This window comes from Scyliorhinus torazame, chromosome 1 (assembly GCF_047496885.1).
Source record: "Scyliorhinus torazame isolate Kashiwa2021f chromosome 1, sScyTor2.1, whole genome shotgun sequence".
In the NCBI taxonomy this organism is placed as follows: domain Eukaryota; kingdom Metazoa; phylum Chordata; class Chondrichthyes; order Carcharhiniformes; family Scyliorhinidae; genus Scyliorhinus; species Scyliorhinus torazame.
In genome coordinates, this window is record NC_092707.1 from 55,770,394 (window position 1) to 56,646,921 (window position 876,528).

Sequence of the window (876,528 nt, forward strand, 5' to 3'; positions counted from 1 at the left end):
CAGTAAAGCGCGGGCTTTTTCCCACGCGAGAGAAGGACCGGGGGGGGGGGGTGGGGTGCTGGAGAGGAGTGCACACTGACTGCCAGGGAGGGGGAGGGGGGATGGAACGGCAGGAGAGGCCGGGGTCAGCAGGAGTCAGCTGACTTACGGGAGTGTTATGGGGGGAGCGAAAGGGCTAGATGTGGATCTAGCCGGGAAAGAGGGGGGGGTATAGGATTGCTGCTGCATTGGCCAAAGGGGAGCTGGAAGTAGGAGAGGTGGTCGGGGCGGGGGTCCGCAGTCCTGGGGACTGGAGGGTGTGGGAGGTGCGGGCATGTGGCTGGCCTAGAAAAGGAGATGGCTAGTCGGCAGGGGTGGGGGGGGGGGGGGTGAGCAGCCCCCCAATCCGGCTGACAACTTGGAATGTGAGGGCCCGGGTGTTCGCGCACTTAAAGGGACTGAAGGCAGGCGTGGTTATGCTCCAGGAGACACATTTGAAGGTGGCAGATCAGGTTAGGCTGAGAAAGGGATGGGTAGGACAGGTATTCCATTCAGGGCTGGATGCGAAGAACAGAGGGGTTGCAATACTGGTGGGGAAGCGGGTGTCGTTTGAGGCAATGAATATTGTTGTGGATAATGGAGGTCGATATGTGATGGTGAGCGGTAGGTTGCAGGGGGTGCGGGTGGTACTGGTAAACCTATATGCCCCGAACTGGGATGATGCCGGATTTATGAAACGCATGCTGGGTCGGATTCCGGACCTGGAGGTAGGAAGCTTGATGATGGGAGGGGGGGGGGGGGATTTCAACACGGTGCTGGACCCAGCACTGGATCACTCTAGGTCCAAGACGGGTAAGAGGCCAGCTGCGGCCAAGGTGCTTAGGGGGTTTATGGACCAGATGGGGGGAGTGGATCCATGGAGGTTTGTCAGGCCCCTGGCCAGAGAATTTTCATTCTTTCCCCACGTCCATAGAGCCTACTCCCGGATAGATTTTTTTATTTTGAGTAGGGCGCTAATCCCGAAAGTGGAGGGAACGGAGTATTCGGCCATAGCCATCTCAGATCACGCCCCGCACTGGGTGGAGCTGGAGTTAGGAGAGGAGAGGGACCAGCGCCCGTTGTGGCATCTGGATGTGGGATTATTGGCGGATGAGGAGGTGTGCGGGCGGGTGCGAGGGTGCATTGAACGATATTTGGAGGCCAATGACAAGGGGGAGGTGCAGGTGGGGGTAGTCTGGGAGGCGCTGAAGGCAGTGGTCAGGGGAGAGTTAATCTCCATCAGGGCCCACAGGGAGAAGGAGAGGTTGGTGAGGGAGATCTTAAGGGTGGACAGGAGATATGCAGAGGCCCCCGAGGAGGGACTACTTAGGGAGCGGCGGAACCTCCAGACGGAGTTCGACCTGTTGACCACAGGGAAAGCAGAGGCACAGTGGAGGAAAGCGCAGGGGGCGACGCATGAGTATGGGGAGAAGGCGAGTCGGATGCTGGCACACCAGCTTCGTAAGAAGGAGGCAGCGAGGGAGATAGGTGGAGTTAAGGATAGCGGGGGGGAATATGGTGCGGAGTGCGGTGAGAATAAACGAGATATTTAGGGACTTCTATGGGGATCTGTACAGATCTGAGCCCCCAGTGGGGGAAGAGGGGATGCAACGATTTTTGGATCAGCTGAGGTTCCCGAGGGTGGAGGAGTAGGAGGTGGCTGGTTTGGGGGTGCCAATTGGGTTGGAGGAGCTGGTTAAAGGATTGGGGAGCTTGCAGGCGGGGAAGGCCCCGGGGCCAGATGGGTTCCCGGTCGAGTTTTACAGGAAATATGTGGACCTGCTAGGCCTGTTGCTAGTGAGGACTTTCAATAAGGCAAGGGAGGGGGGGACATTGCCCCCGACAATGTCCGGGGGGCTGATCTCTCTGATCCTGAAGCGGGACAAGGACCCACTGCAATGTGGGTGGTATAGACCGATCTCGCTCCTCAATGTGGATGCAAGGGGACATAAATTTAAGGTGAATGGTGGAAGATATAGGGGGGATGTCAGAGGTAGGTTCTTTACCCAGAGAGTAGTGGGGGCATGGAATGCACTGCCTGTGGAAGTAGTTGAGTCGGAAACATTAGGGACCTTCAAGCAGCTATTGGATAGGTACATGGATTACGGTAAAATGATATAAAATGATTTATTTGTTCTTAAGGGCAGCACGGTAGCATTGTGGATAGCACAATTGCTTCACAGCTCCAAGATCCCAGGTTCGATTCCGGCTTGGGTCACTGTCTGTGCGGAGTCTGCACATCCTCCCCGTGTGTGCGTGGGTTTCCTCCGGGTGCTCCGGTTTCCTCCCACAGCCCAAAGATGTGCAGGTTAGGTGGATTGGCCATGATAAATTTCCCTTAGTGTCCAAAATTGCCCTTAGTGTTGGGTGGAGGTGTTGACTTTGGGTAGGGTGCTCTTCCCAAGAGCCGGTGCGGACTCAATGGGCCGAATGGCCTCCTTCTGCACTGTAAATTCAATGATAATCTATGATTAATCTAGGACAAAGGTTCGGCACAACATCGTGGGCCGAAGGGCCTGTTCTGTGCTGTATTGTTCTATGTTCTAAGTTGCTGGCAACAGTGCTGGCTACGAGAAATGAGGACTGTGTCCCGGGGGTGATTCATGAGGACCAGATGGGATTTGTAAAGGGCAGGCAGCTAAACGCCAATGTGCGGAGGCTCCTCAATGTGATTATGATGCCCTCGGTGGAGGGAGAAGCGCAGGTAGTGGCAGCTATGGACGTGGTGAAGGCCTTCGACCAGGTGGAGTGGGAGTATCTTTGGGAAGTGCTGCGGAGGTTTGGGTTCGGGGAGGGGTTCATCAGCTGGGTCAGGTTATATAGAGCCCCGGTGGCGAGTGTGGCTACGAATCGGCGGAGGTCGGAGTACTTTCGGCTATACCAAGGGACGAGGCAGGGGTGCCCCCGTCCCTCTTGTTGCTTGCATTGGCAATTGAGCCTCTGGCCATGGCACTAAGGGAGTCCAGGAAGTGGAGGTGACTGGTCCGAGGGGGAGAGGAACATCGGGTGTCGCTATATGCGGACGACCTGTTGCTGTATGTGGCACATCCAGTGGAGGGGATGGTGGAGGTCATGCGGATTCTAAGGGAGTTTGGGGACTGCTCTGGGTACAAGCTCAGTGTAGGGAAAAGTGAGCTTTTTGTGGTGCATCCAGGGGTCCAGGGAAAGGGGATAGACAACCTACCGTTGAAGAGGGCGGAAAGGAGCTTTCAGTACTTTGGGATCCAGGTGGCTGGGAGTTGGGGGGGGCCTTGCACAAGCTCAATTTGACACGGTTGGTGGAGCAGATGGAGGAGGATTTCAAAAGATCGATGTGTTGCCACTCTCGCTAATGGGCAGGGTGCAGTCGGTTAAAATGATGGTCCTCCCGAGGTTTCTCTTTGTGTTCCAGTGCCTTCCCATTATGATTCCCAAGGCCTTTTTCAAACGGGTAGGTAGGAGCATCATGGGTTTCATGTGGGCAAATAAGACCCCGAGGGTAAAGAGGGTGTTTCTGGAGCGTAGTAGGGACAGGGAGGGCTGGCTCTGCCGAATTTGTGCGGCTATTATTGGGCTGCCAATGTGGCGATGATCCATAAGTGGGTAATGGAGGGAGAAGGAGCGGCATGGAAGAGGTTGGTGATGGCGTCCTGTGTGGGCACGAGCCTGAGGGTGCTGGCGATGGCACCGCTGCCGCTTTCGCCGACAAGGTACACCACGAGTCCGGTGGTGGCGGCGACGTTGAAGATCTGGGGGCAGTGGAGACGACACAGGGGCGAGGTGGGAGCCTTGGTTTGGTCCCCGATTCGGGAGAACCATCGTTTCGTTCCGGGAAGGATGGATGGGGGGTTTCGGAGCTGGCATCGGGCAGGGATTAGAAGAATGGGGGACCTGTTTATAGATGGGAAGTTTGCGAGCCTAGGGGCGCTGGAGGAGAACTTTGGGTTACCCCCGGGGAATGCTTTCAGGTATATGCAAGTGAGGGCGTTTGTGAGGCAGCAGGTGAGGGAATTCCCACTGCTCCCGGCACAGGGGACTCAGGACAGGGTCATTTCGGGGGTATGGGTTGGAGAAGGCCAGGTTTCGGCGATCTACCAGGAGTTGAAAGAAGAGGAGGAGGCCTCGATAGAGGAATTAAAGGGCAAATGGGAGGAGGAGCTTGGGGAGGAGATAGATGAGGGTCTGTGGGCTGATGCCCTGAGTAGGGTTAACTCTTCCTCCTCTTGTGCCAGGCTCAGCCTAATACAATTCAAGGTTACTCACAGAGCGCATATGACAGGGGCGAGGTTGAGTAGGTTCTTTGAGGTGGAGGACAGATGTGGGAGGTGCTCGGGTAGCCCGGCGAATCATGTCCACATGTTCTGGTCGTGCCTGGCACTGGATGGGTTTTGGAGGGGTTTCGCGAGGACTATGTCCAAGGTGGTGAAAGTCCAGGTCAAGCTGAGTTGGGGGTTGGCACTATTTGGGGTAACGGACGAGCCGGGAGTGCAGGAGGCGAAAGAGGCAGGTATCCTGGCCTTTGCGTCCCTGGTAGCCCGGCGGAGGATCTTGCTATTATGGAAGGACGCGAGGCACCCCAGTGTGGAATCCTGGATAAATGACATGGCAGGGTTCATTAAGTTGGAGAGAATAAAGTTTGCCTTACGAGGGTCTGTGCAGGGGTTCTTCAGGCGGTGGCAACCGTTCCTAGACTACCTCGCGGAGCGTTAGGAGGAGGTCAGCAGCAAGGTCAGTAAACCAAGGGTGGGGGGGGGGGGGGGGGGCTTCCCTATGGGCACCATTGAATGTCATATGGGGGGGTTACTGTATATGGGGGAAACCCAATGTATAATTTTTGACTGTTGTGTTTGTGTTTCTTTCTTTTTGTTATTGGGGGGGGGGTTAAAAATGTTGTTGGAAAATTTGAATAAACATATTTTTTAAAAATGAAAAAAAAATGCAGTCCATCTATTGTACATTGCTGATCTCTGCCTCTGCGAACTGTCCTGAATTCCTGACTCTCTGTTTATCCTCCAACTAACTGCCATCACTTCATGTTCTCTGCCTTTTCTCTCCCTCGAGTGCTCCTTTTACCCTGGAGCCTGTTCATTATCTTAACTGAGCTCCTGACTGCCTAGTTTCACCTTCTTAGCCCCAGACTCATCTTCTGGCACTATTCCTATCTCCTTCAAAGCTGACATAGTCAGTCCCTGCTCAAGAAACCCACTCAACCTTTTCACTCCAATTAGAGATAGCCACAAGTCCCTGTTTTAAGTCACTTTGGCGTTTGTCAGTTTGTGTTTCGCATCAGGAGTTTTGTTTTGACGTCATTTTGCGTCAGGCCTGATATCGGGTTGTGTGACCTGATCTGCATCATTTTAGAGCAGTCTCAGTTTAACAGGGCGGCACGATAGCACAGTGGTTAGCAATATTGCTTCACAGCTCCAGGGTCCCAGGTTCGATTTCTGGCTTGGGTCAAAAACTGTCGGGAGTTTGTATTCCAGAAAATAGCGAAAGCTGTACCCGTAATTACAGCACCGCCTTAGTACCCCTCGTTCCAAATTTTAAGAGAGTATTTAGAGAGGAAAGATGGCAATGAAGGCAATGCAATGCCTCATGAACCCTGAAGAATTTTTGGTCGCAGCGACCAGCAGCAGAGTAGGTCAGTGTCCCGTTTGGGAAGAAGAGATCAGGAAATATCTCAAAGGGAAGGGATGGCCCCTTTGGAGTGAATTCTGTGATAATAAGGAAACAGGACCCGGGAGTATAGGACATACTTGGTGGGAGAACCTGTCAGAGATCCATAAGAAAAGCTTGGAAAAAGCTCGCAAGCCGATGGCAATCGTGTCCTGTCTGGCACAATTGCGAGGCACAGTGGAGGTCGTTCGGACGCTCCGCAAAGAGATAGAGGAGACACATCGAATGAGCAAGGTCGATGTTAGCGAGATCGAGAAAGAGAATATAGAATTAAGAAGGAAGTTGGCAGCAAAGGACGGAGAGGTGGATGATGACAAGCGGGCACACCAGTCTTGTCTAGCGCATCTGAGCAGCTTTCAAACCCAATACGAAAAGGCCTATCTGGACACGCAATGTGCAGTCCTGGTAAGAGAAGAGACAGAGAAACAGGGAGAGGCATTGCAAAGGCAGTGCAGCGATTTAAAGGCAGCGTTAAGAGCACTCCATGCTGCCACCATTGAGCACAGACAAAGCTCATTAGATCATGCGGAATGCAGGAAGCAGATTGCGGAACTGCAGTCTTTGCTTTCGGTGCAAAATGGGTTTCAGAGCACCTTTGGATCCCAATTAGATGAGGAAGACGGCCCTGATTGGCAAGAATTAAATGAAACCGCACATAGGTATGTTCAGGGAACATGCGCGCAAGGAAAGCCCCAAAGGAGAAAAGCACCCCAACCCCCCACAGAGCAGATAGATCAGGTTCCCATGAATCCAGTCACTACCCACCGCACAGTCACATCCGAAGGAGACGCGGAATTTCTTTACACCACCCCCTTAACTGTGACCCAATTACGGGACGCGTGTGAAAAGATCACACCGTTCCTCCCCACCTCAGACACCCACCACTTATTTGCTAGAGTAAAGCAGCAGGCGACCATGTACGGCCTGGATGAGCATGAGCAAGTGAAGCTCACAGTTTTGAGTTTAGACCCTTCAGTCGTAGCAGCCCTTCCCGACACACAGAATGTAGGAGGAGGCACCCTTGCAGAGATGCACACAGCGATCCTAGATGCGATCGGCTATAACAGAGGTGACCCAGTAGAAGCCCTGAATACGTGCAGGCAGAAAAAGACAGAACACCCCACAGCGTTTGCTGGACGCCTGTGGATTCATTTTACAGCCGTTTTCGGCAATTTAGACAGTGCCCATTTGTCCCAAGATGGTATGGCCAAATGGACCCGCACCCTTATCTCCCATGCCACAGAGGCAGGACAAAAGGCCTGTACCAACTATGACCCCTCAGAAGAAGCGCACAACAAAAAGTGGGTTTTAAAAAGACTGTCCCGCTCCTGGGAGCAATCTGTCCAAAACAAACCCGTAATTAAGACACCCGAAGAACAGCAGGCAGAGGCAGATATCCACACAGTTAAGACGCACCAGAACCCCACATGGGTGAACGAAGGCAGGAACAACCCCCCACAGAAACCACAGGAGTGTTACAACTGTGGAAAATTAGGTCACTGCACGAGAGTGCAATGCCCCACGAAAGCCACAGGGAGCCCAGCAGGCAGGCACTCTGAATAAGAATAGGACAGAGCCCATACATAGTGTGAGCACCCGTTCAGACCAGACAGACATGAACGGCACTTACTGACAGTGTTCGGGCTTCCCCACTTGGGTCTGTGACACCCTTTGGGATAGGTCCGGTCGACCAGTCGTTGCAGTGAAAATATGGGGACAGCCCATCGAATCTCTGGGACACAGGAGGGTCCCGCACCACAATTAATTCCTCCACCATGTTCCAAAAAGACACGTGGCCCACTACAGCCACCATCACCCTCAGCGGCTTCACAGGCCACTCACAGCAGGGACACATCACAGCCCCTGTACCCATTCAGATTGGCAATATTACGACAAGCCACCCCATAGTTTTAGTCGATGTACCCCACACAGCAGAACACATTTTGGGCATTGATTTAATTAACTCCCACCACCTTTCATTTGATCCAGTAACCAATGTGTCTGGAAAATGGCAAAATCCGCAAGAGCCCCCGCAACGCTCACAGTAGGTGAGTATGCAAACAAGATTAGCGCAGTCGGCGATTTCTGGTTTGACCCGACCACGATTAGCACAGACAAGCAGGTTAGGGCAGTTCTGCAGAAGCACAGGGCAGCATTCGCGACCCACAAACACGACCCTAGACCCCAAAAGCAATACGGATTTCCCCAAGAGGCAGAGGGAGAAATCTCAAAAGTTAACGATAGCTTATTAGAGCAGGGCGTACTCAGATCAGTAGCCTCTACTAATAATGCCCCGATTTGGCCAGTGAGAAAGCCCGATGGATCATGGCGACTGACAATCGATTACCGGGAACTCAACAAAGTCACCCCCGCAGCAGCCCTCACGGTAGCCACAAGTCCCGAGACCACGCTCAAACAGGGACTCAACTCACAATACTTTACAGATTTGGACATCAGTAACCGGCTCTGGTCCATTCCATTTGCAAAAGCGTGCCAATACAAATTTGCCTTCACTTTTAAAGGTCAGCAGTACACGTGGACATGCCTTCCACAAGGATTCCACAACTCCCCCTCCATTTCCCACCGACAGCTGGCAAATGGATTATCGAAATTTTCTCGCCCCAGATGTCTGGTCCAGTATGTGGACGACCTATTACTGCAGACAGACACCAATGCAGTGCACATCGAGCTTCTGTCCGAACTCCTGGAACTCCTACAGCAAATTGGATGCAAAGTAAACCCCAAAAAGGCCCAAATTATGGAAAACAAAGTGATGTATTTGGGTACGATTATCACGCATGGTAAACGCGAGATCGAGCATAAAAGAATTGACTCGATTATCAAATTGCCCCTTCCCCAGAATGTTTCAGCCCTCCGGTCATTTTTAGGACTGGTTGGCTACTGCCAAAACCATATTGACGGTTTCGCCAGCAAGGCAGCACCCCTCTCGGAACTCTTAAAGAAAGGTGCCCCTTGGGAATGGCTTCCGCAAATACGGATGCTGTGGATGCTTTGAAAAGAGCCCACATTGCAGCCCCCGCACTACAGGTTCCAGACCCGCTTTCCCCCTATGCTATAGAGATAGCTAGCACAGACCGTACCCTTTCGGCCGTGCTCATCCAGGAACGGCACGAACAATTAAGACCCGTGGCTTACGCCTCCAGAGTTTTAGACCCTGTGGAGCAGGGATTTTCGGCCTGTGAAAGGCACCTGCTTGTAGTTTTCTGGCCGGTTCAGTATTTTTCCTACATAACCGGACTAAACCCCATCACAATCCTCACGGAACATGCCCCCACCCAAATTTTACTAGACGGGCGACTTAAGGACGGTACAGGAAGCCAGATTAGAGCAGCCAGATGGACCCTTCTTTTGCAGGGATGGGACATCACTGTTAAAAGGACCAAGCTACCAGGCCACTTAGGCGCGCAGGCGGCAGAACTAGCAGCCGTGGCGTACATTATAGATTACCCAGATTCCTTCCCCAGCCCAGCAGACATATACTCGGACAGCCCCTATGTCTGCAACAGCCTTACAGAATTTCTACCCCTGTGGAAAGCAAGAGGATTTGTTTCCGCAGATGGAAAACCCCTCCCTTCAGCCCCATTGCTCCGCCACATTTTAGAGAAAGCACAGGACAGGACATTTGGAATTGTTAAAGTTCGAAGTCATCACCGTTCCTCCCCACCTGGAAATGTAAAAGCTGACGCACTGGCTAAAGCAGGTTCCAGGCATGAATATTTTTGGACACCCCCCGAAAGCGCCCCAGTGAATGCAATTCAGGTCTCACAGACTAATATCAAGGATTTAGTGCAGGCCCAGAAGCAATATAGCAATCTCAGGGAGATTTTGAAAGGAAAATATCCAGCACCTTACGTTAGATTTAAAAATGCACTAGCTACACATGACGGTGTGGTCCTAAAAGACACCCTTTATGTGGTTCCTGAACAGGACAGGAATCAGCTTATTTGTTTGTTCCATGACAGTCATGGACATCAGGGAATTGATCCCACTACAGCCCACCACAGGTAGCTCTGTTGGTGGCCAAGTTTAAAAGAAGACGCAACGCACTACGTTGAGAATTGCCTTATCTGTGCCCCAAACAATCCGGACAGATACACAAAGAAAGCTCAACTTAGCCACACCCGCCCCGTTAACGGCCCTGGACTAAGCTACAGATTGATTTTATAGGACCATTGCCTACATACTTGACAACAAGTATGTGTTAGTTGTGATAGACACTTTTACGAAATGGGTAGAGGCATTCCCATCCAGAACTAACACGGCAAAGACCACAGCCAAGATCTTAACCCACCACATCTTTACGAGATGGGGACTCCCCCGCAGCATTGAATCTGACCAAGGTTCCCATTTTACGGGGCGTGTCATGAAGAACATCCTCACGATATTTGGCATTACCCAAAAATTCCACATCGCATACCACCCCCAGTCAAGTGGTATCGTGGAGCGAATTAATCGGACCCTAAAAGCAACCCTCAGAAAAATGGTCCAACAAAACAACACCACTTGGGATTAAGTCCTCCCTTTTGCGCTGATGTTTTTGAGAAATACTGTTTCGACATCCACAGGATACACCCCACACACTCTTATGACTGGACGCCCCGTGAAAGGCACAGAATTTTTATTAGGACTTGACTTGACCAGCCCCGAAGTGACGGCCCTCACACACGAGAACACAGTAAAACAGTTAGTGGAGAATGTAAAAACGGCTCAGCTAGCAGCCGCAGTAAGGTTAGGCACCAGGAAGAAACAGAGCAAGGGCAAGGCCTGTTTCGACAAGACAGTGCAAGCGACTGAGTTTGAGGTAGGACAGCAGGTCATGCTCTCCATTTACAACCCCAGCACATTCCTGTCACCGAAGTATTCGGGTCCGTACTCCATTGCGGACAAAGTAAGCCCCTCCGTGTATAAAATTAAGTACCCCAACGGAAAGACTGCGTGGTTCCATATTAACCAGCTTAAGGCATATGGCCCACAGTCTAACCACGCACACCACGTCATGCTTGACGCAGCAGACCACACCCCGCCCACACCCAACGTATCCCTACCCTCCCCCAACACGTCCACCACACCCACGGACTCGCCCTCGACTCCACCCCCGAACTCTAGACTCCGCCCAGGAACGCCCACAGACAGCAGCAGCAGCGACAGCGACTGTGACTCAGACAATAGCCACAGCACGCCTCCCTACTATCCCCATGCAACAGGACCTATACCCAGCGAATCTGAACACGATTCGAGTGATCCCTTCCTGATCACATTCCTCAACAAACCCCACCAAAGACCACCGCCCTACGATGACGACTCCGTCCCCACAGAATTAGATACAACTTTTTGGCACCGCGACAATTCATACAGGCTCGTCCGAAACGACGAGATGGACCCTAAGTCACACCATGCAGCTTTATCAACCCTCATCCATTCCAGAGTATGGCATCCGGGAGAAGAGGACGACTTTGAGTCTGACTCCCAAAACGAGAACCCCTTTGCGACCCTGTTCGCAACTGATAACTGAGGTGTACAGATGATGTTTTAAAAAGGAACCACTTGGGAGAAACGGTGTCCTTTCTGATGGAACCTGCAGCATGTTGTTCAATGTTGTTTGTTAGTGTTATTGTTGAGTGTTGTTTGTACACTGGAAAGTTCCACGGACACACGCCATATTTGTCGGCAGAAACCTGTGAAAACTTGCCAGCAAGCTTATCGGCAGAAACCGCTAAGAGCTTGCCAGCCCCCGCTCATAACTGCTCCTCTGGTTCGACTGGAGAACCTTTACAGCAACCCCCCACGATGACAACATTTTTTGCCCATTCTTGCCGGTTGCTCAGGCAGTGGAGAAACGGCAATGGTCTCTGCCCTGCCTGAAGACCTTCCCCTCTGGTCAGCTACACTCGGGTAGAGCACATACGGCATTGATCACCGTCCTACCCGGGGATTCCATCCAAATCTTACCCGTCGCGGCCCATATGCTCTTCATTTCGGCACTCTTGGTTCAAAAAGTTTTGTTTTGTTTTCGGGCAACCCTTAGGTTGCCATCCCTATGCTATTTACATCCTCAAACATTTGGATGGTAAATCGCACAGCCTGCGAGACGGCTCGCACTGGTTCAGTTTTTTTAAGTGTGTCTAGTCCAAATTTTCGGTTTAAAAAAAAAAATGAGTCACACATGGTGACCAATTATAAAGGGACATTGGCACTACAAGACAGACATGCTAACCCACAAGATATTAACCAAGATAGTAACAGAAACTATGCTTGATCCACCGAATTCCAGAAGCTCCAGGAAGAGAGAAGAAACAGAAAGGAAGAGACGAAGGAAAGAAGACAACAATGACATACTGTTTTTCGTCGTTATTTGTAATTTGTATCCGGTTCCGCGCAAATGCGAACCCCCTAACCCCTACCACACAGGCCGTGAATGATTCCCACCCCTCCCATACACTACACCCTGAAATAATTAACCCCAAGATAGTCACCGACACACCATCATGGTGTGATATGTTCATAACCTGGTATTCACTATCATACGTAATTGAATCCTTTCTAGTATTGGTGATACTCTGCAGCATCGTGCAGATTATCCGCATGAGGACTGTGGGAGGAACCCGGAGGAAACGCGCAGACATGGGGAGAATGTGCAGACTCTGCACAGACAGTGACCCAGCAGGGAATCGAACCTGGGACCCTAGCGCTGTGAAGCCACAGTGCTAATCACTTGTGCTACAATGCTGCAGGGAGGGGTTAGGTGGATTGGCCATGCTAAATTTCCCTTCGTGTCCAAAAAACGTTAGTTGGCTTGCTGGGCTATGGGAATGGGGTGGAGGTGTGGGGTTATCTTTCCAAGGGCCGGTGCAGACTCGATGGGCCGAATGGCCTCCTTCTGAAATGTAAATTCCATGATTCCCCTGATCCCTGCCCCTCCTGGCCACTGCCTCGTCTGTCTCGCCCGTCTTCCTTCTCTCTTGGCACCCCTGCCCCACTGTCTATCCATCTCTGCGACTCAAAACTGCTCTTGCCCCCTTTTGCTGCTCATCCCATAAGCCCTTGATCACTGTGAGGAGAGGGAGGATCAGCGAGCACTTTGGTGTACCTACAACACAGCGATCACCTACTGCATAGACTGTAACAGTTCAAAAAGGTGTCTCGCCAACCCCGCTACCTTCTCCAGAACAATTAAGGATGGGGAATAAATGCTGGCCTAGTCAACGATGCCCGGACCCATGAACAAATAAACAATTTTTTAAAATGTAAAAAGGTGGCATTTTCTTTGGACATTTAAAATAAATGACATATATTTTTAGATTAATGCATAGAGCAATTTTATTTTTCATTCATGGGATGTAGGTGTCACTGGCTAGATCACCATCTATTGCCCTTGAGATGGTGATGGTGAGTTGCCTACTTGACCTGCTGCAGTCCATGTGGTGTGGGAACACCCACAGTGCTGATAGGGAGGGAGGGAGTTCCAGGGTTTTGACCCAGTGACAGTGAAGGAATGGCGATATGTTTCCAAGTCAGGCTGGTGCGTGAATTGGAGGGGCAACTCACGCATGGTAATGTTCCCATGCATCTACCATAAAGTAAATGTAAACTATTTCAACTTGAAGGGTATGTTTTTTTTTCTGATGAGGGAGGTCCTACAGAATCATACTATATTAATTGTAATCGGTAAATCTGATTTGCTTAACATTTCATTTAAAGCTACACTTTAAAGAACACATTTAGAGTACCCAATTATTTTTTTCCCAATTAAGGGGCAATTTAGCGTAGCCAATCCACCTAACCTGCACATCTTTGGGTTGTGCGGGTGAAACCCACGCAGACACAGGGAGAATGTGCAAACTCCACACAGACAGTGACCCAAGGCTGGGATTGAACCCGGGTCCTCAGCGCCACAGGCAGCAGTGCTAACCACTGCGCCACCGTGCTGCCCGTTAATAGGGTAGTTAAGGTGGCATATGGGACACTTGCCTTTTTCAGTTATAAAAGCAGGGAGGTTATGTTGAAGTTGTACAAAACTTTGGTTAGACCACAGCTGGAGTACTGTTCTTCTTACAGTACTGGCTGCCTCACTATAGGAAGGATATGATTACACTGAAAAGGAGATTCACCAGAATGTTTCCTGGGATGGAGCATTTGAGCCATGAAGAGAGGTTGGCTAGGCTTGGATTGTTTTCTTTAGAGCAGAGACGGCTGAGAGGGGCCCGATTGAGGTGTATAAGATTGAAGGATATGGACATAGTGGATAGGAAGCCCTTAGTTGAAGTGTTGCAGTATTATTGGTACAGACTCGATGGGCCTCGATATGACTATGTAGTACCTTATCATAAAGCTCTTGCTCTCTGAGGTGCTGAAATATGTAAGTGCTTTTAACTGTGCTCTTTATGTGAGTGTTGATCTAGTTCCACGCCTGACTCACAGAAAACAGCATCCTGAACATGTTTTAATGTTACCGAGATAACTTGATGTTAGTACCAAGTGTGAAGAGGCTATTAATAAGTGCATTACATGGGGGGCTGAGCAAGCGAGACCCAACCAGGTCACGGACCTGGTCAGTGACTATTTGATATGTTGGGAAATGAAGACTAAAAATATAAATATTTTATTATTGTACAGTAACTCAAATCAAGTACTTTGGGTAAAGTAAGCAAACAAATGTAGAGTGGGTAGTGGTGAAGCGTTTTCACCAATGATGTAAACAGATAACTGCAATGACAATGTGATCAAGATCAAACTAAATAGGTCATGGTTCAAGCTGAGAAAATGAATTTGTATAATTGCAAATGGAATGAGCCAGCACAATGGGCAGTGTAGCCTTTTCCATTAAACAAGTAACTCGATGCATTTAAGAGTGGTAACCTGATGGTTTTATTAATACTATTGATACTGGGTTTGACCTCCAAAAAAAAACACCATTAGTAAGTATCTAAGTTTCTACCTGTGTGTAACCTGGTTTTACAATCACTGATAATCACCAACTATACTAATCACCAACTATACTAAGCCATTTAATAGTTTAGTTGGTGTACACTGGTCAGTTTCTTCAAGAATTAAATACTTCCTCCTCTGCCAACATTCTTAAAATGTCTATGAATTCCTGTGGGCCCAAGAGAATGAGTGCAATTCCCACAAGGTCCCACAAACAGCATACAATTTGCCAGATAATCTATTCTTTAACCGTAGTGTTGGTCAGGACCTCTCACTCACCCTCTTCAAGTTGTCATGGGATCTTTTGCATTCGCCTTGAAACAACAGCTGAGGCCACAGTTTGAAAGCTCCTTAAACATGGCATATCCAACATTGTAAGACTCCCTTACTAACACTGAACTTCTGTTATGTGGTTTAAACCCACAATCTGCCAGAACCGATACCTGAATCATATAATATACCTAATGCCTGGGTCTTTCGCTATCCGTAATGTGTTAAGTTTCTTAAACATTGTTCGATTAATTGTTCTGATAATGTTGGAAGCTGTTGTGGAAATTAGAAACTGTACTCAAAGCTTGATGCTTGTTCATATGGCCATCAACAATCCATTTTCTTGGGCAGCACAGTGGCGCAGTGGGTTACCCCTGCAGCCTCACAGCGCCGAGGTCCCAGGTTCGATCCTGGCTCTGGGTCACTGTCTGTGTGGAGTTTGCACATTTTCCCCGTGTTTGCGTGGTTTTCGCCCCCACAACCCAAAGATGTGCAGGCTAGGTGGATTGGCTACGCTAAATTGCCCCTTAATTGGAAAAATTAATTGGGTACACTAAATTTAAAAAAAAATTTATTCCATTTTCTTAAATTGCTTAAATAATGTTAGAAAATTATGATTCGTTTATGCTAAATTGTATTCATAAGATAGTGTATATTATGTTTTGTAGCAGAACAATTCTGCTTTGTTTGGCTGTTTCGAAGAATCCCACTTGTAAAACAACCTGTGGTTTACCAACATTCACATTTCTGTAATGCACAGTCTAAAATAATTTACTCTAAGTTAGTGGCTCAGTTCAATAGTTTGTCATGTTTGTGTATTAATATAAACTCGGTTTTAGATCACACACTCTGAAAAAAATGTCTCTTTACAGAACTGTTTTAAATGGCACAGTTTTAAGTGCATGAGCTTTGAATACTTCCAGGGGCAATTTAGATCCCATAACATATTAGAGGCATAATAACTCAAATTTTGCCACTAGGCCTAAATAAATAATTGACAAACTGATCAAAATAAATTGGACAGTTCCCTTTAGCCAATGGGTTAGATGCATGGTTGTGAACTGCTCCAGTTTAATCTTTGATATGCAAGTGTCATCAACAGTACCTACTTACAAAAAAAACAAGCTGGGTTATTTAACACAATGGGAGGTATTCAATACATAAAGTTTAAAAATGCAAGTAAATAAATGGTAATTATTATTATACATCTTCCTTCCTGCCTTAGACTGTTAAGATTGCTGCAATGTATTTACTTATAAACTTCCAAAAGCACAGGATATATTGTGCAAGATATATTGAATTGGTTTCCATTACCATAGGTGTTACCTTTTTGTGATGTTTAACTACATTAAAGGTGCTATATGAAAGCAAGTTGTTGTGGAATTGTGAAATGTTTTTTCTCAGCTATTTATTTTATTGCTCCCATTCAAGCTGATACTTTTGAGTTTCATTCATCTTCCTCCCCAAAGGTTTATTTATGTTCAGATATGTAGATCTGCCCAGTGTGGTCAAACTGGAAATAAAGAATAATTTTTAGCTCATTGTACAAGATCCTAAACTATTCAATGCTGTTTGTAATTTTTACAAAATATTTTCTTGACATAGTGAATCGGATTGTTAAAAGCCAAAATTACATCTCAACACTATTGAATGAATCACTACAACAGAACAAGGCCGCTTTAAATTCTATCTCTATTGACAATTTTAGTGATTGAAATATCCTCCTAGCAGATAACAAGTTACATTGGCAATGGCCTATATTCTACTATAGCACTGCCTGGGGATAGAGTTCAGCAATACAGTCGTACATTTTATGATTCAGAAAATGTGTATGAACACGTTGCAGACTCGATGGGCCGAGAAGGGGAGAAGCTGAGGCTGGGAAAGCAGGGAATCAAGAAACACCCATTTCAGAGGCCCCCACCCTCCCATCATATTCGCTACATTACCAACTTCTCCCGTGACATATTCTCTAGCCCCTTCCCATCTGCAATCAGCTCCCTCTAGATGGCACCACTGAGCTGGAGATTTTTCCAATTGCTGACATCTTTGTGCTGGGAAATTTCATAGAATCCCTGCAGTGCAGAAGGAGGCCATCCTGCCCATCGAGACTTCCCAACCCTCCGAAAGCAGGTCACGCCGCTCCCACCCTATCCCCATAATACTACCTAAGCTTTTGTATACAAAGGAGCAATTTAGCATAGCCAATCCACCTAACCTTTCTTTGGACTGTGGGAGGAAACTGGAGCACATGGAGGAAACCCACACAAACAGAGCAGACTAATATGTAAAGTTAAAACGCATGGGATTACAGGTAGTGCCTTGAGATGGATAGAAAACTGGCTAGGAGACAGGAAGTAAAAAGTTGGAATAAACGGGTCTTTTTCTGATTGGCAGGCAGTGACTAGTGGGGTACCGTAGGGTTCGGTGCTAGGACCCCAACTGTTCACATTATATATTAATGATTTGTGTCATAATATACACCAGTATATCATGGTGCAGCCACACACACACTGATGGACACAGAGCAAGACCAATCAACACACACAACACCGCAGCCAATCACCAGTTAGAGCGCACTCACTATAAAGACAGAGGGCATCAGTTTTCCCGCTCATTTGGGATGCAGCCTCTCAGAAGGACAGAGCTTACAGCACAGATCTTCACCATGTGCTAAGTGCATAGACTGGTTAGGACAGGCATAGGTCTTTAGTTTAATCTAACATCGTGTTAACCCACAGTGAAAGTATGTTCAACAGTTTCTAGCTTAATAAAATAGTGTTGTACTATTTTAAGTGTTGGTGGCCTGTATGTGTTCCACGGATCCAGAGCACCCAACACATCAATTTGGACTAAATATTATCTCCAAATTTGCAGTTGATACAAAGTTGGGTGGGAGGGTGAGCTGTGAGGAGGATGCAGTGATGCTTCAGTGGGATTTAGACAGGCTGAGTGAGTGGGGACACACATGGCAGATGGAGTATCATGTGGATAAATGTGAGGTTATCCACTTCGGTAGCAAAAATAAAGCAGATTACTATTTGAATGGGTGTAAATTGAGGGAGGTGGATACTCAGTGAGACCTTGGTGCCCTCGTGCCCCAGTCGCTGAAAGTAAGCATGCTGGGACAGCAGGCAATAAAGGTGGCAAATGGTATGTTGACCTTCATAGCGAGAGGATTTGAGTATATGAAGAGAGATGTTTCACTGCAATTGTATAGGGCATTAGTGAGGCTACACTTGGAGTATTATGTGCAGTTTTGGGCCCTTATCTGCGGAAGGATGTTCTTACTATGGAGGGAGTGCAGTGAAGGTTTACCAGGCTGATTTCTGGGATCGCGGGACTGTCATATGAGGAGAGTCTAAATCAGTTAGAATTATATTCATCTGAGTTCAAAAGTGTGAGAGGGGATCTCATAGAAATGTATAAAATTCTAACAGGATTAATCAGGGTAGATTCTGATATTCCTGATGGTCAGGGGAGTCCAGAACTAGGGGTCATAGTTTGAGGATACGGGGTAAACCTTTTAGGACTGAGGTGAGGAGAAATGTCTTCACCCAGAGAGTCTTGGGACTAAAGGGATCAAGAGATATGGGGGGGGGGGGATTAGGGTATTGAACTTGATCAGCGATGATAATGAATGGCAGAGCAGGCTCGAAGGGCCGAATGGCCTCCTCCTATTTCTATTTTCTATGTTTCTATGACATGGGGGAGAATGTGTAAACTCCACACACATAGTCACCCAAGGTCAGAATCTAACCCAGGTCCCTGGTGCTGAGACAGCAGTGCTAACCACTGTGCCACACCCATGATTTAATGTAATCATTGATCTTCTGAACTGCTGAGAGGGAGTGCTCAGTGAAAGGAACCCTATGATGAAACTGGGTTGGAATCCCTACAAGTGACTGGTCTGATTTTATATCAAGTGACATAGGCAGCATCACAGTGTGGCATTTGCTCAAGCTATGATCCATAGAATCCTGACAGTGCAGAAGGAAGCCATTCAGCCCATTGAATCTGCACCAACCCTTCAAAAGAGCACTCTACCAAGGCCCTATCCTCGCGCATTAATCATGGCCAATCCACTTAACTTGCACATCTTTGGACACTAAGGGGCAATTTAGATGGCAAATCCACTTGCATATGTTTGGACTATGGGAGGAAACTAGAGCACCCAGAGACAACCCTTGGGGAGAACATACAAACTCCACACAGACAGAATCTGGAATCGAACCCGGGTCCCTGGCGTGTGAGGCAGCAGTGCTAACCACTGTGCTACCTAAATATATATAAATGTACAATAGAAGTGAGCTAACCACTGTGTCGCTGTGCTATTCTTGGAGGATGATGTTACAAATTAACTAACTTGTCCTTGTGCCATCCTAATGATGTTTTTATAGCTCACTTTAGCAGAGACAAATTGCTTGCAAAGCTTCATACTATTATCTTACTCTAAGAATATGATCTCTGGAGAAACTTTTGATGCTAAATGTTATTTGGAACAGAATACACAGCATTACTCCCAGCAACTGAACAACAAATCTGGATTCTCACATCAAGCTTATTACAAAGCGTCAGAGATCAGCGGGATGTCAGTGTAAAGCGAGCAAGAAGGAAGCATCAATTTCTGGGATTCCTGCAGCTGCCCTTGACTCAGTGACTTTGGTTAAACGTTTTGGAATACTTTAAAATAGGAAACAGAACATGTGGGAAACACTCAGCAGGTCTTGGCAATACAAAAGAGTTAACAGGCAGAATCTTTATTCATTTCGGAAGGTGGGGAAACAGGGTTAGGTTCCCGCCAACTCACTGCCTGGGCTTGGCGTGCTGGCCACAAAGGTGAAACTGGTACTTCGAGTTTGGAAGGTAGTGGTGGCAGAAAGAGGTAACATTCTCGCTCAGTGCACTAGGCCACTCAAGCTCATTAGCAAGCACCTGGTTGTAGTGACCTGTATATCTGCTGGTACGTTAAAGGGTTAACAACTATATCATAGTGCTAGACAACCACTAGATGGCAGCACCGGATCCATGTATATAAACTGAACTCAGAGGATCTTCTCGCCTCTTCGTATCAGGAGTGACTAGATAGCAGAGTGTCAGAGAGATATAGCTTAGTTGGCACACGTAGGATTTTTTTTAAGTTTCAATAGATTTAATATAAAAAAGCACAAAAAACAAGCGTGACCAGTAAGGACTTGTTTGAGGACTCCTATCTTAACTCATTCACGGCCAGGCTGTTGACTAATATTTCCCGTGGTGTTGGGTGGCTTGCGTTTACAAATCTGCCGAGTAATCTCCTCAATCTCGGGTTGATGGTTAAGGAATTGGCTTGAGGGGAAGGTGTCGAGGGGCGGTGGTCGAGCGGGGCTGCAGTTGGGGGGAGGGGATTGTCACACTTTGGCGGGGGTCTTGCCCTGGGCTTTCTGAAAGTCCTGCTGCAGTTTGGACAGCGTTTCCCGTTTCAGTTCAGATTTCTTTTCCAATTCCTTCATCTGTCCTCCATACCGTTTTATTTCTCCGTTGATGTATTCCAACCGTTTGGCGACGGTCGACTTTGCTTCCTCCAGGTCCTGCTTGACGAGAACGGGGCCAATCAACTTGAAAACGCTGTTTGTCGATTCCAACAAGTCCAACTCCTCCTTAACAATCGTGTTCTCAGTCACCCGAGCCTCCAGTTCCTGTCTTGCCGAGAGGCATTTGCTGAGATCTTTCTGGACGCTCTGGTATTTCTCCACCTCTGCCTGCAGCTTCCTCTGCAGCAGCTCCGCCATCTTGCGCCGGTCACGTGGAGTCCAATGTTGGCACACGTAGTTAAACATGATCAATACTTCTTCTGATTTACTTTATCATCAGTTATAGTTGTAGAAGTTGAACAAACTCATTATTATTTCTATTCGTTATTCATTAAATGTTACTTGCTTAAACTGAAGACTGATAGTTTCATTGAACTACGGCCATCAAACTATTCTGGAAGTAAGCAAAAAAGTAACAACGTATTACAATCACACAATATAACACTGGTGAGCTCATTAAAAGGTCCAGTTTTGTATTTTCTTTCTGAGGAGTGGGTTTGACGCACTGTCAGCAATTCACCGCAATTCGCATATTGCCGCAACCGGTCCACAGCAGACGCCATTTCCCTGGCCCTACACTCAGCCCTACAGCATCTCGACAACAAGGACTCCTACATCAGACTCCTATTTATTTATTTATTTTTAAATATGTTTATTAAAGTTTTTTAACACAATTTTTCACCCTTACAAACAATAAACCCCGCCCCCCCTTGTAACAAAATAGAAAGAAAACGCACATAGCAAGATATATACATGGTAAAACGAGATGTTACATAGCCTTGTACACTGGCTCCCTCCCGTACATGCCAGTTCCCCAAGTCTTTCATGTGTTCTCTTGCTCAAACACCCCCTAAGAAAACCCCCCTTCCCCCCCCCTCCCTCACCCCCCGCCCCCCCCCCCCCCTCGCAGGACATCCCCCCCCGGGTTGCTGCTGCTGCTGACCGACCTTCCTCTAACGCTCCGCGAGATAGTCTAGGAACGGTTGCCACCGCCTGTAGAACCCCTGCGCACACCCTCTCAAGGCAAACTTTATCCTCTCTAGCTGAATGAACCTAGCCATGTAATTTATCCAGGCCTCCACGCTGGGGGGCTTCGCCTCCTTCCACATTAGTAAGATCCTTCGCCGGGCTACTAGGGACGCAAAGGCCAGAATTCCGGCCTCTTTCGCCTCCTGCACTCCCGGCTCGTCCACTACTCCAAATATTGCTAGCCCCCAGCTTGGCTTGACCCGGACTTTCACCACCTGAGATATTGTTCCCGCCACTCCTCTCCAGAACCCCTCCAGTGCCAGGCATGACCAGAACATATGGACATGGTTCGCCGGACTCCCTGAGCACCTTCCACATCTGTCCTCTACCCCAAAAAACCTACTCAACCTCACCCCCGTCAAGTGCGCTCTGTGAACCACCTTAAATTGTATCAGGCTGAGCCTGGCACACGAGAAGGAGGAGTTAACCCTACCTAGGGCATCAGCCCACAGACCTTCCTCGAACTCCTCCCCCAGCTCCTCCCATTTACCCTTCAACTCTTCTACCAGCGCTTCCCCCTCTTCTTTCATCTCCTGGCATATTGCCGACACTTTGCCCTCCCCGACCCATGCACCCGAGATCACCCTGTCTTGAATTTCTTGTGCCGGGAGCAACGGGAATTCCCTCACCTGCCGCCTCACAAACGCCCTCACCTGCATGTATCTAAAAGCATTTCCCGGGGGTATCTCAAACTTCTCCTCTAGTGCCCCTAGGCTCGCAAACGTCCCATCAATGAACAGGTCCCTCATTCTTCTAATCCCCGCCCGATGCCAGCTCTGAAACCCCCCGTCCATCTTCCCCGGGACAGACCGGTAGTTACCCCTGATCGGGGACCACACCGAGGCTCCCACTGCACCCCTGTGCCGTCTCCACTGGCCCCAGATCTTTAGCGTTGCTGCCACCACCGGACTCGTGGTGTACTTTGACGGCGAGAGTGGCAGCGGTGCCGTCACCAGCGCCTCCAAGCTCGTTCCTTGACAGGATACCATCTCCATCCACTTCCATGCCGCCCCCTCTCCCTCCATAACCCACTTGCGGATCATCGCCACATTTGCTGCCCAGTAGTAGCTCCCTAGATTCGGCAACGCCAACCCTCCTCGGTCCCTACTGCGCTCCAGAAACCCTCTCCTTACCCTCGGGGTCCTATTCGCCCACACAAACCCCATAATACTCCTACTCTCTTAAAAAAGGCCTTGGTGATCCCGATGGGAAGGCATTGAAACACAAAAAGAAACCTCGGAAGGACCACCATTTTGACCGACTGCACTCTACCGGCTAGCGAGAGCGGTAACATGTCCCATCTTTTGAAGTCCTCCTCAATTTGCTCCACCAACCTCGTCAGATTCAGTTTATGTAGGGCCCCCCAACTCCTGGCTATCTGGATCCCCAGGTACCGAAAGCTCCCTCCCGCCCTCCTCAGCGGTAGCTCGCCTATCCCCCTTTCTTGGTCCCCTGCCTGTACTATAAAAAGCTCACTCTTCCCTACATTGAGCTTATAGCCCGAAAAATCCCCAAACTCCCTTAAAGTCTGCATGACCTCCACCATCCCCTCCACTGGCTCTACCACATATAGTAACAGGTCATCCGCATAAAGCGACACTCGATGCTCTTCTCCCCCTCGGACCACCCCCCTCCATTTCCTAGACTCCCTCAATGACATGGCCAAGGGTTCAATCGGCAATGCAAACAACAGGGGGGACAGGGGGCACCCCTGCCTCGTCCCACGGTACAGCCGAAAATACTCCGACCTCCACTGATTCGTCACCACACTCGCCACCGGGTCTCTGTAAAGGAGCTTAACCCAACTAATAAACCCTCACCCGAACCCAAACCTACGCAGCACTTCCCAGAGGTACTCCCACTCTACTCGGTCAAAGGCCTTCTCCGCGTCCATAGCTGCCACTATCTCCGCCTCTCCCTCCACCGATGGCATCATTATCACGTTTAAGAGCCGCCGCACATTGGTGTTTAGTTGCCTGCCCTTTACAAATCCCGTCTGGTCCTCGTGGACCACTCCCGGGACACAGTCCTCAATTCTCGTAGCCAGCACTTTTGCCAGCAACTTAGCATCCACGTTGAGGAGCGAGATCGGCCTGTACGATCCACATTGCAGTGGGTCCTTGTCCCGCTTTAGGATCAGAGAAATCGTCACCTCCGACATTGTCGGGGGCAGGGTCCCTTCCTCCCTTGCCTCATTAAAGGTCCTCACTAGTAGCGGGGCCAACCAGGCCTACGTACTTCCTGTAGAACTCCACCGGGAACCCATCCGGTCCCGGGGCCTTCCCTGCCTGCATGCCCCCCAAACACTTGCTCAGCTCCTCCAACCCAATTGGTGCCCCCAAACCAGCCACCTCTTGCTCCTCCGCCCTCGGGAATCTCAATTGGCCTAGGAATCGTCTCATCCCTTCTTCCCCCGCTGGGGGCTGGGATCTGTACAGCTCCTCATAGACGGCCTTGAATGCCTCATTTATTTTTGTCGCTCTCCGCACTGTGGCTCCCCTTCCATCCTTGACTCCCCCTATTTCCCTCGCTGCCATCCTCTTACGGAGCTGGTGTGTCAGCATCCGACTCGCCTTCTCCCCATACTCGTAGGTCTCCCCTTGCGCCTTCCTCCACTGTGCCTCTGCCTTCCCTGTTGTCAACAGATCAAACTCTGTCTGGAGACGTCGCCTTTCCCCAAGTAATCCCTCCTCAGGGGCCTCTGCGTATCTCCTGTCCACTCTTAAAATCTCCCCCACTAACCCCTCCCTTTCCATGCCCTCTATCTTCTCCCTATGAGCCCTAATGGAGATTAGTTCTCCCCTGATCACCGCCTTCAGCGCCTCCTATACCAACCCCACCCGCACCTCCCCATTGTCATTGACCTCCAGGTACCTTTCGATGCACCCCCTCACCTTCCCACACACCACCTCATCTACCAGCAGTCCCACATCCAACCGCCACAGCGGGCGTTGGTCCCTCTCCTCTCCCAACTCCAGTTCTACCCAGTGTGGGGCGTGATCCGAGACGGCTATGGCCGAATACTCCATTCCCTGCACTTTCGGGATCAGCGACCTGCCCAGAACAAAAAAATCGATCCGGGAGTAGGCTTTGTGGACGTGGGAGAAAAAAGAAAATTCCCTGGCCTGCGGCCTGGCAAACCTCCACGGATCCACTCCCCCCATCTGGTCCATAAACCCCCTAAGCACCTTGGACGCCGTCGGCCTCTTTCCAGTCCTCGATCTGGAGCGGTCCAGTGCTGGGTCCAACACCGTATTGAAATCCCCGCCCATTATCAGGCCTCCTACCTCCAGGTCCGGAATGCGCCCCAGCATGCGCTTCATGAATCCGGCATCATCCCAGTTCGGGGCGTATACATTTACCAATACCACCCACGACCCCTGCAACTTACCGCTCACCAGCGCATATCGCCCTCCATTGTCCACTACGATATTCTTGGCCTCAAACGACATCCGCTTCCCCACCAATATTGCCACCCCTCTATTCTTTGCATCCAGCCCCGAATGGAATACCTGTCCTACCCACCCCTTTCTTAACCTGACCTGATCCACCACCTTCAAATGTGTCTCTTGGAGCATGACCACGTCTGCCTTCAGTCCCTTTAAGTGCGCGAACACTCGGACCCTCTTTACCGGCCCTCACCCTCCGGTCTCCCAGCCGGGAGACCCCCGCCCTGACTACCTCTTCTATGTCCCATTCCCCTTTGGCCAGTGCAGCAGCAACCCTTTCCCCCCCCTTCCCCCCCCTCCCCCCCGTGTCTAGCTTTCTTGCTCCCCCATATCAGTCCCGTAAGTCAGCTGACACCTGCTGACCCCGGCTTCCCCCGCCGTCCCATTGACCTCCCCGTGTGGGAATCCAATCAGTGTGCGTTCCTCCAAACCCCCTCCCGCCTTTCTTCCCTAGCGCGGGAAAAAACCAGGCGCTTTCCTAAGCCTACCCCACCCCCTCTGGCGCAGCTCCTGTCACGGCCTTGTCTCTTTTCCCCCATCGCAATCCCCCTCTCTCCCCCAGCCCATGTAATATTTCCTGCGCGTGTTTAACACCCTATATACAACAACCATCAAACATCGAACATCCCCCCCCACCCTCACAAACCCTCAGTTTGAGTCCAACTTTTCGGTTTGAATGAAGGTCCACGCCTCTTCAGGCGTTTCAAAATAATGGTGCTGATCCTTGTGTGTGACCCACAATCGCGCTGGCTGCAGCATTCCAAATCTCACTCCTTTCCGGTGCAACACCGCCTTGGCCCGGTTGAAACCCGCTCTCCGCTTTGCACCCTCCGTGCTCCAGTCCGGGTAGATTCAGATCTCCACATTGTCCCATCTGCTGCTCCGCTCCTTCTGGGCCCATTTCAGGACCCTCTCTCTGTCCGTGAATCGGTGAAATCTCACCACCATCGCCCTTGGCGGCTCGTTTGCCTTGGGCCTCCTCGCCAGCACCCGGTGTGCCCCATCCAGCTCCAGAGGCCTCAAAGGGGCCTCCGCGCCCATCATCGCCTCGAGCATCGTGCTTGCATATGCCCCGGCATCGGCTCCCTCCACTCCTTCAGGGAGACCCAGGATCCGCAAGTTCTTTCTCCTCGACCTGTTCTCCAGGTCTTCGAGTCTTCCTGCCCACCTCTTGTGCAGTGCCTCGTGCTCCTCCAGTCTCACCGCCAGGCCTAAGATCTCGACCTCATTCTCACTGACTCTTTTCTGCACCTCCTGGATCTTTACCTCGTGTGTCTTCTGGGTCATCCCTAGTCCTTCAATCGCCGACAACATAGGCGCCAACATCTCCTTCCTCAGCTCCTCGAAGCAGCGCTTGATGAACTCCTGCAGCTCCGGCCCGCATTCCGCTTTGTCCCCAGCCGCCGCCATTTTGGTTTTTTTCACTCGCTTCTCCCGCTGCTCCAATGCCGTTTTTTTTGGCCGTTTCACTTCTGGTCCGGTCCATAAAAGGTGAAGGAGGACCTTGCTCTTCCCTTCCCCACGGATCGTCGTGAAAAAAATTCCCGTTGGGGCTCCTCTAAAGAGCCCGAAAGTCCGTGATAGCAGGAGCTGCCGAATCGTGCGGCTTAGTTCCGCATAGCCGCAACCGGAAGTCTCAGACTCCTATTTATTGACTACAGCTCCGCCTTCAACACCATAATCCCAGCTAAACGCTTATCAAAGCTCCAAAACCTAGGACTTGGCTCCCCACTCTGCAACTGGATCCTCAACTTTCTGACCCACAGACCACAATCAGTAAGAATGAACAACAACACCTCCTCCACAATAGTCCTCAACACCGGGGCCCCGTAAGGCTGCGTACTTAGTCCCCGTCTCTACTCCCTGTACACACACGATTGCGTGGCAAAATTTGGGTCCAACTCCATCTACACGTTTGCTGACGATACGACCATAGTGGGCCGGATCTCGAATAACGACGAGTCAGAATACAGGAGGGAGATAGAGAACCTAGTGGAGTGGTGCAGCGACAACAATCTCTCCCTCAATGCCAGCAAAACTAAAGAGCTGGTCATTGACTTCAGGAAGCAAAGTACTGTACACACCCCTGTCAGCATCAACGTGGCCGAGGTGGAGATGGTTAACAGTTTCAAATTCCTAGGGGTGCTCATCTCCAAAAATCTGTCCTGATCCACCCATGTCGACGCTACCACCAAGAAAGCACAGCAGCGCCTATACTTCCTCAGGAAACTAAGGAAATTCGGCATGTCCACATTAACTCTTACCAACTTTCACAGATGCACCATAGAAAGCATCCTATCGGGCTGCATCACAGCCTGGTATGGCAACTGCTCGGCCCAGGACCGCACAAAACCAGAGAGTCGTGAACACAGCACGGTCCATCACACGAACCTGCCTCCCATCCATTGACTCCATCTACACCTCCCGCTGCCTGGGGAAAGCGGGCAGCATAATCAAAGACTCCTCCCACCCGGCTTACTCACTCTTCCAACTTCTTCCATTGGGCAGGGGATACAAAAGCCTGAGAACACCCACGAACATACTCAAAAACAGTTTCTTCCCCACTGTCACCAGACTCCTAAATGACCCTCTTATGGACTGATTTCATTAACACTACACCCTGTATGCTTCATCCGATGCCAGTGTTATGTAGTTACATTGTATACCTTGTGTTGCCCTATTATGTATTTTCTTTTATCCCCTTTTCTTTCCATGTCCTTGATGATCTGTTGAGCTGCTCACAGAAAAATATTTTTCACTGTACCTCAGTACACATGACAATAAACAAATCCAATCCAATCCAATCCAGAATCATTCAGGGAGGAAGGAGGAGGCAGTGACAGCGGGGAGTGAGCTACAACAGCAATACCCGAAGCAAGAGCCAGCATTGAAGAGGGAAGGTTCAAAACAGACCTTCTCCACAGGCTCAGGTGAGAAGAATTCTCTCTCACATCTCTGCACACTTTACAAGGGAATTTTGCAGGGGGACAGGGTTGGGAAGGCGGTAATAAGTCTCAGGGACTCAAGATGTGGGAGCTGGGGCGAGGGAGGCAGCGCATTAAAGGAAATGGGTGTCATGATATGCAGACACCCACATAATGATATACCGACAAACAGCTAATGGACACAGAGAACAGGACATGACCAATAAGCAGGCAGGATGCTCAGAGGTGGGATCTGAGTATAAAAGACACGAGGCACTCACACTCCGTCTCTTTCCACTGATGAACGTCTAGAGAGTCAGTCAAGGGTGTTGTTACAATCTCACACCTCCACCACGTGGCTAAGAGCTAGTCTGATTCAGTCAGACAGAGTAACCACACTTAAGTTAGCAGAGTCAAACTCACAGAGAACTGTGCTAACTGTGCTATTAGTTCAATAAACCTGAATGAACTAACTTCAAGGTCTGGAGTATCTTTTTGATCTATGCTGCATCCAGTTGCAGCCAGTGTTATACTAGTGTACCTAACACGACAATGGGATCAAAGTTTTGCGTGAGTCTAGTCCAAGCAGCAAAGAGGAGCAGCAGCATCAGCAGGAAGAACAGCAACATACCCCAGGGTAGCAGGGGCAGAAGGGGTGCATATCGAGAGTATAAAGGGTCCAGCCTCTTCACCATCACGCAGCTGCCAACCCTCACTTCCGATTCACCAATGTGAAATGGAAAAAGTGCAACAACTTTCCAAATGCTTGATCACTTAACACAAGAACCCCACAAAGTGACATTAACAACATGGTGGCCAGTGTTCACATCACGTCTGTGAGGTGCTTTCCCCTATAGTTATGTATAACGTACAGGCAGACTGCTGGCGACTGCCTAACTGGGATGGGGATACCTATGCCAGGCACTCACCACCTGCAAAACCTGCAGTGCTGGCATCACTTCGGACAGCTTCTGCCTCAGGGCATGACTCCACAGATGTTTCACCTGTCATAGGGGCGATGGAGGCGGATGAGGATGGTGTAGCCCTGTAGGGGGTGGTCCTCCTCAATAACATCTGTCACCCCTCAACCCTCTCATGATACCTTTGCCCATCTTGAGGGCAACACCTAGCTTACCGCCACTCTGCTTCATGAGCTAGTTGCAACACTGACCAGTTCATGTTAGAGTGTTGTATGCATTCTGTGCACTGTTTCTGCACACACTCGGAGATACTGCATAAGCCGTCCCATGAAGTTGGCCACTCTTTCACTGGAAGAGCTCACTTGCTCAAAGCACTGAGAAACAGTGGCGCTCAAGAGATGAACTGCTCTCATCCAAATGATTCCACAGAACCTCAAGTAACTCCAACGCAGCTCAGGTAGAGCCATCTATTTCATGACTCTCTTGGCTCTACCTTTCTGACCCCCTAACCCAGGAGGGCTATGTTTATCCTCCACCATCCGAAGTTATTGGCTGATTCAACCTCCCCTGAACCCTCCAGCTCTGAGATGATTGCACTTTGCCCTATACCAGTGTTTTTCAAAGCTTTTTTCCCCAGGACCTACTTTTGCCAACCAGCTGACCTTCAGGGACCATGCTGGCCGACCTTTGGGACCCACGCCATGTTCGCTTACCTTTAATGTGAATGGGGAGCCTGTGTGGCCCTGACAATCACAGTTCAATCAGGTTCGCAAGGGGAGAGGCCAATGTACATATCAGATGCAGACTTCAGCCAGTTCCTTTGTGCCATCTTCATCTTTGCGAGAATGGAAATTCTAACCTCGCACATGTAGATCATCATGAAGTACAATAGCAACAAAATGCTAATTTTACTCAGCACTGGATGCTCCTGGGAGGTGCTACTCCTGAATGCTGACAGCACATTACAAACATGCCAAAAGCCCACGAGGCTATCACAGGTCAAGTACAGCAGCTTAACCTTTCCATTTGGAGTCAGCTGTACGTTGATAACCGACTCCGAAATAGAAGTTGTGGGTGAAAAGTTCCTTTTGTGGTTGAGACCCCCAAAGTCTGAAACTTCTCTCATTAGGATGGGAATAGAGGGATACGGACCCGGAAGTGTAGAAGATTGCAGTTTAGACGGGCAGCATGGTCGGCGCAGGCTTGGCGGGCCGAATGGCCTGTTCCTGTGTTGTACTTTTCTTTGTTCTTTGTTGTTTTATTTGCCAGTACTTCCCTGAATATCACACATGAGGTTTGCATCCTTATTTGCCTCAAAACCATGCTTCAATAAATCATCTTTATACTGCTTTGTAGGTTGTTAACTAGAGGCCCTGGAACTCTGTCCAGAGCTAACACTAGCACTGCTCTTGCCTGCTGTTGCTCTCTTTGGTGTTGTCTCTTAATTTGGATCTGTTTAATTACGTTTGTTCAAGAGTCGCCAGGTATCTTTCGACACCGCCACAAGGTTCAGAACCGAATACTGATCAAAGACTCGATACACCAGTAAGTAAGTTCAAAAGCAATGCTCATTTATTTACACACAGTCAAATCTACTCATGCATAAAATTCTACAACCTAAACTATCACTATTACTAAAGCCTATACTTAGCTTCGGGTGCCCACTCAGTCAGAGGAACAATGGCCGTTGCTCGGTTCTGAGGCTGCTGGGTTGAGCTGTTTACAGGATAGCAACTAGGAGCGTCTATCTCGTAAGCGTGCGTTGACTTGGAACTTACTTGGTCTGGTGTAGCTGCTAGGCTGGTCTCTCTTCGCTGAGAGACAAGGCCAAAGAAGAAAGATTCTCTCTTGGGGAATACTTTTTATACCCGAAAGGGCTTCACGCGCTTTTGGGCAGGCCTTGAACCTGGCCTCAATTAATTGGGCCTTTCCCAATCATTCTTATCGATCTTCCTCCAATAGAGGGGTGGGTTCCCTGGTTGCTGGGCGTATCCTAGGTGGCCGTTGGTTTGCTTTGTTTGAGTCTCCTCTGGCGCCGGGGTGTCTGCCTTAACATTGTTTATCTAAATGTTTCCCTTTTGTCCCCGGAGATGGCTCATTAGTATGTAGATGGCTTAGCAGTACTGGTTCTGTCTGAGAGCCATTGCTCTAATCAACAGACAGATCTTGTACCTGCTTGCTTTTCAGTATTGTCCAATTTTCTCTGCATTCTTTGCAAGTGTCCATTTTGTAATCGGGACGTGGCCATCCTGGCTACACTCCCTCCTTGTGATCCTCAACGCGAAGCGTGAAGGATCACATTACTACGCCGTCTTCATCCTCTGACCAAACGGGGCACCCATACTTAGGTTCTACACTGTCCTATCCTATGCAACACAATTTTACCTAAACCATTTCAAATACATTCATTATCATAAAACTCTACAGGGCGCTATGAAATTAATACATGCATTACAGAAAAATAAAAAACTGGAACCTCTAACTATTCTCAATACACTATCCTTATTCAAACAATCCAAAAATAATCTGTACATCTTAACCTGTACAAAGTAGCAGCACACAAACTTCTCTGGCCTGGCAGTCAGACACAGAGGTTTACATCTCTTTATTCCACAGAATACTTAAAGAAAAATGGATGCACTTTAATCCGTCCCAAGGGGTTCGGGGGTCTGGTGAAATCCTAAAATGGGGGACCTAAACCTGTATGCCGGGGTGCGAGAGCGATATGCTCTCTTTCCCCATTTCCTATCTCTAAACGTTTGCACGACACTGCAAAGTATCACCAGCACTAAGAGTGCTTCGACTACATATAAGAGTGAGTACCAGGTGATTAACTTATCACACCATGTCGGGGTATTGCTAGCTGTCGCGGGGCGAGTTATCTTGGGGTTCCGTGTATTGCAGGGATGGGAATCATTTACGGTTTGTGTGGTATGGGTCAGGGAGGTAGCGTCCGCGCGCAACTGAAGGGATCCCGCTGAGATCCATGTGAACACGAAGGCTGTCTTCACCTTTGTCGGCCTTCTTCTTTGTCTTCCTCTGGGGTTCCTGAGGTTCCGGAGGTCTGTGAACACAAGCATAATAGCTGTTATTATCTTGCTTAAGATCTTGTATGTCTGTCTGTCTGCCCTTTGTTACCAATTTCCCTTTATAATTGGCCACCATCTGTGACTCCATCATTTTTTTTTTAAACCAAATATTTGGGACAAGACATCCGAGAAATTACTGACATAGTGCGAGCCATCTCGCAGCCTGTGTGATTTACCATCCCAGTGTTTGAGGATGTAAATAGCATACGGAAGCAACCTAAGGGTTTCCAAAACAAAACAAAAGAATTTTGAACGTAACAAGCCAAAATGGGGTGCGTATGGGCTGCGGCGGGTAAGAAATGGGTGGAATCCCCGGGTAGGACGGTGATCAATGCCGTTTGTGCTCTACCCGAGCGTAGCTGACCAGAGGGGGGTCCTCAGGCAGGGCGGGGACCATTGCCGTTTCTCCACTGCCTGAGCAACCGGCAAGAACGGCTAAGAATGTGGTCGTCGTGGGGGGCTGTTTGAGTCGTGTCTGTCGATAAACTAGTTCCTCTGAACTGTTGTCTGGTGACAAACTTGTTCCATTAACAGGCATTGGGTGTTAAAGGAGTGGTGACATGGGGCCGTGAAAACTTTCGAGTTTACGAACAACACCTAACATTAGCACTAACAAACAAACATACAACAAACATGGTGCAGATTCCATCAGAAAGGACACCGTATATCTCCATCGGTTCTTTTTTCTCCATCATCTGGACACCTCACTGCTCAATAACGAACAGGGTCGCAAAGGGTTTTGTTTGGTGGGAGTCAGTCTCTATGTCATCATCTTCTCCCGGCTGCCAAACACTTGACTGTAGTAACCGTGCTAAAGCTGCTTGGGGCGAATTGGGGTCCATCTCATCATTCCGGATGAGCCTGAACGAATTGTCTCGGTGCCAGAATCGTGTGTCGAGGTTGGAGCTGCTAGGCTTCAATCCGTAATCGTCGGGCGGTGGGTCTGGGTCAGGGGCTTTGATATATGTAATCTCGAAGGGGTCAGTGGAATCATGCTCGGATTCGCTGGGAGTGGGGCCTGGTACAGGGGTATAGCCATAACGTGGTGTGCTGTGGCTATCGTCATTGCCGTAGCTATCACTGTTGCTGTCGTTGCTGGTTGAGGGAAGGGAGAGGCGGAGTCGTGCCTCTGGGGGTGGAGTTGAAGTTGTGTCTGAGGAATGGCTGGAGTGGTTGGGGGAGGGTAGGAATACGTCATCTGTCGGCGGGGCGTGCTCGTTTGCTGCTGCGAGGAGGATGTGGTGTGTGTGGTTATCTGCGAGCCGTAAGCCTTGAGCTGGTTTATATGAAACCACGCAGACTTACCATTGGGATATGTAATTTTGTATACCGAGGGGCTTACTTTGTCCGAAATGGAGTACGGTCCGGAAAATTTGGGGGAAAGGAATGAACTAGGGTTGTATAGGGAAAGCATAACTTGTTGCCTTACTGTAAACTCAGTGGTGTGTACTGTTTTGTCGAAACAAGCCTTGCTCTGTTTCTTCCTGGTTCCAAGTCTCACTGCTGCTGTGAGTTGGGCCGCCTTTATGTTCTATATCAATTGTTGAACCGCATTTTCATGCGTGAGAGCTGTGACTGCGGGGCTGGCCAAATCCAGTCCTAATAAATAAACAGTGCCTTTCATGGGGCGTCCGGTCATGAGGGTGTGGGGGGTGTATCCTGTGGACGTGGATACCGTGTTTCTTAAAACATTAAAGCAAATGGGAGAACTGAATCCCAGGTGCTGTTATTCTGCTGTACCATCTTCCTGAGGGTGGCTTTTAATGTCCTGTTCATCCTCTCTACAATACCACTTGACTGGGGGTGGTATGCTATGTGAAACTTTTGTCGAATGCCGAAAATCGTGAGGGTGTTTTTCATTACACGTCCTGTGAAATGGGAGCCTTGATCGGATTCTATACTGCGAACGAGTCCACATCTTGTGAAGATGTGGTGTGTTAATATTTAAGCCGTATTAGTTCTTGATGGAAATGCTTCCACCCATTTTGTGAAGGTGTCTATGACCACCAACACATACTTGTAACCATTTCTGCAAGGGGGTAGGGGTCCTATATAATCTATCTGGAGATTTGTCCAGGGTCCATTAACGGGGCGGGTATGACTAAGTTGAGCCTTTTTCGCATATCTGTCCGGATTGTTCTGGGCACAGATTCTCTATGTAGTGCGTCACATCGGTTTTTAAATCAGGCCACCAGCAGAGTGGTCTGAGGTGGGCTAGGGTGGGTTCAATGCCTTGGTGTCCATGATTGTCATGGAACTGACAAATGATCTGGTTCCTGTCCTGGTTGGGGACTATATAAATGCTATCCTTTAAAATCACACCGTCATGTGTGGTTATTGCATTCTTGTATTTATCATATGGGGCTGGGAAGGTTCCCTTTAAAACTTCCCTGAGTTTCTCGTCCTCTTTCTGTGACTTCGCTAAATCCTGAATATTGGTCTGTGAGACCTGAACTGCGTGTACTGGGGTGCTTTCGGGAGGTTCCAAAAATAACCATGCCAGGAGCCTGCCTTCGCGAGGGCGTCTGCTTTAACATTACCAGGGGGGCAAGAATGGTGATGACTGCGAACCTTAATTATTCTGTATTTTCTATCCTTCGCTGTCTCTAAGATATGTCAGGGTAATGGGGCTGAGGGTAGGGGTTTACCGTCCACGGAAACAAATCCTCTTGTTTCCCACAGGGGTAGGAATTCCGTCAAACTATTACATACATACAAGCTGTCTGAATAGATGTCTGCTGGGGTCGAGAATGAGTCGGGGTGGTCTACAATATAAGCGATTGCTGCCAGCTCTGCTGCCTGCGAGCCTCAGTGTCCTGGCAACTTTAATGCAATCTCATCCAGGGCGCGCGTCCCTGCACGTCCTCTACATAAATACCGCAACTGGTAATTCTCTTTCCATTTAACACTGTGGAGGAGCCATCCACATAAATCTTCAGGGGTGCGCACTTGTCTATGGGCTGGGGTCTCTGGGGTGTATTACCTGCTTTCCTGGGAGGTGTTTTAGGAATAAATGGGCCTGTGTTCTGTTTCGTGGTGATGATCTCACACTCATGAGGGGTGCCTGCATACTGCAAATTATCGGCAAGGAAGGTGTGGGTCTTAGTTTGTTTTACTGTTATTGCTAACTTTTGGTTGGCTCTTGAATCGTAATTTGCTCTGTTTGCTATCCACAATGCTACCGTGCTACCGTCGCCAGGTATCTTTATGATACCGCCACGAGGTTCAAGTTCAAGTAATGATCAATAACGCAACACACCAATTAGTAAGATTCAAATCAAAACACATTTATTATACACAGTAAATCACTACTCATGCATAAACTCTACTTTCTAGGCTATTCCTATCACTAAAAGGCCTATACTTAGCTTTGGACTGGCCCACCAGGTCAGGGGAACAAATGGCCTTTCGTTCAGATCCTGAGTCTGCAGGATTCAAAAGCTGGTATGGACTGGTAGCTAGGAGCGCCTATCTCGTAGCGAGCATTGACTTGAGACTTACTTGGTTGGCGGCAGCGAGGCAGGTCACTGTCAAGGGTTGGTTCGAGTTGCTGAGTGACCCTGCCAAAGAAGAACGATTTGAACTTGGGGGCTTTACCTTATAGTCCCCAGGGGCTTCCCGCCCTTCGGGGCAGACCCCGTACCTGGTTCCAAGTGATTGGACTGCGTTCCGATCACTTGGATCGATTTCTCCAATACTGGAGTTGTTCCCTGATCGCTGGGCGGTCCCTAAGTATCCGTTGGCCTCCCTTTGTCTTGGCTCCTGCTGGCACCGAGGAGTCTGGCTTGGCTTTATTCACCTTAACTGTTGCCATTGTGCCTTGGAATCGCTCATTACTATGCAGATGGCTGCTGCATTACTATGCAGATGGCTGCTGGTTTCAGTGCTGTCTGGTTGTTTTGCAGGTTCCAATATACATGATTTCTGCACTTGCTAGTCTTTGCCTGTGTTGGCTGAATTTCCCTTCAGCCTTTGCGGTTCTCCATTTTAAGTCAGGAAGTGGCCAACCCAGGTGGCTACACTGTGATGTCCCGCGAAGCGTGAAGGATCACATAACTGCGTTGTTCTTCATTCCCTGACCCGGCGAGCACTCTTCCATGGCCTCTACACTGACCATAACTAGGCAAGAAAATTTTAACTGACAATTCTAAGTGGCGCTATGTCAAAACAGGGACATGCAATACAACATTTTAAAAAACGGTACCTCTAACTGTCCTCAATAAACTACACTCACTAAACATTCAGTCATATTAACTTCCTAATAATACAAAATTAAAGCAGCATTTACATTTTTCCTGGCTTGGCAGTCAAGCACAGGGTTGTACAATCGTTCCATTTCTTTATTTACAGAAGAACGCAAACGAATGTCCTTTATTATAGATCGAGGGGTTCGGGGTCCTGGGGATAATTGAACATAGGGGATCTTATTCTGTATACCGGGGTGCGAGCGCGGTAGGCTCTCCTTCTCCATTTCCTCATGCGGATAGTCTGCTCGATGCTGCAGAGTATCGCCAACACTAATAGGGATTCGACTACGTAGGAAAGGGAGTACCACGTTATGAGCTTACCACACCATGATGGTGTATCGGAGACTATCTCGGGGTTCTGTGTGGTATGGGGAAGTGAATCATTGACGGCTGGGGGGGTTGGGGTCAGGGGTTCGCGTTCGCGCGCAACCAGGTACAAATTGCAATAACAAAAAACACGTATGCCGTCTTCATTGTTGTCTTCTTTCTCTTCTCTTCGCTTCCTTTCCGTTTCGTCTCTTTTCCTGGAGCTTCTGGAGTTCTGTGGGATCAAGCATAGTGTCTGTTACTGTCTTGGTTTAATATCTCGTCTGTTAGTATGTCTGTCCTTCAGTGCCAATTCTCTCTTTACAAGTTGTCACCATGTGTGACTCCCTCATTTAGAAAACATTTTTAAACCGAATATTCAGGACAAGACACACTTAAAATACTGAACCAGTGCGAGCCGTCTCGCAGGCTGTGCGATTTACCATCCAAATGTTTGAGGATGTAAATAGCATAGGGATGGCAACCTAAGGGTTGCCGGAAAACAAAACAAAACCTTTTGAACCAAGAGTGCCGAAATGAGGTGTGTATGGGCCGCGACGGGTAAGATTTGGATGGAATCCCCGGGTAGGACGGCGACCAATGCCGTATATGCTCTACCCGAGCGTAGCTGACCAGAGGGGGGTCCTCAGGCAGGATGGAGACCAATGCCGTTTCTCCACTGCCTGAGCAACCGACAAGAACGGGCAAAAATGTAGTCACCGTGGGGGGTTGCCGTATTAGTTCTATCTTCGAACCAGAAGAGCAGTTATGAACGGGGGTCTGGCAAGCTCTCAGCGGTTTCGGCCGATGAGTGTGCTGGTACGTTCTCATAGGTTTCTGCTGACAAATAAGGCGTGGGGCCGTGGAAAAAAAAATTCCGATCTTACAAACAACATTTAACACTAACGGTAACAAACAACATTAAACAACATGCTGCAGGTTCCACAGAAAGGACACCGTTTTCTCTCAAGCGTTTCCTTTTTAAAACATCATCTGGAGACCTCAGTTATCAGTTGCGAACAGGGTCGCAAAGGGGTTCTCGTTTTGGGAGTCAGACTCAAAGTCGTCATCTTCTTCCGGATGCCATACTCTCGAATGTATAAGGGCTGATAGGGCTGCATGGTGCGATTTGGGGTCCATCTCGTCGTTCCGGACGAGCCTGTATGAGTTGTCGCGGTGCCAAAAGTTGGTGTCTAGTTCTGTGGGGACAGAATCGTCATCGTAGGGCGGTGGTGTTTGGTGGGGTTTGTTGAGGAAAGTGATGAGGAAGGGATCACTCGAATCGTGGTCAGATTCGCTGGGTGTGGGTCCTGTTGCATGGGGATAGTAGGAGGCTTGCTGTGGCTATTGTCTAAGTCACAGTCGCTGTCGCTGCTGCAGATGTCTAGAGGTCGGGGGTGGAGTCGAGAGCGAGTCCGTGGATGTGGTGGGCGTGTTGGGGGAGGGTAGGGATATGTTGGCTGTGGGCGGGACGTGGTGTGCTGCGTCGAGCATGACGTGATGTGCATGGTTGGGCCATTGGCCTTAAGCTGGTTAATATGGAACCACGCAGTCTTTCCGTTGGGGTACTTGATTTTGTAGACGGAGGGGCTTACTTTGTCTGCAATGGAATACGGACCCGAATACTTCGGTGACAGGAATGTGCTGGGGTTGTAAATTGAGAGCATGACCTGCTGTCCTACCTCAAACTCAGTCGCATGCACTGTCTTATCAAAACAGGCCTTGCTCTGTTTCTTCCGTGTGCCTAATCTTACTGCGGCTGCTAGCTGAGCCGTTTTTATATTCTCAACTAGTTGTTTTACTGCGTTCTCGTGTGTGAGGGCCGTCACTTCGGGGCTCGTCAAGTCCAATCCTAATAAAAATTCTGTGCCTTTCATGGGGCGTCCGGTCATGAGAGTGTGTGGTGTAACCTGTGGATGTCGAGACAGTATTTCTCAAAAACATCAGCGTAAAAGGGAGGACGGAATCCCAAGTGGTGTTATTTTGTTGGACCATTTTTCTGAGGGTTGATTTTAGGGTCCGATTTATGCGCTCCACAATACCACTTGACTGGGGGTGGTATGCGATGTTGAATTTTTGGGTAATGCCAAATATCGTGAGGACGTTCTTCATGACTCGTCCCGTAAAATGGGAACCTTGGTCGGATTCAATGCTGCGGGGGAGTCCCCATCTTGTAAAGATGTGGTGGGTTAAGATCTTGGCTGTGGTCTTTGCCGTGTTAGTTCTGGATGGGAATGCCTCTACCCATTTCGTAAAAGTGTCAATGACAACTAATGCGTATTCGTAACCATTCCTGCAAGGGGGCAATGGTCCTATAAAATCGATCTGGAGGTTAGTCCAGGGCCGTTAACGGGGCGGGTGTGACTAAGTTGAGCTTTCTTTCCGTATCTGTCCGGATTGGTCTGGGCACAGATAAGGCAATTCTCTTGTTTTCCAGAGGGGTAGGAATTCTGTAAGGCTATTGCAGACATAGAGGCTGTCCGAGTATATGTCTGCTGGGCTGGGGAAGGAATCTGGGTGATCTATAATGTACGCCACGGCTGCTAGTTCTACCGCCTGCGCGCCTAAGTGGCCTGGTAGCTTTAAGGAGATCTCTTCTCGGGCACATCCCTGCGCACCCTCAACATAAATGCCGGATCCTGTAATGCGCTTCTGTAGCCACCTGGGTTGGCCAATTCCCGACGTAAAATGGAGAACAGCAAAGGCTGAAGGGAAATTTTGCTGAAGCCTCTATGTCTGCAACAGCCGTACGGAATTCCTACCCCTGTGGAAAGCAAGAGGATTTGTTTCCGCAGACGGAAAACCCCTTCCTTCAGTCCCATTGCTCCGTCACATTTTAGAGCGAGCACAGAACCGGACCTTTGGAATAGTTAAAGTTCGTAGTCACTATCGTTCCTCCCCCCCTGGAAATGTAAAAGCCGACGCATTGGCAAAAGCAGGTTCCAGGCACGGATATTTTTGGACACCCCCCGAAAGCGCACCAGTGAATGCAGTTCAGGTCTCGCAGACTAATATCGAGGATTTAGTGCAGGCCCAGAAGCAGGATAGCAATCTCAGGGAGATTTTAAAAGGAAAATGTACGGCACCATACGATAGGTTTAAAAATGCTCTGACCACACATGACGGTGTGGTGTTAAAAGACACCCTTTATGTGGTTCCTGAATAGGACAGGTATCGACTGATTTCTTTGTTCCATGACGGTCATGGACATCAGGGAATTGATCCCACTACAGCCCCCCTCAGGCAGCTCTGTTGGTGGCCGAGTTTAAAAGACGATGTAACTCACTACGTTGAGAATTGCCTTATCTGTGCCCAGAACAACCCGGACAGGTACGCAAAGAAAGCTCAACACAGTCACACCCGACCCGTTAATGGCCCCTGGACTAACCTCCAGATTGATTATATTGGACCATTGCCCCCTTGCAGGAATGGTTATAAATATGTACTCGTGGTGATAGACACGTTTACTAAATGGGTGGAAGCATTCCCATCCAGAACTAACACGGCAAAGACCACAGCCAAGATTTTCACCCACCACATCTTTACAAGATGGGGACCGCAGCATTGAATCCGACCAAGGTTCCCATTTTACGGGACGTGTCATGAAGAACGTCCTCACGATATTTGGCATTACCCAAAAATTCAACATCGCATACCACCCCCAGTCGAGTGGTATCGTGGAGCGCATGAATTGGACCCTAAAAGCTACCCTCAGAAAAATGGTCCAGCAACACAACACCACTTGGGATTCAGTCCTCCTTTTTGCACTGATGTTTTTGCGAAATACAGTTTCAACTTCCACAGGTTACACCCCACACACCCTCATGACTGGACGCCCCATGAAAGGCACAGAATTTTTATTAGGATTAGATTTGCCCAGCCCCGAAGTGACGGCACTCACACACGAGAAAGCAGTGGAACAATTAGTGGAAAATGTAAAAACGGCTCAGGTAGCAGCCGCAGTGAAATTGGGCACAAGAAAGAAACAGAGCAAGGCCTGTTTCGATAAGCCAGTGCATGTGACTGAGTTCAGTGCAGGACAGCAAGTCATGCTCGCCATATACAACCCCAGCACATTCCTGTCACCTAAATATTCGGGTCCGTACTCCATTGCGGACAAAGTAAGCCCTTCCGTCTACAAAATAAAGTACCCCAATGGAAAGACTGCGTGGTTCCATATCAACCAGCTTAAGGCATATGGAACACAGTCTAACCACACACATCACATCATGCTCGATGCAGCAGACCACACCCCGCCCACAGCCAACGTAACCCTACCCTCCCCCAACACGTCCAGCCCAGCCACGGACTCAACCCCGACTCCACCCCCGAACTCTAGACTCCGCCCCGGAACGCCCGCAGCAGCGACAGCGACTGTGACTCAGACAATAGCCACAGCACGCCTCCCTACTATCCCCATGCAACAGGACCCACACCCAGCAAATCTGACCACGATTCGAGTCATCCCTTCATGATCACTTTCCTAAACAAACCCCACCACCGACCACTGACCTACAATGACGACCCCTATTCCGTCCCCACAGAACTAGACACCACCTTTTGGCACCGAGATAATTCATACAGACTCGTCCGGAATGACGAGAGGGATCCCAAATCACACCATGCAGCCCTACCTGCCCTGATACACTCGAGAGTTTGGCATCCGGGAGAAGATGACGACTTTGAGCCTGACTCCCAAAACGAGAATCCCTTTGCGACCCTGTTCGCAACCGATAACTGAGGTGTCCAGATGATGTTTTAAAAAGGAACTGCTTGGGAGAAAACGTTGTCCTTTCTGATGGAACCTGCAGCATGTTTTATGTTGTTTGTAGTTGTATTGTTAAATGTTGTACGTAAGATCGGAAATTTGTTTCCCCACAGCCCCACGCTCATCAGTAGAAACCTCTGAGAGCTTGCCAGACCCCCGTTCGTAACTGCCCTTCTGGTTCGAAGGAAGAACCAATACGGCAACCCCCCACGATGACTACATTTCTTGCCCATACTTGTCGGTTGCTCAGGCAGTGGAGAAACGACATTGAGACCCGCCCTGCCTGGGAACCCCCCCTTTGGTCAGCTACGCTCGGGTAGAGCACACACGGCATTGGTCGCCGTCCTACCCGGGGACTCCATCCAAATCTTACCCGTCGCAGCCCATACGCACCTCATTTTGGCAATTTTCGTTCAAAAAGTTTTGTTTTTGTTTTCAGGTAACCCTTAGGTTGTCAACCCTCTGCTATTTACATCCTCAAACATTTGGATGGTTAATTGCACAGTCTGCGAGACGGCTCGCACTGGTTCAGTATTTGTAAGTGTGTCTTGTCCTGAATATTGGGTTTAAAAAAAAAAAAAAATGAGGGAGTCACACATAGTGACCAATTATAAAGGGAGTAATTGGCACTAAAGGACAGACCGGCTATCATACGAGATATTAAACCAAGGTAGTAACAGACACTATGCTTGATCCCACAGAACTCCAGAAGCTCCAGGATCAGAGAAGAGAAAGAAGAAGAACCATGAGGACATCCTCCGCGTTGCTCATCGTTATAATGGACATTTGGTTGCGCGCAAACGCAAACCCCCTGACCTCAACCCCCCCCAGCCGTTAATGATTCACTTCCCCATAGTACCCAGAGCCCAGTCACAAGCGACACCACACCATCTTGGTGTGACAGGTTTATAACCTGGTACTCCCTGTCCTGCTTGATAGAATCCCTATTGGTATTGGCGATACTCTGCTGCATCGTGCAGACTATTCGTCTGAGAAAATGGAGAAGGAGAGCCTACCGCGCTCGCACCCCGGTATATAGGATCAGATCCCCTATTTTCGGATATGACCAGACTCCCGACCCCCGCGATCTATAATAAAGAACATTCGTTTGCGTTCCTTTTTTGTGAATAAAGAAATGTTTCATGAGCGACTGTACAATCCTGAGCTTGACTGCCAAGCCAGAAAAAAATGTGAATAATGCTGCTATGATTTTCTTTGTATTGTTTAGGAAGTTAGTATGATTGAATGTTTGAGTGAGTGTAGTTTATTAAGGGCAGTTAGAGGTACCGTTTTTCGTATTTTGTAATGCATGTCCCTATTTGACATAGCGCCACTCAGAATTGTCAGTTAAAAATTTCTTGCATAGTTATGGTCAGTGTAGAGGCCATAAAAGAGTGCTCGCCGGGTCAGGGAATGAAGAACAACGCAGTTATGTGATCCTTCACGCTTCACGTTAGGATCACAAGGAGGGATGTAGCCACCTGGGTTGGCCAATTCCCGACGTAAAATGGAGAACAGCAAAGGCTGAAGGGAAATTCAGCCAACACAGGCAAAAACTAGCAGGTGCAAGTTACTGTGTATTAAACTCTGCAAAAGCCCAGACAGCATCAATACCAGCAACCATCTGCACAATAATGTAGCAGCCATCTACATACTAATGAGCGATCCCCGGGAACAATCGAAACATTTAAGGTAAACAAAGCCAAGCCAGACTCCTCGGCGCCAGCAGGAACCAACACAAAAGAGGTTAACGAACATCTAAAGAACACCCATCGATCAGGGAACCGCTCCAGTATTGGAGAAATCGAACCAAGCGATTGGAACAAAGTCCAATCACTTGAAACCAGGTACGGGATCGGCCCCGAAAGGCGGGAAGCGCCTGGGGACTATAAAGTAAAGCCCCCAAGTTCAAATCGTCCTTCTTGACAGGGTCACTCAGCAATGCGAATCAACCCTTGACAGTGACCTGTCCAGCTGCCTCCAAAGAACATAAGTCTCAAGTCAACGCTCGCTACGAGATAGGCGCTCCTAGCTAACAGTCCATACCAGCTTTTGAATCCCGCAGACTCAGAACCCGAACAAAAGGCCATTTGTTCCCCTGACCTGGTGGGCCAGTCCGAAGCTAAGTATTGGCCTGTTAGTGATAGAAATAGCTTAGAAAGTAGAGTTTATGCATGAGTAGATTTGACTGTGTGTAAATAAATGTGCTTTGATTTGAATCTTACTAATTGGTGTACTGAGTTATTGATCATTACTTGATCTTGAACCTCGTGGTGGTATCATAAAGATACCTGGCGACTCTAGAGCAAAGGTTATAAAACAAAGCCAATTGAACCAACCAAAAGTTAGCAACACTTCCCTTCTAATACAGTGGAAGAACCATCCACATATATCCTTAAAGGTGCGCACGTATCTGTGTGCTGGGGGCTCTGGGGTGAACTACCTATCTTTCTGGGGTGTGTTTTCGCAATAAAGGGGCCTGTGTTGTGGTGCGGTGAGATGATTTCACATTCATGGGGGGTGCCTGGGTACTGAAGGTTATCGGCTAAGAAAGTATGGGTCTTGATCCTTTTACCAGTGATGTCCCGTCCCTGCAAAAGAAGGATCCATCTAGCTGCTCCAATTTGACTAACTGTCCTTGAGTCGTCCGTCAAGTAAAAGTTGGGTGGGGGTGTGTTCCGTGAGGATTGTGATGGGGTTTAGTTCGGTTATGTAGGAAAAATACTGAGCTGCCAGAAAACTGCAAGCAGGTGCCTTTCCCAGGCTGAAAATCCCAGCTCCACCGGATCTAAAAGTCTGGAAGCGTAAGCCTTAATTGTTCGTGCCGTTCCTGGAGGAGCACGGCCGAAAGAGTGCGGTCGGTGCTAGCTGTCTCTATAGCGTAGGGGGAAAGTGGGTCTGGAACCTGTAGTGCGGGGGCTGCAATGAGGACTCTTTTCAAAGCATCCACAGCATCCGTGTGCTGCGGAAGCCATTCCCAAGGGGCTCCTTTCTTTAGGAGTTCCGAGAGGGGTGCTATTTTGGTGGCAAAACCGTCAATATGGTTTCGGCGGTAGCCAACCAGTCCTAAAAACGACAGGAGGGCTGAAACATTCTGGGGAAGGGGCAATTTGGCAATCGAGTCAATTCTTTTATGCTCGATGTCGCGTTTACCGTGCGTGATAATTGTACCCAAATATATCACTTTGTTTTCCAAAATCTGGGCCTTTTTGGGGTTTACTTTGCATCCAATTGAATGTAGGAGTTCCAGGAGTTCGGACAGAAGCTCGATGTGCTCTGCCTTGGTGTCTGTCTGCAATAATAGGTCGTCCACATACTGGACCAGACATTTGGGGCGAGAAAATTTCGATAATCCATTTGCCAGCTGTCGGTGGGAAATGGAGCGGGAGTTGTGGAATCCTTGTGGAAGGCATGTCCACGTGTACTGCTGACCTTTAAAAGTGAAGGCAAATTTGTATTGGCACGCTTTTGCAAATGGAATGGACCAGAATCCATTACTGACGTCCATAACCATTATATATCGTGAGTTGAGACCCTGTTTGAGCATGGTCTCGGGACTTGTGTCTACCGTGGGGGCTGCTGCGGGGTGACTTTGTTGAGTTCCCGGTAATAGATTGTCAGTCGCCATGATCGATCGGGGTTTCTCACTGGCCAAATCGGGGCATTATTAGTGGAGGCTACTGATCTGAGTACGCCCTGATCTAATAAGCTGTCGATAACTTTTGCGATTTCTCCCTCTGCCTCTTGGGGAAATCCGTATTGCCTTTGGGTTCTAGGGTCAGGTCCTGTGATTTGAACAGAACCAGTCATCCGGCCACATCCATGTTTGTGGGTCGCGAATGCTGCCCTGTGCTTCTGCAGAACTGCCCTAACCTGCTTGTCTGTGCTAATTGTGGTCGGGTCAAACCAAAATTCGCCGACTGCGCTAATCTTGTTTGCATATTCTCCTATTGTAAGCGTTGCGGGGGCTCTTGCGGATTTTGCCATTCTCCAAATACATTGGTTGACTGGATCAAAGGACAGGTTGTGGGAATTCATAAAATCAATTCCCCAAATGTGTTCTGCTGTGTGAGGTAGATCGACTAAAACTATGGGGTGCTTTGTCGTTATATTGCCAATCTGAATGGGTGCAGGGGCTGTGATGTGTCCCTGCTGTGAGTGGCCTGTGAAGCCGCTGAGGGTGATGGTGGCTGTAGTGGGCCACGTGTCTTTCTGGAATATGGTGGAGGAATTGATTGTGGTGCGGGACCCTCCTGTGTCCCAGAGAAATTCGATGGGCTGTCCCCGTATCTTTGCTGCAACGACTGGTCGGCCGGACCTATCCCAAAGGGTGTCACAGACCCAACTGGGGGAGCTCGAACACCGTCAGTCCGTTCAGTTCAGGTCTGTCTGGTCTGAACGGGCGCTCACACTATGTATGGGCTCTGAGTGCCTGCCTGCTGGGCTCTCTGTGGCTTTCGTGGGGCATTGCTATCTCGTGCAAAGTGTCCTAACTGTCCACAGTTGTAACACTCTGTGGTTTTTGTGGGGGGCTGTTCCTGCCTTCGGTCACCCATGCGGGGTTCTGGTGCGTTTTCACCACTTGGATGTCTGCTTCTGCCTGCGGTTCCTCGGGTTTCCTAACTGCGGGTTTGTTTTGTACAGACTGCTCCCAGGCGCGGGACAATCTTTTTAAAACCCATTTCTCATTGTGGGCTTCCTCTGAGGGGTCATAATTTGTACAGGCTTTTTGTCTTGCCTCTGTGGCATGGGAGATAAGGGTGCGGATCCATTTGGCCATACCGTCTTGGGACAAATGGGCGCGGTCTAAATTTCCAAAATCTGCTGTGAAATGGATCCACAGGAATCCAGCAAAAGCTGTGGGGTGTTCCGTCTTTCTCTGCCTGCACTTATTCAGGCCTTCTAATGGTCACCTCTGTTGTAGCCGATTGCGTCTAGGATCGCTGCATGTATCTCTGCAAGGGTGCCTCCTACTGAAGGGTCTAAACTCAAAACTGTGAGCTTCACGTGCTCATGCTCGTCCAGGCCGTACATGGTCGCCTGCTGCTTTACTCTAGCAAAGAAGTGGTGGGTGTCTGAGGTGGGGAGGAATGGTGCGATTTCCTCGCACGCGTCCCGTAATTGGGTCACGGTTAGGAGGGTCGTGTACAGGAATTCAGTGTCTCCTTCCGATGTGACTGTGCGGTGGGTGGTTACTGGATTCATTGGTGCCTGAACTATCTGCGATGTGGGGGGTTGGGGCGCTTTTCTCTTCTGGGGCTTTCCTTGCGCACATGTTCCCTGAACATATCTATGCATGGTCTCTTTTAATTCTTCCCAATCCGGGCCTTCTTCTGCATCTAACTTGGATCCGAAGGTGCTCTGGAATCCATTCTGAACTGAAAGTAAAGACTGCAGTTCTGCAATCTGCTTCCGGCACTTTGCGTGATCTAGTGAGCTCTGTCTGTGCGGTGGTAGCATGGAGTGCTCGTAATGCTGCTTTCAGGTCGCTACACTGCCTTTGCAATGCCTCTACCTGTATCTCTGTTTCCTCTCTTACCAGGACTGCACATTGCGTGTCCTGATAGGCCTTTTCGTACTGTGTCTGGAAGCTGCTTAGGTGTGCCAGATAAGACTGGTGTGCCCACTTGGCATCATCCACCTCTCAGTCCTTTGCTGCTAACTTCCTTCTTAACTCTAGGTTCTCTTTCTCAACCTCACTTACATCGACCTTGCTCATTCGATGTACTCCTTCTATCTCTTTACGGAGCCTCCGAACGACCTCCTCTGTGCCTCGCAATTGTGCCAAACAGGACACAATTGCCATCGGCTTGCGAGCTTTTCCTCAGCTTTTCTTATGAATTTCACTCAGGTTCTCCCACCAAGTATGTCCTATACTCCCGGGGCCTGTTTCCTCATTGTCACAGAATTCGCTCCAAAGGGACCATTCTTTCCCTTTGAGGTTCATGAGGCGTTGCATTGCCTGCATTGCCATCTTTCCTCTCTGAATATTTCTCTTAAAATTTGGAACGAGGTGTATTAAGGCGGTGCTGTAATTACGGGTACGGCTTTTGCTATTTTCCGGAATATAAACTCCCGACAGTTTTTCTCATGGTCTCGGGACTCGTGGCTACGGTGGGGGCTGCTGCTGGGGTTAATTTGTTCAGTTCCCGGTAATCAATGATCCATCCGGTTTCCTGACGGGCCAAATTGGTGCGTTGTTTGTGGAGGCTACTGATCTGAGTACGCCTTGATCCAACAAACTCTCTATTACTTTGGAGATTTCTCCCTCTGCTTCCTGGGGAAATCCGTACTGCTTCTGGGGTTTGGGGTCGGGACCTGTAATGTTCACAAAGCCAGCCAACTTGCCACAGTCGTGCTTGTGCTGTGCAAATGCTGCTTTATGTTCCTGCAGGACTGCCCTAACCTGTTTGTCTGCACTAATGTTTCCAGGGTCGAACCAGAAGTCTCCTACTGAGCTAATCCTGTTTACGTATTCTCCTACTGTGAGCGTGGCGGGGGCTCGTGCTGCCTTTGCCATTTTTCAAACACACTTGTTAACTGGGTCAAAAGAAAGGTTATGGTAGCTCATGAAATCGATCCCAAGGATATGTTCTGCTGTCTGGGCAGATGAACCAAAACTATGGGGTGCTTAGCTGTGATGTTCCCTATTTGCATTGCTACAGGGGCTGTGATTTGTCCCTGTTGTAAATGGCCTGTAAAACCGTTGAGTGTGATGGTGTCTGTTGTGGGCCATAAGGGGCAGCACGGTAGCCTTGTGGATAGCACAATTGCTTCACAGCTCCAGGGTCCCAGGTTCGATTCTGGCTTGGGTCACTGGCTGTGCGGAGTCTGCACATCCTCCCCGTGTGTGCGTGGGTTTCCTCCGGGTGTACCGGTTTCCTCCCACAGTCCAAAGATGTGCGGGTTAGGTGGATTGGCCATGATAAATTGCCCTTAGTGTTGGGCGGGGTTACTGGGTTATGGGGATAGGGTGGCGGTGTTGACCTTGGGTAGTGTGCTCTTTCCAAGAGCCGGTGCAGACTCGATGGGCTGAATGGCCTCCTTCTGCACTGTAAATTCTATGATAATCTATGATAATCTGTCTCGCTGAAACATCGTGGAGAAATTGAGTGTGGTGCGGGACCCTCCTGTGTCCCAAAGAAATTCTACGGGGTGTCCCTGGACTTTGCCTGCCACTACCGGTCTACCGGACTTGTCCCAAAGGGTGTCGCAGACCCAAGTTGGGGAGCCCGAACTCCGTCAGTCGGTGCCGTTCATGTCTGCATTCACTGAACGGGCGCTAACGCTATGGATCGGCTTTGCCCTATTCCTGTTTAGGGTGCCTGTCTGTTGGCTTCTCTGCTGCTTCTGGGGCGCGTTGCACTCTCTCGCAAAGTGTCCTAGCTGTCCACAGTTGTAACATTCCTGAGCTTTGGGCTGAGGTGGGCTGTTCCTGCCCTCATTTACCCATGCGGGGTTCTGGTGTGCTTTAACTGGGTTCATCTCTGCCTGCTCTTCATCGGGTATTATAAATGTGGTTTTGCCTGCAATTGATTGCTCCCAAGCACAGGACAATCTCTTCAAAACCCATTTTTCATTGTGGGCCTCATCTGAGGGGTCATAATTTGCGCAAGCTTTTCGTCCTGCATCTGTGGCGTGGGAGACTAGAATTCGGGTCCATTTGGCCATATTATCTGGGGACCAATGGGCGCGGGCTAACTCTCCAAAAACTGCTTTGTGAAGTGTATCCACAAGCGTCCAGCAAACGCTGTGGGGTGCTCTGTCTTCTTTTGCCTACACTTATTTTAGGCCATCTACGGGGTCTCCTCTGTTAAAGCTGATTGCATCAAGGATCGCTGTGTGCATCTCTTGGAGTGTGCCTCCTCCTACATTCTGTGGGTCGAGAAGGGCTGCCACGACTGAAGGGTCGAGGCTTAAAACTGTGAGCTTCACTTGCTCCTTTTCGTCCAGGCCGTACATGGTAGCCTGTTGTTTGACTTTCGCGAAAAACTGGTGGGGGTCTGATGTGGGAAGGAACGGTGTAATTTTTCCACATGCGTCCCGTAATTGGGTCACGGTTAACGGGGTTGTATAAAGGAAATCTGCTTCTCCTTCTGCTGTGGCCTTGCGGTGTGTGGTTACAGGGTTCATGGGGGTGTGACCTGCCTGTTCTGTTGGGGGTTGGGACGCTTTCCTTTTCTGGTTTTTTTTCCTGCGTACACATCCCATGTACATATCTATGGGCAGTCTCGTTCAATTCCTGCCAATTGGGGCCATTTTCCTTATCTAATTGTGGTCCAAATGTGCTTTGAAACCCATTTTGAACGTAAAGCAGAGATTGCAATTCTGCAATTTGCTTCCGGCACTCTGCGTGGTCTACAGAGCTCTGCCTTTGTTCCGTCGTGGAAGTATGGAGTGCTCGTAGGGCTGCTTTCTGATCATTGCACTGTTTCTCCAATTTCTCCACTTGCTGTTCTGTTTCTTGTCTTACCAAGACGGCACGTTGCGTGTCCTGGTAGGCCTTGTCATATTGCGTCTGAAAACTGTTCAAATGCGCGAGACAAGACTGATGTGCCCGCTTGGCATCATCCACCTCTCTGTCCCTTGCTGCTAACTGCTCTTTTAAACCTCTAATCTCCTTCTCTACTTTGCTCACGTCTATCTCACTACTTCTGTCTCTCTCCTCTATCTCTCTACGGAGCGTCCTAATGACCTCCTCTGTGCCTTGCAATTGTGCCAAGCAGGACATGATTGCCATCGGCTTGCGAGCTTTCCCTAAGCCTTCTTGTGGATCTCTGACAGGTTCTCCCACCAAGTATGTCCTATACTCCCGGGACCTGTTTCCTCATTAGCGCAGAAATCACTCCAAAGGGGCCATCCTTTCCCCTTGAGATATTTCCTGATCTCATCTTCCCAAACGGGACACTGTCCTATTCTACTGGTCACTGCGACCTCGAATTCTTGGGGGTTCATAAGGTGCTCCATTGCCATTTTCTATATCTAGGTTCTCTACTGAATTTGGAACAGGGGGTGATAAAGTGGTGATGAAACCACGGGTACGGCTTACGCTAATTTCCGGCCTACAAATCTCCCGACGTTTTTTTGCAACAAAATCTATCAGTTTACCGTATAGCCCTGTTAGTTACACATGCATTAACACACTTCCGAATTATGAGGATTGATCAGAACTGCTTGAACACTTGTGGTTTTTCTGTTCCCAATTGGATTTCTCAATTCAAATTTTGGGTTCTCCCGGAGTGGTTAAGCCACTTCTAAGTCGAGTCGCACCGGAGTCGCCAGTAAATGTTGCTCTCTTTGGTGTTGTCTCATAATTTGGCTCTGTTTAATTATGTTTGCTCAAGAGTCGCCATGTATCTTTCGACACCGCCACAAGGCTCAGAACCGAATATTGATCAAAGACTCGATACACCAGTTAGTAAGTTCAAAAGCAATGCTCATTTATTTACGCACAGTCAAATCTACTCATGCATAAAACTCTACAACCTAAACTATCACTATTACTAAAGCCTACACTTAGCTTCGGGTGCCCACTCAGTCAGAGGAACAATGGCCATTGCTCGGTTCTGAGGCTGCTGGGTTGAGCTGTTTACAGGATAGTAACTAGGAGCATCTATCATATAGCGTGCATTGACTTGGAACTTACTTGGTCTGGCGTAGCTGCTAGGCTGGTCTCTCTTCGCTGAGAGCCAAGGCCAAAAAAGAAAGATTCTCTCTTGGGGAATACTTTTTATGCCCGAAAGGGCTTTGCACGCTTTTGGGCAGGCCTTGAACTTGGCCTCAACTAATTGGGCTTTTCCCAATCATTCTTATCGATCTTCCTCCAATAGAGGGGTGGGTTCCCTGGTTGCTGGGCGTGTCCTAGGTGACCATTGGTTTGCTTTGTTTGAGTTTCCTCTGGCGCCGGTGTGTCTGCCTTAACATTGTTTATCTAAATGTTTCCCTTTTGTCCCCGGAGATGGCTCATTAGTATGTAGTTGGCTTAGCAGTACCAGTTCTGTTTGAGAGCCACTGCTCTAATCAACAGACAGACCTTGCACCTGCTTGCTTTTCAGTATTGTCCAATTTCCCCTGCATTCTTTGCAAGTGTCCATTTTGTAACTGGGACGTGGCCATCCCAGATGGCTACACTGCCATGGATTCTGCTGAGCAGCTCTCTTCAGCAGATTCAGTTGAGAGATCTTGGCCAGTAGGTGCACAGCCTGTGTGTCTCTGGCCATCTCCTAATTGTAAGAAAACAATTCATCTTCAGTTCTGTTGCCTTGCTTGCAGGCAGCTGGAAAATGGAAGAAGATCTCCTCCGTGATTTGGTGCCAAAAATACGTACATACAGGGCACTTGGCGTCAAGTGTACATGCAGACCACATGACCTGCTCACTGCTGCCACTTCTGGCCAAATGACTGCATGTCTCATTTAAAAGGCAGCGGTGGCCAACATTCTCAATAAAAATGAAGGTAGCGGCCGTTGGGTGATTTCTTATGCGATTGGGACCACCGTGGGAATGCCGCAACCGATCACTCTGCGACCCTTCTGACACTCATTCACAATTCACTGGGCAGTACGGTAGCACAGTGGTTAGCACTGTTCTTCACAGCTCCAGGGTCCCGGGTTCGATTCCCAGCTTGGGTCACTGTCTGTGCGGAGTCTGTACACTCTCCCCGTGTCTGCGTCGGTTTCCTCCGGGTGCTCCGGTTTCCTCCCACAAGTCCTGAAAGACGTGCTGTTAAGTGAATTGGACATTCTGAATTCTCCCTCAGTGTGCCTGAACAGGCGCCAGAATGTGGCGACTAGGGGCTTTTCACAGTAACTTCATTGCAGTGTTAATGTACGCCTACTTGTGACAATAAAGATTATTATTAAAACCCACCACGGATCGCGATCCACACTATGTAAAACACTGACCTAAGCCACCCTCTGAAAAACACTGACCGAAGCCACCCTCTGAAAAACACTGACCGAAGCCACCCTCTTGTGCAAGGATCCACTGAGGTGATGGAACAAGTGCAAGAAAGATGGCTCTGAGGAGTCTTATTCCCCTAACTGCTTGGATCATGTTGGTGTTGCCCCTCTGAAGCTGTCTCCCTTGTGGGAGACATGAGGAGATGGTGACGAGAGAGCACAACAGCTTAAAAAAAACTGCTGTCGCTATTAACAATAATTAAATGACTGTTTATGCATCGATCGCTCTATACACCGGGAGTATTCCCACATATTCCCTGCCCAAGGAGATATTATGATGTTTCCACCCTATTTACAGTTGGCCTTTGTTTCTCAGCCCTATGGCTTTCCAATCTTGTCAGGTCAACTTGTGCCTCGAAATGCATCCGTCACATGAACTGTGGCACCTTACTGTCAAGTCATTCCCTCTTGTTTTCCTTCGCATTCAAATCTTATTTGGCCTCCAGGTGAATGCCTCACTGTTCGCAGATACTCATTTGTACATGCTGCTACAATTTGTACTCCAGCCTCTTATCCAACAACACTAAGATTCTAACTTATGGTGATGGGTCATCAAAGCAAAACTGCTGACGACCCATCTCCCTCACATTCAAGAGACCTCTAGGCACCTTTGCGATAACCTTCTCTTGCACACTTGGTGCTTTCTGAACGCAAGAACATAAGAACTAGGAGCAGGAGTAGGCCATCTCGCCCTCGAGTCTGCTCCGCCATTCAATGAGATCATGGCTGATCTTTTCTGGACTCATCTCCACTTTCCGGCCCAAACACCATAACCCTTAATCCCTTTATTCTTCAAAAAACTATCTATCTTTATCTTAAAAACATTTAATGAAGGAGCCTCAACTGCTGCACCGGGCAAGGAGTTCCATAGATTCATAACCCTTTAGGTGAAGAAGTTCCTCCTAAGCTCAGTCCTAAATCTACTTCCCCTTATTTTGAGGCTATGCCCCCTAGTTCTGCTTTCACCCGTCAGTGGAAACAACCTGCCCGCATCTATCCTATCTATCCCCTTCATAATTTTATATGTTTCTATAAGATCCCCCCGCATCCTTCTAAATTCCAACGAGTACAGTCCCAGTCTACTCAACCTCTCCTCGCAATCCAACCCCCTCAACTCTGGGATTAACCTAGTGAATCTCCTCTGCACACCCGCCAGCACCAGTACATCCTTTCTCAGGTAAGGAGACCAAAACTGAACACAATACTCCAGGTGTGGGCTCACTAACACCTTATACAATTGCAGCATAACCTCCCTAGTCTTAAACGCCATCCCTCTAGCAATAACTCCATTTGCCTTCTTAATCACCTGTTAACCAACATTTTGCGACTCATGCACTAGCACACCCAGGTCTCTCTGCACAGAAGCATGTTTTAATATTTTATCATTTAAATAATGATCCATTTTCCTGTTATTCCTACCAAAATGGATAACCTCACATTTGTCGACATTGCATTCCATCTGCCAGAGCGTAGCCCATTCACTTAACCTATCCAAATCCCTCTGCAGACTTCCGGTATCCTCTGCACTTTTTGCTTTACCACTCATCTTAGTGTCGACTGCAAACGTGGACACATTGCACTTGGTCCCCAACTCCAAATCATCTATGTAAATTGTGAACAATTGTGGGTCCAACACTGATCCCTGAGGGACACCACTAGCTACTGATTGTCAACCAGAGAAACACCCATTAATCCCCACTCTTTGCTTTCTATTAATTAACCGATCCTCTATCCATGCTACTATACCTGTAATGCCATGCACTTTTATCTTATGCAGCAACCTTTTGTGTGGCACCTTGTCAAAAGCTTTCTGGAAATCCAGTTATACCACATCCATTGGCTCCCCGTTATCTACCGCACTGGTAATGTCCTCAAACAATTCCACTAAATTAGTTAGGCACGACCTGCCCTTTATGAACCCATGCTGCGTCTGCCCAATGGGAAAATTTCCATCCAGATGCCTCGCTATTTCTTCCTTGATGATAGATTCCAGCATCTTCCCGACTACCGAAGTTAAGCTAACTGGCCTATAATTACCCGCTTTCTGCCTACCTCCTTTTTTAAACAGTGGTGTCACGTTTGCTAATTTCCAATCCACCGGGACCACCCCATAGTGAATTTTGGTAAATTGTCCCTAGTGTATTTGCAATTTCCCTAGCCATCTCTTTTAGTACTCTGGGATGCATTCCATCAGGACCAGGAGACATGTCTACCTTTAGCCCCATTAGCTTGCCCATCACTACCTCTTTAGTGATAATAATCTCAAGGTCCTCACCTGTCATAGCCTCATTTCCATCAGTCACTGGCATGTTATTTGTGTCTTCCACGGTGAAGACCGACCCAAAAAACCTGTTGTTCCTCAGCCATTTCTTCATTTTCCATTATTAAATCTCCCTTCTCATCCTCTAAAGGACCAATATTTACCTTAGCCACTCTTTTTTGTTTTATATATTTGTAGAAATTTTTACTATGTTTTTATATTCTGAGCAAGTTTACTCTCATAATCTATCTTACTCGTCATAGCTTTTTTTTTTAGTAGCTTTCTGTTGCCCCCTAAAGATTTCCCAGTCCTCTAGTCTCCCACTAATCTTTGCCACTTTGTATGCTTTTTCCTTCAATTTGATACTCCCTTATTTCCTTAGATGTCCACGGTCGATTTTCCCTCTTTCTGCTGTCCTTCCTTTTTGTTGGTATAAACATTTGTGGAGCACTGTGGAGGCAGGTTATCCAACTTGATCTTGGAGCTCACCCTGCCATTTCTGAGGTCTTTTTAATCAAATGTTATTCCTTTCTTAGAGTTGCAAAGCCAAAGAGCAGCACTGTGATTAGCACTGGTGTCTCATGGCGCCGAGGTGCTAGGTTCGATCCCGGCTCTGGGTCACAGTCTGTGTGGAGTTTGCACATTCTCCTGTGTCTGTATGGGTGTCGCCCCCACAACCCAAAGATGTGCAGGTTAGGCGAATTGGCCATGCTAAATTGCCCCATAAATGGAAAAAATTAATTGGGCACTCTAAATTTAATAAAAAAGTTACAAAGTCAATGCACAGAGTAGACGGGTAAGCCCTTAATCCACCTTCGTGCTTGTTCCAAAAGCCAATTCAAATAGCAATTGAATCCAATTTGCGGTCCCCACAAGAGATATACTAGATTCAAGCTGACAAGAACAGGCATTACACATGGCGTCAAGCTTGATCTTAACCCAAAGGCTGATTGCTTCTACCACAATACTTAGCTCCTCATCACCTCTCCACTAGTTAGCCACCTCGGTAAGTATTGCAGTCTTTCTGTTGCTACCAACAGCTTCTCGCTCTCAGGCTCCGGCAGCACCAGTGAAGTGTCGAAAAAGCTGGTAAAGGGTTGCCTTGGCACAGGGAACTTCCTCACTGCCAATTACTCCGCTCCCACCATTCCCTGGGCAAAGGCACCACCCACTCTTTAAATTGGGCCCATCGCCCCTTCCTTCCTGTGTCCACCAATTCTAATTAGGGGAAGCCAAGCGAGTCTGAAACAATTAGAAACTTTGTGGAACAATACAAGTGCATTGGCGATAGGTGTAGTCTTCCTTCTTCAGGAATGAAAATATTTATTTTGATGTATCTGGAGACTAAGAAGTCTTACAACAGCAGGTTAACTTCTTGCTGTGCCCACCCCTGTCCAACGCCAGCATCTCCACATCTGAAGACTAAAACATAGAGCTGCACCACTTTGAAATGATCAAATCCTGGTCTTCAAGGGTATACAATTTTATTTCTACAGTTGAAATAATTAGATAGAATAGTCTTCAGCGTGACTTCATAATACATTAACTAGCTTTTGCCTTCATAAGGTGGCACAGTGGTTAGCACTGTTGCCTCACAGCACCAGGGACCCAGGTTCGATTCGAGACCTTACACATTCTTCCCGTGTCTGCGTGGGTTTCCTCTGGGTGCTCAATTTCCGTCCAAAGTCCAAAGATTTGCAGGTTAGGTAGATTGGCTATGCTAAACTGCCCCGAGGTGTGGTTACGGGAGATAGCATGGGGGATTGGCCCAGCTAGGGTGCTCTTTCAGAGGATTGGTGCAGACTCGATGGGCCAAAGGCCTAATTTTGCACTGTAGGGATTCTATAATACATTAACTAGCTTAAATTCAAGTAGTGTGTGTGTTTCTGCTCACCGCATTTCAAAGGAAATATACATTCATGGAAAGAATGTCAACGTGACAAGAGTAACCCCTGGTGTAAATATCAGGACACAGGAAATAGAAGTAGGTGCCGGTTTGGACTTTAAAATTAAAAAAAAAAATTTAAATTAAGGGGCAATTTAGCATGGCCAATCTACCTACCCTGCACATCTTTGGGTCTTGGGCTAGACCCACGGCGACACAGGGAGAATGTGCGAACTCCACACGGACAGTGAGCTGGGGTCGGTGTCGTGAGGCAGCAGTGCTAACCACTGCACCACCGTGCTCGTATTCATATAACAACTTCATCAAAATAGACAAAACATGTCAAATGTGCAAGAAAAATCCCATTTATATCCACGGCATTTCAAATAATTATTTTTTAAAAAATTATATAATTGTTTCTTCTGCATTTCGCACCACATTTCCTTTCTTTAAAAAAACATTCTGCCTTGCCATACATCATTTCCCAGGGACTTGTGCCCAAGCCTCGGCTGAAGCCACTTTGCCAGTTGCTAGAAGCTGTACCAGCTTGCTGGAGTGACTCAGCCTCTCATTTGCTTAATGCTGCTGCTGTTCAACACAATTTACATAACCACCATGTCTTGCTACTTGTATGCGTGACTTTCAGTGAGGCAAAAATAGATCCAATTTTATTCAAACAAAAACAAGTAAATATTTGACTCCTTTTATTACATCAGGTACTTAAAGTTCCGGTTTAATAATGTGCATTATGTAAACTAAACAGACACAAAAGCTATATAGATATAGGTGACAGCTATTTAGGTGCGCTTTGCTATATCATTCATTTCATCTAAGAGTTTTATTTACTGCACCGAATTTCTGAGTCTCTATTCTGCTCAGTAATCAGGGTCACTGATAAATCACTGATTTTCTAGTCAAATTTACTCAATTAAAAATATCAATCCACTGTTTAAATTATATTGAGCCAAAGATGCCGAGTAAAAATTGTCAGGTTTTATAGCATGCTTTAAACAAAATGGAGGAGAAAAAAGTTGCGAAGGAAATTCTAGAGTTCGCGAATAACTGCTAATTGTGGGGAGAGGGGAGTGTGAGATGCACAAGATCTATTGTTGTAGGACTGGATGAGGTAACAGCTAGGAAGAGCTGGGACAGGGACGAAAATGTTGGAGGATGGGACAAGGTAACAGCTGTGAAGATTTGAACAGGGGTGAAAATTTTGAAGTTGAGATGGTGGACTGGAAGCCAATTGTTACGACCCCAGTTGATATTATAACTGTGCAGAAAGATCCCAAAATGGAACCCTGGTTCAAAAGATCTTTACTCTGTTTAAAAGTAAAAAGTGGAGAAACAGAATCACAAGATTGCTAATTAGTCTCAACAAGAAAAAAAGTTAAAATTGGATTATACTACTCTACTCCTCTTTAGCTCAACAATTACAAAGGTTTTAGAATCAACACACATTACAAAGTGTATCTTAGTTACAATGGCAAGTCCATAAGATGACTGGTCAGATACACACTCCACTCGGAACCAAAATATCTGAGAGTTTCCAAAATCTACTCCCCAAAACACATTTCTCATAATAATAATGATTTCCCTCAGTGGTTTGCATTCCAAAATCCAGACCATGTTTTCCAAATGATACTTAACAGAGAATCCAGTCACAAGTTTGAACTGAGGGAAAGGATAGAGGTTCTACAATTCATGGGCATTATTCATTATGCATTTTCGAGAATTGGATCACATTGAACATTTGGGGGGGGGGGGGGGGGGGCTGGGAGGGAGAGGGACTGTATGTGTTAATGGTGACTATGGGCGATTCCTTTTTGTCATTTATGTTAACATGCGGGCCAATGTCTGGGGTTTGGTGGGAGGATGGGATCGTTGTTATTGATATGGGGATTGACATTACATTCGTTATTGATTATTGTTGGGTGTAAATTTGGGAGAAAATGTGAAAAAGAATAAAAAATATTTAAAAAAAAAAAAAAGAATCCAGGCCAGGATTTAACACCAACCCCGTTAGAATGTCTTTGTCTTGACGACTGTATAAACTGCTTCCAGTTTGGTAGCACGCTAGCAATGGTGAGCACAGTTACTTCATAGCTCCAGGATTCCAGGTTCGATTCCTGGCTTGCATCAGTCTGCACGGGTTTCCTCTGGGTGCTCCGGTTTTCTCCCAGTCAAAAGATGTCCAGGTTAGGTGGATTGACCATGATAAATTGCCCTTAATGTCCAAAACAGTTAGGTGGGTTTATTGGGATACATGGATAGGTTAGAAGTGTGGGCTTAAGTGGTGTGCTTTTTCCATGGCCGGTGCAGACTCGATGGGCCGGATGGCCTCCTTCTGCACTGCAAATTCTGATTGCTTTGACGCTCAATTCCCAGACTGTATTAAAATGACATCAAACATTCAATATGACGCTCAATTCCCAGACTGTATTAAAATGACATCAAACATTCAATATGAAGTCTGCTGTCCCTCTTTCAATCTAGTTACTGCAATGGTCTCTTTAACTCCGAACACTTCGTTCATTCGTCCATGAATTCTTTTGAACAATTCCATGGTCTCTGTTCTCGTAACTTCGGCTTCTGATCAATTCCCTGGTTATCTGTAAAGCCTGCTTCTTTGCAGCTCCTGTCCAGCTTCGTCTGGCAGAGTTGAGCGATGTTCACTCCCTGGTGTCCTGTCTCGAACTACCAACAAATTTAGTTAAAAAAACAAAGGAATTCTCTTCCCTCTGGAAAGTGGCACTCTGTGGCTAAACAACTTGCCTCTTATTTACACCGTAACCTTCTCTCAGCACACAAAATCACAATTGGAAATGAAACCAACCCCCAAACAAACACCGTTGTCCAGCATGAATCCAACTATATATTTTATACTCTTCTAGGCACAGAAACATTGAATTAAACCCACTTAAAAATAATCAAAAGATGGATTTAGAGCTAACTGAATAGGTTTACCGTCACAAATTAAATCATCACCGGAAATGGACTGGAAGTGAACACTGGAAAGAGTTGAAAATCTTGGAATTGTTAAAGAAACTAGATGCCAAAATATACGCAGGGCTAATAATTAATTCTTCGATAAAGATCTTAAAAGATTGGACAAATTGCAACCCCAATTCCTACCTTATCCTAATTATTATGCACAAATCATATACATGTCCTCAATGAACTTGCATGGACTAATAATAGCCTGTAATTGTCCAAGAACCATGTGATTAAAGGAACAATGAATTTGGTTAAGGGTCAGAAAGCAGAGGATAGTTAACAGTTGTTTTTCAAACTGGAAGGAAGTGCATACAAGGTCCCAAATTGTCGCTTTAATTTTTCCACTACCACTGACATTAGGCTGACTGTCCTGTAATTGTCGCTTTTCTGTTCCTTATTTGGTAACTATGAATATTTTTGTCTTGAAATTATTTTTTCTGTGGCTTAGATGTCACATTGCTTTGAAGGTTATGTGCATTTCATATTAGACTGCTTCAGTTCACCTTTCATTTAGAAAGCAATGATCAGTGAGCTCATTGATCTAATTTTAAAGACCTAGGAAGTTGCAGGCAAATTGATATGGCAAAAAATGACAGTAGTGCAGCACTCTATCTCAAGCAGTGCAAGTGCGAACCTTTCAAATGGAATAGAGTACCTCGTCTCCTGGTGAGATGCAAAGAAATACATCAGATGCTGACTCAAACAGAGCAAATGACAGTCAAAATGTCAGCAATCATCTTTAATGAAATATGTAAGGTTTATTCATAAAGCAGTTGTACTAAGGAGCTACCTTTTTTCAAAACACTAATAGCATCAATTATTAATTCTGGAGCTAAATCCCAAAATTTGGTATTATTAGAAGAGAAATTCATTTGTGTGCCATTTATTTGCCCACTATTTGATTGGCAGTATATATGCAGGAATAACTCAAATCAAGAATTTTTAAAAATGTACTTTGTCAATAATTAATGAAAACTAGTATGATTCACCAAGATCTTTCAAAGCAGTACATACACAAGATATTGGCACATATCAAAGGCAAAATGCTGATATATGCACATTGTAAAAAGTTGATCTTCTATGGGAAGATGCCCCAAACCTCAAGAAAACAAATGTCAAACATATAGCACTGTATTATATCATAGAATTTACATTTGTAAAGTTGATGCCTGTATCCCTGACCCAGAATTGAGAGACAGACATCGGGATCAAGAGTCAGCTGTGAAAATTCAGCCCCCATGTCCAACTGCCCCATATAGCGAAACGCATGGGACTGAACGCAAGCTATACTCTGAAAATAGAGACTTACTTGTACAGTCACTTGTCATGACAACAAAAGTGAAATACTGCTTATTCTGGAAATCTGAAACCAATACAGAAAATGCTGGAAATACTCAGCAGGTCTGGCAGCAAGTGTGGTGAAAGCACAATATGACAAATGCATGATTTTATATTTTGAACACAATAACCGGTTTTATTTGCTATACTGTAATTACATGCATATAATTTGCATCTCAGTAATGATACAAGCAGGAACCATTGGCTGAACAAAGTTGAATACGGGATTTTATTTGCACCATTGAGTGTTAGCAAATCCAGGCACTAAAGCTGCTATTTCATTGGGTGAAATTAAACGAGAAGAAATTCAGCTTCATATTTTTGAACATCTGTAACAAGACAGGGCTATGGAGGAGAACGTGGGATAGATCTGGATGCAATAGTTAGGCTTTTGGTCATCTTTACATAGGAAAGAATTGTACTTTTGCGGTCAATTTCATTTATAGTTTTTTGCAATTTCGCTATAGCACGTTAATGGGAAATCAGTAAACATGGACTTCCTTCATGAACATCCCATTAGTCACATCTAAGGGGCCTGGGTGGAGCATGTCCAGCAGACTTCCCACTGGCCTTCTCAGCTGGGTAATGTCCATGATGAGAAAGTGGAGGATTTATCCCTGACATTTAATGTTTTACCAATCTACACAGGTACCTTATACATTGGGGGGTCTAGAGGCCCAGGCTAATATTCTGGGGACATTGGTTCAAGTCCCACCATGGTGGGTGGTTGAATTCAAATTCAATTACTAAATGTGGAATAGCCTCAGCAATGGCAACCATGACAACTACCGTCACTTATTGTTTAAAAAAACCCCACCTGGTTCACAAATGTTATTTAAGGAAGGAAATCTACCTTCCCGAGTCTGGCTTGCATGAGATTCCAGACGCATAATTGTCCTTTGAAATGACCTAGCAAGCCACTCAATTACAGGGCAATAGGGATGGGCAGCAAATGCTGGCACTGCCAATGACACACACATCCCATGAAATCATTTTTTTAAACTGCCCTGTGCAACATTAACATAAACCACATTGACAAGTACTTGTCAATGTTTATATTTTGAGGTTTTCTCCAGCATGAGCAAAAATTATATCCTTGTACTATTTTACAGAAATATAGTAGTGAATCTGAAATTCACATTTACATTTAAAGGCAATGACATTCCAAATTGCCTTTATCTCACTGGTTAAGAGTGAGGATGCTATAGCTGTGCTGAGCAGCTTGGCTGGGATACAGCTATTCCTAGAGCTCAGGCTTCCAGAATGGTGTGCATCATTCATGGAAACTATATTGATTTATGGTTATACATATAGTAAGGTCACATGGCCTGACATACTATATTTCACCAACAAGCCAGGCGATCAACCCTAGTTCAATGACAAGTGTGGATGGACATGTCAGGAGCAGCACCAACCACACTAAAATGAGGTGTTAACCTGCTGAAGTTACAATCCAGGACTACAAGCATACTAAACATTGAAAGTAGCACACTACAGACAGGGCCAGGCGATCCCACAGCCAAAAGATTACATCAAAGCTCTGTAGACCTGCCACATAAATCATGCATGGTGGTAGATGATTAGACAACAGGAGGATGTAGCTTCATAAGCAGTTCGATCCTCAATGACGGTATAGCCCAGCAAGTGCATGCAAAAAAGAGGTTTGTAATGAAACCCCAGCCAGAAGATAATCCATCCAGTTTCCTCCTGAAATCTCCACCATCAAAAAAAGTCCGCCTGCAGTCTATTCAAACTCACTTCACAGGATATCAGGGAAAAGCTGAGCACACCGGATACAAAAAAGGCAATGCAATCCAACATCTTGGCTGTATTGCTGAAAGCTTATACTCCAGGACTAGTCATGTCCCTGGCCAAGCTGTTCAATGTACCTACAACAATGGCATCTACCAAACAAAGTGGAAAATTGCCCAATATGTCCTGCCCACAAAAAGTAGGACAAATCCAATCCAGCAGCTGAGGAAGTTACTCCAATTTATTCTTTTCAAAAGTCAAATGTTGGCGATTTACCAGACCAGTGGAGAAAATGAACATTTGGTACATGTTTAAAAAAAGGGGATAAAAGTCGGCCAGAAAACTATAGCCTGGTAATCGTCTAACTATAGACCAGTGTCATTTGTATATTACTTAAACATATTGTTAATTCTCACTTTGAAGCTCACAATATACTGGTAGATAGTCAGTGTGGCTTTTGGGCAACAAGGTCTATACATTTACAGACCTAATGACCTAGCTTCAAGTTTCAAAAGAGATTAAAATCACTCACATGGTAATACTGGATTTCTCAAAAAGTGCGCGACATACTTCTTTAATGAAAAGCTCTCATCCAAATTTCATTACTGTGGAATCAGGGCGTCATTATGAAATTGGATCAGGCATTTCCTAACCGACTGAAGACAAAGAGAGGCATCTGATAGTGGAATCATCCTCTCTTAGAAGATGACCTCCAGAGGGTCCCAGAAAACTGTTTTGGGACCTTTACTTTTCTGGACATACATAAAAGTGACCTTCCCAACAAGCTTAAAAAAAAACACCAGGGCGCAACTAATTCAAATGATTGCATGATTTATGCAAGAGGGGAAATTCAAGATCACGTCAATTCACTGCAAGGTGATCTAATGGAATTGCAAAAATGGCAGGACCAATGGGAGATAGATTCAATGCTAAAGAGTGCTGCGTTACATGCATTACTGACAAAAAGGCTCCACCAAATAACTTCTGTAATCAAATTCTCAACAGATAAATACACAACCACACATAGGGCTCATCTTCAAAACAATTTTGAATGGAGATTCCACTTCAGCAGATATATCCAAAGCTCAGAGGAGCAATCTTTGGTATTGCAACAAAAATATTAAAGTTATAGCTTGCAAGGCATTTGTTCATCCAAACTGAAGTATACAAGTTGTGCGTGGAATCCTTGTATGAATCAGTATGGAAAATACACCAGTATTACCTCCTTGATCACAGATTTGGCATGGGAATCACTACAGGAAAGGAGGAAAAAATAGATTGGCCATGGGCAGCACGGTACTTAGCACTGCTGCCTCAGCACCAGAGATCCAGGGACACAATTCCGGCATTGGGCGACAGTGAAGTTTGTATGTTCTCCCCATGTCTGCGTGGATTTCCTCCAGGTACTCCAGTTTCCTCCCACAGTCCAAAGATGTTCAGGTTAGGTGGATTGGTTATGTTAAAATTGCCCCTTAGGTGTCCAAAGGTTAGGTGGGTTATGGGGATAGGGCGGGAGCGGGCCGAGGTAGGGTCGGTGCAGACTCAATGGGCCAACTGGCCTCTTTCTGCACTGTAGGGATTCTATGTCCTATAAAATATGGAACAGTGAGAAACAAGTACTTTGTGCTCCCCAGCAATGATGAAACATGAGGTAGCGATTCACACAAGCTACAAAGACTATTTATTTTCAAGACAGTGTAACAATAATCTTTCTTCCCAAGGACAATCCCAGTGGAACAAGCTGCCAAAAGAAATAATCACAGCCCCATCACTTGAAATCTTCAAGACCCAAGTTTTACTTCTTTCCATTTATAGATGTTTCATTATCAGGACTTCCATATCAGCAGGTCAAGTCTGGTTTAGCTGACACTACTCATAAAAATGTTAGGGGATTACAGATATTGATCTGTGATGCTGACATAACCAAAGCAAAAGCAATTAATGTCCCAGTCTTTTCTCAACCATTAGCAAAATAACTAAAGGGAAGTCAACTGCATTATCAGGCAACACTTACTCAGCAATAAACTGCTCACCTGCTCAGTTTAGATTCCACAAGCATCACATGGTCCCAGAACTCAAATGTCCTTGGGAAAATGTGGACAAAAAAGCCGGATTCCAGAGATGAGGCAAAAGTGATTGCCTTTGACAACAAGAAAGCATTTAACAGAATGCGGCAATTAGTCCTAGTAAAATTGAAGACAATGGGAAACATGAAGGAAATTCTCCACTTGCTGAAGTCATCTCTAGCACATTTAGCTGTTGAAGATAAATCATCTCAGCCCCAGCACATCCCTGCAGTGTCCCAGGCCCAACCATCTTCAGCTGTTTGATTAGTGGTTTAGCCTGCATCATCAGGTAAGAAGTGGAAATGTTCACTGATGATTGCAGTGTTCAGTTTCATTTGCTACTCCTCAAATAGGAATGTCATGCAGCAAGGCCTGGATAACATTCAGACTGATAACTAACATCCATTCACACCACAAAAGTGCTAGACAATGACCATCGCCAACAAGAGAAAATCTAGCCACCTCACCATGTCATTCAATGCGCTATCTAATGTCCCCACCAAAGAATCCCTACAGTGCAGGAGGCCATTCGGCCATCAAATCTGTAACTAAGAGCAGGCTACCCAAGCCCACCCCATCACCGTAACTCAACCTGCATATCCCTGGACACTAAGAGGCAATTCTATCATGGCCAATCCACCTAACCTGGACTGTGGGAGGAATCCGGAGCACCTGGAGGAGACCCAGGCAGTCACAGGGAAAAAGTGCAAACTCCAGTCACCCAGTCAGGATTGAACCCAGGTCCCTGGCACTGTGAGGCAGCAATGCTAACCACCGTGCCACCCATCAACACCCTGGGAATGTAACCACTAATCAAAACATAAGCGGACCAGCCACACATATATTAGGGCTACATCAGGTCAGAAGCTGGATATTTTGCAGCAAATAACTGACCTCCTGACTTCGCAAAGCCTTTCAACAATCCACAAGGCACAAATTGGGAGGACAATGGAATGCACCCCACTTGTCTGGAACAGTGCAGTTCCAACAACACTCAAGAACACTATCCAGTGGAATCCAGACTGCATGATTGGCACCCAGCAGCAGTGCACTGTGTACTATTTACAAGATGTGCTGTACTACAACGCAAAAGAATTCGAGGTTTGTTCGACAGCGCCACCAAACCAACAACCTCTGCCAGGACGGAGGGCAACATTGCCACTCCCAAGTTAGCATCACTACTAGGAAATATATCACCATTCCTTTATTGCTGCTGGTTCAAATCCTGGTGCTCCATACCCAACATCATTGTAGGTGAATCTTCATCATAGCAGTTCAAAGCAGTGGCTCATCGCTGTCTTGGGGGGTCAATTAGGGATGCACACTAAATGTGGGCATGTCAACAACTTCCGTTGTCAATTATTTAAAAAAATAATGCAATTCCTGGGTGGAATATGCAAAACCCTCAGATTCATGTACAAATAATTGTGAAGAAAAGGAATTGCTTAAACCAAACAGTAGGCCAAAGCTTGCATGCTGCACAATATTCTTATCATGTTACTTGACTAATAATTTATCTGTCACCATCCACCAATTCAAACATACACTAATATGATATACGATACGAGTTAGTCACTGGCTCATCCAGGTTTGAATCATGCAAGTGGGCTGCACACGAGTTGAAACAGGGTAAGTGCCTTTTGTATTCTAAATTCCAAGCAGATGACTCAATGTGAACTTTGAATTTGATAAGAGGTGACAATACTGCCAATACAGCGCTATACTCAAACATAAATAGGTAGGCTTCAAAAGAAATACAATTTAATGTAAAAATATTGAACAGTGCAAGTTATAAAAAAAAAGACGAAAACATGTTTTACCCAAATTCAGAATGGAAGAAATCATTCTTAGCACTTTGAACCAAATGTACTGATGCTTCTCACAACTCTCACATTTTGTGTTTCTGAGCAGAAGAAAAATAAAAATATTTCCTCTTTGGAATTAACTGATCTTAGTCAAGATTTAAAAGATATTAAACATGTTACTTTCACACATCTGGTTGTAAAGTCGGAAATAGATTATTAATTTTCCACCAATTTTAATTAGGCTAAATATAATTGGGTCAACAATTGTAGGAAATAGGATCTATAATTAGCAACTCATTAGAACGCCGATGAATCTTCACCTATTCATTCAAATCTGGGGAAAAAGATCTCCTTATTACACACTAATTGAAAGAAAACATTCGCTTTCTGCTCGAGACTCAAATGATTAAAAAAAAATATATCAACGTATTTACAGCATGGGCTTCACAGGTTCACAGTGTAACCCTGTTTTAAAAAAATAAATTTAGAGCATCCAATTCTTTATTTTTTACAATTAAATGGGCAATTTAGCGTGGCCAATTCACCTACCTGCGCATCTTTTGGTTTGTGGGGGGTGAGACCCACGCAGACACGGGAGAATGCAGAAACTTCACACGGACACTGAACAGCGTAACCCTGATAACATGCAATATTTTCAGACAACATTACGTCAATCCAAACTTGTGGTTAACAAAATGGCTGCTTCAACTGGAGGGATTCCAATTCTCGTATCTTTCAACCGTTACTGCACGGCAACATTTTAAGCAGAATTCCTTCTGCATTTGAACTTTATTGTCTGTTCACATATTTGGGATGCATTCATATTCATTGCATTAGCCAACTTTCCCCATTGCACTACTTGCTGTGAATAACTGCATTTCCCCCCCCCCTTCCATCCCATCCCAATACACATTGTAACTCCGAGTATGGCACAATTGCAGCTTTGGGATTTCTTGGAACACTGTAATCATAGATCCACGTGATCCACTTAGAATAGTACTGCAGTGCAATGTCATATTGTTGCACATGAATTACTGATGAAAATTAACTTCCTGTAAACATCCCCTGGTGGAACCCACTGTTACTGAAATGCATATAGTCACCATCCATAGTTCTAATGGTCTAAATTGGAATTTGAGGCCTAAACTTAAATGACATCCTACGAGTAGGAAGAGTCAGATATTCATCAGCCACTTCCCACAATCATCAGGTGATTGATGTCAATGAATCAAGTCTAAATTACACCCCCACGTGGTTACATATTTAAAATGAAGTAGAAGGTGGCAACACATGCACGCATGTGGGATTAAGTTTTTTTATTTAAAAAAGGCACTCAACCAGTGATCCAAATTCAAACTTCACACAGAAACGAATGAATGAAAAGTTATTCAGTACATCAAGTTTTCTTTTAATGCAGATTTTTAGGACCCGATTTTTATAATCTGTCTAACCCATAATTCAACTCCCTCTTGAACATTTCCAGCGATTCAATAGTCTGCCTTGAGACTATTTGTTGTTCATATATACAGGGGCATAGAGAGCACAAGAAAAGTTTGCATGCTGAGCCAAAGGTAGATGACCAAAAGCACGGTCAGAGATTTTGGTCGGGATTCTCAGTCAGTGCACGCCGGCGTGATTTTCTGTTCCTGCTGAATTGATTGGGAGTTTTGGCTGAGCGCCAAATTCTCGGTCCTTGCTAGCAGCAGTAGCAGGCGGATTCGCAACGGTGTTAAAAAGAATAGGTGGTGTGGGGGCTCTTGCAGCCATTGGCACAGTGGCAAAATGTGAGGGTGAATGGAGGTGGAAGTGCACAAGAAACTGCTGGTGGAGAAGAGACTAAGGGGTAAAACCCTTGATGAATTTAAAAACAATGACATTTTGAATTGAAAAAAAACATTTGATTCATCAGGCAACTAGTAGGCCAAAGATAGGCAAGTGAGTTTTGAAGCAAGTTAGGATATGGGCAGAAATGATGCAGAATATGCATTAATGAAACAGGTAATATCAGATATCAAACTGCAATTTTGAAGAAAAAAAATTACACGCCAAAAGAGTAGAATCAATAGGGCCTGTCTGTTTCCCAAAAAGGAAAGTTACATTGTAATATTGTGATTGATACTTTACTTTATTGAACTGCATTAAATTCTCGGTGCCATACGCAAGCATTTTATATATCACAGAATAATACAGCGCTGAAGAGGCCCTTCGGCCAATTGAGTCTGCACTGACGCATGAAAAACATCTGACCTGCCAACCTAATCCCATTTGCCAGCACTTGGTTCATAGCTTTGAATGTTATGACATGCCAAATGCTCATCCAGGTACTTTTTAAAAAGGATGGAGGCTACCCTCCTCTACCACCCTCACTACCCTCTGGGTAAAAATGTTTTCCCTCAAATCTCCGCTAAACCATGAACTAGTGTCCCCTCGTAACTGACCCATCAACTGCTCCCTATCCACGCCCCTCATAATCTTGTACAATTCGATTAGGTTACCCCTCAGTCTTCTCTGCTCCAGTGAAAACAACCCAAGCCAATCCAACATCTCTTCATAACTTGCGTTCCATTCCAGACAACATCCTGGTGAATCGCCTCTGCAGCCCCTCCAGTTCAATTACATCCTTCCTAGAATGTGGTCAGAATTGCACATAGTACTCCAGCTGTGGCTTCAGCAAAGTTCTATAGAATTCCAACATGACCTCCCTGCTTTTGTAATCTATGCCCCGATTGATAAAAGAGTGTGTCCCATATGCCCTTTTTCACCACCCTATTAACCTGCCCTCAGAAATCTATGGACAAACATCCCTCAGAACTTCCCAGTGTCATGCCGTTCATTGAATACTTCCTGTGTATCACCTCTCACTTTTCAGGGTTAAATTTCACCTGCCACGTTTTTGCCCATTTGACCATCCAGTCTACAACTTCCTGTAATTCAAGACATTCAAACTCAGTTAACCACTTGGCCAATCTTTGTGGCATCCGCAAACTTACGGATCTCACCCCCACATAGTCAGGATGACTAACAAAAGGGGACAATATATGCAGAATTCTTAGATGGGTGGGGGTACAGCTAATTAATCATTTATAATTTTCCAACCCTTTCGGTACCACAAAAAACAGTACTTAATTTCACTGCAAGAACAGCAGATGTCTGGTTACAATTAAGTGAAAAACATTTGACATTTTAAAGGAAACATCACAGAGGATGTAATGTGGGTAACTTTATTTACCTGAACTTATGAAATCTGCATGTTACAATGTCATCACTGAAATAAACATAGGATCTTATTTACAGGTTTTCAACATTAAACATGCTGTTTTCTGGCAACTGACAGGTTCTTTTTAAATCTGCATCGCAATTTTCTTATTGCACCAACGCTTCTGTTAATGCGCTACAACTTAAAATAGTTAACTTACAGTGCAAGAGGGAATTCTCTCATTTTGTCTCACAGCAAAAGAGAAAAAAAAACTTTCCTTAGAAAAAAAATACATTGAAGTTATGAAATCGTCAACCTACAGGATGTAATTTACATTCATGATTTGTATCTCTCATCTAGGTTTTTCATAAATATAATAGCATTTTGTACATAGCCATTTTTATAAAGTAGTTCTTTGTTTGTCTTGATGACCCAATACACAGATTCTGTTACTTAAACAGAAGGCATGCATTTTTTTATAATGTACAATTTATAAATTCAAATGAAATTTTACACAGAGATGTGGGTCCTCAACAGTTGGTAATGTTTATCTAGCAAAGAAACCCAACTTCTCTGGACTTTTGTAAAGTTCACGAGGATGTATTGCACAAATGTACAGTTTCTCTGAAGTCCTAAATTTCAAACACACTTTTCCTCCAAATAGCATACTATTGTTGCACATTATACATGCAATGGTCTTGTAGTTGTGCTTAAAAACACACATGCACGCGATAACAAAAGAACCTTAGTTTTCTGAAAATTGTTAAGGGAATTACTTGTTCTCCTCTTCATCTTCCATAACTGTTGAGAAAGGAAAAAAAAAATTAGCTCGTCACCCACGCAACAATATATATATATATTTTTTTTTTAAAAAGAAAGGAGTATCCAAACTAAACAATCTGCTCTGGAAATGAAAGTGAGCAGAGTGCCGGACATTGCCTGCTGACAGTGACAGAAAGCACTTCCAATAGAGGATAATACACAAGCCATTCTAAGGAATATGAACTGTGTTTTTAAAAAAAAAAGGCAGCTTTCATTTTGTAAACACTTAAAAGCAACAGTGCTACAGATAGTTACTACATACCAGAATTGTTTTAAAGCAGCAAAAGTGAACAAAACATGCACACACAAATTTCCGTTAAAACTGCGGGAAAAAGAATGACAGGCTACTGGCACCAATTGCAAACACTGCTGTTGATATTTCTATTTCCCCCGGGAAAGGGACACACTTTTTTGGTTCAACTTTAGCATGTCAATTTTTCCATTTTCTTTTCTTTCAGAATTCTCAAACTGTGTGTACGCCCTTCCCACACCAATGTTTGTTTTTCTTTTATGACGTTATAGCGGCAATCTGCTGAAAGCCATCTGTTTTATTAGATGGATCTAGCCATCCCTCCCCTTCCTGGCTGAATGCAGGCTCGTGCACATTCTCTTACTGAATCTAAAATGGTGATTCTTTCTCGCTCTCTTTCTGCCCCCCCCCCTCCCCAAACTGAAGTTTAAGCAGTGAGCTGCCATTCCCATTTCTCACCTCTCAATTTTCACTCTTCTGAAATGATTCCTTGGGTAGGAATCATTTGATGGCAAGCGTCCTCTAGTATCTCACCCAAGTGAGCATAATTTACATACAAGGCTCAACACCCAGTAGGGTATATGCCATTGTCAAGTCTGACCTCTCATCTAATAGAAGACCCTTACCTATAGCATGAATCACTTTGAATCTGGCTGATTTTCTGCCCCAATACACAACTGTAGCACCTGCACAGCCAAGATCAGAGCAGAGCGAAAATAAATCAGAATTAATCCAAGTCTATTTGGCTACCTATTGGGTAAATTAGCTAAGCAAACCTAGACACACCAAAATGAATTCTCAATAATGGCAACAAAACAATATGACTAAGACCCATAGAAACGATAGAATCCTTGCAACCATAGAACCCCTGCAGTGCAGAAGAGTGCCTTTTGTTTGATCGAGTCTGCAGCGACCCTCTGAAAGAGCACTAAGCCCACTCTCTCATTCTATCCACATAACCCCCAATTAAACTGCACATCCCTGGACACTAGGGGGCAGTTTTAGCAAAACCAATCCACCTAACCTGCACATCTTTGGACTGTGGGAGGAAACCCACGCACACATGGGGAGCACTGACAGTCACCCAAGGCCTGAATTGAACCGGGTCCCAGGTGCTACGAGACAGCAGTGCTTACCACTGTGCCACCCCTTTTGCTTTATTTCAAAGTACCTGTAGTTATTAATAACTATTTTGTCATGGTCATGTCTGCTTCATTTCAGTTAAACTGTTCGGCCTTACAGTGAATCAACAGTTTGTTTTCCTATGTGGCCAATTCCGGTTTCCACTGATGTCATCCATTTTCATTGAAGAAGAAAAAAAATGAAGTGGGACGTTAAAAATAAAGCTTTTACAATTTAAGCAGGTTACTTAAATTGTACCAGAATTTCAAAATAAATTGAGCAATTCTCAGGTGAAACTAGAAGAACTTCTCTTTCTTCCCTCACTCTTCCCAAATTGAAGGGATAAAACCAAAAAATGGTATAATTAGGAAAAAAAAGTGTGCTCAATTTAATTATTTTTTCGTGGCACGGTGGCACAGTGGTTAGCACTGCTGCCTCATGGCGGTGAGGATCTGGATTTGATCCCGGCCCCGGGTCACTCTCCGTGTGGAGTTTGCACCTTCGCCCAGTGTCTGCGTGGGTCTCATCCCCACAACCAAAAAAGATGTGCAGGGTAGGTGGATTGGCCATGCTAAATCGACCCTTAATTGGAACAAGAAAAATGAATTGGTACTCTGAAGTTATTTTAAAAATTTGCTTCTTTTCAAGAAACCAATATCGTAAGTGGGAAACGTTGCCTTTGAATATACGTTCTCAATAAGTCACCAATAAACCAACAGTCCAGAGATTTTCCCAAATTGAACTGAAGAAATACATCCCCAGTTGTCAGTAGGACAGTGCTGTTGTATCAATATTTGATGCCACTGTCAATCTTTTAGAACCTCACATGCACACTTGGCCACACCTCAGTAAAAACAAGCATCATACAACGTGCTTTAAGGAGAACATGGCCAGTCAACAGTGTTTTATAAGACCTTCGACAAGTCTAGTGTTAAGTACAGTGGGTCATTTAGTGTTACATGCCATGATACATGTTACCCTTAATGCTGAAAGCAGCTGAAAGAATATCTGTTCCCTTGCAGAATGTTCAGATAAAGATCTTGCTTTAAAATCTACTTTAATACTTCTATTTTAAAGCCAAATTGTTTTTGTTTTTTAAAAATCACCTTTATTTATAGATTTTTAAAATCAGTAAAAAAAAAAACCTCAACTGCTTTCATTTTATTTCTCCACCTGGATTAATGTCTATGAAAACAAAGTGTTATTGTACAAGCATGCTTCAAGTAGTCTGATCCAGGATTCAGATACAATGGTCATTTGTAGACTTTCAAAACAAATTATAGTTTAACACTCAAATATTGGAATTCCAACATTTTAGTGAAGATATCTCCAGTTATATTTAACCCGAACAAAACATAACTTTTCTTAAGTATTCAGCGTTAATATCATAAAAGAAAGTTTAACAGCAAAAAAGGAATTCGATTTTTAAAAAAAATTAAAAAATCCTGCACGTTTTGCCAGGTCTACAAAAACACTTGTGTTGAGCTAACATACCAGAATCCTGGACTAAACTCAGGAGAGTAAGTGCGTCCGACATCCGGAACTGGAATTAGGCCAGTACAAAAATGTAAATATACTCACTTTAGATGATGAATTTTGGAAGGCGTTGAAGAAAACACCATTGTTAGGTTTGTTAACACATGTAAAAATCACCTCACTTAAATGTCACTTTGGAAAACATGCTTTTGAACACTATTACCTAACATTTGGATTATTACAGTTGTAAACAGTTAGTAAGATGATAGTATGTTAAAATTTACTTTTAGTTCTATACATTATGTCAAATGAGTATTTGGTAATGTGCTACTTACAGCTTGCACCTAAATTCTCTAGTTTTAAAATATAATTGTTGCATGTCTGTGCTCAGCATTAGCATCTAGAAGTAACAATTAGCTCCCAGCTACTTAAGTGTTTTCAAATACATGTGAGTAGTAAATAGCTCTTCAAACCACATCCAAGTTTGTGAGACAACTGAGAGACTAACAATAAGACCTAAAAACAATGGAATCTGCAGGGCTTTTTGTATTGCATTGGAAGAAACTACATGACCCAGCCTGGTTAAAAGAGAGACATTGAGAATTTCCTCTCCGTTAGACTAAAACATTTTATTTTTGACTCCTGTGAATTAGCCCCTGATGTTGAGCACATCGAAGGTGAACTTGCAAAAAGAAAAGTAAAGAATCCCATCAAGACTGTTACAACAAAATACAAATCAGCAATTTAAATAAATACCATTTAAACTTATTTGGGGGGGGGGGGGGGGGGGGACAGCAATATGGGGTGTGGGCAGGGGCAAATAGAGTGTTCTGCACAGGCAATAATCAGCATACCTCAAACAAGGTGGGCCTGTAAACATGACAGAGTTAGGAACACAGAAATGATTACAGGAAATAAAACGAAAGCTGGTTGAGGTAGCAATGCTCTGCAATGCAGTAAATAAGGATTTCCAAACTAAAAACCATTTGACAGAAGGCACAAAATAAGTCTACAATAGAACCCAACCAAAATAACCATGCGGTGACACACCATGCAATTCTTTTTAAAAAAAATTTCCAAAAAGAATTTAACATACTCTAGTATTCCATTTCTTTAGCCAAAAAATACACCCGTCAGCTCATTGGTTCTCAATTTATACACAAAAGATGAACAAATTAGTAAACAGAACACATCTGTACATGCTGTTTCATCTACAAAAAACAAAATATTGCAGAAAATAGTATTAATCTCTGTACAGGCCAATGCACAGTTTTTTTTTTTAATTGTGTAAAAATCAATCCTGTTTCATTCTGGAGTTCAGGAAAAAAATATTAACTTCATCCATACATGGGTTCGTATGAAATTCAGCAGAAACAGACTCTTGGAATCAAGTGTTTAAATTATAAAAATTTTGGTCGAAGTTAATCAAATGCCATGTCTTCACTATTGCCAACGACAGCTCTATGCCAGTCAAGACCAGAACATTTCAGCAAAATTAGTGTCTGTACTGTAAAGCCAGAAAACCAGGGGCACAGAAATGAGCACAAAAGGCCAGGAAATCCCCTCTGTACATGCTGAGAAACTACACAGTTTGTCACTAGGCAGAGTATACTCTTTACCCGGTTCAAGGTAGTTACGAGCAATAAATTTAAGTGTCTCATCCAGCAGAATGACAGGTAGAGATATTTTCAGCACCATCAGCCACTGTGTTACATCTAGAGGTGTAATTTGGAAGATGAGCTGCAAGGAGACAGAAGAAAGAATAAAAAGTCTACTTTACTCTCGGCAGAGATGTATTTTGAAATGACCTACAGAAAGAATCAATTAGCACAAAAAAAATCTTCTTTTCAATGACTCGAAGTATGCAGAAAAGTCCAAGTACAGAACAGTTCCTATATTAAGACCTTATAAAAAGGGCACTTTTCTTTTTAAATCGCACATGTATTTTACTGAATGCTTGTCCAGAGTTTTACCGAGGATTTTCACATTGCACCTTGTAAATTCAAAAAGTGAAGTGAGGGGTAATGGGCATGAGGAAAGACTTGAAAGATTGGGGAACTTTACACAGGGACAGAGACAGGTGGGGGAAGAAATTAAATACACACTTTCAAATCAATAGTATGAATGTTTAGAAAGGGCCAATAACAAAGGGTGTCCGCCACTGGTTGGCAAAAAAGGAGTAGAAACTGAATTATCATGAGAAGAATGGACCATGGAATTCCTACAGTGCAGAAGGAGACCATTGGGCCCATTGAATCTGCACCAACCCTCTGAAAGAGCACCTTACCCAGACCCAGTTCCCTGCACTATCCCTGCAACCTCACCTAACTTACACATCTTTGGACACCAAGGGGCAATTTTATCATTGCCAATCCACCTAACATGCACATCTTTGGACTGTGGAAGGAAACCGGAGCACCTGGAGGAAACCGACACAGACACAGGGAGAATGTACAAACTCCACACAATCCCCAATGTTGGAATTGAACCTGGATCCCTGACACGGTGAGGCAACAACTTTAACCACTGTGCCACGCAGGGAGATAGAAGTTTTTATTCCTCCATGTAGGGTTATTAGAGCATGAAATGCTTCAACACAACCGGTTACTGTAGCAGAGGTTACAACATAGCTTAAAGGGGAATGGATAAAAGAATATATCAAGGGCAGCACGGTAGCCTTGTGGATAGCACAATTGCTTCACAGCTCCAGGGTCCCAGGATCGATTCCGGCTTGGGTCACTGTCTGTGCGGAGTCTGCACATCCTCCCCGTGTGTGCGTGGGTTTCCTCCGGGTGCTCCGGTTTCCCCCCACAGTCCAAAGATGTGCAGGTTAGGTGGATTGGCCATGCTAAATTACCCTTAGTGTCCAAAATTGCCCTTAGTGTTGGGTGGGGTTACTGGGTTATGGTGATAGGGTGGAGGTGTTGACCTTGGGTAGGGTGCTCTTTCCAAGAGCTGGTGCAGACTCGATGGGCCGAATGGCCTCCTTCTGCACTGTAAATTCTATGATAATCTATGAAAGAGACAGGAAAATTAGGAATTGAGATTGAAGATTTTTGGTTAAAGAGCTACCACAAGATGGGGAAAGTAGCCTCAGCCTGTACTGCAAGCTCCAACATGGTAAAATGATTACTATAAAATGGCTTGTTTCAAAGTTAGGAACATAGGACAAAGGAATTAAGAGCAGAAGTAGGCAATTAAACTCTTTGAGCCTGCTCAGTCATTCAATCAGATCATGGCTGATCTCTTCCTGCTCTCAAATCCCCCTCCCGACCTGTTCATCATATCCCTTTAATCCGTTATTTATCAGAAATATATCGATTTCCTTCTTGAAACCATTTAATGACTCAGTTTCCACTGCATTATGGGGCAGCAAATTCCACAAATTCACCATCCTTTGCAAGTAGTTCCTCCTCATCGCTGTTCCAAATCTACCACATCACAACCTATATCTGTGATCTCTCATTCTAAATTGCCCTACAAGAGGGAACATTTGGTCTATGTTTACTTTATAAATCCCTTATAGTATTTTATTTTCCTTGATCAGATCCCCTCTCAACCTTCTAAACTCCAGCGAGTATAAGCACAAACGGTTTAATCCTTCTTCATAAGTCAACCCTTTCATCCCCGGAATCAATCTGGTGAACCTCCTCTGAACTGCCTCCAATGCCACCACATCCTTCCTCAAATAAGGAGACCAAAATTGAATACAATACTCCAGACGTGGTCTCACCAACACCCTATACAATTGCAACAACACTTCTCTACTTTTATACTCCAGTCCTTTGCAATGGACACCAACATTCCATTTGTCCTTTTAATTACATGTTGCACCCGCACACCGACTTTCAGCGATTTTCTTCAGAGGCTGTCACCTCCCTTAATACCCTAGGGTGCAGGCCATCAGGTCCCAGAGATTTATCTGCCTTTAATCCCATCAGTTTATTCAATACCATCTCCCAAGTGATGGTTATTGCACCAAGTACCTTTGCATTAATTGCAGTTTTCGGAAAATTTTAATTATCCTCTACCATGAAGACAGCAGCAAAATATTGGTTCAGTGCCTCCGCCATGTTTGTGTTCCCCATTATTACCTCACCAGTATCAAAAGGGCCAACATTTACTTTAGCTATTCTCTTCCTCTTTATATACTTATAGAAGCTTTTGGTATCAGTGTTTATGGTTTCAGCCAGTTTCCTTTCGTAGTTCAACTTATCTCTTTTGATTTTATTTTTAGTAGCCTTTTGCTGAACCTTAAAGTTCTCCAATCCTCCAGTTTACCACTCACTATTGCAATATGGTATGCCCTAGATTTTGCCTGTGTGTCTTCCTTGACTTCCTTGTTTAACCACCAAACGTTTCTCTCACAATTCCTCTTCCTCTCAGGAATATAGTTTAATCGAGAGGTGTTTAATATCTCCCTGTACATCCACCATTTGTTCCTCAACTGTGTTAAATAGTAAAACGCGGACAAACAAGCCCAAACTTGAGCATCACACAGTCCTGTGCCTAGTCGACACTTTTTTGGTTGGAACTCAAATGTTTAAATATCCAAGATCAACGAACCACCCATTTATTGATCAATATTGCCTCAATACTTGCATTAAAAAGGTGGACTGCAGATAACCAAAGTTGTTAAAAAGGCAAATATATTGTGACAAGCGTTAGAAACATGAAAGAGACACAAAAGGTGATGGCCATATGTGACAAAAACTTAAGGGGCTGAATTTTACAGGGCACCTGGGTACAGGGAAGCAAGCAGGCGGATTTGTAAATTTGGAGACTGTAACCCATCACACCTATTCTCCACCACCCCAACTGCAATTTTATTGGCCAGCAGTTGTACGAGGCAGGGCTTCACCCTGGAGACAGATAGAAGTCCCACCTCATACTAACTAAAGGGGTTTCACATCAAAAATTAAAGTGAAGCCAGCCAGCTAAATGGTTTCCTCCCCGATATTTATGCTGGACAGCAGCGATCACACCTTCAATATATATAATCCAGCCCTTTGAAATTCAGAATAGTTTATATAAAGATATTAAAACAACAAAGTACAGTTGCTAACAACAGCAATGACATAGTATTCTCAAACATCATCTTGACTTAAATAGATTGTTGAATAGATTCTACAATGAAATGTAAAATTTCTAGGTAGTGTATAGGAGAAAGCAGATGATCTGACTGACCGGTAGTGGCTCCACATATAAAATGAGGAAGTGAAGAGACATCGACAGGCAGATTGAACCCAATAACCAAACGTTTTCCCAGGGTGGCATCTTCAACAATGACTGGTTCTCTGATAAACTGAAAGATAAAAGTAAAGCAGGTTGCTCCCAAAAGCAATTACTTAATTGCTCGTTTAAAATCAACCCCCTCTCAACTGTCATTAAATCAGCCAAAAACAAAAGCAAAATATTGCAGATGTGGAAAATTGGAAACAAAACTGAAAAAAAAATGTTTGAAATACGCAGTTGCTGAGGGAGGATTGCAGAGAGAAAAACGTGTGCTTTTGAGGCTGATTACCTTTTGTCAGAATAGTTTCTATTCCTCATTCATGTTGCCTGACTTGACCTAGTGTTTCCAGCACTATGTTTTAATCTCTACCCAAAACAAAGCTTGTTTAAAGAGAAAAAAAACGCTTCAGAAGGACTGAGAGCAATGAGTGAAGCAAAATTCTTAAATAATTTTCTGCAAGAAAAAAGATGGCCTAATACTTAATTTTCACTAAGAGCAGCTACTTCCCTGAACTTTTTGCAAAAAATCTGTTCCAAAGCTTTGGAACCGCTGAGAGCTGTAGAAAAGAAAATGCAAAAGTTGACTAATCATGAATGTCAACAAGAGTGTTTGGAAACGCCTAAACACAGCATTATGCCTCCACGCCACGACTGCACCCCCTCATAAATCAATGCAACCAAATGTGGAAAATTGTGGCGAGGATGAATCAGCATTTGACTGCCATATTATGACACATCAGGAACACCTACGACCACAAAAGGAGATTTACAAGCTCCTAACTGTAATCCTTCAATATTACATTTTTACCTGAAATTTTAAACACAACATTTTCCCTGCCCCATTCTGGCATAAATTAATGATTGAAGAACTGTTCTTAAGCACCTGGTATGCGAACCTGGAATCAGCGTAAAAATTCACAGCAAGTTGGGGAGCGGACTCTCATCACAGGAATCACGGTATTTTGACATTTGAAAGTTAATATAAATTCAGTTTACCCACAGAATATATCAATTTAATATAGTCTTGAAAATGATTACTCCTGCCATTTGAATTAGGCAAATACATTTTGTGCATGAGCATTGGAAATCAATGAGCACCTGTAGATTAATCATCAATAAATCCATTGCTCAACCATCTGCCTCACTGTAACAAGTTGCTTTTTTACAGCTCTACATACAGCAATAATTACAAGTAGAAAGTGCAACATTTCAAAGGAAGTGTTTATAATATTTCTAACCTGTTAAGAGCGTTACACATCTCAATGGTTACCAGGACAGAAAGTGCCATGGTCATGGGATAAGGAGATTCAAATATTTCACAGTTAATATCTTCAAAGTCTGGGTGTTCTGAATTGCATTGTAAGAAATGGCTCTGTGGAAAAGCAAAGACGAAACAATTACAATCAAAAAAAAAAATGTTGATCTCTTTTTTTAAAAAATACATTTTTTAAATTCTCCTTTTTCACATTTTCTCCCACATTTACATCCATCAACAATAAACAACAATCAGCAAGATATGTCAGTCCCCATAATAACAACGATCCCATCTACCCACCAACCCCCAAACCTCAACCCGCATGTTTACATAAACAAATGACAAAAAGGAATCAGGGATTACCCGTAGTCACCCTTAATCTTACACAGCGCCGCCCCCCCCCCCCCCCCCCCCCCCCCCCGCCCCCCAGGTCTCCAGCTCCTCCCGTCCACTGCCTCTTGTAAAACTCCTCCTCCCAACCTCGGTTCCTTCCCCCCAACTTTCCACCCCGGCTAGACCACTCGGACCCTTTTCTGCCAGGCTCCGATGGCCGCAGCCCCTCCCCCCACCTCACTCCCGTTCACTGGCCGGCACAAACCGGCCAGCGTGGAGGCCCCTGCCCGGGTCCCTTTCCCGGCCCTAGGAAAGCCCAAAGATCCCCTTTTAGCACACAAACCCCGCATATCCACCTACACCCCAAAAAACCCTCATTTCAAGTGAAAGTCCCATCCCTTCCCTTGTCCAAATATATACAACATTGGCTCCTTTAGCCTCTACACCCACACGCAGTGATACAAAAAAGAAAATACAGTCATGAGGTTACATCGGCACATGGCCATTCCTCAATTTGTCAGTTCTGCCACAGTCCTTCTGCTTTCGCAAACTCCTCCGCTGCTTCCGGCGTTCCAAAATAAAAGTCCCTGAGCTTGTAAGTCACCCTCAGCTTCGCTGGATATACAATGCCGCACCGCACCTTGCTAATGTACAGTGCCCTCTTCACCCGGTTGAAGGCAGCCCGCCTCCTTGCCAGCTCCACCATAAAGTCCTGGTATACACATATACCAGCTCCAGCCCACTGCACCACCCGCTTCTGCTTGGCCCAGCTCAGGACCTTCTCCTTCACACTGTACCTACGGAAGCACAGAGTCACTGCCCTTGGCGGCTCACTCGCCTTTGGTACAGGCCTCCACGACCGATGAGCCCGATCCAGTTCATATCGGGAGGGATCCTCCCCCTCCCCCAATAGTTTTGCCAACATTGCGGCAAAATACTCAGTGGGCTTCGGTCCTTCAACTCCTTCGGGCAGCCCCACAATCCTCAAAATCTGTCGCCTGGATCTGTTTTCCAGATCTTCCATTTTTCCTCACAGATCCTTGTTAGTATCCATCACCTTCCGCATCTCTTTCCCATCGAGGCAGGTTGATCACCGTGCTGCAATAACATCTCCTCCACTTCCTTCAGCGCCTCCCCTTGCTCTCGCACCTCCGCCACTGCGCTCGCCACCTCCTCCACAAGCACACTCAAAACCTCCCTCATCTCCTTCCTCACCATCTCCATGCATTTCGCAATCTGCGCCACATGCTTTTCAAATTCCGCAGCCATCACCTTAGTTATTTCTTCAGCCGTAAGCATTGCGGCCTTCCCTGGTGCTCCAGCCTCCATTTTCCTTGGTGACCCCGCGGTGACCTTTCCACTCCCCGACGGACCTTCAGCTGTTTTTTTTCCGGCCGTTTTCTTGCTCACCCTCAACATTTTTCTTTGTTCTTTTTTCCTCCCGTGTCTTCACTGTGCCTCCTCCGTGCCTTCTCCCTGCTTCTGCCTCCTCCGTGGACCCCGGGACCGGGCTTAAAGCCCCGAAAATGCCGTTGCCGAACGGGAGCTCTCCATTGTGCGGCCGCCTCCCGCCCGCCGTCACCGGAAGCATGTTGATCTCCTTTAATGGTTCAGTGGACGAATGCGTGACGTGACATGGTACTTTTCAAAAAAGACAGCAAAGCTCCAGATTTAATCTGTCGTACTGGTGGAGTCGGTGGATTTGAACAATGGGAACATTGGCCTCAGCATTCCGAATCTTGGAGGAGCAGGAAAATCAGTCATAGTTTCTCACCTGATCATTATTCAGTCATTTGTACTACAAAGCAGAAACCGGACAACGACAAAAAAGAAAATCAGGTTCAACTGTGATATACTCTTCAAATGAAAGCCTGTCAGCAAGGACATGTTAATGGCTCACTTGGGTGAAGTATCGGCAAGCTATCTGAGCCTGTGGAACAGCTATCTATGACTCACCAATTTCAATAATAATGGCACAACTGAATCTTATCACACAATGCGTTTGTTCGGACAAGCATTTGCCTGCTTTAGGTTTAGAACACTAAACTTAGCACATGCAGTCAAGGCAAATTACTCAATGTTAAAAACAGCTCTACATACAGCTGCGATCAGACCATAAGACAGAGGAGCAGAATTAGGCTATTCAGCCCATCGAGTCTGCTTCGCCATTCAATTATGGCTGATATGTTTCTCATCTCCATTCTCCTGCCCTCTCCACATAACCCCTGATCCCCATATTAATCAAGAACCTATCTATCTCTGTCTTAAAGACACTCAGTGATTTGGCCTCCACAGCCTTCTGCGGCAAAGAGTTCCACAGATTCACCATCCTCTGGCTGGAATTCTTCCTCAACTCAGATTTCAAGAATTGTCCCTTCAGTCTGAGGCTGTGCCCTCGGGTTCTAGTTTTTCCTACGAGTGGAAACATCCTCTCCACATCAACTCTACCCAGGCCTCGCAGTATCTTGCAAGTTTCAATAAGATCCCCCCAAATGAGTACAGACCCAGAGTCCTCAACCATTCCTCATACGACAAGCTCTTCATTCCAGGGATCATTCTTGTGAACCTCCTCTGGACCCTTTCCAAGGCCAGCACATCCTTCCTTAAATACAGGATCCGAAACTGCTCACAATACTCCAATGGGGTCTGACCAGAGCCTTATACAGCCTCAGAAGTACAACCCTGCTCTTGTATTCTAGACCTAACATTGTATTTGCCTTCCTAACTGCTGACTGAACCTGCATGTTAACCGTAAGAGAATCTTGAACAAGTTCTCCCAAGTCCCTTTGTGCTTCTGATTTAAGTCCCTTTGTGCTTCTGATTTCCTCAGCCTTTTCCCATTTAGAAAATAATCTATGCTTCCATTCTTCCTACCAAAGTGCATAACTTCACACTTTTCCACATTGTATTCCATCTGCCACTTCTTTGCCCACTCTCCGAGCATGTCCAAGTCCTTCTGCAGCCCCCTTGCTTCCTCAATACTACCTGTCCCTCTGCATAGCTTTGTATCATCTGCAAACTGAGCAACAGTGCCCTTAGTTCCTTCTTCCGGATCATTAATGTATATTGTGAAAAGTTGTGGTCCCAACTCCGACCCGAGGCACACTACTGGTCATCGGCTGCCATCTTGAAAAAGACCCTGGTTTAGCTCAGTGGGCTAGATAGCTGGTTTGTGATGCAGAACAAGGCCAGAAGCGCGGGTTCAATTCCCGTACCAGCTTACCCGAACAGGCGCCGGAATGTGGCGACTGGGGGCTTTTCACAGTAACTTCATACATGTGACAATAAAAGGATATCATCCCCACTCTCTGCCTTCTGCCAGTCAGCTAATCCTCTATCCATGCCAGGATTATAACTTTAACACCATGGGAACTTTAACACCATGGGCTCTTATGCATTTAACGGCCTCCTATATGGTACCCTGTCAACGTCCTTCTGGAAGTCTAAATAGATTGCGTCCACTGGTTCTCCTTTGTCTTAACTTCCCTGTTACCTCAACAGGAGGTAACAGAATTCCTGACAGAATTCTAGTTCACTACCTAGCATCACATTAGCATTTTAAGCACTAGAGATAAAGGGAAAGATATCCAAAGTTAGCCTTTTGGAAATGAGTACACTGAAACACTTTCATGTTAAAAAATATAACTACATGCATGTTTGTATGACGCGCGCACACACAATAGGTGGGAGTCAATCCGAAGCCAGGGATGGGGGCCACCAAGCTATCTAGGCGGGCTAGCTCACGGAAGCGCAGTGGGGGTGTGTGCACATGTTCGGTTTATTAAAGGGGTTGGGTTATAGTGTTGTTACTGGGGGGGGGGGGGGGGGGGGGGGGGGGGGGGGTAAATGTTCTGCTGATGAGGGAGGGACTTGGGCTAAGGGACAGAGAGGAGGTTGGGGGCGGAAGCTGCCTGGGGGCGGACCGGTGGAGGCACAGAGCATGGGCTGGAGGCGGGCCCAAAAAAGGGGATGGCTGATCGGCGAGGGGGAGGGGGGGGGGGGCACAATGAGGCCCCCAACTAGGCTAATCACCTGGAATGTTCGAGGGTTAAATGGGCCGGTCAAGAGGGCACGTGTGTTCGCACATCTTAGGGGACTGAAGGCAAACGTGGTAATGTTGCAGGAGACGCACCTTAGAGTAACTGACCAGATTAGATTGAGGAAAGGCTGGGTCAGTCAGGTCTTTCACTCGGGACTAGACTCAAAGACTAGAGGGGTCGCGATCCTGATCAATAAGTGGGTGGTGTTTGAGGCGGGTAGAATCGTCTCGGATGTGGGAGGTCGGTACATTATGGTCAGTGGGAAACTGGAGGAGGTGCAGGTGGTATTAGTAAATGCGTATGCGCTAAATTGGGATGATGTGGAGTTTATAAAGAGGATGCTGGGGAAGATACCGGACCTGGACTCGCACAGGTTGGTGATGGGAGGGGACTTCAACTCAGTTATTGACCCTGGCTTGAACCGGTCAAGCTCGAAAATGGGTATGGTGCCAGCAATGGCAAAGGAACTAAAAGAGTTCATGGAGCAGATGGGGGGGGGGGGGGGGGTGGGTGGGTTGGATCCATGGAGATTTGGGCAGCCGAGGGTGAAGGAGTTCTCCTTCTACTCACACGTGCATAAAGTGTACTCCCGGATTGATTTCCTTATTTTGAGCAGGGCCTTACTGGCGGGGGTGGTGGACACGGGGTACTCGGCGATCACAATCTCAGACCATGCTCCGCACTGGGTTGACCTGCAGGTTAGTAAAGACAGTAACCAGCACCCGCAATGGAGGTTAGATGTGGGACTTTTGGTTGACGAAGGGGTGTGCGAGTGGCTGAGGAAATGTATTCAGAACTACGTGCAACGACACGGGGGAAATTTCAGCAGCGGTGGTCTGGGAAGCACTGAAGACGGAGGTCAGAGGGGAGCTGATCTCGATACGGGCCGATAGAGAGAAGGTGGACAGGGCAGAGATGGACCGACTGGTAAAGGAGATACTACAGATCGATAGGAGGTATGCGGAGATCCCAGAGGCAGGGCTTTTAAGGGAATGGCGGAGGCTACAGGCGGAGTTCTGCTTGTTAACCACAGTGATGGCAGTGGGGCAGCTGAGAAAGGCGAGGGGGGCAATCTATGAGCATGGAGAGAAGGCCAGCAGAATGCTTTCACTGCAGCTTAGAAAGAGGGAGGCAGCCAGGGAGATAGGGAAAGTAAATGACGGAGGTGGGAACCTGGTTGGAGATTCAGCAGGGGTGAATAAGGCGTTTAGGGATTTCTACAGTAGGTTGTACAGGTTGGAACCCCCTACAGGGCTGGAGGGGATGCCCCCTCTCCCCACTGTTGTTTGCGCTAGCTCTCGAGCCGTTGGCAATTGCTCGGAGAGCCTCAAGCAGCTGGGAGGGGCTGGTCCCGGGCAGGGGCGCACAGAGACTCGCTCTATGCAGACTACCTGCTTCTTTATCAGACCCAATAGAGGGGATGGAAGAAATCATGAGGATTCTAGGGAAATCTGACCAGTTTTCAGGGTATAAGCTAAACGTGTGGAGAAGTGAGAAGTTTGCGGTCCAGACGCGGGGACAGGAGAGGCGATTGGGGGAGCTGCCGTTTAGATTAGTAGGGGGAAGCTTTAGGTACCTAGGCATTCAAGTGGCGCGGGAATGGGACCGGCTGCTTAAATTAAATCTGGCCCGACTAGTAGACCAAATGAAGGTCAATTTTCGGAGATGGGACGCGCTTCCGTTTTCACTGGCTGGGAGGGTGCAGACGGTGAAGACTATGGTCCTCCCGAGATTCCTGTTTGTATTTCAGTGTCTCCCCATCTTTATTCCGCGGTCTTTCTTAAAACGGGTCAACAAAGTGATCTCTGGCTTTGTTTGGGCGGGCAAGACCCCGCGAGTAAGGAAGGTAATGCTTGAGCGGAGCGGGCTGGCGCTGTCCAATTTTAGTAACTATTACTGGGCGGCGAATATAGCAATGATCTGGAAGTGGGTGGTGGGGGAGGGGTCAGCATGGCAGTGTATGGAGGCGGCTTCATGCAAGAGCACCAGCCTGGGGGCGTGGGTAACTGCGCCTCTGCCATTCCCGCCGGCACGGTACTCCACCTGCCCCGTGGTGGTGGCGGCCCAGAGAGTCTGGGGGCAATGGAGGAGACATGTGGGAACATCGATTTGGTCCCCAATCTGTAATAATCACCTGTTTGCCCTGGAAAGTATGGATGGGGGGTTCCGGATATGGTAGAGAGCAGGGATTGAGAGGATGGGGGATTTGTTTATAGAGGGGCGCTTTCAGAATATGAGGGCACTGGAGGAGAGGTTTGGGTTGGCGAGGGGAAACAAATTCAGGTACTTGCAGGTGCGGGACTTCCTACATAAACAGGTGTCATCCTTCCCGCTCCTACCGCGAAGGGGGATTCAGGACAGGATAGTTTCCAGAGGGTGGTAGGAGAAGGGAGTGTCTCTGACATTTACAAGGAACTGATGGGGTCAGAGGAGATGCAGACCGAGGAGCTGAAGCGCAAGTGGGAGGAGGAGCTGGGAGGAGAGATAGAGGATGGTCTATGGGCAGACGTGTTGAGTAGAGTCAACACATCCGCAACATGTGCCAGGCTCAGCCTCATACAATTCAAGGTCGTTTCATCGGGCTCACATGACAGTGGCCCGGATGAGCAGATTCTTTTTATTTTTTAATTTAGAGTTGCCAATTCATTTTTTCCAATTAAGGGGCAATTTAGCATGTCCAATCCACCTAGCCTGCACATCTTTGGGTTGTGGAGGCGAAACCCACGCAAACACGGGGAGAATGTGCAAACTCCACACAGACAGTGACCCAGAGCCGGGATTGAACCTGGGACCTCGGCACCGTGAGGCAGCAATGCTAACCACTGCCCCACCGTGCTGCCCATGAGCAGATTCTTTGGGGTGGAAGACAGGTGTGCAAGATGTGCGGGAGGACCAGCGAACCATGTCCACATGTTCTGAACATATCCGAAGCTCAGGGGATTTTGGCAGGGGTTTGCAGACGTCATGGCCACGGTGTTAAAAACAAGGGTGGCACTGAGCCAAGAGGTGGCGATTTTCACGGTGTCAGAAGACCCGGGAATCCAGGAGGAGAAAGAGGCAGACGTTCTAGCCTTTGCTTCCCTGGTAGCCCGGAGCCGGATACTATTAGCTTGGAGGGGCTCAAAGCCCCCGAAGTCGGAGACCTGGCTATCGGACATGGCTAGCTTTCTCTGTTTGGAGAAAATCAAGTTCGCCTTGAGAGGGTCACTGTTAGGGTTCGCCCGGAGGCGGCAACCGTTCGCCGACTTCTTCGTGGAAAATTAATCGTCAGCAGAAGGAAAGGGGGGGGGGGTTAGTTTAGCTTAGAGTAGGGCGTTAATAAAGGTGGGACCTGTAAGGGAGAGAGTCGGCTTTCGCACTATGTTTATAGTTTCATGTACATTGTTTATTTTGTTGTTACAATACCAAAAATACCTCCATAAAATGTTTATTAAAAAAAATATAGATCTACATGAAATATTACCAGCTGGTAGTAAGTAATTCTGGGTCCATCTTCAGCAGCTATGAACCACCAAGCCGCAGCACCAACTGTAGCAGCTCCTACATAACCTGATAATAAATGAATTTTATTTATTTTAAGGATACTTGCTTTATAAACTTACATTGTAACAGAGCAGATACTAAGTAGCTTATAGCAGGCAGTGAAGCCAGCAAAGACACAAAGATGTTTGATTTACATTACAACATCTAGATCCTATCCCTTGGATCTTGGATAATTGCCAACACAAATGTTGCTAAATCCAAAGAAATGTAGGTAAAATATGTCTGATTTTACGCAGTCAGGTGTTACCTGGCAACCCAAGACCCTAAGGAAATCCAGATGTTTGGATTGCTAATGAAAACGTTCAGATTGTGTTTTCACATTGCTGGGGAGCCCACACTGAATGAATTTACTCTGATTCCCCCTAAAATCACTTCACCACAGCAAATGCCTGGAAAAAGACCAAATAAACTAATTCCCCAGACATCATCGCCACTGTAGGAAGGTTGTCATTGTACTTGGCTCACAAATGGAGAGATTAAATGATTTAAAAACAGAAGGCGAGTGGAAAAAAAAGTGAAAGGTTGTCTACAAGGCACTAAGCCAAATAACAAGCTTTAAATACAAAAATCAGGATGGAAGAATGCATTTTTAAAAAAAAAATGTATAAGTTAGTACTCCAAGCTTCTCAGACCTGACAAATTCAAGTTGTATTGAGATTCATTAGAACACTGTACTGTCAAGAGTTTGAACCCAAAGGTGGATTTAAAAAATCTTACAAGCTCTTACTGGCTAATTGCAACCTTTGGCAACTCAACATGGGTACTCACATCCAATAGCCATATAGCGGAAAAAGAGCCAGCCACTGATCAAGGGTTCCTTAGGACTGCGAGGCTGTTTGTCCATGATGTCCAGATCAGGTGGATTGAAGCCTAGAGCTGTGGCCGGCAGTCCGTCTGTCACCAGGTTCACCCACAGGAGCTGCACAGGGATCAAAGCTTCAGGAAAGCCTAAAGCTGCTGTTAGGAAAATGCTGAGGAGAAAAAAAAAGTGATCAAGAGATCAGTTCCATATTCAATTAGTGCTATAAACTCAGTACCTTAAATTTTATTACAATTCCTTGTCTAATGTTATACTTGGGTCCTTGCTCTCAGTTCAAGAGAAGATACATTTCTGAAGGAGGACAACAAACATGACTACCTGAAAGACTCACCATTACTGGGAATACAGAATAATGCAGCAGAATGTCCACACTTCAAATACATCTCCACACAGTTTGGAAGGATTTCTAAGGGCAAATACAATATCTGCTCCAGTCCCCATCCATCTCAAATGCTGCAATTTGGAATCTACCCCAGCAAAATAATAACATTATGCAAACTGGTCTTCAAATGATCCTTTGGGCAAATTAGGAATGGCATTAGAGCACATAGATGCTTTGGAGATTGCCTGAAGGTCAAAAGCCATATGAATGGTGTTGAGGAACAGTTAAAAAGTATAATTTTGTGGCGTGCAAACAATGAGATGAGAAAGGGAAGTCAGATGAGGCATACAAGAACAAAACACAATCTTATCATCCTACGGCCAAAATTGACCAAGTACAAATACCTTTATTTCAGGCCAAGTACAGAGTGCCTGCCCAGAACTCAGCAAGGGCTGCTTTCTGGACTAACAGACACTAGCTCACTATTAGTCCAAACAATGCAGTGTTGCCTGATTTAGTTCTGGGCAATGAAGCGGGGCAAATACCTGATGAGCACAGATGTTTGGAAATAACATGATTAGGTTTCAAGTGAATACAAACTAAGAAAAAGGTTCAAAAGAAAGCCACTGGACTAAAATTGCCCAAAAAGCATCGTGAAAATTAACTTGGTAGAAAAGTAAGAGAACAAATTGGCTGTCCAGCAATAGCGAACTTTCAAATGAGATCAGAGAATGAAAAGTAGATATACTTTTAGAAAATGGAAAACTACGTGCATCAAAATACTAGACTTAGAATCATAGAATTTACAGTACAGAAGGCCATTTGGCCCATCGAATCTGCATCTGCCCTTGGAAAGAGCACCCTACTTAAGCCCCCGCCTCCACCCTACCTCTGACTCCACCTAACCTTTTGGACACTAAGGGGCAATTTATCATGGCCAATCCACCTAACCCGCACATCTTTGGACTGTGGGAGGAAAAAGGAGCACCCGGAGGAAACCCACACAGACACGGGGAGAAAGTGCCAACTCCACACACAGTGTCCCCGAGGTTGGAATTGAACCTGGGTCCTGGAGCTATGAGGCAGTAGTGCTAACCACTGTGCCACCCCAACTTCTGTGGATGAAGGGAGGGGCTGTATAGCACTGGGCTAAATCGCTGGCTTTGAAAGCAACCAAGGCAGGCCAGCAGCAAGATTCAATTCCCATACCGGCCTCCCCGAACAGGCGCCAGAATGTGGCGACTAGGGGCTTTTCACAGTAACTTCATTTGAAGCCTACTTGTGACAATAAGCAATACTGGGGCTGGTTTAGCACACTGGGTTAAATCGCTGGCTTTTAAAGCAGACCAAGGCAGGCCAGCAGCACTGTTCAATTCCCGTACCAGCCTCCCCGAACAGGCGCCGGAATGTGGCAACGAGGGGCTTTTCACAGTAACTTCATTTGAAACCTACTTGTGACAATAAGCAAACTTCATTTCATTTCAAATTAAAAATGAATGAAAAAAGGCTCACAAAAAAAAACAAAAAAATAATGTTGGGGGATGCTCAAAAGGCCAGAATTCTCAGAACGCAGAATTTTTGGAGAGCAGTAAGAGGTTAGAGAGAAAGGAAAGGCTCTGAAGGGATTTCAAATTGGAGGTGTTTGGTGGACGGGGAAGCAATGCAGAAGGGTGATGGATGAGCAGGATTTGGGCAACTACATTTTGGAGGCGTTCTAGTTTAAAAAGATTGGATGATGGGAGGCAGCCATGAGAAATCAGAACTAGACAAGGTTGGAAGTAAAAAAGCAAGGATGAGCTTTTCTGCAGCTAATGGTTCATGGCAAGGATCCAAAATGTCATTGGGACTGTTTAGCACAGGGCTAAATCGCTGGCTTTGAAAGCAGACCAAAGCAGGCCAGCAGCATGGTTCAATTCCCGTAATAGCCTCCCCGAACAGGCGCCGGAATGTGGCGACTAGGGGCTTTTCACAGTAACTTCATTGAAGCCTCCTTGTGACAATAAGCGATTTTCATTTCATTTCATTTCAAATGGAAAATAATTTTACTGTTGTCTGAAAGATCAAAATAACTAGGAGCAGGATTAGGCAGCTCAGATGCTCGATACAATCATGGCTGATTTCATCACAGCCTCAACTCCATTTTCCTACCCATTCTCCACAACCCTTCAACCCATTACTACTTAAAAAGCTGTCTATCTCTCTGCTCCTTAAATTTACTCAATGTCCTGGCAGATACCGCACTCCGGGGTAGTGAACTCCACAGATTCACGACCCATTGCGATAAGTAATTTCTCTTCCATCTGTTTTTCTTCCCTAGAGGATCTTTAACTAGGAGGTCATTAATTAATCCTTCATTACACAATGCCAAATCCAGAATAGCCTGCTCTCTGATTGGCTCAGCAACATATTGCTCCGAGAAACAATCTCTCATACATTCAATGAACACTCCCTCAAGGCTACCCGTGCCAATTTGATTAATCCAGTCTATATGCGTATTAAAGTCACCCATGTTTATTGCCATACATTTCTTAGAACCCCTCAGTATGTCCTGGTTTATACGGTGCCCGACTGCAGAACTACTGTTTGGGGACCTATAGATTACTCCTACCAGGGACTTCATTTCTTATTTCTACCCAGACTGATTCCACGTCTTGATCGCCAGGGCCTATATCATTTCTCAGGACAGCAGATCCCTTCCTTTACTAGTAAAGCTACATCACCTCCTTTGCATTTTTGTTTATCCTTCACTAATACGGAGTATCCTTGGATATTCAACTCCCAGACCTGGTTTTCATGTAACTATATGAACGGTAGCACAGTGGATAGCACAGTGGCTTCACAGCACCAGGGTCCCAGGTTCAATTCCCCACTGGGTCACTGTCTGTGCGGAGTCTGCACGTTCTCCCGTGTCTGCGTGGGTTTCCTCCGGTTGCTCCGGTTTCCTCCCACATCCAAAGAAGTGCAGGTTAGGTGGATTGGCCAAGCTAAATTGCCCTTAGTGACCAAAAAGGTTAGGAGGGGTTATTGGGTTACGGGGATAGGGTGGAAGTGAGGGCTTAAGTGGGTCAGTGCAGACTCGATGGGCCGAATGGCCTCCTTCTACACTATGTTCTATATCTCAGCAATCGCCACAAAAACATACCCCTTTGTCTCTATTTGCACTGTTAACTCATTAATCTTATTCTGAATGCTTTGCGCATTCAGATACAAAGCCTTTGTTTGTTCTATTATTAAATTCCCCCACTCTTGTATGATTCCTTGGTGCGATATGCCATTCACTTGTTCTGTCCGTTCCTTTTATTTTCTGGTAACAATCAGGCTCAACACTAACCTACACTCTTACGTTCTCCTTTAACTTGGATTTTCTAATTTTTGTGCAACTGAACCCCCCCCACCCCCACACCTATTTAGTTTAAAGCCCTAGTTTTGAGAGTCACCAGGACTCTTGTCCCAGCATGATTCAGGTGAAACTGTCCAATGGAACAGCTCACTCCTTCCCCAGTAATGTCCCTGAATTTGAACTCATTTTTTCCTGTACCAATCTTTGAGCCAAGTATTGGCCTCTTTAATCTTATTGACCCTGTTCCAATTAGTTTATGACTCGGGTAATAATCTGGAGTTTATCACCTTTTTGATTCAGTGTTTTAATTTAGTGCCTAGCTGTTCACATTTCCTCAGCAGAACCTCCATCCTGGTTCTACCTATATTGTGCGTACCTAGGTGGACCATGACAACTGGATCTTCCCCTCCTACTCCCTCTGCAGCCCAGATGAGATGCCCTGAACCCTGGCACCAGGTAGGCAACACAACTTTCGGGACTCTCAATCCTGGTTATAGAAAGGGGGCGGCATGAGGCGCAGTGGATAGCACTGGGACTGCGGCGCTGAGAACACGGGTTCAAATCCCGGCCCTGGGTCACTGTCCGTGTGGAGTTTGCATTCTTCCCATGTCTGCTTGGGTTTCACCCCCACAACCCAAAGATGAGCAGGTTAGGTGGATTGGCCATGCTAAATTGCCCCTTAATTGGAACAAAAAGTAAATAAATAATTGGGTACTCTAAATTTAAAAAAAAAATCCTGGTTATAGAGAACAGTGTCTATTCCCCCAACTATACTATCCCTGATTAAGACTACATTTCTCTTTTCTCCCCTCACTTGAATATGATCAGTTTGTTAATTCTCCCTGCAGTCCCCGCTCTCGACCACGCAGGGAGCAGGAATCTCGAACCTATTGGACAAGGACTCTGGCTGAGGCTCTTGTAACCCTACCTCCTGGATGCCTCTACCTACCTCACTTGAGTCACACCCTCCTGTCCTGACCACTGACGGAATTCAAAGTAGTTAATCCAAGGGGTGTGACTTGGCTCCTGAAATACCTTTCCCCCTCCCCGAGGCGTCGCAGCATCTGAAGCTCAGCTCAACAACACTGAGCTGGAGTTCGTCGAGCAACCAATACTTGCTGAAGGCGTGGCCACGCGGAACCGCAATAGGGTCCACCAGCTCCCACATAATGCAGGTACAACACATTGCACGGCCCTGCATCTCTATTTTACTGAATTAGATTTTAATTTGTTTATTTTAAACATTTTGACCGGTAGTTAAGCTGTAAAATATTTCTCCTATTTACCTTTAATCAGAAAGCAATTTAGAATAAGTAATTCAAATTAGCAGCTTACCAATCAATGAATGTATGGTTTTCCTGTGATGTCACCTCCCCCCCGCTCTGATCATGGTGAACTCCTCCCCCACAGCTCACTTCCATTCCTGTTGGGTCCGCCTCTTTCTCTTTCCCCTAAGTCTCGCCCGCCTCTCTTTCCTCAAAATGTGCACGCAATTTCCACTCAAAAGGTGAAACACTTCATCATCATAGAAGAGAAATCTATTGTTACAAATTGTAAGAATGAAACACTACGACATTTTACCTGGCCCTCATGCTGTGAATCAGGATAAAAATAATATGCTTTTGTCTCTAAGGAACCTGCCTATGTCGGGATTAAACTTTGAATAACAAAGTTAATTTCAGAACAGGACAAGCTTTCCAATGGACAAACTAATTAGAACCTAATCTTCATTTTAGTGTATATACTTTCAAGCCATTTTCATGTCTCATATCAATAGTTAGAACAAAATTATTTCATTAGTTGGCGAGTGATATATGGAGTCTGGAACGCGCTTGTGCGGTGGAGGCCGGTTTACTCAAGACTTGAAAGGGAATCTAGACTATCTGTAAAGGAAGAATGTGGAGTGTTAGGGGAGAAGGCAGAGGATTAGCATTAGGCAAATTGCTCACATTGAAAACATTGTGCAGCCATGGGTCGAATGGCCTTCGTTTGCGCTGTAAAAATTCTGAGATTCTCAGATTCTGGATAACATCAGTTATTGTTTTACGATGGACCATTAATTACAATTATAGTGACAAAAAAATTAGACATTTTTAAGCTTCAAGGAAGTTATGAATTTTAATCTCTAGGCATCAGGAAGTGCTGAAATGATTGAATCAATCTCTTGAAGGACTCAAAAAAAAAAAAGGAGGAACAATGTAATTGGATTCAGAAAGATTTAGATAATTTACACAATGCAGTTCAAGGCAAAGATGTGCAAAATAATGCTTCCCAATGACGCATTAAGTTTGTCCAAAATCTTAGCTTAGTTGACCGGCCTCCGATATGTGGCCTGATACAAGTTGAATTAGCTGATCTCTGCTGAAACAGGGATGGTGGCAGGGGTAGTTAGATCAGCCAGAGCTGCATTCTAGACCTCTTTTCAAAGTCTCCTGCCTCAAATGAGAAAACAACTAGGCATTGGGGAGCATCACCTCCAAGCTGCTCCTTACCCCAGACAAAGCTCTCATGAGAAAAATGTAGTCAACCAAGCAGACACAAAGGGGAACAAGTATTAAATAGAACAGTGGTACCACAGTGATGATCAAGCGAGATGCGAAGGTCATGAATTAATAGAACATAAAATCTATTACGGCAAATAGTGCTTCATTACAAAAAAGAATCTGGACCGAAGAAGTAAAGAAAAACTAGATGAAGGATCAGGAAAAACTATTTATGTTCCAGTTGGCCACTTTAATGCTCCAACTCTAGCATTCCAACTGCATATTCTAACGTCTTCAATAATGTTTGGTCCCACAACTTAACCCGGTAAACATTTAAAATAATCTACCATCCTTTGAAGAATGATTTTTTTAAAAAGTATGTTTTATCTTATCGGGATGGCTTACATTGAAGTAATGTTTGGAGTTGACAAAATAGGCCAATTTGTCACACTAACATGTGCTGCAGTGAGGCCAATTGAGGAAAATTGTGCGTTTTAAGATTTCATTGAAAACCATTTTCAATAAAAGTGGTTACGGCAAGGGCCTGATCATGTGCTCCTTCCTTGTTGAAAGCTGGAAGACACACTAAATGACACCACTGCAAGGGTTGGTGCTCAAAAACAAGCACCAGTAAAACAGTCTCTCGCACATTCCACCTTCAAAACATCAGCACCTGTGAGGGAACTAATCTTCACCCTGGATGGCAATTAGACTAAAGCATGATCCTCACCCTATTCATCGAGGTGTCACTCTTGACAATACCCTGGTGTACAGACAGCACCTCACAAAGACTATAGAAAAAATTAAAGTCTCCTCAGCAGAGTTCCACAGATTCACCACCCTCTGGCTGAAGAAATTCCTCCTCATCTCAATTTTAAAGCATCCCTTTCAGTCTGAGGCCGGGTTCTAGTTTATCTTACTAGTGGAAACATCCTCTCCACTTCCATCATAGGCCTCTCAGTATCCTGTAAGTTTCAATAAGATCCCCCCTCATCCTTCTAAACTCCAATGAGTATAGACCCAGAGTCCTCAACAGCTCCTCATATGACAAGCTCTTCATTCCGGGGAACATTTTTGTGAACCTCCTCTGGGTCCTTTCCAAGGCCAACACATCCTTACTTAGATACGGGGCCCAAAACTGCTCACCATTCTCCAAATGGGTTGTGACCCCAGCCTTATACAGCCTCAGAAGGACATACCTGCTCTCGTATTCTAGCCCTGTCAACATGAATGCTAACATTGCATTTGCCTTCCCAACTGCCGACTGAACCTGCATGTTAATCTGAAGAGAGTCTTGAACTCGGACTCCTAAGTCCCTTTGTGCTTCTAATTTCCTGAGCCTTTTCCCATTTAGAAAATAGTCTATGCTTCCATTCTTCCTACCAAAGTGCATAACTTCACACTTTGCCACATTGTACTCCATCTGCCGCTTACTTGCCCAATCTCCTCGCCTGACCAAGTCCTTCTGCAGCCCCCCTGCTTCCTCAATACTACCTGTCCCTCTGCATAGCTTTGTATCATCTGCAAACTGAGCAACAGTGCCCTCTGCTCCTTCTTCCAGATCGTTATTGTATACAATAAAAAGGTTGTGGTCCCAACACCGGCCCAAGGCATGCCACTAGTCACCAGCTGCCATCCTGAAAAAGACCCCTTTATCCCCTCTCTGCCTTCTGCCAGTCAGCCAATCCTCCATCCATGCCAGTATCTACCCTGAACACCATGGGCTCTTAAATTTAACAGCCTCCTATACAGCACCTTGTCAAAGGTCTTCTGGAATTCTAAATAGGTCACATCCACTGGTTCTCCTTTGCCTAACTTCCTTGTTACCACCTCAAAGAATTCTAACAGATTTGTCAAACATGACCTCCCCTTGACGAAGCCGTGCTGACTCAGTCCTATTTTGTCATGCACTTTCAAGTAATCCACAATCTCATCATCATTAATAATGGACTCTAAAGTCTTACCAATGACCGAAGTCAGGGTAACTGGCCTATAATTTTCCATCTTCTGCCTCTCGCCCTTCTTAACAGGGATGTTCCAAAATAGCTTTATTCCTAGTCCGTTCCATAGTGTGCTGATACAAGAAACTGGCATGAAAATATTCTACATAGAATTTACAGTGCAGAAGGAGGCCATTCGGCCCATCGAGTCTACACCAGCCCTTGGAAAGAGCACCCTACCCAAGCCCACACCTCCACCCTATCCCCATAACCCAGTAACCCTTCCCAACCTTTCTGGACACGAAGGGCAATTTAGCTTGGCCAATCCACTTAATCTGCACATCTTTGGGCTGTGGGAGGGAACCGGAGGAAACCCACGCAGACAAGGGGAGAACATGCAGACTCCGCATAGACAGTGACCCAAGCCGGGAATTGAACTTGGGACCCTGGAGCTGTGATAAAACTGTGCTAGCCACTGGATACCGTGCTGCCCTCTTCTAGATAACTCTCACCAATCAAGTTTTCCACAATTATTACATTTCCTTTGTTACAAGCTCGAATAAAGTCTTGTTTAATGCTCATCTGAACAGTATAATTATTAGGGTCTATAAACTACTTCCCACCAGTGTTTTCTGCCTCTTGCTAATTTCCACCCATACGGATTCTACAAATGATCATTTTAGGTCAGATCCTCGATCACTAATGTCCTCATGTCATTCTTTACCCCTCCTCCTTTGCCATCCTTCCTTTCTGAAATGTGCCATTAGCTAATCTACATTATTGCAGATAATTCATGCATTCAGATAAATATTTAATTTCTTTTTTTTTTTAAATAACCTTGATTCTCTGCAATTACTTCATTCATCAATGTACATTTTTTTGTTAAAACTGACCCTTCCTGTCCCACTCTGCTTATCTTTAACCACATCGCTAGACTGTTCTGATGCCTTGACCTTTTTCTTTGGATCTCGCCCCCAAGCCTCGTCCACAGTCCTAGTTATACAATTGTCATGACACTGGTCCCAGCCCAGTTCAAGTGGAGACATTCCAATGGGAGAGCTCATTTTGGAGTACTGATGCTAAGTAGGTACAGGAGACTCCTTAAGAACTGAAGGGAAAAGAACAAGACCTTAAGGTGTGCAGAAATTAGCAGAGGAACTGCCCTTGGGTAAATCACTACTACTCATTTTGTTTTACCAGGCATTTTGAGTTTTAACAATAGAATCTCAAGCAGGACCTGGTCAATGAGGCGAAAGACATATATAATTTTTTATTTAATTTTTTTTAAATAGAAGTTACAGTGCAGAAGGAGGCCATTCAGTCCACCGAGTCTGCACCGGCTCTTGGAAAGAGCACCCTACCGAAGCCCACACCTCCACCCTATCCCCATAACCCAGTAACCCCACCCAATACAAAGGCCAATTTTGGACATGAAGGGCAATTTATCATGGGCAATCCACCTAATCTGCACATCTTTTGACTGTGGGAGGAAACCGGAGCACCCAGAGGAAACCCATGCACACATGGGGAGAACGTGCAGACTCCGCACAGACAGTGACCCAAGCTGGGAATCGAACCTGGGACCCTGGAGCTGTGAAGCAATTGTGCTAACTACTATGCTGCCATGCTGCCCTTGTATCTCTCTCAACTGAACTATTGCTTTTCAATGTAACATTTTCCTCATGGAAGGAATACTAATCAGAACTGGGAATGACTGCATGTAACCGGGCCTCTTACTTACCAGACTACTTCTCCGACATTGGAAGAGATGAGGTAGCGAATAAATTGTTTCATGTTGTTATAGATAGCACGGCCTTCCTCCACTGCAGCTACAATTGTGGAGAAGTTGTCGTCAGCCAGAACCATTTCAGAGGCAGATTTTGCCACAGCAGTACCAGATCCCATGGCAATTCCAATTTCTGCCTTCTTTAGGGCAGGAGCATCATTCACACCATCACCAGTCTAAAGGCCAGGAAAAAAAAATACTAGGTGACAACCATACTTGGTACTTGAAAATGGTTGAGTTCAGGAAATATTTTGTTTCACAATAATATGCAACATTAACTGCTTGAAAGTTTCAAGGAAGCATCTAAAAGGCAAATATGATTGATTGTTTGAAGGCAGCTCCTGTAGGGTTTAAGTGCTGCAAAAGCCAAAATGGAGCAAAATATCTGAGCAAACAGGATTTTGAAATAAATCAGGCATTATTGCCTTTATTTCAGTTCGGCCAGAGATGTTTTATGACAATGTAAACAATTCTCTAACAAGTAAAGAATTATTTACCAATGTACAATAAATTTGATCACTGAATCTTAAACCTAGTATTACAACAACATTTTTAGCAGCAGTCAATTGAAAGTGACTCCCTGACTAGATGTTAACTATTGTGGCTGGAAATTGACTGAACAGTTTGCTAGTGTGACTCTGAAGGACATGAGCATCCGAGAAATACCTGTCGAAGTGGAGTAGCTTTGGCCCTTCAAATTAGGTGTCATGGTTACACAAATCTCTTCCTCTGAAATGACCAACTTGCCCTCTATTATTTACCTCTTCAGAAATACAAGGTACAAGCTTAACCTAAATTTTAAATTAAATCGGATACAATGACAAGAGGAGATGGGCAAGGAGAAATTAACAAAGAACAAAGAAACGTACAGGCCCTTCAGCCCTCCAAGGCCTGCGCTGACCGTGCTGCTCGTCTAACCTAAAACCTTCTACACTCCCGAGGTCCATATCTCTCTATTCATATATTTTTCAAGACTTAAACGTTACTATCGTAACTGCTTCCACCACCAGCAGCGCGTTCCAGGCACGCACTAACCTCAGTGTAAAAACACTTCCCTCTCATATCTCCTCAACTTTGCCCCTCGCACCATAAACTTATGTCCCCTAGTAATTGACCCCTCCACTCTGGGAAAAGGTTTCTGACTATCCACTCTGTCCATGCCCCATAATATTGTAGACTTCTATCAGGTTGCCCCTCAACCTCTGTCGTTCCAGTGAAAAGAAACCGAGTTTATCCAACCTATCCTCACATCTAATGCTCTCCATACCAGGCCACATCCTGGTAAACCTCTTCTACACCCTCACCAAAGCCTCCACATCCTTCTGGTAGTGTGGCAACCAGAATTGAACACTATCTTCCAAGTGTGGTCTAACTAAGGTTCTATACAGCTTGCTATTGAAAATATGGAAAGATGTGTCATTTGAAACATGGAAGTCTGGCAATATCTGGTCTGAGAGAAACATGAGAGAATGTAGGGAAAGATCCCATGAAGGGTTAACAGCAGCTGCCAGGGAAGGATTGTAAAATGCAGATATCCTCGGTCAAGCAGGCTTAGCAAACAAGACAAACAGGATTTTGAATTAAGCCAAAACCAATGGCTCACACCTCCATTGAAAGTAACTATCTTAGTGAGCAGCTGGAAAAGAATGGATGAGGTTCAGTTGAATTTGGTGATAATTCTAGGTGTGAAAATGTGCTAATACCAGGTAAATTAAAGAAAACTGGAGACGATCAGTCTACGAGAAACATAATTCAAAGCCAAAATCAAAGTCAAAATTATGAGCTGAGGACACAATTGGAAAATAAAACTATAGAAATGATAGGAATTAAAGGTAACACCTCTTGAAGTCAAAGCAATATGAACATCACAATGGACACAATGTAATCAGATCTATGAGATGAAGTCATGTCAAAATGAATACTTAGTTGGATTAGAATGTTTAGATCAAAGATACTTTTTACAATCAAAGTGAAATAAGTTATTTTACAATAAAGTCATAAAAACTAGATAACTGTTAGAAAAATATATAAACCCAGAGACCAGGGCAGGAACTACGAGAACCAGAACTCAGAAGCAGAGAAGGAACAAGAGAAGCAAGCAGAGTCAGATTACAGGTCAGCTCGGTCATGGGAAAGATAAGACATAGCAGCCGAGCTAAAATAGCTAATACATCTGAGGAAGGCTAGAATTTAAAGAGTCAGCTCAGAGATAGCCAGCAGAGTCAGCTCTCACAGCTCAGTACATGGGAAGGATAGGACACAGCAACCGAGCTAACCAGCGAATACATCTATAAGAAGACCAGATTTTTAAAAGATTGATTGTCAAGTTGGGCCTGAAGGTCCCTTCAACCAACCAGAAGGATCCAGAAGCAAGATCTTGTTACCTTTCTTTAAAGACAGTAATTGCAGCTTTTAAAAGAAAAAATATAATAATAAAATAACAATTTAACCTGAAATAGTGGTTATTCCAAAGTCTACTTTACTTACTTAGCAATGCGGGACCCAGGATCGATGCTACTAAGTGGTAAGTAGATGAAATCGTCGGTGAAGGTATGGGTTATACCGGGGGATAACTTGAAAACATAGTTTGACCTGAATAGCACCCACTGAAGCCTGTATCGGAGTCGGGGGAGTGAGAATCCCTGATCACCATTTAGAATGTCGGCCCTTTTTGGTATAGGGGGACTTCTAAGAATAGTGGTGAGTTTTCAAAAACAAGCTGCAGCATGACGTGCCAATTTTTATAATTTCCCGGTTGATGAAGGCAAACATGCCGTATACCTTTTTCACTACCTTCTCCACCTACGTTGGTTCTCAAGTTTCTTCCTTTGCCAGTTGTATCGGACTGATACCAGATTTTAAGATATAGAAGATTTAATCGGAGATATATTAAAATTAGATGTTTTTTTAATTCATTCTTTGGGCTGTGGGTGACGCTGGCTGTGCCAGCATTTGTTGACTATCCCTAATTGCCCTCGAACTGAGTGGCTTGCTCGGCCATTTCAGTGGGGGGGCAGTTAATAGTCAACCACATCGCTGTGTGGATCTGGAGTCACATGAAGGCCAGGCCATGTATAGTTGGCAGATTTCCTTCCCTGAAGTACATTAGTGAAACAGATGGGTTTTTACGACAATCGACAATGCTTTATGGTCATTAGACTTTTAATGCCGGATTTTTATTGAATTCAAATTTCTCCATCTGGAATGGTGGGATTCAAACCTGGGACCCCAGAGCTTTAGCCTGGGCCTCTGGATTACGAATCCAAATAATGGATAATCAATCCATAACACTAGTTTAACACTGAGGCAGCAGGTTTAGAACCAGCTTCATGGAAGCTAGCAATCAGATGTTAAAAGTTTCCTTTCGATAGAAGGCCTTATTCACACATCAGTGCTAGAGAAAGCTGTTATTTCAGTGGCCAGTGGCCCCAAAATATGTTCCAGGAAACTGATGTAGCAATACATTACACTTAAAAAAATTGTTTTAGAATACCCAATTCTCTCTCTTCCCTCCCTCTCCCTCCCCACTACTGCGCCCCCCCCCCCCCCCCCCCGGGGGCAACAGCAGCACCGGCACTGTGACATGCTAATCACACAGACCAAGGATTCACCTGGTCTTTGAGGCTCATGCACTAACTAGCCGAGTCATCAAGATGCCCATGAACTAATAATGTCAACACATTAATAGAGTACATGCGTTGACACATCACTCGGAAATAGCCACCACATCTTATACACTAAACGGGTATACAAAATGTATTATTTTGCCGAAAGCCACTTTGTGTTAAAAGGGCCGATCCTCCTCAGCAGTGCATATTTAAGGGATGGAGGAAGAGCAATACTTAATTTTCATGATAATGCAAAATAACTTGCAGTTTAATGGGAAAAATATCAATTGTGGCGAGTCTAGTAAACTTGTTTAAAATTAACTCTCCAAATCATGAAGGCAGATAAGTTATTTACAACAAAGAAAACAATGACCCATGGAACCAGAGCAGGAGTCATATTTGCCAGAGCTCCCAAAAGCATTTCAGAAAAACCCAAATTAAAATAATTAACGCAAGAATGATTAGAGCATGAAGTACGTGTTCCTACCATGGCTGTGATTTCATCGAATGCTTGCAAAAACTCCACAATCTTAGACTTGTGGGATGGTTCTACACGGGCAAAGCAGCGAGCAGTCAAGCAAGCATCTCTCTGTTCTGCTGGGGCTAGTTCATCAAATTCACGTCCAGTGAAAGCTTTTTTACTGACATCTTCCTGTTCTCCAAAGATACCAATTCGACGGCAAATGGCTACAGCGGTGCCTTTATTATCGCCAGTGATCATGATTACACGGATGCCAGCATATCTACACATCTTGATTGAAGCAGCTACCTCCGTTCGTGGTGGATCAAGCATACCAACACAGCCCACAAACGTCAGGCCAACCTGGAATGGGAGACAGTGTTGTCATTTTTAAAAAAACATTCTGCAACATTTCTCCAGAAATTACCAACACATATTAATACATTAGGAGCTTTATGGTATCCAAACAAAGGGAATTTTTTATAAATGTACTTTAACTCCTATTTGTAGGCATATTGAGGCCAACTGGATTCCCAAACCGCTTCTAGCCCAAAATCCTAGCTTAATGCAGAAACATTGTTGAACTTGTCTGACAGGGCTACACCATTAAATAAAAATCACCAAGAAGTCTCAAGCAATAATATTATTCTGTCCTGCAGAATGTTGTTTGATAAGACTGTAACACATAGGAGTACAATTAGGCAATTTGGCCCATTGAGTCTGCTCCGCCATTCAATCATGGCTGATATCTTTCTCATCCCCTTCTCCTGCCTTGCCTCCCCCCCCCCCCAATAACGCCTGAGCTTGAAGAACCTATTTATCTCCGCCTTAAAGACACTAATAATATGGCCTCCACAGCATGGTAGCACAAGTGGCTAGCACTGTGGCTTCACAGCACCAGGGTCCCAGGTTCGAATCCCCGCTGGGTCACTGTCTATGCGGAGTCTGCACGTTCTCCCCATGTCTCCGTGGGTTTCCTCCAGGTGCTCCGGTTTCCACCCAAAGTCTAAAGATGTGCAGGTTAGGTGGATTGACCATGATAAATTGCCCTCAGTGACCAAAAAAAAGTTCGGTGGGGTTATTGGGTTACAGGGATAGGTTGGGAGTGAGGGCTTAAGTGGGTCGGTGCAGACTAGATGGGCCGAATGGCCTCCTTCTGCGCTGTATGTTTTATGTTCACAGCCTTCTGCGGCAAAGAATTCCACAAATTCATCAAACTCTGGCTGAACAAATTCCTCCTCCTCTCCGTTTTAAAGGATCGTCCCTTTAGTCTGAGATTGTGTCCTCTGATTCTAGTTGTTCCTACAAGTGGAAACATCCTTTCTACCCAGGCCTCGCAGTATCCTGTAAGTTTCAATAAGATCCCACCTCATCCTGCTGAACTCCCAACGAGTACAAACCCCACGTCTTCAACCGTTGCTCACACGACAAGCTCTTCATTCTGGGGATCATTCTGGTGAACCTCCTGGATTCTTTCCAAGGCCAGCACATCCTTCCTTAGATATGGGGCTCAAAACTGCTCACAATACTCCAAATGGGGTCTGACCAGAGCCTTATTTAGCCTCAGAAGTACATCCTTGGTGTTGTATTCTAGCCCTCTTGACATGAATGCTAACATTGCATTTGCCTTCCTAACTGCCAACTGAACCTGCACGTTAACCTTAAGAGAATCGGGAGTATGGACTTCCAAGTCCCTTTGTGCTTCTGATTTCCTGAGCATTTCCCCAGTTAGAAAATAATCTATGCCTACATTCCTCCTTCCAAAGTGCATAACCTCACATTTTTCCACATTGTATTCCATCTGCCACTTCTTTGCCCACTCTCCTAGCCTGCCCAAGTCCTTCTGCAGGCCCCCTGCTTCCTCAATACTACCTGTCCTTCCACAGATCTTTGTATCATCTGCAAACTTAGAGCAGCAGTGCCTTCAGTTCTTTCTTCCAGATCATTAAATGTATATTGTGAAAAATTGTGGTCCCAGCACAACCACCCGAGGCACACCATTAGTCACCGGCTGCCATCCTGAAAAAGACTCCTTTATCCCCACTCTCTGCCTTCTGCCAGTCAGCCAATCCTTTATCCATGCCAGTATCTTACCCTTAACACCATGGGCTCTTAAACCTATTTAACAGCCTCCTATACGGCACCTTGTCAAAGGACTTCTGTAAATCTAAATAGATCACGTTCACTGGTTCTCCTTTGTGTAACTTCCTTGTTACCTCCTCAAAGAGCTGTAACAGATTTGTCAGACATTTAAAAAAAATAAATTTAGAGTACCCAATTCATTTTTTCCAATTAAGGGGCAATTTAGCGTGGCCAATCCACCTAGCCTGCATATCTTTGCGTTGTAGGGGTGAAACCCACGCAAACATGGGGAGAATGTGCAAACTCCACACGGACAGTGACCCAGAGCCGGGATCGAACCTGGGACCTCAGCGTCGTGAGGCAGCAGGGCTAACCCACTGTGCCACCGTGCTGCCCAGATTTGTCAGACATGACCTCCCCTTGATGAAGCCCGTGCTGACTCAGTCCTATTTTATCATGCACTTTTAAATACTCCGCAATCTCATCTTTAATAATGGACTCTTAAAATCTTATCAATGGCTCAAGTCAGGCTAACCGGCCTATAATTTACTATCTTCTGCCTCCCTCCCTTCTTAAACAGCGGTGTTACATTAGCCACTTTCCAGTCCTCTGGGACCCATCCTGCCTCCAGTGATTCCTGAAAGATCGCCACCAATGTCTCCACAATCTCCTCAGCTATCTCTTTTAGAACCTTGGGGTGTAGTCCATCCGGTCGAGGTGATTTGTCCAACTTCAGACCTTTCAGTTTCCCCAGAACCTTCTCCTTAGTGATGGCCACTGCACTCACCTCTGCCCGCTGATTCTCCTGAAGCTCTGGTATCCCAATGGTGTCTTCCACTGTGAAGACTGATGAGTGCTGTCTGTTCATGCATGCCAGCTGGCTCTTGAGTTGGAGTTACCAATCATTAATCAGAAGTAGGAGCCCTGGATGAATTTTCTCATGCCCAGAGTGTAACTGCAGTTCCGAATTACTTCCCCTGCTTTAATAACTTCCTTTGCCAAGATCAGTTAAAATAATATGACCAAGTATGAAATGAGTAATTTTGCAACAATGAAAATGTGGGGAAATTAGCTCTTCGTGAGTCGCCGCAAACTGCTAACTATTCTATGATTCAATTGAAATGCATTCATTCACCAGATACAAAATGGTTTAATTACCCAACATTTCAAATCTGTTATACATAAAACGAGAATTTTACAAAGTATCAAAGGCAAAGGTTAAAAAGTTACTATGGAAAACATTCAGCCCGACAGACATCGGCATGTAAAACCGTGTACTGTACACCACTTTGCTGAAATTAACACGGTGAAATCCACCAGTGTTTTATCTGGTTAGAGATGTCTGGCACACAGAAATCCATAACCATACGCAAACCAAACGAAGAAAGCTATACAAGTAGAAATTCGAATTGTTCAATATGGATTACACTTTCTTTCCCAATAGGGTGATAATACATTACCCTTGCTGAATCCCCCATCATTAACATCCTGGGGGTTACCATTGATCAGGTACTGAACTGGACTATCCACATTAATACTGTGGCTACCAGGGCAGGTCCCGTCTCTGCGCGCACGCACCCCCCCCCCCCCCCCCCCCCCCCCGAAAAAGCCTGTTCACCATCTATAAGGCACAAGTCAGGAGTTTAATGGAATACTCTCCACTTGTCTGGATGACTGCAGCTCCACCAACACTCAAGAAGCTCAACACCATCCAGGATAAAGCAGCCTGCTTGATTGTGTGTCCCCCCCCCCCCCCCCCCCGCCCCCCCCTGGAAATATATCGCTGTTCCTTCACTGTCTCTGGGGCAACATCCTGGAATTTTCTCCCCAACAGCACAGTGGGAGTACCTACATCTCAAGGACTGCAGCGGTTCAAGTAGGCAACTCACCACCATCTTCTGAAGGGCAACTAGGAATGGACAATAAATGCTGGCCTAATCAGCGACGACCACATCCCATAAATGAATTTTTAAATAACATTAATGCTGACCCAGGAAATTTCGGTTGGCAAAAGCCAAGTGTTTGGATCCCTAAATGTGACCCATAGTCCTGGAATCTAAGCAACCAAGACCAGACTGTTTATCAGAATGGGGCACTGTTAAACGGTCCAATGCTTACCTAGCAAGGAACACTCAAATACCATCAGTGTAGTGATTTGAAGCAGTGTTTGAGGAGGGTAATGGTGGACATTGGAAGTTGATATTCCAAAATAGATCAATAACAATTCAAAATGTTTTAACTGATTCTTTTGTATTGCTACCTAGAGTTGAATGGAAGAGCCCCAGCCACAAATGATGGATCTTTAATTAATCAACAGCAATATCCTTGAGCAGTACAGTTCTGCCAAACTGAACAGTTCCAACTTTATTGCTCGGTTCATTACCATGGAACCATAACTTCAAAGAGACCGTTTCATTTTTCATCCCATCGACCCAAGGAAGATGATTATTAGTTTAAGTGCAGATTTGAGATTTTGCCAAGTTGGCATAAGATACCAGGAATTCCTTAAAGGTGGTCCAGTGAGCAACACATCTTACTATAAAATGTACCCATCACCGTCAAGACCATAACACACACTGGCATATAGAACAGAGAACAGTCCAGCACAGTACAGGCCCTTGGGCCCACGATGTTGTGTCGACCATTTATCCTAATCGAAGATCAACCTAACCCACACCCCTTCAATTTACTGCTGTCCACGTGCCTGTCCAAGAGTCACTTGGTGGATGGTTGTTCAGAGTACAGAGTTTAAGTAGCTGCTGTTTTTCACTTGGTAGCACAAGTAATCTTCATAACCAGTCCACATACTCTCTTGTCACAAACTCTCAAGACTTTCCTAATTAATTCTGCAATCGACACCTACTTTAAAAGTTATGGACGGCTACTCTTGAAACACAATGTGTTGCATGTCACCTAGATATTCTAAGCATCCAAACCCAAGGACATGTTTCCAAATATTTTAAGGTTTTGTGCTGACATCAAGGTTGACATCACCTCCTCTCCAGCATGCTTAATGATACAGGCCAGCCAGCCAGAGCCCTTCCTCCATACATCAGTTAATTTTCTTGCTATAAATCTATCATGCAGCTTGATCCTGGAGTACGCACATGGGCCAGAGAGCTTGTCCTTTGTGTGGCTGGGAAATCGGAGCAATTGGAGAATTGTTGAGACATATATTATACAAGCACAATCTGTTTGTGGACTTTGTTTTTTCTCATCTCCCTTCAATAATTGCTAAGTGCCTTTCCAGTGTTATTCCAAAGGCCTATTGTTGTCAGGCTAAAGTTGAGATCCAGCAAAACTTCCAGATACTAATGCATTGCAAATATGACAGCTGTCCATTATACCTCCCAACCATTCCATTGAGATCAAAACTAGAGCCGAGTAAACCATATTTCACATGCTAGCCTTATTCCATTTAGTAAATGAAGCACATAGATTCTCAGACCCCAACAAATAGCACAATGTCATGTTAAAAAAGGGAGAGGGGTGAATGTTAGAATTCTTTCAGGAATGCCTGGAACAAGTACTATTGAATGCTTGAAAATGGTGAGAGAAAGCGTGCGTTACAAAGTGGACTATCCCTCATGTTCTAACTAGGATACATTTGACTGCCATTCCATTATGCATAAAATGGACAGCATTTACTTAACAGTAGTTACCCGTGTAAAGTTTACATTAACATATTACAACATTTTCTTGTGCCAATTACTAACCTCATAACTAATGAAGTTTGATGCTTCTTCTAGATTCATATCTTCTTTTTTGATAGGATTATCGTGTGTAGCCAATGCCAAGCAGCGCAGTGTGTCCCTCCCAGTACCCCATTCTTTGATAACAGTCAAAATCTTCTCCTTGACGGATGGCGAGAGGGGTACTTTATTGGTTCCGACACGGATATGCGTGCATCTATCAACCACACCCTCAGGGGCACCCTATTGAAATAAAGCAAAACATAGTTACAGATCTTTATCACATCTTGATCGCATAGGTCCCACCATTCTCGATGGTACTTTGGGAGTCTGCACTCTGATTATGGATGTTTCATCAAACCAATTCAGACGACATCGGGAGTTTTCAGACTTCTACGGCCGTAGGCCATCAAACCAATTCAAGAGCGTGGGTTTGGTAAACTCAATCCTTAGCCTGCTCAACGTTAATTCAACCCATTTGAAGTTAATCATTGATAGGAGGTAATGGTTGTGAACACAAAACAGGCTCAGCCAGGTCTGCTCCAACTTGTCACCGAGACAATACCAAGGTTGGAATTCAGCACTCGCGAGGAAGCCACGAATGGGGGAGACCCGACCGACTGACACCCCCCCCCCCCCCCCCCCCCCCCGCCCCCTCTCGGGCAATGGTGGTGAGTTTCAACACGTTCTCGGATAAGGAGCGCATTCTCCAGTGGGCCAAGCAGACACGGAGCTGTAAATGGGACAATAGCATCCTGCGGGTTTACCAGGACCCGAGTGTAGAGGTGGCCAGGAGGAGAGCAGGCTTCAAATCAGATCAGGTCGATCCTTTTTAAGAAAAAGGTGAAGTTTGGACTGTTATAACCAGCCCGTCTCTGGGTCACGCATGAGGATCAGCACTTCTACTTCAAGTTGCCCGAGGACGCGTTGGACTTTGCGAAAAAGAAAGGGCTCGTGATAGATTGAGAACTTTTGAACTTGGCTGCAATGTTCATGTTTTTGTTTTTTCTTTTTGTAAAAAGTTTCTCGTTTTGCATTTCAAGGAAGATGTTTGTGATGCCGTTTGCATTAATTTGGAACCAGCGGTAGAGTTGAGTGAGTTAAGGTTTTCATTTGCACTGTTGGGTGATGGAGGTGTGCTTGTTTTGATCTTGGTGTTTTTCTGTTGGGCAATTGTGTGTGGGGACGGGACGGGACGGGGGCTATCTGCCGCCGGGGATGGGGCCCACCAAGCTAGCTGGGCGAGCTAGCTCTCGGAAGCGCAGTGGGGGGGGTGTGTGTGCATATGTTTGGTTTAGTAAAGGGATTGGGCGAATGTTCTGCTGACGAGGGAGGAACTTGGACTGAGGGACAGAGAGGAGGTTGGGATGGAGCGGTGGAGATGCGGAGCACGGGCTGGAGGCGGGCCTAAAAAGGGGATGGCTGATCGGGGGAGGGGGCTGTGGGCCCCCCAACTAGGCTGATCACCTGGAATGTTCGAGGGTTAAATGGGCCGGTCAAAAGGGCACGTGTGTTCGCGCATCTTAGGGGATTGAAGACGGGTGTGGTAATGTTGCAGGAGATGCACCTTAGAGTAATGGACAAGGTTAGACTGAGGAAAGGCTGGGTCAGTCAGGTCTTTCACTCGAGACTAGATTCAAAGACTAGAGGGTTAAAGTGTATTCCCGGATTGATTGATTTATTTTGAGTAGGGCCTTGCTGGCTGGGGTGGAGGACACTGGGTACTCGGCGATTACAATCTCAGACCATACTCCGCACTGGGTTGACCTGCAGTTAAGTAAAGACAGTAACCAGCGCCCACACTGGAGGTTGGATGTGGGAATTTAGGCGGATGAAGGGGTGTGCAAGCGGCTGAGGAAATGTATTCAGAGCAACCTGCAGGTCAATGACACAGGAGAAATTTCAGCAGCGGTTGTGTGGGAAGCACTGAAGGCGGTGGTCAGGGTTGAGCTGATCTCAATCCGGGCCCATAGGGAGAAGGTGGACAGGGCAGCGACGAACCGACTGGTAAAGGAGATACTACAGATTGGTAGGAGTTATGCGGAGACCCCAGAGGCAGGGCTTTTAAGGGAACGGCAGAGTTGAGCTTGCTGACTACAGGGAGGGCGGTGGAGCAGCTGAGAAAGGTGAGGGGGGCAATCTATGAACATGGAGAGAAGGCCAGCAGAATGCTTGCACAGCAGCCGGAAGACAGAGGTAGCTAGGGAGATAGGGAAAGTAAAGGACGGAGATGGGAACCTGGTTGGTGATTCAGTAGGGATGAATAAGGCGTTTAGGGATTTCTACAGCAGGCTGTACAGCTTGGAACCCCCTACGGGCCGGAGGGGATGAGGCACTTCTTGGGGGGGCTGAATTCCCCAAAGATGGACGGGGTGTGGGTAGAAGGGCTCCCCGTCCACCTTTGGGGGCCCAATCGGGCTGGAAGAGATAGTGGAGGGCTTGAAGGTCATGCAGGCGGGTATGGCCCCTGGTCCAGACGGGTACCCAGTGGAGTTTTATAAAACGTTCTCGGGGATATTGGAGCCAGTGTTGTTGAGGATGTTCAATGAGGCACGGGAAAGGGGGAGGCGTTGCCTCCGACGATGTCACAGGCAACAATTTTGCTGGTGCTTAAGCGGGACAAGAACCGGGAGCTGTGTGGGTTCTACAGGCCGATCTCCCTGTTGAACGTAGATGCCAAGTTGCTGGTCAAAATCTTGTCCTCCAGGATCGAGGATTATGTTCTGGACGTTATTGGGGAGGACCACACGGGGTTTGTTGAGGGCAGGCAGTTGGTGGCCAATGTAAGAAGGCTGTTAAATGTGATCATGACGATGCCCCCAGAAGGTAGGGAGGTGGAGGTAATGATCGCGATGGATGCAGAAAAGGCTTTTGATCGGGTAGAATGAGACTATCTGTGAGAGATACTGGGACGGTTCGGATTCCCTTTATTGACTGGGTCAGGTTACTGTATCAGGCTCCTGTGGCAAGTGTATGGACGAATAGGACTACATCGGACTATTTTAGACTGCACCGGGGGACGAGACAGGGATGCACCCTCACCCCATTGTTGTTTGCGCTGGCTATAGAGCCGTTGGCAATTGCTCGGAGAGTCTCGAGGTGCTGGAGAGGACTGGTCGGGGGGGGGGTGGCGGCGGCTGGCGGCACCTGCTTCTGTACGCTTCAGACCCAATAGAGGGGATGGAAGAAATCATGAGGACTCTAGGGGAATTTGGCCGGTTTTCGGGTATAAGCTTAATATGGGAAAGAGTGAGATGTTTGTGGTCCAGGCGAGGGGACAGGAGAGGCTACTGGGAGAGCTGCCGTTTAGGTTAGTAGAGGGAAGCTTTAGGTACCTAGGCATCCAAGTGGCGCGGGAACGGGACCGGCTGCATAAATTGAATCTGGCACGGCTGGTGGACCAAATGAAGGACGATTTTTAGAGATGGGAGGCGCTTCCGTGTCTCTGGCTGGGAGGGTGCAAACCTGTGAAGGCGAAGGTCCTCCCGAGATTCCTATTTGTATTTCAGTGTCTCATCATCTTTATTCCGCGGTCCTTTTTTAAGCGGGTCAGCAGAGTGATCACGGGCTTCGTCTGGGCGGACAAGACCCCGCGAGTAAGGAAGGTAATGCTTGAGCGGAGTCGGGGAGAGAGCGGGCTGGCGTTGTCAAATTTTAGCAACTATTACTGGACGGCTAATGTAGCCATGATCAGGAAGTGGGTGGTGGGGGAGGGGTCGATATGGGTGCGTACGGAGGCGGCTTCATGCAAGGGCACCAGTTTGGGGGCGTTGGTAACTGCGCCTCTGCCGTGCCCACCGCTCGGTACTCCACCGGCCCCGTGGTGGTGGCGGCCCTGAGAGTTTGGGGCCAGTGGAGGCAGCATGTGGGAGCAGGGGGAGCATCGGTCTGGGCCCCAATCTGTGATAATCATTGGTTGCCCCGGGAGTATGGTTGAGGGGGTTCCGGTTATGGTGGAGAGTGGAGATTGAGAGGATGGGGGATATGTTCATAGAGGGGAGCTTTCCGAGTAGGAGGGCGTTGGAGGAAAAGTTTGGGTTGGAGAGAGGAAACAAATTTAGGTAGCTGCAGGTGCAGGACTTACTTTGTAAACAGGTGTCAACCTTCCCACTCCTACCGCTAAGGTGGATTCAGGACAGGGTAGTTTCCAGAGGATGGGTAGGAGAAGGGAGCGTCTCGGACATTTATAACGAGCTTATGGGGTCGGAGGCGACGCAGACCGAGCAGCTGAATTGCAAGTGGGAGGAGCTGGGAGGTGAGATAGAGGATGGTCTATGGGCAGGCGCGTTGAGTAGAGGCAACACGCCCACAACATGTGCCAGGCTCAGCCTGATACAATTTAAGGTTGTTCACTGGGCTCACATGACAGTGGCCCAGATGAGCAGATTCTTTGGGCTGGAGGACTGGTGCGCAAAATGTGCGGGAGGACCAGCGAACCATGTCCACATGTTTTGGACATGTCCAAAGCTTAGGGAATTTTGGCAGGGGTTTGCGGACGATGGCCACGGTGTTAAAAACAAGGGTGGCGCTGAGTCCAGAGGTGGCGATTTTCGGGGTGTCAGAAGACCCGTGAATCCAGGAGGAGAAAGAGGCAGATGTCCTGGCCTTTGCTTCCCTGGTAGCCCAGAGACGAATACTATTAGCTTGGATGGACTCAAAGCCCCCGAAGTCGGAGACCTGGCTATTGGGCATGGCTACCTTTCTCTGTTTGGTGAAGATCAAGCTTGCCTCGAGAGGGTCACTGTTACGGTTCACCCGGAGGTGACAACCGTTCGTCGACTTCTTTGGGGGAAATTAATCGTCAGCAGACAGAGGGGGGTAACCAAAATTACCTCAATAAAATGTTTATGAAAAAAAATGGTTGGAATTCAGTGAAATGTTTATGGCACTACTCAGGAAAATATCACCAACCTATATGCCCACGTATAACACCACTGTCTCCAATGTGATGGCATAGAAGATGAACTGCAGCAGTGGAGAACAAAATTAAGTGTATTGAAGTTTTACCTTAATGAACATCTTGTTGCCAATAGATGAACGAGTGGGTTTGTTCGGGGAACAGTACACAGACATCGATTTCCTGTCTCTAGAGAACTCCAAAGTGAACTCTTTCTTCATTAATTGCTTGATGACCTGGAGAAACAAAATATATATGTTTTAAATTGAATTTCCTATTTCATATTTTCTTAATAAAAGCAAATGGCTTCTGAATTTAAAAAAAAAACTTACAGTACAGCAAGCATTGGCACGCTCGATCTTAGATAAATTCTTCAAATCAGTGTCAAACACATTCATTTTTTCAGCCAAGCAACAGAGGGCAGTCTCCGTGGCCTCCCCAACCTTCTCATACACTCCTTTAGTCTGAAAATGGGAATTAAAGTTAGCATTGACACCAGATGCACATTTTTTTGTACAATTTCTGACTTCACTAGACATGGCAACTAGCATACTTCTCCCACATCTCCCACAGTTAATGTAACAAGTTGTGATCAGTTCTCAGAAGGTCAAAGCCAAAGGCAGATTGGAAATTTAAATTATAATGCAACACAAATGTGTTCCAAGTTTGCAGAGAAATGTTTTAAATTTACGTGAGATGTAGTGTTCAGTCATAAATACCAGAGACACATTGGGCCCATAACCCTAGAATAACTCAAGTATTGACTGGAACAGGCTTCTCCAAGGTTTTGCCAGACTTTTGAAGGGTGGAAAATCTTCACTAGCCACATCTCAGCACCACCTCCATTATTTTGAGAGATCATCAGCTTTGCACACAGCAAGCCATAGCAGAAACACCACCCAGATTGTATCTACCTTATCTGCACTTCAAAATTATGAACTAAGCATAAAATATGAACTTTTGTAAAAATGAACAAAATACTAACCTTAACCTGTTCTCTGCAATTCCCTCCCAGAAAAAAATCCACTATTTCCTTGCTCTCCTAAGAATAGAATCCAGCCGCAGTGCAGTTCTCCCCAGTCATTAGATAATGGCCACCCATAGGATCCCTACAATGCAGAAGGCTATTTCGGCCCAGCAAGTCTGCACCGGCCCTCCAAAAGAGCACTCAACTTGGGCCCACACCCGTGCCCTATCCTTGTAACCCCGCTCATTGATCTTGGCTAATCCACCCAACCTGCACATCTATGGACATTGGGAGGAAACCAGAGCACCCAGAGGAAACTCATGCAGACACTGGGAGAATGTGCAAATTCCACAAGTCACCCAAGGTTGGAATCGAACCTGGGTCCCTGGCGCTGAGGTGACAGTGCTAACAACAGTGCCACTGTGCCGCCCACACTTCCTGGTGTATTTTAGACATTCTTCCTGCACCTCTCCTCTTCCCCACAACCCATCTTCTTCTTGCATCTGCTCTCTCCATGGTACCAGCCTCCCTCCAATCTTTCAGCCGTGCTCGACATGTACATGATCTTGGCTCCCATATGCAGAGCCACGGGAAACTGATGAGCAATTATACATTTGATTTGTACCTCATTATAATCCAAAGAAGAATCATTGCAAAGTGCACAGATAGTTGCTAGTTCAACAAGACCATCATAGTCAGAACACTTCACTATTTTGCTGTCCAATTCTCTGAAAGACAAAAGTGAGTTTCCAAGAATTACTTGCAGAAGGGTAGAGTAGTCCTGGCAACGACTGCCTCAAGCCAGACACAGAGGAATTACTTGAAAAGGTGGAGTAGTCCCAGCAACAATTGCCTCAAGCAGCTGGTCAAGATCTTAGCTGACTAAATACCAGCGCTGCTGAAGGTAGCCGTAACACCCGCTCCAGTTAATGATGTGCAAGCTATGCCCCAGTTATAAGAGTTCATTTAATGCAATATCGGGCACTTTGAGCAGCAGTGAGTGGGCACCACTCATATTATTGATGGCAAGGTTCAAACACATGCACACACTCATACAAACATACACTGGGTCAAAGTAACCTGGCACTTGAATTCAAAACCATTTTGGTTTTCTTTCACCAGCCTGTTAAAAGCTAAAAGTCTTCGACATGCAACGACCATTACTGCATATTCCTATTTAGCCCATTTCCCTTCAAATGCCACTAAACATTTACTGCTCTAGTTGTGTGAAGTGTAGATAACTAATGCATTGGTAATGGCCATTAAAGTTCACATGATCAGAATTATTTCATTCAAACTTCTTGTAACATGATGCGGTATTCTAAGATAGAAGGCTCTGAGCACAACTAATATTTAACTTTTCATTCTTGAAAAGAATTTACTTCATTTAACACACTTTAACCGAAATAAAAGATTCAGTCAAATGAGTTTCAAACATCCAATTAATCAAAAAACACCAATATAACATAGAAAAGGAAAGACATCCCATTGCTCATCAAGATTTAACACAAATGGACATCAAGACATTCCTGGAAATGTTGCACAAAGGGGGATTTACCTGCCAGCTCCATAATATTGCTCCCCTGCATATATCAATGGTAATAAAACCAACAGGGAGCTTGGGATACTTTTTCTTTTTTTTTTAAATTTAGAGTACCCAATTAATTATTTTTTCCAATTAAGGGGCAGTTTAGCGTGGCCAATCCACCTACCCTGCACATCTTGGGGTTGTGGGGGTGAAACCCATGCAGACACGGGGAGAATGTGCAAACTCCACACGGACAGTGTCCCAGGGCCGGGATTCAAACCCGGGTCCTCAGCACCGTAGGCTGCAGGGATACTTCTACAAGGACACAAATAGATTTCAATTTCCTCTTCCTGCACCAGATCAGCAGCCATGAAATCCAGAGTCTGGAGTCAGAAGCTGGTGGGTTCAAGCCCCACTCCAGAGACTGGAAGGAAAGACAGGCCCAACACTTGGGAGGATGGGGGAAACTGCTGCCCAGACAAAAGTTCCAAACTTCAAACGCAACAATACACCAAGGTCTTAACTGGCTTCCTCTCTAGTGGATGTTAAGGATCTCATGGTACTATTCGAGTAAGAATGATCACCTGGTGTTCCATTTATCCCCAAACTAAAATCACCATTCTGACTTGGAAATATATTGCTGTTCTTGCACTATCACTGGGTCAAAATCCTGGAATTGCTTCCCCCCTTCCCCAATAGCATTGAGAGTGAACTGCAGCAGTTCAAAGAGGGAAATTCACCACCACCTTCTCAAGGGCAATTAGGGGTGAGCTAGAAATGTTGGTCTAGCATGTGAAGCCCACATACCTTGAATGAATTTTAAAAAGTCATCTTGGCGTCATCTCTTTGCTGTTTGTGGGTCACCGCTGTGGTGTAAACTGACTGTTGTTGCCCTACATAACAGTAGTGACTATACTTCTGTATTTCATTGGTTGTTTTACTTTGGGATGTCCTGAGGTTGGGAAATGTACTATATAAAAATGCAAGTTCTTTCTTTCATTTTTATATTTCAATTGGGGTGGGGAAGATGGAAATTACAACACCCTTGTTTCATGACTGTTTTTACTTTAAAATCTTACTTCATTCAATCTTATAATAAAGTTGTTGGTTTATTCTTGAACACTTCCCAATTGCAAAAATCAAAAAAAAAAAATATTCTTGAGACAGGACCAAAGTGAAATGGTAGGTATGCAGCAAGATACTCGGAATTATATATTTAGTGACTTCATATACTTGTAAATTGGTCCCTTTCGAATATCCACGGTTATTGTTCTAAAGATGGGCGGCTGAATCTTGGGTCATGAAGCATAGTCCAGAAGATAGCCACCAACATCTGACAAAGTCTAGAGAATGCCTCCAATACTGTGCAAATGTTTTACATGATGTTTTTTGATAAGATGAATGTGACTTGAAAGGTATTTCCATATCAATGATGGAGAGTCAAGAGAAAAACAACAAAAATTTTAATTCACGGACACAAACACAAAATCAATCACCTTCCTGGATTGGATTGGACTGTTCAGAGATTTCAAGGAGGACACACTGAAATTTGGGATTTACGTATTTGTATTCCTGTATGTACAAACACGAGTCTGAAAAGAGTTTGATTGGCATATGTGCACTGATGGTTTAATAGATATGGATGGAATTTATCAATACTCTCCTTTTGGGCTTTACGAGTCAGAAATCAATAGTTTAATTTGTTGAAATTTACAGCCCAAAAAGAGAGGTTTGGGGATTCTATAATCAGGAGGCAGGACAGGGAAGCAATCAAGGAGAACGCAGGCCACAGGCATAACTACAAGAATACCTGGTTATGTTCTAATCCTGCCATTTGTTACCTTCTACTGCACAGCTCACTAGTGGTGATGTTTGATCCCTGTTTAGGTCTCTATTTGCATTTTTGTGCTGTTATTGGTTATCTGCGACACTCATGGAGTCTACTTGTAAAGAACAGCAGAATTTATTTTTGTTCCCTTCTCTTCACCTCTCCTTCAGAAGGACGCACAAGGTTTGCAGTAATTGCACTGTGCAATTGTGGCAAATGCTCCCAAGTACCAGAAATCAGTACATTTTAAAACTTTTAGATCTGATTACCCATGGCATGTAGGAGCAAACAGAATAAAAAAAAAGAGTAAATCAGACAAGTAAGTTGCAGTCTGAGCATTTTAAAAAGATGTACATTACATGCATTCACACAGTTCAAAAAAGAAATGTAGATTACAGTGCGCAGGTGACCAACCCATACTTTTAAATGGAGCACTGCTAATGTAGGTTGGAAAAGAATTAATACGTGTACTTACACTTGTCCCTCAGGGCTATAGGTGGAGCCACTTATTGAAAACTCCTTCAGAGAACACTGCTCACCTTCAACTTTGTCAACAATGAACATCTATGGGAATGACACAAAGTAGTAGACAGTCTAGGTGAAGAATAGCGCATCAGCCGCTGATCAATGCAAATCAAAGCAGATATAAATTCCTCAAGTTTCAGTCAAAAGGATTGTCTGATACATGAACAAAGCTTTCTTTACACAAGGTACAGCTGATTGAATATCATATCAGAATTTAGGTCTGCTCTTACATGCACAAAGTATTTACCCGGAAATAGATTAAAGTGAACTTCATGGATTTTCAGCTCAATTTTAAAAAAACAAATACATGAAGACTTTAAAACCTATGCAATTGCCCCATGAGATCGGAGAATACGGTGTGAATATTGCTGTCTAGGTCAAAAGATTCTCTGCACCACGCTGGAGTAGAGAACCATGCTCCCAGAGGAGTCCATTTTTAGTCTATGAGGCAAACAATCAGGTTGCTTTAGCAGCCAATTTTGACTGTCTGACAGCACACATTAATCTTGCACATATCCTACAAGCTGGAAGACACATGAAGGGCAAATATATAGAACTCGTTTTAAACTCTTCCAAAGGTTTCAACATGGGTCGGGACTTAGCACAAGCTTAAATCTCAACTTTCTAAAAGAAGCAAGACTAGCTTTTTAAAAAATAAAGTTTGTCCTTAGTTACTACCAACTTACTGGGTAACATGCTACAACTTGCATGCAACCGTCAATAAATAAATCTGCACACACACTGCAGTGCAGATAAAATCCAACAAATCAGTTTTGAATGTAAAAACTCGATCGTACAACAGATAATTAAGTTTGATAAATATTTACAATGAATTTCATCATTGATTTTACTCATTTGCATCATAGTCATTTAAATTGACTTCTCCAGAGTCCACTGCACAATTCTCATGCGCACTGCTAATTGGAGGTCAATTACTACAAGACAGCTGGGGCAAGTATTATGGAGGAAAGAAAGTGCTGCTTCAGCAGAGAAATTAAAAGTCTCCCCTGCTCCAAGCTGAACAATCCCTTCCTCACACCCCACCAAGCCATTAAAGAGGTCAAGTGTTGAAACTTTCCTCTTTGCTGGTCATGAAAAAAGATGAGCAAATTTGAAACGAATCCAAAACCCCAACTTAAAACCACTTACCCGGCAGACGGACATCTGGTTCGTAGTGAGAGTACCAGTTTTGTCAGAGCAGATAACAGAAGTACAACCCAACGTTTCAACAGATGGCAGGCTCCGCACAATAGCATTCTTCTTTGCCATCCGCCTGGTGCCGAGGGCCAGGCAAGTCGTAATAACAGCTGGCAAACCCTCAGGAATTGCAGCCACAGCCAGAGCAACCGCAATCTTAAAGTAATAGACAGCACCGCGGATCCAGGAGCCGCCATGCACAGGATCATTGAAGTGGCCAATGTTTATGATCCAGACAGCAATGCAGATGAGTGAAATAACCTTGGAGAGCTGTTCACCAAACTCATCAAGCTTCTGTTGAAGCGGAGTCCTTTCCTGTTCAGTTGCTGCCATTTCATCACGAATTTTGCCAATTTCTGTGCTTGTACCAGTGGAAACAGCAACTCCAACTGCCCTACCAGCTGCAACATTTGTACCCTGTAGTTGAGAGAAAAAGCAATATGTTCCCAAATGACATAGCAACTATTACTTGCATTGTTAATCACAGCAAGTCAGTCAAGGTGCATAGCAAAATACATAGCAGTTTAATAAAAAGAAAATGTAATCGCTCTTTCAGGTAAAATCCTGCCTCAGAGCAGATTAGCTTTTTATTGGTACTTTATGATTTATTAATGTGCATTTCAAGTTCAGAAATGTTGTTTTTTTACAATAATCGTTGTTATTGTCACAAGTAGGCTTACATTAACACTGCAATGAAGTTACTGTGACAACCCCCTAGTCGCCACACCAAGGCGCCTGTTCAAGTACACGGAGGGAGAATTCAGAATGTCCAATTCACCTAACAAGCACGTCTTTTGGGAGGAAACCAGAGCACCCGGAGGAAACCCACGCCGACACAGGGAGAACGCGCAGACTCCACACAGATAGTGACCCAAGCCGGGAATTGAACCCGCGTCCCTGAGATGTGAAACAACAGTTCTAACCACTGTGCTACCATGCCGCCCAATGTTCTCTCTTCTCTACTATTAATCAAGAACATGTACTTATCGCCAGCAATTTGATTGCAATTACAATACAATTCACCTGGATTCTTCAGAGAGAATAACCAACAACAACAAAAAAAGTCAGTAATTTTTATTCTCAAAAATTGATAAAAGTATTGAAAGTTATTCATTCAAATCAAGCGAGGAGATTAATGGAGAGCCCGAAGGGATGCTGACCCCATTAAAATGTTTTTTCAATGTCCTTGTGCAGTGACTTTCATTTACTTGATCACGGAAGCAAAGGAGAAAAATATTGGATAAAACCAAAAATGTTGGCTCACTAACATTTTAGAGGATTAAATGTGTCATTAAGGAACCAAATAGGCAAGAGGAGCAATATTCATACATCCTTGGATCAGAATTTTATAATAACAGGGGTTTTAAAAAAAAGCTTTTCAAATGGAAAGCAATACACAAGAACATAATCCAAACATACATCTCTTCCACAAAATGTAAATGATTTATATACACAGTTAGGTTACAAAACAATACCAGGATATTCCCAGTACCCATTTCCCCCAAAGGGTATGGCATCCAAAGTGGGAGTAGCCACTGACCCAAAAGCTATGTTCAAGACTTGTGCCACTATCCTAGTTGACCTTCAGTTTCTCGGAGGTCACAAACTGGTCCTACAGCTTTGATCAGAACGCAATTCAAAAACATCACACTTTTCTAAGCCTTGGCGGGTGACCTTCACTTTGCAGCTCTGGGCACAAGGAGGTGATTATAAGTGACCTCAAAAACAAATCACTTGCACCAGATTGAGATGTATCAAACTGCAAGCAGCTCAACAGAAAAACTGAGACTATTCTTGTGCAAAAGGTAACCACAAAAGTCATCCGTAGACCACAAGCACCCTGCAAGCCCCGACTACCTGACCTACAAAGCCTCGGTAACTCATTCTCCTACAAGTTTTATTATTTTTATCCCTGCTTGGCTCGCCGGTGTTAGTTTGGCACGTCTGGCAGTTTGGAAAGGCCTGCCCCCATTTACTGACGGATAAATCTTTTTAAATTTAGAGTACCCAATTATTTTTCCAATTAAGGGCCAATTTAGCATGGCCAATCCATCTACTCTGCACATCTTTGGGTTGTGGTTGTGTGACCCACGCAGACACGGGAAGAGTGTGCCGGACAGTGATCCCAGGCCGGGATCGAACCTGGGACCTCAGCGCCGTGAGGCAGCAGTGCTACCACTGCGCCATCGTGCCACCCGGTTGATGGATAAATCTTAAATCAATGAGGAACCTTCCACACTGGCAAGTTTAAAAAATTGATTCAAATCCAATGTCATACAGATAGCCAGAAAAAAATGAAAGACACAAAGAATCCTAAAAAAAAAATCAATGGCAGTGTTATAATTTCCTTGGGAGATTTTAACATGTTGATTTGTAATTTAAATCTGTAATTTAGCTTGGGGATATATTTTTAATTGCACATCTTTAATTTTGAACTTGTTACTTCAGCTTGGGAACAGACAAAATGTCACTTTTACGTGGTCTGTACTGCTCTAGAGTATATAATATAAACCACTGCACCAAGATAAACAGGTAGCTCAGCAAAATAGCCTTCTGCAAAACCGCTACACCATAGGAGGCCATTCAGCCCATCATGTTTGCACCAGCTCTCTGAATGAGCAATTTACCTCGTGCCACGTTCCAGATTCCTCCTTTTCAATTAATTCTAATTACCTATTGAGTATCTCAATTGAACCAGCCTTCACCACTCTCGGGCATTGCATTCCAGACCCCAACTATTCGCTGCGTGAAAAGGTTTTCCCTCATGTCATTTTTGCATCTTTTGACAATTACCTTAAATGATAAAGGGTGAGGGGGCGGAGATTTAACACATGGGAACAGTTTCTCCCATCTATTCCATCCAAACCCCTCATGACCTGAATATCATGACCAAATCTCTTTTCGGCCTTCTCCGCCCCCAGGAAAACTGTCCGAGCCTCTTCAATCTATCTTCACAATTGAAGCTCCAGCTCCCTACAACCATGCACAATTCTTTTTCTGCACTCTCGTCAATATCTTCCCAACTAAGTGCACCACCCAGAAATGAATGCAATACTCCAACTCAGACTGTACGAGTGCCTTTAACAAATTCAACATAACCTCCTTGTTCTTGTAGTCTAATACACTAAAGCCGAGGATAATGTATCCTTTATTAACCATGTTCTCAACCCATCCTGTCACCTTAAGCAGAGAAAGATTTTACACAATTATAAAGGCCACTAAAATAGATTTCTGCCGATATCCTAGCCCATTATGTACAGTGTGTTACTGTAAAGGAAGAAAATAACTATTTTAAAGTCTGTTGGGCTTTTAATAGAAAACATTGATCAAATATTTGTGCACAAGACCATAAAATGTAGCAGAAGTAGGCCATTCGGCCCACTGAGTCTGTCCACTATTCATCGAGACCATGACTGATCTGATAATTCTCAACTCCACTTTCCCACCTCATCTCCATAACACGGATTCCCTCAATGGTTAAATATCTGTCTATCTCAGCCTTGAACATACTTAATGGCTCAGCTTAATGATATACTGTACAAAGACAGGAACATTCATTTCACACTCACCTGGCATCCACTAAAACTGCAAATTAAGGTCAGAAATCAAGTGAATGTTCAATCTGTACCCAACCAGTGTTAAAGCACAACATGCTACCATATCAAAAACCAGGAAGAAAAATTAGTATATCCATCAACAAGGAAACAACGGGATCATAAATCAGTATTTCCTTGGCAAAATTAATAAAACAAAAAAATGGGCTACAATTGGGAGAGTTCTGTTTAAAACATTAAAAGGTTTTCTCAAGTTGCTGAATCTGGCACTTACATTTTGGTGTTGCCACTCGCTGAGCAAGACCTACCCGTCAGTATCTGACGACACTGTCAAAAGTTTTTCAAACACTAACTCTACAACTGGAAAGGAAACCAAACTTTCATCCTGCTTCACCCTTCTAAAAGTGACACTTGCACAAAACTTGTACCACACATGCAACAAAAATTTAAAACATGCTAACATTCAATTTTATTTGAATACTGTCCAGAAGATGATGGCAGCAGGTCAATCCTACAGTATAAAGTCCCTGGGCCAAAACAATGGGGCTAACGCCAAGAAATTAAGAGCTACCCTCTTTATTACGGAGTGATTTTCACTTTGTATGTGTAAACAGCAACATTATTGGAATAATTTCTGTGCCAATAATTTTTGTTTACGGAGGCAGGGAAGGGGGTCAAAAATACTATTCGGAAAGTTTGAACATACCCGATTGTCCAAGTCTTTTAAAACCATATCTCAAGTTGAGGGTCGTTAAAGTTTCAGTCAAAATGACCTCGCTTTGGGGATAAAATGGCAGTAGCCATCTAATGAGAGAATTTCTTTCGAATCATTAAATTTGATAACTGGATGGAGAGGAGGGCTCTAATTGGATTGTATCAGCAGAGCCTATTCATATAAACTTTACTATTCCAAGGCATACACAAATTGCTTACTGAAAAGAGCATATTCTTTTTGTCCTGATTCACAGCACGAGGGTCAGGTACTGGATCGGTGTGTTTGATGATCGATACGGATTCACCTAGGCAAGGGAACACAAGAATTACTTAACATTGTTACCCTGATGCAATAAGTCTTTTGCAAAAGGCAAACTTAAGCATGCAATTAAGTTCAAGGCTGTGAAAATATCGGATTTCTTCCACAACCAATGCAATTAAAGTTCTTAGCTCAACTGACCCTTTAACTGCTCAACGAGGTCATTTTTATGTTCATACTGAAGCTGGACTTTTGAGTCTTGCGAAAAGTTTGAATCATTCTTGAAAAGCCTAGTGTCCAGTTTAATTTTCTTTGCTGTTTTACATATTAAATTACACATAATGGGACCAGTTCAGCAATAAATATTATTTATGTTATGATCACCGACAATCTACTAATAATTCCATCATTTTGAGTTTAAGAATTCAAATAGGTTTGAATGAAGCAAATTTGTATTCAATGAAATCAAGATTTAGTGCTAAAATAGTTAAACAACAGGTAAATTTGAAGAGTAGATTGGCAAAACTGCAACACATGCCCTCAGCTATGTCTTTCTCAAAAGCTCTAAACTTTAAAATTCCAACTTTAAAAAATACAATCACGTGAACCTTCCATTCCGCCTACAAGCACACACATTCCACAGCTTCTGTACATTTCAGCTTCAAACAAACACTGCAGGAAAGAGACATCAGTTATCCCAGCTGATCTGGAGGAAGACAGAATTTCTTAGGTTTGTGTGTTCTGGATATTAAAACACAAGCGTATTGGATATAAAAGATAGAAATGGGAATGGGATAGTTCCAGAGGGCTGGAGAATTGCAACTGTTACACCACCTTTATCCAGGGTGCAAGGATAAACCCAGCAACTACAGGCAATCAGTTTAACTTAATTGATGGGAAAACGTTCAGAAATGAAATTGGAGAAATGTAGATTAACTAGGGAAAGCCAACGGGGATTTGTTAAAGACAAAATCATATTTAACTTATTTACTTGAGTTTTAAAAAAAAGTGAGGTAAACAGAAGATTGACGAGGGTAATACAGTGAATTTGATGTATATGGGCTTTTTGATTAAAGTGTCACAGATTGGCGTGTCGGCAATTCTGAAGCCCATGAAATAAAAGGGATAGAAGCAGTATGATTGTGTTGGCTGAGTTTTAAGAAATGGAGCAATATTAGTAAATGGTTAGTTCTTAGAGTGGAGAAAGGTATACGGTAGAGATCTCTCAGGATTTGTAACTAGGACTAATGCATTTCTCTTTTATAGAGGGGAGAATTTCAAAACTTGCAGATGATGCATAACTTGGAAGTATATTTAACTGTGAGGGGTCAACTTCAAGAGTACATAGACAGCCCGGTGGAATAGATAGACATGTGACAAGATGAAATTTAACACCGATTGTTGCAAAAACCTTATTTCATAATTAATCTCTTTTAAGAAAGAATTTTAGTTTTGACATTTTAAATGGAAACATGGTTGAGAAACATGCAAACAAACCTCAGCTAATGATAGGTCAACGGGCAATCTGTGTTTAGTTAATGTCAAGGTTGGAATTAAGAAAACAGATAATGACCATATTAATTGAATCAGATAACGGATTACCCAGAGTACAGGAAGTCTACAGTTATTTCAATAAGGGGTTTAACTAATTTATGTAGCTCCCAGATCACAGAAGCTAAAAACACCTTTTTAAACAAAGAGGTGTCTTTGCAGAACCAGTAGGTCTGGAAAGGGCTGTTAACTCCATTGGAGATATAGATTTACATAAAATTTGGATTGGAGAATCAATGGGTTGTTTTGAAGGCAAAAGATAATTGGGTTTGTATTTTTGTTTGGGTTATCCCAAATTAGGCCATGCTGCCATGGACATGGGCTTTGCAGGGAGGTACACTTCTCGTTTTTCACAGAAAACAAGCAGTTCAGCTTGAGAACAAGCAGAGGGGTAATCTGCCAGGAATTGTAAAAGCAGTTGTGGGACCAAAAGCTGTACAGGAGCTCTGGGAGCGGACTGGGAGAAAATAGTCTAGTCTAATATCCCCCCAAGAAGCAGAGGTCATTAGGAACCAGGGGTGTTCCTGATTTTTAAATCGCTTAGCGTGAAGGCAGCAAAGTAAACTTTAGCTGAGGAGTCCAGAGCGGAGGGATTTTGAAGAAAAGTTGGAGTGTCACTTAGGCAGCTAATGGAAGGATTTGCATCAATTCTCAAACCTCAGAGAATAGCCGGAACACGGGGGAGAAAGTCAAAGTGAATCCGGAGAGTTATGGCATAATTGTTTTGGTTTGATCCCAGAAGTGAATGAACACACCCAATCATGTATTAGAACTCCTGCGTAGAATTAGGAAGTAAAGAGGGAACTGGATTTATGCCCAAAGTCTGGACCAATTATCATGCTAGGTTAGTAGCATTCGCTTTGTTTCATTGAAAAACAAATACAGTAAAGCTGATTTTTGTTTTAAAAAATGAAATCTTGCAGCATAACTTCTTTCAGTTAATTACTGGGTGTTCAAGTTCCTCTTTAAACGTCAACAGTCTCCAAGGATATCGTAACAAGAAAGTGTGAAGTGATACATCAGTAGGAGGAAAGAGTGCAGCATCAGACAGACCTGGGGGTACACATGCACAAATCGTTGAAGGAGGGCAGGAAAAGGTGGTGGTTAATAATGCATACGGGATCAGAGGTTTATTAAGAGAGGAATAGAGAACAGGGCAGAAGTTATGAATCATTATAAAACACTGGTTTAGCCTCAAATGGAATAGGGGGCGCAATTCTCCCATCGGGAGACTAAGTCCCAACGTTGGAGTGAAAACCGGAGTGTTTCACTCCGGCGTGGAGGCCGCTCCCAGCCCCGGCGGGGGCTAGGGGCGGCGCCGCGTCATCTACACCCGCCGGGCCTTGGCGCCGCTTTGTAAATGACTCGGCCGGCGCCGCGTAAATGACGCCAACCCGTGCCATCCTCCCCCAGGCCGCCCCGCAAGAAGATGTCGGATGGATCTTGCGGGGCGGCGGAGGAAAAGAGGTTCTCCTTCAGAGAGGCCGGCCCGCCGATTGGTGGGCACCTATCGTGGGCCAGACCCCTTTTGAGGCCCCCCCCCCCCCAGGTGCAGGAACCCCCTCCCCACAGGCCGCACCCCCAGCGTTCTCGCACTGTTCCCACCGGCAGCGGAGAATCGCCGCTCGCCCGTTACAAACGGCGATTCTCCCAGCGGCCAGCCGTGATTCTCACCGCGCAAGTTGGAGGGGAGGGGGGGGGGGGGGGGGGGAAAGAGAAAGAGAGAGAGATCGGCTGCCGGCACGGCGGGACTCGCGCGGCGCCCCGCCGATTCTCCCACCTGGCGTTGGGGAGGGATTCCGCCCAGGGTGTCCAATTCCAGACACAATTTAGGAAGGATGTGAAGATCTTTTGATCTAAATGGCAGCGGGCAGGCAGAAAAGTAGAGTTCAGGCCACAATTGTACTGAACAGCGGAATGGGTTTGAGTGGCCAAATGGGCTACTCCTGGCGCCCATTTCTCATGACTTTGTTTAGAGTGGGTGCAGAAAAAGATTTAAGAGAATGATTCCAGGGATAAAGGACTTCAATTACGTGGATAGACTGGAGAGGTTGGGTTATTCTCTTTAGTGAAAATAAGATTCAGAGGAGATTTGATAGAGGAGCTCAAAATATTGAGATGTTTAGACAAAGTAGATCAAGAGAAACTGCTCCAGTCTGTGGGATGATGCCCTAGGTAGGGTTAATTCCTCCTCCTCGTGTGCCAGGCTCAGCCTGATACAATTTAAGGTGGTCCACAGAGCGCACTTGACGGGGGCGAGGTTGAGTAGGTTCTTTGGGGTAGAGGGCAGATGTGGAAGGTGCTCAGGGAGCCCGGCGAACCATGTCCATATGTTTTGGTCATGCCCGGCACTGGAGGGGTTCTGGAGAGGAGTGGCGGGAGCAATATCTCAGGTGGTGAAAGTCCGGGTCAAGCCAAGCTGGGGGCTAGCAATATTTGGAGTAGTGGACGAACCGGGAGTGCAGGAGGCGAAAGAGGCCGGCATTCTGGCCTTTGCGTCCCTAGTAGCCCGGCGAAGGATCTTGCTAATGTGGAAGGAGGCGAAGCCCCCCCCAGCCTGGATAAATGATATGGCTGGGTTCATAAAGTTGGAGGATTAAGTTCGCCTTGAGGGGGTCTGCGCAGGGGTTCTACAGGCGGTGGCAACCGTTCCTAGACTATCTCGCGGAGCGTTAGAGAAAGGTCGGTCAGCAGCAGCAGCAACCTTGGGGGGAGGGGGAAAGGGGGGACTGTCTGGGAGGGTGGATGAGCAAGAGATAACATGAAGGGTTGGGGAAACTGGCACATACGGGTGAGGGCCAGTGTACAAAGCTGTGTAAATATATCATTTTGCCATGTATATAGCTTGCTCTGCGCGATTTCTCTTTTTTTTTTGTTACGAGGGGGGGTTATTGTTTGTAAGAGAGAAAAATTGCATTAAAAAACTTTAATACATTTTTAAAAAAAAAGAGAAACAGCTCCTTTTGGCAGAAGGATCGAGAACCAGAGGTCATAGATTTGAAGTAATTGAGAAAAGAACCAAAGGCAATCCAAGGAAAACATTTATTAAAGGCAACAAGTGGTTATGAATACACTGCCTGAAAAGGTACAAGACAAATTTAATTGTGGCTTTTAAAAGGGAATTGGACATGAACCAAGAGAAAGACATGTGTTGGGCCATGAGGAAAGGGATGGTGAGTGGAATTAGTTAAACCACTCCAGAGAATCAGCATGGGCATTATGGGCCAAATGGTCTCCCCATCTGTGTTGTAATCATTCTAGGATTCTATGAAATATGCTCCGTTGGTTCCGAGTCTTGGAAGAATATCGTGTATTTACTAATCCAGATACAACAACAGTTCAACATATGGATCCAACATCCATTTGGAACATTACACAGAACACAAGAAACTGGTAGGAGGTTCATTTCAAGTGCTGGTATTACTGGGTTTTTATATACAGAACTCTGTTAAGTGACAAACCCTTTCACTAGAACATAGACTGTTAGACAGTTAACTTTGTAAAAAGGTGAAAAAAATCAATACAAAATACTGTTAGCAAAGGAATTTACTGTCATCAATTGAATGCATGGACAAACGCTTTAAGGTAAGCATGCTTTCAATATGTTACCGATAAGAATGGCTTGATCTACTTGCTTCAACATGTTACCTGTAAGAATAGACTGATCTATGCGTAGGGTTGTTGATTTAATTGAAGTCAGTCTGATGTCAGCAGGAACCTTGTCACCAACTGCACAAAGACAAACAGGAGAAGATACTAAATTTCAGATCAGTGATCATTAGTCTTGCAATAATATCAAGAGCATTTCATTGCGCCATTCCTACCAGGACTTCAGGATAGAACTTAGACAGACACAGAGATAATACTGCATTGTTGGAATTCTCATTCTTCAAGCGAGATGTTAAATCAAAGCTTCATTTTTCAATGATGGTCAATGTTAAAGATCCCACAGCAATATTCAAAGGAAATCATACAAGTCCCCCATCAGCCACCATCTGCAAAGCAATCGGCTTAACTCAACATTGTCTACTGCAGTTTGTGACCTTGCTGTATACACAATGGCTACTGTGTGTTCTACATAACAGCTTACTACACTCGAGATGTTAAAGAAATGCAATAAGCCTTTATAATGCAAGTTTGTCTCTCAGAAGACGTAATGTTCTTCTACATGAACAATGTGCAACCATCAATCCACCCTACAAGAACAGAGGATGCTGATAAAACTCAGCAGGTCTGTAGGGAGCAGTATTAACATTGCGAACCCACTTGGCTCTTCATCAGAACTAAAGAGAAAGTACAAGAGAAGGAGAGAACGCGCCAGAAATTAAACTAACAGTGAGAAATTGCAAACGGATATAGTAACTTTAACAAACAACAGGTGGCTAGGGGTCAGGAGTTTGCATCAAGCCAATACATATACAAGTGTTTTTTTTAAATATAAAGTGGCTTAAGTTGTAGGAGAAAGGTCACAGACTAAAACTGTTGAAAGTCCCGAGGGCTGTCGCATGCCAAACACAAAGAAGAGATGCTGCTCCTCCCGTTTGCATTGGGCTTCACTGGAACATTGCAGCAAGCCAAAGTCAAACATGTGGGCATGAGCACTCCCTACAAATGCTCCCAGAACTGCTGAGTTTTTCCAATATCCTCTGGTCTTGTTTCAGATTCCTGCATCTGCAGTACTTTGCTTATTTTCATTAAAACAAGAATTTAAGTATGCAATTTTACTGATTTAACTTAATGATGGGACAGACAGGACAGTTAGAATTTCCACTGGAAGGAAAGTAAAAAGAAATAATACAGGGGGATGGGAACCTATGTAAGGAGTCAGAGAAAGAGGGAGCAAGGATAAAAACAAAAGATAGAAAAGGGAATACGAAAAGCCATGGCGGAGAAACCAAAATACAAACAGGGGAAAAGAGAAAAATATTGGGAGCAAGACAAACAATGTGAAAAGACAAATGTAAAGACTCTGTGCCTTAATGCACGGAGTATTTGCAATAAAGTGGATGAATTAATTGCGCAGATAGATATAAACAGGTACGATATAATTGGGATTACGGAGACATGGCTGCAGGGTGACCAGGGATGGGAACTGAATGTCCCAGTATTTAGGAAGGACAGGCGTAAAAGAAAAAGGTGGTGGTGTGGTACTGTTGGTTAAAGGGGAATTTAATACAATAGTGAGAAAGGATATTAGTTCTGACAATGTGGAGTTTGTATGGGTAGAGTTGAGAAATAGCAAGAGGCAAAAAACATTAGTGGGTGTCGTATATAGACCGCCAAATCAGGAAGTAGTTGATGCCAACACATTGAATGCATTCAAGAGGTGGCTAGATATAGTACTTGAGCAAATGGGATCAAAGGTTAAGGGGAGAAAGCAGGATTAGGCTACTGAGTTAGATGATCAGCCATGATCGTGATAAATGGCAGAGCAGGCTCGATGGGCCAAAAGGCCTCTTCCTGCTCCTATCTTCTATGTATCTATGTTATCAGCCCAGTCCAGTCAATGGAATTTGCCCTCCCAAGTTTCAAAATATATATTGGATAGGTCAGAACCTTCTTGGTGTTCCTTTGTAATGGGAATTTTTCCCAATTTAATCCACATGTACCCACCCACTCCCACTATATACAATTATATCAAGCACACTAAAAATGGTACAAAATATGTTCTAGTTCTGGGTTTACTGATGTTGCTAAACTAAAGAAAAGGTTTGTGCTTACAATATTATATGCGATCTACAAGCTATGGCGAAGTACGCCATGTGATTATCTTATCCTACCTAATGTCGTATCATGTAATTATTAGAACTCAAAGCAGAGGGTTTTTTTTAAAACAAAGTCCAATACAATTTAACATTTAATGCCCTGGGCAACTCTAAAAATATACAATGTAATATTCAGGTCTTGGTACCAGCAATTAAAAGCTTGTAATGCCGAGACATAACATACACACAGTCAAGGAACAGTTAACCATGGAAAGAGAGAGGAGACAGACGAAGAAATGCTTGGTGGAAACATGGTTTTGTTCAAGTTGGAGCCTTTTGTTTTAAAATAAAGCATGGGAGGCCAGCAACAAGGAAAAACATGGGCTGGGGTGGGGGAGAAAAATGGGATTAAACTGCTACACCATGTAACCAATAGCGGGGAAAGTCCTGATAGAGTTTCACTTTCCCATGTACCACTGTAACAAACTGACCCAGCAACATGGCTACCGGAGACTCAAATTATGGACTTGTATGAATACTTCCGGAGGCAGTGAAGTCCCAGAGAGCAAGTTAGCATGCCTGGGAGATGATGCATTTTATGTTACAAAGGACAAAGCAAATCAGCACACAAGAACAGGACAGGGAAATAATTCTATGCTAATACAAACCTGTCATTTTTCTACCGTTCTCTTGCTTTATTCGCTTTCTCTTTTACTTCCCTGTCATGTTTAATGGAAGGTATTGCTGCCAGAAACAGACATTAATTGCACACACCCTTGGAGTCTTCTAGCCGGCATGACACCTGCTCCAATATATTAACAGTGTGGTACATCTTTAACTGGGCTCCTGAGACACTGATCCAGAACCACTTCTCAAATACAACACCAAGCATGTTTACATTGACTGAACACCCTCCTCTGAAATCACTCTGGCGAAAATAATCGCAAGAGAGAAATTTGAAGCACCAAAGATTTTTTTTAATTTTTTAAATAAAATTGAATGATAAGGATCAATTTGAACAATCACACTTAGGCTTTATAACAATGGAAGATTGACATGGATACCTGCGCTGGACATACACCCAGAGGTGGCCAACAGGTGGGAATTTGGTCAACTGAAATTCACTCATCTAAAAATACTTTACTTTTTGCAGCTGTCAGAGCATGTTGCCAGAATAGAATCCAGCAAAAAGCATTTGGTTCCCTTGTAAACGTGAAATTCCATCAATAGTTTACATGCCTGCTCCCTCCGGATCAAACCAACCATGGATGGTGCACAAAATACGAAAACTTTTCCTCTTAATGAATTATTGTACATTTTGATGTTGGGTGACAAGCCTGGAACAAAGGTTCTCCAATGATAGAGTCAAAGGAATATAGTCTGTTCAATGCATCTTACGTGAAGGCACAACATTAAGGCACCATAATGTAAGATTACAGCTTAACATAACAAATGCCAGCATGGTGAGCCAGCTAAGTAGGTTTACAGAGGACAGCGTGGGAAGCAGTGATACCAGCAACAAAAACCAGATCTTCATTGCCATCAGTAAGAAGCAGACACAAGAGTTGATATTCTACAGTGCCATCAGCTGTTCAATGCCATGTCCAGCAATAATTTCACTCACTCGTGGTACTGAATGTAGTCACCCACCATTAAGTGCCTGTAAATCTAATTGTAATAGACCCATGAAAAGATACAGGGTTCCATGACATTAACTCAATTTCAATATGCAATTTTAATCCAAGCATACCAAGCAACAAACGCTGCTTTCTCTTGTCCTTCAAACTTTGGATCCAGAACAGTGCTAACTAAGGCACATTTTACTAGAGCAAAGTAGATTCGGACTTTAAACCACTAAAAGCTAGTGTTGGCATTCAACAGAAACGTCTTCACTCAAGAGAATGGCGAACCTGTCGCATTCTGTGCCACAGAAGGCTGTGGAGGCCAAGCCACAAAATATATTTAAGAAGGATTCAGACAGACTGCTAAATTCAAAAAAGACATTAAGAGGTATGGGGAGGGTGCAGACAGATGGTGTTGAGAGAGAGAATCATCCAACTCCAGCAAGAACAAAAGATGGAGTGAAATCCTTGGATACAGAAATAAGTATGCCATTAGAAATACCCAAAATATCATCTTCCTCTGACCTCCTCTACCACCCACCCACATACACCCCCACACACACACACTCACTGTACATTGCTTTGTTAAATAGCAGGACAAGGCCACCTGTGCAATTTTAATTTGGTCAAACAGAGAATGGATAATATTACTGAAGTAATTAAACTTTTAAACTACATCAGGGAGAGAGTTCAGTGAACATTCTAATGTCACACTAGAAGATTAGCACGATCAGCTGCTATATCTGCAATACAAAATGACATTTGTATTATGTCATAACCAATCCAAGCAGGCACAATCCACAAAGCAGCGTCCATTACAGACTACTATTATAGTGTTGGAATCACTGGATCATTTACAATTACTTTATAAACATGGGATTTGCAAAACCTAGATTCAAAAGTAAAATGTCTACCAATCAGCTCTACATCCTGCAAGGAATTTCCCCAATAAGGGCAGGTTTCTCATTAAGCATCATTCCACAGCAGTTTTCAGTCAAAATGTCAGCAATTTGATTTCTGAGGAGATTAGTAAATGAAAGCGCTACCAAGTGCAGCATAACTTTAACCATATGCAGATAATGCATCTTAATACAAAATACATTTCAATCTTTTCTCTTTGATGGCAATTACTAGATGAAAAGTAAGCTAAGCTTCGGTGTCCTTGAGCAGAGAACAAACAGTAATGCTCAGACAATGAGCAAGGCCAAAAATGGGAAAACTATTTGAATGTGCTCCCCTGATGTCGTGAGGAGCTTTAAATGCGGACACATGATAGCAGCTGGTTTCCAGCAAACCACAATTCCACAGGAGCAATGGGATAATACCTTGCTGCATAGTTGCACAAGTTATGGTGACAATTGCTCCAGAAGTATTTTCCAGCCTGCATCCTGCATACAGAAAGAGGCGAGTTAAATGTAGAAAAAGTAAGATGGTTACCAATTTTAATTAAAAATAAGTTTATCTTCACCTCACTTTGGATAATATAGATCATACATTATTTCCCTGTAATTTTTTTATCTGAATTACTGGGTGGGAATGCAATCTAACTCGACAGACAAGCAAAAGGTCCGTTGACTTCAGACTGGAATCCCTGGTACCAGAAAATCCCACCCAAGAGTGAGAGATAAAGACAGAGAGAAGGAAAAAGATGCACAATATGTAATTTACTCTCCATTTGTTGCAAAACGAGTTTGAAATTTGTGTACAGCATCAACCCAGTTTTGGATTTGATATAGGGTAAGCAGAATACTGCCTTCACCTTGTATCAAAATGGAATTCCAAAAGGAAATTAACCCGTACAAAAGGGTTAACTTTTCTGAGTTCGGTTTTGGTCTCCTTACCTGAGAAAGGATGTACTGGCGCTGGAGGGTGTGCAGAGAAGATTCACTAGGTTAATCCCAGAGTTGAGGGGGTTGGACTACGAGGAGAGGTTGAGTAGACTGGGACTGTACTCGTTGGAATTTAGAAGGATGGGGGGGGGGGGGGGGGGGGGGGGGGGGGATCTTATAGAAACATAAGATTATGAAGGGAATAGATAGGATAGATGCGGGCAGGTTGTTTCCACTGGCGGGTGAAAGCAGAACTAGGGGGCATAGCCTCAAAATAAGGGGAAGTAGATTTAGGACTGAGCTTAGAAGGAACTTCTTCACCCAAAGGGTTGTGAGTCTATGGAATTCCTTGCCCAGTGCAGCGGTTGAGGCTCCTTCATTAAATGTTTTTAAGATAAAGATAGATAGTTTTTTTGAAGAATAAAGGGATTAAAGGGTTATGGTGTTCGGGCGGGAAAGTGGAGCTGAGTCCATAAAAGATCAGCTATGATCTCATTGAATGGCGGAGCAGGTTCAAGGGGCCAGATGGTCTACTCCTGCTCCTAGTTCTTATGTTATGTTAGTTCTCGAAAGGGGTACATTTACAGGAATTTGTTCAGCACAGACAAAAATATTTGCAACTTAAAGCACGTCAGTCTAGATATCCAAGGACTGTACCAATGAGACCGTGCACCTGGAAAAAGCACCAACATGCGCCCTACAGTTGAAACAAGGAGTGGTTCTACGACACGGAATTGCTGGTCATAAAAGACTGCAAACATGCTGGTCAGTCTTCCATAAGTGGAGATAGTCATCTGCCTTAACAAAATTAGAACAGCAGCTGGTTTTATCTGAATTAATGGACCAGAACAATATCATCTGATGTGCACTTCCACCCCAATTCTGTCCAAGTCCCACATTAATATTTCCTCGTCAGTGGAAGTCTCCACTCACCATGACATTCCATGTAAATATGTCAATGGCAGTGTTACAGTGCAAAAGCTAGATTTGGAGCTCATATCTATAACACACTAAGTTGCAAAATCAAGTGTCTGAAGGTCATCCTCCACTATGAACAGGTTCTGTCTCCCAGTGACTTTACACTTGGATGTGTTGGTGAATGTTATAGATTCGAGAGCGAGGGGAAGAGTGGAGTGCGTGCGAGAGTGCACTGCTGCATGCGCCGCGTGAGAATGATTATTCCATATGCACAACTAGTCACCCATGTCCTTGATCGTTTACTGAATATTGTGTGCGCAGAATGGCCGCTCCATTTGCTCATAAAAGAGCCAAATTCTCACTACGCTGCTGCTTAGTCTGAAGCATATGAAAATTTTTCAACAAACTGCATAAGTACTATGCAAGTATAAGACTACAGGGTGACACAAGGGGTTAGAAAATGCCTACATCTCTGGACTCTGGTTCAGATGCAGTCCAGACTGGTGAAATGAAACTCTTTTCCATTCATCAAAAGTTTCCACGTGAAATTAATTTGCAATCTTGCACAAGTTTCCAATGAGTGTGGCCACTCAAAAAAAGGAAATGAAGTGGCACTCTTGCACAGAAAGACTGCAAAAATAATAGGTGCAATAAAATTGTGGGTGGGGGGCGGGGGGGAATACCCTTGCTGCCGTGAAAGAAAGCTTAAGCACCAATTTCTCCTCCCCCAAAATAATACTATTAAATGATTAATACTAATTATGAATTTAATAACTTGGGAATGTAATCAAGCACTCAGAACACTTATATTTTAATAAGTTGAATATACAATTTTAAAAAAAATTTAGAGTACCAAATTCTTTTTTTCCCCCAATTAAGGGGGAATTTAGTGTGGCCAATCCATCTAACCTGCACATCTTTTTGGGTTGTGAGAATAAGACCCACGCAGACACAGGGAGAATGTGCAAACTCCACACGGACGGTGACCCAGGTCCAGGATCGAATCCGGGTCCTCGACGGCATGAGGCAGCAGTGCTAGAAGTTGAATATACATAGTACCTTTCCCAAACTTAACATGCATCAACATGCTTCATAGACAATTGAGTACTTTTGATGTATAATCAGTATTGCAACGCATAAAGATGCACCTGCTAAGCTGCAAACAGTACGTTTCACAACCAGCAAATGAGAAAAGTAGCCAAACTTTCCTTTTTATTTGAAAACACATCGGTTAGTGTAAATATTGGAAAAGCTCTTCCGCCTTGGTTTGAATGTGCCTTGGGACCTTACTCCATTGGCTTGTTAGGGTAAATGGGGCCTGGGTTTAACAGGTTATCCAAAAGATGGCACCTCAGACAGTGCTACGCCAAAGTTATCAGCTTAGAATAGGCGCTAAAATACTTCAAGTGGTGCTTGAAAGAAAGAGCGCTGCCACTGAGCCAAGGCTGCCATTATTAAAGTAATTAAAATATAGTATATGCAGAGAGAGAAAGAGTCAAAAGTAAAATAAAGGTTGGACAGAACCATGGACTATTTTGTTGTCACAGTGAAATCCCAAATGATGCGGAAAAAGAACAGTTTGAGAAGAAAAAAGCCGGCCTTCTGAAGACCAGAGACCATTGAAGGTACTCAAAGAACTGAAAATCTGGATCCGTTTCAACCTTCGTTAGCTCAGGGTTGAATTTCTTGTAGAACAGAGAAATCTGACATCATACCCACACTTCAAATCTGACCTGGTCATTCTAGCCAAGTTTCTGGGTAGATTTAATTGCAATAAGTGAATTAATTGTCTCATACTAGCCGTTAGTATACTTTCTTAAAGCATTCAGAAGGTTTTAATTAGGCTTTCAACTCCTGGACTATCTTTTCTCCTTCCTCCACCCACTATTTTACCTGCACCTTACAGAGGAGCATCAGTTCAGTACATGGTTCTGATATACTGTGTGGATGAGATGACATTTTACAACAACAGGACAGCAGGTTTCCAAAATAGTTTCAATACAATTGTAGGCAACAAATACACAAGACCCACAATATTCATCTCACTCGAGAACAGTATTTAAATGCCAAACGGACATGTAAATCAAACACACACTAACTGTAAAGGGAGTTGAGAATTTGGTTGACACAAATCACCGAATTAACAGTCAGCAAGTGTTGACAAAAATCTTCATATTCAGCAAATGAAAATCCCATCATCAAAAAAATGTTACTCCCTTGATCACACAAAAACACGGGTGTTTGTAAAAGAAAGAGTGTGGTAGTACGCATTAGGGGTCATGTGGGACTGTGAAGCCGTGATGCTATTGGCTGACAGATCCCGGGTCCTGGTTGGCTGTTGATCCCTAGCTCCGCCCTGAAGGCGGAGTATAAGAACCCGGGCTTCTCCCCGCAGCTCCAGTCTGTTGCTGAACTGCGGGGAACAAGTCACGCTTAATAAAGCCTCATCGACTTCATCTCTATTCGTCTCTCTCGTAAGTCATTGTGCGCTACAAAGAGCCACCTGGTTAAGGGTTACCAGCAACACATTGTCAATTCAATGCAAATTTTCACCAGGAACATTTCATGGTCAGCAAAAGGTTTGCTGTTGGTAATTGGACGTTGGTCGATTCTGCTTGGTGGACGTTGGGTCGATTCTGCTTGGTGGTTATCTTAAACTTGTCGCATATAAAAGCTTTCACACGCCACTACTCATTGCGCAATGTTCCAGAACAGAATCACAGAAATTCAGCAATTGCAAAAGTCCATAATACATTTAAACTCAGAAAAGTTTACGCACAAAAAAGGTTAGATCACAAAAGCCCAATTTTCTCTAAAAGCTGGCCCATTTGGAATCATTACTGCACTTTGTTTCACAGAGGATGATCTGGAACACTGGACCTTTGCCTGACAATCATTGGGTGCCAACTATGCTATCTTTCTGATCAGCCCACTGTAGTGCACTGCTGGACAAAATCTCAACCTTCCGGTTTAAGAGGCCAATTTTGATTTAACTACAGGACTGGCACTGCATCTCCCATTTGTGATCTGGCTGAAAGATCTGGAACACGCACGCACGCACACACGATCAGGAGGCATCAATCTGCTAGCTGGCTTCTGTCAACCTTACTTTGGGTCCAGCACCTAGGAAAAAGGGCTGGCCAACCCGCAGTTCTTTTACTCTTTTGTTCCTGCTGCTGATTAAAGAATTCATCGTGGTGCATTAGTTCAAGAGTTTGGGGAGAAAGAGGGGCAGCAAATGTCTGCAAGGACAGTAGAGAAGGGCAAGAACAGTCCAGGAGCAAGAGTAACCAAACAAAGCCAGATGCATCCAATAAAAAGAAAAACAGTTTCAGGCATTGTGCTGAATTTTGATCATTTGGGTACCATTAAGCACATAATTGGCCCTGGGGCAAGATCGGAGACGAGATGTTTCCCAGTTGTAGGTTGGGAGATACAAATATTGTAAATTAAAGCATTTTATAAAGGCATGGAAACCCTCAAGGAGGAGCTGTGTCTCATCAGGCAATATTAATGACAAAGTGGGGGGGTTAATCTGGTGCAGTTCCTCTGTAAAGTGATTGTTGTCTGTCCACATTTTCAAATTACGTGATAGCTCACACTGCCAGACAAGCCTGAAAAACATGTATATGGGGATGTGGGGGCAGGGGCATTAAGTACAGATGTGCAGTCCTTACACCACTGATAAGTGTTAATGAACATAAACTTTTAAGAGATTAAGGCAGTGACTCTTCGATACAATCTCTTTTACTGCTCTCTTCAGCTTTAAATGATTGAGCAACTAAGAGTTACCCAACCACTAATCTTCCCTTCTTGAGCTGAACGTCCTTTAAATAGATTATGAAACGAAAACAAGAACTTGCAAACTACTGCTCTGTAACAGTCGTCTGTGACAAATTGCGACACACTGCACTAGCATGTAACTGGTGATCAAGGCTCTAATTAAATGCCTTTGCATTAAATTAAACCCACAGAGGCTGTCCTGGGATTTTTAGCTGAAATAGTGCCAGATTGGGAGGGGGCTGCAAATATATATATATATATAATATATATATATTTAAAATGGCACAACAATCAATTTGAACAAATCTCGAGGAAAATGGGGAAATGTAAACCCACATCCCTCTTCAATCCAAGAATGTGCAGTTCATTTAAAATGAAATATTATGCTTCAAACTTTTTTTTGATAGTTACAAATGGCTTCCAACCCATTCCAACAGAAATTGGTTCTATGTTTGAGGAAATATCCAAGGACTGGAATAGTCTTTGCTCACTCAATAATTCTCCAAAAGTAGTGATTCTAAACTGAAACTTTCAGCTCCAGTGTGAATGGCCTCCTCCATATCATCTTCAGATATGAACACTGTACAAGAAAATGTAGTCTCCTGCATCATTGTTGCAGTATTTTTGTATTTTAGTACCCTGACATTTTGTTTAGCACTCCCTGCGCTACAAATAAACCCCTGCCGAGGCATCAGATCTATTTGAAAGTACAAGTCAGGTATTCGGTGAATCCTAACAATGAAATTCCAACTCAGCTTCTTTCATCAAGGCAAAACTTAATCTATCTAATTGAACATACAAAAGCTGAAAGTTATGACTGTATTATACAGATTTACTTTTGTGGAGATTTTTAATCCCTTCACAATCCAATTTGTCAAGAATTCTTTTTTTTAAAAAACATGCTTTAATACAATCCCTTGCAGGAATTTGATCAATTTTGCTCATTGATTTGATCTTAATTTAACAAATGTCATATTATCTACATTGACGCAATAAATTGCTGCTATTTTTGTACGCTTTTCTGTCAGTCAATTACCAAGATAGCATATAGTTCGCAGTTACTTGCACTGACACACAAAAGGAACCCAACTAGCTAAATGCTTCCGGCGATGTCTCTGGTGACAAAGATATTCACCAGGGCACACAAAATGTCATTGGATGGCTGCCTGGAATCCCAGATCCAAAGATGCACCCTGCTGCTAGGTCCTACGCCATATCCCTACATGGACAAGCTGTCTACAGTCACTAAGACAAGGGATGTCACACCACACTAACACCTGCTTAAATAATGAAGCAACAAAGTGCTGTACATGTTTATTTTCACCTCTAGTCAGACCGCCGATCCACAATGGCACCGGCCAACATATCTATGCATAGCAAGGAAGAGTGAAGAAATATCTCAACTCTTATTTCTGTAGTTTAATATTTTTACATTTAGAATTTGAACATTCCTACAGTGTTGTGCTCTGGAATAAATTATTACTGCCATTCTGTACTACCACCATACATCAAGAGTAATGTTGTTCAGGCATCACATATACAACTATAGAACATGCAGAATGAGCACGTCATGCACAAGTATTTTTTTTTTTTAAATCCCAAACAGAAAGTAGATTTGTGCAGGGTTGAAGCTCATAACTTCTAAACAGGATTGACAAAGTTCAATTCTCACATTGAATTGGTTGAGAGAATAGCTTTAAACATATTGCCACTCAAACAAAGAGGGAGCAATCTTAGATTTTTGCAAACAAATTGATTAGTGTTGGTGGCTACTCCTGAATTTCCTCCACGGACATTATGGGCTGAGGTTTTGCCCCCATGCTCGGTTGGCAGGTGCGAAAATTCACTTGATCGGCGAGCTTGCAGGTTTCCTGGCATCATCTTCCTGGAAGCAGAATTTGGGAGGCAACCTGTCCACAAGTGGCAATCTCTCTCTCTCTTCTTCTTCTTTCCCCCCTCCCCCCCCGCCGCCCAAATTATGGATTAGGTGAGCTGCCTGGAGGACGACCTCCCAGGGGGTTAGCATTCCAGGCCGACTTGGAGACCCTCCACTTCTGCCTGACCACAGCTGCAGTACACGCCACTTCCGTAGAGTGTTCATGAGAACATAAGAACTAGGAGCAGGAGTAGGCCATCTGGCCCCTCGCGCCTGCTCCGCCATTCAATGAGATCATGGCTGATCTTTTGTGGACTCAGCTCCACTTTCCGGCCCGAACACCATAACCCTTAATCCCTTTTTAATATTTTAATTTGAAAGTTTAGAAATTTGGAGAGGCGGCTTTCCTCTCACCTGAAGTGCAGGCCCGTCGTTCCTTCAACTGGCCCTCCAGCTCAGACGGCCCATGCACATCATCCTAGATAATCCTAGAGCCCACTATCTAGCCACTAATTCAGGGAAAATCACAGCCCGGCAACTGTTTCCCCAAAAAGTGCATGACACCCATTTGTTCCTGACATCAGGGCCCGGCCCTAAAGCCAAAGGCTTGCACTATGCGTGGCAACCAGTCAAATTGGTCGCCAGTCTCTCACATACACCCGATGATGGTTCTATGTTGCCATCTGGTGCATCAAACTCTGCATGACAAGATGAAAGCAGGAGTCTTCAGCAGGAGAAATTCATAATGAATGACTGAAAAAGCAGGAAGGAATGAAAGACTTTGGCCAAGGCGATAAAGTTAAATACCTTGCCATTGGCAGGGTCACGATTAAAAATAATTACAATCGGCTTCAAAGAAATCGTTGCTGGATACGGATGCTTTGTTTTGGTATTACCCATGAACTGAGTTGAATGCCTTTCCGACAGCAAATGACAGCGGCTCGATTGTGGGAATGGGGTGTCTCTCATCGTGCATGGTCCAAAACAGAAGGTTTTACACTACACTCCATTTTTCTTTTGGGCAGTGGGTGGTGCTCTAACTGGATCAAAGAGATTCAAATAAGGAATAATGGGAAAGACAAGAGCAAAGCTATGTGGCAATAACAATCGAGAACCATGGGGAAAAGGAGCTGGAGAGGACTCAAAAATAGGGGACAATGGACATGGGTAGGTTAGAAGAGTGGGCCAAAATGTGGCAGAAGGAGTTTAACGTGGATAAGTGTGAAGTTGTGCATTTTTGGTCAAAAAACGGAAAGGCAACTTATTATCTAAATGGGGAGAGACTTTGGGGTGCTCCGATACAGAGGGATCTGGGTGTCCTCGTGCATGAGTCACAGAAAACGAGCATGCAGGTGCAGCAGATAATAAGGAAAGCAAATGGAATGTTGGCATTTATAGCAAAAGGAATGGAGTGTAAAGGTAAGGAAGTGTTGCAACTGTACAAGGCATTGGTGAGACCCCACCTGGAGTATTGTGCAGTTTTGGTCCCCTTATTTGAGGAAAGACGTAGTGGCATTAGAGGCAGTTCATTAGATTCCAGAGATTATGGGGTTTGTCATACGAGGAGAGATTGAACAGTTTAGGCCTATGCTCTCTAGAGTTTAGAAGACTGAATGGAGATCAAATAGAGGTTTACGAGATGCTAAACGGTATGGATAAAATAGACGTGGAGCTGATGCTCTCTCTTGTGGGGCATTCCAAACTGAGGTCATAATCTTAGAATAAGAGGTAGCAAATTTAAGGAGAAACCACTTCTCCCAAAGGTTGTGAATCTGTGGAATTCGCTACCCCGGAGTGCGGTGGATGCAGGGACAGTGAGTAAATTTGAGTAGTTAAGACAGATTTTTAATTGGTAATGGGTTGAAGGGTTATGAAGAACAGGCAGTACAGTGGAGTTGAGGACGTGATGGGATCAGCCATGGGGTCACATTGAAGGTGTTACGGCTCAGGAGGCTAAATTACCTACTCCTGTGGAGGAAATGCTCTGGCTGATTTTGTAATCCAGGCTTTGGTCTGTAGCATTGTAGGTAACAGATGAGGAACATATCAGCCATGATAGAATGGTTGGGCGAATCGATGGGCCGAATGGCCTAATTCTGCTCCTTTATGAACTTATAAGGTGGTGGTAATTGTGAACAGCAGATGGGTAAAGCATCAGCCTGTTAGATAGCAAAGTGAGCAGCACGGTTTTGAAGAGCAGGGAACAATGCCAGTGAAATTAAGCCATTATTGATTTGAATGAGCACTGGGACAAGGAAGTACAGTGGCATCAGAGCTTGTCTCAGTAAAGCGTCAAGGACACATGGAGGAGAAAAGTTGATGAGGGCTAGGTAGTGAAAATGTGGGATGCAGATAAATCATTTGCAAACGGAGATACTGATGACCCAACCTTCTGGATCAAGCTGCCACAGAACAATTTAAAATCAGTTTTCGTTTCTGAAAGGTTGCAGCCAATCCACCTATCCTGCACATCTTTTGGGTTGTGGGGGAGAGACCCACACGGACATGGCGAGAATGTGCAAACTCCACACAGACAGTGACCTGGGGCCGGGATCGAACTCGGGTCCTCGGTGCTGTGAGGCAGCAGTGCTAACCACTGCGTCGCCCTGGGGGATCACATTCTTTTTTCTTTAATAAATGTTTTATTAAAGCTTACCAACGTTTTTACATAACAGAGATAGAAGTACAAATAATGATAAAAATAAACAAGAATTATTAAACTGAACAAGGTGGGTGTTGTCTTCATACAAAACGTACATTATAGCAACAGTTCCCCCGCACCTCCCCCCCTACCCCTCAGGATGCTGCTGACAATTACTGCTCCCCTAGAAAGTAAAGGAAAGGTTGCCACCGCCGGGAGAACTCCATCAAGCACCCTCTCAAGGCGAACTTTATTCGCTCCAGTCTGAGAAACCCCGCCATGTCGCTAACCCAGGTCTCCACACTCGCTGGTTTCGAGTCCCTCCACATTAACAAGATCCGTCTCCGGGCTACCAGAGAAGCAAAGGCCAGTACCTCAGCCTCTTTCGCTTCCTGCACTCCCGGATCCTCCGACACCCCAAAGATAGCTACTGTTGGACTCGCCTTCACCCGAGTGTCCAAAATCCTAGACATCACCCTCGCAAACTCTGCCAGAATTCGTTGAGCGCCGGGCATGCCAAAACATATGGGCATGGTTCGCCGGACTCCCTGCACATCTCAGGTACCTGTCCTCCACCCCAAAAAACGTACTCATTCTTGCCGCCATTATATGCGCCCGATGCACCACCTTAAACTGAATTAAGCTGAGCCTGATGAGGGAGAGTTCACCCTGTCCAGGGCGTCGGCCCACAGGCCCTTGCCCAGCTCCTCCTCCCACATGCACTTCAACTCCTCCACTGAGGCTTCCTCCATCTCCTGCAGCTCCTGATACATGTCTGACACCTTCCCCTCCCCTACCCAGATGCCAGACATCACCCTGTCCTGTATCCTACGCGGGGGCAGCAGCGGAAATGTCCCCACCTGTTTTCTAAGAAAGTCCCGAACCTGTAGGTACCTGAGCGCATTCCCCGGGGGCAGGGTGAACTTCTCCTCCAGTGCCTGCATGCTGGGGAAAGTCCCGCCTATAAACAGATCCCCCATCCTCCTAATACCTGCCCTGTACCAGCCTTGGAACCCCCTATCCATCCTACCCGGAGCAAATCTGCGGTTATTCCATATCGGGGTCCACACAGAGGCCCCCTCCGCCTGCCTCCAAATCCTCAGTGCCACCGTCACCACCGGACTGGTGGTGTATCGCGCCGGTGAGAACCGTGACTAGTGCCCCTAGGCTGGTGCCTTTGCATGACGCCGCCTCCAGCCGCCCCCTCCTCCATCATCCACTTCCTAATCATGGCCACATTGGCCGCCCAGCACTGAAAGACGAAGAGGAACCTGGGGAGAACCGTCACCTTCACAGTCTGCACCCATCCCGCTAAGGAGAGCGGGAGCATATCCCACCTTTTAAACTCTCCCTCCATCTGCTCCACTAGCTGGGTTAGGTTGATCCTGTGCAGGGCATCCCAGTTCCTGGCCACTTGTATCCCCAAGTACCGAAAGCTCCTCTCCACTATCTTGAGCGGGAGCTCCCTCAGTCTCTCCTCCTGGCCCCTAGCGTGGACCACAAACAGCTCACTCTTCCCCACGTTCAATTTATACCCCGAGAAGCTCCCAAAGTCCCTCAGGATCCGCATGACCTCCCCCATCCCCTCTAGCAGGTCTGAAATGTACAACAACAGGTCATCCACGTAGAGGGAGACCCAGTGTTGGGGGATCGCATTCTTGAATGGCTTTAAGCGAAAGCATTGCCAGGATCGGAGTTCATAAGTTTATAATCCCACTTTCATGTTGGTTAGTTGCATGGATGCTTGTAACAGCATTTCACTTAAAATATTAGTGAACATAAGATCTCAAAAGATTAAGATAGCAAGGTAGCGAATTTGCAGCCCCGAAACTGGGTGCAAAACACACTTCCAGCCGCACAGGACGCTTTCACACTGGCTGGCCAATTCACGGGCAGCCAACTTGAAAAGCGTAGCACTGCAGGGGAGGTTGGGAAGACGGCTGGTGCCGAGGAGAGCGAGGGTGCAGGCTAGTGCTTCCAATGTGCTCAGGGGTAGCCGCCGTGGAGCTGTCTCAGGGAGCTACAGACCTGTGAAAAATAAATAAGACATAGGAGCAGAATTAGGCCACTCAGCCCATCAAGTCTGCTCCGCCATTCAATCATGGCTGATATTGTCCCCATTCTCCTGCCTTCTCCCCAGAACTCCTGATTTTGTTTTTTAATAAACAATTTTAATGAGGTATTTTTGGCATTACAAACAGCAACAGTATAAAAACAATGTACAAAGAACAAACATAGTGCAATCACCGACTCCCATCCTGCCAAAACCCGCCTAATTAACCCCCTATTCTACGCTACCCCAAAAGTCGCCACCTCTGGACTCAATGCCCCCCTTGTTTTCAAGACTCTGGACATGACATCCGCAAACCCCTGCCAAAATCCCCTCAGCTTTGGACATGCCCAGGACATGTGGACATGGTTCGCTGGTCCTCCCACACATTTTACACACCTGTCCTCCGCCACAAAGAATCTACTCATCCGGGCCACTGTCATGTGGGCCCGGTGGACCACTTTGAATTGGATCATGCGGAGCCTGGCGCATGTTGCGGTCGTGTTGACTCTGCTCAACGCGTCCGCCCATAAGCCATCCTCCATCTCACCACCAAGCTCCTCCCTCTGATCCCCTTATTGATCAAAAACCTATCTATCCCTGTCTTAAAGACACTCAGTGTTTTGACCCCCACAGCCTTCTGCGGCAAAAAGTTTCACAGATTCACCACCCTCTGGCTGAAGAAATTCCTCCTCATCTGTTTTAGTGACAGAAAAACTACACAAAGAGTATCTAGGCAGTACAATCGAACACACAGCTCAGCCCCCAGCCCGATTTTATTTCAGCCCTGCCCATTCATCCTGTCCTGCTGCAGCTTAAAACGCCAAATCTGCCTGGCCAATCGGCCTGCCCATCAACCGTAAAGGCAGATGGACCACATAAAATTATGGTCCATTGGCCCCTTAATTGGCTGAATTGCCTGCCTGCGTGTTGGTGGACATGATGCTTCCTCTTGCATTCGCTCACCCGCCAACCGAAATATCACACGTAACGTTGGGACACAAGTCCAATATCTTCCCACGCAATTTAGCGTGCTTCCAGGCCGGGTGTCCACCAGCACTTTGCACATAAAATCCTTGGCCATAATGGTGCCCTTCCAAATGCCCACAGTTAGTGAATATGTTAATCAACCAATAAATCTTTGAAACATTTCTCAACTGAGAAATATATGGGGCGGGATTTTCAGCCTGGGGCCGGGCCGGAGAATCCCCGTGACTGGCGCGAATCATACCATGCTGCCCTGACGGCGGCACGCGATTTTCCGCAGAGTGGAGAATCGGCACCGGCGTGGTTGGCGCGGCGCCAGTCGGAGGCCACTCGACGCGGCCGGCCGATTCTCGGCCTGGGATGGGACGAAATCGAAGAGAGTGATCCCAGCCCTGTCGAACTATTGGGTCCAAGGTTAAGGACCGCCCCAAAGAGCGCAAAATCCCAGGGGGATAAAAGAGAGCATAGCCATGTGTTCTGTCTCTCTTGGATCCGGCCTGTGCCTAACCCAATTGCAGCAGGAGCCAGCTAAGTTCAAGACCAACGATCGCTACCTGACGGATGAGCCCAGCAGAGACACAGCCACTTTCTTTGAACCAGCCAAGTGAAATCCAGATAAAGGCATTTATCCATTTGCACAGTGCCGGTCGCCCTGAAGTTAAGTATAGGTTATTGTAGCTGATGGGTGTAGTTTAACTCGTAGTAGATATTGTGTTTGCATGTTGAGATAACTCTTGTGTATGTAAATAAACCATCTTTTGAACTAACTAACTGGTTGTGTGGTCATTTGATCGATATAAGGGAAAGGCTGGTGGTTCACCGAGATAAATAAATAGAGCAGCATTATAAGCGAACTCTGATGGGACTCGATTAGAAGTGACTTTTGTCACTCCGACAGAACCCACAAACTTTGAATCCAATTGCGAGAAAGAAAAAGTACCACAAGGGCAAGTCCCATATCGACCAAATAATCGAATTTCGGAAGTGTGTACTAACCCGCATGCGTACCTAACAGGAAGAGCAAGGTAAACTCGTTAGAATTGTGTACACCTATAGAGGGATTGTGAGCCGCCTTATTCCCCTGTCCCAAATTAAAAGTAGAGAAAGAGATAAGAGAAGTAATGGCCACTAAAGCAATGGAAAGATTGATGAATCCACAGGAACCCGAGGTCGCAGCGACCAACAGAGCAGAGCAATGCCCCATAAGGGAGGAAGAGTTAAGGAAATACTTAAAGGGGAAAGGATGGCCCCTTTGGTCGAATTTTTGTGCTAATGATGAGTCAGGTCCAGGAAAGATAGGACAGACTTGGTGGGAGACCCAAGCGAGGTTCACAAGAAAAATGTGGGGAAAGTCAGAAAGCCGATGGCAACAGTATCCTGTTTGGCACAGTTGCGAGGCACAGAGGAGGGCATGAAGACGCTCCGTAGGCATTTAATTAAGGAAGAAAAGAACAAGGGAAACAGTAACGAAAGAGAGAAGATAATTGAGCAACTCCGGGAACAGTTAGCAGCTAAGGACAAGGAAATGGCTGATGTAAAACGCACACATCAATCTTGTCTAGTTCACCTTAGTAGCCTCCAGACCCAGTATGATAAAGCCTACCAAGATACACAGCGCGCAGTCCAGGTACGAAAGGACACAGAACAACAGGTTGCCCAGCTAACTAGCAAATGAGCAGATTTAAAAGCAGCTTGGAATGCTCCACAACTCAACTAAGGAACAGAGGCAGGGTACCGTTGACCATGCTAAATGCCAAGAGAAGATAGAAAGGTTACAGTCGCTACTCTCCATACAGAATGGCTTCAGTACACTTTCGGGCAGGATTTAGATGAGGAAGATGCTCCCGATTGGCAAGAGTTAAAGGAAAGCGCACAGATGTATGTAGATAGAACTGAGAGTCAAAAGCAGCCGCCACCAATCCCAGTAAGAAATGCACCAGCCGTACCAGCAGGCCCAGCTGCACAGGTCACACCAACCCCAGCAAGTAGTGAAACTGCCCCGACACCCATGAATCCGGTCACTACAGAAAGGAGGATAGGGAATGCCTTCGGTCCCGCTATTACCTACACCATCCCGCTCACAGTAAACCAGTTAAGGGACGCATGTAATGAAGTCACCACATTTGAGCCGACTGGGGACCCACATTGCTTCTTTGAAAGAGTTCGCCAACAGAAAATTATGTGTGGCTTAGATGAAAGGAAAGAGGTTAAATTATTAGTGATGAGCCTTAGCCCATCCGTACGATCAGCTCTACCGGAGCCCCAAAATGTAGGAAGGGGGACCCTAAACGAAATGAATGATGGCATACTAGCCGCTATCGGATACAATAAAGGGGATCGTGCGGAGGGCTTGAACAAATGCACACAGAGGAAAGGGGAACATCCGACTGCCTTTGCCGGTTGCCTCTGGATACATTTTAAGGCAGTATTTGGGGATTTAAACCGGGCTAACCTAGATGCTGAAGACACTACCAAATGGACCCGCACTTTAGTCTCCCACGCCACAGAAGCAGGTAAAAAGGCTTGCGTAAACTTCGATCCCACAGAACAGGCACACAATGAAGCATGGGTACGGAGACATTTATCTAGAGCATGGGACCAGTCACTGCAGGAACAGATACAACAGAATGGCCAGGAAGCCACCATGCATCCAGTTAGGACTAGTCAGGGACCCACATGGATAAACGAGAGTAGAGAAGAAGTCCAATATCCCAGGGAACCATACCCAAGGGAGCAATACACCAGAGAGCCTGCTCCACCTTATGTGCCCCAGGGATCATGTTACAACTGTGGGCAGTCAGGACACTTTGCCCGAGATTGTAGGAGACCCCCACCACCAGCTAGACTAGCCCCATATATGAAAGAACACCACCCACAGCAGCTACAAGGTCCCAGCTGCCCCATGCAAACTGAGCGCTGACCCGCCACTTCTCATGGCAGGGACATCTCAGCAATGCCACTTCATTTTTTTTTTCTCTCCTCCTTCCTCTCTTCTTCGGTCACACTACACCGACACCATATGCTAGTTACACCCCAGGCCAAACGTGATTGCGGCTAACAAATATATAAAAAACTGGCCGCCTTGAAATTCGGCTGGTTAAGATAAGCCTCAACCACCACTGGTTGCAAGTAAAGAAAAGACTGGTCGAAGAAATTGTCCAACTACTCCCCGCATCGACCACAAGCTGCGAGAGTCTCTGTACTTTAAAAAATATGCATTTCTTGTCTCTCCAAAATGGTATTTCAAAAAAAAAAAAGGAGTCACACATGGTGACAATCATAACGGGTAATTGGAGTAAGGAGAAAAAGACTAATAAAATTAGATATTAATCAAAGATAATAACAGATACTATGCTTGCATCCACAGGATTATATGGAAAACAAACAACACAGGATGAAGCAAGGACTACTGACATGCGTTTGGATCATCGCTGGACTTCTGCAACTGCGCACGCAACGGACTTTTGTTACAAACCCCACACCAGCCCCGTACACTACCACCCAACAGACCACCACCAGCCCGGACACTACACCACACAAAGACAGACATCGAAACCCCCACTTGGTGCGAAAACATTTCCAATTGGAACCCCCTTTCATACATAGTAGAGGCCCTTCTAGTAATTGCAATAACCTACAGTGTCATTCAGACACTGACTCCATAAACGGCGGGCAAAAGCCTACCGCTCCCCAATATATACAGTCCAAGCCCCCTTCTTTGGGATTCAACAAAATTGAACTCATGTAACAATCGCTGCTCAAAATAAACCATGTACCTCTCTAACGTTATTAGGATTAAGTAGAAATGTCATGCGGTTTTAAATTTTGTACTGTATACAAGTTATTTGATATTCACCAGTAGCACGAGAGTAGCTTAGATATCGTTAGCTAGAGATCAACTGTGCGGATAAATTAAATGTTTTATAGTGACCTAAATTATAGCAACCGTTAGAGATGAATTAATTTATGAATCTATTAATGGAATATTAGGTAAATGTCCCAAAGCATAAGATAAGAGTAGAAACTTGCCTTGACCAAGGGTGACCGGTCCACCAAGGATGAACAGTGATCAATAGTCCATGTGTATTTAAAACACAGGTAACCAGACCTGACCGAAACCCCCGCTCATTTACATTTTATTGGCCCATTTTCCCAGGACAATAGAACTCCAATCAAGCAACCGGTACAACCACAGACTGATCAGCGCCACTCCCCTGGCTCAGAAAGCACAACTACCAAGGTCAATGACCACTAAGGACCCATCCAGCTACCAAGGCACCCACCCCTTTATTGGCCAAAATCGAAGACAGTGATCAGAGCCCTGTCGAACTATTGGGTCTAAGGCTAAGGACCGTCCCAAAGAGCGCGAAATCTCAGGGGGATAAAAGAGAGCGCAGCCATGTGTTCTGTCTCTCTTGGATCCGGCCTGTGCCTAACTCAATTGCAGCAGGAACAGTCAACTAAGTTCAAGACCAACGATCGCTACCTGACGGATGAGCCCAGCAGAGACAGAGCCACTTTCTTTGAACCAGCCAAGTGAAATCCAGATAAAGGCATTTATCTGCACTGTGCCGGTCACCCTGAAGTTAAGTATAGGTTATTGCAGCTGATGGGTGTAGTTTAACTTGTAGTAGATATTGTGTTTGCATGTTGAGATAACTCTTGTGTATGTAAATAAACCATCTTTTGAACTAACTAACTGGTTGTGTGGTCATTTGATCGATATAAGGGAAAGGCTTGTGGTTCACTGAGATAAATAAATAGAGCAACACATTGGCGCCGGTGCCACTGCACCCAGTTGATGCCGGGATCAGCAGCTGGAGCAGCATGAACCGCTCCAGTGCCGTGCTGGCCCCCTGTTGGGGCCAGAATTGCTGATCCCGAGGCCCTGTTGACGCCGTTGAGAAACGCAACGGCGTTTCCGACAGCGTCAGCACTTAGCCTCAGGATCACAAAATCCCACCCATGATTCTCTGTTTGACATGCATCTGAATGAACGCTTCAAGCATACTGCATCAGTCAGAATCTGGGAGCTGAACCACTGTCAGACAAAATGCCCATACTGAACTCTTCTATGAAACTAGGAATAAAGCTTCAAAACTTTAGAAGTTGTTCAATATCAGAGGTAGCACAAATAGTTAATGTCATTCACGACCACAAGATGTTTTGAATCCGACTAGAAAATTCCAAAAACCAAACATCCGTCAATTAGAAATAACTTAACCAACACTGGTAGGAAAAAAAAAGTTTTACAACACTTTTATTTCAGTAGAAAAGTCACAAAATCAATTTGACATTATTAAAGCCTTTTAAAGAAAAATAAAATGAAAATCTTGCAATGCAGAGTGTGGTTAGAACTGAAATTCATTGCCCCTTCTTTAACAGCACTTTCAAAAGGGATTTGGATGAATACTTCATATAAAATCCTAGGTCTATCAGGAAAAACAGGCAAGTGGGACTAACTAGATTGCTCGATGGATTAAATGGCTTCCTTTTACGTCTATATTCAATGCTATTAGCAACGCTGAGTCCCCCACGGTCAACATCCTGAGGTTTACCATCAACTAGAACAGCCATATAAATACATTGGCTGCAAAGGCTCTGGGCCCTCAACATTCCGGCAATAGCCTGTGCTTCAGAACATGCTGCAACGCTAGCCAAGGTGCTCATACAGCTAACAACATTGACATGTACACAGCAGTATGGAAAATACCCAGACATGTCCGGTCTACAAACAAGGAAAAATCCAACCTTGTCAATTATCGCCCCATCAATCTGCTTCGATCAGCAAAGTGATGGAAACGGTCATCGGCAATCAAATGTGCTATCAAACAGATACTTACTCAGAAATAACTCGCTCCTGCTGTTCAATTTGGGTTTCACCTGGGTCACCCGGCTCCTGACCTCATTGGTTCAAACATGGACTAAAGAGCTGAACACAAGAGTGATTGCCCTTAACATCAAGGCAGCTTTTGACCAAGTAAGGCATCAAGGAGCCCAAGCAAAACTGAAAGAGGAATGCCCTCCACTAATTGGGGTCATACCTTGCTCAAAGGGAAGGTGGTCTTGGTTGTAGGAGGTCAATCATCCCAGTGTCAGGACATTGTTGCAAGAGTTCCTCAGGTTCGCGTCCTAGGCCCAACCATTTTCAGCTACTTGACTGATGACCGTCCCTCCACAAGGTCAGAAGTCAGTTCACTAATGATTGCACAACGTTCTACACCATTTTGTGACTCCTCAGATACTGAAGTGGTCCATGTCCATTCGGACTTGGGCTGATATGTGGCAAGTGCCAGGTAATGACCATCTCCAACAACAAATAATCTACCCCATTGCCCCATGGCATTACCATCACTGAAGACCCCCACCATCTACATGGGATGGGGGCGTTTATCTCCTGACTGCCCAAAGCCCACCCATCATCTACAGGACACAAGTTAGGAGAGCGATGGCATACTCTCCACTTACTTGGATGGGTGAAGCTCCAGCAACATTGAAGAAGCTCGGCAACATCCAGGATAAAGCAGCCTGCTTGATTGGCACCACATTCAACATTCATTCCCTCCAGCACTAATGCACAGTGGCAGCAGTGTGCACCATCTACAAGATGCACTGCAGCAACTCACCAAAGCTCTTTTGAAAGCACCATTCAAACCCAAACCTCTACCACCTAGGACAAGGGCAGCAGACATCTGGGGACGCCACAACCTGCCCGTTCCCCTTCAAGCCTCACACTGTATGGACTTGAAACTAGATCACTATTCCCTCAATGTCATTGGATCAAAACCCTGGAACTCCTTTCTTAACAGTACTGTGGGTGCACCCACACAAGATGGACTGCAGCAATTCAAGATGGCAATTCACCACCACCTTCTCAACAGCAATTAGGGATGGGCAATAAATGCTGGCCGAGCCAAAAGACACCCGCATCCCATAGGAAGAAAAAGCTATTGGATGATTCACAAGTTAAATCTGCAATTTAAGTCAGAAAAAAGGAATGGCAGATATTTCCCAAGACTAAACAAGAGTGCACAATTACGTTGAACAGGGGAATGATATACACATACATTTAAAGAACAGCATCTGTTCTGACTTCCTCCTAAACAAAACGTTCTACTTATGAATGCTAATAATGGAAATTGTACACATGTACAAGAAAGTCTTTATGATGTTGTGAAGTCAGCTCCGCCGCTAAGGACACAAGAGCACAAGAGCATTTCAAACATATGGGCAACGTAACATTTTTTTAATTTAAGTTTTTTGACTGTCAACCAAATGCCAGGATAAACCACCAGATAAATAGAGCATTAATAGACCCACAGTTAATTTTCTTTCTACGTTGCTCGTTTAGAATAAACTATTAAGTACAAGTTAAAAAAGACATGGCAGATTTATTCCAAATTGGGATAATATAGTAACACCCTTATGACAGCAGAGACAAAGTACAAAACTATTAGGGAAAAAAATCTGGTTAAATCCGTAGGGATTACTTTAATTGATCAGTTTTGGTCTGTTTATTGGTGGCAGTAGAGTTGCTAGAGCTATGTTTGTTTACAGTGGGATTTTTTTCAGCATGTATAAAAAGGAAACAGCTGTTTGAGCTTAAATAAACATTCAGCCGACTCTACCATTACCATACAAGGAATTTGAAAAGATTTGATGAAAATTGTACCTGATGAGCGTTCTCATGGACCACTGTCATCAGGAATGTTGTTTGTGGCATTAACACAAAAGGAGTCTGGACCGACGAGGCTAACGGACAGCACGGAGGTGGCAATTGGAGTTCAACAAAGATTGGATCGGACTTGGGCAAGGCCTCTGTAATACAGGATAGATTTGCGGAATCCAGTGCCAGTAGATTATTGAGTTTAGAGGGCTTGGTACCAAAGAAAACCAATCTACAGCAGGAGCCTCCAGGAAGACTAAGAAGTTAGATCCAGAAAAGTTCAGTCCAGTTGCAATGACATGGGGAGGCAGAGTTATGGATGCCAAGAAATTGGGAAGTTTAGGCAACTTTGATTTTTAGTAATGGGGCGACAGATATATGGAACAGATTACCATTGAAGATTGCAGACAAAAATTCAGGACAGTTTAAAAAAAAAAGAATGAAATTCACTTATTACCGAATCAAAGCAAGGAAACAGATTAGAGACGTGGACGGGCGGTCGATGGACCAGTGGCCTTGTCAGGACAAAACAATACTATCTGGAATTCCCTCAAACTCTGCACCTCTTGCCTCTCCTTGAAAATGCTCTGCAAAACGTACCTCCCCATCCAATATTTTAGACAGTTGTCGAAACACCCTACATGGCTTGATGTCAAGTTTTGTTTGATTACATTCCTGTGAAACACCTTTGGATGTTTCATTATGTTCATGACATGATATAATTGCAAGCTGTTATATCTTATTGCCTTGTATATCTATACACTATGATAAACAAGTATGCTGGACTGAAGTGCTGCTCATTTATCTTTTTTGTTATACTTATAGACTTGACATTGTGCTGGCAGAAATTAAAATTTCAATCAAATCAATCTTTGAGGGGCACAAGAATACATCAAAATGGAACATTTATTATTCAACAAAGCTTTTGAATCTGAACAGTGCCTCAAAACAGAGGCGGATATTAAATTATAAGCTCATCAGTCTTGATTCCATCCCCATAAATCGTTTTTACAGCTTAATAAAGGAATATACATTAAACGTTATTTAAATAATATATTAAACTAACAACAGGTGGAAAAAGAAATAAACAAAAAGCAAATATCAACTAAGAAAAACAAGAACACGGAATAATCCCCCACCCCCCCGGGTTGCTGCTGCTGTCTTTTCTGTTTTTCCATTATCGTTCCGCGAGATAGTCAAGGAACGGTTGCCACCGCCTGGTGAACCCCTGAGCCGATCCTCTCAACGCATATTTTATTCGTTCCAGTCTTATGAACCCTGCCATGTCGTTTATCCAGGCCTCCACGCCCAGGGGCTTCGCTTCTTTCCATATAAGTAGAATCCTTCGCCGGGCTACTAGGGACACAAAGGCCAAAACGTCGGCCTCTTTCGCGTCCTGCACTCCCGGTTCTTCTGCAACCCCAAATATAGCCAACCCCCAGCTTGGTTTGACCCGCACCCCCACCACCTTTGAGATCACTCTTGTCACACCCTCCCAAACTCATGTAGTGCCGGACACGACCAGAACATGTGAGTGTGGTTCGCCGAGCTTCCCGAGCACCTCCCACACCTGTCCTCCACCCCAAAAAACCTGCTCAGTCTTGCTCCAGTCATATGCGCTCTATGTAGAACCTTAAATTGAATCAGGTCAAGCCTGGCACACGAGGACGAGGAATTTACCCTACTTAGGGCATCTGCCCACAGCCCCTCCTCAATCTCTTCCCCCAGCTCCTCTTCCCATTTTCCCTTCAGCTCCTCTACCATTGCCTCCCCCTCGTCTCTCATCTCCCTGTATATTTCGGACACTTTACCTTCTCCAACCCATGCCCCCGAAATCACTCTATCCTGGACCCCTTGTGTCGGGAGCCGCGGAAATTCCCTCACTTGTTGCCTCGTAAATGCCCTCACTTGCATGTATCGGAAGGCATTCCCTGGTGGCAACTTATATTTTTCTTCCAATTCTCCCAAACTCGCAAACGTCCCGTCCACAAACAGGTCCTTCAGCTTCCTAATTCCTGCTCGCTGCCAACATTGAAATCCCCCATCCATCCTCCCCGGGACGAACCTGTGGTTATTCCTTATCGGGGACCACACCGAGGCACTCGTCACTCCCCTAATGTCGTCTCCACTGCCCCCAGATCTTTAAGGTCGCCACCTCGGGTTTGTGGTGTACCTTTTCGGGGAGAATGGTAGCGGCGCCGTCGCCAGCGCTTTTAGGCTCGTTCCCTTACAGGACGCCATCTCCAGCCTTTTCCACGCCGCACCTTCTTCTTCCCTCATCCACTTACAGACCATCGACACATTGGCGGCCCAATAGTAGTCACTCAGACTTGGCAGTGCCAAACCCCCTCTGTCCCTACTGCGCTGCAGGAACCCCCTCTTTACCCTCGGGGTCTTTCCCTCCCACACAAAGCTCATAATGCTCCTGTCTTTTTTTGAAGAAGGCCTTTGTAATCAGGATGGGGAGGCACTGAAACACGAAAAGAAACCTCGGGAGGACCACCATTTTAACCACCTGTACTCTGCCCGCCAATGACAGGGGCACCATATCCCACCTCTTAAAGTCCTCCTCCATCTGCTCTACCAATCGCGTCAGGTTAAGTTTATGTAGGGTTCCCCAGTTCCTGGCCACCTGTATCCCCAGGTATCAAAAATACCTTGCTACTCTCCTCAGCGGCAGAGCATCTATCCCCCTGCCCTGTTCCCCGGGGTGCATCACAAAAAGTTCGCTCTTTCCCATATTTAATTTGTATCCCGAGAACTCTCCAAACTCCGAGTATCTGCATTACCTCTGGCATCCCCTCGACCGGGTCCGCCACATAAAGCAGCAAATCGTCTGCATATAGTGATACTCGATGTTCCTCTCCCCCTCTAAGCACCCCGCTCCACTTCTTAAGAGTCTCTCAGCGCTATGGCCAATGGTTCAATTGCCAACGCGAACAGTAACGGGGACAGGGGGCACCCTTGTCGTACCCGTGTAGTCGAAAATATCCCGATCTTTGCCTGTTTGTAACGACGCTTGCCACCGGGGCCGTACAAGAGTCTAACCCATCTAATGAACCCCTCCCCGAACCCAAATCTCTTCAGCACCTCCCACAAATAGTCTCACTCCACCCTATCGAATGCCTTCTCTGCATCCATCGCCACCACTATCTCTGCCTCCCCCTCCGGTGGGGGCATCATCACCCCCAGCAACCTTCGTACATTGGCATTCAATTGTCTCCCCTTAACAAACCCTGTCTGGTCGTCATGTACCACCTCTGGGACACAATCCTCTATCCTTGTCGCCATCACTTTGGCCAGCAGTTTGGCGTCTACGCTTAGGAGGGAGATGGGCCTGTATGACCCGCACTGCAGCGGGTCTTTGTCTCGTTTCAAAATTAGCGATATCGTCGCCTCCGACATTGTCGGGGGTAATGTCCCCCTTTCCTTAGCCTCATTAAAGGTTCTCGCCAAAAGCGGGGCCAACAGGTCCATATACTTCCTATAAAATTCCACCGGGAACCCATCTGGTCCCAGGGCCTTCCCTGCTTGCATGTTCCCAATTCCTTTGATCACCTCATCCACCTCAATCTGCGCCCCCAGACCTGCCACCTCCACCCTCGGGAACTCTAGCTGGTCCAAAAAGTGTATCATTCCCTCTTTCCCCTCCGGGGGTTGGGACTTGTACAGCCTCTCATAGAATGTCTTGAACACCTCGTTCACTTTCCCTGCTCTCTGCTCCATCTTTCCCATTTCGTCCCTAACTCCTCCAATCTCTCTCGACGCCCCCCTCTTCCGAAGTTGTTGGGCCAGCAGCCGGCTCGCCTTTTCCCCATATTCATATTGTATCCCCTGTGCCTTCCTCCACTGTGTCTCTGCCTTTCCCGTGGTCAGCAGGTCAAACTCCGTCTGTAATCTTAGTCTTTCCCTGTATAGCCCTTCGTCTGGGGCCTTCGCATACTTCCTATCCACCCTCAAAATTTCCCCTACTAATCTCTCTCTTTCTTTACCCTCTTGTTTCCCCTTGTGGGCCCGATGGAAATCAGCTCTCCTCTAACCACCGCCTTCAGCACTTCCCATACTACTCCCACTTGGACCTCCCCATCGTCATGGACCTCCAGGTATCTTTTGATACGTCCCCTCACCCTTACGCATACCCCCTCGTCCGCCAGTAGTCCCATGTCTAATCGCCAGAGTGGGCGCTGCTCCCCTTCCTCTCCCAGTTCCAGATCCACCCAATGCGGGGCGTGATCTGACACGGCTATAGCCGAGTACTCCGTTCCTGCCACCCTCAGGATCAGTGCCCTTCCCAAAACAAAAAAGTCTATCCAGGAATATACCTTGTGGACGTGGGAGAAAAAGGAAAACACTTTACCCATCGGTCTGGCAAATCTCCACGGATCTACACCCCCCATTTGCTCCATGAATCCCTTAAGCACCTTGGCCGCTGCCGGCCTTCTCCCGGTCCTGGATCTGGACCGGTCCAGCCCTGGGTCAAGCACTGTGTTAAAGTTCCCCTCCATTAACAAGTTTCCCACCTCCAGGTCCGGGATACGTCCCAGCATTCGCTTCATGAATCCCGCGTCATCCCAGTTCGGGGCACATACGTTCACCAGCACAACCGCCTCACCCTGCAATCTGCCACTCACCATCACATACCTGCCCCCACTATGGTCTTAGCCTCGAACGATACACGTTTCCCCACCAGTATTGCCACCCCTCTGTTTTTCGCGTCCAACCCTGAGTGGAATACCTGTCCCACCCATCCTTTCCTTCGTCTAACCTGATCCGCCAACTTCAGGTGCGTCTCCTGGAGCATAACTACGTCCGCCTTCAGTCTCTAAGTGCGCAAACACCCTTGCCCTCTTAATCGGCCCATTTAAACCTCTCACATTCCACGTGATCAGCCGGGTTGGGGTGTCATTTACCCCCCCCCCCCTCGTCGACTAGCCAGCCCCCTTTTTTAAACCATCTCCTTACCCAGGTCTCACGCACCAGTCTGTCCCCCAGACGGCGCCCTCCCGTCCCTACCACCTCGTCTCGTATCAGCTCCCCCTTACTCTCAGCAGCAGCAACCCAGTTAGTGTCGTGTCTCCCCCCCCCCTAGATTGATTACTCCCCCCATATTGCTTCCGGAAGTCAGCTAACTCTGGCTGACCTCGGCTTCCCCCGTTCATCCTTTGACCTCCCTGCGTGTGAGGCTCCCTTCCTTCCTGCGCCCTTTTTTCCCGCCATAGTTTCCATAGCGCGGGAAAATACCCGCGCCTTCCTCTCGGCCCCGCCCCTAATGGCGCAGTTCCCTCATTTCTCCTTCCCTGTCCCCTTTTCCACTGGCGCCCACATTTCTTCATGTCCCCCACATCGGGGGGAGAAGTAAAATTCCCCGTCCAACATTATTACACATTAGCCCTCCCCTCTCCCCACTTTATATTTCTGTGCCACCACCTCGCTACCCCTCTCCGGGCATCAATTTCTCAAGGCTAGTCCAATTTCTCTTCCTGAATGAATGTCCATGCCTCCTCCGCCGTCTCGAAGTAGTGGTGTTTGCCCTGATGTGTGACCCACAATCTCGCCGGCTGCAGCATCCCAAACTTGACTTTCTTCCTATGGAGCACCGCCTTGGCCCGGTTGAAACTCGCCCTCCTTCTTGCCACCTCCGCACTCCAGTCTTGATACACGCGTATCACCGCATTCTCCCACTTGCTACTCCGTGTCTTCTTAGCCCAGTTCAGGACCATCTCCCTGTAGCGATGGAACTTCACCACTATTGCTCTTGGTGATTCCCCTGCCTTTGGTCTTCTCACGAGGACCCGGTACGCTCCCTCCACTTCCAGAGGGCCCATTGGGGCCTCAGCTCCCATTAGAGTATGGAGCATCTGTTCCTTCGGGGAGACCTAAAATCCGTAGGTTCTTCCTCCTCGAGCTGTTCTCCAGGGCTTCCAGCCTTTCTATGCACCTCTTGTGTAGTGCCTCGTGCGTCTCCATTTTTACCACCAGGCCCTGTATCTTGTCTTCGTTCTCGGCTGCCTTTGCCTTCACTCCACAGAGCTCCATCGCCTGGACCTTTTGTGTTCCCTTTAGTCCCTCGATTGCCAGCAACATCGACGCCAGCACCTCTTTTTGAGCTCCTCCACACATCGTCGGAGGAACTCCTGCTGTTCCAGGCCCCATACCATCTGGGCTCCCTCAGCCGCCATCTTGCTTCTCCCTTCTCTGCCGCTGCTCCAAAGGATCCTCCGCAATCCAGCCACTACTGTTGCTCCTTTCCATCCACACCCGGGGGGGGGGGGGGGGGGGTAGAATTTCCGTTGGGGCTCCCGATAAGAGCCCAAAAGTCAGTTGAAATGGGAGGTGCCGAAACGTGCGGCTTAGCTGGTCATCGCCGCAACCGGAAGTCCTTCAAACACTTGATTGAAGCAAATATCTTAGTGGAACCAGAAACTTGGAAAATAGCAGTGTTTACAGCCATCTCTAATTCAGGCAAATTTAAGTAGGAAAAAGAAAGCTGGGTAGCTCACTATCTAAAAGTGCAGGTTAGGGAGTTGACAGAGAGTGGTCTGCTCACCTCCATATTTTCATTTAATTTTTTGTTTCTCTGGTGCTTCTCATATTAGTTTGCCTCTCCCTTCCTACAGTGTTCATCCTGATTTACTTGCCATTAATGGCACAAAGTAAAGAGAGGGAATTTTGATCCATAATTCATCGGAGCCTCCTATGCTAGAACCGCCACTATGGGAAGCATCATGCAGAGGAAGATGCTCTCAAGGAAGGCAAGGTGAGGCAGCCTGGAAAGACCTAAAAGAGGAAATTAAATTGGGATAGGGAAGCTAAGAGCCAATATACTTAAAAAGGTTGATTTACAGTAATTAGGAAATACAGATTAGCCTCAATTATCCTCAATCTAAATTGGGAAGCCTTTAGGGTGAAGCTTATTGATATCAATTCATTGAACGACTTAAAAAAAAAGACAGATACTTAAATTTATATCTGCTCTGAATTCGCAATCACTTACAGTAAATTGCAGTGCAATTCAAAATGTTACAATTCTTCTGATTATATTTTTGTTCTGCTGCATTAGTATTCATGACAGCAACACAGTCTGCTTTTTCAAGCTGACAATGACTTGAGATACCAGTAAGAGTTTAATTTCCATTTCTTCAAAATAGATGTAAAGTCAAAGTCATTCTTTGATTTTTTTTTTATACATAGTTCAGGGATAAAATCGCTCAGGTCACTTTTTGAAAAATGTAAATATGGGGCAGAGAAAAGAGCGGGGAGAAAAAAAAAACAAATGCAACAAATTTAAGTCATTCAAATATTAATTTCTTATTTTTGTGCTCTTGGATTATCCTTCAGATCCCAAGCTTGGTTTCCTCATTTCCTCTTCTCTGCCCCTCCCACTCACCACCACATTTCAATTACTAACAATACATTATTCTCATCACATACACAGTAAAGGATACGCTGAATACCAATAACCTAATGTCCTCTAACTAAGCAAAGTACCTGCACAGTTCTATCATAGCAAAGGATAAATGATGACGGACAAATGAAAATTGAATCCCCAGTGGGGAAAATTTTTCATTAGGTACAATTAAATATTCTCAAAATCATCTGCACAGCTTCTCTTTCTCACACCAGGCTATATTTTTTAAAAACCACACACAGTTCAGCATTTTGCAAGATCTATGGCAACTCCATCTCCCACCCTCCCCAATTAGCTGAATAAAATCTACAGGCAAATGATTCATTCCACTTCGAATCAGCTCATTGAAAACCAAGATTATAGTTCCAAGTTTTAAGCTTGTAATCAAGAATATTTATTCTTAGAATAAACCAGAATAAACCAGTATTGATCAATTATGTTCCCTTTGGCCTCAACTTTCAGTTTGACTTATTTATCCTAGAATGTAGCCGCAATGTCTTTTTCTAAGCAGCTTTGCCTGTCAGTTATACTTTATCTACACTGGTTCAAAAAAAAACAGCATTAGCAAGCTAATCAATGGGCTAAATTATGAAACATAGCTGCTAAACGGTTTTGTAATCACCACTGAGATTTTGGCACCAATTTTTAAGAGCAAATTTAACTTTCAAATGTTGGTATTGTTAACCGATGGCCTGTGGCTGCGCGCATTCCAAATGACTGGCACACCAAGCAGTCGATTTTTAGCAACATTGTGTTGCTCACATTCTAATTCCCAATTTGCGATGCAGATAATCCAGCAGAAATTAGTATTTAAAATGGGAACAAAGGATTAGGAGCAAGCCATTCGGCCTCGTGGGTCTTCTCTGCCATTTAATTAGGCACTACTGATCTGCAGCTCAACTCTATCTGCCATTGTTCCATGTGCCTCAATACTCTTACCTAACAATAAAATCTATTCACCTCCATCTTAATTTTAACATCCACACCCCCCTGGGAAAAAAAGGAAAAGTTGAAGACTTCCGCTACTCTGCGTGAAAATGTCCGACAGCCACACTTAAATTTTAAGACGTTGCCTTCTTATTCTGGACTCCCCTGCCCTTTTGAATTCTTTTAACATTCTAAAGACTTTGGTTATATCACACAATCCTTAAGCTCGAGAGAGTACAAATCATGTTTATGCAGAGTAGTCATAATTTAGCCTTTTAAACACCAGCATCATTCTGGTGAACCTTCTTCACAATCAAGAATATCCTAAATGGGTCTAATCAGAGCTCTGCATAATTGTAGCTCGCGTTCTTTTTTGTGTTTTATTTGTTGTTATATATGACTTTTATACCTGTCCACCAGCTTTTAGTAATTTGTGCACATTGACACTCAAATCCTTTCACGGTTTCACAGCTAAGAATACTATTACTTAGGAATCCATGTCCAAAATAATGTAAAGTGGAATGCACACGTGTCCAAAATACTTAAGATTCGTAAAACGGAACTTCCATCACTCTCCAAATACATGAAGGGAATGCATACCATACATTGGTTAGAGTGGCCACACAAGAGTACAGCATAGACTCTTATATTGTTACGAACATCGCTAGGCTGATGTCTCCAGAACTAAATCCCATAGCTCAACATGCTTCTATAAAATTTTGAATGACCAATTAAATATTTTTAAGTGGTACATACTGCCCAAAAGTGATCAAGCTTGAACAGCTGATAACCAAGCTGCTCCAACATGCTTCCTTTCCTAACTCCTTTCCAAGAACAATCAAGGACTGAAACAATCTTCCACAAATATTAATCTCCATGCCCCCTAAAGATTCAGTCAAGGGAAATATTTTTAATCAACAGAACCATTGACTGCACTCAATTGTGCACCTCGTGCGAAAATTCCCTGGTGGAAGACTACAGAAGAAGGAGAGCTTACTAATAACTACCAAGCTCCTCGGTCCTTGCTAGTAAGAAAATATTTTGATTTTTTTAAAAATCAGATCCACAGTGGACGACACTCTTCACCATACTGAACTCAACCCGTCACAATTTTGCCCATTCACTTGAAACTGTCCATACCCTTTTGGAATTTCCTGTTGTTATATTTTATCTGCTCCGTATCTTATGAAAATTGTCAACACAAAATCATATTACATTGGCACATAGCAAGACTGGAAACACCATTACCGACTTTCATTTATTTACGTGTACACAAAATCAAGACTTGCAAAATTGACATGAACAGTGTCAATATCACATACATGGTTCAGAGTACACAAGTGGCTATTATCTGATAGAGGTAATTTATACAAACCAAACATCAGCATATGCATTAATATAGTTAACTTCACTTACCTGCCACTTCCACTATGTCTCCAGGGACAATCTCTCTGGCCTTGATCCTCTGTACACTCTTTCTGTCTTGTCGATAAACCTTCCCCATTTCAGGTTCATATTCTTTAAGGGCTTCAATGGCATTTTCTGCATTCCTTTCCTGAAATGGCAGAAAGGGGCAGTGATGGGGTGGGGTGAAGAGAGAGGTAAAGGTTGTTCAGTTCACTATTTGGAAAAAAAATGTCAACAGCCGATTTTCAGCACATGCTACACCGATACTTCGAACACAGCTTTTCTCTGCAGAAGGCAGCCAGTGAGATTTGGGACTGATGTTTAGCATTCTACACTGCGGATGTGTGCCAACAAAAATAAACAGCAGCCCATTTTGCAAAACGTATCCCTGGTTGCGTCCATCATCACAACTGAAAATGAAGAATAATTTTGAGCGTATGGGAATTGCTAAGAAGTAAAAATGACATCCTGTTGAACCCAAAAATAACATCTGGCAAAGTTTTGCTTTCAATCAAAACAGGGCTCAAATATATGTTGCTTCTCAGGATTACTGAAGCACTGGTACTTGTAGGAACAGATTATAAAAATTCCCAATTTGTCTAAACAACATTAACTTCCAGGAGTCTTTTGCCAGAAAGGAGATACAGGATTTTGCCAGAAAGGAGATAGAGCTTCCCGGTGGAGCCGGCCTCCACATTGCTGGAGGAGGTGCTGATGACAGGGGGACTGGAGAAGGGGGTAGTGTCAGCGGTTCACGGAGTTATTTTGGAAGAAAAAGCACCACTGGAAGGGATCAAAGCAAAGTGAGAGGAAGAGTTGGGAGAGGATATGGAGGAGGGGTTCTGGTGTGAGGTGCTCCGGAGAGCAAATGCCTCCACCTCGTGCGCGAGGTTGGGGCTGATACAGCTGAAGGTGGTATACAGAGCACATCTCATGAGGGCGATGATGAGCCTGTCCAAAGCTAGAGGATTACTGGAAGGAGATTTTTAGGGCAATTTCTAAAATGGTGCACGTGACACTGGACCTGGGTCCCCGGGTGGCCATATTCGGGGTGTCAGACCAGCCACGGTTGGAAACAGGTGCGGAGGCAGATGTTGTAGCCTTCGCCTCGTTAATCACCCGAAGGCGGATCCTGGTGGGATGGAGAGCAACCTCTCCACCTTGTGCCCTGGCGTGGCAACTTGTTGGAATTCTTGACTCTTGAGAAGGTTAAGCTTGAACTGAGGGGTTCTACAATTCATGGGCATTATTCATCATGCACTTTCAAGAACTGGATAACATCAAACATTAGTTGGGGGGGGGCGGGGGGTGTTGATGGTGACTATGGGGGATTCCTTTTTGTCATTTGTTTATGTGAACATGTGGGCTAATGTTTGGTTGGAGGATGGGATCGTTAGTGATATGGGGATTGACATATTTGTTACTGATTATTGTTTGTTGGTGGGTGTAGATTTGGGAGAAAATGTGAAAAAGGAGAATAAAAATATATATATTTTTTTAATTTCACGAGTCAATGCTACGTGCAAAACCATCTTCATAGCATGTGTTTAATTTCACTGACTGCACTGAAGCTTAATAACTTTGTTTATTCTTAATATTTTTCATCAGTCTTCTGGATCAGACATTAAACAGAGGTGTCTTCCGGGCTCTCAAATAGGCAAAGAATACAGGAGTTAACCCTGATGTACTACTTATCCCTCAAATGAATAATAATCTTTATTGTCACAAGTAGGCTTACATTATCACTTCAATGAAGTTACTGTGAAAAGACCCTAGTTGCCACATTCCGGTGTACACCGAGGGAGAATTCAGAATGTCCAAATTACCTAACAGCACATCTTTCGGGACTTGTGGGAGGAACCCACGCAGACACAGGGAGAACTTGCAGACTCCGCACAGAGTGACCCAAGCCGGGAATCAAACCCAGGACCCTGGCACTGTGAAGCAACAATGCTAACCACTGTGCTACCATGCCGCCCAATATTTACCCTCATTATTAAATGCATTGAACCATAGATCCGAGTTACACTATACTTTAAAACATGGTTGAATTGCAATAGTACTTCCAATGGCCAAACCTTTTGAAATCCCTGGTGTCATCCAATAATTACAAATAAAATTGAAATGGCTGCCTAATTGTGTAAATGCTTCATTGCTACAAGTGTCATTTACACCAGGAGGGAGGGTTTCTTTTTTTCTTTGTCTAGTTCATTCTCAGCCTGGATGGAAGGAGTGGCAATGGTTAAAGAGAAGCATAAGTGACCTGAACATCAAGACATGGGGAGAGCAGCTGAGGAGAAGAAGGCCAGTGATTCCGCTTGCTTTCCATACCCATATGTAATGAGCAAGAAGGTTTAAAAAAAAGTAGGCAAGGCAGTTTGTCGTCGCCAAGTCTTTGCTGTGAGTTAATTGTGCACAAGGGAAAGTTTCCAAATTGCCTTTTATCTCTTGTGAACAAGCAGATACTTGAAAAGGTTTTCTGCATGCAAACCTTTTGTACGTTGACATTTCACAGTTTCTGCTTGATCAACCCCTCCCCCCTTAAGAGGCATCTATTACGTCAAATTTAAGCTTGGGGGGGGGGGGGGGGGGGGGGGGGGGGGTGTGACGACGATCTGTGAACCTGAATCAGTGCCAGTCAAGTTAATTGAAGCAACACTGGTATGTTTTTATATATTCCAAAATCTTTCCCTTCAAAAACAATTAGGTGCCTTTACAAAAGTATTCACAAACTGCTGTGAATGAAAGTTTGCTACTCAGAGCAAGTCATCAAACCTTTTCCCTCATCAACTCTACTAATAAAACAAATGTGGTCAGTCAAAAAGGACATCAGGGCAGCCTTGTTGTGAATACAAATGAGAGCGTGCACAATAAGGTCATGTGAACTGAACTTAAACGGGGTGATTCTTTAAACTGAAAGAATGGGTTCCTTTTTTCTGGCCCTCTATTTCAAAGCAGAAATGCAACTGATGGCACAGTATCGATTTTCAGTGTTCTTTCCTGCTATACCAAAAGACTCCAAATATTTTTAAATTTCATAAGACTTAGCAACATTATATTTTGCTTCTTAGCTGCATTATACAGCACAAAGTACATCTCAAAATGAGCCTATACAATTACTCGAGTGGTTAGACTCAAATTTACAGCAACTAAACCAACATCGAATATCTGAAATATTGCAACCCAGATGGTTACAAAATCAAAAGACTGAGGGGAAAATTACCTATTCCTACAAATTTAGGAATAAAACAAATGGGTTATAGTGGTGCAACAGTTAAACACTTGGATTTGTGTGCTCAATTTCCACATTTCGTAATTAAGTAATCATTTTTAATGCAACAACAAACCATAGCAACCAACTGAAAGCCACTTGAAGCGAAACACCAGTGAATTTACATATTTTCTGTTCATCAAAACCATCCACGTAAATCTGAGTCAGAAACCTGGTTTTATGATAATTAGAACTATTCTCCTGCTGATGGGCTCACATGGCAAATCCTGTGAAATAATGCCCTAATATGATGCAATGGCAGTGCCAATCAAACTAAATTCAATGGACCATTGCTCACAGTAAGCCTATCCTTTTGTCAATGATCTTACAAGAAAAGTAAACCATTTCAAATGTAACTCATTATTATTTCTCAAAGGAAATGAGTGTTCAACACTGAACCATGTATTCCCATTTTCTTAAATTTACTTATTAAACAAATATTTTAAATTGTAAGCAATTTGAAAGGTTGAATGGAACCCGTCCAGTTCTTGCTAAAAGGTATTTGTTATCCAAATTAGTGCACCTCAATTTGTTTTAGTACTGCGCCTTGTTGGTTCACTGCCATATAATATTCAAGTAATCCAATATCTTCTTGTTCGTCCTTTTGAGGGAAAGGAGACCATGTTAATCATCTGGGATATTAGGTAGGGCTCCGGTAGATAAGTAGATAACTGCCAAGGCCAAATTAATTTTTTTATTTTTATATAAAAGTGTGCCCCTTCAAAAGCAAGCGCATATCAGAGGCTGAGAGAAAAGTCAAGGAGAGGAAATCCCGACCCAGCAACTTATCCAGAACTCAATAATATCCTGCTCTTTTGGGTGGCAATGTAGCACAGTGGTTAGCACTGTGGCTTTACAGCGCCAGGGTATCAGGTTCGATTCCCGGCTTGGGTCACTGTCTATGCGGAGTCTGCACGTTCTCCCAGTGTCTGCCTGGGTTCCCGCTGGATGCTCCGGTTTACTCCCACAAGTTCCGAAAGACATGCTGTTAGGTAATTTGGACATTCTGAATTCTCCCTCCATGTACCCAAACAGGCACCGGAGTGTGGCAACCTAGGGGCCTTTCACAGTAACTTCATTGCAGTGTTAACGTAGGCCTACTTGCGACAATAAAGATTATTATTATTATTTGCCGCAAATCTGTAAATCCCTGCTTAACCTTTTTTAAAAAACTATGCAGAGGTAATTGTCCCAATCAATTGGGAGAACCAGTTGGATAGTACATGGTGCAAGATCTTAACTGATTGCTGTAGATCCACTTTCCATTGATATAAAAGTTCGGGTATAGAGGCTGCCACTCAGCTCATGTTTGTGTTCTTCTGTAAACCTATTTCGTCCAATCTTATTTCTCTTCCTTGTAGCCATCTGGGATGGCCACTTCCAACTAGGTAGAGAAGAACTCGCAAAGCCTGGCGGGTAAAATGGACAAGCCAAGACTCAGGCAGGCTCAGAGCCTGAAATGCATAATAGTAAGCAAGAAGTCCAGACGGTATCGAAACTCCGTCCAATTAGCATTTTAATGAGGCCGATTAGCATTTGATGGCCCATCTTCACCAAAACAAAGGACTGGTACTCAAGCAACCGGGACAGTCCCAGACATTTTGGCGCCACTCCCTGTTCAAGGGAAACACAAACGGGGTCAGTGACCACTTGGGACACGCCCAGCCATCCAGATCCCCGCCCACTTATTGGCTAAGGTATCGAAAGGAGTGATCAGGGATCACCCAATTAGTAAGGCCCAAATTGAAGGACCGCCCAAAACAGCGCAATCAAACCCCCCCCCCGAGTATAAGAAGAGTTTGCCATATGTTCGCTCTCTCTTGGTCTTGGTACCCCGGTCACGGCCATCACTAGTGCAGAAACACCAGAAGCAAGTCCAAGTTCAACGCTCGCTACCAGACAGACGGATGAGCCTAGCTGAGCAGCAGTTACTGCTTTGAACCCGATAGATCCAGAAGCGAACTGCGGCTACTGTTTCCTGACCTAAGCCGGGTGCCCGAAGTACAGGTTGTCTTAGTCGATTGGTGTAGTTAACTTGTAGTGTTTATGTTGCATGACTAACTGTGTGTAAATAAAGTACCCTTGACCTTGAACTAACTAACTGGTGTTTGGCTCTTTGATCGATAGCCGGTTGAAACTTGTGGTGGTAACATTTGATACCTGGCGACTCTAAGCATAAGGACATAGATAACATAGAAAGAAGGGCAAATTCATTGATTGCCAGAATTGGAACGGAGCCACATAAAAGACAAAGTAAAAGAAACGCGCAACATCCCCTTCCCCAGTGTTTATGTTTTCAGTCTCAATAACGTTTTTGGTAAATACAAAAAATACAGCACTCACTGCATTCTATTCAATTACACAGATTCCGTTAAAAGCTAAAATCCAAGGGCAGCATGGTGGCGCAGTGGTTAGCACAGGTTCGATCCCGGCTCTGGGTCACTGTCCATGTGGAGTTTGCACATTCTACCCTTGTTTGCGTGGGTTTCGCCCCCACAACCCAATAGATGTGCAGGCTAGGTGAATTGGCATCGCTAAATTGCCCCTTAGTTGGAAAAAAATTAAACTGGGTACTCTTTAAAAAAAATTTAAAGCTAAAATCCAGTCAAACAATCTACCTTGTACAAATTCATGTCAACCGTCTGCTTTCATAAATGTTCACCACTTTCAAGCTATGTTATGAAATCTAAATGCTTGCCAGCAATTGAGACGAAACAAGTTGACCCACATGAGCATCCTTGGCCTGCTGCAATGCTCCAGTGAAGCCCAACACAACCTAGAGGAGCAGCAGCTCACCTTCCGATTAGGCACGTTACAGCCCACGGGCAGTCCTCAGGACTCAACTTGGGAGTTAAACAACGTTAGACGGTAACCTTTCTTCTCCATCTTAAACCCTTCTAAAATCCCATACATTTATTTTCTGAATGCAAAAACCTTACCTTCTCCACCTTCCCACCCCCACCCGTCTCATTATTGTGCTACATCTTGTTGCAATCTTTTTCAACTACAGTTTAATATCCAACACATTCTCACTCTCTTCAGTTTTGATGAAGAGTCAAACAGACTTGAAACATTAACTGCTTTCTCTCCTTACAGATACTGCTAGACCGGCTGAGATTTTCCAGCATCCTCTGCCCGTTTCAGGTTCCAGCACCTGGGGCATTCTGCTCATCTTATTAACTTATAACTTCCAGTCTTACCTTTGGCAGATAGCCAAGCAGAGAAAAAGGGAGGTAGAGAGAAAGCAGCGAATTGTAGGCCAGTCAGCCTGACGTCAGTAATGGGTAAATGCTAGACTCCATTACAAAAGATTTATCGCAGGGCACTTGGAAACAAGAGCAGAATCATACAGTCAACATGGATTTATGAAAAGAAAATAATGCTTGAAAAATCTACTGGAATTCTTCAAAGATGTAACTAGTAGAGTTGATGAGGGGAGCCAGTGGATGTGGTTTATTTGGACTTTCAGAAGGTTTTCAATAAAGTCCCATTTAAGAGATTAGCGTGTAGAATTCAAGCAAACAGGATTAGTATATTGAGACTGGGGAAACAAGAGTAGGAAGAAACAGATCTTTTTCCAAATGGCAGGCAGAGACTGTGGGGTGCCGCGGGGATCAGTGCTAGGCGGTAGCACAGTGGCTAACAGTGTTGCTTCACAGTGCCAAGGTTCAAATCCTGGCTTGGGTCACTGTCTGTGCCCATGCTACCCTACTCCCATAACCCACTTTACATTTTTTGGACACTTTAAGGGCAATTTAGCATGGCCAATCCACCTAACCCGCACATCTTTGGACTGTGGGAGGAAACCGGAGCACCCGGAGGAAACCCACGCGGACACGCGCAGAACGTGCAGACTCCACACAGACAGTGATCCAGCCGGAATCGAACCTGGGACCCTGGAGAGGTGAAGCAACTGTGCTAACCACTATGCTACCGTGCTGCCCTCGGGTAAATGTTAGATAAATTGGACATTTTGGATTCTCCCTCAGTGTACCCAAACAGGTGCTGGTGTGTGGCGACTAGGGGCTTTTCACAGTAACTTCATTGCAGTGTTGTCAGCCTACTTGTGACTATAATAAAGATTATTATATGACCCCAGCTATTCACAATATATATTAATGATTTAGGTGACAGAACTAAATGTAAGATCTCAAAATTTGCAGATGACAAAACTGTGTGGGAGGGTGAGCTGTGAGGAGGATGAAAAGATGCTTCAGTGTGATTTGGACAAGCTGAGTGAGCAAATGCAAGGCAGATGCAATATACTGTGGATAGTGATGTTATCCACTTTTGCAGCAAAATCAGAAAGGCAGATTATCTGAAAGTCTATAAATTGAGAGGAGAATGTGCAACAAGACCTGGGTGCCCCCGTCCACCAGCTGTTGAAGGCAAGCATGCAGGTGGTAAAAATGGCAAATGGTTTGTTGGCCTTCATAGCGAGAGGATTAGAGTACAGGAGGAGGGATGTCTTCCTGCAGTTACACATGGCCTTGGCGAGACCACATCTGGAATAGTGTGTGCAGTTTTGGTCTTCTTATCGGAAGAAAGATGTTACCAGGCTGATTTCTGGGATGATGGGATTGACCCAAGAGGTGAGATGGAGTTGGTAAAATCTCAGAAACCTATAAAATTTGAACAGAACTAGATACGGTAGACACAGGATGTTTCTGATGGAAGGGAAGTCCAGAATCAGGGGGTCACAGTCCAAGGATACCATTTAGGACCGAGATGAAGAGAAGCATCTTCACCCAGAGTGCTGAGCCTGTGGAAAGCAGTCAAGGCCAACATTGTGTATGGTATCAAGAAGGAGTTAGATACAGCCTTGGGACTAAAGGGATCCAAGGATATGGAAGGGAAAGCGGGAACAGGTTACGGAGTTGGATGATCAGCCATTATCACAATGAATGGTGAGCAGGCTCAAAGGGCCGAATAGCCTATTCCTGCACCGATTTGGTATGCTTCTATGAGAACTAGGTTGATGCAGTAATTTTCATTTCAGAGAGTCATTGTCCTTTGGATTTCAGGGATGATTTCATGGTTGAGGCTGACAAAGTGTAGGTGGGATGTTGGACGATGTGCCTCGTGGAACTTGTTCGGATCACCTTCAGTAGATTGGACAGAAATGTTCTTGTGCTTTTCTTCTCTGAACACCTTGGGGTTCCTTCTCCCCAAGTAAGACTACTAATTTAAAAATGATCTGCCTGTCATTCTTCATGAACTTGACAAATGCAGATTTAGCTCAATGTACAAATAGTTCAACTGCACCTTATTACTGAATAAACCTGGAACCAACATCGCAGTGACACAGCACTGTGTCCCATAGTATTTTCCATATGCTGTTTGCTTCCTCTGCACAACAAGAACATAGGATCAGGGTTAGACTATTCAGCCCCTCGAGCCTGCCTTGCTATTCAATTAAACCATAGTTAATTAATTAATTAACTCTATCTACCGGTCTTTACTCCACATCCCTTATGTAAGGTTATGTGTAACCTTTCAGATTGGCAGATACCAATTTTAACACAGTGCAGGAATGGAAAAAGTGTGATTTTATGTACACATAAATGGGTGAGAGTGGTAATGTCACTGGACTGGTAATCTAGAGGTCCAGACTGATGCAGTGGGGACATCCTATTGGTGAACATCCCACTGGTAGAATTTAAGTTCAACTAATAACATCTAGAATTAAAAGCTGGTCTCAGTAATAGAGAATATAAACCATAGTTGTAAAAACTCAATTTAGTTCACTATGCTCTTAAAAGGAAGGAAATCTGCTCTTCTTACCTGGTCTGGCCCGCATGCGACTCCAAACTACATAGCAATGTGGGTGGCTTTTAAATGCACAATGAAATTGCCTAGCAAGCCACTCAAGGGCAATTAGGGATGGGCAACAAATGCCCACAGTCCATTAAATAATAAATGGGAAAATGTAATTGCATAAACCCTCCTCAATGGCTTTACTACATGAAGTAAATTTTATTAAATTAAAAAATGCAATGCTAAATATTCCTAAGTATGTCCATAACAAAGTGTTTTCTAAATGCTAAACTTACCTGCCAAACACCCACAACAGCATTTGCTATTAGAATTAATAATATTACGAAAGGCTCCACAAAGGCAGTTACGGTTTCTTCACCTTCTTCAAACCAGGCCAGAACCTGCAAACAATCAGATATGTTTTTGTGAAATATACTGTTTACTTCAATAAGGCGGCAACACACCAATAAAACAGTTGTATGCATTTAACTCATTTCAGTGCATTTCTTACACAATTTGTCTTTTCAGTGCCTTCAGGCTGTATTCGTTTACCTTTTCAAGCATTGCTAAGTCCACATATTGATTTTTTTTTTTTAAGAGCCCTTTTTTCACTGTACTGTATACTATACCCCAAATACATTCAACAAATGCAAACTGCAGCACTCCAAGCTCAAAAACTTGTAAATGAACCCTCAGAACTTCATAATTGTGCATTTCCTCGATGCATTCTCTTCTATTAAAAAAATGTGCTTAATTAAAATAATTAAATCATGCTTATAATTTGCTCAGTTTACTAAATTTGTGGAAAACAAAGTTAAAATGCAAAATCATAAGGCTTAAAAACACCTCATTTGAGAATTATCAGATCAACTCAATACAGTCTTTTCAAAACTGGATACACTCTTCAAAATAGAAAACTCAATTCTCGGTATTTGTTTTGATGTCATAAAAGGAGTGCACAAATTGACTTTAGTTCCAAATTCTTCAAACTGATTTGTTAAGAAATGTATTCCCCTGGGTGAAAATGTCTTGGGCCAATATGCATACTGCACTAATCAGTACCAAACCAAAGGAGGAATACTTCGAAATTTACGCATATGTAATTATTTTGATTAACATTATTACTGATTCAGGCAAAGAATTCAATGCTGGGGCATGCAGCACTCCCCAGTTTCCACACTCCTCAGCCACATACAGAAGGTTTAAAAAGCTACCTTGCACTGTGCCCAAAAAGAGGACACTGACGCTGAGGTAAAACATTCCCTATATTGGGCACTGTAGTCTCAACTAAATTGTTATCTTGGTTTCAAGTCAATTTTGTCTGGTTCATTTGAATTTTTGACATTTGTACGGAAGCCAGATTCCAGAAATGAGGCGATTTGCCAATTATCTGTACAACCCATTTCCTTTAAAAATGTTGAACTTTTCCCCAAAATAAGAAATACCGACGGTATAAAAACAAACTCAAAAGCAGGAAGGATCCCGGAGTTACTAAAACCACATAATGGCAAGTGCTGTGACACAATATTAGAGGCTCCGTTTAGGCTTCCTAACTGTTGCGTTTCTCGCAGATCAAACACTGGAAAATACCAAATAAAAACCATCAATTGCTCACAAAGGAAACAGACTGTCAAAGTTACTCAAGTTAACACTGCCAAGTTTCTGAGAAATAGCCTACAACTTTGTTGGTTAAGGGTGATTTGTCATTCATGTAGATAATGGGAAAGACAGGCATGAAAATAACCAGATAAAGAGACTGAGAAACAACCACTAGAATGCACCACAGTGTGGCAAGGCACAGTTAATATGTAATCACAGCCCAATCATAATTTTATTACATTGAGCACGTATCTCATGGTGAAAGAAAAAAAATGATGAATCATGCCAGAAGTGGGTCACCTGCCAAAAGTGGTCATAACCAAACAAGATCAGGAAAGTAGTGAAAGGGAAACCTGGACACACATTACAGGAATTTATGGGTACAGGTGAATGTGCACACACCTAGATCCAAAAGGAATTGAAAATGTATAGGTGTTACTGCAGCAGAGAGTGTTCCAGTTAAAGGTTCATGGGACTACCTCACGCAAATGACAGGAAAACTAAGTTAAAACAAAAGAACTTATAACTTATGCCCATCACCTTTTGCAGCAGACCTATTTAGGAGATTCCTTAAATTTTCTCTCGAGGCTCAATCTCAGTTACAGGGCAAAATCCCACAGCAGAAATTGGAGACCATTTCAAACTGGATACAGAAAAAGGCCAGAACTAGACACACCTAGATTGACCACCACTTTCAGCTCCACGTTTTATCATTTTACGTCAGTTTATACCAGACCTCAAAATGTTTTTCCAGTGAATATAGGCGCACAAACCCCACCACCTATACATTTCCCCCCAAAAGAAGAATGCTTTCCAGATCTGCTTACTGCTAATCCAATTTACCAGGCAGCACGGTAGCATACTGCGGGCAGCACGGTAGCATAGTGGTTCGCACTATGGCTTCACAGCGCCATGGTCCCAGGTTCGATTCCTGCTTGGGTCACTGTCTGTGCGGAGTCTGCACGTTCTCCCCAGCGTGGGTTTCCTCCGGGTACTCCGGTTTCCTCCCACAGTCCAAAGATGTGCAGATTAGGTGGATTGGCCATGCTAAATTGCCCTTAGGTTAGATGCGGTTGCAGGGTTACAGGGATAAGGTGGGTGGAGGTGTGGGCTTAAGTACGGTGCTCTTTCCAAGAGCCGGTGCAGACTCGATGGGCCAAATGGCCTTCTTCTGCACTGTAAATTCTATGAGATCTATGAGAAATTCAGTGTTGATTCCACTGCCTTGGCTGTTAATCTGTATTTAACTCCCATACCAGCTATTCCAGACTGACGGACTTTCATTTCCAATCCAACTTCTACCTCTGTATAGAACATGGTATGAAAAAGTTTATTTCTTAACTTTGTTTAACTTCGGAGGCAGAAGAGGAAAAAAAAAAAAAGTGTTGCTAAGTCACTTCACATCGCTCCATTCAAAATATGTTCTTGTTCGGCGCCATATCCGCTGTTGATTCAACATTGCTTCATTTGATGTCATTTATGCATAGCAGCTGCATCGACTCATTAACCTTTCCCTTTAGTTTACTTCCATAAAGGTAACAAGCCAAAACATAGATTATAAACAGTGCTGAAGTAGGACGTAACTATTTGAGTCCCTTTGGATATTCAGGTATATCTATTGACAGCACTTATTCTCCTTGGGTATATGTTTGATGCACAAACACTATAGATGCATGCATTCTCCCGAGGTACATGTTTTAACCATAATTATCTCAGATTTGAATGCAGTCTTACATTACAAGGACTGCTATTAAATTAATCCCACATGGGCTTCATCACTCAAGGATCTGACACATTCCAGTTTAACACCTGATGGTGTGCAACTGTTGTTGTTGCGTCAATTATAATATATTTGCCTTTTCCACCAGGTTTAAGAGTACAAGTACATCAGGGAATGCTCAGGCTACAAAGATCACAACTTATCAAGCGCCTTGCATTTGAAAAGTAAAAACTATCAAATGGTTCCCTGAGCAGACCGTCAGCTATGTGACAGACATCCAAACAAGTTCCAGGACGTAGATTGCCTCATGGTGAGACAGGCTCTCTGTGTCAGATCATTCCTCTATCCCCAGAGTCTCATCTCCTCGAAGCAGACCATCAGCCACCTTCTAGAATATACCTTTGCAAAGGAGGTCTGGAAAGAACATCGTTTGTTGAGGTACACCCTGAGCAGTTCCACGATGGAAATCTCTGTGCTCTATGGGCTATTACCAGGAACGCACTCTTGAGACAAACATCAACTGTTGCTATGGGACAATCAACTCCAAGAAAGACTGTCAGAAACACATTGGTAGCTTAGCGCAGAGAGCTGTCCAGAAACTTATGTTTCAGACTGGCACATTCAAAAGGACTACATGCTGAGGGATGCACAAAAGCATTCAGCAGCTGCTGCAAAGTCTCAATGGGGAGAGAACGTTGTCCAAGGTCCACCTGCCAGAGTTTACCGAAATGCCAGAAATTGCGTAAAACCCCTCAGGCAGTATCTTTGTCATGGAATGCATATTATAAATATCGTGTGTCGTTGCAACCACACTGAGGCACCTCAGGAGTGCCACATGCTGTACGAAAATAACTCTAGCAGTGTCAAGCGGACATCAGTGATGTCAGTCTTGAACTGTTATGGGCATATAATTTTTAAAAAATAAATTTAGAGTACCCAATTATTTTCTTCCAATTAAGGGGCAATTCACCTACCCTGCACATCTTTGGGTTGTGGGGGCGAAACCCAAGCAAACACGGGGAAAATGTGCAAACTCCAGCCGGGATTGAACCTGGGACCTCAGAGCTGTGAGGCAGCAGTGCTAACCGCTGCACCACCGTGCTGCCCCATGGGAATATAATTTTATACATTATGAACAAAGTATATTTTTGGGGGGAAAACAAACCAGTGTCTCAACACTGCAGGGAAATTGGGTTGTTTCAAATGTACATTTATGCCACAACTTAAAAAGTAGATTTAAATCTAGAATCAGTTCCTGTATTGAATCCAGGCTGAAGTGGTGAAAAGCTCCCTGGAAAAATGACTTCCTAAAAAGGGAACAAGTCTAAACAAAGCTAAAAACATGTATAAACAATGAAACAGTCAATCGCAGTCTGTTTAAATCCCTTCAACTATTCAAGCATAACTCCATTATGATAGAAAACGAGATTAAAGGAAGGTCCTTTACACATCATGGGCACTATTTAAAACTATCTGGAGTTAATTAAAATGCTGCCAGTACGGACCTACCACTTTTACTTCATAAACACTTCAACCTAAACTGAGAGAGAACATGCACATAACCACCCATGTACAGAAGAATTAAGAATAACAGTTTGCACATTCTCCCTGTATCTGCCTGGGTCTCACGCCCACAACCCAAAGATGTGCAGGGTAGGAAGATTGGCCACACTAAATTGCCCCTTAATTGCAAAAAAATGAATTGGATTTATTTTTAAAAAAGAATTACAGCCAGATAGTCCTAACAAGTATTGTCTGGATGGAACACAGGCCCAAGACCAATAGCTGAAGCATGAAAAGTGAAGGCTTGTATTCTGGTTGGGTTTGCCCTGTTAAACAATTTATATTACATTACACAAAGCTACACCAGCAGAAGCAAATGGTGGCTTAAAAATAAACAGTAAAACCAGCATAAATTAAATGCACCAATAACCCACCCATAATACATATGCACATACGATCAGAAAGATAATGTGAAAACATATACATTTAATATATTCTTAAAAATCAAGCCCCACTAAGATAGCAGCTCCCCTCCCTACCAGACACAAGATTGAATATGAATTATAATGGTTCAAACTACATATCTGAGATGATCGTACAAAAATTAAGTCATTCTTAGATACTGCTGAGAAATACCATTTTACAAATTACACAGGAAAGCATTCTTTCCCCGGTCTATCATCTTCCTGGCAGAATGCACCTCCTCCACAATCAAGTGAACCAGCTACTAGACCTCCATCAATGTCTCTTAAGTACCCGACTGGTAGAAATTGTGTGAGGGTTGTATACAACCTTGTCACCAATTTTCCTCCTCCATCTGCCTTCATTGTATTGAAGCAATCAGCAAATTGAAGACAATATGCTTTTTACATTGCAAAAAAAAAATGTATAACTTCAATTCTGATCAGGAAATTGGAAGAACAAAAGAAAACTTCATTTGAGCTGATGCAAGGAAAAAGAATGCAGTAACTTTGAAGTGAAAAATTAATCACATTACTTCTGCCCGTCATCTTTCCCTTAATCTTAGCGTACGAAAGTTGGGACAACCATAATAAGCTGCATTAATGTGCTTCAGCAAAACACACTGCATGCAAAAGATGATTTAAAAAATAGGTTAGTTTATTACAAGTCAAACATTTGTACTGGACGAGAATTTATGGGATGATTTATTGTCGGCTGCGATACAGAATTACAGCATACCACTGGCACACAACAATGACCTGTAAGTTCAACAGGTCTTCCATGCATTTTAGGGTATGCTAAGGGGATATATATCTTTAACATGGGGTGTCTTTTCATTGATAAGCAGCTTTGTCATAGCCTCGCGCCCTGCCGAGGCCACACTTGCTCGCCAGTGCAGGAAGCGATTGGGCACCATTTTAAAATGTTGCCTCGATCTCAGGAGCCACTGCCACATTTACCAAATCGGGGGGGGGGGTTCTCAAGTCCCTCCCACTAACACCCACAACCCAAAGATGTACAGGGTAGGTGGATTGGCCACACGAAGTTGCCCCTTAATTGGAAAAAAAGAATTTGGTACTCAATTTATTTTAAAAAAGGACTTTTGAGTTATTTCCCCAATTTTATTTGCTTTTAGTCCATCATTAATTTCGGTGTTGCTGTCCTCCTGTACTTTTTTTTTTTTTAAAAAGGTCATTCCGAATGGGCTCCTGAATGTAGTGATTCCATGATTCTTTATGAAGGTTTCCCTGGCTAGGTCAGCATTTATTGTCCATTCCTAATTTCCCTGGAGGAGATGGCGGTGAGCTGCCTTTTTGAACCGCTGCAGTTCATGTGATATAGGTACACCCACAGTGCGGTTAGGGAAGAAGTTCTAGGATTTTGACCCAGTAACTCATCTGGTTATGTCTAAGTAACTGATCACTAGGTTATTACAGGTAGGAACAAATTATTCATTATTAAATGATTTGGTGCTCGAAATGCTAACATATTTATTTTTGTTTTCTAACAACAAAAATTATACAGTCCGATCCAATTTATTTTTTAAAGTAAGCAGGAGTTGCAACTCCATGATCAGGGCTGTAGTAACCTTGCATTAGATTCCCTTATTACCAAGACAGGTGTTGCACATTCCAATGATGGATGTGCTGGCAACAGTGGATCACAGCAGGAATCACTGGTACTAAGATAAAGAAAGTGCAAATCTAAAACAAAAAGTAGAAAAATGTTCAAAATGTACACAGCAAGTTCACCAGCATCTGGAGTGCGGGTGGAGAAGGAAAGGACGGGGCAGTGAGAAAAAGGAGGAGGCATCAATGGGAGAGGAAAGGTGCGTGGCGAAAGAGATAAAATTGGTACAGCTGTCAATGCAGATTTTTCAAAAAGCTGGAGAGTTGCAAAGATAAAAAAAATGGTTATTCTTTCCATTAGGCAATTGATAAAAGGTAGTGAAAATATTAATGTACAGCAATGCTGCATTGTGGGTGCAGACCCTTCTTCAGAACATAGTTATAACAAAAGGTCACCACCCAGGATACTGTTCTTGTTTTGGAGGCTGATGCACCATCTTAGTGTTACACTATTTCTTCTTCAAATTTTGCCACTTAATCAGCTATCTTTGCTGTTGCTCTTTAATGCTGTTGCTCTTTAATGTCAACTGCTCGACAAGGTTCTCCAGCAGCTTCCATCTCTTTCCAGGCAAAGAATCATTTGGCCATTCTACTAGTTAAAAGTTTATTTCCCCATTCTTTGCTAGTAAAAGGTTTAATTACCATCCAGTTCTGACTACATATGCACACCCAAAGCTGTAACCAGTGTTTTTAACTTCCCATTGTGTCTTTCAAATAAAGCATTGGAATTTGTGCTAGTTTACTATTGCACTTTTGAGTTTAAAGGCACTCTTGATTTTTTTGAAATCATTCATTCTATTCCACTGAATAGATTTGTTTTTTAATACAAGTTTCTTCCTCCATTAATGCCCACTACTCTAACCTCCTTCTCCAGGAAGTTGGAATCCCAACTCCCAACAGGCAACACAGACTCGACACAATAAGTTTGCTTTAACTGGAACGCACATGGAAGTGCTACAAGAAGCCGCAGTGAGAGATAGGGAAAAAACAGCTTTGGTTTTGTAACCCAGCAATCCCTTCCACAGGGCGCATGTGTCAGCCCCTTGACTAGCAAGAACACTGTAGTGGCTTCTGCAGTCATGCTACGTCAGCGCTCACACTTGATGAATGGCTACTTTGTGAATATACTGGAAGATGACTCTCACCCTGCAAGAAACAAATGTGTTCACAAGAGAAGAAATATTAAGTGGATTGGGGGGGGGGGGGGGGGGGGGGGGTAAAGGGAGTGTTTTTTCAGCAATAAAGGACATCATCATCTCCATATTCCCAGAAACCCCAGCTATGACGAGCACTATAATCGCCCTCTGGCAACTCGGGTTTTTTTATTAGTCAAAAGTACAACACGTATTACAGCTGCCACACCCTGAAAAACTGGAAGTATACACATATTCACAGCACGTCTGTCTAACCATCTTCTTCAGTACACTTTATCCCAAACTATCATTAGCTATCCATCATGAAGTACCTATTTAAGGGGCCTTTTGCTCGAAAAAGTCCCAACCCCCCGATGTACAAGTATTCCGTCCTGTTGGAAGTGTCCTGACAAGGTCATTACTGCATATTAAAGTAACCAAAGGAATCATATGCAATTTTTCAAAATAGTTGCTTGAAGATCATGTTTGCAAAGTAGTATCCTTTAGAATGTGTTTTTACAGAACGTGGACAGAGGAGCTGTCCCATCTGGAACTAAGTGATCTAGAATCAGTTAATCATACATTATAATATCTCACTACCAGGATAAGTCAGTCAACCTTGGCACCTGAAGCTGCACACCCTGTGAACTTGAAATTCACAGGTAAACCACAGCTCTTTGACAAGTGTCATCTGTTGCAGCAGTGCTAATAAGCAAAAACTTTGTTTAATATCAAGTGAAGCACAATCGTTCCTATGAGTAGCGCTTTATTCCATATCCAAATCAATCACACACAAAACTATTAAAACTAGTTTTCTTGCAAATGGTCCATGCTTTCCACAGAATTGTGACAACCGCATAAAACGAGAATTCAAACGGAGCAAAATAAGATTACCAAGATGTCCAAATTATGTCAGCGTTCCTCTTTTTATAAGTAGCACTTGATACTACTAGTTCATGCATGCAAATAATCTCATGAAGATGGTGCTTTACACGTCAAAGTAGCAACTGATAACTACTTCAATTAAAACTCAATTTAGCAGAACATTTGGTACTCACACATGTGTCGAGAACATTTATTTCTGTCTGCCATTGGGTAACCATTACAACAAGTACAGCTAGTGCATTAAGTGGTGTAACCCAATCCCAGGTCCGAACATTGTTTTCTATTATTGTCATGCCGACCCAAAACCATTTTAACTGGCATGCTATAAACCTTAAAAGTCAAGGAGAGAAGAGATACCACACATGTCCCCATGAAGGTCACTGGCCAAATTTGGTCAACAGAAGTGTATCATCTTTGCAGACAGTCTTGCCCTCATCAAAAAGCCGCAATTGTCACCTTACTTTTATCAAGACAGACTGTACTAAAATACCACACACCATTCCAGTCATGGTTACTGCGCAAGAGTACAGATTAGTTTGTACTGAGCTCTTAGTACTGGATTTCCTAATAAATCTATAAATATGCCTACAAGAAATAATGCAACCACCATGGGTAGCAGAATATTTGACATTGATATATTTCAGTTTGATAAAATACTCACAAATGATATACAAGCTGCCAGGAGTAGAATTCTGACCAATAAATCTTCAAATTGTTCTATGACAAGCTCCCATAACGATTTGCCTGAAACAAGAGGAAGTTCAGTTCAACATTAAAAATGATCATAACTCAAGATTTTGAAAAATGTTGTAGCAGTAAGGACATTTGATGCTACTGTACCTTCTTCTGCTGGCAGTTCTGTTAATGAGTGGCGCCACCATGGAATATGCGAGAAAGAGAAAACTGCGTTAAAACATGCAAATGCACTGGGGCTCCCAAGACAGGGGCGCAAAGTCACGCTCGAAATTAAAAAAAGGAAGTATACTCTTTTACCACGAGTATCCTGAGATTATGGTGCCGTGAAGAGTTAGACACCAGATGGAAGCGCAGCTTTAAAAATAATACTTTTGATGCTCGTCCAACTGACTGCGTTACAACTACTCCTTACTTCGGAGATTACATCTTGGGAGTACAAAAATATTTCCGCGGCCGGGACGATTGCAGCCGGTAGAATGTGGCTTTTCGATGTGCCGCCTCCGATTCTTTTCATTTATTTCGAAAGCTAAACGGGGGGCAGCATGTTCTAAACGAGGTGGCACCGCATCTCTCACATAGCCAAGCCCCACATACACACACAAAAATATGTGACTTTCATACAATTTAAGACGGAGGGATGGCCGTGAGTCAGCCATGTTCGGTGTGCCTGGCACGCAGGGCTGCCGGCTTCACACATTACAGCCAGGCCTAGACCCCCCACAGCACACTATACCTCTGAGGAGGGTGGATTAAATAAAAACTTCAAAACAGCCCCGTGAAAACAAAAAAAAAACGCGCGCCACACATCTGAAGGAATATATATATATATATATATATTTTAAATGAGCATCAGGAAGCATCCCCAGGACATACCATTCGGCCCCCATCTCTCCTTGTGCTTCTTGACTTGGTCCAAACTAAGCCCCGTTGTCTCGTTGACGTTAAAATAGGCGAGAACTTCATCCACGGTCTTGGTGTGTGCGTTCTCCATGCTCTCACTCCAGGGCTCCTCGCTTGGAGTGTTGCGGTTTCTTGTCCGCCGAGGGAGGGAGGGAGCGAGAGGGAGGGAGCCTTCCTTCCTTCACCAGAAACAAGCTGACAGACAAGGAAGAGAGGAGAAAAAGACAGAGTGGGGATGGAGGACAGGCTTCGGGGTCAGCCACTTCTCTGGGGGAGAATCAATCTCTGGTCTCCCCTTTTTTTTTTCCAAATATTAAAAAAGATACTCTCAATCTCTTGTTTTAAAAAAAAATTAAAATGATTTTCTTTAAACACTCTCAATCTCTGCTTTCCCCTTTTTTTATAAATATAAATGGGGTTTTTTTGAAAAACACAATCTCTGGTTTTCCTTTTCTTCAAAAAAAATGAAGTGATTTTTTTTTTAAACACCCTCTGGTTTTTTTTTCTCTCACTGGTGAATATAATTCAGACAGAACTCAATGTCCTTGGTTCTCTCTCTCTCCCCTGGTGTGACAGGTTTAATGTTGGAACCCGCAGGGACTGCGACACGGGAGCCCGGGTTACCACTGCTGCTGGATATGATGGCAGCGCCTCGCTCCGCTGAATGAGTGTGAGGGAGCAGCCGCCGGCAGCAGCACGTTTATAACACTGGGGTGGCAGCGGCCTTTCTCACGGCCAGACCTCGAGTGGCCCGCATGTGGAGAGAGCTCATTGGAGCAGCCGTGCAGCCGTCAGGCCCCCGCAGTGCCTGACGTCTCCCACCGGCTCCTCCTCGTGTTCCCGGGACAGGGAGGGAGAGGGGGGAGTGTGCAACCCAGTTTAGCCTGAGAAAAGCAATGACGTTCGCCAATTGTATGAAATGCAACAGGACCATTTCCCTCTCTCGGGGCTGATGGTGAAACAGAGCCTACCCTCTCAAACTTTTTTTTGGGGGGGTAGGCGAAGTAACTTTTTTTTTGGCTCAAGAAGTTTCAGGACTTCGCAACCGGCTCCTTCTTTGTCCAACAGGTGCTTTGTAACCGGAAATGTCACACTTTATGCATGTCAGATTTCTTACTTCCTGGTTATTGCGACGATTTCAGGCATTTTTCTGGGAGTACTACTGTCATTGCACCATGCCGAGCAGAAAACCGGGCACCCAATCAGCGTCCACCGACTGAAGGAGTATCCAACTTTTTTTAATCATCAAAGCAACTTTCGGCGGATGTTGGAATCTGAAACAAAAATAGAAAATGCTGGACAATTTCAGCAGGTCTGACAGCATGTGGAGAGAGAAGGGAGCTCACGTTTCGAGTCTGGATGACTGTCAAAGGCCAACTATATTTTGTTCTCCCCCTTATGAGGATAATTCTTCCAGGGGGAATTCTCCTGGCCAACATTCCTCCTTTACCCACCTGACCATTTTTTTGATTTCATTGATTTGCAGGTTATTTTCCTTCATTGGAGGGAATGGCATTCAAAAGTAATCCATTGGTTGTAACATGCTTTGAGACATCCAAGGTTGTAGTAAGATTCTAAATATAATTTATTTTCACTGAATTTGCTCAGGTACTGAGTGTCAATTGTGACTCAGTGTCGCCAGCACTCACACCTCTAAGTCAGAAGGTTTTTTAATCTTTATTATTGTCACAAGTACAGTAAGAGGTCTTACAACACCAGGTTAAAGTCCAACAGGTTTGTTTCGATGTTACTAGCTTTCAGAGCGCTGCTCCTTCTTCAGGTGAATGAAGAGGTATGTTCCAGAAACATATATATAGACAGATTCAAAGATGCCAGACAATGCTAGGAATGCGAGCATTAGCAGGTGATTCAATCTTTACAGATCCAGAGATGGGGTAGCCCCAGGTTAAAGAGGTGTGAATTGTGTCAAGCCAGGACAGTTGGTAGGATTTTGCAGGCCAGATGGTGGGGGATGAATGCAATGCGACATGAATCCCAGGTCCCAGTTGAGGCCGCACTCGTGTGTGCGGAACTTGGCTATAAGTTTCTGCTCGGCGATTGTCGCGCGTCCTGAAGGCCGCCTTGGAGAACGCTTACCCGGAGATCAGAGGCTGAATGCCCTTGACTGCTGAAGTGTTCCCCGACTGGAAGGGAACATTCCTGCCTGGTGATTGTCGCGCGATGTCCGTTCATTCGTTGTCGCAGCGTCTGCATGGTCTCGCCAATGTACCACGCTTCGGGACATCCTTTCCTGCAGCGTATGAGGTAGACAACGTTGGCCGAGTCGCACAAGTATGTACCGCGTACCTGGTGGGTGGTGTTCTCACGTGTAATAGTGGTATCCATGTCGATGATCTGGCACGTCTTGCAGAGATTGCCATGACAGGGTTGTGTGGTGTCGTGGTCACTGTTCTGAAGACTGGGTAGTTTGCTGCAAACAATGGTTTGTTTGAGGTTGCATGGTTGTTTGAAGGCAAGTAGTGGGGGTGTGGGGATGACCTTGGCAAGATGTTCATCTTCATCGATGACGTGTTGAAGGCTGTGAAGAAGATGTCGTAGTTTCTCCGCTCCGGGAAAGTACTGGACGACGAAGGGTATTCTGTCGGTTGTGTCCCATGTTTGTCTTCTGAGGAGACCGGTGCGGTTTTTTGCTGTGGCGCGTTGGAACTGTCGATCGATGAGTCGAGCGCCATATTCCGTTCGTACAGGGCATTTTCAACGTCTGTAGATGTCTGTTACGCTCCTCGTCTGAGCAGATCCTGTGTATACGGAGAGCCTGTCCATAGGGGATGGCTTCTTTAATGTGTTTAGGGTGGAAGCTAGAGAAGTGGAGCATCGTGAGGTGATCCGTGGGTTTGTGGTAAAGCAAAGTGCTGAGGTGACCGTCCTTGATGGAGACGAGTGTGTCCAAGAATGCAACTGATTTTGGAGAGTAGTCTATGGTGAGTCTGATGGTTGGATGGAAGTTATTGATGTCATTGTGTAGTCGTTTCAGTGATTCTTCGCCATGGGTCCAAAGGAAAAAAATTTCATCGATGTATCTGGTGTATAATGTCGGTTGAAGGTCCTGTGCGGTGAGTAGGTCTTGTTCAAACTTGTGCATGAAGATGTATTGGGGTGCGAATTTGGTCCCCAGGGCTGTTCCGTGCGTCTGGATGAAGAACTTGTTGTCGAAGGTGAAGACGTTGTGATCCAGAATGAAGCGGGTGAGTTGCAGAATTGCGTCTGGAGATTGGCAGTTGTCGGTGTTGAGTACTGAGGCTGTTGCAGCAATGTCGTCGTCATGGGGGATGCTGGTATTGAGTGCCGAGACGTCCATTGTGACGAGGAATGTTCCTGGTTCAACTGGCCCATTGGTGCTGAGTTTCTGCAGGAAGTCCGTCGTGTTGCGACAGAAGCTGGGCGTACCTTGTACAATGGGTTTCAAGATGCCCTCGATGTAGCCAGAGAGGTTCTCACACAGGGTCCCATTGCCTGAAACGATAGGACGGCCTGGTGTGTTGGCCTTGTGTATTTTCGGGAGGCAGTAGAGATCTCCAATGCGGGGAGTACGTGGGATGAGAGCACGTAGGGTGCTCTGAAGATCTGGATCCAAGGTCTTGATCAGTCTGTTAAGTTGGCGGATGTGTTCCTTGGTCAGATCTGAGGGTAGCTGTCTGTAGTGTTCTTGGTTGTTCAGTTGTCGGTATACTTCTTTGCAGTAGTCCGTTCTGTTCAGTATGACAGTTGCCCCTCCTTTGTCTGCTGGTTTGATGACGATGCTGCGGTTGGTTTTGAGAGCGCGGATGGCATTGCATTGTGCTTGGGTGACGTTCGGGGCTGTCTTGTGAATGCGACTGATGAATCTGGCATTGACACGACCCCTGACGGCTTGAGCATACATGTCGAGTCTAGGGCAGCGGCCTTCTGGAGGGGTCCAATTCGACTCTTTCCTCTTCGGTTGCCGCACCGCAGATCTCTCGGTCTGCTGTTCCGGTTCATTGGTAGTCTGCTTGGGTTCGCTGTTGGCCTCTTGGGGTCTGTGGAAGAATTCCCGGAGCCTCATTTGCCTGATGAATTCCTCCGTGTCTGCCGCGAGACTGATGGGGTCCATTTTGGTGGTGGTGCAGAAATTGAGCCCTCTGCTGAGGACTTCGATTTTGTCTGGTTGAAGGGTGTAGTCTGACAAGTTGACAATAGGTTTCCCTGTATTGTTTTCTACTGTGGTACCGGGGGTGACTTGGTTGCTGCTGGTGGTGATGCCGAGTTTCTCAAGCTTCCTGTTCTTGGTATGCATATAGGTGGCATAGTATTGTTGTCTCATCTGTTTGGCGGTGTTCCGCAGCTGGTCTGCTGCGTCCTGAGCGCAAGTTGAAAATATGGCCTCTATCTTGGTTTCCAGATTGCGTTGTCTGCTGTAGAGCTGGCGGATGAGGTGGTTGAGAGGTGCGACGGCAGAGTCTCTCAGCGTAATACCTCTTCATTCACCTGAGGAAGGAGCAGCGCTCCTAAAGCTAGTAACATCGAAACAAACCTGTTGGACTTTAACCTGGTGTTGTAAGACTTCGTACTGTGCTCACCCCAGTCCAACGCCAGCATCTCCACATCATGTCACAAGTAGGCTTATGTTAACACTGCGATGAAGTTACTGTGAAAAGCCCCTAGTCGCCACACTCTGGCACCTGTTCAGGTACACAGAGGGCGAATTCAGAATGTCCAATTCACCGAACAAGCACGTCTTTCGGGACTTGTGGGAAGAAACTGGAGCACCCGGAGGAAACCACGCAGACACGGGGAGAATGTGCAGACTCCGCACAGACAGTGACCCAGCGAGGAATCGAACCTGGGACCCTGGAGCTGTGAAGCAACAGTGCTAACCACTGTGCTACCAATATCATTGCATTTCTGAGACTTGAGGACAAAAACTTCGGCTGGCACGTAGGCAATGTTGTGTAACTCCATTGCCGAAGGTGAAGGTGGTCTCATTTGGGTGAGATATTAAACAGAGGCCTGGTCTGACTTCTCAGGTGGACCTCATGATGCACATAGGGCAGCACGGTAGCATAGTGGTTAGCACAGTTGTTTCACAGCTCCAGGGTCTCGGGTTCAATTCCCGGCTTGGGTCACTGTTTGTGTGGAGTCTGCACATCCTCCCCATATGCGCGTGGGCTTCCTCCAGGTGCTCCGGTTTCCTTCCACAGTCCAATGATGCGCAGGTTAGGTGGATTGGCAATTCTAAATTGCCCTTAGTGTCCAAAAAAAGGTTAGGTGGGGTTACGGGGATAAAGGGGGATAGGGTGGAGGCGTGGGGCTTAAGTAGGGTGCTCTTTCCAAGGGCCGGTGCAGACTCGATGGCCTGAATGGCCTCCTTCTGCTCTGTAAATTCTATGATTCTATTCTATTCTATGCTATTTTGAAGTGGAGCAGCGGAGTTAGCCCTGGTGTCCTGGCCAATATTTATTCCTCAATTAACAGCACTTAAAACAGAATTATCACATTGCAGTTTGAGGGAGTTTCCTGTGTTCAAATTGGCAGTGGTATTCCCTATGCTAAAACTGTAAATGCAATTCAAAACTACTTAATTGCCTATAAAGCATTTTGGAACCAAAGTTGTGAAGGGCACTGCACATATGCAAGTTTTTCTTCACTGTTCCACAGGTACCAGTATCGCTGTTGAACCTCACCCAAGTGCCCATGTGAGCCATGACAGTGAGTCCTTCCAGGTCATGCATTGACAATGGGTAATATGAAAAGTCTAATCCTGTTCTCCTCCAAAATCCACATGTTAACAGCGGTGACTGTGTTGTGATTAGGAATAGGAACTCTGCCTGATTTAGCCCACCCTTAACCCAGACATGCTGAGATCCAACTGCAATTCACTGACTCTGTACATAACTGAGGACAAACCTTGAACCTTATTTCTGTAAATGGGAAAGGTACAACAATACAACAAGGGATAGTCAGCATGGCTTTGTGAAGGGTAGGTCATGCCTCACAAACCTTATCGAGTTCTTTGAGAAGGTGACTGAACAGGTAGACGAGGGTAGAGCAGTTGATGTGGTGTATATGGATTTCAGTAAAGCGTTTGATAAGGTTCCCCACGGTAGGCTATTGCAGAAAATACAGAGGCTGGGGATTGAGGGTGATTTAGAGATGTGGATCAGAAATTGGCTAGCTGAAAGAAGACAGAGGGTGGTGGTTGATGGGAAATGTTCAGAATGGAGTTCAGTTACAAGTGACGTACCACAAGGATCTGTTCTGGGGCTGTTGCTGTTTGTCATTTTTATCAATGACCTAGAGGAGGGCGCAGAAGGGTGGGTGAGTAAATTTGCAGACGACACTAAAGTCGGTGGTGTTGTCGACAGTGCGGAAGGATGTAGCAGGTTACAGAGGGACATAGATAAGCTGCAGAGCTGGGCTGAGAGGTGGAAAATGGAGTTTAATGTAGAGAAGTGTGAGGTGATTCACTTTGGAAGGAATAACAGGAATGCAGAATATTTGGCTAATGGTAAAGTTCTTGGAAGTGTTGATGAGCAGAGGGATCTAGGTGTCCATGTACATAGATCCCTGAAAGTTGCCACCCAGGTTGATAGGGTTGTGAAGAAGGCCTATGGAGTGTTGGCCTTTATTGGTAGAGGGATTGAGTTCCGGAGTCAGGAGGTCATGTTGCAGCTGTACAAAACTCTGGTACGGCCGCATTTGGAGTATTGCGTACAGTTCTGGTCACCGCATTATAGGAAGGACGTGGAAGCTTTGGAGCGGGTGCAGAGGAGATTTACCAGGATGTTGCCTGGTATGGAGGGAAAATCTTATGAGGAAAGGCTGATGGACTTGAGGTTGTTTTCGTTAGAGAGAAGAAGGTTAAGAGGAGACTTAATAGAGGCATACAAAATGATCAGGAGGTTAGATAGGGTGGACAGTGAGAGCCTTCTCCCGCTGATGGAAATGGCTAGCAAGAGGGGACATAGCCTTAAACTGAGGGGTAATAGATATAGGACAGAGGTCAGAGGTAGGTTCTTTACTCAAAGAGTGGTGAGGCCGTGGAATGCCCTACCTGCAACAGTAGTGAACTTGCCAACATTGAGGGCATTTAAAAGTTTATTGGATAAGCATATGGATGATAATGGCATAGTGTAGGTTAGATGGCTTTTGTTTTTTGACTTCCCATGTCGGTGCAATATCGTGGGCCGAAGGGCCTGTACTGCGCTGTATCGTTCTATGTTCTAATTCACATTTATATTGTTCCGTTAACCTGGTACCAATTGAACAAGTGCTTTGAGAGGTTCCACTTTGTTGAATATACTATATGTGCAAGTAATTCGTTCATGGGAGCGCTATCAAACATAGCATGACACTGACCAACAGAAGATATTAGGATATGTGACCAAAAGCTTTATCAAAGAGGTAGATGTAAAGGAGCATCTTAACAGAAGAAATAGAGAGGTTTAGGGAAGCGGAAATCCAGAGTTTATGGCCTAGGCAGCTGAAGGCATGGCCACCAATGGTGGACTAATCAAAATCAGGGAAATATGCAAGTGGTCAGAATTGGAAAGATGCAGAGATCCCAGGGGATTGTATGGCTGGAAGTGGTAACAGAGAAAGGAATGGATTAGCGGATTGGGAGCCAATATAGAACAGCAAAATTCTGCAGTTGCTGGAAATGTGAAGAAAAGCAGAAAATGAAGAGTATTCTCAACAGGTTTGGCAAAAGCTAGAGTTCCAGACTAAGGACACAAACTCTCGTCGGTCGTCCTATAAGGTAATCTGGACATTCTGAATTCGCCCTCTGTGTACCCGAACAGGCGCCGGACTGTGGTGACTAGGGGATTTTCACAGTAACTTCATTGCAGTGTTAATGTAAGCCTACTTGTGACAATAATAAAGTCTATTATTGTTATAAAAGATGCATCAAAAATCTTCTCCCTGAATAATATTACTATGTTACTTATAGTAAAGATTCTGGAATAAGAAACAATAACATTTGAATGTATTCTTCAATCTGCTCATAAAATATAAACCTGCCTGTAACTTTGTTACTTAAGTGTCATCAGGTCCCCTCCTTGTGAAATAAATTAAATAATTCACTGTTCCCAATTCTGTATTATATGGTAGCCATGATGTGGAGATGCCGGCGTTGGACTGGGGTGAGCACAGTAAGAAGTCTTACAACACCAGGTTAAAGTCCAACAGGTTTGTTTCGATGTCACTAGCTTTCGGAGCGCTGCTCCTTCCTCATCGAAACAAACCTGTTGGACTTTAACCTGGTGTTGTAAGACTTCTTACTGTATTATATGGTAGTCATGGTACTTCTAATGGCACCATCGCTACAATCCATGTAATTTTTCGTCATATTACCTTAATAACAATGTTACCACAATATAATAGAGTGTACCGAATCCTAATTATCAGGTGAAATAACATGCAACCAATAACCTCCATGTAGTCCATGTATTTAAATGCAACAAAAAAAATGTTTTTACAACTAGTTTATAGGTAAATTGCTTCCTGATATTATCTGATATTAACCAAGGCAACAGCTGGCCTCACTGCCCTTGATAAGGAAAAGGGGAAGTAAAATCACATGTAATTCCCATTCCTGATTCCTATCTTGTGATCCCTACTAAAAAAAAGTGTGAACTTTGGACATTGTGTGACAGCAGGATTGAGCTTGGCTCTGATATCCTACTTGGCATTCAATCTATACAGAGGAAAATTGGCAAGGGTTCCCTTTAATTCCATCTAGTTATGCTTGCCATACAGGACTTGGGTATAACAATCAAAGTATCTCCTCCAATCCAGTACTGAGGGAGTGCTGCATTGTTGAAGATGCTGCCTTTTAGAAAAGAGGTTAAATCGAGGCCCCGGTTGTCAAAACAGGTGGATGTAAAAGATCCCATGGTACTATGAGGAAGAGTAGGGGAGTTATTGCAGTGTCATGGCCAATATTTATCCCTCAATGAACATCACAAAAACGGGACTTCCGGTGACGGCGGGCGGGAGGCGGCCGCACAATGGAGGGCTCCCGTTCGGGAACGGCATTTTCGGGGCTTTAAGCCCGGTCCCAGGGTCCACGGAGGCGGCAGAAGCAGGGAGAAGGCACATTGAAGACACGGGAGGGGAAAAAAAACCCAAACAAAAATGTCGAGGGTGAGCAAAAAAAAGCCGAAAAAAAAACAGCTGAAGGTCCGTCGGGGAGTGGAAAGGTCACCGTGGGGTCACCAAGGAAAATGGAGGCTGGAGCACCAGGGAAGGCCGCACTGCTTACGGCTGAAGAAATAACTACGTTGATGGCTGCGGAATTTGAAAAGCAGTTGGCGCAGATTGCGAAATGCATGGAGATGGTGAGGAAGGAGATGAGGGAGGTTTTGAGTGCTGGTGGAGGAGGCGGTTTCCCCGGTGAGGACGGAGGTGGCGAGCGCAGTGGCGGAGGTGCGAGAGCAAGGGGAGGCGCTAAAGGAAGTGGAGGAGACGTTATTGCAGCACGGTGATCAACTTGCCTCGATGGGGAAAGAGATGCGGAAGGTGATGGACACTAACAAGGATCTGCGAGGAAAAATGGAAGACCTGGAAAACAGATCCAGGCGACAGAATTTGAGGATTGTGGGGCTGCCCGAAGGAGTTGAAGGACCAAAGCCTACTGAGTATTTTGCCGCGATGCTGGCAAAACTATTGGGGGAGGGGGAGGATCCCTCCCGATATGAACTGGATCGGGCTCATTGGTCGTGGAGGCCTGTACCAAAGGCGAGTTAGCCGCCAAGGGCAGTGACTCTGTGCTTCCGTAGGTACAGTGTGAAGGAGAAGGTCCTGAACTGGGCCAAGCAGAAGCGGGTGGTGCAGTGGGCTGGAGCTGGTATACGTGTATACCAGGACTTTACGGTGGAGCTGGCAAGGAGGCGGGCTGCCTTCAACTGGGTGAAGAGGGCACTGTACATTAGCAAGGTGCGGTGCGGCATTGTATATCCAGCGAAGCTGAGGGTGACTTACAAGCTCAGGGACTTTTATTTTGGAATGGCGGAAGCAGCGGAGGAGTTTGCGAAAGCAGAAGGACTGTGGCAGAACTGACAAATTGAGGAATGGCCATGTGCCGATTGTAGCGCACAAAGACTCACGAGAGACGAATAGAGATGAAGTCGATGAGGCTTTATTAAGCGTGACTTGTTCCCCGCAGTTCAGTAGCTGACTGGCCTGCGGGGGAGAACTCCAGGTTCTTATACTCCGCCTTCAGGGTGGAGCTAGAGGTCAACAGCCAACCAGGACCCGGGATCTGTCAGCCAATGACATCACGGCTTCACAGTCCCACATGACCCCTAATGCATACTACCACATTCACCCCTTGTTAAAAATAAACCCGGCGGGGTGGTGCTTCGTATGGTGGTAAGGGTTTACAAGGCTGGTCCTGGGAGGAAAACTTTTGCATGTACAGAGGTTTTTTTTTTTGTTTTGAACTATTTACATTAAAAGGGGGAAAAGGAAAACGTTCTCGTTACAGTCCACAATATAGTAGTGTTACATTGATGCCACAAGTCGGTCGGGCGGTCTGGTCGTCCTCGTCGATCGCCTCGGCACCGGTGGTGGTGCTTGTTCCCGTGTTGTCATCTCCGGGAGCCTTACGGTTTCTGCTTCCGCTTCACTTCTGGTCGGACCTGGGAGGAGGACCGATCCCCCCGGGAAGGGGGCGGTCGCGGGGTGCGCCGGTGGCAGGGAGGGGGTGATTGGTGTCGGGGGGGTGTGTGTGTTGCCGGCGGGCGCCAGATCTCGCAGGGAGACCGTGTCCAGTCGGCCGTCGGGGTACTCCACGTAAGCGTACTGCGGGTTCGCGTGGAGGAGGCGAACCCTCTCGACCAACGGGTCCGACTTGTGCGCCCGCACATGTTTTCGGAGCAGGATGGGTCCTGGGACCGCCAGCCAGGTCGGCAGCGACGTTCCAGAGGAGGACTTCCTGGGGAAGACAAGGAGGCGCTCATGAGGCGTTTGGTTAGTGCTAGTACACAGTAGCGACCGGATGGAGTGGAGAGCGTCCGGGAGGACCTCCTGCCACCGTGAAACTGGGAGGTCCCTGGACCGTAGGGCCAGTAGGACGGTCTTCCAGACCGTGCCGTTCTCCCTCTCTACTTGCCCATTCCCCCGGGGGTTGTAGCTGGTCGTCCTGCTCGAGGCTATACCGTTGCTGAGCAGGAACTGGCGCAGCTCGTCACTCATAAAGGAGGACCCCCTGTCGCTGTGGACGTATGCGGGGCAACCGAACAGTGTGAATATGGTGTTAAGGGCTTTAATGACTGTGGCCGCTGTCATGTCAGGGCAGGGGATGGCGAAGGGGAAACTGGAGTACTCGTCCACCACGTTCAGGAAGTATATGTTGCGGTCGGTGGAGGGGAGGGCCCCTTTGAAATCCAGACCAAGGCGTTCAAAGGGACGGGAAGCCTTGATCAGGTGCGCACCATCCGGCCTGAAAAAGTGCGGTTTGCACTCTGCGCAGATGTGGCAGTTCCTTGTGACTGTACGGACCTCCTCCACAGAGTAGGGGAGGTTGCGGGACTTTATAAAGTGGTAGAACCGAGTAACCCCCGGGTGGCAGAGGTCCTCGTGGAGGGTTTGGAGGCGGTCAATTTGTGCGTTGGCACATGTGCCGCGGGATAGGGCGTCAGACGGCTCGTTCAGCTTTCCGGGACGATACATGATCTCATAGTTGAAGGTGGAGAGCTCGATCCTCCACCTTAAGATCTTGTCGTTCTTAATTTTGCCCCGCTGTGCATTATCGAACATGAAGGCTACCGACCGTTGGTCCGTGAGGAGAGTGAATCTCCTGCCGGCCAGGTAATGCCTCCAATGTCGCACAGCTTCCACCATGGCTTGGGCTTCCTTTTCCACTGAGGAGTGGCGGATTTCTGAAGCGTGGAGGGTTCGGGAGAAAAAGGCCACGGGCCTGCCCGCTTGGTTAAGGGTGGCCGCTAGAGCTACATCGGAGGCGTTGCTCTCGACCTGGAAGGGGAGGGACTCGTCGATGGCACGCATCGTGGCCTTTGCGATATCCGCTTTGATGCGGCTGAAGGCCTGGCAAGCCTCTGTCGACAGGGGGAAGGTCGTGGTCTGCATTAGGGGGCGGGCCTAATACCAAGATGGCGGACTGCCATACTAGTACTCTGCGTACTGGGGGACCCACTGGGCGTAATATGAAAAAAAACCCAGGCAGCGTTTTAGGGCTTTTGAGCAGTGAGGGAGGGGAAATTCCATGAGGGGGCGCATGCGTTCGGGGTTGGGGCCTATTATCCCATTGCGCACTACATATCCCAAGATTGCTAGCCGGTTTGTGCTAAACACGCACTTGTCCTCATTGTATGTGAGGTTCAAGGCTTTAGCGGTCTGGAGGAATTTTTGGAGGTTGGCGTCGTGGTCCTGCTGATCGTGGCCGCAGATGGTCACGTTGTCGAGGTACGGGAACGTGGCCTGCAACCCGTGTTGATCAACCATTCGGTCCATCTCACGTTGGAAGACCGAGACCCCGTTTGTGACGCCAAATTGGACCCTTAGGAAGTGGTATAATCGCCCGTCTGCCTCGAAGGCTGTGTACTTGCGGTCACTTGGGCGGATGGGGAGCTGATGGTAGGCGGACTTGAGGTCCACGGTGGAGAAGACCTTATATTGGGCAATCCGATTGACCATGTCGGATATGCGGGGGAGAGGGTACGCATCTAGTTGTGTGTACCTGTTGATGGTCTGGCTATAGTCTATGACCATCCTTTGCTTCTCCCCTGTCTTTACTACTACCACCTGTGCTCTCCAGGGTCTGTTGCTGGCCTGGATTATGCCTTCCTTCAGTAGCCGCTGGACTTCGGACCGAATGAATGTCCGGTCCTGGGCGCTGTACCGTCTGCTCCTAGTGGCGACGGGTTTGCAATCCGGGGTGAGGTTTGCAAACAAGGATGGGGGCTCAACCTTGAGGGTTGCGAGGCCGCAGATAGTGAGTGGGGGTATTGGGCCGCCGAATTGAAACGTTAGGCTCTGCAGGTTGCACTGGAAATCTAATCCCAGTAATGTGGGCGCGCAGAGTTGGGGAAGGACGTAGAGCCTGTAGTTTTTAAACTCCCTCCCTTGCACCGTTAGGGTCACTATGCAGAAGCCTTTAATCTGTACGGAGTGGGATCCTGCAGCTAGGGAAATCTTTTGCGCACTGGGACGGATGGTCAAAAAACAGCGTCTTACCGTGTCGGGGTGGATGAAGCTTTCCGTGCTCCCGGAGTCGACCAGGCATGGTGTCTTGTGCCCGTTTATCAGCACCGTTGTTGTCGTCGTCTGGAGCGTCCGGGGCCGTGCTTGGTCCAGTGTCATTGAGGCCAGACGTGATCGTAGTGTTTGAGCTTCTTCCTTGAACCCCGTGGAGCCGTCGACACTGGGGTCCGTTGTTGCCGTCCAAGATGGCGGCGGGGGTGAACAAAATGGCCGCCCCCATGCATCGCACATGGCTGGGGGGTCACAAGATGGCGGCGGGGGTGGACAAAATGGCCGTCCCCATGCGTCGCACAGGTCTGGGGGATCCCAAGATGGCGGCGCCCCTCCTCCCCTCGTGGTGGCCGGGACCCAAAATGGCGGCGCCTGCGGGTCGCACATGGGGCACTGGGGGGGTTGGGGAGCGTCAGAAACGCGCAGATCGCCTTGTTCTCCGGGGACAGCGGTAGTCGGGACCCAAACTGGTTGCGCCTGCGGGTCGTACATGGGGCACTGGACAGCGGTGGCCGGGACCCAAACTGGTTGCGCCTGCGGGTTGTACATTGGGCGCTGGGGGGGGGTTGGGGAGCGTTAGAAGCGCGCAGGAATCCTTGTTCGCCGGTGACCGCGGCAACCTCCCGGGACCGGCACACAGCCGCGAAATGGCCCTTTTTCCCGCAGCTCTTACAAATCGCTGCGCGGGCCGGGCAGCGCTGCCGGGGGTGTTTCGCCTGGCCGCAGAAATAGCAGCGGGCTCCCCTGGGACGACTTGGTGTATGAACCGCGCAAGCCTGTGGGGTGGGGGGGAGGGGGGGTGTTTGTCGCGACGGGGGTCCACGGAGCCCAAGGTGCTGCCGCGCGGTCGGGGCCGTAGGCGCGGGCGTTTCGCGCGGCCACATCTAGTGAGGTTGCAAGGGCCCGTGCCTCTGAGAGTCCTAGCGACTCTTTTTCTAAAAGTCTTTGGCGGATTTGGGAAGAGTTCATACCAGCCACAAAAGCATCACGCATCAACATGTCCGTGTGTTCCATCGCGTTTACCGGCGGGCAGCTGCAGGCCCGTCCCAAAATTAGTAGCGCGGCGTAGAAATCATCTATCGATTCTCCGGGACTTTGCCGTCTCGTTGCGAGTTGGTAGCGTGCGTAGATCTGGTTCACTGGGCGAACATAGATGCTTTTTAGTGCTGCGAACGCCGTCTGGTAATCCTCTGCGTCTTCGATGAGAGGGAAAATTTCCGGGCTTACCCTCGAGTGCAGGACCTGTAGTTTCTGGTCTTCTGTGACCCGGCCGGGGGCCGTTCTGAGGTAGGCCTCGAAACAAGTCTGCCAATTTTTTGAAAACTGCTGCTGAGTTCACTGCGTTGGGGCTGATCCTCAGGCATTCCGGGATGATCCTGAGCTCCATAGTTCTTTTAAGCACGCTTAATAAATTGTAGTGCACAAAGACTCACGAGAGACGAATAGAGATGAAGTCGATGAGGCTTTATTAAGCGTGACTTGTTCCCCGCAGTTCAGTAGCTGACTGGCCTGCGGGGGAGAACTCCAGGTTCTTATACTCCGCCTTCAGGGCGGAGTTAGAGGTCAACAGCCAACCAGGACCCGGGATCTGTCAGCCAATGACATCACGGCTTCACAGTCCCACATGACCCCTAATGCATACTACCACACCGATGTAACCTCATGACTGTATTTTCTTCTTTTTTGTATCACTGCGCGCGAGTGTAGAGGCTAAAGGAGCCAATGTGGTATATATTTGGACAAGGGAAGGGATGGGACTTTCACTCGAAATGAGGGTTCTCTGGGGTGTAGGTGGATATGCGGGGTTTGTGTGCTAAAAGGGGATCTTTGGGCTTTCCTGGGGCCGGGCAAGTGGGAAAGGGACCCGGGCGGGGACCTCCACGCTGGCCGGTTTAAGCCGGCCAGTGAACGGGAGTGAGGTGGGGGGGAGGGGCTGCGGCCATCGGAGCCTGGCAGAACAGGGTCTGAGTGGTCTAGCCGGGGTGGAAAGTTGGGGGGAAGGAACCGAGGTTGGAAGGAGGAGTTTTACAAGAGGCAGTGGACGGGAGGAGCTGGAGACCTGGGGGGCGGGGGGGAGCTGTGTAAGATTAAGGGTGACTACGGGTAATCCCTGATTCCTTTTTGTCATTTGTTTATGTAAACATGCGGGTTGAGGTTTGGGGGTTAGTGGGTAGATGGGATCGTTGTTATTATGGGGACTGACATATCTTGCTGATTATTGTTTATTGTTGATGGATGTAAATGTGGGAGAAAAGGTGAAAAAGGAGAAATTTTTTTTAAAAAAAAACATTTTTAAATGAACATCACAAAAACAGATAATAATAATCATTATTAGTGTCACAAGTAGTCTTACATTAACATTGCAATGAAGTTACTGTGAAAATACCTTAGTTGCCACACTCCGGCACCTGTTCGGGTACACTGAAGGAGAATTCAGAATGTCCCATTCACCTAACAAGAATGACTTTCGGGACTTGTGGGAGGAAACCGGAGCACTCAGAGGAAACCCACGCAGACACAAGGAGAACGTGCAGACTCTATATAGACAGTAATCCAAGCCGGGAATCAAACCCGGGTCCCTGGAGCTGTGAAGTAACAGTGCTAACCACTGTGCTACTGTGCCGCCATCATTAGGCTATTAATACTGTTTGTGAGAGCTTGTTATACACAAATTGGCTCCAGCAGTACAACAGTGACGACATTTCTAAAGTACTCCATTGACTCTAAAAGCTTCCTCTCACCTCTTCGAAGAAACAGAAAAATGACTTGCCCTTGACAAACCAATGATGCGTTTTGTTCTTGACACTGGAAACCTATGTAAAATGCTGTGGAATTGCTTGTCTTTCAGCTTATTGCATTCATAAAATTAATCTATTCAATGATTATTAGTGTAATGTAACTCCATAACACTTTTGCAGATTTTGGAGACTCCATGTGATCTTGGCAATTTCGATAACTCAGAGGGATGTGAAGCAGAATTTGCATTATTCACCCTTTTGTTCTCTTTTCCTCAGTAACAGCTGTTCAAATCTTTACGGTTGTGAAACGCATTATGGTATAGTGCTACAGATGTTAGCAGTCCTTCAGTACTTCCTAATTGGGTTGTTCTTTGTATTCTGCACAATGAATCTTCGCTGGCTGTTTGAGAAGAGGCTAATATTGCCCCTGAGCACATGTCCATAATGCTTATTCCCGAATCGACTTTTTCATTTTGAGTAGGGCGCTGATAGTGAGAGTAACATTTCGGACCACGCCCCACATTGGGTGGACTTAGAGATGGGGGAGGAGAGGGACCAGCGCCCGTTGTGGCGCTTGCAGGTGGGGCTGTTGGCGGACGAGGAGGTGAGCGAGCGGGTCCGAGGAAGTATAGAGGTACTTGGAGACCAATGACAACGGGGAGGTCCGAGTGGGGATTGTATGGGAGGCGCTGAAGGTGGTGGTGAGGGGAGAGCTGATCTCCATTAGGGCGCACAAGGAGCAGAGGGAGCGGGGGGAGAGGGAGAGGCTGGTGGGGGATAAGGGAATGGTGTAAATGGGCTTTGGAGTGGTTTCACAGGTCGGCGCAACATCGAGGGCCGAAGGGCCTGTACTGCGCTGTAATGTTCTATGTTCTATGGTGAGGGTAGACAGGAGGTATGCAGAGGTGCCCGAGGAAGGATTGTTGAGGAAGAGGCGCAGCCTCCAGGCCGAATTCGACCTGGTGACCACCAGGAAGGCGGAGGTGCAGTGGAGGAAGGCCCAGGGGGCAATTTAAGAGTATGGGGAAAAGGCAAGCCGGATGCTGGCGCATCAGCTTCGGAAGCGGGACGCAGCTAGGGAGATCGGGGGAGTTAAGGGGAGGGAGTGTGGTGTGGAGTGGGGTTGGCATCAATGGGGTCTTCAGGGACTTTTACGAGGAATTGTACCGATCCGAGCCTCCACGGGAGGAGGGAGGGATGGGCCGCTTCCTGGACCAATTGAGGTTTCCAAAGGTGGAAGAGGGACTGGTGGCGGGATTGGGGGCCCCGATTGGGCTGGAGGAGCTGACCAAAGGGATAGGAAGCATGCAGGCGGGGAAGGCACCGGGGCCGGACGGTTTCCCGGTCTAATTCTATAAAAAAATATATGGACCTGTTGGGCCCGTTGCTAGTCAGGACCTTCAATAAGGCAAGGGAGGGGGGGGCCTTGCCCCCAACGATGTCCCGGGCACTGATCTCCTTGATCCTGAAGCGGGACAGGGATACCCTGCAGGGTTCATTACAGACCGATTTCCTTGCTAAATGTAGATGCCAAGGTGCTGGCGAAGGTCATAGCCACAAGGATTGAGGATTGTGTGCCGCAGATCATCCATGAAGACCAGTCGGGGTTTGTGAAGGGGAGGCAGTTGAACGCGAATGTGCGGAGGCTTTTGAACGTTATCATGATGCCAGAAAGGGAGGGGGAGACGGAGATAGTGGTGGTGATGGACGCTGAGAAAGCCTTCAAGAGGGTAGAGTGGGGGTACCTGTGGGAGGTGCTGAAGAGGTTCGGGTTTGGGGAGGGGTTTGTCAGGTGGGTTAGGCTGTTGTATGAGGTCCCGATGGCGAGTGTGGCCACAAACAGGAGGAGGTCCGAGTACTTTCGGTTGCACCAGGGGACGAGGCAGGGTTGTCCCCTGTCCCCCCTGCTCTTCGCACTGGCGATTGAACCCCTGGCTATGGCACTGAGGGAGTCAAGGAACTGGAGGGGGTTGGTGCGGGGTGGGGAGGAGCATAGGGTGTTGCTCTATGCGGACGACCTGCTGCTGTATGTGGCGGACCCGGTGTGGGGAATGCCGGAGGTAATGAGGATTCTTAGGGAATTCGGGGACTTTTCGGGGTACAAGCACAATATGGGGAAGAGCGAGCTGTTCGTGGTTCACCCAGGGGACCAGGAGAGGGGGATTGGCGAGCTCCCACTAAAAAGGGCAGAGAGGAGCTTCAGGTATTTGGGGGTCCAGGTGGCCAGGAGCTGGGGGCCCTGCATAGGCTTAATTATACAAGGCTGGTGGAGCAAATGGAGGAGGAGTTCAAGAGGTGGGACGCGTTGCCACTGTCCTTGGCGGGTAGGGTGCTGTCAATCAAAATGACGGTGCTCCCAAAGTTTTTGTTCCTGTTCCAGTGCCTCCCAGTGTTTATCCCGAAGGCTTTTTTTAGGCGGGTTAACAGGAGTATAATGGGGCTTGTGTGGGCATGAGGGACTCCGAGGGTGAGATGGGTGTTCCTGGAGCGGAGTAGAGATAGGGGGGGACTGGTGCTGCCCAACCTCTGTGGGTACTACTGGGCCGCCAATGCGACGATGGGGCGCAAGTGGGTGATGGAGGGGGAGGGGGCTGCATGGAAGAGGCTGGAGACGGCGTCTTGTGTGGATACGAGTCTGGGGGTGCTGGCAACGGCGCCGCTGCCGCTCCCTCCAAGGAGGTATAGCACGAGCCCGGTGGTGGCGGCTGCCCTCAAAATCTGGGGGCAGTGACTTCCGGTTGCGGCGATGCTCAGCTAAGCCGCACGTTTCGGCGGCTCCAGCTCCGACGGACTTTCGGGCTCTTTTTGAGAGCCCCAACGGGAATTTCTTTTGACAAAACCCGGTGTGGGGTGAAGAAATAAGGAGTCCCCCCCCCAGTGTGCAGGAAAAAGATCGGTGGCGGTGGCCAGATCACGAAGGATCCTCGAGGGCAGCGGCAGAGAAAAGAAGGAAGAAAGATGGCTGTGATAGTATGTATTAGGGGTCATGTGGGACTGTGAAGCCGTGATGCTATTGGCTGAGAGATCCCGGTCCTGGTTGGCTGTTGACTCCTGGCTCCGCCCTGAAGGCAGAGTATAAGAACCCGAGCTTCTCCCCGCCGCTCCATTCTGTTGCTGAACTGCTGGGGACAAGTCTCGCTTAATAAAGCCTCATCGACTTCATCTCTACTCGTCTCTCTCGTAAGTCATTGTGTACCACTTCCTAAGGGTCCCATTTGGTGTCACGAACGGGGTCTCGGTCTTCCAACGGGAGATGGACCGAATGGTTGACCAGCACGGGTTGCAGGCCACGTTCCCGTATCTCGACAACGTAACCATCTGCGGCCACGATCAGCAGGACCACGACGCCAACCTCCAAAAATTCCTCCAGACCGCTAACGCCTTGAACCTCACATACAACGAGGAAAAGTGCGTTTTTAGCACAAACCGGTTGGCCATCCTGGGATACGTAGTGCGCAATGGGATAATAGGCCCCGACCCCGAACGCATGCGCCCCCTCATGGAATTTCCCCTCCCCCACTGCTCCAAAGCCCTGAAACGTTGCCTGGGGTTCTTTTCATATTACGCCCAGTGGGTCCCCCAGTATGCTGACAAGGCCCGCCCGCTAATACAGACCACTACCTTCCCCCTGTCGACAGAGGCTCGCCAGGCCTTCAGCCGCATCAAAGCGGATATCGCAAAGGCCACGATGCGCGCCATCGACGAGTCCCTCCCCTTCCAGGTCGAGAGCGACGCCTCCGACGTAGCTCTGGCGGCCACCCTTAACCAAGCGGGCAGACCCGTGGCCTTTTTCTCCCGAACCCTCCACGCCTCAGAAATCCGCCACTCCTCAGTGGAAAAGGAAGCCCAAGCCATAGTGGAAGCTGTGCGATATTGGAGGCATTACCTGGCCGGCAGGAGATTCACTCTCCTCACCGACCAACGGTCGGTAGCCTTCATGTTCGATAATGCACAGCGGGGCAAAATTAAAAATGACAAGATCTTAAGGTGGAGGATCGAGCTCTCCACCTTCAACTACGAGATCTTGTACCGTCCCGGAAAGCTGAACGAGCCGTCCGATGCCCTATCCCGCGGCACACGTGCCAACGCACAAATAAACCATCTCCAAGCCCTCCACGAGGACCTCTGCCACCCGGGGGTCACTCGGTTCTACCATTTTATAAAGTCCCGCAACCTCCCCTACTCTGTGGAGGAGGTCCGTACAGTCACCAGGAACTGCCACATCTGCGCGGAGTGCAAACCGCACTTTTTCAGGCCGGATAGAGCGCACCTGATCAAGGCTTCCCGCCCCTTTGGACGCCTCAGTCTGGATTTCAAAGGGCCCCTCCCCTCCACCGACCGCAACACATACTTACTGAACGTGGTGGACGAGTACTCCCGTTTCCCCTTCGCCATCCCCTGCCCCGACATGACAGCGGCCACAGTCATTAAAGCCCTTGGCACCATATTCACACTGTTGCCCCGCATATATCCATAGCGACAGGGGGTCCTCCTTCATGAGTGACGAGCTGCGCCAGTTCCTGCTCAGCAAGGGCACAGCCTCGAGCAGGACGACCAGCTACAACCCCCGGGGGAACGGGCAAGTAGAGAGGGAGAACGGCACGGTCTGGAAGACCGTCCTACTAGCCCTACGGTCCAGGGATCTCCCAGTTTCCCGGTGGCAGGAGGTCCTCCCGGACGCTCTCCACTCCATCCGGTCGCTGCTGTGTATCACCACTAACCAAACGCCTCATGAGCGCCTCCTTGTCTTCCCCAGGAAGTCCTCCTCCAGAACGTCGCTGCCGACCTGGCTGGCGGCCCCAGGACCCATCTTGCTCCGGAAACATGTGCGGGCGCACAAGTCGGACCCGTTGGTCGAGAGGGTTCACCTCCTCCACGCGAACCCGCAGTACGCCTACGTGGCGTACCCCGACGGCCGACAGGAGACGGTCTCCGTGCGAGACCTGGCGCCCGCCGGCAATATACACACCCCTCCGACACCGATCATCCCCTCCCTGCCACCGGCGCACCCCGCGACCGCCCCCTTCCCGGGAGGATCGGTCCTCCTCCCGTGTCCGCCCAGGAGTGAAACAGGAACAAACACCGAAACGCTCCCGGAGACGACAACGCCGGAACAAGCACCTGCACCACCACCGGGGCTGAGGCGATCGACGAGGAAGACCGGACCGCCCGCTCGACTCGTGGCATCGGCGTGACACCAAGAATGTTGTTGGACTGTAACAAAAAAATTTTCTCTTACTAAAACTGTAATGACATGCCCGAAATTTTCCTCCCAGGACCAGCCTTGTAAACCCCTACCACCATGCGAACCACCACCCCGCCGGGTTCATTTTTAACAAGAGGTGAATGTGGTAGTATGTATTAGGGGTCATGTGGGACTGTGAAGCCGTGATGCTATTGGCTGAGAGATCCCGGGTCCTGGTTGGCTGTTGACTCCTGGCTCCGCACTGAAGGCAGAGTATAAGAACCCGAGCTTCTCCCCGCCGCTCCATTCTGTTGCTGAACTGCTGGGGACAAGTCTCGCTTAATAAAGCCTCATCGACTTCATCTCTACTCGTCTCTCTCGTAAGTCATTGTGCGCTACAATGGCATCGGAGGGAGGCCAGGTGACATGGTGACCGGATCAGGATGAATTCCTCAGAAGGTGTGTGGAGGAGTTAAAAAAGGAGGTGCTGGCCCCGATGTTGCTGGCAATCGATGGGCTCAAAGAAACACAAAAGGCCCAGGCGATAGAGCTCCGTGTGGTGAAGGAGAAGGTAACTGAAAACGAGGATGAGATCCTAGGCCTAGCGGTCAAAATGGAGACGCACGAGGCGCTACATAAGAAGTGCATCGAAAGAATTGAAGTCCTGAAAAATAGATCAAGGAGAAAAAACCTACGGATCCTGGGTCTCCCCGAGGGAGTGGAGGGAGCTGACGGCGGGGCTTATGTGAGCACGATGCTACATTCACTAATGGGAGCTGAGGCCCCCTCGGGCCCCTTGGAGGTGGAAGGGGCTCACCGGGTCCCTGCGAGGAGACCAAAGGCTGGAGAACCACCAAGGGCGATGGTCGTGAGATTTCACCGCTTCAATGACAGAAAGGTTGTTTTGAGCTGGGCCAAGAAGGTACGGAGTAGCAGATGGGAGAATGCGGTGATACGGAGAATGCGGTGATACAAGTGTATCAGGACTGGAGCGCGGAGGTGGCGAGAAGGAGAGCGAGTTTCAATTGAGCCAAGGAGGTGCTGCATAAGAAGAAAGTAATGTTTGGGATGCTGCAGCCGGCGCGATTATGGGTCACGTACCACGATAGACACTATTATTTTGAAACGTCGGAAGAAGCATGGACCTTCATCCAAAAAGAGAAACTGAACCAGAACTGAGGGACTGATGTTGGGGGGAAACGACAATGTTGATGTATAGAAATGTAAATTGGGGAAAGGGAGGTTCATTGTATCGGGACGGTCTTTGACGGGGGGACACTGAGAAATGTGGGCGCCGGTGGGGAAAAAGGGACATAAGTGGGGGATGGGGAATGGGAACGGGGCTGTAGGGGGATCTGCGCCATAGGGCGCGGGACGGTTCTAGGAAAGCGTGGGTCTTTTCCTGCGCTAGAGAGATGATGGCGGGAAGACAGGCGCAAGGAGGATGGGAGTTCCACACACGGGGTGGGGGGGCGGTCAAGGAGAGAGCGGGAGAAGCCGGGGTCAGTTGAAGTCAGCTGACTTTCGGAAGCAATATGGGGGGGAGTAACCATGCTAGATGGGAATCTAGCGGGGGGGGAGGGGGGGATAACTGGGTTGCTGCTGCTGGGATCGAGAGGGAGCTGGTAAGAGAAGAGGTGGTCGGGGCGGGAATGCGCCGCCTGGGGGACTGGTGGGTGCGCGGGACCTGGACGTGGGACTGGCCCAGAGTGGGTGATGGCTAGTCGACGGGGGGGGGGGGCTGCCCCCCACCCCCCACCCCCACCCCCACCCCCAATCTGGCTGATCACGTGGAACGTGAGAGGCCTAAATGGGCCGATTAAGAGGGCCCGAGTGTTCGCGCACTTAAAACGACTGAAGGCAGACGTGGCCATGCTTCAGGAGACGCATCTGAAGGTGGCGGATCAGGTTAGGTTAAGGAAATGATCGGTGGGACAGGTGTTCCATTCAGGGCTGGATGCAAAGAATAGAGGGGTGGCTATATTGGTGGAGAAACGGGTGTCGTTCGAGGCTAGGAATATAGTAGTGGACAACGGTGGCAGATATGTGATGGTGAGTGGCAGACTGCAGGGAATGGAGGTTGTGCTGGTAAATGTATATGCCCCGAACTGGGACGATACGGGATTTATGAAGCGGATGCTGGGACGTATCCCGGACCTGGAGGTAGGAAACTTGGTAATGGGGGGGGGATTTCAATACCGTGCTGGACCCAGGGTTAGATAGATCTAGATCCAGGACCGGAAGAAGGCCGGCAGCGGCCAAGGTGCTTAGGGGGTTTATGGACCAAATGGGGGGAGTGGATCCGTGGAGATTTGCTAGGCCACTGGCCAAGGAGTTCTGCTTTTTCTCCCATGTCCATAAGGTATACTCCCGGATAGATTTCTTTGTTTTGGGAAGGTCACTGATTTCGAGGGTGGCAGGAACGGAGTATTCGGCCGTAGCCGTTTCAGACCATGCCCCGCACTGGGTGGATCTGGAACTAGGAGAGGAGAGGGAACAGCGCCCACTCTGGCGACTGGATGTGGGATTATTGGCGGATGAGGGGGTCTGTGGAAGGGTGCGGGGATGTATCGAAAGGTACCTGGAGGCCAATGATGATGGGGAGGTCCAAGTGGGGGTAGTATAGGAAGCGCTGATGGCGGTGGTCAGGGGAGAGTTGATCTCCATCAGGGCTTACAAGGGGAAAACAGAGGACAAAGAGAGGGAGAGATTACTGGGGGAGATTTTGAGTGTGGATAAAAGATATGCGGAGGCCCCGGACGAAGGACTATATAGGGAGAGGCGAAGACTTCAGACGGAGTTTGACCTGCTGACCACAGGGAAGGCAGGGGCACAGTGGAGGAAGGCACAGGGGATGAGATATGAGTATGGGGAAAAGGCGAGTCGGCTGCTGGCCCACCAGCTTTGTAAGAGGACAGCGGCGAGGGAAATAGGGGGAGTTAGGGATGAAACGGGAACTACGGTGCGGAGAGCAGGGAAGGTGAATGAGGTGTTTAAGACCTTTTATGAGAGGTTATTTAGGTCCCAACCCCCGGAGGGAAAAGAGGGGATGCAGCAGTTTCTGGACCAACTAAGGTTCCCGAAGGTGGAGGAGCAGGAGGTGGCAGGCCTGGGGGTGCCAATTGGGGTGGACAAGGTGACTAAAGGGCTGGGGAACATGCAGGCAGGGAAGGCCCCGGGACCAGACGGGTTCCCGGTGGAATTTTATAGGAAATATGTGGACTTGCTGGCCCCGCTGCTGGCAAGAACCTTTAACGAGGCCAGAGAAGGGGGGACTCTACCCCCGACAATGTCGGAGGCGACGATATCACTAATCCTGAAGCGAGATAAAGACCCGCTGCAATGCGGGTCCTATAAACCTATCTCGCTCCTGAATGTGGTCGCCAAGTTGCTGGCAAAAGTGCTGACAATGAGGATAGAGGATTGTGTCCCGGGGGTGGTGCACAAAGACCAGACAGGGTTTGTAAAGGGGAGACAATTGAATGTCAACGTGCGACAGCTATTGGGGGTGATAATGATGCCCCCAGCAGAGGGGGAGGCAGAGATAGTGACGGCAATGGATGCAGAGAAGGCATTTGACAGGGTGGAGTGGGAGTACTTATGGGAGGTACTGTGGAGGTTTGGGTTTGGGGAGGGGTTTGTCAGCTAGGTTAAACTCCTCTATGGGGCCCCAGTGGCAAGTGTAGTCACAAATCGGCAAAGATCGGAGTATTTTCGGTTACATAGGGGAACAAGGCAGGGGTGCCCGCTGTCCCCATTACTGTTCGCGCTGGCAATTGGACCACTGGCCATAGCACTGAGAGACTCTAGGAAATGGAGGGGGGTGGTTAGAGGGGGCGAGGAACATCGAGTGTCACTCTACGCAGATGACCTACTGCTGTATGTGGCGGATCCAGTGGGGGGGATGACAGAGGTTATGCAGATATTGAGGGAGTTTGGAGACTTTTCGGGATATAGGCTTAACATGGGAAAGAGTGAGCTTTTCGTGATACACCCTGGGGACCAGAGTAGAGGGATAGATGGCCTGCCGCTAAGGAGAGCGGAAAGAAACTTCCGATATTTGGGGATTCAGATAGCCAGGAGCTGGGGAACTTTACACAAACTCAATCTGACTCGGCTGGTGGAGCAGATGGAAGAGGATTTAAAAAGGTGGGATATGCTGCCGCTGTCACTGGCGGGCAGAGTGCAGGCAATTAAGATGATGGTCCTCCCGAGGTTTCTATTTGTGTTTCAATGTCTCCCCATCTTGATCACTAAGGCCTTTTTTAAGAAAATAGATAGGAGTATTATGAGCTTCGTGTGGGCAGGGAAGGCCCCGAGGGTAAGGAGGGGGGTTCCTGCAACGTAGCAGGGACAGAGGGGGACTGGCGTTGCCGAATTTAGGCGACTATTACTGGGCTGCCAATGTGGCGATGATCCGCAAGTGGATGATAGAGGGAGAGGGGGAGGCGTGGAAGAGGCTGGAGGTGGCGTCCTGTCAAGGAACGAGCTTAAAAGCGCTGGTGACGGCGCCGCTACCGCTCTCCCCGAAAAGGTTTACCACGAACCCAGTGGTGGCGGCAACATTAAGTATCTGGGGGCAATGGAGGCGACAGAAGGGTGTGTTGGGAGCCTCGGTGTGGTCCACGATCAAGAACAACCATAGGTTTGCCCCAGGAAGGTTGGACGGAGGGTTCCAGAGCTGGCACCGGGTAGGAATCAGGAGAGTGGGAGATTTATTTATAGATGGGACGTTTGCGAGCTTGGGAGCGCTAGAGGAAAAGTATGAGCTGCCTCCGGGGAATATCTTTAGGTATATGCAGGTGAGGGCGTTCACGAGACAACAGGTGAGGGAATTTCCGCTGCTCCCGACACAGGGGATCCAGGATAAAGTGCTTTCGGGGGTGTGGGTCGGGGAGGGCAAAGTGTCCGAAATATACCGGGAGATGCGAGAAGAGGGGGAGGAGCTGGTAGAAGAGCTGAAAGGAAAATGGGAAGAAGAGCTCGGGGAGGAGATTGAGGAGGGTTTGTGGGCTGATGTCCTAAGGAGGGTAAATTCCTCTTCCTCGTGTGCCAGGCTTAGCCTGATCCAATTTAAGGTGCTACATAGAGCACACATAACGGGAGCGAGGTTGAGCAGGTTCTTCAGAGTGGAGGACAGGTGCGGGAGGTGCGGGGGAAGCCCGGCGAACCACACACATATGTTTTGGTCGTGTCCAGCACTGGAGGAGTATTGGAGGGGAGTGGCAAGAGTGATCTCGAAGGTGGTGAAGGTCCGGGTCAAGCCAGGCTGGGGGTTAGCTATATTTGGGGTAGCGGATGAGCTGGGAGTACAGGAGGCGAAAGAGGCCGATATTGTGGCCTTTGCGTCCCTGGTAGCCCGGCGAAAGATTTTACTCATGTGGAAGGAAGCAAAACCCCCTGGCGTGGAGGCCTGGATAAACGATATGGCAGGGTTCATAAAACTGGAACGGATGAAGTTTGCGCTGAGAGGATCGGCTCAGGGGTTCTCCAGGCGGTGGCAACCGTTCCTTGACTATCTAGCGGAACGTTAGGGGAAAATAGATAGCCAGCAGCAGCAGCCCAGAAAGAGGGGGGAGGAGGAGGGAGGGAAGTGGGGGGGGACGGGACTTGTTTTTGTTCTAGGTGGGGTGGAGGGGGGGGAGCACCATTTCTTGTTACTTTGTTAGTTCACCACTTTATTTAAACAATGTTATCTATTAGTTATTGTGTTACCGTTTTTGTTGATTTGTAAGGGGAAAAATTGTGTTTGAAAACTTTAATAAAATATATATATATATTTTTTTAATTTGGGGGCAGTGGAGGTGGCACAGGGGGGAAGTTGGGGCCTTGGCGTGGACCCCAATACGGGGGAACCACTGGTTCGCCCCAGGGAGAACAGGTGGAGGGTTTTCGGGGTGGCACAGGGCAGGGATACGAAAGTTGGGGGACCTGTTTGTGGACGGGAAGTTCGCGAGCCTGGGTGAGCTGGAGAAGTACGGGCTCCCCCCTGGGGAACACCTTCAGGTACTTACAGGTAAGGGCTTTTGCCAGACGGCAGGTGGTGGAATTCCCGTGGCTACTGCCACACACACAGTACAGGACAGGGTGCTCTTGGGGGGGTGGCTGGGAGTGGGGAAGATCTCGGAAACTTACCAGATGATGCAGGAGGAGGAGGTGGCCTCGGCGGTGGAGATGAAATGTAAGTGGGAGGAGGAGTTGGGAGAGGAGATTGAGGAAGGGACGTGGGCAGATGCCCTAGGGACCGTGAACTCTTCCTCATCGTGCGCGAGGCTCAGCCTCATTCAGTTTAAGGTGCTGCACAGGGCACACATGACCGGGACACGGATGAGCCGGTTTTTTGGGGGTGAGGACAGGTGTGTTAGGTGCTCAGGGAGCCCAGCAAATCACACCCATATGTTCTGGGCATGCCCAGCGCTGGAGGAATTTTGGAAGGGCGTAGCGAGGACGGTGTCGAGGGTGGTAGGATCCAGGGTCAAACCGGGCTGGGGGCTTGCAATATTTGGGGTGGCAGAGGAGCCGGGAGTGCAGGAGGCGAAAGAGGCCAGTATTCTGGCCTTTGCATCCCTGGTAGCCCGGCGAAGGATTCTTCTTCAGTGGAAGGATGCGAGGCCCCCAAGCGTGGAATCCCGGGTCAGCGATATGGCGGGGTTCATTAAATTGGAGAGGGTGAAATTCGCCTTGAGAGGGTCGGTACAAGGGTTCTTTAGGCGGTGGCATCCGTTCTTAGACTTCCTGGCAGAACGGTAGACATTGGTCAATGGCAGCAGCAACTCGGGGGCGGGGGGGGGGTGGTTACTTTATTTTTGTTTTTGTTATTTACACTGAAGGGTCTGAGGGGGTGTATACGCCTGTTGTCTTAAGTCGGGGTGTTAATGTTAATTTATTATTTATGTACAGGGGGGGGGCGGTATGGAGGGTTGCTTTTCTAGACTGTGTTTTGTACTTAACCCTGTTGGGTTCTTTTTTCATTTTGTTCTTGATATTTTATGAAAACCTTAATAAAACTTATTTTTGAAAAATTAAAAAATATTGCCCCTGAGCTTGCTCCTGTCGTCACCCAACCCCCAGAAGTGAACTCTTTGGGGAAAAAGGGACTTGCATTTATATAGCACCTTTCACAACCTCAGAATGCCCCAAAGTATTTTACAGCCATTTCTGATAATCCAAAACAAAAGACTGGCTGCTGAAAGTGGAAATTGTTTTAAAGCCAAGCACTGAAAGATGTGGTATCATGAGGATATAGTATTCAACCAATGAGAAAGTAATGTACCAAAATTACAGATTTTCTGACCTTTGAGTCAAACAGCTGGAATGCTGCAGAGTTTTCACATGTCTATTCTCTACTTCAGCGACACAGACCCATTGAATATCATAAAGATACAAAAATGGAGAAACATCACATTCAAAGCAGAGTGTTCGGGTTTAGATTGCCTGCATTTGACAAAACTTTCCAGTTCTGAACTTGCTCACAATAGAACAATTACATGATTGTTTTGGGGTAATATTTTTATTCCATGTTTCTTTCAAAATTACATAGCAGATAGCAAACTATCTTCCATTGACTACCTCAAAATAGAACATCAAACACTGTTGGACAGAATTAAAAATGTGTTGTGTCATTGCTGTATATTGGGTACACGCGCCACTATGCTGCGCTTGCTTCTTAGATATACAGGCTTGTGGGCGGCATGGTGGCGCAGTGGTTAACACTGCTGCCTCACGGTACCAAGGATAGGTGGTAGGTAGACTGGCCACGTTAAATTGCCCTTAATTGGAAAAAAATGAATTGGGTATTTTAACTTTAAAAAAAGCAATACATGCTTGTAAGGTCCCAGACTGAATTCCTTTTTCCTGCTTTGGCGGATCTTGACTGAGGCAAGCATGGCAACATTACAGCTTCTTTCAAAATCAGAGGGGGAGCATATCAAGCATGGTATCCTGCCGCTACTTGCTCAGTGAGCTCTGCTGGAAAGTCGATGTGAAGATGTCTGATGAGGACATAATTGGACTTGGTATTGGTGCCCAACCACATTATCCATTTGGCCTAACATTTACTGTTTAGCCTCATCTGTGAAGATCAATTACATGTTAACCTGCCAGGGAGTTGCCAGCACTCTTGAAATCATACCCCATGATTCACCAACATGAGGAGGGAGAAAATGCACTTTCTCTGAGAAAATATACTAATGTACCCAAAGATTTTTGACATTTTACATAATATATGTATTGCCTATAAGTTCATCGCCGTCTATTGGCATGACTGTATCAGGGTGGCATGGCAGGGCTCCGATAATACAGCAAACAAAGTCTATGTACTCAGCAAATAGTTTGTTTAAATGCTACACTACAACAACCCGTATTTAGAGTGGATATCAATTAATACTTTTAAATTTCCCTTAAAAATAGATCATGTAATATAATTATCTGCTGTAATTCTAATTTTATTTAAAATCTTCCTCTTTTCAAATTGTGGATTTCAAAGTTCCAGTCAGAGCTCCGGTTTCTTTCCAACAGAATGTCCAGCCTGTAGTATTTACACGGCAGTTTGAAGTATTGGTGCAAAGTGGTTTTCTTTTGCAGAGATGTTAAGAAGTTGTGATGTAAATCCTGAATCACTGGCAACAAGTAAATCCAGATCAAAGCAAAATCGTGCTCCCTCTTCCAGGGATCCTCACGTCTGTTCTCTCGAGGAGTCTTAATGCCTTCTTTAGATTTACACGGTTGTCGCAGTATATTTGCAGCTGAAGAGAATGATTGACATCAATTGTTTTTTTCTAAATTGCAGCATCTTTCATACAAGATAGTTAAGGAAATTATAGCCCCTTGTTCCGCACTGTAACCAATCACTGTTTGTCGATGTACCATTTGTCAATGTACTCTGTTGATTATTCTTTTTGTCTACTATGTATGTACTGGGTACATTCCCTCGGCCGCAGAAAAATACTTTTCACTGTACTTCGGTACATGTGACAATAAATCAAATCAAATCAAATATAAATGCTCTTTCATAGATTGTGAAAAGTAACCATTTGTGTCTTAAATTCTGCATGATAGGCTCACGATCCTATTCTTAAACACCAACTGTTTTAGGCTTTCCTTCCCCAAAACAGATTATAAGTCAACTTGTCAAGTACACTTTTGTTAAATTACAGGGTATACTTCAGGCCCCCAAACCCACTTACTGATTATCAGCTATTTAAGTTGGAATGACATTTCATGTTTTACTGACTTGTAACCAGGTCATTTCCAGTTTTTCTAAATGTATTTTCCCAGTTCATTCAACAGCCTTGCTATGTAATTAACATTTGTAATTACACTCTATGCACTTTTGTTGGTCTGCTTCTTAGGTGGCATAACAACAGGATGCAACCAGAGACAACGACGACAACGGATGCCTCATGTAATTATCCCTGATGAATGCTCAGAGAAACATTACGATGGCCACTTAAAGGCACGGTTTATTATCTGGGACACTATAACAAGATTATTCCAAAACATTCTTGTGAAAATACCTAACCTAAGTGATAAAAGGTTTTTAAAAATTGGCTTGAGATGGCTGCCATTATGTTTGGGCCACCATTTTCTCACATTTATAGAGTTTGCAATCCTCGCACTCCTCGTGCATGTTACTTTCTTTTTCTTTTATAAATTTCGAGTACCCAATTGATTTCTTTCCAATTAAGGGGCAATTTAGCGTGGCCAATCCACCTACCCTGCACATCTTTGGGTTGTGGGGGTGAAACCCACGCAAACACAGGGAGAATGTGCAAACTCCACACGGACAGTGACCCAGAGCCGGAATCGAACCTGGGACCTCGGCGCCATGAGGCAGCAATGCTAACCCACTGTGCTACCATGCTGCCCGTGCATGTTACTTTCATGAAGCTACTGGGAGCTAAGGAGGAGCAGAGATATATCATTTGTGCTGCCCACCACCCTCTGCAACCATTTGAGATGCCACAAGAGAACTAATGCCACCACGGGGGGGGGGGGGGGGGGGGGGGGGGGAATCACAAAATATACATTTATTTCCAAGGGCCGGTGCAGAATCGATGGGTCGAATGGCCTCCTTCCGGAAGGATTCTATGATAAGTGACCTCCAGCTAAGACATAAGATGAGGAGGGAGGACATGCTCACATGGCATTCTGGTGCTCCATAGGTGATTACTTGGTAAGATACGGATTTATCACCATGTTTCCCAAAACACCCTTCCCTCCCCAGATAGTTTTGAATTACATTGGATATTTGTAGGGACAGCTAATTAACCAGTATGTCAATATTTGAGGAGAACATTTGAGGGGCTGGTTTAGCACACTGGGCTAAATAGCTGACTTGTAATGCAGAACAATGCATCAGTGCGGGTTCAATTCCCATACCGGCCTCCCCGAACAGGCGCCGGAATGTGCTGACTAGGGCTTTTCACAGTAACTTAATTGAAGCCTACGTGTGACAATAAGTGATTATTATTATTATTATTAATAAACAAAAGTGACAACATAGTCGGAAATAGCAGCCAGTATGATCTTTCTTAAATGATCCAGTGCTTAGTGAAAAACTTCATGAAATTTAGTTAAATATACAATTATCACAAAGGAGGGGAAGCACGTTGGAAATTAGTACATTACAACCTAGAAATTGCCATTGATGATAACAACAGATGAATGCTTAAAATGTTTGCATGATATTCCTATGTCTGACATTTTAACATAGCCATTAATCTGTTTATTTTGTCAACTCAAAACAAAGGCCTAGAAAAGCTGGACAAAAGATGGTGTTAAAGTGCCAAAGTGAACATGTAACAAAAGTATTAAATTACATAGGAAATACTGGATGGATGGGAGTAGATTACAAGCGAGTAATCCAATCAAGAGGTTTGAATGACATTATAAACTGTGAGGTTGAACTGGAGATTGAATTACTGGCAGCCGTCTGCCTTCATCCAATAATTTTGTATTATTTTTAAACCGGCCAGCACCATTGCTTCTTTTCCATCACTGACATTTGGTACTGGCACAAAATTACAGGGCACAGTATGTCAGGTTCTTTTGGATACTAAATTACAAAAGCAGTGACTATGTTCCATATTGTTACTTGCTTCCCACTTTAGATGTGCAGCTCCATGTACCATTACACAGGGAGAGAGGGCAATAAATAGCCCCCAGATCACCACCATTAATATTCTGTAACTATTACCTATGGGAGTGGCCAGTCACACTGATTCTTCTTCTGATGTGACTGCACTCTACACCTTTTTGTGAAGATTGTAATAGATTAATATTGTGCAGGTTAGGATTATTTTAAGCAATAAGAAAAGTATAGGCGAAGAATCCAGCCCAGGTTTCCATGGAACAGCGAAAGGAAATAGTACAGATATAGTAAAGAAAAAAAAGGTGTATCTAGATGAAATGTAAATGGCTGCATAACATGAAACGAGACAAGGTCAAACCAGCAAAGAAAAACATGATGGGCATGATTCTCCCATAAGGGAACAAAGTCCGCGAGTGAGCACGTTTAGCCGCATGTTTTCCGGCACTCGCAGTGCCAACAAACTTGGATTTCCTTGGATTGGATTTGTTTATTATCATGTGTACTGAGGTACAGTGAAAAGTACTGTTCTGCATGCAGCTCAGACAGATCATTCCATACATGTAAAGAAAATACGTAATTGGACAAATATAAAATACACAGGAAATACATAAACACAGGCATCGGGTGTAGTACTATTCAGTCTTCAAACATGCAAGAGAACATAAAAGAGGGAGGTTGTGATAGTGTTAGAATTAAGTTTTAAGAGAATAGTAGGGTTATATAAGATGTAAGACGAGGATCTGTGTGACAGAGCTCGCAGAGAGTCGCCATGCTCCGGCGCCATCACATGGCTATTCAATACAACATTGAATAAGGGGCCTGAATGGGGAACGTGCAGCAAGGCCGCGCATAGCCCCGTTTTGTACAGTGGGGAGCTCCGCTCGCTAGAACTCCCCATTGTAGTGAGAGATCGGGACGCCATTTAAAAATGGCATCCCGATCTCCGAGGCCCCTGAAACAATACCCGTCCTCCCACCCTGGCCCGAACACACTATGAGAGGGTCCCCCCGGCCCCTGCCATCACCCACACCGGGCAACCCCAGTCCGATCGTGCACAAAACTTTGGCAGTGCCAGGCTGGCACTCAGGAGGCATTGCCAAGGTACCAGGATGGCACTGCCAGGGTGCCCAGCTGCCACCACAGTGCTAGGGCACCACCCTGCCCAAAGGGCATGCAGCTGGGGACCTCTGATCCCCTGGGAGACCCCAACGAGTGCCGTTCCATCTGGTCCCTGTTTGTGCGAACAAGTGCCGAATGGTGCTCGCCCGAGGTCTCTGAGATGAGGGGGTTGAATCCCAAAGTCTCAGGTGCCTCGGGAATCTGCACATTAGAGTAAGGCCTACTGCCTCGCTCCAATATGCAGATTTGCCAAAAAGTGAATCCACCCATTGTGGGCAGGATTCACAGTGCAACATCTCGCGAGATTGCATAGGATATTGGGAGGCATGGTGAGCTGGGTTGGTCCTGGGAACGGAGTCTCCCAGATTTAATCGGCCATGCTGCAGCATGGCGAGCTGCTTTCTGGGCGCAGCATAGCCGTTGGATTGCGCCCGCTATATTTAATAAATAAATACACAAGTTTGGGGGCTCTGTGGGGACCCTCCCGGCAAGGAAAGGCTTCCACACTAAGGCCAAAGTCCAGCAGGTGCTGGAGATGGCTTTCTGACCACCGGCCAGGGATTTTGTGAGGCCTCCCTATACTCCATTCCCCATTGGAGGTGCAGGGATCAGCAAGAGCATGCCACTGTGGCCATATTTCAAAATGTAAAAATAGTGAATAACACCTTCAGAAGGCACTCAAGTTGAAGGCAGTCTCGCAGTCCCCCTCCTGCAGTGGAAGCACTCACCTCTGCCAATGGGGGTTGCCGTCCCCTCCTTTGGATGCTGCAGGATCTTGGATTGGGCCTGCCACCTCAGAGATGCGCCCACTATCCTTAATTGGGCAGTAGAATTGGAGGTGGCCAATTAGGATGCTGCCTGCCAGAAGGTCGCACCAGTGAATGTGCTGACGGGAAGTGCATGATCAGGACCCAAAGATGGTCCCACCCAGTGGCCACTCTGAACGGGCTGAAGATTTCACTCCCTCATTGCTGCAGGGATCAAATTTTATGTGGCGTTCCCATCAGTGTGTTACACCCCCTTGGCGAGCAAGGACTGTGCTCTGTACGATTCCCCCTTTCACCTCAGGGTATGAACTCCCCCGATAATTGGGGCGGGATTTTCCTTGACAAGGGGGAAGCCTCTCAGCGTACAAATCCTGACCTGGGAGCAGGTGAGAGAGGGCGGCCCTTCAGAGAGAGGAGTTGTAGCTTTGTGATTTTGTGTACACCGTAATAAACCATTGTTCATTCCTATCCTACCGTGCATTCCTGCATCATCTCCGTTGGATTCTACTTGGGGCACTCGAATAAAGGAGAAAATCTCCTTTTCATCAAAATTCTGTGACTTTTTAAATGGAGGAAAGTGAGGGACATTTCCCCATCAGATATGTAAGATAATTTGTCTTTTTTATTCACTATTTATTTGATTGAATGTTGGTTTGATGTGCATTCTATTTTTGGCATAATTAATATAAAATCAGTTATTTTTGGAACGGTAACCCCTATAAAAAGAATTGCCTTCTCTGTTGTCATAATGACACGCCTATTTTAACTTCTTTATACCAGTGTTTTCTACAATAAATTGTTTGCATTCTTCAGCTTTGCTCATTTCTAGTAGCAAGATATAAAAAGCAACATAAACACAGGGTTTGGCTTGCTTATATTTTCTTTGTGCAGGAGCTCATGCTTGTCACTCGAATTTTCCATTTGCCATCCTGAAGTCATGTTAGCAGAGGTTGAATTTTTTTTTTAAATTTAGAGTTCCCAATTTTTTTTTTCCAATTAAGGAGCATTATAGCCTGGTCAATCCACCTAATTTGCACATCATTGGGTTGTGGGGGGTGAAACCCACACAGACACAGGGAGAGTGTGCAAACTCCACACGGACAGTGACCTAGGGGCTGGATTCGAACCCAGCTCCTCAGCTCCGTAGGCAGTAGTGCTAACCAGTGCGCCACCATGCCGCCCAGCAATGGTTGAAATTATACATTGTGGGTGGATATGGATCTGACACTGTTCTAGCTCAAGGGAGTTACTTGAAATGTTATTACCTTGGTTCTTTGGCATTGTGTATATTCCATCAGTAGGAATGTTGTCAGTGCTGTAATGTAACCTGACTGGGAGCAGGTGGTAGCTGGCAGCAGGATCATCTTCCTCCTCTATTCCTTCTGTAATTGTTCATTTTTAAGTGATTACTGAAGCAGAAGTTTTAAGTGAGTCATGGCCATCACTATGAATGGGATACAAATTGTATCCTTCCCCTCCTCAAGCTTCTTTTATTCCTACTCTATGCAAAATAATTTCAGTTAGATATGAGTATTCATTTTAAAGTTGAAAGACACGACTGCAGATTATGAACTCATGTCAATAAATTCATCCTGAGCTGTTTCCTTCTACATCGGCATTCATAAGATGTGAATGATGTTTCTTGAAGATGATGTAATTACACGTTGTACAATCGGAAAGTATTGCTTGTTCCTATTGCTGGGCAAATTAGAAAAGAATACTGAATACATTTGTTACCTTGTAATAACATTTTGTAATAACACTGCCTGTACACAATATCCAAGCAGTCATTTACACAAATTGAAACTATAAAGTTTCTTGCTTTACAACTACTAAAATATACAGAAGAAATAAACACAGTATAAAATGAATCCACGCCGTAAGTTTTAGGAGCAGAAGTAGGCCATTCGGCCCATCGACTCTGCTCCGCCATTCAATGAGATCTACATTAGAATTTGACATCACTATCAAAAACGTTCATTTATAATATTTTGTTTACTCTCCATTGATTGGATATTCAATGGGTAAGTGTAAAATATGATTTATGTTACACTTTGGGGGAGACTCATTCATATGTTCATCATTTTAAAAAAAAAATTTAGAGTACCCAATTCATTTTTTCCAATTAAGGGGCAATTTGGCGTGTTCAGTCCACCTAGCCTGCACATCTTTGGGTTGTGGGGGCAAAACTCACGCAAACACGGGGAGAATGTGCAAACTCCACACGGACGGTGACCCAGAGCCGGGATCGAACCTGGGACCTCAGCGCCGTGAGGCAACAGGGCTAGCCCACTGCGCCACCGTGCTGCCCTTCATATGTTCATCATGTGCGGTCTTCCCCAACCAATGATTTATAAAGGTGGTTTACACTTATACATGGAGTAAACCCCAGAACAGAAAATTTTATTCAACCTTTGCATTCCAGAGTTCCAATACTAACAGCTGTGACTGACAGAGATAAACTAGTCTTTCATTTATTGTGACAATTGCAAAAGTATATCTCTTTTACTGTGAGAATGCTTTCATTGCGTGCAATATCGCTATTCATGCTTAAGATGACTTAGCAATAATAGTGAGTTATGACTGAACTGCTATTTCCCAACATAGGAGGTAGAATTTGAAGTGCAGCAAAGCACAGAAGGTTGATTTGTTTATTAAAGATAATTATATGACTGTAGAAACATTCTCCATTTCTTTTAACAAGTTATCCAAAGCATCAAGAAAAGGAGGCTGAATTTTTGAGCCCTCAAATATAGGAAATAAAGGTGGGGGAGCCAGAGATTACAGGCAGCGCCTAGCATGTCAAGTTTCAGGACGCCATTCCCAGGGTTGGCAATGTTCACCAAGAGGGGGAGGTTATGGGACAGCGATCCCATCCACCACCTGACTAAGCTAATTAAATTACTTCAACAGCTCATTAAGAGAGTGAAAGAGGGGCGGTTCCAATTTTGAAACAGGTGTACAGCTTACACATATTGTCCACTGCTAGTCAGCTGAAGGAAGGTGGGGAGCCACTCATAACCTGCCCAGAGAATCAGCCCAGCCCCATATGGGAGCATCGGTGTGGTTCCCGATCAGGGGTAACCACCGGTTTGTCCCGGGGAAGATGGATGGGGGGTTCCAGAGCTGGCATCGGGCGGGAATTGGAAGAATGGGGGACCTGTTCATCGACGGGACGTTTGCGAGCCTAGGGGCACTGGAGGAGAAGTTCGAGTTACCCCCGGGAAATGCCTTTAGATATATGCATGTGAGGGCTTTTGTGAGGCGACAGGTGAGGGAATTCCCGTTGCTCCCGGCACAAGAAGTTCAAGATAGGGTGATCTCGGGTGTATGGGTCGGGGAGGGCAAGGTGTCGGAAATACACCAGGAGTTGAAAGAAGAGGGGGAAGCGCTGGTAGAAGAGTTGAAGGGGAAATGGGAGGAGGAGCTGGGGGAGGAGATCGATGAAGGTCTGTGGGCTGATGCCCAAGGTAGGGTTAACTCCTCCTCCTCGTGTGCCAGGCTCAGCCTGATACAATTTAAGGTGGTCCACAGAGCGCACTTGACGGGGGTGAGGGTGAGTAGGTTCTTTGGGGTGGAGGACAGATGTGGAAGGTGCTCAGGGAGCCCGGCGAACCATGTCCATATGCCCGGCACTGGAGGTGTTCTGGAGAGGAGTGGCGGGAGCAATATCTCAGGTGGTGAAACTCCGGGTCAAGCCAAGCTGGGGGCTAGCAATATTTGGAGTAGTGGACGAACCGGGAGTGCAGGAGGCGAAAGAGGCCGGCATTCTGGCCTTTGCGTCCTTAGTAGCCCGGCGAAGGATCTTGCTAATGTGGAAGGAGGCGAAGCCCCCCAGCCTGGAGGCCTGGATAAATGATATGGCTGGGTTCATAAAGTTGGAGAGGATTAAGTTCGCCTTGAGAGGGTCTGCGCAGGGGTTCTACAGGCGGTGGCAACCGTTCCTAGACTATGTCGCGGAGCGTTAGAGGAAGGTCGTTCAGCAGCAGCAGCAACCTTAGGGGGAGGGGGGGGCGTCCTGGGAGAGGGGGGGGGGGGGAGGGGGGGGGAAGGGGGGGGCTGCCTGGGAGGGTGGATGAGCAAGAGGTGACATGAAGGGTTGGGGAAACTGGCATGTACGGGTGAGGGCCAGTGTACAAAGCTGTGTAAATATATCATTTTGCCATGTATATATCTTGCTCTGCGCGATTTCTCGTTTTTTTTGTTACGGGGGGGGGGGGGGTTTATTGTTTGTAAGGGAGAAAAATTGTGTTAAAAAACTTTAATAAATATATATTTTTAAAAATGAATGCAAATGTGTCTACCTAGTTCCTCGGAGATGGCCTTGGCTTCAGATTGTCTCTTGTGTGGAAGTAGGAGGAAAGAAATTGAGCACGCTTGTTTTATTCCTAGCACGTCATGGTACAGTCCTGTAGTGAATTCAGTGCAGCTGACTCAACATGGAGCCAAGCAGAATGCATGACCAGCACATGAAACAACCACAGCAAGCATGTCTTAAAGGCAGCCTCCCCGCGTAAAAGATAATCTGCGCACATCACACAGGAGCTGCTGCTGGCAGTGGAGGAAATGGTTACAAGGGGAAGCACATTAAATGAATTAACAGAGCAGACAAAGCGTTCCCCAGTTTTCCAATGGGGTGCTGTACTCATTAGTATAGGAGATGCCAAGGAGAAGAGAAGCAATGTTTCTGCAAGAGTCCAGCATTCATGTTCCTACCACTGCCACTCTGCCAGTGCTTTTTCTGGTGCCTCAGAGCAAGCCAGCCCAGATTTGTACCTTCCTGTATACACGTGGTGCCCACAGAGCCACATGTGTACAGTCGATGGTTCCCTGCAGCGTTGGGAATCCCATTACCATCACAAGCCCATATTCCTACTCCTCTATCCTCCCAAAGCGCAATGATGGACGCAAACTGGGGCACATCGGCTGTGTTTTCTGCTTCGACCTGGAAAGATCCACTTGGTGAGAATGACAGTGGCCTTGATGGCCACTAGCAGCATTGTCCTTGCCCTGCTGTTCTGCTGTTTACCCTGTCCTACGATTCAGTAATCAACTCCTTGGTGAATCATAGGTGCTCCATACATTGCTCCTGGCTAAGTTGAAGGTTGGCGAAGTGCTCCCTGAATAATCTTGATTAGTGGAGCATTCAGTTGCGAGCTCTTCTTTCTCTCTCAGCACAAAGCTTCCCCTCCTTGTAATTAGTGCTCTATTTTCCAGTCATATGCAACCCGAGGGGCTGCAGCCTCCATCTGCACACCCAGATCTCTGTGTCTATGCTCCTGACGGTTCTGCCATTTATTTTATAGCTGCCACCTGAATTGGATCTACCAAAATGCATCACCTCGCATTTATCCAGGTTAAATTCCATCTGCCATTTCTCTGCCAATTTTGAAGCCTTTCCATATCCTGGTGTATTCTCTGACAATCTTCATCACTATCCGCCACTCCTGTAATCTTATATCATCCTCAAATTTGCTAATCAGACCCGCTACGTTTTCCTCCAAGTCATTTATATATATTACAAAGAGCAGAGGTCCCAGTACTGACCTCTGCAGAACACCACTAGTGACAGACCTCCCCTTCCCATGACTTCAGTGCCTGATATAGGGAATTCTGCATTGTTGCACTGACTCCTGCAGAGGTTGTTCTTTTTAATGTAACAGGTAGAATTTCAATCTGTGTTGCAAGAAGTTGTGAAAAATAGACGTGCTGAACACTGAAACTCCTCAAACTTCAGCATTACAGTTGTGTTAATTTTAAGTATTGCTAGGCTTTTAAAATTAATTTATGGGATGTGGGTGTCACTGACTAGGCCAGCATTTAATGCCATCCCAGTTGCCCTTCAGAAGGCGGTGGTGAGCTACCTTCTTGAATTGCTGCAGTCCAGGTGATGTAGGCACACCATGGCGCTGTAAGGGAGGGAGTGCCAGGATTTTGACCCAGTGACAGCGAAGGAATGACGATATATTTCCATAGAATCTCTATAATGCAGAAGAAGATCATTCAGCCCATTGAGTCTGCACCGACCCTCAGAGAGCACCTTACCTGGGCACACACCCGCCCTATCCCTGTAACCACCTAATCTTTGGACACCAAGAGGCAATTCAACATAGCTAATTCACCTAACCTGCACGCCCTTGGTCTGTGGGAGGAAACCGGAGCACCTGGAAGAATCCCACGCATACGTAGGGAGAAATTACAAAGATCTGAAGAGGGACAGGTAGTATTGAGGAAGCAAGGGGGCTCCAGAAGGATTTGGACAAGATAGGAGAGTGGGCAATGAAGTGGCAGATGAAATACAATGTGGAAAAGTGTGAGGTTATGCACTTTGGAAGGAGGAATGTAGGCATAGACTATTTTCTAAATGGGGAAATGCTTAGGAAATCAGAAGCACAAAGGGACTTGGGAGTCCTTGCTTACAATTCTCTTAAGGTTAACGTGAAGGTTCAGTCGGCAGTGAAGAAGGCAAATGAAATGTCAGCAATCATGTCGAGAGGGCTAGAATACAAGACCAGAGATGTACTTCTGAGGCTGTATAAGGCTCTGGTCAGACCCCGTTTGGAGTATTGTGAGCAGTTTTGGGCCCCATATCTAAGGAAGGATGTGCTGGCCTTGGAAAGGGACCAGAGGAGGTTCACAAGAATGATCCCTGGAATGAAGAACTTGTGGTATGAAGAACGGTTGAGGACTCTGGGTCTGTACTCGGAGTTTAGAAGGATGAGGGGGGATTTTATTGAAACTTACAGGATACTGCGATGCCTGGATAGAGTGGACATGGAGAGGATGTTTCCACTTGTAGGAAAAACTAGAACCAGAGGACACCATCTCAGACTAAAGGGACGATCCATTAAAACAGAGATGAGGAGGAATTTCTTCAGCCAGAGGGTGGCGAATTTGTGGAACTCTTTGCCACAGAAGGCTGTGGAGGCCAAATCATTGAGTGTCTTTAAGACCGAGATAGATAGGTTCTTGATTAATAAGGGGATCAGGGGTTATGGGGAGAAGGCGGGAGAATGGGGATGAGAAAATATCAGCCATGATTGAATGGCGGAGCAGATTCGATGGGCTGAGTGGCCTAATTCTGCTCCTATGTCTTATGGTCTTATGTGTTAATTCCACACAGTTTAGAATCAAACCCGGGTCCCTGGTGCTGTGAGGCAGCAGTGCTAACCACTGTGCTCCCATGTGGCCCAATCTAGGTTGGTAAATGACTTGGAGGGGAACTTCCAGGTGATGGTGTAATTCAGTCATTTTCAAATTCGCAACCCACAGGTGGGTCACGGGCGGATGTCGGGAGGGTTGCGGAGTGATTGGCTGTGGCGTTTCCAATCCCGGGAAGGAGTACCCAATGCTATGTCTGGCTTTTAAAAATGCCGGCCTTGACCGGCTTTCAAGAATACCGACCTCCCACGCATGCGTGCCCCCTCAGTTGGATCTCGCAGTACGCAGGCCTAGAGCCCAGCGGACAGACTACCTCCTCCTGACATCAGCCGCTGCCCTAGGACCAGATTTGAAAAAAGAATCGATGGAACAATGGGCTAGGATCGGGGCCGCGTCATCTACACGCGCCAGACCTTGTCGCCGCGTAAAGGCGGCGCCGCATAGATGATGCAGCCAGCGCCGCATAACTGACGTCACCCGCGCATGCGCGGTTGCCGTCCTCTCTGAGTCCGCCCCACAAGAAGATGGCGGACGGATCTTGCGGGGCCGCGGAAGAAAGGAGGTCCTCCTTCAGAGAGGATGGCCCGACGATCGGTGGGCACCGATCACGGGCCATGCCACATTTGAGGTACCCCCCGGTGCAGGATCCCCCCTCCCCCCCACAGGCCCCCCCCCCCAGCGTTCCCGCGCTGTTCCCGACCGCAGCGACTAGGTGCGGGCCTGAGAATAGCAGGGGTGCCGGAGAATCGCCATTTTGGGTGTCTCCAGCGATTCACCGGCCTGCGGCCCGCGGAACTCGACGGGGCAGTTCCTGCCACTTGGGAGAATTGCGGGAGGGCGTCGGACCAGCGTCCCGGGAAATTTTGGCGGCCCAGGCAATTCTCCCAACCGGCGCGGGAGTGGAGAATCTCGCCCATGATTTCCCCCCCCTTTTTTTCCCCAGTTTTCTTTGTTTGGACGAGAAAGAAAAAAAAACAGTCACAGAAACAAGCGCCCTTCATTAACAATATCCAAACGTTTCTGTGAACTCGCCCCTCTTTTCGTAAAACAGTCTGACAGTTGATAGCTACTGTCGACCCATTTAATTTTTGTTATTTCCCCTCTGTCCAACATCTGCCTCAAACTTGCGATGTCTATCCTCAAACTTTTCATTGACACTTTTTGTAGAGTGCACATTTTCCCACAGGGAATTATTGTCAATGTGACAGTCAATAGGTATATTGCCCAAATCCCCTAATCCCAAAATTTCTGTCAATATCTGACTTATATAAAAGGCCATATCCACCGCCTCTACAAGGCTTAATGTCTCAGCAGCCAAAGTGCTTTTTGCCACTCTCTTTATTTTCTTTATTTCCCTCACAAGCGGGCAACATTTACCATTGTTCCCCAAAAGGAAAATTATAAAACCTCCTGTGCTGGAAACCCCATCACATCAATTTGCGTAGGACGCATCACTATAAACTATGAGTTTCAGGTGCCTAAGGTCATCTTAAACCGGGAACTTCAAAACACATTCCTGCATTTTTAGTTTGGACAACACTTTATTTGCTCTTTTTATGTCTTCCACTTTGGGATCATTCATTTTTGTACTCAACTCTAAGACATCAAAACTCACGTCCGGTCTAGTCTGTCTACCTAACCAGTTCAGTTGCCCAATTAAACTTCACAGTTGTTTTTTTTCTATCTTTGAAACCATTGCGTCTTTTTGTGAAACTCGGCCACGACTAATTGCTTTTGGGCTGATGCTTCCAAATCTGGGGCGTCATTCTCCGACCCCCCAGAGGGTCGGAGAATGGCCGTTGGCCGCCGTGAATCCCGCCCCCGCCGGTTGCCGAAGTCTCCGAAGGGAGAAAAGTCGGCGGGGCGTTAATGTCGCCGCTGCCGTCGGAGAATGTCACGGGTCTGCGCAAGGCAGCCAATTTTCGGCCTGCCGATATTCTCCCTTCCGGATGGGCCGAAGTCCCGTCGACATGATGACCGTTCACGTCAACGTAAATTAAACCTCCTTTTCATCGGCGTGACCCTGTGCTCCAGGTTCACGCCGACCAGCGTGGAGGTGAGTGACGGCCTGGGGGGTTGGCTCTGGGCAGGCGATGGCGTGGCCGCAGTCTGAATGTGTGAGGAGAGGTGTGTCTCGGGTTGTGTGTGTGTGTGTGCGGCGGGAGGGGGGGTGGTTAGAGTAGGCTGGGCTCCGGGGGAGTGCCGGGAGGGGGTCCGTGCTGGGGAGGGGGATGGGGGGTCCGTGCCGGGGTGGAGGTTGGGTGGGGGTCCGTGCCGGCGTGGAGGTTGGGGGGGGGTCCGTGCCGGGGTGGAAGTTGGGGGGGGGGTCCGTTCCGGGTTGGAGGTTGGGGGGTTCCGTGCCGGGGTGGAGGTTGGGGGGGGGGTCCGTGCCGGGGCGGAGGTTGGGGGGGGGTGGGTGCCGGGGTGGAGGTTGGGGGGGGGTCCGTGCCGGGGTGGAGGTTGGGGGGGGGTCCGTGCCGGGGTGGAGGTTGTGGGGGGGTCCGTGCCGGGGTGGAGGTTGGGGGGGGGTCCGTGCCGGGGTGGAGGTTGAGGCGGGTCTGTGCCGGGGAGGGGGATGCTAGGGCAAGTGAGTTGGTCCACCTGGCCAGGTGCCAGCCTCCAACAGTTGGACCCATGCGGTCCATGCCACCTGGCTGGGGGGAGGAGGGGATATGGGCAATGATGACATGTCGCCGTTCCCCTCCCCCCACCAGGCCGTCATGTTTTCCGATCATCCAGCGATGTTGGCCGCCATGGCGGCAGCCGCTCATGTCTATGTTGCCCTGGATGAGGAGGAGGAGGAGGAGCGTGCCAGAGAGGCGGTGCAGGCTGCCGCAGAGGGACAGGCGGCAGCCGCCCAGGCTGGAGGGACACCTGACCGACAGGACGAGGAGGGGGAGGAGGACGTCGCGGCCCCACGGCAACGGAGGCACCCGAGGGCGCCCCGTGTGTACCGGCCCCGGCAGTCATACCAGGACCTCACGGACCGGGAATGCAGGAGGAGACTGCGGATGAGGCGGGAAACCGTGGCACACATCTGCCACCTGCTGGCACACCTGTCACCGCGTGGCACTGGCGGGGGACACCCTCTCCCCGTGTCCGTCAAGGTTACGGTGGCCCTGAACTTTTATGCAACGGGGTCATTCCAGGCACCGAGTGGGGACCTGTCCGGCATATCGCAGACATCGGTGCATCGGTGCATCCGGGCAGTGACAGATGCCCTATATGCCATGGCGCACCGCTACACCCGCTTCCCCGTGGACCGGGCCAGCCAAGATGCCCGGCCCGTGGGCTTCTCTGCCGTGGCCGGGTTTCCCATGGTCCAGGGCGCGATCGATGGGATGCACGTCGCCGTGCGGCCACCTGCAGATAACAGGGCCGTGTTCACCAATAGGAAGGGGACCTATTCGATGAACATACAGGCGGTCTGCGACCACCGCATGATGATCCTGCACGTCTGCGCCCGTTACCCAGTCGGTGTACATGACTCATACGTGTTGTCGCGGACATCCATCCCCGGCATGTACGAGGGATGCCATCCCCGGCTGAGGGGCTGGTTGCTGGGCGACAGGGGCTACCCATTGCGATCGTGGCTGATGACGCCTATACGGAGGCCACGCAAGGAGGCGGAGAACCGCTACAATGATGCCCATGTAGCGACAAGGGGAGTGATAGAGAGGTGCTTTGGCGTGCTGAAGATGCGTTTCAGGTGCCTGGACCTCTCTGGGGGCGCCCTCCAGTATCGGTCAGATAGGGTCGGCCGCATCATTGTGGTGTGCTGCGTCCTGCACAACATAGCCCAGCAGAGGGGCGATGTGCCGCAGGCAGAGGAGGGCGGAGTGGAGGAGCAGCAGGAAGAGGCGCAGTCCTCCCCAGATGAGGGGGATGGGGGTAATGGTCAGGGCAGACGGGGTAGACACAGGCGGGTGGCTGTCCACCGTTACCGGCTGGCCCAGCTGGCACGGGACAGACTGATAGCCGCCCGCTTTACTGACTAGATGGGCGTGGGAATCGGGTAGTATGGCCACAGACCGCACACCATGGCAACAGCTGACCACCCACACCCCCCACCCATCCACCCACCCAGCACCCTCACCCCCCTCCCCAATCCCACCCACCCCACCCGCATGCACACCACCCCCCCTCATTGCCGATCCACCTGCGGCACAACGGGCCGGGCTCACACAGTTGCGGGTGGACGCGTGTCTATTGCAGGCCATGGAGGATGATGACAACCCGCCCTGCGGTGAGCTCCTGGCTCTACATCGTTGGACTATGTCTGGCCCATGGCCACAGTACCACCATCCACCCGGACCATCCCTGCATGCGGCTGTGACACTGCAGCGCACGGTCCCGTCCTCTGCCCGGGGGATGTTGATGGCGGCCCAGGGGGAAGGGGGCAGACTCACCTGGGGCTGAGGTAAGACCACCCCTCACACACACACTTGCGCTCAACGTACATGACACCCCCGCACGCTTTGGACAGAGCACAAAGGCAGCTTCTGTAGGTGTAACATTGACTTTAATAACCAAAGGAGTTCATGCACGTGCCCTAGCCCCTAAAACTCATCTGTGCCCTGCACCCGTGCCAACTTACTCAGTGTCTAATTGTTTGGCCTTACGGGCCCTTTGACTATGTCTACGTGGTTCCCCAGACGGTACAGCAGAACTGGAGGTGGACTCCTGTGATTCCTGCCCTCTGACACTGGATCCCTTTGGCGGCCGTTTCCTGGGGCGTCCTGGCCTAGATGGGCCAGGCTGCGGCCCGGGCGACTGGGATGGCGAGCTGCCAGCCTGTCCTGCCCGTTGCCCACCCGATGCACCTGGGCCGGAAGGGGGGGGAGTCCGAGGTGTCGCGGTGTACCGGGACCTCCCCTACAGGGGGAGCCAGGACGGACCACACCACCTCCTCCTCCCTCGGGGTGCCCGATGGCCCCCAGGCCTCTACATGGGTGGGGGATGCGAACGGACTGGCCATCCGACGCCCCCCCGACATCTGGCGCTGCCAGTCCTGGAGGCCCGTGCTGGTATCGACAGGGGTCTGCAGGTTTGCAGCCATGGGGCCCAGGGGGTTGGCAAACCCTGTCTGTGACAGTGCGACGCCGGCTCGCACATGGCCACTGGCGCCGATGCCCTCAGCGATGGCCTGCAGAGACTGGGCCATGGCCTGCTGAGACTGGGCCATGGTCTGCTGAGACTGGGCCATGGCCTGCAGAGACTGGGCTATGGCGTTGAGCGTCTCTGCCATCTGGCGCTGGCACTGGCTCATGGCCTCCTGTGAGAGGGCAGCCATTTCCTGGGCCACAGACGCCGCCTGCACGGAAAGCCCCAGACCTCGCAAACCGTTCCCCATGTCTGACACCGTCGCACCCATTGCCTCCACCGCGGACGCCACCCGTGCGGTGTCAGCTTGGGTGGCATGCATGACCGGCACCACTCCCAGCTCCTGGACGCGGGTGGACTCCTCCACATGCGACTGCAGCCGCCGCAAGCCGCCCGTCACCCTCTTCGCTCGTCTCCGGGTCGGTGGTTGCATCGGATCTATGTGTGGGTGTGGTAACTCCAGGAACCCGGGATCCATCTGGGCGGCAGATGTTTGCTTGGACTGGGCTGCCCTCCGATCGCCCGGCCCCTCTGCTGCTCCTACCTCCACCTGCTGTACCTGGACGGCTGTGTTGTGCGCACCAGTGAGTGTACCAGACGCCTCATCACTAAAGTGACCAACCGAGGTGAATGTTTCTGCGATGGTGGAGGGTGTTGGTGACAGCAGTGGCGTTGTGTCGTGCTCTTCGTCCCACTCTGAGTCCATGGCACTTTGGGGTGGGGGTTCGTCTCCACCCATCCACTCTGAGTCACTGTCCGGTATTTCGTCTTCCTGGGTAGTGCTGTCCCGGGTAGGGGTGTCCCGGGCAGTGCTGTCCTGGGTAGTGGTGTCCCGGGTAGTGGTGTCCCGGGTAGTGGTGTCCCGGGTAGTGGTGTCCCGGGTAGTGGTGTCCCGGGTAGTGGTGTCCCGGGTAGTGGTGTCCTGGCTCGGATGTGACGGGGGCCTGTGGCTGCCCCCCTCGTCGCTGGGTGGTCGGTCCCGCACATGACGGGGGTGTCGTCTCCCTGTTGCTCCAGGTCTCTCCGTCTCCCGTGGCCTCCGAGGGGCATCCTGCGGGCGGTCTGCATCTGCGGGGATGGGTGCCTGGACGTTTGGTCCTGCGATACACAATGAAGCATGCATGGTTAGACATCAGGCAGTGATCAGGTGATATGGGGGAGGGGGATATAGGGGAGGGGGGATATGGGGACGGGCTGTCGGTGGCTCACTTGCTACTACGCCCCCGACCTCTGCATCAGCAACCTCCCTGTCGACAGGTCCGCCAGCCAGTTCCAGTGCCCTTTCCTCGTGTTCGGTTAGTGGCCTCTCATCAGCGGGGCCTCCTCCAGTCCTCACATGCTCCCTATTGTTGTGTGCGTGCTTATCCTGTGGGGGGGGGGGGGGGTGGCAGGGGTAAAAGGCAACACTGTTAGGCAGGTATATGAATGCACGCCATCGGTTGCGCGTGCATTGCAGAGGTTAAGGTTAGGGCTGGATTCACTTGGGGATATGGGGGATATGGGGGAGGGGGATATGGGGGAGGGGGGATATGGGGGAGGGGGGATATGGGGGAGGGGATGTGGAGGAGGGGGGATGAGGGGGATATGGGGGAGGGGGGATATGGGGGAAGGGGGGATATGGGGAGGGGGGATATGGGGGAAGGGGGGGTATGGGGGAAGGGGGGATATGGGGGAGGGGGGATATGGGGGAAGGGGGGATATGGGGGAGGGGGGATATGGGGAAGGGGGGATATGGGGGAGGGGGGATATGGGGGAGGGGGGATATGGGGGAGGGGGGATATGGGGAGGGGGGATATGGGGAGGGGGAGATGGGGGAGGGGGAGATGGGGGAGGGGGATATGGGAGAGGGGGGATATGGGGGATATGCGGGAGGGGGGATATGCGGGAGGGGGGATATGGGGGAGGGGGGATATGGGGAGGGGGGATATGGGGGAGGGGGGATATGGGGAAGGGGGATATGGGGGAGGGGGTTTATGGGGGATATGGGGGAGGGAATATGGGGGAGGGGGGATATGGGGGAGGGGGGATATGGGGAGGCTCACCCTGCCTGCTCTGACGAGGTCGTTCACCTTCTTGTGGCACTGGGTGCCTGTCCGTGGTGTCAGGGCCGCAGCGGTGACAGCCTCTGCCACTTCCCTCCACAGACGCCGGCTGTGGCGTGGGGCAACTCTGCGGCCGTGCCCGGGATACAGGGCGTCCCTCCTCTGCTCCACCACGTCCAGGAGCGCCTCCACATCCCGTGACTCGAACCTTGGGGCTGAGCGGCGGCCAGCCATCCAGTCGGGTGTTGCGGTCGGGTGTTGCGGTTGGGTGGGGGGGAGCAGCGCGGCCTTATGAGCTGTCACGCCGTGCGGCGCATATGACGCTGCACGGCGTGAACCACTGCGCAAGCGCGGATCCCGTTACGTCGCTGCTAGCCCATTTCGGGCCGGAGACTTTCGACCCATTTTTCCGACGTGACGCAAGTCGGATTTGCGCCGATCGGCGGACTTTCCGCCGATAACGGAGAATTTCGCCCCTGATTGCTGACGTAAAGTTGCCCCTAACTTAGTCTGTCCAATTTCCAGTCCAATATATTTAAATGCACCGGAAGCCTGACTTCCAACCCTGAATTCTTTCCTCAAACCAAAGATTACAATAGCTTCAAAATCACTAGACCCACCCCACAAAACATCATCGACATGCATCATAAATATGCCAGAAAGATTTCCTTTATAGTGCCAGTAAAACATTGCAGGATCTGCTTTCAACTGGCAACAGCCTAACTTTAACAAAACTGACCTTACCGAAAAATACCAGACTCTAGATGCATCATTTAATCCATATACATATTTGTTCAACTTCCAGAGTACCCCTTCTGTGTTAGCTGCTTCTTTAGGAGGACGGAGAAAAATGTCTCTCTGGAGCTGATGCCCCTGCAAAAAGGTAGCTTTTATATCTATAGATTTGCATTCCCATGCCTTTGTGGCTAATAGAGCCAAGAAAATCTTTAAAACAACCTTTCCTGTTGTAGGTGAATCTACCTTTAAATCCTGATCTTCTAGGTTTTCTTCAAATCCCCTTGCCACAAGCCTGGCCTTTGCCTCATAAGTTCCACCCGGAAGAACCTTTTCCGTGCAAATCCATCTGTGGGATAGAGTTCTTTGTCCCCTATCCGGTACTTCCGTGTATACCCCAAATTCACACCAACTATGCAATTCTTGCTGTTTAGCATCTTTGATAACTTTTTCATCTAATTTATTTGAAGCCACCAAAATCTCACGTGCATGTGGGCTTCTACTCCTATTAGTATTCATAGTCTTAGTCATGTTCTGAGATCTTGATAAACTACGTCCCCTCTCCCGCCTGGTATCTCGTTCTGTACTGCTGCTGCTTGATCTTTCCCTTCTGCTGTGGGATGTCCTTTCAATAGTTCGCGACCTTTTCCTGCGGACCTGTTCACTATCCGATGTACTATCTGAACTGGCACTGCGTTTCTGTGCCCTCCATTTTTGAACTTCGTTTTCCCAATCCATTGTCTTGACTCCTTCCCCTGAATTGTGTACATTCAACCAATGTTTATACTTTCTAGTGGTCTTCCCTGCTCTACTAATAACAGTTGCATCCTTCCATTGACTAGACCCTTCAGGCAAGTATGTCACTTTTGTACCAACTTTTGGCAGTTGCCTTTTGGAAAAATGGCCTGTTCTAATTCATCAGAAGTGTTGTGTTCCTCTACAGAAACCCTGTCTATATCAGTTAACTGGTCCTCATAGTTCTGTAACACGTGCGTACCAGATGACTCTGGTTCCTCGTCATGTCTGTCTGCTCTGTCTAAATTTGAAAATTTGTAATCTGTACCCATTATCCTTCATGAATGTACCCTAACAGTTTGATTACCATGTTGCAAAATAATTGTTTTGCTATCTATGCCTATGATCTTTCCTGGGCCTTTCCATTCATTAGAATTGTCTCTATTATAGTATACCATGCCTCCTTGCTGAAAAACAGCATCTGATGGCCGTACGTTATGTCTTAAAGCTCTGCGAATTCTTTCAGAGACTTCTGCTTCCAAAAAAGCTTTTCTACTGCTATGTACTGCATTTAAATGTTCAGCAAAACCAGAGCTAATTGTAGTCCTCTCCCAAGCTGGAGGCTGGTCATCCAAAATGGACGGAATTTTAGGATTTCTACCAAACACTAATTGATAATGACTATAGCCCCCAACCATCTGCAATGAATTCTTTGCATGTACCGCCCATGCTAAAGCTGAATTTAGCCTGCAATTTGGTCAATCTGCCAACATTTTCCGAAGCATGTCATCGATGACAGCATGATTTCTTTCACAGACACCATTACTAAATGGGCTTTCTGCAGCCGTATTCATAACTCTGATATTCACGTTTTCACAAATATCCCTAAACTCATCATTAGCAAATTCCCCCCCATTGTCCGTAAGGAATTTTGCCGGTGGACCCATTCCTGTCCCTATCCATTTTTCCACGATTTGATCCAGAATTACTCTCTTTTCTTTACTTCGTACAATCGTTGATTGACTAAATCTGGTTGCTAAATCTACAAAATGCAAAATAAATATATTATTTGCTTTATCCCAGATCTTAAGGTTCATGGCCACAATGTCGTTAAAATCCCTGACCAAAGGTAGGGTTACTATCGGTCGTGCTGGTGTCCTTCTGTACTTCCTACAAACTTCACAGCAGTCACTAACCTGTTCTATCAGTTTAGTATAGTCATCATCCCTTACCCCTGCATCCTTTAATAACATTTTCAGCCTCCGAGGAGACGGATGTGCAAATTGCCTATGCAGTTTTAATACCACAAGCTTTTTATCAGCTAAAGTCTTATTTTCAACGGCCATTAACACATCCTTAACCACTCTACTTGAAATATTATTTGTCAGTAATGGAATACAATAGTGTCCCAACTGTGTTAATTGTAAGTCCCCCGTCTTTCCAAAAACTGTTGCCTTATCCTGTTCCATATCCCGTTTCATGTGTGCTTTCTTCATCGATGGTCTGCTCAGAAGCAAAGGTATCTCACTTGATACAACATCCGTGCTAATGAAATGATTCACTCTGGCAATATTGCAAGGGATCACCACTCTTTTCAGCGACTTCAGAGTATTATCATCCCCAAACCTGAAACTTGTGGAACTTTCAAATTCCTTAACCTTGTTATGATTTTCAGCATTCAAAGAGTCCAGGTAACATTTTAACCAGTCAATTCCACACACAGTAGATGTGCAGCCACTGTCCAATACAGCACAGTTGAAGGATTCTGCAACCAACACCCTCATTACCGGCGTAAAACTGCTTGTCAATAGGACAATGCCTTCTTTCTGGTCACTATCTTTTTCCTCTTCTGACTCTTCCGTGTCATGTGTTGCTTCAAACACTCTATCATAACGAGTTGGACAGTTGAAAGCATAATGGTATTGAGAGTCACATCGAAAACATTGATTTATCATGCCACGTGCATTTCTGGGGTTCATCTTCCTATTGTAGGTTCTAACTGGGTTTCTGTCTGCATAATTTCCTTGTCTCGGTCTCCTTCTATCGTCTTGAGCCCTGTTCGTAGCCATACGATTTCGCCATCCTGTTAGTAGTGTATCGTCCATATTCTGCCTTATTGCAGGCTGACCTATTTGGGTCATCAGAGCCATCGGAATCGAATGTTTCCCCAGAAACCTTTGTAAAGCTTTTGTCATCCTTATCCTTATCAGTAAACTGAACTCCTGTCAAAACCAGGAGCCTATCCATGTTGCTCACTCTAGCACAGTTAAGTAATTTAAAGGCCAACACAGACTGTGGAAATTCCAGGTTGTGTTTCTGCAACCTTTTATATAGTCTGCCAAATTCCATTATATAGTCTTCCATGGAGATATCCTCCATTTTACGGAACTTATCAAAACCCGACCATGCTTCATACGCACTTAACAAGTCATCTTTCTTATAAATCTTATCCATATAATGTAATAAAGTCTCCAGACCTTCTTCTGAGTCTAACTCTTCCAATTCCAGCTCAGAAAGTGCTTTGTTTTGGATTTTACTACCATATGGTAGAGAAAGAGCCAATGCCATACCTTGTTTTCTCTTTCCCAAAGCAGTTACCTTAGTCCACATAACTACTGCACTTCTCCATTGGCCGTACGATTCCTTTTCAGAAAATAAGGGAGAATAGTCATATCCAGCCATCTTTATCCTCGGTTCAGCCATATATCCCTTTTTTCCTTTTCTCACTCACTCCTTGGTTTGATCTGGAAAAGTTGTATCTTTCAACATTTACACAGCAACCATCCTCTGCTACCAATTGTTAGACGTTTTAGTTGCTGTGATATGAAGAGTCTAAAGTTTTGTTCCTTTTTCACCAACACACATTTATTTCATTCCAACAGATTTTGCACAAAACTCTAACTACACATCACCTGACAGAGGCCACCTGAAGCCCCTTTACATACCAGTGTCAATTAATGGATACTTAACATAAATGAGACAACTAATTGCAATGTCTCTTAACCCGTTACTTAACAATATGCAGGGAAATGATGGCAAATAGAAGTTTAAAAACTTCAAAGGCATTTGAAGACTAAGGTTGGCGAGTTTGAGGACAAACCTCTTGATTTTTTTCAAAGAATGCAGCAAGAACTTAAACCAATAGCAGAAATTTAACATTGAATGACAGAGCAAGTGTGATCGTGAGGACCAAGTAGGCACATCTGTTGCAATAAATGTACCTTTTTTTTGATTTTTTTAACTTAAGAGTACTCAATAATTTTGTCTCCAAATAACGGACAATTTAGCATGGCCAATCCACCTACCTTGCACATCTTTTGGGTTGTGGGGGCGAAACCCACGCAAACACGGGAAGAATGTGCAAACTCCATGCGGACAGTGGCCCGGGGCCTGGATTGAACCAGGGTTCTCGGCGTGTGAGGCAGCACTGCACCACCATGCCTGTTGCATTAAATGTAAGCGATAATGGTGTGTTGCGAAGGAGAGCCGGCATGGGTCGCAAAGGTCGGCTGGAGTGGTTCGCAAAGGTCGGCTGGCATGGAAATCGTAAAAAAACGTTTGAAAAACACTGGTGTAAATACTTCATCAAGTGACCGGCAAAAGGTGAATCAAAATAAGATGAAACTTTGTGCTATGCATAAGGATATTCAACCATCATTAAATAATACAGATCTACCTGTTGCTTTGTTTACCATCTCACCTTCAAAAGTGCAGCACTCCCTCAGTAATGCACTAGAATGTCAGCCTTGGGGCACTATTCTCCCCCCCCCACCACCACGCTGGGTGGGAGAATCGCCGGGGCGCTGTGCGAATCGCGCCACACCGCCCCAACCCCCGTACGCGATTCTCCCACCCCCCGGAAACCAGCGGCACGCGATTCGCACCGGGCCGCTCGGAGAACCGGCGAGCGCCGAGTCTCCGGGCAGATGGGCCGGGCGGCCGCCACGACACGAAAGGTTCCCGCCGGCGCCGTCCACCTCTGGTCGCTGCTGGCGGGAACTCTGCGGGAACGCTGGGGGGGGGGGGGGGGGTGGGGGGTGGGGGTCCTGTGGGGGGGGGGCTCCTTCACCGGGGTGGCCTCCGATGGGGTCTGGCTCGCGATTGGGGCCCACTGATCGGCAGGCCGGCCTCCCCCCCCCCCCCCCACCCCCGGGCCTACCTCCTTCCGTGCGCGGCCCCAGAACACCGGCTCCATGTTGGTGATGGGCCGGCGTGCGTAAGACGTTCCCCGCGCATGCGCAGGATGGCGCGGCCCAACTGCGCATGCACGGGTTGGCGCGGTGCCCATTTGGCGCCCGTGGGCCCTGTTTGCGCCGGCGTGTTCACAACGGCGCGAACACTTGGCCTCGATATCGGAGAATCGCCCCCTTGATGTTTGTGTTCAAGCCTTATAGCGCAACTTAAACCTTCTGAGACAGAGGCTGGAATGCTAACAACTGACCCACAGCTAACAAGACCCTGCATATGGTGCCCCAAAATATGAAATAATTGTTAATATAAAAGTAGCAATATTCGGAACATCACGCACTGGAAAAAATTATCCTGTAGTTCATTAAACTACATGAGTTTAAAGGGTAATAAAGGGTAACATTTTAATCTTATTATGAACCAAGTTAGAAACAAAGACACATTCCAATCGTGGTTCATTACTTGTAATATATATCCCTTGAGTTACTCAGTATCACCATAAAAATAGGAAGCAAACAGTTGTTGTGATACGTGATCTGTTTATGATGTGAAGGAACAGTGTAAGTCTGCCTGCTGAGAGGTACATGAATGTCTCAGTTTCACCTTTACAGTTTCCAGCTCACAGCACAGCTATGACTCTGAGGTTCTCTTGTGAAACATAACAACCACAAACTTGCATTTGCAGCGATAACCTCCATAAACTGAAATAATGGAAGGGCAGATCCAGTGCATGATGTAATTTGGCAAATCATTGAAAGCACCCAAATTTTGGTCCCAGGCCTAAAGCACAGGAATGAAGGAATCTATTAATCAAGGAGGATGAGATGAATATAGTTCAAGTAGACCTAGTCCAGAAAGAAAATTATTCCTCCAGTTTATACGCCGACCAGCCACATCTCGCCTCCATCGCGATCGACCAGTCCCGACCGCACAACCTCGCGACCGCGTCGACGACAGTGAAGGTCGAAGGGCACAAGATAGCCTGCCTTCTGGACTCTGGGAGCACTGAGAGCTTCATCCACCCCAACACGGCATGGCGCTGCTCCATCGCTGTACACCCCATTAACCAGAAAATCTTCCTGGTCTCCAGATCCTACTCTGTGGCGATCCAGGGGTACTGCACCGCCGCCCTCACCATCCAGGGCGTAGAGTTCAGCGGCTTCCGGCTCTACTTCGTCCCCGACCTCTGCGCTGCCTTGCTATTCGGCCTGGACTTCCATTGCAACCTCCAGAGCCTAACCCTGAAATTTGGCGGTCTCACGATCCTTAAAGTCGACCCGCCTTCTCTGTTGCAAACCTCACCCCGAATTGCAAACTCGTCGCCACCAGGAGCAGACGGTGCAGAGCCCAGGACAGGACCTTCATCAGGTCGGAGGTCCAGCGGCTGCTGCGGGAAGGTATCATTGAGGCCAGCAACAGCCCCTGGAGAGCCCAAGTGGTAGTTGTGAAAACGGGGGAGAAAAACAGGATGGTTGTTGACTACAGTCAGACCATCAATCGGTACACGCAGCTCGACGCGTACCCCCTCCCATGCATATCTGATATGGTCAATCAGATTGCACAGTACCGGGTCTTCTCGACAGTGGACCTGAAATCTGCCTACCACCAGCTCCCCATTCGCAAGGCGGACCGCCGGTACACCGCGTTTGAAGCGGACGGCCGCCTTTACCACTTCCTTAGGGTTCCCTTTGGTGTCACTAACGGGGTCTCAGTCTTCCAACGGGAGATGGACCGAATGGTTGACCGGTACGGACTGCGGGCCACCTTCCCGTACCTGGATAACATCATAATCTGAGGCCACGACCAGCAGGACCACGACACTAACCTTTCCAAATTCCTCCACACCGCTAAACTCCTCAACCTAACCTACAACAAGGAGAAGTGCATGTTCAGCGCAAACCGATTAGCCATCCTCGGCTATGTGGTCCAGAACGGAGTGCTAGAGCCCGACCTCGATCACATGCGCTCCCTCATGGAACTCCCCCTGCCCCACGGCCCCAAGGCCCTTAAACGATGCTTGGGCTTCTTCTCGTACTACGCCCAGTGGGTCCCTAACTATGCGGACAAGGCCCGCCCACTCATCCACTCCACCGTTCTCCCACTGATGGCCGAGGCTCACCAGGCCTTCAACCATATCAAGGCCGACATCGTCAAGGCCGCGATGCACGCGGTCGACGAGACACTCCCCTTCCAAGTCGAGAGCGATGCATCAGACGTCGCTCTCGCCACCACCCTCAACCAGGCAGGCAGGCCGGTGGCATTCTTTTTCCGCACCCTCCATGCCTCCGAAATCCGGCACTCCTCCATCGAAAAGGAGGCCCAAGCTATCGTTGAAGCTGTGCGGCATTGGAGGCATTACCTGGCCAACAGGAGATTCACTCTCCTCACTGACCAACAGTCGGTTGCCTTCATGTTCAACAACACACAGCGGGGTAAGATCAAAAATGATAAGATCTTGAGGTGGAGGATCGAGCTCTCTACCTACAATTACGAGATTTTGTAGCGCCCCGGTAAGCTCAACGAGCCCCGATGCCCTATCCCGAGGTACTTGTGCCAGCGCACAAGTGGACCGACTCCGGACCCTGCACGACGATCTCTGTCTCCTAGGGGTCACCCACTTTTATCACTTCATAAAGGCCTGCAATCTGCCCTACTCCATCGAGGAAGTACGGACAATCACCAGAGACTGCCAGGTCTGCGCGGAGTGTAAACCGCACTTCTACCGGCCAGACCGAGCGTGCCTGGTGAAGGCCTCCCGCCCCTTTGAACGCCTCAGCGTGGACTTCAAAGGGCCCCGCCCCTCCACCAACCGAAACACGTACTTTCTTAATGTGGTCGACGAATATTCCAGATTCCCCTTCGCCGTCTCATGCCCCGATATGACGTCTGCCACCGTCATCAAAGCCCTCAACACCATCTTTGCTCTGTTCGGTTTCCCCGCCTACGTCCACAGCGACCGGGGGTCCTCATTTATGAGCGATGAGCTGCGCCAGTACCTGCTCAACAGGGGCATTGCCTCGAGCAGGACGACCAGCTACAACCCCCGGGGAAACGGGCAGGTAGAGCGGGAGAATGGGACGGTCTGGAAGGCCATCCAGCTGGCCCTACGGTCCAGAAATCTCCCAGCCTCCCGCTGGCAGGAGGTCCTCCCCGACGCCCTTCACTCCATTCAGTCGCTCCTTTGCACTGCGACTAACGAAACCCCCCATGAACGTCTCTTTGCCTTCCCCAGGAAGTCCACCTCTGGGGTTTCGCTCCCAACGTGGCTGGCAGCTCCAGGAACCGTTCTCCTCCGCAAGCACGTGGGGCTACACAAGGCGGACCCGTTGGTTGAGAGGGTACAGCTACTTCACGCGAACCCGCAGTACGCCTACGTAGCGTCCCCGACGGCCGCCAAGACAGTCTCCCTCAGGGACCTGGCACCAGCTGGGTCCCCAGACCACCCCCACTCTGCCCCGGCGCCACCCTCCCTCCCCCAGCGCACCCCACCACAGCACCTGCTCCAGGACGATCCATCCTCCCCTTGGTCCCACCCGGGGATGAAGATGAGGTTGAAACGCTCCCGGAGTCACCGACGACCGAACCAACACCGAAATCGCCACCAGAACTGCGGCGCTCGCAACAACGGATCAAGGTGCCCGATCGTCTGAATTTGTAAACTTTTCCTTAAAATGTTAAACACCTGAATGTAAATAGTTTTCCACCCCCCCCCCCCCGCTGGACTCTTTTTTTAACAGGGGGTGAATGTGGTAGTCACCACTGTTGTATTGTATATACCACATACGAGGGGTATTACAGTAAGGCCCCTGTACTACAGGTACGGGGGTAGATCCCTGCCTGCTGGCTCCGCCCAGTAGGCGGAGTATAAATGTGTGGGCTCTCCGAGCTGCAGCCATTTCGGCAGCAGCTGCGGGAGGCTACACATCTCTGCGTAATAAAGCCTCGATTACACTCTACTCTCGTCTCGTCGTAATTGACAGTGAATCAAAGCCACAGCAATCTCTAAGATAAAGGAAAGACATTAAAAAAGAAGGCATGCAAGACAATGTAAGAAATTTTGAATTCACTTTGAAAATACGTTCAGCAAAACAGTCTTGTCTGTGTGTAGTTTGCACGTTCTGAAAATGAAAATCGCTTATTGTCACAAGTAGGCTTCAAATGAAGTTACTGTGAAAAGTCCCTAGTCGCCACATTCCGGCGCCTGTTCAGGGAGGCTGATACGGGAATTGAACCGTGCTGCTGGCTTGCCTTGGTTTGCTTTCAAAGCCAGTGATTTAGCCCTGTGCTAAACAGCCCCTGCAGGGGGAACAGCCCCTGTAAACAGCCTCCAGTTTTCTCCCAAAATCCAAAGATGTGAAGGTTAGGTGGACTGACTGTGGTAGTATGCATTAGGGGTCATGTGGGACTGTGAAGCCGTGATGTCATTGGCTGACAGATCCCGGGTCCTGGTTGGCTGTTGACCTCTAGCTCCGCCCTGAAGGCGGAGTATAAGAACCAGGAGTTCTCCCCCGCAGGCCAGTCTGTTACTGAACTGCGGGGAACAAGTCACGCTTAATAAAGCCTCATCGACTTCATCTCTATTCGTCTCTCGTGAGTCTTTGTGCGCTACAATTTATTAAGCGTGCTTAAAGGACTATGGAGCTCAGGATCATCCCGGAATGCCTGAGGATCAGCCCCCACGCAGTGAACTCAGCAGCAGTTTTCAAACACTGGCAGACTTGTTTCGAGGCCTACCTCAGAACGGCCCCCGGCCGGGTCACAGAAGACCAGAAACTACAGGTCCTGCACTCGAGGGTAAGCCCGGAAATTTTCCCTCTCATTGAAGACGCAGAGGATTTCCAGACGGCGTTCGCAGCATTAAAAAGCATCTATGTTCGCCCAGTGAACCAGATCTACACACGCTACCAACTCGCAACGAGACGGCAAAGTCCCGGAGAATCGATAGATGATTTCTACGCCGCGCTGCTAATTTTGGGACGGGCCTGCAGCTGCCCGCCGGTAAACGCGATTGAACACACGGACATGTTAATGCGCGATGCTTTTGTGGCTGGTATGAACTCTTCCCAAATCCGCCAAAGACTTTTAGAAAAAGAGTCGCTAGGACTCTCAGAGGCACGGGCCCTTGCAGCCTCACTAGATGTGGCCGCGCGAAACGCCCGCGCCTACGACCCCGACCGCGCGGCAGCCCCTTGGGCTCCGTGGACCCCCGTCGCGACAAACCCCCCCCCCCCCACCCCACAGGCTTGCGCGGTTCAGACACCAAGTCGTCCCGGGGGAGCCCACTGCTATTTCTGCGGCCAGGCGAAACACCCCCGGCAGCGCTGCCCGGGCCGCGCAGCGATTTGTAAGAGCTGCGGGAAAAAGGGCCATTTTGCGGCTGTGTGCCGGTCCCGGGAGGTCGCCGCTGTCCCCGGAGAACAAGGAGTCCTGCGCGTTTCTAACGCTCCCCAACCCCCCCCAGCGCCCCATGTACGACCCGCAGGCGCAACCATTTTGGGTCCCGGCCACCGCTGTGTGCCGGTCCCCGGAGAACAAGGTGTCCTGCGCGTTTCTAACGCTCCCCAACCCCCCCAGCGCCCCATGTGCGACCCGCAGGCGCCGCCATTTTGGGTCCCGGCCACCACGAGGGGAGGAGGGGCGCCGCCATCTTGGGACCCCCCAGACCTGTGCGACGCATGGGGGCGGACATTTGGTCCACCCCCGCCGCCATCTTGTGACCCCCCAGCCATGTGCGATGCATGGGGGCGGCCATTTTGTTCACCCCCGCCGCCATCTTGGACGGCAACAACGGACCCCAGTGTCGACGGCTCCACGGGGTTCGAGGAAGACGCTCAAGCACTACGATCACGTCTGGCCTCAATGACGCTGGACCAAGCACGGCCCCGGACGCTCCAGACGACGACAACAACGGTGCTGATAAACGGGCACGAGACACCATGCCTGGTCGACTCCGGGAGCACAGAAAGCTTCATCCACCCCGACACGGTAAGACGCTGTTTTTTGACCATCCGTCCCAGTGCGCAAAAGATTTCCCTAGCTGCAAGATCCCACTCCGTACAGATTAAAGGCTTCTGCATAGTGACACTAACGGTGCAAGGGAGGGAGTTTAAAAACTACAGGCTCTACGTCCTTCCCCAACTCTGCACGCCCACATTACTGGGATTAGACTTCCAGTGCAATCTGCAGAGCCTAACCTTCCAATTCGGCGGCCCAATACCCCCTCTCACTATCTGCGGCCTCGCAACCCTCAAGGTTGAGCCCCCATCCTTGTTTGCAAACCTCACCCCGGATTGCAAACCCGTCGCCACTAGGAGCAGACGGTACAGCGCCCAGGACCGGACATTCATTCGGTCCGAAGTCCAGCGGCTACTGAAGGAAGGCATAATCCAGGCCAGCAATAGTCCCTGGAGAGCACAGGTGGTAGTAGTAAAGACAGGGGAGAAGCAAAGGATGGTCATAGACTATAGCCAGACCATCAACAGGTACACACAACTAGATGCGTATCCTCTCCCCCGCATATCCGACATGGTCAATCGGATTGCCCAATATAAGGTCTTCTCCACCGTGGACCTCAAGTCCGCCTACCATCAGCTCCCCATCCGCCCAAGTGACCGCAAGTACACAGCCTTCGAGGCAGACGGGCGATTATACCACTTCCTAAGGGTCCCATTTGGCGTCACAAACGGGGTCTCGGTCTTCCAACGAGAGATGGACCGAATGGTTGATCAACACGGGTTGCAGGCCACGTTCCCGTATCTCGACAACGTAACCATCTGCGGCCACGATCAGCAGGACCACGACGCCAACCTCCAAAAATTCCTCCAGACCGCTAAAGCCTTGAACCTCACATACAACGAGGACAAGTGCGTTTTTAGCACAAACCGGCTAGCCATCTTGGGATATGTAGTGCGCAATGGGATAATAGGCCCCGAACCCGAACGCATGCGCCCCCTCATGGAATTTCCCCTCCCGCACTGCTCAAAAGCCCTAAAACGCTGCCTGGGGTTCTTTTCATATTACGCCCAGTGGGTCCCCCAGTACGTAGACAAGGCCCGCCCCCTAATACAGACCACGACCTTCCCTCTGTCGACAGAGGCTTGCCAGGCCTTCAGCCGCATCAAAGCGGATATCGCAAAGGCCACGATGCGCGCCATCGACGGGTCCCTCCCCTTCCAGGTCGAGAGCGACGCCTCCGATGTAGCTCTAGCGGCCACCCTTAACCAAGCGGGCAGAACCCTCCCGAACCCTCCACGCTTCAGAAATCCGCCACTCCTCAGCGGAAAAGGAAGCCCAAGCCATAGTGGAAGCTGTGCGACATTGGAGGCATTACCTGGCCGGCAGGAGATTCACTCTCCTCACGGACCAACGGTCGGTAGCCTTCATGTTCGATAATGCACAGCGGGGCAAAATTAAAAACGACAAGATCTTAAGGTGGAGGATCGAGCTCTCCACCTTCAACTATGAGATCCTGTACCGTCCCGGAAAGCTGAACGAACCGTCCGATGCCCTTTCCCGCGGCACATGTGCCAACGCACAAATTAACCGCCTCCAAACCCTCCACGAGGACCTCTGCCACCCAGGGGTCACTCGGTTCTACCACTTTATAAAGTCCCGCAACCTCCCCTACTCTGTGGAGGAGGTCCGTACAGTCACAAGGAACTGCCACATCTGCGCAGAGTGCAAACCGCACTTTTTCAGGCCGGATGGTGCGCACCTGATCAAGGCTTCCCGTCCCTTTGAACGCCTTAGTCTGAATTTCAAAGGGCCCCTCCCCTCCACCGACCGCAACACATACTTCCTGAATGTGGTGGACGAGTACTCCCGTTTCCCATTCGCCATCCCCTGCCCTGACATGACAGCGGCCACTGTCATTAAAGCCCTTAACACCATATTCACACTGTTCGGTTGCCCCGCATACGTCCACAGCGACAGGGGGTCCTCCTTCATGAGTGACGAGCTGCGCCAGTTCCTGCTCAGCAACGGTATAGCCTCGAGCAGGACGACCAGCTACAAACCCCGGGGGAACGGGCAAGTAGAGAGGGAGAACGGCACGGTCTGGAAGACCGTCCTACTGGCCCTACGGTCCAGGGACCTCCCAGTTTCACGGTGGCAGGAGGTCCTCCCGGACGCTCTCCACTCCATCCGGTCGCTGCTGTGTATCACCACTAACCAAACGCCTCATGAGCGCCTCCTTGTCTTCCCCAGGAAGTCCTCCTCTGGAACGTCACTGCCGACCTGGCTGGCGGTCCCAGGACCCATCTTGCTCCGAAAACATGTGCGGACGCACAAGTCGGACCCGTTGGTCGAGAGGGTTCACCTCCTCCACGCGAACCTGCAGTACGCTTCCGTGGAGTACCCCGACGGCCGACTGGACACGGTCTCCCTGCGAGATCTGGCGCCCGCCGGCAACACGCACACCCCCCCCGACACCAATCACCCCCTCCCTGCCACCGGCGCACCCCGCGACCGCCCCCTTCCCGGGAGGATCGGTTCTCCTCCCAGGTCCGACCAGAAGTGAAGCTGAAGCAGAAACCGTAAGGCTCCCGGAGACGACAACACTGGAACAAGCACCACCACCAGGGCCGAGGCGATCGACAAGGACGACCAGACCGCCCGACCGACTCGTGGCGTCGATGTAACACTACAATGTTGTGGACTTTAACGAGAACTTTTTTTCTTTTTCCCCCTTACGACTACTGTAAATAGTGCAAAACAAAAAAAAAACCCTGTACATACTGTGATGACATGCAAAAGTTTTCCTCAGGACCAGCCTTGTAAACCCCTACCACCATGCGAAGCACCACCCCGCCGGGTTCATTTTTAACAAGGGGTGAATGTGGTAGTATGCATTAGGGGTCATGTGGGACTGTGAAGCCGTGATGTCATTGGCTGACAGATCCCGTCTTTGTGCGCTACACTGACCATGCTAAATTGCACCTTAGTGTCCTGGGGATTGCAGGTTGGGTTACGTGGATAGGGAGGGTGAGTCGGTGCAAGCTCAATGGGCTGAATGGCCTCCTTCTGCACTGTAGGGATTCTATGAAAATGTTGGATACTCAATTCATTATTGCTGTACAAATGCTAGATCTAAAGTAAGTTCAAAGTTACAAATATAAATATAATTTACATACGAACAGTATACCATAGACCACAAGGTATAAGTGGACCTGTGAAGCATCCAAAAATACTGCAAAAAATAGGGATCATCTTATGCATCGAGTATAAAAGATGAACTGTCGCTGGTGTGGGTGGTCGCTATTTTGATATGTGCGGAAAAAAAGTATTTCATATTAATAAATGGACTAATTATACAAAGATATCTTTAACCGCAATCACAGCATTTTAAAACTGTTGAATAAATTGTCCGTGGCATCTGATGTAAAGAGTCCAACGAATTAATTCCGAGTCACTTTGGCTATGGTGTCACCATAACGGATCCTGCTCTGGACCAGACTTAGTGCTTTTAGTTTCAGAATCATCCCTCCACAACAAATCACCGTCTTCTTCACCCTGTGAATTGGATACAGTAAGTCCTCACTTAAGGTTGTGGCTGCGTTCCTGAAAATCATGCATTTCAGTGAAACATTTGTTCCCATAGGAATCAAACTGGAGTTAGGTTCTGTAGGACCTTTCTTATCAGAAGAAGAAATGAATATTAAAACATCCTCTAAGTTGAAAAATATTACATTGCTTAATTTGCTAGTTGGTAAATGAAACAACCTTTAAAATAGCTTAAATATCTAAAATAAAAATGCAACTTTTTACTTACAGTACCTCTTGCTTGCTGTAGATCCTGCCTCTCAAACTTCCTGCCCCATGATCCGCCTGGTCGCTGCAGATCCTCCCCCTCCCTAAACCATTCTACAAACTCTGCCCCCTCCTCAACCATCCAGGTTTTGGCCTCTCCCTCTCCACAACCCTCCATGCTGTGGCCTTTTGCCCCTCCCCAACCCATCCTCTCGGCGCTTCCCCCTCCTGATCTGGCGTTATGTTTCCGATCCAGATCCAATCCAAAGCCAAAGCTCCGATGTTGTCAAAGTGCAAATCCCGATGGTGTAGAAGTGTGGGCTGGGGCTGCTACCATCCATGTTTTCTTTTAACGTTCCCACTCACTGCTTCCCTTTCATGCACCCCTGCTGTGAGCTAGGCCTTGGGAGCAGAGCAGTGAGGCAGGAGCAGCTTCAACAGTCACTTAAAAGAAAAACATGGATGGTAAAGGCCCCGCCGGTGGCATGGTGGTTAGCACTGCTGCCTCACACTCCAGGGGCCCGGGGTCAATTCCGACCTCGGGTGATTGTCTGTGCGGAGTCTGCACTTTCTCCCTGTGTCTGCGTGGGTTTCCTCCGGGTGCTCCGGTTTCCTCTCACAGTCCAAAGATGTGCAGGCTCGGTGGATTGCCCCTTAGGGTAAGGTTGTAGCAATAGATCGGGGGATTGGGCCTAGGTAGGGTTTTTCGAAGGGTCGGTGCAGACCCGATCGGCCAAATGGCCCCCTTCTGCATTGTAGGTTTCTATGATTATTCTATTATTCTATGATCTTGGCACTTCTCTACTATTGAGTCTTGCATTTCCACATTGTAGCTCTGGCTTCAGATTGGATCTGGATCATATATCATAGATCATAGAATTTACAGTGCAAAGGAGGTCATTCGGCCCATCGAGTCTGCACTGGCCCCTAGAAAGAGCACACCACTTAAGCCCATGCCTCCACCCTATCCCCGTAACCCAGTAATCCCACCCAACCTTTTTTGGACACTAAGGGCAATTGATCACGGCCAATCCACCTAACCTGCACATCTTTGGACTGTGCGAGGAAACTGGAGCACCCGGAGGAAACCCACGCAGACACGGGTCGACTCTACACAGACAGTGACCCAAGCTGGGAATCGAACCTGGGACCCTGGAGCTATGAAGCAACTGTGCTAACCACTGTGCTACCGTGCTGCCCACGTCTTCATAGAATCATAGATTTTACAGTGCAGAAGGAGGCCATTCGGCCCATTGAGTCTGCAACGGCTCTTGGAAAGAGCACCCTACCCAAGGTCAACACCTCCACCCTATCCCCATAACCCAGTAACCCCACCCAACACGAAGGGCAATTTTGGACACTAAGGGCAATTTATCATGGCCAATCCACCTAGCCTGCACATCTTTGGACTGTGGGAGGAAACCGGAGCACCCGGAGGAAACCCACGCACACACGGGGAGGACGTGCAGACTCCGCACAGAATGGAATGAAGTGAAAAAAATGAAAATCGCTTATTGTCACAAGTAGGCTTCAAATGAAGTTACTGTGAAAAGCCCCTAGTCGCCACATTCCGGCGCCTGTTCGGGGAGGCTGGTACGGAAATTGAACCGTGCTGCTGGCCTGCCTTGGTCTGCTTTCAAAGCCAGCGATTTAGCCTTGCGATAAACCAGCTAAACCAGAATGCATGTACAGGGGAGAGAAGCATCAAGAGGTTGGATAAGGAAGATGGAAGAGGCCACAACCCGAATACAACTCCGAGGTTGGGGAGACCTGAAGAAGAAGCTATGGGACTCGAAATATCTCATTTTCTCTCTCCACAGATGCTGCCAAACCTGCTAGGTTTCTACAACAATCTGTTTTTATTTCAGATTTCCAGCATCCACAGTATTTTGCTTTTATTTTAGTGATAATGTGTTGTTGCTCCACTCTACAGTATCAAAGTGAAAAAGATAAAATTCCCATGATCTGCAAAGAAGTGATCCAACACCGTCTACCAGAATTGTCACGAGACAAAACCATGTATAGATGCTGCTGAGTGCTCAGTCTGCCAACATCTCTTTGTGTGACCCCAGGTCACTGTCCATGTGGAGTTTGCACATTCTCCCCGTGTTTGCGTGGGTTTCGTCCTCACAACCCAAAGATGTGCAGGGTAGGTGGATTGGCCACATTAAATTGCCCGTTAATTGGAAAACATAATTGCGTACTCTAAATTTAAAAAAAACAATTAAGGGGCAATTTAGCGTGGCCAATCCACCTAACTTGCACATCTTTGGGTTGTGGGGGTGAAATCACGCAGGCACGGGGAGAATGTGCAAACTCCACACGGACAGTGACCCAGGGCCAGACCCGAACCCGGGTCCTCAGTGCCATTGGCAGCAGTGCTAATTACTGCGCCACCCGTGCTTCCCCAGCTCTCCTAACTTTGGCACAAGCCTCCAGATGTTAGTAAGGAGAACTTTGCAGGGTTGACAGGGTTGGGTTTGTCATTGTGGTTTCCAGTGCATGGTTCGATGGGGGGTGGGGGTGGGGGGGGGGGGGGGTGGTCTGTCCAGTTTAATTCCATTTTTGTGTTTTTGTAGTGATTGAATACAACTGAGTGGCTTGTTAGGACATTTCAAAGGGCATTTAAGAGTTAACCACATTGCTGTGGGCTGGAGTCACATGTAGGCCAGACCAGGTAAGGATGGCAGATTTCCTTCCCGAAAGGACGTTAGTGAACCCGATGTTTTTTCTAACGACAATCGACAACAGGTTCACGGTCATCACTTTTAATTCCTTAGACTTCCTTAGACTTAGACTTTTAATTCCAGATATTTTATTGAGTTTAAATTCCACCACCTGCCGTGGTGGGATTCGAACTCGGGTCCCCAGATCATTATTCTAGGCCTCTGGATTACTAGCCCTGGAATATTAGGGAATGAGAAAAATATCAGCCATGATTGAATGGCAAAACAGACTCGATGGGCCAAGTGGCCGAATTCTGCTCCTCTGTCTTATGATCTTTTGGTCTTACAGTCCAATGACAATACCACTAAAATAATAATAATAATAATCTTTATTGTCACAAGTAGGCTTACATTCACAATGCAATGAAGTTACTGTGAAAAGCCCCCAGTCGCCACATTACACAGAGGGAGAATTCAGAATGTCCAAATTACCTAACAGCACGTCTTTAGCGACTTGTGGGAGGAACCCGGAGCATCCGGAGGAAACCCACGCAGACACGGGGAGAATGTGCAGACTCCACACAGACAGAGACCCAAGTCGGGAATCGAACCGGGGTCCTTGGCCCTGTGAAGCAACAATGCTAACCACAATGCTACCGTGCTTCCCCTAGACCACTGCCTCCCCATTTATATTGTACTTGTCTTCATTTCGCGTAATTTAGGCGTGAAACCAAAATTTGGGACATTCAATTACCTGCCAAATTCTATCGTCCACTGGGGTTGTTTTCAGGTGGTGGAAGCTTCCACTGAGCAGCACAGTAGCACAGTGGTTAGCACTGTTGCTTCACAGCTCCAGGTTCGATTTCCGGCTTGGGTCACTGTCTGTGTGGAGTCTGCACGTTCTCCCTGTGTCTGCATGGGTTTCCCTCCGGGTGCTCCGGTTTCCTCCCACAAGTCCCGAAAGGTGAACTGGATATTCTGAATTCTCCCTCTGTGTACCCGAACAGGCACCGGAATGTGGCGACTAGTGGCTTTCCACAGTAACCTAAGACCATAAGACCATAAGACATAGGAGCGGAAGTAAGGCCATTCGGCCCATCGAGTCCACTCCACCATTCAATCATGGCTGATTTCAACTCCATTTACCCGCTCTCTCTCCATAGCCCTTAATTCCTCGAGAAATCAAGAATTTATCAACTTCTGTCTTAAAGACACTCAACGTCCCGGCCTCCACCGCCCTCTGTGGCAATGCAACACTTCATTGCAGTGTTAATGTATGCCTACTTGTGACAAAGATTATTTTTATAAATCCCAGTTTGTGATTGTTATGTTCCACTGGGCAAGTTCAGAGCCACAGCTATGTTGTAAGAAAGGGAAAACTATGAGGTTTCGTGTAAATTAAATTGTTCACTTTCATTGACTGAAGATAGGAAGAAGTGGTATGCTTCTGTGAATTGGAACATGGCAAAGGGCAGACCACAAAATAGGGAAGGAGACACAAATGTAAACAACATTAATGCCACTCCTAACAGCTTTTAAGCATTGTTGGCATATGCTTGAAACTGATACATAACTTGTGAAAATATTTTTTTCATATCATCACAACAAACTGCATTTCTTTAAGACAAATGGAGAATCACATGCTTTCCATAAAGTTGAGTAATTGGATCTCCATTAATTGGTAAATGTAAAATGCAGGTTTTACTGAATAAACATGTCAAAAAACAAAGCTTAGTCGCACACGCAGCTTCTAACAGATTTACTATTTCACAAAAAGAAATATTTTTGCATTAACAAGCCTTATTTATGAAGCGTTGGATGCATTCATTGTGTGCTTTCTCTTTGAATTTGCTCTCAGTAAGCATGCACTCTTCATTTATGTAAGAACTGTTGGGGTAAATTGCAGTTTATATCTGACATGAAGCGGCATTGCAGCCAAATCAAGTCCTAAACTGGCAAAGCTTCTCTGACCAAGGTCATTTTCCTTGTTGTTTCCAAAAATACATTGATACAAATGTAACTTGAGTACTTTATTGAACGTTATATGTAGAGGGTGTATAGTTTCAAGAAAATACTTTAGGTTGATGGAATTAGATCCCATTTTTATTGCATATGAAACTATGTTACTGGCAATAAATTATCCTTTTTACGTAGTACAAATATTTTGTTACCTTCGTTTTTAGACCTCTGAGAAACTACACTACATGTGAATTTCTTAAAAAAACATTACACTTCAGCACAGAATAAATTTTAATTTGACGTTATTTGTGAACTTTAATTAAGATGTTGATGCTTGATAGCTAGTCAAGTATATTGGCAAACCTTTGTTTGACTTTTCAACAAATAGAACACTAAAAGCAAGCTAACATACTCCATTACACAGCAGGTGACGACAGTTTGAACACAACATAATTGTCTCCATTTCTCAGTAACAACTGGCATGGATATATACATTTCTTTATTTGTACAAGAATAAAGTGAAATTATAATGCTTTGGACTTTTAACAATGTTTCTGGTGCACGATCAATGACCACTAAAGCGAGGTTGTAGTCCAACTGAAGGCTTTAATAAGCTAGATGTTTCCCCCAGCAGCTCAAGTACAGAATGAGGGCTGCTGGGGCGGCACAGGTTCTTATACCCCGCCTATCAGGGCGGAGCTATCATACACTCTAACCAATAGAAAGCATACAGTTTCCACCAATGGTGCTTTAGCCTATCAGGTACCGTAATACCTAAAATACCACATTCATCCCCTGTTAAAAAAAAAAGAGTCCGGCGGGGGTGGTGGCCAGGAACTACAAAACATAGCCACATGGTATAATTAGTTATGGAGGTACCGTAATACCTCCGTACAGTGTTTAGTAACTATTTACAAGTCTGGTAGTTAAGTACATTTGGTGGTTTATATTTACAGATTATAGTTAAAATGAAGCAATCAGTCGATCAGGGGCCCTGGTCGTCCTCTGTGATCGTCGGAGCTTCGGTGGTGACTCTGGTGGAGGCTCGGGCGTCTTGACTCCGGGAGCGGGGCTTCGATCTCCATAGTTGCTTCGTCACCCCTAGACGGCGCTGGTGGGAAAAACGGCTGACCTGGGAAGGGAGCGCCTGCGGAGGGCGTCGGTGGGTGGGTGGACCTAGATGGGGGTGGCGGAAGGACCGATCCTCCTGTAAGGTGCTGCGGTGGAGGGGAGGGTGGGACTGGTGGCTGGAAAGATGCGTGGAGTTCTGGCGGGCGCCAGGTCCCATAGGGAGACCGTATCTTGTCGGCCATCAGGGTATGCCAAGTAGGCGTACTGGGGGTTAACATGGAGCAGATGGACCCTCTCGACCAACGGGTCCGACTTGTGCGCCCGCACGTGTTTTCGGAGCAGGATGGGTCCGGGTGCTGCTAGCCAGGTCGGGAGCGAGGTCCCCGAGGAGGACTTCCTAGGGAAGACAAGGAGACGTTCGAGAGGTGTCTGATTGGTGGTCATACAAAGCAGTGACCGGATGAAGTGGAGGGTATCTGGAAGGACTTCGTGCCAGCGGGAGGTTCATGGACCATAGGGCCAGTAGGACGGTCTTTCAGACCGTTCCGTTCTCCCTCTCTACCTGTCCGTTACCCTGGGGGTTGCAACTGGTCGTCCTGCTTGAGGCGATGCCCTTGCTGAGCAGGAATTGACGCAGTTCGTCGCTCATAAAGGAGGACCCCCTATCACTGTGTATGTAAGCGGGGTACCCGAACAGTGCAAAGATGCTATGGAGGGCCTTGATGACGGTGGTTGCGGTCATGCCGGGGCAGGGGATGGCGAATGGGAACCGGGAGTACTCGTCAATCACGTTCAGGAAGTATGTGTTGCGGTCGGTGGAGGGGAGGGGGCCTTTGAAGTCCATGCTGAGGTGTCCAAAGGGACGGGAAGCGTTTATCAGGTGCGCTTTCTCTGGCCGGTAGAAGTGCGGTTTACACTCCACGCAGATTTGGCAGTCCCTGGTGGCTGTCCTGACGTCCTCGATGGAGTAGGGCAGGTTGCGGGTCTTGATGAAGTGGAAAACTCGAGTGACCCCCAGGTGGCAGAGGTCCTTGTGGAGGGCTCAGAGATGGTCCACTTGTGCGGTGGCACATGTGCCGCGGGACAGGGCGTCAGGAGGCACATTTAGCTTCCCGGGATGATACAAGATCTCGTAGTTGTAGGTGGAGAGTTCGATCCTCCACCGCAAGATCTTGTCGTTTTTTTATCTTGCCCTACTGTGCATTATCAAACATGAAAACCACTGCCCGTTGGTCAGTGAGGAGAGTGAATCTCCTGCCGGCCAGGTAATGCCTCCAATGTCGCACAGCTTCTATTATGGCCTGTGCCTCCTTTTCGACTGAGGAGTGGCGGATTTCGGAAGCATGGAGGGTACGGGAGAAGAAGGCCACGGGTCTGCACACTTGGTTGAGGGTGGCCGCCAGAGCTACGTCGGACGCATCGCTCTCGACCTGGAAGGGGAGGTACTCATCGATGGCGTGCATCATGACCTTTGCAATGTCTGCTTTGATGCGGCTGAAGGCCTGGCGGGCCTCTATCGACAGGGGAAAAACTGTGGATTGGATAAGGGGACGGGCCTTGTCCGCATAGTTGGGGACCCACTGAGCGTAGTAGCTAAAAAACCCTAGGCAGCGTTTCAGGGCCTTAGAGCAGTGAGGGAGGGAGAACTCCATAAGGGGGCGCATGCGTTCAGGGTCGGGGCCTATAACTCGATTTCGCACTACGTAGCCGAGGATGGCTAGACGGTTAGTGCTAAACACGCATTTATCCTTGTTGTATGTAAGGTTAAGGATTTTAGAGGTCTGGAGAAATTTTCGGAGGTTGGTGTCATGGTCCAGCTGGTCATGGCCGCAGATGGTGACATTATCGAGATACGGGAATGTTGCCCGTAAACCGTACCGGTCAATCATTCGGTCCATCTCGCGCTGGAAGACCGAGACCCCGTTGGTGACACCGAAGGGAACCCTTAAAAAGCGATAGAGCCGCCCATCTGCCTCGAAGGCAGTGTATTTGCGGTCACTAGTATGGATGGGGAGGTGGTGGTAGGCGGACTTGAGATCCACCGTGGAGAAGACCTTATAATGCGCGATCCTGTTTACCAGGTCGGATATGCGGGGGAGAGGGTACGCGTCCAGCTGCGTAAACCTGTTGATGGTCTGACTGTAGTCGAAGACCATCCTATGGTTCTCCCCGGTTTTTACCACCACTACTTGAGCTCTCCAGGGGCTGTTACTGGTTTCAATGACTCCTTCCCTCAGTAGCCTTTGGACCTCTGACCTAATAAACATCCGGTCCTGGGCACTGTAACGTCTGCACCTGGTGGCGACGGGTTTGCAATCCGGGGTGAAGTTCGCAAACAGGGAAGGCGGGTCGACCTTAAGGGTCACGAGGCTGCAGACAGTAAGGGGGGGTATAGGGCCGCCGAATTGGAAGGTCAGACTTTGACGGTTACACTGGAAGTCTAAACCCAGGAGTGTAGCTGCGCAGAAGTAGGGAAGGACGTAGAGACGGAAGTTTTTGAACTCCCTTCCCTGGACTGTGAGGTTTGCTACACAAAACCCTTTTATCTACACTCAGTGTGAAACGGAGGCCAGGGCGATTTTTTGATTAACGGGGTGGATGAGGAGAGAACAGCAACAGCACCTTACCATGTCAGGATGTATGAAGCTCTCCGTGCTCCCAGAGCCGATTAGGCAGGACGTCTCGTGCCCGTTGATGAATACGGTCGTCGTAGCTGTTGAGAGCGTTCGAGGCCGAGACTGATCCAGAGTCACCGAGACTAGTCGCAGCAGTTGAGAGTTCTGTTCGGGCAGTGTGTGATCAGCCGAGCTGGGGTCCTGGAGGTTCATCCAAGATGGCGTCTCCCATTGGTCGCACATGGCTGGGGGTGCACAAAATGGCAGCGCCCATCCCTCCAATGTGGCATCCACGGAACAAGATGGCGGCACCCGGGGTCCGCACGTGGCCCTGGGATATGGAGGTGGCGGTGACCGCTGGCCGCACGGGGCCCGTAGAGAAGTTTGTGGTTGCGGTCTGCATTCGCCGCTGGAGACCACGGCAACCACCCGGGCCTGGCATACCGCCACAAAATGGCCCTTTTTGCCGCATCCCTTGCAGGTGGATGCACGTGTCGGGCAGCGCTGGCGGGGGTGCTTGGCCTGCCCTCAAAAGTAGCAGCGGGGCCCCTCGGGGTTGCCAGGCGGCCTTGCAGCGCAGGTTTGTGGGGGAATGGGGGAAGTCTCAGGGTCGGCTGCGGAGGGGTTCCACGCTGCCCAGGGGGCTGCCGCGCGGTCGGGAATGTAAGCGCGGGCATTCCTGGAGGCCACGTCCAGGGAGCCTGCAAGGGCTCGTGCCTCCCTGAGACCCAGGGTGTCCTTCTCTAACAGGCGCTGGCGGATTTGTGACTAAAGCATTCCAGCCACGAAAGCCTCCCGGACTATGAGTTCCGTGTGTTCGCTCACCGAAACTTGCGGGCAGCCGCAGCTTCTGCCCAACACCAGAAGTGCACGGTAGAATTCCTCCAGTGATTTCCCCAGGGGTTTGTCGCCTTGTTTTAAGCAGGTGCCGGGTGTAGACCTGGTTTACCGGGCGAATATAGTGTCCTTTTAGCAGCTCTATTGCTGCATCAAAGTCTTCCGCTTCCTCGATGAGGGTGTAAATCCCCGGGCTCACCATTGTGTGCAGGACGTGCAGTTTCTGCTCTCCCGTGGGTGCGTTTTCGGCCGTTTCGAGATAGCCTTTAAAGCATGCCAGCCAGTGCTTAAAGATTGCCGCTGAGTTCGCCGCATGGGAGCTAAGATGCAGACACTCCGGCTTGATTCGGAGCTCCATCCTTTCTTCTTAAAAAAAACTAGCTTATTAAATTGATGCACGATCAATGACCACTAAAGCGAGGTTGTAGTCCAACTGAAGGCTTTAATAAGCTAGATGTTTCCCCCAGCAGCTCAGGTACAGAATGAGGGCTGCTGGGGCGGCACGGGTTCTTATACTCCGCCTATCAGGGCGGAGCTATCATACACTCTAACCAATAGAAAGCATACAGTTTCCACCAATGGTGCTTTAGCCTATCAGGTACCGTAATACCTATAATACCACAGTTTCTATTGAAGATTATTTTAAAAAGTAAATGTAATAAGGTAACCCGATGCGTAGTATTCCCCATTCTTTAACTCACCTCCACATACCAACACTGAGGTCAACATAACAACAGGGAAATCACTAGGGATCTCCATCACTTTGAGGCCTTTTTCATACAGTGACAAATAGTTTCCTCCATTTGAATGAAATGAAATGAAAATCGCTTATTGTCACAAGTAGGCTTCAAATGAAGTTACTGTGAAAAGCCCCTAGTCGCCACATTCCAGCGCCTGTTCGGGGAGGCTGTTACGGGAATTGAACTGTGCTGCTGGCCTGCCTTGGTCTTCTTTCAAAGCCAGCGATTTAGCCCTGTGCTAAACAGCCCCTTATCTATTTGTGTAGATTATGGCCGTGATTTAACGCAAAAGAGAGTCCCATTTTGGGTGCAAGTAGCGGGGTGTTTCTCGGAGCCTACAGTTTTTTTTGGGGGGGCCTCTGTGGGCCTCCCCTGGCCCCCCACCATGGCCTCCGGAACCCCCCTCCCCCCCATCTCTTATCCATTAGGGGCCCCCTCACAAGGGCAGGGCACCAGTTTCCTGGCATGGACAGCCTGGCACCTAGAATCCCTATAGTGCAGAAGGAGGCCATTCGGCCCATCAAGTCTGCACCGGTCCTTGGAAAGAGCACCCTACTTAAGCCCATGCCTCCACCCTATTCCCATAACCCAGTAAACCCCACCTAACCTTTTTGGACTCTAAGGGGCAATTTAGTGCGGTCAATCCATCTAACCCGCACATCCTTGGACTGTGGGAGGAATCCGGAGCACCCGGTGGAAACCCACACAGACACAGGGAGAAAGATGACTCTGGCTCTCTGGAATACTAGTCCATCGACAATACCAGTACACCACTGACACCCCTGCCAGCCTGGCAGTGCCACCCTGGTAGTGTCAGGATGCCCAGGTGGTAGTGTCAAGGTGCCAGGCTGGCAGTCCGAGGTGCCCAGGTGGCATCAGGGTACCACACTGCCCAGACCCTGACCACGCGGGGTCCTCCAATCACCTGGGGAGCCCCCCCATCCCCGCCCAAGTGCTGTTTCACCTGGTCCATGTTTGTGGAAACCAGTGCTAAACGGCGCCATGGTGAGGTCTCCCAGGCACGGGCTTTCGATCCCGGGCCTTGGGAGACTCCAGCGTAGACATAGTTAAATTAAGCTAACTGCTCACTTAAATATGCAAATCTGGATCCTGCCCAGTGAGGGCGAGGTCCAGATTGTGACACGAGATCTCGCGAGGTGGTCTGAGTGTCATATATCTCGCGAGATTAATGGCCTCGTCGTGCCACTGAGTTGGCCGTACGATTCCGCCCCATATATAGAGCCTGTTTCTACTGCTAACCATCTTCAGGTCTTTTCTAATCCTGATAGCAATGAGTAGAGGAAAATGCATAGAGACCAGCATAGGAACATATTGGTCTTTTTAATTTATATGAATGGTGGTGGACAGAAAAAGACCATCTGATCAATCTAGCTTGTCTTACACAATTGTGATACTTGAGTATTATAGTGTATACAAATGCTACCCCGCCCAAAACTATATACAAAAAGAAGTTTTTAAAAACGCACGCTAACTTGGGAAGAGAAAACCTGGGAACTCTTTCACAAACCTCACCCAGGTGATCAAAGCTAGTCCAAGATGTCACTCCAGTCTCAATAATCCTCTGCAGTAGCTACCATTTCTACGAGGTGATTTCTGCTCCAGCCAAAAACCATCCAGTTCTCACTTGAAGAAATTCAGCAAATTGGTGTCTCCCACACAACTGCTTCAGAAGTCCACTATTCTTTGGCCAAAGAACTAATTCCTCACATCTAATCTTGATCCGGACTAGTACATATCTAAATGATGACTCTGATTCCCCTTGACCTAATTTAACTGGAGTCTTCAACAGAATTACAGAAGAGAACACAATCTATTTTCTTCATCGTCTTATTGACCTTGAACTGATCACACCCATGTCTACAGTTCTTTAAAGTTACAGAGTTTAAGCTCTTTTACCTTAGTTTTGAAAATTAAAATCCTTTAAACTGGGAGTTTATATAGTTGCTTGTCTCTGCACAAAACCCAAAGCCTCAATATTGCTATGAATCAGCAACTTGTTAAGTAATACATTTAGGGATATAAAATACCTGTTTAAAGTAGCACTATTATTTGTGAGATGTAAGATCTAAACTAGGTAATCACAGTTGGATTTGTCACAAGACAACTCGCATTAAAGAGAAAGAAACAAGATATGGAAAGGAATTTAACACTTCTTGTTTACATCTTTCTCACAGGGAGTGAATAAGGGTCGTCTTTCTCTCCCTCCTCTGCGGTGGTTGTACAACACTGGGCCACTTCTTTGCAGCTGAGGTACAGTTTTTGTATTGTTATGCAGAGGACTCTGTTACATGGTCAACTATATCTCAATTTACATAATCCACCTCACTGGGCCTATATATGGACCCAGCCAATGGGTCTACAATTTGTTACACTTCAATGACAGGACAATGTTGGCTCACTTGGAACCTGGCATTACTGCCATACCAGCTTTTCAAGTCTCCCTGCATATGTTCAACCAATCTCGTTCTATTATCCTTTAATTTAAGCATACATTTCAGTCCTCAGCAGTGATTTTTGCTGACTGTGGGCACGATTCTCCGGAAAACTTTCCAAGTGCTGTAGCGAGCGGGAATTGCTGCCAGTTTCCTGGTGTTTGGCCCGGCGAGACCGGCAACGCTATTCAACATTAATTGGTCCACTTAACGAGGCCTGACGGGCTTCCCACCTCGAATGCCAGCACGGTAGCCTTGTGGATAGCACAATTGCTTCACAGCTCCAGGGTCCCAGGTTCGATTCTGGCTTGGGTCACTGTCTGTGCGGAGTCTGCACATCCTCCCCGTGTGTGCGTGGGTTTCCTCCGGGTGCTCCGGTTTCCTCCCACAGTCCAAAGATGTGCAGGTTAGGTGGCTTGGCCATGATTAATTGCCCTTAGTGTCCAGAATTGCCCTTAGTGTTGGGTGGGGCTACTGGATTATGGGGATCGGGCGGAGGTGTTGACCTTGGGTAGGGTGCTCTTTCCAAGAGCCGGTGCAGACTCGATGGGCCGAATGGCCTCCTTCTGCACTGTAAATTCTATGTTCACCAGCTGATTCACCGGGACCGCGCTCGCCAGCCCCCCGCTAACAAGGTTGAGCAGCACTTAAGCTGCACTTGCTCAGCCAACCCCAGCCAGCTCGCAATAATGGCGCCGAGGAATCCAGCCCCAGGATTCGGGGATGCTGACCTGGGAGGCTGCTGGACGCGGTGGAGGGCAGATGGGATGTCCTGTTCCCCCAAGGGTCCTGGAGGGTGAGCCATAAGGCAGCCAGTGCTGTCTGGGACGAGGTTAGCCTGCCAACTTCCTCCGCCTCTGATATGTATCCTGGGGACACAACTAGATATAGTGTACAGCTAGGAGGGCAAAGCACATTGAGGATAACTGAGGGCATCGGGGAGGGGGGACGGGGTAGGTAGGGGGTGAAGGGTGGGTGGAGGGTGAGGGGGGATGCACCATCGGGTGAGTGGGGGCATATATTGAACTATAAACACCCTTGTGCACAACCAGTAGGAAGCCTCTGTCACTTTCTTCCGCAATGCACTGCTGCGTGTAGGTGACGGGTGTGAGCGAGCACTGAGCAGACTGGCAGGGGTCTGATTATGGCATAGATTGAGGAGCACCGGCGCTCAGCTCTCTGCGGGTTATCATCACTCCCCTGTCCTCGACAGTGACCCGCGGACAGTGCCGACACAATCCCAGCACCCTGGAGTGATGTGACACATACCCTGGGAGGCTGGGAAATGTGGGTGGTGGGTGGGTAAGAATGCGATGATGAACCGGGCCATGTCCTAGGTGAATCGGGCCAGTATGAGCCCTGTGGGCTTGCTGGGCCCTCACCGCCATTGTCTGTCCTGCAGCCTCCGGCTCTGCCTCAGGTTCCTCCACAGCCTCATCCTGCAGCCCCTGCTGGTCCAGCACCTCCTAATCATCCTCGACCTCATCCCCCTCCTCCTCCAACTCCTCTTCCGAGGTGGCCACATGTTCCTCGTCACCAACCTCCAGCTCGTCCCACTGCTGTGCAAGGTTGTGGAGGACACAGCAGACCCCAGCAAAGCCGATGACCCTCCAGGCGGTGTACTGGGGTACACCTCCGGAGTGGTCGAGGCACTGAAACTGCATCTTGAGGAGTCCGATGCACTGTTCAATGCCAGTCCGGGTGGCTGTAGGGGCCTTGTTGTACCAGGTCTCTGCTTCAGTCTCCAGCCTCGGAGCAGGAGCATTATCTGCAACTGGTGGTCACACACGAGCTGTATGTTGAGGGAACGGAATCCCTTTTGGTTAACATAGGGCACCCCCCAGGGCAGCACGGTGGCGCAGTGGGTTAGCCCTGCTGCCTCACGGCGCCGAGGTCCCAGGTTTGATCCCGGGTCCGGGTCACTGTCCGTGTGGAGTTTGCACGTTCTCCCCGTGTTTGCTGCGTTTCGCCCCCACAACCCAAAGATGTGCTGGCTAGGTGGATTGGCCACGTTAAATTGCCCCTTAATTGGAAAAAATGAATTGGTACTCTATAAATTTTTTTAAACGTAGAGCACCCCCTGATGGCCCGGTGAGCACAGGGCAACATGCATGGCATCTATGACTCCCTGGACATGGGGCATCCCTGCGATGGCGGAGAAACCTGCTGGCCGGGCATTCTGTTGGGCCAGGTCCATGTCAATGTTGAAGTAGTCTTCTGCCCAGACATACAGGGCATTCGTGACCTGCCGGATGCACCTGAGGCCCATGGCCTGTGAAGTACCACACAGGTCCCCACTCGAGTCCTGGAATGATCCCATGGCATAAATGTTCAGGGCTGCAGTGACCTTGACGGCCACCGGGAGCGGATGTTCTCCTCCTCCATGTGGTACCAAGTCCGCAAGGATATGGCACAGGTGTCGCACCCTCTCCTTGTTGAGGTACAGCCTCCTGTGGCACGCACTGTGCGACACAGTAGGACAGTGGTTAGCATTGTTGCTTCACAGCGCCAGGGTCCCAGGTTCAATTCCAGGCTTGAGTCACTGTCTGTCTGGAGTCTGCACGTTCTCCCTGTGTCTGCGTGGGTTTCCTCCGGGTGCTCCGTTTCCTCCTACAAGACAAGCTGTTAGGTAATTTGGACATTCTGAATTCTCCCTCCGTGTATCCGAACAGTTGCCGGAATGTGGCGACTAGGGGCTTTTCACAGTAACTTCATTGCAGTGTTGTTTTAAAATTTAGAGTACCCAATTCATTTTTCCAATTAAGGGGCAATTTAGCGTGGCCAATCCACCTACCCTGCACGTCTTTGGGTTGTGGGGGCGAAGCCCACGCAAACACGGGGAGTATGGGCAAACTCCACACGGACAGTGACCCAGGGCCGGGATCGAACCTGGGACCTCGGCGCCGTGAGGCAGCAGGGCTAACCACTACGCCACCGTGCTGCCCACTTCATTGCAGTGTTAATGTAAACCTGACAAAGAATGACCGGAGGCGCCTGTACACCCTTGGCCGTCACGCGACTCCCCCTCTGGGTCCGTCCCTAGGCCTGATGGGCGGCCGGGTCCTCAGGGTGTGGTGCGGGGTCCGGCACATGGGCCGCTGCCTCGAGCATCTGCAGATGCTGCTTCTGCTGCTGCCTTCTCCGACGTCTGGCTGCATCGCGTAGCACCAGCAATACTACGGCAACTTCTGCAACCAACATCCCTGCCGTAGCGTTCAATATCTGTAAGGCATTGGGAGAGGGTATTAGACTCCCACCCCGGGACCCTCCATTCCCCCACTGATTCCCCCCACCACCCTACCCGAGCGCCCTGCTCAAATACTCCCAGCTGCAGCGCCCCCCCCCCCCCCTCACTGGGCTGCAGATCCTGTCTACCGGGCACCTCGCTCACAACATCACCTGGATCAGGTTCTGGACCCCTCCCCATGGCACTCACCCACATTCTGGCTGTGGACATGTCGCTGGAGCTGTGCCTCATCTCCTGGGTGTTCAGATGTTGGCTGCTGAGTGTGTGGTGTTGCCTCCTGCAGAGTTCAGGTATACTGTCCAGGAATCACAGTCTGTTTGGGATGCCAGACAATGACTCCCGTATGCTACATGGCCCGCCCACCCAAGGGAATAAACTTGGCATGTGTGCAGTGTTCATATAACCACAATTGCCAATTCCGTATTGGCAATAGCCTTCAGCTGCAGGGTCAAGACCTCAGCAGCCAGTGGGGGTTATGGGTGGTCTGGGGGCAGATGGGCAGGGGCAAGAGTTGCCCCCGGAATGGCTACACATGATCCAGGGATTGGCATGGAGGTGCAGCGAGCGGTTGCCCCCCCCCCCCCCCCCCCCCCCCCCACCCCCAGCACCCCCCCTCCCTCCCATGGCGGTCCAGCCTTGCAGAGGGTCCCCCTACCCCCAGCCAAAGGTCTCCCATCTCCCACCGGGCTCAGGCGCAGCACGCCCAGCACCCCCGGGCTTTTTGCCTGTGAGCAAAGATGGCTAACCACCTCCTCAGCTCCCCACAGAAGCCCTTCCGCCAGGTTCACATTTTCACAAGGAGTACTAATCGGCACCAGCGTGAGCACTTGTTGGGGAGGCCGCTGAATGACGGGAGGCTGTTGGATGACGGGTGGCTCTCGTTAATTGTATGGAAATGGGGCTTAAGTGGTGATAATTGGTTTCTCGCCACGCTATGGTGGGATTCCAAATTCCCCTACGGGAGCAGGCCAGTTGCATCGTTTTTGGGCTCTCTGATCTCGTTATGCTTGAGCGTGAGTGTAACAAAGCCAGAGGATCGCGCCCTGTGTCTTTCTGATGACCATGCACTCATTTGCTTCTTGGGATTCTCCCTGTTTAAGCAAAAATGGCCTGGATTTTGCAGACCTTATGACGACAAACCATTTGAATCTGACCATATATTCAGGATGAAGTGCATGCGCAGATTAATAGAAATATTGAAGTTGCACCTATCGTTCACTGTTTTGCCACAGGCTGTGCTATGGATGCCCCCACAGAGCAGCAATTTTGGCAAAACCAATGAATTGGTGAAAACATCCCCTTTTCTGTTCTTGTTTTGTGATTAGAAACTTTATTTAAAAAGTTAAGTCTTGTTCAGTGAGATGCAACTGGGTTTTATTGGTGGTCAGAGTAATAACTATTGTTAGTAATTGATCTGGACCTGGAAAAAAAAATATTTTGCGGAATATTGTTTTTTTTTTCTTCTTTTGTTTGCGGAATATTGTTAAATATCATAATTATTATGAAATACTAAAATTTTAAAATAATTACTATTTTAAAAAAGTTAATTCAAGATATTTGAGCTTCTATCTTACGTTTATGCCCCAATTTTAGGTCAAATAAAGCAAGCACTCATTGAATGACAAAAAAGATAGAGAGCAAAAATGGCCTGGATTTTGCAGACCTTATGACGACAAACCATTTGAATCTGACCATATATTCAGGATGAAGTGCATGCGCAGATTAATAGAGTATACGCCATGGGCTATTGGCAGGAATCAGAGAGACACAGTCAGCAAAAATCGCTGATAGAATTGAAATATATACTTAAATTAAAGGATGATATATGAACATATGCAGGAAAAGCAGAAAAGCAGGAATGACGGTAAAAGGTTCCAAGTAAGCATTGTGCTGTCAGTGAAGTGTAACAAATTATATACGCCCTGGGGGTTATGTAATTTTGCACATATCTGGTTTCCTCCCACAGTCCAAAGATGTGCAGGTTGGGTGGATTGGTTAGGAATAGCACGGGGATTGGGCCTAGGTATGGTGATCTTTTGAAGGATTGGTGCAGACTCGATGGGTCGAATGGCCTCCTTCTGCACTGTAGGGATTCTAAGATTCTATGTTGATTTTACAGGTAAGAACCAGACTGAATTAAAGAAGTAAAGAAAGAAATGAGAGGCGAAGAGAGAACATGAGAAGAGACTGGCAGCTAATATAAAAGCAAATCCAAAAATCTTCTATAGACATAGGAATGACAAAAGGGTGGCTGATTAGGTATCGAAAAGGGGATATATGCATTGAGGAAATGTTAATGACTGAGGTACGAAATGAGTACTTTGTATCTGTCTTTACCAAGAAGGTGCAGCCAAAATTATAGTGAAAGAGGAGGTAGTGGAGATAAAGAATGGGCTAAAAATTAATAAAGAGGGATTAGAAATGCCAGCTGTATTAACGTCAATAAGTTAGCAGGGTCCCAGGTTCGATTCCGGCTTGGGTCACTGTCTGTGCGGAGTCTGTACATCCTCCCAGTGTGTGCGTGGGTTTCCTCCGGGTGCTTCGGTTTCCTCCCACAATCCAAGGTTAGGTGGATTGGCCATGATAAATTGCCCTTAGTGTCCAAAATTGCCCTTAGTGTTGGGTGGGGTTACTGGGTTATGATAAGGTGGAGGTGTTGACCTTGGGTAGGGTGCTCTTTCTAAGAGCCGGTGCAGACATGATGGGCCGAATGGCCTCCTTCTGCACTGTAAATTCTATGATAATAAATGCATCCAGGGATAGTAAGGGTGGAAATTGCAGAGATACTGACCATAATCTTCCAATTCTTCTTCCAAGCTGTGCTACATCCACAAACTATGAAATTGTGCCCTGTTCACGAAGGTCCAGGTCATTAATGTATATCAGGAAAAGCAAGGGTCCCAACATTGACCCCTGGGGAACTCCAATCCTTCCTCCAGCACAAAACGTATCCATTAACCACTGCTCTTTCCTATTGTTCACCTGATTCCATCTTGCTGCTACTGTCCTTTTTATTCCATAAGCTATAACTTTGCTCACAAATCTGTGGTGTGGCATTGTATCGAATATCATTTGGAAGTCCACCTACACATCAGCAACATTGCCCTCATCAACCCTCTCTGTTATCTCTTCAAAAAACTCCAGAAAGTTAGTAAAACTTAATTTTTCCCTTAAGAAATCCCTGCTGGCTTTTCTTAATTAACCCATGCTTGTTTCTTTTTATTCATTTACAGGATGTGGACGTCGCTGGTTAGGCCAGCATTTACTGCCCATCCCTGGTTGCCAGGGTGGTGAGTGAGTGACTTGGAGGGGAACCTCCAGGTGGTGGGGTTCCCAGGTATCTGCTGCTCTTGCCATTCTAGATGGTTGTGGTCCTGGGTTTGGAAGGTGTTGTCTAAGGAACCTTGGTGAATTACTGGAGTGCACCGATGATACACATGGCTGCCACTGTTTGTCGGTGGTGGAGAGTTTGAATGTTTGTGGAAGGGGGGGAGCAATCAAGCAGGCTGCTTTGTCCTGGATGGTGTCGAGCGTCTTGTGTAGTTGGAGCCGCAATCGTCCAGGCAAATGGTGAGAATTCGATCACATTCCTAACTTGTGCCTTGTAGATGGTGATTAGGCTTTGGGGGGGGGTCAGAAGATAAGTTACTCGCTGTAGGATTCCTAGCGTTTGACCTGCCCTGACAGTGCATCCAACATTGTTCAGTTTCTGATCAATGATAACCCCCAGGATGTTGATTGTGGGGAATTCACGGATGGCAATGCCATTGAATGTCAAGGGGCAGTGGTTAGATCCTCTCTTGTAGGAGATAGTCATTACGTGGCACTTGTGCGGCACGAATGTAACTTGCCATTTGTCAGCCCAAGCCTTGATATTGTCCAGGTCTTGCTGCATTTGGACATGGATTGCTTCACTATCTGAGGAGTCACGAATGGTGCTGAACATTGGTGCAGGAAGTAGTTGATGCTAAAACATTGAATATATTCAAGAGGCAGCTAGATATAGCACCTGGGGAGAATGGGATCAAAGGCTATGGGGAGAAAGCAGGATTAGGCTATTGAGTTGGATGATCAGCCATGATCGTGATGAATGGCGGAGCAGACTCGAAGGGCCAAAAGGCCTCTTCCTGCTCCTATCTTTTATGTATCTATGTAACATTGTGCGGTCATCCACAAACATCCCACTTCTGTCCTTATGATGGAAGGGAGGTCATTGAAGAGGCAGCTGAAGATTGTTAGGCCTAGGATTTGTCCTCAGGACTATCAATTTGGTTCCAAATTAATGTTTCGAGATGTTTCCACACCACTGAAGTTAAACCTACTGACCTTCAGTTGCTTTACTTTCTTTCCATCCTTTTTTGAATCAGGGTGTAAAGTTTGAAATTCTCCTGTCCTTTGGGACCACCCTGGAGTTCAAGGACGACCATAAAATTATGGTCAGTTCCTCTGCAATTTCAACTCTCACTACCAGTGCATCTCATCCAGTGCTGTTTGTAAAGTTTTCATGCACCTTTCCCAGTAGACCTGCAAATTATTTCAATAGTTAATTATCCCAGTCCCTTTCTAAAGCTATGATTTAATCTGCCCCACCACATGCTCAGACAGTGCCATCCAAATTCTAACCACTTGCTGTCTCAATCGTTTACTTATATCTACTCTGGTTATTTTGCCAATCACCTTAATTTTGTATCTTCCAGTTCTTGACCAGTCAGACATGATGGCCAAATGGCCCCCTTCTGTGCCGTAACCATTCTGTGACTTGAAGCGCACTTCCATTTATCCAATATTTCCAAAGACCTGTTGTCAACATTTGTATGAATACAATGCACAGCTTTTTGCAGTTTCATACATTTTTAACTATGTACATATGTTTCAGGTATTATTAAATGATCACCAATAACGATTTTGTAGACTATACTGTCCATGAGATTAATGTTGGAAAATGTGGCATATGTACTTATGTACACATAAGTCTATGAAGTGATGCAATCACCCACCCATGCACATTTGCACAATGATTGTTTAATTGCTCCACCATCGCTGGCCATAACTTCAGCTGCCTAGGTCCCAAGCTCTGGAATGCCCTCCTGCACCTTTCCATATTCCTACCTTGCTCTCTTCCTTTAAGACAATCATTGAAACCTATCTATGTGACCAAGCTTTTGGTCATCTGACTTTATGGGCGCGATCCAACGGCCACACTATGCATGAAAAGCAGCTCGTCGCGCACGGCGTGGCCAATGAAAGCCGGGAGACCCTGCTCCCGAGATCTACCCATTTCACAATACATAGCGAGATCCAACGTGATCTTGCAAGATGATGTGATGTAAATCCTGCCCCATTTAGGCGGGATCACTTTTTGCAAATCTTCATATTAGAGCGAGACAGCTAGTCTCAGTCTAATGTGCAGATTCCCGAGGTTGGAGACTCATCCCCTTTACCTTGGAGACCTTGGGCGAGCGCCATTCAGAGCTCCACAAATGGGGACCCCTCGGGGTCTCCCAGAAGATCAGAGGCTCCCAGCTGCATGCCCTTTGGGCAAGGTGGTGCCCTGGCACTGCTAGTGCCACCTTGGCAGTGCCAAGCTGACATTTGTTTTTGCATGTGCTCTCGTGATCAGCCCGGGGATGCCCTGTGTGGACTTTGGGGAAGGAGAGGGGAATCCTTCCATAGTGCTTTTGGGCTGGGGGGATTGGGGATTGCTTCGGGGGCCTCGAGGGGGTCTCTCGCTACTCTTCGTCCTCAGTGTACAGCTATGTGCGGCCTCGGCCGCGTGTTCCCCACTGAGGCACCTTTATACAACGCAAGTCATGTTGAATAGCCACGTGTTTCTCAGTGCTGTGAGCGCTGGGAACTATGTGGCTAAATGTGCCCGCTATAGGACTTTTTTCAAATTTAGTTGAATCGAGCCCCATATCTGATGTGGCTCGGTGCTATACTTTGTTTTAAAATGTGTCTGTGAGGCACCTTGAATATTTCATTCAATGCGCTTCACAATTATAAGTCGTCGTTAATAATGATTGCTTAAATGATCAATGCTATTGTCCTCTTTAAAATTTGATATCAAATTGATTTTTAATTGAATTATTTTCAGGTTTATGGGCTAAATGGGCTTACAGAATTAAATGTCAATTACTCTTAGTCATCATTCAAGCACTTGTTCGGACTGTGTCTCCTTTTCTTTAACCTCACATTTGGTGATGGTTCTATTCTGTTCTTCATAGCCTTGGACTCGAACACAATCATTTACTTTTTTTCTAAGCAGCTGAGTGGACTAATTCTATTTCCCCATCTATGCATTTAGAAACCTTGTGGGTATTTTTAACTACTGTAGTTAAGTTATTAGTTCATTTGTTTTGAATTTTCCTTGCTAGTATGTAATATTCTATCTCACCATGCTGTGACTACCATTATGTTTTTGCAAGTCTTTTACCTTTTTTACTCGAGAAATTTTGAATCTTAAGATTCAGACTACTTGGGTGACCCCTTATTCCCCATGTCCGAGAGAGAGCATTTTAACTTGCTTCGACATTGACGTAAATTTCTTGGTGTGTCAAGAAAACAAACAGGAAATTCTTTACGGATTATTTCATCTACTGGTTGTATGCTATGTTGGTAAAGGAACCTCCTTCTCTTTGCAAAGCCAGAGAATAACACTACATTGGATCACAGAATCTACAGTGCAGAAGGAGGCCATTTGGCCCATCACATCGCCACTGGCTCTCTGTAAGAGCATTCTATCTAGTCCCTCTCCCCATAACCTTTCGCATTCTTTATTTCAGGTTGCAATCCCAATTCCCTTTTGAAAACCTCGATCGAACCTGCCTCCATCGCCCTCTCAGGAAGTTCGTTCCAGACTCCGATCACCCTCTGGGTTAAAAAAGTTTTCCGTTTTCCTCACATCACTTTATGCCAAGTATTTTGAATCTGTGTCCTCTGGTTCGTGATCCTCTGAGTGGGAACAGTTGGATTGGATTGGATTTGTTTATTGTCACGTGTACCGAGGTACAGTGAAAAGTATTTTTCTGCGAGCAGCTCAACAGATCATTAAGTACATGGGAAGAAAAGGGAAGAAAAGAAAATACATAATAGGGCAACACAACATATACAATGTAACTACATAAGCACTGGCATCGGATGAAGCATACAGGGTGTAGTGTTAATGAGGTCAGTCCATAAGAGGGTCATTTAGGAGTTTCCCACTATCTGCCCTGTCCATACCCCTCAGGATCTTGAATACCCCATCAAGTCTCCTCTTAGCCTTCTTTGCTCTAAGCAAAACAGTTCTAAGCCCTCCAGTCTATCCTCATAGCGACAGTTCTCTATCCCTGGAATCATTCTGATGAATCTTCTCTATACTCTCTCCAGTGTCTTCACATCCTTCCTCAAGTACGTCATCAGAACTGGATGTAGTACTCCAGATGAGGCCTCAATAGTGTCTTCCAGAAGTTCAACATAATTGCCTTACTCTTGAACGAACTTAGTGCCCCTATTTGCAGCTAAAGATACTACAGCTTTGTTAAACTGCTCTCTCAACATGCTCTGCATCTTCAATGACTTATGTACACATACACTTGAGGTCCCCATGTTCCTGCAGCTCCTTTAGCATTTCTCCTTTTATTTTCTACTGCCCCTCTGTATTCTTGCTGCCAAAATAATTCACCTCACACTTCTCCGAACTAAACTTCTTCTTCCGCTTGTCTGTCCCATCCACCAACATAACAATGCCCTTGTGAAGTTTAAGACGGTTTTCATTACAGTTGATCTTTTCCAATTTTCGTACCATCTGAAAATTTTGAAATCATGCCCTGAACGCCACAGATTCGGTCATGAGTATTTATCAGGAAGAGCTAGGGTCCCAACATTGACTCCTGGGGTACGCCAGTACAAACCTTCTTCCAATTTGAAAAACAACCATTTATCACCACTCTGTTTCCACTCAGCCAATTTCTTATGAGCTAGAATTTTGCTCACAAGTCTGCTGTGTGGCATTGTATCAAATGTCTTTTGAAAATCCATATACACCACATCATCAGCCCTTATCAATTTTCTCTGTTTCATCCTCAAAAAACTCCAGAAAGTTAGTTAAACTTGATCTTCCCTTAATGGAGCCATTGTTGGTGATCCTCAATTCTCCAGCACTTGTCTAAATGACTACTTATTTTGTCCCAAACTCCTTCCTGAAGTTTCCCAGTCAGACTGACTGTCTGTTGTTATGGCTCTGTCCTTGGACCCTTTTTTGAACAAGGGGGTAACATTCACAATTCCTCAGTCCTCTGGCACCACCCCCGTGTCTAAGGAGGACTGGGAGACTTTCACCAGTGGCCTGATTGTTGGAGCAAAGGCTTCCAATAGATTGGAACCTCCAGCTCTGACGTCTCCCAGCTCTGCTACTTGGATGTCATCAGATTATCACCAGTGCCTTTCACTTCCCTCAGTACCCTTGGATGCATTTAATCAGCTCCTGGCACTTTATCAATTTTAAGTAAAGGTAGCTTTTCTAACTCCTCCTCCTTCTCAACTGTAAATTGTCTTGGGCTTTAAGTACCAAACAAATATATTGAACATCAACAGCACAAAAAAGGTAGCAGTAACTTTTTGTTTTACTGTAATTAAACTTTGTCAACTTTTTAGAAAATAATAAATAATTCACAATTTTGTTGTTGATATTACGGATTTTCTTATATAGAGTTGCTTTTCTTCATTCGGGTGTCTATACATGGCGACATCCAAGTAGTAGAGCTGGGAGACATCGGAGCTGGAGGTTCCAATCTATTAGGAAGCCTTTGCTCCAACAATCAGGCCTTCTTACTTACCTGATTTGTGGCTAGTGATTAGGAATAGAAGTGTCTTTTCCCCACTCTACAAACGTCAATAGTTCCTCTGTCGCCCTGCGAGCTGCTGCCTATGAATCCTGGAAATCTCCTATTGACCATCCGACCTCTGAAGCCTGCCTGTTTGCCTACTTCAAAATTACTCTCTGCATTCTGCCATCAGCATTTGTGGATTACCAGTCCACATTTCATGAAATCGGGGCACCAGAATGAAAATTCAGGCCATTGAGATAGAAACCGATCAGTTTATTATCATTTCATTGACATTAGCAAAGTTGATCAATTCACAATCATACAGCTAATGTTGACAAAACCTATGCATTTTCACTCAAATTGCTGCACACGCCTACGAACAGTTTGTGCAATATTCACAGACCAAAGAGTTAAAAGTACAGAGGAAAAGCATTTTATAAATATGTACTTTCACGTACATAAAAAGCAAGAGGGTAGCCAGGGAAAGGGTTGGCCCACTGAAGGATAGGCAAGGGAATCTATGTGTGGAGCCAGAGGAAATGGGCGAGGTACTAAATGAATACTTTGCATCAGTATTCACCAAAGAGAAGGAATTGGTAGATGTTGAGTCTGGAGAAGGGGGTGTAGATAGCCTGGGTCACATTGTGATCCAAAAAGACGAGGTGTTGGGTGTCTTAAAAAATATTAAGGTAGATAAGTCCCCAGGGCCTGATGAGATCTACCCCAGAATACTGAAGGAGGCTGGAGAGGAAATTGCTGAGGCCTTGACAGAAATCTTTGGATCCTCGCTGTCTTCAGGGGATGTCCCGGAGGACTGGAGAATAGCCAATGTTGTTCCTCTGTTTAAGAAGGGTAGCAAGGATAATCCCGGGAACTACAGGCCGGTGAGCCTTACTTCAGTGGTAGGGAAATTACTGGAGAGAATTCTTCGAGACAGGATCTACTCCCATTTGGAAGCAAATGGACGTATTAGAGAGGCAGCACGGTTTTGTGAAGGGGAGGTCGTGTCTCACTAACTTGATAGAGTTTTTCGAGGAGGTCACTAAGATGATTGATGCAGGTAGGGCAGTAGATGTTGTCTATATGGACTTCAGTAAGGCCTTTGACAAGGTCCCTCATGGTAGACTAGTACAAAAGGTGAAGTCACACGGGATCAGGGGTGAACTGGCAAGGTGGATACAGAACTGGCTAGGCCATAGAAGGCAGAGGGTAGCAATGGAGGGATGCTTTTCTAATTGGAGGGCTGTGACCAGTGGTGTTCCACAGGGATCAGTGCTGGGACCTTTGCTCTTTGTAGTATATATAAATGATTTGGAGGAAAATGTAACTGGTCTGATTAGTAAGTTTACAGACGACACAAAGGTTGGTGGAATTGCGGATAGCGATGAGGACTGTCTGAGGATACAGCAGGATTTAGATTGTCTGGAGACTTGGGCGGAGAGATGGCAAATGGAGTTTAATCCGGACAAATGTGAGGTCATGCATTTTGGAAGGGCTAATGCAGGTAGGGAATATACAGTGAATGGTAGAACCCTCAAGAGTATTGAAAGTCAAAGAGATCTAGGAGTACAGGTCCACAGGTCATTGAAAGGGGCAACACAGGTGGAGAAGGTAGTCAAGAAGGCATACGGCATGCTTGCCTTCATTGGCCGGGGCATTGAGTATAAGAATTGGCAAGTCATGTTGCAGCTGTATAGAACCTTAGTTAGGCCACACTTGGAGTATAGTGTTCAATTCTGGTCGCCACACTACCAGAAGGATGTGGAGGCTTTAGAGAGGGTGCAGAAGAGATTTACCAGAATGTTGCCTGGTATGGAGGGCATAAGCTATGAGGAGCGATTGAATAAACTCGGTTTGTTCTCACTGGAACGAAGGAGGTTGAGGGGCGACCTGATAGAGGTATACAAAATTATGAGGGGCATAGACAGAGTGGATAGTCAGAGGCTTTTCCCCAGGGTAGAGGGGTCAATTACTAGGGGGCATAGGTTTAAGGTGAGAGGGGCAAGGTTTAGTGTAGATGTACGAGGCAAGTTTTTTACGCAGAGGGTAGTGGGTGCCTGGAACTCACTACCGGAGGAGGTATTGGAAGCAGGGACGATAGGGACATTCAAGGGGAATCTTGACAAATATATGAATAGGATGGGAATAGAAGGATACGGACCCAGGAAGTGTAGAAGATTGTAGTTTAGTCGGGCAGTATGGTCGGCACGGGCTTGGAGGGCCGAAGGGCCTGTTCCTGTGCTGTACATTTCTTTGTTCTTTGTACATGTTTAGACACTTTTTTTTGTTATAGCATTAACAATATCTTCATGGTTTCACTAATTACAGCCATGTTACATAGCATTATCATTACAATATTTTGATCTAATCATAACTTGCTTAAGCTATCAGGCATACATATGACAAATAACTGCAAATACTCATTGTGAGGCAGGCTATTACAATGCCAAATAAAGTAGTTCAGTTTGCAGCTTCTTGATTCCCACTTATATTTATGGTTTGTTACTACATCATATTTACTCTTCTTTCAAATTTTGTATGGGGAAGCACAAAATCTCCTTTGCAAAATCTTTACAAACATCTTTAAAGACACAGAGGTGGTGGGCAATAAGGTTTGGGATAGAATGATGATGCACATGAAGAAAGGTGAATCTCATTTTGAACTTCATGGAGGAGGACAGGATGCAATATCATTCTTCCATTTGTCACTTTATTTTGTTAATGCAATCAGAGATGCCAAAATTAGTGCTCAAAGAAGAGCTTCCAATTTTCAAGACCCACCTGTTGAAGGAGCTGCGCTCCAAAAGCTAGTGATTCCAAACAAACCTGTTGGACTTTAACCTGGTGTTGTAAGAGCTCTTACAAGTTAATGGGAGCAATTTATAATTTATCGTGGAGAATAGTCTGGGGCTTATTCAAGTTATCTTTGGAAAAATGAGTTATTAGAGAATTCAGTGAAATTAGTTGGATATTGAATTCAGTATATTCCCTGAGAGATTTCTTTTTAACTGAAGAATAATTGGCAGTGACATGTGTACTCAATAATAGGCTCAGTCTGAAAATTACTCCAAAAGACGACTGCAGTCCCAGTTCATTGACTTATTTTTAGCTGCTAAGAAACCTTACAGAATGTAGCAACTGGCTCTTCTTAAACCATTAAATCTAATAGTAAAAACGCTGTCATTAAGGAGCTAATTGCTGATTAATCATGTTGTTACTTGCTTAACAATCATATCTAAACCGTGACAAAATGTAATCATCTTTTATATTCAATAATGCAGAGAAAAGGACTCCTACAAATCCTAGAACATTATAATTTTAGTATTGTTTGCAATTTGGATAAGTTGAAGTAGAATATAGTTGTTTAAGGGTGAGTAAACCCCGATTCAAGTATTCAATTATAATTCACGCATTTGTCCTACAATGTTAATAAAAAATTTGGGGGATTATTTGCAAGGTAGTAACTACACAAAAGATTCAGATTCTGCTATAAATCCTAAATTCCTCCCCATAAAGAAAGTGTTGCATGGTAGAGTGTCGCATCAAGACACTGACAGCCCTCTTGCACCGTGCTCAATTGGAAATTCTACATTCTCAAGACCAGACCCAAGACAATGAGTGCCAGTACATTATGTGCCCGTGGAGAGGGTACATAGCCAAAAGCAATCCTTCCTACATTTGCACACTTTCTAGTAAAAACTCGTTTTAAAAAAAATAATTTTTATTAAGATTTTCACAGAATATCAGTAACAAAATGAAAAAGGAACCCAACAGGGTTAAGTACAAAACACAGTCCAAAAAAGCAACCCTCCATCCCCCCCTCCCCACTGTATAGTAAAAACTCTTTTAATGATGTTCAGAGCAGTTGTCAACTTTTCCCTTCCTTTTAGCTGAGCAACAACAAAGCTAATTCAAAGTGTTGCTATCACCACCCTTTGCCAATTCAGGGCACAGTACAGAGATCAAACCTCGAACTTTTTTGGCTATCATGCTCCACACCACATAGTACATGGCTATTAGTAAACCTATGGTTGCAATTTTTTGGATATTGGCATGGATGAGTTATTTTTATTTAAATGACAATTTAAACATTTAATACTAAAGAGTACCTTGAAATCAAACTTGGAAAATCACACCCTTTAAGATAGAATATTTTGATGTAGTCAAATTTCTCAGAAATTAGCCAAAACATTAAAAACATTTTTTTTATAGAGTATCCAATTCATTTTTTTTCAAATTAAGGGGCAATTTAGCTTGGCCAATCCACCTACCCTGCACATCTTTGGGTTGTGAGGGCGAAACCCACGCAAACATGGGGAGAATGTGCAAACTCCACATTCCACAGAGCCGGGAATGAACCAGGGACCTCGGCGCTGTGAGGCAGCATGGCTAACCACTGCGCCATCGTGCTGCCCTCAAAACATTTTATTTTCACTCATGTTCCGGTCATAGATTTTCCCGAGTTTATCTGAGCTGCACAGCTCTTTATTTACATCTGCTTTCAATGCTGCTCTTTATTAGCTTTTGAAAGACTACATGGAATAGAAAAGGTTACCTACTGGTTGTTTCTCATCCTGGATATTTAATACTCCACCACAGTGAGGTAGCCTGGCAAAAAGACAAAAAAACGATCTCTGCTTTACCCCACAGGAATGCAACGTTGCAACAGAAGGATCGCCTAACCTGCTGTTGCAAATGAGACTTGTTTGTGCTATCGCAAACAAAGTTATGTAAAATGTTACTAAACAATTAATTGCATATTAAATTTATAATTTACTGTAATAACCAACTAATTATAACTGAAAGTGGCAAAAGCTATTATAATCTTTGTTTTTGATGTGCAATAACAAAGAATTTACAAGATTAATCTGTCCTCCCCTCCTTCCTGAATCACCTGACCAATAGAATTCTGGTTTTGCTGCTTTTGAAAGCATAGTTTCTTGCATTCCATCAGTTGCTCAAAATCCCGCCACATTTTAACCTGCTTCATGTTTGGCCCATGACTCTCCCGGACGGCTTTCTGCTTCTCACGTAGTTTCTATTGGGGAACAGAAAACATATTTCAGCTAAGGCAAGTACAAATGTTCACAGTACACAGACAAGCTGCACAATAAAGTACAGGAGTACTCAACAGCCCCTCACAAGTTTTATGTGCCTGAGGTATCAAACACATGTGAGATCAATAAGCTGGAATGCAACTGAAAACACCTACAGATTTAAGAGTAAAACATCCTGCTGGTTTTAACTGGAGTTTGTCATGTGTGGAGCAAGTAAAAGTAAAAGGAATCTCAGAACACTACAAAATAGAGGAGTAAACTTAATTTCTGTAATAATTACAGGACAATATTCAACAGGCATTTAAATTTATTACAGGCATTGATAACATGTAAAGAGATGGATTGTTTGAGGTAAAACAGCTGTGTTGAACTAGGAGTCATCCATTTAAATTGAGAAAATAGAGGTAAAGTTGGATGTTCAGAGGTTTCACTTTCCCCAAAGGGTTCTCAACCTACGGAATAGGATTTCAGAAGTGGTACTGATGATTGCCTCCTTCCAACCTTTCAAGAAAGCTTTAAAAAAAAATCTTTTTCTCATTTTCATAAAGCAAACAAAAGAAAACAATCAAAACCAAATACAGTACCAATCCCGCAAACAGCAGCCCAGTCAGTATACAAAACAAAACATCACCCGTACATTCCAAGGAAAAAGAAAATTAACAATCAGTGAACAGTATAATCAAGAATAACAATAACCGGCAGCATGGTGGCACAGTGGTTAGCACTGCTGCCTCATGGCGCCGAGGTCCCAGGTTCAATCCCGGCTCTGGATCACCGTCTGTGTGGAATTTGCACATTCTCCCCGTGTCTGCGTGGGTTTCGCCCCCACAACCCAAAACCTGCAGGGTAGGTGGATTGGCCATGATAAATTGCCCCTTAATTGGAAAAAATGAATTGGGTACTCTAAATTTATTTTAAAAAAACAATACCCCCCCCCCCAATACTCGATGGCAACTAATTCTCAAATGGGCATAATAAACAGTCCCCATGAAATGTAGAACCCTTCCTTCATCCCCCTCCTTTCAAGATTTATAAAAGAAATTACATTGAGCAGTGCAAGACAAATTATTTCTAATGACTAAGGGGCTTGGGGCTATTGGTGCTTGTTTGATCACCCATTGAGGAATTGGATAGGGGGTTTTGATAGAAAATTCAGAATTGGAACCCAGCAAGAGTTGGGGTGAACATGTATGGGCCCAATGTTCTTTTTAAAAAATCCTAAACAAATAATGTAACATTCAATAAGAGAATTCGTATTAATTCCTATTCCAGCAAATATTGATGTCACCACAGACCTCTTTCCCAAGGTGTTTGTTAGAAGATAGTCAGCAAACCAAAGGTAATGCAGGAATGATTCACCAACAACAGAATCATCATGCTTGTTAACCGGCCCCAGAAAAAAAATACAGAAGCAGATGCCTATATACTTCTCTGCAGTAATGGTGATGGAAATAATGCTTTTTCTCTGGTTGGTGGAGCTACTTGATTTTAGCTTTAAAAAGATCCACTAGTGAAACTTCCGGTTGCGGCGATGACCAGCTAAGCCGCACGTTTCGGCGGCTCCAGCTCGAACGGACCTTCGGGCTCTTTTAAGAGCCCCAACGGGGAATTTTTTCGGGACGAAACACGGTGTGGGGTGAGACAACAGGGAGTCCTACCCAACGAAAAAGAAAAATATCGGCGGCGGCGGCCAGATCGCGAAGAATCCTCGAGGACAAGGGCAGAAGAAAAAAGGAGCAAGATGGCGGCGGAGAGAGCCCAGGCGACATGGGGGCCGGACCAAGACAAATTTTTGAGACGGTGTGTGGAGCTGCTTAAGAAGGAGGTGCTGGCCCCGATGCTACAGGCAATTGAGGGGCTTAAGGAGGCACAAAAGACCCAGGAGATGGAGCTCCGCGTGGTGGAGCAGAAGGTGACGGACAACGAAGACGAGATCCTGGGCCTGGCGGTCAAAACGCAGACGCACGAGGCGCTCCACAAAAAGTGCATTGAAAGGATTGAAGTCCTAGAAAACAGATCACGGAGAAAGAACCTTCGGATCCTGGGTCTCCCCGAGGGAGTGGAAGGAGCGGACGTCGGGGCTTACGTGAGCACGATGCTACGCTCGCTAATGGGAGCTGAGGCCCCCTCGTCGGGCCCCTTGGAAGTGGAAGGGGCTCATCGGGTCCCTACGAGGAGACCAAAGGCGGGAGAACCACCTAGGGCGACGATCGTGCGATTTCATCGCTTCAATGACAGAGAGGCGGTTCTGAGATGGGCCAAAAAGGTACGAAGTAGTAGATGGGAGAATGTGGTGGTACGAGTGTACCAGGATTGGAGTGCGGAGGTGGCGAGAAGGAGGGCGAGTTTTAATCGAGCCAAGGAGGTGCTACACAGGAAGAAGGTGAAGTTCGGGATGCTGCAGCCGGCGCGACTGTGGGTCATGCACCAGGAGAGGCATCACTACTTCGAAACGGCGGAAGAAGCATGGACCTTCATTAAAAACGAGAAACTGGATCAGAACTGAGGGACTGATGTTAGAGGGAAAATGACAATGCCGATGTATATAGAGATGTAAATTGGGGAGGGGGGGACACTAAGAAATGTGGGCGCCGGTGGGGGGGGGAAGAGACATAGGCGGGGGATGGGGAATGGGAGTGGGGCGGCAGAGGGAGCTGCGCCACAAGGGGCGGGACAATTATAGAGAACACGGGGCTTACTGTTCTTGTTCCCGCGCCAGAAAGATGATGGCGGGAAGATAGGCGCAAGGTAGATGGGAGTTCCCCACCCGGGGGGGTCAAGGGGAGGGCAGGAGAAGCTGGGGTCAGTTGAAGTCAGCTGACTTTCGGAAGCAATATGGGGGGAGCATTCATGCTAAAGGGGGGGGGGGGGGAAGAGAGGATAACTGGGTTGCTGCTGCAGAAATCAAAGAGGAACTGGTAAAAGAAAGGGTGGTCGGGGCTGGAATGCGCCGCCTGGGGAACGGGTGGGTGCGCAAAACCGGGACGTGGGACTGGCCTAGAGAGGGTGATGGCTAGTCGACACGGGAAGGGGGCAGGTAGCCCCCCAGTTCGGCTGATCACGTGGAACGTGAGAGGCCTAAATGGGCCGATTAAAAGGGCCCGAGTGTTCGCGCACTTGAAAGGACTGAGGGCAGACGTGGCTATGCTTCAGGAGACGCACCTGAAGGTGGCGGACCAAGTCAGGTTAAGGAAAGGATGGGTGGGACAGGTGTTCCACTCAGGGCTGGATGCAAAGAACAGAGGGGTGGCCATACTGGTGGGGAAACGGGTGTCATTCGAAGCTAGGAACATTGTAGCAGATAGCGGAGGCAGATATGTGATGGTGAGTGGCAGACTGGAGGTCGTGTTGGTTAACGTATATGCCCCGAATTGGGATGATGCGGGATTTATGAAGCGGATGCTGGGACGTATCCCGGACCTGGAGGTAGGAAACCTGATAATGGGGGGGGACTTCAACACCGTGTTGGACCCAGGGTTAGATAGATCTAGATCTAGGACCGGAAGAAGGCCGGCAGCGGCCAAGGTGCTTAGGGGGTTTATGGACCAAATGGGGGGAGTGGATCCGTGGCGATTTGTTAGGCCGAAGGCCAAAGAGTTCTCCTTCTTCTCCCATGTTCACAAGGTGTATTCCCGGATAGATTTCTTTGTTTTGGGAAGGTCACTGATCTCGAGGGTGGAAGGAACCGAGTATTCAGCCATAGCTGTTTCAGATCATGCCCCACACTGGGTGGACCTGGAACTAGGAGAGGAGAGGGAGCAGCGTTCACTCTGGCGACTGGATGTGGGATTACTGGCGGATGAGGGAGTCTGCGGAAGGGTGCGGGGATGTATCGAAAGATACCTGGAGGCCAATGACGACGGGGAGGTCCGAGTGGGAGTAGTATGGGAAGCACTAAAGGCGGTGGTCAGAAGAGAGCTGATCTCCATCAGGGCCCACAAGGGGAAAATAGAGGCCAAGGAAAGGGAAAGACTACTGGGGGAGATTTTGAGGGTAGATAAAGAATACGCGGAGGCCCCGGAGGAAGGACTATACAGGGAGAGGCGACGACTCCAGATGGAGTTCGACCTGTTGACCACAAGGAGGGCGGAGGCACAGTGGAGGAAGGCACAGGGGATGAGATATGAATATGGGGAAAAGGTGAGTCGCCTGTTGGCCCATCAGCTGCGAAAGAGGACAGCGGCGAGGGAGATAGGGGGAATTAGGGATGAAAAGGGAGCTACGGTGCGGAGAGCAGGGAAGATAAACGAGGTGTTTAAGACCTTTTACGAGAGACTGTATAGGTCCCAACCCCCGGAGGGAAAAGAGGAGATGCGGCAGTTTTTGGACCAATTAAGGTTCCCGAGGGTGGAGGAGCAGGAGGTGGAAGGCCTGGGGGCGCCGATTGGGGTGGACGAGGTTACCAAGGGGCTGGGGAACATGCAGGCAGGGAAGGCCCCGGGACCAGATGGGTTACCCGTAGAATTTTATAGAAAATATGTGGACTTATTGGCCCCGCTGCTGGTAAGGACCTTTAACGAGGCCAGAGAAGGGGGGACCCTACCCCCGACAATGTCGGAGGCGACGATATCGCTAATCTTGAAGCGGGATAAAGATCCGCTGCAGTGCGGGTCCTATAGGCCTATCTCACTGCTAAATGTGGACGTCAAGTTGCTAGCAAAGGTGCTGGCAACGAGGATAGAGGATGGTGCACGAGGACCAGACAACTAAATGTCAACCAGTAAAGGGGGGACAACTAAATGTCAACGTGCGACGGCTATTAGGGGTGATAATGATGCCCCCAGTAGAGGGGGAGGCAGAGATAGTGGCGGCAATGGATGCAGAGAAGGCATTTGATAGGGTGGCGTGGGAGTATCTATGGGAGGTGCTGAGGAGGTTTGGGTTCGGGGACGGGTTTATCAGCTGGGTTAAACTCCTCTATGGGGCCCCAACGGCAAGTGTGGTCACAGGTCGGCAAAGGTCGGAGTATTTTCGACTACATAGGGGAACAAGACAGGGATGCCCGCTGTCCCCATTACTGTTCGCGTTGGCAATTGAACCACTGGCCATAGCGCTGAGAGACTCCAGAAAATGGAGAGGGGTGATTAGAGGGGGAGAGGAACACCGAGTGTCACTCTACGCGGATGACTTACTGCTGTATGTGACGGACCCAGTGGGGGGGATGACAGAGGTCATGCAGATATTGAGGGAGTTTGGAGATTTCTCGGGATATAGGCTTAACATGGGAAAGAGTGAGCTTTTTGTGATACACCCTGGGGACCAGAGTAGAGGGATAGATGGCCTACCACTAAGGAGAGTGGAAAGAAACTTCCGATACCTGGGGATTCAGATAGCCAGGAGCTGGGGAACCTTACACAGACTTAATCTGACACGACTGGTGGAACAAATGGAAGAGGATTTCAAAAGGTGGGACATGCAGCCGCTGTCACTGGCGGGCAGAGTGCAGGCAATTAAGATGATGGTCCTCCCGAGGTTCCTATTTGTGTTCCAATGTCTCCCTATACTGATCACTCAGGCCTTTTTAAAAAAAAATAGATAGGAGCATCACGAGCTTCGTGTGGGCAGGGAAGGTCCCGAGGGTAAGGAGGGGGTTCCTACAACGTAGTAGAGACAGAGGGGGACTGGCGTTGCCGAATCTGGGCGACTACTACTGGGCCGCCAATGTGGCGATGATTCGTAAATGGATGATAGAGGGAGAGGGAGCGGCGTGGAAAAGATTGGAGATGAAGTCCTGTAAAGGGACGAGTTTAAAAGCGCTGGTGATGGCGCCACTACCGCTCTCACCAAAAACATTTACCACAAACTCAGTGGTGGCGGCAACATTAAGTATCTGGGGGCAATGGAGGCGACAGAGGGGTGTGCTGGGAGCCTCGGTGTGGTCCCCGATCAGGAACAACCATAGGTTTGCCCCAGGGAGGCTGGATGGAGGATTCCAGAGCTGGCACCGGGTAGGAATCAGGAGAGTGGGAGATTTATTTATAGACGGGACGTTTGCGAGCTTGGGAGCGCTTGAGGAAAAGTATAAGCTGCCCCGGGGAAATTTCTTTAGCTATATGCAGGTGAGAGCGTTCACGAAACAACTGGTGAGGGAATTTCCGCTGCTCCCGACACAAGGGATCCAGGACAGGGTGCTTTAGGGGGTGTGGGTCGGGGAGGGCAAAGTGTCAGAGATATACCGGGAGATGAGAGAAGAGGTGGAGGAGTTGGTGGGCGAACTGAAGGGAAAATGGGAAGAGCTCGGGGAGGAGATTGAGGAGGGTTTGTGGGCTGATGCCCTAAGTAGGGTAAATTCCTCTTCCTCGTGTGCCAGGCTTAGCCTGATCCAATTTAAGGTGCTGCATAGAGCACATATAACGGGAGCAAGGTTGAGCAGGTTCTTCGGAGTGGAGGACAAGTGTGGGAGGTGCGGGGGAAGCCCGGCGAACCACACACATATGTTTTGGTTGTGTCCGGCACTGGAGGGGTATTGGAGGGGAGTGACGGGAGTGATCTCGAAGGTGGTGAAGGTCCAGGTCAAACCTGGCTGGGGGTTAGCTTTATTTGGAGTTGCGGATGAGCCGGGAGTGCAGGAGGCGAAAGAGGCCGATGTCGTGGCCTTTGCGTCCCTAGTAGCCCGGCGTAGGATTTTACTCATGTGGAAGGAAGCAAAACCCCCCGGACTGGAGAAACGATATGGCGGGGTTCATAAAACTGGAGCAGATGAAGTTTCCGCTGAGAGGATCGGCTCAAGGGTTCACCAGGCGGTGGCAACCGTTCTTCGACTACCTAGCGGAACGTTAGAGGGAAGATAGATGACCAGCAGCAGCAACCCGGGGGGGGGGGGGAAGAGTATTACTTCGTGTTATTTAGTTAGTTTACCATGTTAGTTACACAATGTTATATTGCAGTTATCACGTTACATGTATTTTTATTTCTTTGATTTGTAAAGGAAAAAACTGTGTTTGAAAACTTTAATAAAATATATTTTTTTAAAAAAGGTCCACTAGTTTGTTGGCACATCCAAGACGTTTTGCGGGACTCATTGAATCTTTGAAAAGAATCGCAACATGGATGATGTAAGAAAGGCACGGTTTTTCAAAGTCAGGGTCCCGGACAGGTGTTGGGAGGGTCGTGGAGCGATCTGTTGCGGTGTTCCCGATCGCGGGAGAAGCGTCCAATTGACGCGACTGGTTTTTGAAAATGTTGGCCGTCCGACACATGCGTGCCCCCTCAAGCGGGTCCAGCTGTGCGCAGGCCTGGAGCCCAGCAGGGCAGACTGCCTCCTCTTGACATCAGTGTGCTGTCCCATTACTGTCTCCTCCTGACATCAATGTGCTGTCCCAGGACCAAATTTCTTTTTTAAAATGATGCAGTCTCCTCGGCAGAAGGGGCAGCAGAGAGCAGGTCATATGCCTGGCACGTACAATGATGACATGCTCGTGCTTTGGCGTGAAATCACAGAGGAGAGATTTCTCCATTTTGTAGCTGCCAGCAAGCAAAGCAACAGGACTGTGAAGAATTGAAAATGGATCATTTTGTAATAAGGAAGAGAGGGCCAGAGACACAACCAGGCCAGGATCTCAGTAAATCGTTGAGAGAGAACTGGTCAGGAGAATCCACGCCAGGATAAAGCAGTGCTGGTATGAGCTCCAGGGCTTCTGGTGAACAACCCATTTGAAGCTGAAATCGGGAACAAAGCAGTATAAAGATGAGTTCTTGAGGTATGACTTTATTAATTGTGCCAATGCAAATCAGGATGCAACGCCCATGTGTGTTGTATGCAGGGAAGTACTGGCAAATTAAAGTTTAAAACCCTCAAAACTTCAAAGGCATTTCAAGATTAAGGTGTCCGAGTTCGAGGACAAATATCTTAATTTTTTTTTCAAAGAATGCTGCGAGAACCTAAATCGTCAGCTGAAGTCCTTAACTGAATGTAATATTAAATGACAAAGCAAGTAAGATCATGAGGACCAAGCAGGCCTTGCAAACTGGTGCAAGTGCTCTTGCCTGTTGGGTAGGGGGGGGGTTCTGCTCTGTTTGTCCATCAAGGGTTAAGGTGACAATTGAAGTCACCACCTATAATGAAATTAGCCAACGCCAAATTAGCAAACTCCATGAAGACTTTAGCAACAAAGTCAGGGGAATCGTTTGGTGGACCATACACATTCATTATTGATACAAATTCACAATATAGAAGTCCCTTAACAATCACATAACCTACTCCCCTTGTCCTACACACCGTCCGCAACCTTGAAAGGCATATTTATATTTATATTGACTAACACTGCAACACCCCGACTGCTGGTTGAAAATGAGGCAGGAGTCCTAACCATTTGTAGCTGAAAGAAATTAATGCAATTCGTACGGCGCTGGACTCCTTGTCGACTCAACATGCTGAGAGGGGTTTAAAGTTATATGAGTTGGGAAACAAACAGAGTATACAAATCCTACAGTGCAGAATGAGCCATTCAGCCCATCGAGTCTGCACCAACCCTCCCTACCAAAGCTCTCTCCCCCTGCCCTATCTCTGTAACCCCACCTAACCGTTGGACACTAAGGGGCAATTTAGCATGGCCAATCCACCTAATCTGCACGTTTGGACTCAGCGAAGAAACTGGAACACCCGGAAGAAACCCACGCAATCACATGGAGAATATGTAAACTCCACACAGTCACCCAAGTCGGAATTGAACCCAGGTTCCTGGCCCTGTGAGGCAGAAGTGCTAACCACTCTGCCACCATATTGTCCCAGATATCTGGCCTTTTTTGCTAGGAAGAGGGTTGACTCTGGGGCTATTCCCTCTGTGCTAGATTCCAAAGGTAATAGAATGATTAAAACAAAGGATATCAACAAAGGATTTAAGGGTTTTTATGCTGATTTATATAAAACAAACCAGTCTGGGGAATACATGGACACTTATGGAGTACTTCTCTTCCCTTAAACTCCCAGTGATTTCAGAGGACCAAAGGTTGGTCTCAAATGTTCCTATTTCTAAAGGGTAAGTGGCTCATTCCTTGAAGGAGCTTCAATTTGGTAAAGCCCAGGGCCTGATGGCTTTGGATGTGAATTTTACTAGGAATTTAATGACTTACTAATGGATCCGCTGATCAGCATGTATGGTCACTCATTTGAAGGTCTGCTGCCTTAGATGCTCTGAGAAGTGAATATTTCTTTAATTCTGAAGGCAGGCAAGAATCCTGAAGACTGCGCATCCTATAGGCCAATTTCACTCCTGAATGTAGACTTGAAATTGTTGTCTAAAGTGTTGGCAAGGTGCCTGGAGGGAATTCTCCCTTCGATTATCCAGGGTGATCAGGCTGGGTTCATAAAAGGTTGGAATTCGTATAACAATATCAGGAGATTATTAAACGTCACTTGGGTTTTTCAAAACAAGTTAAATGGTTAGTAATCTCCCTTGATGCAGAGAACGCTTTTAGCCGGGTGGAATGGAATTATTCATTTTATATACCGCCATCCCCATTATTGTTCACAATAGCCATAGAGCCCCTGGCAAAGGCAGTTAGACAGGATCCTTTGGTTTTTGGTCTGCACAATGGAGGAAGCAACATAAGTTTACGCTTTATGTGGATGACATGTTGCTATTTGTATCTAAGCTGGCGATTCTGTTCCATCTTTTATTGATGTGGTGGGTAGATTTAGCCTTTTCTCGGGTTATGAAATCAATTGTACGAAGTCTGAGGCTATGTTAACGGGTAGGCTTAGAGGGAGACCTCTCCCCTTTGCTAATTCTCCATTTCAGTGGTCCCCTTCCGGGTTTTCTTTTTTTTTTTTTTTTTTAAAAAGAAATATTTTTATTCTAATTTTTTACATATTTTCAACAAACCCCTTACAGAAATAAGAAAAAACAAAGAACACATAAATAAACATCTTATAGCTATGTCACATATTCCCCCAGTATACAAGCCCCCCATTAAACGATAATAAACACATTAGTAAACACAAAGTACCCCCCCCCCCCCCCACCCCCGGGTTGCTGCTGCTGCTGGCCACCTCCTAACGCTCCGCTCGAATGTCTAGGAACGGTTGCCACCGCCTGAAGAACCCTTGCACAGATCCTCTTAAGGCAAATTTTACCCTCTCCAATTTAATGAACCCTGCCATGTCGCTGATCCAGGCTTCCACGCTTGGGGGCCTTGCATCCTTCCACTGTAACAGAATCCTCCGCCGGGCTAGCAGGGACGCAAAGGCCAGAATACTGGCCTCTTTCGCCTCCTGCACTCCCGGCTCATCCGATACCCCAAATAGTGCGAGCCCCCAACTCGGCTTAACCCGGGTGTTTACCACTTTAGACACCGTCCTCGCAACGCCCCTCCAGAACCCATCCAACGCTGGGCACGCCCAGAACATGTGGGTATTATTTGCTGGGCTCCCCGAACACCTCACACACCTGTCCTCCACTCCAAAAAAATGACTCAGCCTTGCCCCCATCATGTGCGCGCTGTGCAGAACCTTAAATTGTATCAGGCTAAGCCTGGCGCAAGAGGAGGAAGAATTTACCCTACCCAGGGCGTCCGCCCACGTACCTTAGTCTATCTCCTCCCCCAGCTCCTCCTCCCATTTACCTTTCAGCTCCTCCAACGCGACCTCCTCCTCCTCCTGCATCTCCTGGTAGATCGCCGAGACCTTGCCTTCTCCAACCCACACCCCCAAGAGCACCCTATCCTGGTTCCTACGTGCTGGCAGCAGCGGAAATTCCCTCACCTGCCGTCTTACAACGCCCTTACCTGCATGTACCTGAAGGCATTTCCAGGGGGGAGCCCGAATTGTTCCTCCAACGCCCCAAGGCTCGCAAATGTCCCATCTGTAAACAGGTCCCCCATCCTTCTAATACCTGTCCTGTACCAGCTCAGGAACCCCCCATCCATTCTCCCCAGGACAAACCGATGGTTCTCTCGGATCGGGGACCACACCAAAGCCTCTGCCTCTGGCGTCTCCACTGCCCCCAAATTGTGAGGGTCGCCGCCACCACTGGACTCGTGTTGTACCTTGTCGGCGGGAGCGGCAGTGATGCTGTCACCAGCGCTCTCAGGCTCGTGCCCACACAGGATGCCATCTCCAGCCTCTTCCACGCCGCCCCCTCCCCCTCTATTACCCACTTGCGTATCATCGCCACATTGGCAGCCCAGTAGTGCCCACAGAGATTAGGCAACGCTAGCCCTCCTTTGTTCCTGCTCTGTTCCAGAAACACCCTTCTCACCCTCGGGTCTTTTTCGCCCATACAAACCCCATGCTGCTCCTGCTGACCCGCTTAAAAAAGGCCTTAGGGATCAGGATGGGGAGGCACTGGAATATAAAAAGGAACCTCGGGAGCACCGTCATCTTCACCGACTGTACCCTATCGGCCAGGGAGAGTGGCAGCATATCCCACCTTTTAAACTCCTGCTCCATCTGCTCCACCAGCCTCATCAAGTTGAGCTTGTGTAGGGTCCCCCAGCTCCTGGCCACCTGGATCTGTAGGTAAAGAAAACTCCTTTCCGCCCTCTTCAGTGGAAGCTCGTCTATCCCCCTTCCCCGGTCCCCTGGGTGTATCACGAATAGATCACTCTTCCCCATGTTGATCTTATACCCGGAAAAGTCTCCAAACTCCCTGAGGATCAGCATCACCTCCGGCATCCCCGCCACCGGGTCCGCCACATACAGTAATAGGTCGTCTACATACAGCAATACCCGGTGTTCCTCCCCACCCCGGACCAGCCCCCTCCAGTTCCTGGACTCCCTCAAAGCCATCGCTAAAGGTTCAATTGCCACGCAAATAGCAGGGGGGGATAGGGGGCACCCCTGCCTCGTCCCCCGGTACAGCCAAAAGTATTCCGACCTCCTCCGATTTGTTGCCACCGGGCTTCGTAGTGTAACCTAACCCAACTAACGAACCCCTCCCCGAACCCAAACCTCAACACTTCCCACAGGTACCCCCACTCCATCCTATCGAAGGCTTTCTCTGCATCCATAGCCGCCACTATCTCCTCTTCCCACTCCACTGCTGGCATCATGATTACATTTAGGGGCCTCCGCACATTGGTGTTTAGCTGCCTTCCCTTCACGAAACCCATCTGGTCCTCGTGGATCACCCCCGGAACACAGTCCTCAATTCTGGTAGCCAACACCTTCGCATCCACGTTGAGGAGAGAGATTGGCCTATGCGACCCACACTGTAAAGGGTCTTTGTCCCGCTTCAAGATCAGCGAGATCAGCGCCCTGGACATCGTCGGGGGTAGGGCCTGCCCCCACCCTCACCTCATTGAAAGTCCTCACTAGCAGTGCGCCCAACAGGCCATATACTTCCTGTAAAATTCCACCGGGAACCCATCTGGCCCCGGTGCCTTCCCTGCCTGCATACTCCCCAGCCCCTTAGTCAGCTCCTCCAGCCCTACCTGTGCCCCAAGCCCCGCCACCTGCCCCTCTTCTACCCTCGGGAACCTCAGCCGGTCCAGAAAACGACGCATCCCCCCCTCCTCCGTTGGGGGCTCAGACTTATACAGCCCCTCATAGAAGTCTCTAAATATCCCATTTATTCTCACCGCACTCCACACCGTGTTCCCCCCTTTATCCCTAACTCCCCCAATCTCCCTCGCCGCCTCCCGCTTCCGCAGCTGGTGTGCCAGCATCCGGCTAGCCTTCTCCCCGTATTCATACACCGCCCCTTGAGCCTTCCTCCACTGCACCTCCGCCTTCTTGGTAGTCAACAGGTCGAACTTGGCCTGGAGGCTTTGTCGCTCTTTGAGCAGTCCCTCCTCGGGGACCTCTGCATACTTCCTATCTACCCTTAAAATCTCCCCCACCAACCTCTCCCTCTCTCTCCTCTGCTTCCCTTCCTTGTGGGCCCTAGTGGAGATTAGCTCTCCCCTAATCACTGCCTTCAGCACCTCCCAGACCACCCCTACCTGCACCTCCCCATTATCGTTCACCTCTAAACCCCCTCAACACCTTGGCCACCGCCGGCCTCTTACCCGTCCTGGATCTAGAGCGGTCCAATGCTGGATCCAATACTGTATTAAAGTCCCCTCCCCCCCCGCCCCCCATTATCAAGCTCCCTGCCTCCAGGTCCGGAACCCTTCCGGGTTTTCTTAATTGGGTGTTGTGGTTACCTCCTCCCTTTAGACGTTTGCATGGGACAAACTTTCCCCCGTTAACCGCATCTATTAAGTGGGATCTGTAGCATTGATCCTTGTTGCCGATATGGTGGTTGGTCAGGATAGCACTGATTAAGATGAATGTGTTGTCTAGGTTGTGTCCTTTGCAGATGCTGCCAATTTTGGTGACTGTTAGGGTTCTAAAGGGAATCAATGGGATGCTCAGTTCATTTATAAGAAACAAAAGGAAACCTCATTTGAAATTGGCTAAACTGCAGCTCCTGGTCTCCAACGAGCGATTAAGCGTGCTGAATATTAAAATGTATCAATTAGCCTCTGATCTCAAATTAACAACGGAATGAATGGGTCAGAGGTACCCCTCCTCTTTTTGGCTCAACATTGAAGCAGGCCGGTCTGTGTACTTCTCAAGTCCTGTTGTTTTGCAGGGATTTCAAGGCTGGATCTGCCAAGTGCAAAAATCCTAGAAGTATCAACACTCTAAGAACATGGAGGATTGTCTGTCAGCTGGAAGAGAGATTACATTTTTATTTAAAAAAATAAATACATTGAGAGTACCCAATTCATTTTTGCCAATTAAGGGGCAATGTAGCGTGGCCAATCCACCTACCCTGCACATCTTTGGGTTGTGGGGGTGAAACCCACGCAAGCACGGGGAGAATGCGCAAACTCCACACGGACAGTGATCCAGAGCCTGGATCGTACCTGGGACTTCGGCGGCGCGAGGCAGCAGGGCTAACCCACTGCGCCACCGTGCTGCCCTAGAAGGGAGATAAAAATTAACTTCCCCTCCCATTCAGTGCAACCTGGATTTCCCACCAGGTCTTATGTACCATGGATTCGATATTTGGAGAGGTAGAGGTATTTGTAGGCTGGGTGACATGTTTAGTGGTACTTCCTTGTCATCTTTTGAGCAGCTGTGCCAACAATCAGAGACTTTATCCTTAATAAGACAACTATACATCTCAACGCTTCTGTCTCCCAGGTGGAAAAGATCCTGCTTTCTGCAGAACCCAAGCAATTAATCAGCAAGTTTTATGACACTTTATACTCTAGATCCTGTGTGAGTATATTAGATACACTACGGTCTTGGAAATAAATACTTTGCAGTTAGTATTGATGAGACGGCCTGGGGTAATATATGGAAAAATGTCAATAAAATTTCAGTCTGTAATTGAGCGAAGGAGACTCAATTCAAAATATTACACCATCTGTATATCACACCAAGCTTGAGACACAGGTTTGACCCTTCTATGTCCTCGCTGGTTCAAAAGTGCAAGGCAGTTTAAGGAAGCTAAATCCAGTGTGTGTGGTCCTGTGTCAAAATTAAATCCTACCGGTTGCCTGATGTACTTAGAGTTTGAGAGGATATTCAGCATGGCCTTAGAATTTGGTCCTTTGTTCCTAATTCTGGGGCTCCAAAATAGGAGAATTAATGTGACGCTAATGAAAAAAAGCTGTACAACATCCTAATTTTTGCAGCACGGAAGAACATCGTATGCTCCTGGATTAGCGATGAATATCACTCAATTCAGAATTGGCATAAAATTATCATGGAATGTACCCCTATGGAGTTCCTAGCTTACATACTCTGTTCTAAATCGGATGCATTCCGAAAGGTATGAAGGACCCATTTCTCAAATTTATAGGTTCCATCATATCTGACTTGCTCCTGCAAGGTTTCCCATAAGTTTTGTAGCACCTACACGTGATAGTGTGCATCATATTACCATGTTTACATGGCCTTATCCTCTCCTTTCCCATACTCTAGTTTATCCATTCATTTTTTTAAAATTGTATAATCGGAGACACAAAGTTTGATGCTTAAGCTGAACCAACTGTGTTGGAGCTCCCCTGTTTTTTTCTGTATTCATGTATGTAGAAGCATTTATGCTGTCCCAGTTTTCAGGGTTTATGTTATTTCTAAAAATGGAAAAACTCTAATAAAAATCTATATTAAAAAAATTCAAATTCATCCTGCTTCCTCGATTTTCCGGTTTGTTTTTTTGTTCTAAAACCACAAACTCAACAATTCTTTGAAGTTACAGTATGTACACTTGACAGGCTACAATATATTAATTGTAGTAATCATGAGTATAATGATAGGTTTTACATATTCAACTTATTATTGCTTACTTTATCATAAATTGTTGTTTTATATGCCGCTAAACAACTGTTTTATCAGATTTTTCTGAATAGTATCCCACAATCTAATTCATGTATTCTGAATTAATTCAGGAGCTATATTTATCTTCCCATTGACTTCCTTACACTGAAAAAAGTACAGAGTATTATTTTTGCCATTTCCACAATGATTCAATCTGGGGCCACATGGCAGGTTTCAATTGGTTGAAAGACATTAACATCAGTATCCACTCATCTATTTGGTAGTTGGTTCTGACGATTAAATCTCACCACATTTAGCATGTTACATGTTTGATCTGGTGTCATGAGGATTGACATTTTGCATTACGGTCCATAATTTTACATTGAATTCCAGTCACTAAACAAGTGACATATTCAAGTGGATTGTTTACCACATTAATTCAAGACACAAGATTATGCATGCTGCAACTGTTCAGTTCAAGTGTGCTAATAAAATATTATCCTTGTGATCTCCAGTGCACGTCACGACTGGACAATACTTTCAGAATCATTTCTTTGAAGGAGCAAGAAAGATTTTTAACAAAAAAAAAGTTTAAAAATTGTAAATGATTTAATTTAATTTAATCCAAAATCATACATTGCTCGAAACAGGAAAATGGTTCCAAGCAATTTCCTCTAAAGTCAGTTAAACTTCATCATAAGGCAATCTTTAAGTCTATATTTTTACACACATGCACATGTATACATATACCTTTGCTTCTGGTGAATTAATTAAATAATAATAGGCAATATCATTGTTTTAAGACAAATTATTCAAGTTTGTTCCGGTAAGAAAAATGCATGCAATAATCCATTCTCCACCTCATCACGTATGTGTGCACCCCTCCCCACTTTTCTAGAACACAAAATATAGCACAATAATTTTTTAACTTGTCACAACCAGAATTTACATGATATCACCTATAAGAAAAAATTATCAAGAAAGCCACCACATTGTCATAACACCACAAATTGTTCATTATTGTACTGCAGGAAAGGAAAGCTGCCATCTCTAATCAGCCTGGCTTTCACATGACTCATGTCCACACTACATGACTGATCTTAATGACCTTTGAAGTGGCCTATTAAGCTATTCACTTACAAAAACAAATTACTTTAAAGTACAAAGCACTTTCCAGCCAAACTGTTCCAGCTCAGCCATGAGACTAGTACCTAGCTGACAGGAAATTTGTCTAGGCTTCCTCCCCTGCCACAGCACGGAAGTTAATCAAAGACGCAAACAAATTCTTTGCGCCTGTGAATGAGGAGCTAATCAGACGCAAACAAGTTCTTTGCGCCTCTGAATGAGGTGCATTTTCTTTCCTCATCCTTTTCAACTTGTCTGCAACAAGTGAACCAATACCATCCTCCTTCAACTCTCCTTTGTTGATCAGTTGAATGGAACTGGCATTGCCTTGATCCACTGTTACTTACTTAGAAAATCTGTTGTAATGGCTTCTTCTCCCACACCTGCATTGTTACCTCTGCAATCCTCCCAATGACGTGGCCCCCTCCTATTGCTCAAACTACATCCTGCCCCTCAGCGACATCACAGATCTTCCTCACTACCTCCTCGTTCAACCCCACACTACGGTCTATGTGTGACACCCAGTCCTCGACGAGATGGTGATGTTAGAAACACAGGATGTTTTAGAGGGGTCGTATTATGACAAAATAAATTTGGACAACAAAATTGGAAGGAAAATGGTATTATTCTGCTGTGCGATGAGATGAGGATGAAGACCTGCAGACATTTTAGATAAATACATGGGAACAGCAGGGCAATTTTAAGCTTACCAGAACTGGAATAAAGGTAATATCCATATGTTTAAAGAATGGATTACTCTTTGCATGCATCCAGTACTGCATTAATGATTATTTTTTCTAATACAAGGAACATTGTTTGATTCGTGGGTAGCATGGTAACATAGTGGTTAGCACTATGGCTTCGCAGCGCCAGGGTCCCTGGTTAGATTCCCGGCTTGGGTCAATGTCTGTGCAGAGTCTGCACGTTCTCACTGTGCGTGGATTTCCTCCGGGTGCTCCGTTTTCCTCCCACAAGTCCCAAAAAGAAGTGTTGGTTAGGTTATTTGGACATTCTGAATTCTCCATGTACCCGAACAGGCGCCGGAATATGGCGACTCGGGGTTTTTCACAGTAACTTCATTGCAGTGTTAATGTAAGCCTACTTGTGACAGTAAAAGATTATTATTATTTGATTATGAGAAATGAATGGTACAAATAACTAATGTGAATAGAATAGAACAATTGGGAAATAGTGACTATTATATATTAAGTTTGAGTAAGTATGGAAAAGGATAATCATGAGTCAAAGAAAGGACACATTTCAGTGAAATAAAATAAAATACATGTGTAAAAATATAGGGAACAAAATCTTTGAATCTACAGATATCAAAAGCAGACTCACCTGGATAGGAAACTAGCTACACAAAGAAAGACATGAGAAGATGGAATAATTTTCACTTGAGCAGAGAAAAAGTGGAGATTTAATAGATATTTAACTAATTATGAGAAATGTGAAGATAGTGAATAAGAACATTTTATTTTCTCTAGTTGTGGGGAGGTGGGGGAAAGACCATTGCAACGTCTAAGAGAAAACAGGATAAATATTTGAAGAGGAAGATAAGTGGAGCCTCAGAGTCAGCACATGACAAAGCGCAGAAAGGGTCGGGTAAGTTGCATCCTTCTGTCCTGTATACTGCTTTCCATATTGGTTCATTGGTTCTCTCGATTCCTGGGTCTTCCGACACTCCAAACACTGCTAATTCTGGACCACCTTCACCCTCAGTACCTCCGACAACACATCAACAAACCCCTGCCAAAATCCCTCCAGCTTCAGACAGGCCCAAACCATGTCAAAGACCCTACTCATTCTAGCCACCGTCGTATGCGCCCTGTGGACTACTTAAAATTGAATGAGACTCAGTCTGTCGCACGAAGAGGACGCATTCACCCTCCTCAGAGCTTCCTTCCATAACCCAGCCTCCAACTCTCCCCCCAACTCCTCCTCCCACTTCCGCTTAACTACTCCTATCAGGGCGCCCTCACAATCCATTAATTCTTTATATACCTCTGACACCCTGCCCTCACCAACCTCTGTTTTCGACAGCACCTTATCCTGCAACCCCGGGGTGGCAGATCAGGAAAGGACAGCACCTGTTTTTTCACATAATTCCTCACCTGCAAGTATTGGAATCCGTTTTTGCTGGGCAACACATATTCCTCTCCCCGTCCCTCCAAGCTCTGGAAGCTGCCCCCATGAATAAACTCCCAAACCGCTCGATCCCCGCCTGCCGCCAATCCTGGAACCCCTCCCTCGGAGCAAACCTGTGATTCCCACAGACCGGAGTCCAAATCGAGGCAGCCTCAAGCCTCAGGTGCTGCTGCCACTGTCCCCTCACCCTCAGGGCCGCCACCACTGCTGGACGTGTGGAGTACCTGGCCGGCGAGAACTGCAGAGGTGCTGTCAAGAGTGGCCCCAAGCTAGTGCCCTTACATGAGGCTGCCGCCATCTGCTCCTATACTGACCCCTCCCCTACTACCCATTTTCTTGCCATGGCTATATTTACTGCCCTGTGACAATTCATTAAATTTGGCAAGGCCAGCCCGTCCCTCCTCTCCCCACTCCAACAGCGCCTTCTTCACTCGTGGGGCTTTCCCCGCACACACAAATACAGATATCAAAGAAAGCCTTTGAGATAAAAATTGGGAGGTTCTGGAATACAAATAAAAACCTCAGGAGCCGGGGGAACTGTGACTGTAAGCCACGTTGGCTGTGTCTGGTTGTTGGTTGGGTACGTGTTACTTATTTCTGTTGTTGTTTCCTCTTGAAAATTGTTGTTAAAAAATTATATGCGCCTTAATAAAATATTTTTTTAAAAAAAACTTCAGTAGCACAATCATCTTCACGGACTGCACCCGCCCCACCAGAGGCAGCAGAAGCATGTCCCACCTCTGAAATTCCCCCTTCATTTGCTCCACCAGATGGGTGAGATTCAATTTGTGTATTTGCTTCCAGTCCCGCACGACCTGGATGCCCTGATACCTGAAACTCGCCCCCCACTACCTTAAACGGCAGCTTGCCAGTCTCCTCTCCTGCCCCATCACCTGGATCTGGAAGACCTCACTCTTCCCCATGTTTAACTTATACCTTGAAAACCGTCCGAATTCCACCAAAATGTCCATAATAGCCTCTATGCTTTACAGTGGGTCTGATATATTCAGCAATAGGTCATCCACATAGAGCGATACCCAATGGCTCCAAGCCCCCTCACACTATCCCTTTCCAACCCGTAGACGCTCTAAGTGCCATTGCCAGTGGCTCTATCACTAAGGCGAACAGCAACAGGGAGAGTGGGCACCCGTGCCTCGTCCCACGATACATCTCAAACTCACCCGATTCGTTCTTACACTCGTCACCGGCGCCCGTTACAACAATCAAATCCAATCCACAAAACCATTCCCAAACCCGAACCACCCCAATACCTCTCACAAATACTCCCACCATACCCGATCAAAGGCCTTCTCCGCATCCATCGCGACTGCCATCTCCATATTCCGTCCCTCGAGGGCATCATTGTGAGGTTAGCCGACAGTTCTCTTTTAGAAACCTCGACTGGTCCCCCCCTATCACCCCCAGCACACAGTCCTCAATCCGCGAGGCCAAAATCTCAGCCAACAACGTGGCATCCATATTCAATAGTGATATTGGGCGGTACGACCCACACTGCTGCGGGTCATTAATATTTCTGATCCTGAAGAAAGTTGAGGCCTGCGATAATGTAGGGGCAAGCTCACCCTTACCAGCAGGGGCCCCAGGTCTCCCGAAAACGTTTTATGAAATTCTACTGGAAAGCAGCCTGGGGCCTTTCTTGCCTGCATTGCCTCAATGCTCTCCATCACCTCCACCAGTCCAATGGGTGCTCCCAGCCCCTCTACCAAGCCCTGCTCCACCCTGGGGAATTCCAGTCCGTCCAAAAAATACCTCATTCCCTCCCCGGTCGGGGGCTCTGATTCATAAAGCCTCCTGTAGAACTCCTCAAATACCCCATTCACCCCAACCGGGTCCAATACCACTCCACCCATGCGTCCTTCACCCTACCAAGCTCCCTCGTCGTCTCTTGCTTCCTGAGCTGGTAGGCCAGCATCCTACTAGCCTTCTCCCGGTACTCATACAAAGCCCACTTGGTCCTCCGCAGCTGCCCCACTGCCTTCCTTGTGAACACCAGCCAAAACTCCATTTGGAGCCTCTGCCTCTCCTTCAACAATCCCGGCTCTGCGGCCTCCACGTACCTCCCATCCACCCGCAAAATCATGTCCACCAACCTTGCCATCTCTGCTTCCTCCTCCTTCTCCCTGTGCACCTGAATCGATAAAACACCCCCCTAATCACTGCCTTGAATGCCTCCCACAGCGTGGTGGCTGAGACTTCACCTGTGTCATTTAGTTCCATGTACCCCTGGATGGCGGCCCTCACCCACTCACACACCTCCTTCTCTGCTAGTAATCCTACATCTAGCATCCACTGCTGACTCGCAAGTCCACCCAATGCGGCGCTTGGTCCGAGGCCATGATTGGCAAGTATCCTGAGTCCACCACCCCCGCCAGCAACAACTTACCTACCACAAAAAAAATCAATCCGAGAGTAAACCCTGTGCACATGGGAGAAGTACGAAATCTCCTTCGCCCTCGGCCTCCCAAACGTCCATGGGTCCACCTCCCTATGCGCTCCATAAACTCCTTCAGCTCCTTCGCCACTGCTGATACTCTCCCTGACCTCGGACTCGACCGGGCCAACTCCGGATCAATGACTGTGTTAAAGTCCCCACTCAGAATCAGCCGGTGCGAGTCCAAGTCCGGGACCTTTCCCAATACAAGCCTCAAACTCCATATCGTCCTAGTTTGGGACATATACATTTACCAGAACCACGGGTATCCCCTCCAATTTCCCACTTACCATCTCGAACCTCTCCCCTGAATCCACTACTATATTCCTCACCTCAAACGCCACACGCTTATTGATCAGCACCGCCGCCCCACGCTTCTTCATATCTAACCCGAATGGAAAACTTGCCCTACCCACCCTTTCCTTAGCCTTGTTTGATCCCCGGTCTTCAAATGTGTCTCTTGTAAAAAGGCCACATCCGCCTTCAAACTCCTCAGATGCATGAAAACACACGACCGTTTGACTGGCCCATTCAGCCCCCTCCTCAAACCTGGCCCTCCTCTTCGCCAGGTTGGGGCACAAGTCCTGATACATCGCAGCTCACTCCCCTCCCAGGTGCTGCATTTCATCTGCTTCGCCATCTCAGAAATTCCTTATCTAGGAACCGGCAAAGACGCACCACCATTGCCCTCGGCAGCTCGTTCGTCTGCGGCCTCCTCATCAGCGCCCGGTCGACCTCTATGGGCTGGTCAAAGGCTCCCTCTTCCATCAGCTTTTCCACCATACGTGGCAGCGTCCACTCCCTCGATGCCAGGCATCCCTACAATTCTCAAGATCTGCCTCTGGGAGTGTTCTCAAGGTCCTGTAGCCACTTCTGGGTCTCCCGTATTACTCCCACCTTGGCCACCAACAAAGCTTGGGGTACTTTAGGCTCCTCGTGCTCCCCTACCGCCTCCTCCACTTTCCGGATAGCTTGGCCCTGGGACTCCAACCTCTGCTCCACCTGATTGATTACCGACTTCAGCGGATCTTCAGCCTTGGCCAGGGCCTCATGGGCCTCTCTCCTCTGCTGGCTGAACATCTTGTTTAATAAGTCCACCACTTGATGCATCGACCATTGGGTCGGCAGCCCAATCCTTTTACCGTGCACCATCTTAAGCTGTGGCACTCGATGATTCTCCTGCTCCAGCTGCTCCCTTCTTCTTGACCCACTTCTAGCCCGTGGATTCATCCACCAGTCGAGTTAGACTTCCCTCTGGCCAGTCCTACACCTTCTTCAGCCACACATCCACCCTCCGAACGGGGAAAACATCTGAAAAAAATCAGCCTCGAGCGGGAGCTGCCAAATGTGCGACCGCTCACACCATGGCCACCACCGGAAGTCTAGCAATTATCTTTTAATACAATATTAAAATATTCTGAAATGATTTACTGGAATTCTTTTAGAAAGGATTTATAATTCACTCCTCTTGATAGCATGACCCTCCTCAATTAAAGGCCAGACTGCCTGGTATAGGAACATTTTCATGGATCCAAACAATATATCTTGTAGTCCTATTTGTCTCTGTGCTGAGCTTCCAATCCCATATCTTCACCATTACCGATTGCCTAATTCCATCTCTGGAACATTGCTCTTCTCTATTGTCATGTGAGTGTTCCTTTAAGAAAGTTTAGTCTCTTATCATGGGACCTGTACCACATTGGGCTGTGGCTGTCAGGTGAGCGGGTTTTGTTTTAGGTTTCAGTTTCAGTTTGACTGCTTTGGACTGCAGAAGGAGAAAGTGTTTACCCGTTTTCATTTCAAAAGCTGTTCCAGTAAAACCTCATTGGTTGTGGCTAACTGCCTTGGTAACTTTAAAGATATAGTTGCTTTCCAGCAGGAGTTTGAATCTGCTGGTTGTAACAGGATCAGAATTTCAGGAAATGGACCAGTCCCATTCAAGTGAGAGTACAGTGTGCTGGCCCACGCCCTTGAAAAGGGATTTTGGTTTAATTGGATTTTGTTATTGAATTGGAACAGCTAAGGGGGAATTCATTAAGTGTTATATACATAGATTAATGTAGCTGTGTGGTGTCTTTATGTTTGTAATTGATAAAAATTCTTGCTGTGTATATTTATATATATTTATATACACACACATACACACATACAGTGAAGGTTTTTGTGCTCATCCTAGCCAAATTCAACATAAAGCTTGTAGGCCAGGTGAACTTCATACTACACTTTGGAGTTTTTAAAGCCCTGGCCCATCACACTATCCTTCCCTCAGCTCATTTGCTGCTGTCGAAACCCTAATCCATGCTTCAGCGTTCTTCCAATTCTGACCTCTTGCATTTCTGATTTTCTTCATTCCACCATTGGGCATTGTGCTTTCAGTTGCCTGGGCCCCAAGCACTTGAATGCTCTCTCTAGACCTCCCACCTCTCTCTCCTCCTTTAAGATGCCCCTTCAAATTGACGTAGGTAACCATTTGAACTAATATCACCTTATGTGGCATGGTGTCAAATTGTGCTAGGTAACCATTCATGTGAATTGTCTTGGGAAGTTTTACTATGTTAATAGTGGTATGAAGTTGTTATTGTTGGAAATGTGTTAATCCACCCTAAATCTAATCCAGGTAGCCACTTCTATGGACACAAAGCAGATGATGCCTCCCAATCATATTTTCCTTTCAACAAGACTGCTGTGAAACTGACAAATCTCAGTACTCAGAGGAAACATGAGTAAACTTCATGAAACAGCAAGGATTCAAAGTCAGACCATGAGGTAGAAATCATTACTAGGTTACCTGATTAAATATTTTGGCTCATTAGTTGACCTGAACCTTACTGTTGGAGCCAGGTCAATAACTTCAAAAGTACACAATAATGTAAAGATAATTATCTTTGAAGCAAATACTCTGCCAATTTCTGTACTTTCTCTCCAGAAAGTCGAGCCTACTGATGGAAAATGCTCAACTGTATGACATATTCATTACCAGATAGCTGCCATCAAAATGTTAAATAATTATCATTATTATAGTAAGATGATACTGCTCCAACTGAACTTAAATGCATAAGTTTTGGCAACTACCTTTCGTTTCAGTGATAGAAAAACAAATTTGAAAATCTATGAACATATCTGCAGAATGCTTCCTAAAATAGTCATAGCGCATTTGCTTTGTTCTTGTACATCAGACAAAAGCCAATCACAATCAGTTAATCCTAATCATGCAGCTTCATGTGCAAAAAATTATCTACTGAATGCATTTTTTGTAGATTGCAAACAAGATATTACATTTTTAACTAATTAATTAGGCTATGGGTGAGTTACATTGAATGTGCATGTGTGACCAAGCCTAATGTATTCTTGGCTTTTCTGTCATGCTCCTTTCATCACAACAGCGCCAAGAGACAGCAATGAATATTATTTTGTTTTCTTAAATGAACAACAAAAATGGTCTTTAATCCTTCAGGCTCATTGTTAGAAATAAAGGACACAGTTATGTATAGGCAGCACGGTAGCATTGTGGACAGCACAATTGCTTCACAGCTCCAGGGTCCCAGGTTTGATTCCGGCTTGGGTCACTGTCTGTGCGGAGTCTGCACATCCTCCCAGTGTGTGCGTGGGTTTCCTCCGGGTGCTCCGGTTTCCTCCCACAGTCCAAAGATGTGCAGGTTAGGTGGATTGGCCATGATAAATTGCGCTTAGTGTCCAAAATTGGCCTTAGTATTGAGTGGGGTTACTGGGTTATGGGGATAGGGTGGAGGTATTGACCTTGGGTAGGGTGCTCTTTCCAAGAGCTGGTGCAGACCCGATGGGCCGAATGGCCTACTTCGACACTGTAAATTCTATGATAATCTATGATAATATGCACCACTGCTACAATTCCAGATGCATAGGCAGAAGACATAGAATAGAAAGAGATGTGGCAGACATTCCCAAATGAAGGGTTTTCAAATTTAAAGTACTTTATAGTTGGGACAGGATCTAAATATAGAGGTTAGCTGATGAATGAAATGGCAGCAAGAATGTAGACTTTCTGTCGCTGCTTTAGGTTGATTTGTGGAGGCTGAAACTACCAGTAAATCATGTTAATTTGTGCACAGCAGGAAGTGCATCTTACCCTAAACTGGCTCAGCTCAAGTTCTATCATGGCTTATGGGTGGGATTCTCCATCCCACCAGCACCGTTTTCAGGCGCGACACGCCCCCACCGGCAGCGGGATCCTCTGTTCCCGCAGCCGACCAATGGGGTTTCCCATCGTGGCTACCCCGCCGTTGGGAAACCCGCGGGCGTGGGTGTGCTGCTGGCGAAGTGGAGGAGCCCGCAGGCGGAAAATCATGCAGTATAGATTTCAACATCATAAAAACACAAACAGCCTATTCAAATTCTCACATTTTGTCTCTTCTGGGAGACAATTACTGTGGGGTGTATTGGTGCTGTGCCCATTTTGTGCATAAACCTTTACTTTCTGTTACTCAGAATTTTCTTTTAAGACAGCCAGGAAATTAACCTGTAAATCACAACATGGTACAGCGGATATATAGCGAGTAGATGTGGATCACCTTGCTTCTTCCACAAAAGCTATTTATTTTTAAAAATAAATTTAGAGTACCCAATTAATTTTTTCCAATTAAGGGGCAATTTAGCATGGCCAATCGACCTACCCTGCACATCGTTGGGATGTGGGGGCAAAACCCACGCACTCACGGGGAGAATGTGCAAACTCCACACGGACAATGACCCAGAGCTACAATAAGCTACTTAATAAGATTAAGTTCTCAAATTGGGTAACAACTTGTTTGCAGTCTCATTGCATTGGCAAATGTTGTTGTTAATGCTAGTGGTTCTGTATGGAGTCTTGATTATTAGTGAAGATCTGCAGGTCTCAATGTGAAGACTATCATAGGGTTGCTGTGGATATCAGTCATTGAGCATATTCAATACAGAGGTCAAAAGATTTTTGGCTGGGGACAGCACAGTTGCGCAGTGGTTAGCACTGCTGCCTCACGGCACCAAGGACCTGAGTTCGATCCTGGACCCAGGTCATGGTCAGTGTGGCGTATACACATTCTCCCAGTGTCTGCGAGGGTCTCACCCCCACAACCCAAAGATGTGCAGGGTAGGTGGATTGGCCACACTAAATTGTCCCTTAATTGGAAAAGAATAATTGGATACTCTAAATGTATAAAAACAAAGATTTTTAGCTACTAAGAAAACTAAGGGATATGGGAAATAGAGCAGGATTGTGGAGTTAAGGTAGAGATAAATCATGATCATATTGAATGGCAGAGATCGTTTGAAGGGCCAAATGGCCTCGACCTGCTCCCATATCTTATGTTTTTACATCAAGTAGATTAGCTTTTTACAGAATCATTAACCTTTTGAATAAGTTGCCAACTTGTGTGTTGATTGTACATTCACTGAAAGTATTAAAGAGGGAACTGGAGGAGTCCCTCATTGTGACTGACATGAAAGCATAAAAAGGAAGGTGGATTATTCAGTGACTGTTAAATAGACCTTTTACATTCTGATAACCTTGCAGCAGTCAGAGGAACATTGCAGCAGTCGCAGAGAAATCTTCTAAGTAATAGTCATCCAGATGTTCCCTTTCAGGTCCTTCATCTACCAAGCAGCAAGGGCCATCTCCTCAACAATGTCCAAATCCAAGCCTTTTTGTATGGCATTGCTGTGCAAGATACAGCAAGCTGTAATTATGCAGAATGCATTAAGTTATGCATAATGCAGAATCCCTCTTGACCTGTCAAGGGCATTACATTTCCCCTTTAAGACTCTGATAATCCTTTTTCTGACCACTCAACTACAGATTAATATTTTGCTTGTTAGTACTGCTGTTGTTTTTGCAGCACTTAGAGCAGTCATTATTCTGGGAGCAAAATGTACACCTAGTCACCCGCAAGCCATTTGTTGATATAATTCACGGAGGACTCAATTCCGAGGACAAAAGTATTTTTCAAATGCTATAAAATTTTGCCTTTACATGCAGGGTTGCTAACCTTCCAAGACTGACCTGGAGAATCCAGGAATTGAAGATCAATCTCCAGGAATTTTGTGTGTGCAACCATGGCGAAAAATCATCGGGATATTAAATAAAGGTTTTTTTCTTGGAATGTTTCTCATTACCGCATGTAAAAATATTGGAAATGGGAAAAAAAAGGCCAACAAGTCAAGCATCATCCAATCGGGTAATGGGCCTTTTGGCAGTGGAAGGCAATACATCACAAGGATGGATATGCTGACTGACTAATGGCAAGAACGTAGGGGCAAGGCATGTGATGAAACTGGCAGGAATTTAAAAAAAAATTCAGAGTACCCAATTCTTTTTTCCAATTAAGGGGCAACTTAGTGAGCCAATCCATCTATCCTGCACATTTTTTTGAGTTGTGGGGATGAGACCCACACAGACACGGGGAGAATATGCAAACTCCACACGGACAGGAGCCGGGATCAAACCCGGGTCCTCTGCGACGTGAGGCAGCAGTGCTAAACACTGGACCTACCGTGCCGCCCCCTCCAGGATTAACCCTATATGTGCAGGACCATTTGCCTGTTGTCAAGTACAATCTAAGTTCCTGAAGTGGAAAACCTTTCTGTTGGAAAAGTAAGGAGATTAGCTATGTGGGCTCCAAAATCAATATGGATGGCATCTAAATATCCTGAGCCTTGGGAGTAACCGCATAAAACTGGACGGCCCTTTCTTATTGCTTGCTTGGTGCGATGCCAAACTGGATGCATTCCCCAGCTCTTCTCACCTGCTGAACACATGCCCATACTGATATTAAAGATCCCCTGAGGCAGCCTGAAATGATCCAGTACCATAAAAGTTGTCTGTGTTCATCATATAATAGCCACAAATAGAGCAGTGTCGCCAGAAGACTGATTGCAAAAACTGATGTTGGCTTGCACAGCTGTCATTCTGCCTCTTTGTGAAGTACATGCTTTTTATACAGCTCTCTTCTAAATTCATTTCTTCTGTGATCAATCCTCCTTAAATGTGGCTTCTAAGTCTCCTTTCTCCCAAACTTTTGTGATTCTCCTTTCCTGATAACAGAGCATAAAGTTATGTCTATAGCTTTCATTACGGTGGGAGTAAGGAGGAAAAATCTCCTAATTGGTTCTCACTCCCCAAGGCAACTGATGCAAAACCAATACTGTTGATGCTCATTGCAACAGACAAAAAGTCAATCCTGTCTGCAGAAATCAGTACTCTCTAACTGTCCACACACTTCAGTTCAAATATTCCTCACATCCATCAGTTCAGCTGATTCTGGAAACTGCTACATTTCTCATTCTAATTTACCACCTAGTGCATTGAAAGCATAAATCAAGAAGATTCAGGGCTGCAATGCCACTCCATTAAATATATTTAAATTAGCTGCATAGGGGTTTAATGTACAGTTTATGGAAAGAGTCAGATTGCATTTAAAATTTGGATGGATAATTTTTGAAGCTAGAAAACAGGTTGCCCTGATTTTACACTGCTATTTGTCTGTTCTTAAGCTGTGCTTTTTGGGAACCATCCATTAGAAATGAGCAGTGCATCTACTATCATAGTTTAAAATGCATTGTTGTATGCTAAAATTAATAATCTGCCCAGATGACATTCTAATATAAAATCTAATTATCCCTATTCTTGATGTTCTTTTTGAGAACTGTGATAGAATGCTGCAAAGTTAGGTATCTGGGGATGGAGTAGTTCAATGACATAAATAGCTTTTCACCCAAGTGAAAAGCAAATTACTGTGGATGCTGGAATCTGAAACAAAAACAGAAAATGCTATTTTGGGACAATTTCAGCAGGTCTGACAGCATCTGTGGAGAGAGACTGAAGCTATAGTTTCGAGTCCAGATGACTCTTTTTCAAAGTTAAAGAGAACAGACATAAGATGAGATTGTTGTGTATAACCCTATATTTGTGAGGGGCAATGTAGCTGGCGGGAATATTTATAACGGTGTGCCTCTTCCTAATTCCTAATATATGAATAGTTACAGCTAGAAAATATTTGCTTACATTTGATTTCTGTGTTCACACAGATTTTGCAGCAAAGAAAGGGGCGTTGACGATATTATGAAAATGTTTGGGGTTCCCTGATGCACTTGGGAAGTCATTAGGTGTTCTACGGCTTGAAAAGTTTGGGATACCCTGAACTAGGAAATTAGAAGGGATAACTATGTTCATAACTAGGATCCACTTTAGCACTATGTAAATAATTTTCAGCTAAGTCTTGTGTAGTGCAAATATTAACTATGGGTCTGATTTGCCCTTGTGTAATAGTGCATGCCAAGACTAAGGGAAGTCCCAACACCAGTTAGTGCCTATCCTGGTAGACTCAGAGAATAGCTTTCATCTATTCTGACTGTACAATTGAGTGGAGATATCTGTTCAAATACATTCCTGCAATTCCTGGTTCTGATTAACAGCTGCCAAGCATATTTCCCAAGACCCACTAGAGCACGCAAAGAATTACTTTTGTCAAGACGTTCTTGCTAAACTTATCTGCACGACTTATAAACACTTTTAACATAAAATCTGGTAAATTTGTACTTGATATGATGCCTAGAATCTAAGATAGACACTCTGGGAAGTGACGAAGACAGTTCAAAAGGCTTTTAAAAAAAATATATTATTGGTCAGCAATTGCAAAAACATTGTCCAACTACATGGCTGCCAAAGTTGGTATTTTTGAGCATTCCGTGTCAATCCACATCTTTATACTGACCATAAAAACAGTGCAACTTCAAATGGCATTTTGTACAGTTGCCATTATATCAGAATGCAAATTGGATTAAAAACAATGATTTTAGGCAAACTAATAAAAATAATTTAAGTAACCCAAAAGTCATGTTGCTATAGTTGCGGATCACTACCTCTCAAACAGTTTAATTTCTAGTTTCAGTTGTCATTTGAGCAATGTGTCCCTCAACGATCAAAATTCACAATTTTATTTTACTGTTGTCATTGAACATACCATCTCGTTGTTCAAATGGGGTATTGAAACCTAAACAAAATGTGCCTGACTGCTGTGGCCAGCATCTAATAGCACCTTCAACTACTGAGACTTGCCCATGCACATTTAGATGTTTACATTTTTTGCTTGGGGAGTTGGTGAAATGCAGATTGGGTGACTGCTTTGCAAATACCTCCATTCGTTGTGCAAACATGACCCTGAGCATCCAGTGGTCCACCATTTTAATTCTCCTCCTTGTTCCCATGCTGACTGTAATCCTTGGCTTACTGCAGTGTTCCAATGAAGTTCAACAACAAGCTTCAGAAACAGCACCATATTTATTGTTTAGGCACGTTACAGCCTTCCGGACTCAACATCGAGTTCAACAATTTCAGACCATAATCTCGTCCACCATTCTTTGCATGTTTCAGTCTCAATCTTGCTTTTCTCTTGTTTTTGGGTTCAGTCAGCAGCGGTTCATTGTTCTACCATTCACGCCTCCTCTGGACCCACCTTTTGGGCATGATTTAACGGTGATGAGAGAGTCATGTGTCGGGCACATTTAGCCCGGCATTTCCGAGTGAGCCTGACTGCACACTTGAAGGGGAGGGGCTCGTCGATGGCGCGCATCGTGGCCTTTGCGATATTCGCTTTGATGCGGCTGAAGGCCTGGCAGGCCTCTGTCGACAGGGGGAAGGTAGTGGACTGTATTAACGGGCGGGCCTTCTCTGCATACTGGGGGACCCACTGGGGGTAATATGAAAAGAAGCCCAGGCAACGTTTCAGGGCTTTGGAGCAGTGGGGGAGGGGAAATTCCATAAGGGGGTGCATGCGTTCGGGGTATGGGCCTATCACTCCATTGCGCACTACGTATCCCAGGATGGCCAAATGGTTTGTGCGAAAAACGCATTTTTCCTCGTTATATGTGAGGTTCAGGGTGGTAGCGGTCTGGAGAAACTTTTGGAGGTTGGCGTCGTGGTCCTGCTGATCGTGGCCGCAGATGGTTACATTGTCGAGATACGGGAACGTGGCCTGCACCCGTGCTGGTCAACCATTCGGTCCATCTACCGTTGGAAGACCGAGACCCCATTCGTGACGCCAAATGGGACCCTTAGGAAATGGTATAGCCGCCCGTCTGCCTCGAAGGCGGTGTACTTGCGGTCACCTGGGCGGATGGGGAGCTAGTGGTATGCGGACTGGAGGTCCACGGTGGAAAAGGCCTTGTACTGGGCAATCCGATTGACCATGTCGGATATAGAACAAAGAACAAAGAAGAATGCGGGGGAGAGGGTACGCATCTAGCTGCGGGTACCTGTTGATGGTCTGACTATAGCCTACGACCATCCTTTGCTTCTCCCCGGTCTCCACGACTACCACCTGGGCTCTCCAGGGACTATTGCTGGCCTGGATTATGCCTTCCTTCAGCAACCGCTAGACTTCAGACCGGATAAACATCCGGTCCTGGGCGCTATACCGTCTGCTCCTAATGGCGATGGGTTTGCAATCCGGGGTGAGGTTTGCAAACAAGGACGGCGGTTCAACCTTGAGGGTTGCGAGGCCGCAGATAGTGAGTGGGGGTATTGGGCCGCCGAATTGGAATGTTAGGCTCTGGAGGTTACACTGGAAGTCTAATCCCAGTAATGTGGGCGCGCAGAGTTGGGGAAGGACGTAGAGCCTGTAGTTCTTAAACTCCCTCCCTTGCACCGTTTGGTTCGCGATGCAGAACCCTTTGATCTCTACTGAGTGGGATCCTGCAGCTAGGGAAATCATTTGCGTGCTTGGATGGATGGACAGAAAACAGCGTCTTACCGTATCTGGGTGAATAAAACTTTCCGTGCTCCCGGAGCCGATCAAGCATGGCGTCTCGTATCCGTTGACCAGCACCGTTGTTGTCGTCGTTTGGAGCGTCTGGGGCCGTGATTGATCCAGCATCACCGAAGCCAGTCGTGGCAGTAGTGTCGCGGCGTTTTCTTTGGACCCCGTGGAGCCGTCTATGCTGGGGTCCTTTGTTGTCAACCGAGATGGCGGCGTCCATGAATCGCACGCGGTCGGGGGTGGACAAAATGGCCGCGCCCATGAATCGCACGTGGCTGGGGGGTCACAAGATGGCAGCGCCCATCCGCCCCTCGTGGTGTCCGGGACCCAAAATGCCCGCGGGTCGCACATGGAACGCTGGGGGGGTTGGGGATCTGCTATCCTCGTTCTTCTCCGGGGATTGCGGCGACCACCGGGACCGGCACACTGACGCGTAATGGCCCTTTTTGCCGCAGCTTTTACAAGTAGCTGCGCGGGCCGGGCAGCGCTGCCGGGGGTGTTTCGCCTGCCCGCAAAAGTAGCAGCGGGCCCCCCCCCGAGATGGTCTGGCGCTCTAACCGCGCAAGCTTGCGGGAGGGTGGGGGGTGCCAGGGAGTCGGTCGTGACGGGGGTCCACGGAGCCCAAGGGGCTGCCGCGCGGTCGGGGCCGTAGGCACGGGCGTTTTGGGAGGCCACATCAAGGGAGGCCGCAAGGGTCCGTGCCTCTGAGAGTCCTAGCGACTCTCTTTCTAAAAGTCTTTGACGAATTTCGGGAGAGTTCATACCTGCCATGAATGCATCTCGAATTAGCAGGTCCGTGTGCTCGATCGCGCTCACCAGCGGGCAGTTGCAGTTTCGTCCCAAAATTGGCAGCGCGCCGTAGAATTCGTCGAGCGATTCTCCGGGAATTTGCCGTCTTGTCGCGAGTTGGTGGCGTGCGTAGACCTGGTTTACGGGCCGAATGTAGATGCCCTTCAGCAACGCGAGCACCGTCGGGAAATCCTCCGCGTCTTCTATAAGCGAGTAAATCTCCGGGCTTACCCTCGAATGCAGGACCTGCATTTTCTGCTCTTCTGTGATCCGGCCGGGGGCCGTTCAAAGGTAGCCTTCGAAGCATGCTGGCCAGTGTTTGAACACGGCCGCCGAGTTTGCTGCATGGGGGCTGATCCGTAGGCACTCCGGGGCGATCCGGAGCTCCATAGTCTTTTAAGCTCGCTTAATAAATTGTAGCGCACAATGACTTACACAAGACGAGAAGCGATGAAGTCTATCTAGGCTCTATTAAGCGAGACTTGTTCCCCAGCAGCTCAGTTACAGAATGAGGGTGCGGGGAGAACTCGAGTTCTTATACTCCGCCTTCAGGGTGGAGCCAGAAGTCGGCAGATCCAACCAGGACCCGGGACCTGTCAGCCAATAGCCTCACGGCTTCACAGGTACCATATTACCCCTAATACATACCACCACAGGAAGTAAGTGAAAATTAGAGTGAGTGAATTCAGTGTTAAACCAGGAACAGTGGAAAGAAAGTGGAAGAAAAATTTAACAAAGAAAAAGACAGTGAAAAACATTTTTAAAAAATTTAAATTCTCCACAATTAATATCTGAAGGAGTGAAGTTTTAGACAATCAATAGTTAATTTTCAGTGCCCAGGTTAACAGCCAGTGATTAACAGTTATCACATCCTCGAAAGAATACTTGCACTTCTAATGATACTACTTAACTTTCTATTGCGAGTTTAATCTGCATCTTCTGCACAAATGGCAATGTCGGATAGATAATAAAATGGCTGAATTTAAAAGTTTCAGAAGTGAAAACTCAATCAAGAGAAATAAAGAGGGACAATGAAAAGAGATTGACAGTTAACATAAAAGGAATCTATTATAAGTGTTATGCTTATGGATCATCTTATTTAAATCCATTGCTGTCACAAGATAAAAGATTTCTGATGCAAGGATGGCTATCTATCACAGAAGATGGGGGCTGAAGCCTTATGTGAGGCGCAAAGGTGAGTTAAGTGTGCAGGATGGTTGCAGATTGTGGGGGTCAAGAGTTCCACCCCTTGGTCATTCACAAGTAAAGGATGAAATTCATGAGGCTCATCCAGGTGCCTCTCAAATGAAAAGTCTAGCCAGGTCATATGTTTGGTGCCCTAATATGGACCAGGATTTTGGAGAACAAAGTGTTCTGCATGTACATCTAACCAGATGATGATGGCAATAGCGCTATTACATCCTTGGGAGTGGCCTGATCGTTCTTGGTCGAGACTTCATGTGGATTTTGCAGATCCTTTCATGGGTCACATGTTTTTAATCATCATAGATGCACAGTCTAAGTGGTTAGAAGTGTACATCATGAGCAACATTACAGCTCCCAGTATCATAGAGAAGCTAAGCCAAGTCTTTGCAACTCATGGGTTACTGGATTCTCTCGTTTCTGATAATGGCACAAAATTTACAAGTGAGTTGTTTCAATGGTTTATGCCATTGTTCTTGCAAAGGAATGGCATATACCATGTATGTATGGTGCCTTTTCATCCAGCTTCAAATGATTTGGCAGAGCGAGCTGTTCAGACATTGAAGGAAGGACTGAAGAGAATGAGCTGCGTAAGGCTGTGTACTTAATCCCCTGTTACACTCCCTGTACACACACGACTCTGTGGCAAAATCTGGCTCCAACTCCATCTTCAGGTTTGCTGATGACATGACTGCAGTGGGTCAGATCTTGAACAACGATGAGTCAGAGTACAGGAGGGAGATAGAAAACCCAGTGGAGTGGTGTAACAACAACAATCTCTCCCTCAACTTCAGCAAAACCAAAGAGCTGGTCATTGACTTCAGGAAGCAAAGTTTCACACACACCTCTGTCTGAATCAATGATGGCGAGGTGAAGATGGTTGACAGCTTCAAATTCCTAGGTGTGCACATCACCAACGATCTGTCCTGGACCACCCACGGTGACGCTACGACTAAGAAGACACAACAGCGCCTGTACTTCCTCAGGAAACTAAGGAAATTCGGCATGTCCACATTGACTCTTAGCAATTTTTATAGATGCACCATAGAAAGCATTCTATCTAGTTGCATCACAGCCAGGTTTGGTAACTGCTTCGCCCAAGACTGTAAGAAACTACCACCTCCCATCCATTGACTGTCTAGACCTCCCGCTGACTTGGGAAAACAGGCAGCAGACTCAAAGACCTCTCCCACCTGGGTTATTCTCTCTTCCAACTTCTTCCATCGGGCAAGAGATACAAAAGTCTGAGAACACGCACTAACAGGTTCAAAAATAGTTTCTTCCTCGCTGTTCCCAGACTCCTGAATCACCCTCGTATGGACTGATCTGATCTCTTTACACATCTTCTCTACTGAGTAGTACTACACCCCTGTATGCTTCACCCGATGCCTGTGACTATGTATTTACATTGTGTATTATGCATATCCTATGTTTTCGCATGTAGGGAACGATCTGTCTGGATTGTATGCAGAACAATACTTTTCACTGTACCTCGGTACACGTGACAATAAATCAAATTCAATTCAATTCGAATGGCAGGTGATACTTTAGGGACCAAGCTCTCAAGGTTTTTATTGTATCACACAAACAACTGTGGGACTATCAACAGCTGAATTATTGATGGGTAGAAGACCAAAGTCTCACCTGGATCTGTTACATTCAGATGTCAAAGCAAAAGTGGGAAAGAGGCAAGAAAAGCAGAAGGAAAGACATGCGGAAAATTCTCCGTTCCTGAGGACTTCCGGTGGCGGCCATGGAGTAGGAGGTCACACATTTGGTAGCTCCTGCTTGTAATGAAACTTTTGTACCTTTTCGCCCCTTTTTTCAGAATTTCTCTGGATAAATCAGTGGTGAGACAGTGAGGAGAAATCCCCCACCAGTGTATGGAGCAGTGGACTAGAAGTGGCTGTGTAAAGAGACATTGTCAAGCAAAGAAGATGCATGTAGAGCCGGCAGCACAGGAAAGCATGGCAGAGTCGCAGGATCCTGGTGCGGTGGCACAGTGCTCGATGGTACAGCTGGTGAAGTTCTTTGAGGAGACCTTCGCCAAGCTAAAGAAAGATACGTTGGACCCGATTAAAGCATCGATCGTTCGGGTGGAACAGGGTCTAGAAACCCATGAACGGGCGATTCAGAAGGTAGAGGAAAAGGTGTCCGAGCAAGAGGACCATTTAACCGCTTTGGAGGTCAAGGTAGGGCTGATGAAGGACCACCAGAAAAGGTTGCAGGAGAAGTTGGAGGACTTGGAGAACAGGTCCAGGAGACAGAACCCAAGGATCGTTGGCCTCCCTGAGGGCACTGAGGGTTCGGACGCGAGGGCATATGTGGCAAGTATGCTGGAAAAGTTGATGGGAGATGGGGCGTTTACTTTAGCTATTCTCTTTATATACTTTTAAAAGCTTCTGGTTTCAGTGTTTATTGTGCAATTAGGATGGGTATTAAATGATAGCCAAACCAGGGAAGCCCGCATACTTGGAATTAATTAAAAAAGGATGCCATTGATACACTACAAGCATTTAAAATTGATACGGCAGCATTAGATAGGTTGTCTATGTTTAAAGTTGATAAAGCATCGGACCACATGAGAAGCATCCAAGGATTTTGAGGAAAGTGAGAGTGGAAATTGCAGAGGCACAGGCCAACATTTTCCAGCTTTTGTTAGACTAAGACTGGAAAATTGCAAATGTTACTCTTAAGTAAAAGCAAAATATTGTGGAGGCTGGAAATCTAAAATAAAAACAGAAAATGCTGGAAAAACTCAGCAGGTCTGTCAGCAAAAAATTCCAAATTAATCATATTGGACTCGAAATATTAACTCTTGTTTCACTCTTAACAAATGCTGCATTTTCATTATTTTCTGTTTTTATTCTAATTGTTACCCTCTTGTTCAAAAAAAGTGTAAGATAAGCCCAGCAACTACAGACCAGTCAGTCTAACTTCAGTGGTGGAGAGAGTTCTAGAAACAATCATTTGTGACAAAATTAATAGTCACATGGACAAATGTGGGTTAATAAAGGAAAGCCAGTATGGATTTCTGTTGATAAAGGCAATGATGTTGATGTGGTGTACATTGGCTTCCAAAAGGTATTTGGTGCAGTGCAATAAACTTGTGAGCAAAGTTATAGCTCATGGAACAAAAGGGAAGTAGCAGCATGGATGTGCAATTGGCTAAGCGACAGAAACAGCGTGTAGTGTTTAATGGATGTTTCTCAGGTTGGAGGAAGGTTTGTGGTGGAGTTCCCAAGCGGTCAATGTTGGGACTCTTACTCATGTTGTATCTATTAGTGATCTTCTCGACATTGGTGTATTGGGCAAAATTTCAAAATTTGCAGATGACATGAAACTTGGAAGCATTGTGAGCTGTGAGAAGGATAGTATCAAACTTCAAAAGGATTTGGTGAAGTTGGTGGAATATGCAGACAAATTGCAGATGTCCAATGCGGAAAAACATGGTAATTCATTTTTGTAGGAAGAACATGGAGGGACAGTATAAAATAAAACATGCAACACTGAAAGAGGTGCAGGAGCCGAGGTGCTTTTTTTCTTCATTCATGGGATGTGGACATTGCTGCTAGAGCAGCATTTATTGCCCATCACTACTTGCCCGTGTGGCGGTGGTGGTGAACTGCCTTCTTGAACTGCTGGAGTCCATGTGGTGTAGGTACAGTCACAGTGCTGTTAGAACACAAGAACAAGGAGCTGGAGTAGGCCATCTGACCCCTTGAGCCTGCTCCGCAATTCAATAAGATCATGGCTGATATTTTTGTGGACTCAGCTCCACTTATCTGCCCGTTAGGAATGGAGTTTCAGGATTTTGACCCAGGGACAATCGATATATTGTCAAGTTGGGATGGTGAGTGACCTGGAGGAGAACTTCCAGGCGGTGGTTTTCCTTTGTGACTGCTGGCCTTGCCTTCTAGATTGCAGCAGTCATGGGTTTGGAACATTTGGTGAGTTCCTGCACTGCATCTTATAGATGGAACAGACTGCTGCCAGTGTGCATTGGTGGTGAAGGGAGTGAATGTTGGTGAATGGGGTGCCAATCAAACGGGCTGCTTTTTCCTGGTTGAGGTCAAGCTTCTCAAGTTTTGTTAGAGCTGCACTCATTTAGGCATTTGGAGATATTCCATCACACTTGTGCCTTGTAGATGGTTGATAGGCTTTGGGGAGTCAGGTGGTGAGTTACTCTCTGCGGAATACCCATCCTCTGACCTCGTCTTGTAGCCACGGTATTTATATGGTTAGTCCAGTTCAGTTTTTGACCAATGGTAACCCCCAGGATGTAGATGGTAGGAGATTCAGCGATGGTAATGCCATTGAATGTCATGGGGTGATGGTTAGATTCTCTCAGGAGATGGTCATCTCCTGGCACTTATGAGGCATCAATGTTACTCGTCAGCCCAAGCCTGGATATTGTCAGGGTCTTGCTGCATTTGCACATGGACAATGAGAAGGGGGGTTCAGGAACTTCAGGCTTCTGTTGACTAGTGTCCATAGCGTTGGACGGTCCGCATGTAGGAGTGCAGCGGCCCCTCAGGGCAGAGCGCACACAAGTAGGTTGCCACTGAAACAGGAACCAACTGCACAATGCCATGTCCGGACTCAATGGTCAAGGGCCACCACAAACCAGCATGGCACCTCCCTGGAGGATGATGAGGCGTATCTAAAGCATCACGAATAATGCCGAACATTGTGCAACCATCAGCAAATATTCCCACTTCTGACCTTATGATGAAAGGAAGGTAATTGATGAAGCAGCTGATGGTTGGGCCTAGGATACCATGCTGAGGACTTCCTGCAGTGATGTCCTAGAACTGAGACGATTGACTTCCAACAACTACAACCATCTTCCTTTGTTCTAGGCACGAGTCCAAACAACTTCCTTTGTTCTAGGCATGACTCCAAACAACTTCCTTTGTTCTAGGTATGACTACAAACAACAGAGTCTTTCCCAATTCCCATTGGCCCCAGTTTTATCTGGGCTCCTTAATGTTACACAAATCAAATGCTGCCTTTATGTCAAGGGAAGTTGCTCTCACCTCACCTCTGGAGTTCATTTATTTTGTGCATGTTTGAACTAAGACTGTGGTGAGCACTTTAGATTTAGATGAGCACTAAATCGCCATACCATACAATGCAATGGACCAAATACTGGAAAATGGAATTAGTATAGGTGTTCGGTGGCCAGCGCAGACACAATGTACCAAAGTGCCTCTTTTTTGTGCTGTAAAACACCAGGGCTTTATGAGGTCAGGAGCTCAGCGATCCAGGTGGAACCCAAACTGAGCAGGTTACTGCAAAGAAAGTGTCGCTTGATAATGTCCAAGGCGCTGATCTCTTTGATCTTGAAGCGGGACAAGGACCCATTACAGTGTGGATCATACAGGCCGATCTCGCTCCTCAATGTCGACGCGAAGTTGCTGGCGAAGGTTCTGGCCACGAGAACTGAGGATCGTGTCCCGGGGGTGATTCATGAGGACCAGATGGGATTTGTGAAGGGTAGGCAGCTAAACACCAATGTGCCGAAGCTCCTTAATGTAATTATGATGCCTTTGGTGGAGGGGGAAGCGGAGATAGTGGCGGCTATGGACGTGGAGAAGGCCTTCGATAGGGTGGAGTGGGAATATCTTTGGGAGGTGCTGCGGAGGTTTGGGTTCGGGGAGAGATTCATAGGGGCTGGTTTAGCACACTGGGCTAAATCGCTGGCTTTTAAAGCAGACCAAGGCAGGCCAGCAGCACGGTTCAATTCCTGTACCAGCCTCCCCGAACAGGCGGCGGAATGTGGCGACTAGGGGCTTTTCACAGTAACTTCATTGAAGCCTACTTGTGACAATAAGCGATTTTCATTTTTTCATTTCATTTCATTTTTCATCAGTTGAGTTAGGCTACTATATAAAGCCCCAGTGGCGAGTGTGGCTACGAACAGGCAGAGATCGGAGTACTTTCGGCTGTACCGGGGGAAATGAGGCAGGGGTGTCCCCTGTCCCCCTTGTTGTTTGCACTGGCAACTGAGCCGCTGGCCATGGCATTGAGGGAGTCCAGGAACCGGAGGGGATTGGTTCGGGGGGGGGGGGGGAAGAGGAGGAGGAGGAGGAAGAGGAACACTGGGTGTCGCTGTATGCCGATGACCTGTTATTGTATGTTGCGGACCCAGTGGAGGGGATGGCGGAGGTTATGCAGATCCTTAGGGAGTTTGGGGACTTTTCGGGGTATAAATGAAATGAAATGAAAATCGCTTATTGTCACAAGTAGGCTTCAAATGAAGTTACTGTGAAAAGCCCCTAGTCGCCACATTCCGGCGCCTGTTCGGGGAGGCTGGTACGGGAATTGAACCGTGCTGCTGGCCTGCCTGGGTCTGCTTTAAAAGCCAGCTATTTAGCCCAGTGTGCTAAACCAGCCCCTTAAACTTAACATGAGGAAGCATGAGCTCTTTGTGGTGCACACCCAGGAGACCAGGGAAGGGGGATAGACGAGCTTCCATTGAAAAGGGCGGAAAGGAGCTTTCGGCACCTGGGGATCCAGGTGGCTAGGAGTTGGGGGGCCCTGCACAAGCTCAATTTGACGTGGTTAGTGGAGCAGATGGAGGGAGATTTTAAAAGATGCGATATGTTGCCACTCTCACTGGCGGGTAGGGTGCAGTCGGTTAAAAAGACGGTCCTTCCGAGGTTTCTCTTTGTATTTCAGTGCCTTCCCATTCTGATCCCCAAGGCCTTTTTTAAACGGATAAGCAGGAGCATCATGGGATTCGTGTGGGCGAATAAGACCCCGAGGGTAAAAAAGGGTTTTCCTGGAGCGTAGCAGGGACAGAGGAGGGCTGGTGTTGCCGAATCTATGTGGCTACCACTGGGCAGCCAATGTGGCAATGATCCGTAAGTGGGTAATGGAGGGAGTGGGGGCGGCGTGGAAGAGGCTAGAGATGGCGTCCTGTGTGGGTACGGGTCTGAGGGCGCTGGTGACGGCACTGTTGCTGCTCCCGCCGACAAGGTACACTATGGGTCCGGTGGTGGCGGCGACTCTGAAGATTTGGGGGCAGTGGAGGCGTCATAGGGGTGAGGTGGGGGCCTCGGTTTGGTCCCCGATTCGAGAGAACCATTGGTTCGTCCCGGGAAGAATGGAAGGGGGGTTTCGGGGCGGGCATCGGGCAGGGATTAAAAGAATGAGGGACCTGTTCATTGATGGGATGTTTGCGAGCCAAGGGTCGCAAGTGAGGGCGTTCGTGAGGCAGCAGGTGAGGGAATTCCCGCTGCTTCCAGCAAGCAGGATTCAGGACAGGGTGATCTCGGGGGTATGGTTTGGAGAAGTCAAGGTCTCGGCGATTTACCAGGAGCTGCAAGAAGAGGAGGAGACCTCGGTGGAGGAGCTAAATGGCAAATGGGAGGAGGAGCTCGGGGAGGAGATAGATGAGGGTCTGTGGGCTCATGCCCTGAATAGGGTTAATTCTTCCTCCTCTTGCGCCAGGCTCAGCCTAATACAATTCAAGGTTGTTCACAGAGCGCATATGACAGGGGCGAGGTTGAGTAGGTTCTTTGGGGTGGAGGACAGATGTGTGAGGTGCTCGGGGAGCCCAGCAAATCACGCCCATATGTTCTGGACGTGCCCGGCGTGGATGGGTTTGGAGGGGCTTTGCGAGGACTGTGTCCAAGGTGGTGAGCGCCCGGGTCAAGCCGAGCTGGGGGGTAGCATTATTTGCGGTATCGGAAATGCCGGGAGTGCAGGAAGCGAAAGAGGCCGGTATTCTGGCCTTTGCGTCCCTGGTAGCCCGGCGGAGGATTTTGTTACTGTGGAAGGACGCGAAGCCCCCTAGTGTGGAAGCTTGGATTAATGACATGGCAGGGTTCATCAAGCTGGAGAGGATAAAGTTTGCCCTGCGAGGGTCTGTGCAAGGGTTCTTCAGGCGGTGGCAACCGTTCCTAGACTATCTCGCAGAGCGTTAGGAGGAGGTCAGCAGCAGCAGCAACCGGTGGGGGGGGGGGGTGGTGGTGTTCTTTTGGGGTGGCATTTGGGTTAGGGTGGGGTGTTTCCCTATTTGTGTTTTTATTGTTATATGGGGGTTATGGTAGTTTGGGGAAATTCTATGTATAATTCTTGCGGGTTGTGTTCTTATGTTCTTGTTTCTTTTTTCTGTAGGGTGGGGGGGTTTGTTGAAAATCTGTTGAAAATTTGAATAAAGATATTTTTTTTAAAAAAAGAAAGTGTTGCTTGATAGACCTTTTGATAGCTTGTTCCATCACTTTACTCATAATTACAAGTAGATTGGTGGGATGTAATTGGCTGGATTGGATTTGTCCCGCTTTGTGTGCAGGACATACCTTGGCAATTTCCCACATTACCGGGTAGCTGCCAGCATTGTAGCTGTACTGGAATAGCTTGCCCAGGAGCCCGGCAAGCCCGGAATATTGTTGGGGTCCATAGCCTGTGCAGTATCCAATGCCTTCAGCCACTTCTTGATATCATATGGAGTGAATTGATATAGCGTTAGATGTGTTTGGGCAGGGCAGCATGGTGGTGCAGTGGTTAGCACTGCTGTCTCACGGTGCCAAGGACCCGGGTTTGATCCCGGCCCTAGGTCACTGTCCATGTGGAATATGCACGTTCCCCCATTGTCTGCGTGGGTCTCATCCCCACAACCCAAAGATGTGCAGGGCAGGTGGATTGGCCACACTAAATTGCCCCTTGGAAAAAAAAAAATTGGATACTCGAAATTTATTTTAAAAAAAATAGATGTGTTTGGGCAGCATTTGCTGAACAATCTTGACTGTGATAAGAATTACATTAGCCAATTTATGATGATCACTTGGACTCGCATTTATACTTGCTAGAAGCTATACATATTCTTATGCAGGGACCTATTCATTGCAGGCAAAAGGAGTATGTCCAGACATTGCAACTTTCTTTGAATAAACAAGAGCTAAAATAAGTTCCTGATACATTCACCATGGTACCATCTTGACCAACAAAGCTAACTTGCTAACCGATCATGCAGTTTAAATTGTTGTTCCCTTTGAAATGTGGCATTCTTACATTTGTTATGACGAGCGCAAGGTGAAAAGCTCCAACAGCATGTCTCTTTTTCCAGCAATACTCAAGTTACATACGACCAAGCGACTATAAATAGTGTTATCCAAATAGACTTTATCAATTGAAGTGAGATTCCTGTATTACAACAATTTATTGACGCGTTGGACTGGATTTTCTGTTGGGGTCAAGATTCTGACATCAGGATCAAATGTAGGTCCTGACCCCACACCATACAAGGCAGAATTCTGCAAGTGGTTACCAAATACATGTGCAGAACAATGCTTCTTTGTCTCCACATGCTGGTGAATAGTTTAATGATTAAAAAATGATAGAGTACAATTGACTGGCACCACAGTATGCCTCTTTTAATGTTTTAAAAAGTTCAATTTTAAAAAATAAGGTCATGTATTGGTTGCAGTTATATACTGGCTGACATGTTACCCTAGTTAAAAATCCAACATAAATTGGTGCAGCATGTTCTGACAGGTAAACTCAGGATATGCCCTATAATGAAGTATGAGACTACTGAATGACAAATCAATATATTCCCAGCTTCTTTGAGGCATAGATTACAGAAGGACCTAATTTTCAGTGGCTCAACCGCAATTATAAGCATTGTTGAAGTTGCACAGCACACTGTGTTGAATATGGAGCAAGAGGATGTATGCTTGCACCCACAGTCCTTGATCTTGTTCAGAAAATCTGGGATTTAAAGAGAAAAGTTATCCCAGGTCAGTCTTGGAAATTAAGGGGTTGATTATCTTAAATCTTCCAACACAACTGTAAACAGATTAAGAAGTTCACACTTCAATATTGGTTCAGTAACATACGTAAAGCACCTGCCTCTCAATGCAATAGTTGCATATTTAAAAAGCAGTGCTGCCCATTGTTCAGTTCCATCTGTCGTCATCGAGAACAAGTTTGGTCTGTTCCCTGGGGCCAGTAGATTAATGGAAAATTTGATATTGTCATCTCATGCCATTGGCAAGCTTTGTAGAGACTCGCTTTCTTAAACTCACATATTACCTTGATCAAGTAGATTAGAAGTTAAACTAAATTATTTTGACCCAGTAATACATTTAACAGACCATCTAACTCCCACCCAAGAACTTTAATATGAATTGCAGCACCAAACAATTGATTAAAATAAGAGCAAGGAAAGGTAAAAATAAACTTCTCAAACTGAATTTGGAAGTAATTCATGCAAAAGTTTCTTCCCATTTCAATATTCAAGAAATGTTTTATCCACATGGATCAGAATTTCAGATTCTTAGTGGACAGCCAAATTATTTTAGGCAACTCAAACAATCTCATTCCCAACCATATATGGGAAAAGTAAAATAAGCAAGAAATTGAAGAAACCTTAGTCCCAGATCCAAGAGTATGTGAATCTGCGTCAGCATCAATGTCATCTGGGAATAATCACATGCCACCCTAAACAAATGCAACTCAGTCCAGCTGCTTGCTACAAATTAGCATTCTTAAATCCTGATGAAAGAACAACAAATTTTAAAATTTAAGTTAATATGCAACACACGACTCCATCTATTTACCACTACTGTACAAGTTTCCTCGGCAACTATTTAAAAAGGAATGTGCTGTTGTTATAAATGACATGCTTCCCTGTTGCTACAGTTCATGCTTGAATTCACAACTGCTGATGCTGCCTCTTCTCAAGAGATTAGTTACTGATGACAACAGCTACAAAGTTTTCTTTCTGGTATAACTGTGCCAGGATTTCTGGACAGCTGGCTGGATCCTTCATTGTCTGCCAGAAGGCAATGAGTTAGCCAAGTTAGATTTTCACAAAATACAATATCAATCCTTACATGGCCTATTCCACAGAAAGAGACTCACCTTTCCCATATTTTCTTGCTCAAGGATATTACGATTATATTGCTCCCTAAAAAGATAAAATAGTTACTGAATTAATACCCATTATACTGTTTTTGCTAATTACTCAACTGGAATTACAAACAGTTGCATAACAAGACTGCAGTATAAGGATCAGCATTTACATTAGAATATCTGAGCATTAGGCCTATTTTTAGTTAAACAATTATTTTGGCAGGTATTGCATGATCACTTTTTCCTGAAGTCTGAAAAGCACATGATATAATTCAAATTGTTCACAATGACGGATTTAAAATGCTTCTTTCTGTATGAAAGTGAGAAGCAGTGTAATTATCTTGGAAGCCAATTTTTTTGAAAGATATCTCCTGGGGAATTATCTTTTCAAATCAACAATCATATTAACAAGCATTTTTGCACCAAGTATAGTTTGGTTAATTTGGGGTTCTTACAGCCTTATAAGTAAGAAGTATTCTACATCATTCATTTAATGTATGTACTTTCACAGTGACAAAAAGGATAAACCCTTATTTTTGTGAAGTTTTCTTTATGCAGTAGCCCTTTATAGCTGTTCTCCAACGCACACATCCTGTACTCAATTCTCATCCATTCCAAGTATTCTATTAGCACACTCTGATATGGCCACTAAGGCACTTTATTAAAAAAAAATCCTCCAGAGAGATCATCTTTGTTCACAATGTATTATTCCTGCACAATAAAGTTATGTTAAGTTATAATGTGGTGAATTACTGAGAAAACAGGTGCTCTACACCCTGTGGTACAATGTGTTAATTTTATGCAAGTAGATTGCCAAAAGGAAAATAACTTTAATGAAAGTTATTTTTGTCCAAGTCAAGAAAGAATAAGATGGGAAAATCTTGTTTGCAAGACAGTTATACAAAGTACTGAGATCTTGTCATAAACTACAAGTGGCATGGAATACTTGTGCAGATGAGATTTACCAGAATGTTGCCTGGTATGGAAGGAAGATCTTATGAGGAAAGGCTGAGGGACTTGAGGCTGTTTTCGTTAGAGAGAAGAAGGTTAAGAGGTGACTTAATTGAGGCATACAAGATGATCAGAGGATTGGATAGGGTGGACAGTGAGAGCCTTCTTCCTTGGATGGTGATGTCTAGCACGAGGGGACATAGCTTTAAATTGAGGGGAGATAGATACAAGACAGATGTCAGAGGTAGGTTCTTTACTCAGAGAGTAGTAAGGGCGTGGAATGCCCTGCCTGCAACAGTAGTGGACTCACCAACACTAAGGGCATTCAAATGGTCATTGGATAGACCAATGGACGGTGAGGGAATAGTGTAGATGGGCTTTAGAGTGGTTTCACAGGTCGGCGCAACACTGAGGGCCGAAGTGCCTGTACTGCGCTGTAATGTTCTATGTTCTAAAGCACCCTTCATGAAAGGTCCAGCTGGAACAGCACAGGATTTAATAGCAATATAAATTTTAACAACGCGTACAGAAACAACATCACAGCTTCTATTAATGGATCGCTATGCCATTCCTTTTAAAAAAAAAATTTTGTCGGATTTTTAACATTTTATATCAAACATTACATAGACAACACCAACACACATATCAACACCAATTACAACAACAACCATAGTTTTGATTATCATATTTAAAGAACTTATCTTACAGGGTGTGTTTATTAAGGCCAAAGGCTAATCGAGAAAGATATAAAAGACAGAAGAAAAAATTTAGAGAACAAATGGCAGCTGAGTGCTGGCTGGAGCAGACTGGTGCCCGAGCTATACCCTCTGGGTCATGTAGGGCCATTAGCTGGCTGTGCTCCCCTGAGAGGGAGCTTTCATATAGTTATAGGGAGTGGAGGAGTAATGTTTGGGAGCTCCCGGTGGTCAGCCAATACCACTGTGCGGCCTTGCCCCCCACCTTGTTTGGCTCCTGGTATAGGAGTGACTTCAGCTGGGGGACACACGTGCCTGCTGGGTGCACTCGCCACTGTGATTGTTTGTGCCTATTGCTCTTTGTCCCTTCTTGTTCTCTCCTTCTCTGTGCCCTGCTTTCCCTGTGATATCTTCTCCACCCTCCCCCCTTTCCCCCCCTTGTTTCACGTTCTGATCCGGTGACACACTCCCCTTAGAATCTGTAAATTTACCTTAAGGCTTTTCTTCTTTCTTGTGGATCTGCAGAAACGTATAGTTTCATTTCATCAGCAGCTCGCTGTATCTGCCTTTCAGTAATCTGTTAAACAGAAGACAATTTAAACATCTGCATCCTTTTATTTTCCCTCAGAACATTTAAAATCAGTGTTCATTTATGGTAATTTGCCTATATGAGCAGTTACCTTTTTCAAGCAGTTGATGTAATGGTATCTAGTTTCTTCCTGTCCACATTCTTCTCGAAGCCCTTGGACTTCCTGCAAAAGTTTCCAATTTAAGAATCACTTGGCTAAATAGAAATTATAACATATACTCACCCTATTTTTCTTTGAATAATGTATAAAAGGAAACTTACATACCCAATATGGGGTAGAACTACTTGGAATGATAACTGAAATTACTTTTGGGTACAATCCACCATCATTAAAATTAGCTTATGGTATTTCTTTTGAAAATAAAAGTACCTTTTTCTAAACAAAACATACATTATAAAGTTTATGAAAACAGAAAAATGCATTTTCTAATGAAAAGAATGTAAAAACAATCACTGGTCCCACAGAAAGCAGGGTTATAGGGCATGATTAGCAGTCTCGTTGCTCCCGACTTGAATCTCGTGAGACATCGCGATCTGGATCTCACAGTCACTGGAGAGGTCCAGATCAGCATATTTAAATAGTTTGTATGACTCATTTAAATATATTCACCTGGCGCCCGGGACTCAACGGCCACGCCTGTGAGGCCTCGCCAGGGCACTGTTTGGTACTGGCCCACACAAATGTGGACCAGGCATAATGGCACCTTGGAAGGGTCTCCCAGGCTCTCCCTCTGGCACCTGGGCACCTTGGCATGGTCAGCCTGGCACCCTGGTGCTAGGCTGCTCAGGTGGCACCGCCAGTGTGCCATGTTGGCACTGCTAGGGATCAGGCATAGGGCGCCATACCAGGTCGGGGGGGTTGGACGCGGAGAGGGAGGGGTGGGTTGGGGAGATCAGGGTAGCCTTCCAAAATGGTGCCCCAATCTGCAAGGATCATTTCCTGCTGGCAAGTTTCAGTTCGTCAGCAGGAAAACCCTCCCAAGTGCGGCCTTGGCAGAGAGAATCTCCCCCGAGGTAAAAAAAAAAACGGCAATGTGCCGTTGAATGACGAGATGTTTCTCAGCGCTGCAGGTGCAGAGAAGCAGCCCGCTAAATGCACTGTTCAGCGGACTTTAACTCAAGTTAGTTGATGGCGCCAGTAGTCTCAATCAGTTGAAACTTTAGTAAGCTGATCCCATGATAAGAACTACCATGCTGGTTTATAACACTAGAAATTAATTTGACTTTTCTCAGCCTCATCTTTAAAAAGGAAGAGAAATCTACTGAGGATGTGTCTGTTCAAAGTTAACCCTAAACCCCAAAATTCTTGATCTAGTGTGAAATATGCTAGATTTATAGCTACATTGTGGATAGTTTATTATTAGCAGCAGAAGCAGCAACATCCATTTGGTAGCAATTCTTTTTGTTATTTCTGCCAGTCCCAGGCAGTCTCAAATTGCTGGTTCCCACTAAAGTGAACAAACTCATTCTTGGTGCATCAGGCCACCTTCATAAGCTATCCAAATGTCTAAGGAGGGAAAGTGAAAACGGAAACACTGAGGCTAAAGAATTGGACAAAAAATATCAAGTATAAATGTGCATTAATAGTAGGGATAATAGCGATTGCTTTATGATTACTGCATGGGATTTTATTCTCTGCTGTTCGTCTTCTATTATTATAGACAAGAGATAAGCACATTGGAAAAAGAATCCAGCCTACTTGACCTACCGAACATGAGGTCCGAAAAACTTCAAGTCACTGAAACTGACATAATTTTGGTTAAGTACAGGATAAGTTTAAAAAAGATTAAGTTTTTAAAATCAGTAAGACAATTCCTATCAAGCTCCAGAAATCTCAGGTACCTGGTTATTAGGAACTTTGGGTCGCTTAGGGCATAAATCTACTCCATCAAATTAATCACATTAATCCAGCAAACGTGCATGATCTGGTCTTTTGCATGGATGTGAGCATATATGGCACAGAGTATCAGCAAACGTTTCTGCCAACTGATACAAATACATACGGATGCACGAATAGGAACAGAAGTAGGCCATTCGGCCCCTCAAGCCTGCTCGGCTATTCAACAAGATAATGGTTGATCTGTTTGTGTTTTCAGTTCTACATTCCCATCTACCCCCAATAACCATGGAACCACAGAATAACCACAGAACCATAGAAATGTTACGGTCTAGAAACGGTCTACAAAGAGGCCATTCAATCCATCGTGTCTGCACTGGCCAAAATAAGAAACTAGCCGCTTATTTTAACCCCACTATCCAACACCTGGTCCATAGTCTTGCAGGTTACAGCACTTCAGATGCAGATACCTTTTAAATAAGTTAAGCATTTCAGCCTCAACCAAGAACTTAGGCAGTGAATTCAAGATGCCCACCACTCTCCGGGTGGAAAAGGTTTTCATCATGTCCCCTCTAATCTTTTTCCCCAATCACCTTAATTCTATGTCCATTGGTAACTGACCCCTCAGCTAGGGGAAACAAGTCTTTCCTGTCCACCCAGTCCAGGCCCCTCATAATTTTATACACCTCTATTAGGTCACCCGTAGCTCCTTCTGTTCTAAGGAAAACAAGCCAATCTCTCTTCGTAGCTGCAATTTTCAGGCCCTGGCAACATTTTTGTGAATCTCCTCTGCACTCTCTCTCCAAAGCAATTATGTCCTTCCTGTAATGTGGTGATCTACCCGCATTATAGGAAGGATGTGGAAGCATTGGAAAGGGTGCAGAGGAGATTTACCAGAATGTTGCCTGGTATGGAGGGAAGATCTGATGAGGAAAGGCTGAGGGACTTGAGGCTGTTTTCATTAGAGAGAAGAAGGTTAAGAAGTGACTTAATTGAGGCCTACAAGATGATTAGAGGATTGGATAGAGTGGACAGTGAGAGTCTTTTTCCTCGGATGGTGATGTCTAGCACGAGGGGACATAGCTTTAAATTGAGGGGAGATGGATATAGGACAGATGTCAGAGGTAGGTTCTTTACTTAGAGAGTAGTAAAGGCGTGGAATGCCCTGCTTGCAATAGTAGTGGACGCGCCAACACTAAGGGCATTCAAATGGTCGTTGGATAGACATATGGACGATAAGGGAATAGCGTAGATGGGCTTTAGAGTGGTTTCACAGGTCGGCGCAACATCGAGGGCCGAAGGGCCTGTACTGCGCTGTAATGTTCTATGTTCTATGTGCAGACCTCCAATCCTCTGGGACCTCACCTGTATCTAGTAAAGATCGTAAAATGGTCCTCAGAACATCCATATTTTCTCCATAGCTTCCCTCAAAAGCCAGGGATACAATCCATCTGATCCTGGTTATGTACCCACGTTTGATTCTCTTGCCTAACAAGAATCTACTCCTGCCTTAAAAATACTTTGTGACCCCACTTCCACTGCCTTCCAAGGCAGAGAGCTCCAAAGTTGCACATCTTTCAGAGAAAAAAATTCTCATGTGTCCAATAAGGGCAACCCCTAATTTTTAAATAATGTCCCCTTACTTCTGGTGACAGGGTTGTGCCGAGAAGTCGCACATCAGACAGCTGTCCTCCCACAAAGCTGAAAAATAGGCCCTTTTCACCCAAAATTGACCGTTAACACAAAGGAAAAACATCCCCACACCTCTACTCGCCAGCTGTCCTCCCAGAAAGCTGAAAAATAGGCCCTTTTCACCCAAAATTGACCGTTAACACAAAGGAAAAACATCCCCACACCTCTACTCGCCACAGCCACTCCAGAGGCTGCGAGAAAGCCAGGAGTGGAAAAAGTGTAGAGAAACAAACAACCCAGTCGGCCTTGCCAGAGCGAGAAGGGCCAACCCACAGCGTAACGAGCCTCTCGCTGGTGAATGGCCTCCACATTTTGCAGAAGCCCTCCTCTGACCTTCGGATAGCAAATTAGATTTTCTCCAGGTAGAGAAATTTCAACAGGTCTGCCAGCCAGTCTGCAGCTTTGGGTGGTGCTGCTGATCGCCAGCCGAGCAGGGTTCTTCAGCAGGCGAATAGGGAAGCGAAGGCAAGGGTGTTAGCCCCCTTCCCCATAAATAGTGCTGGCTGGTCCAATATCACGAAGACTGCCACTTTTGAGCTTGGCTCCACCCTCACCACCACAACCTTGGACATTGCTTGAAAGAAGGCTGTCCAGTACCAAACGAGTCAGGGTCATGCCCAGAACATGTTGGTGTTTCATTGTTTCATAGAATTTACAGTGCAGAAGGAGGTCATTCGGCCCATTGAGTCTGCACCGGCCCTATGAAAGAGCAACCTACCCAAGCCCACACCTCCACCCTATCCCCACACCTCCACCCTATCCCCGTTACTCCAACTAACCTTTTCTGGACACTAAGGGCAATTTAGCCTAGCCAAATTCACCTAACCTGCACATCTTTGGACTGTGGGAGGAAACCGGAGCACCTGGAGGAAACCCATGCAGACACAGGGAGAACGTGCAGACTCCGCTCAGACAGTGACCCAAGCCGGGAATCGAACCTGGGACCCTGGAGCTGTGAAGCAACTGTGCTACCTACCTGTCCTGGGTGTGGTTGGCCATGCCTCCCTGGCACTATTCACACGTGTCCTCCACCTCCAGGAAGAACCTGCTCATTCGGGTTCTTGTTAGGTGTGCTCTATGCATCACTTTCAATTTCACTTGCCTTGCGCAAGTGGAAGTGGCGTTTACCCTGTTCAGTGCTTCGCTCCAGAGTTCCCATCTTTTTAATCCCCAGTTCTTCCTCCCCCTTTTCCTATGTTTTGTCCAGTGGAGAGTGTGCCCTTTCTAATAATCGTCCGTACAGTTTCCTGCAGCTCCTCCCGTCTCAGGTTACCCCCGCCCAATAGTTCCTCTAACATACCCACGGATCCCGAGACGCACTATGTTGTATTCTCGTTGCAGTGGAAGGTCTTTACCTGGAGGTGTCATAGGTCGTTCCTGTTGGGTAGTTGTAAGAACATAAGAACTAGGAGCATGAGCAGGCCACCTGGCCCTTCGCGTCTGCTCCGCCATTCAATGAGATCATGGCTGATCTTTTGTGGACTCAGCTCCACTTTCCCGCCCGAACACCATAACCCTTTATTTCTTTATTCTTAAAAAAATTATATATCATTATCTTGAAAATATTTTTAAAAATAATAATTTAGAGCACCCAATTGCCAATTAAGGGGCAATCTAGTGTGGCCAATCCACCTATCCTGCACATCTTTGGGTTGTGGGGGCAAAACCCATGCAAACACGGGGAGAATGTTCAAATTCCACACGGACAGTGACCCAGAGCCGGGATCGAACTTGGGACCTCGGCGTCGTGAGGCAGCAGTGCTACCCACTGCACCACCGTGCTGCCCTTTGAAAACATTTAATGAAAGAGCCTCAACTGCTCCGCTGGGCAGGAAATACCATAGATCCACAATCCTTTGGGGAGGAAGTCCCTCCTAAGCTCAGTCCTAAATCTATTTCCCTTTATTTTGAGGTTATGCCCTCTAATTCCCCTTTCACCCGCCAGTGGAAACAACCTCCCCGCATCTATCCTATCTATTCCCTTCATAATTTTATATGTTTCTATAAGATCTCCCCGCATCCTTAGTACAGACCCAGTCTACTAACCCTTTCCTCATAATCCAACCCCCTCAACTCTGGGATTAACCTAGTGAATCTCCTCTGCACACCCTCAGTGCGTCCTTTCTCAGATAAGGAGACCAAAACTGAACACAATACTCCAGGTGTGGCCTAACACCTTATACAGTTGCAGCATAACCTCCCTAGTCTTAAACTCCAGTTGTAGTCTTTCTGTCACAGCCTGTCCTCGGTGTAGAAGTCCCTAATGGTCAGCATCCCCCACTCCTGTCTCCACCTCCTAAAGGTGGCATCTAGCATGGCTGGCGCAAACGTGTGGTTGCTGCAGATGGGGGCTATAGTGGACATTTTGGTTAAGCTGAAGTGCTGTCTCATTTGATTCCAGGTTCTGAGTGTGGCTACCACCACTGGGCTTGTTGAGTTTTTAGTTGGCGGGGATGGGAGTGCTGCCATGGCGAGGGCCTGGAGGGTCGTCCCTGTGCAGGAGCTCTCCTCCATCCTTACCCTCTCCATTTCTGATTATCTAATCCATCCCCTCACTTTCTGCAATGGCTGCCCAAGTCGGGAATTGAACCTGGGAAAACAACAGTGTGAAACAACAGTGCTAATCATTGAAATTGAAGGGACTCGAGCACTTAGGCAACCTATTCCTAGAAGGGACGTTTGCCAACTTTAGAGAATTAGCGGATAAATATCAGTTACCCAATTCTAGTCCTTTTTGCTACTTTCAAGTTTGTGATTTTTACCTGTTCGGCTCTTCCTTCCTTTCCTCTGGCTCCACCTTACCAGAGGGGATTTTTTCCTCTGCTCGGCTGGGCAGGGGATCTATCTACCTTTATGGACACATTTTCTCATCTGATCCCTCCGCGCTGAACGGGGTGAGGGTGTAATGGGAGAGTGAATTGGGCCCTAAACTCTCTATCAAGGTTTGGAGTGAGGCCCTATATACGGTTAACACCACGCCCTCATGTGCCGGGTTGAGCCTCATTCAGTTCACGCTACATTGGACACAATTAACCGAAGCCAGGATAAGCTGGTTTCCCACCAATGTTGAGAACAGTTGTGACCGCTGTTCGCTTGCTCCTGCAGATTATCGCATATGTTCTGGTCTTGTCGCAGTCATGCCAGCTTCTGGGCTTCCTTTTTAGAAACATAGAAAATAGGAGGGGGCCATTCCTTCCTTCGAGCCTGCTCCGCCAATCATTATGATCATGGCTGATCATCAAGTTCGATACCCTGATCCTGCTATCCCCCAAATCCCTTGATCCCTTTAGCTCCAAGAGCTATATCTAATTCCTTCTTGAAATTACACAATGTTTTGGATTCAACTACTTTTTTCTGTGATAGCGAATTCCACAGATTCATCACTCTCTGGGTAAATAAATTTCTCCTCACCTCAGTCCAAAAAAGTTTATCCCATATCTTAAAACTATGGGTTACCTTGTTAAGTTCTCGGTAGTCGATCGTGAGTCGCCATGAACCATCGGGTTTTCTTACGGGCCACATTGGGGCATTATTTGTTGACGCTATGGGCCGAATAACTCCTTGGTCAAATAAACTATTGATAACTTTAGAAATATCACCCTCAGCTTGCTGTGAGAAACCGTTTTGCTTCTGTGGCTTTGGATCGGGACCTGAAATTGTGACCGTACCTGGGATCTTCCCACAATCGTGTTTGTGTTGTGCGAATGAAGCTTTGTGTTTCACGAGGACCTCTCTAATTGTTTGGTCTGTACTAATTGTTTGAGGATTAAACCAATAGTCTCCTACTGAGCAAATCCTATGTTCATAATCCCCTACTGAACCTGGGACCCTGGAGCTGTGAAGCAATTGTGCTATCCACAATGCTACCGTGCTGCCCACTGAGTGACACGTTGCTGAGTGACCCGGTCATGAAGGACAGATTTGAACTTGGGGGCTTTACTTTATAGTCCCCAGGGGCTTCCCGCCCTTCGGGGCGGACCCCGCACCTGGTTCCAAGTGATTGGACTTCGTTCCAATCACTTGGTTCGATTTCTCCAATACTGGAGCAGTTCCCTGATTGTTGGGGGGTCTTTAAGTGTCCGTTAACCTCTTTTGTGTTGGCTCCTGCTGGCGCCAAGGAGTCTGGCTTGGCTTTGTTTACCTTAAAATGTTTCGATTGTTCCCGAGGATCGCTCATTACTATGTAGATGGCTGCTACATTACTATGCAGATGGCTGCTTGTATCGATGCTGTCTGGGTTTCTGCAGAGTCTAATACACATGATTTCTGTATTTGCTATTCTTTGCCTGTGTTGGCTGAATTTCCCTTCAGCCTTTGCGGTTCGCTGGGTGGGGTTACTGGGTTATGGGGATAGGGTGGAGGTGTTGACCTTGGGTAGGGTGCTCTTTCCAAGAGCCAGTGCAGACTCGATGGGCCGAATGGCCTCCTTCTGCACTGTAAAATCTATGATAATCTATGATAATCTATGATAATCTATGATAATCTATGATAATCTATGATAATCTATGATAATCTATGATAATCTATGATAATCTATGATAATCTATGATAATCTATGATAATCTATGATAATCTATGATAATCTATGATAATCTATGACTCCGAATTCTGGACTCCCCACCATCGGGGACATTCTTTCTGAATCTACCCTGTCTATTCCTGTTAGTAGTTTGTAAGTTTCTATGAGATCCCCTCTCACTCTTCTAAACTCCAATGAATATAGTCCTACCAATTTATTCTCTCCTCATATGACAGTTCCGCCATCCCAGGAATCAGCCTGGTAAACCTGCGCTGTGCTCCCTCCATAGTAAGAACATCCATCCTCAGATAAGGACGCCAAAACTGCACACAATACTCCAGGTGTGGCCTCACCAATGCCCTATACAATTGCAGTAAAACATCTCTATCCTTATACTCAAATCCTCTCGCTCCAAAGGCCAACATACCATTTGCCTTCTTTACTGCCTGCTGTACCTGCGAGCTTACTTTCAGCGACTGGGGCACGAGGGCACCAAGGTCTCGCTGAGTATCAACCTCCCTCAATTTACACACATTCAAATAATAACCTGCCTTCCTATTTTTGTTACCGAAGCAGATAACCTCATATTTATCCACATTATACTGCATCTGCCATGCATGTGCCCACTTACTCAGCCTGTCCAAATCCCACTGAAGCATCTCTGCATTTTCCTCACAGCTCACCCTGCACCCAACTTTGTATCATCTGCCAATTTGGTGATAATACATTTAGTTCCCTTGCCCAAATCATTAATATACAAGGTGACCAGTTGGAGTCTGAGCACAGATCCCTGTGGAACCCCACGAGTCACTGCCTGCCAATCAGAAAAAGACACATTTATTCCAACTTTTTGCTTCCTGTCGGCTAACCAGTTTTCTATCCACCTCAAGACACTACCAGTAATCTCATGTGCTTTTATTTTACGTATTAATCTGCAATGTGAGACCTTGTTGAAAGCTACCTGAAAGTATAAATAAACCACATCCACCAGTTCGTCCTGGTCAACTCTATTAGTTACATCTTCAAAGAATTCTAATAGATTTGTCCAGCATGATTTTCCTTTCGTAAATCCATGCTAACTTTGTCCGATTCCACCACTTCTTTCCAAATGCTGTGCTATGAAATCCTTGATAATGGACTCCAGCAACTTCCCTACGACCGACGTTAGGCTCACTGCTCTATAGAATCATAGAATCCCTACAGTGCAGAATGAGGCCATTCAGCCCATTGAGTCTGCACCAACCCTTCAAATGAGTAACGCACCCCATGTCCACCCGCCACACCCTGCCCTATCCCTGCAACCCCACAACCTAGCCTGCACATCCCAGGCCACAAAGGGGCAATTTATCATGGCCAATCCATCTACCCCATACATCTTTGGACTGCGGGAGGAAACCGGAGCACCCGGAGGAAACCCACGCAGACACAGGGAGAAAGACAAACTCCAGAAAGACAGTGACCCAGGAACAGAATTGAACCCGGGTCCCTGGCACTGTGAGGCAGCTAACCAGTGTGCCACCATGCTGCCCTTACAATTGCAACAACATTTCTCCCACACTCCAGTCCTTTTGCAACAAACACCAAAAGAGTTCCCTGATTTCTCCCTACATCCCTTTTTGAATAGTGGGATTATATTCGCAACTCTCCACTCTGTAGGAACCATTCCAGAGACCAAAGGATTTTGGAAAATGAGCACCACTGGATATACTGTTTCTAGGGCCTCTTCCTTAAGTACTCTGGGAAGAAGATTATCAATTCCTGGAGATTTGTCCGCCTTTAATTCCATTAATTTCCGCCCGCAAAACCATTTCTTTCCTAATACTAATTTGCTTCAGCTCCTCACTAGAATTTGTGCTTCTGCTATGTCTAATATTCTCCGATTAGAATTGCAGCCAAGCCCGCTGATGGCCATATTTGAGGATTCGGACTCTCTGGCAGTTGACCCTGGGGTGGAGGTGGATTTTAAAACCTAATAAACATTTATATTTTTTAAAAACCTGGGTTAAGATGCATACAGGAAGTATGACTGCTAGAGCTGTGATCAAGACATTGTAAAAGTTACATAATTATTGATTTTCAGGTGAAGTGTTCTGCTAATAGCTTGAGAACCATTTACTTGTTTACAGATAGCTAGCTGATGGAGTACTGTTTATGTTTGAAGGACTCCTGGGGTGTAAATAAATAATGAGGGGTATTATGTTTGGTCCTGGCTAAACAGGTCAAGGCACGTCTTATAAGAGACAAATGAATGCCTTATGCTTTGGATGCAGATGATGTAGTTAATGGGAGAAGCCAGGTTTGTCTGAAAAGACAGTTGGTCCTAGAACTCTTATTTGAACAGAGGTGTTTCAGTTTGTTCCTGAAAGGTTCTCTCCAAAGATTCTGCTCAGAGAAAAGCAAGTAAAACCCTTATACATAGAACATACAGTGCAGAAGGAGGCCATTTGGCCCATCGAGTCTGCACCGACCCACTTAAGCCCTCACTTCCACCCAATCCCCGTAACCCAATAACTCTTCCGAACTGTTTTAGACACTTAAGGGCAATTTATCATGGCCAATCCACCTAACCTGCACGTCTTTGGACTGTGGGAGGAAACCGGAGCACCCGGAGGAAAACCACGCAGACACGGGGCAAATGTGCAAACTCCTCACAGACAATGACCTAGCAGGGAATCAAACCTGTAACCCCCGGCGCCGTGAAGCCTCAGTGCTATCCACTTGTGCCACAGTGCTCCCAAGTTCAACTGTGCCATCAAAATAGTTACAGGAGGGTTCCATGTGGAAGATGGGGAACAGGAATTTAAAAAGAATTGTTACTTGTGTTATTTTATTCATGAGTGATGTTTGAAATATATTATTTGCTTAATTGGTATATAGTGCCAGGTTCAGGAAGTAAGTTCAGCTTTTTTCTTCTTAAGAACTATAGTAACTGTAAAGCTATTTCTTTGTTGCTAATGTGGTTAATTCTGTGTTTAAATTAAAGTTAGTTTTAACATAAAATAAATCCATGGGTCAGTGTCATCACTCCTGTGGTGCAGTAGCATTTCCTCATTTTACAAATTGCAAATAGTTGGGTTCTCGTCTGGGATCCTAACAAACCTTTTGACAGTAAGACTCCTTTCCATCAGAAGAGGAGAAAGAAAATCCTCAAATCTGGTTACTTCCGCATTTGAATAATAACATTGAGAACATGTGTTCCACCCTCACATTTACTCTATAGATTCCATGAGATTCAGGTAGTTATATTGTAACTAAACTGTGCAACACATTGCCAGCAGTACTGAATAAGTAAAATGTGCATGACCCTTTTCGTACCTGTTCAAGCTTAGAACGATTACTTTCCAAGCCCGCCGCACAACTGTCATAGAGTGATTTTTTTTCTTCGTACTCTTGAGTTAATTCCTAATTTGAAATGACAAAATATGACATAAATGAAACTGTGAGCAAGCAATATGAGACACTAAAACAGTGGGCGGGATTCTCCATTTCTGAGACTAAGTGTTGACACCAATGCAGAATCTTTGGACTTTTACGACAGAAAAACCGGCGCCGCAACTGGACCAATTCCACTACCATTGGCGGGCTAGCACTGGTGCCGTTTGGAATACAATCGATTCCAATGAAAAACGGTGTGAGATATGCCGGGTCAGTGATCGACAATTGGGAGACTGACTAGCTGCAGCCGCACATACACACTACAATCCCCACTCACACCATCCCAGCCAAGAAGATGGCATTGGTTGCGCTGGAACGTGCCCATACAGCTGATGGGTCGGCTGGGGTCATAGGGCACAAAGTGGGCTGTTAGCGGTGTGCGCAGCTGCATGGCTGCCTTACCGGCTGCAGCAATGGTGTTCCCTGCCCTTTCTCCCCGATCCCAGAGTCCACTTCCTGGACGCCCCCCACTATTACCCCCGGCCCTGGCAGAAGCCCCCCGGCCAGCGGCACAACTGTCAGCAATCTATGGCGATGTTGGACACCTTCCGTACCACCTCTCTCTCCCTCAGCAGTCGACACATGGTTTCATGATTTCTAAAAGCAAAGCGAACCAGGCTGTCTGGAACTCGTCTCATCGGAGGCGGAGAATCACGGAGGCCCCAGAGAATACTGGTCGGGTCCGCTAATGATATGCAAATTGAGTTTACTGTTCGTGCATTCCGGAATGCATTGACGCCGCTGACAAGGTGCTGGAGTATTGCAATTTGGCGCCAAATTGGCACCTACCGCGATTTTTGCGTCGGAACAGATTCTCCGCCCAACCACCTTTTCTGATTTCGGTGTCAGCGAATGGAGAATCCCACCTTGTGTGCCCTTGTTAATCACAGGTCAAGACTTTGTATTCTCAAATACACTTACAATTATAAGCTCAAGTAAACCAAATAGGTGGATTTGCATATGGAGTGAAAAAGCAATACTTTATATTTAGGGTCGAACACAGTTACATGTTATTGAATGCCGTCAATGTGAGATTTGTGTATGTTTAAGGCCAATTATTCCCCAGATAATACTCCTTCAAACACTTCCCTGTACAATTATAACTATTCTGTGGCTGATAGGCAATTAAAAAAAAAAGATTTAGAGTACCCAATTCATTTTTTCCAATTAAGGGGCAATTTAGCGTGGCCAATCCACTTAGCCTGCACATCTTTGGGTTGTGGGGGCAAAACCCACGCAAATACGGGGAGAATGTGCAAACTCCACACGGACAGTGACCCAGAGCCGGGATCGAACCTGGGACCTCGGCGCCGTGCGGCAACAGGGCTAACCCACTGCGCCACCATGCTGCCAGCTGATAGGCAATTTGTCTGCAAATGCAACAATGCAATTTGGTGAACTGATTTAATGCTTTGATATTGTAAGCAACTGACAACCAGATGTACAAGTAGAATTGCCCACTTTGCTGGTTTAAAAACCATGACCTACCTGACACTTTTGTCGCAATGGTCGTAGTTCTTTGATGACAGGAGCCAAGGCGGTCTTCTTTTCAGCAATAAGGGCATTAAGTTTCTTTACCTGTAGAAAAGTTTTCAACAACAAAAGATAAGATACCAATTCAAGGTCGGTGCATTGCCACTTACAGCATTTCTTTTTCACCTACTCCAATTCTTTTTCTCCACAATCAGAAGTACAAAGTTAAACTTCCACACACTAAGATTTCACCTATGCAACTCATTTTGAACCAAACAGTTTTTTTGTTGTCATAGAATTATCATAGAATTTACAGTGCAGAAGGAGGCCATTCGGCCCATCGAGTCTGCACCGGCTCTTGGAAAGAGCACCCTACCCAAGGTCAACACCGCCACCCTATCCCCATAACCCAGTAACCCCACCCAACACTAAGGGCAATTTTGGACACTAAGGGCAATTTATCATGGTCAATCCACCTAACCTGCACATCTTTGGACTGTGGGAGGAAACCGGAGCACCAGGAGGAAACACACGCACACACGGGGAGGATGTGCAGACTCCGCACAGACAGTGACCCAAGCCAGAATCGAACCTGGGACCCTGGAGCTGTGAAGCAATTGTGCTATCCACAAGGCTACCGTGCTGCCCTTGTGATATTGGGATATACCGTTGTGATATTTATAACTCAAATACAGATCGATTAATGTAGAATCAAAAACTTAATTTGGTTTATTATTCCTGACCAGGCACAGTTTGGTGCTAACACTGTAGGATGAAAATGGAAATTGTTGTGTTCATTCCCAGTATTGACATTCTTCATCTTGCCAAACATAACAAGTTGAATTTTTAAAATAGCATCTGGCATTGATGAAGTGAATGAAAAGACCAAGAAATCTCCTATGGCTGCTGTTGTCCACTTCCTTGTGGTCAGATTCAGATTCCTGTTTTCAATTATATGAAAGCAGGTTGCTCTTCTCTTGGTACTCTTAGTTACATATAGGCACCAGCAATCACAAAAGGGAAGAAAAGTACCGTTAAAAGGAAATATTAAATTTTTAAAAACCATTTTAATTGGTCATGGCATTAGATTTAAAGGGCACATACTTCTAAGAAAGAAATATAACAGTAATGTGAGATTTTAATTTATGCTTACAAATGTACAAAACAACCACTCCTCTATATCGTGAATGTACGTGGAAATCTAATTAGTTTGGAGTTCAACTGCATGGCCTCAACAGTATTTTTTTTCTTTTGTTAGGTATGAATTAAATGTTCAATTTTCAAGTAACAAACTAGTTCTCTAATTGAGTGACAGCAATGGAGCTGCAAGGGAAATACATGCCATCTCTCCTTTAAATCAAAAAGCAATACATCATTACCGGACTACATTTTCATGAAGTTGTTACTATGAGTATGTTAGGTTTAGAGAATTATATACACTGAATTGACTGTTGCAGCTTAACCTAGCTGAACTGTTCTACATAATAGTAATTGTGGCATTTTTCTTACTCAGCTTTATTGACTAAGTTCCTCGAAATTTAAGTGTTAAAGTTTCCTTCTTTATTTTAAATGATTACTTTGCTGTAAACGGTAGGGCTAAATTATTGAAAAATGGGCAATTGAATTCAACAATACTGCTGGAGTAAGGTGGCTATGAAAATTATCCTTGTGATTATTGTCAAGAAAATTGACAAGAAAAATATGTATATAAAATTAAGTTTGCACATCATCCTCTGATAATTCAAAACTCAGATGCCATACATAGCTACTCTACAGGATTGTGAAGACGGCAAAAAATTCATTCCACTTGTTTGCTCCAGGATTTAATGATCACCCCTTAGAGATAGAAGTGATATCACACAATCTGTTCACTTGCTACCACATAGATCAGTCTGATATAAACTTGTTAATTTTTAACTACCCAAGTTCTTGCATGGTATTTTGATGCAACATATGTAACCTTTCAGATTGAGATCAGGCAAGTGCAGTTTTTCGATGCTCAACCCAAAACCAATGCAAGTCAAACTCAGCCCTTTCACCGAATTCTACTCAACATTAATTTCACTGTAACAGAGTTGAGAAGCTGACATCCACCGCGAGGTGAAGGCTAAAACATCTGCCCCTGCCCCCGACTGAAGCATTGGCCGGTCCAACACCCTGAAAATGGCCTCTAGGGGATCAGGCTCTAATTCCATTTGTAAGGTCACCGACACGGTGCTGAAGAAGGAGCCCCAGACGTTTGTCAGCTTAGGACTTGTCCAGAATATATGTACATGATTCGCTGGGTCCCTCCCACACCACTCGCACTTTTCCTCTACCCCCTAAAACAACCGACTCATCCTGGCCCATGTTAAGTGTGCCCGATGAACCACTTTTAACAGTATAAGCACAAGCCTCGCACAGGATGACGTGGCGTTCACCCACAGTAGGGCTTCATACCACACCCCCTCCTCCACCTCCTCTCCCAACTCTTCCTCCCATTTGACCTTAAACTTCCCCCCGGGGCACAACCTCCTCCACCAGAATCCTCTGTAAATTTCTGAAGTACTCCCCTCTTCCACCCCCACCAACGACAGGACCCTCTCCAACAACGATATTGACTGCATAACTGGAAAGGTCGGAAAAACCATCTTAGCAAAATCCGTAACCTGCAAGTATCTAAATGTTTTGGACTGCGCAAAACCATCCTTCTCCGCTAGCTCCTCCAAACTTGCAAACCGCCCCTCCAGGAATAAATTGGCCATTACCACCACCCCTTTATCCTCCTAACCTCTAAACCTGGTGTCCAATCTTGCAGGCTCGAACAGGTGGTTATCCCGAAGAGTTTCATGTTGTTACATTGAGAAATTGCATAATACAAAAAACTTGATCCTGAGCCACTGGCCTGCAGCTTATAAAGGTGTGTTCACAATAACAATAATTTATATTTAACATACAATGTGTTTTTTAATATTCAGTTTATTGGCCAAATTTGCTTTATTTCATGTCTACTGTTAAGCAGTTGATGTTTTCCACTTCCTGAAAGTATTATAATGAAAATTCAAATATATTCACAGATATTACTGGAAAAGGTAAATCAAATTCCTTAGCACTCACCCCTTATTGTCACAAACAAAATGTTCAGTTAGGTGCTAAAGATCACCATTGGTAAAATTGCTTACAGCATGCAATGGAACTGGTTTTATACATGTTCTTCTATATGTGCACAGTAACCTTTATTTTTATATGACTTATTATTCAAGTGTGAATTAGACTATAGGTGTTTAAAATTTTAAAAAGCTATTTTAGTCAGATTTCACAGTATCTTCATTGAAGCCTACTTGTGACAATAAGCGATTATTATTATGATTTTGAAAATAACTCAAAAAGGAGATTTATCAACTTTGCATCTAAAGACCTCACTCACACCAAGAAAGGTTTATCATGAAGGAGAAAACAGAATATGTCTCCTCAAGGCACAGGGCATGATTTAACAGAAACATTTTGAAGTGTCATCTTGGGCGCGATTGGTGGGGTGTTCCGCGATGGCCATGTTGATGAGATCGCGGCCCGTATTTTACAGCACTTAGTGCAGAAAAAAAGCCTCTATGAACTCTTCGCCATTTCTGGCTGTTTCGCGGTCTGATTTGCCGGACACGGGAGACAGTGTCTCGCCGCTAACAAGAGGGAGCTGCTTTTAAACACTCACTCACCACGCACTCCCAGTGAACACACAAGCATGGCAGCGGCAGCTCTGCTCCCCGCTTTGGGGATGCCGACCTGGCCAGGCTTCTCAGCGGCGTCGATGTGAGACGGGGGCATCCTGTTCCCCCGAGGGGGTCAGAGGACCAACAGCAGGGTTAGCAGTGCTGATGGGAGGCAGTGGCAGCGGAGGTCAGTTTGGGCAGCATGGCAAGGAGGACCATCGCCCAATGTCGGAAGACCAATGACCTCCACCAAGCCGCAAGGGTAAGTTACCACCTCTCTCCTGGCATCAGTGCCCCTGCCACCCCTCAAATTCCCAGACCCGCCTCCTCACAAATCACTGGCTGACAACTCACACCCTCCCCACATCCGATCCTAGCACTTGTTCCTCAGAACCCACTGGCACCCACCAGCACAACCGCTTCATGTCCAGGTGCAATGCCCACATATGTTGCCTGCTATAGACCCCCCCCCCCGACCCATTAGACGTGCGGCTCACAATGCCCTCTCTTTCATCCCCCGGGGTGGGGGATGGGTTGATCGACACAGCCTTGGCCTATGAGAATCTGGTACGGATGAATCTGGTCCTCTGGGTGTGTTCGGACCTTGCCGCTGCCTGTCCTCCATCCTCCGGCTCCTCCTGCGCTTCTCCCTGGCCTGGTCCTCCAGTCCCTCAATGTTCGCCTCCTGGTCCTCCTCAGATGAGGCCATAGGTCCCTTCTTCTCCTTCTCCAGCATGTCGCCCCGCTGCAGTGCTAGGTTGTGAAAGGCACAGCAGACCACCACAAAGCGGAAGACCCTCTGGGGTGTGGGGGACTGCCACAGCTGTTCAGGCATCAATTTTGAGCATTCTGTTGCACCGCTTGGTGGCAGCATGGTCTCATTATATCGGGTCTCTGCCTCAGTCTCAGGCCTCCACACCAGCGTCATCACCCAGGAGCGCAGCGGGTACCCTTGGTCCCCCAGGAACCAACCCATCATCCTAGGATGGTCTTCAAAGATGCCGGAGATTTCCGAATGCCCCAGAATATAGCTATCATGCACGTTCCCTGAGAAGCGGACACTCACATGCATGACACAGCGGCAATCTGAACATTCAGGGAGTGGAATGCTTTTCTGTTAATAAAAGGCACATCTTGATGCCCCGGAACGCGCAAGGCAACATTGCCTGCCATCAATTCTCTCCTGGACCTGGGCATCCCGGCAATGGTGGAGAATCCTGCAGCCCGGGCATCTTGGTGGGCCTGGTCCAGCTCAAAGACAAGGTAGTTAGAAGCCCGGGCATCCATAACCTCCCAGGTGCAATTGAGGGCTCTAGCTTGTGAAATGCTGCACAGGTCCCCGCTCTAGCCCTGGAATGTGCCAGTTGCATAAAGGTTCAGGGCTGCGATGACCTTCACGGCCACAGACTGCATGTGTTCTCCTTCTCTTTATTGAGATGGAGTCTCCTGCAGCACATTGCTGACCGTCATCTCATCGAAAGACCATCGAAGCCTGCAGACTTGGACTGTTGCTGGTCTCCCCTTCTGGATTCCACCTCGGCCTGATGGGCTGCCGGGTCTTCAAGGTGTGCGGCGGCATCGGCATCCTGCACAGGGGTGCCGTCCCCAGCCTGCGTCATTGCTGCTGCCTTCTCCGGCTTCCACCAGCATTGCGATGGCAGCCGCTGCGGAACCTACATCACCATCCATTTTGTATCTGTAAGGAATTGGAGAAGGATATAGACTGACAATCAGTTTGGTCTTCTATTCTGGGACCCTCAAATCCCCAAATCCTCCCCCACCTTCTCTCAAGAGTTCTATCCACAAAGCCAGTTCTGCTAGAAAACCATGCTCTGCACACTCACCCGGCCACATCAGGAGCCCTGGACCCCAGACCCATGCCGAGACCATTAGGGAGATCATACTGATCCACACACTTGCCCTTTGGTCGCAAGAAGATCCCCAGTGCTGAAGACCTGCTCTTTAGTGTTCGATTGTTAGCAGCTGCCTCTATGGTGCTGACACTCCTAGAGTTCAGGCATCAAAGTTTGATTGAAATGCTATGCACTAATCATCCTCTGAGACATGGCACGTATGCCCTTGAGAAGTCATTTGAGAATTGAGGAGTATGTTAGCTCACAACTAACAAGACCAATTCTTCATTTGCAATATCCTTCAGCTATGAAGCTAGAGGCTGCTCACAGTCAAAGGGAGTTAAAGTGACTTTCAGCATAGAGCAGGGCCTGGACGTATTTGGTAGGACAGACAGGCTGCAGCTGTGGTTGCCCATTATGGGTCGCCACAGACGCAAATCCCCTCACCTGCCCCCCTCCCCCACCCCAGGGGCGACCCTCGACCTAGAATGCTTCAGCCCCTAACCAAGCCCAAGTCCCTAGGTCGTTCCCCCCTCCCTCCACCCTTTTAGCTACAAGCGGAAATTGGAAATGGCTACTCACCTCTTCACTTTCACTTCCCTTCAGTTGCTATTGCACCAGCTTCACGTTTTTAAAAAGGAATGCTAAACGACACCCCCGTGATTTCTCGCTGGGGAGTCGGTTAGTTCCAAGGAGGTTGCTGCATTTGACTTCAACTGCACTAATAAGATTGAAATGAATGTAAATAAGGGTTAGCGATATACTCGTCAGTTTTGGGTGAGATCAGAACTCACCATCTGGAGTGGGCCGGGTAAATTATAAACTGGTTTGCGCCCGGCGCAAATCTCGATTTTGGCCCTTCCCGCTATTTACCCGGCGTACCCAGGTCTGCGCCAGGAGCAACGTGGTGGTTAAATGGCGCCCACTGAAATAAAAACTGGAGTTTGGATCTTCCAGAAAATAAATAAAAGTTGCATTTATAAAGTCCTTAGGTTAACATATTTCAAAGTGCGTAACACAACAGATTTCTTTTGCACTATGATAGTTATAAAGTTAATGGTACTGTGGAACTTTTCTTTCCCATATCGTCAAATGGTCAATATTTTATTGCTCCTTCAAATCCTGCTTTTATCATAATTAGAACATCCAAAGGTGCTTAGAGTTACAGCTGATGATATATAATGTGCAGATATTTCTTAAATCTTTTTAATAAAAAATACTTTATTCAAAAATGATTTTCAGTATAGCAAAATAACAATACAGCAAACCTGTATACAATGTAAACTACAACCATCCGAACTCCAGTCCACTACCCCGCCCCCCCCTCCATTTCCCCCTCAGCCACCCATAAAGAAAACAAAACCATTACAAAAAGGCAACACCTCCACTAACAGCTGATGGTAACAGCTCACTGAAAAAGAGATAAAAGGCTGCCATCTCAAGTTGAACCCTTCCACCGACCCGCTCACTGTATTCTTGAATTTTCTGAAGGTGCAAAAATTCCATCAGGTTCCCCAACCAGGATGAGACCTCAGGTGGCACTGGGGACCTCCACCCAAGAAGATATCGCCTCCGGGCTATTAGCGAGGCAAAGACTAGTTCATCTGCCTTTGTCCCCGTCTGCAGCACCAGCGAGTCCAAAACTCCAACAGGCACGGCTCTGACTGAACACCCAAAATTCTCGACATAAGTGTGAAAAAAGGAGACCCAGATGCTAATAAGCTTGAGGCAAAACCAAAACATGTGTGTATGGTTCATTGGCCCCTTAGAGCACCATTCACACCCATCCTCCACCCCAGGGAAGAACCACTCATACACGCCCAGGTCAAGTGCAGCCTCTGCACCACCTTGAACTGGATCAGGCTTAATCTCGCACATGATGTGAAGTTGCCCCTTGAAGAGCCTCACTTCACACCCACAAAAAACAAACCCAGCTCACCCTCACATTTCCCCTTTACTTCTTCCAACGAAGCCTGCTCCGTTGACAACACCTGCCCATAAAGATCCAAAATCTTACCCTCCCCAAACTCAGCCAAGGACAGGACCCTGTCCAGGAGAGAGGGTGAAGCTCCTTATGTGGAAAGTGGAGAACCTGAAAGTACCGGAATACATTCACTCGCGGGAGCTGGAACTTCTCTAAAAACCTGCCTTCAAGAAACATGTCCCCAAACCTTTCCAATCCCTCCCTCTCCCATGCCCTGAATGAGAAATCCAAACCAGACAGCACAAACCTGTGGTTCCTGCAAATTGGAGCGAACAGTGACATGGAGCCCAGTTTAAGATGCTGCCTAAGCTGATTCCAAATCCGCAAAGTTGCTATCACCACTGGGTTTGAAGTGAATCTTGCAGGGCAAAACGGGAGTTGTGCAGTAACCAGGGCCCTCATTCAATCCTGTGCACAAACCCTCCATCCTTCCCCATAGAGTCCAGGTCCCTGAGCCACCTGAGCACTTGATCAATATTTTCCGCCCAATAGTAACATAACAGATTAGGTTGTGCCAACCCCAACTGCCCATCCCTCTGCAGAAATGTCCGATGCACCTTTGGGGTCTTACCAACCCCAAAAAAGGTAGATACTAATTTATTGACCCAGCAAAAGAAAGTTTTGGGAAGAAAGACTCAGACACCGGAACAAAAACAGAAACCCAGGGAGAATAATTCACCTTCACTGTCTGTACCTTTTCTGCAAAGTCAGAGGAAGGTCAAAAGGAGGGAGTCCCACCTTTTCAAGTCGGCCGTCGCCCCATCCAATAGGCTAGCAAAGTTAAGTTTATGGAACGAGTCCCAATTTTGGGCCACCCGGATTGCCAGATAATGGAAGCTAGTCCTGGCTGGGCGTAACGATAATCTCCCCAGATCAAATCCCCTCCCCAGGGGATTCTTTGGAAAATATTCACTTCTTTTTTTTTTATTAGAAAATATTTTATTGAAGCCTTTGTAATTTTCACAGTTTAACACATTAACATTTCTTAAACAACCGCGCCGGGCCGCCACACACAAAACACCTAAAAGAACAAATAACAGAAAACAACTTCCCCTGTCCTATTCCTTAATTAGATATTGCCATGCCTCCTGTTCCCCCCCCCCCGCCCTGCCCCCCCTCGCCCTGCCCCCCCCTGCCCCCGCCCCGCCCCCCCCCGCCCCAACTGCTAACGTTCAATTTTCCTTGAAGAAATCAATGAACTGTTGCCATCTCTGGCCGAACCCCTGAATTGATCCTCTCAAGGGGAACTTGATTTTTTCCAGACTGAGAAACCCTGCCATATCACTGACCCACACTCCTGCCTTTGGGGGCTCAGAGTCCCTCCGTCCCAGCAAAATCCATCTCTGGAACACCAAGGAGGAGAAGACCAGGACATCGGCCTCCCCCTACAAATATTGCCAGTTCTGGACTCGGAGTTACCCTCCCTTCCAGGACTCCTGACATAACGTCCGCGAATCCCTGCCAGAATCCCCTCAATTTCAGACATGCCCAAAACATATGTACGTGGGCAGCACGGTGATACAAGTGGATGGCACTGTGGCTTCACAGCGCCTGGGTCCCAGGTTAGATTCCCCGCTGGGTCACTGTCTGTGCGGAGTCTGCACATTCTCCCAGTGTCTGCGTGGGTTTCCTCCGGGTGCTCCGGTTTCCTCCCACAGTCCAAAGATGTGCAGGTTAGGTGGATTGGCCATGATAAATTGTCCTTAGTGACCAAAAAGGTTTAGGAGGGATTATTGGGTTACAGGGATAGGGTGGAAGTGAGTGCTTAAGTGGGTCGGTGCAGACTCAATGGGCCGAATGGCCTCCTTCTGCACTGTGTGTTCTATGGTTCGCCGGGCTACCCCCACACCACCCACATCTGTCCTCCACCTCCTCAAAGAACCTGCTCATCCGGGCTGCCATCATGTGGGCCCTGTAGACCACCTTGAACTGGATCAAGCTAAGTCCGGGACACAACGAGGGTGAACTGACTATCTTCCAAGGCTTTTTCCCACAGTTCAATTTCCAGCTCCTTTCCCACTCCATCAACTCCTTGTATATCTCCAAAACCCTCCCCTCTCCAACCCCTGTTTTTGACATCACCTTGTCCTGTAGTCCGCTCAGGGGGAGGCGAGGAAAGCTTGAAACCTGCCTCCGTACAAAGTCCCACACCTGAAGGTACCGAAACCCATTCCCACTCGGCAACTCAAACTCCTCCTCAAACTCCTCCTCTAGTGCCTCCAAGGTCGGAAAGCCCTCCTGGATGAATAGGTCCCCAAATCTCTCAATCCATGCTCGCTGCCATCTCTTAAAGCCCCCATCCAGTCCCCCGGGGGCAAACCGGTGGTTGTCACAAATCGGTGACCACTATGATGCCCCCTCCAATCTCATGTGCTGCCTCCATTGGCCCACACACTTAGAGCTGCAACCACCACAGGGCTTGTACCGAGCCGGCTAGAACGGCAGAGTAAAGCCTCCAAACTCGTACCCTTGCAGGATGCCGCTTCCACTCGCTCCCAAACCACCCCCTCCCCCACTACCCACTTTCTGAACATCGATATGTTGGCCACCCAGTAATAGTTAATAAAGTCCCCTCTCCACGACCCCGTTCCAGAATAAAGCTCGGGAGGGCCAAGCCCCCTTCTCCAGGAAAATATTCACTTCTAACCAGATTCAACTTGTACCCAGAGAAGGAACCAAACATTCTGATCGGTTTCATTATCTCCTCCACATTGGACAGTGGATTTGTGATATATAGTAGCAAATCATCTGCATATAAGGACACTCTATGCTTCTCTCTCCCCCCCCCCCCCCCCCCCCCCCCCCCACGCGCTCTATCCACCTCCATTTGGTGGACAATCTCAATGCAATGGCCAGGGGCTCAATTGCTGAGGCAAACAAAAGCAGGGATAGTGAACACCTCTGCTTTGTACCTCTATTCACCAAGCTCGCACACCCGTGGTGGGGGCCGTGATATAAATTTTGGCCCAAATGCAAATGTTCCAGGAATTCAAAAAGGTACCTCCACTCAACCCTATCAAACGCTTTCTCCACATCCATCGAAATAATCACCTCTGTTGTGTTAATGAGGGCAACACGACAACATTTAACAATCTCAGAATGTTGGCCGACAACTGCCGACCCTTACCAAAACCAGTCTGCTCCAAAATTACCTCGCCAAAAACATAAAACAAAGAAATAGGTCAATACGACCGACATTCCTTGGGATCCTTGTCCTCTTCAGGATCAAGGAAAGCGATGCCTGCGCCAACATGACCAGCAACACCCCTGGGACGTGGAATTATTAAAATAGATCCAGCAGAAGTGGGACCAAATGGCCGGCAAACTTGGTAAAATTCGATAAAGTATTCATCCAGACCTGGCGCTTTGCCCGTCTGCAAATCCCTCCTGGTATTACCTCCATGGTAACCTAATGTCATGACCTCCTCCAGGCCTATCAATGTCTCCAATTCCTGCCTTCTCTCCTGCTCCACCTCCGGAAAGGCCAACCCATCCAAAAACTGCATCATTGATGATCTCGCCAATGGGAGCTCTGACTTATACAGCTCTAATGCCTCATTAACTTTCTCTGCAGCGGAAACCAACCTGCCGCCCAAATCCCTGATCTGCACTATCTGCCGGGAGGCAGCCTGCCGTCTCAGCTGGTATGCTAACAGACGACTGGCCTTAGATCCATACTTATAAAAGGTCCCCCCGAGCGTCACAGCTGATCCGTTGCCTGTTGACAACAACTCAAATTACATCTGCAGTTCCTTTCTGCTTGCTAATAACTCCGGTGTCGGGGCAATCGAGTATTGGCGGTCAACCTCGAGAATGGAATCCACCAAACTCTACCTCTCCGCCCTTCCAGACATTTTTGTTAAGGTCAGTATGAAGTAATTATAATTAATAATTTCTGAGAAAGATGAAAACAATGTCACAATTGATTAAGGGGATTATTAGAATTCATTTAATGCTTTGCAGAGAGATTAGAAGTATAGAAGGATTTGGATTTTAATGAGAAAATGCGACAGAAATGCAACATGTCTCAGTTTAGAGTGCAGTCTGGACAAAAAGAAAGCATTTTCATCCACTAATATGTTGAACTGGAGGAAAGAAATACTATGTAAATTAAAAAGTGTTATTGGGGAAAGATTGACTGGCAATTTTTCTTTATGCAAACTAATTTGTAAAAACAATTTTGATTAGATGACTAAATTATTGGGAGGGTAGAGAAATTATGCAGTTAATTGATTTACTAGGTTAACAACTAGCAATATATTATTTACTGCTTACAAGTGGAAAAAGGAATACTTTACCATAATTTTAATAAAGCTTAATTTCAGTTGTAACACAACTGTAAATGTGCAACTACTGAATGAAGTTTAGGTTTCATAAAAAGATGGCTCACCATTTCAGACATCTCATCAAGTGTTCGCCCTTTCACTTCATCCAACTCGCTCTTCAATGCAGATACTCTCTCCAGCTCCTCCTGAGTGTCACTGAAGCCAGTAATACCATGCTTTGCTTCGACCGCTTGCTGAAAACAAACAGTTTGACAAAATTATGAAAAGACTAGATATATAAGGAACTCAGTTAGCCATTTATATCATAAACGGTCATCAGTTCAAGCTCAGGAGCTTGTACATTTATTGATAGGGTGTTGAAAATTCCAAGAATTTGGGTTGGCACATCTAAATTTAATCATTTTCTTCTATTCAAGTAGAAACGTAATAGCCTCTATTCATTCATGAGTAGCCATGGCATATACCATGAAAAGACTGTTTTAAATACTTTAAACTCCATCTTGGAGATAGCCTGTTGTGTATGTGCGAGAGATTAGTTCTGATTACTACATTTGGTCCACATCTGCATTCAGCTTCACCTTGTAGGATGTCTTTACTAAGCCTGATAAACCAGAAAATGTAGTCAGGGGAAATAGCTGACAGGAAAAATGTCCTCTTTTCTGCCAACTGGTTGAAAAAGCAGCAATGGAAGACAAAACAATGTCGGAAAACATGACATATGTTAATAAACATGACATATGTTAATAATGAGAAATAAGTTAATACGGTTAATGGTAAAATTGGATTTGGAAGCAGAATGTCCGTACCAGCCTCCCCGAACAGGCGCCGGAATGTGGCAACTAGGGGCTTTTCACAGTAACTTCATTTGAAGCCTACTTGTGACAATAAGCGATTTTCAGTCATTTCATTTCATTCATTCATATATGAATTAGGCCAGTATGCACATTCCATTTTCCTGGAACTTTTGCCAATTTCTTAGCTGAAAACAGGCAAAACTGTATCACAATTCCGTTCCCTTTCCACCCTGATCAAGCTAATAGCAATCATGAATGGCAGCATCAATAACTTGCATTTATAATATACCTTTAATGTAGTAAAGCATTCCCAGGTGGTTTCCGGGAGTGATTAATGAACAAAATTTGACCCCTAGCTAAGTAAAGCTGTATGCGATCATGTGACCAAAAGAGGCTGGTTTTAAGAAGTATCTTAAAGAAGGAGAGCAGGGTAGAGTGTAGGACAGGTTTAGGAAGGGATTTCTAGAGTTAAGGGGCAAGGCAGCTAAAGGCACATCTCCTAATGTTGGAACAAAGGAAATGGGAGATACACAAGAAACTACATTTTGAGAAGTGCAGAAGTGTTTGAGAGTGCAGCATTAGAGGAGGATACAGAAGTAGGGAGGGATGAAAATGAGGATGAGAATTTTAAAATCAATGTGTTGCTGGATTAGGAGTCAATATAGGATAGTGATTAAGGGGTGTTAGATGAATGGGATTTGGTGAGAGTTAGGATATCAGCAGCAGATTTTTGGGCAAGTTCAAATTGATAGATTACTTTTACTTTGAGGAGTTACTGAGTCTGCCTGTTTTAATTAACAAAGATTATAACTAACTAGGGCTGTTTCAGTTATCAAGTAAATTCCAATATTTCATTAGCAAGTGACGTCTAACCCTGGGTTAAGTTCTGCATTCAAAGACTGGAGTTATAAAGACAAAGCTTTGCTGCTGTCATTAGATGATTCTATCCTGAATGTCGAGCTGTATTTATTCTACTTTCTCGAGGTGATTTTAAAAACAGTTTTTTTCAACACTACTGGTATTTCTTGTTAAATCAGTAAAAAGACAGAAATAGATTGAAGCCATGCGTTAAATTTAAAAATGGGCACAGCATTATGCTATAAATTCAAATACCTGTATCATCAAAATGAAGTAAATATGGGTAAATATATATACTCAGTTATCTGAAAAAAATTCTACATGGCTGAAGATAAAAACTGTAAATACCAGCTGATAACAATTCATGCAATTCTAGGTAATCATTACAGTGTCAATTAAAGGGATAGGAGCTTGTAGAGTCGACAGATATAGTTTCAAGGAAAGTTGTGTCATTTCACATTTTTTATTGTTTGTGTCTTAGAATGGTCTCAAGTTGGACAGCAAGTATATTGAAAGCCAGGTTTGCATATTACCAGCTGTTGCTGTATGGCTTCATGCCGCTGTTTTAGAATTTCTTCTGTTCTTTGCAGCACACCATACTCTGTTCTTAGCTCTGCTAGTTCTTGACGTTTCTTCTTATAAACTGTGCTCTTACTACGAAGCTTGCTGACATAACGTTTGAACTAGAAATAATGGAAATTAAAGAGAAAGAAGTTAATATGGTTAATGGTAAAATTGGATTTGGAAGCCGAATGTCCAAAGCACAACAAATAATAAAATCATAGATGTTAGTCATTTCAGAACTGACACCAGTTTCTAGAGGACAAAAGACAGACTGGCACTGCTAAACCCGCAAGATCGTTTAAACAACAGGGCATATTCTATTAAAAAAAGTCTTGCGCAGGGAGCCAAAAATAGTCTAGTCACTGTTGCGCAATATGATCAAATCTCGAGCTGCACCTCATCAATCTCATTGATGTCTTGTAAACACCATTAATTTGGGAATTGAAATGTTCAAACATTTTAATTCAATAACTCACATGCAAGTACATGGCTTTCAGGCTTTATAAATGTACATGATATTTTATAACCGAGTTGATTGTTTGAGTAAAGTCAGCAAAATAAACTACGATATTCTACAATTCTGTTCGTTGTTTGAATTTATCCTTGTTCAATTTTATACTCTGTACTCATTTGCATGTAAATATTGTTATGGGCCAGGGTTTAGAGAACCCCAAAGTGTATAATGGAGTTCACCTGACCCACAACATTTAATAGATTGTGGTATGGGGAGCACACGGCCCACTCTACAGGTGTGGTACAGCAGAAATGGAAAAGTAATTTTTAAAGCAAAACAATGTTTATTCTATGAACTCAAGTTAACCTTTTTAAAAAACAAACCGTGAACATCTTAGCAACCATTAATTCAAATACAACCCCCAAAGAGTACAACACTAAGTAATCCTTTAAGCTTTCCTTTTAACATCCATGAGACTTAAAACACCTTTTACCAGAAGCACATCAGGTTAAAGTCACTACTGTTATTAGTTTTAAATCACCAGGATCGATTTACAGTCTTTAGATTACAGAGAGATTCATACACCTTCTGGCTGTGACTGCAGCTACCCACCTCTGAAAACAAAACTAAAACACACCCTGCAGCAAACAGCCTAAAACAAAACGAAAAAGCCGACAGACAGCCCAGCTCCACCCCCTCTCTGACATCACCGCAGTAATAAACACCCATTTTTTAAAGGTACCCTCACGTGACACCTCCCCCTAAGAAAAAAAAAACCATCAACTTTAAGATGGTTTCATTTTTCACCTTTTCACTATCCTTTAACAAATGCATACAGTAAATATACTTTTTCGTTTCAACAAACAACACACGCAAACAGGTATAATAATATAGTCCATTTTTTTTCTTCCTCCTCCAACTGGAATCCTTCTCGATTGACAGTCTCTTTGAACAAAAAGGTCCTTGCACGATCCGTCCATTTCTCTACGCCTCGGCACTTCTCTTTAAAGTCAGATACTTTAGTTCAATCCGATCACAGAGTCCCTTGTAATTCTCCAACACATGAGCATTGGTTATCACAGCTTTCAGGTTGTTAAATGTCTATTGAAACTCTGCTGTCCACTGAAAATGTTGACGTTTCTTCAGCAAGTCCATTAGTGGAGCAAACGCGCTACAAAGCTTTTGCACAAATGTTCGATCAAATCCACTCATGCCAAGAAATCACATCATTTCCCTTTGTCTTGAAAACTCCTCAATAACTGTTGGTTTCCCATCCCGTGTGGCCATTCGACCCTGTCCGATTGCATGGCCAAGGAAAGTGACTTGGGCTTTTCCAAATTCACTTTTGGCTAGGTTTATCACCAAACCCGCCCACTGAAGTCAATCGAATAACTCCATCAGCTGTTTTAAATGTTCTTTCCATGTCTGGCTGAAAATTACCAGATCGTCGATGTATACCGCACAATTGGGTAATCCTGAAACAACTTTGTTAGTTAACTGTTGAAATGTGGCTGGGGCGTTTTTCATGCCAAATCGCATAACTTTGAATTGGTATATACCATCTGGAGTCACAAAAGCGGAAATCTCCTTCGCCCTTTCGGATAAAGGTACCTGCCAGTAACCTTTAAGTAAATCCAATTTGGAAATAAAAGCCGATTGTCCCACTTTCTCAATGCAATCCTGCAAACGTGGGATAGGATAAGAGTCCGTTCTTGTAACTGCATTAACCTTTCTATAGTCCACACACAACCGTTGGGTACCATCTGGTTTTGGTACCATCACTATGTGTGAGCTCCACTGGCTGCAACCCACTTCAATTATGCCATTTTTAAGCATACTCTCAATCTCTTTGTTAACCTGTGCCAATTTTAAAGGGTTAAGTCTGTATGGATGTTGTTTGATTGAAACAGCATTTCCCACATCTACATCATGTGTAGCCATTTTAGTACTTCCCAATTTATCTCTACAAACTTGCCCAAGTGATATCAATAACTCTTTCAGGTCAGTTCGTTTTTCCTCTGGAAGGTAACTCAACAATTTATCCCAATTCTTAAGAACATCCTCGTTTTCCAATTTAATTTGAGGTATGGCAAATTCCAAGTAATTTGGATTTGGTTTGTCGCTTATCATTAAAACCTCCTCCTTTTTCTCGCTTTCCCTTTCAAAGTACCTTTTAAGCATATTCACAAGACACACTTGGTGAGTCTTCCTTCTATCTGGTGTTTTTACCACACAATGCACCTCACTTAATTTCCTTTCAATCTGATAAGGTCCACAAAACCTAGCTTTTAACAGTCACCTTCCACTGGTAACAACACCAAAATGTTATCTCCACTGGCAAAACTATGAACTTTGGATTTCTTGTCCGTGACCCGTTTCATCACATTTTGTGCAACTTTCAAATATTGTGTAGCCAATTTACCTGCTCTATTTAATCGATCCCTAAAATTTGACACGTAATCCAATAATGTAATTTCCGATTTCTCACTCACCAATTTTTTCTTAATCAATTTAAGTGGTTCTCTTACCTCATGACCAAAAATTAGTTCAAAGGGACTAAATTTGGTTGACTCATTAGGTACATCGCTAATTGCAAACAGTACGAATGGAATTCCTTTATCCCAATCCTCAGGAAAATCTTGACAATAAGCCCTCAACAATGTCTTTAATGACTGATGCCACCTTTCTAATGCTCCCTGTGATTCTGGATGGTACGCAGTTGATTTAAATTGTTTTATTCCAAAGCTATCCATAACTTCTTTGAATAACCGGAGGTAAAATTTGATCCTTGATCCGATTGTATTTCTGTGGGTAGTCCATATCTAGTAAAGAATTTAAATAACTCCTCCACAATCTTTTAAGCTGTAATATTATGTACTGGAATGGCCTCTGGAAACCTAGTAGACACATCCATTATAGTCAAAAGATATTGATTCCCACTTTTCGTTTTAGGAAGTGGTCCTATGCAATCAATTAGGACCCGTGTAAAAGGTTCCTCAAATGCTGGAATGGGTAGTAAGGGTGCTGGTTTTATCACTGCTCGAGGTTTCCCTATCACTTGACATGTGTGACACGATTGACAAGATTTAACTACATCTTTATGTAGTCCAGGCCAATAAAAATGTTTTTGGATTTTAGCTTGAGTTTTCCTTATTCCCAAATGACCTCCCACTGGCACCTCATGTGCAACTCGCAACACCTCCTTTCTATACCCTACCGGCAATACTACTTGATGAACTTCTGCCCACGTTTCATCCGCCTGCATATGTAAAGGTCTCCATTTTCTCATCAAGACATTACTTTTACGGTAATAACACTCTGGTATACACTCAGATTCCTCTTCCGTGTATGCTTTCTGATACATCCATTTTATTTCTCCATCTTTCTGTTGTAACTCTGCCAATTTTCCCGAACTAAAAATATCCACCTCATCCTCCACCTGTTCTTTTCCAACCATCTGATCAAAAATCGTTTCTGATAATTGCACTTCACCTTTATCTTCACTCTTTGATTTCTCCTCGACTTAACCTGTGACTTTGCGACCTTGTTACTACACAATCCGGAAAAATCCCAGGATATTCGTCCTTCAACACTTCAGTTGTCTGATTTTCCACTGGCTTATCAACCACAGTAGGCATCACTCCCACCTGCGAGCCAGCTATAGCATTACCCAAGATAAACTGTATTCCTGGACAAGATAGTTTCTCTATTACTCCTACTATCACTTCACCACTCTTCACTGGACTTTCCAACCTTACCTTATATAATTGAACACTACTCCTCTCACCCTGAATTCCACATATTATCTGGCAACATTCTTCCCAAACTACATAACTCATCTGTTACCATAAAAGATTGACTAGCTCCCGTATCTCTTAAAATTGGGACTTCTTTACCTGCTCCTCCTGACACACGAGTAAACTTTACCCACACAAGTAAATTCTTTAAAGAGAGGCACCTTCTTATCAATCACCTCGTGATCAGGCTGTACAATCTTTTGTCCCTCCTTCGCTTCACTTGGGCTTTCCTTTACCACTTTAACAAACCCCACTGTCTTATCCTGTCTTATCACATTAGCCATCCCAGTGCTTTTCTTCAACCACCAACACTGTGACTTTACATGGCCTGGTTTATTACAGTGAAAACATTTGAAACTTTTCATATTCTCTTCCACCCGCCTGGATTTCTTTTTTAATCTGAGGTACACTCTCCTTATTATCTCCCATCAGATCACCTTTACCACTTGAGTATTTCTCATGTCCCCAGTTTCTATCCCTCACAGGCTGAAACTGATGTCGGAAACCAAGCTTTGATTTATGAACTAATTCATAATCATCTGCCATTTCTGCTGCTAATCTCGCAGTTTTAACCCTCTGCTCTTCCACATGAATTCTCACTACATCAGGAATTGAATTTTTAAACTCCTCCAAAAGTACAATTTCTCGGAGAGCTTCATATGTTTGGTCTATTTTCAAAGCCGTTATCCACCTATCAAAATTACTCTGTTTGATCCTTTCAAACTCCATGTATGTTTGACCAAATTCTTTCCTTAAAAATTTCTAAACCTTTGTCTGTAGGCTTCAGGCACTAGTTCATATGCACCCAAGATGGATTTTTTTCACCTCCTCATACGTCCCAGATACCTCCTCCGGTAGTGATGCAAACACCTCACTAGCCCTACCTATCAGCTATGTTTGAATCAGTAATACCAACATGTCCTGTGGCCATTTCATTTGTTTAGCTACCTTCTCAAATGAAATGAAAATGGCTTCCACCTCCTTCTCGTCAAATCTTGGCAATGCTCGGACATATTTAAATAGATCCCCATCAAGCCTTCGACTATGATGCTCTTTCTCACTATCCTCATCACTATCATCCAACTGTACATTTCCCTTTACGTCTGCCAATTTTAACTGAATGTCATGTTTCATGGCCATTTTCCGAAGTTCAAACTCTCTCTCTATCTTTTTCTCTGATCTGTATCTCCCTTTCTCTTTCTTTTTGTTCTGCCATGGCATTCTTTCTTTTCTCCTTTCTTCTCTCTCCTTTTTTTCCCCCTCTCTATCTCTTTCCGCTCTCTTTCCTTTTCCTCTCTTTCGTATTCAAGCTGCTTTAATTCTTTCTGATGCTCAAGTTGCTTATCTGCAACTGGATCTTTGCCATTTCTAATGAGTCAGATTGTATATCTCAGGCAACTTTAAATGCTTAGCCACCACCATAATGACCTCATCTTTCCGCATTTTGTCAGATAATGTTAATTGTAATGTTTTTGCCAAAACTACCAGTACGCTTTTAGTCTCTGTCCGTAAGGTACTGCGTGTGACTGTCTCCATCCCCAAAAACTTCAGAGCCTCTGAATGAATCATTGTCCACAACACACTCCCTACTTAAACTGAAATACCACACCTGAAAAGCAACCACAATATGCTCACCCCTCACTGTCTTTAAGTTCACTAAGACAATCCAATAGATAGACTTTTATCCCAGACGAGCCCCCAATTTGTTATGGGCTAGGGTTTAGAGAACCCCAAAGTGTATCATGGAATTCACCTGACCCACAACATTTAATTGATTGGCTACAGGAATAGTGCCAGAGGACTGGAGGATAGCAAATGTGGTCCCTTTGTTCAAAAAGGGGAGCAGAGACAACCCCGGCAACTATAGACCGGTGAGCCTCACGTCTGTAGTGGGTAAAGTCTTGGAGGGGATTATAAGAGACAAGATTTATAATCATCTAGATAGGAATAATATGATCAGGGATAGTCAGCATGGCTTTGTGAAGGGTAGGTCATGCCTCACAAACCTTATCGAGTTCTTTGAGAAGGTGACTGAACAGGTAGACGAGGGTAGAGCAGTTGATGTGGTGTATATGGATTTCAGCAAAGCGTTTGATAAGGTTCCCCACGGTAGGCTATTGCAGAAAATACGGAGGTTGGGGATTGAGGGTGATTTAGAGATGTGGATCAGAAATTGGCTAGCTGAAAGAAGACAGAGGGTGGTGGTTGATGGGAAATGTTCAGAATGGAGTTCAGTCACAAGTGGAGTACCACAAGGATCTGTTTTGGGGCCGTTGCGGTTTGTCATTTTTATCAATGACCTAGAGGAAGGCGCAGAAGGATGGGTGAGTAAATTTGCAGACGATACTAAAGTCGGTGGTGTTGTCGATAGTGTGGAAGGAAGTAGCAGGTTACAGAGGGATATAGATAAGCTGCAGAGCTGGGCTGAGAGGTGGCAAATGGAGTTTAATGTAGAGAAGTGTGAGGTGATTCACTTTGGAAGGAATAACAGGAATGTGGAATATTTGGCTAAGGAAAAGTTCTTGAAAGTGTGGATGAGCAGAGGGATCTAGGTGTCCATGTACATAGATCCCTGAAAGTTGCCACCCAGGTTGATAGGGTTGTGAAGAAGGCCTATGGAGTGTTGGCCTTTATTGGTAGAGGGATTGAGTTCCGGAGTCAGGAGGTCATGTTGCAGCTGTACAGAACTCTGGTACGGCCGCATTTGGAGTATTGTGTACAGTTCTGGTCACCGCATTATAGGAAGGACGTGGAGGCTTAGGAGCGGGTGCAGAGGAGATTTACCAGGATGTTGCCTGGTATGGAGGGAAAATCTTATGAGGAAAGGCTGATGGACTTGAGGTTGTTTTCGTTGGAGAGAAGAAGGTTAAGAGGAGACTTAATAGAGGCATACAAAATGATTAGGGGGTTGGATAGGGTGGACAGTGAGAGCCTTCTCCCGCGGATGGATATGGCTGGCACGAGGGGACATAGCTTTAAACTGAGGGGTAATAGATATAGGACAGAGGTCAGAGGTAGGTTCTTTACGCAAAGAGTAGTGAGGCCGTGGAATGCCCTACCTGCTACAGTAGTGAACTCGCCAACATTGAGGGCATTTAAAAGTTTATTGGATAAACATATGGATGATAATGGTATAGTGTAGGTTAGATGGCTTTTGTTTCGGTGCAACATCGTGGGCCGAAGGGCCTGTACTGCGCTGTATTGTTCTATGTTCTATGTTCTATGTATGATTGTGGTATGGGGAGCACACGGCCCACTCTACAGGTGTGGTATAGCAGAAATGGAAAAGTATTTTTTAAAGCAAAACAATAGGCGGAATTCTCCCCCCCCACGCCGGGTGGGAGAATCATAGGGGCACCGCGCGTGTCCCGCAACGCCGCCTGCACGCGATTCTCCCCCCCCCTCCAAACCGGCGCAGCGAGAATCCCGGCTGGCCGCTGGGAGAATCGCCGCTCGCCGTTTGCAACGGGCAAGCGCCGATTCTCCGGCCCGGATGGCCTGCCCAATACGGCCGGTTCCCGCCGGCGCCATCCACACCTGGTCGCTGCCGGCGGGAACAGCGATGGAATGCTGGGGGGGTGGCGGCCTGTGGGGGGGGTGGGGGGTTCCTGCACCGGGGTGGGGCCTCAAATAGGGTCTGGCCCGCGATCGGTGCCCACCGATTGGCGGGCCGGCCTCTCTGAAGGAGGACCTCCTTTCCTCCGCCGCCCTGCAAGATCCGTCCGACATCTTCTTGCGGGGCGGCCTCGGGGAGGACGGGAACCGCGCATGCGCGGGTGATGTCATTTACGCAGCGCCGCGTTGCCTGGCGCGCGTAAATGACCCCACGCCGCTCCTAGCCCCCCGGGGGCAGGAGAATAGGGGGCTGGGAGATCGCTCCGATGCCGGAGTGAAACACCCCGGTTTTCACTCCGGCGTCGGCACTTAAACTCCCGATAGGAGAATTGTGCCCAATGTTTATTCTATGAACTCAAGTTAACCTTTTTAAAACAAACAGTAACCATCTTAGCACCCATTAATTCAAATACAACCCCCAAAGAGTACAACACTAAGTAATCCTTTAAGCTTTCCTTTTAACATCCATGAGACTTAAAACACCTTTTCCCAGAAACACATCAGGTTAAAGTCACTACTGTTATTAGTTTTAAATCACCAGGATCGATTTACTGTCTTTAGATTACAGAGAGAGATTCATGCAACTGTGACTGCAGCTATCCAGCTCTGAAAACGAAACTAAATCACACCCTGCAGCAAACAGCCTAAAAAAAAAGTAAAAAGCTGACAGACAGCCCACTCCCTCTCTGACATCACTGCAGTAATAAACACCCATTTCTTAAAGGTACTCTCACTACAGATATTTATATACACACCCATTTCTTAAAGGTACTTTCACATGACATTATAATAAAAAAGTAATTTTCATATTATTAATACAGATTGAAATTGTTTTCATGCAATTTTCTGCTGGCTTTGTTTGCCACTGAAACAATAATTCATGAAACATTTCCCTTACAAATATACCCTACGCCACATTTTCCATAGTTACATGATGCAAGATGTTAAATAAAGGTAATTTATCCGAGGGACAAATATATAAATCAACAACTCAGTGTAGAAGTAGAATGATTCTAAAACGTAAACTTATGGCTTTCATGATCTGTGATGGACTCCATTACATAACATTCATTAATCTGGCATACCAAAGTATTTTTTTCTTCATCATTCAGGAGCTATCAAAAGTACATTTGCTTCAACGTCCTAATCATCTTTTGACTTTTCTTCTGAGTAACGATGCTATTTAATTCCAAATACAACAGAAAATTAACAGAAATATTAATTGAATGATTTGTGAATTAATATTCAATTGTTCAGAATTTAAATTGTATAAGACAAACATTCTTTGAAGAATTTCTATGTGGAGCCCTTTTTATAATTCAGACTTTTCCCAATGCTCCGAGCTTGTATTCTCAGTGAAAAAACAGATTCCATAAATAGCTCAAGCCTTATAAACCTAATTTGCATTCTTGTATGTCAGAAATTGGATAGTAACAATCGACTAACAATTAGTACAGCACATAAGAGATTATGTAGGATGCCCAACATAGTTTATCTTTATAATAATAATCTTTATTGTCACAAGTAGGCTTACATTAACACTGCAATGAAGTTACTGCGAAAAGCCCCGAGTCGCCACATTCTGGCGCCTGTTCGGGTACAAGGTGATGGCGACGAGGATAGAGGACTGTGTCCCGGGGGTGGTCCACGAGGATCAAACTGGGTTCGTTAAGGGGAGACAGCTGAACACGAACATACGGAGGCTGCTGGGGGTGATGATGATGCCCCCACCAGAGGGGGAGGCGGAGATAGTGGTGGCGATGGACGCCGAGAAAGCATTCGACAGAGTGGAGTGGGACTATCTGTGGGAAGTGCTGAGGAGATTTGGTTTTGGAGAAGGGTTTATTGGATGGGTACAGCTGCTGTATAGGGCCCCGGTGGAGAGTGTGGTCACGAACAGGCAGAGGTCTGACTACATCCGTCTTTATAGAGGGACGAGGCAGGGGTGTCCCCTGTCTCCGTTACTGTTTGCATTGGCGATTGAGCCCCTGGCCATAGCACTGAGGGGCTCCAGGAAGTGGAGGGGAGTACTCAGGGGAGGAGAAGAACACCGGGTATCATTGTATGCAAATGATTTATTGCTGTATGTTGCGGACCCAGTGGAGGGGATGCCGGAGATAATGCAGACACTCAGGGAGTTTGGGGAATTCTCGGGGTACAAATTGAACATGGGGAAGAGAGAGTTGTTTGTGGTGCATCCGGGGAAGCAGAGCAGGGGAATAGATGATTTACCGCTGAGGAAGGTAGCAAGAGATTTCCGGTACTTAGGGATTCAGATAGCCAGGAGTTGGGGAACCTTACATAGGCTTAATTTAACACGAGTGGTGGAACAGATGGAGGAGGATTTTAAGAGATGGGACATGGTGCCCCTGTCACTGGTGGGTAGGGTGCAGGCGGTCAAAATGGTAGTCCTCCTGAGATTCCTTTTTGTGTTTCAGTGCCTCCCGGTGATGGTCACGAAGGCTTTTTTCAAGAAAATAGAGAAAAGTGTCATGAGTTTTGTGTGGGCTGGGAAGACCCAGAGAGTGAGGAGGGGGTTCTTGCAGCGTAGCAGGGATAGGGGGGGGACTGGCACTACCGAACCTAAGTGAATACTATGGGCCGCCAATATCTCAATGGTGTGTAAGTGGATGGGAGAAGGAGAGGGAGCGGTGTGGAAGAGATTGGAGATGGCGTCCTGCAAAGGAACCAGCCTACAAGCACTGGCGACGGCGCCGTTGCCGTTCTCCCCGAAGAAATACACCACAAGTCCAGTGGTGGTGGCAACACTGAAAATTTGGGGGCAGTGGAGACGGCATAGGGGAAGGACGGGAGCCTCGGTGCGGTCCCCGATAAGAAATAATCATAGGTTTGTCCCGGGGAGAATAGATGGGGGATTTGGAGCATGGCAGAGAGCTGGGATTGTGCAACTGAGAGATCTGTTCGTAGACGGGACGTTTGCGAGTCTGGGAGCGCTGACGGAAAAATATGGGTTGCCCCAAGGGAATGCATTTCGGTACATGCAACTGAGGGCTTTTGCGAGGCAACAGGTGAGGGAATTCCCGCAGCTCCCGGCACAGGAGATTCAAGATAGAGTGATCTCAGGGACATGGGTGGAGGATGGTAGGGTGTCGGATATATACAGGGAAATGAGTGACGAGGGGGAGATCATGGTGGATGAGCTGAAGGGAAAATGGGAAGAAGAGCTAGGGGAAGAGATTGAGGAGGGGCTGTGGGCTGATGCCCTATGTAGGGTAAACCCGTCATCCTCGTGCGCCAGGCTAAGCCTGATACAATTCAAGGTTTTTGCACAGGGCGCATATGACCGGAGCAAGGCTCAGTAAATTTTTCGGGGTAGAGGATAGGTGTGGGAGATGCTCGAGAAGCCCAGCAAACCACACCCACATGTTTTGGTCATGCCCGGCACTGCAGGGGTTCTGGGTGGGGGTGGCAAAGGTGCTTTCGAAGGTGGTGGGGGGTCCGGGTCGAGCCAGGCTGGGGGTTGGCTATATTTGGGGTTGCAGAAGAGCCGGGAGTGCAGGAGGCGAGAGAGGCTGATGTTTTGGCCTTTGCGTCCCTAGTAGCCCAGCGAAGGATATTGCTTATGTGGAAGGAAGCCAAACCCCCGGGCGTGGAGACCTGGATAAATGACATGGCAGGGTTTATAAAACTAGAACGGATAAAGTTCGCACTAAGGGGTTCGGCTCAAGGGTTTACCAGGTGGTGTCATTGACTACCTCGCAGAACGATAAAGGAAATGGGAAGGTAACAGCAGCAACCCGGGGGGGGGGGGGGGGTGTCCCCAGGGGTGGTTTTTGTATAGATATTTGCACTTGGCTATGTATATTGGATTGTTTGATTTTATTATCTGGAGAGTTATTATTTTTGTTATGGCAGTTGCCATTTAGTTTATATATTATTTATTTACTTGTTAAAACTTGTTATTTATATTGATTTATTGTTGTAAAAAGGGAAAACCGAAGAACTAGGGGAGGAGATAGAGGAGGGTATGTGGGCTGATGCCCTAAGCAGGGTAAATTCCTCTTCCTCATGCGCCAGGCTTAGCCTGATTCAATTTAAGGTGCTACATAGAGCACACATAACGGGAGCAAGATTGAGCAGGTTCTTTGGAGTGGAGGACAAATGTGGGAGGTGTGGCGGGAGCCCGGCAAACCACGCACATATGTTTTGGGCATGCCCGGCACTGGAAGGGTATTGGAAGGGAGTGACGGGAGTGATTTCGCGGGTGGTGAAGGCCCGGGTCAAACCAGGCTGGGGGTTAGCTCTATTTGGAGTTGCGGAAGAGCCGGGAGTGCAGGAGGCGAAAGAGGCCGACGTTGTGGCCTTTGCGTCCCTAGTAGCCCGGCGCAGGATCCTACTCATGTGGAAGGAGGCGAAACCCCCCGGACTGGAGGCCTGGGTAAATGATATGGCGGGGTTCATTAAACTGGAGCAGATAAAGTTTGCCCTGAGAGGATCGGCTCAAGGGTTCACCAGGCAGTGGCAGCCATTTCTCGACTACCTAGGGGAACGTTAGAGGGAAGACAGATGACCAGCAGCAGCAACCCAGGGGGAGGGGGGGGGGGGGGGGGGGAGGGGGGGTTTAGTTTAGGTCAAAGATAAAGGGGTTTTGTTACTTGTGTATTGTTTAAAATTTCTGTATTGTTATTGTTGTGTTTGCTTTGTAAGAGGGGAAAAATTGTTGTTTGGGAAAAAATTTTCAATAAAACATTTATAAAAAAAAAAAAAAAAAAAAAAAAAAAAAAAAAAAAGTAAAAAGGGAAAACCATTGTATTCTTTTGTTTGGCCGAAAAATTTGAATAAAATATATATTTTTAAAAACCAGTGCTATCCAGTGCTACTGTGCCGCCCAAACTACTCAAAAAGGTGATAAATACCTATTATATAATCTTGCATTCATGCTAAAACTAATAATTACTTACTTGGGTAAAGTAATTACATAGAAGAGGCAAAAAACAGCAGTATATTTGAAATTATAAATAATTGCAAAGCAATAAAGATTACATTTGGAGTTCAAAATACCTCCTTCAGAACATTTAAACACCCCAATAATCTTCAGGAATTATTTCTTCATGGCCTGACTTGATGAAATATTTGCACATGGCGAGGTAATGATTCAGATTTGTGCTATTCAGCTTGGATTAGTTTTCCAGCGTGGAGCAAATTATTGATTAACGTGAATTAAGGCATTATTCACACTACACCATAATTTCTTTCCTAGGACTTTCGTGCTATTAAATCAACACTCATCAAAAGCCCCACACACACATTTAAAAAAAAAAAAATGTTTTATTGAGGCATTTCTATATTTACACATCAAACACAATCACAAAACCAAACCACACAGAGTTGATCAAAGCTCTGGTCATTCCCCACACCCAGTCAAGTCAATGATAATCATGAATTTCCTAGATTTAATTGAGTTCTCACCAGAAGTCACTTAAGGCAGAAATATGGTGGTACAGGTATATTTAAATTCATGATTAATTGATTAAAGTCAAATAAAATCATTTCTCTTTCTTGATATCCTTAATTCTTATCTTTACTTTTAATTTTTAAAATCATCCCACTGATGTTAATGCCAAAATCAGGACAGCAGCAAATTCCATTTTCTCATTTGCCTTACTTAGAACTTTTAAAATCTAGGATAAAGCCTACTTAGACCTGAAACAAACTGACAATCCTCTAAAAGCAGTAGCACAACAAATACACTTAGGCATCATGCCGATTGTTTTCAAGCTCTTTTGTTGCAGTTGCCTTTTGTCAAGACCGATTGGTCCAAAAGCTTCATTGGACACTTTGATGCTTTTATCTGTCTCGGACTGAATCAACTATTCACAATATCAATATCTTATTTGACCTCTCCTTCATAAGGCCTGCTTGCTTTCAGCACCATTACACTACCACTGCCTGTTACTGGAACCGTAACATGCTTTTGTCACATCCAGTTTCGACTATTCCAATAAAAACACATTATGGAGAAAGCTGGCAGGTCTGGCAGCTCGGTGGAGAGAGAAACAGAATTAATGCTTCGAGTCCAATAAATAAAACTCTTCTTCAGAACATGTTCTGTAAAAGTCATATTTGATTTGAAATGTTAATTCTGTTTCTCTCTCCAAAGATGCTACCAGACCTGCTGAACTTTAAAAAAATGTTTTAAGGTGTCCAGCATCCACAGTATTTTGCTTTTATTTAACTATTCCACTGGTTCTCCTGGCTAGCATCCTATTCTCCACCCTCGAACATCTTCATCTTATTGAAAATTATGTTCTTCATATTTCAAGTCACCTAGCTGTAATTACTCCTATTTAAAATTCTTATGGTGTTTAAACCCCTCCATAGCACTGTGACCTCTTTTAGCCCTCCAATCCCCCAAAACACTGCATTCAACTCTTGAGCTTTTGTGTATTTCCCCTTCAGCCATCTGGGTCTCACACGCCAAATCTCACCTAGATCCCCCCCATTTACCTCCCCTGCTTTATCTAACATAGTTGCATAGAAACATAGAAAATAGAAACAGGAGGAGAACATTCGGCCCTTCGAGCCTGCTCCGCCATTCATTATGATCGTGGCTGGTCATCAAATTTGATACCCTGATCCCACCTTCCCCCATATCCCTTGATCTCTTTAGCCCCATGAGCTATATCTAATTCCTTATTGAAATTACACAACATTTTGGTCTCAACTACTTTCTGTGGTAGCGAATTCCATAGATTCACCACTCACTGGGCGAAGAAATTTCTCCTCACCTCAATCCCAAAAGGTTTAGCCCTTATCCTTAAACTATGACCCCTAGTTCTGAACATCCCCACAATCGAGAACATTCTTTCTGAATCGACCCGGTCTAATCCTGTTAGAATTTTGTAGGTTTCGATGAGATCATCTCTCACTCTTCTAAATTCCGATGAATATAGTCCTAACAGACTTAATCTATCCTCATGACAGTCCCACCATAAGACATAGGAGCAGAATTTGGACACTCGGCCCATCGAGTCTGCTCCGCCATTCAATCATGGCTGATATTTTTCTCATCCCATTCTCCCTCCTTATTAATCATGAACCTATCTATCTCTGTCTTAAAGACACTCAATGATTTGGCCTTCACAGCCTTCTGCAGCAAAGAGTTCCACAGATTCACCACCCTCTGGCTGAAGAAACTCCTCTATTATCTTTGATATATTGAAAAAAACTCTTCCTATCTTCCTTTATATTACTAGTTAGCTTGCACTCATATGTAATCTTTTCCCCCCTTATTGCTTTTTTTCGTTGTCCTCTGCTCACTTTTAAAGGCTTCCTAATTCTCTGGCTTTTCACTAATACTCCCAACTTTGTATGCTTTTCCTGTTGCTTTTATGCTGTCCTTAACTTCCCTCGTCAGCCATGGATGCCTTGTCCTTCCCTTAGCAAGTTTTCTCCTCTATGGGATGAATTTCTGTTGTGCCTCCCGAATAACCCCCCAAAACTCCTGCCATTGCTGTTCCACTGTCTTCCCTGTTTGGCTCCTTTTCCAATCAACTCTGGCCAACTCCTCCCTCATGTCTTTGTAGTTACCCTTATTTAATTGTAATACCGTTACATCTGATTGCAGCTTCTCCCTCTCAAACTGCAGGGTAAATTCTATCATATTGTGGTCACTGCTCCCAAAGGATTCCTTCACCGTAAGATCCCTAATCAAGTCTGCCTCATTACACATCACCAAATCCAGAATTGCCTGTTCCCTAGTAGGCTCCGTCACAAGCTGCTCCAAAAAAACATCCCTTAGACATTCCACAAATTCCTTTTCTTGGGATGCACTACCAACCTGATTTTCCCAGTCCATCTGCATATTGAAGTCCCCCATGATTATTGCAATATTGCCTTTTTTACATGCCTTTTCTATCTCCTGATTTATTTTCTGCTCCACATCTTGATTACTCCCATCAGGGTCTTTTTACCTTTGCTATTCCTCAACTCTACCCACAGAGATTCTATGCCTTCTGATCCTATATCACCCCCTGTACTCCCTGTACACACACGACTGCGTGGCAAAACTTGGTCCCAACTCCATCTACAAGTTTGCTGACGATACGACCATAGTGGGCCGGATCTCGAATAACGACGAGTCAGAATACAGGCGGTAGATAGAGAACCTAGTGGATTGGTGTAGCGACAACAATCTCTCCCTCAAGGCCAGTAAAACTAAAGAGCTGGTCATTGACTTCAGGAAGCAAAGTACTGTACACACCCCTGTCAGCATCAACAGGGCCGAGGTGGAGATGGTTAGCAGTTTCAAATTCCTAGTGGTGCGCATCTCCAAAAATCTGTCCTGGTCCACCCACATCGACGCTACTACCACCAAGAAAGCACAAAGCGCCTATAATTCCTCAGGAAACTAAGGAAATTCGGCATGTCCACATTAACTCTTACCAACTTTTACAGATGCACCATAGAAAGCATCCTATCGGGCTGCATCACAGCCTGGTATGGCAACTGCTCGGCCCAGGACCGCAAGAAACTTCAGAGAGTCGTGAACACCGCCCAGTCCATCACACGAACATGCCTCCCATCCATTGACTCCATCTACACCTCCCGCTGCCTGGGGAAAGCGGGCAGCATAATCAAAGATCCCTCCCACCCGACTTACTCACTCTTCCAACTTCTTCCATTGGGCAGGGGATACAGAAGTCTGAGAACACGCACGAACAGACTCAAAAACAGCTTCTTCCCCACTGTCATCAGACTCCTAAATGACCCTCTTATGGACTGACCTCATTAACACTGCACCCCTGTATGCTTCATCCGATGCCAGTGCTTATGTAGTTACATTGCATACCTTGTGTTGCCCTATTATGTATTTTCTTTTCTTCCCATGTATTTAATCTGTTCAGCTGCTCGCAGAAAAATACTTCTCACTGTACCTCGGTACACGTGACAATAAACAAATCCAATCCAATCCAATCCTTGCTATCGATTTAACTTCATTCCTTACTATCAATGTCATCCCAGGAACCAGCCTGGTAAGCCTTAGCTGCACTCCCTCCATAGCAAGAACATCCTTCCTCAGATAAGAACAGCAAAACTGCACACAATACTCCAGGTGTGGCCTCATCAATGCCATATACAATTGCAGTAAAGCGTCTCTATTCCTGTACTCAAATTCTCTCGCTGTGAGGCCAAGTTGGGATAGAATTGGTAGCAAGGATGTTGAATTCCTGGCAGGGGTCAAAACATAAGGCTTTTGTCTTGCCGGTGTATGCCCAGAGAGTTAAAACAGGATACTGTATTGCATAAGCAGTCTAATGAGAGTTAATCAAGATTGAGAGAAAGGTGATGGAGAGATGGAGTTGGGTGTTGTCAGTGTGGAAACAATGTCTGCAGATGATGGGGCAGCACGAATATGAGGCAGACAAAAGGGTAAACCCTTGGATAATTGCAGAGGAACATTGTGGTAAAACAAAAGAAAGTCATCTTTTAAATGCTTTGGCTAAGGGCAGCACGGTGGCACAGTGGGTTAGCCCTGCAGCCTCACGGCGCCAAGGTTCCAGGTTAATTCCGGCTCTGGGTCACTGTCCGTGTGGAGTTTGCGCATTCTCCCTGTGTTTGCGTGGGTTTCACCCCCACAACCCAAAGATGTACAGGGTATGTGGATTGGCCACGCTAAATTGTCACTGAATTGGAAAATGAATTGGGTACTCTAAATTTATAAAATAAATAAATTAATGGTTTGGCTATCATTGAATGGTTAAGAAGGTAATCGTGGACTTCCGATGACATGGAGTAGCTCCTGCTCGTGATGGACCTTTTTTCCTGACCTTTTTTGGAATTTTATTAGAAAAATCGATGGCAGGTGAGACAGTGAGGCAGAATCCCCCACCAGTATATGGAGACGTGGACCAGAAGTGGTCTTATAAGAAAAAATAGCAGAGCAAAGAAGGATCATGCAGAACCTACAGCGGAGGTGCAGGATTCTGGTGTGGCGGCCCAGTGATCAATGGTACAATTGGTGAAATACATTCAGGAAAGTTTCATCAAGCAAAAGATCAAGGCAGCGATTGATCGGGTGGAACAGGGTGTAGAAGCCCACGGACTGGCGATGCAGAAGGTGAAGGAGAAGGTGGCCGAGCACGAGGCTGGAGGCGGAGGTGGGGCTGATGAGGGACCACCAGAAAAGGCCGAGGACTTGGAAAATAGGTCCCGCATGCAGAACCTGAGGATCGTCGACCTCCCGGAGGGCAGCGCGGGATCGGACGCTAGGGCATATGTGGCAAGTATGCTTGAAAGGTTAATGGGTGATGGGGTGTTTGCTCAACCCTTGGAAGTGGACAGAGTGCATAGTGCGCTGGCAAGGAAGCCGCGTGGGGGTGAGCCGCCAAGGGCGATGATGGTACGAATGCACCGGTTCCTGATAAGGAACAGATTTTGCGGTGGGCCAAGCAGACACAGAGCTGCAAGTGGGAAAACAGCGAGCTGCGCACCTACCAGGACAAGGCTGCGGAACTGGCCAAAAGAAGAGTGGGATTCAATAGAGTAAAATCGGCCCTGTTCAAGAAGGGGGTGAAATTTGGAATGTTACATCCATCTTGTTTGTGGGTCACCTATGAGGGCCAGTAGAATTATTTTTGATTGCCGGATGAGGCGATGGACTTTGTTAAAGATAAAAGGCTGGCAGGTGACGGAACTCTGGGGGCGGGTAATCGATTCTGTAAAAGTTATTTTTGTTTTGAACTGTACATGGAGTGCTTTCTGTATCACGTTTTGGGCCGTTGCTCAGTTCTGTTAGTCAACTTTGTTCTTGTGGGGGGATGGGGGGTGGACTTTTTCTTCTGTGTGTTTGTTGGGGACTGTGCTGTTTTAAATATGTATGTTCGAGCGGAGGGGGCGGGGCTACCAGGTTAGCTGGGAGGGTTAGCTCACAGAAGCGCAGTGGGGGGGGGGGGAGAACGGGGGGACGGACGGGACAGGTGATAAGTTTGTTGAGAGGGGTTGGGATTGTTGTTCTGTTAATGGGGGGGGGGAATTGCTCTGCCGAAAGGGGAGGGATTGTTGTTGGTAGACAAATGGGAGGTCGAGGACGGTGGGGGCCAGAGGGCGGGCCTATGGAGGCGTGGGACGCAAGCTGGAGGGGGCCCCCGAGGGCGGGCCTATGGAGGCGTGGGACGCAAGCTGGAGGCTGGCCAGAAGGGTGGTGGTTGATCGGCAAGGGGGGGGGGGGGGGGGGGGGGGGGGAGAATTCCCCCTCTACCAGGCTGATCACATGGAGCTTTAGAGGGCTGAATGGGCCTGTTAAAAGGGCTCGCATGTTCGCACATTTGAGGGGATTGAAGGCAGGCGTGGCAATGCTACAGGAGACACACCTGAGGGTAATCGATCAGACCAGATTGAGGAAGGGATGGGTCGGGCAAGTATTACACTCGGGGCTGGATTCTAAGACTAGTGGGGGTCGCGATCCAGATCAATAAGCGGGTGCCATTTGAGACAGGGAATATAGTTGCGGATGGGGGATGCTGGTGGTGTTTGTGAATATATACGCACCAAACTGGGACGATGCGTAGTTTATGAGGCGGGTTTAGGGAAAATCCCAGACCTGGACTCGGATGAGGTAATCATGGGGGGGGGGGGGGGGCTAAAGGGGTCCATGGAGCAGATGGGGGGGGGGGGGGGGGGGGTAGACCCATGGAAGTTTGGACGGCCACGAGCGAAGGAGTTTTCTTTCTTTTCCCATGTGCACAAAGTATACTCCCATATCAATTTTTTCATTTTGACCAGGGCTTTACTGGTGGGGTGGTTGTCACCGAGTATTCGGCGATTGTGGTGCCGGACCATGCCCCACATTGGGTGGATTTATGGGTGAACAAGAGGGTGGTCAGCGCCCGCAGTGGAGATTGGACATAGGACGGTTAGCGGACAAGGGGGTGTGCGGGAATCCATCCAAAACTATCTGGAAATAAATGACACGGGGGAAGTTTCAGCAGCAACGGTTTGGGAAGCTCTGAAAGGCAGTAGTTCGGGGGGGGGGGAGCGAATATCGATAGGGTCCCATAGGGAGAAGGTGGAGTGAGCAGAGATAGATAGGTTGGTTGGGGAAATACACCAGGTAGACAGGAGATATTCGGAGGCTTCGGATGCAGGGTTATTGAAGGAGCAGCAGAAGCTACAGATGGAGTTTCGTCTGTTGTCTACATGGAAGGCGGAGGAGCAGTTGAGGAAGACGAGGGGGATGATATACGAATATGGAGAGAAGGCCAGTAGGATGCTTGCACACCAGCTAAGGAAAAGAGAGGTGGCAAGGGAGATAGGAAGAGTGAAGGACAGAGGAGGGAAAACAGTCTTGGGCCCAGCAGGGGTTAACTGGCTGTTTAAGGAGTTTTAGTCGGCTATTTGAGTCGGAACTCTCAGCTGAAGTGGAGGGGATGAGGCAGTTTTTGGGGGAGTTGAAGTTTCCAAAACTGGAGAAGGGGTTGAGAGCCCCGATCGAGATTGAAGAAATAGCAGAGGGGCTGGAGGCCATGTAGTCGGGTAAGGCCCCGGGACCGGACGGCTACTCAGTGGAATTTTACAAAAGGTTCTCTGAGGTGATGGGCCCGCTGCTGGTGAGAGCATTTAATGAGGCAAGGGAGCGGGGTGTTCTTCCCCCAACAATATCACAGGCCTCGCTCTCACTGATCCTGAAGCGAGGGAAGGACCCATAGCTATGCGGGTCATACAGACCAATCTCCCTACTGAATGTCGATGCCAAACTGTTAGGTAAAATTTTGACCTAAGGAAGACCAGATGGGGTTTGTTAAGGACAGGCAGCTAATGGCCAATGTTAGAAGGCTCTTAAATGTGATCAAGATGCCCTCAGAGGGAAGGGAGGTGGAGGTCGTTGGCACTATGGACGCAGAAAAGGCCTTCGACTGGGTGGAGTGGAACTATTTGTGGGAGGTGTTAGGGCGGTTTGGGTTTGGGCGGGGCTTCATTGATTGGGTTCGGTTGTTGTACCAGGCACCGGTGGCGAGTGTACGAACGAATCGGCTGACGTCGGGCTATTTTAAACTGCACCGAGGGACAAGGCAAGGATGTCCCCTCTCCCCGTTGCTATTTGCTTTGGCAATAGAGCCACTGGCGATGGCGCTAAGAGCATCGAGGCGGGGGGTAGAACACAGGGTCTCGCTATATGCTGATGACCTGTTCCTGTATACTTCCGACCAGTTAGGAGTGATGGGGGAGATTATGTGGATCTTAGGGGAATTTGGCCTGTTTTCAGGGTACAATTGAATATGGGGAAAAGTGAGATGTTCACGATCCAGACAAGGGGGGCAGGAGAGGAGACTGGGAGAGCTGCCGTTCAGATAGTGGGAAGGAGCTTCTGTTATTTGGGAATCCAGGTGGCATGGGAATGGGAGCTGTTACATAAACTAAATTTGACTGGGCTAGTGGAACAAATGAAGAAGGATTTTTGAAGGTGGGACATGCTCCCGCTGTTACTGGTGGGGAGGGTACAGACTGTGAAAATGACGGTCCTCCCGAGATTTCTGTTTGTTTTCCAGTGCCTCCCCATCTTTATCACAAAGGCCTTTTTTAAACGCGTAAATAAGGTGATTTCTGGTTTTGTGCGGGCGGGTAAAACCCCAAGACTGAAGAAATTGCTGCTGGAGGGGGGAGGATGTGTTGGTGTGCCTAACATTAGCAACTATTACTGGGCGGCAAACATAGCCATGAGTAGGAAGTGGTTGGGGGTGGGGGGTGTCGGTGTGTAAGGTCACAAGTCTGGGGACATTGATAATTGCAACTCTGCATCTTTTGCCGGCCCGATACTCCACAAGCCCGGTGGTAGTGGCGGCCCTGAGAGTCTGGGGGCAGTAGAGGAAGCAGATGAGAGTGGAGGGAGCATCGGTCTGGGCTCCAATTTGTATCAATCATCCGTTTGTTCCAGGGAGGCTAGATGGGGGGGTTTCGGAGATGGCAGAGAGCAGGGCTCGAGAGGATGGGAGATTTATTCATAGATGGGTGCTTTCCCTGTTTGGAGGATTTAGAGGAGAAATCTGAATTGCCGGGATGGAATGGGTTTAGATATCTGCAGTCATGGGATTTTTTGCAAAGGCAGGTCTCGACCTTTCCGCTCCTACCGCCACGGGGGATACAGGACAGGGTAGTTTCTAGAAGGGGGATGGGAGAGGGGAAGGTCACGGATATCTATAAAGAAATCATGGAGTCGGAGGTAACTCAGATAGAGGAGCTAAAGTCCAAATGGGAAGATGAGCTGGGAAGGAGATAGAGGCAGGTCTGTGGGCGGATGCTTCGAGCAGAGTCAACACGTCCTCATCATGTGCTAGGCTCAGCCTGATACAATTCAAGGTGATACAGCGGGCACACATGACGGTTGCCCGGATGAGGACGTTTTTGGGGATTGAGGGTTCGTCCGGAGGTGGCAGCCGTTTGTCGATTTCTTCAGGGGAAACTGTCAGCAGAGGAAATAAGAAAAGAGGGGGAGGGGGAATTTAGGCTATTTTCTGTTTAGGGTAGGTGGGATTTGTTAGGGATGGAGATGGTTTTTGTACTGTTTACTGTTATTATAAAATTATAAATACCTGAATAAAATGTTTTACCAAAAAAAAGGAATGTCATCGTGAAGGAATTCCTACCAAACTGGATAAGGGAAAAAGGCATTGGTAAAGGATGGTGGGGTTGAACATGTCAAAGGTTTAGGCGGGGACAGTGAGAGGGTATTTTTTGTCATTATAAAACCATAAATGCCTTAATATATGCGTTATAATGCCATAAATGCTAAACAAAAAGAACGTGCCAAAGGCTGCAAATAGAGGATGGTTAATGAACCACAGTCATATTCCCTCAGGATGACATTTATGACCTTGGCTAAGGTCATTCAGTAGTGGGACAGTGGCAGAAGCCTGAATAGAGGTAAAAAAAATATGGAGTGCAAGGAAAATAGGCATGGCTTTAGGAGATAACAACATGCTAAAGGACTCGCGTGATAAAGGCTCAAGATAAGATAATAATAGTTTTGAAAAAGGGGGGGGGGGGTGCAGAGAAGAAAGAACCATTTACAACGTTAGATAGAATGGCAGCCTGGAAGGGGAATGATGTCTCGTGGATGAAATCTGCTGTGAGAAAGCGTGAGTGGACGATGATTGAAAACTAGTGAGAGATTGAAGGATAAATCAGGGAGAAACTTGAAGGAAAGTGAAGCTTGATGGGCAAGGGGAATGGGGAAGGGTTGGCATGAACTGAAGAGGCAATTCAAAGAATGTCGATCTTATCCAAGAGTTCCTTGCACTTGTTGGGGATAAAGGCAAATGGGCACTGATACAGCTGGTATTGTGGAAAATAAGGTGGGAATTAAACTGGTTCTCCAGGGTGAACCTAGAGTGGTGGGTGAGTAACAGAAGAGCATTGAGAACAAATGGTGTTTGATATGTTCCAGTAAGACCCAATGATAGATGGCTAAACAAACTGTGCCAGACGCACTTAGATTTACATCATCTGGACCTGTAGGAGCAAAGACGCCAGGGAAACCAACCAAGATAGGGGACAGAAAATGTTGAGCTGGGAACAAGGGCAAAGTGGTGGTGGTGGGGGGGGAATATGTAATTTCATACTTCCCTTGGAGAATAGTGTGGAATTGAACAAGACTTCAGTCAGACACGCTGTAGAGTGAATGTTCCTTCCAAGGTCATAACTATATGAGCTGAAAACAGTCGGTCGTACATGGCAGGATCGTTTTATGGGATCCCAAATGTTTTACAAAATGAAGAAGTGACAGAGTGGAAAATAGAACATCGAACAGTACAGCAGAGAACAGGCCCTTCGGCCCTCGATGCTGTGCCGAGCTTTGTCCAAAACCAAGATCAAGCTATCCCACTCCCTGTCATTCTGGTGTGCTCCATGTGCCTATCCAATAACCGCTTGAAAGTTCCTAAAGTGTCCAACCCCACTATCACAGCAGGCAGTCCATTCCACACCCTAACCACTCTCTGAGTAAAGAACCTACCTCGGACATCCCTCCTATATCTCCCACCCCAAACCTTATAGTTATGTCCCCTTGTAACAGCTACATCCACCCGAGGAAATGGTCTCTGAACGTCCACTCTATCTATCCCCTCATCATCTTATAAACCTCTATTAAGTCACCTCTCATCCTCCTCCGCTCCAATGAGAAAAGCCCTAGCTCCCTCAACCTTTCCTCATAAGACCTACCCTCCAATCCAGGCAGCATCCTGGTAAATCTCCTTTACACCCTTTCCAATGCTTCCACATCCTTCCTATAATGAGGTGATCAGAACTACACACAATACTCCAAATGTGGTCTCACCAGGGTCCTGTACAGTTGCAGCATAACCCAACGGCTCTTAAACTCAAGCCCACTGTTAATAAACGCTAACACACTATAGGCCTTCTTCACGGCTCTGTCCACTTGAGTGGCAACCTTCAGAGATCTGTGGGTATGAACCCCAAGATCTCTCTGTTCCTCCACATTCCTCAGAACCCTGCCATTGACCCTGTAATCCGCATTCAAATTTTTCCTACCAAAGTGAATCACCTCACACTTATCAGGGTTAAACTCCATCTGCCATTTTTCGGCCCAGCTCTGCATCCTATCAATGTCTCTTTGCAGCCTACAACAGCCCTCCACCTCATCCACTACTCCACCAATCTTGGTGTCATCAGCAAATTTAGTGACCCACCCTTCAGCCCCCTGCTCCAAGTCATTTATAAAAATCACAAATAGCAGAGGACCCAGCACTGATCCCTTTGGTACACCGCTGGTAACTGGACTCCAGCCTGAAAATTTTCCATCCACCACCACTCTCTGTCTTCTATGTGATAGCCAGTTACTTATCCAATTGGCCAAATTTCCCCCTATCCCACACCTCCTTACTTTTTCATGAGCCGACCATGGGGAACCTTATTAAATGCCTTACTGAAATCCATGTATACAACATCAACTGCTCTACCTTCATCTACACACTTAGTTACCTCCTCAAAGAACTCAATCAAATGTGAGGCAAGACTTACCCTTCACGAATCAGTGTTGACTATCCCGGATTAAGCTGCATCTTTCCAAATGGTCATTAATCCTATCCCTCAGGACCTTTTCCATTAACTTACCGACCAACGAAGTAACACTAACCAGCCTATAATTACCAGGGTCATTCCTATTCCCTTTCTTGAACAGAGAAACAACATTCGCCACTCTCCAGTCCTCTGGCACTATCCCAGTGGACAGTGAGGATCCAAAGATCAAAGCCAAAGACTCTGCAATCTCATCACTTGCCTCCCAAAGAATCCTAGGATATATCCCATCTGGCCCAGGGGACTTGTCGACCCTCAGGTTTTTCAAAATTGCAAATACATCTTCCCTCAGAACATCTACCGCCTCCAGCATACCCACCTGTATCACACTCTCATCCTCAAAAACATAGCCCCTCTCCTTGGTGAACACTGAAGAAAAGCATTCATTCAACACCTCTCCTATCTTTTCTGACTCCATGCACAAGTTACCACTACTGTCCTTGACCAGCCCTAACCTCACCCTGGTCATTCTTTTATTTCTCACATGAGTAAAAATCCTTGGGGTTTTCCTTGATCCGACCCGCCAAGGACTTCTCATGCCCCCTCCTAGCACTCCGAAGCCCTTTTTAGCTCATTCCTTGCTACCTTGTAACCCTCAAGTGACCCAACTCAACCTTGTTTTCTCATCCTTACATACGCTTCATTTTTCCTTTTGACAAGACATTCAGCCTAATTTGTGAACCATGGTTCCCTCAAACGGCCATTTTCTCCCTGCCTGACAGGGACATACCTATCAAGGACACGCAGCATTTGTTCCTTGAACAAGTTCCACATTTCATTTGTGCCTTTCCCCGACAGTTTCTGTTCCCATCTTATGCTCCCTAATTCTTGCCTAATCGCATCATAATTACCCCTCCCCCAATTATAAACCTTGCCCTGCCATATGGCCCTATCCCTCTCCATTGCAATAGTAAAAGACACCGAATTCTGGTCACTATCTCCAAAGTGTTCTCCCACAAACAAATCTAACACTTGGCCCGGTTCATTACCCAGTACCAAATCCAATGTGACCCCACCTCTTGTCGGCCTATCCACATATTGGGTCAGGAAACCCTCCTGCACTGTACAAAAACTGCCCCTTCCGAACTGTTCGACATATAGAGGTTCCAATTAATATTTGGAAAGTTAAAGTCACCCAATGACAACTACCCTGAGACCTCCACACCGATCCATAATCTGCTTTGCAATTTCTTCCTCCACATCTCTATTACTATTTGGGGGCTTACAGGAAACTCCTAACAACATGACCACTCCTTTCCTATTTCTAACTTCAGCCCATATTACCTCAGTAGGCAGATCCCCCTCGAACTGATCTTCTGCAGCCGTTAAACTATCCTTGATTAACAATGCTACTCCTCCACCTCTTTTACCACCTTCCCTCTTCTTACTGAAAAATCTATACCCCGGAACTTCCAATAACCATTCCTGTCCCTGTTCTAACCGTGTCTCCGTAATGGCCACAACATTGCAGTCCCAAGTACCAATCCACGCTCCAAGTTCACCTACCTTATTCCGGATGCTCCTTGCATTAAAGTAGACACACTTCAACCCACCTTCCTGTCTGCCGGTATACTCCTGCAACCTTGATACCCTCCTCAGTACCTCACTATTTCTGGACTACAGCTAGTTTTCCCATGCCCCTGACAAATTAGTTTAACCCCCCCCCCCGCAAAGAGCCGTCGCAAATTTTCCTCCCAGGATATTGGTGCCCCTCTGGTTCAGGTGCAAACCGCCCTGTTTGTACAGGTCCCACCTTCCCCAGAATGTGCTCCAATTATCCACGTAACTGAAACCCTCCCTCCTACACCATCCCTGCAGCCACGTGTTTATCTGCACTCTCTCCGTGCTCCTCAACTCGCTAGCACGTGGCACTGGCAACAAACCAGAGATGACAACATGGTTTGTCCTGGCTCTCAGCTTCCACCCTAGCTCCCAAAATTCCTGTTTTAAATCCCCGTCCCTACTCTTACCTATGTCGTTGGTACCGATGTGTACCAGACTTGACTGTTCCCCCTCCCCCTCAAGGATTCTGAAAACACGGTCCGAGACGTCACGGACCCTGGCATCCTGGAGGCAACATACCAACCGTGAGTCTCTTTCGTTGTCACAGAACCGTCTATCTGTCCCTCTAACTATCGAGTCCCCAATAACTATTGCTCTCCTGCTCTCCCTCCTTCCCTTCTGAGCCACAGGGACGGACTCAGTGCTGGAGATCCGGTCACCGTGGCTTACCCCTGGTAAGTCCCCCCCGCCCCCCCCCCACCAGTATCCAAAGCGGTATACTTGTTACTGAGGGGAACGACCACAGGGTATCCCTGTACTGACTGCTTCCTCCCAGCCCCTCACACCGTCACCCATCTATCTTCATTCTTCGGAGTAACTACATCCCTGAAGCGACTATCTATGAGCACCTCTGCCTCCCGAATGATCCAAAGTTCATCCAGCTAGAGCTCCAGTTCCCTAACGCGGTTTCTGAGGAGCTGGAGATGGGTGCACTTCCCACTGGTGAAATCAGCAGAGTCACTGACGGCGTCCTTCACCTCAAACATTCTGCAGGAGGTACATTGCACTGCCTTCCCTGCTATGCCCCCTAGATAACTTGCGGATAAAACAAGAAGAAAGAAAGAAAGAAAGAGCTTATCTAATATTCACTCACCCCCTTAGGTACACCTCCTACATTCCAAGATGGCGCCGGAGCGAGGCGACTCTCTGCGAGCTCTCCCAAACAGATCCACTTTTTACTGAACTTATACTTTTCTTTTATTCCCTTTTCTTCTCATGTGCTTAATGATCTGTTGAGCTGCTCGCAGAAAAATACTTTTCACTGTACCTCGGTACACGTGACAATAAACAAATCCAATCCAATCCAAGGTAAGAGGAGGTGGAAGGGTGGGGGACACGAAGTGTAGTGTCTCGGGTTTAGCAACCGCCAACTAAAACGTAAAAATAAAACACTTAACCAGCAACCACTGCGTCCCGCACTATAACAGCAATCAGCTGTTATGGGCCCGCGCAAACAATTTAAATCTGTACTACTTACCCAGCAGTCACTCTGTCCCCACTCCAACAGGATTCAGTTGGAAACCCCCAACGGTAAGTTTCTTAAAATTCACTCACCTTCCCAGCAAGCACTCAGCAACCACTGCGTCCCGCACCATAACAGCAATCAGCTGTTATGGGCCCGCGCAAACAATTTAAATCTGTACGACTTACCCAGCAGTCACTCTGTCCTCACTCCGACAGGATTCAGTTGGAAACCCCCAAGGAGGTCACACATGGCAACTAGATGTGATTTACCCCCTAAATTTCAACCTCAAACTTAACGCTGAAGGTTGATCTCTAATGGTTGGGACTATTGGCAGAATTCAAACCCTGCATATGTTGCTTCTGTGGTGAGAATGCTATAACGAAGCTAAAGATCTAATCAATCATCTGATAAATGGGAGAATTGGAATACAACTGGTGGAAAGATGCAAAGGTATAATCAAACCTATTCTATAACCATTACTTAACAGATTGTTGAAAATGCAAAGGTCCTGCTCTGGAGTTAAGATGCCTGAGTTTTGCAATTTAAAAGTGCAGAGTTTTATTTTCTTTGGGGTCCATTTATAAATGCCCAGAGTATCTACAAAGGCATACTTGCAATTTTCATCACTGTTGACTGCCGTTATCTGCCTAGGTCCTAAGCTCTGAAAGTCCCTCCCTTAATCTCTATTCCTCTCCACCTAGCATTTCTTCCTTAAGACATTCCTTAAACAGGAATGATCACACTGCCCCTTTACAATATACAGGGGATTTCCACATGGTGAAGGGGATACCACAATAACATTCAGAGACATTGCTTCACAGCTCCAGGGTCCCAGGTTTGATTCGCAGCTTGTCTGTGTGGAGTCTGCACGCTCTCCCTGTGCCTGTGTGTGTTTCCTCTGGGTGCTCCGTTTTCCTCCCACATATCCCGAAAGACATGCTGTTAGGTAATTTGGACATTCTGAATTCTCCCTCGGTGTACCCGAACAGGCGCCGGAATGCGGCGACCTGGGGGCTTTTCACAGTAACTTCACTGCAGTGTTAATGTAAGCCTACTTGTGACAATAACAATTATTATTATTAAACCTACTTGTGACCTTTTTGGTCACCTTTCCTAATCCCTCATGTGGCTCAGAGTCCTTATTTTTAAGGTAATGCTTTTAAGAAGCTTGTTTTAACATTTTATGTCAAAAACACTTCTTAAATACAAGATGTTGATGTGAATGTAAAAGGAGATCATCATGTAAATATTGCTTTACCAAATCAGATGTAGTCCAACAGCAAAAATAACAATCCTGCTGTTCACCTTTACAATATACAGGGGATTTCCACTGGTGAAGGGGATACCACAATAACATTCCTATTCAGTGGATGTCTAAAGGGATTTTAAAGACCAGCATGTGAAGTATTGTAGACATGTGCTTCCCAATCCGGCACAGTTGGTGCTTTGAACCAACCAGTCTCAAATTATCCACAGCCCACAGAATGAATGAAAGGCTGCCAATCTTTGCGTATGAAACAAAATCAGCTCTCAAATTGGTTTTCCCAGTAAAAACATCTTAAAAGGCACGAAAAACTGAGGTGAGTCTGCTATGATCTTTGTCTTGTTTTAAAAATAGCTTTAAATTTAGAATTCATAAATTAAATCTTTTGCCTGCATGATAGCGTATCAGATCCCTCCCATTTTCTTCCTGAGGCAAAGAGAACAAACAGACAAATCTTCACAATGATCCATCAATTACACTTTAAACCCACAACTCTGCAGGAATTATATTTTTTTGGTTTTGTCCCCCTCCAACACTCATGGGAATGCACCTTCCCTCTGCTAAATGCTGTCCCACGCAAAACAAGCACACCCATATGCTAATGGTTCATTTTGATTAGTCCCATTTTGATTTGATTTGATTTATTGTCACATGTACCGAAGTACAGTGAAAAGTATTTTTCTGCGGCCGAGGGAACGTACACAGTATGTACATAGTAGACAAAAGAATAATAAACAGAGAACATTGACGAATGGTACATCGGCAAACAGTGATTGGTTACAGTGCGAAACAAGGGGCCAAACAAAGTAAATACATGAGCAAGAGCAGCATAGGGTGTTGTGATAAGTGTTCTTACAGGGAACAGATCAGTCTGAGGGGGAGTCGTTGAGGAGTCTTGTAGCTGTGGGGAAGAAGCTGTTCCTATGTCTGGATGTGAGAATCCTCAGACTTCTGTACCTTCTGCCTGATGGAAGGGGCTGGAAGAAGGCAATGCCTGGGTGGGAGGGGTCTCTGCTAATGCTGTCTGCCTTCCTGAGGCAGCGGGAGGTGTATATAGAATCAATGTGGGGGTGGCAAGCTTGGGTGATGCGTTGGGCTGACTTCACCACACCACAGTTTCTTGCGATCTTCGACCGAGCAGTTGCCATACCAGGCTGTGATGCAGCCGGATAGGATGCTCTCTAATGCACATCTGTAGAAGTTTGTGAGACTCGATGCAGACATGCCAAATTTCTTTAGCTTCCTTAGGAAGTAGAGGCGTTGTTGGGCTTTCTTGACTGTTGCATCAACATGAGTGGACCAGGACAGACTGTTGGTGATGGTGACCCCCAGGAACTTAAAGCTATCGACCATTTACACTTCAGAGCCATTGATACAGATGGGAGTGTGTGTTGTGCTGCGCTTCCTGAAGTCGATGATCAGTTCCTTGGTCTTTCCAACATTTAGAGAGAGGTTGTTTTCGGTACACCGCAACCAAGTGATTTATCTCCCTCCTGTAGTCTGATTCGTCGTTGTTTGAGATACGGCCCACCACAGTCGTATCATCCGCAAACTTATAGATTGATTGGAGTTAAATCTTGCCACACAGTCATGTGTGTATAGGGAGTACAGTAGAGGACTGAGCACACATGCTTACGGAGCTCCGGTGTTGAGGACTATCGTGGAGGAGGTGCTGTTGCCTATCCTGACAGATTGCGGTCTGTTGGTGAGGAAGTCAAGGATCCAGCTGCACAGGGAGGGGTCAAGTCCAAGATTGCGGAGTTCGGTTATTAGTCTTGTTGGGATAATGATGTTGAAGACGGAGCTGTAGTCTATGAACAGCAGTCTTATATTGGTGTCCTTGTTGTCGAGGTGTTTGAGTGTTCATTGCAGAGCCAGTGAGATAGCATTTGCCTTGGACCAGTTGTGATGATAGGCAAACTGCAGTGGATCGAGACTGTCTGGGAGGCTGGCAGTGATCCGTCTCATGACTAGCCCCTCAAAGCATTTCATGATAACAGACGTTAGAGCCACCGGTCGATAGTCGTTGAGGCAGGCCACCTTGTTCTTCTTTGGTATTGGTGTTATGGTGGTCTTCTTGAAGGAGGTGGGGACTTCAGACCGGAGGAGTGAGGTGTTGAAGATATCTGCGAATACACTCACCAGTTGGTCTGCGCAGGCTCTGAGTGCTCGCCCAGGGACTCCGCGGGGCCGGTTGCTTTCCGCAGATTCACTTTCAAGAAGGCAGCTCTCATCTCTGAGGCTGTAATTGTGGGTATGGGTGTGTCCAGGGCTGATGGGGCGGGTGGCACTGATACATTGGCTGACTGCTCAAAGCGGGCATAGAACTTGTTCAGATCATCAGGTAGGGATGCTCCAGCCCCAGATATTCCACCTGGCCTTGCTTTGTCGCCTGTGATCTTGTGTAGACCCTGCCATAGTCGTTGTGGGTTAGTGCCATTGGCCTGGGACTCTAGTTTGATGCGGTATTCTCTTTTTTCATCCCTGATGGCTTTCCGTACAGCGTACCTGGATTTCTTATATAGTTCAGGGTCGTCAGACTTGAACGCCTCCATCCTGAACTTCAGCAGGGAGTGAACTTTTTGGTTGAGCCAGGGTTTCCGATTGGGGAATACCCGTATTGTCTTCTTTGGTACACAGTCCTCGACACACTTACTGATGCAGTCTGTGACGGTGGTTGCGTACTCGTCCAGGTTTGCTGCCGCGGCCTTGAATATGAACCAGTCCACAGTCTCCAAGCAGTCACGGAGGATGTCCTCAGATTCCTCGGACCAGCACTGCATGGTTTTCTTGACTGGCTCAGCACGTTTGAGTTGCTGTTTGTAAGCCGTAAGTAGGAATACCGACTTGTGGTCAGATTTGCCAAAGTGAGGTCAGGGAATGGAGCGGTAGGCTCCTTTGATGCTCATGTAGCAGTGGTCCAGGTTGTTTGCACCTCTGGTAGAGCAGGAGATATGTTGATAGAGTTTGGGTAGGAACTTCCGGAGGTTGCCCTGGTTGATGTCTCCAGCCACGATTGTCAGCGCTTCGGGGTGATTTGTTTCTTAGTTATTGATGGTGGAATGTAGTTCGTCAAGTTTGATTCCCAAAATGTGACACCTTAACCCCCCTCATTATTTTCTCCCTCAATTCTTCTGAAATTATTTTTGCACCCTCAAAAAACCCACTCCATTATTTTTCCTCTTGTCAAATGGTTATTTTCTATATATTTGTACTTTTTGGCTCAGACTAAACCGAGGCCACCATCGGCTCCTCTCAGGTGGATGGAAAAGACCCCGTGATGTTATTTTAAAGAAAAGCAGAGAATTCTCTTTGATGTACGAGGGTAATTATTTATCCCTCAACCAACATCACTAACATAATGTTAACATTATAACATTGGGACTTCCGGTTGCGGCGATGCAGAGCTAAGCCGCGCGTTTCGGCAGCTCCCGCGACTACGGACTTTCGGGCTCTCCAGAGTAGCCCCAACGGAGCTGCTTTTGATTTGATCCCGTGTGGGAAGGTGCACTGAGGTCCCCCCTCACAGTATATGGCAGAGATCAGCGGTGGAGCGTCGAGGAAAGAGGCCCTGGAGCAGGGACCAAAACGAGGGGAAGGCGGCAAGGTGGCGGAGAGCGAGCAGCGTGGGGGCCAGACCAGCAGGAGTTCCTCAAGCGATGTGTGGAGGAGCTGAAAAAGGAGGTGCTGGTGCCGATGCTGTTGGCGATCGAGGGGCTGAAGGAGACCCAGAAGACCCAGGCGGTGGAGCTTCGTGTGGTGAATGAGAAAGTGAATACCAACGAGGACGAGATCCTGGGCCTGGCGGTAAAAATGGAGGCGCACGAGGCGGTGCACAGGAGGTGGGCCAAGAGAATTGAGGTCCTGGAGAACAGGTCGAGAAGGAATAACCTCCGGATTCTGGGTCTTCCCGAAGGAGCGGAGGGAGCTGATGCCTGGGCGTACGTGAGTACGATGCTCCATTCGCTGATGGGTGCGGAGGCCTCTCCGACCCCCCTGGAGCTGGAAGGAGCTCACCGGGTCCTGGCGAGGAGACCCAAGGCAGATGAGCCAAGGGCGATAGTGGCAAGGTTCCACCACTTCGCGGACAAAGAAAGTGTGCTGAGATGGGCCAAGAAGGTGCGGAGCAGTAGATGGGAGAACGCGGTGATCCGAGTATACCAGGATTGGAGCGCGGAGGTGGCAAAGTGGAGAGCTGGCTTCAACCGGGCCAAGGCGGTGCTGCATAAAAAAAAAGAGTCAGGTTCGGCATGCTGCAGCCTGCGCGACTGTGGGTTACTTATCAGGACCGACACCATTATTTTGAAATGCCAGAAGAGGCTTGGACCTTTATTCAGATGGAAAAACTGGACTCGAACTGAGGAGATGTGGTTGTATAGGGGGTTGTAAATATGGGTAAAGAATATTACAGGGTGGGATGGGGATGTGGGTAGAGTTCTAGTTAAAATTCCTAAAATTTCCTTTTTCTTTTCTGTAGACAAGATGATGATGATGGGGAATGTGGGCGGGGTGCTGGAGGGAGGTGAAACTCGGGGATGAGGGAACTGGGATAATGGCCGCAATAGGAGCTGCGCCATAGGGGGCAGGGCTGGCTCAGGAAAGCGCGAGCTTTTTCCCGTGCCAAAAGGGGGGGGGGGGGGGGGAATGGAGGAAGGCAAGGAGGAGGAGAGACTCCCACACGGGGAGATCAACGGGAAGGCGGGGGAAGCTGGGGTCAGCAGAAGTCAGCTGACTCACGGAAGCAATATGGGGGAGCAAAAGAGCTAGATGTGGGGGGGGGGGGGGGGAAAGAGAGAGAGAGAGAGAGGGAGAGGGAGAGGGAGAAGGAGAGGGAGAGGGAGAGGGAGAGGGAGAGGGAGGAGGGAGGAGGGAGGAGGGAGGAGGGAGGAGGGAGGAGGGAGAGGGAGAGGGAGAGGGAGTTTAGGGTTGCTGCTGCACTGTCTGAGGGGGAACTGAAAATGGAAGAGGTGGTCGGGGCGGGGCGGGGGTGGGGGGGGGGTGGGGGTGTAGGTAACCCCCCCAATCCGGCTGATCACATGGAATGTGAGAGGCCTAAACGGGCCGGTTAAGAGGGCCCGAGTGTTCGCGCACCTAAAGGGACTGAAGGCAGACGTGGTCATGCTTCAGGAGACACATATGAAGGTGGCAGATCAGGTCAGGTTAAGGAAGGGATGGGTGGGACAGGTGTTCCATTCGGGGCTGGATGTGAAGAACAGAGGGGTGGCAATACTGGTGGGAAAGGGGGTGTCGTTTGTGGCCAAGAACATAGTAGCGGACAAGGAAGGTCGATACGTGATGGTGAGTGGTAGGTTGCAGGAGACGGAGGTGGTACTGGTGAATGTATATGCCCCAAACTGGGACGATGCTGGATTCATGAAACGGATGTTGGGGCGTATTCCGGACCTGGAGGTAGGGAGTTTGATAATGGGTGGGATTTTAACACGGTGCTGGACCCAGCATTAGATCGTTCCAGATCTAGGACGGGCAAGAGGCCGGCTGCGGCCAAGGTGCTTAGGGGGTTTATGGATCAGATGGGGGGGAATAGATCAGTGGAGATTTGCCATGCCTTTGGCCAGAGAATTTTCTTTTTTCTCCCACGTTCATAAGGCCTACTCCCGGATAGATTTTTTTGTTCTGGGCAGGGCATTGATCCCGAAAGTGGAGGGAACGGAGTATTCGGCCATAGCCATTTCAGACCACGCCGCGCATTGGGTAGAGCTGGAGCTGGGGGAGGAGAGGGACCAACGCCCGTTGTGGCGGTTGGATGTGGGACTGCCGGCAGACGAGGAAGTGTGCGGGAGGGTGCGGGGGTGTATTGAAAGGTATCTGGAGGCTAACGACAACGGGGAGGTGCAGGTGGGAGTAGTATGGGAGGCGCTGAAGGCGGTGGTCAGGGGAGAGTATCATCTCCATCGGGGCTCACAGGGTGAAGAGAGAGGGAAGGGAAAGGGAGAGGTTAGTGGGGGAGATTTTAAGGGTGGACAGGAGCTATGCAGAGGCTCCGGATGAGGGACTACTCAGGGAGAGACGAAGTCTCCAGACGGAGTTCGACCTGTTGACCACAGGGAAGGCAGAGGCACAGTGGAGGAAGGCACAAGGGGCGATATATGAATATGGGGAGAAGGCGAGCCGGATGCTGGCACACCAGCTCCGTAAGAGGATGGCAGCGAGGGAAATAGGTGGGGTCCAAGATGGCAGGGGAACTACGGTGAGGAGGGCAGGGAAAGTGAATGAGACTTTTAAGGCCTTTTATGAGGAACTGTATAGGTCCCAGCCCCCAGGGGGAAAAGAGGGGATGCGGCGATTCTTGGATCAGTTGAGGTTCCCAAGGGTGGAGGTGCAGGAGGTGGCTGGTTTGGGGGCGCCAATTGGGGTGGAGGTGCTGGTTAAAGGACTGGGGAGCATGCAGGCAGGGAAGGCCCCTGGGCCGGATGGGTTCCCGGTGGAGATCTACAGGAAATATGTAGATCTGTTAGCCCCGTTGCTGGTAAGGACCTTCAATGAATCAAGGGAGTGGGGGGGACCCTGTCCCCGACAATGTCGGAGGCGACAATCTCTTTGATCTTGAAGCAGGATAAGGACCCACTGCAATGTGGTTCGTATAGACCGATCTCGCTCCTTAATGTAGTTGCTAAGTTGCTGGCAAAAATGTTGGCCATGAGGATTGAGGACTGTGTCCCAGGGGTGATTCATGAGGACCAGATGGGATTCGTAAAGGATAGGCAGTTAAATACTAATGTGCGAAGGCTTCTAAATGTGATAATGATGCCATCGGTGGAGGAAGAAGCGGAGATAGTGACAGCCATGGACGCGGAGAAAGCCTTCGATCGGGTAGAGTGGGAGTATCTCTGGGAAGTGTTGAGGAGGTTTGGGTTCGGGGGAGGGTTTATCAGTTAGGTTAAGCTCCTGTATAAAGCCCCGGTGGCGAGTGTGGTCACGAACCGGCGGAGGTCGGAGTATTTCCGGCTGTATCGAGGGACGAGGCAGGGGTGCCCCCTGTCCCCTCTGCTGTTCGCATTAGCAATTGAACCTTTGGCCATGGCGTTAAGGGAGTCGGGGAAATGGAAGGGGGTGGTTCGAGGGGGAGAGGAACATTGAGTGTCGCTGTACGCAGACGACCTGTTGCTGTATGTGACAGATCCAGTGGAGGGGATGGTTGAGGTAATGCAGATCCTACGGTAGTTTGGAGACTTTTCAGGCTATAAGCTCAATGTGGGAAAGAGTGAGCTCTTTGTGATCCAGCCGGGGGACAAGGGAAGAGGGATAGATGACGTACCGTTGAGGAGGGCGGAAAGGAGCTTTCGATACTTGGGGATTTAGGTAGCTAGGAGCTGGGGGCCACTGCACAAACTTAATTTGTCACGGTTGGTGGAACAGATGGAGGAGGATTTTAAAAGGTGGGACATGTTACCACCCTCGCTGGCGGGTAGGGTACAGTCGATTAAAATGGTGGTCCTCCCGAGATTTCTTTTTGTATTCCAATGCCTCCCAATTGTGATCACGAAGGCCTTTTTTAAGAGGGTAAGCAGGAGCATTACGGGATTTGTGTGGGCAAGCAAGGCCCCGAGGGTGAGGGGGTTCTTGGAGCGTAGCAGAGATAGAGGAGGGTTGGCGTTGCCGAAATTGGCTGATTACTATTGGGCAGCCAACGTGGCATTGATCCGTAAGTGGGTGATGGAGGGAGAGGGGGCAGCGTGGAAGAGGTTGGAGATGGCGTCCTGCAAAGGAACAAGCCTGGGGGCGCTGGTGACGGCACCGCTGCCGCTCTCGCCGACAAGGTATACCACGAGCCCGGTGGTGGCGGCAACGCTAAGGATCTGGGGGCAGTGGAGATGGCACAGGGGTGCGACGGGAGCCTCGGTGTGGTCCCCGATTAGAGACAACCATCGGTTTGTCCCAGGAAGGATGGACGGGGGATTTCAGAGCTGGCATCGGGTAGGGATTAGAAGAAAGGGGGACCTGTTCATTGACGGGACGTTTGCGAGCTTAGGGGCGCTGGAGGAGAAGTTTGGGCTACCCTCGGGAAACGCTTTCAGGTACTTGCAAGTGAGGGTGTTTGTGAGGCGGCAGGTGAAGGAATTTCCGCTACTCCCGGCACAGGGGATTCAAGATAGGGTGATTTCAAGCGTATGGGTTGGGGAGGGCAAGGTGTCGGCGATATACCAGGAGATGAAAGAAGAGGGGGAGGCTTTGGTAGAGGAGCTGAAGGGTAAATGGGAGGAGGAGTTGGGGGAGGAGATTGAGGAGGGGCTATGGGCTGACGTCCTAAATAGGGTTAATTCCTCTTCCTCGTGTGCCAGGCTTAGCCTGGTACAATTTAAGGTGGTTCATAGAGCGCATATGACGGGGGCGAGGCGGAGTAGGTTCTTTGGGGTGGAGGACAGATGTGGGAGGTGCTCAGGAAGTCCGGCGAACCATGTCCATATGTTTTGGTCATGCCCGGCACTGGAGGGGTTCTGGAGGGGAGTGGCGGGAACAATATCCAAGGTGGTGAAAGTCCGGGTCAAGCCAAGCTGGGGGCTAGCACTATTTGGAGTAGTGGACGAGCCGGGCGTGCAGGAGACGAAAGAGGCCAGTATTCTGGCCTTTGCGTCCCTAGTAGCCCGGCGAAGGAGCTTGCTAATGTGGAAGGAGGCAAAGACCCCCGGCGTGGAGGCCTGGATAAACGATATGGCTGGGTTTATCAAGTTGGAAAGGATAAAGTTTGCCTTGAGAGGGTCTGCGCAGGGGTTCTACAGGCGGTGGCAACCGTTCCTAGATCATCTCGCGGAGCGTTAGAGGAAGGTCGGACAGCAGCAACAGCAACCCAGGGGGAGGGGGGGGGGCATCGGTGGAGAGGGAGGGGGGGTGGTTCTCTGGGGGGCATTTGAGCAAGAAAACACATGGCAGGATCCGGAAACTGACATGTATGGGAAGAATCCGCTGTGCAAAGTTTTGTATCTTATTGACTTGCCATGTTCATGTCTTGCCACGCGAGTTCTTTTTCCTTTTTTGTTGTTGTCGTTGTTACGGGGCGGGGGGGGGGGGGGTTTGTTCGTAAGGTAGAAAATATTGTTATTGAGAAATTCTTAATAAAAACATATTTAAAAAAAAAACATAACATTGCTGTTTGAGGGAACTTGCTGTGAACAGATCAGCTGTAAAATATTTGGGGTGTCCTGAGGTTGTTAAAGGTGGAAATGCAAGTCCTTCTTTCAATCTAAATGAGCCACATCTTAAAGTAAAAATTAAATAGATGGAAAATTACAAGCTGGAGGTACGCAATTTTCTGATAGACACTCCCAGAATGCACCGGGAATGCAGAGGTAGATAATTTCTACTAGGTAATACCAATAAACAAAAATTATCTAATAAAATACTCAAAATATTGTTATTGGTTAAGGAGTGATATGTTAGTTGAATTATCACAGCAATAAACATTTGGAGAATAAACAATTCTCCATAAACATTTTAAAACATTTTCGAACTATAAACAAAGTAACCATGTTTGCTGATGCTTCTGTTTACATGCATTCATAATTTGTATTGTTAATGTATTGAAATAATTTTCAACTTTGAAGTAAAAGTGTCAACAATTAAAACTTGAAAACATTTCTGAAAGAACAAGGAAGCTCTCAAATCCTCGCAGGTTAAAGGGAAACACCTTTCCATATTTAAATTCCTTCTGTCGCACAGATTACATGCTGGTCAATTTTACACATACTCAATATACATACACTGCATATCAGGAAAGTGCCAACAACCTAATGCTTTACAGCTGGAACATAATGGTAGAAAACAACTGTAAATGGGGAAAAGGGTGGTGTGGAGCAGAACGGGTTGTGGTGGGATTATGGAGGAGACCTAATGGTTCAAAAGAGACCAGTGGCCAGTTGGATCCCAATGTCACTCCCCCAATCTATGAAGATCCTGCTTTCTAAAACATTAATATTCCAATACACCCAATAAAGTAAGAATCTGACCATGCATCCACTCTAAAAATCCTCACCATAGATCTACTGAATCCAGAACCCGCTCAACCCTCCCATTTCAAGACTGAGCTGGTCTAGCAATGCACAGAAATCCGAAGAACATATTCTCAGTGCTTCTAGTTCACAGAAACATCCCAATATTCTCATACACGGAGATCCCCCTTTTGATCCCAGATCATGAAACCCCACCCATTTTCCTAAAGTAGTGCTGGATCCTTCGATCCATTTCAAATGCTGACAGATATCAGGCCCCTTCCCCTCAACACAGGATGTCCCAAATGTAATAAGCCTATGCCCCTAATAAGATTATCTGGTATAATATCCCATTATTAGAATAAATCCAACACATTGTGAGCAACACAATGGGAGATCTGCTCATTTACTATATTAGATTTTTTACATAAATATTTTTCAATAGCACACATGATTTATGTCAGCACTTCCCATTGGGATTTCAATGCTAATGTGTGTACACTAACCTGCTATACTTAACTACAATGTTTCCTGATAACCAAATGGGAATTCCAATATTAAATAACAACACTGTCTTGTAATCATTCCATTGGGTAAATTATAAATACCTTCTGAAAGTACTTTAATCCTAAACTTTTATCCCTTCAGTAACTGAAATTTCTAATCCCCAAAATAAGATTTAAAATTAAAATAATTGATTTGAAAAGGAAGTAGGCTTTCTGCAATTAGATTATTACATTTATTCGAAGTTTGTTTGGTGCTACTAAACATCTTCATTAAGGTTTTAAAAAGAACTCTGCTTTTTCAAAGGCTTGGACTTAATATTGTTGCCCAAACATTGCTGACAATGAAGATTGTACAATCTGAAGATACAAGAACATAAGAACTAGGAGCAGGAGTAGGCCATCTGGCCCTTCGAGCCTGCTCCGCCATTCAATGAGATCATGGCTGATCTTTTGTGGACTCAGCTCCACTATATATGTAGTGTATCCAAATTTCTAAGATATAGTCCTCACCCTAATTGGACATTCATTTTCAAAATAAAACAAGTTGAATTTTGAAGCAGCCAAAACCTCATCAGACTATATCTGTATTAACCATAAAAAAAATAAAAATACCAGTTACTGACACATTGGAGAGCTTTCAGAAAAAAGAAGAAAAAAAGTCCACAGGTAGAGTGTTGACCCTCATCCTAATAAAGGATAGGAAGAGGGAACGGTGTGTGCAATGGCTGGCAAATCATACTGGTCCACAACCACAACTCAAACCACACTTTCAAAATCCCAAACTGTCTTGGCTTTAGCTCAACCACACCTTCAGCTCTACTTTTAATGCCCTTGTCCCCGTTAAAATCTCATAATCCCAGCCCCTGCCCTTAATATGGCCATTTTCTCTTCTTCTTTTCTCCATTGCAAACAAACAGTCTTCTTATACCCCTCTCCGCCGTCTCCTCCAACAATAAGGGCCAAAAAAGCACCTGGATTTCATTATTAGTAAAATTAAGATCATCTGGCCATCTGCCTTTGCCACATCCCTCCTTTCCATTAGCACGCCATGCCAAACTTCCTCTACAGTTCCCCATTACTCAAGGTCTGAACTTGCATCTCACTCTATTATCTCTTCCATGCCCTCTCTGAGCTCATTTCTTCATGAGACCCACCCTCTGCTTACTCAACCTAATCCCACTAAGCTGCTGATCCACCAACTTCGCCACCTGTTCCCATGTTTTTAAAAAATAAATTTAGAGTACCCAATTCTTCTTTTACAATTAAGGGGCAATTTAGCGTGGGCAATTCACCTACCCTGCACATCTTTTTAGGTTAAGGGGGTGAGACCCACGCAGACACAGGGAGAATGTGCAAACTCCACACGGACAGTGACCCGAGGCTGGGATCGAACCCGGGTCCTCATTGCCATGAGGCAGCAGTGCTAACCCGTGCCACCCTTACCTGATCCCATGTTAGCCGATGCTGTTAATAGTTCTGTCTTCAGGTGTTGCTTTTCCTTATGATTTTATCATCCTTTGACCCCCTCACACCATGCCCCTCAGCGACATCATGCAAAAACACAGCATTAGTCTTATATGTACATGGCAACACCCAGTTTTGGGAAGACCAAAGCCATTTTTTGCACCCCACTCCAAACTACGTCCACTTGTTTCAAACTCCATCAATCGCCCTGGCAACATTCTGAGATTAAATCAGTCGGTTCACAATCTTGGTGTCGTATTTGACCCCGGGTTGACCTGCCATCCATATACTCAAACCTTCACAAAACCACCTACTCCAAACTCTGTAACATCACCTGATTTTTCCTGCCTCAGCTCATCTGCTACTGAAACCTTCAATCATGCTTTTCTTACCTCTAGACTTGGCTATTCCAACGCATTCCTAGCTTGTTTCCCACATTCTACCCTCCATAAACATGATATCATCCAAAACTCTGCTGCCCATGTCTTAACACACAAAGTTCTCTCACCCCTATGCTCAATGACAAAGTATTGATTTGAAATTTTTCTTTTGTGGTTTCAAATCCTTCAATAGCCTCACCCCTCCCTAGTTTTGTAATGTCCTCCAATGCCACAACACACAGATATCTGAGCTCATCTAATTCTGAACTCTTATGCATCTCTGATTTTAATTGCCTGCTATTAGCAACTATGCCTTCAACTGCCTGGGCCCCAAGTTCTGGAATTCCCTCTTTTGCACCTCTCTGCCTCGCTTTCGTCCTTTAAGACACTCCTTAAAATATTCCTGTTTGACCAAGTTTTTGTACATCTGACCTATTACTTCTTTATGTGGGCACAGTAAGAAGTCTTACAACACCAGGTTAAAGTCCAACAGGTTTATTTGGAATCACTAGCTTTCGGAGCATAGCTCCTTCATCACCCGACTTCAACCTGGTGTTGTAAGACTTCTTACTGTGCCCACCTCAGTCCAACGCCGGCTTCTCCACATCATGGCTACCATCTCTTTATGTGGCTCAGTGTCATATTTTGTGTTACAATGTTTGTGTGAAGCACCATAGGATGCTCTATTATCTTAATGGTGAGCACAGTAAGAAGTCTTACAACACCAGGTTAAAGTCCAACAGGTTTATTTCAAACACTAGCTTTCGGAGCACTGCTCCTTCCTCAGGAAGGAGGAAGGAGCAGTGCTTCGAAAGCTAGTGTTTGAAACAAACCTGTTGGACTTTAACCTGGTGTTGTAAGACTTCTTACTGTGCTCACCCCAGTCCAATGCCGGCATCTCCACATCATATCTTAATGGTGCTATTCAAATTGAAGTTGGGTTATCTGAAACACATTCAGAATTTCATTGTAAAGCATAATAGGAAAAACAAAATTGTAATCAACTGCCATCCTGGTATTAGGAGCATAACCTAAAAATACTATTCTAAAAGTTAATTCTGATTTTATAGAGCCATTAAAAAAGTTATGCAATTGAATGTAGATTGCATGTTAATTTCACTTTGGATCTTCAAAAGATCTATGGATCTTATTCAAATACTGTGAAAAGAATGCAGCATGTGTGATGTATTTGTCGTAGGTCAACACCACCTGTTTTTTGGCAAGCCACAAATGATAATCATAGTTTGGTAACCAGAGCTGGGACATTACATACTTAGTAGGTTACAGGCATCCCCCACCCCTTCTGACTCAGGCTACACAATAAGTGTGCAACTCCATCTCATCCCATTTGAAAAGAAAATAGTAATTATCCCTTAAACTGGAATTTCCACTTACTGTTAGAAATATCATCTGCTGAAATATTAGTTTTTCCGCTTTGAAAATTGGTAGCAATTATACCAGTGTTATACTTACTGTGCAATAGGCACAAACATTGGGTCCAACTAGTGTAATGGAGACTTAAAGAAGTTCATATGGGCTATAAATATACTACCCATGCAATTCTCCACAGCTAACAGCATTGTTTCATCTTCGTCTAAAAACACCACAAGCCAATAATGTCAAGGCAATATAAAACTTCACACAAGCACATGCCACTCAGAGGTGGCAGTTGCTTATAGTGTAAGAATCGACAGGATGCAATGAATCCAAATTCAGAAGGAAGAAACAGCATTTGCTTACTGTGTGTCAAATAAATGAATATAGTATTTATGGATTTTCGCAAGGTATTCATGAATGTATTTAACAAAAAGGCTCACTATAAAAGTTCAGGTGTATGCTACAAAACCTAGATTGAAAATTGATTCACTGACAGAAAACTTCAGGCAATTGATTTTGTTCAGATTGGAGAATGGTTGGAAATGGGCATGGAATGGGTCCATTTTTGTACAAAATACAAGCCAATGATTTGCACTTTGCCTAAGGAGCACAACATTGAAAAGTGTTGATTACTTTAAGGACTAGCAAGCAGTAGGACTGTATAAGAGTTCAGAAGGAAATGGGCAAATTACTGGAATGGGAAGACAGGTGGCAGATGTATCTACTTAATGTAGAGTATCAAAGAATTTCACAGCATAGAAGTAGGACATTCAGACCATCATACTTCTGCCAGCTCTTTCAAATAACTGAGCCCCTGTGTTTTTCCCCATAGCTTTGCAACTTTATCTCCTTCAAGTATTTATCCAATTTCCTTCATAAAGTTACAATTGCTGACACTGTTGTTTCAAGCAGTGCATTCCAAAACCATAATTTTAAAAATTTGCACGTTTGACTAATTAACCTCAAGCCTGTGCCCTTTGGTTACTGATCCTTTTGCCAGTGGAAACATTTTACATAAGAAATATAAGCTATTAAAGGCCAATTAGAACCTTAAATCTACTCTGCCTTTTAATGAGATCATGGCTGTCCTCAACCTCAACTTCACTTTCCCATCCTATTCCAATACCCCTGACAATCCAAAAATGTATCGATCTCAACCTTGAATATATTCAACAGCTAAGCTTCCACAGCCCAATGGAGTCGAGAATTTCCAAGATTCACAACCCATTTGAGTAAAGAAATTCCTCCATCTCAGATTAAAATGGCTGCCTTCCAGTTCTAGACTTTCCGGCCAAGGGAACAGCCTCTCAGCATCTAATCCATCACGACCGCTCAGAACCTTGTATATTTCAACGAGATCTCACCTCTCATTCTTCTGAACTCGAGAGTATAGCCCCATTTCTAATCAATCTCACCTCCTAGGACACCCTATCAGCCCAGGAATCAATCTAGTAATGTTTTGTTGCATCCCAGATAGAGAAAAATATTGTTTCAGGTATGGAGACTAAAGCTGTACACAATACTCCAGGTGTGATCTCACCAATGCCCTCTACAATTTCAGCAAGTATTCCTTACTAGTGTACTCTACATTTATTCTACCAAGGGTCTTCATGATTTTGAACACCTCTATAAAATCTCCTCATGACCTTCCCTGTTCTAAGGATAACAACCCTAGCTTTTCCATTCTCTCCATGGAGTTCCTTATCTCTGGCATCCTCTCCAATGTTTTGGCATCATTCCTAAATTGTGGTGCCCAGAATTGAGTACAATAGTCCAGCCTGAGGCTTGTAAAGCCAAGGATCCTGTAAGCTTTTAAACAGCAGTACAAAATTGTCCTATCACCTTCAAAGATTATTGCATTCAATCTCCCAGGTCTCTCTGTCCCTGAATCCTGAAAATTGTATTATAAAATTATATTGGCTCTCCTCATTCTTCTAAAGTGCAGTTTTTCACACCTCTTTGCATTAGATTTCATCTGCCATATGCTTGTCTATTTCACCAGTCTTAGGCCTCAACCCTCATTTCCCAGGTTCATGTAATTTGCAAACTTTGGCTTTATGCTCTACATACCAAAGTCCAGGTCATTAATATATATCAAAAAGAGCACTGGAGAACATCACGATTCCCTCCAATGTGGAAAAACAACTGTCACCACCATTCTATGCTGTGTGTGTGTGTGTATGCTGTGTGTATGTGATGATGCACTTGGGAGAAAAATGAAGGAATGTTTTTACACTGAATAACGAAATATGAATTGTCATAGAAAAGCATATATTCAGGGATGCAAATACATAATTCCCTGAAAATGTGAATGCAGGTTTATAAAGTCATAAACAAGCCAACTGCATTTTATCTTTTATACATTGAGGAGTACAACATAAAAGAGGCTATGATAAATGGAAACAAGACAATATTTAGGCCACAATGAAAATATTGTATGCATTTTGGGCACACAATGATAGAAGGGATGTTAAAGCCATAGAAAGCAAGACAAAATAGTCAGCGAGGGAGAGAGATGAGGAGAAATTTCGCAACACAGTTGTTGGAACATTGAATATTTTGATAGGAGATATTTGATTCAGAACATAATTGTATGTGTTAAAGGAAATGTAAAGGGAGATGCAGGCTTATGGAAAAAATCTGGATACTCAGAGCAATGATATTAGTGCAGAACTCCAATTCAATTGCAACGTTTTAATTAATCAATTGAAGCCATTGCTAACAGCTTGGAGTGCTGAATGGGTGAGAAGTGGAAATGCTGAATAATTGTAAGTCAGGCTGATAAAATTGTATTTTTGTCATCAGATCTCACACCAACACACAAGGTCAAAGCTCTGTGACAAGTCATGAATAGCGGATGATAAGCAACTAGCAGGAGGAATTATGAACATCCCCATCACAATGATGGCAGAGCTCAGACAGGCCTGAAGCATTTGAAACCATCTTCAGCCAGAAGTGCTTAGTGGATGATCTTTCTCTGTCTCCTCCTCAGGTCTCCACTATCATAGGTTCCATTACTCCTTAGTCAATGTGATTCACTCCAAGTGACGTGAAGAAATGGTTACGTGTATTTGACAGAATAAAGGAGCCAGGTCTCAACAACATTTGGGCTATACTGCTGATGACACATGTTCAAGAATCCCATTCCTAAACTGCAATTCTGGAATCTGCCCAACAGTACGAAATATTGCCCAGGGAATACCTTTACAGAAACAGGAACATTGAGCCCTACCAATTACTACCGACAAGTTCCAACTTTCTACAAGTAGTCAAGTGGCACGTATTCACCAATAACCTGCTCACCAATTTTCAGTTCAGGTACCGGTAGGACCACTTTGCTCCACCCATTATAGTCTTGATCCTAACTGGCCTTGATAGATTGGGGAGAGTTACTAAAAGGGATGACAGTGGATAGGCAATGGTAAACATTCAAGGAAAGCATGGTGGAACTGTTTATTTTTGTCTGGCACAAAAGCAAAATGGGTAAGAGGGCCAATCCATGGCTTACAAACAAAATTATAAATAGTATCCGATCCAAGGAAGAAGCGTACAGATTGGCCAAGAAAAATAATAAGTCTGAGGATTGAGAGCAGTTTAGAATTCAGCAAAGAAGGACCAGGGGATTGATTAAGATGAAAATACAGTACAAAAGTAAGCTTGCCGGGAACATAAAGGCTGACTCTAAGAGTTTCTATAGATATGTGAAGAGAAAAAAATTGGTAAAGACAAATATAGGCCCCCTACAGATAGAAACAGGGGAATGCATAATAAAGGACAAAGAAATGGCTGAGCAATTGAATATATACTTTGGTTCTGTCTTCACAAAAGAGGACACAAATCAGATACCAGAAATGTTGGAGAATTAAAGATTTAGTGCGAGGGAAGAACTGAGGGAGATCAATATTAGTAGAGAAATGGTGCTGGGAAAATTGATGGGATTGGAGGGGGATAATTGAAGCACAATTAGGGGCCCGATAATCTACATCCCAGAGTGCTTAAGGTGGTGTCTTTGGAAATAGTGGACGCATTGCTGGTCATCTTCTGGGATTCTATAGACTCTGGAACAATCCCTGCAGATTGGAGGGTAGCTAATGTCACTCAATATTCAAAAATGGAGGTAGACAGAAAACAGGGAATTATAGACCAGTAAGACTAACATCGGTAGTGGGGAAAATTCTTGAATCCATTATCAAGGACTTTATAGCGGAACATTTAAAAAGCAGTGGCAGGATCAGTTAGAGTCAGCATAGATTTATGAAGGGGAAATCATGCTTGACAAATCTGTTGGAATTTTTTGAAGATGTAACCAGTACAGTTGACAAGGGGGAGCCAGTCGATGTGGTATATTTGGACTTTTAGAAGGCGTTTGACAAAGTCCTGCATAAGAGATTATTGCGCAAGATTAAAGCGCATAGGATGGAGGGAAGTGTACTGAGGTGGATAGAAAATTGGTTGGCAGAGTAGGAACGAATGGGTCCTTTTCAAATTGGCAGGGAACAACTAGTAGGGTGCCACAGGGATCAGTGCTGGGACCCCAGTTATTCACAATATATATTAATGATTTGGGTGAGGGAACAAAATGTAACATCTCAAAGTTTGCAGATGATACCAAGTTGGGTGGGAGGATGAACTGTGACGAGGATGCAGAGACCCTACAACATGATCTGAGCAGGTTGGGAGAGTAGGCAAATCAATGGCAGATGCAGTATAATTTGGATAAGTGTGAGGTTATTAACTTTGGAAGCAAAAACAGAAAGGCAGATTACTACCGGAATGGTTGTAAATTGGGTGAGGGGTATGTGCAGCAGGACCTGGGTGTCCTTGTGCTTCAATCGCTGAAGGTAAGCATGCAGGTGCAGCAGGCAGTAAAGAAGGTTAATGGTATGTTGGCCTTCATTGCGAGAGGTTTCGAGTACAGGACAGGGACGTGTTGTTGGAATTATACAGGGCCTTGGTGAGGCCACACCTAGAATGTTGTGTGCAGTTTTGGTCTCCTTTTCTGGGGAAGGGTGTTCTTCCGTTCGAGGGAGTGCTGTGAAGCTTTACCAGACTGATTCCAGGGATGGCGGGACTGTCATATGAGGAGAGATTGACTAGGTTAGGTTTGTTCTCGCTGGAGTTCAGAAGAATGAGAGGGGATTTCATAGAGGAGTATAAAGTTCTAACAGGACTAGACAGGGTAGATGCAGGGAAGATGTCCCCAATGGTGGGTGTGTCCAGAACCAGGGGTCACAGTCTGAGGATTCAGGGTAAACCATTTCGGACAAAGAAGAGGAGATATTTCTTCACCCAAAGAGTGGTGAGCCTGTGGAATTCATGCGTGCTTGCTCATCAATGCACATGTGGCCTGGGAGTGTTGGGACCTAAACCCAGGATCAAAGTGCGATAGCGGCATGGCGGCGGCTGACTGCGTGGTGATCACCGATGATGAACAAGGCTATGACCTCAATCTGTTTTGCATCCCTAAACATTACTGAAATTATCTGGCAAGAGTATACATTCCTCATGGTTTAATCATGGACAGAACTGACTGTTTGGTAAGGGATATAATGAAAGCCATGGGAAATCATCACATCTCACTCTGTGTACGGAAGGGTGGCTATAAGTTTTTTGCTGACCTTTCAGACTACATTAAAGCATTGAATCGAAACGGTGACCAGTCAATCCCAATGATGGTGGACCTCATCCGCTTGAAGAGTTACTGTAATGATGAGTCAACAGGGGAGCTACTCAAGAGTTTACGAACTGAGGTACGAAATCAATGCTTTCCTCCTAGATAAATTGTCCTCTCTGGCTGATTCGTTTGCTGATGAAACTTGGAGGCTAACTATGTCTTACCTCTCCTCCTGTGAACCTGATTGGAGTGAGAGCATGAGGACCAAGAAGGCTCACCTCTCACCATTAAAGGTAAGAGAAAATGGTGGGTTCCGAAGGTTGGCCGACTGGAAAAAATGGGTCCCCAGAAAAAAAGTTTGAAAAACACAGTGCTAAAACATTGAATATATTCAAGAGGCAGCTAGATATAGCACTTGGGGCGAATGGGATCAAAGGTTATGGGAAGGCTATTGAGTTGGATGATCAGCCATGATCGTGATAAATGGCAGAGCAGGCTCGAAGGGCCAAAAGGCCTCCTCCTGCTCCTATCTTCTATGTATGTTTCTATCTCTAGACAGGAGCTGAATTCCAGAGGTGAGGTAAGAGTGACTACCTTTGACATCATGGCAGCATTCAACCAAGTGAAATATCAAGGAACCATTGTATAATAGAATTCAATAGGAATCATAAGAAAATGCACCAGAGGCTGAAGTCATGCCAGGTTCAAAGGAAATTGGTAATTGTTGTTGGAGGCCAATAATCACAGCCAGAGGACTTTAGAAATCCCAAATCCTAGCAGAACCATCTTCAGCTGCTCCATCATAAAGTCAGAAGACGTCTGGTGACGGGGATGTGCTGAATAGCCGCACATCAGGTGGCTCTCCTCCAGAACACAGCAAAATAGGCACTTTTGGTTGAATTTAGCCCAATAAATCAGACTCATTCATCTCCTCAACCACAAAGACAAGGAAGAAGAAAGATATGGCAGGAAACAGTAGCTTGAGACCCCGCAGGGAAGGCAGGAACAGTGGAAAAGGGCAAGAGCATCGAGCGAGTTGACGGATCCATGAGGCAAGGGGTCCCTGGCCACCTGAGAGCTGGTTCCAACCCCAGTCCCCCCCACGGTGTTACGGGTGGCAGTGGCCGAGACACTGGCTGCCATGCAGACGATGCTCAACAGGATGGAAAAGATGCTGGAGGCTCAGGGGAGAACGATCCAAGAGCTCGAAAAGGCACCGACCGACCAGAGCAACCGGATTGTTGCCCTGGTTGCAAAAATAAAAAGGTTGGTGGTGACTCATGGTGCCTGAAGGGGAAGGTTGAGGACCAAGAGAACCGATCCAGGCGACAGACTATCTGTATGGTGGGGTTGCCAGAGGGGATTGAGAGCAGAGACCCAACTGACTACATGGCCCAGATGCTGGGCAACTTGGTTGGAAGGGCAGTTTCCCCGAGCCGCCAGAAATCAACAACGACCACAGGTCACACTGACCAAAGCCCAAGGCCGAGGAGCAGCCAAGGGCGATAATAGCCAAGCTGCATAGATTCCAGGACAGGGAGAGGATCCTGCTCTGGGCTCGGCAGACTAAAGCAAGCAGTTGGGAAGGACACAGAATAAAGGTATATCAGGACATTGGGGAAGACCTGGCAAAGCGCAGGGCCAAGTTCAACCACGCGAAGTAGGTCCTATACAAGAACAGTTTAAAATTCGGGTTGTCATTCCCAACCAGGCTCGGAGTGACATACTCCCGGAATAAGGAACATTATTTCACCACCCCGGCAGAGGCGGACAAATTCATTTGTGAAAACAGTCTGGACAAAAGACAAACAAGGCGGCAGTGAGGAAGATGCGGGGAGAAAAAGTGATGGACATGGACAATTTTACGCAGGACTGCACGGCTTTGTTATGAGTAGGAGAACTAGCTCATAGGAAGGAAGGGCCGAGGGCAGCAAAGTGATGGAGAGGGTGAGGAGGGGACAGAGAGTGCAGTAACGGAACAGGTATAGACACACTAGTGGAGAAAGCTAGCGCTATGAAGCTTGGGGGGGGGGGGGGGGGGGGGGGGGGAGCGCGGCGCAACTCCCAGCGGTAGAGTGTGCCTGGTGGGCAGAGGGCGGGGGTGGGCAGACATGTGGATAGTCGGGAGAATCGGGACCATGGGGAGAACATAACGATAAGGCAGGGAAGGGCTCTAGGCTGGCTTCAGCAGGTCAGGTTCGGGATGATGGGACAAGATGGTGCCGTAAACAGCCACTTTGGAGAGTCCTTAAACAAAGCTGGAGCGAATTTTGTTGATTGGTTATTTGCAGCCCTGTTGGCTTGTTTTGTTTTGTGGTTATGCTTGATGTAAAGAAAAAAAATGAATACAGACAACGGACCAACCACTAACGAAGTTAAGGATAAATCATTCAGCAGTTAGACGAGGTTAAGACAGGCAGTTGTCCACAAATAACGGAACTGTAACCATCTGAGATGACCACCTGCAAAGGACCATGAGAATTATGGCCAACCCTGGACTCAGACAGATACAGAGCTTCTGTGTATTTGAAACGCAGGTAGCTAGACCTGATCGAAACCCCAGTTCGTTTGCATTTGCAATGGCCCGTTCCCCAGAACAATAGGACTCCAATCAAGAAACCGGTACAGCCACAGACTGATCGGCGCCACTCCCTTTACTCAGAGAGCCCAACTGCCAAGGTCAATGACTGCTAAGGACCCGCCCAGCCACCAAGGCACCCACCCCTTTATTGGCCAAAATCAAAGGCAGTGATCGAAGCTTAAGGACCACCCCAAAGAGTGCTAAACCCTAGAGGGATAAAAAGAGGACACAGCCATGTGTTCAGTCTCTTTTGGACCCGGCCTGTGCCAGCCTCCTTTGAATCCGGCCTGTGCCAGTTTAACTGCAGCATAACGACCAGACAGCCAAGTTCGAGACCACCGATCGCAACCTGATGGATGAGCCCAGCAGAGACGGAGCCACTTCTCCAAACCAGCCACGTGAGATCAAGATAAAGGCCTTATCCATCTGCACAGAGCCGGTCATCCTGAAGTTAAGTACAGGTTATTGTAGCTGATAGGTGTAGTTTAACGCGTAGTAGATATTGTGTTTGCACGTCGAAGTAACCCTTGTGTATATAAATAAACCATCTTTTGAACTAACTAACTGGTTGTGTGGTCATTTGACCGATATAAGGGAAGGCTTGTGGTTCACTAAGATAAATAGGAATACCCACAGTATTGGCGACGCTGTTGGGACATAACATCATATTGGCAACTTTAAAGAGCAACATTATTGGTGACGCAGGTGGGATAGTATTCCATTAAATTGGCAACATTATTTGCGACCTCTGACGGGACTCGATTTAGAAGTGATTTTGTCACTCCGAGAGAACCCACAAAACTTTGAAATCCAATTGCGAGAGAAAGAAAGAATCACAAGTACAAGCCCATATCGACCAAATCCCCGAATTTCGGAAGTGTGTTCTAACCTGCATGCGTACTAACAGGGAAATAAGGTAAACGTGTTAGATTGTGTCAAAACTATCGAGGGAATTGTGAACTGGAAAATAGCTTAGGCCATACCCGCAGTTCAAATCGCCGCCTTATCCCCGTCCCAAATTAACGATAGGAAACAGAGATTAACGGTAGGAAACAAGAGATTAGAGGGAGAGCAGAAGAGATATTAGAAGCAATGGCCACAAAAGTTATAGAACGTTTAATGAACCCACAGGAACCCGAGGTCGCAGCAGCCAACAGAGCAGAGCAATGCCCTATATGGGTTGAAGAGTTGAGGAAGTACTTAAAGGGCGAAGGATAGCCCCTTTGGTCCAATTTTTGTGCGAATGACTAGTCAGGTCCAGGAAGCATAGGACAAATTTGGTGGGACGACCTAACTGAGGTCCATAACAGAAATGCATCGACAGTCCGAAAGCCGATGGCAATAGTGTCCTGTTTGGCACAGTTGCGAGGCACAGTGGAGGTTGTGAAGACGCTCCGTAGGCAGCTAGTTGAGAAAGATGAGAAGAATGAGGGAAACAATAGTGAAAGCGAAAAGATAATTGAGCAACTCCGGGAACAATTGGCAGCTAAGGATAAGGAGATGGCTGATGTTAAACGTGCACACCAATCTTGTTTAGTTCACCTTAGCAGCTTTCAGACCCAGTACGATAAAGCCTACCAAGTTACACAGCGTGCAGTCCTGGTAAGAGAAAAGACAGAACAGCAGGTAGCACAGTTAATGAGACTATGCGCGGATTTAAAAGCAGCTTTGCGAGTGCTCCACAGCTCCACTACAGAACAGAGACAGAGTACAGTAGACCACGCGAAATGTCGCCAACAGATAGAGACATTACAGTCACTGCTCAGTGCAGAATGGATTTAGGTATACTTTTGGACAAAATTTAGATGAGGAAGGTGCCCCCGATTGGCAAGAATTAAATGAAAGCGCCCAGGGATATGTTGAGGACACAGGAAATCGGAATCGATCGCTCCATGCCCCAAAAAGGAAAGCACCCGCCCCACCGACTGCACAGGCAGCACACCCCCCCATGAATCCGGTTACCACACAGCGCAAGTCATCGGATCAGGAGGAGCGTGATTTTGTTTACAACACCCCACTATCCATAACCCAGTTGAGAGATGCTTGCACCAAAATGGTTCCGTTCCAGCCCACCGCAGACCTGCAGAGCTACTTTGAGGAAGGACGCCAACAAAAAGTTATGTATGGTCTAGACGAGAAAGAGGAAGTCAAACTCATAGTTATGAGCCTTAGCCAGTCAGTAAGATCAGCTTTGCCCGAACCCCAGATTGTAGCAGGAGGAACCCTACAGGAAATGAAAACGGCCATTTTAGATGCAATCGGGTACAACAAGGGAGATCCAGTAGGTTCAAATCACTGCAGGCAAAAGAAGGGAGAGCATCCGACCGCATTTGCAGATCATCTTTGGATCCATTTTAAAGCAGTATTTGGGGATTTGAACCGCGCACACTTAAATGAGGACGACACCACTAAATGGTCCCGCACTTAATCTCGCATGCCACAGAAGCAGTTCAAAAGGCTTGTGTGAATTACGACCCCGTAGACCGCACACATAATGACGTTTGGGTATTAAAGAGACTCTCCAGAGCTTGGGAACAATCCCTACAGACAGGCAGATCAGGACGAGATTGAAGCAAATATTCACCCAGTTAGCACTAACCAGGACCCAGCATGGATAAACGAGGGTAGACATGAAGGACAGCACCCCAGAGCACAGGCACCACGAGGTTGCTACAATTGTGGACACATGGGGCATTACGCCCACGAATGCCGACAGAACCCCCCGAACCAGCACCGACACCAATAACCAAACCTCCCACCAAGGAACAATGTTAGGCCCATGCATAATGTTAGCGCCCGTTCAGACGATTTAGCGATCAGTTCCACAGATTGACAGTGTTCGGACTCCCCAACTTGGGTCTGCGACACACTCTGGGACAATCAGGAAGACCAGTAGTCACAGGCACAGTTCGGGGACAACCAGTCAAATTTCTTTCGGACACAGGAGGGTCCCGCACAACTTTAAACTCCTCCACCATGTTTCAACGTGACAAGTGGCCCACCGCAGACACTATCACCCTTAGTGGATTTACCGGACACGTACAGCAAGGATACATCACAGCCCCTGTAGACATTCAGATAGGGAACATAAGCACCAGGCACCCCGTTGTTTTAGTCGACTTACCCCAAACAGCCGAGCACATTCTAGGAATCGATTTTATGAGCTCCCATAATCTTTCCTTTGATCCAGTGAATAAATGTGTATGGAGTGTGGCTAACTTTTGGTTGGTTCAATTGGCTCTGTTTTATAATCTTTGCTCTAGAGTCACCAGGTATCTTTATGATACCGCCACGAGGTTCAAGTTCAAGTAATGATCAATACCTCAACACACCAATTAGTAAGATTCAAATCAAAGCACATTTATTATACACAGTAAATCACTACTCATGCATAAACTCTACTTTCTAGGCTATTTCTATCACTAACAGGCCTATACTTAGCTTCGGACTGGCCCACCAGGTATGGGGAACAAATGGCCTTTCGTTCAGGTCCTGAGTCTGCGGGATTCAAAAGCTGGTATGGACTGGTAGCTAGGAGCACCCATCTCGTAGCGAGCGTGGACTTGAGACTTACTTTCCTGGAAGCCGCCGAACAGTTCACTCTCAGGGGTTGCTTCACGTTTCATAGAATTCACAGTGCAGAAGGAGGCCATTCGGCCCATTGAGTCTGCACCGGCTCTTGGAAAGAGCACCCTACCCAAGGTCAACACCTCCACCCTATCCCCATTACCCAGTAACCCCACCCAGCACTAAGGGCAATTTTGCACACTAAGGGCAATTTATCATGGCTAATCCACCTAACTTGCACATCTTTGGACTGTGGGAGGAAACCGGAGCACCCGGGAGGAAACCCACACACACACACGGGAAGGATGTGCAGACTCCGCACAGACAGTGACCCAAGCCGGAATCGAACCTGCGATCCTGGAGCTGTGAAGCAATTGTGCTATCCACAATGCTACCGTGCTGCCCACCGAGCGACACGTTGCTGAGTGACCCTGTCAAGAAGGACGATTTGAACTTGGGGGCTTTACTTTATAGTCCCCAGGGGCTTCCCGCCCCCCAGGGGCTTCCCGCCCTTCGGGGCGGACCCCGCACCTGGTTCCAAGTGATTGGACTTCGTTCCAATCACTTGGTTCGATTTCTCCAATACTGGAGCGGTTCCCTGATCGTTGGGGGGTCTTTAAGTGTCCGTTAACCTCTTTTGTGTTGGCTCCTGCTGGTGCCGAGGAGTCTGGCTTGGCTTTGTTTACCTTAAAATGTTTCGATTGTTCCCGAGGATCGCTCATTACTATGTAGATGGCTGCGACATTACTATGCAGATGGCTGCTTGTATCGATGCTATCTGGGTTTCTGCAGAGTCTAATACACATGATTTCTGTATTTGCTATTCTTTGCCTGTGTTGGCTGAATTTCCCTTCAGCCTTTGCAGTTCTCCATTTTAAGTCGGGAAGTGGCCAACTCAGGTGGCTACAGAGAATGGCCAAAGCAGCTACATTCACAGTAGGGGATTATGAACATAGGATTTGCTCAGTAGGAGACTATTGGTTTAATCCTCAAACAATTAGTACAGACCAAACAGTTAGAGAGGTCCTCGTGAAACACAAAGCTTCGTTCGCACAACACAAACACAATTGTAGGAAGATCCCAGGTACGGTCACAATTTCAGGTCCCGATCCAAAGCCACAGAAGCAAAACGGTTTCTCACAGCAAGCTGAGGGTGATATTTCTAAAGTTATCAATAGTTTATTAGACCAAGGAGTTATTCGGCCCATAGCGTCAACAAATAATGCCCCAATGTGGCCCGTAAGAAAACCCGATGGTTCATGGCGACTCACGATCGACTACCGAGAACTTAACAAGGTAACCCCCTTTAGCAGCCCCCACAGTTGCCACGAGTCCCGAGACCATGCTCAAGCAGGGAGTACAGGCAAAGTACTTCACAGTGCTGGACATCAGCAATGGTTTTTGGTCCATCCCGTTAGACAAGGCCTGTCAATATAGAACATAGAACATTACAGTGCAGTACAGGCCCTTCGGCCCTCGATGTTGCGTCGACCTGTGAAACCAATCTAAAGCCCATCTACACTATTCCCTTATCGTCCATATGTCTATCCAATGACCATTTGAATGCCCTTAGTGTTGGCGAGTCCATTACTGTTGCAGGCAGGGCATTCCACGCCCTTACTACTCTCGGAGTGAAGAACCTACCTCTTACATCTGTCCTATATCTATCTCCCCATAATTTCAGGCTATGTCCCCTCGAGCTAGACATCACCAACCAAGGAAGAAGGCTCTCACTGTCCACCCTATACAATCCTCTGATCATCTTGTATGCCTCAATTAAGTCACCTCTTAACCTTCTTCTCTCTAACGAAAACAGCCTCAAGTCCCTCAGCCTTTCCTCATAGATCTTCCCTCCATACCAGGCAACATTCTGGTAAATCTCTTCTGCACCCTTTCCAATGCTTCATCCTTCCTATAATGCGGCGACCAGAATTGCACGCAATACTCCAAACGCGGCCACACCAGAGTCTCGTACAGCTGCAACATGACCTCATGGCTCCGAAACTCAATTCCTCTACCAATAAAAGCTAACACACCGTACGCCTTCTTAACAACCCTCTCAACCCGGGTGGCAACTTTCAGGGATCTATGTACATGGACACCGAGATCTCTCTGCTGATCCACACGGCCAAGAATCTTACCATTAGCCCAGTACTCAGTCTTCCTGTTATTCCTTCCAAAACGAATCACCTCACACTTTTCTGCATTAAACTCCATTTACCACCTCTCAGCCCAGCACTGCAGCTTATCTATGTCCCTCTGTAACTTGTAACATCCTTCCACACTGTCCACAACTCCACCGACTTTAGTGTCATCTGCAAATTTACTCACCCATCCTTCTACGCCCTCCTCAAGGTCATTTATAAAAATGACAAACAGCAGTGGCCCCAAAACAGATCCTTGTGGTACACCACTAGTAACTGGACTACAGTCTGAACATTTCCCATCAACCACGACCCTTTGTCTTCTTCCAGCTAGCCAATTTCTGATCCAAACTGCTAAATCACCCGGAATCCCATGCCTACGTATTTTCTGCAGTAGCCAACCGTGGGGAACCTTATCAAACGCTTTACTGAAATCCATATACACCACATCAACTGCTTTACCCTCATCCACCTTCTCAAAGAACTCAATAAGGTTTGTGAGGCACGACCTACCCTTCACAAAACCGTGTTGACTATCTCTAATCAAATTATTCCTTTCCAGATGATTATACATCCCATCTCTTATAAACCTTTCCAAGATTTTGCCCACAAGGCCCACTGGTCTATAGTTACCGGGGTTGTCTCTACTCCCCTATACAAGTTCGCATTTACATTTCAAGGGCAGCATTACACCTGGACATGCCTCCTGCAAGGATTCCACAACTCCCCCTCCATTTTCCACCGACAATTGGTCAACGGACTTTCCAAATTTTCCCGACCCGAATGCCTTATACAGTATGTGGACGACTTACTCCTACAGACGGACACAAAAGAAGAGCATGTAAAGCTCCTTTCAGAATTTCTAGGTCTTTTGCAATCCATTGGATGCAAGGTCTACCCCCAAAAAGTCCAGATCTTAAAAGAAAAGGTTCTTTATTTAGGCACCAACATCACCCAAGGGAAGAGAGAAACTGAACAGATAGTTAAATTGCCCCTGCCCCAAAACGTCACTGCATTCCGGTCATTCCTAGGTTTAGTAGGATATTGCCGCAGTCATATTGATGGTTTTGCCACAAAAGTAGCCCCACTCTCAGAACCCCTTAAAAAGAACGCCCCATGGGAATGGCTTCCGCAGCACACAGGCGCCATTGCAATTTAAAACGCGCCTTAGGCACAACCTCCGCTTTACAAGTTCCAGACCCAGACTCGCCCTATGCCATTGAAGTGGCAACCACCGACCGAACCCTATCAGCAGTACTCCTGCAAGAACGACTTGATCGCTTAGGTTCTTGATCCTGTGCCTCAAGAGTTTTGGACCCGATAGAGCAAGGATTCTCAGCCTGCGAACGGCACTCGCTTGCAGTCTTTTGGGCAGTACAGTATTTTGCATATATCACAGGCCTTAACCCAGTCACGATCTTGACCGAGCAACTATTACTAGGCGGTAGATTAAAGGACGGTTCAGTCAGCCAAATCAGAGCAGCTTGCTGGACACTACTGTTACAAGGCAGGGACATTACGGTGAAACGCACCAAGACCCACACATTTCTAGCCGATAATCTCCAATATGCAGGTACCCCACCCCAATATGCCAGATCATAGCAGCCCAACACCACACAGGACCGTTTATCCCGAAGTCACTACACCCACGAGCAGGCAGTAAAGCACAGCATTCTCAAGTCACAGGGAACGCTTAAAAACTTTATGTGGACGGTTCCTCCACGATGGACAATGGAACGAGAATAACTGGTTGTGGAATTTATGTAGAAGACGCGCAGGGACGCCCACTGGAAGAGATCTCTTTGAAATTGCCCGGCCACCTAGGTTCACAAGCAGCAGAACTCACAGCCATAGCATATGTAGTTCAGCATCCCAATTCTTTCCCAACCCCCCTGTATGTGTGCAACAGCTTAACAGAATTCCTACCCCTGTGGGAATCTCGAGGTTTCGTATCAGCCGGTGGAAAACTCCTACCCTCTGCCCAGTTGTTAAAGCATATTCTCAGGACAGCCGCAGACCGCAGATATGGTATTATTAAAGTAAGGAGCCATCATCGCTCGGTCCCCACCCGGTAATGTAAAGGCAGACACCCTAGCCAAGGCAGGATCACGCCATGGTCATTTTTGGCAGTCCCCAGCAAGTGAACCGATACACTCAGTCCAGGTTTCCCAGACCAATATTGAGGATCTATTTCAGGCCCAAAAAGCAGACGACACCCTCAAACAGGTTTTAGACGGCAACTTCCCAGCCCCCTATGATAAATGGAAGGACACACAGATGGTACAGGACGGCATAGTTTTAAAAGACGGAATTTATGTGGTCCCCACCCAGGACAGAAATCAGCTCATTTACCAGTTTCATGACGGACACGGACATCAGGGGATAGACAATACCATTGCCCATTTAAGACCTTTGTGTTGGTGGCCCGATTTAAAAACCGATGTAACACATTATGTCGAAAACTGTCTTATCTGTGCTCAAAACAATCCCGAACGGTACACAAAGAAAGGACAATTACGTCACACCCGACCTGTTAATGGCCCCAGGACAATCTTGCAACTCGACTTCATTGGCCCCCTCCCCCCTTGCAGAAATGATTTCAAGTACGTGCTAGTTGTAATCAACAGCTTTACTAAATGGGTAGAAGCATTTCCCTCACGGACAGAGCAAAGGCCACCGCTAAGATTTTGACCCAACAGATATTTACACACTGGGGTCTCCCCCGCAGCATTGAGTCAGACCAAGGTTCCCACTTCACCGGCAGAGTCATGCAAAATGTTTATAACAATTTTTGGAATCAGGCAAAAATTCCACATAGCATATCACCCCCAATCCAGCGGCATTGTTGAGAGAATGAATCGTACTTTAAAAGCTACCATTAGGAAGATGGTGCAACAGAATAATGGGACACAGTTCTCCCATTTGCCCTTATGTCTATTCAGAACACCGTTTCCAGTTCCACAGGTTTCACCTCCAACATTCTCAATCCGGACGGCCCATGAAGGGAATTGAATATTTATTAGGTCTCGATTTGGCAAACCCCACAGTCACCGCCCTCACCCACGAAAAAGCAGACCACAGATAATATTAAAGCAGCACAGCTCGCTGCAACTGTCCGACTAGGCGCTAGAAGGAAGCAGAGTAAAGCCTGCTTTGACAAGACCGTCCACACCCCGTAGAGTATACAGTCAGTCAGCAAGTAATGGTTTCCCTTTACAACCCCAGTTCTTTCCTCTCCCCCAAATTTTCAGGACCCTACTCCATTCTCAGACAAAGTGAGCCCCTCAGTGTACAAGATAACGTACCCCAATGGTAAAACTGGTTGGTTCCACATCAACCAACTCAAAGTCTATGGAACCCAATGTAGCCACTCCCACCACATCTCTCTGGCAACAGAAGACGATTCCGCCCCGCCCATCGACAACCTAGTCTGACCCCTATGCCGACCCTCCCCCAGCCATGCCACGCCCACGGACCCGAACAGGTCTCCGCCCACAGGTACCGTCTTTCACCTTGAACTTGACTCCGACGACAGCGACAGCCTCCCCGAATTGATCACTATCCCTGACCACTGGTGCAATCTCCCAGCCCCGGAACCACGACTTAGATATCTTTGGCCCCCTATATGCTCTTCCCCAGCCACCGCCCGACGACAGTAACTTGCCTTTCACTCCCACCGCCCCGACGCCTCACGACAAACAAGCCCCTCTTTGGCACCGCGACAACTCTTGTAGACTGGTGTTTGTTTGGGGATTGTTGGATGAGTGAACTTGTTTACAGGTGCGGGGGGAGGGGAGTGGAGGAACAATGGGTGGGAGACTTCTTGGCGCCAGAGCCAGGAGTCACCAAGCTAGCTGGGTGAGATAGCTCACAGAAGCAGCGTGGGGGGTGTGTATATGCTTAGTTTATTAGCTGGGTTGGGATTTAGTGTAGTGTTGCTTGGGGGGGGGGGGGGGGATGGGTTCTGCCGACATGGGAGGGACTTCGATGGAAGGTCACTGAGGGGGTCGGGGGTGGGGGCCGTCCTGGGGCAGGCCGGCGGAGGTGCGGCGCATGGGCTAGAGGCGGGCCCAAGAAAGGGGATGGCTGACTGGCGGGGGGGTCACTTTTGCCCCCCAACTAGGCTGGTCACTTGGGAATGTTCGGGGGCTAAATGGGCCGGTAAAGAAGGCACGTGTGTTTGCGCACCGAAGCGGTGTGTGAGAGGTTGAGGAAGTGCATGCTGAACTTCCTGCAGGTAAATGACACGGGGGAGGTCTCAGCAGCGGTGGTCTGGGAAGCGCTGAAGGCAGTGGTGAGAGGAGAGCTGATCTCGATCCGGGCTCACAGGGACAAGATGGATAGGGCAGAAACGGATCGACTGGTAAAAGCGATTCTACGAGTGGATAGGAGGTATGCGGAGACTCCAGAGGTAAGGCTGTTAAGGAAACGCCGGAGGCTGCAGACGGAATTTGGTTTGTTAACTACAGGAAGGGCAGTGGAGCAGCTCAGAAAGGCGAAGGGGGTGGTTTACGAGCACGGGGAGAAGGCCAGTAGGATGCTTGCACAGCAGCTCAGAAAGAGGGAGGCAGTTAGGGAAATCGGGAAAGTTGTTGACGGGGATGGGAACATAATTGGGGACTCGGTGGAGGTGAGCATGACCTTTCGGGACTTTTATATTAGGTTGTACAGGTCGGAACCCCCTGCTGGACCGGAGGGGATGAGGCACTTTTTGGATGGGTTGACTTTCCCGAAGGTGGATGGGGAGTTGGTAGAAGGGCTGGGGGCCCTGATCGGGCTGGAGGAGATAGTGGAGGTTTTGAAGGCCATGCAGTCGGGTAAGGCCCTGGGACCGGACGGGTACTCGGTCGAGTTCTATAAAAAGAATATTGGGACCAGTACTGTTGAAGGTCTTTAACGAGGCCAAGGAAAGGGGGTTTTTATCCCAGACGATGTCACAGGCCATGATCTCGCTCATTCTGAAAAGGGACAAGAACCCGGAGCTGTGTGGGTCTTATAGGCCAATATCCTTGTTGAACGTGGATGCCATACATCTGGCCAAAATTCTGGCCTCTAGGATTGAGGACTGTGTACCGGATGTTATAGGGGAGGACCAGACAGGGTTTAAGGGTAGGCAGCTGGGGGCCAATGTAAGAAGGTTGCTAAACGTGATCATGATGCCCCCGGAAGGTAGGGAAGTTGAAGTGGTGGTTGTGATGGACGCGGAAAAAGCCTTCAACCGGGTCGAGTGGGATTACTTATGGGAGGTGCTGGAGCGGTTCGGGTTTGGAAGGGTCTTTGTTGACTAGGTTAGGTTGCTGTTCTGAGCTCCGGTAGCTCATGTACAGACAAATAGAACGACTTCGGAATATTTCAGACTACACCGGGGGACGAGACAGGGATGTCCCCTCTCCCCACTGCTCCTTGCGCTGGCGATAGAGCCGCTGGCAATTGCTCGGAGGGCCTCAAGGGGCTGGAAGAGGCTGGTCCGGGGGATGGGTGGAGCACAGAGTCTCGCTGTATGGGGATGACTTACTGTTGTATGTCTCAGACCCAATGGAGGGAATGGGGGAAATTATGGGAATCTTAGGGGAATTCGGCCAGTTTTCGGGGTATAAGCTTAATATGGGGAAGAGCGAGTTGTTTGTGGTTCAGGCGAGAGGTCAGGAGAGGCGACTGGGGAAACTGCCGTTCAGAGTGGTAGGGGACAGTTTCAGGTACCTGGGTATTCAGGTGGCGAGGGATTGGGACAGGCTACACAAATTGAACCTGGCCCGGTTGGTGGACCAGATGACGGATTTCCGGAGATGGGACGCGCTCCCGTTGTCTCTGGCGGATAGAGTGCAATCGGTAAAAATGACGGTCCTCCCGAGGTTCCTTTTCGTTTTCCAGTGCCTCCCCATCTTCATACCGCGGTCCTTTTTTAAGCGGATCAATAAGATTATCGTGGGCTGTGTGTCCGGGGGGGGGGTCACCGCGGGTGAAGAGGGCAATGCTCGAGCGGTATCAAGGAGATGGTGGGCTGGCGCTGCTGAATTTCAGTAATTACTACTGGGCGGCTAACATACCCATGGTTAGGAGGTGGCTGGTGGGGGGTGAGCCGGCGTGGGTGTGCATGGAGGTGGCTTCATGTAGGGGCACAAGTTTGGGGGCACTGGTGGCGGAGCCCCTGCCGTTCCCGCCGGCGCAGTACTCCACCAGTCCAGTGGTGGTGGCGGCCCTGAGAGTCTGGGGGCAGTGGAGGAGACATGTAGGAGTGGAGTGGGCATCGGTGTGGCCCCCAATCTGCGACAACCATCGGTTTGCCCCGGGGAGGATGGACGGGGGGTTCCGAACTTGGTAGAGAGCAGGGATTGAGGGGATGAGGGACTTGTTCTTGGAAGGTAGCTTCCAGAGTATGAGGGCGCTGGAGGAAAGTTTGCATTGGCTGGGGGAAATGAATTCCGATATTTACAGGTATGGGACTTTTTGCAGAAGCAGGTACCAACCTTCCCACTCCTGCCGCTAAGGGGGATTCAGGTTAGGGTGGTCTCCAGAGGATAGATAGGGGAGGGGAGCGTCTCGGACATACATATAGAGAGCTTATGGGTTCGGAGGAGACGCAAACCGAGGAGCTGAACCGAAAGTGGAAGGAGGAGCTGGGGGGAGAGATTGAGGAGGCCTCTGGGCGGACCTGTTAGGAAGGGTCAATGCTACCGCAACATGTGCCAGGCTCAGCCTGATCCAATTTAAGGTTGTTCACCGGGATCACATGACAGTGGCCCGGATGAGCAGGTTCTTTGGGGTGGAAGATAGGTGTGCAAAGTGTGCAGGGGGAACAGCGAACCATGTCCACATGTTCTGGGCATGTCCAAAACTGAGGGGGTTTTGGCAGGGGTTTGCCGACACCATGTCCACATTAAATATGAGGGTGGCAATGAGTCCGGAGGTGGCAATTTTTGGGGTATCACAGGACCTGGGAATCCAAGAGGAGAGAGAGGCGGATGTTCTGGCCTTTGCTTCCCTGGTAGCCCGGAGGCGTATATTGCTGGCTTGGAGGGACTCAAAGCCCCCAAAATCGGAGACCTGGCTTTCAGACATGGCAGGCTTCCTCTGCCTGGAGAAAATTAAGTTAGCCATGAGAGGGTCTCTGCTGGGATTCGCCTGGAGGTGGCAACCATTTGTCGACTTCCTCGCAGAGAACTAATCGCCAGCAGAAAGGGGGGAACCACACGCCTAAGTATTAAGGTGTCCTAATTTCTGATGGAGCCTGCCCGCCTTTTTCCTTCTTCTTTTCTTCTTGTCACAAAGTTTTGATTGATGTCGGCCTGACACACAATTGCGTGATACACTCATAGTTACTCTTCTCACAGAGACACAGACGCAATTTACTGACCAATGGCCGTTAAAGGTACAATTGTTGGCTCTCATATGACTACAAATTCTTTCTGCTCGTTTTGATCACCCAGGTAGGGGGTAATGGCACTAATCCCCGCCCTACCAGAGGACCCCAAATGCATCAGATCAGTTCAGCTCGGGTAGTGGAGCAACGGCACTGATCACCACCCTACCCGGGGATTCCACCCATTCTTGCCGTGCCGCGGCCCACACGCACCTCATGTTCCCGTCACGTCGAGTACTCTGGAATGGTTCCCTACACTCTTACACTGTCTTTGGCAGGTCTTAGATTCCCCATCTCTCCTCTTTTATTGTGGTTTAAAGAATGCCCTTTGCCACTGTCTGTACACTTATCCCTTTACCTTCTGCGACCCTCTGGTCGTTCCCCACCTGCTATTTACACGTTTGACACACTTGGTTGCCACATATGCTGCTACACGCTAACACCTCTGGACCCTGGGACGAAGAAACTTTATAAAACTGGCTGCCCTAAAATTCGGCTAGTTAAGATGAGCCTCAACCACCACTGGATGTAGTAAAGAAAAGACTGGACGGAGAAATTGTCCACCCACTCCCCGCATCGACCACAAGCTGCGAGAATCTCTGTACTTTAAAAATTGGCATTTCTGGTCTCTCAAAACGTTATTTCAAAAAAAAAAAAAAGAGTCACACATGGTGACGATCATTATGGAAAATTGGATTAAGGAGAGAAAGACAAGTAAAATAAGATATTAACTGAAGATAATAACAGATACTATGCTTGCACCCCCAGGAATGCACGGAAGACAGAAGACAGGATGAAGCAAAGACTGCTGACATACGTTTTGATCTTCGCTGGACTCCTACAACTGTGCCCGCAACAAACTATTTTAATGCACACCACATCAGCCCCGAAAACCACCACACAATATGATACCCCTAGCCCGGACACTACACCACACAGAGATAGACATTGGCACCCCCACTTGGTGCGAAAACATTGCCAATTGGAACCCCCTTTCATACACCTTAGAGGCCCTTCTAGTAATTGCAATAATCTGCAGTATCATTCAGACACCTTGACTCCGTAAATGGCGAGCAAAAGCCTCCCAGTCCCCGATATATACAGTTCGAGCCCCCTTTTTCGGCATTCAACAAAACTAAATTACCTGCTGTAAGAATTATAACCATGTACCTCTGTAAACTTTGCTAGATTAAGTAGAAATGTAATGCTGCTGTTTTAAAATTTTTGTACTGTACATAAGTTCCTTTTGATATTTGCAAGCAGCATAAGAGTAGTTTAGATACTGTTAGTTAGAGATTCAATTCTGCAGATAAGTTAAATGTTTAATAGTGAAATGTTTTATAGTGACCAGTTAAGAGATTAATTAATGTATGTGGTGTTAATAAATATTAGGTAAATGCCCCAAAGCATAGGATAGGATAGAGTAGAACCTGGTCTTGACCAAGGGTGACTGGTACACCAAGGATCGATAGGGATCAATAGTGTGATCCACCATGTTTCGCTTTCAGGATCAAGAGGATGGGATGTAGCCATCTGAGATGGCCACCTGCAAAGGACCATGGGAATTATGGCCAACCCTGGACTCAAGCCAGATACAGAGCTTCTGTGTATTTGAAACACAGGTAGCTAGACCTGATCGAAACTCCCGCTCGTTTGCATTTTAATGGCCCGTTCCCCAGAACAATAGGACTCCAATCAAGAAACCAGTACAGCCACAGACTGATCGGCGCCACTCCCTTTACTCAGAGAATGCAACTGCCAAGGTCAATGACCGCTAAGGACCCGCCCAGCCACCAAGGCACTCGCTCCTTTATGGCCAAAATCGAAGGCAGTGATCGAAGCCTGTCGAATTATTGGGTCCAAGATTAAGCACTGCCCCAAAGAGCGCAAAACCCTAGAGGGATAAAAAGAGGACACAGCCATGTGTTCAGTCTCTTTTGGACCCGGCCTGTGCCAGTTTAACTGTAGCATAACGACCAGACAGCCAAGTTCGAGACCAACGATCGGTACCCGACGGATGAGCCCAGCAGAGATGGAGCCACTTCTTCAAACCAGCCATGTGAGATCAAGATAAAGGCCTTATCCATCTGCACAGAGCCGGTCATCCTGAAGCTACGAATAGGTTATTGTAGCTGTTAGGTGTAGTTTAACTCGTAGTAGATATTGTGTTTGCATGTCGAAGTAGCCCTTGTGTATGTAAATAAACCATCTTTTGAACTAGCTAACTGGTTGTGTGGCCAGTTGACCGATAAGGGAAGGCTTGTGGTTCACTAAGATAAATAGGAATTGGCGACGCTGTTAAGCCATAACATCATATTGGCAACTTTAAAGAGCAACAGACCCAGCTAACAAAGTTAAGATAAGGAAGTCTGAAGCTTGTGAGGTAGGGTATTGTAAAGGCCCAGGACGGTTGCTAAGGCATCTGGGTAACATCATTAAGAAACCTCTGCCTGCCCACGAGCAGATCATGCAGCCCCAGCATGTTTAATGATTAATTTCATTGCATCTGTACGTAATCTAAAATCTGTACGACTGGCTCATGTCCAGCCGAGGTGGGCTAAGTAACGGTTTGAAAATGTGTAAGTATTTATGATTTGCCTTTGTTCAGTGAAGGAGCACATGGGTACCCGGCGTTTTGCTTCCCGCCGGCGTAATTAACAAACCGATTGACTTTTGGAGCAGACGAGTGTCGAGGGATTCTTTCGGATTTGTTCCCGCTAACACTGGCGAAACGCCTCTGCACCCGCTCCACTGCAATCACATTTTCCAGAACTGCACACAGTACTCCAGCTGTGGCCTCACCAATGTTCTTTCTAACTCCAATATGACTTCCTTACTTTTGTAATCTATGCCACGATTGATAAAGGCAAGTGTATCATATGCCTTTTTCACCACTCTATTAACCTGTCCTTCTGCCTTCAGAGATCCATTTACAAACACGCCGAGGTCTCTTTGTTCCTCACGGCTTCCCAGTGTGGTGCCATTCATTGAATACTTCCTTGTCAAATTGCTCCTTCCAAAGTGTAACACCTCACAATTTTCAGGATTAAATTCCATCTACCACTTTTCTACCCATCTGACCATCCCATCTATATCTTCCTGAAACCCAAGACTCTCAGCCTCACTGTTAACCACCCGGCCTATCTGTGTGTCATTCGCAATCTTACTGATCCTACCCCCACATAGTAATCCAAGTCATTTATATAAATGACGAATTATAGGGGACCCAGCACAGATTCCTGTGGTACGCCACTGGACACTGGCTTCAAGTCACTAAGGCAACCGTCTGTCATCACCTTCTGTTTCCTATAGCTCAGCCAGCTTTGAATCCACCTTATCAAGTTCCCCTGTATCCCATGGGCATTTGCCTTCTTTATAAGTCTCCCATGTGGGACCTTGTCAAAAGCTTTGCTGAAATCCATGTAAACTACATCAACTGCACTGCCCTCATCTACACACTTAGTCACGTGCTCAAAAAATTCAATAAAATTTGTTAGACATGACCTCCCTCTGACAAAGCAACGCTGATCAAACCTTGCTTCTCCAAGTGGAGATAGATTTTCTCTTTCAGAATTTTCTCCAATAGTTTCTCTACCACTAATGTGAGACTCACTGGCCTGTAGTTCTCTGGCTTATCCAGACAGCCATTCTTAAATAGTGGGACCATTTGCACATCTCCAGTCCTCTGGCACCTCTCCCGAGGCCAGAGATGAATTAAAAATTTGGATCAGGGCCCCTGCAATCTCCTTCCCTCACCCCCCATAGCAACCTGGAACACATTTCGTCCAGACCTGGCAATTTCTCCACTTTTAAGCATGCCAACACCTCCAATACCTTGTCCTCCCTTATGATAACTTGCTGAATAAGCTCACAGTCTCTCTCTCACCGAGTTCTAGAACTGCCTCCTCATTCTCTTGGGTGAAGACAGATGTGAAAAATTCATTTAACACCCCACCAATGTCCTCTGGCTCCACCCACAGATTCCGCCCTTGGTCCCTAATGGGCACTATTTTTTCCCTAGTTATCCTCTTCCCATTGATATACTTCGAGAAAATCTTGGGATTTTCCGTACTTTTGCCAGCTAGAGACTTCTCATATCCCCTCTTTGCTCTCCTAATTGCTTTCTTAAACTCCATCTTGCACTTTCTGTAATGCCTCTGTTGATTTGCTCCCCTTGTACTCATTAAAAGCCGCTCTCTTCCTTCTCATTGCATCCTGAATATCTGATGGTAGAACAGTACAGCACAGAACAGGCGCTTCGGCCCTCGATGTTGTGCCGAGCCTTGTTTGAAACCAAGATCAAGCTATCCCACTCCGTCATTCTGGTGTGCTCCATGTGCCTATCCAATAACCGCTTGAAAGTTCCTAAAGTGTCCGACTCCACTATCACAGCAGGCAGTACATTCCACACCCTAACCATTCTCTGAGTAAAGAACCTACCTCGGACATCCCTCCTATATCTCCCACCCCGAACCTTTTAGTTATGCCCCCTTGTAACAGCTACATCCACCCAAGGAAATAATCTCTGAACGTCCACTCTATCTATCCCCTCATCATCTTATAAACCTCTATTAAGTCGCCTCTCATCCTCCTCCGCTCCAAAGAGAAAAGCCCTAGCTCCCTCAATCTTTCCTCAAAAGACCCATCCTCCAAACCAGGCAGCATCCTGGAAAATCTCCTTTGCACCCTTTCCAATGCTTCCACATCCTTCCTATAGTGAGGTGACCAGAACTGCACACAATACTCCAAATGTGGTCTCACCAGGGTCATGTACAGTTGCAGCATAACCCCACGGCTCTTAAATCCAAGCCCCCTGTTAATAAACGCTAACACACTATAGGCCTTCTTCACGGCTCTGTCCACTTGAGTGGCAACCTTCAGAGATCTGTGGGTATGAACCCCAAGATCTCTCTGTTCCACCACATTCCTCAGAACCCTGCCGTTGACCCTGTAATCCGCATTCAAATTTGTCCTACCAAAGTGAATCACCTCACACTTATCAGGGTTAAACTCCATCTGCTATTTTTTGGCCCAGCTCTGCATCCTATCAATGTCTCTTTGCAGCCTACAACAGCCCTCCACCTCATCCACTACTCCACCAATCTTTCATAGAATTTACAGTGCAGAAGGAGGCCATTCGGCCCATCGAGTCTGCACCGGCTCTTGGAAAGAGCACACTACCCAAGGTTCACACCGTCACCCTATCCCCATAACCCAGTAACCCCACCCAACACTAAGGGCAATTTTGGACACTAAGGGCAATTTATCATGGCCAATCCACCTAACCTGCACATCTTTGGACTGTGGGAGGAAACCGGAGCACCCGGAGGAAACCCACGCACACACGGGGAGGATGTGCAGACTCCGCACAGACAGTGACCCAAGCCGGAATCGAACCTGGGACCCTGGAGCTGTGAAGCAATTGTGCTATCCACAATGCTACCGTGCTGCCCTTGGTGTCATCAGCAAATTTACTGACCCACCCTTGAGCCCCCTCCTCCAAGTCATTTATAAAAATCACAAATAGCAGAGGACCCAGCACTGATCCCTGTGGTACACCGCTGGTAACTGGACTCCAGCCTGAAAATTTTCCATCCACCACCACTCTCTGTCTTCTATGTGATAGCCAGTTACTTATCCAATTGGCCAAATTTCCCTCTATCCCACATCTCCTTACTTTCTTCTTGAGCTGACCATGGGGAATCTTATCAAATGCCTTACTGAAATCCATGTATACGACATCAACCTCTCTACCTTCATCTACACACCTAGTAACCTCCTCAAAGAATTCAATCAAATTTGTGAGGCAAGGCTTACCATTCACAAATCCATGTTGACTATCCCGGATTAAGCTGCATCTTTCCAAATGGTCATTAATCCTATCCTTCAGGACCTTTTCCATTAACTTACCGACCACCGAAGTAAGACTAACCGGCCTATAATTACCAGGGTCATTCCTATTCCCTTTCTGAACAGAGGAACAACATTCGCCACTCTCCAGTCCTCTGGCACTATCCCCGTGGACAATGAGCACCCAAAGATCAAAGCCAAAGGCTCTGCAATCTCATCCCTTGCCTCCCAAAGAATCCTAGAATAAATCCCATCTGGCCCAGGGGACTTGTCGACCAAGGTTTTTCAAAATTGCTAATACATCCTTCCTCAGAACATCTACCTCCTCCAGCCTACCCGCCTGTATCGCACTCTAATCCTCAAAAACATGGCCCCTCTCCTTGGTGAACACTGAAGAAAAGTATTCATTCAATGCCTCTCTCTCTTCTGACTCCATACACAAGTTCCCACTACTGTCCTTGACCGGCCCTAACCTCACCCTGGTCATTCTTTAATTTCTCACATAAAAGAGTAAAAATCCTTGGGGTTTTCCTTGATCCGACCCACCAAGGACTTCTCATGCCCCCTCCTAGCTCTCCTAAGCCTTTTTTTTTTTTAAGCTCATTCCGTGCTACCTTGTAACCCTCAAGCGACCCAACTGAACCTTGTTTTCTCATCCTTACATACGCTTCCTTTTTCCTCTTGACAAGACATTCAATCTCTTTTGTGAACCATGGTTCCCTCACGCGGTCATTTCCTCCCTGCCTGAGGGTCATACCTATCAAGGACACACAGTATTTGTTCCTTGAACAAGCTCCACTTTTCATTTGTGCCTTTCCCTGACAGTTTCTGTTCCCATCTTATGCTCCCTAATTCTTGCCTAATCGCATCATAATTACCCCTCCCCCAATTATAAACCTTGCCCTGCCATATGGCCCTATCCCTCTCCATTGCAATAGTAAAAGACACCGAATTGTGGTCACTATCTCCAAAGTGTTCTCCCACAAACAAATCTAACACTTGGCCCGGTTCATTACCCAGTACCAAATCTAATGTGGCCCCACCTCTTGTCGGCCTATCCACATATTATGTCAGGAAACTCTCCTGCACACACGGTGCAAAAACTGCCCCATCCGAACTGTTCGACCTATAGAGGTTCCAATCAATGTTTGGAAAGTTAAAGTCACCCATGACAACTACCGTGTGACCTCCACATCTATCCATAATCTGTTTTGCAATTTCTTCCTCCACATCTCTATTACTATTTGGGGGCCTTTAGAAAACTCCTAACAACGTGACCGCTCCTTTCCTATTTCGAACTTCAGCCCATATTGCCTCAGTAGGTAGATCCCCCTCGAACTGCCTTTCTGCAGCCGTTAAACTATCCTTGATTAACAATGCTACTCCTCCACCTCTTTTACCATCTTCCCTACTCTTACTGAAACATCTATACCCCGGAACTTCCAACAACCATTCCTGTCCCTGTTCTAACCATGTCTCCGTAATGCCCACAACATCGTAGTCCCAGGTAGCAATCCACACTCCAAGTTCATCTACCTTATTCCGGATGCTCCTTGCATAGAAGTAGACACACTTCTATGTATACCGGTACACGCCTGCAACCTTGATACCCTCCTCAGTACCTCACAACTCTCAACAGTGGCTTCTGGGCTGCAGCTCGTTTTCCTCTGGTCATCCATGGTTCTCTGGGCTTGTTACTCCTTCCTATTACCTTAGAGGGAACATGTTGGGCCTGTACCCTCCCTATTCCTCTTTGCACCCCCCGCCCACTATTCTTCAGTAGATCTCCCCACCAGTAACTTGTTTCAATCTACCTTGGCAAGATCCTGCTTTACTTTGCTAAAGTCTGCTCTCCCCCAATCCAAGACCTTTTTCTGCAATTTGTCTATTTCCTTGTCGATAACAAACTTAAATTGCACCGTGTTGTGGTCGCTATCACTAAAATGCTCTCCCACCATCACATCAATCACCTGTCCGGCTTTATTCCCCAGAATTAGGTCCAGCACTGCACCATCCCTTGTTTGACCCTCCACATGATAAGCTAAAAAGTTCTCTTGTATACTTTTTACGAACACTGCTCCATCTAGGCCCTTAACACAATGATTATCTCAGTTAATGTTGGGAAAGTTGAAATCACCCACTATAATTACCCAGTTATAAATTTTATACACTTCTGCAAATTGAGCACATATTTGCTCCTCAATTTCTCACTGACTCTAAAGAACAAAGAACAATACAGTACAGGCCCATCAGCCCTCCAATCCTGTGCCGCTCACGTGTCCTATCTAGACCAACCACCTGTATCCTTCTATATCCCGTCTGTTCATGTGCATATCCAGATAAGTCTTAAAAGGTCGCTAACGTATCTGCCTCAACCACCTAACTTGGCAGTACATTCCAGGCCACCGCCACCCTCTGTGGAAAAAACTTCCCCCGCACATCTCCACTGAACCTTTTCTCCCTCACCTTGAACTTGCGCCCCCTTGTAATTGTCATTTCCGCCCTGGGAAAAAGCCTCCAACTGTTCACCCTTTCTATACCCCTCACAATTTTATAAACTTCTATCAGGTCACCCCTCAGCCTCAGTCTCTCCAGGGAGAACAATCCCAGTTTATTCAATCTCTCCTCATAGCTATTACCCTCCATACCAAGCACGATCCTGGTAAACCTTTTCTGCACTCTCTCCAAAGCCTCTACGTCCTTCTGGTACTGTGGTGACCAGAATTGGACCCAGTATTCCAAATGTGGCCGAACCAACGCTCTATATAATTGTAATATAATTTTCAAGCTTTTATACTTGATACCCCATCCTATGAAGGCAAGCATGCCATATGCTTTCTTTACCACCATTTCCACCTGTGCTGCCACTATTAAGGATCTGTGGACTGCACACCCAGATCTCTCTATGTCTCTGCTCCTGATGGTTCTGCCATTTATTTTATAGCTCCCACCTGAATTGGATCTCCCAAAATGCTCACCTCACCCTTGTCCGGGTTAAATTCCATCTGCCATTTCTCTGCCCAATTTTGCAGCCTATCTATATCCTGTTGTATACTCTGACAACCTTCATCACTATCCGCAAATCCTGCAATCTTAGTATCATCCACAAACTTGCTAATCAGACCCGCTATGTTTTCTTCCAAGTCATTTATATATATATATATTACAAAGAGAAGAGGTCCCAGTACTGATCCCTGCGGAACACCATTAGTTACAGACCTCCATTTGGAAAAACACCCTTCCACTGCTACCCTCTGTCTTCAATGGCCAAGCCAGTTCTGAATTCATCCAGCTAATTCACCCCTGACCCACGTGATCTAATCTTGTGAACCAGCCTGCCATGAGGGACCTTATCAAATGCTTTACTAAAGTCCATGTAGACAACATCCACAGCTCTTCCCTCGTCAATCATTTTTGCCACCGCCTCAAAAAATTCAATCAAATTAGTGAGACATGACCTCCCTCATACAAAACCATGCTGCCTGTCGCTAATAAGACCATTCACTTCCAAATGTGCATAGCTCCTATCTCTTTGAATCTTTTCCAACAATTTCACTGTCACTGACGTCAAGCTCACTGGCCTAGAATTACCCAGATTATCCTTGCAACCCTTCTTAAATAACGGTACAACATTGGCTATCCTCCAATCCTTTGGGATCTCACCTGTGCCCAATGAGCACACAAAGATTGCTGTCAGAGGCCCGGTGATTTCATCTCTCGCCTCCCTCAGTAATCTGGGATAGATGCCATCTGGCCCTGGGGATTTGTCTACCTTAATTTTTTTAACACAACTAAACTTCCTCCCATGTAATAACGACCTGTTCTAAAGTGTTTATACATCCCTCTGAGACACCACCAATCAACGTGTCCCTTGCCTTTGTGAATACCAATGCAAAATACTCATTAAAGGACCTCACCTTCTTCCTCTGGTTCTACACATAATTTCCCTCCTTTGTCCTTGAGTGGACCAACTCTTTCTCTAGCTACCCTCTTGTTCCTAATATACATATAAAATGCCTTGGGATTCGCCTTAATCCTGTCTGCCAAGGACATTTTGTGACCCCTTTTTGCCCTCCTAACAATTCCCTGCTTGAGCTCTATTCTTCTTTCCTTGTATTCCTCAGGTGCTTTATCTGTTTTTAAGTTGCCTGTACCTCACATATGCATCTTTTTTCTTTTTGACAAGATCCTCAATTTCCCTGGTCATCCATGGTTCCGGAATCCTGCCTTTCCTTTTTACTGGCACATGCCTGTCCTGCACTCCCATCAACTGCTCCTTAAAAGGCTCCCACATGCCAAATGTGGATTTCCCCTCAAACAGCCTCTCCCAAACAACAGCCTCCAAATCCTGCCTAATCTGGCTGTAGTTAGCCTTCCCCCAATTTAGCACCTTGACCAGAGGACAAAACTCATCATTTTCCATGAGTATCCAAAAGCTTACAGAATTGTGGTCACTGTTCGCCACATGTTCTCCCACTGCAACTATCTGAGGGTCTATAATGAATACCTAGCAATGTGGCTGCCCCTTTTTTATTCCTGAACTCTACTCAAAGTTTCATTTAACATCACCCCCAGGATATAATCTCTCTTTACTGCAGTAATCGATAGAATAGAGGAACCACATCATAGAATCCCTACAGTGCAGAAGGAGGCCATTCGGCCCATCAAGTCTACACCTACCATTTGAAAGACCACCCTCCACAGATCCAATCCCTGCCCTCTCCCTGTAACCCCACCTAACCTTTGGACATTTAGGGGCAATTTAGCACGGACCGTGGGACGAAACCAGAGCACCCAGAGGAAACCCACGCAGACACAGGAAGAATGTTCAAACTCCAGGCGGACAGTTACCCGAGGTTGGAATCGAACCCGGGTCCCTAGCGCTGTGAGGCAGCAGTGCTAACCACTGTGACTCCTTAACTAATAGTGCAATGCCTCTCTCTCTTTTGCCCCCCACCCTGTCCCTCCTGAAAATTCTGTATCCTGGGATGGTAAGCTGCCAATCCTGCCCCTCTCTGAACCACGTCTCCGTGATGGCAACTGTATCATAATTCCACGTGTCAACCCTCGCCCTTAACTCATCCATTTTACCTGTAATACTCCGGGCACTAAAGAAGAGGCCATTCAGCCTAGTCTTACTCTCCTGAAACTTACTATTGCTGTACTCCCTCTAACTTGATTGCTTTTCTGTGTTATGTTGTGCCCCTATTCTGCTAACAGTCTGCATTGGCAGGGGCTGTTTAGCACAGGGCTAAATCGCTGGCTTTGAAAGCAGACCAAGGCAGGCCAGCAGCACGGTTCAAATCCCGTAACAGCCTCCCCAAACAGGTGCCGGAATGTGGCGACTAGGGGCTTTTCACAGTAAATTCATTGAAGCCTACTTGTGACAATAAGCGATTTTCATTTTCATTTCATTTCATCCCCTGCCCCTGCCAAATTAGTTTGAACTCCTCCCAACAGCACTAGCAAACCCACCAGCAAATAGGTTAGTCCTCTCTGGTTTAGATGTAGACCTGTACAGGTTCCACCTTCCCCAGAAATGGTCCCAGTGGTCCAGGAATCTAAAATCCTCTCTCCTGTACCAACTCTTACGCCACACATTCATCTGCGCTATTCTCCTGTTTCTATACCCGCTAGCATGTGGCACTGGGAGTAATCCAGAGATTAAAACCCGAGAGGTCCTGCTTTTTAAGTCTTCTACCGAACTCCCTGAAGTCCTGATGTAAGACCCCATCCCTCTTTCTACCTATTTATTTATTTATTTATGTTAAACTTAGAGTACCCATATGGACAGTGACCCAGAGCCGGGATCGAACCTGGGACCTCGGCGCCGTGAGGCAGCAGTGCTAACCACTGTGCCACCGTGCTGCTCCTCCCTCTTTTTACCTATGTCATTGGCACCAACATGTATCACGACCTCTCTCTTTTCACCCTCTCCCTTCAAGATGCCCTGCAGCCGTTCAGTGACATCCCAGACCACCCTAGCACCAGGGAGGCAACACATCCTAGAGCCACGTTGACGGCTATAGTAGCACCTATCTGTTCCCCATACAATTGAATCCCCTACCACTATGGGCCTGCCATTCTCCCCCCTCCTTCTTGTGCAGCAGATCCATTCATTTTGACATTAAGCTGGTTGCCACACTTTTCCTCTGTACAGTCATCCCCCCCAACAGTATCCAAAACGGTGTATCTGTTAGAAAGGAGGATGGCCGGGACTTCCGGGTGCGGCAATGACCAGCTAGGTCGCACGTTTCGGCAGCTCCCGGTGGAACGGACTTTTGGGCTCTTGATAGGAGCCCCAACGGCAATTTTAACGGCAAAAAAACACTGTGCTATAATCCAGAAGGGAATCCCCCCTGGACACGGATGGAAAAAAGAGAGGAAAGTGGCCGGATTGCGGTGGATCCTCTAGAGCAGCGGCCAGGAAGGCAGGCACAAAGCAAGATGGCGTCGGAAGGAGGCAGTTTAATATGGGGCCCTGACCAACAAGAGTTCCTGCGGCGTTGCGTGGAAGAACTCAAAAAGGAGATGAAGAAGGAGCTGTTGGCCCCGATATTACAAGCGATTGAGGGGCTAAAGGAGGAGCAAAAGACCCAGGAACAGGAGCTTCGGGTCGTGAAGGCAAAGGCTGCTGAGAATGAGGACGACATACAGGGCCTGGTGGTGAAAACAGAGATGCACGAGGCACAACACAAAAGGTGCGTGGAAAGGCTGGAGGTGCTGGAGAATAATGCGAGGAGGAAGAATTTAAGGATTCTTGGTCTTCCCGAAGGCGTAGAAGGGGCGGACGTCGGGGCATATGTGAGCACGATGCTGCACTCGTTAATGGGATCGGAGGCCCCGACGGGTCCGCTGGAGGCGGAGGGAGCCTATCGAGTTATGGCGCGAAGACAGAGGGCTGGAGAAATTCCTCGAGCCATAGTGGTGAGATTTCTCCGACATAAGGACAGAGAGATGGTCCTCAGATGGGCAAAGAAAACTCGGAGCAGTAGGTGGGAGAACGCGGTGATCCGCGTATATCAAGATTGGAGTGCGGAGGTGGCGAGAAGGAGGGCAAGCTTTAATCGGGCCAAGGCGGTGCTGCACAAACGGAAGATTAAATTTGGAATGCTGCAACCGGCAAGACTGTGGGTCACACATCAAGGGAAACACCACTACTTCGAAACGGCAGATGAGGCGTGGACATTTATTGTCGAGGAGAAACTGGAGTGAGCGGGCCATAAAAAGAACGTTTGGGACAAAGTGGGGGGGATGAATATGTGGGATGAAGGGGGGGTTAAGAGGGAAGAGATGACTTCCCAAGTTGTTAATCCTGCGACCCTGTAACTTTTCTCTCTTCCCCATGTCGTGGAGGAGGGGGGGAGGGAGGATGAGGAGCTGAGGGTGCCGGCCATTGGGGGCGGGGCCAAAAGGGAAGGCTTTGTTCCTGCGCTATGGTAATCACGGCGGGAACAGGGAAGCAGGAAGGAGGGTGCCTCGCACAGTGTGAGCCGAGGTCACGGGGGGGAAGCCGAGGTCGGCCAGAGTTTGCTGACTTCTGGGAGCAACATGGGGGGTGCAATTACGCTAGTTTGGGATCTAGCGTGGGGGGGGTTAACTGGGTTGCTGTTGCTGGGGAGAAGGGGGAGCTGGTATGGGGGGGGGGGGGTGGTCGGGGCGGGGGGGGCGCCGCTTGGGGGAGATACGGCTACGTGGGAACCGGGTGAGGAGCTGGATTGAAAAAGGAGATGGTTAGTCGGCGGGGGGGGGGGGGGGGGGGGGTAAAGAGCCCCCCAACCCGGTTGATCACGTGGAATGTGAGAGGGCTGAATGGGCCGATTAAGAGGGCATGGGTACTCGCACACCTAAAGAAACTTAAGGCAGATGTGGTTATGCTTCAGGAGACGCATCTGAAGCTGATAGGTCAGACTACGCAAAGGATGGGTGGGGCAGGTGTTTCATTCGGGGCTAGACGCAAAAAACGGGGGTGGCCATACTAGTGGGGAAGCGGGTAATGTTTGAGGCAAAGACCATAATGGCGGACAGTGGGGGCAGATGCGTGATGGTGAGTGGCAAATTGCAAGGGGAGGCGGTGGTATTAGTGAACGTGTATGCCCCGAACTGGGATGATGCCAACTTTATGAGACGTATGTTAGGACGAATCCCGGACCTAGAAGTGGGGAAGTTGGTAATGGGTGGAGATTTTAATACGGTGCTGGACCCAGGGCTGGACAGATCGAGGTCCTGGACCGGAAGGAGGCCGGCTGCAGCTAGGGTGCTTAAGGACTTTATGGAGCAGATGGGAGGAGTAGACCCCTGGAGATTTAGTAGACCTAGGAGTAAGGAGTTTTCGTTTTTCTCCTATGTCCACAAAGTTTATTCACGAATAGATTTTTTTTGTTTTGGGAAGGGCACTGATCCCAAAGGTGACGGGGACGGAGTACACGGCTATAGCCATTTCGGATCATGCTCCACATTGGGTGGACCTGGAGATAGGGGAAGAAAAACAACAGCGTCCACCCTGGAGAATGGACATGGGATTATTGGCAGATGAGGGGGTGTGCTTAAGGGCGAGGGGGTGTATTGAAAGGTACTTGGAACTCAATGATCATGGGGAGGTACAGGTGGGAGTGGTCTGGGAGGCGCTGAAGGCAGTGGTTAGAGGGGAGCTGATATCTATTAGGGCACATAAAGGAAAGCAGGAGGGTAGGGAAAGGGAGCGGTTGTTGAAAGAACTTCTGAGGGTGGACAGACAATATGCGCAGGCACCGGAGGAGGGACTGTACAGGGAAAGGCAAAGGCTACATGTAGAATTTGACTTGTTGACTACGGGTAATGCAGAGGCACAATGGAGGAAGGCACAGGGTGTACAGTACGAATACGGGGAGACTGAGGAAAAGGGGAGCAGCGAGGGAAATGGGGGGGTGAGAGATGAGGAGGGAGAGATGGAGCGGGGAGCGGAGAGAGTGAATGGAGTGTTCAAGGCATTTTACGAAAGATTATATGAAGCTCAGCCCCCAGATGGGAAGGAGAGAATGATGTGCTTTCTGGATCAGCTGGAATTTCCTAAGGTGGAGGAGCAGGAGAGGGTGGGACTGGGAGCACAGATTGAGACGGAGGAAGTGGTGAAAGGGATTGGGAGCATGCAGGCGGGGAAGGCCCCGGGACCAGACGGATTCCCAGTTTAATTCTATAGGAAATATATGGACTTGCTGGCCCCGCTACTGATGAGAACCTTCAATGAGGCGAGTGAAAGGGGGCAGCTGCCCCCGACTATGTCAGAGGCAACGATATCGCTCCTCCTAAAGAAGGAAAAAGACCCGCTGCAATGCGGGTCCTACAGGCCCATTTCCCTCCTGAATGTGGACGCTAAGATTCTGGCCAAGGTAATGGCAATGAGGATAGAGGATTGTGTCCCGGGGGTGGTTCATGAGGACCAAACTGGGTTTGTGAAGGGGAGACAGCTGAATACAAATATACGGAGGCTGCTAGGGGTAATGATGATGCCCCCACCAGAGGGGGAAGCGGAGATAGTGGTGGCGATGGATGCCGAGAAAGCATTTGATAGAGTGGAGTGGGATTATTTGTGGGAGGTGCTGAGTAGATTTGGTTTTGGGGATGGGTATATCAGGTGGGTACAGTTGCTGTATAGGGCCGCGATGGCGAGCGTGGTCACAAATGGACGGGGGTCTGACTATTTTCGGCTCCATAGAGGGACGAGGCAGGGATGTCCTCTGTCCCAGTTATTGTTTGCACTGGCGATTGAACCCCTGGCCATAGCATTGAGGGGTTCCAGGAAGTGGAGGGGAGTACTCGGGGGGGGGGGGGGGGGGGGGGGGAGAGAAGAACACCGGGTATCTCTGTATGCGGATGATTTGTTGCTATATGTGGCGGACCCGGCGGAGGGGATGCCAGAGATAATGCGGATACTTGGGGAGTTTGCGGATTTTTCAGGGTATAAACTGAACATGGGGAAAAGTGAGTTGTTTGTGGTGCATCCAGGGGAGCAGAGCAGAGAGATAGAGGATTTACCGTTGAGGAAGGTAACAAGGGACTTCCGGTACTTGGGGATCCAGATAGCCAAGAATTGGGGTACATTACACAGGCTTAATTTAACGCGGTTGGTGGAACAGATGGAGGAGGACTTTAAGAGATGGGACATGGTGTCCCTGTCATTGGCAGGTAGGGTGCAGGCGGTTAAAATGGTGGTCCTCCCGAGATTCCTTTTTGTGTTTCAGTGCCTCCCGGTGGTGATCACGAAGGCTTTTTTCAAAAGAATCGAGAAGAGTATTATGAGTTTTGTGTGGGCTGGGAAGACCCCGAGAGTGAGCGGGGGATTCTTACAGTGTAGTAGGGACAGGGGGGTGGGGGCTGGCACTACCGAGCCTAAGTGAGTACTACTGGGCCGCCAATGTTTCAATGGTATGTAAGTGGATGGGAGAAGGGGAGGGAGCGGCGTGGAAGAGATTGGAGAGGGCGTCCTGCAGGGGGACTAGCCTACAAGCAATGGTGACGGCACCGTTGCCGTTCTCACCAAAGAAATACACCACAAGCCCGGTGGTGGTGGCTACATTGAAAATTTGGGGGCAGTGGAGACGGCATAGGGGAAGGACGGGAGCTTCGGTGCGGTCCCCGATAAGAAACAATCATAGGTTCGTTCCGGGGAGAATGGATGGGGGATTTGGAGCATGGCAAAGAGCTGGGGTAGTACAACTGAGAGATCGGTTTGTAGATGGGACGTTTGCGAGTCTGGGAGAGCTGACGGAAAAATATGGGTTGCCCCAAGGGAATGCATTTCGGTACATGCAATTGAGGGCTTTTGCGAGGCAACAGGTGAAGGAATTCCCGCAGCTCCCGACGCAGGAGGTGCAGGATAGAGTGATCTCAGAGACATGGGTGGGGGACGGTAAGGTGTCGGACATATACAGGGAAATGAGGGACGAGGGGGAGATCATGGTAGATGAGCTGAAAGGGAAATGGGAAGAAGAACTGGGGGAGGAGATTGAGGAGGGGCTGTGGTCTGATGCCCTACGTAGGGTAAACTCATCGTCCTCGTGTGCCAGGCTACGCCTGATACAATTTAAGGTGTTACACAGGGCGCATATGACTGGAGCACGGCTTAGTAAATTTTTTGGGGTAGAGGATAGGTGTGCGAGATGCTCGAGAGGCCCAGCGAATCACACCCACATGTTCTGGTCATGCCCGGCACTAGAGGGGTTCTGGGTGGGGGTGGCAAAGGTGCTTTCGAAGGTGGTGGGGGTCCGGGTCGAACCAAGCTGGGGGTTGGCTATATTTGGGGTTGCAGAAGAGCCGGGAGTGCAGGAGGCGAGAGAGGCTGACGTGTTGGCCTTTGCGTCCCTAGTAGCCCGGTGCAGGATATTGTTAATGTGGAAGGAAGCCAAACCCCTGGGTGTGGAGACCTGGATAAACGACATGGCAGGGTTCATAAAGTTAGAACGGATTAAGTTCGTGTTAAGGGGTTCGGCTCAGGGGTTCACCAGGCGGTGGCAACCGTTCGTCGATTACCTCACAGAAAGATAGAGGGAATGGAAAAGAAATAGACAGCAGCAGCCCAGGGGGGAGGGGGGGGGGGGGGAAGAGGAATCGAACGGACTCTCAGAGATGTTATTGTATATGTATAATATGTATAGGTATTTGCTATAGGTAATTGTATATTGGATTGTTGGATTGTTGGATTGTATTTTTGGAGAGTATTTATTTTGGACAAGGCAGTTGCCATTCAGTTTTGTTTTTGTTTATATATTATATATTTATTTAAAACTGGCCACTGTTATTTATATTGCTTTATTGTTGTGTAAAAGAAACACTACATACTGTTATGTTTGGCCAAAAATCTTGAATAAAATATATATTTTTTTTTAAAAGAAAGGAGGGTGGCCACAGGGGACGTCTGCATTATCTGCCTACCTCTATTCTTCCTGGTGGTCACCCACACCCTCTCTGCCTGTTCAATCCTCACCTGCGGTGATCGCATCTCGCTGAACTTGCTGTCCACGACCTGCTCAGCATCATGGATGCTCCACAGTGAATTCACCCTCAGCTCCAGCTCCGAAATGCGGTTAGTCAGTAGCTGCAGTTGGACACACATCCTGCACAGGTGGCCACCAGGGACAACTGGAGCTTCCATGAACTACCACATACCACAGGACGAGCATTTCACAGATGTGAGCCATGACTAGGCCCCTTATTTACTTCCTTTTTACAAAAGATTAAGTTAAAGTAATCAATTATTTAAAAACCTTTTTTTATACCTGCCTTTGGTTTAGAGTACCCTCTACTTATGATTTAGTAAGTAATGAATTAGTAAGTACTTAATTAGTAAGTAATTAATTAGTAAATTATTAATTAGTAAGTAATTCAAGCTGCACTGTAGTCCCTAGCAGCCTCTCTGAAATTTCAAATCTCCTATATCTAGAACGAAAAGGGCAGCAGGTCCATAGAAACACTATGACCTCCAAATTCCCCTCCACATTACATGCAATCTTGACTTGGCCATGCATCATCATTCTTTACGGTCAGTGGGCAAAATCCTGGAACTTCCTATTTAACAGCATTGTGGGAGTACCTTCACCTGATGGACCACAACAGCTCAAGGCAGTGTGGGGTGATCAATAAAATGTTGGTCTTGACTGCAATTGCCACAACCTAAGAATGAAAAATTAAAAGATCCTCTCCTCCAAATGTAAAATGGTCTCAAAATGTTTCAGACATCAGATTCAGCTCAAGGTAGGCAACAGGTTACACAGAGTAAACTAGGCAATTTTGCCAGATCTGCACATTCTAAACACATCCTAATTTTTGCTGAATCAAATAATTGTATGAATCTGATGTCAGTTTGGAACTAATCTGGTATGTAAACATCAGTAATAATTCTGTGCACATTCTTCCGCCCAGTCTAAAGTGTTAAACCATTCCATCAGCAATGGTACATAAGCAACCACATGTAGCAAGTGTCACTTCAGTCAATAACCAGAAGGGAATTCCGCAGAATATCCAGCATGAATTGCCCTCCAATTTTTCATTTTCAACATCTGCTTAGTAATTATTTTCCCTTCTGCCACTCAAACTGCTTTTTGCACATATTGGAATTTCAACATGTCAGATAAACAGACACAATTGAACATTTTACAAATCCACAGCATGACAGGTGGCACGGTGGTGAAGTGGTTAGCACTGCTGCCTCACAGCCCCAGGGACCCGGGTTCAATTCCGGCCTCGGGTGACTGTGCGGAGTTTGCACTTTTCCCCCCCCGTGTCTGCATGAGTTCCCTCGAGTGCTCTGTTTCCTCCCACAGTCCAAAGATGTGCACGTTAGTTGGATAGGCCACACTAAATTGCCCCTTAGTGTCCAACGATTAGGTGAGGTTACTCGGATATGGGCTTAAGTAAGGTTCTCTCTCAAGGGCTGGTGTAGACTCAATGGGCCGAATGGCCTCCTTCTGCACTTTAAATTCTATTCTATAACACAATACAGCCCACAGTCCACCAAAGATTGTGTCGCTGCTATTGAAAGCAAACAAATATTCTCAAAGAAATGCACCATAAGAGTTATTATAATATTGACTCGAAGTTGGTTTGATTCACCCACATCCGGAAACAAGAAATATATCAAATTAAAATACACAAAGTTGTCATTAAACACTCAGCAACAGATTTATAAAGAGAAAAACTACTTCCATGAGTCATTAATAGTAAATAGACCAAAAAACCTCAAATATTTACTATCACTTGTTTCAGTTATCTTACCTCATCACCTTTCAGAACTTCTGTGCCATCAAAATCACGAGCTTGGTTTGTTTTCTGTGCCAATTCTTTCTCCATGATCAACAGCTCCTCTTTTCCCTCCTGCAACTCTTCAGCTTTAGCTTCTTTTTTTCGGGAAATGATAGATGCCTGGGTGAAAATTAAAAGTTACTTTGGAAGTTGTTGATTATTGTAGATGTATAATTTTGTCATTTGCTTCAGTATGGAGAACAATGTACATACATATTCAGTTCTTAATTCAACAATTTCTTCTTGGAGATAATTTTAAGCTCATTGGTAACTATGCTGTGGTACTGGCATGGACAGAGGATTGGCTGACTGGCAGAAGGCAGAGAGTGGGAATAAAGGGGTCTTTTTCAGGATGGCAGCCGGTGACTAGTGGTGTGCCTCAGGGGTCGATGTTGGGACCACAACTTTTCACAATATACTTTAATGATCTGGAAGAAGGAACAGAGGGCACTGTTGCTAAGTTTGCAGATGATACAAAGTTATGCAGAGGGACAGGTAGTATTGAGGAAGCAGGGGGCTCCAGAAGGACTTGGGACAAGCTACGAGAGTGGGCAAAGAAGTGGCAGATGGAATACAATGTGGAAAAGTGTGAGGTTATGCACTTTGGTAAAAAGAGTGGAGGCATAGACTATTTTCTAAATGGGAAAAGGCTTTGGAAATTAGAAGCGCAAAAGGACTTAGGAGTTCTCGTTCAGGATTCTCTTAAGATTAACTTACAGGTTCAATTGCCAGTTAGGAAGACAAATGCAAGGCAGCACGGTGGTGCAATTGTTAGCACTGCTGTCTCACGGCGCCGAGGTCCCAGGTTCGATCCCAGCTCTGGGTCACTGTCTGTGTGGAGTTTGCACATTCTCCCCGTGTTTGCTTGGGTTTCGCCCCCACACCAAAAGATGTGCAGGGTAGGTGGATTGGCCACGCTAAACTGACCCTTAATTGGAAAAAAATGAATTGGGCATTCTAAATTTATTTTTAAAAAGAAAGACAACTGCAATGTTCGCATTCATGTCATGAAGGCTAGAGCAGGGATATACTGTTGGCACTGGTCAGAGCCCATTTAGAATATTGCGAGCAGTTTTGGGCCCTGTATCCAAGGAAAGATATGCTGGCGTTGGAGAGGGTCCAGAGGAGGTTCACAAGAATGATCCCAGGAATAAAGGACTTGTTATATGAAGAGTGGTTGAGGACTCTGGGCCTGTACTCGATGAGTTTAGAAAGATTTGGGGGGCTCTCATTGAAACTTACAGAACACGGAGAGGCCTAGATAGAGTGAACGTGGAGACGATGTTTCCACTAGTAGGAAAAACGAGAACCCAAGGACACAGTCTCGGACTGAAGGCACAATCCTTTAAACTAGAGATGAGGAGAAATTTCTTCAGCCAGAGGGTGGTGAATCTGAGGAACTCATTGCTGCAGAAGGCTGTGGAGGCCAAGTCACTAAGTGTCTTTAACACAGAGATAGGTAGGTTCTTGATTAATAAATGGATCAGGGGTTATAAGGAGAAGGCAGGAGAATGAGGATGAGAAACATATTAGCCATGATTGACTTGCGGAGCAGTCTCGATGGGCTGAATGGCCTAATTCTGCTCCTATGTCTTATGGTCTACGATTGGACCTGGCCAGTCTGGTACCAGGAGCATTGATATGATGCTTAGCACTAACTTGACCTGCCCCATAAAAGCCATTGCTCAAGAACTTGCTGAATGAAAGTGGACCCAGTAGGCAAATCCAGGTAATTGTAAACATGGGGTCATCAGAGATCAGTTGTAACTGTCGACATATTTCAGACTCATAAAAAATTGGATTTCTCCAATGGGAGGAGAAGGGGATTAAGACACTAAAAGATTTGTTTCTTAGGGGTCGGTTTGCAGGTCTGAAGGAGCTGGAAGCGAGGTATGGGCTGGAGCAGGGGGAAATATTTAGATACATACAGGTTCGAGATTTTGCCAGAAAGGAGATACAGAGCTTCCCGGTGGAGCCGGCCTCCACATTGCTGGAGGAGGTGCTGACGACAGGGGGACTGGAGAAGGGGGTAGTGTCAGCGGTTTACGGAGCTATTTTGGAAGAGGACAAGGCACCACTGGAAGGGATCAAAGAAAAGTGGGAGGAAGAGTTGGGAGAGGATATGGAGGAGGGGTTCTGGTGTGAGGTGCTCCAGAGAGTAAATGCCTCCACCTCGTGCGCGAGGTTGGGGCTGATACAGCTGAAGGTGGTATACAGAGCACACCTCACGAGGGCGAGGATGAGCCGATTGTTTGAAGGAGTAGAAGATGTGTGTGAGGGGCAGATGTTGTAGCCTTCGCCTCGTTGATCGCCCGAAGGCAGATCCTGATGGGTTGGAGAGCAACCTCCCCACCCTGGCGTGGCGGGGGGACCTGTTGGAATTCTTGACTCTTGAGAAGGTTAAGTTTGAACTGAGGGGATGGATGGAGGGCATTATTCATCATGCACTTTCAAGAACTGGATAACATCGAACATTGGTTGGTGTGGGGGGGGGGTTGGTGTTGATGGTGACTATGGGTGATTCCGGATTCCTTTTTGTCATTCGTCTATGTGGACATGTGAGCTAATGTTTGGGGTTTGGTGGGAGGATGTTATTGATATGGATTTTGACATATTTGTTACTATTATTGTTTATTGTTGGTGGGAAAATGTGAAAAAGGAGAATAAAAAAATATTTAAAAAAAAAAAAAAAAAAAAACTGGATTTCTCCATTTTTGAGATGGCCTGGATTTTAAACAGTGTGACACTTTGAAGTGTGATGTCTGAAGTGTGACACATATATCTAAAAATAAAACTCTTCTACAAAGGCTGCTCTCCTTAGAGGAACGAAGGTTAAGAGCAGATTTGATAGAGATCTTCAAAATCATGAACGGTTTTGATTGAATAAGGGGAAACTGTTTCCATTCGCAGAATGGTTAATTAATGGAGCGCACAGATTGAAGGTGATCGGCAAAACAACCATAGGTGACATGAGAAAACATTTTTATGTGGTGGGTTGGCATTTATTTTGTTAAATCATTCATGACTTTGAACATCTCTTCTTTTAGTCTTCTCTGCTCTAACAGCCTTAGTTTCTCCAGTCTCACAATATAACTGAAGTCCCTCATCTTAAAAGATTTGTTTCTTAGGGGTCGGTTTGCAGGTCTGAAGGAGCTGGAAGTTTCAGTAGTGATATAAAAGATAATTGGATAGATACTTGAAGGGTAAACATTTACTGATTAGCTCTATCAAAGAGGCCTGATGGCCAAAAGGCTCCCTCCTGTACGATATAATTCTATGAATATTGGGATCTCTAAATTTTGGGTTTCAAGATGAATAATTAATATTGTTACCTGCTCTTTTTATAAATAGATTATAAATATACACACAAGGCAGCCGATAATTCTTTTTCAGAAAATAATTGTTGATCAGGATGACCTTCAAATGCAGGTAGATTTAAATTATAATTTTCTTTGCAATAGAATTCAACACAAAATTGCAAATAAAATGCTTTCCTATCTGATATGATGAACAACTGATAACAAACTTACTGGATTCAAACTTACAAAACTTGAGTGTTCAGGGTGGCACAGTGGTTAGCACTGCTGCCTCACAGCATTAGGGACCCGGGCTCAATTCAGGGCTTGGGAGACTTTGTATGTGGAGTTTGCACATTCTTCCTGTGTCTATATGGGTTTCCTCCGGGTGCTCCAGTTTCCTCCCACAGTCCAAAGATGTGGTTAGGTGGATTGGCCATGCTAATTTGCCCCTTGGGTCCAAGGGTGTGCAGGTTAGGTAGGGTTTCAGGGATAGGGCAGGGGAGTGGGTCGAGGTAGGGTGCTCTTTCGGAGGATTGGTGCAGACTTGATGTGCCGAATGGCCTCCTTCTGTAATGTAGGGATTTTATGTGATGTGGGCTAAAATTATTTAATGTAGGTTTATTTTGTAAATGTTTTTATTGGTTTTCACATTTTATGTTACAAATTCCAATTTGTGCTTTAAATTTACAAGCTTCATCACCGTGGAACAACCAGATAATTTTTTTTTTAAAATTACAAGTGAGAGATAATTGGACTGTCCTGTGTTGGCCCCAGCTTGCCTTGCGCGGTGTGTTGTTGTTCCCTCTGTCTTTTCCTGCTCGTCCTTGGGCTCGTTTCTTGCAGGTTGTATCCCAAGTTCTTTTTAATGGGCTCTTGCTGCCCCCTCGCTCCTCTTCCCTTCCTTCCACCCCACCTTTCTTTTTCCTTTGCATTCCATGGCACGTCTGTGCCGAGAAGGGTTCTTTGGTGGGCGATTAGGGAGGCAAAGGCTAGGGTGTCCGCCCCCTCCCCATAAAGAGTTCTGGCTTATCTAAAACCCTGAAAATGCCCACTTTTGGGCCTGGCTCCACCCTCACCCCCACATCCATGGACAGTGCCCCAAAGGAGATTGTCTAGAACCCAATAAGTCAGGGGCCTCTTGCACCATTCACATTTGTCCTCTACCTCCGGGAAGAACCTATTCATTCGGGTTCTGGTTAGGCGCGCTCTGTGCACCACCTTTAGCTGCATTAGGCTCAGCCCTGCACATATGGAGGTGGAGGTCGCCCTATTTACTGCTTTGCTCCAGTATTCCCCCCTACCCCCTTACTTCCATGCCTAGTTATTCCTCCCATTTTTCCCTTGTCTCATCGGAGGGGAAGCATGCCTCCATCAACAGTCGTCCATACAGGTTCCCAGTTCACTTTCCCTAGGTCGCCCACGTCCAGCCGTTCCTCAACTAGTGAGTGTCCTGGCTTCTGGGGGTTCGTCGTTGTTTCCCAGGGAGGAAGTTCTTGCCCGATATATATACCACATCTTGTTTTTTTTAGGTAGATGGAATCTCTCCGTGAGTTCCTCCCGGGTCGATAGTCTGTCTGTGTGCATGTTGCGAACCTTCAGTGTCCCTTCGCTCTGTCTCCACCTTTTGAAGGTGGTGTCCATCGTTGCGGGCATGAACCTGTGATTATTACAGGTGGGGGACAAAGTGGACATCTCGGTTAGGCAGAAATGTTGTCTCATTTGATACCACATTCAGAGCATGGCTATAACCACTAGGCTTTTTGAGTGTTTGGTCAGAGAGGATGGGAGTGTAGTCATGACTAGGGCTCGGAAGGACATCCCTATGCAGGAACGTTCCTCCATCGACTTCCGGTGGCAGCCATGGTGAGAGTGGTTGCACATTTGGCAGCTCCTGCCCGAGGCGTCTTTTTTGGTTCTTTTCCCCGGGTGCCGAGTGAATGTTTTGGAGGAAAAAGGTGCAGAAGTGGTGGAGGAAAGATATATTCCACTGGTGAGATCGGTGGATGGATTCGCGGACCAGAAGTGGGTCTAGAAGAAAGGAGCTGCAGGAATAAGAAACACTTCATGCAATACAGGGGAAGATGGCGGAGAGTAGTGGGTAGGCCCTACCAGCCCACAGGTCGACGGAGCAATTAGTTGACTTTCGAAATTAAAAGTTCAGCCAACAGACAAGGGACGCTCAGGAAGTCCTGGAAAAAGTGGTAGACCCGTTGAAAGCGGGGATTGACTGTGTGGAGCTGAGGCTGGAGCCCAGAGCCAGACGATCCAAAAGATAGAGGAGGTGATGGGGGAGCACGAGGAGCAGCTTACCTCATTGGCGACTGAAGTTGGGATGCTGAGGGAGACCCAGAAGGGGCTCAAGGGGAAAGTGCAGGATTTGGAGAACCGCCACCGGAGGCAGAATCTGAGAAGAGTGGAGAGGGCATCGAGGGAGCAGACGCAGGCTCTTATGTGACCAAGATGTTAGAGAAGCAAATGGGATGGGGCCCTTGACCGGCCCCTGGAGGTCGATCAGGCGCATTGGGTGTTTACGAGGAAGTCTCAGACGAATGAGCCGCCGAGGGGGATGGTGGTGAGGCTACACCGGTTCTTGGACAAAGAAGATCTTGTGGTGGGCCAGGCGGACGAGGAGATATACCTGGGAAGGCAATGAGCTTCAATTATATCAGGACCTGTACCCGGAACTAGCATAGAGGAGAGCCAGATTCAACTGGGTCAAGGCTGCCCTCTTTAAGGAGGTGACATTCGGGATGTTGTACCTGGGGGGGGAGGAGGAGAGAAGAGGGGGGGGGGGGGGAGAGGGAAAGGGAGAATAAATTAAATATGGGAAGAGTGAGGTCATCCCGATTCAAGCAAGGGGTCAGGAGGGGAGCTGGGCAAGCTGCCGAAAGTGGTGGGGACGAACTTTGGGAGGGTCAGCGTGGGAGCAGATGGAGGCAGCCTCATTTAAGGATACTAGTTTAGGGGCACTGTTGACGCCACGTCTGCCGTTCTCACCGGCAAGGTACTCCATAAACCCGGAGGTGGTGGCGGCCAGGAGGGTGTGGAGACAGTGGCAGCAGCACCCGAGGTTGGAGGATGCCTCAGTTTGGGCATGCATCTGTGAGAATCATAGATTTGCTCCGGGGGGGGGGGGGCTAGACGCAGGGTTCTAGGGGTGGCGACGGGAAGGGATCAAGTGGCTTTGGGACCAATTTGTGGGGGGGCAGCTTCTCGAGCCTAGAAGAACTGGAAACAGAGTATGAACTACCCTGTGGGAATGAGTTCCGATATTTAGAGGTACGGGATTATGCTAAGAAGAAGATGCCATTCCTTTCCTGATCTGCCACTCCCAGGACTGCAGGACAAGCTGGTGTCGAAAACAAGAGTTGGCGAGGGTAGGGTGTCGGAGTTTTATAAGGAATTAATAGACTGGGAGGGTGTCCCGATAGGAGAAGTTAAACTGAAGTGGGAGGAGGAGCTGAGGAGAGAGCTGGAGGCTGGATGATGGGAAGAGGTTCTGAGGAGAGTGAACACATCCTCTTTGTGTGCTAGGATTAGCCTTATTCAATTCAAAGCGGTTCATCGAGCGCATCTGCTCTCCCAACTGCACCAGGTTCAATTTGTGCAGTTGCCAGAATGAGCACGTTCTTTGAGGGGGTGGAGGATAGGTGTGGGCGGTGCACGGGAGGGCCCGCAAACCATGTCCACATATTTTGGGCTTGTCTGCAGCTGGAGGGATTCTGGCGGGGGTTCGCTGATGTTATGTCTGAGGTACTGAAGGTGAAGGTAATCCCTCCAGTTCTGTCCCTCTCCCTTGCGGGTTCATCGTGAAGACTTTGCTTTTGCTCAGGTTAAGTTTGCAGCCTGAAAAGGTTCCAAACTCCTTTAAGAGTTTCATGATCCCTTCCATGCTGGCTTGGGTGTTCGAGATTTGAGGAGCAGGTCATCTGCATAGAACAAAACTCTATGATCTCTGACCCCCTCTGGATACCTCTCCAGCCTTTTGCCATTTTGAGGGCGAACAGCCAGGGGAATAGCAGGCATTCCTGCCTCGTGCCTCTGTGCAGCTGGAAGTATTTAAAGCTGGCGGTGTTAGTCCATACGCTCAACCATGGGAGCGCTGTATAGTAGCTTCACCCAGAAGCTGAACCCTGATCCAAGCCCAAACCGCTCCAGTACCTCTGAGGTACATAGAACATAGAACATTACAGCGCAGTACAGGCCCTTCGGCCCTCGATGTTGCGCCGACCTGTGAAACCACTCTAAAGCCCATCTACACTATTCCCTTATCGTCCATATGTCTATCCAATGACCATTTGAATGCCCTTAGTGTTGGCGAGTCCACTACTATTGCAGGCAGGGCATTCCACGCCCTTACTACTCTCTGAGTAAAGAACCTACCTCTGACGTCTGTCTTATATCTATCTCCCCTCAATTTAAAGCTATGTCCCCTCGTGCTAGATATCACCATCCGAGGAAAAAGGCTCTCATATATCTCTAAGCTGCAGATATCTCTAAGCTGCAGATATCTTAAAAAGGAGTGTCTTTGGATATCAAACTGCTGGCGTGGCTGTTCAAAATATGACAAATGACAAGGAAGCACCAATCAAGATATCTCCTGGCCTACATATGCTCTGAATCCATGGTCCATAAGACCTGTTGGGAAATCTGGGTTTCCCTGAATGGGAGAGAGAGCGGAAGTCAATTTAAATCTTCCTTCCAATTAACGGGCCATCCTCCACGTTCTGAATGTGTTCATAATTGTAGGATACTCTTACTTAACAGATCCAGTCTTGAAGACTTTGTAGACTAACAGGACTTGTAAATTTGCTTACTGGCCTGCTTCAACATTGTGGCAAATGGAGGAGGGGTCCTCTCTAATCCAATCTCTTATAAATCTAAAATGAGAGGCTAATTGATACATTTTAATGTTCAGCCATCAAATCCCCCACTTGGAACCTGGGAGCTTCAATTTAGCCAACTTCTAATGAGGTTTCATTTTGTTCCATATAAACAAACTAATCATCCCATTAATCTCCTTTAAGACCCCAGCAGACAACATAGGCAGCATCTGCAAAGGATACATTAACCTAGGTAGCACATTCATCTTAATTAATGTAATCCTGCTCAGTCATGAAAACTGGAGGGAGGACCAGCGGGACTGGTCCCACCTATTAGGTGCAATCAACTGGGGGAAATTTGCCTTGTACAATTGGTTAAAGAGGTAACTACAACACCCAGGAAAGTAAACCCCCAGGGGGACCACCTGAATGGGAAGTTAACAAAAGTCTTCCTCTGAGACAATCTACTAGGACAGCCTCAGACTTTATAAAATTGATCTCATAACTGGAGAAAACCAGTCCTCCTGGTGATCCTCCCCGATCTGACGTCCATTGCCACTTCCTCGCAGGCGGCCCTGGCTGCCCTGTGGCTGACCCTCCGAGGAACAGGGCATCCCATCTGATTTTGACCGCATCCAACAGTCTGGCCATGCATGGCATACCTGAATCCCGGCTGGTCTCCACCGTGGCATGGCTGCGAGCTGTGAGAGGTTCGCTGTGCAGGAGCGGTTGAAGTGCTGCTCTCCCTTATTAGTAGGGGACTGGTGCGCGCGGTCCCGGTGAATAAGCCGGCACAATCATGATTTGGCCCATGGAGGCTTGTTAAGTGAACCAATTAACGTTTTACTCTCAAATAGTAACTCAAGGAAAAGAGGGGCATGGTCGGAGATCACAATACTACCTATAAATGCAGGAGGCCACCAAATGTAAGAATCTTCTTGGCATAGAGAAGCAGTCAATTCTAGTATGACATTGATGAGGAACAGAAAAAAAAAAAGAAGTAAATTCTTTATCTTCAGGATGCAGGGTTTGCCACACGTCCAAATAACCCACCTCCTCACAAACCAATGCTGAGGCCCTTGCCTGTTGGCCAGCAGGACTTCCCGTCACTGGGAGTTTATCCACCAAGGGATTCAGGGGACAATTGAAATCCCCACTAACAAAGGAATTAGCTGACCCCAACTCCACAAAATCCATGAAGACTTTAATAAACTCTGGGGAATGATTAAGCGGGTCTTAGATATTAATCATCGAAACAGATTCTCCATATTCAAGTCCCCTAACAATCACATATCTACCTCACTTGCCCTTCACACAATTCTCTACCTTGAAAGGAACATTATTGTTGACTAAAATTGCGACACCACTACCTCTGGTAGAGGACAAGGCAAAAGAAAACCTGCCCCACCCAGTCCCGCTTCAACTTTAAGTGCTCCTTGTCATCTACATGAGTTTCCTGCAAAAAGGCTATGTTCACTTTATCCTTTTTAAGGAAAGCCAGGATCTTTTCTCTTTTAATAGAATGATGTACTCCCTGCACATTCCAGGAGCATAGTCTGAAATTAGCCACCATCATTGCTCAATTAACTAGAAGAAATATAGCACAGCATTTTGCTGCACGTTCAGGAATGCTGCAAAACACATATCCCCCATCTCAGTCTTCCAGAGGCATCATATACTCCATATGGCACTTTTTACCCGGATAGGAAACCTAACTTCCACTAGACTCTGTCGAAGGAATTTTCTGAGTCCAGGGAGATGATCACTTCTGGTATTCTCTCCCCGGATGGGGTCATTATCACATTCAGCAGACGCCTGTTTGATGTTAGTTGCCTGCCCTTGACAAAGCTCATCTGGTCCTTTGCGACCACCTCCGGTACACAGCTATCCAGCCACCTAGCCAGGGGTTTTGCCAGGATTTTTGCATCTACACTCAGTCAGGTCTTTGTCTTTCTTGGGTATCAGCGATATTGAAGCTTCCGCCAGTGTTGGCGACAGGGTGCCCCTTACCAGTAAGTCCGCAACATCTACCGCAGGTGCGGAGCCAGTGCTGCCGTGAATTTTTTGTAGTCACGTGCCAGAATCCATCTGGCCCTGACACCTTCCCACCTGCATGGAGTTGATACTTCCCCTAGTCCTAGTGGTGCTTCCAGGTCCCGTCTCCTATCTTGCCCCATGACTGGCATGTCCAGTCAGTCAAGGACCTGCTTCATCCTCAAGTCTCCTTCGGAGAGCTCGGAGGTATACAGCCCCCGGTAGAGGGCCTCAAAAGCCTCGTTGACCTTTTCCGGCTCAGCTACCAGCCTGCCATTGCTGTCCCTAACCTATGCTATTTCCCTAGTGGCTGCCTGCTTTCTCAGCTGGTGAGCCAGCAGGCTTTGTCTCCATGTTTGTAAAAAGTCCCATGTGTCTGGCAGAGATGGTGCGTTGCTTTCCTCGTGGAGAGTAGGTAGAAGTCCATTTGTAGCTTTTTCCTCTCCACCAGAAGCTCTATGGTTGGGGCAGTGGAGTACCGCCGGTCCACCTCCAGTATAGAATCGATTAGTTATTGCCTAGCTGCCCTCTCCTTCAGGTCTCTGTGTGCTTTGTACAAGATAATTTTTCCTCATGGTCAGCGGTATCCTGGAAGGGACATCAGTGGTCCTTTTAACGTGTACACTCCCAACTGGGACACAAAATTCATAAAGAAGACCATGGCAGAAATCTCCGACATAAACACCCATTGACTCATCATTGGGGGGGGGGCGGGGGGGCGGGGGGGGGGGGGGGGGGGCTCGGTGCATGGCCTGGCAGTCCATCTCGTTCAAATGTGGATGGAGCCTCACCGCCCCGCGTGCTTGCCGTCATCTCATTCTTCTCTTCATGCTTTTGTTGCCTTTTCCATCCTTTATGCCCCTGGATCTGCTGCCGCTTTGGCATGCCCTGTCCTGATGGTGTTGGAGGAGGGCAAGGGGTTTTTCCTCCAGATTTTAATGGGCTATTTCAGGCTTAAAGTGACTTTTTCCAAGTTACATCCCGTCACTGGAAGTCGAGTTATTTGATATAGCTGTGACATTTATTTATGATTTAAGTATATTTAAATAGAAAGAAGCAAGTAACTTACATAAAGTTTTGTAGAATATTTACTTAATTTGTAGGAAACCAGAGCACCCTGAGGAAATCACACAGATACGGAGATAGAGTGCAAAACCCACTCAGACAGTCACCAAGGCCGGAATTGAACCCGGGTCCCTGGCGCTGTGAGGCAGCAGTGCTAACCACTATGCCACCCATATAGAATAATCCATACAGAAATGATTGTAGGATAGAATTAACTGTAATTTGTAACGCAGTAACTATATCAAAAAATAAAATTTTCTGCATAATGGATTCCCATGATTATCGAGAATACTGGCATTTTCCATAAATTACTCTAGTCGGTGGGTGCTTAGTTTTATGCAGTCGGAGTATTTTAATGCCCATTGATGAGAGGGGCATTATGCCCATCGGATATAATTGGGGCGGTGGTGGCATAATGGTATTGTCGCTGGACTAGTAATCCAGAGATCCAGGATAGTGATCTGGGGACCTGGGTTTGAATTCCAGATGATGGAATTTAAACTCAATAATATCTGGAATTAAAAGTCTAATGATGACCATGAAACCATTGTCGATAGTCATAAAAACCCATCTGGTTCACTAATGTACTTTAGGGAAGGAAATCTTCCGTCCTTACCTGGGCTGGCCTACATATGATTCCAGACCACACAGCAATGTGGTTGACTCTTAACTGCCCCCTCAAGGGCCATTAGGGATGGGCAATAAATGCTGGCACAGCCTGCGACGCCCACGTCCCATGAACAAATTTTTTTAAAAGGCTGGATATTAACCCAGAATTTAGAGCTGGAGTTCCTGTCTCACTCACCAGGATTGAATTCTACATCTTTTGACTCTAGTCATTCAGCCAAAGGCATTGTAAAATATTTGAAAAACAACTGTACACAAATATGCCCTACTACATTTTTAGAAATGGAATCAACCAGGAGCTCATCGGTCATAATAGCGTTCACATTATCCTTACCTGTTGACGAAAGAGGAAAAGTTTGTCATCCGTTGGATCATTTCTCATCATTCTCTTTTCAATTAGTTGATTAATTTGTGTATTGACCTCTTGGATCTAAAAATTGAAAGCAGTGATATCAAAATAATGAACTGTTTCTAAGAATGCTGGGTTTTAAATAATGCATATATATTAAATAAAACAACTTAAAATGTTGAATATATTTGACTATAAGGAAACACTACAAATGTTAAGTACTGTGCAATTACAGCTTTAATTAAAAGCCTCTATAGATAATGCTGTTTGCAAAATCACATTTACAAAGATAAATCACATTTTAAAATACATATTTTGGAACTATGATGCTATAAAGGACTAAATGCTAGATCTTTTAGGTTTAAGCTTTATTGTTGGTCAAAATGCTTAGCATGGTAACAATATTAGCCATTGGAGTAAATGAACATCTCTTGCTTGGTCATATTAACCATCCTTTATTGTGAATCATTTGAAGTGATAAGTTCAAATTTAAAAACTTCTGATCCAAGTCAGAAGTTAATCACATAATGAAATGTCAAATACAGACAAACTAATATTGGAGACTGCTCAGCACAATGGAAAATCAGTAACTTGCAGATAGTTCAGCAATCTCCCACATTGTGTATGGAAGGAACCCCAGGTTCTTCTGTGAGGCGCTATCATCAGAAATTGGATATCACAACAGAAGGGCAAAAACTGGTCGGTAAACCAGCAGCCTGATCAAATTAACCACCTGGGATGGGTTTCCGGCATCTCATATTCCTTTGAAATGTCATGCAGGAAACACTAGTTTAAACTGATTCCAAAGCAAAATACTGCAGATGTTGGAGATCTGAAATAAAAATCATAAAATGTTGGAGACACTCAGTACATCAGGCAGTATCCATGGAGAGGGAGAGAAAAGTCGTCATTTCAGGTAAAGACCTTAGAAATGGAATAGTTACAGATGGTTTAATGTTTTCAGCAAGTACAGGAATAGGGAAAGGGGGGAGGAGAGATACTTTGTTTCCCTCTCCACAGATGCTGTCTGAGCTGTTGCGTATTTCTAGCATTTCTATTTTTTATTTTCCGAGGCTAAATTGATTGGTAGTAGACAGACAGGATGACCAATATGTGTTGAACAGATAAAAGCAAATTACTGCGGATGCTGGAATCTGAAACCAAAAGAGAAAATGCTGGAAAATCTCAGTAGGTCTGGCAGCAGCTGTAGGGAGAGAAAAGAGCTAACGTTTCGAGTCCAGGTAATCCGCAGCGATCGGTGCTGCGACCCCAGGTATTCACTTCAGATATTAATGATTTAGATGAGGGAACTAAATGTAATATCTCCAAATTTGCAGATGACACAAAGCTGGGTGGGAGAGAGCTGTGGGGAGGACGCAGAGATCCTTCAGTGTGATTTGGACAAGTTGAATGAGTGAGCAAATGAATGACAGATGCAGTATAATTTGGATAAATGTGAGGTTATCCACTTTGGTAGCAAAAATGGGAAGACAGATACAGGTTGGTATCAGAATAGCCATAAATTAGGAGAGGAGAATGTGCAACAAGACCTGGATGTCCTCATACACCAGTCACTAAAAGTAAGGCAAATGGAATGTTGGCCTTCATAGCGAAAGGATTATAGTATAGGAGCAGGGATGTCTTGCTGCAATTATACAGGGTCTTGGTGAGGCCACACCTGGAATATTGTTTTGATCTCCTTATCAGAGGAAGGATGTTCTTGCTGAAGGTGATGTGCAGAGAAGGATTATCAGCCTGATCCCGGAGATGACAGGAATGACATGAAAAATTGAGTCGGTTAGGATTGTATTCGCTGGAGTTCGGAAGAATGAGGGGGCATCTCATAGAAATCTGTAAAATTCTTGTCAGGACTATATAGGGTAGATGCAAGAAGGATGTTCCCGATGGTGGTGGTGTCCAGAACCAGGGGTCATAGTCCGAGGATACGGGGTAGACCATTTAGGACAGGGATGAGGAGAAATTTCTTCACCCAGAGAGTGGTCAGCCTGTGGAATTCACTACCACAAAGTAGAGGCCAAAACATTGTATGTTTTCAAGAAGTAGTCAGATAAAGCACTTGGGGTGAAGGAGGTCAAAGGATACGAGGGGGTGGGGAAGATGGGATCAGGCTATTGAGTTTGGTGATCAGCCATAGTTAGGGGGAATAGATACATGCAGAGAGCACGAGTCCCAAAGGCTGCCTGGTGCCAAGATTAAGGACATTGCCTCCAGGCTGGAGAGAAACTAGAGTGGGGGGGGGTCCACTTGTCGTAGTGTACATGGTTACCAACAGCATAGGTAGGATTAAGGAAGAGGTTCTGTTGAGGTAATAATAATAATTTTTATTGCCACAAGTAGGCTTACATTAATGCTGCAATGAAGTTAATGTGAAAAGCCCTAGTAGTATGAGAGGTTAGGGGCAAATATAGGGCCACAAAGGTAATAATATTAGGATTACTATCCGAGTTAGTTCTGCAACAAAGTTATTGTGAATCTGATATTGTGCAATGAATTAGGGTTAATTAGTAATGTCATAGTAAAAGATCCACTGGGAAATAGTGATGATAACACAATTGAATTCCATATTAAGTTTGAAAACAACATTCTTCAATCTTAGAGGAATTTTAAACTTAAATAAAGCCAACTTGTTTGGGACAGCTGGCCAACCTTGATTGGATAAATAGATTAAAAGGAATAGCTGTAAATAAACAATGGGGAAGATCTAAAGAAACAATTGAAAATATTCAACAAAAATACATTCCAGTGAGTAACAAAAACTCAGCAAGAAAAAATTATCCATGGCTCAATAAGGAAGTTAAAATAGCATTAGATTAAAATATGTATAGAATGTTGCAAATGATAACACCAAGTCTGAGGATTGAGAGTGTTTTAGAATGCAGCAAAAGGCCACTAAAAACTCAGCCTGACATCAGTAATCAGGAAAGTGCTAGAATCTATTATTAAAGAAACCTTAACAGTAAACTTAGAAAAGCACAGTATGATTATAACAAGTCAACATGGTTTTACAAAAGGGAAATGCTGTTTGACAAATTATCTAGAGTTTTTGAGGGTGTGACTGTGACTGGTAGGTAGATAAAGGGGAACTAGTAGATATGGTATACTTGGATTTCCAGTCAATAAGGTGCCACACAAAAGGCTAGTACACAAGATACATAGAGTTGGAGGTGATATATTAGCATTGATAGAGGATTCCTTCAAGGACGGGAAGCAGAGAAAAAGGATAAACAGGAATTTCAAGCTGGCAGGCTATGATTAGTGGAGTGCCGCAAGGATCATTGCTGGGGCTTCAGCAATTTACATTCTATACTAATGACTTAGATGAAGAGTCAGAGTAATGTATCTAAGTTTCTGATGATACAAAGCTAGGTGGGAATGCAAGCTGTGCAAAGAGATATAAACTAGTTAAATGAGTGGACAAGATAGATGGCAAATGGTTTAACATGGGGAAGTGTGGTTATTCATGTTGTTCATATGAATAAAAAAATCAGAATATATTTTATAAGGCGTAACGTTTGTAAGTGTTGATGTTCAGATAGCCTTAGGCCTATGCAGCTGGCTTTGTATAAGTTTACGGTTCTTGTTTCTGATTGGATCTTATTTTCAAGGAAACCTTGCATAAGGAGCTCAAAAATTGAGCATGCAGGTATAGCAAGCATTTAGGAAAGCAAATGGCATGTGGGAGATGTTGGACACTGTGTGATCCTTTGCAAAGTGATTGGGTTACAAGAATAAATAAGTCTTCCTACAATTGTATGGGGCTTTGGTGAGGCTACAACTGGAATACGGTGTGCAATTTTGGTCTCCATATTTAAGGAAAGATGCACTTGCATTGGTGGCAGTAAAGCAAAGTTTCACTAGATTGGTCCCTGGGGTGAGAGCATTGTTCTATAATGAGAGACTGTAAATTGGGTTTATATTGGGTTTATTGTGGGCAGCACGGTAGCATTGTGGATAGCACAATTGCTTCACAGCTCCAGGGTCCCAGGTTCGATTCCGGCTTGGGTCACTGTCTGTGCGGAGTCTGCACATCCTCCCAGTGTGTGCGTGGGTTTCCTCCGGGTTCTCCGGTTTCCTCCCACAGTCCAAAGATGTGCAGGTTAGGTGGATTGGCCATGATAAATTACCCTTAGTGTTGGGTGGGGTTACGGGGTTATGGGGATAGGGTGGAGGTGTTGACCTTGGGTAGGGTGCTCTTTCCAAGAGCTGGTGCGGACTCGATGGGCCGAATGGCCTCCTTCTGCACTGTAAATTCTATGATATTCTCTGGCGAATTGAAACATTCAAGATTATGAAGGAGCTTGACAGGGTAGATCCTGAGAAGTTATTTTCCCGAGCTGGGAGATTGTGTGTTTCAGGATAACGGGCTGATCATTCAGGACTGAGATGAGGAAGAACTTATTCAGGTTGTGAATATGTGAAATGTTCTACTCTAGAGGGTGGTGGATGTGCATTGAATATATTTAAGGCCAAGATGGACAGATGTTTGCTCTCTTGGGGAATCAAAGAATATGGGGAGCAGCCAGGAGAGCGGAGTTGAAACCCACAATCATCCATGATCATGTTGAATGGTGTAGCAGATTCAAAGGGCTGTTTGGTCTTCCTGTGCTCCTATTTTTTGCGATTATTTCTATATGGGCAGGCAGTGCTGGATATACTCAGCATGTCCATCAGTATCGCAGAGGGAGGAGATAGGTTAACATGTCAGATGTGGACACTTTCAGAATAATTCTGGTGACGTTTCTGCATCAAAATGCAAAATTGTGCTTTTGTTATTCTACATGCCTATGGACCTGCTTTTCAACCATTTTGTTTTTTAATTTTCAGAATTTATCATTTTGATTTTTCTAAGTAAAGGCAATAATTCTTACATTTTTCATGGCATACAAACATTAGCTCAAATGTCCGAAGAGCAGATAATGGGCTGTTTTCAAAGAAAAGTCGGGAGCTGTTGGGTAGTGATTAGGAGATAGTTCTCTTCACTACCAATAGATACTGAAGGCAAATGAAAAGCCCCAATTACTGAGCCAGTGGAGATCAGCCTTGCTTTTATGGGCTAGAATGAAACCGGGTAGTGTGTTTAACCACTCAGGGAAACTACAAAATGTTGCTTACATTTCTTTCACCTCCATTTCGCCTTCCTTAAAAAATAATACCACTACAATTAATAAAGCCATAGTAACTATCACAATTATCAACAAGAGCAATGACATGAATTATGGTTTTCCCCAAAAGGTTTGGTGACACAATTGCATTATTTTCAACTTACAGACCAAGAATGATTGCTTCCTGAATCAGTGATGAATACATGCATCTGAGGCAGGTGGGCCACTATAGTTGTCATCTCATCTAGGAAAGAACTGGGGGGAAAATGTACATATGCACATACAGGTTGCATTTACTGAAATCAACATTTGAAGAAATACAATATCATCTTAACACCGCACCTTGGCTTCAAGCTCATTGAGGTCGGAGTGTCCCATAGCTGGCTCTGCTACCACTTTTTGCAAGTAATGAACAGTTTTTTTCTTACTCTCCAATTCCTTGGGAAGCTTGTCTGAAACCATGTATGTATTGAATTTTATTTCTTCATCCAGCCTCTTCATCAAGCCTGAAATTAATATTTAGTTCAGCTACTAAGAGTTAAACATTTTAATCTCAAATAAAACTATGCACATCATTTTATAGTAACTGCTTGTTGTTTTGAATCATTTTACTTTTGGTTTCTAAAAGTTCAGAACAGTATTGCTTATAACTATAACTTGTGAGCCTTCACTGGTTACAAGTTTCTGCAGCAACACTCATGTATGTTTAGATCCATCTGCCACCAAAGCGCAAACATTTCAATAATCCTCAATCAGGCTGCTAGTGGGTCTCTTCAACTTGTTGAACAAGTAGAACAACAATTTTCTGTCACATCATGAATCAACTGTGCCTTCTACTGGCTGAGCACAGGACTCTATTTACAGAAAAGCAACTGCTCTCCCTTTTGTTTCGCTTTTGGTTTTAAAATTTATAGAGTACCCAATTTTTCTTTCCGAATTAAGGGCGAATTTAGCGTGGCCAATCCACCTAACCTGCACATCTTTGGGTTGCGGGGGTGAAACCCACACAGACACAGGGAGAATGTGCAAACTCCACACAGACAGTGACCCAGAGCCGGGATTGAACCAGAGTCTCAGCACCGTAGGCAGCGGTGCTAACCACTGCACCGCCTCTTTTCTGCTTAGCTGCAAGGAAATAAACGCCAACCACAAATTAAGATGGAAGTGAATATTGACTAAAAGTGATTACACAATATAATATTCCATGGGGCTTTTGCTGATGAGTTCTACAGTGGTCTTCTCCATTTCGTAATGATTCCAATAACGAAGCAGCCCATGTCAGCCTACAGATGGACTTGCACAACTTCCACGTTTTATCTGTCAAGTGGCAGGTAACATCCAAACCAAACACATGCCACACAATGACAATCTCCAACAAGAAAAAACACAACCATTGTTTCTTAACCTTGCGCGGTAACTAGCCATCACTGAGTCACTGACCATCAATATTTAGAAGTTACCACTGACCAGAAGCTTAACTGGACCACCTCAATGAACAATGTGGCTACAGGAACAGGTCAGACACCATTGCAGTGCGTGATATCTACAGGATGCATGACAGCAAATCATGAAGCTTATTTTGATAGTTCGTTCCAGCCGTGAATTCTACCACCAAGACCCTGGGAAATTCTCTCTCCAAGTCCTAAACCATCCAGATTTCAACAAAAACTGGTATGTTTTTTCCAAAAATATATTTTATTCATAAAATTTATAAAAGTACATACCAAAGCATGTAAGTTGAATGTTGCAGGAAGTGCAATTGATTACAATATGCATACCATGTCAGGCATACAGCTCAAGGAGTTCTAAATTTTCCAGCCCTTCAATAGACTATGGCTGAATGGTTTTAGATGGTGGCCTTTCCCCACAGCACCTTTGTCGTGGCTGCTCCACGCTTTAGTGTATCCCTCAGCACATTATCCTGGACTTGGGAATGTGCCACTCTGCAGCACTCGGTTATGGACAACATTTTGCACTGGAAGACCAGCAAAGTTCAGGTGGACCAAAGAACATCTTTCACTGAGTCGATGGTCCTCCAGCCGCAGTTGGCACTTATCTTGGTGAGTGTCTCTGGATGCCCTTAGCTTACAGAGTCCTGGACTAAGATGCTAATGCTTCACTGCTGTTGGGGCTAAATCCTGGAATTCCCAATCAAACATTACAGGAGCACATCAGGACAAAAACAAGCTCCACTATCATCTTCAGGGTAATTAGGGATGGGTAACAAATGCCAATTGTCAGCACCATTCAGATACTGAGAACAAATTACTGGGTATCCGATACACAAATAAAAGAACACATCCTTCTTAGTTTGCATAAAATACGGTCTTCCTTTATCAGTCATGATGTCTGTAACAGAGCCATTTATTAAATATTGTTAGCAAGTCATGCTGGCCCTTATCCACTAAATCTGAGAAGGAGTGACCTGACGGAGCTATGGGGTGTTTGGAAATTGGGACTGGATTAAATGAAGAAGCGCACATCCATTGTGGACTAATTGGCTTGTTTATGTGCTGCAACATTTTGATGCTTGATGCTCTGTACAGCCTTCGAAGTGGCTTTTTCACATGAGAGAAGCTGGATAATATCAATTGGTGAGGTACTCCGATCCTATTCCCCACAACAAACACCTTTCCAATCTGTATGCTTTAGCACAATACTATATAATCATTCTTTGCTCTATTAGGTAAAACTAAGAAAAATTATAATTTTGGTGATAAGAGCTGGTTCCATCTATTTAATTGCATATAGATTAATGGAAAAGAGCATTACAAAGAGAACAAAGAAAAATTACAGCACAGGAACAGGCCCTTCGGCCCTCCAAGCCTGCACCGATCCAGATCCTCTATCTAAAACTGTCACCTATTTTGCATCGAGAGGCATAAATGCTGTGTTTTCTGTTAACTTCATGATCTGGACATTGGTAATCTGGTCTTTAATTGTTCTTCAATTAGTTTCTTCTATCTTATGCTGCATTTGAACTACTGAACATTAATTAACTTCATTGCAGTGTTAATGTAAGCCTACTTGTGACAATAAAAGTACAAAGTCTTACAACACCAGGTTAAAGTCCAACAGGTTTGTTTCGATGTCACTAGCTTTCGGAGCGCTGCTCCTTCCTCAGGTGAAGGAGCAGCGCTCCGAAAGCTAGTGACATCGAAACAAACCTGTTGGACTTTAACCTGGTGTTGTAAGACTTCGTACTGTGCTCACCCCAGTCCAACGCCGGCATCTCCACATTGTGACAATAAAAGGTAATTTATTTATTTAATTATGCAAGCATTCTATGATCTACATGTCCAATCAGAAGAAAGCAATGGAATCATTCTCACACTGCTTCCTGAATTTGGACTTTCATATAGCACTTACTTTCAGGCTTTGCATCAGCTGAAGCTTGTCGAAGGTCCTTCAACTGCTGTTGTGCTCTTTGCAGCCTTTGTTCTGCGTGGAATAACTGAAGAAAACATATAATGTAGAAGTCCAACATAATAAACACTGTAGAATATCGCTAAAAATGTGTTTTTTAGTAAATGGATTGAAACAGACAAGATTTATTTCCACGACTTGCACGTTTCTTTTTCTTTGAAAAACATTTTATTGAGGCATTTCTATATATACATCAAACAAAACCATAAAAAAAGCAAGCAAAAAGGAATACAAATACTCAAAACAAATAATTGAGACTTGCATGTTTCATGCAAATTGGAATTTAATATTAAACTAAATTACTATGTGAACAACATAGGTGGATTGGCCATGATAAATTGCCCTTAGTGTCCAAAATTGCCCTTAGTGTTGGGTGGGGTTACTGGGTTATGGGGATAGGGTGGAGGTGTTGACCTTAGGTAGGGTGCTCTTTCCAAGAGCTGGTGCAGACTCGATGGGCCGAATGGCCTCCTTCTGCACTGTAAATTCTATGATAATCTATGATAAACATACAGCTAATTACTTACATAAATGGGGAGACGGTGGCGTAGTGGTATTGTCACTGGACTAGTGACATTGGTATTGGCACTGCCGGACTAGAGACCCAGAGTACTGCTCTGGGGTCCCAGGTTCAATCCTACCACTGCAGATGGTGAAATTTGAATTCAATAAAAATCTGGAATTAAAAGTCTAATGCTGACCATGAAAACATTGCCGATTGCCGTAAAAACCCATCTGGTTCACTAATGTCGTTTAGGACATCCTTGCCTGGTCTGGCCTATATGTGACTCCAGACCCACAGCAATGTGGTTGACTCTCAACTGCCCCTCAAAGGCAATTGGGGATGGGTAATAAATGCTGGCACAGCCTGCAACACCCACGTCCCATGAACGAATAAAAAAAACGTACAATTGGTTGGTGTCTTTCTGAGAAGTTATGAATGTGTTCTAAGTTACCTGACTGGTGTCTTCAAGTCACATACTTGCTACAGCCAAGAAACAAATAAGCAATATTTGCAGGCTTCGACCAATCAAAGCTTGCGTTCAGGAGTGGCAACATGAGGGGGAAAAATGTTTACGCAGTGAGTGGATAGGATCTGGAATACACTGCCTGAGAGCGTAGTGGAGGGAGCATCAACCAAAGACATACAAGAGAACATTGAGTTATCAGAAAAAGAGGAATGTGGAGAACTATAGGGAGAAGGGGAATGGCACTAGATGGCATTCTCCTTCAAGAGCCAGCACAGACATGATGAACCAAATGACCTCCTTCAGTGCTGTAACCATTCTATGATTCCATGATTCTAGAAGAATAGCTGAACAATTTATTACTCTTGGAAGAACCAGTTGTTCAGGATCTCAAATAGAAATTAGAGGTTAAAGAATTGTAAATTTACATTCTACAGCAAATGTCTCATGTTAAATTCTATCCCTCCTGTCAAATTTCCCACAGTAGATATAAAGGTTTTGAAATTTGAGGTCAGTGTCCAACAAGAGCATTTACTGCTGACCTCAAAGAAAGCCTTGCTGATCTAGTGATCTCTGTGGTGAGAATTCGAACTCTCTTGACATGCAACCGAGTGTGGTGTAGTTTAAGGGAGATTTCAGTTTGATGATGCAGTTTAAAGAACTGTCCAAGCAACCAATCACACTAAAGAATTCTCACAGACAACCAACAAGGAATTGATTTTTTTTTTAAAATTCTAATTAAGGGACAATTTAGCATCGTCACTCCACCTACCCTGCACATCTTTGGGTTGTAGGGGTGAGACCCACACAAACACGGGAAGAATGTGCAAACTCCACATGGACAGTGACCCGGGACCTGAATCTCGGAACTTCTCAGAAATACACCAACCAATTGTACATTTTTTAAAAATTCGTCCATGGGACATGGGTGTCGCAGGCTGTGCCAGCATTTATTACACATCCCTAATTGCCATGCGGCAGCAGTGCTAACCACTGTGTCACTGTGCCACCCTAACTAGGATTTGAAATGCACTAAATTCAACCAACTTATTAAAATGTTTGTGTCGAGCTAAATACAAATTGATACATGCTGTTATGGGCCAGGGTTTAGAGAACCCCAAAGTGTATCATGGAGTTCACCTGACCCACAACTTTTACTAGTATGAGGAGCACACGGCCCACTCTACAGTTGTGGTACAGCAGAAATGGAAAAGTATTTTTTAAAGCAAAACAATGTTTATTCTATGAACTCAAGTTAACCTTTTTAAAACAAACAGTGAACATCTTAGCAACCATTAATTCAAATACAACCCCCAAAGAATACAACACTAAGTAATGCGTACGCTGTCCTTTTAACATGCAGAAGACTTACAAAAAACATAACCTTTAACAGAAGCACATCAGGTTAAAGTCACTACTCTGAACATTTATAATTCTGAATTCACCAAATGATCAAGAAACAGACTTTTCATGGCAGAGAGAACAGCAGTACAGCTGCTTTGTCTGGCTTCAGCTCCAACACTGAAAACGAAAACCAAAAAGACACAGACACACCCAAGCTTTTCTCAAAGTGAAACTAAAAAGCAGAGCCTGAGCTCAGCTCCACCCACACTCTTACATCACTGCAGTAACATGAGCAGCCAAATATTTCTTAAAGCGACATTCTCATGACACCTCCCCCCAAGAATAAAAAATAAACCATCAACTTCAAGATGATTTCATTTTTCACCTTCTCACTATCCTTTAAGAAATGCACACAGTAAATATAATTTTTGTTTCAAAAAACACCACACGCAAACAGGTATGATAATATAGCCCATTTTGTTCTCGTTCTTCTTCCGCCAACTGAAATCCTTCTCGACTGACAGTCTCTTTGAACAAGATCTCTGCACGATCCGGCCATTTCTCTACGCATCGGCATTTCTCTTTAAAGTCAGATACTTTAGTTCTATCTGATCACAGAGTCTCTTCTAATTCTCCAACACAAGAGCATTGGTTATCACAGCTTTCAGGCCGTCAAATGCCTGTTGAAAGTCCACTGTCCACTGAAATTTTCGACGTTTCTTCAGCAAGTCCATCAGTGGAGCAACCACGCTACAAAAATGTTTCACCATTGTTCGATCAAATATACTCATGCCAAGAAATCGCATTATTTCCCTTTGTGTCGAGGGTATCGGAAACTCCAAGGAAAGTGACTTGTGCTTTTAGAAATTCACTTTTGGCTAGGTTTATCACCAAACCCACCTCCTGAAGTCAATCAAATAACTCCATCAGATGTTTTAAATGTTCTTTCCATGTCTGGCTGAAAATTATCAGATCGTCGATGTATACCGCACAATTGGGTAATCCTGAAACAACTTTGTGAGTTAACTGTTGAAATGTGGCTGGGGCGTTTTTCATGCCAAATCGCATAACTTTGAATTGGTATATACCATTTGGAGTCACAAAAGCGGAAATCTCCTTCGCCCTTTCGGATAAAGGTACCTGCCAGTAACCTTTAAGTAAATCCAATTTGGAAATAAAAGCCGATTGTCCACTTTCTCAAAGCAATCCTGCAAACGTGGGATAGGATAAGAGTCCGTTCTTGTAACTGCATTAACCTTTCTATAGTCCACACACCACCGTTGGGTACCGTCTGGTTTAGGTACCATCACTATGGGTGAGCTCCATTGGCTGCAACCCACTTCAATTATGCCATTTTTAAGCATACTCTCAATCTCTTTGTTAACCTGTGCCAATTTTAAAGGGTTAAGTCTGTATGGATGTTGTTTGATTGGAACAGCGTTTCCCACATCTACATCATGTATAGCCATTTTAGTACTTCCCAATTTATCTCTACAAACTTACCCACGTGATATCAATAACTCTTTCAGGTCAGTCCGTTTTTCCTCTGGAAGGTAACTCAACAATTTATCCCAATTCTTAAGAACATTCTCGTTTTCCAATTTAATTTGAGGTATGTCAAATTCACAGTCATCTGGATTTGGTTCGTCACTTTGAGTTAGAATCATTAAAACCTCCTCTTTTTTCTCTCCTTCCCTTTCAAAGTACCTTTTAAGCATATTCACATGACACACTCGGTGAGTTTTCCTTCTATCTGGCGTTTTTACCACATAATTCACCTCACTTAATTTCCTTTCAATCTGATAAGGTCCACAAAACCTTGCTTTTAAAGGTTCGCCTACCACTGGGAACAACACTAAAACTTTATCTCCACTGGCAAAACTACGAACTTTGGATTTCTTGTCCGCTACCCATTTCATCACATTTTGTGCAACTTTTAAATGTTGTCGAGCCAATTCACCTGCTCTATTTAATAGTTTCCTAAAATTTGACACATAATCCAATAATGTAATTTCCGATTTCTCACTCACTAATTTTTCCTTAATCAATTTAAGTGGTCCTCTTACCTCATGACCAAAAATTAGTTCAAAAGGACTAAATGTGGTTGACTCATGAGGTGCATCCCTAATTGCAAACAATACGAATGGAATTCCGTTATCCCAATCCTCTGGATAATCTTGACAATAAGCCCTAAAAATTGTCTTTAATGTCTGATGCCACCTTTCTAATGCTCCCTGCGATTCTGGATGATATGCAATTGATTTAAATTGTTTTATTCCTAAGCTATCCATAACTTCTTTGAATAACCTGGAGGTAAAATTTGATCCTTGATCCGATTGTATTTCTGTGGATAGTCCATATCTAGTAAAGAATTTAAGTAACTCCTCCACAATCTTTTTAGCTGTAATATTACTCCTCCACAATCTTTTTAGCTGTAATATTACGTACTGGAATGGCCTCTGGAAACCTACTAGACATATCCATTATAGTCAAAAGATATTGATTCCCACTTTTTGTTTTAGGAAGCGGTCCTACGCAATCAATTAGGATCCTTGTAAAAGGTTTCTCAAATGCTGGCATGGTTATTAAGGGCGCTGGTTTTACCACTGCTTGAGGTTGCCCTATCACTTGACATGTGTGACATGATTGACAAAATTTAACTACATCTTTATGTAGTCCAGGCCAATAAAAATGTTTTTGGATTTTAGCTCGAGTTTTCCTTATTCCCGAATGCCCTCCTACTGGCACCTCATGTGCAACTCGCAACACCTCCTTTCTATACCCTACCGGCAATACTACTTGATGAACTTCTGCCCACGTTTCATCCGCCTGCATATGTAAAGGTCTCCATTTTCTCACTTTTACGGTAATAACACTCTGATATACACTTAGATTCCTCTTCCGTGTATGCTTTCTGATACATCCGTTATATTTCTATATCTTTTTGTTGTAATTCCACGAATTTTCCTGAACTAAAAATATCCGCCTCATCCTCCACCTGTTCTTGTTCTTTATTAACCATTTGATCAAAAATCGTTTCTGATAAGTGCACTCTAACTTCATCTTTGGATATTCGTCCTTCAACACTTCAGTTGTCTGATTTTCCACTGGCTTATCAACCACAGTAGGCATCACTCCCACCTGCGATCCAGCTATATCATTACCCAAGATAAACTGTATTCCTGGACAAGATAGTTTCCCTATTACTCCTACTACCTCTTCACCGGACTTTCCAACCTTACCTTATATAATGGAACGCTACTCCTCTCATCTGGAATTCCACATATTACCACCTTTTCTGGCAACATTCTTCCCAAACTACATAACGCCTCATCTCTTACCATTAAAGATTGACTAGCTCCCGTATCTCTTCAAATTGTGACTTCTTTACCTACTCCTCCTGATACACATGAGTAAACTTTACCCACACAAGTAAATTCTTTAAAGAGATCTGGCACCTTCTTATCAATCACCTATTGATCAGGCTGTACAATCTTTTGCACCTCCTTCGCTTCACTTGGGCTTTCCTTTATCACTTCAACAAACCCCACTGTCTTATCCTGCTTTACCACATCAGCCTTCCCAGTGTTTTTCTTCAACCACCAACATTGTGACTATACATGGCCTAGTTTATTACAGTGAAAACATTTGAAATTTTTCATTTCTCTTCCACCCGCCTGGATTTCTTTTTTACTCTGAGGTACTCTCCTTATTATCTCCCATCAGATCACCTTTACCTTTAGCACTTGAGTATTTCTCATGTCCCCAGTTTCTATCCCTCACAGCCTGAAACTGATGTCGGAAACCAAGCTTTGATTTATGAACTAATTCATAATCATCTGCCATTTCTGCTGCTAATCTCGCAGTTTTAACCCTCTGCTCTTCCACATGAGTTCTCACTACATCAGGAATTGAACTTTTAAACTCCTCCAAAAGTATAATTTCTCTGAGAGCTTCATACGTTTGGTTTATTTTCAAAGCCCTTATCCACCTATCAAAATTACTCTGTTTGAGCCTTTCAAACTCCATGTATGTTTGACCAAATTCTTTCCTTAAATTTCTAAACCTTGGTCTGTAAGCTTCAGGCACTAGTTCATATGCACCTAAGATGGATTTTTTTCACCTCCTCATACGACCCAGATACCTCCTCCGGTAGTGATGCAAACTAGGCCTACCTACCAGCTTCGTTTGAATCAATAATACCCACATGTCCTGTGGCCATTTCATTTGTTTAGCCACCTTCTCAAATGAACTGAAAAAGGCTTCTACCTCCTTCTTGTCAAACCTTGGCAATGCTTGGACATATTTAAATAGATCCCCATTGAGCCTTCGACTATGACGCTCTTTCTCACTATCCTCATCACTATCAACCAACTGTACGTTACCCTTTATGTCTGCCAATTTTAACTGACTGTCACGTTTCATGGCCATTTTCTGAAGTTCAAACTCTCTCTCTTTATCTTTTTCCCTGATCTGTATCTCCCTTTCTCTTTCTTTTTGTTCTGCTGGGGCTATTCTTTCTGTTTTCCTTTCTTCTCTCTCTTTTTCCTCTCTCACTTTATTTTTCCTCTCTCTCTTTCGTATTCAAGCTGCTTTAATTCTTTCACATGTTCCATTTGTTTAATTTGTAACTGAATTTTTGCCATTTCCAATAAGTCAAACTGGATCTCAGGCAAGTTTAAATGCTTAGCCACCGCCATAATGACCTCATCTTTTCGCATTTTGTCAGGTAATGTTAACTGCAATGTTTTTGCCAAATCTAACAGTCTGCTTTTAGTCTCTGTCCGTAAGGTACTGCATGTGACCGTCTCCACCCCCAAAACCTTCAGAGCCTCTGAAAGAGCCATGTCCACAACACACTCCCTACTTAAACTGAAATACCACACCTGAAAAGCAACCACAATATGTTCACTCCTCACTGTCTTTAAGTTCACTAAGACAATCCAATAGATAGACTTTTATCCCCCTCGAGCCCCCAATTTGTTATGGGCCAGGGTTTAGGAGAACCCCAAAGTGTATCATGGAGTTCACCTGACCCACAACTTTTACTAGATTGTGGTATGGAGAGCACACGGCCCACTCTACAGGTGTGGTACAGCAGAAATGGAAAGGTATTTTTCAAAGCATAGCAATGTTTACTCTATTAACTCAAGTTAACCTTTTTAAAACAAACAGTGAACATCTTAGCAATCATTAATTCAAAAACAACCCCCAAAGAATACAACACTAAGTAATGCCAGCAGCACGGTTCAATTCCCATACCAGCCTCCCCGAACAGGCGCCGGAATGTGGCGACTAGGGGCTTTTCAAAGTCGCTTCATTTGAAGCCTACTTGTGACAATAAGCGATTTTCATTTCATTTCAATGCATACGCTGTCCATACATCCAGAAGACTTACAAAAAAAACCTTTAACAGATGCACATCAGGTTAAAGTCACTACTCTGAAGATTTATAATTCTGAATTCGCCAAATGATCAAGAGACAGTCTTTTCATGGCAGAGGGAATAGCAGTACAGCTGCTTTGTCTGGTTTCAGTTCCAACACTGAAAACGAAAACCAAAAATACACAGACACACCCAAGCTTTTCTCAAAGTGAAACTAAAAAACAGAGCCAGGTCTCAGCTCCATCCACACTCTGACATCACTGCAGTAACATGAGCAGCCAAACATTTCTTAAAGCGACATTCTCATGACAATGCATATCAGGTGAAGGTAGAAGCTGAAATATCATGGAAAATTACAAATAAAACAATACAGCTAAAAAAACCTAGTAATTATAATGGAATTATTTATTAATATTCCACAAACATAAAAAAATTAAGGACCAGACCTGTTATTCAGCATTAGTTATTACTCTTCTCACCGTTATAAAAAAAACAGGTACACCTGATTGTTCAAGATGTTATCATTTACGAGGTTTCTAACAGTGATGTCACAGCAGAAAAGGGAACTTTCTGCTACACCAAATGATTTCAACGATTTGCTGGCTCAGGGATAGACCTTTGTTATCAGGGTCTGTCACACACCAGTGAGTAACAGACTTCAGGATTTTCATGTTAATCTGTCAATGCACTAAATCCTGATGTTGAGGTTAGTTTCAGCAGGGTAATGACAACAAACATTGACAGTTCGCCATCAAAGGCCCCTACAAAATCTGGGACAAAACCTCCATTGACGCCCTATCAACCAATCCATTAAATTCAAAATCCTTGTTTAACGATCCCTCCGCAGCTTTTTTTACTTCTCCTGCCTCACAAAAGCATAATACACTGCCATGTACTTTCCGCTGTAATTATGGCATTCTGTACAACCCGCATACTTGCACTCTCATCTGCAGCTGTTTTAATCTTGCACTTAAACTCAGCCGACCCTCAAAACCTCGCTACTACTGCTCCGTACTTCTGCTCCTCTGCTAATTACAGTGGGACATTTACTTATACAGGGTATAGCATCTTTAGAACATTAAATGTAGTGCTATATGAAACCAGATCAGGTCAAGTACATATTTCCATATAGAGCTTATACACTATATGCTTTACAAATTACCTGATTTTTCTGTTCCTGCTTTTGCTGCATTAAAGATTCTTCCCTCTCTTTCTCCACGCGAAGCTGCCTTGCCATCTCTAACATTCGCTGATGATTTGATACTGTGTCCACCTAGGAGAAACATGTAAACATTGCTTTTACTATTAGCATCTTAAGAAAATATGACCAAGTTCATATTTCACAGGTGATTTCCTTCTACCCTCAATAAGTAGCTGCAGATGACAACATGGAATTCACACCAATTAAATCAACATGTCTGCATCTAGTGTGCAACTCCTTGTAGAGATTGGCAACTCTCCCAGCATGTCTCAGTTTACTCAAATGTGTCATTCAATGCCTTCCTTAAGCAGGCAACATGCTGCTTCAATCCAGATTATGTTTTTCCATATGACATGTGTCAAACTGTGGCCAAAGAAACAATATCCTTACAAGATAACTGAATCATACCCTTTTCTTTAGACGTTCCACACGCTTAATGAGTTGATCCTTCTCTTCCTCCATAGCATTTATATCCTACGTCCAAAACAAAAATTATGCCATGCATTACCGATATACTGGAAGCGTTTTAACACATTTGAGGTTTTAAACATATTAATTTCCAAACAAAACCTCTATCTATTAATATCTACATATATATAAGTCGGGTACTATATTCTGCATAATGTGACATTTTAATAAAATTCTGAGAATATATATTTCTGTTATTTGCAGCTAATAAATGATTTTAATAACAAAGACATGCAGTAAAGTCCTGCTATTCGCGATTTCTTCTTTCATGAATAAGCTTAACTGCGCTCAAGTATTTATCCATCAGATTGCCCATTGCCAGTCCAAATGTTCACTTATTCACAGTTTTAAAAATAAAAAATAGAAGCCACTTTAGAAAATGCTGGAAAAAAAGAAAAAAACACCTAAAATTAAGTTTAAAAATGGATGGTGTCCATGATGTATTTTCTGCAGTCGAAAGCGTGCACTGCGCGTGTATTGTCTGCCATTATTTGCATGTGTTGCTGCAATTTAATTCCTGATCAGTGCAGTATCTGGGCAATTTTTAAGCCTGTATCTTTAATTAAGCCTGTACATTTAAAAAGAGATGAGTAACAACCAAGAAGTAAAATAATTGATGGCACTTGCCCAAAAAGTGAGAATATCAGACTGAAAAATAATGCTAGTGCTACCATGCTAGCCAGGGAATACAGTATCAATAAATCTACAATGAGGTACATTAGGCAGTCTGAAGATAAAATAAGGGTGTGTTCATGTCCCTGGTAGGGGTCCCAGGTTAACTTTTGGGAGTATGAACAGGTCTCAGCGACAAAATATTTGGATTGCGGGTTTGCCAGAGGGCATCAAGGGCAGTAACCCAACAGACTATAATCGCCGAAATGCTGGGCAATTTAGTCGGGAGAGACAGCTTCCCCAATCCCTCCAGAACTCTACAGGGCACACAGGTCGCTCGGCCGAAACCCAAAGCAGGAGAACAATCATCGCTAAGCTGCACCGGTACCAGGATCAGGAAAAGATCCTGAAGTGGGCCCGACAGAAGAAATTGCGCTCGTGGGAAGGGCACAGAATCCGGGTCTACCAACACACTGGGGCAGACCTCGCAAAAAAAAAAAAAGTGTGAAATTCAATAGAGCAAAATCAACACTCTATAAAAGTGGGCTGAAGTTCAGCATGTTGTTCCCGGCCAGACTCTAGGTACACACCAGGGGAACGAACACTACTTTAGCACCCTGGCTGAGGCTAATGAATTAGTGAGAGCCAATGACTTGGAGAGAGACCAAATCGGCAGCGGTGAAGACACCCCCGAAAAGACTGCAATAGGAAGGAAAAGCGGAGACTAGAGACTACTGTGTAGACTGTGTTTGCCCGGGACTGTACTGCCTCTTTTTGAGCTAAGAGTTGGCATACAGTGAGAAGGGAGCAGTGACAGGGAAAGCAGGTGAGGGGGCGGTGAAGGGAATGAAGGCAGGCAGAAAACACAGATAAAGGGGCAAACCAGCCCAGGGAGGGGAGCCACCGTACTAGCAGGTAGGGCTAGCACGGGAATAACGGTAGTAAGGAGGACCGAGGAGTACCTCTCAGGGAAGAGGGAGAATCTGAGCACAGGGGCCTGGCCTCATGGTGAGAACGTGACCGCGGCCATTTTGGACGGACACCTAACAAGGGAAACCCCGGACTGCAGGGCCCATCCAACAGGTAAGTATGGTTGATCCAGCAGGAAAGGGGTTCAGAAACCCCCCCATCAGGATAGTCACCTGGAACATAAAGGGACTTAGCGGCCCGGTGAAAAGATCCAGAGTCTTCGCCCACTTGAGAAGCCGGAGGGAGAAGGACTGATTACTGCTAAGAAAGGGCTGGGTGGGACTGACGTACCATGCATGCTACGGGACGAGGGCTAGGGGAGTAGCCACACTGATTAGCAAGAGGACGAGATTTACAGAGACCAGCAGGCATGGCTAGGGAACTGGAAACATTTATGGAACAGATGGGGGGTGGTGGACCCATGGAGGTTCCTGCAGCTGGGAGAGAATGAATTCTCGTTCTTTTCGCCAGTACATAAAATATGCACCCGTATTGACTTCTTTGCAGTGGGGAAATCGGTGCTTCCAGGAATTGTAGGAGCGGAATACTCTGCAGTCATCATCTCCAATGGCGCTCCGCACAATGTGGATGTGAGGTTGGAGACCCGCCGTGCCCAGTGCCCCACATGGAGGCCGAACATGGACCTCTAGCTGACAAGGCCTTCTGCCAGAAAAAGGCGAGCGTTCGAACCACCACCACCAGCTCTGAATACTTCCAGCTGCATAGAGGCACAAGGCAGGGATGCCCACTGTCCCCGCTCCTGTTCGCCCTGGCAATCAAACCCCTGCCGATAGGTCTGCGGGACGCAAAAAGCTGAAAGAGCATCAAAAGAGACAGAGAGGACTTCCGGTAGCGGCCATGACCTGCTGGGTCACGCGAACGGCAGCTCCCGCCGGGATCGGTGTTTTGGGCCGCTAAAAGGAGCGGCGGCGGCAGTTAACAGGAGGGACCGGTGTGGGAACAGACGTGGGAGAGCCCCCCCCCCCCCCCCCCCTGCTGGTGCATGGAGGACCAGGAGCGGAGCCGGCAGATTCGCGACCCCGGGGAAGAGGGTCGAGAAGATCCGGGAGGACAAAATGGAGGCTGGAGAGGATCGGGAGGTGTGGGCCCAGTGGGCCAGAGACCAGCAGGAGCTCCTTAAAAACTGCTTCATGGAGCTGAAAACGGAGATGCTGGCCTCTATGGAGAGAATTGTGGTGAATTCAGGAGAAGGAGATCAAGGAGGTGAGGAGGAAGGTGGCGGAGAACGAGGACGAGATCCGGGGCCTGGCGGTGAAAGTGGAGGCACACGAGGCGCTCCATAAGAGATGGCAGGAGAGGCTGGATGACCTGGAGTGCAGATCTCGGAGCCACAATCTGCGGATCCTGGGCCTTCCTGAAGGAGCGGAGGGGGCGGACGTGAGCACGTACGTGGCCACAATGTTGGGGACGCTGATGAGCGCGGGTGCCTTCCCGCGGCCCTTGGAGCTGGATGGGGCGCACATGGTTCTCGCCAGAAAGCCGAGGGTAAACCAGCCACCGAGGGCGATGGTGATACGGTTTCAGCGCTTGGCAGACCGGGAGCGAGTCCTGCGGTGGGCGAAGAAAGAGCGGAGCAGTAAGTGGGAGAATGGAGAGATCCGAATTTACCAGAACCTGGGAGCTGAGCTGGCGAGGAGGCATGCAGGTTTTAACCGGGCGAAGGCAGTCCTCCACGGTAAAGGGGTGAAGTTTGGGCTCCTGCACCCGGCAAGACTGTGGGTAACATACCAGGAAAGCACCACTATTTTGATACCCCGGACGAGGCATGGTCGTTCATCAGGCAGAAGCTGGACCTGAACTAAGGGACTGTTGTATGGGGGTGAAACGTGCGGGTAGGGAGGGACCAAGGGGAGGACGGCGACTAAAGCATAAGTTTATGAGCATGTCTGCCCTAGTTTGGTTGGGGGTTTTGTTTTTGTTTTGCTTGTTTTCCAAGTATCTTGTTTTCCAAGTGTTCGGTGCTAGGGGGTGGGAAACGCCCGGGACGGGCTGTCCGGCGCACGGGGAGGTCCCAGGTGGCGCTTGCCCCTCTACCCTGCAGGGGAGGGGGGGGCCCGAAGGAGGCAACAAGCTAAGGGTTGGTATATAGAGGCGGGAGCGGCCGGGGTCAGCATGGGTGAGCTGACTCACGGAAGCACAATGGGGGGAAACCAGAGCTAAGCAGATGCTTGGCCCGGGGGGGGGGGGGGGGCTTTGCTGACTGAAGGGGAGGCAGGTGAGGGGTATGGATGGAGAGTCGGGCGAGGGGGCCGCCAGGGGGAGAGCTGGTGGAGGGAGGAGAGGGCACACGGTTGGCCAAAATAGGGAGATGGCGCACCAGCTGCGCAGGAGGGAGGCAGCCAGAGAGATTGGGGGAGTGCGGGATAGGGAAGGCAACATGGTGCTGAGCCCAGAGAGGGTCAATGAAGTCTTCAGGGAGTTCTACGGAAGGTTATAGAGTCGGAACCCCCTGGGGAGGGGGAAGGGATGAGGCGGTTCATGGACCGGTTGAGGTTCCCAAGGGGGAAGCAGAGCGGGTGCAGGGACTGGGGGCCCCGATTGGGTTGGAGGAGGTAGGCAGGGGGCTGGCAGGCATGCAGACGGGCAAGGCCCCAGGCCCAGACGGTTTCCCCGTAGAATTTTATAAGAAGTTCTCGGAGCTGTTGAGCCCGCTCCTGATGAGAACCTTCAATGAGGCAAAGGAGAAAGGGATCCTCCCTCCGACAATGTTGCAGGCATTGATCTCGCTTATCCTGAAGAAGGAGAAGGATCCGCTTCAGTGTGGATCCTACAGGCCGATATCGCTCCTGAACGTGGATGCCAAGCTGTTGGCAAAACTTCTGGCTGCCAGAATAGAGGACTGTGTCCCGGGAGTGATTGGGAGGAGCAGACGGGTTTTTTTTAAGGGCAGGCAGCTGAACGCGAATGTGAGGAGGCTCCTGATTATTATTATGATGCCCTCGGAGGTGGAGGTGGTGGCTGCGATGGACGCGGAGAAGGCCTTTGACAGGGTGGAGTGGGAGTATCTGTGGGAGGCGCTAGGCAGGTTTGGATTTGGGGAGGGATTTATAGGGTGGGTCAAGCTGCTGTATCGGGCCCCTGTAGCGAGTGTCCCCACAAACCGGCTAAGGTCGGAATATTTCAGGCTGCATCGGGGGACGAGACAGGGGTGTCCCCTGTCCCCGTTGCTGTTTGCCCTGGCAATTGCGCCATTGGCCATTGCGTTCAGGACTTTGGGGGATTGGAGGGGACTGGTACGCCGAGGGGAGGAGCACCGGGTCTCCCTCTACAGGGCTTACCTGCTGTTGTATATTTCGGACCCGCTAGAGGGGATGTAGGAGGTCATGCGGATCCTGGGGGACTTCGGGAGGTTCTTGGGGTACAAGTTGAACGTGGAGAAGAGTGAGCTGCTCGTGGTCCACAGTAGGGCCAGGAGGAGAGACTGAGGGAGCTCCCGCTCAGGATAGTGGAGAGGAGCTTTTGGTACTTGGGGATACAAGTGGCCAGGAACTGGGATGCCCTGCACAGGCTCAACTTAACCCGGCTAGTGGAGCAGATGGAGGGAGAGTTTAAAAGGTGATAAGATCCCGCTTTCCTTGGCGGGACAGGGTGCAGACTGTGAAGATGACGGTTCTCCCCAGGTTCCTCTTCGTATTTCAGTGCCTCCCCATTTTCATCCCCAAGTCCTTCTTTAAATGGGTAAATAGGATTGTGATGGGATTTGTGTGGGCGAATAAAACCCCGCGAGTCAAAAGGGTATTCTTGGGGCTCTGCCGAACTTCTGCAGTTATTACTGGGCGGCCAATGTGGCCATGATCAGGAAATGGATGATGGAGGAGGGCGGCGTGGGGGTGGTTGGAGGCGGCGTCGTGTAGAGGCACCAGTCTAGGGGCACTTGTTACGGCTCCGCTGCCGTTCTCGCCGGCGCGATACACCACTAGTCCGGTGGTGACGGCGCCACTGAGGATCTGGGGACAGTGAAGGAGGCACAGGGGAGAGGAGGGGGCCTCGGTGTTGACCCCGATACGGAACAACCACAGATTTGCTCCGGGTAGGTTGGATGGGGGATACCAAGGCTGGTATAGGGCAGGTATTAGGAGGCTGGGGGACGTGTTTATAGACCGGACTTTCCCTAGCATGCAGGCGCTAGAGCAGAAGTTCGGCCTGCCCCCGGGGAATGCGTTCAGGTGCCTCCAGGTTCGGAACTTTCTTAGAAAACAGGTGGGGACATTTCCGCTGCTGCCCCCGCGTAGGATACAGGACAGGGTGGTGTCTGGCATCTGGGTAGGGGAGGGGAAGGTGTCAGACATGTATCAGGAGCTGCAGGAGATGGAGGAAGCCTCAGTGGAGGAGTTGAGGGGCAAGTGGGAGGAGGAGCTGGATAAGGGCCTGTGGGCCGACGCCCTGGATAGGGTGAACACCTCCTCATCATGTGCCAGGCTCAGTTTATTCAGTTTAAGGTGGTGCATCGGGCGCATATAACGCTGGCAAGAATGAGTAAGTTTTTTGGGGTGGAGGACAGGTGCCCGAGATGGGCAGGGAGTCCGGCAAACCATGCCCATATGTTTTGGGCATGCCCGACGCTTAAAGAATTCTGGCAGGGGTTTGCGAGGGTGATGTCTAGGATTTTGGACACTCGGGTGAAGGAGAGTCCAACAATAACAATATTTGGGGTGTCGGAGGATCCGGGAGTGCAGGAAGCGAAAGAGGCCTTTGCCTCCCTGGTAGCCCGGAGACGGATCTTGCTAATGTGGAGGGACTCAAACCCCCTGGGTGTGGAGACCTGGGTTAGCGATATGGCAGGGTTCCTCAGCCTGGAGCGAATAAAGTCCACCTTGAGAGGGTCCTTGATGGGGTTCTCCCGGCGGTGGCAACCTTTCCTTGACTTTCTAGGGGAGCAGTAAGTGTCAGCAGCAGCAGCATCCTTTTTTTTTGGGGGGGGGAGAAAATCTGTTGGGCAAGTAGTTTCACTGTAAGCTTTGGGATATGTTTATTGTTATTTTTTATTACTATCTGTATTTCTATTTTTGTTATGTAAAAACGCTCATTGGAAAAATTTTAATAAAACATTTATTTTTTAAAAAAGAGACAGAGCACAGAATCTCACTCCATACGGGTGATCTGCTCCTATACGTCTCAAAACCACAGGAAGGACTGAAAACAATAATGCAGATCCTGAAAGAGCTGCACTCCCACTCTCCCTGGCGGGGAGAGTGCAGACGATCAAAATGAACGTACTGCCGAGGTTTCTCTTCCATACCGATCTTCATCCCAAAGGCCTTCCTCGGGGGGAGGGGGAAGAATTAAGAATGGCCTGGCATTACCAAACCTGCAATACTACCACTGGGCAGCTACGGCAGAAAGAGTGAGGGGATGGGTGCACAAACCCAATTCGTAACGGGTGCGCATGGAGGAGGCCTCCTGCAGGGTGCGTACCCTCCGGGCCCTAGCCACAGCAGCACACCCACCTCTACCGACAAAATACACTTCCAGCCCATTGGTAGTTGCCACACTGAAAAGGTGGAACCAAATGAGGCAACATTTTTAGGACTAACCGAGGTGTACCCCATCTGCAGAAACCACACGTTCCCACCAGCCATGCTAGACACCACCTTTAAGAAATGGAGACAGTACAGGGGAACACTGACAGTCAGGGACTTCTATATAGCAAACAGAATAACAACACTAAAGAAACTGACGGAGGAATTGGAACTACCAACAGGACAAGAAATGAGGCACCTACAAATAAAACACTTTCTCTGCAAAGAGACAGTATGAAAATGAAATGAATGAAAATGAAAATGAAATGAAAATCGCTTATTGTCACAAGTAGGTTTCAATGAAGTTACTGTGAAAAGCCCCTAGTCGCCACATTCCAGCGCCTGTTCGGGGAGGCTGTTATGGGAATTGAACCGTGCTGCTGGCCTGCCTTGGTCTGCTTTCAAAGCCAGCGATTTAGCCCTGTGCTAAACAGCCCCTCGTGGTAGGATATTCCAGGGCCCCGAAGACCACACTATAAGAGGACCTGATGAATACGGACAGTAAATAAGGGGGAAACTGTGGGAAGATTTATGGACAACTACTGGACAGGGCCCAAATAGCAGTAGACGAGACCAGACGGAAATGGGGGGACGAGCGGGGGACAGAAGTGGGTTGGGGACTCTGGAGTGAAGCACTGAGCAGGGTCAACTCTACCTACTCCTGTGCAAAGCTCAGCCTCATGCAGTTGAAAGTGGTGCACAGAGCACACTTAACCAGAACCCGAATGAACGGATTCTTCCCGGAGGTGGTGGACAAATGTGAACAGTGCCAGAGGAGCCCGACCAACCACACCTACATGTTTTGGGGCTGCCCCAAGCTCGTCGGGTTCTGAACAGCCTTTTCCAAGGCAATGTCCAAGGTTGTGGGGTGAAGGTGGAGCCGTGCCCAGAAATGGCAATCTTCAAGGTATCAGAGCAGCCAGAGCTACACATGGGGAAATGGGCCGATGCCCTAGCTTTCGCTTTCTTAATTGCACGCTGGAGAATCCTGCTTGGCTGGCGATCAATAGCATCACCCACAGCTGCAGACTGGCTGGCAGACCAGGTGGAATTTCTCCTCTCGGAGAAGATCAAATACACCATCCGAGGGTCGGAGGAAAGCTGCCTCAAAGCATGGGGGCAATTTGTCAGCCTGTTCAAAGACCTGTTCGAGGCCAACAACAACTAGAAAGGAAGAAAATAAAAAATTAGAAGAGGACAGACAGGAATACACAAGATGTAGAGATGCCAGCTTGGACGGGGGTGGGCACAGTAAGAAATCTTACAACACCAGGTTAAAGTCCAACAGATTTGTTTTGAATCACAAGCTTTCGGAGCACAGCTCCTTCATCAGGTGAGTGAAGAGGTGGGTTCCACAAACCCATATATAGACAAAGTCAAAGATGCAAGATGATACTTTGAATGCAAGTCTTTGCAGGTAATTAAGTCTTTACAGGTCCAGACGGTGAGACTTGAGGGGTAATCACAGGTTAAGGATGTATAAATTGTCTCAAGCCTGTACAGTTGGTAGGATTTCGCAAGCTCAGTCCAGATGGTTGGGGGGGGGTGAATGTAATGCGACATGAATCCAAGGCCCAGGTTGAGGCCGTACTCATGCGCGCGGAACTTGGCTAACAGTTTCTGCTCGGCGATTCTGCATGGCCATGTACCCCGAAGGCCGCCTTGGAAAACTCTTACCCGAAGATCAGAGGCTGAATGCCCTTGACTGCTGAAGTGTTCCCCAACTGGAAGGGAACATTCCTGCCTGGCGATTGTCGCGCGACGTCTGTTCATCCATTGTTGCAGCGTCTGCATAGTCCGCCAATGTACCACGCCTCGGGACATCCTTTCCTGCAGCGTATGAGGTAGGCAACGTTGGCCGAGTCGCACGAGTATGTACCGCATACCTGGTAGGTGGTGTTCTCACATGTAATGGTGGTACCCATGTCGATGATCTGGCACATTGTGCAGAGGTTGCCATGGCAGGGTCGTGTGGTGTTGTGGTCGCTGTTCTCCTGAGGGCTGGGTAATTTGGTGCAAACAATGGTCTGTTTGAGGTTGCGTGGTTATTTGAAGGCAAGTAGTGGGGATGGTCTTGACAAGATGTTCATCTTCATCGATGACGTGTTGAAGGCGGCAAAGATGTCGTAGTTTCTCCGCTCCGGGGAAGTACTGAATGGTGAAGAGTACTCTGTCGGTTGTGTCTCGTGTTTGTCTTCCGAGGAGGTCGAAGCAGTTTTTTGCAGTGGCGCATTGGAACTATTGATCGATGAGTCGAAGTGCCATACGAGGGTGTCCTTCAGTGTCTGTAGATGTCTGTTACGTTCCTCCTCATCTGAGCAGATCCTGTGTATACGGAGGGCTTGTCCATGGGGGATGGCTTCTTTAAATTGTTTAGGGTGGAAGCTGGAGAAGTGGAGTATTGTGAGGTTATCTGGGGCTCGCGGTAAAGCAAAGTGCTGAGGTGAATGCCCTTGATGGAGATGCGCATGTCCAAGAATGCCTACTCTCCAAATTCGGTGGCATTTTTGGACACATGTATCTCAATCTAGGAGGGGCTGGGAGTGAAATAATAAGAATAATCTTTATTGTCATAAGTAGACTTACGTTATCACTGCAATTAAGTTACTGTGAAAAGCTCCTGGTCGCCACATTCCGGTGCCTGTTCAGGTACACGGAGGGAGAATTCAGAATGTCCAAATTACCTAACATCTTTCGGGACTTGTGGGAGGAAACCGGAGGAAAATCATGCAGACACGGGGAGAATATGCAAACTCTACACAGACAGTGACCCAAGCCGAGAATCATACCTGGGACCTTGGCGCTGTGAAGCACAGCTAACCACTGTGCTACCGTGCCGCCAGCGCACCGGGACAGATGGTGACAAAATGTAAATGTACAATAACGAACAGGAAATGCAACTGTATATAAAATCAAAAATGCCGATAAAAATATATTTTTTAAAAACTTTTGTGAGTAAGAGAGATTCATATTTGGCAGAAATTGAGAAGTTACTAGACATGTGAAATAGAGCCTCAAAAACAGAGGAGGTCTCTGGTTGAAAGGACAGGACCTGGTTTTAAAGCTGCAAAGGACAGGCTAAAGCTCTTACTACGGGCTGGTTTTAAATGTAAACTGATGTTCGTTTATAAGTCAGAAAACCTTTGAGCCTTTTAAGGGAAAAATACATCACATTTACCAGATTTTTGGAAGTCTAACAATAACGCCTGTGTTACAGCAGCAGTATTTGAGGACTGGTTTGAGAATTGCTTTCTCCATGAGGTCAGGGCTTACTGGAGGGAAAATAAATTGACCATCTACATGGAAAATAACTTGACCTCTAAGGTCCTACTTCTCCTTGATGACGCACCTGGGCATCCACATTCTTGTGAACAACCATCCATAAACTGACATTTTGTTTTTACCCCAGATACAATGTCACCCTATCCAGCCAATGGACCAGAGGTCATTGCATCCTTTAAATCTTATTAGGCATCTACGAGTTTCAACCACATTCTCAACCTTGTGGAAGGAAACTGTTTGACCACAGTCTCAATTACTGGAAGAAATTGAACATCTTTACAGCAATATGGATAATTAAATAAAAAATAAATAACCTTTATTGTCACAACTAGGCTTACATTAACACTGCAATGAAGTTACTGTGAAAATCCCCTAGTCGCCACATTCCTGCGCCTGTTCGGGTACACAGAGGGAGAATTCAGAATTCTCAGCTGGTGCAGGAATTGAACCCGCGCTGCTGGCCTTGCTCTGCATCACAAACCAGCTGTCTACCCCATTGAGCTAAACCAGCCCCTTAAAGACTCATGGGATGAGTTAGAGAATCAACTATAAACGCCTACAGGAGAAGGTTCAGCCCAAGGCTGTGAATTATTTCACAGGGTTCACTAGTGTGGATGCTGAACAAACCAAGATTGTCGAGTGGACAAAACAAGTTGGGATAGAGGGATTTGAAGACCTTGCCACAGATGAAGTAGAGGAGGTCTCAGCAAGAGGAATTCGACACAGAAAAATTGGTGGAATTGGTGAAATTAAGTGAATTTAAATAACAGGAAGAGAAGCCAAAGATAGCTCATTTTACACGCACGATCATGGCCGATCTCATAATCAGCTGAAATTTTTTTAAAAAGGTGACAAGGATACAAACATGAAAAGAAGCATTGCCTTTTGTAGAATGATTGACATTGCTCCTTCCTGAGAACTAACCTGAACTAAATTGAAAAGCAAAAGGCAAAGCAGTCAAGATTGATTTTTTTAATTCACATCAACATCGCCACATGTTACATTATTGTTTTATTGCTTAATTGAACAATGTCTCCAGTAAATTTATTAAAAACATATGATTTTTTTGCCTTTGACCCTTTATACATGTCACATTTTAGAGTGGCTGGAACTGATCTTTTTAACCCCAATGGAAGCCCTGGGATCAAGACCATAGGGTTTCCCCATGACCTCCCCAGAATATGAACTGCCCCTTTAAGGGGGCGGAGCTTCCCCTTAACAGGTAGATCCCCAAGCCGAGTCAGTGAGTGACTTCCTGGCCTGCCTCCGAAAGCTGGCAGAGACATGCAAATTTAGAGCAACATTAAATTAGACACTCCGGAACTGCTTATGTGTGGATTCCACGATGCAGCCACGCAGAAGAATTTTTTAATTAAAAAAAAATAAATTTACAGTACCCAATTATTATTTTTTTCCAATTAAGGGGCAATTTAGCATGGCCAATCCACCTAACCTTCACATCTTTGGGTTGTGGGGATGAAACCCACGCAGACACGGGGAGAATGTGCAAACACCACACGGACAGTGACCCGGGGCCAGGAATCGAACCCGGGTCCTCAGCCCTGTAGTCCCAATGCTATCCACTGCGCCACCGTGCTGCCCTACCACGCAGAAGAAATGGCTAGCTGAGGCCCACTTTGACCTGCAACACGCAGTGGAGTTAGCCATCTCGAGATAAAACACCAAACAGGGTTCCAGGAATTCAGTCTGGGATGCCAAGGCGAGCGTCAATCACACTCGGCTAGAATTGAGGAGGCCGGCCCCCGGCAGTGGGATGCCTACAGGAGGAACACATGCCTCCGTAACAGAGGCCGGGAGCGCCTGCTGGGTGTTCTCTCCAGACTTTGAGGAACGGGAATACAACCGCCGTCCAGCACGAATTGCAAAGGCCGCAGGGACCATGGAATAGGAGGCCCCGTGAGATCTAACCGCCCGCTGACCCACCAGGTGCGACCGACCCTATGTGACAGGTCTTACTATGTGGAAGATGACGACAGTACCTATCAGCAGATAAACCGTGTGGCTACTCCAAAAGTAGTGTCCATCCAGATCTCTCTGCAAATTAATGGACATCCCATCTACATGGAGCTCAATACTCAGGTGGCAGTGTCTGCGGTCAGTCGGCGTATGTTTGACTGCATTTGGTCAGGTCTTCAATCACTGACCCTGTTGGATACCAGCGCGCAGTTGGTCATTTATTCAGGGGAACTGCTGGAAATAGTGGGCACTTCAACTGTTGTGGTCGAGTATGATCAGCAATCTGGAAGTCTACCTCTGGTGGTGTTCCATGGGAACGATCAGAGATTACTGGGGCATGGCTGGTGCTGTATCCCTCTACACCCATATGCTTGTCAAGATGCCTTTTGAACGCCATTAACGTATCTGCTTCCACAACCTCCCCTGGCAAAGCCTTCCAGACACTCACCACCCTCTGCATAAAAAAAACCTGCCTCGCACATCTCCTCTAAACTTTGCCCCTCGGACCTTAAATCTGTGCCCCCTGGTGACTGACCCCTCCACCCTGGGAAAGAGTGCCTGCCCATCCACTCTATCCATGCCCCTCATAATCTTGTAGACCTCTATCAGGTCACCCCGCAACCTCCGTCTTTCTCACGAAAACTGTAATCTGGTATGCCTTAGTTTCTGTCTTTATGTTATCTTTAACTTCCTTGCTTAGCCATGAATGCTTTCCTCCTCTTACAATCTTTCTTCCTCTTTGGAATATATTTTAGTTGGGAGGAATTGAATATCTCCTTAAACAACTGCCACTATTCGTCAACTATCCTAACCTTTAAGTCTTCCTGCCCAGTCCAGTAGGGCCAAATCTGTCCATTTGCCTACTTAATTACCTTTAACTTCAGAATGCAAGTGTGGGACTCCAGTTTCTCACCCTCAAACTGAATTTGAAATTCAATCATGCTATGATCACTCTTCCCTAGAGGATCCTTAACTATGAGGTCATTAGGGGCAGTACGGTGGCGCAGTGGTTAGCACTGCTGCCTCACGGCGCCGCGGTCCAAGGTTCAATCACGGCTCTGGATCATTGTCCATGTGGAGTTTGCACATTATCCCCTTGTTTGCGCGAGTTTCATCCCCACAACCCAAAGATGTGCAGGGTAGGTGGATTGGCCACACTAAAATTGCCCCTTAATTGGAAATAAATTAATTGGGTACTCTAAATTTGTTTAAAAACTATGAAGTAATTAGTTTATTGCTCCTCATTACACAATACCAAATCAAGAATAGCCTGCTCCCTGGTTGGCTCCAAAACATATTACTCCAAGAAACAATCTCTAATACATTCAATGAACTCTCCCTCGAGACTATCCTTGCCAATTTGATTAATCCAGTTTATATGCATATTAAATCAGCCATGATTATTGTCACAACTTTCTCTCACAGCCCCAGAATTTCCTGGTTCATATTGTGTCCAACTGTGGAACTACCTTTTACACCGAGGGTAGTGGGTGCCTGGAACTCGCTACCGGAGAAGGTGGTGGAAGCAGGGACGATAGTGACATTTAAGGGGCATCTTGATAAATACATGAATAGGATGGGAATAGAGGGATACGGACCCAGAAAGTGTAGAAGATTGTAGTTTAGTCGGGCAGCATGGTCGGCACGGGCTTGGAGGGCCGAAGGGCCTGTTCCTGTGCTGTACATTTCTTTGTTCTTTGTTTGTTGTTTGTACTGTTTGGTGATCTATAGATTACTCCAACCAGGGACTTCTTTCCTTTTTTTCTTATTTCTACCCAGGCCGATTCCACATCTTGACCTCCAATACCTATATCATTTGTCACAACAGTAATGATCCCTTCCTTTATTGGCAAAACTGCACCACCACCATTTCCTATCTCTCTATCCTTCCAAAATACTGAGCACCATTGGATATTTAACTTCCAGACCTGGTCTCCTTGTAACCATGTCTCAGTAATTGTCGCAAAATCATACACCTTTGTCTCTAATTGCGTTGTTAACTCATTAATTTTGATCCGAATGCTTCATGCACTCAGACACAAAGCCTTTAAATTTGTTCTATTCTCAAATCTCCCTCCTCTTGTAAGATTCCATGCGCAATATGATGTTCATAATATGATTAGTAAAAGCAAAATATACTGTGAATGCTGACAATATAAAATAGAAAACAGAAAAGTGCTTGAAACACAGATCAGCCATCATCTATAGAAAGAGAAAAATGTTAAGAGCTTAGAGTGGATAACCCATCCTCAGAAAAGAAGACAAGGGTGATAAGGAAAGAAGAGTTGTAGATCGACGATGGGAGTACAAGAATTTCAGGTCGTAACCTCTGAACATTTTTTTGTCGAATAGCAGCTTTAGTAATTAGTCCAAATATACCACATCGGCTGGCTCCCCCTTTTCAACTCTACTAGTTACCTTTTCAAAGAATTCCAACAGTTTTGTCAAGCATGATTTCCACTTCATAAATCCATGATGACTCTAACTGATCCTGCCACTGCTTTCTAAATGTTCCGCTATAAAGTCCTTGATAATGGATTCAAGAATTTTCCCCACTACCGATGTTAGGCTCACTAGTCTATAATTCCGTTTTCTCGCTAACTCCCTTTTTGAATATTAGAGTGAATTATTGAGAGTGACGTGAATAATGTTATTCTTGAGAGAATTACTTCAAAAGACATACATTCTTGAATAAGATGGTTACAGTGTCAATTTGTGTCACAGCACTCTCAAAGTAATTTCATTAAAGAGATAGTAAAGTCAAAATCATTTAGTTGGTTTTCAAATATTAATAACATTATTTACATTTGAGGTTCTCAATTTAATTGCACTTAAGGCTCTTGCATGTAAGAGATTACCGTTGCAAAATAAGTCTTTATGCCTTTGCAGATATTTATTTACTACTTACCCTTCTTATTTCTGCAGTTGAAAAACCACAGTTCTTCAACTGTTCACATTCCCTGTGCAAGGTTTTGAATCCTTCCACCAATTCTTCGTACTGAAAACAAAAACCAGAGCACTTCTTAAAAACATTTCTGCCAATTTCAGGATTTTCTAGGTTTAAGCAAGATCTGAAACTGTTTAAATCCAGTTAATGTTCAGTCTGGTCTGGAGGCGGCACGCTGGTGCAGTGGTTAGCACTGCTGCCTCACGGCACCGAGGACCCGGGTTCGATCCCAGCCCCGGGTCACTGCCTGTGTGGAGTTTGTACATTCTCCCATATCTGCATGGGTCTCACCCCCACAACCCAAAGATGTGCAGGGTAGGTGGATTGGCTACGCTAAAGTGCCCCTTAATTGGAACAAAAAAGAACTGGCACTTTAAATTTATTTTAAAAAAATGTTCAGTCTGTTTTACAAATTCTGAAAAAGCTTCAGATTAAAATATTAAATTAAAGAAACATTACTCTTCGACAAATAAATATCTATGCTAAGAAATATTAATCATTCACAATTGAATTATAGATGTAATTACTGAACCTGATGATAAGTGTCTGCCACAACATCGTCCTGCAAAAAGTCAGCAGGGATCTCCACCTTGACAAGAAAGCGAGCTAGGTATGCTCTTTTTTTAAGCTCATTGGTTCGCTGCAGAAGCCAGTGCAAAATGGGATGAATTATAGGCTTACTCCCAGTGACCAGACCCTGTCGAAAGGCACTCCTAGAGGGAAGGTCCAAAAATTAGTTTCTCAATCATATACACATTAAAGTCTCAATCTTAATTATCTTTGTAGTTTCATGTTGCAACGTTTACTTGAACAGAGGAAACTAAATGTCTTTACACAAATTTACAAGTGATAATATACTGTTACCTTTGTTTTTAAAACACTTCAAAATAATTAATTATTTGCTTTGAATAATCTAACTATAATCTTTCCTATATATATACTTATTCTTATTTAGAGGAAAAAGCAATAGTTTGCTTGACCTTTCTGCAAAACAATTGACAATGACTAACTGAATATGGTAGACAGTTAATTCAAGCACTACATTACAGATTATGAAATGAATGACAATTTTCTTTTTTTTGTAAAGTTTGTTTTAGCATTTAAAAAATGTAGAACTCGATTACACAAATGGAACCATTTTCAACATAGTTTCCAAAATTTCTTTGTTGGACAAAGTGATAGAACACTTGCGCCTGCAATTCCTTATGCCAGCACTGATGTCAGAAGGAAGAGCCAAGTGGAGATTATACAATGGACTTTGTAGTATCTCCTGTACAGTTGGCATAAATTGAAAAATGCAGCCACGTTGCATGTGATTTTCTGTCCAATTACTTCATGTTTCTAATATTTTTGAAGTGTATCACCTAATCAGTCGTAAAATTTACTCTCATGTACTTCCCTATTGATAGGAAAAAGAATCAAAACAAAATAACCTAAGAGGTTATTTTACACAACTCAAGTAATCAGTTGAAGGGCTAGTCATTTGCCCAGCTCCTCAGTGGCTGGGCAAATGACTAGTACATGACAAATGAGGAATAGAGCATATGAATGCACTGTAAATTCTACGATTCTATGAATAATAATAATAATAATCACTTATTGTCACAAGTAGGCGTCAATGAAGTTACTGTGAAAAGCCACTAGTCGACACATTCCGGCGCCTGTTCGGGGAGGCCGGTACGGAAATTAAACCCGCGCTGCTGGCCTTGTTCTGCATTACAAGCCAGCTGTTTAGCCCATTATGCTAAACCAGCCCCTATAGGGGATAAAATATCTCAAACTGGGTTTTGAAAACGTTTTTCCCAGATTTTTGATGAGATCTTCATTCTTTCCTTACCAAGACATTTTCTAACACTGACTACACAGCCAGATTTTACCAAATGAATTACAATGTTACTCGATGACTAGCTCCTATTGCTGAATACATGTACAATTATGTAATATATAGCCTTAAACAGTACAGAGGTGAATGATAGAGGTAAAATGTTTGACCTCTCACTCGTGAAACAGTGCAGAGAGAAATTATAGATCTAAAGAGGAAAGTGGTAAAATAAATCTCCTTCATCTCCCAGGTAAAAGATAAAATGTTACGTACATATCAGAAGCACATCCTGGTGGCTTGTATTTCAGAATTCCCAGAAGGCTAAACATTCTCTTTGCTGTTTGATCCGGTGCTTCTTCTCGTATATCAATATTATGCTACCAGCAAAGAGGAGAATATTACTGATGTTATTACATATTAAAGTTGAAATGCAGGGACATCTTTAATTGAAATCTTATTGAAAAGAGAATGGGGTTGTTTGAGAGGCAGGAGAGATTAAGCAAGGGGGAGAGGTTAAGGATTTTCTATAATTCTCTTTATTGACTACTGCATGGTGTAAAAATAGTATGAAAAGCATAATTATTACTCCTTCTGTTAGTGAAGATAACGTGTAACTTGAGCTGAACAGGATAGAAAATCCTAATTTTCATTCCTGGCTCAGCAAGTTAATTGATTTTGATAGGTGTTCTACAATTGGCTACAATGCCCCAGATGAGGGTCAGACCAGCTGATAACAGTTAAGGGTCCCATTCAGGATTGCTACCCAGTGAAAACAGTTGACAACGGTAAAGGCCGAGGCAGGCTTATCTGCTGCACTCCATGCCCACCCCATCCCCCAAAGACCACCACAACTCGTTCTCCCACTTCCTCTTTATTTCTTCCAAAGAAACCTGCTTCGTCGCTAACATCTGTCCATAAATGTCAGATCCTCCCCTCTCCTAGCTCATCCAAGGACAGAACCCTATCCAAGCAAAGGCACTGGCACCAGGGAAAATGAAAGAAGCTCTCTTAGCACAAAATCTCGTACCTGCAGATATTGAAATACATTCCCTTTCAGAAGCTGGAACTTCTCTAAGCTGGGCTCGACAGAAATCTTACCAGAGAGAACGCGACAGGAGTGGCAACAAGAGCCCTCAAGTTCGATCCTATACAAGAAGCCTCCTCCATCCACCCCCTAGAGAGTCCGGATCCTTAAACCATCCCCGTATCTTATTAATGTTTGCCGCCCAGTAATAACACAGCTGATTAGGTAGTGCCAAGCACCCCCAACTGTCTATCCCTCTATAAAAAAGCCCAGCGAATCCAAACAAAAGTAGATATTAACTTATTGATCCTACCAAAAAAGCCTCAGAAAAAAAGACTGAAGACAAGGAAAAAAAACCTTGGGAGAATATTCATCTTCACCATCTGGACTCTTCCCGCCAAAGTCAAAAGAAGGGCATCCCACATCTTCAAATCAGCCTTCATCGCATCAACTAGACTGGCCAAGTTAAGTTTATGGAGCGAGGCCCAATCATGAGCCAACCAAATTCCCAAATACCGGAAAATAGCCCTGGCTGGACAAAGCCGTAGCCTCCCTGATCAGCTCCCCTACCCAGGGAGCACATCATGAAAAATTCACTTTTGCCAAGGTTTAACTTATACCCCAAGAAGGAACCAAACTTTGAGAACTTCCGTTATCTCCCCCACATTGGAGAGACGATCAGAATGTACAACGACAAATCATCTGCATACAGGGACACCTAATGCTCCCTCCCTCCCCGCTCTATCCTCCTACACGTAAAGACGATCTTAGAGCAATAGCCAGTGGCTCAATTGTTAAATCTAACAGCAACGGGGATAATGGACATGTCTGCCTCGTACCCCTGTTCAATTTAAAATAATCCGAGCCTAGGGCATTGGTACGGACACTCAGTGAGCCCACCCAAGATATGAATTTTGCCCAAAACCAATCGCTCCCTAATCGCAAAAAGGTACCTCCACTCAACCCGATCAAACGCCTTCTCTGCGTCCATCGAGATAATCACCTCTGGCTTGGCCACTGAGAAGGGCGATATCACCACATTCAAGAGTCTCCTAATGTTGGCCAACAACTGCCGGCCCTTAACAAAACCCATCTGCTCCTACGAAACCAGCCACGGCAGGCAAGGCTCCAAATGAATTGCAACCTTAGCTTACATTTTAGCATCACCACTTGAGAGAAATAGGTCGGTACAACCTACACACCATTGATCCTTGTCCTTTTTCAAGATCAAGGAGATCAATGCCTGTGCCAGCGTGGCTGGCAGTACCCTGCAATGAAGTTACCGTGAAAAGCCCCTAGTTGCCATATTCCGGCACCTGTTCTGGTGCACGGAGGGAGAATTCAGAATGTCCAAATTACGTAACAGCACATTTTGTGGGAGGAGGGAACCTCATTGATGAAGCAGTTGAATATGGTTTGGTCTCAACTGCTTTCCATGGTAGCCATTCTCCGAGTAATTAATTCTTTTGTTTATCTCCGTTCTAAATGGTTTATTCTGTATCCTTAGACAGTGACCCCCAGTTCTGGACTCCCCCCGCCTGGGGAACATCCTCCCTGCATCTACTCTGTCTTGTCACTGCCAGGTTACTTACCTGCACTCCCGCTTTTGGCAGCTTCGAGTCGCTCCAGGCAAACAAAATCCATCTCTGGGCTATCAGGGAGGCAAAGGCCAACACATCGGCATCTCTTCCACCCCCCTGCACTCCCGGGTCTTCCTAGACGCCAAATATGGCCAGCTCTGGACTCTGAACCACCTGGACACCCAGCACCTCAGACATCACTTCCAAGAACCCCTGCCAGAACCCCCTCAGTCTTGGACATGCCCAGAGCATGTGGACATGGTTCGCGGCATGGCCCACCTCTCCCCCATCACACCACCCACACCTATCCCTGCATTTCCAAATGCAGATTAATTCTGTCTCTCAGAATTGCTTCCATTAGATTCACCACCACGGAGGTTTGATTGACTGGCCTGTAGTTTCCTGGTTTACCCCTTCCGAGGGGGCGGGCGAGGAAGGGGTCCGGGGGGGGGCGGGCGAGGAAGGGGGCTGGGGGGGGGGGCGGGCGGGCGAGGAAGGGGTCCGGGGGGGGGGGGGGGCGGGCGGGCGAGGAAGGGGTCCGGGGGGGGGGGGGGCGGGCGGGCGAGGAAGGGGTCCGGGGGGGGGGGGGCGGGCGGGCGAGGAAGGGGTCCGGGGGGGGGGGCGGGCGGGCGAGGAAGGGGTCCGGGGGGGGGGCGAGGAAGGGGTCCGGGGGGGGGGCGAGGAAGGGGTCCGGGGGGGGGGGGGGGGCGAGGAAGGGGTCGGGGGGGGGGGGGCGAGGAAGGGGTCCGGGTGGGCGAGGAAGGGGTCCGGGTGGGCGAGGAAGGGGTCCGGGTGGGCGAGGAAGGGGTCCGGGTGGGCGAGGAAGGGGTCCGGGTGGGCGAGGAAGGGGTCCGGGTGGGCGAGGAAGGGGTCCGGGTGGGCGAGGAAGGGGTCCGGGTGGGCGAGGAAGGGGTCCGGGTGGGCGAGGAAGGTGCCTGGGAGGGGAGTGGGCCCCTGGGAGGGGGCAGAGTTCATGAGGGGGGGCTGGGGAGAGGGTGCGAGGTGGGACAATTGCGTGTGTGTGTGTGGGTGGGTGGGTGGGGGGGGGGGGGGGTAAAGTGTGTCCTTAAGTCCGGCTCCCTCCCATTATCAGGGTTCTCATTCACCCTTACGCACATACACACCATGAGACACCCTCATCCACTCTATCAGTGAGGGTGAGTGAATGAGCATCCAGAGACTGGCAGCAAGCCAGACACAGACACCTTTATTTATTGCTCATTGGTTTTATGCTCAGCAAGTCGTGTCTTATTATACCTTAGTTTTTTTTGTAATTAACAGTCAATGTTGTGCCAAACTTTACCTTTCCAAAATTTGCTCATTGACTCCTTGAGTGTGAAACAATTTGAAATGTGACATCCATGTAAAATGTTCTAGCTAGATTTTATGTTCACAATAATTTCATGCAAATAAACTAGGCATTTAAGAATTAAAACACTCAGATTAGATACACCAGCAACACCTTACCTTTGGATCAATCTCTGCCAGAACCTCATTAAGCACCTGCAGCAACTGCAGTGGCTCAACTGAGTCAAAGGTGATTAGGTTGAAAGTCTTCTTGAAGGGTTCCTTATTGAGCTGTTCTACAATGAACTTGATCTGTTCGCTCATTTTTGTGTTTTATTTTCTGAAAGAAAACAAGCCATGTAATCTGCACATGGTACTATATTTTCTAATTTAGAAATGGCTTTTTAGAAAACTTCACATAAGCATGACAAACTGTGGGGAAGAATGCAAGCAATTTCAAAGGATTTAACTTAGCTAGTGAACAAATGGATACTAGAGGCTGTAAAATAGTGTACTTTGGGGTAGAAATAGAAGGTAATATACCCTAGGTTGGGGGGTGTTAATACATTTTTTTAAAATAAAAGGTACATATGCATGCAGAAAAGGCCATTAGAAAAGGAAATAGGTTTCTGGGTTTTGTATACACTATAAAAGCAAGGAAGTGATATTGAATTTGCGCAAGCCACTAATTAGTCCACAGTTGGGGGAATGTATATTGTTTGGGCACCCCATTAAAGGAAAATATTTAGAGCTATGGCAAGGGTACAGTACCAATTAGCTCACTTGGCACAAACAAACTATGAAGAAAAATTGGGGCTTTGCTCCGTTAGAATGAGAAAGTCAAATGCAAGCTCTCAAAAGTAAAAAGTGAAAGGTGCCATAAACTTCTAAATAACTAACAGAACAAAACAAAAGGGATGTACTTAAACCGGAGAGGCATAAATATCCTGGCCGCGAGGTTTGCTAGTGTCACACGGGAGGGTTTAAACTAGTATGGCAGGGGGGTGGGCACGGGAGCAATAGGTCAGAAGGTGAGAGCATTGAGGGAGAACTAGGGAATAGGGACAGTGTGGCTCTGAGGCAGAGCAGACGGGGAGAAGTTGCTGAACACAGTGGGTCTGGTGGCCTGAAGTGCATATGTTTTAATGCAAGGAGCATTACGGGTAAGGCAGATGAACTTAGAGCTTGGATTAGTACTTGGAACTATGATGTTGTTGCCATTACAGAGACCTGGTTGAGGGAAGGGCAGGATTGGCAGCTAAACGTTCCAGGATTTAGATGTTTCAGGCGGGATAGAGGGGGATGTAAAAGGGGAGGTGGAGTTGCGCTACTTGTTCGGGAGAATATCACAGCTGTACTGCGAGAGGACACCTCAGAGGGCAGTGAGGCTATATGGGTAGAGATCAGGAATAAGAAGGGTGCAGTCACAATGTTGGGGGTATACTACAGGCCTCCCAACAGCCAGCAGGAGATAGAGGAGAAGATAGGTAGACAGATTTTGGAAAAGAGTAAAAACAACAGGGTTGTGGTGATGGGAGACTTCAACTTCCCCAATATTGACTGGGACTCACTTAGTGCCAGGGGCTTAGACGGGGCGGAGTTTGTAAGGAGCATCCAGGAGGGCTTCTTAAAACAATATGTAGACAGTCCAACTAGGGAAGGGGCGGTACTGGACCTGGTATTGGGGAATGAGCCCGGCCAGGTGGTAGATGTTTCAGTAGGGGAGCATTTCGGCAACAGTGACCACAATTCAGTAAGTTTTAAAGTACTGGTGGACAAGGATAAGAGTGGTCCGAGGACGAATGTGCTAAATTGGGGGAAGGCTAATTATAACAATATTAGGCGGGAACTGAAGAACATAGATTGGGGGCGGACGTTTGAGGGCAAATCAACATCTGACATGTGGGAGGCTTTCAAGTGGCAGTTGAAAGGAATACAGGACCGGCATGTTCCTGTGAGGAAGAAAGATAAATACGGCAATTTTCGGGAACCTTGGATGACGAGTGGTATTGTAGGCCTCGTCAAAAAGAAAAAGGAGGCATTTGTCAGGGCTAAAAGGCTGGGAACAGACGAAGCCTGCGTGGAATATAAGGAAAGTAGGAAGGAACTTAAGCAAGGAGTCAGGAGGGCTAGAAGGGGTCACGAAAAGTCATTGGCAAATAGGGTTAAGGAAAATCCCAAGGCTTTTTACACGTACATAAAAAGCAAGAGGGTAGCCAGGGAAAGGGTTGGCCCACTGAAGGAGAGGCAAGGGAATCTATGTGTGGAGCCAGAGGAAATGGGCGAGCTACTAAATGAATACTTTGCCTCAGTATTCACCAAAGAGAAGGAATTGGTAGATGTTGAGTCTGGAGAAGGGGGTGTAGATAGCCTGGGTCACATTGTGATCCAAAAAGACGAGGTGTTGGGTGTCTTAAAAAATATTAAGGTAGATAAGTCCCCAGGGCCTGATGGGATCTACCCCAGAATACTGAAGGAGGCTGGAGAGGAAATTGCTGAGGCCTTGACAGAAATCTTTGAATCCTCGCTGTCTTCAGGGGATGTCCCGGAGGACTGGAGAATAGCCAATGTTGTTCCTCTGTTTAAGAAGGGTAGCAAGGATAATCCCGGGAACTACAGGCCGGTGAGCCTTACTTCAGTGGTAGGGAAATTACTGGAGAGAATTCTTCGAGACAGGATCTACTCCCATTTGGAAGCAAATGGACGTATTAGTGAGAGGCAGCACGGTTTTGTGAAGGGGAGGTCGTGTCTCACTAACTTGATAGAGTTTTTCGAGGAGGTCACTAAGATGATTGATGCAGGTAGGGCAGTAGATGTTGTCTATATGGACTTCAGTAAGGCCTTTGACAAGGTCCCTCATGGTAGACTATTACAAAGGGTGAAGTCACACGGGATCAGGGGTGAGCTGGCAAGGTGGATACAGAACTGGCTAGGCCATAGAAGGCAGAGAGTAGCAATGGAGGGATGCTTTTCTAATTGGAGGGCTGTGACCAGTGGTGTTCCACAGGGATCAGTGCTGGGACCTTTGCTCTTTGTAGTATATATAAATGATTTGGAGGAAAATGTAACTGGTCTGATTAGTAAGTTTGCAGACGACACAAAGGTTGGTGGAATTGCGGATAGCGATGAGGACTGTCGGAGGATACAGCAGGATTTAGATTGTCTGGAGACTTGGGCGGAGAGATGGCAGATGGAGTTTAATCCGGACAAATGTGAGGTAATGCATTTTGGAAGGGCTAATGCAGGTAGGGAATATACAGTGAATGGTAGACCCCTCAAGAGTATTGAAAGTCAAAGAGATCTAGGAGTACAGGTCCACAGGTCATTGAAAGGGGCAACACAGGTGGAGAAGGTAGTCAAGAAGGCATACGGCATGCTTGCCTTCATTGGCCGGGGCATTGAGTATAAGAATTGGCAAGTCATGTTGCAGCTGTATAGAACCTTAGTTAGGCCACACTTGGAGTATAGTGTTCAATTCTGGTCGCCACACTACCAGAAGGATGTGGAGGCTTTAGAGAGGGTGCAGAAGAGATTTACCAGAATGTTGCCTGGTATGGAGGGCATTAGCTATGAGGAGCGGTTGAATAAACTCGGTTTGTTCTCACTGGAACGAAGGAGGTTGAGGGGAGACCTGATAGAGGTATACAAAATTATGAGGGGCATAGACAGAGTGGATAGTCAGAGGCTTTTCCCCAGGGTAGAGGGGTCAATTACTAGGGGGCATAGGTTTAAGGTGAGAGGGGCAAGGTTTAGAGTAGATGTACGAGGCAAGTTTTTTTACGCAGAGGGTAGTGGGTGCCTGGAACTCGCTACCGGAGGAGGTAGTGGAAGCAGGGACGATAGGGACATTTAAGGGGCATCTTGACAAATATATGAATAGGATGGGAATAGAAGGATACGGACCCAGGAAGTGTAGAAGATTGTAGTTTAGTCGGGCCGCATGGTCGGCACGGGCTTGGAGGGCCGAAGGGCCTGTTCCTGTGCTGTACATTTCTTTGTTCTTTGTTTGTTCTTTGTAGAAGGCTTTATCATATCATTTAAAATGAAGTGGATAAGTTACTTAGTTTTCTAATGTATTTCATTACAAATTATGAAAAATCCATGTGTCACAGTGCAAGAGTATATTTTGATGCAAGTTCCCACCCAAAAATGCACCTTATTCATAAAATTCATAAAGGTATAGTTAAGTACAGCACAAGGCACTTTGGGTGTCTCAGTCTGATGGAGACTGCAAATACTAGAAACATGCTCCGATACATGCAGCCCTAGGATTTGCACAATGGCTGAACAACCATAAACTGTGATCTTTCCTTGTTGCAATGTTGGCCCCACACTTTAGTTCATCCCACAACCATTGTCCTGGGCCTTAGAATGTGCTAGTCTGCAACACTCAGTTGTGCAGAGCTCCTTGCACTAGAAGATCAATAAGTGTTTTTCACTAAGTTGATGACCTTTCAGGAGCAGCTAATGTTTGTCTCGATGTATATCCCTGAGAAGAATCCATATAGCAGAGTTCTGTACTACTGCGCAATTCATGAAGAACCTCAACAAAACCTTTACACCTCTTTCCAGATGTCCTTTGCAAACACACAGGACATGGCCAACAATCTCTTCTCGGCTACAGCCACTTCATCTAACAGGGAAAGCTCTTCTCACCACCAGCCGAGATCCATTTCAGTGCTTCTTTGAAATTTCTTGTCACGAAATATTTTGCCAAATGACTGCGCGCTCAGGGCACCATCCAACAGGATCCATCAACTCCTGTTCGTTCACAACAACATTATGCAGTGATGATTTTAAACCATACATGAGCTGCTCTTTTGTTGTTTAAGGACCTTATACTAGTACACCATTGTTATCATACATAGTATTAATGACTTTCCTGTAATTTACAAATTGTCACCAAAAGTCATTTCTTGTTTGAATTGAAATAGTGATTAATTTGAATGCAATCGATTCATGTCAGCCAATTTCAGGACAAATTAAAATATTTTACAGGTGGTGGCAGCGTTGTGATATTTCCCCTTGTGGGGGAGACTAGAACTAGAGGACACAGTTTAAAAATATGGGGTCTCAATTTAAGAAGGATATGAGAATTATTTTTCTCTCAGAAGGTCATGAGTCTTTGGATCTCTCTTCCCCAGAGAAAGATGGAGGCAGGGCCATTTATATTCTCAAGGTAGAAGTAGAGGTTAACAAGGGAGTCAAAAACCTAAGAAGGAACCTTTGTGACTGTACAATAAATGAAAACGAACGGCAATGTATATAATTTTGAAAATGCCAATAAAAAGATTTTTTTTTAAAACAAGGGAGTCAAGTTATCGGGGTGGACAGAAACAACTACTTTAGTTCTGTCTTCACTGAGGAAGACTCAAATAGCTTCTCAGAAATGTTAAGAACCCAAGAGTCTATTGAGAAGGACGAATTGAAGGAAAATAGTATTTATTAGAAAAATAGTGGAGAAATTAATGGGACTGAAAGCCGGTAAATCCCCAGGGCCTGATAATCTATATCGCAGGGTACTAAAAGGAGGTGATCATGGAAATAGTGGATGCATTGGTTGTCATCTTCCAAAATTCTGTAGATTCTGGAACAGTCCCGCAGATTGAAGGGTGGCAAAACCCTGCTATTTAAAAAAGGAGGGAGGGGGAAAACAGGGAATTACAGACCAATTAGCCTAACATCAGGAGTAAAAAAACATGTTAAAGTCTATTTTGTTTTGTTAAAACAAAACTTGAATTTCAACATAGAATTAACCAAATTAACATTGAAGAAATGGCCTTATAATTATCAGTCAAACAATTCTTAAACAAAAGCAAAAACTTAAACTATCTATACCTACTAACTCCAATTAAGCAATCCTAATACAGTTCAAATGCCACTTATAAATAAAGTTAAATAAAGGTATCAGACAGTTTTACTTTGGAGAGAGGGACCCTTTCAAGAGCAGATTCAGTATGCTTCTGCTCAACCCAACAGCATTTGGCAAAAAGCTTAATATCCTCTGTCTCATCAGACTTAAATACTTTTTTTCTTAAATAATATTTTACTAAGGTATTTGAAAATTTTTATAACAGTAACATAAACAATGACATCAACATGGTAAAATAAACATTCCCCCCCCCCCCCCCAGTCCAATCTTCACGCATCTCGAACATACAACAACAATCCGCCCGCCCCCCTCCCCCCGCTTTGGAATACTGCATCTGCTGACATTTTAATTTTCCTCAAGAAAGTCGATGAACGGCTGCCACCTCCGGGAGAACCCTGACATTGACCCTCTTAAGGCAAACTTTATTTTCTCGAGACTGAGAAACCCAGCCATGTCACTAACACAGGTCTCTACACTCGGGGGCTTTGAGTCCCTCCACATTAACAAGATCTGTCTCCGGGCTACCATGGAGGCAAAGGCCAAGACATCGGCCTCTTTCGCCCCCTGAACTCCCGGATCTTAAGACACTCCAAAGATCGCTACCTCCGCACTCGGCACCACCCGTGTTTTTAGTACCGTGGACATTGCCTTAGCAGAATCCTGCCAAAACCCTCTAAGCTTCGTGAATGCCCAAATCACGTGGACATGATTTGCTGGGCTTCCCGCGCACCTCGCACACCTGAACCCTACCCCGAAAAACTTACTCATCCTAGCCAATGTCATGTGTGCCCGGTGGACTACCTTAAATTGTATCAGACTAAGCCTGGCACATGATGAGGAGGTATTAACCCAGCTTGGGGCATCCGCCCATAGACCCGCCTCTATCTCTCCTCCTAGCTAGTCCTCCCACTTGCCCTTAAGCTCCTCCACCGGAGTTTCCTCCGCCTCCGAAAGCTCCTGGTAAATATCCGATACCTTCCCCTCTCCCACCCAGGTACTGGAAACTACTCTATACTGTATCCCCAGTGATGGCAGCAGCGGAAAGGCCGGCACCTGCTTTCTCAGGAAGTTTCGCACCTGCAAATACCTAAAACTGTTCCCTGCTGGCAATTTAAATTTATCCTCCAAAGCTTTCAAGCTGGGAAAGCCCCAGTCTATAAATAGATCCCCCATCCTTCCAATTCCTGCCCTCTGCCAACTCCGGAGCCCACCATCTAGCCTACCCGGTTCAAACCTGTGGTTATTATAAATCGGGGTCCAAATCGATGCTCCCTCCACTCTCTTATATCTCCTCCATTGCCCCCAGATCCTCAGAGCCACCACTACCACCGGACTTGTGGAGTATTGGGCCGGCGGGAACGGCAGAGGTGCCGTTACCAATGCTCCCAGACTGGTGTCTTTTTTTTTTTTTTAAATAATTTTTTTTATTCTCCACCTTTTTCATATATTCTTCCAGACTGGTGTCTTAACATGATGCCGCCTCCATCTGCTCCCATGTCTCCCCCTCCCCCACTACCCACTTCCTAATCTTCCTATATTAGCCACCCTGTAGTAATTGCAGAAGTTCGGCAGCGCCAACCCATCCTCCCACCGACTGCGCTCCAGCAACACTTTCTTCACTCGTGGGGTTTTACTCGCCCACACAAAGCCCGAAATAATCTTATTCACCCACTTGAAAAAGGCCTTAGGAATGAAGATGGGGAGGCACTGAAAGACAAACAAAAATCTGGGGCGGACCGTCATTTTCACGGTCTGTACCCTCCCCGCCAGTGATAGCGGGAGCATGTCCCACCTCTTAAAGTCCCCTTCCATTTGTTCTACCAACCGGGATAGGTTTAACTTGTGTAGTACCTCCCATTTCCGGTCCACCTGGATTCCCAGATATCGAAAGCTCTTTCCTACCATTCTAAGCGGCAGCTCTCCCGGTCTCTTCTCCTGTCCTCTTGCCTGGATCGCAAACATCTCACTTTTCCCCATGTTCAATTTATACCCCGAAAAATTGCCAAATTCCCCCAAGATTCGCATTACTTCCCCCATCCCCTCCAACGGGTCGGAAATGTACAAGAGCAGGTCATCTGCGTAGAGCGAGACCCGGTGCTCCAACCCCGCAACGCCCCCCCCCCCTCACCCCACCCCCGAAGCAGCCCTTTCCAGTTCCTAGAGGCTCTTAACGCCATGGCCAATGGCTCTATGGCCAGAGCAAACAGTAACGGGTAGAGGAGGCACTTTTGCCTCGTCCCTCGGTGTAGTTGCTAAAGTCTATTAAAAGGGATGCATAACAGGACACTGAGAAAATATCAACAGGATTGGACAAAGTCAACATGGATTTTTTATGAAAGTTAAACATGTTTGACAAACCCACCGAAGTTCGTAACTAGTATAATAGGTAAGGACAGCAATACTGCCATACAAAGGAAGAAATAGCTGTGCTAGAAGAAAATACCAACAGGATTGGACAAAGTCAACATGGCTTTTTTATGAAAGTTAAATCGTGTTTGACAAACCCACTGAAGTTTGTAACTAGTATAATAGATAAGGACAGCAATACTGCCATACAAAGGGAGAAATAGCAGTGCTAGATCTCATCTCCTTTTATTGCTTCTTCCTGGGGTGCTGTAATCAGCAAAAATGATGCAAATAGACCATACTTTTAGTATGTTTTAGCACAAGTGTAAATTTGCATCACATTTAGGATGTGTCTCACACAATGGTGTAATTTATTTATAACTTTTTATGATTGACGCAACTGCGTCATTAAATTATATACTTAATAGGTTTGCACGTCAAAATGAAAAACTTCAATAAAAACATCTTGAAATAGTCAACGGTGAACCAGTGGATGTGGTGTATTTGGATTTTTAGAAAGCTTTTGATAAAGTCCCACATTAGAGGTTCTTGTGCAAAGTTAAAGCACATGGAATTGGGGGTAATATATTGGCATGGATTTAGAATTGGTTAGCAGACAGGAAACAGAGTAGGAATAAATGGACCTTTTTTGAAGTGGCAGGCAGTGACTCGTTGGGTCCAGCAGGGATCAGTGCTTGGGCCCCAGCTATTCACAATATTCATCAATGGTTGAGGGAACCAAAAGTAATATTTCCAAGTTTGCTGATGACATGAAAGTTGATGGGAATGTGAGTGGTGAGGAGGATGTCAAGAGGCTTCAAGGGCAAATACATGGCAGATGCAGTACAACATGGATAAATGTGAAGTTATCCACTTCGGACAAAGAAACAAGCAGCAGGGTATTATTTAAGTGGTAATAGATTGTGAAACATTGGTGTACAAAGGGACCTGGCTGTCCTAGTGCACCAGTACTAAACAGTTAGGAAGGTAAATGGCATGTTGGCCTTCATAGATACATAGAAGACAGGAGCAGGAGGAGGCCTTTCATCCTAATCCTGCTTTCACCCCCATAGCATTTGATCCAGTTCTCCCCAAGTGCTATATCCACCCGCTTCTTGAATATATTCAAAGTTTTAGCATCAACTACTTCCTGTGGCAATGAATTCCACAGCAAGAAGACTTGAACACAGGAGCAAGGATGTCTTACTGCAGCTGTACAGGAGCCTGGTAAAACCATACCTGGGAGAATCATCTCAGTTTTAGTCTCCTTATCCAAGAAAAGATATACTTGCCATGGAGGTCATCTGATTGATTTCTGGTATGACAGGATTGTCATAAGAGAACAAAGAACAAAGAAATGTACAGCACAGGAACAGGCCCTTCGGCCCTCCAAGCCCGTGCCAACCATGCTGCCCGACTAAACTACAATCTTCTACACTTCCTGGGTCCGTATCCTTCTATTCCCATCCTATTCGTATATTTGTCAAGATGCCCCTTAAATGTCACTATCGTCCCTGCTTCCACTACCTCCTCCGGTAGCGAGTTCCAGGCACCCACTACCCTCTGCGTAAAAAACTTGCCTCGTACATCTACTCTAAATCTTGCCCCTCTCACCTTAAACCTATGCCCCCTAGAAATTGACCCCTCTACCCTGGAGAAAAGCCTCTGACTATCCACTCTGTCTATGCCCCTCATATTTTTGAATACCTCTATCAGGTCACCCCTCAACCTCCTTCGTTCCAGTGAGAACAAACCGAGTTTATTCAACCGCTCCTCATAGCTAATGCCCTCCATACCAGGCAACATTCTGGTAAATCTCTTCTGCACCCTCTCTAAAGCCTCCACATCCTTCTGGTAGTGTGGCGACCAGAATTGAACACTATACTCCAAGTGTGGCCTAACTAAGGTTCTATACAGCTGCAACATGACTTGCCAATTCTTATACTCAATGCCCCTGCCAATGAAGGCAAGCATGCCGTATGCCTTCTTGACTACCTTCTCCACCTGTGTCGCCCCTTTCAATGACCTGTGGACCTGTACTCCTAGATCTCTTTGACTTTCAATACTCTTGAGGGTTCTACCATTCACTGTATAATCCCTACCTGCATTAGACCTTCCAAAATGCATTACCTCACATTAGTCCGGATTAAACTCCATCTGCCATCTCTCCGCCCAAGTCTCCAGAAAATCTAAATCCTGCTGTATCCTCCGACAGTCCTCATCGCTATCCGCAATTCCACCAACCTTTGTGTCGTCTGCAAACTTACTAATCAGACCAGTTACATTTTCCTCCAAATCATTTATATATACTACAAAGAGCAAAGGTCCCAGCACTGATCCCTGTGGAACACCACTGGTCACAGCCCTCCAATTAGAAAAGCATCCCTCCATTGCTACTCTCTGCCTTCTATGGCCCAGCCAGAGAAAAGAATCGGTTGACTGGGCCTGTAGTCACTTGAAACGTGCAAAATTCTGACAGGGCTGGACAGACTGATGGGAAGGATGTTGTTTCCTCTGGCTGGGGGTTCTGGAACAAAGGGTCATATGTCTCATGAAATGGGGCAGGCCATTTAGGACTGAGAGGAGGAAAAACTGGTTCACTAAAGAGGGTGATTAACCTGTGGAATTAATTCTCTACTACAGAGGCTGTGGAGACCAAATCACTGAATATGTTTAAGGAACTGGATAGACTTCTGGACTCTAAAGGTGTCAAGGGGTATGAGGAGAGCACGCGAATATGGTGTTGAGATAGAGGATCAACCACAATCATTGAATGGCGAAGCAGGCACAATGGGCAGAATGGTTCCTATTTCGCAAGTTTGTTACAACGGACGCATTTGCTAACAAGAGTGAACAGTGGAAAACACTCACTTAAAATACCCTTCTTAAATGGGGCGACTATAAAATGACGATATTTATCGTTAGTTTGACTGGATAACGAACATTTAAGAATTCAAACGTTACCCTTTGTGGATCAGCAATAAGCCTGGTTAAATGGCTATCCAGCGGCAGGGGAGCTCAGAAACTTTTAGGGAGGCGGCATGAGCTCCAGCTTTGAGGATTTGGCTCAGACTCTCCTGTGATGCCTCTGGATGCTTTTAGCAAAAAGAAACGGCGACCGGACAGCCCAGGCCGCGGGTTCCTTGTAGCGACGATAACCTTCACAAGCCGCAAGCGGGATGTCTGCTGCGCGCTTTGAGGCCTCCGTTATTGGAGGCGAGCCCCCGCTGGAGAGCTAACACCGCCGTTAAAAACATCCAGGATGTTAAATTAAGAGGGAAAATAATCGGCAACTTACGCAGGAGCTTTGAAGCAAGGAGAGATGTGAAGCGGTTGGAAAAGAAGCTGCCTAGAAACCAAAACACCAGTTGCTAACCGGAAGTTAGTTTACAAAGACAGGAAGTGGCCGGTATCCAGGCAACGGGCGAAGCTGAGAGGCGAGCTTGTGCTTCCATTTCACAGTTTAACAAAAAAAAGATACCTCAAAGGGCTTTGTTTGCTGCATGCTGTATTTCCAATCTTTAACAAATTGTGTAAGGAAGGGCCTGTTAATTATAGGCTCATTGACTGAACCGCAATAGGAGGAAATAATTAGGATGTAATATATGTCCACTCAGACAGAGAAAGGCTGCATCAGGGACACGAAACATGGTTTCCAGAAAAGAAGGACTTATCTAACGTAGATTTTTCGAGGAACTCTGCGGGTTAGCAGATGAAGATTTTGTCCACCTACACTTTCAGAATTATGTTAATAAATTGCCGCTCAAGAGATGGACAATATCGAATCATATGGGATTAATGTAATCTGCTACGGTTGTTCGAGAACTTGCTAAATCTCTGAAGGTAAAAAGTAGTTGTTAATAGATTTGAATTTACTTGATATGGTGCCCCACAGGGATCAGTGTTAGGACATTTGCCAATTACTATTTTCATTGATGGTTTAGTTGGAGGTGTTTCGGGAATGATCTCGAGTGGGTACCCTGGCCAACGTTTTCCCTCCCTCCCACCGCCAGGGTTGCCAAAGACAGCTGTAGCACCCCTACCACTAGCAAGCACATCGTTGTCAATAAAAATCACTGATTATCCACAGGTAGCTATAGTGAAAACATTTTAGCCAAATCTGCTAATTTTAGTGCATTGCATTTGCATTGGAGTGTACATTTATAATAATCTTTATTGTCACAAGTAGGCTTATATTAACACTGCAATGAAGTTACTGTGAAAAGCCCCTAGTTGTCACATTCCGGTGCCTGTTCGAGTACATGGAGGGAGAATTCAGAATGTCCAAATTACCTAACAGCAATCCTTTCGGGACATGTGGGGGGAAACCGGAGCACCCGGAGGAAACCCACGCAGACGCAGGGGAAAAGTACAGACTCCGTACAGATCAGGAATCGAACCTGGGACCCTGGTGCTGTGAAGCAACATTGCTAACCACTGTGCTAATGTGCAGGTCTTCCAGGTGAGGCCATTAGTTCCAGGCCTCGGGAGAATCCAGTGTAGACGTACTTAAATTAGCCTCGAAGATAAAAGCAAATTACTGCGGATGCTGGAATCTGAAACAAAAACAGAAAATACTGGACAATTTCAGCTGGTCTAAGAGCATCTGTGGAGAGAAAAGGGAGCTAACGTTTCAAGTCTGGATGACCCTTTGTCAAAGCTCAATTAAATTAGCCTAATGACCAGTGGCGGACCTACATTTTTGGGGCCCTGAAGCTGGAACTGTTAGGGGGGCCCCTTCGCAACCAGCAACAAGGTCTGGGTAACCACTGTTATCTTCTTCAATGGGATTGTTCCACAACAAATCACCACAAAGTTTTTAAAAATGTAACCACTACATCTCAAATTTTGATTAAAATTGCTGTACTGGATTATCTCATATGACAAAGTCACTGGTGTGAATAAAAATTTCCTATGCTTATTGTTTTCACATTATGGGGGGATGAAAATTAGGGAAATGTTATATACATGCATGATGCATCATAGAATGATGAAATAAAACATAGAAAAGACCACAGTCAATATAATCTTTTATTTTAGACACCTATGAGAATACATACTACATGAAGCACATTTTACAAAATACTCTTTTTTTCTGTTTTTTCTAGCAACATATTCATGTACAGTTTTGTCATATGAGAGCTTCCTTGCAATGTCATTTTCTAGAGACAATATGCATAAAGAATTTAAGCGCTCTTCAATCATGGTAGACCAACATTTGTTCTTTATAAAGGATAGCTTTGAAAAATTCCTTTCTGCTTCACAGCTCGTGATAGGCATTGTCAAGTACAGCTTAAGCGTAGTAGTAATATTGGGGAACACCTCAATTCGGTGTTGCTCACAAATAAGCTGAAGAACTTCTGCGCATTGCATTTTAGATGGCGTGTTTTCTTCTGTGTTCTGGGATTTCCTAAGGTGCTAATATTCTTTGAACTGATAACACTCGTTTATTAATTTGTGGTCAATATCATCTTTGTAATACGATATAAGTTTAATACCGTCCTCATCAATTTCAGAATTGTTCACCAATTCTGAGAGAAACTTGAACCTTTTCGCAATCTGCTCATATGGGTCAATCCTCTTGCAGTGGGGAGAGTCTCTTCCGCCTCCGCCATGGTGGAGACCGTTGCGGAGGCGGAAGGGAAAGAGTGCCCCCACAGCACAGGCCCGCCCGCGGATCGGTGGGCCCCGATTGTGGGCCAGGCCACCGTGGAGGCACCCCCCCGGGGTCAGATCGCCCCGCGCCCCCCCCCAGGACCCCGGAGCCCGCCCACGCCGCCTTGTCCCACCGTTCAAAAGGTGGTTTAATCCACGCCGGCGGGACAGGCAATTTATCGGCGGGATTTCGGCCCATCCGGGCTGGAGAATCCAGCGGGGGGGGCCCGCCAACCGGCGCGGCCCGATTCCCGCCCCCGCCGAATATCCGGTACCGGAGACTTCGGCAGCCGGCGGGGGCGGGATTCACGGCGGCCAACGGCCATTCTCCGACCCGCTGGGGGGTCGGAGAATGACGCCCATAGTGTGCAATCCTATCGGCTGAATTTTCTCTGAGTTCTTTAACAAACAAAAGTAAAGATGATAGCAGAAGATAACCTTCAAATACATCAAAACCAGAGGTTTGGAGTTTCTAACTTGTTTTGTTGAAACGCTCCAGCACTTCTTCCCAAACGACTGTTAAAATGGCATATTCCAGCTTTACCAACTTGTGGTATAAATTCTTTGCATCTCGTTTACATTCAGGCTTCTCTTCTGAGTCTTCAAAAATATGTTTGAGAGTTTGTAAAATACCCATATATCCATTTTTAATTGCCCGGACTGCTTCATAGTGTGCAGACCATCTAGTTACACTTAAGCTAGCACGGTACGGCAGCACGGTAGCACAAGTGGATAGCACTGTGGCTTCACAGCGCCAGGGTCCCAGGTTCGATTCCCCGCTGGGTCACTGTCTGTGCGGAGTCTGCACGTTCTCCCCGTGTCTGCGTGGGTTTCCTCCGGGTGCTCCGGTTTCCTCCCACAGTCCAAAGACGTGCAGGTTAGGTGGATTGGCCATGCTAAAAATTGCCCGTAGTGTCCATAAGGGTTGGGAGGGGTTATTGGGTTGCGGGGATAGGGTGGAAGTGAGGGATTAATGTGGGTCGGTGCAGACTCGATGGGCCGAATGGCCTCCTTCTGCACTGTATGTTCTATGTAAAAAGCTCTTTAGAGAAAAATGTAGATTGCTCTGCGTGTTTAAAATCCCCCATCTTCGTGGAGATCCAGTAAAGAAAACATACAGCTCCTGCAAAATGCCAAAATAGTCAACAACTTCAGGTACAGTAGATACTGCCTTTTCTCCAACAAGGTTAAGTGAATGGGCTGCACATGGTACATAGTCTGCGTACCTGTTAATGTTTTTAAAGAGTGCTTGCAGCCCTTTCTCCGAGCCCTTCATGTTAGATGCATTATCATAGGACTGACCACAGATATTTTCAAGTGAAAGCTTATGTTCACCCAGAACTTGTATTTTGTTGAACAAGGTCGTGGATGAATGGTTTTCTATCGGTAAAAATGTTAAAAATCTCTCACAGGGTTTTCCATTATAGCAGTATCGAACCACAATTACCAGCTGGTCAACATGTGTCAGGTCAGGAGTAGAGTCAACAATAATAGAGTAGTATTTGGTGTCTAGGTTGTTGATTTGATTCACAATTTCATCTTGCACATGTTTTCCCATGATTTCTATCAATTCTTCATACACGGGTTTTGATAGGTAAGTAGCATTTACTTTTTCATTTTTACATTTCTCGAGATGTTCTTGTAAAAATGGGTCGAACTCTGCAATAAGTTCAGTGGCCCCCATGAAGTTTCCATTATTTGGTGAGCCCCACTTCTCCTCATGACCTCTAAATGCCAAACCTCTTTCACTTAAAAACTTTATAACAGCTACAACTCTTTTCAGTACTTCAAAATAGCACTGTATGGTTTTTCTCATCTGTTCTTCAAGTTGCAGATCCATAGTATTTTTATTTGACTTTCTTGTTATCCAACACAACATCGCCCTCTTATGTTCCATGATGTCTTCATGATTCTCCAGAGTTCTGAGTACATTCATCCAGTCAGAAAACCCACCTGTTGTAAGTGATGTTTGGCATTTAGAAAAGAGTTTGCAAACAAAACAGTATATACAGCCTTTGCTCTTTGAGTAAACTAACCAGGATCCCATCACAGTCTGGCCATTTTTCAATCTTTTTTCTAAATATTTGTTTGAGAAACTTCTGTTTTGCTCCTTGTAAACCCTGCTTGATTCGGTATTTACATCATCTGTTTTTTTATTTTTTTAAAAACCTATGTCTTGCATTAAACAATCCTGTATGAAATCATTATCAACTGTTATGGGCCAGTTTTCGAGGTCACTGTATTCTTTGAAATCACTGAATTTGCTTCCTGTTTCATGCTTCTGCTCAGTCTCTAATTTACAGAGCAGTAGGAGGCCATTCGGCCCACCGAGTCTGCACCGGCTCTTGGAGAGAGCACCCTACCAAAGGTCAACACTTCCACCCTATCCCCATAACCCAGTAACCCCACCCAACACTAAAGGCAATTTTGGACACTAAGGGCAATTTATCATGGCCAATCCACCTAACCTGCAAATCTTTGGACTGTGGGAGGAAACCGGAGCACCCGGAGGAAACCCACGCACACACGGGGAGAATGTGCAGACTCCGCACAGACAGTAGCCCAAGCCGGAATCGAACCTGGGACCCTGGAGCTGTGAAGCAATTGTGCTATCCACAGTGCTACCGTGCTTCCCTTTCATGTTGACCACTGTGATCGTCATCTGTATCAAAAGCGTCAACAGTGGGTTGAATATTGCTGGAAAGAACTCCCACGGTTTGTGCACTATTACTGGCTTCAATGGTGTTTGCTTGGCTTGTTTCGAATGTAGGTGTTGACAAACTTGACATTGCAAAATAGTTTGTTAGTTTTTGACATTTAGAAATTTCGTCAGATCGCTTTTCATTGAGTTTGTGATTTTGGTATCCACTTGAGTACTTTCGTGAACTCATTGTTATTCCTCTAGGGTCTTGACCTCTGTTAAAAAGGGAATAAAATTACATTAACCACAGCAGAACAGCCAACTTACCGCGACACTCCACCTTTACAACATCTGTGCTACTGACTCTCAAACTTTGGGTTTGTTGAAATATATACAACAAGAAATTAATCAATTTGAGTCGTGCGACTATTGTGCATGCTTTGAAAGAAATTTTTTTTAGGTCTACTTTCTGAGAAAGGTTTTTTTTTAAAGCCCCTTCTCAGAAAGTAAAGCACCATTTTTTAAGATTTATAATAAATAAGCTAAATAGGCTAAACTAGGCTATGTTCAAGCTAGCCTATGCTAGGCTAGACTAAGTTAGGCAAGACTAGGCCACCAAAACTCATAGGCTAAGGTAATGTAACACAATTTTACCATTATTTGAACACTTTTCATAATAAACACCTGTAATTTAACACAAATTCACCCTTTTATTACTTTTTCATAAATACTTGTAATATAGTATTAGCCTAGGCTATGCGGTCGTAGCCTACCTTCCGTTCACCTCTTCATAAAAACTTAGGCTTAGGCTAATCTAACACTATTTCACCTTTATTACTTACCTTACTTTTCTAAAAAAACATTTATTTTTGAGTAGGGGTAATTAAAATATTGTGTCCTTATGAACACTTTATTGAAAAAAATTCTTGTCTAGATCACAATCACGAGTGCTATCACATTGAAAATTCACGTTAGCATTGTGATTGCCTTTTCAACGGCTCCCCTTTTTTGTTACAACACATCATCTACTGTTTGTATTTTTGTCATAAATGTTAATAGTGTTTTAAATTGTTTATAATTATTTTATATTAAATATATTTAGAATGAAACATCCTTAATTTGAACGTTTTTTCATTTACGGCTAGCTTACATGATACTTTAATAACCTTTTAATTTTTATTTTAACTATTATTTTGTATTGAATTACACTATATTATTAATATTATTATTTCTTAAAAACCCCTTCTCATACAGTAGACCCAAAATTTTTAAGCAATGCGGACTAAAGTCGCTTCTGGGGCCCCTCCGGGATTAGGGGCCCTGAAGCTTAAGCTTCATTAGTTTCATAGTAGATCCGCCCCTGCTAATGGCTCACTTGAATATGTTAATCTGGAATTTGTCCAGCAAGGGCAAGATCCAGATTGTGATGTGTCATGAGATCTCATTAGATCTTTCGCAAGATTTTCTTTTTATAAATTTAGAGTGCCCAATCATTTTTTTTTCAATTAAGGGGCAATTTAGCGTGGCCAATCCACCTACCCTGCACATCTTTGGGTTGTGGGGGTGAGACCCACACAGACATGGGGAGAATGTGCAAACTCCACACAGACAGTGACCCAGAGCCAGGATTGAACCTAGGTCCTCAGTGCTGTAGGCAGCAGTGCTAACCACTGTGCCACCGTGCCGCCCTGATCTCTCACAAGATTTAATGGCCTCATCATGTCACCGAGTCAGGCGCGACAAGGCCATTAGATCGTGCCCGTAATGAAAGTATTGTCGACAATGCAACACTTATTCAGCAACAACCCCATCACAGATGCTCATTTTGTGTTCAACATGGCCACTCAGCTCCTGACCTCAATACAGCCTTAGTCTTGACTCTTCAAAGTCTGTCCATCATTTAAAAACACCAGTAAAATGTGATTGAATACTCTTCACCTGCCTGGATGAGTACAGCTCCAACAACACTTAAAGCTCAACACCATTCAGGACAAAGCAGCCTGTTTGATTGGCACCCCATCCACCACCTTAAACATTCACTCCCTCCATCATTAGTACATGGGAACACCACCACTTGTCAAATCACACACCATCATCCTGCACTAGATTTGTAATGCTGCACCTTCACTGTCACTGGATCAATATCCTGGAACTCTCTCCCTAATATCACTACAGGAGTACCTATACCATATGAACTCAAGTGGCCAAGGAGGTGGCATGCTATCACCTTAGAACATAGAACGATACAGCGCAGTAAAGGCCCTTCGGCCCACGGTGTTGCACCGAAACAAAAGCCATCTAACCTACACTATGCCATTATCATCCATATGTTCATCCAATAAACTTTTAAATGCCCTCAAGGATAATTAAGGAAGGGAAATAAAGGCTGACTTGCCAATGCTGCTCACACCCTATGAATGAATAAAAATAATTTTTCTTCATGAATATGCTGGAATCTATTATCAAGAAGTCTGAACAATGTACTTAGAAAATTATAGTATGATCAGATTGAGTCAACATGATCTACAAAAAAGGAAATCATGGGTGACAAATATACTAAGAGTTTTTTGAGGGTGTAACTAGTGGAGTAGATAAAGAAGAGCCAGTTGATGAAAAGATTAATTTAAAAAAAAAAGTAATGTAGGCCCCTTACTTTCAGAAATTGGGGGAATTCATAACAGGGAACAAAGAAATGGCTGAGGAACTAAATTCGCACTTTGCTTCTGTCTTCACAAAGGAATTCATGAATAATGTACCGGAAGTTCTGAAAAGTTTCAGTGAGGAGCTAAAGGAAATTAATATTAGTTTTTTTTTTAAATATGTTTATTCAAGTTTTCCAACACAATTTTTGACCCCCCCCCCGCCCAATAACAGAAGATAAAAGAGACGCAAACACAACAATTAAACATTTTACATTGTACAAAACATTTACATTGGGTTTCCCCGTGTACAATAGCCCCCCCCATATGACATTTAACGGTACTCGTAGGGGAAGCCCCCCCCGCCCACCCCCATTCCCCCCCCCCAACAGAACCCCCCCCCCCACCCTAGGGTTGCTGCTGCTGCTGACCTCCTTCTAAAGCTCCACGAGATAGTCTAGGAACGGTTGCCACCGCCTGAAGAACCCCTGCACAGACCCTCGTAAGGCAAACTTTATCCTCTCCAACTTAATGAACTCTGCCATGTCATTTATCCAGGCTTCCACACTGGGGGGCTTCGCGTCCTTCCATAATAACAAGATCCTCCGCCGGGCTACCAGGGACTCAAAGCCCAGATTACCGGCCTCTTTCGCCTCCTGCATTCTCGGCTCGTCCGTTACCCCAAATAATGCCAACCCCCAACTCGGCTTGACCTGGACTTTCACCACCTTGCACATAGTCCTCGCAAGACCCCTCCAAAACTCCTCCAGTGCCGGGCACGACCAGACCACGTGGACGTAATTTGCCGGACTCCCCGAGCACCGCCCACACCTGTCCTCCACCCCAAAGAACCTACTCATCCTCGCCCCTGTCATATGCGCTCTGTGAACAACCTTGAATTGTATTAGGCTGAGCCTGGCGCAAGAGGAGGAAGAATTAACCCTACTCAGGGCATCAGCCCACAGAACCTCATCTATCTCCTCCCCAAGCTCCTCCTCCCACTTGCCCTTTAGCTCCTCTACCGCGGCCTCCTCCTCTTCTTTCAGCTCCTGGTAGATCGCCGAGACCCTGCCCTCTCCAACCCATACACCCAAAATCACCCTGTCTTGGGTCCCCTGTGCCGGGAGCAGCGGGAATTCCCTCACCTGCCGTCTCACAAACGCCCTCACTTGCATATACCTAAAAGCATTCCCCAGGGGTAACCCAAACCTCTCCTCCAGCGCCCCTAGGCTCGCAAACGTCCCATCTATGAACGTCCCCTATTCTCCTAATCCCTGCCCGATGCCAGCTCCGAAATCCCCCATCCATCCTTCCCGGGACGAACCGATGATTCTCCCGAATCGGGGACCCAACCGAGGCTCCCACCTCACCCCTGTGTCGCCTCCACTGCCCCCAGATCTTCAGCGTTGCCGCACCACCGGACTCGTGGTGTACCTTGTCGGCGAGAGCAGCAGCGGTGCCGTCACCAGCGCCCTCAGGGTCGTGCCCACACAGGACGCCATCTCCAACCTCTTCCACGCCGCCCCATCTCCCTCCATTACCCACTTACGGATCATCGCCACATTGGCTACCCAATAGTATCCGCACAAATTCGGCAGAGCCAGCCCCCCCCTGTCCCTACCCCGCTCCAGAAACACCCTCTTTACTCTCGGGATCTTATTTGCCCACACGAAACCCATGATGCTCCTGCTTACCCGTTTGAAAAAGGCCTTGGGAATCATAATGGGAAGGCACTGGAACACAAATAGAAACCTCGGGAGGGCCACCATTCTAACCGACTGCACCCTGCCCGCCAGCGAGAGTGGCAGCATATCCCATCGTTTAAAATCCTCCTCCATCTGCTCCACCAACCGCGTCAAATTGAGTTTGTGCAGGGCCCCCCAACTCCCAGCCACCTGGATCCCTAAGTACCGAAAGCTCCTTTCCGCCATTTTCAGCGGCAGGTCGTCTATCCCCCTTCTCTGGTCCCCTGGATGCACCACAAAGAGATCACTTTTCCCTACATTCAACTTATACCACGAGAAGTCCCCAAACTCCCTTAGGATCCGCATGACCTCCGCCATCCCCTCCACTGGGTCTGCCACATACAGCAACAGGTCATCCGCATATAGCGACACCCGATGTTCCTCTCCCCCACGGACCAGTCCCCTCCATTTCCTGGACTCCCTTAGTGCCATGGCCAAGGGCTCAATTGCCAGTGCAAACAGCAAGGGGGCACCCCTGCCTCGTCCCGCGGTACAGCCAAAAGTACTCCGACCTCCGCCGATTCGTAGCCACGCTTGCCACCAGGGCTCTATGTAACAATCTGACCCAGCCGATCAACCCCTCTCCGAATCCAAACCTCCTCAACACTTCCCAAAGATACCCCCACTCCACCTGGTCGAAAGCCTTCTCCGCGTCCATAGCTACCACTACCTCCGCTTCTCCCTCCACCGAGGGCATCATAATTAGGTTGAGGAGCCTCCGCACGTTAGTATTTAGCTGTCTGCCCTTTACGAACCCCGTCTGGTCCTCATGAATTACCCCCGGGACACAGTCCTCAATTCTCGTAGCCAGCACTTTTGCCAGCAACTTAGCATCCACATTAAGGAGCGAGATTGGTCTATACGACCCACAATGCAGTCGGTCCTTGTCCCGCTTCAGGATCAGAGAGATCAGCGCCCCGGACATTGTCGGGGCACCCCCCTCCCTAGCCTCATTGAAAGTCCTCACTAGCAACGGGCCGAGCAGATCCGCATACTTCCAATAAAACTCGACCGGGAACCCGTCCGGCCCCGGGGCCTTCCCCGCCTGCATGCTCCCCAATCCCTTAACCAGCTGCTCCAGCCTTATTGGCGCCCCTAAACCAGCCACCTCCTGCTCCTCCACCCTCGGGAACCTCAGCTGATTCAAGAATCGTCGCATCCCCTCTTCCCCCGCTGGGGGATCAAATCTGTACAAATCCCCATAAAAGTCCCGAAATACCTCATTTATTCTCACCGCACTCTGCACCGTATTCCCCCCTCTATCCTTAATTCCACCTATCTCCCTCGCTGCCTCCCTCTTACGAAGTTGGTGTGCCAGCATCCGACTCGCCTTCTCCCCATACTCATACATCGCCCCCTGCGCTTTCCTCCAATGTGCCTCTGCTTTCCCTGTGGTCAACAGGTCGAATTCTGTCTGGAGATTCCGTCGCTCCCTGAGTAGCCCCTCCTCGGGGGCCTCTGCATATCTCCTATCCACCCTTAAAATCTCCCCCACCAACCTCTCCCTTCCCTCTCTCTTCTCCCTATGGGCCCTAATGGAGAATTGCTCTCCCCTAACCACCGCCTTCAGCGCCTCCCAGACCACCCCCACCTGCACCTCCCCATTGTCGTTGGCCTCCAAATATCTTTCAATGCACCCCCGCACCCGCCCACACACCTCCTCATCCGCCAACAGTCCCACATCCAGGCGCCACAACGGGCACTGGTCCCCCTCCTCCCCCAACTCCAACTCCACCCAGTGCGGGGCGTGGTCTGAGATGGCTATGGCTGAGTACTCCGTTCCCTCCACTTTTGGGATTAGCGCCCTGCTCAGAACAAAAAAATCTATCCGGGAGTAGGCTCTATGGATGTGGGAAAAGAATGAAAATTCCCTGGCCTGGGCCCTGACAAACCTCCATGGGTCCACTCCTCCCATCTGGTCCATAAATCCCCTAAGCACCGTGGCCGCAGCCAGCCTCTTACCCGTCCTGGACCGAGAGCGATCCAATGCTGGGTCCAGCACCGTTCCAGTTCCCCTTTGGCCAATGCAGCAGCAACCCTATCCCCCCCTTTACCCCCCTCCCCCCGCTAGATCCACATCTAGCCCTTTTGCTCCCCCCATAATACTCCCGTAAGTCGGCTGACTCCTGCTGACCCCGGCCTCTCCCGCCATTCCATCAACCCCCTCCAGTGTGAGAATCCCCCCTCCCCCTCCCTGGCAGTCAATGTACGCCCCCCTCCAACACCACCCATTCTCTCTCTCCCCCCCCCCCCCGTCCTTCTCTAGCGCGGGAAAAAGCCCGCGCTTTCCTGAGCAGGCCCCGCCCCCTCTGGCGCAGCTCCTTTTGCGACCTTACCCCAGTTCCCCTCCCGGGCCTCCACTCCCCCTCTTCCCTCGTGGGGGTCTGCCCCTCCAGCACCGACGCACACACTCTCCCACAGTCTCCCCATCAAGTCCTTTCACCCATCCCCACCCAGCACCCTGACAAAAAGAACATTCCCCAAACGTAGCAAACACAACAAACATTCCCCCACACCAAACCCTCAATCTGAGTCCAACTTTTCAGTCCGTATGAAGCTCCATGCCTCATCAGGAGTTTCGAAGTAGTGGTGTCGATCCTGGAACGTGACCCACAGTCGCGCTGGCTGCAGCATACCGAACTTCACCCCCTTTCGATGGAGCACCGCCTTGGCCCGATTAAAACCAACTCTTTTCTTCGCCACCTCTGCACTCCAGTCCTGGTAGATTCGGATCTCCGTATTCTCCCACCTACTGCTCCGCTCTTTCTTGGCCCATCTCAGGACACTCTCTCTGTCCATAAAGCGGTGAAACCTCACCACTACAGCCCTTGGCGGCTCGTTGGCCTTGGGTCTCCTTGCTAGGACCCGGTGAGCCCCATCTAGCTCCAGAGGCCTCGGGTGGCTCCCGCGCCCATCAGCGAATTGAGCATCGTGCTCACATATGCCCCGACATCGGGCCCCTCCACTCCCTCAGGGAGACCCAGAATCCGAAGATTCTTCCTCCTCGACCTATTCTCCAGGTCCTCAAATCTTTCCGCCCACCTCTTGTGTAGCGCCTCGTGCGCCTCCACCTTCACTGCCAGGCCCAAGATCTCGTCCTCGTTCTCAGAGGCTTTTTGCCGCACCTCTCGAATTGCCGCACCTCTCGAATCGCCGCCCCTTGGGCCTTCTGGGTCTCCACTAGCTTCTCAATCGCCGCCTTCATTGGCGCCAGCATTTCGGTCTTCAGCTCCTCAAAGCAGCGTCTAAGAAACCCCTGTTGCTGCTCCTGTGACCACTGCGCCCATGCTGCATGGTCTCCACCCGCCGCCATCTTGTATTTCCTCTCTCTCACTTTTCGCTGCTACAAGATCACTTTTTTCACCGCTCCACTCCTGGTCCAATCCATATACTGCCGGGGGGGACCTTGCTGTCACCTTCCCACACTGGAAGCCGTCGAACAATTGCCGTTGGGGCTCCTCTAGAGCCCAAAAGTCCATTCTCGGCGGGAGCTGCCGAACGTGCGACCTACCTAGGCATAGCCCCAACCCAAATTAGGATTAGTAAAGAAATGGTTTGGGGGAAATTAATGGAATTGAAGGTGGATAAATCTCCAGGGCCTGATAATCTGCATCCCAGAGTACTTAGGGAAGTGGCCTTAGAAATAGTAGATCCATTGGTGGTTATTTTACAGAATCTTTTGGACTCTGGAATGATTCCTACAGATTGGAGGGTAGCTACTGTAACCCCACTATTCAAAAAGGGAGGTAGAGTTACTGCTGCCTCACAGCGGCGAGGCCCTGGGTTCGATTCCGTGTGGAGTTTGCACATTTGCCTATGTCTGCATGGGTCTCACCCCCACAACCCAAACATGTGCTGGGTAGGTAGATTGGCCACGGTAAATTGCCCCTTAATTGGAAAAATATTAAAAAATGAAAATAATTTTTTTTTAAAAGGGAGATAGAGAGAAAACGGAACTAAAGACCAGTGAGCCTAATTAGGAAGTTGCCAGAGTCCATTATCAAGGATTTAATAGCACAGCATTTAGAAAACAGTTGTATAATCAGACAAAGTTAGCATGGATTTATGAAAGGCAAATCATGCTTGACAAATCTACTGGAATTCTTTGAAGATGTAATTAGTAGAGTTGACCAGGGAGTCCCAGTGGATGTGGTTTATTTAGACTTTTAGAAGGCTTTTGACAAGGCCTCACAAAGCAGATAACTATGTAAAATTAAAGCACATAGGATTGTGGGTAGTGTCTTAAGATGTTAGAAAATTGGTTAGCAGACAGGAAGCAAAAAGTTGGAATAAATGGGTCCTTTTCCGATTGTCAGGCTGTGACAAATGGGGTACTGCAAGGATTTGTGCTAGGACCCCAACAATTCACATTATATATTAGTAATTTGGACAAGGAAACTAAATGTATTATCTCTAAATTTGCAGATGATACAAAGTTAAGTGGGAGGGTGAACTGTGAGGTGGATGTGGATATGCTTCAGCGGGATTTGGACAGGCTGAGTGAGTGGGCATATGCATGGCAGATGCAGTATTATGTGGATAAATGTGAGGTTACACACTTTGGTAACAAAAATAGGAAGGACGCTTATTATTTGAATGGATGTAAATTAAGAGAGGTGAATACTCGGCAAGACTGTGGTGCCCTTGTGCATCAGTCACTGAAAGTAAGCACACACATATAGCTGGCAGTACAGAAGGCAAATGGTATGTTGACCTTCATAATGAGCGGATTTGAGTATAGAAATAGGGATGTTTTACTGCAATTGTATAGGGCGTTGGTGAGGCCACACCTGGGTACTGTGCACAGTTTGGGTGTCCTTATCTGAGGAAAGATGTTCTTGCTGTGGTGGGAATGCAGCAAAGGTTTACAAGGCTGATTCCTGGGATGGCAGGACTTTCATATGAGGAGAGACTAAGTCTGTTAGGATTATATTCACTGGAGTTTAGAAGAAAGAGAGGGGATCTCGTAGAAACCTATAGAATTCTAACAGGATTAGACAGGGTAGTTTCAGAAAAGAGTGTTCCCGATAGTGGGGGAGTCCTGAACTAGGTGGTATAATTTGAGGATAAGGGGTAAACCTTTTGGGACTAAGGTGAGGTGAAATTTCTTCACCCAGAGAATGGTGAATCTGTGGAATTCACTACCACAAAAAGTAGTTGAGATCAAAAAGTTGAGTAGTTTCAAGAAGGAATTAAATATTACTCTTGGGGCTAAAGAAATCAAGGGATATGGGGCGAAGGCGGGATCAGGGTATTGAACTTGATGATCAGCCATGATCATAATGAATGGCAGAACAGGCTCGAAGGGCTGAATGGCCTCCTCCAGCTTCAATTTTCTATGTTTCTATGTTAGATAAAGCAGGAGAGGTGGATAGAGGGATTTAGGCAGATTTGATTGTGAGACCTAGATGGCTGAAGGGGGAAAGCTCAGAGTTGAATGCAGAGTGTTTTGTGGGATTGGAGGGCTAAAAGAGGTTACAGGATCTTAGAGGAATTTGACTGTTTTTTGGGATACAAGTTGAATACAGGGAAGAGTGAAGTGTTCCCAATTGAGACGAGAGGGCAGGAAAGTAGGTTAAGAGAGTTGCCATTTAGGGTGGTGGGGGTGAGTTTTAGGTGCTTGGGTATCCAGGTGATGCGGGATTGGGCGCAGCTGCACATGTTGAACCTGGCTTGGTTGGTGGAGCAGATGAAAGTAGATTTCAAGAGGTGGGATGTGCTGCTGCTGGCAGGGCGGATGCAGACAGTAAAAATGATGGTGCTGCCAAGGTTTCTGTTCGTGTTCCAGAACCTCCTAATCTTTGTCCCCAAGTCGTTTTTTAAGAAGGCCAATGCGCTGATCTCTGGATTTGTGTGGACGGGCAAGACCCCTTGGGGTTAGGAGGGCTTTCTTGGAGCTGTGGGGTGGGGGGATCGGCATGGGATCAGATGGAAACAGCATTGTGTAGGGGGTGGCGGCAGGCAAGGATTGAGCGATTTGGCGATCTGTTTATAGGGGGTAAAATTGCGAAGTTGGAGGACCTGGAGGAAGGGTACGAGTTGCTCTAGGGAAACGGCTTTAGGTAACTGCAGGTCTGAAACTTTGTAAGGAGAGAGGAGCCGTCCTTTCCTGGCTGCCACCCCTGGGGTTGCAAGAGATGATGCTATCGAGGGACGAGATAGGGGAGGGGAAAATGTCCGATGTCTATAAGGAGTTGATGGATTGGGAGGGAGCCCTGGTGGGGGACATAAAGTGTAAGTGGGTGGAGGAACTGGGAGGGGAGGTGGAGACCCAACGTGGGCAGAGGCCTTGCAGAGGGTGAATACACCTTGTGTGCGAGGCTAAGCCTCATTCAGTTTAAAGTGATCCATAGGGCACATATGATGGTGGCAAGAACGAGTGGGTTCTTTGAGGGGTAGAGGGTAGGTGTAGGCCGTGCACAGGGGGCCCCGCAAATCACACCCACTTGTTCTGGGCATGTCCAAGATTGAGGGGGTTCTGGCAGGGGTTCTCGGACGTGATGGCTGAGGTGTTGGGTGTGCAGGTGGTCCCGCGTCCAGAGGTGGGGATATTTGGGATGTCAGAAGACCCGTGTGACCAAGGGGTGAGAGAGGCCGATGTTTTGGCCTTTGCCTCCCTGATAGCCCAGAGATGGATTTTGCTTGGGTGCCGGGACTTGGAGTCGCCGAAAGTGGGGGGGGGGGAGAGGGTGAGCAACCTGGCGGAATTGCTGAGGCTGGAGAAGGTTAAGTTCGTCTTGATGAGGTCAGTGGATGGGTTCACCCGGAGATGGAAGCCGTTTATTGACTTCTTTAAGGAAGTTTGAGGGGTCAGCAGGGGGAGGGGTAAAGGGGTTAAAATAGGGAAGGCAGGATGTGAGAAGGTGGTGGTATTAGGGGAGCAGTGGGGGAGTGGGTGTTGATTGTTTGTAAAGTTGCTTGGGTGTTCTGCTTTTGTTTATATGAAAATGCTTGAATAAAATATTTGAAAATAAAGAAATTTAAACCAGGCAACTTGACCTGGTTAGTCTATCACTGGTCTTCACTGGTCAATATGCGCATTGGGATTCTCACGGTTCCGTGAGCTATAAGATTGGCCTTATTGACAGCCTTGCAAATAGGGCCTGAGCCATTTGTTCCAAGCAAGCTTGATGCTGAAATAGGGTGCATTAAAGGCATCCTGCAGGATAAAGGCTAAAGTTATGATATCTCAGAAAGTTGAGCAACAGGTGAAACTAAATATTTCATGCTGCTGCTATGCCATAGCAACAGAAGTAGTAACTCATTCTTGGGTGAGTTGAGTAACTTCCTCTACATATAAACCACCCTGAAAACCTTGATTACGTTGCAGTCCATACGTAACACATTAACGATCTGGAAGAAGGAACTGAGGGCATTGTTGCTAAGTTTGCAGATGATACAAAGATATGTAGAGGGACAGGTAGTGTTGTGGATGCAGGGAGGCTACAGAAGGTCTTGGACAGGCTAGGAGAGTTGGCAAAGACATGGTAGATGGAATACAATGTGGAAAAGTATGAGGTTATGCACTTTGGTAGGAAGATTAGAGGCACAGACTATTTTCTAAATGGGAAAAGGCTTCAGAAATTAGAAGCACAAAGGGAGATAGGGGTCCTAGTTCAGGATCCTCTTAATGTTAACATGCAGGTTCAGTGGTAGGTATGCAATGCTCACATTCATTTCAAGGGGCTAGAATACAAGAGCAGGGATGTACTGCTGAGGCTGTATAAGGTTCTGGTCAGACCCCTTTTGGAATATTGTGAGCATTTTGGGTTCGCTATCTAAGAAAGGATGTTCTGCCCTGAGTAAGGGTCCAAAGGAGGTTCACAAGAATGATGCACTTGTCATATGAGGAGCGGTTGAGAACTCTGGGTCTGTACTTGATGGAGTATAGAATGATGAGGGGGGAACTTATTGAAACTTACAGAATGCTGAGAGACTTAGATAGAGTGGATGTAGAGAGGATGTTTCCACTAGTAAGAGAAACTAGAACCCGAGGGCAGAAGACTCAGACTGAAGACATTAGTCTTAGACATTAGAGGACTGGAGAATAGCTAATGTGGTACCGCTGTTTAAGAAAGGTGGCAGGGATAATCCTGGGAACTATAGGCCGGTGAGCCTCACGTCGGTAGTATATAAATTATTGGAGCAAATTCTCAGGTACAGGATTTATACCCGTTTGGAAACAAATGGACTCACAAGCAATAGACAGCATGGTTTTGTGAAGGGGAAGTCGTGCCTCACGAACTTGATCGAGTTTTTTGAGGAGGTGAAAAAGATGATTGATGAGGCGAGGTCAGTGGATGTTGTTTACATGGACTTCAGTAAAGCCTTTGATAAGGTGCCTCATGGCAAACTGTGCAAAAGCTGAAGTGACACGGGATCAGAGGGAGGTGGTAAGATGGATACAGAACTGGCTCAGCCACAGAAGGTAAAGGGTAGCAGTAGAAGGGTGTTTTTCTGAATGGAAGGTTGTGACTAGTGGTGTTCACAGGGATCTGTGCTTGGGCCTCTGTTGTTTGTGGTGTACAGTCAGAGTTCACTTGCCTACCTTAAGACATAGGAGCAGAATTAGGCCACTCGGCCCATCGAATCTGCTCCGCCATTCAATCATGGCTGATATTTTTCTCTACCCCATTCTCCTGCCTTTTCCCCATAATGGAAAATGAATCAGCAACCTCTTCTCATAAAGTGTAAATTTGTTTTCACTTACATTGGTATTCCTGAAAATTGTCCTAATGAGTGCAAGATGAAAAGCTTCAACAAAATATTTATTTTTCAGAAATACTTTTTCAGCAATACTCAAGAATAGAAAAGTAGAATATATTTAAAAGACATAAAACTTCTCAAGGTTGATGCTGAGAGAAACTTTGGACTCAAATAAGGAACACAAAGTTAGCAAACAAGTACAGCAGGCAATTAGAGGCAAATTGCACGTTGACCTTCACTGTAAGGATCATGAACGACAGCCAAATATTTTTAATTTGTAAAACTGAGGAAATGTTATTGAACCACAGGAGTGATAACTCTGACCAATAGATTTATTTTTTGTTAAAACAAACTTTAATTTAATCACAGAATTAATCACATTAGCAACAAAGAAATAGCTTTTCAGTTAGCAGTTGCAACAGTTCTTAAGTAAAAGAAGAAACCTGCCATTATGTTCCAATTAAGCAAACCAATATATATTAAATATCATTCATGAATAAAGTTTTTTTTCTAAATTTAGAGTACCCAATTCATTTTTCCAATTAAGGGGCAAATTAGCGGGGCCAATCTACCTACCTTGCACATCTTTGGGTTGTGGGGGCGAAACCTACGCAGACATGGAGATAATGTGCAAACTACACATAGACAGTGACCCAGGGCCGGGATCGAACCTGGGAACTCGGCGCTTTAAGGCAGCAGTGCTAACCACTGCGCCACCGTGCTGAACGATGAATAAAGTTAAAACCAGAATTTTATTTTTATAAATTTAAAGTACCCAATTCTTTTATTCCAATTAAGGGGCAATTTAGCGTGGCCAATCCATCTACCCTGCACATTTTTGGGTTGTGGGGGCAAAACACATGGAGACACAGGGAGAATGTGGAAATTCCACATGGACATTGACCCAGGACTGGGATTGAACCCGGGTCCTTGACGCATGAGGCAGCAGTGCTAACTACTGCCCCACCAGGCCTCCCCAACACCAGAGTTTTACTTGATTTTCTCTGTGCTAAATCTTTGGAGCGAACCTTTCAGGGCCATACTGAAACACCTTTGTTCAAATGAGAGTACTAGGATCTACTGACTCTTCAGACAGTCCTGGCTCCTCCCATTAACTACCTCATGTTGTCATGGGAGTGTCCCTTTAAGAAATGTTTTTGGCTTATCACTTGGCTTCAGTGATGTCATTGTGTGGGTGGCGCTGAGCTGTGGCTCTGTGGGTATTACTTTTGTTTTGAGTTTGGACTGGTTTTTAACTGCACAGGTTGAAAGCAGTGTCTCTCTATCTTCATTTTAAAAGCTGATTTCAGAGTACTTGATTACTTTAAAGCGATAATTGCTTTCTGGAATGAATTCAAACCTGCTGTTTGAAAAGGGGAACAGAGTATCACTAACAAGTCTTATACCAGTAAGAATGTTGTGTGCTGGGCCCTACCTTTGAAGAGGGTTTTTTGGTTTTACTTGGATTTTGTTATTGAATTGGAACAGTTAAGGGGGAATTCAATAAGGGTTATCCATAGATTACTGTAGCTGTGTGGGGTCTGTATGTTTGTAGTTGATAAAAATTCTTACTGTGTGTGTTTATACAAATGTTAACTAAACACATAGAATAAAGCTTGTTTTTTGATTAAAAGCACCAAAGAACTCTGTTGAATAACACCTGAAAGGCAGGCTCTTGTGCTCATCATAACCAAAATCAATAAACAGTTATAGGTCAGGTGAACTCCATAATATACTTTGGTGTTTTCTAAACCCTGGCTCATAACAATGTATACCCAATGCATAAGGCATTCTTTTGTCTCTTCTCACAAGATGTCCCTTGACTTGATTAGCCATGACTATACTGAGTACCATCATTAAATATCTACACCACAGGGGTCCTTCAAATGTAAACAATATTCCCATTAGCTAGCTACCTGTAAATGAGTAAATGGTTCTTGAGATCTATTAGCAGAACATCTCACCTGCAAATCAATTATTACCTCACAGTTCTAGTAGTCATACTGTCTGTATGCACCTTAACTCAGGTTTAATAATATTACTGCAAAAAATATGAATTAGAAAATACGACCATTTCTTACATTCATCACATGGAGTATAAGAGTTGAAAGCCTTGTTTTAAATATGAGATCATATCTGGAATACTGTGTACAGTTTCGGTCTCCACACTAAAAGTAGCAAATCTTTGCATTGGAAGCAATAAGGCAAGGTTCACTGGATTGGCTCCTGGGTCGAGAAGGTTGTCCTATGATGTAGGGCTGAGTAAATTGGGTCTATAATCTCTTGTATTTTGAAGAATGAGAAGTGGTTTAATTGAAATCTACAATAGGCTGAAGGGGCTTTCCAGGATAGACACTGAAAGGTTGTTTCCCCCAGCTGGGGAATTTGGGGACATGGTCTCAGGATAACATAGAACATACAGTGCAGAAGGAGGCCATTCGGCCCATTGAGTTGGCACCGACCCACTTAAGCCCTCACTTCCACCCTATCCCCATAGCCCAGTACCCCTCCTAACCTTTTTGGACACTAAGGGCAATTTATCATGGCCAATCCACCTAACCTGCACTTCTTTGGAATGTGGGAGGAAACTGGAGCACTCGGAGGAAACCCACGCAGACGCAGGGAGAATGTGCAGACTCCGCACAGACAGTGACCCAGCGAGAAATCGAACCTGGGACCCTGGCACTGTGAAGCCACAGTGCTAACCACGAAAAGATTTTTTCTGAACCGGCCCTTGGAAAGAGCAGCCCATTTAACCTAACCTGCACATCTTTGGACTGTGGGAGGAAACCAAAGCACCTGTGGAAATTTACACAGACACGGGGAGAAGATGCAGACTCCACACAGACAGTGACCCAAGCCGGGATTCGAACCTGGGACTCTGGCGCTGTGAAGCAACTGTGCTACCACTGTACTACCATGCTGCCCAACAGTCAACCATTTAGGTCTGAGATGAGAAGCCTTGTGAATCTTTGGAATTCCCTACACCAGAGCATTGTGGGTGGTTAAATAGATTAAAGGTTGAAATTGACAGGTTTTTGGTCTGTCAGGGAATCAAGGGATAAGATATGAAAGTGAAGTTGAGGCAGTGGATGGTAGGATTGTACTGAATGATGAGCAGGCTTGAGGGGCGTCTACTCTTGCCGTTTCTTATAGATCATAGAATTTACAGTGCAGAAGGAGGCCATTCGGCCCGTCGAGTCTGCACCAGCTCTTGGAAAGAGCACCCTACCCAAGGTCAACACCCCCACCCTATCCCCATAACCCAGTAACCCCACCCAACACTAAGGGCAATTTTGGACACTAAGGGCAATTTATCATGGCCAATCCACCTAACCTGCACATCTTTGAACTGTGGGAGGAAACCGGAGCACCCGGAGGAAACCCACGCACACACGGGGAGGATGTGCAGACCCCACACAGTCAGTGACCCAAGCCAGAATCGAACCTTGGACCCTGGAACTGTGAAGCAATTGTGCTAACCACAATGCTACCATGCTGCCCGTAACTGCTTTTTAACTGCTGATGCAACAGCAACCAACTCATTGGGGATTGGACTGGTGACTTTACTGATCTCCGTTAGCTGCAATGGCATTAACGTACTCAGTCTCTATGGCATTCATGACAGCTAAAAAAAAGGAACCAACTCCCACTTTTTCCCACCTGTAGAACACAGGGTGCCAGTGAACATCAGACTCTGGTTTAGATACGATTCTACACTTTTAAAAAAAATCTGGAGGCTCTAAAACGGTTGATTAAGCCTCAAAACCACAGAGTAAACAAAAAGCTGATTCACCATGAATATGTTCCGAACAAAAAAAAACAGTGGAATCACATGACGAGTGGGTAGGTACAGCCTAGCGGGAAGGGAGAGCCACGTAGAGGTGATCTGCGGTCTCATATTGAAAAACGACCAAACCACCGTAACAATGGCAGGTTGCTGTAGCTCAGTTTCTGATTTTCTTCTGGAATATGATACTCCCAGGATCGTACTCATTAAAAACAGAAAGGTTGGAGCCATAAACAGGGTGGTCCAAGTAATAATCCTTGCCTACGTAATTGGGTGAGTTACACTGTAATATTTCCGCCTTATTTTATTGCAGGAATAATTAAGATGGAATGGAATTATTAACACAACAGGAATACTTAGTAGATTTTTTAAAAAGATTGACAAGCAGATGTGCCAATTACAGCATCCGAGAGGCAGCGACCGTTGGACATTTTAAGATGTTTATATGAAGCGTCATGCTGGATTTTTGTTCATAGTGACAATATTTCTGAACAGTGGCGAATTTGGTTTTCAGTTTTGCAATAATTACAGATGACGTGTTTGAATGGGAATCAATGAAAGAATAGTGCTTTATGAATGAGTTTCACTTTCATTTAATGTGGAAATGGAATTCGTCCTCTGGTCTTTCCCACCCACTCCTTTCTGTTATTCCCGTTCTGTAAGGGTAGCTCTTGCCGGGATTGGTCCCTTCGATATCTTGGTGGCGACTGTGTCCAAACCTCGGGGGCAATTCTCCAAAATGGAGACCAAGTGTTCGCGTCGTCGTGAACGGCGTTGCTTTTCACAACAGCGCGAAACGGGAGCGGGGACGACCGATTCTGTCCCCCACAGGGGGCCAGCATGGCGCTGGAGCAGTTCACGCCGCTCCAGCCTCCCTTCCCGGCGCCAAATGGGCGCCGTGCCAACCCGCGCATGCGCAGTTGGGCCGCGCCAACCTGCGCATGTGCTGGGGACTTCTTCGGCACGCCGGCCCCGACTCAACATGGCGTCGGGGTTCAGGGGCCGGCCGCGCAGCAACGTAGGGCGGGGCGGGGGGGGGGAGAGGCCAGCCGCTGATCGGTGAGCCCCAATCACGGGCCAGACCCCATCGGAGGCCCTCCCAGGTGAAGGAGCGCTTTTCCCCGCCCCACAGGCCGCCCCGACCCTTCGCGCAGAGTTCCCGCTGGCAGCAACCAGGGGTGAATGGCGGCAGCAGGACTCTGCCGTATCTGCGCGCCCGCTCAGCCCATCCGGGCCGGAAAATCAGCAGCCCCGCCGATTCCAGTGGCTCGCGGCCTGTGCTGTGTCAAACCTGCCGGCGCAAATGGCGCCGATTCTCCCCACCTCGAAGAACTGCGCGCCGGCATTGTAGCACGGTTGCGCCGATTCTCCGGCCCGGCACTGGGCTCGGAGAATCGCGCCCCTCATGTCGAAGAAAGGACACTTTCCTGCAGCTCATTGTATAATCGCTACGTGTTGAACTATGAACGATTGTCCTCCGGGTTCGGGAAAATAATGTTGCCAATCCAAGTGTCGTTCAGGGATAGAATCACTGGCAGAACCAGACAGCGCGGAAGAGGGCCATTTGACCCACCATTTCCATGGAGGATTGAAGGATCTGTTTGAAGGATCTGTCCAATTCTGTCCATTTCCCTGCTCTTTCCCCTGTTGCTAACTTTTGGTTGGCTCTTAAATGTTGCTCGTTGTGTCTTTACTTAATTTGCTCTGTTTCTATAACCTTTGCTCTAGAGTCGCCAGGTATCTTTATGATACCACCACGAGGTTCAAGTTCAAGTGCTGATCAATAACTCAATACACCAGTTAGTAAGTTTCAAATCAAAACACATTTATTATACACAGTCAATCACTACTCATGCATAAAACTCTACTTACTAGACTATCGCTATCACTAAAAGGCCTATACTTAGCTTCGGAACTGGCCCACCAGGTCAGGGGAACAAATGGCCTTTCGTTCGATTCTGAGTCTGCAGGATTCAAAGCTGGTATAGACTGGTAGCGAGGAGCGCCTATCTCGTAGCGTGCGTTGACTGGAGACTTACTTGGCTGATGCAGCGGCTAGGCAGGTCACAGTCAAGGGCTGTTTCGAGCTGCTGAGTGACCTTGCCAACAAGGACGAATTGAACTTGGGGCCTCTACTTTATAGTCCCCAGGGGCTTTGCGCCGTTCGGGACGGACCCCGTATCTGGTTCCAAGTGATTGGACTACGTTCCGATCACTTGGATCGATTTCTCCAATACTGGAGCTGTTCCCTGATCGCTGGGCGGTTCCTGAGTGTCGGTTGGCTTTCCTTTGTCTTGGCTCCTGCTGGCGCCGAGGAGTCTGGCTTGCCCTTATTCACCTTAAATGTTTCCAATTGTTCCCGGGGATCGCTCATTAATATGCGGATGGTGGCTAGTTTCAGTGCTGTCTGGGTTTCTGCAAGTTCTAATACACAGGAAACTTTGCACCTGCTAGTTTTTCCTGGCTTGACTGAATTTCCCTGCATTCTTTGCAGATCTCCATTTTAAGTCGGGAAGTGGCCAACCCAGGTGGCTACACCCCACAGTTCTGTAACATTTCCCCTTGTAAATATTTATCCAGTCCCCCTTTCCATGTTACTATTCAAGCTGCATCCACTACCCTTTCAGTCACTGCATTCCAGAATATAACAACTCTTTTTTTAAATGCTCCCACTTTTTTTGCCAATTATCTGTATCCTTCAATTAGTAACCTTACTGCTATTATAAATAACAATTCATATATATGTAGCACCTTTAACATAAAACTTCCCAAGGCACTTCATAGTAGCATTATAAAACAATGCCACATAAGGAAATATTAGGTCAGAGGACCAAAGGTTTTCTTCTTATTTGGCGATCACTCGCGAACGAGTATGTTTGTCCACCGAAGAACCTTTGTGTCACTGGTCATGGGTTCTGTGGGTCTTTGTGTGGCTGATGAGCCCAATCCTAGAACCATACACTTGGCAGGTGTTTCCAGGAGGTGGGATCGGAACAAGGACTCAAGATCACTGGTATCCCTTTATCAGGCTCCTTTTCCAGACCTCCTCTTGCAATTGGGCGTTCTCAAAGAATTGTGTCCCTTCAATCAGGAGATTCTTCCTGGTAGGCCTCTTCTGAGCAAGGGTCTCCCAGCTGTTGACGTATATGTTGCATTTCTTGAAGTAAGCCTTCTGGGTGTCTTTGAAGTGCTTCATTTGTCCTCCTGTTGTTTGGGAGCTTTCCTTGAGTGGGGCGAAGAAGATTTGCTTTGGCAGTTGGGACTCTGGCATCCTAAGCATGTGCCTGGCCCAGCAGAGTTGGTTTCAGATGATCATGGCCTTGATGTGGGTGTTTTTGGCTCCTTCAAGGATTTTGATGTTTGTACGCCTGTCCTCCCAGCTGATGCAGAGAATCCGTCCCACACAGCATTGATGATACCTCTCATCTGTATGTAGTCCAAGTTTATAAGCCATATGGAAGAGTTGGGAGGACAAATGCCTTGTCCATGAGGATCCTGGTATCAGCACAGGTTTTGCAGCTGTCAAAGACTCTCATCCTTAAATGTCTGAAGGCAGCGCTCGCAGATTCGTATACAATGTTGGATCTCCACAACAATGTTACCCATATTAGAGAGGTGGTTCCCGAGATCCAATTGGTAGGTTTTCTCCACTGGAGACAGAGCGAGACTGGATCCTGCCCTGGGGCGGGTGGTAAAGGTCTTCTTGAGGTTGCGGCTGAGACCATTTCTTTGGTATACCTCAGCAAAGGCGTCAAATGTGGCTTGGACATTCTCTTCTGAGTGGAGAACGTGTTGTCATCTGCACACTGAAGTTCAAAGTATTGTAAACGTTGCCACAGTTCCAGAGGACCATAGGTTGCTCTCCCTTTTGACACCTGACTGGTGGTGTTTTAACCTGAGGATCACCACACCTCCGGTGAGAGGTAAGGTTAAGAAGACAGGGCCTTCATGAATAACCTCAGCCGGTACGGGAATTGATCCTGCACTGTTGGTACTACTCCACATCATAGAATCATAGAATTTACAGTGCAGAAGGAGGCCATTCAGCCCATCGAGTCTGCACTAGCTCTTGCAAAGAGCACCCTACGTAAGCCCACGCCGCCACCCTATCCCCGTAACCCAGTAGCCCATCTAACTTTTTTTTTTAACACTGAGGGCAATTTATCATGGCCAATCCACCTAACTTGCACATCTTTGGACTGTGGGAGGAAACCGGAGCACCTGGAGGAAACCCATGCAGACACTGGGAGAATGTGCAGACTCCACACAGTGACCCAAGTCAGGGATCGAACCTGGGACCCTGGAGCTGTGAAGCAATTGTGCTAACCACTGTGCTACTATGCAGCCCACCAGCCGTTCAGCCAACTGAGCTCACCGTATCACATCCACACCCCTTTCATAATTAGATGGTCTACAAGTACAAAGAACAAAGAAATGTACAGCACAGGAACAGGCCCTTCGGCCCTCCAAGCCCGTGCCGACCACGCTGCCCGACTAAACTACAAACTTCTACACTTCCTGGGTCCGTATCCCTCTATTCCTATCCTATTCATGTATTTGTCAAGATGCCCCTTAAATGTCACTATCGTCCCTGCTTCCACCACCACCTCCGGTAGCGAGTTCCAGGCACCCACTACCCTCTGCGTAAAAAACTTGCCTCGTACATCTACTCTAAACCTTGCCCCTCTCACCTTAAACCTATGCCCCCTAGTAATTGACCCCTCTACCCCGGGGAAAAGCCTCTGACTATCCACTCTGTCTATGCCCCTCATAATTTTGTAGACGTCTATCAGGTCGCCCCTCAATCTCCTTCGTTCCATGCCATATGCCTTCTTGACTACCTTCTCCACCTGTGTTGCCCCTTTCAGTGACCTGTGGACCTGTACTCCTAGATCTCTTTGACTTTCAATACTCTTTTAAAAAATATATATATTTATTAAAGTTTTTTAACACAATTTTTCTCCCTTACAAACAATAACCCCCCCCCCCCCCACCTCGTAACAAAAAAAAATGAGAAATTGCGCAGAGCAAGATATATACATGGCAAAATGATATATTTACACAGCTTTGTACACTGGCCCTCACCCGTACGTGCCAGTTTCCCCAACCCTTCATGTTATCTCTTGCTCATCCACCCTCCCAGGCAGTCCCCCCTTTCCCCGCCCCCTCCCGACTTTCAATACTCTTGAGGGCTCTACCATTCACTGTATATTCCCTACCTGCATTAGACCTTCCAAAATGCATTACCTCACATTTGTCCGGATTAAACTCCATCTGCCATCTCTCCGCCCAAGTCTCCAAACAATCTAAATCCTGCTGTATCCTCTGACAGTCCTCATCGCTGTCCGCAATTCCACCAATCTTTGTGTTGTCTGCAAACTTACTAATCAGACCAGTTACATTTTCCTCCAAATCAAGTACTCATTGTTTTGAGTTCACGAATAATACAGAACCATAGCTGAGACTCAATATTAAAGACTCTCAGGGCCACAACTACCTGTGGTACCAGTAAGACGCACAGGACATACCAAAGGATGATAATAGGATGGATTTTGAGATGTTGACGAAGTGAGGAAAATTTGTCCTACTTTATTTTGCAATACCATTGTCATATACTGGGAAACAAGCTTGTGGGGGTGTGACTGGTTTAATTAAAGTGAAGACAGACAAGCTGCAATGGTCAAAAACATCAATAAAGGAGAAATGAAAGCAAATGTTTAGAAATAGTAATGGACAGAGAACCAGGAGACCTTGAATAAGTGGTTTAAAATTATTTTTCAAAAATAATTTCAAAAGGGATCTTGATTAATAAGGGAATCAGGGTGGGTGGCATGGTGGCACTGAGGACCCAGGTTCGATTCCCGGTCCCGGGTCACTGTCCGTGTGGAGTTTGCACATTCTCCCAGTGTCTGCGTGGGTCTCACCCCCACAACCCAAAGATGTGCAGGGTAGGTAGATTGGCCATACTAAATTGGCCCTTAATTGAAAAAAAAGAATTGGATACTCTAAATTCTTAGAAAAAAAAAATAAAGAAAAAAAAAATAAGGGGATCAGGGGTTATGATAGTTATCATAGAATTTACAGTGCAGAAGGAGGCCATTCGGCCCATCGAGTCTGCACCGGCTCTTGGAAAGAGCACCCTACCCAAGGTCAACACCTCCACCCTATCCCCATAACCCAGTAACCCCACCCAATACCCAGGGCAATTTTGGACACTAAGGGCAATTTATCATGGCCAACCCACCTAACCTGCACATCTTTGGACTATGGGAGGAAACCGGAGCACCCGGAGGAAACCCACGCAGACACGAGGAGAAAAGACAGTCCCCGAGACCGGAATTGAAGTGGGACCCTGGAACTGTGAGGCTGCAGTGCTGACCACTGCGCCACCGTGCCACCCCTATGGAACATACACAATTGGGAAATTGTAAATAACCGACGCAAAGTAGTGTAAGTATACTTTTAAAATTTAGTAGCCATAAGGTTAAAAAGGGCATGATCAGTTCTGGGAAATAGAACTTCTAAAGGATTTAGAAAACAAGAAAGCATAAGATCAAAGGGGAAAACAGACTTAAGGAAACATTAAAAAACTGTTGGTGTGGTGGCTGTGAGATCTTGAACAAGACAGTGTGTGTGTTGAAACTAGACCTGTGAACATCTGTTTGCTGCCACCCTTCGAGAGCTCCCGAAGAGCAGCCGGCAATGTGTGGTAATGTTGCTGGGATTTTATAGTGTTATGACACCCTGGACTAGTGCACGGTCAATTCCAGCCCCACTTGACCCGGATTCGCAACACAATTGAAATTAACAAACAATTATGAAAAAATATTCGACGTCTTTGGCCTTTGACTGCGCAATAACTGCAGCCATCAGGTTTGAAAATTTAAACACTAGTAATTTTTATTAATAACAATAACTATGAGTAAATAGGCAGCAAATACAACTAGTTAACTTTAATCTAGTTTCTAACCCCCCATCTTTAACTCACTACCTCTCTCTACACACACAAGATAGACAAATACAGAGGGGAAAGAGGCGTGCAAAGAAAAAATAATACGAAAAGTAAAAAGGATAAAAGTCTCTTTTCAGATGGATGTCTTACAGTAGATCTTTCTTCAGTCTAGACCTTCAGTTGGAGACTTTTGCTTTTAGTTTGTAATGGTTTTCACAATAGATTCATCAAGTTCTCAAAACATCTCTGCAGGTTCAGAAAAAGCAGGTAGGCAGCATTTCTGGAGAAAGAGAGAGAGAGAGACAGCAGCTCACAGCTTCTTCTCTCTGCATCCAGGACCTGTGTCAAATCCCAAATGTCTTTACCCGTCAGTCTGGCCTCAATAAAAGTCAAGATGGATTTGCAGGTACAGCATTAGTTATTTTATTTAGCTTGCAAGCTTTACTCAGTTCACAGCGGCACAAAGCACATCTTGCTTCGTACACCTCTGGAATCAAGTGAGTCTGTAGAACAAAGAAGTCTCTACTGATACATTCAAATGGCATCAAGTTTCACATACACGATTCCCATAGGTCATCCTATACCCCTCCTGACCTGGTGATACATTCTGATTGGCTCACTTCCAATCCCTTCCTCTGGCCCCTACTACCCAGCATCCTTTTCTCCTCCTTTGGTGGACACACCTCTTCCTTTGCTTTGCCATGCGGTCTGAAATCCTTTGTCTGTGAACTCACCAGGATTAGACTGGCCTATCTCTACATTACATTAACTAATATCTCTAAAGTAACTATTTTATATCACATTCGTCACCTGATTGTCCCTTCCTGGATTCTCTGAAAACCATCCCACATGGGTCGGACTCGATCACCGTCTGTCACCAGGCAGATTAAGGCCTTTGGCAAATTCATTGGCCACCGGCTAACCAATCAAACCGAATCCCTCCGATCTCTTGGATTCTGTTCAAAAACTAAATCTCCAAAAGCAATTTTTGAGTTCCTCACTTCCTCTGCTCGACTTAAAAATATATGTTATTAAAAATCCATGGATCAAAATGATGATGACAAAGTAAAATAAATGTAAAGTAAGGGAATCAACAGGAACAGCCCTTACAATAGATTGAAAAATCTATAAAGACTGTTGCCATCAGCAGGGGTTTAGCTCTGAGTTTATTTTTTAAAATTTTAAAATATCCAATTATTATTTTTTTCCAATTTGGCATAGCCAATCCACCTACCCTCCACATCTTTGGGTTGTGTGGATGAGACCCACGCAAACACGAGGAGAATGTGCAAACTCCACATGGTCAGTGACCCAGGGCCGGGATTGAACCTGGGTTCTCAGTGCCACTGCTAACCACTGAGCCACTGTGCCACCCTAGCTCTGAGTTTATTTTAGCTAAAATCAGAGGGCAGCACGGTGGTGCAGTGGATAGCACTGCTGCTTCACGGCACGAGGTCCCAGGTTCGATCCCAGCTCTGGATCACTGTCCGTGTGGAGTTTGCACATTCTCCCCATGTTTGTGTGGGTTTCGCCCCCACAACCCAAAAGATGTGCAGGCTAGGTGGATTGGCCACACTAAAAATTGCCCCTTAATTGGAAAGTTTGAATTGGATACTCTAAATTTAAAAAGGATTTAGCTAAAATCTTTTAGGAAATGTTTGAAAAGTACTGTTAACTGTGTAACAGTGTTCTTGTGTTTTAAGTGTTTTTTTCCTTTCTTTTAATAAATGTTTAACTTTACTATATAAAATAATTGCAAATCTGAGATTTACTTATCCTGGCCTCATAATGCACACATTGCAAACTTGTTCTGGCAGATGATTCAAGTTTCCCTTTGGAATTTGGGAAGCCTGACACTTACCATCTGCTGTGTCATAACAGCTAAAATATGATTTTGTTAGTACAATTATTTCTTGACTGGCTTGTACATTTGATTAGTCTGCAATTGCTTGAGTCTTGTCCTGATCTGATGAATGGGTCTTTTTGATTAGATTTGTCTTTGTTGTTTTGTAACTAAATTGTTTGATAAATCACTTCATAAGACATTAAGAGATTCTAAATGTTGCGACTGGAATCATATTTCAACCAGATCTGATGTGGCAAGTTACCTTCACTGAAGGGCTGTTCGGTTTATGACAATCCAGCATCTTTCATGGCCATCTCTCTGGTGCTAGCCTATAAATTACCCGATTTGTTTAATTTGATTCCACAGCTTGCCATGGTGGGATTGTAATTTAGACCCCAGGATTATTAGTCCAGTACCATAACCACTGGTGCTGGGGCACAGTGGGCTAAACAGCTGGCTTGTAATGCAGAACAATGCAGCAGCGCGGGTTCAATTCCCGTACCGGCCTCCCCAAATAGGTGCCGGAATGTGGCGACTAGGGGCTTTTCACAGTAACTTCATTGATGCCTACTTGTGACAATAAGTGATTATTATTATTTATTATTATTAGGCTACCATATCAACATCAATTCAGAAGTATCTTTGATTGTACAGCTAAGATTTTAAAAAAATTGCCCTGTAAATGTAAACACCATTGGCAAGACCAGCATGTATTGCCCATCCCTAATTGTCCATGAGAAAGTGTTGGTGAGCCACCTTCAAATACACTGCTTCAAATACCAGTAAAACCCAAGGCATAGCGTATGGTCAGTCTTTCAATATATTGAAATAGAAGTACACTTAATTAACTTTCTTTTGAACCACTTATATTCAAATGTACCACAAATATTCAGTACTGTTTAAGACTTTTGCTACACACAGAAAAATGAACATTGGTAATTGAAAAATAAATTATATTCCAGATGGGTACTTGTGTGGGAGAAAGGCTACCAAGAATTTGATTCCACCATCGGCACAGTCACAAGCAAAGTAAAAGGTATCGCCATTACAAATTCAACAGCTTTTGAAGAACGCATATGGGACGCAATTGATTATGTTATCCCTTCACAGGTACAGTTTTGAATCCTTTGAAAACCGTATAATGTATATATTTTCTTATGACAGGTTGTTAATAAGAATATACTCAGTTTATTGAAGTTGCATGAATCACGGTAGTCATGCACTGCAGAAGTGAGTGAGTAACTTCACTGCAGTGTTAATGTAAGCCTACTTGTGGCACTAATAAAGATTAATATATATGAGTTGAAAAAGTCAGAGCAACTAAGAGAATTAGCTTTTCCGAAATCAATTTTTCCTAAATTTACATGAAGAATTTCCTGGGGGAATCAATTAATTGCTCTTTGCCATGTTGTGCTTTCCTCTCTTTTTCCCAATGTTTGCAGTAGGATGCTGACTGCATTTCTTCTTCTGGTGCGTTTTGTTGGAGCAATGGAGCAAGAGAAGTGGGAATTATGTTTCATTCTCAGAGGGCATTTCTGTCTCTCAGCTGTGCACGTCTTTTTCCATCTAATTTGGAGGGTGTATTTTGTGGAAGTGGAATCTTTTTTGCAGGTGGACTGGGTTGAATTAGCTTATCTGTCTGAAAGGAGATTGCAGTTTCTCTCATTTTATTGAGGGAGATGTAGTTGTCTACTTGAATATGAGTTTCTCTCTCTGCTGTAGGAGCAGGCTAGTGTGTTTTTATATGTCTGCAGAGGAGATAATGGTGTGGATTTTTATCTTTTGTGGCTGAGTGGTAACCTGCTAGAGCAGACTTGATAAGAGCTGTTTGACATTTCTTTTTTATTAAAATGTATTTTATCCCAAACGTATATGTGGTGATATGCACATATGCATATCTGTATACAACTGTACATGATTACACCAATGTATATATCTGTATATAACAACACCAGTGTACATAGCTAATGATCAATACATGTAGTAACAGTCATGACCTCCTGACAGTAGGTGGAACCAGGCATCCATAGAGATATATATATACCGGGGGATGGACGAGACGGAAGCACTGGGCAGCAGGATGGACAGTGAGACAGTCGCATTTACCTTAGCCCCATAGTAACGTAGACATAATTGTTTGTACATAGAATTGCATGGTTACCTTTCTGCGTGTCAAGAATAAATACTTATTACAACCACATCATGATCAGGGGAGCTTGAACTATACATTTTGTTCGGGTTTGAGAATGGCGAACAGAGCTACGAGGAGGTGATTCAACGTTTCGATCGGCATTGTTCTCCTAAGAAAAATTAGACTTTTGAACAATACATGTTCCGTTCCCGTGCCAAGAAAGACAAGAAATCCTTCGACAACTTTGCGATGGATCTGCAATTAAAGGCCCAGTAGTGCAATTTTGGACAGTTGCAATCCTCAATGATCCAGGACCAGATCATTTATGGGATCTCAGATGTTGCACTGCGTGAACGATTGTTAAGGGATGACAACCTCAAGCTGGACGCCAGCATCAGAATGTACCAGGCAAGTGAGCTCTCTTTGCAGCGGATCGGGACCTTCAGCACAGTAAGTGTTGGTGCCAATCCGGGAAGCGATGCTGGCACCATAAATGCCGTGACGCAGTTCAGTAAGAAACGTGGTCTCGATGCGGGCAGCCATTTTGAGCGCACTGGTATGCAGCCGCACATAAAATGTGGTTGCGGTGCATGCAGCCATTTTGAGCGCATAAACGTGGTCTCGATGGGGCCAGGCTTTTTCAGCAACAAGCCCCATCCGCCATTTTGTGCTAAAACTGTGGCAACAGACATTTGCCGCAGCGATGACCTGATTTCAAAAGAAATTGTCACAAGTGTGGCAGGAAGGGTCATTTTGCTTACTGATGCACAGTTAATTGGGCATGAAAGAAGAGTACAGATAAGGACAAGAGGGACCAGTACCGGGTCGATGTGGATATGGTAATGAAGAATGAGCCGAATGGTTCAGCTGTCCCTAACAAAGAAGTGACGCTAACAGCCTACAGTCACAGTGAGGCGAATGTGGGAACCATTGATTATAGATGGACAATCCTGGTAATGCTCAGTGGAACGACCATCAAGTGCAAACTTGATACGGGGGCGTGAGCAAACCTGATCCCGGTCTCGGCGGTGCAGCGGCTAAAGATTGTACCTTCCGTCCCTCCGGGAAGAATGATTCTGAAGGACTACAATGGTCATCGGATCCCAACTTTGGGAGAATCTGAGCTTGATGTCACTATCAAAGAGTTAACACACAAAACACGATTCTCCGTGGTGGAGATGGAGCGTGAATCGCTTGTCAGGGTACAGGCATGTGAATAGCTCAGGCACCGCAGATTGCATGGCACCCCTCCGACCCATATCGGGGGGACAATCTCCAAGACACATCCGGAGGTATTTCAGGGGTTTGGTACCCTACCGTTCACCTACCGCATACAACTAAAGGAGGACACGAGATTGGTAGTGCATGTGCCCAGATGCGTCCCTGCTGAGGGAGAAACTCAAAGCTGAGCTGCAGCGGATGACAACCCTGGGTGTCATTAGGCTCATGGAAGAGCCCACTGACTGGGTAAACTCAATGGTATGCGTAAAGAAGTGGAATGGGAACCTGAGAATTTGCATGGACCCCAAGGACCTCAATGCGAGGATCAAAAGAGAGCCCATCCCAAAAAGGGAGGAAATTGCGTGCAAAATGGCTGGAGCAACATGCTTCAGCAAGCTGGATGTGTTGCAGGGTTTCTGGCAGCTCAAGCTTGATGAGGCAAGCACAAAACTGTGCACTTTCAACATGCCCTTTCAGTGGATGACCTTTGGTATCATCTCGGCATCGGAAATACTTAATCGGGCCATGGAGCACATAGCGGAAGGGCTGCCGGGTGTCTGTGTATCTGTTGACAACATTATAACCTGGGGGTCCACACATGAGGAGCATGATGCACAACTCTTTCAGGTTCTCCAAAGCGTCAGTACAAATGGTCTCAAACTCAATCAGGCGAAATGCCAAGTTGGTGTTGGTACTATCACCATTTTAGGAGATAGGATATGGTCAAAAAGGATGCAACCGAATGATGAGAAGATTGAGGCCATCATCCAGATGCCGAGGCCCACGGGTAAAAAGGGTGTCCTGCAAATTCTGGGCATGATTAATTTTGTGGGAAAGTTCATTCCCAACCTTGCCTCCAAGATGCCACAGCTCAGGAAATCCATTAAAAAGGATGTGGTCTTCCAATGGCCACTGAATCACGAACGGGAATGGAGAGCGCTATGTGTTTCTCTAACGACGGCGCCTATCCTAGCTTTTTAGACCAGGCCAAGGAGACCAAAATCTCCACAGATGCATCTCAGGATGGGATCGGGGCAGTGATTTTGCAGCAGAGTGCAAATGGGGATTGGCTGCCGGTATAGAACATAGAACATCGAACATAGAACAGTACAGCACAGTACAGGCCCTTTGGCCCACGATATTGTGCCGATATTCCCTTTCTTGAACAAGGGAACAACATTCGCCTCCCTCCAATCATCAGGTACTACTCCAGTGGAGAGTGAGGATGCAAAGATCATCGCCAACGGCACAGCAATCTCCTTCCTTGCTTCCCGTAGCAACCTTTGGTATACCCCGTCTGGCCCAGGGGACTTATCTATCCTGATGCTTTTCAAAATTTCCAGCATCATCCTTCTTAATATCAACCTGTTTGAGTCTATTAACCTGGATCACGCTGTTCTCATGAGCAACAAGGTCCCTCTAGTGAATACTGAAGCAAAATATTCATTTAGGGCCTCCCCTATCTCCTCAGACTCTAGACACAAGTTCCCTCCACTATCCCTGATCGGCCCTACTCTCACTCTGATCATCCTTTTATTTCTCACGTAAGTGTAGAACGCCTTGGAGTTTTCCCTAATCTTTCCCGCCAGGGCTTTTTCATGCCCCCTTCTAGCTCTCCTAAGTCCATTTTTGAGTTCCTTCCTGGCTACCTTGTAACCCTCTAGAGCCATGCCAGATCTTTGCTTCCTCAACCTTACGTAAGCTTCCTTCTTCCTCTTGACTAGAAGCTCCACTTCTTCACTTCTATTGTCATCCAAGGCTCCTTCACCTTACCATTCCTTCCTTGTCTCAGTAGGACAAAACAATCCAGCACTCTCAGCAACCCCCACATTACTGTTGTGCATTTCCCTGAGAACAACTGTTCCAATTTATGCTCCGCAGCTCCTGTCTAACAGCAGTATAATTTCCCCTCCCCCCAATTAAATACCTTCCCATACTGTCTGTTCTATCCCTCTCCCTGACTATGGTAAAGGTCAAGGAGTTGGAGTCACGGGTAGCATATGCTTTGAGGACTATGAGAGACACAGAGCACATCTATGCACAAATCGAGAAAGAATGCCTGGGACTTGTCACAGGGCTTGAAAAGTTTCACGACTGTGTATATGGGCTTCGCACATTTTTAGTTGAGACGGACCACAGGCCGCTGGTTGCGATAGTCCTCAAAATCCTACGCCAGATGTCCCCACGGATACAGCGGCTCATGATTTCAACTTGATGTACACACCAGGCAAATTTCTGGCTGTCGCCAACACATTCTCGAGAGCGATGTCCATAAATGAGGTCTATCCAGGGTCTGACGAAGTTCAGTTACATGTCGACATGATGGCTGCGTCAATCCCGATATCTGATGAGAAATCAAGGCTCAAGAAACGGCCAAGGGTCTGGTCAAAAAACGGCTAAAGATTAGCAGGTGTCACAAGGAAGGTTGGCCAAAAGATTCCTGCTCTGCACACTATAATGTTTGCGCGAGCTCAGTGAAGTGAATGGTCTGCTTTAAGGCAGCACAGAATTGTTATCCTGCATTCGCTGTGGCTGCTCATGCTAAGAAAGCTTCACGATGGGCACCTGGGCATTGAGAGACGATATACTGGCCAGGCATCACCCAGGACATAGGAGGTACGGAGGAGCAATGTGATACCTGCCAAATGTTTTGCTGCAGGCAGAGCAGGGAGCCCAAGCAACTGGAAGACGTCGTTGCCAGTCCGTGGTATAAAGTCGGTATGGACTTGTTCCATTTTCAAGGGAGAAACTACCTGGTTGTCATCGATTACTTCTCGAATTACCCAGAGGTGGCACAGTTGCCCAACGCGACACTTCGCTGTGTAATCCAACAGGTCAAATCGATCCTTGCCCGACATTCATACCATCCATTGTCATGTCGGACAATGGTCCTTGCTTCAGGAATCATGAATGGACTGCGTTTGCTCGCCAAAATCATATCACATCAAGCCCACTCTATCCCCAGTCAAGTGGGAAGGCAGAGAAGAGCATAGTTAACATAGTTAAACAGCTGTTCACAAAGGCTTTGGACAGCTGGGAAGACATGTATCTCGCCCTGCTCAGCTACCGGTGAGCCCCACTGGTAAATGGCCTGTCTCCAGCACAACTGCTGATGAATATGTAGCTGCGGACAACCCTGCCCTCCATGATGGTCCCCACTGAGGATGGCTTACTTCTGCGCTGAAACCGAAGGACCCTGCTCAAGGTGCAGCAACCTTTTGAACTCAACCCAGCAGACATCTGGGTATAATCCAAAGCTGAAAACAGACACAAATGGTCCAGCACATCCTGGCATCACCAATGCGTCTGCTGTAGTGCGAGGGGAAAGGCCAGCAATTCATGCAGATGGGCACGCTCACCAGCCCAGTTGGTCCTCAGACGATCTACCAGAGTTGGGCGAAAGCCTGATGGACTGAACCTGTAACTGGAGGCTCAAAAATGTGGTTGTAAATAGAATGTCTAAGCCATATGATTGTCAACACATGTTTCTCCAGAGGAAGGGGGATGTGGTGATATGCAAATGCATATCTAGAAAACTAGACATAATTACCCCAATGTATATCTGTACATAACAACACCAACTTGTCTAGCTAATGATCAACACATATAATGACAATCATGACCTCCTGCCAGTAGATGGAACCAGACACCCATAGAGACATTTATATACAGGGGGACGGACAAGACGGATGCACTGGGAGCAGGACAGACAACGAGTCAATCGCATCTTACCTTAGCCCCATAGTAACGTAGACATAATTGTTTGTACATAGAATTGCATGTAAAAATACTTATTACAACCACATCATCATGTTCTATGCATGCGTGCATGATCAGGAGAGCCATAGAACACAACAGTATATAAAAGGTTACAAAACATAAACCGTTCAGAGAACAAACTCCCCAATACACAACTATATAATTTGTACAAATTTTCCCCTTTTTCACCCCTTCCTCACCCCTCAAGGCTCATCCTTGTGTATGAGGAGGCCGTATTTACCTCTCATAGCGCCTCACTCCATACTTCCCAGTTTATCTCCTCTCCCAGCTCCCCCTCCCACTTCTCGGCACGGTACACAGTGGTTAGCACAGTTGCTTCACAGCTCCAGGGTCCCAGGTTCAATTCCAGCTTGGGTCACTGTCTGTGCAGAGTCTGCACATTCTCCTCGTGTTTGTGTGAGTTTCCTCCGGGTGCTCCGGTTTCCTCTCACAGTCCAAAGATGTGCAGGCTCGGTGGATTGGCCATGATAAATTGGCCTTAGTGTCCAAAAAGAATAGGTGGGGTTACTGGATTAGGGTGCAGGAGTGGGTTTAAGTAGGGTGCAGGTGCACCAAGGGCCGGTGCATACCCGATGGGCCGAATGGCCTCCTTATGCACTGTAAATTCTGTGATTCTGTGATCTCCTTAATCTTCATCACCTGCTCACCTCCCTGCTCTCCCATTCATCTGTATATGTCTTCGAACCTGCCCTCCCATTCCACATCTGGAAGCAGCAGTCGCTCCAACAGGGTATACCTTGGCATCCTGGGGAACTCTTTCCAAATCTTCCGCGCAAAGTCCTTTACCTGAAGGTACCGAAACTCGCTTCCTCTCGGGAGCTCTACCCTCTTCTTCAGTTTCTCTATACTGGCAAACCCTTCTTCAGGTACAAATTTCTCACCTTAACCGGCTCCACTTTTCTCCACTTCCTATACTTGCCATCTATCTCTCCCGGTTCAAAACTGTGTTTTTCGCACAATGGCGTTAACACCGACAGCCCCTCTGTCCTAAAGTGCCTCCTCAGCTGGTTCCAGACCTTCACCGTGGACTGCACTACATGGCTCTCATTGGCAATGCCGCCATCAGCCGTGTCCAGAGCCAGGCATCACAGTCTGAGGATTCAGGGTAAACCATTTTGGACAGAGATAAGGAGACATTTCTTCACACAGAGTGTTGAGCCTGTGGAATTCATTGCCACAGGAAGTAGTTGATGCTAAAACTTTGAATATATTCAAGAGGTGGCTTGATATAGCACTTGGGGAGAATGGGATCGAAGGCTTTGGGGAGAAAGCAGGATTAGGCTATTGAGTTGGATTATCAGCCATGATCGTGATGAATGGCGGAGCAGGCTCGAAGAGCCAAAAGGCCTTCTCCTGCTCCTATCTTCCATGTATCTATGTATGTATCACCATAGCCCTCAAGCTGGACCCCCTACAGGAGTCTTCCTCCATCCAACCCATTCTACCCCTTCTACTTCCCACCATTGACTCACCTTCTCCATGTTCGCCGCCCAGTAATAATGTAGCAGGTTGGGCAATGCCGACCCTCCCTTCTGCCTCTGTCGCTGTAACAGGGTCCTCTTAACCCTTGGTGCTTTCCCTGCCCATACAAAGTCAGAGATAATCATATCCAGTTTTCGATCGTGTCCGGCAGCTCCCCCTTCTCCAATGCCTCATTAAACGCCTCCAAGAGATGCGGTACCAGGTCTGTCGCAAACTCCTTATAGAATTCCGCCGGGTAACCATCGGACCCCAGGGCATTCCCTGACTTCATATCCCTTATACTATCTAATACCTCCCTCAACCCCAAGGGCTCCTCTAGCGCCTGCCTCTTCTCTTCCTCCAACTGTGGAAACTCTAGTTTGTCTAAGAACCGTCCCATGTCCCCCTCGTCACCCCTGGGCCTGCCCTGTACAGCTCCTTATAATAATCCCTAAACACCGCGTTCATCCTCCTCGGCTCTGACACCACATCCCCTGCCCCAGTCTGTCTCTTCAATATTTCCCTGGATGTGGCCTTCCTGCATAGCTGATGCGCTACAAATCGACTCGCCTTCTCCCCGTATTCGCACTGCAACCTTGGCTACACAGCTGTTCTACCGCCCACCCCGCCGTCAATCTATCGAATTGTCCCTGCAATTCCTTTCCTCGTCACCAATCCCTCTGTGGTGGGTGCCCTCAGGTACTCCCTATCCACCTCCACTATCTCATTCATAAGCTATTCATATTCCTCCCTCCTTCCCCTATCCGCATGAACCTTGAACAAGATAATCTCCCCTCCGACCACCGCTTTTAGTGCTTCCCAAAATGTGGCTGCCGCCACCTCCCCATTTTGGTTCAATTCTGCATAATCTTTAATCACAGCCTGCACTTTGCAAAACCCTCTATCTGCCAAAAACCCCGAATCTGGGGCTGGTTTAGCACAGTGGGCTAAACAGCTGGCTTGTAATGCAGAACAAGTCCAGCAGCGCAGGTTCAATTCCCGTACCGGCCTCCCTCTCGGTGGCGACTAGCGGCTTTTCACAGTAACTTCATTGAAGCCTACTTGTGACAATAAGCGATTATTAATTGAGCCTCCATGATGGTCTCTGGTCCAGGCCTGATCTAAGCTAAATCTCCAGCCAATGGGGCACATGGTCCGAGATTACTATCCCCGCGTACTCTGCCCCCTCCACCCCAACCAAAACCTCCCGGCTCACCACAAAAAAGTTGATTCTTGAATACATCTTATAAACATGTGAGAAAAAGGAAAACTTCCTTCCCCCTGGGTCCACCATACCCAACTTTTCCATAAACCGGCCCAGCTCCTTTGCCATTCATATTCTACCCATTGACCTGGAGCTCGACCTATCTACCCTCCGCTCTAGGATACAGTTAAAACCTCCTCCCATAATCAACTGGTGCATGGCCAGGTCCGGGATTGCTGCCAGCACCCCCTCATAAAACCTACATCATCCCAATTCGGTGCATGCACATTTACCAACACTACCCTCACCCCTTCTAATGCCCCACTCACACTCACATATCTCCCACCCTGGTCCCTCACAGACCATGTTTTCTTACTCAGCAAACATGCCACCCTCAGCGACTTTTAATCAAACTCCTAATGAAAAACCTGACCCCCCACACCTTCCTCAGCCAAACCTGGTCCTTCATGTGGGGATGCGTCTGCTGCAGAAAGACCACCTTCGCTTTTAAACTCCTGAGGTATGTCATGTGAGAGTACCTTTAAGAAATGGGTGTTTAAGAAATGTACCTTTAAGAAAAGGGTGTTTATCAGTGATGTCAGAGTGTGGGTGGAGCTGGGCTGTCTGTCAGCTTTTTACTTTTGTTTTTGAACAGGCTGCAATAGAGTGAGTTTTTGGTTTTGTTTTCAGTGTTGGAGCTGAAGCCAGACAGAGCAGGTGTACTGTTGATCTCTCTGCCATGAAAAGACTATCTCTTGATCATTTGGTGAATTCAGAATTATAAATGTCCTCAGTAGTGAATGTAAACCTAATGTGCTTCTGTTGAAAGGTGTTTCTTCTGTCTTCTGGATGTTGTTTGGGAAGTCATTAAGGATTACTTAGTGTTGTATTCTTTGGGGGTTGTATTTGAATTGATGGTTGCTAAGATTTTCATTGCATGTTTCAAAAAGGTTAACTTGAGTTCATAGAATAAACATTGTTTTGCTTTAAAAAATACTTTTCCATTTCTGCTGTACCACACCTGTAGAGTGGGCCGTGTGCTCCCCATACCACAACCTATTAAAAGTTGTGGTTCAGGTGAACTCCATGATACACTTTGGGGTTCTGTAAACCCTGGCCCATAACAGGTATGCAAAGACCCAAGATCTTTTCACCGGTCTATTGAGCCCTTGCGCGTTTCATGTTATCAACCTTACGGGGGCTTACGCCTCCATTCCCCCCTACCGTCCGCCATCCTCACCTTTCAGCTCTACCCCAGTTAATTTCACCCTGTATCTGGCCCATCCAAGATGGCCCCTTTTTCCGGCCCTGACCATGGGTCTTCTCCAACCTCGCCTTGTCGCATCACCCCCCCCCCCCCCCCCCCCCCAACTCCCACTCTACCCGTGTTCTCAATTACTTCAAAGTGCCAGCACCTAAAATTGTTCAGTTCAGTTCTCCCCCAGTTTATGCTCCTTGATAAAGTCATTGGCTGCCGCTGGGGGTCTCAAAATAGTATTCCCGACCTTTAGGGGCTGTTTAGCACAGGGCTAAATTGCTGGCTTTGAAAGCAGACCAAGGCAGGCCAGCAGCACGGTTTGATTCCCGTAACAGCCTCCCCGAACAGGCGCCGGAATGTGGCGACTAGGGGCTTTTCACAGTAACTTAATTTGAAGCCTACTTGTGACAATAGGCGATTTTCATTTCATTATAGGTCACCCATAGTTTTGACGGGTCGAGCACCCCAAACCTTATACGCTGTCAATACAGCACCACCTTGGCCTTATTGAACCCCGCATGCCGTTTTTCCAGCTCAGCTCCAATATCCTGGTATATTCGGACTTTGTTCCCCTCCCATTCACAGTTGCGCTTCTCCGTGGCCCACTGCAGAATCTTCTCCTTCTCCACGAGCTTGTGGAGCCTCACCAGCACAGTCCCCGGCGGCTCCCCTGCTCTAGGCTTCTGCCTCAGAGACCTGTGTGTTCTGTCCACCTCAGGGGCCTTGTCCAGCACCACCTCCGCTACCAGCCCCGCCAGCATCCTCAAAACGTGCCTCGTGACACTCGCAACTTCTACTCCTTCAGGCAGGCCCACTATCTGTCGATTCTGCCTTCTCGACCTAATTTCCTGCTCCTTCACCTTTGCTCTCAACGTCTTGCAAAGGTCTCCTAAGAGCCCCACCTTCGCCTCCCATGCCACCACCCGATCACTGTGGTCCAACATTACCCTCTCACTATCTCGGATCTGCGACCCCTGTACCTCCAAGCATTTCTCCACCCTCTCCATCGATCCCTTCAGGGGGGCCACAGCCCATTCGATGGCCTTCGATCGATCCTCCTGCATCTCCTTCCTCTGCTGGCGGAACTCTTCCTTGATGAAGGCCATCAACTGTTCCATCTGGGGCTTTCCAACTTGCACTAGCCCTTACCCCTCTGCGATCCTTTCACTGGCTGCTGCACCACAGGTCCCTTCCAACTCCTTGGCCAGATCTTTCACCTTCTGCCGGATTTGATAACCAGCAGACATGCCACTCCCGAGGGAAACTTCTCCTCCGACCATCAGTTACACTTTTCCGTCAAAGTTGCACACGATTTTGGGTAAAAAGAGTTTTTAAACAGGAACTGAACTGTGTGTGACCACTCACAGCATGGCTGCCACCGGAAGTCTGACCTGTCTGACATTTCATTGACAAATTTTCATTCCATAAAATGAATGGAATGAAAAGAACTGGGCAGGTTCTATAAAGGACAGGTGATTTACTTTGCCAGATAACTGCCCAGGCAGTAAAGATGAATATCTATCGTTACATTTCTCAACTTGCCTGCACAATGAACATATTTTTCTGTTTACACGGAACGTATATTTCAAATCTGTTTTCGACATCAAAATCAAACTGCTGAAAGTTCTTTTTCTAGTTCTAAAGTGGTAAAAATACTTCTTTTTAAATAGTTACTAAAGTGGAAGGTTTCATTAAAGTGTAATCTTTTGTTTTGACACCAAAAAAACTGAGTTTGCGATTCAAGCATTAGTGTTTCTTTATGGCTGTATACATTATTGAACTTTCTTTTTCTCTCACCAGCAAGAAAACTCCTTCTTTGTTATGACTAATGTTATTCTTACCATGAATCAGGTACAAGGCCGGTGCCCTGAGGTAAGAATTCAGTAGCTACTCCATGTACCTAATTGCTGTGACTGATTTTACAACTAAACATATAAATTCACACAAATGACGCCATAGCTGTTTGGTAATATGAGATCCAATCACCTAATCACTTTACAATTAAGTCAGTTGCACCCTTGTTGCACTCAATCTATTTATGAAATACATTTCTGTTGATGAAGCCAAATGTATCAATCAGTGTCAGAATTATCACCAGATGGGGTGAGCAAATGACATGTGAAGTTGGGAATTTAACATATCCTGTTTGGTTCACTGTTTCAGTACTCTTATTTTCATCGACTGTGCTGGTGTCAAATTTAGATCTCTCCCCTCCCTATTTACTTTTCTCATTGCTTTTTCAAAATTGGCATTCATGGGAACATAGGAAAACAAGTATGCTATTATAAGATCCGGAAAGGAGTCCACACCGAGTTGAACAGATTGAATCAAAAGGAAGAGGGTTCAATGTGACAGAACAAGAGTACAGAGCAGGTACTCTACTACAGGAGCCTGCTCACAGTTCATGGCCCTCCGGTTTTATACAGGATGTAGAAGGGGGCGCCCCATCCCTCAGTGGGAGACTGCATATTCACCATAGTCCTTTGGGAATATCAATCCCCAAGTCTCCTAAGTGTCCCATGACCTTATGGTTTCATTTGTGCCCCTGATTTGCTTAACCCCAGGTTCCACCTCCCCCACGCATCCCCCCCCCCACGAAGTCTGTGATGGCGCCATCGCACACTCGACCAGGCTGAGGTGGGGAGGCAAGAGGCAAGGGTGGATGGCAGCGTTTTTCGAGAAACTGTTTGCCCTCAACGACCACAGATGGAGGTGGGTTTGGCGACGAGTAGCAGAGCGGGGTGCGCCTCTTCCGTCCAGACCGGCGGGGAATTTAGGGCACCTGTGGCTTTTGTGGGGGAGGCACCGGCGGCCCCAGCACTGGGGGAGTCGAGTCCATCTCCGAATCAGGGGAGTCCGATGGGGAGTCGGGCGGACAGGTGCAGCCACTATGTGACACAGCAGGGCCGGAGACATCAAAGGGGTCGGACAGGGCCCGCAGAGCTGTCAGAAGAGCTGCCTGTGGGCATGCTGCTGTGCGCCTGGTTCTAAGGTGGTCCACCTGGCGCTTCATTTGTTGTCCCCCCCACTTACAGGCAATACGAGGTCGGTCCGGTCCGCTGCAGAACAGCGGTCACCCTGAGCATAGTTACAGATGTAAATCTCGTCCCATGGGACAAAAACATGAACCGGATGCTTGACATGCGGAACCGCAGTCTGAAGATCCTGTGCCTTGCGCACATTCGCCCCTATGTCGGGCAACAACAATCCCGATCTGCTCCATAGATGTTGACCCATCAGAACCTCCACAGGGGCAATCCCGGTAACTGCATGGCAGATAGTCATGCAGTTACATGGTAGTAAGATAGTTACATGGGTAAGATGGGTATAGAGGGTTATGGGCCAAGTGCAGGCAACTGGGACTAGCTTAATGGTAAAAACTGGGCGGCATGGATTGGTTGGGCCGAAGGGCCTGTTTCCATGCTGTAAACTTCTATGATTCTATGATAGTCCGGTAAGCAAGCAGAAATTGGCCAACCTTATATCCAATGAGCCACTGCCCTGTTTCCTCAAACCTTGCTTCAGGGCCTGTATGGCCCGCTTGGCCAACACATTTCATGCCGGATGGTATAGAACATACAGTGCAGAAGAAGGCCATTCGGCCCATCGAGTCTGCACCGACCCACTTAAGCCCTCACTTCCACCCTAGCCTCATAACCCAATAACCCCTCCTAAACCTTTTGGTCACTAAGGGCAATTTATCATGGCCAATCCACCTAACCTGCACGTCTTTGGACTGTGGGAGGAAACCGGAGCACCCGGAGGAAACCCACGCAGACACGGGGAGAACGTGCAGACTCTGCACAGTATGGGGCCATCTTAACATGGCGGACCCCATTGGAGCGCAAGAAGACCGAGAAATCTTGGCTCGTGAACGAGGGCCCATTATCATGTATGAGGACCACTGGAATCCTGTTGGTGGAGAAGGAGAGGCGGAGTTTCTCAATTATCATTGCCATGGTGATAGATGGCATTCAGTTGGCCTCCATCCACTTGGACTTCAATTAGCAGATGAATCATTGAGCCCAGAAAGAAACCAGCAAAATCGACGTGGACGTAGGCTCAAGGACAGCCAGGCCATTCCCATGGGTGCAGGAATGCAGCGGCAAGGAGCCGTTGGTGTTCCCGATGTCACACTGGCAGGCCACCGCCTCGATATTTGCGTCCATAACAGGCCATCAGACGCAGCTCTGAGCTAACATCTTCATCCATGAAGCTCCGGGGTGACCACTATGGAGGTCACTTAAAATTAACAACCGACCTTTCTCCGGGATCACCACCCTGGGCCCCTCAGAGTAAGACCCCATCTTCCACACTGAACTCGGTCAACTTGGTGGTGAAGGCCTTCAACCCCCCAGATAATTGATCTGCAGTGCCGCCAATGAGGACAACGTTTTGCAGCTTCGCTAAGACGGGATTCTTTTGCGTTCATTCGCGTATACACGAGGCCATGACAGGAAGAGTATCCATAAAATTTAATACGCCTGATAATCCATCAACAAGGTTGGGAGGCATCGGCTCCGAGGGCAACGGCAGGCGATGCAGTGCGTCGGAGTGGGAAATCTGGGTTCCAGATCTGGGTGATCAGCCCCGGTCTATCGACGGACAACTTGCAGGAGCAACTACAAGTAGGGCAACGAGATCCAACACTCGTGACGAGGGCAATGGTGGCCCCAGGAGACATGGGGACGTATGCAGCCACATTTCAGGGACCTGGCGCTGATCCAACAAAAAGGAGGGTCCGCACGCCCTGGTCCACGCCTTAAGGTGTTCACCTTCGTAGCTTGTAGTTTCCGGACTCCCTGGTCTGCGCCTTCATTCACCTGGGCTATTTGGGGAGCCTGTGCCAACATCAGAGAAGGTTCCGCCAGCAGCCACTCCTGCGTTTCCGCTTTGCTGAAACCCCAGACCAACTAGTCCCTCAGGGCCTCCAATAAGGACTTACCAAACAAACATCATTCGGCCATTTGCCGCAAACGGGCCACGAACCAGGCCACCAACTCCCCTGGATTGTGGACAGCATTATTAAATCTATACTGCTCCATTATTACAGAAGGCGACGAGCTAAAATGGCCACTGACTACCTCGATCAACTCTTCAAAAGTGCGAGAGTTGGGACAGTGGGAAAAACCAAGTCTCGGATCAAACCGTAATTCTCCGCCCCACAGTAGTGAGGAACACCACCACTTGCTTATTCTCAGTAATGCCATTGGCCCAAAAGAAGAAGCGAATTTGCTCAGGATAACCGACATAACTTTCCCGAGCCACATCAAACCGATCCAACCGACCAAACAACCAAATTCCAGGCGCGGAACATCACCACCAGAACGCGGGGTTATGGAGGCAGCGGAGGCCAAAGGCTGCAGCATCATCCAGAGACCAGAGTTTACTCCTCGTTGCCAGAATTATAAGGTCCGGAAATGAGTTCACACCGAGCAGAACAGGTTTACTCAAAATGAAAAAGGTATAAAGTATAACATAATTATGTTGCGCTCCCCCCCCCCCCCCCAATGATGATCTTGAGGGCGGGGATGTCATTAATTGGACAGGATTAGGCTGTTTATTCGACCAGGAGTTTTCAAACTCAGGGTCGCGACCCGCGGGTGATGAGGGCAGGTTTTAGGATCACAGGAGGAACGCCCAACGGTCGCGGGCAGCTTTAAAAAATGGCGGCCGCGAATGTCTTTTGAGATTGCTGGCTATCCTGCACATGCATACCGGATCAAGCAGTGCGCAGGCCCTGAGCCAAGCAAGGTGGACTGCCTCCTCCAGATGTCAGTGCCAGTTTCTTTCAGCAAACAATGGAGTCCTCCCACCGGAAGCGGAGACAGAGAACGGGTCACGTGCCCCATTCGGTGACATCACATGTTCTGGGCGTGAGACAGATTCCTCCATTTTGCAGCTGCCAGCAATGCTGGTGTGAACTCCAGGGCCTTTGGTGAACACCCATGAAGAAGAAGCTGAAAACAGGAACAAAGCAGCATAAAGATGATTACTTGAGGTGTATGTTTATAAATTGTGCCACTGCAAAGCAGGATTTCAAGTTCATGTGTGTTATATGCAGGGAAGCACTGGTAAATGAAAGTTTAAAACCCTCAAAACTTCAAAGAGAATTGAAGACTAAACATGGCGTGTTCAAGGACAAACGTCTTGATTTTTTTCAACGGATGCAGTGAGACCTTAAATCATCAGCCAAATTCATTATCAGAATGTAACATTGAATAAGAAAGTGAGTGAGATCGTGAGCACCAAGCAGGCTCACCTGTCACAAGCAAAAATGGTGGGTCGCTAAATCGGCTGGTGACGGTCACAAAGGTCAGCCAGCGTGGGTTGCGAAGGTCAGCCGGCATGGGTCGTGAAGGATTGCCGGTAGGTTAAAATGGGTTCTGGGCACAAAAGTTTATGAGACTGTTAGCTGAAAAGGAAGAATGTGTAGGGTTACAGGGAGAAGACAGGAGAATGGCCCTGAGGGCATAGCTCATTCAAGGATCCGATACAGACATGATGGATGGAATGGCAGCCTATTGCACTGTAACAGTTCTATGATTCTGTGGTGGTGGCAGGTGGGGACCCTGTCACCTTCCTACCTCTGCCCTGAACAAGTCCATGACAGTGAAGGTCTGTGGACAGCCTTCCCACCCCACTGCCAATTGAGGCACTTAACTAAGGAACAATTAAGGGCCTCATCGAGCCACAGCTGTGGGCCTGTCACCATGTGATAAGCATGACGAGAAAACCTCTCCATTTCCCTTGATTCCCTGCGAGATCAAAAATGTGTGTATCTCAGCCTTAAATATACACAACCATCTGGGGCAGAGAATTCCAAAGATTCACAACCCTCTAAGTGAAAAACAATCTCCTCACTATGACAGAGGTAATGCTTTTGCCACTGTTTGTCTGTAAATTGTATGGGCGCAGTCTACCAGCCCCGTGACGCCTTAACAGGAGCGGGACTCGGCCAATAAATGCTGGGTGAAGCCTCCCACGGGCTTCCCGGCAGCTAGTGCGCCTGGCGAGATCTACCCGGACTTCGAAAGGCGGTGCAATCAGGATCCTGCCCACAATGGGCATGACCAAGCCATTCAGGCCCCTGGGTGGTCATGGACAGGACAGGGTGGCCCTCCCCTGGAATGCAGGCACCTTGGCACTGCCAACCTGGCACTGCCATGCCCAGTTGGCACAGCAAATGTAACAGGAGCACTGCCAGGGTGGAGGGTGAATGGAGGTATGAGTGGTGGGCGGTGCAGGGTGAGTTTGAAGGGGCCCCTAGTAGCTTGAGGGGGTGGACTAGGGGTCCTGGAAGGGAGGGGGCCCAAAAGGGGGCATCTGAAGGCCTGAAAAGGCCCCTTGGTGACCACATAGCAGAGTGTCATCACCTGGGGAGGTGTGGGATAATGCCCATATGTGTGGGGGTGACATTGCCTATGGGTGGGGGGGAACCCACACACTCACTTAAAGATCAGGGCACCCTTTCAAAATGGTGGCCTGATCTCTGAGGAGCCAGTCTGGCCAGTTCAGCTCTCCAATGATGGAAATAATTGTGGGCTTGACTGGGGAGAAACTCCCCAGGGCCCGGAAAAGTGAGTTTAGATATCAGTGGGGTTCCCACCGACAGAGGAAACTCCCAGCAAAACATGCCACAAATGACACTTGGAAACTTTTCCATAAGACCATGCCCCCTGTCTCAAAAAAATAATGGACTGATTTCAATTAAACTTGATACATAAATAGAACATGGCCCAAGGAAAAACTGATTTGATGTTGACTAAGATGTGGAACAGATATGGATGTCATAATTTTTGAAGGATCCATTCAATAATGTGAGATCGGACAATAGGACAAATTGCCTTTTTCCTTTTAAAATAAGAACTAGAAGTAGGCAATTCAGCCCCTCAAACTTTCTCCGCCATTCAATATGATCATGGCTGGTCTCATCTTGTCCTCAACTCCACTTTCCAGTATTCCAGGTGCGGTCTCACCAATGCAAGCAAGCAATTCTTTATTGTCGCAAGTAGGTTTACATTAACACTGCAATGAAGTTACTGTGAAAATCCCCTCGTCACCACACTCCGGCGCCTATTCGGGTACACAGAGGGAGAATTCAAAAATGTCCAATTCACCTAACTACCCCTCCAACCCAACGCTTCACCGCATTCGCCGGCCAATAATAATGTAATAAATTTGGGAGGCCCAACCCCCCCCCCCCCCCCCCACCTACCGCCCCCTTCCTGACCCTGGCTACTACCCCCTCCCCCCAAATGAACGAGGTGACCGACCTGTCCACTTCCCCGAAGAATGCCTTTGGCACAAAGACTGGCAGGCACTGGGGAAAAAAAAAAATCGTGGCAGCACATTCATTTTAATCGCCTGCACTCGACTAACCAATGACAGAGGAAGGGTGTCCCAGCTTGCCAATCCCACTTTCACCCTCCGCACCAAACTAGCAAAATTGTACTACAGAGGCCCCTCAGTCCCACGCCACCTGCACCCCCAAATATCTGAAGTGGGTTGCTGCGCTGAGAGATGGCAGCCCAGACGCTACAAAATATTCACTCTTCTCCAGGTTCAATTTATATCCTGAAAAAGATCCAAATCTTTGGAAAAGTTCCATTATGTTCCCCATCGACGCACTTGGCTCTGATATATATAACAATAAATCATCCGTGTACAAAGACACCCTGGGCGGGATTCTCCGAAGCTGCGCCGGCTGGGAGAATTGGCGTTCGCGCCATTTTTCCGCGCGATGCTGGCGCGCGATTCTCCGAGGTGCGGGGAATTGCCGGTCGCTATCCGCGGCCAGGCCACCGATTCTCCGACCCAGATGGGCCGAGCGGCCACGCGTAAATGGCCTTGTCCCGCCGGCGCCGTCCACACCTGGGCGCTGCCAGCGGGTACTCGTCGCAAAGGTTTGGGGGGTGGCCTGTGGGGGGGAGAGGGGGGCTCCGTTCCGGGGGGGGGGGGGGGGGGGGCTCCAATGGGGTCTGGCCCACGATCGGGGCTCACCGATCGGCGGGCCGGCCTCTTTCCCCCGCCCCCGGGCCTACTTCCTTGCGCGACCAGCCCCAGAACCTCGGCGCCATGTTGGTGAGGGGACGGAGCGCTCCGCGAGGCTCCCGCATATGCGTCGGTTGGCACCGACGCCACTGCACATGTCATCGTTGGCGCCAGTTCGCGCCGGGATCTGCGGCTGGAGTGTCGCAAACCACTCCAGCGCTGTGCTGGCCCCCTGTAGGGGCCAGAATTCGAAGTGGGAGCGGCCTGTTCACGCCATCGTAAAACGCGACGGCGTTTGCGACGGAGTGGACACTCTGCCTCCATTTCGGATAATCCCGCCCCCTATGTTCCATCTCCCCGTACTATCCCCTTTCACAGTCCTGAACTCCTTAAAATGATGGCCAAAGGCTCTATTACATTTAATAACCTCCTAATATTTGAAAATAGCTGCCTTCCTTTCAAGAACCCCATCTGGTCTTCCCCTATCACCTTTGGGAGGCACCCCTTCAACCTTGCCACCAGCACCTTCGTAAGTATCTTGGCATCTACATTTAGTAGTGATGTAGACCTACACGACCAACACTCTGTTGGGTCCTTATCTTTTTTTAACAGCAGGGAGATTGAGGCCTGCCCCAATGTTTGTGGTAGCTCCCCCTTCCCTATCACCTCCTTGAACATTCCCACCATCAGTGACGCCAATTTGTCTTTCAATTTCTTGTAATACTCTACTAGGAACCCATCTGGCCCTGTCACCATCCCTGACTGCATCCTCTCAATTGCCTCCTTCAACTCCTGTTCCCCCACCGACAGCTCCAATCCCTGTCTTCCTCCTCTAACCTCAGATACTCCAACCCATCCAGGAACTCCCTCATCCCCTGATCCTCCCCCGATGGCTCCGATCTATACAATTTTTCATATAACTCCTCAAACACCTTGTTAATCTGTTCCGGAGCCACCACCAGTTTCCCTGTCCTAGGCTATTTCCCTCGCCGCCGCGTCCCTCCGAAGTTTGCCTGCCAGAATCCGCCCTGCCTTCTCCCATATTCGTAAATTGCTCCACTCACCCGGCTCAGTTGGCGTATCGCCTTCCCTGTGGATAACCAGTCGAAACTAGCCTGAAGCTCCCTCTTTTTTAAAAAAAAATATGTTTATTCAGATTTTCCCAACAACATTTTTAACAAACCCCCCCCCCCCCATAATAAAAAGAAAAAAGAACACAAACACAACAATCGAAAATAATACAAAACATATACATTGGGTTTCCCCCGTATATAGTAACCCCCCCATATGACATTCAAAGGTACCCTTGGGGAAGCCCCCCCCCCCCCACCCAAATACCCCCCTCGAAAGAGACCCCCCCCCACCCTTGGGTTGCTGCTGCTGCTGACCTCCTCCTAACGCTCCGCGAGATAGTCTAGGAATGGTTGCCAGGATACCGGCCTCTTTCGCCTCCTGCACTCCCGGCTCATCCGTTACCCCAAATAGTGCCAACCCCTAGCTCGGCTTGACCTGGACTTTCACCACCTTGGACATAGTCCTCGCGAAACCCCTCCAGAACCCATCCAGTGCCGGGCATGACCAGAACATGTGGATGTGATTCGCCGGGCTTCCCGAGCATCTCCCTCACCTGTCCTCCATCCCAAAGAACCTACTTAACCTCGCCCCTGTTATATGCGCTCTGTGAGTAACCTTAAATTGTATTAGGCTGAGCCTGGCGCAAGAGGAAGAGGAATTAACCCTACTCAGGGCATCAGCCCACAGACCCTCATCTATCTCCTCCCCAAGCTCCTCCTCCCACTTGCCCTTTAACTCCTCTACCGAGGCCGCCTCCTCTTTCATCTCCTGATAGATCGCCGAAACCTTGCCTTCTCCGACCCATACACCCAAAATCACCCTGTCCTGAATCCCCTGTGCCGGGAGCAACGGGAATTCCCTCACCTGCTGCCTCACAAACGCCCTCACTTGCATATACCTGAACGCATTTCCCGGGGGTAACCCAAACTTCTCCTCCAGCGCCCCTAGGCTTGCAAACGTCCCGTCTATAAACAGGTCCCCCAGTCTTCTAATCCCTGCCCGATGCCAGCTCCGAAACCCCCCATCCATCCTTCCCGGGACGACCCGATGGATCTCCTGAATTGGGGACCAAACCGAGGCTCCCATCTCGCCTGTTTGCCGTCTCCACTGCCCCCAGATCTTCAACGTTGCCGCCACCACCGGACTCGTGGTGTACCTTGTCGGTGAGAGCGGCAGCGGTGCCGTCACCAGCGCCCTCAGGCTCGTGGCCCTGCAGGACGCCATCTCCAACCTCTTCCACGCCGCCCTCTCTCCCTCTATTACCCACTTTCGGATCATCGCCATGTTGGCTGCCCAATAATAGCCGCACAGATTTGGCAGCGCCAGCCCTCCCCTGTCCCTGCTACGCTCCAGAAACACCCTCTTTACCCTCGGGGTCTTATTTGCCCACACAAAACCCATGATGCTCCTTGCTACCGAGTTAAAAAGAGCCTTGGTAATCATAATGGGAAGGCACTGGAACACAAAGAGAAACCTTGGGAGGACCATAATTTTAAACGACTCTACCCTGCCCGCTAGCGAGAGTGGCAGCACATCCCATCTTTTGAAATCCTCCTCCATCTGCTCCACCAACCACGTCAAATTGAGCTTGTGCAGGACCTCCCAACTCACAGCCACCTGGATCCCCAAGTACCGAAAGTTCCTTTCCGCCCTCTTCAATGGTAGGTCGTCTATCGCCCTTCCCTGGTCCCCTGGATGTACCACAAAGAGCTCACTTTTCCCTACATTGAGCTTATAGCCCGAGAAGTCCCCAAACTCCCTTAGGATCCGCATGACCTCCGCCATCCCCTCCACTGGATCTGCCACATACAGCAACAGGTCGTCCGCATACAGCGACACCCGATGTTCCTCTCCCCCTCGGACCAATTCCCTCCATTTCCTGGACTCCCTTAGTGCCATGGCCAAAGGCTCAATTGCCAATGCAAACAACAAGTGGGACAGGGGGCACCCCTGCCTCGTCCCTCGGTACAGCTGAAAGTACTCCGACCTCCGCCGATTCGTAGCCACACTCGCCACCGGGGCTCTATATAGCAGCCTGACCCAGCTGATGAACCCCTCCCCGAACCCAAACCTCCGCAACACTTCCCAAAGATACTCCCACTCCACCCGGTCGAAGGCCTTCTCCGCGTCCATAGCTGCCACTACCTCCGCTTCTCCCTCCACCTATGGCATCACAATCACGTTGAGGAGCCTCCGCACATTAGTGTTTAACTGCCTGCCCTTTACAAATCCCGTCTGGTCCTCATGGATCACCCCCGGGACACAGTCCTCAATTCTCGTAGCCAGCACTTTTGCCAGCAACTTAGCATCCACATTGAGGAGCGAGATCGGTCTATACGACCCACATTGCAGTGGGTCCTTGTCCCGCTTCAGGATCAGAGAGATCAGCGCCCCGGACATTGTCGGGGGCAGGTCCCCCTCTCCCTTGCCTCATTGAAAGTCCTCACTAACAACGGGCCTAGCAGGTCCACATATTTCCTATAAAACTCGACCGGGAACCCATTTGGCCCTGGGGCCTTCCCCGCCTGCATGTTCCCCAATCCTTTAACCAGCTCCTCCAACCCAATTGGCGCCCCTAAACCAGCCACCTACCTGCTCCTCCACCCTCGGAAGCCTCAGTTGATCCAAAAATCGTCGCATCCCCTCCTCCCCCGCTGGGGGCTCAGATCTGTACAGCTCCTCATAGAAGTCCTTGAATACCTCATTTACTCTCACCGCACTCCGCACCGTATTCCCCCCGCTATCCTTAACTCCACCTGTCTCCCTCGCTGCCTCCCTCTTACGAAGCTGGTGTGCCAGCATCCGGCTCGCCTTCTCCCCATACTCGTACGTCGCCCCCTGTGCTTTCCTCCATTGTGCCTCTGCTTTCCCTGTGGTCAACAGGTCAAACTCCATCTGGAGGCTTCGCCGCTCCCTAAGTAGTCCCTCCTCGGGGGCCTCTGCATATCTCCTGTCCACCCTTAAGATCTCCCCCACCAACCTCTCCCTCTTCCTGCTCTCTCTCTTATCCCTGTGTACCCTGATGGAGATCAACTCTCCCCTGACCACCGCCTTCAACGCCTCCCAGACTACCCCCACCTGCACCTCTCCATTGTCATTGGCCTCCAAATATCTCTCGATGCACCCTCCCGCACGCCTCCTCATCCGCCAATAATCCCACATCCAGACGCCACAGCGGGTGCTGATCCCTCTCCTCTCCTAACTCCAGCTCCACCCAGTACGGGGCATGGTCCAAGATGGCTATGGCCGAATACTCCATTCCCTCCACTTTCGGGGTTAGCGCCCTACTCAAAACAAAAAAATCTATCCGGGAGTAGGCTCTATGGACGTGGGAAAAGAATGAGAATTCCCTGGCCAGGGGCCTGGCAAACACTCCATGGATCCACTCCCCCATCTGGTCCATAAACCGTCTAAGCACCTTGGCCGCAGCCGGCCTCTTTCCCCGTCTTGGACCTAGAGCGATCCAATGCTGGATCCAGCACCGTGTTGAAATCCCCCCCCCCATTATCAAGCTTCCTACCTCCAGGTCCGGAATCCGACCCAGCATGCGCTTCATAAATCCGGCATCATCCCAGTTCGGGGCATATACGTTTACCATTACCACCCGCACCCCCTGCAACCTACCGCTCACCATCACGTATTGACCTCCATTATCCACTACAATAATCTTTGCCTCAAACGACACCCGCTTCCCCACCAGTATTGCAACCCCTCTGTTCTTCGCATCCAGCCCCGAATAGAATATCTGTCCTACCCATCCCTTTCTCAGCCTGACCTGACCTGCCATCTTCAAATGTGTCTCCTGAAGCATGACCACATCTGCCTTCAGTCCCTTTAATTGCACGAACACTCGGGCCCTCTTTTTTTTTAATTAAATATTTTATTGAAAATTTTTGGTCAACCAACACAGTACATTGTGCATCCTTTACACAATATTATAACAACACAAATAACAATGACCTATTTTATAAACAAAAAATGAATAAATAATAAATAACAAAAATGAAAACTAGCCCTAATTGGCAACTGCCTTGTCACAAGTTACACTCTCCAAAAATATAATTTAACAGTCCAATATATAATTATACAGTATATATTAACAACCCTGAGAGTCCTTCTGGTTCCTCCTCCTCCTCCCCCCCCCCCCCGATCCTGGGCTGCCGCCGTCTATCTTTCTGCGAGGTATTCGACGAACGGTTGTCACCGCCTGGTGAACCCTTGAGCCGACCCCCTTAGGACGAACTTAATCCGCTCTAGCTTTATAAACCCCGCCATGTCATTTATCCAGGTCACCACCCCCGGGGGCTTGGCTTCTTTCCACATTAGCAATATCCTGCACCGGGCTACTAGGGACGCAAAGGCCAAAACATCGGCCTCTCTCGCCTCCTGCACTCCCGGCTCTTGTGCAACCCCAAATATAGCCAACCCCCAGCTTGGTTCGACCCGGACTCCTACTACTTTTGAAAGCACCTTTGTCACCCCCATCCAAAACCCCTGTAGTGCCGGGCATGACCAAAACATATGGGTATGATTCGCTGGGCTTCTCGAGCACCTTGCACACCTATCCTCCACCCCAAAAAATTTACTGAGCCGTGCTCCAGTCATATGTGCCCTGTGTAATACCTTAAACTGAATCAGGCTTAGCCTGGCACACGAGGACGACGAGTTTACCCTGCTTATGGCATCTGCCCACAGCCCCTCCTCGATCTCCTCCCCCAGCTCTTCTTCCCATTTCCCTTTTAGTTCATCTACCATAGTCTCCCCTTCGTCCCTCATTTCCCTATATATATCTGACACCTTACCATCCCCCACCCATGTCTTTGAGATCACTCTGTCCTGCACCTCTTGTGTCGGGAGCTGCGGTAATTCCCTCACCTGTTGCCTCGCAAAAGCCCTCAGTTGCATATACCTGAATGCATTCCCTTGGGGCAACCCATATTTCTCGGTCAGCGCTCCCAGACTCGCGAACTTCCCATCCACAAACAGATCTTTCAGTTGCGTTATTCCTGCTCTTTGCCACATTCCATATCCCCCATCCATTCCCCCCGGGGCAAACCTATGGTTGTTTCTTATCGGGGACCCCCCCAAGGCTCCAGTCTTTCCCCTATGCCGTCTCCACTGTCCCCAAATCTTCAGTGTAGCCACCACCACCGGGCTTGTGGTGTAGTTCCTCGGTGAGAACGGCAATGGGGCTGTCACCATAGCCTGTAGGCTAGTCCCCCTACAGGACGCCCTCTCTAATCTCTTCCACGCCGCTCCCTCCTCCTCTCCCATCCACTTACTCACCATTGAAATATTAGCGGCCCAATAATACTCACTTAGGCTCGGTAATGCCAGCCCCCCCCTATCCCTGCTACGCTGTAAGAATCCCTTCCTCACTCTCGGGGTCTTCCCGGCCCACACAAAACCCATGATGCTCTTTTCAATCCTTTTTAAAAAAGCCTTCGTGATCACCACCGGGAGGCACTGAAACACAAAGAGGAATCTCGGGAGGACCACCATCTTAACCGCCTGCACCCTCCCTGCCATTGACAGGGATACCATATCCCATCTCTTGAAATCCTCCTCCATCTGTTCCACCAACCGGGTTAAATTTAACCTATGCAATGTGCCCCAATTCTTAGCTATCTGGATCCCCAGGTAACGAAAGTCCCTTGTTACCTTCCTCAACGGTAGGTCCTCTATTTCTCTACTCTGCTCCCCTGGATGCACCACAAACAACTCACTTTTCCCCATGTTCAATTTATACCCTGAAAAATCCCCAAACTCCCCAAGTATCCGCATTATTTCTGGCATCCCCTCCGCCGGGTCCGCCACGTATAGTAGCAAATCGTCTGCATACAAAGATACCCGGTGCTCTTCTCCTCCCCTAAGTACTCCCCTCCACTTCTTGGAACCCCTCAACGCTATCGCCAGGGGCTCAATCGCCAGTGCAAACAATAATGGGAACAGAGGGCATCCCTGCCTTGTCCCTCTATGGAGCCGAAAATATGCAGATCCCCGTCCATTCGTGACCACGCTCGCCACTGGGGCCCTATACAACAGCTGCACCCATCTAACATACCCCTCTCCAAAACCAAATCCCCTCAACACCTCCCACAAATAATCCCACTCCACTCTATCAAATGCTTTCTCGGCATCCATCGCCACTACTATCTCCGTTTCTCCCTCTGGTGGGGCCATCATCATTACCCCTAACAACCTCCGTATATTCGTGTTCAGCTGTCTCCCCTTCACAAACCCAGTTTGGTCCTCGTGGATCACCCCCGGGACACATTCCTCTATTCTCATTGCCATTACCTTGGCCAGGACCTTGGCATCTACATTTAGGAGGGAAATAGGTCTATAGGACCCGCATTGTAGCGGGTCCTTTTCCTTCTTTAAGAGAAGCGATATCGTTGCTTCAGACATAGTCGGGGGCAGTTGTCCCCTTTCCTTTGCCTCATTAAAGGTCCTCGTCAGTACCGGGGCGAGCAAGTCCACATATTTTCTATAGAATTCGACTGGGAATCCATCCGGTCCCGGGGCCTTTCCCGCCTGCATGCTCCTAATTCCTTTCACCACTTCTTCTACCTCGATCTGTGCTCCCAGTCCCACCCTTTCCTGCTCTTCCACCTTGGGAAATTCCAGCCGATCCAAGAAGCCCATCATTCTCTCCCTCCCATCCGGGGGTTGAGCTTCATATAATTTTTTATAAAATGTCTTGAACACTCCATTCACTCTCTCCGCTCCCCGCTCCATCTCTCGTTCCTCATCCCTCACTCCCCCTATTTCCCTCGCTGCTCCCCTTTTCCTCAATTGGTGTGCCAGCAACCTGCTCGCCTTCTCCCCATATTCGTACTGTACACCCTGTGCCTTCCTCCATTGTGCCTCTGCAGTGCCTGTAGTCAGCAAGTCAAATTCTACATGTAGCCTTTGCCTTTCCCTGTACAGTCCCTCCTCCGGTGCTTCCGCATATTGTCTGTCCACCCTCAAAAGTTCTTGCAGCAACCGCTCCCGTTCCTTACTCTCCTGCTTCCCTTTATGTGCCCTTATTGATATCAGCTCCCCTCTAACCACCTCCTTCAACGCCTCCCAGACCACTCCCACCTGGACCTCCCCATTATCATTGAGTTCCAAGTACTTTTCAATGCACCCCCTCACCCTTAGACACACCCCCTCATCTGCCATTAGTCCCATGTCCATTCTCCAGGGTGGGCGCCCTCCTGTTTCCTCCCCTATCTCCAAGTCCACCCAGTGTGGAGCGTGATCCGAAATGGCTATAGCCGTATACTCCGTTCCCCTCACCTTCGGGATCAATGCCCTACCCAGCACAAAAAAGTCTATTCGCGAGTAGACTTTATGGACATAGGAGAAAAACGAGAACTCCTTACTCCTAGGTCTGCTAAATCTCCACGGGTCTACACCTCCCATCTGCTCCATAAAATCTTTAAGTACCTTGGCTGCTGCCGGCCTCCTTCCAGTCCTGGACTTCGACCTATCCAGCCCTGGTTCCAACACCGTATTAAAATCTCCCCCCATTATCAGCTTTCCCATCTCTAGGTCCGGAATGCGTCCTAGCATCCACCTCATAATATTGGCATCATCCCAGTTCGGGGCATATACGTTTACCAAAACCATCGTCTCCCCCTGTAGTTTGCCACTCACCATCACGTATCTGCCCCCGTTATCCGCCACTATAGTCTTTGCCTCGAACATTACCCGCTTCCCCACTAATATAGCCACCCCCCTGTTTTCGCATCTAGCCCCGAATGGAACACCTGCCCCACCCATCCTTTGCGTAGCCTAACCTGGTCTATCAGTTTCAGGTGCGTTTCCTGTAACATAACCACATCTGCCTTAAGTTTCTTGAGGTGTGCGAGTACCCGTGCCCTCTTTATCGGCCCGTTCAGCCCTCTCACGTTCCACGTGATCAGCCGAGTTGGGGGGCTTCCTACCCCCCCTTGTCGATTAGCCATCACCTTTTTCCAGCTCCTCACCCGGTTCCCACGCAGCTGTATCTCCCCCAGGCGGTGCCCCCCCTGCCCATCCTCTCCCATACCAGCTCCCCCCTCTCCCCAGCAGCAGCAACCCAGTAATTCCCCCCTCCCACCCCCCCCGCTAGATCCCCCGCTAGCGTAATTACTCCCCCCATGTTGCTCCCAGAAGTCAGCAAACTCTGGCTGACCTCGGCTTCCCCCCGTGACCTTGGCTCGCACCGTGCGACGCCCCCTCCTTCCTGCTTCTCTATTCCCGCCATGATTATCATAGCGCGGGAACCAAGCCCGCGCCTCTCCCTCGGCCCCGCCTCCCATGGCCAACGCCCCATCTCCTCCACCTCCCCTCCTCCCCCCATCACCACCTGTGGGAGAGAGAAAAGTTACCACATCGCAGGATTAGTACATAAAACCCCTCTTTGCCCCCCACATTCGCCCCACCACTTTGTTCGAACGTTCTTTTTAATAACCCGCTCATTCCAGTTTTTCTTCCACAATAAAAGTCCACGCTTCATCCGCCGTCTCAAAGTAGTGGTGCCTCCCTCGATATGTGACCCACAGTCTTGTCGGTTGCAGCATTCCAAATTTTATCTTCTTTTTATGAAGCACCGCCTTGGCCCGATTAAAGCTCGCCCTCCTTCTCGCCACCTCCGCACTCCAGTCTTGATAAACGCGGATCACCGCGTTCTCCCATTTACTGCTCCGAGTTTTCTTCGCCCATCTAAGGACCATTTCTCTATCCTTAAAACGGAGGAATCTCACCACTATGGCTCTGGGAATTTCTCCTGCTCTCGGTCCTCGCGCCATCACTCGGTATGCTCCCTCCACCTCCAACGGACCCGCCGGGGCCTCCGCTCCCATTAACGAGTGCAGCATCGTGCTCACATATGCCCCGACATCCGCTCCCTCCACACCTTCAGGAAGACCAAGAATCCTCAGGTTGTTCCTCCTTGCGTTGTTTTCCAGTGCCTCCAACCTTTCCACACATCGTTTCTGATGTGCCTCCTGCGTCTCCGTCTTCACCACCAGGCCCTGTATATCGTCCTCATTCTCGGCTGCCTTTGCCTTCACGACCCGAAGCTCCCGCTCCTGGGTCTTTTGTCCCTCCTTTAGCCCTTCGATCGCCTGTAGTATCGGGGCCAACAGCTCTTTCTTCATTTCCTTTTTGATCTCTTCCACACAGCATTTCAAGAACTCTTGTTGTTCAGGGCCCCATGTTAAACTGCCACCTTCCGACGCCATCTTGGTTTTTGCTTGCCTTCCTTGCCGCTGTTCTAAAGGATCCACTGCAATCCGGCCACTCTCTCCTCCTTTTTCCATCCGTATCCAGGGGGGATTCCCTTCTGGTTTACCGCACAGTGTTTTTAGCCGTCAAAATTGCCGTTGGGGCTCCTATCAAGAGCCCAAAAGTCCGTTTCACAGGGAGCTGCCGAAACGTGCGACTCAGCTGGTCATCGCCGCACCCGGAAGTCCACTCGGGCCCTCTTAACCGGCCCATTCAGGCCCCTCACATTCCAAGTTATCAGCCGGATTGGGGGGCTGCTCACCGCCCCCCCCCCTCCCAGCCATCTCCTTTTCTAGGCCAATCACATGCCCGCACCTCCCGCACCCTCCAGTCCCCCAGACGGCGGACCCCCGCCCCGACCACCTCTCCTATTTCCAGTTCCCCTTTGGCCAATGCAGCAGCAACCCTATACCCCCCCTCTTTCTCCACCCCCCTCTCCCCGCTAGATCCATATCTAGCTCTTTTGCTCCCCCCATAACACTCCCGTAAGTCAGCTGACTCCTGCTGACCCCCGCCTTCCCATCGACCCCCCCCAGTGTGGGAATCCCCCCTCCCCCTCCTCCCTGGCGGTCAGTGTGCGCTCCTCTCCAGTACCGCACCCCCCCCCCCCCCCCGACCCCCATCTCCGTCCTTCCCTAGCGCGGGAAAAAGCTCGCGCTTTCCTGAGCCGGCCCCGCCCCCTCTGGCGCAGCTCCTTTTGCGGCCTTACCTGAATTCCCCATCCCCGGGCCTCCCCTCCCTCCAACACCAACGCCCACACTCTCCCACAGTCTCCCCATCAAATCCCTTCACCCATCCCCATCCAGCACCCAACCAAGGGAACATTCCCTACACATAGTTAAAACCATATATACAGCAAACATCCCCCCCACAACAACAAACTCTCAATTTGAGTCCATCTTTTCAGTCAGTATAAAGCTCCAAGCTTCCTCAGGCATTTCGAAATAGTGGTGCAGATCCTGGAATGTGACCCACAATCGTGCTGGCTGCAGCATACCAAACTTCACCCCCTTCCGATGGAGCACCGCCTTAGCCCGATTAAAGCCAGCTCTCTTCTTGGCCACCTCTGCACTCCATTCCTGGTAGATTCGGATCTCCGTGTTCTCCCACCTGCTGCTCTTTCTTGGCCCATCACAAGACACACTCTCTGTCCATAAAGCGGTGAAACCTCACCACTACAGCCCTTGGCGGCTCGTTGGCCTTGGGTCTCCTTGCCAGGACCCGCTGCGCCCCATCTAGCTCCAGGGGCCTCGGGAAGGCTCCCGCGCCCATCAGCGAATTGAGCATCGTACTCACATATGCCCCGGCATCGGGCCCCTCCACTCCTTCAGGGAGACCCAGAATCCGAAGATTCTTCCTCCTTGACCTATTCTCCAGGTCCTCAAATCTTTCCGCCCACCTCTTGTGCAGCGCCTCGTGTGCCTCCACTTTCACCGCCAGGCCCAAGATCTCATCCTCGTTCTCCGAGGCTTTTTGCTGCACCTCTTGGATCGCCGCCCCTTGGGCCTTCTGGGTCTCCACTAGCTTCTCAATCGCCGTCTTCATTGGCACCAGCATTTCGTTTTTCAGCTCCTCATAGCAGCGTTTAAGAAACCCCTGCTGCTCCTGCGACCACTGCGCCCATGCTGCATGGTCTCCACCCGCCGCCATCTTGCTTTTTCTCCCTCTCACTTTTCGCTGCTCCAAGATCCCGTTTTTCACCGCTCCACTCCTGGTCCAATCCATATACTGTCGGGGAGACCTTGCGGTCACCTTCCCACACTGGAAGCCGTCGAACAATTGCCGTTGGGGCCCCCTCTAGAGAGCCCAAAAGTCCGTTCCCGGCGGGAGCTGCCGAACATGCAGCCTATTCAGGCATGGCCGCAACCGGAAGTCAAGCTTCCTCCTTCTGTCCAAAATGGCCGGATCTGCATCATCTGATTATTTCCTGTCCACCTCCAACATCTCCTCTATCAGCCTTTAATGCTCCTCCCTCTCCTCTTCATCCATCTTAGCCTTAAACACCGCCTTCAGGGCCTCCCTTACCTGCCTTACTTCCCCTGTACAGTCAAAGCCCATGTACTCCTCAATTACTCTCCCAATCTTCTCACAAAAACTTTGGTCCCCCAGCAACTCAACATCCATTTTCCACTCCGGTCTTTGGCTACTGCCTTCTCCAGGACCATGTCCACCCAATGCGGCATATGATCTGAGATCGCTATTGCCGAACACTCTGATCCTCTAACCCCAGCCAACAGCGCCTTCCCTACTACAAAGAAGTCTATTCTCGAATATACCTTGTGAACCGAGGAGAAAATGAATACTCCTGCTTCCTGGGGTGCAAGAACCTCCACGGGTCCACCCCTCCCATTTCTCTCATAAGTCCAGTCAGCGCCGTCGTGAGCACCTACACCCCCCATTTGAGGAAGTGAGCGCGGCTGTGACCTATCCATCCTTGGCTCTTGTACCAAATTCCGGTGCCCGCCCACTATTAATCAGTGCGAATCAAAGTCCGGAATGGCCCCAAGCACCTTCCTCACAAATCCTGCAGCATCTTAGTTAGGGCCGTACACACTTGCCAACGCCACCAACCTCCCCTCCAACGCCTCTCTTACTATTACATATCTACCCCCTGGTCCGCCACCACCTTCTCCATCTGGAACCTTACCCTCTTACCCACCAAAACCACTTCCGCCCCGAATCCCGAATGAAATATTTGGCTCACCCAGCCCTTCCTAAGCCTCACCTTCATGTGAGTCTCTTGTAGCATAACAACATTGGCCTTCAAGCTTTTTAGGTGTGCTGACACCCTCAACCTCTTCACCCACCCCCCTAAAACCCTCGCATTCCACGTAACTATTCTGACCGGGGGTCTATCACCCCCCCCCCCCCCCCCCCCCACACACACACACACACACACACACACTCTGGCCCCTCCCCCGGCCCCTCCTATCTGCCATCATCATAACTCTGGGCCCTGCCCACTAGACCTGGCCCGCTCAGTCCCTTTGCTGCCATCAAACCCCTCCCCCCCTCCCAGAATTCCCCCATACACATCCCCTCGAAAACATCTCACCCAGTAGCAGTCCCTCCCCCCACCACACTCCGTTCACTAGCCACTAGCCAGCTTGAACTTGCTAGTGTGGAGGCCCCTGCCCAGGCCCCTTTCAATCCCCATCCCCTACCCGGTTCCAGAAAAACAAAGAAATTCTCTTCAAACAAACAAACCAAGTGCAAACACACAAACCCCAGAAAACCGCCATTACAAAAACTCCCAACTCCTACTTCACTTAACCAGGCAACTGCACCCCATTAAACACATATAACAACATAGAATTTAAAAAACCATGAAGTAGGGAAATAAAAAAATAGAACTATATACAATCATCGACCCCCCTGCCCCACCCTCAGTCCAAGATCAATCCCCAGTCTCATTTCTGCCCCAGTCCTTCTGCCTTCACAAATGCCTTCGCTGCTTCCACCATCTCAAAATAAAAGTCCTTGGAGTTGTAGGTCACCCTCAACTTCGCTGGATACACCACGCCGAACTGTACCCCACTGTTGTACAGTGCTATCTTCACTCAACGGAAGGTCACCCTCCTCCTCGCCAACTACTCTGTTAAGTCCTGGATATGCGTATATCAGCTCCAGCCCACTACACCTCCCACTTCTGTTTTGCCCAACTCGAGACTTTCTCCTTCACGTGGTACCTGTGAAAACAAATAATCACCGCTCTTGATGGCTCATTCACCTTCGGTTTAGACCTCAGCGACTGATGAGCCCGATCCAGTCCATACTGAGAGGTGTCTTCCCCCCGCCCCCCAACAGCCCCGCAAAAATCTTGGCAAAGTACTGTTGGCCTCGGGCCCTCCACTCCTTCAGGCAGGCCCACAATCCTCAGATTTTGTTGCCTAGATCTATTTTCAAGGTCCTCCAATTTGGCTCGCAGACCTTTGTTGGCCTTACCACCCTCTGCAGCACCTCACCCATCGAGGTGAGCTGATCGCTGTGCTGCGACAAGGCCTCCTCCACTCCCTTCAGTTTCTCACCCTGCTGCTGCACCTCAGCCGATGTCTTCGACACCGCCACCTTCACCAGGGCAATCGCCTCCTCCACCAGCACCTTCAATGCTGCCATCATCTCCATCCTCATCACCTCCGTGTGCTTAGCAAACTGCTTCTCGAATTCCATGACCATCACCTCGGGCATCTTTTCAACCGGGAACGGTGCGGCCCCATCCTGCGACCCAGCGTCCGCCATTGTTCCAGTTGCCTAGCTGACCCTTTAGCTCGACGGCGAACCTTCACTCGCCCCCTTCTTCACAGCAGCTTTCTTTTGGTTTTTAGACACGCCCCTCCTTCCTTATGTCTTCCTGCACTTATTTAATGAAAAATTGCCTCTGGAACGGGCATAAAATTCCTAAAAATCAAACCTCTATCGGGTGCCACTCAATGTGCGACTTCCTCCTACATGCCACCACCGGAAGTCTCTCCAACAAGACCAGTTTAATGTGGAAATTTTAAGCATAGTCTGGGGGAATTTGGTACAAACCTGAGAATTTTATTGTGTTTGTGTGAGAATGTGTTTGAGATTTTAAATCCACGAAGAATAGCTGATTCCTATCAAATCAGTCATTAGAAATTGACTTAAATGGAACAAAATAAATAATTTAAGTTTTATAATGAAGGAGAATGGAGGATCTTGTTTAGTATTTTAATCAAGCAATTGTGAATTTGCGGTGCTTTGTCTCTTTACGAATCTGTCAACAATGGTTTCATGGTTAGTCTTTTAATTCTAGATTTTTTATTGAAATCAAATTTCACCATCTGCTGTGGTGGGATTCAAACCCTGGTCCCCAGAACATTACCCCAGGGCTCTAGATTACTAGTCTAGTAATATTACCACTAGGCCATCATCTCCCCATTAACACTGACTCCCCAGTTAACACAGCATGGCAGAGGTATGCACTCTACTGCGTGCCCTCTTCACTTGTCCTGAGACTGTGCCTCCGTGTTCTAAATTTACCAGACAGGGGAAACAATATCCTAGCTTCTACCTTGCCAAACCTATTCAGAATCTTGTATAGAATTATAGAATTTACAGTGCAGAAGGAGGCCATTTGGCCCATCGAGTCTGCACCGGCTCTTGGAAAGAGCACCCTACCCAAGGTCAACACCTCCACCCTATCCCCATAACCCAGTAACCCCACCCAACACTAAGGGCAATTTTGGACACCAAGGGCAATTTATCATGGCCAATCCACCTAACATGCACATCTTTGGACTGTGGGAGGAAACCGGAGCACCCGGAGGAAACCCACGCACACAAGGGGGAGGATGTGCAGACTCCGCACAGACAGTGACCCAAGCCGGAATTGAACCTGGAACCCTGGAGCTGTGAAGCAATTGTGCTATCCACAATGCTTCCGTGCTGCCCACTGTATGTTGTATGTTTCAATGTGGTCATCTCTCAGTCTTCTGAACTTGAGAGAGTATAGGCCTAATTTATCATAGGCAGGTAAAAAAAGATAAAATTTACTACAGTCCCAGACGACCATAAGCTGTTTTCTCCTTTGAGGGGGAGAGCTGACTGTTGGTAATTTAACCTGAGGATTACCACACCTCAGGCAAGGGGCAAGGTTGAAAATGCGGGCCTTCATGAATAACCTGTCGGTATGTGTGGTGGTATGTATTAGGGGTAATATGGTGCACCATGAATGCCGAGGAGCTATTGGAGGACAGATGCTGGGTCCTGATTGGATCTGCCGCCTACTGGGCTCCACCCAGATAGGCGGGGTATAAGAACCCGGTTTGCTCCCAGCAGCTGCATTCTGTGACTGAGCTGCTGGGGAGCAAGTCTGCTCAATAAAGCCTCGATTGAAGTTCTCTACGTCTCGCCTCGTGTGTGATCGATGGTGCTACAGTATGGGAATTGAAACCACACTGCTGGCCTTGCTCTGCATCACAAACCAGCTGTCTAGCTAAGTGAGTTAAAGCAGCTCTCGGTTATCATAGGCAAAATCCTTTCATCACAGGAACCAAACCTCTTTGCCCCACCTTCAAGGCTATATCTTTCCTGAGATATGGAAATCAAAACTGCGCATAGTACTCTAGGTATGATCTCACCAAAGCCCTATTCAGCTGTACCAAACTTTATTTTTGTGCTCCAGCCCCCTTGCAATAACTGCTATCATGCCATTTACCTTCCTAACTCTTTGATGTCCCTGCTTGCTAACCTAATTGCTTGCTGCACCCCTCACTTTTTCACTACTATCAGGAGGTTTGCAGTAAGAAGTCTTACAACACCAGGTTAAAGTCCAACAGGTTTGTTTCAAACATGAGCTTTCGGAGCACTGCTCCTTCCTCAGGTGAATGAAGATTCCAGAAACATACATATAGACAAATTCAAGATGCAAGACAATGCTTTGAATGCGCGCATTTGCAGTTAATTAAGTGTTTACAGATCCAGAGATAAGGGTAACCCCAGGTTAAAGAGATGTGAATTGTCTCAATCCAGGACAGTTGGTAGGATTTCGCAGGCCAGATGGTGGGGGATGAATGTAATGCGACATGAATCCAAGGTCCCGGTTGAGGCCGTACCCATGTGTGCGGGACTTGGCTATAAGTTTCTGCTCGGCGATTCTGCGTTGTCGCGCGTCCTGAAGGCCGCCTTGGCGAACGCTTACGCGGAGATCAGAGGCTAAATGCCCTTGACTGCTGAAGTGTTCCCCGACTGGAAGGGAACATTCCTGCCTGGTGATTGTTGCACGATGTCCGTTCATTCGTTGTCGCAGCGTATGAGGTAGACAACGTTGGCCGAGTTGCACGAGTATGTACCGCGTACCTGGTCGGTGGCGTTCTCACGAGTAATGGTGGTATCCATGTCGATGATCTGGCACGTCTTGCAGAGATTGCCATGGCAGGGTTATGTGGTGTCGTGGTCGCTGTTCTGAAGGCTGGTTAGTTTGCTGAGGAGGTCCCTATCAGGAGGTTTATTAACAACCTCTACCAGTCCTGCATTCTTTACTGCTTCCATTGTCCAATTATGCTTAATAAAACCGTTTCTTTCTAGTGCAATAATTGTGCCTTTTATCAATATTGCTATTCCTTTTCCAAATTTTCCTGTCCTTTCTGAAGGTCCCAATGCTCAAGACGTGGCCAGGTTTTTGTAATAGTAACTACATCATTCCCTTTCAGCTAAACTTGTGTTTCAAACTCATTTGTTTTCTTCCATATGCATTTACATTCATATAAAGAACTCGTCTTGGGTGATTATCCCCACCCTGCCCACGTGTGCTGTTGGACTTGTTGATTTAGTACGTGTAAAGTCTCAGGCAAGCGACCACTCGGAAGCGATGTCTGTAGCAAAAGATTTGGTTTTATTCAGTGTAGCACCATCGATCACACACGAGGCGAGACGTAAAGAACTTCAATCGAGGCTTTATTGAGCAGACTTGTTCAGACTCGTTCCCCAGCAGCTCAGTCACAGAATGCAGCTGCGGGGATTAAACCCAGGTTCTTATACCCCGCCTATCTGGGTGGAGCCCAGTAGGCGGTGGATCCAATCGGGATCCAGCATCTGTCCTCCAATGGCTCCTCGGCATTCATGGTGTACCGTATTACCCTTAATACATACCACCACATTCTCCCCTTGTTAAAAAAGAACCCACCGGGGTGGTGGGTGGTATGGTGGTAGGGGTTTACAGGGTCGGTGCCTTAACCATTGAACTATATACAACCATGCCGCTTTTACTGGCACTGAATTATTCACATTTTACCCAATTTGCAGCGTTAACTATTTACAACAATGCCGCTTTACTGGGCCACTGAATTATATACATCTTAAGTCGATTCGATGAGTCGAGATGGTGCTCTGGTCGCCCTTTCCGATCGTCTCAGCCCGGGTGGTGGTGGTGCAGGCTCGGGTCCCGGTCGACTCTGGGAGCATCGCGCTGTCCCCCTCTGTTTCCTTACCCCTGGATGGACCTGGGAGGAGAACTGATCCCCCCGGGAAGGGGGTGACTGTGGGGTGCACCGGCGGGAGTGAGGGGGAGGTGATTTGTGTTGGGGGGGGGGGGGGGGGGGGGGGGGGAGCTCCGGCGGGCGCCAGGTCCCGCAGAGAGACCGTGTCCTGTCGGCCGTCTGGGTACGCCACATAGGCGTACTGCGGGTTTGCGTGAAGTAGATGTACCTTTTCCACCAGCGGGTCTGATTTGTGTGCCCGCACATGTTTCTGGAGCAGGATGGGTCCCGGGGCTGCCAGCCAGGTCGGAAGTGACGTTCCAGAAACGGACATCCTAGAGAAGACAAGGAGGCGCTCGTGAGGCGTTTGGTTAGTGGTGGTACACAGCAGGGACCAGATAGAGTGAAGGGCATCCGGGAGGACTTCCTGCCAGTGGGAAGTTGGGAGACTCCTAGACCGTAGGGCCAGTAGGACGGTCTTCCAGACCGTTCCGTTCTCCCTCTCTACCTGCCCGTTCCCCCGGGGGTTATAGCTCGTCGTCCTGCTCGAGGCTATGCCCTTGCTGAGCAGGAATTGACGCAGCTCGTCACTCATGAAGGAGGACCCCCTGTCGCTATGGATGTAGGCGGGGAAACCGAACAGGGTAAAGATGGTGCCGAGGGCTTTAATGACCGTGGCCGCGGTCATGCCGGGGCAGGGGATGGCGAAGGGGAAGCTGGATTATTCGTCAACGACGTTAAGAAAGTACGTGTTGCGATCGGTGGAGGGGAGGGGGCCTTTGAAGTCCAAACTGAGGCGTTCAAAGGGACGGGAAGCCTTTATCAGGTGCGCTCTATCTGGCCTGAAAAAATGCGGTTTGCATTCTGCGCAGATTTGGCAGTTCCTGGTGACTGTTCGGACGTCCTCGACGGAGTAAGGGAGGTTGTGGGCCTTTATGAAGTGGTAGAAACGAGTGACTCCTGGGTGGCAGAGGTGCTCGTGGAGGGCTTGGAGACGGCCCACTTGTGCGTTGGCACAAGTGCCGCGAGATAGGGCATCGGACGGCTCGTTCAGCTTTCCGGGACGGTACAAGATCTCATAATTGTAGGTGGAGAGTTCGATCCTCCACCGCAGGATCTTGTCGTTCTTTATCTTGCCCCGCTGTGCATTATCGAACATGAAGGCTACCGACCGTTGGTCAGTGAGGAGAGTGAATCTCCTACCGGCCAGGTAATGCCTCCAATGTCACACAGCTTCCACTATGGCTTGGGCCTCCTTTTCTACTGAGGAGTGGCAAATTTCTGAAGCGTGTAGGGTCCGAGAGAAAAAGGCCACGGGTCTGCCTGCTTGGTTGAGCGTGGCCGCCAGAGCTACGTCGGACGCGTCGCTCTCGACTTGGAAGGGGAGGGACTCGTCGATGGCGCGCCTCGTGGCCTTTGCGATATCCGTTTTGATGCGGCTGAAGGCCTGGCGGGCCTCTGTTGTCAGGGAAAAAGTAGTGGACTGGATTAGTGGGTGGGCCTTGTCTGCATACTGGGGGACCCACTGGGCGTAGTAAGAAAAGAAGCCCAGGCAGCGTTTCAGGGCTTTGGTACAGTGGGGGAGAGGGAACTCCATGAGGGGGCGCATGCGTTCGGGGTCGGGGCCTATCACTCCATTAGGCACTACGTAGCCAAGGATGGCTAGACGGTCGGTGCTAAACACGCATTTTTCCTCGTTGTAGGTGAGGTTGAGGGCGTTAGCGGTCTGGAGGAATTTGCGGAGGTTGGCGTCGTGGTCCTGCTGGTCGTGGCTGCAGAGGGTGATGTTGTCGAGGTACGGGAACGTGGCCCGTAAACCGTGCTGGTCGACCATTCGGTCCATCTCCCGTTGGAAGACCGAGACTCCGTTCGTGACGCCGAATGGAACCCTTAAAAAGTGGTATAGCCGCCCATCTGCTTCGAAGGCAGTGTACTTGCGGTCACCGGGGCGAATGGGGAGCTGGTGGAAGGCGGACTTAAGGTCCACGGTGGAGAAGACCTTGTACTATGCAATCTGATTGACCATGTCGGATATGCGGGGAAGAGGGTACGCATCTAGCTGTGTGTACCTGTTGATGGTCTGACTGTAGTCTATGACCATCCTTTGCTTCTCCCCTGTCTTCACTACTACCACCTGGGCTCTCCAGGGACTATTGCTGGCCTGGATTATGCCTTCCTGCAGCAGCCGCTGGACTTCGGACCTGATAAACGTCTGGTCCTGGGTGCTGTACCGTCTGGTTTGCAATCCAGGGTGAGGTTCGCAAACAGGGAGGGCTGTTCGACCTTGAGTGTCGCGAGGCCACAGATAGTCAGTGGGGGTATAGGGCCGCCAAATTTGAATGTTAAGCTCTGGAGGTTGCATTGGAAGTCCAACCCCAGGAGGGTGGGAGCGCAGAGGTGGGGAAGGACGTACAGCCGGTAATTTTTGAACTCTCTCCCCTGCACCGTTAGGTTTGCGATGCAGAATCCTTTGATTTCAACGGAGTGGGACCCCGCCGCCAGGAAAAAAATTTTGGGTGCTTGGCCGAATTACAAGGGAACAGCGTCTTACCGTGTCCGGGTGAATAAAACTCTCTGTGCTCCCTGAGTCGATCAAACATTGCAAATGCAATGTTGTCATTCATCTCAAGAGGCTTGGAATATAAAAGCAGGGATGTACTTCTGAAGCTTTATAAAGCATTAGTTAGGCCCCATTTAGAATACTGTGAGCAATTTTGGGCCCCACACCTCAGGAAGGACATACTGGCACTGGAGCGGGTCCAGCGGAGATTCACACGGATGATCCCAGGAATGGTAGGCCTAACATACGATGAACGTCTGAGGATCCTGGGATTATATTCATTGGAGTTTAGGAGGTTGAGGGGAGATCTAATAGAAACTTACAAGATAATGAATGGCTTAGATAGGGTGGACATAGGGAAGTTGTTTCCATTAGCAGGGGAGACTAGGACCCGGGGGCACAGCCTTAGAATAAAAGGGAGTCACTTTAGAACAGAGATGAGGAGAAATTTCTTCAGCCAGAGAGTGGTGGGTCTGTGGAATTCATTGCCACAGAGGGCGGTGGAGGCCGGGACGTTGAGTGTCTTTAAGACAGAAGTTGATAAATTCTTGATTTCTCGAGGAATTAAGGGCTATGGAGAGAGAGAGCGGGTAAATAGAGTTGAAATCAGCCATGATTGAATGGTGGAGTGGACTCGATGGGCCGAATGGCCTTACTTCCACTCCTATGTCTTATGGTCTTATGGTCTTAACATGGCGTCTCGTGCCCGTTCACCAGCACCTTTGTCGTTGTCGTCTGGAGCGTCCGGGGCCGTGACTGGTTGAGGGTCACCGATGCCAAACGTGGTTGGTGTATCAGATCGTTGTCTTCAGGCAGTGTGGAGCCGTCCACGCTGGGGTCCTTGCCTGTCAGCCAAGATGGCGGCGTCCATGGATCGCACGCGGTCGGGTGTGGACAAAATGGCCGCTCCCATGAGTCGCACGCGGCTGGGGGTGGACAAAATGGCCGCTCCCATGGATCGCACGCGGCCCGTGGGTAGGAAGATGGCGGCGCCCGTCCCCCCCTCGTGGTGTCCGGGGTCCAAACTGGCGGTGCCCGTTGGCCGCCCGTGGGTCGCTGGGGTGGTTGAGCCCGTGGTCCCATTTGTTCCCCGGAGACAGCGGCGACCCCACGGGACTGGTACACCGCTGCGTAGTGCCCCTTTTTACCGCAGCTTTTGCAGGTGGCCGAGCGGGCCGGGCAGCGCTGGCGGGGGTGTTTTGGCTGCCCGCAAAAGTAGCAGCGGGGCCCCCCCGGGTGGTCTGGGATTCTGGCTGCGCACGCTTGCGGAGGGGTTGGGGTTGCCGGGGGGTCTGTTGCGGCAGGGGTCCACGGAGCCCAAGGGGCTGCAGCGCGGTCAGGGGTATAGGCGCAGGCGTTTTGGGAGGCCACGTCGAGGGAGGCTGCAAGGGCCCGTACCTCTGTGAGTCCGAGAGAGTCTTTCTCTAAAAGTCTCTGGCGAATTTGTGACGATGCCAAACCTGCTACGTAAGCGTCTCTGATCAGGAGGTCCGTATGTTCGTTCGCCGTAACCGCTGGGCAGTTGCAGTTTCGTCCCAGGATCGTTAGAGCATTGAAGTAATCGTCTAGCGATTCCCCGGGGATTTGTCGTCTCGTCGCGAGCTGGTAGCGTGCGTAGACCTGGTTGACGGGCTTAATGTAGATCTCCTTCAGCAAGTTGAGCGCCGCTGGGAATTCTTCCGCGTCCTCGATGAGTGAGTAGATTTCGGGACTCACCCTGGAATGCAGGACCTGCATCTTCTGGTCTGCTGTTGGTCTGCCGGGGGCCGTTCGGAGGTATCCCTCAAAGCACGCCAGCCAGTGTTTAAACGCCGATGTTGCGTTAGCTGCGTGGGGGCCGATTCGCAGGCACTCCGGGGTGATCCGGAGCTCCATATTCCTTTTTAAGTCTGCTCAATAAATTGTAGCACCATCGATCACACACGAGGCGAGACGTAAAGAACTTCAATCGAGGCTTTATTTAGCAGACTTGTTCAGACTCGTTCCCCAGCAGCTCAGTCACAGAATGCAGCTGCGGGGATTAAACCCAGGTTCTTATACCCCGGATCCAATCGGGGATCCAGCATCTGTCCTCCAATGTTCCTCAGCATTCATGGTGTACCATGTTACCCTTAATACATACCACCACATTCAGGTTATTATACACTCCTCCTGGTGAGGGCCAGGGTATTTATATCCCAGCAGTCCTTTGAACAGAGGGGTTAGCCCTGCCCCACATCTGGGTAGGTCATATTCAGGTGAGGCTGCAGGGACTCTGATGTTGCAGATCCCAGGGCCCCGTGTAAGGTTATAACATTCCCCTCCTCCAAGTCAGAAAAGTCATCCATGTCGATGGAAGGAGTGAAATCCTTTGCCTTCTTTGCTAAAGGCTGATTATCCAGCATCCGCCGCTCTGGGCCCGGAGGGGCATAACAGAGCGGGGAGCAACGCTTCCTGCTTAATTGCCTGGGAGGTTCTGTTGCCTGTTGCGCAGCAGTCACCCCTGGACCTCCGTCGGCAAAAACTCCATGTCCGACTCCTAGTCAGACTGGTCGACCTTTTGCATTTCTGAGTCACCGGGCCCAGCCGCCTCACTGGGTGCCACTGGCAACTGCTCGGGAAGGAGGGACACCACCAGTCTCGGGATCCGTGGTTGGTCCTCTGGTACCTGTTACACCCAGCTCCGGAATGGTCCACTTGTTGATTTGAGTCTTTCCCTTGCTCAGTGCGTTGTACGACTGTTCCCGGAATCCATAATGCCGTCAGTAAAATTCCGGACGTAAATGGATTCGCCAGCGGTGTATTCTGTCATGGGCCTGGCTCGCTGCGCTCCGGTACGTTCCTGCTGGTCACGTCTCTTATCCCCGATGTCCGGTGAATTGAGGCTCAATTGCATGCGTAAATGACGACCCATAAGAGCTCCGCTGGCGTTACCCTGGTGGAAGCATGCAGCGTGGCCCTATAGTGCAATAGAAAGGGGGCGAGGAGGGTTTCTGGTGAACATGTGGTCGGTTTTCTCGTCCCCAGTTTGAAAATCTGTAAGGCACGTTCTGCCAACCCATTCGAGGACGGGTGATAGGGCGCGTTGTGGACATAATTAACTCCATTTTGTTTTATAAAATTTGCAAACTCTGATCTAGTGAAGGTGATGCCATTGTGCAACACAAGGACCTCCTGGGGTCCATGAACACTAAAGGTCTGCCAGAGTCGTTTGGTGGTGGCACAGGAATGTGGTCGCCATCATTCTGTGTATATCCAACCATGAGTGTGTGTCCACTATCAGTAGGTGGAAGGGCCCGCGAAATCCACATGGAGGCGGGACCATGGCTGGCCCGGCCATTCCCATGGGTGAAGTGGAGCTGCTGGTGGTAGCTTCTGGTGCTCCTGGCAACGGTTACACTGTTTCGACAAGTCTTCGATTGCCGTGTCGATGCCGGGCCACCGCATGTAGCTCTGGGCTAGCATCTTCATTTTGGAGACACCTGGGTTTCCGCTGTGGAGGTCCTGCACAATGGCCCCCTAGCCACGTTCAGGGATGACTACCCATGAACCCCACAGGAGAATGCTGTCCACTATGCTGAGTTTCACCACCTTCGTGGTAAAAGCCTCCAGGACCTCTGGGAGGGCATGGTGCTAGGCCACGTACAGTACTATGTGGCAGACCCTGGTCAGCAGCAGGTCTGTCTGTGTCCAAGCCTTTACTGGCAGCGAGTCCATAAAATGCAAGGTTGCGACTACCTCGACCAATGCCGCTGGTGGGCAGCGGGAGGCGGCAGAGAGCATCCGCGTGGGGAATCTTTGTCTCTGCACAATGCTCCAAAATATAATCGTATGTTGCCAAAAAGAGAGCCCACGCTGCATGCGGTGGACACCACCGGGGGAATTGCCTTGTCCTCTTTGAATTACCCCAAAAGTGGTTTATAGTCATATAAGCCGTGAACGCAGGGCCGTAGACATATTGATGGAATCATCGAACGCCAAACATCAATGCCAACCCTTTAATTTCTATTTGGGGCTTAATTTCGCTCTGTCGCCATCAAGTGCTTGAAGCGAATGAAATGGGCAGCTTGATACCATCATCCATCCTGTGTGCTAAAACAGCCCCGATCTGCAGGGCGAGGCGTCACGTGAGCAACAAGGGCTTCGCTGGGTTGAAGTGAATCAGCAAATGGGAAGATGACAGTCGCCGTTTTACTTCGGCAAATGCCCCCTGCTGCAGCAGATCCCAAATCCACCGCTGGACATTTTTCAACAGCAGGTGGAGCTGGGCCAAAACCGTTGCCAAATTCAGGATGAGCAATAATAATAATCTTTATTGTCACAAGTAGGCTTACATTGCAATGAAGTTACTGTGAAAAGCCCTAGTCGCCACATTCTAGCGCCTGTTCGGTTACGCAGAGGGAGAATTCAGAATGTCCAAATTACTTAATAGAACGTCTTTCGGGACTTGTGGGAGGAAACCAGAGCACCCGGAGAAAACCCACGCAGACACAGGGAGAAGGTGCAGATTCCGCATGGACTGTGACCAAAGCCGGGAATCGAACCTGGGACCCTAACACTGTGAAGTCCTGGTGCTAACCACTATGCTACCGTGCTGCCCACTTGCTGTAATAATTGACCAGTTCCAAAAATGAACGGAGCTCCATGCCTCTCTTGGTACGGGCGTCTGTTGGATGACCCGAACTTTATCATCCACCGGGCATAGTTTTTTTATTCGCTCATGGGACGTGGGCGTCGTTGGCTGGGCCAGCATTTATTGCCCATCCCTAAAAGCTCTTGAGAGGGCAGTTAAGCCAGACCAGGACGGATTTCCTTCCCTAAAGGACATTAGTGAACCAGATAGGTTTTACAGCAATTGACAATGGTTTCATGGTCATCATTAAGACTTTTAATTCCAGATTTTTATTGAATTCAAATTTCACCATCTGCAGCGGTGGGTCCCCAGAGCTTTATCCTGGGTTTCTGGTTTACTAGTCCAGTGACAAAGCCACTATGCCACCACCTCCCAATAGTCCATGCCTGTCAACCCTGTAGGCCAAATAGACCACTTCAGTTGCATGGAACACGCACTTTTCGTGCCGTAGGCTCCGGCCACCTCAAACAAGTGCAGGACACCCTCCAGGTTTTTTAGATGCTCTTGGTCAGAGGAACCAGTGATTAGCATATTGGCCAGGTAAACTGCCACTTGTGGCAATCCTCAAAGGATATTTTCTATTATCCTCTGGAATATGGCACATTCCAATGAGACCCCGAATTGCAGTCTGGTATATTCGTACAACTCCTTTTGCATGTTGATAGTCACGTAATTTCAGGAAGGTGTATCGAAAACTAACTGTAGATAACGGCATCAGGTATCGATCCAGACGGACGCCAGGTTGACCATCATTTTGTAATCCTCACAATGGCGGGGTAACTGGCACGACCGGTGCGGCCCAATCTGCGAATTTCACCGGGCAGATGATTCCAGCTTTTCCAAGCAGTCCAGTTCGGCCTCTAACTTCGGCTTCAAAGCGTAAGGAACGGGTCAGGCCCGGAAATAGAGTGGTTGGGCCTCCAGGTCCACTGATATTCTGGTGGAAGCACCCCGAATGGTGCAGCGACCCTCCCGGAACTCCCCCGGGAAACGTGCCCACACAGTGTCTGGTCCATCATGGTGCATTCGGCATACTTGCTGCCAGACTAGACGGAAGCGTTTCAGCCAGTCGCACCCCAGCAAACATGGGCCGGAACCTTTCACCACCACTAGTGGTAGGTGTGCCGACTGGGATCCGTATTCGGAGGGGACTTCTGATGTGCCTAATGTCACTAGCCGGGCTTAGATCGTAGTGTTGATCATAGAATTTACAGTGCAGAAGGAGGCCATTCAGCCCATCGAGTCTGCACCGGCTCTTGGAAAGAGCACCCTACCCAAGCCCACACCCCCACCCTATCCCAATAACCCAGTAACCCCACCCAACACTAAGGGCAATTTTGGACATTAAGGGCAATTTAGCATAGCCAATCCACCTAACCTGCACATCTTTGAACTGTGGGAGGAAACCGGAGCACCCGGAGGAAACCCACACACTCACGGGGAGAAAGTGCAGACTCCACACAGACAGTGACCCTGGCCGGGAATCGAACCTGGGACCCTGGAGCTGTGAAGCAATTGTGCTAACCACTATGCTACCGTGCTGCCCTTTGGTATCCTTCAATGCTAAGGCGCCTGCCCTGGAGCGAACCTTGTCGTTCGTGCTGTGCCTGATCACAGACACCGCGGCTCTGGTATCAAGGTCCATCGTAATTGGGAAACCATTGATCTGGACCATGACCCGCAGAGGCGCCAAATGTGGTGACTAAATGCAATAAAGGTGGTGGGCTACCTCCAGTTTGTCGTCTACGACATGTGTCCACGTTCTGGGGCAGTCATCGGTGTGGCGGTGGTGGTTGGGCGAAGTGTCCTGTTTGCATTTGTCCCGGCGTCTCCCTCTGGTGTTGGTGCTCTCATTCTGACATGAGGAAACTCCGGTGAACGGGGTAGACGGTGTCCATTGGTGGGGAAATTGGTGCCGTCGATCCTGGTCCCCTTGAGTTTGCGGCTGGAACGGCAGGAGTCTGAAATTTCCATCCGTGAGGGGGACCTTGCCAGTGTATGAGGTTCAGGACAGCACCCCTCGGAGTTCCAGGGACAACACACTCTTGGTTGCTTTTTTCAGGTCCAGATCAGTCTCACTCAATAAACATTCTTGGGTCGCCCCATCTCTGATTCTGCAAACCAACCGGTCTCGGAGCGCCTCTGAGAATGTTGGCCCAAACACGCAAAACTCGGTGAGTTTGCGCAACCGGCCCAGGTGTTCCGTTATGGGTCCATCCTGATGCTGAGAAGCTGTGTGGAAATGGAAACGTCGAATGATAAGTGGTGGTTTCGTGTTGAAATGGTCGTCAACCAGTGTAACGCACTCCACGAGCTAGCGGTTGTCAGGCGAATCAGGAAAACCTAAACTTTTGATAATGCTGTATGTCTCCGCAGGAGAGTCACCATTTGTCTGTCGTCCCCGACTGTGTTGTTCAGACGAAATAAGTAGTTCATCCGTTCTATGTACTGGGTCTAATCCCCAGTCTCAGCGTCAAATGCCTCAAGCTTTCCGATTAGTGGCATCTCTGTCGCCTGAGTAGAGGCTTTCTGAGGCCTAGTCAAGGTGGGCTCGGTCTGGAGGAAATGGAGCCTCCGGCAGCTCCACTTGACCCTCGACGCCAGTGTAAAGTCTCAGGCAAGCGACCACTCGGAAACTATGTCTGTAGCAAAAAAATCAGTTTCATTCTGGTTACTATACATTCCTCCTACTCCCCGAAGGGGTCTCCCACACCCGGCCCTCAGCTGGGCCGGAGTATTTACATCCCAGCAGTCCTTCGAACCGAGGGGTTAACCCTGGCCCCTCATCTGGGTAGATCATATTCAGGTGAGGCCGCAGGGATTCTGATGTTGCAGATCCCTGGGCCTCCTGTAGGGTTATAACAATGGGCATTTTTCAATTCTACTTCCCTAAAAAGTTTAAAACTTTGTCCATTGTCCCATTTAGCCTTTCTACAAGAAATTAGTAAGAGCCTGTTGGCTTAGGTAAAGACCATTTTTGGTCTGCCTTTCCATACCCAAAAGGTGGTTGCTGTGCCTCAGGAATCTGAAATACTGATTAGACAAATCTAACTATACAGATCATCTCCTTCTTGTCCTCACCTTATTGACACGTCTGTGAAGGGTTACTTGTTTCCCTTACCTATTACCAGCTTTACTATTCTTAACTCTTTCCAGAAGGCACTTTTTTTCTGATCAATGTTAACTCTCAATTGTCTAACTTTCTACTCAACTATGTAACTTTCATACACTTCATGCATATGTATTCATCCTGCATGGTAGATGATTCCAGGCAAGTTCACTTCATGCATGATATACACATCACTCCAGACTCCTCATCCAACCCTACCTAATTATATGTTTAACCCAATGGATATTTCATTACAGTTGTTTTAAAGTAATGGTTTGTTGAATTTTTTCTATTTACCTCAATTAGTTTACTTCATATTTTTGAAAATGTCATTGCCCTACACACAAAGCATTTATATAGTAAAATCTGTAAATTACAATTCTGCTGAATACTTAAAAATTCTTGCCACCTTCCAGGTCTCTTGCTTGCAAATGTTTTTAAAAATTGTGTGAGATCATTTTCTTTCTCATTAGTAAATCACTCAAAGCATGCAAACACCCACTGAGCACAAGATCATGAGAGGCTGAATTTCTTTGGTTGTCCTTCCCTGTAACTCTGGGGATATGGTGGAGTGCTCAGAATCAGGCCAAGACCCTGGAGTGGGTTGAGAGAAGCTATACCAGAATGATACCAGAGAGGAGGGAGTTCAGTTATGTAGAGAGATTGGAGAAACTGGAATTGTTCTCCTTAGAGCAAAGATAGTTAGAGGAAGACCGAATAGATAGAGGCATAGATAGATTTTCACCACCACCTTCTAAGGGCAACTAGGGATGGGCAATAAATGCTGGCCTAACCAGTGATACCCAAATTCTGTAAATGAATTTTTAAAATGAAGGGTTTTGATGGAGCAAGTGGAGATAAACTATTCACTCTGGCAAGTGTTTAAATAACCAGAGGTTATTTAAAATAATTGCTGAAAGAATTAGAGGCAAAATGAGACATTTTCCACATCAAGATCTGGAATGCACTAAAGTGTGGTGGAATCAGATAACTTCCATTGTAACTTTCAAAAGAGAATTGGACATGTTCTTGTAGAGGACTAATTCATTTCAGGGATATGGGGGAAAATGTTTGGGTGTGGGACTGCATTGGACAGCTCAATCAAAGAGCCAGCACAGTCACGGCCGGCTGAATGGACCCCTTCAATACCGGAAGATTCTTTGATTGATAAATTCAGAAATGTCTAAATCTTTGTCTGATTTGTGAATTCCAGTTTGTTTTCTAAGGGGCGAAGCCTTTACTCACATTAAAAAGAACTAGCCATGCTAGAGGGGCAGGATTTTCCTACACTGCAAACTCTCATTTTTCCCAGCCCAATGGGTGATCAGCTCAGACAAAGGAATTTCATATGAATATGTTAATTGGTCAAGAGCTTATATCACAGTGTGATGTTGCCCAATTTGTTACCTTTGCTTTGACTTTTTTCCACAGTAACCATCTTTTCCTGAACATGGGAAGCTAAACTGGACACACCACTCAGATTTTGGCAATGCCTTGATGCTTGCCAGCATTGCCTTGTTGAAATCCACATATTATGTCATTCAACTCACACTGATCTATTTGTCTTGGGAGGCATCTGTCATATAATATAGCAAAGCTTTGAATGTTTGCTAATTCCCCACCCAATCCTTTTCCTGGTGCACCTTGTTTAACAATATGACAATGTAATGATCTTTCAATAATATGGTGTATTTATGTTTGCTTTGTTCAGCACCAGTGCAGGTTATAATGGCATTTCAATATTGTGTAGCGAATAATAACGGAGGTGAGTTCTGAATGGCAGGAAGCGATAGTGGGTGCAAAATGCAGAAATTTCATTGCATCAGAATTTTCAATTTCAACATTTATCTAACTATCATTTTACTTCTGGGTTTCATATCTCCTGTGCATGTCAACGGGCATGATGCTCACCTATATGATGTGATCACAAATCAACTACTTAAAGGACCAATTCAAAGATGGAATTTGGAGTAGTTGGTAACTTTAGGAAAGAGAAGGAAAACTTACTTATGGACTCCAGGGGCGCGATTCTCCGACCCCCCGCCGGGAGAATGGAGAAAAGTCGGCGGGGCGTCAATCGCGCCGCCCGCCTCGGAGAATGGCAGGGGCGGAAGCGAGACAATAGACTCCAGGGCTGCCCATATTCTCCCGTCCGGATGGGCCGAAGTCCCGCCAACGGGACCATGTACGTCAGAGTAAATCAAAACACCTTTTTGAACGGCGTCAACCAGTGCTGATGGTTGACGCCGTCCAGCGTGGAGAGGTAGGTCACGGCCTAGGGGTTGGCCGCAGGAGAGGTGATGGCGTGGCTGCAGTCTGTTGTGTGTGGGGGTGAGGTGTGTGTGGGTGTGTGTGCGGCGGGGGGGGGGGGGGGGGGGGGGTGGAGTTGGGTGGGCTTCGGGGGAGTGCTGGGATGGGGGGGGGTGAGTGCTGGGGAGGGGGACGGGAGGATGAGTGCCGGGGACGGGAGGATGAGTGCTGAGACGGGGGACGGGGTGCGTGCCAGGGAGGGGGATGGTAGGATGAGTGCCGGGGAGGGGGACAGGGGGGGGTGCGTGCCGGGGAGGGGGACTGGAGGATGAGTGCCGGGGACGGGAGGATGCGTGCCGGGGACGGGAGGATGAGTGCCGGGGAGGGGGACGTGGATGGGGGGGTGCGTGCCGGGGAGGGGGACGGGAGGATGAGTGGCAGGGACGGGAGGATGAGGGTTGGGGACGGGAGGATGAGGGCCGGCGACGGGAGGAGGAGAGCTGGGGAGGGGGACGGGGACAGGTGGTGCATGCCGGGGAGGGGGACAGGAGGATGAGGGCCGGGGACGGGATGAGTGCCGGGAACGGGAGGATGAGTGCCGGGGACTGGAGGATGAGGGCCGGGGACGGGAGGATGAGTGCCGGGGGGGGGGGGGTTGCGTACCAGGGATGGGGACGGGAGGATGAGTGCCGGGGGGGGGGGGGGTGCGTACCAGGGATGGGGACGGGAGGATGAGTGCCGGGGAGGGGGACAGGGGGGGGTGCGTGCCGGGGAGGGGGTCTGGAGGATGAGTGCCGGGGACGGGAAGATGAGTGCCGGTGAGGGGGAAGATGAGTGCCAGTCCTGGAGGCCAGTGCTGGTATCGACAAGGGTCTGCAGGTTTGCAGCCATGGAGCTCAGGGAGTTGCCCATCCCTGTCTGTGACTGTGCGACGCCGGCTAGCGCATGGGCAATGGCGCCGATGCCCTCAGCGATGGCCTGCTGAGACTGGGCCATGGCCTGCTGAGACTGGGCCATTGCCTGCTGAGACTGGGCCTCTGCCATCTGCCGCTGGGTCTGGCTCACGGCTTCCTGTGAGAGGGCAGCCATGTCCTGGGCCACTGATGCCGCCTGCACAGAAAGCCCCAGGCCTCACAAACCGCTCCCCATGTCTGACACCATCGCACCCATTACCTCCACCGCGGACGCCACCCGTGCGGTGTCGGCCTGGGTGGCACGCATGACCGGCACTACTCCCAGCTCCTGGACGCAGGTGGACTCCTCCACCTGCGACTGCAGCCGCTGCAAGCCAGCCGTCACCCTCTTCGCTCGTCCCAGGTTCGGTGGTTGCATCGGAGCTATGGGTGGGTGTGGTAACTCCAGGAACCCGGGATCCATCTGGGCGGCAGATGTTTGCTTGCACCGAGCTGCCCTTCTACCTCCCGGCCCCTCTGCTGCTCCTCCCTCCACCTGCTGTACCGGGACGGCTGTGTTGTGCACACCAGTGAGTGTACCAGACGCCTCATCACTAAAGTGCCCAACTGAGGTGAGTGTCTCTGCGATGGCGGAGGCTGTTGGAGACAGCAGTGGCGTTGTGTCGTGAGTATCGTCCGACTCTGAGTCCATGGTACTTTAGGGTGGTGGTTCGTCTCCACCCATCCACTCTGTGTCACTGTCCTGTATTTCAGTTTCCTGGGTAGGGATCTCCTGGGTAGGGATCTCCTGGGTAGGGGTCTCCTGGGTAGGGGTGTCCTGGGTAGAGGTGTCCTGGGTAGGGGCATCCTGGGTAGTGGTTTTGTGGTTCGGCTGCGACGTGGGCCTGTGGCTGCCCCCCTTGTCGCTGGGTGGCACACGCCTGCGTCGCCGCACCCGCATGAGACGGGGGCGTCGTCTCCCTGTTGCTCCAGGTCTCTCCGTCTCCCGTGGTCTCCGAGGGGCATCCTGCAGGTGTCTCGTGCCAGAGGGTCCGGGTCTCTCCGTCTCCCGTGGTCTCACGAGGGGCATCCTGCGGGCGTCGCGTGCCAGAGGGTCCGGGTCTCTCCGTATCCCGTGGTCGCCCTGGGGCATCCTTTGGGCGGGCGGCATCTGCGGGGATGGATGCCTCGACATTTGCTCCTGCGATACACAATGAAGCATGCATGCTTAGGCACACAGGCAGTGATCAGGTGATATGGGGGAGGGGGCATATGGGGGAGGGGGGATATGGGGAGGGGGGATATGGGGAGGGGGGATATGGGGGCAGGCTGTCGGTGGCTCACTTGCTGGTGGGCCCCCGACCTCTGCATCGGCAACCTCCCGGTCCTCAGGTCCGCCAGCCAGTTCCAGGGCCCTTTCCTCATGTACGGTGAGTGGCCTCTCATCAGCTGGGCCTCCTTCAGTCCTCTCGTGCTCCCTATTGTTGTGTGCGCGCTTCTCCTGTTGGGGGGGGGGGGGGTTGGCAGGGGTAAAAGGCAACAGTGTTAGACAGGTATATGAATGCATGCCATCGGTTGCGCGTATATTGCAGAGGTTAGGGTTAGGGCTGGATTCACCTGGGGGATATGGGGGAGGGGGGATATGGGGGAGGGGGGATATGGGGGAGGGGGGATATGGGGGAGGGGGGATATGGGGGATGTGGGGGATATGGGAGAGGGAGGCTATGGGGGGATAGGGGGGCTATGGGGGAGGGGGCTATGGGGGAGGGGGGATATGGGGGATATGGATATCGGGCAGGGAGGGGGGACTCACCCTGGCTGCCCTGACGAGGTTGTTCACCTTCTTGTGCCACTGGGTGCCTGTCCGTGGTGTCAGAGCCACAGCGCTGACGGCCTCTGCCACCTCCCTCCACAGACGCCGGCTGAGGCGTGGGGCGACCCTGCGGCCGTGTCCGGGAAACTCCCTCTTCTGCTCCACTGCGTCCAGGAATGCCTCAATGTCGCGGTACTGGAACCTCGGGGCTGCGCGGCGGGCTGCCATCCAGTCGGGTCTTATGGTCGGGACGGGGGGAGCAGCGCGTCTTTTAAGCCGTCACACTGTGCGGCGTGAATGACGCCGCACGGCGTGACCCACGTGAGCCATCGTGAATGGCGTCACGCCGCTGCTAGCCCATTCCAGGCCGGAGAATTAGCGATGTTTGGGGGGCCCGACGCCGGACTGATCTGTGCCGTTTTTGGCGCCGGGTAGCGGACATCGCGCCGTTTGTGGAGAATCCCGCCCCAGATGTTCAAAGTCTTTGCTCTATTTTACATTGCCTCATGTGAGATACTGCTAGGTGCAGTAAGGAGCAGAAAGGAGATAACCTTCTCCAGCATTGGAAAACTGAAACCTGCTTCCACCATGAAGAAGGTCCAGTGAAAGTTGGCTAAAGTGGTGGTAGCAGCTGAACTATTATACGCCATGACAGGATCCAGTGCAGGAAGTAGGTTTTTTTTTAGAAAATATTTTATTTAGGCATTTATTAAGGCTCCTGGATGTTCCGATACGCCAAAGATCACCACCTCTGGACTCGGTACCACCCTGACCTTTAATACTCCTGACATGGGTGCCTGGAACTCGCTGCCGGAGGAGGTGGAAGCAGGGACGATAGTGATGTTTAAGGGGCATCTTGATAAATACATGAATAGGATGGGAATAGAGGGATACGGACCCCGGAAGCGTAGAAGATTTTAGTTTAGGCAGCATGGTCGGCGCAGGCTTGGAGGGCCAAAGGGCCTGTTCCTGTGCTGTACTATTCTTTCTTTGTTCTTTGTATGACGTCAGCAAACCCCTGCCAGAAACCCCTCGGCCTCGGACATTCCCAAAACATATGGACATGATTCGCAGGACCCACCACACACCGCCCACACTTTTCCTCCAGCCCCTCAAAGAACCTGCTTATCCGGGCCACCGTCATGTGCACCCTGTGGACCACTTTAAATTGTATCAGGCTGAGCCGGGCACATGATGAGGATGCATTGACTAACCTCAGGGCCTCCTCCCATCATCTGGCCTCCAACTCCCCACCCAGCTCTTCTTCCCATTTTCGCTTCACCTCCCCTATCGTGGCACCCTCCCACTCCATCAGTTCCTTGTAGATCTCTGAACCTTCCCCATCCCTACTCCTACACTCGACACCACCTTATCCTGTAGCCCCTGGGGCGGCAGGTGCAGGAAGGTCGAAACTTGCCTCCACACAAAGTCCCTCACCTGCAGATACCGGAGCCCATTCCCACTAGGCAGCTCAAACCCCTCCTCTAACTCCTCCAAGCTCGGGAAACCCCCATCGATAAAGAGATCTCCAAATCTCTCGATCCCCGCCAGCTGCCACCTCCGGAACCCTCCCATCCAGCCCCCCCGGAACGAACCGTTGATCATCACATATCAGTGCCCGCACCGATGCCCCCTCCAACCCCATGTCCGCCCCTGTCCCCACACCCTCAGAGCTGTTACTACTACCGGGCTTGTGGTGTACCTGGCTGGCGAGAGCAGCAGAGGTGCCATTAACAGTGCCCCCAAACTTGCGCCCCTACATGAGGCCGCCTCCACCTGCTCCCAAACGGACCCCTCCCCCACTACCCACTTCCTGACCATCGCCATATTCGCTGCCCAATAATAATTGATAAAGTTCTGAAGGGCTAGCCCCCCCACCCTCGCCCCCGCTCCAGCAGCACCTTCTTCACCCGCGGGGTTTTACCTGCCGACACAAACCCAGAAATCAGCAGTTTTTTAAAGAACGCCTTGGGGATAAAGATTGGGAGGCTCTGAAAGACAAAAAGGAACCTCGGGAGCACCATCATCTTCACTGTCTGTACCCTCCCCGCCAATTACAGCGGGAGCACATCCCACCTCTGAAAGCCCCCCCTCATCTGTTCTACTAACCGTGCCAGATTCAGCTTGTGCAGCTGCTCCCACTCCCGCGCCACCTGGATGCCCAAATACCGAAAGCTCCCTCCCGCCACCTTGAATGGCATCTCCCCCAATCTCTTCTCTTGTCCCCTCGCCTGAAGCGCAAAAACCTCGCTCTTGCCCATATTCTGCCCTACGGGCAGCACGGTAGCACAGTGGGTAGCACTGTTGCTTCACAGCGCCAGGTTCCCAGGTTCGATTCCCGGCTTGAGTCACTGTCTGTGCGGAGTCTGCACGTTCTCCCTGTGTCTGCGTGGGCTTCCTCCTGGTGCTCCGGTTTCCTGCTTCCTCAACTGGTGCGCTAACATCCTGCTCACCTTCTCCCCATACTCATACACCGCCTCTCTTGCCCTTCTCAACTGCCCCACCGCCTTTCGCATAGATAGCCCAAACTCCATCTGCCTCAGCTGCTCCTTTGCAGCCCCGCCTCCAGGGCATCTGCATACCTCCTATCCATCTGCAGGATTTCCTCCACTAGCCTTTCTATCTCCGCCCGCTCTGCCTTCTCCCTTTATGCCCGAATCGATATAAACTCCCCCCTGACCACTGCCCACAGTGCCTCCCATACTGTACCCGCCGAGATCTCCCCTGTATCATTAATCTTTACATATCCCCGGATGGTCTTCCTCACCTGCTCACACACCTCCTCCTCCGCCAATAACCCCACATCCAACTCAATTGCGGGCGCTGCCCCCCCCCCCCCCCTTGCTCACCCGCAGGTCCACCCAGTGCGGGCATGGTCCGACACCACTATTGCCGAATACTCAACATCAACCACTCCCGCCAGCAACGTCTTATCAAGCAGAAAAAAATCTATTCAGGAGTACAGCTTGTGCACATGGGAGAAAAATGATACTTCCTTCGCCTTTGGCCTCCCAAGCCTCCATGGATCCACCCCCCCCATGTGCTTCATGAACCCTGAAGCTTCTTAGCTATCGCCGACACACTCCTTAACCTCGAACTTGACCGGTCCAGTCTCGGATTCCAGTCTTCAAAAAGGCTGGCAACAGCCCAAATGATCACAGGGGCGATCCCGTGAGGGAGGCACAATGAGCTGTGCGCAAGGGACATACACCGAACAGGCATATCGTGTTTATGGACACCCTAGTTAAATTTGCTTATATTGTTTATACACATACCAAATGTGTAAAGATATCAATCATGTTTGTACACAAACAACAATATCTCACAAGGAAGTGGTGATATGCCTGTAGATAATATTGCATGTACTCAGCAGTATGACCTCCCACCAGCAGGTGGCGTCAGACATCAGTCAGGTGACATCCGGCAACTGGCAGAAGGTTGTACGGCAAACATTAAAAAAAAAATTTAGAGTACCCAAATCATTTTTTCCAATTAAGGGACAATTTAGCATGGCCAATCCACCTACCCTGCACATCTTTGGGTTGTGGGGGCGAAACCCACGCAAACACGGGGAGAATGTGCAAACTCCAGATGGACAGTGACCCAGAGCCGGGATCAAACCTGGGACCGTGGCGCCGTGAGGCAGCAGTGCCAACCACTGCGCCACTGTGCTGCCCCTTGTAAGGCATACATGAGGACAGTCACACATAAGGGTAGTTTCAGGAAAGTCTAATGTAACTCTATGATAACTTGGTCTGTGTCTGATTGTTACCTCACCACGTGTACATCAATAAAATCATCGTTCTGGCTAAGTCACCAGCAGTTCTGTAGAATCATTGCAAGACAAGATCGCGGAACACAACAAGCGGGACGGGGGGGGGGGGGGGGTACTTCGGCCGTGCCAAGGCTCACGGACAGCACTACTGAAGCACACCCCAAAAGAAGGGCAGGTTCTCCAGACGAGACCTGACCACCCTCAATGGGCTTTGCACTAGTGTACTGCGCGCTGGGACTATCCATCCCCCCCCATAGGTGACATCAGGGGGTTTTCTTGTTTTTCTTTATACCATAAAGTTACCATGCCAGTCACAGCCCACTGATATAGACCACACCAGCAAAATGTATAGTACAAGTGTATAGTTTAACCTCATAGTATCCAGAATGAATTCAAAAATGTACAATACTTATTTTGTTACCTTTTCTTTTTCTTTCTTTTTTTTTCCAACCACCTAACCCCTGCTCTAATCTAACTATATGAACACCCCTCACCTGGCTTCCGTTGGCTAGCCTACCCAGCTAGCCTGGTGGCTCCCAGCTTCGGCGCCAGCGTGTCTCTCACCCATTGTTCCCTGGCTCCCCTCCCCCCGGCCCATCCATATCACTTCCCCAAACCAGTCCTGCTTAAACAAATACTCTATACGAGTCAGAAACATCCACAACAATAGTGCAATTTAAATCAAACAAATAGAGATCTGGGGTGGGATTCTCTGACCCCCTGCCGGGTCGGAGAATCGCCGGGGGCTGGCGTCAATCCCGCCCCCGCCAGTTGCCGAATTCTCCGGCACCGGATATTCGGCGGGGGTGGGAATCACGCTGCGTCCCCCCGGCGATTCTGCGGCCCACAATGGGCCGAAGTCCCGCTGCTGGAATGCCTGTCCCGCCGGCGAGAGTCAAACCACCTCTCTTACCGGTGGGACAAGGCGGCGCGGGCGGGGTCCGGGGTCCTGGGGGGGGCGCAGGGCGATCTGGTCCCGGGGGGGTGCCCCCACGGTGGCCTGGCCCGCGATTGGGGCCCACCGATCCGCGGGCGGGCCTGTGCCGTGGGGGCACTCTTTTCCTTCCGCCTTCACCATGGTCTCCACTATGGCAGAGGTGGAAGAGACCCCCTCCACTGCGCATGCGCGGGGATGCCGTGAGTGGCCGCTGACGCTCCCGCACGGCAAAGTCATTTCCGCGCCAGCTGGCGGGGCACCAAAGGCCTTTCCCGCCAGCTGGCGGGGCGGAAATCAGTCCGGCGCGGGCCTAGCCCCTCAAGGTGAGGGCTCGGCCCCTCAAGATGCGGAGAATGCCGCACCTTTGGGGTGGCGCGATGCCGGACTGATTCACGCCGTTTTTGGTGCCGGTCGGCAGACATCGCGCCGATTGCGGAGATTCCCGCCCAAGAAGTAACAGGCACTCTCAGCCATTCCCCTCCAAACACAGAAAAAGATTGCAAAAAATTCCCCCAAAACACCCATTTAACTATTTAACTATTTTTTAACTATTTTCTTTTTTATATTTTCCCCCTATCAAAACTCCAACCAAAGAAGTAACCCAAAAAGGAAACATTCAAGGAAACCAAGAAAAAGAACAAGAAAAACACATCGCAACTAAAATACATCCATCTAAAAAGGTTGAAAAAACGAAAAGAACGGACCCAGCATGCAGGCATCTCTCACAGTGAAAGAGAAACAAAATAGACTTAAAAGTTCTACCATGAGTCCAAGGGTCCTCAGCTCAGGGCCAGCCCTTGCTTCTTAACAAAGTCCATCTCCTCCTCGGGTTCTTCGAAATAGTGGTGCTGACTCTCATACGTAACCCACAGTCGCGCCGTAAAAAGCAGCCCGAATTTCACCTTGTTCTTTTACAAAATCTCCTTCACCTACCTGTAGCTTCCCCTCCTCCTGGTCACCTCAGTACTCAGGTCTTGGTAAACATGCAGGGTGCTTTTGTCCCAAGTACAGCTTCGTGTGCTCTTGGCCCAATGCAGAACCTGCTCCTTGTCCTTGTTCCTGTGGAACCGGACCACCATCGCTCGTGCGGGTCCCCCTCGTCGTGGCTGCCTCATCTGCACTCTGTGTGCCCTGTCCACCGCCGGCGGGCGAGGGAACACCTTGTTCCCCAGCAGCTTCTGAAACATACCCTCCACGTACGCGGCAGCATCCAGCCCCTCAGCCCCCTCCGGGTGGCCAACGATCCTTACATTCTGCCGGCGAGATCTGTTGTCCAGGTCCTCCAGCCTTTCCAGGAGCATTTTTTGCTGATCCCTCAACCTCCGAATCTCCACGTCTGCCACCATTTGAAAGTTGGCCTGCTCCTCCACCATCTTTACCAGCTTCTGGAGCTTCTCAGCCTGATCATCCAGCCTATTTTCCAATCAGTCCATCGACTTCTGGAGCGGCTCCAAGTTATCGCGCTTCAGAGCTAAAAAGCCCTCCTGCATGGCCTATAGCAGCTGCTCCATTGTAGGCTGGGCTGTCGGCGCCTTGCTGTGGACATCGGCCATATTGGTCTCTCTCACAGCCTCCACCGTGCCCTTGCTTGACCACTTCTTCTGCTGTTTACCGTCCCTCCGGCTTCTTAAGTCCATACAACTCTGTATGGGTTCAGTGCCTGAGTACTATTGCTTTCCAGTTCCGCGCTCAAAAGCGCAAAAAAGTCACGGGAACAGGTCCAAAAGTCCGACCGAAACGGGAGCCACCAAATGTGCGACCTACTCCCTCATAGCCGCCACCGGAAGTCCACCTTTTCTTTTTCTTATTTATGCTTTTGCTCTTATTATTTCTGTTTCTTGTTGTCTTTTTTTGGCAGATGCAATTGTATTGTCGAAGTATGTGTGTGATAATTTTGTATGTCATAAAATGAAAATCTTTCAATAAAAAATGCTTAAAAGGTAAAAAAAAATATTATAGTTACTTTAATCATCTGAAACTTTGAGTAATTAATGAACAATACTTGGCAAAGTGAGCAGCAATGTAAGTGACTGCTGTGGCATTCGGTAAGCCATCTTCATTTTTCTCATACTCTTCATTTGAATCCTCATCAAATGATGAGTATTCAGTGTCTTGTTCCTTCTCTACCTCAAGTTCTCACTGTTGTACTGTATTTTACAGAGACCAGCACAGAATTATTATCCTGGAGACCCTCACTGACAGTACTGAAAGGTGCCTCCAGATCTGTACAGGTATTTGAATGGGCGGCCCAGTAGCACAGTGGGTAGCACTGTTGCTTCACAGCTCCAGGGTCCCAGATTCGGTCCCGACTTGGGTCACTGTCTGTGTGGAGTCTGCACGTTCTGTGTGTGTGTGTGTGCGTGGGTTTCCTCCTGGTGTTCCGGCTTCCTCCCACAAGTCCCGAAAGATGGGCTGTTAGGTAATTTGGACACTCTGAATTCTCCCTCTGTGTACCTGAACAGGCACCGGAATGTGGCGACCAGGGACTTTTCACAGTAATTTAATTGCTGTGTTAATGTAAGCCTATTTGTGACAATAAAGATTATTATTAACTGTAACTTGAGAGTGCTGATTACTTGCTTGGTTACATATATGGTTGCCATATGGCTGTCATTTTGGTGCTTCGGGTTCATTGGCAGGGTTCCTCAGGTGATATCAGCCAGGTTTGAAGGACGCATTCTTTGTTTGCAGATGACTAGTGTGAGAAACAGAGGGCAGGATTCTCTGGAAAGATTTCTAAGTGTGGTAGCGAGCCGGCAATGCTCTTCAATATTAATTGGTCCACTTAAGAGGCCCCAGAGGCCTCTCACCGCAAATGAAGGCTTGCTAGCTGTTCGCTGGGACCGTGCTTGCCAGTCTCCACTAACAAGCTCGAGCAGCACTTAAACAGCACTTGCACAGCCAGCCCCTCTCAGCTCATAGTCATGCCGTTGAGAAGACCAGCCCCAGGATTCGGGGTTGCAGACCTGGGGAGGCTCCTTGATGCGGTGGAGGCCTTTTTCCCCCGAGGGCCCCAGAGGGTGAGCCAGAGGGCAGCCAGTGCTGCTGGGCTAATGATGCCCTCTCTGTGTCACCACTGGAGAAGCTTTCCTACAATCGCTGTGAGAGGGCCCAGATTGGTGGAGGGGTGATAGATATTGGTGGCCGAGGACAGAGTGGTCACCAATGCAGAGGTTGGCGAATGCCATAGAGGTGAGGATCCACCGGGCCCCACCCGGAGGACCTGTCACATGTGAGTTGTTATTGCCACACTGACTGACCCATCCCTCCCACTGACTACATGTCCATCCTCCTGCAGGTCCTCCAGCCAACGGCGCTGGCCCATCCCAGGTGGCCCCCTCTCCTGCAACCCAGGAGAACACCTCGGAGCAGAGCTCAAAAGATGCCACGATCGATGTGTCACACATGTCATCCCCACCTTCCACCAGCACAGAGACACACACCTTGGTGGGAAACGTTAGTGGCAGGCTTCTGGGGCACAATCTGGTGAGCACCTCACTGCTGCTGATGTACATCAGGTGGTGGCAGGAACCCCCAGGCCAGGCAGCAGTCAGAGGTCTGCTGGATCCCAGGTTCAAGCTGGGTTCCAGCCTGATGCTGAGCCTCTGATACAGGGTTACACGGAACTAATGCAGACGTTAGGGTGAGGCTGGGACATTCAGAGGGAGATCGCAGCGACGCTTGTTGCTGCTAACTTTAGCTCTGTTCTATCATCTTTGATCTTGAGTCGCCAGGTACCTTTCTGATACTGCCACGTGGTTCAAGTCCGAGTAATGATCAATAATCCAACACACTGCTTAGTAAGAGTTAAATCAATGCACATTTATTATACACAGTAATCAATACTCATGCATAAATTCTACTTCTAAGCTACTTCCTTCAACTAACATGCCAATACTTAACTTGGAAATGGCCCACCAGGTCAGGGAAACGAATGGCCTTTCGTTTGGGTTCTGAGCCTGCGGGATTCGAAGCTGGTACAGATCGATAGCTAGGAGCGCCTATCTCGTAGCGAGCGTTGAAGTAAGACTTACGATTTGAGCGGCTGTTGCAGAAGGTCAGCAGAAGGGTGCAGGAGGCAGAAGGGGTTGCAGAAGGGTCGATTTGAACTTGGACTCTGTACTTATAGTCCCCAGGGGCCTCCCGCCTTTCGGGGCGGACCCTGTACCTGGTTCCAAGTGATTGGACTTCGTCCCAATCACTTGGTTCGGTATTCTCCAATGCTGGAGCGATTCCTTCATCGATGGGCGGTTTTGGGGTGATCGTTCACCTCCCTTTGTGTAGGCTCCTGCTGGCGCCGAAAAGTCTGGGTTGGCTTTGTGTCTAAAATGTTGCACATTGTTCCCGGGGATTGCTCATTAGTATTCAGATGGCTGGTGTTTTGTTGTGCTGATGGCTGCAGGTATCGATCCTGTCTGGCCTTCCCAGAGGTGAATACACAGTTTACCTGCAGCTGCTTGTTTTAGTCCTGTTGGCTGATTTTCCCATCAGCCTTTTCCCTTCGCCATTCTAAATCGGGAGTTAGCCATTTTAACTGGCTACACACTCCAGCAAGTCCATAGCTAATTAGAGAAGTCCCAGAAGCTACGGGCACAGGAGATGTTGCCGGCAATGCCTGGCACTGAGGCCAACGCTGCTAGGGTGATGACTGCAGTGGAGAGCCTGGTGTACTACGTCGGCAGCATGAGTGACGGTGTCAAAGGCTTGGCGCAGTCGGTGACGGCCATGGCTAAGGGCCTCGACAGAATGTCTGCCTCGCTGGGGGAATGTCACCCAGTACCAGGCTGACCTTGATGAGGTGCTGTGGGACATGTCCTACTCTCAGATGGGAATGGCCGAGGCGCTGCGGAGCTTGCTGCAGTCGTAGGTGGGCATTGCCGAGGCACTGCAGAGCATGTCCAAGTCACTGAGGAGCATCGCCGATGGCGTTGAGACGATGGTACAGAAATCGGGGAGCCACCAGGGCTGGCAAAGCCAAATGATTGAGGGGCAGCCAGGGCCCCCCCAGCACCTCACCCCTCTCCCTCCCCCATTTGCATGGCTGCCCACCCTTGCGGATGGTGCCCCTCCCCCACCTGATCGTCCCCCACCCCCTGCCCAGCGCCTCCGGGCTCTTTGCCTGTGAGCAAAGATGGCTACTCACCTCCTCGACTCCCTGCAGAAGCTTTTTAGAAAGGAGTAGTACTAATCGGCACCAGCGTGAGCACTTGCTGCGGAGGCCGAAGAATCACAGGAGGCCTCTGTATATGGGGTTGCTCCCGTTAATTGTATGGAAATCGGGCTTAAGTGGTGATAATTGGTATCTCGCCATCCCGATTTCGCCCACAGAAGTGGGCTGGTTGCATTGTAAACTGTTCGGCGCCTGGCACAGTTCTTGTTTTTGGCCTATTCACCGGCCTCGTTTCGCTCGAGCGAGAGTGCAACAAGCCTGAGAATCATGCCCAGAATGTAATAAGGAGAGGTATGTAATTCAACCAGATTTTTAATAACCTGAATTAAAATGGCACTATAATTAGAGAGGCTAATTAGAAGTATAAAACATGACTTGGTAAAACAGATTTTATGTAATGAAAAATAATCCAAAGTAAAAAATGTATGTTTCAAAACATATATTGCTGGCTTTAAGTAATGGAATTCTGGAATTGTGTCTAATTGCACAAATGTAACAAAAATGGGAGTCCAGATTGTGAGGTTAGGGGCAGGTTTCTTCGACCTTGCCCACCTGGGGACCAGAAAGGTCAAAGGACCTTTACTTGTTCTGCATCCCGTCCGTGGCGATCTTGCTGCAGGCGTGGCTGAAGAATCCAGTTTGGAGAATTATTATTCTGCAAATAAATATTGGGGACTTGTTTCAAAACCAATTTCTGGAAGCCTTAGCAGGTCGAAGTAACAAAACATAAAAAAATTAATATATCATCCTCATTGTAATGGCAACAAATAGCCAATAATGCATGGAGTTTCTGCCTGGTCAGCTTTGTGGAAATGTGGTATGGCACACTTAACTGAAGGACACTAAAGATCTCAACACGTATTTAGATGTACAAATATTAGCAGAATATCTCAGGCAAATTTGAAACGCGTTCTGCAGCAGGATTTTTTTTTTCTAAAGTCTTTTTATTGGCATTTCTCATATTTATAAACAGTTGTATATATGCACATCACATTTTTCTCGCCTGCGCTAATTTCCTTTATTATACAGAGGTTTAGTTTGTCCTTTGTCCAACTGACCCTACGTGCCTTTCATTGCCCTCTGGATCGGCCTATGGTTCCTCCCCACCCCCCCCCCCCCCACCCCCCTGCCCCCCTCATCCACATCTCCCGCTCCCCTGGCTTCTTTTCTTTTCCAGACAGAGTGGAATCATCTCTTGTGGTTTCTGGGGCCTCAGGGTACCCCACTATCTCTTTGCGGAGGAAGTGTTTTATTTGGAGGTGTCTCATTTCCTGTCCTTTTGCTAGCCTCCACTTCCTTGTCAGTTCGTCTAGTGTCGCCAGTCTGTGCCCGACGTAGAAAATCCCCGACCGTCAATGTGCCCCCGTCCCGCCTCCATCCTTTGAAGGTGGTATCTAGCATTGCTGGGGGGAATCTGTGATTGCCGCAGATGGGGGCCATGGGGGACATTTTAGTTATCCCGAAGTGTTGGCTGAGCTGGGTCCACGTTCTCAGCGTGGCTGCTACCACTGGGCTTGTTTTGTATCTTGTTGAGGGGGATGGGAGTGCTGCTGTAGCCAGGGCCCGGAGGGTCGTTCCTTTACAGGATGCCTCCTCCATTTGTACCCAATCTGTGTCGGGTTCTTGTACCCATCCCCTCACTCTTTCTGCCGTTGCTGCCCAGTGGTAGTATTGTAGGTTTGGTAAGGCCAAGCCCCCTTTGATTTTCCTTCTTTGCAGTGTCTGTTTTGGGATTCTCGAGTTCTTACCACCCCACACAAAGGCCTTGGGGATGAAGATCGGAATGGATCTAAACAGGAAGAAGAACCTTGGCAGTATGTTCATCTTGATCGCCTGCACTCTCCCCGCCAGGGAGAGTGGGAGTGAGCCCCACCTTTGAAGGTCTCTTCTTACTTCCTCCACCAGGCTGGTCAGGTTCCACTTGTGGATCTGTGTCCAGTCTCTGGTTATCTGGATCCCCAGGTAGCGGAACCTGTTCTGGGTTGTTTTGAATGGGAGCCCCTCCAGCTCGCTCCCTCCCCCATTTGGGTTCACTGGGAATGCCTCGCTTTTGCCCAGGTTAAGTTTGTAGCCCAAGAAGGTTCCAAACTCTTTCAGCATTTACAGTATTGCCTTCAGTCCCTCCTGTGGCTTCGAGACATAGAGGAGCAGGTCATCTGCATAGAGTGAGACTCTGCTCTCTGTCTCCTCTCCGGATTACCTTCCAGCTTTTCGCGTCCCGCAGGGCTATCGCCAGGGGTTCAATGGCTAACGCGAACAAGAGTGGGGACAGGGGGCAGCCCTGTCTTGTTCCTCTCTGCAGCTGGAAGTATTTAGAGCTGGTGGTGTTAGTTTGGGCGCTCGCTTTGGGAGGGTTGTACAGGAGCCTCACCCAGGCGGTGAACCCCGCTCCTAGCCCAAACCGTTCCAGTACCTCGAGGAGGTATTTCCATTCGACTCAGTCGAAGGCCTTTTCTGCGTCGAGGGAGACGATCACCTCTGGTGTTCTCTCCCCGGGTAGATCATTATCACATTCAGCAGCCGCCTGATGTTCGCTGTGAGCTGCCTACCCTTGACAAAGCCCATTTGGTCCTCTGCGACCACCTCTGGCACACAGCCCTCCAGCCTTTTGGCCGGGACCTTTGTGAGTATTTTCGCATCCACGTTCAGCAGTGAAATGGGTCTGTATGATCCGCATTCCGTCAGGTCTTTATATCTTTTTTGGGTATCAGTGAAATTGTGGCCTGCGCTAGCGTTGGGGCAGGATGCCCCTTGCCAGTGAGTCAGCGAACATGTCCCTTAGGTGTGAGGCCAGGACTGGTGCAAGTTTTGTGTAGAAGTCCGCCGGGAACCCATCGGGTCCCGGTGCCTTCCCGCTTGCATGGAGCTGATGCTCCCCATGATTTCTCCCAGGTCCATTGGTGCTTCCAGCTCTGCCTGTTTGTCTTGCCCCACAACTGGTAGTTCCAGTCCGTCTAGGAACTGTTTCATTCCCGCGTCCCCGTTGGGGGGCTCGGAGGTGTACAGTCCCCGGTAGAAGGTCTCAAATGCCTGATTGACCTCCTTTGGTTCTGTTACCAGTCTGCCTCTGCTATCATTTACCTGCGCTATTTCCCTTGTGGCTGCCTGCTTTCTCAGCTGGTGAGCCAATAAGCGTCCAGCCTTGTCTCCATGTTCGTAGAAGGTCCCCGTGTCTGACGGAGTTGGTACACTGCTTTCCTAGTGGATAGCAGGTTAAAGCCCATTTGCAGCTTTTTTCTCTCTGCCAGCAGCTCTACAGTCGGGCTGTTGCTAACTTTTGGTTGGCTCTTAAATGTTGCTCATTGTGTCTTTACTTAATTTGCTCTGTTTCTATAACCTTTGCTCTAGAGTCGCCAGGTATCTTTACGACACCACCACAAGGTTCAAGTTCAAGTGCTGATCAATAACTCAATACACCAGTTAGTATGTTTCAAATCAAAACACGTTTATTATACACAGTCAATCACTACTCATGTATAAAACTCTACTTACTAGACTATCTCTAACACTAAAAGGCCTATACTTAGCTTGTAACTGGCCGACCAGGTCAGGGGAACAAATGGCCTTTCGTTCGATTCTGAGTCTGCAGGCTTCAAAGCTGGTATAGACTGGTAGCTAGGAGCGCCTATCTCGTAGCGTGCGTTGACTGGAGACTTACTTGGTTGGTGCAGCTACTAGGCAGGTCACGGTCAAGGGTTGTTTCGAGCTGCTGAGAGGCCCTGCCAAGAAGGACAAATTGAACTTGGGGACTCTATTTTATAGTCCCCAGGGGCTTCGCACCATTCGGGGCGGACCCCGTATCTGGTTCCAAGTGATTGGACTAAGTTCTGATCACTTGGATCGATTTCTCCAATACTGGAGCTGTTCCCTGATCGCTGGGCAGTTCCTAAGTGTCCGTTGGCCTTCCTTTGTCTTGGCTCCTGCTGGCGCCGAGGAGTCTGGCTTGGCCTTGTTTACCTTAACTGTTTCCAATTGTTCCCAGGGATCACTCATTAATATGTAGATGTTTGTTAGTTTCAGTGCTGTCTGGGTTCCTGCAAGTGCTGATATACAGGAAACTTTGCACCTGCTGCTTTTCCTGCGTTGGCTGAATTTCCCTGCATTCTTAGCGGATCTCCATTTTAAGTCGGGAAGTGGCCAACCCAGGTGGCTACAGGGCCTAGGAGTATTTTCTGTCGACTTCCAGGATGGAGTCCACCAGTTGTTGCCTGGCCACCCTCTCTTCCCTATCTCTGCTTGCCTTGTAGGCTAAGATCTCTCCTCTAATCATGGCCTTCAGTGCCTCCCAGAATGTGGAGGGTGAGACCTCCCCGTTTTGGTTGTTACTCACGTAGTCGCCTAGGGCCCATGATGTTTTCTGACAGAAGGCCTTGTCGGCCAGGGGGTCCGTGTCCAGCCTCCATGTGGGGCGCTGGGCATGGCCTGTCTCCAACCTCACATCCATATAGTGTGGAGCATGGTCAGAGATAACGATCGCGGAGTACTCTGTTCCCGTGATCCCTGGAAACACCGATTTCCCCACTGCAAAGAAGTCGATACGGGTGTATACCTTGTGTACTTGTGAGAAGTATGAAAATTCCTTCTCTCCCGGGTGCAGGAACCTCCATGGGTCCACCGCCCCCATCCGCTCCATGGATGCTCCTAGTTCCCTAGCCATGCCAGTCTTTTTCCCTGCTCTGGGGTTTGATCGGTCGGTCAGTGAGTCCTGTACACAGTTGAAGTCACCCCCCCCCCCCCCATGATCAGTTGGTGTGTGTCAAGGTCGGGGATTTCTGCCATGGTCTTCTTTATGAATTCTGTGTCGTCCCAGTTGGGAGCGTACACATTTACCAGTATGACCGGTGCCCCTTCCAGGACACCGCTGACCATGACGTACCGTCCCCCTGGGTCTGTAACTGTCTTGGTTTCCGTAAACCTCGTCCTCTTACTAATTAATATTGCTACCCCCCTAGCCCTCGTCCCATAGCATGAGTGGTATGTCTGTCCCACCCAGCCCTTTCTTACCAGCCATCGGTCCTTCTCCCTCCGGTGCGTCTCTTGTAGGTAGATTATGTCTGCTTTTAGGCTTCTTAGGTGGGTGAAGACTCTGGATCTTTTCACCAGGCCGTTGAATCCCCTTACGTTCCAGGTAACAATCCTGGTGGGGGGGTTTTGACCCCCCGGTCCTGCGAGGTCACCCATACTTACCTGGTGGACGCGCCCCTGCCCTCCGGGGTTTCCCTTCGTTAGGGAGCCGTACAAAATGGCCGCGGTTGCCGCTCTCACCATGAGGTCGGGCCCCAGGGCTCCGGGGTTTCCTTTTGTCCAGGGGGCACCCACCATGGCCGCCAGCTGTGTGTACGCCTCGTGGCTGCGCCCCTGCACTCCAGGGTCTCCCTTCGTCCTGAAGCCCTCCCGAGTGGCTGTTTGTGGCACCATCTTGGTTCCTCGCCCTGCTCCATGCCTGCCGAGGCCTGTGTTCGTGCTGCTTATCTACCTCACCCTTCCCTTTGCTTCTCTTTTGTTCTGCGCTCTCCCCCCGACTCCTCTTCCCCCCCCCCCACTTAGTCCCTGTTCCTCTGTCCCCGCCCTTGTGTTCTTCCCCACCCCCCCTTCCCTTTGTGCCAGGCGCCCTCTCCCCTGAGAAGCGTGCCGCAGCCCTCCTTTCTTCCTGCCCTCCTGTGTTAACCCTCCTCGCTAGCACCGTGGCCCCCCTCCCAGCACTTGCCCTGCTCTGGTCCTATTTTACCTTCCTTTTGCTAGCCCTTGTCTCGCCCTCCTGTCCGCCTTTTTCACCCTCATTCACCTTGCTTCGTTCCCCCCCATTGCATTGAGAGGTGGAACGAGCTCGGGAACGAGTTAGCACAGTCCCGCACAGTGCACCAAACACATGTGTACAGTCCGTGATCGTATTGTCTCTGTTTGCGGTCTGCCCGCCGCTCTTTGTTCCGATTTTTCCTTTCTTTTCCATCCCCGTCACTTTCATGATGGCGGTTGTGGCTGTCCCTCCCCCAGTTTGTTCGCTCTAACAAACTCCTCCGCTGCCGCGGGGGTGTTAAAAAACAGCTCCTTCCCCTCAAATGTTACCCAGAGTTTGGCCGGGAATGGCATCCCAAATTTCACCTTGTGTTTGTAGAGTGCTGATTTGGCCCCGTTGAATTCAGCCCTTCTTTTGGCCAGGTCCGCCCCAATGTCCTGGTACACCCTTATGGTCTTCCCTTCCCACGTGCTCGCTTTCGTCTGCCAGGCTCACTTTAGGATTTTTTCCCTGTCTTGGAACCTGTGCAGCTTCACGATAATCGCTCTGGGCTGCTCCCCGGCTTTTGGCCTGGGTCGGAGTGATCTGTGCGCCCTGTCGATTTCTGGGGGGTTTGGACTTCTCCCTTCCCACTAGCTTGCCCAGCATTTGGGTGATGTAGCCTGTTGGGTCTCTGCCCTCCATCCCCTCTGGCAGACTCACTATTTTAACATTCTGCCGTCTGGACCTATTTTCCTGGTCCTCCACTTTCCCTCTGAGGCTCCCCTGGGTCGTTACCAGCCTTTTCACCTCGGTTTCCTGAGTTACCATCCTGTCGCTCTGGTCCGAGGCGGCCCTCTCCAAACCCTGAATAGTTTTCTCCTGCACCTGCACCTTCCTTTCCAGGCCGTTGATGGTTCGCTGCATTTTTTCTATTGTCTCCGCCAGCATCTCCTTCATCATTGTGTGGAGCTTTGTCCTGAGTGTCTCCCTCATGGCGTTTATCTCTGTTTTTATCTCCTCCTTTATGGCGCTTATTTCTGTTTTCAGCACGCTTCTCCATTCCTTCCCCTGTGCGGGGGGGGGGGGGGGGGGATGGTCGCCACGTCCTGTTCCTGCTCCGTTGCTCGGCTCACCAGCTTTTCCGCTTCCTGATTCGCCTGAACCTCCGCCTCGCCCCGTGGGGTCGTCTGCCTGCGCAGCCGTAGCTCCTGCTTTTTTCCTTCGCCTTCGCTGCTGTTCCTTCTTACATCTCGCCGTCCCCCCAATTTATTATTTGCAGGCATATTTCTGTCTGTGCCTTTCTCTTTTTTTCCCTGGGTTTTGGTGCGAAAAAAAAAAAATTTTTTTGTGTTCTCCCCAAAGAAAAAAAAACCCCAAGGGTTTAAAGGGTTTTAAGAGTTTAAAAACAATTTTTCTGAAAGTTTTTTTTTCCCTTTAAAAAAGTTTTTCTTTTTTTAAAATTTTGCAGGAGAGGAACAAGGAAGGTTGAATTTAAAAATTCTTATTTTCTTCTTGTGTTATCCTCTCCGTGCTCCGACTTTCAGGCCGTTTCTGAACGATCCCCACTCCTCCTCGTGCAGCTCACCGCGACCAGTCTCTCTTTTTTTTCTCCTGCAGCAGGATTTAAACAAAATAAGTGAGTGTCCTGTCACAAGGGTATTTTGACAGATCAACATAACATGTGATGTGAAATTGTATGAGAATTGTGTTTAATTTAATTTGTTTGCTGTTTAAAAAGTTTGCCTAAAGCTAATGTTTACTTTTTACAGATGCCAAGTAAAAGGACTAGATGTAAATCCGACAGTGATTGTGCAGCTGGACACCATAACCCTCAGAGCAATGGTATGTTCAACTTTATCTTACTGTAAGGGCATTATGCAGAATGAAATACTGACTGAAAACACAGTAATGTTCGACAAGAATGCTTTAATTGACTGATTTTTTTTTTTACATTTTGGTTTTAAAACTCTGACTTGAAAAGTGATCTTTTTAAAAATATATATATATTTATTAAGAATTTTAACACAATTATTCACCCTTACAAACAAACCGCCCCCCCCCCCCCCGTAACAAAAAGAAAGAAAGCGCACATAGCAAGACATGAACATGGTAAATCGATATACATAGCTTTGTACATTGGATTCCTCCCGTACATGTCAGTTTTCCAGATCCTTCATGTATTTTCTTGCTCAAATACCCCCCAAATAAACCCCCCTTTCCCCTCCCTCCCTCCCCTCCCCCCACCCACCCCACGCAAGACACCGCCCCCCCCCGGGTTGCTGCTGACCGACCTTCATCTAACGCTCCGCGAGATAGTCTAGGAACGGTTGCCACCGCCTGTAGAACCCCTACGCAGACCCTCTCAAGACAAACTTTATCCTCTCCAGCTTGATAAACCCTGCCATATCATTTATCCAGGCCTCCACGCTGGGGGGCTTCGCCTCCTTCCACATTAGCAAGATCCTTCGCTGGGCTACTAGGGACGCAAAGGCCAGAATGCCGGCCTCTTTCGCCTCCTGCACTCCCGGCTCGTCCACTACTCCAAATAGTGCTAGCCCCAGCTTGGCTTGACCCGGACTTTCACCACCTTAGATACTGTTCCCGCAACTCCCCTCCAGAACCCCTCCAGTGCCGGGCATGACCAAAACATATGGACATGGTTCGCCGGACTTCCTGAGCACCTCCCACATCTGTCCTCCACCCCAAAGAACCTACTCAGCTTCGCCCCCGTCATATGCGCTCTGTGAACAACCTTAAACTGTATCAGGCTAAGCCTGGCACACGAGGAAGAGGAATTAACCCTACTTAGGGCATCAGCCCACAGCCCCTCCTCAATCTCCTCCCCCAGCTCCTCTGCCCATTTACCTTTCAGCTCCGCTACCAAAGCCTCCCCCTCTTCTTTCATCTCCTGATATATCGCCGACACCTTGCCCTCCCCAACCCCTTGCCCTCCCCGACCCATACACCCGAGATCACCCTGTCTTGAATCTCCTGTGCCGGGAGCAACGGGAATTCCCTCACCTGTCGCCTCACAAAGGCCCTCACCTGCATGTACTTCTCCTCCAGTGCCCCTAGGCTCGCAAACGTCCCATCAATGAACAGGTCCCCCATTCTTCTAATCCCTGCCCGATGCCAGCTCGGAAACCCCCCGTCCATCCTCCCTGGGACAAACCGATGGTTACCCCTGATCGGGGACCACACCGAGGCTCCCATTGCACCCCTGTGCCGTCTCCACTGCCCCCAGATCTTTAGCGTTGCCGCCACCACCGGACTCCTGGTGTACCTTGTCGGCGAGTGCGGCAGCGGTGCCGTCACCAGCGCCCCCAGGCTCGTTTCTTTGCAGGATGCCATCTCCAACCTCTTCCATGCCGCCCCTTCTCCCTCCATCACCCACTTACGGATCATCGCCACATTGGCTGCCCAGTAGTAGCCACCCAGATTCGGCAACGCCAACCCTCTTCTGTCCCTACTGCGCTCCAGAAACCCCCTCCTTACCCTCGGGGTCTTATTCGCCCACGCAAACCCCATAATACTCCTGCCTACCCTCTTAAAAAAGGCCTTGGTGATCACGATTGGAAGGCACTGGAACACAAAAAGAAACCTCGAAAGGACCACCATTTTGACCGACTGCACTCTACCCGCTAGCGAGAGCGGCAACATGTCCCATCGTTTGAAGTCCTCCTCCATCTGCTCCACCAGCCTCGTCAGGTTAAGTTTATGTAGGGCCCCCCAACTCCTAGCTATTTGGATCCCCAAGTACCGAAAGCTCCTTTCCCCCCTCCTCAACGGTAGATCGTCTATCCCCCTTTCCTGGTCTCCTGACTGTGCTACAAAAAACTCACTCTTCCCTACATTAAGCTTATAGCCCGAAAAATCCCCAATCTCCCTTAAAGTCTGCATGACCTCCACCATCCCCTCCACTGGATCCGCCACATACAACAACAGGTCGTCTGCATAAAGTGACACTCGATGTTCCTCTCCCCCTCGGACCACCCCCCTCCATTTCCTAGACTCCCTTAATGACATGGCCAAGGGTTCAATTGCTAATGCAAACAACAGGGGGGACAGGGGGCACCCCTGCCTCGTCCCACGATACAGCCGAAAATACTCCGACCTCCGCTGATTCGTAACCACACTCACCACCGGGGCTCTATGTAGGACCTTAACCTAGCTAATAAACCCTCCCCCGAACCCAAACCTCCGGAGCACTTCCCAGAGGTACTCCCACTCTACTCGGTAAAAGGACTTCTCCGCATCCATAGCCGCCACTATCTCCGCCTCTCCCTCCACCGATGGCATCATTATCACGTTTAGGAGCCGCCGCACATTGGTGTTTAGCTGCCTGCCCTTTACAAATCCCGTCTGGTCCTCGTGGATCACCCCCGGGCACAGCCCTCGATCCTCATAGCCAGCACTTTTGCCAGCAACGTAGCATCCATGTTGAGGAGCGAGATCGGCCTGTACGACCCACATTGCAGTGGGTCCTTGTTCCGCTTCAGGATCAAAGAGATCGTCGCCTCAGACATTGTCGGGGGCAGGGTCCCTCCCTCCCTTGCCTCATTAAAAGTCCTCACTAGCAACGGGGCTAACAGGTCTACGTATTTCCTATAGAACTCAACCGGGAACCCTTCTGGTCCCGGGGCCTTCCCTGCCTGCATACTCCCCAGACCTTTGATCAGCTCCTCCAACCGAATTGGTGCCCCCAAACCAGCCACCTCCTGCTCCTCCACCCTCGGGAACTTCAGTTGGTCCAAGAATCGTCGCATCCCCTCTTCCCCCGCTGGGGGCTGAGATCTGTACAGCTCCTCATAGAAGGCCTTGAATGCCTCATTTACTTTCATCGCACTCCGCACCATAGCTCCCCTTCCATCCTTGACTCCACCTATCTCCCTCGCTGCCATCCTCTTACGGAGCCGGTGTGCCAGCATCCGGCTCGCCTTCTCCCCATACTCATACGCCACCCCCTGCGCTTTCCTCCACTGTGCCTCTGCATTCCCTGTGGTCAACAGGTCTAACTCCGTCTGGAGATTTCGCCTTTCCCTAAGTAGTCCCTCTTCAGGGGCCTCTGCGTATCTCCTGTCCACTCTTAAAATCTCCCCCACTAACCTCTCCCTTTCCCTGCCCTCTATCTTCTCCCTATGAGCCCAGATGGAGATTAACTCTCCCCTGACCACCGCCTTCAGGGCCTCCCATACCACCCCCACCTGCACCTCCCCGTTGTCGTTGGCCTCCCAAGTACCTTTCGATACACCCCCTCACCCTCCCGCACACCGCCTCACCTGCCAGCAGTCCCACATCCAACCGCCACAACGGGTGTTGGTCCCTCTCCTCTCCCAACTCCAGTTCCACCCAGTGCGGGACGTGATCTGAAATGGCTATGGCCGAATACTCCGTTCCCTCCACTTTCGGGATCAGCGCCCTGCCCAGAACAAAAAAATCTATCCGGGAGTAGGCTTTGTGCACGTGGGAGAAAAAAGAAAATTCCCTGGCCTGCAGCCTGGCAAACCTCCACGGATCCACTCCCCCCATCTGGTCCATAAATCCCCTAAGCACCTTGGCCGCAGCCGGCCTCTTTCCGGTCCTAGATCTGGAGCGATCCAGTGCTGGGTCCAACACCGTGTTGAAATCCCCACCCATTATCAAGCTTCCTACCTCCAGGTCCGGAATGCGCCCCAATATACGCTTCATGAATCCAGCATCATCCCAGTTCGGGGCGTATACATTTACTAATACCACCCACGTCCCCTGCAACTTACCGCTCACCATCATGTATCGACCTCCATTGTCCACTACAATATTCTTGGCCTCAAACGACACCCGCTTCCCCACCATTATTGCCACCCCTCTGTTCTTCACATCCTGCCCTGAGTGGAATACCTGTCCTACCCATCCCTTTCTTTTTTTAAAAAAATATATTTTATTGAAATTTTTTTCCAAACAACAACTTTTCCCTCTTACAAAGCGAACGAAACAATAACAAAACAGAAATTTTTAACAATACACAGGTAACAAAACCCCATTGTCTATTGACCTAAACTAAACTAAATCCCCCCCCCCCTCCCCCTGGGTTGCTGCTGCTGGTCATCTGTCTTCCCTCTAACGTTCCCCTAGGTAGTCGAGAAATGGCTGCCACCGCCTGGTGAACCCTTGAGCCGATCCTCTCAGGGCAAACTTTATCTGCTCCAGTTTAATGAACCCCGCCATATCATTTACCCAGGCCTCCAGTCCGGGGGGTTTCGCCTCCTTCCACATGAGTAGGATCCTGCGCCGGGCTACTAGGGACGCAAAGGCCACAACGTCGGCCTCTTTCGCCTCCTGCACTCCCGGCTCTTCCGCAACTCCAAATAGAGCTAACCCCCAGCCTGGTTTGACCCGGGCCTTCACCACCTGCGAAATCATTCCCGTCACTCCCTTCCAATACCCTTCCAGTGCCGGGCACACCCAAAACATATGTGCGTGGTTTGCCGGGCTCCCGCCACACCTCCCACATTTGTCCTCCACTCCAAAGAACCTGCTCAATCTTGCCCCCGTTATGTGTGCTCTATGTAGCACCTTAAATTGAATCAGGTTAAGCCTGGCGCATGAGGAAGAGGAATTTACCCTGCTTAGGGCATCAGCCCACATACCCTCCTCTATCTCCTCCCCTAATTCTTCTTCCCACTTTCCTTTTAGTTCGCCCACCGACTCCTCCCCCTCTTCCCTCATCTCTCTATAAATCTCTGACACCTTGCCCTCTCCGACCCACACCCCTGAAAGCACCCTGTCCTGTATCCCCTGTGTCGGGAGCAACGGAAATTCCCTCACCTGTTGTCTAGTAAACGCCCTCACCTGCATATATCACAAGAAATTTCCCCGGGGCAACTTATACTTTTCCTCCAATGCTCCCAAGCTCGCAAAAGTCCCATCTATAAATAAATCTCCCACCTTCCTAATTCCCAACTGGTACCAGCTCTGAAATCCTCCATCCATTCTTCCTGGGGCGAACCTATGGTTGTTCCTGATAGGGGACCCCACCAGGGCTCCCCGCACCCCTCTCTGTCGCCTCCACTGTCCCCAGATATTCAGTGTTGCCGCCACCACTGGGTTCGTGGTAAACTTTTTAGGTGAGAACGGTAGCGGCGCCGTCACCAGCGCCTCTAAACTCGTCCCTTTACAGGACTTTCTCTCCAGTCTTTTCCACGCCGCTCCCTCACCCTCCATCATCCATCTACGTATGGCCCAATAGTAATCACCCAAGTTCGGTAGTGCCAGTCCTCCTCTGTCCCTACTACGCTGAAGGAACCCCCTCCTTACTCTCGGTACCCATCCCTTTCTTAACCTGACCTGTTCTGCCACCTTCAAATGTGTCTCCTGGAGCATGGTCTGCCTTCAGTCCCTTTAAGTGCGCAAACACTCGGGACCTCTTTACCGGCCCATTCAGGCCCCTCGCATTCCACGTTATCAGCCGGATTGGGGGGCCTCCCACCCCCCCCGCCGACTAGCCATCACCTTTTCTCGGCCAGTCCCGTGCCCGCGCCGCCCTCACCCTCCAGTCCCCCAGACGGGGGACCCCCATCCCGACCACCTCTTCTGTGTCCAATTCCCCCTCGGCCAGTGCAGCAGCAACCCTATCTCTCCCCCCCCCCCCCCCCCCCCCCCCCCCCCCCCGCTAGACCCGTGTCTAGCTCTTTTGCTCCCCCCATAACACTCCCGTAAGTCAGCTGACTCGTGCTGACCCCGGCTTTCCCCGCCGTCCCATTGACCCCCCGTGTGGGAATCTCCCCTCCCCAACAATCAGTGTGCGCTCCTCCATTCCCCCCCCCCCCCCGCCCTTCCCTAGCGCGGGAAAAAGCCCGCGCTTTCCTAAGCCTGCCCCGCCCCCTCTGGCGCAGCTCCTGTCGCGGCTTTATCTCATTTCCCCCATCCCCGAGCCTCCCCTCCCTCCAACACCGGCACCCACCTTCTCGCACAGTCTTCTCACCCGATCCCTTTCCCCATCCCCATCCATCACCTAACCCGTGGAACATTTCCTGCGCGTGATTAAAACCCTGTATACAACAAACATCGAACATCCCCCCACCCTCACAAACACTCAGTTTGAGTCGTTTCAAAATAGTGATGTTGATCCTTGAATTTGACCCACAATCGCGCTGGCTGCAGCATTCCGAATCTCACTCCCTTCGATGCAGCACTGCCATGGCCTGGTTGAAACCCTTCTCTCTTCTTTGCCACCTCCGTGCTCCAGTCCGGGTAGATTCGGATCTCCGCATTCTCCCAGCTGCTGCTCCGCTCTTTCTTGGCCCATTTCAAGACCCTCTCTCTGTCCGTGAATCGCTGAAACCTCACTACAATCGCCCTTGGTGGCTGGTTAGCCTTGGGCCTCCACGCCAGCACCCAATGTGCCCCATCCAGCTCCAGAGGCATCGGAGGGGCCTCCGCACCCATCAGCGAATGGAGCATCGTGCTCACATATGCCCCGGCATCGGCCCCCTCCACTCCTTCAGGGAGACCCAGGATCCGAAGTTTATTTTTCCTCGACCTGTTCTCCAGGTCTTCAAATCTTTCTGCCCACCTTTTGTGCAGCGCCTCGTGCCTCTCCAACCTCACCGCCAGGCCCAAGATCTCATCCTCGTTCTCATTGACTTTTTTCTGCACCTCCTGGATCTTTACCTCGTGGCCCTTCTGGGTCTTCCCTAATCCTTCAATCGCCGACAGCATAGGTGCCAGCATCTCTTTCCGCAGCTCCTCAAAACAGCGCTTGATAAACTCTTGCAGCTCCGGCCCACCTTCCACTTTATCTCCGGCCGCCGCCACCTTGTTTTTCTTCCCTCGCTGCTCCAACACCGCTTTTTTAGCCGTTTCACTTCTTGTCCGTTCCATAAACAGTGAAGGGGGACCTTGCTCTCACCTTCCCACACGGGACGTCTTCGAAAAATTCCCGTTGGGGCTCTTCTGGAGAGCCCAAAAGTCCGTAATCGCGGGAGCTGCCGAATCGTGCGGGTTAGCTCCGCATCGCCGCAACCGGAAGTGAAACGTGATCTTTTTAAGAAGTGCATGTGATGAACAGTCATCAAATCTGTATGTCTGACTAATCCTACATCTTTTATGCATCATTCAAGTTACAGTTTTCTATTTGACCTGGTGGTAACACCAGAAAGTAAGTCAACTAATCGCAGTTGAAAGGATCAAAGTCAGGTCCAGGGTTACAAAACTTCGATCACAGGTGATAGCTCCATTACTCCAGACAATGTTGGATAAGTTTTTTAATTGAGGAACTAAGATGCAGGGCTAAGGTCTAAAGCACAGGTGCCCTGCAAGATTCATTGGGACATAAGAAATAGATGACTTCAAGCTTTTTTTTTAAGTTTCAAAGTTGTGGTTTAAACAAAGGCTACATGAGGTAAGATATTTTGGGTTCTAGGGATAGACTGAGTTTGAGTGTGTCTGGTTAGTCTAAATTTCAATGCAGTGGGAATGTAAGATGGTGGAGCAGTAGAAAGGATCTTGTGCTTCCAGCTGAGAAAGAACAAAAAATGTGAAGTTCTAACAGCGCTAACTAATAATATAATAATCGCTTATTGTCACAAGTAGGCTTCAATGAAGTTACTGTGAAAACCCCTAGTCGCCACATTCCGGTTTACAATTTGGCTCCCTCCCTTTATTTTACTCGTGCTCAGTATAAAAGCAGCCATCACTGATAAGCCTGCAATTTTGTTGAATTAAAATTTAGGTATAGTGCACCTTAGAGCCAACAATATATCCCTTTACTGCTGAATTATTGCAAGTAGCACAGGTTATCCATTGCACACTCCTGATCTCTTCAATAGGTGTAAAAATAGATGTTTATGAACTATATACCACTGTCTGAAATCACTAATTTCAATTCATTATAAGGCATAAAGCACAGAAACAAAAGTAAATCAGCAGAAGAACAGTTTGGCCATAGTACTTAGAAATCTGTTGTCCTTACCGGGTCTGCATACATGTGGCTCCACAGGCACAGCAATGTGGTTGACTCTGAAATGCCCCTTTAGGGGCAATACATGCTGGGCCAGCAGCTGGCGGCCACACCCCAAGAACCAAAAATATTATGCATCCACAGACCAAAAATTAAATAACATGAAATAAATGGGAACAAAGGAAATAAGCAGGAAAGATTCTTACAGCAGTATGTGCTGTCAACAGATCAGGATCCCTGTTACAAGTGCAATGTCAAAAAGAAAAACATGTAGAATGCCTTTTCATTGCATCTCAGAAATACATAGGGCAGGTACATCCAGCAAGAAATTCAGTTACACCTTGGAGATGAGTTTTGATGCACGATCAATTACACTCAAGACGAAGTGATTTCATAACTGAAGGCTTTAATCGACTCGAACTTGTTCCCCCAGCAGCTTCGGTACAGAAAGTGAAGGCTGCTGGGAGGGCACCGGTTCTTATACTCCGCCTGTCAGGGCGGAGCTACGTATCAACAGCCAATGGTAAACTCCTAGGTTTAACCAATGGTCATCAGCCTCTTGGGTACAGCAATACCTGATAATACCACATTCACCCCCTGTTAAAAAAAGAGTCCGGCAGGGATGGTGGCCAGTGGTAACAGTCGCTTTTAACATGATATGATCAGCTGTGGAGGTACCGTGATACCTCCTTACAGGGCTGTCGAGAATATTTACAAAGTGTTCGTTCACGGTTAAAGTCACAGCGAAGCAATCAGTCGATCGGGTGGCCTGGTCGTCCTTCTGGATCGTCTGGGCTTCGGTGGTGATTCTGGTGGGGTTCCAGGTGGTTGCGACTCCAGGAGCGTGGTTTTGGCCTCCCTGGCAGCTTCGTCACCCTAGGCGGCGCTGTTGGGGCAAACGGTTGACACGGGGGGGGGGGGGGGGGGGCCTGTAGGGGGCGTCGGTGGATGGGCGGGCCTAGGCAGGAGCGGCGGGAGTACTGACCCTCCCGTGAGGTGCTGTGGGGGGTTGGGGGTGGGGGGGTTAATGGTTCGGGTGCGCATGGGGTTCCGGCGGGCGCCAGGTCCCGAGGGGAGACTGTATCTTGCCGGCCGTCAGGGAACGCCACGTAGGCACACTGGGGGTTAGCGTGCAGCAGGTGGACCCTCTCGACCAACGGGTCCGGCTTGTGCGCCCGCACGTGCTTCAGAAGCAGGATGGGTCCAGGTGTCGCTAGCCAGGTTGGGAGCGAGGTCCCGGAGCAGGACTTCCTGGGGAAAACAAGGAGACGTTCATGAGGTGTCTGATTGGTAGTTGTACAGAGCAGCGACCGGATGGCGTGGAGGGGCACCGGGAGGACTTCTTGCTAGCGGGAGACTGGGAGATTCCTGGACTGTAGGGCCAGTAGAACAGTCTTCCAGACCGTCCCGTTCTCCCTCTCCACCTGTCCGTTTCCCCGGGGGTTATAACTGGTCGTACTGCTGGAAGCAATGCCCCTGCTGAGCAGGAATTGACGCAGTTCGTCGCTCATAAAGGAGGACCCCCTATCACTGTGTATGTACGCGGGGAAACCGAACAGTGTAAAGATACCCTGGAGGGCCTTGATGATGGTGGTTGCGGTCATGTCTGGGCAGGGGATGGCGAATGGGAACCGGGAGTACTCGTCAATCACGTTCAGGAAATACGTGTTGCGGTCGGTGGAGGGGAGGGGGCCTTTGAAATCCATGCTGAGGCGTTAAAAGGGACGGGAAGCCTTTATCAGGTGCGCCCTCTCTGGCCGGTAGAAGTGCGGTTTGCACTCCACGCAGATTTGGCAGTCCCTGGTGACTGTCCTGACCTCCTCGATGGAATAGGGCAGGTTGCGGGTCTTGAAGAAGTGGAAGAAATGATTGACCCCCGGGTGGCAGAGGTCCTCGTGGAGGGCTCGGAGGCGGTCCACTTGTGCAGTGGCACAAGTGCCGTGGGTCAGGGCATCAGGAGGCTCGTTTAGCTTCCCCGGACGGTACAAGATCTCGTAGTTGAAGGTGGAGAGTTCTATCCTCCACCGCAAGATCTTGTCGTTTTTAATCTTGCCCCACTGTGCATTATCGAACATGAAAGCAACCGACCGTTGGTCCGTGAGGAGAGTGAATCTCCTGCCGGCCAGGTAATGCCTCCAATGTCTCACAGCTGATGACCATTGGTTAAACCTAGGAGTTTACCATTGGCTGTTGATCCGTACCTCCGCCCTGACAGGCGGAGTATAAGAACCGGTGCCGTCCCAGCAGCCTTCACTTTCTGTAGCGAAGCTGCTGGGGAACAAGTTCTAGTCGATTAAAGCCTTCAGTTATGAAATCACTTCGTCTTGAGTGTAATTGATCGTGCATCAATTTAATCGACTAGACTTAAGCTGGACGGATGGATCTCCGAATCAAACCGGAGTGCCTGCAACTCAGCCCCCACGGGGAGAACTCGGCTGCAATAGTTAAACACTGGCTGGCGTGCTTTAAAGGCTACCTCGAGACGGCCGGAGGCACCCCCTCAGAAGAACAGAAAATGCATCTCCTGCGCTCAAGGGTCAGCCCTGGGATCTACACCCTTATCGAGGAGGTGGAGGACTATGATGCCGCGATCGTACTGTTAAAAGGACATTATATCCACCCTGTAAATCAGGTCTACGCACGTCACCTGCTTGCAACTAGACGGCAAAGCCCCGGGGAATCGTTGGAGGATTTATACCGGGCGTTACTGGTGTTGGGTCGAAACTGTGGCTGCCCGCAAGTTTCGGGGAGCGAGCACACGCAACTTTTAATCAGGGATGACTTCATAGCAGGTATGAGCTCCTCAGAGATCCGCCGAAGACTCCTAGAAAAGGACACCCTGGAACTTAGAGAGGCACGGGCCCTGGCAGGGTCCATGGACGTAGCCTCCCAAAACGCGCAGTCCTATGCGCCCGACCGCGCGGCGGCCCCCTGGGCTGCGTGGCACCCCGCAGCGGCAGCCCCACTGACCTTCCCCCTGACCCCGCAGGCCTGCGCTCCGAGACGGCACGCTAACGCCGCCGGGCCCCGCTGTTTCTTCTGCGGTCAGGTGAATCATCCCCGCCCACGCTGCGCGGCCCGCACCGCCACCTGCAAAGGGTGCGGCAAGAAGGGCCACTTGGTGGGGGTCTGCCAGGCCCGCGCTGTGGCCGCGGTCTCCAGCGACTCCAGACCGCCGCGGCAACCCCCCCTTCAGGCCCCGACCGGCCAGCACTCGCCGCCACCTCCCTATCCTAGGGCCACGTGCGACCCACGGGCGCGGCCATCTTGCCCCCCCGGACACCACGCTGGACGAGTGGGCGCAGCCATTTTGTCTATCCCCGCCGCCATCTTGTCCATCCCCGGCCACCATGTGCGACCCATGGGAGACGCCATCTTGGATGGGGCCCCAGGCCCCCAGCACGGCCGACTACACGCTGCCCAATCAGAACTCGCATCTGCTTCATCTGACCTCGGTGACACTGGACCAAAGTCGACCTCGGACACTCGCAACAGCAACAATGACGGTCTTCATCAATGGCCACGAGACGTCTTGCCTGATTGACTCTGGGAGCATGGAAAGCTTTGTTCACCCCGACACGGTTCACTTGTTACCCACCCTGTAAACCAAAGGATCTCCCTGGCCTCCGGGTCACACTCGGTGGAGATAAAGGCAGGAGATTCAACTATTTCCGCCTTTATGTCCTGCCGCACCTCTGCGTGGCTACACTCCTGGGGTTATACTTCCAATGTAACTTGCAAAGCCTGACCTTTAACTTCGGCGGCCCTATACTCCCCCTTACTGTCTGCGGCCTCGCGACCCTTAAGGTCGACCTGCCTTGCCTGTTTGCGAACCTCACCCCGGATTGCAAACCCGTCGCCACCAGGAGCAGACGGTACAGTGCCCAGGACCGGACATTCGTCAGATCAGAGGTCCAAAGGCTGCTGAGGGAAGGGGTCATCAAAGCGAGCAACAGTCCCTACCTCTAGTAGTGATGGTAAAGACCAGGGAGAAACATAGGATGGTCATTGACTACAGTCAGACCATCAACAGGTTTACGCAGCTGGACGCGTATCCTCTCCCCCGTATAGCCGACCTGGTAAACAGGATCGCGCAATACAAGGTCTTCTCCACGGTGGATCTCAAGTCCGCCTACCACCAGCTCCCCATCCGTAATAGTGACCGCAAGTACACTGCCTTCGAAGCAGATGGGCAGCTCTATCAATTTTTAAGAGTTCCCTTTGATGTCACTAATGGGGTCTCGGTCTTCCAGCGAGAGATGGACTGAATGGTTGACCGGTACGGCTTATGCGCAACGTTCCCGTATCTGGATAACGTCACCATCTGCGGCCATGACCAGCAGGACCACGACACCAACCTCCGCAAATTTCTCCAGAACACGAAAATCCTTAACTTAACGTACAATAAGGATAAATGCATATTTTGCACCGACCGTCTAGCCATTCTAGGCTACGTAGTGCGAAATAGAGTTATAGGCCCCGATCCTGAGCGCATGCGCCCCCTTATGGAGTTCCCCCTCCCTCACTGCCCCAAGGCGCTGCCTAGGGTTTTACAGTTACTACGCCCAGTGGGTCCCTAACTACGCAGACAGAGCCTAACCCCTAATCCAGTCCACAACCTTCCCCCTGTCGACGGAGGCCCGCCAGGCCTTCAGCCGCATCAAAGCAGACATTGCAAAGGCCACGATGCGCGCCATCGACGAGTCCCTCCCCTTCCAGGTCGAGAGCGATGCGTCCGACGTAGCTCTGGCGGCCACCCCCAAGCGGGCAGGCCAGTGGCCTTCTTCTCCCGTACCCTCCATGCTTCCGAAATTCGCCATTCCTCGGTCGAAAAAGAGGCACAAGCCATAGTCGATTAAATTGATGCACGATCAATTACACTCAAGACAAAGTGATTTCATAACTGAAGGCTTTAATCGACTAGAACTTGTTCCCTAGCAGCTTCGGTACAGAAAGTGAAGGCTGCTGGGACAGCACCGGTTCTTATACTCCGCCTGTCAGGGCGGAGCTATGTATCAACAGCCAATGGTAAACTCCTAGGTTTAACCAATGGTCATCAGCCTCTTAGGTACAGCAATACCTGATAATACAACAGGTTTCCAATAAGTAACGTGAACAAACTAGGGCAGCTATCCAGACTGAATCCATCCAGACAGTTCCTTACACCTCAGAATCTAATTCTGTCCCTTTTTTTTTTTGCGTGGGTTTCGCTCCCACAACCCAAAGATGTGCAGGATAGGTGGATTGGCCATGCTAAATTGCCATTAATTGGAAACAATGAATTGGGTACTCTAAATTTATAAAAAGAATATATAGAATTTAATAATCATCAACAAAAAAATTGTGAGGTTGATGACTAGAAATAGTCTCATGGAGGAAGGATAGCGTCCCATAGGACTTCCGGGCACTGGAAAAAAGTCATCAATCAACCATGCAGGCAGTGTAATTTGAGGGAAATCCTGAAACTGTGAAGATGGGTTTATTGGAAAGACAGATAACGGTAATTTGTATAAATCAACATTGTGCCAAGTCTTCTGAGAAGCCTTGCAGATAGCTCAGGTAATGTCAGAGGATTCACCAAAGTGTTCAGGAACAATGCTCCAAATGTATGAAGGTCATATAAAGTATTTGGTGCAATATTCATGCCGAAACGTATTCCAGTAATTGTACGTACATTAGACCAGAACTTTCAAGGTGATGAATAATTTGAGAGTTTGCAGCAATTCTAATAAATTTAAAGATTTTAAAATTATGAAAGGACAATATGATTGTTTGATTGATACATTTATTATCTCGACTTGGAAGGGGATTAAATTTTACGACTATCAATTAATTGATCTCTTTTTTTAGAGATTAGTATTTGCATTGAACGTTAAATATGCAGTAAGTACCTGGGCAGTATTAGGTTTTTAGCTATCAAAGGCTCTTAACTTTAGACTGCTCAACAATGGCTGGCACCGTGGCATCCAAATCTTGGCCTGATATTCTATTGGTAATGACGATGAATTGGCAGTGCATACTGTCAGTACTCTGCTGAAATCGACAGCAACTTCTAGGCCATCCATAATTTTGCACCCGTGTTCACCGCGGTGATGCGGCAAAATAATGTAGGAGTCAGAAAGCGAGAATATTGCTGGCGAGATCTGATTTTCTGCACTGTAAATTCTATGATTCTATAACTGTGTTTCTGTTGTGCTTAGAGAGGACTACGGTGTGAAAAATAAATAAAATGCATAAGCATGTGAGATCTGTTGAGTGGCCCTCCTTCATCTCAATGTTTCATCTCAATGAAATCAGGCTTGTCCACTAGCAATGACCTGTGAATAAGGTTAAATATATTTAATACATGCTGAATATTTAATAATGAGTTACAGAAATTCTTAATCACTTATCTTTCATAGAACTGTCATCAACTGAAATGGTTAAAACAAAAGGAATATTTATATTCTGGACACAGAAGGAGCACACGGCTCTCACTGTCGATGTTGTGAATGGTCAACATGCACCTCACTTCACTTGCACTTGCATTACTTGCGTGTCACTTCAGTCATATTGGTAGGAAAAAACTACGTGGATGTAAATCAACGTCAATCATGCGCGCGGGCAATGATCAACAAAATGCCTCATAGGCCGCACTCAGAACCTAGATGGGCCACATGTGGCTTGCAGGCTACAGGTTGCCCACCATTGTTGTAAGTTAAAATGCTTTCAAGTTTTAGTTTAGAACATAGAACATTACAGCGCAGTACAGGCCCTTCGGCCCTCGATGTTGCGCCGACCTGTGAAACCACTCTAAAGCCCATCTACACTATTCCCTTATCGTCCATATGTCTATCCAATGACCATTTGAATGCCCTTAGTGTTGGCGAGTCCACTACTGTTGCAGGCAGGGCATTCCACGCCTTTACTACTCTCTGAGTAAAGAACCTACCTCTGACATCTGTCTTATATCTATCTCCCCTCAATTTAAAGCTATGTCCCCTCATGCTAGACATCACCATCCGAGGAAAAAGGCTCTCACTGTCCACCCTATCCAATCCTCTGATCATCTTGTATGCCTCAATTAAGTCACCTCTTAACCTTCTTCTCGAACGAAAACAGCCTCAAGTCGCTCAGCCTTTCCTCATAAGATCTTCCCTCCATACCATGCAACATTCTGGTAAATCTCCTCTGCACCCTTTCCAATGCTTCCACATCCTTCCTATAATGCGGCGACCAGAATTGCATGCAATACTCCAAATGCGGCCGCACCAGAGTTTTGTACAGCTGCAACATGACCTCATGGCTCCGAAACTCAATCCCTCTACCAATAAAAGCTAACACACCGTATGCCTTCTTAACAACCCTCTCAACCTGGGTGGCAACTTTCAGGGATCTATGTACATGGACACCGAGATCTCTCTGCTCATCCACACTGCCAAGAATCTTACCATTATCCCAGTACTCAGTCTTCCTGTTATTCCTTCCAAAATGAATCCCCTCACACTTTTCTGCATTAAACTCCATTTGCCACCTCTCAGCCCAGCACTGCAGCTTATCTATGTCCCTCTGTAACTTGTAACATCCTTCCACACTGTCCACAACTCCACCGACTTTAGTGTCATCTGCAAATTTACTCACCCATCCTTCTACGCCCTCCTCCAGGCCATTTATAAAAATGACAAACAGCAGTGGCCCCATTACCGTTTAGGTAATTTAATGCAGTTCGAGGAGACAAGATGTTGGGAAGTGAATACCTCTCACCTCTACCAGAAGAAAGACTGGACAAGATGGGAGCTGCAAAGTGACAGACTTAAGTGACAACTGAAGTTAAAGAGAACAGAGACCAAGGTATTGTTCAGAAGAATTCAAAGAAGAGTAAACAAAACATTCTGAGTTAAAGAGACAATTAGACGGACTAGATTTAAAGTGGAACAGCAGACTTCAGAGGTAGATCAAACGTTTGATGTAATTTTAATACCAGTCTGAGAATCGAGAGTTAAAGCAATTGCGAGCAGCTTGCACAGCAGTCAAGGTAAAGGAATTTTAAAGGGGTTGGTGTGAAATCTTGGACTAGATTCGCTGTTAGAAGTGGAGCGGAAGCATTGTTTGAAAGTGTCATTTATAAAATCTGCACTGGATGTCAGAAAGCAAACTGCCAAGGGAAAACATATTTATGAGAGAAGATTTTAAAGTGTGTCTTGGGACTGGAGTTTGGAAACTCATACGACAGTCATCTGGGGGGATTCGGAGGAGAGAACCACTGACACTTAACTTGGGTTCGGAGTGGAGAGTGCATTGCTCACAGTCATCTGGTATGCTTAAAAGTGGCTTTGTGTGTTAATGAGACCATTGTAGATTAAGATGTATTTTGTAATCCACATTGATCCTAAAACCAGTGTGTGACTGTTAAGCGAAGTGGGGGGGAGTAAAGGAGTACTGTATGATAATCCAACTTTTCATGTTTAATAAATGTTTTTGTTTCTTGTTTAAAACCAATTAATAGTACTGTGACTCTGTTCGTCCACATTTTATTAAAAAAAGTAAAAGTTATATGGGGGCAGGATTCTCTGTCCAGTGACAGTGGAATTGCAAACTGCGATTGGGCAGAGAATCGTGCGTGGGGCGAAAAATGAGGCCGGTGCCGGGTGCCCAATGGAATGCCATGCTCCGGTGCCCCGACAGCGGCGTGAATGCATTCTATGCCGCACGCCGGCGTGGGCATGCAAATTGTACAGTAAACACAGTTGGCATATCATTAACGGGCCTGCCCCGGTATACTCCAGGCCTCCCATCCAGGTGATGCTCCACCTCTGCCAGGAGGAATTACCGACGGCAAGGTTCACTTGTGGTATTTAAAATTGGGATAGAGGCGCGGTGGCTGCTGAGGGAGAGAGAGGTGGTAGGACATGTTCCCAGAGGTGCGATCATGGGCTGCCGGTCCTGCCGCTGGCTGGGTAGTGGGAGGGAGGGAGGATGGGAGGCATACTGGGCGGTGACCAGGATGACCAGGACTGCCGCCATGGCCCTTGGTTGTGCAGAATGACACTGGCCATATGGGTGCCCTGCCCCTTCCCCCTACCACTCCCAGGGCGATGTGCGGTGGCTGATCTGGGGGCCCTGGCTCATGCCCACCTCCAATGGTCACCCATTCCCTCCCAGCACCCCCTCTGAAGCTTGCCCATCCCTCACACCCTTCTGACAGAGTACCGAGACAGGTTGGAACGTTTGTGAACTGGCGTTTACTGTGAACAGGTGAATCTGTTTCTACAGGTTTGAGGTCCCCTTTGACGTCCATCCTCTGGAGCGACCAGGCCTGGACGGGCCCAGCAGTCTCTTGAATGTACCAGGTGTCATGGTACGCCAGGGAAGGAGGGTGCTAGAGGCACTGTGCTGGTTCCTCACCCTGGCCGCCCTGAGGATGATATGCAGCTGTTTGCAGCACTGCTGGCTGGTCCTGGTGGTGGGGCCCACAGCACTCAAGGCCTTTGCCCCCTGCGCCCAGGCCCAGTGTACAGCAGTGCGTGGCAGCCCTCTTTCCATCCCGGGGAACAGGGTGCCCCGCCTCTCCTCCAAGGCATTCAGCGGAGTCTCGAGCTTCGTATTGATGAAACCGCTCTTCAGGGTGCCATCGTCTTGGCTGAAATGAGTCGGGGGAGTGGAGTGCTTATATGCAGCTGCTACTTGTCAGCCTCTCAAGCTCCAATCCCGACCCTGCCAAATCGGATGTTGTCATGCATTGGAATTGCACGAGTTCCACGTGATACCTGTGCTAGATCCTGAATTGCTCCGGGACCGGAGCTGCTTCCTGGATCGTAGAACACCACTGATTCAGTCCCGGTGTCAGGATTTAGTCTTCCAAACGGAGAATCCCAGCCATGGGGCTGGATTCTCCATCGGCGGGATCCTCCGTTTCGCTGGCAGCGCACTCACGCCAGTGTATTTCCTGATGGTGTGGGGTGCCCACAATGGGAAACCCCATTGGCCAGCTGGAGGGTCGGAGGATCCCACTGCTGCGCTGCACCAGAAAGCAGGTGCGACGGGACGGAGAATCCCACCCATGGTCTTTTGAACGAGCGTTCCAATCTGGGATCTTCCCATCCAGTTCCAACACCAACTGGGATCATAACAATCAGGAAATGTACTACAAGTCCATCTGCAGTGCTTTCCTATAGTCAATTTCTATTTATAAATTGATTTTTCATTTTATATTTCTCATTCACTACTTAGTAAAATTCCATATTGAGAAATGCATAAAAAATGTTATTTTCGATCACAAATGTTATTGTGAGTTCTGTTTTAATCTTAGGAGTTTTAACTGGAAAATGTGTCAGATATAGTGAAAAAGTGAAAACATGTGAGATTTCTGCTTGGTGTCCTATGGAGAATGACACAGTTATTCCTAAGTAAGTAAATTATTGGTTAAAAATCCTATTGATAAATTATATAACCATTATTAAATAATGGTTAAAAACGTGATAATACTCATGGACTTTTTCAATGCTCTGACTCCTTCCAACAGTTCTATATATTTTCTGCAATATGGACACCAAAACTGAACAGAATAACCTACATGCAGTTTCTGGTTTAGCACAGTGGGCTAAACAGCTGGATTGTAATGCAGAACAATGCCAGCAGCACTGGTTTAATTCCCGTACCGGTCTCCCTGAACAGGCGCCGGAATGTGGCGACTACGGATTTTTCACAGTAACTTAATTGAAGCCTACTTGTGCCACTAAGCAATTATTATTATTCACCCAAAGCTGAACACAACTTCAATAACATCTCGTTAGCCTAGTAAATCACACCCATAGACTATATCCCAATATTTTTATCTGCTTTTTTCACCTCAATGGAGCTGAACTTTTGAATTGATGTAACTACCAAAGTCCCTGATCCTTTCAACTCCATTATTTCAATCATATGCCATTTAATACATAATTGGCATTCTCACTTTAAAAAAATATAAATTTAGTGTATCCAATTCATTTTTTCCAATTAAGGGGCAATTTAGCATGGCCAATCCACCTAGCCCGCACATCTTTGGGTTGTGGGGGCGAAACCCACGCAAACACGGGGAGAATGTGCAAACTCCACACGGACAGTGACCCAGTGCCGGGATCGAACCTGGGACCTCGGCGCCGTGAGGCTGCAGGGCAAACCCACTGCACCACCGTGCTGCCCCGGCATTCTCACTTCTGTCCAATGTCATAATTTCACACTTTTACCCATGTTGAATACCATCAGCTAACTAGCCCACTGTCATAGCTCATCAGTATCTCTTTGGATTACTCAGGCACTTATCCACTTCCTCACCTTTATTCGCCAGATCTGTATTTTCCAAAAATAATATCTGTCCCTTCTGGCCAAGAGAGACTCTACAATCTTCAGGGTAACCTTTTATGCCATCCCTCAACAAAATCTTGAACACCTTGCCCCAATTGAAGCAAGACTTGCCAGCATTAATTATTGAATCACTGACATGATTAGAGTGTAAATATTCAGATTGTTGCAATATTACAAGGTTTTCGTGGTATAGGTTTAAGAATGACAAACTTCAGACAATGAACATAACTGCAGCATTTGACTGAAATTGTACAGGTAGAAACAAAAATACATTTGGGCAAATTTCTTCCTGTTAATTATTTATCCCAAACAAATCAAATAAATTACAAAATTGGAAAGCACATTCTGTGCTCACATCAATTTTGGGGGCTAAAATTCCTGTTTCTTGCCAATTTGGTATTGTATCAGCAACATTTGAAAGAAAGTTGAATAATTTGCTCAATTTTCTGTTGCTTTTTCTTTCCTTGTCAGCTGAATTTCACGAATGCTAATTCACTCATGTTTAGTTAATCAGATATTTGATTAGTGTTTTAACAAATAAACCATCAGGCTGTATTTATTGCAGCCCATTGCAGCAGTTAAGATGGCGGCCAGGCCCACTTAATCATGGGAGAGGCCCTTTGTCAGTCCCCCACTGGCGACTAAACCTCCCCTAATTAAGTGGAAGGGCAAAAGAGCTTGACAGAGGATTCCACATTGGTGGTGGTGGAATGTCAATTGACACCCATAATCCTCGAGCCCGCCACACTTTAGTGATGGCTCAGCAATTAAATGGAGGCGGCAAGGCCTAGGATGGTTTGCCAGGTTTGCTCTGTGAATGACCTTAAACTATCAGGCTGAGCCTGGCACATGAGTAAGAGGAATTAACCCTACTCAGGGCATCAGCCCACATACCCTCTTCAATCTCTTCCCCCAACTCCTCCTCCCACTTGCCCTTCAACTCCTCTACCGAAGCCTCCCCCTCTTTTTTCATCTCCTGATATATCGCCGAAACCTTGCCTTCTCCGACCCATACACCCGAAATCACCCTGTCCTGAAACCCCTGTGCCGGGAGCAACGGGAATCCCCTCACCTGCCGCCTCACAAACGCCCTCACTTGCATATACCTGAACACATTTCCCGGGGGTAACCCAAACTTCCCCTCCAGCGCCCCTGGGCTTGCAAACGTCCCGTCTATAAACAGGTCGCCCTTCCTTCTGATCCCTGCTGATGCCAGCTCCGAAACTCCCCGTCCATCCTTCCTGGGACGAACCAATGGTTCTCGCGGATCGGGGACCACACCGAGGCTCCCATCTCACCCCTTGGTCGTCTCCACTGCCCCCAGATCTTTAGCGTTGCAGCCACCACCGGACTCGTGGTGTACCTTGTCGACGAGAGCGGCAGCGGTGCCGTCACCAGCGCCCTCAGGCTCGTTCTTTTGCAGGACGCCACCTCCAACCTCTTCCATGCTGCCCCCTCTCCCTCTATTAGCAATTACGGATCATCGCCACGTTGGCTGCCCAATAATAGTCACCCAGATTCGGCAACGCCAGCCTTCCCTGTCCCTACTACGCTCCAGAAACCCCCTCCTTACCCTCGGGGTCTTGTTTGCCCACACAAAACCCATGATGCTCCTACCTACCCGCGTAAAAAAGGCCTTGGTAATCATAATCGGAAGGCACTGGAACACAAAAAGAAACCTCGGGGGGACCATCATTTTAATCGACTGTACCCTGCCCGCTAGCGAGAGTGGCAACACATCCCATCTTTTGAAGTCCTCCTCCATCTGCTCCACCAGCCACGTCAAATTAAGTTTGTGCAGGGCCCCCCAGCTCCTAGCCACCTGGATCCCCAAGTACCGAAAGTTCCTTTCCGCCCTCTTCAATAGTAGGTCGTCTATCCCCCTTCCCTGGTCCCCTGGATGCACCACAAAGAGCTCACCTTTCCCTACATTGAGCTTATAGCCCGAGAAGTCCCCAAACTCCCTTAGGATCCGCATGACCTCCACCATCCCCTCCACTGGATCTGCCACGTACAGCACAGGTCATCCGCATACAGCGACACCCGATGCTCCTCTCCCCCTCGGACCACCCCCCTCCATTTCCCCGACTCCCTTAATGCCATGGCCAAAGGCTCAATTGCTAATGCAAACAACAGGGGGACAGGGGGCACCCCTGCCTCGTCCCTCGATACAGCCGAAAATACTCTGACCTCCGCCGATTCGTAGCCACACTTGCCACCGGGGCTCTATATAGGAGCTTAACCCACCTGATAAACCCCTCCCCAAACCCAAACCTCCGCAACACTTCCCAGAGATACTCCCACTCCACCCGGTCAAAGGCCTTCTCCGCGTCTATAGCTGCCACTATCTCCGCCTCTCCCTCCACCGAGGGCATCATAATCACATTGAGGAGCCTCCGCACATTGGTGTTTAGCTGCCTGCCCTTTACAAATCCCATCTGGTCCTCATGAATCACCCCCGGGACACAGTCCTCAATTCTCGTAGCCAGCACTTTTGCCAGCAACTTAGCATCCACATTGAGGAGTGAGATCGGTCTATACGACCCACATTGCAGTGGGTCCTTGTCCCGCTTCAGAATCAGAGAGATCAGCGCCCCGGACATTGTCGGGGGCAGGGTCCCCCCTCCCTTGCCTCATTGAAAGTCCTCACTAGCAACGGGGCTAACAGGTCCGCATACTTCCTGTAAATCTCAACTGGGAACCCATCTGGCCCCGGGGCCTTCCCCGCCTGCATGCTCCCCAGTTCTTTAATCAGCTCCTCCAACCCAAATCAGCCACCTCCTGCTCCTCCACACTCGGGAACCTCAGTTGAACTAGAAATCGTTGCATCCCCTCTTCCCCCGCTGGGGGCTGAGATCTGTACAGCTCCTCATAGGCCTTAAATGCCTCATTTACTTTCACCGCACCCGCACCGTAGTTCCCTGCTATCCTTAACTCCACCTATCTCTCTCGCTGCCACCCTCTTACGGAACTGATGTGCCAGCATCCGGCTCGCCTTCTCCCCATACCCGTACGTCGCCCCCTGTGCTTTCCTCCACTGTGCCTCTGCCTTCCCTGTGGTCAACAGGTCGAATTCCGCCTGGAGACTTCGCCGCTCCCTAAGTAGTCCCTCCTCGGGGGCCTCTGCATATCTCCTGTCTACCCTTAGGATCTCCCCCACTAACCTCTCCCTTTCCCTGCCCTCTCTCTTCTCCCTGTGAGCCCTGATGGAGATTAACTCTCCCCTGACCACCGCCTTCAGCGCCTCCCATACTACCTCCACCTGCACCTCCCCGTTGTCGTTGGCCTCCAAATACCTTTCAATGCACCCCCGTACCCTCCCGCACGCCTCCTCATCCGCCAGTAATCCCACATCCAAACGCCACAGCGGGCGTTGGTCCCACTCCTCTCCCAACCCCAGCTCCACCCAGTGTGGGGCGTGGTCTGAGATAGCTATGGCCGAGTACTCCGTTCCCTCCACTTTCGGGATCAGCGCCCTACTCAAAACAAAAAAAATCTATCTGGGAGTAGGCTCTGTGTACGTGAGAGAAAAAAGAAAATTCCCTGGCCAGGGGCCTAGCAAATCTCCACGGGTCCACTCCCCCCATCTGATCCATAAACCCCCTAAGCACCTTGGCCGCAGCCGGCCTCTTCCCCGTCCTAGATCTGGAGCGATCAAATGCTGGGTCCAACACCGTGTTGAAATCCCCCCCCATTATCAAGCTTCCTGCCTCCAAATCCGGAATCCGCCCAACATGCGCTTCATAAATCCAGCATCATCCCAGTTCGGGGCGTATACGTTTACCAATATCACCCACGCCCCCTGCAACCTACCGCTCACCATCACGTATCGACCTCCATTGTCCACTACAATATTCTTGGCCTCAAACGACACCCGCTTCCCCACCAGTATTGCCACCCCTCTGTTCTTCGCATCCAGTCCCGAATAGAATACCTGTCCTACCCCTCCCTTTCTTAACCTGACCTGGTCTGCCACCTTCAAATGTGTCTCCTGAAACATGACCACGTCTGCCTTCAGTCCCTTTAAGTGCGCGAACACTCGGGCCCTCTTAACCGGCCCATTCAGGCCCCTCACATTCCAGGTTATCAGTCGGATTGGGGGGCTTCTCCCCCCCACCCCCTCCCCCCTGCCGACTAGCCATCTCCTTTTCTAGGCCAGTCTCGTGCCCGCGCCTCCCGCACTCTCCAGTCCCCCAGACGGGGGCCCCCCGCCCCGACCACCTCTTCTGTTTCCAGTTCCCCATCGGCCAATGCAGCAGCAACCCTATTTCGCCCCCCCCTCCCCAGCCCCCCGCTAGATCTGTATCTAGCTCTTTTGCTCCCCCCATAACACTCCCGTAAGTCAGCTGACTCCTGCTGACACCGGCCTCCCCCCCCGTCCCATTGACCCCCCCCCCCCATGTGGGAATCCCTCCTCCCCAGCAATCAGTGTGCGCTCCTCCATCACCTCCCCCCTCCATCCTTCCCTAGCGCGGGAAAAAGCCCGCGCTTTCCTGAACCGCCCCCGCCCCCTTTGGCGCCGCACCTGTTGCGGCCTTATCTCAATTCCCCCATCCCCGGGCCTCCCCTCCCTCTAGCGCCGGTGCCCACATTCCCTCACAGTCTCTCCATCAGATCTCTTCCCCCATCCCCATCCATCACCCAACTCGTGCATAGTTAAAACCCTGTATACAACCGACATCCCCCCCACAACCACAAACCCTCAGTTTGAGTCCAACTTTTCAGTTTGGATAAAGGTCCAAGCCTCCTCAGGCTGCAGCATTCCGAACCTCACCCCCTTCCGATGGAGCACCGCCTTGGCCCGATTAAAACCAGCTCTCTTCTTTGCCACCTCTCCACTCCAGTCCTGATAGATTCGGATCTCCGTATTCTCCCAACTGCTGCTCCATTCCTTCTTGGCCCATCTCAAGACACATTCTCTATCCACGAAACGGTGAAACCTCACCACTACCGCCCTTGGCGGCTCATTGGCCTTGGGTCTCCTCGCCAGGACCCGATGAGCCCCTTCTAGCTCCAGGGAACTCGGAAAGGCCCCCGCACCCATCAGCGAGTTGAGCATCGTGCTCACATATGCCCCGGCATCGGCCCCCTCCACTCCTTCAGGGAGACCCGAAGATTCTTCCTCCTCGACTTGTTCTCCAGGTCCTCAAATCTTTCCGCCCACCTCTTGTGCAGCGCCTCGTGTGTCTCCATCTTCACCGCCAGGCCCAAGATCTCATCCTCTTCTCCGTGGTTTTTTCCCGCACCTCCCGGATCGCCGCCCCTTGGGCCTTCTGGGTCTCCACTAACCCCTCGATCGCCATCAGCATTGGCGCCAGCATCTCTTTCCTCAGCTCCTCAAAGCAGCGCCTGAGAAACTCCTGCTGCTCCTGCACCCATGCCGCCTGATCTCCGACCGCCGCCATCTTGTTTTTTCTCCTTCGCACCAAAATTTTCTCCCTGCTCCAAAAACGCTTTTTTGACCGCTCCGCTCCTGGTCCAATCCATATACTATGGGGGGTGGACCTTGCTATCACCTTCCCACACTGGAAGTCGTCGAATAATTTCCGTTGGGGCTCCCCTGGAGAGCCCAAAAGTCCGTTTTAGCGGGAGCCGCCGAATGTGCGGCTTAGCTCCGCATAGCCGCAACCGGAAGTAGATTCTCTGCTAATCTAAATGTAGTAACTCAGTCTAACTGAACCAGCCTTGCTCTAAGCCACGTTCTGGGGTGTAATGCTGAGGATACACCCTGTCTCACTCTGTAGATGTTGGTCTGGGGAAAAAGGTGGGGTGTGAGTGCCTCATCCCTTTTATAGTGAGATACCACCCCTGAGTGTCCGGACTGCTCATTGGTCGTGTCCTATTCTATGTGTTCATTAGCTGCATGTTTGCATATCATGACATCTCCCCTTTATTTTATTTTGTTGGCGTATTTGAATGTATTTACATGTGAGTGACTCTGTCTAACGTGACTGACGGAGAACAACAGAACAGAGCAAACAAAACAAACGTTCACAAGTCCAGTCTCTGAGGCTTGCGTCTGATCCTGGTCGACCGCCGGAGAGGTGGCGGAGATGACGACGGCGCCTTGACAGGCAGGATGGGAGCCTGACTGGTGGCCTTGTGGTGAGAGGTATCAGGAGGTGGCAATTCAACATATGGAAATGGAGGAGAAAGTGGTTGCGGACAGGCAACTTTGCGCAGTGCCTGTTGATTCCTTCGCACGATGGAGCCATCAGCCATACGTACAACTTAAGAGCGGGGTGCGGCCTGTCGAACAACGACAGCCGGGGCAGACCACCCACCATCCGGTATCTTGATCCTGACAGTGTCTGCCGGGGGTAGCACGACCAGATCAGTGGCATGGGCATCATAGCCCTGCTTTTGACCGTCTCTGAGCTGCTGCACCTTCTGCAGCACGGGGAGGTGATTCAGGTTGGGCAGGTCTATGGCAGGAAGCGTCGTCCGCAGGTCCCTGTTCATCAGGAGTTGAGCCGGCGACATGCTAGTGGACAATGGAGTCGCCCTATATGCGAGCAGTGCAAGGTGTATGTCGGAAGCAGAGTCTGCGGCCTTGCAGATGAGTTGTTTCACAATGTGCACCCCTTTCTCGACTTTTCCATTGGACTGCGGATAGTGCGGACTGGAGGTGACATGCTGGAAATTGTATGACCTGGCAAACGTGGTCCATTCTCGACTGCTAAAGCACGGGCCATTGTCGCTCATGACGGTGATTGGGATGCCATGCCTTGAGAACGTCTCCTTACAGGCTTTGATGACAGTCCGAATACGTAGTAGCGACCATTCACATGAAAGACGTCGATGCCAACCTGGGACCACGGAGAGGTCACTATGTCATGCAGTTGGAGCATCTCCTTGCTCTGCGCTGGCTCGAACCGCTGACAGGTAGCACAGTTCAGGACCATGTTCGTGATGTCCTGGCTGATGCCAGGTCAGTAGACAGCTTGCCGGGCTCTGCGCCTGCACTTCTTGACGCCCAGGTGTCCCTCATGAATCTGGCGCAGCACCAAGCTCTGGAGACTGAGCAGAATGACGATCCTGTCCAGCTTGAGGAAGATACCATCAATCACCGTCAGATCATCCTTCTCATTGTAAAATTGTGGGCACTGCCCTTTCTGCCAGCCATTGGTGAGGTTGTGGATGACGCGCTGCAAGAGGGGGTCTTTGGCTTTCTCATCACGGATGAGAACTACCTTCTCATCTGTCGCTGGGAGAGTGCTAGCACACAGCTGCACCTGCGATTTGATGTGCTGGATGATCTCCAGCGACTCACTGCGCGAGGTGAGGGAGCGGGACAATGTATCAGCGATGATGAGCTCCTTGCCAGGTGTGTACACCAAGTTGAAGTCATACCTCCTAAGTTTAAGCAGGATTCTCTGCAACCGAGGCGTCATTTCGTTCAGGTCCTTGTGGATGATGTGGACCAGAGGCCTATGATCCGTCTTGACAGTGAACGTCGGCAGGCCGTAGACATAATCATGAAATTTGAGGATGCCGGTGAGAAGACCCAAGCACTCCTTCTCAATCTGTGCATATCTGGTTTCAGTGGGCGTCATCGCCCTTGATGCGTAGGCTACTGGTGCCCAGGATGATGTGTCATCTCATTGAAGCAACACCACACCGATGCCATCCTGACTCACATCTGTGGATATCTTTGTCTCCCGGTCCGGGTTGAAGAATCCCAGGACTGGTGCAGTGGTGAGCTTGGCTTTCAGCTCCAGCCACTCTGTCTGGTGTGCCGCGTTCCATTCAAAGGCATTTGACCTTTTCACCAGGTTGCGTAGGGCCGTGTTGTGTGTGGCCATGTTTGGAATGAACTTGCCCAGAAAATTGACCATACCCAAGAAGCGCAGCACCGCCTTTTTGTCCTCAGGGACCTTCATCGCCTCAATGGCCTTGATTTTGTCTGTGTCCAGGCGCACACCATGCTGTGAGATCTGGTCGCCTAGGAACTTGAGCGTCGATATGCCGAAACAACATTTGAACCTGTTTAACTTTAGGCCGTTGGCATGTACAAGACGGAATACCTTCTGGAGATGGGACACATGTTCTTCAGGGGTCGTGGACCATATGATGATGTCGTCCACGTACACACGAACCCCTTCAATGCCTTCCATCATCTGCTCCATGATGCGATGGAATATTTCCGATGCCGAGATGATGCCAAATGGCATGCGATTGTAGCAGTATCTGCCAAAAGGCATGTTGAAGGTGCAGAGCCTTCTGCTGGACTCTTCCAGCTGGATTTACCAAAATCCCTGTGATGCATCCAATTTGGTGAAAAAGCACTCGTGTGCCATCTCACTCGTGAGTTCCTCCCGCTTCGGGATGGGGTAGTGTTCCCGCATCATATTCTTATTGAGATCCTTGGGATCAATGCAGATGCGCAGGTTCCCCTAAGGCTTCTTTACGCACACCATCGAGATAACCTAGTCAGTCGGTTCGGTGACCTTGGATATGATGCCTTTTTGCTGAAGATCCTTGAGCTGTGCCTTCGGGCGCTCTCTCAGTGGAGCAGGGACTCGTCGTGGTGCGTGGACCACTGGCTTGTATCGATACGGCAGCCTGCCCATCCCATTGAACACATCTGGATAGTGGGAATAGCGATTTTTAGCGTGCTCATGCACTGTGCATGTTTCAATCGCGACTGGCAGGGTCATATGCTTGATCTTCAGTAACTGCTCTCTCAGAGGATCAGAGTGAACCCCAAAAACGATTTTGTCTCTGATCATGGAATCAGTGATATCACCGAAGTTGCAGGATTGCGCTAGCAGTCTAAGGTTAGTTAAATATGAGGTGAAGGATTCGTCTTTACCTTGCAATCGCTGCTTGAATATGCAGCGTCAAAGATTTTGTTGGTGTCCAACGCACAGTGGCTGTCAAACTTGTCCAGGATGGTCTGAAACTTTGTCTTGTCCTGGACTTCGGCGAAGTGAAAGGAGTTGAATATTTCCAAGGTGTGATCACCCGCTGTGGTGAGGAAAAGAGCTGTCTTCCGTGCATCAGACGCACCGTTGAGGTCTGATGCTTCGACGTAAAGCTGAAATATCTGCTTGAATGTCCGCCAGTTGGCACTGAGATTGCCGGAGGCCCTGAGCTGGTGAGGAGCCTGAATCTTTTCCATTGTGCCAGTATACATTCGCTGGTCATCACGGATCTTGCTGAGTTGAACTACCTAGATTGAACGGACTCCTGGTATCATGTTGAGTTAGCTAATTTGGAATAACGAGCTGCCACTTGATGCAGTTTTGAGTAAAAGATGCCCCAGACTTTGAAGTGAGTTCAATGTGTTTTATTGAACTATTAGCACAGTTCTCAATGAGTTCGACTCTCTGCTAATCTAAACGTAGTAACTCAGTCTAACTGAACCAGCCTTGCTCTAAGCCACGTGCTGGGGTGTGTTGCTGAGGATACACCCTAACTCTGTAGATGTTGGTCTGTGGAAAGAGGTGGGGTGTGAGTGCCTCATCCCTTTTATAGTGAGATACCACCCCTGAGTGTCCTGATTGCTCATTGGTCGTGTCCTATTCTATGTGTTCATTAGCTGCATGTTCGCATATCATGACACCTCCCTCTTTAACTTGCCCCTCCCCACTTTCTACACACACATACAAGACAGACAAATAAACACAGAGGGGAAAAGAAGGGTGTAAAAATAATAATGAAAGTAAAAGGAAAATAATCTTTGTTTCAGATAGTTGTCTTCCTTCAGTCTAGGCTTTCAGTTTAAAGGTTTCTGCTTTCAGTCTGTAATGATTTTCACTGTAGATTCATCCAGGTTCTCTGTAGATTCAGGAATACAGCAGCTTTGCAGCTTTTCTGGCGAAAGAGAGGCGCACATTCTCTTCTCAGAGCATCTTGGAGCCCACTTTCCTTGGTTCTCTGAAAACCATTCCACTTGTATAGGACCCAATCACTGCCTATTGCTGGGTAGAATACAGCCTTTTGGTGAATTCAGTGGCCACCAGCAAACCAATTGAACCAAGCCTTCTGGTCCCTTGGGTGCCAAAATGTCTGAGTTCTGCTTTTCAAAAGCTAGCACAGTCTACTATTTTGTAACTTTTGAGTTCCTCACTTCCTCTGCTCAATTTAAAGGTAGATGTCCATTAAACATCCATGGATCAAAAATGATAATGTCAAAATAAAAGAAATGGAAAATAAAGGAATCAACGGGAAGGATCCTTTTACAATGGATGCAAATTAGCTCAAATACCTTTAATTATTTAGTCATCAATAGGAAGAATTCAAATTAGTTTGAACAACAAGGATCAAAAACACTTTACAGGAAAATGAAATTAAAGTGTATTGATATTCATGTTAATGTTGTAAATGGTCTTTGTTCATAGGCCTGCACTTCTTGGAGCAGCTGAGAACTTCACTGTGTTAATAAAGAACAGCATTACCTTCCCCAAGTTTAATTTTTCAAAGTAAGTTTAGTAGCTGCTTTGTGTTCCCCATTAATACCACACATGTTCATAATATAGGAAAAAGGTGACATATTCCTTTTCTGTTGCTGCAGGAGAAATATATTGACAAATGCAAGTACCGGCTACTTAAAATCATGTCGTTTCAATCGGAAAAATGATCCTTTCTGCCCAATTTTCCGCCTCGGAGAAATGGTTCAAGAAGCAGGAGAGGACTTTCAAAGACTAGCTATTGAGGTTTGTTTAGTATTATTCAGATATGACCTGGTGAAGATCTCATCGTCTCTTTCTAGTGGGCTGTAATACACTTCTTCCATCTTAAAACTCCACCCTCCCAAGTGAGCATTGCGCAAAAGCAGCTGCTAGTTTGTGAAGATTATATTAACACAATGGCCAAGTTTCTAAATAACTAAATTCCTGTGCAGAAAGATTTATTGCCTTATATTCTTGGTTGTGATCTGGTGACAAAACAAATAACTGAAACAGTGTAAAGGAAGGTACAGTAAGAAGTCTTACAACACCAGGTTAAAGTCCAACAGGTTTGTTTTGAACCACTAGCTTTCGGTTCACCTGAGGAAGGAGCTGTGCTCCAAAAGCTAGTGATTCGAAACAAACCTGTTGGATTTTAACCTGGTGTAAGACTTCTTACTGTGCTCACCCCAGTCCAATGCCGGCATCTCCACATCAGTGTAAAGGAAAACAAATACATAATTTTAAAGCACATGAAACCGAGCAAGGCAATTTTCTTTCCCAATGGTTAGAATCAACATATCATAAATTAATCACAGTTCTTATTTGCCTATGATATTCTTGATTTATTTTCCCTTTTTGTCTATCTCTCATTGATTTAACTTTTCTAATTGACAGATACGTGCTGCTACAAATGATATTGTAAGTTTAGGCTATTTCTCCCTGTCTTTTTTGTTTCCTGACACCTGAAAGCATTTTGAGCATGGTACTACAAGCACTCATTGGCCTCCAGCCTATCACCAAACCACCATCCTTCACATGCAAAAATGCAACCGCTAACAAAATGATGGTAGGAACGCAGCACATTACACTTGCATGCCTTCACTGAAGGTCCACTCAAGCCAATTGTCATTCTTGACGTCTCCTTTATTTTTCTTTCTCTGTTTTATTTTCTTTTGTCTCCTGTTTTTCTCACTTCAGATGTTTCCTTTGCTCATTCCTTGTTTCTGTCACCTACCTGACTTTTCATCTCTTTTCAACAATTTAGGTTTCATTGTACTTCCTATAGGGTTGGAGCTGCAGCATCAGGAAGATGAGAAAACGGGAGGGAAGTGAGTGGGTCTCACTGGGGAGTGAGAAACTGGCTTGCTAAATAGTGGCCAGCATTATGATTGTCCTAAATGATGATTGTATCATTTACACATGGTAACCAGGTAATTATTGGCAGGGAAATACTCCTGTGAGGTCCCATCACAGCAGAGTCCAATCCTAACATAGTTTAGTTGAAATTACTGGACAGCACATTAGTGCCTAAAGTGATTTTGCTTACTCTATATCAGAAGAAACTGCAAAGCATCTATTGCTTCCCTGTAAGCAATGAGGTAAATACAAACCAAGAATAAAAGCTGGGAACTATCTGTCCTTTTGAACATGATATGGACTTACCACTTGAACTAATGGATAATTTTGGCCTCTCCAATCCCTAAAATGTTCAAAATAGAGGCCTCATTCCAGTGAAATGGCAGGAACAGATAATCTTTGGATAACAGCAAGGACAGGAGTTGCATTTGAAATCATTAATTTATGAAAACTGATGGTTTTATATTTATTTCACATAAAATCTCTCCTTTGAATATTATTTGTTTTCCAGGGTGGAGTGATGGGGATTTTAGTAGAGTGGAACTGCAATCTGGACCAATCTGCATCCAAGTGTGTTCCTAAGTATACCTTTCGGCGCCTTGACAACAAAAACTTTGGTGAAACAGTATCGCCTGGTTACAATTTTAGGTATATATTCACTAGAAAATATCTGAAATAGAAATTACGCAACAGCAAAATAATTTTAACATTTTTAAACTTCCCTAAAGATTCAGTTGGTGAATACACTTCCCACTGTGGTGGGAAACTGTTATAACCCTCGTGGAGGTCACAGCATAAGAAGTATCAGATTCCCCATGACTTCCACAGAATATGAACTGCCCCTGCAACGGGGGTGGGGCCTCCCCTTAACAAGGGAAAGGCTCACTTGTATAAAAGTGGGAAGGAGACCCTTAGGGGAGTGAAGATTCTTGTATAGCGTAAATAAACCGTACTTTTATTTTCTACCTGCTTGGTCCATCTGTGCTACTCTACACTGGCGACATGAATAAAGTGGAGCTGCCATCTGCGCCAAGTACTACATGCCGGAGTCATTTCGCCTAGGCCTAGAGAGGCCTCTCAACCATCCGCCAAAATGTCCTATATTGGTAAGCTCGAACCATTTCAAGCAGGTATCGATGACTGGGGGCAGGCAGTATGTGGAACACATGCAGCATTTTCCTTTGTATAAATGGGATCATCGAGGACGAACGGCCAACTGTGGTGGTGCTGATGGCCTGCAGTGGGCCCATGATCAGCTTCATAAAAAGCCTCACCCACCCGAATACACCATATTCATGGTTGTTCATTGTGTTGGTGGCCCTGGTAGGGGAGGATTTTGACCCAAAACTGCTTTAATCGTCAGGCATTTCTGATTTCATACAGCTACTCAGATCCAGTCAGAGTCAACCAGCGACCTCCCAGCCTGCCTTCGCAAATTGGCTGAAATGTGAATTTTGCGCCACACTCAGAGACATTGCGAGTCAGGTTTGTGTGTGGAATCTGCGATAGCGACATGCAGAGAAAATTGCTGACTGTGACTGACCTGACATTACATCGCACTGTGATAATCACCATTTCCTGAGGGAGTGTGGAACAAGGGGTCCAAGAGTTCCAAGGAATGGCAGTGCTGATCCTCGGCTGCCAAGTTGCATGCCGCTCAGATTCTACCCAGGAAGCAGGCCCACAGGAGTGGTGGGCACCCCGCACGGCCCAGAGCGCCGCCAAACGTTCTGTCTGGAGTTAGACATGGGTGCAACGCTATTTGTGGTCAGCCACCGTACCTTCAACCAGATTCGATCCAGCCTCCAGACGCTTGCCCTCTGGGCCACCAATGCCCGCCTCGCTATGTACACTGGAGAATCGCTGGCAATTGCGGGTAATTCCAAGGTTCCAGTCAAATAAGGGCAACAGATGGCACACCTGCCATTGGTGGTCATCCATGGTAACAGTCCGAGTTTGATGGGACGTGACTGGCTGCTCCATCTCCGATTGGCCTGGCAAAGGGTTTGCCAAATGTACTCATATTACCCTGAGGGCATCCTGTCCAGGTTCCCGTTCGTGTTTCAGGAGGGGTTAGGCACAATCAGAAGGGCCGTGGCCCAATGGCTCAACCGAAATATTTCCACGCCTGAACTGGCCCGTATGCTTTATGGTCGAAAGTGAACGCAGAGTTGGACCATCTTGAAGGTTTGAAGATAATACACCCATCATCCAGTTCTCCAACTGGGTGGCACCGGTCATGCCGATGATGAAACCTGATGGTTTTGTCCGCCTTTGGGGGACTATAAGATGATGGTTAACCGTGACTCCTGTTTGGATCGCTACCTTTCCAGCGTATTGAGGACCTGTATGCCAAGCTCAGTGGAGGCTGCTCATTTTCCAAATTGGACATGAGCCACATATACCTCCAGCTGCCTTTGGCCCTGGACTCCAGGTTATTTGTGATTGTCAACACACACCACTGCTGTACTAGTATTCCTGGTTGCCCTTTGGAGTTTTTTCTGCTTACGCCATCTTCCAACAGGCGATCAAGAACATCCTGTGTGGACTCCCGAGGGTAGCGGGATACCTCAACAGTATTTTGATCACAGGGTCGTCTGACTGGGAACATCTAGACAACTTGGCCGAGGTCCTTCGGCGTTTTGAAGAGGCAGAGGTCCACCTCCACAAAGAGAAATGTGTTTTCAAAACAGCCGAGGTCACCTATCTGTGTTCTCATGTGGTTTGTCATGGCTTGCACCCGTAGAAGAAAAGGTACAAGCCATCCTTCAGACCCCATTACCCAATGGCCTGACAGATCTACGCTTGTTTTTGTGCCTCGTAAATTACTATGGTGGGTTTATTCTGAACCTCACCACGATATTTTCCCCCCTTCAACTTCTGTTTAAAAAACGTCAATGTTGGGAGAGGTCCCAGGCCGAAGGTTTGAAGATAATACACCCACCATCCAGTTCACCAACTGGGTGGCACCGGACATGCCGATGATGAAACCCAATGGTTGCGTCCGCGTTTGGGGGACTATACGATGATGGTTAACCATGACTCCTGGGTTTGGTTCGCTAAAGGGGCCGCCTTTACATCGGTCAAGAAGCATCTGTCCTCCTCCAGTCTACTGACCCACTTTTACCCATTCAAACCACTTTTGTTGACGTGCGATTCTTCTCCCTATGGGGTCGGGGCCGTCCTTGCCCACCGAATGAACGACAGATCGGAACGCCCCATTGCTTTTGCATCGCGGACATTGGCGGTTGCCGAGGAGAACTACGCACAGATCAAGAAAGAGAGTTTGGCCATAGTATTTGGGGTGAAAACATTCCACCAGTATGTCTACGGGCATCCTTTCACCAATCACAAACCCCTATTGGGGTTATTTAAGGAGGACCGAGCAATTTCATCCATTGCCTCTGCCAGGGTCCAATAATGGGCACCACTATTAGCTGCGTACAAGTATGTATTGGAACACCGGTCCGGGTCGGAAATTCTGCAAGCTGGTGCATTGAGACACCTCCCTCTTCCCACCAGCATCTTCAAGAGAGGAGACGCGAGAATGGTTTTATTAAAGTTTACAACTTTCAGCTGTGGAATCTGATGCAAAAAAATCTTAACCACTTTACGATTATGAGTAATATGAATTGTTGGTTATGGGAATGAACCCTCAACCAAATCCAGATGTAATTTTGCCACTAATTTCTCCCTCTAAAACCTCACCTGAGTTGCCATTATGTAAGCTACATGGTATTAACAAGATACTCGGCTCAGGGCGTCACGTGGCACAGTGGTTAGCATTGCTGCCTACGGCATTGAGGACCCGGGTTCGAATCCTGGCTCTGGGTCACTGTCCGTGTGGAGTTTGTACATTTGCCCCGTGTCTGCGTGGGTTTCACCCCCACAACCCAAAGACGTGCAGTGTAGGTGGATTGGCCATATAGAACCTGCAAACAGATTTTTTAATGGCTGTGTGGCAGAAACTCATACCTGTACTGCCGTGGACAGATGCATCATTGATACGTAGATTGGTGAAGAGAAAGTCAAGCAGGATTTTCCTTGATGTTGGTTCTCTTGCCATCTGCTGCAAGTGATGCTACAAGCTACTCTTGGCGATAAGTCCCAAGCAGAGTACATTCAGTGTCTATGCTACCCCCAGTGCTTCTTCCACATGGGGGAATATTTATTCATCAGTTGAGGGAGGCTGCTTGGTATTAATCAGCAGGAGATGTCTTTGCCTGTTTGACCTGATGCCACAGGATTTCATAGGGTCCAGACTCAATGTTGAGGACTTATAGGGCCACTCCCAGCTAGTAGTATATCATTTTGTCTGTACCATAGTCTATCTATCTTACTAGTGGGACAGGACATAGCCTATGATGTAGGAGTTTGAGGCATTGGCTGTAATATACAATTCTGAGAGTATGATATCAGAGTCTTGCTTGATTCGTTTGTGGGACAGCACTCCCAATTTTGATACATCCGAAATGTTAGTGAGGAGAACATTGCAGGGTCATCTAGGCTGTGTGCGTGCCTTTGTCATATTAAATTGTGGGTGGTTCATATTATTTTGTTCTGATTTTACTTAGTGGGTTGGCGAAGCCGAGTAGCTTGCTATTTCAGAGGGCATTTGAATCAATCACATTACTGGAGTCAGACGTCAACCAGATCTGGCAAGGATGGTAGGTTTCCTTCCCCAAACGACATTAGTGAACCCGCTGAGATGTTATGAGAATTCACAGAGATTAACTCTTTAATTCCCCAAGCTGTTAATGCTGTGGAGATTAGTTCAAATCCCATCATATCAGTTCAGTTACATTCCCACTACGCTCCTGTTTCCGTTGATTCATGCATGCACATGAAAAACAGCATATTTAAGAACATGGAATAATTTAAAGTTTTTCATTTTTAACGTGCATTATACTGATGGCAGAAAATTCCAGCTTTAAAGTCAGGATAAATATATTTTAAAAACACTCAAAACCAATCATACGTAAACACCAGAAAAAAACGGTTCCCTGCTTCGCCTAAAATTCTAGGCTTAATTTTACACCCCTTTTGAAAGAGTGTAATGGCAGGAAATTTGCATAGATGATTCTTTAGCCTGACAGAGGACCATTACAATGAGCTGTGACGCTTTTGGATTAAGAAACTGATAGTTGGGTATATAAGCGTGGGAATGATTGAGCATAGCGTAATTCGGTGTGGGTAACGTAACTTACATCCAAGTTCTCTCATTCTTTTATGAAGGTCTAGGGGCAAAAATACATAAATTCAATGAAATATGTAGTGACTGAATGGCAAAGTTCAGAAAAATCATCAGATCCAAAATGGAAAATCTTCAAAATTGGCTTGAGAAACAAACCATCGTGCAGCTTATCTGGCAGTTCCATATTATCACACTGCGAGGAACAGTCAAGATTGTAGACCTGTCAACACTGCTCCAAGTTTAGTGCATTTCTTCAGCATAGGGTTGGTCTTGCAATAATTACCGGGAAGGGTAAAGGTTTACAGTATGGTTAAGGTACATAAAGGACAACTGAAGAAAAGTCATTGTTTATATTATCCAGTCAATGAATTATAATATTCTTTAATTAAAACCAGATTTGCTAAATACTTCATAAATATGAGTGGAATAGAAACACGAACATTATTCAAAGCATACGGAATACGATTTGAGGTTGAAGTTTTTGGACATGTGAGTTAATATTTATTTTAATTTTAATTGCTTTGAAGAACATTAATTAAGTAATCAATAATATTTTGATTCTAGAGTTCTTGATCTTCAGATATAAAACTAGCCAGTCCAGTAACCAGATTTTCATAAACCTGCTACCAGGTCAACGGAATATGGCACATTTAAAACTATTGTCTCTAGAATAGAGTGGATCAGAAATTGGCTAGCTGAAAGAAGACAGAGGGTGGTGGCTGATGGGAAATGTTCAGAATGGAGTTCAGTTACAAGTGGCGTACCACAAGGATCTGTTCTGGGGCTGTTGCTGTTTGTCATTTTTATCAATGACCTAGAGGAAGGTGCAGAAGGGTGGGTGAGTAAATTTGCAGACGACACTAAAGTCGGTGGTGTTGTCGACAGTGAGGAAGGATGTAGCAGGTTACAGAGGGACATAGATAAGCTGCAGAGCTGGGCTGAGAGGTGGCAAATGGAGTTTAATGTAGAGAAGTGCGAGGTGATTCACTTTGGAAGGAATAACATGACTGCGGAATATTTGGCTAATGGTAAAGTTCTTGGAAGTGTGGATGAGCAGAAGGATCTAGGTGTCCATGTACATAGATCCCTGAAAGTTGCCACCCAGGTTGATAGGGTTGTGAAGAAGGCCTATGGAGTGTTGGCCTTTATTGGTAGAGGGATTGAGTTCCGGAGTCAGGAGGTCATGTTGCAGCTGTACAAAACTCTGGTACGGCCGCATTTGGAGTATTGCGTACAGTTCTGGTCACCGCATTATAGGAAGGACATGGAGGCTTTGGAGCGGGTGCAGAGGAGATTTACCAGGATGTTGCCTGGTATGGAGGGAAAATCTTATGAGGAAAGGCTGATGGACTTGAGGTTGTTTTCGTTGGAGAGAAGAAGGTTAAGAGGAGACTTAATAGAGGCATACAAAATGATCAGGGGGTTAGATAGGGTGGACAGTGAGAGCCTTCTCCCGCGGATGGAAATGGCTGGCACGAGGGGACATAGCTTTAAACTGAGGGGTAATAGATATAGGACAGAGGTCAGAGGTAGGTTCTTTACGCAAAGAGGGGTGAGGCCGTGGAATGCCCTACCGGCAACTTTAGTGAACTCGCCAACATTGAGGGCATTTAAAAGTTTATTGGATAAGCATATGGATGATAATGGCATAGTGTAGGTTAGATGGCTTTTGTTTTGGTGCAACATCGTGGGCCGAAGGGCCTGTACTGCGCTGTATCGTTCTATGTTCTATGTTCTATTTGCAGAATTGAGAGGACTCTAGGCAGTCAGTTTCGTTGAATGTCTTTGTCTCTACTCATGTGGGATATGGTGACAATGAAAATCATGACACTTTACACCAATCTAACAGATGTACATCTATCAGCTGCTGTTCAACATTCTGGTGTTCCAATATCCTTATATGGTCATCATCAGTATCTCTCAATTTGTAACTTTTAAGATGCCACTTTTTCTCTCATACTTCATATTAGAACTCTCCCCCAATAAATCACAGCATCTCTACTGCTGGGATTAAATACAACAGAGATGGTTTTAGCCAAATGTATAACACAAAGTAATACCACTTGCATGTTGATATTTTAAGATTCACTTCATGCTATAATTTTGCTAAAGTACTTTAGGGAAGTCTTGCTTTGGTTTTAGTTATGCCAATGGCAAAATAATAATTGTCTTTTTGATAAAAATGTAGTGACCTCCAGCACTCTTCATTCAGAATAAAACACAAAGAATGGTAAATTTTATTCTTTGTGAATTTGAACATCTGTATATTTTAAGTGTACATAGAATCCCTATACAGCAGAAGGAGGCAATTCAGCCCATCAAGTCTACACCGACCCTCTGAAAGAGCACCCTACCTAAGCCCACTCCCTGGCCCTAGCCCAGTAACCCCATCTAAACAGCATATCCCTGGACTACAGGGGCAATTTTATCATGGCCAATCCAATTAACCTGCACATCTTTGAACTGTGTGAGGAAACCCATGCAGACATGGGGGAAAGTGCAACCTCCACAGTCATCCAAGGCTGGAATTGAACCTAGGTCCCTGGTGCCGTGAGGCAGTAGTGTTAACCACTGTGCCACCATGCTACCCACAGGTGGAACTATCTCTCCCACCCAAGCAGTGAGAACAGAGTATAACTTAGCATTCCCTAATTCCATTGTTATGAACTGTACTGAACCAAGACACAACAGAAACATTGGCAAGTCAAAACGTAGTCAGCCAGGACTAAATGTGGTATATGAATGCAGTACTATAATGGCTTCCTTGTTCAATTCTTTATGGAGGCTAAGTTCATAATAAAGTCAGTCTGAGAGTCTAAGATTGTACTTCCCTCATACCTCCTGCATCAGAAAAAGGTGCTGTGGCTGGGCAGAAAGCTGCTTGGAAAGATTCAAACAAAGAGCTGTGGAAAGATGAGTATGGATTTAGAAGGCAAAAAGGTGAAGAACTTTGGAGATGAAAGAGAACATCAATATGATGGTGGTTTCCAAGGATTAGCAAGGTTTTCTTTTAAGCTCATTCATGGGATGTTGGCATTGCTGGCTTGGGCAGCATTTATTGCCCATCCCTAATTGCCCTTGAACTGAGTGGCTTGTATCTCAGAGGGCATTCAAGATCAAACCACTGCTGTGGATCTGTCGTGTACGCCAGACCAGGTAAGGACGGCAGATTTCTTTCCCTAAAGGATATTAGTGAACCAGATGGTTTTTTACAACATCATGGTCATCATTCGACTTTTAATTCCTGATTTTTACAGAATTCACATTTCATCAGCTGCCTGATGGGATTCAAACCTGGGTCCCCAGAGCATTATTCTTGGTCTTTGCATTACTAGTCCGGTGACAATACCACTATACCACCACCTTCCCATGGTCAACGTTGGGCAGTCTTTTAAAAGGAATGGGGTCAAGGATCAGAGAATCATAGAATCCCTACAGTGCAGAAGGCCATTCGGCCCTTCAAGTCTGCACGACCCTATCAAAGAGCACCCTACCTAGACCAACTCTTTCCTCCCCCCCCCCCCCCCCCTCCCCTCCCCTCCCCTCCCCCCCCCTCCCCTCCCCTCCCCTCCCCTCCCCTCTCCATATCCCCGTAACCTCACCGAACCTATACATCCTTGGACACTAAAGGACAATTTATATCAGGGCCAATCCACTTACCCTGTACATCTTTGGACTGTGGGAGGAAACCGGAGCACCCGGAGTAAGCCAACGCAGACACGGGAAGAACGTGCAAACTCCACACAGTCACCTAAGGCTGGAATTGAATCTGGGTCCCTGGTGCTCTGAGGCAGCAGTGCTAACCATTGTGCAACCATGCCACCATAGAATTTACAGAGAAGGAGGCCATTCGGCCCATCGAGTCTGCACCGGCTCTTTGAAAGAGCACCCTACCCAAGCCCACACCTCTATCCGATCCCCATAACCCAGTAACCCCACCCAACACTAAGGACAATTTTGGACACACAGGGCAATTTAGCATGGCCAATCCACCTAACCTGCACATCTTTGGACTGTGGGAGGAAACCGGAGCACCCGGAGGAAACCCACGCACACATGGGGAGAACATGCAGACTCCGCACAGACAGTGAACCAAGCCGGGAATCGAACCTGGGACCCTGGAGCTGTGAAGCAATTGTGCTAACCACCATGCTACCCTAAGCGCTCATGGAGAAGAGATGAGCTCAATGAGGATATGAGGGGGGAAATGAAAATTAGTAGAGGAAATGAGGATTCAGAGCTGAGGAAGTGGAGGAAGCTTGGCACGGTGAAGGGTCTCAATCTTAGGAATTTGGGGGGGGGGGGGGAGAAGAGAGTTAGGGTAGAAGAGAAAAGAACCTGGGATTTATCTTTGACCTTTAGAATGATTCTGCAATAATAGGGATTTGATGCGATTTAATCACCATCTGGTAAATTACGTGCGCGCCACATATGCTCATGTCTGTTCCTCTTGAAATTGTGAGAGCAAAGATGGCAACCATACCAGGATGGTTGACCGAGATAGGAGAGAGTAAAAGTTTTGTTGGGGTCAATGGTAGTAGGGGTGGATGTGAAGAATTGGCTCAGCAATAAACAACTACACAAAGTATTGTGGCAAACCAGGAGCCAAAATTCTGGGCAGTTGAGATTTACAAAGGGGACTGAAGAAAATTGACTTGGAAGGGGGCAAAATAAAAGTGAAAAATAGAACAACGAGTTAGGAAAGAGCCTTTGATTGAAATCCTGGGAGTAGATTTCTGGTGGGGGCCATGGAGTGAGTGGTCACACATTTGGTGGCTTCCGCTCAAGGTGGCATTTTCTGGACCTCCCCACCCAATTGAGGGGTGTTTTGCTGCCGAATAGTGCATAAACACTGAAGGATTGCAATACTCCTCTGGTGGGGCCAGATTATGGCTTACCAGACGAGGAGTGTAACAAATTGCCAGGCGGCACGGTAGCACTGTTGCTTCACAGCTCCAGGGTCCCAGGTTCAATTCCCGGCTTGGGTCACTGTCTGTGTGGAGTCTGCACGTTCTCCGTGTCTGCGTGGGTTTCCTCCGGGTGCTCCAGTTTCCTCCCACAAGTCCCGAAAGACGTGCTGTTAGGTGAATTGGACATTCTGAATTCTCCCTCCGTGTACCCGAACAGGTGCCGGAATGTGGCGAGTAGGAGCTTTTCACAGTAACTTCATTGCAGTTTAATGTAAGCCTACTTGTGACAATAAAGATTATTATTATAAGAGGCAGAAGCTTGACCGTGTGAATAGTCAAGGTGTGACACAGGGAAAGATGACAGAAGGCACCGGGCATCGTTGCCCGCCCAGTAGTCTACAGAGCAGCTCGTGAACTTTTTGAACAACAAGTTCCAGCAAGAGGACGGAGGCCTCAGAGGACCTGGCTAAGGTGATGGAGTCACTTAGGGCAGCTATCGAGGGAGTGGAGCAGTCCAGAAGGTGGAGGAGTCAATGTGGGAGCACGAGGACCGTCTGGCCTCACTGGAGGTGGAGCTGCTGCTGGTGGCCGATAGCCACAAGAGGTTGAGGGAGAAGGTGGAGGACATGGAGAATTGCTCCAGGTAGAATCTCTGGATCATGGGGATGCCTGAGGGGGCCGAAGGACTGCAGGCTGCTAAATATGTGGCAAAAATGCTGATGGGGGAAGGGGTCTTTGACTGACCCCTCGAGGTGGATCGGGTGCCAGGGGCTGAGGAGGAGTCCAAAGGTGGGGAAGCCGCTGAGGGCAATGGTGGTGAGGCTGCATTGTTTTCTCGATAAGGAGAAAATCATGAGATGGCCGAAGCAGAAGAAGACGTGTACTTGGGAGGGAAGCACGTTGAGAATATACCAGGACCTGGGTGTGGTGTTGGCCAAGCAGCGGGCTGATTACAACCAGATCAAAACTGCCCTCTACAAGGAGGGGGTGAAGTTTGGGGTATCCTGCTCGTCTGTGGGTCACGCATCAGAATTGGGAGTTTTATTTTGATACGCTGAAGGAGGTGAGGGAGTTTATGAGAGACCATGGACTGGGAGGAGTGTGAGGACACTGAACTGTGGAGATGTTTAATGTGGGGAATATGAGTTCACAGGATGGGTCGATTAGTGGATTTAATGGCCGGCAAGGAAGGGGGGGGGCGGAAAGCCCCCTGACACGGTTGATTGCGTTGGGGGGGGGGGGGTGGGGGGGGGGCGCTGAACGGGTCGGTTGAACAGTCACTTGTTTTCGCACACTTAAGAGTTTGAAGATGGAGGTCGAGTTTCATCAGGGAACACACCTGAAGCTGCGGGATCAGATGAGGCTGAGGAAGGGGCGGGGGGGGGGGGGGGCAGGTATTCCACTCGGGGTTGGATATGAAGACGAGGGGAGTGGTGATGTTGGTCAACAAGAGGGTGGCCTTTGAGGTCGGCAGTATTGTAGCCGACACTGGGTACGTGATCATTGGATGGGATGGGACGCCTGTGGTGCTAGTGAATGTTTATGCCCCAAACTGGGATGATGTGGATTTTTTGAGGCAGGTTTTAGGGTAGATTCCAGACTTGGACATGGATCGGCTGATTATGGGTGGAGATTTCAACACTGTTCCGGATCCTAGGTTGGACCATTCGTGCCCTAGGTCCCTGAAAGGGTTCGGCTGTGGTGATGGAGTTGATGGGGTTCATAGAACATATGGGAGGGGCAGACGCATGGCGGTTTGGGAGGACAAAGGAGTTTTTGTACTTTTCACATGTGCACCAGGTGTATTCGCGGATAGATTTCTTTGTACTGGATAAGGTGCTTTTGGTGGGAGTGGTTGGCTTGGAGTATTCGGCGATCATGATTTCTGACCATGTGCCGCACTGGGTGAATCTGCGGGTGGTGCAGGGGAGGCTCAGCGGTAGTAGTAGAGGCTGGATGTGGAATTGCTGGCAGACAAGGGGGTCTGTGAGAGGGGGAGGGCGGCCATTCCAAATTATGTGGAGCTGAATAATAGAGGGGAGGTCGTGGAATCCGTGCTGTGGGAGGCATTGAAGATGGAATTCCTTTTGATTTGGGCATATAGGGAGAGAATGGAACGGGAGGAGAGGTTCGTGCAGGCAGGGAAGGCACTTGGTCCAAATGGATTTCCAGTCAAGTTTTAAAAGAAGTTTGGGTCAGAGCTGGGGCCTGCTTGTTGGAATGTATAATGAGTCAATGGCAAGAACAGAACTCCGCACCTCCTTCCCCCCGCCCCCCCCTTCCCTCTATGTTGCAGGCATCCATATCACTGATTTTAAAGAAGGATCAAGACCCGGAGCAGTGTGGGTCATATCGTCCGATTTCACCGTTAAATGTGGAGGCAAAAGTTGTTGGCATCGCAGTGGGTTGTGTGCAGGTGTGTTAGGAGAGGACCAGATGGGGTTCGTGAAGGGGCGTTGCAGTGGGTTGTGTGCGGGTGTGATAGGAGAGGATCACTCGGGGTTTGTGAAGGGGCGACAGGCTGCTTATCGTTATTATGATGCTCTTGGAGGGGCAGGAAGTGGAAGTGGTGGCGGCAATGCATGCGGAGAATGCGTTTGACCGGGTTGAGTGGGCATATTTGTTGGAGATGTTGGGTTGGTTCGAGTTTGGGCAGGGATTTGTGGATTGGGTTTGGCTGTTGTATAAAGAGCCAAATGCTTGGGTCTGGATAAATAGGATTACTTCGGAGTACTTTGGGCTACAATGGGGGAAGAGGAAAGGATACCCACTCTCCCCGCTGCCTTTTGCTCTGGCGATAAAGTCAGTGGCAATGGCGCTTAGGGGGATTAAGTGGAGAGGGGTCAAACACATGGTTCCCCTATATGCAGCCAACTCCCGTTGTACATTTCTGATCCGGTGGGGAGTTTTGATGGGATCATGGGGATCCTGGGGGAATTTGGCCATTTCTCAGCATATAAATTGAATATGGGAAAAAGCGAGGTGTTCCCGATAAATGCTAGGGGGCAGGAGAGGAGGCTGGGGGAGTTGCTGTTCCAGGTGGTGGGGAAAGAGTTTCTGCTATCTTGGGATACAGGTGGCGCAATGTTGGGCCCATCTACATAAGTTGAACATGCCGCGATTGGTGGAGGATATGAAGGTGGATGTCCAAGAGGTGGGATGTGTTGCCCTGGTCTTTGGCAGGGCGTGTACAGACGGTTAAAATGATGGTGCAGCCCAAGTTTCTGCTTGTATTGCAAAACCTCCCCATCCTTGTTCCCAGTCCGCAGATTCCACAGACATTTACCCAAGCCAGGAATCGAACCTGGGTCCCTGGAGCAACAGTGCTAACCATGGTGCTACCGTGCTGCCCTGTGACAACCATAGGTTTTTGCTTTTGGAGCTGGACGTGAGATTCTGTGGGTGGTGGCAGATGGGGATAGTACTTCAGGGACTTGTTTGTGGGAGGAGCTTGAAGAGATGTATCAGTTGCATAAGGGAAACAGGTTCAGGTACCTGCAGGTGAGGAACTTTTGTTAGAAAATAGGTGTTGTCCTTTCCGGAGCTGTCACCTCCGGTGCTGCAAGACAAGGAGTTGTCTGAAGATGACATTGGGGAGGGGAGAGTGGCAGATATATATGGAGAGCTGACGGATAGGGAGGGCGTTTCTGTGGAGGAGGTCAGACGCAACGCAAATGGGTGGAGTTGGGGGCTGGGGTGTGGAGGGAAGTACTGCGGAGTGTGAATGCTTCCTCGTCTTGTGCGAGGTTAAGCCACATCCAATTTAAAATGATGGTGCAGCCCAAGTTTCTTTTTTTTAAGAAATATTTTTATTGAAGGCAATTGTCATATATACAAAAGCCAAACCTCAGCAACAGATAATAAAACTAACAACCCACCCTCCCCGCCACCTCAAGCCCACCTCCTTTTTTTCCCTTTTCCCCCCATATCCCCCAAACAAAACTAAACACTCATAATTCTTGGCGCCCCCCCCAAATCTGCTGACGCCTTAATTCACTTTAAAGAAGTTGATAAACAGCTTCCACCTCAGGGTGAGACCCTCTTCCACCCCACACATGGCAAACTTTTAACTTTTTCCACTGCAAAAATTGTCAGGTCACATCCATACCCTAGTTTTTGGCGGCTCCGAGTTCCGCCAATTCAACAAAATTCATCTCTGGGCTAACAGGAAGGCAAAGGCCAAGACAATCAGCCTCTCCCCCACCTGAACTGCCAGATTTTCTGACACTCCAAAATATCGTCACCACTGGACTCAGCCACTCCTACGCCCAGAATTTTGGACCCCCTCAACCTTGGACACACCCAAAACGTATACACATGGTTTGCACCCTCCCCACCCCCACAGAATTATCCTCCACTCCCGAAAATAATTGGCTCATCCTCGAGACCGTCATGTGGGCTCTGTGCAAAACCTTAAATTGGATGTGGGAGTAGAGAGGCAATGGTAGATGGGAAACTGAGGGGAGCAGCATTTAAATGAAAACAGTGATTCAAAGAGGGCAGAAGGTCAGAGAGATTAACGGAAGCTGAGACAAAGACACCAAAGATGAGGAATTGCTCAGTACAGAAACAAGGGAGGCAAGAAGGGAGTGAGAAACTCATGGTGAGGCTTTGGAAGTAGGCAGTAGAAGATGAAAATGTTATGGATGAGGGGAAATGTTAAAATGAGGAGAGTACCTGAAGAGTAGGGGAGGGGTGTAAGGTGGGATTTGATGATAAGGGGCACATTATCCAATGACAGTTTATACAGGGTAGGTCGTGGAAAGTATAGCCAGGCAAGGAAGAATGTTAAAATTTGGTCAATGCAATTATCCATGTAAGGCCATGGATGACAACAACCTATTTTATGAGTGAACAGAAATGCTGGCAGGAAACAGGGATCTGGGCAGTGATTATTGGTGCATTGGAAGAGTCTGAGGTAGCAGTGGTTGGTAGGAATAGCAGGATTGGTCAAAGACTGACAAGAGTTGACATTGATGTTCATAAGGAGGCACTGACAGATGTATTGATCAGCTCTTCAGAGAATTCCAAGAAATGCATGAAGGGCTGTTTTAAGATTATCCAAGAGATGGGTGGTTTCACACCAGGGACAAAAACAAGAGAGCAGGAAGATCGAGGAGTAATGACGGATTGGAGGGGAAAAGTACCGAAGGGGAGAAATTAATGGTATCATTGCTGAGCTTGAGGAAGGGAAGCAGACAGGATTGAAGAAGAGCTGAGAAAAGAAAAGGAAAAGGAAAACGTAACATTTTTGGGGTCCAGAGTACCAGCCAAAATGTGCATACAAATGGGCACATACTGGTTTAACATGCCATTAACTAGTACCATACATGGTAATTTGTATTTACTTGAGAACTTTGGAACCCCAAGGACTCTAACAACCTTCTAATCAATAGGCCTCCAAACTAATGTCAACTTTATGCTATAGAACTGAACATTTGGGATCAATACCTAATATGAGCCACCACTTTCAAGCAAGAATAGAATGTGAAAAAAAAAATAGAAAATACCCGATTAAGAACTTTTCAACAATTCTCCAGCTCTTCCCATTTAAGTTCAATCAAGGAATAACAATCATTATTTCCACTCATATGTACGTATGGTTTCATACTTGATCCATTTCACCAAATTGGAAGAAATTATACAAGACCTGAATGCTTCAATGCACCACTTTACTGCTGCACTGAGATCTAGATTTACTCCGATGATTACTATTTCAAGATCAGTTAACTCACGTTGAAATTTTTAAATATTACAATATAGTTATGAGAACCATTTGATGGTCCAAAAAAAAAAGGTAGTTTTCAACCTCCACTCGGATATTTGCTGCTACAGTTGTATTGTAAAGTAGTATAAATTGTTGGAGCAAGCAGAAAACCAGTCCTGGACTCTGCTCTGATAGTAGTTCCCAAATCCAGGTTAGGAACTGAAGACTAAAGGTACTGATCCCAATGAAAAATTCAATTGCAAAAATAGCACTGGAGAAACAATAAACGATTATGCAAACAAGGTTCGATCAAAGGAATGAGAAATTTCTTGTACAGGTTTTAGATGGAGGACAGAAAGTTTACAACACAAACATATCACATACTGTTTTAACAATTTTATGTTCTGCGCAGGCTGGAAAATTTAACATTATCCCTACAATGATAAATATTGGATCTGGATTAGCATTATTAGGAATGGTAAGTTATTTTAAGTGACAAAGAATGATGGATATGTAATAAATATTTTGAACAATAATTTATATTTACTTTAAAAGGTTAGTTAGTGAGATCTTTACTGTGCATGTCCCCACAGATCGCCGGTGTTGCTTTGTAAGAAGCTGACAGTAGATATTGCTTTAAATTAGCAGCATTATTCCTTTCAGTTTGTTTCGCTCCCCAAGAAATGTATCAACAAGTTCATAGAAGCGGAGAAACTCAGTTAACAAGGGAGGCAAATATTGTCAGTCGAGGCCAAAACTTTTCTGATCCATTTCATCAGCAGGTCTTAAACTCTATAGTAACCAGATTGTGTTTTAGCTCTGAAGACATTCTGGACTGCCACAAATGTATCTATGTTTGCTGATTGGAAGTCGGAACAAAGTATCCACTCCTGTTCTTTTCCTTCTCATAAAGTATTTCATCTTTAGCGAATGTCTTTTTCAAGTAACAGATGAAGCTCCTCGTGTTTTAAATTCCCCAACCAGAGGAAACAACCTCTCAATGTCTATCTAGTATCTTAAGCTTCTTCAGAATCTTGTATGTTTGAATTAGACCACCCTTCATTCTTCTAAATCCAGAGAATATAGGTAAAAGTTGCTCAGCCTCTTTTTGGGTCAACTATCTCATCCCATGAACCAATCTAGTGAACTAATACTGTACTCATGGAATCATAGAAAGTTTACGGCACAGAGAGCGGTCACTTGGCCCCTCATGTCTGCGCAAACTCCAAAATGAGCCACCAAGCCTATCTCACTTGCTAGCATTTGGTCTGTAGCCCTACAGGTTACGCCACTTGACGTGCATAATCCAGATACCTTTTAAATGAGTTGAGGGTTTTGACTATCCCTTCAGGCAGTGTGTTCCAGACCGCCACAACCCTCTGGGTGAAAGTTTTTCTTCAGATCCCCTCTAATCTTTCTACCAGTCACTTTAAATCTATGTCCCTAGTCACTGATCTCTTTTCGACAGTAAATAGATCCTTCCCATCCACTTCATTTAGGCTTCTCAATCAAATTTCCCCTCAGCCTGCTCTGTTCCAAGGCAACACCACCAGCCTATCTAATCGTTCCTCATAGTTGCACTTTTTCAGTCCTGGCAACATCCTCGGAAATCTCCTCTGCACGCACTCTAGTGCGATTACATTCTTAGAATACAGTTCCAGCATATTTTCCCTGCTGTTATATTCTATACCTCGGCTAATAAAGGATTCCATATACCTTGTTGCCATCTATTGACCTGTCCTACCTTCAGGGATCTGTGGAAATTCACTCCAAGGTCCCTCACTTCCTCTCCACCTCTCAGTATTCTACCATTGTGCATTCCTTTGCCTTGCTAGCCCTTTCCAAATGAATTACCTCACACTTCTGGTTGAATTCTATTTTCTCCTTTTCTGCCTATTTGATCAGACCTTTGATATCTTCCTGAGATATCTTCCAGCTATCCTCCTCACTATCAACCACATGGCCAATTTTTGTGCCATCTGCAAATTTCTTGAACATGGCCCCTACATTTATGTCCAAATCACGTATATCATAAAAGGCAGGCACCTACTACTGAGTTCTGTGGGACCCCACTGGGGACAGCCTCCCAGTTGCAAAAACATGGTTAACAATTTTGTTCCTTGCCACTAAGTCAATTTTATATCCAGAAATATAATATTTTGCTTTCATTTGTAGCTAGCTTGCTATATTGCCCTGGATCCAATAGGTAACCAATCTGCCATGTAGGACTTTGTCAAAAGCCTTGCTAAAATCCATGGAGACCCATATCAATTGCACTATCCTTGTCAATCTTCCTCATTGAATTTGTCAAGGAAGTAATCAAGTTAGTCAGACATGATCTTCCACTAAAAATTCATGCTGACTAACCTTGATTAATCCATGCTTTTTTAAATGATAGTTTATCTCGTCTCAGAATGTATTTCGATAACTTGTCCACTATCGAGGCTAGGCTGACTGACCTGTAACTATTGGTCTATCCTTCCCTCCCTTTTTAAACAAAGGAAAACATTAGCAGTTCTCCAATCCTCTGGTACCACACCTAGGTCAAGTGAAAATAATGGTCAGACCCTCTACTATTTCCTCCCTGCCTTCTTTCAACATCTGGGGTACATTTCATCCAACCCTGGTAATTTATCCACCTTCAAGGATGTGAACCTCTTTCCCTATGTTTATCACATCCAATACTTCACACAATATCTGCATCGTCCATCTCTTTTGTGAAGAGAGATGCAAAGTATTAGTTGAAAACTAGACCAACATCTGCTGTCTCAACATATAGGTAATCTTTTTGGCCTTTTGTGTGCTTTACTCTTTCCTTGGTTATGCTCTTATTCAGGGTTGTCCATCCTTTTTGCTTGTGGGACACATTTCCAGCTGTTTCTCACTCAAGGGGCCAATGGTCAGATTTTGGAAAGGTACATGAATTTTTAAAAAGCTTGCTCACTATAAATGTCCAAGCAATAAATTGATATTTATTAAAAAGAATTAATTAATAAAGATGACCATTAGAATTTAAGAGTGTGTGTGTCCAGCTCACTCCCAATCTCAGAGTGCTCACTCATTCATACTTGCCCACTGTGATTGTGGGGTGGGTGTGTTTATGAGTGAGGGTGAGTGAGAATCCTGAGATTGGGAGAGAGCCAGGCCCACACACACTCACTGTCTTCCACTTCTTCCCCCCCTCCCACCGCCACACACACACACAGTCTTCCGCTTCTCCACCACCCCCCCTCCCACCGCCACACACACATTTTCTCTCCCACCCACCTGCACTCTCATACTGCCTCTCCCATGCAGCCTCCCCCCGCTATTTCTTTTACAATTCTAAATGAAGGCCAAGTCCTGGGGATTCATTGAATTTTAGATCCTTGGGTTACTCTGCTAGTCTTAATTACCTTAATTTTCTCACTATTTTTAGTGCTTAGTTTACGGTTTATTTTTGGCAGGTAACTTGTGACTTCTATGGTGAAGACAGAAAATATTTGTTCAATATCTCTGCCATTTTCTCATTCTCCATAGAATCCTTATAGTGCAGAAGGTGAGTCTGCACCAACCCTCCGAAAGAGCACCCTATGCCCACTCATCTGCCTTATCCCCATAACCCCACCTAATCTGGACACTAAGGGGCAATTTAACATGACTCAATCCACCTAACCTGCACATCTGTAGACTGTGGATGAAACCAGAGCACCTGGAGGAAGCCCACACAGACACGGGGAGAACATGCAAACTCCACACAGTCACCCAAGGCCAGAATTGAACCCGGGTCCTTGGTGCGGTGATGCAGCAGTGCTAACCACTGTGCCACCCTCCTCCTTATAAGCCAAAAGTTGATAAATATTATAATTTTAGGCTGAGGGGCTGTTTTGAGGAAGTAATTTTGTTAACAGATAAAAACTAACATAAAACCTTTTCTTTAGGCAACAATCTTATGTGATATAATTGTCCTGTACTTCTTAAAAAAAAGAAATTACTACAAAGAAAAGAAATACAAGTTTGTTGAAGATTATGAATTGGTAAGTCCACAAAAATAATGTTCATCTTACTGGCTGAGGTGGTTTATCTGTTCCTCATGCAGTCACTTTTTAAGTTCAGCATTAAATCAGTCGTAAAAATATTATTTTTGTGTGATCAATTCAAATCTAATTCATTTAACAGCATTCAAAATGATTAGCATTATTGGCAACAGTTGAGGTATATGACGGATAAAAAGGAATCGCTATTGGACACCTCAATGGATTTTATTTTCTCTACTTTTTTTTTATTCAACAAATTTTCACCAATTTTACAATACAAAACCCCACAGCCTACCCAAACACCCCACCCGTTAACAGTAACCAACTCCCAAAAATGCATGATGAACAAACCCCAACAGTTGTAGAACCCTTCACTCGTCCCCCTCAGAGCAAACTTCACCTTTTCCAGGGTCAGAACCCCAGTAGGTCCCCCCCGCCACGTCGAGGCACAGGTGGAGAAGCTGACCTCCACCCAAACAAGACTCGCCTACGAGCAATCAGCGAGGCGAAGACTAATCATCTGACCCCCCCCCCGCCTCCATTGCTGATCGGACACCCCGAATATGGCTTCCAGGGGACAGGGCTCCATGTCAACATGTAAAACCCCCGAAATGGTGCTGAACACTGTTCTCCAAAACCTTTCTAGCTTTGGGTAGGGCCAAAACATATGTACATGATTCGCAGTTTATTTTCTCGACTGAAAGTTTAAAATATACTGCAATTAATTATTTTGTTTCCATAAAATATAAAACCATTACTGTGAAGAAAACAAAAAGATCGAAAGATTTGATAATCATTTTACAATGTGTCGCAGCTTTTCAAATATTACTGCAATTCTTTTTTTCCAAACGCACAAATATGATTTAAGAAAATCATGAGACGTATTATTCAAAAGCAAAGTAAATGTTATATTTAATTACAATATGCACTGTCCGAAAAACATTACATTTAAAAAAAAAATTAGGTTTTCATAAAATATCAATAACGAAATGAAAAAGGAACCCAACAGGTGCAGAAAAACAACCCTCCATACGCCCCTCCCCCCCCCCCCCCGTACATCAATAATAAATTAACATTAACACCCCGACTTAATACAAGTATATACACCCCCTCAGACCCTCCAGTGTAAATAACAAAAACAAAAATAAAAGTTCCCCCCCCCCCCCCGAGTTGCTTCTGCCATTGACCAATGTCTATTGCTCTGCCCGGAAGTCTAAGAACAGTTGCTACCGCCTAAAGAACCCTTGTACCGACCCTCTCAAGAGAATTTCACCCTCTCCAATTTAATAAACCCTGCCATATCGTTGATCCAGGATTCCACGCTTGGGGGCCTCGCATCCTTCCACTGAAGAATCCTTCGCCGGGCTACCAGGGACACAAAGGCCAGAATTCCGGCCTCTTTCGCCTCCTGCACTCCCGGCTCCTCTGCGACCCCAAATATTGCGAGCCCCGAGCCCGGCTTGACCCTGGATCCTACCACCCCCCACAACGTCCTCGCTACGCCCTTCCAAAATTCCTCCAGCGCTGGGCATGCCCAGAACATATGGGTGTGATTTGCTGGGCTCCCTGAGCACCTGACACACCTGTCCTCACCCCCAAAAAACCAACTCATCCTTGTCACGGTCATGTGTGCCCTGTGCAGCACCTTAAACTGTATGAGGCTGAGCCTCGCGCACGATGAGGAAGAGTTCACCCTCCCCAGGGCATCTGCCCACGTCCCTTCCTCAATTTCCTCTCCCAACTCCTCCCACTTACCTTATACCTCCACCACCGAGGCCTCCTCCTCCTTCTGCATCACGCGATAAGTTTCCGAGATCCCCCCCATTCCCCCCCCCCCCACCGAGAGCACCCTGTCCTGTACTGTGTGTGGCCGTAGCCGCAGGAATTCCGCCACCTGCCATCTGGCAAACGCCCTTACCTGTAAGTACCTGAAGGTGTTCCCCGGGGGGAGCCCGTACCTCTCCTCCAGCTCACCCAGGCTCGCGAACTTCCCGTCCATAAACAGGTCCCCCAACTTTCGTATCCCTGCCCTGTGCCACCCCGCAAATCCTCCACCTGTTCTTCCTGGAGCAAACCGGTGGTTCCCCCGAAATGGGGTCCCCGCCGAGGCCCCCACTTCCCCCCTGTGCTGCCTCCACTGCCCCCACATTTTGAGGGCAGCCACCACCACCGGGCTCGTGGTATATCTCCTTGGAGGGAGCGGCAGCGGCGCCGTTGCCAGCGCACCCAGACTCGTATCCACACAAGACGCCGTCTCCAGCCTCTTCTATGCAGCCCCCTCCCCCTCCATCACCCACTTGCGCACCATCGTTGCATTGGCGGCCCAGTAGTATCCACAGAGGTTGGGTAGCGCCAGTCCCCCCCTATCTCTACTCCGCTCCAGGAACACCCTTCTCACCCTCGGAGTCCCTTGCGCCCACACAAACCCCATTATACTCCTGTTAACCCGCATGAAAAAAGCCTTCGGGATAAACACGGAGAGGCACTGGAACAGGAACAAAAACCTTGGGAGCACCGTCATTTTGATTGACTGCACCCTACCCGCCAAGGATAGCGGCAACACGTCCCACCTCGAACTCCTCCTCCATTTGCTCCACCAGCCTTGTAAAATTAAGCCTATGCAGGGCCCCCCCAGCTCCTGGCCACCTGGACTCCCAGACACCTGAAGCTCCTCTCCGCCTTTTTTAGTGGGAGCTCGCCAATCCCCCTCTCCTGGTCCCCTGGATGAACTACGAACAGCTCGCTCTTCCCCATATTGAGCTTGTACCCCGAAAAGTCCCCGAATTTCCTAAGAATCCTCATTACCTCCGGAATTCCTCCCACCTGGTCCACCACATACAGCAGCAGGTCATCCGCATAAAGTGACACCCTGTGCTCCTCCCCACCACGCACCAACCCCCTCCAGTTCCTTGACTCCCTCAGTGCCATAGCCAGGGGTTTAATCGCCAGTGCGAAGAGCATGGGGGATAAGGGACACCCCTATCTCATCCTTCGGTGCAACTGAAAGTACTCGGACGTCCTCCTGTTTGTGGCCACACTCGCCATCGGGACCTCATACAACAGCATAACCCACCTGACAAACCCCTCCCCAAGTCCGAACCTCTTCAGCACCTCCCACAGGTACCCCCACTCTACCCTATCGAAGGCTTTCTCTGCGTCCATTGCCACCACTATCTCCGCCTCCCCCTCCCTCGCCGGCATCATGATAACGTTCAAAAGCCTCCGTACATTCGCGTTCAACTGCCTCCCTTTCACAAACCCAGTCTGGTCTTCGTGGATGATCTGCGGCACACAATCCTCAAGGCTAAGACCTTCGCCAGCACCTTGGCATCTACGTTTAGCAACTAAATCGGCCTGTAAGACCCACACTGCAGGGGATCCTTGTCCCGCTTCAGGATCAAGGAGATCAGTGCCCGGGACATCGTCGGGGGCAAAGCCCCCCCCCCTCCCTTGCCTTATTGAAGGTCCGAACTAACAGCGGGCCCAACAGGTCCATATATATTTTATAGAATTTGACCGGGAAACCATCCGGCCCCGGTGCCTTCCCCGCCTGCATGCTTCCTATCCCATTGATCAGCTCTTCCAGCCAAATCGGGGCCCCCAATCCTTCTTCCACCTCTGGAAACCTCAATTGGTTCAGGAAGCGGCCCATCCCTCCCTCCTCCCGTGGGGGCTCGGATCAGTACAATTCCTCGTAGAAGTCCCTGAAGACCCCATTGATGCCAGCTCCACTCCCCCTCCCGTCCTTAACTCCCCCGATCTCCCTAGCTGCGTCCCGCTTCCGAAGCTGATGCGCCAGCATCCGGCTTGCCTTTTCCCCATACTCGTAAATCGCCCCCTGGGCCTTCCTCCACTGCACCTCCGCCTTCCTGGTGGTCACCAGGTTAAATTCGGCCTGGAGGCTACGCCTCTTCCTCAACAATCCTTCCTCGGGCTCCTCCGTATACCTCCTGTCTACCACCCTTACCATCTCCCCCACCAGCCTCTCCCTCTCCCCCCCGCTCCTTGTGGGCCCTAATGGAGATCAGCTCTCCCCTCACCACCGCCTTCAGTGCCTCCCACACCATCCCCACTTAGACCTCCCCGTTGTCATTGGTCTCCAGGTACCTCTCTATACTTCCTCGGACCCGCTCGCTCATCTCCTTGTCCGCCAACAGCCCCACCTCCAAGCGCCACAGCGGGCGCTGGTCCTTCTCCTCCCCATCTCCAAGTCCACCCAATGCGGGGCGTGGTCCGAAATGGCTATTGCCGAATACTCAGTATCCTCTACTCTCGCTATCAGCGCCCTACTCAAGATGAAAAAGTCAATTCGGGAATAAGCCTGATGGACATGTGAAAAGAATGAAAATTCCCTAGCCACCGGCCTTGCAAATCTCCAAGGGTCCACCCCTACCATCTGGTCCATAAACCCCCTCAGCACTCTAGCCGTCGCTGGCTTCCTACCCGTCCTAGACCTGGAGCGATCCAGCACCGTGTTAAAGTCTCCCCCATTATCAGGCCCCCCCACTTCCAAGTCTGGGATCCGACCCAACATACGCCGCATAAAACCCGCATCGTCCCAGTTCGGGGCATACACATTGACCAGTACCACCCTCTCTCCCTGCAACTTACCACTTACCATTATGTACCTGCCGCCATTATCTGCCACAATGCTCGACGCCTCAAACAACACCTTCTTTCCCACCAAGATCGCCACCCCTCGATTTTTGGCATCCAGCCCCGAGTGAAACACCTGACCTACCCACCCTTTCCTCAATCTTACCTGGTCTGCCACCTCCAGGTGGGTCTCCTGAAGCATAGCCACATCCGCCTCGAGCCCCTTCAGGTGCGCGAACACGCGGGCCCGCTTAACCGGCCCATTCAGTCCCCTTACATTCCAGGTTATCAGCCGGATCAGGGGGCTACCCACCCCCCTCCCCCGCCGGCCAGCCACGCGCCCGCACCCCACACTCGGCCCGTTCCCCACAGCGGCATACCTCCGTCTTGCGCCCCCCCCCACTCGCTCCAGCTCCTCCTTGTCCATAGCAGCAGCAACTCGATTTCCCCCCCCCCCCCCCCCCCCCCGTGGCTAGGACCCATCCTAGCTGATTTACTCCCCCCATTGCACTTCCGCAAGTCAGCTGACGCCTGCCGACCCCGGCCACTCCCGCTTCTCCGTCGACTCCTCCCATTGTGTGGCACACCCTCCTCTCCCGTCCCCATCCATAGGCTCTCCCCCTCCCCCTTCCGTTCTAAGCGCGGGAAATAACCCTCGCTTCCCCGCCCCGGCCCCACCCCCTCCAGTCTTCAGCACGGGAAAATGCCCGCGCTTTCCACCTACCAGGCCCTGCCACCTCTGACGCAGGTCCTTTTACAGGCCCGGTCCCCTCACCCCTGGCTCGGGCCTCCCCCTCCCCCGCGGGGCCCCATCTCACCTCCAAGAGCCCCCCCGACCAACCCAACCAAAACAGTGCCCAACCCGCCCCAGCCACCCTCACCAACCCAAAAGAGAAAAAACAAAGAAAAAGAAACCCGGAGCAATACAAAGGCCCCCCCCCCTCAAAACAAAAATAAACGTAGCATATCAACCGCAGTCCCCAATCACCCGTCCAGACCCTCAATCTGTGTCCAACCTCTCGGCCTGAACAAAGGCCCACACCTCCTCCGGAGACTCAAAGTAATGGTGCCGGTCCTTGTAGGTAACCCACAGTTGCGCCGGCTGCAACATGCCAAATTTCACCGCCTTCCTATGCAGCACCGCCTTCACTAGATTGTACCAGGCCCTCCTCTTCGCCACCTCCGCACTCCAGTTCTGATATATCCGAACCTCCGCGTTCTCCCACCTGCTGCTCCTCTCCTTCTTGGCCCATCCGAGCACACACTCCCGATCGACGAACCAATGGAACCTCACCAGCACCGCCCCCGGAGGCTCGTTAGCCTTGGGCCTCCTCACCAGCACTCTATGGGCCCCTTCCAGCTCCAGGGGCCTCTGGAAGGACCCCGCCCCCATCAGCGAGTTCAACATGGTGACCACATAGGCCCCCACGTCCAGCCCCTCCGGGAGTCCCAGAATCCGCAGATTCTTCCACCTCGACCGATTCTCCATCTCCTCGAACCGCTCCTGCCATTTCTTGTGGAGCGCCTTTACCCCCAGGCCTAAGATCTCGTCCTCATTGTCCGAGATCTTTTGTCGAGTCTCGCGGATCGCCACTCCCTGGGCCGTCTGTGTCTCCAGCAGCTTATCAATAGACGCCTTCATCGGCTCTAGCAGGTCCGTTTTAATCTCTCTGAAGCAGCGCTGGATACCCTCCTGCTGCTCTTCTGCCCACTGCATCCACGCTGCCTGGTCTCCACCCGCCGCCATTTTGTCCTTCTTCCCTCGCACCTTCTTCGGGTCCACCACCACCTTTTTTGTTGCCCCGCTCCTAGTTGAAGCTATATACTGATGGGGAGTTGTTGTAGACTCCTTCCCACACCGGGAAATGTCGAAAAAGTGCCGTTGGGGGCCCTGAAAAGAGCCCAAAAGTCATTTTTTGCGGGAGCTGCCGAATGTGCGACTTAGCTCCGCATAGCCGCAACCAGAAGTCTCAAAACGTTACATTTTAAGCAACATTCCTTCGAATCAGACCATGTGTGATGGAGGATTATAGAAAAGTATAAAATTCTTGAATTACAGTTATTACCGGTTGTAAAATTATAGCAAACAAAATCTATGGAAGTGAATAACATTGTATTTCATGTTAAAAGGGTATTGAATCCCAAGATTCATATGGAGCCATACAGAATTCCGGAAACACACCCTGACACCTGTCCTGTAATCTGTAATTGCACAACTGAATTTTTCTTCTTGGCTCTTGACTAACAAGTCCATTTTAAAGCTGTAAATACATTTTATTAATAAGCTTAACTTGAAGAGCTTAATCAACAACTTTAAAGGAAAAGTGTTATATACTGGAATGTATAATTTTGTTACTTTGTAGATTCTGAAAATAAAAGAAATTCAGCACCACTATTTCACCTGGATAAAACATTTTAAAAATGTGATTAAAGACAACCAAATCTACCGAATATGACTTAAGATTTTTGTTGTTCACGTGGAACAAAAACTGCCAAGGTGGGAGTAATAAGGGGAGATTTTACTTTCTGACACCCTGGGAGTGGTGTTGGAGGGGGTGTAGAATGGTGCTCCAGTAGCTTCCTGGAAGTCAGCCTTTCTTCATATGCTGTGGAACTTTAACTCCAGACCGTGAGAGATTTTGCCCTGACAGTTTCCTCACTTGGAAATCAACCTAATTGACTCTGGTTTCCATTTGGGCGGGTAGCATTTTGGAGGAGGCCACAGGTCTAATTTCTGACCATGACAGGGGAAAGGGTCCGATCCTGCGGGTGAATTGTAGGGAAGGGCAGGTGAGTTGGAGGGATTTGATAGTGGGGGCACTTGGGAGGACCAGATGGAAGTACCCCTACTGCTCCTGGCCCACAAAGAGTGCTGAGAAGCGCATTCTCCCTGAAGCTGCCATTCCCTCACTGCAACTACCAAGGAGGCTGGGAAACCCAGCTGGCCACATTAAAACAGCAAAGTACCTCGTTTAAAATACCAATTCACCACTGGGAGTGGGCTGGCTTAACCAAACTCAGTAAAACCAAGAAGCCAATGAGTTGGAGCCAGCTTCCCAAAGTGCTCAGAATGTTTGCCCATTGAAGCCTTCCACCGCACCAAATCTTATCTGCTCACCCATATTATAATTCCCGTTATCTCCCAGTCAGGTGGCTACTTATTTAAAATCCTACCGATGTGGAAATTGATCATATTCTCAAAAGGTGATATTTTTTTTCCAGTTTCTGTCTGGACTAGCAATGTAATTAGAATCATAGAATTGTTACAGCACAGCGGTCATTCTTTCTTTCAAGTCCATGTTAGCTCTCGAACAGCAATTCAGCTACTCACTCCCCTACCCTTCCTCCGTAACCCTGCACCTATATTTTTATCTTCTAATGCTTCACGTGTCATCTTCGTTCTTTGACAATCACCTCAAATCTGTGTCCTCTGGTTCGTGATACCTCGATTTTTGAGTATGATGGTAAGAAAAAAGGGAGAATTTATTTGCTGTGAAGTGACATTGAAGGCAGCCATGAAATCTGAACATGTCGGAGACCTACCACTGAAGAAGAAATTTTGATGGAGACAGTGAATGGGGGGGCCTAGAAAAAAATGAGAATTGTGAGGAAGTAACATGAAAATGTAAAGTTTAATTTTTTTTAAAGAGTGTAGGTGAGCTAGAAAAAACAGATTGGTGATCCTCCGAAGTGATCTGCTTGTCAAAATACCTGTTTTAAATAAAACTATGGTCACAACTTCTGTTTATCAGACTTCCTTTCAGTTAGATTCACTGTGTAGAACACAAGAAAGCATCCTACAAGACCAGTAAATGGTATTTACTGAACACAAACTAATTGATTCACCTCCGTACGCATGACTCTTTTTTCACAAACCAAAGTGATTAAATGCACCAAAAGATTAAATTGCTGAAAAACTTTTAGAAGTACTGAATTAAAATGTAAAACCTTTCTGGCAGATCTTTTCCTAAATAACATCAATCTTTGGCATTTTTATTTGATTCCGGCGCCTGTTCGGGTACACAGAGGGAGAATTCAGAATGACCAAATTACCTAATAGCACATCTTTCGAGACTTGTGGGAGGTAACCGGAGCACCCAGAGGAAACCCACGTTGACACCGGGAGAACGTGCAGACTCCGCACAGACAGTGACCCAAGCCGGGAATCGACCCTGGGACCCTGGCGCTGTGAAGCCATAGTGCCAACCACTATGCTTCTGTACTGCCCCTTAAAACTGTTTGAACAATTGGTTTACATTAATAAAGAATATCCTAATCTTAACTTTTAAAATATCGTTTTGATGGCTGATATGGATGCAGAGCTGGTGTATAGGATGAGAACTACTGCTCATGTGGACTGGCATGGCTGAATGGCATGTTTGCGTTGTAATTTCTATAGAAATTAACATACTTTATTGACAGAGGACTCGCAAAGTCAACTGTCCTTCAAATTTACAATAAATGACTGGAGGATGTAACAGATGAGCATAATGTTTTTAATGATGAAAATATCACACAGTTTAATGCAGAGTATAAATAAGTTTTAGAACTGCCTGATTAGAATCAATAAAATCCCAACACAAATTACTTTTCAAGCATTTCCATTACATAATTTTCACAAATATCACTTTACTATGCAACCTACAGTGAAAAGTTAACTATATTTGAATAGATGCAGTGCTTCCAGCTCCCCAAATAATGGCTGTATTTCAACACTTTAGATAATGCTTGCATTTAATTTACTTATTTTATCTATTCATGGAAAATAAAAGCTTTTAGTAATGGAATACTGGATGAAACAGCCAGAGCCAAAGTTTTAATATCAGAGACAATTTGGAGAGCATCTATTCTAAGTATGCATGGATGTAACTGATAATTAAGTATATTTACTATTTTCATTGGTACATAATAGATAATATTTGGCCACTGTATAAAACTTAAGCATAAGAATCTGCTTCATTAAATACACATTATATTTGGCAATTCATTTGAGAAATATTGCAGCGATGTATCATAATCATAACTTTTAATTGTGCACTGAAAAATTGTCAATACCACAAAAGGATAAAAGGCCACGGTGTCCTTTGTTTCCAAAGTATGAACAGATATTTCATCATCAATAACTTGCAATAACACAGCACCTTTCACATTGCTAAACGTTCCAGGTGCTTCACATGAGCATAATCATACACAAATGTTATATTCAGCCAAAGAAGATATTAGGATGAATGATTAAAGGCTTGCTCAGAGAGGTAGGTTTTAAAGACCATCTTAAAGGAGGAGAGGTTTTACCCAAACATGTTTTACGCAGCTACATAACAATGTTTTTCTACATTAAAAATTTATATTCATAATTCTCAAATGGTGAAGTCGTTAACAGCAGGAAGTCTTTATATAAATGTAATACACAATTGCATTAAAATCACATGACCGTAAAGCATTTTTCCCTCTATACGGATTTACAAATAAAACTTCTAACAACTATTTCTATTTAATCTCTTAATACTCTGTATTATGAAAGACTCAGTGGTCCTCTACAGAACTTTCATTAGAAGTAACACCTTGAAAAGTTCACAACAAGTGTATGCAACTGCCCTCTGCTAAAATATTCAATTGATTAATTGAAGCACATTGCATACCATAGAATTGGTACTCACCATCAAGAAAAAAAAACTAAGGAATTGTTGCACTTGTCATTTTGCTTTCAAAGTACAGCTTTTATGAAAAAAGGAGACAGATTTGATAATCAAAACCAAAATGGGAGACCATACCCATAAGATGAGGCAAATTTTACAGACAACCTTGTGGCCTCTTTATACTTCAATATTTAATCTTGGGTTAAATAATGCTATAATAAATTGTGATACTGATTAATAATGCATTAAATACACTTTCCATAAGTAAACTACTTTAAAAATAAGCAAACCAGCTCATCTAGGGATCTGGCACTTCTACAAAGAACGTCCGATTATTTATGGCAACTAGGAATAAGGATTAAAATATTAAAATGTCTTTGCTACAATCACCACTTTACATTTTATGAAGCAAAATAAAGTTGAATGAACGATATGGCCCATATAAACTAGCCTATGAAATATTATGAAAACTAACCTAGGTTAATAAGGTACATTATTTTTTGATATTGTAGTACTTTAGATGAGGATATTACCTTGTAAATATAGAGCTGAAAAAGATTAAACCCAGATCTGAACATTGAGCTAATATTGTAAACATTTTAGAATATGCATCTTCATTCATATTATGGTGTTAAAAATCACTTTTCAAGTACCTACATTGTCCTCCATTTTAAGGAGAAATTCTGGCCCCATAGCGCCTTTAAGAAACATGCACAATTACCTTGATTCAATGCACCACAGATACTTTAAAAAAGTAAATTATCTTGTATAAAAATTTTAAATGTTAAAACTGAACATCTGTACTCATACAGCACTATTCCCATGCCTTATGCCCAAATTACCTGTGTTCCAGGCAACTAAACATTTCAAAGCATTTTCATGCAAAACCACAAAAGACATTAAAACTTCTTGTGATTTGACTGCTGCTGGGAACTTCTTCCTTGAGTGCCCTTCTAACACATTAATCTGGCCTCTGACACATCTGCCATCCCCCAGCAGCTGACTCAATCTTCTTCAGGAAACCGAAGAACATGCATAATGTTCGTTATTACATGTAGCTTCATGACAGAACTTCATCCTCTCCGACTTCTGGCAGGTCAGGACTCTTCAGACTATCTCCACTACCTTGCTTCCTGTTGAAAGAAAATATACCTCAGATCTCAGCTGCAACAAGAACATTGATAGGGAACTTTTCACCGTTTTATCACTATTCTGCTCATTGTGTGAATTTCTGGTCACAAGATGAGGAATACTAAACTGGGGGAAAATAGAATATGTATTCCACATTTGTCACCTCATAGTACAAGCATTTCCAGCTCAGATAAATAGCCAAATGGCAAATGCCACTTTAACTTCTAATCATTATTCCTACTGAATATATGTGAAAGCTCTTAGCAATGTGAAAAATTACCAGTAGTCTTGAGATGTGGAAACATATTTTTATCAACATGCCACAAGGAACCTATCTAATGGATTTAGTCTTTAACAAAGTTTTATGCGTTCAATGCATGAAGAAATCTCCCACACACCATCATAGTTAACAACTACTTACATTTGCAAAGAGTCATCCAGATTCGAAACTTTAGCTCCCTTCTCTCTCCACAGATGCTCGCAAACCTGCTGAGTCTGTCTAGTAATTTGCTTTTATTTACTTACATTTATGTAATGTCTTTAACCTAGTAAATCATCCCAAGGCAATTTATGGGATAAAAGCAATTACTGTGGATGCTGGGATCTGAAACAAAAACAGAAAATACTGGACAATCTCAGCAGGTCTGACAGCATCTGTGGAGAGAAAAGGGAGCTAACGTTTCGAGAAGGCATAGAATCTCTGTGGGTAGAGGTGAGGAATTGCAAAGTTAAAAAGACAGTGATGGGAGTTATGTACAGGCCCCCTAGCAGTAGTCAGGATGTGGGGCAGAAAATAAATCAGGAGATAGAAAAAGCATGTAGAAAAGGCAATATTACAGTTATCATGGGGGACTTTGATATGCAAATGGTCTGGGAAAATCAGGTCGGTAGTTGATCCCAAGAAAATGAATTTATGGAATGTCTAAGAGATGTTTTTTTGGAGCAGCTTGTGACAGAGCCTACTAGGGAACAGGCAATTCTGGATTTGGTGATGTGTAATGAGGCAGACTTGAGTAGGGAACTTTTAAGGTGAAGGAACACTTAGGGAGCAGTGACCACAATACGATAGAATTTACCCTGCAGTTTGAGAGAAGCTGTAATCAGATCATAGAATAATAGAATTTACAGTGCAGGAGGAGGCCATTCGGCCCATCGAGTCTGCACGGCTCTTGGAAAGAGCACCCTACTTAAGCCCACGTAACCCAGTAACTCCACCTCACCTTTTTGGACCCTAAGGGCAATTTATCATGGCCAATCCACCTAACCTGCACATCTTTGGACTGTGGGAGGAAACAGGAGCACGGGGAGGAAACCCACGCAGACACGGAGAGAACGTGAAGACTCTGCACAGACAGTGACCCAGCCGGGAAGACTGAAACTTATAGACCGGTTAGCCTGACTTTGGTCATTGGTAAGATTTTAGAGTGCATTATTAAAGATGAGATCGTGGAGTACTTGGAAGCATTTGATAAAATAGGACTGAGTCAGCGCGGCTTCATCAAGGGGAGGTCATGTCTGACAAATCGGTTAGAGTTCTTTGAGGAAGTAACAAGAAAGTTAGACAAAGGAAAACCGGTGGACGTGATTTATTTAGATTTCCAGAAGCCTTTGACAAGGTGCCGCATAGGAGACTGTTAAATAAGTTAAAAGCCCATGGTGTTCAGGGTAAGATCCTGGCATGGATAGAGGATTGGCTGACTGGCAGAAGGCCGAGAGTAGGGATAAAGGGGTCATTTTCAAGATGGCAGCCGGTGACTAGTGGTGTGCCTCAGGGGTCGGTGCTGGGACCACAACGTTTCACAATATACATTAATGATCTGAAAGAAGGAACTGAAGGCACTGTTGCTAAGTTTGTAGATGATACAAAGATCTGTCAAGGGACAGGTAGTATTGAGGAAGCAGGCGGGCTGCAGAAGAACTTGGACAGGCTAGGAGAGTGGGCAAAGAAGTGGCAGATGGAATACCATGTGGAAAAGAATGAGGTTATGCACTTCGGAAGGAGGAATTTAGGCACATGACTATTTTCGAAATGGGGAGATGCTTAGGAAATCAGAAGCACAAAGGGACTTGGGAATCCTTGTTCACTATTCTCTTAAGGTTAACGTGCAGGTTCAGTCGGCACTTAGGAAGGCAAATGCAATGTTAGCATTCATGTCGAGAGGGCTAGAATACAAGACCAGGGATGTACTTCTGAGGCTGTATAAGGCTCTGGTCAGACCCCATTTGGAGTATTGTGAGCAGTTTTGAGCCCCGTATCTAAGGAAGGATGTGCTGGCTTTGGAAAGGGTCCAGAGGAGGTTCACAAGAATGATCCCTGGAATGAAGAGCTTGTCGTATGAGGAACGATTGAGGACTCTGGGTCTATACTTGTTGGAGTTTAGAAGGATGAGGGGGGATCTTATTGAAACTTAGGATCCTGCGAGGCCTGCATAGAGTGGACGTGGAGAGGATGTTTCCACTTGTAGGAAAAACTAGAAGCAGAGGCCACAATCTCAGACTAAAGGGACAATCCTTTAAAACAAAGATGAGAAGGAATTTCTTCATCCAAAGGGTGGTGAATCTGTGGAACTCTTTGCCACAGAAGGCTGTGGATGCCAAATCATTGAGTGTCTTTAAGACAGAGATAGATAGGTTCTTGATCAATAAGGGGATCAGGGGTTATGGGGAGAAGGCAAGAGAATGGGGATGAGAAAAATATCAGCCACGATTGAATGGCGGAGCAGACTCGATGGGCCGAGTGGCCTAATTCTGCTCCTATGTCTTATGGTTTTAAGGAGTCTGGATGACTCTTTGTTAAAGCTAAAGAGGGAAATTGATGGGTCTGTTATGAGTTAAAATATAACACTGAACATATAAACAAATATAACAGGTGACCAAAAGCTTGGTTAAAGAGGAAGGCTTCAAAGGAGATGAGATTTCAAGAAAGCGCGATAAGAGGATAGAAGTTTAGGAAGGGTATTTCAGAGCTAAAGGCATAGGAACAGATTGTGGAGTGAATGAAATTAAAGATTCAAAGTGGTCAAATTAGGAATGCAGATATTTCAGAGGGTTGTCGGGCTGGATGAGATTGCAGAGATAGTGAGGGATGAGGCCATGAATGGATTTGAACACTAGAATGAGGATTTTAAAATTGGGGTGTTGCCAGAACGAGAGTCAATGTAGACCAGCAAGTACAGAGGTGATGGGGGAAATGGGACTTGGTGCGAGTTAGGGTACAGGTAGTACCCTAACTTCCTTGGGGAAGGATGCCGCAATGCTCGGGGGGGGGGGGGGGGCACAGACACGACATGGGGGCTGTATATAGCCGGGAGGCTGCACGATGCCACCGGCTTGGCGAGCAAGCATGCGAGGCGTTGATCGCCACACGTTTCATCAGCTAGGGGGAGGGCATCGCTGAGCAAGGCACTTGCACCACTGTTCCGTCCAAACGCACCCCCCACACCATCCAACAACCCTAGCTCCCACACCACCACTTTCACAGCACCGTACACCTGCGGCACAATGGAATGGTCTCACACAGTTGCTTGTGTAAGCGGGTGTGATCAGTGCCATGTTGAATGTTGACAGAGCTGTGAGCTCTGGATCGTTAGACAATGTCTGACTCATGGCCACAGCTACACCCTCCACCTAGGTGGTCCCTGTATGTGTCACGGACACTCCATCACATGGCCATATGGGGTAGCTGGCGACGGTGTGCCGAGGACGACGGGGTGTTTTGGGGGGGGGTGGGGGCACCCGGCCTCACCGTTGTACCGAACGTCGACCCCAGGGCCACTCGGTCCCCTTCATGACCCCTCAGGCACCGGATATAGCACAGAGGCATCTAGGTTTGTTGTAACAGTGACTTTAACAGTGACATTCACATACAAGTGCCCTAGCCCCTAGAACTAAGCTGTGCCCTGCACCTATGCCAGCTTACTATGTGTCTAACCTCTTTGCCTTACGGGCCCTACCACTACGCCTTGGTGTTTCCCCAGACAATACAGCAGGAGTGGAGGCGGACTGCTGAGACTCCTGCCCTGCGACGTGGCTCCCCGTCGGCGCGCGTTTTCTGGGGCGGCTCGGCTTGGATTGGCCAGGCAGCTCGGCAGACGTGGTGCCACCCTGTTCTGCCCCATCTACCAGATGCACCAGGGACGGAACAGGGGGAGTCCGAGTCTTCCGGGACCTCTCTTGCTGGAGTCGGGCCCCAGAACCTCCTCCTCCCTTGGGGAGTCCGGTGGCCCCCGGGCCTCACTATGGGACGGTGGTGCGAGCAGAGACAAGTGCCGTGGCACCACCAACACCTGGCGCTGCCAGTCCTGGAGGCCCGCTGTAGCATCGACCAGGGTCTGAACATTCGCAGCGATGGAGCTCAGGGAGTGCGCCATCCCTGTCAGGAACTGTGCAACCTCCCGCTGGGCTTGTGCGATGCCATCCAGCACGTGCGCAAGGCCGCCGATGCGCTCAGCGATGGCCTGCTGGGACTGGACCAAGGCCTGCTGAGACTGGGCCAGACCCCAGAGCACGGCAGCAATGACAAGGTGACGCGTGCACATTGTGGACGCCACCCATGCGGTGTCGGCCTGGGTGGCAGCCATGACCGGCACCAGTCCCTACTCCTGGACGTGGATGGACTCCTCCAACTGCATCTGCAGATGCTGGAAGGCGGCCGTCATCCCATTGTCCACTCCCTGGGTTTCCAAACGCATCGGGTCTGTGGGTGGGTCTGGTAAGTCCAGGAGCCCAGGAACAGTCTGGGCGGCAGCTGGGTGCTGGGCCTGGCCTGCCCTCTGACCGTCCAGCCCCTCGGCTGCTCCTACCTCCACCTGCTGTACCGGTTCGGCTGTGTGGTGCGCACCAGTCAGTGTCCCAGAAGCCTCATCACTAATGTGCCCAACCGAGGCGAGTGTATCTGCGATGGTGGAGGGTGTGGGTGACAACAGTGACGCAAGGCCCATGTCTCCTGGGTCGAGCCTTGGACCGATGGACGTTGTCCCCGGCCCATGTGAGGTGCCGTGTCCGGTCTGTCCATCATTTGTCTGGTCATCCTCTGTGCGTCACTGTCCAGAGTCCCCATCCTCTGTCCGTCACTGTCCTGGCTCTCCGTCCTCTCTTCGTCCGTCTCATGGCCGTCAGTGTCCTGACTGTCCGTCCTGTGTTCGCCAGTGTCGTTTCAGTCGGTCCTCTGTGCGTCCGCTTCCTGTGCCCCGGAAGAGGGCCCTCCTGTCCGTCTTCCTTCCCCTCCCTGGCGAGAGTCCCTATGGACGGATGAACTTGGACCTGGACGGCGGGGGCTTCTCCGAGACGTTCCGGGATGATCGGCTGCTGGCCCTGGAATACACAATAAAGCATGTATCGTTAGACACGCGGAGTCGGGTGTGAGGGGGCAGTGTGAAGGGGTGGAGTGTGAGGGGAGGTGAGGGGGATGTATGTATGAGGGGGTGCAGTGTGAGGGGGGGGTGGAAGTGAGAGGCTGAGGGAGTGTAGCCAGGCAGGGGAGTCTCACTTGGTACTGTGCCTCCGATCTGACATGGCGCTACCTCCCGGGTGGCAGCTCCCCCAGCGAGATCCAGAGCCCTCTGCTCATGGACGGTGAGGGGGTGCAGCACAGTTGACCCCACCCCCCCCTCCGGTTCTTGCATGCTCACAATAGTTGTGGGCTGTCTTGTCCTGCGGAGGGGGGGGGGGGGGGGGGGGGGTGAGGGAAGCATCAGAGTTAGGCGGTCAGCAGCATGACGCGCAGATGTTGGCAACATTATGACTGAGGGGGGGGGGGAAACTGGGCACCACGCCATGGCAGTTTGCAAGGGGGGGGGGTGCCCATGTGGGTTGGGTGCAACGTGGTGCCCCCCCCCTCCTGCGTGGGCGGGGGCGGCGCTACCGGTGGTGGTGGTGGGGGGAGTGAGAGGTGGGGTGTGGCCCGGGGGAGCTCTCGGGGTACTTACCCTGGCAGCCCTCGTGAGGTCGTGGAGCTTCTTGCGGCACTGGTCTCCAGAGCTGGGGGTGTGCCCCATAGCGCTGACGGCGATGCCCACTTCACGCCAGCTGCGCTTGACTATGCTGGCCGGGTACCAGTGGCCACGTCTTGGGCACAGGATCGCCCTGCGCTCTTCAACTGCGTCCAGCAATGCCTCCAAGTCATTGTCCCGGTACCTGGGAGCGGCACGGCGGGGCTCAGCCATCTCTCTCTGTTGGGGCCTGTGCGTGGATCGCACACATTAAATGACGTGGCATGGCGTCAGCCAGGCATCGCGCGATGACGGCGCTGCTCTTTTTTCAGGGCCTGAATCGATGCTGCCGGCGGCCCATTCGCGCTGTCGTGAAACACGACGGCGCGGACACTCTTGACTCGCCATCGGAGAATCCCGCCCCATATATATATTCTGGTCTCCATACAATGATCCACGATGATATTTGCTTCATAAAAACAGAGCAAATAAACCAAAATATATCAGGAGAACAAAATGAGCCCATTTCTGATCAAATCACTAATTAATGTTGTCTTTATTAAAAACTAAAGCTTTATCGCATTTTGCTAAATTAGCCACTTTATTTTTGACAAATTCAAATTATTTAGTATTTCCCTTTGAATGGCTTGCTTCCTTTAACGTTTAACAAGCCATTCCACTAATTAGTCCATTCCAGCATTTATTCTAGGTGTGAGCAAATCATTTTAATCATATTTAATAAGTGTTCCCATATCTCTTCAACTTCACTTCCTCTGTTCATCAATGCAATCTAATCATGTTATCATAGATTTGACCTCAACAACAACCTTGGAAGTGAATTCCACAATCTCAATTGTGTAAAGTACTTTCTTCTGTCAACTGTTCTGAAGATACAAAATTTGCACTACTGTATTTATAAAAAGGGTTTGGGATGAGAGATTGAAGGAGACTGGATTACAACCACCAGCTTCATGTAAACACTGAGTATCACTAATTTTGTCCATAAACTAATTATTTTTTCATCAAAATATGTTGCTCTTTTACTGGGCAAGGATATACAAGAAAACTACATGCTTGACATGGTTACAATATTAATACAGACCATCATCCAGAATGTACTGGATGGAAGAAAAATATCTGTATTCCCAGCTGAAATGTTACAAGCTCAGTTGCTTTGGTTCAGGTCACTCAACAGAAGACAGATTAATAAAGTTATAAGCTAAACTATCACTTTGTACAATTGCTATAGACTCTCTTTTACAATACAATTGAAATAAAGTCTCCTTAGAAAAGAAAACAATTCATGTTTTGTATACATAGTTTGCATACATAATTTATTGTGCAGAAATTGTATTTAATATATTTCATGCAGTGTTTGAATTTGCCAGTAACTCAGAACACGGAAAGACAGATTTGTAAGTAGCTAATTTTAAGGGTTGCTGACTGAAGTGTAAACATTATACAGAGATATTGACTGATAATGGCACATAAAGCAAAATATGACCTACATGAGTTTTGGAAACTGACGTATAATTTCTGCACCATATATTGAAAAAACAGAAAGTCAAAGATCACATTCACTTTTTTCCCCCCATAGTGAATGAAAATATTTTGGACATAAATCTCAGCAATGTTGCTTCTCTACCCACCCCCTCAATGTTCTGTAATTTCCTATTGCGTTTAGCATTCCCCGTAATATTGATAATGTGGGGAACACTTTTGCTAACCAGAAAGCTAAACATACTGGTGCTGGCATTATTAAAAGACAGTGATATTTGCATCTATTGTTTTCAGTGATTGCTTGTCAGAACCTATTTGTTTTCTTTTTAGTTTAGTTTCCTGTGTGCATTATTTTTTCGATATACTTTATATGAATTGGCATTTGGAAATGGAAGAGCATTGAAATACAGAATAAAAGTAACCAGGTGGGAGTCTCTCATTCATATTCAAAATCTATATGATGGTATAGTCCACTGGTGTTCCAATCTGCTGTGCCTGAAGCGGAGGTACACACATTTAATAAAGTGAGCCCTCGGTGTTAGTTGGTTTACAGGGAGCTCTTAAGTGAAATCTTAGTTTTTTTCATCAAAAGCGAAAGGTGAACAATTGGAAGTTGAATTACATCAGCCTAATCTGCCACCCCATTACCCTGCGCTAGTAAAGTTCAAAAGGCCAGAAACAAACTCTGAAATCACAAACCTGTACTGATAAGAGACACATATACATACACACAAAATGGGAAAATATTAGAAGTACATTTTTGATCACCAAGAGTAATGTGAAGCACAGACGTAAAAATACATTTATTATTTAACATATATTTATCATTACTTGTCACAAAGTACATTATTCAAATACCAATTACAGAACTTACCAATGGTCTGTGGAGTTGATTTGAAAATAAATTTGCAAGAATAAAATGAAACTAATCAAATAAAGGACAGAAGAAAATCCACACCAAAATAAATGAGAGAAAATAAAAACAAATATCAGAGATCAAATAGCCCGAGATTCTCTGCACATTGCCAAAAGCCTGAATTTCCTCTGAGAACCGTGCTAGACATTAAGTACATATTAAAGCTTTCAAGTGGGTTACAATATCACAGTGAATTTAGTTCATCAGCAGATTTGATTTAAAATGACAATTAAGGTACTTCTTTATAACAAGCGATTACTGGCAAAATACAAACTAGTTCATGCAAGCAATAAGCACCATGCTACCAATATTGTAAAGACTGGATGGACCATTTGTATGGAATTCCTCAAAGTTTAAAGCATGCTTTAGTAAGCACCATGCAGGCAAAGACCACAGTATATTATTCATCCCCAGAAATTACTGCCAGTGTAATTAATGTGTGATCCATTCCAATAAAGGGATAAATAATGTTTCCATGTTGGCATAATTGGAAACATCTTCCAAGGGAAGTGGTGGAGGGTTGGGCTGGGGAGGGGATGGTGTGATGCTATCCTTTTAGGCTAAAATAATGCTGTTCAATAGAAATCAACCGTGACACTGTCCATACTAAACTAATTTTAGTAGCAAAAGCCTTACAGATAATTTACTTAACAAACATACCCATTATTCAGTAACAAAGAAATTAAAGCACTCATGGCGATGGAAACAATTAAGCGTTCTGTTTTTCATCCACCATTTTACCCACAAAGGCACCATAAAATGGTTAAAATGCACGTGTATACATGGTGCAAATATGAATGTTTAGATTGCATGCCCAATAACAGTGCCTCTTCTTCAATTTTTAATGAACTAATCAGGAAAACATATTTGCTACATTTGGATTCCAAATTTACCACATGGTTAGTGAGTAACATTTTAGACATCACTTACCTAGAAAAGCAGGGAGCGGAGCTCAGAGGCAGCAGACTGACAGAAAATGGGAAAGTGAACAGTTGTTGGAATGAGTCAGATAAAAAGCTGGCTTGGTAATATATATTAATTACTTGGACAAGGGAAGTGAATGTACGATTACCAAGGTTGCAGATGACACAAAAATAGGTGGAAGGCAAGTAGTGAGGATGACAGTGTACAGAGGGATATAGACAGGTTAAGTAAGTATGCAAAAACCTGGCAGATGGACTATAATGCAGGAAAATGTGAAGTTATGTACTTTGATAGGAAGACTAAAGGAACTGAATATTATTTAAATGGAGAAAGACTGCAAAAAACTGCAACGCAGAGGGTTTGGGTGAGGGTCCATAAAGGTTATGTGCAAGTTCAACAGGTAATAGCAAAGGTAAATGGAATGTTGTCCTTTAATTCAAAGGGAATGGAGTATAAAAATAGAAACTGTACAAGGCACTAGTTAGACCACACCTGGAACACTGAACAGTTTTGGTCCCCTTTTCTCATGAAATATATACTGGCATTGGAGGCTAGGTTGATCCGTTGATTCTGGGAATGGAGGAATTTTCTCATGAGGAGAGGTTGAGTAGGTTGGGCCTCTACTCATTGGACTTTAGAGGTATGATGGGCGACCTTATTGAAAGGTATAGATATCTCAGGGGGCTTGACAGAGTAGATTCTGAGAGCTGGTTTTCCCTTGTGGGAAAATCTAGGACCAGAGGGCATAATCTCAGGGTAAGGGTCACCCAATTAAAACGGAGATGAGGAGGAATTTCTTCTCTCAGTGGGTAGTGAATCTGGAATTCTTTACTGCAGAGAGTTGTAGAGGCTGGGTCATTAAGTATGTTCAAGGTTGAGTTAGGCAGATTGGGAATCAAGGGTTATGAGGATAAGGCGGGAAAGTGGAATTGAGGATTATTAAATCAGATCACTCGTGATCTCATTGAGTGACTGAACAGATTAGATTCTGCTCCTACGTCTTTTGGTCTTAATTGCTCTCAGGGTCAAGTTGAGGGAATAGCTATGGAGTTCAGAGGCAGATTGAGTCAAGCAGGGAGGTAGTTACTGCCTTCAATGACAGGTTCAGCCAAGTAAGAAACTGACTGCTGCATCTTGGATTGAAATGGTTCAGGATGGGAGTTTGCTACTTCCTTAGTCAGGCCAGACAGGGGATTAGTTGATGCATTTAGGATCAAGTAGGCAATTAGGATGAGCAATAAATTCTGACCTTGCAAGTGATACTCACATCCCATGAATGAATTAAAGGAAAAAGGATAAAGTCAGAATGCTTTGGTGTGCCTTAACTGGCAATTCAGTTATAGTTCCACATCTATTTCTTATTTATTGATTTGTCCTGTTTGGATCATGTTGGTCTTGAATTCCAGTGGCCTATTATTAACACTGTTGTCTCACTGGCGAATACATCCCCAATCAGAACAGGACCTGCTGGTGCCAATAGTTAGAGATTTATGTACAAATTAACACTGATTTTTACTTTGGATGTAGCCCAGTGTACTCCATGGTACACACCCATGTGGCCAAGAAAGATGAAAAGCTTGACCACATGTATGCCAGATATTACAAATATTATAGACACAAAGTAAGCATGTGTGTGATAGATCAACATATCATTTGGTACAGAAGACCTTTACACGACCATAGAAGAATCTTAAGGAGGGAAAAAAACTTTGGGATTTTTGAATGTATATCCTTTAATGTTTTGGGTCACACATTATGGCAGAAAACACATTTCAATTAAAGTTATTTGTTGCATGGGATAACTTGCAGGCTTATACACTCAAGTGTTTTACCTTTGGCTACTATGTGAGTAGCAGTATTTCACAATTCCTGACTTGTTTCTTCTGGAAATTAGGGGAAAGTTTACACATGAACAAGTGCTTGACAACAGATCCCTCAATATGATTATGAAATTTTAACTACATTTTACACACTTCTCTGAAAGTGGCATTTGTGCTTACTTAATAATCACAGATATTATACTTTGAGGCAACACTTAGTTAGATCAACATCAGTTCTGGAATAGACAAGCTTGTTTATATTTAATAGCACCTGATCATCTGAAAAGTAGACCAGAGGTTTGAAAAGCCCACAGAATAAAATGGTGTTCCTGTATGAAGCCTGAATCCCATGTCACACTAGGGATCTTGCACAGAATATTATTGCAAAAATAATGTGGCAAATATATCTTATTAAATATATAAACAATGCTGAGGAGGGATTAAATGTTTACAAAATTACGATTTAATGGTATTTTGATTGTACTTCAGAAACAAAAACTAAGGTTGAATCAAAGTTCTTGAATCTCAATTAAGTTGTTCTGGATCTGATACCAATTCTAGAATAGGTACCACTGAAACTGCACAAGCAGAAAATTTGTACTAGGTTGAATATTGTGAAGGATGATAATATTTTAACCTCAGTGATTGCAGCTTCAATACATTTTCCAGCAGATATCAAATGTTTCAGTGTATTATTTTTTTAAATAGGAAACGTTATATTAATCACTATTGTCCCTCTGAACAGAGATTAATGTTCTTGCGCTGAGAGACTAAGTGTCTAGATACAGATGTTAGGATGCATTTGGAAGATACTTCCCAGCCAATTTCCTGCAAAAAAAGGTCTAAACGTTACAAACAGGAAGAAAAAGTAGGTTACACATAACCCTATGGGTAGATTGTTAATAGTAAATAGTGAGAGTCAGTTGGCCTATCTCCCAGTAGCTAGAATAGCAACTTATAGTATCAAGATGAATCAGTTCTTACTATAATGAAGAGGTCTACTCCTAGCTTCAACCATGGCCAGCCCGAGATGTCATCAATGGAGCTCTCACTTGTGTAGCTTGGTATTCGTTACAAGCACTGTACTGGCTAATGTGGTCTTTAATCTCACTTTTCATGTTTGACCAGTAGAGCACCTTTTACCTTTCTCAGACCCTATTTAATTCCTTGAAGGATTGCATGGATGTGCTTCAACATCTCTCATCTCCTTCAGGATGATGACTATTTCCTTTGTACAAGATGCCACCTTGGCCTGTCATTTCATCTCCATATACCCAATATGTTCTTGTGACAACACATGTGTGTCTTTGATGCTCTCAGGCCATCCTTTCATCACTACTACTTGCAGTTTCTTTTTTTAAATAAATTTAGAGTACCCAATTATTTTTCTCCAATTTAGGGGAAATTTAGCATGGCCAATCCACCTTGAGTGGCTGCAGCTGCTCTCTCTGTTGGCTGCTATGTCTAGAGTTGAATTGCCTGGATGAAGGAGAAAGGAAGGATGACATTTGCTGCTGCCTGGTTTATCTGAAGCTCACCGGATGTTATAGGGAGCTGCAAGAGAGGCAAAGCAGTCTTCACAGATGAAGGTTTGGGCTGGCCTGGAGTGGATAGAGTTCCAGCCTGGGACTGGATCGTAACACTGCCTGCCTCCCTGCATTTGCAGAGCCTGCAGCAGAAGGAGAGGAGGGGGGGCCAGGACTGTTTGCTGCCTGTTCCATCTACAAGGCCCTTGGAGCTGGGACTGTTTGCAGTTTGCTGCCTGTTTCACCTACAGAGTCCTCGGGCCTGAGGCCTGCCAGCAAACAGGAGAACACTGGGAAGGGGACGAAGAGGAGAAGGTTGGTGCAACTGGACTTTATCTTGTTTTCATCTGCCGATAACGCCGAGACGGGATAATATCCATGGACTGTTTTGCTGGGCCCTTGCTGGGCTGAAGACCCTGTCCCCCACCCACCCACCCGCCCGCTGTTGGATCGAAGACCTTTTGGGGGACCAGCCCGCAAGACTTTCCTCGGCACTGGCCTGTCCTTTAGTGCCTTAACTTCCTGCTCCTCCCTCCCCTTTCCTCCCTTGTACTCGGGGCACACCGCGGTCTGTCCCCATGTGCCCCATCCTCCATTGCCTCCCCCCCCCCCTTCAGTTACTCTTTCCCTCCCCTATCATCCACCAATGACCGGGATGGCAACAACGCTGCCTACGCTGGTGGTGGGGCCCTCTACAGCCACCTATGCGGGAGTGGTGGCCTCCACCCTCCCCACTGTTCCTGGGGTTACGTCACCGTTTCGCATCATATCCCAAAACCTTGGAGTGAAGTGCAATGCCCACCCCACCATGCCAATCGAGGCCTGCGTCTGTGCTATGGCCGAGGTTGTTGGCCCTTCGGCCATAGTTGCAGCCTCGAAGGTGTATGGCAAAGCTGTCTTCTTTTTGAGAGCTGAGTGGGCGGTCCACCTCGCCCTGGAAAAAGGGCTCACGGTGGGCGGGATCGACCTGGCGGTGGAGGCCACTGCCGAGAGAGTTATCCTCTCTAATGTCCCGCCTTTTATTCCCACGGTACTCCTCCTCACACACCTCCATCAACTGGGGGAGGTACGGTCAGGGGTGATACTTCTCCCGCTCGGCCTCAAAAGATCCCACCCTCAAGCATATTTTCTCATTCCGGTGCCAGGTCTTTGTTTGCCTGGCCCGGGAGGAGATCCTGGAAGGGACTTTTGAGATCCCTTTTGGGGACAAAACCTACTGCATCTTCTGGTCCGCAGGTGGCGTGCGGTGCCACGCCTGCAAGGTGGGACATATTAGAAAAAATTGCCCCACCTCTAACACCGCCGCTGATGATGCCGCGCCCCCTCTACTTCCACTGGCGTGGAGGTGAGGGGACAGCCGCATGGCCGGAAGGCTGAGAGGAAGACCAACAGGGCGATTCGCCAGCGGTCTGGTTTGGGTCCTTCTGACTGACCCAGTGCCCCTGGCAACTGACCCGGTGCAGCCGTTACGCCTCACCCCACCATCACCCAGCCACACCCTCAGCCCGGTGACATTTTGCCATCGGATGCCGGGCCCCAGCGACACTTCTGCGTGGGCCCCTCTGGGTGGCAGTAGTGAGGTGAGCGACCTCTAAGCAGAGGGTGCTCTGTCCCAGCCACAAATTCTGGAGAGAAGCAGTGAGGGGCAAGGAGTCAGCCTGGAGAGGCCTCCAGAAATAGAGGTCTCCCCGGCGTGTGACCCTCTGCCCCGCAAACAGCGTCAATCCAGGTTCTTTTCCATCGATGTGATGCCCAATCCCCGAAAGGAAAGAGGCGGGGGTGATAGTGAGGAAATCCCAGAAGCTGCCGCTGTCCCCCGAGCAGGGTGCTTCGGGGTCGGATGGGACCGAGAGGGCCCGTTCCACCCAGTACAATTTAGCACCCCGGACTTGTTCAATTTCTCAGGGTAGGGGGTCAGCGATAACCCCCTGCTTCTTAGGTTCTTAGCGGGTTATGGTTTGGAAGACCCTCTGTCCCAACCGCTGTCTTTGGGCACCTCTGCCACCATCCCAGACCTGTTTCCGGAGTTATTTTCGGGGCCTTCTAGTGACCAGGTGGCGGGGGCGGAGCAGGCATCTGCGCCACCGTCTCCCGCTGGCCCGGGACCCTGAGGAGATCCCGCCTGTTGATGATCCCGGTGGCGGGATCAAGGCAGCCCCTGAGTTGGTTGGTAGGTCCGTGTCGCCCGCTGCACTCAGTGTGGTGGAAGATTCGGGCCCGGAGGGCGATTGTCCGAAGGCTGTCAGCCGTCCAGTGTCGGGAGCGCAGGGTGCACGAGACGCTCTGTAGCGAGGTGCGGGTCTCACTCGTGCCTGACACTATGTCGCCCCTCACCCCCTCTGGGGAACTCCCAGAATCTGGCACATCATAATTGAAGCTTCTTTTGTTTTCCTGCCTCGGTAGATAGTTCAGGCAGTGCCCTATTGGGCCCCCCCCTTCACGAACACTCCAACTGCCTCCCTCCTCCCCCCCTCCCCCCTCTCTCCCCACCACCCTCCTTTCCCCTCTCTCCCCACCACCCTCCTTTCCCCTCTCCCCCCACCACCCCCCTTCCTTTCCCTTCTGTTGGTACAGAGGTGAGGGTATCTGGTCTCTCCAGCGCAAAGTTTAGTGCCTGTACCATTTTGTTTTTTGTAGAAACGTGTTGTGAACTGTTTTAATAATCAGAGTATCCACTCCCCCATCCCGTACATTGGTACTGAGGGGAGGATATCCTGTTTCTCCAAAACAAAATGAGTGTTTGCACCGTTTGGCCTTGTATATATTTTTGACTGTTTTAATAAAAAGATATGGCCAATCCACCTACCCTGCACATCTTTGGGTTGTGGGGGTGAAACCCACACAGACATGGGGAGAATGTGCAAATTCCATACGGCCAGTGACCCAGGGCCGGGATTCGAACCGGGGTCCTCAGCGCTGCAGTCCCAGTGCTAACCACTGCGCCACATCCCCCCCGCCCCCAGTTTCTTTTTTAAATCCAAGTCTTTACTTCTAATTTCATTCCAACTTCCTAAAACATTGCATTAGGCTCTCAGACTAATGTGTCCCCTCGGTTATTGCGCCATCACATAGCCTCGTTTTAACAAGTGGATATCCATTGACCGAATTAGGCTGCATAAGTGCTTCAGAACTGCATAATTGTTATATGGTAGACCAGTACAATTTTCCGCTCTTCCCTTCTGGATCCTCTCCCTTTCTAGGAACAATCATCTATTGGGGAAAAATCCAGTTCTTAAGTACAGGTTCCAATGAGCATTAGCTACTCTAAATTCACTTTGAAGCTAGTCCTGGTTTACCTGTTAAAAGGCACCTACATTTCGAACATCATCAGCCTCAACCTTACTTTCAAGGGCTTCATTTTTGGATTGTCATGTTGAGCCACTTTGTAAAGGTCTGTGAAGATCATGATGTTGCATGTCACACTGACATTTTTGTTCATTTAATGCTCTCCTTCTGCCATCATTCTAATAGTCACAAACCATTTCTACACTTGATATTAATAGATCTTTTATATCAGATCTTATATACCATTTATAGTCTTGATCATTTGTAGGCCACCTATAGGCTTGATAGTACCAACCTGTTGTATGTACCAACCTGTTGTATGGCATATAATGCTTCATCAGGCCTTTCGCTGATATCTCTCCAGTGGCCATCTGTATAGATTTGTGTTGCTCCTTTGTATCAAACACGTTTGTGTGAAATTATTCAGCATCTTGCAGTTAAAATACTGCTTTTCTTTGTATGATGTCCTCCGCAGTATTTGCATCCTGCCCTTTGACCAGGATTATTCTGCTCTTTTGGCCAGGAATGTCTCAGCATAATGCACCTCATGGTCTGTTCTGCCATATGTGTGCTCCAGTTGATGTTTTGCATCCTTTCGGCAAGCGTCTATCGCTTTCTTGAGAGTAAGTTTCTCCTCTCAGTCGACTTGCTCTCGCTGTTGGATCTCTTATGCCTAGAACAATTCTATCTTTAATGGATCATATTTTAGTTGCCAAAATTCACATGATTCTGCAAGCTGTGTTACTGCAGTTACATACTGATCAATGGACTATTTTTCACCTTGAGCACATTGTTCATAAATTACATTCACTTGGGGTTCCAAGAGTCTCTGCAAGGTCTTCAAAATTTCTGTAGTCTTGTTTTTTCTGTTCTTCGGATAGATTTACGATGGAATATAACTTGTAGCAGTCTCTCCCCAGAAGTGTTAAGAGTACTCCAGTTTGTCATATCGGCTCCAGCTTGTTAATTACATTTGTTGCGATTTCCTAGTTTTACCATTGAAACTGGATAAACGGCCAGTTCTGCCACATTTCTCCTTGCATTTCGACAACACCTGGGAGTGGAAAATTTTCAGGTTTTTTTGGTCTCACCCAGTATTTTACCTGCAGCCTTCAGTTCAGGTTAGTTTTTCCTTGTTTTTTTTGTTCAGCAGCTTTTAGCAGGGTAGAACACTTCCTCTTTTAGTAGCCTTAGCTTCTCTTTTAACCTGTCAAAACTCAATCACAGCTACACTTCTAATACCATGCTATGTTCTCAAAAGCAGAAATCGCGTTCAGCGATTGGCCGGAGAATCCCCGTTGGCGCTGAAATCGGGGGCGGCGCCGCTTTTGCGATGTTCTGCCCCCTCCAAAACAGCACGCCGTATGGACGGCCTCAGGATGTCACCCGAGGACCTCCCCCGTGCTCCGCCCCCGATAGGCCGAGTTCCCGACGGCATAGGTCACTCATGCTATTTTTTTCCGCAAACCGGCGTGGCGGCTGCGGACTGAGTCCAGCGCTGCCACAGTCGGGTGGGCAGGGGAGGCTTTGGCGGGGGCGGGGTGCAGTGATGGGGGTGTGGTGAGCCTGGCCTGAACACTATTTGGCAGGCCAGGTTTGCACGTGGCCGCAGCCATGTTGCATGGCGCGGCCACTGCAGGCCGTCGCTGTGCGCATGCACGGCCACGGCAATTCTCCAGCCATATCCAGCTAGAGCCGGGGGCTTTACGCTGCGTGCCTGCTAGCCCCCCACCAGATGGAGGATCGGTGGAGGTGTTGTGCCGTGTTTTTGGGCGGAAAACGCCACTGTTCCCACGCCGGCATCAGCACTTAGTCTCAAAATCGGAGAATCCAGCCCATGGTTTCCCAGAAACTCCCTCATAGCAGATGTCATATGTCAATGGCAAGCCAGGTAGGACACTTAGAAATGACTGAATTTCAAAACCCAAACAATAATAGGATATACAAGTTCCAGCAGGGATATAACACGCATCTCAAAGTCTTGTAGGATGTGGGTGGTGAGGGATAGCACCGGTGTCCCCGCTGACTATACCTGCGGGAAGTGCACCCAACTTCAGCTCCTCTAAGACCGTGTTAGGGAACTGGAGCTGAAGATGGATGAACTTCGGATCATCCGGTAGGCAGAGGGGGTGATTGAGAAGAGTTACAGGGAGGTAACCACACCCAAGGTACAGGACAAGAATAGCTGGGTTACAGTCAGGGGGAAAAAAACAAACAGGCAGACAGTGCAGGGATCCCTCGTGGCCGTTCCCCTTCAAAACAAGTATACCGTTTTGGATGCTGTTGGGGGGGATGACCTACCGGGGGAAGGCCCCAGCGGCCAGGTCTCTGGCACTGAGTCTGGCTCTGGGGCTCAGAAGGGCAGGGGGGAGAATAGAAGAGCAATAGTAGTAGGAGATTCAATGGTTAGGGGAATAGATAGGAGATTCTGTGGTCGCGAGCGAGACTCCTGGAAGGTATGTTGCCTCCCGGGTGCCAGGGTCAGGGATGTCTCGGATCGTGTCTTCAGGATCTTTAAGGGGGAGGGGGAGCAGCCAGAAGTCGTGGTGCACATTGGTACCAACGACATAGGTTGGAAAAGGGGTGTGGAGGTAATAAACAAGTTTAGGGAGTTAGGCTGGAAGTTAAAAGCCAGGACAGACAGAGTTGTCATCTCTGGTTTGTTGCCGGTGCCACGTGATAGCGAGGCTAGGAATAGGGAGAGAGTGCAGTTGAACACGTGGCTGCAGGAATGGTGTAGGAGGGAGGGCTTCAGGTATTTGGATAATTGGAGCGCATTCTGGGGAAGGTGGGACCTGTACAAGCAGGACGGGTTGCATCTGAACCAGAGGGGGACCAATATCCTGGGAGGGAGGTTTTCTAGTACTCTTCGGGAGGGTTTAAACTAATTTGTCAGGGGAATGGGAACCGGATTTGCAGTCCAGCAACTAAGGTAGCCGATATTCAGGACGCCAAAGCGTGTAATGAGGCAGTGGGGAAGGGAACACTGACAAAGGAGAGTACTTGCAGGCACGGAGATGGGTTGAAGTGTGTATACTTCAACGCAAGAAGCATCAGGAATAAGGTGGGTGAACTTAAGGCATGGATCGGTACTTGGGACTACGATGTGGTGGCCATCACGGAAACTTGGATAGAAGAGGGGCAGAAATGGTTGTTGGAGGTCCCTGGTTATAGATATTTCAATAAGATTAGGGAGGGTGGTAAAAGAGGTGGGGGGGGGTGGCATTGTTAATTAGAGATAGTATAACAGCTGCAGAAAGGCAGTTCGAGGTGTATCACCCTAATGAGGTAGTATGGGTTGAAGTCAGAAATAGGAAAGGAGCAGTCACCTTGTTGGGAGTTTTCTATAGGCCCCCCAATAGTAGCAGAGATGTGGAGGAACAGATTGGGAAACAGATTTTGGAAAGGTGCAGAAGTCACAGGGTAGTAGTCATGGGTGACTTCAACTTCCTAAACATTGAGTGGAAACTCTTTAGATCAAATAGTTTGGATGGGGTGGTGTTTGTGCAGTGTGTCCAGGAAGCTTTTCTAACACAGTATGTAGATTGTCCGACCAGAGGAGGGGCAATATTGGATTTAGTACTTGGTAATGAACCAGGGCAAGTGATAGATTTGTTAGTGGGGGAGCATTTTGGAGATAGTGACCACAATTCTGTGACTTTCACTTTAGTAATGGAGAGGGATAGGTGCGTGCAACAGGGCAAGGTTTACAATTGGGGGAAGGGTAAATACGATGTTGTCAGACAAGAATTGAAGTGCATAGACTTCCGGGTGCGGCGATGACCAGTCGCACGTTTCGGCAGCTCCCGGTGGAACGGACTTTTGGGCTCTTAAGAGCCCCAACGGCAATTTTAACGGCTAGAAGCACTGTGCGGTAAACCAGAAGGGAATCCCCCCTGGAAACGGATGGAAAAAGGAGAGGGAAGTGGCCAGATTGCAGTGGATCCTTTGGAGCAGCGGCAAGGAAGGCAAGCAAGAACCAAGACAGCGTCGGAAGGTGGCAGTTTAACATGGGGCCCTGAACAACAAGAGTTTTTGAAATGTTGCGTGGAAGAACTTAAAAAGGAAATGAAGAAGGAGCTGTTGGCCCCGATATTACAGGCGATCGAAGGGCTAAAGGATGAGCAAAAGACCCAGGAGCGGGAGCTTCGGGTCGTGAAGGCAAAGGCTGCCGAGAACGAGGACAATATACAGGGCCTGGTGGTGAAGACGGAGATGCACGAGGCACACCATAAACGATGTGTGGAAAGACTGGAGGTGCTGGAGAATAACGCGAGGAGGAATAATTTGAGGATTCTTGGTCTTCCTGAAGGTGCAGAAGGAGCAGACGTCGGGGCATATGTGAGCACGATGCTGCACTCGTCAATGGGAGCGGAGGCCCCGGCGGGTCCGCTGGAGGTGGAGGGAGCATACCGAGTGATGGCGCGAGGACCGAGAGCAGGAGAAATTCCGAGAGCCATAGTGGTGAGATTCCTCCATTTTAAGGACAGAGAGATGGCCCTTAGATGGGCAAAGAAAACTCGGAGCAGTAGGTGGGAGAACGCGGTGATCCGCGTATATCAAGACTGGAGTGCGGAGGTGGCGAGAAGGAGGGCGAGCTTTAATCGGGCCAAGGCGGTGCTTCACAAAAAGATGATAAAATTTGGAATGCTGCAACCGGCAAGACTGTGGGTCACATATCAAGGGAGGCACCACTACTTTGAGATGGCGGATGAGGCGTGGACGTTTATTGTGGAAGAAAAACTGGAATAAGCGGGTTATTAAAAAAGAACATTTGAAACAAAGTGGTGGGGCGAGTATGGGGGGCGAAGAGGGGGGAAAAAGGGGGGGAAAGATGAGTTTTATGTTATTAATCCTGCGATGCGGTAACTTTTCTCTCTTCCACAGTTGGTGGTGGAGGGAGGAACGGAGGTGGAGGAGATGGGGTGTTGGCCATGGGGGGGCGGGGCCAAAAGGGAAGCGCGGGCTTTGTTCCCGCGCTATGATAATCATGGCGGGAATAGGGAAGCAGGAAGGAGGGGGAGTCGCACGGTGCGAGCCGAGGTCACGGGGGGAAGCCGAGGTCGGCCAGAGTTTGCTGACTTCTGGGAGCAACATGGGGGGTGTAACTACGCTAGTGGGGGATCTAGAGGGGGGAGTTACGGGGTTGCTGCTGCTGGGGAGAGGGGGGAGCCGGAATGGGGTGGGGTGGGCGGGGGGGCACCGCCTGGGGGGGACTCAGCTGCGTGGGAACCGGGTGAGGAGCTGGGAAAAGGGGATGGCTAATCGACAAGGGGGGGGGGGGGGGGGGGGGGGGGGGAGAGCGGTGGTCTTGGTAAATGTATATGCCCCGAACTGGGATGATGCCAATTTTATGAGGCGCATGCTAGGACGCATCCCGGACCTAGAGGTGGGAAAGTTGGTAATGGGGGGAGATTTTAATATGGTGCTGGAGCCAGGGCTGGACAGGTCGAGATCCAGGACTGGAAGGAGGCCGGCTGCAGCCAAGGTGCTTAAAGATTTTATGGAGCAGATGGGAGGAGTAGACCCGTGGAGATTTAGTAGACCTAGGAGTAAGGAGTTTTCGTTTTTCTCCAATGTCCACAAAGTTTATTCGCGAATAGACTTTTTTGTTTTGGGAAGGGCGTTGATCCCGAAGGTGAGGGGGACGGAGTATACGGCTATAGCCATTTCGGATCACGCTCCACATTGGGTAGACTTGGAGATAGGGGAGGAAACAGAAGGGCATCCACCCTGGAGAATGGACATGGGACTAATGGCAGATGAAGGGGCGTGTCTAAGGGTGAGGGGGTGCATTGAAAAATACTTGGAACTCAATGATAACGGGGAGGTCCAGGTGGGAGTGGTCTGGGAGGTGCTGAAGGCAGTGGTTAGAGGGGAGCTGATATCAATAAGGGCACATAAAGGAAAGCAGGAGAGTAGGGAACGGGAGTGGTTGCTGCAAGAACTTCTGAGGGTGGACAGGCAATATGCGGAGGCACCGGAGGAGGGACTGTACAGGGAAAGGCAAAGGTTACACGTAGAATTTGACTTGCTGACAACGGGTACTGCAGAAGCACAGTGGAGGAAGGCACAGGGTGTACAGTATGAGTATGGGGAGAAGGCGAGCAGGTTGCTGGCCCATCAATTGAGGAAAAGGGGAGCAGCGAGGGAAATAGGGGGAGTGAGGGATGAGGAAGGAGAGATAGAGCGGGGAGCGGAGAGAGTGAATGGAGTGTTCAAGGCATTCTACAAAAGATTATACGAAGCTCAGCCCCCGGATGGGAAGGAGAGAATGATGTGCTTCCTGGACCGGCTGGAATTTACTAAGGTGGAGGAGCAGGAGAGGGTGGGACTGGGAGCACAGATCGAGATAGAGGAATTAGTGAAAGGAATTAGGAGTATGCAGGAGGGAAAGACTCCAGGACCGGATGGATTTCCAGTCGAATTTTACAGGAAATATGTGGACTTGCTTGCCCCGATACTGATGAGAACCTTTAATGAGGCGAAGGAAAGGGGACAGCTGCCCCCGACTATGTCAGAGGCAACGATATCGCTTCTCCTAAAGAAGGAAAAAGACCCGCTGCAATGCGGGTCCTATAGACCTATTTCCCTCCTAAATGTAGACACTAAGATACTGGCCAAGGTAATGGCAATGAGGATAGAGGATTGTGTCCCGGGGGTAGTCCATGAGGACCAAACTGGGTTTGTGAAGGGGAGACATCTGAATACGAATATACGGAGGCTGCTAGGGGTAATGATGATGCCCCCACCAGAGGGGGAAGCGGAGATAGTGGTGGCGATGGATGCCGAGAAAGCATTTGATAGAGTGGAGTGGGATTATTTGTGGGAGGTGTTGAGGAGATTTGGCTTTGGAGATGAGTATATTAGATGGGTACAGCTGTTGTATAGGGCCCCGATGGCGAGCGTGGTCACGAATGGACGGGGGTCTGCGTATTTTCGGCTCCATAGAGGGACGAGGCAGGGATGTCCTCTGTCCCCATTATTGTTTGCACTGGCGATTGAGCCCCTGGCAATAGCATTGAGGGGTTCCAGGAAGTGGAGGGGAGTACTCAGGGGAGGAGAGGAACACCGGGTATCTCTTTACGCGGACGATTTATTGGTGTATATTGCGGACCCGGCGGAGGGGATGCCAGAGATAATGCGGATACTTGGGGAGTTTGGAGAATTTTCAGGATATAAGCTGAACATGGGGAAAAGTGAGCTGTTTGTGGTGCATCCAGGGGAGCAGAGCAGAGAAATAGAGGACTTACCGCTGAGGAAGGTAACAAGGGACTTTCGCTACTTGGGGATCCAGATAGCCAAGAATTGGGGTACATTGCATAGGTTAAACTTAACGCGGTTGGTGGAACAGATGGAGGAGGACTTCAAGAGATGGGACATGGTATCCCTGTCACTGGCAGGGAGGGGACAAGCGGTTAAAATGGTGGTCCTCCCGAGATTCCTCTTTGTGTTTCATTGCCTCCCGGTGGTGATCACAAAGGCTTTTTTCAAAAGGATTGAGAAGAGTATCATGAGTCGTGTGGGCCGGGAAGACCCCGAGAGTGAGGAAGGGATTTTTGCAGCGTAGTAGGGATAGGGAGGGGCTGGCGCTACCGAACCTGAGTGAGTACTACTGGGCCGCCAACAACTCAATGGTATGTAAGTGGATGGGAGAAGAGGAGGGAGCGGCGTGGAAGAGATTGGAGAAGGCGTCCTGTAGGGGGACTTGCCTACAAGCCATGGTGACGGCGCCGTTGCCGTTCTCACCGAAGAAATACACCACAAGCCCAGTGGTGGTGGCTACTCTGAAAATTTGGGGGCAATGGAGACGGCATAGGGGAAAGACGGGAGCCTCGGTGTGGTCCCCGATAAGAAATAATCATAGGTTTGCTCCGGGGAGAATGGATGGGGGATTTGGAACATGGCAAAGAGCAGGAGTAACACAATTGAGAGATCTATTTGTAGATGGGACGTTTGCAAGCCTGGGAGCGCTGACCGAAAAATATGGGTTGCCCCAAGGGAATGCATTCCGGGAGATGCAACTGAGGGCTTTTACGAGTCAACATGTGAGGGAATTCCCGCAGCTCCCGACGTAGGAGGTGCAGGACAGAGTGATCTCAAAGACATGGGTGGGGGACGGTAAGGTGTCAGACATATATAGGGAGATGAGAGACGAGGGGGAGATTATGGTAGACGAGCTGAAAGGGAAATGGGAAGAAGAGCTGGGGGGGGGGGAGATTGAGGAGGGGCTGTGGGCTGATGCCCTAAGTAGGGTAAACTCATCGTCCTCGTGTGCCAGGCTAAGCCTGATACAATTTAAGGTGTTACACAGGGCGCATATGACTGGAACACGGCTTAGCAAATTTTTTGGAGTAGAGGATAGGTGTGCGAGATGCTCGAAAAGCCCAGCGAATCACACCCACATGTTCTGGTCATGTCCGGCACTACAGGGGTTTTGGGTGGGGGTGACAAAGGTGCTTTCGAAGGTAGTGGGGGTCCAGGTCGAACCAAGCTGTGGGTTGGCTATATTTGGGGTTGCACAAGAGTCGGGAGTGCAGGAGGCGAGAGAGGCCGATGTTTTGGCCTTTGCGTCCCTAGTAGCCCGGCGCAGGATACTGTTGATGTGGAAGGAAGCCAAGCCCCCGGGTGTGGAGACCTGGATAAATGACATGGCAGGGTTTATAAAGCTGGAACGGATTAAGTTCGTCCTGAGGGAATCGGCTCAAGGGTTCACCAGGCGGTGGCAACCGTTCGACGAATACCTCACAGAAAGATAGAGGGAGTGGAAAAGAAGAAGACAGCAGCAGCAGCCCGGGGGGGGGGGGGGGGGGACCAGAGGGATTCTCAGGGATGTTAATATATAAGTATAATATGTATAGGTTGGTGTTATAGATAATTGTATATTGGACTGTTAAAACATATTTTTGGAGACTATTTATCTGGGACAAGGCAGTTGCCATTTAGTTTTGTTTTTGTTTATATATTATTTATTTCTTGTTTATAAAACTGGCCATTGTTATTTATATTGTTATATTACTGTGTAAAGGATACACAATGTACTGTGATGGTTGGCCAAAAATTTTCAATAAAATATTTTTTTTTTAAAAGAATTGAAGTGCATAAGTTGGGAACAAAGGCTGTCAGGGAAGGACACAAGTGAAATGTGGAACTTGTTCAAGGAACAGGTACTACGTGTCCTTGATATGTATGTCCCTGTCAGGCAGGGCAGAGATGGTCGAGTGAGGGAACCATGGTTGACAAGAGAGGTTGAATGTCTTGTTAAGAGGAAAAAGGAGACTTATGTAAGGCTGAGGAAACAAGATTCAGACAGGGCATTGGTGGGATACAAGATAGCCAGGGGGGAACTGAAGAAAGGGATTAGGAGAGCTAAGAGAGGGCATGAACAATCTTTGGCAGGTAGGATCAAGGAAAACCCCAAGGCTTTTTACACATATGTGAGAAATATGAGAATGACTAGAGGGAGGGGAGGTCCGATCAAGGACAGTAGCAGAAGATTTGTGTATTGAGTCTGAAGAGATAGGAGAGGTCTTGAACGAGTACTTTTCTTCTGTATTTACAAATGAGAGGGGCCATATTGTTGGAGAGGACAGTGTGAAACAGACTGGTAAGCTCGAGGAAATACTTGTTAGGAAGGAAGATGTGTTGGGCATTTTGAAAAACTTGAGGATAGACAAGTCCCCTGGGCCTGACGGGATATATCCAAGGATTCTATGGGAAGCAAGAGATGAAATTGCAGAGCCGTTGGCAATGATCTTTTCGTCCTCACTGTCAACAGGGGTGGTACCAGGGGATTGGAGAGTGGCGAATGTCGTGCCCCTGTTCAAAAAAGGGACGAGGGATAACCCTGGGAATTACAGGCCAGTTAGTCTTACTTCGGTGGTAGGCAAAGTAATGGAAAGGGTACTGAAGGATAGGATTTCTGAGCATCTGGAAAGACACTGCTTGATTAGGGACAGTCAGGCCGGATTTGTGAGGGGTAGGTCTTGCCTTACAAATCTTATTGAATTCTTTGAGGAGGTGACCAAGCATGTGGATGAAGGTAAAGCAGTGGATGTAGTGTACATGGATTTTAGTAAGGCATTTGATAAGGTTCCCCATGGTAGGCTTCTGCAGAAAGTAAGGAGGCATGGGATAGTGGGAAATTTGGCCAGTTGGATAACGAACTGGCTAACCGATAGAAGTCAGAGAGTGGTGATGGATGGCAAATATTCAGCCTGGATCCCAGTTACCAGTGGCGTACCGCAGGGATCAGTTCTGGGTCCTCTGCTGTTTGTGATTTTCATTAATGACTTGGATGAGGGAGTTGAAGGGTGGGTCAGTAAATTTGCAGACGATACGAAGATTGGTGGAGTTGTGGATAGCAAGGAGGGCTGTTGTCAGCTGCAAAGAGACATAGATAGGATGCAGAGCTGGGCTGAGAAGTGGCAGATGGAGTTTAACCCTGAAAAGTGTGAGGTTGTCCATTTTGGAAGGACAAATATGAATGCGGAATACAGGGTTAACGGTAGAGTTCTTGGCAATGTGGAGGAGCAGAGAGATCTTGGGGTCTATGTTCATACATCTTTGAAAGTTGCCACTCAAGTGGATAGAGCTGTGAAGAAGGCCTATGGTGTGCTCGCGTTCATTAACAGAGGGATTGAATTTAATGAGGTGATGATGCAGCTGTACAAAACTTTGGTAAGGCCACATTTGGAGTACTGTGTACAGTTCTGGTCGCCTCATTTTAGGAAGGATGTGGAAGCTTTGGAATACGTGCAAAGAAGATTTACCAGGATGTTGCCTGGAATGGAGAGTAGGTCTTATGAGGAAAGGTTGAGGGTGCTAGGCCTTTTCTCATTAGAACGGAGAAGGATGAGGGGCGACTTGATGGAGGTTTATAAGATGATCAGGGGAATAGATAGAGTAGACAGTCAGAGACTTTTTCCCCGGGTGGAACAAACCATTACAAGGGGACATAAATTTAAGGTGAAAGGTGGAAGATATAGGAGGGATATCAGAGGTAGGTTCTTTACCCAGAGAGTAGTGGGGGCATGGAATGCACTGCCTGTGGAAGTAGTTGAGTCGGAAACATTAGGGACCTTCAAGCAGCTTTTGGATAGGTACATGGATTACGGTAAAATGATATAGTATAGATTTATTTGTTCTTAAGGGCAGCACGGTAGCATTGTGGATAGCACAGTTGCTTCACAGCTCCAGGGTCCCAGGCCCAGGTTCGATTCCCGGCTTGGGTCACTGTCTGTGCGGAGTCTGCACGTACTCCCCGTGTCTGCGTGGGTTTCCTCCGGGTGCTCCGGTTTCCTCCCACAGTCCAAAGATGTGCAGGGTAGGTGGATTGGCCATGATAAATTTCCCTTAGTGTCCAAAATTGCCCTTGGTGTTGGGTGGAGGTGTTGAGTTTGGGTAGGGTGCTCTTTCCAAAAGCCGGTGCAGACTCAGGGTGCCGAATGGCCTCTTTCTGCACTGTAAATTCAATGATAATCTATGATTAATCTAGGACAAAGGTTCGGCACAACATTGTGGGCCGAAGGGCCTGTTCTGTGCTGTATTTTCTATGTTCTATGTTACCTTGTAGATGAGCTGTTTATTGAGTATCACATTCACTGATTGAGAATTTGGTGAATCAAGCATTTTTTACTGAAATGCTCGGCAAAATTTGTAATTGGCAACAGGCAGTAGTGTGTTCCTGAAAGGAATATGGGAATTCTGATTTGGCTCAGATTACAAATGTATTTCAAGTGTAATAGTCATTGGCAAGTGAATTAAAAGTAGAGGTGCTGGTTAAAGCTAAGAAGGCAGAGATATATGTTGTATTAGTCAAGTGCTTGGGTCTGTTAGAAACACAGGCGATCCCACGAGCAAGTAGTCCAGCTGATGTAGCATCAGGTGCACTTTATGGTGACGAAACCAATCTGGAGATAATTCCGTTGCGGTTCAAGCATGAGAGGGAAATGAGGAAGTTGGAATGAGAGGAAAAAGCATTAGAGAGGGAATTTTTAAAAATGGAGATGCAGGGAAAAGGTGAATAAAGTGCTTTTCAAAAACAAATTGAAATGAGGAAACTTGATGTAGAAATGTAAAGATTAGCAGGGGAAGAAAAGGAAAAGGGAAGAAAGAGAGAGAGAAAATCAACTTAAAAGGTTGGAGATAAAGGCAGAAGTTGAGGAAAGTCAAGGAGGAGTAATCCTTCCCAGTCCAAATCCTAGTGGGGATGCGTTGAGATAGTACAGGTCCTTCCAAATTTGAGGACAAGGATATAGAGACGTTCTTCACGGCATTTGAAAAAATAGCAAAAAAATTGGGAGTGACTGAAGGAAAAGTGGACACTGCCCGGGCAAAGTAAACTGACGGGGAGGGTGCATGCTTTCCTGTCAGAGGGGGCAAAGGTTTTAGGATTTGAGGAAACAGCTGGGACACAGTTATGTTGAATTTGAAAGGGTTAATAAGTAAGCACACGCATTTTGTGCTGAAACTACCTATGAGGCTCAGAGAGAAATCATTCTCTTGGAAGAATTTAAGAATTCACTACCGTTGCAAAGGAACCCCTATTGAAAATCAAAGGATTATGACCAATAGACAAGGAGCAATAATGGCTGATTATTATGAAATGATCCATAAATTTAAACCGTTGTTCCGTCCCCCATTTTGAAAAGGACAGGAAATGGGAGAGTGAAAGGAAGGCATGTAGCCAAGGAATGCTCAGAGATCTCCCCTTCAGACCAGGAAGGAAGGTGCAGAGGGTGGAGGTTTATTGCAATAAAGTGCGACATGTTCTTTCAGCATGTTGGAAGTTGCGAGGAATGCCCATGGGACTTATTGGGGTTCATGAGGAGGATTCTGAAAAGGGAACAAAAGTGGAGAATGCTACAGGGTAGGCTGCAGATCTAGATAGAACTAGAGTCTACCAGGAAACCTGTGCACAAAGCCAATGAGCATGGAGCACCAACTTGGCACAGGTTTCATTCCTGCCTCGAAAGCTCAGACTGCTGCCTTTATGGCTCTGGGTAGCACAGTTCAAAGAAACCTCCAGCACATGAGTAGTTGGTTTAATAACACACAACCAGGTTTTCTGGAATGCTGCCCTGGGAGTGACAGCCGAACCATTTAACAGAAACCTGTTGTCCACACTCAGAATGCCAGCATTTCTGCTCCCAGCCCTGCCACTTCGGCAGTTCCTTTGTTGTTGCTCATCAGCCAGTTGGCCCAAAGTGCAGCAGCTCAGGTTGAAATACGGTAGAACAGCGGTTAGCATTCTTGCTTCATAGCGGCAGGGATCCAGGTTCGATTGTGACTGTGTGGAGTCTGCATGTTCTCTCAGTGGCTGTGTGGGTTTCCTCCGGGTGCTCTGGTTTCCTCCCACAAGTCCCGAAAGATGTGCTTGTTAGGTGAATTGGACATTCTGAATTCTCCTTCAGTGTACCCGAATAGGCAACGGAGTGTGGCGACTGGGGATTTTCACAGTAACTTTGTTGCAGTGTTAATGTAAGCCTACTTGTGACACTAATAAAAGGATTATTATAAAAATATTACAATGCTGCAGTCTGCATCCAGTCTCTCTGGGCCCAGAGCTTGATCCAGGTCTTCCTCCAACCATCTGTAGTCTCCTCAATTGCAGATCAGCAGCCTTCCAACTCCCATAATGTAGTCACACAGCAAGCACCTTGTAGGAGCACCAGGGAAGATGGAGGTACACTGAAGAGAATCACGAAAGGAATGTTCAAGGGTGATTAGTCTCAACATGTATGCATTATTTGTTGAGTGAATTGATACATTTGGGTTTTTGGGATATGCATTTAATAGTAGTTTTTGTTTAATAATAACCTTTATTGTCACAATCAAACATAGAACATACAGTGCTAAAGGAGGCTATTCGGCCCATCGAGTCTGCACCTACCCCCGTAACCCAATAACCCCTCCTAACCTTTTTGGACACTAAGGACAATTTATCATGGCCAATCCACCTAACCTGCACGTCTTTGGACTGTGGGAGGAAACCGGAGCACCCGGAGAAAACCACGCATACACGGGGAGAACGTGCAGACTCCGCACAGACAGTGACCCAGCGGGGAATCGAACCTGGGACCCTGGCGCGGTGAAGGCACAGTGCTATCCACTTGTGCTACCATGCTGCCCATAAAGTAGGCTTACATTGCAATGAAGTTACTGTGAAAAGGCCCTAGTCGTCACATTCCAGCTCCTGTTCGGGTACACAGGGAAAATTCAGAATGCCCAAATTACCCAACAGCACGTCTTTCGGGACTAGTGGGAGGAAACCGGAGCACCCAGAGAAAACCCCGCAGACACGGGGAGAACGTGCAGACTCCATACAGACAGTGGCCAGGCCGGGAATCGAACCTGGGACTCTGGCGCTGCACTCAACTAAACGAGAAACCAAAATGGATTGTCACAAATAGAATAAAGTGATGGTCAATAGATAGATAAAGAATATCTGACTATTGGTGAATGGGGAGTTGGAGCGGAGATAACTGGCATCACACATAAACTATCTCATCATATAGTACCATGGTGGAAAGGGCCTGTCCATGTTGTAGGGGCCTGTCTAGTTGTAGCTGCCCCAGTTCATCCTCTACTTCTTTCTCAGCCTCAGATTCTTGCTTGGTATGTGGTGGCAAGGGCTTTTCCCTCATAATGGCCAGATTGTGTATTATTCAGAACACTACCACATATCCCGATACCTGCTCAGCCGATACTGCAGGGCTCCTCCAAAGTGGTACAGGCAGTGAAGCGTTGCAAGAAGATGCTGCAATGTGCTCCACAGTAACTTCTTTGGCAGCATGACTCTTATTGCAGCTGGGTAAGCACATGTGGTTGCATTCCAACTCGAGTAATTAGCCATGTCATTACTAGATAACTCTTGTCAAACAGTAACTGGCTTTGACTTGCTGAGGTGGATTAAGTACAGATAGCACAGAGGACTGCTGCAGAATGAAGGTGCTGCAGTATGAAGGAACTGTGACTAATGCTATGAGACTGGGCTTCACCTGTGTGGTGCGTTGTCGGTGGTCTCACATAAGCTACACACTGAGGGAGTGGAATCCCTTTCTATTGACGAATATGGCCGAGTTCACATAAAGAGCACACAAAGTGCATACAATCAATAGCATGTCCCTGCACATCATGGAGAAACCTGCAATTCAAGCAAAACCAAAGATTTACTCCTGCTTGTCTATGGCGAGGGGGAATTTGATGGAGGGGGGGGGGGATTCTCCGACCCCCGCCAAGATCATCGCCGGGGGGCGGCATGAATCCCGCCCCGCCGCTCCGATGGCAGCTGCCGAATTCTCCGGCACCGTTTCTTCGGCGGGGGTGAGAATCGCGTCGCGCCGGTCGGGGGCCGGTGGCAGTGGCCCCCCCCCGGCAATTCTCCGCCCCGCGGATGGGCCGAGCGGCTGCCCGTTTTCGGCCGGTCCCGCCGGCGTAAATCAAACCAGGTCTGTACCGGCGGGACCTGGCTCTGCGGGCAGCCTACAGAGTCCTCAGGGGCGCGGGGGTATCTGGCCCCAGGGGGGTGCCCCCACGGAGGCCTGGCCCGCGATCGGGGCCCACCGATCTGCGGACGGGCCTGTGCCGTGGGGGCACTCTTTCCCACTGCGCCGGCTGATGTCAACCTCCGCCATGGCCGGCGCGGAGAACACCCCTGCGCATGCGCTGGGATGATGCCAGCACACGCTGGCGCTCCCGCGCATGCGCCAACTCGTGCCGGCTGGCAGAAGCCTTTCGGCGGCAAGCCCTTCCGCGCTGGCTGGCGTGGTGCCAACCCTGCCAGCGCCAGCCTAGCCCCTGAAGGTGCGGAGGATTCCGCACCTTCCGGGCGGCCCGACGCCGGAGTGGTTCACAGCACTCCTCGGAGCCGGTACGGCCCACCCCGCCGGGTAGAGGAGAATCCCGCCCGATGTGTCTCTCATTGTATAGAGTGTCTCAAGCGATTTTCTTTATACTGCAGTGCAAATTGAGAGTTATTTTCGGGAGAAACCTGAAAGGAGCCAAGGACTAACAATTAATAGTCCCAATAACCTTGAGAGCCTCCGGTAATGCTTCCCTTGCCCTTCCATGAGGCTGTAGCAGTTAACAGATTCCAATCTTGACTTTCTTCAGATTACAAAAATGTCTCGCGCATCAGCTGCAGCTGAGGTAAAGGAACTGCTTCCTGAAGATTCTTCATGGAGATAGCTTCTCGTCATTCTCTCAAAAATGTTCAATTCCAAGAGGAAGCCCTACCATTCCACCCAAGTTTGGAAGCAGTATTTTCCAGCACAATATTTTAAATGATATATAAAGTACTACAAGGCCAGCTAGACCACTGTCTGCACAATGCTTGATCAAACTTTAGCCAAGGATAGAAAACCGTCAAAATGCAAATCTTATCATAGAATTTACAGTGCAGAAGGAGGCCATTTGGCCCATCGAGTCTGCACCGGCTCTTGGAAAGAGCACCCTACCCAAGGTGCACACCTCCACCCTATCCCCATAGCTCAGTAACCCCACCCAACACGAAGGGCAATTTTAGACACTTAAGGGCAATTTAGCATGGCCAATCCACCTAACCTGCACATCTTTGGACTGTGGGAGGAAACTGGAGCACCCGGAGGAAACCCACGCAGACACAAGGAGAATGCGCAGACTCCGCACAGACAGTGACCCAAGCTGGGAATTGAACCTGGGACCCTGGAGCTGTGAAGCAATTGTGCTATCCATAATGCTACCATGCTGCCCCTATCTCTTGTACTAGCAGCAAGAAATAACCCAGTAACCAACTTGTAAATACTTAATGTATAATGCTTGTGAGGGATCCTTCATGCCATTTAACATCATATTCTGCTATGTGAGGTTAAGACAGAGCATTAGTTGAAGTGTGGAGTTGCAAAATGGCAATGAAGGCTTCAAATCAGTCCACTCTTTGATGTCAGGATTTCTCTGCTGTGCATGCCACCCGCCAACAGTTGTTAAGTGTATGTATACAAAGCTCTTGCTGTCTCATGGTGCCTAGCTCCCAGGGTCGATCCCGGCTCTGGGTCACTGTCCGTGTGGAGTTTGCACATTCTCCCCGTGTTTGCGCGGGTTTCGCCCCCACAACCCAAAGATGAGCAGGGTAGGTGAATTGGCCACGCTAAATTGCCCCCAATTGGAAAAAATGAATTGGGTACTTTAAATTAATTTTTAAAAATGTATACAAAGCTCTTAACCAAGATACTGTCCTACACGTGCATCTTGGACCCCATTTCAGAGTCTTGGTTTATTGTGCAGTGCCAAAAGCAGGCAATGCATATCCTAATTTAACCCCCCAAACGGTTTTATTTTGTCCATTGCCCCAAAACCTGAAAGGCTGAATATCATACTTTCTTTGGCATTTAATTTAGCAAACTAATTGTTTCATGGATCAAATTTACACAATTAATGAGCTCAATTATCAGGCAACCATAATCTTTAGCCTGAGATACTAGGCTGTGGCATCATGTATGTGCAGGACGACAGCTGGACTGCACTATATTACAATTCTATAATATACGTCTAGAGTCATTGCGTTCAAGGAGCCTTCAGAATGCTGAGATTATGTTACAGTCTAACTGTTGCTTTATATTATGTTTTCAGGATTGGTATTTGTTAATTTGCTTATCATTTGATCAATGCTGCAAAGTCTGTCATAGTTGTCCATGACAAGTGATATAAGGTCATGGTGGAAGGGTTCAAGAATTCAAAGAACAAAGAACAATACAGCACAGGACCAGGCTCTTCGGCCCTCCAAGCCTGTGCCGATCACGTCCACTGGTCCTCCTTTGTCTAACTTCCTTGTTTTAAAAAAATATATTTTTATTAAGGTATTTGCAAAATTTTTATAACAATAACAAAACCAACAACAATGACATGGTCAAATAAACATTTCCCCACCCGATCCAATCTTCACACACCTCAACCATCTAACACCTATCCGCATCCCCCCTTCAGAATGCTGCTTCTGCCAACATTTTAATTTTCCCCGAGAAAGTCGACGAACGGCTGCCACCTCCGAGAGAACCCCAACATTGACCCTCTTAAGGCAAACTTTATTTTCTCAAGACTGAGAAACCCAGCCATGTCACTAACCCAGGTTTCTACATTCGAGGGCTTTGAGTCCCTCCACATTAAAAGGATCCGTCTCCGGGCTACTAGGGAGGCAAAGGCCCCTTTCACTCCCTGAACTCCCAGATCTTCTGACACTCCAAAGATCGCCATTTCTGGACTCGGCACCACCCGCGTTCCTAGCACCGTGGACAGTGCCTTCGCAAATCCCTGCTAAAACCCTCTTAAGCTTCGGGCATGCCCAGAACATGTGGACATGGTTTGCTGGGGTTCCCGCGCACCTCACACATCTATCTTCTACCCAAAGAAACTTGCTCATCATCACCACCTTAAATTGTATTAGGCTAAGCCTGCCACATGAAGAGGAGGAATTGACCCCGATTAGGGCGTCCGCCCATAGACCCGCCTCTAACTCTCCACCTAGCTCGTCCTCCCACTTGCCTTTAAGCTCCTCAACCGGGGTTTCCTCCGCCTCCAACAGCTCCTGGTAGATATCCGACACCTCCCCCTCCCCCACCCAGGTACCGCAAACTACTCTATCCTGTATCCCCTGTGGCGGCAGCAGCGGAAAGGCCGGCACCTGCTTTCTCAAGAAGTCTCGCACTTGCAAATATCTAAAACCATCCCTTAGCGGCAGTTTAAATTTATCCTCCAGCGCCTTCAAGCTGGGAAAGCTCCCATCTATAAACAGATCCCCCATCCTTCTAATTCCTGCCCTCTGCCAGCTCTGGAACCCGCCATCCAGCCTGTCCGGTACAAACCTGTGGTTGTTACAAATCAGGGTCCAGACCGACGCACACTCCACCTTCTTATACCTCCTCCATTGCCCCCAGATCCTCAGTGCCGCCACTACTACCAGACTTGTGGAGTATCGGGCCGGCGAGAACGGCAGAGGTGCCGTTACCAATGCTCCCAGACTGGTGCCTTTACATGCCGACCCCTCCCCCATTACCCACTTCCTAATCATGGCTATGTTAGCCGCCCAGTAATAGTTGCAGAAGTTCGGCAGCGCCAACCCACCCTCCCCCCAACTACGCTCCAACCACATTTTTTTCACCCGCGGGGTTTTATTCGCCCATACAAAGCCCGCTTGAAAAAAGCCTTAGGGATGAAGATGGGGAGGCACTGAAAGACAAACAGAAATCTGGGGAGGACCGTCATTTTCACGGTCTGTACCTCCCTGCCAGTGACAACGGGAGCATGTCCCATCTCTTAAAGTCCCCTTCCATTTGCTCTACCAACCGGGATAGATTAAGCTTATGCAGTGCCTCCCATTTCCGAGCCACCTGGATTCCCAGATAGCGAAAGCTCTTCCCTACCATTCTAAGCGGCAGCTCCCCTCCTGCCCTCTAGCCTGAATCACGAACATCTCGCTCTTCCCCATATTCAATTTATACCCTGAAAAACTGCCAAATTCCCCCAAGATCCGCATAACCTCCCCCATCCCCTCAATCGTCCGCGTAGAGAGAGACCCGGTGCTCCACCTCTCCCCCCCGCCCCCCCCCCCCCCCCCCCCCCCCGAACCAGCCCCTGCCAGTTCCTCAAAGCTCTTAGCGCCATGGCCAGTGGCTCTATAGCTAGAGCAAACAATAATGGGGAGAGGGGGCACCCTTGCCTCGTCCCTCGATGTAATTTAAAATACCCCGACCTCAGCCGGTTCGTACGCACGCTCGCTACAGGCGCCTGGTAGAGCAATCGCACACAACCAATAAAGCCCTCACCAAACCCAAATCTTCCCAGCGCCTCCCACAGGTAGTCCCACTCCACCCGATCAAAAGCCTTCTCCGCATCCATCGCTACCACCACCTCTGCCTCTCCTCTTTCTGAGGGCATCATAATAACATTTAAAAGCCTCCGAACGTTGGCCTTGAGTTGTCTAACTTCCTTGTTACTTCCTCAAAGAACTCTAACAGATTTGTAAGACATGACCTCCACTTTTCAAAGCCGTGCTGACTCAGTCCTATTTTACCATGCACTTCCAAGTACTCCACAATCTCATCTTTTTTTAAAAAAATATGTTTTATTGAAATATTTTTCCCAAACAACAATTTTTCCCCTCTTACAAAGCAAACGCAACAATAACAATACAGAAATTTTTAACAATACACAAGTAGCAAAACCCCTTTATCTTTGACCTAAACTAAACTAACCCCCCCCCCCCCGGGTTGCTGCTGCTGGTCATCTGTCTTCCCTCTAACGTTCCCCTAGGTAGTCGAGAAATGGCTGCCACCGCCTGGTGAACCCTTGAGCCGATCCTCTCAGGGCAAACTTTATCTGCTCCAGTTTAATGAACCCCCGCCATATCATTTACCCAGGCCTCCAGTCCGGGGGGGTTTCGCCTCCTTCCACATGAGTAGGATCCTGCGCCAGGCTACTAGGGACGCAAAGGCCACAACGTCGGCCTCTTTCGCCTCCTGCACTCCCGGCTCTTCCGCAACTCCAAATAGAGCTAACCCCCAGCCTGGTTTGACCCGGGCCTTCACCACCCGCGAAATCACTCCCGTCACTCCCTTCCAATACCCTTCCAGTGCCGGGCATGCCCAAAACATATGTGCGTGGTTTGCCGGGCTCCCGCTACACCTCCCACATTTGTCCTTCACTCCAAAGAACCTGCTCAATCTTGCTCCCGTTATGTGTGCTCTATGTAGCACCTTAAATTGAATCAGGCTAAGCCTGGCGCATGAGGAAGAGGAATTTACCCTGCTTAGGGCATCAGCCCACATACCCTCCTCTATCTCCTCCCCTAGTTCTTCTTCCCACTTTCCTTTTAGTTCGCCCACCGACTCCTCCCCCTCTTCCCTCATCTCTCGGTAAATCTCTGACACCTTGCCCTCTCCGACCCACACCCCTGAAAGCACCCTGTCCTGTATCCCCTGTGTCGGGAGCAACGGAAATTCCCTCACCTGTTGTCTAGTAAACGCCCTCACCTGCATATATCTCAAGAAATTTCCCCGGGGCAACTTACTCTAAAATCTTACCAATGACCGAAGTCAGGCTAACGGGCCTATAATTTTCCGTCTTCTGCCTCCCTTTCTTCTTAAACAGCGGTGTTACATTAACCATTTTCCAATCCTCTGGGACCCTTCCTGCCTCCAGTGATTCCTGAAAGATCACCACCAATGACTCCACAATCTCCTCAGCTATCTCTTTAAGAACCCTGGGGTGTAGTCCATCAAGTCCAGGTTATTTATCTACCTTCAAATCTTTCAGTTTCCCCAGAACCTTGTCCTTGGTGATGGCCACTGCACTCATCTCTGCCCCCGATTCTCCTGGAGCTCTGGCATCCTCTGGTGTCTTCCACCGTGAAGACTGATGTAAAGTAACTATTCAATTCCTCTGCCATTTCTTTGTTTCCTATTATTACTTCTCCAGCCCCATTTTCCAGTGGTCCAATGTCTATTTTTGCCTCTCTTAACTTTTATATATTGAAAAAAAAGTGAAGCCATTGTGTTTAGATTTGAACTGTTTAGAATTGCATTTTAAAACATCATATTGTGAAACTACTTAAGCAAACATGAAGGAGTAAAGTTTGAAGAACAATTAGGGAACGCCACTTGGTTCCATCTAACTTGCCTCACAAAATTTATGACCAATTGAAAAGCTTCATTTAATTTAGTGCTATATGTAAGCCTACAGGGTCTCACGTAACCCCGTAGGATGTCGTGTCAATGAAGAATATATGGTCAGTTTATCTTATTTCGAATTGCTGAATGAATTTTCATAACAAAAGGAGGACCAATAATCTGGGATTTACTTGCCCAGAGTACAGTTTCTACCTCTCAAGTACAATTTACCAGCCAAGGGCAATTAGGAAAGGGTGATAAATGCTGGCCTTGTCAGCGAGGTTCACATCCTGTGAAAAACAAATACAACACTGCACCTTTACTTAAAACACAAGCTTTCTTTCTTTAAAGTATTGAATTTAAAAAGTGTAAATCAATATTTTGTTAAAGGAAATTTATCAAGATTTTTAATTGTCACCATGGTAATGCAAAATGTGTACCTTAAAAACTCTGAAGATGTAAATCCATGCAAAGCTTGGAAAATGCCACATAATTTGAATCAATATCATTTGAAAAAATATAGTTATCTACTTACACAAGAAAGTTCCCTGATGCAGACAAAGATCGGTCCTCTCGCCTACTTCCCTCAAAAGGATTCCCAAACGAACGCTTTCGAAGCATTGTTTTAACAAGAATCTGACAAGAAAGCATCAATTTTGCAATATTTTCATAAAAGATGCATTCAAGGACAAATGAATGAAAACATGTCTATAAAATTCAGCCCCTCTTGTTACAAAAGAGTCCATCTACTTTAACAATGAGTTTTGACAATGGCTTTGACAAAGGATCATCTGGACTCAAAACGTTAGCACTTTTTTCGCCATACAGATGCTGCCAGACCTGCTGAGATTTTCCTGCATTTTCTCTTTGGTTACTTTAACAATGGTGTGTGCAGTCGTGTTGACCAATAGTAACAATCATACGTGGATAAAGTTACCACGGAAAACTGTTTCAATTGAATGTTATGTGGAGAATTAGAGACCCATCTGTCATTTAATAAAAATTTCATCATACATTTGGGGAATTTATTAAGTCCTATTGAACCATTTACTGAATGTATGCAAGATAGAAAGAGGCATGTTACAGAAATGATGTGATTTTTAATTTATTTTCACTGAAAAGTGCTATTACTTGTGAACAAAGTGGACAGGAGTAATAGTTTTCTACTGTGCATGTAATATTGGCTGCTATTGACATGAATTAACTAGTGTCCCTAGGGATTTTGCGAGTGCTTCTGAGGTTTGTATTTGGCCGTGTTTGGAATTGGGACTGATTTAGAAATAGATTAGATACTGAGCAAAGCCTTATGAGTGGCAATGAATATGACAGCTACTTTCTGACACTTTCCAAACTCTGCTCGAGCGGGATACACTGGTGAACAGTTCCTTCAGGCTCCAGTACTTGCTCAGCTGCACCATTGGCACCAGAAAACAAGAGAATATGAGAAATGTATGGTTGGCCCTCAACAAGTACATACAAATGTATACTACATGGACTGCAGCGGCTCAGGAAGACAGCTCACCACCACCTTCTGAAGGGCAAATAGGGATGGGCAATAAATGCTGGCCTAGTCAGCGAAACCTACATCCCTGAATGAATTTTTAAAAATTACTTGTGCATTTGTGGTTTATTTTCATTGGCCCATATAAAATGAATATTGTCTCTTACAACTGTTGCCAGGCTTGGAATATGTTTGACCGAATTCTCAACCTCCTCTTCAGTAACCTCAACAAGTATACAATTTTCATCCTCTGTAGGAAGTGCTTCAGCACCATGACGCGTCACCCACGGATGTGTCTGCAAGTTAAAAGAAAGAACCATGAAGAATTTCTTGCAGCATAATTTAAAATATTTACAATACTGCATTTTAAAAACCAAGAAACATAGGTAGTAAATGGCTACTTTGATATTTGTGCAAATATATTGCACTATAACCTCTCCAGTCCGGAATGACCAAGTCAATTCAGAATTTTTTAATTTTCTGGATTATAAATGATGTTTGAATGCCTAACCACAAATGTGTGAACTGAGAAACACTGCAGATATAAATATTTACCTGAAGCATAAAATGATAAAACATTTTAAAACTGTAAGGAGTTAAATGATCTGCACTGAGCCCATACCTTCGAAACTTGAAATGAAATTGAAAATCGCTTATTGTCACAAGTAGGCTTCAAATGAAGTTACTGTGAAAAGCCCCTAGTCGCCACATTCCAGCGCCTGTTCGGGGAGGCTGTTACGGGAATCAAACCGTGCTGCTGGCCTGCCTTGGTCTGCTTTCAAAGCCAGCGATTTAGCCCTGTGCTAAACAGCCCCTTATTGCAGCTCCCTAGCACATACATAGGTTGCTCATGTTTGGACAAAGATTTTCTGGATCTTTGGTGTTTTTGTGCCATAGTTTCTCGACTGGAGAGGTTACAGTGTATATGGAAATAAGAACAGTTTAGCTCTTTGCAACTGTATAATAATCTTTAATTTTGGAAATTTCCTGTGAAACAATGGAATAATTTTAACACCCAAAGGCAAGCTGGCTGAAAAGTTCAAATTAAAAAATTTAAATCCCGACTCTAATTCACCACAAACCCGAACACTACCACTTTTAATGGAATTGGAATGGCGGGTAACAGAATCGGTGTGTCTCCATTTTTACAAGCTCCTTACTTTTACCCAATACTGTTTGGGTTTCCTGGACCTTGGGAAACCCAACCAGTAAAAAGAGGCCTCAATGGGGAACTCCCCGACAAGGCCGCACTTAGTTCTGCTCACCGGAATTCCTCAGTGCAGGAGGAGAAAGGGCGCCATTTTTAAATGGCATCCCGATCTCCCGACCCCCTCCAACGCAACCCCCAAACCTCCAATCACCTATAAGGGGGTCCTCGGGGGTGCCCTCTCTGCACCAGGTCCCCGTCACGGGAAAAATGCTAGCTTGGCACTGCATTGGCCCAGCCAGCACCACTGGGGCACCTTGGCAGTGCCAGGCCGGCACCAAAGTGGCACCACCAGGGTGCCAGGTTGGCATTGTCAGGGTGCACAGGTGGCCCCAGCAGTACCAAGGTGCCACCCTGCCTAGAGGGAGCCAACGAACGCCTGGGGGACCCCATGTGTGCCGTTCCTTCTGGTCCCCGTTTGCATGGATCAGCATTGAACGGCATTCACCCGAGATCTCCGTGGTGATCGGGTTAGATTGCAACATCTCGGATAGATCATGGGAGAGTATATTAGAGGGAGACTAGCTGTCTCCATCTAATATTTGCTAAAAAGGAAACTGGAGCCCCCGGAGGAAACCCACGCACACACAGGGAGAACGTGCAGACTCCACACAACAGTGACCCAAGCCAGGAATCGAACCTGGAACTCTGGGGCTGTGAAGCAACTGCCCTATGTTCCATGTGTTTACATCATAAAGCATAAAAACATATCCTCAGTTGCAATTACAAAATAATAATCCTGCTTTTTTCCTTCACCTGATGGACTTGCATATTCCTCCACAACATAGCACTCTTCCCACCTCCAACCCTGACAACTCCCAACAGCGCCTTCACTGTGTTTACCCTCTCTTTCGATATCTCACATGTGCTAGGTTATAGTTTTATTGACTATTTGAATAGGATGTTTTGGTGCACTGAATAAGGACCAAACATCTTACAGTTCAGAGGCACAAGGAAGCCAACAGATTTAATGGCTTTTTCACCTTACATTTTTTATATTACAATTGTTATGTGTGTGTATAAGTTACAAAAATATCAACAATGGTGGAATGATTGTAGATGTAACACTCCTTTGTCTTACCTTGATCTGTGAAACTGTAATTCTGGTTTCCGGGTTTTTATCCAACATTTTAAAAATGAGATCCTTCAGCTCTTCAGAGAGGTCTGGCCTAGCTCGCAAAATTAATAACAGACATTTGAATATATTCAGCTAAAAGGTGTCAATGCTTGCCACATTAAATTATCCCAACTCCTCATCCCATCAAGAGTCTGTAAAGCAGAATCATTGAATGAGATGAAAAAGTCTGATCGAGAGAGAAATAATAAAATTCACACACAAATTTAAGTTGAGAAAAACACTTTGAAGCAGGCCAAAATTTTAAAAAGTAGGTATAAATATACAAACTACTCACTGCTCAGGAAATTCCACTGGCTGGTTCTTAATTTTCTTATGCAGACTTAATATCTGGTCATCCATGAAGGGACACTAGCACAAAAATAAAGCTTGATCAGTTTTATATCCTTCACCAAGATTTTACAAGCTGCAAATGTAGACATATCAGATAATTAGGTACAATAGATAAACAAAAAAGTATTTCCGACAACTCCAAATAGTGAAGACATAAATAACAACTAAATATGACTCTGCATTTTAATGATTAAAGGCAATACTAAAACAAAAAGTAATGGCATTGTGCAACAGGAACAAAATTACTGCATTAAATGATGCAGCATCATTTAGCATTTGTTATACTTACATGCCCCAAAACGAAACAGTACAACGTAACACCCATCGCCCAAACATCCAAAGCCTAATCAAATAAATCATAATCAGGTCTCAAAATGAAACAAATTATCAGTATGTTACAGGCCTGAACCTAAAATTTGAGACTCCATTTTCCAATCATGAATAAATGGTCTAAGAACAGCTTGAAAAAGCATTCCATGTGAAAAGCAAACAATACTTATTCAACATTCAAGGGCTCAGTGCAGGGCCTAAAATTGGGCAGAGAGGAAATTTTCACAGAAGCAAACTGATCCCAACTTAGAACTTGATTCAGTCCTTTTTTTTGGTCTTTGCAGAGAATCCTGTTAAGTTTGGTAGGGCAGTGGATGTTGTCTATATGGACTTCAGTAAGGCCTTTGACAAGGTCCCTCATGGTAGACTAGTACAAAAGGTGAAGTCACACGGGATCAGGGGTGAGCTGGCAAGATGGATACAGAACTGGCTAGGCCATAGAAGGCAGAGAGTAGCAATGGAAGGATGCTTTTCTCATTGGAGGGCTGTGACCAGTGGTGTTCCACAGGATCAGTGCTGGGACCTTTGCTCTTTGTAGTATATATAAATGATTTGGAGGAAAATGTAACTGGTCTGATTAGTAAGTTTGCAGACGACACAAAGGTTGGTGGAATTGCGGATAGCGATGAGGACTGTCGGAGGATACAGCAGGATTTAGATTGTCTGGAGACTTGGGCGGAGAGATGGCAGATGGAGTTTAATCCAGACAAATGTGAGGTAATGCATTTTGGAAGGTCTAATGCAGGTAGGGAATATACAGTGAATGGTAGAACCCTCAAGAGTATTGAAAGTCAAAGAGATCTAGGAGTACAGGTCCACAGGTCATTGAAAGGGGCAACACAGGTGGAGAAGGTAGTCAAGAAGGCATACGGCATGCTTGCCTTCATTGGCCGGGGCATTGAGTATAAGAATTGGCAAGTCATGTTGCAGCTGTATAGAACCTTAGTGAGGCCACACTTGGAGTATAGTGTTCAATTCTGGTCGCCACACTACCAGAAGGATGTGGAGGCTTTAGAGAGGGTGCAGAAGAGATTTACCAGAATGTTGCCTGGTATGGAGGGCATTAGCTATGAGGAGCGGTTGAATAAACTCGATTTGTTCTCACTGGAACGAAGGAGGTTGAGGGGAGACCTGATAGAGGTATACAAAATTATGAGGGGCATAGACAGAGTGGATAGTCAGAGGCTTTTTCCCAGGGTAGAGGGGTCAATTACTAGGGGGCATAGGTTTACGGTGAGAGGGGCAAGGTTAGAGTAGATGTACGAGGCAAGTTTTTTTACGCAGAGGGTAGTGGGTGCCTGGAACTCGCTACCGGAGGAGGTGGTGGAAGCAGGGACGATAGTGACATTTAAGGGGCATCTTGACAAATACATGAATAGGATGGGAATAGAGGGATACGGACCCAGGAAGTGTAGAAGATTGTAGTTTAGTCGGGCAGCATGGTCGGCACGGGCTTGGAGGGCCGAAGGGCCTGTTCCTGTGCTGTACATTTCTTTGTTCTTTGCTGATTTGTCTTTGTGGTCATTAGTCTATCTCAAAAAGTTAAGACCTGTACCAAATACTACATTTTCAATTTCGGCGAAACAATAATTGGCATTTTTTTTTTTTTTGACCCACTATGGGAACTTGCGGTTTTAATTTTAATTTAAAATATTCTTCAACCTAAAATAACTATCACCAAGTGAAGGGCTTTTGCGCTGAAATAGATTGGGCACAAATTGCAACTAGGGCTTAAAAAGGGACAGACAAAATAGGCTGAACTTCAGGACTCCTCAAACTTAGTTCTAACATCAAACGCAACAGAAAAATAGTAGTTTGGAACAGACAATTGTAGTAATTAAGAATCTCAGATAACAGTACATTGTGGGTTAATTAATAGTTCTGTTGCAGATAAAATGAACATTTTGTTTTACCTTGCCATGAAAATTCTTCCTGGTTTCTGAAATGGTCTCTGGAGCCATGAATGCAGGTGTACCCACACTACTGGTCAGAAGAGCGTCAGTTCCCTCAAACTGATTGCTAACTCCAAAGTCAGCTATTTTGATATGTCCATCTTCTCCAACCAAGAGATTGGAAGGTTTAATGTCACGATGAATGATCTTTTGGTAGTGCACTGCATACAGAACATTCCTAGTTAAAATCTATTTTGAACTTTTCAATGTGGCAGACATCTAGCAGCATCAGAACGCAGGACAGAAGGGATAGTAATGTTAACACTCCATTTCAAATATCAAGCATCAATCTGCTTTATTACAAATAAAATCAACTTGCACTAATTTATATCATCAAACTAATTAAACATCTCAAAATGCTCTGCAAAAGCAAATAACTGGACAACTTCACTTACAAGTGTTAGATTTAAAAAAATCAATAGTATAGGTACCATCACCATAGGCAAGCAGTAAAATTAAGTTATAGTAGGGTAGAATATAGAACATAGTGCAGAAGGAGGCCATTCGGCCCATCGAGTCTGCACCGACCCACTTAAGCCCTCACTTCCACCCTATCCCCGTAACCCAATAACCCCTCCTAACCTTTTTGGACACCAAGGGCAATTTAGCATGGCCAATCCACCTAACCTGCACGTCTTTGGACTGTGGGAGAAAAAGCGGAGCACCCGGAGGAAACCCACGCAGATCATATTATTTTGTGTCATTATATGAAATCACTGTATCAAGCCACTATTATTTAAGCGTGTTACAGAGCGATCGAATGGGGATTTCTGATTGTAATTCGCCACATGATGAGTTTCCAATCTCAGACAGGTTGTATTTGAAATGTCACACACTATTCCGGGGGGGGGGGGATAGTTGACATGAATCACACTTGTGCATCTTTCAAAATGTAGTTACAGAATAATATATGCCATCCACCTGCTTATTTGCCAGGGATTGTGTATAGTGTGGCAAAGGGGAAAGAAAATAGAAAGCTAATATTATGTCAACACCATTTCAGCCAAAAGAACTCTGTTATTTTCCTATTCACTGCCACACAAAGGAACACATCCTACACTTACAGAATTCAATTCCCATGATCAAGTCTTGAAAGTAAAATCGTGCTTGCTCTTCTGTCAAGGGTTTATCAGTTGGAACCTCCATCACAGGGCTGAAATCAGATAGAAGGAATTGAAAACCAATTGGTGCACTTCAAGTCCCTTGGCATTCTAATTTTCCACAACAATACATAGGGCGGGATTCTCCCCTACCCGGCAGGGCGGGGGTCCCGGTGGGATGGAGTGGCGTGAACCACTCCGGCGTTGGGCTGCCCCAAAGGTGTGGAGGGACCAAGCCCTCACCTTTAGGTGCTCAGCCCACGCCAGAGTGGTTGCCGTCCCGCCGGCTGGCGTGGAAGGCCTTTGGCGCCACGCCAGCCGGGGCCGAAGGGACTCCGCTGGCCGGCGGAAGTCTGCGCATGAGCGGGAGCGTCAGCTGACGTCATCCCCGTATATGCGCAGGGGGGTCACCTCCGCGTCGGCCATCGCGGAGACTATGGCCGATGCGGAGGGGAAAGAGTCCCCCCACGGCACAGGCCCGCCCGTGGATCGCTGGGGGGGGGGGGGGGGGGGCACCGACCGGCGCGATTCCCGCCGAATCTCCGGTGCCAGAGAATTTGGCGGCCAGCGGGGGCGGGATTCAAGCCGCCCCCCGGCGATTCTCCGACCCGGCGGGGGTGTTGGAGAATCCCGCCCATAATCTTCAAGTTTTACAAGAAATGGAGACATGACACATTTTTGATTTGTGCAATGCCACTAGGAGGGGCTAAACATTAGTCACTGATTCATATGGCGAAAAGGAGGGGAAGGAAATCAGAAATAACCCAGGCCATTTCCAGACTCTTCACAGATGGTTGAAGAGCCATGCTGTTGTTTCAAAATATATTACAGCGTATATTTTCACTAAGAACACAAATTGTATTTCCAATACAATTTACAATACAATTAAAGGAACTAAAAATATTATACTACACTAGTACTAATACTTTTGACTTTAGCAACACTTAGCCATATCTATGTTGAGAAGAGAATCAATAGCAGTATTCAAAACCTGTACAGGAGATAGGGAAAAACTTTTTCTTTTGGCAGAAGGATAGAGACCCAGAGCAAAAGAACCAAAGGTTACATGGGAAAACAACTTTTACATAGCAAGTGGTTAGGATTTGGAATACACAACTTGAAGGGGTGGTGGGGCAGATTCAACTGGGACTTTTAAAAGGGAATTGGATAAACACCTGAGAGAAAAAACATCCCGAGGGAAAAAATATTTCAGGATAACAGGGAAGGAGGTCAACCGGAATAGCTGAATTGCTCTTGCAGAGAACCAGCATTCACTCAAGGGCCAAATAGCCTTCTTCAATGCTGTAACCATTCTATGCATTTCCATGTGCAATGAGATCTTGTACAACAAAGGCTATGCAGTCTCCTGAAATGGAAAGAGATTACAACTGAAGAATGCATCAGCATAAGCCACTCTACACAACCACGAGGCTGCAGGCTCATGAGGAACACTAGCTGGAATCTGATAATATACCCATCTTCTTGGTTGGACAATCAAGCAGAGAAATCTAAAAGATGTTTAAAAAAGGAGAAAAGAAGAAATACTTGCCCTTGTTTCACAAGTTCAAAAACTGAAAGAGAAGAAACAGAATTACAATACGCTTCTAGGGACTATATTTAATGCACCTTTGTTAGATAAGAGCATTAAAATGAGAAAACAATATTGTGGTAACATTTTCATAAAATACCTGTTTTCCACTTGCCAAGAAATCACAGCCACATTTCCTTCCTCCAACTGACTGTGCTTTTCACGAGCCTCCAACCTGAGCTCTGCAGAACCCAGCTGCATTTCTGGTTTCAGCTCATTTAAATGACAAGACAAGATTACCAGATGGTAATCACTGCTTGTTCCAAATCAGCAGAGGGAAGTGTTGTAATCTGTGATTCCACCGTTGTAATGATGTACACAGAACGATGATTTATTAGCAAACACGTGGAAAGATAACTAACAGATTCCTATATCGACAAAGTTACTAAATGAATTCAGTGAATTCTCCTGGGGCTACTCTAAGTGCGACTATCCTGTTGTACGTCCTACTACCAACTGGCGGGCCACTCCAGTCACGTGATGGATGTCTGACGCCACCTGCTGGCCAGAGGTCATAACCGATAGTTATGTGCACTGATATACTAAATACATTTATACAACTATATACATTTGCGTGTGCATGCATACCACAAGACGTATTGCATTTCTGATAATGGCTGCTGTCAGGAAGAGATATAAACATTATCACCCCTGTCCCATCAAAATACTTTAAAAAAAATACTCATCTGAGATAAAATGGTAACGCTGCAATCTCTACTTCTAAGTTTGCTTTTTAGTTTATGTGCACCTCGCAAAATCCTCTGAAAATGATATGGGAGATATTATGATGTAATTCATGGGTCATTTTCATGGCATTTAATTAGAAACATAGAAAAAAGGAGTAGGCCATTTGGCCCTTTGAGCTTGCTCCGCTATTCATTATGATCATGGCTGATCATCCAACTCAGTAACCTGTTCCTGCTTTCCCCCCATATCTTTTGATCTCTTTTGCCCCTTTAATTCCTTTTTGATAACACACAATATTTTTGCCTCAACTCCTTTGTGTTTGTGAATTTCTCAGGCTCACTACTCTTTGGGGTGAAGAAATTTCTCCTCATCTCAGTCCTATATGGTTTATCCTGTCTCCTCATACTGTGTCCCCTGGTTCGGGACTCCCTCACCATTGGGGACATGCTTCCTGCATCGACCCTATCTAGTCCTGTTAGAATTTCATAGGTTTCTATGAGATCCCCCCTTCATTCTTCTAAACTCCAGTGAATATAATAATAATAATATTTATTAGTGTCACATGTAGGCTTACATTAACACTGCAATGAAGTTACTGTGAAAATCCCCTAGTCGTCACACTCTGGCGCCTGTTCGGGCACAGAGGGAGAATTCAGAATATCCAATTCACCTAACAAGCAAATCTTTCGGGACTATGTGGGAGGAAACTTGAGCACCCGGAGGAAACCCACGGAGTCATGGGGAGAATGTGCAGACTCCGCACATCCAGTGACCCAAGCCAGGAATCGAACCCAGGTCCCTGGCGTAGTGAAGCAACAGTGCTAACCACTGTGCTACCGTGCTATCCACTGTGCTACGGTGCCACCCACTAACCAACATTTGTTTAGTTTAAGGTGAGAGTTTCTGTCCACCCAGTGGACGATCCAGAAAGTGCACATCAGGCACAAATGGGGTGGAGACCAAATGCATCCCTGGTACCTGCCTCTTTTCCCTCTCCTTAGTGTCTGTGAGACTGGTGCATCCTAGCCAACATAATTGGTGTGGAATACAAGAGCGGCGCCGGCATCGCTTCTCGGCCTTTTGGCTAAGATGAGTGTGAGGTCAGGTGTAATGCCAAGACCTGGTATGTCTCTCTTGTGGGGACCATGAATTGGATTCAATTGGAATTGTTTTTTGGAGCAGGCAAGGAGCTGGATTAGGGGTTTGCCCCTGTCCACACTGAACTCTGGCTTTGTAACTCTGATAAAGTAATTTTAAAAAATAATTGGCGTGGAATAGATTTATAATTAAAATATTCAATTAAACTGGTGCACTCAAGAAGTCTATTTAAAGTATATATATTATATACACACACATACATAATAAAATCTGCAACACTGTATACTTTTATGCCCAGATTAAATCCTTTATTAATCGCTTGCTGAGGTTATTAGAATATTTCTAATTTAGTATTCGCTGAAAAAAAGAGACCTTGTTAAAGCTTTTTGTCTTGCACTGATGAGGTCAAACTTGCAAGAATATCAATTTCAAAGAGAGCAACTATTTATATTGTGTGAGAAGGCGCTGCTGATTGGCAAGTGGACTATGATTGGTAGAGGCTTTGGCCTGGAGAGTGCACCAGGGAACACTGAACTGCAAGCTTTTGTTTAAATTCAAACCAGGCAAGTCAACTCTGATTGGTCAAGAAAATGCCATGGGGAATGAACCAGTGAATGGCTGTCTCCAAAACTTTTGTTAGTTGAAAAAGGCACAACGCATGGATATGTTCTTTCTGTTTGCAGAGGATAGGCCTTTGTGTATGAATATATGTAACGACTAGCGTGCATGAGTGAGCTACCCAGTGACAGATAAAGGTTAAAATGTTTGTTTGCAATTCTTAGCCCAGGCAAGATTGTGTGTTGTCAATCGCAGAATTACTTCAAATGTTGGGCATTATGTTCGGAGTTTTAAAAGCATGGGCTGGTTGAATATGGTCAGTACTTTGCATATTGTGAAGTGCGTTTGATATGATCTACAAATCATTAGGACATATAGCCTACATACCTGGCATCAAACCAGCATTGAAATTCATACAAGACCATTAGACATAATAGCAGAATTAGGCCACTCAGCCCATAAGTACATTAACGGTGCTCAAAAGGCATTTGGCAAATACATGGATAGGAGGGATATAGAGCAGGCATTGTCAAACTCGGGGCGCGACCCACGGGTGGGCTGCGGGCAGGTGTTGAGAGGGTCGAGGAGCCGTCCGTCACGGCGCTCCCGATCGCGCAAATCTGTGCGCAGCAGCCGGCTGTTAATAACGCCGGCTGCAAGCGGCCTTCAAAATGGCCGCGAACATGTTAAAAAAAATGCGGCCGAACTGCGCAGGCATGCCAGATCATCGGCAAGACTGCGCATGCGCGCCGATGATCTGGCACGCCTGCGCAGTGCGGACGCATTTTTTTTTTTTTTTTTTTTAAACGGTCGCAGCTTTTTGTTTTACAAGTTCCAGGGTGTTTTCTTTATTTTATTCATTTAATTTTATTCATTTTATTTTTATTTTTTCTTACAAATTCGGAGGGGGTTTTATTTGATAAACTTTTACAGGAAACAAAATGCAGAACTTTGGACAGTTGGAGACTCCATACTTTCCAACACCGGAAGACTTCACCTTCATCCAATGATTCCATTGGAGGAGCATGTAACAGGGCCAAAGGGACCCAAAACCATTTCCTCCATTTTTGATAGCAGCAAACAAGGTAAGAGAAAATGATGGGTCGCGCAGGTCAGCCGGCGTAGGCCACGAACATTGGCTGGCGTGGGTCACAAAGAATGGACGGCGTGGGCCGTGAAGGCTGGCCGGCGTGGGCCGCGAAGGCCGGCCGGCGTGGGCCGCGAAGGCCGGCCGGCGTGGGCCGCGAAGGCCGGCCGGCGTGGGCCGCGAAGGCAGGCCGGCGTGGGCCGCGAAGGTAGGCCGGCGTGGGCCGCGAAGGTTGGCCGGCTGGTAAAAATGGGTCCCCGGAAAAAAAGTTTGAAAAACACTGGTATAGAGGAATACGGCACAAGAGAGTGCTGAGGGTTTGGCCAAGATTGGTATCATGACCGGTCCAGGCTTGGAGGGCCGAAAGGGCTGTTCCTGTGCTGTATTGTTCTTCGAGTCTGCTCCACCATTCAATCATGGCTGATAGTTTTCTCAGCCCCATTCTCCTATGCCACATTACCTCTTTTTTGCAGTAGATAGAGCATGTTTATGGTTTGATGCAGCATCCTGTTAGTGGAGCATATCACTCATGTTGCTACTGCATAGTAGTAGCGTGAAAAGGTTAACTTAATCTGTTATTCAAAGTTTTGAGACACCTTACCCTTCCAGATTAATCTGAGTAGACTGCGCACTTTTTGGATTCTTCCCACTATGAACATGGGTGACTTTGTTATTAATGGTGCGCCCAGGTTGGATAACTGGGAAGAAGGTTCAATATATTTTGGGGCCGGTTTAGCTCAGTTGGCTGGGCTGGTTCATGATGCAGAGCGAGGCCAACAGCGCGGGTTCAGTTCCTGTGCCAGCTGAGGTTATTCACAACGGCCCCGCCTTCTCAACCTCGATCCTCACCACACCTCAGTTCTCCCCCTCAAAGGGGAAAGCAGCCTATGGTCATCTGGGACTATGGCGACTTTACTTACAATATATTCACAACTATGTTGAAAGTAGATACACTGCTCGTCTCTCCAAGTGCCAGAGACGTGTCATGCTTTGTGAACGGTTACACTTTAAACTGTTTATTTAATTCCAAGACAGAATGAAGTTGGGGCCTGGAAGTTAGCTAATTAGCATTTCAATTTAAATACTTTACATGGCCTTTGTGATTCATGTTGCCATGAAGTCTGGCTATGGAAAGGGAGAAGTCCATAAGTCCATTCTAATAATCGTGGCATTAAGTACATAGCACAGTGGTCAGCACCGTTGCTTCACAGCGCAAGGGTCCCAGGTTCGATTCCCGGCTTGGGTCACTGTCTGTGCAGAGTCTGCACGTTCTCCCCGGGTTTCCTCCGGGTGCTCTGGATTCACTCCCACAATTTCAGAAAGACATGCTGTTAGGTAATTTGGACATTCTGAATTCTCCCTCCTTGTACCTGAACAGGCACCGGAATGTGGGGACTTGGGGCTTAATTGCAGTGTTAATGTAAGCCTACTTGTGACAATAAAGATTACTAATTCAAGTAGTATGAAATGTACTCTATCCAATCCTAAATCCCAACAAGTAAATGGACACAATCACTACAAAAATGTTCTTAAACTACTGAAACAGCTCTATCGAAACCTTTAGAACAAAGAACAATACAGCACAGGAACAGGCCCTTCGGCCCTCCAAGCCTGTATCGGTCATGATACCAACCTTTGCCAAAACCCTCAGCACTTCCTGGTGCCGTATTCCTCTATACCCATCCTATCCATGTATTTGTCAAGAAGAGATTTAGCTGCTCACGTTTGTCTGTTCTACATACAGTCATAAAATAAAGAGTTAAGTATACCACAGGAAGATTTGATGAAAAAAAGCACTCAGTTCATGAATTAACTTTATCTTCGGAGAAAGTGGTGTCAACTTGTCAATGTTATGTACTAAAGTCACAAGCTGACATTGCACTCTAAAATGTAATAATAAATAGCTCAAGTTGCCAAATAGTGTATTAAAAAAGTGTCACAGGAGAATCTGATATAAAATAAGCACATAATTTCTAACTAAAATGCTGATTATTACTTTACCAGTTTGCACACCAATTTATTTTTATTTTATAAAATGTGTTTATTCAAATTTTCCAACAACATTTTTAACAACCCCCCCCCCCCCAAATAACAGAGAGAAACATAAAAACACCAGTCACAAATTATACAAAACTTTTACATTGGGTTTCCCCATATGCAGTAACCCCCCCATATGACATTCAAAGATACCCGTAGGGGAAACACCCCCCCACCCACTCTAATCCCCCCCCCCCCCCACCCTTGGGTTGCTGCTGCTGACCTCCTCCTAACGCTCCGCCAGATAGTCAAGGAACGGTTGCCACCGTCTGAAGAGCCCCTGCACAGACCCTCGTCAGGCAAACTTTATCCTCTCCAGCTTAATGAACCCTGCCATGTCATTTATCCAGGCTTCCACACTGGGGGGCTTCGCGTCCTTCCATAATAGCAAGATCCTCCGCCGGGCTACCAGGGACGCAAAGGCCAGGATACCGGCCTCTTTCGCCTCCTGCACTCCCGGCTCGTCCGTTACCCCAAATAGTGCCAACCCCCAACTCAGCTTGACCTGGACTTTCACCACCTTGGACATAGTCCTTGCGAAATCCCTCCAAAACCCATCCAATGCCGAGCACGACCAGAACATGTGGACATGATTGACTGGGCTTCCCGAGCACCTCCCACATCTATCCTCCACCCCAAAGAACCTACTCAACCTCGCCCCTGTCTAATGCGCTCTGTGAATAACCTTGAATTGTATTAGGCTGAGCCTGGCACAAGAGGAGGAAGAATTAACCCTACTCAGGGCGTCAGCCCACAGACCCTCATCTATCTCCTCCCCAAGCTCCTCCTCCCACTTGCCCTTTAACTCCTCTACCGAGGCCTCCTCCTCTCCTTTCAGCTCCTGGTAGACCACCGAAACCCTGCCTTCTCCAACCCATACACCCGAAATCACCCTGTCCTGAGTCCCCTGTGCCGGGAGCAGCGGGAATTCCCTCACCTACCGCCTCACAAACGCCCTCACTTGCATATACCTGAAAGCATTTCCCGGGGGCAACCCAAACTTCTCCTCCAGCGCACCCAGGCTCGCAAACGTCCCATCTATAAACAGGTCCCCCATTCTTCTAATCCCTGCCCGATGCCAGCTCCGAAATCCTCCATCCATCCTTCCCGGGACGAACCGATGGTTCTCCCGAATCGAGGACCAAACCGAGGCTCCCACCTCGCCCTTGTGTCGTCTCCACTGCCCCCAGATCTGCAACGTCGCCGCCACCACCGGACTCGTGGTGTACCTTGTCGGCGAGAGCGGCAGCGGTGCCGTCGCCAGCGCCCTCAAGCTCGTGCCCACACAGGACGCCATCTCTAACCTCTTCCACGCCGCCTCCTCTCCCTCCATTACTTACGGATCATCGCCACATTGGCTGCCCAATAATAGTCACACAGATTCGGCAAAGCCAGCCCGCCCCTGTCCCTACTACGCTCCAGAAACACCCTCTTTACCCTCGGGGTATTATTTGCCCACAAGAAACCCATGATACTCCGACCTACCCGTTTGAAAAAGGCCTTGGGAATCATAATGGGAAGGCACTGGAACACAAAGAGAAACCTCGGGAGGACCATCATTTTAACCGACTGCACCCTGCCCGCTAGCGAGAGTGGCAGCACATCCCATCTTTTGCAATCCTCCTCCATCTGCTCCACCAACCGCGTCAAATTGAGCTTGTGCAGGGCCCCCCCAACTCCCAGCCACCTGGATCCCTAAGTACCAAAAGCTCCTTTCCGCCCTCTTCAACGGCAGGTCGTCTATCTCCCTTCCATGGTCCCCTGGATGCACCACAAAGAGCTCACTTTTCCCTACATTAAGCTTATACCCTGAGAGGTCCCCAAACTCCCTTAAGATCCGCATGACCTCCACCATCCCCTCCACTGGATCTGCCACATACAGCAACAGGTCGTCCGCATACAGCGACACCCAATGTTCCTCTCCCCCTCGGACCAGTCCCCTCCATTTCCTGGACTCCCTTAGTACCATGGCCAGAGGCTCAATTGCCAATGCAAACAGCACGGGGGACAGGGGGCACCCATGCCTCGTCCCTTGGTACAGCCGAAAGTACTCCGACCTCCGCCGATTCGTAGCCACACTCGCCACCGGGGCTCTATATAGCAGCCTGATCCAGCTGATGAACCCCTCCCTGAACCCAAACCTCCGCAACACATCCCAAAGATACTCCCACTCCACCCGGTCGAAGGCTTTCTCCGCGTCCATAGCCGCCACTACCACCGCTTCACCCTCCACCGAGGGCATCATAATCACATTGAGGAGCCTCGCACATTAGTGTTTAGCTGCCTGCCCTTTACAAATCCCGTCTGGTCCTCATGAATCACCCCCGGGACACAGTCCTCAATTCTCGTAGCCAGCACTTTTGCCAGCAACTTAGCATCCACATTGAGGAGCGAGATCGGTCTATACGACCGTGCAGAGGGTCCTTGTCTCGCTTCAGGATCAGAGAGATCAGTGCCCCGGACACTGTCGGGGGCAAGGTCCCCCTCCCCTCCCTTGCCTTATTGAAAGTCCTCACCAGCAACGGGCCTAGCAGGTCCACGTTTTTCCTGTAAAACTCGACCGGGAACCCATCTGGCCCCGGGGCCCTCCCCGCCTGCATGTTCTCCAATCCTTTAACCAGCTCCTCCAGCACAATTGGCGCCCCTAAACCAGCCACCTCTTGCTCCTCCACTCTTGGGAACCTCAGCTGATCCAAAAATAGTCGCATCCCCTCTTCCCCTGCTGGGGGCTCAGATGTGTACATAGTCCCCATAGAAGTCCCTAAATACCTCATTTATTCTCACCGCACTCCGCACCGTATTCCTCCCGCTATCCTTAACTCCACCTATCTCCCTCGCTGCCTCCCTCTTATGAAGCTGGTGTGCCAGCATCCGACTCGCCTTCTCCCCATACTCATAGGTCGCCCACTGCGCTTTCCTCCACTGTGCCTCTGCTTTCCCTGTGGTCAACAGGTCGAACTCCGTCTGGAGGTTCCGCCACTCCCCGAGTAGTCCCTCCTCGGGGGGCCTCTACATATCTCCTGTCTACCCTTAAGATCTCCCCCACCAACTTCTCCCTCTCCCTGCTCTCTCTCTTCTCCTTGTGGGCCCTGATGGAGATTAACTCTCCCCTGACCACCGCCTTCAGCGCCTCCCAAGACTACCCCCACCTGCACCTCCCCGTTGTCATTGGCCTCCAAATATCTTTCAATGCACCCCCGCAACCACCCGCACACCTCCTCATCCGCCAATAATCCCACATCTAGACGCCACAGCGGGCGTCTCCTCTCCTAACTCCAGCTCCACCCAGTGCGGGGCGTGGTCTGAGATGGCTATGGCCGAATACTCCGTTCCCTCCACTTTCGGGATTAGCGCCCTACTCAAAATTTAAAAATCTATCCGGGAGTAGGCTCTATGGACGTGGGAAAAGAATGAAAATTCCCTGGCCTGGGGCCTCACAAACCTCCATGGATCCACTCCCCCCATCTGGTCCATAAACCCCCTAAGCACCTTGGCCGCAGCCGGCCTCTTCCCCGTCCTGGACCGAGAGCGATCCAGTGCTGGGCCCAGCACCGTGTTGAAATCCCCCCCATTATCAAGCTTCCTACCTCCAGGTCCGGAATCCGACCCAGCATGCGTTTCATAAATCCGGCATCATCCCAGTTCGCGGCATATACGTTTACCAGTACCACCCGCAACCCCTGCAACCTACCGCTCACCATCACATATCGACCTCCATTATCTACTACAATATTCATTGCCTCAAACGACACCCGCTTCCCCACCAGTATTGCAACCCCTCTGTTCTTCGCATCCAACCCTGAATGGAATACCTGTCCTACCCATCCCTTTTTCAGCCTAACCTGATCTGCCACCTTCAAATGTGTCTCCTGGAGCATAACCACGTCTGCCTTCAGTCCCTTCAAGTGCACGAACACCCGGGCCCTCTTGACCAGCCCGTTCAGGCCCCTCACATTCCAAGTTATCAGCCGGATTGGGGGGCTGCTCAACCCCCCCCCCCCCCCCCCACCCGACTAGCCATCTCCTTTTCTAGGCCAGCCACGTGCCCGCGGCTCCCGCACCCCCCAGTCCCCCAAACGGCGGACCCCCGCCCCGACCACCTCTCCTACTTCCAGCTCCCCTTTGGCCAATGCAGCAGCAACCCTATACCCCCCCCCCCCCGCTAGATCCACATCTAGCCCTTTTGCTCCCCCCATAAGACTCCCGAAAGTCAGCTGACTCCTGCTGACCCTGGCCTCTCCCGCCATTCCATCGACACCTCCACTGTGAGAATCCCCCCTCCCTGGCAGTCTGTGTGCGCTCCTCTCCAGCACCGCTCAACCCCCCCGGCCGTCACGCCCCCCCGTCCTTCCCTAGCGCGGGAAAAAGCCCGCGCTTTCCTGAGCCGGACCCGCCCCCTTTGGCGCAGCTCCTTTTGCGGCCTTTCCCCAATTCCCCATCCCCAGGCCTCCACTCCCCCTATTCCTTCATGGGGGTCTGCCCCTCCAACAACGACGCCCACACTCTCCCACAGTCTCCCCGTCCAATCCTTTCACCCATCCCCATCCAGCACACAAACCAGAGGAACATTCCCTAAACGTAATAAACACTATATACACAGTAAACATCCCCCCACAACAAACCCTCAATTTGAGTCCAACTTTTCAGTCCGTATAAAACTCCATGCCTCATCAGGCGTTTCGAAATAGTGGTACCGATCCTGGAACGTGACCCACTATCGCGCTGGCTGCAGCATACCGAACTTCACCCCCTTTCGATGGAGCACCGCCTTAGCTCGATTAAAGCCCGCTCTCTTCTTAGCCATCTCTGCACTCCAGTCCTGGTAGATTCGGATCTCCGTGTTCTCCCACCTGCTGCTCCGCTCTTTCTTGGCCCATCTCAGGACACACTCTGTCCATGAAGCGGTGAAACCTCACCACTACAGCCCTTGGCGGCCCGTTGGCCTTGGGTCTCCTTGCTAGGACCCGGTGAGCCCCATCTAGCTCCAGAGGCCTCGGGAAGTCTCCCGCGCCCATCAGCGAATTGAGCATCGTGCTCACATATGCCCAGCATCGGGCCCCTCCACTCCTTCGGGGAGACCCAGAATCCGAAGATTCTTCCTCCTCGACCTATTCTCCAGGTCCTCAAATCTTTCCGCCCACCTCTTGTGCAGCGCCTCATGCGCCTCCACCTTCACCGCCAGGCCCAAGATCTCGTCCTCGTTCTCCGAGGCTTTTTGCCGCACCTCCCGGATCGCCGCCCCTTGGGCCTTCTGGGTCTCCACTAGCTTCTCAATCGCCGCCTTCATTGGCGCCAGCATTTCGGTTTGCAGCTCCTCAAAGCAGCGTCTAAGATACCCCTGCTGCTCCTGCGACCACTCGCCCATGCTGCTTGGTCTCCACCCGCCGCCATCTTGTTTTTTCTCCCTCTCACTTTTCGCTGCTCCAAGATCACTTTTTTCACCGCTCCACTACTGGTCCAATCGATATACTGTCGGGGGGACCTTGCTGTCACCTTCCCACACTGGAAGCCGTCGAACAATTGCCGTTGGGGCCCCTCTAGAAAGCCAAAAAGTCCGTTCCCAGCGGGAGCTGCCGAACGTGCGACCTACCTAGGCATAGCCGCAACCGGAAGTCTGCACACCAATTATTAACACAAGGAGACAATACTGTTCACTATCACTTACAGGTTAGGCTGCACATGGTGTATGATTCAAATTACATAGTATGACAGAAACACATATTGGGACATACCCATGTACAGATGGTCCTCACTAGGGTCATCGAGCACCTGTGAAATAAACAAAGTGTGACATCTTAGGAACATGCTTGCACTTCAATAAAGAACATAAATCAGGAAAGAAATCATGTGGGAGGACCCACAGTTTTAAACAAATTCTCAGATGTGTGCATCAGTAGCAAGGCCGATATTTATTGTCGATCCTTATCAGTCTGGTGAAAGTGGTGGTGGATATTCTTCTTGAATGGCTTAACCTGACTGGTGCAAAGATTTGATGTAGCAATTTCAGAAGGCAGTTAAGAGATAATCATATAAGTGAGGGAGTTGAGTCACATGGAGGCCAAATTAGGTAATGGATTCTCCTGTCATTTCAACAGTACTAAGCAAATAAAAAACAACTCCATTTAAAGTTTAGGTTATTGTTATCTCATGTATGGCATTAGGCCAAGTCACTATCTGCATAACTTATTGCAAATGCTGCTGATTAGTCAATGTTGGAGGGATGGGTGGAGGCATTGGCTTTGCACAACATCTACTTGTCCTGAAAGCACTTGACTCTGTTCTTCTCAAATGTCAAAATCACTTGATGATAGAGACTTCTCCATTTTAGTCTGCCCAAGGTAGTTTTGTTAAAAATTGCATTGGGATCCAGCTCAGTTGGCTGCAGCCAACTGTATGCGGGACTCCTCCATGCAAACCCACATGACTGACCCAGTGAAACAAAGCTTTGAAGAGCATGCTCTCAATGCAGCACTTTGCAAGAGCCTCAGTGTTAGGAATTTGTCTTGCAGCCTGATGCTAAAAATAAATCTCAGATAGTGAAGTTGAGATGCTTCTTGTTGTTTTATGTGATGCCAGTAGTCTCACACCCGTAAAGACTGATGCAAGAATCACTGCCTAGTAGACTTTGATTGTTGTTCTGAGACAAATTTCATGCTCTTTTCAAAGTCTGTGATTGAGCCTGCCAGGTGATGGTTGATTTAATCATCCATTGTAGTGTTTTGGAGAGGGTACTCCCACGATATTACAACCTCTGTGCTAAATGGTGCAGTGTGTTGTTGATAGTGATCGTAAGGTCTTAAGAGTAAGTGGACGAATGATACAAGATTTGTCTTCTTCACATTTATTGTCAGGCCAATACTCTTTTTAAAAAGTATTTTCATTGCAAATTTTCAACATTTTTACAATTTACAACAAACACAACGCCCCCAACCCATTAAGCCCCTCAGCCCCCTGCCCCTCCCTCGTGGTGAATGGTAACCAACTCCCCAAAATGCAAAATGAACACACCCCAACTATTGTAGAACCCATCACTCACCCCACTTAGAGCAAAAAGTGCTGGTTTAGCTCAGTGGGCTAGACAGCTGGTTTGTGATGCAGAACAAGGCCAGCAGTGCGGGTTCATTTCCTGTACCAGCTGAGAATTCTGAATTCTCTCTGTACCCAAATAGGTGCCAGAATGTGGCGACTAGGGACTTTTCACAGTAACTTCATTGCAGTGTTAATGTAAGCCTATTTGTGACAATAAAAGATTATTTATGTATTTTACTTTCTCCAAGGCCAAAAGCTCCAACAGGTCCCCCGGCTATGCCGTGGCACAGGTTGGAGAAGCTGACCTCCAAATCAGTAAGACCCACCTGCGAGCAATTAGCGAGGTGAAGGCCAAGACACCTGCCCCCGCACACGCCTGCAGCTCCGGTCAGTCCGGCACCCCAAATATGGCTTCTAGAGGACCACATGAAGCACTCCCGAAATGGTGCTGAAAACAGTCCTCCAAAACCTTTCCAGCTTCGGGCAGGCCCAAAACATGTGTGTGTGGTTTGACAACTTGCAGCCATCTTGTTGCGCACCCCACTGACCACCCACTTGGCCTGTGGTTCTGCAGAGTGACAACGGCCGTATGGGTGCCCATGGGCATCACGCAGCCCAACCAAGGGCAATGCCCACAGCAGCCCCTATAGGGGGGCGCCAGACAGGGCCACAGAACATACCGCTGGCAAGGACAGAGGCCCACATGGTGCCAGGCACCAATGGGGCCAGGATGCAGAAATGTGGGGACACGGTCCGCCGTGCAAACCGGGATCACCATGTAGCCCATTGGACCTGGTTGGGCACAGGGATACGCACCATGTTAACATGTCTGCCTTTCACCCCCTGCAGACAATGGATGTTGAAATTCAAACAGCAATGGTGACCTTCCTCCTAGTCGCTGCAATCCTGGGGGATGCACGGAGGCTGTACGAGCTGGAGCTGCTCGAGGAGGAGGACTCTGCAGCTCCAGAGGAACAGGAGATGGCCAGTGAGGATGGAGAGTTGGGAGACCAGCAGGCCGAGGAGGAGGAGGTGCAAAGGAGACACGGTCATGAGGCCTCACATGTACCGACAGCGCCTGTCATTCGAGGACCTGCTGGACCGGGCATGCCGTTAGAATCACTCCGACTGAGCAGGGGGACAGTGCGACATATCTGCCAGAGTCCACAGACTGACGTGGAGACCCTCTATGACCCTCTATGGTGCGACTCGAAGCATGATCGAGCGGTGCTTCGGCATCCTGAAGATGCGGCTCAGGTGCTTGGACGGCTCTGATGGGGCCCTCCAGTATAGCACTGGGAGGGTCTACCACATGGTGGCCTGCTGCATCCTCCACAACATCAAGCAGCAGAGGAGCGACGTGCTAGAGGAGGAGGATGAACTCCAGTCCTCGCCCGACGAGGAGGATGCGGGGAGGGCGAGAATGGGCAGAACATGGGGCCTGGACAGGCACGGGAGGCCACTCAATGTGCGCGCCTGTGCCAACGTGCATGGGACACTCTAATCGTCTCCAGGTTCAGCGACTAGGGAACTGGCCAGGGGCACGGCCATCACATTGCAACCCCCCCCCAACCCATCCCTCCCATGAACACCCTAGCCCCCACATGATTCTTACCTTCCTCACTATGGGGTGTAGGCCTGGGTTGGCAGTCACAATGGGTCTGACCCATGGGATGGAGGATGAGGACAAGCGGCTCAGGGATGAGCTCTGGTGCTCCGCATCATTTGACAATGTCTGACTCCAACCCACGATAGCACTTTCCACCGTCCACCTGGATGAACCCTGCATGCGAGCTGGCCATTCCATCACGCAGTCCCATCGAATCCATGGGGTGGCGGAGGTGGGGGTGGGACACCGGAGTGCTGGGCGCTGGCTGAACTGCGGTCCCTGGGCCTTTACGCCCACAACGTCCCCCCATTCTCTTGCCCATTCTCAGGCTTAAATCTTGGGAATTAAAATTCATCACAGTGTTCAAGGTATAATCTGACAAGAGCAATACACAATGTAACCATACTCTGGCTGTTATTAACAAGGGAATTCAGAAGAAACTTCTTCAATTGCAGAGCGCTGAGAATGTGGAACTTGCTACCACAGGGTGTGGTTGAAGTGAACAGTACAGATGCATTTAAGAGGAGGCTAGATAGGCATGAGGGAGAAAGGGATAGTGTTTTACTAATAGAGTTAGATAAGAAAATACAGGAGCATAAATACCAGCATGGCCTGGTTTCTGTGCTGTATATCCAATGCAGTTCTATGTTGCACCCAAAATCATAGAAAGGAATCATAGAATCCCTACAATGCAGAAGGAGGCTATTCGGCCCTCCGAAAGAGCACCCGACTTAGGCCCACTCCACCACCCTATTCCCGTTATACCACCTAACCGTTGGACACTAAGAGGCAATTTAGCGTAGCCAATGCACCTAACCTGCACATCTTTGGACTGTGGGAGGAAACCCACGCAGGCACGGCGAGTACGTGCAAACTCCACACAGTCACCAAGGTAGGAATTGAGCCCAGATCCCTGGTGTTGAGGCAGCAGTCTAACCGCTGTACCACCACAGAGAAGAAGATATACTCAAATAACCTGTGAACTAAACACAAGTGGAGACCAGAAACTAGGAAATAACATTTACTGCAAAATAAAGCGCATGTCAATAACTTTAGGTGTTTTTCCCCAACACATTATCTGGAAAACTGGGAATTTGTGATTAACAGACAAAAAAGCAGAAAAAAATGTAGGAACAGAAAGACAAGTACAATTTGACAGCCTATTGATATAAAGCAGAAGAATAACAAACAACCAAAAACAGTTATGCTGAAATGAAAGGGACTACAGTGGGAGAAAGAAAAATAAAGAAGGAAACATACACTAGAACAATTAACACACATTGGGCGCAATTCAACTAATTGCGCCCAAAGACCAAAGCGACCGCGTTTAGCCGCGTGTTTCCAGGCGCTCGCAGCACCAAGAAACATATGGCTATACAACGTGATGTTGTATAAGGGGCCTCAGCAGGAAAGGCACGGCCAACGTCACGCATAGTCCCGTTTTGTACACTGGGAGCTCCGTTTGTACACCGTGGAGCTCCACTCGCTGGAACTCCCCAGTGTAGTGAGATCAGGACAGAATTTTTAAATGGCAAACCGATCTCTGAGGCCCCCCAAAGTGACTCCTGACACCCCCCCCCCCCCCCAACAGCGCAAACGCACGATGGGAGAGTCCCCATCCTCCCCAACACCCACGCAGGCCACCCCCGGCTCGATCGCAATTGCGCATAAATGTCAGCTTGGTACCTTGGCAGTGTCAACCTGGCAGTGCCACCTGGGAACCCAAAGGGCATGCAGCTGGGGGCCTCCATCTGGGAGACCCCCACAAGTGCCGTTCTGTTTGGTCCCAGTTTGTGGGGGCCAGTGCTGAACAGCGCTCGCCTGTGGTCTCTGAGGCAAAGTGGATGAATCCCAAAGCTTCGGGTACCTCGGGAATCTGCACATTAGAGTTGCGAGCCGGGTAGATCCGGGAGCGGAGTCTCCTTGCTTTTATCGGTCACGCCGTGCTGCGTTTCAGGCACAGCATGGTCATTAGATCACACCAATTTCTGAAGCACACATACAAGTATGTCCTGTCCAGGGGCTGGTTTAGCACACTGGGTTAAATCGCTGGCTTTTAAAGCATACCAAGCAGGCCAGCAGCACGGTTCAATTCCCGTACCAGCCTCCCCGAACAGGGGCCGGAATGTGGCAACTAGGGGCTTTTCACAGTAACTTCATTGAAGCCTACTTGTGACAATAAGCGATTTTCATTTTTCACTACTAACTTGAATGGCCAATATGATTAAAAGTAAAAGGCTAGACCAGACATGACTGTTGTTTCTGAGGCTTTGTCCAAAAAGCTTATTTTATTATAACTCAAATTGGACTACATGTTCACCTTTAAAATAAAAAAATTGTTTCTGTTTCTTCATATTTTACAACGTGATAACTAAATTAGACTAATTTATATGTTTTGAAATCTATGATTTATTGGAATGAAAAAACAATCATCAAATATGGCATCTCCAACAACCACTTTGTGTTTCTCTTCCTTCACTCCTCCTGAATCAATGATCCTTAATATGAGAATGCTTGCTGATCCATCCTCTAGTACTGTACCTTGCATAGAGATTGCTATTCGTGTGAGTTTCAACAGTGAGTATTCACATATTTGGGAGCAAAAGAGAAGAGACCAAGAACAAGAGAGTGGTGTATTTAACATTGAATAGTCAAGCCCAATCTTGTCCTTATCTTATGTCCACAAGCTTGCCTTTTGTAGCTTTCCTAAAGCAGCTACAAACCCACTCACTGGTGTCAAAATGTCTAATTTAGTTGTTGAGAATGCTAATGACAACATCTAATTGAAAAAGGATATTTTAGCAAGCTGGCCCTTGACGTATAATAAGCTGCATTTATGAAATATTCAGTAGGAAAAACAGCCCCAATGTTTGTCTATCAAGTGTGCTGCTAATTACATTGAGGATGAAAGTCTGGAAGAAGCGGAAAGACTTAAAGTAGTCAACATATAGTTGTTTGGTAGCACGGAACCTATTTATTGCTGAAAAAAAAAGAGACATGTTGAAGCTTTTAGTCTTGCCCTCCATTAGGCCACCTCACAAGAATACCAAGGGGGAAAACAACAGACTTCCTGTAGCGGCCATGAAGTGGTCACACAAAGGCTGGCTCCTGCTTGAAGTAGTTGGTTTTGGCCCCCTTTACCTGAACTTTGGGGAATTTCAGCAGAGCCACAGAAAAGGCAACAGTTATTGGCGACCCAGGTGGGACTCGACCCAGAGAGAACCCACAAAAGTGTTTGAATTAGAAATCCAAATTGACAAAGTAAAAGAAACCACAAGTGAAACCAGTATCGATCAAACCTCCATAATTCGGAAGTGTGTAATTTGCATGCGTACTAACAAAGGGATATAAGGTAACCTCGATAGATTATGTTGCGTGAAACTTTCCGGAGTTGCCTAAACCGGAAAATAGCTTGCGCCGTACCTGTGTTTGCACCACCGCTTTATCCCCCCTTGTTCCAAATCCCCGGTAGAGACATAAGTAATTGTAGGGATGGCCATGAAGGCAATGGAACGCCTTATGCATCTACAAGAGCCCGAGGTCGCAGCGACCAACAGATCAGAACAGTGTCCAGTATGGGAAGAAGAGATGAGGAGATATCTAAAGGGGAAAGGATGGCCCCTATGGTCAGAATTTTGCGCAAATGAGGAAACAGGTCCTGGCAGCATAGGACAGACTTGGTGGGACAGCCTGACCGAGATCCACAAAAAACGTTTAAGTAAGGTTTGTAAGCCGACGGCAATCATGTCCTGCTTGACACAATTGCGAGACACAGAGGAGGTCATGAGGATGCTCCGTAGGCAGCTTGAGGAGAAGGAGAGAAGTACAGAGGGAGACATTAGTGAAAGCGAGAGATTAAATGTGCAGCTCCGGGAGCAGCTAGTGGCGAAGGACAAGGAGATGGATGATGTCAAGAGGGCACACCAATCTTGTCTTGCCCACCTCAGCAGCTTCCAGATTCAGTATGATAAGGCCTACCAGGACACACAACGTGCGGTACTGGTAAGAGAAGAAACAGAGAACCAGGCTGAACAATTGAGGAAACAATGCGATGATTTGAAGGCAGCCCTCCGAGCACTCCACAGTTCAACCACGGAACAGAGGCAGAGTTCGGTAGATCATGTCAAGTGCAGGCAGCAAATTGCAAGATTGCAATCACTGCTATCCGACCAGAACGGGTTCAGAGATACCTTTGGCTCGCAGTTAGATCACGAAGATGGCCCCGATTGGCAGGATCTCAGTGAAACGCCCCAACGGTACGCGAGTGAGACAGAGAACCAGAATAGAGCCCCCCAGGCCCCGAAAAGGAAAGCACCCGCACCACCGACTGCACAGACAGAACCCAACCATGAACCCCATCACTACGCAGCGCAGGGTCACCACGGAAGACCAACCCGATTTTGTGTATACAACCCCATTAACCATCACCCAGTTAAGAGATGCCCACGATAAGATTGAGACTTTCCACCCCATATCAGACCCACATCACTTTTTTGAACTAATGAAGCAACAGACCCTCATGTATGGTTTAGACGAGCAGGAAGAGGTAAAGCTCATAGTGATGTGCCTTGACCCGTCAGTTAGTTTAGCCCTTCCTGACCCACAGAATGTAGGAGGAGGTAGCCTCCAAGACATGAAAACAGCCATTTTAGATGCCATTGGCTATAATAGAGGAGATCCGGTAGAATGACTCAACCAGTGCAGACAGAAAAAGGGAGAGCATCCAACAGCGTTTGCTGGACGCCTCTGGATCCACTTTACCGCTGTATTTGGTGAGTTGGCCCGCACCCCTTTAACAGCAGACGATACGGCCAAATGGACCCGTACTCTAGTATCCCATGCCACAGAGGCAGGACAGAAGGCATGTGCCAGTTACGACCCCTCAGGCCCGACACACAATGAAGTGTGGGTACTGAAACGATTATCGAGAGCTTGGGAACAGTCCCTACAGAGAAAGACAGAGCAGGAGAGAGTAGACGCCACAATGAATCCAGTAAGGGCACACCAAGACCCCGCATGGGTAAATGAAGGCAGAAGTAACGCGCAGCACCCTAAAACACAGGAATGTTATAATTGTGGACACGAGGGACATTACGCACGAGAATGCAATGCCCCCCCCAAAACAGCAATGGAATCAGCACACAAATGCCCCCCCTAGAAACAATGCCAGACCCATCCACAATGTTAGTGCTAGATAGTTTGGCCATAAACGGCACCAATTGACGGTGTTCGGGCTCCCCAACTTGGTTCTGCGATACCCTTTGGGATAAGTCCGGAAGACCGGTAGTTGCAGGCACAGTCCGGGGACACCCAGTAGAGTTCCTTTAGGACATAGGAGGGTCCCGAACCATGTTAAACTCCTCCGCGATGTACCAGAGAGATATATGGCCCACTACGGACACCATTACCCTTAGTGGCTTTACAGGTCACCTCCAGCAGGGACACATCACAGCCCCTGTGGATGTACAGATTGGCAATATTAGAACAAAACACTCGGTCGTTTTGGTAGATTTACCCCAGGCAGCAGAACACGTCCTGGGCATAGATTTCATGAGTGCACACAACCTTTCGTTCGATCCCGTTAATAGATGTATATGGAAAATGGCTAGAGCAGTGCACGCCCCTGCCATGCTCACAGTAGGAGACTATGCACACAGGATTAGCTCAGTAGGAGAGTACTGGTTTGATCCACAAACCATTACCACAGACAAAGCGGTTAGAGAGGTCTTGAAAAGACAAAGCATCGTTTGCCCAGCACAAGCATGACTGCGGCAAAATCCCAGGAGTGGTTAACATTACAGGTCCCTATCTGAAGCCCCAGAAACTATGCGGCTTTCCCCAGCAAGCCGAGGGAGAGATAGCCAAGGTAATCCAAAGTTTATTGAACCAAGGAGTGATTCGACCCGTAGCGTCAACGAACAATGCCCCGATTTGGACAGTAAGAAAACCAGATAGTTCATGGCGATTGACCATCCATTATAGGGAATTGAACAAAGTGACTCCACTAGCAGCCCCCACCGTTGCCACGAGTCTCTAGACCATGTTAAAACAGGGACTCCAGTCAACATTTTTCACGGTATTGGATATTAGCAATGGCTTGTGGTCCATACCACTGGACAAAGCAGGCCAGTTAAATTTGCGTTCACTTTCTAGGGACAGCAGTACACGTGGACATGCCTTCCACAAGGCTTCCACAACTCCTCCATCTTTCACAGACAATTGGCGAATGGCTTATCTAAATTTTCCTGCCCGGAATGCCTTGTTCAGTATGTGGACGACTTGCTCCTACAGACGGACACCAAGGAAGAGCACATCTCGCTTCTTTCGGAATTATTAGGACTACTCGCAACAATTGGATGCAAAATTAACTCCAAGAAAGCCCAAACCCTCCAGGAAAAAGTCACATATTTAGGTACGGTCATCACACATGGGAAGCGTGAAATAGAACATAAATGCATAGACTCGATTGTAAAATTGCCCTTGCCCCAAAACGTTACATCACTCCGGTCATTTTTAGGACTGGTCGGTTATTGTAGAAACCACAGATGGTTTCGCCACAATATCAGCCCCACTTTCCGAGCTCCTTAAGAAACAGGCCACATGGAAATGGCTTCCACAGCACACGGATGCCGTGGATGCGTTGAAATGAGCCCTGAACACAGCCCCCACTCTGCAAGCCCCAGATCCACACTTCCCATACGCGATAGAGATAGCGACCACTGACCGAACCCTTTCGGCCGTACTGCAGGAAAGGCACGTTCGTTTAGGACCCGTAGCCTATGCCTCACGAGTTTTAGATCCAGTAGAACAGGGATTTTCAGCCTGCGAAAGGCACTTACTAGCAGTTTTCTGGGCGGTACAGTACTTCTTGTACATAACCGGACTCATACCCATAACCATTTTGACCGAGCACACCCCGACACAGCTTTTATTAGACGGCAGACTAAAGGACGGCACAGTAAGCCAAATTCGAGCAGCGCGATGGACCCTACTCCTACAAGGATGTGACATTACCGTAATACGGACAAAACGCACACGTTTCTGGCCGACAATTTGCACTATGCAGGAATCCCACGAGTGCAAGATCATAGCCCCCAAGCACAGTACAGGCCCCTTTGTTCCCAAGTCGGTACCGAAAAAGACAGGCATCCGACCACAGACGACGCAGTTCACAGACAAAGCTTTGAGAATTTATGTAGATGGCTCCTCCACAGTCCTTGATGGAAAAAGGATCTAAGGATGTAGGATTTATGTATAGGACGCGCAGGGACGCGCTTTGGAAGAGATCGCTTTAAAGTTGCCTGGACACTTAGGTTCGCAGGCAGCCGAGTTAGCTGCCATCGCTTACATTGTCCAGCACCCCGATTCGTTCCCGACCCCAGCAGACATATATTCAGACAGTTTGTACACCTGCAACAGCCTGACAGAATTCCTACCCCTGTGGGAATCTAGAGGATTTATTTCCGCCGCAGGAAAAGCTCGACCCTCAGCGCCATTACTCAAACACATCCTCCAGACAGCAAAGGCAGAAAATATGGCATTGTCAAATTACGAAGTCACCACCGTTCCTCCCCACCCGGTAACGTGAAAGCTGACGCCCTAGTGAAGGCAGGCTCACGACATGGCCACTTTTGGCAACCCCCCCGAGCGTGTCCCAGTACACGCAGTTCAGGTCTCACAGACCAAAATTCACGACTTAGCCCAAGCACAGAAGGAAGACGAGACATTGAAGGAAATTTTAAAAGGAACCTTCCCAGCTCCCTACGAAAAGTTAAAAAGTTCTTTAACGATCCATGAGAGAATCATTTTAAAAGATGGCATTTATGTAGTCGCCACCCAGGACAGGAACGAGATCATTTGTAAATTCCATGATGGACATGGACACCAAGGGATAGAATCCACTCTTGTCCACCTCAGACCTCTCTGCTGGTGGCCTGATTTAAAAACCAACATTTAAGCAAAGTACTGTACACACCCCTGTCAGCATCAACGGGGCCGAGGTGGAGATGGTTAGCAGTTTTAAATTCCTAGGGGTGCACATCTCCAAAAATCTGTCCTGGTCCACCCCATCGATGCTACCACCAAGAAAGCACAATAGCACCTATACTTCCTCAGGAAACTAAGGAAATTCGGCATGTCCACATTGACTCTTACCAACTTTTACAGATGCACCATAGAAAGCATCCTATCAGGCTGCATCACAGCCTGGTATGGCAACTACTCGGCCCAGGACCGCAAGAAACTTCAGAGAGTCGTGAACACCGCCTAGTCCATCACACAAACCTGCCTCCCATCCATTGACTCCATCTACACCTCCCGCTGCCTGGGGAAAGCGGGCAGTATAATCAAAGATCCCTCCCACCCGGCTTACTCACTCTTCCAACTTCTTCCATCGGGCAGGAGATACAGAAGTCTGAGAACACGCACGAACAGACTCAAAAACAGCTTCTTCCCCACTGTCACCAGATTCCTAAATGACCCTCTTATGGACTGACTTCATTAACACTACACCCTGTGTGCTTCATCCGATGCCAGTGCTTATGTAGTTACATTGTATATGTTGTGTTGCCCTATTATGTATTTTCTTTTATTCCCTTTTCTTCTCATGTACTTAATGATCTGTTGAGCTGCTCGCAGAAAAATACTTTTCACTGTACCTCGGTACACGTGACAATAAACTAATCCAATCCAATCTCATTACATTGAGAAATGCTTGATTTGTGCACAAAACAACCCGGACAGATATGCGAAAAAACGCCCAGCTACGACACACCCACCCTGTAAATGGCCCCTGGACAAACTTGCAGTTAGATTATATTGGTCCCCTCCGCCCCTGCAGAAATGGATACAAATATGCATTGGTTGTAATCGACACATTTACGAAATGGGTCGAAGCTTTCCCCTCGAGAACAAATACGGCCACAGCCACGGCAAAGATCCTAACCGAGCAAATTTTCACCAGATGGGGACTCCCCCGTAGTATTGAGTCGGACCAAGGTTCGCACTTCACAGGCAGGGTCATGAAAAATGTCATGACAATTTTTGGGATAAAGCAAATGTTCCACATTGCCTATCACCTGCAGTCCAGCGGCATTGTGGAACGCATGAATCGGACACTAAAGGCCACCCTTAGAAAAATGGTGCAGCAGCACAACACGACATGGGACACAGTGCTCCCATTCGCACTGATGTTTACTAGAAACACGGTGTCGTGTTCGACAGGTTACACCCCCATACCCTCATGACCGGACGACCCATGAAGAGTACCGAGTATTTATTTGGGCTTGATCTGGCCAGCCCTGCAGTCACCGCCCTGACCCATGAGAAAGCAGTCCAAAACATGTTAGAGAATATTAAAGCAGCACAGCTCGCTGTAGCTGTTCGATTAGGCGCTAAATGAAAGCAGAGTGAGGCCTGCTTTGATAAGACAGTACACCCGACAGCAAATCATGATCTCCCACTACAACCCCAGCTCATTCTTCTCCCCTAAATTTGCAGGACCCTATTCAATCTTGGACAAAGTAAGCCCTTCAGTTTATAAAATCACATATCCGAATGGAAAGTCAGGATGGTTCCATCAGCTTAAATCAGCTTAAGGTTTGCCACTCTCATTGGCAATGGCAGACAACGGAGACCCACCCACTGACAACCCAATCCCGCCCTCCCCCAGCAGCAACAGCATGTCCACAGACACGACCTTGACTCCGCCCCCAGGATCAAATTTCACCCTAACGCTTGATTCGGCTGCTAGCGACAGTGACAGCACAACTGACGCCCCTGAGAGACCCGAACACTGGACACACAGACCAGGCCCCAGTCACTACAGCCCCAGTGATACCGCCCATGATATGTTCAACCCCTTTGAGACGATTTATTTGCCCTCTACGGAACCTGACCCGCCACCGACGATAGCGACACCACCCTTGCCCCGACTGCCCTATGGAACATGAAACATTGTCACCGCGATAATTCCTGTATGACACAGAATGACTAAATGGACCCCACATCGGCACATGCTGCATTGGCACTCAAACTCCAGGCACGAGTTTGGCACCCGGGAGATGGTAATGACTCCGAGTCTGACTCCCACCATGGTAATCCCTGAGAGACCCTTTTTGGAATGGAACCTTGAGGTGTCCAGATGATGAGAGTCAGGAACTGATTGAGATTTACGGTGTCCTATACTCTGATGGAACCTGCCCGCTTTTCTTCTTTAGTTTGTTTTTTAAATGTTGTACGTTCTCTCTTGTACGATTTTGTGTGTCGGCCTCCCGAATAATTTCTTGATACAGTAATAACTACTCTTCTGACGCCACATGGCAGTTAAGGAAACAAGTTTGTTGGAACCCATATATTTCCACATTCTTACCGCTCTTGGAATGTCATTCAGGCAGTGGAGTAACGGCACTTATCCCCGCCCTGCCGGAGGACCCCCTATACATTTGGTCAGCCAAGCTCGGGTAGTGGAGCAACGACACTGGTCACCACCCTACATATGCACACCATTCGGAGAATTGTTTTTGAAACTCTTTTGCTGTTCTTTTCACATCTGTGGTTTAAAGAATGCACTTTTGCCACAACTTTTGCCCCTTTCCGGCAACCCTTCGGTTGCTATCCCCCACCTGCTATTTACATGTTCGAATCACTTGGTTGAAAAACGGGTTTGCAGAGGACGGAGAATTTGTCCGTCCACTCAGCCCATCAAACACAAGCTGCGAGAGTGCTCGCGCTGTGACAGAATTTCCCCCCCCCCCCCGATGTTTTGTCTCCAAAATGGTTGTTTAAAAAAAAAAAATGAGATAGTCACATATGGTGACGATTCGAAGTGGGAAATTGACGATAAGGAGAAATAGACAGACAAACGAGATATTAAGCAACAAGATAATAACAGATATTATGCTTGTACCCCCAGGAAGATACGAAGATACTTAAAAACGGAAAAAAGCACGGACAATATGAAGACGAACCTGTTGATCTGCATCATGATCGTCGCTGGAACAATACAATTGTGCGCATTACCCACCCCTACCTCCCTCACCACACAGGCCCCGAACACGACTACCCAACACAACACCCCCAGCCCGGACACTACACCACACATAAACACAGCCACTGGTACCCCCACATGGTGTGAGAACCTCATAAAATGGTATTCCCTGTCATACACAGTAGAAGCCCTACTGGTTATAGCTATATTGTGCAGTATTATCCAGACAATCAGACTGTGGAAATGGAGAAGGAGAACCTCCCGCCCTCCAGTATGCACACTTAGAGCCCCTTTCCTCAGACTCCAGCAAACCCCACACTCTTTCTGAACCCTTCCTCCCTAATAAATTCCGCGGTTGTTGTTTCTTTAATAAAGTTACTTCTTTATACATAGACATTTGCTAAGTAGGAATGTGATGCTGCTATTGGTTATTTGTATTGTAAGATAAGTTCTTTGATTGTTAAATAGCAGCATGAGTGTAGTCTAGTTAGAGGTTCCCCCTTTTGTGTAAGGAGACTGGAATGTAGGTTTGAATGTTAAATGCCCCCTTAGGAATTTTTAGAATATGTGTTGTGTTAGGGAACTTTAGGTAAATATTTTGACCCATAGGACAGAGTAGGGTAGAATCTGTCCTTGATTAAGGGTACCCGGCATGTCAAAGAACAGGAGAAGATCCTGCAGTGTGATCCTTCACGCTTCGCGTTGAGGATCAAGAGGACGAAGTGTAGCCATCTGGGATGGCCACTTACAACCAGGAACAGAGAAGCTCGCAAAGTATAGCGGGTAAAATAGACAGAGCAAGATTCAGGCAGGCTTAGAGCCTGAAATGTATATTTGCAAGTGAGGAATCCAGACAGTATCGAAACTCCGACCAATTAGCATTTTGATGGACCGATTAGCATTTGATGGCCCATCTCCACCAAGACAAAGGACTGGTACTTGAGCGACCGGTACAGTCCCAGACATTTCGGCGCCACTCCCTGTACTAGGGAAACGTAAACAACAGGGTCCGTGGCCGCTTGGGACACACCCAACCATCAAGGCACCCGTCCATTTATTGGTTCGAATCGAACATAGTGATCAGGGATCACCCAATTAGTGGGGTCCAAACTGAAGCACCGCCCAAAACAGCACGAAAACCCCCAAGAGAGTCCACCATGTGTTCGGCCTCTTTTGGACCTGGCGCCCCGGCTATGACCATCTCCAATCGCAGCACCACCAGAAGCAAGTCCAAGTTCAACGCCCGCTACCAGACAGATGAGCTTAGCTGAGCAGCAGTTACTTCTTCAGACTCGATAGATCCAGAATCGAACAATGGCCACTCTTCCTCTGACCTAAGCCGGGTGCCTGAAATTAAGTACAGGTTGTCTTAGTCGATAGGTGTAGTTAACTAGTAGTGTATGTTGCATGACTAATTGTGTGTGTAAATAAAGTACCCTTGACCTTGAACCAACTAACTGGTGTTTGGCTCTTTGATTGATAGCCGGTTGAACCTTGTGGTGGTATCATTCGATACCTGGCGACTCTGAGCATTAGAATATAGATATCAAAAGAAAGGAGGGCAAACTCACTGATTGCCGTAGTTACAGCAGAGCCACAGAAAAGGCAACAGTCATACTGTTGAATACGAAAACGGGGTTTCTGGGGGCTTGTGAGGTGCAGGACCCAGGGGGGAGGTTTGTGACAGTGAGTGGGATGCTGGTGGGGACTCCGCTGGTGTTGGTTAATATGCATGTGTCAAATTGGGAAGATGCCAGATTCATGAAGAGGCTATTAGTGGCGATCCCGGATTTGGACTCTCACCAGCTGATTAAGGGAGGGGGGGTTGAGAATGGTGTGAGAAATGGGAGGGCTTATGGAGAGGATGCGGATTGTGGATCTGTGGAGGTTTGGGGCACCCGAGTACTCCTCCTTCTCGCATGTGTATAGGGTATATTCCCAGATTGACGTTTTTGTGGTGAGCCGGGTGGTGTCGTTGGGAGAGGAATATGCAGGAGCAGTGATTTTAGACCACGCCCCGCATTATCTAGATGTGAGACTTTGTTCAGGTCAGGCACAGAGACTGTGGTGGAGGTTGGATTTGGGGCTTTTAGCTGACAAGCAGTTCTGTGGGAAGGTGGCAGTGGCGATTAAGAATTATGTTGAGCTTAATCAGAATGGGGAGGTATCGGCAGCCACGTTTGGGAATCCATAAAGGCGGTGGACCAGGGGGAAATTATTTTGTTCAAGGCCCATAGTAGGATGGTGAGGGACAAGATAACTGAGGTAGATAGGAAGTATTCTGTGGCCCCCACAAAGGAGTTGTTCATAGAATTTACAATGCAGAAGGAGGCCATTTGGCCCATCGAGTCTGCACCAGCCCTTGGAAAGAGCACCCTACTTATGCTCACAACTCCACCCTATCCCTGTAACCTACCAACCCCACCTAACCCTTTTTTTGGACACAAAGGGTGCGGGGGTGCGTGTGCGATGTGAGTATGTGGAGAAGTGAGTCACATGCTGGCCCACCAGCTGACGCAGCAAGCAGCGGCGAGGGAAATTGTTCAGGTGAAGGCCGTGGGGGTGAGAGAAATGTGGTATTGGATCCAGAGAGAATAAATTAGGTGTTCAAGGCCAGCCGGGCAAGGGGGGTAAGTTATTGTTGTATTGGCGATTGAGCCCTTGGTGATGGCACTTCGGGCCTCGGCTGAGTGGTGGGATATTGAGAGGGCATCATAGAGCACTGGGTGTCATTGTATGCTGATGACCTGTTGCTGCTCGTGACGGATCCCTCCGAAAGCATGTGAAGGAAGAGGGGCTGGTCAAAGTGAGGGTTCTGTATTTAGAGGAAATTTTTGTCACTCTGGAGGAGCTAAGGGGCTGCTGAGGGGGAGTGAGTTCAGGTATCTGCAGGTTAGGGACTTTTGCGCAAAAGGTCTGGAGGGGGTTCCTTAGGTTGCCGGGATAGGCTGCTTCCAGACGTGGAAGGGGAGAGAGGAATTGGGGATATGTACAAGTGGCTCGGGGAGCAGGGAGGCAAGCGGGTGGTGGAGATCAAGGAAAAATGGGAAGGGGAGTTGGGAGGGCCGGTCAATTGGGGAGTATAGAGTGAGGCACTGCGTAGGGTAATGGGACCTCCTCCTGTGCAAGGATGAATCTGATACAGTTTAAGGTGATGCACATGGAGATTCAGGTTATGCACGAGTGGGCCACGATGCATAAGTGGAATTTGATGGGGTTGGTGGAGGAGGACCTTAAAAGGTGGGATGCATTGCACCTGATATTGGCAGGGAGGGTGTTGGGGGTGAAGATGAACATAATGCCAAGATTTCTGTTTGTGTTTCAGTCTCTCCCGTAGGCCTTTTTTCAGAAGCTAGATGCACTAATCCCGGTATTTGTATGGGTTGGGAAGGCGCAGAGGGCGAAGAGGGCTCTGTTGCAAAGGCGGAAAAGGGAGCTGGTGGTCCTGAGCTTGTTGCATTATTATTGGGCAGCGAATATGAAGAAGGCGAGATGATGGGATGTATTGGAGATGGAGTGAGGAGGGGTTAGGGACATGTTTGAGAGGGGGGGGGAACGTTTGCTGAGCTAGAGGAGCTGCAGATGAGGTTTAAGCTACCAAGGGGAGTGAGTTTAGATATTGACAGGTGGGCTTTAGGCGCAAGGAGCTGCCTTCATTACCTCAGTTACCGGAGTATATCCTTTTGGAGAAAATGTTGCTCCCGGATGAGGGGTGGGGATGGTAGGATTGGGGATATATGTGGGTGGTTGGGGGAGCAGGGCTTGGTCTTCGTGAAAAAGATCAAGCGGAAGTGGGAGGAGCAGTTGGGAAGGGGGATAGGATTGGGACTTTGGTAAGACGTAATGCATCGAGTGAACTCAACCTCCTCCTGTGCAAAGATGAGTCTCATTCAATTTAAGGTGGTGAACATGGTCCACATGACTCGGGCCCGGATTAGCGGGTTTTTTCCAGGCGTAGCGGACGGGTGCGAGATGTGTGGGAGGGGGCCGGCGAACGATGCTCATTTATTCTGGGAGTGTAAAGAGTTGGAGAACTTTTGAGAGGCAGTGTTCGGGACTTAATCAAAGACAGTAGAGGTCGAGATGAAGCCAGACCCTTTGGTAGCAATATTTGGGGTGTCGAGGGCACCTGAGCTGGAGGGGAAGGGGCCGATGTCATGGCCTTCGCCTCTCTGGTTGCCCGGCATTGGATGCTTTTGAATTGGAGGTCGGCCATGCTGCCAGGAATTGCGGCATGGCAGGGAGACATTTAAAAAATATATATATATAATCTTTAATTTAGAGTACCCAATTAATTTTTTCCAATTAAGGGGCAATTTAGCGTGACCAATCCACATACCCTGCACATCTTTGGGTCGTGGCAGCGAAATCCACGTAAACACATGCAAACTCCACACTGACAGTGACCCAGAGCCAGGATAGAACCTGGGACCTCGGCGCTGTCAGGCAGCAGTGCTAACCACTGCATCACCGTGCTATCCCCTGGCTGGGAGACACGAACGAGCTTCTCAGGTTGGAGAAAGTCAAATTTGCTCTAAAAGGGTTGAAGGAGGGCTTTGAGGTACAGTGGAGGCCATTCATGGCTATATTTGAGGAGCTGTTTGTCACAGGGGATAAATGAGGAAAATATGTACAAACTGTATACTCTGTTGGACGTTAAGGTTGTGTTAGTATGTTGAATATGTTTGGAATAAAATATATATTTTTTAAAAGGGTGGAAACAACAATTTTTGCAGACAGAAGGAACATGTACACACATTGCACCTGTTTCAGCTCAACAAACGAAGTGACAACCATTCACTGACTCATTCCTCAGGGCAAAACCTTGATTAATCAGGGTCAAAGTGCATGGTTTAAATTTCAAACAATGCTTGCAGTTAACTGTGAGTCATCATCAACTGGTACATTCTCTGTGGCAACACCTCTTACCAATGAGAGTCCGCTTGTGAACCAATCAGCACTCTCTTCTCATACAGTATAAATTGTTGTTTTCCTCTTACATTGGTGTATTTGCCAAGTGTCTTGATGGGTGCAACATGAAAAGCTTTGACATGTCTCTTTTTTTCAGCAATGCTACGGTAAACATAAGCAAATCATGAATATTGCACTGGACACAAATATTCACATACAAAAGTTAAAAAAATATGTAAGAGCACTGAACTGACAATAAACTAGAGACGAAAAATGGGGATTATGCAAATCACATTAGACATGCCATGATGAGAAGGAATAGGCTGAGTGAAGACACTTCCATGGACAAAGTTACAATATCTCAATCCCACTGCTCTCAATATCAAACTGAACTTGCATATAATGATGGACAGAGTATAAAAGAAATCATGAACTTTACGATGTGAGCAGGTTCACTTCTTATGAGCAAGTTATTGCAGAACTTCACAGGAGGAAAGATTTGTAAGGCATGCAAGGCAACGGAGATGGAAGGAGCACAGAATTTCTAGTTTGCACCATATTACTCAGATATTCTATGATTTACAAAGTATATTTTATCAATGTGTTCATGAAAGGTGCGTGCACAAATGTATAATGGCATTGTGATGATGCAAAACCCATTGGAGAAGTGTGTTTACTTGCTTATACTGTACAAACTGATCGATTTACAGGTTGCTTTCTCTGCCGTGTTATGAGTCATCCTCTCCTCGTATGGTTGCACTGTGATACACCTGCTAATAATTTGAGACTCATATTCGCTAGGGGAAAAAAATCTGCATTCTTCTATTACTTCAAATACCCTTCTTTATAACCTATTATCTTTAGGTTTTGCACTACAGTGAAATACTCCGTTTTTGATATGGCCCTCACAAAACCACAACTAGAAAAAAGTATCTTTATTTACTTTTTGCAAATCTTCCTTAATCTACTTTGAGGAGTAGAAATCCCTACACCAGTTCCAAAAACAGACATGTAATTTGGTAGTGCTTTCCAACATTGTGCCCCTTCTTCACTACCCTTTTTGGAGTGGAAAAGCGAGGCACATAGTTTGTACATCGATGATATTTTGCAACCGATCCTCAAACAATAGCCAGGGGCTGATAATAAATGTAATAAAGAGATTCTTAAATGATTGAAGGAAAACATTATTACTTAAAGTGACAAGAACATGACAAAGATGGTTCTCAGATGTGCTCACTTTTTGGAATAATTAAACATTAATGAGATTTGATTAAAATCTGACAGTACTTCAAAAATGCCGAAGGCGACAAGTTATGTTCACATATATATATGGATGCAAATGGAAAATTTGATATTCCAAATTGCATCCATATACATATGCTTCTCTGAGCACTTGTTGAGTAAAAGAGAGAGGAAAAGTAAAACATACTTCAACTAGTTTGACAACATTTGGATGATCCAACTTCTTCAAAATGGCAATTTCTTGATACACGCTATCCAAAGGCCCTTTAAGCTGTGCCGAGATTTGTGGAGCAGCTTTGACACCTCGAGGTGGGGGACGGCCTAGACAACAGAATAGAAACACATGCTCAAATTTTGTTTTTAAAATTTTGAGTACTCAATTATTTTTTTTCCCCAATTAAGGGGCAATTTAGTTTGCAATCCACCTACCCTGCACATCTTTTGGGTTGTGGAGATGAGACCCACAAAGACATGAGGAGAATGTGCAAAATCCACATGGACAGTGACCCCGGGCCAGGACTGAACCCGAGTCATTGGTGCCGCGAGGCAGCAGTGCTAACCACTGCGCCAACGTGCCGCCCTATTACATACTGAAATTAATGGTTCATTATGAATAACCTTTCATCACAATTTTGTATTACAGCACAAAATAAACGATAACTTAAGTTTGTTCATCTAAGGAATCCAATGACAGAACCAATGTTATGCTAGGGAAAGACATTATATCTTTTCAATATAGAAAAAATCTGAGCTTTGGAACGAGTGAGAATGATTATACTATTAGTGTGAAACAATGGGTACAATTTCTGATCCAGAAAAGCCAGCAGTAGCACAACCTGTTGGGCTGAATCTTGCACAATTTCAGGTTGCCCAAATGGTACACCGAGTGCATTTGCATTATGTAACCGATCGATCAAGGTTTTTCTCTTCCCTGAGAATGGAAATCACCAAAACTGAATTTAGCTTTTTTTATATGTTACCTTTTCTATTCCATTAGCTTTCCCCACTGGAAATACAAGTCACATAATCGGCATCTCTCTCCACTTCACAGGGTTTATCTCTCACGGCAACAATTTCCACCCTTCTCTCAATTTCACATGGTTAATCTCAGACTCTTCCCTTCCTTTACTTGTTTCCATTTCAAGTGATAGTCCATCAACTAATATTCATTATAAACCCAGTAACACTCTCAGTTACGGTGACTACACTTCCTCACACCCTCCATCCTGTAGGGATATTATATTCTCTGAGTTCTTCCTCCTCCATCACATCCGTTCCAATTTTGCAATCTTCCACACCAGTGTTTTCAAGAAGTCTTCTTTTCCCTTCAAAGATTTATGACCCATTGTTTTTGGTGGGATTCTCGGTCATGTCTGCCACATTTTCCATACTTTTGCTCTCACCTCTACCTCCCAGAACCATGATAGGGTTCCCCTTATCCTCACATTCAACCCCATGAGCCTCTGAGGTCAACAAATCTTTTCCTTCAGTTCCAGCATGATTCCACCACCCTTTGTTTTCCAAAGGGAGTGTTCCCTTTGTGATAGCTTGATCCACATGTCAATCATCTATAAGACACGCCCCTTCCCATGGCACCTTTACAGACAAACAGAGGAAATGCAACATCTGTCCTTTTACCTTCTCTCTCCTCACCATCCAAGGCCCCAAACACCATTTCCAGCAATTTACATGTACTTCTTTCAATTTCATATACTATATTCACTGCTCACATTGGGCAGACTAAACGTAGATTGGGTGATCGCTTTGTGGAACACCTCTGTTCTGTCCGGAAGCGTGACCCAGAGTTTCCGGTGACTCTGTCCCCCATTTTGTTTCTTTTTCTTTGCATCCCATGGTTTTTCTCTTTTTTTGCTTTCAGATAGCAACACACCTGTGCGGCACATCTTTTTTTATCTTGGGTTTCTTTTCATGCCCCATTACCAATCCCTTTAGCCCTGAACAACTAGCTAATCGGTCATTCAATTTCTCCTGTTTTCCATATTTATCACAGGTTTTCCTTTGTCCTGTCTCATCCACCCAGTGCTCAAATTCTCAAACTTTTCCCAGTTCTGATTGTCAACCTGAAAGGTTAACTCTATTTCTCTCTCTCCAAAGATGCTGCCTGACCTGCTGAGTATTTTCTGTTTCTTCAAGATTTTCCTTTCTTCCATCGGGAGAAATTAATCTCCACATTTTGACAAATATGGAGATTGCATGGCTGAGATTGAAAACTGTTCTCAGGGGAAAGTGGGAGAATTGGTGTTCTTGATCTCCATATGTCATTCCATCTGTGCCTAAAAATATATTCGATTTTCTGAATGTATTCAAAATTATGAAGGAAGAGGACAGCATGGAATAGGTAATAACAGACTGTTTTCAGTGAGTGAGAGGATTAAGGATGTGGATGCAGATATAAGATTAAATGCAAGAAATTTATGCTGGGAGAGCAGGAGAAACATTTTTCACACAGATCAGTGAAGCTGTGAAATGCACTGCTAGAGTCAGTGTTTGAAAGTAAGTGGGATAAAGCAATGGAAAAAAAGGTAAGCACATGGAATTATAACTCATATGGAGCATAAGCATCAATATGTAATGATTGGCCCAAATGACTCATTTCCATGCCAATACAGCAGTATATATATAGATACATATATTTAAAAACTGTACCATACTTACGTGGAAATCCAGCTTGCCTCATTAACTTCTTCTTGGAAAGGACTTTCATTGCCTAGCAAGGAAATTTAATTAATATCTGCAAATCTTATTAATTCACACGATAATTAAACTTGAAGCTGACGAAACAAGATAATCTGTAAACCTGAATTTCAGAAAATATTGAAATAATACAAATATATTTATTGGATCAGGCAATAAATAATATTAAATCAAAGAAAATAAGAACAAAAATTAGATTTCAAGTTCTGCTACTCTACGGTCAATTACCCACATAAAAATCTGAGATATGAAATTCTAGTTCAATGTGGGATCTCGTCCCAACTTACGTTTAACTCGTACAAAAATCAAGGACTAGATTCTCAGGTTTCTTGATGGTGTGATTCTATACTCCTGCCGCTTGACAATGGGATTTCCCATTGCAGGCACACCACGCTGCCAGGAAACCCACAGGCAGGGCTACGCTGCCAGCGGGCAAAGAGAATCCCAGCCCATATTTTGAAAATGTAATTATGCACATTGAAATGCAAAGCGCAGAGTATTAAATACAATTAACTTCAGCTGGAGGAACCCTTAACTTTGTGGGATTGGAATATTTTCATCTAAAAATACAATTATTTCTACATAAGCTTATAAATATCCCTGTAACTTTATTTATACCACCAGATAAGAACAGAGATACTTTCACATCATTAAATGTAAGTAAAATATCTAACTGAAATAAAATCAGCTTGCAACTATTGTCTGAAATACTGTATCATAATGGAGAGCTGCTAACTTCAGTTGTCAATAAAAGTTAATGTTTTATGTTTATTCTTCACACAATTCAATCATACCTTGGGCTCAATTAATGAATGCTTAGTACTTGAACTCAACAGCATTTTTACAGGTCAAAAATGTTTTTCAGGATCTGTAGCTAATCTTAAGTTGTTCTTGTTTTTATGAGAATTGGATGTACGTCTTTTCTGCATCAACATAAAATATGAATAATTCAATGGGTCTTGGTTTAGAACACCCAATAAGAGGAATGTTTGATTCATTCAGCACATACATAGTAAGTGTTATCATCTTCGTTGTATGCCAGTTTGACAACTCCATAGGAACCCTGCACAAAAGAAGATAATGGATTCAGAAAACAATTAAGTGGTATCATTCATCAATTAGAGCCACATTGTGAATTTTCAAATGCTTCACAAATCACATGTAAAATAATTCACTGTCAGCAAGAGAGGGTGCTTTTGGAAACAGAAATGAACATTACATTTATAGAACATTAGAATTAATCAATGACTACTCTATAAATTATTCATCACATTGATATTAAAGTCAACAAATGCTGCAAATGTTAGTAAGAAAATGTAAGTATCTCGGCAGGGATGGGAAGGTGGTCTGCCAGTCGCTGGGCATTACAACCTACCCTTGCAATCCATGAAACTGTCTAATCCAGCTGCATCGCTGTAGAAAGGGTTCATGCAGAGGCTAGACAGGTGGGAGAGAGAGCATTGCTGGGATGCTCAATTTCCACATACACTTTTATTTTCTCCAGTAAAGCTTTCCTAGATGTAGAGAGGGCGGAGGCCATTGCATGTTTGGATAAAATACCTAAACTCTCTACCACAAAGATTAATAACTTGATATTTCTAATATTCAATATCAAAGTAGAGCTAAAAACACAACAGCACAAATGTATGGTTAAAAGTGTTTAAGAACAAATTTTCTTTTAAATTTAGAGTACCCAATTCCTTTTTTCTCTAATTAAGCTGCAATTTAGCGTGGCCAATTCACCTACCCTGCACATCTTCTTGGGTTGTGGGGGGTGAGAACCACGCAGGCACAGGAAGAATGTGCAAACTCCACACGGACAGTGACCCGGGGCCGGGATCGAACCCAGGTCCTCAGCACCGTGAAGCAGCAGTGCCAACCACTGCACTGCCCAAGAACAAATTTTCAACGTAAAATTATTTTGTATTCTGTTTTCTGGATGCTCACCTTTCCAATTTCATCTTTCAACTTGTACTGGTTTAACTGCACACAATCCTATTGATATGAACAAAATCAATAAATAAAATATTAGAACACTGGCTACCGGAGCCATGGATATTCAGTAATGTGGCCAATGAATCATGTCATAAGAGTCTTTTAATTTGCAAATTAATGGGTACATCAATCATTCTCAATCATCCTAAAGCAGGTGGTATTCCTAAAATTGTAAACATTTCAACGCAGAGTAAGATAACCCAAATTAATAAGAGAACTTCTTCTGTTTGTAGACAGAAAATATAAAGTTGTCAATCAAAGCCTGTTTGACTTCTGAGAATGCTCAAAGTACAATAATGTAATTATTTAAATCAGTTTCCATAATACAATTATTGCAGCAATAAACTGATTTACTCACTTACCCAATTTTCCTGGACTATTTGGATAAAGCAAATACCATTGCATTTTCAGTCAAAAGTCTTGCAATATTAAGAGGCAAATCTAGGATGGGGGAGTTTCATTGTCAAGTTTGATCTTGTCCAGACACAGTCCAGCAGAAATCCACAACCGCAAGCAGTAACCCTGGTTGATTAGTCAGCAAGCCAAGCAGGAACAGCAGTTTTGTGGTTATGGTACTGGGACTACCCAATCCAGAGGTTGTGATTTCAAATCCCACATTTCAATAAATCTGTTTATTTGTGGGATAGACAAGGCCATTACCATGAAAGTTGCCAGACTGTTGTAAAACTCAAGTGGTTTATTAACGTCCTCAGTGAAGGGAATCTCTCAATGCAAGTGACTTCCATTCCTGTCCCACACTATGTGAGTGACTCCTAAAAAGCTTTAGGTGACTAAGGTTGGAGAACTAATACTGCCTTGCAAGTGTAGCTCATATCACAAGAGCAAATACAAATATACTGAAGCAGCTTTGAACCTATAAAGGTTTCGTGAACCAACCTGGTACAGTTCTAGCAAACATGTGGCAGGATGGTGACATCACAGCCTCTGGCTTTTTATTATAGTAGCTTTTGTGTTCAAAAACTGTTTAACAACACACAATCCTACTTGTGAAAGAATATAAAAAAATAAACTAAACAGAAGAATTGATAATGGTAATTCACCAGATTTGACAATACACACAGCTTATTGAACAGGTACAAGTTCAAAATGTCTATGTTCACAGTGTACCTGAAATATTACAGTGCAAATCCAAGACACAGCAGAGTCACAAAACAGACATAGATGTCTTGACCATTATGACCATCTTGGTCCTCCATCCAGAAGAATTGTACAGTTTCTCTTTTTAGGACATCCAATCATACTTGAATCATGAAGATAAAAGAAATCCATGCACCAAATTGTCCCTATTCCCTGGAGTGTGAAACATTCTGGACAAAGTTGCAGAATGCAACTGCTGACTCTTCTATTTTTGACATCAGAACAGGTCATTTCATCAATCAAGCCTATTATTGAAATTTTCAATACAAACATACGTTGGACAGTGCCGAGCCAAGCAAATAGAACCTCTAAGTAGCTCTAATATTTGTCCTCAAGCTCAAAGTGAAACAACAGAATACCAATTTAAATTTACAAAACACAACATTAAATTGCATCATGGTACACTCAACTTGAACCCTGGAACAAAAAAAACCCTTTAAATCTTACTCTAATCCTTCGGGAAAAACAATTTTTAAGAAAGTGTTCATCTCTTCCTAAAATTAACTATGCTCATCTCCCACAATGTAATGCTTTTAGGTTTCCCCTCCATCTTTGTTTTCCACTGCCTTAATTGAAAACATTGAAATTGAAAATCGCTTATTGTCACAAGTAGGCTTCAAGTGAAGTTACTGTGAAAAGCCCCGAGTCGCCACATTCCGGCGCCTGTTCGGGGAGGCTGGTACGGAAATTGAACCGTGCTGCTGGCCTGCTTTAAAAACCAGCGATTTAACCCAGTGTGCTAAACCAGCTCCTGGACAGGACATACTTGTATGTGTGCTTCAGAAATTGGTGTGATCTAATGACCATGCTGTGCCTGAAAAGCAGCACGGCGTGACCGATAAAAGCAAGGAGACTCCGCTCCCGGATCTACCCGTCTCGCAACTCTAATGTGCAGATTCCCGAGGTACCCGAAGCTTTGGGATTCATCCCCTTGGCCTCGGAGACCACGGGCGAGCGCTGTTCAGCACTGGCCCCCACAAACGGGGACCAGACAGAACGGCACTTGTGGGGGTCTCCCAGATGGAGGCCCCCAGCTGCATGCCCTTTGGGTTCCCAGGTGGCACTGCCAGGTTGACACTGCCAAGATACCAAGCTGACATTTGTGTGCAATTGCGATCGAGCTGGGGGTGGCCTGCGTAGGTGTTGGGGAGGATGGGGACCCTCCCACAGTGCGTTTGGGCAGGGGGGAGTCAGGAGTCACTTTGGGGGGCCTCAGAGATCGGTTTGCCATTTAAAAATTCTGTCCTGATCTCTCACTACACTGGGGAGTTCCAGCGAGTGGAGCTCCACGGTGTACAAACGGAGCTCCCCAGTGTACAAAACGGGACTATGTGTGACGTTGGCCGTGCCTTTCCTGCTGAGGCCCCTTATACAACATCACGTTGTATAGCCATATGTTTCTTGGTGCTGAAAGCGCCTGGAAACACGCGGCTAAACGCGGTCGCTTTGGTCTTTGGACTCAAACATCACCTGCTTTTTTGTGTGTTTTTATATATGGAAACAAAATGTCCCATTGTGTGGCAGAATGTCCACGCTTGTGCCACCAAGCAAGACAAACTACCTGAAGGGCTGCCATATCCCTTCTGACTCCACCTCACATGGTACATCTCAAGAATACACCACATTTTATAGAGGCTAATAAAATTATTTTTATTGATATTAGCAAATGTAATGCATAAAGTATATTAATCACATTACTTACAAATTATCACAACCCTTCATCTCATGAAACCCCCACCCCTCCAAAATACCACAGAATATAGTGTCCTTGTAAGTCAAAAAGAAAAAGGTACACTGACAGGTAATTCTTTGTGAAGTCCATTCAACATTACAACTGTTCGAGAAATAGATTAAAGGAAACAGACATTTCTTGACTGCAAAAATCTGATATTTTAAAAATTCATTCATCACTTCCGGTTGCGGCGATGACCAGCTAAGCCGCACGTTTCGGCGGCTCCAGCTTTGACGGACCTTCGGGCTCTTTTAAGAGCCCCAACGGGAAATTTTTTGCGACGAAACCCGGTGTGGGGTGAAGCAACAGGCGGTCCCCCCCCCCCCCCCCCCCCCCAGTGGGAAAAAAAAAGATCGGCAGCGACGGCCAGATCACGGAGGATCCTCAAGGGCAGCGGCAGAGGAAAGAAAGGAACAAGATGGCGTCGGAGAGAGCCCAAGCGACATGGGGACCGGACCAGGATGAATTTTTAAAACGGTGTGTGGAGCTGCTAAAAAAGGAGGTGCTGGCCCCGATGCTACAGGCAATCGAGGGGCTTAAAGAGACACCGTGTGGCGGAGCAGAAAGTAACTGACAACGAGGACGAGATCCTGGGCCTAGCGGTCAAAATGCAGACGCACGAGGCGCTTCATAAGAAGTGCATCGAAAGAACTGAAGTCCTGGAAAATAGATCAAGGAGAAAGAACCTCCGGATCCTGGGTCTCCCCAAGGGAGTGGAAGGAGCTGACGGCGGGGCTTATGCGAGCACGATGCTACGTTCACTAATGGGAGCTGAGGCCCCCTCGGGCCCCTTGGAAGTGGAAGGGGCCCACCGGGTCCCTGCGAGGAGACCAAAGGCTGGAGAACCACCTAGGGCGATGGTCATGCGATTTCACCGCTTCAATGACAGAGAGGTTGTTCTGAGATGGGCCAAGAAGGTACGAAGTAGCAGATGGGAGAATGCGGTGATACGAGTCTATCAGAACTGGAGTGCGGAGGTGGCGAGAAGGAGGGCGAGTTTCAATCGAGCCAAGTAAAGTTTGGGATGTTGCAGCCAGCGCGATTATGGGTCACGCACCAGGATAGACATTACTATTTTGAAATGTCGGAAGAAGCATGGACCTTCATTCAAAAAGAGAAACTGGACCAGAACTGAGGGACTGATGTTGGAGGGGAAACGACAATGCTGATGTATAGAGGTGTAAATTGGGGAGGGGGGGGGACACACTGAGAAATGTGGGCTCCGGTGGGGGGGAAAAAGAGACACAGGCGGGGGATGGGGAATGGGAACGGGGCTGTAGGGGGAGCTGCGCCATGGGGGGGCGGGATGGTTCTAGAAAGCGCGGGGTTTCTTTTTCTTTTCCCGCGTCAGAGAGATGATGGCGGGAAGATAGGCGCAAGGAGGATGGGAGTTCCTCACACGGGGGGGTCAAGGAGAGAGCGGGAGAAGCCGGGGTCAGTTGACTTTCGGAAGCAATATGGGGGGAGTAACCATGCTAGATGGGGATATAGCGGGTGGGGGGGGACAACTGGGTTGCTGCTGCTGAGATCGAAAGGGAGCTGGTAAGAGAAAAGGTGGTCAAGGCGGGTATGCGCCGCCTGGGGGATGGGTGGGTGCGCGGGACCGGGACGTGGGACTGGCATAGAGAGGGTGATGGCTAGTCGACAGGGAGGGGGGCGGGCAGCCCCCCAGTCCGGCTGATCACGTGGAACATGTGGGGCCTAAATGGGCCGATTAAGAGGGCCCGAGTGTTCACGCACTTAAAAGGACTGAAGGCAGACTTGGCCATGCTTCAAGAGACGCATCTGAAGGTGGCGGACCAGGTTAGGTTAAGGAAAGGATGGGTGGGACAGGTGTTCCACTCAGGGCTGGACGCAAAGAATAGAGGGGTGGCCATATTAGTGGGGAAACGAGTGTCGTTCGAGGCTAGGAACATTGTAGTGGACAGCGGGGGCAGGTATGTGATGGTAAGTGGCAGACTGCAGGGAATGGAGGTCGTGCTGGTCAACGTACATGCCCCGAACTGGAATGATGCGGGATTTATGAAGCGGATGCTGGGACATATCCCGGACCTGGAGGTAGGAAACCTGGTAATGGGGGGGGGGGGGGGGGGGGGGGGGGGGGGACTTCAAAACCGTGCTAGACCCAGGGTTAGATAGATCTAGATCCAGGACCGGAAGAAGGCCGGCAGCGGCCAAGGTGCTTAGGGGGTTTATGGACCAAACGGGGGGAGTGGATCTGTGGAGATTTGCCAGGCCGCTGGCCAAAGAGTTCTCCTTTTTCTCCCATGTCCATAAGGTATACTCCCGGATAGATTTCTTCGTTCTGGGAAGGTCACTGATTTCGAGGGTGGAAGGAACGGAGTACTCGGCCCATAGCTGTTTCAGACCATGCCCCACATTGGGTGGATCTGGAACTAGGAGAGGAGAGGGAACAGCGCCCACTCTGGCGACTGGATGTGGGATTATTGGCGGATGAGGGAGTCTGCGGAAGGGTGTGGGGATGTATCAAAAGGTACCTGGAGGCCAATGATGATGGGGAGGTCTGAGTGGGTGTAGTATGGGAAGCGCTGAAGGCGGTGGTCAGGGGAGAGTTGATCTCCATCAGGGCTCACAAGGGGAAAACAGAGGCCAAAGAGAGGGAAAGATTACTGGGGGAGATCTTGAGTGTGGATAAAAGATATGCGGAGGCCCCGGATGAAGGACTATATAGGGAGAGTCGAAGACTCCAGACGGAGTTTGACCTGCTGACCACAGGGAAGGCAGAGGCACAGTGGAGGAAGGCACAGGGGATGAGATATGAATATGGGGAAAAGGCGAGTCGCCTGTTGGCCCACCAGCTTCGTAAGAGGACAGCGGCGAGGGAAATAGGGGGAGTTAGGGATGAAACGGGAACTACGGTGCGGAGAGCAGGGAAGGTGAATGAGGTGTTTAAGACCTTTTATGAGAGGTTATATAGGTCCCAACCCCCGGAGGGAAAAGAGGGGATGCAGCAGTTTCTGGACCAACTAAGGTTCCCGAGGGTGGAGGAGCAGGAGGTGGCAGGCCTGGGGGGCGCCAATTGGGATGGGCGAGGTGACCAAAGGGCTGGGGAACATGCAGGCAGGGAAGGCCCCGGGACCTGACGGGTTCCCGGTGGAATTTTACAGGAAATACGTGGACTTGTTGGCCCCGCTGCTGGTAAGAACCTTTAACGAGGCCAGAGAAGGGGGGACTCTACCCCCGACAATGTCGGAGGCGACGATATCACTAATCCTGAAGCGAGATAAAGACCCGTTGCAATGCGGGTCTTATAGGCCTATCTCGCTTCTGAATGTGGTCGCCAAGTTGTTGGCAAAAGTGCTGGCAATGAGGATAGAGGATTGTGTCCCGGGGGTGGATTGTGTCCCGGGGGTGGTGCATGAAGATCAGGCAGGGTTCGTAAAGGGGAGACAATTGAATGTCAACGTGCGACGGCTATTGGGGGTGATAATGATGCCCCCATCAGAGGGGGAGGCAGAGATAGTGGCGGCGATGGATGCAGAGAAGGCATTTGATAGGGTAGAGTGGGAGTATCTATGGGAGGTGCTGAGGCGGTTCGGGTTCGGGGAGGGGTTTGTCAGCTGGGTTAAACTCCTCTATGTGGCCCCAGTGGCAAGTGTAGTCACAAATCGGCAAAGATCGGAGTATTTTCGACTACATAGGGGAACAAGACAGGGATGCCCGCTGTCCCCATTACTGTTCGCGCTGGCAATTGGACCACTGGCCATAGCGCTGAGAGACTCCAGGAAATGGAGAGGGGTGGTTAGAGGGGGAGAGGAACACCAAGTGTCACTCTACGCAGATGACCTACTGCTGTATGTGGCGGATCCAGTGGGGGGGATGACAGAGGTTATGCAGATATTGAGGGAGTTTGGAGATTTCTCGGGATATAGGCTTAACATGGGAAAGAGTGAGCTTTTCGTGATACACCCTGGGGACCAGAGTAGAGGGATAGATGGCCTGCCGCTAAGGAGAGTGGAAAGAAACTTCCGATACCTGGGGATTCAGATAGCCAGGAGCTGGGGGACCTTACACAGACTCAATCTGACTCGGCTGGTGGAGCAAATGGAAGAGGATTTCAAAAGGTGGGATATGCAGCCGCTGTCACTGGCGGGCAGAGTGCAGGCGATTAAGATGATGGTCCTCCCGAGATTCCTATTTGTGTTTCACTGTCTCCCTATATTGATCACTAAGGCCTTTTTCAAGAAAATAGTTAGGAGCATCATGAGCTTCGTGTGGGCAGGGAAGGCCCCGAGGGTAAGGAGGGGGTTCCTGCAACGTAGCAGGGACAGAGGGGGACTGGCGTTGCCGAATTTGGGCGACTATTACTGGGCTGCTAATGTGGCGATGATCCGTAAGTGGATGATAGAGGGAGAGGGGGCGGTGTGGAAAAGGCTGGAGATGGCATCCTGTAAAGGAACGAGCTTAAAAGCGCTGGTGACGGCGCCACTTCCACTCTCCCCGAAAAAGTTTACCACGAACCCAGTGGTGGCGGCAACATTAAGTATCTGGGGACAATGGAGGCGACAGAGGGGTGTGCTGGGAGCCTCGGTGTAGTCCCCGATCAGGAACAACCATAGGTTTGCCCCAAGGAGGTTGGACGGAGGGTTCCAGAGCTGGCACCGGGCAGGAATTAGGAGGGTGGGAGACTTATTTATAGATGGGACGTTTGCGAGCTTGGGAGCGCTAGAGGAAAAGTATGAGCTGCCTCCGGGGAATATCTTTAGGTATATGCAGGTGAGGGCGTTCACGAGACAACAGGGGAGGGAATTTCCGCTGCTCCCGACACAGGGGATCCAGGATAGAATGCTTTCGGGGGGGTGGGTCGGGGAGGGCAAAGTGTCTGAAATATACCGGGAGATGAGAGAAGAACTGAAAGGAAAATGGGAAGAAGAGCTCGGGGAGGAGATTGAGGAGGGTATGTAGGCTGATGCCCTAAGTAGGGTAAATTCCTCTTCCTCGTGTGCCAGATTTAGCCTGGTCCAATTTAAGGTGCTACATAGAGCACACATAACGGGAGCGAGGTTGAGCAGGTTCTTTGGAGTGGAGGACAAGTGCGGGAGGTGTGGGGGAAGCCCGGCGAACCACACACATATGTTTTGGTCGTGTCAGGCACTGGAGGGGTATTGGAGAGGAGTGGCGGGAGTGATCTCGAAGGTGGTGAAGGTCCGGGTCAAGCCAAGCTGGGGGTTAGCTATATTTGGGGTAGCGGATGAGCCGGGAGTGCAGGAGGCGAAAGAGGCCGATATTGTGGCCTTTACGTCCCTAGTAGCCCGGCGAAGGATTTTACTCATGTGGAAGGAAGCGAAACCCCCCGGCGTGGAGGCCTGGATAAACGACATGGCAGGGTTCATAAAACTGGAGCGGATGAAGTTTGCGCTGAGAGGATCGGCTCAGGGGTTCTCCAGGCGGTGGCAACCGTTCCTCGGCTATCTAGCGGAACGTTAGGGGGAAAATAGATAGCCAGCAGCAGCAGCCCAGAGGGGGAGGGAAGGGGGGGGGGAATTGTTTTTGTTCTAGAGGGGGTGAAGGGGCGGGGGGAGCACTATTTCGTGTTATGTTGTTAGTTCACTATTTTATTTAAACCATGTTATCTATCAGTTATCATGTTACCGTTTTTGTTGATTTGTAAGGGGGAAAAATTGTGTTTGAAAACTTTAATAAAATATATATTTTTTAAAATAAAAATTCATTCATTGGATATGGATGTCGGTGGCAAGGCCAGCATTTATTGCCGATCCCTAATTGCCCTTGGAGAAGGTAATGGCGAGCTGCCTTCTTGAACCGCTGCACTCCCGGAGGTGTAGGTACATGCACAGTGCTGTTAGGAAGGGAACAAGATTTTGACCCAGCGACAAGTGAAGGGATGATGATATATTTCCAAATCAAGATAGTGAGTAACTTGGAGGGGAACTTCCAGGTGGCAGTATTCCCAGATATCTGCTGCCCTTGTCCTTCTAGGTGGGTGTGGTCATGAGTTTGAAAGGTGCTGCCTTGAGAAGCAGTGGTGAGTTCCTGTAGTGCATCTTGTACATGGTACACACTGTTGCCACTGTTCCTCGGTGGTGAAGGGCACATTCATCCTTGGACCACTCTTATCCTTGTCCACCAGTACTTTAAAACTTACTGAATTGTGGTCACTGTTACCGAAATGCTCCCCTACTGAAACATCTACCACCTGGCCGGGCTCATTCCCCAATACCAGGTCCAGCACCGCCCCTTCCCTAGTTGGACTGTCTACATATTGTTTTAAGAAGCCCTCCTGGATGCTCCTTACAAACTCCGCCCCGTCTAAGCCCCTGGCACTAAGTGAGTCCCAGTCAATATTGGGGAAGTTGAAGTCTCCCATCACCACAACCCTGTTGTTTTTACTCTTTTCCAAAATCTGTCTACCTATCTGCCCCTCTATCTCCCGCTGGCTGTTGGGAGGCCTGTAGTAAACCCCCAACATTGTGACTGCACCCTTCTTATTCCTGATCTCTACCCATATAGCCTCACTGCCCTCTGAGGTGTCCTCTCGCAGTACAGCTGTGATATTCTCCCGAACCAGTAGCGCAACTCCGCCTCCCCTTTTACATCCCCCTCTATCCCGCCTGAAACATCTAAATCCTGGAACGTTTAGCTGCCAATCCTGCCCTTCCCTCAACCAGGTCTCTGTAATGGCAACAACATCATAGTTCCAAGTACTAATCCAAGCTCTAAGTTCATCTGCCTTACCCGTAATACTTCTTGCATTAAAACATGTGCACTTCAGGCCACCAGACCCGCTGTGTTCAGCAACATCTCCCTGTCTGCTCTGCCTCAGAGCCACACTGTCCCTATTCAATGCTCTCACCTTCTGACCTATTGCTCCCGTGCCCACCCCCCTGCCATACTAGTTTAAACCCTCCCGTGTGACACTAGCAAACCTCGCGGCCAGGATATTTATGCCTCTCCGGTTTAGATGCAACCCGTCCTTCTTATACAGGTCACACCTGCCCCGGAAGAGCTCCCAGTGGTCCAGATAATGAAAACCCTCCCTCCTACACCAGCTGTTTAGCCACGTGTTTAGCTGCTCTATCTTCCTATTTCTAGCCTCACTGGCACGTGGCACAGGGAGTAATCCCGAGATTACAACCCTAGAGGTCCTGTCTTTTAACTTTCTGCCTAGCTCCCTGAACTCCTGCTGCAGGACCTCATGCCCCTTCCTGCCTATGTCGTTAGTACCAATATGTACAACGACCTCTGCCTGTTTGCCCTCCCCCTTCAGGATGCCCTCTACCCGTTCGGAGACATCCTGGACCCTGGCACCAGGGAGGCAACATACCATCCTGGAGTCTCTTTCACGTCCACAGAAGCGCCTATCTGTGCCCCTGACTATAGAGTCCCCTATTACTATTACTCTTCTGCGCTTTGACCCTCCCTTGTGAACATCAGAGCCAGCCGTGGTGCCACTGCTCTGGCTGCTGCTGTTTTCCCCTGATAGGCTATCCCCCCCGACAGTATCCAAAGGGGTATATCTGTTCGAGAGGGGGACAACCACAGGGGATTCCTGCACTGACTGCCTGCCCTTTCTGGTGGTCACCCATTTCTCTGCCTGCACCTTGGGTGTGACCACATTTACATAACTGCGATCTATGACGCTTTCCGCCACCTGCATGCTCCTAAGTGCATCCAATTGCTGCTCCAACCGAACCATGCGGTCTGTGAGGAGCTCCAGTTGGGTGCACTTTCTGCAGATGAAGCCATCCGGGACGCTGGAAGCCTCCCGGACCTGCCACATCTTACAGTCAGAGCACAGCACCCCTCTAACTGACATTGCGTCAATTAATTAAAATTAAAATTTAAAAAAAAATTTTGAATACTTTTTTAAAAAAATTCAAAGTTACTGTTAACTATCTGTTTCCTAGCACTAGATTTCTAATAGGAATGCGAAAGCTAAATATAGTACTCTCCGATCTCTGGCTTAGATATTCCTCTAAATTATAATTAAGTAATTATGTTTAATTAGGTACCAATGCTCAATTTCTTTTTAATTTAGTGTAGAATCCCAACCAGCCACTCAGGCCACAGCTTTTCTGTGATGTCACTTCAGTTTCCCCCCGACACACACACAATTTGAAAAGGTACAAAAGTAAAAATGAGTAAAAATCACTTACTTACCTTCTTAGTGTTAATAATAAAATATGGTACTTACCTCACACCAATGGGTTTTATTATTAGGTTAGAGGAGGAGGGTGGTTGGGAGACACTACACGTGTAGTGTCTCGGGTTTCCTCTCCACCAGAATCTATTGGTTGGGGGGGGGGGGGGGGGGGGGGGGGCCTTCCCAGAAGTCCGCGGGTCGAACTTCCGGATCCCGCCTTATATAAAAAATAAATAAAACAGAAAAGAACAGACACGGGACCAGGTAAGGGTTTTTAAAGTAAATACTCACCACCTCCCAGAAGGCCCCTGCGCACCGCTCCCGCCGAAATTCAAAGGGCTGCTCCTGCAAAGGTAAGTGTTTTTAAAGTAAATACTCACCACCTCCCAGAAGGCCCCTGCGCACCGCTCCCGCCGAAATTCAAAGGGCTGCTCCTGCAAAGGTAAGTGTTTTTAAAGTAAATACTCACCACCTCCCAGAAGGCCCCTGCGCACCGCTCCCGCCAAAGTTCAGAGGGCTGCTCCTGCAAAGGTAAGTGTTTTTAAAGTAAATACTCACCACCTCCCAGAAGGCCCCTGCGCACCGCTCCCGCCGAAATTCAAAGGGCTGCTCCTGCAAAGGTAAGTGTTTTACCACTACTCAAGAGTGGTAAAGTTCTAGACACTTTATCATATAACTGTTTTTGTTTTGCTTTAATAGTTTGCATTTCCTGCAGTACCACTGCATTCTCCTCCTTTGCCAAGTATGTAAGTGTGATACAAAACCTTCTATTAATGAGTAACTCGGCTGGCAATCTATGACAATGGTGACGCTCTGTAACACAATAGTGCGAGATATGGATCAGATCGGCTGTCCATTGCTTTCTTCAACAATTGCTTAACAATATGTACTCCTTTTTCAGTGTGAGGGTACAATGGACTCAACGTGACGTGATTGAAATCATATGTGACTGCGAAATGTTGCTACTCTTTACAGCTAAAACAAGGACCGTTGTCAATCATGACGACTTGCGGAATTCTGTGTCTAGCATAAATGGACTTGGTATGCAGTATTACACTGCTTGTTGTTATGCTTGACAGTAGAGCCATTTCAGGATAGTTTGAAAAATAGTCTATGATCATTAAATAATCTTTCTCTAATAGGTGATAGAGATCAATAGCTACCTTCTGCCACGGTGCCGTAGGCAAATCAGATATTTGCATAGGTTCTCTTGTTTGCTTGCAATGATGCGCCTGGCATGTGTCACAGCAACTGACCATCCTGTCAATATCCTGGTTTAACCTTGGCCAATAAACAGTCACGAGCTCTCCGTTTACATTTTTAAATCCCAAGATATCCTTTGTGTATCCTCTTTAGTACATCCTTGCGAAGAGATTGAGATTTAGTGTTCAAATGAAGCACCACTCCATTAGTGATGCTGAGTTCAGATCTTATATTGTAGAACTCCAGACATTGACCTCTGTGCCAGTGTGAGTTGATGTTCCTCATCACCTCTTGAAGAGTTTGATCCTTCCTGGTCTCTTCTTGGATCTCATGTAGTTTTGTATCAGATACTGGTAGCAGTGTGGAAATAAGATTGATCCGCAGATCTACTTCTTCAGCAATTTCACTACTAATACATTGGGCCCGATTCTCCCAAAAAATTTCAAAGTTAATTTGTGGTGGGCTTTTCAGGGAATTTTCCGTCGACTCTATCGGCGAGTTCTCCACCGCTATTCTGCGACACTTAGTCACTTTTTTGAGCCCTGGGAAGTTTCTCACCAGTTTAGCCCAACCAGAATTTTTTTTTTAGCACCGGGGAGATGAACTCCGAGCTCGGGTCGCCATTTTGAAAGGGTGCCCTGATCTCTAAGTGAGCTTGTGGGTCATGAGCAATGTCACCCCCCCCCCCCACACACACACACATGGGCACTACCCCACACCCTATAAGTGATGACACCCCACTATGGGGTCGCTGGGCCCCCCCCCTTCAGCCCTCCCCCCCCCCCCCAAAGCTCCCTAACAGCACCCCCTTCCTTCTAGGACCCCACCCAACCTCCCGGAGGCCCCTACTTACCTGTCCTGCACTCTCCCACCCTTCAAACCCCCCCTCATTTTATGGACATGGCCCCCCTGGCCCTTGGCAGTCAAATTTCTGGTGTATAAGCCATGTTGGCTGGGTACGGTTGTTGGTTGGGGGGGTGTTATGCACTGAATTATGTTTACATTTGTATTTGTATTTTTTGTTATTATAAAATCAGAAATGTCTTAATAAAATGTTTTTTTTTTTAAATATGGAGGGGTACTCATTCATCAATTGAGGGGACCGGCACGTGGTAATCAGGAAGAGGTTTCCTTGCCCTCGTTTAACCTGGTGCCATGAGACTGCATGGGGTCCAGAGTCAATGTTCAGGACTCTCAGGGCAACACCCTTCCGACTGTAAACCACTATGTCACCACCTTTGCTGGTCTGTCCTGCCAATGGTACAGGACATACCCAGGAATGGTGTTGTCTGAGAGAATGTCAGGCTGCTGCTTGATTTAAGCTCCCAATTTTGGCTCTGTGACGACTGGAAGACTTTAGGAATATTGGATTCTAAGTATTAGGCAATTGAAGGGTTAAAAGCCTGGGGTTAGTGTGTGATTGACTGCAGCAGTCATGTTTTTAAAAGAATATTTCTGTTTTGTAGGTCTGGGTAGTTTTAGCAGCCAGAAGGTGCAATTTACAAAGGAATGTTTTTCAGTCTGGACTAATGGACTGTGGTTTGACTGGAAAAATCCCTGGGGATGCAGTGGTCATGTTTTTAAAAGAATAATTCTGTTTTGCAGGGCCTGGATAGTTTTAGCAGTCAAAAGGTGAAATTGACGAAGGAATGTTTTTCAGTTTGGACTAATGGACTGTGGTTTGACTGGGAAAGTCCCTGGGGAGATAATGTGCTTTACAGTCTGCAGAGATTGTTTGTTTTTCAGCTTCGGGAGATGAGGTCATTACTGGGTGGAGCCAAGAAATGCAGAGAGACAGTTTGAACAGCTTTAGAGAAGCAGTTTATTTTGGCAAAGCTTTGGAGAGTGGTGTTGAATTCTGGGGTGTGATTTAACTGAAATGTTTAAGTGTCATTTGTTGGGGATTTTACTTGGAGCTTCCCACCGGCTCTGCCGGTGAGTTCACCACCCCATCCAATGACACTTTGTCACTTTTTGGGGCCCTGGGGAGTTTCTCACTAGTTTAGCCCACGCTTAGAATTTTTTTCATCACTGGGGAGCTGAAAGATCGTGTCGTCATTTTGAAAGGATGCCCCGATCTCCAAGTGAGTTTGCACTCCACCCATGGACAATGTTACTCCCCACACCCATGGGCATTACCTCTCACGTCCCCAAGTGAGGACGCTATGGGGTCCCTGGGGGCCCCCCTCTTCAGGCCCCCACATCCCCTTACAGCCTCCCCTTCCAGGACTTCCACCCATCACCCCACCAACCTCCTAGAGGCACCTTATTACCTGCCCACCTCAACCCCTGACCCTTGACAGTGCCACCCTGGCACCCGCCATCCTGGCAATGTTCCTGCCAACTTGGCAGTGACATTCGGGCACCTTGGCAGTGCCAGGGGGAGGTCCAGGAGGGCACCCTGCACTATCCCTGGCCACCCAGGGGCAGCCAGGTGCCGTTCTGCTTGGTCACGTTTGTGTGGACCAATACTGAATGGCGGCCGGCTGCAGCCTCTAATCCCGGGAGGCTGGTAGACCTTAAGTAGGTTTATAGCCTAGTTATGCGCGCATGGCTTTGGCCCGCCAATTGTGGGCAGGTTCCTGGTCTCGGCACCTCGTGGGACTTGGGTAGATCCTGCGAGGCCTCATGGCTGTCGGGAAGCCTGTGGGAGGCTACACTTGGGATCTACTGGCCATGTCATGCTCCACTGGGGCGTGATGTGGCCGGTAAATTGTGCCCCTGATCTGCCTGAAGCTGAGCCCACAATTCTCCCACAGTAAGATAGATCGAGAGTTGTACGTTTCTTTTCTTGTTGTTTAATGGGAAATTGATTAGTAGTGTTTACGGTATAATTGTAAGCTGTTCTTTTCAGGTGTGAAGTTAAAAAATGTAATATTGTATTCATAATAAAGCTCTGTTTTTAGAATATCAACGTTTCAGGAGGCAGTCACACCCGGTAGAATAAGTTCTGTTAATTCAGACAGTGGCCAGGGACAGAGTGGTGTGACTGCAAGGGAGGCAGGTAGGGGGATCCTGAGTTTAGGAGTTGAGGAGCCTCAGCCCTTGACCTTGTCCAACAGGTATGAGGTACTTGCTCCCTGTATGGATGAGGAAGAGGGCTGTAGGGAGGATGCGTTGACTGACCACTGCACCGTGGTACAGGAAGCCAGTCAAGAGGGGGGAGCAAAAAGACAAGTGGTAGTTGTAGGGGATTCTATAATTAGGGGGATTGATGGCATCCTTTGTAAGCCAGATCGAGAGTCCCGCATGGTATGTTGCCTGCCCGGTGCCAGGGTGAGGGACATCTTTGATCGGATTGAAAGGATTTTGGAGAGGGAGGGGTGGATCCAGTTGTTGTGGTCCACGTTGGGACTTACAACATAAGTAAGACGAGGAAAGAGGATCTGTTTGGGGATTATCAAACACTAGGGACTAAATTAAAGAACAGGTCCTCCAGGGTTATAATCTCTGGATTACTACCCGAGCCACGTGCCAATTGGCATAGGGTTGAGAAAATTAGAGAAGTTAACACGTGGCTAAAGGAGTGGTGCGGGAAAGAGGGATTCCATTTCATGGGGCGTTGGCATCAGTACTGGGGCAGGAGGGACCTGTACCGTTGGGACGGTCTTCACCTGAACCATTCTGGGACCAGTGTTCTAGCGAGTAGGATAAATAGGTTGGTCACAAGGACTTTAAACTAGCAAGTTGGGGGGAAGGGAAGTGTAAAGCTATGGACAGTATAATGGTTAACGGAGATCAAGGCAGCAGGTTACGTGACAGGTTATTATGTAGAGATATGGGTTCAAAGACAAGGAAAATTAGGAGAAAGGGTAAGAGGAAAAATAAATTGCGAAAAGTTACTGATCAAGGTGTTAGGATTCATAACAAAGACATAAAAAACAGCATAAGTGTACTTTACCTGAATGCTCGTAGTATACAAAATAAGGTAAATGAGTTGATGGCGCAAATCATCGTGAATGACTATGATTTAGTGGGCATTACTGAAACATGGTTAAAAGATGGTCACGACTGGGAGTTAAATATCCAAGGGTATCAGACTATACGAAAGGATAGAATGGACGGTAAGGGCCGTGGTGTAGCTTTGTTGTTTAAGGATGGCATCCGGGCAATAGTAAGGGATGATATTGGTGCTATGGAGGACAAGGTTGAATCAATTTGGGTGGAAATCAGGAATAGTAAGGCGAAAAGGTCACTGATAGGAGTAGTCTATAGGCCACCAAATAGTAACAGGATGGTAGGGCAGGCAATAAGCAAAGAAATAACGGATGCATGTAGAAATGGTACAGCGGTTATCATGGGAGATTTTAATCTGCATATCGAGTGGTTAAATAGGTTGGTAAAGGCAGCCTTGAGGAGGAGTTTATAGAATGTGCCCGGGATAATTTCCTGGAACAGTATGTAATGGAATCTACAAGGGAACAAGCGGTCCTAGATCTGGTCCTGTGTAATGAGGCAGGATTGATTAATGATCTCATAGTTCGGGATCCTCTTGGAAGGAGCGACCACAATATGGTGGAATTTAAAATACAGTTGGAGAATGACAAAGTAAAATCAAACACTAGTGTTTTGTGCTTAAACAAAGGCGATTACAATGGGATGAGAGCAGAACTAGCTAAGGTAGACTGGGAGCAAAGACTTCATGGTGAAGCAGTTGAGGAACAGTGGAGAACCTTCCGAGCGATCTTTCACATTGTTCAGAAAAGGTTCATTACGACAAAAAAGAAAGACGGTAGAAAGGAGAAAAATCGACCGTGAATATCTAAGGAGGTGAGGGAGAGTATCAAATTGAAGGAAAAAACATACAAAGTGGCAAAAATTAGTGGGAGACTAGAGGACTGGGAAGTCTTTAGGGGACAACAGAAAGCTACTAAAAAAGCCATAAAGAAGAGTAAGGTAGACTATGAAAGTAAACTGGCTCAGAACATAAAAGCAGATAGTAAAAGCTTCTACAAATATATAAGACAAAAAAGAGTGGCTAAGGTGAATATTGGTCCTTTGGAAGATGAGAAGGGAGATTTAATAATAGGAGACGGGGAAATGGCTGAGGAGTTGAACAGGTTTTTTGGGTCAGTCTTCACAGTGGAGGACACAAATAACATGCCAGTGACTGATGGAAATAAGGATATGATAGGTGAGGACCTTGAGATGATTGTAATCACTAAGGAGGCAGTATTGGGCAAGCTAATGGGGCTAAAGGTAGACAAGTCTCCTGGCCCTGATGGGATGCATCCCAGAGTGTTAAAAGAGATGGCTAGGGAAATTGTAAACGCACTAGTGATAATTTATCAAAATTCACTAGACTCTGGGGTGGTCCCAGAGGATTGGAAAGTAGCAAACGTGACACCACTGTTTAAAAAAGGAGGTCGGCAGAAAGCGGGTAATTATAGGCTGGTAAGCTTAACTTCGGTTGTAGGGAAAATGCTGGAATCTATCATTAAGGAGGAAATAGCGGGGCACCTGGAGGGAAATTGTCCCATTGGGCAGACGCAGCATGGGTTCACAAAGGGTAGGTCGTGTCTGACTAATTTGGTAGAATTTTTTGAGGACTTTACCAGTGCAGTAGATAACGGGGAGCCAATGGATGTGGTATATCTGGATTTCCAGAAAGCTTTTGACAAGGTGCCACACAAAAGGTTGCTGCATAAACTAAAGATGCATGGCATTGAGGGTAAAGTGGTAGCATGGGTAGAGGGTTGGTTAACTAACAGAAAGCAGAGAGTGGGGATAAATGGGTGTTTCTCTGGTTGGCAACCTGTAACTAGTGGGGTCCCTCAAGGATCAGTGTTGGGCCCGCAGTTCTTCACAATTTACATAGACGATTTGGAGTTGGGGACCAAGTGCAATGTGTCAAAGTTTGCAGACGACACTAAGATGAGTGGTAAAGCAAAAAGTGCAGAGGATACCGGAAGTCTGCAGAGGGATTTGGATAGGTTAGGTGAATGAGCTAGGGTCTGGCAGATGGAATTCAATGTTGCCAAGTGTGAGGCTATCCATTTTGGGAGGAATAACAGCAGAATGGATTATTATTTAAACGGTAAGATGTTAAAACATGCTGCTGTGCAGAGGGAACTGGGTGTGCTGATGCACGAGTTGCAAAAAGTTGGTGTTCAGGTGCAGCAGGTGATTAAGAAGGCTAATCGAGTTTTGCCTTTCATTGCTAGAGGGATGGAGTTCAAGACTAGTGAGGTTATGCTGCAATTGTATAGGGTGTTGGTGAGGCTGCATCTGGAGTATTGTGTTCAGTTTTGGTCTCCTTACCTGAGAAAGGACATATTGGCACTGGAGGGAGTGCAGAGGAGATTCACTAGGTTGATCCCAGAGTTGAGGGGATTAGATTATGACGAGAGGTTGAGTAGACTGGGACTGTACTCATTGGAGTTTAGAAGGATGCAGGGGGATCTTATTGAGACATATAAAATTATGAAGGGAATAGATAGGATAGATGCGGTCAGGTTGTTTCCAGTGGTCGGGGAAAGCAGAACTAGGGGGCATAGCATCAAAATAAGGGGAGGTAGATTTAGGACGGAGTGTAGGGGGAACTTCTTCACCCAAAGGGTTGTGAATCTCTGGAATTCCTTGCCCAGTGAAGCAGTTGAGGCTCCTTCTTTAAACGTTTTTAAGAAAAAGATAGATGCCTTTCTAAAGAATAAAGGGATTCGGGGATATGGTGTACGGGCCGGAGAGTGGAGCTGAGTCCACAAAGATCAGCCATGATCTCATTAAATGGCGGAGCAGGCTCGAGGGGCCAGATGGCCTACTCCTGTTCCTAGTTCTTATGTTCTTATGTAATTCATTCAATCACTCCTGGAGTGAATCATTCTTTCGGAAAAGTCTTACAAATAAACTAAAATATTGGGGTTTTGGCCCAATATCCTAGCCACTGCTGGGGTCTGGCCTTGGATCGTATTAGGTACAAGCCCCCAGATGTTAGTAAGGAGGATTTTGCAGAGTTAACAGGGCTGGGTTTGCAGTCGTCAGTTCCGGTGCCTCGATCAATGCTGCGTGGTCTGTCCAGTTATATTCCTTTTTGTTTTCTTTGTAGCAGCTGAATAGAACTAAATGGATTGCTGGGCCATTTCAGAGGGCCCAATTCTTTTTTTCCCAATGAAGGGGCATATTCTACTCCCTGTACACACACGACTGCATGGCAAAATTTGGTTCCAACTCCATTTACAAGTTTGCTGACGATACGACCATAGTGGGCAGGATCTCGAATAATGATGAATCAGAATACAGGAGGGAGATAGAGAACCTAGTGGAGTGGTGTAGCGACAACAATCTCTCCCTCAATGCCAGCAAAACTAAAGAGCTGGTAATTGACTTCAGGAAGCAAAGTACTGTACACACCCCTGTCAGCATCAACGGGGCCGAGGTGGAGATGGTTAGCAGTTTCAAATTCCTAGGGGTGCACATCTCCAAAAATCTGTCCTGGTCCACCCACGTCGACGCTACCACCAAGAAAGCACAACAGCGCCTATACTTCCTCAGGAAACTAAGGAAATTCGGCATGTCCACATTGACTCTTACCAACTTTTACAGATGCACCATAGAAAGCATCCTATCAGGCTGCATCACAGCCTGGTATGGCAACTGCTCGGCCCAGGACCGCAAGAAACTTCAGAGAGTCGTGAACACCGCCCAGTCCATCACACGAACCTGCCTCCCATCCATTGACTCCATCTACACCTCCCGCTGCCTGGGGAAAGCGGGCTGCATAATCAAAGACCCCTCCCACCCTGCTTACTCACTCTTCCAACTTCTTCCATCAGGCAGGAGATACAGAAGTCTGAGAACACGCACGAACAGACTCAGAAACAGCTTCTTCCCCGCTGTTACCAGACTCCTAAATGACCCTCTTATGGACTGACCTCATTAACATTACACCCTGTATGCTTCATCCGATGCAGGTGCTTATGTAGTTACATTGTATACCTTGTGTTGCCCTATTATGTATTCCCTTTTCTTCCGATGTACTTAATGATCTGTTGAGCTGCTCGCAGAAAAATACTTTTCACTGTACCTCGGTACACGTGACAATAAACAAATCCAAATCAATCCAATCTTAGCGTAGCAAATCCACCTACCCTGCACATCTTTGAGTTGTGGGGGGTAAGACCCACGCAGACATGGGGAGAATATGCAAACTCTACACGGACAGTGACCTAGGGTCGTAATCGAACCCTGATCCTCGGCGCCGTGAGGCAGCAGTGCTAACCACTGCACCACCATGCCACCCTTCAGAGGGCATTTAAGAGTCAACCCCCGCATGACTGTGGGTCTGGAGTCACATGTCGGCCAGGCCAGGTAAGGACAGCAGGCTTTCCTCCATAAAGGATATTAATGAACCAGATGAGTTTTTACGACAATCGGCAATGGTTTCATGGTCATCATTAGGACTTCTAATTCCAGATATTTTATTGAACGTCCAGATGTTTTATTGGACATTTTATCTGATGTGGTAGGGTTCAAACTCGGGTCCACAGGGCACTACCCTGTGACTCTAGATTACTAATCCAGTGACAATATCACTACACCGCTGCCTCCCCAGTACGCCACTACCTCCCCAGATAAATGTAGAAATTTGGTTCCCTTAATCATGGATATCTTTATCAATTAAAACTTGAAAATATTCTCCCTCAGGAAAATGAGTGAAGTGAATCATGGCTGTGCACTTCATATTCCACAGACCAATGAGTTGATTCAGGAAAAATAACACATTTTTAAATAGATTTTTTGAACAATTTAGTAAAGGGTTTAATCTAAATACAGCTGGAGTATCCCTTACCCAAAATGCTTGGGGCCGGGTGTGTATCGGATTTTGGAATGTTTTTCCGAGTTCGGAAAAACAGAGCTGGTTTTGCTCAGTGGGCTAGACAGCAGGTTTGTGATGCAGAACAAGGCCAGCAGCGCAGGTTCAATTCCCGTACCAGGTCTTACCCGAACAGGCGCCGGAATGTGGCGACTAGGGGCTTTTCACAGTAACTTCATACTTGTGACAATAAAATGTTATTATAATATACTGCGCAGATACGGTGCTTGTTGGGAACTGTGCATGTGTGAAATGTTGGGAACTTTGCATGTGCGCCGCACGTTGAGAACTGCGCATCGCCCAGAAGCCTTGTGGGATTTCCCATTCGTGATGTAACGTCGGCACTCGAAAAAAGGTGCGCATTTCAGAATTTTTCTGTTGTCGGGTGTTCGCTGGAGCAGAGAAGACGGAGGGGTGACCTGATCGAGGGTCACAAGATTATGAGGGGCATGGACAGGGTGGATAGGGAAGAGCTGTTCCCTTCGAAGGATCGGTTACAAGGGGACATAAATTCAAAATGAGGGGTGGAAGGTTCAGGGGGGATTTGAGGAAAAACAGTTTTACCCAGAGGGTGGTGACGGTCTGGAACGTACTGCCTGGGAGTGGTAGAGGAGTGGATGAGCACTTGGCACGTCTTAACATTCGAGGTGATGGGCCAAGTGCTAGCAAACGGGATTAGGATTGGCAGATCAGGTGCCATTCACGCGGAGCTGCAAACTCGATGGGCCAAAGGGCCTTTTCTGCACTGTATTTTTCTCTGATTCTGTGATAAGGGATGTTCAACTTGTAGTGTAAATTATTTTTCCCAAAATCCATTTCCCCACACATGATAATTGATCACGAAAGATATTGTTCTTATTTGCTTTAAATTAAGAAATATTAATTTAGTAGGATACGGTAAAATAAAGGCTTGGCCCACATTCGGTATATATCGGTCCTGTAATCTTACATAAGACATTATGGAGGGGGAAATTTGGCAAATTTTAATATTAATTTCTATCAGTTTTCCCATTCTATTTGATCACTCACCAGCACCACTCATTAAGTATTTACAAGTTGGTTACTGGGTTATTTCTTGCCGCTAGTACAAGAGATTTACATTTTGAAGGTTTTCTATCCTTGGCTAAAGTTTGATCAAGCATTGTGCAGACAGTGGTCTGACTGGCCTTGTAGTACTTTATGTATCATTTAAAATATTGTACTGGAAAATACTGCTTCCAAACTTGGGTGGTCTGATCATTCCAACTGTGACTGTTTGGAGTTTGTACTTTCTCCCCATGTCTGCGTGGGCTTCCTCTGGGTGCTCTGGTTTCCTCCCACAGTCCAAAGATATGCAGATTAGGTGGATTGGTCATGATAAACTGCCCCTTAATGTCTAAAAGGTTAGGTGGGGTTACTGGGACATGGTGGAGGCGTGGGCCTAAGTAGGGTGTTCTTTTCAAGGGCTGGTGCAGACTCGATGAGCCGCAGGGCGTCCTTCTGCATTGTAAATCTATGATTTCTTAATCATCTTTTTAATTATTAAAAACGTTACCACACTGGCTCCACCTGATGGCCATTTTACATGTAGTCAGTTAAATTTCTTGCATCATTGCCTTTTTTCCAACGAGGACCAATTCTGTCTGAAATGATATGAAATTGACAAATATTTGTGATGAGGGCTCCAGGAGATCAAAGTCTAAATTGTGCTCAGCTAAATGATCAGTTGCGGGCCAGCGGCAGAATTGATTTCAATGCACCAGAATGGAGAAGGGTAAATTAATCAGACTCCTGCATATGTCTTTAGACAAAAGCAGGATCCAGCTTGACCGTGTCAGCTCCTGAAGTTGATAAATCCACTGCCATTCACTATCATGACTCACACACAAAGAACAATCACTTGGCACCTGTGGAACTATGGCCCACAGTATATATGCATACTGAAGGATCGGGGAAGGGAAAATGGAGGGAGATGGAAATTGGTACACAAAGGAGGGAGAAAAGTCCAATATTGAGGTAGCAATTTTTAAAAATGCAATTCCTTGCAGGTAGTGTTACACAATTAGTTCAAGAAATCAAAGGAGTGGGAAAACACACAGAAAACACCATTACCCACCAAGAAGTAGTTGGATCAAAGCAGAGAAGGATATAGGATGAGGCTGTGTAATTATATGTGGCATATAAGTAGGATCACTGGGAAAAACTAAAAAAATCCCAAGTTCTCTCAAAAAAGGGAAGAATAAAAAAAACCCGACTTGTTTCAAATAAGCATTAGAATTTGTTGTGTGATGCTGCTTCGTGCAGCATAAGCTGCTTCGTGCAGCATACGCTGCTTCCTTGATGTATGCTTTGACAAAGGAAGCTCCAGGCTATGAAATGAGTTCAACTTGTTTACTTAACTATTAACACAGTTCTTAAATGAGTTTGACTCTCTGCTAATCTAGCTGTAGTAACTCAGTCTATCTTTACCAGCCTGCTCTAAGCCACGTGCTGGGTGTGATGCTGCTGATCAACCCTGATGTACTCTCTAGATGTCTGTCTGTGGAAAAAGACAGAGCATGTGTACCCTGTCCTTTAATACGGGTTGTGAAGTGTCCCCTTGGTAATGCCACCTCTGGGTGTCCTGATTACCCATTGGTTGTGTCCTGTTCTAATGACCCATTGGCTACATGTCTGCATGTCATGACATCTCTGGTGCTCCCTCTAGTGGTTACTGAGTTGTAGTGTATTTACATTAACCCCTTGTGTATATACAGTGATGCATATCACCACATACCCCCTTTTTTCGTGGTACATATCTTCTGTACTGGGTTAAAGGAAATTGAACAAAATAGGTAGATAAGTGATGACATGTACAAGTCATGATGACAGTGATGATTATACAATACCAAATAATATTTATGAGTCCAAAGTTCATGAATTTATATGGTCGAGTGGCTTTCTTGTTTTGTTATTGAAGTGTCAATGTTGATGGTGTCATTTCCTTGTGAACGCTGTCAGTGTCCCTGGAACACTGGCTTAAGGAACCAAGAAGTCATCAGGTGGTGTTCAAATGGTCAAATTACTTTGTTGTCCGATTTGGACTCTTTTTTTTCCCCCCTGATGCTTGTGATAGCGATTCTTGATGTCATCTTCCCTGTCTGACCTGGACTGGTGTCTGTGTTTACGGTATTGAAGCCATATGTCAGCTGACTTAAAAGCTGGTCTGCTTGTTTGTAGTGTAGCAAACGTGAATTTGTAAGATACGTTTTCATGCCATGGTATGTCTGCACACTTGCCGTTGTCTTGAGCTGTGCTGTCACAGTGTCGTGCATTTGCAGAGTTATACCATGTCATACCAGTCGTTGTTCCAGTGTTGATGGTTTTGTCGTGCTTGGTGTTGATATTGATGCCTTTGGTATGCTTCTTGTTGTTGTCTGTGTTGTTTTTGTAGGTTTTGTTGTTGTGTTTGTTGCGCTCAAGGACCATTCCGAGTGGAGAATTCGAGTCCTTCACAAAGTTACTTGTGTCAGTGTCCTTTGTGACATCTGCTGTTTCATTGAGCGTGTTGTCTCTGATTCCTCGGTGCTCCCCGCCTGGAGTCATGTCCGGTTCACTTGAATCATCATTGGCTTGTTGATGCTCCCCGTCTGGAGTCCGTTCTGGTTCACCTGAATCCTCTTTGGTTTCTTGATGGTCCTCTGGTGGAGTCATTTCAGGTTCACTTGAATCATCTTTGGTTTCTTGATGCTCCTCATCTGGAGTCAAAATGTTCAAGATTTCATTTTCTTGTGGAGAGGCTCGAGTGGATGAGGTTTCAATTGACGTGGTCGCACTGGTCTCACGAGTAGTTTCACTTGGATTGTCGAGTGCCTCTGTGCATACGAGCTGAGATCTGTCAGTCTCGCTGTGATGATGCACATCTTGTATGGGAATTGTGATGCCTTTGTCACTTGTCTCACATACAGTGGGTAGACCTGCAGCATTTTCTTGTTGGTTAGATGAGCTGGGTAGACTGTCAGAGTCTTGCTGGTGGCTCAAGTAATCTGGGTAGACTGTCATAGTCTTTCTGTTTTTCACGTGGGCGTGGCAGATTTGCATCGTCTGCTGCTGGTTGCTCAGATAAGGTGGATAGACCTTCCTGGTCTTGTTCATGCATGGACTGTGCTGTGGAGTCTTGCGTTGCTTCCATTGTGGAGTCTGTCAACGAGCTCGCTGTGGAGGCTTGTGTCGCTCTCTCTGTGGAGTCTGGCAATGTTCCCTGTGTGGAGTCGTGCAGTGGTCTCGCTGTGGAGTCGATCTCTGCGCTCTCAACGGAGTCGTGCAGTGGTCTCGCTGTGGAGTCTTTCATCGCTTTCTGTGTGGAGTCATGCAGTGGTCTCGCTGTGGAGTCTTTCATCGCTCTCTGTGTGGAATCGGGGACTCTCTGTGGTGCGTGGACCACCCTGTGTGTGGAGTCGGGGACTCTCTGTGGTGCGTGGACCACCGTGTTGAGTCGGGGACTCTTCGTGGTGCATGGACCATCCTCTGTGTGGAGTCGGGGACTCTTTGTGGTGCGTGGACCACTTTTTGTGTGGCATCAGGCCACTCTCTGTGGGCTTTGTCTTCTTTGTGGGTATTTGACAGGTTGTTGTCATCCAATGTATCGACGATCTGCCATAACATCATGATATTGGATTCATCTAGCATGAGTAGTCATTTTGAGCTTTTCAACCGTGGCGCTGATGCTTGTATGATCATCATATCCGAATAATTCAGCCATGTCTGAGTAGTATTCTTCGATAAACCAATTATCTTCTTGTGTTTTGGTATTGTCATTGCGCTCTCTGTGTCCAAGGAGAAAATCGTCTGAGTAGTAGTCTTCAAGGACCAAATCATCTCTTTGGGTGGTGCTAACTGCTTGTTGCAGGGTTCTGAGGAGGTTGATTTCAACTACTGGTAGAAGTTCAGGCATTGTTCTATCTTTCGAGGTGAAAGATAGGTGTTTTGCGGCTTTAAAACTCTTCTTTGTAATTTCCGGACATTTCCCCTTTAAGTGGGCGTGGTCCGGGGCCTCTGACGTCATGACGCTCGTGACGTAAAGCATAGGAATGGATTGCGCACGTGCAAATCGCTTTTCCTTTACTGTGCACTCTTTTCGGAACTGCGCATGCGTGGCTTCTTGCACATGCGTGGGTTTCCTCCGGGTGCTCCGGTTTCCTCCCACAGTCCAAAGATGTGCAGGTTAGGTGGATTGGCCATGGTAAATTGCCCTTAGTGTCCAAAATTGCCCTTAGTGTTGGGTGGGGTTACTGGGTCATGGGGATAGGGTGGAGGTGTTGACCTTGGGTAGGGTGCTCTTTCCAAGAGCCGGTGCAGACTCGATGGGCCGAATAGCCTCCTTCTGCACTGTAAATTCTATGATGATGATGAAAACTCTGTTTTGCCGGTTTGCGTCTTCCTGGGAACTGCGCATGTGCGGGCTGGGCCGCATGGATACACGCAAGATGGCTGCCGATCAAAATTGATTTGCTTCTGTTGCAACCCTACCTCTGCCTCGTGGTGAGTATTGGCGCCAGTTGTACCGATTTCTTGTATGTTTACCACGCAGTAGCTTTCAAATTTGTCCAGGACTGTCTGGAATTGCGTTTTGTCCTGCCCTTTGGAGTATTTAAAGGAGCAGAAGATCTCTGTTGCATGTTCACCCGCAATGGTGAGTAGAAGAGCAATCTTCTCAGCATCGGCCACGCCAGTTAGGTCGGATGCTTCCATGTAAAGCTGAAATCGTTGCTTGAATGCACGCCAGTTGTCACTGAGATTGCCGTGGTACCCGAATGGATTAGGAACCGGAATCTCGATCATCGTGCCTGGGTTTGGATCTTGCGGAGTTGAACTAAATAGATTTAACAGGCACTCCTGGTATCATGTTGTGTTATGCTGCTTCATGTAGCATAAGCTGCTTCCTTGATGTATGCTTTGACAAAGGAAGCTCCAGACTATGAAATGAGTTCAACTTGTTTATTGAACTATTAACACAGTTCTTAAATGAGTTCGACTCTCTGCTAATCTAGCTGTAGTAACCCAATCTCTATCTTTATCAGCCTGCTCTAGGACACGTGGTGGGTGTGATGCTGCTGATCAACCCTGATGTACTCTGCAGATGTTTGTCTGTGGAAAAAGACGCAGCATGTGTGCCCTGTCCTTTAATATGGGTTGTGAAGTGTCCCCTTGGTAATGCCACCTCTGGATGTCCTGATCACCCATTGTTGTGTCCTGTTCTAATGACCCATTAGCTGTATGTCTGCATGTCATGACACCTCTGGTGCTCCCTCTAGTGGTTATTTAGTTGTAGTGTATTTACATTAACCCCTTGTGTATATACAGTGATGCATATCACCACAGAATTAACTCAAAGATGCGAGCAATGCAGGCATATGTTATGATAAAAGCAAATTACTGTAGATGCTGGAATCTGAAACCAAAACAGAAACTGCTGTCAGCATCTGTGGAGAGAGAACGGTGCAAACGTTTAGAGTCTGGATGACTCTTTGTCAAACAAGGTGTGCAATGGGAGGAACGGGACGCTGAAGTATGTGTGCAAGCGACACAGCTAATTTGGGAGGGAGGGTGGGTGTGCTTTTTGTACACAGAAATATGAAATTAGATTTCGGTGAAAGAAGCGGAGCCATTCCCAGAACCCCAACCGCCCAGAGCCCCCCGGGGAATAAACAGGCTCCGGCACTGACTGAACCCCCTCCCGCGCGGAACCCCCTCCCCGCGGCCCCGCAACGTCTGCAGCCAAAAAACATGCCCGCTCGGCGGGGGACTCACCGCGCTGCGTCTGTCTGTCTGGCTGGGGCTGGGTGTCGGGCTGTGGGTGCTGCTGACGGGGTCTCTCTCTCTCTCTGACTATCTCTGTCTCTCGCTGCCGCCGCTCCGAGAAATGGCGCCGCGCTCCCAGCGCCGCCTTTATATCCGCGCCGCGCCCGGGACTACTTTCCGGAACTACATCCCGGGACCGCCCCGCCCCCCCTCCCCCCCTCCCCCCTCAGTCCCCTCCCCCCTTCCCCTCTCCCCCCTCACTCCCCTACCCCCGTCCCGTCCCCCCTCCCCACTCACTCCCCCTCAAACACTCAGCCCCCCCCCCCCCCGGATTCCGCCACTGAACCCCCGCCGCCAAACACAGGCGCAGGAACCGCGGAGCCGGAGTGAGAGGGCGGAAAGTTCCAGAAAGAGGGGGGGAGGGGGAATGAAGAAGGGGGGGTGGGATGGATGGGGTATGGGAGGGGGAGGGGGAGGGAGAGGAGGAGGAGGGGGGGAATGAGGGGACGGATGCGGGGGGGGGGGGGAGGGGATGAATGGGGGGAGGGGGGGATGGGGATGGATGGGGGGGGGGGGGGGGAGAAAATAATAAATAAATAAATAATAAATAAAAATATGAAATTAAACCACTGAACTCAAATTGATGCAGCAAAATTGAATGGGACATGCTCCACTTCAATTTTCATCAGTAAACACTTGCACAAAAGTGAGACTTAAATTACCAGGAAGAAGGCTTTATGGATAGCCTCTGCAGGGTTTATAAAACTACACAGAATTAATTGATTGGTTTTATGTAGGATTCGTATTATTAATCCATATTTCAGCACAGCTCATATGACTGTAATATTTGAGACTGTCAGAAATATGTGTAATAGATGGGCAACATGGCACATGTCCTTTGTCTAGATTTGTAGATTAAAATGAGTTAGAAACAATATCATGAGATTTTTATACCCACACACTAATTCACAATCAGTAAATTAATTTAAATTAAAAAGATGCACCTTTATGAGAATGTCAATCTGAATGTGGCTAGCTTAACAAATGCAACAGACCAACTGAAATCAAAATATGACAACAAAAGGGTTTATAAAATCCTGAAGAAAATGTTTTCAAAGAACCTTGGGTATAGAAAGTTCATCATGCCTGTGGCAAGTTTCCCTTACTGGAGTCCTCTCCTATAACCCCATTTTCCATGTTTGCTACAAAGGGATAAAATTAGCTTAAGTGAGTGGGCAAAGGATCTGACAAATGGAATATAATGTGGAAAAATATGAAATTGTCCATTTTGGCAGGAAGAATAGAAAAGCATATTATCTGATTGCAGAGCTGAGATGCAGAGGGACCTGGGTGTGCTTCTGCATGAACTGCAAAAGGTTAATATAATGAATATTACATCAAGTAATTAGGAAAGCTAATAGAATGTTATCATTATTGCGAGGGGGATTGAATATAAAAGTAAGGAGCGAAAGAGAAAATGCTGGAAAATCTCAGTAAGTCTGGCAGCATCTGTAGGGAGGGAAAAGAACTAACGTTTCGAGTCCAATGACGCTTTGTCAAAGCTAACAGACAGAGAAAGTGGGAAATATTTATACTGTGGAGTGAGAATGAAAGACAAGCCACAGAAACCCAGGGAAACCGGGTGCTAATGGCCACAGAAACCAAGGGGAAAGAGTGCTAATGGCAGTCCCCAGTGAGGACAAAAGATGTGAAATGTCAAACAGCAGGGAAACTAACATCAGAGGATGAACTGTAGATGTGGGGGATGGGGAAGGTGAAGCAAAGAGGAGAAAGGAGAAGGAAAGGTGGACAAGATTGGGGGGGGGGGGGGGAATTAAATATATATTAAGAAATAAAGAAATGGTAAAAGACAGTTAGAATGAAATGAAAACAAATGGGTCGAGGTGGGGTAGAGCTGATCATCTGAAGTTGTTAAATTCGATGTTCAGGCTGGAAGGCTGTAGCGTGCCTAACCGGAAGATGAGATGTTGTTCCTCCAGTTTGCGTTGCGCTTCACTGGAACATTGCAGCAGGCCAAGGACAGACATCTGGGCATGGGAGCAGGGTCTTGTGTTAAAATGGCAAGCAACAGGAAGGTTCGGGTCCTGAATGCGCACAGACCGAAAATGCTCAGCAAAGCGATCACCCAGTCTGCGTTTGGTCTCCCCGAAATGGAGGAGACCATATTGGGAGAAGCGAATGCAGTAGACCAAATTGGAAAAGATGCAAGTGAAACGCTGCTGAACCTGGAATGAGTGTTTTGGGCCTGGGATGTTAAGCATGGAAGAGGTAAAGGGGCAGGTGTTACACCTTCAGCGGTTGCATGGGAAGGTGCCATGGGTGATGGGAGAGGTACTTGGTATGGTGGAGGAGTGGACTAGATTGTCTCGGAGGGAACGGTCTCCGCGAAATGCTGACAGAGGGAGTGAAGGGAAGATGTGTTTGGTGGTGGCATCACGCTGGAGTTGGCGAAAATGGCAGAGGATTATGCTTTGCATACGGAGGCTGGTGGGATGAAATGTGAGAACGAGGGGGACTCTAACCTTGTTCTGGGAGGGTGTGGAGGGGGCGAGGGTAGTGGCGCGGGAGATGGACCGCACACTGTTGAGGGCCCTGCCTGCACTTGTAGGTGGGAAATCACGGTTGAGGAAGAAGGAACACATTTTCGAAGCACCATTTTGGAAAGTGGCGGGACAAATGGGATGGAGGCGAACGAGTTGAGAGAAAGGGATGGAGTCCTCACAGGTTGTAGGGTGCGAAGAACTGTAGTCCAGATAGCTGTGGGAGTCAGTGGGCATGTAGTGGATATTTGTGGATAGTCTATTGCTGGAAATGGAGACAGAAAGATCAAGGAAGGGAAGGGAAGTGTCTGAGATGAACCAGGTGAAAGTGATGGAGGGGTGGAAACTGGAAGCGAAGTTGATGAATTTTTCCAGGTCCGGGCGAGAGCATGACGCGGCACCAAAATAGTCATCAATGTATTGGTAAAGGAGTTGTGGGAGGGGACCGTATAGGCCTGGATCAAGGAATGTTCCACATACCCCATAAAAAGACAAGCGGAGCTCGGACCCATGTGGGTACCCATTGCTACACCTTTGATTTGGAGAAAGTGGGATGAGTTAAAGGAGAAGTTGTTGAGAGATAGAACAAGTTCAGCCAGGCAGAGGAGAGTGGTGATGGATGTGAGTTGTTCGGGCCTCTTTTCGAGAAAGAAGCCAAGAACTCTCGGGCCATCCTGGTGTGGGATGGAGGTGTAGAGGGATTACACATCCATGGTGAATAGAATGCGGTTAGGGCCCACGAACTGGACGCTGTCAATGTCATAGAATTTACAGTGGAGAAGGAGACCATTCGGCCCATTGAGTCTGCACCGGCTCTTGGAAAGAGCACCCTACCCAAGGTCAACACCTCCACCCTATCCCCATAACCCAGTAACCCCACCCAATGCTAAGGGCAATTTTGGACACTAAGGGCAATTTATCATGGCCAATCCACCTAACCTGCACATCTTTGGACTGTGGGAGGAAACCGGAGCACCCGGAAGAAACCCACGCACACACGGGGAGGATGTGCAGACTCCGCACAGACAGTGACCCAAGCCGGAATCGAACCTGGGACCCTGGAGCTGTGAAGCAATTGTGCTATCCACAATGACGCAGTGCATCAGAGGAATCCCGGATGTAGGTGGGGAGGGAATCGACCAGAGGAGTGAGGATGGTGTCAAGATATGAGGAAATAAATAAATAGAAAGTGCATATCAGAAAGGCAAGGTCACAGTGATCATGGGGGACTTCAATATGCAGGTGGACTGGGTAAATAATGCTGCCAGTGGACCCAAGGAAAGGGAATTAATTGAATGTTTACAGGAGGGCTTTTTGGAACAGCTTGTGATGGAGCCCACGAGGTAACAGGCCATTCTGGACTTAGTGTTATGTAATGAGCCAGACTTGATTAAAGATCTTAAAGTAAGGGAGCACTTAGGAGGCAGTGATCATAATATGGTAGAATTCAATCTCCAATTTGAAAGAAAGAAGGTAGAATCAGATGTAAAGGTGTTACAGTTAAATAAAGGTAACTACAGGGACATGAGGGAGGAACTGACGAAAATCAACTGGGAGCAGAGCCTAGTGGGAAAGACAGTAGAACAGCAATGACAGGAGTTTCTGGGAGTAATTGAGGACACAGTACAGAGGTTCATCCCAAAGAAAAGAAAGGTTATCAGAGGGGGGATTAGGCAGCAATGGCTGACAAAGGAAGTTAGGGAATGCATCAAAGCAAAAGAGATAGCCTATAATGTGGCAAAGAGTAGTGGGAAGTCAGAAGATTGGGAAGGCTACAAAAACAAACAGAGGATAACAAAGAGAGAAATAAGGAAAGAGAGAATCAAATATGAAGGTAGGCTAGCCAGTAACATTAGGAATGATAGTAAAAGTTTCTTTAAATACATTAAAAACAAAAGGGAGGCAAAAGTTGACATTGGGCCGCTCCAAAATGACGCTGGTAATCTAGTGATGGGAGACAAGGAAATAGCTGAGGAACTAAATAAGTACTTTGCGTCAGTCTTCACAGTAGAAGACATGAGTAATATCCCAACAATTCCGGAGAGTCAGGGGGCAGAGTTGAATATGGTAGCTATCACAAAGGAGAAAGTGCTAGAGAAACTAAGAGGTCTAAAAATTGATAAATCTCCGGGTCCAGATGGGCTACATCCTAGAGTTCTAAAGGAGATAGCTGAAGAAATAGTGGAGGCGTTAGTTATGATCTTTCAAAAGTCACTGGAGTCAGGGAAAGTCCCAGAGGATTGGAAAATCGCTGTTGTAACCCCCCTGTTCAAGAAGAGAACAAGGAAAAAGATGGAAAATTGTAGGCCAATTAGCCTAACCTCGGTTGTTGGCAAGATTCTAGAATCCATTGTTAAGGATGAGATTTCTAAATTTTTGGAAGTGCAGGGTCGGATTTAGGAAGGGGTGGTCGTGCCTGACAAACCGGTTAGAGTTCTTTGAAGAGATAACAAATAGGTTAGACCAAGGAGAGCCAATGGACGTTATCAATCTTGACTTCCAAAAGGCCTTTGATAAGGTGCCTCACGGGAGACTGCTGAGTAAAATAAGGGCCCATGGTATTCGAGGCAAGGTACTAACATGGATTGACGATTGGCTGTCAGGCAGAAGGCAGAGAGTTGGGATAAAAGGTTCTTTTTCGGAATGGCAACCGGTGACGAGTGGTGTCCCGCAGGGTTCAGTGTTGGGGCCACAGCTGTTCTCTTTATATATTAACGATCTAGATAACGGGACTAGGGGCATTCTGGCTAAGTTTGCCGATGATACGAAGATAGGTGGAGGGGCAGGTAGTATGGAGGAGGTGGGGAGGCTGCAGAAAGATTTAGACAGTTTAGGAGAGTGGTCCAAGAAATGGCTGATGAAATTCAACGTGGGCAAGTGCGAGGTCTTGCACTTTGGAAAAAAGAATAGAGGCATGGACTATTTTCTAAACGGTGACAAAATTCATAATGCTGAAGTGCAAAAGGGACTTGGGAGTCCTAGTCCAGGATTCTCTAAAGGTAAACTTGCAGGTTGAGTCCGTAATTAAGAAAGCAAATGCAATGTTGTCATTCATCTCAAGAGGCTTGGAATATAAAAGCAGGGATGTACTTCTGAAGCTTTATAAAGCATTAGTTAGGCCCCATTTAGAATACTGTGAGCAATTTTGGGCCCCACACCTCAGGGGCACTGGCACTGGAGCGGGTCCAGCAGAGATTCACACGGGTGATCCCAGGAATGGTAGGCCTAACATACGATGAACGTCTGAGGATCCTGGGATTATATTCATTGGAGTTTAGGAGGTTGAGGGGAGATCTAATAGAAACTTACAAGATAATGAATGGCTTAGATAGGGTGGATGTAGGGAAGTTGTTTCCATTAGCAGGGGAGACCAGGACCCAGGGGAACAGCCTTAGAATAAAAGGGAGTCACTTTAGAACAGAGATGAGGAGAAATTTCTTCAGCCAGAGAGTGGTGGGTCTGTGGAATTCATTGCCACAGAGGGCGGTGGAGGCCGGGACGTTGAGTGTCTTTAAGACAGAAGTTGATAAATTCTTGATTTCTCGAGGAATTAAGGACTATGGAGAGCGGGTAAATGGAGTTGAAATCAGCCATGATTGAATGGTGGAGTGGACTTGATGGGCCAAATGGCCTTACTTCCGCTCCTATGTCTTATGGTCTAAATAAGTTAGGTGGGGCAAGAGCATGCTGACACAATGGGCCTGCCCGGACAGTCCCTGTTGTGGATTTTGGGAAGTAGGTAAAAGCGGGCTGTCCGGGGTTGGGAGACTATGAGGTGGGAAGCCGTAGGGGGGATGGCACCCAGAGGAAATGAGATTGCTAACGGTGTTGGAGATAATGGCTTGATGTTCAGTTGTCTTGTCATGGCCCAGGGGAAGGTAAGAGGAAGTATCTGAGAGTTGGCGCTCAGCCTCTGCGAGGTAGAGGTCAGTGCGCCAGACGACAACAGCAACCCCTTTGTCGGCATGTTTGATGACAAAGTCGGGGTTAGACCTGACGGAGTGAAGAGCAGGAGTGAAGAGCAGGACTCAGCTTTGTACCCTTACATCCCCACCTCAATGAATTCCGGGCTCGACATGATGTTGAACTCTTCTTTCGCCGCCTTCGTCTCCCTGCCCACTTCTTTGGGCAAGAATCCTGCCCCCATTCCACTGATCCTTTCACGTGCCTCCAACTTTCTGCCTCCAAGTGGACCCCCCCGCCGGGACAATTACTTGCCCTTGATCTTTTAATTGAGAACTGTCGACAGGACATTGGCTGTCTTAATTTTTCTGCTCCCCTCACCCATTTCAACCTCTCTCCTTCCGAACTTTCTGCTCTTCACTCTGTCAGGTCTAACCTCCACTTTGTCATCAAACATGCCGACAAAGGGGGTGCTGTTGTCGTCTGGCGCACTGACCTCTATCACGCAGAGGCTGAGCACCAACTCTCAGATACTTCCTCTTACGTCCTCCTGGACCATGACTAGACCACTGAACATCAAGCCATTATCTCCATACCGTTAGCGACCTCATTTCCTCCGGATGCCTTCCCCCTACAGTTTCCAACCTCATAGTCTCCCAACCCCAGACAGCCTTTACCTACGTCCCAAAATCCACAAAAAGGACTGTCCGGGCAGGCCCATTGTGTCAGCATGCTCTTGCCCCACTGAACTTATTTCCTCTTATCTTGATTCTATCCTCACTCGTCTGGTCCATTCCCTCCCCACCTACATCCGGGATTCCTCTGATGCACTGCGTCATATTGACAGCTTCCAGTTCACGGGCCCTAACCGCATTCTATTCACCATGGATGTGCAATCCCTCTACACCTCCATCCCACACCAGGATGGCCTGAGAGCTCATCACTTCTTTCTCAAAGAGAGGCCTGGACAATTCCCATCCACCACCACTCTCCTCCACCAGGCTGAACTCGTTCTATCCCTCAACAACTTCTCCTTTAACTCATCCCACTTTCTCCAAATCAAAGGTGTAGCAATGGGTACCCGCATGGGTCCTAGCTACGCTTGCCTTTTTATGGGGTAAGTGGAACATTCCTAGTTCCAGGCTTATCCGGGCCCCCTTCCACAACCCTTTACCGATACATTGCTGACTATTTTGGTGCCGCGTCATGCTCTATCCCGGACCCGGAAAAATTCATCAACTTCGCTTCCAGTTTCCACCCCTCCATCACTTTCACCTGGTCCATCTCAGACACTTCCCTTCCTTGATCTTGCTGTCTCTATTTCCGGCAATAGACTATCCACTAATATCCACTACAAGCCCACTGACTCCCCACGGCTTTCTGGACTACAGCTCTTCGCACCCTACACCCTGTAAGGACTCCATCCCTTTCTCTCAACTCCTTCGCCTCTGTCACATTTGTTCCGATGATGCCACTTTCCAAAATGGTGCTTCGAAAATGTGTTCCTTCTTCCTCAACCGTGATTTCCCACCTACAGTTGTGGACAGGGCCCTTAACAGTGTGTGGTCTATCTCCCGCGCCACTATCCTCGTCCCCTCCACTCCCTCCCAGAACAAGGATAAAGCCCCCCTCGTTCTCACATTTCATCCCACCAGCCTCCGTATGCAAGGCATAATCCTCCGCCATTTTCGCCAACTCCAGCGTGATGCCACCACCATACACATCTTCCCTTCACTCCCTCTGTCAGCGTTCCGCAGAGACCATTCCCTCCGAGACAATCTAGTCCACTCCTCCACCATACCAAGTACCTCTCCCATCACCCATGGCACCTTCCCATGCAACCGCAGAAGGTGTAACACCTGCCCCTTTACCTCTTCCATGCTTAACATCCCAGGCCCAAAACTCTCATTCCAGGTTAAGCAGCATTTCACTTGTATCTCTTCCAATTTGGTCTACTGCATTCGCTGCTCTCAATGTGGGCTCCTCTATATCAGAGAGACCAAACGCAGACTGGATGATCGCTTTGCTGAGCATCTTCGGTCTGTGCGCATTCAGGACCCTGACCTTCCTGTTGCTTGCCATTTTAACAAAAGACCCTGCTCCCATGCCCAGATGTCTGTTCTTGGCCTGCTGCAATGTTCCAGTGAAGTGCAACGCAAACTGGAGGAACAACATCTCATCTTCCGGTTAGGCACGCTACAGCCTTCCGGCCTGAACATTGAATTAAACAACTTCAGATGATCAGCTCTACCCTACCTCGACCCATTTGTTTTCATTTCATTTTAACTGTCTTTTACCATTTCTTTCTTTCTTAATATATATTTAATCCCCCCCCCCCCCCCCCCCCAATCTTATCCATCTTTCTTCCCTTTGCTTCCCCCTTCCCCTCCCCCCACATCTACAGTTCATCCTCTGATGTTAGTTTCCCTGCTGTTTGACCTTTCACATTGTTTGTCCTCTCTGGGGACTGCCATTAGCATTCTTTCCCCTTGGTTTCTGTGGCCATTAGCACCCGGTTTCCCTGGGATTCTGTGGCTATGACTCATCTTTCATTCTCACTCCACAGTATAAATATTTCCCACGTTCTCTGGCTGTTAGCTTTGACAAAGAGTCATCGGACTCAAAACGTTAACTCTTTTCTCTCCCTACAGATGCTGCCTGACTTGCTGAGATTTTCCAGCATTTTCTCTTTCATTTCAGATCCCAGCATCCGCAGTAATTTGCTTTTATAAAAGTAAGGAAGTTATGCTTCAGTTATACAGGGCATTGATGAGACCACATCAGGATTACGGAGTACAATATTAGTTTCCTCATTTAAGGATGTAAATACATTGAAGCTGTTCAGAGAATGTTTACAAAACTAATACCTGGAATGGGAGGGGGGTTTGTCTTATGAGGAAAGGTTGGGCAGGCTAGGCGTGTATCTTTTGAAGTTTTGAAGAACAAGAGGCTACCTGATTGAAACATACAAGATCCTGAGTTGTCTTGACACGGTGGATGTGGAGAGGATGTTTCCCCTTGTGGGAGAACCTAGAACTAAGGGTCACCCATTTAAGATAGGGATTAGAAGTCTTTTTCTCTCATTGAGAGTAGAGTCTTTGGAACTCTTTCTCAAAAGATATTGGAAGCAGAGTCTTTGAATACTTTTTACGGCAGAGTGAAATAGATTATTGATAAGGGGGTGGAAGTTCATTGGGGTAGGCAAGAATGCGGAGTTGAGGTTAAAATCAGATCAGCCATGATCTTATTAAATGGCAGAGCACGCTCAAGGGATTAAATAGCCTGCTCCTGGTCCTGATTCATATGTATATGTGTTTTGTACGCTTCAATAGTTAACGCAGTCTTAAAGCTTCTTGTATGAAACAATTTTACTTCCTAGTAATCTCCCCCTTTTTGTTTCTACCATGAATCCTGCATTATGCTTTGTTAATTCTTCATCTTTCACAATTTATTCTCCCAAAACTTTGGATAATTTTGAGGAATAATTAGCCCGCTCTTGCTCTACTAAATTTTGCCTCTTCTTTTTTAGTCTATAAATTATATCCTCCAATCTCTTGTAATATCCTAATGAGTCAACAGTTCACCCTTTCCACAGTTCCATTATTCTTCTGATAACAGTATACCCAAAATTTCATGTAATATTGCAAAGGCACCCCAACCAATGTCTTAATAGACATTTGTAACCTTTTTGCTTTTACATTCAAAGTCATCAAATATAAACTCAAAATCCCATTTCCCCTTTTTATTAGCACTGTGGCTTCACAGCGCCAGGGTCCCAGGTTCCATTCCCCGCTGGGTCACTGTCTGTGCGGTGTCTGCACGTTCTCCCCGTGTCTGCATGGTGCTCCAGTTTCCTCCCACAGTCCAAAGATGTGCAGGTTAGGTGGATTGGACACACTAAATTACCCTTAGTGTCCAAAAAGGGTAGGAGTTATTGTGTTCCGGGGTAGGATGGAAGTGAGGGCTTAAAGTGGGTCGGTGCAGACTTGATGGGCCGAATGGCCTCCTTCCGCACTGTCTGTTCTATGTTTATTATTTTCCTATGAACAATCCTGTTCTATCCCACTAAATCTTTCGGTCCTCCCACAATACCGAGAAATTTGCCATTGAAGCTTTGTCTGTATTTTCTCTTTCCACCCCCAAAATGTACAACTTCATATTTATCAACAATTGGTATAAATTTACCTTTATGCATATACTCCTATACCACTAGCATTCTTCTTTACAGTTTTTTGCAGTCCCAATTTAGCGTCATCAGCACATTTTGATATAGTTCTATTACCACAACTAGATAATTTATTTATATGGGGAACAAGAAATAATTCAACTCAAGTCCTTGTGGCATACCATTGACTACACCTTATTAATAAATACTCACTTTTTCCCTAAACTACTTATCACTGAGCTAACCCACTAACCAGGTAACCACTTGACCTTTAATATCATGGGCCTTAGCCTTCACAACATTTCAGAGGACTTCATGAAAAGATTTTATATTTTGACATTTGTTCAATGTAAAAAAAAAAGCCTCAGTTGCAGGAATGGAATTTCACAAATTTTATCTCCACCAAGATTTTTAGTTAGAAATTCTGTACCACGATGTAAAGTTAAAAAGAAAATGTAAAAATGGCCTCTTTGAATCGGAAAAAAACACCAACTTTAAAAACATTGGAATTGATAACTCTTGAGGCAGGGTATTTGTATCCATATAAGGAAGGGCCTGTTTAGTTATAATGTATAATGACTCATACTTAGAAATGTTGCATCAATATGTATTAGCCATCAGATGGGTTTGTTTTTGTTTCAGGCAGGTTTTCACTTAAAAAGTAATGGATCCTAAATGATGCAAGCAATCCTACAAATACATGAGCAATTTTTACATTGATTTTTGAAATCAGTTTTTTCTTATTCCTAACCTAGTTCGGCCTCCAGATTTGATAAAGCATTGCCCTCCTGCTAAGAATTCTAGACACAGTGTAACTGAGAATTGTTGCTTCTGGGTAAAGTCCCCTGCATTACAGTAATGAATAAGAATGAGGTAAAAAATCTCACCAATTACAGTCTTACTGGTAGAAGAACAAGTCCATAGAAGAGGGTAAGGAAAGGAAACCTGAAAAACCATGAGAAAACATTGAAAAATAAAATAAAAATCAGGATAAATAGATCAATAAAACATAAAAGATACTATTAACAAGAAACAGAACATCTGAACATACAATGAAATATGATAGAAAACGGAGGTGGAATTATCAAGTGTCCAAAAGGGATGAAAACTTCAAAGTAAAACAGCTAAATGCACAGAAGTACGTACACAATATACAAAAAAAATGAAAATGGTGGAAAATACAGAAATTAGGTACACAGTAGACCATTCAGATTCATGAGGCTATTCCACCATTCCGCTCCATCATGTTCTTCAACCCCATTTATCTGCCCTTGACTAATATTCTCCTCTAATACAAAATCTGATCTGTTGGCCTCAGTATTGAAAATCCCAATTGATCCAGCATAACTGCACTTTTGGGGAGGGCAACCCACATTTCCACTGCACAATTTGTGGATAAATACTTCCCGTTATCACTCCTGAATGGTCTAGCTCTTATATTAAGATTGTATTTGTTATAGATTCCTACATCAGAGAAAATAACTGCTCTCTATCTACTTTGTGAGGGGCATAGACAGAGTGGATAATCAGAGGCTTTTCCCCGGGGTAGAGGGGTCAATTACTAGGGGGCATAGGTTTAAGGTGAGAGGGGCAAGGTTTAGAGTAGATGTACGAGGCAAGGTTTTTACGCAGAGGGTAGTGGGTGCCTGGAACTCGCTACCGGAGGAGGTGGTGGAAGTAGGGTCGATAGTGACATTTAAGGGGCATCTTGACAAATACATGAATAGGATGGGAATAGAGGGATACGGACCCAGGAAGTGTAGAAGATTGTAGTTTAGTCGGGCAGCATGGTCGGCACAAGCTTGGAGGGCTGAAGGGCCTGTTCCTGTGCTGTACATTTCTTTGTTCTTTGTTTGTACTTTATTGGACCTTTTTATTACTTTAAACATCTCAATTAAATTGCCAATCAACCTTTAAAACTTAAGGAATACAACCTAAATTTACAGTCATTAACGTTTAATAATTATAATAATTCAGCCATTGAGCCTTAAATTAGCTTCACACTTCGATGTGCAAACCAAAACCGTGAAATTTGGCAATTCCTAGTAAGGACACTAGATAGATCAACTGATAATCAACATTCATATGTCTGAAAAAGAAAAGCCATCACTTCGATCAGCCCTTTTCTGATGCTCACAGCTGGAGTCGGAGCAAAAATGTGGAAACGGCAGATATGGAGATTGGTTCACCATGCTGATTAAATGATACAGATGGTGGAAAGTTTAAAAAAAGAGAAGGAAAATTTAACATTTTGAAATAGTAATTCAAATTGAATAAGCCAATAATTCTGCTAATTTCCTGACCATGACTCCGTGTTCCCCCTTAAAACAGATTTAACCAGATCACAAAGTAGTTTTAAAAAACGTTCTTTCCCTCTCCCGATTTGACTATGTTATGGAAACGAGAGAATATTTGCTGCCCATCATGAGGTGCAGTCTAAACACCAAAGAGAACAATGTCTGAAATCTGCTACTGGGCTAGAATTAAAATATAATCAGCTACATTTTCAACCTAATGCAACTGGCAGGAGCATCTTGAGCAAATGGCAAATCCCTATTGTTAGAAAAACAAAGGTAGTTTTAAGGGATTTATATTTGCATGGGTAAACATTAGAAATAAGATATAGTTTTAGGTGGGTTTAATTTAATGTTTCTGTGCCTGGAAGGGACCTATAGTTAGATTCATGCTGGACAAAAGATGTTTGTGTGCATGGGGATTGTTTAAATTTCAACTGTGATAGAGGGAGCTACGGTATGAAGAGTAAGTTTGGCTGCTTGGCAACTAGAGGCCCTTGTAATGGAAAACACCTTTCTTTGTTCTTTGGTTTTAGCTGGAAGCCACAGCAATTGGTGACAGGGAGTCATCTCTCATAGCTCTGCTTGAAGCAGAAAAAGTTGCACAGTGGAGTAATATGCAAGAAAGCAAAGTAATATGCAGAGGAACTAAAGGACGATTGGTTCTAGAAATCTGGAAATAGATCAGGACACTGTTTTTTTTTTTTATTAAATATTTTATTGAAAATTTTTGGTCAACCAACACAGTACATTGTGCATCCTTTACACAATATTATAACAACACAAATAACAATGACCTATTTTATAAACAAAAAATGAATAAATAATAAATAACAAAAATGAAAACTAGCCCTAATTGGCAACTGCCTTGTCACAAGTAACACTCTCCAAAAATATAATTTAACAGTCCAATATATAATTATCTGTAGCAACGACCTATACATACTATACAGTATATATTAACAACCCTGAGAGTCCTTCTGGTTCCTCCTCCCGCCTCCCCCTCCCCCTCCCCCCCCCCCCCCCCCCGATCCTGGGCTGCTGCTGCTGCCTTCTTTTTCCCATTCCGTCTATCTTTCTGCGAGGTATTCGACGAACGGTTGCCACCGCCTGGTGAACCCTTGAGCCGACCCCCTTAGGACGAACTTAATCCGCTCTAGCTTTATAAACCCCGCCATGTCATTTATCCAGGTCTCCACCCCCGGGGGCTTGGCTTCTTTCCACATTAGCAATATCCTGCGCCGGGCTACTAGGGACGCAAAGGCCAAAACATCGGCCTCTCTCGCCTCCTGCACTCCCGGCTCTTGTGCAACCCCAAATATAGCCAACCCCCAGCTTGGTTCGACCCGGACTCCTACTACTTTTGAAAGCACCTTTGTCACCCCCATCAAAACCCCTGTAGTGCCGGGCATGACCAAAACATATGGGTATGATTCGCTGGGCTTCTCGAGCACCTCGCACACCTATCCTCCACCCCAAAAAATTGACTGAGCCGTGCTCCAGTCATATGTGCCCTGTGTAATACCTTAAACTGAATCAGGCTTAGCCTGGCACACGAGGACGACGAGTTTACCCTGCTTAGGGCATCTGCCCACAGTCCCTCCTCGATCTCCTCCTCCAGCTCTTCTTCCCATTTCCCTTTTAGTTCATCTACCATAGTCTCCCCTTCGTCCCTCATTTCCCTATATATATCTGACACCTTACCATCCCCCACCCATGTCTTTGAGATCACTCTGTCCTGCACCTCTTGTGTCGGGAGCTGCGGGAATTCCCTCACCTGTTGCCTCGCAAAAGCCCTCAGTTGCATATACCTGAATGCATTCCCTTGGGGCAACCCATATTTCTCGGTCAGTGCTCCCAGACTCGCGAACTTCCCATCCACAAACAGATCTTTCAGTTGCGTTATTCCTGCTCTTTGCCACATTCCATATCCCCCATCCATTCCCCCCCGGGGCAAACCTATGGTTGTTTCTTATCGGGGACCCCCCCAAGGCTCCAGTCTTTCCCCTATGCCGTCTCCACTGTCCCCAAATCTTCAGTGTAGCCACCACCACCGGGCTTGTGGTGTAGTTCCTCGGTGAGAACGGCAATGGGGCTGTCACCATAGCCTGTAGGCTAGTCCCCCTACAGGACGCCCTCTCTAATCTCTTCCACGCCGCTCCCTCCTCCTCTCCCATCCACTTACTCACCATTGAAATATTAGCGGCCCAATAATACTCACTTAGGCTCGGTAGTGCCAGCCCCCCCCCTATCCCTGCTACGCTGTAAGAATCCCTTCCTCACTCTCGGGGTCTTCCCGGCCCACACAAAACCCATGATGCTCTTTTCAATCCTTTTAAAAAAAGCCTTCGTGATCACCACCGGGAGGCACTGAAACACAAAGAGGAATCTCGGGCGGACCACCATCTTAACCGCCTGCACCCTCCCTGCCATTGACAGGGATACCCATATCCCATCTCTTGAAATCCTCCTCCATCTGTTCCACCAACCGCGTCAAATTTAACCTATGCAATGTGCCCCAATTCTTAGCTATCTGGATCCCCAGGTAACGAAAGTCCCTTGTTGCCTTCCACAACGGTAGGTCCTCTATTTCTCTACTCTGCTCCCCTGGATGCACCACAAACAACTCACTTTTCCCCATGTTCAATTTATACCCTGAAAAATCCCCAAACTCCCCAAGTATCCGCATTATTCCTGGCATCCCCTCCGCCGGGTCCACCACGTATAGTAGCAAATCGTCCGCATACATAGATACCCGGTGCTCTTCTCCCCTAAGTACTCCCCTCCACTTCTTGGAACCCCTCAACGCTATCGCCAGGGGCTCAATCGCCAGTGCAAACAATAATGGGGACAGAGGGCATCCCTGCCTTGTCCCTCTATGGAGCCGAAAATATGCAGATCCCCGTCCATTCGTGACCACGCTCGCCACTGGGGCCCTATACAACAGCTGCACCCATCTAACATACCCCTCTCCAAAACCAAATCTCCTCAACACCTCCCACAAATAATCCCACTCCACTCTATCAAATGCTTTCTCGGCATCCATCGCCACTACTATCTCCGTTTCTCCCTCTGGTGGGGCCATCATCATTACCCCTAACAACCTCCGTATATTCGTGTTCAGCTGTCTCCCCTTCACAAACCCAGTTTGGTCCTCGTGGACCACCCCCGGGACACATTCCTCTATTCTCATTGCCATTACCTTGGCCAGGACCTTTGCATCTACATTTAGGAGGGAAATAGGTCTATAGGACCCGCATTGTAGCGGGTCCTTTTCCTTCTTTAAGAGAAGCGATATCGTTGCTTCAGACATAGTCGGGGGCAGTTGTCCCCTTTCCTTTGCCTCATTAAAGGTCCTCGTCAGTACCGGGGCGAGCAAGTCCACATATTTTCTATAGAATTCGACTGGGAATCCATCCGGTCCCGGGGCCTTTCCCGCCTGCATGCTCCTAATTCCTTTCACCACTTCTTCTACCTCGATCTGTGCTCCCAGTCCCACCCTTTCCTGCTCTTCCACCTTGGGAAATTCCAGCTGATCCAAGAAGCCCATCATTCTCTCCCTCCCATCCGGGGGTTGAGCTTCATATAATTTTTTATAAAATGTCTTGAACACTCCATTCACTCTCTCCGCTCCCCGCTCCATCTCTCCTTCCTCATCCCTCACTCCCCCTATTTCCCTCGCTGCTCCCCTTTTCCTCAATTGGTGTGCCAGCAACCTGCTCGCCTTCTCCCCATATTCGTACTGTACACCCTGTGCCTTCCTCCATTGTGCCTCTGCAGTGCCTGTAGTCAGCAAGTCAAATTCTACATGTAGCCTTTGCCTTTCCCTGTACAGTCCCTCCTCCGGTGCTTCCGCATATTGTCTGTCCACCCTCAAAAGTTCTTGCAGCAACCGCTCCCGTTCCTTACTCTCCTGCTTCCCTTTATGTGCCCTTATTGATATCAGCTCCCCTCTAACCACCGCCTTCAACGCCTCCCAGACCACTCCCACCTGGACCTCCCCATTATCATTGAGTTCCAAGTACTTTTCAATGCACCCCCTCACCCTTAGACACACCCCCTCATCTGCCATTAGTCCCATGTCCATTCTCCAGGGTGGGCGCCCTCCTGTTTCCTCCCCTATCTCCAAGTCCACCCAGTGTGGAGCGTGATCCGAAATGGCTATAGCCGTATACTCCGTTCCCCTCACCTTCGGGATCAATGCCCTACCCAGCACAAAAAAGTCTATTCGCGAGTAGACTTTATGGACATAGGAGAAAAACGAGAACTCCTTACTCCTAGGTCTGCTAAATCTCCACGGGTCTACACCTCCCATCTGCTCCATAAAATCTTTAAGTACCTTGGCTGCTGCCGGCCTCCTTCCAGTCCTGGACTTCGACCTATCCAGCCCTGGTTCCAACACCGTATTAAAATCTCCCCCCATTATCAGCTTTCCCATCTCTAGGTCCGGAATGCGTCCTAGCATCCGCCTCATAAAATTGGCATCATCCCAGTTCGGGGCATATACGTTTACCAAAACCACCGTCTCCCCCTGTAGTTTGCCACTCACCATCACGTATCTGCCCCCGTTATCCGCCACTATAGTCTTTGCCTCGAACATTACCCGCTTCCCCACTAATATAGCCACCCCCCTGTTTTTCGCATCTAGCCCCGAATGGAACACCTGCCCCACCCATCCTTTGCGTAGCCTAACCTGGTCTATCAGTTTCAGGTGCGTTTCCTGTAACATAACCACATCTGCCTTAAGTTTCTTAAGGTGTGCGAGTACCCGTGCCCTCTTTATCGGCCCGTTCAGCCCTCTCACGTTCCACGTGATCAGCCGAGTTGGGGGGCTTCCTACCCCCCCCCCCCTTGTCGATTAGCCATCACCTTTTTCCAGCTCCTCACCCGGTTCCCACGCAGCTGTATCTCCCCCAGGCGGTGCCCCCCCGCCCATCCTCTCCCATACCAGCTCCCCCCTCTCCCCAGCAGCAGCAACCCAGTAATTCCCCCCTCCCACCCCCCCGCTAGATCCCCCGCTAGCGTAATTACTCCCCCATGTTGCTCCCAGAAGTCAGCAAACTCTGGCTGACCTCGGCTTCCCCCCGTGACCTCGGCTCGCACCGTGCGACGCCCCCTCCTTCCTGCTTCTCTATTCCCGCCATGATTATCATAGCGCGGGAACCAAGCCCGCGCTTCTCCCTTGGCCCCGCCCCCAATGGCCAATGCCCCATCTCCTCCACCTCCCCTCCTCCCCCCATCACCACCTGTGGGAGAGAGAAAAGTTACCACATCGCAGGATTAGTACATAAAACCCCTCTTTGCCCCCCACATTCGCCCCACCACTTTGTTCGAACGTTCTTTTTAATAACCCGCTCATTCCAGTTTTTCTTCCACAATAAAAGTCCACGCTTCATCCGCCGTCTCAAAGTAGTGGTGCCTCCCTCGATATGTGACCCACAGTCTTGCCGGTTGCAGCATTCCAAATTTTATCTTCTTTTTATGAAGCACCGCCTTGGCCCGATTAAAGCTCGCCCTCCTTCTCGCCACCTCCGCACTCCAGTCTTGATAAACGCGGATCACCGCGTTCTCCCAGCTACTGCTCCGAGTTTTCTTTGCCCATCTAAGGACCATTTCTCTATCCTTAAAACGGAGGAATCTCACCACTATGGCTCTGGGAATTTCTCCTGCTCTCGGTCCTCGCGCCATCACTCGGTATGCTCCCTCCACCTCCAACGGACCCGCCGGGGCCTCCGCCCCCATTAACGAGTGCAGCATCGTGCTCACATATGCCCCGACGTCCGCTCCCTCCACACCTTCAGGAAGACCAAGAATCCTCAGGTTGTTCCTCCTTGCGTTGTTTTCCAGTGCCTCCAACCTTTCCACACATCGTTTCTGATGTGCCTCCTGCGTCTCCGTCTTCACCACCAGGCCCTGTATATCGTCCTCATTCTCGGCTGCCTTTGCCTTCACAACCCGAAGCTCCCGCTCCTGGGTCTTTTGTTCCTCCTTTAGCCCTTCGATCGCCTGTAGTATCGGGGCCAACAGCTCGTTCTTCATTTCCTTTTTGACCTCTTCCACACAGCATTTCAAGAACTCTTGTTGTTCAGGGCCCCATGTTAAACTGCCACCTTCCGACGCCATCTTGGTTTTTGCTTGCCTTCCTTGCCGCTGTTCTAAAGGATCCACTGCAATCTGGCCACTCTCTCCTCCTTTTTCCATCCGTATCCAGGGGGGATTCCCTTCTGGTTTACCGCACAGTGTTTTTAGCCGTCAAAATTGCCGTTGGGGCTCCTATCAAGAGCCCAAAAGTCCGTTTCACAGGGAGCTGCCGAAACGTGCGACTCAGCTGGTCATCGCCGCACCCGGAAGTCCAGATCAGGACACTGTTAATGGGCTGCACAGACAAAGATGAGAACAAATCGGCTGGTGAGAAGCCAAATTTCTAAAGATTTCTAAAGTAATCCTAAATGTTTCTAAAGGGATCCTAAAGGTTTCTAAAGTAATCCTAAAGTTTGGAATGTCTTGCTACAGTCTGCAAAACAAATGTTAAAGTAATTGGGAAGGCCATATTGACTGGATATCAGAGTTTGTGTTAACAGTGGAAGTCAGTCAAGACAAAGAAATCCTAAAGGGGTCAGTGTAAAACTTGGAGCGTATCAACTGTTCAAAGTGGAGCAGAAGCTCTGCTCAAAATAGTCCTTGGAATACGTGGAGTGGATTTCACAATCCAATCTGCTAATGGAAAGCCGAATTACGAGAGAAGATTTTAAAGCATGTTTTGGGAGTGGAGCTTGGAAACTTTCATGTGACAGTCATCTGGGCAGGGAGATTCAGAGAAGAAATCACAGACACTAATTTGGGTTCAGAGTGGAATGTTCTTTGACCACAGCTTGTCCGTGTGCTTGGAAAAAAAAGGACTGTGCATGTTAATGAGACATTGAAGCTTCAAATGTACTTTGTCACCCATGTTAATCTTAAAAACTGTAATTACTAGACGGAGAGTAAAGGAGTATTGTATTATATAATTCATTTGTTTCATGTTTAAATAAATGTATTTTCCATGTTGTTAAAACTAATTAGCCATCCTGTGACTCTGTTCCTCCACATTTGTACACACAAATAAAAGTTACACTATTTTGTACCAGAGTTCCATTCTGGGATGTTCCCATCCAGTTATAACATCAACTGGGATCGTAACTGCTGACATTTTGTGTTCAGTACAAAAATGAGATCAATTAAATTCATGTTTGGGATGTATTAATTGTTAAATACACTCCTTTTCTGATTCTTTGTGTGTGTTACAATGCAGAATAATGAACATAGTCTAGTATAGTAATTATGGTTGCCATTAGGCAAAATATTTGCTTAATATACTCACAGATACAATGTGGCACCATAAAGTAACTTAAATATCACATTTGTATTGGTTGAACTTCAAAATTTGAAAAAAAAAGTTAATTACGTCAGGTTTCTCGAGAAAAGATGCAAAAAAGTGTTTTTAGAAGGAATCGGCTTGAAGTCTATTGATGTCGGCATGTCACATGCTTATGCTATTTCTGCTATGCCAGTTTATTAGGTTTAAGCTGATCTTTAAATGTGCAGTTATACTATACTTGTATTTCAGTCATGCCTAGTTTTCAGCACAATGGGCCACATCACCAAACTTTCTGTTCCATCAATACAAAAAGAAGTCCAAAAATGTATCAAACCTTTATTTTTGCCATTTTTCAAATGGGCTTGCTGGTGAATATAAAAAATGTCTGCTACAAGTCCCATAACCACAGTATTGGCCCTTTGTTCGAGGAGCTATCATGAGGAGTTACAAGAACAAAACACGGTAGCACAGTGGTTAGCACAGTTGCTTCAGAGCTCCAGGGTCCCAGGTTCGATCCCTGGCTTGGGTCACTGCCTCTGAGGAGTCTGCACGTTCTCCCAGTGTGTGTGTGGATTTCCTCTGGGTGCTCCGGTTTCCTCCCACAATCCACAGATGTGCAGATTAGGTGGATTGGCCATGATAAATTACCCTTAGTGTCCAAAATGGTTAGATGGGGGTTAGTGAGTTACAGGATAGGGTGAAGGCGTGGGCTTAAGTAGGGTGCTCTTCCCAAAGGCTGGTGCCTCCTTCGGCACTGCAAATTCTATGATTCTATGATCAGCGTCAAATCTCACCCCCAATTGTAAGGACATTATCACAAAAAGAGAGGACTTGCAGATCAAAACACTATTCCTGCAGAGTTGTAACAGACTCACCTCACACCTGGGACTGTCCAGGTCCATTTCAAAGGGGAACTATTTAGAGGACAATTTGCATCATGATAAGCTTATCACCTAGTGGAGTCAGAGGGTCGGAGTAAACAACGGCTTCTCGATACAAATGCATCACTATGGATGGTAACTCTTTTGAAAGCTAATGGTTGGGACATTATCAGTCCTGAAACCTAAATCAATGCCAGACAAAAGATAAGCATCCCTTTTGATGTCAATGTAGGTGGCACAGTGGGGTAGTGGTTACCACTGCTGCTTATGGTGTTGAGGACCTGAGTTCGATCCCAGCCTCGGGTCACTGTCCGTGTGGAGTTTGCACATTCTCCCCGTGTCTGTGAGGGTCTCACCCCCACAACCTAAAGATCTGTAGGTTAGGTGGATTGGCCATGCTAAATTACCCCTTAATTGGAAAAAAATAATTGGGTTCACTAAATTTATTTTAAAAAAGATATCAATCTGGCGAAAGGTCACATGACTCAAGTGAAATCCCGATACTCCTTTCAGAACTGAGAAACCATCAGACTGCTGATTTAACACCAGCCAGAAAGAACTCCAGCAGCTCCCAGCTGAGTGAGCAGTCATTAGCTACCATCTCTACTTCTAAAGGCCTGTTTTATTTTAAATCGCCCGCCAAGTGGTCCAAGCACAGAAACTGTATTGTGCTGCACCATCAGTCGTTGCAAGGATTCTCGTGTCGTCTCCAGCCAGTAGCCCATCAGCACTGAACTCTGCGACAAAGGAAACACCCTCTGAACTTTTGACTTTTCAGACTCTGGAAATCACATGGATCTAATATTCATTTCTGCGTTTTTTTCTATTGTTGTTGCCCATACTGCCAATCTTCCTCTTTTCTCTCCCCTGCCCCCACTTACTGCATATGTATGTATGTATGTATACTGAGGTTATGAACACTACCCCCCACACCTCGGACGGGATTCTCCACTATCCGGCGGGGCGGGCCGGACCGGCGCCGAAGAGTGGCGTGAACCACTCCGGCGTCAGGCCGCCCGGAAAGTGCGGAACCTCCGCACCTTCAGGGGCTAGGCCGGCGCCAGCGGGGTTGGCGCCGTGCCAACTGGCACTGAAGGGCCTCCGCCGAATGGCACGAGTTGCTGCATGCGCGGGAGTGCCAGCGTGTTCTGATGTGATCCCAATGCATGTGCAGGGGGGTTCTTCTCCACGCCGGCCATGGCAGACCGTTACAGCGGCCGGCGCGGAGGGAAAGAGTGCCACCACGGCACAGGCCCGCCCGGAGATCGGTGGGCCCCGATCTGCAGGCTAGGCCACCCGGGGCCAGACCCCCCCCCCCCCCACCCCACCCGAGGACTCCGCAGGCCGCCCGCAGAGCCAGGTCCCGCCGGTAAGGACCTTGTTTGATTTACGCCGGCGGGACTGGCCGAAAACGGGTGGCCACTTTTTCCATCGCGGAGCGGAAAATCGCCGGGGGGGCCACTGCCAACGGCCCCCGACCGGCGCAACGCCATTCCCGTCCCACCGAAAAACCGGCGCAGGAGAATCCGGCAGCTGGTGTCGGGGCAGGATTTATGCCGCCCCCTGGCGATTCTCCGGCCCGGTGGGGGGTCGGAGAATCCCGCCCCTCATGTTTGAATGTGAATAAATTAACATTCTGAGTTAATCATAATGTGAGTTTGTGGTGGTTTTTTAGTAAACTGGATCACACAAACTGAGGGTTTGGGGAAACAGTCCATAAGCCTACCTTAAAATAATTCTAAAACACCTCCGCTTATGGACAGACGGGGAGAGAATTAAGAAGTCCAGTTTCTCTCTCACCAATCCATAACACTTCACATTATTGATTTCCCCTGATGTGACAGTCTCCAGGCCAATGCCAGAAAATGTGCCCCACATCTGTCACCTGCGGTCTGAAAGCTACCTGTAACTAGTTGATGCACAGTCCTGGGAGATTGCTCCTCTGACCAAATCTTCATACTGGCTACTGGGAAATGTAGCCAGTGGCTCTGTTCCTCTCTTTCCGCCAGCAAACCATGTGTGACCTCCAAGGCTCCCACCAAACTGTAGCACTTCTTGCCCAAAATTATACACCGACCAGCAGAAAAGAGGGATTGTTTTCACGCACTCACAAGCTATGCACCCTGCAAAAAATTAATCTGCACTCAGATGGGATACTATCTCAACTGACATCTCATCTGCCACCAACAAATGAAAGGGAAAAGTAAGATTTTAAAAAGTGGTAGAAAGGAACACAGAAAGAGAAACCAGACAGTAGAAAACATTATAGAATAGATGGACAAAGAACTGTAGACAACTGAGGATTGAAAAAAAAAGTCAGAGAAAATGAACTCCGGCAGGGGGGGGGGGGGGGGTAGGAAAGAGGGGGAGAGACTTCCACCTGTTGAACAGCCAAATAGGACATTAAGAAAAACATGAACAATTGGAGGTTTTTTTATTGGAACAGTGAAAACCAAGGTGATTAAATAAAGGTTTTCACAAAATCGTGATTCCTCACATTGGTTGTGAATCTGTAAAATAGGATGCAGATTCAGAAATCATCACCAGAAAAATACAACGGAAAAGTGCAAGAAACGTTCCCATATAGGTGCCTACTAGAACATGAAATTACTGACCATAAATGTCGATTAAAACAATTTACCTGTAAAAAGGGAATTGGATAGCATTTGAAAATTAAGAACATAAAAGGACACAGGCATTGAAATGGAATTAGAAAGTTCTTGATGAAGAGTTAGCAACAACAAAATAAAAAGAAGTGCATTTTCACAACCTCAGGATTTTATAAAGGAAGAAACAAATTACATAATGGCCAGATAATCTGTTTCAGTCACGTTAGTAAGTATTTGCCAGGACATTGGCACTAGTTCTGCTGCTCTTCTTCAAAATAATGCCATGGAATCTTTATTACCTACCGGAGAGGCATCCTGGGCCGCCTTGGTTTAATGTCTCATCTACATGAGAGCACCTCCGACAATGCAGCAGCCCCTTGGTACTGCAATGGAGTCTCACCCTCGATTGTATACTGAAATCTCTGGAGTGGGACATGAATCCACAACTCTGGCTCAAGGGGTCACTGAGCTACAGGTGACACCTGTGGTTCTTTGTGTCCTAAATTCTAACTAATTGAATCCATGATTAACATTTATTTGATGTGGAGATGCCGGCGTTGGACTGGGGTGAGCACAGTACGAAGTCTTACAACACCAGGTTAAAGTCCAACAGGTTTGTTTCGATGTCACTAGCTTTCGGAGCGCTGCTCCTTCCTCAGGTGAATGAAGAGGTAACATTTATTTGGTGCACATTTTCTGAGGATATATTACATTCTTACAAATTACTGTTGAATCTGGAATTCCAGAAAATATTTTCCAAAGTTAATAGGCTTTATCTTGATTTTATATCTCATTTGGACTAATTCGAATGCATAATTCTTACACATATGATAAGTTCTTGCAGTGTAGATCACAAACAATATGCATACGTCATCTGGGCTGTTTTAGTCAGCATGGCTCCCAAATGTTATTTACTGAATTAACATGACCATATGCTGCTTTCTTGTATGCAAGAAGCCAATTAACTTATACAATTTCAATGAGAAGAAGCATTAAATATCTGCATCAATTAAGAAAGTTAAGAGTAGCTCAAATCACTATGTTTCTATCTGTATTTATTATGTATTGCCCATAGAAAGTAAGAAAATAAGATTTGAGGGAGATATAGGCAACTTTGCTTTGGTAGAATAAATTTGAATTCAATTCAGCCACCAGCAATGTGTACCAACTCCTCTAGCGTTATTTTAAAAGAAACCAAATGGACGAACTTCTACAATGTCTGGGTTACTATTTTCTTTATTTGTGGCTGTGAGATGAACAGATTACAACTTTGCAAACCTGTTCACGAGATCAAGTTCCACTGCCAAGCAATGTACAGCATCTCAGATGCATCTTAAAATCCATCACTACAGATAACTGAGTAATCAGGTGCCGAGAACCAGAACCAGCTGAATATAACAGTTAATTCCTGAAATAACTTAGAACTCAAGCTGATTATATTATTTAATCGTAAACTTTGGCTATTTAATTTTTCTGAAGGCACAGCTGGTGCATGTTCTGCAAATATGGGTTCCTCTTCAGTAATTTATAATATAAATTAAGGGCAGCACGGTAGCACTGTGGATAGCACAATTGCTTCACAGCTCCAGGGTCCCAGGTTCGATTCCGGCTTGGGTCACTGTCTGTGCGGAGTCTGCACATCCTCCCCGTGTGTGCGTGGGTTTTCTCCGGGTGCTCCGGTTTCCTCCCACAGTCCAAAGATGTGCAGGTTAGGTGAATTGGCCATGATAAATTGCCCTTAGTGTCCAAAATTGCCCTTAGTGTTGGGTGGGGTTACTGGGTTATGGGGATAGGGTGGAGGTGTTGACCTTGGGTAGGGTGCTCTTTCCAAGAGCCGGTGCAGACTCGATGGGCCGAATGGCCTCCTTCTGCACTGTAAGTTCTATGATAATTTACCAAAACTACCTTTCGGTATAAAAAGTTATGATGTGGAGATGCCGGCGTTGGACTGGGGTGAGCACAGTAAGAAGTCTTACAACACCAGATTACATTCCAACAGGTTTGTTTCAAACACTAGCTTTCGGAGCACTGCTCCTTCCTCAGGTGAATCCTCAAGTGCTCCGAAAGCTAGTGTTTGAAACAAACCTGTTGGACTTTAACCTGGTGTTGTAAAACTTCTTACTATAAAAAGTTAGGAAGGGAATGTTGGCATACTATGCAATTTTGGAGGGCATCACAGTCAAAACCCAATGTCCATATGTGTATTTTCAAACAATGGTTGATGTTAGTGGAGTGAAAACCCTGCTGATTGTGTTCCTAGGCTAAGACATACTGAGATCAATTGTATCACCCAAATACTAGTCAGGTTCAGATCAACTTATTCAGCATGGATCAAGATTGAAACTGAACTTGGCAGAGTGCGTGGAGCAACTATTGTGTGGCTACGCGGGCTGCAGGTGCGCCAAAGGGCGAGATTCCCCGGGCTGCAGGTGGTTCCAGGGGCACGGCTCCCCAGGCTGGAGGTGGTTCCAGGGGCATGGCTCCCCGGGCTGCAGGTGGGCCCCGGGGCGAGTCTCCCCGGGCTGCAGGTGGGCCCTGGGGAGAGTCTCCCCGGGCTGCAGGTGGGCCCCAGGGTGAGGCTCCCCAGGCTGCAGGTGGGCCACGGGGCGCGGCTCCCCGGGCTGCAGGTGGGCCCCGGGGCGTGGCACTTTGAGGTGCGCCTGTAGCTGCAGGCAGTTCAGGGCCGTGGCTCCTCGAGCTACAGGCCGTTCCGGGCCGTGGCTCCTCGATCTGCAGGCGGCTCCTGGCCCTGGCATCTCGAGCTGCAGGCGGTTCCGGGCCGTGGCACCTCGAGCTGCAGGCGGTTCCGGGCCGTGGCTCTTCGAGCTGCAGGCGGTTCAGGGCCGTGGCTCCTCGAGCTGCAAGAGGTTCCGAGGCGTGGCTCCTCGAGCTGCAGGCGATTCCAAGGCGTGGCACCTCGAGTTTCTGGCGGTTCCGAGGCGTGGCTCCTCGAGCTGCAGGCGGTTCCGAGGCGTGGCTCCTCGAGCTGCAGGCGGTTCCGAGGCGTGGCTCCTCGAGCTGCAGGCGGTTCCGAGGCGTGGCTCCTCGAGCTGCAGGCGGTTCCGAGGCGTGGCTCCTCGAGCTGCAGGCGGTTCCGAGGCGTGACTCCTCGAGCTGCAGGAGGTTCATGGCCATGGCTCCTGCCTGGCTGCTATTTAAATATGGAGTCCAGATAGGACGGTTGACTCAAACATCCAGTCCATCCATCAATGTAAACCGCCGGGAAACTCCCAGCTGCATAATTAATGAGAGCGAAACAGTTGATACTGGGTTTTAAATGGAACCGGGCAAAAGTTGTGACACAGAGCGGGTCACATGCCCTGCATGTACACTGATGTTACGCGCCGTGTACATCAGTGCTTTTGGCGTGAAATCACGGAGGAGAGATTCTTCCATTTTCTAGCTGTGAGCAAGCACGGTAAGGAACTGTGAAGAACTGAAGATGGATCATTTTGTTGTGAGGAAGAGAGGGTCAGCAACACAAACAGGAAGTGTACCTCCAGGCCAGGAACTCACAACTGAATCTGCTGGAGGGAACTGCTCAAGCGAGTGCATGGCAGGACAAAGAAGTGTTATTGTTAGCTCTATCCAGAGCTCCAGGGCCTTTGGTGAACAGCCAACAAAGAAAAAACTGAAATTGGAAACAAAGCTGATTTCCTATGTTATGGCTCTATGAATTATGCAAATACAAAATGGATACTAAGCCTGTGTGTGCTTTATGCAAGGAAGTACAGGGAAATGAGAGTATAAATCCCTCAAAACTTAAGGCATGGCAAGTTAGAGGACAAACCTCTTGATTTTTTTCAAAGGATGAGAACGTAAATCATTAGCTGAAGTCCTGAGCAGAAATGTAACATTGAATGACAAAGCAAATGAAATTATAAGGGCCAAGCAGGCTCACCTGTCGCACTAAAGGTAAGTGGAAATAATGTGTCGCGGCGGCCGGCCAGCGTGGAGCGCGAAGGTCAGCCGGTGTGGGCCCCGAAGGTCGGCCGGTTGGTAAAAGTGGGTCCCGGAAAAAAAGTTTGAAAAACACAGGCTAGAGGATAAAGATAATAACCCACTCCAGTCCCCTGGCAACCAGAAGATCTGCAGGAGTAGTAGGACCCAGCTGAAGATTCAAAGGTCAGTCAAATGTTTGTATTCCTCCTGTGATATTTAGTTCCAATTTCTGTTAGGGACCAAAGAATCTCGATCTGAAATCTAGTCTGCAGCTTCAGCGCTGAGAAATTAGCAGCAGTATTTTCAGTTCCTGCCACTCTGTCAGAAGACATGGGGAAATCCCAGTGCTCCGAAGCTTCAACTGGAGTAGAACACTTTGGGATAGCCTCCTTGACAATTCTGCCAACTTTACAGTGTAGATCATGTGCAAGGCTTAGTAAACCAGCAAGAAAGCAGGAATACGCCACAGCTCACAATATAATTTTTTTGCTACTGTTCTAGTAATTGCTGTACTATTCTCAAAAAGTAAACTCTGAAAATATATTTCAGAGTTTGCAAATTTGACAAAATCTATAAAGGACATTTTCAAAAACACCCTTTATAGTAAAATAGCATCATGGTTGGGTATGTACCTGACTTCAGATGATCACTGAATTCTGTTCATGCCTAGAGAATGGAATATATATAATTAAATTGTGAATAATGTATTGCTTCTTCATGCGCATGCAGAGGAGGACTATGTGGGTGTGAGAGTGATACAGAGGTAGTATGTGAATGAGGACTGTGCAGGTGTAAGACGAATTAATTGGATGTGCGTAGGTGGATAATTGATTGGATTTTCATTCAGTGAGTTGACTCTAAGCGTAGCTGGTGCTGATAACGGAGTAGATTGATAGGAGATTGGATGAATGACTTTACAAACTAGGGAATATAATGCAGATGACTTGATGGGTGACTGTAAGCTTGACATTTGCATTTGAACAAAGACAACTCATTACAAAGAAAATAATCTTCCAAAAAATGAAGGGTTGTCAGACTTGTTCAGCAGCCGATTTGGATAATTCTGTATTTTAAATCACATTGTCTATTTTGCAGGTTGCTGTCTATGCAACTTGCACAAAATGTAAAACTTCAGATTTTTACCCATCATAAGACTCTCAATTTTAAAATTAATTTTATATGTTTTAAAACATCATAAGAACATAAGAACTAGGAGCAGGAGTAGGCCATCTGGTCCCTCGAGCCTGCTCCGCCATTCAATGAGATCAAGTACTTTAGATGGGTCCATTTTTGTCCAATGTGTGCAGGAGGGTTTCCTGACACAGTATGTAGATAGGCCAACGAGAGGTGAGGCCATACTGGATCTGGTACTGGGTAATGAACCAGGACAGGTGTTAGATTTGGAATAGGTGCGCACTTTGGTGATAGTGACCACAATTCGATTACATTTACTGTAGTGATGGAAAGGGATAGGTATATACCGCAGAGCAAGAGTTATATCTGGGGGAAAGGCAATTATGATGCGATGAGGCATGACTTAGGATGCATCGGATGGAGAGGAAAACTGCAAGGGATGGGCACAATTGAAATGTGGAGCTTGTTCAAGGAACAGCTACTGCGTGTCCTTGATAAGTATGTACCTGTCAGGCAGGGAGGACGTGGTTGAGCAAGGGAACTGTGGTTTACTAAAGCAGTCGAAACACTTGTCAAGAGGAAGGAGGAGGCTTATGTAAAGACGAGACATGAAGGTTCAGTTAGGGCGCTCGACAGTTACAAGTTAGCTAGGAAGGACCTAAAGAGAGCTAAGAAGAGCCAGGAGGGGACATGAGAAGTCTTTGGCAGGTAGGATCAAGGATAACCCTAAAGCTTTCTGTAGATATGTCAGGAATAAACAAATGACTAAGGGCAAGAGTAGGGCCAGTCAAGGACAGTAGTTGGAAGTTGTGCTTGGAGTCCGAGGAGATAGGAGAGGTGCTAAATGAATATCTTTCATCAGTATTCACACAGGAAAGAAACAATGTTGTCGAGGAGAATACGGAGATTCAGACTACTAGACTAGAAGGGCTTGAGGTGCATAAGGAGGTGTTAGCAATTTTGGAAAGTGTGAAAATAGATAAGACCCCTGGGCCGGATGGGATTTATCCTAGGATTCTCTGGGAAGCTAGGGAGGAGATTGCTGAGCCTTTGGCTTTGATCTTTAAGTCATCTTTGTCTACAGGACTAGTGCCAGAAGACTGGAGGATAGCAAATGTTGTCCCCTTGTTTAAGAAGGGGAGTAGAGACAACCCCGGTAACGATAGACCAGTGAGCCTTACTTCTGTTGTGGGCAATATCTTGGAAAGGTTTATAAGAGATAGGATGTATAATCATCTAGAAAGGAATAATTTGATTAGAGATAGTCAACACGGTTTTGTGAAGGGTAGGTCATGCCTCACAAACCTTATTGAGTTCTTTGAGAAGGTGACCAAACAGGTGGATGAGGGTAAAGTAGTTAATGTGGTGTATATGGATTTCAGTAAAGCGTTTGATAAGGTTCCCCATGGTAGGCTACTGCAGAAAATACAAAGGCATGGGATTCAGGGTGATTTAGCAGTTTGGATCAGAAATTGGCTAGCTGGAAGAAGACAAAGGGTGGTGGTTGATGGGAGTCCAGTTACTACTGGTGTACCACAAGGATCTGTTTTGGGGCCACTGCTGTTTGTGATTTTTATAAATGACCTGGAGGGCGTAGAAGGATGGGTGAGTAAATTTGCAGATGACACTAAAGTCGGTGGAGTTGTGGACAGTGCGGAAGGATGTTACAAGTTACAGAGGGACATAGATAAGCTGCAGCGCTGGGCTGAGAGGTGGCAAATGGAGTTTAATGCAGAAAAGTGTGAGGTGATTAATTTTGGAAGGAATAATAGGAAGACAGAGTATTGGGCTAATGGTAAGATTCTTGGCAGTGTGGTTGAGCAGAGAGATCTCGGTGTCCATGTACATAGATCCCTGAAAGTTGCCACCCAGGTTGAGAGGGTTGTTAAGAAGGCGTACGGTGTGTTAGCTTTTATTGGTAGAGGGATTGAGTTTCGGAGCCATGAGGTCATGTTGCAGCTGTACAAAACTCTGGTGCGGCCGCATTTGGAGTATTGCATGCAATTCTGGTTGCCGCATTGTAGGAAGGATGTGGAAGCATTGGAAAGGGTGCAGAGGAGATTTACCAGAATGTTACCTGGTATGGAGGGAAGATCTTATGAGGAAAGGCTGAGGGACTTGAGGCTGTTTTCGTTAAAGGGAAGAAGGTTAAGAGATGACTTAATTGAGGCATACAAGATGATCAGAGGATTGGATAGGGTGGACAATGAGAGCCTTTTTCCTCGAATTGTGATGTCTAGCACGAGGGGACATAGCCTGAAATTGAGGGGAGATAGATATAGGACAGATGTCAGAGGTAGGTTCTTTACTCAGAGAGTAGTAAGGGCGTGGAATGCCCTGCCTGCAACAGTAGTGGACTCGCCAACACTCAGGGCTTTCAAATGGTCATTGGATAGATATATAGACGATAAGGGAATAGTGTAGATGGGCTTTAGAGTGATTTCACAGGTCGGCGCAACATCAAGGGCCGAAGGGCCTGTACTGCGCTGTAATTGTCCAACTCAGCTCCACTTTCCGGCCCAAACACCATAACCCTTAATCCCTTTATTCTTCAAAAAAACTATCTATCTATATCTTAAAAACATTTAATGAAGGAGCCTCAACTGCTTCACTGGGCAAGGAATTCCATAGATTCACAACCCTTTGGGTGAAGAAATTCCTCCTAAGCTCAGTCCTAAATCTACTTCCCCTTATTTTGAGGCTATGCCCCCTAGTTCCGCTTTCACCCGCCAGTGGAAACAAACTGCCCGCATCTATCCTATCGATTCCCTTCATAATTTTATGTTTCTATAAGATCCCCCCTCGCCCTTCTAAATTCCAACAAGTACAGTCCCAGTCTACTCAACCTCTCCTCGTAATCCAACCCCTTCAGCTCTGGGATTAACCTAGTGAATCTCCTCTGCACACCCTCCAGCGCCAGTACGTACTTTCTCAGGTAAGGAGACCAAAACTGAACACAATACTCCAGGTGTGGCCTCACTAACACCTTATACAATTGCTGCATAACCTCCCTAGTCTTAAGCTCCATCCCTGTAGCAACGATGGACAAAATTCCATTTGCCTTCTTAATCACATGTTGCACCTGTAAACCAACTTTTTGCGACTCATGCACTAGCACACCCAGGTCTCTCTGCACAGCAGCATGTTTTAATATTTTATCATTTAAATAATAATCCCTTTTGCTGTTATTCCTACCAAAATGGATAACCTCACATTTGTCAACATTGTATTCCATCTACCAGATCCTAGCCCATTCACTTAACCTATTCAAATCCCTCTGCAGACTTCCAGTATCCTCTGCACTTTTTGCTTTACCACTCATCTTAGTGTCGTCTGCAAACTTGGACACATTGCCCTTGGTCCCCAACTCCAAATCATCTATGTAAATTGTGAACAATTGTGGGCCCAATACTGATCCCTGAGGGACACCACTAGCTACTGATTGCCAACCAGAGAAACACCCATTAATCCCCACTCTTTGCTTTCTTTTAATTAACCAATCCTTGATCCATGCTACTACTTTACCCTTAATGCCATGCATCTTTATCTTATGCAGCAACCTTTTGTGTGGCATCTTGTCTAAGACTTTCTGGAAACCAGATATACCACATCCATTGGCTCCCCGTTATCTACTGCACTGGTAATGTCCTCAAAAAATTCCACTAAATTAGTTAGGCACGCCCTGCCCTTTATGAACCCATGCTGCGTCTGCCCAATGGGACAAATTTCCATCCAGATGCCTCGCCATTTCTTCCTTGATGATAGATTCCAGCACCTCCCCTACTACCGAAGTTAAACTAACTGGCCTATAATTACCCGCTTTCTGCCTACCTCCTTTTTTAAACAGTGGTGTCACGTTTGCTAATTTCCAATCCGCCGGGACCACCCCAGAGTCTAGTGAATTTTGGTAAATTATCACTAGTGCATTTGCAATTTCCCTAGCCATCTCTTTTAGCACTCTGGGATGCATTCCAGCAGGGCCAGGGGACCTGTCTACCTTTAGCCCAATTAGCTTGCCCATCATTACCTCCTTAGTGATAACAATCATCTCAAGGTCCTCACCTGTCATTGCCTCATTTCCATCAGTCACTGGCATGTTATTTGTGTCTTCCACTGTGAAGACCGACCCAAAAAACCTGTTCAGTTCCTCAGCCATTTCCTCATCTCCCATTATTAAATCTTCCTTCTCATCCTCTAAAGGACCAATATTTACCTTAGCTACTCTTTTTTGTTTTATATATTTGTAGAAACTTTTACTATCTGTTTTTATATTCTGAGCAAGTTTACTCTCATAATCTATCTTTCTCTTCTTTATAGCTTTTTTAGTAGCTTTCTGTTGCCCCCTAAAGATTTCCCAGTCCTCTAGTCTCCCACTAATCTTTCTCACTTTGTATGCTTTTTCCTTCAATTTGATACTCTCCCTTATTTCCTTAGATATCCACGGTCGATTTTCCCTCTTTCTACCATCCTTCCTTTTTGTTGGTATAAACCTTTGATGAGCACTGTGAAAAATTGCTTGGAAGGTTCTCCACTGTTCCTCAACTGTTTCACCATAAAGTCTTTGCTCCCAATCTACCATAGCTAGCTCTTCTCTCATCCCATTGTAATCCCCTTTGTTTAAGCACAAAATACTAGTGTTTGATTTTACCTTCTCACCCTCCACCTGTATTTTAAATTCCACCATATTGTGATCGCTCCTTCCGAGAGGATCCCTAACTCTGAGATCATTAATCAATCCTGTCTCATTACACAGGACCAGATAGAGGACCGCTTGTTCCCTCATAGGTTCCATTACATACTGTTCTCGGAAACTATCGCAGATACATTCTATAAACTCCTCCTCAAGGCTGCCTTGACCGATCTGGTTAAACCAATCGACATGTAGATTAAAATCCCCCATGATAACTGCTGTACCATTTCTACATGAATCCGTTATTTCTTTGTTTATTGCCTGCCCTACCATAATGTTACTATTTGGTGGCCGCCTATCAGTGACGTTTTTGCCGTACTATTCCTGATTTCTACCCAAATGGATTCAACCTCATCCTCCATAGCACCGATGTCATCCCTTACAATTGCCCGGATGTCATCCTTAAATAACAGAGCTACACCACCTCCCTTACCATCCACTCTGTCCTTCCGAATAGTTTGATACCCTTGGATATTTAACTCCCAGTCGTGACCATCCTTTAACCATGTTTCAGTAATGGCCACTAAATCATAGTCATTCACGATGATTTGCGCCATCACCTCATTTACCTTATTCCGAATACTACGAGCATTCAGGTAAAGTACACTTATGTTGGCTTTTATACCTGTTTTGAATCTTAACACCTTGATCTGTAACCTCTCAAGTTATTTTTCCTCTTAACTTTTCTCCTAATTTTCCTTGTTGTTGAATCCATATCTTCATGTACAACCTGCCGCGTCGCTTTCGATTTATGTTTTTACTTCCCGTTTTATTCCTTTTAGTATTACTGGTCCTATTCACTGAGCTCCCCTCAGTCACTGTACCTTGTACTATCGCCCTTTTTGATTTTTGACTATGGCTTCTCTGCCTTACACTTTCCCCCTTACTGCCTTTTGTTTCTGTCCCTGTTTTACTACCTTCCGACTTCCTGCATCGGTTCCCAGCCCCCTGCCACACAAGTTTAAACACTCCCCAACCGCTCTAGCAAATAGCCCCCCTAGGACATCAGTTCCAGTCCTGCCCAGGTGTAACCAGTCCAGTTTGTACAGGTCCCACCTCCCCCAGAACCGGTCCCAATGCCCCAGGAATCTGAAACACTCCCCCCGACACCATCCCTTCAGCCACGTATTCATCCTATATATCCTGTCATTTCTACTCTGACTAGCACGTGGCACCGGTAGTAATCCTGAGATCACTACCTTCGAGGTCTGGTTTCTTAACCTACTTCCTAGTTCCCTGTATTCTGCTTTTAGAATCTCATCCCTCTTTTTACCTATGTCGTTTGTACTGATGTGTACCACGACCACTAGCAGTTCACCTTCCCCCTCCAGAATGTCCTGTACCCACTCAGAGACATCCTTGACCCTAGCACCAGGGAGGCAACACACCATCCTGGAGCCTCGTTTGCGGCCACAGAAACGCCTGTCTATTCCCCTTACAATTGAATCCCCTATAACTATGGCACTGTCACACTTATCACCCCTCCCCTGTGCAGCAGAATCAACCGTGGTGCCACAAGTTTGGCTGTTGCTGTTTTCCTCTGAGCGGCCATTCCCCTCAACAGTATCCAAAGCGGTATATCTATTCTGATGGGGAATGGCCACAGGAGATTCCTGCACTACCTGCCTCACTCTCTTGGTCTGTCTGGTGGTCACCCATTCCCTTCCTGCCTGCGGAGTCTGAGCCTGCGGTGTGACCACCTCTCTACACGTGCTATCCACGATGCTCTCCGACTCGCGGATGCACCACAGTGTCTCCAGCCGCCACTCCAGCTCTGAAGCTCGAGCTTCCAGGAGCTGCAACTGGAGACACTTCCTGCACACACGCTGACCCTGGGGACTGGAACTGTCCCCAGCCTGCCATATGGAGCAAGAGGAGCAGACCACGCCTTGGAGCTCTCCTGCCATGAATTATTCCTTTAAATTAAAACTTTGAAATTAAACTTTAGAAAGATGTTCTTGTGTCAGATTAAATCCAATCCCAGTGTACTATTTAATTAGAGTTTTTTTTTTAAAACTGAGTATTTATCCCTCTTGATCTGACAACAAATTTAAAATAGTTATTTAATTGAAATTTAAAAAGTTATTTAAATCAAATTAAAAATAGTAACTTAAATCAATCCAAAATAGTTATTTAAGTCAAATTTTAAAAATGTTAAATAGTAATTCAAATCAACTTAAAAATGGTAATCTAAGTCAAATCAAAACTAGTATTTAAATCAGGAACTCCAGATATTCAAATGTAGCCCAGTCTGACTTTCAGCCAATCAGGTCACAGTCTCGTGTGACGTCACAATACCGTTTGTTTTTCAATTTTGAAACAAACGAATAGCTGTCTTACCCAAGAGCGCTCTTAACTGAAGTCTTGCCCTCTCTCTCTCTGCGCTCTTTACTGAAGTCTCGCCCTCTCTCTCTCCGTGCTCTTTACTGAAGTCTCGCCTTCTCTCTCTCCACGCTCTTTACTGAAGTCTCGCCCTCTCACTCTCCGTGCTCTTTACTGAAGTCTCGCCCTCTCTCTCTCTGCCCTTGATACTGAAGGCTCGCCCTCTCTCTCTCCACGCTCTTTACTGAAGTCTCACCCTCTTTCTCCGCGCTCTTTACTGAAGTCTTGCCCTTTCTCTCTCCACGCTCTTTACTGAAGTCACGCCCTCTCTCTCTCTCCACACTCTTTACTGAAGTGATAATCAATCTGGTTTCTGTGCTGACATTATTGTCATGTAGCAGGCCACAAACTCCCAGATGCTTGACTGCAAGGAGCTGTCCATTGCTGCCAGCAATTCTTCCTTCAGATTTTCCTCTCTTTCACCAAGGAGACTCTACTCTCTCTGCCCACCAAGGAGATCCTGCACTCTCTCTGCCCACCAAGGAGACTCTGTACTCTCTCTGCCCGCCAAGGAGATTTTGCACTCTCTCTGCCCAACAGGAGATTCTGCACTCTCTCTGCCCACCAAGGAGACTCTGCACTATCTCTCTGCTCACCAAGTAGACACTACTCTCTCTGCTCACCAAGGAGACTCTGCACTCTCTCTGCTCACCAAGAAGACTCTGCACTCTCTCTGCTCATCAAGGAGACTCTGCACTCGCTCTGCTCACCAAGGAGACTCTGCACTCTCTCTGCTCACTAAGGAGACTCTGCACTCTCTCTGCTCACCAAGGAGACTCTGCACTCTCTCTGCCCACCAAGGAGACTCTGCACTCTCTCTCTGCTCACCAAGTAGACAGTACTCTCTCTGCTCACCAAGGAGACTCTGCACTCTCTCTGCTCATCAAGGAGACTCTGCACTCTCTCTGCTCACCAAGGAGACTCTGCACTCTCTCTGCTCACCAAGGAGACTCTGAACTCTCTCTGCTCACCAAGCAGACTCTGCACTCTCTCTGCTCACTAAGGAGGCTCTGCACACCAGAGTTTAGAACCTGGGGGTTGAAACTACAATCATCTAACCTGAGTTCTCATGCTTTAATGTCGATAACTGGGTGATTTGTTCATATGCAAACACTTCTACCATGAGGAGTTACCTGGAGCAAATATGTGTCTGAAATGACCATAACGTTCTTGGTGCTCAACAAGGAAGTGCTCCCGTACCAGCCTCCCCGAACAGGCGCTGGAATGTGGCGAGTAGGGGCTTTTCACAGTAACTTCATTTGAAGCCTACTTGTGACAATAAGCGATTTTCATTTTCATTCAAATTACTGCCTCCTGATTTAAAAAGTCAACTTTCTTCATTCCCATCCTTTCCTGATGCTGAATGCTGCTAAAAGTCTAATTCCACAATGACAGAATAGCTCTGCTAACTTACCCAAGAAACCATTTATTGTATGCGAGCTCAGATTATGTCAACGGGCAATATGAAAGTGCTATGGAACTCTACACATGCACACTTGCCAGTTAAGGTTGCTGGGTAACAATCAAGAACTAAAAGCTTCATTCTCCCAGTGTCTGCTTGGGTTAAACCCCCACAACCCAAAGATATGCAGGGTAGGTGGATTGGCCACGCTAAATTGCCCCTTAATTGGGGGAAAAAAAGAATTGGGTACTCTAAATTTATTAAACAAGAAAAAACCTGAAATCTTGGCTGCGTTGGCTTTGACAGGTTGGGGGGGGTAGCTGTGGTAGTATGTATTGGGGGTCATGTGGGACTGGAAGCCCTAATGTCATTGGCTGACAGATCCCGGGTCCTGGTTGGCCGTTGACCTCTAGCTCCGCCCTGAAGGCGGAGTATAAGAAGCCGGAGTCCTCCCCCGCAGGCCATTCTGCTATTGAGCTGCAGGGGAACAGACACGCTTAATAAAGCCTCATCGACTTCACTCTATTCGTCTCACGGAGTCTTTGTGCGCTACAATTTATTAAGCGTGCCTAAAAAGGACTATGGAGCTCAGGATCATTCCGGAATGCCTGAGGATCAGCCCCCACGCAGTGAACGCGGCAGCAGCCTTCAAGCACTGGCAGACTTGCTTCGAGGCCTACCACGGAACGACCACCGGCCGGGTCACAGAAGACCAAAAACTACAGGTCCTGCACTCGAGGGTGAGCACGGAGATCTTCTCCCTCATCGAAGACTCGGAGGATTTCCAGACGGCGTTCGCAGCACTGAAAAGTCTCTATGTCCGCCCAGTTAACCAAATCTACGCTCGCTACCAGCTCGCGACGAGACGGCAAGGTCCCGGAGAATCGATGGACGAATTCTACGCCGCGCTGCTGATTTTGGGACGAGCCTGCAGCTGCCCTTCGGTGAACGCAAATGAACACACGGACATGTTAATGCGCGATGCTTTTGTGGCAGGTATGAATTCCTCCCAAATCCGCCAAAGACTTCTAGAAAGAGAGTCGCTAGGACTCTCAGAGGCACGGGCCCTAGCAGCCTCCCTAGACGTGGCCGCGCGTAATACCCGCGCCTACCGCCCCGACCGCGCGGCAGCCCATTGGGCTCCATACGTACCCGTCGCGACAAACCCCCCCCCCCGGACACCCCACAGGCTTGCGCGGTCCAAACGCCAAGTCGCACCGGGGGCGCCCGCTGTTATTTCTGCGGCCAGGCGAAACACCCCCGACAGCGCTGCCCGGCCCGCGCAGCTATCTGCAAGAGCTGCGGGAAAAAGGGCCATTACGCGGTTATGTGCCGGTCCCGCGAGGTTGCCGCTGTCCCGGGAGAACAGGGAGCCCTGCAAGCCGTTTACGCGCCCCAACCCCCCCCAGCACGCCATGTACGACCCGCAGGCGCAGCCGCTCTGGGTCCCGACCACCGCGGTCCCGGGAGAACAGGGAGCCCTGCACGCCGCTTACGCTCCCCAACCCCCCTCCCCGCACCCCATGTATGACCCGCCGGCGCTACCGCTTTGGGTCCCGGCCACCAGTCTCCACGGAGAAGAGGGAGTTTTGCGAGTCCCTAACGCCCCCCTAACCCCCAACCCGCGCCCCACGTCTGACCCGCCGGCGCCATCAACTTGGGTCCCGACCACCGCTGTCCCCGGTGAGGGAGCTCCGCGCGGTCCTAGCGCTCCCAGCCCCCCCAGTGCCCCATGTGCGACCCGCAGACGCCGCCATTTTGGGTCCCGGCCACCACGAGGGGAGGAAGGGCGCCGCCATCTTGGACCGCCCCAGACCTGTACGACGCGTGGGGGCGGCCATTTTGTCCACCCCCGCCGCCATCTTGTGACTCCCCCCAGCCACGTGCGATGTATGGGGCCGGCCATTTTGTCCATCCCCGACGCCATCTTGGACAGCAACAACGGACCCCACTCCACTACTACAACCACGTCTCGCTTCAATTACGCTCGATCAAGCTCGGCCCCGGACACTCCAGACGACGACGACAACGGTGCTAATAAACGGCCACGAGACACCATGCCTAGTCGACTCCGGGAGCACGGAGAGCTTTATCCACCCCGACACGGTAAGACGCTGTTCCTTGACCACCTATCCCAGCGCACAAAAGATTTCCCTAGCTGCAGGATCCCACTCCGTACAGATCCAAGGATTCTGCAAAGTTACCCTAACGGTGCAGGGGAGGGAGTTCAAAAACTACAAACTAAACGTCCTTCCCCAACTCTGTGCCCCCACCTTACTGGGGTTAGATTTCCAATGCAATCTACAGAGCCTTGCGTTCAAATTCGGCGGCCCAATACCCCCACTCACTATCTGCGGCCTCGCAACCCTCAAGGTGCAACCCCCGTCCTTGTTTGCGAACCTCACCCCGGATTGCAAACCCGTCGCCACTAGGAGCAGACGGTACAGCGCCCAGGACCGGACCTTCATTCGGTCCGAAGTCCAGCGGCTACTAAAGGAGGGCATAATCCAGGCCAGCAATAGTCCCTGGAGAGCGCAGGTGGTAGTAGTGAAGACAGGGGAGAAACAAAGGATGGTCATAGACTATAGCCAGACCATCAACAGGTACACACAACTAGACGCGTACCCTCTCCCCCGCATATCCGACATGGTCAATCGGATTGCCCAATATAAAGTCTTCTCCACCGTGGACCTCAAGTCCGCCTACCATCAGCTCCCCATCCGCCCAAGTGACCGCAAGTACACAGCCTTCGAGGCAGACGGGCGATTATACCATTTCGTAAGGGTCCCTTTTGGCGTCACAAACGGGGTCTCGGTCTTCCAACGGGAGATGGACCGAATGGTTGATCAACATGGGTTGCGGGCCACGTTCCCGTATCTCGACAATGTAACCATCTGCGGCCACGACCAGCAGGACCACGACGCCAACCTCCAAAAATTCCTCCAGACCACCAAAGCCTTGAACCTCACGTACAACGAGGACAAGTGCGTTTTTAGCACCAATCGGCTAGCCATTCTGGGACACGTAGTGCGCAATGGGATAATAGGCCCCGACCCCGAACGTATGCGTGCCCGCATGGAATTCCCCCTCCCGCACTGCCCAAAAGCCCTGAAACGCTGCCTGGGGTTCTTTTCATACTTCGCCCAGTGGGTCCCCCAGTACGCAGACAAGGCCCGCCCCCTAATACAGACCACGACCTTCCCTCAGTCGACAGAGGCTTGCCAGGCCTTCAGCCGCATCAAAGCGGATATCGCAAAGGCCACGATGCGCGCCATCGACGAGTCCCTCCCCTTCCAGGTCGAGAGCGACGCCTCCGACGTAGCTCTAGCGGCCACCCTTAACCAAGCGGGCAGACCCGTGGCTTTTTTCTCCCGGACCCTCCACGCCTCAGAAATCCGCCACTCCTCAGTGGAAAAGGAAGCCCAAGCCATAGTGGAAGCTGTGCGACATTGGAGGCATTACCTGGCCGGCAGGAGATTCACTCTCCTCACTGACCAACGGTCGGTAGCCTTCATGTTCGATAATGCACTGCGGGAGTTAGGGGGGAGCTGATATCAATAAGGACACATAAAGGGAAGCAGGAAAGTAAGGAACGGGAGCGGTTGCTGCAAGAACTTTTGAGGGTAGACAGACAATATGCGGAAGCACCGGAGGAGGGACTGTATAGGGAAAGGCAAAGGCTGCATGTGGAATTTGACTTGCTGACCACAGGCACTGCAGAGGCACAATGGAGGAAGGCGCAGGGTGTACAGTATGAATATGGAGAGAAGGCGAGCAGATTGCTGGCACACCAATTGAGGAAAAGGGGAGCAGCGAGGGAAATAGGGGGGGGTGAGAGACGAAGATGGAGAGACGGAGCGGGGAGCGGAGAGAGTGAATGAAGTGTTCAAGACACTTTATAAAAAATTGTATGAAGCTCAACCCCCGGATGGGAGGGAGAGAATGATGGATTTTTTGGATCGGCTGGAAATTCCCAAGGTGGAAGAGCAGGAAAGGATGGGATTGGGAGCACAGATCACGGTAGAAGAAGTGGTGAAAGGAATTAGGAACATGCAGACGGGAAAGGCCCCGGGACCGGACGGATTCCCAGTTGAATTTTACAGAAAATATTTGGACTTCCTCGCCCCGCTACTGACGAGGACCTTTAACGAGGCAAAGGAAAGGGGACAACTGCCCCCGACTATGTCAGAAGCAATGATATCGCTTCTTTTAAAGAAGGAAAAGGATCCGCTACAATGCGGGTCCTACAGACCAATTTCCCTCCTCAATGTGGATGCCAAGGTCCTGGCCAAGGTAATGGCAATGAGAATAGAGGAATGTGTCCCGGGGGTGGTTCATGAGGACCAAACTGGGTTTGTGAAGGGGAGACAGCTGAACACGAACATACGGAGGTTGTTAGGGGTAATGATGATGGCCCCACCAGAGGGTGAAACGGAGATAGTAGTGGCGATGGATGCCGAGAAAGCATTTGATAGAGTGGAATGGGATTATCTGTGGGAGGTGTTGAGGAGATTTGGGTTCGGAGAGGGGTATGTTAGATGGGTGCAGCTGTTGTATAGGGCCCCAGTGGCGAGTGTGGTCACGAATGGACGGGGATCGGCATATTTTCGGCTCCATAGAGGGACAAGGCAGGGATGTCCTCTGTCCCCATTACTGTTTGCACTGGCGATTGAGCCCCTGGCGATAGCGCTGAGAGGTTCCAAGAGATGGAGGGGGATACTTAGGGGAGGAGAAGAACACCGGGTATCTTTATATGCGGATGATCTGCTACTATATGTGGCGGATCCAGCGGAGGGGATGCCAGAAATAATGCGGATACTTGGGGAATTTGGGGATTTTTCAGGGTATAAATTGAACATGGGGAAGAGTGAGCTGTTTGTGGTGCATCCAGGGGAGCAGAGTAGAGAAATAGAAGACCTACCATTGAGGAAGGTAACAAGAGACTTTCGTTACCTGGGGATCCAGATAGCTAAGAATTGGGGCACATTGCACAGGCTAAATTTGACGCGGTTGGTGGAACAGATGGAGGAAGATTTCAAGAGATGGGATATGGTAGCATTGTCAATGGCAGGGAGGGTGCAGGCGGTTAAGATGGTGGTCCTCCCGAGCTTCCTCTTTGTGTTTCAGTGCCTCCCGGTGGTGATCACGAAGGCTTTTTTCAAAAGGATAGAAAAGAGTATCATGGGTTTTGTTTGGGCCGGGAAGACTCAGAGAGTGAGGAAGGGATTCTTACAGCGTAGTAGGGATAGGGGGGAGATGGCACTACCGAGCCTAAGTGAATATTATTGGGCCGCTAATATTTCAATGGTGAGTAAGTGGATGGGAGAGGAGGAAGGAGCGGCGTGGAAGAGATTAGAGAGGGCGTCCTGTAGGGGGACCAGCCTGCAGGCTATGGTGACAGCCCCATTGCCGTTCTCACCAAGGAACTATACCACGAGTCCGGTGGTGGTAGCTACACTGAAGATTTGGGGACAGTGGAGACGACATAGGGGAAAGACCGGAGCACTGGGGGGGTCCCCGATAAGAAACAACCATAGGTTTGCCCCGGGGGGAATGGATGGGGGATATGGAATGTGGCAAAGAGCAGGTATAACGCAATTGAAAGATCTATTTGTGGATGGGAAGTTTGCGAGTTTGGGAGCGCTGACCGAGAAATATGGGTTGCCCCAAGGGAATGCATTCAGGTATATGCAACTGAGGGCTTTTGCGAGGCAACAGGTGAGGGAATTCCCGCAGCTCCCGACACAAGAGGTGCAGGACAGAGTCATCTCAAAGAAATGGGTGGGGGACGGTAAGGTGTCGGATATATATAGGGAAATGAGAGACGAAGGGGAGACTATGATGGACGAACTAAAAGGGAAATGGGAAGAAGAGCTAGGGGAGGAGATCGAGGAGGGGATGTGGGCAGATGCCCTAAACAGGGTAAACTCGTCGTCCTCGTGCGCCAGGCTAAGCCTGATTCAGTTTAAGGTATTACACAGGGCACATATGACTGGAACACGGCTCAGTAAATTTTTTGGGGTGGAGGATAGGTGTGCGAGGTGCTCGAGAAGCCCAGCGAATCATACCCATATGTTTTGGTCATGCCCGGCACTACAGGGGTTTGGATGGGGGTGACAAAGGTGCTTTCGAAAGTAGTAGGAGTCCGGGTCGAACCAAGCTGGGGGTTGGCTATATTTGGGGTTGCACAAGAGCCGGGAGTGCAGGAGGCGAAAGAGGCCGATGTTTTGGCCTTTGCGTCCCTAGTAGCCCGGCGCAGAATATTGCTAATGTGGAAAGAAGCCAAGCCCCCGGGGGTGGAGACCTGGATAAATGATATGGCGGGGTTCATAAAGTTAGAGCGGATTAAGTTCGTCCTAAGGGGGTCGGCTTAAGGGTTTACTAGGCGGTGGCAACCGTTCGTCGAATATCTTGCGGATAGATGGGGGAAAACAAAGAAGGCAGCAGCAGCGGCCCAGGATTTGGGGGGGGGGGGGGGGGGGGGGGTGGCCTGAGACAAGGCAGTTGCCAATTAGGGCTAGTTTCTATTTTTTGTTATTTAATATTTATTTATTTGTTGTTGTTTTTGTTTAAATAAAAAAGGTCATTATTATCTGTATTGTTACAATGTTGTGTAAAGGATGCACAATGTACTGTGTTGGTTGACCAAAAATTTTCAATAAAATATTATTTTAAAAAAAAAAAGATAATGCATTGCGGGGCAAAATCAAAAACGACAAGATCTTAAGGTGGAGGATCGAGCTCTCCACCTTCAACTACGAGATTTTGTATTGTCCCGGAAAGCTGAACGAGCCGTCCGATGCCCTATCCCGCGGCACATGTGCCAACGCACAAATTAACCGCCTCCAAACCCTCCACGAGGACCTCTGCCACCCGGGGGTCACTCGACTTTTCCACTTCATCAAGTCCCGCGATCTCCCATACTCTTTAGAGGAGGTCCGTACAGTCACAAGGGACTGCCACATCTGCGCGGAATGCAAACCGCATTTTTTCAGGCCGGATGGAGCGCACCTGATTAAGGCTTCCCGCCCCTTTGAACGCCTTAGTCTCGATTTCAAAGGGCCCCTCCCCTCCACCGACCGCAACGCATATTTTCTTAATGTGGTGGACGAATACTCCCGCTTCCCTTTTGCCATTCCCTGCTCTGACATGACCGCGGCCACAGTCATTAAAGCCCTGAACAGCATCTTCACACTGTTCGGTTACCCCGCATACGTCCACAGTGACAGGGGGTCCTCTTTCATGAGTGACGAGCTGCGCCAGTTCCTGCTCAGTAAGGGCATAGCCTCAAGCAGGACGACCAGCTACAACCCCCGGGGGAACGGGCAAGTAGAGAGGGAGAACGGCACGGTCTGGAAGGCCGTCTTACTGGCCCTACGGTCCAGGGACCTCCCAGTTTCACGGTGGCAGGAGGTCCTCCCGGACGCTCTCCACTCCATCCGGTCGTTATTATGTACGAGCACTAATCAAACGCCTCATGAGCGTCTCCTTGTCTTCACTAGGAGGTCCTCCTCTGGAACGTCGCTGCCGACCTGGCTGGCGGCCCCAGGACCCATCTTGCTCCGAAAGCATGTGCGGGCACATAAGGCGGACCCGTTGGTCGAAAGGGTTCACCTCCTCCACGTGAACCCGCAGTACGCTTACGTGGAGTACCTCGACGGCCGACAGGACACGGTCTCCCTGCGGGATCTAGCGCCCGCCGGCAACACGCACACCCCCCCCCCCCCCCCCCCGACACCATTCACCCAACCCCCCCCCCCTTCCTGCCACCGCCGCACCCCGCGACCGCCCCCTTCCCAGGAGGATCGGTTCCCCTCCCCTCAGGCCCGACCAAGAATAAAGCCCAAGCTGAAACCGTAAGGCTCCCGGAGACGACAACACCGGTACAAGCACCACCACCACCACTGGGGCCGAGGCGATTGACACGGACGACCAGACCGCCCAACCAACTCGTGGCGTCGATCTAAATCAAAATATGGACTTTTCACAAGAACATTTTGCTTTTCTCCCTATACCCTCTGTAAATAGTCGAAACAGGACAAAATTGTACAATACTGTATTGCCATGTGAATGTTTTTTTTTTTCCCTCCCAGGACCAGCCCTGTAAACCCTTACCACCATACGAAGCATCACCCCGCCGGGTTCATTTTTGACAAGGGGTGAATGTGGTAGTATGTATTGGGGGTCATGTGGGACTGGAAGCCCTAATGTCATTGGCTGACAGATCCCGGGTCCTGGTTGGCCATTGACCTCTAGCTCCGCCCTGAAGGCGGAGTATAAGAAGCCGGAGTCCTCCCCCGCAGGCCATTGTACTATTGAGCTGCGGGGGAACAGACACGCTTAATAAAGCCTCATCGACTTCACTCTATTCATCTCACGGAGTCTTTGTGCGCTACAGTAGCATTCCAGAGGTTAATCATAATCTGAGAATAACATCTATTCTGAATACAATACTGCTGTCTTTAACAATCCTTCAATCACAAATCAGGCACAAGCAGTATTCTCAGTTTACAAGCAGATAGGATTTTCTGCTGAGCTATTGACTGCACACTAGATTTTGTTACTACAAAAAAAAAACAAGGTCAAAACTATACTGTCCATTGCATTCTTTGCCGTGACATCTTACCCACTGCCTGAAGTAAAAAACCAATGAAAAGCGATGTTATCGAACATAAATAAATGGTTCATTTTGAAAAATACTTATTATTGAAAATGTTCACATTGGCAGGCACAATAGGCCTGTTCCACAACTTTGTTCTGTTGTTTCTGTTCGAGTACCAACAATATTTCCCGGGATACATTTCTATTAACATTTAATATAATGTTGCCTTGGTGAACTGGCCATTTTGATCTTGCAATTGTACCACCAATGTGGGTCAAACAAGAAGTGGTGGTAGTGAGGGGTGGGGTGGGGTGGGGGAGAAAAGGGAAAAGAAGATAGGGTGACCCTTCCCTTTCGTTGCAGCCCCTGCAGGAATGACTTGTGTTTGATATATTCCAAGGCTCCAGTTTGCAGCAGAGAGATTGGCAGCGGTGGGCAATCCATATTGTACCCATGACAATGTGGCCCTATCATATTTTCCCCCGACCTCTCACTGATGTGTCTCTGGACTAGCAGCTGCTGCAAGGCCAACTGGGAAAAACCTTTGCGAACCATTCCCACACCCCCATACCTTGGCAACCATCTCTCTCAAAAGGCCACTATTGATCAGGAGACCCAGTCAGTGTAACCTTCTACAAACTTCAGCAGCAAGTGTTTGATAACAAATACCTCAAGTTAGGTATAGAGCAGTTGTCGTCACCACATTCCCGCACTGCATCAAGACTGGATGGTGCATCAGCGAGACAAAAGAGCGCTAGAAAAATCTCATCAGTAAGTCTCTGCCTCATCCTCTGGATTCTTGGAGGCACGTTTGAACCAGCACCTCAAGCACTCAGGCAACATTTATGCAAAATCAACTTAGGTGGAATGGACATTGTGTGTGGATGGCCACAAAGCATCTCCACTGCAATGTCCTGTGTTCTCAACTCTCAAATAGCCAGCCAAGGGAGGACAAAGCAAACACTTGAAAAAACACTCTGTAGTTCTCCTTGAAGCAAGGAGAATTAATAGCATTGCTATTAATGGCTGGGAGAAATTTGCTGCCAATCATTCAGAATGGCGGCAGCTTGTCCATGAAGGTTTACATTACACTTTGACCCGCAATGTCTTAATGATGAGGCTGAGCAGCAGAGCAGGAAAGAAATTAAAGCAAACCTCGCACTCCAGATCCCATTATCTCATGGGATATCATGCCCCATCTGCTCAAAGACCTATGGATCAAGAATCAGCCTGTTCTGCCACTTGGAAGGCTGAAGGCAGAAACTTGCCACCCTCAGTAGATGTGATCCTCAAATCAGGGGTAACCGAAGAGAAACTGTTCCTTGAAACATCTTGGGATTCAAAGGCTTACGAACACTGCTGGGCACTGAAATGAAATGAAAATCGCTTATTGTCACGAGTAGGCGTCAATGAAGTTACTGTGAAAAGCTCCTAGTCGCCATATTCCGGCTCCTGTTTGGGGAGGCTGGTACGGGAATCGAACTGTGCTGCTGGCCTGCCTTGGTCTGCTTTAAAAGCCAGCGATTTAGCCCAGTGTGCTAAACCAGCCCCTCTGGTGAATAAGAAATGCAAACACAGACCGAAGAAACTTTAAAATAAATTGCTGAAGCCATGATGGGGGACAGAGGAGTTCTGAACTGTTGCTATTTAAAAAATTTCTCTGCAACAGTAAGGACACTGGGAATCATGAGTATCTCCAAATATAGAAATGCGCTGTACCGAGGTACAAATTAGAAGGCAAGCATTTCTTTTCAAATAAACAAACATTTAAACTGAGTATTTAAAATTCCTGCAAGTTAGAATTCCACCACAAGCCCAGCCTGCCCAACTCCTCACTTGAATTCTATTCACTGGTCATTAGATACGAGTATGTCCTGATGGTTAAGTATCCTTTGATTTACTCATTTCAGAGAGGGCTATCCAACCTCCACTAAGCACCTTCCTGCATAGCCAAGCGGAGGTTGAAAACCTGAAGCTTTCTCTTTGCAGACTCAGGTTTGCCAATTTAAATTTTAATTGGCTTGTGCATTGTGACATCCAGTGTAAACATAAATTGTCTTTTATTTGGGTGGACCAAGGAGGAAAGCAGGGGATGATCTAAATTGTTTTTTTTATACATTCATGTGGGCATCGCTGGCAGAGTCAGCATTTGTTGCCCATATCTAATTGCCCTTGAACAGACTGGTTTGCTAGGACATTGCAGAGAGTAGTTAAGAGTCAACTACTTTGCTTTAGGTCTAGAGTTCCAGGAAAGTCAGACTGGGTAAGGGTGTCCGGTTTCCTGACTAAAAGATAAGAGTAAACCAGATGTGTTTTTACAACAACTGATGATAGTTTCATGGTCACCATTACTGAGACTAGTTTTCAATTCCAGATTTATTACTTGAATTAAAAAATCCAACTGTGGGAAGGCAGCAAGTTATATTGTGGTTCATTGTTGGGGCAGAGTCTTTGATTTCCAGTAGAACAATCTGGTAAACAGAAGGGCAGTTGTGCTAAAACAGAGGCCATTTACAGGCAGTCCTTGGACTTACGACACAATTGGTTCCTGTAAACCGCATTTGTCTAAGCTGATTTTCCAGTAAGAACAATGCTATAAACTGAAGATTGGTTCTTGAACCATGGCCAAAATAACACAAAATGTTGTACTCAATCCATTATAAGAAATGGATGATAGCAATAAAATATTAAAAACTTTAAATTTGAAGAAAAGGTTTGGAAACACAAAGATTCTCCAAGTAAAAATGTGTCGGAACAGCAACTGAGTGTCTTGAGTCAGGGAGATGGGTGTCGCAGAATGTTGATGCGCACTTATGAAGGAGACATAGCCTGAGTGAGTGAGACACAGAGTGAGAATTTGGTAATTTGGTGCAGTGAGGTAACCAGGAAAGGTAAGTGGTTCATCTAATTGTGCTGTTTTTCAGTTAAAAGTGCAGTGTAGATTAGTGTCTGATTGGCTGAAGCTGCCCCCACCCTAATTGCTGAGAGGCAGTTATCTGGCAGTCACCTGAGGCCTGTTAAGGGGCACGGCACAAAGGTACACATTGTATTCTTCTCTTTGAAGTTTTAGTGTGAGTCATCCTAAAGTCTGTATTAAAGACAGACAGAAAGCGCACATTAGAAAGGATTGTGCAGGTCAAGGAGACACAGCCTGAGTGAGTGAGACACAGACAGAGTGAGAATTTGGTAATTTGGTGCAGTGAGGTAATTCGGTGAAGAGTGGGAGAAGGTGCTTTTTCCCGACTGTTTTGTTCTCTCTCTTTCTTCGGGCCTAATTTTGGGAGCCGTTTGGAGGAGGAGGAGCAGTCTCTGGGAGTATAAAAACCTAACGGTAACTTATAGAATCATAGAATCATAGAAGTTTACAGCATGGAAACAGGCCCTTCGGCCCAACCAGTCCATGCCGCCCAGTTTTTACCATTAAGCTAGTCCCAGTTGCCCGCACTTGGCCCATAACCCTCTATACCCATCTTACCCATGTAACCATCTAAATGCTTTTTGAAAGACACAATTGTACCCGCCTCTACTACTACCTCTGGCAGCCCATTCCAGACACTCACTACCCTCTGAGTGAAGAAATTGCCCCTCTGGGCCCTTCTGAATCTCTCCCCTCTCACCTTAAACCTATGCCCTCTAGTTTTAGACTCCCCTACCTTTGGGAAAAGATGTTGACTATCTACCTTATCTATGCCCCTCATTATTTTATAAACCTCTATAAGATCACCCCTAAGCCTCCTACGCTCCAGGGAAAAAAGTCCCAGTCTATCCAGCCTCTCCTTATAACTCAAACCATCAAGTCCCGGCAACATCCTAGTAAATCTTTTCTGCACTCTTTCTAGTTTAATAATATCCTTTCTATAATAGGGTGACCAGAACTGCACACAGTATTCCAAGTGTGGCCGTACCAATGTCTTGTACAACTTCAACAAGACGTCCCAACTCCTATATTCAATGTTCTGACCAATGAAACCAAGCATGCCGAATGCCTTCTTCACCACCCTGTCCACCTGCGACTCCACCTTCAAGGAGCTATGAACCTGTACTCCTAGATCTCTTTGTTCTATAACTCTCCCCAACGCCATACCATTAACTGAGTAGGTCCTGGCCTGATTCGATCTGCCAAAATGCATCACCTCACATTTATCTAAATTAAACTCCATCTGCCATTCGTCGGCCCACTGGCCTAATTGATCAAGATCCCGTTGCAATCCTAGATAACCTTCTTCACTATCCACTGTGCCACCAATCTTGGTGTCATCTGCAAACTTACTAACCATGCCTCCTAAATTCTCATCCAAATCATTAATATAAATCACAAATAACAGTGGACCCAGCACCGATCCCTGAGGCACACCACTGGTCACAGGCCTCCAGTTTGAAAAACAACCCTCTACAACCACCCTCTGCCTTCTGTCGTCCAGCCAATTTTGAATCCAATTGGCAACCTCACCCTGGATCCCGTGAGCTTTAACCTTCTGCAACAACCTACCATGCGGTACCTTGTCAAAGGCTTTGCTAAAGTCCATGTAGACAACGTCTACTGCACTGCCCTCATCTACCTTCTTGGTCACTCCCTCAAAAAACTCAATCAAATTTGTGAGACATGATTTTCCTGCTTTACAGTTTTCTTTTCCAAAAGTGACATCAGAGGGAAGCCGTGATCTGATTGGTTGATAGCAAATCTGCCCCCAATTTTTTTTTAAAACACAGCTAAACTCGTAAACTTAAATTAAACTAATTAATTAATTAGTGATGGCTGGTCAGGTGATGTGCTTGAGCTGCTTGATGTGGGAGCTGGCAGATCCCATTGCGAGCTGCAGCGACCACATCTGCAGTAAGTGTTGGCTGCTCGAAGAGCTCCGGCTCAGAGTTGATGAGCTGGAGTCTGAGCTTCAAACACTGAGGCACATCCGGGAGGGGGAGACTTACCCAGACACTGTGTTTCAGGAGGCAGTCACACCTGTCAGAGTAAGTAGTTTAAATCCTGCCAGTGGCCAGGGACAGCAGGGTGTGACTGCAAGTCAGGCAGGTAAAGGGAACCAGCAGTCAGGAACTCAGGAGCCTCAGCCCTTGACTCTGTCCAACAGGTATGAGGCACTTGCTCCCTGTGTGGATGGCGAACAGGGCTGCAGGAAGGATGAGTCAGCTGACCAAGGCACCATGGTTCAGCAGGCCATTCAAGGGGAGGGAGTAAATAGGCAAGTTGTAGTTGTAGGGGATTCTATTATCAGGGGGATAGATAGTATCCTTTGTGAGCAGGATAAAGAGTCCCGCATGGTATGTTGCCTGCCCAGTGCTAGGGTGTTGGACATCTCTGACTGGCTTGAAAGGATACTGGAGAGGGAGGGAGAGGATCCAGTTGTTGTGGTCCATGTCGGTACCAACAACATAGGCAAGTCTAGGAAAGAGGACCTGTTTAGAGATTATAAAGAGCTAGGATTCAAATTAAAAAACAGGTCCTCAAGGGTCATAATCTCCGGATTACTGCCCGAGCCACGTGCAAATTGGCATAGGGAGGCAAGAATAAGGGAAGTTAACACGTGGCTGAAAGAGTGGTGTGGGAAAGAGGGGTTCCTTTTCATGGGACACTGGCATCAGTTTTGGGACAGGGGGGACCTATACCGTTGGGATGGTCTCCACCTGAACCGAGCTGGGACCAGTGTTCTGGCGAAAAGAGTAAATAGGGTGGTCAATAGGACTTTAAACTAAAGATTGGGGGGGAAGGGAAAGTCAGGGAACCAAGAGGTGAAGTAATCAGTGGGAAGCGTAGCTGCTTAGGAATACAAAAAAGCACGAAAAGACAAAACTCAGGAGAGGTTACGATAGTCCCCATCCCACAAAATATGACACAGTGTATGGAAAGGCTCAGTAAACCAAGGTCCACCACACTAAGAAAACAAAAAGGGACGGTCAATAGGGAATTAAAGGTGCTATATTTAAATGCGCGCAGTGTACGGAACAAGGTAGATGAGCTTGTGGCCCAGATTGTGACTGGCAGGTATGATGTGGTAGGCATCACAGAGACATGGTTGCAGGGGGTTCAGGACTGGCATTTAAACATCCAGGGATTCACAACCTATTGAAAAGACAGAGAGGTAGGCAGAGGGGGCGGGGTTGCCTTGTTAATTAGGAATGAAATTAAATCAATAGCATTAAACGACATAGGGTCAGATGATGTGGAGTCTGTGTGGGTAGAGTTGAGGAACCACAAAGGCAAAAAAAACATAATGGGAGTTATGTACAGGCCTCCTAACAGTGGTCAGGACCAGGGGCACAAAATGCACCATGAAATAGAAAGTGCATGTCAGAAAGGCAAGGTCACAGTGATCATGGGGGACTTCAATATGCAGGTGGACTGGGTAAATAATGCTGCCAGTGGACCCAAGGAAAGGGACTTCATTGAATGTTTACAGGAGGGCTTTTTGGAACAGCTTGTGATGGAGCCCACGAGGGAACAGGCCATTCTGGACTTAGTGTTATGTAATGAGCCAGACTTGATTAAAGATCTTAAAGTAAGGGAGCACTTAGGAGGCAGCGATCATAATATGGGAGAATTCAATCTCCAATTTGAAAGAAAGAAGGTAGAATCAGATGTAAAGGTGTTACAGTTAAATAAAGGTAACTACAGGGGCATGAGGGAGGAACTGACGGAAATCGACTGGGAGCAGAGCCTAGTGGGAAAGACAGTAGAACAGCAATGGCAGGAGTTTCTGGGAGTAATTGAGGACACAGTACAGAGGTTCATCCCAAAGAAAAGAAAGGTTATCAGAGGGGGGATTGGGCAGCCATTGCTGACAAAGGAAGTTAGGGAATGCATCAAAGCAAAAGAGAAAGCCTATAATGTGGCAAAGAGTAGTGGGAAGTCAGAAGATTGGGAAGGCTACAAAAACAAACAGAGGATAACAAAGAGAGAAATAAGGAAAGAGAGAATCAAATATGAAGGTAGGCTAGCCAGTAACATTGAGAATGATAGTAAAAGTTTCTTTAAATACATTAAAAACAAACGGGAGGCAAAAGTTGACATTGGGCCGCTCCAAAATGACGCTGGTAATCTAGTGATGGGAGACAAGGAAATAGCTGAGGAACTAAATAAGTACTTTGCGTCAGTCTTCACAGTAGAAGACATGAGTAATATCCCAACAATTCCGGAGAGTCAGGGGGCAGAGTTGAATATGGTAGCTATCACAAAGGAGAAAGTGCTAGAGAAACTAAGAGGTCTAAAAATTGATAAATCTCCGGGCCCAGATGGGCTACATCCTAGAGTTCTAAAGGAGATAGCTGAAGAAATGGAGGCGTTAGTTATGATCTTTCAAAACTCACTGGAGTCAGGGAAAGTCCCAGAGGATTGGAAAATCGCTGTTGTAACCCCCCTGTTCAAGAAGGGAACAAGGAAAAAGATGGAAAATTAAAGGCAATTAGCCTAACCTCGGTTGTTGGCAAGATTCTAGAATCCATTGTTAAGGATGAGATTTCTAAATTCTTGGAAGTGCAGGGTCGGATTAGGACAAGTCAGCATGGATTTAGTAAGGGGAGGTCGTGCCTGACAAACCTGTTAGAGTTCTTTGAAGAGATAACAAATAGGTTAGACCAAGGAGAGCAAATGGATGTTATCTATCTTGACTTCCAAAAGGCCTTTGATAAGGTGCCTCACGGGAGACTGCTGAGTAAAATAAGGGCCCATGGCATTCGAGGCAAGGTACTAACATGGATTGACGATTGGCTGTCAGGCAGAAGGCAGAGAGTTGGGATAAAAGGTTCTTTTTCGGAATGGCAACTGGTGACGAGTGGTGTCCCGCAGGGTTCAGTGTTGGGGCCACAGCTGTTCTCTTTATATATTAACGATCTAGGTGACGGCACTGGGGGCATTCTGGCTAAGTTTGCCGATGATACAAAGATAGGTGGAGGGGCAGGTAGTATGGAGGAGGTGGGGAGGCTGCAGAAAGATTTAGACAGTTTAGGAGAGTGGTCCAAGAAATGGCTGATGAAATTCAACGTGGGCAAGTGCGAGGTCTTGCACTTTGGAAAAAAGAATAGAAACGTGGACTATTTTCTAAACGGTGACAAAATTCATAATGCTGAAGTGCAAAGGGACTTGGGAGTCCTAGTCCAGGATTCTCTAAAGGTAAACTTGCAGGTTGAGTCCGTAATTAAGAAAGCAAATGCAATGTTGTCATTCATCTCAAGAGGCTTGGAATATAAAAGCAGGGATGTACTTCTGAAGCTTTATAAAGCATTAGTTAGGCCCCATTTAGAATACTGTGAGCAATTTTGGGCCCCACACCTCAGGAAGGATATACTGGCACTGGAGCGGGTCCAGCGGAGATTCACACGGATTATCCCAGGAATGGTAGGCCTAACATACGATGAGCTTCTGAGGATCCTGGGATTATATTCATTGGAGTTTAGGAGGTTGAGGGGAGATCTAATAGAAACTTACAAGATAATGAATGGCTTAGATAGGGTGGATGTAGGGAAGTTGTTTCCATTAGCAGGGGAGACTAGGACCCGGGGGCACAGCCTTAGAATAAAAGGGAGTCACTTTAGAACAGAGATGAGGAGAAATTTCTTCAGCCAGAGAGTGGTGGGTCTGTGGAATTCATTGCCACAGAGGGTGGTGGAGGCCGGGACGTTGAGTGTCTTTAAGACAGAAGTTGATAAATTCTTGATTTCTCGAGGAATTAAGGGCTATGGAGAGAGCGCGGGTAAATGGAGTTGAAATCAGCCATGATTGAATGGTGGAGTGGACTCGATGGGCCGAATGGCCTTACTTCCGCTCCTATGTCTTATGGTCTTATGAACTGTTCACTCGCACAGTGCAGTAAAGTCAAAGCTGACGTTATAAAGTCAAAACAGGGTATCAATTCATAAACATAAGTGCTGTAGTGATATGTGTACATGTAGACAAGTAAGTGGTTAATTATTACATCTCAGTGTAACACAACCACTATAGGGCACCACTAGTTCCCACAATAATGGTGCATGGTAAAATAGGACTGAGTCAGCACGGCTTTGTCAAAGGGAGCTTGTGTCTGACAAATCTGTTAGAGTTCTTTGAGGAGGTAACAAGGAAGTTAGACAAAGGAGAACCAGTGAACGTGATTTATTTAGATTTCCAGAAAACCTTTGACAAGGTGCCGCATAGGAGACTGTTAAATAAGTTAAAAGCCCATGGTGTTAAGGGTATGATTCTGGCATGGATAGAGGATTGGCTGACTGGCAGAAGGCAGAGAGTGGGGATAAAAGGGTCTTTTTCAGGATGGCAGCCGGTGACTAGTGGTGTGCCTCAGGGGTCTGTGCTGGGACCACAACTTTTCATGATATATATTAATGATCTGGATGAAGGAACTGAAGGCAGTGTTGCTCAGTTTGCAGATGATACAAAGATCGGTAGAGGGACAGGTAGTATTGAGGAAGCAAGGGGGCTATAGAAGGTTTTGGACAAGCTAGGAGAGTGGGAAATGAAGTGGCAAATGAAATACAATGTGGAAAAGTGTGAGGTTATGCACTTTGGAAGGAGGAATTTAGGCATAGACTATTTTCTAAATGGGGAAATGCTTAGGAAATCAGAAGCACAAAGGGACTTGGGAGTCCTTGCTTACGATTCTCTTAAGGCTAACGCGCAGGTTCAGTCAGCAGTTAAGAAGGCAAATGCAATGTTAGCATTCATGGTCAAGAGGGCTAGAATACAAGACCAGGGAGGTACTTCTGAGGCTGAATAAGACTCTGGTCAGACCCCATTTGGAGTATTGTGAGCAGTTTTGGGCCCTGTATCTAAGGAAGGATGTGCTGGCCTTGGAAAGGGTCCAGAGGAGGTTCACAAGAATTATCTCTGGAATGAAGAACTTGTCTTATGAGGAACAGTTGAGAACTCTGGGTCTGTACTTGTTGGGAGTTTAGAAGGATGAGGGGCTATCTTATTTAAACTTACAGGATATTGCGAGGCCTGGATAGAGTAGACGTGTAGAGGACGTTTCCACCTGTAGGAAAAACGAGAACCAGAGGACACCATCTGAGACTAAAGGGACGATCCTTTAAAACAGAGATGAGGGGAAATTTCTTCAGCCAGAGGGTGGTGAATCTGTGGAACTCTTTGGCGCAGAAGGCTGTAGAGGCCAAATCACTGAGTGTAGTAAAGTCAAGGACTGTCTGGAGTGTGAATTATAGTTTGAATCCAACATTTGTAAGTTACATATTTCAGTGATAAGAAATTAGCACCAGAAGATTCTAAAAACAGAGAGGCATTAATGGTCTAGCTCTGCTGCTTCTTTCAGCAATATTTTTCGTTTGGGTGTTCCTTCCTCACCATTCTCCCTTTCCTTTCTGAAAACTTTCACTCCTTGTGGGATATTGTTGCATGTGCTGGATATGCTTTGATGCCATAACCAGAGTGCATTTAAAGTTTTGGAAGCTTTTCTAACCAAAAGGTGGAAAGAGGTCACAGCCAAGCTCAATTCTGCCCTCACCCAATGGGTATGTATGAATTTCTATCAAGGATAACTAAAGAGTGAAATTCTTGGGAGCTCTGGCAGGGCTAGTGCTCCAGCTTCACAATAACTGGTTTTCAAGCTAACATTTTGATGTTCAGTCGTGGGGAAAACTCAACTCAGAGAGATTAGTCACTAAAGAAACAAGGCAAACAGCATGCAACATTGTAGCTCCTATGATTTACGTGATGCACTCAGCCATTTTGTAACACTTTCCACGCAATGCAGTCAGGCACCTGGAAGAAACTCTCACAACAATTCAATCAGTTAATCCACAGAGTAAGAGAGAGAAGCCGATCCAGGAGGCCCCAAGGATCAACATGAATGTATTTCTGGTTTTCTATACGGGTTGCTGATCTAATACAGAGTCGACAATACAGTTTGCATTATTGAGAATGAAAATTTTCCAGAATGTCCAGTGCTATTTGCTAAAATAGATGATTAAATGTTGACCAGCATGTCTCTCAGATTTATGGACTACATTTCAAGCTTTGAATATTTTGTAACAGTAGACATTGGTTTTGAAAACAAACCCTTGAAATATTTCACATTTGTTTTCCAACAGTGACTATTCAGGGTTTGCCCAACGACTTTGGAATTCCTCTTTGTACAATATTAATTATTTTCATACAACTAGCGAAAAGGTATTTTTCAGCTCTTTGGGGTACAGGTGGATATGCGGGGTTTGTGTGCTAAAAGGGGACTTCTGGGTTTTTCCTGGGGCCGGGCAAGGGGGAAAGGGACCCGGGCGGAGGCCTCCACGCTGGCCGGTTTAAGCCGGCCAGTGAACGGGAGTGAGGTGGGGGGAGGGGCTGCGCCCATTGGACCCTGCCAGAACAGGGTCCGAGTGGTCTAGCCGGGGTGGAATTTGGGGGGGGAAGGAACAAAGGTTGGGGGGAGGAGTTTTACAAGAGGAAGTGGAGGGGGAGGAGTTGGGGAGGGGGGGGGGGTTTACAACTCTTGGCTGTCATTTACGGTACTCTTTTGGAGGTTTGATGGTATTGAATGTTGTCGTGGGGGCGACTCTATCAGTTAATGGGGGCCATGGGCGATTCCGGACTCCTTTTTCTTTTACGCTATTTTTTTCCTCCAACCAAGGGAGGGTTTGTTTTATTTGAGGCATATATTGACAGTTGGGTGGGGTGGTGGGAGGATGGGATCATTGATGTTAAGGGTATTGACTTTGTATTTGTTACCGTTTGTTGCCTGTTGGTGGGGTGTACATTTTGAAGGAAAATGTGAAAATGGAGAATAAAAACATTTTTTAAAAAGGTATTGTTCAGATACAATAGCATAATATGGAGTCCAATGCAAGCCCAAATAACCATACCTGTGGTAGGTGGCTGTAGCTTGAGAAACTATGCTTCATGGCTGCTGGACTGGAATCAGAGCTGCAGACATTGCAGGACACCTGGAAGGACAGTTATCTGGATGCATTGTTCCAGGAGGTAGTTACACCCTTATGTTAAGCAGAACTTTAGAATTGGTCAATGATCAGGGTCAGGAGGGTGCGACTGCAAATCAGGCAGGAGGATCCAGTGTGTAGTGATGAAGGAGGGGACATATTGCATGAGCAAATTGTCCATGGCACCATGGAGCAAGATGACATTCAACTGGGGTAAGCAAAAAGGAATACGGTAGTGATAGGAAACAGTATAGGCAGGGGAATAGATACTGTTCTCTTAGCCGTAACCGAGAGCTCCGAAGCTTCTGCTACTGGTCCAGTGCCAGGGTTAAGGACATTTCCTCATGTTGGAGACAAACCTGGAGTGGAAGGATCCAATTGTTGTGGTCCATGTAGGAACCAACAACATAGCTAGAATGGGGAACGATGTACTGCTGAGACATTGGGGTCCAAGATAATATGTGGAGCTTCAAAGATAATAATCTCTGGACTATTACTCGAGCCACATGCCAATTGGCATAGGATCAAACGGACTACAAAACTAAGCACGTACCTGACTGTGGGAGTTTTGATTCCTTGTGCACTGGCACCAGTACTCAGGATAGGAGAAGCTATTCCTTTGGAATGGGTTCCACTTAAAGTGGGTTGAGATCAGTGTCCTTGCGAATGGTATAATTAGGGGTGTGTATCGGGCTTTAAAGTAAAAGGTGGGTGGGGACGGTACGATTGATAGAAGTTGGGGCAACAAAGCAGTGTTGTCATTTGGGTAAAGACAAACAGGAACAGGAAGGAACAGAGAGTTTGATGGTAATTGTGCATCAGCTAATAAAGTCTATGCAAATAATGATTAAAAGAATAACATTAAACTCATTTTATCCAAATCGGCAAAGGTGGTCTGGAGGATGAGTTTGTAGAATGTTTCCAGAAGCAATATGTTGTGAACTAAATTGGGCTAATGCTATTTGAGATTTAATACTGTGCAATGAGGAAGGGTTTATTAGTAATCTCATAGTAAATAATCCACCTGAAAGAAGAGATCATAATATAATAGAATTCCATATTAAATTTGAAAGTGACTGACACCTGTCCCAAACAAGAATTTTATTTGCTTAAAAAAAGGAAACAGGTTATCAAAGTTTTTCATCTTGAACTCATTTCATTCAGTCCATGTTATCAAAATTTTTCATCTTAAGCTCATCTCACTCAGCTTGCAAGAATTTACCAGCTATAACAGGGGAACAACAATTTATACTGCATGACAAGTGATTGGTTGATTGGGAAGTGGACTCTAATCGTGGAGGTGTTGCCATGGAGAATGCAGCACAAAACAGTTAACTGCCCAGCTTTGTCAAATTCAAACAGGCAGCGCAGTACAGGTCAATTCTGATTGATTTTCGCATGAATGGGCATGTTCATTTTGTATGCAAAGGACAGGCTGTGTGTGTGGCTATGTGTGGCTTCTAGCATGTGCAAGATAGCCACACTGCGAGTCCAACTGACAATCTTAAATTGGTTTTCCCACCTCGTGTGCGGTAGGGCAACATGGTAGCACAAGTGGATAGCACTGTTGCTTCACAATGCCAGGGTCCCAGGTTTGATTCCCCGCTGGGTCATTGTCTGTGCGCAGTCTGCACATTCTCCCCGTATCTGCGTGGGTTTCCTCCGGGTGCTCCGGTTTCCTCCCTGGATTGGCCTTTACCGACCAATTGATAAATTGCCCTTAGTGACCAAAAAGGTTAGGAGGGGTTATCGGGTTACGGGGATAGGGTGGAAGTGAGGGCTTAAGTGGGTCGGTGCAGATTCAATGGGCCGAATGGCCTCCTTCTGCACTGTATGTTCTATATTGGGGCTGATACAGCTGAAGGTGGTGTATAGAGCGCACCTTACAAGGGCGAGGATGAGCCGGCTCTTTTGAGGGGCTAGAAGATGTGTGTGAACTTTGCAGGGCGGAGCCCCGCTAACCACGTTCATATGTTTTGGTCCTGCCCAAAGCTGGAGGATTACTGGAAGGAGGTGTTTCGGTGTTTAGGGTAATCTCTTAGGTGGTGCACGTGAAACTGGACCCGGGCCCTCGGGAGGCCATATTCGTGGTGTCAGATCACCCGGGTTGGAAACAGGTGAGGAGGCAGATGTTGTAGCCTTCGCCTCGTTGATCGCCCGAAGGCGGATCCTGTTAGGGTGGAGATTAACCTCTCTACCCTATGCCCTGGCATGGCGGGGGGGGACCTGCTGGAATTCTTGACGCTTGAAAAGGTCAAATTTGAACTGAGGGGAAGGATGGAGGGGTTCTACAATTCATGGGCGTTATTCATTATGCACTTTTGAGAATTAGATCACATCGAACATTGCGGGGGGGGGCTGGGAGGGAGAGGGACTGTATGTGTTAATGGTGACTGTGGGTGATTCCTGATTCCGTTTTGTCATTTGTTTATGTTAACATGCAGGCCAATGTCTGGGGTTGGGTGGGAGGATGGGATCGTTGTTATTAATATGGTGATTGACATTACATTAATTACTGATTATTGTTTATCGTTGGGTGTAAATTTGGGATAGAATGTGAAAAAGGAAAATTAAAAAATATTTTAAAATAATTTTTAAAAATTGGTTTTCAGTGCAATTCTTTGCACAATCAGGACTGTTGAGCAGGTCCAATGGCTAAATCAAAGGTAATGTTGGTCACGAGAAATGCTTCTTTAATGGAATGACACCTAACCTCTTACCCATTGCATATTTCCAACACGTAGATTATACATTTGCTATTTTAAACCTGCAGCGGTATATAAAAACCTCCTTACACACCTTAATGGCACGGTGGTTAGCAATGTTGCCTCACGGGGGCGGCACATGGCGCAGTGGGTAGCAGTGGACTACGGCGCAGTGGACTACGGCGCTGAGGACCTGGGATCGAATCCCGGCCCTGTGTCACGGTCCGTGTGGAGTTTGCACATTCTCCCCATGTCTGCCTCGGTTTCACCCCCACAACCCAAAGATGCGCAGGTTAGGTGGATTGGCCACGCTAAATTGCCCCTTAATTGGAACAAAAATAATTGCTCTCAATTTATTTTTTTTAAAAAGCAATGTTGCCTCATAGTGCCAGGAACCCGGGTTCAATTCAGGCCTTGGGTGACTGTTTGTGTGGGTTTCCTTCGAGTGTTTCGGTGTCCTCCCACAGTCCAAAGTTGCGCAGGTTAGGTAGATTGGCCAGGCCAATGTTGTTGCCTGTCAGGGAACATACTGACCATTGTTTCCTCAGGCTGGGGAATTTTGAAGAAGAGTGAACATTTTTAAGATAAGGGGCCAATCATTCGGGACTGAGAGGAGGAGAAATGTCTTCACTCAAAGGGTAGTGAATCTTTGGAATTCTTTATCTGAAAGGGTTGTGGTTCCATCATTTAAAAATTTAAGGCTCAGACAGGCAGGTTTATGGTCTCTCAAGGAATCATAGGATATGGTGGGCAGGAAAGTAGAGTTAAGGGCAATGATCAACCATGATTCTACTGAATGGCGAAGCAGGCTCAAGAGGACATAAGACCCACACCTGCTCCAATTTCTTGTTATGTTCTTATAAATGCCAATTTAATTTTCCAGTGCCTTCCAGACGGAGGTCTTGACATTTAAATCATTATGGTGAATCTTTCTTTAATTCACTTCAATGACAGTATTTGCACTTACAGCAAAAAAAGTTTTATTTTCTTCACTGTCAACTGAACTGAAACAATTGCTCAATTCACTGACAATATTAATTTATCAAATTGAGAAACATTTTTGCTTAAAACCAGATTGAACATAGAAACTATTTCAATGAATTTGATCAAAACCACAATTATTCCATGTAAAATCAGTACAGAAAAGCTATTCTGATACATTAATTCATTAAGGAAGATATACCCACTTGTAGATCTGTAATCGACACTCTATGAGACTCCACTGTTGGTCGACGAGGCAACCGAGGAGAAGAATGTGGTGATGTAATCGGAGAATATGGCAAAGAAGGATAAATATAACGTCCATTCATGACTGTACCACTGGCAGCTGATGGAGTTAAATTGGATCTTTCTTGAAGAGATAGCTTCCGATTAGACATATTTAGTTTGACTCGGGGTTGTCGGACATCTTCTGATTGAGCTCTTTCCAATCGTCCCAAAGCCTTATCACAGGACATTCTGACCACTTCATTACTCTCTTGCATAGGTTCATCTTCCAGCATTTCTTCTTCGTTTTGTCCGAGTTCACTGTCAGTAGTACTCTGATCATATTCGGTCACAATGATGAAAGACTCCATGCCTAAGTTAATGGTCAAGGATGACAGACTACAACTAATATCTAGCTGCTCTTCACTGTTGTTGCCACATTGCTCTTCCCTGCTTGCAGGCCTTTTGGTAGCCGATCTGCTGGAGACACATGATGACATGGTGCTTCTCCTTGATTTATCCACATGGATAGGTCATGTGACCTAGAGCTACCTATAAAAATAATATAAACTGGTTAAGAAAAACATTTCGAACACATTAGCTTTTACATGAATTGTCCAATGAGAACATACTACCACTATTTTTTATTTAAAAAAAATCTTTTTATTGGCATTTCTCATATTTATAAACAGTTGTGTATACACATCACATTTTTCTCGCCTGCGCTAATTTCCTTTATTATACAGAGGATTAGTTTGTCCTTCGTTTAACTGACCCTACGTGCCTTTCATTGCTCTCTGGATCGGTTTATGGTTCCTCCCCCTTCCTCGTTCAGCCCCCCTCCCCCCCCCCAGCTTCGGCTGTGCTTTTCTTTTATTTTCCGGACAGAGTGGAATCATCTCTCGTGGTTTCCCTGCCTTCCTTCTGCCCCCCCCCCCCCTCCCCACCCCCCCTCCTCCCCGCGCGCCCCCCTCTCCCCCCCCCACGCCCCCCCCCCCCCCCCCCCCCCCGCCCCCGCAGTAGCAAGGAAGCCTTCCTCTGACCCTCGGGTGGCGTACCTAATCTTCTCCAGGTGGAGACATTCCGAAAGGTCAGCCAGTCTGCAGCTGTGGGTGGTGCTGCCAATCGCCAGCTGAGCAGGATTCTCCGGCGTGCAATTAGGGAAGCGAAAGCAAGGGCATTGGCCCCCTTCCCCATGTGTAACTCTGGCTGCTCCGATACCCCGAAGATTGCCACTATTGGGCATGGCTTCACCCTCACCCCCACAACTTTGGACATTGCCTCGGAGAAGGCTGTCCAGAACCCAGCAAGCTTGGGGCATGCCCAAAACATGTGGGTGTGGTTGGCCAGGCCCCTGTGGCACCGCTCACATTTGTCCTCCACCTCTGGGAAGAACCTACTCATTCGGGTTCTGGTCAGGTGCGCTCTGTGCACCACTTTGAGCTGCATTAGGCTAAGCCTTGTGCAGGAGGAGGTGGAGTTCACCCTGCTGAGTGCTTCGCTCCAGAGCCCCATCCTACCTCTGTCCCCAGTTCGTCCTCCCATTTTTGTCTGATCTCGTCCAGTGGAGTCTGGGCTCTGTCCAGTAGCTGTCCGTATATTTTCCCACATAGCCCCCCCCGCCCCTTCTCATTGCTTGTGCCTATCGGGTCCTCCAGTAGTGTGCTTTCTGGGGCCCCAGGGTACCCCACTGTCTCTTTGCGGAGGAAGTGTTTTATTTGGAGGTGTCTCATTTCCTGTCCTTTTGCTAGCCTCCACTTCCTCGTCAGTTCGTCTAGTGTCGCCAGTCTGTGCCCTACGTAGAAGTCCCTGACCGCCAATGTGCCCCCGTCCCCGCGTCCATCTGTTGAAGGTGGTATCTAGCATGGCTGGGGGGGGGAATCTGTGATTGCCGCAGATGGGGGCCATTTTAGTTATCCCGAAGTGTTCTCTGAGCTGGATCCATGTTCTCAGCGTGGCCGCTACCACTGGGCTTGTTGTGTATGTTGTTGAGGGGGGTGGGAGTGCTGCTGTAGCCAGGGCCCGGAGGGTCTTTCCTTTACAGGATGCCTCCTCCATTTGTACCCAATCTGTGTCAGGTTCTTGTACCCATCCCCTCACTCTTTCTGCTGTTGCTGCCCAGTGGTAGTATTGTAGGTTTGGGTAAGGCCAAGCCCCCTTTGATTTTCCTTCTTTGCAGTGTCTGTTTTGGGATTCTCGGGTTCTTATCCCCCCACACAAACGCCATGATTAGACTGTCTACGTTTTGGAAAAAGGTCTTGGGGATGAAGATCGGAATGGATCTAAACAGGAAGAGGAACCTTGGCAGTACATTCATCTTGATCGTCTGCACTCTCCCCACCAGGGAGAGTGGGAGTGAGCCTCACCTTTGAAGGTCTCTTCTTACTTCCTCCACCAGGCTGGTCAGGTTCCACTTGTGGATCTGTGTCCAGTCTCTGGCTATCTTGGCTAAGACCTTCGCCAGCACCTTGGCATCTACATTTAGCAAGGAAATCGATCTGTAAGACCCACACTGCAGGGGATCCTTGTCCGCTTCAGGATCAAGGAGATCAGTGCCCGGGACATCGTCGGGGACAAGGTCCCCCCCTCCCTTGCCTCATTGAAGGTCCTGACTAGCAACGGGTCCAACAGGTCCATATATTCTTTATAGAATTCGACCGGGAAACCATCCGGCCCCGGTGCCTTCCCCGCCTGCATGCTTCCTATCCCTTTGGTCAGCTCCTCCAGCCCAATCGGGGCCCCCAATCCGTCTTCCACCTTTCTAAACCTCAATTGGTCCAGGAAGCGGCCCATCCCTCCCTCCTCCCGTGGGGGCTCGGATCGGTACAATTCCTCGTAAAAGTCCCTGAAGACCCCATTGATGCCAACCCCACTCCGCACCACACTCCCTCCCCTGACCTTAACTCCCCAATCTCCTTAGCTGCGTCCCGCTTCCGAAGCTAATGCGCCAGCATCCTGCTTGCCTTTTGCCCATACTTGTAAATCACCCCCTGGGCCTTCCTCCACTGCACCTCCGCCTTCCTGGTGGTGTGTCTTGTCTTTTATAGTGGTCATGTGATACCCTCTTGTGGTGATGCCACCGCAGGGTGTTCTGATTACCCATTGGTTGTGTCTTGTTCTGATTACCCATTGGTAATGAGGAATTGAACAAACGAATGTGATATAAAATAGTTCAAATATTAGTTACAGTAATGTGGATGTGATCAGTCTAATAGTAGTGAGTTCACAGACAAAGGATTTCAGAAAGCATGGCAAGGAAGGGGGGGGAGGGGTATCTGGTGGAGGATGGGAAAAGGATGCTGGGTAACAAGAGGCCCAGGGTTAATGAATGAGAAGTGTGCCAATTAGGATGTATGGCCAGGTCAGGAGGGGTATAGGATGACCTATGGGAATCGTGTATGTGAAACTTGATGCCATTTGAATGTATTTGCAGAGATCCCTTTGTCTCCGACCTCATTCGTTTTCCAAGGGGTCCAGGAGACTGTTTCTGTGTTCTGTGTCCCTGAGAAGCGAGTCAGCCTTGCAAGTTGGTTAAAATAAATAATACTATACCTACAAATCCATCTCTAGTTTTATTGAGGCCAGACTGACGGGTAAAGAATTCAATATTGTCAGTTACACGTCTGCATATTATTACATCTCCCCTTTTTTTGTGCACTTCTAATGTGGTGATGATAGCTATGGTTGACAGTACTAAAGATAATAACATGATATGCATGACTTGGATATACAGTAGACATGAGAAGGAAAATGTTCATAAGTCCAGTCTTTGGAGTCTCCGTCTCATCCTTGATGACCTTCTGAGAGGTGGCGGAGGAGATGCCGGTGTCTTGATAGTTGTGTGGGAGTCACGACTGGTGGACTCGTGGTTCGTGGTGTCTTGAGGTGGCGCTTCAACAGACGGCAGTGGAGGGGGAATTGTTCGTGGGCGTATGATTTTCCGAAGTGCCCTTCGATTTCTTCGAATGATAGTGCCGTCAGCCGTTTTTAATCACGTAGGATCTGGGCGCAGCCTGCCGAATGATGACAGCTGGGGCAGACCACCCGCCATCGGGTATTTTGATCCTGGCGGTGTCTGCTGGGGATAGCGTGTCCAGATCGGTGGCATGTGCGTCATAGTGATGTTTCTGACTGTCACGAAGCTGTTGGATCTTTTGTAGTACCGGTAGGTGATCTGGGTTGGGCAGATGTAGGGCCGGAAGCGTTGTTCTCAGATCCCTGTTCATCAGCAGTTGAGCTGGTGACATGCCAGCTGATAAGGGAGTCGCCCGGTACGATAGTAGTGCAAGGTGAATGTCGGAGGCGGAGTCCGAGGATTTGTGGATAAGTTGTTTGATGATGTGCATCCCCTTTTCGACTTTGCCATTGGACTGTGTGGACTGGAGGCAACGTGCTTGAAGTTGTAGCCTTTAGCAAACGTGATCCATTCTCGACTGTAGAAGCACAGTCCATTGTCGCTCATGACAGTATTCGGGATACCATGCCGCGAAAACGTCTCTTGGCACGCTTTGATGACGGTCTTTGAGGTGAGGTCGGACAGCTTCAGCACCTCAGGATAGTTTGAGAAGCAATCAATGAGTAGTATGTAGTCGCGACCATTCGCGTGGAATAGGTCAATGCTGACCTTGGACCATGGAGAGGTTTCCAAGTTGTGTTGTTGAAGCGTCTCCTTACCCTGTGCTGGTTGGAACTTCTGACAGGTCTCGCAGTCCAGGACCATGTCCGTGATGTCCTGGTTGATGCCGGGCCAGTAGACGGCTTGACGGTCCCTGCGTCTGCATTTTTCTATGCCCAGGTGTCCCTCGTGAATTTGCCGCAATACCATGTGCTTGAGTTGGCTCTGTTGTCAAAGAGCTGTCTGAGTTTGTCTCTGAACTTAACTAGGTAGATACAGTAGCTACTCCTTGTACCATGTGTTGTTATGTTACTTTGAGTAACATAAGCCGCTACTTGGTGTAGGCGCTGTTGAAGAATACTCCAGACCTCGAGGTAAGTTGAACGTATTTATTGAGCAATTAACCAAGCTCCTACACTCTACTGATCTGATTCTAGTAACACGGTACACTCTACTAACTATATGAACTTACTCTAGACCACATGTAGTGGCGTGACAGCGATGCTTACTACACATGTCTTGCTTTCTAGGTTTCTGCCAGTGGAAGGGGGAAGAGGGCCTATGTGTCTGGTCTTTTATAGTGGTTGTGGGATGCCCTCTTGTGGTGATGCCACCGCTGAGTGTTCTGATTACCCATTGGTTGTGTCTTGTTCTGATTACCCATTGGTTACATGTCTGCATATCATTACAATAACCAGAGTGTGTCAGCAGTTACGCTCAGAGATTTGAAAAATGGTATAAAGGCAGAATTAAAAGGCTCTATCTGAATGCAAGTGGCATTTGTAACAAACAGCTCAAATAGAAATAAATCTGTATGATTTTATAATCATTAGAGAGATATGGCTGCAAGATGACAAAGACTGGTACCAGAATATTCAACGTTAAATGGCATTTAAGAAGGATAGTAGGCTAGGGAAGGTGGAGAGGTAACTCTGTCATTTAAGGATGACATTAATAAAAGGGGAGAGAGATGATCTTCGTTCTAAATATCAAAATGTAGAATCAGTTTGGGGGGAGAGAAGGAATAGTAAAAGGTAGAAAATCACTTGTGGGAATAGTTTGTAAGCCCCCAAAAAGTAACCACACTGTAAAATGTGTACAGGAAGAAATAATGGGGGCTTGTGAGAAAGGTGCGGTGATAATCATGGGTGATTTTAATTTACATATAGTTTGGGCAAATGAGATTGGTAAAGGTAGCCTGGAAGAGGAGTTCATCGAGTTTTTTCAGGACAATTTCTTAGAGTAGCACATGCTGGAGCCAATCATGGACCAGGCTATTCCAATTACGCATAACGAGACAGAATTAATTAATAACATAGTAAAGTCGTCCCTACATAGAAGTGACCATAACATGATTGAATTTTGCATTCCATCCAAGGGAGAGATGGGTGAATCCTCAGGCGCGATTCTCCGAGTCCCGCGCCAGGCCGGAGAATCGCCGCAACCGCGCCATGCCGCCCCGACGCAGGAGCGCGATTCTCCGAGGTGCGGAGAATTGGCAGCATTTGCGTCAGCGCGTTTGGCGTGGCGCCGGTCGCTGTATGAGGCCGGGCCACCGATTCTCCGGCCCGCATGGGCCGAGCAGAAACGGCAGAGTCCCGCCGGCGCCGTTCACCCCTGGTCGCTGCCGGCGGGAACTCTGCGCGCAGGGCAGCCTGGGGGAAAGCACTCCTTCACTGGGGGGGGGGGGGGTCCGATGGGGTCTGGCCCGCGATCGGGGCTCACCGATCGGCGGGCCTGCCCCCCCCCCCCCCCCCCCCCGGCCCCAGAACCCCCGCGCCATGTTGCGTCGGGCCCGGAACGTTGAAGAAGTCCCCCACACATGCGCGGCGCCCATTTGGTGCCGGGAAGGGAGGCTGGAGTGGCGTGAACTGCTCCAGCGCCGCGCAGGCCCCTGTGGGGGACAGAATCGGTAGTCCCTGCGCCTGTTTCAGGCCGTCATGAAACGCAACGGTGCTCACGGTGGCACGAACACTTAGTCTCCATTTTGGAGAATCGCACCCCAATGCTGGTGTTCTTAACTTAAATAACAGCAATTCTGAACAGAAAGCTGGCAAAAGTGAACTTGTAAATTAGTTAAGGGATAAGTCAGTAGAGATGCACTGGCTGACATTTAAGGAGATATTTCAGAACACTCAGCAAAGATACATTGCAATGAGAAAAAAAGACTTGGGGAAGGACATAACATCCGTGGCTAACTAAGGAAGTTAAGGTCAGTACCAAATTGAAAGAAAAATAATATAATTCCACAAAGATTAGTGGCAGATTAGAAGATTGAACAGATGATAAAAAGTAGCAAAGAATTGCTTGAAAAAAAGAAATTAGAGACCGAGAGAAAGCTAGCTAGGAATATGAAAACAGATAGTAAGTCTTTCTACAGGTATTTAAAATGGAAAAAAGTCAAGTGAGCGTCGGTCCCTGATATGAATCTACCTTTTTAGTAAAGAATCTACCTTTTAGTATATAACAAATTAAAGAAATAAATGGCCCAAGATTTAAAATGGCTTCTTGTAAAATACCAGACAGTGAGAGATGCTGTTTCCCATGAGAATAATCAAGATAATAAACCTAGACAGACCAAGGACACATTTGGGCAAGTCAAAGATTTTAGGCAACACTCCCAGAAACTGTTTTCATGGCAACCAATATGGTCCATAAGAAAGACATAAAATTTGATGGACAAATACATATCGAATTGAATTAACTATGAAAGAACTTTAACCCAATCACAGCCAGAAAGGGGAGACATTATGATGGCAATAATCTTTAAAAAATAAGTGCCAGTTTGAACAATCCATTCTGGAATCATTTACTTTAATCTCTGAAGCTACTTTTTCTGGTCTTCCGCTTTGAACAGCTATTTTGTTTTATTTTCAACTTTTTGTGTTCAATTAGAAGAACCATTTAGAGCTTTGATTTGTATTAAATTCAGCTCAGTGCTCTGTATTTGCTTGGACAAAACGAACTTTAAAAAGACTCTGTATTGCAAGTAAAAAATACTGATCAAGAGATATCTGAAATTCAAACTGAATTAAAGCAATTTACTTCATACACGAAGCTCTGTTTCATAATCTGATGAGTAGTGTATATTGTGCAGTGACATGTAAGATACACTAACCAAAGTTCAGATCTAAAAATCCTAAAAGTGTGTGTCTAGGGAATTCATAATGGAAAATAAGGAAATGGCAGATGAACTGCACAGATATTTTATCCCCATCTTATTGCAGAGAATACAAATACCATTCCAGAAATAAGTGTGCTCGCATCAAGAGGTGTAAACGGGGGGGGAATTTAAATCACCAGGGAAAAGGTACTGATAAAAATATTCGAACTAGGTCCTGACAGGCTTCATCCTAGGGTTTTAAAAGAAGTAGATGCTGAGATAAAAGATGCATGTTTTAATTTTCCAAAATTCCATAGGTTCTGGAAAAGTCTGATCAGATTGGAAAATAGCGAATGATAGGCGTGAGACAGAAAGCAGGAAACGAAACTACAGGCGAGTTTGCTTAATATCTGTCAATAGGGAAAATGCTGGAATCTATTATCAAGGAGGTAATAGCAAGGCATTTAGATAATCCGAGTGCAATCAGGCAGAGTGCACATGGTTTTGTGAAAGAGGAAACATGTTTAACTAATGTTAGAGTTCTTTGAGAATGTAACAAGCAACATGGATAAAGTTGGACCTTTTATTTTTTTTTTAAGAATATTTTATTGAAAATTTTTGGTCAACCATCACAGTACCTTGTGTATCCTTTACAGAATAATATAACAGTATAAATAACAATGACCTGTTTTATAAACAAAGAATAAATAATATATAACAAAAACTAAAACTAAATGGCAACTGCCTTGTCTCAGATAAACACTCTCCAAAAATATGATTTAACAGTCCAATATACAATTATTTATAGCAACGACCTATGCATATTATACATATATATTAATAACCCTGAGACTCCTTCTGGTTCACCCCCCCCCCCTCCCCCCTGGGCTGCTGCTGCTGCCTTCTTCTTTTCCATTCCCTCTATCTTTCTGTGAGGTATTCGACGATCGGTTGCCACCGCCTGGTGAACCCTTGAGCCGATCCCCTTAGGACGAACTTAATCCGTTCCAGCTTTATAAACCCTGCCATGTCATTTATCCAGGTCTCCACCCCCGGGGGCTTGGCTTCCTTCCACATCAACAGTATCCTGCGCCGGGCTACTAGGGACGCAAAGGCCAAAACATCGGCCTCTCTCGCCTCCTGCACTCCCGGCTCTTGTGCAACCCCAAATATAGCCAACCCCCAGCTTGGTTCGACCTGGACCCCCACTACTTTCGAAAGCACCTTTGTCACCCCCACCCAGAACCCCTGTAGTGCCGGACATGACCAGAACATGTGGGTGTGATTCGCTGGGCTTCTCGAGCATCTCGCACACCTATCCTCTACCCCAAAAAATTTACTGAGCCGTGCTCCAGTCATATGCGCCCTGTGTAACACCTTAAATTGAATCAGGCTTAGCCTGGCACACGAGGACAATGAGTTTACCCTACTTAGGGCATCCGCCCACAGCCCCTCCTCAATCTCCTCCCCCAGCTCTTCTTCCCATTTCCCTTTCAGCTCATCTACCATAATCTCCCCCTCGTCCCTCATTTCCCTATATATATCTGACACCTTACCGTCCCCCACCCATGTCTTTGAGATTACTCTGTCCTGCACCTCATGCGTCGGGAGCTGCGGGAATTCCTTCACCTGCTGCCTCGCAAAAGCCCTCAGTTGCATATACCGGAATGCATTCCCTTGGGGCAACCCATATTTCTCGGTCAGCGCTCCCAGACTTGCGCACTTCCCATCCACAAACAGATCTTTCAGTTGTGTTACTCCTGCTCTTTGCCATATTCCAAATCCCCCATCCATTCTCCCCGGGGCAAACCTATGGTTGTTTCTTATCGGGGACCCCACCAAGGCTCCCGTCTTTCCCCTATGCCGTCTCCACTGTCCCCAAATTTTCAAAGTCGCCACCACCACCGGGCTTGTGGTGTATTTCTTCGGTGAGAACGGCAATGGGGCCGTCACCATAGCTTGTAGGCTAGTCCCCCTACAGGACGCCCTCTCCAATCTCTTCCACGCCGCTCCCTCCTCTTCCCCCATCCACTTACTCACCATTGAGATATTGGCGGCCCAGTAGTACTCACTTAGGCTCGGTAGTGCCAGCCCCCCCCTATCCCTACTACGCTGTAAGAATCCCTTCCTCACTCTCGGGGTCTTCCCAGCCCACACACAACTCATGATACTCTTTTCGATCCTTTTGAAAAAAGCCTTCGTGATCACCACCGGGAGGCACTGAAACACAAAGAGGAATCTCGGGAGGACTACCATTTTAACTGCCTGCACCCTCCCTGCCAGTGACAGGGATACCATGTCCCATCTCTTGAAGTCCTCCTCCATTTGTTCCACCAATCGCGTTAAATTTAACCTATGCAATGTACCCCGATTCTTGGCTATCTGGATCCCCAAGCAACGAAAGTCCCTTGTTACCTTCCTCAGCGGAAAGTCCTCTATTTCTCTACTCTGCTCCCCTGGATGCACCACAAACAACTCACTTTTCCCCATGTTCAGTTTATATCCTGAGAATTCTCCAAACTCCCGAAGTGTCCGCATTATCTCTGGCATCCCCTCCGCCGGGTCCGCTACATATAACAACAAATCATCCGCATACAGAGATACCCGGTGTTCTTCTCCTCCTCGAAGTACTCCCCTCCACTTCTTGGCACCCCTCAATGCTATTGCCAGGGGCTCAATCGCCAGTGCAAACAGTAATGGGGACAGAGGGCATCCCTGCCTTGTCCCTCTATGGAGCCGAAAGTATGCAGATCCCCGTCCATTCGTGACCACACTCGCCACTGGGGCCCTATACAACAGCTGCACCCATCCAACATACTCATCTCCAAAACCAAATCTCCTCAGCACCTTCCACAAATAATCCCACTCCACTCTATCAAATGCTTTCTCGGCATCCATCGCCACCACTATCTCCGCTTCCTCCTCTGGTGGGGGCATCATCATTACCCCTAGCAGCCTCCGTATATTCGTATTCAGCGGTCTCCCCTTCACAAACCCAGTTTGGTCCTCATGGACCACCCTCGGGACACAATCCTCTATCCTCATTGCCATTACCTTGGCCAGAATCTTAGCGTCTACATTTAGGAGGGAAATAGGTCTATAGGACCCGCATTGCAGCGGGTCCTTTTCCTTCTTTAGGAGAAGCGATATCGTTGTCATAGCGATATCATAGTCGGGGACAGCTGTCCCCTTTCCTTTGCCTCATTAAAGGTCCTCATCAGTAGCGGGGCGAGCAAGTCCACATATTTCCTGTAAAATTCAACTGGGAATCCATCCGGTCCCGGAGCCTTCCCCGCCTGCATGCTCCTAATTCCTTTCACTACTTCCTCTATTTCAATCTGTGCTCCCAGTCCCACCCTTTCCTGCTCCTCCACCTTGGGAAATTCCAGCTGGTCCAGAAAGCCCATCATTCTCTCCCTCCCATCCGGGGGTTGAGCTTCGTATAATTTTTTATAAAATGCCTTGAACACTCCATTCACTCTCTCCGCTCCCTGCTTCATCTCTCCTTCCTCATCCCTCACTGCCCCTATTTCCCTCGCTGCTCCCCTTTTCCTCAATTGGTGGGCCAGCAACCTGCTCGCCTTCTCCCCATATTCGTACTGTACACCCTGTGCCTTCCTCCACTGTGCCTCTGCAGTACCCGTTGTCAGCAAGTCAAATTCTACATGTAGCCTTTGCCTTTCCCTGTACAGTCCCTCCTCCGGTGCCTCCGCATATTGCCTGTCCACCCTCAGAAGTTCTTGCAGCAACCGCTCCCGTTCCTTACTCTCCTGCTTTCCTTTATGTGCCCTTATTGATATCAGCTCCCCTCTAACCACTGCCTTCAGCGCCTCCCAGACCACTCCCACCTGGACCTCCCCATTGTCATTGAGTTTCAAGTACTTTTCAATGCACCCCCTCACCCTTAGACACACCCCCTCATCTGCCATTAGTCCCATGTCCATTCTCCAGGGTGGGCGCCCTTCTGTTTCCTCCCCTATCTCTAAGTCCACCCAATGTGGAGCGTGATCCGAAATGGCTATAGCCGTATACTCCGTTCCCCTCACCTTCGGGATCAACGCCCTTCCCAAAACAAAAAAGTCTATTCGTGAATAGACTTTGTGGACATAGGAGAAAAACGAAAACTCCTTACTCCTAGGTCTGCTAAATCTCCACGGGTCTACTCCTCCCATCTGCTCCATAAAATCTTTAAGCACCTTGGCTGCTGCCGGCCTCCTTCCAGTCCTGGACCTCAACCTGTCCAGCCCTGGTTCCAACACCGTATTGAAATCTCCCCCATTACCAACTTTCCCACCTCTAGGTCCGGGATGCGTCCTAGCATACGCCTCATAAAATTGGCATCATCCCAGTTCGGGGCATATACGTTTACCAAAACCACCGTCTCCCCCTGTAGTTTGCCACTCACCATCACGTATCTGCCCCCGCTATCCGCCACTATAGTCTTTGCCTCAAACATTACCCGCTTCCCCACCAATATAGCCACCCCCCTGTTTTTCGCATCTAGCCCCGAATGGAACACCTGCCCCACCCAACCTTTGCGTAGTCTCACCTGGTCTATCAGTTTCAAATGCGTTTCCTGTAACATAAGGCAGACGTGGTTAAGTTTCTTAAGGTGTGCGAGTACCCATGCCCTCTTTATCGGCCCGTTCAGCCCTCTCACGTTCCACGTGATCAGCCGGGTTGGGGGGCTTTTTACCCCCCCCACTTGTCGATTAGCCATCCCCTTTTTCCAGCTCCTCACCCGGTTCCCACGCAGCTGTGTCCTCCCCAGGCGGTGCCCCCCCGCCCATCCCACCCCATACCAGCTCCCCCCTCTCCCAGCAGCAGCAGCCCAATAATTCCCCCCTCCCACCCTCCCCGCTAGATCCCCCACTAGCGTAGTTACACCCCCCATGTTGCTCCCAGAAGTCAGCATCTCTGGCCGACCTCGGCTTCCCCCCGTGACCTCGGCTCGCACCGTGCGATGCCCCCTCCTTCCTGCTTCCCTATTCCCGCCATGATTATCATAGCGCGGGAACCGAGCCCGCGCTTCCCCCTTGGCCCCGCCCCCAATGGCCAACGCCCCATCTCTTCCACCTCCTTTCCTCCCCCCACCACCTCCTGTGGAAGAGAGAAAAGTTACCACATCGCAGGATTAATAACATAAAACTCCTCTTTCCCCCCTTCTTCGCCCCCCATACTCGCCCCACCACTTTGTTTCAAACGTTCTTTTTTTTAATAACCCGCTCATTCCAATTTTTCTTCCACGATAAAAGTCCACGCCTCATCCGCCGTCTCAAAGTAGTGGTGCCTCCCTTGATATGTGACCCACAGTCTTGCCGGTTGCAGCATTCCGAATTTTATCTTCTTTTTGTGAAGCACCGCCTTGGCCCGATTAAAGCTCGCCCTCCTTCTCGCCACCTCCGCACTCCAGTCTTGGTATACGCGGATCACCGCGTTCTCCCACTTACTGCTCCGAGTTTTCTTTGCCCATCTAAGGACCATCTCTCTGTCCTTAAAACGGAGGAATCTCACCACTATGGCTCTAGGAATTTCTCCTGCTCTCGGTCCTCGCGCCATCACTCGGTATGCTCCCTCCACCTCCAGCGGACCCGCCGGGGCCTCCGCTCCCATTAACGAGTGCAGCATCGTGCTCACATATGCCCCGACGTCCGCTCCCTCCGCACCTTCAGGAAGGCCAAGAATCCTTAGGTTGTTCCTCCTCGCGTTGTTCTCCAGCGCCTCCAGCCTTTCCACACATCGTTTATGGTGTGCCTCGTGCATCTCCGTCTTCACCACCAGGCCCTGTATGTCGTCCTCATTCTCGGCAGCCTTTGCCTTCACGACCCGAAGCTCCCGCTCCTGGGTCTTTTGCTCCTCCTTTAGCCCTTCGATCGCCTGTAATATCGGGGCCAACAGCTCCTTCTTCATTTCCTTTTTGAGTTCTTCCACGCAGCGTTTCAAAAACTCGTGTTGTTCAGGGCCCCATATTAAACTGCCACCTTCCGACGCCATCTTGGTTTTTGCTTGCCTTCCTTGCCGCTGCTCTAAAGGATCCACCGCAATCCGGCCACCTTCCGCTCCTTTTTCCATCCGTATCCAGGGGGGATTCCCTTCTGGTTCACCACACAGTACTTTTAGCCGTTAAAATTGCCGTTGGGGCTCTTATTAAGAGCCCAAAAGTCCGTTACACCGGGAGCTGCCGAAACGTGCGACTCAGCTGGTCATCGCCGCACCCGCAAGTCCAAGTTGGACCTTTTATGATTACAACCAAAGCATCCACAATCTCTATAGTTATATCTTTTAAACCTGATAAAACTTGTAGGGAGGAATCCCTTCCCAAAAGTGTTTGTCTATTATTTATTTGAAGCTGATGTAAAGAAAGCCACTTAAAGGAATTTAACAAGTTGACTTGTCTGTTCAGCATTTGAACTAGGTCAGAGCTGGTATTATTTGAACTGGTGTCAACAACTGGCTTTTATTGCTTGTGAATGACCATCTGTGCATAAACCTTTGTGTGCTGCAGGATTGTCTGACATATTCATGAAGGTTCTGCCTTCTCAACCTTGCGCCTCACCTGAGGTGCGGTGATCCTCACCAGTCAGCTCTCCCCCTCAAAGGGGAAAGCAGCCAATGGTCATCTGGCAATAGAGTAACTATATTATTTTTTGTTTGGCATTACGAATATTGATCATCTTCTAAAGAAACAGGAGCTTGTATATTACAGAAGATAACAAAGTTTATTGTTCCCTTGGCACATTATCCCAGACAACTCTGTAACTTTGAAACTGAATTGAAGAGTCTTCTTCAAGGAATTGGAGGGCTGTGACCAGTGGTGTTCCACAGGGACACTGGGACCGTTGCTCTTTGTAGTATATATAAATGATTTGGAGGAAAATGTAACTGGTCTGATTAGTAAGTTTGCAGACGACACAAAGGTTGGTGGAATTGCGGATAGCGATGAAGACTGTCAGAGGATACAGCAGGATTTAGATTGTTTGGAGACTTGGGCGGAGAGATGGCAGATGGAGTTTAATCCGGACAAATGTGAGGTAATGCATTTTGGAAGGTCTAATGCAGGTTGGGAATATACAGTGAATGGTAGAACCCTCAAGAGTATTGAAAGTCAAAGAGATCTAGGAGTACAGGTCCACAGGTCATTGAAAGGGGCAACACAGGTGGAGAAGGTAGTCAAGAAGGCATACGGCATGCTTGCCTTCATTAGCCAGGGCATTGAGTATAAGAATTGGCAAGTCATGTTGCAGCTGTATAGAATCTTAGTTAGGCCACACTTGGAGTATAGTGTTCAATTCTGGTCGCCACACTACCAGAAGGATGTGGAGGCTTTAGAGAGGGTGCAGAAGAGATTTACCAGAATGTTGCCTGGTATGGAAGGCATTAGCTATGAGGAGCGGTTGAATAAACTCGGTTTGTTCTCACTGGAACGAAGGAGGTTGAGGGGAGACCTGATAGAGGTCTACAAAATTATGAGGGGCATAGACAGAGTGGATAGTCAGAGGCTTTTCCCCAGGGTAGAGGGGTCAATTACTAGGGGGCATAGGTTTAAGGTGAGAGGGGCAAGGTTTAGAGTAGATGTACAAGGCAAGTTTTTTATGCAGAGGGTAGTGGGTGCCTGGAACTCGCTACCGGAGGAGGTGGTGGAAGCAGGGACGATAGTGACATTTAAGGGGCATCTTGACAAATACATGAATAGGATGGGAATAGAGGGATACGGACCCAGGAAGTGTAGAAGATTGTAGTTTAGTCGGGCAGCATGGTCGGCACGGGCTTGGAGGGCCGAAGGGCCTGTTCCTGTGCTGTACATTTCTTTGTTTGTTCTTGGAACCAGCTTTTATGTTGGGCAATAGAAATAACATTCAATATTCTTCTGAAAAGTTCTCTCATTATAGTTCACTGTGAAGCAGATGTCAGGGTCAAACTAGAACCCTGAATGATGTTTTTAGTTCATGCACAAACAATAATCAATGATCTCCATTTAACAAAATAGTAATCTCATAAACTAGCATTCTGTGATTTATGCTGTGTAGATGATGTCATAACCAAAAAAGACCTTCCTTTTACCCATTACATATTAATGAGGCAGAATCTATTCAGTCATTACAATTATGGCTCAATCTTCTGACTCTACTCCTGTGATACAGATTAATAACTAAATGGACAATTAGTAATATTCATATGAACGTTTGTCACAATGACAGGAAACTCAAGAGTGAGAGCTACCAAACGTCACCAGCTAACCAGAGGCATCTTGAATTGTTTAAAGAAGATATGTCTTTAAAAAAACTACAAGACACTAACCAAAACATAGCTGCCACAAGGCATCTGATGGTTGCCACAAGGCATCTAATGGTTGATACTGTAAAATGGACCACTTCTCTGGAAAATCTATATAAATTGAACTGCAGAACTGTTACACGGAATTTAACACCTTGGGTGGGGAGGGGTTGGTGTCGAGATCCACTTCCAACAGAGACTCATGAAAGGAAAGCATTAAAAATGCCAAGTGCTGGACTTTTAATTCACTGTAACTTCATGAAGAAAATGGGGACTGCTACCCAGCCAGTTACACGGGCAGCACGGTAGCACAAGTGATTAGCACTGTGGCTTCACAGCGCCAGGGTCCCAGGTTCGATTCCCTGCTGGGTCACTGCCTGTGCGGAGTTTGCACGTTCTCCCCGTGTGTGCGTGGGTTTCCTCCGGGTGCTCCGGTTTCCTCCCACAGTCCAAAGACGTGCAGGTTAGGTGGATTGGCCATGCTAAATTACCCGTAGTGTCCATAAGGGTTGGGAGGGGTTATTGGGTTGCGGGGATAAGGTGGAAGTGAGGGATTAATGTGGGTCGGTGCAGACTCGATGGGCCGAATGGCCTCCTTCTGCACTGTATGTTCTATGTAATCTATGTAATCTATGTAAACCCCACCAGACACTCAAAGTCTCCGGGCAAAATAACCCCATTTCCTGTTGATTTAGATCTCAAAAATATATCCAAAGGTTTCGGAGATGAAAATTAAAAACTGGGAGGTCTACAACAATAGATTCAATATATGTTGATTTGAATTCCCTTCCAGGTATTTACAGAGATGAGTCCAAAACTGGCTTTGACAAGCTGAAAGCAAACTAGCGAGAAGAAAATAAACATGACAATCGCCCGAAATCCTGCAGGAAAAAAGACCAGTCTCTCTGAAGCAAGAGTGACTTCATCAGAGTGCAGACCTAAACGTCAACTCCAGCCTCCTACGAGAAACCACCCAACTTCAAATGGCTGCAATGTTCTACAATCTACGCCACACGGATGAGCAAACGACTCATTTGTATATTCTTTTAAATTTTATTTTTGGAAACCAACTTTCTTACTTCTGATATGTTTGTGCCATTGCATCTTTTATTATTTCCATGCATGCTATGTTCTATTAATAGTTATTTGATAGTACAGAACTTGAATATTGCTAAGAAAATACATTGTCAAAGCTTTTCGTCTTGCACTCATCAGGACGATCGCAAGAATAACAATGTCAGGAGAAAACAACTTTGTACTGTACGAGAAGAGTGTGCTGACTAGGTGGCAAGTGAACTGGTTGGTAGAGGAGTCGCCATGGAAATGCACCAGTTGACTGACAGTTAACTGCCATGCATTGTTTGAAAACTTAAACCAGGCAGCTTGGATCTAATTGGTCAAGGCATTGACCTGGGAATGAACCGGCGAATGGATATCACTTATTTTGTTTCACTGGAACAGGCACAATGTTGTAATGTTCTTTCTGTTTGCAAAGAACAGCGCCCTGTGTATTAATTTATGCAGCTTCCAGTACACGCAAATGGTCACACAGAGCCTGACTGACCATCTTAAATTGGTTATCAATGTAATTCTTAGCACACCAATAATTATTTAGCAAATGTTGTAATCGCAGAATGTTGGACACTGGGTTTTCAGTTTTGTAAGCATGGGCTGGTTGGGTATGGTCTGTACCTTGGCCATTTTGAACAGCAGAAGGGACACTGATGGATACAATCCATCAGTCTTTGGTATGTACGGTATACATACCTAGCATCGCACTGGCACTTAAATTAATGTACACATTACTCATTTGTTTGATAAGCAGAACATCTTATTGGCTTGACAGCAGCATCCTGGCAACGGTGAATACCACTCATGTTGTTCCTGCATAGTAGCAGCATGAAACAGCTAGATTCACCTGTTGCTCAAATTTGAGAGATAGTTTGCCCTCCCAGGATAATCTGAGGTGGACCAAGTACTTTTCAGGGCTGAAGGTGATGGCGTTCGCATGATGAATATAGGAATTTCATACTATATATATATATGTTGTATTACATGTATTTGGTGCAGTAAAGGTTAAAAACCTGGATTAGTTTGGGATCTGGCTGCCATCAAGGGGTGGAGGGGAGGTTCGGGGACGGGGGGAGTTGGGGGGGGGGGGGGGGGGGGGGGGGATGGTGGCGTTGGGATTGGGTGCGTGTGTGTTGTAAAAATTTTCAAAATTTGAATTAAAATATTTTTTCAAAAACCTAGGTTAGTATGTATTTGCCAGCTGTAGTAATGTTTTGTAAAAATCCAGGTTTACAAGACCAGCAGACACTTTGGCTACATAGCTGCAATTAAAATATCGTAAAAATGAAACCATCATTCATTCCAACCATGTATATTGTTTACCCGAAGTAGGGCTAATGAAATTTTGTTTATATAAAGAAGGTTCCCTGGGGAGTAGATGATTAGAGACAGGTGGCGGGTTCTCCTTCCCGCTGCAACAAATATCTGTTGCAGCGCGCTCCCGGGATTCTCCATCTCGCCAGCCGGCCAATGGGGTTTCCCATTGTGGGCAGCCCTACGCTGTCGGGAAACCTCCGGGCTGCCAGCGGAACAGAGAATCCCAACAACGGAGAATCCAGCCCATGATGTTTAGCTTTAGTAAGATGATGTAGTTAATGGGAGGAGCCGGGGTATGAAGCAGTCAGGTGTTCAGTTTTGGAGTTCAGTTTTGATCTGTCTGAACGGACTAGCAGTTTCTCGCAAAGCAATTTAGTTAAAAAGATTTTACCTGTGAATAGAATAGCAGTTACTGAAAAGGCTGGCAGGTTAAACAGTAGTTTGACAAAGACTAGAATCTGAAAGCTGAATCTTGAAAGATCGATCTCTCTCTCAAAGCAGTTTATCCAAGACATCTCTTTACAGCAATAATTCCTGGGTTTGATAACTATTTAAAATTTGATTTTGACCCAAGATGGGTTTTCCTGGAGTGATGATAAAAGATAGCAGCTAGAAATTGCTGTTTCATTATGAAGCACTGTTTAACTGGTACTTATAAGCTATTTTCTTTATGATGTTAAAGTTAGTTTTAAGACTGTTAAGTTTGTTTTAATACACCATATTCATAATTTTGCATGGAATCATTCCTGGGGTAAAGTATCCTTTCCTCACAGTCTTATGAATTAAATAAAGCATTGGGGTTTCTGTCCTGTATCAAAGTAACTGTTGGAGTCTAGTCCAGAATGGTAATAGCTGGGCCCGTTCATGAGTTTGCATGTTACACAGCATGAAATAATTTGGTCAAGGTAGCCATTATCCTGCAGGATTCCTAACACACAAATGAGTAATATGGGATATAAATTTCAGTGCCAGTGTGATATAGGCTGAACATCCCAAAGACTCGTGGGACAGCATCTCCCTTCCACTGTTCGCAATTGGCAAGGTACAGACTGCACCCAATCAGCCCGTGCTTGAAAACCTCAAAACATAGTGTCCAACATTAGATGTCATTCTGCGATTGTACAACATTTGCTAAATATTCCTCAGTGTGCCATAATGTAAGCTGACAACCAGCTGTCAGTCAGGCTCACAGTGTGGTGCATCTGCGTGTACTGGAAGCTACATAAATACGCACGGCCCTGCTTTTTGCATACAGAAAGAGCATATACACACATTGCACCTGTTTCAGCTGAACAAAATAAGTGATAGCCATTCGCAGGGTTCATTCCTCAAGTCAATGCTTTGATTGAAGTCAAACTGCCGAGTTTAAGCTTTTAAATACTGCTTGGCAGTTAACCGTCAGCCACCATTAACTACTGCATTCTTCATGGCAACGCGTCTACCAGAGACCACTTGCCAATCATTCAGCACTCTTTCCTCCTTTGTTTGGATTGCCACCATGCCGTAGTGGAGTACTTAAGCGCTCTGTTGATCCCAACAGCTATGCCGTCAGGAATCTTATGCTCCTGGCAGGGTCATCCATGACGGTAAGGTCTGAGGGAAGGAACCTGATAAAGCGCAATCCAAAACAAGTCCTCAACAGCAGATCAGATGGAAGATACTCGTATGGTATCACCAGTTGCGATGACGGAGGAAGGCTGCAGCACTAGAGAGAGCCCCAATTGTCGAGGTTCCTTGCCACTGGAACTGGACATACCCTCTGTTGAGGACCATGTCTCCAGATGTGCAACAGCATACCCATGTTAAAAGATATGCCGCAAACATCTACCTAGAAGAAACTATCGTACCCCTCACACAGACAAGCCCTGCAAGAGGTGACAGGGACAGGGCCATGAGATCTGTAAGTCCCTAGCTTCGGACCAGCATGTAGGCAGTGGAGTTAGATTCAGTCGACTCATTTTTGGAATAGGAGGAGTGTGTTTAGGCAACTTTCATCACCACTGAGCAGGCGTCTTCAGGATCCACTCTGCTCACCCCACATGAGCAAAGGACTAGAAAAGGTGCCCTAAAAGTAGTCTGTTCCATCCCCAACCTGGCTGGAAAGCCGCATCCAGCAGCTCATCTACCTGCGGTCAGAAAAGTTAAACTCCATTTTGGAACCTGAAATGTACAAATCCTCTTGGATATGAGCAAAGCAATTGCCCGGAATGGAGAACTGCCCTTGTTGACCATGAACTCAGGCACTTCAACATCGCTGCCCTGCAAGAAAACCAAAGAGCAGGTGAAGGGCACTGAGGGAAGATGGCAGTTGTTACACTTTCTTCTGGAAAGGAAAATAATAATAATAATAATCTTCATTAGTGTCACAAGTAAGCTTACATTAACACTGCAATGAAGTTACTGTGAAAACCCCCAGTCGCCACAAACCCAAGGATCAGAGCAGGACTCATGGAATTGGATAAGCCATCAAAAAATAACTCGTCAACTGATTCACGGAGCTTCTTGTCAGCATCAAAGACTGCCTCATGACCCTCCTCTACAACTTGCCAAGAACCAGCATGCAATGGACATGAATGCCTGTGCCCCAACTCTTGATGCCAATGATGAAGCCAAAGAAGGCTCCTACTCCAACCTGGACACCACACTCTCCAATATTCCAAAGGAAGATAAGATCATCCATCTTGGGGGCTTCAGCACCAGGATTGGAAAGGACTCCCAAATATGAAAAGGAACGATTGGAAAGGAAGAAGATGGGAATTGCAACTCCAACAGGGCTCTCCTGCTCACCAAATGTACAGAACACCAGCTTGTCATCACCAGCATACTGTACAGCCCAAAATGACAAGTTCAAGACTTCCTGGAGACATCTACTATCAAAGCACTGGCACATAATAGACTTCATCATCTGAACAAGAGACCAAAAGGATGCCCTTACCACCAAAGCGATGATCAGATGACTGCTGGACAGACCACCAGCTCATCAATTCCTGTCTTTCCATTTAACTCCACCAGAAGCACCAGACGATGAAGAAATAAGACAGGAAAAAAGATCAACATTGAGCGGTTTCAAGAGCCAAGCATGCTAGTGAACTTCCAACAATGCCTTCTCCAAAATCTCCAAAGTGTCCTTTCCAATGGAGTAGAGAAAACTTGATAAGAGCGGAAGACAGCCATCTGCTTGAGCTGTGAAGAAACCATGGGCGAGAAACCCAAGACCAGGAAACACCAAGACTGGTTCGACATGAACGAACACACCACACTTCTGGTGATCACGTTATGCTGAGCAGTCACATGTCAGGTGGCTCTTCTCCCGCGGAATTGCAAAACAATCAATTTTTAACAAAGTTCATCGATTTATTCCCTGAACGTTAAGAAGACGAGATACGAAAGAAGGAGAAAGAAAATGACCGGAAAAAGCCAGTCCTGGGGCACCAGAAGTGGAAGGGGTCTGGAACAGAGGCAATTGGATGAGCGGACCAGTGCATGAGGCTGTGGAGAGCAAGTCTTGCTGGAGCAAAAAGGACAGAACAAAAGTACAAAACCCTCCCAACTGAATGTCATCCCTCTCAGAGTCACTGATGAGCACTGTTAAGAAATTAAAACGGACATATAGACCTTGGTGCAAATACAGTTCGCTCTGAGCAGGGCTGAAAAGAAACTGGAGGCCCAAGATGCCACCAAAAAGGACCTTGAAAGAGCCGCAACCGATCAATGTGATCGGACCATGGCACTGAAAAAGGAGGTGGCCAGACTGGTCGCAACTCAGGTAAAGATCGAGGACCAAGAAAATAGTCAAGGAGGCATAACCTGCGGGTTGTGGGCCTGCCAGAAGGAACCGAAGGCAGAGACCCCATGGCCAAATGCTGGGCAACCTGGTGGGAAGGGAGACCTTCCCTAATCCACCAGAAATAGAATGGGCCCGCTGATGGCTGCGCCCCAAACCTAAGGCCGGAGAACAACCAAGAGGCATCATAGCCAAACTGCACTGGTACCAGGACCGGGGGGGGGGGGGGGGGGGCGTCATGGTCAGCGGTGCCCTAGACGGGGCATCGGTATTACTCGATAACGTGTGCGCTCCCAACTGGGTCAAAACACAAAGTTCATTAATAAGGCCATGACGGAAATCCACGACATAGTGGAACTTGGTCACTTTATGGGGAAGATGGGGGCAGTGGACCCATGGAGGTTCACACACTCAGGGAAGAAGGCGTTTTCCTTCTTTTCCCCAGTACACAACGTATTCTCGAGGATTGACTTCTTTGTGGTCGGAAAATCGGTGCTCCCAGGGCTGGTCAAGGTGGAATACTCTGCAATCGTTATCTCCGACCACGCTCCACATTTATGGATGTGAGGTTGGAGACAGGCAGTGCCCAACGTCCCACATTTTGGACACCGCCCTACTGACCGACAAGGCTTTCAGCGAGAGGGTATCACAGGCCATCACGGAGTAAATTAAAAGCAACCAAAATGGGGAGGCCTCACCCTCCACTTTCTGAGAGACACTAAAGGCCGTGATTTGAGGGGAAATTATCATCTTTAAAGCACAAAAGGGCAGAGAGGAGAGAGCAGCTAGGCAGCAGCTTGTCGATTCAATACTGGAGGTAGACCGTAAATACCCCGAGGCCCCGACCGTAGAGTCCCCGGCGGAGAGGGAAAACCTACAAATGGACTTTGACCTGCTCTCCACGAGGAAAGCAGTGCATCAACTCCTCCAGACAAGGGGTGTAGCCATCTGGGATGGCCACTTCCCAATTACAAAATGGACACTTTGCAAAGATTGCAGGGAAAATGGACAATGCTGAGAAAACAAGCAGGTTCAGAGCTCGTCTGTATATTGGAGCCGCAACTCCCAGACAAGACCAAAACTGTAGGTTCATTAGCATACTAATGGCCCATCTCCGGGAACAAAAGAGTAACATTTGAGTAACTGATACTAAGGCAGCCACCCTGGCGCCAGAGTAGACCGAAACAAAGCAGGCCAACGGCCACATAGGGCACCCCCAGCCATCAGACCACCCACCCCGTTATCGGATGAAATCAATAGGAATGATCAAGAAACGGCCCAATTGATTGGGGCCAAGTTCAAGGCCTGCCCAAAAGAGCGCAAAGCCCCTTTGGGTATAAGAAGGAGCCCCCAAGAGAGAATCGCTCTCTTGGACTTGACTCTCACAGCGGAGAGACCCGTCCACCAGCTGCACCAGAAGCAAGTAAGTCCAAGGTCAATGCTCGCTACCAGACGGACGTCCTTAGCTGTTCCCCTTCACCACTTCGACCCCAGCAGCCTCAGAACCGAACAACAGCCATTGTTCCTCTGACTGAGTGGACGCCCGAAGCTAAGTATAGGCTTTAGCAGTAGTGATAGGTTAGTCTGTAGCATTTCGTGCATGAGTAGATATTAACTGTGTGTGTAAATAAATAAGCATTGACTTTGAACTAACTAACTGGTGTACCGAGTCTTTGATCAGTATTGGGTTTGAACCTTGTAGCGGTATCGAAAGATACTTGGCGACTCTAGAGCAAACGTAATTAGAATTAAGGAAGGTGACCATATTGACCGCCATATTCAGAGCCAACCAAAGAGAGCAACAGGAGGAGCCTACACGAACACAGGGACAAAGCCAGCAGCCTGTTGGCGCACCGGCTGAGAAAGCAGGTAGCCACCAGAGAGATTGTGCAAATTAAGCACAACAGAGGCCATCTAGAAACAGACCCAGTCAAGGTTAACAAAACCTTCGAGGACTTTTACCGGGGATTGTACAGTGCCCCAAGCAGGGGTCTTGGGGATGAAGCAGTTCCTCGATGGACTGGACATGCCAGTCGTGGGCGGGCCGGGGGGGGGGGCTGGGACCAGACGGGTTCCCGGTGGACTTCTACAAAAGACTTGCGACATCACTGACCCCGCACCTGCGGGAGATGGTCACAGACTCGCTGGCGAGGAGCACACTGCCACCTACACTAGCACAAGCCTCAATCTCACTAATACCTAAGAAAGTCAAAGACCCGACCTAATGCGGTTCATACAGACCCATCTTGCTATTAAACGTAAACCCCAAAATATTGTCCAAGATCCTAGCCAAAAGGCTGGAAGACTGCGTACCAGAGGTGGTCGCGGAGGATCGAACGGGGGTCCACAAATGTAACCTGACCAGTCTGACAGAGGAAGTAAAAAAGGACCTGTAGAGATGGAACACACTCCCACTCTCCCTGGAGGGGAGAGTACAGACGTTCAAAATGAATGTACTGCCCAAATACTTCTTCCTACATAGATCCATCACAATCGATATCCCCAAGGCCTTTTTTAATTCACTGGACAAATTAACCATGGCATTTGAATGGAGGGGGAAAGAAAGAAGGTTCTACAGAAAACAAAATTGAGGGGAGGGCTAGCCTCCCAAACCTACAATTCTACGAAGGGTCAGCGATAGCAAAAAGTGATGGGATGGATAAAGGAGCCTGACGCCGAGTGGGTGCACACAGAGGAGGCCTCCTGCAAGGGGACCTCGCTCCGGGCCCTTGCCACGGCGGCACTCCCATTCCGGCCCAAGAAACACTCCAGCAGCCCAGTGGCGGTAGCCACCCTCCAGACTTGAAACCAACTACGGCAGCAATTTTGACAGGCCGAAATGTCCGACAAAACCCTCATCTGCAATAATCACAGGTTCACGCCAGCATTCACTGACGCCACCTTCAAAGAGTGGAGTCAGGACCGGGGGGGGGGGGACATTGACAGTCAGGGACCTATACACTGATGGTAGGGTCACAACACTGGACGAACCGACGGAGAAATTCCAGCTAGCTAAATGCAACAAACTCAGATACCTGCAGATTAAAAACTTCTGACGGAAGGAGACAAGGACATACCCGCGACCACCACGACAGACATTATTAGAAGAGCTACTGGACGCAGACATCATAGACAGAGGGAACTGTAGTGACATGTACGAATGACTGCTAGAGAGGGCCGACACTGAACTGGACATGACAAGGAGGAAATGGAAGACTTGGGGTTTGAAATTGTGGGGATTCTGGAGCGAAGCACTGCAGAGTCAACTCCACCTCCACATGCGCGAGGCTCAACCTAACGCAGCTAAAAGTGGTAGACAGAGCCCATTTGACCAGAACCCGAATGAACAGGTTCTTCCCGGCGGTGGAGGATAGATGTGAACAGTGCCAAGGAGGCCCGGCCAACCACGGTCACGTGTTTGGTCTTGCCCCAGACTTGCTGGGTACTGGACAGCCTTCTTCGAGGCAATGTTCAAAGTGGCGGGGATGAGGGTGGAGCCATGCCCAAAGTGGTGGTCTTCAGGGTATCAGACCAGCCAGATCTTTTCATGGGGATGAGAGTGAACGCGCTTGCCTTCGCCTCCCTGACATCCCGTCGCCGAATCCTGCTCGGCTGGCAGTCAGCAGCACCACCTAAAGCTGCAGACTGGCTGTCCGACCTATCGGAATTTCTCCAAATGGAGAAAATCAAATTCGCCATCTGTGGGTCAGAAGAGGGCTTCCATAAAACATGGGAGCCATTCACCCGACTGTTCCGGGACCTGTTTGTGGCCAACCCATAAATAAATAAGTAGCCAGGGAGAAATAGCCAGGACAAGACAAAGAGGAAAGCGAGGGCGGTCCTGGGGCGGGAGCAAGATGAGGTAGAAAAACGCAGCAGTAAAGAATGGGGGGCAGCAGTGAAGTGGGGGGGGGAAGAGAACAAAAAAGGGGAGCCAGGAGGCAAGAGATAAAAGAATAAAAATGGGAGGGGGGGGGGGGGAGCACGGGGGAAGACAACAGTGGCAGCAACCACTGCACGGCGAGAGAACGAGAAGAAAAACGGGAAGGAGAAATGAGCAATGGCCGATGCCGACGCAACTGCACAAAAAAATGTAAAAAGCATTAGGGGCACCACCCAGTGCCCCCTTCACCCTAGTTAGATGATCTCTAAAAAGAGAGAATAGAAGAGGGGGGAAGTAAGACCCCCCCTGTCCTGTTATATATGTGTTTTGCTTTACGATTTATATATCTGTATTTATAACAAGTACAAAACCCAATAAAAAACATTAAAAGATAATGAACGAACACACCAGCCAAAACCTCATCGACAAGAAGGAGAAATCTCTTCGGACCTGGCAAAACGGCATAGCCAGCATGGCTCAGAGGAGTTCATCAATCAGACAAGGCAGAAGTACAAAATAGAAGGGAATTCAAGAACTAACAGTGGTCTGAGAAATCTAAGGAGCTGCAACACTTCACTGACAAGATTGACAGCCAGGGGTTCTTTAGTGCCACCAAGTCAATAATAGGGGCTGGTTTAGCTCAGTGGACTAGACAGCTGGTTTGTGATGCAGAACAAGGCCAGCAGCGCGGGTTCAATTCCCGTACCAGCTGAGAATTCTAAATTCTCCCTCTATGTACACGAACTGGCGCCGGAATATGGCGACTAGGGGCTTTTCACAGTAACTTCATTGCAGTGTTAATGTAAGCCTACTTCTGACAATAAAAAGATTATTATTATTATTATTAATAATTTATGGACCCAATACCTTCAAACCAGTGCAAAGTAAGGACGAAACCCTCGCGAGGCAGATAAATCATTGGGCTTCGATGGAAAGAGCACTTCAAAGAACTCCCAAACCGTGATATAACCATAGATGTGGACGTGTTTGAGGAAATCCTTTAACTCGTCATCAAAGATGACCTTGGACTCCCACCAAGTGTGGGCAAAGTCGAAGCCACCATTAAACAGATAAAAAACTGGAAAAGGACTTCCGGGTGCGGCTATGCAGAGCTAGGTCGCATATTCGGCAGCTCCCGCTTGGAACGGACTTTTGGGCTCTTTTAAAGGGCCCCCACGGCATTTGTTTGACATTTCCCGGTGTGGGAAGAAGACTGAAGCATTCCCCTGACAGCGTCCCCCAGGAATGTTATGTCTTTTGGATACCAGACCCGGCACAAACAGTAAAAGATTTGGCTGTAACTGCAGGTTAAACAGAGCCTCTTCCAGCATGCAGGCGGGGGAAGGGCAAGCTTAAAGCTGCAATCTGACTTGACTCTATCAAAGGTGAATTCTAGCAGCAGAGGGAACAACTGTGAAAAGATCTACCAAGGCCATTGAAGAAGCAGGGACGAGGCTTCTGGTGGCGGCCATGGAGGAGTAGGTCGCGCATTCGGCAGCTCCCGTCTGGAACCGACTCTCAGACCTTTTTCAGGAGTTTCCATAGACTTTTTGGGGCAGACTGGTGAAGCAAACACTGCCAACTTCTATGAAACGGACCAGAAGTGTAACGGCCAAAGGAGCGGCACTGGAGCAACGGGAGAAGCAAGGGAAAGAAAACAAAATGGCGGCAGCCAGGGACAAAGGGGAGCTGCAGGAGTTCATCAAGCGCTGCTTCGAGGAGCAGCGCGAGGAGATGCGCAAAGAGATGTTGGCGCCTATGCTTTCGGCAATTGAAGGACTCGGGATCACGCAGAAGGCCCACGAAGCTAAGATCCAGGAGGTACAGAAAAGAGTCAGTCAGAACGAGAAAGAGCTCGTGGGCCTGGCGGTGAGAGTGGAGCAGAACGAGGAGCTACACAAGAGGTGGGCGGGAAGACTCGAAGACCTGGAGAACAGGTCGAGGAGAAAGAATCTGCGAATCCTGGGTCTCCCTGAGGGAGTGGAGGGGGCTGATGCCGGGGCATACGCGAGCACGATGCTCGAGGCGATGATGGGCACGAAGGCCCCTTCGAGGCCGCTGGAGTTGGACGGGGCACATCGGATGCTGGCGAAGAAGCCCCAGGCAAATGAGCCGCCAAGGGCGATGGTGGTGAGGTTCCACCGGTTCACGGACAGAAAGTGGGTCCTGAGATGGGCCAAGAAGGAGCGGAGCAGTAAGTGGGACAATGCAGAGATCCGAATATACCCGGACTGGAGCACAGAGGTTGCAAAGCAGAGAGCGGGTTTCAACCGGGCCAAAGCGGCGTTGTACCGGAAAGAAGTGAAATTCGGAATGCTGCAGCCAGCACGACTGTGGGTCACATACAAGGGCCAACACTATTACTTTGAAACGCCTGAAGAGGCGTGGACCTTTGTACAAGCCGAAAAGTTGGAGTCTAACTGAGGGTTTGTGAGGGTGGGGGGGATGTTTTGGGGTTTGATGTGTGATGGTTGTTGTATATAGGGGGTCAATCACGCGCAGGAAATGTTACATGGGCTGGGGGAGAGAGACAAGGCCGCGACAGGAGCTGCGCCAGAGGGGGCGGAGCGGGCTTTGGAAAGCGCGTTTTTTTTTCCCGTGCGCGGGAAGGGGAACGAAGGAATGCATATGGATTGGGAGACTCCCACGCGGGGAGGTCAATGGGATGGCGGGGGAAGCCGGGGTCAGCAGGCGTCAGCTGACTTACGGGAGTGACATGGGGGGATCAAAAAAGCTAGACAGGGGTCTAGCGGGGGGGAGGGGAGGGGGGGGGGGGGGAAAGGGTTGCTGCTGCACTGGCCGAAAGGGAATGGGACACAGCAGAGGTGGGGGACTGGAGGGTGAGGGAGGCGTGGACATGGGACTGGCCCAGACAAGGAGATGGCTAGTCGGCGGGGCGTTGGGGGGGGTGAGAGCCCCTCCAATCCGGCTGATAACGTGGAATGTGAGGGGCCTGAATGGGCCGGTGAAGAGGGCTCGAGTGTTCGCGCATTTAAAGGGACTGAAGGCGGACGTGGCCATGCTCCAAGAGACACATCTGAAGGTGGCGGACCAGGTCAGGTTAAGAAAGGGATGGATAGGACAGGTATTCCACTCGGGACTGGACGCGAAGAATAGAGGGGTGGCAATATTGGTGGGAAAGCGGGTGTCATTTGAGGTCAAGACTATTGTAGCGGACAATGGAGGGCGATATGTAATGGTGAGCGGGAGGCTGCAAGGGACGTGGGTGGTGTTGGTAAACGTATACGCCCCGAACTGGGATGATGCAGGATTCATGAAGCGCATGTTGGGGCGCATTCCGGACCTGGAGATAGGAGGCGTGATAATGGGTTTAGAAAAAAAAAAAAACTGGAAAAGCCATAGGAATGGATGAGATCCCAGCAGAGATGTTCAAACTTAGAGAAAAGATCATCAGTCATCTCCATCAGCTGTTCTTGAAAATTTGGAACAGAGAAGAAATACCTGCCAACCTCAGGGATGCCGTCATCCCCATCATCTTCAAGAAAGGAGACAAAGCAGACTGTGGGAACCACCGAAGAATCTCCCTACTCTCCATCACCTGGAAGATCATTGCCCAGATTCTCACAAGCCGCCTTCTCCCAGTTTCTGAAGAAATCCTCCTGGAAAACCAATTTGACTTCCAACCAAACCGTGGAATAACGGACATGATTTTCATTGCTCGGCAACTTCAAGAAAAATGCCAGGAGCAATATCAACCACTCTACATGCCCTTCATCAATCTGACCAAGGCTTTTGACTCAATCGGGATGTGCTATGGAAGATCCTGTTAAAAGCCGGCTGTCCAGAGCAATTTATCAACATCCTTCAACTCCTCCATGACAAGAAGATGTCGGTGACAATCCACACCAACGGAAATAAGAAAGAAACCTTTTAGGTCAAGACTGGAGTCAAGCAGGGCTGTGTAAATGCTTCCACCCCTTTACACATTTTCATTGCAACCATCCTTCACATTGTCAAGAGCAATGGATGTGGGACTTTTAGCTGACGAAGAGATGTGCAGGCGACTGAGGAAATGTACTGAGAACTACCTGGAAGTCAACGGCATGGGTGACGTTTCAGCAGCGGTGGTCTGGGAGGCATTGAAGGCGGTGGTTAGAGGGGAGGTGATCTCGATACGGGCCCAGAGGGAGAAGGTAGACAGAGAAGAGACAGACCGACTGATAACGGAGATATTGCAGGTCGACAGGAGGTATGCAGAGACCCCAGAGGCAGAGCTTTTAAGTGAACGACAGAGGCTATGTGCGGCGTTTGGCTTGTGCCGAACAGGGAGTGCGGTTGAGCAGCTGAGGAAGGCGATCTATGAGCATGGGGAGAAGGCCAGCAGAATGCTTACACGTCACCTTAGAAAGAGGGAGGCAGCCAGAGAGATAGGGAAAGTAAAGGATGGGGACGGGAGCCTGGTTGGGGACTCAGCAGGGGTGAATAAGGCATTCAAGGAGTTTTACAGTAGGCTGTATGGGTCGGAACCCCCAGCGGGGCCGGAGGAGATGAGGCACTTCTTAGGGGGGCTGAATTTCCCTAAGGTGGACGGGGGATTGGTAGAAGGGCTGGGGGCCTTAATCGGGTTGGAAGAGATAGCGGAGGGTCTGAAGGCCATGCAGTCGGGTAAAGGCCCGGGTCCGGATGGGTACCCAGTGGAGTTCTATAAAAGGTTCTCTGGGATATTGGGGCCACTGTTGATGAGGACATTCAATGAGGCACGGGAGCGTGGGGTGCTTCCCCCGACGATGTCACAGGCCACAATCTCATTGATCCTGAAGCGGGACAAGGACCCGGAGCTGTGTGGGTCCTATAGGCCGATATCCCTATTGAAAGAGTGTGGAACGCAGAGTCTCGCTTTATACAGACGATCTGCTCCTGTATGTATCGGACTCATTAGAGGGGATGGAAGAAATTATGAGGATTCTGGGGGAATTCAGCCGGTTTTCGGGATATAAACTAAATATGGGGAAAAGTGAGACGTTTGCGGTCCAAGCAAGGGGGCAGGAGGCGACTGTGGAACTGCCGTTTAGAGTGGTAAGGGGAAGCTTTCGGTACCTAGGCATCCAGGTGGCGCAGGAATGGGAACGGCTGCACAAGCTTAATCTGGCCCGACTAGTGGACCAGATTTTCGGAGATGGGACGCGTTTCCGTTTTCACTAGCTGGGAGAGTTCAGACAGTGAAAATGACTGTCCTCCCGAGATTCCAGTTTGCGTTTCAGTGTCTCCACATCTTCATTCTGCGGTCCTTTTTTAAACGGGTCAATAAGGTAATCACTGGCTTTTTATGGGCGGGCAAGACCCCGCGAGTAAAAAAGGGGATGCTTGAGCGGAGCCGGGGGGGGGGGGGGGGGGGGGGGGGGGGTAGGGCGGGCTGACGCTGCCGAACTTCAGTAATTACTATTGGGCGGCGAACATAGCCATGATCAGGAAGTGGGTGGTGGGGGGAGGGTCGGCATGGGAGCGTGTTGAGGCGGCTTCATGCAAGGGCACCAGTTTGGGGGCGTTGGTAACGGCGCCTCTGCCGTGCCCACCGCTCGGTACTCCACCGGCCCCGTGGTGGTGGCAGCTCAGACCGGGGGCAATGGAGGAGGCATATGGGAGCGGAGGGAGCATCGGTGTGGTCTCCAATCTATAATAATCACCGGTTCGCCCCTGGTAGGATGGATGGAGGGTTTCGGAGATGGCAGAGAGCAGGGATTGAGAGGATGGGGGATATGTTTATAGAGGGGAGCTTTTCTAGCCTGAGGGAGTTGGAGGGGAAATTTGGATTGGCGAGCGGAAATGAATTCAGGTAGTTTCTAGAGTGTAGGTGGGAGAAGGGAGGGTCTCTGAAATTTACAAGGAACACATGGGGTCGGAGGAGATGCAGACTGAGGAGCTGAAGCGCAAGTAGGAAGAGGAGTTGGGAGGAGAGTTAGAGGATGGTCTCTGGGCGGACGCGTTGAGTAGAGTCAACGCTTCCACAACATGTGCCAGGCTCAGCCTGATTCAATTCAAGGTCGTTCACGGGCTCACATGACAGTGGCCCAGATGAGCAGGTTCTTTGGGGTGGAAGACAGGTGCGCAAGGTATGCGGGAGGACCAGCGAACCATGTTCACATGTTCTGGACATGCCCGAAGCTTAGGGGATTCTGGCAGGGGTTTGCGGATGACATGTCCAAAGTATTGAAACAAGGCTGGCGCCGAGGCCAGAGGTGGCGATTTTCGGGGTGTCGGAAGACCCGGGATTCCAGGAGGAGAAAGAGGTAGACGTTCTGGCCTTTGCCGCTCTGGTAGCCCGGAGACAGATATTATTAGCTTGGAGGGACTCAAAGCCCCCGAAGTTGGAGACCTGGCTAACTGACATGGCTAGCTTTCTCTGACTGGAGAAAATCAAGTTCGCCTTGAGAGGGTCAATGTTAGGGTTCGCCCGGAGGTGGCAGCCGTTCGTCGACTTCTTTGCGGAAAATTAACCGTCAGCAGAGAGGGGGGGCCTAGGGGTTAGCTTAGTTTAGAGGGTTAGTAAAGGTAGGACCTGTAAGGGAGGAAGACGGCTTTTGCACTATGTTTATAAATTCATGTGCATTGTATATTTTGTTGTTGTTGTAAAACCATAAATACCTCAATAAAATGTTTATATAAAAAAAACAGCAAGCTTCCCAGTGGAGCGGACTCCGTCTACAGGATGCACGGAAAACTTTCCAATCTCAACTGGTTGAAATCCAAGAAAAAAAACATCGCTCTTGGAGCTTCAGTATGCGGATGACATCGCCATCTCTACTTTCTCAGTAGAGAATCTCCAAGATTAGAAGAGACAAACTTGTAGAAACCTCCTGATTGAAGGGACACAATACTTTGAAGCCACATGACGGCAAGAAGAGGATCAGAAAAAGAGCCTAAGAAAGGGATACCAGCGATCTACAGTCCAAGGACCGATCTCAGGTCCCGGAAACACCTGCCGACACCACGTCGAAGATGTGGCTCTAGGATCGAGCTCATCAGCAATGCAAGTACCCACAGAACCTATGACCACAGAGTTTCTAAGGTGGATTTACTCATACTCGTTAGCGAGTGTTTCTAAGGTGCACAATCATACTCGTTAGCGAGTGATTGCCGAAGTTTCTCTTTTCTCATACAGTACAAAGTTGCTGTTTCCCCTGACATTAGTATCCTTGCAATTGTCCTGTTGATGCATGATGAATTGCTTCGACAAAATGTATTTTTTCAGCAATAATCTTTCTATTCTTCAGTCAACCAACCAAACCAAAAGTCAAACTTAAGCACATGAAAAGGAATTGAGGCAGCTCTCTTGTACAGATCAGCTCATGCACACTGGTAAAACAAAATTTTCTTTGAAGGATGCTCAAATGAATGTGGAAGTCAACATTTTATTTTGTTGGTGAGTTTAACAACAAAACGGTAGAAAAAGACAGACATTCACAGGGAAACTTGAACATTTGCTTATAAAGAAAAAAAAGCACACAATTGTGTAACAAACAATGCATTCTAATGATGGCAAGGTGGAGTTTAAACTAATTTGGCAGGAGAGGGGACACAGCCTGTTGGCAGAATAGGGACACAGCGTGACACAGAAAAGCAATCAAGTCAGAGGAAATACAGTGGTAGTAAATTTCAAGGGAGTAAGACAAGCTGGATAGCATCTACTTTAATGCCAGGAATATTACAGGTAAAACGAGTAAGTGCAAGGATTGACACGTAGAATTGTGATATAGTAGCCATCACAGAGACATGGTTGAGGGAGGGACAGGATTGGCAGCTCAACATCCTGGGATACAGAAGCTTCAGGTGAGACAGAGGGGTTAAAAGAGGAAGTGGCATTGCATTATTAGCTAAGCAGTCAGTTATTGCAGTAAGGAGAGATGATATCTTGGAGGGAACATCAAAGGAGGCTTTGTGGGTCGAGCTTGGGAACAAAAGCAGGGGCTGTTTAGCACAGGGCTAAATCGCTGGCTTTGAAAGCAGGCCAGCAGCACGGTTCAATTCCCGTAACAGCCTCCCCGAACAGGCGCCGGAATGTAGCGACTAGGGGCTTTTCACAGTAACTTCATTTGAAGCCTACTTGTGACAATAAGCAATTTTCATTTCATTTCAAAAGGGACAGCCACATTTCTAGGTGTTTATTATAAACCCCCAGATAGTCAGCGGGAAATCGAGGAGTAAATATGTACGCAATTCGCAGAGGTGTGCAAAAATAATAGGGCAATTATATTAGGTGATTTCAACTTTCCTAACATTAATTGGGATAGACACTGCGTTAAGGGCTTAAATGGACTGGAGTTCTTAAAATGTATACCGGAGAACTTTTTAGCTCAATGTGTAGAGGGTCCAACAAGGGACAGTGAGTGCAGTGCTGGACTAATTCTGGGGGATGAAGCCAGACAGGTGGTTGATGTGTTGGTGGGGGAGCATTTTGGTGATAGCGACTACAACATGGTACAATTTAAGTTTGTTATGGACAAAGAAATGGACAAGTTGCAAAAACAGGTTGTGGATTGGGGAGAGCAGAATTGAGAAAAATAAGGCAGGCTCTGGCCACCGTAGACGGAAAATGTTACTCGGGGGGGAAATCTACAGAAGAGCAGTGGGGGTTGTTCAAAAAGGAAATGGGGAGGATACAGGCCCAACATGTTCCCTCTAGAGTAATAGGAAGGAGTAACTAGCCCAGAAAACCAAAAATGAGCAGAGACATTCAGGATATGATGAGAAGAAAAAAAGAGGCTTTTAGCAAGTACAAGGGGAGCAAATCAACAGAGGCATGAGTGGAGTAGAGAAAGTGCAGGATGGAGTTTAAGAAAGCAATAAGGAGAGCAAAGAGGGGATATGAGAAAGCTCTGGCTGGTAAAATTAGGGGAAATCCCACAATATCCTATAAGTATATTAATGGGAAGAGGATAACCAGGGAAAGAGCTCTCTCCCTGTGGGGAGAGCCAGAGGACATTGGTAAGATGTTGAATGAATACTTCTTATCTGAGATCACCTAAGAGAATGAGGCAGTAGATATAGAACTCAGGGAGAGAGAGAGAGAGAGAGAGAGTGAGTGAGGACTGACAAGGTGTTGGAGCTGTTGTCCGGCTTAAAAGTGGACAAATCTCCAGGTGGAGATGAATTGTGTCCCAGGATGCTCTGGGAAGCGAGGAAGGAGACTGCTTTGATCCAGACTTTTAATTCCTCTCTGGCCTCGGAGGAGGTGCCAGAGGACTGGAGAACAGCTAATGTGGTCCCACTATTTAAGAAAGGTTGTAGAGATAAGCCAGGGAACTACAGACCAGTGAGTCTCATGTCAGTGGTAGGGAAACCATTGGAGAAAATTCTGAGGAGAGAATCTATCTCCACTTGGAGAGGCAAGGTTTGATCAGCAATCGTCAGAATGGCTTTTGTCAGAGGGAGGCCATGCCTAACATATTTGTTGAACTTTTTGACCATGTGAGCAGGAGGGTAGTGCAGTTAATGTAGTTTGCATGGATTTCAGCAAAGCCTTTAACGAGGTCCCACATGGGAAACTTACAAATAAGGCAAATGCACATGGGATATATGTAACTTGATAAGGTGGATTCAAAATTGGCTTAGCTGTAGGAGACAGAGGGTGATGGAAGCAGTGTCCAGTGGTGTACCACAGGGATTTGTGCTGGGTCCCCTATTGTTTGTCATTTATACAAATGACATAGATGATTAGGTGGTGGGTAGGATCAGTAAGTTTGCAGATGACGCCAAGATTGGCCAGGTGGTTAACGGTGAGGTTGAGTGTCTTGGGTTACAGGTAGATATAGATGTGATTGTCAAATGGGCAGAAGTGACTGATGGTATTTAACCCTGAAAAATGAGGTGAGACACTTTGGAAGGAGTAATGTGACAAGGAAGTATTTAATGAATGACATGACACTGGGGAGTTCCCCGAGGAACAAAGGGACCTTGGGTGTGTTTGTCCATAGATCTCTGAAGGCAGAGGGCAGGTTAATAGGGTGCTGAAAAAAGGTATATGGGACACTTGCCTTGATCAATGGAAGCGTAGATTACAAAAGCAGGGAGGTCATGTTGGTATTGTATAGAACTTTGGTGAGGCCACAGCTAGAGCAGTGTGTGCAATTCTGATCGCCACATTATAGGAAGGATGTGTTTGCAATGGAGGGGCTGCAGAGGCGATTCACCAGGATGTTGGCTGGGATGGAACATTTAGGTTATGAAGCGAGGTTGGATAGGCCTGGGTTGTTTTTGCTGGAGATTGAGGGGATGACCTGATCGAGTAGTGCAAGATTATGAGGGGCATGGACAAGGTGGATAGGGAGCAGCTGTTCCCCTTAGTTGAAGGGTCAGTTACGAGGGGACACAAGTTCAAGGTCAGGGCAGGAGGTTTTGGGGGGATATGAGGAAAAACGTTTTGCGAGTGGTGACAGTCTAGAATGCACTATTTGGGTTGTTGGTAAATGTGGGTTGCCTGGATGAGCATTTGACACGTCATAGCATTCAAGGCTATGGGCCAAGTGCTGCCAAATGGGATTAGGTAGGCAGATCAGGTGTTTTATCATGTGTCAGTGCGGACTCAATGGGCCAAAGGGCCTCTGCTGTGCTGTGTTATTCTGTGATTTAAACGTCTAGGCTAAAACAGAGTAACAATCATTGGGGCAAATCATTTGAGGATGATATCTAACATTATATTCACTTATATTATAGCAGAAAAACATTCTGCTTCAGTTGTGTTATATATGCAACTGAGATTTTTGTTAAGACTTGTTGGAATGGCTTACATACAGCTTCATGAACTGAAGTACCCCAGACAAGAAATTCTCCATTATTTACAAATGAGAGTTGAAAGGTAAGTCTATCAACTGACCATAATTAAGCAAGTCAAATCTCAAGAAAACAATGAAGGGAAAGATGAGAGAAAAAGATGATAGGAAAAAGCACCTTAGCATTTCACATGCAATGAATTACTCTGAAGTGCAGTCAGTGATTGTTGTGCTGGAAAATGAGCTGAGAGCCATTCTGTAGAAGTGCTCTTTAATTCACTGGCCCGGATTTTGTAATCAGTGGCAAAGCCCTGCTGTTCATTACATTTATATGCCCAGAGACATTTCAGAGGTTTTGAACAACCACTTAACAATATTAGAGATCCTTTTTCAGAGCATCTCCCGCTGTATGGGAACTATGGTGTGAGAGAGCAAGGTAAGCAACAGTGTGTCTCTGCAACCAATCAATCTGAAGCATCCCCAGACATGCAGTTTAACCAGTCAAAAGACATTGGAACAGGATTTTCCAAAGTTTTCGGGCCAAGAAACCCCTTTGACCTCCCACTCTTACACTAGGCTATCTGTCATGTGTTCTTAAAGTTGATACATTTTGTTTAAATCTCTCACACTGATGTGTTATGTACTCTGGGATAACACAGGCTGCAACTGGATGCAGCTTTAACCAAAAGATATTCCAGACCCTGAAGTTAGTTCAATCTGATTTATTGAACCAGTAGCACAGTTAGCACAGTTCTCTATGAGTTCGACTCTCTGCTGACCTAAGTGTGGTTACTCTGTCTGACTGAACTAGACTAGCTCTTAGCCACGTGCTGGAGGTGTGATACTGTATACACCCTGACTCACTCTGTAGATGTTCATCAGTGGAAAGAGGCGGAGTGTGAGCGCCTCGTGCCTTTTATAGTGAGATACCATCCTTGAGTGTCCTGCCTGCTCATTGGTCATGTCCTGTTCTCTGTGTTCATTAGCTGCCTGTCAATGCGTGTCTGTATATCATTATCTGCATATCATGACATCGCTCCTTTTTTTAAAAATGTTTTGTTGGCATATGGGAACCTACTTACATGTGGTGGCATATATTAACATATTTACAAGCGGTGAGATATGTGAATGTATTTACATGTGAAGACAGCTGTCTAATGTGAAAAAACAGAACATAGCAAACAAAACAAATGTTCAAAAGTCCAGTCTCAGGGCCTGATCCTTGTCGACCGCTGGAGAGGTGGTGGTGGGGATGACGGCGCCTTGACAGGCGGGATGGAAGCCTGACTGGTGGCCTCGTAGTTCGAGGTATCAGGAGGTGGCAAAACAACGGACGGAAATGGAGAAGAAAGCGGTTGCGGGCAGGCAACTATGCGCAGTGCCCGTCTGTTTCGTCGCCCAACAGAACCATCAGCCATACATACAACATACGAGCAGGGCGCAGCCTGTCAAACAATGACAGCTGGAGCAGACCTGCCACCATCCGGTATCTTGATCCTGACAGTGTCTGCCGGGGGTAACCCAGGCAAATCGGTGGCATGAGCATCATAGCCCTGCTTTTGCTGGTTTCGGAGCTGCTGCACCTTCTGCAGCACCGGGAGGTGATCCAGGTTGGGCAAGTGTATGGCTGGAAGTGTCGTCCGCAGGTCCCTGTTCATCAGGAGTTGAGCCGGCGACATGTCAGTATACAGTGGGGTCGTCCTATGCGCAAGCAGCGCGAGGTAGATGTCAGAAGCTGAATCCGTGGCCTTGCAAATGAGCTGTTTCACAATGTGCACCCCTTTTTCAACCTTCCCATTGGACTGCGGATAGTGTGGGCTGGAAGTGACATGTTTGAAATGGTATGACTTGACAAACATAGACCACTCGTGGCTGTTGAAGCACGGGCCAGTCACTCATGACAGTGAGTGGGATACCATGCCTGGAGAATGTCTCCTTACAGGCCTTGATGACGGTCCGAGATGTGAGGTCGGAGAGCTTCACGACTTCAGGGTAATTTGAGAAATAGTCAATAATCAACACGTAGTCACGACCATTCGCACAAAAGAGGTCGATGCCAACCTTGGGCCACGGGGAGGTCTCGATTTCATGCTGCTGGAGCGTCTCCTTGCTCAGCGCTGGCTGGAAGCGTTGACAGGTCGCACAGTTGAGAACCATGTTCGAGATGTCCTGGCTAATACCGGGCCAGTAGACAGCCTGCCTGGCTCTGCGTCTGCACTTCTCGACGCCCAGGTGTCCCTCATGGATTTGGCGGAGCCCACCAAGCTCTGGAGACTGAGTGGAATGACAATCCGGTCCAACTTGAGGAAGATACCATCAATCACCGTCAGGTCGCTCTTTACATTGTAAAATTGAGGGCACCGACCTTTCTGCCAGCCATTGGCGAGGTGGTGCATGAGCCGCACCTGTGATTCAATCTGCCGGATGATTTCCAGTGGTTCACTAGGCAATGTGATGGAGCGGGACAATGCATCAGCGATGATGAGCTCCTTGCCAGGCGTGTACACTAAGTCAAAGTCATACCTTCTGAGTTTGATGAGGATGCGCTGCAACCGAGGCGTCATGTCGTTCAGGTCCTTGTGGATAATGTGGACCAGAGGCTGATGATCCGTTTCAACAGTGAATGTCGGCAGGCCGTAGACATAATCGTGAAACTTGAGAATGCCAGTGAGAAGACCAGGCATTCCTTCTCCAATTGCTGATACCTTGTTTCGGTGGGCATCATGGTCCTCGTGCTTAGGCTACCGGTGCCCAGGATGAAGTGTCATCGGGTTGAAGCAGCACCGCACCAATGCCATCCTGGCTCACATCTGTCGAGATCTTCGTCTCCCTGTCTGGGTCTAAAAATGCCAAGATGGGTGCAGTGGTGAGCTTGGCTTTCAGCTCCAACCACTCTGCCTGATGTGCTGCCTTCCACTCAAAGGCAGTGGACTTTTTTACCAGGTTTCGTAGGGCCGTGGTGTGAGGGGCCAGGTTTGGGATGAAGTGCCCAGAAAATTGACCATGCCCAGGAAGCACAACACCACCTTCTTGTCTTCAGGGACTTTCATGGCTTTGATGGCCTTGACCTTGTCTGTGTCCGGGCGCACGCCCTGCTGAGAGATCTGGTCACCTAGGAACTGGAGTGTCGACATGCCAAAGCAACATTTGGACCTGTTCAGCTTCAGGCCATTGGCATGGACATGGCGGAATACCTGCTGAAGATGGGAAACATGCTCTTCAGGGGTCGTGGACCATATGATGATGTCGTCCATGTACACACGAACCCCTTCAATGCCCTCCATCATCTGCTCCATGATGCAATGGAAGATCTCCGATGCCGAGACAATGCCAAACGGCATGCGATTATAGCAATATCTGCCAAACGGTGTGTTGAAGGTGCAGAGCCTTCTGCTGGACTCATCCAGCTGGATTTGCCAAAATCCATGTGACGCATCTAACTTGGTGAAAAAATGTGCGTGTGCTATTTCACTGGTGAGTTCCTCCCGCTTCGGGATGGGGTAGTGTTCACGCATTATATTCTTACTGAGATCCTTGGGATCAATGCAGATGCGCAGATCTCCCGAAGGCTTTCTCACACATATCATCGAGCTGACCCAGTCAGTCGCTTCGGTTACCTTGGGAATGATGCCCTGTTGCTGAAGATCCTTAAGCTGTGCCTTCAGGCGCTCCCTCAGCGGAGCGGGGACCCGACGTGGTGCGTGGACCACTGGCTTGACATCAGGTCATAGCAGAATCTTGTATCGATATAGCAGCGTGCCCATCCCGTCGAACACATCCGGATACTGAGCGAAGATGTCGTCAATGTCGGCCTGAAGATCCACATTTGAGGATATCGTTGTGTAAACCCGCTGCACGAGGTTCAGCTGCTTGCAGGCATGCGCGCCAAGTAGGGATGCCCTGTCTGGCTTGACAATTTCAAAATGTAACCTTGCATGGGTGCTCCGGTTGGAGACGAGTAGATGGCAGGATCCCAGTGCCATGATGACATTTCCGTTGTAGCCTGCAGGCTGCTGGAAGGACCTTGGGGGGCTTCTTGATGTGTTTGAAATCTGCCTGTGAGAGGAGGTTGGCAGAAGCATCTGTGTCCAGATTAAACTGGATGAAGCAATGGTTGACCTGCATCACCGCACGCCATTCGTCCGCAGAATCCACAGCGAGGATGGATTGAATTTGTGATGAGTTGGATGTGGCATATTCACATTTGGTAATGATGCGCACACAGTAGGCGGAGTCCAGGCATTCTTCCTCTGGATCCGTTGTGTTGTCAGGATCAGAATCCTGTAATCGTTGTTGCACACTCTGAACGCGCTGTCGTCGGAATTGGCAACTGGATGCAGCTTTAACCAAAGGATACTCCAGACCTTGAAGTTAGTTCAATCTGATTTACTGAACCAGTAGCACAGTTAGTACAGTTCTCTATGAGTTCGACTCTCTGCTAACCTAAGTGTGGTTACTCTGTCTGACTGAACCAGGCTAGCTCCTAGCCACGTGCTGGAGGTGTGATACTGTACATACACCCTGACTCACTCTGTAGATGTTCATCAGTGGAAAGAGGCGGAGTGTGAGTGCCGTTTATAGTGAGATACCACCCCTGAGTGTCCTGCCTGCTCATTGGTCATGTCCTGTTCTGTGTTCATTGGCTGCCTGTCTGTATATTATCTGCATGTCTGCATATCATGACACACACTTCAATATTTAACACATTCTCCCTTTAGATCTGACAAAGAGCCAAAAGGACTCAAAACGTTAACTCTGCTTTCCTGCCCGACTGTCAGATCTGCTGAGTTTTTGTTCTTGTTGATGTATTATTGTATAATATTTCTTGTCTGTCACCCTGAACACAATCGTAAATTTCATCCATCATTACTTCATTCTAATACTATTTAACTCAAAACATGCTTCCCAAATTGAGGACAATATTAATTTTGTGTTATACAATTTAACTGCAATTCAAAATGCAAAAATAAATTCAAGCCAACTGCAATTGAAATCTTAGTGAAGCACACCTTTAAGGCAACTACACTAAAACGTTGCCTGACTACTGTCATTCTTAATAATAATAATCTTTATTATTGTCACAAGTAGGCTTACATTAACACTGCAATAAAGTGCAGTGAAATCCTAGTGAATAGAAGTAGTGAATGAATGAATGACAGGTATAGCGCAATCTATTTGTGTATAAAATGAAGGCTGGAAGTCGTCAAATAGAATTAAACGCAGAAAAAGCAAAATGTCAGTCAAAGAGATTATGAAAATCATTTTTTTTTAATTTTGCAATTCATACTTTTCACTACACTCACACTGTCAATGATTAAACAGTTAAAATTTTCAGACATTTTCGCCAAAACATAATTTATTTAAAATAAAATCACTGGACGCCTACACAATTCCTAAATCAGACACTCTCTCCCCCGTACGCTGACATCGAACATTGCAAAAACTGGGATTTGACATCAAGCATGAACGGCGATTTAGGGAGGATGTGATAAAATCCCCAGGGATTGCGGCTGGAAAGCTTTCACATGTGTACAATTCCCTGCGCCACACTCACGGCCTCTGTAAGAAACCAGAGAGAAACACCCACACAGCCCGCCGAACCGAGAGTCAAGGCAGCCCTCCTCCCTCCCTTGCTGCTGTCGCCGGTAAATAACACAATAAATAACACGCCTGGCTTCCACACTTGTTGTGATGTAAAATTCAAAATTAAAGTACAGCCACCGCCATCAGTAAACGCCCACTCGCATTTTCCACACCTACAGCTCCTGTTCCAGCGATTTGAAAAGGACGCTTGAAGATGCTGCTGCTGCCGCCCCCCTCCCCTCCTCCCCAATCTGAGGAAAAGCCGCTTCAAAAATCGGCGTCGACCCCCGTCCTTGGTGCCAAATATTATCCGCGGACAGACACCGGCGACAAGTCATTCGTCTCCCGATCGGGGAGGTGGCAGCCACACCGTTCCAGGAACGGAGGGCCACGCCAGCAACATGACGGCTCCGAAAATACCAAAGGGACCAGTACCTTCATGACAGTTGCTCCGTGTCCGCGTCCCGAAACTACACCAACATGTCCAGCCCCTCGGTGCCAGATGCCCAGCAGCTCGAGCTCAGAGTCCGGTAAACGGACACCACGCTCTCCCGCTGTTGCGGCTGCGCACAACCCGACACGCCTCCTCCCCTGGGCGTGATTGACACGGGCATTAACCAATCGGCAGCGAGATGCAAATACAAAGCCTGACAGGAAACAAAAGTCGAAAAGGGAAGGAGGAACCCCTGCAATCACTCAGGGGAGGAGATACATGAACCAGAGGGAGGCCACTTCTGAAAGTGCCTTCGGGCATAGAATAAAAAGTGGCAAACCCAGACTATCAAAGTATATGATATTAAAAAGGATTCAATGTGTGATTTGGGGCAGCACGGTAGCGCAGTGGTTAGCACAGTTGCTTCAGAGCTCCAGGGTCCTGGGTTCGATTCCCGGCTTGGGTCACTGGCTGCGCGAAGTCTGCACGCTCTCCCCGTGTCTGTGTGGATTTCCTTCGGGTGCTCTGGTTTCCTCCCACAGTCCAAAGATGTGCAGGTTAGGTGGATTGGCCATGCTAAATTGTCCTTAGTGTCAAAAAGGTTAGGTGGGGATACTGGGATA

At 47.2% G+C, this 876,528-nt stretch overlaps 4 protein-coding genes and 1 pseudogene across 12 annotated transcripts; 1 reads left to right on the top strand and 4 right to left on the bottom strand.

Moving 5' to 3' along the window:
- Positions 1 to 20,264: 20,264 nt before the first annotated feature.
- Positions 20,265 to 20,681, bottom strand: LOC140429434 (prefoldin subunit 6 pseudogene; annotated as a pseudogene).
- Positions 20,682 to 69,438: 48,757 nt separating this feature from the next.
- LOC140407870 (sarcoplasmic/endoplasmic reticulum calcium ATPase 2) lies at positions 69,439 to 184,229 on the bottom strand. Of its 2 annotated transcripts, none has more exons than XR_011939853.1 (21): positions 183,429 to 184,229; positions 182,700 to 182,717; positions 182,521 to 182,603; positions 173,226 to 173,330; positions 163,911 to 164,049; positions 128,731 to 128,811; positions 123,492 to 123,577; positions 118,957 to 119,421; positions 117,758 to 117,846; positions 114,552 to 114,654; positions 113,292 to 113,423; positions 113,070 to 113,195; positions 108,087 to 108,305; positions 102,316 to 102,651; positions 98,176 to 98,396; positions 88,298 to 88,500; positions 87,450 to 87,535; positions 79,597 to 79,730; positions 78,311 to 78,428; positions 73,229 to 74,863; positions 69,439 to 70,254 (listed from the first exon to the last, which is right to left on the bottom strand). XR_011939853.1 is itself a non-coding variant. In XM_072495097.1 (21 exons), the coding sequence occupies exons 1-21, from the start codon at positions 183,544 to 183,546 to the stop codon at positions 70,226 to 70,228; spliced, it is 3,012 nt and encodes a 1,003-aa protein (XP_072351198.1). In that variant the 5' UTR covers positions 183,547 to 184,226; the 3' UTR covers positions 69,439 to 70,225. The 2 variants fall into 2 exon arrangements, 1 of the variants encoding a protein (XP_072351198.1); XM_072495097.1 differs by having other exon boundaries at positions 74,743 to 74,863; positions 183,429 to 184,226.
- Positions 184,230 to 271,911: 87,682 nt separating this feature from the next.
- ift81 (intraflagellar transport 81 homolog) lies at positions 271,912 to 497,009 on the bottom strand. 4 transcript variants are annotated; one of them, XM_072495120.1, is made up of 19 exons: positions 496,919 to 497,009; positions 485,583 to 485,742; positions 481,785 to 481,888; positions 480,222 to 480,402; positions 479,651 to 479,740; positions 464,303 to 464,368; positions 463,856 to 463,966; positions 454,940 to 455,024; positions 451,913 to 452,022; positions 446,433 to 446,528; positions 434,224 to 434,370; positions 350,447 to 350,596; positions 348,366 to 348,494; positions 336,468 to 336,557; positions 334,860 to 334,946; positions 323,588 to 323,659; positions 323,399 to 323,484; positions 321,271 to 321,316; positions 271,912 to 276,697 (listed from the first exon to the last, which is right to left on the bottom strand). In XM_072495120.1, exons 2-19 carry the CDS (start codon positions 485,724 to 485,726, stop codon positions 276,515 to 276,517), a joined length of 1,977 nt encoding a protein of 658 aa, XP_072351221.1. In that variant the 5' UTR covers positions 485,727 to 485,742; positions 496,919 to 497,009; the 3' UTR covers positions 271,912 to 276,514. The 4 variants fall into 4 exon arrangements, with proteins under 4 accessions (XP_072351221.1, XP_072351214.1, XP_072351216.1 ...); XM_072495113.1 differs by having other exon boundaries at positions 451,913 to 452,076; XM_072495115.1 differs by lacking the exon at positions 496,919 to 497,009 and adding an exon at positions 496,585 to 496,884 and having other exon boundaries at positions 451,913 to 452,076.
- A 21,836-nt stretch (positions 497,010 to 518,845) lies between these two features.
- On the top strand, positions 518,846 to 656,640 carry LOC140407945 (P2X purinoceptor 4-like). Of its 2 annotated transcripts, XM_072495128.1 has the most exons (12): positions 518,847 to 519,069; positions 528,557 to 528,704; positions 540,450 to 540,521; positions 598,526 to 598,598; positions 616,982 to 617,078; positions 628,365 to 628,445; positions 628,538 to 628,679; positions 630,283 to 630,419; positions 635,361 to 635,454; positions 645,995 to 646,060; positions 649,503 to 649,598; positions 656,325 to 656,640. In XM_072495128.1, exons 1-12 carry the CDS (start codon positions 518,936 to 518,938, stop codon positions 656,379 to 656,381), a joined length of 1,197 nt encoding a protein of 398 aa, XP_072351229.1. In that variant the 5' UTR covers positions 518,847 to 518,935; the 3' UTR covers positions 656,382 to 656,640. The 2 variants fall into 2 exon arrangements, with proteins under 2 accessions (XP_072351230.1, XP_072351229.1); XM_072495129.1 differs by lacking the exon at positions 628,365 to 628,445 and having other exon boundaries at positions 518,846 to 519,069.
- Positions 656,641 to 658,669: 2,029 nt separating this feature from the next.
- On the bottom strand, positions 658,670 to 876,059 carry LOC140407971 (calcium/calmodulin-dependent protein kinase kinase 2-like). 4 transcript variants are annotated; one of them, XM_072495130.1, is made up of 17 exons: positions 875,908 to 876,059; positions 833,097 to 833,667; positions 743,557 to 743,604; positions 742,619 to 742,672; positions 741,571 to 741,622; positions 739,082 to 739,215; positions 718,849 to 718,885; positions 707,611 to 707,632; positions 706,026 to 706,114; positions 704,923 to 705,122; positions 702,969 to 703,022; positions 702,624 to 702,697; positions 702,293 to 702,380; positions 700,172 to 700,300; positions 699,039 to 699,139; positions 672,064 to 672,114; positions 658,670 to 660,963 (listed from the first exon to the last, which is right to left on the bottom strand). In XM_072495130.1, exons 2-17 carry the CDS (start codon positions 833,613 to 833,615, stop codon positions 660,891 to 660,893), a joined length of 1,725 nt encoding a protein of 574 aa, XP_072351231.1. In that variant the 5' UTR covers positions 833,616 to 833,667; positions 875,908 to 876,059; the 3' UTR covers positions 658,670 to 660,890. The 4 variants fall into 4 exon arrangements, with proteins under 4 accessions (XP_072351231.1, XP_072351232.1, XP_072351233.1 ...); XM_072495131.1 differs by lacking the exon at positions 743,557 to 743,604; XM_072495132.1 differs by lacking the exon at positions 672,064 to 672,114.
- Positions 876,060 to 876,528: the final 469 nt, after the last annotated feature.

Excerpts from the sequence above, each read along its gene's own strand:
- LOC140407870 (XM_072495097.1), bottom strand. The coding sequence starts at position 183,546 with ATGGAGAACGCACACACCAAGACCGTGGATGAAGTTCTCGCCTATTTT. Across the intron at positions 173,331-182,520 it reads TGGCAGCTTGTATATCATTT|GTTCTGGCCTGGTTTGAAGA; the intron begins GTGAGTATTTTA and ends GATTGTTTGCAG. Across the intron at positions 117,847-118,956 it reads ACCAGATGTCCGTCTGCCGG|ATGTTCATTGTTGACAAAGT; the intron begins GTAAGTGGTTTT and ends TCATTCCCATAG.
- ift81 (XM_072495113.1), bottom strand. The coding sequence starts at position 485,726 with ATGAGCGAACAGATCAAGTTCATTGTAGAACAGCTCAATAAGGAACCC. Across the intron at positions 434,371-446,432 it reads TTTTCCTCTTTCGTCAACAG|GCATCTATCATTTCCCGAAA; the intron begins GTAAGGATAATG and ends ATTTTCACCCAG. Across the intron at positions 323,485-323,587 it reads ACATCAACTGCTTGAAAAAG|ATTACTGAAAGGCAGATACA; the intron begins GTAACTGCTCAT and ends TCTGTTTAACAG.
- LOC140407945 (XM_072495128.1), top strand. The coding sequence starts at position 518,936 with ATGGCAGGTTGCTGTAGCTCAGTTTCTGATTTTCTTCTGGAATATGAT. Across the intron at positions 540,522-598,525 it reads TACAAGGCCGGTGCCCTGAG|ATGCCAAGTAAAAGGACTAG; the intron begins GTAAGAATTCAG and ends TACTTTTTACAG. Across the intron at positions 617,079-628,364 it reads AATGACACAGTTATTCCTAA|GCCTGCACTTCTTGGAGCAG; the intron begins GTAAGTAAATTA and ends CTTTGTTCATAG.
- LOC140407971 (XM_072495130.1), bottom strand. The coding sequence starts at position 833,615 with ATGTCATCATGTGTCTCCAGCAGATCGGCTACCAAAAGGCCTGCAAGC. Across the intron at positions 703,023-704,922 it reads GGAAGAATTTTCATGGCAAG|GCTTTGGATGTTTGGGCGAT; the intron begins GTAAAACAAAAT and ends TTATTTGATTAG. Across the intron at positions 700,301-702,292 it reads TTACAGTTTCACAGATCAAG|ACACATCCGTGGGTGACGCG; the intron begins GTAAGACAAAGG and ends TTTAACTTGCAG.